The 1,153,433-nt window shown below is 45.8% G+C and overlaps 4 protein-coding genes, 1 long non-coding RNA gene and 3 pseudogenes across 7 annotated transcripts; 5 read left to right on the top strand and 3 right to left on the bottom strand.

Annotated features, from left to right (window-relative positions):
• The first annotated feature begins 77,149 nt into the window (after window positions 1-77,149).
• On the top strand, window positions 77,150-79,002 carry LOC134981935 (putative nuclease HARBI1). The gene is made up of 2 exons (XM_063948676.1): window positions 77,150-78,160; window positions 78,249-79,002. The coding sequence occupies exons 1-2, from the start codon at window positions 77,398-77,400 to the stop codon at window positions 78,653-78,655; spliced, it is 1,170 nt and encodes a 389-aa protein (XP_063804746.1). The 5' UTR covers window positions 77,150-77,397; the 3' UTR covers window positions 78,656-79,002.
• A 724-nt stretch (window positions 79,003-79,726) lies between these two features.
• On the bottom strand, window positions 79,727-91,584 carry LOC134921782 (serine/arginine repetitive matrix protein 1-like). The gene is made up of 7 exons (XM_063920617.1): window positions 91,349-91,584; window positions 83,548-83,726; window positions 82,861-83,380; window positions 82,278-82,784; window positions 82,046-82,174; window positions 80,891-81,970; window positions 79,727-79,795 (listed from the first exon to the last, which is right to left on the bottom strand). The coding sequence occupies exons 2-6, from the start codon at window positions 83,722-83,724 to the stop codon at window positions 81,285-81,287; spliced, it is 2,019 nt and encodes a 672-aa protein (XP_063776687.1). The 5' UTR covers window positions 83,725-83,726; window positions 91,349-91,584; the 3' UTR covers window positions 79,727-79,795; window positions 80,891-81,284.
• Window positions 91,585-168,367: 76,783 nt separating this feature from the next.
• Window positions 168,368-249,230, top strand: CBR4 (carbonyl reductase 4). The gene is made up of 6 exons (XM_063948675.1): window positions 168,368-168,574; window positions 181,304-181,445; window positions 189,275-189,392; window positions 223,141-223,277; window positions 246,585-246,719; window positions 248,468-249,230. Exons 1-6 carry the CDS (start codon window positions 168,572-168,574, stop codon window positions 248,644-248,646), a joined length of 714 nt encoding a protein of 237 aa, XP_063804745.1. The 5' UTR covers window positions 168,368-168,571; the 3' UTR covers window positions 248,647-249,230.
• A 50,504-nt stretch (window positions 249,231-299,734) lies between these two features.
• Window positions 299,735-299,853, top strand: LOC134936564 (5S ribosomal RNA; annotated as a pseudogene).
• Window positions 299,854-330,529: 30,676 nt separating this feature from the next.
• Window positions 330,530-1,089,565, bottom strand: PALLD (palladin, cytoskeletal associated protein). Of its 3 annotated transcripts, XM_063920614.1 has the most exons (21): window positions 1,089,458-1,089,565; window positions 1,086,672-1,087,695; window positions 746,738-746,916; window positions 745,548-745,614; window positions 741,509-741,614; window positions 727,228-727,305; window positions 705,571-705,712; window positions 691,986-692,009; window positions 672,239-672,358; window positions 666,923-667,238; window positions 461,741-462,433; window positions 454,609-454,744; window positions 454,274-454,375; window positions 447,010-447,231; window positions 419,242-419,391; window positions 388,900-388,994; window positions 385,533-385,665; window positions 368,034-368,241; window positions 337,004-337,169; window positions 336,452-336,585; window positions 330,530-333,790 (listed from the first exon to the last, which is right to left on the bottom strand). In XM_063920614.1, exons 2-21 carry the CDS (start codon window positions 1,087,679-1,087,681, stop codon window positions 333,627-333,629), a joined length of 4,245 nt encoding a protein of 1,414 aa, XP_063776684.1. In that variant the 5' UTR covers window positions 1,087,682-1,087,695; window positions 1,089,458-1,089,565; the 3' UTR covers window positions 330,530-333,626. The 3 variants fall into 3 exon arrangements, with proteins under 3 accessions (XP_063776684.1, XP_063776685.1, XP_063776686.1); XM_063920615.1 differs by lacking the exons at window positions 666,923-667,238; window positions 672,239-672,358; window positions 691,986-692,009; ... (5 more) ...; window positions 1,086,672-1,087,695; window positions 1,089,458-1,089,565 and adding an exon at window positions 547,939-548,189; XM_063920616.1 differs by lacking the exons at window positions 666,923-667,238; window positions 672,239-672,358; window positions 691,986-692,009; ... (5 more) ...; window positions 1,086,672-1,087,695; window positions 1,089,458-1,089,565 and adding an exon at window positions 547,973-548,051.
• On the bottom strand, window positions 783,851-783,969 carry LOC134934212 (5S ribosomal RNA; annotated as a pseudogene).
• Window positions 785,749-785,867, top strand: LOC134934206 (5S ribosomal RNA; annotated as a pseudogene).
• Window positions 1,089,566-1,124,268: 34,703 nt separating the features above from the next.
• Window positions 1,124,269-1,148,024, top strand: LOC134981492 (uncharacterized). The gene is made up of 4 exons (XR_010190679.1): window positions 1,124,269-1,124,357; window positions 1,125,541-1,125,661; window positions 1,146,407-1,147,092; window positions 1,147,900-1,148,024. It is a non-coding gene; the product is annotated as an uncharacterized LOC134981492 (long non-coding RNA).
• Window positions 1,148,025-1,153,433: the final 5,409 nt, after the last annotated feature.

The raw sequence follows: 1,153,433 nt of genomic DNA, 5'->3' as shown, positions 1-1,153,433 counted from the left end.
AGGCTGTAGCATCACGATCTCTACAAACAGGTATTTGTTACTTGCAGTACTTCTCATTTAATTCTATTTTTTTTTCTCTCCTTTATATATATCACCGCCTTTGCCCCCCCCCCCTTTTTTTTTTTCCCTCTTCTCTTCCTCCTTTGTTATTATCTATGTAACTTGTGATGAGCGATTCACCCACATATGATAGGGGTTATCATCGCATCTAGGTTGTCTCAATTGCTGTTGATGAGATTACTGACACACACACGTAATGGTGGATATTCTTTAGTTCTACCACAAAAAATTCTTGTCATCAATAGCATCGTCACTCGTGAATCATAGAACTACACAAGTCCTCTAACATCCTAGAATTTTTGAGGTACCCAATACCCGATTAGACGTAATAATGTGATTCAGAGGTGTAACGGGTCACTAGCCTACTTATTGTAATATGTGATTATTTTCTGCTTGTTTCGGAGGCACATTCAATTTCTGGTCTCAGTCTTCTGTTCATAGTATGGATACATTTTTAGACAGGTCTCAAATGTCAACCATGAAAAACAGAAATAAGGGCAAGAACACTCAATCCTTGAGCTCCGCGACGCGTGGCTCGGTTAGCTCTTCCCCATCCATCACACCTCCAGAAAGCCCCCCTATGGGAAGCACCGGGGCTACCCCTAGTTTGCTGAATCCTGCACAAACATCTCAAATTGAACAAAAACTAGACGCCATTCAGGCTTCTATTAACACCATTCTAACACATCTAGAAACAAACACTAAACGCTTAGTTGAGGTGGAACAACGCACCAGTGATAATGAGGATGCCATTTCTGAACTCAAACAATTTGCTGAGACACAGGCCCAACTTAACATCAAGCTAGAATCTAAGCTAGAAGATTTAGAGAATAGAACCAGACGGAGTAATCTGAGGTTTATAGGTATCCCAGAATCTGTAAAGGGTACAGATCTAATGGATCTGCTTAGCACTGACATCATATCCATACTGAATGTTCCCACCTCATCAGGCACAGTTATGATTGAAAGAGCGCATCGTATAGGGCCTGAAAGAGATAACCAAGATGCAAGGCCAAGGCCGGTCATAGCGAAATTTTTGAATTATAGGGATAAGGAGAATGTCCTAATGGCCTACCGCAAAAAACGCACTCTTCTAGTGCGTGGTGCTCAAATCTTGATCTTTCAAGATTTTTCTAACGCGGTTACTCAGAAACGTAGAGAATTTACACCTATATGTAAACAGCTTTTTGAAAACAACATCAAATTCGCGCTTTTGTATCCTGCCAAACTCAGAGTAACCACTAATGGCAGCACACAGATGTTTGATGACCCTACTCAGGCCAGGAGTTGCCTTAAACTGACCCCACATACTTCAGCTAGCCACCCGCCCCCAAATGGGTGATAACTCAGACCATTACAGATTACTAAGGTTAATGATTCCGTATTGTTGAATTGGGATCGGTGTAATTAGAAATGCCTCACCTTGTGATGGTGGGTATTACACCTGATCCAAATGTACTGTTGTTACTATTAATGTTATTTTTGTGGTTCTTCGTTCTTCCTTCTTCTTTCCCTCTTGCTTCACCCCCTCTTTCTAAGCCGCACGCGTCCGGGTCTAGGTTTCGAACTGCTGGGAGCCCTTACATGTGCTCTGCTAGCTGGGACAGAGCAGATGTACTATACTTTCAAGTCAATTTATACACTAAAATCACTAAACGTGGCATAGGATGACACAATCACAGACATCCGGTATGCAGATCCCACAAGTTACCTCTAATTAATTTAGGCTTTTGTCATGGAATGTGGCAGGCTTGAATTCGGCCATCAAAAGACGTAGAGTGTTAACACACTTAAAACGCGCCCATCCAGACATAATGTTCCTACAAGAAACTCACTGGTTGAAAAATTCAAACCCTACCTTAAAGAGTCCCTGGTTAGGGGATTGCATTTCGGCTTCTTACAGTAAGAAAAAAAGAGGAGTTGCTATTTTATTTGCCAAGAATCTCAACTTTGAAGTGACTAAAACTATTGCTGACTCAGAAGGCAGATATCTCATGCTAAATGTACTACTACACGGTGAACAATTTACACTACTTAACATCTATGCACCAAACTCACCTAATTTTACATTCTTTCAAACGATATCTAATTTGTTAATGCACCATGCCACACCTAACTTAATTATTGGAGGTGACATGAATTCACTCCATGATGCTGCCCTAGACCATTCTAAATCTCTAGTGCATTTGTCTCCTCACAACAAAGAAGGCATTTCTCTTTTATGTTCTCAACATTCTTTGTTGGATGTATGGAGACTCCAAAATGGCTCTAGCAGAGAGTATACATATCACTCACGAGTTCACGACACCTTTACGAGATTGGACTATATTCTACTAGATGAATCCTTGTACACACGGATTACCCGCACTTTTATAGATAATATTATAATTTCAGACCATGCCCCGATTCTATGTGATATAGAGAGGAGAAATCCACACCATACATCTAAACTATGGCGCTTCCCAATGTACTTGTCGCAAAATGAAGACTTCCAAAAATATCTCAGAAATAATTGGCAGGCTTATGTCGATGACAACATACAACACTGGGACAACATAGTCTTATTTTGGGAAGCCTCGAAAGCAGTAATGCGAGGGCATATTATATCATATGTTGCTAAACGTAACAAAGACAAAAAAGAACAATTGCACTCTCTTACTGAAAGACTACAACACTCACATCAACAATACTTGCTCACTGAGACAGAGGAAAACAAATCCACATATTTACAAGAGAAGGGCATACTAGAAGCCTTTCTGTTGCAAGAAGCAAAACTTAAAACTGAATATAGGAAAAATCAATACCATCGCTGGGGTGGCAAAGCTGGTCGACTTCTGGCATTTATGGCAAAACAGCAAAAGAAAAAATGTTACATAACTAAATTATTAGACCAGAGTTCTGGAATACCTGTTACTTCTCACCCAGACATACTAAACTTACTAGAGTCATATTATTCTGACATATATAAAACTAGTGAGCCCAATCAAAAGAACATAGATGACCTTTTAGAAACAGTTGGGTTACCTAAATTAACGACAGAACAAAGGGAAGGCCTTAATGACTCAATCACAGAACGGGAAATTCTTGCCGCCATCGATTCCCTAAAATTAAACAAAGCACCAGGTCCGGACGGTTTAAACGCAAATTATTATAAACTGTTAAAAACCGAAATAGTCCCAACACTTTCTACTTTATTCCACCAAATCTTTAATGATAAGGTTTCTTACCCGTCATTCAATGAGGCCATAACAATACTGATACCTAAGCCAGGAAAAGATGTTTCTCTTATAGATTCGTACAGACCTATTGCATTATTAAATCAAGACTACAAGCTCTTGACTAGAATATTGTCTACCAGGCTACAAAATTTAATGCCAACTCTCCTAACCCCACATCAATTAGGCTTCACATCAGGTCGTCATTCGGTCTTGGGGATTCGCTCAGCCATAGCGGTATTAGCATCCTCACCAGCAAACATGGCTTCTTCAACTATAATATTGAGTTTAGACACCGAAAAGGCCTTTGACAAAGTTTTATGGGAATATTTATTCAAAGTATTGGAATGTAGAGGCTTTGGAAATCTCTTTGTGGAGATGATTAAGTATTTTTACTTAGAACCCAGCACTAGATTGTTGATCAATGGCCTCCTCGGCAAACCGTTACAAATGCAGCGGGAGACACGTCAGAAAAGACCAAGGATCAGCCTAAAAATATTACAAAAGACTAGAGAAGAGGGTGGAATAAACTTCCCCAATATTAAATTGTATAATCAGGCGGCCACATGTCGATATATTAAAGACTGGCTCCATGGGAGAGATCAATATGCAAATTGTACACTTGAAAAACAGTTTCTTTCCAACCTAGACTTAACCTGCTTTTTACACCTACCCAAACATGAGATTCCTACCCACATACTAGACAATCCCTTACTCATGTCGACATGGTCAACATGGCACACAATACGTAATAAAGCTAAACTTCACACTCTATATTCTTTACATCTTCCCTTTTTAGGTAACGCAAGCTTCCAGCATGGTTTGGCAACGCAACCATTTAGATCATGGCAGGAACAGGGAATACGCTCAGTCAAACACCTTACAAATTTGGACACAAAAAAAAACTCTTACTTATGCACAAGCAAAATCTCGTTATGACTTTCTACCAGTGTGCAATTTGGCCTTTCTCCAGGCACAACATTACACTAATAAAGTGCTTACATTTCTGAATGCGGAAGACTGGTGTAATTCACTTGATGATGCCTTCCTAAATGTGAGCTATTCCACAAAGGCCATAGCTTACTTTTACAAAATATTAAGGCTGCCTTATCACACTGGTGAATTTCAAACGGGCATTACAAAATGGCTAGCACATTTCCCCAACTTGAAGGAAGAGGACATTTTGAAAACTTTATTATACTCTATTAAAACCATTTCAGCAACATCCTACAAGGACATGTTTTTTTAAATATTCTATAGAGGGTACCTATCTCCCCATCGTTGCAATTTAATTGGCATGAGTACTACATCTGTTTGCCATAAATGTGCATGCCCTCAAGCAACCTTATACCATTGTCTGTGGGAATGTCCCATGATTCAGCGTTTCTGGATGACGATAAGACAATTTGCAGTTGAACACCTGGTGAACTTTCTATTATTGACCCCAGAATGGGCAATTCTTGGATTTCTGCCTAACACTCCAAAAATTTCAGTGGGTTGCAAGAAATTATTGCTGTTTGTCTCTTCGGTAGCCAGAAAATGCATATTACAGCAATGGATCTCTCCCACACCCCCGTCCCTCACCATGTTTAAAGAAAAATTATTTCAAATGTTTAAACTTGAGTGGACTGAAACCACATTACATAAAGACTCCCAACTGGGAAACTTCTTTGCAGTATGGGAAAGTTACATAGACACTTTACCCATCGAAACTAGACAACAAATACACAAATGTTTTCGCATGACTGTCTGGTATGAGACTAGATTATTCATGCATGATCCACCGGTCACTCTGAGTTGAGGGACCACGGAGGACTTGGACGCGTGTGGCTTTATCCCCCCCCCCTTCCCCCTACTCTTCTTCTCTCTCTTTGCCCTCTCTCCCTTCTTTCCTTCTCTCCCTGTTTTTCTTTTTTCCACTTCAATTTAACTAGACCTTAAGTTGCAATTATCTATTGTATGCCATTAAGTCGCAACAAAACCCATCAGGAGAATGTACAAGTTAAACATGTCTTGGGGTTTGTTTTTGTTTTTATTTTTCTTTTGGACCTTTGATGTCAATAATATACCTTTACATCATAAAAATCACTTTGTATATACATATTGTCACATCAATGGTGGAAAATGTATGAAAAGGTGTACAATGGATGATAATATTACCTTTTGTTGTCACGAACTGTACAATTTACAATAAAAACATTTTTGGAAAAAAAAAAGAATAACACAGAAGTTTTACAATTTCTACACTGACCTTAGATTTGTCCTTCATAAAAGAGACAAATACAGGATGTTCTGGACCATCATTTTGTTTCATGTTAAGCCTAACTTTGCTTAATGTTAAGAATAAGGTTAAAAGGTAGATATTGTTCAAATTTAGGACGTGGGCTAATGTGAGGAACATGTATTGGTTAGGATGCTAATTTTAGTATTATTTTACCATTTATTTGATACAGGAAACAAAGGATCACCAATAAAACACAAAATCATCATCATCATCATCATTATCACTTCTTTGAAACCAAGGTCCTTTGAAACCAGGTCACATGGGGGCTAGCAAAAGAGGCTTTCTTAGGGTCCCACCTATCTAGACTCATTAACTAAGAATTATAGGACCCTCTGGTCAAAATGAGTTTAGCGCAAAATTACCCTTTTATATAGCAAGCCTCCTGTGGATTGATGGAAACGTTTGCCATGATACGGTATTATATTAGGTTCTTGGTCAGCAAGCAGCTAGAACAGGAAAAGTGTGCAGTGCAGATGTGGGCAGGCTGCCTTCTGCAGCAGAAAGAGAATTACAGTTGGCAATGCTTACAGCAGAAACATATATGCAAATATGCTAAACATATTTTCAAACTAGGTCTTAAAATGCTATGTTTGAACTTCATATGGTATTTGTAAGGATAACGTGATACATTTTACAAACTGAAAATATCTGTTCCAATTCCTGAATATTAAATTAGTAACAGCCTGTACTGCTTTTATGTCTGGAAATGTTAGATGTACTAATACAATCTTTTCAAATCCAGGGGAAGCATTGCATAGGAAAATAAAAATACAATTACAAAAAACTAAATAAACTATAAAAAAATGGTGGTAATCTGCTAATCCCAATTGCAAAATAGTATCTGCAATCCCGGGGGTAGACTGTCCTATCAGGGTATACGGCATGTCCCCGTGATATCCCCTTCCAAACTGGTAGCACTGTTGACTGCAATTTTAGTAAACGTGCCGAGGGTACGCTGGGGTGAGGAATGCATGTCCTTGGGGCTCTGCACCACTTACTTAAAGTGTGGGACCAGGAAAGAGATCACAAGCCTGTGTGTACTAGTGGTCTGGGGGTGCCGGCGGGTATCACGTCAGACACCAGCGCTGATCTGCTGCAGTGCTCCCAACTAACAGCCTCAGGTTGGGAGACGGACCACCCAGGAGCCCTGCAGTTTTGGGACAGGGGGCCCCTGGCTATTTTTTCCACAATTTTAAATGCCAGCCTTAGTGGTGTATCTTTGTAACTGCTGATCTTATGAGAATTCATGCACAACAGTCTCTATAGTTTAGAGCAGTGGCTCTCAAACTTTGTGTCTAGGCACCAAGGGTTACCTTGGATAGGTGGTCTAGGACTAATTCAAATTATTTATGGTCAATGTAATAGGCTGAACCAGTGCTGGTGGCTGCCAATCATAACCTATGTGGACAAACAGAAGTGAATCTTGTCCCTCACCACATACCTGAACCTAAGGATGACATACTGTATAAACACAATTTACTTAATTTAATATTTCTTTCTAAATTTCTCAATAAGAAACTTTTGGCCTATGTGTGCTATGAAAAATATTCTGATACTCTAGGACAGTGCTACTCAACCACGGTCCTTAAGTACCCCCAACAGTTCATGTTTCCCAGGTCTCCTCAAGGATTGCAAGTGAAAAAATTTGCTCCACCTGTGGGTCTTTTAAAATGTGTCAGTGAGTAATGAATACACCTGTGCACCAGCTAGGTGACCTGGAAAACATGAACTGTTGGGGGTACTTGAGGACCGAGGTTGAGAACCACTGCTCTAGGGCGCCGTGATTCAAAAAGGTTTGGGAACCACTGGTTTAGAGAATAGTGTGCAAAACTAAAAACATCCAATAAGTGGCAATTCTGTGGCAAAAGCACCTTGTTAATTAGAGAGGTCAGATAGAATGGCAATATTAGTGTGAGAGGACAGAGAAGGTGACAGTAACTGAAATAGCGATGTGTTACAGCACTGGTCTGCAAAAGAGCATCTCTGAATGCACAGCATGGGGAACAGGAACATAACTAGCTATGTGCAACTGGTGCAGCTGCATAGAGCCAGATTAAGGGGGGGATCAGGGCCGGTGCTAGGGTGTTTGGCGCCCCCCTGCAAACTATGAATTTACGCCATCCAATACTTTACAAAGGGACAGCGTGCGCCTTTGGTGCACACCAAAAAAGGGGTGTGGTCTTACATGGAAGGGGCATGGCCACACAATGGTACCCCTATTTCAAATTACGCCACAGTAGCACAATCTTACTCACATAACACTGCACATAGTAGTGCTTCTTATACACATAATGCCCCCTGTAGTAATGCTGCTTATACTCATAATGCCCCCTGTAGTAGTGCCGCTTGCACAAAATGCCCCCTGTAGTAGTGCCGCTTACACAAAGAACCTCCTGTAGTAGTGCCGTTTACACAAAATCCCCCCGTAGTAGTGCCGCTTACACAAAATGCCCCCTTAGTAGTGCCACTAACACAAAATGCCCCCTGTAATAGTGCTGCTTACACAAAATGCCTTCTTAGTAGTGGCGCTTACACAAAATGCCTTCTTAGTAGTGCTGCTTACACAAAATGCCTTCTTAGTAGTGCCGCTTACACAAAATGCCCCGTTAGTAGTGCCGCTTACACAAAATGCCTTCTTAGTAGTGCCGCTTACACAAAATGCCCCCTGTATTGTGCCGCTTACACAAAATGCCCCCTTTAATAGTGCTGCTGTCCATCCTCCTGTTCCTGCTTATCATGATCAGCCTGGTCCCGTGTAGCTCTGCCCTTCCGTTCTGTGTAGCTTCACACCCTTTTCGGGTCTTCCTGCACAGTGCACACTGCGCGCTGTCACACAGCCAGGGAAGGGGAGAGGACACTTAAAGCTGCCGGCGCTGCTGCCTGTCACAGTGTGACAGGCGCAGTAACCAGCAGGAGCAGGGGGGACAGGCAGCGCATCAGTGGGGGTGCAGGGCAGGGACAGCGCCTATCCAGCCTTACGCCTACCTGCACTGCATCCCTTTGCTGAGCGGGTAGCGCCGGGCCTGGAGGGAATGCAGGGCCTGGGGGAGGCACCGGGCCTGGGGCGGTATGTAGGGCATACTTTGTCAGGGGGCCCCCTGGCCAGAGCACACTGACATCACTAGCTTTTCCTTTTATGCAACAGCAGAACCAGGCAGCCAGAATGCGAGCAGGACAGTATGCAGTGCAGACACAGGAGTATCAGGTTTCATAAAATACCGACCAGAGTAGAAATAGGAGGGTGGAGAGAGCTGTAAGTGATACAGGGATCCCAGTTTCTCCTCCTCCCTGCCTGGTATATATACACAATCCATACAACCCAACAGTTACATGACTCATTCCAGGAGGGACAAAATGCTCTCTACCTGGATTTCCTTCTTAAGTTATGATTGCAATCACCTGTGTTGAAACACTTTCCCATTAATTAAACAGTTTAACACAGGTGACAGCAGTCATATATGCACAACCTAATATACACTTCCCCCCTCTCCACCAGTTCATCTCTAGAACTTTCTACCTATGGCTCCCTGAACCAAGGGGCGTTGATTTGCGTTGGAGGGAATGTGTAGATATGGAGACCAAAGTACAGTAATAGCATGTCAATGCGAAATGCAACCAAAGATGGCCACCTAACAGATGCAGATGCGTCTGTTTGGAGTGGAATGACCTGGCCATGCCTGATTCGGTAAATACATCTACGGCACACCTAATTATGCAAATATAGTATAACTGCTGCTTCTGTACTCGAATAGCAGGATTACAATGTATGGAATACTCGTTTTTAAAATATAAAGCATGTTTTCTACTTGATTTGGGAAGGGGAAGGCTGATGATACATTCATTAGCGTACACTGAAAACCAGATTCAATTTATATTGACTACTTGTTCTCACACCTCTCAACATTGGGAGATGGAGAAGAGGGACTTGCTGGCACGGCGAAGCTTATAGATAAGGGGGTGTGACTTCATGGGAGTACCGCGATAGCGAGCCACGCCAGCGTATTTCGTCAATGTGGGGGCATGCCCCCTCTCCCTCTGTCTTCCGTGAATAGATGCGGTGAATTGACACACAGCGTCTATTCAACGCTGCTATGCTAGGCAGAGCAGTGACTACAGGAGCCTCCCAACTACCCCACTGCCCCCCACGGGTGGGACAGCAGAACAGTCCCAAAAAAACAGGACTGTCCCTTGAAAATCTAGACAGTTGGGACTCGGGAGGCATGACTTGTTTGATTTGTTTTTAACAGGCTCCATGTGACTTGGGTACTTGGCTTTATGCAGAACTGGTTAGCAGATATTTTAAAATGAAATAGTTTAACCCTGATGGAAACAGATTAAGAATAGTTGATAGCAAAGATCATACAAATCACATCTGCCATATTAAACTGTCAAGCCACTCCCACTTTTATTAACATATATTAATAATACAATCAGAGCCGGATTAAGACCATGGGGGGCCCGGGGTACTTTAGACAGTGGGGCCCCTATTGAAGAGAGGGGTGGACGGGTGGGGGGCACACCTATTAACGGGGCCTAATGCCCACCATGCGCCCTTGGTCCGGGAGGGCCCGACTATAAATGGCCACGGGCTGGGAGGGCCCGACTACATACCCACAGGCCGGGAGGGCCTGACTGTACCTACGGGCCTAGTGCCCGATACCTGTAGGTCTAGGGAGGAAAGGATGGGGGGGTGAGATCAGCCTCACCTGGTCCGGGTCATCTTCCATCAGGAGCACGGCGTCTTCCGTCCTCTTCAGTGGCCACCGGAGCTCTTCTCCCTCCGTCCGGCTCTTCACTGCTCTTCAGCGCGGCCTCCCTCTTCGGCTACCGCCCGGTGTCTTCTGCGCTCTTCCGCGCGGTCGTCTTCTTCGGCTCCCACCCGGCGTCTGACTTCAGATGCCGGGGGCGGGGCCTATGATGCGGCGAGCACCAATTGGCTCGCCGCGCCATCTTCTGATTGGCTCGCGGACGGCGCCGGGTTTAAACTCCCGCCGCCAGAGCTTCAGATTGGCTGCCAAAACGGTGCCAAGTTTGAAGCGCCGCTGCCCGTCGCCGCTTTCAGTCTGGTGCAGGGAAACACCTGGTCCCTGCACCGGACACTCACCGCTTACTGACAGGTCACTGCTGTACTCTGCAGGGGACGCAGATCCCCTGCACCCTGCCGCTCTGATGTGCCCTGGAACACAGGGCACATCTCTACAGCACTACAGATTGGATCGGAAGAGAGATCTGATCTGTGGTGTGGCAGGGTGCCCTTTTGGAAAGGGGGGCCCGGGGGTACGTATCCCCGGGACCCCCCCCCCCCCCCTTAATACAATTACAATTACAATTATAGTACACTACATATTCATATACTCATAATGATGTTTTATTTATTTTCTATAATAACCAACTTGATTTTTTTTCTGGCTGCATAATCAGCTGTAGTCTAATGCATAATCAGCTGTAGTCTAATGAATAATCAGCTGTAGTCTAATGCATAATCAGCTGTAGTCTAATGCATAATCAGCTGTAGTCTAATGCATAATCAGCTGTAGTCTAATGCATAATCAGCTGTAGTCTAATGCATAATCAGCTGTAGTCTAATGTATAATCAGCTGTAGTCTAATACATAATCAGCTGTAGTCTAATGCATAATCAGCTGTAGTCTAATACATAATCAGCTGTAGTCTAATACATAATCAGCTGTAGTCTAATGCATAATCAGCTGTAGTCTAATGCAGATTAATGATATGAAGAAGTTTGGATGCTAGATTTTACAGGTTCATCATGCGGGATGCAGTTATGTGACCAGCGTTCAGGAGGTCACACTACCGGGCACCTACACCCCGCCCCCATCACAATCCCGACATCATGCAGCTCACTCTCATATTCCCCTGAAGAAGTCAGGAACCGGGATGAAACACAGAGTCAATAAAACAAATTGTTGTTGGATCATTCAGGATATTTTACTACTGCAACATTTCATCAGAAAAGGAGGATCTTATTTCTGCACACACAACACAGCTGAATTGTCAGAGTATTCATACAGTGTTATTTGCACATGGTATTAAGCTATCCTTCAACACTGTGTATTACCAGCTGCAGCAGTTTTTCATATGTATAAGACTCCTGCATGCGTGTTTCACATGCAGAAGACTCCTGCTAGTCTTCCCATCAAGGTCATTTAACCTCTTCTGTATTTTTATTTGGCTAAGTTGTGTCTCCAAATTTGAGGTTTGGATGCTTATTGGCATTGAACTTTGAGTTTAAATGTCCTAACGGAACTACTCTAAGGGGGTGATTCAGACCTGATTGCTGGGCTACAAAATTTGTTGTCCTGCATTCGGATAGTCGCCGTCTTCAGGGGGAGTGTAAATTCGCCGTGCAAGTGTGCGATTCCATGTGTACGCAGAGCTGCAAAAATCCACTTTGTGCAGTCTCTGTGCAGCCCAGGACTTACTACTATAGTGCGACGAGACGAGGCTGATGGGGGCCGGAGCTGACATCAGACAACCTCCCTGAAAACGTTTGGGCACGCCTGCGTTTTTCCGGACACTCCCAGTAAACTGTCAGTTACCACCCACAAACGGCTTACTCCGGTCAATCACCTTGCGAACGCCCGTGCAATCAGATTTTTCGCACCATCCCGTCGCTGACCAGTGATGCCCTTTGTTGCTGTCCGACGCGCATGCGCATTGCGGTGCATACGCATGCGCAGTTAGTACCCGATCGCCTGCTGTGCGAAAATGCACAGCAGCGATCAGGTCTGAATCGCCACCTAAGTTTGGAGAGTCTCACTGCTGCTTTAACCCTTACATACATGGAAGTCACTATAGTAGGCAGCTGTTTTTAAGTCATTATCTCCTACAGAAACTCTCTTGTGACATTGCTAGTGCATGGCATCCTCTTCTTTAGACCTCTATCAAACTTGTATGGTATGCCACCTAGTGGCAGCTTTTAATTCCTACAAAACCAATAAAGTCAAAGTAAAATGGCTGAGAAAAGTTCACCAGCACTGAGCACTTCAGGGATTTCTGTAAAATATTATTATCCAAAGATAGCAGAGCAGGTAAAAAGAAATAAATCAATAAATCAAGGAAAGTAATGTTTAGGGCATAATATGGTAGATGTTTTAATCTAATGCTCAAATTATGTTTTTCACAGTTGATGTAAAATCATACAGTATGCACACTCCATTGGACATCATGCAATACAAAGATCCATGCTGCAAGCAAGGCTTATCATGGCATAGCAGCTGTGGTAATAGTGGTAGTAGTGGCGGATGCTTTATTATTAGTATTGTTTTTATTTACTCCAGACATCAAAAGTATGTAGCAACAGAGTTAGGTACAGAGTAGTATAACACGCACATGGTGGGGAGTGGATCTCATGGGTCAGTGTGTAGCCGTGTACCCACACAGATGCAAAAACAGGAGCTGGTACATTCAGGTGATCTTTCACTGTCTTGATGTGACTTATGTAAATGCATGGCTGCTGTATCGAATGTCTGGATTTAATGACAAGAATCAGTTGGATATCAAAGCATCCATTGCTTGAGCATTGATCAATGTTGGCCCTATGGAACAATGTCGTAGACAAAGATCAAGTGAGACACAACCTCCATTGAAACGCAGGGCCATGTCATTGGCACCCCCCTGAAATGTGGTTCAGTGTGGGATATCACTGGCTAAAGCAAAGATGTAAAACATGATAACAAGGGCCACAATGCAGCTTGTACACATAAAACTAAGGGGCCGATTCTGACCTAATCGCTAAGCTGCATTTTCTCACAGCCTGCGATCAGATCTTTACTGCGCATGCGTATGCACTGCAATGCACAGGCGCGATGGACCGCAGCTACGGGGATTGCCGGTCAGCGACGGGATGGTGCAAAATTTCCGACCGCGCAGGCGATCGCAAGGAGATTGATAGGAAGAAGGCGTTTGTGGGTGGCAACTGACCGTTTTCTGGGAGTGCTTGGAAAAAACGCAGCCATGTCCAAGCGTTTGCAGGGAGGGTTCCTGACGTCAATTCCGGTCCCGGACAGGCTGATGTGATCGCAGCGGCTGAATAAGTTCTGGACTGGGCAGAGACTGCACAAAATCAGCTTGTGCAGCTCTGCTACATATGTGATCGCACACTTGCACAGCAAAAATACACTCCCCCTGTAGGCGGTGACTATCTGATCGCAGCAGTGCAAAAATTGCTGCATAGCGATCAGGTCTGAATTACCCCCTTAGTACTGTACATCTGCATGCAGTGTCTTGTGCCCTTGTGTCCAGGGAGCTTCTCCAACTTTTACACCAAGCATTAAAATCAGTCAAATTCAGTTTGTGAAACAGGCATGAAGCAAAGGAATGAATTAAACTCAGAAGTAAATGAAAATATTTGTGTTATTAATACTGAGGACATTGTTGTTTCTGGGTGGATATATCTATACACAGGCATAAAAATGTATTGTTTACAACTTAGGGGATTTTTTGTTTCTGGAGTAAGTAACGTGATTCAAACAAATTGGATACATAACAGACATTATTTTTTTTTCCTTCAGTTTACCTTATTTAAAAAAAAAAACCCTTTCATGGTTAAAATATTGTTCCATGATAATAGGGCAATTTCTTATGTTGCAGATGCATGATGTCCTCTCAAGTGGACACATGTATAACTTCCTTAGTTTTATAGTTTCAAAAATAATAGTTTCTGGTTTTGTTTTGAGTACTTTTTAAACATTTAAAAAAAACTTGCACTGGGTAATCATAATTCATGCATGAAAAAAGAGCCGGATTAAGACCTCAAAGGGTTCCAGGCAAGATACTAGTTTGGGGCCCCTACCTTGATCCGTTTATGTAAAGCATAACTTTTCCAGACAAACTGGAGCTTAAGGTAAAACTTAAAAATCACCCCCCCCCTAACTACAAAACAATAAATAATTACACAGCAAACTAAATAAATAAAAAAGTAACAAAACACATAAGGGTCTATTTAATAAGCAGCAGTTATAGTTATAATTTACTGTGATGCTATCACTGCTATACCTGGTGGACCTCTGCATACACTCACCTCCGATCAGCCCACAATTGTCAGCACACCCATGACATACCTTAGCAAACCTTTCCTTAACGAGTGATATTCTTGTTATCACTAATTATGATTGATAAATGGTGTGCCAACTAATCAGCCCCTAACTGTCATGTGCCTGAAAAAAATGACAGTAAAGAGCTGATTGGCTGGAGCACCATTTATTATTCATAATGAGTGATAACAAGGATATCACTCTTTGTTAAATCTGCTCTTTAAGTTTGCATACAGTGGCTCTCAGCATGTCTGGCAATTGATACCTGTAGTGCCGTGCCATGACTTACCCAGTGTGAGCACCCCCTGAGGGCAGGGACTGTATGCTGCGAAGGCAGTAGTACACAGGATGATATCTCTCTGGGAGAGCCGGTATGGTTTTCTATCTATCTATCTATCTATCTATCTATCTATCTATCTATCTATCTATAGATAGATAGATCTATCTATCTATCTATAGTCCATTCTGAATAGTAGAGTCATCAACAGGTGTATGTATAATGGAAGGGGTCAGTGGAGCATGCTATATATATATATATATATATATATATATATACTCACGCCATAAATATTAGTTCTTGCAATAGTACACAGGAGGATATCTGAATTATGCGCTACCCATGACAGTCCCACAGACAGAGTAGAATGAGCAGAGATTGAAGCTGGTACTGGAAGATCAACTTGAGAGTATGCTTGTGTGATAGCCATTCTAATCCATCTGGCCAGAGTTTGCTTATTAGCTGGCCGACCACGTTTGTAAAGTCCATAGAGGATGAAAACGGAATCTGAACCAGTTCAATTCGGAATTCAATCTACGTAGGTACGGAGAGCTCGAACCACATTCAGAGAAAGTTCTCCTTCTGAGAGATCTGGGGAGACAAAGGCCGGAAACAGAATTTCCTCATTCAGGTGGAAACGGGAGACCTCTTTGGAGAGGTAACTTGGTTGAGTACGGAGGACAGCCCTGTCCGGAAGAAACATCAAAGTCTACGCAGTCAACCATTTCAGATCAACTTTTTCCAGAGGTTCAAATGGAAGTTGATGAAAAGCATCTAGAACCACGGACAAATCCCACAGAGTCACTGGAGGAACGTAGGGAGGCTGTACCCGGAGATCTCCCTGTAGGAAGATGTGAACATCCAGTAATGGAGCAATCCTGCTTGGAAACCATACAGACAAAGCAAAGATGTGCACTTTAAGGGAAGCCAGGCAAAGGCAGAGGCTCAATTCACGCTGTAAGAAGGCAAGTATACTTGAAATCCTGAAGACAGTAGGGTCATAGATCTTGGGAGAATACCACTGGAAATAAGCATGGCACACCCTATAGTATATACAGGCTGAGGTTGGTTTTCTCGCCTTAAGCATGGTTGCACCACTGAGCGAGAAAAACCTTTTAGAAGATTCAAGAGCCACACAAACAAAGACAGTAGTGCTAGGTCCGGGTGTAAACACGGTCCCTGGGACAGCAAGTCCAGGCATAGAGGAAGTTGGAAGGGAACTGCCACTGAGAGACACTGTAGGTCGAACCAATAACTTCTGGGCCACGCTGGGGCCACTACAAAGAGGTTTCCGCCTTCCTGTTTGAATTTCAGGAGAATCCTTGGCAGAAGGGATACTGGAGGGAAGAAATACATTAGACTGAAGGTGGCTAAGAGGCCAACGTCTGTCAGACTCCATGTGTCCACTAGCTGCTGAAAGACTTCTGGATGTAGGGACCATTCGCCCAAGTAAACATCTTAACAACTGAGGAAATCTGCTTACCAGTTGAGGTTCCCAGGTATGATGACAGCTGAGATGGCTGGAAGATGAAGTTCGGCCCACTTGAGAATGCGGGCCACTTCCTGCATCACCATCTGGCAGCGAGTGCCGCCCTGGTGATTGAGATAAGCCACATCCGTGGCATTGTCAGACTGAACCTGAACTGATCTGCCTTGAAGGACACTATGCGCCAGAATTAAGGCTTTGAACATGGTTCGCAGTTCCAGGACATTGATTGGCAAGCTAGACTTCGTCTGGGTCTAACGTCCCTGAAATGAGTGCTGCCCAGTCACTGCCCCCCAACCACGGAGACTGGCATCTGTGGTGAGGAGTAGCCAGCTTGGATTCCAAAAGGGTCATCCACTGTCTAAGTGGGTCATCTGGAGCCACCAAGTGGGAGACAGACAAACTTCTGGAGAGAGAGAGTTATCATTTGGGATCTGATCAAATGTGGCTGTCCATTCCACTTGGACAGGATCAGATGCTGCCGAGGGCAAGAATGAAACTGGGCCTATTCCCCCATGTCAAGAAGGTGGAGACCATTAATCCTAGGACTTGCATGGTTGAGTGAATGGACACCCGGCGAGGTTGAAGAAACTTGCAGACTCGGTCCTGTAACCTTGAAATTTTGTCTGCTGGCAGGAAGAGTCGCTGACTCTGAGAGTCCAATAATGCTCCAACTGTAACATCTGCTGAGATGGCGTAGGGGATGAATTTTTCCAATTGACGAGCCATCCGTAATGTTGAAGAAATTCCATCGTAATTTGAAGATGTCGTTGCAAGACCTCTTGTGAGGTGGCAAGGAGCAGTAGTTTGTCCAGATAAGGAAGACATCTGACTCCCTGATGACGCAGCTGAGCTGCTATGACTGCCATAACCTTGGTAATAATTCTGGGTGCCGTAGCTAGCCCAAAGGCTAGCACCTGAAATTCATAATGTTTGTTGTGGATAGAAGACCGTAGATATTGTTGAGGTGAAGGCGCAATAGGGATATGCAGGTACGCATTCTGTATGTCCAGGGATACCATAAAATCCCCAGGTTCCATAGCTAGGATTATGAAGCGAAGAGTTTCCATGTGTGAAAGTTTGGGGACTTTCACAAATCTGAGAGATTTGCGATCGAGGATGGATTGGTGAGTCCCGTTGGGCTGGGGCACAAGAAACAGGGATGAATAATAGTCCTTGCTGTATTGAGACTAAGGAACCAGCACTATCACACTGATTGCAGGAGTGAGTGTACAAATTTGAGCCTTTTGTGGGTCTGAGGGAAGGCCCATGCAAAAGAACTGTGGAGGGGGATGTCTCTTGAATGAACGTTGTACCCGTTCGAGACCACTTCTTGCACTCAGGCGTCTGAAGTGGTCATTGCCCACCCCATCAGGCAATGGGCTTGTTAGGGTTTGTTGGGGGCTAACAAGCAGCCCAAGGTTGCTTTGCCTTGGGCTTCGCCTTTGTAGTGGATGTTTGCCAGGGAAAAACCTGTCCATTCGCTTTGCCTTGAGGACAAAAGGAATGAAAGGTAAAACTCCTGGCATGTGGAGTAGGAATAGACAGGAGAAAGGCTGTCTTAGCTGCACCTAGTGCAGTGACAAGTTTGTCCAATTCAGCTATGAATAACACCACTTCCGTAAAAGGAAGAAATTCCAATGTGTTCTTGGAATCAAGGTCAGCTTTTCAGGTACAAAGCCAGAGAATACGTCGGGCCAATGCAGAAGTGGAAGATGCCTTAGCTGCCAATATTTCCACATCAGAAAGAGCTTCACTAATGTAAGAAGTCGCAGACTTAATGAGGGCCCAGTATGACAGACAGTCCTCAGAAAGATTGGAAGGTAATTCCGCCTCAATGGCCTGTAATCATGCTTCAAGGGCTTTTGCAGCCCACAAAGCTGCCACTGTAGGTCTATTTATAGCCCCAGTGAGAAAAAAACTGACTTAAGGCAATTTTCAATTTGTCTATCTGTGGGCTCTTTCAGTGAAGAAAGGGGTGTGACAGGCAGAGTGGACGTCTTAACTAGACGTGCGATATGAGAATCCACCAGAGGAGGAGCCTCCCACTTAGTACAATTCTCAGCAGGGATAGAGTAATGGGAGGCTAGTCGTTTAGACATAGGAAACTTTTTACCTGGAGTTTTCCAGGGTTCTGGTCTAATTTCCATGAGATGATCTGAATGTGGATATTCAGATCTAATTATCTTTTGTCGCTTAAAAACATCAGTTTTCTTAGCAACAGGTGCACGTTCCTCCACAGCTGTAGAATTTGCTTAATAGCATCAATCAAAGCTACCACAACCACTGTGCTGCGAGCTTCCTCTTCAATCACACAGGAATCAGTGACTGAAGGAGTTGTACCCTCCCCTTCCTCAGCTGATGAGTCGTTTGAGTCTGACACAGCTGTGGATTGGGAAGAAGGTGTGGACCGAGTTGACTTTAGCCTCAGGTATCATCTTTTGCAATGATAGAGATGTTTGGGCTAGGCTCTGAAACATATTATTAAGAGTATCCAACAAAGATGGATTAGTAATTGGGACAATATTAGGTGGTGCTAATAGAGGAGGTCCCATGGGGGGAGTGAGCCGGTCCACTAAAGTACCCAGTAACTGAGAGAAAGAAGCCCATGGAGGCTCTTGATTTGGTGCTGAAGATGTTGATTGGCTAGGAGGTGCATAACAGTCCACACAAAGCCCATCCTGCATAATATCCTGTGCAGATAATCCTGCAGAGCACAATCTACATGACAGTAAAACTGGTGTGTCTGGCTGTTTGCAATCTTTTGCCTTGTTAGACATAACTGTATATAATAGAGTCGCCCACACACAGTAGTATTATAACAACAACAACAGGGTGGCAGCCAAATTATACTATATGACTATATACAGCAACAGTGCTGAAATATTATAGAAAAACCCCTGACAACACCTGGTCACAGGGAACAGAAAGCAGGGACAGATATAATAAATGTGATGCTTAAAATAGAAATATCAGACGTTTTTACAGGTAGACTAAACCTAGCATTTCCGGAGACCTGGCTTGCTTGCACTGAGATGGCTGCTTGAGTCTCTGAGGGAAGGATCTGACAATGTACCTGCTTTATTAGGATTGGTACAAGGGTGGATATTTTGTATTGCGTTGACCATCAATAGATGGTGCTAGACACGCCCAAAAGGCGGTGCTAGGCACACCCCTCCGACGGTGCACCCCCTCATAAAATGTGCTGCGCACGCCTATGTCTAAAGGGCACATACAAACATACTACATATAGCACAACCAGAAATTATCAATACTGTACAAAAATTACAGAGGGCATCCAAGTAAAGGGTAGCTAATCATAAGAAAATTATTATAAGGTCCATACACTGTAAAATAAGATGCATCCTCCCCTTAACCACACAAAGTATATACCTCATTCAAATACATAAGAAAACACGATTCCTATTAGAATGAAAAGTACAGAAATAAGTTCAGGATAAAGTTCTCAATTAGGCCTCCTGGACATACAGTTTTTAGATGGTGTATCCACCTGGCTTCACATTGTAAAAGAGATGGAGGACCTGTGGATGGTCACCCACTCTTTAAACTGTCTTGTGGTCTTTCCTGCATAGAAAAGACCACAAGGATAGCGTATGAAATAAATTACATAAGAGCTGGTATATGTAGGGACCTGGCGGATAAGAGGGTGAGAGAAAGAATTCACACATTCTAAATAGCTACATGTAGTGCATCCAGTGCAGCGGAAACCAGTAATGTCATTATGTACCAGCCAACCCTTAAGATTGCAATTTCTAGTAAAACTGGGCATCCACGTGGATTCATTAAACACTTTCAAATCCGTGCCACAGAACACTATGGGCCACAATTCTTTGGCTTTCCGGACAATCTCCATACTTGATGAATGATAACGTTGCACAAAGGGAACCTTTTTAGTACCAATGGATGAAGATGGCTTTGAGGATTTAAGTGCATCTTCTCTAGGGAGAGATAGGGCTTTAGCATGATCATACAGATGATTATACCCTCTTGCTCTAAATTGTTTGATCATCCTATTTCTTTAGATGTATGCTCCAAGTTGTCACAAATCCGATGCACTCATAAACATTGGGAGTAGGGCAACCCCTTCTTGATGGAAATGGGGTGCTGACTGGTCTAGTGCAAAATGGTATTATGATCTGTAGGCTTTGCCTGATTCAGGTTTGTAAGCAATGCAAATAAGCACACATGTGGGAAAAAAACATGTTGCACTGCAGGTGGGGCAGATATAACATGTGCAGAGAGATTTCGATTTGGGTGGGTTACATTGTTTCTGTGCTGGGCAAATAGTGGCTGCTTTGTATTTACACTGCAATTTAGATTTCAGTTTGAACACACCCCACCCAAATCTAACTCTCTCTGCACATGTAACTCTCATATGCCCCACCTGCAGTGCACATGGTTACGCCTAGTTGTGTGCTTTTTTACTTTGCTTGCAAACCTGAATCAGGCACCCAATGTAAACCAATATTAGTGAACTCATACGTAAATTAAATAGTTTGATCAAGGGTATTCATACTGAGCATAAAATCAGCAAACTCCTCTTCCTGACCCGCCCAAATGAGTAAGAGATCATCTATGTATCTGATCAAAAAAAGGATATTACAAGCTATGGACAAATCAGAGAGGAATATGATTATTTTTGTTTATGTCAAATATGTTACAATTGGTGAAAACCGGGGGTACACATGACCCCATGGCGCAGCCTTGTTTTTTCATATACCACTTGTCAAAAAGAAAATAATTTCTTGCAGTCAGTTCAAGGAGATGCACGAAGAAAGACAAGTCGTAGCCAGTATACAAAGTACTTGAAGATAGCAGCCTACGGCTGGCCTCCAAGCCGAGGCATGGGGGATATTGTACAGAGGCTCGCTACATCAAGTGTGCACAAAAAGCACATTGACAGAAGGGATGGGAGATGCTGCAATTTAAGGATAAGCATACGTATTAGTGTCCTTGGGTTTGAATTACAGACTGAAAAAAAGAGTCAAGGTATTTTGAGACCTTATAGTAGATAGAATCATGGGCCATGATTATCTGATGGCCTGGGGGAGAGGTAGGGTGTTTGTGTATTTTGGGGAGGTGTATAGGGATGGGGCAACTGGGTTCTCCTGAAATAAATAATGCCCTCTGCATCGATTTAGGGATAATATTGTACTGTATCTTCCAATACACCCCACAATTCTTGATTGAACCCCTCAGTTGGATCGATAGAAAGTTCCCTCTATACACTCTCATCCCCCCAACTGCCTATACACTTCAGCCATTTAATATTCAATATCCTGTATTACAATTTCGCCCTCCTTGTCGGTGTGGCGGATAACGATACTTTGGTCCCGGCTCAGCTTCTTAAAAATATCCATCATGTGTCTGAACTAGTGATGTGCACCGGAAATTTTTCGGGTTTTGGTTTTGGATTCGGTTCCACGGCCATGTTTTGGATTCGGACGCGTTTTGGCAAAGCCTCCCTGAAAATTTTTTGTCGGATTCGGGTGTGTTTTGGATTTGGGTGTTTTTTTTACAAAACCCCCTCAAAAACAGCTTAAATCATAGAATTTGGGGGTCATTTTGATCCCATAGCATTATTAACCTCGATAACCATAATTTCCACTCATTTCCAGTCTATTCTGAACACCTCACACCTCACAATATTATTTTTACTCCTAAAATTTGCACCGGGGTCGCTGGATGGCTAAGCTAAGCGACCCTAGTGGCCGACACAAACACCTGGCCCATCTAGGAGTGGCACTGCAGTGTCAGACAGGATGGCAGATTTAAAAAATAGTCCCCAAACAGCACATGATGCAAAGAAAAAAAGAGGTGCAATGAGGTAGCTGTGTGACTAAGCTAAGCGACCCAAGTGGCCGACACAAACACCTGGCCCATCTAGGAGTGGCACTGCAGTGTCAGACAGGATGGCAGATTTAAAAAATAGTCCCCAAACAGCACATGATGCAAAGAAAAAAAGAGGTGCAATGAGGTAGCTGTGTGACTAAGCTAAGCGACCCAAGTGGCCGACACAAACACCTGGCCCATCTAGGAGTGGCACTGCAGTTTTCTAGCGAGAGGATGAGTGCTTCCATCCTCATGTGAATCTGAACCACTAGCCATGAACATAGGCCAGGGCCTCAGCCGTTCCTTGCCACTCCGTGTCGTAAATGGCAAGTTTACGCTTCTCATCAGACGCTTTTAATTTTGATTTTTGGGTAATTTTACTGAACTTTTGTAGTATACTTGATGACACAGAGGTAGAGCAGTTAACTACTGTACCGTACTGCTATATATATACTGGTGGTCACAGCAACATTCTGCACTGTCCCCTCCTACTATATACTGCGCACAACTAAAATGCAGCACAGGTATGGATGCATAGTATACTTGACGACACAGAGGTAGAGCAGTGGACTACTGTACCGTACTGCTATATATATACTGGTGGTCACAGCAACATTCTGCACTGTCCCCTCCTACTATATACTGCGCACAACTAAAATGCAGCACAGGTATGGATGCATAGTATACTTGACGACACAGAGGATGAGCAGTGGACTACTGTACCGTACTGCTATATATATACTGGTGGTCACAGCAACATTCTGCATTGTCCCCTCCTACTATATACTGCGCACAACTAAAATGCAGCACAGGTATGGATGCATAGTATACTTGACGACACAGAGGTAGAGCAGTGGACTACTGTACCGTACTGCTATATATATACTGGTGGTCACAGCAACATTCTGCACTGTCCTCCTACTATATACTACAATGCAGCACAGATATGGAGCATTTTTCAGGCAGAGAACGTAGATATTTTCAGCACACTGAGCACAGATATTTGCAAGCACACTGAGCACAGATATTTGCAAGCACACTGAGCAGATATTTGCAGCACACTGAACACAGAAACTGAGAGAACGCAGTCACGTCCTCTCGCTATCATCTCCAAAGCATGAGTGAAAATGGTGGCGACGCGCGGCTCCTTATATAGAATACGAATCTCGCGAGAATCCGACAGCGGGATGATGACGTTCGGGCGCGCTCGGGTTAACCGAGCAAGGCGGGAAGATTCGAGTCTGCCTCGGAACCGTGTAAAATGGATGAAGTTCGGGGGGGTTCGGATCCCGAGGAACCGAACCCGCTCATCACTAGTCTGAACATATTAGGATGAGATGGTTCATGGGATCAGCATATGTGGTTTTTGCTTCCTTCACTCTCCCACCTCTCTGATCAACGTGGATGCAATCAGAGAGGAGGTAGAAGATATACATACATTCCACCCTGTGTTCGTAACGCACACCCCTGAAGGAAAATCTACATTTACCACACTACCATTACTGTATGTTACCATGCACCAAAACCACTGGGTTAACTAATCAGTTGGAAACATTTTATAAGCATGTTACTTGCTCAATTAAATGGATTTATGGCTATCTGACAAACCTTATTTCTTGTGCATGATAAGCATATTACTGTTGCAAATATACGGGTTAAGTATGATTTACCAACGGAAACAATACCGACGGTCATAATCCCGACAGCCATTGAGCTAGAGTCCAAATACCGACACGGTCAAAATACTGACATTCATTATGCCGACACGGCCCATACCACTGCATTCCCCCGGTGGGCCCTACATTCCCCATTCTGACACTGTCTAGGGGCATACCAAGCTTAAGCCCAGAGCCAATGACTTCTCTATGCTTCTCTCAGTATGCAACTGCGCTTCACACTGCTTCTCCCCTGACTCCAACCTTGAGATCTGGCAGTGGCAACGTTTCAACTACTGCTAGTGTCTCTGTCATGACTGGAAACTCCAGCTCTCAGTCATCAATGATCTCTCAATGATCAGGGACAGGCAGTGCTTAAATGACCGCACCGCTGCAAGCTGGTTTGAACTGTGCTACCTTCACTCTGCAGAGCTCCTGTCCGCCGCTATTGTAAGAAGTGAGCATGGGCAGGGGTAAAGCAGTTCGTTCGCCGCTGAGAGCGCACCTGGCGAACCGCGGGGCATCTACAGTAGAATCTAACCCCACTCAGTTAATATGCAGCCATGTCAAGGCACTACCTTCTGCTAACTCCTACTCTACTCTAATAAACTTCATTATAGCCTGTAAATACATACACATTATACTTTGTGTGTACAACACTTTATATCAAATAAATAACTTACAATATATGAATATATATTAAATTCTTTGACTCATAAATGAATTTCATATTTTATACATATTTATTTATTTATGTGTGTATTTATTAATAGGCCCTTGATATGTATTATACTGTATTTCTAGAAAGTGTTGAATATGATGGGCCAGCAGTCGGGATGCTGGCGGTCAGAAGACCGAATGTGGCACCCCGATGGTGAGACTTCTGACCGGTGCTAGATACCCTCCCTCCCCTGCAGCCTAAACCTAACCCTCCCGAGAGGTGGGTAAGCTTAACCCCACCTCCCCGCAGCCTACCCTAACCATCCCTTTCCCACAGCCTAACCCCTGCCCCGCAGCCTAAACTTAACCCCCCTCCCCTTACGACGAAACCTAGGAGACCCTGGCATACTTATATTCGGGATGTCGGAGGTCAGGACTTAGGTATAAGCATTCTAAGTGATGTCAGAGTTCCGGCGTTGGCATTTTGCCCGTGCGTCGGGATTACAGCACTGAGTTTTTGGGCGCTGGCATCCTGACCGCATTCCTCTATAAAGGGCTACATAAGTAAAATGGCTGCAGGAGAGCTGTTGAACAAGGCCAGCTGCAGCAGCTCCTCCCATCGACGAGCTCATGAGTCACACCTCACAAATTTGCCTACAGCAGGCGGGACTGCAGCCACCAAGTCCAGTCCAGCTACTATACACAACAAGGAGTCGAGAAAACTGCAGGGACGGACGCGGCTGCCTGTTGTACCTGTTAAGTCAGTCAGCTCAGCATATAATATGAGTTATGGGTGAAGGGTGCTGTGCTGGCTGGGTGAGTGGTGATGGGTGCTGCTGCTGTGATCTGTGCTGTGTTCCTGGGTGAGGGATGCAGACATGCTGTGCTCGGAGGAGAGTGCTGCTGTGGACTGTGCTATGCTGCTGGGTGAGGGGTGCTGTACTGAGAGAGGAGTGCTGGTTGTGGGTTGATGAGCTGGGAGAGGGGTGCTGTAAGGGGAGAACCTTGGGTTCTGTGCTGTGAAGGGAGAATGTGCCCTATAGAATGCCTTCTGTGATGGGGGTATAAGGGACTTTCCCCTAAAACCTGTCCCTTTTTTACAATGTGATATTTTTGGTGTCCGCATATAGGTGGTCATTCCGAGTTGATCGCTCGCTAGCTGTTTTTAGCAGCTGTGCAAAACGCTATGCTGCCTCCCACTGGGAGTGTATTTTAGCTTAGCAGAAGTGCGGACGAAAGGATCGCAGAGCGGCTACAAAGTTTTTTTTTGTGCAGTTTTAGAGTAGCTCAAAACCTACTCAGCGCTTGCGATGACTTCAGACTGTTCAGTTCCTGTTTTGACGTCACAAACACGCCCTGCGTTCGCCCAGCCATGCCTGCGTTTTTCCTGGCACGCCTGCGTTTTTTGAACACTCCCTGAAAACGTTTAGTTGACACCCAGAAACGCCCACTTCATGTCAATCACTCTGCGGCCAGCAGTGCCACTGAAAAGCTTTGCTAGACCTTGTGTGAAACTACATCGTTCGTTGTAATAGTACGACGCACGTGCGCATTGGCTGCATACGCATGCGCAGAAGTGACGTTTTTTTGCCTCATCGCTGCACAGCGAACGAATGCAGCTAGCGATCAACTCGGAATGACCACCATAAACACTGAGCTTGGTGGTGGTATTATCTGCTAGGGGATACCTTCCAATTCTTGCCTAGGGCACCAAATTGGTTTTGCTATCTAGTAACAGCTGTCACTTTCCTGATGGATTACAAAAAAACTAATAGAAAGTATGACTACATTAGATGTGCTAAAGAGCTCAGTGTTGATTCACCTGAACTCCTCTGTACAGTCCAGCACTGTGTGATGCTGTGCCTGCCTATTTCCATCCCCTGTACACATACCCCTATGCACCTGCCTTATCACCTGTACACAGGGCACAGGGTGTTGTAGCATGGCTTGCGGGTGCTGTAGATTTGGGGTGCCAGGATGTAGGAGCATTTGAGTGGGGGCTTACTGCCCACATATTAAGTGTGCTAGGGGCAATAGCTGACCACCTAACCTCTGTCTCTTTCCCACACACCCACGTCTCTCGTTCTCCCACATTGTCCCTCCAGCCAGGCGCCCCGGCATGTATAGTGGCTCTGGCAGGCTCACCTCACCGCATCCGACAATACTTTGGTGGCTGGGGGCAATGGCAGAGGCATGGGAGGAGTGGACAGGCAGAGACGCTGGAGGCGGTCGAGGGAAGGGGATAGGAGAAGATGCGACGGCGGCGGTGGCTGATGCAGGACGGCGTGTGAGCGAGAGAGGATCCTGCTAGCCTGTTTTGTACAGCTGGGTGTCCTAAAAAGGAGGCTGGATTTATACGCTACTCCTACTGAAACAAAAAAAAGATCTTTCAGCTGCCCTGAAATTGGAAATATTAACGCTGGTGATTATTGTGTTTAAATGTTACATTTACATTTATTGTACCAGACACAGAGATATCAGCCACAGATATACAGATACATCTTACACAACCCTCCTACGGTTAATGGTCCCGTTTCCCACTGACAGGACACTGAGCTCCTGAGGGTCCTATTCGCAATCCCCACCACGGCAAGCGTACAGACCCGCAGCACAACTCATCCCCTAATAAAGCCAGAAGTACCTTAGCTGAGCGCTCGTCTAACGTCTCCGCAATTCTTTATTCCGCAGGCCGCCGAGCTTTGGGGAAAAGACTCGGAACACAATTCGGAAGACTCTCTGGGGAAGACAAAGATGTTAGAAAAAGGACACTTTGGCACAAAAGGTAGGACTGAATGTCCATCTAACAATGGGTATGACAACCTGGTGAGGGGTGTAGTAGGGGGTGGGTTGTGGGAATGGAAGAAAGGACACCCTTGGAGTCTTACTGGATCCAGCCGACCTTGATGGGCATGGGAGGGGAGGATCCAAGTTATCTCTTTCCTGCAGACATCACCATGGCTGTACCGCTGGACGCTGTCAGCTTGCTTTTTGCTGGCTGCTTGCCTCACACCAGGCTTTGTCTGGACATCAAGGTGGGCAGTAAACCGCGATTAAACTCCTGTCTCTTTTCCAGGTATACCTTCTCCGTGGTAGCACCTCCGTTCCGCTGTGATGCTCGTCATTGGGAGGTCTTCTGGATTCCCTTGTATTTCAGTAGACACTGAACGCTACGCTTATGACCCCGAAGAAGCCAGGTAGTACAAAATAATGCTGCATGCACCATTCTACATTCATGGGTGTAAGAATGCCCTGCTAACCCCAAGAAGAGGTTCCACCCACACAATGCAGAGGTACCTCAATGCAGAGGTAACTCTTCTTGGTGGTAGGAGTGGCATTACGAATAGATAGATCGATAGATAAGCCGCAACAGTAAACAGATGCTTTTTCTGTTGAAACTGTTGGGCCGTGGCAAACGCTAGTCGATAAGTCAATGCTGACATTAAAATATATTATTACGTAATACTTGTACTGTGCTACTGATAGATATATTGTATGAGTGGAAATTAAATTTCAATTACCTTAGCTGAGTGCACGACTAACGTCTCCGCGCTTCTTTATTCCACATGCTGCCAAGCTTTGGGGAGTGGTGGGGAAGACAAAGATGTTAGAAAAAGGGCACTTTGGAACAAAAGGTAGGGCTGAATGCCCATCTAAAAAGGGGTATGACACCCTGGTTTGGGGGTGGGTTGTGAGAATGGAAGAAAGGGCACCCCTGGAGTCTTACCAGATCTGTCCGACCTCGGCGGGCATGGAAAGGGAGGACCCAAGTTATCTCTTTTCTGCAGACATCACCATGGCTGTACCGCTGGACGCTGTCAGCTTGCTTTTCGCTGGCCGCTCGCTTCACACCGGGCTTCGTCTGGACATCAAGGTGGGCAATAACCGCGATTAAACTCCTGTCTCTTTTCCAGGTACGCCTTCTCCGTGGTAGCACCTCCGTTCCGCTGTGATGCTCGTCCTCGGGAGATCATCTAGATTCCCTCGCCTGTCAGCAGATGCCGAACGCTACGCTTCCGACGCCGAAGAAGCCAGGTAGTATAAAATAACGCCGCACACACCATTCTACATTCATAGGTGTAAGAATGCCCTGCTACCCCCAAGAAGAGGATCCACCCAATGCCCTCTGTACTTCTTTTTGGCGGTAGTAGTGGCATTACAGATAGATAGATAGATCGATAAATAGGCTGCAACACTGAACAGATGCTTTATCTGTTGAGACTGTTGGGCCGCAGCAAACGCTAGTCGATAAGACAGTTCTGATGTTACAATATATTATTACATAGTACTTGTACTGTGCTACGGATAGATATATTGTATAAGTGGAAAATAAAATTTGATTATCTTAGCTAAGCACCTATCTAACATCTCCGCGTTTCTATATTCCGCAGGCCGCTGAGCTTTAGGGAACGGTCCTGGAACACAATTCGGAAGACTCTCTGGGTAAGACAAAGATGTTAGAAAAAGGGCACTTTGGCACAAAAGGTAGGGCTGAATGCCCATCTAAAAAGGGGTACGACACCCTGGCGGGGGATGGTGTAGGGGAGTGGGTTGTAGGAATGGAAGAAAGGGCACCCCTCGAGTCTTGCCGGATCTGGCCGACCTCTGCGGGCACGGGACGCTATCAGCTTGCCTCTCGCTGGCCGCTCGACTCACTCCGGGCTTCATCTGGACATCAAGGGGGGTGGTAAACTACGATTAAACTTTTGTCTCTTTTCCAGGTATGCCTTCTCTGTGGTAGTGTGACACCCACCGAACCACGGTATAACAGGTGCCTGCAACACTAAGTGTTTACTGTTCCTTACAATACAATGCAAACGAGATTAAAATACATACAGACATTAATGATACAATTCAACGGAAGATGTTTAATTTCCCTGGGATGCTTTAGTGAATCTTTCTCCGCTGTAAAGGATTTTAAACGATTATCTCGCTAACTTGCATAACATAAACAATCACTTTCAAAATATGTATACAATTACAATTACAATATTAAAACAATTGGGGCCCCACTGAACCTTTTGTCCTTCTTAGCTAGCTAGCTGAGTGATTTTTAAGTGCACTAACCCTGAAATAGTTTCTCCTGGAAGCAGCTATTGAGTATGTGGTGGATGCCGCAACTGAAGTTTGCCAGCAACAATACTGTCTCGTAATAGTCTGTCAATGTGGGTCTATTTCCTTCTAGGTAATCACTGTTTAATCCCAAAGCTCAGTGTGCTCATTCTGCCTGCTAATGTTAGTTTTAAGGCTCTATTCCTTCAGAGAAACACTGGTGTTAATGTTTATGCAGATTGCTTTTGTTGAACTAGCCTACTTTTACACCAGTAGTTCAGTAGTAGCCATCCATTAACAATGTACGTGTACTTTGGCCCTTATTCCGAGTTGTTCGCTCGCTAGCTGCTTTTAGCAGCCGTGCAAACGCTAAGCCGCCGCCCTCTGGGAGTATATCTTAGCTTAGCAGAAGTGCGAACGAAAAGGATCACACAGCGGCTACAAAATATTTTTGTGCAGCTTCAGAGTAGCTCCAGACCTACTCCTAGCTTGCGATCAGACTATTTAGTTCCTGTTTTGACGTCACAAACACGCCCTGCATTCGGCCAGCCACGCCTACGTTTCCCCAGCCACTCCTGCGTTTTTATCTGACACGCCTGCGTTTTTACACACACTCCCCGAAAACGGTCAGTTACCACCCAGAAACACACACTTTCTGTCAATCACTCTGCGGCCAGCAGTGCGACTGAAAAGCGTTGCTAGAGCTTGTGTAAAACTGCATCGGCTTTTGTGAAAGTACGTCGCGCGTGCGCATTGAGCCGCATACGCATGTGCAGAAGTGCCAATTTTTAGCCTGCTCGCTGCGCTACGAACAGTGGCAGCTAGTGATCAACTCGGAATGAGGGCATTTATGCCTCTGAATGATATAACTAGAAGAGAGTACTTTTAGGGAGCTGTAGTGTCTCTAGTACTGACGGAAGAGTTGCTCCATGCCTGCTTCCCTTTAGTGATGCAGTCACTGACTTCCACTTGTTTCCTAGATAGTAGCCTTTTAAAACTGTATTACATAGTCCTGTTTCCTCTTGCACCAGTGCACTATATATTGTGACTTTCCTTCAGTAGAAGAGGTTGCCTGTCTCTAGGTGTACTGGCTACTTTGCAAGGAGCTAACGTGTCCCTATCTCCAATAATCAATATGCTCCCGTTACTATACGTGTAGTAATCAAGTGACTTAAAGATATGATGAAGCTACTGGGTGTCACGAATCTGCATTCTTCATCGCATCACTACTGTGGAACTACAGGTCCCAGTAGTTCATTTCTGTTCCAGTTCTAGTTTTCAGTCTACTGCTGCCTGGAGTACACAGTGCTTCAGCTAACCCACAGCTGATCTGAGCACCTAATCCAGCGGGGTGTGTTCTCACAGATGCAACATCCAATCATCACAGACCAAGGGGTATAAACTTCAGTTCCTGTCTCAATCTCATCGCCTTGGACAATGTGTCACATTCTGTGAACGGGCGGCTCCTGTTTGCAGTACTCTGTCTGCAGAGATACCCCTGTGTATTGGACCTGTGGAACTACAGGTCCCAGCAGTTCCAGGTTCCAGTCTTCAATTCTTTGTTTCCAGCAATCTCCTATTTCTGGCATCTCCAAGTTGTTTCCCTGTTCCAGTGTTCCTGTGGAACTACAAGTAGCAGCAACCACTCCAGCTCTCCTGCGAGTCACATTCAGAGTGCACGTTCCTGTGTTCCAGTTTGCTACAAACTCCAGCCACAGACTGCTACACCAATCTGCAGTAGAGACTTTCCTCAGGTGTGTTCTCAGCCTCTTCACCTAATTACCAGCATTCCACACTGTGCATTGCCTTTAGCACTTAACATCTTGCTGTGTTAGGACTGTCTCCTGCTAGGGCCTTGCTTGGCTCAAAGACGTATGCTTCTACAGAGACTGTGTGCTTTGATGGCTATTCGTTATATACCAGAGTTTTGTTTGCTGCATCTGATTTCATTATTGCCTTATTTATATCAAGTTTCAAGTTCCTCTTCATTTCTTATTTGTTACCAGTGACTTTTGAAATATTCATTTATCGGATTAAGTTATTATTCATTGTTCCTGTCATCGGTTATCCCTGTGTGATAATAAATATCAAGCGCACATGCGCGGAACTGTTTGTCCGTTTCCCAGTTTCCTCTATCACTCCTACACTGACCCACTAGTGCCCCCTCCGGGGACATACTAAATCAGGAACCCTGACCGTTTGTCCAAGACCCATGGACCCAGATGGTGGTCAGAGTGTGGGGTCAGGGTCACTCCAGAGTTCAGTGTCACGACTCAATGATCAAGAGTCAAGAATCAATAAACCTCCTTCGGTTCCAGCCGATTCCAGCATCCTCGGATCAAATACGGTCCTATCAGTCAGTCTGAGGACTCCTCCGGTTCCAGCTGGTTCAAGCTTTTCTGGACCCAATCCGGTCCCATCCGTCTGTCCAGATCAGCCGATTCCAGTTCCTCCGAACCCGGTGTGGTTCTCTCCAGTGTGTCAAGTAATGAACTCCTGTCTGTCAGTTTTGGAGATGACGTCCTCTCTCCATCCTAAAATGTTTCAAGTTGATTCTACTCAAGTGTCCTACATTGTCTTCTGAGACTTCAATTGACATTCAGCCTTCCAAATTCCAGCGTGGGTGTTCGGTGCCCACCCATAAAAGGGGGGGTACTGTCACGAATCTGCATTCTTCATCGCATCACTACTGTGGAACTACAGGTCCCAGCAGTTCATTTCTGTTCCAGTTCTAGTTTTCAGTCTACTGCTGCCTGGAGTACACAGTGCTTCAGCTAACCCACAGCTGATCTGAGCACCTAATCCAGCGGGGTGTGTTCTCACAGATGCAACATCCAATCATCACAGACCAAGGGGTATAAACTTCAGTTCCTGTCTCAATCTCATCGCCTTGGACAATGCGTCACATTCTGTGAACGGGCGGCTCCTGTTTGCAGTACTCTGTCTGCAGAGATACCCCTGTGTATTGGACCTGTGGAACTACAGGTTCCAGTCTTCAATTCTTTGTTTCCAGCAATCTCCTATTTCTGGCATCTCCAAGTTGTTTCCCTGTTCCAGTGTTCCTGTGGAACTACAAGTAGCAGCAACCACTCCAGCTCTCCTGCGAGTCATATTCAGAGTGCACGTTCCTGTGTTCCAGTTTGCTACAAACTCCAGCCACAGTCTGCTACACCAATCTGCAGTAGAGACTTTCCTCAGGTGTGTTCTCAGCCTCTTCACCTAATTACCAGCATTCCACACTGTGCGTTGCCTTTAGCACTTAACATCTTGCTGTGTTAGGACTGTCTCCTGCTAGGGCCTTGCTTGGCTCAAAGACGTATGCTTCTACAGAGACTGTGTGCTTTGATGGCTATTCGTTATATACCAGAGTTTTGTTTGCTGCATCTGATTTCATTATTGCCTTATTTATATCAAGTTTCAAGTTCCTCTTCATTTCTTATTTGTTACCAGTGACTTTTGAAATATTCATTTATCGGATTAAGTTATTATTCATTGTTCCTGTCATCGGTTATCCCTGTGTGATAATAAATATCAAGCGCTCATGCGCGGAACTGTTTGTCCGTTTCCCAGTTTCCTCTATCACTCCTACACTGACCCACTAGTGCCCCCTCCGGGGACATACTAAATCAGGAACCCTGACACTGGGGTGTCATGAACTAGCTTTTGGGGAAGCTCTGTTCTAATTACCATGGAGATGTCAGTATTGCAGTAATTAGGGATTTACAGCCTGATTAGTGCTCCAGCTGGCTCACCCCTCTTTGGCTGCCACTCCAAGCTGGGGCCACCTTCCGTGCCGCCTCTCCGGCTGCAGACTCTCCACTTGCTGCTCACTGGGGAAAGACTCACAGTTGCCCTCCGTCTCTAGCTCTCCCCCTCTGGTCACCGGGAACAGTAGCCAGGACCGTGTAAATAGTGCAGCACTTCTCACTGCTGGCCTCTCCTCTAAAAAATGGCTGCTCAACGTCCACCAACTGTCACACACCAGCCAGCATGAGCCAGCCTACCTCTGGAGTTTCATGTGACCTCCAACAGTCACAGTAGCATCATGAGCCAGTCTCTCCCTGAAGCAGCATGTGACATCCTGGTAGCCAGTGTGTGGGTGAGAGTTCCCATTCACCATGCGCAAGCTCTGTATCTCTAGTCCACTGTCACCAATGATGCTCTGGCTGCATGTATATAATGGCAGTATTTATAAAGAAACTGTAACTGTTCTCACTAGGAGTGGGGTATCACATTCTAGCCCGCTGAAATATTGCATGTCCTCAGGCAATGTCAAATATAACGTTGCTAACAACAGAATATATCTTATAAAAATAAACATCGTCACAGCAATTACATTCTTTTCTCTTTCTTATACTCCTAAAATGTAGTCATGTACCACATACGGTTTTGTGCATTTTAGCAAACATTCTATAATTGTCTAAATCGGAGGGGTTTGATTCCCCTGGTACTTCTAACAGGCCTTCTTATCCCTGTCCCTGGACTGGTTTCAACAGCCTGGTCACCCATTACCATAGGCCCTATTTCATCCCCTGATAAGGGTGTACACTGAGCTGGAGGAGCCCCTCCAACCCCAGAGGTGGGTGTAACGGTCCCCACCATAAATAGCAGAAGGTCCACCGGGTCACATAAGGGGCAATTGGTAAAACCCTCCCATGCTTCAGCAACAGGGGTCACTTCATTTGGAGCAGTCTCCTGTTCTATCTGGGATACACATTGCTTGAGCTGGTTCCGGTGCACAATTATCGGAGCAGCTCCCGTCTCCCCTTCTTTGGTCATTTCATAGATGACAGTGTCTGGAGTTGGCAGGTGAGTTACTTTGTAGGGCAAAAGTTCCCATTTATTGTCTAGTTTGTTACTGCCCTGATTATTCTTGCTTTTTCCAGACTCGATCCTCAATTTCTAAGGGTTCCGCATAAGCATCTTTACTATAGAAACTCTCTTGCCTCTGGTGCACTCCTTCCATTCTTTGTTCCACTACTTTCCTAGCCTCCTCAATTCTGCGTCGGTGCTCCGTGACCCAGCCAGTTTGTGGAGTTATTGTATCATGTGGAATCAAGTTTAGTTCCAAATCCGCAGGAAGTTTACTTAACCTTCCGAACAAGAGAAAATATGGAGTATATCCGTTGGACCCCTGCTCCATATTATTGTAAAGGTAGGTGAGTACTGGTAATAACCGAGACCAATTCAACCGTTGCGGCAGCGGGATGGCGCAAAGCATTTCTATCAAAGTTTGGTTTGCCCGTTCGCATAAGCCATTGCCCTGGGGGTGATATGGGGTTGTACAGAGCTTTTTACACCCGTATGTTTGGCACAACTCGGCAAACAACAGGGACTCAAAAGCAGGGCCCTGATCGGTTAGTATCCGCTCCGGATATCCATAAGGTTGAACTAAATTTTTCAGGAACACTTCAGCTGTAGTTTTAGTGGTTATATTTCGGACCGGCACGGCTACTACAAATTTGGAATAGTGGTCGACAATCGTCAATGCGTATTGATATCCAGCATGACTATTCCCTAATTTTACATGATCTAAAGCCACAATGTCCAATAGGCACCGGCTTTGGATGGGATGCAGTGGCACTTTTTGTCCCGGTTGGATGTTCCTCTTTACAGTGCACGAGGGACACTCTTGCACCCATTTTTCCACATCAGCTCGCAAGCCAACCCAAAAGAATCTCTTCCTGATAGCCGTTTCCATCTTTTTCACTCCAAAGTGCCCTGATTGGTTGTGATATGCCTGGAGAATTCAATTTTTCCTCTGATGTGGCACTATGATTTGACTGGTGGCGTGGTGAGTACTCTGGTCTATGCTGCTGCGGACCATGATTCCTTGTGTGAAACCAATCCGGTCCCGGTGTCTTAGTAGCTGCACCAGTTCGGGGTCAGCTTCTTGCCATTCGGCTTTACTTAGAAACTCTCCAGCAGAAACAACCTGGTTGAGTCTTCGGAGTGCTGGGCTCTCGTACTGAATCTGTTTCCTGTCTATGCCTCGCTCGACTGGGATATCATCAATACCTTCAGAGATGACGACTTCTGTGTGGTTGATTAGAACAGCGCCTTGCTTATTCGGCCGTGGAACAAATGTAGGATTTTCCACCTCCTTCCACTGGTCTTCCTGCTCTTCTTCCATCCTCCCAGGCAGACGAGATAGAGCATCAGCATTACCGTTAGATCGTCCTCTTCTGAACTTGATTCGATACTGGAAGTTTGCTAGCCGAGACATCCACCTCTGCTCTAATGCCGCCGCGGTCTGTAGTTGGGCTAGCGGATTGTTGTCCGTATATTTAACACAGGGTGTGGCAGCCAAATAATCCTTAAATTTCTCTGTAACAGCCCAAATCAGTGCGAGCAGCTCTAGCTTAAAGGTGCTGTAATTATCATAATTTCTTTCAGTCTTTCACAGGCCCCTACTCGCGTAAGCGATTATCCGTACTTTCCCTTCTTGATCCTGGGCTAGTACAGCTCCTAACCCCTGATTACTTGCATCCGTTTACACTTTAAAGGGGAGCTCATAATTAGGATAAGCCAACAACGGGGCTTCTATCAGCAGCTCTTTCAATTTCTTAAATGCCTCGTCCTGACGTTTTGTCCAGTCGACGGCAACATTTCTCCGTAGTTCATGCTCTGGCCCACTTCGTAACAGTTCATGCAGTGGGGTTGCAATCTTTGCAAAACTGACTATAAATCGCCTGTAATAGCCCACAAATCCAAGGAAATGTCTCACATCCCGGATGGTCACCGGAGTAGGCCTGTCCCTTACTGCTCTCACCTTTTCTGGGTCAGGCTCCACCCCTTTGGAACCAACAATATGGCCCAGATACTGTACACTTGACAAGTATGTGACACTTGGACAGTTTTAGCTTGAATTTACAGTCGGCAAGCCGAGCAAAAACTTCCTCCAGGTGTTGCAGATGTTCTTGATAGTTCTTGGAAAACACAATGATGTCGTCTAAATACAGGAGGAGCATATTAAAATTGTGGTTACCCAGGCAATGCTCCATCACACGTTGAACAATCCAAATGGCATTCTATTGAATTCAAATAACCCCATTGGGGTGGTAAAAGCTGTTTTTTCTCTGTCCGTTGGGGCCACGGGAATTTATCAATATCCGCTAGTTAGATCCTACATGGAGAAATATGCTGCGGATCTCAAAGCAGCCAATGACTCTTCTATCCTGGGCAATGGGTAGGCATCCCTGTGTGTAACTGAATTCAATTTTCGATAGTCTACGCAAAAGCGTAAGCTCCCGTCCTTTTTCTTGACCAGAATAAGTGGTGCAGCCCACGGACTGTGGCTATCCCTCACTACTCCTGATGCTCACATTTCCTCTAGGATCTTCTTTACTGGCTGGTACAATGCTGGTGGGATAGGGCGATGACGTTCCCGTATAGGGCTAGCAGTCCCAGTGGGTATATGATGGTGTATTCCTTTGGCGTGTCCAAAATCGGATGGATTTTTGCTGAATGTCCTCTCATTCCTTTGAACTATTTGGAGGGCCCCTTCTACCTCCTCCTTTGGGGTACTTTCATCCCCAATGTTTATTTAATTCCACCAGGGGGTTTACCAGAGTTCCCCGGGAGGTTCTTCTGCCATTAATACCTGTTGAGCCGCCATACCTTCTGTGCCCACTATATTTTGAAACGTGACCTGGAAGATCTTGGCAATTGGTTAATATCTATATAGCCTAATTGGATTATTGTGAGGGTTCAGGTTTCGAACCAGTACTCTCCCTCGGTTTACTATTGCTAGAGTCCTGGCTACAGCGAAGCAACCCATTTGGCCATCGTCACTCTTTTCAACGATGGCTTCATAGTCTTGCCCACGGGGTCCTATTCTAGTTTTACACCAAACTACGTTTTCGGAATTCGGGGGGTAACGTAATGGTTCGTCGTTCCGCTATCCTAGCTGTTCCTACTTCCCCACTGTGGCCGGTAAAGCATTGTTTACTTCAAAGGTGGCTGATGGTCTGTTGCAACGCTCGACTCTCGGAGCAGGTGCTGGTGTGCAATTCCTGCTTTAACACTGTGATTAGCTCCTCGGGACAACTTTTTAAGATGTTCATTCCAACTATTACAGGTGGCAAACCTCTGTCTTCAAGATTGGTGATGAGGCAACCTTGTTTGGACAATCGGGCTTGGCATATCCTTATCTCAGCTTCCCAGTACACCCGACACTCTATGCCTTGACCATTACTTGCTAGCAAATTCAACCATGCTGGTGGTGGTGAACTCATTTCTTCCTCTGTACAGTGTCGTGCAAATTCCGCCCAGTGGACTGTGGTGACTTGGGATCCTGTATCTAATAGAGCTGGCATGGTGACCCCGTTGATCTCGATCTCAATAGAGGGGCATTGGCACACATATTGAAGCCAAAATTCTCGAGGCGAGGGACCTATTTACGAGAGCTGCCCCCGAGGGGTGGTCCCGGACCCCGGGATGTCTGTGTTTAAAGGCTCGGGTTTTCGGCAATTACGTTCTATATGACCACTCCTCTGACAGCATCTGCATATTGGCCTGCCTTGTTCATCAAATTGATCCGTTGGTCGACGGCAGGAAGTCCGGAGTGTATCCCCTCTATTGCCATAATGAGGCCTTCTTTCCCCCTGCCAACCTTGTCCTTGCGTAGTAGATGTCTCCTTCAAGGCTTTAAGTTCCCGACACAGGTGAGTCATTCCTTGAGTTAAATCAGCAATCTGCCCTTTCATCACATTCTGTGGATCTGCTGCAGCTGTTGACTGACTCCTTTTGTACCGCCGCCTCTGAGGTTACAGCAGTTTGCCATTGAGTAGTAGTATCCCCAAGAATTTTTATTGCTAACTCCTTAAATTCCTGGAAGCTGCAAGCGGTTTCTTGTCATCGTAACATCTTAAGCTGGCCTTTTGTGTGATCACTATAGATTCAATCTATAAACTGGTTTATTAGGGCATCATACGCTTGCATTATCTCCATGGGTTCGCACAGCTTGTAATGCCTCTTGCAATTTGATAGCGAACTCACGTAAACCCTCTTGGGGTTGCTGTTTCCTAGCGTAGAAAAGCGTCTTCAGTTCCGACAAAGTCTTTGCGTCATATATACTGGCTAGTTTCTCCAATATTCCCTGCACAGTTTTCCTCTGGCTGACGGGCCACGACTTCACTTCCCGCCGGGCAAAGCCTATCAACTGCCCAATTACTATCTCTATCTTTTGAGACTCATTCAGTGGATATAATCGGAACATGGCTTCGATCTGGTCTTTAAAGTCCCTAAATTCCTTAGATCTCATGGAATGAACATCCCCCGAATAGGTAGGGAGCCACGGTGTGCCAAAATAGTATGGCATAGTAATAGGTGCAGACGTGGACACTGCATGGCCCTCCCTATCAGGTATTTCCCCTGAACCTGCCTGGGCCTGGTCATCCCCTTGAGACATCTTGTTCTAATCAGTGGGGTATAACCCTAGCTTCTGTTCGAATCCTGTTTGTGACGCCACGTGTGACACCCACCGAACCACGGTATAACAGGTGCCTGCAACACTAAGTCTTCACTGTTCCTTACAATACAATGCAAATGAGATTAAAATACATACAGACATTAATGACACAATTCAGCAGCAGATGTTTTATTTCCCTGGGATGCTTTAGTGAATCTTTTTCCGCTGTAAAGGATTTTAAACTATTATCTCGCTAACTTGCATAACATAAACAATCACTTTCAAAATATGTATGCAATTACAATATTAAAACAATTGGGGCCCCAATGAACCTTTTGTCCTTCTTAGCTACCTGAGTGATTTTTAAGTGCACTAAACCTGAAATACTTTCTCCTGGAAGCAGCTATTGAGTATGTGGTGGATGCCGCAACTGAAGGTTTAAAACATGGAGCTCAATAGGTCCTATCTGGAGTTTATAAGTTCTCTTCTTTGCTAGCAACAATACTGTCTCGTAATAATCTGTCAATGTGGGTCTATTTCCTTCTAGGTAATCACTGTTTAATCCCAAAGCTCAGTGTGCTCATTCTGCCTGCTAATGTCAGTTTTAAGGCTCTATTCCTTCAGAGAAACACTGGTGTTAATGTTCATGTAACACTCCTAACAGATTGCTTTTGTTGAACTAGCTTACTTTTACACCAGTAGTTCAGTAGTAGCCATCCATTAACAATGTACGTGTACTTTATGCCTCTGAATGATGTAACTAGAAGAGAGTACTTTTAGGGAGCTGTAGTGTCTCTAGTACTGATGGAAGAGTTGCTCCATGCCGGCTTCCCTTTAGTGATGCGGTCACTGACTTCCACTTGTTTCCTAGATAGTAAGTAGCCTTTTAAAACTGTATTACATAGTCCTGTTTCCTCTTGCACCAGTGCACTATATATTGTGACTTTCTTTCAGTAAAAGAGGTTGCCTGTCTCTAGGTGTACTGGCTACTTTGCAGGGAGCAAACGTGTCCCTATCTCCAATAATCGATATGCTCCCATTACTATACGTGTAGTAATCAAGTGACTTAAAGGTATGATGAAGCTGCTGGGGTGTCATGAACTAGCTTTTGGGGAAGCTCTGCTCTAATTCCCCTAGAGATGTCAGTATTGCAGTAATTAGGGTTTTACAGCCTGATGAGTGCTGCAGCTGGCTCACCCCTCTTCGGCTGCCACTTCAAGCTGGGGCCACCTTCCAAGCTGCCTCTACGGCTGCAGACTCTCCACTTGCTGCTCACTGGGGAAAGACTCACAGCTGCCCTCCGTCTCTAGCTCTCCCCCTCTGGTCACCGGGAAGAGTAGTCAGGACCGTGTAAAGAGTGCAGCACTTCTCCTCACTGCTAGCAACTCCTCTAAAAAATGGCTGCTCAACGTCCACCAACTGTCACACACCAGCCAGCATGAGCCAGCCTACCTCTGGAGTTTCATGTGACCTCCAACAGTCACAGTAGCATCATGAGCCAGTCTCTCCCTGAAGCAGCATGTGACATCCTGGTAGCCAGCGTATGGGTGAGAGTTCCCATTCACCATGTGCTAGCTCTGTAGCTCTAGTCCACTGTCACCAATCATACTCTGGCTGCATGTATATAATGGCAGTATTGAAAAAGAAACCGTAACTGTTCTCACTAGGAGTGGGGTATCACAGTAGCACCTCCGTTCCGCTGTGATGCTCATCCTTGGGAGGTCTTCTGGATTCCCTCGCCTATCAGCAGATGGCGAACGCTACGTTTCCGACGCCGAAGAAGCCAGGTAGTATAAAATAATGCCGCACACACCAATCTACATTCATAGGTGTAAGAATGCCCTGCTACCCCCAAGAGGAGGTTCCACCTAATGCCCCCTGTACCTCTTCTTGAAGGTAGGGGTGGCATTACAGATAGATAGATAGGCTGCAACACTGAACAGATGCTATATCTGTTGAGACTGTTGGACCGTGGCAAACGCTAGCCGATAAGACAATGTTGACATTACAATATATTACGTAATACTTGTACTGTGCTACTTATAGATATATTGTATAAGTGGAAATTAAATTTCAATTACCTTAGCTGAGCGCCCATCTAACGTCTCCGTGTTTCTTTATTCCGCAGGCCGCCGAGCTTTGGGGGAATGGTCCCGGAACACAATTCGGAAGACTCGTTGGGGAAGACAAAGTTGTTAGATAAAGGGAACTTTGGCACAAAAGGTAGGACTGAATGCCCATCTAAAAAGGGGTAGGATACCCTGATGGGGAGTGGGGTAGGGGGGAGGGTTGTGGGAATGGAAGATTGAGCACCTCTGGAGTCTTACCAGATCTGGCCGACCTCGGCGGGCATGGGAGGGGAGGACCCGAGTGATCTTTTTCCTGCAGACATCACTGTGGCTGCACCACTGGTCGCTGTCAGCTTGCCTTTCTCTGGCCGCTCGCCTCACTCCAGGCTTCATCTGGACATCAAGGGGGCGGTAATGTAAGCCGCAATTAAACTCCTGTCTCATTTCCAGTGGGGAAGACAAAGATGTTAGAAAAAGGTCACTTTGGAACAAAAGGTAGTGCTGAATGCCCATCTAAAAAGGGATATGACACCCTGGTGGGGGGTGGGTTGTGGGAATGGAAGAAAGGGCACCCCAGGAGTCTTACCGGATCTGTCCGACCTCGGCGGGAATGGGATCGGAGGACCCGAGTCGTCTCTTTCCTGCAGACATCACCGTGGCTGCACCGCTGGACGCTGTCAGCTTGCCTCTCACTAGCGGCTCGCCTTACTCCGGGGCTTTATCTGGACATCAAGGGGGGCGGTAAACCGCAATTAAACTCCTGTCTCTTTTCCAGGTTCGCCTTCTCCAAGGTAGCACCTCCGTTCCGCTGTGATGCTCGTCCTCGGGAGGTCTTATGGATTCCATCGCCTGTCAGCAGATGCCGAACGCTACGCTTCCGACGCCGAAAAAGCCAGGTAGTATAAAATAATGCTGCACACACCATTCTACATTCATAGGTGTAAGAATGCCCTGCTACCCCCAAGAAGAGGTTCCACCTAATGCCCTCTGTACCTCTTCTTGAAGGTAGGGGTGGCATTACGGATAGATAGGCTGCAACAATGAACAGATGCTATATCTGTTGAGACTGTTGGACCGTGGCAAACGCTAGCCAATAAGACAATGTTGACGATACAATATATTACGTAATACTTGCACTGTGCTACTGATAGATATATTGTATAAGTGGAAATTAAATTTCAATTACCTTAGCTGAGTGCCCGTCTAACGTCTCCGCGTTTCTTTATTCCGCAGGCCGCCGAGATTTGGGGGAATGGTCCCGGAACACAATTCGGAAGACTCTCTGGGGAAGACAAAGTTGTTAGATAAAGGGTACTTTGGCACAAAAGGTAGGACTGAATGCCCATCTAAAAAGGGGTACGACACCCTGGTGGGGAGTGGGGTTGGGGGGAGGGTTGTGGGAATGGAAGAAAGAGCACCTCTGGAGTCTTACCAGATCTGGCCGAACACGGCAGGCATGGGAGGGGAGGACCCGAGTTGTCTTTTGCCTGCAGACATCACCGTGGCTGCACCACTGGTCGCTGTCAGCTTGCCTCTCTCTGGACGCTAGCCTCAATCCAGGCTTCATCTGGACATCAAGGGGGCGGTAATGTAAACCGCAATTAAACTCCTGTCTCATTTCCAGGTATGCCTTCTCTGTGGTAGCACCTCCGTTCAGCTGTGATGCTCATCTTCGGTAGGTCTTCTGGATTCCCTCGCCTCTCAGCAGATGCCGAACGCTACGCTTCCGACGCCTGAAGAAGCCAGGTAGTATAAAATAACGCTGCACACACCATTCTACATTCATAGGTGTAAGAATACCCTGCTACCCCCAAGAAAAGGTTCCACCCACCCAATGCCCTCTGTACCTCTTCTTGGCGGTAGGGGTGGAATTACAGATAGATAGATAGATCGATAGATAAGCCGCTACACTGAACAGATGCTTTATCTGAGACTGTTGGGCTGCGGCAAAGCCAAGTAGTATAAAATAACGCCGCACACACCATTCCACATTCATAGGTGTAAGAATGCCCTGCTACCCCCAAGATGAGGTTCCACCCACCCAATGCCCTCTGTACCTCTTCTTGGCGGGAGGGGTGGCAAAACGGATAGATAGATAGATAGATAGATAGATAGATAGGCCTCAACACTGAACAGATGCATTATCTGTTGAGACTGTTAGGCTGTGGCAAATGCTAGCCGATAAGACAATGCTGATGTTACAATGTATTATTACGTAATACTTGTACTGTGCTACTGATAGATATATTGTATAAGTGGAAATTAAATTTAAAATACCTTAGCTGAGCGCCCATCTAACGTCTCCGCATTTCTTTATTCCGCAGGCCGCCGAGGTTTGGGAAACGGTCCCGGAACACAATTCGGAAGACTCTCTGGGTAAGACAAAGATGTTAGAAAAAGGGCACTTTGGCACAAAAGGTAGGGCTGAATGCCCATCTAAAAAGGGGTACGACACCCTGGCAGGGATAGGGTAGGGGGGTGGGTTGTGGGAATGGAAGAACGGGCACCCCTGGAGATTTAACGGATCTGGACGACCTCAACGGGCACGGAAAGGGAGGACAAAAATCGTCTCTTTCCTGCAGACATCACCATGGTTGCACGGCAGGACGCTGTCAGCTTGCCTCTCGCTGGCCGCTCGCCTCGCTCTGGGCTTTATGTGGACATCAAGGGGGGCGGTAAACCGCGATTAAACTTCTGTCTCTTTTCCAGGTACGCCTTCTCCATTGTAGCACCTCCGTTCTGCTGTGATGCTCGTCCTCGAGGGGTCTTCTGGAGTCCCTCGCCTGTCAGCAGATGCCGAACGCTACGCTTCTGACGCCGAAGAAGCCAGGTAGTATAAAATAACGCAGCACACACCATTCTACATTCATAGGTGTAAGAATGCCCTGCTACCCCCAAGAAGAGGTTTCACCCACCTAATGCCCTCTGTACCTCTTCTTGGCGGTAAAGGTAGCATTACCTATAGATAGATCGATAGATAGGCCACAACAGTGAACAGATGCTTTTTCTGTTGAGACTATTGGGCCGCGGCAAACGCTACTGATAGATATATTGTATGAGTGGAAATTAAATTTCAATTACCTTAGCTAAGCGCCTGTCTAACGTCTCCGCGTTTCTTTATTCCGCAGACTGCCAAGCTTTGGGGAACGGTGGGGAAGACAAAGATGTTAGAAAAAGGGCACTTTGGAACAAAAGGTAGGGCTGAATGAAAGCCCATCTAAAAAGGGGTACGACACCCTGGTGGGGGGTGGGTTGTGGGAATGGAAGAAAGGGAAACCCTGGAGTCTTACTGGATCTGTCCGACCTTGGCGGGAATGGGAGGGGAGAACCCGAGTCGTCTCTTTCCTGCAGACATCACCGTGGCTGCACCGCTGGACGCTGTCAGCTTGCCTCTCGATAGCTGCTCGCCTCACTCCGGGCTTCATCTGGACATCAAGGGGGCGGTAAACCGTGATTAAACTCCTGTCTCTTTTCCAGGTTCGCTTTCTCCGTGGTAGCACCTCCATTCTGCTGTGATGCTGTCCTCGGGAGGTCTTATGGATGCTTTGGTTCTGACTCCGAAGAAGCCAGGTAGTATAAAATAATGCCGCACACACCATTCTACATTCATAGGTGTAAGAATGCCCTGCTACCCCCATGAAGAGATTCCACCTAATGTCCTCTGTAACTCTTCTTGAAGGTAGGGGTGGCATTACGGATAGATAGATCGATAGATGGATAGATTGATAGATAGGCTGCAACAATGAACAGATGCTATATCTGTTGACTGTTGGACCGCGGAAAACATTAGCCGATAAGACCACGTTGACATTACAATATATTATTACATAATACTTGTACTATGCTACTGGTAGATATATTGTATAAGTTGAAATTAAATTTCAATTACCGTATCTGAGCGCCAGTCTAACGTCTCCGCATTTTTTTATTCCGCAGGCCGCCGAGCTTTGGGGAACGGTCCCGGAACACAATTCGGAATACTCTCTGGGTAAGACAAAGATGTAAGAAAAAGGGCACTTTGGCACAAAAGGTAGGGCTGAATGCCCATCTAAAAAGGTGTACAACACGACACCCTGGTGGGGGATGGGGTAGGGGATGGGTTGTAGGAATGGAAGAAAGGGCACCCCTGGAGTCTTATCGGTTCTGGCAGACCTCTGTGGGCACAGGAGGGGTGGACCCAAGTCGACTCTTTCCTGCAGACATCACCGTAGCTGCACAGCTGGACGCTGTCAGCTTGCCTCTCGCTGGACGCTCGCCTCACTCCGGGCTTCATATGGACATCAAGGGGGGCGGTAAACCACAATTAAACTTTTGTCTCTTTTCCAGGTATACCTTCTCCGTGGTAGCACCTCCGTTCCGCTGTGATGCTCGTCCTTGGGAGGTCTTCTGGATTCCCTCGCATGTCAGCAGATGCCGAACGCTATGCTTCCGACGCCAAACAAGCCAGGTAGTATAAAATAACGCCGCACACACCATTCTACATTCATAGGTGTAAAAATGCCCTGCTACCCCCAAGAAGAGGTTCCACCCACCCAATGCCCTCTGTACCTCTTCTTGGCGGTAGGGGTGGCATTACGGATAGATAGATCGATAGATAGGCCGCAACACTGAACAGATGCATTATCTGTTGAGACTATTGGGTTGAGGCAAACGCTAGCCGATAAGACAATGCTGATGTTACAATACATTATTACGTAATACTTGTACTGTGCTACTGATAGATATATTGTATTAAATTTCAATTACCTTAGCCAAGCGCCCATCTAACGTCTCCGCGTTTCTTTATTCCGCAGGCCGCCGAGCTTTGGGAAACGGTCCCGGAACACAATTCGGAAGACTCTCTGGGGAAGACAAAGATGTTAGAAAAAGGGCACTTTGGCACAAAAGGTAGGACTGAATGTCCATCTAAAAATGGATATAACCTGGTGGGGGATGTAGTAGGGGTGTGTGTGCTGGGAATTGAAGAAAGGGCACCCTTGGAGTCTTACCGACCTTGGCGGGCATGGGAGGGGAATACCCAAGTTATCTCTTTCCTGCAGACATCACAATGGCTGTACCGCTGGACGCTGTCAGTTTACCTTTCGCTGGCCGTTCGCCTCACTCCGGGCTTCGTTGAGACATCAGTAAACCGCGATTAAACTCCTGTCTCTTTTCCAGGTATACCTTCTCACCTCTGTTCCACTGTGATGCTCGTCCTTGGGAGGTCTTCTGGATTCCCTCGCCTGTCAGCAGACGCTGAACGCTACGCTACCGACACCAAAGAAGCCAGGTAGTATAAAATAATGACGCAAACACCATTCTACATTCATGGGTGTAAGAATGCCCTGCTAACCCCAAGAAGAGGTTCCACCCACACAATGCAGAGGTACCTCAATGCAGAGGTAACTCTTCTTGGTGGTAGGAGTGGCATTACGAATAGATAGATCGATAGATAAGCCGCAACACTGAACAGATGCTTTTTCTGTTGAGACTGTTGGGCCGCGGCAAACGCTAGTCGATAAGTTAATGCTGACATTACAATATATTATTATGTAATACTTGTACTGTGCCACTGATAGATATATTGTATGAGTGGAAATTAAAATTCAATTACCTTAGTTGAGCGCCAGTCTAACGTCTCCGCGTTTCTTTATTCCACAGGCCGCCGAGCTTTGGGGTACGGTCCCAGAACACAATTCGGAATACTCTCTGGTAAGACAAAGATGTTAGAAAAAGGGCACTTTGGCACAAAAGGTAGGGCTGAATGCCCATCTAAAAAGGGGTACGAAACCCTGGTGGGGGATGGGGTAGGGGATGGGTTGTAGGAATGGAAGAAAGGGCACCCCTGGAGTCTTACCGGAACTGGACGACCTCTGTGGGCACGCGAGGGGAGGACCTGAGTTGTCTCTTTCCTGCAGACATCACCGTGGCTGCACCGCTGGATGCTGTCAGCTTGCCTCTCGCTGGCCGCTCGCCTCACTCCGGCCTTCATCTGGACATCAAGGGGGGTGGTAAACCACGATTAAACTTTTGTCTCTTTTCCAGGTACGCCTTCTCCGTGGTAGAAACTCCGTTCCGTTGTGATGCTCGTCCGCGGGAGGTCTTCTGGATTCCCTCGCCTGTCAGCAGATGCCGAACGCTACGCTTCCGACCCCGAAGAAGCCAGGTAGTATAAAATAACGCAGCACACACCATTCTACATTCATAGGTGTAAGAATGCCCTGCTACCCCCAAGAAGAGGTTTCACCCACCTAATGCCCTCTGTACCTCTTCTTGGTGGTAGGGGTGGCATTACGGATAGATAGATCGATAGGCTGCAAAACTGAACAGATGCATTATCTGTTGAGACTGTTGAGCTGCGGTAAACGCTAGCCGATAAGACAATGCTGATGTTACAATACATTATTACGTAATACTTGTACTGTGCTACTGATATATTGTATTAAATTTTAATTACCTTAGCTAAGCGCCCGTCTAACGTCTCCGCGTTTCTTTATTCCGCAGGCCGCCGAGCTTTGGGAAACGGTCCCGGAACACAATTCGGAAGACTCTCTGGGGAAGACAAAGATGTTAGAAAAAGGGCACTTTGGCACAAAATGTAGGAGTGAATGTCCATCTAAAAATGGGTTTGACTACCCGGTGGGGGGTGTAGTAGGAGTGTGTGTGCTGGGAATTGAAGAAAGGGCACCCTTGGAGTCTTACCGACCTTGGCGGGCATGGGAGGGGAATACCCAAGTTATCTCTTTCCTGCAGACATCACAATGGCTGTACCGCTGGACGCTCTCAGCTTGCGTTTCGCTGGCCGTTCGCCTTACACCGGGCTTCGTTGAGACATCAGTAAACCGCGATTAAACTCCTGTCTCTTTTCCAGGTACACCTTCTCACCTCCGTTCCGCTGTGATGCTCGTCCTTGGGAGGTCTTCTGGATTCCCTCGCCTGTCAGCAGACGGCGAAGAAACCAGGTAGTATAAAATAATGCTGCACGCACCATTCTACATTCATGGGTGTAAGAATGCCCTGCTACCCCCAAGAAGAGGTTCCACCCACACAATGCAGAGGTAACTCTTCTTGGTGGTAGGAGTGGCATTACGAATAGATAGATCGATAGATAGATCGATAGATAAGCCGCAACAGTGAACAGATGCTTTTTCTGTTGAGACTGTTGGGCCGCGGCAAACGCTAGTCGATAAGTCAATGCTGATGTTACAATATATTATTACTTAATACTTGTACTGTGCTACTGATAGATATATTGTATGAGTTGAAATGAAATTTCAATTACCTTAGCTAAGCGCCTGTCTAACGTCTCCGCGTTTCTTTATTCTGCAGACTGCCAAGCTTTGGGGAACGGTGGGGGAAGACAAAGATGTTAGAAAAAGGGCACTTTGGAACAAAAGGTAGGGCTGAATGAAAGCCCATCTAAAAAGGGGTACGACACCCTGGTGGGGGGTGGGTTGTGGGAATGGAAGAAAGGGCACCCCTGGAGTCTTACTGGATCTGTCCGACCTTGGCGGGAATGGGAGGGGAGAACCCGAGTCGTCTCTTTCCTGCAGACATCACCGTGGCTGCACCGCTGGACGCTGTCAGCTTGCTTCTCGATAGCTGCTCGCCTCACTCCGGGCTTCATCTCGACATCAAGAGGGTGGTAAACCGTGATTAAACTCCTGTCTCTTTTCCAGGTTTGCTTTCTCCGTGGTAGCACCTCCATTCTGCAGTGATGCTCGTCCTCGGGAGGTCTTATGGATTCCCTCACCTGTCGGCAGATGCCGAACGCTTTGATTCTGACGCCGAAGAAGACAGGTAGTATAAAATAATGCCACACACACCATTCTACATTCATAGGTGTAAGAATGCCCTGCTACCCCCAAGAAGAGATTCCACCTAATGCCCTCTGTAGCTCTTCTTGAAGGTAGGGCTGGCATTACGGCTAGATAGATAGATAGATAGATAGATAGATAGATAGATAGATAGATAGGCTGCAACAATGAACAGATGCTATATCTGTTGAGACTGTTGGACTGCGGCAAACGTTAGCCGATAAGACAATGTTGACGTTACAATATATTATTACAGAATACTTGTACTATGCTACTGGTAGATGTATTGTATAAGTGGAAATTAAATTTCAGTAACCTTATCTGAGCGCCAGTCTAATGTCTCTGCGTTTTTTTATTCCGCAGGCCGCCGAGCTTTGGGGAACGGTCCCGGAACACAATACGGAAGACTCTCTGGGTAAGACAAAGATGTAAGAAAAAGGGCACTTTGGCACAAAAGGTAGGGCTGAATGTCCATCTAAAAAGGTGTACGACACGACACCCTGGTGGGGGATGGGGTAGGGGATGGGTTGTAGGAATGGAAGAAAGGGCACCCCTGGAGTCTTACCGGTACTGGCCAACCTCTGCGGGCACGGGAGGGGAGGTCCCAAGTCGTCTCTTTCCTGCAGACATCACCGTGGCTGCACCGCTGGACGCAGTCAGCTTGCCTCTCGCTGGACGCTCGCCTCACTCCGGGCTTCATATGGACATCAAGGGGGGCGGTAAACCACAATTAAACTTTTGTCTCTTTTCCAGGTATACCTTCTCCGTGGTAGCACCTCCGTTCCGCTGTGATGCTCATCCTTAGGAGGTCTTCTGGATTCCCTTACATGTCAGCAGATGCCGAACGCTATGCTTCCGACGCCAAACAAGCCAGGTAGTATAAAATAACGCTGCACACACCATTCTACATTCAAAGGTGTAAAAATGCCCTGCTACCCCCAAGAAGAGGTTCCACCCACCGAATGCCCTCTGTACCTCTTCTTGGCGGTAGGGGTGGCATTACGGATAGATAGATCAAAAGGCCGCAAAACTGAACAGATGCATTATCTGTTGAGACTGTTGGGCTGCGGCAAACGCTAGCCGATAAGGCAATGCTGATGTTACAATACATTATTACGTAATACTTGTACTGTGCTACTGATAGATATATTGTATTAAATTTCAATTACCTTAGCCAAGCGCCCGTCTAACGTCTCCGCGTTTCTTTATTCCGCAGGCCGCCGAGCTTTGGGAAACGGTCCCGGAACACAATTCGGAAGACTCTCTGGGGAAGACAAAGATGTTAGAAAAAGGGCACTTTGGCACAAAATGTAGGACTGAATGTTCATCTAAAAATGGGTTTGACTACCTGGTGGGGGATGTAGTAGGGGTGTGTGTGCTGGGAATTGAAGAAAGGGCACCCTTGGAGTCTTACCAACCTCGGCGGGCATGGGATGGGAATACCCAAGTTATCTCTTTCCTGCAGACATCACAATGGCTGTACCGCTGGACGCTGTCAGCTTGCCTTTCGCTGGCCGTTCACCTCACACCGGGCTTCGTTGAGATCTTGAGACATCAGTAAACCGCAATTAAACTCCTGTCTCTTTTCCAGGTACACCTTCTCACCTCCGTTCCGCTGTGATGCTTGTCCTTGGGAGGTCTTCTGGATTCCCTCGCCTGTCAGCAGACGGCGAAGAAACCAGGTAGTATAAAATAATGTCGCACTCACCATTCTACATTCATGGGTGTAAGAATGCCCTGCTACCCCCAATAAGAGGTTCCACCCACACAATGCAGAGGTACCTCAATGCAGAGGTAACTCTTCTTGGTGGTAGGAGTGGCATTACGAATAGATAGATCGACAGATAAGCCGCAACAGTGAACAGATGCTTTTTCTGTTGAGACTGTTGGGCCGCGGCAAACGCTAGTCGATAAGTCAATGCTGATGTTACAATATATTATTACTTAATACTTGTACTGTGCTACTGATAGATATATTGTATGAGTTGAAATTAAATTTCAATTACCTTAGCTAAGCGCCTGTCTAACGTCTCCGCGTTTCTTTATTCTGCAGACTGCCAAGCTTTATGGAACGGTGGGGAAGACAAAGATGTTAGAAAAAGGGCACTTTGGAACAAAAAGTAGGGCTGAATGAAAGCCCATCTAAAAAGGGGTACGACACCCTGGTGGGGGGTGGGTTGTGGGAATGGAAGAAAGGGCACCCCTGGAGTCTTACTGGATCTGTCCGACCTTGGCGGGAATGGGAGGGGAGAACCCGAGTCGTCTCTTTCCTGCAGACATCACCGTGGCTGCACTGCTGGAGGCTGTCAGCTTGCCTCTCGATAAGCTGCTCGTCTCACTCCGGGCTTCATCTGGACATCAAGGGGGCGGTAAACCGTGATTAAACTCCTGTCTCTTTTCCAGGTTCGCTTTCTCCGTGGTAGCACCTCCATTCTGCTGTGATGCTCGTCCTCGGGAGGTCTTATGGATTCCCTCGCCTGTCAGCAGATGCCGAACGCTTTGCTTCTGATGCCGAAGAAGCCAGGTAGTATAAAATAATGCCGCACACACCATTCTACATTCATAGGTGTAAGAATGCCCTGCTACCCCCAAGAAGAGATTCCACCTAATGCCCTCTGTAGATCTTCTTGAAGGTAGGGGTGGCATTACGGATAGATAGATCGATCGATAGATGGATAGATTGATAGATAGGCTGCAACAATGAACAGATGCTATATCTGTTGAGACTGTTGGACTGCGGCAAACGTTAGCCGATAAGACAATGTTGACGTTACAATATATTATTACATAATACTTGTACTATGCTACTGGTAGATATATTGTATAAGTGGAAATTAAATTTCAGTTACCTTATCTAAGCGCCAGTCTAATGTCTCTGCGTTTTTTTATTCCGCAGGCCGCCGAGCTTTGGGGAACGGTCCCGGAACACAATTCGGAAGACTCTCTGGGTAAGACAAAGATGTAAGAAAAAGGGCACTTTGGCACAAAAGGTAGGGCTGAATGCCCATCTAAAAAGGTGTACGATACGACACCCTGGTGGGGGATGGGGTAGGGGATGGGTTGTAGGAATGGAAGAAAGGGCACCCCTGGAGTCTTACCGGTTCTGGCCGACCTCTGCGGGCACGGGAGGGGAGGACTCGAGTCGTCTCTTTCCTGCAGACATCACCGTGGCTGCACCGCTGGACGCTGTCAGCTTGCCTCTCGCTGGACGCTCGCCTCACTGCGGACTTCATATGGACATCAAGAGGGCGGTAAACCACAATTAAACTTTTGTCTCTTTTCCAGGTATGCTTTCTCCGTGGTAGAAACTCTGTTCCGCTGTGATGCTCGTCCTCGGGAGGTCTTCTGGATTCCCTCGCATGTCAGCAGATGCCGAACGCTATGCTTATGACGCCGAAGAAGCCAGGTAGTATAAAATAACGCCGCACACACCATTCTACATTCATAGGTGTAAATGCTACCCCCAAGAAGAGGTTCCACCCACCCAATGCCCTCTGTACCTCTTCTTGGCGGTAGGGGTGGCATTACGGATAGATAGACAGATCGATAGATAGGCCGCAACACTGAGCAGATGCATTATCTGTTGAGACTGTTGGGCTGCAGCAAACGCTAGCCGATAAGACAATGCCGATGTTACAATACATTATTACGTTATACTTGTACTGTGCTACTGATAGATATATTGTATTAAATTTCAATTACCTTAGCCAAGCGCCCGTCTAACGTCTCCGCGTTTCTTTATTCCGCTGGCCGCCGAGCTTTGGGAAACGGTCCCGGAACACAATTCGGAAGACTCTCTGGGGAAGACAAAGATGTTAGAAAAAGGGCACTTTGGCTAGAGATGAGCGCCTGAAATTTTTCGGGTTTTGTGTTTTGGTTTTGGGTTCGGTTCCGCGGCCGTGTTTTGGGTTCGAACGCGTTTTGGCAAAACCTCACCGAATTTTTTTTGTCGGATTCGGGTGTGTTTTGGATTCGGGTGTTTTTTTCAAAAAACACTAAAAAACAGCTTAAATCATAGAATTTGGGGGTCATTTTGATCCCAAAGTATTATTAACCTCAAAAACCATAATTTACACTCATTTTCAGTCTATTCTGAATACCTCACACCTCACAATATTATTTTTAGTCCTAAAATTTGCACCGAGGTCGCTGTGTGAGTAAGATAAGCGACCCTAGTGGCCGACACAAACACCGGGCCCATCTAGGAGTGGCACTGCAGTGTCACGCAGGATGTCCCTTCCAAAAAACCCTCCCCAAACAGCACATGACGCAAAGAAAAAAAGAGGCGCAATGAGGTAGCTGACTGTGTGAGTAAGATTAGCGACCCTAGTGGCCGACACAAACACTGGGCACATCTAGGAGTGGCACTGCAGTGTCACGCAGGATGTCCCTTCCAAAAAACCCTCCCCAAACAGCACATGACGCAAAGAAAAAAAGAGGCGCAATGAGGTAGCTGACTGTGTGAGTAAGATTAGCGACCCTAGTGGCCGACACAAACACTGGGCACATCTAGGAGTGGCACTGCAGTGTCACGCAGGATGTCCCTTCCAAAAAACCCTCCCCAATCAGCACATGATGCAAAGAAAAAGAAAAGAAAAAAGAGGTGCAAGATGGAATTGTCCTTGGGCCCTCCCACCCACCCTTATGTTGTATAAACAAAACAGGACATGCACACTTTAACCAACCCATCATTTCAGTGACAGGGTCTGCCACACGACTGTGACTGATATGACGGGTTGGTTTGGACCCCCCCCAAAAAAGAAGCAATTAATCTCTCCTTGCACAAACTGGCTCTACAGAGGCAAGATGTCCACCTCATCTTCACCCTCCGATATATCACCGTGTACATCCCCCTCCTCACAGATTATCAATTCGTCCCCACTGGAATCCACCATCTCAGCTCCCTGTGTACTTTGTGGAGGCAATTGCTGCTGGTCAATGTCTCCGCGGAGGAATTGATTATAATTCATTTTAATGAACATCATCTTCTCCACATTTTCTGGATGTAACCTCGTACGCCGATTGCTGACAAGGTGAGCGGCGGCACTAAACACTCTTTCGGAGTACACACTTGTGGGAGGGCAACTTAGGTAGAATAAAGCCAGTTTGTGCAAGGGCCTCCAAATTGCCTCTTTTTCCTGCCAGTATAAGTACGGACTGTGTGACGTGCCTACTTGGATGCGGTCACTCATATAATCCTCCACCATTCTATCAATGTTGAGAGAATCATATGCAGTGACAGTAGACGACATGTCCGTAATCGTTGTCAGGTCCTTCAGTCCGGACCAGATGTCAGCATCAGCAGTCGCTCCAGACTGCCCTGCATCACCGCCAGCGGGTGGGCTCGGAATTCTGAGCCTTTTCCTCGCACCCCCAGTTGCGGGAGAATGTGAAGGAGGAGATGTTGACAGGTCGCGTTCCGCTTGACTTGACAATTTTGTCACCAGCAGGTCTTTCAACCCCAGCAGACTTGTGTCTGCCGGAAAGAGAGATCCAAGGTAGGCTTTAAATCTAGGATCGAGCACGGTGGCCAAAATGTAGTGCTCTGATTTCAACAGATTGACCACCCGTGAATCCTTGTTAAGCGAATTAAGGGCTCCATCCACAAGTCCCACATGCCTAGCGGAATCGCTCCGTGTTAGCTCCTCCTTCAATGTCTCCAGCTTCTTCTGCAAAAGCCTGATGAGGGGAATGACCTGACTCAGGCTGGCAGTGTCTGAACTGACTTCACGTGTGGCAAGTTCAAAGGGCATCAGAACCTTGCACAACGTTGAAATCATTCTCCACTGCGCTTGAGACAGGTGCATTCCACCTACTATATCGTGCTCAATTGTATAGGCTTGAATGGCCTTTTGCTGCTCCTCCAACCTCTGAAGCATATAGAGGGTTGAATTCCACCTCGTTACCACTTCTTGCTTCAGATGATGGCAGGGCAGGTTCAGTAGTTTTTGGTGGTGCTCCAGTCTTCTGTACGTGGTGCCTGTACGCCGAAAGTGTCCCGCAATTCTTCTGGCCACCGACAGCATCTCTTGCACGCCCCTGTCGTTTTTAAAAAAATTCTGCACCACCAAATTCAAGGTATGTGCAAAACATGGGACGTGCTGGAATTTGCCCATATTTAATGCACACACAATATTGCTGGCGTTGTCTGATGCCACAAATCCACAGGAGAGTCCAATTGGGGTAAGCCATTCCGCGATGATCTTCCTCAGTTGCCGTAAGAGGTTTTCAGCTGTGTGCGTATTCTGGAAAGCGGTGATACAAAGCGTAGCCTGCCTAGGAAAGAGTTGGCGTTTGCGAGATGCTGCTACTGGTGCCGCCGCTGCTGTTCTTGCGGCGGGAGTCCATACATCTACCCAGTGGGCTGTCACAGTCATATAGTCCTGACCCTGCCCTGCTCCACTTGTCCACATGTCCGTGGTTAAGTGGACATTGGGTACAACTGCATTTTTTAGGACACTGGTGAGTCTTTTTCTGACGTCCGTGTACATTCTCGGTATCGCCTGCCTAGAGAAGTGGAACCTAGATGGTATTTGGTAACGGGGGCACACTGCCTCAATAAATTGTCTAGTTCCCTGTGAACTAACGGCGGATACCGGACGCACGTCTAACACCAACATAGTTGTCAAGGCCTCAGTTATCCGCTTTGCAGTAGGATGACTGCTGTGATATTTCATCTTCCTCGCAAAGGACTGTTGAACAGTCAATTGCTTACTGGAAGTAGTACAAGTGGGCTTACGACTTCCCCTCTGGGATGACCATCGACTCCCAGTGGCAACAACAGCAGCGCCAGCAGCAGTAGGCGTTACACGCAAGGATGCATCGGAGGAATCCCAGGCAGGAGAGGACTCGTCAGAATTGCCAGTGACATGGCCTGCAGGACTATTGGCATTCCTGGGGAAGGAGGAAATTGACACTGAGGGAGTTGGTGGGGTGGTTTGCGTGAGCTTGGTTACAAGAGGAAGGGATTTACTGGTCAGTGGACTGCTTCCGCTGTCACCCAAAGTTTTTGAACTTGTCACTGACTTATTATGAATGCGCTGCAGGTGACGTATAAGGGAGGATGTTCCGAGGTGGTTAACGTCCTTACCCCTACTTATTACAGCTTGACAAAGGGAACACACGGCTTGACACCTGTTGTCCGCATTTCTGGTGAAATACCTCCACACCGAAGAGCTGATTTTTTTGGTATTTTCACCTGGCATGTCAACGGCCATATTCCTCCCACGGACAACAGGTGTCTCCCCGGGTGCCTGACTTAAACAAACCACCTCACCATCAGAATCCTCCTGGTCAATTTCCTCCCCAGCGCCAGCAACACCCATATCCTTCTCATCCTGGTGTACTTCAACACTGACATCTTCAATCTGACTATCAGGAACTGGACTGCGGGTGCTCCTTCCAGCACTTGCAGGGGGCGTGCAAATGGTGGAAGGTGCATGCTCTTCACGTCCAGTGTTGGGAAGGTCAGGCATCGCAACCGACACAATTGGACTCTCCTTGTGGATTTGGGATTTCGAAGAATGCACAGTTCTTTGCTGTGCTGCTTTTGCCAGCTTGAGTCTTTTCATTTTTCTAGCGAGAGGCTGAGTGCTTCCATCCTCATGTGAAGCTGAACCACTAGCCATGAACATAGGCCAGGGCCTCAGCCGTTCCTTGCCACTCCGTGTGGTAAATGGCATATTGGCAAGTTTACGCTTCTCCTCCGACAATTTTATTTTAGGTTTTGGAGTCCTTTTTTTACTGATATTTGGTGTTTTGGATTTGACATGCTCTGTACTATGACATTGGGCATCGGCCTTGGCAGACGACGTTGCTGGCATTTCATCGTCTCGGCCATGACTAGTGGCAGCAGCTTCAGCACGAGGTGGAAGTGGATCTTGATCTTTCCCTAATTTTGGAACCTCAACATTTTTGTTCTCCATATTTTAATAGGCACAACTAAAAGGCACCTCAGGTAAACAATGGAGATGGATACTAGTATACAATTATGGACTGCCTGCCGACTGCAGACACAGAGGTAGCCACAGCCGTGAACTACCGTACTGTACTGTGTCTGCAGCTAATATAGACTGGTTGATAAAGAGAAGATGTCTATGTAACTATGTATGTATAAAGAAGAATGAAAAAAAACCACGGTTAGGTGGTATACAATTATGGACGGACTGCCTGCCGAGTGCAGACACAGAGGTAGCCACAGCCGTGAACTACCGTACTGTACTGTGTCTGCAGCTAATATAGACTGGTTGATAAAGAGAAGATGTCTATGTAACTATGTATGTATAAAGAAGAATGAAAAAAATCCACGGTTAGGTGGTATTACAATTATGGACGGACTGCCTGCCGAGTGCAGAGACACAGAGGTAGCCACAGCCGTGAACTACCGTACTGTGTCTGCTGCGACTGGATGATAAATTATATAAAAAATATATATATATCACTACTGCAGCCGGACAGGTATATATTATATAATGACGGACCTGCTGGACACTGTCTGTCAGCAGAATGAGTTTTATTTTTATAGAATAAAAAAAAAAAAAACACACAAGTGAAGTCACACGACGAGTGTTTAACTTTTTCAGGCAATCACAATATAAGTATACTACTAACTATACTGGTGGTCAGTGTGGTCAGGTCACTGGTCAGTCACACTGGCAGTGGCACTCCTGCAGCAAAAGTGTGCACTGTTTAATTTTAATATAATATGTACTCCTGGCTCCTGCTATAACCTATAACTGGCACTGCAGTAGTGCTCCCCAGTCTCCCCCACAATTATAAGCTGTGTGAGCTGAGCAGTCAGACAGATATATAATATATATAGATGATGCAGCACACTGGCCTGAGCCTGAGCAGTGCACACAGATATGGTATGTGACTGACTGAGTCACTGTGTGTATCGCTTTTTTCAGGCAGAGAACGGATATATTAAATAAACTGCACTGTGTGTCTGGTGGTCACTCACTATATAATATATTATGTACTCCTGGCTCCTGCTATAACCTATAACTGGCACTGCAGTAGTGCTCCCCAGTCTCCCCCACAATTATAAGCTGTGTGAGCTGAGCAGTCAGACAGATATATATAATATTATATATAGATAATAGATGATGCAGCACACTGGCCTGAGCCTGAGCAGTGCACACAGATATGGTATGTGACTGACTGAGTCACTGTGTGTATCGCTTTTTTCAGGCAGAGAACGGATATATTAAATAAACTGCACTGTGTGTCTGGTGGTCACTCACTATATAATATATTATGTACTCCTGGCTCCTGCTATAACCTATAACTGGCACTGCAGTAGTGCTCCCCAGTCTCCCCCACAATTATAAGCTGTGTGAGCTGAGCAGTCAGACAGATATATATAATATTATATATAGATAATAGATGATGCAGCACACTGGCCTGAGCCTGAGCAGTGCACACAGATATGGTATGTGACTGACTGAGTCACTGTGTGTATCGCTTTTTTCAGGCAGAGAACGGATATATTAAATAAACTGCACTGTGTGTCTGGTGGTCACTCACTATATAATATATTATGTACTCCTGGCTCCTGCTATAACCTATAACTGGCACTGCAGTAGTGCTCCCCAGTCTCCCCCACAATTATAAGCTGTGTGAGCTGAGCAGTCAGACAGATATATATAATATTATATATAGATAATAGATGATGCAGCACACTGGCCTGAGCCTGAGCAGTGCACACAGATATGGTATGTGACTGACTGAGTCACTGTGTGTATCGCTTTTTTCAGGCAGAGAACGGATATATTAAATAAACTGCACTGTGTGTCTGGTGGTCACTCACTATATAATATATTATGTACTCCTGGCTCCTGCTATAACCTATAACTGGCACTGCAGTAGTGCTCCCCAGTCTCCCCCACAATTATAAGCTGTGTGAGCTGAGCAGTCAGACAGATATATATAATATTATATATAGATAATAGATGATGCAGCACACTGGCCTGAGCCTGAGCAGTGCACACAGATATGGTATGTGACTGACTGAGTCACTGTGTGTATCGCTTTTTTCAGGCAGAGAACGGATATATTAAATAAACTGCACTGTGTGTCTGGTGGTCACTCACTATATAATATATTATGTACTCCTGGCTCCTGCTATAACCTATAACTGGCACTGCAGTAGTGCTCCCCAGTCTCCCCCACAATTATAAGCTGTGTGAGCTGAGCAGTCAGACAGATATATATAATATTATATATAGATAATAGATGATGCAGCACACTGGCCTGAGCCTGAGCAGTGCACACAGATATGGTATGTGACTGACTGAGTCATTGTGTGTATCGCTTTTTTCAGGCAGAGAACGGATATATTAAATAAACTGCACTGTGTGTCTGGTGGTCACTCACTATATAATATATTATGTACTCCTGGCTCCTGCTATAACCTATAACTGGCACTGCAGTAGTGCTCCCCAGTCTCCCCCACAATTATAAGCTGTGTGAGCTGAGCAGTCAGACAGATATATATAATATTATATATAGATAATAGATGATGCAGCACACTGGCCTGAGCCTGAGCAGTGCACACAGATATGGTATGTGACTGAGTCACTGTGTGCTGTGTATCGCTTTTTTCAGGCAGAGTACGGATTATAAAGTAAACTGCACTGTCCTCACTAGTAAACTCTCTCCACTCAGTCTCTACACTTCTACAGTAACAGTACTCCTCCTAGTCAGCTCCAGTAAATCTCTCTCAGTCTCTTATAATCTAAATGGAGAGGACGCCAGCCACGTCCTCTCCCTATCAATCTCAATGCACGTGTGAAAATGGCCGCGACGCGCGGCTCCTTATATAGAATCCGAGTCTCGCGATAGAATCCGAGCCTCGCGAGAATCCGACAGCGTCATGATGACGTTCGGGCGCGCTCGGGTTAACCGAGCAAGGCGGGAAGATCCGAGTCGCTCGGACCCGTGAAAAAAAACATGAAGTTCTGGCGGGTTCGGATTCAGAGAAACCGAACCCGCTCATCTCTAACTTTGGCACAAAAGGTAGAACTGAATGTCCATCTAAAAATGGGTTTGACAACCTGGTGGGGGGTGTAGTAGGGGTGTGTGTGCTGGGAATTGAAGAAAGGGCACCCTTGGAGTCTTACTGACCTCGGAGGGCATGGGAGGGGAGGACCTGAGTTATCTCTTTCCTGCAGACATCACAATGGCTGTACCGCTGGACGCTGTCAGCTTGCCTTTCGCTGGCCGTTCGCCTCACACCGGGCATCGTCTAGACATCAAGGTGGGCAGTAACCCGCGATTAAACTCCTGTCTCTTTTCCAGGTACACCTTCTCCGTGGTAGCACCTCCGTTCCGCTGTGATGCTCGTCCTTGGGAGGTCTTCTGGATTCCCTCGCCTATCAGCAGACGCTGAACGCTACGCTTCCGACACCGAAGAAGCCAGGTAGTACAAAATAATGCCGCACACACCATTCTACATTCACAGGTGTAAGAATGCCCTGCTACCCCCAAGAAGAGGTTCACCCACCCAATGCCCTCTGTACCTCTTCTTGGCGGTAGGGGTGGCATTACAGATAGATAGATAGGCCACAACACTGAACAGATGCTTTATCTGTTGAGACTGTTGGGCAGCGGCAAACGCTAGCCGATAAGACAATGCTGATGTAACTATTTTTTTACGTAATACTTGTACTGAGCTATTGATAGATATATTGTATAAGTGGAAATTAAAATTTGATTACCTTAGCTGAGCGGCCGTCTAATGTCTTTTCTTTATTCCGCAGGCCACTGAGCTTTGGGGAACCGTCCCGGAACACAATTCGGAAGACTCTCTGGGTAAGAAAAAGATGTTAGAAAAAGGGCGCTTTGGCACAAAAGGTAGGGCTGAATGCCCATCTAAAAAGGGGTACGAGACCCTTGTGGGGGATGGGGTAGAGGGGTGGGTTGTATGAATGGAAGAAAGGGCACACATGGAGTCTTACCGGATCTGGCCGACCTCGGCGGGGACGGGAGAGGAGGACCCGAGTTGTCTCTTTCCTGCAGACATCACCGTGCCTGCACCGCTGGATGCTGTCAGCTTGCCTCTCGCTGTCCGCTCGCCTCACTCCGGGCTTCATATGGACATCAAGGGGGGCGGTAAAACACAATTAAACTTTTGTCTCTTTTCCAGGTATGTCTTCTCCGTGGTAGCACCTCTGTTCCGCTGTGATGCTTGTCCTCGGGAGGTCTTCTGGATTCCCTAGCCTGTCAGATGCCGACCGCTACGCCTCCGATGCCGAAGAAGCCAGGTAGTATAAAATAATGCCGTACACACGATTCTACATTCATAGGTGTAAGAATGTCCTACTAACCCCAAGAAGAGGTTCCTCCCACCCAATGCCCTCTCTACCCCTTCTTGGCGGTAGGGGAGGCATTATGGATAGATAGATAGATAGATAGATAGATCGATCGATAGGCCACAACACTTAACAGATGCTTTATCTGTTGAGACTGTTGTGCCGCGGCAAACGCTAGCCGATAAGACAATGCTTTACAATATTTTATTACGTAATACTTGTACAATGCTACTGATATATATATATATCGTATAAGTGGAAATTAAAATTCGATTATCTTAGCAGAGTGCCCGTCTACCGTCTCTGCGTTTCTTTATTCCGCAGGCCGCCGAGCTATGGGGAACGTTCCCGGAACACAATTCGGAAGACTCTATGGGTAAGACAAAGATGTTAGAAAAAGGGCACTTTGGCACAAAAGGTAGGGCTGAATGCCCATCTAAAAAGGGGTACGACACCCTGGTGGGAAATTGGGTAAGGGGGTGGGTTGTAGGAATGAAAGAAAGGGCACCCATGGAGTCTTACCGGATCTGGCTGACCTCGGCGGGCACGGGAGGGGAGGACCTGAGTCATCTCTTTCCTGCAGACATCAACGTGCCTGCACCGCTGGATGCTGTCAGCTTGCCTCTCGCTGGACGCTCGCCTCACTCCGGGCTTTATATGGACATCAAGGGGGGCGGTAAACCACAATTAAACTTTTTTCTCTTTTCCGGGTATGCCTTCTCCGTGGTAGCACCTCTGTTCCACTGTGATGCTCGTCCTCGGGGGGTCTTCTGGTTTCCCTCACCTGTCAGATGCCGACCGCTACGCTTCCGACGCCGAAGAAGCCAGGTAGTATAAAATAATGCCGTACACACCATTCTACATTCATAGGTGTAAGAATGTCCTGCTACCCCAAGAAGAGGTTCCTCCCACCCAATGCCCTCTGTACCTCTTCTTGGCGGTAGGGGTGGAATTACGGATAGATAGATAGATAGATAGATACATACATACATACATAGGCCGCAACACTGAACAGATGCTTTATCTGTTGAGACTTTTGGGCCGCGGCAAATGCTAGCCGATAAGACAATGCTGATGTTACAATATTTGATTACGTAATACTTGTACTGTGCTACTGATAGATATACTGTATGAGTGGAAATGAAAATTCGATTACCTTAGCTGAGTGCCCGTCTAACGTGTCCGCGTTTCTTTATTCCGCAGGCTGCCGAGCTTTGGGAAATGGTCCTGGAACACAATTCGGAAGACTCTCTGGGGAAGACAAAGATGTTAGAAAAATGGCACTTTGGCACAAAAGGTAGGACTGAATGTCCACTAAAAGTGGGTTTGACAACCTGGTGGGGGGTGTAGTAGGGGTGTGTGTGCTGGGAATTGAAGAAAGCGCACCCTTGGAGTCTTACCGACCTCGGCGGGCATGGGAGGGGAGGACCCAAGTTATCTCTTACCTGCAGACATCACAATGGCTGTACCGCTGGACGCTGTCAGCTTGCCTTTCGCTGGCCGTTCGCCTCACACCGGGCTTCATCTAGACATCAAGGTGGGCAGTAAACCGCGATTAAACTCCTGTCTCTTTTCCAGGTACACCTTCTCCGTGGTAGCACCTCTGTTCCGCTGTGATACTCGTCCTTAGGAGGTCTTCTGGATTCCCTCGCCTGTCAGCAGACGCTGAACGCTACGCTTCCGACACCGAAGAAGCCATGTAGTATAAAATAATTCTGCACGCACCATTCTACATTCATGGGTGTAAGAATGCCCTGCTACCCCCAAGAAGAGGTTCCACCCACCCATTGCAGCGGTACCTCAATGCAAAGGTAACTCTTCTTGGTGGCAAGGGAGGCATTACGAATAGATAGATCGATAGATAAGCCGCTACAGTGAACAGAAGCTTTTTCTGTTGAGACTGTTGGGCCGCGGCAAACGCTAGTCGATAAGTTAATGCTGATATTACAATATATTATTATGTAATACTTGTACTGTGCTACTGATAGATATATTGTATGAGTGGAAATTAAAATTCAATTACCTTAGTTGAGCGCCCGTCTAACGTCTCCGCGTTTCTTTATTCCGCAGGCTGCCGAGCTTTGGGGTACGGTCCCAGAACACAATACGGAAGACTCTCTGGGTAAGACAAAGATGTTAGAAAAAGGGCACTTTGGCACAAAAGTTAGGGCTGAATGCCCATCTAAGAAGGGGTACGTCACCCTGGTGGGGTATGGGGTATGGGGGTGGGTTGTCGGAATGGAAGAAAGGGCACCCCTGGAGTCTTACCGGCTCTGGCCGACGTCTGTGGGCACAAGAGGGGAGGACCCGAGTCGTCTCTTTCCTGCAGACATCACCGTGGCTGCACCGCTGGACGCTGTCAGCTTGCCTCTCGCTGGCCACTCGCCTCACTCCGGGCTTCATCTGGACATCATGGGGGGCGGTAAACCACAATTAAACTTTTGTCTCTTTTCCAGGTATGCCTTCTCCGTGGTAGCACCTCTGTTCCACTGTGATGCTCGTCCTCGGGAGGTCTTCTGGATTCCCTCGCCTGTCAGATGCCGACCGCTACTCTTCCGACGCCGAAGAAGCCAGGTATTATAAAATAATGCCGTACACACACCATTCTACATTCATAGGTGTAAGAATGTCCTGCTACCCCCAAGAAGAGGTTCCTCCCACCCAATGCCCTCTGTACCTCTTCTTGGCGGTAGGGGTGGCATTATAGATAGATAGATAGATAGATAGATAGATAGATAGGCCGCAACACTGAACAGATGCTTTATCTGTTGGGCCGCGGCAAACGCTAGCCGATAAGACAATGCTGTTACAATATTTTATTACTTAATACTTGTACTGTGCTACTGATAGATATATTGTATGAGTGGAAATGAAAATTCGATTATCTTAGCTGAGCGCCCGTCTACCGTCTCTGCGTTTCTTTATTCCGCAGGCCGCCAAGCTTTTGGGAAACAGTCCTGGAACACAATTCGGAAGACTCTCTGGGGAAGACAAAGATGTTAGAAAAAGGGCACTTTGGCACAAAAGGTAGGGCTGAATGCCCATCTAAAAAGAGGTACGACACCCTGGTGGGGGATGGGATAGGGGGGTGGGTTGTAGGAAAGGAAGAAAGGGCACCCCTGGAGTCTTACCGGCTCTGGCCGATCTCTGTGGGCACAAGAGGGGAAGACCCGAGTCGTCTGTTCCCTGCAGACATCACCATGGCTGTACCGCTGGATGCTGTCAGCTTGCCTCTCGCTGTCCAAATGCCTCTCTCTGGGCTTCATCTGGACATCAAGGGGGGGGCGGTAAACCGCGATTAAACTTCTGTCTCTCTTTTCCAGGTATGCCTTCTCCATGGTAGCGCCTCCGTTCTGCTGTGATGCTTGTCCTTGGGAGGTCTTCTAGATTCGCTCGCATGTCTGCAGATGTCGAATGCTATGCATTCGTCGCCGAAGAAGCCAGGTAGTATAAAATAATGCCGCAGGCACTATTCTACATTCATGGGTGTAAGAATGCCCTGCTACCCCCAAGAAGAGGTTCCACCCACCCAATGCAGAGGTACCTCAATGCAGAGGTACCTCTTCTTGGTGAGAGGGGTGGCATTACGAATAGAGAGATCGATAGGGGCGGAAAACCGCAATTAAACTCCTGTCTCTTTTCCAGGTACGCCTCCTCCGTGGTAGCACTACGGTTCCGCTGTGATGCTCATCCTCGGAAGGTCTTCTTGATTCCCTCGCCTGTCAGCAGATGCCGAATGCTACGCTTCCAACACCGAAGAAGCCAGGTAGTATATAAAAACGCTGCACACACCATTCTACATTCATAGGTGTAAGAATGTCCTGTTACCCCCAAGAAGAGGTTCCACCCACCCAATGCCCTCTGTAGCTCTTCTTGGCGGTCGGGCAGCTTATGGATGTATGTGTATATATATATATATATATATATATATATATATATATATATATATATAATAAAATCCAGAGTGCGCTGGATAAGATGTTCTGCTGACTGTAGTGTGTCTAGTTCAGAACTCTCACTTGCAGGCCTTCTTAGTTTGTCTCGCCCTTAATAGGTCTCCACAATAGCCTGGAGATATACCCTCTCACCAGCATGAATCACCCAAACATTAAGACACTTGATTGGTAAATGGTTTAATTGGCAGTAAAAGCAGGAATGCTTAAGAAAGACAACAAAGTCACATACCTGTAGATATAAAATTTCATCCCATGTATACACACTAAATGCAAAGGTAAAGTTTTTTTTGACAGAGTGACGCCACTCTCACCTAGGAAATAAGTCAACTTCTAGGGTGGGTATCTAAGCATTAGGTGGTAGAAGAATATTGATAAACATAGATCTATACATAGATAGATAGATATCGCACCGCACGCCGAAACAGATTCTTTTTCTGTTTAATTGCTGGGCCCTATGCAATGTTGAGCAAGTAAGAGAAAGCTGACGTTAATGTAGATTGTGTAATATTTGTTCTATGTGCTAGCGATCAGATATAGGGTATGTATAGAAATAAGATTTCAATTACCTTAGTTGAGCAACGATATAACGTCTCCGCATTTATTTTTTTCTTTCGCAGGCTGCTATGCTTTGGGGAATGGTCCTGGTATGCGGTTCTGAGAACAGAACGTTCTAGTTAAGTCCCTGACTGTTTCTATAAAAAAAAAAATATTTTCATACAGTAGTAGTCAAAAGTTTGGACAATTGAACGAGAAAGTGTGTCCAAACTTTTGACTGGTACTGTAAAGTATATCAACTATTATTTCACAATAATCACTGAATCCGAAATTCTCTGGCTCTATTTGTATACAGCTGTACAGTATATGTATTTTGTGACATATCTAACATTAGTGTAGGGTGTGATGTGCACACGGCCCCAGGGTCCGAAAGCCCAACTGCAAACCCTGCACCCATGTGTAATACTTAACTTTCTGAAGTCCAGCAGCGACGCTGCATGAGTCACCAGGAAAATGGTGCAGTGGTAATTTTCCTGGCGATATGCAGCAGACTTTGGCACAGTGCCAGTCTGCTGCCCCCTCTTATCTTAATATACCCCTGTATGTATTTATTTTACAGTGTGCTGTTTTCTCTTTGTTTTGCACCTTTTCATCTCACTTTCCTACATCAGTTCTATTTTTGTTTAAGTCAGGTACCCGGGGAGACACCTGTTGTCCGTGGGACGAATATGGCCATTGACATGCCTGGTCAAAATACAAAAAAAATCAGCTCTTCGGTGTGGAATTATTTCAACACAAATGCGGACAACAGGTGTCAAGCCGTGTGTTGCCTTTGTCAAGCTGTAATAAGTAGGGTAAGGACGTTAACCACCTAGGAACATCCTCCCTTATACGTCACCTGAACCGCATTCATCAGAAGTCAGTGACAAGTTCAAACACTTTGGGTGACAGCGGAAGGAGTCCACTGACAACTAAATCCCTTCCTCTTGTAACCAAGCTCCTGCAAACCACACCACCAACTCCCTCAGTGTCAATTTCCTCCTTACACAGGAAAGCCAATAGTCCTGCAGGCCATGTCACTGTCAAGTCTGACGAGTCCTCTCCTGCCTGGGATTCCTCCGATGCATCCTTGAGTGTAATGCCTACTGCTGCTGGCGCTGCTGTTGTTGCTGCTGGGAGTCGATTGTCATCCCAGAGGGGAAGTCGGAAGTCGGAAGACCACTTGTACTACTTCCAGTAAGCAATTGACTGTCCAACAGTCCTTTGCAAAGAAGATGAAATATCACAGCAGTCATCCTGCTGCAAAGCGGATAACTCAGGCCTTGGCAGCCTGGGCGGTAAGAAACGTGGTTCCGGTATCCACCGTTAATTCAGAGGCAACTAGAGACTTGATTGAGGTACTGTGTCCCCGGTACCAAATACCATCTAGGTTCCATTTCTCTAGGCAGGCGATACCGAAAATGTACACAGACCTCAGAAAAAGATTTACCAGTGTCCTAAAAAATGCAGTTGTACCCAATGTCCACTTAACCACGGACATGTGGACAAGTGGAGCAGGGCAGACTCAGGACTATATGACTGTGACAGCCCACTTGGTAGATGTATTGCCTCCCGCAGCAAAAACAGCAGCGGCGGCACCAGTAGCAGCATCTCGCAAACGCCAACTTGTTCCTAGGCAGGCTACGCTTTGTATCACCGCTTTCCAGAAGAGGCACACAGCTGACAACCTCTTACGGAAACTGAGGAACATCATCGCAGAATGGCTTACCCCAAGTGGGATTTGTGACATCGGACAACGCCACCAATATTGTGCGTGCATTACATCTGGGCAAATTCCAGCACGTCCCATGTTTTGCACATACATTGAATTTGGTGGTGCAGAATTATTTAAAAAACGACAGGGGCGTGCAAGAGATGCTGTCGGTTGCCCGAAAAATTGCGGGCCACTTTCGGCATTCAGCCACCGCGCGCCGAAGACTGGAGCACCACCAAACATTCCTGAACCTGCCCTGCCATCATCTGAAGCAAGAGGTGGTAACGAGGTGGAATTCAACCCTCTATATGCTTCAGAGGATGGAGGAGCAGCAAAAGGCCATTCAAGCCTATACATCTGCCCACGATATAGGCAAAGGAGGGGGAATGCACCTGACTCAAGCGCAGTGGAGAATGATTTCAACGTTGTGCAAGGTTCTGCAACCCTTTGAACTTGCCACACGTGAAGTCAGTTCAGACACTGCCAGCCTGAGTCAGGTCATTCCCCTCATCAGGCTTTTGCAGAAGAAGCTGGAGACATTGAAGGAGGAGCTAAAACAGAGCGATTCCGCTAGGCATGTGGGACTTGTGGATGGAGCCCTTAATTCGCTTAACCAGGATTCACGGGTGGTCAATCTGTTGAAATCAGAGCACTACATTTTGGCCACCGTGCTCAATCCTAGATTTAAAACCTACGTTGTATCTCTCTTTCCGGCAGACACAAGTCTGCAGAGGTTCAAAGACCTGCTGGTGAGAAAATTGTCAAGTCAAGCGGAACGTGACCCGTCAACATCTCCTCCTTCACATTCTCCCGCAACTGGGGGTGCGAGGAAAAGGCTAAGAATTCCGAGCCCACCCGCTGGCGGTGATGCAGGGCAGTCTGGAGCGAGTGCTGACATCTGGTCCGGACTAAAGGACCTGCCAACGATTACTGACATGTCGTCTACTGTCACTGCATATGATTCTCTCACCATTGAAAGAATGGTGGAGGATTATATGAGTGACCGCATCCAAGTAGGCACATCAGACAGTCCGTACGTATACTGGCAGGAAAAAGAGGCAATTTGGAGGCCCTTGCACAAACTGGCTTTATTCTACCTAAGTTGCGCTCCCTCCAGTGTGTACTCCGAAAGAGTGTTTAGTGCAGTTACTTCCAGAAAATGTGGAGAAGATGATGTTCATCAAAATGAATTATAATCAATTCCTCCATGGAGACATTCACCAGCAGCAATTGCCTCCAGAAAGTACACAGGGACCTGAGATGGTGGATTCCAGTGGGGACGAATTAATAATCTGTGAGGAGGGGGATGTACACAGTGAAAGGGGTGAGGAATCGGAGGATGATGATGAGGTGGACATCTTGCCTCTGTAGAGCCAGTTTGTGCAAGGAGAGATTGATTGCTTCTTTTTTTGGTGGGGGCCCAAACCAACCAGTCATTTCAGCCACAGTCGTGTGGCAGACCCTGTCGCTGAAATGATGGGTTCGTTAAAGTGTGCATGTCCTGTTTATACAACATAAGGGTGGGTGGGAGGGCCCAAGGACAATTCCATCATGCACCTCTTTTTTCTTTCATTTTTCTTTGCATCATGTGCTGTTTGGGGGTAATTTTTTTGAAGTGCCATCCTGCCTGACACTGCAGTGCCACTCCTAGATGGGCCAGGTGTTTGTGTCGGCCACTTGGGTCGCTTAGCTTAGTCACACAGCTACCTCATTGCGCCTCTTTTTTTCTTTGCATCATGTGCTGTTTGGGGACTATTTTTTTAATCTGCCATCCTGTCTGACACTGCAGTGCCACTCCTAGATGGGCCAGGTGTTTGTGTCGGCCACTTGTGTCGCTTAGCTTAGTCACACAGCTACCTCATTGCGCCTCTTTTTTTCTTTGCATCATGTGCTGTTTGGGGACTATTTTTTTAATCTGCCATCCTGTCTGACACTGCAGTGCCACTCCTAGATGGGCCAGGTGTTTGTGTCGGCCACTTGTGTCGCTTAGCTTAGTCACACAGCTACCTCATTGCGCCTCTTTTTTTCTTTGCATCATGTGCTGTTTGGGGACTATTTTTTTAATCTGCCATCCTGTCTGACACTGCAGTGCCACTCCTAGATGGGCCAGGTGTTTGTGTCGGCCACTTGTGTCGCTTAGCTTAGTCACACAGCTACCTCATTGCGCCTCTTTTTTTCTTTGCATCATGTGCTGTTTGGGGACTATTTTTTTAATCTGCCATCCTGTCTGACACTGCAGTGCCACTCCTAGATGGGCCAGGTGTTTGTGTCGGCCACTTGTGTCGCTTAGCTTAGTCACACAGCTACCTCATTGCGCATCTTTTTTCTTTGCATCATGTGCTGTTTGGGGACTATTTTTTTGAAGTGCCATCCTGTCTGACACTGCAGTGCCACTCCTAGATGGGCCAGGTGTTTGTGTCGGCCACTTGGGTCGCTTAGCTTAGTCACACAGCTACCTCATTGCACCTCTTTTTTCTTTGCATAATGTGCTGTTTGGGGACTATTTTTTTGAAGTGCCATCCTGTCTGACACTGCAGTGCCACTCCTAGATGGGCCAGGTGTTTGTGTCGGCCACTTGTGTCGCTTAGCTTAGTCACACAGCGACCTTGGTGCGCCTCTTTTTTTCTTTGCATCATGTGCTGTTTGGGGACTATTTTTTTGAAGTGCCATCCTGTCTGACACTGCAGTGCCACTCCTAGATGGGCCAGGTGTTTGTGTCGGCCACTTGGGTCGCTTAGCTTAGTCACACAGCTACCTCATTGCACCTCTTTTTTTCTTTGCATAATGTGCTGTTTGGGGACTATTTTTTTGAAGTGCCATCCTGTCTGACACTGCAGTGCCACTCCTAGATGGGCCAGGTGTTTGTGTCGGCCACTTGTGTCGCTTAGCTTAGTCACACAGCGACCTTGGTGCGCCTCTTTTTTTCTTTGCATCATGTGCTGTTTGGGGACAATTTTTTTGAAGTGCCATCCTGCCTGACACTGCAGTGCCACTACTAGATGGGCCAGGTGTTTGTGTCGGCCACTTGTGTCGCTTAGCTTAGCCATCCAGCGACCTCGGTGCAAATTTTAGCACTAAAAATAATATTGTGAGGTGTTCAGAATAGACTGAAAATGAGTGTAAATTATGGTTATTGAGGTTAATAATACTATGGGATCAAAATGACCCCCAAATTCTATGATTTAAGCTGTTTTTGAGGGTTTTTTGTAAAAAAAAAACGAATCCAAAACACACCCGAATCCGACAAAAAATTTTCAGGGAGGTTTTGCCAAAACACGGCCGCGGAACCGAATCCAAAACCAAAACACAAAACCCGAAAAATGTCCAGTGCACATCACTATAATGGAAACACATGTAAACACGCTTCTCAAAAGCAGGTCTACTTTTTTTTAGGCTTTTTTTACGATTTGTATTTTTTCACGGCCGCAAATGCATTTTCACGGTAGAGATTTCAAATACGAATGCATAGTAAATGACCGAGTTCTATACCTAAACAGCCGCGTTTAACCAATGGTCTATTCATTCGTATTTTTACTACACAGCCGTAAAAAAAATACGAATGCCCTCATCACTGCCGAGACTTGAGTTTAGTAAATTCCTGAGATGACACTTTGAACAAAAAACACCAAATCGGTCAAAATCGGCAGCTTAGTAAATATACCCCATTCTCTTACATTTTTAAATGTTAACACAATCATAGAAGCAATACCAGTTATTCTGCACTACACAGTGGCGTAACTACTGCCCCCGCAGCCCTCGCGGTGGCTTGGGGGCGAGGGGCTGCGGGGGCGCCGCCACTGATTTAGAGCAGATTGACATGCGGACGAGCGTCCGCATGTCAATCTGCTGTCTCCTCTCCCTCCCTGCTGTAAGGAGGGACACGGAGGGCACAGCGTGCCGCGCGCGCCTCTCCCGTGTCCATCCTGCGCCTCCGTCTGGTCTAATAATGGAAGTGCCATTCGTGAGCTCTGATTGGCTCACGAACCGGCACTTCATTTATTAGACCAGACGGAGATGCAGGAGGGACATGAGAGAGGCGCGCGCTGTGCCCTCCTTGTCCCTCCTTCACAGCAGTGGGGGGGGGGACACTGAGGGGGCATATATGGCACTGGGGGGACACTGAGGGGGCATGTATGGCACGGAGGGGGCACTGAGGGGGAATATATGGCACTGGGGGGGCACTGAGGGGGTATATATTGCACTGGGGGGGCACTGGGGGGGCATATATGGCACTGGGGGGGTACTGAGGGGGCATATATGGCACTGCATGTGTACCTGGCACATGGGGGGGGGCTGTATTTGGCACTGGGGGCACGTGAGCACCTGGCACTGTGGGGGAATATCTGGCACTGGGGGCACGTGAGTACCTGGCACCGTGGGGGAATATCTGGCACTGGGGACATATGTGGCACTGGGAGCACAGCCCTAGCAACAAGCACTACCCCCTAGCAATGAGCATGACACCCAGTGCATGAAACCCCTGGCAACGAGCATGACACCCAGTGCATGAAACACCTGGCAACGAGCATGACACCCTGAGCATGAAAACCCCTGGCACCGTGCATGGAACCAAGAGCATGAAACCCCTGGCAACGAGCAGGTAATTTAAAAGTAATTAGAAGCCTTACTGTAGGACTTAATGTGTAATGGGCATTACGGTGTGTGGCATAATGTATCACGGACATTGCGGTGTGTGTCATAATGTGTCACAGGCATTACGGTGTGTGGCATACTATATCACGGGCATTGTGGTATAATGTCTCAGGGGCATTGCAGTGTGGCATAATATATAACGGGCATTGCGGTATGTGTCACAGGCATTACGGTGTGTGGCAAACTATATCACGGGCATTGTGGTATGTGGTATAATGTCTCAGGGGCATTGCAGTGTGGCATAGGGTATAACGGGCATTGCGGTATGTGTCACAGGTATTATGGCGTATGGTATACTATATCACGGGCATTGTAATATGTGGTATAATGTCTCAGGGTCATTGCAGTGTGTGGCATAATGTATCACGGACATTGCGGTATGTGTCATAATGTGTCAGGCATTACGGTGTGTTGTATGCTATATCACGGGCATTGTGGTATGTGGTATAATGTCTCAGGGTCATTGCAGTGTGGCATAATGTATAACAGGCATTGCGGTATGTGTCAGGCATTACTGTGTGTTGTATACTATATCACGGGCATTGTGGTATGTGGTATAATGTCTCAGGGTCATTGCAGTGTGTGGCATAATGTGTCACAGACATTGTATGTGCTATAATGTATCAGGGGCATTGCAGTGTGTAGCATAATGTATAACGGGCATTGCGATTCCTGACGTCATGTGTCACAGGCATTACGGTGTGTGGCATAATGTGTCACAGGCATTACGGTGTGTGGCATAATGTGTCGGGGGCATTATGGTGTATGCATATTGTGTCATGTGCATTATTGTGCGTGGAATAATGTCTAAGGGCCATTGCAGTATGTGGCATAATGTATACTGGGCATTACTATAAAGAGGAAAAATGACAAATAATGTAAGGGGCATGAATCAGGATTATTTTTCTTTCCTGTGGTGGCTAACGTCTGGGCGTGCAGGTTGCAAAACTGGGGTATAAGGAAGTCTTTTCCTGCAATGTCACGCCCCTTTATGCAAAGTCACGGCCATTCCAACGGAGCCACACCCCTTTTGGCGGCACGCACCTTCGGCGCGCGCATGTTTGTTCCTTTCATAGTGCCAATTATGGGGGATGGGGGGGGGGGGGGGGGCGCCGAAGAATTTTTTGGCTTGGGGGAGAAAAACTTCTAGTTACGCCACTGGCCCTACAGCAGGCCCCCAATTCCTCAAAATGTTCTTGCTAAACATTTCCTATGTATGAACGCCCCATTACCACTCCGGAATATGCACAGATTGTTAACCACTTGTCTGGCATGGTCACGTCAGATGCGACCACACCAGCAAGTGCCTTATCTGATCTGGTTGCACAGAATGCGACCAGTCAGATACACAGCGTGTGCAACTGCAGGGAAGAGAAACTTCCGGCAGCTGCAGCTATCTGCACCCTCCCCCAGTGTCTACTATGCTTCTGATCACTGTTGATCGGTCAGCAAGGCAGGTCCCCCCACCTGGTAACTGCGGACAATAGCAGCCACTGGGGAAGTGTAAATTAAAACTCTCCCCCTCCCTTTCCAGCTCCCCCACTGTGTACCTGGTGGCTGTAAAAATTAAGTTTACAAATATCAACAGCAACAAAAAAATATGATATTTTTTAAATAAAATCATTTTGGAAAAGTTACACCCTCTGCCCTTCTCTTCCATGAAGTAACAGCCTGGTGGTAACAGGTTGGATCCCCGGAGGCTTAATGTGTAAATCAGGCATGTCCAAACTGCGGCCCTCCAGCTGTTGAGAAACTACACATCCCAGCATGCCTTGACACAGCTTTAGCATTCTCTGACATCAAAACTGTGTCAGGACATGCTGGGATATGTAGTTTCACAACAGCTGGAGGGCTGCAGTTTGGACATGCCTGGTGTAAACTGACCCTGGCAGGGCCGCCATCTGGGAGTACTGGGGGCACAGCTGTCCCAGGCCTGGTCTCTCTAACAGAGAGGGGAGGGCATGGGCCACTCATGCCGCTGGCTGCCCACTGCCGTCAGTCCTCTTTCATCCACCGCCGTCCGCCCGCAGAACTCTATTGAAAACATCCCTGCCAAAATTGCCACTGCCTCAGCGGAGACAGTTATTAAAGATACTAGAGGAAGCCTCTAGTACAGTGATTTTCAACCTTTTTTTACTCATGGCACACCGAACAATATTTTAAAATTGCCAAGGCACACCATCAGTTCCCCACAGAAAAAAAACAAAAACACACATTGGCCCTCATAGTAAAAAAAAATCCACACATACAGTGGCCTACACAGAAAAAACAATCACATTGCTCCCCACATAAATCATATTGCTCCCTACATAAATCCTATTGCTCCCCACATGAATTATTCACATTGTTCCCCCCATAAATCCTTATTCTCCCCACATAAATCCTAATGTTCCCCACAGGAGAAAAAAAATAGCAAATATTAGCCCCTACCGGTCAGCTGTCCTCCTCCCTGTCCCTCAATAGTGGGGATTGTTCATAGTGGAGTGCTGCGAATACTGAGCAGTGGGCGGTCAGGCAGGTGTGGATGTGGGTGGGCAAGGAAAGCTGTGTATGCAGGCAAGAACTGGAAGATGTGTGTGCAGATGGGTGGGCTGGCTGGGTGGTGAGAAGTGGCGGCCGTGACTTATGATATCACACCGCTGAGTCTTCAAGGCATATGTCACAGCCGGAGCATGACTGTTCCTCTAAGAAGAGCCCGGGCCAACAGTTCACTATGAAGGTGTAGGAAGCTGCTCTGGCTCTGCGGCACACCTTGCAACTGGTCGCGGCACACTAGTGTGCCACGGCACACTGGTTGAAAAAGCCTGCTCTAGTATCTTTAATAACTGTCTCCTCTGAGTTGGCTGACATTTTTTTTTTTTTTTGTGGGTGGTTTCAATAGCTAAAAGCAGGCAGGTGACAGATAAGCGGCAGTGGCGGCCAGAGGGGGAGGGATCCCCTAACAATGAGCAGAACCCCTGTCAATGAATAAAACCCCTGCCAATGAGCAGGTACTGGCAAAATAACTAATAACTGTGTGGGCATAATATGGTGACAGGGGCATTAGTGCAGGGGCATAATATGGTGTTGTGGCATTACAGTGGGGACGTAATATGGTGTTGCTCAGTATGTATATAGGAATTATTATTTTAAAAAATATGTATTTATTTATTTTTATATATACATTTTTATTATTTTTTTCGGGGGTGAGCCCTGTCTATTTTGCCAGTCCCGGGCCCCACAATTTCTGATGGTAGCCCTGGACCCTGGTACGGGATGTAGTCAGGATACCAACGGTCACATAACCTCCCCCTACATCCCGCCCCATCACAATCCCGACGGTCGGCATGCCGACCAACAGGGACTATTTCCATTCGTGGGTTTCCATGACACCCGTAGAGTGGGAATAGAACCCGTGGCGACGGTAGGTTGCCACCGAGCCCGCAGCGTGGCGAACACAGCGAGCCCGCAAGGGGCTTGCCGTACTCACTCCTGCACCGGGATTCCGCTTCCGGGATCCCGGCTTTGGTATGCTGACCGGAAGTCAAGCATACCACTCCCCTGGTACCCTCCCCCTTTGCACAATTATTAATACTACCTATATTACTGATTTTCATTTGCATATACAGTATCTATTTTTTCTAAATAACAATACTGCTTCAGTGGTTGTGACTAACATGACTAGTTGGTTTACTTCTGTATATAAAACACTATCATAAGATTGAGAACATATTCTATGCAGTGGCACTCTGTTATGTAGAAAGTGTGAGGACAGAAGTAAATCTGTGGTGCCTTTATTGCTAAGGGTAGTATAGATTAATGTATATTGGGCTGGATCCAGATGTGGTTGGTGTTGCTATCACTGAGCATTATGGTGATGCATCAGGAGGTGTCTATTACAAGCAGATGCCACCTTCTGCAGTAGTGATCCGACCTGCGTCAGATCTCTCACTCACCATCAGGCGGCTTGCGGCACCCATAGTGCCATGCAAGCTGCTCCTCACAGAGGCCAGGAAATCTTCGTCCTAAAACGTAGATCCCTGGCCTCTTCCCTCCCACTAAACGGCGGCTGCACCCCTCCGTTTTCAATAATGATGCCATCGATGCCCCCTCCTCGCCCCCCAGATGGCAGCAAACTGTCGATCACTGACAGTCTGCTGCCGTCCTGCAACCTTCATCGCAGGACCCATACGCGCATGTGCAGAATGGATCTTGCGCATGTGTAAAGTACTGATAATTGGTACTTTGCGCATTCCGTAGTAGTTGATACAAGATCTGAACAACCCCCAATGATAGGGACATCTTAGCTCTCTAAAGTAACATTAAGATGAGGTTACAAAAGTTGCCTGTGTAAAGAAATGGCTGAAAGAGCTAGTGAGTGTTGTAACTGAAAAGTGGTGTTTTTCAGCAGGTGACTGTCACAGGATTTTGCCGATGGCATGGGGCCTAATTCAGAGTTGATTGCAGCAGCAAATTTATTAGCAGTTGGGCAAAACCATGTGCACTGCGGGGGAAGGGGGGGGGGCACATATAATATGTGCAGAGACAGTTAGATTTGGGTGGGGTGTGTTTAAACTGAAATCGAAACTGCAGTGTAAAAATAAAGCAGCCAGTATTTACCCTGCACGGAAACAATATAACCCACTCAAATCTAACTCTCTCTGCACATGTTATATCTGCCTCCCCTGCAGTGCACATGGTTTTGCCCAACTGCTAACAAATTTGCTGCTGCAATCAACTCTAAGGGGTATATGCAATTGCAGTCGAATTTCAGAAATAGTCGAATTCCGGAACTTTTTCGCCCCAAAAATAAATTCGCCTATGCAGTACAGTACTTTATCGCAAAAAAACGGACATTCAAAATTCGACTTTTGGCAGTTCGACTTTTTTCGCATTCGACTTTTCTGCAATGGTACAGATGCTGCAATTCGCCCAAAGCATATTCAATTCAAGTTTGGAAATTCGCCTGCAGTGCTTTTCGACCGCAAATTCGACTATTTCAGTCCGCCTCAGTTGACTGGCGGGATCTAAAAAAAATTTTTTAGTACATGATTTTTTTTTATATTTGAGGATTGCTAGTAGCATATCTATTTATATTTGAAAGGATTATCTACTTGGTTTGTCTTTTTTTGCTTCACAAGTATTATTTAATTGATTTTTTAAAGGAATATTTTTTTCTTCAATCTCCTGAGGGAAATTTACCCATGATTCCACAGTTTTACCCAGGATACACTTCTGCAAAGCCCCTCCTATCTCCTCACTCCCAGGTTTGAGACTACAGGGAGAAGGAGCCATTTTACAGTCAGCTCTGTGGAATCGTTTTTTTAGGAAAATTCCTGCGTTTTAAAACACATTCCTATTTTTGTACTGACTACAATGATGGAGCCTTTTTCTGACCAGATTGTGATGTTCATGCTGGCTGCAAGCATGATGGAGGAAGAAAGTGCTGATGAACATCAGGATCCAGGTCAGCAAATGTCTGCATTGGGTGAGCCAGTATTGCGGGTTTCATTTCCACGTCCACGCCAGTATCGCACTAGGCGTGAACTGGAGGATCTCAGCGAGTTCGAGGTGATACAAAATTATCGCTTATCGACTCGCGACATATATTCGCTGTACGCTCTGTTGGAGGCCGACTTGGAACCTCGGGCACGGACAAATCGTGCAATCAGCGGTTTTCAGAAACTGCTGGGGACGTTACATTTTTTGGCGTCGGGCACATTCCAGCCTACACTGTCTCAAACATGCGGTTTTTCACAGTCGACACTGTCGCGCTGTATAACCCAGGTCATTAGGGCTTTCCGCAAATTGACGATCCAGTACATCACATTTCCAGAGACGGACAGCGAATGTCGTGAGATCAAATTAGGCTTTTTCAACAAATACAAATTTCCCAATGTGCTGGGCGCGATTGACTGTACCCACGTGCAGATCAGACCGCCACGGAATTCAGAGGAATGTTTTCGGAACCGAAAACAGTTCCATTCCCTGAACGTGCAGGCGGTCTGTGATGTAAACATGAGATTTTTGAACATTTTTGTGGGATTTCCTGGATCATCTCACGACTCCTTCATCCTAAGCCAGTCATCGCTGTTTGACAAGTTTGAAACAGGAAACATGCCTGGTGGCTGGCTGTTAGGTATGTATTTCAATTTTGGTGATTTTTATTATTTTTATTTTTTTTTATTTTTTACAAGTACCTAACATTTTTTTTATATTTTCTATAGGCGATGCGGGTTATCCAAACAAACCGTGGCTCTTGACCCCATTGTCTAATCCTGTCGGTAGAGCAGAAAAACGTTACCAAGAGACACACATTGCATCGAGGCAAATAATTGAACGTGCCTTCGGTGTACTTAAAAGCCGGTTTCGATGTTTAGACACTTCCGGCGGTGCTCTTTTGTACTCACCGGCGAAGGTTTGCGGCATGGTAAATGCATGTTGTATTTTACACAACATATGTGTCGCAAACCGTTTGCCGGTGACTCTTCGTCGCAGTGCTTTCCGACGCGGGAACCGTTCTTCTGCTCTACCGGTGGGTATGGACGAAGGAGAGGATTCCCGGCGGACATTGATCCAAAATTATTTTGCAGTTGCCTGTGAGTATACTGACAACATTTGTATTATCGTGTAAACTGACATTGGAATATTTTTAAAAAAACCTCTTCATTTATGTATTTCAGAGTTTTACATCCTGTTGATGTATATCCCCAGGCAATGTTTGTACAGTTCGTTACCCCCTGTTTTATCCTGTTGGGTTACCGCAAATATTTGATCCTTTTATCCAACTCTACCATGGGCGACCTACTGGTGATGTGGACCTGACCCTCCGCCATGTAGCAGACAACCCCCCCTCAGTTGAGATGTATTGCCCAAAACTCCCTTGTCCAAAATCACCCCGACATGTCCAAAGTGCAGCCCTCCGGCATTTGCAAGACTGCACATCCAAACATTCCCTGAAACAGCAATGCTAGTCAGGGAATGTTTGGATGTGTAGTGATGCAAGTGCAGGAGGGTTGCATTTGGGCCGCTGTAACCCGCTTGTGTTGTGTGGACTGTTGTATGTACCTCTTTTTCCCAGTCCCAGGGTGACCCTATCACCCATATCTGGAAGCTCAAACTGTTCTCTTCCACAGGTCCTGCGATGTATCTTCCCAAGTGGCGTGGATGTGAAGAGACACGACATTTCAACTGATGTTCCATGGGCGACCTACTGGTGATGTGGACCTGACCCTCCGCCATGTAGGAGACAACCCCCCCTCAGGTGAGATGTATTGCCCAAAATCACCCCGACATGTCCAAAGTGCAGCCCTCCGGCATTTGCAAGACTGCACATCCAAACATTCCCTGAAACAGCAATGCTAGGGAATGTTTGGATGTGTAGTGATGCAAGTGCAGGAGGGTTGCATTTGGGCCGCTGTAACCCGCTTGTGTTGTTTGGACTGTTGTATGTACCTCTTTTTTCCAGTCCCAGGGTGACACTATCACCCATATCTGGAAGCTCATACTGTTCTCTTCCACAGGTCTTCCGGTGTATCCTTCCTAAGTGGCGTGGATGTGAAGAGACACAGTTCCCCTGATGTTCCCTGGGCAATCTACTTACGTACAATTCAACTGCATTACAAATTTTAATAAAAACCACAGGAAACTTCTATTTTTAAAAGTTTATTGAAGAAAAATGTTATTTTTTAAATAAAGTTTGAAAGTTAATTAAAACAAAAAAGGAGTTTGTTCTTCTTTACATTCTTTTCTTGTGTATATACTATATAGATATCTGTGGGGAAAAGAAAAAAAGTATATTAAAGTAAAGACACACTAAATTCATGTTCATTTCTTTTCAATGAAAATTTGTGGAACAACACAGCCCAGCATGACCCATTGCTGGACTGTGTGGTTCTACAAAGGCATGCGGTTCAAAGTGAAATAGTGGCGTCAGTGGTCAGCACTTTGAAACGCTAACATTTGTGGAACAACACAGCCCAGCATGACCCATTGCTGGACTGTGTGGTTCTACAAAGGCATGCGGTTCAAAGTGAAATAGTGGTGTCAGTGGTCAGCACTTTGAAACGCTAACATTTGTGGAACAACACAGCCCAGCATGACCCATTGCTGGACTGTGTGGTTCTACAAAGGCATGCGGTTCAAAGTGAAATAGTGGCGTCAGTGGTCAGCACTTTGAAACGCTAACATTTGTGGAACAACACAGCCCAGCATGACCCATTGCTGGACTGTGTGGTTCTACAAAGGCATGCGGTTCAAAGTGAAATAGTGGCGTCAGTGGTCAGCACTTTGAAACGCTAACATTTGTGGAACAACACAGCCCAGCATGACCCATTGCTGGACTGTGTGGTTCTACAAAGGCATGCGGTTCAAAGTGAAATAGTGGCGTCAGTGGTCAGCACTTTGAAACGCTAACATTTGTGGAACAACACAGCCCAGCATGACCCATTGCTGGACTCTGTGGTTCTACAAAGGCATGCGGTTCAAAGTGAAATAGTGGCGTCAGTGGTCAGCACTTTGAAACGCTAACATTTGTGGAACAACACAGCCCAGCATGACCCATTGCTGGACTGTGTGGTTCTACAAAGGCATGCGGTTCAAAGTGAAATAGTGGCGTCAGTGGTCAGCACTTTGAAACGCTAACATTTGTGGAACAACACAGCCCAGCATGACCCATTGCTGGACTGTGTGGTTCTACAAAGGCATGCGGTTCAAAGTGAAATAGTGGCGTCAGTGGTCAGCACTTTGAAACGCTAACATTTGTGGAACAACACAGCCCAGCATGACCCATTGCTGGACTGTGTGGTTCTACAAAGGCATGCGGTTCAAAGTTTCTTGAATAGATACATTGAAACATGGTTCTACTCACCTTGGTACGCACAACACGAACTTATGCCGTCCACTTCATTTTTCCCCACCAATCCTATGAATAAGTCAAAAACACAGACTAGTGAATAGTAAATTCACACAATGAAAGCCTACTGTACACCATTACAAAAAGGATTTTTGGAAGAAAAAAGTGGTATCAGAATAGCTCTTTGGCCCATCATACATGTAGCCACAAGGAGCTTTCATCCCTTACCACACGCGCCCGCATACATGCCCGCGCATGTATGCCTACACAAAGCTCCTTGGTAGTACCCGGTCACGGGTGGGGAAGCCCAACACAGAAAACAATAGTAAGAAAAAAAACAAACTAATGGGAGGGGAAGAAAGGGATACATGAAAAACATATATAAGTAAATAAAACAATACGACCGGGTTTATGGTGGAAGTCTGTCCGGATCCTCTTCTTCCCCCTGATAGGGCGTGGATGTCCTGGGAGGCTGGGTAGTATGTTGACTGGGCCTCTGTGCCCATGCGGCTGAAGATTGTGTGGCCGGTGGTGGAGGCATCTGGGGGGTGGGGTACATCCCTGTATATCCCTGGTACATCTGTGACTGTCTGTACTGGGATGGGACTTGAGGAAGGGTACGAGGCGTCCTTGTGGCTTGCGACGGCGGATATGGTGGATCACCAGCGTGTTGATGAGCTGGTCCTGGGAGCTTATCATAGATCATCTGCAGTGTGGTTGCGATGACCTGTTGGCTGGATGAGGAGTGTCGATGACTCTCCGACATGTTTTTATTGCTTTCTGCCAGACATGAGCTGTTGTCCACGAGCCGGGTCATGGATTCGGCCAGAATGTGAAGTACGTTCATATTCTCCCTATGATCTTGCATTCTGACCTGTAGTATTGTGGCCGTGCTGTCGGAAAGAGTCTTCTGCAGTTCAAGCAGACTGTTTGACATCTTCTCCATTGTCCTCTCAATGTTGTCCAGTCTGCTTCCCACGACATTTGTGTACGTATCCTGGCGGGTCCCAATCTCCGATGCCAGGGTGTGAACCCTCTGAACAGTTGAGGGATTCTGCCCTTCCTGGATGTCTGCCACCACTTGGATTTGGGCAGCTGAAAAGAAAATTAGAAAATATTATACACATTCATCATACATTTTTTTAAAGGCTCACAATTCAATTTACTCACACAGGGATGTAGCAACTGGAGCCTCCTGCACTTCCACCTCGTCATCCTCTGACGACTCCTGTAGGAGGAGATCCGGCCTGAAGTAGGAACCAATCCCCGAAGCTAGTCCGCTGCTGGTCCGTGGCACCACTGTTTGCAAAATATTTTTTTGGGGAAAGTTAATAAACTTTACACAACTGCTGACCCCCCCCCCCCCCCCCCCCTCCCACACACACACAAAATAAATACAAACCTTCTCCATCCTGTGATGCCGCTGCTCCAGGAGCTCCACTTGTCCTCGTTTCGGAAGACTTTTCAAGGGTCTGGCTGGATACGTCTGCACGGCTGTCCTCAAACCCAAGAAAAGTTTTGTCTGTTAACCCTGTAGACTCAAACAGATCGGGTGATGGGTCCACAAGGGTTGTGTCTTGAGGCTCTTCAGTCACAGTCCCAGAGCTCCTGGAGAGACGACGATCTGGTGATGGCCTGCGCGCAGGAGCTGTAGTTTGGCGCCCATCTTGTGGTGTGGTCGCCGACGGTGTCTGGCGCACAGGTAATAGTCTGTGCGCTGACGTCGTCTGGTGCACAGGTGACAAACTGCGCGATGACGAACTGTGGCGCACAGGTGGCGATCTGTGTGCTCGCGATGCTTGCGGCGCAGTTGATGGTCCGCGCGCTGCTGCTGATGCCTGCTGCACAGGTGACGGTCCGTGCGCTGGCGATGTCCTGTGCGCAGGTGATGTCCTCTGGGCAGGCCTGTCTGAAAAAAAAAAAAAGCACATTAGCACATACAAAAATTTTAAAGGGAAGTACAGCTCATGTGAACGTATTCTTACCATCAGACCTCCTTTTGGACGGCTTATCTCCCGCCTTCTTCCGTCTTCTGGGCGGTTCTTCCTCCTCGGGAAAGCCAGCAGGACGGCTAGAGTCCACACCTCCGCGAACTCCTTCGACCATGGCAGGGTTCATGCGCCTTCTAATAACATCCTCCCAGGATAGCCACTTCAGGTTGAGAGCCGGGCCACCTCCCGTAGCTGTCTCATGTCGGCGCTGAATCCCCATCTTCTTCTTGGTCTGTCTGCGGCAATCACTGTACCGCTTCAAGCAATTTCTGGTGCTCCGGTGGTTTCCAGATATTGCAGTGACTTGACTCGCAATGGATTCCCAGATGATTCGCTTTGTCCTAGCTGCTGTTGTCTGTGCCCTTGGTCCATACAAAACGTCGTAGGACCTGTCGACGCAATCCACTAGGGTACAGTTTTCCGCCTCAGTGTATCTGGGTCCACGCGGCTTTTTCGGTCCTGCATCTTCACCAGAGGCTTCCTCCTCCGACTGCTCCTCTGGCTGGCTTCTTGCCTTTAGGGATTAAAAAAAATAATAATAATTTTTAATAAGATCGGTATGTACCTGTGAGTGTCAGTATCCCTGGCATTGCGCACATATTCCAGTAGGTGTGCATGGCATTGCACAAACTACAGTGGGTAAAGTTTGATGCTATTTGTGTCTGCAGGTGTGGTTAGTACCTTTCTACTAGGCTTTTTCTTGGACTTCTCATGGGCCCTTGACGACCGCGGCTGGTCACTACATGCCTGGTCGGTCGTATCCGCCTCCTGGGTTGGCTCCCACTCCTCGTTGCTATGCAGGGATAGATCCGAGGGGGTGGGGGAAGGGGCGGATCGGGTCTGCTTGTCCTTTGACATCTCTGTTATAAAATAAAATAAAAATAAAATAAACATACATACATACATACATACATACATGTAAAGGCAGGGGAAAAGAACAGGCGCCATATGGTGTAGTATTTAAGGATAAATGGAGTAATATATGTGTATAAAATATAAGTACCGGATAGATTCTTGAGATTAGGCCTGTATAACTCAGAAAATTCTTTGTGGCTGTTCCATACCTAGGAAACAAAGATCATCGCCATATGGTGTAGTAACCTCAGATATATCTTGGGGTGCCCCCCCTTTATATTTTAAGCGTACCAAATGAAAAATTCAATATAGCATATAGGATATATATATATCCATGTAGAACAAGTCGGTCCAGTGAAATGTGATGGCTGAATCAATCGTCTGCTACTGCCTTGTATATTATCAATAAAGTATTTAATCGATAAAAAATAATAATACACAAATTCAAAATAAAACAAATCATAAATCTTAGCTGATTGGTATAGGCAGTAGGCAGGTCTGTCTCAACGCGTTTCGCCTCCAGGGCTTCCTCAGGAGAATACATCATATCAGAAAGTGCACATATTTATAGTACTTTCAGTTTCATTTTCGACTGCACTTCCGGTTCGCGTCATTTCCGGAACCGGAAGTGCTCGGTCCGACTTATAATTATGTATATAGCTTGACATATATCATTATATCATTATATTTCATTGGTGGTGCAGTGAGAAAATTAAGGGTAGTCTTGTAGCTGCAGAGCACAACGGACACACAATACATGTGCTCCGTGAGCTCCGTGAAACCGGAAGTGACGCGGCCGCGTCACTTCCGGTTTAAGACTGGAGAGCCAACATGCGTTCCAGCAGATGGTTGGCAGGATGGATGGCGGAAGTGACATACGCGAATGTAGTGAATGTGATTTGGAAGGAAAATAGGGAAGTCCATTATCGTTCAGCAGCTTACTTATAAGTATACCACATAATAAAATACATAAATAGATGAGAGATATAAAAGTGCCATATAAATATATATATATAAACAAACAAAATACGCCAAATATAAAAAAATATATAGGTAAAAATATAGGTAAAGATATATATATATATATATATATATAAAAGTGAACAATTGGTGTATAAAACATACAAATATACCCTGATCCCAGGTACATTTCTTATGGGATGTGGAATGAAAACCATGGTCTAACATGATAAGAAATTAATAATAATAATAAATAATGATGAATACATGAATATATAATGAATAAATAATGAATAAATGAATAAATAAATAAATAAATAATTCAATGGATGATCCAGCAAACTAATTTTGAGAAATATAAAGGATCCTACAGTACAAAAAGGAGCTATTTCTCAACGAGCTCATGCCTCAGATATGAGGCTTCAGTGTATCTCATAGGAAGGGGGCAATCTCGTAGCCTTCATTATGGCCACGAGGTTGGAGGGTATTTAAAGTAAAAATCCAATACATTTCCCTCTGGGATAACTTTTTCAGTAGATCACCTCCTCTAGGTCCTAATGTAACATGTTCGATGGCCCTGAAAGTAAGGTCAAAAATTGGTCAAGAATCCCCCCACAAAACAGGGGTAGAATTCCATATCGTTCCAGGGACTGGTCCAGGGATAATAATCCCAGGAATAGATCAGGTTCCTATCATAAACCCGGATTTCGATCTAAACAAGAAACCGTGCGAACAGAGAATCGCTTCCTGCCCTTAGAAGTGCCTACTACAAGCACCATGAATAATGAGGACAACCACCATTTTTTAGAGCGAAGACAACAGAGACCGTACAGGGACAGGGATCAACAGGGAAGAATAAGGGAAAGTATTCACACAGCTTCACCCTTAAAACGAAGATTACAAGACGAGGAAAACGAGGAGGAAGAAAACGGAAATCCAAGAAAAAAATACAACAAATAATGGACCCTAAAGAAAAAGGCATTTTTAATCTATCCTCCCATGTTTTAACGCAGCCACAGATTGCACTACTCGGCAAGGGTATAACATTTGCACCATCAAAAAAGCCAGACAAATTTCAGACTTTCATTGATTTAAACAAATATGTCCGCAACCTCACTCTCAAGCGACACTTTGCCAGACAAGATACAGCTATCCAGACGAATTATAATACATCAAAATCTGGATTAAAACCTACATCAAAGTTTTATCCATTGGAATCCAAAGGATCCTATATTAATACTTTTTATGACCTGGTTAAAAGGGATTTAATTGAAGGAGACACTCCTCATGTGAAGAAATGTAATCTCAGCAATTCCGAGAAACATGCCATGAAAGAACTACAAGATATAGACAAGATCATCCTCAGACCAGCGGATAAAGGAGGAGGCCTGGTCATACAGAACAAAGATGATTACCTGAAGGAAGCACAAAGACTTCTCAATGACACCGCATCATACAAGAAACAACCAAAAGACCCCACAGAGGGATTTACTGAGGAACTTAGAATAATCCTTGTCGAGGGATTGCGTAAACTATTAATTAGTAAAGATGAATTTCAGTATCTCATGAACCACAACCCCATCATTCCAGTTTTTTATCACCTGCCTAAAATACATAAACAACTGGACTGTCCACCAGGAAGACCGATCATTGCCGGCATTGACTCGTTAACGTCACATCTCTCCGAGTATGTGGATATTTTTTTGAAACCGCATGTACAGAGTTTGCCTTCGTACCTGAAGGACACTACGAGCGTCCTAAACCACTTTGAAGCTTTCCAGTGGAAAGATACTTACCTATGGACCACTATCGACGTACAAGCTCTATATACCAGCATTACCCATGAAAAGGGAATAGAAGCATGCCGAGACAAACTGGAGACCGATCCAAAGATCACCCGGGATCACTGTGAATTTATATGTTCCCTTATCCAATTTATTTTAACCCACAACTATTTTAAATTTCAAGATATGTTCTTTCTACAAGTCTGTGGCACCGCGATGGGGACAGTTTTTGCCCCTAGTTATGCCAATATTTTAATGGGTATGTGGGAACAAAGGTTCATTTACAACAATGCGACATTTGAAGAGAATATCCGTTTTTATAAAAGGTACATAGACGACATTATCATGGTCTGGGATGGCGATCTAGAGAGTTTTAAAAGTTTTATGGAATATATTGGTATTAATGATTTTAACTTGAAATTCACGAGTACAACTAACAAAAGCCATATTGAATTTTTGGACCTGATCTTAAGCCACGACGGAGAGCAAGTAGTCACAAAGAATTTTATAAAAACCGTCGACACTAACAGCTATTTACATTATAATAGCAGTCATGCTATTAAATGGAAAAACAACATTCCATTCTCAACTATGTATAGGTTACGAAGAAACTGCACGACAAACGAAACATTCACAGAACAATCCCTAATCTATGCAGATAGATTCAGAGAAAGGGGTTATCCGGAAAAGATCATCAAAGAGGCAATAGATCGGGGCAACGCACTGGACAGAAAAACCCTTATTCATCCAAAGAAGAAAGAAGCAACTAAGAACTATTCAGTACCATTTATCACACGATTTAGCTGTGAGGAGACCCGAATCAGGAAGTCCTTTTCAAAACACTGGCATGTTCTAAAATTGGATCCTGTGCTGAGAGAGATCCTACCAGAACGCCCACAAGTTCTATTCAGAAAATCCCAGAATCTCAAGGAAATCCTGGCTCCAAGCATGATTAGAAGCAAGGGGACCACAACCACGAGTCTTCCCAGATGTAAGGGCATGTATAAATGCGGACACTGTATTATGTGTAAATTCGTCCACCCGAACAGGCGATCCTTTTTTAACTCTGATCAAACCAAAGAATTTAATATGAAGGATTTTGTTAATTGCAACACGTCTTCAGTCATATACGTGATAGAGTGTGGATGCCATCGTAAATATGTGGGAAAGACTAAAAGACTTCTCAAACTTCGCATCCAAGAACATGTACGTAATATCAAAAACAAAATTGAAAGTCACCCACTCTCCAGACATTTTACTGAAATCCACAACTCCTGCCTGGATACATTTACTTTCAGGGCCATCGAACATGTTACATTAGGACCTAGAGGAGGTGATCTACTGAAAAAGTTATCCCAGAGGGAAATGTATTGGATTTTTACTTTAAATACCCTCCAACCTCGTGGCCATAATGAAGGCTACGAGATTGCCCCCTTCCTATGAGATACACTGAAGCCTCATATCTGAGCCATGAGCTCGTTGAGAAATAGCTCCTTTTTGTACTGTAGGATCCTTTATATTTCTCAAAATTAGTTTGCTGGATCATCCATTGAATTATTTATTTATTTATTTATTCATTTATTCATTATTTATTCATTATATATTCATGTATTCATCATTATTTATTATTATTATTAATTTCTTATCATGTTAGACCATGGTTTTCATTCCACATCCCATAAGAAATGTACCTGGGATCAGGGTATATTTGTATGTTTTATACACCAATTGTTCACTTTTATATATATATATATATCTTTACCTATATTTTTACCTATATATTTTTTTATATTTGGCGTATTTTGTTTGTTTATATATATATATTTATATGGCACTTTTATATCTCTCATCTATTTATGTATTTTATTATGTGGTATACTTATAAGTAAGCTGCTGAACGATAATGGACTTCCCTATTTTCCTTCCAAATCACATTCACTACATTCGCGTATGTCACTTCCGCCATCCATCCTGCCAACCATCTGCTGGAACGCATGTTGGCTCTCCAGTCTTAAACCGGAAGTGACGCGGCCGCGTCACTTCCGGTTTCACGGAGCTCACGGAGCACATGTATTGTGTGTCCGTTGTGCTCTGCAGCTACAAGACTACCCTTAATTTTCTCACTGCACCACCAATGAAATATAATGATATAATGATATATGTCAAGCTATATACATAATTATAAGTCGGACCGAGCACTTCCGGTTCCGGAAATGACGCGAACCGGAAGTGCAGTCGAAAATGAAACTGAAAGTACTATAAATATGTGCACTTTCTGATATGATGTATTCTCCTGAGGAAGCCCTGGAGGCGAAACGCGTTGAGACAGACCTGCCTACTGCCTATACCAATCAGCTAAGATTTATGATTTGTTTTATTTTGAATTTGTGTATTATTATTTTTTATCGATTAAATACTTTATTGATAATATACAAGGCAGTAGCAGACGATTGATTCAGCCATCACATTTCACTGGACCGACTTGTTCTACATGGATATATATATATCCTATATGCTATATTGAATTTTTCATTTGGTACGCTTAAAATATAAAGGGGGGGCACCCCAAGATATATCTGAGGTTACTACACCATATGGCGATGATCTTTGTTTCCTAGGTGGGGAACAGCCACAAAGAATTTTCTGAGTTATAAAGGCCTAATCTCAAGAATCTATCCGGTACTTATATTTTATACACATATATTACTCCATTTATCCTTAAATACTACACCATATGGCGCCTGTTCTTTTCCCCTGCCTTTACAGAATTGCATGACTGAACATACCCAAGTCATTTATTGAAGAAAGGTGCAGCCACCAAAGAAGCTTGGGAGGTGTCTATTAACGGAGTATCCACGACTGACTAAACCAAAAACAGCAGAATTTTCTGACGACCCATTGCTTTAAAGTAACATTTGGACGTGTGACTAAGCGCACCGACCTAAACAAACTCTTTATACATACATACATACATACATGTATAAATGGCTGACCCACACGAAATGGCTGACCCACACAAAATGGCTGACCCACACAAAATGGCCAGAAAGCATCCCAGCACACTCAGGAGGTACACCACAGCTAAATTAGGAGGGAAAACACATGTTTGCCAAACAGCCGACAGCACATGTCGACCAGACTGTCGACCAAACTTGCTCCAAATCACTCCAAAATGGCCAGAAAGCATCCCAGCACACTCAGGAGGTTCACCAATGCTAAATGAGGAGGGAAAACACATGTTTGCCAAACAGCCGACAGCACATGTCGACCAGACTGTCGACCAAACTTGCTCCAAATCACTCCAAAATGGCCAGAAAGCATCCCAGCACACTCAGGAGGTACACCACAGCTAAATGAGGAGGGAAAACACATGTTTGCCAAACAGCCGACAGCACATGTCGACCAAACTTGCTCCAAATCACTCCAAAATGCCCAGAAAGCATCCCAGCACACTCAGGAGGTACACCACAGCTAAATTAGGAGGGAAAACACAAGTTTGCCAAACAGCCGACAGCACATGTCGACCAGACTGTCGACCAAACTTGCTCCAAATCACTCCAAAATGCCCAGAAAGCATCCCAGCACACTCAGGAGGTACACCACAGCTAAATTAGGAGGGAAAACACATGTTTGCCAAACAGCCGACAGCACATGTCGACCAGACTGTCGACCAAACTTGCTCCAAATCACTCCAAAATGGCCAGAAAGCATCCCAGCACACTCAGGAGGTACACCAATGCTAAATGAGGAGGGAAAACACATGTTTGCCAAACAGCCGACAGCACATGTCGACCAGGCTGTCGACCAAACTTGCTCCAAATCACCCCAAAATGGCCAGAAAGCATCCCAGCACACCCAGGAGGTACACCAATGCTAAATGAGGAGGGAAAACACATGTTTGCCAAACAGCCGACAGCACATGTCGACCAGACTGTCAACCAAACTTGCTCCAAATCACTCCAAAATGCCCAGAAAGCATCCCAGCACACTCAGGAGGTACACCACAGCTAAATTAGGAGGGAAAACACATGTTTGCCAAACAGCCGACAGCACATGTCGACCAAACTTGCTCCAAATCACTCCAAAATGGCCAGAAAGCATCCCAACACACTCAGGAGGTACACCAATGCTAAATGAGGAGGGAAAACACATGTTTGCCAAACAGCCGACAGCACATGTCGACCAGACTGTCGACCAAACTTGCTCCAAATCACCCCAAAATGGCCAGAAAGCATCCCAGCACACTCAGGAGGTACACCAATGCTAAATGAGGAGGGAAAACACATGTTTTCCAAACAGTCCACAGCACATGTCGACCAGGCTGTCGACCAAACTTGCTCCAAATCACCCCAAAATGGCCAGAAAGCATCCCAGCACACTCAGGAGGTACACCAATGCTAAATGAGGAGGGAAAACACATGTTTGCCAAACAGTCCACAGCACATGTCGACCAGGCTGTCGACCAAACTTGCTCTAAATCACCCCAAAATGGCCAGAAAGCATCCCAGCACACCCAGGAGGTACACCAATGCTAAATGAGGAGGGAAAACACATGTTTGCCAAACAGTCCACAGCACATGTCGACCAGGCTGTCGACCAAGCTTGCTCCAAATCACCCCAAAATGGCCAAAAAACATCCCAGCACACTCAGGAGGTACACCAATGCTAATAGAAGACCCAAAAAGTAATTTAAAGAATAAAAAAAAAACGTGAAAAACTACCCCAAAACACAAGTCTCCCCCAAAAAATGCAGCAACACAAGCAAGGGGCTATACACATACCTGCACACATGCACACATACACAAACACCCCATGTACACCTCATGGCAACCCCCACTACACAAACACATACATGCAACACCAGACACACATGTGGTACTTACCTACAAATGTTGTAAAAGCTCCTAAAATGGCTCTCCTCCGGGGTAACAGGAATCCTCCTGACTGTCCTGGAATAAAGCCTGCTGGGGTGTCCAAACGATATCCACAGCAAACAACCAAATTGCTAGCTCTGCACCTCCTCACACCTCTCTGCAGGTTCACAAAATGGCTGCAGAGCACGCAGCAAACAAGCCCTAATAAAGGGCTGCTTTCGGCGGGAAGGCGAATTCTGGACGCCCACTACTCGCCGATTGGCCGTTATCCGCCTGAGGGTGGGTCGAATTCGTTTTATATTGCATATGGTGAATTCAGGGTCCCGGCGACAGGGCTGCGGCTGGCGAGTGCGGGCGAATTTTACAGGGGCGGATTAAATGACGCGATTCGCCCGCTATTGCATATACCCTTAAATTACCCCCATGATGCCTTGAGATAATGGAATTTTTGCTCTCATTGGGTCCTAACTCTCCATTAATTTCTTTATGCTGTAACTTTCTTGTACTGTTTCATCAGTATCAAGGGGAGCATTGTTCATTGTTAGGAAAAATAAGATTTTACTCACCGGTAAATCTATTTCTCGTAGTCCGTAGTGGATGCTGGGAACTCCGTAAGGACCATGGGGAATAGACGGGCTCCGCAGGAGACTGGGCACTCTAAAAGAAAGATTAGGTACTATCTGGTGTGCACTGGCTCCTCCCACTATGACCCTCCTCCAGACCTCAGTTAGGATACTGTGCCCGGAAGAGCTGACACAATAAGGAAGGATTTTGAATCCCGGGTAATACTCATACCAGCCACACCAATCACACCGTATAACTCGTGATACTACACCCAGTTAACAGTATGAAATATAACTGAGCCTCTCAACAGATGGCTCAACAATAACCCTTAGTTAGGCAATAACTACATACAAGTATGGCAGACAATCCGCACTTGGGATGGGCGCCCAGCATCCACTACGGACTACGAGAAATAGATTTACCGGTGAGTAAAATCTTATTTTCTCTGACGTCCTAGTGGATGCTGGGAACTCCGTAAGGACCATGGGGATTATACCAAAGCTCCCAAACGGGCGGGAGAGTGCGGATGACTCTGCAGCACCGAATGAGAGAACTCAAGGTCCTCCTCAGCCAGGGTATCAATTTTGTAGAATTTAGCAAACGTGTTTGCCCCTGACCAAGTTGCAGCTCGGCAAAATTGTAAAGCCGAGACCCCTCGGGCAGCCGCCCAAGATGAGCCCACTTTCCCCGTGGAATGGGCTTTTACTGATTTAGGATGCGGCAATCCAGCCGCAGAATGCTCCAGCTGAATTGTGCTACAAATTCAGCGAGCAATATTCTGCTTAGAAGCAGGAGCACCTATTTTGTTGGGTGCCTACAGGATAAAAAGCGAGTCAGTTTTCCTGACTCCAGCCGTCCTGGAAATATACATTTTTAAGGCCCTGACTACGTCCAGTAACTTGGAATCTTCCAAGTCCCTAGTAGCCGCAGGCACTACAATAGGTTGGTTCAAGTGAAAAGCTGATACCACCTTAGGGAGAAACTGGGGACGAGTCCTCAATTCTGCCCTATCCATATGGAAAATCAGATAAGGGCTTTAACATGACAAAGCTGCCAATTCTGACACACGCCTGGCCGAAGCCAAGGCCAATAACATGACCACTTTCCACGTGAGATATTTCAAATCCACAGTTTTAAGTGGCTCAAACCAATGTGATTTTAAGAAACTCAACCCACGTTGAGATCCCAAGGTGCCACAGGAGGCACAAAAGGGGGCTGAATATGTAGCACTCCCTTTACAAATGTCTGAACTCCAGGCAGTGAAGCCAGTTCTTTCTGGAAGAAAATCGACAGAGCCGAAATCTGGACCTTAATGGAACCCAATTTTAGGCCCATAGTCACCCCTGACTGTAGGAAGTGCAGAAAACGACCCAGCTGAAATTCCTCTGTTGGGGCCTTCCTGGCCTCACACCACGCAACATATTTTCGCCAAATACGGTGATAATGGTTTGCGGTTACTTCTTTCCTGGCTTTTATCAGCGTAGGAATGACTTCTTCCGGAATGCCCTATTCCTTTAGGATCCGGAATTCAACCGCCATGCCGTCAAACGCAGCCACGGTAAGTCTTGGAACAGACAGGGCCCCTGCTGTAGCAGATCCTGTCTGAGCGGTAGAGGCCATGGGTCCTCTGATATCATTTCTTGAAGTTCTGGGTACCAAGCTCTTCTTGGCCCATCCGGAACCACGAGTATCGTTCTTACTCCTCGTTTTCTTATTATTCTCAGTACCTTTGGTATGAGAGGCAGAGGAGGGAATACATAAACCGACTGGTACACCCACGGTGTCACTAGAGCGTCCACAGCTATTGCCTGAGGGTCCCTTGACCTGGCGCAATATCTAGTTTTTTGTTTAGGCGGGACGCCATCATGTCCACCTGTGGCCTTTCCCAACTGTTTACCAACAGTTGGAAGACATCTGGATGAAGTCCCCACTCTCCCGGGTGTAGGTCGTGTCTGCTGAGGAAGTCTGCTTCCCAGTTGTCCACTCCCGGAATGAACACTGCTGACAGTGCTAAGACGTGATTTTCCGCCCATCGGAGAATCCTTGTGGCTTCTGCCATCGCCATCCTGCTTCTTGTGCCACCCTGTCGGTTTACATGGGCGACTGCCGTGATGTTGTCTGATTGGATCAGTACCGGCTGGTTTTGAAGCAGAGGCCTTGCCAGACTTAGGGCATTGTAAATGGCCCTCAGTTCCAGAATATTTATGTGTAGGGACGACTCCTGACTTGACCAAAGTCCTTGGAAATTTCTTGCCTGTGTGACTGCCCCCCCAGCCTCGAAGGCTGGCATCCGCGGTTACCAGGACCCAGTCCTGTATGCCGAATCTGCGGCCCTCTTGAAGATGAGCACTCTGCAGCCACCACAGTAGAGATACCCTGGTCCTTGGAGACAGGGTTATCAGCCGATGCATCTGAAGATGCGATCCCGACCACTTGTCCAAGAGGTCCCACTGAAAGGTTCTTGCATGGAACCTGCCGAATGGAATTTTACTTCGTAAGAAGCTACCATTTTTCCCAGAACTCGTGTGCAGTGATGCACCGATACCTGTTTTGGTTTCAGGAGGTCTCTGACTAGAGATGACAGCTCCTTGGCTTTCTCCTGCGGGAGAAACAACTTTTTTCTGTTCTGTGTCCAGAACCATCCCCAGGAACAGTAGGCGTGTGGTAGGAACCAGCTGTGACTTTGGAATGTATAGAATCCATCCGTGCTGTTGTAGCACTTCCCGAGATAGTGCTACTCCGACCAACAACTGCTCCTTGGACCTCGCCTTTATAAGGAGATCGTCCAAGTACGGGATAATTAAAACTCCCTTTTTTCGAAGGAGTATCATCATTTCTGCCATTACCTTGGTAAAGACCCTCGGTGCCGTGGACAGTCCAAACGGCAGTGTTTGGAATTGGTAATGGCAATCCTGTACCACACAAATCTGAGGTACTCCTGGTGAGGATGGTAAATGGGGACATGTAGGTAAGCATCCTTGATGTCCAGGGATACCATGTAATCCCTCTCCTCCAGGCTTGCAATAACCGCCCTGAGCGATTCCATCTTGAACTTGAATTTTTTTATGTATGTGTTCAAGGATTTCAAATTTAAAATGGGTCTCACCGAACCGTCGGTTTCGGTACCACAAACAGTGTGGAATAGTAACCCCTTCCTTGTTGAAGTAGGGGCACCTTGACTATCACCTGCTGGGAATACAGCTTGTGAATTGCCTCTAGCACAGCCTCCCTGCCTGAGGGAGTTGTCGGCAAGGCAGATTTGAGGAAACGGCGGGGGGGAGACGCCTCGAATTCCAGCTTGTACCCCTGAGATACTACTTGAAGGATCCAGGGATCCACCTGTGAGCGAGCCCACTGATCGCTGAAATTTTTGAGGCGGGCCCCCACCGTACCTGGCTACGCCTGTAGAGCCCCCGCGTCATGCGGTGGACTCAGAGGAAGCGGGGGAAGAATTTTGATTCTGGGAACTGGCTGACTGGTGCAGCTTTTTCCCTCTTCCCTCGTCTCTGTGCAGAAAGGAAGCGCCTTTGACCCGCTTGCTTTTCTGAAGCCGAAAGGACTGTACCTGATAATACAGTGCTTTCTTAGGCTGTGAGGAAACCTGAGGTAAAAAAATTTCTTCCCAGCTGTTGCTGTGGATACGAGTTCCCAGAGACCATCCCCAAACAATTCCTCACCCTTATAAGGCTCTATGTGCCTTTTAAAGTCAGCATCACCTGTCCAGTGTCGGGTCTCTAATACCCTCCTGACAGAATGGACATTGCATTAATTCTGGATGCCAGCCGGCAAAATATCCCTCTGTGCATCCCTCATATATAAGACGACGTCTTATGTTCGCAAAATAGTATCCCTGTTTGACAGGGTTACAGACCACGCTGCAGCAGCACTATCTGCAGGTCTCAGTCTAGTACCTGTGTGTGTAAATACAGACTTCAGGATAGCCTCCTGCTTTTTATCAGCAGGTACCTTCAAAGTGGCCGTATCCTAAGACGGCAGTGCCACCTTTTTTGACAAACGTGTGAGCGCCTTATCCACCCTAGGGGATATCTCCCAGCGTAACTTATCCTCTGGCGGGAAAGGGTACGCCATCAGTAACTTTTTAGAAATTACCAGTTTCTTATCGGGGGAACCCACGCTTTTTCACACTTCATTCACTCATTTGATGGGGGAACAAAACACTGCCTGCTTTTTCTCCCCAAACATAAAACCCTTTTTTAGTGGTACTTGGGTTAATGTCAGAAATGTGTAACACATTTTTTATTGCCGGGATCATGTAACGGATGTTCCTAGTGGATTGTGTATATGTCTCAACCTCGTCGACACTGGAGTCAGACTCCGTGTCGACATCTGTGTCTGCCATCTGAGGGAGCGGGCGTTTTTGAGCCCCTGATGTCTTTTTGAGACGTCTGGGCAGGCGCGGGCTGAGAAGCCGGCTGTCTCATAGCTGTTACGTCATCCAGCCTTTTATGTAAGGAGTTGACACTGTCGGTTTATACCTTCCACCTATCCATCCACTCTGGTGTCGGCCCCACAGGGGGCGACATCACATTTATCGGCATCTGCTCTGCCATCACATAAGCCTCCTCATCAAACGTGTCGACACAGCCGTACCGACACACCGCACACACACACAGGGAATGCTCTGACTGAGGACAGGACCCCACACAGTCCTTTGGGGAGACAGAGAGAGAGTATGCCAGCACACACCAGAGCGCTATATAATTTTGGGATTAACACTATATTGAGTGAATTTTTCCCAATAGCTGCTTGTATATACAATATTGCGCCTAAATTTTGTGCCCCCCCTCTCTTTTTAACCCTTTGAGCCTGAAAACTACAGGGGAGAGCCTGGGGAGCTGTCTTCCAGCTGCACTGTGAAGAGAAAATGGCTCCAGTGTGCTGAGGGAGAAGCCCCGCCCCTTTTTCAACTGACTTTCTCCCGCTTTTTCTGGAATACTGGCAGGGGTAATTTTACATCTATATAGCCTCTAGGACTATATATGATGTAGATTTGCCAGCCAAGGTGTCATATATTGCCCTCAGGGCGCCCCCCCCAGTGCCCTGCACCCTCAGTGACCGGAGTGTGAAGTGTGCATGAGGAGCAATGGCGCATAGCTGCAGTGCTGTGTGCTACCTTGGTGAAGACCGAAGTCTTCTGCCGCCGATTTTCCGGACCTCTTCTTGCTTCTGGCTCTGTAAGGGGGACGGCGGCGCGGCTCCGGGAACGAACACCAAGGCCAGTTCCATGCGGTCGATCCCTCTGGAGCTAATGGTGTCCAGTAGCCTAAGAAGCCCAAGCTAGCTGCAAGCAGGTAGGTTCGCTTCTTCTCCCCTTAGTCCCTCGATGCAGTGAGCCTGTTGCCAGCAGGTCTCACTGTAAAATAAAAATCCTAAAATAAACTTTCTTTCTAGGAGCTCAGGAGAGCCCCTAGTGTGCATCCAGCTCGGCCGGGCACAGAAATCTAACTGAGGTCTGGAGGAGGGTCATAGTGGGAGGAGCCAGTGCACACCAGATAGTACCTAATCTTTCTTTTAGAGTGCCCAGTCTCCTGCGGAGCCCGTCTATTCCCCATGGTCCTTACGGAGTTCCCAGCATCCACTAGGACGTCAGAGAAAATAAAGGCCAATACTAAAAGTTCAGATTTCTATTATTATTATTATTATTATTATTATTATTATTATTATTACATTTTATTTATAAGGTGCCACAAGTGTTTTGCAGCGACGTACATATACTACACACATTAGAACAATACAGGGTACACAGAACTTAACATTACAGTAATTGGAAAAGTAAAACAGAGCACAGGTAACAATTAGCACCACAGTTTCAGTACACAATACAGCTGACATGTAAGGAAGCAAAGGAGTAATACAGTATGCGTACTACTAGGGGCGGACAGCCATTGGAAGAGATAAACCGTAATGAGCGAGAGGAGATGCGTGTATAGACAGCCAAAAGACAATATAAAAATGTATTGGCCTTTTTAAAAACTGTTGTAGCTTACAGTATGCAGTACACCCGGGTATTGTGGACACGGGTGTGGTATGGAATGCCGGCGGTTGGGCTCCCGGCGACCAGCATACCAGCGCCGGGAGCCAGACCGCTGGCTTACCGACAGTGTGGCGAGCGCAAATGGGCCCCTTGAGGGAGAATAAGTGTCGGTATGCCGGCTGTCGGGATTCCAGCGCCGGTATACTGTGCGCCGGGATCCCGACAGCCGGCATACTGAAGACCACCCGTGGACACTCCCCATAACCTAGCATAACTAAACAGTATATAATATGCATAAGACTTCAGCAATAGTGTACATTGTTCTAATATGTCCATATTAATTGATATAGTACTTACTCAGGATTACAGTGACTTTCTTTAGGCTTTTACAATACAAAACTAATCAACAGCATCATGAAATGAAATGTTTCCCACCAATTCACTTTCTTTACACTAATGAAGACGACGCCCTGTTCTGACTAATTGTCAATGATTTCACTTTTTTTCTCTGCTGCGAGTTGAAAATTGCATTAAACAAACTAAATATGAAGTTAAAAATAAGAATTTACTTACCGATAATTCTATTTCTCGTAGTCCGTAGTGGATGCTGGGGACTCCGTCAGGACCATGGGGAATAGCGGCTCCGCAGGAGACAGGGCACAAAAATAAAGCTTTAGGATTAGGTGGTGTGTACTGGCTCCTCCCCCCATGACCCTCCTCCAAGCCTCAGTTAGGATACTGTGCCCGGACGAGCGTACACAATAAGGAAGGATATTGAATCCCGGGTAAGACTCATACCAGCCACACCAATCACACCGTATAACTTGTGATCTGAACCCAGTTAACAGTATGACAAACGTAGGAGCCTCTGAACAGACGGCTCACAACAATAACAACCCGAATTTGTTTGTAACAATAACTATGTACAAGTATTGCAGACAATCCGCACTTGGGATGGGCGCCCAGCATCCACTACGGACTACGAGAAATAGAATTATCGGTAAGTAAATTCTTATTTTCTCTAACGTCCTAAGTGGATGCTGGGGACTCCGTCAGGACCATGGGGATTATACCAAAGCTCCCAAACGGGCGGGAGAGTGCGGATGACTCTGCAGCACCGAATGAGAGAACTCAAGGTCCTCCTCAGCCAGGGTATCAAATTTGTAGAATTTTGCAAACGTGTTTGCCCCTGACCAAGTAGCAGCTCGGCAGAGTTGTAATGCCGAGACCCCCCGGGCAGCCGCCCAGGATGAGCCCACTTTCCTTGTGGAATGGGCCTTGACAGATTTAGGTTGTGGCAAGCCTGCCCCAGAATGTGCAAGTTGAATTGTGCTACAAATCCAACGAGCAATCGTCTGCTTAGAAGCAGGAGCACCCATCTTGTTGGGTGCATACAATATAAACAGTGAGTCAGACTTTCTGACTCCCGCCGTTCTTGAAATATATATTTTCAATGCCCGGACCACGTCCAACAACTTGGAATCCTCCAAATCGTTAGTAGCCGCAGGCACCACAATAGGCTGGCTCAGGTGAAACGCTGACACCACCTTAGGCAGAAAATGAGGACGCGTCCGCAGTTCTGCCCTGTCCGTATGGAAAATCAGATATGGGCTCTTATATGATAAAGCCGCCAATTCTGATACTCTCCTGGCTGAAGCCAGGGCCAGTAGCATGGTTACTTTCCATGTAAGATACTTCAACTCCACCGATCTGAGCGGCTCAAACCAATGGGATTTGAGAAAATCCAAGACTACATTAAGATCCCACGGTGCCACTGGGGGCACAACCGGGGGCTGTATATGTAGTACTCCTTTTACAAAAGTCTGGACTTCAGGAACTGAAGCCAATTCTTTCTGGAAGAAAATCGACAGGGCCGAAATTTGAACCTTAATGGACCCCAATTTGAGGCCCATAGACAATCCTGTTTGCAGGAAATGTAGGAATCGACCCAGTTGAAATTCCTCCGTGGGGGCCTTCCTGGCCTCACACCACGCAACATATTTCCTCCAAATGCGGTGATAATGTTGTGCAGTCACCTCCTTCCTGGCTTTTACCAGTGTAGGAATGACCTCTTCCGGAATGCCTTTTTCCCTTAGAATTCGGCGTTCAACCGCCATGCCGTCAAACGCAGCCGCGGTAAGTCTTGGAATAGACACGGTCCCTGCTGAAGCAGGTCCCGTCTTAGAGGTAGAGGCCACGGATCCTCCGTGAGCATCTCTTGAAGTTCCGGGTACCAAGTTCTTCTTGGCCAATCCGGAGCCACTAGTATCGTTCTTACTCCCTTTTGCCGTATAATTCTCAGTACTTTTGGTATGAGAGGCAGAGGAGGGAACACATACACTGACTGGAACACCCACGGTGTTACCAGAGCGTCCACAGCTATTGCCTGAGGGTCTCTTGACCTGGCGCAATACCTGTCCAGTTTTTTGTTGAGGCGGGACGCCATCATATCCACCATTGTTTTTTCCCAACGGTTCCCAATCATGTGGAAGACTTCTGGATGAAGTCCCCACTCTCCCGGGTGTAGATCGTGTCTGCTGAGGAAGTCTGCTTCCCAGTTGTCCACTCCCGGAATGAATACTGCTGACAGTGCTATCACATGATCTTCCGCCCAGCGAAGAATCCTTGCAGCTTCTGCCATTGCTGTCCTGCTTCTTGTGCCGCCCTGTCTGTTTACGTGGGCGACTGCCGTGATGTTGTCCGACTTGATCAACACCGGCTGACCCTGAAGCAGGGGTTTTGCCAGACTTAGAGCATTGTAAATCGCTCTTAGCTCCAGTATATTTATGTGAAGAGACATCTCCAGGCTTGACCATACTCCCTGGAAGTTTCTTCCCTGTGTGACCGCTCCCCAGCCTCTCAGACTGGCATCCGTGGTCACCAGGACCCAGTCCTGTATGCCGAATCTGCGGCCCTCTAACAGATGAGCACTCTGCAACCACCACAGAAGAGACTCCCTTGTCCGTGGCGATAAGGTTATCCGCTGATGCATCTGCAGATGTGATCCGGACCATTTGTCCAGCAGATCCCACTGAAAAGTTCGTGCGTGGAATCTGCCGAATGGAATCGCTTCGTAAGAAGCCACCATCTTTCCCAGGACTCTTGTGCATTGATGCACAGACACTTTCCCTGGTTTTAGGAGGTTCCTGACAAGTTCGGATAACTCCCTGGCTTTCTCCTCCGGAAGAAACACCTTTTTCTGAACCGTGTCCAGAATCATTCCCAGGAACAGCAGACGTGTCGTCGGGGTCAACTGAGATTTTGGAAAATTCAGAATCCACCCGTGTTGTTGCAGCACTAGTCGGGTTAGTGCTACTCCGTCCTCCAGCTGTTCTCTGGACCTTGCCCTTATCAGGAGATCGTCCAAGTAAGGGATAATTAATACGCCTCTTCTTCGCAGAAGAATCATCATTTCGGCCATTACCTTGGTAAAGACCCGAGGTGCCGTGGACAATCCAAACGGCAGCGTCTGAAACTGATAATGACAGTTTTGCACCACGAACCTGAGGTACCCTTGATGTGAAGGGCAAATTGGGACATGCAGGTAAGCATCCTTTATGTCCAGGGACACCATAAAGTCCCCTTCTTCCAGATTCGCTATCACTGCTCTGAGTGACTCCATCTTGAACTTGAATTTTTGTATGTACAGGTTCAAAGATTTCAGATTTAGAATAGGTCTTACCGAGCCGTCCGGCTTCGGTACCACAAATAGCGTGGAGTAATACCCCTTTCCCTGTTGTAGGAGGGGTACCTTGACTATCACCTGCTGAGAAAACAGCTTGTGAATGGCTTCCAATACCGTCGCCCTGTCTGAGGGAGACGTTGGCAAAGCAGACTTTAGGAACCTGCGAGGGGGAGACTTCTCGAATTCCAACCTGTAACCCTGAGATGATACCTGCAGGATCCAGGGGTCCACCTGTGAGCAAGCCCACTGTGCGCTGAAATTCTTGAGTCGACCCCCCACCGCTCCTGATCCGCTTGTAAGGCCCCAGCGTCATGCTGAGGGCTTTGCAGAACCCTGAGAGGGCTTCTGTTCCTGGGCAGGGGCTGCTTGCTGCCCTCTCTTACCCCTTCCTCTGCCCCGAGGCAGATATGACTGTCCTTTTGTCCGCTTGTTCTTATAGGACCGAAAGGACTGCGGCTGAAAAGACGGTGTCTTTTTCTGTTGGGAGGGGGTCTGAGGTAAAAAGATGGATTTTCCGGCAGTTGCCGTGGCCACCAGATCCGATAGACCGACGCCAAATAATTCCTCCCCTTTATACGGCAATACTTCCATATGTCGTTTGGAATCCGCATCACCTGACCACTGTCGCGTCCATAAACTCCTTCTGGCAGATATGGACATCGCATTTACTCTCGATGCCAGAGTGCAAATATCTCTCTGAGCATCTCGCATATAAAGGAAAGCATCCTTTAATTGCTCTATAGTCAATAAAATACTGTCCCTATCCAGGGTATCAATATTTTCAGTCAGGGAATCCAACCAGACGACCCCAGCACTGCACATCCAGGCTGAGGCGATGGCTGGTCGCAGTATAACACCAGTATGTGTGTATATACTTTTTAGGGTAGTTTCCAGTCTCCTATCAGCTGGATCCCTGAGGGCGGCCGTATCAGGAGACGGTAACGCCACTTGTTTTGATAAGCGTGTGAGCGCCTTATCCACCCTAGGGGGTGTTTCCCAGCGCGCCCTAACCTCTGGCGGGAAAGGGTATAATGCTAATAACTTTTTTGAAATTAGCACTTTTCTATCTGGGTTAACCCACGCTTCATCACATACATCATTTAATTCCTCTGATTCAGGAAAAACTACAGGTAGTTTTTTCACCCCCCACATAATACCCCTTTTTGTGGTACTTGCAGTATCAGAGATATGCAAAGCCTCCTTCATTGCCGTGATCATATAACGTGTGGCCCTACTTGAAAATACGTTTGTTTCATCACCGTCGACACTAGATTCAGTGTCTGTGTCTGGGTCTGTGTCGACCGACTGAGGTAAAGGGCGCTTTACAGCCCCTGACGGTGTCTGAGACGCCTGGGCAGGTACTAACTGGTTTGCCGGCCGTCTCATGTCGTCAACTGATTTTTGTAATGTGCTGACATTATCACGTAATTCCATAAACAAAGCCATCCATTCCGGTGTCGACTCCCTGGGGGGTGACATCACCATTATCGGCAATTGCTCTGCCTCCACACCAACATCGTCCTCATACATGTCGACACACACGTACCGACACACAGCAGACACACAGGGAATGCTCTTATCGAAGACAGGACCCCACTAGCCCTTTGGGGAGACAGAGGGAGAGTTTGCCAGCACACACCCAAGCGCTATAATATATATGGGAACAACCTTATATAAGTGTTGTTCCTTATAGCAGCTTAAATATATCAAAATATCGCCAAAAAATGCCCCCCCTCTCTGTTTTACCCTGTTTCTGTAGTGCAGTGCAGGGGAGAGTCCTGGGAGCCTTCCTCACAGCGGAGCTGAGCAGGAAAATGGCGCTGTGTGCTGAGGAGAATAAGCCCCGCCCCCTATTTCGGCGGGCTTTTCTCCCGGAGTTTTAGATATCTGGCATGGGTTAAATACATACATATAGCCTCAATGGCTATATGTGATGTATTCTTTTGCCATAAAGGTATTAAATATTGCTGCCCAGGGCGCCCCCAGCAGCGCCCTGCACCCTCCGTGACCGCTTGGTGTGAAGTGTGTGACAACAATGGCGCACAGCTGCAGTGCTGTGCGCTACCTTCATGAAGACTGAAGAGCCTTCTGCCGCCTGTTTCCGGACCTTCAATCTTCAGCATCTGTAAGGGGGGTCGGCGGCGCGGCTCCGGGACGAACCCCAGGGTGAGACCTGTGTTCCGACTCCCTCTGGAGCTAATGGTGTCCAGTAGCCTAAGAATCCAATCCATCCTGCACGCAAGTGAGTTGAAATTCTCTCCCCTAAGTCCCTCGATGCAGTGAGCCTGTTGCCAGCAGGACTCACTGAAAATAAAAAACCTAAAAACTTTTTCTAAGCAGCTCTTTAGGAGAGCCACCTAGATTGCACCCTGCTCGGACGGGCACAAAAACCTAACTGAGGCTTGGAGGAGGGTCATGGGGGGAGGAGCCAGTACACACCACCTAATCCTAAAGCTTTATTTTTGTGCCCTGTCTCCTGCGGAGCCGCTATTCCCCATGGTCCTGACGGAGTCCCCAGCATCCACTTAGGACGTTAGAGAAATCTAAATTTAAAAAAACCCAGAAAAATATATGTTAAATATAATCTCCGCTATTGCCAAGAGAAAGGACAGCTGGCGGTAAACAGTGCTGCTAATACTATTGCCAGCAACAACTATCGTGGGCACCAGGGCTTGTTAAATATGGAAGTGCCCCGTGTTAGGGTTCTTATGCCTATGATAAATAGACTCCAGTGCTATGTGGTGTTTTGAATGGGATCCATATTCATATAACTAAATGTCATAAAGCCACAGGGGAGATTTATCAATGGTTGGAGAGAGATAAAGTAGAGAGAGGTAACGTACTCACCATTCAGCTTCCAACTGTCATTTCACAGGCTGTGTCTGCAACATGACAGTTAGGAGCTGATTGGCTGGTACCAATCAGCTGGCATTAACCAATCAGCTCCTACCTGCCATGTTACAGGCTGTGTTTGAAAAATGACAGGAACTGATTTGTTGGTACTTTATCTGTCTGCGAGCTCTGATAAATCTCCCCCATAGGACTGCTCCACAATAATATCCGCCATAATGTCAGATTATTGGGAGACCTTCCAAACTCCTGATTGGGTAGGGTTATTTATCAGGTAGCACTGATCTATGAACAGATCCGTTTAAGAAGATTTATAATTATCACATCATTAACTCTTATGAAACCAGCTAATATCTGACTGTTATGTATACATGTTTTTCATAAGAACATACATTCAATTTGATATAAAGTTTGTAACTACTGTATGTAAAATTGTGACTGTATGATTTAATATACAAATATTAATGTACACAAATATGTCTAAGTACTGAAAATTGTATGTTTCTTTTAGATGTCTAAAATGTTGGCAGTCCAATTATCACATTATTCTTATAGACACCGCAGGTCACTGATAGAAATGTACAGTCATTCTTTGGTATCAAGTTACATTTTCATGGTAAATGAGGCTAGATGCAAAATGGTAAGCACTTAATCGCTGCTAATTGAGTGTATTGTAATGTATGGTCATACAATATTGTTTGCCTTCAGTTAAGTATACAAGAACAAATCAATACTTTGTCTGTGGCTCAGATCTGGATTGGGGATTCCAGCTCAACTTCAGTGGGATAGTCTCTTTTTTTCAGGGAAATGTCCCACTGTCCCACTTGCGGGAGGCTGGGAGACACTTGTCAAGCTGCAAAGCAGCGATGAATGGACGTTGCTTCATTTCAGTCAGTGCCAGAACTCAGGAGGCGGCTGGGGGAAGTATTGGCTGCCCCCGGGTCTAGCATGCAGAGGCGTAGCTAGGGTTTCCGGAGCCCAGGGCAAGATGGAAAATGGTGCCCCCCCCCCCCCCCCCCCACAAAAAAAAAAGCACAAAAAGAAGCATGTGCGCGCTGGAAAAAATGGGCATGGCCATGCTCCAGAAGGGGTGTGGCCACTGAAAATGGCCCACAGTGCCAGTTACATTGCCCCACAGTGCCAGATCAATGCCCCACAGTGCCAGATACATACCCCACAGTGCCAAATACATGCCCCACAGTGCCAGATACATTGCCCCACAGTGCCAGATACATTACCCCACAGTGCCAGATACATTGCCCCACAGTGCCAGTTACATTGTCCCACAGTGCCGGATACATTGCCCCACAGTGCCAGATACATTGCCCCACAGTGCCAGATACATTGCCCCACAGTGCCAGTTACATTGTCCCACAGTGCCAGATACATTGCCCCACAGTGCCAGATACATTGCCCCACAGTGCCAGATACATTGCCCCACTCACTGCCAGATACATTGCCCCACTCACTGCCAGATACATGCCCCACAGTGCCAGATACATGCCCCACAGTGCCAGGCCCCACTCAGTGCCAGTTACATGCCCCACTCAGTGCCAGTTACATTGCCCCACAGTGCCAGATACATTGCCCCACAGTGCCGGATACATGCCCCACAGTGCCGGATACATGCCCCACAGTGCCAGATACATTGCCCCACAGTGCCAGATACATTGCCCCACAGTGCCAGATACATTGCCCCACAGTGCCAGTTACATGCCCCACAGTGCCAGTTACATGCCCCACAGTGCCAGATACATTGCCCCACAGTGCCAGTTGCATTGCCCCACAGTGTCAGTTACATGCCCCACAGTGCCAGTTATATGCCCCACAGTGCCAGTTATATGCCCCACAGTGCCAGGCCCCACTCAGTGCCAGTTACATGCCCCACAGTGCCAGTTATATGCCCCACAGTGCCAGTTATATGCCCCACAGTGCCAGGCCCCACTGTGCCAGTTATATGCCCCACAGTGCCAGTTATATGCCCCACAGTGCCAGTTATATGCCCCACAGTGCCAGGCCCCACTGTGCCAGTTATATGCCCCACAGTGCCAGTTATATGCCCCACAGTGCCAGTTATATGCCCCACATTGCCAGGCCCCACTGTGCCAGTTACATGCCCCACAGTGCCAGGCCCCACTGTGCCCCCCCCCCCCGGTCACTCACCGGCACCTGTTGTGTATGTGAGGGGAGGAGAGCGCAGCGCAGCGCCTCTCCTTCCCCTCACCGCTCCCGGTCTCCGGCGGCTGTCTGGCGCCGGTTCGCTAGCCAATCAGAGCTCGCGGACCGGCAGCCAATCAGGAGCCGGTCCGCAAGCTCTGATTGGCTAACGCCGGAGACCGGGCGGACACAGCAGCGCTGCTGGCAGCGCTGCTAGGGCTTCCAGCGGCGGTGAGGGGAGGGAGAGACGGTGCGCTCTCCTCCCCTCACATCTCGGGTTGACTGGGGCGAGTGGGGCATGATGCCCTGGTCGCCGGCGGCGCCCCCCTCTCCTGGGCCTGCCAAGGCGCCCAGGGCACGTGCCCCACTCGCCCTACCCTAGATACGCCTCTGCCAGCATGACAAGCAAAACGGCACACTTTGGGGGGCGCGATCTAATGGGGATGAGGCTACACCCATTACCATAAGACTACTCCTTTTTCCGCTGTACACGCCTTTGGCGTGCACAGGATCCCAGTTCCACATTGTAAGAAGCTGGGCGGTAAGGGAGTCTATAAAACAGCATAATGCACTCCTATGGATAATGGAAACTTCTGGGCTGAAGCTGCGGCCTCCTTTCTCTCTACCTTAAGTAAGTATTGATGATACAGTATTTCTGGGAACAGCCGCTTTGCCTGCAGTCCGCTATTGCAAAGCTGTTCTCATGAGAATAATTGCTTTAGCTAATTGTAAATCATTTATATGTGTTTCAAAGAGGCTCCTACTCACATGACTGCCCACATTCATCAACACTTAGGAACTGAAGATAATAAAATTATTTTTGTGCCACTTGTAGAAATGTGTGACCAACAGGAATTGTGCACTGCAGAGAGTAGAAAAGTGATTTCAAAACCAATACCAGTGTACCATAGACCAGGGGTGGCCAATTGGTCCTACAAGACCAAGGCCCTAACTATGGCCTTCATTCCGAGTTGATCGCTTGCTAGCTACTTTTAGCAGCCGTGCAAACGCATTGTCGCCGCCCACAGCGGAGTGTATTTTTGCTGTACAGAAGTGCGAACGCCTGTGCAGGCGAGCGGCTGCAAACACATTTTGTGCAGAACAAGACCAGCCCGATGATTGCTGCGACGAGTGACACGGTAATAACGTCAGAAACCCGCCCTGCATACGCCCAGCCATGCCTGCGTATTTCCAAACACTCCCAGAAAATGGTCAGTTGACACCCAGAAACTCCCACTTCCTGTCAATCTCCTTGCGTTCGCCCGTGCATTTGGAATCGTCGTTAGAACCAGTGCAAAACCACAAAGCACTTCGTACCCGTACGACGCCCATGCGCATTGCGGTGCATACGCGTGCGCAGAGTAGCCGTTTTTTTAACTGATCGCTACGCACTGAACAACGGCAGCTAGCGATCAACTCAGAATGACCCCCTATATTTGCCTACTTTTGATAAAGAATTTCCCGGAGATTGTGAATGCTGTGTTTAAAGTGGACGCCTACTGCTACATCTGAGAGGCGCATCATAAAAACTACTTACATGCAGGGCAGGCTCCAGGCCTACTAGCACCCTGAGCGAGAAAATTTGAAAGCCCTCCTATGTGTGCCCCGAAGGCATGCACGCTCCTGGAAAAGTAAGTGTGGCCTTGCAACTTTATATTATCAGACCATAAATATATTTTCACACCCCTCTACAAACACAATTAGCACAATTAACATAACGCCCACAGTAGTGTACTTTAAACATAATGTCTCCAGTATAGTGTGCAGTGCCAGATACACACACGCCCCCAGTAGTGCCAAATACACATACACCCCCAGTAGTGCCAGATACACATTATATGCCCCCACAGTGCCAGATACACATTATATGCCCCACAGTGCCAGATACACATTATATGCCCCACAGTGCAAGATACACATTATATGCCCCACAGTGCAAGATACACATTATTTGCCCCTAGCAGTGCTAGATACACATAATAATCCCCCAGTAGTGCAGTGCCAGATACACATTATATGCCTCCCAGCAGTGCCAGATACACATTATATGCCCCCACAGTGCCAGATACACATTATATGCCCCCAGCAGTGCCAGGTACACATGATATGCCCCACAGTGCCAGATACACATTATATGCCCCTAGCAGTGCCAGATACACATATGCCCCCAGTAGTGCAGTGCCAGATACACATTATTTGCACCCACAGTGCCAGATACACATTATTTGCACCCACAGTGCCAGATACACATTATATGTCCCCACAGTGCCAGATACACATTTTATTCCCCCAGCAGTGCCAGATAAACATCATATACCCCCACAGTGCCAGATACACATTATATGCCCCCAACAGTGCCAGATACACATTATATGCCCACACTAGTGCAGTGCCAGATACACATTATATACCCACTGCAGGGCTAGATACACATAATATGCCCCCAGTAGTGCAGTGCCAGATACACATTATATGCCCCCAGCAGTGCCAGATACACATTATATGCCCCCAGCAGTGCCAAATACACATTATACTCCCCCAGCAGTACCAGATACACATTATATGCCCCCCAGCAGTGCCAGACACATTATATGCCCCCAGCAGTGCCAGATACACATAATATGCCCCCAGTAGTGCAGTGCCAGATACACATAATATGCCCCCAGCAGTGCTAGATACACATATGACTCCAGTAGTGCAGTGCCAGATACACATTATATGCCCCAGTAGTGCAGTGCCACATACACATTATATGCCCCCAGCAGTTCCAGATACACATTATACGCCCCCAGCAGTGCCAGATACACATTATATGCCCCCAGCAGTGCCAGATACACATTATACGCCCCCAGTAGTGCCAGATACACTTTATACGCCCCCAGCAGTGCCAGATACACTTTATATGCCCCCAGCAGTGCCAGATACACATGATATGCTCCCACTGTGCCAGATACACATGATACGCCCCCAGCAGTGCCAGATACACATTATACACCCCCAGCAGTGCCAGATACACATTATACACCCCCAGCAGTGCCAGATACACTTTATATGCCCCAGCAGTGCCAGATACACTTTATATGCCCCAGCAGTGCCAGATACACTTTATATGCCCCCAGCCGTGTCAGATACACTATATATGCCCCCAGCGGTGCCAGATACACTTTATATGCCCCCAGCGGTGCCAGATACACTTTATATGCCCCCAGCAGTGCCAGATACACATTGTATGCCCCCAGCAGTGCCAGATACACATGCCCACCACAGTGCCAGATACACGTGCCCACCACAGTGCCAGATACACGTGCCCACCACAGTGCCAGATACACGTGCCCCCAGAGTGCCAGATACACCTGCCCCCAGAGTGCCAGATACACATGCCCCCGTGTGTGTTCGGCCAACTGCAGCAGCGTTCGTCCTGCGGCCTGCTCCTATCAGTGGCTGTGTGTACCGATGAGGGGGAGTGCGAAGCAACTCTGCGCACTGTGCGGCATCGGTGTCTGACGTCAGATGCCGGCACTGCACAGCACACACAAAGTAGTTTGTCCTGCCCACAGCACTCCCCCTCGTCCGCACACACAGCCACTGCAGTGCTGCAGGACTTGTCCTGGCTCCAGGCAGGCTCCAATATGGCGGCGCTAGTGTGTGGCAATCTTTAAGAGTTGCGCCCTGCGCGGCCGCTCTATTGGAACATGCCTGGAGCCAGCCCTGCTTACATATAAATGAGCCCCAAAGCAGTAAGATCTACTTGCTGATGAAAAGACACTGATACTTTCCAGGGTTCGCTTCTGTATTGTGTTTTACAAGTGCTTCCATAAAAGTGCACACGGGAAACCTTATTTAAAAGGCATGTAGCCATAGGGATCATTGTGCTTTATAACCAATGCAGAGAAATAGCACTGATGATCCCATCTGAATGTATATACAGATGGAACCACGCTAATCATGGCTCCGTCTGGGAAAAAACGCTACCGTTTCTGGGAAAAACGCGGGAGTGGCTGGAGAAACGGAGGAGTGGCTGGGCGAACGCTGGGTGTGTTTGTGACGTCAAACCAGGAACGACAAGCTCTGAACTGATCGCAGATGCCGAGTAAGTCTGGAGCTACTCAGAAACTGCACAGAGATGTCTTTTCGCAATATTGCGAAACTTTCGTTCGCAATTTTAAGAAGCTAAGATTCACTCCCAGTAGGCGTAGGCTTAGCGTGTGCAAAGCTGCTAAAAACGGCTTGCGAGCGAACAACTCGGAATGACCCCCTATGTTTATTTTCCCCTGGCAGGTGCTATTCTGTGTATGCTACTCCTCTATGCAGCCTCCAGGTATACACAGTGAAGGCAGTGACGGATTTCCTTGTGGCTGTTTCTCTCTGCAGTCACCGGGAATGTACACTGACAGCAACACTGGAGTTATTGGTGACTGCTCCTCTTTGCAGCTGTCAGGCTGCCCAATCACTGTTGACCACAGTTATCTGGACACACTGGGAGCAGGGCCGGTGCAAGGTTTCTTGGCACCCTAGGCAAAACTTCTGCCTACTGCCCCTTCCCCCTACCCACCCTTCAGGTGAAAGACATGCTGCTGCTCTCCCCCACCCCCAGTCTGTTGCATGGCTGTTCTCTTCTACCCATCTCCCCAGTCTGTGTGGGTGTCTGGTGCCCCTCCCTCCCTTTTAAATGTCTGCTGTTCTATCCCCCCCCCCCAACATCTGTATGCATGCTGCAGCTCATCCCCCTAAGACTGCTCATCACCCATCTCCCACCCTCTCTTTCTTTATCAAATGCAGAGAGTGCACTGTGCAGCCACCTTACTTGCTGGCTGAGTTGGGACTAAGTAGTCAGTGAGAGAGCCTCATGTCAGCCGCATGTCAGCCCTAGCCAGGACTCCAGGATATGTCAGAGTTACTGCCTGTGCCAAGTGGAGGCGGAGCTGGAAGCTGCAATACGAGAGCTTGGCAGTCGCAGCTACTGTAAGATAAGAGTGCTGAGGGGATTGCGGCGGCTGTAAGAGGTAGCACCACGCTACCTTTTTCAGGTAGCTGTAGCCGTCCCCCACACAGGTCCCGGTGCCCCTAGGCAACTGCCTAAAGCTGCCTAGTGGAAGCTCCGGCCCTGTGTATACATAACAGTCAGATATTAGCTGGTTTCATAAGAGTTAATGAAGTGATAATTATAAATCTTCTTAAACGGATCTGTTCATAGATCAGTGCTACCTGATAAATAACCCTACCCAATCATGAGTTTGGAAGGTCTCCCAATAATCTGACATTATGGCGGATATTATTGTGGAGTAGATCCTATGGGGGAGATTTATCAGAGCTCGCAGACAAAGTACCAACAAATCAGCTCCTGTCATTTTTCAAACACAGCCTGTAACATGGCAGGTAGGAGCTGATTGGCTGGTACCAATCAGCTGGCATTAACCAATCAGCTCCTAACTGTAATTTTGCAGACACATCCTGTGAAATGACAGTTGGAAGCTGAATGGTGAGTACGTTACCTCTCTCTACTTTATCTCTCTCCAACCAATGATAAATCTCCCCTGTGGCCAGGGCCGGGAGCTTAGCAGTCATGGCTACTGTAAGATACGCATTCTGGGGGATTGCAGTGGCTGTGAAAGGAAGGACTATGCTACCTTTTTTAGGCAGCTGTAGCAGGCCGCCCCCTCAGGTCCCGGCGCCCCTAAGCAGCTGCCTAAAGCTGCCTAGTGGAAGCTCCGGCCCTGCTCCTCCTATATAATACTGCTGGTCCCTAGTCCCCACAATAAAGCAGTGTGAGCACAGATATATGCAGCACACTGAGCACAGATATGGAGCGTTTTTCAGGCAGACAACTTATAATACTGGTGGTCACTGGTCAGCAAAACTCTGCGCTGTACTCCTCCTATATAATACTGGTGGTCCCCAGTCCCCACAATAAAGCAGTGTGAGCACAGATATATGCAGCACACTGAGCACAGATATGGAGCGTTTTTCAGGCAGAGAACGTATGATACTGGTGGTCACTGGTCAGCAAAACTCTGCACTGTACTCCTCCTATATAATACTGCTGGTCCCCAGTCCCCACAATAAAGCAGTGTGAGCACAGATATATGCAGCACACTGAGCACAGATATGGAGCGTTTTTCAGGCAGACAACTTATAATACTGGTGGTCACTGGTCAGCAAAACTCTGCGCTGTACTCCTCCTATAATACTGCTGGTCCCCAGAATAAAGATATGCAGCCCCCTGAAACAAAGTGAGAGGACGCCAGCCATGTCCTCTCACTATCATTTCCAATGCACGAGTAAAAAATGGAGGCGACGCGCGGCTCCTTATATAGAATCAGAATCTCGCGAGAATCCGACAGCGGGATGATGACGTTCAGGCGCGTTCAGGTAAACTGAGCCATACGGGAGAATCCGAGTATGCCTCGGACCCGTGTAAAATGGGTGAAGTTCGGGGGGGGGTTCGGTTTCTGAGGAACCGAACCCGCTCATCTCTATCTTGAACTGTCAGTGCTGTTTTGCTCAGTTGTTTATATACTCTGTAATGGGTGCTGAGGACCTCTTGTGGCTAGGGTGGCCAATTCCGAGCCATCTTTTCAATCCCGGGAACCGGAATTGGCTGTATTTCAAAGAGTTGCAAAAAAATAAAAAATAAAATAACAGACAGGGGGAGAGATGCTAATAACAGACAGGGAGTGATGCTGTGACCGAAAAAAAAAAAACAGTTGGGGAGGTGGGGGAACGCTGTTACCAGAAAACAGACAGGAGAGGAGGGAACTGTAATAAAAAATGTAAAATCCCATTGCTTCACAGAGCATGCGCATAACAGCCATGCCTTTCTGAGCCCCTTTGCTGTTTTCTGACTAGAGCTCAAGAGCTACAATATGATTTGTAAAGTGGAACACTTCTTTAAGATATAGGGGTATATTCAATTGCAGTTGAAACTGCTGTCTTGTCGGAAAGCCGGCAGTTTTTGACTTTTTTAGGTCGTAAGGGTTTCCGACCTATTCAATTCCTGGCTATTTTTCTCGACAAGTCGGTAATTCGACTTGTTGGAGAGCACATGGATCGGCAGAAGAGCCACCATTCTGCGTGCTTCTGGCGGAAACGGGACCAAATTCGACAGGTTTTGGTCCCATCTCCGACAACCTCAATCCGACTTTTTAAAAAGTCGGATTGAGGTGAGGAGACGGAGCGGGGACGGGGAAAAGAAGCAAAAAATGTTCTGAAAAAGACCCAGGCATAAATGAGTGTATCTGGAGATGTTCTTCAGCTGTGTCTTTGCTGACTTCTCAAACTTGATCATTTTCCTGCTGCAAGTTACTGTTTTGGGCCTGCTGCGGGGGAGAGCAGGGAACCCCATAGCTGCAGCAGCGTAGCAAGAGGATGGGGCGCCGCCACGGGAGAGAAGATGGAGCAGGGACAGCTGAGAGGGTCATCACAGCGGGGGAGAGCAGGGAACCCCGCGGCTGCTGCACTGTAGCAGGAGGATGGGGCGCCCCTCCGCTCACGTCAGCGTCCACCCAGCTCAAGCAAGCGAGGTCCCGCTTGCTGGAGCCGGGGTGGACGCTGCCATGAGGTCTAGCGGTGGTGCCCCATCCTCCTGCTACGCTGCTGCAACCGCGGGGTGAGGGTGCCCGTGTCTGTCCTTTCCGACAATAATGTCAATCCAACTTTAAAAAAAGTCGGATTGGCATTATTGAATAGTTCATTGTCGGATCCTTTCCAACAATGTTAGTCGTAACGGATCCGACTGTAATTGAACATAGCCCCTATTTTACTGGTGTGGGAAACGAGTTCAAATGTCTGTGTTGTAGTGGGGGGGGAGGGGGGGGGTTATGTTTTTTTGGTGGGGCTATCCCTTTTACCCTTTTCCTGCGAGAATACATATTATCTGTGAAAAGCTGCGGACAAATGTATTTTTACCCTGGCAATCATGGAGAAAAAGGCTACTTATCGTGGATTAGTTAAGCGACGACATTGGGGCTAATTGGATAAACCAATACAGATTTGTTGCTAAAATTAAAGCACACAGGCCATTGACTTATTTCTAATCTCAGTACACAATACCGTGCACATAGTCTAGTGTGTAGAGACTATTGCGCTGCCCCATGGGTCTTCTGATGTGCCTGCAGTGTGTGTGTGTGTGTGTGTGTGGGGGGGGGGGGGGGGGGGGTTTAGTGTTATGGATTGTTTGAGGAAGGGGGGGGGGCAAGTCGGTGTCTTGCTTAGGTCTAAATCCACCTCTGCTTGTTCCTTATTCTCATATTGTCCACCTGTCCCCCTGCAACTGCCCCCCCCCTGCACCCTGAAACTAACCCTTGCACCTTGAAACTACCTTTTCTACATCCCTGTACCCTGTATGTGCCCACCAACAATGTGCACCTTCAACCTCTGCACCCTACACCCTGTAACTGGCCACCTCTGCACCCTACACAATGTAACTGCCCACTTCTGCACCCTATACCTTCCCACCCTACACCCTGCAACTGCCGATTTCTGCAGCCCACACCTTCCCACCCTACACCCTCAAACTGCCACCTCTGCAGCCTACATCTTCCCTCCCTACACCTAGTAACTGCCCACCTCTGCACCCTACACCCTGTAACTGCCCACCTCTGCACCCTACAGTTTCCCTCCCGGCACCCTGTAACTGCCCACCTCTGCACCTTACACCTTTTCTCCCTGCACCATGCAACTGCCCACCTCTGTACCCTACAGTTTCCCTCCCGGCACCCTGTAACTGCCCACCTCTGCACCTTACACCTTTTCTCCCTGCACCCTGCAACTGCCCACCTCTGCACCCTACACATTTCTTCCCTGCACACTGTAACGGCCCACCTCTGCACCCTATACCTTCCCTCCTTGCACCCTGTAACTTCTCACCTCTGCACCCTACACCTTCCCTCCTTGCACCCATGCAACTGCCCACCTCTGTACCCTACAGTTTCCCTCCCGGCACCCTGTAACTGCCCACCTCTGCACCTTACACCTTTTCTCCCTGCACCCTGCAACTGCCCACCTCTGCACCCTACACATTCCCTCCCTGCTCCCTGTAACGGCCCACCTCTGCACCCTATACCTTTCCTTCTTGCACCCTGTAACTGCCCACCACTGCACCCTACACCTTTCCTCCCTGCTCCCTGCAACTGCCCACCTCTGCACCTTCCCTCCCTGCACCCTGTAACTGCCTACCTCTGCACCGTACACCTTCCCTCCTTGCACCCCGTAACTTCTCACCTCTTCACCCTACACCTTCCCTCCCTGCATCCTGTAACTGCACACCTCTGCACCCTACACCTTCCCTCCGTGCACCCTGTAACTGTACACCTCTGCACCCTGTAACTGCCCACCTCTGCACCCTACACATTCCCTCCCTGCACCCTGTAACGGCCCACCTCTGCACCCTATACCTTTCCTCCTTGCACCCCGTAACTTCCCACCTCTGCACCCTACACCTTCCCTCCCTGCACCCTGTAACTGCCCACCTCTGCACCCTACACCTTCCCTCCCTGCACCCTGTAACTGCCTACCTCTGAACCCTACACCTTCCCTCCCTGCACCCAGTAACGGCCCAACTCTGCACCCTATACCTTTCCTCCTTGCACCCCGTAACTTCCCACCTCTGCACCCTACACCTTCCCTCCCTGCACCCTGTAACTGCCCACCTCTGCACCCTACACCTTCCCTCCCTGCACCCTGTAACTGCCTACCTCTGCACCCTACACCTTCCCTCCCTGCACCCTATAACGGCCCAACTCTGCACCCTATACCTTTCCTCCTTGCACCCCGTAACTTCTTACCTCTTCACCCTACACCTTCCCTCCCTGCATCCTGTAACTGCCCACCTATGCGCCCTACACCTTCCATCCCTGCACCCTGTAACTGCCCACCTCTGCCCCCTACACATTCTCTCCCTGCACCCTGTAACGGCCCACCTCTGCACCCTATACCTTTCCTTCTTGCACCCTGTAACTTCCCACCTCTGCACCCTACACCTTTCCTCCCTGCACCCTGTAACTGCCCACCACTGCACCCTACACCTTTCCTCCCTGCTCCCTGCAACTGCCCACCTCTGCACCTTACACCTTCCCTCCCTGCACCCTGTAACTGCCCACCTCTGCACCGTACACCTTCCCTCCTTGCACCCCGTAACTTCTCACCTCTTCACCCTACACCTTCCCTCCCTGCATCCTGTAACTGCACACCTCTGCACCCTACACCTTCCCTCCCTGCACCCTGTAACTGCCCATCTCTGCACCCTACACCTTTCCTCCCTGCATCCTGTAACTGCCCACCACTGCACCCTACACCTTTCCTCCCTGCTCCCTGCAACTGCCCACCTCTGCACCTTACACCTTCCCTCCCTGCACCCTGTAACGGCCCACCTCTGCACCGTACACCTTCCCTCCTTGTACCCCGTAACTTCTCACCTCTTCACCCAACACCTTCCCTCCCTGCATCCTGTAACTGCACACCTCTGCACCCTACACCTTCCCTCCCTGCACCCTGCAACTGCCCACCTCTGCACCCTACACATTCCCTCCCTGCACCCTGTAACGGCCCACCTCTGCACCCTATACCTTTCCCCCTTGCACCCCATAACTTCCCACCTCTGCACCCTACACCTTCCCTCCCTGCACCCTGTAACTGCCCACCTCTGCACCCTACACCTTCCCTCCCTGCACCCTGTAACGGCCCACCTCTGCACCCTACACATTCCCGCCCTGCACCCTGTAACGGCCCAACTCTGCACCCTATACCTTTCCTCCTTGCACCCCGTAACTTCTTACCTTTTCACCCTACACCTTCCCTCCCTGCATCCTGTAACTGCCCACCTATGCACCCTACACCTTCCCACCCTGCACCCTGTGACTGCCCACCTCTGCACCCTACACATTCCCTCCCTGCACCCTGTAACGGCCCACCTCTGCACCCTATACCTTTCCTTCTTGCACCCTGTAACTTCCCACCTTTGCACCCTACACCTTTCCTCCATGCACCCTGTAACTGCCCACCACTGCACCCTACACCTTTCCTCCCTGCTCCCTGCAACTGCCCACCTCTGCACTTACACCTTCCCTCCCTGCACCCTGTAACGGCCCACCTCTGCACCGTACACCTTCCCTCCCTGCATCCTGTAACTGCACACCTCTGCACCCTACACCTTCCCTCCGTGCACCCTGTAACTGCACACCTCTGCACCCTACACCTTCCCTCCCTGCACCCTGTAACTGCCCACCTCTGCACCCTACACATTCCCTCCCTGCACCCTGTAACGGCCCACCTCTGCACCCTATACCTTTCCTCCTTGCACCCCGTAACTTCCCACCTCTGCACCCTACACCTTCCCTCCCTGCACCCTGTAACTGCCCACCTCTGCACCCTACACCTTCCCTCCCTGCACCCTGTAACTGCCTACCTCTGCACCCTACACATTCCCTCCCTGCACCCTGTAACGGCCCACCACTGCACCCTATACCTTTCCTCCTTGCACCCCGTAACTTCTTACCTCTTCACCCTACACCTTCCCTCCCTGCATCCTGTAACTGCCCACCTATGCGCCCTACACCTTCCATCCCTGCACCCTGTAACTGCCCACTTCTGCCCCCTACACATTTCCTCCCTGCACCCTGTAACGGCCCACCTCTGCACCCTATACCTTTCCTTCTTGCACCCTGTAACTTCCCACCTCTGCACCCTACACCTTTCCTCCCTGCACCCTGTAACTGCCCACCACTGCACCCTACACCTTTCCTCCCTGCTCCCTGCAACTGCCCACCTCTGCACCTTCCCTCCCTGCACCCTGTAACTGCCTACCTCTGCACCGTACACCTTCCCTCCTTGCACCCCGTAACTTCTCACCTCTTCACCCTACACCTTCCCTCCCTGCATCCTGTAACTGCACACCTCTGCACCCTACACCTTCCCTCCCTGCACCCTGTAACTGCCCATCTCTGCACCCTACACCTTTCCTCCCTGCTCCCTGTAATTGCCCACCACTGCACCCTACACTTTTCCTCCCTGCTCCCTGCAGCTGCCCACCACTGCACCCTACACCTTCCCTCCCTGCACCCTATAACTGCCCACCTCTGCACCCTACACATTCCCTCCCTGCACCCTGTAACTTCCCACCTCTGCACCCTGCACCTTTCCTTCTTGCATGCTGTAACTTCCCACCTCTGTACCCTACACCTTTCCTTCTTGCACCCCATAACTTCCCACCTCTACACCATACACCTTCCATCCCGTAACTGGCAACCTCTGCACCCTACACCTCCCCTCCCTGCACCCTGTAACTGCCCACCTCTGCACCCTACACCTTCCCTCCCTGCACCCTGTAACTGCCTACCTCTGCACCCTACACATTCCCTCCCTGCACCCTGTAACGGCCCACCACTGCACCCTATACCTTTCCTCCTTGCACCCCGTAACTTCTTACCTCTTCACCCTACACCTTCCCTCCCTGCATCCTGTAACTGCCCACCTATGCGCCCTACACCTTCCATCCCTGCACCCTGTAACTGCCCACTTCTGCCCCCTACACATTCCCTCCCTGTACCCTGTAACGGCCCACCTCTGCACCCTATACCTTTCCTTCTTGCACCCTGTAACTTCCCACCTCTGCACCCTACACCTTTCCTCCCTGCACCCTGTAACTGCCCACCACTGCACCCTACACCTTTCCTCCCTGCTCCCTGCAACTGCCCACCTCTGCACCTTCCCTCCCTGCACCCTGTAACTGCCTACCTCCGCACCGTACACCTTCCCTCCTTGCACCCCGTAACTTCTCACCTCTTCACCCTACACCTTCCCTCCCTGCATCCTGTAACTGCACACCTCTGCACCCTACACCTTCCCTCCCTGCACCCTGTAACTGCCCATCTCTGCACCCTACACCTTTCCTCCCTGCTCCCTGTAATTGCCCACCACTGCACCCTACACTTTTCCTCCCTGCTCCCTGCAGCTGCCCACCACTGCACCCTACACCTTCCCTCCCTGCACCCTATAACTGCCCACCTCTGCACCCTACACATTCCCTCCCTGCACCCTGTAACTTCCCACCTCTGCACCCTGCACCTTTCCTTCTTGCATGCTGTAACTTCCCACCTCTGTACCCTACACCTTTCCTTCTTGCACCCCATAACTTCCCACCTCTGCACCATACACCTTCCATCCCGTAACTGGCAACCTCTGCACCCTACACCTCCCCTCCCTGCACCCTGTAACTGCCCACCTCTGCACCCTACACCTTTCCTCCCTGCAACTGCCCAGCTCTGCACCTTACACCTTCCCTCCCTGCACCCTGTACCTGCCTACCTCTGCACCCTATGCCTTCCCTTTCTGCAACCTGTAACTGCCCAGTTCTGCTCCTTACACCTTCCCTCCCTGCACCCTGTAACTGCCCACCTCTGCACCCTACACCTCCCCTCCCTGCACCCTGTAACTGCACACCTCTGCACCCTACACCTTCCCTCCCTGCAAACTGTAACTGCCCACCTCTGCACCCTACACATTCCCTCCCTGCACCCTGTAACGGCCCACTTCTGCACTCTATACCTTTCCTCTTTGCACCCCATAACTTCCCACCTCTGCACCCTACACCTTCCCTCCCTGCACCCTGTAACTGCCCACCTCTGCACTGCACCCTACACCTTCCCTCCCTGCACCCTGTAACTGCCTACTTCTGCACCCTACACATTCCCTCCCTGCACCCTGTAACGGCCCACCTCTGCACCCTATACATTTCGTCCTTGCACCCCGTAACTTCTTACCTCTTCACCCTACACCTTCCCTCCCTGCACCCTGTAACTGCCCACCTCTGCACCCTACACATTCCCTCCCTGCACCCTGTAGCGGCCCACCTCTGCACCCTATACCTTTCCTTCTTGCACCCTGTAACTTCCCACCTCTGCACCCTACACCTTTCCTCCCTGCACCCTGTAACTGCCCACCACTGCACCCTACACCTTTCCTCCCTGCAACTGCCCACCTCTGCACCTTACACCTTCCCTCCCTGCACCCTGTAACTGCCCACCTCTGCACCGTACACCTTCCCTCCTTGCACCCCGTCACTTCTCCCCTCTTCACCCTACACCTTCCCTCCCTGCATCCTGTAACTGCACACCTCTGCACCCTACACCTTCCCTCCCAGCACCCTGTAACTGCCCATCTCTGCACCCTACACCTTTCCTCCCTGCTCCCTGTAATTGCCCACCACTGCACCCTACACCTTTCCTCCCTGCTCCCTGCAGCTGCCCACCACTGCACCCTACACCTTCCCTCCCTGCACCCTATAACTGCCCACCTCTGCACCCTACACATTCCCTCCCTGCACCCTGTAACGGCCCACCTCTGCACCCTACACCTTTCCTCCCTGCACCCTGTAACTTCCCACCTCTGCACCCTGCACCTTTCCTTCTTGCATCCTGTAACTTCCCACCTCTGCACCCTATACCTTTCCTTCTTGCACCCCGTAACTTCCCACCTCTGCACCATACACCTTCCATCCCGTAACTGGCCACCTCTACACCCCCCTTCCCTGCACCCTGTAACTGCCCACCTCTGCACCCTACACCTTTCCTGCCTGCAACTGCCCAGCTCTGCACCTTACACCTTCCCTCCCTGCACCCTGTACCTGCCTACCTCTGCACCCTATGCCTTCCCTTACTGCAACCTGTAACTGCCCAGCTCTGCACCTTACACCTTCCCTCTCTGCACCCTGTAACTGCCCACCTCTGCACCCTACACCTCCCCTCCCTGCACCCTGTAACTGCACACCTCTGCACCCTACACCTTCCCTCCCTGCACCCTGTAACTGCCCACCTCTGCACCCTACACATTCCCTCCCTGCACCCTGTAACGGCCCACCTCTGCACCCTATACCTTTCCTCCTTGCACCCCGTAACTTCCCACCTCTGCACCCTACACCTTCCCTCCCTGCACACTGTAACTGCCCACCTCTGCACTGCACCCTACACCTTCCCTTCCTGCACCCTGTAACTGCCTACCTCTGCTCCCTACACATTCCCTCCCTGCACCCTGTAACGGCCCACCTCTGCACCCTATACCTTTCCTCCTTGCACCCCGTAACTTTTTACCTCTTCACCCTACACCTTTCCTCCCTGCATCCTGTAACTGCCCACCTATGCACCCTACACCTTCCCTCCCTGCACCCTGTAACTGGCCACCTCTGCACCCTACACCTCCCCTCCCTGCACCCTATTACTGCCCACCTCTGCACCCTACACCTTTCCTCTCTGCAACCTGCAACTGCCCAGCTCTGCACCTTACACCTTCCCTCCCTGCACCCTGTAACTCCCCACCTCTGCACCCTTTACCTTTCCTCCTTGCATCCCGTAAATTGCCACCTCTGCACCCTACACCTTCCCTCCCTGCACCCTGTAACTGCCCATCTCTGCACCCTACACCTTCCCTCCCTGCACCCTGTAACTGCCCACCTCTGCACCTTACACCTTCCCTCCCTGCACCCTGTAACGGCCCACCTCTGCACCGTACACCTTCCCTCCTTGCACCCCGTAACTTCTCACCTCTTCACCCTACACCTTCCCTCCCTGCATCCTGTTACTGCACACCTATGCACCCTACACCTTCCCTCCATGCACCCTGAAACTGCACACCTCTGCACCCTACACCTTCCCTCCCTGCATCCTGTAACTGCCCAGCTCTGCACCCTACACATTCCCTCCCTGCACCCTGTAACGGCCCACCTCTGCAACCTATACCTTTTCCACTTGCACCCCGTAACTTCCCACCTCTGCACCCTACACCTTTTCTCCCTGCACCCTGTAACTGCCCACCTCTGCACCCTACACCTTCCCTCCCTGCACCCTGTAACTGCCCACTTCTGCACCCTACACATTCCCTCCCTGCACCCTGTAACGGCCCACCTCTGCACCCTATACCTTTCCTCCTTGCAGCCCGTAACTTCTTACCTCTTCACCCTACACCTTCCCTCCCTGCATCCTGTAACTGCCCATCTATGCACCCTACACCTTCCCTCCCTGCACCCTGTAACTGCCCACCTCTGCACCCTACACATTCCCTCCCTGCACCCTGTAACGGCCCACCTCTGCACCCTATACCTTTCCTCCTTGCAGCCCGTAACTTCTTACCTCTTCACCCTACACCTTCCCTCCCTGCATCCGGTAACTGCCCACCTATGCACCCTACACCTTCCCTCCCCGCACCCTGTAACTGCCCACCTCTGCACCCTACACATTCCCTCCCTGCACCCTGTAACGGCCCACCTCTGCACCCTATACCTTTTCTTCTTGCACCCTGTAACTTCCCACCTCTGCACCCTACACCTTTCCTCCCTGCACCCTGTAACTGCCCACCACTGCACCCTACACCTTTCCTCCCTGCTCCCTGCAACTGCCCACCTCTGCACCTTACACCTTCCCTCCCTGCACCCTGTAACGGCCCACCTCTGCACCGTACACCTTCCCTCCTTGCACCCCGTAACTTCTCACCTCTTCACCCTACACCTTCCCTCCCTGCACCGTGTAACTGCCCACCTCTGCACCCTACACATTCCCTCCCTGCACCCTGTAACAGCCCACCTTTGCACCCTATACCTTTCCTCCTTGCACCCCGTAACTTCCCACCTCTGCACCCTACACATTCCCTCCCTGTAACGGCCCACCACTGCACCCTACACCTTTCCTCCCTGCTCCCTGCAACTGCCCACCTCTGCACCCTACACCTTTCCTCCCTGCACCCTGTAACTTCCCACCTCTGCACCCTATACCTTTCCTTCTTGCACCCCGTAACTTCCCACCTCTTCACCATACACCTTCCATATCGTAACTGGCCACCTCTGCACCCTACACCTCCCCTCCCTGCACCCTGTAACTGCCCACCTCTGCACCCTACACCTTTCCTCCCTGCAACCTGCAACTGCCCAGCTCTGCACCTTACACCTTCCCTCCCTGCACCCTGTATCTGCCCACCTCTGCACCCTACACCTTTCCTCCTTGTATCCCATAAATTGCCATCTCTGCACCCTACACCTTCCCTCCCTGCACCCTGTAACTGCCCACCTCTGCACCCTACACCTTTCCTCTCTGCAACCTGCAACTGCCCAGCTCTGCACCTTACACCTTCCCTCCCTGCACCCTGTAACTGCCCTCCTCTGCACCTTACACCTTCCCTCCCTGCACCCTGTAACTTCCCAGCTCTGCACCCTACACCTTCCATCCTTGCATCCTGTAACTGCCCAGCTCTGCACCCTACACCTTCCCTCCCTGCACCCTGTAACTGCCCAGCTCTGCACCCTACACCTTCCCTCCCTGCATCCTCTTACTGCCCATCTCTGCACCCTACACCTTCCCTCCCTGCACCCTGCAACTGCCCATCTCTGCACACTACACCTTCCCTCCCTGCACCCTGTAACTGCCCACCTCTGCCCCCTGCCCCCTGTAACTGCCCACCTCTGCACCCTGCACCAAGGGCTCTAAGCCGATGTAACATCTGTTCTATGCAAAGTTTACAAAGTGGAGTTTTGCAGGGATTGGGTGAAAGAAGAGGAGATGGAGGAATGACATGGAGGAGGAATGATGATGAAGAGTGTGGAGGAGGGGCTTTACTGTGGCGTAATGTGTATAAGGGGCGCTAGCTGTCTGATGTAATATGAATTACACAAAGCAACAGCAAATATTCTTGGTGTATATGCGCAACAAAACTTGGAGTTCAGCTATAATGTGTACAAATAGAAGTGTATCCCACACATCAATAATGGTACGAAAAAGGAGAGATATTGTACACACAAATACAGTGCTCACCAAATACCATGACACAACATGTGCATTCCAAAAAACATGGTGGTATGAAACAAGTACATTCACCCTATATTGGATGATAGTCCTCAATGTTTGAGAAGGCAGAATAGAAGAATCGGTACTCTGAACGGTCTTTCCTTCGTATATAGAACACAGGCAGGACTGATTGATCCTTACTGACACCTGAAAGATAAGTACCTCTTTTCCCAATATGAATGGAAATAGTGAGAGGTACTAAAAATTGCAGACCATAGTGTAGTATTATTTTAAAACACGCACAGGTTTAATACCACAGATTAAACTTACAGAATACATAAAAGAAAACAGCATGTCATCAAATCACGCAACGGATATATCAACAAAGGGATCCTCAAAGCCACGTAGATGGACAGTGTGGAATACTGTCAGGCTTTCCGGATACCACTGCGCCTATAGAGAACAGTCCCCAGCATTTCCTGATCAATGAAACGCAGGATCGGCTAACCATCGCGGCTATAAAGAGCCAATTACAATACTTCCGGATCTACTTTCAGGTGAACCACAAGTGTCATTTCCGGTTCCGGTTGACGATGACAACGGCGCATGTGCTCGTTCAGGAGCGCGAGGTTTGATGGAGATTGATGCCAGCTGGTAGCCTTAATGAATGAGGTTTTTAAACGGACAATTGGAGCTAGTGAACCACGCTTCTGATGAAGGACTTGGCGTCCGATACGCGTTAAGTGTGGCTCCTGTTTTTAACCTACACTGACTCTTATCCACACGGACTCTGACCATCTGCCTGAGGGTTGATCCTGCTACTGTTTAGGCATCCGGAAAGCCTGACATCTCCATCTACGTGGCTTTGAGGATCCCTTTGGTGATATATCCGTTGTGTGATTTGATGACATGCTGTTTTCTTTTATGTATTCTGTAAATTTAATCTGTGGTATTAAACCTGTGCGTGTTTTAAAATAATACTAGACTATGGTCTGCAATTTTTAGTACCTCTCACTATTTCCATTCATGTTGGGAAAAGAGGTACTTATCTTTCAGGTGTCAGTAAGGATCAATCAGTCCTGCCTGTGTTCTATATACGAAGGAAAGACCGTTTAGAGTACCGATTCTTCTATTCTGCCTTCTCAAACATTGAGGACTATCATCCAATATAGGGTGAATGTATTTATTTCATACCACCATGTTTTTTGGAATGCACATGTTGTGTCATGGTATTTGGTGAGCACTGTATTTGTGTGCACAATATCTCTCCTTTTTCGTACCATTATTGATGTGTGGGATACACTTCTATTTGTATGACGATGACATTGGTTATACTCCTACACAAACAGGCATCTTCGGGACCATGTGATATCCTACATGAATAGTGAATACCGACTGAAGACGCTGTCTGCTCAGGAAGGATACATTTCTTCAGAGGTTCCCCGTTGTGAGAAATGACCGTATATGTAAGGTGCATATGGAATGAAAAGGAATGTCAATAGGTGGTGCTAAACATGCCCGATAGGCGGTGCTAAACACGCCCCTCCGATAGTGCGCCCCCTAATAAAATGTGCCTATGGAGGTATGCCATAGGGATCTCAGGGGCAGATGTATTAACCTGGAGAAGGCATAAGGAAGTGATAAACCAGTGATATGTGCAAGGTGATAAAGGTACCAGCCACTCCGTTCCAATATGTAAATTAACAGTTAGGATCTGATTGGCTGGTGCCTTTATCACCTTGCACATATCACTGGTTTATCACTTCCTTATGCCTTCTCCAGGTTAATACATCTGCCCCATAGTGCCTTATAACCAATGCTGGGAAATGACATTGATGATCCCATTTGAATGTATGTATCTCTGATTTCATTTTCTTTCCCACGAATGTAACAGCTACATCAATGGGAGTTAGGTGCAATCAGGGAGTTTGCTGAACTATTCAGGTAATCAGGAGACTGCTACTATTTCAGGGAGTCTCCTGCAGCAGAATGCCGGAGGGTAGGCAACTATTCACCAGAGTCTCTGATACAAGCACCATAGTGGTATGTCAACTAATTTTCTCTAGCATCCATAAGGGATATTGGAGGAAACTAGTACGATGGAGCATAGACAGGGTCCAAAGGAGCCAGTGCACTTTAAATTTCTTCATTGGGTGTGCTAGCTCCTCCCCTCTATGCCCCCTCCCACAGGCAGTTTAGAAAAAAGTGCCCTCAGGAGAGGATGCACATCTCTGCAGCTCCAGAGAGTTTATACATTTCCTTTTAAACTTTAATTATTTTCGTTATGCTGTCTGGGCAACAGCATACCTGCAGAGGGGGGGGGGGGGGGGGCGGTCACCGGCCTTATGAGGTGCAGAGTCGCTTCCTAGCGGCAGGACCACCGTCCTGAGGCGAAGTGAGGCACTGCGCCTTGGCTGTCACAACCGCAGCACGCCGCACATCCCTAACGCTGCCTGAAGGTGACATCGGTGGTGAGTACAAACTGAGGGCCCCGCTTGGTGGGTCCCCCGGTTCAAAGTGTGACTGACCACGGGTGCGGCATATGGGACACTCCTCCCAGGGGGGTCCCGCTAAGGTCCCCCGCGTAAAACTGGCACAAAAGGCTTGACTAGCATTTGTGTGATGTTTTAATCTAACTAGAAGACTTTGCCAGGATAATCTATATATGTAACTCCGGCGCCACTGAAGGTGGCGGAGCTACGTCAGAGCGGGACCTCAGGCGCCTTCCTCTGCTTACTGCAGCCATATACAGCACACACAGCGTTTCCTGACTCCTCAGCCACGCTGGATATCTGGTACAGGGTGTAGCAATGGGAGAGAGCCGCTTGTGTACACTATCCTGATCCTATTTAGGACTAAAATTGTTAGTTTTTACTGTATGTTAGGGAGCTGACAGCCTCACTGGGGCTGTGCAGCTTAGGGTGTGCTGGTGTCCTTCTCTGTGTCTCTTCTCACATACAGTAGGGCAGGCTTGCATTATAACTGTCTGTGTGTAAGCAGAGGTGTAGCAATGTGTCATGGTGCCTGGAGCAAGGTATGTTTCGGCACCCACCTCCCCTGTACTGAATTGGGGGCGTGGCCACCTCGGCCGGTTCTAGACCTTGTGGCACTCAGAGTGAAAGTTTCCTTTTTGCGCCCCCACACACACACACCCAGGTAAAACATAGTGTGCGGCAAAGGCGCGCGTCAAAAAAAAAAAAAGGAGCATGGCTTCATAGGGAAGGGGCATCGCCACAGTTATGCCACCTGTAGTTATGGACCCAGTAGTTGTGCCCCCTGTAGCTGTGCCCGGAGTAGTTGTGCCCCCAGTAGTTGTGCCATCGGTAGATTTGCCCCCTGTAGTTGTGCCCTCAGTAGAGTTGCTACCTGTAGTTATGCCTCCTGTAGCTGTGCCCCTGTAGCTGAGCCCCCTGTAGATTCGCTCCCTGTAGATTTGCCCCAATTAGTTGTGCCCCCCGTACTTGTGCCCCCAGTAGCTGTGCCCCCTGTAGATTTGCTCTTAGTAGTTGTGCACCCTGTAGATTTGCACCCAGTAGTTGTGCCCCCTGTAGATTTGCCCACAGTAGTAGTGCCCCCTGTATATTTGCCCCCAGTAGTTGTGCCCCCTGTAGATTTGCCCACAGTAGTAGTGCCACCTGTATATTTGCCCCCAGTAGTTGTGCCACCTCTATATTTGCCCCCAGCAGTTGTGCCCCCTCTATATTTGCCCCCAGTAGTATGTGCCCCCCGGGAGCGCCGCTTCACACACAAAGAAAAACAACAACAAAAACAATACTCACCTGTCCCACTCCTGCTGCTCCGTCTCCGCAGTCCTGTCCTGTCTGGCTGTGGCGCGTCTCCACCCGTCGGGCGTCTGACGTCATGACATCAGCCACCCGTGCATCACAAAGCACAGAGCAGGGGAGGGAGCTGACGCTGCTCCAGCTCGCAGCTGTCAGTGACTGACAGCTGCGAGCTCCGTGCGGCCAGACGGAGGTTCCGGTGGAGTTGAGCTGCGGCGCCCTGTACTGTCTTGGGCGCATGGAGCTCGAGCTCCACCGGAACCACCCTCCCTATGCCCCTGTGTGTAAGTGTATGTTATTGTGTTTACTGTGAAACATGGGTAAGCACAAGCTGTGCACTGTATGTCACACTAGATTCTCTCCATTATCTACTGATTCTGTTTCATGTGAACAATGCAGTCAATTTTCACAAATCAGTGAAGGGGCAGGGGGTGAGGGTCCAGAGCCCCACTAGTTAGGGTCTCTTAAGACTATGATGTCTGATATGTCATCCCAGCTCACTGCTAATGTGCAGAAAACTCAGCTACTACAACAAGCTGTTGCTGATTTAGCTGCTAGGGCAGATACACAGCCCCCCTCCCCCCACCCCCTCTCTCGTGCAGGTCCACAGAAGCGTGGGTTACCTGCTCTACTATCTGATACAGATGATGATATACAGGAGGATGGGGATGACCTGTATCCCGTTAGTGGGGATCCAAATTCTGCTCAGGGTATTGAACCCCTCATTTTGGCTATAAGGGATGTGTTTAAGCTTCCTCTAGAGGGCGCTGCATTACAGCAGTCATTGTTCTTTGTACAGAATAAGCCTAATGTCACTTTCCCTGACTTTACAGAGTTATATGACTTATTCAAACAGGCCTGGAAAAATCCAGACAAAAAATTCCAAGTGTCCAAAAAGTTTTTGCGCACTTTCCCATTTGCTCCTTAAGGTAGGAAATTTTAGGAGGAACCCCCTAGGGTAGATGTCTCAGTCTCACGCCTGTCTAAAAAGGTGGTGCTGCCTACTCCGGGCTCCTTTACCATGAAGGATCCTGGAGATTGTAAGATAGAGACTACTCTAAAGTCTATATACACAGTAGTGGGTATATCACAAAGACCGGTCATTGCGGGTTTCTGGATGACCCATGCCATTCATTCCTGGGCCACTCAAATTCAGGGGGGCCTCTCGGGAGATATGCCCTTGGTTACTATGGCAACCCTCCTGAAGCACATTCAGGACACTACCCGTGTCCTCTGTGATTCTCTCAAGGAGATGGGAAACATTAATGCTCGGACTTCTGCCATGGCAGTGTCGGCGCGCAGGACCTTGTGGTTGTGTCAGTGGATTACGGATGCAGAATCCAAACGTACCTGGATTTCCAAAGCTACGGCGGGAAAATCCATGTTTCTTCCCTCTGGGGTCCCGCCGGCGAGACAATCATCCTATTCGGGGCCATCTATCCAGTCCTTTCGGTCTCACAAATTTCGATCGAATGCCAGAGGTGCCTCCAATGCGGCTAGAGGCACCAGAGGTAAGTCTGGAAAACCTGCAAGCACCAGTTCTCAGGAACAGTCCACCGGTTCTTCTTCCACTAAGGCCTCAGCATGACGATGCCCAACCACCCCGAGGGGATCTCAAGGTGGGAGCTCGACTGCGTCACTTCAGCCGTGTCTGGGAGACTTCCTGCTAGGATACCTGGGTCAGAGAGCTCGTTTCTCAGGTCTACAAGCTGGAGTTCGACAGTACTCCCCCCTAACGATTTTTCAAATCAAGCTTACCAGCTTTCGAGGCTATGCAAGTTACATTGCAACAGGCTGCCCGAAAGTTGGTCCAGTCCCACGTCATTGTCGCAGTACCACTACCGCAATGTGGCAAGGGGTTTTACTGAAACCTGCCGGACGTTACGGTCAGACCCATTCTGAATCTGAAATCCTTGAATCTTTATTTGAGGGTGTTCAAGTTCAAAATGGAATCCCTGCGAGCAGTGGGGATGTTGCTGGATACTGTGGCCCAGAAGGTGTTTCTACCAGAGGCCAAGGCGAAAAAACTTCATGAGATAGTCCGCATGGTGCTCGGACCTACTCGAGTGTCTGTACATCTTTGTATAAGATTGTTAGGAAAGATGGTTGCCTCATACGAGACGATCCAGTATGGGAGGTTCCATGCCAGAACGTTTCAGTTGGATCTCCTGAGCAAGTGATCCATGTCACATCTACAGATGCACCGGATAATTCGGCTGTCACCTCAGGCCAGGATTTTCCTCCTGTGGTGGCTACAGTCCTCCAATCTCCTGGAAGGCCGGAGTTTCGGGATTCAGGATTGGGCCCTCCTCACGACGGATGCAAGTCTGAGAGGATGGGGAGCTGTCACCCAAGGGGCGCAGTTCCAGGGCAGGTGGTCAGCCCACAAAAGCCTCCTTCCAATCAACATTCTGGAACTTCGGGCAATCTACAATGCTCTGCTTCAAGCCTCTCCTCTACTCAAGGATCACGCAATCCAGGTAGTCAGACAACACCACGGTGGTGGCTTATATTAATCGACAAGGAGGGATAAAAAGCAGAGCCTGCATGCGAGAGGTGTCAAAGATACTCCTCTGGACGGAAAGAAATGCAAGGGCCATGTCAGCAATCTTCATTCCGGGTGTGGACAACTGGGAGGCGGACTTCCTGAGTTGTCACAATCTCCACCCGGGGGAGTGGGGGCTCCACCATCTGGTGTTCCAGCAGATCAGCGACCGGTGGGGTTGCCCACAAATAGACATGATGGCTTCTCGTCTCAACAAGAAACTTCCCTGGTATTGCTCATGAACCAGGGACCCTCAGGCGAGGGCAGTGGATGCACTGTCGTCGCCTTGGCCGTACCAGCTGGTCTACCTGTTTCCTCCGATCCCATTGTTCCCAAGGGTGCTCAAGCAAATCAGGAATCAAGGTGTTCAGGCAATTCTGATTGCCCCGGATTGGCCTCGGAGAGCGTGGTACGCGGATCTTCTGGACATGTCTGCCGAAGACCCTTGGCCTCTACCACTCAGAAGAGATCTCCTTCAACAAGGACTGTTCATCTACCCGGACTTACGGCGACTTTGTTTGATGGCATGGAGGTTGAGCGGAACATCCTAGCTCACAAGGGCCTTTCCAAGAAGGTTATTGGTACCATGGTTCAGGCCAGGAAACCTGTGACGTCAAAACACTACCATCATATATGGAGGAGATATGTCTCTTGGTGCGAGGAACGCACGTATCCACCTGCAGAGTTTTACTTGGGACGTTTCTTACGTTTTCTGCAGGCTGGTGTGGATAAGGGCTTACATCTGGGTTCCATTAAGGTCCAGATTTCAGCTCACTCAATTTTCTTTCAGAAGAAATTGGCAGTGTTGCCTGAAGTTCAGACCTTCTTGCAAGGTGTACTCCACATACAACCGCCTTTTGTGCCACCTACGGCACCATGGGATTTGGATGTAGTGTTGGAATTTCTACAGTCCTCCTGGTTTGAACCTCTGATGACGGTAGAAGACAAGTACCTCACATGGAAGACGGTGATGTTACTGGCCCTGGCTTCTGCTCGACGTGTCTCGGAATTGGGGACCTGTCTCGGAATTGGGGACCTTATTGTGTAAAAGTCCGTACTTGGTCTTTTATGAGGACAGAACAGAGCTCCGGACTAGACAGCAGTTCCTGCCGAAGGTTGTCTCCGCGTTTCACCTCAATCATCCTACTGTAATTCCGTCCAGTTCTGACGCTTCTGCTCCTCCAGTGGCTTTGGATGCTGCGCGTGCCTTGAGGATCTGTGTCAAGCGCACGGTTCGGGTCAGAAAAACGGATTCCTTGTTTGTGCTCTATGATGCGCAGAAAAAGGGTTGCCCTGCTTCGAAGCAGTCCATTGCTTGTTGGATTAGGCTTACTATCCAACAGGCCTATGTGTCGGCAGCCTTACCTGTTCCTAAGTCTCTGAAGGCCCACTCTACAAGATCAGTGGGCTCTTCCTGGGCGGCTGCCTGTGGAGTCTCGGCCTTGCAACTATGCCGAGCTGCTACCTGGTAGGGGAATAACACCTTTGTGAAGTTCTACAAGTTTGATACCCTGGCCAAAGAGGATACCCAGTTGGGCAGGCGGTGCTGCAGCAGTCTCCGCACGTTCCCGCCCGTTCTGGAAGCTTTGGGACGTCTCCATCATACTAGTTTCCCCCAATGGTGGTCATTCCGAGTTGTTCACTCACTAGCTGCTTTTAGCAGCATTGCAAACACTAGGCCGCCGCCCTCTGGGAGTGTATCTTAGCTTAGCAGAATAGCGAACGAAAGATTAGCAGAACTGCTACTAAATAATTCCCTGCAGTTTCTGAGTAGCTCCAGACCTACTCCTAAATTGCGATCACCTCAGTCCGTTTAGTTCCTGGTTTGACGTCACAAACACGCCCGGCGTTCGGCCAGTCACTCCCCCGTTTCTCCAGCCACTTCTGCGTTTTTCCCTGGCACGCCTGTGTTTTTTAGCACACTCCCGGAAAACGCTTAGTTAGCTCCCAGAAACACCCCTTTCCTGTCAATCACTCACCGATCTGCAGTGCGACTGAAAAGCGCCGCACAAACACCAGCAAATCTACTATGTTTTGTGTAAAATAACTTACCGCATGCGCACTGCTAAAATGCGCATTTTCCACCTAATCGCTGCATTGCGAAAAACGTCAACGAGCGAACAACTCGGAATGACCACCAATATCCCTTATTAATGCTAGAGAAAATAGGAGTTTAATACCTACAGGTAAATCCTTTTCTCATAGTCCATAAGGGATATTGGGCGTCCGCCTCAGTGCGTTGACTTTTCTGCAGGTTCTTGTTCTCTAGTTACCTGTTCAGCTGTTGCTGTTATTGTTGCCATCCATTGCTGGTTGTCCTATGTTAGTGGTGTGCTGGTATATAAATCTCACCACCTTTTGTTATCATGTTCCTTCTCTCATATATGTCCTTTCTCCTTTGTGCACGTTTTTTCTTATAACTGCCTGTGGGAGGGAGCATAGAGGGGAGGAGCCATCACACCCAGTTGAAGAAATTTAAAGTGCACTGGCTCCTTTGGACCCCGTCTATACCCCATCATATTAGTTTTCCCAATATCCCTTATGGACTACGAGAAAAGGATTTACCGTTAGATATTAAAATCCTATTATCCAGCTTTGTGTTGAACATATGTGATTTGACTCTGCTGTATTGTGAACCAGTGACTTTTCTGCTAAATTATCCTGCACTGACTGTTATTACAACTGTATATTGGATACTATTATAGTGACTCTCTGCTCGGATCTACAACTATGAGAACACCAAAGGTTTCTATTCAATAACTTATCTTGGCTTGAGTTACTTAACCACAACACCAGATGGGGTAGTAGAGAGAGATAAAGTGTCAGCCAATCAGCTTCTAACTGCCATGTTACAGGCTGTGTTTGAAAAATGACAGGTAGGAGCTGATTGGTTGGTACTTTATCTCTCTACACTTTCTCTCTCTCCAAGGCTTAGTACATATCCCCCTATGTATGCATAGCTCTATTCTCCAATTTACTAGACATTCTACTATGTAAAACTTTTTAATCATTAAAAACATATAAAAAAATAGTATACATACAAAAATAAAAAATCCCAATACAATTCTGTAAAATAACCAGGAGGGTAATTCTGAGTTGATCGCAGCAGGAAATTTTTTAGCAGTTGGGCAAAACCATGTGCACTGCAGGGGAGGCAGATATAACATGTGCAGAGAGAGTTAGATTTGGGTGTGGTGAGTTCAATCTGCAATCTAAATTGCAGTGTAAAAATAAAGCAGCCAGTATTTACCCTGCACAGAAACAAAATAACCCACCCAAATCTAACTCTCTCTGCACATGTTATATCTGCCCCCCCTGCAGTGCACATGGTTTTGCCCAACTGCTAAAAAATGTCCTGCTGTGATCAACTTGGAATTACCCCCCATATGTACTACATAATTGTAGCAGATGCTACCTTACCTGTACCGGATGAACAACCTGTGAAGGCTCCAATCTCCCAAAGTGAACCGGACGCACACCTGCAGGAGAAAGCGGGAGTGTAAGCTTGACACAGGGCCATCACTGGAGTTAGTGACACTTGGTGCTCTGGAAAGTCTCCCACGCGGACAAAAAACGTCATGGCCTCATGGGAATGGGGAGTGGCTTTGCAAGCCGACCACAATTCTTATCATTCTGAGGGCATGCCCAGTATTTCCAGAGATGCTGGCCTGCACCCAAAGACTTGTCTGTCTGCACTGCTAGCTCGTACACTGACAGGAGCCAAGTACTGCATGTAATGTCACAGTACAGCACCTGGCTCCTATCACTGAGAAGGGGCGGGGTCTGCATTTTGGTGGGGATGACAGCCCGGCCTGCACCCACCTCCGCCCAACTACCTCCCTACAGGTTTGACACGCACTCATCACATGATAGATACTTTATGTTGAGAAACTAGGAGACAGCAGCAGAGCGTTTCCACAGTGCTCTTGAGCCTGGTTTCATTCTGATCTATGGAGGGGGCCTACAGACATACCACTAAATGAGCTTCTTTTCTCTTTGTGTTATTTTGTGTTTAGAAATTACACCCAGCATTAGGCCCAGAAGCCTATTTTAGGAATTGCACCTGTTATTAAGCACAAACCTCCTAACTGAATAGTTAGGTAATAGCGCTGGGCCCAAAACCCTATGTAGGAGCTAAGTGAGATTAGCAAGATTTTTATTCCAGCATCCTGAGCGCTGGACATAAATATGAAGATTGTCACATAATTGTGTATTTCTTATACATACCGTACTACTGAATAATCCCTATTTCTTGTACTGAGTGAATATGGGTGTGGTCTGTTGGCAATTTGGTGGAGTATTGTAAAAAGTGAGCATGTCATTGGTGGGTTGATTGGAACTTGGGTTTGAGACATTATCAAACATGTTCCATTCATACATTTGGAAATGTCAGTGAGGCATTTACACCTCAGTCCTTAATAAAAGAACTTGAAGCAGGGCCCCTCTGCAGCAGCGGTGACGGTCTGGAAATGGGACCATCAAAGTTAACTACATGGGAGAAGTGGAACATGCATTATATATATATAAATATATATATACACTGTGTATATATTAATATCTTATTGATTAGATTCTACTTTGAATAAGCGCTGACATAGACATCAAGGTTAGCTCTCAGAGAAAGTGCAGTGAACACCAGTAATACACCTCATTAAGACAGTAGGCGATCCAACGCCTTACAGTAGGTAGGGCAGCAGTGCATGTATGTAGACCACAAGTATAGGATTCATGTGATTTCCCCCCATACGTGACACATGTGTCATTACAGAAACACAGAACATGTACCAAAGGCAGGATGCAGCACCGGTCTAATAGCATGTTAGAGCTTTGAGCAATATCAGCATGCATATAGAATACATAGTATAATAGACTATGGTGGTCATTCTGAGTTGTTCGCTCACTGCTATTTTTAGCAGAATTGCTAATAGGCTAAAATCTGGCAGTTCTGCGCATGCGTATGCACAGCAGGGCGCACGCGCTAAGAAATTTTACACAAAACTATGCTATTTTACTCACGGGCGAACAAAGCTTTTCAATCGCTCTGCTGATCGTAGTGTGATTGACAGGAAGTGGGTGTTTCTGGGCGGAAACTGGCCGTTTTCAGGGAGTGTGCTAAAAAAGGCAGGGGTGCCAAGTAAAAACGCAGGAGTGGCTGGAGAAACGGAGGAGTGGCTGGCCGGACGCTGGGCGTGTTTGTGACGTCAAACCAGGAACTAAACGGACTGAGGTGATCGCAATTTAGGAGTAGGTCTGGAGATACTCAGAAACTGCAAGGAAATACTTAATAGCAGAATTGCTAATCTTTTGTTAGCAATTCTGCTATGCTAAGATACACTCCCAGATGGCGGCGGCTTTGCATTTGCATTTCTGCTAAAAGTAGCTAGCGAGCGAACAACTCGGAATGAGGGCCAATGGACCCTATTCAGCACGAATCGCAAAAATTGAGAAAATACAATCTGGACGATTATTGAACGATTGCATATGTGCATTGTTCGCATTACACATGCGCACCTGCGTTTTGCGATTATTTCTGCAAACACATAGCGCTTCAATGCAATTGCATTTTGGTTAGGGAGGCTAATCCCGGGCCATTTTTTCAATCCTGGGTATCGGGATTGAAAAATGGTCAATCCCGGGATTCCTGGGATTGGCTTTCTTACCATGTCTGCCAGTCCCCCACGCCCCACCCCGCCTTTCCCCACTCGCCCCACAGATATACTGTAAATAAACTCACAAAACTGCAGGGCCGGGCAAGTGGGTGAGAAACTTTACTACTTCACTCAGACGCGGTGACTGCAGGTGGAGCCGAGAGGAGGTGGCGGGTGATGGCCGCCATACCATCGGGCTCAGCGGCAGGTGACTGCGCAGCGTGACCTCACAGACAGAGGTCATGCTGCGCATGGGGAGGAGGGAGCCGGGGGCAGCGTTGAGCGTCTTGAGGACACTCAAAGCTGCCCGACATTAATGGACCACCTGAACCCCAACCTATTTTTGGCCTGAATCCCAGGATCCCGCCGATCCTGATCCCGGGATTGGCCACCGTAATTTTGATTGACAGAAAGGGGAAGGAAACATGGCATGTTGTGGGTGTGTTTGTAATAACGCAGGCATGGCAAGGTGTTTTTCAGGTGGGTCTATGATGTCAGTAATGAGTCAATGACCACTTTCAGCCTCTTGCATTTGCAGAATTGTGGATGACTTTGCCTGGCGCAGATGGAACAACTCTTCAATGTTACGGTATTTGCAAATGGTTATGCCAACGAGTCCCAAACTTTTTTGAATCACGCCGCCCTAGAGTATTATAGGTTTTTCACGGCACCCCAGGCCAAAAGTTTCTTATTGAGAAATTTAGAAAGAGATATTACATAAACTATATTGTGTTTATATGTCATCCTTAGGTTCAAATGTGTGGTGAGGGACACTGGGGCAGATGTATTAACCTGGAGAAGGCATAAGGAAGTGATAAACCAGTGATATGTGCAAGGTGATAAAGGCCAGGGCCGTCTTTTCGTATGGGCTCAATGGGCTCTTGCCCAAGGGCCCCAGGAGTATAAGGGCCCTAGGCTGATAGCTGAGGGTCCCCTCTTTCCAGGGGTACCAGATTTTTGGAAATCGGCCTTGGGGAACCGGAGATATCTGACTTGAAACCAGTGGTCCCCAACCAAGCCTGTTAATTGCAATTCCCAGCCTGATATCTTGGGTTTTGTCTGACTTAGAGTATTTCTGAGGGTATAAGCCAAAAGCTGCGACTCTCCCCTTTTGGTGGACACTGGCAGCTTGTCTTTACTATGCCCAGAACCAGAGATATCAGCCTTCAAGCAGCTGGTCCCTGCTCCAGCTCCACACGCCTAATATGAAGTTTTAGATATTCGTTGGTGAATTGCTTTGGCCCCTGAACTCTGATCCCCAAGTCCCCAGAACCTTCTGAAAGGTGGGACTCTCTAGTTTCTTTATCCCATTCAAAGCTAAGAAATATATTTTCAGGAACTTGAGATATCTGCAGTCGAGTAAGCTGCCCTCCCACTGAAAAATGATAAATATTAAGCCCAGTCCACTATTCACTCCTCCCCTACGTATTAAACACCCCCTACCACTCTGGAAGTCATGTACCAGGGCCCCTTCATTCAGCCCAATGCCCCCTTCTCCAGTTAAGCCCCATCTGTGCAGTAAAGGAGTAATTAGCAAAAATTACAGTTCCAGGTCCTACATGCTGAGCGGAAGATAGAACACCCTCTACCGCCCGGGGGACATCAAAGCTGCGCTGATAGCACCCTCCACCTCTACCACTGGAGGATGGGTAGGGGGCCCAGTGCATTGCTGTGCCCAGGGGACTACACTGCTGTTAAGATGGCCCTGATAAAGGCACCAGCCAATCAGATCCTAACTGTTAATTTACATATTGGAGCTGATTGGCTGGTGCCTTTATCACCTTGCACATATCACTGGTTTATCACTTCCTTATGCCTTCTCCAGGTTAATACATCTGTCCCAATATTTGCTTGTTTGTCCACATATTTTATGATTGGCAGCCACCAGCACTGTTTTGCTTACATTGACCATAAATAATTTTAATTGGTCCTGAACCACCAAGAAAAGAATTTGTCCCGCACTGTACCTAAAAATAGGTTATATTCAGGGAATTAACGTCTCAGCATACACAGGCAATACAACTCTGCTGTCAGTGTTACATGGCAAGTTCTACACATTCATTGTCTTACTCTTGTTAATAATTTTACTGAAAAGTGGTAACAATTAGAGGAAAAACCTGGACCCAATTTATCAGAAATTGTTAAACATTGCAAGTAAACACTGTGCAACTTTGTATTATTTCTTTTCAGTAAATAAAAATATGAATAAGGATTAGGAGGGAAGATCAGCAACTCATATCCAGTTACTTCTGCTGTCTATCCGTCATGAGTTAGGACAAGATTGTCGACACAGCGGATGGTAGATGAGAGAGCAGCGGTCTGAGTTTTAGCTGATTGGAAGAAAGATAGAAGCCGTACTGCTTTCCCCGTTAGGATGTTCACAGTGTCCTGATATCAAAGTCATTGCAGAACATTATGCCATGATTCAGGAATGAGTGTTGACCGAAAAAATATTAGATCACAGTAATTACTAATTACTATACCTTCAATTGGGTCTATTGATTTGCATAAATTACATAAATAATTATTTTGCCTGGTAGTAAAGAAAATTCAAGGTCCCTAGTACACAGGTCTGCACAACTTATCGACCTCTGTTAAAAGAGCTGCTAAGTCACAGTGAAGTGTTTAAACTATCTTACTCGAAACCAGTTAGTGTGAATCACACCATGATAAAACTAGGTTCCTGCTTGTAATCTTGTTACAGTGTTTATGGTGATAAATTGTATTGAATCTAAGTACCAAGGTTTTAGACAGTTACAAGGAGTTATTGTGAGAACACGTATTGACGATGGAGAATAGACAATAGTTACAGCAGACCTGACCCCTCCGTAACAGCCGTTTTCCCGTCATGAATTAGGGTCTCAGGACCAATACAGCGGACGGTGAGCGAGTGTACAGGGGCAGATCAGGTATCGTCTGTAGGAAAAGAAGTAAAAGTGGCCGTACTGCTGTCTACGTTAGAGCGGTTGCAGCACCTTGGTGTCAGGAGACATTGCAGGGACGCTGCACCGCAATCATGGATGAGAGCTGGCCGAGAAGTTTACCGTGTATGCATATCGGACGAGCGATCCCGGGTGGAGCTGAGGGTATCGATTGAGCCAGTGGTTAGACAGGTCTTTGCGGCGGGATTGCCGTGATGACGCGTTTCACCCGTCGGGCTTGTTCACATCACTGCACCGTCTGACATCTGTTGTGGAGCGTGATGACATCCACTATATTGACTAGTTCCTCCTATCACATTCAAAATAGATTGATTGGCGTTGATTATATCCAATACAAATTGCGGGGGGAGGAGATAAATGTGTATGTTTAATTCTCACGGCTTGTTCAATCAAAAGCTTAATAGTTTACACCTGTAGCAATGGGTCATGATTAACCTCGTAGAAAACATACATAGATGCTCATTAAAATTTACTAAACCTCATTGTTATTAGGATTCAGAATAAAGCAAACCAGTAGGTAACGAAAACGTGAAACATACCCGATATCTATTATTATAACAAAAGTTGTTGATAATGTAAATCGGACTGATAAGGTATGATTAAAAATGATATTCTTATTATTATTTTTAGTTAAAAAATATATATATGCTCTTAGTAAAGAAATATATGTCTCATAACTGAGTACAGGATGAATGAAAAATTACTTAGTCTGACAATATGTTATACTGTATTAAATTTAATTTAAAGTAAGGGTAACATACACCCATGTATATACATGGATACATATAAATGTTCGTGTCCGCATGTGTGCGCGCGCACAAACAGCATACCCGCACATGGATAAACTATATATCCGCACATCAACACATGCACATAGAAATTGTATAGATAAATACTAGTAGAACCTGATTAGATAAAGAAAAATCACATTAGAGACTATATAGAATTTTATCAAAAACCACTAATAAATTGGTGGAAAGGTGTATTCCGTTCCGGATGAGAAAAAGGCATCAGTCTATCAATTAATGTTTACATATAGGGACATGCAGATTCATAAGCCCATGTCCTGTATGGATATATACACCTGATCTATGTATAAGCATAAATGTATGTCAAAATTGATCAATTGGCTTAAAGGCAAGGTTAAGAATAAAGAGAAAGGATATGGATAAAGGGATAGTCAGAGAGAGCAGCATAAGAAGGCAAAAAAAGGGGGGGGGGGTTATTTGGAATAATATGAAAACAGAGCGGGTCAGAGACTCATTAGCGAGCCATGTTATTTAGGGTTACTTTAAATAAACGCACTGTAGTTTATATATTCATTCAGGCCTTCAGGTGTCAAAGCACCCAGTTTGAAGGTCCAAAAACTTTCTCGCTTTAGTAATTCATTGGTCAGGTCCCCACCCCTGATGCCAAGTTGTATCCTCTCCAAACCAAAGGCCTTAAAATTCCTGAGATCTCCTTTGTGTGTACAATGAAAATGTCTGGCCACCGTGGTGAGTTGCCTACCCCTACTTATAGCTAGAGCGGCATTCCTGATGGTACCAACATGTTCAAGGATACGTTGTTTCACCATCCTGGTGGTCATACCCACGTATCGCATACCACATTCACAAGAAATGCAGTAAATCACTCCCGTTGTTCGGCAATTGATGTAAGCCCTAATTATATTATTGTTGCCGTATTTGTCCACCACTTCTTTTGTTCTAGACATATATTGACAGGCCTTGCAGGCACCACAAGGGAAAGATCCAGCTATCGTCGGAGGTTTAGGAGCTGTACGTACAAAGTGGCTCTTTACTAGATGATCCCGTAGATTAGGGGCACGTCGCCAACTCATTGATACATTGTCACCAACGTATTTTGACAAATCTTTGTCCGATAGTAATATATGCCAGTGTTTTTGAATACATTTTTTGATCTGATCCCAACCCTGGCTAAAATTCATAACAAATCTCAATTTGTCATCCTTGTGAGTTGAGATATCCTTACGATTAAAGATGAGTGCTTCTCTGTTGGTCTCATTTATCGATTTTTTAGCCCTTTTTATAGACCTATGACTATACCCTCTTTCTCTAAGTCTATTGGTTAATTCCTCACTTTGTTGTTTAAATACCATGTTTTCAGAGCAATTCCTCCTCAATCTTAAAAACTCTCCCTTAGGTATATTTTCCACAGTGGGTGGAAAATGATGACTAGTTTGATGTAACAATGTATTCGTAGCTGTAGTTTTCCTAAATAGTTTAGTTTCCAACCTGTTTTGTGAGCCCTTGTATATTTTGACATCCAAAAATGAAATTTCTGAGCTGCTAATTTCTGAAGTTAATCTCAAATTGAGGCAATTGGTATTTAATACCTTAATGAATTCCAACAAAAGATCCAAACCCCCATTCCATATCATAAAGATATCATCAATGTAGCGATACCACATTGATATGTGTTGGGTATAGGTTTCATTACCATCGCAAAAGACGTGCTCACGCTCCCACCATCCCAAGAAAAGATTTGCGTAGGTTGGAGCGCATGCCGCCCCCATGGCGGTCCCCCTTACTTGTAGGAAAAATTTGCCATCAAAAGTAAAGAAATTGTTGTTTAGTACGAAGTCCAATAGGTCAACTAGGAATTCTTGGAATGCATCATAGTCACCCATGCTTAGGAAATACTTAATGGCTGATATACCAGCCGCATGGTCAATACTAGTGTACAATGATTCCACGTCGAGACCAACTAATAGTTGATCATTATCCAAAGTGGTCTCATTGATCTTTCTAAGGATATCCCTAGTGTCCTGTATATAGGAGGGTAGTCCAAGAACAAAATCTCTCAAGTGCAGGTCAATAAAACGACTTGGTTTTTCAGATATGCTGTTCACTCCCGATACAATCGGCCTACCTGGGGGGTTATGTGGATTTTTGTGGATCTTAGGAAGCAGATATAATGTCGATATTGTTGGATTTTCCGTCCATAGGTATTCAAATTCATGTTTAGTTATAACCCTGTTGTTAAAGGCCTCCTCTATGATGGTTTTAAATTTGGATTTGATGTACTGTAGGGGATTTAGTAGCATCTGCTTATAACAGTCCTTGTTGTTAAGCTGTTTGTATGCCTCCTCCATATACTGCTCTTTGGGCCAGATCACTACATTACCACCCTTATCCGAGGGTTTGATCACCACGTCATTCCAACTTTTAATACTCCTTAAGGACTCCCTCTCATCCTTACTGAGATTGTTGTTAGATTTTTGCAGAGAACGATTATGATATAGGTGATCAAATTCTTGTGACACAAGATTGGTGAAAACCTTCACCTCCGGGCAGATTGTCTCTGGTGGAAAAAATGTGGACTTTTTCTTACATGATGGTTTGTTTCTTGTCCTGTCCACCTGTTCTGAGCCTTCGGATTCATCATAGAGCTCTTCAAGAGCAACTAGTGCCTCTTCCTCTTGTTGTATGATCTCTTCTTCAACCGGTATAGGAACATCAGTCTTCTTTGCTGCAAAGAATTTTTTAAGTAATAATTTACGTTCAAAGAGCTTAAGATCCTTTTCTAATTGGAATCGATCAAATTTAATGCTAGGTGAGAATGATAAACCCCTACTAAGTACATCTTTTTCAACTTCAGTTAGCAGCCGATCGGATAGATTAACAACCTTCAAAGCATCTTTCACTTCTCCTTCCGGGCACGAATTGGGTATCTGTTTGGAGATGGTGATCCCCATCTTTCTCTTCCTCTTCTTCTTTGACCTCCGCGTCTTCCTTTTGGGTCCTGAAGTCCTCCCTTCGCCCCACGGGTATTGCCTAAAAAAGCCTCAGAATTGACGACACCCTTTCTATTGAAAAATTGTGTATCATATGACTCGTCTCCTGAGGATTCTGCTTCAGATGATGTATAACTATAATTTGCACGATATTTGTGAGTTCATGCGAGCATTTTAGTAGGCATGTTTCCCATCCTATTGAAGCATGATAATTTGATGCTGGATGAGTGTGAGAGGGAAATTGAGGCATTGGGAAAAACCTTGGAACAATGGGAATTGGATGGTCAATTCCAGAAGGTATTTGAACAAAACAAAAGGGACCTTGACAATTACGAAAAGTCAATAATAGAGCGCAAAAAGAACAAGTTTCTTAGGGACAAGAAGGACTTTGCTAATGGTCAAATTTTCAAGTGGTCCAATACACAGAAGAGAGTCTACAATAGGGATACCCGTGCAAATTATAGTTATACATCATCTGAAGCAGAATCCTCAGGAGACGAGTCATATGATACACAATTTTTCAATAGAAAGGGTGTCGTCAATTCTGAGGCTTTTTTAGGCAATACCCGTGGGGCGAAGGGAGGACCTCAGGACCCAAAAGGAAGACGCGGAGGTCAAAGAAGAAGAGGAAGAGAAAGATGGGGATCACCATCTCCAAACAGATACCCAATTCGTGCCCGGAAGGAGAAGTGAAAGATGCTTTGAAGGTTGTTAATCTATCCGATCGGCTGCTAACTGAAGTTGAAAAAGATGTACTTAGTAGGGGTTTATCATTCTCACCTAGCATTAAATTTGATCGATTCCAATTAGAAAAGGATCTTAAGCTCTTTGAACGTAAATTATTACTTAAAAAATTCTTTGCAGCAAAGAAGACTGATGTTCCTATACCGGTTGAAGAAGAGATCATACAACAAGAGGAAGAGGCACTAGTTGCTCTTGAAGAGCTCTATGATGAATCCGAAGGCTCAGAACAGGTGGACAGGACAAGAAACAAACCATCATGTAAGAAAAAGTCCACATTTTTTCCACCAGAGACAATCTGCCCGGAGGTGAAGGTTTTCACCAATCTTGTGTCACAAGAATTTGATCACCTATATCATAATCGTTCTCTGCAAAAATCTAACAACAATCTCAGTAAGGATGAGAGGGAGTCCTTAAGGAGTATTAAAAGTTGGAATGACGTGGTGATCAAACCCTCGGATAAGGGTGGTAATGTAGTGATCTGGCCCAAAGAGCAGTATATGGAGGAGGCATACAAACAGCTTAACAACAAGGACTGTTATAAGCAGATGCTACTAAATCCCCTACAGTACATCAAATCCAAATTTAAAACCATCATAGAGGAGGCCTTTAACAACAGGGTTATAACTAAACATGAATTTGAATACCTATGGACGGAAAATCCAACAATATCGACATTATATCTGCTTCCTAAGATCCACAAAAATCCACATAACCCCCCAGGTAGGCCGATTGTATCGGGAGTGAACAGCATATCTGAAAAACCAAGTCGTTTTATTGACCTGCACTTGAGAGATTTTGTTCTTGGACTACCCTCCTATATACAGGACACTAGGGATATCCTTAGAAAGATCAATGAGACCACTTTGGATAATGATCAACTATTAGTTGGTCTCGACGTGGAATCATTGTACACTAGTATTGACCATGCGGCTGGTATATCAGCCATTAAGTATTTCCTAAGCATGGGTGACTATGATGCATTCCAAGAATTCCTAGTTGACCTATTGGACTTCGTACTAAACAACAATTTCTTTACTTTTGATGGCAAATTTTTCCTACAAGTAAGGGGGACCGCCATGGGGGCGGCATGCGCTCCAACCTACGCAAATCTTTTCTTGGGATGGTGGGAGCGTGAGCACGTCTTTTGCGATGGTAATGAAACCTATACCCAACACATATCAATGTGGTATCGCTACATTGATGATATCTTTATGATATGGAATGGGGATTTGGATCTTTTGTTGGAATTCATTAAGGTATTAAATACCAATTGCCTCAATTTGAGATTAACTTCAGAAATTAGCAGCTCAGAAATTTCATTTTTGGATGTCAAAATATACAAGGGCTCACAAAACAGGTTGGAAACTAAACTATTTAGGAAAACTACAGCTACGAATACATTGTTACATCAAACTAGTCATCATTTTCCACCCACTGTGGAAAATATACCTAAGGGAGAGTTTTTAAGATTGAGGAGGAATTGCTCTGAAAACATGGTATTTAAACAACAAAGTGAGGAATTAACCAATAGACATAGAGAAAGAGGGTATAGTCATAGGTCTATAAAAAGGGCTAAAAAATCGATAAATGAGACCAACAGAGAAGCACTCATCTTTAATCGTAAGGATATCTCAACTCACAAGGATGACAAATTGAGATTTGTTATGAATTTTAGCCAGGGTTGGGATCAGATCAAAAAATGTATTCAAAAACACTGGCATATATTACTATCGGACAAAGATTTGTCAAAATACGTTGGTGACAATGTATCAATGAGTTGGCGACGTGCCCCTAATCTACGGGATCATCTAGTAAAGAGCCACTTTGTACGTACAGCTCCTAAACCTCCGACGATAGCTGGATCTTTCCCTTGTGGTGCCTGCAAGGCCTGTCAATATATGTCTAGAACAAAAGAAGTGGTGGACAAATACGGCAACAATAATATAATTAGGGCTTACATCAATTGCCGAACAACGGGAGTGATTTACTGCATTTCTTGTGAATGTGGTATGCGATACGTGGGTATGACCACCAGGATGGTGAAACAACGTATCCTTGAACATGTTGGTACCATCAGGAATGCCGCTCTAGATATAAGTAGGGGTAGGCAACTCACCACGGTGGCCAGACATTTTCATTGTACACACAAAGGAGATCTCAGGAATTTTAAGGCCTTTGGTTTGGAGAGGATACAACTTGGCATCAGGGGTGGGGACCTGACCAATGAATTACTAAAGCGAGAAAGTTTTTGGACCTTCAAACTGGGTGCTTTGACACCTGAAGGCCTGAATGAATATATAAACTACAGTGCGTTTATTTAAAGTAACCCTAAATAACATGGCTCGCTAATGAGTCTCTGACCCGCTCTGTTTTCATATTATTCCAAATAACCCCCCCCCCCTTTTTTTTGCCTTCTTATGCTGCTCTCTCTGACTATCCCTTTATCCATATCCTTTCTCTTTATTCTTAACCTTGCCTTTAAGCCAATTGATCAATTTTGACATACATTTATGCTTATACATAGATCAGGTGTATATATCCATACAGGACATGGGCTTATGAATCTGCATGTCCCTATATGTAAACATTAATTGATAGACTGATGCCTTTTTCTCATCCGGAACGGAATACACCTTTCCACCAATTTATTAGTGGTTTTTGATAAAATTCTATATAGTCTCTAATGTGATTTTTCTTTATCTAATCAGGTTCTACTAGTATTTATCTATACAATTTCTATGTGCATGTGTTGATGTGCGGATATATAGTTTATCCATGTGCGGGTATGCTGTTTGTGCGCGCGCACACATGCGGACACGAACATTTATATGTATCCATGTATATACATGGGTGTATGTTACCCTTACTTTAAATTAAATTTAATACAGTATAACATATTGTCAGACTAAGTAATTTTTCATTCATCCTGTACTCAGTTATGAGACATATATTTCTTTACTAAGAGCATATATATATTTTTTAACTAAAAATAATAATAAGAATATCATTTTTAATCATACCTTATCAGTCCGATTTACATTATCAACAACTTTTGTTATAATAATAGATATCGGGTATGTTTCACGTTTTCGTTACCTACTGGTTTGCTTTATTCTGAATCCTAATAACAATGAGGTTTAGTAAATTTTAATGAGCATCTATGTATGTTTTCTACGGGGTTAATCATGACCCATTGCTATAGGTGTAAACTATTAAGCTTTTGATTGAACAAGCCGTGAGAATTAAACATACACATTTATCTCCTCCCCCCGCAATTTGTATTGGATATAATCAACGCCAATCAATCTATTTTGAATGTGATAGGAGGAACTAGTCAATATAGTGGATGTCATCACGCTCCACAACAGATGTCAGATGGTGCAGTGATGTGAACAAGCCCGACGGGTGAAACGCGTCATCACGGCAATCCCGCCGCAAAGACCTGTCTAACCACTGGCTCAATCGATACCCTCAGCTCCACCCGGGATCGCTCGTCCGATATGCATACACGGTAAACTTCTCGGCCAGCTCTCATCCATGATTGCGGTGCAGCGTCCCTGCAATGTCTCCTGACACCAAGGTGCTGCAACCGCTCTAACGTAGACAGCAGTACGGCCACTTTCACTTCTTTTCCTACAGACGATACCTGATCTGCCCCTGTACACTCGCTCACCGTCCGCTGTATTGGTCCTGAGACCCTAATTCATGACGGGAAAACGGCTGTTACGGAGGGGTCAGGTCTGCTGTAACTATTGTCTATTCTCCATCGTCAATACGTGTTCTCACAATAACTCCTTGTAACTGTCTAAAACCTTGGTACTTAGATTCAATACAATTTATCACCATAAACACTGTAACAAGATTACAAGCAGGAACCTAGTTTTATCATGGTGTGATTCACACTAACTGGTTTCGAGTAAGATAGTTTAAACACTTCACTGTGACTTAGCAGCTCTTTTAACAGAGGTCGATAAGTTGTGCAGACCTGTGTACTAGGGACCTTGAATTTTCTTTACTACCAGGCAAAATAATTATTTATGCAATTTATGCAAATCAATAGACCCAATTAAAGGTATAGTAATTAGTAATTACTGTGATCTAATATTTTTTCGGTCAACACTCATTCCTGAATCATGGCATAATGTTCTGCAATGTCTTTGATATCAGGACACTGTGAACATCCTAACGGGGAAAGCAGTACGGCTTCTATCTTTCTTCCAATCAGCTAAAACTCAGACTGCTGCTCTCTCATCTACCGTCCGCTGTGTCGACAATCTTGTCCTAACTCATGACGGATAGACAGCAGAAGTAACTGGATATGAGTTGCTGATCTTCCCTCCTAATCCTTATTCATATTTTTATTTACTGAAAAGAAATAATACAAAGTTGCACAGTGTTTACTTGCAATGTTTAACAATTTCTGATAAATTGGGTCCAGGTTTTTCCTCTAATTGTTACCACTTTTCAGTAAAATTATTAACAAGAGTAAGACAATGAATGTGTAGAACTTGCCATGTAACACTGACAGCAGAGTTGTATTGCCTGTGTATGCTGAGACGTTAATTCCCTGAATATAACCTATTTTTAGGTACAGTGCGGGACAAATTCTTTTCTCATTAATCCTGGGTGCAGCCACAATTTGTGATGTTCACAACAAATTATATGGTAGTGGCATGCCTACAGGGGGTATTGATTTATTAATAATAAACAATATTGTTTGGTTAATCAACACATAGGAATAGTTGTGTTGCAGTAATAATATTTAGATCAGTGTGTAGCTCTTTATGTTATGTTTGTTATATTGTCATATTTTAATGGATAAATAAAGGTTATGTTTTATGACGACTAGGACAATAATAACCCTGTCTTGGATTTCTAAGAGTGCCCCCAAAATAGAGTCTTCTTTTCTTTCTATTTCTATTTTGACTTTCTGACTCTGGGGAGCAACACCAACCTCTGCCTGTGACGGATTTCCACAGCAAATATAGGTATCTGGTTCGTAGACCCCTTTTTATATTTTTCAACTCTTCAACTATATTTATAGTAACAAAGGGTTCTTTTCTTGTTGCGGATCTTCTCAACTGTCTGTTTCCTGATCCGCACATATGTAAAGTAGCAGTATATGGGAGATTACCGTGGTTGTAATACTTTAATGTACATAAGATTTTAACTACCAATGTAGTAGTGCAGACAATAGTGTTTGCACCCTAAATAGCTAACATGACACATAAATAAAATGTATATTACTACTAAGGAAAGTGATTGTAGACTGTATCAATATTCAGTCAGAGAAGCAATATTTATACAATCATTATACACGACTGTTGACATGGTCTGAATGTCGACATTGACGTGTTCCAGCACTGATTCTGAACCTGGCCCTAAAATCAGCTGTAGACATTTTTACAATGTCTACAGTCAGACCACACCGATACTCTGATGTCGACGCCATAAACCAGTGGCGTGCGGTGAGGTCAGTGGCTGGTGAGGCATGTCCGCTACCACCGCCGCTATGGTCACTGTACTGCCGCCCATGCCAGCTGCCAATGCCTGCTAAAGTCGCGGCATCGGATTGGGAATTAGCTGTCGGAGCTAATTCCCCGTCCGATGCCGCAGCCAATGCCAGCGAAGTCTGGGAAGCAGCAGCAGCCAGGGCCGGTTAAGGAGAGCAGTGGAGGGTCTGCCTGGAAGTGGGATTACAGGTGCAGGCTGGTTGATAAAGACAATGGTAGTAATTGTCCCCCTCTCCTTATACCCCGGCACACACACAGTAATTACCCCCCTCCTCTTATACCCCAACACACACACACAGTAATCACCCCCCTCCCCTTATATCCCAGCACATATTTAGTAATCACTACCCCTTTATGCCCCAGCACATATCTATTAATCAACCCCCCCCCCCCTTATGCCCCAGCATATATCCAGTAATGACCCCCACCCCTCCCCTTTTTCCCTGGCACATATGGTGTATTTGCTTGCCTGCCTGCCCTGCCCCCCCCCCCCCCCAAGCCCCTCCGCCCCCCCATACCCTGGCACAGTGCGCACATCTCTGTGCTGAGCACTGCTGTGTACGATCCATGTGCTGCCCTGCTATCTGAAACACAGAGCGCAGGGCAGTCTATGGTCTGTAGTATACAGCAGCGCTCAGCATGTACACGGGTGATGGCGGGACATGCGGATCTGTACAGCGGCGCGGACACGGACATGTGGAGGGGCGGAGGATTATGGCGTATGTTGTGCTGCGGCGCCCCTGACGCTGGCCCTTACCTGGAGCAATCCCGGCGGCAGTGAGAGCGGGACCCGGCAATCAATTAGAGGTGAGCAGACAGGTGTTCTGGTGCAGGAGCCTCTCTAAGGGTGGAGGGTGGGCTGGACCCCAGGGAGGAGCTGTGACTCTGGTGCCCAATCATATCTGCCTCAGTGACAGGGGCGTGCTTTGATATGGGCTGCAAGCACGCCCCTGTCACTGAGGCACTCACACAAGTGCCACTTACAGCGCTTTTTAAATGGGCTGCCCATCTCTTAGCCCCACCCCCTGCCCGCCCCCTGCTTCCAGTCCTTTATAATTGTCCGCAAGAGGCACCGCTCTCGGTGCCGCCTACACTAATTTAAACCTGTTTTTACAATGAATACAATAATATAAAGCATTTACTTATGACACAGAATGTGTCATAAGTATCTCTTTGTATTATTGTAATCATTAATGATAGGGGAGGCACTGCCTCCCCTGCCTCCCCTTACTGCACGTCCCTGCCATAAACATATACCCATAATACATGAATGGATCAATAATGGTGTTTTCTGTGTGCATTCTGGTATTCCTGAACCACTGGGACTGTTCCAGACAGGAATAGATAGGTAAGTTCTCCACTGGCTGTCCAGATCCAATAACTGGTGCTTTTTTTTTTTTTTACATTATTCACCTGCGCATCCGCTATCAAGAAGTATGAGAAACCCATATAGCATTCTACAGGCACCTTGAGGCCTTCTGAGCCTTGCTTGTCTGCAGGAACAGGTCTGGATGACCCCCTATTACCCATTCAGCACTCCGGCATAGTCTTTAGATCTGGGGCCTATGTATAGGATGTATGGCATGCCCAGTATAAAGGGAATCCTGCCAACCTAGGCCCCCCAGTGCCATTTTGTGACGCTATTGGCCAACATTAGTGTAGTACCTTATAGTCACCAGACTCCTGTGCCATTTACCTGTGCTCTTTAGGCAGGACCACTGGTCAATGTGCAACCATCTTGATACTCATGGCTCTCCACCGTTGTGATCTAAGCAGAGTCTAAAGGTACAGCTATTCGTACAGGTTGAGTATCCCATATCCAAAATGCTTCGGACCAGAAGTATTTTGGATATCGGATTTCTCTATCGTCCTAGTGGATGCTGGGGTTCCTGAAAGGACCATGGGGAATAGCGGCTCCGCAGGAGACAGGGCACAAAAAGTAAAGCTTTAGGATCAGGTGGTGTGCACTGGCTCCTCCCCCTATGACCCTCCTCCAAGCCAGTTAGATTTTTGTGCCCGGCCGAGAAGGGTGCAATCTAGGTGGCTCTCCTAAAGAGCTGCTTAGGAAAGTTTAGCTTAGGTTTTTTATTTTACAGTGAGTCCTGCTGGCAACAGGATCACTGCAACGAGGGACTTAGGGGAGAAGAAGTGAACTCACCTGCGTGCAGGATGGATTGGCTTCTTGGCTACTGGACATCAGCTCCAGAGGGACGATCACAGGTACAGCCTGGATGGTCACCGGAGCCTTGCCGCCGGCCCCCTTGCAGATGCTGAAGTAAGAAGAGGTCCAGAATCGGCGGCAGAAGACTCCTCAGTCTTCTAAAGGTAGCGCACAGCACTGCAGCTGTGCGCCATTTTCCTCTCAGCACACTTCACACGGCAGTCACTGAGGGTGCAGGGCGCTGGGAGGGGGGCGCCCTGGGAGGCAAATGAATACCTAATTTGGCTAAAAATACCTCACATATAGCCTCCGGAGGCTATATGGAGATATTTAACCCCTGCCAGAATCCGTTAAGAGCGGGAGACGAGGCCGCCGAAAAAGGGGCGGGGCCTATCTCCTCAGCACACAGCGCCATTTTCCCTCACAGAAAGGCTGGAGGGAAGGCTCCCAGGCTCTCCCCTGCACTGCACTACAGAAACAGGGTTAAAACAGAGAGGGGGGGCACTAATTTGGCGATATGCTTATATATATATTAAGATGCTATAAGGGAAAACACTTATATAAGGTTGTCCCTATATAATTATAGCGTTTTGGTGTGTGCTGGCAAACTCTCCCTCTGTCTCTCCAAAGGGCTAGTGGGTCCTGTCCTCTATCAGAGCATTCCCTGTGTGTGTGCTGTGTGTCGGTACGTGTGTGTCGACAGGTAGGAGGACGATGTTGGTGAGGAGGCGGAGCAATTGCCTGTAATGGTGATGTCACTCTCTAGGGAGTCGACACCGGAATGGATGGCTTATTTAGGAAATTACGTGATAATGTCAACACGCTGCAAGGTCGGTTGACGACATGAGACGGCCGACAAACAATTAGTACGGTCCAGACGTCTCAAAAACACCGTCAAGGGTTTTAAAACGCCCGTTTACTTTAGTCGGTCGACACAGACACAGACAGGGACACTGAATCCAGTGTCGACGGTGAATAAACAAACGTATTCCTTATTAGGGCCACACGTTAAAGGCAATGAAGGAGGTGTTACGTATTTCTGATACTACAAGTACCACAAAAGAGGGTATTATGTGGGATGTGAAAAAACTACCATAGTTTTTCCTGAATCAGATAAATTAAATAAAGTGTGTGATGATGCGTGGGTTCCCCCCGATAGAAAATTATGGGCGGTATACCCTTTCCCGCCAGAAGTTAGGGCGCGTTGGGAAACACCCTTTAAGGTGGATAAGGCGCTCACACGCTTATCAAAACAAGTGGCGGTACCGTCTATAGATAGGGCCGTCCTCAAGGACCAGCTGACAAGGCTGGAAAATATAATAAAAAGTATATACACACATACTGGTGTTATACTGCGGCCAGCGATCGCCTCAGCCTGGATGTGCAGAGCTAGGGTGGCTTGGTCGGATTCCCTGACTAAAAATATTGATACCCTTGACAGGGACAGTATTTTATTGACTATAGAGCATTTCTATATATGCGAGATGCACAGAGGGATATTTGCACTCTGGCATCATGAATAAACGCGATGTCCATAACTGCCAGAAGATGTTATGGACACGACAGTGGTCAGGTGATGCAGATTCCAAACGGCACAGTATGGCCGTATACAGGAAGAGGACTTGTTTGGGGTCGGTCCATCGGACCTGGTGGTCACGGCAACTGCTGGAAAATCCACCGTTTTTTACCCTAAGTCACATCTTTGCAGAAAAAGACACCGTCTTTTCAGCCTCAGTCCTCTCGTCCCTATAAGATCATATCTGCCCAGGGATAGAGGAAAGGGAAGAAGACTGCAGCAGGCAGACCATTCCCAGGAACAGAAGCGTTCCACCGCGTCTGACAAGTTCTCAGCATGGCGCTGAGACCGTACAGGACCCCTGGATCCTACAAGTAGTATCCCGGGGGTACAGATGGGAATGTCGAGACGTTTCCCCTTCGCAGGCTCCTGAAGTCTGCTTTACCAAGTCTCCCTCCGACAAGGAGGTAGTATGGGAAAAAAAAAAAAAAATTCACAAGCTGTATTCCCAGCAGGTGATAATTAAATTACCCCTCCTACTACAGAAAAGGGGTATTATTCCACACTATATTGTGGTACTGAAGCCAGAAGGCTAGGTGAGACTTATTCTAAAAATTTTTTTTTGAACACTTACAAAGGTTCAAATTAAGATGAAGTCACTCAGAGCAGTGATAACGAACCAGGAATAAGGGGACTATATAGTGTCCCGGGACATCAGGGATGCTTACCTCTATGTCCCAAAATTTGCCCTTCTCACTAAGGGTACCTCAGGTTCGTGGTGCAGAACTGTCACTATCAGTTTCAGACGCTGCCGTTTGGATTGTCCACGGCACCCTGGGGTCTTTACCAAGGTAATGGCCGAATTGATGATTCTTCTTCGAAGAAAAGGCGTCTTAATTATCCCTTACTTGGACGATCTCCTGATAGGGGCATAGTCCAGGGAACAGTTGGAGGTCGGAGTAGCACTATCTCGGATACTGCTACAATCAGCACGGGTGGATTCTAAATATTCCAAAATCGCAGCTGATCCCGACGACACGTCTGCTGTGCCTAGGGATGATCCTGGACACAGTCCAGAAAAAGGTGTTTCTCCCGGAAGAGAAAGCCAGGGAGTTATCCGAGCAAGTCAGGAACCTCCTAAAAACAGTGCATCATTGCACAAGGGTCCTGGTAAAAATGGTGGCTTCCTACGAAGCAATTCCATTCGGCAGATTTCACGTAAGAACTTTTCAGTGGGATCTGCTGGACAAATGGTCCGGATCGCATCTTCAGATGCATCAGCGGATAACCCAATATCCAAGGGTGTCTCTCCTGTGGTGGTTATAGAGTGCTCATCTTCTAGAGGGCAGCAGATTCGGCATTCAGGATTGGATGCTGGTAACCACGGAGCCCAGCCTGAGAGGCTGGGGAGCAGTCACACAGGGAAAAAATTTCCAGGGAGTGTGATCAAGTATGGAGACTTTTCTCCACATAAATATACTGGAGCTAAGGGTAAATTTATAATGCTCTAAGCTTAGCAAGACCTCTGCTTCAAGGTCAGCCGGTATTGATCCAGTGGGAAAAACATCACGGCAGTCGCCCACGTAAACAGACAGGGCGACACAAGAAGCAGGAGGGCAATGGCAGAAACTGCAAGGACTTTTCGCTGGGCGGAAAATCATGTGATAACACTGTCAGCAGTTTTTCATCCCGGGAGTGGAAACTGGGAAGCAGACTTCCTCAGCACGACCTCCACCCGGGAGAGTGGAAACTTCATTGAGAAGTTTTTTCCACATGATTGTAAACCGTTGGGAAATACCAAAGGTGGACATGATGGCGTCCCGTCTGAACAAAAAACGGGACAGGTATTGCGCCAGGTCAAGAGACCCTCAGGAAATAGATGTGGACGTTCTGGTAACACCGTGGGTGTACCAGTCGGTGTATGTGTTCCCTCCTCTGCTTCTCATACCTAAGGTGCTGAGAATTATAAGACGTAGAGGAGTAAGAACTATACTCATGGCTCCGGATTGGCCAAGAAGGACTTGGTACCCGGAACTTCAAGAGATGCTTACAGAGGTCTTATGGCCTCTGCCGCTAAGAAGGGACTTGCTTCAGCAAGTACCATGTCTGTTCCAAGACTTACCGCAGCTGCGTTTGTCGGCATGGCGATGGAAAGCCGGATCCTAAGGGAAAAAAGGCATTCCGGAAGAGGTCATTCCTACCCTGGTCAAAGCCAGAAAGGAGGTGACCGCACAACATTATCACCACGTGTGGCGAAAATATGTTGCGTGGTGTGAGGCCAGGAAGGCCCACAAAGAAATTTCAACTCGGTCGTTTCCTGCATTTCCTGAAAACAGGAGTGTCTATGGGCCTCAAATTGGGGTCCATTAAGGTTCAAATTCGGCCCTGTAAATTTTCTTCCAGAAAGAATTGGCTTCAGTTCCTGAAGTCCAGAAGTTTGTCAAGGGAGTATTGCATATACAAACCCCTTTTTTGTGCCTCCAGTGGCACTGTGGGATCTCAACGTAGTTCTGGGATTCCTCAAATCACATTGGTTTAAAACCAGTCAAATATGTGGATTTGAAGCATCTCACATAAAAAGTGACCATGCTCTTGGCCCTGGCCTGGACCAGGCGAGTGTCAAATTGGTGGTTTTTTCTCAAAAAAGCCCATATCTGTTTGTCCATTCGGACAGGGCAGAGCTGCGGACTCGTCCCCAGTTCTCTCCCTAAGGTGGTGTCAGTGTTTCACCTGAACCAGCTTATTGTGGTGCCTTGCACCTACTAGGGACTTGGAGGACTCCAAGTTGCTAGGAGTTGTCAGGGCCCTGAAAATATGTTCCAGGACAGCTGGAGTCAGAAAATCTGACTCGCTGTTTATACTGTATGCACCCAACAAGTTGGGTGCGCCTGCTTCTAAGCAGGCGATTGCTCGTTGGATTTGTAACACAATTCAACTTGCACATTCTGAGGCAGGCCTGCCACAGTCTAAATCGGTTAAGGCCCATTCCGCAAGGAAGGTGGGCTCATCTTGGGCGGCTGCCCGAGAGGTCTCGGCATTACAACTCTGCCGAGCAGCTACGTGGTCAGGGGAGAACACGTTTGTAAAATTCTACAAATTTGATATCCTGGCAAAAGAGGACCTGGAGTTCTCTCATTCGGTGCTGCAGAGTCATCCGCACTCTCCCGCCCGTTTGGGAGCTTTGGTATAATCCCCATGGTCCTTTCAGGAACCCCAGCATCCACTAGGACGATAGAGAAAATAAGAATTTACTTACCGATAATTCTATTTCTCGGAGTCCGTAGTGGATGCTGGGCGCCCATCCCAAGTGCGGATTATCTGCAATACTTGTACATAGTTACAAAAATCGGGTTATTATTGTTGTGAGCCATCTTTTCGGAGGCTCCGCTGTTATCATACTGTTAACTGGGTTTAGATCACAAGTTGTACGGTGTGATTGGTGTGGCTGGTATGAGTCTTACCCGGGATTCAAAATTCCTCCCTTATTGTGTACGCTCGTCCGGGCACAGTACCTAACTGGCTTGGAGGAGGGTCATAGGGGGAGGAGCCAGTGCACACCACCTGATCCTAAAGCTTTACTTTTTGTGCCCTGTCTCCTGCGGAGCCGCTATTCCCCATGGTCCTTTCAGGAACCCCAGCATCCACTACGGACTCCGAGAAATAGAATTATCGGTAAGTAAATTCTTATTTTTTCCGTATTTTGGAATAATTGCATACCATAATGAGATATCATGGTGATGGGACCTAAATCTAAGCACAGAATGCATTTATGTTTCATATACACCTTATACACACAGCCTGAAGGTAATTTTAGCCAATATTTTTAATAACTTTGTGCATTAAACAAAGTGTGTATACATTCACACAATTCATTTGTTTCATATACACCTTATACACACAGCCTGAAGATCATTTAATACAATATGTTTAATAACTTTGTGTATTAAACAAAGTTTGTGTACAATGAGCCATCAGAAAACAAAGTTTTCACTTTCTCAGTCCTGCTCCAAAAATTCTGTATTTCGGAATATTCCGTATTTCGGAATATTTGGATATGGGATACTCAACCTGTATTATATACAATGGTCCTTCCAGGCTTATTATTGGCAATCCACTTTATAGTACCTTGGGACGTCCCTATATCTGCATTGCAGGCTGAAATTTGGTTCACTATTCCACTGTATTACGGTCACTGCCTTACTTCACTTTTCTTTTCTTTGCTTTCAGATTCCTGATTATCTTCAGCGTCTATCACATGAGATACCATTAAAATGATTTGCATATTTCTGTTGGTTAGGGCTCCTTTTAAGATGGAAATCAGAATCAGGCTCATACAGTAGCTCTTTCTAAATATCTTTAACTTTCCTTCCGCTCCCACCTTCATTTGCTACTTTCACCTACACCATGAAGCAAAGGCCCTCATTCCGAGTTGATCGCTCGCTAGCTGCTTTCTCTATCGTCCTAGTGGATGCTGGGGTTCCTGAAAGGACCATGGGGAATAGCGGCTCCGCAGGAGACAGGGCACAAAAAGTAAAGCTTTAGGATCAGGTGGTGTGCACTGGCTCCTCCCCCTATGACCCTCCTCCAAGCCTCAGTTAGATTTTTGTGCCCGGCCGAGAAGGGTGCAATCTAGGTGGCTCTCCTAAAGAGCTGCTTAGAAAAGTTTAGCTTAGGTTTTTTATTTTACAGTGAGTCCTGCTGGCAACAGGATCACTGCAACGAGGGACTTAGGGGAGAAGAAGTGAACTCACCTGCGTGCAGGATGGATTGGCTTCTTGGCTACTGGACATTAGCTCCAGAGGGACGATCACAGGTACAGCCTGGATGGTCACCGGAGCCTCGCCGCCGGCCCCCTTGCAGATGCTGAAACGAGAAGAGGTCCAGAATCGGCGGCAGAAGACTCCTCAGTCTTCTTAAGGTAGCGCACAGCACTGCAGCTGTGCGCCATTTTCCTCTCAGCACACTTCACACGGCAGTCACTGAGGGTGCAGGGCGCTGGGAGGGGGGCGCCCTGGGAGGCAAATGAAAACCTTTTTTGGCTAAAAATACCTCACATATAGCCTCCGGGGGCTATATGGAGATATTTAACCCCTGCCAGAATCCGTTAAGAGCGGGAGACGAGGCCGCCGAAAAAGGGGCGGGGCCTATCTCCTCAGCACACAGCGCCATTTTCCCTCACAGAAAGGCTGGAGGGAAGGCTCCCAGGCTCTCCCCTGCACTGCACTACAGAAACAGGGTTAAAACAGAGAGGGGGGGCACTAATTTGGCGTTAGAAATATATAAAAAAGATGCTATAAGGGAAAACACTTATATAAGGTTGTCCCTATATAATTATAGCGTTTTTGGTGTGTGCTGGCAAACTCTCCCTCTGTCTCTCCAAAGGGCTAGTAGGTCCTGTCCTCTATCAGAGCATTCCCTGTGTGTGTGCTGTGTGTCGGTACGTGTGTGTCGACATGTATGAGGACGATGTTGGTGAGGAGGCGGAGCAATTGCCTGTAATGGTGATGTCACTCTCTAGGGAGTCGACACCGGAATGGATGGCTTATTTAGGGAATTACGTGATAATGTCAACACGCGCCAAGGTCGGTTGACGACATGAGACGGCCGACAAACAATTAGTACCGGTCCAGACGTCTCAAAAACACCGTCAGGGGTTTTAAAACGCCCGTTTACTTTAGTCGGTCGACACAGACACAGACAGGGACACTGAATCCAGTGTCGACGGTGAATAAACAAACGTATTCCTTATTAGGGCCACACGTTAAGGGCAATGAAGGAGGTGTTACATATTTCTGATACTACAAGTACCACAAAAGAGGGTATTATGTGGGATGTGAAAAAACTACCGTAGTTTTTCCTGAATCAGATAAATTAAATGAAGTGTGTGATGATGCGTGGGTTCCCCCCGATAGAAAATATGGGCGGTATACCCTTTCCCGCCAGAAGTTAGGGCGCGTTGGGAAACACCCCTTAGGGTGGATAAGGCGCTCACACGCTTATCAGAACAAGGCGGTACCGTCTATAGATAGGGCCGTCCTCAAGGAGCCAGCTGACAGGAGGCTGGAAAAACACATACTGGTGTTATACTGCGACCAGCGATCGCCTCAGCCTGGATGTGCAGAGCTGGGGTGGCTTGGTCGGATTCCCTGACTAAAAATATTGATACCCTTGACAGGGACAGTATTTTATTGACTATAGAGCATTTAAAGGATGTATTTCTATATATGCGAGATGCACAGAGGGATATTTGCACTCTGGCATCAAGAGTAAGTGCGATGTCCATATCTGCCAGAAGATGTTTATGGACACGACAGTGGTCAGGTGATGCAGATTCCAAACGGCACAAAGGTGTATTGCCGTATAAAGGAAGAGGAGTTATTTGGGGTCGGTCCATCGGACCTGGTGGCCACGGCAACTGCTGGAAAATCCACCGTTTTTACCCTAAGTCACATCTCTGCAGAAAAAGACACCGTCTTTTCAGCTTCAGTCCTTTCGTCCCTATAAGAGTCATATCTGCCCAGGGATAGAGGAAAGGGAAGAAGACTGCAGCAGGCAGCCCATTCCCAGGAACAGAAGCGTTCCACCGCTTCTGACAAGCTCTCAGCATGACGCTGAGACCGTACAGGACCCCTGGATCCTACAAGTAGTATCCCAGGGGTACAGTTTGGAATGTCGAGACGTTTCCCCTGCGCAGGCTCCTGAAGTCTGCTTTACCAAGGTCTCCCTCCGACAAGGAGGCAGTATGGGAAAAAATTCACGAGCTGTATTCCCAGCAGGTGATAATTAAATTACCCCTCCTACAACAAGAAAAGGGGTATTATTCCACACTATATTGTGGTACTGAAGCCAGAAGGCTAGGTGAGACTTATTCTAAATCTAAAAAAATTTGAACACTTACAAAGGTTCAAATCAAGATGGAGTCACTCAGAGCAGTGATAACGAACCGGGATCCATGTCCCAAATTTGCCCTTATCACTAAGGGTACCTCAGGTTCGTGGTACAGAACTGTCACTATCAGTTTCAGACGCTGCCGTTTGGATTGTCTACGGCACCCCGGGTCTTTACCAAGGTAATGGCCGAAATGATGGTTCTTCTTCGAAGAAAAGGCGTCTTAATTATCCCTTACTTGGACGATCTCCTGATAAGGGCAAAGTCCAGGGAACAGTTGGAGGTCGGAGTAGCACTATCTCGGATACTGTTACAACAGCAGGGGTGGATTCTAAATATTCCAAAATCGCAGCTGATCCCGACAACAAGTCTCCTGTGCTTAGGGATGATTCTGGACACAGTCCAGAAAAAGGTGTTTCTCCCGGAAGAGAAAGCCAGGGAGTTATCCGAGCTAGTCAGGAACCTCCTAAAATCAGTGCATCATTGCACAAGGGCCATGGTAAAAAAATGGTGACTTCCTTCGAAGCAATTCCAGTCGGCAGATTTCATGCAAGAACTTTTCAGTGGGATCTGCTGGACAAATGGTCCGGATCGCATCTTCAGATGCATCAGCGGATAACCCTATATCCAAGGACAAGGGTGTCTCTCCTGTGGTGGTTACAGAGTGCTCATCTTCTAGAGGGCCGCAGATTCGGCATTCAGTTTTGGATGTTGGTGACCACGGAGGCCAGCCCGAGAGGCTGGGGAGCAGTCACACAAGGAAAAAATTTCCAGGGAGTGTGATCAAGTCTGGAGATTTTTCTCCACATAAATATAGCTAAGGGTAAATTTATAATGCTCTAAGCTTAGCAAGACCTCTGCTTCAAGGTCAGCCGGTATTGATCCAGTGGGATAAAACATCACGGCAGTCGCCCACGTAAATAGACAGGGCGGCACAAGAAGCAGGAGGGCAGTGGCAAAAACTGCAAGGACTTTTCGCTGGGCGGAAAATCATGTGATAGCACTGTCAGCAGTGTTTCATTCCGGGAATGGAAACTGGGAAGCAGACTTCCTCAGTAGGCACGACCTCCACCCGGCAGAGTGGGAACTTCATGGGGAAGTTTTCCACATAATTGTAAACCGTTGGGAATTACCAAAGGTGGACATGATGGCGTCCCGTCTGAACAAAAAACGGGACAGGTATTGCGCCAGGTTAAGAGACCCTCAGGCAATAGCTGTGGACGGTCTGGTAACACCGTGGGTGTACCAGTCGGTGTATGTGTTCCATCCTCTGCTTTTCATACCTAAGGTACTGAGAATTATAAGACGTAGAGGAGTAAGAACTATACTCATGGCTCCGGATTGGCCAAGAAGGACTTGGTACCCGGAACTTCAAGAGATGCTCACAGAGGACTTATGGCCTCTGCCGCTAAGAAGGGACTTGTTTCAGCAAGTACCATGTCTGTTCCAAGACTTACCGCAGCTGCGTTTGACGGCATGGCGGTGGAACGCCGGATCCTAAGGGAAAAGGCATTCAGGAAGAGGTCATTCCTACCCTGGTCAAAGCCAGAAAGGAGGTGACCGCACAACATTATCACCACATGTGGCGAAAATATGTTGCGTGGTGTGAGGCCAGGAAGGCCCCACGAAGAAATTTCAACTCGGTCGATTCCTGCATTTCTTGCAAACAGGAGTGTCTATGGGCCTCAAATTGGGGTCCATTAAGGTTCAAATTTCGGCCCTGTCGATTTTTCTTCCAGAAAGAATTGGCTTCAGTTCCTGAAGTCCAGAAGTTTGTCAAGGGAGTATTGCATATACAACCCCCTTTTGTGCCTCCAGTGGCACTGTGGGATCTCAACGTAGTTCTGGGATTCCTCAAAACACATTGGTTTAAAACCAGTCAAATCTGTGGATTTGAAGCATCTCACATGAAAAGTGAACATGCTCTTGGACCTGGCCTGGACCAGGCGAGTGTCAAATTGGTGGGGTTTTTTTTCTCAAAAAAGCCCATATCTGTTTGTCCTTTCGGACAGGGCAGAGCTGCGGACTCGTCCCCAGTTCTCTCCCTAAGGTGGTGTCAGTGTTTCACCTGAACCAGCTTATTGTGGTGTCTTGCGCCTACTAGGGACTTGGAGGACTCCAAGTTGCTAGATGTGGTCAGGGCCCTGAAAATATAGGTTCCAGGACGGCTGGAGTCAGGAAAACTGACTTGCTGTTATCCTGTATGCACCCAACAAACTGGGTGCTCTTGCTTTTAAGCAGACTTTTGCTAGTTGGATGTGTAATACAATTCAGCTTGCACATTCTGTGGCAGGCCTGCCACAGCCAAAATATGTAAATGCCCATTCCACAAGGAAGGTGGGCTCATCTGGGGCGGCTGCCCGAGGGGTCTCGGCTTTACAACTTTGCCGAGCGGCTATTTAGTCAGGGGCAAACACGTTTGTAAAATCCTACAAATTTGATACCCTGGCTAAGGAGGACCTGGAGTTCTCTCATTCGGTGCTGCAGAGTCATCCGCACTCTCCCGCCCGTTTGGGAGCTTTGGTATAATCCCCATGGTCCTTTCAGGAACCCCAGCATCCACTAGGACGATAGAGAAAATAAGAATTTACTTACCGATAATTCTATTTCTCGGAGTCCGTAGTGGATGCTGGGCGCCCATCCCAAGTGCGGATTATCTGCATTACTTGTACATAGTTACAAAAATCGGGTTATTATTGTTGTGAGCCATCTTTTCAGAGGCTCCGCTGTTATCATACTGTTAACTGGGTTCAGATCACAGGTTGTACAGTGTGATTGGTGTGGCTGGTATGAGTCTTACCCGGGATTCATAAATCCTTCCTTATTGTGTACGCTCGTCCGGGCACAGTACCTAACTGAGGCTTGGAGGAGGGTCATAGGGGGAGGAGCCAGTGCACACCACCTGATCCTAAAGCTTTACTTTTTGTGCCCTGTCTCCTGCGGAGCCGCTATTCCCCATGGTCCTTTCAGGAACCCCAGCATCCACTACGGACTCCGAGAAATAGAATTATCGGTAAGTAAATTCTTATTTTTAGCAGCAGTGCAAACGCTAAGCCGCCGCCCTCTGGGAGTGTATCTTAGCTTAGCAGAAGTGCGAACGAAAGGATCGCAGAACGGCATCTAAATTTTTTCAAGCAGTTTCTGAGTAGCTGCAGACCCAGTGGCGGATCCAGGGGGGGGGCACTCGGGCCCGTGCCCCCCCTGTCATTTGTGGCCTCCACCCCGTTCCGTCCCCCCACCCCACCCCCCGGCGTCGGTGCCGCACAGGGAGATGACGGGCGCCCGCTGAGATTGTGTTACCAGCGGGCGCCCGTCTCCCTGCACAGCGGTAGCCGGAGGCAGGAGCTCAGTTCTGAGCTCCGGCTTCCGGCGCTGTCACTGTGCGCCGTGTGCTATGGGAGACACATCAGTCATGACGTCTCTCTCATAGTGCTGAGGAGAGGACGCCAGGAGGAGGACTGCAGCGGTCTGGAAGCGGGAACGGGGCTCGGTAAGTATTATGTTTTTTTCTTCCTTAATGCAGCGGGGGGCATCTACTGGGGGCAAACTACGGGGGGACATTACTACTGGGGGGGCATCAACAAGGGGCATTACTACTGGGGGGGGGGCATTACTACTGGGGGCATTATAACTGGGGGCATCTACGGGGGGCATCACTACTGGGGGGGTCATCTATTGGGGGCAGCTACTGGGGGCATTATTACTGGGGGGCACCTACAGGGGGCATTACTACTGGGGGGGTCATCTATTGGGGGCACCTAATGGGGGACATTTTTACTGGGGGCCATCTGCTGGGGGCATTATTACTGAGGGGCATCTACTTGGGGCATTACTACTGGGGGGTCATCTATTGGGGGCAGCTACTGGGGGCATTATTACTGGGGGGAATCTACTGGGGGCATTACTACTGGGGGCAAACTACTGGAGGACATTATTACTGGGGGCATCTACTGTGGGCAAACTACTGGGGGACATTATTACTGGGGGGCACCTACTGGGGGAAAACTGCTGCGGGACATTATTACTGGGTGGCATCTACTGGAGGCAAACTACTGGGGGACATTATTACTGGGGGCCAACTACAAAGGTGCTAACTACTGGGGGCATACTACAGGAGGGCATTACTACTGGCGGCTTAACTACAGGGGCATTACTACTTGGGGGCTAAACTACAGGGGGGCCAAACTACTGGGAGCATAACTACAGGGGCCAAACTACTGGGAGCATAACTACAGGGGCCAAACTACTGGGGGATAACTACAGGGGCCAAACTACTGGAGGCTAAACTATAAGGGGGGCATAACTACAGGGGCTAAACTACAATGGGGCAAACTACAGGGGGGCATTACTACTGGTGGCTAAACTAGTGGGGGCATTACCACTGGGAGGCTAAACTAAAGGGGGGGGGGGGGTAAACTACTGGGGTCATAACTGCAGGGGCATTACCACTGGGGGCATAATGACGGGGCATTACTACAGGCAACATTACTACTGGGGGCAATACGGGCATTGCATAAGGGACACCACTACTATGGGGTCTATATAAGGGGCACTACCAGTACAGTGGACATTGCATAATGAGCGCTACAACTGTGGGCATTGTATAAGAAGCGCCACCTCACAAGCACCGAAGCCGCACGCAAATGTACTTGCCCCTTCCATGGTGCCCCCCCTATCATTTTCTTCTGGATCCGCCCGTGTGCAGACCTACTCCTACCTTACGATCACTTCTGACTATTTAGTTCCTGTTTTGACGTCACAAACACGCCCTGCGTTCGGCCAGCCACCCCGTTTCCCCAGGCACTCCTGCGTTTGTATCTGACATGCCTGCGTTTTTCAGCACACTCCCGGAAAATGGTCAGTTACCTCCCAGAAACGCCCCATTCCTGTCAATCACCCAGCGGTCAACAGTGCGACTGAAAAATGTCGCTAGACCTTGTGTGAAACTGCATCAGCTTTTGTGAAAGTACGTCGCACATGCGCAGTGCGAAATATACGCATGCGCAGAAGTGCCAATTTTTAGCCTGATCGCTGCGCTGTGAACAACAGCAGCTAGCGATCAACTTGGAATGAGGGCCTAAGTACTAGAAAAAGGAGCACATTTTCAAAAACAGTGTAATGTTCAAAACAATTCTACGTTTATTCAGTTACATAGTAGTAAGGTTTTTTTTTTTTTTTAAATATGGGTCAATATAGTTTAACCATTTACAATTTTTGTTTTGCAATCTATTAATAGGAATAAAGGACAAAAATACAGAACTATGGGCCTAATTGAGCATGGAACGCTGCTGCGGCAGCATTCGCATGATGAAGCCCTGTGAAGTGTGTGCACGCACAGAAGCCACACTGCGCGTGTGCACACAGTGGGATGTGATGGCCTCTGCCTGGCGTTCACGGGGCGGGAGTGGGTGTCGTAACGGCATTTAAGGGGCGTTGCGGCAAATTTGATGGGGGCGCAGTCAGTTTTTCTAAAGAATGTGTAGTTTTATATAACCAATAAAGTATGTACATTTGTTCGGTAAAAAATAAATAAACAGTATAATAAAAACAATACAGCCCCATTTGATTTTAACTTAATGCTGATGCAATTCTAGTATTCTATATAAAATGCAGAGACTTCTAGTAATATATATGCAATTTACAGAGGGGTCTGTTTATCAAATATTTCTGCTCTTAAAATATACAGAAACTGCTGATTTTGCATGTTTAACCACTTAACTGCAGAGGCCATCAGTGACTGCCATATACTAAAGTGGGCATCAGAGAGCGCCATATAGTACAGAAAAGTGACCGCCATATACTACAGAAGGCATCCGTGACTACCATACAATACAGACAGCATTAGTGACCGCCATATGCTACCTACAACATTAGTATCTGCCATATGTTACAGACGGTATCAGTGACTGCCACATGCTACAGCGTGCATCAGTGACCGCCACATGCTACAGATGGTATCAGTGACCAACATATACTACAGCAGCATCAGTGACCACCATATGCTAAAGCAGGCATGTGACCGCCACATGCTACAGATGGTATCAGTGACCACCATATGCTACAGTTGGCATCAGCGACTGCCATATGTTAAAGAGGGAATCAGTGATGTCACTATAACAGAGGGCATCAGTGACACCTGTATATACTATTCTTCACATGCAGGACAATGGCTCCACCTGCGAAGTGTGTAAAAATGGAGAAGATTCCAAACCTACAGTGGCTAATCTCATCTGAAAATGGTGTTAGCTGCCTTGGCCATTCTGCAGCTTGGTAAATTTAAAAGCTTTGCAACCACTTAGAAACCTATGGAGGCTGGAAGTGCGGTCTTAAATATCTGCTGTGGTCTCTCTTTCAAACAATCGGGGACCTTTAATAATTGCAGATATGCCGCAAATATTCAATGACAATAGGCCCATTTGTGTTTATTCTGGCAGCTTCTTACCAGTGAATCTGCCAGCTGTTGCTTCTCTACATTGGGAATGGGATGGTATCATGCTATCATGTTACAGCCTGGCGCCGCACTCCCATGATAACATGTTGTCTTGTTCTGTGCCACATTAAGCAGTGGTGACATGACCCCTCCTTGGACGCTAAGAGGGTGCGTGATGGCCCTTGCATAAGTGCAGGGTGCGCAGTGCCCACTCGCCCATTATTTAGGAAGTTATAAGTACTTATGGTTCCCCTGTGTCCATGAGTCACATAATCAGTTTAGTACAGCTTTGCTAACCTGATTCCTGCTCACATAGTGAGTGATGCATGTGGGTGCCAGGCTGCCAAACTGTGCCACCTTCCTCGTATCATTGGTGAGTGTAGGCAGACATGGCAGTGGTATCATCACTGGGGACATCCGAACAGGGAGGGGGGCACAAGCATCCTTCACTCCAGCAGGGCCGATGTGCAGAACTATCTGTGTGACATCACCACTCCCTATGAACTTGTCACAGATGTGACATCACATGACACGCAGGGTTACTTGTAACTACTAGACGCTACCACTGCAGCTGTGCTTGGGAAAATACAACTAGCGTAATACCTACACATATAACAAGCTCGCAGGTGTGTGGAGGCGTCCGGGACATACACATAATAATACACTGCCAGTGGTGCACCCAGGGGGGTTTCCGAGCACCCAGAAACCCCCCTCCACTAAAAAAAGAAAATATTTTCTTTTCTTTTTTTTTTTGCTGCATGAGTATTATTAATGGCTATCTTGCATCCTCTGCAGCCTGCTGTCTTCCTGGTGGCAATAAATAATAAATAAATGCAATAAAAGTTTACTTTATTTTAATTATAGTACATATATATCCATGTGCATACATATATACACATGCATATACATACATATAAACACACACACACACACACACACACACACACATATGATATATATACATGTGTATATATACGTGTACTGTATGTGTGTGTATATATATATATATATATGTATGCATGTTTAATATGCTATGTACATATGTATGTGTGTGTATATATATATATATATACGGTGTATATATATGTGTAGATATATATATATATATATATATATTATATATATACACACACAGACACACCAGTTTTACGAACCCAGCATATACTGGGTCACCTCAGTCCCCACCCCCGTGATTGGCTACACCCAGTTCTGAACCCCCCCCCCATGCAAATCTTGTGTTTGCCACTGACTGCTATCATAGCGCTGCTGGCTACCTGGTGTTATTTACACTGGCCCTCATTCCGAGTTGTTCGCTCGCAAGCTGCTTTTAGCAGCATTGCACACGCTAAGCCGCCGCCTACTGGGAGTGAATCTTAGCTTAGCAAAATTGCGAACGAAAGTTTCTCAAAATTGCGAATAGAAATTTCTAAGCAGTTTCTGAGTAGCTCGAGACTTACTCTGCCACTGCGATCAGTTCAGTCAGTTTCGTTCCTGGTTTGACGTCACAAACACACCCAGCGTTCGCCCAGACACTCCCCCGTTTCTCCAGCCACTCCCGCGTTTTTCCCAGAAACGGCAGCGTTTTTTCACACACACCCATAAAACGGCCAGTTTCCGCCCAGAAACACTCCCTGTCAATCACACAACCATCACCAGAACGAAGAAAAAACCTTGTAATGCCGTGAGTAAAATACCAAACTTCTTAGCAAATTTACTTGGCGCAGTCGCAGTGCGAACATTGCGCATGCGCAGTTTGCGGAAAATCGCTGCGATGCGATGAAAAAGAACGAGCGAACAACTCGGAATGAGGGCCACAGTGCACTAATCACCGACTTCTATACTGTGGTGGCCTGTTGCTGAGTGGAGAACATTGCAGCCTGCTGTGTTGTGTTATTGGTATCCTGCTGTGACCGTATAATAATGAGGTAGAAAGAACAGCAGCAAAACGTGTCTACCCCCTCCCCACTGTCTGTACTGTAGTAACCAGGGATGGCCATGGGCCATCGATGATTCAAAATAATCGATGGTCTGGTGCCGATGGCCACTCTCAGTTTCGCCATCGATGGCGAACACACCGATTGCCATCCCTAGTACTAGTAACGCAGCGGCAGCACAAGGCTGTTCCCGAACCCTTAGCAAGTGTGTCCTGTGCGGGCTCCCGTTCTTGTAGTCCGGCAGTCCTGTTCCGCGTTTCCCGTCCTCCTCCTCCTACTGACTGTGGTAGTGTCACCCTCTGCCCTAGGTGTGTGCTGCCTAATACTGTTGCCGCCTGAGCTGCTGCTGCTTCTGTCATGTCATGGTACGTTCAGTCTCTCACTGTCTGTATGTAAACACACAGCCGCTGTCTCACTGGTGGGAGCATCTGCATGCTGAGAAGGTCCCACAACAGCAGCGTAGGTGCAGGTTGCAATATAGCCTACATTATATATCGCCCAACAAATTGCTAAAGCTCACTGTCTACTGCAGATGGTATACAAGACTGCTTACAGTACTACTGTCTGTTTATACCCTGCTGTTATACATATATATTAATTATAGAATGATCGGGATAACTGTTAGTTACCAAAATAAAATAAAAAAAACCTACTTAATGTATGTGACACGCAACCTGGCAGATTATTTTAAACAAATTACAAGTGCGTGTCAAAATTATTTAGTTATACAAGGGATGGACATCGAAAGCAAACCATCATATGATGGCAATGCTTCCGCCATTGAAACATTCGATGCGATGGTTACTAACCCTCGCATCAGAAGTATTAGATGGTGGAAACTATTTATATGACTAGCGCATGCGCAAAAGCCTGCATTTCCGTTGGCAAGGTGGGAATTGGGATCGGGGGCAGGGCCAGACTCTGAGCAACATATTACTTTATCACTGGACATTGTGTGTATAATATACATATATAATATACACACACAATGCCCAATGATGAAGTAACATTGCCCCCACAGTGCCAGATATACAATGCCCCCACAGTGCCAGATATACATTGCACCCACACTTTTGCATTAAACTTGCCTTAGGAGGGAAAATCAAACTTTCTCTTACGTCCTAGAGGATGCTGGGGTCCATATTAGTACCATGGGGTATAGACGGGTCCACCAGGAGCCATTGGCACTTTAAGAGTTCAATAGGGTGGGCTGGCTCCTCCCTCTATGCCCCTCCTACCAGACACAGTTTAGAAAATGTGCCCGGAGGAGCCGGTCACAGTTAGGGGAGCTCTACAGAGCTTTCTTAGAAAAAGTTTATTTTAGAGTTTATTTTTATTACAGGAGGCTGTTGGCAACAGCCTACCTGCAACAAGGGACTGAGGGGGGGAGCAGTGTCCGCCCTGTGGGGTCTGAGCCACTGTCTCCGCTGACTGAACATTGAGCTCCAGAGGGGACAGATTGCGCCCCGCCACAGGGGAACGCTCGCCCCAGCAGCCAGCCACCACCCCCTTGCAGAGCTTAAGTGTGGCGAGTGAGTCACTGTCCCCCCTCACAAGCGGGGGGTCAGTGTGAAGATGGCGGCTTAAGGGTAGGAGCGCAGTATTAACTGCGCTCCCGGACGGCTCAGCAGTCCTTCGGTGGGGCGCCCTGAGCCAGCACCTGACCCTACACTGACCAAATCAACCCTGTCGGGGTCTGTGGATCTCAGCCAGCACAAAATCCTCAGGCCAGTATAATCTCAGAAGAGCGGGAAGACAGCGCCATTAAGGGGGTGGAGCTTCTCCTCAGAGCGGACCCAGCAGTGTTCAGCGCCATTTTCCTGCCTGCAGCTCACTGCCAGTGGATGAACAGGTCCCTCCAGAGCACCTCCAGCTATCTGTACGGTACCAGGGGGTTGTGGAAGGGAGGGGAGGCTGTGTAAAGACTGTGTCACCTATTAAGGGATACGGTCAGCGCTGGTTTAGGGTCTCCCTATACCTATAATAGCGCTGTGTGTGGGTTGGCTCCAATCTCTGTGTCTCTCTGCCATTCTTGGGGGGGAAACTTTGTCTGCCCAGTACCCTGTGTGTATGTGGGGTGATTGGTGTGTATTTGCAAACATGTCTAGAGACTCTGTTTCATATGCTGCAGAGGATTTATCTTCCCAGGAAGATCCCATCCCATGTCATCAGGATTGCCCTGTTGTAGCGCAGATCCCAGCTAGAGAGCCGGAATGGTTAGCCTCTCTTAGGGGGACTATTTCTCAGATTTCAGATAGGGTTGCTAGAACTGAGCATGCAACTCAGGTACTGTAATCCTCTATGGTTGTATGGTCTGATACTGCTTCCTCGGGGTCCCCTGCGGTACATTCTCACAAACGTGCACTTGCCAAGATTATGCAGGATGACACCGATTCTGACACTGCAGGCGGTGATGGAGATGTGTCGAGGGGGACGGCGTCACTTGCTAAGGGGGTGCAGTTGATGATTGAAGCCGTGAGGGAGGTGTTACACATTACTGACACAACTCCTGAGCAGGTTGAGGAGGCCTTTTTCACGGACAGTAAAAAGCCCCCCCTCCTCACCTTCCCAGCATCTAAGGAATTAAACGCTATCTTTGAAAAAGCCTGGGAAAATCCGAAGAAAAAATTCCAGATCCCTAAGAGGGTCTTGGTTGCTTTTTACCTTCCCAGAAGAAGATAGAAAAAAGTGGGAGTCTCCGCTGATTGTCGACGTCTCTGTCTCCAGGCTGTCCAAACAGGTGGTATAGTCCCGGGATCTACCGCGTTGAAGGACCCGGCAGATCGCAAGGTGGATGCTACGCTAAAATCCATTTACACGGCTTCAGGGGCTATACTGCGGCTTACTATAGCCTTTGCTTGGATTTCTAAAGCTATTGCCAGGTGGTTAATCACTCTGCGGGAGGAATCGACTACGATGGATAAAGGTGACGTTGATTTATTTTTACGTAATATTCTGGATTCTGCTTCCGCTGGCTCCCAGAACCAGAAGCCTGCTTCTGATACCCCTAAGTCCTCCGCATGACGGTGGACAGCTAGGCCTGGAGGAAGGTCAGGTGGGGGCAAGACTTCGGCATTTCAGCCACGTCTGGGTGTCGTCTGGCCTGGACCCCTGGGTACTGGATATAGTGTCCAGAGGGTACAGGCTGGAGTTTCAAGATCTCCCACCTCACCGTTTCTTCAGGTCAGGCTTACCAGCTCTGCTGGCAGACAGAACAATTCTTCTGGAAGCTATCCAAAAATTGGTGGTGTCCAGGGTCATTGTTCCAATTCCACCTCATCAGTGGAACAAAGGTTACTATTCGAACCTTTTCGTGGTACCGAAGCCGGATGGTTCGGTACGGCCAATTCTGAACTTAAAATCTTTGAACCCCTACCTCAGGGAGTTCAAATTCAAGATGGAGTATCTGAGAGCTGTCATCTCAGTTCTGATGGACGGGGAGTTCCTGGTGTCCCTGGACATCAAGGATGCGTACCTCCACATTCCCATCTGGTCTCCACATCAGGCATATCTCTGATTTGCACTGTTTGACGATCACTATCAGTTTCAGGCGCTGCCGTTTGGCCTCTCCACAGCACCAAGGATCTACACCAAGGTGATGGCGGAGATGATGGCTCTCCTGCGCAAGCAAGGGGTGAACATAATTCCATATCTGGACGATCTCCTGATCAAGGCGTCGTCCAGGGAGAAGTTGTTTTTGCGATCAATTGCTCTCACGACACATCTGCTCAAGGAACACGGTTGGATCCTGAACCTTCCAAAGTCTCATCTGGAGCTGGACTGGCCAAGGAGGGCTTGGTACGCGGATCTACTAGATCTTCTGCTGGAAGATCCAAGGCATTTACCGCTTCGGGAGGATCTGCTACTGCAGGGGCCATTCGCTTATCAAGACTTACCATGGCTACGTTTGACGGCATGGCGGTTTAACGGCAGATCTTAGCTCGGAAGGGTATCCCAAGTGAGGTCATTCCTACCCTGATACAGGCTAGGAAGGGGGTAACGTCTAAACATTACAATCGCATTTGGAAAAAATATGTTTCTTGGTGTGAGTCCAAGAAGTTTCCTGCGTGGCGTTTCAACTGACATTTTCTCCTTTTCCTGCAAGCAGGGGTGGATATGGGACTGAGATTGGGCTCCATCAAGGTCCAGATCTCTGTTTTGTCCAGCTTCTTCCAAAAACAATTGGCTTTCCTCCCTGAGGTTCAGACCTTTTTGTAAGGGGTTCTGCACATCCAGCCTCCCTTTGTGGCGCCAACGGCACCCTGGGATCTTGATGTGGTATTGCAGTTCCTGCAGTCGGATTGGTTTGAGCCTCTACAGGAGGCTAAAATCAAATTTCTCACGTAGAAGGCAGTCACTTTGTTGGCCTTGGCTTCTGCACGACGCGTGTCGGAATTGGGGGCTTTATCTTGTAAAAGTCCCTATCTGATCTTCCATGAAGACAGGGCGGAACTTAGGACTCGTTCGCAGTTCCTGCCTAAGGTTGTATCGACTTTCCATATCAACCAACCTATTGTGGTGCCAGTGGCTACTGACTCTTCAAACGCTTCAAAGGCCTTGGATGTTGTAAGGGCTTTGAAGATTTATGTGAAAAGGACGGCTCGTCATAGGAAAAGTGACTCTCTGTTTGTCCTCTATGATCCCATGAAAATTGGGTGTCCTGCTTCTAAGCAGTCGATTTCACACTGGATCAGGTTCACTATCCTGCATGCTTATTCCACGGCAGGATTGCTGTGTCCAAGATCTGTAAAGGCCCACTCTACTCGTAAAGTGGGCTCATCCTGGGCGGCTGCCCGGGGTGTCTCGGCTGTACAACTCTGCTGAGCAGCTACTTGGTCTGGGTCGAACACGCTTGCCAAGTTTTACAAGTTCAATACTTTGGCCTCTGATGACCTCAAGTTTGGTCAAGCAGTTTTGCAGGAGCCTCCATGCTCTCCCTCCCGTACTGGGAGCTTTGGTACATCCCCATGGTACTAATATGGACCCCAGCATCCTCTAGGACGTAAGAGAAAATAGGATTTTGGTTACCTACCGGTAAATCCTTTTCTCGTAGTCCATAGAGGATGCTGGGCGTCCACACAGCGCTGCGTTTTCCTACATTGGTTTTATGGTTCAGTACTGCCTGGTTCCTAGGTAAGTTCTGCGTTATTTACTGTTTCAGCTGTTGCTGAGTTGTTCCGGCATGTTAGCCGGTTTTGCCTGTTGTGTGAGCTGGTATGAATCTCGCCATTATCTGTGTAATTCCTTCTCTCGAAGTATGTAGTCTCCCCGGGCACAGTTTCCAGACTGTCTGGTAGGAGGGGCATAGAGGGAGGAGCCAGCCCACACTATTAAACTCTTAAAGTGCCAATGGCTCCTGGTGGACCCATCTATACCCCATGGTACTAATATGGACCCCAGCATCCTATACGGACTACGAGAAAAGGATTTCCCCGTAGGTAACCAAAATCGTATTTTCCACATCTTTGGTAAGTGCTATTTCCTGGGTAGAATCAGTTTGTATAAAATACAATCCAGTTAAATTATTATTTTATGTAAATGTAGTATATTGCAATTACTATCTGGTTTACATTCATCCTGGGTCTAAACCAATAGTAACTGAAAAGCAAAAGTCATTTTATCAACTGTACGTAGTTCATTTGCAGATAATGGGCCATTAGTACATTTCCTTATACACATAAAAATGTTTTATAAACACATAGGGGGGAATTACATAAAAACAAACAAAGTTGACATTACTTAAAAACAAAACAAAGTTTCAGAGCATTGTATGGTGATGAGTAAAACTCTTTAGCTTTAATAAACATATAGGGAAAGCCATCAAGTCTACATATACGGTATGAGAAAAACAGGATCTATACTAAATATTTAGAAAAGGCTGGATTCTTAGAAAATACATTAAATAGTAGGAGTCACATAAAATACATTTTGAAGGTGTCCTTGATGCTCTTTGAAAGAAGAAATATTATGTTTACTTGCCAACTTTATGTTCAGTTATGTGGCATCAAACACATTCTTGTCTCTTTCCGTCCACGCTACTATTGTCAGCACAGTTTAGTAGGGGAGTAAGATGCACACATGGGGAGTTGGATCAGAGGCACACATGGGGCGGTTGGGACATTGGCACAGTTTGGTAAGGGGTCAGAGGCACACATGGGGAGGTGAGTCAGTGGCACAGTTTGGTAAGGGGTCAGAGGCACACATGGGGAGTTGGGTCAGTGGCACAGTTTGATGGGGGCGGGGGTCAGAGGAACACTAGGGGAGAGGGTCAGAAGCACACTAGGGGATAAGTGCAGAGGCACACATGGGAAAGTTCTGTGTAATTCTATTAATGGATAAGCAGGGTGAAGAGCAGAAAAAAGGAGGAGTGTTGGGGGTGGGGACAGCAGTACAGGTGGTCTGTAAAGTGAAGCCACCGAGAGGTGGGCCTGCTGAGCCTAACTTCCATGCCCCATCTAAAAATGGTTCTGTATCTGCTTTCTACTGCACCCTCTGTAGCCTCAGCCCTCTGTAGCCCTGCCCCATGGTGACATAGAGGAAGTCACCAGGGCTCGGTGCAGTATGATTATCAGGATCAGTCAGATCAGCTGCTTTAAGCAGCTGCTGGCAGCACAATGTGCTGGGTGCAGGGGCCCCATAGCAACTGCACTGCACGCTGCACTGACAGGCGGTTCTGCAACGCCGTTCCTAATTATGTCATTTTTCAAACAACCTGCAGTTACAGTGTTCCGCCTGAAAAAATAGCCCTGGTCGTAAGACAGTTTAGACTGTGCGCTGGTGAATCAATCACAAATCACACATATAAAACAAAATAAGTTGGATGTAATTACATTTTTTTCTTCATTTCAAAATAACACAATCAACTTCACTATGTGGGATTCTGGAATGATGCCACATTTACAGTTTTTATGTTACTCAAACTATATTTAACTACCTTTAGTAGGCAGGCATATCCTGACGTATATATATTGCTTACACACAAGTCCATTAGGAAGCAGTATCAGCAATGAGGGCACAAGCACTTTGCCTCATTGATATAACTTATGGGCCCTACACACTTTGCGATCCGCCGCCGAGCTGCCCGACGGCGGATAAGGCCGACGGGCGACACGGCGGCAGGGGGGCAGTGACGGGGGGTGTGAAGTTTCTTCACTCCCCCCATCACCCGGCTCCATAGCAGTGCAGACAAATATGGACGAGATCGTCCATATTGGCCTGCATGCACAGGCGACGGGGCACCAGCGCATCGTTCATCGCTGGTGCCTCCACACTGAAAGTTATGAACGGTATCTCGTCGCCCAGTGTGTAGGACCCATTAGTGTTACTCAATTGATAGGTTCCCTCGCATGAATATTGATTCGGCCTCCACTGTTTTCAGGTAACCGGAACTTTTATCAAGCCTCTCAAGCCAAACATCATAGGTTGTGGGCTTACTGTATTTGTTTCATTATTAATGATGTTTCAATATATAATTTGACTTAGAGCAGTGATTCTCAAACTGTGTGCCTTGGGACACTTGCAGGGGTGCCCTGGGTTGGTGATCCAGGACCAATTGAAATTATTTATGGTCAATGTAATAGGCAAAACCAGTACTGGCGGCTGCCAATCATAACATATGTGGACAAACAGAAGTGAATCTTGTCCCTCACCACATAATTGAACCTAAAGGTGGGTACACACTTAGCGATAAAGTAAACAACGTCGCTCATTTTGACCCTTCCTGTGTGAAGTCATTTACTTTACCACTAAGGGCTATATTTTTATAAGAGTCAGAAACTGCCGTCTTGTCGGAAAGACGTCAGTTTCTGACTGGAATAGGTCGGAAGGGGTTCCGACCTATTCAATAGGGGCACATTTTTTCCGACAAGTCGGGAAACCCGACTTGTCGGAAAGCAGGTGGATCGGCGGAATACCCGCCGATCCACCTGCTGCTGTCAGAAACGGGGCCAAATCCGACAGGTTTTGGCCCCCTTTCCGACAAACTCAATCCGACTTGAAAACAAGTCAGATTGGGTGAGGAGACGGGGAGCGGTGCGGCGGGCTACAGGGATGATAGTACCTGCAGTGCCTCCTCCGCTGCTGCACAGATCACTCCCGCTGCCAGCTCTGGCCGCCGCTGGAAGCTCCCCTGCCGGCCGCCTCACGCAGCTCCCCCGCCGGACGCCTCACGCTGCACCCCTGCCGGCCGCCTCACGCTGCACCCCTGCCGGCCGCCTCACGCTGCTCCCCCGCCAGCCGCCGAACACTGCTCCCCCCGCTGGCCGCCGCACACTGCTCCCCCCACCGCTGCTGTCAGCGCACACTGCAGCCGCTGACAGCAGCAGCAGGACAGGACAGGGGAACGGCCAAATCCGACTGTCGGATTTGGCCGCTCTTTGAATAGGGGTTGACGGGTCCATTCCGACAACTGCATGTCGGAATGGACCCGACTCTTATTGAATATACCCCTAAGTGTGTATGCTGACGAGCGATGCACGACCCCGCGGGTTGTTAACTACCCTCGATGTCGGCCGTGCATGCAGCTCAATTTGGATTCGTCGTCCAAAACTGCATGCTCCGGTTCATCGAGCACATCGCCTAGTGTGTACCCACCCTAAGGATGACATATAAACACAATTTACAAAAAAAATAATAAATTCTAAATTTCACAAAAATAAACATTTGACCTAGGGGTGCCGTGTTTCCAAACATGTTTGGGAACCACTGGCTTAGAGGCTGATTTTGATACTTTACAATTGATGTTTTAGTATGTAAGATTTTTGCTAATTATTAAAGTTACTTATTCAAGGAGGTGTAGATATCTATGAAAAATTGTTCTGTAATATTGAACTTCTCCCATCTGTCTGAGCAATGGGGGTAATTCCAAGTTGATCGCAGCAGGAAATTTTTTAGCAGTTGGGCAAAACCATGGCCCTCATTCCGAGTTGTTTGCTCGGTATTTTTCATCGCATCGCAGTGAAAATCCGCTTAGTACGCATGCGCAATGTTCGCACTGCGACTGCGTCAAGTAACTTTACTATGAAGAAAGTATTTTTACTCACGGCTTTTTCTTCGCTCCGGCGATCGTAATGTGATTGACAGGAAATGGGTGTTACTGGGCGGAAACACGGCGTTTCAGGGGCGTGTGGCTGAAAACGCTACCGTTTCCGGAAAAAACGCAGGAGTGGCCGGAGAAACGGTGGGAGTGCCTGGGCGAACGCTGGGTGTGTTTGTGACGTCAACCAGGAACGACAAGCACTGAAATGATCGCACAGGCAGAGTAAGTCTGGAGCTACTCTGAAACTGCTAAGTAGTTAGTAATCGCATTATTGCGAATACATCGGTCGCAATTTTAAGAAGCTAAGATTCACTCCCAGTAGGCGGCGGCTTAGCGTGTGTAACTCTGCTAAATTCGCCTTGCGACCGATCAACTCGGAATGAGGGCCCATGTGCACTGCAGGGGGGGCAGATATAACATGTGCAGATCGAGAGATAGATTTGGGTGTGGTGAGTTCAATCTGCAATCTAAATTGCAGTGAAAAATAAAGCAGCCAGTATTTACCCTGCACAGAAACAAAATAACCCACCCAAATCTAACTCTCTCTGCAAATGTTATATCTGCCCCCCCTGCAGTGCACATGGTTTTGCCCAACTGCTAAAAAATGTCTTGCTGCGATCAACTTGGAATTACCCTCAATGTTTCTTCTTCCGATAGGAACTTTTTCTCCTGGCGCTGCGGAATTTGTGGCACCTTGCAAACAAACACACACTCAATGTTGCTGATGATAAGGGGTAGTAGCAGTCCAACATAATTTATTTAATATTTGTAATCAAGTGCCTGGGATGTCTCCGATATATAAGTAACTATGAGACATATGGCCTAATTCAGACCTGATCGCTGTTGTGCGAATTTGCAAGGTGGCCGATTATCGTACCACTGTGCATGGGTACGGATCGTAATGCGCACGTGCGAGGCCAAACTGCAAAAGAATTCAGCATCTTTTTTGATCGCTAGTCGAACGCAGGTTAATTGGCAGGAAGCAGACGTTTGTGGGTGGTAACTGCCCTTTTTCTGGGAGTGTCAGAAAAATCGCAGGCGTTCCCAAACATTTTTAGAGAGGATGTGTGACGCCAGCTACGGCCCGATCAGCCTGTTTCTTTGGCACTGTAGGAGTAAGTCCTGGGCTACGCACAGACTGCACAGACTTGCACGGGGCAGATTATCACTCTGTCTGGGCAGTGACTATCCAATTGCAAACCTCTGCAAATTGGCAGAGGAGCGATCAGGTCTGAATTCGGCCCATAGTCACTCATAAAATCACCATTTCAAAGAACACACATTTTTGGTCTGTACGGCAAAATACACAGGACGATTCTCACCAATATTTGTCACTTGAACATATTATCAGTCCTGCTGTTAATGCAAAGAAAGAAATCGGAAGCACAAATGGAGGTACTGTACACAGTATACAACAATAAAGCCTGTAGACATAGCAGAGAGGATTCAGTATGATTTACCGAGACCGTCAGTATAGGGACAGCGGCATCAAGGCCATCAGTATGCTGGCAGCGGGATGAGCGCTAGAAAGGTTATATTCTCTACGGGTGTCATGAACACCCACAGAGAGAGAATAGCCTGTGTAATTGGTATTCCGGCATCAGCATTTCACCGTTTGTCAGGATTCCGGCGTCGGCATTTGCGTCGGCATTTGTGATCGACGGGATCCCGACTGGCAGTATCTTAACTGCTTCCCAGCAGAGAGTACTTACGACCTGATTTATGTTTGTAAGTAAAGCAAAAAAAAGCAAGTAACTTTGTGTCTGGAACATACCATGTTGCCACGCAAGGGGAGCAAATGCATTTATAGTGTTTCTATGCAGGGTCAATTTTGGCTTCTTTTGCATGTAACTGTAGTTAGCTTTATTTTGACACTGCAATTTAGATCTCAGTTTGAACACACACTCCACCCAAATTTAAATCTCTCTGCACATGTTACATTTGCCCCACCTGCAGTGCAGAATGTTTTTTGCCTAGTTGCTTGCTTTTTTGCTTTGCTTATAATCAGTGGCAGCTGCTGTCCCTGGGCACAGACTCCTGTGAGCCAATGGGAGTCAGGCTTATAGAAGATGATATGCAAGCAGAGTGCTGTGTCCCGTGCTTCGGAAGGTGGCAGGTCAATGATGCAAACAGCTGCGGCTGGATAAGGCAGCCAGAACATACAGTCAGGTCCATAAATATTGGGACATCGACACAATTCTCATATTTTGGCCTCAGAGGCGCAATCAGTAAGGATCATCAAATTCGCCGATGACACCACCGTCATCGGCCTCATCAAGGATGGGGACGAATCGGCCTATAGATGGGAAGTAGACCGGCTGGCCCAGTGGTGCATCCACAACAACCTTGAGCTCAACCCCCTCAAAACTGTCGAGATGATAGTGGACTTCAGGAAGAAGTCATCTAGTGCACCTCTGCTAACGATTGCTGACAGTGTGGTATCGCTAGTGGACTCCTTCAAGTTTCTAGGGACCACAATCTCCAGGGACCTTAAATGGGGGTCCAACGCTGACGCCACTGTTGGGAAAGCGCAGCAGAGGTTGTTCTTCCTCAGGCAACTAAGGAAGTTCAACATCCCACAGAAGCTTCTGCTCCTCTTCTACTCCGCGATTGTGGAGTCGGTACTGTGCTCCTCGATACTCGTATGGTACAGCTCCACCAGCGCGAGGGACAGATGCAGGCTCCAAAAGGTGGTCAGAACCGCAGAGAAGATCATCGGGGCCGACCTTCCCTCAGTCCAGGACCTGTACTTGTCCAGAGCTAAAAAGCGGGCAATGAAGATAGTAAAAGACCAGCTACACCCCGGCCACAGCATGTTTAACTTGCTTCCTTCAGGCAGGCGTTACAGGGCTGTCCCCGCCAGATCCACCAGAAGCCTCAAAAGTTTCTTTCCCCAAGCGGTCCGCCTGCTGAACTCCTGAACATTGACTGACTAGACGTACATGTAACTAACTTGTGTCCCTACGGTATACCTATCTGTGTAACTTTGCTTGCCCCCACACACACACACACACACCTGCTTACCTGTTACCTACTTGGCTGTAGTATAGCAAACCAAAGACAAATTCCTAGTATACGCAAGTATACCTGGCCAATAAAGCTGATTCTGATTCTGATACACCACCACAATTAAATGAAACAAACAAGATGTGCTTTAACTGCAGACTTTCCGCTTTAATTTGAGGGTATTTACATCCAAGTCAGGTGAACGGTGTAGGAATTACAACGGTTTCTATATGTGCCTCCCACTTTTTAAGGGACCAAAAGTAATGGGACAATCGACTCTAAAGCTATTTCATGGACAGGAGAGGGCTATTCCCTCGTTATTTCATCATCAATTAAGCAGGTAAAAGGTCTGGAGTAGATTCCAGGTGTGACAATTGCATTTGGAATCTGTTGCTGTCGACTCTCAATATGAGATCCAAAGAGCTGCCACTATTATTTATTTATTAACAGTTTCTTATATAGCGCAGCATATTCCGTTGTGCTTTACAATTAGAACAACAGTAATAGAACAAAACTGGGTAAAAACAGACAGACAGAGGTAGGAAGGCCCTGCTCGCAAGCTTACAATCTATAGTGAAGCAAGCCATCATTAGGCTGAAAAATCAAAACAAACCCATCCGAGAGATCGCAAAACCATTAGGTAATCACCCCGGCAGCCTCCCGGGCGGCAGGATCGCCCAAGATACATCGTATGCTATCCTTTTGCATACAATGTATCTTGGGCGATCCCAGCCACGCCTGCGGGGTCAGACCAGATTGAATGTGCAGCACATTCAATCTGGAGGATCCGATCCGATGCTCACGGGGCCGCACATCGGATTGGATCGGATACACAGGCAAAATGTCCGATTTCACCCAATATATCGGACCGAATGCCGAAAGCATAATCGTTCTAGTGTATGGGGCCCTTTAGTGGTAATAAGGTAACGTGGTTCAAAATGGAGGCCTTGCTTTTTTTTTTTTTTTGTAACCTGCTTAACAGCATACAGTATTGTGATTTTATGCCTTTTTTTCATGTTCTTATTTATATAGTTTGTTCTATTACTTGTAGATGGCCAACGTTTCTGCTGTATTTGGTGGCTCCAGAGGGATAGGCAAAGCTGTTGCAAAGTTATTAGTTCAACGCGATCATAAGGTGGCTGTTATATCAAGAAACTTGGATGTAGCCAAAGCCACAGCTGAAGAGATTGGAGGTTTGTAAGTATAATTCATATTGTAAGTATAATTTATATTGGGGGGGGGGGGGATTCAAATAGTTGCAATAATGCATTTAGTTAACGCACCTATCGCACAATAATTCCACTTATAGCCATTTCTAGTGCATTTCAATTACAAAATTGCGAAATCAGCATTCACGCGATAATTCTTGCTTATGTTACAGGCATTAAGTGGTCTGTTATTGTCCATGAAAAAGTACTGGGGGTTCTCAAAATGTGACATATGGCTGCTATATGCATTATTCTAAAACACTGTTAAAATGATATAAGGCAATTTTTAGTTTGTAAAATAAATGTTCTGCTTAAATTAGGGGTGCATAAAAATGGCTAATACAGTCAGTATGGGAACCAAAAATGTGTGATTTTGAATTTTGGATAAGGGATACTCAACCTGTAGCATATATTTGGGTCATTTTAAACCACTTTAATAAAAAATTGCAAAAAAAACCAAACAACTCTCACCTGCTAGCTTAATAACAAGGGCCCTCATTCCGAGTTGTTCGCTCGTTCTTTTTCATCGCATCGCAGTGAAAATCCGCTTAGTACGCATGCGCAAAGTTCGCACTGCGACTGCGCCAAGTAACTTTACTATGAAGAAAGTATTTTTACTCACGGCTTTTTCTTCGCTCCGGCGATCGTAATGTGATTGACAGGAAATGGGTGTTACTGGGCGGAAACACGGCGTTTCAGGGGCGTGTGGCTGAAAACGCTACCGTTTCCGGAAAAAACGCAGGAGTGGCCGGAGAAACGGTGGGAGTGCCTGGCCGAACGCTGGGTGTGTTTGTGACGTCAACCAGGAACGACAAGCACTGAACTGATCGCACAGGCAGAGTAAGTCTGGAGCTACTCTGAAACTGCTAAGTAGTTAGTAATCGCAATATTGCGAATACATCGGTCGCAATTTTAAGAAGCTAAGATTCACTCCCAGTAGGCGGCGGCTTAGCGTGTGTAACTCTGCTAAATTCGCCTTGCGACCGATCAACTCGGAATGAGGGCCAATGTCCCATTTATAAAGCATATACCCCATATACTTACCTCTCCCATAACCTTGTACGCCAATTTCCTACAGTTTCCTTTTTTTCTCTAGCATCCGTAAGGGATATTGGTATTTTTTCCCTTTTTTTTGTTTTTTCCCCCCGTAAATTTGGCCATATCACATTTCCCATTATAAGTATAATTGAAGTGAATTAAAGGGTTTGGAGCAGTTTTTTATGAAAAAAAACTGCTCCAAATGTCCTTTAATACATTCAGGTGATACTAAAATAATATGAAAAGGGTGTGAGAACACCCCTTTTCACATTATGTTAATAAATGGGCTAGTCTGTTGGTAGACCGCACAGCCCTCACTTCTTTTCAGTGTCATGCTTGCGTCACTTAAAATAAGATTTTACTCACCGGTAAATCTATTTCTCGTAGTCCGTAGTGGATGCTGGGCCTCCGTAAGGACCATGGGGATTAGCGGCTCCGCGGGAGACTGGGCACAACTAAAGAAAGCTTTAGGACTACCTGGTGTGCACTGGCTCCTCCCACTAAGACCCTCCTCCAGACCTCAGTTAGGATACTGTGCCCGGAAGAGCTGACACAAATAGGAAGGATTTTGAATCCCGGGTAAGACTCATACCAGCCACACCAATCACACCGTATAACTCGTGATACTATACCCAGTTAACAGTATGAAATATAACTGAGCCTCTCAACAGATGGCTCAACAATAACCCTTTAGTTAGGCAATAACTATAAACAAGTATTGCAGACAATCCGCACTTGGGATGGGCGCCCAGCATCCACTACGGACTACGAGAAATAGATTTACCGGTGAGTAAAATCTTATTTTCTCTGACGTCCTAAGTGGATGCTGGGACTCCGTAAGGACCATGGGGATTATACCAAAGCTCCCAAACGGGCGGGAGAGTGCGGATGACTCTGCAGCACCGAATGAGCAAACTCCAGGTCCTCCTCAGCCAGGGTATCAAACTTGTAGACTGTTGCAAAAATGTTTGAACCCGACCAAGTAACAGCTCGGCAAAGTTGTAAAGCCGAGACCCCTCGGGCAGCCGCCCAAGAAGAGCCCATTTTCCTCGTGGAATGGGCTTTTACAGATTTAGGGTGTGGCAGTCCAGCCGCAGCATGTGCAAGTTGAATCGTGCTACAGATCCAGCGAGCAATAGTCTGCTTAGAAGCAGGAGCACCCAGCTTGTTGGGTGCATACAGGATAAATAGCGAGTCAGTTTTCCTGACTCCAGCCGTCCTGGAAACATATACTTTTCAGGGCCCTGACTACGTCCAGTAACTTGAAATCCTCCAAGTCCCAAGTAGCCGCAGGCACCACAATAGGTTGGTTCACATGAAAAACTGATACCACCTTAGGAAGGAATTGGGAACGAGTCCTCAATTCCGCCTTATCCATATAAAATACAGATAAGGGCTTTTGTATGACAAAGCCGCCAATTCTGATACACGCCTGGCCGACGCCACGGCCCACAGCATGACCACTTTCCACGTGAGGTATTGTAGCTCCACGGATTTAAGTGGCTCAACCCAATGCGACTTCAGGAAATCCAACACCACGTTGAGATCCCACGGTGCCACTTGAGGCACAAACGGGGGCTGACTATGCAGCACTCCCTTAACAAAAGTCCGAACTTCAGGCAGTGAAGCCAGTTCTATTTTGGAAGAAAATCGATAGAGCCGAAATCTAGACCTTCATGGAACCCAATTTTAGGCCCATAGTCACCTCTGACTGTAGGAAGTGCAGAAATCGACCTAGCTGAAATTTCTCCTTTGGGGCCTTCCTGGCCTCACAGCACGCAACATATTTCCACCATATGCGGTGATAATGGTTTGCGTTCACTTCTTTCCTAGCTTTAAATAGCATAGGGATAACTTCCTCCGGAATGCCCTTTTCCTTCAGGATCCGGCATTCAACCGCCATGCCGTCAAACGCAGCCGCGGTACGTCTTGGAACAGACAGGCCCCCTGCTGCAGCAGGTCCTGTCTGAGCGGCAGAGGCCATGGGTCCTCTGAGATCATTTCTTGGAGTTCTGGTTACCAAGCTCTTCTTGGCCAACCCGGAACAATGAGTATAGTTCTTACTCCTCTCCTTCTTATTATTCTCATTACCCTGGGTAAGAGAGGCAGAGAAGGGAACACATACACCGACTGGTACACCCACGGTGTTACCAGAGCGTCCACAGCTATCGCCTGAGGGTCCCTTGACCTGGCGCAATATCTTTGTAGCTTTTTGTTGAGGCGGGACGCCATCATGTCCACCTGTGGCCTTTCCCAACGGTGTACAATCATTTGGAAAACTTCTGGATGAAGTCCCCACTCTCCCGGGTGGAGGTCGTGTCTTCTGAGAAAGTCTGCTTCTCAGTTGTCCACTCCGGGAATGAACACTGCTGACAGTGCTAACACATGATTTTCCGCCCATCGGAGAATCCTTGTGGCTTCTGCCATCGCCATCCTGCTTCTTGTGCCGCCCTGTCTGTGTACATGAGCGACCGCCGTGATGTTGTCTGACTGGATCAGCACCGGCCGGTGTTGAAGCAGGGGTCTAGCCTGACTTAGGGCATTGTAAATGGCCCTTAGTTCCAGAATATTTATGTGTAGGGAAGTCTCCTGACTTTTCCATAGCCTTGGAAGTTTCTTCCCTGTGTGACTGCCCCCCAGCCTCGAAGGCTGGCGTCCGTGGTCACCAGGACCCAGTCCTGTATGCCGAATCTGCGGCCCCCTAGAAGATGAGCACTCTGCAGCCACCACAACAGCGACACCCTGGCCCTTGGAGACAGGGTTATCCGCCGATGCATCTGAAGATGCGACCCGGACCACTTGTCCAACAGATCCCCCTGGAAAATCCTTGCATGGGACCTGGCGAATGGAATTTCTTCGTAAGAAGCTACCATCCTTCCCAGGGCTCGCGTGCATTGATGCACCGACACCTGTATACGTATTAGGAGGTCTCTGTCTAGAGACGACAACTCCTTGGACTTCTCCTTCGGGAGAAACCCTTTTTATCCTGTTCCGTGTCCAGAACCATACCCAGGAACAGTAGACGCGTCGTAGGAACCAGCTGCGACTTTGGAATATTTAGAATCCAGCCGTGCTGTTGTAGCACTTCCCGAGATAGTGCTACTCCGCCGAACAACTGCTCCCTGGACCTCGCCTTTATAAGGAGATCGTCCAAGTACGGGATAATTATTTCGGCCATTACCTTGGTAAATACCTCGGTGCCGGGGACAGACCAACGGCAACGTCTGGAATTGGTAATGACAATCCTGTACCACAATTTTGAGGTACTCCTGGTGAAGAGGGTAAATAGGGACATGCAGGTAAGCATCCTTGATGTCCAGTGATACCATGAAATTCTCCAGGCTTGCAATAATCGCCCTGAGCAATTCCATTTTGAACTTGAACCTTCGTATATAAGTGTTCAAGGCTTTAAATTTTAGAATGGGTCTCACCGAACCGTCTGGTTTCGGTACCACAACATTTTGGAATAGTAACCCCGGCCTTGTTGAAGGAGGGGTACCTTGATTTCACCTGCTGGAAGTACAGCTTGTGAATTGCCGCCAGTACTACCTTTCTCCGAGGGCAGCAGGCAAGGCTGATGTGAGGTAACGGCGAGGGGGAGTCGCCTCGAACTCCAGCCTGTATCCCTGTGATACTATTTGCAGAACCTAGGGATCCACCTGTGGGCAAGCCCACTGGTCCCTGAAGTTCCCGAGACGCGCCCCTACCGCACCTGTCTCCACCTGTGGAGCCCCAACGTCATGCGGTGGACTCAGAGGAAGCGGGGGAAGATTTTTGATCCTGGGAACTGGCTGCTGGTGCAGCTTTTTCCTTCTTCCCTTGTCTCTGTGCAGAAAGGAAGCGCCTTTGACCCGCTTGCTTTTCTGAAGCCGAAAGGACTGTACCTGAAAATACAGTGCTTTCTTAGGCTGTGAGGAAACCTGAGGTAAAAATTTTTCTTCCCAGCTGTTGCTGTGGATACGAGGTCCCAGAGACCATCCCCAAACAATTCCTCACCCTTATAAGGCAGAATCTCCATGTGCCTTTTATAGGCAGCATCACCTGTCCACTGCCGGGTTTCTAATACCCTCCTGGCAGAATGGACATTGCATTAATTCTGGATGCCAGCCGGCAAATATCCCTCTGTGCATCCTTCATATCTAAGACGACGTCTTTAATATGCTCTATGTTAGCAAACTATTATCCCTGTCTTAGAGTATTAATATTATCTGACTGGGTATCAGACCACGCTGCAGCAGCACTATTTATGCTGAGGCAATTGCAGGTCTCAGTATATAACCTGAGTGTGTATATACAGACTTCAGGATAGCCTCCTGCTTTTTATCAGCAGGCTCCTTCAAGGTGGCCGTATCCTAAGACGGCAGTGCCACCTTTTTTGACAAACGTGTGAGCGCCTTATCCACCCTAAGGGATATCTCCCAACGTGACCTATCCTCTGGCGGGAAAGGGTACGCCATCAGTAACTTTTTAGAAATTACCAGTTTCTTATCGGGGGAACCCACGCTACTTTACACACTTCATTCATTCATCTGATGGGGAAACAAAACACTGGCTGCTTTTTCTCCCCAAAAATAAAACCCCTTTTATGTGGAACTTGGGTTCATGTCAGAATTGCGTAACACATTTTTCATTGCCGAGATCATGTAACGGATGTTCCTAGTGGATTGTGTATATGTCTCAACCTCGTCGACACTGGAGTCAGACTCCGTGTCGACATCTGTGTCTGCCATCTGAGGTAACGGGCATTTTTTTGAGCCCCTGATGGCCTTTGAGACGCCTGGGCAGGCGCGGGCTGAGAAGCCGGCTGTCCCACAGCTGTTTTACGTCATCCAGCCTTCTATGTAAGGAGTTGACATTGTCGGTTAATACCTTCCACCTATCCATCCACTCTGGTGTCGGCCCCACAGGGGGCGACATCCCATTTATCGGCCTCTGCTCCACCTCCACGTAACCTTCCTCATCCCACATGTCGACACAGCCGTACCGACACACAGCACACACACAGGGAATGCTCTGACTGAGGACAGGACCCCACAAAGTCCTTTGGGGAGACAGAGAGAGAGTATGCCAGCACACACCAGAGCGCTATATAATGCAGGGATTAACACTATAACTGAGTGATTTTTCCCCCAATAGCTGCTTGTATAAACAATATTGCGCCTAAATTTAGTGCCCCCCCTCTCTTTTTAACCCTTTGAGCCTGAAAACTACAGGGGAGAGCCTGGGGAGCTGTCTTCCAGCTGCACTGTGAAGAGAAAATGGCGCCAGTGTGCTGAGGGAGATAGCTCCTCCCCTTTTTCGCTGACTTTTCTCCCGCTTTTTTATGGATTCTGGCAGGGGTATTTATCACATATATAGCCTCTGGGGCTATATATTGTGATGATTTTGCCAGGCAAGGTGTTTATATTGCTGCTCAGGGCGCTCCCCCCCCCCCCCCCCCCAGCGCCCTGCACCCATCAGTGACCGGAGTGTGAGGTGTGCATGAGGAGCAATGGCGCACAGCTGCAGTGCTGTGCGCTACCTTGGTGAAGACTGAAGTCTTCTGCCGCCGATTTTCCGGAACACTTCTTGCTTCTGGCTCTGTAAGGGGGCCGGCGGCGCGGCTCCGGGACCGAACATCAATGGCCGGTTCCATGCGGTCGATCCCTCTGGAGCTAATGGTGGCCAGTAGCCTAAGAAGCCCAAGCTACCACCAGTTAGGTAGGTTCGCTTCTTCTCCCCTTAGTCCCTCGCTGCAGTGAGTCTGTTGCCAGCAGATCTCACTGTAAAATAAAAAACCTAAAATATACTTTCTTTCTAGGAGCTCAGGAGAGCCCTTAGTGTGCATCCAGCTCAGCCGGGCACAAGAATCTTAACTGAGGTCTGGAGGAGGGTCTTAGTGGGAGGAGCCAGTGCACACCAGGTAGTCCTAAAGCTTTCTTTAGTTGTGCCCAGTCTCCTGCGGAGCCGCTAATCCCCATGGTCCTTACGGAGTCCCAGCATCCACTTAGGACGTCAGAGAAAAGGGGATGGACTAGCCAGCCATTGAGCTCTGGGTCCCAACTACCATTACAAACACCCTTTTATATTTAGCCCATGGTAAAGTGTGCAGTTATTCTTCTCAGTTCATATGTGAATTATTATGGGCATATGTTGTCTATATTAGGGATCGCCAACGGTGAGTACCATCGATGGCATGGAGCCATTGATGGTTTGCAACCAGCAGTCTGCTGAGCCCCTAATCAGGAACGGGCTCAGCAGACCGCTGTGGGGCAGGGCTAACCTCTAGCTGACAGGGAAGGTAAACATCGGCTCCGAGTCTGTCATTGATGGTGCAGAACCATTGGATCTCTGCCATCGATGGGTAAACCACTGATCATTTTTAACCGATGGTTATCACTAGCTGACATGGGATGAAAATATCTTGTATATTCTCAGTGGCTGTAATGCAGTTCAGACAGACTTACAAATATATATTTTTTTAAATAATTGGTGAGGAGTTACTTCCACAAATCTATATGTAATTTAGTTCCCTGTATAAATCACTGTATTATACACTCCTCTGAACCTTCCAGAATTGAACATTAGCACAGTTTAGTGCAAACCCTGAGGCCATGCAACAAATCACAGACATGCCTTTTACCATGTACTTTGCAAATCATGGGGTTTGTGGCAGTGGAACGATCAGTGATTTGTAATAACTTGGTAGGGTATATAATACTAATCTCGCTATTTAAGGCAAATGTTCAGTTGACAAAATTAAATTCTCATTTTTTACTGAACGCTTTGTCTTCCAGCTCACCTAGCTTTAAGCTGTGACATCGCTAAAGAACAAGATGTTCAACGCACATTTTACGAGATTACGAAAAATCTTGGCAATGTTAACTACCTGGTCAATGCAGCAGGCATAAATAGGTATGAAACGACTGTACTATACATACCATCTCGCCAACTGCGCCAAACTGCTAATCCATCACCGACCGTGCCACTATACTTTGCCGTTTATCTTTGAACCTCTCTGATAATATGCAAAACAAATTGAAGATCCATTACTAGACTGTTTGGTGCTCGCTAAAATCCTATGTGCTTTATTCAGAAAATCATTTTTACTATGGAACCAGTTTGAAAAGTAAATTTTTCTGGAGGAGGTAGGTTCACGGGAAATTTGAGGAAAAATGACTTCACAGAAAGGGTAGTGGCCAAGTGGAATAGCCTCCCATTAGAGGTGGTAGAGGCTAAGACAGTAGAGCAATTTAAACATGCATGGGCTAGACATAGGGATATCCTTAAGGGGGGTACACACGTACAGATGTGTGCTTAAATTATAAGCAATCTGACTACATCACTTAGAAATTAAGCACACATTGCTCCATGTGTATAGCCCATAGCGATAGCGTTGCGTGGCCCCGCGCATCGCTATCGCTGACTATAGATTGGCCTGCATGCGCCGCTGGATAAAGTGGGCATTTTTTTTCCCCTCGCTCAGGTCACATCGCACTGTGTGCTGAACGTCCTGAGATGTGCGCTGAGCGATTTGTGATAGATCGCTCAGCACACATCTCTGGGAGAAATCTCCCCCCTTTACAAAGAAATAAGGATCAAATAAGGTTGGAGATAAAAATATGGTAAAAATAAAAAGGGCAGACTAGATGGGCCAAGTGGTTCTTATCTGCCGTCAATTTCTATGTTTCTACTGAAGGGATGACAGGGGCGGTCGCCCTGGGGCCCCCACACATACTGTCTGTCCCCCTCCTGCCGCTGTAACATCCTATTGCCGGGCGTCCCTGCAGTGCACATTATGATAGCGTTGCGTCCGGCGTCTCTGTGTTAGTACTGGGGATAGAGAAAGTGGGGAAGCAGATGGGGGAGGAGAATATCATCTACTTCATACTTCTTACATCGGCACCTAGCCCTCAGCTTCGGCCACCATGATGATGATTTCAGTATCATGTTCTCTGATGCAGGAATGTTTACATACCATGTACTTGTCTAGCATTGTATTGTACTGTAAGTCACTGTTTTCTTGACCTCTGCTCATTTGTTTATGTACTTTGTTAGGCGCTGCGGAACCTTGTAGTGCCATATAAATAAGGGATAATAATATACAAACCCTGGCAGCCCTGGGAATAAGGGAGCATAGTTTCCATACACTACCTCATCTTAGAGAAAAATAAGAATTTACTCACCGGTAATTCTATTTCTCGTAGTCCGTAGTGGGTGCTGGGTACTCCGTAAGGACCATGGGGAATAGACGGGCTCCGCAGGAGACTGGGCACTCTTAAAAGAAAGATTAGGTACTATATCTGGTGTGCACTGGCTCCTCCCTCTATGCCCCTCCTCCAGACCTCAGTTAGGGAAACTGTGCCCGGAAGAGCTGACATTACTAGGAAAGGATTTGGAATCCAGGGTAAGACTCATACCAGCCACACCAATCACACCGTACAACTCGTGATAACTATACCCAGTTAACAGTATGAACAACAACTGAGCCTCATTCAACAGATGGCTCATAACAATAACCCTTTAGTTAAGCAATAACTATATACATGTATTGCAGAGAGTCCGCACTTGGGACGGGCTCCCAGCATCCACTACGGACTACGAGAAATAGAATAACCGGTGAGTAAATTCTTATTTTCTCTGACGTCCTAGTGGATGCTGGGAACTCCGTAAGGACCATGGGGAATAGCGGGCTCCGAAGGAGGCTGGGCACTCTAGAAAGATTTAGGACTACATGGTGTGCACTGGCTCCTCCCACTATGACCCTCCTCCAAGCCTCAGTTAGATTTCGTGCCCGGCCGAGGTTGGATGCACACTAGGGGCTCTCCTGAGCCCTTAGAAAGAAAGTATAATTTTAGGTTTTTTATTTTCAGTTAGACCTGCTGGCAACAGGCTCACTGCAGCGAGGGACTAAGGGGAGAAGAAGCGAACTCGCCTGCTTGCAGCCGGATTGGGCTTCTTAGGCTACTGGACACCATTAGCTCCAGAGGGATCGACCGCAGGCCCAGTCCTTGGTGTTCGGTCCCGGAGCCGCGCCGCCGTCCCCCTTACAGAGCCAGAAGCAAGAAGAGGTCCGGAAAATCGGCGGCAGAAGACATCAGTCTTCACCAAGGTAGCGCACAGCACTGCAGCTGTGCGCCATTGCTCCTCGTGCACACTTCACACTCCGGTCACTGAGGGTGCAGGGCGCTTTGGGGGGGGGGGGGGGCGCCCTGAGCTGCAATAAAAACACCTTGGCTGGCAAAAATACCACAATATATAGCCCTAGAGGCTATATATGTGGTAAATTCCCCTGCCAGAATCCAGAAAAAAGCGGGAGAATAGGCAGCGGAAAAGGGGCGGAGCTATCTCCCTCAGACACACTGGCGCCATTTCTCCTTCACAGATCCGCTGGAAGGAAGCTCCCTGGCTCTCCCCTGCAGTCTACACTTCAGAACAGGGTAAAAACAGAGAGGGGGGGCACTAAATTTGGGCGCAATACATATATAATATAAAAAGCAGCTATAGGGGACATAACTTAGTTAGTCCCTGCATTATATAGCGCTCTGGTGTGTGCTGGCATACTCTCACTCTGTCCCCCCAAAGGGCTTTTGTGGGTCCTGTCCTCATTCGGAGCATTCCTTGTGTGTGTGCGGTGTGTCGGTACGGCTGTGTCGACATGTTTGATTAGGATAATGATGTGGAGGCGGAGCAGATGCCTTTAGAAGGGATGTCACCCCCTGCGGGGCAGACACCTGAGTGGATGGGCTTATGGAAAGTAATGAGTGCACGTATAGACTCCTTATATAAGAAAATCGACGACATGCCAAATGTGGGACAGCCGACTTCTCAGCTCGTGCCTGCCCAGGCGTCGCATGGGTCGTCAGGGGCTCTAAAACGCCCGCTACCTCAAGCAGACCCAGATGTCGACATGGATACTGACACCAGTGTCGACGACGATGAGTCAAACCTGATGCCCACTAAGGCCATTCACTGTATGATTGAGGCAATGAAAGAGGTGTTAAACATTTCTGATATAACTACTGGTACCACTAAAAAGGGTATTATGTTTGGAGAGAAAAAACTACCCGTAGTTTTTCCCCATCAGATGAATTAAATGAAGTGTGTGAAGAAGCGTGGGCTTTCCCTGATAAAAAATTGGTAATTCCTAAGAAGGTACTAATGGCGTTCCCTTTCCCGCCAGAGGATAGGTCACGTTGGGAAACACCGCCTAGAGTGGTTAAAGCGCTCACACGTTTGTCTAAAAAGGTGGCACTACCGTCTCCGGATACGGCCGCCCTCGAGAAACCTGCTGATAGAAAGCAGGAGGCGATCCTGAAGTCTGTATATACACACACAGGTGACAATGCTAAATTCCTTTGTCGTATAAACAACCCTCTATGAAGTCTAAGAACACTGTACGCTGTTTACTTAAGAAGTACCGTAATGGTACGCTAGTTGCGTAACGATCGCTCAGCCGTAGGCGAGACGCTCAAGCGTCACGTTCGCTCACGGCCCAGTGATCACAGGACACGTTATTGGCTATGACTAGAGTAATGATTCGCTATGGCGTAGCGGACGCTCGAGACCACGAGGAGATCACCAGCGGCGCAGACGCTCACAACGCTATACCTTTATGTCTAAACCTTATACCAATGAAATACACAGAATACCTTCATGTGAATACAGGGTGTAAGTGCAACCTTGTGTAACCTGACTAACTACAAAGCTGCTTGAGCGTCACCGACGCTCAAGTGAATACTTAACACTATAGAAAAATACACAGATACTGGTTTAGGGTCCAAAGCCTATTAACTGTATTATATCTAATATACTTGTAAAAGGGGATAACAGTACAAATGATACACTACAATATAACAGAGACTTCCTAACCAAAATACAATACTATCTAATACAATACAATACTAGTCTAGGGGAGATACGAGAGAGAGAGAGAAGGGAAAGAGAGAGAGAGAGACGGAGAGAGATGAGAGAAATTGGCTCACAGAAAGACAATGATTACGGAGAGAAACTTACGCACAAGGGTAAACGATCGCATGCGCCTGGACATCCAGCACCCGATTTTCAGCAATGAGAACCGTTGAAGAGTGAGAGCTGGATGTGGTCGGCCTGCCTATTTATGCCCCACACACAATGCAATCTCATAGTCCCTACAATCCCATTGTCCATTGGATGAAGGAATTCGACCCTGTATCACAACAAAAGGTCATAGGTTGATTCATACAGGTGGGCTGTGACGATTTCCAACAGCTCAGGTGGGTGGGAAACTAGGTTTCCCGCCGCATACCTGAGTACGAGTAAATAATAGAAATGGACATAAACTTCTTATGTCCATAACTATTCGCACGAGCGATTAATACGCTCCAAACCAACACCGGAATATTGCTAATTAAATACTCTTCCGATGGGTACCAAACACTGCTGTATGATTCCTGTTAGACCCTTCGTACAATACAAAGAGGGATTACTTTAAACAGGGACCTTCTATATTAACCAAACTTTCAGAAACTATCAAAGGGATCATGATCTATAATTTACATTAATTGTGAAAATATGTAACGAATGAGTCGCACGCTACGACTACATAAACTCTACCGTAAATACGCATACCGCGCCTGCGAGTGCACGCTATTGCGGGTATGCGCCTTCACGGGAGAGCGTATGCATGCGCAGCACGGACCAGTGTGCGGTGCAAATATGGCAACGTGCATGGGGATATTTTTCTGACTTTGACAGTCCACCCTTTGGCAGTCAATAATAACTGCCACCTTCTAAAACATTTCAAAAGGAGAAAAATATATGTCAGGGGTTAATTCATTTCCATGGTTGGGTGAGGGAGGAGAGAGGAGTAGGTGTGAAGAGGGTATGACCTAGTGTGATAGCAGAAGCATGTGTGTATGAGTCCATGTTTGGAGGGTCATGTATCATCGTGCCGTACGTGTTGTAAATCAAGCTTCGAGGTATTGCGAAGTATACATTTGAATTCCTTCTTATCCTGTGGTACAGGTCTGTGGATGGGCTGTCAAACTTTACCGAGCTCTTTTCGGATTTTGAACAAAATGGGGAGCACATTTTAGTTGATGGTACATGAATGGGGGAGGTATGTGGTTGCTGATATCTGTGCCTGTATTCCCTATCGTCTATGTGTGTCATTACCTGAGGGTTGTAGAGATGAAGATAAAGAACACTTATGGAAAATGCAATGATATTCTATGTCAGGGAAATGTACATCTGTCGTCGAAGTTGTGTTCGGTATCTGTTGAGAGTCGTCTTCTTTGCGCTGTATTGCTCCTTGGGCATGAGCAAATAGCTTTGTCAGAGCCATCGGATTTACAAAAAATGTTGGGCTAGCGTGAGTTTTAAAAGTACTAGGGAAACTGGGGATCCATGGCAAAGTTCATCAAATGTCCATTTCTCAAGTGGTCAAAACTTCATCTTTGGTGCTTGTCTGTTGTCTGTATAGCGTCTCGTCAACTTCCTCGTCCAAGGGGGTCTTCGTATCTTGGAGAAAAGCAGAAAAAAACAGGTGAAAGAAACGGACCGTATAATCGCATTTTCATCACATTCTGGTTTCTATCATTGGGTCATAAATCAAATCCAGGTTAATTACAGTTTCCTCACTCCTCAAGCTCATCACTTTTGTACTTTGTTTGCACCTCATTAAAGCCTGCCCGCATCTAAATATCAATCCAATCGATATAACGACACCCAAGATACATAGTAGAAACTTTCCAACATCCATTATGACTCCTTGAGCCCAGTCTCCTAAACCGGAGAACCAATTTCGCGGGTTCAACCATGACACCCAACCAGTCAGCTCATTACCTACAGCAGCAAGGGTGAGATTGTGTTTTCGACGAAATTCCCACTTTAATTGCAGAATATCGTCCATCTTTTGGTCTATGACCTCTACCGGATCCTCGGTGCTATTCGTGATATAAGTGCAACACTTTATGCCGTACTGTGTTGCCAATGTAACACAATATCCGCCTGTTACTGCTGTAAGATAATTAAGAACCATCCTATGCTGAACTAGTTCCGTTTTGTAAGCTTGAAGTTCTCTTCCAGTGTATCTAAACGTGTCATCATACATTTCAGTGATATTATCTAACAAATTGGCGAGTGCGGAAATGTATCTATAATTCATCACTCCTCGAGCGGTGCGAGTGAAATCTAACGCTACCAGAACCTGAATCCCGGTGGATTCATGGATAAGATCAGAGGCCGGATGCTCTAACCTTTCTGACAGTTGTCTTTTAACTCGGTGCTCGTAATGAGTGTGAGTATAAGGAGCTTGGGCACCACGGTGTATGTCCTTCATTTTGTCATGTGTAACAGTCATCACTTCAGGCAATACTTTTCCAATATAACACAATCCTTCAGAGTTTGGGGCAAGCCACTTGTACGCCTTTCTCCCGCATATGAAATATGCATCATCGGGGAGAACATAAGGGACAGAGAAGGACATTACCATGTTACAAACTTTCCAGGTGAAATCTCCTGACCCTAATTCTTCCATCTGCTTAATGCACGTATCAGTTTGTACGATATGTGCACAGTATCCTGGTGATACCTCTCCAACTCTAGTAATCCTATTTCCTAAGGTATATCGATACCGGAAAGATTTTCCTCTACTGGCTATGTGGCGTACGAGCTCTGTATCTGTAGGCATTCTATCTGCTCTGTGTGAAAAGGTCATGGTTTGGTTGCTCCATGACACTTCCCAATTTCCCGGCTTACGGGGGTTGGAGATATTAAAACATAAGAGGGACCTATCCACATGGTATTGGTGGAGCTTCAAACTAGGAGGGCTGGAGATGTTAAACCTCCGGTCCACCGGTCTCCCACCACTTAGCTCAAGTACCTCCCCTAACGTTAAAGGAAATGGTACTAGCCCTGATTTGCTATGACCCTGAGGTACTTGAGAGCATACCCAACAATCTGTTTGGTTTAACACGTTACCCACTAAAGAGTGATAGTCACTCAATGGATGCCGGTCTATATGGATATTAAAACTGGATTGGCATTTCTTTATGCATCCATCTTCAACCAGATTATCACAGAGCCTACAGATACAATTTTCTTCAGCTAACAATCCATCACAATTTCTTCTATCGGATCGTTTTCTGATACTCGCCTTTGCTTGTTGGTTTGGTTGATCTTGGAAAACTACGCCTCCATCATCATAATCGGAACCCATTCCAGATCCTCTCTCGACCTCTATGGTACTCTCGCCGGAACAGACTGCTCTGGTCAACATCACGGTTAACATCAAAATCCGGATCACAGTCTCTTGGGGCAAGTCCATCTTTGAGGAGGAAATAGAGAAGAATGAGAAGGGGAAAAAAAAGAAATTTCAAGGAAGAGGGGATGGGAAGTGGAGAAAAACAATAAAAGGGAGAGGGGAGTCGACAACTGCTTTCGGTCTTCAAGGCTCAGGTGCCGCCTCAGTCCTCCTGGAACAGACACTCCAGTGATACAACCTCTACCGTCTGTTCCTTATCACGGGACTTCTCTGGATCAGCAACCTTTTTGCAGTGGGATGAATGGACCCAAGTCTCTCTCTCAGCCACCTTCAATGCTGTGGTGCTAGTCAATAAGACCTGGTATGGTCCTTCCCATCTATCAATAAGACAACCTGAGCGTAGAAAATTTCGTATCATTACATAATCCCCAGGTTCAATGTTATGACAATTACTATCTGGTAAATCAGGAATCACCAACTTCAGATTATCATTTTGATTCCTCAACTGCTTACTCATGTTAATCAAGTACTTTACAGTTACTTCATTGTTACATTTCAAATCATCCTGAGGGTTAATCATGACATGCGGTTGTCGACCAAACAAGATTTCAAAAGGAGACAGATTAAGAGGGGACCTGGGAGTGGTTCTGATGCTATACAAAACAATGGGTAAAGCTTCTGGCCACGTCAATCCTGTCTCTGCCATTACTTTACTCAATTTATTTTTAATAGTGCTGTTCACTCTTTCGACCTTCGCGCTCGCCTGTGGACGGTACGGAGTGTGCAGCTTGCTATCAATTCCCATCAACTTACACATTCCTTGAAAGCCATCACCTGTAAAATGGGTACCCCTATCACTTTCAATGATTCTAGGGATACCATATCTACATACAAATTCCTGCACAATTTTCTTAGCTGTAAACATAGCGGTATTTGTAGCTGCTGGGAAAGCTTCGACCCAATTCGAGAAAACATCTATACAAACAAGTACATATTTCAAATTTCGACATGGGGGTAATTGAATGAAGTCGATTTGTATTACCTGGAAAGGGCCGCCGGCAGGTGGGATATGGGATGGTTCTGTAGGTATTGCCTTTCCAATATTCTTTCTCAGACAGGTAAGGCATGACATTGCTCTTTTACTCGCATGAGCGGAGAATCCTGGGGCGCACCAGTATGCTCTTACCAATTTGCACATCCCCTCCTTGCCTAGATGAGTCAGCCCGTGAGCTGCTTCAGCCAGACATGGAAGGTATGCCCTGGGGGCCACTGGTTTACCATGTCCATCCGTCCAGAGCCCTGAGGACTCCTGGCCATATCCCTTTGCCTTCCAGACTGCTCTTTCCTGTGTGGAACACAAATTCTGCATCTCACACAACTTTTGTGTGTTGATGGTATTAAATACCATCAGTTGTGTGGTGTCTGTCTGTATGGGGGTAGCAGCTGCAAGCTTTGCGGCTTCGTCTGCTCGGCTGTTACCAAGGGATACTGGGTCTTGGCTATATGTATGTGCTTTACATTTGATAACAGCCACTCTGTCGGGTTCCTGTATCGCTGTTAGAAGCCTTTTTATATATGCTGCATGCGCTATCGGTGTACCAGCTGCCGTCATGAAATTTCTGAGGCGCCATAGGGCTCCGAAATCATGTACTACCCCGAAGGCGTATCTAGAGTCGGTGTAGATATTGGCTGACTTACCCTTAGCCAATTCACATGCTCTGGTTAGGGCGACCAGTTCAGCAACCTGGGCTGAGTGAGGTGGACCTAGCGGTTCCGCTTCTATGGTGTCTTGGTCATCTACGACTGCGTATCCAGTACACAAGTCTCCCGAGTCTGACTGTCTATGACAACTACCGTCAGTGTAGAACGTGAGTTCTGCATCTTCCAGTGGATTGTCACTGATGTCAGGCCTTGCGGTGAAATTTTGGGTCAAATATTCCATACAATCATGTGTATCTTCCTTTGCATTAAATCCTCCTTCCCCATCACTCTCACCTTCCACCCTTTGTGCCTGACCAGGCACACCTGGGAGAAAAGTTGCAGGATTTAATGCGCTGCATCTCCTTATGGTGATGTTTACTGGGGCCATTAATGCCAATTCCCATCTTGTAAACCTTGCAGATGAGACGTGTCTGGTTTGGGCAGAATTCAATAAGGCAGATACCGCATGTGGTGTATGGATTGTGAGGTTGTGGCCTAGCACGACATCTTCGCTTTTTGTCACTAGCAATGCTATCGCCGCAACGCTACGCAAGCATGTGGGGAGGGATCGCGCTACCGTGTCTAGCTGGGCGCTGTAGTATGCGACTGGCCTGCTGGCGTCACCGTGTTTTTGGGTTAGTACACCTGCTGCGCACCCAGTACTTTCTGTTCCGTATAGTTCAAAGGGTTTCCCATAGTCTGGCATACCTAGTGCTGGTGCCTGCGTTAGGCACTGTTTGAGTCTCTCAAATGCTGTTTCGGATTCGTCTGTATGCGAAATCCGATCAGGTTTGTTTGAAGAGACCATTTCCTGCAAAGGTAACGCCAATATGGAAAACCCTGGGATCCAATTACGGCAATACCCACACATTCCTAAAAACGTCCTGATCTGTTGCTGGGTTTGTGGCAGTGTCATGTCTCTAATGGCTTGGATTCTATCAGCGGTCAGGTGTCTCAGTCCTTGTGTTAGACAGTGTCCCAAATATTTTACCTTGGTTTGGCATAATTGTAACTTGTCTTTGGAAACCTTGTGTCCGGTGTCTGAAAGATGAAACAGGAGCTGTTTCGTATCCTTCAGAGATGCTTCCAGTGAATCTGAACACAGTAATAAATCGTCCACATACTGTATCAATACTGATCCACTGTCTGGTTGGAAAGACTGTAAACAATCATGCAAAGCCTGAGAAAATATACTTGGACTATCTATGAAACCTTGGGGTAACCGAGTCCACGTGTATTGGACTCCTCTGTATGTGAATGCAAACAAATATTGGCTGTCAGGGTGCAGAGGTACCGAAAAGAAAGCGGAGCAGAGGTCAATAACAGTGAAAAATTTGGCAGTGGGAGGAATTTGCATTAGGATGACAGCTGGATTAGGCACTACGGGGAACTGACTTTCAACTATTTTGTTAATCCCCCTTAGATCCTGCACTAGCCTGTAACCCCTCCCCCCACTCTTTTTAACAGGGAAGATGGGACTATTTGCTGTGCTGGACGTTCTTACTAGAATGCCCTGTTGTAGCAAGCGCTCTATTACGGGAAAAACTCCTAACTCCACCTCTGGCTTCAGAGGATACTGTGGGATTTTTGGAGCTATCCTACCATCTTTTACTTGTACAATTACTGGAGCTACGTTTGCCATTAATCCAGTGTCCTGTCCATCTTTTGTCCAAAGTGACTCTGGTATCTGAGATGTCATCTCTTCTACTTGGGATGGATTCCTATTTGTCATAATGGAATGTGACATTCATTTTGATGGGGAGTCTAACATGTCTCGTACCTCCTGGACGTGATTCTCAGGAATGTCCAAGAATACACCTTCAGGAGTACAATAAATGACGCAACCCATTTTACATAGTAAGTCTCTACCCAGGAGATTAGTTGGTGCCGATGCAGCCAGCAAAAAGGAATGCTTGGTATGCAAAGGCCCTATTGTAATCTCGGCTGGTTTGCTAACAGGGTAGTGCTGGACTACTCCTGTTACTCCCATGGCTGGAATTGTCCTACCAGTGGTTCTCATGCCCACTGTCGAATTTATCACTGACTTGGCCGCCCCTGTGTCTACAAGAAAGTTTAAAGTTTTACCAGCTACATTGATTGCAATCTCTGGTTCACTTCCAAGACTGGCAATCAACTTAACTGGCTGCAGATTACAGGTATGGCCACACCCCTAGTGGGTATGCTGACCTCCCTGTATCCCGCTGGCAGCGACTACTTGTGAGGGGGTTAGCTGGGAACTACCAGAGGCATGCCAATCTCTGTTCGGGGGATATCTTTTTGTTTCCCCTGTATGTGGCTCGAAACTCCGCCTCTGTGGACCCTGCTCCCAATGTCGTGTGTCGTGTCGTTGTCTAGGGGGTTGAAAAGATCTTTGTACACTCTTTGTTCTACATTCTCGTGCATAGTGTCCCGGTCTGTTACAAGAAAAACATGTTATTACACTTGCCTTACCCACAGGATTCGGTGGTACATACGCAGGCTGCCTTGTGGTCAGCGCCTGTATACTTACGGACATCAACTTATCACTTTGCGACTCCCTGTGCCTAGTGATGTTTCTGTCGTGATCAATAGCAGCCTCTCTCAATGTGGACACTGACAGACCTCGCCAACATGGTTGTGTGGTCTGTACCCTAGCTTTTAATGTTTCTTTCAAACCATCCATCAGTACAGATACTGCTACTTCTCGATGGTTTGGGTTGGTCTTAATGTCTTCTATACCAGTGTACTTTGCCATTTCTAATAGTGCCCGGTGAAAATATTCTGTTGCCGTTTCGGACTCCTTTTGCTTAATGGAGAATATCTTGTTCCATTTAACAACGGCTGGGAAATACTCCTTTAGCTGTAAATTTATCCTTTTTGCATTATCCTTGTTGTACACGTCTGTAAGCGGTACATCTTTATCCAATGCGCAGTCAACTAAGAATTGAGTTGCGTCGACATTGGAAGGTAAACAAGCTCTTAGCAGTATCTGCCAATCCTTGTTGTTGGGTTCTACAGTGTTACCTAGATCCCTGATGTATTTTTGGCTAGCAACTAAGTCTTTCCTGGGGTCAGGAAATTCGGACACTATTGTTCTTAATTCCATTCGGGAAAATGGAGTGTACATGGCAATGTTCCTTATGGGAGTGGCTCCAGACACATCTGTTTTTCCATTGGGAACTGCTATTACCCTTACAGGAGCAATTCTAACAGCCTCATTCTGCGTAGATTCTACAACTTGTGGTACAATTGTTTCAGTGTAGTGCATGGTGCCGTACTTACCCGTTGACACGACCTCACCTATCCCTCCGCTAGGGGCTTTCACTAATCTCGTGGGTGTCGCTGTGCCTACTGTGGTCTCTGCTATGGTGGCCGCAAGAGAGAGAGCTGAAATTGTTGCCGAATCTTCTTCTTGATCACACTCCTGAGGAAGGTTCAAAACAGGGTACAACTTGCACGGGTTAATAATAGCATGAGTTACTTGGTTAACATCATTTATATTTACAGGGTTACTAAGTGTTTGTGTTTTACAACCCAGTGCGTTTCTCTCCGCAATCAACTTCTCTCCTGCAATGTATGGTGGAGGAGGGGCTGTGGCTATCAGCTTACTGACTGCCCCAGATCCTGCCGCCAGAGCCAAACCTCTCTGTATCTCACCTTCCTGGTGCCATAACTGTAAATAATCATGATGCTGAATTCGTCTCTTTGTTGATTTTACGAGACATATCCTCCTCCTTAAATTTTGTAACACGTCTGGACTGAAGCTACCTATTCTTGGGAATTTGTCCCTGTCTTGTACAGTCATTCTCTCCCATTCATCACATAAAGATTCTGTGTGACTTCCGTATTTTTCACACATGATGTACCTTGCCGACCCAACGGGTCGGTTCTCTGAATCAACCCGAACCGAGGTTGATCGCCCCCTACCTGAACAACTGGCCCCCATAATTCTGCAGGTGTTGCTTATTCCTCCTTGGATCTTTATCTCAAGGTTTTCAGCGAACCCTTACAAACAAACCAAGATGTCCTGGGCAGGCCGGCGGTGGCGGTTTACCAAGTACCCCACTTACTTCTCGCCCACGTTGGCCAGTACTGCAATAACTGTAACCAGAGCTGCTGTACCCAACCCAGGGCCCCTGTGAACCTTCTGTTTACTGGAACATATGAGGGTTACCCGAAGGACACTTACTCTTTCCAGTAAAGGTGGGGTTGTTAGATAGTTCCTGAGTGACCAGCGAACTTCCCTTTAAAAATAAAAAATTACACAAATCACGTCAGAATGTACAGATAGCGTTTGTGACCACTTTACTCTAATGGTATTAGGTCAGATTACTAACTACTGCACACAATTACGTGCGGTCCAATCGTTCAGTACATAAGCACTACTTGTCATGTACTGAAAGATCAATGGAATCGATGTTTCCGGCCGCGATTCCTTCAGCAAGAGCTTATGGCCTATATGGGTTCTGCACCAACACCCCAGGCGTTGTGCCTCTTGTACCTTTATAGCGGACCTCTTTGTCTATTTTACCTGTTACCTTATGACCTCCTGGTCTGTTACCGTCTGTTAATGACCTCCTGGTCTGTTACCTTATGACCTCCTGGTCTGTTACCGTCTGTTAATGACCTCCTGGTCTGTTACCTTATGACCTCCTGGTCTGTTACCTTATGGTCCGCTATACTCTAATGCTCAAATATTATTTAACCAAGGATGCCTCCCTAGCCACCGTATATGTCACTTACACGTGTGTCCCTTGACGAGTACCCGACTTTCCTTTTGGTTCAACCTCTAAGTTATATAAACTTATGTGATAAAAACACACTCACTCAACACATGTACACTTTGTTTCTATATCTATTTCTGCGCAGAAATTGTCTTCAGTCCAACTGTGTTACCAATTAGGAGCAGGATCTGTTAAACTAAATTTCAGATTTTTCCAAAAATAGATTTGCGTTATTTACCGCGTCGCGTTATTTACCGCTGTGCGTTACTTATCGCCTTTTCGCTAATTATCGCTTTGCGCTAATTCAACTTTTCGTGACTTGAGCTACGTTGCGTAACCAGACGCTACGTTGCGTAATGTACGCTGCGTGCGTCTGCCGTTTGGATTGCGTACGCAAGTCTTTTGTTAGGGACACGTGTACGCAAAACAAAGATCCACCGTAGCACAATTTCTACCTTTATCAATGTAGATGATCCCTGATCATCTACCGCACACCACACTGACTGCCTTATCTCCCAGACAAGCCGTGTGTTGGTCTATACTTTAACTATTACCTCTACTATGAAATAACAGCAAATCTCTTTTAGCACTTTCTATCAACTATAAAACTTGGCAAACAGGAATAGTGATATACGAAATTTGAAAAAGAAATGCAGATAAATGTATGCGTGCGTGTATACGCAAGACAGAAGAGAAATAAAACAGTTTTAAAAGACACAAGCGTTTTGTTCTTACTTCCGGTTCCCGGATTCCTTCAGCACTCTTTATCTAAGCGAAGCAGACGCTTATCCCGTCAGCACTGCGAGACAACCTCCCACCCTTTGCTGGGGGGATAATGTCTGCTGATCTACCTAGTGCAGATATGAGAAGGATAGGACGAGTCCCCAATTGACAATGCTAAATTCCTTTGTCGTATAAACAACCCTCTATGAAGTCTAAGAACACTGTACGCTGTTTACTTAAGAAGTACCGTAATGGTACGCTAGTTGCGTAACGATCGCTCAGCCGTAGGCGAGACGCTCAAGCGTCACGTTCGCTCACGGCCCAGTGATCACAGGACACGTTATTGGCTATGACTAGAGTAATGATTCGCTATGGCGTAGCGGACGCTCGAGACCACGAGGAGATCACCAGCGGCGCAGACGCTCACAACGCTATACCTTTATGTCTAAACCTTATACCAATGAAATACACAGAATACCTTCATGTGAATACAGGGTGTAAGTGCAACCTTGTGTAACCTGACTAACTACAAAGCTGCTTGAGCGTCACCGACGCTCAAGTGAATACTTAACACTATAGAAAAATACACAGATACTGGTTTAGGGTCCAAAGCCTATTAACTGTATTATATCTAATATACTTGTAAAAGGGGATAACAGTACAAATGATACACTACAATATAACAGAGACTTCCTAACCAAAATACAATACTATCTAATACAATACAATACTAGTCTAGGGGAGATACGAGAGAGAGAGAGAAGGGAAAGAGAGAGAGAGAGACGGAGAGAGATGAGAGAAATTGGCTCACAGAAAGACAATGATTACGGAGAGAAACTTACGCACAAGGGTAAACGATCGCATGCGCCTGGACATCCAGCACCCGATTTTCAGCAATGAGAACCGTTGAAGAGTGAGAGCTGGATGTGGTCGGCCTGCCTATTTATGCCCCACACACAATGCAATCTCATAGTCCCTACAATCCCATTGTCCATTGGATGAAGGAATTCGACCCTGTATCACAACAAAAGGTCATAGGTTGATTCATACAGGTGGGCTGTGACGATTTCCAACAGCTCAGGTGGGTGGGAAACTAGGTTTCCCGCCGCATACCTGAGTACGAGTAAATAATAGAAATGGACATAAACTTCTTATGTCCATAACTATTCGCACGAGCGATTAATACGCTCCAAACCAACACCGGAATATTGCTAATTAAATACTCTTCCGATGGGTACCAAACACTGCTGTATGATTCCTGTTAGACCCTTCGTACAATACAAAGAGGGATTACTTTAAACAGGGACCTTCTATATTAACCAAACTTTCAGAAACTATCAAAGGGATCATGATCTATAATTTACATTAATTGTGAAAATATGTAACGAATGAGTCGCACGCTACGACTACATAAACTCTACCGTAAATACGCATACCGCGCCTGCGAGTGCACGCTATTGCGGGTATGCGCCTTCACGGGAGAGCGTACGCATGCGCAGCACGGACCAGTGTGCGGTGCAAATATGGCAACGTGCATGGGGATATTTTTCTGACTTTGACACAGGCATTATACTTAGGCCAGCTATTGCGTCAGCTTGGATGTGCAGTGCTGCCGCTGCGTGGTCAGATAAACTGTCAGAAAATATTGACACATTAGACAGAGACACGATCCTGTTAACCATAGACCATATAAAAGACTCAGTCTTATATATGAGAGATGCACAAAGGGAAATCTGCCGATTGGCATCTAAAGTAAGTGCATTGTCCATTTCTGCTAGGAGAGGTTTATGGACTCGCCAGTGGACAGGAGATGCAGATTCAAAAAAGCACATGGAAGTGTTACCATATAAGGGTGAGGAATTATTTAGGGATGGTCTCTCGGACCTAGTTTCCACAGCAACGTCTGGGAAGTCAGCATTTTTACCCCATGTCCCCTCACAGCCTAAGAAGGCGCCGTTTTATCAGGTTCAGTCCTTTCGGACCCAGAAAAACAGGCGTGGAAAAGGCGGGTCCTTTCTGTCCAGAGGCAGAGGTAGGGGAAAAAGACTGCAACAAACAGCTGGTTCCCAGGAGCAAAAGTCCTCCCCCGCTTCTTCTTCCAAGTCCGCCGCATGACGGTGGGGCTCCACAGGCGGAGCCAGGTACGGTGGGGGGCCGTCTCAAGAATTTCAGCGATCAGTGGGCTCGCTCACAGGTGGATCCCTGGATCCTTCAAATAGTATCTCAGGGGTACAAACTGGAATTCGAGGCGTCTCCACCCCACCGGTTCCTAAAATCTGCCTTGCCGATTGCTCCCTCAGACAGGGAGGCGGTGCTAGCGGCAATTCACAAGCTGTATTCCCAGCAGGTGATAATCAAGGTACCCCTACTTCAACAAGGCCGGGGTTACTATTCCACACTATTTGTGGTACCGAAACCGGACGGTTCGGTGAGACCCATTTCTCTGACGTCCTAGTGGATGCTGGGGACTCCGTAAGGACCATGGGGATTAGCGGCTCCGCAGGAGACTGGGCACAAAAGTAAAAGCTTTAAGACTACCTGGTGTGCACTGGCTCCTCCCCCTATGACCCTCCTCCAAGCCTCAGTTAGATTTTTGTGCCCGAACGAGAAGGGTGCACACTAGGTGGCTCTCCTGAGCTGCTTAGTGAAAAGTTTAAGTTTAGGTTTTTTATTTTCAGTGAGTCCTGCTGGCAACAGGCTCACTGCATCGAGGGACTAAGGGGAGAAGAAGCGAACTCACCTGCGTGCAGAGTGGATTGGGCTTCTTAGGCTACTGGACATTAGCTCCAGAGGGACCGATCACAGGCCCAGCCATGGATAGGTCCCAGAGCCGCGCCGCCGGCCCCCTTACAGAGCCAGAAGACAGAAGAGGTCCGGAAAATCGGCGGCAGAAGACGTCCTGTCTTCAACAAGGTAGCGCACAGCACTGCAGCTGTGCGCCATTGCTCTCAGCACACTTCACACTCCGGTCACTGAGGGTGCAGGGCGCTGGGGGGGGGGCGCCCTGAGACGCAATAAAAACACCTTGGATGGCAAAAAAAATGCATCACATATAGCTCCTGGGCTATATGGATGAATTTAACCCCTGCCAGAATACACAGAAAAACGGGAGATAAGGCCGCCGAGAAGGGGGCGGAGCCTATCTCCTCAGCACACTGGCGCCATTTTCCCTCACAGCTCCGTTGGAGGGAAGCTCCCTGGCTCTCCCCTGCAGTCACTACACTACAGAAAGGGTTAAAAAAGAGAGGGGGGCACTAATTACGCGCAGTATTAAATAATACAGCAGCTATAAGGGGAAAAACACTTATATAAGGTTATCCCTGTATATATATATAGCGCTCTGGTGTGTGCTGGCAAACTCTCCCTCTGTCTCCCCAAAGGGCTAGTGGGGTCCTGTCCTCTATCAGAGCATTCCCTGTGTGTGTGCTGTGTGTCGGTACGTTTGTGTCGACATGTATGAGGAGAAAAATGATGTGGAGACGGAGCAGATTGCCTGTAATAGTGATGTCACCCCCTAGGGGGTCGACACCTGAGTGGATGAACTGTTGGAAGGAATTACGTGACAGTGTCAGCTCTGTATAAAAGACAGTGGTTGACATGAGACAGCCGGCTACTCAGCTTGTGCCTGTCCAGACGTCTCATAGGCCGTCAGGGGCTCTAAAGCGCCCGTTACCTCAGATGGCAGATATAGACGCCGACACGGATACTGACTCCAGTGTCGACGGTGAAGAGACAAATGTGACTTCCAGTAGGGCCACACGTTACATGATTGAGGCAATGAAAAATGTTTTACACATTTCTGATAATACGAGTACCACCAAAAAGGGGTATTATGTTCGGTGAGGAAAAACTACCTGTAGTTTTCCTGAATCTGAGAAATTAAATGAGGTGTGTGATGATGCGTGGGTTTCCCCCGATAACAACTGATAATTTCTAAAATGTTATTGGCATTATATCCTTTCCCGCAGAGGTTAGGGTGCGTTGGGAAACACCCCCTAGGGTGGATAAAGCGCTCACACGCTTGTAAGAACAAGGGCTCTACCCTCTCCTGAGATGGCCGCCCTTAAGGATCCTGCTGATAGAAAGCAGGAGGGTATCCTAAAATGTATTTACACACATACTGGTGTTATACTGCGACCAGCAATCGCCTCAGCCTGGATGTGCAGTGCTGGGTTGGCGTGGTCGGATTCCCTGACTGAAAATATTGATACCCTAGATAGGGACAGTATATTATTGCCTATAGAGCATTTAAAAGATGCATTTCTATATATGCGTGATGCACAGCGGAATATTTGCCGACTGGCATCAAGTCTAAGTGCGTTGTCCTTTTCTGCCAGTAGAGGGTTATGGACACGACAGTGGTCAGGTGATGCGGATTCCAAACGGCATTTGGAAGTATTACCTTATTAAGGGGAGGAGTTATTTGGGGTCGGTCTTTCAGACCTGGTGGCCACGGCAACAGCTGGGAAATCCACGTTTGTACCCCAGGTCGCCTCTCAACATAAGAAGACGCCGTATTATCAGGCGCAGTCCTTTCGTGGGCAAGTGGACAAAAGGTTCCTCATTTCTGCCCTGTGACAGAGGGAGAGGAAAAAGGCTGCAGAAATCAGCCAGTTCCCAGGAACAGAAGCCCTCTCCCGCCTCTGCCAAGCCCTCAGTATGACGCTGGGGCTTTACAAGCAGAATCATGCACGGTGGGGGCCCGTCTCAATGAATTTCAGCGCGCAGTGGGCTCACTCGCAAGTAGACCCCTGGATCCTTCAGGTGATATCTCAGGGGTACAAATTGGAATTCGAGACGTCTCCCCCTCGTCGTTTCCTAAAGTCGGCTTTACCGATGTCTCCCTCTGACAGGGAGGCAGTTTTGGAAGCCATTCACAAGCTGTATTCCCAGCAGGTGATAATCAAGGTACCCCTCCTGCAACAGCGAACGGGGTATTATTCCACACTGTTGTGGTACCGAAGCCGGACGGCTCGGTGAGACCGATTCTAAATCTAAAATCTTGAACACTTACATACGGAGGTTCAAATTCAAGATTGAGTCACTCAGAGCAGTGATTGCGAACCTGGAAGAAGGGGACTACATGATGTCTCGGGACATCAAGGATGCTTACCTTCATGTCCCAATTTACCCTTCTCACCAAGGGTACCTCAGGTTTGTGGTACAGAACTGTCACTATCAGTTTCAGACGCTGCCGTATGGATGGTCCACGGCACCCCGGGTCTTTACCAAGGTAATGGCCGAAATGATGATACTCCTTCGAAGGAAGGGAATTTTAGTTATCCCTTACTTGGACGATTCCCTGATAAGGGTAAGATCCAGGGAACAGTTGGAGGTTGGTGTAGCACTATCTCAGGTAGTGTTGCGGCAGCACGATTGGATTCTCAATATCCCAAAATCGCAGCTGATTCCGACGACTCGTCTTCTGTTCCTAGGGATGATCCTGGACACAGTCCAGAAAAAGGTGTTTCTCCCGGAGGAGAAAGTCAGGGAGTTATCCGAGCTAGTCGGGAACCTCCTATAACCGAGCCAAGTCTCAGTACATCAATGAAAGGGTTCTGGGAAAAATGGTGGCTTCCTACGAAGCAATCCCATTCGGCAGATTCCACGCAAGAACTTTCCAGTGGGACCTGCTGGACAAATGGTCCGGGTCGCATCTTCAGATGCATTAGCGGATAACCCTGTCACCAAGCACAAGGGTGTCTCTCCTGTGGTGGTTGCAGAGTGCTCATCTTCTAGAGGGCCGCAGATTCGACATTCAGGACTGGGTCCTGGTGACCACGGATGCCAGCCTGCGAGGCTGGGGAGCAGTCACACAGGGAAGGGATTTCCAGAGCTTATGGTCAAGCCTGGAGACATCACTTCACATAAATATCCTGAAGCTAAGGGCCATTTACAATGCTCTAAGCCTAGCAAGACCTCTGCTTCAAGGTCACCCGGAGTTGATCCATTCGGACAACATCACGGCAGTCACCCACGTAAACAGACAGGGTGACACAAGAAGCAGGAGGGCAATGGCAGAAGCTGCAAGGATTCTTCGCTGGGCGGAAAATCATGTGATAGCACTGTCAGCAGTATTCATTCCGGGAGTGGACAACTGGGAAGCAGACTTCCTCAGCAGACACGACCTCCACCCGGGAGAGTGGGGACTTCACCCAGAAGTCTTCCACATGTTTATAAAACTCGACAAGCATTGCGCCAGGTCAAGGGACCCTCAGGCAATAGCTGTAGACGCTCTGGTAACACAGTGGGTGTACCAGTCAGTGTATGTGTTCCCTCCTCTGCCTCTCATACCCAAGGTACTGAGAATCATAAGATGGAGAGGAGTAAGCACTATATTCGTGGCTCCGGATTGGCCAAGAAGGACTTGGTAACCGGAACTTCAAGAGATGCTCACGGAGGATCCGTGGCCTCTACCTCTAAGAAGGGACCTGCTCCAGCAAGGACCCTGTCTGTTCCAAGACTTACCGCGGCTGCGTTTGACGGCATGGCGGTTGAACGCCGGATCCTGAAGGAGAAAGGCATTCCGGATGAAGTCATTCCTATCCTGATCAAAGCCAGGAAGGATATAACCGCAAAACATTATCACCGCATTTGGTGAAAATATGTTGCGTGGTGCGAGGCCAGTAAGGCCCCGACGGAGGAATTTTCAACTAGGTCGATTCCTACATTTCCTGCAAACAGGAGTGTCTATGGGCCTGAAATTGGGGTCCATTAAGGTTCAAATTTCGGCCCTGTCAATTTTCTTCCAAAAAGAAAAGGGGTACTGTATATACAGCCTCCTTTTGTGCCTCCAGTGGCACCTTGGGATCTCAATGTAGTTTTTGGGTTCCAAAAGTCACATTGGTTTGAACCACTTAAATATGTGGAGTTAAAATATCTCACATGGAAAGTGGTCATGCTGTTGGCCCTGGCCTGGGCCAGGTGCGTGTCAGAATTGGCGGCTTTATCCGGTAAAAGCCCTCATCTGATTTTCCATTCGTACAGGGCGGAATTGAGGACTCGTCCTCAGTTTCTCCCTAAGGTGGTTTTCAGCGTTTCACCTGAATCAACCTATTGTGGTGCCTGCGGCTACTAGGGACTTGGAGGACTCCAAGTTGCTAGACGTTGTCAGGGCCCTGGAAATATAGGTTTCCAGGACGGCTGGAGTCAGAAAATCTGACTTGTTGTTTATTCTGTATGCACCCAACAAGCTGGGTGCTCCTGCTTCTAAGCAGACTATTGCTCGTTGGATTTGTAGTACAATTCAGCTTGCACATTCTGTGGCAGGCCTGCCACAGCCAAAATCTGTAAAAGCCCATTCCACAAGGAAGGTGGGCTCATCTTGGGCGGCTGCCCGAGGGGTCTCGGCTTTACAACTTTGCCGAGCAGCTACTTGGTCAGGAGCAAATACGTTTGTAAAATTCTACAAATTTGATACCCTGGCTGAGGAGGACCTGGAGTTCTCTCATTTGGTGCTGCAGAGTCATCCGCACTCTCCCGCCCGTTTGGGAGCTTTGGTATAATCCCCATGGTCCTTACGGAGTCCCCAGCATCCACTAGGACGTCAGAGAAAATAAGAATTTACTTACCGATAATTCTATTTCTCGTAGTCCGTAGTGGATGCTGGGCGCCCATCCCAAGTGCGGATTGTCTGCAATACTGGTACATAGTTATTGTTACCAAAAAATCGGGTTATTGCTGTAGTGAGCCATCTTTTCTAGAGGCTCCTCTGTTATCATGCTGTTAACTGGGTTTAGATCACAAGTTATATGGTGTGATTGGTGTGGCTGGTATGAGTCTTACCCGGGATTCAAAATCCTTCCTTATTGTGTACGCTCGTCCGGGCACAGTATCCTAACTGAGGCTTGGAGGAGGGTCATAGGGGGAGGAGCCAGTGCACACCAGGTAGTCTTAAAGCTTTTACTTTTGTGCCCAGTCTCCTGCGGAGCCGCTAATCCCCATGGTCCTTACGGAGTCCCCAGCATCCACTACGGACTACGAGAAATAGAATTATCGGTAAGTAAATTCTTATTTTTAAATTTGAAATCCTTGAACACATACATAAAAAAATTCAAGTTCAAGATGGAATCGCTCAGGGCGGTTATTGCGAGCCTGGACGAGAGGGATTACATGGTATCCCTGGACATCAAGGATGCTTACTTGCATGTCCCCATTTACCATCCTCACCAGGAGTACCTCAGATTTGTGGTACAGGATTGCCATTACCAATTCCAGACGCTGCCGTTTGGACTGTCCACGGCACCGAGGGTATTTACCAAGGTGATGGCGGAAATGATGATACTCCTTCGAAAAAAGGGAGTTTTAATTATCCCGTACTTGGACGATCTCCTAATAAAAGCGAGGTCCAAGGAACAGTTGTTGGTGGGAGTAGCACTATCTCAGGAGGTGCTGCACCAGCACGGCTGGATTCTGAATATCCCAAAGTCACAGCTGGTTCCGACGACACGACTACTGTTCCTGGGTATGATTCTGGATACAGTCCAGAAAAAAGTGTTTCTCCCGGAGGAGAAAGCCAGGGAGTTGTCATCTCTAGTCAGAGACTTTCTGAAACCAAAACAGGTATCAGTGCATCGCTGCACGCGGGTCCTGGGAAAGATGGTGGCTTCTTACGAAGCAATTCCCTTCGGCAGGTTCCATGCCAGAATCTTTCAGTGGGACCTGTTGGACCAGTGGTCCGGATCGCATCTTCAGATGCATCGCTTGATAACCCTGTCTCCAAGAACCAGGGTATCGCTACTGTGGTGGCTGCAGAGTGCCCATCTTCTAGAGGGCCGCAGGTTCGGCATACAGGACTGGGTCCTGATGACCACGGATGCCAGCCTTCGAAGCTGGGGGGCAGTCACACAGGGAAGAAACTTCCAAGGACTATGGTCGAGTCAGGAGACTTCCCTTCACATAAATATTCTGGAACTAAGGGCCATCTACAAAGCCCTAAGTCAAGCAAAATCCCTGCTCCTACACCAGCCGGTGCTGATCCAGTCAGACAACATCACGGCAGTCGCCCATGTAAATCGACAGGGCGGCACAAGAAGCAGGATGGCGATGGCGGAAGCCACAAGAATTCTCAGATGGGCGGAGAATCATGTACTAGCACTGTCAGCAGTGTTCATTCCGGGAGTGGACAACTGGGAAGCAGACTTCCTCAGCAGACACGACCTCCACCCGGGAGAGTGGGGACTTCATCCAGAAGTCTTCCAGATGCTGGTAAACCGTTGGGAAAAACCACAGGTGGACATGATGGCGTCCCGCCTCAACAAAAAGTTAAAAAGATATTGCGCCAGGTCAAGGGACCCTCAGGCGATAGCTGTGGACGCTCTAGTGACACCGTGGGTGTACCAGTCGGTTTATGTGTTCCCTCCTCTGCCTCTCATAACAAAGGTATTGAGAATAATAAGAAAGCGAGGAGAAAACACCATTCTCGTGGTTCCGGATTGGCCAAGACGAGCGTGGTACCCGGAACTTCAAGAGATGCTCTCAGAGGACCCGTGGCCTCTACCGCTCAAACAGGACCTGCTACAACAGGGGCCCTGTCTGTTCCAAGACTTACCGCGGCTGCGTTTGACGGCATGGCGGTTGAACACCGGATCCTAAAGGAAAAGGGTATTCCGGAAGAAGTCATTCCTACGCTTATTAAGGCCAGGAAAGATGTTACGGCAAAGCATTATCACCGCATATGGCGGAAATATGTTGCATGGTGCGAGGCCAAAAAGGCCCCAACAGAGGAATTTCAACTAGGTCGATTTCTGCATTTCCTGCAAGCAGGAGTGAATATGGGCCTAAAACTAGGCTCCATTAAAGTACAGATCTCGGCTCTGTCGATTTTCTTTCAAAAAGAACTAGCTTCAGTACCTGAAGTTCAGACATTTGTGAAAGGAGTGCTGCATATTCAGCCCCTATTTGTGCCTCCTGTGGCACCTTGGGATCTCAACGTGATGTTGAGTTTCTTAAAATCACACTGGTTTGAGCCACTAAAAACCGTGGATCTGAAATATCTCACGTGGAAAGTGGTCATGTTATTGGCCTTGGCTTCAGCCAGGCGAGTGTCAGAATTGGCGGCTTTATCATGTAAAAGCCCTTATCTGATTTTCCATATGGATAGGGCAGAATTGAGGACTCGTCCCCAGTTTCTCCCTAAGGTGGTGTCAGCGTTTCACCTGAACCAGCCTATTGTGGTGCCTGCGGCTACTAAGGATTTGGAGGACTCCAAGTTGCTAGACGTTGTCAGGGCCCTGAAAATATATGTTTCCAGGACGGCTGGAGTCAGAAAATCTGACTCGCTGTTTATCCTGTATGCACCCAACAAGCTGGGTGCTCCTGCTTCTAAGCAGTCTATTGCTCGCTGGATTTGTAGTACAATTCAGCTTGCACATTCTGTGGCAGGCATGCCACAGCCAAAATCTGTAAATGCCCATTCCACAAGGAAGGTGGGCTCATCTTGGGCGGCTGCCTGAGGGGTCTCGGCTTTACAACTTTGCCGAGCAGCTACTTGGTCAGGGGCAAACACGTTTGCAAAATTCTACAAATTTGATACCCTGGCTGAGGAGGACCTGGAGTTCTCTCATTCGGTGCTGCAGAGTCATCCGCACTCTCCCGCCCGTTTGGGAGCTTTGGTATAATCCCCATGGTCCTTACGGAGTTCCCAGCATCCACTAGGACGTCAGAGAAAATAAGAATTTACTCACCGGTAATTCTATTTCTCGTAGTCCGTAGTGGATGCTGGGCGCCCATCCCAAGTGCGGATTGTCTGCAATACTTGTAAATAGTTATTGTTAACTAAAGGGTTATTGTTGAGCATCTGTTGAGGGGCTCAGTTGTTTTCATACTGTCAAACTGGATATAGTATCACGAGTTGTACGGTGTGATTGGTGTGGCTGGTAAGAGTCTTACCCGGGATTCAAAATCCTTCCTTATTATGTCTGCTCGTCCGGGCACGGTGTCCTAACTGAGGCTTGGAGGAGGGTCATAGTGGGAGGAGCCAGTGCACACCAGGTAGTCCTAAATCTTTCTAGAGTGCCCAGCCTCCTTCGGAGCCCGCTATTCCCCATGGTCCTTACGGAGTTCCCAGCATCCACTACGGACTACGAGAAATAGAATTACCGGTGAGTAAATTCTTATTTTCTCTGACGTCCTAGTGGATGCTGGGTACTCCGTAAGGACCATGGGGATTATACCAAAGCTCCCAAACGGGCGGGAGAGTGCGGATGACTCTGCAGCACCGAATGAGCAAACTCAAGGTCCTCCTCAGCCAGAGTATCAAACTTGTAGAATTTTGCAAAAGTGTTTGAACCCGACCAAGTAGCCGCTCGGCAGAGTTGTAAAGCCGAGACCCCTCGGGCAGCCGCCCAAGAAAGGCCCACCTTCCTCGTGGAATGGGCCTTTACTGATTTAGGATGCGGCAGTCCAGCCGCAGAATGTGCAAGCTGAATCGTGCTACAGATCCAGCGAGCAATAGTCTGCTTTGAAGCAGGAGCACCCAGCTTGTTGGGTGCATACAGGATAAACAGCGAATCAGATTTCCTGACTCTAGCCGTCCTGGAAACATAAATTTTCAGGGCCCGGACTACGTCCAGCAACTTGGAATCCTCCAAGTCCCGCGTAGCCGCAGGCACCACAATAGGTTGGTTCAAATGAAACGCTGATACCACCTTTGGGAGAAATTGGGGACGAGTCCTCGATTCTGCCCTGTCCATATGGAAAATCAGATATGGGCTTTTACATGACAAAGCCGCCAATTCTGACACACGCCTAGCTGAAGCTAAGGCCAACAGCATGACCACCTTCCACGTGAGATATTTTAGCTCCACGGTCTTAAGTGGCTCAAACCAATGTGATTTCAGGAAATCCAACACAACGTTGAGATCCCAAGGTGCCACTGGAGGCACAAAAGGGGGCTGAATATGCAGCACTCCCTTAACAAACGTCTGAACTTCAGGCAGTGAAGCCAGTTCTTTTTGAAAGAAAATAGAGAGGGCCGAAATCTGGACTTTTATGGATCCCAATTTTAGGCCCATAGTAACTCCTGACTGTAGGAAGTGCAGAAATCGACCCAGCTGGAATTCCTCTGTTGGAGCCTTCCTGGCCTCACACCAAGCAACATATTTTCGCCATATGCGGTGATAATGTTTTGCTGTCACATCCTTCCTAGCTTTTATCAGCGTAGGAATCACTTCATCTGGAATGCCCTTTTCCGTTAGGATCCGGCGTTCAACCGCCATGCCGTCAAACGCAGCCGCGGTAAGTCTTGGAACAGACAGGGCCCCTGCTATAGCAGGTCCTGTCAGAGCGGCAGAGGCCATGGGTCCTCTGAGATCATTTCTTGTAGTTCTGGGTACCAAGTTCTTCTTGGCCAATCCGGAACGATGAGTATAGTTCTTACACCTCTCTTTCTTATTATCCTTAGTACCTTGGGTATGAGAGGAAGAGGAGGGAACACATAAACCGACTGGTACACCCACGGTGTCACTAGGGCGTCCACAGCTATCGCCTGAGGGTCCCTTGACCTGGCGCAATATCTTTTTAGCTTTTTGTTGAGGCGGGACGCCATCATGTCCACCTGTGGCCGTTCCCAACGATTTACAATCAGCTTGAAGACTTCTGGATGAAGTCCCCACTCTCCCGGGTGGAGGTCGTGCCTGCTGAGGAAGTCTGCTTCCCAGTTGTCCACTCCCGGAATGAACACTGCTGACAGTGCTAGCACGTGATTCTCCGCCCATCGAAGAATCCTTGTGGCTTCTGTCATTGCCATCCTGCTTCTTGTGCCGCCCTGGCGGTTTACATGGGCGACCGCCGTGATGTTGTCTGACTGAATCAGCACTGGTTGGTTTTGAAGCAGGGGTTCTGCTTGACTTAGGGCGTTGTAAATGGCCCTTAGTTCCAGAATATTTATGTGTAGGGAAGTCTCCTGACTTGACCACTGTCCTTGGAAGTTCCTTCCCTGAGTGACTGCCCCCCAACCTCAGAGGCTTGCATCCGTGGTCACCAGGACCCAGTCCTGTATGCCAAATCTGCGTCCCTCGAGAAGATGAGCACTCTGCAGCCACCACAGCAGAGACACCCTGGCCCTCGGGGACAGGGTGATCAGCCGATGCATCTGAAGATGCGATCCGGACCACTTGTCCAACAGATCCCACTGAAAGATCCTTGCATGGAACCTGCCGAAGGGAATTGCTTCATATGAAGCCACCATCTTTCCCAGGACTCGCGTGCAGTGATGCACCGACACCTGTTTTGGTTTCAGGAGGTCCCTGACCAGAGTCACGAGCTCCTGAGCCTTCTCCTCCGGGAGAAACACCTTCTTCTGGCCTGTATCCAGAATCATGCCCAGGAAGGGCAGACGCGTCGTAGGAATCAGCTGCGACTTTGGGATATTCAGAATCCAGCCGTGCTGTTGTAGCACTTCCCGAGATAGTGCTACGCTGACTAACAGCTGCTCCTTGGACCTCGCCTTTATAAGGAGATCGTCCAAGTACGGGATAATTATAACTCCCTTCTTCCGAAGGAGTATCATCATCTCGGCCATTACCTTGGTAAATACCCTCGGTGCCATGGACAGACCAAACGGCAACGTCTGGAATTGGTAATGACAGTCCTGTACCACAAACCTGAGGTACTCCTGGTGAGGTGGGTAAATGGGGACATGCAGGTAAGCATCCTTGATGTCCAGCGACACCCTAAAATCCCCCTCTTCCAGGCTTGCAACAACCGCCCTGAGCGATTCCATCTTGAACTTGAACTTCCGCACATAAGTGTTCAAGGATTTTAAATTTAGAATGGGTCTCACCGAACCGTCTGGTTTCGGTACCACAAACATTGTGGAATAGTAAACCCGTCCCTGTTGAAGGAGGGGAACCTTGATTATCACCTGCTGAAGGTACAGCTTGTGAATAGCCGCCAGTACTACCTCCCTTTCCCCGGGAGCAGCTGGCAAGGCTGATTTGAGGTAACGGCGAGGGGGAGTCGCCTCGAACTCCAGCTTGTATCCCTGAGATACTACTTGTAGCACCCAGGGATCCACCTGTGAGCGAACCCACTGGTCGCTGAAGTGCCGGAGTCGCGCCCCCACCGCACCTGGCTCCACTTGTGGAGCCCCTGCGTCATGCGGTGGACTTAGTGGAAGCAGGGGAGGATTTTTGTTCTGGGAACTGGCTGTCTAGTGCAGCTTTTTTCCTCTACCCCTGCCTCTGGGCAGAAAGGATGCGCCTCTGACCCGCTTGCCTTTCTGAGGCCGAAAGGACTGTACTTGATAATACGGTGCTTTCTTAGGCTGTGAGGGAACCTGAGGTAAAAAAGTCGACGTCCCAGCTGTTGCTGTGGATACGAGGTCCGAGAGACCGTCCCCAAACAATTCCCCACCCTTATAAGGAAAAACCTACATGTGCCTTTTAGAATCAGCATCACCTGTCCACTGCCGAGTCCATAATACTCTCCTGGCAGAAATGGACATTGCATTAATTCTAGATGCCAGCCGGCAAATGTCCCTCTGTGCATCCCTCATATATAAGACAACGTCCTTTATATGCTCTATGGTTAGCAAAATAGTATCCCTGTCGAGAGAATCAATGTTGTCTGACAGGGTATCAGACCATGCTGCTGCAGCACTACACATCCATGCTGAAGCAATTGCAGGTCTCAGTATAGTACCTGAGTGTGTATATACAGACTTCAGGATAGCCTCCTGCTTTCTATCTGCAGGCTCCTTTAGGGCGGCCGTATCCTGAGATGGCAGTGCCACCCTTTTAGATAAGCGTGTGAGCGCCTTGTCCACCCTAGGGGATGTCTCCCAACGTAACCTATCCGTTGGCGGGAAAGGGTACGCCATCAGTAACCTCTTAGAAATCACTAGTTTCTTATCAGGGGAACACCACGCTTCTTCACACAAATCATTTAACTCATCAGATGGGGGAAAAGTCACTGGCTGCTTTTTCTCCCCAAACATAATACCCTTTTTAGTGGTAACCGGGTTAATGTCAGAAATGTGCAACACATTTTTCATTGCTGTAATCATGCATCGGATGGCCCTTGTGGACTGTACATGTGTCTCATCCTCGTCTACACTGGAGTCAGACTCCGTGTCGACATCTGTGTCTGCCATCTGAGGTAGCGGGCGTTTTTGAGCCCCTGATGGCCTCTGAGACGCCTGGGCAGGCGCGGGCTGAGATGCCGGCTGTCCCAAAGCTGTTACGTCATCGAACCTTTTATGTAAGGAGTTGACACTGTCGGTTAATACCTTCCACATATCCGTCCACTCCGGTGTCGGCCCCGCAGGGGGCGACATCACACTTATCGGCTCCTGCTCCGCCTCCACGTAAGCCTCCTCATCAAACATGTCGACACAGCCGTACCGACACACCGCACACACACAGGGAATGCTCTGACTGAGGACAGGACCCCACAAAGTCCTTTGGGGAGACAGAGAGAGAGTATGCCAGCACACACCAGAGCGCTATATAACAGAGGGATTTACACTAACAAAGAGTGAATTTACCCCAATAGCTGCTTATATCACCGTTTGCGCCTAAATTTATGTGCCCCCCCCTCTCTTTTTTACCCTTTTTGTAGTGTATACTGCAGGGGAGAGCCTGGGGAGCGTCCTTCCAGCGGAGCTGTGAAGAGAAAATGGCGCCGGTGTGCTGAGGGAGATAGCCCCGCCCCCTCCGCGGCGGGCTTCTCCCGCTTTTTTTAATAATGTTAATGGCGGGGGATTAGGCACATATACAGTTTATAAACTGTATTATGTGCAGTTTTGCCAAAGGTATACTTATTGCAGCCCAGGACGCCCCCCTCCAGCGCCCTGCACCCACCAGTGACCGGAGTGTGTGGTGTGCTGTGGGAGCAATGGCGCACAGCCGCCGTTTTTCTTCTGGTTCTTCCGTCTTCTGGCTCTGCAAGGGGGACGGCGGCGCGGCTCCGGGAACGGACGATCGAGGTCGGGCCCTGTGTTCGATCCCTCTGGAGCTAATGGTGTCCAGTAGCCTAAGAAGCACAAGCTAGCTGCAAGCAGGTTGGTTTGCTTCTTTCCCCTCAGTCCCTCGTAGCAGTGAGTCTGTTGCCAGCAGATCTCACTGAAAATAAAAAACCTAAGAAATACTTTCTTTTCTAGTAAGCTCAGGAGAGCCCACTAGGTGCATCCAGCTCTGGCCGGGCACAGATTCTAACTGAGGTCTGGAGGAGGGGCATAGAGGGAGGAGCCAGTACACACCAGATATAGTACCTAATCTTTCTTTTAAGAGTGCCCAGTCTCCTGCGGAGCCCGTCTATTCCCCATGGTCCTTACGGAGTACCCAGCATCCACTAGGACGTCAGAGAAATGGGTGTAAGTGATCAAGTAATTCTGGGTAGATGCTGCTCAGCTGCGTTCTTATGTGATATTATGTATAGTGCACTAGTGTATTCCAGTGTGCTGTATGAGGTTGCTGGGAACATACATTACACATATCCCATGAATGACTAGATATGGAAAGTGCATGGTGCCTGTTTGACTTTTATTTAACAAAAACAGCCACTTGATTAAATGAGCCAAGTGGTTCTTATCTGCCGAAAAATTATATTTCTATGTCACTGTCTTTTCAGTTCTTTTTTTCTTCCCCCACAGTTTTTATTATTGTCTTTCAGTAAAATGAGTCTTACATGGAGTTCTCCTTACTTACATTAAGGTCAAGAGCCAAGCTGGTATTAGGCTTTGATGAGCTGTGTGATTTATTTTCCGTTATTAACATATAAAAAAGTAGTTTTTGCATTCTTGTCTTATCTCCCATTTTCCCAGAAGGTGGCGCTGTCTTATCACTATACACTGAGTTGTTTCCTGCTCATAAGTTCCACACATTGATGTGGAAGCTGACGATACCTGTACGACTACTCAACAAGTCTGTACATTTCCTCTGCTGCCAAAAGTACTGATAGGACAGTATAGTGAATAGTGTAAGGAATACATACATACAAATCAGTGCCGTTTCTTGCGGCGGGCGAGCCGTGCAACCGCACGGGGCGCCCGCCGCGGCACTTCCTGAGCACTTTCAAACCCCCCCCCCCCCTCTCCTCCCGAGTGCCCAGCTTGGGGGGTGGAATTTCGCGGAAAGACGCGGTTGGGTCGTGACGTCAAGACGCAATCGCGTCATTCCGCAAAATGTACAGTATGTAAGAGGAACTGCAGCAGTTATCTCCGATACCCGCTGCGATCCCTCCATCCCTGCTGGCAGCTGCAACCCTGAATGGTGGATGCGATGCTGCCATATTTACCTTCACATTCACATTCATATAATGGTGGATGCGATGCTGCCATATTTACCTTTACATTCACATTCTGGAGATTGACCTTCGCAGCTACTGCCACCTGAAGAGGGCTGTAGCCCATTGTAGCCTATGGGCTACACACAGCATATGCAGCTGGAACCCTCCCTGGAAATGGACAGCAGGACAACGCATGCACAGTTGTCCCGCTTCCACACTGAGCACATCGCAGGGACAGGCTCCATCCCTGCGGATGCTCTATAATACATAGTGCTGGTACAATCACATATTGCAATGCTTCCTGGACGCTAATATTATGCTCAGATCACATTGAATATGCGATTTTATGATAAATGAGCCCCTGTAAGAGAAAAAAGTACATGCAAAAGTAGCATACTGCATTTCCGCCCATATGCATATCTGAATGGGCCTGATTCTGCTGCAGGCGCGACTTTGAATTTTACCACAGTCACATCTGTGTCTTGCAGTTACAGGCAAGAAACGCCATGCTAGCTGCCATAGTACTCATTGCGTATCAGTTTCTGAGTGTCTAGTATTCACTTGTGTACAAGATACTGATGGACAATTCACGCAAGCCCCCTGTGCTGCATAATATGTGTATTATTAATAAATAAACCTTTGAATACTATTTTGAATACGTCGGATATTAGGAAGTTATATTTTTCACACACTATAGATAAGAAAATCAATACCGTTTACATTTTCAAACATATCTCGTGCATCATAGGGCCTAATCCAGACCTGATCGCTCCTCTGCGTTTTTGCAGAGGAGCGATCAGATAGCCGCCACCATAGAGAGTGAAAACCCGCCCCGTGCAAATGTGCGAATACATGCGTCCGCCGTGCGAAAACTTTGTCAGACAGCGGACATCTGCATATCCGTTCGCAACTCGCTCACCAATGATTTTTCCAGTCTGGGAGTAGCCCAGGACCTACTCCTACGGTGTGAAAGAAACAGGCTGATCGGGGCCGGAGCTGGCATCACACACCTTCTCTGAAACTGCTTGGACACGCCTGCGTTTTTCCTGACACTCCCAGAAAACGGCCAGTTACCACCCACAGACGTCTGCTTCCTGTCAATCACCTTGCGTACGCCTAGCGATAAAAATTTCCGCACCATTCTGTTGCTGCTTGGGCTTGCGTGTGCGCATTGCGGTGCATGCGCAGTCATTCGATAATCGTCCGTTGTGTGATTTCACACAAAAGCGATCAGGTATGAATTACGCCCTCAGACAGCACGGGACATCTATTATCCAAATGTGATCACTCTGAATAGAAAAATCTGAAACCTTTCAATAGGATGAATGGTCTCAACAAAGCTTTGTTGCAACTTTTTTATTTTTTATATAGAATGCTACAATGTTTCATTAAAACTGCTACCCATTCTGAGTGTTTATAAATTTGTCTGAATCTTTTAATATATTTAATAATGGACATGCAAATGTTGTACCTGGACTCAATTAGTGTTCACAGCAGGGGGAAATTCAGATAAAAAATGCTTTGAGCTGGTATTTAGCTGGAATCCACGGCGAGACATAGATTAATAGGGTGCATAGGACATTTAATGTGGAGTTCTCATTTTATTAGACACCAGTCTGATAGTATATTGCTGTACCTTTACAATTTGGGTAACAGCTACATTTATACTGTAGTTTATTAATCCATTCATGGATGGAGGGGATTGTATACTTAGTTGAACAGAACACAATTTGCATTTTTGCTGTATGCCTGGTAAATCAAGATCTTTGGTCTCGGGTATCCCCTAATTCCAATCTATCTGACAGTTGTGAGTCACGCTTTATGTGCTAGTCTGGTATATTCCCAGGCCTGCCGTCTGCACATTTGCGCCTCAGAGAAGAGCAGTGTCATCGCAGGGTCAGTGGGGCTTTGAATGCAAGGAAAACTGTTACTCTACTTGTACGTGATTTATATTTACCAAAAATGATGCCGGGATTAAATAGAAATGTGCTGGTGAGGAATGTAAGCAGGTGTTTGGCTTGTGGTCAGATAGAATGTGCGTTTTATGTTATTTCTATTTCAGAGACGGGCTGTTACTGAGAACCAAGTCGGAGGACATACTGTCTCAGCTGTCCACCAACCTCATAGGATCAATGCTCACATGTAAACTGGCATTGAGGGGTATGGTCCAGCAGCAAGGCGGTGCCATTGTCAATATAGGTAAATATATATATATAGAATTTTAAACATAGGACGGTTATTCTTCCTGTACTTACAGTATGGAACAGCAGAGTGATCATCAGGACCCTTACACAGTACTTCCCATGTCATATCTTTGTCACACTCGTATGGTTTGCAGTTGTGACTGTCCGATAAATGCGAGTGATAATGATGATGATCTCTTTTTAAATAATGTACATTACACAACAGTAATACTAAATGCTCCTATTGGACAGTGTTTCCATAAGATTTTTCTGATGAAAAAAGTTAAAAACTGGTGCACAAGTAACTACAGTATATGTGAAAGGTACTGTAATACAAAGCAACCAATCAGCTGTTTGCATGAATTTAGCTGCTTGTATTACAGAGTTGATTATTACAATTGATTGGTTGTTATAGATAAGAGCACCCTATTACATAATAACCAGTGCACAAGTTGACATTCATTTCCCACTTTGGGGCTGATTCAATTGTTTTGGCCGTCTAATAATCTCATCTAAATGGGACTTTTTAGATGCCCAAACAATTGTAACAATTCAATTGTACATCACGCATGTCGCGCCCAAACAGACTGAGTTTAGCCATCTATAATGGATAAAACAGTTAAACCCGTCTAAACTCCCTGCTTTGTGCCCAGTTTCAACACATTTTTTATCGCACCTCAGGAGGCTGTGAGAAAAAAATGCGTCCTCTAGGGCCGCTGGGCACCCAAACTGCAGAACAATTGAATTTCTGCAGTTCAGCGCCCTCTAGTGGCAGCCGCTTTAATAACAATGGAACTGCCCTTACAGTATATGTCTTAGGAATTTGTAGTAGGAAATGAAAAGTACAGTATGGTAAACTAGTGTAATATTATTGCAGTTGATCAATGGATAAACCACACTTTCTCTGACGTCCTAGTGGATGCTGGGGACTCCGTCAGGACCATGGGGAATAGCGGCTCCGCAGGAGACAGGGCACAAAATTTAAAAGTTTGACCACTAGGTGGTGTGTACTGGCTCCTCCCCCTATGACCCTCCTCCAAGCCTCAGTTAGGTTTTTGTGCCCGTCCGAGCAGGGTGCAATCTAGGTGGCTCTCATAAAGAGCTGCTTAGAGTAAAAGTTTTGATTGTTTTATTATTTTCAGTGAGTCCTGCTGGCAACAGGCTCACTGCAACGAGGGACCTAGGGGAGAAGAAGTGAACTCACCTGCGTGCAGGATGGATTTGCTTCTTAGGCTACTGGACACTAGCTCCAGAGGGACGATCACAGGTACAGCCTGGATGGGTTACCGGAGCCGCGCCGCCGACCCCCTTGCAGATGCCGAAGTAAGAAGAGGTCCAGAAACCGGCGGCTGAAGGCTTTTCAGTCTTCATGAGGTAGCGCACAGCACTGCAGCTGTGCGCCATTGCGCTCAGGCACACTTCACACCGGCGGTCACTGAGGGTGCAGGGCGCTGGGGGGGGCGCCCTGGGCAGCAATGTTAATACCTTTCTGGCTAAAAAGAATACATCACATATAGTCCATGAGGCTATATGGATGTATTTCACCCCTGCCAGGTCTCAGAAAAACCGGGAGAAGAGCCCGCCGGAATAGGGGGCGGGGCCTATCTCCTCAGCACACAGCGCCATTTTCCTACACAGCTCCGCTGCTAGGAAGGCTCCCAGGCTCTCCCCTGCACTGCACTACAGAAACAGGGTAAAAAACAGAGAGGGGGGACATTTTTTGGCGATATTATATATATTTAAGCAGCTATAAGGAAACAACACTTATATAAGGTTGTTCCTATATAATTATAGCGCTTTGGTGTGTGCTGGCAAACTCTCCCTCTGTCTCCCCAAAGGGCTAGTGGGGTCCTGTCTTCTATCAGAGCATTCCCTGTGTGTCTGCTGTGTGTCGGTACGTGTGTGTCGACATGTATGAGGACGATGTTGGTGTGGAGGCGGAGCAATTGCCGGTAATGGTGATGTCACCCCCTAGGGAGTCGACACCGGAATGGATGGCTTTGTTTATGGAATTACGTGATAATGTCAGCACGCTGCAAAAGTCGGTTGACGACATGAGACGACCAGCAAACCAGTTAGTACCTGTACAGGCGTCTCAAACACTGTCATCGGCTGTAAAACGCCCTTTGCCTCAGTCGGTCGACACAGACCCAGACACGGACACCGAATCTAGTGTCGACGGTGAAGAAACAAACGTATTTTCCAGTAGGGCCACACGTTATATGATCACGGCAATGAAGGAGGCTTTGCATATCTCTGATACTGCAAGTACCACAAAAAGGGGTATTATGTGGGGTCTGAAAAAACTACCTGTAGTTTTTCCTGAATCAGAGGAATTGAATGACGTGTGTGATGAAGCGTGGGTTACCCCTGATAAAAAACTGCTAATTTCAAAGAAGTTATTGGCGTTATACCCTTTCCCGCCAGAGGTTAGGGCGCGCTGGGAAACACCCCCTAGGGTGGACAAGGCGCTCACACGTTTATCCAAACAAGTGGCGTTACCGTCTCCTGATACGGCCGCCCTCAAGGATCCAGCTGATAGGAGGCTGGAAAATACTCTAAAAAGTATATACACACATACTGGTGTTATACTGCGACCAGCAATCGCCTCAGCCTGGATGTGCAGTGCTGGGGTGGCTTGGTCGGATTCCCTGACTGAAAATATTGATACCCTGGATAGGGACAGTATTTTATTGACTATAGAGCAATTAAAGGATGCATTCCTTTATATGCGAGATGCACAGAGGGATATCTGCACTCTGGCATCAAGAGTAAGTGCGATGTCCATATCTGCCAGAAGAAGTCTATGGACACGACAGTGGTCAGGCGATGCGGATTCCAAACGGCATATGGAAGTATTGCCGTATAAAGGGGAGGAATTATTTGGGGTCGGTCTATCGGATTTGGTAGCCACGGCAACAGCCGGGAAGTCCACCTTTTTACCTCAAGTCCCCTCCCAGCAGAAAAAGATGCAGTCTTTTCAGCCGCAGTCCTTTCGTTCCTATAAGAACAAGCGGGCAAAAGGACATTCATATTTGCCCCGAGGCAAAGGAAAGGGTAAGAGACTGCAGCAAGCAGCCCCTTCCCAGGAGCAGAAGTCCTCCCCGGCTTCTGCAAAGGCCTCAGCATGACGCTGGGACCTTACAAGCGGACTCAGGGGCGGTGGGGGGTCGCCTCAAGAATTTCAGCGCACAGTGGGCTCACTCGCAGGTGGACCCCTGGATCCTGCAGGTAGTATCTCAGGGTTACAGGTTGGAATTCGAGAAGTCTCCCCCTCGCCAGTTCCTAAAATCTGCTTTGCCAACGTCTCCCTCAGACAGGGCGACGGTATTGGAAGCCATTCACAAGCTGTATTCTCAGCAGGTGATAATCAAGGTACCCCTTCTACAACAGGGAAAGGGGTATTACTCCACGCTATTTGTGGTACCGAAGCCGGACGGCTCGGTAAGACCTATTCTAAATCTGAAATCTCTGAACCTGTACATACAAAAATTCAAGTTCAAGATGGAGTCACTCAGAGCAGTGATAGCGAATCTGGAAGAAGGGGATTTTATGGTGTCCTTGGACATCAAGGATGCTTACCTTCATGTCCCAATTTGCCCTTCACACCAAGGGTACCTCAGGTTCGTGGTACAAAACTGTCATTATCAGTTTCAGACGCTGCCGTTTGGATTGTCCACGGCACCCAGGGTCTTTACCATTTAATGGCCGAAATGATGATCCTTCTTCGAAGAGAAGGCGTATTAATTATCCCTTACTTGGACGATCTCCTGATAAGGGCAAGATCCAGAGAACAGCTGGAGGTCGGAGTAGCACTAACTCAAGTAGTGCTCCAACAGCACGGGTGGATTCTGAATTTTCCAAAATCCCAACTGATCCCGACGACACGTCTGCTGTTCCTAGGGATGATTCTGGACACTGTTCAGAAAAAGGTATTTCTTCCGGAGGAGAAAGCCAGGGAGTTATCCGAACTCGTCAGGAACCTCCTAAAACCAGGGACAGTGTCTGTGCATCAATGCACAAGAGTCCTGGGAAAAATGGTGGCTTCTTACGAAGCGATTCCATTCGGTAGATTCCATGCACGAATTTTTCAGTGGGATCTGCTAGACAAATGGTCCGGATCGCATCTGCAGATGCATCAGCGGATAAAATTGTCGACAAGGACAAGGGTCTCTCTGCTATGGTGGTTGCAGAGTGCTCATCTGTTAGAGGGCCGCAGATTCGGCATACAGAACTGGGTCCTAGTGACCACGGATGCCAGCCTGAGAGGCTGGGAAGCGGTCACACAAGGAAGAAACTTCCAGGGCGTGTGGTCAAGCCTGGAAACGTCTCTTCACATAAATATACTGGAACTAAGAGCAATCTACAATGCTCTAAGCCTGGCAAAACCTCTGCTTCAGGGTCAGCCGGTGTTGATCCAGTCGGACAACATCACGGCAGTCGCCCACGTAAACAGACAGGGCGGCACAAGAAGCAGGAGGGCAATGGCAGAAGCTGCAAGGATTCTTCGCTGGGCGGAAAATCATGTGATAGCACTGTCAGCAGTGTTCATCCCGGGAGTGGACAACTGGGAAGCAGACTTCCTCAGCAGACACGATCTTCACCCGGGAGAGTGGGGACTTCATCCAGAAGTCTTCCACATGATTGTAGTCCATTGGGAAAGACCAATGGTGGACATGATGGCGTCCCGCCTCAACAAAAAACTGGACAGGTATTGCGCCAGGTCAAGAGACCCTCAGGCAATAGCTGTGGACGCTCTGGTAACACCATGGGTGTACCAGTCAGTGTATGTGTTCCCTCCTCTGCCTCTCATACCCAAGGTACTGAGAATTATACGGCAAAGGGGAGTAAGAACGATACTAGTGGCTCCGGACTGGCCAAGAAGGACTTGGTACCCGGAACTTCAGGAGATGCTCACGGAAGATCCGTGGCCTCTACCTCTAAGAAGGGATCTGCTTCAGCAGGGACCGTGTCTATTCCAAGACTTACCGCGGCTGCGTTTGACGGCATGGCGGTTGAACGCCGGATCCTAAGGGAAAAAGGCATTCCGGAAGAGGTCATCCCTACCCTGGTCAAAGCCAGGAAGGAGGTGACTGCACAACATTATCACCGCATTTGGAGAAAATATGTTGCGTGGTGTGAGGCCAGGAAGGCCCCGACAGAGGAATTTCAACTGGGTCGATTCCTACATTTCCTGCAAACAGGATTATCTATGGGCCTCAAATTAGGGTCCATTAAGGTTCAAATTTCGGCCCTGTCGATTTTCTTCCAGAAAGAATTGGCTTCAGTTCCTGAAGTCCAGACTTTTGTAAAAGGAGTACTACATATACAGCCCCCGGTTGTGCCCCCAGTGGCACCATGGGATCTCAATGTAGTTTTGGATTTTCTCAAATCCCATTGGTTTGAGCCACTCAAATCGGTAGATTTGAAATATCTTACATGGAAAGTAACCATGCTACTGGCCCTGGCTTCAGCCAGGAGAGTGTCGGAATTGGCGGCTTTATCGTATAAAAGCCCATATCTGATTTTCCATTCGGACAGGGCAGAATTGAGGACGCGTCCTCATTTTCTGCCTAAGGTGGTATCAGCGTTTCACCTGAACCAGCCTATTGTGGTTAGAGATGAGCGGATTCGGTTTTACTCGGTTTTACTCGGTTCTCAAAACCGAATCTTATTGGCTCACGGATGTCACGTGTTTTGGATAGCCAATAAGATTCGGTTTTGAGAACCGAGTAAAACCGAGTAAAACCGAATCCGCTCATCTGTAATTGTGGTGCCTGCGGCTACTAGCGATTTGGAGGATTCCAAGTTGCTGGACGTTGTCAGAGCATTGAAAATATATATTTCAAGGACAGCTGGAGTCAGAAAATCTGACTCGCTGTTTATACTGTATGCACCCAACAAGCTGGGTGCTCCTGCTTCTAAGCAGACGATTGCTCGTTGGATTTGTAGCACAATTCAACTGGCACATTCTGTGGCAGGCCTGCCACAGCCTAAATCTGAGGACGATGTTGGTGTGGAGGCGGAGCAATTGCCGGTAATGGTGATGTCACCCCCTAGGGAGTCGACACCGGAATGGATGGCTTTGTTTATGGAATTACGTGATAATGTCAGCGCGCTGCAAAAGTCGGTTGACGACATGAGACGACCAGCAAACCAGTTAGTACCTGTACAGGCGTCTCAAACACTGTCATCGGCTGTAAAACGCCCTTTGCCTCAGTCGGTCGACACAGACCCAGACACGGACACCGAATCTAGTGTCGACGGTGAAGAAACAAACGTATTTTCCAGTAGGGCCACACGTTATATGATCACGGCAATGAAGGAGGCTTTGCATATCTCTGATACTGCAAGTACCACAAAAAGGGGTATTATGTGGGGTCTGAAAAAACTACCTGTAGTTTTTCCTGAATCAGAGGAATTGAATGACGTGTGTGATGAAGCGTGGGTTACCCCTGATAAAAAACTGCTAATTTCAAAGAAGTTATTGGCGTTATACCCTTTCCCGCCAGAGGTTAGGGCGCGCTGGGAAACACCCCCTAGGGTGGACAAGGCGCTCACACGTTTATCCAAACAAGTGGCGTTACCGTCTCCTGATACGGCCGCCCTCAAGGATCCAGCTGATAGGAGGCTGGAAAATACTCTAAAAAGTATATACACACATACTATTTCTCGTAGTCCGTAGTGGATGCTGGGCGCCCATCCCAAGTGCGGATTGTCTGCAATACTTGTACATAGTTATTGTTACAAAAAAATCGGGTTGTTTATTGTTGTGAGCAATCTTTTCAGAGGCTCCTACGTTATCATACTGTTAACTGGGTTCAGATCACAAGTTGTACGGTGTGATTGGTGTGGCTGGTATGAGTCTTACCCGGGATTCAAAATCCTTCCTTATTGTGTACGCTCGTCCGGGCACAGTATCCTAACTGAGGCTTGGAGGAGGGTCATAGGGGGAGGAGCCAGTACACACCACCTAGTAGTCAAACTTTTAAATTTTGTGCCCTGTCTCCTGCGGAGCCGCTATTCCCCATGGTCCTGACGGAGTCCCCAGCATCCACTACGGACTACGAGAAATAGAATTACCGGTGAGTAAATTCTTATTTTTTATAGTGTACACAAAGAATTGTATGCCTATTGGCAAATTAAAACACCTGTAATCATTTTTCATGCCTTATGTTTTCCTAGCTAACATAAAAATATACACAGACGTGGACCAGTTTACACTTGCAGCCAGAAAGGCTGATTGCCGTTAGGCTGGTCTGGTCACATAGGGCTGGCCAATTAATGCAGCATCCAGCTCACTGTTCGCCTGCTCACCTGTCTGTCAGTAGCCTGGCATACAAATAGATGGGGGCGTGCCGCAAGGCCAGAACCCCCTGACTTGTGGCACACCCAACTTAACCGTGGCCACGCCTCCTTTGTCCTGCATGTATGCACAAGGATGTGCCAGTGCTTCTTCACAGCCTCATTCTATCCCTGCTTACAGCTCATTAAAACAATGCTTCATTCCCCCTGAAAAGTGATGGAATTTTAAGCTATTGTCTTGTGTATACCTGCATGCCTTTGGTATGTCATAGAATAAAGCAAAGAAACTGTAAAAAGAGAGAAATGATTTCTTATTTGACTAATATATTCTAAGATGGCCTGGAAGATTTGTTGGTACACCTTAGAAAAGATAATTGGATTATAGTGATTATTAAATTGGAATCACACGTCTTCGATCAGTTATTATGCCTATTAAAATTGAGAAACAGTCACTCTGCTATTTGGTATCATCGTGTGCACCACACTGAACATGGACCAGAGAAATCAAAGGAGAGAGCTGTCTTAGGAGATAAGAAAGAAAATTATAGACACGCATGTTAAAGGTGAAGGCTGTAAGGCCATCTCCAAACAGCTTGATGTTCCTATGACTACAGGAAAGTCGGCCCCAGATTAAACAGGATAGTGAGAATGTTAGAAAAAAAGAGTCAAGGAAGACTTCTAGGCCCAAATGTATTAAGCCTCAAAAAGTGATAAAGTGGAGACTGATAAAGAGTGATAAATGACCAGCCTACCAGCTCCTGTCATTTTTCAAACTAAGGGGTCTATTCATGAAGCAATTAAAAGTGTGGAGAAGTTGCCCATGGCAACCAATCAGCTGCTATGTATTGTTTTTTTTAGAATGCACCTTATAAATGTTACCTTAACACTGATTGGTTGCCATGGGCAACTTCCCCACTGGCTCACTTCTCAACTGTTTTCACTGCTTCATGAATAGACCCCACAGCCTGTTACATGGCAATTAGATGATTGGCTGGTCATTTATCACTATTTATCCGTCACCAGTTTAATACATTTGGGCCCTAAAGAGATACAGGCTGTATGAATGCCAAGGTCAAGGTATGTAAGTTTCTGATTGCACCATCCAATGCTTTTTGTGCAATAGTGGGCTTCACGGAAGAAGATCCAGGAGGTCTTGACTTTTGAAAAAATAAATTGCATAATTGTAGTTGCTGCCTCTAAAGATTGTGCAACAAAATATTAGGTCAAGGGTTCCATCAGTTTGTCCATGCAGTAATGCAAATACTGATTTCTATTAAATATGGAATAAATAATGCTGGATGCCATCTCCTTTTGTCACTTTCAAGACACAAATAATGGGTTCTTCTTTTCTCGTGGAAGGAGACTAACAGGGTTGCAGGTAGTTTGGAGTCATCTTTAATTTTTACCTCGCTTTACGATAAACCGGGCTCTTATCATGCTGTTTATTTGAAAGCCAGGAATAAAGAATAGCACCAGTTAACCCATAAAGAATAGTCATTAGTTGTTATTACATACAGCATTTGCTGTAACAAGGGCCAATCAGGACCATTGCTCAGAGCCCATAACAGCAGAGATGACCCTTGCTTTTTGTTCTCACCATTTAGGGGACCCACGTGCCAATGGCTCCATTTATGTAAAACTATTTTCTCTATCGTCCTAAGTGGATGCTGGGGTTCCTGAAAGGACCATGGGGAATAGCGGCTCCGCAGGAGACAGGGCACAAAAAAGTAAAGCTTTACTAGGTCAGGTGGTGTGCACTGGCTCCTCCCCCTATGACCCTCCTCCAGACTCCAGTTAGATTTTGTGCCCGAACGAGAAGGGTGCAATCTAGGTGGCTCTCCTAAAGAGCTGCTTAGAGAAAGTTTAGTTTAGGTTTTTTTTTTTCCTTTACAGTGAGTCCTGCTGGCAACAGGATCACTGCAACGTGGGACTTAGGGGGAAAGTAGTAAACTCACCTGCATGCAGAGTGGATTTGCTGCTTGGCTACTGGACACCATTAGCTCCAGAGGGATCGAACACAGGCCCAGCCGTGGAGTCCGGTCCCGGAGCCGCGCCGCCGACCCCCTTGCAGATGCTGAAGCGTGAAGAGGTCCGGAAAACGGCGGCTGAAGACTCCTCAGTCTTCATAAGGTAGCGCACAGCACTGCAGCTGTGCGCCATTTTCCTCTCAGCACACTTCACTGGGCAGTCACTGAGGGTGCAGAGCGCTGGGGGGGGGCGCTCTGAGAGGCAAATATAAACCTTATACAAGGCTAAAAATACCTCACATATAGCCCATAGGGGCTATATGGAGATATTTAACCCCTGCCTGACTGGAAAAATAGCGGGAGAAGAACCCGCCGAAAAAGGGGCGGGGCCTATCTCCTCAGCACACGGCGCCATTTTCTGTCACAGCTCCGCTGGTCAGAACGGCTCCCAGGTCTCTCCCCTGCACTGCACTACAGAAACAGGGTAAAACAGAGAGGGGGGGCACATTAATGGCTATATATATATATATTAAAGCAGCTATAAGGGAGCACTTAATATAAGGATATCCCTTGTATATATAGCGCTTTGTGGTGTGTGCTGGCAGACTCTCCCTCTGTCTCCCCAAAAGGGCTAGTGGGTCCTGTCTTCATTAGAGCATTCCCTGTGAGTTTGCGGTGTGTGTCGGTACGTGGTGTCGACATGTATGAGGACGATATTGGTGTGGAGGCGGAGCAATTGCCAAATATGCAGATGTCACCCCCCAGGGGGTCGACACCAGAATGGATGCCTTTATTTGTGGAATTACGTGATGGTTTATCTTCCCTTAAACAGTCAGTTGAGGACATGAGGCGGCCGGACAATCAATTAATGCCTGTCCAGGCGCCTCAAACACCGTCAGGGGCTGTAAAACGCCCTTTGCCTCAGTCGGTCGACACAGACCCAGACACGGGCACTGATTCCAGTGACGACGGTAGAAATTCAAACGTATTTTCCAGTAGGGCCACACGTTATATGATTTTGGCAATGAAGGAGACGTTACATTTAGCTGATACTACAGATACCGTAAAACAGGGTATTATGTATGGTGTGAAAAAACTACAAACAGTTTTTCCTGAATCAGAAGAATTAAATGACGTGTGTGATGAAGCGTGGGTTGCTCCTGATAAAAAGTTGATAATTTCAAAAAAGTTATTGGCATTATACCCTTTCCCGCCAGAGGTTAGGGCGCGCTGGGAAACACCCCCTAAGGTGGACAAGGCGCTCACACGCTTATCCAAACAAGTGGCGTTACCCTCTCCTGAGACGGCCGCACTTAAGGATCCATCAGATAGAAAGATGGAAGTTATTCAAAAGAATATATACACACATGCAGGTGTTATACTACGACCAGCTATAGCAACTGCCTGGATGTGCAGTGCTGGAGTAGTTTGGTCAGAATCCCTGATTGAAAATATTGATACCCTAGATAGGGACAATGTTTTACTGTCGTTAGAACAAATAAAGGATGCATTTATCTATATGCGTGATGCACAGAGGGATATTTGCACACTGGCATCTCGGGTGAGTGCTATGTCCATTTCAGCCAGAAGAGCCTTATGGACACGACAGTGGACAGGCGATGCGGATTCAAAACGTCACATGGAGGTTTTGCCGTATAAAGGGGAGGAGTTATTTGGAGTTGGTCTATCAGACTTGGTGGCCACGGCTACTGCCGGGAAATCCACTTTTTTACCTCAAGTCACTCCCCAACAGAGAAAGGCACCGACCTTTCAACCGCAGCCTTTTCGCTCCTACAAAAATAAGAGAGCAAAGGGCTTGTCGTACCTGCCACGAGGCAGAGGAAGAGGGAAGAGACACCAACAGGCAGCTCCTTCCCAGGAACAGAAGCCCTCCCCGGCTCCTGCAAAAACCTCAGCATGACGCTGGGGCCTCTCAAGCGGACTCGGGGACAGTGGGGGGCCGTCTCAAAAATTACAGCGCGCAGTGGGCTCACTCGCAGGTAGACCCCTGGATCCTGCAGATAATATCTCAGGGGTACAGGTTGGAATTAGAGACGGATCCTCCTCATCGTTTCCTGAAGTCTGCCTTACCAACCGTCTCTTCCGAAAGGGAGAGGGTGTTGGAAGCCATTCACAAGCTGTACGCTCAGCAGGTGATAGTCAAAGTACCCCTATTACAACAAGGAAAGGGGTATTATTCCACTCTATTTGTGGTACCGAAGCCGGATGGCTCGGTAAGGCCTATTCTAAATCTGAAGTCCTTGAACCTCTACATAAAAAAGTTCAAGTTCAAGATGAAGTCACTCAGAGCAGTGATAGCGAACCTGGAAGAAGGGGACTTTATGGTATCCTTGGACATCAAGGATGCGTATCTACACGTTCCGATTTACCCCGCACACCAGGGGTACCTCAGGTTCATTGTTCAAAACTGTCACTATCAGTTTCAGACGCTGCCGTTCGGATTGTCCACGGCGCCTCGGGTCTTTACCAAGGTAATGGCCGAGATGATGATTCTTCTTCGAAGAAAAGGCGTATTAGTTATCCCATACTTGGACGATCTCCTAATAAGGGCAAGGTCCAGAGAACAGCTGGAGACAGCTTTAGCACTATCTCAAGAGGTGCTAAGACAACACGGGTGGATTCTGAATATTCCAAAATCCCATTTAATCCCGACAACTCGTCTGCTGTTCCTAGGAATGATTCTGGACACGGTTCAGAAAAAGGTTTTCCTTCCAGAGGAAAAAGCCAAGGAGTTATCCGATCTGGTCAGGAACCTCCTAAAACCAGGAAAAGTGTCAGTACATCAATGCACAAGAGTCCTGGGAAAAATGGTGGCTTCTTACGAAGCAATTCCATTCGGCAGATTCCATGCAAGAATATTCCAAAGGGATCTGTTGGACAAATGGTCAGGGTCGCATCTGCAGATGCACCTGCGAATAACCCTGTCACCAAAGACAAGGGTGTCACTTCTGTGGTGGTTGCAGAAGGCTCACCTATTAGAAGGCCGCAGATTCGGCATTCAGGATTGGATCCTGGTGACCACGGACGCCAGCCTGAGAGGCTGGGGAGCAGTCACACAAGGAAGAAACTTCCAGGGAGTATGGACGAGTCTGGAAAAGTCTCTTCACATAAACATTCTGGAACTAAGAGCAATCTACAATGCTCTAAGCCAGGCGGAACTTCTCCTGCAAGGAAAGCCGGTGTTGATTCAGTCGGACAACATCACGGCGGTCGCCCATGTAAACAGGCAGGGCGGCACAAGAAGCAGGAGTGCAATGGCAGAAGCTGCCAAGATTCTTCGCTGGGCGGAGAATCACGTGATAGCACTGTCAGCAGTGTTCATCCCGGGCGTGGACAACTGGGAAGCAGACTTCCTCAGCAGACACGATCTTCATCCGGGAGAGTGGGGTCTACATCCAGAAGTCTTCAACATGTTAATAGACCGTTGGGAAAGACCAATTGTAGACATGATGGCGTCTCGCCTCAACAAGAAACTGGACAAATATTGCGCCAGGTCAAGAGATCCACAGGCAATAGCTGTGGACGCACTGGTAACTCCTTGGGTGTACCAGTCAGTGTATGTGTTTCCTCCTCTGCCGCTCATACCAAAGGTATTGAAGATCATACGGCAAAGAAGAGTAAGAACAATACTAGTGGTTCCGGATTGGCCGAGAAGGACTTGGTATCCGGAACTTCAAGAGATGCTCACGGACGAACCGTGGCCTCTACCTCTGAGAAGGGACCTGCTACAGCAGGGTCCCTGTCTTTTTCAAGACTTACCGCGGCTGCGTTTGACGGCATGGCGGTTGAACGCCAGATCCTAAAAGGGAAAGGCATTCCAGAAGAAGTCATTCCTACCTTGATTAAGGCACGGAAGGAAGTCACCGTGAAACATTATCACCGCATTTGGCGAAAATATGTAGCGTGGTGCGAGGATCGGAGGGTTCCGACGGAGGAATTCCAACTGGGTCGTTTCCTACATTTCCTGCAATCAGGATTATCTATGGGTCTCAAATTGGGATCCATTAAGGTTCAAATTTCGGCCCTGTCAATATTCTTCCAAAAAGAATTGGCCTCTGTCCCTGAGGTCCAGACTTTTGTCAAGGGAGTACTGCATATACAGCCTCCTGTGGTGCCTCCGGTGGCACCGTGGGATCTAAATGTAGTTTTAGATTTCCTCAAATCCCATTGGTTTGAACCATTGAAAAAGGTGGATTTGAAATATCTCACATTGAAAGTGACTATGTTACTAGCCCTGGCCTCTGCCAGGAGAGTATCTGAATTGGCGGCTTTATCTTATAAAAGTCCTTATCTAATCTTCCATTCGGATAGGGCAGAACTGCGGACTCGTCCGCATTTTCTCCCTAAAGTGGTATCAGCATTTCATCTGAACCAACCTATTGTGGTGCCTGCGGCCACTAGCGACTTGGAGGACTCCAAGTTGTTGGACGTTGTCAGAGCCTTAAAAATATACATTGCAAGGACGGCTGGAGTCAGAAAATCTGACTCGCTGTTTATATTGTATGCACCCAACAAGTTGGGCGCACCTGCTTCTAAGCAGTCGATTGCTCGTTGGATTTGTAACACAATTCAACTTGCACATTCTGTGGCAGGCCTGCCACAGCCTAAAACTGTAAAAGCCCACTCCACAAGGAAGGTGGGCTCATCTTGGGCGGCTGCCCGAGGGGTCTCGGCATTACAACTCTGCCGAGCAGCTACGTGGTCGGGGGAGAACACGTTTGTAAAATTTTACAAATTTGATACCCTGGCAAAGGAGGACCTGGAGTTCTCTCATTCGGTGCTGCAGAGTCATCCGCACTCTCCCGCCCGTTTGGGAGCTTTGGTATAATCCCCATGGTCCTTTCAGGAACCCCAGCATCCACTTAGGACGATAGAGAAAATAAGAATTTACTTACCGATAATTCTATTTCTCGGAGTCCGTAGTGGATGCTGGGCGCCCATCCCAAGTGCGGATTATCTGCAATACTTGTACATAGTTATTGTTAACTAATTCGGGTTATTGTTAAGGAGCCATCTTTAAGAGGCCCTTTCTGTTGTCATACTGTTAACTGGGTTTAGATCACAAGTTGTACGGTGTGATTGGTGTGGCTGGTATGAGTCTTACCCGGGATTCAAAATGCCTCCCTTATTGTGTATGCTCGTCCGGGCACAGTACCTAACTGGAGTCTGGAGGAGGGTCATAGGGGGAGGAGCCAGTGCACACCACCTGACCTAGTAAAGCTTTACTTTTTTGTGCCCTGTCTCCTGCGGAGCCGCTATTCCCCATGGTCCTTTCAGGAACCCCAGCATCCACTACGGACTCCGAGAAATAGAATTATCGGTAAGTAAATTCTTATTTTTGACGCAGGTGTTATGTGGAAGAGGCTATCGGCCTTCATCATAATAGCTTGTGTGTTTGAATGCATTTATATATTTCTCAGTTGTTTTGGCACTTGACAATGGCGTTTAGCTGGGGCAGGATATACAGCAGTCAGGTATAGCAATTTTTGTTAATGTGTTTAAAGTTCACACTGAGAACTGTATGGCTATCCCACTGCATCTTCCTCTAGACCGATATTTCTCTAACGTCCTCGTGGATGCTGGGGACTCTGTAAGGACCATGGGGAATAGACGGGCTCCGCAGGAGACAGGGCACTTTAAGAAAGAATTTGGATACTGGTGTGCTCTGGCTCCTCCCTCTATGTCCCTCCTCCAGACCTCAGTTTGAATCTGTGCCCGGACGAGCTGGGTGCTACTTAGTGAGCTCTCCTGAGCTTGCTATAAGAAAGTATTTTGTTAGGTTTTTTTATTTTCAGAGAGATCTGCTGGCAACAGACTCTCTGCAGCGTGGGACTGAGGGGAGAGAAGCAGCCCTACTCACTGAAGATAGGTCCTGCTTCTTAGGCTACTGGACACCATTAGCTCCAGGGGGATCGTACACAGGATCTCACCCTTTGTCGTCCGATCCCGGAGCCGCGCCGCCGTCCCCCTCGCAGAGCCGGAAGACAGAAGCCGGTGAAAGAAGCAAGAAGACTTCGAAATCGGCGGCAGAAGACTCCAGTCTTCACTGAGGTAGTGCACAGCACTGCAGCTGTGCGCCATTGCTCCCACATTAAACCCACATACTCCGGTCACTGTAGGGTGCAGGGCGCAGGGGGGGGGGGGGCGCCCTGGGCAGCAATTAGAGACCTCTTTGGCAAAAGTTTGCATAATATACAGTTGGGCACTGTATATATGTATAAGCCCCCGCCAAAATTGTACATGAAAGCGGGACAGAAGCCCGCCGTCAAGGGGGCGGGGCTTCTTCCTCAGCACTCACCAGCGCCATGTTTTTTCTCCACAGCACTGCTGAGAGGAAGCTCCCCAGTCTCTCCCCTGCAGTTACACGGTAGAAGAGGGTAAAAAGAGAGGGGGGGGCACATAATTAGGCGCAAAAATCAATATAAACAGCAGCTACTGGGTTAACATTAAGTTACTGTGTTATTCCTGGGTTAATAGCGCTGGGGTGTGTGCTGGCATACTCTCTCTCTGGGGTAAATTTACTAAGATTCGTAATTTCCGAAAAAAGGTCAAAGTTCAATCACGAATGACATCGACAGTGTAAAACTGCAACTTTTTGATTTGATTACGATGGATTTACTAAGCTGTCGTATTCGGGTTTTTCTTTTCTTCCGATGTCGATGTCATTCGTGGTTTTTTACCTATTTTTACGGCAGTGATTAGCAAAACACTGCCGACTTTTTTTACAATCAATCTCGGCCGGATCTGTGTGATCCGTGCTGGGGTTTATTTTTTTTTTTTTTTTTAATTAAACACTGTAAAATAATAAAAAAAAATGCGTGGGGTCCCCCCTCCTAAGCATAACCAGCCTCGGGCTCTTTGAGCCGATCCTGGTTGCAAAAATATGGGGGAAAAAATGACAGGGGTTCCCCCATATTTAAGCAACCAGCATCGGGCTCTGCGCCTGGTCCTGGTCCCAAAAATACGGGGGACAAAAAGAGTAGGGGTCCCCCGTATTTTTAAAACCAGCACCGGGCTCCACTAGCTGGACAGATAATGCCACAGCCGGGGGTCACTTTTATATAGTGCCCTGCGGCCGTGGCATCAAAAATCCAACTAGTCATCCCTGGCCGGGGTACCCTGGGGGAGTGGGGACCCCTTCAATCAAGGGGTCCCCCCCCCCAGCCACCCAAGGGCCAGGGGTGAAGCCCGAGGCTGTCCCCCCCCATCCAATGGGCTGCGGATGGGGAGGCTGATAGCCTTTGTTGTAAAAGAAAAGATATTGTTTTTAGTAGCAGTACTACAAGGCCCAGCAAGCCTCCCCCGCATGCTGGTACTTGGAGAACCACAAGTACCAGCATGCGACGGAAAAACGGGCCCGCTGGTACCTGTAGTACTACTACTAAAAAAATACCCAAAAAAAGACAAGACACACACACCGTGAAAGTAAAGATTTATTACATACATCCACACAAACATACATACATACTTACCTTATGTTCACACGCAGGTCGGTCCTCTTCTCCAGTAGAATCCAAGGGGTACCTGTTGAAGAAATTATACTCACGAGATCCAGGGGTCCAGGCTCCTCGGGAAATCCAGGGGTAATCCACGTACTTGCATAAAATAAGAAAACGGAAAGCCGAGCCACGAACTGAAAGGGGACCCATGTTTTCACATGGGACTCCTTTCCACGAATGCCAGAAACCCACTCTGACTGATGTCTAAGTGGGTTTCTTCAGCCAATCAGGGAGTGCCACGTTGTAGCACTCTCCTGATCGGCTGTGTGCTCCTGTCCTAACTGACAGGCAGCACACGGCAGTGTTACAATGTAGCGCCTATGCGCTACATTGTAACCAATGATGGGAACTTTCTGCCCTGCGGTTGACCTAAAGTGACGTCACCGCTGAGCTGAAAGTTCCCATCATTGGTTACAATGTAGCGCATAGGCGCTACATTGTAACACTGCCGTGTGCTGCCTGTCAGTGAGGACAGGAGCACACAGCTGATCAGGAGAGTGCTACAACGTGGCGCTCCCTGATTGGCTGAAGAAACCCACTTAGACAGAAGTCAAAGTGGGTTTCTGGCATTCGTGGAAAGGTGACCCATGTGCAAACATGGGTCCCCTTTCAGTTCGTGGTCGGGACACCGTTTTATTTTTTTTTTCAAGTACGTGGATTAACCCTGGATTTGCCGAGGAGCCTGGACCCCTGGATCTCGTGAGTATAATTTCTTCAACAGGTACCCCTTGGATTCTACTGGAGAAGAGGACCGACCTGCGTGGGAACTTAAGGTAAGTATGTATGTATGTGTGTATGTATGTAATAAAATTATACTTTCACGGTGTGTGTGTCTTGTCTTTTTTTGGGTATTTTTTTAGTAGTAGTACTACAGGTACCAGCGGGCCCGTTTTTCCGTCGCATGCTGGTACTTGTGGTTCTCCAAGTACCAGCATGCGGGGGAGGCTTGCTGGGCCTTGTAGTACTGCTACTAAAAACAATATCTTTTCTTTTACAACAAAGGCTATCAGCCTCCCCATCCGCAGCCCATTGGATGGGGGGGGACAGCCTCGGGCTTCACCCCTGGCCCTTGGGTGGCTGGGGGGGGGGACCCCTTGATTGAAGGGGTCCCCACTCCCCCAGGGTACCCCGGCCAGGGGTGACTAGTTGGATTTTTGATGCCACGGCCGCAGGGCACTATATAAAAGTGACCCCCGGCTGTGGCATTATCTGTCCAGCTAGTGGAGCCCGGTGCTGGTTTTAAAAATACGGGGGACCCATACTCTTTTTGTCCCCCGTATTTTTGGGACCAGGACCAGGCGCAGAGCCCGATGCTGGTTGCTTAAATATGGGGGAACCCCTGTCATTTTTTTCCCCATATTTCTGCAACCAGGATCGGCTCAAAGAGCCCGAGGCTGGTTATGCTTAGGAGGGGGGACCCCACGCAATTTTTTTTGAAAAAATAAGCACTTTCCCACCCCTTCCCACTGATATACATGCACGGATCTCATGGATCCGTGCATGCCTATCCAATCACGAATAAAAAAAGCAGGTCTGTTTTTTTTTAGTACTTTTTTACGAGTTGTAATTTTTCACGGCAGTGTTTGTTCTTTTTTTGCTTTGCACTTCTTAGTAAATGACCGAGATTCATACTTAAACAGCCGCGTTTTGACTGATGGTGTATTCATTCGTAATTTTTTACCTGAACTTGCAAAAAATTACGAATGCCCTCATCACTGCCGTGATTATTGCTTAGTAAATTACCGAGATGACACTTTGATGAAAAAACGGCATCTCGGTCAAAATCGGGAGCTTAGTAAATTTACCCCTCTGTCTCTCCAAAGGGCCTTATGGGGGAATTGTCTTCAGATGAGCATTCCCTGAGTGTGTGGTGTGTCGGTACGTGTGTGTCAACATGTCTGAGGTAAAAGGCTCCCCTAAGGAGGAGATAGAGCAAATATGTGTGTGTGAGGGTGTCTCCGTCGACAACGCCGACACCTGTTTGGATATGTGTAATTAAGTGCTAAGGTGAATTTATTGCACAAAAGATTAGAGAACAGACAGGAAATCTACCCATGTCTGTCCCTATGTCGCAGAGACCTTCAGAGTCTCTCAATGCTCACTATCCAAAATAATAGACACTGATATCGACACGGAGGTTGACTCCAGTGTCGACTATGATAATGCAAAGTTACAGCCAAAATGGCAGAAAAGTATTCAATATATAATTATTGTAATAAAAGATGATTTGCATATCACTGATGACTCATCTGTCCCTGACACAAGGGTACACATGTTTAAGGGGAAGAAAGCTGAGGTAAATTTCCCTCCTCTCATGATGAAAAAGAGCGGGAATCTCCAGACAAGAGACTGCAGTTTCCCACAAAGAATTCTCAGGCAGTATCCTTTCCCGACTAGGGCCAGGATAGGATGGGAATCTTCCCCTAGGGTGTCACGTTTGCCCAAAAGGTAGCCCTGACGTAACAGCTATTCTCAGGGATCCTGCAGATAGCGTGCACATTCTGGTACACTACTCAGACCGGCGATTGTGTCGGCATGGGTTTATAGCGCTGTGGCAGCGTGGACAGGTACCTTATCAGCAGAGATTGAGACCCTAGTATGTAGATATATATATATATGTATATATAGAGATATATATATATATTAAAGATGCTGTCTTAAGAGATATATATATATAAAACATGCCCAAAGAGACATGAGTATACTGGGTCCTAGATTCAAAGCTATGTCGATTTCTGCTTGACGTGTCCTGTAGAATATGCAATAGACAGATGATGCAGACTTAAGAGGCATATGGAAGGCTGAGGATTGTGTGGAGAAGGGTTCTCGGACCTGGTCTCCACAGCTATAGCTGGTAATTCTGATATTTTGCCTTATATTCCTGCACAGCCTAGGAAAGCACGACATTATCAAATGCAGCCTTTCGAACAAAGAAACAAGAAAGTCCGAGGTGCGTCTTTTCTTGCCAGAGGCGGGGGCAGAGGAAAGAAGCTGCACAACACAGCTAGTTCCCAGGAACAGAAGTCCTCCCCGGCCTCTACAAAAATCCACCGCATGTCGCTGGGGCTCCACAGGCGGAGCTAGGCCCGGTGGGGGCACGCCTTTGTAAGTTCAGCCACAAGTGGGTTCACTCCCTGTTAGATCCCTGGGCAATAGATATTGTGTCTCAGGGATACAAGCTGGACTTTGAGAAGATGCCCCCTCACCGACGGCCCTGCTGGCTTCCCCCCACGAGAGGAAAACAGTGTTAACTGCAATTCACAAATTGTATCTTCAACAGGTGGTGGTCAAGGTTCCCCTCCTTCAACAAGGAGGGGGTTATTATTCGACCATGTGGTAGTCCCGAAACCGGACGGTTTGGTCAGACCCATATTGAATTTAAAATCCCTGAACATATACCTGAAAAGGTTCAAGTTCAAGATGGAATCGCTAAGAGCGGTCATTGCAAGCCTGAAAGGGGGAGATTTTATGGTGACTCGGGACATAAAGGATGCATACCTTCATGTCCCCATTTATCCACCTCATCAGATGTACCTCAGAATTGCGGTACGGGATTGTCATTACCAATTTCAGACGTTGCCGTTTGGTCTCTCCACGGCCCCGAGAATGTTCACCAAGGTAATGGCGGAAATGATGGTGCTCCTGCGGAAGCAAGGTGTCACAATTATCACGTACTTGGACGATCTCCTCATAAAAGCGAGATCAAGAGAGCAGTGGCGGAACAGCGTATCACTTTCTCTGGAAGTGTAACGGCAACACGGCTGGATTCTATATATTCCAAAGTCGCAGTTGGTTCCTACAGCTCATCTGCCTCTCCTAGGCATGATCCTAGACACAGACCAGAAAAGGGTTTATCTCCCGGTAGAGAGAGCTCAGGAGCTCGTGACACTGGTCAGGAATCTATTAAAACCAAAACAGGTGTCAGTGCATCACTGCACTCGAGTCCTGGGAAGAATGGTGGCATCATACGAGGCCATTCCCTTCGGCAGGTTCCATGCGAGGACCTTCCAATGGGACTTACTGGACAAGTGGTCCGGATCACATCTTCAGATGCATCGGTTAATCACCCTATCCCCCAGGGCCAGGGTGTCTCTCCTGTGGTGGCTGCAGAGTGCTCACCTTCTCGAAGGTCGCAGATTCGGCATTCACGACTGGGTCCTGATGACCACGGATGCAAGCCTCCGAGGGTGGGGGGCAGTCACATAGGGAAGAAATTTCCAAGACTTGCCTTCACATCAACATCCTGGAACTAAGGGCCATATACAACGCCCTACGTCAAGCGGAGTCCCTGCTTCGCGACCAACCGGTTCTGATTCAGTCAGACAATATCACCGCAGTGGCTCATGTAAACCGCCAAGGCGGCACAAGGAGCAGGGTGGCGAGGGTAGAAGCCACCAGAATTCTTAGCTGGGCGGAGAATCATGTAAGAGCAGTATCAGCAGTGTTCATTCCGGGAGTGGACAACTGGGAAGCAGACTCCCTCAGCAGGCACAACCTCCACCCGGGAGAGTGGGGACTTCATCAAGAAGTCTTCACGCAGATTGCAAGGTGGTGGGAACTGCCACAGGTGGACATGATGGCATCCCGCCTCAACAAAAAGCTACAGAGATATTGCGCCAGGTCAAGAGACCCTCAGGCGATAGCTGTAGACGCACTAGTGACACCGTGGGTGTTCCAGTCGGTATTTCCTCCTCTTCCTCTCATACCAAGGGTGCTGAGAATCATAAGAAAAAGAAGAGTGAGAACAATACTCATTGTTCCGGATTGGCCAAGAAGGACTTGGTATCCGGATCTGCAAGAAATGCTCACAGAGGACCCATGGCCTCTGCCTCTAAGACAGGACTTGTTGCAACAGGGGCCCTGTCTGTTCCAAGACTTACCGCGGCTGCGTTTGACGGCATGGCGGTTGAACGCCGGATCCTAGCAGAAAAAGGCATTCCGGATGAGGTTATTCCTACGCTGATAAAGGCTAGGAAGGACGTGACGGTTAAACATTATCACCGTATATGGCAAAAATATGTTGCTTGGTGTGAGGCCTTGAATGCTCCTACGGAGGAATTCCAGCTGGGCCGTTTCCTTCACTTCCTACAGTCGGGAGTGACTTTGGGCCTGAAATTGGGTTCCATTAAGGTCCAGATTTCGGCTCTATCCATTTTCTTTCAAAAAGAACTGGCTTCTCTTCCTGAAGTACAGATGTTTGTAAAGGGAGTGCTGCATATTCAGCCCCCTTTTGTGCCTCCAGTGGCACCTTGGAATCTTAACGTGGTGTTGAGTCTCCTGAAGTCACACTGGTTTGAGCCACTCAAAACCGTGGAGTTAAAATTTCTCACGTGGAAGGTGGTCATGCTATTAGCCTTGGCTTCAGCTAGGCGTGTGTCAGAATTAGCGGCTTTGTCACATAAAAGCCCCTATCTGGTTTTCCATATGGACAGGGCAGAATTGCGGACCCGTCCACAATTTCTGCCAAAAGTGGTGTCATCCTTTCATATGAACCAACCTATTGTGGTGCCTGTGGCTACTCGTGACTTGGAGGATTCCGAGTTACTAGAGGTGGTCAGGGCTTTGAAGGTTTATGTAGCCAGAACGGCTAGGGTCAGGAAAACAGAATCTTTGTTTATCCTGTATGCTTCCAACAAGCTTGGGGCGCCTGCTTCAAAGCAAACTATTGCTCGCTGGATCTGTAACACGATTCAGCAGGCTCGTTCTGCGGCTGGGTTGCCGCTGCCTAAATCAGTTAAGGCCCATTCCACAAGGAAGGTGGGCTCTTCTTGGGCGGCTGCCCGAGGGGTCTCGGCATTACAGCTTTGCCGAGCGGCTACTTGGTCAGGTTCAAACACCTTTGCAAAGTTCTACAAGTTTGATACTCTGGCTGAGGAGGACCTTGTGTTTGCTCATTCGGTGCTGCAGAGTCATCCGCACTCTCCCGCCCGTTTGGGAGCCTTGGTATAATCCCCATGGTCCTTACGGAGTCCCCAGCATCCACTAGGACGTTAGAGAAAATAAGATTTTACTTACCGGTAAATCTATTTCTCGTAGTCCGTAGTGGATGCTGGGCGCCCGTCCCAAGTGCGGACTTCTTCTGCAATACTTGTATATAGTTATTGCTTAAATAAGGGTTATGTTGGTTGCATCAGGGTTGATCTGATGCTCCGTTGTTGTTCATACTGTTAACTGGGTAAGTTTATCACGAGTTATACAGTGTGATTGGTGTGACTGGTATGAGTCTTGCCCTGGATTCCAAAATCCTTTCCTTGTACTGTCAGCTCTTCCGGGCACAGTTTCTCTAACTGAGGTCTGGAGGAGGGACATAGAGGGAGGAGCCAGAGCACACCAGTATCCAAATTCTTTCTTAAAGTGCCCTGTGTCCTGCGGAGCCTGTCTATTCCCCATGGTCCTTACGGAGTCCCCAGCATCCACTACGGACTACGAGAAATAGATTTACCGGTAAGTAAAATCTTATTTTTTTCCTTCAGTCCCTCCACAATCCTCTGCTTAGTTGTTGTTTTGTCTCCCTTTTCTCTGTGTCTGCAGGAAGTATAGTTGGTCACAAAGGGAATGCCGGGCAGAGTATTTATAGTGCCAGTAAGGAAGGCTTAGTTGGATTCTCCAAATCACTCGCTAAAGAAGTTGCAAGGAAGAATATTCGTGTTAATGTGGTCGCTCCTGGTGAGATTTTTTTTGTAAATATTTTTCTTATATTTAAGTTTCTGTGGAAACTGGGCAGTGATCCATTTCTTTCTTCAATCAGATTAATGTTTTATTCACATCTCTATTTTAAATGGAGGTGGGGGGGGGGGGGGGAAGCTTTGATGAGCTAATGTATCTAGGTACAGTACATACTGTACAACTATTTCACTGAACATCACAATTCATTAGAGCGCAAAATGCACACTTTCTGCTCTGCAGTTCTTCACCACACCCTTTTGGTTTTGTTGTGTTATTTTTTTCTCAAAGGAATTTTGTTTATACAGCAAGGTGTCAATCCTATTAGGTAAGAGTTGTTTCATGAAACTCGTAGACATTCGCAGGAATGAACGCTCCCGAGAATTCTCCAATCTAATTAAAAATACCTTGCAGCGGGGGTTTGCAAATTGTCAGCCAAAAGAAGTGTATGAAAAAGTGGGGCGATCTTTCTGGACCCCCAAAAAATTTCAATTTCATACAGAAGGCTGTTAGTGGTCATATAGAAAGTAACAGAGATTTTAAAGTGTTAAATGGCTTATTTTTGTTTTTAAAAAGTAAAAAAATTATAAAAAGCAATATTTTTGTTTACTTTCATACAAAAAAAAACCCGAAAGTGGGGGGGGGGGGGGGAAGTAGTAAAAAAATATTATTTGGGGGTACTTAGAGGTGACTTAAAAAAAATAAAAAAAACCTAAAAAGCAATTTAAAAATAAAGCAAAGGAGTTCATAAAGCAGCTGGGAAAAAAATGATTTTGTAGTAATTTGAGGATATTTTGTTTAAACTACCAAAAATTACATGTAATTATTAGACTAATTAAGCTAACTGGAAACTTCTAATTGCCTAAGTAATCATTAGGGGATGTCTAAGGGGTTCTGCACGGTTTCCCGACATTTTAACCTTAAAATAAGGATTTCCCCTACCATCTCACACCCTCAGTGAGGTGCAAATGGAAAAATGTGAGTTTACTCTGACTGGTACAATACGAGTTCCTAATTGGATTGCAAAGAGAATTTGCACCTAATTGGATTGACCCCTAAATCTATAATCCCTTGAAAGATTACTGTTTTCTTTTTAAGGTGATATATAGTTTCTGCTGTGCAGTACAAGGGGTAGACATATAAAATCATAGTATTATAGAAAATAATTATAAAACACAACATAACCATAGCATAAGTGCATAACCTAAGTATAAAACATTAGATTAACATCATGTGGTAGTTAAGGGATGTGACATGACAGGAAAGCTGAAAGTGAACAGGGTAGAGGACCCTGCCCATGAGAACTTACATTCTTTTAATTGTTACTGAGGTTTTGAAATACAAACAAATAAACAAGACACTATGTCATGATCACAGGTTTCTATAACAGTTGACAAAAACAAAACAAAATAGCCAAGACATTGCACTGCATATATGACTAAAAAAAAGTATGGAGGGGGTAGTAATAGACAGTAGGAGCCATTAGAGGAACTAGGCAAGTGAATGATGGGGCAGCTATCTTGATGCAAGGCTTGTGGGTGGGGGAGGGGTATGTAGAATGTTGAAACTTTACAGGCCACAGGGTACTTTGGCGGAGTCCATCGTCATGGAGAAACAGGCAATATATCCATATGGGTGAAGCCTAAGGTGGAATGTGATGCAGATTGGTCATGTTCCTTTCAGATCTTGCTAGTAGTGACGCCTTGATGGACATCACCCATTGGTTTAGGATTTGTTTTTCTTTTCACTAGGATTCATTCACACAGATATGACTTCAAGTCTGGAAGAGGACTCGCTGAATCAGAATATTCCCCTGGGCAGATTTGGAGAAGCGGATGAAGTTGCTCATGCAGTTGCTTTCTTGCTGAATTCTCCATACATTACTGGACATGTACTGATGGTGGATGGAGGGTTACAGCTCCAGATCTAGACTGCCCACTGCCAGGGGTAGTTTGCATAGAGGAATGAAAAACCATGGACAGCTTAAACTAGATTTTCAGTCATGACGGGAAAACATTTGTTCAACCCATGTATTCATTTAGTTGTTAAGAAATCACCTAGATAATGATCTGCCATCCCATTCTTGACAAAATATTAGTTGTACAATAGCTCAACATTGGCTAAAGGGGGTACACACGGAGCGATAATCTAAGCAATCTGACTAGGTTGCTTAGATTTTCAGCAAGATCGCTCCGTGTATAGCCCTAACAGCGATAGCGATGCGCAGCCCCGCGCATCGCTATCGCTGGTGCTAGATTGGCCAATCTAGCGGGTCGCTCACTTCACCCGCTGGGTGAAATGAGCGCCCCCGTCTCCGCCCATACGCTCAGCACACATCGCGCTGTGCTGAGTGCCGGGAGAGATGTGTGCTGAGCGGTTCGCTCAGCACACATCTCACCCGCATCGGGCCGTGAGTACTGGCCTTAAGACTTTACTGTGTGTGTCTTGTTTCCTAGAGGACTGGTGTAAAAACAACAGGGAGGCAGATGTAGTAAACCTGGAGAAGTGATAAAGCTGTGATAAGTGCAAGGTGATAATGCACCAGCTAATCAGCTCCAATATGTAAATTGACAGGAGCTGACTGGCTGGTGCGTTATCACCTTGCACTTATCACTGCTTTATCAGTTCTCCAAGCTTAATACATCTGCCCCAGGGTTACATACCCTTATGTACACTGGTTTACTGAAAATGCTTTGGAAGAGAATATAAATAAATTCACTGAAAGTAATATGCTCTGTCCAAGCGGAATTCCTATAGTTATTTGCTATGCAGTGAACAACTTTCAGAGTAATGGGATGAAGTCTTCAGCAATTAGTGTGTGGTTCAGACGCTGAGCTAGTGTGTTATGGTGAGACCTCATCGCCACACTGTCACAGCATGAGACAGACGGCATGTTGCTACAATTCTATTGTATTACTTTGGAGTATAGTTGCACATAAACCGTTAGTAATGAATCCCAGAAGGTTATTAGACTGCTGCTGACGGGAATTTTAATCTGACATGGGATTTTGTTTATTATGCTGAAAGTATTAGCGTAGCCTTAATTTGTAATAATTAGTTTTTGTTTGAATCTTTAGAATTATTTATTAGCTTGTCAGATACCCTGCAAACCTCTGTTCTGTGGTATTTTATTTCTTATAGCATAAAGGCATGTGTTCATCATCGTTGTGCAGGCCTGACATTATAAAACCTGGACTGTGTGGATTGGTACAATGTAAGAGTCTCCAGTGACAGGGCACTGGGCTGTTTTGCTGGCACTACACATGTGTGGATTGCAACCCCCCTTCTCCTAAACCAACATAAATTGTCCTAAAGATTATAAAAAAGTTATACCAAACAAGCAACAAACTACTGGACTCATTGCCTTGCTATATATATACAGTATATGTATATATATATATATATATATATATATATATATATATATACATATGTCTGTATGTGTATATATGTATATGTGTGTGTGTGTGTATGTGTGTGTGTGTGTGTGTGTATAAGTGTATATATATATATATATAATATGTGTGTGTGCGTGTGTGTGTGTGTGTGTGTGTGTGTGTGTGTATATATATATATATATATATATATATAATTGTACAGGGTGATTCAAGAGTCGCAGATCACCCTTTTGTTTCAAAAACTGTGCAGGAAATGGGAAAACGGAATACTCCAGTAAGGTATAGGTGAGGTGGGCTATCTTTATGGTATGTGCTGAACATGGGCGCCATCTTGAAATCGTCCATCTTGAATCTAAGTCTGTTTTTCCATTTTCTGCACAGTTTTTTGAAACAAAAGGGTGTACTGCGAATTTGAATCACCCTGTATATATATCCATCCATACTAATAATATAAAAACGTTGTGCCTGTCTGTTTGTTCCAAGATGGTGCAAAAACTACTGAACTGATTTTCATGAAAGCTGTATAATTATGTAGTGGAAACTCCTAGAAATAACCTGCACTTTGCTTCTTCTCGATCCGTCAAGTTAAAGCTGAGCAATAACAAAAACAAAATGTATTGGCATCATCAATTCAAGATATAGCGACTCACGGTTATGCGATTATGTGATCCTTGCAACTAAGAAGTTCACTCTATTAAGAATGATATATTTGAGAGGTTTCCAGGGGAGATGACAGTTTACAGTTCTATAGAAACTGTCATGAATGTAGAAGATGCAGTGCACTATCCTCCTGAATTCCTAAATAATCTGTCAGCGTCAGGATTACCCGCACATTTTATAACCTTGAGGCTGGTGTGTCAATAATACTGATGAGAAACTTAAATCCACCTAAATTGTGCAATGAGACACGACTTAAAGTTATATTTCTTCAAAGAAACATTATAGTGGCCACTATGTTGACAGGATGTGGTACCGTTGAAAATGTATTTATTCCTCGAATCCCAGTAAGTTTCCCTTCCAGTTTAAGAGACTTAATTTCTCTAACGTCCTAGTGGATGCTGGGGACTCCGTAAGGACCATGGGGAATAGACGGGCTCCGCAGGAGACTGGGCACTCTAAAGAAAGATTTAGTACTACCTGGTGTGCACTGGCTCCTTCCTCTATGCCCCTCCTCCAGACCTCAGTTAGAATCTGTTCCCGGCCAGAGCTGGGTGCTTTTAGTGAGCTCTCCTGAGCTTGCTAATAGGTTTTTTTTATTTTCAGAGAGCTTCTGCTGGCAACAGACTCTCTGCTACGTGGGACTGAGGGGAGAGAAGCAAACCTACTAATTGCGGCTAGGTTGCGCTTCTTAGGCTACTGGACACCATTAGCTCCAGAGGGTTCGAACACAGGATCTTAACCTTGGTCGTCCGTTCCCGGAGCCGCGCCGCCGTCCCCCTCGCAGAGCCAGAAGTCAGAAGCCGGCAGAAGCAAGAAGAAGGCCTTGTGGGGTCCTGTCCTCAATTAGAGCATTCCCTGTGTGTGTGCGGTGTGTCGGTACGTTTGTGTCGACATGTTTGACGAGGACGGTTACGTGGAGGCAGAACAAGTGCAAGTGAATGTGGTGTCGCCGCCGACACCTGATTGGATGGATATGTGGAAGGTGTTAAATGATAACGTAAGCTCCTTGCATAAAAGGTTGGATAATCAGTCAGGGTCTCAACCCGTGTCTGATTCTACAGCTCAGAGGCCGTCAGGGTCTCAAAAGCGCCCACTATCCCAGTTGGTTGACACAGATGTCGACACGGATTCTGACTCCAGTGTCGATGACGATGATGCAAAGTTGCAGCCTAAAATAACTAAAGCCATCCGATACATGATTATAGCAATGAAGGATGTATTGCACATATCGGAGGAAAACCCTGTCCCTGACAAGAGGGTTTATATGTTTGGGGAGAAAAAGCAAGAAGTGACTTTTCCCCCTTCACATGAATTAAATGAGTTATGTGAAAAAGCGTGGGATTCCCCTGATAGGAAAGTACTGATTTCCAAAAGATTACTTATGGCGTATCCTTTCCTGCCAACGGATAGGTTACGCTGGGAATCCTCCCCTAGGGTAGACAAAGCGTTGACGCGCTTATCTAAGAAGGTGGCCCTGCCGTCACAGGATACGGCCGCCCTAAAGAATCCTGCGGATAGGAAGCAGGAAGGTATCCTGAAGTCTGTTTATACACATTCTGGTACTCTTCTGAGGCCAGCGATTGCTGCGGCCTGGATGTGTAGTGCTGTAGCAGCATGGACAGATACTCTGTCTGAGGAGTTAGATACCCTGGACAGGGAGACTATTTTACTGACCCTAGGACATATCAAAGACGCTGTCCTATATATGCGGGATGCCCAGAGGGACATTTGCCTGCTTGGCTCTAGAATAAACGCAATGTCGATTTCTGCCAGAAGGGTCTTATGGACTCGGCAATGGACAGGTGATGCCGACTCTAAAAAACACATGGAGGTGTTGCCTTATAAGGGTGAGGAATTGTTTGGGGACTGTCTCTCGGACCTAGTTTCCACGGCTACGGCTGGGAAGTCAAATTTCTTGCCATATATTCCCTCACAGCCAAAGAAAGCACCGTATTACCAAATGCAGTCCTTTCGTTCACAGAAAAGCAAGAAAGTCAGAGGTGCATCCTTTCTTGCCAGAGGCAGGGGTAGAGGAAAAAAGCTGCACCATGCAGCTAGTTCCCAGGAACAAAAGTCCTCCCCGGCTTCCACTAAATCCACCGCATGACGCTGGGGCTCCACAGGCGGAGCCAGGAGCGGTGGGGGCGCGTTTCCGAAATTTCAGCCACCAGTGGGTTCGCTCACGGGTGGATCCTTGGGCTATACAAATTGTGTCTCAGGGATACAAGCTGGAATTCGAGGTGACGCCCCCTCACCGTTACCTAAAATCGGCCTTGCCAGCTTCCCCCAGGGAAAGGGAGGTAGTGTTGGCAGCAATTCACAAGCTATATCTCCAGCAGGTGGTAGTGAAGGTTCCCCTCCTTCAACAGGGAGGGGGTTACTATTCCACCATGTTTGTGGTACCAAAACCGGACGGTTCGGTCAGACCCATTTTGAATTTAAAATCCCTGAATATTTATCTGAAGAAATTCAAGTTCAAGATAGAATCGCTCAGGGCGGTCATTGCAAGCCTGGAGGAAGGGGATTTTATGGTGTCTTTGGACAGCAAGGATGCGTACTTGCATGTCCCCATTTATCCACCTCATCAGGAGTACCTCAGGTTTGTGGTACAGGACTGTCATTACCAATTCCAGACGTTGCCGTTTGGCCTGTCCACGGCACCGAGAATATTTACCAAGGTGATGGCGGAAATGATGGTGCTCCTTCGGAAGCAAGGGGTTACAATTATCCCATACTTGGACGATCTCCTCATAAAGGCGAGGTCCAGGGAGCGGTTGCTGATCAGCGTAGCACTCTCTCAGGAAGTGTTGCAACAGCACGGCTGGATTCTGAATATTCCAAAGTCGCAGTTGATTCCTACGACGCGTCTGCCCTTCCTGGGCATGATTCTGGACACAAACCAGAAAAAGGTGTTTCTCCCGGAGGAGAAGGCTCAGGAGCTCGTGACTCTGGTCAGAGGCCTCCTAAAACCAAAACAGGTATCGGTGCATCACTGCACGCGAGTCCTGGGAAAGATGGTGGCGTCATACGAAGCCATTCCCTTCGGCAGGTTCCATGCGAGGATCTTTCAGTGGGATCTGTTGGACAAGTGGTCCGGATCGCATCTTCAGATGCACCGGCTGATCACCCTGTCCCCCAGGGTGTCTCTTCTGTGGTGGCTGCAAAGTGCTCACCTCCTCGAGGGCCGCAGGTTCGGCATACAGGACTGGGTCCTGGTGGCAACGGATGCAAGCCTCCGAGGGTGGGGGGCAGTCACTCAAGGAAGAAACTTCCAGGGGCTGTGGTCAAGTCAGGAGACTTGTCTGCACATCAATATCCTGGAACTAAGGGCCATATACAACGCCCTGAGTCAAGCGGAGCCTCTGCTTCGAAACCAACCAGTGCTGATTCAGTCAGACAACATCACTGCAGTGGCCCATGTAAACCGCCAGGGCGGCACAAGAAGCAGGGTGGCAATGGCAGAAGCCACCAGGATTCTTCGTTGGGCGGAGAATCACGTACTAGCACTGTCAGCAGTGTTCATTCCGGGAGTGGACAACTGGGAAGCAGACTTCCTCAGCAGGCACCACCTCCACCCGGGAGAGTGGGGACTTCATCAAGAAGTCTTCACGCAGATTGCAAATCGATGGGAACTGCCACTGGTGGACATGATGGCGTCCCGTCTCAACAAAAAGCTAAAAAGGTATTGCGCCAGGTCAAGGGACCCTCAGGCGATAGCTGTGGACGCACTAGTAACACCGTGGGTGTTCCAGTCGGTCTATGTGTTTCCTCCTCTTCCTCTCATATCAAAGGTGCTGAGAATTGTAAGAAAAAGAGGAGTGAGAACAATACTCATTGTTCCGGATTGGCCAAGAAGGACTTGGTACCCGGAATTGCAAGAAATGCTCACAGAGGACCCATGGCCTCTGCCTCTCAGACAGGACCTGTTACAACAAGGGCCCTGTCTGTTCCAAGACTTACCGCGGCTGCGTTTAACGGCATGGCGGTTGAACGCCGGATCCTAGCGGAAAAAGGCATTCCGGATGAAGTTATTCCTACGCTGATAAAGGCTAGGAAGGACGTGACAGCAAAGCATTATCACCGTATATGGCAAAAATATGTTGCTTGGTGTGAGGCCAGGAAGGCCCCTACAGAGGAATTCCAGCTGGGTCGATTCCTGCACTTCCTACAGTCAGGAGTGACTATGGGCCTAAAATTAGGGTCCATAAAGGTCCAGATTTCGGCCCTATCCATTTTCTTCCAAAAAGAACTGGCTTCACTGCCTGAGGTTCAGACGTTTGTTAAGGGAGTGCTGCATATTCAGACCCCTTTTGTGCCACCAGTGGCACCTTGGGATCTTAACGTGGTGTTGAGTTTCCTGAAATCCCACTGGTGTGAGCCACTTAAGACCGTGGGCGGCACCCAGTGATCCTTTACCTGTACTTAGAACAAGAGGGGAACCTTGCCAGGTCCAGTGGTCAGCAGATTGCGTGAAGGGAGGAGGGAGGAATTCCGGAACCTTCCGATTTTACTTTCTTCATTGCTCCATGCTGGGAGCTTGACACGGTACGGTTCCAATTTTATTAGAGAGTGAAGCTGTCACTTTTAATTGGATAACAATATATTTTTATGCACTTTTATTACTGAATAAATTCACTTAAAACTACTACACTATATACGTTATTTTTTCCATTTTATGAACTATATCTCTACATAAGAAAATTGAAGAGGAAAGAACAGCCACAAGGAGGAATATTGTCAGTGAAACAAGTGATCTAATTTGGGACTATTTATTAAGAATAATACGTGACTTTTGAGAAAGTGGTAGCGCCTAAAGGTGTATTTATCATCTGTTGTTGTGTATTATCTTTTCCGGTGATTGGGAGTCACCAGAATATATCTTGGGCTGCTTTGTCTCCACTAAGCGCTATTTTCTGTTCCGCTCACACATTCCGTGGAGCTAAAGTATCTCACGTGGACAGTGGTCATGCTGTTGGCCTTAGCTTCGGCTAGGCGTGTGTCAGAATTGGCGGCTTTGTCATGTAAAAGCCCCTATCTGGTTTTCCATATGGATAGGGCAGAATTGCGGACTCGTCCGCAATTTCTGCCAAAGGTGGAGTCATCCTTTCATTTGAACCAACCTATTGTGGTGCCTGCGGCTACTTGTGACTTGGAGGATTCCAAGTTGCTTGACGTAGTCCGGGCTTTGAAGATTTATGTGACCAGAACGGCTGGAGTCAGGAAGACTGACTCGCTGTTTGTCCTGTATGCATCCAACAAGCTGGGTGCTCCTGCTTCAAAGCAAACTATTTCTCGCTGGATCTGTGGCACGATTCAGCAGGCTCATTCTGCGGCTGGATTGCCGCATCCAAAATCAGTGAAAGCCCATTCCACAAGAATGGTGGGCTCTTCTTTGGTGGCTGCCCGAGGGGTCTCGGCATTACAGCTTTGCCGAGCTGCTACTTGGTCGGGTTCAAACACATTTGCAAAGTTCTACAAGTTTGATACCCTGGCTGAGGAGGACCTTGAGTTTGCCCATTCGGTGCTGCAGAGTCATCCGCACTCTCCCGCCCGTTTGGGAGCTTTGGTATAATCCCCATGGTCCTTACGGAGTCCCCAGCATCCACTAGGACGTTAGAGAAAATAAGATTTTACTCACCGGTAAATCTATTTCTCGTAGTCCGTAGTGGATGCTGGGCGCCCGTCCCAAGTGCGGACTTTCTGCAATTCGTGTATATAGTTATTGCTTACTAAAGGGTTATGTTATGTGGCATCAGTTGAGTGATGATTGTTTGTTGTTCATACTGTTAACTGGGTAAGTTTATCACGAGTTATACGGTGTGATTGGTGTGGCTGGTATGAGTCTTCCCCTGGATTCCAAAATCCTTTCCTTGTAATGTCAGCTCTTCCGGGCACAGTTTCCTTAACTGAGGTCTGGAGACGGGGCATAGAGGGAGGAGCCAGTGCACACCAGGTAGTACTAAATCTTTCTTTAGAGTGCCCAGTCTCCTTCGGAGCCCGTCTATTCCCCATGGTCCTTACGGAGTCCCCAGCATCCACTACGGACTACGAGAAATAGATTTACCGGTGATCTATACAGAAAAGACTGGTATCAAATAAGTGCGCAAAACTAAGGTGCAGCCTCAAATCAAAAACACACACAGTTGGGTCTCCTTCACCCCCACAACCAAAGCAATCATGAAACAAAAAATTGGTGAGAAAGATTTGTGGCGCTCCTCTAAACTATGTGTAATCATATAGATTCAGGTAAATTTTAAAATCAAGGAAACACTTCAACTGTATACATTCCTGGGAATCACTTGTATCTTCAGCATATCATAAGAAGATCCTTCTGTTTTCTTTAGAGTGGTCCTCCTCTTGATAGATTTTCCCCTCAAGGTGACCATGCAACAGAGGAAATGGGAACACAATAGTGCACAAACGTTTTTTTATTTTAACATGACAAGAACAACGGAATAAAATCTGGAATGATCCAATATAAAATCCAATAAAAATCCACACGTACAATAGACACACAATAGTGGGGGAGAATCCTAAATAACCAAAGGTGATGTAATTACCGGATGCTTCTGAGGACTCATAGATCCTCACAATCGCATAAGATGTAAAGAGTAGCTCCAGTTAGCCTCCCGGGTTGACAGCTTCCTGGATCCAGCAAACACCTTCACCCAATGTCGTCAGGATAGTCCCTCACACCGCACCAACGCGTTTCGGGTCTGTTCCGGACCCTTTTTCAAGGTAAGTGTGCCCTTCTCAAAAAGACCGGTCTTTTTATTTACCCATCTACCAATGGGGGAGTTCATTTGTTTCAATGACAGCACCTGAAAGAGTAATGGCCGCCCCCACGTTGTTAGTGACGGTTCCCATAGCAACCAGTCTCCGCGTCCAATCACATGAGACACCGCCAGGTTTCTTCTCCCTATGCGTCGTCTCGCGGGATTTCCTCCTCCTGTTCTTACACACTTCACGATCTTAGTCGCGCGGACACTTCCGCCCTACATCACTCAAAAGGTTCACGTCACTTCCGCCCTTCGTCTTGTTGCTCGTCACTTCCGGGCTCGTCACCTCGTTGCTAGGTGACAATGGCTTATGCTAATCATAGCGGATCATATCCCGTCCGTACACGAACTTCATTCAGCTACTGTAGTTGCTAAGCAACCACGTCCGTAATTCACATAATCAATTCATAATACAGGATGTTTCAAAGTCAGAAATAAGTCCATTTTCACTTGCTGGTATATGTTCATTATTCTTGTAGATGAAATCACTGTTAAAAGATAGATCTTTGCTTATACCAATCATGACACAAAATATATACTTATGGGAAATATATAGAATACCCAAACATTAAAATTTAATTAAAATAAACATGTACAAAACCACATGAAAATATTACAGATCATCTACAAATGAAGACAGAGTAGCATCTGTATATGAACCCCAATAGCTCCTATAAGAACCATTTGAGTTCAAATTCTGAATTTAATCTAGTAGGTATAAGTGTGTTATATTTATGGATAAACTCCATCTCCATCCTAGCTAAAACTTTAGATGTGTCCTTGTGCCTACGGCCACATTCTACTCTCTTTATACCCATAAATCTGACAATTTTTTGGGGGTCACAATTATGGTGTTTTTTGAAATGACTGGACAGTGCATGAGTGTCCAGCCCTCTTCTAATGTTTCTCAAATGTTCCCCCACTCGTACTTTTAATTGCCTCGATGTTCGGCCAATATAGAAGAGGTTACAGGAACATTCAATAGCGTATACCACATTTTTTACATTACATGTAATAAAATCCCGTATTTCATGGGTTGTTCCATTTATATTGAGATTTTCCAACTTTCTTCCACTGTCCGTGGTGATTTCCCTGCAACCAATACAGGAACCACACCTGTGAAATCCCTTAGTGCTCCTAATACCTCCTTTTTTCTTTAAGGGAAGATCACTTCTTACTAGGGTATTCTTCAGATTGGGGGCTTTCTTATATATAAAGGTTGGGTATTCAGGCAATACCTCCTTCAGAATGGGGTCTTTTTTAAGGACTCCCCAGTGCTTTCTGAAAGACTTTTCTAGAATCTTATGCTGTACATTAAAGGCCGTAACAAATGCATATTCAAACTTATTCGTTGTTTCCACATTCCCTTTACTCTCCAAAAGTGTTTTCCTATCTAGATTGATCACCTTATTCTTGGCGGCCTGTAATGGGACCTCTTCATACCCACATCTTTGGAACCTGTTTTCTAACTGGTCCAATTGCTCCCTGCATATTTCTTCTTCAGAACAATTACGTTTTATTCGTTTGAACTGGCTGTTTGGAATAGAATCCAGCCAATTCCTATGATGGCAGCTAGTTCTATCAATGTAGGTCTGGGAGTCAGTGGGTTTGGTAAACGTCTTGGTGCATAAAGTCCCACCCTTTATATAGAGAGTAATATCAAGAAAGTTAATCTCAACATTACTCACATTGAAACTAAATTCAATATTACATGGGTTATCATTCAGGTAAGTGCAAAACCTATCTAGTTCCTCCTTTCCACCTTTCCACACAAAGATGACGTCGTCTATATAGCGTTTCCAGGACACCAGGTTCGCCCCATATGGGTTGGGTCCCCAGATAAAATCGGTTTCCCATTTTCCCATAAAGATGTTAGCGTAACTGGGGGCGAACCTGGTGCCCATCGCTGTCCCGACTTTCTGCAAAAAGAAGTCGCCATCAAACATAAAATAATTATTTTCCAGGATGAAGCGCACACTCTCTATAATGAAGTTTTGTGTGTTTTTGTCTAGGTCACTTCTACTGAGGGAATCTGTCGTAGCTCTTAGACCCATTTGGTGGTCTATAATTGTATAAAGGGACTTGACATCCGCCGTTACCAAATACATATCATTCTCCCATAAAACTGTTGGGAGAAAATTTAGGAGGTCTTTGGTATCTTGTAGGTGCGACTGATTTTTCAGTACCAGAGGTTGCAGATAATAATCAACCATTTCAGATAGATTGGCTGTTACTGAGCCAATCCCTGAAACTATTGGCCTACCCGGTGGATGTTGCGCATCCTTATGAACCTTTGGCAAAAAATAAATAACAGGGACTATAGGATCTTCATTTATAATAAACGCCTGTTCCTTTTTGGTGAGTACATTTAAATCACCATAGGTCTTGACAAGTGTCTCTAATTTCGCCTGGATATTAACTGTTGGATCTGTCCTCAATTTCTTATATGTTTCTTTATCACTCAAATGTTTTTCAGCTTCAGTCACATACCAGCTCCTATCCATAACTACTACACCTCCACCCTTATCCGCAGGTTTGATAATCAGTTCCTGATTATCCTTGAGTGCTTTGAGGGCATTTCTTTCCTTCATTGTCATATTACATTTGACTCCTTGGTTATTAATATTTTTTAGATCATCCTGAACTAGGGTAGAAAAAGTTTCCAAAAAATTCCCTTTCACATATTGTGGAAAAAAGATGGATCGCGGTTTAAAGGGAGTGTTTACTTCTATATTTGTGGCGCCAAAATCTTGTACACATTCCTTTGTCAAGAAAAATTTCTTAAGACATAATTTTCTTATGAATTTGTGTATATCCACAAAAGTTGTAAATTTATTAATGGAGGTAGTGGGGGCATATTTCATCCCTTTCTCCAGGACTTTAACTTCATGTTTAGACAGGATGTGTGAGCTGATATTGAAGATTTTGGTCTTCCCTCCTTCTAGATCTTTATTCATCTGATTTGAACTTTGTTCATTTTGTGTGGAATCATCCAAAATTATTTCCACTTCCCCCTGAGTGGTAATCTTAACTTTTTTCTTCTTTTTCTTATTTTGCTTCCTTTTTTTCTTTTTCCCCCCTCTCTTTCCTCTGGGTTTCCTCTTCTTATGGTTTATCTTAGGTTGTTCCTCCTCCTCCTCTTCTCTAAAAAAGGATCTTCTCTTGGATACCTTTCTAAAGGAGCAAATCTGTTTCTTTGTTCAAGTGGTTTATTTATCCGACGTTCAAACTCTCCCCTATGTTCATGATCCCGAGTTCTATTTTGGAGCAGGTTCCTAGGGGGATCATATTGATTCCACCTTCTTGGTACTCTCGGGTATTCCTCCTGTCTCCTAATTTCCAACGGTCTAAAATAGCCCCGATTTCTATCCTGCTGCGAGTATTTTCTATGCGGTGATGTGTAGTTATCCTCTCTGTGATAATCATTTGATGGGTTAGGTCTCCTACTCTTATATACCTGCCTCCACCCTCTATCCCTTCCTGATTGTTTATCTACTCTGGTTGGGGAATGATGAGTCTGTATCTCAAATGACGTATCTGTATCTTCCTCCTCTAATTTGGCTTTCTCGTGTTTTTCTTTTTTATCCCTAATGTATTTTCTTATTTTCCTATCAACCAAAGCTTTTTCTGTCTTTTTTAGATTGATCTCTATTCTCTGTTCCAATTCCTTAAATTCTCTATTGTCTGCGAACGGAATAATGAGGTCTCTATAGATCTTAATTTCCTCATCCAATTTTTCCAACTCATTTTTCCTTTCTTTTATGATCAAATTCATGAGGGAAATAGAGCAATCATTTATAATCCCCTCCCACTCTTCTTTAAAAGCACTTGACGAATTGTCAAAGGATGCTCTTTTATTGATTTGTAGACCCCTTGGTATGATGTTATTAACCACATATTTTTCAAGGGTTACCATCTCCCACCAGGATTTATTCTCTCTGATGAGGGTATTCTCTAATTTACGCATAATTGATTCAAGACTTTCGTCAAGTAACTCAATATGTTCTCCTTCATCTTTAAACAAATTCTCTAGCATAGAACGTCTGTGATCCCTAAATTTAAACATACTAACTGCTGCACTTGTTCGATTAACCAGAGAATGAAAGAGATTAAAGCAAAACAAGTCTATACAGAAAAGACTGGTATCAAATAAGTGCGCAAAACTAAGGTGCAGCCTCAAATCAAAAACACACACAGTGGGGTCTCCTTCACCCCCACAACCAAAGCAATCATGAAACAAAAAATTGGTGAGAAAGATTTGTGGCGCTCCTCTAAACTATGTGTAATCATATAGATTCAGGTAAATTTTAAAATCAAGGAAACACTTCAACTGTATACATTCCTGGGAATCACTTGTATCTTCAGCATATCATAAGAAGATCCTTCTGTTTTCTTTAGAGTGGTCCTCCTCGTGATAGATTTTCCCCTCAAGGTGACCATGCAACAGAGGAAATGGGAACACAATAGTGCACAAACGTTTTTTTATTTTAACATGACAAGAACAACGGAATAAAATCTGGAATGATCCAATATAAAATCCAATAAAAATCCACACGTACAATAGACACACAATAGTGGGGGAGAATCCTAAATAACCAAAGGTGATGTAATTACCGGATGCTTCTGAGGACTCATAGATCCTCACAATCGCATAAGATGTAAAGAGTAGCTCCAGTTAGCCTCCCGGGTTGACAGCTTCCTGGATCCAGCAAACACCTTCACCCAATGTCGTCAGGATAGTCCCTCACACCGCACCAACGCGTTTCGGGTCTGTTCCGGACCCTTTTTCAAGGTAAGTGTGCCCTTCTCAAGAGAAGATCCTTTTTTAGAGAAGAGGAGGAGGAGGAACAACCTAAGATAAACCATAAGAAGAGGAAACCCAGAGGAAAGAGAGGGGGGAAAAAGAAAAAAAGGAAGCAAAATAAAAAGAAGAAAAAAGTTAAGATTACCACTCAGGGGGAAGTGGAAATAATTTTGGATGATTCCACACAAAATGAACAAAGTTCAAATCAGATGAATAAAGATCTAGAAGGAGGGAAGACCAAAATCTTCAATATCAGCTCACACATCCTGTCTAAACATGAAGTTAAAGTCCTGGAGAAAGGGATGAAATATGCCCCCACTACCTCCATTAATAAATTTACAACTTTTGTGGATATACACAAATTCATAAGAAAATTATGTCTTAAGAAATTTTTCTTGACAAAGGAATGTGTACAAGATTTTGGCGCCACAAATATAGAAGCAAACACTCCCTTTAAACCGCGATCCATCTTTTTTCCACAATATGTGAAAGGGAATTTTTTGGAAACTTTTTCTACCCTAGTTCAGGATGATCTAAAAAATATTAATAACCAAGGAGTCAAATGTAATATGACAATGAAGGAAAGAAATGCCCTCAAAGCACTCAAGGATAATCAGGAACTGATTATCAAACCTGCGGATAAGGGTGGAGGTGTAGTAGTTATGGATAGGAGCTGGTATGTGACTGAAGCTGAAAAACATTTGAGTGATAAAGAAACATATAAGAAATTGAGGACAGATCCAACAGTTAATATCCAGGCGAAATTAGAGACACTTGTCAAGACCTATGGTGATTTAAATGTACTCACCAAAAAGGAACAGGCGTTTATTATAAATGAAGATCCTATAGTCCCTGTTATTTATTTTTTGCCAAAGGTTCATAAGGATGCGCAACATCCACCGGGTAGGCCAATAGTTTCAGGGATTGGCTCAGTAACAGCCAATCTATCTGAAATGGTTGATTATTATCTGCAACCTCTGGTACTGAAAAATCAGTCGCACCTACAAGATACCAAAGACCTCCTAAATTTTCTCCCAACAGTTTTATGGGAGAATGATATGTATTTGGTAACGGCGGATGTCAAGTCCCTTTATACAATTATAGACCACCAAATGGGTCTAAGAGCTACGACAGATTCCCTCAGTAGAAGTGACCTAGACAAAAACACACAAAACTTCATTATAGAGAGTGTGCGCTTCATCCTGGAAAATAATTATTTTATGTTTGATGGTGACTTCTTTTTGCAGAAAGTCGGGACAGCGATGGGCACCAGGTTCGCCCCCAGTTACGCTAACATCTTTATGGGAAAATGGGAAACCGATTTTATCTGGGGACCCAACCCATATGGGGCGAACCTGGTGTCCTGGAAACGCTATATAGACGACGTCATCTTTGTGTGGAAAGGTGGAAAGGAGGAACTAGATAGGTTTTGCACTTACCTGAATGATAACCCATGTAATATTGAATTTAGTTTCAATGTGAGTAATGTTGAGATTAACTTTCTTGATATTACTCTCTATATAAAGGGTGGGACTTTATGCACCAAGACGTTTACCAAACCCACTGACTCCCAGACCTACATTGATAGAACTAGCTGCCATCATAGGAATTGGCTGGATTCTATTCCAAACAGCCAGTCCAAACGAATAAAACGTAATTGTTCTGAAGAAGAAATATGCAGGGAGCAATTGGACCAGTTAGAAAACAGGTTCCAAAGATGTGGGTATGAAGAGGTCCCATTACAGGCCGCCAAGAATAAGGTGATCAATCTAGATAGGAAAACACTTTTGGAGAGTAAAGGGAATGTGGAAACAACGAATAAGTTTGAATATGCATTTGTTACGGCCTTTAATGTACAGCATAAGATTCTAGAAAAGTCTTTCAGAAAACACTGGGGAGTCCTTAAAAAAGACCCCATTCTGAAGGAGGTATTGCCTGAATACCCAACCTTTATATATAAGAAAGCCCCCAATCTGAAGAATACCCTAGTAAGAAGTGATCTTCCCTTAAAGAAAAAAGGAGGTATTAGGAGCACTAAGGGATTTCACAGGTGTGGTTCCTGTATTGGTTGCAGGGAAATCACCACGGACAGTGGAAGAAAGTTGGAAAATCTCAATATAAATGGAACAACCCATGAAATACGGGATTTTATTACATGTAATGTAAAAAATGTGGTATACGCTATTGAATGTTCCTGTAACCTGTTCTATATTGGCCGAACATCGAGGCAATTAAAAGTACGAGTGGGGGAACATTTGAGAAACATTAGAAGAGGGCTGGACACTCATGCACTGTCCAGTCATTTAAAAAAACACCATAATTGTGACCCCAAAAAAATTGTCAGATTTATGGGTATAAAGAGAGTAGAATGTGGCCGTAGGCACAAGGACACATCTAAAGTTTTAGCTAGGATGGAGATGGAGTTTATCCATAAATATAACACACTTATACCTACTGGATTAAATTCAGAATTTGAACTCAAATGGTTCTTATAGGAGCTATTGGGGTTCATATACAGATGCTACTCTGTCTTCATTTGTAGATGATCTGTAATATTTTCATGTGGTTTTGTACATGTTTATTTTAATTAAATTTTAATGTTTGGGTATTCTATATATTTCCCATAAGTATATATTTTGTGTCATGATTGGTATAAGCAAAGATCTATCTTTTAACAGTGATTTCATCTACAAGAATAATGAACATATACCAGCAAGTGAAAATGGACTTATTTCTGACTTTGAAACATCCTGTATTATGAATTGATTATGTGAATTACGGACGTGGTTGCTTAGCAACTACAGTAGCTGAATGAAGTTCGTGTACGGACGGGATATGATCCGCTATGATTAGCATAAGCCATTGTCACCTAGCAACGAGGTGACGAGCCCGGAAGTGACGAGCAACAAGACGAAGGGCGGAAGTGACGTGAACCTTTTGAGTGATGTAGGGCGGAAGTGTCTGCGCGACTAAGATCGTGAAGTGTGTAAGAACAGGAGGAGGAAATCCCGCGAGACGACGCATAGGGAGAAGAAACCTGGCGGTGTCTCATGTGATTGGACGCGGAGACTGGTTGCTATGGGAACCGTCACTAACAACGTGGGGGCGGCCATTACTCTTTCAGGTGCTGTCATTGAAACAAATGAACTCCCCCATTGGTAGATGGGTAAATAAAAAGACCGGTCTTTTTGAGAAGGGCACACTTACCTTGAAAAAGGGTCCGGAACAGACCCAAAACGCGTTGGTGCGGTGTGAGGGACTATCCTGACGACATTGGGTGAAGGTGTTTGCTGGATCCAGGAAGCTGTCAACCCGGGAGGCTAACTGGAGCTACTCTTTACATCTTATGCGATTGTGAGGATCTATGAGTCCTCAGAAGCATCCGGTAATTACATCACCTTTGGTTATTTAGGATTCTCCCCCACTATTGTGTGTCTATTGTACGTGTGGATTTTTATTGGATTTTATATTGGATCATTCCAGATTTTATTCCGTTGTTCTTGTCATGTTAAAATAAAAAAACGTTTGTGCACTATTGTGTTCCCATTTCCTCTGTTGCATGGTCACCTTGAGGGGAAAATCTATCAAGAGGAGGACCACTCTAAAGAAAACAGAAGGATCTTCTTATGATATGCTGAAGATACAAGTGATTCCCAGGAATGTATACAGTTGAAGTGTTTCCTTGATTTTAAAATTTACCTGAATCTATATGATTACACATAGTTTAGAGGAGCGCCACAAATCTTTCTCACCAATTTTTTGTTTCATGATTGCTTTGGTTGTGGGGGTGAAGGAGACCCCACTGTGTGTGTTTTTGATTTGAGGCTGCACCTTAGTTTTGCGCACTTATTTGATACCAGTCTTTTCTGTATAGACTTGTTTTGCTTTAATCTCTTTCATTCTCTGGTTAATCGAACAAGTGCAGCAGTTAGTATGTTTAAATTTAGGGATCACAGACGTTCTATGCTAGAGAATTTGTTTAAAGATGAAGGAGAACATATTGAGTTACTTGACGAAAGTCTTGAATCAATTATGCGTAAATTAGAGAATACCCTCATCAGAGAGAATAAATCCTGGTGGGAGATGGTAACCCTTGAAAAATATGTGGTTAATAACATCATACCAAGGGGTCTACAAATCAATAAAAGAGCATCCTTTGACAATTCGTCAAGTGCTTTTAAAGAAGAGTGGGAGGGGATTATAAATGATTGCTCTATTTCCCTCATGAATTTGATCATAAAAGAAAGGAAAAATGAGTTGGAAAAATTGGATGAGGAAATTAAGATCTATAGAGACCTCATTATTCCGTTCGCAGACAATAGAGAATTTAAGGAATTGGAACAGAGAATAGAGATCAATCTAAAAAAGACAGAAAAAGCTTTGGTTGATAGGAAAATAAGAAAATACATTAGGGATAAAAAAGAAAAACACGAGAAAGCCAAATTAGAGGAGGAAGATACAGATACGTCATTTGAGATACAGACTCATCATTCCCCAACCAGAGTAGATAAACAATCAGGAAGGGATAGAGGGTGGAGGCAGGTATATAAGAGTAGGAGACCTAACCCATCAAATGATTATCACAGAGAGGATAACTACACATCACCGCATAGAAAATATTCGCAGCAGGATAGAAATCGGGGCTATTTTAGACCGTTGGAAATTAGGAGACAGGAGGAATACCCGAGAGTACCAAGAAGGTGGAATCAATATGATCCCCCTAGGAACCTGCTCCAAAATAGAACTCGGGATCATGAACATAGGGGAGAGTTTGAACGTCGGATAAATAAACCACTTGAACAAAGAAACAGATTTGCTCCTTTAGAAAGGTATCCAAGAGAAGATCCTTTTTTAGAGAAGAGGAGGAGGAGGAACAACCTAAGATAAACCATAAGAAGAGGAAACCCAGAGGAAAGAGAGGGGGGAAAAAGAAAAAAAGGAAGCAAAATAAGAAAAAGAAGAAAAAAGTTAAGATTACCACTCAGGGGGAAGTGGAAATAATTTTGGATGATTCCACACAAAATGAACAAAGTTCAAATCAGATGAATAAAGATCTAGAAGGAGGGAAGACCAAAATCTTCAATATCAGCTCACACATCCTGTCTAAACATGAAGTTAAAGTCCTGGAGAAAGGGATGAAATATGCCCCCACTACCTCCATTAATAAATTTACAACTTTTGTGGATATACACAAATTCATAAGAAAATTATGTCTTAAGAAATTTTTCTTGACAAAGGAATGTGTACAAGATTTTGGCGCCACAAATATAGAAGCAAACACTCCCTTTAAACCGCGATCCATCTTTTTTCCACAATATGTGAAAGGGAATTTTTTGGAAACTTTTTCTACCCTAGTTCAGGATGATCTAAAAAATATTAATAACCAAGGAGTCAAATGTAATATGACAATGAAGGAAAGAAATGCCCTCAAAGCACTCAAGGATAATCAGGAACTGATTATCAAACCTGCGGATAAGGGTGGAGGTGTAGTAGTTATGGATAGGAGCTGGTATGTGACTGAAGCTGAAAAACATTTGAGTGATAAAGAAACATATAAGAAATTGAGGACAGATCCAACAGTTAATATCCAGGCGAAATTAGAGACACTTGTCAAGACCTATGGTGATTTAAATGTACTCACCAAAAAGGAACAGGCGTTTATTATAAATGAAGATCCTATAGTCCCTGTTATTTATTTTTTGCCAAAGGTTCATAAGGATGCGCAACATCCACCGGGTAGGCCAATAGTTTCAGGGATTGGCTCAGTAACAGCCAATCTATCTGAAATGGTTGATTATTATCTGCAACCTCTGGTACTGAAAAATCAGTCGCACCTACAAGATACCAAAGACCTCCTAAATTTTCTCCCAACAGTTTTATGGGAGAATGATATGTATTTGGTAACGGCGGATGTCAAGTCCCTTTATACAATTACAGACCACCAAATGGGTCTAAGAGCTACGACAGATTCCCTCAGTAGAAGTGACCTAGACAAAAACACACAAAACTTCATTATAGAGAGTGTGCGCTTCATCCTGGAAAATAATTATTTTATGTTTGATGGCGACTTCTTTTTGCAGAAAGTCGGGACAGCGATGGGCACCAGGTTCGCCCCCAGTTACGCTAACATCTTTATGGGAAAATGGGAAACCGATTTTATCTGGGGACCCAACCCATATGGGGCGAACCTGGTGTCCTGGAAACGCTATATAGACGACGTCATCTTTGTGTGGAAAGGTGGAAAGGAGGAACTAGATAGGTTTTGCACTTACCTGAATGATAACCCATGTAATATTGAATTTAGTTTCAATGTGAGTAATGTTGAGATTAACTTTCTTGATATTACTCTCTATATAAAGGGTGGGACTTTATGCACCAAGACGTTTACCAAACCCACTGACTCCCAGACCTACATTGATAGAACTAGCTGCCATCATAGGAATTGGCTGGATTCTATTCCAAACAGCCAGTTCAAACGAATAAAACGTAATTGTTCTGAAGAAGAAATATGCAGGGAGCAATTGGACCAGTTAGAAAACAGGTTCCAAAGATGTGGGTATGAAGAGGTCCCATTACAGGCCGCCAAGAATAAGGTGATCAATCTAGATAGGAAAACACTTTTGGAGAGTAAAGGGAATGTGGAAACAACGAATAAGTTTGAATATGCATTTGTTACGGCCTTTAATGTACAGCATAAGATTCTAGAAAAGTCTCTCAGAAAACACTGGGGAGTCCTTAAAAAAGACCCCATTCTGAAGGAGGTATTGCCTGAATACCCAACCTTTATATATAAGAAAGCCCCCAATCTGAAGAATACCCTAGTAAGAAGTGATCTTCCCTTAAAGAAAAAAGGAGGTATTAGGAGCACTAAGGGATTTCACAGGTGTGGTTCCTGTATTGGTTGCAGGGAAATCACCACGGACAGTGGAAGAAAGTTGGAAAATCTCAATATAAATGGAACAACCCATGAAATACGGGATTTTATTACATGTAATGTAAAAAATGTGGTATACGCTATTGAATGTTCCTGTAACCTGTTCTATATTGGCCGAACATCGAGGCAATTAAAAGTACGAGTGGGGGAACATTTGAGAAACATTAGAAGAGGGCTGGACACTCATGCACTGTCCAGTCATTTCAAAAAACACCATAATTGTGACCCCAAAAAAATTGTCAGATTTATGGGTATAAAGAGAGTAGAATGTGGCCGTAGGCACAAGGACACATCTAAAGTTTTAGCTAGGATGGAGATGGAGTTTATCCATAAATATAACACACTTATACCTACTGGATTAAATTCAGAATTTGAACTCAAATGGTTCTTATAGGAGCTATTGGGGTTCATATACAGATGCTACTCTGTCTTCATTTGTAGATGATCTGTAATATTTTCATGTGGTTTTGTACATGTTTATTTTAATTCAATTTTAATGTTTGGGTATTCTATATATTTCCCATAAGTATATATTTTGTGTCATGATTGGTATAAGCAAAGATCTATCTTTTAACAGTGATTTCATCTACAAGAATAATGAACATATACCAGCAAGTGAAAATGGACTTATTTCTGACTTTGAAACATCCTGTATTATGAATTGATTATGTGAATTACGGACGTGGTTGCTTAGCAACTACAGTAGCTGAATGAAGTTCGTGTACGGACGGGATATGATCCGCTATGATTAGCATAAGCCATTGTCACCTAGCAACGAGGTGACGAGCCCGGAAGTGACGAGCAACAAGACGAAGGGCGGAAGTGACGTGAACCTTTTGAGTGATGTAGGGCGGAAGTGTCCGCGCGACTAAGATCGTGAAGTGTGTAAGAACAGGAGGAGGAAATCCCGCGAGACGACGCATAGGGAGAAGAAACCTGGCGGTGTCTCATGTGATTGGACGCGGAGACTGGTTGCTATGGGAACCGTCACTAACAACGTGGGGGCGGCCATTACTCTTTCAGGTGCTGTCATTGAAACAAATGAACTCCCCCATTGGTAGATGGGTAAATAAAAAGACCGGTCTTTTTGAGAAGGGCACACTTACCTTGAAAAAGGGTCCGGAACAGACCCGAAACGCGTTGGTGCGGTGTGAGGGACTATCCTGACGACATTGGGTGAAGGTGTTTGCTGGATCCAGGAAGCTGTCAACCCGGGAGGCTAACTGGAGCTACTCTTTACATCTTATGCGATTGTGAGGATCTATGAGTCCTCAGAAGCATCCGGTAATTACATCACCTTTGGTTATTTAGGATTCTCCCCCACTATTGTGTGTCTATTGTACGTGTGGATTTTTATTGGATTTTATATTGGATCATTCCAGATTTTATTCCGTTGTTCTTGTCATGTTAAAATAAAAAAACGTTTGTGCACTATTGTGTTCCCATTTCCTCTGTTGCATGGTCACCTTGAGGGGAAAATCTATCAAGAGGAGGACCACTCTAAAGAAAACAGAAGGATCTTCTTATGATATGCTGAAGATACAAGTGATTCCCAGGAATGTATACAGTTGAAGTGTTTCCTTGATTTTAAAATTTACCTGAATCTATATGATTACACATAGTTTAGAGGAGCGCCACAAATCTTTCTCACCAATTTTTTGTTTCAAGATTTACCGGTGAGTAAAATCTTATTTTCCCAGTAAACGTCTGCATTGCTATGACAATTTACGAGTCGCAAGGTATAGAGCCGAAACAACCAATATTGATTACAGGGAGGCTCTACTACAGTAACGTTGCATTAAATATGAAATACATGCAAAGCTTCAGGCAGAACATAGTATGTAATGTGTGTTGGTTTCTTCCTGGACAGTCAAGAAACAAAACATACCATAAAACAGGGGCATCTGAGGTAGACAAAATAGAAAAACAGATGCATATGTCATATGGATAAACGCCATATTGAAACGACTCAAGCAAGCTAATATCTGTTACATCATTTTATCATTTCAGTCCAGTACTGGTGCCTGTGTGCCAGGAGAAATAAATATACATATACATAGAGGTACTGTTATTGGGTGTGGGTTTTAAAAGGCACGATGCAACTTTTGTGCCTGTCTGATGTGTCTGCCATGTGTACACACTCACTCATAAAACAATTACCAACCAACCTCTCCCCTTCCCCACCCCTGCTGATAAAGTTGTACTAACTGTGGCCGTTTTCCTTTTCTGTCACTACTACTGAAACTCATTAAAGTTATTTAAATATAGATAATTAGATATGTGTATATATAGGTAGATGTACAGTATGTGTGTATATACAGTACTGTGCAAAAGTTTTAGGCAGGTGTGGATAAAATGCTGCATGTTATACCGCTTTTACACCAATATAGCGGGTCGCAGCCGGGAGCACTGACACGGCTGCTACCCGGCTGTGACCCGCATCAGCCCCCTTTTAGACTGGTGTCACCAGCCCGGCATATTGCCGGGTTGGTGACGTTGCTGGTGACACGACGGGGGCAGCGCCTGGAGATCACCTGATCTCCAAGCGCTAGCCCGGCGCGCCCGCACATAGAGTGTGAACGGGAAGCCGGGTTGCGCGATCCGGCTCCCGTTTACACTGAACAGTTTGCCGGGTTGAACACGTGTTCAACCCCGCAAACTACCCGAGTTGTAATACCGGGTCACTCGACCCGGTTTATTCCAACTCTGCCCGTTTACACCGAGCAGCAACACGGATTATGCACGTTCATGTGTAGTAACCCGTGCTATATGCTGACGGAGTAAAAGGGGTATAAGAGTGCTTTCAAAGATAAAAGTGTTAATAGTTATTATTACTATCATCCTTTATTTATATGGCGCCACATGGGGTCCGCAGCGCCCAATTACAGAGTTAACAAATAAATAAAACATGAAGACAGTGACTTACCGTTCAATACAATATAGGACAAGTACAGGGTATATAAACATAGCTGTGTCAGTAAACAGCACTGAAATAAGTATCAGAGTGACAGAAAACATAAGGATTTGGTGCCATCAAAGGGAGTATTGAAAAGATGACAGGTTAAGTAAGAGACGTAAAAGCACAAGAGGGAAGAGAACCCTGCTCATGAGAGCTAGTTTATTTTTAGCAATTAACAAACTGCAAAGTGAATGAACAGAAATCTAAATCAAATCAGTATTTGGTGTGACCACCCTTTGCCTTCAAAACAGCATCAATTCTTCTAGGTACACTTGCACCGTTTTTAACCACTTACAGTAACTGATGATTTTTTTTGTCCCAAAAACCGCACCGAAATTGTCATTTTTTTTATGAATTTGGTGAAGAACATGTATTTAACCTTACCCAAAATTATTTTAGTTAAAAAATATATATATTTTTGAAATATTTCAAAAAAATATCAGATTTTCAAACATCGGAACATTGGTCTGCTTCATCGGAACTTTGGGAACATCGGAAACACTGCGACTGTCATTTTGAAAGCCGCCAGGTACACAGGAGGGCCTTGGGGGGTTAATTTACACTTTGTCAGTGGATGCTATTGTCTGCAGCTGCCGTATGGGGGGGTCCTGCCGTGTTGGCAGCACGACAAACACTGGGGGAGGGTGTGGGAAGGCAGAGGGACCTTCCTGTCCCTCTGAGAGCAGCAGCAGAGAGAAGTTTCTCTTCCTTGCCGCTGCAAACACTGTATTTGACTAGTCGTATCCTGTGCGACCAGATCAGATAAGGCAAAACATCATGCAATACCGTCTGACCCCAAACATACAGCTAATGTCATTAATAACTATATTCAGTGTAAAGAAGAACAAGGAGTCCTGGAAGCAGTGCCGTTTCTTGCAACAGGCGAGCCGTGCAACCGCCGCGGCAGTTTGCTGGTCCCTGTTTCCCCCTCCTCCGTCTTCCCGAGTACTCCTGCTCGGGGGGCGGAGTTTCGCGGAATGACGCGGTTGCATCGTGATGTCACGATGCAATCACGTCGTTCCGCGAAACTTTGCCCCACGAGCTGGAGTACTCAGGAGGAGGAGGGGGAGCCAATCTGGAAGGAGGAGGCAGCCCGACCCGAAGAGCGGGAAGATCCTCTTCATATGTAAGTTGTCCCTTCCTTCCCCCCTCCCTCTCCCTTTCTTCCCCCCCACTTGACACTTGCCTGCCACACTGTATAAAATGGGGACACTTGCCTGCCACACTGTAAATTGGGGACACTTGCCTGCCATACTGTGTAAATTGGTGACACTTGCCTGCGTACTGTGTAAAATGCGGACACTTGCCTGCCGTATTGTGTAAATTGGGGACTCTTGGCTGCGTACTGTGTAAAATGGGGACACTTGCCTGCCACAGTGTGTAAATTGGGGACACCTGCCTGCCGTACTGTGTAAAATGGGGACACTTGCCTGCCGTACTGTGTAAATTGGGGACTCTTGCCTGCCGTACTGTGTAAATTAGGGACTCTTGCCTGCGTAATGTGTAAAATGGGGACACGTGCCTGCCGTAATGTGTAAAATGAGGACTTTTTTTTTCTGCCTGTGGCGGGCGTGATGATGAGATCAGATGAGACCACACCCATTTTAATGAGACCACGCCCATTTTAATGAGGCAACACACCCTTGTCGGAGTGCGCGCGCCTTCGGCGCACGCATGCTTTTGAAAATAAAATATCTATGGGGGGGGCATTTTTTTTAATGTCAATGGGCAGGGGGGGGGGAGGCATTTTGAAATCTCACACTGGGAGTCAAATTGGCTAGAAACAGCCCTGCCTGGAAGTGATGATATGGCCCCCACAGAGCCCTGATCTCAACATCATCTAGTCTGCCTGGGATTTGATAAAGCTAACTATTTATCTTATAACACAAGCTATTTACTAATACCTTCAAGCCGTAATGGCCGCTAAACCACGTGCACGTGCTACGCACTCCGTACGCTATTTGCGTACAAAGACCTCGCACGTGGTACGCAAGTTACGTACACACGCTACGCTGAGTGTACGGAATACAAACAGCGAGCGTACACACAGACAGTACTTTTATAAACTTTAAACAGAATATGCTTATACTGTAAACCTTAGTACTGTAATACTGTAATGATATAACGCTTCTTAACCTTGTTAATATAAAAGCTGCTTGAGCGACTGAGACGCTCAGTATACCCTTAGCAATGTAATGATAAACACACGATACCTTGTAGGTTCCAAAACCTTTATCTAGATGATTTTAGTATGTAAAAAGGGGAAAAACAGTTACAGCTTATACACTACAAAACTAACATTAATACCTAAACAGAATAACTATACATAAATATACAATAGCGGCACAATCGCAAACAATAACATACAAAGAGAAAGAGTATATGGCTAACACAGGCGGAGAACAAAGATGGTCACAGAGAAACTTACACACGTGGGAATGATCGCTAGGGCAGTCCTGGAAACCAGCTCTCAGTTAGTCAATGATGATAACCTTGTGGAGAGAAGTGAGTGAGCTGGCCCAGGCTGGCTGCCTTATATACACAACATACAGTACACTACAAAGGGCCCTACAATCTTCTTGTTCATTGGACACAGGAATGTCTCTCTGCATTATAACAAAAGGTCATAGGTGGATTTGAACAGGTGGGCTGTGACTATTTCAAACTGCTAAGGTGGGAGGTATCCTCAGCATTCCCGCCGCATGGATAATGAACTGCAAATACAGTAAATGTCCATAAACTACTTTTAATCATATCTATACGCTGGAGCGATTAATCTCTTCCTAACCAACACCGGAATATTCCTGATGGAATACTCTTCAGTTAGGTACCAGACACCACTGTTCAACCTGTGTCAGACCCTTCGTATCATGAAAAGAGGAATTCCCAAGTCCCTGAACCATTTACATTAACCATACTTACAGATATTATTAAAGGGAATATTACCTACAAAACACACTATGTGGGTTAAATATACTATAAACGAGTCGCCCGCTACAAGCCCATAAACTCTACCGTAAATACGCATATACCGCGCGTACTCGCCGGAGAGAGCGTACGCAATTTGCGGACATGTGCACGTACAGGAGACTATATGCACGAGCAGCGGGCATGTGCATTGGGGTTAGTACAAGGCAATGTGAAGCATGATATTTTTCGACTTTGACAGTCCACCCTTTGGCAGTCATCAATAACTGCCACTTCCTAAACAATTCAAACAGAAAAATATATGTCATCGTATAAACACCTTTTTATGATTGGGTAAAGGGAGGAGAGGAGAAGGTGGGAAAGATGTGACCTAGTGAGACAGTAAAAGCATGTGTGTATGAAATCCATGTCTGAGGGGTCATGTATCATCGTGCCGTATGTGTTTTAAAGCAAGCTTCGAGGTATTGCGAAGTATACATTTGAATCCTTATCCCGTATTAAGGGTCTGTGGATGGGCTGTCAAACTCTACCGAGCTCTTTTCGGCTTTTGGTTGCAACAAATGGGGTGCACATTAGTTGATGATACATGAAGGGGGAGAGAATGTGGATGCTAATATGTGAGAATCACCTGTCGACTATGTGGGATACTACCTGGAGGTTGTAGGGATGAAGATAAGAAACAATCGTTATAAATGCGGTCATAAACTATGTGAGTTTTAATGTACAGTCGCCGATTGAGGTCTTGTTGATGTCTTGTCTTGATGTACATGTTGTCTGATGTCTCTCGGTGCTTTTGCTGTAAGTGGCGAACAAAAGCTGTTCCAGTGTCCATAAATTTACAGTCTCTAAAGTATTGGGTTTCCCGTAGATAGTTAAAGTCACTAAAAGTATTGGGTGTCTGTGACACAGTTCATCAATGGTCTGTATAAAAGAGGTTGTCAAATTCTTCTTCCAAGCGGATGTCTTTGTACCTTGGAGGAAAACAAAGGAGAAACGGGTGAAAGAAACGGACCGTGGAATCACATTTTCATCACAACATTGTCTCTATCGTTGGGTCATAAATTAAATTAGTTGTTGTTATTACAGTGTCCTCGCTCCTCAGACTCATCACTCTGGTACTACCTTTACACTTCGTTAAAGTCCGACCGCATCTAAATATTAGACCAACCAATATGACGACTCCCAGAATACACAAGAGAAATTTCCCTACATCCATTATAATACCTTGGGCCCATTCTCCTAAACCAGAGAACCAATTTCGTGGGTTCAACCATGACACCCAACCGGTCAGCTCATTACCCACAGCAGCGAGAGTGAGGTTATGCCTCCTTCGAAACTCCCACTTCAATTGCAAAATGTCATCCATCTTTTGGTCTATGACCTCGGCCGGGTCCTCAGTGCTGTTTGTAATATACGTGCAGCACTTTACACCATATTGAGTTGCTAGGGTAACACAATACCCGCCTGTCACTGCTGTGAGATAATTGAGAATCATCCTATGCTGAACCAGCTCTGTTTTGTAGGCTTGTAACTCTCTCCCAGTATACCTGAACGTGTCGTCATACATTTCGGTGATATTGTCTAACAAGTTTGCTAGCGCAGATATATATCTATAATTTATCACTCCTCTGGCGGTACGAGTGATATCTAACGCGAGTAGGAATTGAATCCCGGTGGATTCATGGATCAGATCAGAGGCCGGATGCTCTGTCCTCTCTATCAGGTGCCTTTTAACGACGTACTCTTAATGAGTGTGAGTATAAGGAGCTTGGGCACCGCGGTGAATGTCTTTCATTTTGATATGGGATACAGTCATTACTTCAGGCAGTACTTTTCCAATATAACACAATCCCTCTGAGTTTGGGGCAAGCCACTTATACGCCTTCCTCCCGCATATGAAATATGCATCATCGGGGAGAACATATGGGACGGAGTATGACATAACCATGTTACAAACATTCCATGTGAAATCTCCTAACCCTAATTCTCCCATCTGTCTAGTACACGTATCTGGTTGTACGATATGTGCACAGTATCCTGGTGATACTTCTCCAACTCGCATGGTCCTACTTCCTAGAGTATATCTAAACCGGAAAAAATTTCCACTGTCGGCTATCTGGCGTATAAGCTTTGAATCTATGGGCATTCTATCGGCTCTATGTGAAAATGTCATGGTTTGATTACTCCATGACACTTCCCAATTTCCCGGCTTTCGGGGATTGGAAATGTTAAAGCATAATAAGGACCTATCCACATGATATTGGTGGAGCTTTAAACTAGGAGGACTAGAGATATTAAACCTCATGTCCACCGGCCTCCCACCACTTAACTCAAGTACCTCTCCTACAGTTAAAGGGAATGGTACTAGTCCTGATTTGCTATGACCTTGAGGTACTTGAGAGCATACCCAACAGTCTGTCTGGTTTAACACTTTACCCACTAAGGAGTGATAGTCACCCATTGGATGCCGGTCCATGTTGATATTAAAACTGGACTGACATTTCTTGATGCACCCATCCTCAACTATATTGTCACAATGCCTACAGATGCAGTTCTCTTCAGCTAACAATCCTTCACAATTCCTTCTATTGTCAATGCTACCAGATCGTTTTCTGATACTCGCCTTTACTCGGTGATTGTGTTGCTCTTGGAAATCTACGCCTCCATCCTGGTCATCAGAACCCATTCCAGACCCTTTCTCGACCTCCATGGTACTCTCACCGAAACAGACTGCTCTGGTCAACAACAGGGTCAACAGGAAAATCCGGATCACAGTCTCTTGGGGTAAGTCCATCTTATAGGAGGAAAAGGAGAAGAATGAGAAGGGGGGAGGTAGAAAATGAGGGAGATGGGAAGTGGAGAAAACAACAAAAGGGAAAAAGAAATCTAGCTCGACCACCGCCTCCGATCTTATTATTCTCAGTGCTCAGGTGCCGTCTCAACCTTCCTGAAACAGACACTCTAACGATACAATTTCCTCTACCGTCTGTTCTTTGTCGCGGGACCTCTCTGGATCAGCAACCTTCTTACAATGAGACGAATGGACCCAAGTCTCCCTCTCGGCAACCTTCAGTGCTGTTGTGCTGGTTAATAAGACTTGATATGGTCCTTCCCATCTGTCAATAAGGCAACCTGAGCGTAGGAAATTCCGTATCATTACATAATCCCCAGGTTCAATGTCATGACAATTACTGTCTGACAGATCAGGAATCACCAACTTCAGATTATCATTCTGATTCCTCAATTGCTTACTCATCTTAACCAAATATTTTACGGTTACTTCATTGTTACACTTCAAATCATCCTGGGGGTTAATCATAACATGGGGTTGTCGACCAAACAGAATTTCAAAAGGAGACAGATTAAGAGGGGACCTGGGAGTGGTTCTGATGCTGTATAATACGATTGGTAAAGCTTCGGGCGACAACAATCCTGTTTCGGCCATTACCTTGCTTAATTTGTTTTTAATAGTGCTGTTTACTCTTTCCACTTTCGCACTCGCCTGGGGGCGGTATGGAGTATGCAGCTTACTATTAATTCCCATTAACTTACACATTGCTTGAAAAACTTCACCTGTAAAATGGGTACCCCTATCACTTTCAATGATTCTAGGGATACCATACCTGCACACAAATTCCTGCACAATTTTCTTTGCAGTAAACACAGCGGTATTTGTGGCCGAGGGAAATGCTTCAACCCAATTTGAAAACACGTCAATACAAACCAATACATACTTTAAATTTCTACAAGGTGGCAATTGTATGAAATCGATTTGTATTACCTGGAAAGGGCCATCTGTAGGAGGGATATGGGATGGCTCTGTTGGTATTGCCTTTCCGATATTCTTCCTCAAGCAGGTGAGACATGTCATCGCTCTTTTACCCGCATGGGAAGAAAATCCTGGGGCGCACCAATAAGCTCTTACCAATTTACACATTCCTTCTTTGCCTAGATGAGTCAGCCCATGTGCCGCTTCCGCTAGACTTAGAAGGTATGCTCTGGGTGCCACTGGCTTACCCTGTTCGTCTGTCCAGAGTCCTGAGGACTCCTGGCCATATCCTTTTGACCTCCAAACTGCCTTTTCCTGTGGGGAACACAAATTTTGCATTTCACACAATTTCTGTGTATTGACGGTACTGAATACCATCAGTTGTGTGATGTCTGTCTGTATGGGGGTACCGGCTGCTGATTTAGCAGCTTCGTCTGCTCGGCTGTTACCAAGTGATACCGGGTCTTGGCTATACGTGTGAGCTTTACACTTGATAACAGCCATTCTGTCGGGTTCCTGTATCGCTGTTAGGAGTCTTTTGATGTGGGCTGCATGCGCTACGGGTGTGCCAGCTGCCGTCATGAAATTTCTGAGGCGCCATAGGGCCCCGAAATCATGGACTGCTCCGAAGGCGTACCTAGAATCCGTGTAGATATTGGCTGACTTGCCTTTAGCCAATTCGCATGCTCTTGTTAGGGCAATCAGCTCAGCAACTTGTGCTGAGTGTGGTGGGCCTAGGGGTTCCGCTTCTATGGTACCTTGGTCATCTACGACTGCGTATCCAGTACACAAGTCTCCCGAGTCCGTCTGTCTGTGACAACTACCGTCAGTGTAGAAAGTAAAATCTACATCTTCCAGTGGGTTGTCACTGATGTCAGGCCTTGCCGTGAAATTTTGGGTCAAATATTCCATACAATCATGTGTGTCATCTCCTGTACTAAATCCTCCTTCACCATCACTCTCATCCTCCACCCTTTGTGCCTGTCCAGGCACACCTGGGAGATATGTTTAATGCACTGCATCTCCTTATGGTGATGTTTACCGGGGCCATTAATGCCAATTCCCATCTTGTAAACCGCGCTGATGAGACGTGTCTGGTTTGGGCAGAATTCGGTAAAGCTGACACTGCATGTGGTGTATGAATTGTGAGGTTGTGTCCTAGGACTACATCTTCGCTTTTACTTACTAGCAATGCTATTGCTGCAACACTTCGCAAACATGTGGGGAGGGATCGCGCTACCGTGTCTAGCTGAGCGCTGTAGTAGGCTACCGGCCTGCTGGCATCACCATGCTTCTGGGTTAAGACACCTGCCGCACACCCAGCATTCTCCGTTCCGTACAGCTCAAAGGGTTTCCCATAATCTGGCATACCTAATGCTGGTGCCTGCGTTAGGCACTGTTTAAGTCTTTCAAATGCCATCTCAGACTCGTCTGTGTGCGAAATCCGATCTGGTTTGTTTGATGAGACCATCTCCTGCAAAGGCAAAGCCAGTATGGAAAAACCTGGGATCCAGTTACGGCAGTACCCACACATTCCTAAAAATGTTCTAATCTGTTGCTGGGTTTGTGGCAGAGTCATGTCATGTCATGAATTGCTTGAATTCTATCAGCGGTGAGGTGTCTCAGTCCTTGTGTCAGACAGTGTCCCAAATATTTTACCCTGGTCTGGCATAATTGTAACTTATCTTTGGAAACCTTGTGTCCGGTGTCTGAAAGATGAAACAAGAGTTGTTTCGTATCTCTCAGGGACGATTCGAGCGAATCCGAACACAGCAGTAGGTCATCTACGTACTGTATTAATATTGATCCGCTCTCAGGTTGAAAAGACTGTAAACAATCATGCAAGGCCTGTGAGAAAATACTTGGACTGTCAATGAAACCTTGTGGTAAACGAGTCCAGGTGTACTGAACTCCTCTGTATGTGAATGCGAATAAGTATTGACTGTCAGGGTGCAGAGGTACAGAGAAGAAGGCGGAGCAGAGGTCAATCACAGTGAAAAATTTGGCAGTGGGAGGGATTTGCATAAGGATGACAGCTGGATTTGGCACTACGGGGAATTGACTCTCAACTATTTTGTTGATCCCTCTTAGATCCTGCACTAGTCTGTAACCCCTCCCCCCACTCTTTTTAACAGGGAAGATGGGACTATTGGCAGTGCTGGACGTCCTTGCCAGAATGCCCTGTTGTAGCAAGCGCTCTATTACAGGGTAAACTCCTAACTCCACCTCTGGCTTCAGAGGGTATTGTGGGATTTTTGGAGCTATCCTACCATCTTTTACTTGTACTACTACAGGAGCTACATTTGCCATCAATCCAGTGTCTTGTCCATCCTTGGTCCAAAGTGATTCCGGTATCTGGGAAATCATTTCCTCTACCTTGGACGGACACCTATTTACAACAACAGTGTGTGACATTAATCTTGTTGGGGAATCTAGCATATCCTGTACTTCCTGAGCGCGGCTCTCGGGTATGTCCAAGAACACACCTTCAGGAGTACAATATATGACGCATCCCATTTTGCACAGTAAATCTCTCCCAAGGAGATTAGTCGGAGCCGATGCAGCCAGCAGAAAAGAATGCTTGGTATGCAAAGGCCCTATCGTAATCTCTGCAGGTTTGCTTAAAGGATAGTGTTGTACTACTCCTGTTACTCCCATGGCTGGAATTGTTTTACCAGTGGTTCTCATGCCCACGGTCGACCAATACGCCCACACACTGCCTTAGCGCTGACGTACTCAACCCAGGGCCCCTGCGACCTGAACCTCTATTTACTGGAACATGTGGGTGTGATCCGCAGAGCATTTACCCTTCCCAGTAAATATCAGTTGCTGGAGAATTTCTGAGTGATCAGCAAACCTCCCTTAAAATAAAAAAAAATTACATAAATCACGTTAGAATGTACAAATAGCGTTTATGACCCCACTAGCGTACGCAAATGGTACTGGGTCAAGTTACAAACTAATGCACACACTTACATGCGGTACAGTCGCACTGTGTATAAATAACTATTATTTATACGCCTTACGACCAGCGGAATCGATAATTGCGGCTGCGAATTCCTTTCAGCTTGAGCTTGATGGCCTATATGGGTATTGCACCAACCCTCCCGGAGTTGTGCCTCTTGACTCTATCTATAGTGGACTTCCTAGTCTGCTGTACCTAGACCTCCTGGTCTGTCCTGGTCTGTGACCTCCTGGTCTGTGTCTACAGTAGACCTCCTAATCTGCTATACTCTAATGCTCTTATTACAAGACTAACAAGGGATGCCTCCCAAGCCACCACGTGCTATCACTCGCACGGATGTACCTCTACGAGAACTCGATTTCCTAGGTTCCAACCAAAATGAGAAGCTTATATATATATATGCACACACTCTTTCACCTCATATACTCTTTACTTTCTTTTCTGTACAGAAAATTCCTTTCATGCAGTAACACAGGCTAGTCCCAGAGGAGTTGCAACTAGAGAAGGATTAAGATTTTGGACACTGAGATTAACTTGCGCTATTATCGCATTGCCTCCGTATCGCCTACTAAACCAATACTATCGTGTGATTTGTATTAAGTGGGCGTACCTATACGCTCCGTTGCGTAATATACGCTACGTGTATCGACCTTTGCGTCGCGTACGCTTGTCCCGACCTTTGTTAGGGACACGTGTACACAGGCCAGACACGTCCACAGTAACACAAGTAACACGTTTCTATCAATGCAAATGATATTTAACTGTAATCATTTACCGAGCACCACACAGATCTCCCTTGTATCTTAGGCAAGGCCGTGTGCGTGTTTTTACTAATTACTCCCTTACGTATTAATATTACTTTTAACTACCAATAGCAACAAATCTTTCTCAGCACGTTATCAATGATAAATGGCAAACAGGAAAGTGAGATATGTGAACATACACAAATGAAAAATGCAGGTGTGTGCGTGTATTTCGTACGCAATGTGTATCAAACAGAAATAAACAGTTTTAAAAGACAATAGCGTACTGTACTTACCTTCCGGTTCCGGATTCCACCAACACTCCTACAACTAAGCGAAGCAGACGCTTATCTGATCAGCACTACCGTATCCCCAACCACCAACACGGATACAAAGGGATACTTCCTTCCCACCCTTTGCTGACAGATAAAGTCTGCTTGTGTTCGCTAGTGCGGATATGTGGAGGACGGACGAGCCCTCAATTGATAAAGCTAACTATTTATCTTATAACACAAGCTATTTACTAATACCTTCAAGCCGTAATGGCCGCTAAACCACGTGCATGTGCTACGCACTCCGTACGCTATTTGCGTACAAAGACCTCGCACGTGGTACGCAAGTTACGTACACACGCTACGCTGAGTGTACGGAATACACACAGCGAGCGTACACACAGACAGTACTTTTATAAACTTTAAACAGAATATGCTTATACTGTAAACATTAGTACTGTAATACTGTAATGATATAACGCTTCTTAACCTTGTTAATATAAAAGCTGCTTGAGCGACTGAGACGCTCAGTATACCCTTAGCAATGTAATGATAAACACACGATACCTTGTAGGTTCCAAAACCTTTATCTAGATCAGTGGTTCTCAAACTCGGTCCTCAGGACCCCACACAGTGCATGTTTTGCAGGTAACCCAGCAGGTGCACAGGTGTATTAATTACTCACTGACACGTTTTAAAAGGTCCACAGGTGGATCTAATTATGTCACTTGTGATTCTATGAGGAGACCTGCAAAACATGCACCGTGTGGGGTCCTGAGGACCGAGTTTGAGAACCTGTGATCTAGATGATTTTAGTATGTAAAAAGGGGAAAACAGTTACAGCTTATACACTACAAAACTAACATTAATACCTAAACAGAATAACTATACATAAATATACAATAGCGGCACAATCGCAAACAATAACATACAAAGAGAAAGAGTATATGGCTAACACAGGCGGAGAACAAAGATGGTCACAGAGAAACTTACACACGTGGGAATGATCGCTAGGGCAGTCCTGGAAACCAGCTCTCAGTTAGTCAATGATGATAACCTTGTGGAGAGAAGTGAGTGAGCTGGCCCAGGCTGGCTGCCTTATATACACAACATACAGTACACTACAAAGGGCCCTACAATCTTCTTGTTCATTGGACACAGGAATGTCTCTCTGCATTATAACAAAAGGTCATAGGTGGATTTGAACAGGTGGGCTGTGACTATTTCACACTGCTAAGGTGGGAGGTATCCTCAGGATTCCCGCCGCATGGATAATGAACTGCAAATACAGTAAATGTCCATAAACTACTTTTAATCATATCTATACGCCGGAGCGATTAATCTCTTCCTAACCAACACCGGAATATTCCTGATAGAATACTCTTCAGTTAGGTACCAGACACCACTGTTCAACCTGTGTCAGACCCTTCGTATCATGAAAAGAGGAATTCCCAAGTCCCTGAACCATTTACATTAACCATACTTACAGATATTATTAAAGGGAATATTACCTACAAAACACACTATGTGGGTTAAATATACTATAAACGAGTCGCCCGCTACAAGCCCATAAACTCTACCGTAAATACGCATATACCGCGCGTACTCGCCGGAGCGAGCGTACGCAATTTGCGGACATGTGCACGTACAGCAGACTATATGCACGAGCAGCGGGCATGTGCATTGGGGTTAGTACAAGGCAATGTGAAGCATGATATTTTTCGACTTTGACAGATTACATGAAAAGACAGAGGGATTTGAGCAAGCCTACATCCACAGAAGATATATATATATATATATATATATATATACATACAAACAAATATAGAAAACCACAGCACTCGCCACCCCAGAAGTGGGGTGCAGTGTCTGCACTCACCACTCATAGGGTGGGGTGCATGCAGCCCATGGCCACCTACCCAAATACATACAAATAGAAAATTCAGCACTCACCATAGCAAGCTCACTTGTCCTCACAACATCAATAAATAAATGATGGGGGTTTATATATATATTTTATGCACCTTGACAAAGGGGCGGCTGAGCAGTACTTTTTATCTTGTGTGTATATACCGCTGTGCGTGTATATGTGCTTGTGTGTGTCATGCTGCTGTGCGTATATGTGCTTGCGTGTGTGTCATGCTGCTCTGCATATATGTGCATGTGTGGGTCAGGCCACTGCGTATGTGTGTCAGGCCACTGTGCATATATATGGATGTGTGTGTGTGTCATGTCACTGCATATGTGTGTGTCAGGCTACTATGCATATATGTGTGTGTGTCAGGCTGCTGTGCATATGTGGTTCTCCAAGTACCAGCTTGCGGGGGAGGCTTGCTGGGACTTGTAGTACTGCTACTAAAAACAATATTCACAATTTCTCACAAGGCTATCAGCCCCCCATCCGCCACCCTTGGATGGGGGGGGACAGCCTCGGGCTTCACCCCTGGCCCTTGGGTGGCTGGAGGGGGGGACCCCTTGATTTAAGGGGTTCCCACTCCTCCAGGGTACCCCGGCCAGGGGTGACTAGTTGGTGTTTTAATGGCACGGCCGCAGGGACCGATATCAAAGTGTCCCCCGGCTGTGGCATTATCTCCCCAGCTAGTAGAGCCCGGTGCTGGTTTCAAAAATACGGGGGACCCCTACGCTTTTTGTCCCCCGTATTTTTGGAACCAGGACCAGGCGCAGAGCCCGGTGCTGGTTGATTAAATATGGGGGAACCCCTGTCATTTTTTCCCACGTATTTTTTCAACCAGGACCGGCTCAAAGAGCCCGAGGCTGGTTGTGCTTAGGAGGGGGGACCCCACGCAATTTTTTTCAGAATTTTTTGGACTTTAAACAACTTTATAAGGTACACAATGAAGCCCTGCACGGATTTCACAGATCCGGCCGGGATTCCTTGTGTTTTGTCAGGCAGTGTTTTACTCATCACTCCCGTAAAACACTGCCTGATATTACGAATCACATCGACATCGGAAAAAACGATTGTGCAAAACTCGGCAGCTTAGTGAATGATCGTATCAGGATTCAAAAAGTTGCAGTAAAATGCACCCGATACCATTCGAGTTCAAACACCCTTCAAAACGGCCAAAACACGAATCTTTGTAAATATACCCCTTGGATTCTTATGTGATGTACCTATGTCTCTTTTTCTATTTTTCAGACTCTCTCATTTGAGGTGTATTGTCACTACTAGCACTGCGCTGGCTTACATCAGAGCTAGGGATTTTTCACCCAAACAGCAGAAGTCCTGCTGCACCTTTAGTTAACCCATCCGTCACACCATCTGATAAGCTCACTTATTTATACACTAGCACTTGGTACATATTTGAGAAGCAGCAATCTTGGGGAGTCAGTATGGATGGCTGTAATTTCAATCTTGCTTAACACATTACTTATTCCATGTGTCTTCTGACCATTTATATCGTTTATACATTTTCTTACCTGACAACAATAATGTAACTTCTTCGGTTATTAACCCGATATCGGCCCTCATTCCGAGTTGTTCGCTCGGTAAAAATCTTCGCATCGCAGCGATTTTCCGCTTAATGCGCATGCGCAATGTCCGCACTGCGACTGCGCCAAGTAAATTTGCTATGTAGTTAGGAATTTTACTCACGGCTTTTTCATCGTTCTGTCGATCGTAATGTGATTGACAGGAAATGGGTGTTACTGGGCGGAAACAGGCCGTTTTAAGGGCGTGTGGGAAAAAACGCTACCGTTTCCGGAAAAAACGCAGGAGTGGCCGGAGAAACGGAGGAGTGTCTGGGCGAACGCTGGGTGTGTTTGTGACGTCAAACCAGGAACGACAAGCACTGAACTGATCGCAGATGCCGAGTAAGTCTGGAGCTACTCAGAAACTGCTACGAGGTGTGTAATCGCAATATTGCGAATACATCATTCGCAATTTTAAGATGCTAAGATTCACTCCCAGTAGGCGGCGGCTTAGCATGAGCAAATCTGCTAAAATCCGCTTGCGAGCGAACAACTCGGAATGAGGGCCATCATTTTTGTACTAGTAACAGCTTTCTGTGACACTGTTGCTGCATGCCAATTGTGAAACCTCTCATTACATATCCTTGCAACATTGTTGTCTTATAATTGTTACTGCTAGGCATCAAATGATACACTGTGTTTAGTACAGCATTTTGTTATACACTATTGGAATCAGCCTGCATTTTCAGAGGCCAGTGCCCATAATTAATACTTGAGTCTGATTGTGTTTAATTATATGGGCTTTAACCTCAGGTTGTTTGGTGGTGTTTTAAACTGGGTCATGGTACCCTAATATTACTATATCATTACTCTATATTTCACGGATCTTTAATATGTTACCATCTCTTTTTAGCATTTAGTTTCTATTAAAAGTTATGTCTTAACAGTCGTGTTAATTAAACCTAAAGGCTGATTGCTCCCACAAGAGAGTTTTTCTTTCTTTTTCGGATGTATGTGTGTTATGGTTGCTGTGTGTACAGTATATGTGCATGTCAGACTGCTATGCATATGTGTGTGTGTGTCAGGCCACTGTTGTGTGTATCAGGCTGCTGTGCATATATGTGTATAATATATATATGTGCTGTGTGTACAGTACGTGTGTGTGTGTGTGTGTGTGTGTGTGTGTGTGTGTGTGTGTGTGTGTGTGTGTGTGAAGCCACTATGGTGTGTGTGTTTGTGTGTGTGAAGCCACTATGGTGTGTGTGTTTGTGTGTGTGAAGCCACTGTGCTGTTAGTCCAGCTAGTTTTTGCTGCAGAACTTCACCTACAATAGTGCGAGTGTCTTGACCTGATGTTTGGCCCAGTAGACAGAGCCAAGTTCATGGCTTGAGCACCTGCTCTCAGTGTTGGACTAGGTCAGGCAGAGGGCAAACTTCTCAGTGACAAGTGTCTGCTGCCAGTGGCACAGAAGGAGGGGGAATGGGTACTAATTACCCAGGCTGAGGCAAGCCAGGGGGTCCAGACTGGAGCACACCAGCCTTCTGCACCCCCCAAGTCATGTCATCCCGCTATTTACTGTCATCCTCTTTGGCACCCCTATGTACTGTCATCACCTGTGCCCCCATGCCCTGTCATACCTTTTCAATGTGCGGAAGCTCCCAATGTTTTCACATCACAGATATGATTCTGTTGTCCTGCACACCCATATCTTTTTAGTGCTGCCCTGCATCCTCCAAATCCCGTTACCACTGGCCTGAGTTTTCATAGCTTTGCATTCTGTTTATTTATCACTACACGGCAGCCCCATATCCAGTCTCCGCTGCCCAGTAACCCATAACATTAAAGAAAAAATGATGGGCAGAGGTTGGGTTGTGAGGAAAAAGCAGAAATACTGTACAGAGGGTAACATGAGGGAAATGCAGGTGGGCAGAGGGTAATGAGTGAGGACAAAGCTGGGGGGCCAGAGGTGGCTTGTCAAATTCTTTGATTCAACATTTTACAGCATAAATATATTAACTTTAAAAAAAGCTATGAAATTCCATAGACAAAAAACCTTACGGTTTCACATGTCCCAGTAAGGCTTCTTACACATGATCTGGCATTTCAGAAACCTGTTGTAATTTTTCCACACAAACTACAAAAAGCAATGAAATTCTGATCATTAAGGCTGACGCCTTAATGGACGTGTTCCTTGCGCAATATAGATATGGTATGCCATCACAGCCTGTGGATAAGTGCAGATTCAGCACTCTCACAGAGTGAGATTGCTGTCACTCACACAATGGTGGAGCTGCTAATTCACAGATTTGTGTGCTCATTGGAATACACACATGCAGTCTATGCAACTGAAGGTCTGAGCAGTTATGTGGTGCTCCCATCCCACACAGTGCCCACAACCATCCCATTCGGTCACCACAATCCCACCTTGTTACAACATCCTTCTCACTCCATACATCCATCTCACTTAGTATACACATTTAGCTCCCTCAAACATCTTGGTTAATTGCTAAAACTATAATACCCCATACCATATCTGTATTGCGCAAGGAACACGTCCATTAAGGCGTCAGCCTTAATGATCGGAATTTCATTGCTTTTTGTAGTTTGAGTGGAAAAATTACAACAGGTTTCTGAAATGCCAGATCATGTGTAAGAAGCCTTAATGGGACATGTGAAACCGTAAGGTTTTTTGTCTATGGAATATATATATATATATATATATATATATATATATATATAGTCCAGCATGTCAGGCGGCACTCCGTTTACAGCTAAAATGACCAATAATGCCGGTGCCCTCCAGGAGGAAGCAGGACGGAGCCCCTTCCAAATGTATAGCAACAGTCAGGCGGCACTCACGGCGGAAAAAATGAAACAGACGCCTTGCAGAGCTGTCAACGTTTCAATGTTTAAACAAATACATCCTGATGAAAATGTATTTGTTTATACATTGAAACGTTGACAGCTCTGCAAGGCGTCTGTTTCATTTTTTCCGCCGTGAGTGCCGCCTGACTGTTGCTATATATATATATATATATATATATATATAGTAGAGTCCGAACAATCAAATGCTCCAGACAGGCACGGCACTCCAGGACTAGATGTAAAGATATTTAATGGTCCAACTTTAAAGCACAAGCATGTTACAATGCTGCATTTCGGGCCATGCAAGGCCCTTCATCAGGTAATGCTGGTGCTGGCAACAAAACGAACAAACACACATAAAACATAAAACTCACCTATATAGCTGTTTCAAGAAAAAGATCAGAGAGTTTGATGGATTGCCAGATGATACGTTATTATGCACCATGGACGTCACCTCCCTCTATACGTCTATTCCACATAGAGAGGGGTTAGACGCCATGGATAGATTTATTAGTCATCTTGATGTTGAATTTGGTTTGGAAAAAAAATTATTTCTGAAATTATTAGAATTGGTACTTACCAAAAATTATTTCTTGTTCAATGGTAGATTTTATCTACAGCTGGCGGGCTGTGCCATGGGCAGTAGCGTGGCACCGGCATATGCCAATGTTTTTGTGTTCGACCAAGAACAGAAATTAATTTTTGAAAATGCTATATACAGTGACAATATTATTTGGTTCACCAGGTATATAGACGATTTATTTATGCTATGGAAGGGCACTGCTGCCTCGTTTTGTGAAATGGTGCAAAACATTAACCAGATGCCAGGTCCTATAAAATTCACTTTTGTTTGTAAACCTGATCAAATTGATTATTTGGACGTTACAGTCCATTTGAAAAATGGTACATTGAGTACCACTGTGTTTTATAAAGACACGGATCGAAATTCACTTCTTGATGCTAGTAGTCATCACCCAGTGGCATTAAAGAAGGGATTGCCCTATTCTCAAATGCTCAGGGTGGCTCGCATCACCAGTGATCTTGTACAGTTAGATGAGGCCTTAGATAAGGTTGTCAATAAATTTTGCTGTCGGGGATATAATATTAGAGATTTGAGAGTAGCTAAGTCTCGTGTTTTGAGTAAAGATCGGATGAATATACTTCAGGAATCATCTGAGAAGAAGGATGACCATAATAAGTTTATTTGGTCCACGAGATACTCCACTGCCAGCCCGGTCATACCCCGTGCGAGCAGAGCATTGTGGCCTATAATTAAGACAGATAAATCTTTACCGTGCTTTCAGAATACACAGGTTATGACGAGTTACAAACGGGGTCGCAATTTGCGCGACATATTGGTTAAAACGGATATTACCGACTATACTCCCAAACCAGGCATTTTTGGATCTGTCAAAAAACCAGGGTGTTATAGATGCCCTTCCTGCATCACATGCTCAGCTCTAATTACAGGATCATGGTTTAGTCATCCTGTTACCAAACACAGATTCGACATCAAACATGTCTTGAATTGCACGACCAGATTTATAATTTATGTTATTATCTGTCCTTGCAAATTAATGTATGTGGGTCTGACTACCCGCACGTTACGGGAAAGAATGGCGTTACATCGCTCGAATATTAGCCAGGCATTAGCGGGTAATGTAAATGAACAACCGGTGTCCAGACATTGTTGTGACAAATTTCATGCATTATCTGAACTTCGCTATCAGATTATTGATCACGTACCGGAATTACCTAGAGGAGGGGATAGGGTCTTAGCCCTACATAGATTGGAGGCTAAGTGGATCATTAGGCTAAATACATTGCAACCTCTAGGACTTAATGAGAAGATCAATTGGAATTATTTACAATTTAAGTAGTCCTAGTTTAGTGATCCTAGTAATTAGTTAGGATTGGGTGAGTGTTAGTTGGATCCATGGCTTAATGGTCCGTGAGGTACATACAGTATCCACACCGAGGCCATTTATATTCATGTATGTATCATTTGCATTGGCTTCCCCTGTTCTAATGTTAATGTTTTATGTACTGCTATGTTAGGCGGAGTGTGTCTTAGGATTTATCTATGACAGTACATCTTATCCTGACACATTAACACTTTAACACTATGTTTATTTAATGCATGTCTCTTGGTTCTGTTTTTTCACGTTTGCTGTATGTATTTATGTTTTATAGCCTCCCCCTGTCAGGCAGCACGGCCGGGGACAGCGTCTGCACCTCCGGGCGTCGGGTTGCTGTGGTTACCGCTGCTTCCCGATGATGTCATCATTCAGGCGTCCCGTACTGACCGGAAGTCCCGCGCTGTTCCGTAGCCGAAGACGCCGGCATGGGGACGCTATATAGGTGAGTTTTATGTTTTATGTGTGTTTGTTCGTTTTGTTGCCAGCACCAGCATTACCTGATGAAGGGCCTTGCATGGCCCGAAATGCAGCATTGTAACATGCTTGTGCTTTGAAGTTGGACCATTAAATATCTTTACATCTAGTCATGGAGTGCCGTGCCTGTCTGGAGCATTTGATTGTTCGGACTCTACTATGTATGCAATATTTGACAATGGCACCCAGGTAGTTGGATATTAGCAAGAGTGCCGGTTTATTTGGATACTATATATATATATATATATATATACACAAATGCTGGACCTGCACTCCATGTGATGGTATGCTGCTCCCGGTGTCCTCACAGGTTTAAATAGATTGAAACATTGATAAATTCACTGGATGTGTGTCGTTCTTCAATGGAATATCCTGAGTGCCGCACCTTTGTTTGCTATACCTTCTACCTGTGAGGGCATCGAGAGCAGCTTACATGGAGTGCTGTTCCAGCATTTGTATGTATATGAGGATGGATTATGCTTGATCTTCTGTCTCTCTTGTCATGGCACCCTGAATTAAAGACGTGATACTTTTATCCTGCATCATAGCACCTCATGCTATATTTTAATTGTTTGGAGTTTTTGTGGTGATTATCACAGGTGATTATGAAATTTTTCTGCACTGGCACTTTAAGCAATCATTGACCGTTTTGCATGCTTTGAACAATTTTTACATCAAGTCATCTTCTTTGTTGAAAGATACTGTGGATCGGTTTCCTTAATACGCTCTGAATAACATTGGGTTTATATATATATATATATATATATATATAAAACGGAAGGCAATGAAGCAGTCAGAGGCACTCAGGGTCTTGTTGTAGCAATCAGGTGTATTGAAAAAATCACTACATGAATCCCAACGTTTCGGGACAAACACGTCCCTTTGTCAAGGTGAATAACAAGTTATGGTTATTCACCTTGACAAAGGGACGTGTTTGTCCCGAAACGTTGGGATTCATGTAGTGATTTTTTCAATACACCTGATTGCTACAACAAGACCCTGAGTGCCGCTGACTGCTTCATTGCCTTCCGTTTTACTTATTTGTACCTGAGGGCACCGGGGCACATTGTTCTTCAACAGTGGGAGTGCCGGTCCACGCCAGAACTATATATATATATATATATATATATAGATATATATATAGATATATATAGATAGATAGATATATATATTAAAAAAACTTGTTTTTTTTAAAGATATTATTAGCACCTCCTCTCTGTAGGGGATATAACACCTGCAGCATGGCAGAACAGATTGAGGATGATACATCGCTGATTAACCCTCTGTTGTTTCCTATGAGCGACACATTAAGATACTCAGAATCAGATGCTGAATTAATCTTTCATAATGAACAAATGTTGGATCATGCAGAAACCATATCCACTGACATTATCTACTGTGACTGGCTCAATTTGAAGAAAAAGGAGATAGACTTTCTCTTTCATCCATAAGGGATACTGGGGACCTTAGTACAATGGGTAAAGAAGGGGTCCGCTGACAGGATAACGGTCCTGAGGGTCAGTGTACCGCAGGCATTCAGGCATTGCGCTCTTGCGCACACACCCGCAGCACGCCCAGTACAGAGCCTGAAGGTCGGCAGAGTGGTGAGTGACAACCGGGGACCCCCCTAGGGGGGAACCTGGTCCCCATGTGCGGCATGAATGCAGGGCGGGCATACGGATGCTTCTGGCGGTGATCCCATAACCCCCTGCGTAGACTGTTAGCGATAGTGAAAATAGGTGATTGTACCTTATTTTACACACTTTGGGGACATTTGCCAGTATAAATATCAACATAGCTCCGGCGCCATTGTAAGTGGGCGGAGCTTCCTCAGAGTGGGACCAGCGGCTTCTTGGTGCCATTTCCTGCACACACACAGCTGCTGCAGGACTGCCAGCTCCTCCAAGGGATCCTCCACGGCCAGACACTGGTACAGGGGTGTAGTTAAGAGGGAGAGCCCCCTATTTATTAGGCTCCTCAAGCACTATATACCAAATTGCCTCACTTCTAACTATATAATTGTTCACAGGAAGGTGCTGGTCCCTCCTCTCGGAGTATCTCCACACACAATAGTCTGGGCAGGCTTGCTTGTACTTGTTGTTCTCTGTGTTTGTGTGTGAATGTAAATGTCCTCTGACAGCATGGTGAAAAAAGCTGTGTGCGCTGTTTGTCACACCAGGTTTTCCCCCTCCCCTGCAGATTCTCTCGTGTGAACAATGCATTCAGCCCTCACAAGATAGTGGGGCTTCAGGGGGTGGCTCAGCTCTATAAGATCTATGATGGCTGACGTCAAAAGAACTGACTACTGCTAGACAAGAAAGGCAGCAGTTACAACAGTCTATGGCTGCTCTGGCAAATGATAGGGCAGACAGTAGATGTGTTTCCCCTCTATCAACTCTGTTACCCCAAAAAAGGGGTTACCTGATATTCTCTCAGAATTTGAGGAGGAGGTACCAAAGGTAGAAGAGGGGGAAGAGCTGGAATCTAATACTGAATTAGATGATTCCTCTGCTGCACAAGGAGTAGACTTCCTTATCATTGCTATAAGGGATTGTCTTAAATATTCCTGGGAATGAGACAGATGCGCAGCAATCCTTTTTCTCATCACAGAAATATCTACAGCTCACATTCCTGACTCTAAGGAACTGGATCATCTTTTTAGAGAGCCATGGGCAAATCCTGATAAGAAATTCCAGGTATCAAAGAAATGGATGGTCATCTTCCCTTTTGCTCAAGAGGGGCGCAAGGTCTGGAACCCCCCCCCCCCCTCTCCCCCTTGCTGTCGGTGCATCAGTATCGCGTCTGTCAAAAAAGACAGTACTGCCAGTTCCTGGGGCTACGGCCTTAAAGGAACCGCAGACAGGGAAATAGAAACTACTTTAAAATCTATTTATGTTGCAGCGGGGGCCTCCCAGATGTAACATAAATAGATGCAACAGCCTGTTATTGCAGGTTGTTGAGTGACACATGCCATTCATACTTGGGCCGGTAACATTCAAGAGGTCCTTACTGGGGACAAGTCCATAGCTGATATGGTGATACTAATTCCGCACATACGGGAGTCTGCCCACTTTCTCTGTGATACCATCAAAGGTATTGGAGTAATAAATGCCCGTACTGCTACCATGGCGGTTTCCGCACGCAGAGCGTTGTGGTTACGCCAGTGGGTGGCGGACGTGGAGTCAAAAAACAGTGTGGAAGCCTTACCCTTCACAGGAGATTGGCTGTTGGGGGGTGAATTGGATGGGTGTGGTTCATTAGGTCGACATGCAAAAAGGTCAACATGCGTTTTTTAAACTTTTTTTTGGTGTTGTTTTCTTCGGAAAGTGATGGAGAACCCCAATAAGTGCACCGTGTCCCATCACATGGCTCGCCATGCTTCGGGCAAGGTGCCTCGCTCCGCTGCCGCTGCGCTCGGCACAGGTTGCCATTCCCAACTGTAGTCCACGTGGATCGGTAAGTATGAACAAGGTCAAAAAATGAAATAAATTGTGAAAAACTCATGTCGACCTAATGTCCATGTCGACCTAGTGATCATGTCGACCTAATGCATGTCAACCAAACGTGGTTGACCCAATGTATGTCGACCTAGCTCATGTCGACCTAGTGACTGCCATCCGAATTGGATACCTGGATTTCGAAGGCTACTGCTGGTAAGTCCACGTACCTCCCCTCGGCTGCTCCACTGGCTAGACGTTCCTACACTGGGCCATCTCTGCAGTCCTTTTGGACGCCGCGCTTTAAAGGTAAAGCACGAGTTGCCTCAAATGCGGCACAAGGTTCAAGAGGTATCGTAAACCTGCCACCTCCTCTTCCCAGGTCAGCTGTCTCCTCCAAACCCTCAGCATGACGGTGTCCCTCCACTCCAGGAGGACCTCCGGGTGGGAGCTCATCTGAGATTCTTCAGCTCCATCTGGAACAGCTCCTGCCAGGACGCCTGGGTAAAAGATCCCAAGGCTACAAGCTGGAATTCGAAAGTCTTCCACCTTTCAGGTTTTTCAAGTCAGGTTTACCAGCTTCAGAAACCATGCGTGTCACGTTGCAGAAGGCCATTCAAAAGTTAGCCCAGACCTAGGTCATTGTTCCTGTGCAACCTCAACTATAAGGCGAGGGATACTACTCCAGCCTTTTTGTGGTACCAAAACCGGATGGTTCAGTGAGACCCATTTTGAACCTCAAATCGTTAAACCCATATCTGCAGGTTTTCCGGATCAAAATGCAGTCTCTGAGAGCAGTGATCTCAGGCATGGAGGAGGGGGAGTTCTTGGTCTCCCCGGATATAAAGTTTTAGACGGTTCATGTCATATTTTGCCCACCCCCCGCAGTGCACATGGTTTTGCCTATCTGCTAACAAAGTTGCTGCTACGATAGGTCTGAATTAGGGCCTATATATGTGAAATTGTCTGTCAGCTTGAGGATGATAATGTATACATGAAACTAGATTAGGGGTGGGCAAAATACGGCCCGCGGGCCGGATGCGGCCAGCAAACCGATCCTACGTGCCGATGAGGGGCGGGGCTACACGGGACCTCAGGGGGCGGAGCTACACGGGACAAGAGCCAGACTGCTACAGATCCATCCTTCCTGTCACTGCCAGCCAGATCAGTAAGTTAATGGGAAAAGTGAAAGTGTGTGTGTGTGTGATAGTGTGCATATATTTGTGTGTGTGTGGGCAGTGGCGTCAGACTGTTTTTAGGTTTGGGGGAGAGATCTTTAGCTCTCGCTGTACCAACCCCTCCCGTGTTCTGTCACCATGTCATCCCCATGTTCTGTCACTATGTCACCCCCCCCGTGTTCTGTCACTGTGTCACCCCCCCGTGTTCTGTCACTGTGTCACCCCCCCCGTGTTCTGTCACTGTGTCACCTCCCCGTGTTCTGTCACTGTGTCACACCCCTCGTGTTCTGTCACTGTGTCACCTCCCCGTGTTCTGTCACCCCCCCCCCCGTGTTCTGTCACTGTGTCACCCCCCCGTGTTCTGTCACTGTCACCCCCCGTGTTCTGTCACTGTGTCACCTCCCCGTGTTCTGTCACTGTGTCACCTCCCCGTGTTCTGTCACTGTGTCACACCCCCCGTGTTCTGTCACTGTGTCACCTCCCCGTGTTCTGTCACTGTGTCACACCCCCCGTGTTATGTCACTGTGTCACCTCCCCGTGTTCTGTCACTGTGTCACACCCCCCCGTGTTCTGTCACTGTGACACCTCCCCGTGTTCTGTCACTGTGTCACACCCCCCGTGTTCTGTCACTGTGTCACCTCCCCGTGTTCTGTCACTGTGTCACACCCCCCGTGTTCTGTCACTGTGTAACCTCCCCGTGTTCTGTCGCTGTCAACCCCACCATGTTCTGTCACCATGTCATACCCCCCGTGTTCTGTCACTGTCACCCCCACCGTGTTCTGTCACCCCCCCTCCCCGTTTTCTTTCACTGTGTCACACCCCCCGTGTTCTGTCACCGTGTCACACATCCGTGTTCTGTCACTGTCACCCCCACCGTGTTCTGTCACTGTGTCACCCCCCCCCCCGTGTTCTGTCACTGTCACCCCCCTCCCCGTGTTCTGTCACCGTGTCACCCCCACCATGTTCTGCAACTGTCACCCCCCCTCCCCGTTTTCTTTCACTGTGTCACACCCCCCGTGTTCTGTCACCGTGTCACACATCCGTGTTCTGTCACTGTCACCCTCACCGTGTTTTGTCACTGTGTCACACTCCCCGTGTTCTGTCACTGTCACCCCCCTCCCCGTGTTCTGTCACCGTGTCACCCCCACCATGTTCTGTCACTGTCACCCCCCCTCCCCGTGTTCTTTCACTGTGTCACCCCCCCGTGTTCTGTCACCGTGTCACACATCCGTGTTCTGTCACTGTTACCCCCCCCTCCCCGTGTTCTGTCACTGTCACCCCCACCGTTTTCTGTCACTGTCACACACCCGTGTTCTGTCACTGTCACCCCCCCCCTCCCCGTGTTCTGTCACTGTCACCCCCACCGTTTTCTGTCACCGTGTCACACATCCGTGTTCTGTCACTGTCACCCCCCCTCCCCGTGTTCTGTCACTGTCACCCCCACCGTTTTCTGTCACTGTGTCACACACCCGTGTTCTGTCACTGTCACCCCCCCTCCCCGTGTTCTGTCACCGTGTCACCCCCACCGTGTTCTGTCACCGTGTCACACACCCGTGTTCTGTCACTGTCACCCCCCTCCCCGTGTTCTGTCACCGTGTCACCCCCCCATGTTCTGTCACCGTGTCACCCCCACCGTGTTCTGTCACTGTATCACACCCCCCGTGTTCTGTCACTGTCACCCCCCCTCCCCGTGTTCTGTCACCGTGTCACCCCCACCATGTTCTGTCACCGTGTCACACACCCGTGTTCTGTCACCCCCCCTCCCCGTGTTCTGTCTCCGCGTCACCCCCCCATGTTCTGTCACCGTGTCACCCCTACCGTGTTCTGTCACTGTGTCACCCCCCCCCCCGTGTTCTGTCACCCCCACCGTGTTCTGTCACCGTGTCACCCCCACCGTGTTCTGTCACTGTGTCACCCCCACCGTGTTCTGTCACCGTGTCACACCTTTCCCCAGGGGCCATAAGACACTGGATAGTTTGCTTGATGCACAATAATTATGCTAAATAAAATGTTAATGTGTAAAAAGGCTCTCTACCTGCCGTAATGTGTGTAAAAGGGGCTCTACCTGGTGTAATGTGTGTAAGTGACGCTGTGTGGCGCAATTTGAATAATGGAGACTATTGTGCAGCCTAATATGAATCTGTATTATTTTTTGCCCACACCCCTTCCACATGAAGCCACGTCCCTATATTTTTGGCAAGTGGGGCGAGCTGCTATTTTGTATGTGGCCCTCGGATACTGACAGAAAATGTCAAGTGGCCCCTCAGCTGAAATAATTGCCCACCCCTGAACTAGATAAAGATCCATCTAGTTTATATGCTAAATTTATTTTTCTATCTCACGCACAGATCTACTGTATATCTTTTTTTTACATGTGATGATATTTAACATAGCAGCTGTTATTCTGTGTACTAGCTGGTCATTTATGGATATCTACAATTTTGTGCATTTGTAACAATGATGAATGATAAGCATTTTTATCAACAGGTTTATGCTAATTGGTTAATGATTTTTTAGACCTTTTTGTTAAATCTTTTGGACCCTGTATATCTGGACAGGGGTTCACTACGGCTGGCCGGCGGTCGGGCTCCCGGCGACCAGCATCCCGGCGCCGGGAGCCCGACCGCCGGCTTACCGACAGCTTGGCGAGCGCAAATGAGCCCCTTGCGGGCTCGCTGCGCTCGCCACGCTACGGGCACGGTGGCGCGCTACGCGCGCCACACTATTTTATTCTCCCTCTATGGGGGTCGTGGACCCCCACGAGGGAAAATAATTGTCGGTATGCCGGCTGTCGGGCTCCCGGCGCCGGTATACTGAGCGCCGGGAGCCCGACCGCCGGCAAACAGAAGACCACCCCTGGACAGTATTAGTGCACAAATCAAATTAGGCAAGAATGCCACTTTCTGTTCATTGAATATATGTCTGCTTGTACACACAAGACCTCCACCGAGCACACAGATTTCTAATATGTGCAGGATTTATACAAGGGATACGACGACTAGTATTATCTTTAGCAGATTCATAATAATTACTCTGAACTTTTCAGACCATTGAGTCAGTTCTAGATCCCTGCTTTCTTGAAACTGAGGCATCAGAGAATCCCTGAGTGTCCATTAATAGTATCACAGAAATAATCATACTTTGCACGTTTAATATTGAGGCGAGAACACCAATTTATTGTAAGCAAGTGTTCACCCAGCAGACATATTTATGGATTATTAAGTGTAATATCAAGTGTGTGTCTTTATATTAAAACTGCTGGGTTCAGCTCCTTTTACAGGACCTGAGCATCTCGCATTTCATTCTCAATTATTTCAATGGACTCTCACCAGCGATTCATCATGATATGACTCGGACTCAGGGCTGTTTCTCCTTACCTGTGTCTAACGCTAGCAGAAGATCCATCTCTGATCCATTTTTCCTGTTCTCCCCTCATTCCTGCTCACCCCACCCTTTCACTAGGTGAACTCTCATCAGTGATCCCGGAGTTAGGGGGCTATCTTTCTACTATCATACCACACAGTTAACGCCCGACACCGTCCGATTTTGGAAGCGAAGCAGTGTTGGGCTTGGTCAGTACTTGGATGGGAGACCTCCTGGGAAGACCTAGTTTAGTAGAAATTAGGACCATTGGCATATTCCGTGCCTAACATTGACAGCAGATTCACCATTTGATGCTTGTTTCTACCTTTTTATCTATCTGCTAAGGAATAGGTGCTGTTGAATCTCTCTTCCCAATTTTGGTGTGTGCATTAACAGGATCTACAGTATTTACAGACAGTCTGATACAACCAATTCCTATGCCTACCAAACCTGTATAACCTTACTATGTGATATCTATTCCAACTATACCCGTGAGTTGGTAACAGACCGGATAAGTCTTTATTGAAATATGTGTCTATTTGTTCCTAATGATTCAAAGAAATTGATATAAACTTTTGATATCAGTATTTACATGATAGACCCTAGACTAGGGGTGGGCAAAATACGGCCCGCGGGCCGGATGCGGCCCGCAAACCGATCCTACCCGGCCCACTGCCTCCCACCAGCGAGCAATGACAAGCGGCCTGACCAGCTGAGCTGCTTGTCATTGCTCTGCACTGCAGTACCTCCAAGCTGCCAGCGGCGCCTCTCTCCCCTGCTGCTCCTGCTGCTCCTGCTGCTGCGTTGTAGCAGCCTCCTCCAGAGTCCCCAGTGACAACGGCTGTGTTCAGCCGAGAAGGGGGCGGGGCTACGTGCCGATGAGGGGGCGGGGCTACACGGGACCTCAGGGGGCGGAGCTACACGGGACAAGAGCCAGACTGCTACAGATCCATCCTTCCTGTCACTGCCAGCCAGATCAGTAAGTTAATGGGAAAAGTGAAAGTGTGTGTGTGTGTGATAGTGTGCATATATTTGTGTGTGTGGGCAGTGGCGTCAGACTGTTTTTAGGTTTGGGGGAGAGATCTTTAGCTCTCGCTGTACCAACCCCTCCCGTGTTCTGTCACCATGTCATCCCCATGTTCTGTCACTATGTCACCCCCCCCCCCGTGTTCTGTCACTGTGTCACCCCCCCGTGTTCTGTCACTGTGTCACCCCCCGTGTTCTGTCACTGTGTCACCTCCCCGTGTTCTGTCACTGTGTCACACCCCTCGTGTTCTGTCACTGTGTCACCTCCCCGTGTTCTGTCACCCCCCCCCGTGTTCTGTCACTGTGTCACCCCCCCCGTGTTCTGTCACTGTCACCCCCCGTGTTCTGTCACTGTGTCACCTCCCCGTGTTCTGTCACTGTGTCACCTCCCCGTGTTCTGTCACTGTGTCACACCCCCCGTGTTCTGTCACTGTGTCACCTCCCCGTGTTCTGTCACTGTGTCACACCCCCCGTGTTCTGTCACTGTGTAACCTCCCCGTGTTCTGTCGCTGTCAACCCCACCATGTTCTGTCACCATGTCATACCCCCCGTGTTCTGTCACTGTCACCCCCACCGTGTTCTGTCACCCCCCCTCCCCGTTTTCTTTCACTGTGTCACACCCCCCGTGTTCTGTCACCGTGTCACACATCCGTGTTCTGTCACTGTCAACCCCACCGTGTTGTCACTGTGTCACCCCCCCCCGTGTTCTGTCACTGTCACCCCCCTCCCCGTGTTCTGTCACCGTGTCACCCCCACCATGTTCTGCAACTGTCACCCCCCCTCCCCGTTTTCTTTCACTGTGTCACACCCCCCGTGTTCTGTCACCGTGTCACACATCCGTGTTCTGTCACTGTCACCCTCACCGTGTTTTGTCACTGTGTCACACTCCCCGTGTTCTGTCACTGTCACCCCCCTCCCCGTGTTCTGGTACCGTGTCACCCCCACCATGTTCTGTCACTGTCACCCCCCCTCCCCGTGTTCTTTCACTGTGTCACACCCCCCGTGTTCTGTCACCGTGTCACACATCCGTGTTCTGTCACTGTCACCCCCCTCCCCGTGTTCTGTCACTGTCACCCCCACCGTTTTCTGTCACTGTGTCACACACCCGTGTTCTGTCACTGTCACCCCCCCCTCCCCGTGTTCTGTCACTGTCACCCCCACCGTTTTGTCACCGTGTCACACATCCGTGTTCTGTCACTGTCACCCCCCCCTCCCCGTGTTCTGTCACCGTGTCACCCCCACCGTGTTCTGTCACTGTGTCACACACCCGTGTTCTGTCACTGTCACCCCCCCTCCCCGTGTTCTGTCACCATGTCACCCCCACCGTGTTCTGTCACCGTGTCACACACCCGTGTTCTGTCACCCCCCCTCCCCGTGTTCTGTCACCGCGTCACCCCCCCATGTTCTGTCACCGTGTCAACCCTACCGTGTTCTGTCACTGTGTCACCCCCCCCGTGTTCTGTCACCCCCACCGTGTTCTGTCACTGTGTCACCCCCACCGTGTTCTGTCACCGTGTCACACCTTTCCCCAGGGGCCATAAGACACTGGATAGTTTGCTTGATGCACAATAATTATGCTAAATAAAATGTTAATGTGTAAAAAGGCTCTCTACCTGCCGTAATGTGTGTAAAAGGGGCTCTACCTGGTGTAATGTGTGTAAGTGGCGCTGTGTGGCGCAATTTGAATAATGGAGACTATTGTGCAGCCTAATATGAATCTGTATTATTTTTTGCCCACACCCCTTCCACATGAAGCCACGTCCCTATATTTTTGGCAAGTGGGGCGAGCTGCTATTTTGTATGTGGCCCTCGGATACTGACAGAAAATGTCAAGTGGCCCCTCAGCTGAAATAATTGCCCACCCCTGCCCTAGACCTAAAAAGTTTTAACTTATATGTGGTGTCCCATTTTGGTGTTTGTTTGTCTTATTGGATATACCCTAATAATCTTTTAAATGATACCTAATAAAACTTATTGATTTTAATTTTACATATGACATAACCATTTCTAACCAGTTTCAAGAGTGCGCCCACACAAGAGTCGTCTTTTTCTTTTTGTTCATGCCTATTTTGTTGCATGAAAATCCTATTGTGCCCATCTTATATACACTGCCCAAGATCCACAAAGGTATGTGTCCTCCACCAGGTCGCCCAATCATTTCCGCCTGAGGTTCTTTACTGCAGCCCCTCTCAATCTATTTGGATTCATTTTTGCAACCATTAGTACAACAACATCAAAACTTTCTTTTGGACACCACAGCTTTATTGAACAAACTGGATTCTTTAAACACACTTCCGGATAATGCCTGGTTAATATCTATAGATGTATCCAGCTTATATCGATTATACCACACAATGATGGTTTAGCTGCAGTTAAACAAGTGATGTTATCCAAGGGAAATTTTGATACTGCACATATTGATATTTTGCTACTGATGTTACAGTTTATACTTACAAATTTTTTTTTCTGTTTGATAAAAATTATTTTCTCCAAGTACAAGGCTGCGCTATGGGTGCGTCGGTAGCACCGACATATGCTAACACATACAGCATATGTTTTCTGTAGAAGATGCATTATTTTTTTTAATGATCCGGCTACTTCATCCAATGTATTTTTTTTATACCAGATATACAGATGACATCATAGTCATCTGGACAGGTACTGTACATGTCAGGAATTTACTGATTTAATTAAAGCTCACAATTTTCAGCAGTGCCTGCAAAATTGACCTTTGTCATGAGTCAGGAAACAGTGAACTTCCTGGATGTTAAAATTGGGTGTACAGAATGGTGCTATTACCACTACAGTTTTTTCAAAAGAAACAGATAGGAATACAATCCTACACTATCAAAGTTGCCATCCTGTTAGTTTAAAGAGAGGTCTCCCCTATTCTCAAATGATACGCATTTTGCGCATCAATATTAGCCTTGATACGACCATTGTTCAAATTGATGATTTAATCATTAAATTTATGAATCATTAAATTTATAAACTTTTACAGAGAGCTAAAACATCTGCGTTATATAATCGTAATTCCTTGTTGCATAGTGATAATAAAAAACACAGAAGAAAAAATTTCCGTGGGTAAAAAGGTATAATCATATGTCATCTGAGATTAACCGTATTGCAAAAGACCACTGACATGTGGTCTCTTCTGACCAAGATCTGCAGTTGTCTGACATTTAATGTCTTGTTATTCAAGGTCAAAAACTCTTCGTGATCATTTAGTGAAATCAGATATTTTCAGTAGAAGCGTGCAGGATGTATCAAAAAATTTCCTAGGTAAAAAGAAAATAGGATTTTAATTACCTACCGGCAAATCCTTTTTTCGTAGTCCGTAGAGGATACTGGGAATCCATTTAGTACAATGGGGTATAGAAGGGTCCACTAGGAGCCATGAGCACTTTAAGAATTTGATAGTGTGTGCTGGTTCCTCCCTCTATGCCGCTCCTACCAGACTCAGTCTAGGAAACTGTGCCCGAGGAGACGGACATACTTTGAAAGAAGGATATAAAAGGATAGTGGTGAGATTCCGAACCAGCACACATGACACACGAGGAAAGCCATGCTAACCAAACTTGAAAACAGGAACAGCAACGGCTGAACCAAGCAACAATACTTAACCAAGTAACAGTGCAGGAAGTACGAAGCATTAGGCGGGCGCCCAGTATCCTCTACGGACTAAGAGAAAAGCATTTACCATTAGATAATTAAAATCCTATTTCCTCTTATGTCCTAGGGGATACTGTGAATCCATTTAGTACCATGGGTATGTACCAAAGCTCCCAAACCGGGTGGGAGAGTGCTGAGGTTCCTGCAGAACTGATTGACCAAACTGAAGGTCCTCAGAGGCCAAAGTATCGAACTTGTTGAACTTAGCAAACGTGTTCGAGCCTGACCAAGTAGCTGCTTGGCAGAGCTGTAAAGCCGAGACACCCCAGCAGCTGCCCAGGAAGAACCCACCGACCTAGTAGAGTGGGCCTGTATATATTTTGGAACCGGCAATCCTGCTGTGGAATAAGCATGCTGGATAGTAAACCTGATCCAGCGCGCAATGGACTGCTTTGAAGCAGGACACCCAATCTTATTGGGATCATAAAGAACTGCGAGTCCGATTTTCTGTGACGAGCTGTTCGCTTTACATACACCTTCAAAGCCCTCACAACATCCAAAGACTTTGAAGTAGCAGAGGTGTCGGTAACAACCGGAACCACAATAGGTTGATGTGAAACGCAGACACCACTTTAGGAAGAAATTGCTGACGAGTTCTGAGTTCAGCTCTGTCCTCATGGAAAATTAAATAGGGGCTCTTGTGAGACAACGCCCCCAGCTCCGACACACGTCTTGCTGAAGCCAAGGCCAACAGTGTGACGGTCTTCCACGTAAGATATTTTACGTCTACTTCCTGTAACGGTTCAAACCAGTCTGATTGGAGGAACTGCAGCACCAAATTGAGATCCCACAGTGCCGTGGGAGGCACAAAGGGAGGATGGATGTGCAGAACACCTTTCAAGGATGTCAGGACCTCAGGGAGAGAAGCCAATTGTTTCTGAAAGAAAATGGATAAGGCCGAAATATGGACATTTATGGAGTCCAGACTTAGGCCCACATCCACACCTGACTGCAGAAAAAGCAGTAAAAGACCCTAATGAATTTCCGCCACAGAATATTTTCAGTTCTCACACCAAGAGACATATTTCTTCCAAATACGGTGGTAATGTTTTGACGTTAGCCCTTTCTGGCTTGGATCTGGTTGGAATGGCTGGGCTGCTTCAGGTTGGCACACCCTAACACTTTATTAACACTTATGTTTTTGCCTATCACATTGTATATATTTTTGTATTATTTTAATCACACCTCACTTACATAGCACTTATGTGCTTATTAACCCTTACTAATTTTCACCGGTGTGCTGCCCTTGGGTAGCCAGCCTGTGCCGACATGATGGGGTCCCGTACCCCGGACCCACACCTAGTATTAGGGACCCCCAGTGACAGAGATGCCTTGCCATTTGGCCTGGGGGCTTAACCCTATATCTGCAGATATATACGCAACTAAGATCTCTGAATTATCTGAATATTATGTAGTGTTATTTCTCACTCAGTGTGCATTAGGGATAGCAAAATGTTTTTGGCTTGGATGATAGTCTGGATGACCTTGTCAGGGATCCATTTCCAGGCTAGAATCAGCCGTTCAACTTCCATACCGTCAAACATATTCGTCTTGATAGACGAATGGGCCCTGTTGCAGAAGATCCTCGCAAAGAGTTAGAGGCCAAGGATCTTCGAGTAGCATCTCTAGAAGATCCGCGTACCCTGCCCTTCTTGGCCAGTCTGGAGCAATAATAATTGCTTGAACCTTTTCCCTTTTTATTCTTTTGAGAATTCTTGGGATCAGAGGAAGTGGAGTTAACACGTACACCATCTGATAGACCCATGGACTTGTCAAAGTGTCTACCGCCACTGCCTGTGGGTCTCTCGACCTGGAACAATACCGCTTGAGCTTCTTGTTGAGATGAGAGGCCATCATGTCGATTTGTGGATATCCCTGACGTGTCAAGCACCTGAACACCTCCGGGTGAAGGCTCCACTCCCCCAGGTGCAGGTTGTGTCTACTGAGAAAGTCTGCTTCCCAGTTGTCTACTCCCGGAATGAAGACCACTGACAACACCACAGCGTGTTTTTCTGCCCAGAGGAGAATTCTTGTCACCTCAGACATTGCAGCTCTGCTTTTCGTTCCGCCCCGTCGGTTTATGTACGTTACCGCCGTCACATTGTCTGACTGGACCTGAATGGCCTGATCTTGAAGAAGATATGAGGCCTGCAGAAGGGCGTTGTATATATCCCTGAGTTCCAGAATGTTGATTGGAAGGATGACTTCCTGACTTGACCATCTTCCCTGAAACTGCACCCCCTGGGTGACTGCTCCCCAACCTCTGAGGCTTATGCCTGTGGTTAGTAGAATCCAATTCTGAATCCCGAACCGTCGACCTTCGATTAGGTGAGAAGTCTGAAGCCACCATAAAAGAGAAATCCTGGCTCTTGGCGACAGACGTATCATCTTGTGCATGTGAAGATGCGATCCAGACCATTTGTCCAACAGATTGAGCTGGAACGGTCTTGCGTGAAACCTTCCGCACTGAAGTGCCTCGTAAGAGGCTACCATTTTCCAGAGAAGGCGACTGCATAGATGCACCGATATCTGGTTTGGCTTCAGGACATCCCGAGCCATCGACTGGGGGACAGTGACGGTGGAACAGGTTCGACAGCTGCCAGCAGGAGTCAGGGGTCCAGGAAGTGGTTCCGGGTCGCCGACTGGTCATCCATCTTTTCTCTCACTCCCAGGAATTTCTGGTAATTGATTGAATCCTTACACCACCCGAACTATTCCTATGAATTGAGTGTTCACCTTAGGAGGAGGACGATGGTCTTTTAGAGTTTTTATTGCTGAACCTATATTTTTATCTGGTAATTGCTTTGGATTCATTATTCAGGATTCCATTAGGAGATCTCGTGTGGTTTTTATTTGAGTACATATTAAAAAAAACGTATTATACTATGCGATTTTCCTGTCTCTTTGAAATTTATGGTGCACGGAGGAATATTGGTTGGTGAAAATTGGAGATTAAGTGCCATAAGGAGCGAGAAGTAAGACCGTGGGCTCCGATATCGCCTTGATTTTCCGATTAAAGGAATGTATACACCCTCTTTCATATCATAGTTGGCGCCTATATAGAAATTGCACATTTCTTGACACGTACTTACACCATAGGAGTTGTGGGGATTTTCTCCTATAGCCTTTTCTAGTGGGCAGCCTTCACTTGCGCACGTTAGGACCCACTATTTTTGTTTGTACACATTTGTCCAACAGATCGAGCTGGAACAGTCTTGCGTGAAACCGTCCGCACTGAAGTGCCTCGTAAGAGGCTACCATTTTCCCGAGAAGGCGACTGCATAGATGCACCAATATCTGGTTTGGCTTCAGGACATCCCGAGCCATCGACTGGATTACCAATGCCTTTGCCAATGGAAGGAACACTCTCTGTGACTCTGTGTCCAGTATCATTCCCAGAAATGGAAGCCTCCGCGTTGGCTCTAGGTGAGATTTCGGAAGGTTCAGAATCCACCCGTGATCCCAAAGTGGTAGGGTTGAGAGGGCAATGCTGTCCAACAACCTCTCCCTGGACGGCGCCTTGATCAGAAGATCCGACTCCTGTGAAACTGGTAAGCCTGATTTGAAGAATCTGTGAGGTGGGAGCTCCTGGAACTCCAGTCTGTAGCCCTGGGAAATAAGATTTATGACCCAAGGATCCTGGCACGAACTTGTCCAGATGTGACTGAAGAATCTTAACTGGGCTCCCACCCACCAGTCTTTTGTCAAAGTCAGAAAAATGTTTCTATACACATTGCCATATTTGCACCTCACCCTGGTACGCGCTGCGCATGCGTGCGCTTTCCCGTGAAGGCGCATACCCGCTACTGTGTGCACTCGCTCGCACTCGGTATGCGTATTTACGGTAAGGAGTATGTAGTCGTAGCGTGCGACTCATTCGTTACACATTTTTATAATTAATGTAGTTTATAGATCATGATCCCTTTGATAGTTTCTGAAAGTTTGGTTAATATAGAATGTCCCTGAACGGAGGAATCCCTCTTTGTATTGTACGAAGGGTCTAACAGGAGTCATACAGCAGTGTTTGGTACCCATCGGAAGAGAATTTAATTAACAATATTCCGGTGTTGGTTTGGAGCGTATTAATCGCTCGTGCGGATAGTTATGGACATAAGAAGTTTATGTCCATTTCTATTATTTACTCATACTCAGGTATGCGGCGGGAAACCTAGTTTCCCACCCACCTGAGCTGTTGGAAATCGTTACAGCCCACCTGTATGAATCAACCTATGATCTATTGTTATGATGCAGGGCCGAATTCCTTCGTCCAATGGACAATGGGATTGTAGGGACTATGAGATTGCATTGTGTGTGGGGCATAAATAGGCAGGCCGACCATATCCAACTTCACTCTCATCAACGGTTTTCTTGCTGATAATCGGGAGCTGGATATCGAGGCGCATGCGATCATACCCTTTGTGCGTAAGTTTCTCTCCGTAATCATTGTCTTACTGTGAGCCAATTTCTCTCTCTCTCTCTCCATTCTCTTTTCTCTCACATCTCCCCTAGACTAGTATTGTATTGTATTAGATAGTATCGTATTTTGGTTAGGAAGTATCTGTTATATTGTAGTGTATCATTTGTATTGTTATTCTCTTTTACAAGTATATTAGATATAATACAGTTAATAGGCTTTGGACCCTAAACCAGTATCTGTGTATTTCCTATAGTTTTAAGTGTTCACTTGAGCGTCGGTGACGCTCAGGCAGCTTTGTAATTAGTCAGGTTACACAAGGTTGCACTTACACCCTGTATTCACATTAAGGTATTCTGTGTATTTCATTGATAAAAGGTTTAGACATAAAGGTATAGCGTTGTGAGCGTCTGCGCCGTTGGTGATCTCCTCGTGGTCTCGAGCGTCCGCTACGCCATAGCGAATCATTACTCTAGTCATAGCCAATAACGTGTTGTCCTGTGATCACTGGGCCGTGAGCGAACGTGACGCTTGAGCGTCTCGCCTTCGGCTGAGCGATCGTTACGCAACTAGCGTACCCTTACGGTACTTCTTAAGTAAACAGCGTACAGTGTTCTTAGACTTCATTAAGGGTTGTTTATACGACAAAAGAATTTAGCATTGTCAATTGGGGACTCGTCCTGTCCTTCTCATATCTGCACTAGGTAGATCAGCAGACATTATCCCCCAGCAAAGGGTGGGAGGTTGTCTCGCAGTGCTGACGGGATAAGCGTCTGCTTCGCTTAGATAAAGAGTGCTGAAGGAATCCGGGAACCGGAAGTAAGAACAAAACGCTTGTGTCTTTTAAAACTGTTTATTTCTCTTCTGTCTTGCGTATACACGCACGCATACATATATATCTGCATTTCTTTTTCAATTTCGTATATCACTATTCCTGTTTGCCAATTTTATAGTTGATAGAAAGTGCTAAAAGAGATTTGCTGTTATTTCATAGTAGAGGTAATAGTTAAAGCATAGACCAACACACGGCTTGGCTGGGAGATAAGGCAGTCAGTGTGGTGTGCGGTAGATGATCAGGGATCATCTACATTGATAAAAGTAGAAATTGTGTCACGGTGGATCTTTTGTTTTGCGTACACGTGTCTCTAACAAAGACTAGCGTACGCAATCCAAAGGCAGACGCACGCAGCGTACATTACGCAACGTAGCGTCCGGTTACGCCCACGTAGCTCAAGTTGTGATAAGGCGATAAGTAACGCAAAGGCGATAAGTAACGCACAGCGGTAGATAACGCGACGCGGTAAATAACGCAAATCTATTTTTTGGAAAATTTGAAATTTAGTTTAACAGATCCTGCTCCTAATTGGTAACACAGCTGGGCTAAAGAAAATTTCTGCGCAGAAATAGATATAGAAACGAAAGTGTACATGTGTTGAGTGAGTGTGTTTTTGTATACATAAGTTTATATAACTTAGAGGTTGAACCAAAAAGAAATCGGGTACTCGTAAAGGACATACGTGTAAGTGACATATACGGTGGCTAGGGAGGCATCCTTGGTTAAATAATATTTGAGCATTAGAGTATAGCGGACCACAAGGTAACAAGACCAGGAGGTCACAAGGTGGAATAACAAGACCAGGAGGTCATAAGGAGACAAAGAAGTCCGCTATAAAGGTAAGAAGCACAACCCCGGGGGTTGGTGCTAAAACCCATATAGGCCATTGGAAGCTCTGGCTGAAGGAATTCGCAGCCGCAATTTTCGATTCCATTGATCTCTCAGTACATAACAAGTAGTGCTTATGTACTGAACGATTGTACCGCACGTCATTGTGTGCATTAGTAAACCTGACTAGTATCATTTTGCGTACAAAGGTCATAAAACGCTAGTTGTACATTCTGACGTGATTTGTGTAATTTTTTATTTTTAAAGGGAAGTTCGCTGGTCACTCAGGAACTATCTAACAACCCCACCTTTACTGGAAAGAGTAAGTGTCCTTCGGGTAACCCTCGTATGTTCCAGTAAACAGAAGGTTTTTTGGTAGGGCCCTGTATCGAGTACGCCAGCACCATATCGGTGTGATCAGGTCGTATTGGTCGAGGTGGGCGAGTGAGTGGGGTACTCGGTAAACCGCCACCGCCGGCCTATTTTGAATAATTTGGTTTGCTGTAAGGGTTCGCTGAAGACCGTGATATAAAGATCAAAGGAGTAGTAAGCAACACCTGCAGATTATGGGGGCCAATTGTTCAGGTAGGGGGCGATCAACCTCGGTTCGGGTTGATTCAGAGAACCGACCAGTCGGGTCGGCAAGGTACATCATGTGTGAAAAATACGGAAGTCACACAGAGGTTTTATGTGATGAATGGGAGAGAATGACTGTACAAGACAGGGAGAAATTCCCAAGAATAGGTAGCTTCAGTCCAGAAGTGTTACAAAATTTAAGGAGGAGGATATGTCTCATAAAATCAACAAAGAGACGAATTCAGCATTATGATTATTTACAGTTGTGGCAACAGGAAGGTGAGATACAGAGAGGTTTGGCTCTGGCGGCGGGATCTGGGGCAGTCAGGAAACTGATTGCCACAGCCCCGCCACCACCATACATAGCAGGAGAGAAGTTGATTACGGAGAGAAACGCACTGGGTTGTAAAACACAAACACTTAGTAACCCTGTAAATGTTAATGATGTTAACCAAGTAACTCATGCAAGTATTAACCCGTGCAAGTTGTACCCTGTTTTGAACTTTCCTCAGGAGTGTGATCAAGAAGACGATTCGGCAACAATTTCAGCACTCTCTCTAGCGGCCACCATATCAGAAACCACAGTAGGAACTGCACCACTCACGAGATTAGTGAAGGCCCCTAGCGGAGGGATAGGTGAGGTCGTGTCAACGGGTAAGTACGGCACCATGCATTATACCGAAACAATTTCACCACAAGTTGTAGAATCTACACAGAATGAGGTTGTTAGAGTTAACCCTGTTAGAGTAATAGCAGTTCCCAATGGGAAAACAGATGTATCAGGAGCCACTCCCATAAGGAACATTGCCATGTACACTCCATTTTCCCGAATGGAATTAAGAACAATAGTGTCCGAATTTCCTGACCCCAGGAAAGACTTAGTTGCTAGCCAAAAATACATCAGGGATCTAGGTAACACTGTAGAACCCAACAACAAGGATTGGCAGATACTGCTAAGAGCTTGTTTACCTTCCAATGTCGACTCAGTTCAATTCTTAGCTGATTGTGGACTAGATAAAGATGTACCGCTTACAGACGTGTACAACAAGGATAACGTAAAAAGGATAAATTTACAGCTAAAGGAGTATTTCCCAGCCGTAGTTAAATGGAACAAGATATTCTCCATTAAACAAAAAGAGTCCGAAACGGCAGCAGAATATTTCCACCGGGCACTATTAGAAATGGCAAAGTACACTGGAATAGAAGACATTAGGACCAACCCAAACCATCAAGACGTAGCAGTATCTGTACTGATGGATGGTTTAAAGGAAACATTAAAGACTAGGGTTCAGACCACGCAACCATGTTGGCGAGGTCTGTCGGTGTCCACATTGAGAGAGGCTGCTATTGATCACGACAGAAACATCACTAGACACAGGGAGTCGCAAAGTGATAAGTTGATGTCAGTAAGTATACAGGCGCTGACCACAAGGCAGCCTGCGTATGTACCACCGAATCCTGTGGGTAAGTCAAGTGTAATAACATGTTTTTCTTGTAACAAACAGGGACACTATGCACGAGACTGTAGAACAAAGAGTGTACAAAGATCTTTTCAACCCCCTAGACAACGACACGACACACGACATTGGGAGCAGGGTCCACAGAGGCAGAGTTTTGAGCCACATACAGGAGAAACAAAAAGATATCCCCCGAACAGAGACTGGCATGCCTCTGGTAGTTCCCAGCTAACTCCCCCACAAGTAGTTGCTGCCAACGGGATTCAGGGAGGTCAGCATACCCAATAGGGGTGTGGCCATACCTGTAATCTGCAGCCAGTTAAATTGATTGCCAGTCTTGGAAGTGAACCAGAGATTGCAATCAATATAGCTGGTAAAACTTTAAACTTTCTTGTAGACACAGGGGCGGCCAAGTCAGTGATAAATTCAACAGTGGGCATGAGAACCACTGGTAGGACGATTCCAGCCATGGGAGTAACAGGAGTAGTCCAGCACTACCCTGTTAGCAAACCAGCCGAGATTACAATAGGACCCTTGCATACCAAGCATTCCTTTTTGCTGGCTGCATCGGCACCGACAAATCTCCTGGGTAGAGACCTACTATGTAAAATGGGTTGCGTCATTTATTGTACTCCTGAAGGTGTATTCTTGGACATTCCTGAGAATCACGCTCAGGAAGTACGAGACATGTTAGACTCCCCATCAAAATTAATGTCACACACCATTATGACAAATAGGAATCCATCCCAAATAGAAGAGATGACATCTCAGATACCAGAGTCACTTTGGACAAAAGATGGACAGGACACTGGATTAATGGCAAACGTAGCTCCAGTAGTTGTACAAGTAAAAGATGGTAGGATAGCTCCAAAAATCCCACAGTATCCTCTGAAGCCAGAGGTGGAGTTAGGAGTTTTCCCAGTAATAGAGCGCTTGCTACAACAGGGCATTCTAGTAAGAACGTCCAGCACAGCAAATAGTCCCATCTTCCCTGTTAAAAAGAGTGGGGGGAGGGGTTACAGGCTAGTGCAGGATCTAAGGGGGATTAACAAAATAGTTGAGAGTCAGTTCCCCGTAGTGCCAAATCCAGCTGTCATCCTAATGCAAATTCCTCCCACTGCCAAATTTTTCACTGTTATTGACCTCTGCTCCGCATTCTTTTCGGTACCTCTGCACCCTGACAGCCAATATTTGTTTGCATTCACATACAGAGGAGTCCAATACACGTGGACTCGGTTACCCCAAGGTTTCATAGATAGTCCAAGTATATTTTCTCAGGCTTTGCATGATTGCTTACAGTCTTTCCAACCAGAGAGTGGATCAGTACTGATACAGTATGTAGATGATTTACTACTGTGTTCAGATTCGCTGGAAGCTTCCCTGAAGGATACGAAACAGCTCCTGTTTCATCTTTCAGACACAGGACATAAGGTTTCCAAAGACAAGTTGCAATTATGCCAAACTAGGGTAAAATATTTGGGACACTGTCTAACACAAGGACTGAGACACCTGACCGCTGATAGAATCCAAGCCATTAGAGACATGACACTGCCACAAACCCAGCAACAGATCAGGACGTTTTTAGGAATGTGTGGGTATTGCCGTAATTGGATCCCAGGGTTTTCCATATTGGCGTTACCTTTGCAGGAAATGGTCTCTTCAAACAAACCTGATCGGATTTCGCATACAGACGAATCCGAAACAGCATTTGAGAGACTTAAGCAATGCCTAACGCAGGCACCAGCACTAGGTATGCCAGACTATGGGAAACCCTTTGAACTATACGGAACAGAAAGTGCTGGTTGCGCAGCAGGTGTACTAACCCAAAAACACGGTGATGCCAGCAGGCCAGTTGCATACTACAGCGCTCAGCTAGATACGGTAGCGCGATCCCTCCCCACATGCTTGCGTAGCGTTGCGGCGATAGCATTGCTAGTGACAAAAAGCGAAGATGTCGTGCTAGGCCACAACCTTACAATCCATACACCACATGCGGTATCTGCCTTATTGAATTCTGCCCAAACCAGACACGTCTCATCAGCAAGGTTTACAAGATGGGAATTGGCATTAATGGCCCCAGTAAACATCACCATAAGGAGATGCAGCGCATTAAATCCTGCAACATTTCTCCCAGGTGTGCCTGGTCAGACACAAAGGGTGGAAGGTGAGAGTGATGGGGAAGGAGGATTTAATACAAAGGAAGATACACATGATTGTATGGAATATTTGACACAAAATTTTACCGCAAGGCCTGACATCAGTGACAATCCACTGGAAGATGCAGAACTCACGTTCTACACTGACGGTAGTTGTCATAGACAGTCAGACTCGGGAGACTTGTGTACTGGATACGCAGTCGTAAATGACCAAGACACCATAGAAGCGGAACCGCTAGGCCCACCTCACTCAGCCCAGGTTGCTGAACTGGTCGCCCTAACCAGAGCATGTGAATTGGCTAAGGGTAAGTCAGCCAATATCTACACCGATTCTAGATACGCCTTCGGGGTAGTACATGATTTCGGAGCCCTATGGCGCCTCAGAAATTTCATGACGGCAGCTGGTACACCGATAGCGCATGCAGCTTATATAAAAAGGCTTCTAACAGCGATACAGGAACCAGACAGAGTGGCTGTTATCAAATGTAAAGCACATACATATAGCCAAGACCCAGTATCCCTTGGTAACAGCCGAGCAGACGAAGCCGCAAAGCTTGCAGCTGCTACCCCCATACAGACAGACACCACACAACTGATGGTATTTAATACCATCAACACACAAAAGTTGTGTGAGATGCAGAATTTGTGTTCCACACAGGAAAAGGCAGTCTGGAAGGCAAAGGGATATGGCCAGGAATCCTCAGGGCTCTGGACGGATGGACATGGTAAACCAGTGGCCCCCAGGACATACCTTCCATGTCTGGCTGAAGCAGCTCACGGGTTGACTCATCTAGGCAGGGAGGGAATGTGCAAATTGGTAAGAGCATACTGGTGCGCCCCAGGATTCTCCTCTCATGCGGGTAAAAGAGCAGTGTCATGCCTTACCTGTCTGAGAAAGAATATTGGAAAAGCAATACCTACAGAACCATCCCATATCCCACCTACCGGCGGCCCTTTCCAGGTAATACAAATTGACTTCATCCAATTACCCCCGTGTCGAAATTTGAAATATGTACTTGTTTGTATAGATGTTTTCTCGAATTGGGTCGAAGCATTTCCAGCAGCTACAAATACCGCTATGTTTACAGCTAAGAAAATTGTGCAGGAATTTGTATGTAGATATGGTATCCCTAGAATCATTGAAAGTGATAGGGGTACCCATTTTACCGGTGATGTCTTTCAAGGAATGTGTAAATTAATGGGTATTGATAGCAAGCTGCACACTCCGTACCGTCCACAGGCGAGTGCGAAGGTCGAAAGAGTGAACAGCACTATTAAAAATAAATTGAGTAAAGTAATGGCAGAGACAGGATTGACGTGGCCAGAAGCTTTACCCATTGTTTTGTATAGCATCGGAACCACTCCCAGGTCCCCTCTTAACCTGTTCCCCTTTGAGATTCTGTTTGGTCGACAACCGCATGTCATGATTAACCCTCAGGATGATTTGAAATGTAACAATGAAGTAACTGTAAAATACTTGATTAACATGAGTAAGCAGTTGAGGAATCAAAATGATAATCTGAAGTTGGTGATTCCTGATTTACCAGATAGTAATTGTCATGACATTGAACCTGGGGATTATGTAATGATACGAAATTTTCTACGCTCAGGTTGTCTTATTGATAGATGGGAAGGACCATACCAGGTCTTATTGACTAGCACCACAGCATTGAAGGTTGCTGAGAGAGAGACTTGGGTCCATTCATCCCACTGCAAAAAGGTTGCTGATCCAGAGAAGTCCCGTGATAAGGAACAGACGGTAGAGGTTGTATCACTGGAGTGTCTGTTCCAGGAGGACTGAGGCGGCACCTGAGCCGTGAAGACCGAAAGCAGCTGTCGACTCCCCATTCCCTTTTATTGTTTTCCTCCACTTCCCATCCCTTCCCCCAAAACATTTCTTTTTCCCCCTTCTCATTCTTCTCTATTTCCTCCTCAAAGATGGACTTGCCCCAAGAGACTGTGATCCGGATTTTGATGTTAACCATGATGTTGACCAGAGCAGTCTGTTCCGGCGAGAGTACCATAGAGGTCGAGAGAGGTTCTGGAATGGGTTCCGACTATGATGATGGAGGCGTAGTTTTCCAAGATCAACCAAACCAACAAGCAAAGGCGAGTATCAGAAAACGATCCGATAGAAGAAATTGTGATGGATTGTTAGCTGAAGAAAACTGTATCTGTAGGCTCTGTGACAATTTGATTGAGGATGGGTGCATAAAGAAATGCCAATCCAGTTTTAATATCCATATGGACCGGCATCCATTGAGTGACTATCACTCCTTAGTGGGTAACGTATTAAACCAAACAGATTGTTGGGTATGCTCTCAAGTACCTCAGGGTCATAGCAAATCAGGGCTAGTACCATTTCCTTTAACGTTAGGGGAGGTACTTGAGCTAAGTGGTGGGAGACCGGTGGACCGGAGGTTTAACATCTCCAGCCCTCCTAGTTTGAAGCTCCACCAATACCATGTGGATAGGTCCCTCTTATGTTTTAATATCTCCAATCCCCGTAAGCCGGGAAATTGGGAAGTGTCATGGAGCAACCTTACCATGACCTTTTCACACAGAGCAGATAGAATGCCTACAGATACAGAGCTTGTACGCCACATAGCCAGTAGAGGAAAATCTTTCCGGTATCGATATACCTTAGGAAATAGGATTACTAGAGTTGGAGAAGTATCACCAGGATACTGTGCACATATCGTACAAACTGATACGTGCATTAAGCAGATGGAAGAATTAGGGTCAGGAGAGTTCACCTGGAAGGTGTGTAATATGGTAATGTCCTTCTCCGTCCCATATGTTCTCCCCGATGATGCATATTTCATATGCGGGAGAAAGGCGTACAAGTGGCTTGCCCCAAACTCTGAAGGATTGTGTTATATTGGAAAAGTATTGCCTGAAGTGATGACTGTTACACATGACAAAATGAAGGACATACACCGTGGTGCCCAAGCTCCTTATACTCACACTCATTACGAGCACCGAGTTAAAAGACAACTGTCAGAAAGGTTGGAGCATCCGGCCTCTGACCTGATCCATGAATCCACCGGGATTCAGGTTCTGGTAGCGTTAGATTTCACTCGCACCGCTCGAGGAGTGATGAATTATAGATACATTTCCGCACTCGCCAATTTGTTAGATAATATCACTGAAATGTATGATGACACGTTTAGATACACTGGAAGAGAACTTCAAGCTTATAAAACAGAACTAGTTCAGCATAGGATGGTTCTTAATTATCTTACAGCAGTAACAGGCGGATATTGTGTTACATTGGCAACACAGTACGGTATAAAGTGTTGCACGTATATCACAAATAGCACCGAGGATCCGGTAGAGGTCATAGACCAAAAGATGGACGATATTCTCCAATTAAAGTGGGAATTTCGCCGAAAACACAATCTCACCCTTGCTGCTGTAGGTAATGAGCTGACTAGTTGGGTGTCATGGTTGAACCCGCGAAATTGGTTCTCCGGTTTGGGAGACTGGGCTCAAGGAGTCATAATGGATGTTGGAAAGTTTCTCCTATGTATTTTAGGTGTTGTTATATCTATTGGATTGATATTTAGATGCGGGCAGGCTTTAATGAGGTGCAAACAAAGTACAAGAGTGATGAGTTTGAGGAGTGAGGAAACTGTAATTAACCTGGATTTGATTTATGACCCAATGATAGAAACCATGATGTGATGAAAATGCGATTATAAGGTCCGTTTCTTTCACCTGTTTTTCTGCTTTTCACCAAGGTACAAAGACCCCCTTGGACGAGGAAGTTGACGAGACACTATACAGACAACAGACAAGCACCAAAGATGAAGTTTTGACAACCTATGATATGGACACTTGATGAACTTTGCCATGGATCCCCAGTTTCCCTAGTATTTTTAAACTCACGCTAGCCCAACATTTTTGTAAATCTGATGGCACTGACAAAGCTATTTGCTCATGCCCAAGGAGCAATACAGCGCAAAGAAGACGACTCTCAACAGATACCGAACAAAACTTCAACAACAGATGTACATTTCCCTGACATAGAATACCACCGCATTTACCGTAATTATGTCTTTTCTTCATTTCTACAACCCTCAGGTAATGACACACATAGTATAGGGAATACAGGCACAGATATCAGCAATCACATATTCCCCCATTCATGTATCATCAACTAAAATGTGCTCCCCATTTTGTTCAAAATCCGAAAAAGAGCTCGGTAAAGTTTGACAGCCCATCCACAGACCTGTACCACGGGATAAGAAGGAATTCAAATGTATACTTCGCAATACCTCGAAGCTTGATTTACCACACGTACGGCACGATGATACATGACCCTCCAAACATGGACTCATACACACATGCTTCTGCTTTCTCACTAGGTCATACCCTCTTCACACCTACTCCACTCTTCTTCCTTACCCCACCATGGAAATCAATTAACCCCTGACTTACATTTTTCTCCTTTTGAAATGTTTTAGAAGGTGGCAGTTATTATTGACTGCCAAAGGGTGGACTGTCAAAGTCAGAAAAATGTTTCTATACACATTGCCATATTTGCACCTCACCCTGGTACGCGCTGCGCATGCGTGCGCTTTCCCGTGAAGGCGCATACCCGCTACTGTGTGCACTCGCTCGCACTCGGTATGCGTATTTACGGTAAGGAGTATGTAGTCGTAGCGTGCGACTCATTCGTTACACATTTTTATAATTAATGTAGTTTATAGATCATGATCCCTTTGATAGTTTCTGAAAGTTTGGTTAATATAGAATGTCCCTGAACGGAGGAATCCCTCTTTGTATTGTACGAAGGGTCTAACAGGAGTCATACAGCAGTGTTTGGTACCCATCGGAAGAGAATTTAATTAACAATATTCCGGTGTTGGTTTGGAGCGTATTAATCGCTCGTGCGGATAGTTATGGACATAAGAAGTTTATGTCCATTTCTATTATTTACTCATACTCAGGTATGCGGCGGGAAACCTAGTTTCCCACCCACCTGAGCTGTTGGAAATCGTCACAGCCCACCTGTATGAATCAACCTATGATCTATTGTTATGATGCAGGGCCGAATTCCTTCGTCCAATGGACAATGGGATTGTAGGGACTATGAGATTGCATTGTGTGTGGGGCATAAATAGGCAGGCCGACCATATCCAACTTCACTCTCATCAACGGTTTTCTTGCTGATAATCGGGAGCTGGATATCGAGGCGCATGCGATCATACCCTTTGTGCGTAAGTTTCTCTCCGTAATCATTGTCTTACTGTGAGCCAATTTCTCTCTCTCTCTCTCCATTCTCTTTTCTCTCACATCTCCCCTAGACTAGTATTGTATTGTATTAGATAGTATCGTATTTTGGTTAGGAAGTATCTGTTATATTGTAGTGTATCATTTGTATTGTTATTCTCTTTTACAAGTATATTAGATATAATACAGTTAATAGGCTTTGGACCCTAAACCAGTATCTGTGTATTTCCTATAGTTTTAAGTGTTCACTTGAGCGTCGGTGACGCTCAGGCAGCTTTGTAATTAGTCAGGTTACACAAGGTTGCACTTACACCCTGTATTCACATTAAGGTATTCTGTGTATTTCATTGATAAAAGGTTTAGACATAAAGGTATAGCGTTGTGAGCGTCTGCGCCGTTGGTGATCTCCTCGTGGTCTCGAGCGTCCGCTACGCCATAGCGAATCATTACTCTAGTCATAGCCAATAACGTGTTGTCCTGTGATCACTGGGCCGTGAGCGAACGTGACGCTTGAGCGTCTCGCCTTCGGCTGAGCGATCGTTACGCAACTAGCGTACCCTTATGGTACTTCTTAAGTAAACAGCGTACAGTGTTCTTAGACTTCATTAAGGGTTGTTTATACGATAAAGGAATCCAGCTTTATCACTTTCATGCATCGCGGTCCACCGGCATGCTGAGGGCTTTGAGGAAGCAGAGCTTGAACTCTGTTCCTAAGAACCGGCAGCTGCTGGTTTGCGTGGTTTACCTCTAGCGCCTCTGGTGGCTGTATAAGAACCTCTGGATTTGGCCTTAAACTTGGCTGTCCGATAGGACTGCAAATTGGAAGCTGAGTAGGTCTTTCTGACTGGGGAGCTGAGGAAGGAAGATATGTGGACTTACCCGCAGTAGCTTTGGAGATCCATTTATCCAGTTCATCTCCAAATAATAAGAATTTACTCACCGGTAATTCTATTTCTCGTAGTTCGTAGTGGATGCTGGGTACTCCGTAAGGACCATGGGGTATAGACGGGCTCCGCAGGAGACTGGGCACTCTTAAAAGAAAGATTAGGTACTATACCTGGTGTGCACTGGCTCCTCCCCCTATGCCCCTCCTCCAGACCTCAGTTAGGGAAACTGTGCCCGGAAGAGCTGACATTACTAGGAAAGGATTTGGAATCCAGGGTAAGACTCATACCAGCCACACCAATCACACCGTACAACTCGTGATAACTATACCCAGTTAACAGTATGAACAATAACTGAGCCTCTCTCAACAGATGGCTCATACAATAACCCTTTAGTTAAGCAATAACTATATACATGTATTGCAGAGAGTCTGCACTTGGGACGGGCTCCCAGCATCCACTACGGACTACGAGAAATAGAATTACCGGTGAGTAAATTCTTATTTTCTCTGACGTCCTAGTGGATGCTGGGTACTCCGTAAGGACCATGGGGATTATACCAAAGCTCCCAAACGGGCGGGAGAGTGCGGATGACTCTGCAGCACCGAATGAGCAAACTCATGGTCCTCCTCAGCCAGGGTATCAAACTTGTAGAATTTTGCAAAAGTGTTTGAACCCGACCAAGTAGCAGCTCGGCAAAGTTGTAAAGCCGAGACCCCTCGGGCAGCCGCCCAAGAAGAGCCCACCTTCCTCGTGGAATGGGCTTTTACTAATTTAGGATGCGGCAGTCCAGCCGCAGAATGTGCAAGCTGAATCGTGCTACAGATCCAGCGAGCAATAGTCTGCTTTGAAGCAGGAGCACCCAGCTTGTTGGGTGCATGCAGGATAAATAGCGAGTCAGTTTTTCTGACTCTAGCCGTCCTGGAAACAAAGTTTCAGGGCCCGGACTACGTCCAGCAACTTGGAATCCTCCAAGTCCCTAGTAGCCGCAGGCACCACAATAGGTTGGTTCAAATGAAACGATGATACCACCTTAGGGAGAAATTGGGGACGAGTCCTCCATTCTGCCCTTTCCATATGGAAGATCAGATATGGGCTTTTACATGACAAAGCCGCCAATTCTGACACACGCCTAGTCCAAGCTAGGGCCAAAAGCATGACCACTTTCCACGTGATATATTTTAGCTCCACGGTCTTAAGTGGCTCAAACCAGTGGGATTTTAGGAAACCAACACACGTTAAGATCCCAAGGTGCCACTGGAGGCACAAAAGGGGCTGAATATGCAGCACCCCTGTAACAACGTCCGAACTTCAGGCAGTGAAGCCAGTTCTTTTTGAGAGAAAAAGGGATAGGGCCGAAATCTTGGCCTTTATGGATCCTAATTTTAGGCCCATAGTCACTCCTGACTGTAGGAAGTGCAGGAATCGACCCCCCTGGAATTCCTCTGTAGGGCCTTCCCGGCCACACACCAAGCAACCTATTTTCGCCATATACAGTGAAAAAGTCTTGCTGTCACGTCTTTCCTAGCCTTTATCAGCATAGGAATAACTGCATCCGGAATGCCCTTTTCCGCTAGGATCCGGCGTTCAACCGCCATGCCGTCCAACGCAGCCGCGGTAAGTCTTGGATCAGACAGGGTCCCTGTTGCAACATGTCCTGACTGAGAGGCAGAGGCCATGGGTCCTCTGAGAGCATTTCTTGCAGTTCCGGGTACCGAGTCCTTCTTGGCCAATCCGGAGCAAAGAATATTGTTCACACTCCTCCGTTTATTACAATTCTCAGCCCTTGGGTCTGAGAGGAAGAGGAGGGAATATATAGACCGACTGGAACACCCACGGTGTTACTAGTGCGACCACAGCTATCGCATGAGAGTCCCTTGACCCAGCGTAAAACCTTTTTTATCTTTTTATTGAGGTGGGACGCCATGTAGTCCACCTGAGGCAGTTTCCATCAATTTGCAAAACTGCGTGAAGACTTCCTGATGAAGTCACCACTTTCCCGGGTGGAGGTCGTGTCCACTCCCGGAATGAACACTGCTGACAGTGCGCTTACTTGATTCTCCGCCCAGCGAAGAATTCTGGTGGCTTTTACCCTCGCCACCCTGCTCCTTGTGCCGCCCTGGCGGGTTACATGAGCCCCTGCGGTCTGACTGGATCAGAACAGGTTGGTCGCGAAGCAGGAACTCCGCTTGACTTAGGGCGTTGTATATGGCCCTTAGTTCCAGGATATTGATGTGAAGGCAAGTCTGTTGGCTTGACCACAAACCTTGGAATTTACTTCCCTGTGTAACTGCCCCCCACCCTCGGAGGCTTGCATCCGTGGTCACCAGGACCCAGTCCTGAATGCCGAATCTGCGGCCCTCGAGAAGGTGAGCACTCCGCAGCCACCACAGGAGAGACACCTTGGCCCTGGGGGATAGGATGATTAACCGATGCATCTGAAGATGTGATCCGGACCACTTGTCCAGTAAGTTCCATTGTCCTTGCATGGAACCAGCCGAAGGGGATGGCCTCGTGTGATGCCATCATCCTTCCCAGGACTCGAGTGCAGTGATGCACTGACACCTGTTTTGGTTTTCAATGGATTCCTGACCAGTGTCATGAGCTCCTGAGCTCTCTCTATCGGGAGATAAACCCTCTTCTGGTCTGTGTCTAGGATCATGCCTAGGCGAGGCAGATGAGCTGTAGGAACCAACTGCGACTTCGGAATATATAGAATCCAGTCGTGTTGCCGTTTCACTTCCAGAGAAGGTGATACGCTGTCCAGCAACTGCTGTCTTGATCTCGCTTTTATGAGATCATCCAAGTATGTGATAATAGTGACACCTTGCTTCCGCAGGAGCACCATCATATCCGCCATTACCTTGGTGAAATTGGTAATGACAATCCCGTACCGCAATTCTGAGGTACGCCTGATGAGGTGGATAAATGGGGACACGAAGGTATGCATCCCTTATGTCCCGATTCATTTCAGGCTTGCAATGACCGCTCTTAGCGATTCCATCTTGAACCTGAACCTTTTCAGGTATATGTTCAGGGATTTTAATACAATATGGGTCTAACCAAACCGTCTGGTTTCGGGATTATAACATGGTCGAATAATAACACCCTCTTGTTGAAGGAGGGGACCCTTGACCACCACCTGTTGAAGATACAATTTACGAATTGCAGTTAACACTGGCTCCCTCTCTTGGGGGGAAGCCCGCCGGGTCCTCGGTGAGGGGGCATCTTCTCACAGTCCAGCCTGTATCCCTGCGATACAATTTCTATTGCCCAGGGATCTAACAGGGAGTGAACCCACTTGTGGCTGAACTTACGAAAGCGTGTCCCCACCGGGCCTAGCTCCGCCTGTGGAGCCCCAGCGACATGCAGTGGATTTTTGTAGAGGCCGGGGAGGACTTCTGTTCCTGGGGACTAGCTGTGTTGTACAGCTTCTTTCCTCTGCCCCCGGCTCTGACAAGAAAGGACGCACCTCAGACTTTCTTGTTTCTTTATTCGAAAAGCTGCATTTAATAATGTCGTGCTTTCCTAGGCTGTGCAAGAATATAAGGCAAAATATCAGAATCACCAGCTATAGCTGTGGAGACCAGGCCCGAGAACCTTTCTCCACACAATCCTCAGCCTTCCATATGCCTCTTAAGTCGGCATCATCTGTCCAATGTATATTCTACAGGACACGTCAAGCAGAAATCGACATAGCTTTTGTCTCTAGGACCCAGTATACTCATGTCCCTTTGGGCATGCTTTATAATTATATATTTATCACTTAAGACAGCATCTTAAAATATTTATATGCATACTAGGGTCTCAATCTCTGCTGATAAGGTACCTGTCCACGCTGCCACAGCGCTATAAACCCATGCCGACACAATCGCCGGTCTGGGTAGTATACTAGAATGTGCACACTATCTGCAGGATCCCTGAGAATAGCTAGTGCAAACAGGACACCCAAAGGGAAGATTCTCAACACATCCTGGCCCTAGTGGGGAAAGGATACAGCCTGAGAATTCTCTTGTGGGAAGCTGCCGTCTCTTGTCTGGAGATTCCCGCTCTTTTTCCTCATGAGAGGAGGGAAATTTACCTCAGCATTCTTCCCCTTAACATGTGTACTCTCGTGTCAGGGACAGATGAGTCATCAGTGATATGCAAATCATCTTTTATTTCAATAATCATATATTGAATATCTTTTAGCCCTCTTGGCTGTAACTTTGCATTATCGTAGTCGACAGTGGAGTTAAACTCCGTGTCGATACTTTGTTATTTTGGATAGTGAACATAGAGAGACTCTGAAGGACTCTGTGACATAGGGACAGACCAGGGTAGATTTCCTTTCTGTTCCCTAACCTTTTGTGCAATAATTTTACCTCAGCACTTACACATATCCAAACAGGTGTCGGCGTTGTCGACGGAGACACCCTCCCACACACATATCCGCTCTATCACCTCCTTAGAGGAGCCTTTTACCTCAGACATGTCGACACACGCGTACCGACACACCACACACACAGGGGATGCTCTATTTGAAGACAGTTCCCCCACAAGGCCCTTTGGAGAGACAGAGAGAGAGTATGCCAGCACACACCACAGCGCTATATAATACAGGGATGTACACTATACTGAGTGATTTTTCCCCTATAGCAGCTTATATACACAGTTTTGCGCCTAAATTTATGTGCCCCCCCTCTCTTTTTTACCCTTTGTGTACCAGGATACTGCAGGGGAGAGCCTGGGGAGCTTCCTTCCAGCTGAGCTGTGAAGAGAAAATGGCGCCGGTGTGCTGAGGAAGAAGGCCCGGCCCCCTCAGCGGCGGGCTTCTGTCCTTTTATGTACTTTAATGGCGGGGGTTAATGCACATATACAGTTTATCAGACTGTATTATGTGCTTTTCGCCAAGTAAGGTAATCTAATTGCTGCCCAGGGCGCCCCCCCCCCCCCCCAGCGCCCTGCACCCATCAGTGACCGGAGTGTGTGGTGTGCTAAGGGAGCAATGGCGCACAGCTGCAGTGCTGTGCGCTACCTTAATGGAGACCGGAGTCTTCAGCCGCCGATTTTCAACTTCTCTTCGTTCTTCTGGCTCTGCAAGGGGGGCGGCGGCGCGGCTCCGGGACCGGACGACCGAGGACTGGGCCTGTGTTCGATCCCTCTGGAGCTAATGGTGTCCAGTAGCCTTAGAAGCCCAAGATAGCTGCAAGCAGGTAGGTTCGCTTCTCTCCCCTCAGTCCCACGTAGCAGTGAGTCTGTTGCCAGCAGATCTCACTGAAAATAAACAACCTAACAAATACTTTCTTTTCTAGGAAGCTCAGGAGAGCCCCTAGGGTGCATCCAGCTCTGGCCGGGCACAGATACTAACTGGGGTCTGGAGGAGGGGCATAGGGGGAGGAGCCAGTGCACACCAGATATAGTACCTAATCTTTCTTTTAAGAGTGCCCAGTCTCCTGCGGAGCCCGTCTATACCCCATGGTCCTTACGGAGTACCCAGCATCCACTAGGACGTCAGAGAAAAGGCCTCTCCTGTGCAGGGTAGGCCTTCCACATCTTTCCTGGAGTCCACATCAGCAGTCCACTGGCGTGGCCATAAGCCCCTGCGTGTTGACACTGCCATAGCTGTGGTGCGTGCATTAAGCAAGCCTATTTCTTTTATGGCTTCCACCATAAAGTTCGCAGAGTCCTGTGTATGTTGCAGGAGTAAAATAATCTCCTCCCTAGATAAGGAATCTAACTCCTCAATTAGGTTACCTGACCATTTAGCAATGGCTTTAGTGATCCACGCACATGCTATAGTGGGTCTCTGGGCCACCCCAACAGCTGTGTGCAAAGATTTGAGTGTGGTCTCAATTCTACGGTAAGACACTTTCAAAGAGACTGCACCAGGGACAGGCAATACTATTTTCCGTGACAGCCTGGACACTGATGCATCCACTATCGGTGGATTTTCCCATTTTTTCCTATCCTCAGGAGGAAATGGAAAGGATGAGGGTAACCTCTTAGGGATTTGAAATTTCCTATCAGGATTAACCCACGGTTCTTCAAACAGGGTATTCAGTTCCTTTGACACAGGAAAAGTGACTGAGGATTTATTTTTTTACATTAAAATAATATTCCTCACACTCCTCTGTCACCTTATCAGGAATTTGCAGAACGTTTCTGAAAGCTTCTATAAGAGCTTCTATTCCCTGTGACAGAGCAGCATCCCCCCCTCTGAGTCCACCACCCCCTGCTCCATGTCTGACCCTTCATCATCAGAGTCAGACTGCAGGATATGGGCCAGAATACGTTTTTGCAGACAAATGGTAGGGGTCTGAGATGCTGGTTTGGGGACTAAGGGGGGCAGCGATGCGCTGGCTGCGCCAGCCGTTGTTGCCTAGCGATCGTCCCAGACCATTGGGGGGGCGGGCCGCGGTGGCTGCGTGACATCACACGCAGCCACTGCGGGTCGGGGAGAGACGAGTAGCTCCCGGCCGCTGCACGATGCCTTTGCACTTCTGCAGGGGAAGGGGGGGGGGGGCGGCATTGACATGCGGGGTGGACTAGCCCTGTGCTGGGCGTCCCCCTGCATGTCAGTGTGAATGATCGTAGCTGTGCTAAATTTAGCACAGCTACGATCAACTCGGAATGACCCCCTAAGTCTCTGTTCATAAACTCATCCACAGTCTTAAGTATTGTGTCTCTTTCCCGTTGCTGGACAATGTAGAAGAAATATTGGTAATCATTCCTTTAATGGTTCCAGCCATGCTGGTTCAGCCCCGTTAGCCTGGGGAGGTACACTACACTTAGTACATAGTAGTGAGCCCCCTGGGGAAGAGGAACACTCTGCCGTACATGAAACACATATTTGCCTGACATATTGTAAATGTGACAGCACACACACACACACACACACACACACACACACACACACACACACACACACACACACACACACAGGAAAAGGTTAAAAGCACAATTAACCCACAAAGAGCCCTTCCAGGGAGACAGAGTGGTAGCATGGAGCCAGCACACAGTGCCCCTATCGCTAATGCCAATATTAGCCTTGTCACAGACTGAGTACCCAGATTGAGGACTCAGTACTCTGTGTTCACTGCAGAGGGAAATGGCGCTGGTGAGCTGCTGGATCCGCTCATAGTCAAGCCCTGCCCCCTCCATGGCGTACGGGCTTCCCACTTTTTTTATACTGGCTGAGGTAATTTAGTGCTTAAAATGGAGTCAGTGCTTAAAATGGAGTCAGAGCCATTCTAAGTCTGTGTTGGTAATGTATACAGTGTACTGAGACTCAGATCGCCCCCTCAGAAGCTGTGCGTCTGCACTGTGTACAGAGTCTGGAGACGCAGTCCGCCCCGGTCAGAAGCCGGCGACCCGCTAACCGGGACACCGGCTTAGTACTCACCACTCTTCTGGCTCTGTTAGGGGTGGCGGCATGCTGCGGGAGTGTACGCTCGCCGTGGTGGGGCTTGCAAATAGTTTCCTCAGGAGCTAGTGTCCTGTAAGTGGGACCATTAACCCTTTAAGAGGTTGGGCTGTTCCCCCCTCTAAGTCCCACAAAGCGGGCAGGCTGGTGCCAACCAGTCCTGCCTGAAAATAACAAACAGAAAAATAAATGCAGAAAACTCTTCAGGAGCTTCCATAAGCGTGACCGGCTCCTCCGGGCACATTTTCTAAACTGAGTCTGGTAGGAGGGGCATAGAGAGAGGAGCCAGCGCAAACTATCAAATTCTTAAAGTGCCCATGGCTCCTAGTGGACCCGTCTATACCCCATGGTCTAAATGGATTCCCAGTATCCTCTAGGATGTAAGAGAAATTAGGGTGCTTTAAATGTTCTTGTACGACTTGCAAATTCCTGATTCAGGGTGACACATTTTGTCACCCTCATTCAGGTAAAAAATACTGCATTCAGCATCATCTTACATATGACAGCACCTTTGTGATATATCAAATAATATGCCCCTGCGGATTGTCATATGTTGGCAAGACCAAACGAAAATTTAAGGAAAGAATGGCTGCCCATTGTTCAGCAATAAAAGCAGCTATTGAAAATGGCCATAGCGAACAACCGGTCGCTCGCCACTTTTTGAAGCGCGCCATGATTTACCTAGCTTACTGATCGCATGATCGATCACATATAACCTCTTAAAAGAGTAGGTGATCAGGATGCGCTACTAATCAAACGTAAAAATGAGTGGATACACCGGTTGGATGCAATCCATCTCAGAGGGCTCAATGAGATGTTTACTTTATCATGTTTTTCATTTAATGTAAATCTCTACTTGTTTCTCTTGATGTGTATATTACTATTGCCTTTGTCAATCTGCCTTATCCAGCATCGATTATATATGTATATACTGTATGTATGCATTTTTGGCTCAAACTGTGATCCGTATTTTAATATTCTAGTGTGTCATCATGATCTTGGTTGCTATAGTAATGGAACACACTAGAGGTGGACGTTATCTGTGCGGGACACCCCCTGGGCTCCGGCGCGAACGCCCGTCCTGCATTCGCTTGGTGACGGGTACAAGTATGGGTGAGTTTTGTATTTTTACTTGTTTGATGTATCCTGATGGCAATCTTTAAATAGATTGAAACGTTGATAAATACACCGGACGTATATCGTTTTTCAATTGAATTTCCTGAGTGCCGCACCTTTGTTTGCTACACACACATATATTAAGCTATTTTATATTGTACAGCATAAATCAACTGGTTCAGATCTCTTGAATGTCAATTCACTAATGGACAGAAGACATAAAATAGATAAGGACAATCCATGGGGGAGGTTTGTATAGCATGGGCCCACAACTGAAGGCGCACTTTGTGTTGCCTACTTTTGTTCTAGTGCGTAACAAGTAGCATTTGATTACCTGAAACCCTTGTTAGCACAGCACTGAGATAAAGCACTGACATTTAATTTTAGTGACTATGACGAGTGCTGGTATATAGAGTTGATTTTGCAAATGGGAAAAGCACTCCTGTAATTTGTAGTTTAGTGTCTCTCCGGTTCGGATGATAAGATATCGACTGCATATCATCAAGTGTGTACCCAGCCTTACATTGTCTTACATGTTAACAGTGTGTGTCTCAGTCTTTGGATATTCAGAATGACTGATATACACCATACAAACAAGTGTTCTGTAGCAGTATTTGCATAGAGTCTCACGCAAAACACTTGAATTCCCCCCATAAAGGTGAGGATCAGCTTTAGCCCTTAATTATATAGGATAAGTAAAGCTGGGTACACACACCCTCGGTATGATTGGCTTACAGCTTTCTGATCAGCCAAGCAGTGCGCCCAGCGGACCCCTTGTGAGCGGCGTTAGAAGCAGCGGAGCCGGGAGTGGAGGTGAGACTATCTCATGCGGCTTCTCTATGGGATCAGGTGGGCTGTGCAGCACATAAGATGCAATCTCCTGATCCCGACCTATACAATCGTCGCCTTTATCCGATATCGGGAGAGCAGGCCGACGACTGTGTGTACACCCAGCTTAAGACTTGTAAATTATATGAATTATGTACTATCCAAAGCAGAATAACAAATTAATGTAGGTTAAATCAGTCAGTTGGTGATTTGTTGTCTTGACTTCCATAGATGTGTATCACTAAGCTACGGGCCTCATGCAGGAACTAGTCCTCATATGGCAGTTAGTGTGAAGGGAAGAATGGAAAAAGGCTTTATTGCCTAGCAAGAATAGCTTCTGATGATGAAAACTATAACACCACATTAGGAAACTGTCTGCGCACAGGATAATAATAGTAACAGGAGATGTGGGGGGTAATGTATCAGGGATAGTCTCACTCACATCCCCTTGCACGGAAATCTGTATGAATTATGAAAATAAACCTTCAGTGGAAAAACGTGTTTTGAAGAAACAATCTTTATTTAAATCCTTGCATAGCAATTATCATAAGAACCTTATCCCACAAAAGTACATTTGTTTTTGTTATTTAACAGACTTTGTTAAACTTCAAATTGTCTCAACTCATGACATGACCCATACACACAGATGGAGGCATTTTCTATAAATACAGATACATGGTGGTGGCAGAATAACACAGGTGAAATGAATCATTTTCTAAATAACAAGTCATATTAGAGGTGTATTGGCAGATGATAAAAAAAAGTTTTTAGCAGAAAATTAGGAAGCGATGTAGACAATGTTGAGCTATTCCATAAGTAAAACCCTCCCTAGCGCAGTCTGATGCCGTAGCATGTATGTTGTCAGTACACATACACTGTATATGTTTAATGTGTTCCCATCCCTCTACTGGTGGTTTATGGAATAACAACATCTAGTTTTAAAATGCAATAAAAGGCATGTGTTGGTACAAGAACTGCACACCTTGGAAGACATAGCCATATATATATATCTATGGTGTAATTCAAATAACGCATATACTTCTAACTGCTTAAATACAGCACCAAAACCTGTACTGTGCTGTCACACTACAAAAAAGTTAAGAAAAAATGACTAAAGATTTGTATAAAAAGCCCCTAATGTCCTACAGCATAACATATGGTGAGTTATTATATATGTGTGTAAAAAAATGATACATATGTAATATAACTGAGATAAAACATAAATAATGCTTTGAACAAGGTATACAGTGTTGCTTTTTTTTCCTTGGCGAATTACGTATGTACCATTAATATTTGAATCAACTTGTTTGGCTTTATCTGGTGATTGTATAACATGTATTCTCGAACAAGTAACACCTGCAAACCCACAACCATGGAAGGTCTGCTGTCACTGAAGGCAATAACTCTTATATGTCATCTTATCCTTTTATGAATCTCACTGTACGTCTATGTATTGCATGTCATGAGAAGGGTGGTTTATTATCTTCATTCACTGATAATACCTTCTATTATCAGTGTCTTCAGACTTTTCCTTTCACCGACATTAAGGCATTCATACTACTGTGGAAAGCATGCTGGCACTTACTCTAGCTCGTGGCCTATGTTAACTAAATATGCTGCAATTAGCACACTGGCTTGAGAGCATGTCTTTACCCTGGGGAGATATACGACAAGCAGCAGCTATATATATATATATATATATATATATATATATCTCTCTCTATCAGTGGTATATTGCATAAACTGGCAGTGTTGTATCAATACTGAGAGGTAGCTGACCAACAGTTTTCTATGTGCTGATTGTTTTATCACGTTTAAATAACTGTAAACTTCTACTGAGTGCTGACAGTGTGTCTGTGCTGTCTTCTTACTGCTGTTTAGTAAATGGCTTAGACGACATAGGAATGGCTACAGAGCCACTACAGTGAGAGAGTCTCATAAGAGTTCAGACTCAGCTGGGTACTCTGTGAAGTAGCGTTCCTGTTTTACTGCAAAAAGCAGCATTTCCACCGACTCCTCTGTACAATAAGAGATTACACAGAGTCTGAGCTCTCTCATGAATACATCCAACATTCTGCTACTCATTCTAGTTTATATGACTTACCATAGCTGATTGAGAAGGCTATTGATAAACTGTCTGGGTCAGGTAATTTGCATCACTGGTAAACAATCTGTTCATCACCTCCAGCTCATGTAAACAGATCAGATCATGCTTCACAATAACTTCGACACTGGTGAGCCGCGCTGCGTGGATGTAACCTTGTCTTACCATAAACATTCCATACAGAGACTCAACGTACAGGCGTCTTGTTTTACACAAGTTCATCTATTTATTTAGTACTGCTTTTCATCTTCCCGATATATAATTATTGTCAAACCTCCTGCTGTGGGAAGGATGCTACAGCATCTTGTATGTTAAACATTCACTGAATGATAAAACACTCAAACTCGTCATCTTCACTTTCACTAATCATCTAATAAATTCCAAGCAAATATTTCCCTTTTCTTACACTAAGTTTAAATGGTTTTTTAGATCTTGACTAGACTCTGTAAACATTACGCATGACACTGTCCACAACGCTGACCTTGTGCATGGAAGGCCACTATCTTCTATTCAAGAAAACCCTACAATTCATCAGACTGTATCCTGTAGGGAGCACTAGCTTTCATGTCTCTGTATCTTGTCAGGGTTTGTTTAGAACTGCAACAGGCCACCCGGCAAGAATCCCAAAACTCAATTGATATCCTGACTCCGGTTACTCTACTTTCCTACCTTGTAACAAGCCCCATTATTTACTGGGCTGTGGTGAGGTTTCTTCAATGTCTTCATTTAATGGATATTAAGCTTAATTAAAAGCTGTAGAAAGGCTATCGGGTATTGAGTACATAGCAAGAATCATACATTATATCTGCTATCCCCTGCCATCTAAAAGTCTCCTCATGTACAGTAAATAGTGGAAACAAGTGTAGAGGATATGAGGAGTTTTTTCTGCTGTCTTAGAGAGTACCAAGTCCATAGCCAGCTACATCCTCTGACTGCTTGGCTCGTCTTCTCAGATCCTCTGATACTTTGACTTTTTTTCTGCTGGTGTCCAAGGTTAAGTAACACAATCATAGCCAATACAATGACACACAAAAAAGCAAGCCAGATTATTATTTTTTAAAACTCCTGAAGCGTTCTAGCATCTCACCCCGACAGCCCTTTGCAATGGACAAATGTAAAAACATAATTTGGGTGTTTGAGGCATTCCGACATAAAACATTGCACATTGTTGTCCTACCGAACTTTGAAGGCACTAGTGAGTCGGGAAATCCTGTTTTCTTAGACAAATGTGAGCGCATAAACTAAGAGATCCTTTCATAGAGCAGAAGAGTGAGTGATACTTACGTGCCATAAATACAGAAGATTTATCCCTGCTAGCCTATGTTCTAGATGGCTTACACATATAATGAATATGCAGTTTATTATATGTGTAATATTAGATGTCTCTATCAGGTTAGATGAAGGCGTGTCTGACTTGTTATACCATGTGAAAGAGCTGGCTCCCGGTGACTTCCTCCTATGGCTTCTACATAAAAGTTCCCACATGTCCCATCTACAGGTCGTCGCTCTCTACCAGTGCTGGCTGCAGGTGCACCGGGTTTGCTTCTGGAAGGAAAGCTGCCTTGATGTCCAGCCCTTGGTCAGAAAGTGCTGCATACCGACTAGTGGAAGGCCGTACTTTCCTCGTTTTGGGAGTGTGTGATTGTTGATACTGAGCTGTGAAGAAGCAGTGAAAGTTGGTATTGGACAAGTAGAGGCAGTCGCTGTACAGGAGAACCACAAAGATATTCAACGGCTGACATTTGTAACAAATGACACATATAGTAGGATGAGTATTTTTAGGTTACATATGACCTGTACTGGGAAATAGCTGCGACAATTATTTTGATACATAAAAACTGCAACATATTTGTACAGTAATTGTGGTATATTCAATTGAAGTTGAAAGCTGTCGTCTGTCGAAAATATGGCAGTTTTCGACTTTTTAGGTCGGAAGGGGTTCCGACCTATTCAGTCTAACCCAAAATTATTCGACAAGTCGAGGAATTCAACTTGTCGAAAAGCACGAGGATCGGCGGAATAGCTGCCGATCCGCGTGCTTGTCCCTTTTCGACAATCTCAATTTGACTTTTAGAAAGACGAACTGAGATGCGGGAGCAGAGACGGGGGAGAGCAGCGCCGGAGGATGTATCACAGCCGCCGCTCGCAGCAGCATCCACCCGGCTCCAGCAAGCAAGACCTCGCTTGCTGGAGTCGGGTGGACGCTGCCGTGAGTGGTGGCTGCGATGCGGGAGCAGAGACGGGGGAGAGCCGCAGGCAGACTGGGAAGAGCAGCGCTACAGCAGCGGCAGCATAGCCGAAGGATGTGTCACAGTCACCGCACACAGCAGCGTCCACCCGGCTCCAGCGAGCAAAGTCTCGCTTGCTGGAGCCGGGTGGACACTGCTATGAGCGGCGGCTGTGATACATCCTCCGGCTATGCTGCTGTAGCGCTGCTCTCCCCCGTCTGCCCGCGGCTCTCCCCGTCTCATCTCCCGCAACTCAATTCGACTTTTTTTAAAGTCGAATTGAGATTGCATTGAATAGCCAAGGTCGGATCCATTTCGACAAATGAATGCCGGAATGGATCCGACTTCAATTGAATATACCCCATTGTGTTTTATATCTAATTGTGACTTCTGGAAAACTGGCCAATGTCATCTTATAGACGGATTACAAATACAGATGCCTTCTCATACATCTAGCCTCAATATGCCATGCAGCGCCAGACCCATGTCAAGCTCATGGTGTGTACACAGTGAGATATTTTCACCTTGTGATCCCGATTCGATGACGATGCGCGGTCCCATGCGGTCGGCATCGCAAGACTAGATAGACTGTGCAGGCAAGTAAATTTTGACTATCTCTATAGAAGAGATAGTAAAAATTGACACATAGCCAAAATCGCACATAGGGGGTAATTCCAAGTTGATCGCAGCAGGAAATTTTTTAGCAGTTGCGCAAAACCATGTGCACTGCAGGGGAGGCAGATATAACATGTGCAGAGAGAGAGAGATTTGGGTGTGGTGTGTTCAATCTGCAATCTAAATTGCAGTGTAAAAATAAAGCAGCCAGTATTTACCCTGCACAGAAACAAAATAACCAACCCAAATCTAACTCTCTGCAAATGTTATATCTGCCCCCCCCTGCAGTGCACATGGTTTTGCCCAACTGCTAAAAAATATCCTGCTGCGATCAACTTGGAATTACCCCCATAGTCAGCATCGCAAGCATATAATGAGTGTGCTTGCGATACTGACTATGTGCCGACCTAGCCCCTGTCGCATAGTGAGTATGGGCCACATGGCTGTGCATCTTTTTTTTGCCGAAAAGCATTTTAGTCATAACGCAATGTGACTAGGACATACGAGGAGACTGTGCTGATTAATTTAATATATTACACTTGTATACTGTGTGTTACTGAGTCTGTATATGGAGCACAACGGAAACAAAGCTGCGGCTGCTGCATTGCAGCACTTTGTGTACAGATTCAGAGACTCAGTCGAACACAGATATACAAGTGTCAATAATCAGCAGTCACCTTGTGCGTCCTAGTCGCAAAGGTCGCATTGTGTTGCGACTAAGACGCATTTTCGGTAAAACAGATGCCCAAAGCTAGAAGATTATCACTCGGCCTGGCGTCCTAAGAGGGGCTGTTGGCGTGATTATAGCAATGATGTATGAGGACATATCTGTATACAGCTTTTTCATGATATGTAGAATGAATCAGCATCAGTGAGTGTTTATACAGTAACTGCATAAATTATACCTTTTTTTGTTTGAAAGAAGACTTGGATTCCCCTGGAAATAGCATTAATGTGCTTATTTCTCCACCACACAGCACACAATTTACCCAACATGGATAAACAATTAAAATAAAGTTGTAGGTTGTCAAATGATACTTTGAAATGGGATCTTGCTGAGCTACCATATTACTCACATTATATGCATTTCATTCTAACATAAAAAAAAGTATTATCATTTTCAAGCGCAGATTTTATTATGAAAACCTATGTGTATACTGTTGTGGAAAAGGGTATTAATTCTGAAGCAAGAACTACACTGTAGTTCTTGGTAGTGGTTACAAAATAAAAAATTTGCTCATTTGCTATTACTTCATTTTCTTGTAACATCAATAAAAGACCCTTTTTTGCCCATTTGAGATATTTTCAGGATATTAAAAGTCTTCTGAAAAAACGAGGTATGATTTCTGTGAGTACTGCATAAGTGATTACTGTTTTTTTCCTATAACAATATTGTATTTCCTGAAAAAAGTGCACAGAATATACAGCTACTAATAGGAACTCATTAGCTCAGGAGGTGCAGGTGAAGACTTACTGTGTATATCAAGTCTGGCAGTACACGATACAATGCCAGCCTCATTCTTTGCTGATACAGTGTACCAGCCAGCATCCTCTTTAATGGTACCTTGAATTAGTAGACAGAGGTAACCATAGTTATCTTGATGCATGCTGGGGAAAAAAAGATAATAATTACAACCAAAAACATTGCTGATAATTTCGGCAACAATAAACATTTGCAGGTTTGAAATGAATGGATAGATAGTACAATCATAAAACATACCATTAATTTACACTCCATTGTCTGGTGCATGTAAGACAAACCATAGGGAAAAAAAATGTTCTTTTAATAACTTTGTTTCTTAACAGTTACTATTATGAGTGAGTAGTAGTTACAGCATCAAGGAATACAACAGAACACTTGATGGAGATTGTAGATCTCAGAGTACTCTTATTTGTCTGTAATATATTTTATTACACGCCAAGTACAATTTCCCATTTAAAAGTAACTTGTATTAAAGATATGTCTTTCCATAAGCCTACATGTATTATAAGATTACCAAGAGAGCGTTATAGTGACAATACCAACCTGACTCGTTCTGTGTTGTATGTCAGCGAATCATTTTCTTTCTTCCAGAATATTTGTGGAAGGGGAATCCCGGTGACACGACACTCCAGTCTCACTGGGTATCCTTCAGCCACTCCCGTGTTCTGTAGTTTTTCTATGAACACAGGTGGCTTGTGGGCATCCCTTGCTGTTGGAGACAGAAAACACACCATCATTATAAAAGAAAGACTGACAAGATCCTATCTATAATGCCCAGAAATGTAAGTAAGCATCACAATCCTCTGTACACTAGTGTGCATCAAACGCCTACTGGGCTGGTGAGCTACTGGCACACAGCTGTGTTCTGTCTCCAATATGTTGCTCATTTACTATTGTACTTTCATGAGATAAAATTCAAAAAGAAGTGACTTCTATAAATGTCATCAATAAGGAACATTTGTCGCATCAGACACCATGGGGAGTCATAGGAAAAGCACACGCAGCAGCATATATTGGCAGTAGCCTGTCAGTGGGTTTATGCAATTGCCGCTTCAAACTCATTCCCCTGTGTACATCCATGCGGCCCATGTGCAAGGATAGAGATGGCCACTCATTGCTCCTGTGCCCACTCAGTGCATTCTTAGAGGCCACCCACCAGGCCTATGGCGGGATCCATATCTCCATCTGACCATGGCCTCCTTTGTCTGCGACTGTAAACGTCACTTTCACTGACAGGCCAGCAATGCTCCCGTAACACTGGACCACTTCTGCGTGTTAGAAGCCACCTCCCAGTCTCCGCCCATCACTTTTCTGCCACATTTCTGATACCGCCTGAGCCGACAGCAGCACCTGTGTGTGTGTACTCTGTGTAATGCATGCACTGTAGGGGTTATCAGAAATTATTGCACAGTTGCATATAATCACTCAACTAATGGCATTGCGTGCAGATTGTGTGTGGCACAGAATCAGGCCCCATATCCTGAATGTCTTCAATAACAGTAAAATATACCAATGGTGGGAACTTTGTGGTCAGCGGTGAGGTCACTTTCGGTCAACCGCTGAGCAGAAAGTTCCCACCATTGGTTACAATGGAGCGCATAGGCGCTACATTGTAACACTGCCGTGTGCCGCCTGTCAGACAGTACAGGAGCACACAGCCGATCAGGTGGGTGCCACAACGTGGCGCTCCCTGATTGGCTGAAGAAACCCACTTAGACATCAGTCAGAGGGGGTTTCTGGCATTCGGGGAAAGGGGTCCCATGTGAAACATGGGGCCCCTTTCAGTTCGTGGTCGGGTGTCCCGTTTTTTTATTTTTACAAGTACGTGGATTACAAATCGATTACCCGAGGAGCCCACTACACTGGATTTGATGAGTAGGATTTTTTCAACAGGTACACCTTGGATTCTACATGGAGAAGAGGACCGACCCTCGTGTGAACATAAGGTAAGTATGTGTATATGGTGGTGTGTATGTATGCATTAAAGTTATACTTTCAAGGTGTGTGTGTAATGTCTTTATTGGGGTATTTTTTTAGTAGTAGTACTACAGGTACCAGCGGGCCCGGTTTTCCGCCGCATGCTGGTACTTGTGGTTCTCCAAGTACCAGCTTGCGGGGGAGGCTTGCTGGGACTTGTAGTACTGCTACTAAAAACAATATTCATAACTTTCAACAAAGGCTATCAGCCCCCCATCCGCAGCCCATTGGATGGGGGGGGGGACAGCCTCGGGCTTCACCCCTGGCCCTTGGGTGGCTGGGGGGGACGACCCCTTGACGACCCCGGACAGGGGTGACTAGTTGGATATTTGATGCCACGGCCGCAAGGCACTGTATAAAAGTGACCCCCGGCTGTGGCATTATCTGTCCAGCTAGTGGAGCCCGGTGCTGGTTTCAAAAATACGGGGGACCCCTACGCTTTTTGTCCCCCGTATTTTTGGAACCAGGACCAGGCGCAGAGCCCGGTGCTGGTTGTTTAAATATGGGGGAACCCCTGTCAATTTTTCCCCCATATTTTTGCAACCAGGACCAGGCTGGTTTGGCTTAGGAGGGGGGACCCCACGCAATTTTTTTTTTAAAGTTAAACATTTTTAATTTTTTTTACAAGGTGCACAATGAAGCCCAGCACGGATCTCTCAGATCCGGCCGAGATTCATTGTATTAAAGTCGGCAGTGTTTTACAAGTCACTCACGTAAAACACTGCCTAAAAAACCGAATGACATCGACATCGGAAAAACCGAAAATGCAGAATACGGCAGCTTAGTAAATTAGTCGTAATCAATTCAAAAAGTTGCATATTTACACTTTCGATGTCATTCGTGATTGAACTTTGACCTCAAACGGGAAAATAAGAATTTACTTACCGATAATTCTATTTCTCGTAGTCCGTAGTGGATGCTGGGGACTCCGTAAGGACCATGGGGAATAGCGGCTCCGCAGGAGACAGGGCACAAAAGTAAAAGCTTTAGGATCAGGTGGTGTGCACTGGCTCCTCCCCCTATGACCCTCCTCCAAGCCTCAGTTAGGATACTGTGCCCGGACGAGTGTACACAATAAGGAAGGATTTTGAATCCCGGGTAAGACTCATACCAGCCACACCAATCACACTGTACAACCTGTGATCTGAACCCAGTTAACAGCATGATAACAGCGGAGCCTCTGAAAAGATGGCTCACAACAATAATAACCCGATTTTTGTAACAATAACTATGTACAAGTATTGCAGACAATCCGCACTTGGGATGGGCGCCCAGCATCCACTACGGACTACGAGAAATAGAATTATCGGTAAGTAAATTCTTATTTTCTCTGACGTCCTAAGTGGATGCTGGGGACTCCGTAAGGACCATGGGGATTATACCAAAGCTCCCAAACGGGCGGGAGAGTGCGGATGACTCTGCAGCACCGAATGAGAGAACTCCAGGTCCTCCTCAGCCAGGGTATCAAATTTGTAGAATTTTGCAAACGTGTTTGCCCCTGACCAAGTAGCAGCTCGGCAAAGTTGTAAAGCCGAGACCCCTCGGGCAGCCGCCCAAGATGAGCCCACCTTCCTTGTGGAATGGGCATTTACATATTTTGGCTGTGGCAGGCCTGCCACAGAATGTGCAAGCTGAATTGTACTACACATCCAACTAGCAATCGTCTGCTTAGAAGCAAGAGCACCCAGTTTGTTGGGTGCATACAGGATAACAGCAAGTCAGTTTTCCTGACTCCAGCCGTCCTGGAAACCTATATTTTCAGGGCCCTGACAACATCTAGCAACTTGGAGTCCTCCAAGTCCCTAGTAGCCGCAGGTACCACAATAAGCTGGTTCAGTTGAAACGCTGACACCACCTTAGGGAGAAACTGGGGACGAGTCCGCAGCTCTGCCCTGTCCGAATGGACAATCAGATATGGGCTTTTGTGAGACAAAGCCGCCAATTCTGACACTCGCCTGGCCGAGGCCAGGGCCAACAGCATGGTCACTTTCCATGTGAGATATTTCAAATCCACAGATTTGAGCGGTTTAAACCAATGTGATTTGAGGAATCCCAGAACTACGTTGAGATCCCACAGTGCCACTGGAGGCACAAAAGGGGGTTGTATATGCAGTACTCCCTTGACAAACTTCTGGACTTCAGGAACTGAAGCCAATTCTTTCTGGAAGAAAATCGACAGGGCCGAAATTTGAACCTTAATGGACCCCAATTTGAGGCCCATAGACACTCCTGTTTGTAGGAAATGCAGGAATCGACCGAGTTGAAATTTCTCCGTGGGGGCCTTCTTGGCCTCACACCATGCAACATATTTTCGCCAAATGCGGTGATAATGTTGTGCGGTCACCTCCTTCCTGGCTCTGACCAGGGTAGGGATGACCTCTTCCGGAATGCCTTTTTCCCTTAGGATCCGGCGTTCAACCGCCATGCCGTCAAACGCAGCCGCGGTAAGTCTTGGAACAGACATGATCCTTGCTGAAGCAAGTCCCTTCTTAGTATCTCTTGAAGTTCCGGGTACCACGTCCTTCTTGGCCAATCCGGAGCCACGAGTATAGTTCTTACTCCTCTCTGTCTTATAATTCTCAGTACCTTGGGTATGAGAGGCAGAGGAGGGAACACATACACCGACTGGTACACCCACGGTGTTACCAGAGCGTCCCAGCTATTGCCTGAGGTTCTCTTGACCTGGCGCAATACCTGTCCAGTTTTTTGTTCAGACGGGACGCCATCATGTCCACCTTTGGTCTTTCCCAACGGTTCACAATCATGTGGAAGACTTCCAGATGAAGTCCCCACTCTCCCGGGTGGAGGTCGTGCCTGCTGAGGAAGTCTGCTTCCCAGTTGTCCACTCCCGGAATGAACACCGCTGACAGTGTTATCACATGATTTTTCGCCCCGCGAAGAATCCTTGCTGCCATTTCCCTCCTGCTTCTTGTGCCGCCCTGTCTGTTTACGTGGGCGACTGCCGTGATGTTGTCCGACTGGATCAGCACCGGTTGACTTTGAAGCAGAGGTCTTCCTAGGCTCAGAGCATTGTAATTTGCCCTTAGCTCCAGTATATTTATGTGGAGAGAAGTCTCCAGACTTGACCACACTCCTTGGAAATTTCTTCCCTGTGTGACTGCTCCCCAGCCTCTCAGGCTGGCATCCGTGGTCACCAGGACCCAGTCCTGAATGCCGAATCTGCTGCCCTCTAGTAGATGAGCACTCTGCAGCCACCACAGAAGAGACACCCTTGTCCTTGGAGACAGGATTATCCGCTGATGCATCTGAAGATGCGATCCGGACCATTCGTCCAGCAGATCCCACTGAAAAATTCTTGCGTGAAATCTGCCGAATGGAATCGCTTCGTAAGAAGCCACCATTTTTCCCAGGACTCTTGTGCATTGATGCACTGACACTTGGCCTGGTTTTAGGAGGTTTCTGACTAGCTCGGATAACTCCCTGGCTTTCTCCTCCGGGAGAAACACCTTTTTCTGGACTGTGTCCAGAATCATCCCTAGGAACAGCAGACGTGTCGTCGGAATCAGCTGCGATTTTGGAATATTTAGAATCCACCCGTGCTGTCGTAGAACTACTTGAGATAGTGCTACTCCGACCTCCAACTGTTCTCTGGACCTTGCCCTTATCAGGAGATCGTCCAAGTAAGGGATAATTAAGACGCCTTTTCTTTGAAGAAGAATCATCATTTCGGCCATTACCTTGGTAAAGACCCGGGGTGCCGTGGACAATCCAAACGGCAGCGTCTGAAACTGATAGTGACAGTTCTGTACCACGAACCTGAGGTACCCTTGGTGAGAAGGGCAAATTGGGACATGGAGGTAAGCATCCTTGATGTCCAGGGACACCATATAGTCCCCTTCTTCCTGGTTCGCTATCACTGCTCTGAGTGACTCCATCTTGATTTGAACCTTTGTATGTAAGTGTTCAAAGATTTCAGATTTAGAATAGGTCTCACCGAGCCGTCTGGCTTCAGTACCACAAATAGTGTGGAATAATACCCCTTTCCTTGTTGTAGGAGGGGTACTTTGATTATCACCTGCTGGGAATACAGCTTGTGAATTGTTTCCAATACTGCCTCCCTGTCGGAGGGAGACGTTGGTAAAGCAGACTTCAGGAACCTGCGAGGGGGAGACGTCTCGAATCTCCAATCTGTACCCCTGGGATACTACTTGTAGGATCCAGGGGTCCACTTGCGAGTGAGCCCACTGCGTGCTGAAACTCTTGAGACGACCCCCCACCGCACCTGAGTCCGCTTGTACGGCCCCAGCGTCATGCTGAGGACTTGGCAGAAGCGGTGGAGGGCTTCTGTTCCTGGGAAGGGGCTGCCTGCTGCAGTCTTCTTCCCTTTCCTCTACCCCTGGGCAGATATGACTGGCCTTTGCCCGCTTGCCCTTATGGGGATGAAAGGACTGAGGCTGAAAAGACGGTGTCTTTTTCTGCTGAGATGTGACTTGGGGTAAAAAAGGTGGATTTTCCAGCTGTTGCCGTGGCCACCAGGTCCGATGGACCGACCCCAAAAAACTCCTCCCCTTTATACGGCAATACTTCCATGTGCCGTTTGGAATCTGCATCACCTGACCACTGTCGTGTCCATAAACATCTTCTGGCAGACATGGACATCGCACTTACTCTTGATGCCAGAGTGCAAATATCCCTCTGTGCATCTCGCATATATAGAAATGCATCCTTTAAATGCTCTATTCCAGGCTGAGGCGATCGCTGGTCGCAGTATAACACCAGTATGTGTGTATATACTTTTTAGGATATTTTCCAGCCTCCTATCAGCTGGCTCCTTGAGGGCGGCCGTATCTGGAGACGGTAACGCCACTTGTTTTGATAAGCGTGTGAGCGCCTTATCCACCCTAGGGGGTGTTTCCCAACGCGCCCTAACTTCTGGCGGGAAAGGGTATAACGCCAATAATTTTCTATCGGGGGAAACCCACGCATCATCACACACTTCATTTAATTTATCTGATTCAGGAAAAACTACAGGTAGTTTTTTCACACCCCACATAATACCCTTTTTTGTGGTACTTGTAGTATCAGAAATATGTAACACCTCCTTCATTGCCCTTAACATGTAACGTGTGGCCCTAATGGAAAATACGTTTGTTTCTTCACCGTCGACACTGGAGTCAGTGTCCGTGTCTGTGTCGGCCGACTGAGGTAATGAGCGTTTTAAAGCCCCTGACGGTGTTTGAGACGCCTGGACAGGTACTAATTGGTTTGCCGGCCGTCTCATGTCGTCAACCGACCTTGCAGCGTGTTGACATTATCACGTAATTCCCTAAATAAGCCATCCATTCCGGTGTCGACTCCCTAGAGAGTGACATCACCATTACAGGCAATTGCTCCGCCTCCTCACCAACATCGTCCTCATACATGTCGACACACACGTACCGACACACAGCACACACACAGGGAATGCTCTGATAGAGGACAGGACCCCACTAGCCCTTTGGGGAGACAGAGGGAGAGTTTGCCAGCACACACCAAAACGCTATAATTATACAGGGACAACCTTATATAAGTGTTTTCCCTTATAGCATCTTAATATATAATAATATCGCCACATAAAATGCCCCCCCTCTCTGTTTTAACCCTGTTTCTGTAGTGCAGTGCAGGGGAGAGCCTGGGAGCCTTCCTAGCAGCGGAGCTGTGTAGGAAAATGGCGCTGTGTGCTGAGGAGAATAGGCCCCGCCCCCTTTTCGGCGGGCTTCTTCTCCTGTTTTTCTGACAACCTGGCAGGGGTTAAATACATCCATATAGCCCCAGAGGCTATATGTGATGTATTTTTAGCCAGCATAGGTACTTTCATTGCTGCCCAGGGCGCCCCCCCCAGCGCCCTGCACCCTCAGTGACCGTTGGTGTGAAGTGTGCTGAGAGCAATGGCGCACAGCTGCAGTGCTGTGCGCTACCTCATGAAGACTGAGAAGTCTTCAGCCGCCGGTTTCTGGACCTCTTCTCTCTTCGGCATCTGCAAGGGGGTCGGCGGCGCGGCTCCGGTGACCCATCCAGGCTGTACCTGTGATCGTCCCTCTGGAGCTAGTGTCCAGTAGCCTAAGAAGCCAATCCATCCTGCACGCAGGTGAGTTCACTTCTTCTCCCCTAAGTCCCTCGTTGCAGTGAGCCTGTTGCCAGCAGGACTCACTGAAAATAAAAAACCTAACAAAACTTTTACTCTAAGCAGCTCTTTAGGAGAGCCACCTAGATTGCACCCTTCTCGGCCGGGCACAAAAACCTAACTGAGGCTTGGAGGAGGGTCATAGGGGGAGGAGCCAGTGCACACCACCTGATCCTAAAGCTTTTACTTTTGTGCCCTGTCTCCTGCGGAGCCGCTATTCCCCATGGTCCTTACGGAGTCCCCAGCATCCACTTAGGACGTCAGAGAAAATACGTTTCTTAGTAAATTTACCCCTATGATTCCCTAAAATGTTGCCTTGGAGCATAATGGTTAACTAAAAATAAGATTTTACTTACCGATAAATCTATTTCTCGTAGTCCGTAGTGGATGCTGGGGACTCCGTCAGGACCATGGGGATTAGCGGCTCCGCAGGAGACAGGGCACAAAAATAAAGCTTTAGGATCAGGTGGTGTGCACTGGCTCCTCCCCCTATGACCCTCCTCCAAGCCTCAGTTAGGATACTGTGCCCGGACGAGCGTACACAATAAGGAAGGATTTTGAATCCCGGGTAAGACTCATACCAGCCACACCAATCACACCGTACAACTTGTGATCTGAACCCAGTTAACAGTATGACAACGTAGGAGCCTCTGAACAGACGGCTCACAACAAGAACAACCCGATTTTTTTGTAACAATAACTATGTACAAGTATTGCAGACAATCCGCACTTGGGATGGGCGCCCAGCATCCACTACGGACTACGAGAAATAGATTTATCGGTAAGTAAAATCTTATTTTCTCTAACGTCCTAGTGGATGCTGGGGACTCCGTCAGGACCATGGGGATTATACCAAAGCTCCCAAACGGGCGGGAGAGTGCGGATGACTCTGCAGCACCGAATGAGAGAACTCCAGGTCCTCTTTACCCAGGGTATCAAATTTGTAGAATTTTACAAACGTGTTCTCCCCCGACCACGTAGCTGCTCGGCAGAGTTGTAATGCCGAGACCCCTCGGGCAGCCGCCCAGGATGAGCCCACCTTCCTTGTGGAATGGGCCTTGACAGATTTAGGCTGTGGCAGGCCTGCCACAGAATGTGCAAGTTGAATTGTGCTACAAATCCAACGAGCAATCGTCTGCTTAGAAGCAGGAGCACCCAGCTTGTTGGGTGCATACAGTATAAACAGCTTGTCAGATTTTCTGACTCCAGCCGTCCTTGAAATATATATTTTCAATGCCCTGACAACGTCCAGCAACTTGGAATCCTCCAAATCGCTAGTAGCCGCAGGCACCACAATAGGCTGGTTCAGGTGAAACGCTGACACCACCTTAGGCAGAAAATGAGGACGCGTCCGCAGTTCTGCCCTGTCCGAATGGAAAATCAGATATGGGCTTTTATACGATAAAGCCGCCAATTCTGACACTCTCCTGGCTGAAGCCAGGGCCAGTAGCATGGTTACTTTCCATGTAAGATATTTCAAATCCGCCGATTTGAGTGGCTCAAACCAATGGGATTTGAGAAAATCCAAAACTACATTAAGGTCCCACGGAGCCACTGGGGGCACAACCGGGGGCTGTATATGTAGTACTCCTTTTACAAAAGTCTGGACTTCAGGAACTGAAGCCAATTCTTTCTGGAAGAAAATCGACAGGGCCGAAATTTGAACCTTAATGGACCCCAACTTGAGGCCCATAGACAATCCTGTTTGCAGGAAATGTAGGAATCGACCCAATTGAAATTCCTCCGTGGGGGCCTTCCTGGACTCACACCACGCAACATATTTTCTCCAAATGCGGTGATAATGTTGTGCAGTCACCTCCTTCCTGGCTTTAACCAGTGTAGGAATGACCTCTTCTGGAATGCCTTTTTCCCTTAGAATTCGGCGTTCAACCGCCACGCCATCAAACGCAGCCGCGGTAAGTCTTGGAATAGACACGGTCCCTGCTGAATCAGGTCCCGTCTTTAAGTAGAGGCCACGGATTTTCCGTGAGCATCTCCTGAAGTTCCGGGTACCAAGTTCTTCTTGGCCAATCCGGAGCCACGAGTATCGTTCTTACTCCCCTTTGCCGTATAATTCTCAGTACTTTGGGTATGAGAGGCAGAGGAGGAAACACATACACTGACTGGAACACCCACGGTGTTACCAGAGCGTCCACAGCTATTGCCTGAGGGTCTCTTGACCTGGCGCAATACCTGTCCAGTTTTTTGTTGAGGCGAGACGCCATCATATCCACCTTTGGTTTTTCCCAACGGTTCACAATCATGTGGAAGACTTCTGGATGAAGTCCCCACTCTCCCGGGTGTAGATCGTGTCTGCTGAGGAAGCCTGCTTCCCAGTTGTCCACTCCCGGAATGAACACTGCTGACAGTGCTATCACATGATCTTCCGCCCAGCGAAGAATCCTTGCAGCTTCTGCCATTGCTCTCCTGCTTCTTGTGCCGCCCTGTCTGTTTACGTGGGCGACTGCCGTGATGTTGTCCGACTGGATCAACACCGGCTGACCCTGAAGCAGGGGTTTTGCCAGGCTTAGAGCATTGTAAATCGCTCTTAGCTCCAGTATATTTATGTGAAGAGACATCTCCAGGCTTGACCATACTCCCTGGAAGTTTCTTCCCTGTGTGACCGCTCCCCAGCCTCTCAGACTGGCATCCGTGGTCACCAGGACCCAGTCCTGTATGCCGAATCTGCGGCCTTCTAACAGATGAGCACTCTGCAACCACCACAGAAGAGACACCCTTGTCCGTGGCGATAAGGTTATCCGCTGATGCATCTGCAGATGCGATCCGGACCATTTGTCCAGCAGATCCCACTGAAAAGTTTGTGCGTGGAATCTGCCGAATGGGATTGCTTCGTAAGAAGCCACCATCTTTCCCAGGACTCTTGTGCATTGATGCACAGACACTTTTCCTGGTTTTAGGAGGTTCCTGACAAGTTCGGATAACTCCTTGGCTTTCTCCTCCGGAAGAAACACCTTTTTCTGAACCGTGTCCAGAATCATTCCCAGGAACAGCAGACGTGTTGTCGGGGTCAACTGAGATTTTGGAAAATTCAGAATCCACCCGTGTTGTTGCAGCACTACTTGGGTTAGTGCTACTCCGTCCTCCAGCTGTTCTCTGGACCTTGCCCTTATCAGGAGATCGTCCAAGTAAGGGATAATTAATACGCCTCTTCTTCGCAGAAGAATCATCATTTCGGCCATTACCTTGGTAAAGACCCGAGGTGCCGTGGACAATCCAAACGGCAGCGTCTGAAACTGATAATGACAGTTTTGCACCACGAACCTGAGGTACCCTTGATGTGAAGGGCAAATTGGGACATGCAGGTAAGCATCTTTTATGTCCAGGGACACCATAAAGTCCCCTTCTTCCAGATTCGCTATCACTGCTCTGAGTGATTCCATCTTGAACTTGAATTTTTGTATGTACAGGTTCAAAGATTTCAGATTTAGAATAGGTCTTACCGAGCCGTCCGGCTTCGGTACCACAAATAGCGTGGAGTAATACCCCTTTTCCTGTTGTAGGAGGGGTACCTTGACTATCACCTGCTGAGAAAACAGCTTGTGAATGGCTTCCCATACCGTCGCCCTGTCTGAGGGAGACGTTGGCAAAGCAGACTTTAGGAACCGGCGAGGGGGAGACTTCTCGAATTCCAACCTGTAACCCTGAGATACCACCTGCAGGATCCAGGGGTCCACCTGTGAGCAAGCCCACTGCGCGCTGAAATTCTTGAGTCGACCCCCCACCGTTCCTGAGTCCGCTTGTAAAGCCCCAGCGTCATGCTGAGGGCTTTGCAGAACCCGCGGAGGGCTTCTGTTCCTGGGAAGGAGCTGCTTGCTGCCCTCTCTTACCCTTTCCTCTGCCTCGGGGCAGATATGACTGTCCTTTTGCCCGCTTCTTATAGGACCGAAAGGACTGCGGCTGAAAAGACGGTGTCTTTTTCTGTTGGGAGGGGGTCTGAGGTAAAAAGGTGGATTTCCCGGCAGTTGCCGTGGCCACCAAATCCGATAGACCGACGCCAAATAATTCCTCCCCTTTATACGGCAATACTTCCATATGCCGTTTGGAATCCGCATCACCTGACCACTGTCGTGTCCATAAACTTCTTCTGGCAGATATGGACATCGCACTTACTCTCGATGCCAGAGTGCAAATATCCCTCTGAGCATCTCACATATAAAGAAAAGCATCCTTTAATTGCTCTAAAGTCTGTAAAATACTGTCCCTATCCAGGGTATCAATATTTTCAGTCAGTGAATCCGACCAGACCACCCCAGCACTGCACATCCAGGCTGAGGCGATGGCTGGTCGCAGTATAACACCAGTATGTGTGTATATACTTTTTAGGGTAGTTTCCAGCCTCCTATCAGCTGGATCCTTGAGGGCGGCCGTATCAGGAGACGGTAACGCCACTTGTTTTGATAAGCGTGTGAGCGCCTTATCCACCTTAGGGGGTGTTTCCCAGCGCGCCCTAACCTCTGGCGGGAAAGGGTATAATGCCAATAACTTTTTTGAAATTAGCACTTTTCTATCTGGGTTAACCCACGCTTCATCACATACATCATTCAATTCCTTTGATTCAGGAAAAAATAAGAATTTACTTACCGATAATTCTATTTCTCGGAGTCCGTAGTGGATGCTGGGGTTCCTGAAAGGACCATGGGGAATAGCGGCTCCGCAGGAGACAGGGCACAAAAAGTAAAGCTTTAGGATCAGGTGGTGTGCACTGGCTCCTCCCCCTATGACCCTCCTCCAAGCCTCAGTTAGGTACTGTGCCCGGACGAGCGTACACAATAAGGAAGGATTTATGAATCCCGGGTAAGACTCATACCAGCCACACCAATCACACTGTACAACCTGTGATCTGAACCCAGTTAACAGTATGATAACAGCGGAGCCTCTGAAAAGATGGCTCACAACAATAATAACCCGATTTTTGTAACTATGTACAAGTAATGCAGATAATCCGCACTTGGGATGGGCGCCCAGCATCCACTACGGACTCCGAGAAATAGAATTATCGGTAAGTAAATTCTTATTTTCTCTATCGTCCTAGTGGATGCTGGGGTTCCTGAAAGGACCATGGGGATTATACCAAAGCTCCCAAATGGGCGGGAGAGTGCGGATGACTCTGCAGCACCGAATGAGAGAACTCCAGGTCCTCCTTAGCCAGGGTATCAAATTTGTAGGATTTTACAAACGTGTTTGCCCCTGACTAAATAGCCGCTCGGCAAAGTTGTAAAGCCGAGACCCCTCGGGCAGCCGCCCAAGATGAGCCCACCTTCCTTGTGGAATGGGCATTTACATATTTTGGCTGTGGCAGGCCTGCCACAGAATGTGCAAGCTGAATTGTATTACACATCCAACTAGCAAAAGTCTGCTTAAAAGCAAGAGCACCCAGTTTGTTGGGTGCATACAGGATAACAGCAAGTCAGTTTTCCTGACTCCAGCCGTCCTGGAACCTATATTTTCAGGGCCCTGACCACATCTAGCAACTTGGAGTCCTCCAAGTCCCTAGTAGGCGCAAGACACCACAATAAGCTGGTTCAGGTGAAACACTGACACCACCTTAGGGAGAGAACTGGGGACGAGTCCGCAGCTCTGCCCTGTCCGAATGGACAAACAGATATGGGCTTTTTTGAGAAAAAAAAAACCACCAATTTGACACTCGCCTGGTCCAGGCCGGGTCCAAGAGCATGTTCACTTTTCATGTGAGATGCTTCAAATCCACAGATTTGACTGGTTTTAAACCAATGTGTTTTGAGGAATCCCAGAACTACGTTGAGATCCCACAGTGCCACTGGAGGCACAAAAGGGGGTTGTATATGCAATACTCCCTTGACAAACTTCTGGACTTCAGGAACTGAAGCCAATTCTTTCTGGAAGAAAAATCAACAGGGCCGAAATTTGAACCTTAATGGACCCCAATTTGAGGCCCATAGACACTCCTGTTTGCAAGAAATGCAGGAATCGACCGAGTTGAAATTTCTTCGTGGGGCCTTCCTGGCCTCACACCACGCAACATATTTTCGCCACATGTGGTGATAATGTTGTGCGGTCACCTCCTTTCTGGCTTTGACCAGGGTAGGAATGACCTCTTCCTGAATGCCTTTTCCCTTAGGATCCGGCGTTCCACCGCCATGCCGTCAAACGCAGCTGCGGTAAGTCTTGGAACAGACATGGTGCTTGCTGAAACAAGTCCCTTCTTAGCGGCAGAGGCCATAAGTCCTCTGTGAGCATCTCTTGAAGTTCCGGGTACCAAGTCCTTCTTGGCCAATCCGGAGCCATGAGTATAGTTCTTACTCCTCTACGTCTTATAATTCTCAGTACCTTAGGTATGAAAAGCAGAGGATGGAACACATACACCGACTGGTACACCCACGGTGTTACCAGAACGTCCACAGCTATTGCCTGAGGGTCTCTTAACCTGGCGCAATACCTGTCCCGTTTTTTGTTCAGACGGGACGCCATCATGTCCACCTTTGGTAATTCCCAACGGTTTACAATTATGTGGAAAACTTCCCCATGAAGTTCCCACTCTGCCGGGTGGAGGTCGTGCCTACTGAGGAAGTCTGCTTCCCAGTTTCCATTCCCGGAATGAAACACTGCTGACAGTGCTATCACATGATTTTCCGCCCAGCGAAAAGTCCTTGCAGTTTTTTGCCACTGCCCTCCTGCTTCTTGTGCCGCCCTGTCTATTTACGTGGGCGACTGCCGTGATGTTTTATCCCACTGGATCAATACCGGCTGACCTTGAAGCAGAGGTCTTGCTAAGCTTAGAGCATTATAAATTTACCCTTAGCTATATTTATGTGGAGAAAAATCTCCAGACTTGATCACACTCCCTGGAAATTTTTTCCTTGTGTGACTGCTCCCCAGCCTCTCGGGCTGGCCTCCGTGGTCACCAACATCCAAAACTGAATGCCGAATCTGCGGCCCTCTAGAAGATGAGCACTCTGTAACCACCACAGGAGAGACACCCTTGTCCTTGGATATAGGGTTATCCGCTGATGCATCTGAAGATGCGATCCGGACCATTTGTCCAGCAGATCCCACTGAAAAGTTCTTGCATGAAATCTGCCGACTGGAATTGCTTCGAAGGAAGTCACCATTTTTTTTACCATGGCCCTTGTGCAATGATGCACTGATTTTAGGAGGTTCCTGACTAGCTCGGATAACTCCCTGGCTTTCTCTTCCGGGAGAAACACCTTTTTCTGGACTGTGTCCAGAATCATCCCTAAGCACAGGAGACTTGTTGTCGGGATCAGCTGCGATTTTGGAATATTTAGAATCCACCCCTGCTGTTGTAACAGTATCCGAGATAGTGCTACTCCGACCTCCAACTGTTCCCTGGACTTTGCCCTTATCAGGAGATCGTCCAAGTAAGGGATAATTAAGACGCCTTTTCTTCGAAGAAGAACCATCATTTCGGCCATTACCTTGGTAAAGACCCGGGGTGCCGTAGACAATCCAAACGGCAGCGTCTGAAACTGATAGTGACAGTTCTGTACCACGAACCTGAGGTACCCTTAGTGATAAGGGCAAATTTGAGACATGGAGGTAAGCATCCCTGATGTCTCGGGACACCAGATAGTCCCCTTCTTCCCGGTTCGTTATCACTGCTCTGAGTGACTCCATCTTGATTTGAACCTTTGTAAGTGTTCAAATTTTTTTAGATTTAGAATAGGTCTCACCTAGCCTTCTGGCTTCAGTACCACAATATAGTGTGGAATAATACCCCCTTTTCTTGTTGTAGGAGGGGTAATTTAATTATCACCTGCTGGGAATACAGCTCGTGAATTTTTTCCCATACTGCCTCCTTGTCGGAGGGAGACCTTGGTAAAGCAGACTTCAGGAGCCTGCGCAGGGGAAACGTCTCGACATTCCAAACTGTACCCCTGGGATACTACTTGTAGGATCCAGGGGTCCTGTACGGTCTCAGCGTCATGCTGAGAGCTTGTCTGAAGCGGTGGAACGCTTCTGTTCCTGGGAATGGGCTGCCTGCTGCAGTCTTCTTCCCTTTCCTCTATCCCTGGGCAGATATGACTCTTATAGGGACGAAAGGACTGAAGCTGAAAAGACGGTGTCTTTTTCTGCAGAGATGTGACTTAGGGTAAAAACGGTGGATTTTCCAGCAGTTGCCGTGGCCACCAGGTCCGATGGACCGACCCCAAATAACTCCTCTTCCTTTATACGGCAATACACCTTTGTGCCGTTTGGAATCTGCATCACCTGACCACTGTCGTGTCCATAAACATCTTCTGGCAGATATGGACATCGCACTTACTCTTGATGCCAGAGTGCAAATATCCCTCTGTGCATCTCGCATATATAGAAATACATCCTTTAAATGCTCTATAGTCAATAAAATACTGTCCCTGTCAAGGGTATCAATATTTTTAGTCAGGGAATCCGACCAAGCCACCCCAGCTCTGCACATCCAGGCTGAGGCGATCGCTGGTCGCAGTATAACACCAGTATGTGTGTATATACTGTTTATGATATTTTTCCAGCCTCCTGTCAGCTGGCTCCTTGAGAACGGCCCTATCTATAGACAGTACCGCCACTTGTTCTGATAAGCGTGTGAGCGCCTTATCCACCCTAAGGGGTGTTTCCCAACGCGCCCTAACTTCTGGCGGGAAAGGGTATACCGCCCATATTTTCTATCGGGGGGAACCCACGCATCATCACACACTTCATTTAATTTATCTGATTCAGGAAAAACTACGGTAGTTTTTTCACATCCCACATAATACCCTCTTTTGTGGTACTTGTAGTATCAGAAATATGTAACACCTCCTTCATTGCCCTTAACGTGTGGCCCTAATAAGGAATACGTTTGTTTATTCACCGTCGACACTGGATTCAGTGTCCCTGTCTGTGTCTGTGTCGACCGACTAAAGTAAACGGGCGTTTTAAAACCCCTGACGGTGTTTTTGAGACGTCTGGACCGGTACTAATTGTTTGTCGGCCGTCTCATGTCGTCAACCGACCTTGGCGCGTGTTGACATTATCACGTAATTCCCTAAATAAGCCATCCATTCCGGTGTCGACTCCCTAGAGAGTGACATCACCATTACAGGCAATTGCTCCGCCTCCTCACCAACATCGTCCTCATACATGTCGACACACACGTACCGACACACAGCACGCACCCAGGGAATGCTCTGATAGAGGACAGGAACTACTAGCCCTTTGGAGAGACAGAGGGAGAGTTTGCCAGCACACACCAAAAACGCTATAATTATATAGGGACAACCTTATATAAGTGTTTTCCCTTATAGCATCTTTTTTATATATTTCTAACGCCAAATTAGTGCCCCCCCTCTCTGTTTTAACCCTGTTTCTGTAGTGCAGTGCAGGGGAGAGCCTGGGAGCCTTCCCTCCAGCCTTTCTGTGAGGGAAAATGGCGCTGTGTGCTGAGGAGATAGGCCCCGCCCCTTTTTCGGCGGCCTCGTCTCCCGCTCTTAACGGATTCTGGCAGGGGTTAAATATCTCCATATAGCCCCCGGAGGCTATATGTGAGGTATTTTTAGCCAAAAAAGGTTTTCATTTTGCCTCCCAGGGCGCCCCCCTCCCAGCGCCCTGCACCCTCAGTGACTGCCGTGTGAAGTGTGCTGAGAGGAAAATGGCGCACAGCTGCAGTGCTGTGCGCTACCTTAAGAAGACTGAGGAGTCTTCTGCCGCCGATTCTGGACCTCTTCTCGTTTCAGCATCTGCAAGGGGGCCGGCGGCGAGGCTCCGGTGACCATCCAGGCTGTACCTGTGATCGTCCCTCTGGAGCTAATGTCCAGTAGCCAAGAAGCCAATCCATCCTGCACGCAGGTGAGTTCACTTCTTCTCCCCTAAGTCCCTCGTTGCAGTGATCCTGTTGCCAGCAGGACTCACTGTAAAATAAAAAACCTAAGCTAAACTTTTCTAAGCAGCTCTTTAGGAGAGCCACCTAGATTGCACCCTTCTCGGCCGGGCACAAAAATCTAACTGAGGCTTGGAGGAGGGTCATAGGGGGAGGAGCCAGTGCACACCACCTGATCCTAAAGCTTTACTTTTTGTGCCCTGTCTCCTGCGGAGCCGCTATTCCCCATGGTCCTTTCAGGAACCCCAGCATCCACTAGGACGATAGAGAAACTACAGGTAGTTTTTTCACCCCCCACATAATACCCCTTTTTGTGGTACTTGTAGTATCAGAGATATGCAAAGCCTCCTTCATTGCCGTGATCATATAACGTGTGGCCCTACTGGAAAATACGTTTGTTTCTTCACCGTCGACACTAGATTCAGTGTCCGTGTCTGTGTCGACCGACTGAGGTAAAGGGCGTTTTACAGCCCCTGACGGTGTCTGAGACGCCTGGGCAGGTACTAACTGGTTTTCCGGCCGTCTCATGTCGTCAACTGATTTTTGTAATGTGCTGACATTATCACGTAATTCCATAAACAAAGCCATCCATTCCGGTGTCGACTCCCTGGGGGGTGACATCACCATTACCGGCAATTGCTCTGCCTCCACACCAACATCGTCCTCATACATGTCGACACACACGTACCGACACACAGCAGACACACAGGGAATGCTCTATTGAAGACAGGACCCCACTAGCCCTTTGGGGAGACAGAGGGAGAGTTTGCCAGCACACACCCAAGCGCTATAATATATATGGGAACAACCCTATATAAGTGTTGTATCCTTATAGCAGCTTAAATATAGTAATATCGCCAAAAAAAGTGCCCCCCCTCTCTGTTTTACCCTGTTTCTGTAGTGCAGTGCAGGGGAGAGTCCTGGGAGCCTTCCTCACAGCGGAGCTGAGCAGGAAAATGGCGCTGTGTGCTGAGGAGAATAAGCCCCGCCCCCTATTTCGGCGGGCTCTTCTCCGGAGTTTGTGAGATCTGGCAGGGGTTAAATACATCCATATAGCCTCAAGGGCTATATGTGATGTATTTTTTAGCCATAAAAAGGTATTATACATTGCTGCCCAGGGCGCCCCCCCAGCGCCCTGCACCCTCCGTGACCGCTGTGTGAAGTGTGCTGACAACAATGGCGCACAGCTGCAGTGCTGTGCGCTACCTCAGGAAGACTGAAAAGTCTTCTGCCGCCTGCTTCTGGACCTCTTCCATCTTCGGCATCTGCAAGGGGGGTCGGCGGCGCGGCTCCGGGACCGGACTCCATGGCTGGGCCTCTGTTCGATCCCTCTGGAGCTAATGGTGTCCAGTAGCCTAAGAAGCCAATCCATCCTGCACGCAGGTGAGTTGACTTCTCTCCCCTAAGTCCCTCGATGCAGTGAGCCTGTTGCCAGCAGGACTCACTGAAAATAAAAAACCTAAAAACTTTTTCTAAGCAGCTCTTTAGGAGAGCCACCTAGATTGCACCCTGCTCGGACGGGCACAAAAACCTAACTGAGGCTTGGAGGAGGGTCATAGGGGGAGGAGCCAGTGCACACCACCTGATCCTAAAGCTTTATTTTTGTGCCCTGTCTCCTGCGGAGCCGCTAATCCCCATGGTCCTGACGGAGTCCCCAGCATCCACTAGGACGTTAGAGAAACATAACAAATGACAATGCTAAACCTTGTAAAGAAACATTTGAAACAAGTGGAAACCTTGCCAAGAATTACTACAAACAGATGACAAGGAGAGCAAGTGCAATACTTTCCAGCCTGTGTATAGATTTTACTTAGCCAAAAAAGGTCTTACGGTTCTGCTCTACAGACGCACACAGTGCCTCCTAAGATCCGGCTGCATGTTTCATGTAACCAGAAGTCATAAAGCAAGTGCACTAAAATAGTTGTGAATTTTAAAGTTGATGCCAAAAATGTAACAGGGAGTCCCCAGTCATCTTACATTGGTCTATGAGACACAAAGCAGCTCTTCTCTAGGCCTCAGTCACCATAGTTACAAAGTGAACACACTGATATTAGGGATTGAGTCTATTGGAAATCTGCCTTTCATAGAATGAGCCTGTTTTGTGAATTCGTTCTTGAAATGGACTGGACATAGATAGTGAACCCTTTCCTACTTTGATATATAAAAATGTATTTTAAATGAAAAAACAACACAATGAATACCCCTCAGGCTCCATCCCATCTCTGCCCTGCCCCGTCCAGTCTGTCCAGCCCCACACCATCTCTTCTGTTCTATATCCATTACAATTTCTCATTCTATAGGAGAGTATTTCATTTATTTCCTATAACAATATACACCCATCTGCCATAGTATTAAAATCACCTACTTAATATTGTGTAGGTCCCCTTTGTGCCATCAAAACATCTCTGACCCATTGAGGCATGGACTCCACAAGCCCACTGAAAGTGTTCTGTAGTATCTAGCGCCAAGACATTAGCAGAAGATCCTGTAAATTGTGAGGTGGGGCCTCCATGGCTCGGATTGTTTTTCCAGCACATCCTACAGATGCTCGACCAGACCTGAGGAATTTGGAGGCCAAGTCAACACCTTGAACTCTTTGTCATGTTGTCAAGAGGCCACTGCCATCAGGGAATACCGTGCCCATGAAGGGCTATACTTGGTCTCCAACAATGTTTAGGTAAGTGGAACATGTCATAGTAACATTCACATGAATGCCAGGACCCAAGTTTGGCAGCAGAACATTGCCCAGAGCATCACACTGCCTCCACCAGCCTGCCTTCTACCCATATTGCATCCTGGTGCCATCTCTTCCCCAGGTAAACGACTCATGTGCACCCGGCCAAAAGAAAACGTGATTTATCAGACCAAGCCACCTTCTTCCATGGTCTAGTTCTGACAATCAAGTGCCCATTGTAGATACTTTTGGCAGTGGACAGGGGTTAGTATGGGCACTCTACCATGCCTGCGGCTAGTCAGCCCCATATGTAGCAAGCTGCGTGTTCTGACACCTTCTGTCATACCCGTTAACTTTTTCAGCAATGTGTGCTACAATAGCTTTTCTGTGCCATAGGACCAGGTGGGTTAGCCTTTGCTCCCGACGCACATCAATGAGCCTTGGGTGCCCATTACCCTGCCACTGGTTCACTGGTTGTTGTTCCTTGGACCACTTTTGGTAGGTACTAACCACTGCATACCGTGAACACCACATACGACCTGCTGTTTTGGAGATGCCGTAACCTAATTGTCTAGCCATGGTCAAAGCCAAAATCATCAAGAACTGACTGTTCATTTGCTGCCCAAAATATCCAACCCCGACAGATTGTAACAAGATAGTCAATGTTTTTTTACTTCACCTGTAAGTGGTTTTAATCAAGGATGTACTGTAAATACAGAGGTGCAGAAGTGCCATTTCTATGGGGCCCAGAGCTATGAGGGGCTCACCTTTTCTGTCAAAGTTACCACTGGTTGGTACATAGGGGCTCCTATCTAGGTACCTAGTTATTTTGCCTAGGGGCCTGCAATATATCTAGGTATGTCCCTGGACCAGCTCATTGTATTGTGGTATAAAATAAACTGGAGGGTATTATAATGTTACATAATATGAACTGAGGCATTGTAATGTTGCACAATATGAAGTGGAGGCACTATAGTGTGGCATAACATGAACTTGGTGCAGCACTAAAATGTGACATAATATGAACTGGGGACACTGTATATAATTATGTAATTTGGGGGTACTGTGTTGCATAATGGGCCTAATTCAGACCTGGTCACACACAGGCGTTTTTTTTTGCACTGCTGCAACCAGGTAGTTGCCGCCTACAGGACAGGGGGTAAACGCTGTGCAGAGGTGCGACTGGCTGTGCTGTGAGCTGCACAAACAAAAGTTTGTGCAGTTTCTACACAGCCCAGGACTTACTCAGCCGCTACGATGATCCTGGACGGAGCCGACGTCAGAAACCCTCCCTGGAAACGGCCGGGCACGCCTGCGTTTTCATGGACACTTCCTGAAAATGGTGAGTTGCCGCCCACGAACACCTTCTTCCTGTCACTCTTTTTGCGTTCGCCACTGCGAACGCTTTCTCCGTTCAATCAGTCACGGCCGTCACCGGCAGCCAACGCGCCTGCGCATTGCGGACCATACGCATGCGCTGTTCAGACACGATCACACAGCTGCGAAAAAAAGGCAGCGTGCGATCGGGTCTGAATGACCCCCTATGTATACTGGCAGCCCTACAATGTGACATAAATAAACTATACAGGACACTACTATGGTTCAGAAAATTAACTAGGGCACTATTATGTGGAATAAAATTAACAACTACTGTGGAGCGGTGCTTCTCTAGAACAGGGGTTCCCAACCACAGTCCTCACTGCCCACTAAAGGTGATATTCAATTGTTTGAAAAGATGGTTGGGTGTCTGTTTTTTCCTGTCTATTAGATAGGAAAAAACAGACACTCAACTGACTTTTCAAACATTTAAATACCCCCCTAACAGTCCATGTTTTAGTGATAGCCATGCTTTAAAACAGATGGTTCAATCAAGATAACAGGTACTAATTAAGTCACCTATGCTCAAGTATGGCTATCCTTAAAACCTGGAGAGTTAACATGCCTTGAGGACTGTGGTTGGGAACCCCTGCTCTAGAAGCATTTGGACAGACGCCCCTTTCCAAATGTTGCTATGGGGATCATAAAATTTTGGCTACACCCCTGGCTTTAATGTTATGGATGAAGGGTGTAACTATGATGAAACGTAGATAAGTATATGCACTATTTTGTTTATTTGTATTAAGAAGAGAATGTGATTGGTCTCTCCTGGTATAAAAAGTCACATCTAGACACTCCCTCATCATTTTGAGAAACATGGTAATGGTATCAGGTGGCGGCTCAAGTTTCTACTACAGTTTCACAGATTCTGATTCCCAATCTGTCTCCAAGTGAATCCAGGACTTGAGTGCTGCTACACTTGTTTGCAATTAGTAAACAAAAATCCCCTTTCCTTGGAAACTGAAAGCCAGGAGGCACCTGTGAATGCTGATGGTGGAATGTGTCCTGATGCTCTGTTTATAAGTACAGTTTACATATTGCAATTCGAGTGCAACAAGTACACATACTGTACATTTAATGTTTTCCCTGTCCTATTACACTATGGATGCAATTTTTCTCATTTCTCTGAGGAAAAAATGGAGAGCAATATGGGATGACCTTACCTCAATGCGAAGTTAGTTATTCTTAAAAGCAAAGTGTCACTTGAGTACAATACTTATTTGCCGCAGTACTTTTTTACACACAAAACACAGGCTTTTATCGCAATTTCTACTATTTATGATTGGCAGGACCTGTGCTGAAACACCTTTCTTATCCATTAACCTGTTCAACACAGGTGTCGGCAATCGTAAATTAAGAGAAAAGTCCAGAAGCAGAGCATTCTGTCCCTCCTGGAGAGGGTCATGTTGGGAGGTATGCAATTATAGCTCGTTTTTACCATGTGAAAAATTACCTGTTTTGCACAAAAACAGACCGTATCCACGAAAATCTGTGGACCTGTGTGTTTTCGCAGCAGTGATTGCGGTAAAAATGCATACTTATAGGGGATTTATAGTAGTTTAGCCTGCCACAAAATCCTTGAAAAATGTCGGCATTGGGGCTACTAGGGCTGAGAGAAGCGAGAGAGCCGGAATCGTAAGTGACGAGCGGGAGTGCACGCACAAGCAGGAAGAAACGGGACAGAGCGGCCGCACCAACTGTAAGGTGCAAGTGCCGCTGGCCATACCGCGCAGGGAGCGCTGGAACAGTGCGGGGAGCCCAGGGAGCAGATCTGTGCGCCGGGGGGGCCATGCAGAGAGTCGGGGAGCCGTGAGCAGTGACCCAGCGGGAGCACTGAGCAGGGAGCCGTGCCGGGAGCCTGAGACACTGAGCCAAAGCATCTGAGTGCTGATTGCTGATCGGAAGAAAAGGGAGTAGATAAGTATTAACTTTTCCCACTTTTTTGTATAATCAATTGTCTCCCTTTGTCCATTACTGTATTTTGTTGTACTTGAACTTGTACTTAATATACTTAATTTAACATATATTTATCCTTTATTTATTATCCTTTTGGTCCCTTATAGATTGTCCCTCTCTTTTTAATTTTCTCTTGTCCCTTACTGTATTTTATTGTACTTAATTTATCCTATATTTGTCCTTTGTTTATTTTTGTCCCTTTATATATTGTCCTTATATATAGATAGTCCCTCTCTCTTTAATTTTTGGATGGTAACAGGGAGTTAGCACATATTAAATATGGGTGAGGCCGCATTTGAGGATCTCACTCAGTGCATGTTGTGCATGATGTATGCGCACTTGGCACAACATTCCGAGTGCAGATACATCTGTACGAGATGTGAGCGAACGGCTGCCCTGGAAGCCCAAGTAACTGATCTAGAGTGGACCGTTAAGCGACTGAGGGACATTCGCAATCTCGAGCAAAGTTTAGATAGAACGGTGGAGGAGTTGCAGGGAGGATCACTGACAGACGAGGATGATCAGGTTGACAGCTGGGTCACGGTTAGAAGGAAGAAGAAGAGGGGGAGACAGGACATCTCACACCCCAACAAATTTGCCCGATTGGACGAAGATTCTGAGGATAGCAGTGAGAAAATTATGGAACCGGAGGAGACTGCTCGCTCTAGCAACCAGGACAGCGGTCCCCACGGTACTGTTGGGAAAAAAGATAGTGAGGTACATAATCAGATTGTGGTGGTAGGGGATTCTGTGTTCTTCCGGGTGCTCGGGTACGGCACATCGCAGACCGGGTAGATAGATTGTTGGGAGGGGCTGGTAAAGACCCGACGGTCTTGGTGCATGTTGGCACCAATGACAAAGTTAGTGGTAGGTGGGATGTCCTTAAGAAAGACTATAGGGAATTAAGCAAGAAAATTAAGGCAAGGACATCTAGGGTAATATTCTCCGAAATATTACCAGTGCCACGCGCTAGCCCAGGGAGGCAGAGGGAGATTAGGGAGGTAAATGTGTGGCTTAGAGACTGGTGAAGGAAGGAAGGAGGGGGTTGTGTTCTTGGAACACTGGATTGACTTCTCGGTCAGGTGCTATCTTTTTTGTCGCAATGGATTGCACCTGAATGAGGAGGGGGCTGCGGATGGTTAGAAGGTTGGAGAAGCTTTTAAACTAGGAGCCTGGGAGGAGGGTTTAGCTAGAAGCTACGGGACAAACAGACAGAACAGTAAGGATGTGGGTAGTGAACAATTTGGGGGAAGAGAAGGGGGGAGTGAAAGATCTGCCGGCAAGGGCAAGGGTATCTGCATGGGTACTGACACCGGAATTACTGACACGGGTATTGCCCAAGATATTCCAAATGTATTACCTACTGATGATTATTGCACAACAATACGGTATATAGAAAATTATGTCCATAGCATAAGGGAAGATACTAACATCAGGAGGAGGGGTATAGATAGCAGTGAGGAAGGCTGTATTAAGTATGATGGGGGTGGAAAGGGGGGTATGGGTCATTGGGTCGACTCAACTTAGGTCGACAGTCATTAGGTCGACCCTGGAAGGTTGACATGCATTAGGTCGACATGGTCATTAGGTTGACACATGTACTAGGTCGACAAGTCAAAAGGTCGACATGGGTTTTTTGGCTTTTTTTGGTGTCATTTTCTTTGTAAAGTTATGGGGAACCCCAAATAGTGCACCATGTCCCCTCGCATGGCCCGCCGTTTCAGGCAAGGTGCCTCGCTGCGCTCGGCACAGGTTACCGTTCCCAGTTGTAGTCCACGTGGATCGTCAAGTATGAAAAAGTCCAACATTTTTTAAAAAGTGTGAAAAACTCACGTCGACCTAATGCATGTCGACCTTCAGTGGTCGACCTAACGACCATATGCCGGAAAGGGAGGGGATTAACAGTCGGTAAGAGTAATTCTAGAAAGGCACTTGTAAATATAGATAAGATACCATTAAAACAAATGGGCATGGGAGATGCTAAGCTACGATGTATGCATGCGAACGCAAGAAGCCTATCGGGTAAAATGGGTGAATTGGAATGGCTTGTATCAAAGTCTCAGTATGATATTATAGGTATTACGGAAACATGGTGGGACGACTCTCATGACTGGGTTGCAAATTTGGAGGGGTATTCTCTTTTCAGGAGGGACAGGGCTACCAAAAGGGGAGGGGTATGTCTCTTTGTTAAACCATCTCTAAAACCCCAAAAAATTAAGAACCCTGGCGCCACTATTGAACAGAGAAAAATAGCTGCTTTCCCAGGGGTAATTGGTTTATACACCCCTCATATTCAGCACTGAGGAAGCCGCTGAGGTTTGAAGGCGGGGAAACGCGTCTGTTTCATCTCCCATTCACGGGATATAGTGGAGGTGCACTTACCAGCCGGCCGGCTCAGATTTCACCCCATTGCTAATAGGGGTTAAGAGGAGGAGAAGTGATCTTATACTCCAGATAAGGCTGACGGCAGAACAGCAGCCGGGAGGAACATCATTGGAACTGAGGTGATATATGGACTCCAGATAAGGCTGATGAGGAGAGCTGCAGCCGGGAGGGAGACCATTTAACTGTGGTGTGACAGGTTTGCTGACTGAGTTACAATCACACTGTGATATAATACCTGTCTATGAGAGCTCTGGACTGAGTGAGAAATTATTTTGCATGGCCATGCATGAATGCCTATAATCATTTTACCTGGCAGTTAAGCTAACAAAAAGCTACTAACTGCATTATAAAGAAAACAGGCAACTGCTAACTACAAAGAAAGGAGCTTCGAAGTGCATGCTTTATTTGTTACATCATATATATGGATCAAACAGCAAGTGTGTTGCTAGCTCAGAAGTTATAAAGTATCAATTAAGGACATTTAACAGAGATTTGGTCTGCAGTCTTATTACAGTTTTTCAGGTCACTGTCTCTATAGGTTTTCAGATATATTATAATACATATTTGTTTTAAATGTGATTTTTATTGATACTGGCCGGTATTAACTATAGTTTTAAAGATTTTATTATTTAATAAAATCTACACACAGATTAAATTAGCGCTTTCTTATTGTGTATCTCTAAAACCAAACTTAATAGAGGGTATTTTCGAGGGGGCAGGAGATAACGTGGAGTTGCTATGGGTTGAGATCACAAATGGGGGTACAGAGTCAAAGAAACTAGTCATTGGCACGTGCTACAAGCAACCGGATATTAGCATACACAACGAGGAACAACTCTTACACCAACTTGAAAAAGCAGCGGGAATGGGGGACATCCTAGTGTTAGGGGACTTTAACTATCCTGATATAAATTGGAGTAACGATTCATGTGTAAAAACTAGGTGCAGCAGGTTTTTAAATACATTGAAGGATCAATTATTGACTCAATTAGTTGAGGACCCAACTAGAGGTAAAACTATTCTGGACCTAGTTATTACCAATAATGTGGACATTATATCAAACACTAAAGTTCAGCAGACCTTGGGAAACAGTAATCACTATATGATCACATTCGACATCAGTTTCAAGAAACATAGCTATAAGGGAGCAACCAAAACATTTAACTTTAAAAGAGCTAACTTCAGTATGCTGAGACAGGCACTAAACGACATTGACTGGGAAGTTTTGTTTCAAGGCAAGGACACATTGGAAATGTGGGATGCTTTAAAAGGGTTGCTTGAAAGCAATATTCACAAATTCATTCCCATGAGCAGTAAACGCAGGAGTACTAAATACAAATCAATGTGGCTTAATAAGGAGGTCAAGGAAGCAATGGCTAATAAGAGGCGTGCTTTCAAAACATTTAAATCTAATGGAGGGGAGAAGTCATTCCCGTATTACAAGGAATGTAATAAAAGATGCAAAAAAGTAATAAGGGCAGCTAAAATTGTAAACGAAAAGCAAATCGCTAGAGAGTAAAACCAATCCTAAAAAGTTTTATAAATATATAAACAGTAAAAGGTTAAAGAAGGAGAACGTAGGCCCATTAAAAGATGAATTGGGAGCTTTGATAAACGATGACAAATTAAACGCAGAAATATTTAATTTTTTTTTTTCCTCAGTATTCACCAGGGAGGATGAGCCAGTGACATTAGTGCATAACGACAGTGAAGGTAATGACTCTTGGCTTGATGCTTGTTTAAGTGAGGAAGTAGTCCTGGAGAGACTAAGTAACTTGAAGATTAATAAATCACCAGGCCCAGACGGTTTTCCTCCAAGGGTTATTATGGAGCTTAGGTTATAGCTAGCAAAACCCCTATACTTGATTTTCCATAGTTCAATTAGATCAGGCATGGTACCAAGGGAATGTGGCATAGTTGAGGTAGTGCCTTTATTTAAAAATGGAAATAAAAATAATTCTGGAAACTATAGACCAGTTAGTTTAACTTCTATAGTGGGTAAAATATTGGAAGGCATTTTGAGGGATAGCATAGGGTATCACCTACAGGCTACTAAGTTTATTACTAAAAGTCAGCATGGGTTTGTAAGGGACAGATCATGCCAAACCAACTTAATTAGCTTCTACGAGGAAGTGAGCGAGTATCTTGACCATGGAAAAGCAGTGGACGTGGTGTATTTAGATTTTGCAAAAGCCTTCGATACAGTGCCTCATAGGAGACTGATCAACAAATTAAGGGAACTAGGCCTAGGATATACTATTTGTACATGGATAAGTAATTGGCTGGATAACAGAGTGCAACGAGTAGTGGTCAATGGGATGTTCTCCAGCTGGGCAGCAGTAGTCAGCAGAATACCACAAAGGTCTGTTTTTGGCCCATTGCTGTTCACTAAATTTATCAATGATCTAGGAATAGGCCTGGAAAGCACAGTGTCAATCTTTGCAGATGATATTAAACTGTGTAAGGTAATTAATTCAGAAGGCAATGTGGAGTCTCTACAGAATTACTTAGTTAAACTGGAAACCTGGGCGTCTAAATGGAGAATGAGGTTCAATATAGAAAAATGCAAAGTTATGCATTTTGGGACAAAAAACACACTTGCATCCTACACTCTAGATGGGGAAAATATAGGGGTAACTATGGTGGAAAAAGATTTGGGGGTGCTCATAGAAAATAGGCTTAATAACAGTACACAATGTCAAATTGCAGCAAAGAAGGCAAGTAAAGTGCTTGTATGCATTAAACGGGGCATTGAGACAAGGGACGAGGATGTAATCCTGCCACTGTACAAATCATTGGTACGTCCGAACCTGGAATATTGTGTTAAGTTCTGGGCACCATATTATAAAAAAAGATATCGGGGAACTAGAAAGATTTCAAAGAAGAGCTACTAAATTGATTAAAGGGTTAGAGTCTCTGGAGTACGAGTAAAGGCTTACTAGGTTAAATATGTATATACTAGAAAAGAGGCGACTGAGAGGAGACATTATTAATATCTTCAAATATGTAAAGGGTCATTACAAGGAGCTTAGGCTAGAGGAGAGAAAATTGTGTACACAACGTATGAAAGGGCTCTTCACGGTAAAGGCAATAAAGATTTGGAACTCCCTGCCGGAGAAGGTAATAATGGCAGACTCTGTAAATGTATTTAAAAATGGATTGGACAAATTTCTAACTGGAAAATTTATCCAGGGCTATAGCATTTAACATATTGACATTAAATTATCTGGGAATGATAAGATTCTTAGCTGTCAATTGGTACTAAACCATTACTTCAGCAGGTGCATTATAATATGAACAGATTAACACAGAATACAGGTTGAAACCAATGGGCATTTTGCCTCTTTTCAACCTCACTGACTATGTAACTATGGGGCTGATTTATTAAGCTCGGTGAAGTGATAAAGTGGAAGGTGATAAAGGATAAGCCAGTCAGCTCCTAACTGTCCTTTTTCAAACCCATCCTGTGACATGTCAGTTAAGATCTGATTGGCTGTTGCGTTATCACCTTCCACTTTATCACTTCACTGAGCTTAATAAATCTGCCCCTATGTAACTACTATGTAACCCCGCACGAGACAATTAGCCACAGTAAATTACTGCATCTATCTTGATACCGCTGTAAAGGTTGTTATAATATATATATACTATAGGAGTCTTAAAAATGCACCATATGATAAATGGTGCTCAGCTCCTAACCCTCATGTGCCTTTCATTCACTATCTTATACTGCATACTCCCTTTGATGGCACCTAACCCCTGATTGTCTGTATATACCTTGTACTTGTCCTATATTGTCTCAAACTGTAAATGCTTTTTTTCTTGTTTTGCTCATTTGTTTATATACTCTGTAATGGGCGCTGCGGATCCCTTGTGGCGCCATATAAATAAAATATAGTAATAAAATGACAGTTGGGAGCTGATTGGCTGGAGCACCATTTATCATACACAAATTTTAAAACTCGTTGCATATGATACAACTTGTTGGAAAATCTGCCCCTAACATTGAGAATTGTTTTTATTTTGCTACTAAGTTTTTACAGGTGTGGTGGTGATCACATTGAGCGCTGGTGCCTGTGTTTGCATTTCCCTTTGGGAGAGTTTTTTTTATTGTATACACTGTTTATTTGAAAAGCATTTGGTTCTATTTTTTTGCAATATTCTTTCCTTTAGGCACACGCTGAATAGAGAATTTGATTGGAAATGTTTTTTTTTCAACACTGGGATTTGGACATTGGGCCTAATTCAGACCTGATCGTACAGTAGCTGTGTGCTACGATCAGTTACTCAGACATGCGGGGGGAGACCAGCACAGGGCTAATCCGCCCCGCATGTCAGGCCCTACTCCCCCCCCCCCCCCCACAACGGTGGCGATGCTTTTGTACTTGACGAGTAGCTCCCTACCTGTGCAGCTCCTGCGCACTGGCAGGGAGCTATTCGTCGCTGTCCGAGTCGCAGCGGCTGCGTGTGACGTCACGCAGCCGCTGCGGGCTGCCCCCCGCACGGACCGTGCCCCTAAAGCGGCATCCAAACGCCGCCGCCCCGCCCAGGCGTCAATCAGGCAGATTGGGCAGAGGCGATCGCTGGGCTGAGATGACCATCGGCTGTCTGGCATGCAGTTGAGACCTGATCGGCTACTGTGCGAAAACGCACAGCAGCGATCAGGTCTGCATTAGGCCCATTTACTTTTTCAGGTTGTTGATAACCTTTTCTGTGAAAAAGACTGCACTGTGAGAGCACTGAACCAAAGGTATTTATCACTACACTGAGCAAAGTGCCTGCACAGTTATTACTAAATAGAGCCTAACGGTTCATAGTTTCTTTATTACGCTGTACACTGATCTGTAATCTGCCTCATTATTATTATTTCCATTTATTTCTATGGCGCTACCAAGTGTCCATAGCACTGTACAGGAGACAAAAAACCCACAACGGTAACAAACAATATGCTATAAAAAGGTTCAACAAATAATACACAGGGAATTAAACAGCATGAGACAGTAATTAACAGCAGCACTAAGGCACCCAGTGACCTAGATGGGCTAAAAGGATCGGAGTAGCTGGCTATGAATGAGACTGCACTGGAAAAATAAAGAGTGCAGAGAGAAAACAAGTGGGAACATGACCCTGCTTGTGAGAGCTTACAGCGTTATAAAGGATCTCCACATAACACATTACTACTTGAAACCCTTAATAAAATATCAAGTAGTGCTACAGAATGACTTACCAGCAACTATAAGTTCCAGGCTGAATGAATTCTGGCCAGCACGATTAGAGGCCACACAGGTATATATTCCAGCATCTCTTGCGGTCACTGGCTCAATAACCAGAGAGTGCACTCCATTCTCACGCACTAACATTTTGTGAGAGTTGTCTGGACGGACAGGTCTCCCATTCAGTTGCCAACTCAGGTCAGGCGTTGGTAGTCCACTCACCTACATAGAATGAATGTAATGTCAGTACTGGTGAACAATCTTTGCTATATACTGTAGTTCCAATGCTACATGGACCGAAGAGGATCCCCATATGTGGAAATAGGTGAGCAGCAAAACGAGTTTTATGGTAAGAACTTACCCTTGTTAAAACTCTTTCTGCGAGGTACACTGGGCTCCACAAGGAATGGACAATGGGGGTGTAGATTAGGATCTTGATCCGAGGCACCAACAGGCTCAAAGCTTTGACTGTTCCCAGAATGCATAGCGCAGTCTCCTATATCACCCCGCCTCCCTGCACAGGATCTCAGTTTTTAGTTAACCAGTCCAATGCAGTAGCAGGAAAAGAGACGACAGCGGATAGTAGCCACAACACCGCATTCTCACGACAGGAGACGTGTCAGCGGCTAATGCCATACCAACCCAAAGAAGCTAAGTGCGTCAGGGTGGGCGCCTTGTGGAGCCCAGTGTACCTCGCAGAAAGAGTTTTAACAAGGGTAAGTTCTTATCATAAAACTCGTTTTCTGCTGCGGGGTACACTGGGCTCCACAAGGAATGGACAATGGGGATGTCCTAAAGCAGTTCCTTATGGGAGGGGACGCACTGTAGCAGGCACAAGAACCCGGCGTCAGTATCGAAGCGCCAGTATCGAAGGCATAGCACCTTATGAACGTGTTCACAGAGGACCACGTAGCCGCCTTGCACAATTGTTCAAGGGTCGCACCACGTTGGGCCGCCCAAGAAGGTCCAACAGACCGAGTAGAATGGGCCTTAATGTGATCAGGAGCAGAGAGACCAGCCTTCACATAAGCATGTGCAATCACCATTCTAATCCATCTAGCCAGAGTTTGCTTGTGAGCAGGCCAGCCACGTTTGTGAAACGCAAACACAAAAAAAAGAGAATCAGATTTCCTAATAGGAGCAGTTCTCTTCACAAAGATACGGAGAGCCGGTACCACATCCAAAGACCGCTCTTTGGGAGACAGATCAGGAGAAACAAGTGCCGGAACTACAATCTCCTGATTAAGGTGGAACGAAGAAACCACCTTAGGTAGATAGCCGGGACGAGTCCTAAGAACCGCCCGGTCACAGTGAAATATCAGATATGGGGAACTACAGGACAGGCACCCAAATCCGACACTCTTCTAGCTGAAGCAATAGCCAGTAGAAACACCACCTTAAGGGAAAGCCACTTAAGGTCAGCTGAACCAAGAGGTTCAAATGGAGACTCTTGTAACGCCTCCAAAACCACCGACAAGTCCCATGAGCCACAGGCGGGACATAGGGAGGTTGGATACACAACACGCCCTGAGTAAAGGTATGCACATCAGGTAAGGTCGCAATTTTTCTCTGAAACCACACCAACAAGGCAGATATTTGAACCTTGAGGGAGGACAGACGCAGGCCTAAGTCCAGGCCCTGCTGAAGAAAAGCCAACAACTTGGCTATACTAAACTTGGAAGCGTCATAATCGTTAGATGTGCACCAAACAAAGTAAGAATGCCAGACCCTATAGTAAATCCGAGCCGAAGCCGGTTTCCGGGACCGCAACATAGTTTGAATGACCGCCTCAGAAAACCCTTTAGCCCTTAAGACGGAAGCTTCAAGAGCCACGCCGTCAAAGACAGCCGGGCTAGGTCCTGGTAGACACAGAGGCCCTGAACGAGGAGGTCTGGGCGTTGTGGAAGTAGAATTGGACGCTCTGACGATAGGCCTTGCAGGTCTGAGAACCAGTGCCGTCTGGGCCACGCTGGACTTATGAGAAGCAGAATTCCTTTTTTTTGCTTGAACTTCCGAATTACCCTGGGCAGGAGTGACACCGGAGGGAACACGTCCGGCAGCCGAAACCTCCACGGTACCGCCAGCGCATCCACGAATGCTGCTTGAGGATCCCTTGTCCTTGCTCCGAAGACCGGAACCTTGTGATTGTGTCGAGGCGCCATCAGATCTATGTCTGGAAGGCCCCACCTTTCCACTAGGAGTTGAAACACTTCTGGATAGAGGCCCCACTCGCCGGCATGCACGTCCTGACGACTGAGAAAATCCGCTTCCCAATTCAGGACTCCCGGAATGAATATTGCCGATATGGCCGGTAGATGGCGTTCTGCCCACTGTAGAATCCGTGAGACTTCCTTCATTGCCAGGCGGCTTCGAGTGCCACCCTGATGATTTATGTAAGCCACTGTGGTGGCGTTGTCCGACTGTACTTGAACAGGACGGTTCTGAATTAAATGATAGGCTAGGTACAAGGCATTGAAGACAGCCCGCAACTCCAGAATATTGATCGAGAGGAAGGACTCCTCCTTGGTCCACCGCCCCTGAAGGGAGTGTTGCTCCAGCACCGCGCCCCAAACTCTTAGACTGGCATCTGTCGTCAACAGGACCCAGTCGGATATCCAGAACGGACGGCCCCTGCACAGTTGTTGGTCCCGAGAGCCACCAGAGTAGCGACAGATGGACCTCCGGAGTCAATGAGATCATTTGAGACCTGATCCGGTGAGGCAGGCCGTCCCATTTGGCTAGAATCAGCCTCTGGAGAGGGCGAGAGTGAAATTGAGCGTACTCCGCCATGTCGAATGCTGACACCATGAGGCCCAGCACCTGCATCGCCGAATGTATCGACACTTGCGGACGAGATAGGAAGCAACGAATCCTGTCCTGAAGTTTCAGGACTTTCTCCTGAGACAGGAACAACCAGTGGTTGTGAGTGTCCAATAGTGCTCCCAGATGCACCATGCTCTGAGCAGGGATCAGGGATGACTTCTTCCAGTTGATGAGCCACCCGTGGGCTTGCAGAAACTGGACTGTCACATCTAGATGACACAGGAGAAGTTCTGGGGAATTTGCCAGGATTAACAAGTTGTCCAAATACGGCAGTATCCTGACCCCTTGACAGCGGAGTACCACCGTCATCACCGCCATGACTTTTGTAAAGACTCGCGGAGCCGTTGTTAAACCAAAAGGTAACGCCCGAAACTGGTAATGGCAGTTGCCAATCGCAAATCTCCGGTATTGCTGATGAGACACTGCTATAGGAATATGCAGGTAAGCATACTGTATATCCAGGGAGACCATGAAGTCCCCAGGTTCCAAGGCCAGAACTATGGAGCGAAGGGTTTCCATCCGGAACTTGGAAACCTTCACAAACCTGTTCAATGCCTTGAGGTTGAGAATGGGCCGGGAGGACCCATTCGGTTTCGGGACTAGAAACAGCGGAGAATAGTACCCCCGGCCCCTCTGAGCAAGAGGCACCTGTACTACGACTCCTGTATCCAGGAGGGTCTGCACCATCGAATGTAGAGTATTTGCCTTTGTCTTGTCCAATGGGACATCTGTCTGGCAAAATTGATGAGGGGGTCGGTTTTTGAAGGCTATGGCGTAACTTCGAGTGACGACTTCCCGTACCCAGGCATCTGAAGTGGTCTTCAACCCTTCCTGGGTATACCCTAGAAGACGGCCCCCCACCATGGGATCCCCCAGAGGGAGGCCCGCCCCTTCATGCGGCAGGCTTATCTGTCTTGGAAGCTGGCTGACGGGCCGCCCAGGCTCTTTTAGACTTAGGCTTACCAGGTTTGGAAGTGCGGGCCTGTTTGTTGTACGCCTGACCTTTTGCTTTACCTGAAGGACGAAAGGGGCGAAAGGAAGTACCTTTAGCCTTCGACACAGAAGGAGCAGTACTTGGCAGACAGGCAGTTTTGGCAGTAGCCAAGTCAGCCACAATCTTATTTTTATCCTCCCCAAACAGAATATCTCCCTTAAAAAGGAGTACCTCCAGGGTTTTTCTAGAGTCCAGATCCACAGACCAGGATCTCAGCCACAATATCCGGCGAGCCAGGACTGACGTAGTAGAGGCCTTGGCTGCCAGGATACCGGCATCAGAAGCCGCCTCTTTAATTTAACGAGAAGCTGTGACAATATAAGACAAGCATTGTCTAGCATGGTCAGAGGAGATTTCAGCATCTAACTCCAAGGCCCATGCTTCAATGGCCTCTGCAGCCCAAGTAGCTGCAATAGTGGGCCTTTGTGCAGCACCCGTGAGGGTGTAAATCGCTTTCAGACAACCCTCCACACGTTTATCCGTAGGCTCTTTTAGAGACGTGACGGTGGTGACCGGTAGAGCTGAGGAAACCACCATCCTAGCCACATGTGAGTCCACTGGAGGAGGCGTTTCCCAATTCTTAGACAGCTCCGGCGCGAGGGGATAGCGAGCCAGCATCTTCTTTTGAGGCACAAACTTCGTACCCGGGTTTTCCCAGGGTTCCTGACGTATATCAATTAGGTGGTCAGAGTGAGGTAAAACTTGTTTAATCACCTTCTGACGCTTGAACCTATCTGGTTTCTTAGGAGGAACGGATGGCTCGGGATCATCCGTAATCTGTAAAATTAACTTAATAGCCTCCAAAAGATCAGGAACATCCACATGTGAACCACCCTCCCCATCAGCCGTATCTGAGTAGAACCTGTGGGGTTAGTGTAAGTGCAGTCTTCATCCGACGAGGTGACAGTGACAGCAGTGGATTGTGAGGAGACAAGCGCTCGCTTAGAGGACCCCTTGGACGTAGGCGAGCGACGGTCAGACTTTTTAGTAGTCAGGCACTGGTTCAACTTCTTTATTTGAGCAGATAAATCGTCCGCCCACGGCGGGTTAGCTGCAGGGACCACAAACTGTTGTACCGGCATTGGGGGTCCCATAGGGGGTGTTAGTTTATGAACTAGCGTATGCAGAAGCGTGGAAAAAGCGGCCCACGGCGGGTCATTATTTGCCCCCGTTGCCACCGTCCCACTGGGGGGCAAGGAGCCCCAGAACCAGAGCCCAAAGCTGCTATATTCTCCTCATAGGTATCTGTGGCTTCAGCAACACCGGCAGTGTGTTCAGCCCCAGAACCGTTACCCTCAGAAGCAGACATGATATAACTTGCAGTATCAGGTAACACAGTACAATTTGTCAGCAGCACAATACCTCTAGCCCAAACCCCTGCGCAGTGTAGTCAGCACCAGCAGAGATAAAGGAGAGATATGGTGACTAAATCACAGAGAAAAATACGTAATACAGTATATCTTTGTGAAAATCCTATATTAGATAAAACCTGATGCACAAAGCCCCCTCAGGTTATAGAATATAGGGATAGCAAGTTGAGTGAAAGACACGAAATGGACACCACTCAGCTATCAAATGCACACACAAATAGTCACAGTTTGTACAATGCAGAGGTTATTACTAACAATAATACTGCACTGGACTAGCTTACACAGCTACATAACAATAGATATAACAGTACACAGTAAGAACTGGATGTATATCACAGGGTAATTGTACTAATAAACCCTGACTAAATGCACTCTTTTTTAACTAACACTGACTAAAAAAGATAGGTAGAACACTTAAGTGTCTTGTAAAGTCACAGCACTGACAACCAGGTGGCTTTACATAGGAGGATTTGCCCAAGCATTCCCAGGAACAGTGAGCTGAGGGATAATGGCGCTGTAGACACTGCCAGGGAGTGAGGGAGAGACAGATATGCAGCTCCAGGGCGGGAACATTTGCAGAAAATGTTGCCCTGGGGCTGGGGGAGGGGCTTCAGGTCCAAGCTCTATCCCCCTGCTGGCAAAACCACCGGGTACTGCGGGCTCTAATAAAACGGTTTATAGAGAAAACCTGACCTGTCCCATGCCCTGGTGATCTAGTGGGATCGCCTGTACTGCCACAGTGTCCACCGCCAGCGCACGGCCCGCCTCCCACTGACCGCACCGGATCGCGATAAAGACCGGGTCCCGCAAGCGGGACCCACTTACCACGTCCCGAAGCATGGCCACGCGATCCCGGAGAGCTCCCGTCGTGTGTGCCTGACAAGAAGAAAACCGGAGCCTCCTGCTGCAGTTACCCGGCAACCAGGGCTCGGGAGTGTACAGCGCCGCTGGGGAGAGCCGGAGCTGCAGCCGTGAATGTCCACTGACATGTAACACTGCTGCTGCCCTTGAAGTCTTCACTTTTTTCCTCAGAAAAAAGCTCTTCTTAGGGCTGCCTGAAGCAGCCCCTCTGTTAAGTGCCTGCTACTGCAGCACCAACTACAAAAACTGAGATGCTGTGCAGGGAGGCGGGGTTATATAGGAGGCGGCGCTATGCATTCTGGGAACAGTCAAAGCTTTGAGCCTGTTGGTGCCTCGAATCAAGATCCTACTCTACACCCCCACTGTCCATTCCTTGTGGAGCCCAGTGTACCCCGCAGCAGAAATACCATTACATTTTGGCATGGCAGGGCTTGTCGGAACATGTAATTTGCCAGTACAAAAAAATAAATAAAAAAATTCTATGATGAAACCATATTTTAGGCCACAACTGCCACCTAGGGGAGTTCGTAAAGAGTCCTTACTCTTATCAGCACTGTCTAATTTTTCCTATGGAATACAGTCCCATGCTAACTGGCCTAATAGTGGTTTGGCACTATGACGGTGGGACCCCCATGCTGCAGATTTACCTGGTTGGCAAAGCCTTGTTGCTGGTAGTAGCAATTCTGCGGGAACTCATGCTTTTTGTGGCCCAATTTTGATGTTTTTAAGGGAGGGTGTTATTGTTTTTTTGCTTACAGGTAAATCAAAATCTATGCTGGTCATTATCATCATCATGGATCTTGCACTAGGCGGATGGCAGCTGCAGCAGATATGCCTTCTTAGAACTCTGCATGTGGCGTAAGGTGCGCCTTTACTGTACTCAAGCTATGATCTCACCCTTTCACTCACCCATTCCGCCTCACTAGTAAGAGCAAAGAGGTGAAATTCTGCATGCACATGGAGGCATACTCCTTTCCACTGCGCATGTGCAGTACAAAAAAAAAGCATTTTTAAAGTAACTCTGCATGAGGCCCACAGAATTTAGAACTAGTTGCAGAAACATTTACTTGTTGAGTTTAGTAAAACTCCGGTAAATCAAGTGTGACCAAAAAGAATCCCGTTTTATTGCTGTTCATGCAGCCACTTAATTGCAAGCACCTACAGTATATAAACAACGCAATCCTGTTATATCAGGGTTTCAGTGTGCTACATAAAATTATGAAAAATAGGATTTTAATTACCTACCGGTAAATCCTTTTCTCATAGTCCCTAAGGGATATTGCACTGAAGCAGGCACCCAACATCCCTTATGGACTATGAGAAAAGGATTTACCGGTAGGTAATTAAAATCCTATTTTCTCTAGCATCCATAAGGGATATTGGGGAATCTAGTATGATGGGGACGTCCCAAAGCTTCCAGAACGGGCGGGAACGTGCGGAGACTGCTGCAGCACCACCTTGATAGCCACTTTGGCCAGGGTTTCAAATTTGTAGAACTTCACAAAGGTGTTCTTCCCCGACCAGGTAGCAACTCGGCACAGTTGTAAGGCCGAGACTCCATGGGCCGCCGCCCAGGAAGAGCCCACTGATCTTGTAGAGTGGGCTTTCAGAGACTTAGGAACAGGTAAGGCTGCCGACACATAGGCCTGTTGGATAGTAAGCCTAATCCAACGAGCAATGGACTCCTTCGAAGCAGGACAACCTTTTTTCTGCGCATCATAGAGCACGAACAAGGAATCCGTCTTTCTGATCCGAGCTGTTCGTCTGACAGATTTTCAAGGCACGCACCGCATCCAATGCCACTGGAGGAGCAGAAGCATCAGAACCGTACGGAACCACCATAGGTTGATTCAGGTGAAACGCAGAGACAACCTTCGGCAGGAACTGCAGTCTAGTCCGGAGCTCCGCCCTGTCCTCGTAAAAGACCAAGTACGGACTTTTACATAATAAGGCCCCCAATTCTGAGATACGACAAGCAGAGACCAGGGCCAGTAACATCACCATCTTCCACGTGAGGTACTTGTCTTCTACCGTCATCAGAGGTTCAAAACAGGAGGACTGTAGAAATTCCAACACTACATTTAAATCCCAGGGTGCCGTAGGCGGCACAAAAGGAGGTTGTATGTGGAGTACACCTTGCAAGAAGGTCTGAACTTCTGGCAACACTGCCAATTTCTTCTGGAAGAAAATGGAGAGAGATGAAATCTGGACCTTAACGGAACCCAGACATAAGCCCTTTTCCACACCAGCCTGCAGGAAACTTAATAAACGTCCCAAGTGGAACGCCGCAGGAGGATACGTGCGTTCCTCACACCAAGAGACATATCTTCTCCAGATATGATGATAGTGTTTTGACGTCACAGGTTTTTTGGCCTGAACCATGGTAGCAATAACCTTTTTGGAAAGGCCTTTGTGAGCTAGGACGTTCCGCTCAACCTCCATGCCGTCAAACAAAGTCGCCGTAAATCAGGGTAGATGAATGGTCCTTATTGAGAGAGATCTCTTCTGAAAGTAGAGGCCAAGGGTCTTCGACGAACATGTCCAGAAGATCCGCGTACCACGCCCTCCAAGGCCAATCCGGGGCAATCAGAATTGCCTGGACTCCCCGATGTCTGGTGCGCTTGAGCACCCCTGGGAGCAACGGAATCAGAGGAAACAGGTACACCATCCGGTAAGGCCAAGGCGACGTCAGTGCATTTACTGCCCTCGCCTGAGGGTCCCTGGTTCATGAGCAATACCAATGAAGCTTCTTGTTGAGACAAGAAGCCATCATGTCTATCTGTGGGCAGCCCCACCGGTGGGCGATCTGATGGATCCCGCGGGTGGAGAACGTGACGACTCAGGAAATCCGCTTCCCATTTGTCCACACCCGGAATGAAAATTGCGGACATTGCTCTTGCATTTCTTTCCGCCCAGAGGAGTATTTTTGACAGCCCTCGCATGCAGGCTCTTTTTGTTCCTCCTTGTTGACTGATGTACGCCACTGGTGTGGCGTTGTCCGACTTTACTTGGATCACGTGATCCTTGAGCATAGGAGAGGCCTTAAGCAGAGCATTGTAGATCGGCTGAAGTTCCAGAATGTTGATCGGAAGGAGGGCTTCGTGGGCTCACCACCTGTCCTGGAACTACGCCCCTTGGGTGACAGCTCCCCATCCTTTCAGACTCGCATCCGTTGTGAGGAGGATCCAATCCTGAATCCCGAAACTCCGGCCTTCCAGGAGATTGGAGGATTGCACCCACCGCAGGAGGGAAATCCTGTCTTGGGGCGACAGCCGTACCATCTGGTGCATCTGAAGATGTGATCTGGACCATTTGCTCAGGAGATCCAGCTGAAAAGTCCTGGCGTGGAACCTCCCATATTGCATCGCCTTGTATGAGGCGACCATCTTTCCCAACAATCTTATGCAAAGATGGATGGACATTCGAGTAGGTCGGAGCACAATGTGGACCATCTCCTGAAGTGTTCTCACCTTGTCCTTTGGTAGGAACACCTTCTGGGCCCCAGTATCCAGCAGCATCCCCAGAAACAGGAGCCGCTGAGTCGGCTCCAGGTGGGACTTCTGTAAGTTGAGGATCCACCCATGGCGTGACAGAAGTTGGATAGTGCGGTCGATATGGAGCAACAAAAGCTCCCTGGATCTTCCTTTGATCAGAAGATCGTCCAGGTAAGAGACAATATTGACTCCCTGGACCCGGAGCTGGAACATCATCTCCTCCATCACCTTTGTGAACACCCTCGGAGCTGTGGATAGGCCGAAGGGCAGTTCCTGAAATTGGTAGTGATTGTCCAGCAGGGCAAACCTCAGGTACGCCTGATGAGTTGGCCAAATCGGAATATATAGGTAGTCGTCCTTGATATCCAAGGAAACCATGAATTCCTGTTCTTCCAGGCCAGGATTACATTTTGAACTTGAACACCTTCAGGTAAGGATTCGAGGACTTTAGATTCAAAATGGGCCTTACCGAACCGTCCAGTTTTGGTACTACAAACAGGTTGGAATAATAACCCTTGCCTCGTTGTGGTATTGGTGCTGGAACAATGATATGGGACTGGACCAACTTCAGGATGGCCTGTTTCAACGTAACCAGCATATCTTCCAAAGCTGGTAAGCTTGGTTTGAAAAATCATTGGGGAGGAGCACTGTTGAACTCCAACTTGTAGCCTTGAGAAACGAGATCCCTGATCCAGGTATCCTGGCAGGAAATCTCCCAGACACGGCTGAAGTGATGCAGTCGAGCTCCCACCTCAAGATCCCCTCGGGGTGGGTGGGCACCGTCATGCTGAGGCCTTAGTGGAAGCAGAACTGGTGTTCTGTTCCTGACAGCTGATGTTTGCAGGCTTTCTTGACTTACCTCTGGTGCCTCTAGTCGCATTGGAGGCACCTCTGGCCTTAGATCGAAATCTGTGAGACCGAAAGGACTGTACAGATGGCCCCGGGTAGGAGCGTCTCACTGGCGGGGCCCCAGAGGGGAGAAACGTGGATTTCCCAGCCGTAACTTTGGAAATCCACGTATCCAATTCAACCCCAAAGGGCCATTCCCCTGAAAAGGGGAGGGATTCCACACTGCATTTGGATTCCGCATCCGCTATCCACTGATGCAACCACAAGGACCTGCGCACCGACACTGGCATGGCAGAGGTCCTAGCATTAATGTTCCCTATCTCCTTGAGGGAATCAGCGTGTAGTGTCCTGAATGTGCTTTCGGAGGGTCACCATAGTGACCAGGGGCATAGCATCGGGGAGGCTCTCCTGAATTTCAGTGGCCCATGAATAAATGGCATGGGTCATCCAGCAACCCGCAATGACCGGTCTTTGCGATATACCTGCTGCCATGTAAATAGATTTGAGTGTAGCTTCTATTTTCCTATCCCCAGGATCCTTCATGGTAAAGGAGTCCAGGGCAGGCAGCACCTCCTTTTTGGACAGTCGAGAGACTGATACATCAACCTCCGGGGGTTCCTCACAAAATTTCCTACCTTAAGTAGCAAATGGGAAAGTGCGCAAAAACATTTTTGACACTTGGAATTTTTTGTCTGGATTTTTCCAGGCCAACTTGAATAGGTCATCTAACTCTGCAGAATCAGGAAAAATTACATTAGGCTTGTTTTGTGTAAAGAAAAATGACTGCTGTGACGCAGCGTCCTCTAGAGGGAGCTTCAACACGTCCCAGAATTAGGGGTTCAATACCCTGAGCAGAATCGGTTTCCCCACTTACATGGTCCAAGTCTTCCCCATCCTCCTGTATATCCTCATCTGTGTCAGATAGTAGAGCAGGCAAACCACGCTTTTGTGGTCCTGCATGAGTGGAGGGGGGATGAGTAACATCTGCCCTGCAACAGCCTGTTGTAGTAGCTGAGTTTTCTGAATAGTAGCAGTGAGCTGGCATGACATATCAGACATCACAGTTTTAAGAGACCCTAGCCAGTGGGGCTCTGGATGGACCCTCTCCCTCAGCCCCTTCACTGATTTGTGAAGATTGGCTGCATTGTTCACATGAAACAGAATCAGATGATAATGGAGAGAATCTGGTGTGGCATACACTGCACAGCTTGTGTTTACCCATGTTTCACAGAAAGCACGACATACACATACACACAGACAGTAATATATTGCATGCCTGCCCTACTGTATGTGAGAGGAGACACACAGAGAGGAGACCAGCACACCCCTTGCTGTACAGCCCCAGTGAGGCTGTCAGCTAACTTTATCACAGTAAACACTAATAAATTCTGTCCTGTAGAGGACCCAGATAGTGTACAATAACAGCTCTCCACCTTTGCTAAACCCTGTACCAGATATCCAGCGTGTCTGAGGAGTCAGGAAGTGCTGTGTGTGCTGTTCATGGCTGCAGTAAGCAGAGGAAGGCGCCAAAATGCCTCTGGTCCCGCTCTGAGTTAGCTCCGCCCCCTCCAATGGCGCCGGAGCTACAGTTATTATTTATACTGGCAATGTCTTCTTTCAGCTTAAAAACATCACAACAAGTGCTAGTCTTAAGCGATTGTGAGCCAGTCTACATGGGGATCTTAGCGGGACCCCCCCAGGAGGGTCCCGTACGCTACGCTCGCGTTCAGCCGCACAGTGAACCGGGGGACGCTCCTAGCGGGGACCCCGGTTTGTAGTCACCACACATGTCACCATCAGGCAGTGTTAGGGGTGTGTGGCGTGCTGTGGCTGTGACAGCCAAGGCGCAGTGCCCCGCTGAAGAACTCCTCCTCAGGACGGTGGTCCTGCAGCGGAGACGCGGCTCTGCACCTTGTAAGGCCGGTGACCGCTCCCCCCCTAACTCCCACGGTGCAGGTATACTGGCCCTCATTCTGAGTTGTTCGCTCGCTAGCTGCTTTTAGCAGCATTGCACACGCTAGGCCGCCGCCCTCTGGGAGTGTATCTTAGCTTAGCAAAATTGTGAACGAAAGATTAGCAGATTTGCGAATAGAAATTTCTTAGCAGTTTCTGAGTAGCTCCAGACTTACTCAGCCATTGCGATCACTTCAGTCAGTTTCGTTCCTGGTTTTTTGACGTCACAAACACACCCAGCGTTCGCCCAGACACTCCCCCGTTTCTTCAGACACTCCCGCGTTTTTCCCAGAAACGCCAGCGTTTTTTCGCACACTCCCATAAAACGGCCAGTTTCCGCCCAGAAACACCCACTTCCTGTCAATCATACTCCGATCACCAGAACGATGAAAAATTCTCGTTATGCCGTGAGTAAAATACCTAACTTTTGAGTAAATAATTAAGCGCATGCGCTCTGCGAACCTTGCGCATGCGCAGTAAGCGACTAATCGCAATATAGAGAAAATTGGCAACGAGCGAACAACTCGGAATGACCACCTCTGTTACCCAAACATACCGAAAATAACAAGCATTAAAAAGAAACTGAAGAAAACTCTCTGGAGGTCAGAGATGTGCATCCTCTCCTGAGGGCACTTTTTCTAAGCTGCCTGTGGGAGGGGGCATAGAGGGGAGGAGCCAGCACACCGAATGAAGAAATTTAAAGTGCACCGGCTCCTTTGAACCCCATCTATACCCCATCGTACTAGATTCCCCAATATCCCTTATGGATGCTAGAAAAATTGAGCTTTTTTAACTTTTCATAAATGCAGCACATTCCCGTATTTATCACCTGAAATAGATTTAGAAGCTTAATATGTTTTGTCTGTAATTTGCTAGCACTAATTTATGCTGTTTGTTTTACTTGATTTTATGTCTACCCCATGTACAGAGCAACGTACACTTACTAGCACCTAGTAAATAATATTAATAACAGCTGTGATATGTGTGATCACTCGGGGTTGTGTGATATTAGCATGTATTATCAATGCTACAGTGCTGCTCTCACAGCTCTCCTATGTGTTTTCTTTACAATATTATTGGTGCTATAGTTGTAATGACTTTCACAGTCCAAATCACACATCGCTTCTAGCATTTACTAATGACAACATTTAGCTCAGAAATACTGTAAGAATTTAAGCTGCTTTAAGTGACACCGGCTAATTTGTCTCTCAACACAGTGTAGATCTATTACCTACTGCTATGAATGTCATAGGCTCCGCTCAGGTTTCCTTTCCCATGGGAAGGTCTGAGGTGGCAGGAAGAAATGTGGTACAATCCTCTCTTTGAAGCATTACCTCATTACACATGTGCTACTAAGCTCTGAATTGCATTACCCTGATGTCTAACAGTCTAAATCCCTCCTTCATGGCATCAACTTCTTTGAACCATCTTATGACATTTTTTGCCACCAGAACTGGCTGAGCTTCTAAACAAGCAAATGCACAGAGTCATCTACTGTGCAAAGTGCAGTGTATAAGCACAAACAAAGATTGCTTGGAAGTGAGCTCAGGACAGAGACAGTGTTATGTAGAGGGTGCCAGGGTCGGGTACAATGAACGGTTTACCATTAAATGCAATGGGGTATATTCAATTAGCAGCGATAACGGACTTTTCGCGCGGAAAGTCCAGTTTTTGCGCGAAAAAACTGACTTTTCCCGCGAAACGCAATTACAGCCTATTCAATTTTCCGGGAAAATTTATCGGTGATAATTTTTTCACTAATTTCACTTCACCTACTCTGAAGCAGGTGAAAAGTTGGGAAAAGTCACTATTTTAAGGTAAAAATGTTTGGATATGGTGCAGAACTCATTGGGACACCCCCGTTAATAACTAATTAGGCACGTTGAAGTTTTTAATTATTTTTAATTGGCCAATAATGACATGTCATTTTTGGGGTGAAAAAGTATAAAGTGATGGAAATTGGGGTTCAAGGTATGGGACAGGTATATTCGGTTGCTTTATGAGTGGGACACGTGTTTTTTAGGCTTGCAGATGGGAGTAATCGGTCTGTTTACACTTTTTTTTTTAAAGTATCCTAAAATGACCCAAATATATACTTATACCCATTTTCATGCACCCCAAATTTAATGAGAGTATTTATTTTGCTCAAAATTTTTTGCTAGCTATCATTTTTTTGCATTTTTTAAAAAATGCATATAACAGCCATTTCACACAATTTAAGTCCCCAAAAACTCTCTAATGTGATCTCTAACACACTTCTCTTCTGTTTTCCTATGTTAGTTTAGCATTTTTTGGGGTACAGGCTGATTTCCCCATTTTCACCTGCACTTTTCACGGCAAGAATTTTCACGTGAAACTCGTTTGGAATTAAATAGGTCGAAAAACGGAGCATTTTGGCGGCAATTTTCGCCCGATTGCCGCAAAAAAAAAAATTTCGCCCGAAAAATTGCCGCGAATTTGCGGATAATTGAATACCCTAGAATGTGTGAACTTCCAGACTACAATGGTAGTCATCATCGGTGACTCACTGGGATGGTATTCCTGTGACTGGTGATGGCAGAGCACTTGTGAATGCTAACAGAAATCAGAGGATAGTAGCACAGCAAGGCAGCCAGTAGCTGCAATAGGCTGTCTGCATTGAATGGTAAATGATCAATGTCATGCAGAGTTGGATGGAAATCGGGCGCGTGTAATTGATGCAAAATATACGCCTGGAAACGTTCTGCTCTCTGCCTGTCGGCATCTATAATGACGACATGCAGGAGATCAGAAGCGGTATGCCGGCCCCACTATAACTGTACACATGCTGGTAGAGCAGCATGTTTATAGTTATACTGCTAACATCTAAAATGCATTAAGCTGCATTTTAACTGTGTGGGTATACTGGCAACAGCATTCTGCTGCCAATCTTCTGCAGCAGCTGAACAAGTATATGTATCCCCTGGCAACCGGCACATTTATACTTACATCCAACTCTGCATAGCAATGACACACCCTCACTGAAATGTTACCTACATAGTGAAGCCCCAATGCAGCCTAGTTACAGCTCTTCAAATGGAGATGTGCTTGTCATGTGTATGACCTACATATACTTGCCTCCTGGGAATGTGAACACACGCAAGACTCGCACCGCCAACACACACTGTTCAACTCTGCACCAGGCCCACCATTTCAGGCTGGCTCCAAGCATCAAAGACACATTTACTTAGAGAAGCACACTTTGGAATGGGATCCAGTCATGTGACCGGAGCTCGGGATCCCGGCGGTCACCATGCCGACACTGGGATCCCGCCCACTTACCAGCCCGACAGTCGGCATGCCGACTGTCAGGCACTATTCCCACTTGTGGGTGTCCCACAAGTGGGAATAAAACCAAATGGACATTAATCTCTGGTTCTGCGCTCTGCCACGTGATATGCAGGTAAGCTTATACATTTTTTTTTAATTGATAAGAGTCCCTTTTAATGTTTGTGTTTTGTTGAGTGTAATAAATGTGTAAAAAACGATATTACGCTATCAGAAGCTTTCTCCCCTATTAGGAGCTTTTTTGGTTTTAAGGCCTTCTGTTTGACAGACAGTTCTGAGGACTCCATTTGGTCATATGACATTCTAAAAAAGTGAGTGTTATCTCAGAACCTTACTAGTCAAATTGTGGATTTTTTGCTTCACTTTTTTGCTTGGTAAATAAGTATATTACCACAAGGTGCCACTCTTAACTTTTTTGCACACTAAGCACTCTAGCACTTTTTTTGCATGCAAGCGCAGAGTCACTTTACATTACGAAGTGCACTTTATTGATATACTGTCTCCATCCTCTACTTACGTGAAATATCACATACCGTTTGAACGACGGTGGGAGGAGGAGTGACACTAAGGAAGACTTCATAAAGACACTACTACAAGTTAATGCTCTTCTTCTGTTTGGTACGCGTATTTGACTGTCACTGTTGGATAGTATGAACAGTTATGTTTTGATTTGTAAACACTGAAGGCGGAGCTGATTACCATCAAAGAACATTTTAAACTTGTCTTATTGGAAATTGGACTAACATGAAATCTGGCTGCTGCCACTATATATATTTGGAGTGTTTTATCATACGATTGGCTAACCACGAATAAGTGGCCACTGTTTATTGCACTTTGTTTATTTACTTGTTTATTCATTGAATTCTAAGGTTGTAGCGTTAATTGCACCTCACATACACTATATATATATCTATCTATCTATCATAAATACTGCACACACATCATACTAACACACACATGCAGACACACACACACAACACGCAAATAGCATACTTACACATACCAAGGAGTGAGAAGGGGAGGCGTGGAGGACACTGGCCACCGCAGTCAGATAACAGATGTCATGTGAATGGAGCGTCTGCTGCTGGCATGGGCAGCAGCTCCCTCAGCCATCTGTACAACTGACCCAGGAAAAACCCAGCGGGGGCTCAGGTTCGTTAAACCCCCCCCCCCCCCCCCGCCCCAACACCCTCCAGTATACTTGTGCTGTGGCCGACGGGGTCAGCGCCATCTTTCAGGTGATCTCTTTGGGAAAAAGGTGCTGCACATAGAAAGCAAAGACTTTATCTTTGCTCTCTAGTGGCCGTCATCTTCATAAAATATCACTGGCATGGGATGTGGGACGCGCTTCCAGTTCAAGTAGGGTAGGAAGTGGGTGAAATCCACTCCCCCCTCCCCCGTGGAGCGTGCGGCCCCGCAACGGTTTTACAATATAATATTTTTATAGTAACTGGCATCATCACGCCCCCTTTTTGAGCCACGCCCGCTATTACCAGGGCCTGGCGGCCAGTGCAGTGATAAGACTGTCTCCGTCTCTGGGAAAATAAATTGGTCCCTAAGGGGGAGTTTCTGGGTACTCACAAACTCCCACCCGCATGAGCCACTGAGTAAGTACAACTTATTCCAGGCAATAAGCTGTCATTTAGCAGTCAGTATGCATTTAAATCTATCTTTAGAGAATTCTTTTGTCCACGCAGTTTAGTTTATTTTCCTTGTGTTAGATATGAGAATAGCAAAACTGCCTGCACAGATGAACTCTGTGAGGAGGAGCTTCCCTTTAAGACCATGAATATGACTCAGCGGTAAAACACATGAGGTATTCCTGTAACTGTCCTTAGCCCTGATTCATGGAAAGTTCCTTACCTTGCAGTCCATCCTACAAAGCTTTCCTTCTTGAACAATAAGATCTCCAGGAGCTTGCAAGAAATGAGGGCGGAAAAATCTCTCCTGGATGGGTTCATTTTCATCTCCGCTATCCCTTGACCGAGATCGTGGTCTGAAATAAAAATATGTAACACTATTTCTTTCCACAGAAATGCCGTTTACAATCTGAGTGCTAGACTATGATGCCATCAGCCAAAAATGCTGGGTGGCCAAAAGTCCATGAGTTTACACAAAAATATTCCAGGATATTGTTTCAAAGTCTTGTGGTAAGACGCCATATAAATAATTTGTGATACATACTATGTGCAGGATATACACTTCATGTCTGAATAATGTTTTAATATTTGAAGTAATGGAAAAAAAAATTAACTCAAAAGCTCACAGGGAATTTTAATATCGTCTGTGTCTACCAAGTGTTCCTTTCATCAGTCAATAGCCCATAGTTACGTATTGAAGGTTTACGTATAGCATAAAGTCACAATTTTAACAGTGGCGAGAAGTATTCTATAATTTCTTAACCTGTGTGTTGTAAAAACGTACAGTATGTGACTATGCACGCAATCCTCTCTAACCACCTAATGAGTTATTCTGTACCTCACCAGACCCATTTTCATTTGTTTTTTTTTTCCAAACCTGCATTCACGTAAAATAACCCATTCATGTACCACACTTTGAATTGGCTAATAGAGTTGGGGTATACTACTGTAAAGCTGGGCGACCTCCCCTAGTTAGCAATCAGCGCTAGTTTGCTGATTGCTAATTAGGGGAGATCACCAGTGCATACACACTGAACAATATCGTTCAGTGACGTCAACCCCCGCACTCCTCGATATAACGATATAGTTAAAGTTGAGCTGCATGTTCGGTAGATAATGCCTGCCCGAGAACGACCTGCGGGTGTGCGCATCATTCAGGCATACACGCTAGACGATATGAACAATAGATCTTTTAAAAAAGATTATCTTTCATATCGTCTAGTGTATCGCCAAGGGTGCACGGGGCTTAAGTATATTTTTAATAAGATATGTGATGGAAAAACACAGTATGGCAATATTTTTCTTTAGACTACACAAGTGATGATAAGGTATTTAGGGGGTCATTCCGAGTTGATCGCTCGCTAGCAGTTTTTAGCAGCTGTGCAAACGCTATGCCGCTGCCCGCTGGGAGTGTATTTTAGCTTAGCAGAAGTGCAAACATTTTTATTTCAGTGCACCTGCAAAAAATTTTGGTGTAGTTTCAGAGTAGCTCAAAACCTACTCCGCGCTTGCGATCACTTCAGACTATTCAGTTCCGGATTTGACGTCACACACCCGCCCAGCGTTCGCCCAGCCACGCCTGCGTTTTCCCTGGCACGCCTGCGTTTTTCCGAACACTCCCTGAAAACCGTCAGTTGCCAACCAGAAACGCCCCCTTCATGTCAATCACTCTGCGGCAACCAGTGCGACTGAAATGTATCGCTAGACCCTGTGCAAAACTGCATTGTTCAATGTGCCCGTATGTCGCACATGCGCATTGCGCCGCATGCGCAGAACTGCCGTTTTTAGCCTGATCGCTGCGCTGCGAACAAATGCAGCTAGCGATCAACTCGGAATGACCACCTTAGTCTGATGTTACTGCTCATAGGTGATGAGTTCTTATGTCAATACTTCAGTGCACATTACAAAAACCTGTGTAAGAAAAGAAAAAACATATTGTACATTATTATAGATATTACAGTCACCTCAGATTTGTAAGGGCTGTTTGATTACAAGTCTTCTTGGTTTCAAACTTCTTATATTGTTTCACTTTGCATTTTGTTTTTTATAAAGCAGGAGAGACAGCCAGTTATTCTGACTATAGTCACCAAGCATGGATTCAATGTGAGCTGCATCGTATAGACACTGGAAAAACAACTGTATCCTGTTTGCTGATTCAAGTCTCTTCTGTTTTTCCTTCGGCTGCTTATCACAGAGAAGATTTCCTAGTGACGTCACTGTGTCATATTGCATGATTACCATATATTATGGTAATCGTTCCTTAGAAGTAAGAAGTGTTTAATTCTAAGCTCTCTTTAATGACCCTTTCTAGGTGTCTTTATAGGTCTAAAATGTCTCCATGTAAATGTCAGTTTCAGGATGCCTGTGGTTAAGAGTAGGCTGCGAGAAGGAGGGTTAGGCAGCGGGGGAATGTTAGGGTTAGGCACTAGGAGGAGGGTTAGGGGGAGAAATAGTCACCGGAACGCTGCAGCATCGGAGGTCTGACCCGGAATTTACTCACACGCTGGGACCCATAAAAAGATGCTGGAGCCACTGCTGCCGTCTGGAGAGGGTAACAGACCACTAGACCCCTGAGGACAGTATTTCAACAGTTTATCATGTTGACAAATTATGAGACTAGACATGGTCACTGTCGACATAGAGAGCATGCTCACAGTTCAGCTCTGTTGACGTTTTCATGACAATCTGATGAACTGTCGACAAGTCATAACACACCTGTTGTGAGATAGTGGATCTCCAGAATGGCTGCTTAGAAATGTTCCACTAATAATAGGGTTTAAAAACTGAAACGTTCTCCAGTGGAAGCATGTTATGGCACATACCCCAATTATGTGCATGCCATAAAGTGTGCAGATTCAACTGCACTACCTAATATTCTATGCAATAGTTATTGCTAAATAAATGTAATTTTTACGGTAACTATTGAGCTGATTTAAATTACTATTTTAATTATGTCAGAAATAATTATACTATTTTAATAGAGATGTATGTAAGTATTTGGGTATGTTTATTTATTTATATAGCAGCAATCAATCTGTATCAGTTGAGTGTTCAGATACAGTACACTGGGTTTTCCTATCCCCATCCCAATCCCAATCTCTGGTATATACAGTATGACAGTATCATTCTTGTCCATACTACGGTCAAGAACCTTCCAATTGCCGGATTCATTCAGTACATCACCATCCATCCTATTGTAAGTATTTGGGTATGTTTATTTATTTATATAGCAGCAATCAATCTGTATCAGTTGAGTGTTCAGATACAGTACACTGGGTTTTCCTATCCCCATCCCAATCTCTGGTATATACAGTATGACAGTATCATTCTTGTCCATACTAAGGTCAAGAACCTTCCAATTGCCGGATTCATTCAGTACATCACCATCCATCCTCAGCAGGTGGCCAGACCAGTTTTGTTACTGTGCTGAAACATTTTATCTACAACGCTTTAGTGAAAACCTGACCAATATATAAGATACTCCCAGTATTCACACATTACTTTTGGTTACATTTCAAGTCCTTAGTTATTCTTTCTTGTATTGAGCATCCATAATGATTGATAAAGTAATTAAATAACATTTAACAAACCTCCTAATGTGGGGCTGGGATGTGGGTGTGCGGGTACTTCGTCCTCTCTGGTTCACCGCCTGTACCATCAGCCTTCCAGTACAACTTACTCTGCCCTGTTAAGAATACAACATATTAGGAAATTATTTTCAATACTATAAACTGATAGAAAAACAAATAATGCATTTACTAGATTGGTTTTATCACCAGACATAAACGGCGAGATGTAATGAAGTCCGAGATCGACAGAGGTGCGGGATGATGGCTGAACGCGGACGTTATTTTAAAGGGCCAATCACTTACGAGTCAAAACCATGCCTTGCAAGTGACTGGCTCTTTAAAAAAACTTTCACGTTCGGCCTGCATCCTGCACCTTTGGTGATCTCAGACTTCATTACATACAGCCCAAAGTGTAAAAAAAAAAACCATACAGTAGGATAAGAGGATGGATATAATTCTAGTGTGAATGGTCCAACGTTATACAGTATCATGTAGGGAAGGGGCTTTTGGTAGCAGATGCATTTCCTACAACAGAGGACACATTATTTTCTAAACCTCAGGGAGGGGATATCACTTTATAGATACATCTATTTTTACATTGTCATACCAGTCGAACAACACACAAATACACAGAAATGTAGCAAATTGTGATTATCCATCCTGTAAACTTATAAAACAGTATCATCACATATACAGTGCTACATGTACCAATATAAAGACAAGTAATGACATATCTGCACACATACAATGTTATGTCTACATCTAATGCATGCAGTAGTATTTCCACAGTGTTTAGTCCCGGTATACCAAAGCATCATAAAGATGATGAATAGCGATAGTGGCAGCTACTGTGTTCTTAATATCCAGCGACACACAAACATATGATTGCACAAAACGTCCCATTCAGAAAGACTGTGACTGACGGCAGGCCCCGATTCAGCGTTGCACACAATTCTGCATACAGATCTTGTCATTTTTTAGCAGGTTGTGCATTTGTTGGGGCCTGCGTGCACAACTCAGGGTAACTACGGGTAAAAGAAAATATAGTGTATACACACCATACTGGGCACTCCATGACTGTAAATGGTAAATATATGTTGTGGATATATAATTTTATACAGAATAGATAATAGCAGGTTACTAGTTAGAAATGTGGCTCTACAAACAGAACTGAAAGAACGAGGGGGGGTAAGTGACACTTGTGATATTCTGTATTTATAAATGAACAGCTTAGTTAAAGCTCAAAAAGATTAAAACATGTAACAATTTAATAAACTGAACAATAAAACACAAAAAAGTATGTTTGTTGGGGATGCGTTTACCATGTGACCAACAACGGAATCCCGTCACCACTCACGAGATCGGCGCTGAATCACAGACAGGCGACATCCCGAAGGTAAGTATCGGGGTACAGGTTAGGGCCCGGGGTGTGTGTAGGAGAAGGGGGGGTTTAGGTACATGGGGGGTTAGGGTTAGGCACTAGGGGGGGAGATAGCCCTAGCTGCCACCCACCGAGGGTTAGCCGTAGCTGACAACCCCCCGGACGGGTTACCCCTAGCCACCATCCCCCCAAGGCTAGGGTTAGTGTAGCGGACAGGGGGGCAGGGGGTAGAGATACTTACCCCCTCTGATGTCGGGATCTTCATTGTCGGGATGTCCGCCGGGATATAGTATGTATTCCGTTTGTTGATAACTAAATCTATAACAGTGTATCTCGCATAGATTTTTCTATATCTCCAAATGCTGTTACAAATAAATTCATCCAAACATGTATATCCAGAGCTTACTTCTTACACGATGAGACAGTCTGATCAAAAAAATTGGAGGTACCCCAAACTAAAAGGAAAGTGCTGCAGTAACAAAAAGTAAAAGGATGATCTCACCCATGTTTCTGTTGTTGTCGACCCTTTCAGTATAGGTGAATCCATGTCTCTCCATTGTCAGTGTATCATGGGGCCCATTTATTGTTAAATATTTGCCGATTATTCCCCCCCAAAAAAACACCCGATTACGGGGTCAGCCACAAATAATTAGTGTCACCGCCATGTATGAAGGAGGGACATCTACTGCAATCCGTCCACTCCCGACAACATCAACAACACCCATAGGTTTTTATGGGGGATGCAATGCTGTCAGATTTAGATCACAAACTTAGCCATCAAATAGTTTTTCTGGCACCCTCCCTGACAATGGCCGCCATATGTGCGCAGGAGCCCTGCTACCACTCTGAGCACATCGCAGAAACTGGAGCACCTGTCCCTGTGGATGCTCAATAATCGCAAACGGCAAAGCGATTCTGAGTGCTACTATTGCGGCAAGATCACATTGAGTATTGTTATTATTGATAAATGGGCCCCTGTGAGAGAGTCGTTTCCGGGATTAGAAGTTGTTAGCCACTGATTTCGGTATATAATTACCCCTGTGGGTAATGGGCCTTCAGTGTCTCTCACTCAGATGGTGGCTGTGTGTGTAGCGGCAAATGCAGGTGACACTGTCACAGAGCAAGGTCCTAGAGTAGTGCAGTGTAGATTTGCCTGCACACCTTTGCAGGGAACAGACGTGCCCACACTGTAGAGTAGTAGCAGGCTTCTAATATTTAGAATGTCTCTGTAAATTAAGCCAGTAGCAAGTCTTAAAAATATGCCCTGTGGAGCTGGCAGTTTCCCCAACAGGATGTATATAGGTGTATGATAATGACAGAGATGGGTGTATAAATGTCTTCCCATCTGTGGGCCTAATTCAGAGCTGATCGCAGCAGCAAATTTAACTCTCTCTACACATGTTATATTTGCCCCAACTGCAGTGCACATGGTTTTGCCCATTACCCATCACAAACTTGCTGCTGTGATCAGATCCGAATTAGGCCCTGTATCCTGTGAAACATAAACATACTATATTGTGCTTAGTAAACACACGGAGATGGTCAGTCTCTTGCAATAGCTGTATCTCGCAGGATATTACATTTTCCCCCTAGGATTTATTTTCATTTATTTCACTTTATGCAGATTCAACAGGAGGATGGGTGGAAAGTGTTGCACATTTAAGATTCTGATATCCTTTTGTGTCCCCAGCTATCTGGCAGTCAGATCCTTTGTTGCCGTACAGTTTATGGTATGGCACCACTTTATTGTGGTTGCTTGGTTCTCCAGATGTCATACTGTGTTGTGTAAAGGACTGGAGAGCAGTGTGTAGGCTGGGTGTGGGAGGGTGATGGAATCTGCAGAGGGATGTTCTCATTCTTTGTAGGATGATAAGAATTCACTGGAAGTTTAATTTTTTATTTTAGAGGAGGAGGAAATACAGGGACTGTCCTAATAAAGAGTAAAAGCATCACTTTTTTTATACATATCATATATTCTACATTCAACTATTATTGCTTCCATCAATTTTTTAGCTGTGCAACTATCCCTGTATCTAAGTGAAAACATTGGGCCTAATTCAGACCTGATCGTAGCAGCAACTTTGTTGGCAGATGGGCAAAACCATGGGGGTCATTCCGACCCGATCGCTCGCTGCAGTTTGTCGCAGCGCAGCGATCGTGTCGGAACTGCGCATGTGCCGGCGCCACAGTGCGCTGGCGCATGGCAGCCGTCGTTGCCTATCGATCGCCTATGAGGCAGAGGCGGTCGCTGGGCGGGAGGGAACTGGTCAGCGGCGTTAAGCCGCCGTTTAGGGGGAGCGGTCTGGCCAACGCAGGCGTGGCCGGACCGTTGGGGGGCGGGCCGTGGCGGCTGCGTGACATCACACGTAGCCACTGCGGGCCGGGGAGCGACGAGTAGCTCCCGGCCAGCACGCTAAATCTGCGCTGGTCTGGAGCTACTCTTGAAGTGCAAAGGCATTGCCGTTGTGCAATGCCTTTGCACTTCTGCGGGGAGGGGCCGTCACTGACTAGCCCTGTGCTGGGCATCCCCCCGCATGTCAGTGTGAAGGATCGTAGCTGTGCTAAATTTAGCACAGCTACGATCAACTCGGAATGACACCCAATGTGCGCTGCCAGGGGGGGTGGGGGCAAATATAACATTTGCAGAGCGAGTTAGATTTGAGTGTGTTATATTGTTTCTGTGCAGGGTAAATACTGGCTGCTTTATTTTTACACTGCAATTTAGATTTCAGTTTGAACACACCCCACCCAAATCTAACTGTTTCTGCACATGTTATATCTGCCCCCTCTGCAGTGCACATGGGCCCTCATTCCGAGTTGTTCGCTCGCTAGCTGCATTTAGCAGCATTGCACACGCTAGGCCGCCGCCCTCTGGGAGTGTATCTTAGCATAGCAGAATAGCGAACGAAAAATTAGCAAAACTGCTACTAAATAATTCTTAGCAGTTTCTGAGTAGCTCCGGACCTACTCACAGATTGCGAACAGCTCAGTCCGTTTAGTTCCTGGTTTGACGTCACAAACGCGCCCTGCGTTCGGCCAGCCACTCCGCCGTTTCTCCAGACACTCCCGCGTTTTTCCCTGACACGCCTGCGTTTTTTTGCAAACGCCGGGAAAACGCTGAGTTGCCGCCCAGAAACACCCCTTTCCTGTCAATCATTTAACAAACAGCAGTGCGACTGAAAAGCGCCACACAAACAACAGCAAAACTGCTAAGTTTTGTGTTAAATAACTAAGCGCATGCGCCCTGCTCATGCGCAATTTGCAACAAATCGCAGCATAGCGAAAATCGGCAACGAGCGAACAACTTGGAATGACCCCCATGGTTTTGCCCATCTGCTAACAAAATTGCTGCTACGATCAGGTCTGAATTAGGCCCATTTTGAGAATTATATCAGGCGTGTGCAGCTAAAGCAGCCGTTTCAACATAATTTTCAACATGTATCTTGGGAACAGAGGGGCTGGGATGATCCCTGGAGCTGGGCAAACCAATGACGGTCATCCCAAATTGACCTTTCTTAAATCCCTGAAACAAAAAGTGGAAAGGAGCAAGGAACACTCCCAACAGCCAGGGCCTGTAACCTAGTAACACAACATAGTTCTCATGTTTGGATTATTTTGTGCTGCAATGACAAGAGTTTATTTGCTTAGAATATTATCCGTTTTTTGTTTTTATCTTGGCACATGTCTCTGTACTGTATAAGCAGACCCAGATTGCACTGCAGCTGATCTGTAACAGAATATTCCCATTTGTCTCCTTTGCAATTGTATGTCACATCAGAATCATTTATATATATTTTTTCTTTCTAGCACTTAATGTCTAGGAGCTTAAGTGACTGCGATCCAGAGATTTGGGATTAAAAAGAAAGTATGCTGCAGCCTGCACTGAGGCAGAGAAGGGATGTGAGAGGATGTTCGTACTGGGACATTATTAGGTGGATTTATTCACAGGGGGATTACCATGATGATTCTGACAGACTAAAACCATTTCATAAACCAGTTGGCTAATTAATGAAATGAAAATGGTATTAGCTCATTTAATTCTTCCCTGATAAGCGGGAATTAACACACAAAGTCCCCATTTTTTGTGAGTGCACTGCATTCTCCTGTATTAGCTATGCCAACTCCCAAACACTTGGGGTGAGAGGTGACCTATGACCTCTGGGAACTCTGACAGAGAGCCGACTGAGCTGCTTAATTTAACTAAATTCACTACATTTGTTTACAGACATCAAAGTCAAAATATGAGAATATTTCAACAATGGCCCCATAATATATAACTGCATCATGGATCTTATTAAGAAACTATGAAAGTCAGGTCATCCGTCCACAAGTTCACTAGCAATAATGACATATAAAATGACCACATATACAGAGCCAGCACACTGATTCTATATGAACCGTTCTTACCTTAATGTCACTGAATTATTGTAGAGATCAAAATGTGTTGAGGACAAGGGATATTAATGAGCTGAAAATTGACAATCGCTATTTTTGAACAAATAATTAGAAATGTGTTCGCAATAAACAGAAAATGTGACTGACCATATTTACACTGGAAAATTTTGACAGGCTGATGGTAACACAGCAGAGCAGAGAAGGCGCTTATACTAAAAACACCCTCATTGTTAATGGTACTGATGTAATAACGTATTAGTACATGGTATATTAATCTACAGCAGAGATCTCTGTTAGTATCAAGGGGCCTGTCAAATAGAAGTATCAAAACACACAAAAGTAAACACACAATAGCAAAAAAAAATAAGATTTTACTCACCGGTAAATCTATTTCTCGTAGTCCGTAGTGGATGCTGGGACTCCGTAAGGACCATGGGGAATAGCGGCTCCGCAGGAGACTGGGCACAACTAAAGAAAGCTTTAGGATTACCTGGTGTGCACTGGCTCCTCCCACTATGACCCTCCTCCAGACCTCAGTTAGGATACTGTGCCCGGAAGAGCTGACACAATAAGGAAGAATTTTGAATCCCGGGTAAGACTCATACCAGCCACACCAATCACACCGTATAACTCGTGATACTATACCCAGTTAACAGTATGAAATATAACTGAGCCTCTCAACAGATGGCTCAACAATAACCCTTTAGTTAGGCAATAACTATATACAAGTATTGCAGACAATCCGCACTTGGGATGGGCGCCCAGCATCCACTACGGACTACGAGAAATAGATTTAACGGTGAGTAAAATCTTATTTTCTCTGACGTCCTAAGTGGATGCTGGGACTCCGTAAGGACCATGGGGATTATACCAAAGCTCCCAAACGGGCGGGAGAGTGCGGATGACTCTGCAGCACCGAATGAGCAACTCTAGGTCCTCCTCAGCCAAGGTATCAAACTTGTAGACTCTTGCAAAAGTGTTTGAACCCGACCAAGTAACAGCTCGGCAAATTTGTAAAGCCGAGACCCCTCGGGCAGCCGCCCAAGAAGAGCCCACTTTCCTCGTGGAATGGGCTTGTACAGATTTAGGGTGCGGCAGTCCAGCCGCAGAATGTGCAAGTTGAATCGTGCTACAGATCCAGCGAGCAATAGTCTGCTAAGAAGCAGGAGCACCCAGCTTGTTGGGTGCATACAGGATAAATAGCGAGTCAGTTTTCCTGACTCCAGCCGTCCTGGAAACATATATTTTTCAGGGCCCTGACTACGTCCAGTAACTTGGAATCTTCCAAGTCCCAAGTAGCCGCAGGCACCACAATAGGTTGGTTCACATGAAAAACTGATACCACCTTAGGAAGGAATTGGGAACGAGTCCTCAATTCCGCCCTATCCATATATAAAAATTAGATAAGGGCTTTTGCATGATAAAGCCGCTAATTCTGATACACGCCTGGCCGACGCCAAGGCCAACAGCATGACCACTTTCCACGTGAGGTATTTTAGCTCCACGGATTTAAGTGGTTCAACCCAATGCGACTTCAGGAAATCCAACACCACGTTGAGATCCCACGGTGCCACTGGAGGCACAAACGGGGGTTGACTATGCAGCACTCCCTTAACAAAAGTCTGAACTTCAGGCAGTGAAGTCAGTTCTATTTTGGAAGAAAATCGATAGAGCCGAAATCTGGACCTTAATGGAACCCAATTTTAGGCCCATAGTCACCCCTCACTGTAGAAAGAGCAGAAATCGACCTAGCTGAAATTCCTCCGTTGGGGCCTTCCTGGCCTCACAGCACGCAACATATTTTCGCCATATGCGGTGATAATGGTTTGCGTTCACTTCTTTCCTAGGTTTAATTAGCGTAGGGATAACTTCCTCCAGAATGCCCTTTTCCTTCAGGATCCGGCGTTCAACCGCCATGCCGTCAAACGCAGCCGCGGTAAGTCTTGGAACAGACAGGGCCCCTGCTGCAGCAGGTCCTGTCTGAGCGGCAGAGGCCATGGGTCCTCTGAGATCATTTCTTGGAGTTCTGGGTACCAAGCTCTTCTTGGCCAATCCGGAACAATGAGTATAGTTCTTACTCCTCTCCTTCTTCTTATTCTTATTCTGGGTATGAGAGGCTGAGAAGGGAACACATACACCGACTGGTACACCCACGGTGTTACCAGAGCGTCCACAGCTATCGCCTGAGGGTCCCTTGACCTGGCGCAATATCTTTCTAGCTTTTTGTTGAGGCGGGACGCCATCATGTCCACCTGTGGCCTTTCCCAACGGTGTACAATCATTTGGAAGACTTCTGGATGAAGTCCCCACTCTCCCGGGTGGAGGTCGTGTCTGCTGAGAAAGTCTGCTTCCCAGTTGTCCACTCCGGGAATGAACACTGCTGACAGTGCTAACACATGATTTTCCGCCCATCGGAGAATCCTTGTGGCTTCTGCCATCGCCATCCTGCTTCTTGTGCCGCCCTGTCGGTTTACATGAGCGACCGCCGTGATGTTGTCTGACTGGATCAGCACCGGCCGGTGTTGAAGCAGGGGTCTAGCCTGACTTAGGGCATTGTAAATGGCCCTTAGTTCCAGAATATTTTTGTGTAGGGAAGTCTCCTGACTTGTCCATAGTCCTTGGAAGTTTCTTCCCTGTGTGACTGCCCCCCAGCCTCGAAGGCTGGCATCACCAGGACCCAGTCCTGTATGCCGAATCTGCGGCCCTCTAGAAGATGAGCACTCTGCAGCCACCACAACAGCGACACCCTGGTCCTTGGAGACAGGGTTATCCGCCGATGCATCTGAAGATGCGACCCGGACCACTTGTCCAACAGATCCCACTGGAAGATCCTTGCATGGGACCTGGCGAATGGAATTTCTTCGTAAGAAGCTACCATCTTTCCCAGGGCTTGCGTGCATTGATGCACCGACACCTGTATTTGTATTAGGAGGTCTCTGTCTAGAGACGACAACTCCATGGACTTCTCCTCCGGGAGAAACCCTTTTTATCCTGTTCTGTGTCCAGAACCATACCCAGGAACAGTAGATGCGTCGTAGGAACCAGCTGCGACTTTGGAATATTCAGAATCCAGCCGTGCTGTTGTAGCACTTCCCGAGATAGTGCTACTCCGACGAACAACTGCTCCCTGGACCTCGCCTTTATAAGGAGATCGTCCAAGTACGGGATAATTATTTCCGCCATTACCTTGGTAAATACCCTCGGTGCCGGGGACAGACCAACGGCAACGTCAGGAATTGGTAATGACAATCCTGTACCACAATTTTGAGGTACTCCTGGTGAGGAGGGTAAATAGGGACATGCAGGTAAGCATCCTTGATGTCCAGTGATACCATGAAATTCTCCAGGCTTGCAATAATCGCCCTGAGCGATTCCATTTTGAACTTGAACCTTCGTATATAAGTGTTCAAGGATTTCAATTTTAGAATGGGTCTCACCGAACCGTCTGGTTTCGGTACCACAACATTTTGGAATAGTAACCCCGGCCGTGTTGAAGGAGGGGTACCTTGATTTCACCTGCTGGAAGTACAGCTTGTGAATTGCCGCCAGTACTACCTCCCTTTCTCCGAGGGCAGCAGGCAAGGCTGATGTGAGGTAACGGCGAGGGGGAGTCGCCTCGAACTCCAGCTTGTATCCCTGTGATACTACTTGCAGAACCTAGGGATCCACCTGTGGGCAAGCCCACTAGTCCCTGAAGTTCCCGAGACGCGCCCCCATCGCACCTGTCTCCACCTGTGGAGCCCCAGCGTCATGCGGTGGACTCAGAGGAAGCGGGGGAAGATTTTAGATCCTGGGAACTGGCTGTCTGGTGCAGCTTTTTCCTTCTTCCCTTGTCTCTGTGCAGAAAGGAAGCGCCTTTGACCCGCTTGCTTTTCTGAAGCCGAAAGGACTGTACCTGAAAATACGGTGCTTCCTTAGGCTGTGAGGAAACCTGAGGTAAAAAATTTTCTTCCCAGCTGTTGCTGTGGATACGAGGTCCCAGAGACCATCCCCAAACAATTCCTCACCCTTATAAGGCTGAATCTCCATGTGCCTTTTAAAGGCAGCATCACCTGTCCACTGCCGGGTCTCTAATACCCTCCTGGCAGAATGGACATTGCATTAATTCTGGATGCCAGCCGGCAAATATCCCTCTGTGCATCCCTCATATATAAGATGACATCTTTAATATGCTCTATGTTAGCAAAATAATATCCCTGTCTAGGGTATTAATATTATCTGACAGGGTATCAGACCACGCTGCAGCAGCACTATTTATGCTGAGGCAATTGCAGGTCTCAGTATAGTACCTGAGTGTGTATATACAGACTTCAGGATAGCCTCCTGCTTTTTATCAGCAGGCTCCTTCAAAGTAGCCGTATCCCAAGACGGCAGTGCCACCTTTTTTGACAAACGTGTGAGCGCCTTAACCACCCTAGGGGATATCTCCCAACGTGACCTATCCTCTGGCGGGAAGGGGTACGCCAGCAGTAACATTTTAGAAATTACCAGTTTCTTATCGGGGGAACCCACGCTGTTTACACACTTCATTCACTCATCTGATGGGGGAACAAAACACTGGCTGCTTTTTCTCCCCAAACATAAAACCCCTTTTATGTGGTACTTGGGTTCATGTCAGAAATGTGTAACACATTTTTCATTGCCGAGATCATGCAACGGATGTTCCTAGTGGATTGTGTATATGTCTCAACCTCGTCGACACTGGAGTCAGACTCCGTGTCGACATCTGTGTCTGCGATCTGAGGTAACGGGCGTTTTTTGAGCCCCTGATGGCCTTTGAGACGCCTGGGCAGGCGCGGGCTGAGAAGCCGGCTGTCCCACAGCTGTTACGTCATCCAGCCTTTTATGTAAGGAGTTGACATTGTCGGTTAATACCTTCCACCTATCCATCCACTCTGGTGTCGGCCCCACAGGGGGCGACATCCCATTTATCGGCCTCTGCTCCGCCTCCACGTAACCTTCCTCATCCAACATGTCGACACAGCCGTACCGACACACCACACACACACAGGGAATGCTCTGACTGAGGACAGGACCCCACAAAGTCCTTTGGGGAGACAGAGAGAGAGTATGCCAGCACACACCAGAGCGCTATATAATGCAGGGATTAACACTATAACTGAGTGATTTTTCCCCCAATAGCTGCTTGTATACACATATTGCGCCTAAATTTAGTGCCCCCCTCTCTTTTTAACCCTTTGAGCCTGAAAACTACAGGGGAGAGCCTGGGGAGCTGTCTTCCAGCTGCACTGTGAAGAAAAAATGGCGCCAGTGTGCTGAGGGAGATAGCCCCGCCCCTTTTCCGGCGGACTTCTCCCGCTTTTTCTGGAATTCTGGCAGGGGTATTTTTACACCTATATAGCCTTCCTGACTATATATGGTGTAGATTTGCCAGCCAAGGTGTATTATATTGCCCTCAGGGCGCCCCCCCCCCCCCCAGCGCCCTGCACCCATCAGTGACCGGAGTGTGAGGTGTGCATGAGGAGCAATGGCGCACAGCTGCAGTGCTGTGCGCTACCTTGTTGAAGACAGAAGTCTTCTGCCGCCGATTTTCCGGAACACTTCTTGCTTCTGGCTCTGTAAGGGGGCCGGCGGCGCGGCTCCGGGACCGAACATCGAGGTCGGGTCCTGTGGTCGATCCCTCTGGAGCTAATGGTGTCCAGTAGCCTAAGAAGCCCAAGCTACCACCAGTTAGGTAGGTTCGCTTCTTCTCCCCTTTGTCCCTCGCTGCAGTGAGTCTGTTGCCAGCAGATCTCACTGTAAAATAAAAAATAAGAATTTACTTACCGATAATTCTATTTCTCGTAGTCCGTAGTGGATGCTGGGAACTCCGTAAGGACCATGGGGAATAGCGGCTCCGCAGGAGACTGGGCACAAAAGTAAAGCTTTAGGACTACCTGGTGTGCACTGGCTCCTCCCCCTATGACCCTACTCCAAGCCTCAGTTAGGATACTGTGCCCGGACGAGCGTACACAATAAGGAAGGATTTATGAATCCCGGGTAAGACTCATACCAGCCACACCAATCACACCGTACAACCTGTGATCTGAACCCAGTTAACAGCATGATAACAGAGGAGCCTCTGGATAGATGGCTCACAACAACAATAACCCGATTTAGTTAACAATAACTATGTACAAGTATTGCAGACAATCCGCACTTGGGATGGGCGCCCAGCATCCACTACGGACTACGAGAAATAGAATTATCGGTAAGTAAATTCTTATTTTCGCTGACGTCCTAGTGGATGCTAGGAACTCCGTAAGGACCATGGGGATTATACCAAAGCTCCCAAACGGGCGGGAGAGTGCGGATGACTCTGCAGCACCGAATGAGAGAACTCCAGGTCCTCCTCAGCCAGGGTATCAAATTTGTAGAATTTAGCAAACGTGTTTGCCCCTGACCAAATAGCTGCTCGGCAAAGTTGTAAAGCCGAGACCCCTCGGGCAGCCGCCCAAGATGAGCCCACCTTCCTTGTGGAATGGGCTTTTACAGATTTTGGCTGTGGCAGGCCTGCCACAGAATGTGCAAGCTGAATTGTATTACAATTCCAACGAGCAATAGTCTGCTTAGAAGCAGGAGCACCCAGCTTGTTGGGTGCATACAGGATAAACAGCGAGTCAGATTTTCTGACTCCAGCCGTCCTGGAAACATATATTTTCAGGGCCCTGACTATGTCCAACAACTTGGAGTCCTCCAAGTCACTAGTAGCCGCAGGTACCACAATAGGTTGGTCCAGATGAAACGCTGAAACCACCTTAGGGAGAAAATGAGGACGAGTCCTCAATTCCGCCCTGTCTGAATGGAAGATCAGATAAGGGCTTTTACAGGATAAAGCCGCCAATTCTGACACGCGCCTGGCCTAGGCCAGGGCCAACAGCATGACCACTTTCCATGTGAGATATTTTAACTCCACAGATTCAAGTGGTTCAAACCATTGTGACTTTAGGAACCCCAAAACTACATTGAGATCCCAAGGTGCCACTGGAGGCACAAAAGGAGGCTGTATATGCAGTACCCCTTTTACAAACGTCTGAACTTCAGGAACTGAAGCTAGTTCTTTCTGGAAGAAAATTGACAGGGCCGAAATTTGAACCTTAATGGACCCCAATTTTAGGCCCATAGACACTCCTGTTTGCAGGAAATGCAGGAATCGACCTAGTTGAAATTCCTCCATCGGGGCCTTACTGGCCTCGCACCACGCAACATATTTTCACCTAATGCGGTGATAATGCTTTGCGGTTACATCCTTCCTGGCTTTGATCAGGGTAGGGATGACTTCATCCGGAATGCCTTTTTCCTTCAGGATCCGGCGTTCAACCGCCCTGCCGTCAAACGCAGCCGCGGTAAGTCTTGGAATAGATAGGGTCCTTGATGGAGCAGGTCCCTTCTTAGAGGTAGAGGCCACGGGTCCTCCGTGAGCAACTCTTGAAGTTCCGGGTACCAAGTCCTTCTTGGCCAATCCGGAGCCACGAGTATAGTTCTTACTCCCCTCCGTCTTATAATTCTCAATACTTTTGGTAAGAGAGGAAGTGGAGGGAACCCATACACTGACTGGTACACCCACGGTGTTACCAGAGCGTCCACAGCTATTGCCTGAGGGTCCCTTGACCTGGCGTAATACCTGTCCAATTTTTTGTTTAGGCAGGACGCCATCATGTCCACCTTTGGTTTTTCCCAACGGTTTACAATCATGTGGAAGACTTCTGCTGAGGAAGTCTGTTTCCCAGTTGTCCACTCCCGGAATGAACACTGCTGACAATGCTATCACATGATTTTCCGCCCAGCGAAAAATCCTTGCAGCTTCTCTACATGGGTGACTGCCGTGATGTTGTCCGACTGGATCAGCACCGGCTGACCTTGAAGCAGAGGTCTTGCTTGGCTTAGGGCATTGTAAATGGCCCTTAGCTCCAAGATATTTATGTGAAGTGATGTCTCTAGGCTTGACCACAAGCCCTGGAAATTTTTTCCCTGTGTGACTGCTCCCCAGCCTCGCAGGCTGGCATCCGTGGTTACCAGGACCCAGTCCTGAATGCCGAATCTGCGCCCTCTAGAAGATGAGCACTCTGCAACCACCACAGGAGAGACACCCTTGTCTTTGGTGACAGGGTTATCCGCTGATGCATCTGAAGATGCGATCCGGACCATTTTTTTCAGCAGGTCCCACTGGAAAGTTCTTGCGTGGAATCTGCCGAATGGAATTGCTTCGTAGGAAGCCACCATTTTTCCCAGGACCTTTGTGCACTGCTGCACTGACACTTGGCCTGGTTTTAGGAGGTTTCTGACTAGTTCGGATAACTCCCTGGCTTTCTCCTCCTGGAGAAACACCTTTTTCTGGACTGTGTCCAGGATCATCCTTAGGAATAGAAGACGTGTCGTCGGGATCAGCTGCGATTTTGGAATATTAAGAATCCAACCGTGCTGCCGCAACACTACTTGAGATAGTGCTACCCCGACTACCAACCGTTCCCTGGATCTTGCCCTTATCCGGAGATCGTCCAAGTAAGGGATAATTAAAACTCCCTTCCTTTGAAGGAGTATCATCATTTCGGCCATTACTTTGGTAAAGACCTGGGGTGCCGTGGACAAACCAAACGGCAGCGTCTGAAACTGATAGTGACAGTTCTGTACCACAAACCTGAGGTACCCTTGGTGAGAAGGGTAAATTGAGACATGGAGATAAGCATCCTTGATGTCCAGAGACACCATATAATCCCCTTCTTCCAGGTTTGCCATCACCGCTCTGAGTGATTCCATCTTGAATTTGAACCTTTGTATGTAAGTGTTCAAGGATTTCAGATTTAAATTAGGTCTCACCGAGCCGTCCGGCTTCGGTACCACAAACAGCGTGGAATAATACCCCTTTCCCTGTTGTAGAAGGGGTACCTTGATTATCACCTGCTGGGAGTACAGCTTGTGAATGGCTTCCCATACCGCCTCCCTGTCGGAGGGAGACGTCGGTAAAGCAGACTTTAGGAAAACGGCGAAGGGGAGACGTCTCGAATTTCAATTTGTACCCCTGAGATATCACCTGAAGGATTCAGGGGTCCCCTGTGAGTGAGCCCACTGCACGCTGAAATTTTTGAGACGGGCCCCCACCGTGCCTGAGTCCGCCTGTAAAGCCCCAGCGTCATGCTGAGGACTTGGCAGAAACCGGGAGAAGGCTTCTGTTCCTGGGAACTGGCTGTTTGCTGCAGCCTTTTTCCTCTCCCTCTGCCACGGGGCAGAAATGAGGAGTCTTTTGCCCGCTTGCCCTTATGGGGCCCAAAGGACAGCGCCTGATAATACGGCGTCTTCTTATGTTGAGAGGCTACCTGGGGTAAAAATGTGGATTTTCCAGCCGTTGCCGTGGCCACCAGGTCTGTTAGACCTACCCCAAATAACTCCTCCCTTTTATAAGGCGATACTTCCATATGCCTTTTGGAATCCGCATCACCTGACCACTGTCTTGTCCATAACCCTCTTCTGGCAGAAATGGACAGCGCACTTACTCTTGATGCCAGTCGGCAAATATCCCTCTGTGCATCACGCATATATAGAAATGCATTTTTTAAATGCTCTATAGTCAGTAATATACTGTCCCTATCTAGGGTATCAATATTGTCAGTCAGGGAATCCGACCAAGCCACCCCAGCACTGCACATCCAGGCTGAGGCGATTGCTGGTCGCAGTATCACACCCGTGTGAGTGTATATACATTTTAGGATATTTTACTGCTTTCTGTCAGCAGGTTCCTTAAGGGCGGCCGTATACGGGGACGGTAGTGCCACCTGTTTAGACAAGCCTGTGAGCGCTTTATTCACCCTAGGGGGTGTTACCCAACGTGCCCTATCCTCTGGCGGGAAGGGGTATGATGCTAATAACTTTTTAGGAATTAACAGTTTTTATCGGGGGAAACCCACGCATCATCACACACTTCATTGAATTCCTCAGATGCAGGAAAAACTACAGGCAGTTTTTTCTCACCCAACATAATACCCTTTTTAGTGGTACTGGTATTATCAGAAATGTGTAAAAACATTTTCCATAGCCTCAATCATGTAACGTGTGGCCCTACTGGAAGTCACATTCGTCTCTTAAACGTCGACACTGGAGTCAGTATCCGTGTCGGCGTCTGTATCTGCCATCTGCGGTAACGGGTGTTTTAGAGCCCCTGATGGCTTTTGAGACACCTGGACAGGCACAGGCTGAGTCGCCGGCTGTCTTATGTCATCAATCTTTTGTAAAGAGCTGACTCACATAATTCCTTCCATAAGCTCATCCACTCAGATGTCGACTCCCTAGGGGGTGACATCTCTGTTACAGGCAATTTGCTCCGCCTCCACCTCATTTTTCTCCTCATACATGTCGACACAACGTACCGACACACAGCACACACACAGGGAATGCTCTGATAGAGGACAGGACCCCACTAGCCCTTTGGGGAGACAGAGGGAGAGTATGCCAGCACACACCAGAGCGCTATATATATATATAGGGATAACCTTATATAAGTGTTTTTCCCCTTATAGCTGCTGTATTGTTATACTGCGCCTAATTAGTGCCCCCTCTCTTTTTTAACCCCTTTCTGTAGTGTAGTAACTGCAGGGGAGAGCCAGGGAGCTTCCCTCCAACGGAGCTGTGAGAGAAAATGGCGCCAGTGTGCTGAGGAGATAGGCTCCGCCCCCTTCTCGGCGGCCTTTTCTCCCGTTTTACTGTGGAATCTGGCAGGGGTTAAAATTCATCAATATAGCCCTGGGGGCTATATGTGATGTATTTTCGCCAGCCAAGGTGTTTTTATTGCTGCTCAGGGCGCCCCCCCCTAGCGCCCTGCACCCTCAGTGACCGAAGTGTGAAGTGTGCTGAGGAGCAATGGCGCACAGCTGCAGTGCTGTGCGCTACCTTGGTGAAGACAGGATGTCTTCTGCCGCCGATTTTTCCGGACCTCTTCTTGCTTCTGGCTCTGTAAGGGGGCCGGCGGCGCGGCTCTGGGACCGAGCTCCGAGGCTGGGCCTGTGTTCGGTCCCTCTGGAGCTAATGGTGTCCAGTAGCCTAAGAAGCCCAATCCACTCTGCACGCAGGTGAGTTCGCTTCTTCTCCCCTTAGTCCCTCGATGCAGTGAGCCTGTTGCCAGCAGGTCTCACTGAAAATAAAAAAACTAAAACTAAACTTTCACTAAGAAGCTCAGGAGAGCCCCTAGTGTGCACCCTTCTCGGCCGGGCACAAAAATCTAACTGAGGCTTGGAGGAGGGTCATAGGGGGAGGAGCCAGTGCACACCAGGTAGTCCTAAAGCTTTACTTTTGTGCCCAGTCTCCTGCGGAGCCGCTATTCCCCATGGTCCTTACGGAGTTCCCAGCATCCACTAGGACGTCAGAGAAAACCTAAAATATACTTTCTTTCTAGGAGCTCAGGAGAGCCCCTAGTGTGCATCCAGCTCAGCCGGGCACAAGATTCTAACTGAGGTCTGGAGGAGGGTCATAGTGGGAGGAGCCAGTGCACACCAGGTAGTCCTAAAGCTTTCTTTAGTTGTGCCCAGTCTCCTGCGGAGCCGCTATTCCCCATGGTCCTTACGGAGTCCCAGCATCCACTTAGGACGTCAGAGAAATAATAAAGAACACATGTTGCAGCACATTCATACGTACCGCAACTGTATGAAAACATTTACATAATTAATAAATTGAATGACTAAATACACAAGAATTAGAGAAAATAAGAATTTACTTACCGATAATTCTATTTCTCGGAGTCCGTAGTGGATGCTGGGGTTCCTGAAAGGACCATGGGGAATAGCGGCTCCGCAGGAGACAGGGCACAAAAGTAAAGCTTTTACAGGTCAGGTGGTGTGTACTGGCTCCTCCCCCTATGACCCTCCTCCAGACTCCAGTTAGGTACTGTGCCCGGACGAGCGTACACAATAAGGGAGGATTTTGAATCCCGGGTAAGACTCATACCAGCCACACCAATCACACCGTACAACTTGTGATCTAAACCCAGTTAACAGTATGATAACAGAGGAGCCTCTGAAAGATGGCTTCCTAAACAATAACCCGAATTAGTTAACAATAACTATGTACAAGTATTGCAGATAATCCGCACTTGGGATGGGCGCCCAGCATCCACTACGGACTCCGAGAAATAGAATTATCGGTAAGTAAATTCTTATTTTCTCTATCGTCCTAAGTGGATGCTGGGGTTCCTGAAAGGACCATGGGGATTATACCAAAGCTCCCAAACGGGCGGGAGAGTGCGGATGACTCTGCAGCACCGAATGAGAGAACTCCAGGTCCTCCTTTGCCAGGGTATCAAATTTGTAAAAATTTACAAACGTGTTCTCCCCTGACCACGTAGCTGCTCGGCAGAGTAGTAATGCCGAGACCCCTCGGGCAGCCGCCCAAGATGAGCCCACCTTCCTTGCGGAATGGGCCTTAACAGATTTAGGCTGTGGCAGGCCTGCCACAGAATGTACAAGTTGAATTTTGTTACAAATCCAACGAGCAATCGACTGCTTAGAAGCAGGTGCACCCAACTTGTTGGGTGCATACAGTATAAACAGCGAGTCAGATTTTCTGACTCCAGCCGTCCTTTAAATGTATATTTTTAAGGCTCTGACAACGTCCAACAACTTGGAGTCCTTCAAGTCGTCTGTAGCCGCAGGCACTACAATAGGCTGGTTCAGGTGAAACGCTGATACCACCTTAGGGAGAAAATGCGGACGCGTCCGCAGCTCTGCCCTATGTCGAATGGAAAATTAAAATAAGAATTTACTTACCGATAATTCTATTTCTCGGAGTCCGTAGTGGATGCTGGGGTTCCTGAAAGGACCATGGGGAATAGCGGCTCCGCAGGAGACAGGGCACAAAAAAGTAAAGCTTTACTAGGTCAGGTGGTGTGCACTGGCTCCTCCCCCTATGACCCTCCTCCAGACTCCAGTTAGGTACTGTGCCCGGACGAGCATACACAATAAGGGAGGCATTTTGAATCCCGGGTAAGACTCATACCAGCCACACCAATCACACCGTACAACTTGTGATCTAAACCCAGTTAACAGTATGACAACAGAAAGGGCCTCTTAAAGATGGCTCCTTAACAATAACCCGAATTAGTTAACAATAACTATGTACAAGTATTGCAGATAATCCGCACTTGGGATGGGCGCCCAGCATCCACTACGGACTCCGAGAAATAGAATTATCGGTAAGTAAATTCTTATTTTCTCTATCGTCCTAAGTGGATGCTGGGGTTCCTGAAAGGACCATGGGGATTATACCAAAGCTCCCAAACGGGCGGGAGAGTGCGGATGACTCTGCAGCACCGAATGAGAGAACTCCAGGTCCTCCTTTGCCAGGGTATCAAATTTGTAAAATTTTACAAACGTGTTCTCCCCCGACCACGTAGCTGCTCGGCAGAGTTGTAATGCCGAGACCCCTCGGGCAGCCGCCCAAGATGAGCCCACCTTCCTTGTGGAGTGGGCTTTTACAGTTTTAGGCTGTGGCAGGCCTGCCACAGAATGTGCAAGTTGAATTGTGTTACAAATCCAACGAGCAATCGACTGCTTAGAAGCAGGTGCGCCCAACTTGTTGGGTGCATACAATATAAACAGCGAGTCAGATTTTCTGACTCCAGCCGTCCTTGCAATGTATATTTTTAAGGCTCTGACAACGTCCAACAACTTGGAGTCCTCCAAGTCGCTAGTGGCCGCAGGCACCACAATAGGTTGGTTCAGATGAAATGCTGATACCACTTTAGGGAGAAAATGCGGACGAGTCCGCAGTTCTGCCCTATCCGAATGGAAGATTAGATAAGGACTTTTATAAGATAAAGCCGCCAATTCAGATACTCTCCTGGCAGAGGCCAGGGCTAGTAACATAGTCACTTTCAATGTGAGATATTTCAAATCCACCTTTTTCAATGGTTCAAACCAATGGGATTTGAGGAAATCTAAAACTACATTTAGATCCCACGGTGCCACCGGAGGCACCACAGGAGGCTGTATATGCAGTACTCCCTTGACAAAAGTCTGGACCTCAGGGACAGAGGCCAATTCTTTTTGGAAGAATATTGACAGGGCCGAAATTTGAACCTTAATGGATCCCAATTTGAGACCCATAGATAATCCTGATTGCAGGAAATGTAGGAAACGACCCAGTTGGAATTCCTCCGTCGGAACCCTCCGATCCTCGCACCACGCTACATATTTTCGCCAAATGCGGTGATAATGTTTCACGGTGACTTCCTTCCGTGCCTTAATCAAGGTAGGAATGACTTCTTCTGGAATGCCTTTCCCTTTTAGGATCTGGCGTTCAACCGCCATGCCGTCAAACGCAGCCGCGGTAAGTCTTGAAAAAGACAGGGACCCTGCTGTAGCAGGTCCCTTCTCAGAGGTAGAGGCCACGGTTCGTCCGTGAGCATCTCTTGAAGTTCCGGATACCAAGTCCCTCTCGGCCAATCCGGAACCACTAGTATCGTTCTTACTCTTCTTTGCCGTATGATCTTCAATACCTTTGGTATGAGCGGCAGAGGAGGAAACACATACACTGACTGGTACACCCAAGGAGTTACCAGTGCGTCCACAGCTATTGCCTGTGGATCTCTTGACCTGGCGCAATATTTGTCCAGTTTCTTGTTGAGGCGAGACGCCATCATGTCTACAATTGGTCTTTCCCAACGGTCTATTAACATGTTGAAGACTTCTGGATGTAGACCCCACTCTCCCGGATGAAGATCGTGTCTGCTGAGGAAGTCTGCTTCCCAGTTGTCCACGCCCGGGATGAACACTGCTGACAGTGCTATCACGTGATTCTCCGCCCAGCGAAGAATCTTGGCAGCTTCTGCCATTGCACTCCTGCTTCTTGTGCCGCCCTGCCTGTTTACATGGGCGACCGCCGTGATGTTGTCCGACTGAATCAACACCGGCTTTCCTTGCAGGAGAAGTTCCGCCTGGCTTAGAGCATTGTAGATTGCTCTTAGTTCCAGAATGTTTATGTGAAGAGACTTTTCCAGACTCGTCCATACTCCCTGGAAGTTTCTTCCTTGTGTGACTGCTCCCCAGCCTCTCAGGCTGGCGTCCGTGGTCACCAGGATCCAATCCTGAATGCCGAATCTGCGGCCTTCTAATAGGTGAGCCTTCTGCAACCACCACAGAAGTGACACCCTTGTCTTTGGTGACAGGGTTATTCGCAGGTGCATCTGCAGATGCGACCCTGACCATTTGTCCAACAGATCCCTTTGGAATATTGCATGGAATCTGCCGAATGGAATTGCTTCGTAAGAAGCCACCATTTTTCCCAGGACTCTTGTGCATTGATGTACTGACACTTTTCCTGGTTTTAGGAGGTTCCTGACCAGATCGGATAACTCCTTGGCTTTTTCCTCTGGAAGGAAAACCTTTTTCTGAACCGTGTCCAGAATCATTCCTAGGAACAGCAGACGAGTTGTCGGGATTAAATGGGATTTTGGAATATTCAGAATCCACCCGTGTTGTCTTAGCACCTCTTGAGATAGTGCTAAAGCTGTCTCCAGCTGTTCTCTGGACCTTGCCCTTATTAGGAGATCGTCCAAGTATGGGATAACTAATACGCCTTTTCTTCGAAGAAGAATCATCATCTCGGCCATTACCTTGGTAAAGACCCGAGGCGCCGTGGACAATCCGAACGGCAGCGTCTGAAACTGATAGTGACAGTTTTGAACAATGAACCTGAGGTACCCCTGGTGTGCGGGGTAAATCGGAACGTGTAGATACGCATCCTTGATGTCCAAGGATACCATAAAGTCCCCTTCTTCCAGGTTCGCTATCACTGCTCTGAGTGACTCCATCTTGAACTTGAACTTTTTTATGTAGAGGTTCAAGGACTTCAGATTTAGAATAGGCCTTACCGAGCCATCCGGCTTCGGTACCACAAATAGAGTGGAATAATACCCCTTTCCTTGTTGTAATAGGGGTACTTTGACTATCACCTGCTGAGCGTACAGCTTGTGAATGGCTTCCAACACCCTCTCCCTTTCGGAAGAGACGGTTGGTAAGGCAGACTTCAGGAAACGATGAGGAGGATCCGTCTCTAATTCCAACCTGTACCCCTGAGATATTATCTGCAGGATCCAGGGGTCTACCTGCGAGTGAGCCCACTGCGCGCTGTAATTTTTGAGACGGCCCCCCACTGTCCCCGAGTCCGCTTGAGAGGCCCCAGCGTCATGCTGAGGTTTTTGCAGGAGCCGGGGAGGGCTTCTGTTCCTGGGAAGGAGCTGCCTGTTGGTGTCTCTTCCCTCTTCCTCTGCCTCGTGGCAGGTACGACAAGCCCTTTGCTCTCTTATTTTTGTAGGAGCGAAAAGGCTGCGGTTGAAAGGTCGGTGCCTTTCTCTGTTGGGGAGTGACTTGAGGTAAAAAAGTGGATTTCCCGGCAGTAGCCGTGGCCACCAAGTCTGATAGACCAACTCCAAATAACTCCTCCCCTTTATACGGCAAAACCTCCATGTGACGTTTTGAATCCGCATCGCCTGTCCACTGTCGTGTCCATAAGGCTCTTCTGGCTGAAATGGACATAGCACTCACCCGAGATGCCAGTGTGCAAATATCCCTCTGTGCATCACGCATATAGATAAATGCATCCTTTATTTGTTCTAACGACAGTAAAACATTGTCCCTATCTAGGGTATCAATATTTTCAATCAGGGATTCTGACCAAACTACTCCAGCACTGCACATCCAGGCAGTTGCTATAGCTGGTCGTAGTATAACACCTGCATGTGTGTATATATTCTTTTGAATAACTTCCATCTTTCTATCTGATGGATCCTTAAGTGCGGCCGTCTCAGGAGAGGGTAACGCCACTTGTTTGGATAAGCGTGTGAGCGCCTTGTCCACCTTAGGGGGTGTTTCCCAGCGCGCCCTAACCTCTGGCGGGAAAGGGTATAATGCCAATAACTTTTTTGAAATTATCAACTTTTTATCAGGAGCAACCCACGCTTCATCACACACGTCATTTAATTCTTCTGATTCAGGAAAAACTGTTTGTAGTTTTTTCACACCATACATAATACCCTGTTTTACGGTATCTGTAGTATCAGCTAAATGTAACGTCTCCTTCATTGCCAAAATCATATAACGTGTGGCCCTACTGGAAAATACGTTTGAATTTCTACCGTCGTCACTGGAATCAGTGCCCGTGTCTGGGTCTGTGTCGACCGACTGAGGCAAAGGGCGTTTTACAGCCCCTGACGGTGTTTGAGGCGCCTGGACAGGCATTAATTGATTGTCCGGCCGCCTCATGTCCTCAACTGACTGTTTAAGGGAAGATAAACCATCACGTAATTCCACAAATAAAGGCATCCATTCTGGTGTCGACCCCCTGGGGGGTGACATCTGCATATTTGGCAATTGCTCCGCCTCCACACCAATATCGTCCTCATACATGTCGACACCACGTACCGACACACACCGCAAACTCACAGGGAATGCTCTAATGAAGACAGGACCCACTAGCCCTTTTGGGGAGACAGAGGGAGAGTCTGCCAGCACACACCACAAAGCGCTATATATACAAGGGATATCCTTATATTAAGTGCTCCCTTATAGCTGCTTTAATATATATATATATATAGCCATTAATGTGCCCCCCCTCTCTGTTTTACCCTGTTTCTGTAGTGCAGTGCAGGGGAGAGACCTGGGAGCCGTTCTGACCAGCGGAGCTGTGACAGAAAATGGCGCCGTGTGCTGAGGAGATAGGCCCCGCCCCTTTTTCGGCGGGTTCTTCTCCCGCTATTTTTCCAGTCAGGCAGGGGGTTAAATATCTCCATATAGCCCCTATGGGCTATATGTGAGGTATTTTTAGCCTTGTATAAGGTTTATATTTGCCTCTCAGAGCGCCCCCCCCCAGCGCTCTGCACCCTCAGTGACTGCCCAGTGAAGTGTGCTGAGAGGAAAATGGCGCACAGCTGCAGTGCTGTGCGCTACCTTATGAAGACTGAGGAGTCTTCAGCCGCCGGTTTCCGGACCTCTTCACGCTTCAGCATCTGCAAGGGGGTCGGCGGCGCGGCTCCGGGACCGGACTCCACGGCTGGGCCTGTGTTCGATCCCTCTGGAGCTAATGGTGTCCAGTAGCCAAGCAGCAAATCCACTCTGCATGCAGGTGAGTTTACTACTTTCCCCCTAAGTCCCACGTTGCAGTGATCCTGTTGCCAGCAGGACTCACTGTAAAGAAAAAAAAAAAACCTAAACTAAACTTTCTCTAAGCAGCTCTTTAGGAGAGCCACCTAGATTGCACCCTTCTCGTTCGGGCACAAAATCTAACTGGAGTCTGGAGGAGGGTCATAGGGGGAGGAGCCAGTGCACACCACCTGACCTAGTAAAGCTTTACTTTTTTGTGCCCTGTCTCCTGCGGAGCCGCTATTCCCCATGGTCCTTTCAGGAACCCCAGCATCCACTTAGGACGATAGAGAAATAAGGGCTTTTATAAAACAAAGCCGCCAGTTCAGATACTCTCCCGGCCGAAGCCAGGGCCAGTAACATAGTCACTTTCCATGTGAGATATTTCAAATCCACCTTCTTTAGTGGTTCAAACCAATTTGATTTGAGGAAATCTAAAACTACATTTAGATCCCACGGTGCCACCTTAGGCACCACAGGAGGCTGTATATGCAGTACTCCTTTGATAAAAATCTGGACCTCAGGGACTGAGGCCAATTCTTTTTGGAAGAATATTGATAGGGCCGAAATTTGAACCTTAATAGATCCCAATTTGAGACCCATAGACAATCCTGATTGCAGGAAATGTAGGAAAACGACCCAGTTGAAATTCCTCCATCGGAGCACTCCGCTGCTCGCACCACGCAACATATTTTCGCCAAATACGGCGATAATGCTTCGCGGTGACTTCCTTCCTTGCCTTTATCAAGGTAGGAATGACTTCTTCTGGAATGCCTTTTCCTTTTAGGATCTGGCATTCAAACGCCATGCCGTCAAACGCAGCCGCGGTAAGTCTTGAAAAAGACAAGTACCCTGCTGAAGCAGGTCCCTTCTCAGAAGTAGAGGCCACGGATCGTCCGTGACCATCTCTTGAAGTTCCGGGTACCAAGTCCTTCTTGGCCAATCCGGAGCCACTAGTCTTACTCCACTTTGCCGTATAATCCTCAATACCTTTGGTATGAGAGGCAGAGGAGGAAACACATATACCGACTGGTACACCCAAGGTGTTACCAGCGCGTCCACAGCTATTGCCTGCGGATCTCTTGACCTGGCGCAATACCTGTCCAGTGTTTTGTTGAGGCGAGACGCCATCATGTCCACCATTGGTTTTACCCAACGGTTTAATAGCATGTGGAAAACTTCTGGATGAAGTCTCCACTCTCCCGGGTGAAGGTCGTGTCTGCTGAGGAAGTCTGCTTCCCAGTTGTCCACGCCCGGGATGAATACTGCTGACAGTGCTATCACGTGATTCTCCGCCCAGCGAAGGATCCTGGCAGCTTCTGCCATTGCCCTCCTGCTTCTTGTGCCGCCCTGTCTGTTTACATGGGCGACTGCCGTGATGTTGTCCGACTGGATCAACACCGGTCTTCCTTGAAGCAGAGGTTCCGCCTGGCTTAGAGCATTGTAGATTGCTCTTAGTTCCAGAATGCTTATGTGAAGAGACTTTTTCAGGCTCGACCACACTCCCTGGAAATTTCTTCCCTGTGTGACTGCTCCCCAGCCTCTCTGGCTGGCACCCGTGGTCACCAGGATCCAATCCTGCATGCCGAATCTGCGGCCCTCCAATAGATGAGCCTCCTGCAACCACCACAGAAGGGATACCCTTGTCCTCGGCGACAGGGTTATCCGCAGGTGCATCTGAAGATGCGACCCTGACCATTTGTCCAACAGATCCCTTTGCATGGAATCTGCCGAAAGGGATTGCTTCGTAAGAAGCTACCATTTTTTCCCAGGACTCTTGTGCATTGATGTACAGACACCTTTCCTGGTTTTAGGAGGTTCCTGACCAGGTCAGATAACTCCTTGGCTTTTTCTTCGGGAAGAAAAACCTTTTCTGAACTGTGTCCAGAATCATCCCCAGGAACAGCAGACGAGTTGTCGGCATTAATTGGGATTTTGGAATATTCAGAATCCATCCGTGCTGCTTTAGCACCTCTTGAGATAGTGCTAAACCCATCTCTAGCTGTTCTCTGGACCTTGCCCTTATTAGGAGATCGTCCAAGTATGGGATAATTAATACGCCTTTTCTTCGAAGAAGAAATATTATCTCGGCCATTACCTTTGTAAAGACCCGAGGTGCCGTGGACAAACCAAACGGCAGCGTCTGAAACTGATAGTGACAGTTTTGTACAACGAACCTGAGGTACCCCTGGTGTGAGGGGTAATTGGAACGTGGAGATACGCATCCTTGATGTCCAAGGATACCATAAAGTCCCCTTCTTCCAGGTTCGCTATCACTGCTCTGAGTGACTCCATCTTGAACTTGAACTTCTTTATGTACAGGTTCAAGGACTTCAGATTTAGAATAGGCCTTACCGAGCCATCCGGCTTCGGTACCACAAAAAGAGTGGAATAATACCCCTTCCCTTGTTGTAGAAGAGGTACCTTGACTATCACCTGCTGAGAATACAGCTTGTGAATGGCTTCCAAAACCGTCTCCCTTTCTGAGGGGGACGTTGGTAAAGCAGACTTCAGGAAACGGCGAGGTGGCTCTGTCTCTAATTTCAACCTGTACCCCTGAGATATTATCTGCAGGATCCAGGGATTTACCTGCGAGTGAGCCCACTGCGCGCTGTAATTCTTGAGACGACCGCCTACCGCCCCCGAGTCCGCTTGCGAAGCCCCAGCGTCATGCTGAGGCTTTTGTAGAAGCCGGGGAGGGCTTCTGTTCCTGGGAAGGAGCTGCCTGTTGCTGTCTCTTCCCTCGTCCTCTGCCTCGTGGCAGATATGAATAGCCCTTTGCTCTCTTATTTTTAAAGGAACGAAAAGGCTGCGGTTGAAAGGTCGGTGCCTTTTTCTGTTGGGGAGTGACTTGAGGTAGAAAGGTGGATTTCCCGGCCGTAGCCGTGGCCACCAAATCCGATAGACCGACCCCAAATAACTCCTCTACGCATCGCCTGTCCACTGTCGTGTCCATAAAGCTCTTCTGGCCGAAATGGACATAGCACTTACCCGTGATGCCAGTGTGCAGATATCTCTCTGTGCATCACGCATATAAAGAAATGCATCCTTTATTTGTTCTAACGACAGTAAAATATTGTCCCTGTCCAGGGTATCAATATTTTCGATCAGGGACTCTGACCAAACTACCCCAGCACTGCACATCCAGGCAGTCGCAATAGCTGGTCGTAGTATAACACCTGCATGTGTGTATATACCTTTTTGGATATTTTCCATCCTCCTATCTGATGGATCTTTAAGTGCGGCCGTCTCAGGAGAGGGTAACGCCACTTGTTTTGATAAGCGTGTTAGCGCTTTGTCCACCCTAGGAGGTGTTTCCCAGCGCTCCCTAACCTCTGGCGGGAAAGGGTATAAAGCCAATAACTTCTTTGAAATTAGCAGTTTTTTATCGGGGCACCCCACGCTTCATCACACACGTCATTTAATTCTTCTGATTCGGTAAAAACTACTGGTAGTTTTTTCACACCCCACATAATACCCTGTTTAGTGGTACCTGTAGTATCAGCTAAATGTAACATCTCCTTTATTGCCAAAATCATATAACGTGTGGCCCTTTTGGAAAATACGGTTGATTCGTCACCTTCACTACCGGAATCAGTGCCTGTGTCTGGGTCTGTGTCGACCGACTGAGGCAAGGGGCGTTTTACAGCCCCTGACGGTGTTTGAGGCGCCTGGACAGGCACTAAGTGAGTGTCCGGCCGCCTCATGTCGGCAAACGACTGCTTAAGCGAGTTGACGCTATCCCGTAATTCCACAAATAAAGGCATCCATTCTGGTGTCGACCCCCTAGAAGGTGACATCCTCATATTTGGCAATTGCTCCGCCTCCACACCAATAACGTCCTCATACATGTCGACACACACGTACCGACACACAGCAGACACACAGGGAATGCTCTATACGAAGACAGGACCCACTAGCCCTTTGGGGAGACAGAGGGAGAGTCTGCCAGCACACACCAAAAAGCGCTATATATGACAGGGATAGCCTTATGATTAAGTGCTCCCTTATAGCTGCTTTTATATTAATATATTGCCATTTATTTTGCCCCCCCTCTCTGTTATACCCTGTTTCTGTAGTGCAGTGCAGGGGAGAGACCTGGGAGCCTTCCTGACCAGCGGAGCTGTGACAGAAAATGGCGCCGTGTGCTGAGGAGATAGGCCCCGCCCCTTTTCCGGCGGGCTCGTCTCCCGCTATTTAGTACATTTAGGCAGGGGTAAATATCTCCATATAGCCTCTGGGGCTATATGTGAGGTATTTTTAGCCTTTTTAAAGGTTTACATTTGCCTCCCAGGGCGCCCCCCCCCAGCGCCCTGCACCCTCAGTGACTGCCGTGTGAAGTGTGCTGAGAGGAAAATGGCGCACAGCTGCAGTGCTGTGCGCTACCTTAAGAAGACTGCAGGAGTCTTCAGCCGCCGATTCTGGACCTCTTCTTGCTTCAGCATCTGTGAGGGGGCCGGCGGCGTGGCTCCGGTGACCATCCAGGCTGTACCTGTGATCGTCCCTCTGGAGCTTCATGTCCAGTAGCCAAGAAGCCAATCCATCCTGCACGCAGGTGAGTTCACTTCTTCTCCCCTCTGTCCCTCGTTGCAGTGATCCTGTTGCCAGCAGGAATCACTGTAAAATAAAAAACCTAAGCTAAACTCTCTAAGCAGCTCTTTATGAGAGCCACCTAGAATTGCACCCTTCTCGGCCGGGCACAAAAATCTAACTGGAGTCTGGAGGAGGGTCATAGGGGGAGGAGCCAGTACACACCACCTGACCTGTAAAAGCTTTACTTTTGTGCCCTGTCTCCTGCGGAGCCGCTATTCCCCATGGTCCTTTCAGGAACCCCAGCATCCACTTAGGACGATAGAGAAATATATATATATTGTGTGTGGCAATTACATTTGGGCATAGCCTGTGAAAGAGATATGAAGCAATGGCACAAATGATTGCTATGTTATTGTTATTTTTCTCCTGATAAAAGAAAGGTAAGATCATTAATTATCAAGCAGCGACAATTGAGTTTGAAGGAACCGTCAATACTTTTTTCTGAGAGATGATGGATACCTATTTCATTGATTTTTGTATTTGAACTGTTTTATTGAACTTATTTTGGCAGTGATCTGAGAAACTGTGTGTCAAGATTGAACTAATTATATGTACACATACACCTCAGCTAGTTTTACTAAAAGTGGATGATAAGGAATAGATAGAAATATATTTTTCACCTTTTAACAACTCTTGTTATATTTGGAAGGGACACACAGTTGATACACATGGCGGTGAAATCTTTTTTTGTACCCATCCATTTGAATTTATTGGTACACACGTGACAAAGTTCACGGTTTTATTCAGGTATTCGAGTAATAACAAGTCAGTGGACACTTAGACTTGTTTCATATTTTATTCTTGATCATTAATAAACGTTAATTTTTAATATTTACATCTATACATAAGCGTGTCCCCAAAAAAGAGTCTTACTCTTTTTGGCTTCTCGACTGCCTAGGCAAGAGAAATCAACCACATACAAATCACTAGCTATCGTGTCTGGCGTCGGTTTCTAGGTGGGTTACAGCTGTAGGTAACTATGGATGGGCGAGCAGGGTGGTTGAAAAGGGAGACTGCCACAGAGCCGCCCACAACCTCCTCCTCCAGATGGAAGTGCTCTCCTGGCATGACACCGTGACGTCATATGTCTGGGGACGGCACAGGGCGGTGAATTGCACTGCTAAAGCCCTGCCTTACGACCCATACAAATTTGCCGATAAAATGAGCGAAATCGCTCATTTTCCCCCTTCCTCAGCGACGTCGCTCATTTTATCGGCAAGTGTGTTTGCCACAAGCGACGAACGATGCACGGCCCCGCGGGTCGGTAACGATCGTTGCTGTCGGCAGTACATGGGCGGCGGCTGCGTGACATCACTGAGCGATATGAGCGGTCATAAGGCTTAGTGTGTATGGGAGGCCGCCGTCCGCCCTGCCCGAGAGGTGAAGCACTATGAGCGACGTCGTCAAGTGTGTATGGGCCTTTACTCTGCCTCTTCCTGCCCATATGTGCTCCAACCCATGTCTCTCTCTGTCTCTCTCATATCTAGCCCCAGATTAAGTTGTAATAGTGGGAGAGAATGAACGGGGGCTGATGCGTGGAAGATTAACAGCATCATGTAAAAATGACCTTGCTTTAATTGTCGTTCTGTACTGACTATTTATTATGTATCGTTACATCATTATTTTATCATAACTGAAAACAATGGTTCTTCTATGTGACTATATCCACTTTTCAATTGTTGTTGTGCATGACATTTTACAGTACCAGGAATTTTATCAGGTCTAAAATATGATAGGTGGATAAATGATGTGTGGTCATTGGTGAATGTACAGTATGTAACACGCCCTGGTTATGGAAAATGAGAATGTGGTTAAGTTGGCAACTGTTTAGTATGAGTTCACACGCTTGTCATGAGATAGGTTAGGTAACAATACCTGTGGGTTTGCAGCCATGATGGTATAGTTTCCGTCATCATCCAGGGAGGAGGCTGAGGTATGAAGAGAACAGGTCCCATCAACTTCTCTTTGGATCCTGTAGTGCTCACTTCTTTTAGAGATTTGTTTCCCATCTTTGAACCAGTATATCTGTAGATGCAGGGAAAAGAAACATAAGACTATCACGGTAAGGCAAAGCGGCATCTCAGAGTCAGCAAATGAAAACATACCCAGGCATAACAGCTGAAGCTCTGGGCAGCTGCACATAGACTCTACTGCAGTTTAACATATCAAACAAATGTACAAGTTGATCCAAAAGCTATTTTAAACAGCAAGAAAAATGGATTTAAGCATTGCCAAGAATGCTAATCTATGAAAGGTTACAAGGCATCATGAATTTGCGGGCATCTCATGCATTCCACACACACACACAGTATAAATGGCATGAAATCAGACTCAGGGATCTGTACTCCTTCAAAGAGAAGTTTCAAGAAAGCAGTGCAATGGCTCCATCATGGCTGCATCTTAATAAACCCAGCCTGGACACTACAGCCATGCACATAATGAACTCATTTGTTGTCATGGTCATTAAAGATTAAGGAGACGAGGAGCACACCGCATTTGCCTTCACACCTTGGGGATGATTTAGATCAGGGAACCTACACTCACATATGTCTATTTGCTTACAATGCATTTAACGAAGGCAAATTGTACCAACACAAAATCATAGTAGTCAGGGTGAAACCTCCCCCACTTCATATCAGGCAGCACCCATTGCATTGCCTGTAGATGCTCTATTACAGTTCCTATATCTGCCACTAGGGGCAGTTACATTTGAAATGAGCTGATGTAACTTTGTTTATTTACCCTGTACTTGTCCTATACTGTCATCAACTGTAAGTTGCTGTTTTCCTGTTTGATTATTTATGTACTCTGTAAGTGGGCGCTGCGGAACCCTTGTGGCGCCATATAAATAAAGGATAATAATAATAATAATAATAATAAGTTATAGTTAAACAAAACAATGGTCTCTTATCATGTACAGTATCAATTAAGTTTCTGTTTAAAAGTTAATGCATGGAGCCTAGCACAGTCCTCTGTAGAGGTCTCTTAATTTTTCTATTATTTTATTTTATAAATCCACAGTCAAACTGCAGTAAATATAACCATAAAAGTGTGTAAATTACCATAAAAGTGTGTAAATTAAATTGATTGATAGTATAAAAAACAAATGTAAAGATGGCGCTTCACTACACAGGTGCAGCAACCTGACAGACAGGACGGTCACCTCAGTCCCTTAAATGGCTTTAAAATGTTCTTTGGTTTTGCTGTGGTGCGCTCCCTGGGTTAAGGTAGACACTCTTATTTATCAGTCAGTGTGTAGGGTCATATATGTTCATCAGCACTCGGAGATGGACGGACCAACAAATCACAGTCTCCTCTTCTCCACAAGACACTTCACCAATTCACCAACATAGGGATCAACACATCCTTGCCTGAGCCTCTCCCTATCTCATTTCTCTATTCAGAACACAATTTTGATCTCTGGTGCGTGACTGCCCCGGGAGCGGGGTGGGGGCACTCCGGGCTGCTGAGCTCTGCAGTTGTACGGTGTCTGTATACCGCGGCGATGAGGTATATGGGGCTGCTGGGAAGGATGATAGGGGTATAGGTGTCAGCTCCTCACCCACCGATGTTGGTCAATTGGTGAAGTGTCTTGTGGAGAAGAGGAGACTGTGATTTGTTGGTCCGTCCATCTCCGAGTGCTGATGAACATATATGACCCTACACACTGACTGATAAATAAGAGTGTCTACCTTAACCCAGGGAGAGCACCACAGCAAAACCAAAGAACATTTTAAATTGATTGATAAAACGCAGCTAAAGAATAAAATGCCACACAAAAAGCTATTGTTCCCTGTCCTATTTTTCTTTTCTTTTTTAGAATACAATGATAAGATAAGCCCAGATTTGATATGCTGTAATATAGGTTTCCATCCTGCTGGCTATGTATTACTGCTGCTGCTTTATAAAGACTATGAATCATGTAATTGGACAGAGACTAAAGCACAATAAATCCCACATCTCTGGAACTTAACTGTACCTTTAGGCCTGCGGCTGTGTGAGTACATGTATGAGTACAATGCCCTCTCATTGTGTGTACAGAAGTAGGGAACAAACCAGCTGATGCATTTTGCTAGGTTTGTGCAACTAACCGCAGAAAGACACTATGTAACAGTAAAAACGTGTAGCTAAAATAATATTTTGAATGACTGTGCTATTTAAAAGCACTTTTAGATGTGTTCTGTATTCTTTTTTTTTTTTTAAATCAAGTGTTTTTTTTATTTTTTCCAAGAAAATGAACGAAAAAAGAAAAACAGTGCAATAAACATTACAGTTAAACCATTACAAAGACAAATTTGTGCTATTCATAGAACTCCTCTGTAAAGTAGTGTTGTCGTGTGTATACCGAGCAGCATCCACTTCACAGTCAGAATAATCTTAAACAACTACAGGGGAAAACAGACAAAATAAAATACGTGCTATATTGCGTGAAGGAGAAGAGGAGTGTAGAGATGGCCAACCCGTGACAAGAGCAACACATCACCTCAGACAGTATCTATGACCAATATTTAAGGTGAGAGGTCAATAGAATACTGGGAGTTTCTCCATAAACCCCATATCTTATCAAATTTCAATAGTGAATTTCGCTTAGTATACATAAAGCATTCGTGAGAGAGAGAGTAGCATTTACAAGAGCAATCCATTCAGCAGATGACGGGGGAGCATAAGCCATCCAATTGCGAGCGATGCATACCCGGGCCAATGCGAGGACTATAGTTACATAAAGATAGGAGTGTATTGGAAGGCATTCCATCAAATCAAGGCCAAATATGCAAATGCGCGGAGTCATCAGTGGAACACGGACACCCGTATGACCAATAGATGTCGTGACACTTTCCCAAAAGGCATTCACCCACGGGCACAGCCAAAGCAAATGCCAGAAACCAGCAGCCGTAGCAGAGCACCTCGGACAGTTATCAGAAGTCGAGCCTCCAATCTTAAACAGACGGGAAGGAGTCCAGTAGACTCTGTGTAAAATATATAATTGTATCTGCTGGAATCTAGCACTCGCCGAGACCGCACGCGGGGAAGCCAGGATATGTGTCCAATCCTCCTCATCGATTTCACCCAAATCCTGCGTCCATTGAGCCCATCCAATCCAGAGGAGGAGAGGAGGAAGGAGTACGAGGACGAGACACTCCCGCAAGAAGGCAAAGTGCAAACTATCTTGTGAACAGGGGATTAAGCGAGTTATGGAGCAGAGCCCCGCCACTGTGCCGTCAACGCATGCCGGAGCTGTAAATAACGAAAAAAATAATGTCTAGGGATATCATTAGTAGTAGACAGATACTCAAAGTTATGGAGCACCCCATCCTGATAAAGTTGCCCCAGTGCAGTCACCTCATACAAAGTCCAGACAGAGCTACCCTCCAGCCTAAAAAGCTCGGAAAAAGTTACATTATTCCAACGTGGAGAACAAGGATCCACAGTGGAATCCCCCAGCAGCCTCTCAGTCGCCAGCCATACCCTACGAGCCTGCTGTAATAAAGGGGGAGGGAAGTGTCAAAGTCGAAAAATATTGTAATGCATACACCATGTACTAACCCCATACACATGCCCGCTGCGCGTGCACTTGTTCCGCCGTGCATGCACATATCCGCAATTTGCGTATGATCGCTCCCGCGTTCTTGCGCGTGGTATGGGTATTTACGGCGGGGTTTGTGAGCGCATAGAGGGTTATCAGAACATTACATATTTAACCCAAATAGTGCACATTGTACACATAGCTCCCCTGCACCACATCAGCAAGTATCAACAGTTTAAATGATTCCAGGGCTAAGGGATTCGCCTTTGCATGATAGGAAGGGACAGACTAAGGTTATAAGGTGATGTCTAGTATCCAGCTGTAGGGTATTTTAAGGGTAACATTCCGGTGTTGGTTAGAGAAAGATCGCATGTTCCTGCGTATAGTTATGTGCAAAAGTAGAATATAGATATAAACTGTATTTACTGTATATTATGTATGCGGCGGGAATCCAGAGGAGACCACCCACAAGAGCAGTAGGGAAAGACATCGCCCACCTTTTCAAATCAACCTATGACCTCTCCTGTAATGTAAAGATGCATCTCTGTGTCCAATAGACAAAGGGATTACAGTGACCATTGTATTGTATATGGAAGTAGTGTATAAAAAGCCTGTTGCTGCCTGGCTGGTCAGAAGACTCTGAACGCTATCTACCTGATGAGCGGAGGACTGGTCCAGGTTGCGCAAGCGAACATTCTCACGTATGTACATTGACTGTAGCCATTATTCTGTTGTAGATTTATCTTGTTAGCTTTGTAGTGTATAACTTGTACTGTTATCCCCTTTCAATTAATCCACTGTGGTGTTAGAACCCAGCGGTTAACTACAAATCGGTGTTGTGTCCTCATTTCCCTGCTAGGGTTTAAAGTGTTTAACTGTATAAGGTTTAAGAGTGTATTGATAAGGTGTGTACGCATAGCGGGTACTTTATACCGTCAGCGCTACGTAAGGTTTAAAGTGTAACATAATTACAGTGCTTTGCGGCACATGGTTTAGAGTGTAAGAATAACATTGCATTGCATTACGAATAAGGTTTTAAGTTTATTAAAAGTGTGTGCGCGCGCTGTGCGTACTCTGTACACCCAGCGCGGCGTGTGTACGCCAAGTACGTACAACGTACGGGACTCTGTACGCAAATAACGTACAAAGTGCGTAGCGTGTGTAATAAGTCTAGCGGGCGCAGCGGCTCAATGGTAAAAGTGTGTTTAAAGGTATAGCTTTATGGTTTAAGATAATATCGACATTATCAATTGGGGGCATCGTCCGGTTTTTCCTCATACCCACAGCCTAGCAGGTTACAGCAGACTTTATCTATCAGCAAAGGGCGGACAGGTATCCTACGTAAGCCTTTTCCTGGTCGTAGGATACTCTGGTAAACTCTATCTCAATTGCTGATAAGATAAGCGTCTGCTCTGCATGGTTTGTAGGGATGCTGGTGGGATCCGTAAGGTAAATACGCAAAGCTATTTTTAAAGTCTGTAAATTTCTGTTTGGCGCCAAATGCGCACACAACACACGCATACACCTGTATTTTGAACTTTGCATATCTGCTCGCATTGTTGCCATAAGTATTGATTATTAGATTCATTTTTGACCTGTGCTGAGAAATTTGTTGCTATTTAGTTAAAATATAGACTAGATATTAAGGGAGTAAAACGTAAAAACACAAATACAGTCTGGCCTAGTTAAACAGGTTTATACAGAAAGATACTGTGTTGTGTTAAGTAAACGATTATAGGTAATATCGCTTACATTTATAGAAGTGTGGGATTTGTACTATTGCGGACGTACGGTCTTTGTACACGTGTCTCGGACACAGTACGGGACTGCGTACGCAACGTAAAGACGTACGCACGATCGCGTGTTTACGCAACGTGCGTAAAGGTACGACCGCTAAGTCCAAATTACACAATAGCAGTGTTTAGTTTAGGCGCGAAACGGTAGCCACGCGATAATAGCACAAATTGCTCAGTGTCCAAGATTTAGTTGAAATAAAAACCTTTTTTACTGTATTACCTCTGGTACTAAGGCTGTTTATCTGAATGAAAATTAATTTTCTGTACAGAAAAACTAAAAAGTGTATTTGAGTGAATGAACGTGAGTGTGCAAACAATAAAGGTTTTGTGGACCCAGGGAATTCAGGATCCCATAGGAGACCACACCAGGTGAGTGGACACTTGGTGGCGTGAGACTGGCTTGCTCACGTTAACATAGATTAAAGTACAAAGGAGCAAGGTAGCAGATACCGCAGGCCAGAAGGTCAGCGAAGGTTTAGAGTACCGCAGACCAAAAGGTCAGCGAGGTTTTGTTTAGGTACCGCAGCCCAGGGGGTTAGCGAAGAAACCCATATAGGCCATTTGATTGATACGCTCCGGCTGAGGTTTCGCAGCCTGAAAAACGATTCCATTGGTCGTACGGCGGATAAGTAACAGTTACCTATACGCTGTGCGATTGTACCGCGCGTTCGTGAGTGCAATACTTAGCGCAAGGTGATACCCTTTTTACGAGCTTTGCGTAAAATCGCGGGATCATTAGCGCTGGGTGTAGCATACGCAAGCGTGATTTGTGTAAAAAATTTTTGGTTTTAAGGGAGTTTCGCTGGTCACTCAGGAAATCTCCAACAACCAATATTTACTGGGAAGGGTAAGTCACTCCCATATACTTCCAGTAAATAGAGGTTACACAGGGGCCCTAGGTTGGGTACTAACTTCGCGAACGACAGCATTTGGTAGTATTGGCCAACGAGGGCGTGAGTTAGTGAGAGCACTCGTTGAACTTTCACCGTTGCCTTATATTGAGTATTTTGGTTTTTTGTAGGAATTACCTGAGAAGGCAATACCTGCAAAATATGGGGGCCAGTTGCTCAAGTAAGGGACGTGCAACCAGGGTTCAGGTTGATATTCCGCGGCCCAGGGGGTCAGCGAGGTACATAATGTATGAGAAGTATGGATCACACACAGAGGTTTTATGCAATGAATGGGAACGTATGACTGCGGAAGATAACCATTCCCTAGGGTAGGCAGTTTTGAACCAGAGGTGTTGCAGAATTTAAGGTTTAGGATATGTCTGATAAAATCCCAAAAACAAAGGGTCAGACACACAAACTGTTTACATTTATGGCAGCAAGAGGGCGATATGCAGAGGGAACTAGCTCACGCAGCCGGTTCCAAACCTAGCAGGAAACTGATGGCAACCGCACCACCACCACCGTATATTACAGGGGAGAAAGTGGCTACAGACAATGGCATACTGATATATGATAAGAGTAAAGTTGATAAATGTACTAATGCTAACCCGTGCAAGTTGTATCCCATTCTAAACTTCCCTCAGGACTGCGAGCAAGAAGATGAGCCCAGCACGATATCGGCACTCTCTCTAGCAGCCACCATACAAGACACCCAGGTGGGCACGGACCAACCAATAAGAGTAGTAAAGGCCCCTAGCGGAGGGATAGGTGAGGTCGTGTCCACAGGTAAGTACGGTACCATACATTATGCAGAGACAATTGCACCTCACATTGTAGAAGCAACTCAGAATGATGTAATTGAACTAAATCCTGTCAGGGTGATCGCAGTCCCCAATGGGAGGACTGACGCTCAGGGAGTCACTCCTATCAGGAACATTGCTATGCATTGTCCTTGGTCCCGGACAGAATTGAGGACAATTATGTCTGAATTTCCCGATCCCAGAAAGGATCTAGCCGCATGCCAGAGGTTTATAAAAGAATTAGGTAACGCCACCAAACCCACAAACAAAGATTGGCGAACAGTGCTACGGGCATGTTTACCCTCCAATATTGACCCCGTGAAATTCATTACTGATTGTAAATTGGACGTAGAAGTACCTCTCACTGATGAATACACTCAGGAGAATGTACGACAGATCAATCTGCAATTAGGAGTATATTTCCCTACTGTTGTCAAATGGAATAAAATCTTTTCCATAAGACAAAAAGAAGGTGAAACGGCGTCTGAATATTTCCATCGAGCACTGCAGGAAATGGCTAGATACACTGGGGTCGAGGACATTAAGGAAAATATACATCACAGGGAGGTAGCTGTGTCAGTATTAATGGACGGGTTAAAAGACACACTAAGAACCAGGGTACAAACCTCTCTACCTAACTGGAGAGGTATCTCGGTGGCTGTATTAAGAGAGTCCGCTATCGAGCACGATCGGAACATCGTTAAGCACAGGGAGTCACAGGGGGATAAGCTGATGACAGTAAGTATAAAAGCCCTTACAACGAAGCCGCATCAGCCAAAACCCCAGACCCCTGATGGTAAGTTGCATGTAGTAGTATGTTATAACTGTAAGAAGGAAGGACACTATGCACGTAATTGTAGGTATAAGGACACACATAAGGTATATCGACCCCCTAGACCAGGATATGAACCACATTACGATACACGTAATTGGGACCAGGGATCGCATAGGAGGAGTTATGAGCCGCATGCAGGGGAAACAAGGAGGTACCCACCTAGGAGGGACTGGCAGACCTCTGAAAATTCTCAGCTACCCCCCTCACATATTGTAGCTGCCAGCGCGCTGCGGGAGGGTCACAATATACAATAGGGGTTAGGCCACACCTGTAGTCTGCAGCCAGTGGAGTTGATTGCTAGCCTAGGTAGTGAACCTGAGGTCACAGTTGATGTAGCTGGTAGATCACTACCTTTTCTTGTAGATACAGGGGCGGCCAGGTCAGTGTTAAATTCAACGGTAGGTATGAAAACCACGGGTAAAACAATTTCAGCAATGGGAGTAACAGGAATAGTGCAACACTACCCTTTAAGTAGACCAGCGGAGATTGCGATAGGGCCTTTGCAGACCAAGCATTCCTTTTTGCTAGCTGCATCGGCTCCGACTAATCTACTTGGGAGAGATTTATTGTGTAAAATAAGGTGTGTCATATATTGTACTCCTGAGGGTGTCTTCTTAGATATACCCGAGAATCACGTTCAGGAAGTGCAGGATATGTTAGACACCCCACAAAGGTTAATGTCACACTTTGCTGTTATAGACAAGTGTCCATCCAAGGTAGAGGCAATGATCTCCCAGATACCGGAATCCCTTTGGACCAAAGATGGACAAGACACTGGATTGATGGCAAATGTAGCTCCTGTAGTAGTGCAAGTAAAAGATGGTAGGATAGCTCCAAAAATCCCACAGTATCCTCTGAAGCCAGAGGTGGAATTAGGAGTGTACCCAGTCATAGAGCGCTTGCCACAACAGGGCATCCTAGTTAGGACGTCCAGCACTGCCAATAGTCCCATCTTCCCTGTGAAAAAGAGTGGGGGGAGGGGTTACAGGCTAGTGCAGGATCTAAGGGGGATAAACAAGATAGTTGAGAGCCAATTCCCCGTAGTGCCAAATCCAGCTGTCATTCTCATGCAAATTCCCCCTACTGCAAAATTTTTCACTGTAATTGACCTCTGTTCTGCTTTCTTTTTGGTCCCTCTGCACCCTGACAGCCAATATTTGTTTGCATTCACATACAGGGGAGTACAGTACACCTGGACTCGCCTACCCCAAGGTTTCATTGACAGCCCAAGTATTTTCTCTCAGGCTTTGCATGACTGTTTACAATCCTTTTAACCTGAGAGCGGGTCAGTATTAATACAGTATGTAGATGACTTACTGCTGTGTTCTGATTCACTCGAATCGTCCTTGAAAGACACGAAACAGCTTTTGTTTCACCTTTCTAATACGGGACACAAGGTAAAATATTTGGGACATTGCTTGACACAAGGCCTTAGACACCTCACCGCTGATAGAATACAGGCGATTTGCGACATGACTCTGCCACAAACCCAGCAACAGATCCGCACTTTTCTTGGAATGTGTGGGTACTGCCGCAACTGGATCCCAGGGTTCTCCATATTGGCTTTACCTTTGCAGAAAATGGTCTACTCGAACAAACCAGATCGGATCTCTCACACAGATGAGTCCGAACTGGCATTTGAGAGACTTAAACAGTGCCTATCACAGGCACCTGCATTAGGCATGCCAGATTATGGGAAACCCTTTGAATTGTACGGTACGGAAAGTGCTGGGTGCGCGGCAGGTGTCCTAACCCAGAGACATGGTGATGCCAGCAGGCCGGTAGCTTACTACAGTGCACAGTTGGACACCGTAGCGCGGTCTCTCCCCACATGCTTGCGAAGTGTTGCAGCGATAGCCTTGCTAGTGAGTAAAAGCGAAGACGTAGTGTTAGGACACAACCTGACCGTTCATACACCTCATGCAGTGTCAGCCTTACTGAACTCTGCCCAAACCAGACATGTCTCATCTGCATGGTTTACAAGGTGGGAATTAGCACTAATAGCCCCTGTAAACATCACCATAAAGAGATGCAGCGCACTAAATCCTGCAACTAATACTACATTCAGACCGCAAATGCCGGATCCTACCTGGTAAGACAAACGTGTACTTACCGGGTGGGATCCGGCATTTGCGCTCCGCTGGCTTTCCGACCCGGCAATATACCGGGTCGGTTGCCATAGCAGCGGAGGGAGCAGCAGCAGCAGGGGCGGGGGTGGAGGCGGCGCCGGGAGATGAGCTCATCTCCTGCGCCGCCTCTCCCTATGCTGTGAATGGGAACCGTTTCGCATCGACACGGCTCCCATTCACACCGCACCTGACCCGGTAATCAACCCGGGTAAAACCCTTCTTTTTTACCGGGTTGAATTACCGGGTCAGGCGACCCGCTAAATCGTGAAAGGACCTTTCACATCGCACAGTGACCCAGTTCGACACGGCAATATGCCGTGTCGATACCGGGTTATTTGTGCGATGTGAAAGGGGTTTTATCTACCAGGTGTGCCTGGACAGGCACAAAGGGTGGAGGATGAGAATGATGGTGAAGGAGGATTTAGTACAGACACTGACACACATGATTGTATGGAATATCTGAAACAAACTTTCACTGCAAGACCCGACATTAGTGACAACCCACTGGAAGGCGTAGATTTTACTTTTTACACTGACGGTAGTTGCCACAGACAGACGGACCCGGGAGACCTGTGTACTGGATATGCAGTCGTAGATGACAGAGGTATCATAGAAGCTGAGCCCCTGGGCCCACCGCACTCAGCACAAGTTGCTGAGCTGGTCGCCCTAACCAGAGTGTGTGAATTGGCCAAGGGTAAGTCAGCCAATATATATACAGATTCTAGGTATGCCTTTGGAGTAGTGCATGATTTAGGGGCCCTATGGCGCCTCAGAAATTTCATGACGGCAGCTGGCACACCTGTAGCGCATGCATCCCATATAAAAAGACTTCTAACAGCGATACAAGAACCAGACAGAGTGTCTGTTATCAAGTGCAAAGCCCACACTTACAGTCAAGACCCAGTGTCACTTGGTAAAAGCCGGGCAGACGAAGCTGCTAAATCAGCAGCCAGCACCCCCATACAAACAGATATCACATCACTGATGATATTCAACACCGTCAACACACAAAAATTAAGTGAAATGCAAAATTTGTGTTCTCCACAGGAAAAGGCAGTCTGGAGGTCAAAGGGGTATGGCCAGGAGTCCTCAGGACTCTGGACAGATGGACAGGGTAAGCCAGTAGCCCCCAGAGCATATCTTCCAAGCTTAGCTGAGGCGGCACATGGTCTGACTCATCTGGGTAAAGAGGGTATGTGTAAGCTGGTGAGAGCCTACTGGTGTGCGCCAGGATTCTCTTCTCATGCGGGTAAGAGAGCAATGACATGTCTTATCTGCTTGAGGAAGAATATTGGAAAGTCAATACCAACAGAACCATCCCATATCCCGCCGACAGACGGCCCTTTCCAGGTAATACAGATTGATTTCATACAGTTACCACCCTGCAGAAATGTAAAATATGTGTTAGTCTGTATTGACGTGTTTTCAAATTGGGTAGAAGCGTTCCCTGCTGCCACAAATACTGCTACGTTCACTGCAAAGAAAATTGTGCAGGAATTTGTGTGCAGATATGGTATCCCTAGAATAATTGAAAGCGATAGGGGTACCCATTTTATAGGTGAAGTCTTTCAGGTTATGTGCAAACTGATGGGAATTAATAGCAAGCTGCATACTCCGTACCGCCCACAGGAGAGTGCGAAGGTGGAAAGAGTAAACAGCACTATTAAGAACAAGCTGAGCAAAGTGATGGCTGAAACTGGATTGTTGTGGCCAGAAGCTTTGCCACTTGTATTGTACAGCATCAGAACCACTCCCAGGTCCCCACTTAACCTATCACCCTTTGAGATTCTTTTTGGTCGACAACCCCATGTAATGATTGACCCCCAGGATGATTTGAAATGCAATAACGAAGTGACTGTAAAATATATGGTTAAGATGAGCCAGCAGCTGAGGAATCAAAACAGAAATCTAAAGCTGGTGATTCCTGACCTACCAAACAGTAATTGTCATGACATTGAACCTGGGAATTATGTAATGATTCGAAATTTTCTACGCTCAGGTTGCCTCATTGACAGGTGGGAAGGACCGTACCAAGTCTTACTAACCAGCACGACAGCATTAAAGGTTGCCGAAAGAGAGACTTGGGTCCATTCGTCCCACTGTAAGAAGGTCGCTGACCCAGAGAGAACCCGTGACAAAGAGTAGAGTGTAGAGAACATCGTATCACTGGAGTGTCTGTTCTGGGAAGGCTGAGAGGCAGGACTGTTGTCACGGCACCTGAGCGCGGAGAACAACAAGACCAGAGGCGGTTGTCGCACCAGTTTTCTTTTTATTATTTTCTCCATCTCCCATTACCCACCTTTCCTCCCCCTTCTTTTTCCCTTTTCTCTTCCCTTAACAAGATGGACTTACCCCAAGAGACTGCGTTCCGGGTTTTCCTGTTAACAGTGTTGTTGACCAGAGCAGTCTGTTTCGGTGAGAGTACCAGAGAGGTCGAGAAAGGATCTGGAATGGGTTCTGATGGCAAGGACGGATTTGTAGAATTCCAAGAGCAACACATCAATCGAGCAAAGGCGAGTATCAGAAAATGATCTGGTAGTCAGGAAACTAGGAGGCACTGTGAAGGGTTATTGGCTGAGGAAGATTGCATTTGTAGGAATTGTGAAAACATAGTTGAGGATGGGTGCATCCAGAGATGTCAGTCCAGCCTTAATATCAACATGGACCGTCATCCATTGAGTGATTACCACTCACTAGTGGGTAAGGTTTTAAACCAGACAGAATGCTGGGTGTGCTCACAAGTACCTCAAGGTCAGAGCAAGTCAGGATTAGTACCATACCCGTTAGCAATAGATGAGGTACTCGAATTACGGGGTGGGAGACCGGTGGACAAGAAATTTAATATTTCTAGGCCCCCTAGTTTGAAGCTCCACCAGTACCATATAGATAGATCCTTAGTATGTTTCAACATTTCCAATTCCCGAAAGCCGGGAAATTGGGAGGTGACATGGAATAACCAAACCATGGCATTTTCGCACAGAGCTGATAGGATACCCGTAGACTCTGAACTTATACGCCAAATAGCCAACAGTGGAAGGTATTTTCGGTATAGGTATACTCAAGGAAGTAAGACCATGCGGGTTGGAGAAGTATCACCAGGGTACTGTGCACATATCATACAGCCTGATACGTGTACTGAACAGATGAGAGAGTTAGGGATAGGATTTTTCACTTGGAAAGATTGCAATATGGTAATGTCATATTCTGTCCCATATGTTCTCTCTGATGATGCTTATTTCATATGTGGGAGGAAGGCGTATAAGTGGCTTGCCCCAAACTCAGAGGGATTGTGTTACATTGGAAGAGTGTTGCCAGAGGTCATGACCATAACCCATGATAAGATGAAAGACGTTCACCGCAGTGCTCAAGCTCCTTATACTCGTACTCATTATGAACACATCGTTAAGAGACACCTCATAGATAGGACAGAGCATGTAGCCTCTGATTTGATCCACGAATCCACCGGGATTCAATTCCTTCTCGCATTAGATATCACCCGTGCTGCCAGAGGAATTATAAATTATAGGTATATCCATGCGCTAGCGAACCTGATAGATAATATCACTGAGAGGTATGACGACACCTTCAGGTATACGGGAAGGGAGTTGCAAGCTTACAAAACAGAACTGATCCAGCACAGGATGGTCCTCAATTATATCACAGCCGTGACGGGTGGGTACTGTGTCACTTTGGCAACTCAATATGGTGTGAAGTGCTGCACGTATATTACAAACAGCACTGATGACCCAACCGAGATCATTGATCAAAAGATGGACGATATCTTGCAGTTGAAGTGGGAGTTCCGAAGGAGACACAACCTTACCCTGACTGCTGTAAATAAAGAAATGACCGGCTGGGTCTCATGGTTGAACCCACGCAATTGGTTCTCAGGTTTAGGAGAATGGGCTCAGAATGTTATTATGAGTGTAGGAAAGTTTCTCCTTTGTATCCTGGGAGTCGTCATAATTATTGGCTTGATATTTAGGTGTGTTCGAATTTTAACGCGGCGCAAGCGCAGTACAAAATTGATAAATTTGAGGAGCGGGGGCATTGCTACAGCAGCAGATTTAATTTACGACCCATCCATAGAGACAATGTTGTGATAAGGATTGCAAATGAATTCCACGACCCGTTTCTTTCACCCATTTTTCCTGTGTTTCCCCCTCAGCAAAAATACACCCATCCGGAAGAGACTTCGATCAACACCCAAGAATGATAACGCAAATGTTATGTGAATGTATTTAAAGACATCGCCCACCTTTTCAAATCAACCTATGACCTCTCCTGTAATGTAAAGTTGCATCTCTGTGTCCAATAGACAAAGGGATTACAGTGACCATTGTATTGTATATGGAAGTAGTGTATAAAAAGCCTGTTGCTGCCTGGCTGGTCAGAAGACTCTGAACGCTATCTACCTGATGAGCGGAGGACTGGTCCAGGTTGCGCAAGCGAACATTCTCACGTATGTACATTGACTGTAGCCATTATTCTGTTGTAGATTTATCTTGTTAGCTTTGTAGTGTATAACTTGTACTGTTATCCCCTTTCAATTAATCCACTGTGGTGTTAGAACCCAGCGGTTAGCTACAAATCGGTGTTGTGTCCTCATTTCCCTGCTAGGGTTTAAAGTGTTTAACTGTATAAGGTTTAAGAGTGTATTGATAAGGTGTGTACGCATAGCGGGTACTTTATACCGTCAGCGCTGCGTAAGGTTTAAAGTGTAACATCATTACAGTGCTTTGCGGCACATGGTTTAGAGTGTAAGAATAACATTGCATTGCATTACGAATAAGGTTTAAAGTTTATTAAAAGTGTGTGCGCGCGCTGTGCGTACTCTGTACACCCAGCGCGGCGTGTGTACACCAAGTACGTACAATGTACGGGACTCTGTACGCAAATAACATACAAAGTGCGTAGCGTGTGTAATAAGTCTAGCGGCCACAGCGGCTCAATGGTAAAAGTGTGTTTAAAGGTATAGCTTTATGGTTTAAGATAATATTTACCCCAATTAATACAAATACCCGAATAAACCCCAAACTCCCGGACCAGGTCTAGAAGAGCGGGTAAGGAGGGGAATACATCTTTTAGGAACAATATCATATCATCCGCATATAAACCAATTTTTTCTTCTTGACCCACAACCCTAAGGCCCGCTATATTTGTTGCGTCCCTAACTGCGCAAGCCAAGGGTTCTATAGCAAGAGTAAAAAGCAACGGGGACAAAGGACACCCCTGTCGAGTCCCCCGCTCTATCAGAAAAGACTCAGTAGTAAAACCATTAACCACAACTCTCGCAGCCGGACAAGAATATAAAAGTTTAACCCAGGACAGAGAATTCGGGCCTATTCCAAATCTGGCAAGGGCCTCCCAGAGAAATGCCCATTCTACGGAGTCAAAGGCACGGGCGGCGTCAAGTGAAACTACTATCGTACCGTCCAACTCATCCCCCGCCAACTGCATGTACGTAAATAATCGTCTAAGATTGACAGCGGTAGATCTGCCTGGCATAAAGCCGGTTTGATCACAATGAACTATCTCCAGGACCACAGTACTGAGCCGGAGCGCTAAAATTTTGGCAAGAATCTTTATATCAGTTGACAACAGGGAGATAGGACGGTACGAGTCCAGGAGGAGGGGATCCTTACCCGGCTTCGGGATCAGCACCACCAGCGCCTCCGCCATAGAAGGAGGAAGTTTGCCACCCCGCAACAGTAATTCAAATAACAACACGAGTTTGGGGGCAAAAAAATCCAAGTGGGTTTTGTACAGTTCAATAGGGAGACCATCAACCCCTTGGCCTTATTACTGGGAAAGGACCTAACAGCATTTTCAACCTCTTCCAGCGTAATGGGCATGTCCAAAAACTGTCGGGACTCGAGGGACAGGGAAGGGAAATCTATTTTATCAAAGTAGTCAGATAAAGCTGAGTACGTATATTGTGCTCTGGATGTATAGACGTCTACAAAATAGGTATAAAAGCTAGAAGCTATAGAGGGGGTGTCAGTACAGACAGCACCAGACATACTCAGAATGCTATGCACAGTGGCGGGGGGCATCTCCTGTCTAGCCAAATAGGCCAGAAATTTTCCCGAGCGATCTCCCTGAATATAGAAATCATGGGCACGGAACAGCAAACACCTTTTTGATTTATCAAGGAGTAGATCCGTTAATTGCCTGTGAACAACCAGCCATTCCACTCGATCTGCAGCAAGGCCACTGCGCAAATAAGTCTGTTCGAGCTCAGTACTCCTCCTTTCCAACTCCTCCTCCGATTTCCTGCTAGCTATCTTTAACTGGGCAACTCTGGATATCAGTGAACCTCGCAAGAAGGCTTTATAAGCATCCCACACCAACAAAGTGTTATTACAGATAGGGTTGTTAGCAAAAAACTCCTCCCAAAGCACAATCAATTCAGAGGCAGCACCCATCAGGGTCAACCAAAAGGGGTTAAACTTCCAAAATGACGCCCCTCTAGGTATATCGAAACATAAAGACAACAATATAGGGGAATGATCAGATATCCCACGCGAAGACACGCGGGGAAGTAGGGAACGCGTGACCAATGCCATATCAATACGGGAAAATACTCCATATGAGCTAGAGAAGCAGGAAAAACAACTGACAGAAGGATTACGCAAGCGCCACACATCCACAAGCCCAAACTCAGAGATTAAACAGGCAAAGGGGGTGGGTCCAGAAGCTACGCTGCGAGGAACAGGCCTCCATCTATCTGTAGCCTCACTCAAAACAGCATTAAAGTCGCCTATGCATACAGCTGGGGCAGAGGGAAACTCCTGCATGAAGGCGCACGCCTTCATCAAAATTCCAGAGTTATACGGGGGAGGTATATATATATATATAGCAAGCAGCACAAATGCGGAACCCTGTATCGTGCCAGCCAAAAACACTTAACACCCTAGTGGATCAAGTTGGACCTTAGTACAGGCAAAAGTCAAACGTTTATGAATCAATATGGAAACCCCCCTAGAATTGGAATGGAAAGTGGAGTGAAATGCCCACCCCACCCAGGGTTTCTTAAGTGAAAGAACTCTGCTACCAGTAAGGTGCGTCACCATAAGACAGACTAGACCAGGGTTCTGGGACTTAATATATTTTAGAACTAGGGAACGCTTAACCCTATCATTAAGGCCTCTAACGTTCCATGAAAAAACATTTACCATATCGACGTGTAACACTCAAGTATGACCACAGGAGGCCATCGGTACCCCAGAGCGATATTGGCCATCCCCCACGCAAGCACAGCACGTTCAGAGCAACAGCACAATAAAAACAGTAACACATATAAAAAAAAATCACATAACAATAATAGTAAGAAAAATAACACCCAACCACCCCCTCCCCGCATACCAACCCAAACATAGGTACACCTAATCCCAAACTTTATATCGACTCTAGAAGAGAGTCAAATTAAGTAAGAAAAACTATCTGCAGGGCAACCAAACCCCATAACCTTTAGGACATGAAGTCCCCAGCCTAACGTCAGGAACATGGCAATAGAAAAAATTCAACAACCCTGGTAAAAGACATTCCTTCAAAAACCCAGCACTCAAATAACAGGACATAAATGCTAAAGAAAGAGAAAAGCAATGTATACAAGAAAAATCACACATAAAAGTCTCTCAGGGTGGGACAGCACGAGGCTGAGGTTGTAGATCAATCCAGGCAGATGCATCTCTGGGTGTATCAAAGAAATGAGTGCGATTGCCGGACACCACCCGAAGACGAGCAGGATACAGCATAGAATATTGTAGTTGAAGAGTACGAAGCCGCTGTTTAATCTGCGTGAACTGCGCACGGGACTTCTGGACCTCAGCAGAAAAGTCCTGAAATACAGACACCCTCTGACCGCCATGCTCCAGCGGGCCTTTAATCCTAGCAAGACGTAGGATGGGATCTCTGTCCATGTAATGAAGATTTTTAGCAATGAAGGTCCTAGGCGGTGCGCCCGGAGGAAACGGGATGTGTAGGAACACGGTGGGCCCTTTCAATAGCAAACTGCGGAGTAAACGAATCCTTGCCGAATGTGGATAGCATCCAGGACTCCAGGAATTGTTCTGGTTGAGAACCCTCCGCCTTTTCCGGTAGGCCCACAAAACGAACATTATTCCGTCTGAGACGCCCCTCGATATCCGTCAACTTAAGCTTGCACGCAGACATCTCCGTTTCCAGGGAAGCGAGACGAGCGAGGACAGGTGTACAGGAGTCTTCCAACGAAGAAATGCGGTTCCTTGTCTCCCCAACTCTATCCCGGAGTTTCTGCATATCTTGGCGTATAAGGGAAATGTCAGTGTGAACTTCCGCCACTCTATCCGCGAGCCGCTTCTCAGAATCCGTAATGGCTTGCTACAGTTGAGACATAGTAACCTCAGCAGCCTCCGCCATGCTGGACAAGGGGGAAGAGGAGGGGGCCGGTGACGATGCAGAAGAAACAGGAGTGCGTTCTACGCGAGCAAATTGCGCTAAACGGGCCGCAGCAGAGGAGCGACGGTTACGGACCATCAGGGTTATAGGACAGGGTCCAACAAACAGAAAGTATATTATAAATTTCAGGCCAGGTGGAGACGTAGAAAGGCAGAAGGAAGGCACAGGTATACCAGCACCAGTATAGGAGCATGCATTGTGACAGGTGTGTCAGCGGTGAGTCATGCAGCCCTGGAGCACAGAGGAGAAGGGGGTGGGTGAGTAGTAGATGCAGGAGAGGGACCAACAGCCTGCACAACCCCACAACTCCAGTCACAATTTACAGGAGGGACCTATAATCCCCAGCAGTGCCACAGAAACTTTTCTCCCTCACAAGTAACAGGGGCAAATATAAAGAGAGGGCAAATGACCCCCACACAGCAAAGCCCCACAGCAGTCCAGGCAGAGGGAAATATTCCCCCAGGCAGTGGAGGAGAGTCAGAGCGATCCTCCAGACAAGGCAGGCAGCTAGGCAGCAGGAGGAGTCTGGGCGGGAGCAAGTCCGCTCTCAACACCAGTCCCAAGATGGCCCCCGCCAGCCACTGACACCGTACCTCATGTGTTCTGTATTCTTAGTATATACCAGGAAAGCGATGTACTTCACTGCGACAATAGCTCTTATTACAGTCTTATTGATGTCTTTGTGGTATAAGTGCTTTAGCTCCTTGTATTATGTTTGTATCAAAGGACAAAAAATATATACAGTATATTCTTATTGTACAAAGCATAAAGATAAATGATAGATAATGATTAATATGGCAGTCTATTAAGACATTATTACATTTATTATTATTTATAAGGGGCCACAATTGTTTTGCAGCGCTGTACATACGGCAGACATTAGAACAATACAGAACTTATTACAGAAACATTAGCACAGAGCACAGGTAACAATTAGCACCACAGTTCTCAGTAAACAATACAGCTGACATGTAAGGAAGCAAAAGAGTAATCGGCGTACTACAAGGGCGGGCAGCCATTGGAAGAGATGAATGGTCACGAGCAAGAGGAAATGCAGGTATAGACAGTCACTGAATAGGAGAGAGCTGTTATTGAAGTGCAAGAGAAGAGGGCTGTGAAAACAGGAGGGAAAAGGGCCCTGCTCCAAGGAGCTTACAATCTAGAGGAGGGGGGAGACAGACAGGAGACATAAGGCACAAGCAAGTAGAAGGTGGCCTGTGGCAGGAAGTAAGCGTGGCAGAGATGGCCCAGGCATGAGGCATGAGGTTGGGAGAGTGGCCTAAAGACTAGGTTATGCGGAAGGGTATGCTCTGATGAACAGGTGAGGTGCAAGGTAGGGGAGAGTCTAATAGAGCGAGGGAGCTCGTTCCAGTGAAGGGGGCAGCACGGACACAATCTTGGATTCGTACATGGGATGCACTATGACATACTTATATCTTTATGTTAATATGAAACATTCTGTGTAGACCATGATATTTCAGTGAGATATTATAGATTCTGACTTTACAGCAAATGGACATGGATAGGTAAGTACACGAACAGGTGACCAATTGTGATGTACCATTACAAATCTTCCTTATTAGATTTCCTGACACAAGCCTTGTAATAATTATTAAGCCTTTGTGAAAGATAATTATATAAAGTGTACAATGTTTAGAAATAAGATGATTATATGTACTGTTTATGCTAAATTAGCTGGTTTTATTTTTTTCTTCTTACTAAGTTCTCATGTACTGAGTATGTTACTCACTTATGGCTGAGTCTGGGTTTCTGTGCATAGGTGCAAACGTACTGTTTTTGGATTATTGAGTATGTGGAAGGGAAACCTGTTTCTGACAACTCTCTTGCACCTAGCATGGGGCTTGTGAAGATACAGGTACTAATGATGGCATCTGCAGCTTTCGTAACATCAATGGGCAGCACAGGTTCCCGCTAGCAGACACATAACCAGCACATTAGCCTATGTATTCTTGCATTAGAATAAGGTAGTAAATCTGGCATCCACGGCTGCCCACAACTACAACCACTTTGTGTGCGACTCAGGGTCAGCCCTTAAAGTGGCAGAACTAGCCTTCAGTGTAAGGCTGAATAATAGGGAAATATTATACACTCAGTTGATATTTTCATAGAAGAGCAGCCCAGGTTTAGGTTTCATTATATTCATGTACACCTAGGGCCTAATTCAAGGTTGATCGCAAAGGCAAAATATTCCTCTAAAGGGCAAAACCATGTGCACTGCAGGTGGGGCAGATATAACATCTGCAAATATGGGTGTGGTGTGTTCAAACTGAAATCTAAATTACAGTGTAAAAATAAAGCAGCCAGTATTTACTCTGCACAGAATATAACCCACCCAAATCTAACTCTCTCTGCACATGTTATATCTGCCCCCCTCCCCCCCCACACCCCTACAGTGCACATGGTTTTGTCCGTTAAAGGAAGATTTTGCTTTTGCAATCAACCTTGAATTAGGCCCCTAATCCATATGTATTGCTGTCACCTGTATGTTAAAAGGTAAACTTCTGTTTTCTCCAAACTTAGATCCTGGATTCCGATAGTAAATGTTATTTCTTTCGATACCTAGGAGACTGTAAGTGACAGTTCATTGATAAGACTCAGATATTCTTCATTCACTCTGCTCCTTATTTCAGAGTAATGAGGCAGATAAATTCCTCCCTCTTAAAATTGCCACCTGTAACATGGACAAAATGGCATACTGGGCAGATTTAGACGAGTATAAATATTTCAGTTATTTAGGTTTATTTAGCACAGTAATAACAGATTTGATATATATCTATAACCAAAAGGTGTTATTACTCTGTTTTAGAAAGCTACTGGTCTGATCTTTCAATATAATACAGATACACAATGATACTGTCTAGATGAATTTATTTACAGCTATTTAGTGGAGTCACTGACCCAGAGATAGAAGCTTATGTCACTCATTAGTCACTGTATTAACAAAGGAGCCCAAGTCAAATATTCAAAGAGATTTACTGGAGATGACAGGGGAAACATAAATAGCAAAGTTACCAAATAAAGCAGCCACTATTAGATCTAGAATACTTTGTCCTGTCTCCAAAATCAACTGCAACAAAACGGCCCTCATTCACTAGAAAATAGGGTGTCACTGGGGGATGAAAGTTAATTAATTTCATTATAGACATCACTGGTCATTTAATGCAATGATGCGTTATGTATGGGAATGACCACATGACCACATAGTGCATATTGGGGGTCATTCCGAGTTGTTCGCTCTGTATTTTTTTCTCGCAACGGAGCGATTAGTCGTTAATGCGCATGCGCAATGTCTGCAGTGCGACTGCGCCAAGTAAATTTGCTATGCAGTTAGGTATTTTACTCACGGCATTACGAGGTTTTTTCTTCGTTCTGGTGATCGTAATGTGATTGACAGGAAGTGGGTGTTTCTGGGCGGAAACAAGCCGTTTTATGGGTGTGTGCGAAAAAACGCTACCGTTTCTGGGAAAAACGCGGGAGTGGCTGGAGAAACGGAGGAGTGTCTGGGCGAACGCTGGGTGTGTTTGTGACGTCAAACCAGGAACGACACTGACTAAGTCTGGAGCTACTCAGAAACTGCTAAGAAGTGTCTATTCGCAATTCTGCTAATCTTTCGTTCGCAAATTTGATAAGCATTCATATAATAATTCACTCCCAGTAGGCGGCGGCTTAGCGTGTGCAAAGCTGCTAAAAGCAGCTTGCGAGCGAACAACTCGGAATGACCCCCATTGTTAATACACGTTTGTGGACTATGGGCCTAATTCAGCTTTGTTAGCAAACCACAAAAGTATTCTAATGGGCAAAACCATGTTGCACTGCAGGTGGGGCAGATGTAACACGTGCAAAGAGATTTAGATTTGGGTGGGGTGTGTTCAAACTGAAATCCAAATTGCAGTGTAAAGATAAAAAGCAGCCAGTATTTACCATGCACAGAAACAATATAACCCACCCAAATCTAAATCTCTCTGCACATGTTACAGCTGCCTCACCTGTAGTACAACATGGTTTTTGTCCATTAGTGTGCTTTTTTGGTTTGCTAACAAACCTGAATAGCCCCCTATATGCTATTAAACATGTCTTATCGCAGAGTGAAACAACTAAAGCAGTGCATATTGTAGCTTATCCACAACACAGGGCTCACATGTCAGTGGTGTGTGTAAGAAATAAATCTGATGGCAGATTTTGCTTCCAATTATTTTGAAATATGCAGCCAGTCATGAATACATCTGAAATATGCACAAAGTGGATATAATCATGCTGGTTAGTGATACAGGCTTTTTTGTACTTAAAAATAAACTTGCATTTGACTGTTTCGTCTCACATAAGGCATGTTCAAAACCTGCTTGGATGCTAATAGTTTACTTCTGGAATGCCTAGCATATTGTCTAATAAACATGTTGCTATGATACTGTTGCTGTGTCTGTAATGTGTATTTGAGCTGCAACCCACCAACACTAATAATTTTCTCAAGTATAAGAAATATCCCTTTATGACATTCATTGATCTCAAGTTTCTTAAGCGTTATGTGGAGTAAAGAGAAGAAAGGTCCCATTCAGAGCGAGCAGAAATTCTAGGAACAATAACGGGTGTATTTTTCTTCCACACCACCTACTGAAATGTTGTTTTAAAATAGAACATTAAACATTTGTTAAGGAAAACGGCCAATATAGTTTCCAAATACAACAAGAGTTGAAAATTAGAAAATGAATCCTACAAAAATAGTTACATTTTACTAAATTGTATTTGTTAAACATTAGTAAAATATTTATTAATCATTTGATTATATAGAGCCTGGATAATTATGTTGTTTTGTCTTTTAACTGCAATGCTTTGAATGGATTTCTAGGTATTACTCTCCACAGGTTCTGCCTTGCTGCTGGCAGGCTATGCATAGCATGTTAAAAAATAAGAGTGGGATTAATCAAAGCATATTAAAAAGGAAAATTTGGGGTTTGCCCATAGCAACCAATAAGGGTCTAGCTATTGTTGATCCAGTCCAGCTATGAAAATTTAGGTTGAATGTTAATTGTCTCTATTGGCAACACCAACACTGGCCCTCTTTAGAATAACTGACAAATTTCCCTATAGATTCCAAACCCGGCCCACCCTCCTCACCATACTCGCCTATACTCCCACACTGTCCACCAGACCTACAATTTATAAACAAGATAGATGATTATGATAATAATGATGACAAACAACTCACTTTCGATTGGCCACTTTAGATTCACCCCTAATGCATCTTATTTTAATGTATGTTAATGTTGCTAATACCTTATAATTGACTGCTACCGACACAGCTGAGGCCAATTCGCTCATTTATGCTGGTTATTTAAACACAATTATTTGGCCACTTATTAGTGGACTGAGATAATGTATTGTCCTCTGCTTTGCAGAACTGTAATGTTTGTGTGTGATGAAATTGTAATATCTCTGGTGGCAGGTACTTTTTCATGATCTTTTTGTCCAATATATGCAACTATGCATATATGCAGGCCTGTAATATCTTAATGGATAAACTGAAAGCTTTACAGGAGAAAAACGAAACACGCGTAGTCTAAATGCATGAAGGTTTCAGTGGTAAGTTCTGCCTACAGTAGTAGTAACTTTACGTGACGTAATTTGTGAAGTCTCCTTAAATCTGCAAAAATAAGAACATCTTTCTCTTACTGGAGCAGTTCTCAGACCTGGCACTGAACGAGCATCTTGAAACGCTGCAGTGTACAATGGGGAAAATGTGCACACATGAAAAGCAGAGCGGTTTCACATTTACTGAAGTTTTGAAATTAGCGGTGAAATCCACATCATTTATTTGTAAGGCACCACCAAGCTCCATAACAGCAAAATCAGACTAAAAACAAACAATACAGGATGAGGTTGATGAAGGAGGTGCAGACGTGAGACAGAGGATAGAAAGGGTCCTGAGAGCTTGCAGAGTGCTAATTGTCCTTCCTTTTGCTGCACTTCTCTGCTTCTTACTGATCCAGAGAAGGTTCAGTGATCAGAATACTATCCGGGCTGGTTAGCATCCTATTAGTCGGGGTTGGCATCCTTATTACTTTTTTAAAGGCTTTCAATATCCTGTGATAAATAAAGGAGAACCCATCGCTGAGGCGACACATCCTCTTCAAACACAGCCTTAAAGAAAAACTACAGAAAAAAATGACCTAATTGTAAAACAAAAACTAATTTCCCCTTTTAGCAAAACTCAGTATTCCCACCTTCGGTTGAATTATCATGTTAAAAAGAGTTCTATGACTTTTAAACACATTAGGACTGGTTTACCATACCAGAGTGACCAATTACCAGCCTATAAACACTTCAGTATACAAAGTAATACTGTAGCATCCTTGTGCCGAGCCTAACAAATGTTTGTAAATAATGACCCTTTGCCTGTGTGCAATATGGAAACAAAATATCACTTCTGCTGTAACACAAGGATGAAAACAAATAGCTGAACTGGTAATATTTGAATCTTATGTGGCTACAGGGAACAATGTCACCTGCCTGTGATATAAATGGTCTCTTTTGGCTTTTTCTTACAGTAAACAAGGGATTCACATGTGTTTACGATTTCCTCCTGAATTATTTCCTTGTGCAGTAAGTCATTACACTGGCCTCTCTCCAACCAATGAATTGGTAACGGAACGTCAGGTTCCAGCTAAATCTGTTTTTTCTAAGCCATGGTGTTTGTGTACTAACAAACTCCAATGATTAAGTGTCCTCACACACTGCAGACCTATAGGACACCATACCCTTAGCACAGAGATACAAAATGCAAGCCAGCTACAACAGTTCATGAAATCACTAGAGATAGCCAACTAACACTCAGTGTATGTCAAGGTTTAATCCTGTTTACATCTGCTATACAGACAACACCTCAGTTCTAGGCCAGATATAACAAAATGCACACTTAGGAAATCTATAAAATGAATACCCTATACCTTCTCAACATCTTCTCATTTTTGACACCCTTTAAATAACGAGCAGACATATATGAGACAAAAAGCTTGATAAGATACAGATGTAGCAGATGAGTTATTCCTGCATGCTGATCTGCACTCTGACTGTGGTGGAGGCTATAGAGGGGGAAATACAGTCCTCCGAGATAGAGAGACATGCAAAGTAACAGGACAAGACCACAAGCCAATAAACATCATCTGTAATAAACATAAAATGGTCACAAGCAGGGGCGGATTGGCAATAGCGTCTACAGGGAAGAGTCCCAGTGGGCCGATGTGCTTGTGGGGCCTGTTTTGTTTGTTGACATGTGGGGGTGGTGCTGCCATCACGGTCACACAGTATATGTGCCCTTGTGGGGCCACTTCTACAAATTTTTCCTGTTCTCTTTCAGTTCCCAATCTGGCCTCTGCCTGATTTGGAAAGAAAGTGCAGTGGAATATTCTAGCACTACATGAATGTTAATACACAAATTAATATATAGATGTTACAGCCAATAATTATAAAACCTGTTGGTGTCAGTTGGACTTTCAATCAGCAATGGAAATTTTAAACAAATTTTAATCACAAAAGTGATGGTGTTTGTACAGAGTTGCAGTACTGAGACAGACACATGCACCATGAAGTGTATTAGAAATGTGTTGGCCATTCCTGTGTGGTTACAAGGGGTTGGCTAATAAGATGCACATGTAATGTAGTGTGGGCGTGTTGCAGACAGTGGTTGCATATAGTGGCGTTGACCTGCTCTAGCATAGGGCTGGTGAAAGTTTCAATGGTGCAGCCGACTGTAGCATCTAAAGACGCACAAAGCATGATTGTAGCATCTGTAGACACTGACAGTGGCCATCTCAGTCCTTGCTTATTTGGATGCACAGATGCCACTGCAGCAAATGATGCAAGGAAGCTCAAAACTGCATCCACTATAGAATTAAACCCTATGAGGATAAATACCGTCCCCTCAACAGACCCCGCCCCCATTAGGGCTGCTTTCATACATTTCCCGGGCTGGTTTTCCATCCCAATCCACCCCTGGGCACAAGTATACATTACTTTATACAGATGTGTCCACATATACTACCCTAAAATTGCACCAAAGTGCTCCATTTAACGCACCATTGACTTTGTGACTTAACCGTGACAAAACACTAATCCTAAGTACCTAGTATACTATAAGAGAACTAAAATGCAAAACTGAGGAAAAGTAGCCCAATGAGAAAAAAAATTACCCGGAAGAAGTAGCAAAGTGGAGGAAAAGGTGCACAATCCAGGTTACACAGGCAAGAGACTGGCCCGATATGAGTGAGCCTACCCATGCATCATTAGGCTTTATCTGCAACTGTATACCAATTCCTTGGTGATATAAAAGCTAGTCTTACGTACCAAATACACTATTTGCAAAATTGTGGAAAAAGTGGCATAATAAAGGAAAAAGTTGCAGAAAATGGTATAAAGGTTGAGGAAAATTTAGGGAAAAGTATGCAGCATGGGAATTGCGCCAGGCGCCTTAGCAATATGGTGCAAAAGGGACAAGTGTACAAGGACACATATGTAATAGTACTACATACAATCATAAATAGATTCACCAAACTAAAAGTTTGTTTTTTTCTGTGCAGTTAAGGATTCTTTCTACTAAAGGGCTAATGCTGACTTGGTAGCAATAGTGTGTATTAATGCAGGGGTAAATTGCGTTCACACAAACACATGCAATGATACCTATATGCTGAGTCACTCAGATCTCAAGATCCATGTGACTCAGCATAAACACTTTATTGCATGTGAATGTGTATGCCTGCTGCAAGATGGATACAAGGAGGAAGAAGGGACTGCTTTCAACTGCAGTAGGGAAATTGCACCTGCCCTACATGGCCCCGAATAAGTGTGCATATGTGTTCTGGTCTGAATTAGCTGCATGTGCGTGAACCCACCTTACTGCACTTGGCCTCTACCTGCGAGCCCCTTCCTAGCTCTCTAAACATAGGGAGGCATAAGTGTCAGGCCTATACGGATATGCATTTGCATGTATAAATGATTTCTAGGCATGTGCAATGTAAATTCCCACACTGCATCAGCCTCTATACGTCTCTTAGCATCACCAAAGTAACATTATTATTTATTTCCTCACTAATCAGAGAACTGCAGCTGTATTCTAATACATACAAGGTGGCAAAATATGATTTGTGAAATGCATTTGTTTATTAGAGCCATACACACAGTAATTAAATCTTAGAAAGCAGAAAGGAATTCCTTACCTTTGGCTTTGGATTGCCAGTCACCTTGCATGTAAAAGTGGCTGGAGTTCCCTCAAAGATCTTGTAATGCCTCAGTTTTGCCTCAAACTGAGGAGGGGCGCTGTCCTCCCCAAACTCATCGCTATGTTCCACTTCATCATCTGATTCTTCAACAGGAGATCGTTCAAGGCGATACTCGATTTCACCAATGAGTCTCTGCTCAAAGCTGGACACTTTGTACTCCTACCAGAATAAAAATAAATGTCTGCTTAGCCAGCTTGAACAAATAATATCTACATTCAGATCTGCATTCCTGGAACAGTACTGAAATCAAATAAACAAAAGTGAAAAAGTACACATTCCCAAATCCCCAAACAAAAGATTGACAACGTCATTCAAATTCTATAATAACAAAATGACCATTGCTTCTGAAAAAAAAAGAAAAGAAAATACACCTATTTTTTTCAGGGAAAACATCATATACTGTATAATACTCACTGAAGAGTTTCAAACAGCTTCTGTTCTGCTCAAAAAGCATTACAAAGACACATTTGTTGACCCCTACAGTTGTTCGCTACCACCTCAAGTGTAATTTTAGTTTTCTCCAGGGAAAAGGTTGAAGGAAAATATTAGTCCATAAGAACTGAAGTATGTGTATTTATTGGCCTGTAAACGTTACATAAAGGGAACTATTTTGTAGTGTTATCTGTCACCCCAGGAGATAGAGGCTGTCTGCACACCACATACTTTTCATTGGAATATCTTGATTTTAAAGGATTATATTAAACTCCTGATACCTTTAATATATTTATTTTAAAGCACATTTCTGATGTTTTTCTGTATGTCAGACATTTTTAATAGAATTTTTTGTAAAGGAATGTGCAAACAGACCTATGCTGAGAGTAACATAACAACTATACTGACTGAGATCCCTGCAGCGCCTGATTAATATTTACCATGTGTCCACTAAACAAATACGGTGTCTCCTCAATCGTCACATATACAATAGTGGGCTTCAAAAGAAGGTGAGAGCACTTATAGTGTCAGAAAAGGTTCTTTATTTTCCTACTTATGCACGATACAATACATCAGTAACTAAAGCGAATGCTGGCAGTTATAATGTGTGGGTACCAGCCACAAAGGAAATGTCATTAAGGCTTAACCATTAAACCATTAAAAACATGTTAAAATGTTTCCATTATTTGGCTTCTAATGAACAAATATAGCTCTTTAAGATGTGAGCTATATCAGCACTTGTGTTACATTCAGCGGGTCAGAAAAGGTTCTTTAGTTTCCTACTTATGCACTGGACAATACATCAGTAACTAAAGCGAATGCTGGCAGTTATAATGTGTGGGTGCCAGCCACAAAGGATCTGTCATTAAGGCTTAACCATTAAACCACTAAAAAATTTTCAAAATGTTTCCGTTATTTGGCTTCTTGAACAAATATAGCTCTTTAAGATGTGAGATATAACAGCACTTGTGTTACATTCAGCGGGTGTCCTCCCCATATGTTAGGGCACGCCAGCTAACTGGCCCCTGTTGAGTAAGTTGTATATTGTTCTAGGTCTTCTTCATACCTTGGGGGAAACACTACAGTACGGTATTGGTGTAAAAGGTGACTAGCCAGTAACTCTCTTGAATGGTGAAATGAAACAAATAGCAATTGCTTTGCACATATTGTGCACCAGTTTATCTTGTTTCAATTATATTACTCCACATATATAAATAAAAAACTTGGTTATGTCTTGTCTGCACATGGAACGTCCTCACTCCACCCAATGCCTCCCCTTAAACCTGTACTAATATCTCTCCCTCTGAAACACAAAGCCATCTTGATCTATAAACCTATGTACTTTATCAGGAAAATGTAAAAGCACTTGGGCAAACCAAGGCACTCAGCTATTTTGCTCCTGGCCTGTTTCCACAGACATCTAACAAGATATTACAGTCAAACAGAACATTCTAAATATGAAGATACTGCTTCTTAGAAATAAAGTGTAGGAGAAGAAGTAAATTTGCCACCCATGAAGGGAATGTTAATCCAATTCCTCTCGCATGTGGGTAGAACTATGAAGTCTGCCTATCTGGCAGACACTTGGTTCTGCATATGTCAGCTTGTTCCCACAAAATTACCTATTTCCAAGTCACCTACTGTATACAGTATATTATATTATTTTCTGTGCATATTTTCAAGATACACTTTTGATGAAAATTGTAATTCATTATTTTCCTGGTCTATACTGTAACAGCAGCTTAATAACGGTGATTCGCTTACACAGTTGTTGTATTTACACAGTACTTTACAATTTACACTCTTTTAAGTCAATTAAAGAGCTAACAAAGTACTTTTGTCATGTGTCAAATTGTTTAATTCCTAAATATTCTCAATTTGATTTCAAGTCTCTAATATGAAGAGTAGAATGTTGGTACATATACCACATAGGGTTGATGGAAAATCTCTCTCATTAAAACTGGGGAATTGGCAGAGAAATGACTATATGAAAAGGTATTTTTAAATGTGCACATCAGTCATTCTCACTCACCTCATTACACTATTAAAGGAGTCAAAAATTTCAGGTGATAAACTATTTTGCTTTTAACAGTTCCCCACTTGGGTAATTTGGAAAATTCCAGTACTTTGCATTATTGAAGGGATTCCCTTTTTGATCATTGAACTGTGCTGAGTGAAACCTAGTTTCTTAATCCTTCCCCTTCTTAACCCTTTTGGGCAGCAACAATGGGGAGATGTATGAAAAAAGAGGACAGATGGAGAAGTTGCCCATAGCAACCAATCAGATTCCAGCTATCATTATATAGAATGTACTAGACAAATGATAGCTAGAATCTGATTTGTTGTTATGGGCAAATTTTCCATTTACTCTTTTAAGGTTTCATACATCTCCCACTAATTTGGAGACGTATTTAACTAAGAGTCACATGAAGCATATTTAGTTGTTTATCCAATAAAAGTGTTGGACATTCTAGGGGAGATTCAATCCAGCTCAAGTTGCCTCGTGCAGTATTTTACTGTGGAAACTGGGGAGATACCAATTCAATTAGACAGTACACACAATGAGAACTGCATCTGAAAAAGAACAACTTTACTTGCAACTCACACTTAGCTGAATTTCCACCTTTGAAAATGTACAAACCCATTTCAAATATAGGCACTGCACCTCTACTGATTTAGTCAATACGAGTGGATTTAAGATGATGATACTTAAGGGCATTTAGTGATTGTAAATAAAAGTGTGGTGCCATGCAATTAATACTTTATATAGCATGCGTGACAGACACATGGGGTAAGTGTAACAGGGTCCAAGTTTGCAGAGATCTAGGATTTCGACCGAGATTGCCTGTAATTTTAAAGCGGCAATAATTTAGAAGCTAAAAATAACCTGGTTTACCTTGTAAATGATTGGCACTTTAAAAATACAGGCAATCTTCGACAACATCCTGGACCTCTGCAAAATCGGGCCCTATTACATTTCCCACCTGATGACTTGTTCACATAGGTATTTAGCAATAAGGTTTTCTTTCGGTTTACTATTCTCTTAACATACTGTATGGTAGGTGCTAAAATATACATCATATAATGTGACACAAAACAAAAAGACATAAGGCTGATATGCTACATTTGGGAAAACCACAAGGCATAAGACTGTAGACTGTTTAGTGAGAGTAGAGATCAGTAAAAGTGCAGATATGAACGACAGGGAAATAGTAACCTTCTGCATGTCAAGAGGGATCTGTACAGAAGCATCGAGAGAGGCAATTTCCTGCAAAGGTAGAAGAGAAGGTGAAAGCTGGTAGCAAGAATATAGTTATCACATCACTATGTGGTCTTCGTGCTGCTTTCTAGCACTTTGTAACAAACTGTCATGTCAACTTTGCTTAAAGTTGGCTCATTAGTTACTCACAATGGAGACAGACATTTTTAGCCTGAAACAATATTTAGGTCACTAAGAACTAGTGACATCTTTGAGGCAGAGGTTCCTAGTGAAATGATGGAGCTGTCCCCTGAGGCCCAGCAGAAGACAAAAGACTCTTTTATAGGGCAGTACGCTTTTATTTGCGTAGGTGTGCCCAAAACGGGGTGTTTGCAGAGGAGCAGATATTTCACTGGCCCAAGGGAGAAGTTGAATGGGGTGAGGAAATTCTTTGTCCAGTACAGAGGAAAAAGGACCATTTATGAAGGGTTAGGGAAGGGACACTGATAGCCACTTCTACTTCATGAAAGCACCAGCTCAGAGGTGTTGGAGATAGGATCTTATTCTGTACTATTAATGGGACACATTTTGCACTCTGGAGTATCTAGATAGACTTTCCACAATGACAACAAAAACTTCAAATACACATAAGTGACACATGTAACAGAGGCAGTCCTGATGTCCCCTCACTGTCATGATTAATTTAAGCCACAGGTGAGGCTAAACCCATCATTATTTTAGGACAAATACTGAAAAGTTTATTTAATGAAAGGAGTTCAGTGAGAGGTTGGTCCAGGGTAAGATGGTAAATATTTGCAGTACGCTACTGTAGACTTTTCTTTCTATCCACACACCAAGTGCACTTCAATTTGCAGAGGTGGCTCCCAAGTGTGCAGCTAAAAGTGTGCTGGAGCTTCATGAGGTCTTGTATGTATAGGTGACAGCTCCACGTTGACCCAATATGCTAATGTTAAGGGCGTCATATTTTTTTAGTTGTTGTGGTCCAATACTGAATCCCAATCACTTTAAATGGAAAAGCTTAAATATTAACAAGCAAAGTATTTAACTATCACTGACAAGTACCCTACCAGCCAAGAGTTTAAAACGCCCCCATTTTTCCAGTTTGTAATGAAATTTAAGTAAATCAAATACAGTGAACAACATGAAATAGTACAAAGGTAATCAGTAAACTGCAGGAGGATAATTAAACAATTAAAAACAAGCAAAAACTGATAAATAATGCAAGTTTCAGAGTTATAATAAAAGGCCACTTTTACGGAACAATTAATGGGTTTAGAACTGGCAGCTGTTCTGCTGCAATGACAACAGGGCCATGAAGCACCGCCAGTGATCTACTGCAGGTCTTACGGACCAAAGAAACGCAGTTTTAAACATCTGGTTCAACATTCAGGTATCGTACTCTGTTGAGTAGGAGAAATAATTGTTACTCAATTTGTGGGGCTTATCTAATAAATGGCCGCTTCTATAAGCTTCTGTCATCTTGATCAGTGGGGAGATGTACTCAGCAGTGATAAAAGTGGAGAAGTGAGCCAGTGGAGAAGTTGCCCATGGCAACCAATCAGCACTGACGTAACACTTATATATTGGAAACTATAAAATTATACAGAGCAGCTGATTGTTTGCCATGGGCAACTTCTCCATTGGCTCACCTCTCCACTTTTATCACTACTTAGTACATGTCCCCCTAAACCCTTGTGACACCAACTTAGGAGGAGCCATGAAGCATGAGGGCCTGTTGCTCTTCCCAGCCAGCGACTTGCACAGAGTGACTGGCATCCTGTACCAACACAGTTACCACGGCATTTTGCAGTGCTATGCAATAATGTCTGGTATACACATAGTTGATCAGGGGTTCATCCTACAGCAAGATAATAGCCCAGATCATTTTACATCACTTACTGCCCCATTGGAGCTTACAGTCTAAAGTCAGACACACATATAAACATGGCGAGTATATACAAATTAGACACAGAAGGCACGCTGGTCAGAATCTATAACATGACACTAATTTTGTGAGATAGTAAATACTAACAACTATGCCACTGTGCTGTGAGCATTTATTAGCAAATGATAATGTTACTGTATTGCAAACACAATTATATGAACATTGTGGCAACATATTAAGGGCACATACTGTACTGTTGGCAAACACCCATGGTATGGCTGTGTAAATAGAGATCACTGATCTATACAATGAACGTTGCATACTGAGGTCTCCAAATGCTTTACTCATCCTGTAATACCCATTTTCCATAAAACAAATAACCCAAGTTATTGCTGGGGCAACCCAGGTCAAAGTTTTGTATAAAGGGGTTTCTGAAAAAAAAAAACAGGGTCCAGTTGCCCGGGAATCTGTCCCTGGTAGCTACCAGGATCGAACCTGGGAAAGACTCGGGTAACGGTGTGGTGTAAACGAGTGACCAGGGTCATCCAACTTGGGTCACGCTAAAAGCCTATGGAGAGCATATCACAGATGCTTACACATGATCTCCAAGCGACAGCAGATGGAAGAGCCACAAGTAACCATAGTCCAGCCTGCGCTGTGAATAGGGTTTAATGCTGTTGTGACACAACTTTAAACCATGTTCACTCACCCAGGTCGGACACGGGTTTTTGGTGGAAAAGAGGCATAAGTTTATTAACTAAAAGTATGTAAGAAAGCAGCTGCAAAATGCACTTTCAAGTTTCTTCTATGATCTACTTCCAAAAACATCCAATCTGTGTTCCCCAAATGATTGCAGAGAGCACACATGGCCACCCACCAAGTGAAAGTGCCCTATGGCAGTGAGAAGCAGGCAGACCAGGTCATTGCTGGAGCATTATGAGCACTTCCTGGAGAATAAGCACGCACAATCCAATGCTATAAATTCATGTTATGGATGAAGCATTCAGTTATCGCACAATTGTAATCACTGTTTTGAAGGAAACCACAGGGTGCAGCACTCGCATTTAAGTATCTTATACCATTGCTGAATTTATGTACTGAACAAGGAAAGACCCCTAAGGAAAGTTCACTTATTAAGTAACTGCCTGTTCCTGACATAGAGGTTTCAGTTATTTATGTCTTGATTCCTACAATGTCCTTGCATTGTTTGTTTCTCGGTAAGTTAATTCTTAATTATCCCTATGTGTCCAAGGGCACATTCCATTTAGAATACAGGCAATAGCCAGTTCTCTGCCAAGGAATACATGAGAGTAAATGGGTGTATTTCCTGAAGGTGAAATGTGCTGAAATATAGGTAAGGATAGGGCAGCCAGGCTCTTGCAATTCACTGGCTTTTTAGAAAATGTGCATCTGTCACTTTTAGTCTTGAGATCGCTGTCTGTTGTGGATCTTTGTACTCTGTACTGTGTGCAGCTCTACTTGAAAAGTGTGTACATTCCCCCCTCCCTACCGTCTTTCTTTTTGTACCCCCTCCCTCTCTTGATTTAAATGCAAAATCTTAATAAAAATTAATATATAAAAAAGAAAAAAAGAAAATGCGCATCTGTGACTTAAATGTTTCCCATAATAATCTTTCAAAGAGCATGCAATTGGTCGACTCGTACCTGGGCATTTACATCGTCCTCTGGTTCCTGCAGGTTAAACACTGTTGCTGCACTGTCAGCTCCCAGCAGCCGTCGAGCCATTTTCTCCTCATAAGTCAATTTCTACACAGGGGAGAACACAATGAATGAACCTTTCTGATACTTCTGCTATGCAAACAGTAATGATGAATGGAAAATAGGAGTATCCTAGTTTTGCCAGTACCAACATGTGGGAGAAATGTACTGAGTTTATACTGTCGTGGTTGTGGTTAAATCGGTTAAAATGTGATAATATAGTATGTGTCCTATCTGTCAGTTACAGTCAGCGTATACCAGAATTTGTTCTATTGCAATACCGGTTGTCCATTGTTCAGTAGTTCTTCTTTGAAACGTAGTTTTCTCTCAAGATCTTGTATTACTGCATCTTTTGTTCCCTGTATCTCCTCATCGGATGCTATCCGGGCAGTCCGACCACCCTTCTTTGGGAAGCCCCTGTCAAAAGTAAACAGATATAGAAATTACGTTTGTAACAGGCACAAGGGGGATTTATCCCAATTTTTATTTTAGATGCCATCTACAAAACAACGTTACAGCATTGTGCCACTTATGCCTGACTGACTAGAATAGACTATTAAAGCAAATATAACAAAGTCAAGAAATTGCACAACTTTCTATGTATGGTTGGGGTACCATCATACAGAAAAATCCTGGAGACCTGGTATTATTCACTCGGACCATAAATCCCACCGGATGCTTTCTTTTGATAAAATATAATGTATAGTATTGTAGTTGTATTCCGATCCCAAATGTTATGGCATTGGAATCCAATTCTGTTGTGGAAAAACCAGAACATATGGTAGCTACATAGAAGCAAAATTATGTTTGGTTACTGAATTTATCTAAAATCTACTGATTGCAAATTTAAAGACATGGGCCCTTAATAGTAGGCTGTGATTTGCTCGCCCTGATGTGATTTCTGCATATAGCCACTAGTTTTAATGTAAGACTAACCTGAATTACCTTTAAAACTAAATGCTGATTTAAATCTAGTGGCTAACTTGCTGAAATCAGCTGGTCACAACCTGTTACATGGTGGCCACTAGGTTAAAACAGAAGGCCTAATTCAGGTGCGTTACTACTGTAGGTGTGTATCACGCAACGTACCAATGTTCAGTATACTGCGCACGAGCAGGACCCATACTGCGCATATTCAATATGGCTCCTGCGTCCTGGGACATAGAAAGACTGCAGACGTCAGTAGATTGACAGCCTGCAGCCGTTTGAGGGTGGGGAGGGGGCGGCAATGGTCCCTATGGGAGTGCCGAAGCTGTTTTGGTCTTCCAATGGAGATTTCATGGCTTTCAGCGAAAAATTTGTTGCTTTAGAAACATTGAATCTTATTAAATAAACCCTTCAAAGTATGTTTCCATGGATTATTTTCACGATTTGAACAGTGTGTGAAGAGGATACAATATTAGCTATATCCAACGTCCATCAGGGAAATTAAAGAATATGATTCATGTCACAGCTTGAAATAATTGCCTCCCAGATATCAGACAATGATAAAATGACACATGGGCTGTGCAGATGAAATAGGGAAGGCGCTGGCAAGACACCAAAACATAACAAAAACAAATGATATTCAATATTTACATTAGGTACAAAGGAACTGTACTAGTCATTTGTGAGAACAGCAACATTGCTAGAGATGCTGAGTATCACTATACTACACTGCTCTTGCCACAGGCAGCTGGAGTTACTGTAACCAAAACCAGATTGCACTCAATACACATTTTAAATTCCTTGCTGGTTACATACAGATGAATAATAATGTTTCCAATTTTGTAATAATCTTTTTCCCAAAACCATCCAAAGTCAACATTTTTTTTATGAATTGTTATCATTAAAATTGAAGGTGGCTCTCAATAAACGTGTTATTTAAAATTCAATTAACTTTAATGTTTTTTTATGTTTTGTTCCCATAACTTTAAACGAGTGCTTTGTTTTATAGTAACTAAAAAAATGTATGTTTCATTTTGTGATTTTACAGCGCTCTGCATCCCTTTAGCGGAGTCCAGCCATAAAAAACTGTAGTCATACAGTAAATCATAAAATAAAAGACTGAAAGCTGTGGCTGTTTTACAGCCAGCGGGTCAGATGATTGTCTCTTTGAGGTACAGTAACATTTCTTCTCATTTACTTTTTGTTCAACAAACTCCATTTGGTCATTCGGAATTGATCAGTTTGCATTCCGACATGTGCCGATATGCTGATCATGACATCACCATGTGCAACCCGTCTTTGGTTGATTGCACAATATGGAGCCTCACACGATCTGCTGACTCAAAGATAAACCTATGTACAATTATGCAGCTATTGTGCAACAGATGTGACCATTTCTAATCAAACAACTGAGTTGGCTAGCTATGCACAATTCATAAAAGGACAGTCCACCAAGAAAGGATTTGGGAGAACTGAACATTACAATATGGTACACCGAGCAAGCAATGGCTGCAAAGTGATTAGGAGAAATAGGGATGGATGTAAAAGCACCCGAGTTCGGCTGCCGTGCGGGATGCCAGCCGAACGCTGAAGTTTTTTAAAGGGACAATCATGTACAAGGCATGGTCCATGGCTATTACATCCAGACCATGTACTTATAGAACCCCTTCAGCTACTCTTTTGTGGCATATCTTCTCTACCAAGTATAGACTGATGTAAGTGCCTGCTGCTGATGACCCACTAGTACCAAAACCAAGTCGGGAAAGGTGCTTCCTGCACTACAAGATGCGTAGAATTTTGTATGTTCCTGCTCCATCAAATGACTGAACCCTTGGGGTAGGTGGTGAGCGGGAGGGGCTCTAGGCAGTGGATTCCTCCGGGGATTTCGCCAGTACACCTGTAGGTCTGTCTGTCCCTGAGTAGGCCTCTAGTTTGAATGCATTATTTCAGAAGCAGAAGCTTGTCAGATGGTACTTTTTTTTATGTTTGCTATAACAGTAATTTATGAAGCAGTGGTGCTTCCCTGACATGTCACCAGCCAGACAAGTTGTGATTTAAAAGTTAATACAAGTTGATAACTTTACAGCTACTATTTTTTGCAATTTCACAACCCTTTTCAACATATTCATCATATTTCCTTAGAAGTATTCAAACTGCGCACGTATTACACAGCTGGACATTATCCATCAGCTTTGTCTTAAAAGTTTCTCTTTTTTTATTGAGCATCATTTTTTTTTATCAGCATTTAGACTCTCGTTATCTAAACAGTATCTGCAAATCACCAATATCAGGACACCCTAATGCAGGCAATACTGCACATAAAGGGCCTGAGTAACATGAGGAAGTACATGCAGCAGCGTCTAATGACGGTTTCCAGTCTGCAACTTTATGCAAATGCTGCTTTATGCCTTCCCTTGTGTACATCTGTGTGTCTGAATGTGCACAGAATGAGACACACACTTTTAACGTCCGTGCATGCTGTAATACAATTGGTGAGTCCTCAGACGTCACCATTGGAGACACCATCAAAACATGCACCATATTTATGTCATGTGCAGTGTCTTCGTCTCACTGTGGCCTCCTACAGTTGTGCTCATAAGTTTACATACCCTAGCAGAATTTGTGATTTTCTGGTCATTTGTCAGAGAATATGAATGATAACTCACAAACTTTTCTTTCACTCATGGTTAGTGGTTGGGTGAAGCCATTTATTGTCAAACAACTGTGTTTACTCTTTTTAAATCATAATGACAACAGAAACTACCCAAATGACCCTGATCAAAAGTTTACATACCCCAGTTCTTAATACAGGTTGAGTATCCCATATCCAAATATTCCGAAATACGGAATATTCCGAAATACGGACTTTTTGAGTGAGAGTGAGATAGTAAAACCTTTGTTTTTTGATGGCTCAATGTACACAAACTTTGTTTAATACACAAAGTTATTAAAAATATTGTATTAAATAACCTTCAGGCTCTGTGTATAAGGTGTATATGAAACATAAATGAATTGTGTGAATGTAGACACACTTTGTTTAATGCACAAAGTTATAAAAAATATTGGCTAAAATGACCTTCAGGCTGTGTGTATAAGGTGTATATGAAACATAAATGCATTCTGTGCTTAGATTTAGGTCCCATCACCATGATATCTCATTATGGTATGCAATTATTCCAAAATACGGAGAAATCTGATATCCAAAATACCCCTGGTCCCAAGCATTTTGGATAAGGGATACTCAACCTGTACCGTGTATTGCCCCCTTTAACATCAATGACAGCTTGAAGTCTTTTGTGGTAGTTGTGGATGAGGCTCTTTATTTTCTCAGATGGTAAAGCTGCCCATTCTTCTTGGCAAAAAGCCTTCAGCTGCTGTAAATTCTTGGGCTGTCTTGCATGAACTGCACGCTTGAGATCTCCCCAGAGTGGCTCAATGATATTGAGGTCAGGAGACTGAGATCGCCACTCCAGAACCTTCACTTTATTCTGCTGTAGCCAATGACCGGTCGACTTGGCCTTGTGTTTTGGATCATTGTCATGTTGGAACGTCCAAGTACATCCCATATGCAGCTTCTGGGCTGATGAGTGCAAATTTGCTTCCAGTATTTTCTGATAACATGCTGCATTCATCTTGCTATCAATTTTGACCAAGTTTCCAGTGCCTTTGTAGCTCACATATCCCCAAAACATCAGCGATCCAACTCCGTGTTTCACAGTAGGAATTGTGTACCTTTCATCATAGGCCTTGTTGACTCCTCTCCAAATGTAATGTTTATGGTTGTGGCCAAAAAGTTCAATTTTGGTCTCATCACTCCAAATGACTTTGTTCCAGAAGTTTTGAGGCTTGTCTCTGTGCTGTTTGGAGTATTGTAAGCGGGATGCTTTGTGGCATTTGCGTAGTAATGGCTTTCTTCTGGCGACTCGACCATGCACGCTATTTTTCTTCAAATGTCTCCTTATTGTGCATCTTGAAACAACCACACCACTTTTTTTCAGAGAGTCCTGTATTTCAGCTGAAGTTATTTGTGGATTTTTCTTTGCATCCCGAACAATTTTCCTGGCAGTTGTGGCTGAAATTTTTGTTGGTCTACCTGACCGTGATTTGGTTTCCACAGAATCCCTCATTTTCCACTTCTTAATTAGAGGTTGAACACTGCTGATTCGCATTCTCAATTGCTTGGATATCTTTTTATATCCCTTTCCTGTTTTATACAGTTCAATTACCCTTTCCCGCAGATCCGTTGACAATTCTTTTGCTTTCCCCATGAGTCAGAATCCAGACAAGTCAGTGCAGCACTGGATGAAAGATGCAAGGGTCTTTCAGGAGTCCAGAAACTCACTGACCTTTTATACACACACACTGATTACAAGCAAGCAGATCACAGGTGAGGATGGTTACCTTTAGTAGCCATTCAAACCCGTTTGTGTCAACTTGTGTGCATGTTATCAGGCCAGAATCTCCAGGGTACTTAAACTTTTGATCAGGATCATTTGGGTAGTTTCTGTTGTCATTATGATTTAAAAAGAGTAAACACAGTTGTTTGACAATAAATGGCTTCACCCAACCACTAACCATGAGTGAAAGAAAAGTTTGTGAGTTATCATTCATATTCTCTGACAAATGGCCAGAAATCACAAATTCTGCTAGGGTATGTAAATTTATGAGCACAACTGTATGTCTGCGTATGTGAACGCAACCACTCACATTGACAGGACTACAACACTTCCATAACATGCCAACTGAACAGACTATTTTTGCATGCACTGATAGCCACCTCCCAGTCATTGCCCAGGAACTTCCATCACCTATCCACAACAATTCTGATACTGTATATCCCATATATAAATGCACAACGAGAAGGTGTTCTTGTAGCCCAATCTCACCCTGACAGCCAAAAGTGCCTATTTTGCTGGCCTATTTGCAGTGTGCAGAGGATTTTTTTTTAACTAGATTAACCCCTCCCTTACATGCACCGATGATGGTCAATACATTGATTGAGCAACTTCTATTTTGTGTACCACTGTTTTGTGAGGCATGTATGAGATCAGTAGCTCGAGTGTATGCTGATCCTTATAGTGCCATAGTGGAGGATCCTGGGGTGACTTCAGGTAATTTAGATATACATAAATATATAACCCAAGTGGTGCTATTATCATGTAGCGTAGTGTAGAGACACTTTGCCATGGCTGGTGGCTTACCACATATTTGCAAATGTATGTAACTGGGATCTCTGCATTACTATTATTATGTAGGATGCAAGTCTCTTTTGCTGGTCCATTGCAGTGTTCTGGGGGAATTCATTTTTTTTTGTCTAGAATTTAACACCTCCCTTATACCAAAAAAAATTATTGAGCGACTTCCTTTTGTACCTACTGTATATATGGGAAAACATTGATTCCCTGCTCCTTATAGTCTGCATCTGTCTCTGCCTGTAAAATTACAGTGGAACTGTGCATTTAGGGAAGGGATAAAGCTCTCTAAAGCAGGATATCCTTCTAGCGTATCAGCAAAAGTGCCTTTCTTTCAGGTGATGGAGGCTATAATCCTGGTCCACGTATAAATGTCATTCTGGCTCTGAGAGATCAGAGATCATGAGATCTCAGATCAAAAGGAAGGAGACAGAAACATATAAGTAAAGGGATTTTCTGGATGAAAATGACTGTTGTATCATAGCAGAGTGAGGTTATAAAAATGTCAGGTACAAGCTATTAGCGCAGAAGCCTGCAAGACTATTTTACAGATATGGAACCTTCCCCATCCACCTTCCCTAACTCTTTTTAAAAGGAAATTGCATAATATTTTTAAGATGGAGTGGGTGCAAACAACTTTAGATAAAAAGAAGCGTGCAATCAAAATTTTTTGATACTAGGGAAACTTATGTGGCTACCCTCCTCATAGATCCACAGAGGATTACAGGCTCCTTTAAGAATAAGGAATGGTATGAGACTAGGCTGCTGTTGGAAGATCCTCCTATAATACTCCATGATTAGACTTTTAGGGGTACTACGGCCCCCTGGACTCTGGGCTCCTGCTATTCGTGTTAAGAGGGAACCTCACAATTATTGGTTGGAACATGTGTTGGTTTCACCTGATTTCTGAAGATATGAATGGGATAAATACATGGTGAATGCTCAGATTTACAATCATTTGTAATGCCGTGTACCAATGTAGACATATACTTGCTTTTATATATGTACTGTTCTATGGTGAACCAATGTACTTGATGTGTATAGTGTGATGCTTTAATAAAAAGTTTAGTAAAATAAAAGGTATAAAGCTATATGGGCTATACAATATAAACAACCATCTTTCTAGAATGCAAATATATATGGTGATGTAAACTAATATTTTAGCAAAAAAACAATAATAAAATAAGCTGTTTTTACTATAATTATCTTCCCAACCTACAGAGCTTGTGTGAAATCAGTTAAGTTACTAGTATAATTCACATACAAAGAGGATAATGGTAGAAAATATACTTACGGGGGCATCACGCCTTTTGGAAGCCCCAGCTCATTGAATGAGACCGGTGACATCTGGGATGGTAGCATGGAACTAAGAAAGGCTGCTGGGCTGTGGCTGGAGCTAGAAGCTCTTGTTGCTGGAGAAAGAGATGGGCTGTATGACGGTAGTGGTGCAGATGCTGGGAGTGGAGGAGGAGGGGGAGGAAGAGGAAATGGGTCTTGGCTATAGTAATTTGCAGTTGGACTCATAACAGGAGGTGGAGGAGGAGGTGGGGAGGATGATGTTGGAGACCAAAACTGTTCCCCTTCAGTGGCAAATGGCTGAGAGAAAGGAGGCACTGGAACTCTGCCAAACTGATTTTGAGGTGTTGAAGGAGACATTGGAGATGGAAGGCTGGAGGTAGAGGAACCAGAAGATGGTGTGACATAGCCTGGGGTGGTGTTCACGCTCTGTGCAGCAATAAATTGTTTAGGCCGAGCATAGTTGAAGGAGCTTGCTGGCTGCATTGCAGGAGAATTGTGGGAGTTCAGAACACTCATTTGTGCTGGTGGAGGTATGAGCTGACTGGCCTGCAGCTCCTGGAAGGAAGGTGGAGGAGGAAAGGATGGCGAGGGAGGTGTACTCTGCTGAACGCTGGCTTGTTGCTTCCAGACAGCAGATTCTTTCTCGTGACGTATTTGATTTTGTAGCTGCTGCAATGTCTGTGAATCCCTAGGAAAAAAAAGAACAAAACATTATAAGCAGGGAAATGGTATGCATGGCATCTGAGCAGTGTGAAAGGGCAGCTATAGAAAGAACGCTGCAGAATTATTTTCACATAGACTAGATAAAAAACTAATTGTTGAAATTTATCTCTCTCCTATATAAAAATAGTTATGAAAAACTCTTGTATAGATAAGTCCATAGGCATTAGGGTTTTAGTGAGAGATACTCTGTAGGTTCATATAATAAGTATATCTCCTAAATGAGACTGGTACAACTCCAAAGTGTTAGCTGCATCACAAATATTGCAGCCAAATTGGGAACAACTATGACCCCACTTATGTCCACAAAGAATATTAGCATCTTGTAGATGCTCAAAGATAGCTATTATGTCAGTCTTTGTAATACTGTACATAACTGTTCTATCGGCATGCTTTATCCTATGTGCCAATAAAGTATATGCTTGCAGGTCAGATGTACCATCCATAGCACTCAAATATTTTCCTATAATTATTTGGTTGCTTCCCATCATTAATTCCCATAGACCACAGGAGTTGGATTAACTGCAGTGGGAAGAATACAGTCTATTTTATTACTGTAGTAATAAAACGCATAACATTACATTATTTTTTTAGTATTTTAAGGCAAATCTTTGAAATCTATAAATTCCAAGCATGCTCTACAGATGTCGCATACCAATACTAATTAACATCCAGCATTCAACATGACAACCAGTGGCAAACCAACAAAATAGGGTGACCCAACACAAAAGCTTAATGTGATGCCACACAACAACTTATTAACCAGGATATATTTAATTATGGGAACTTCAGGACATATAATTAACTGCCTTATAATGTTGCAATTATGCATGTGTCTGCATCTAACCCACTAATTTGAGGTTTCGTACACGAGAGGTCGACACGAGCTATAAGTGCTCCCTCAATTGTCTTAACTCTATTTGCCCAACCTCTGACCATAAAATGTGAACAGAGCACAGTAAGCAGCAAAACTCCAGTGCAGCATTAACATGACAATGAAGACATGTATCTACTGACACAGTATATGCATGAATGAGGCTGGAAGTTAAGAAAAAGAAGACAGGACAATCAAGAGATTTGGGTCCAGGTGCAAGCATGCAGAGAGCTACTAAAGCTGCTTTCCACATCTGAATACAAAAAGGACTCACAAAGAGGATGTAAAAACCTGAGCAAATGTGAAAAATGTTTATGATCTGTGTGTAACTAATGCGTCACAAATGTGAGAAAGGAGGTGAAATGGGGCTGAATGTGCACATATTTGCACTGTGCTATGCGGCTGAAAAAGAGTCTAAAGGTGTGTACACATGGTGAGATTCGGGCTAAACCCAGATTCTCACTATGCGATAGGGGCTAGGATCGGTATCACAAGCATAGATGACTGTGCTTGCGATACTGGCATTGTACAATTTTGGCTAAATGTCAATTTTGACTATCTTTTCTAAGAGATAGTCAAAATTGATTTACCTGCACAGTCTATCTAGGCTTGCTAAACCAACCTAGCAGGACCGCACATCGGTATCGCATCAGGATCGCAAGGTGACTTTCACCTTGCGATCTGCACTAACTTTCCTTACGATTTTAATTTGATTACATAGTCAAAATGGTAAGAAAAAAATCTTACCGTGTGTACACACCTTAAGTGGATATAATAACAAACACATATTACATAGTAACATAGTTTCTAAGGTTGAAAAAAAAAGACAATTTGTCCATCGAGTTCAACCTCTTAGTGATCTCCTACACTAATATTTTTAAAACTAATTTAACTGTGGTAAATGTTTAGCCATTATCTCAATTCTTTTTTATTTTTTATTTTAACACTATAGTGCATGATTTAGCCACCATAACCCTGTACAGGTTGAGTATCCCTTATCCAAAATGCTTGGGACCAGAAGTATTTTGGATATTGGATTTTTCCGTATTTTGGAATAATTGCATACCATAATGAGATGTCATGGCGATGGGACCAAAGTCTAAGCACAGAATGCATTTATGTTTCATAAATGAAACATATACACCTTATACACACAGCCTGAAGGTCATTTTAGCCAATATTTTAATAACTTTGTGCATTAAACAAAGTGTGTGTACATTCACACAATTCATTTATGTTTCATATACACCTTATACACACAGCCTGAAGGCTATTTAAGACAATATTTTTAAAAACTTTTTGTATTAAACAAAGTTTGTTTACATTGTGCCATCAGAAAACAAAGATTTCACTTAGTCACTTCCACTCAAAAAATTCCGTATTTCGGAATATTTGGATATGGGATACTCAACCTGTATATCCTTATCCATTAGTTATCTAGCCCATTCTTAAAAGCAACAGCCGAGTCCGCTCTACTACTCTCTCAGGCAGGGAATTCCAAATACGTATTGTCCTTACTGTGAAGAAACCTTTCCGTCTGTGTGCGAAATCTCCTCTCCTCTAACCTAAGAAGGTGTCCACGTGTCCTTTATGATGATCTTACCATAAACAATTCCCCCGCTAGCTCTGTGTATTGACCCCTTATATATTTGTAAATGTTAATCATGTCCCCTCTTAATCTCCTTTTTTCCAGTGTAAACATGCCAAGCCTAGCAAGCCTTTCCTCGTATTCTAGCGACTCCATCCCCGTCATCAATTTGGTCACCCGCCTCTGAACCTTTTCTAGTTCCAGGATATCCTTTATGCATGCTAATACCTTGTTTTCCTTTTTTGCTGCATTCCAACTTTGGGTACTACTGCTCAGTTTGATATCTATGTGAACACCTAAATCTTTTTCCAGTATAGAATCGAAGTGCATTACAAATTACATATTGTTTCAAAGGAGAAAAAAGTGTGTAAAGGTATTTTCTAATTAAATTCCTCTGAATGGTCACAAAGTCTTGCAGTGTGATAATGATAACATGGCTCCAGGCTCGGTGATAACATTACTGAAAGTTGTGCTCCAATAATCAATCAGGACCAGGTTAACTCCCTGGAAACTGTACTTTTCTCAAAATGATAGAAGACATATTGATAAATAATACACAATTAGCTGTGGAAAGATACAATGCAGTCTCTCTATTGCACTACATAAAAAGGCCACAGGGATTTTATCTATAAGGACTACAAATCAGTCTATGGGGCCTATTTATGAAACTTCTCTTCTTCCAGAACAACTCACAATTAGGTAGTGGAGGTATTTACCACAGGAGATATCTCCTGTAGAGGGGAATGTCATTATGGGAGGGTGTTTGCTTGCAAATATCCCCCCCCCCCCCCCCTTCCTGCTGGCACATGCGCATGGTAGACTCTGTCACTGTGCTATTTCTGGGGAAATGACACCAGTACCATTTTTCTGAGGTGCTATTGCTGACAAACAGGAGAATTATACTGAGTGGGTGCCTGGGGTGCAGTGTGGGACCCCCTTGACTCAGGAGCCCAGGTGTGAACACACCTTGTACTCCTTTTAGGGACGTCAGTCACTGCTTCTGTGTTAAACCCTTGTACCTGTAAAATCTGCCCTCTTCCACATAGTCCTGAAAAGCTTTACTCTTCAGAGCTGGTCTCTAACTGAAGCATCATCAGATGGCATTAGTAGCTCTTACCTATGAAAGTGATCATTGAACAAAGACAGATCTCGTCAGACCTGTCAGTGACTTCCAATTTTTGTGCACCTGAGCTGACGCTAAGGACTCACAGGAGACAGAACCAAGTCAGAACCTGGCAGTGTAACCAGTGGCCACTGTGATTAGTGGAGAAAGAATATGCTTTACCATTCACTGGAGCAGCTGCTTATTGGAGAATCCATTTTTTTATACCATATGCCTGGTTCCGTAAATGTCTTCTGTTTTATCAGAATGTATATCCATGGGGTATATTTACTAAAGGTCCCGATTTTGTCCGAGTTTGTTTTTTTCTCTCTAAGGGGGATATTCAATTTGGTCCGAAGAGACATCGGGAGTAAAACCCCCCGATGTTTCTTCGGGTGCTGCGGTCGGGCTATTTAATTTGCTCGGCCGGTAACAAGTCCTCTTACACCCGAAAACACACAGGTTCAGTGAAACCTGTGTGTTTTCGGGTGAAACAGCCCCGTTTTCGGTTGAAAACGGGGCTGTTATCGGGCATTTTGCTTCGCCTGCCGGAGGCAGGTGAAGCAAAACCCCCGATAAGCCGCGGCACGCGCCGGCTTATCGGGGCCAATTAAATAGCCCCCACCGGCCGATACTTATCACCCGGCACCCCGGGCCAAATTGAATATCCCCCTAAGTGTCATCTCGGGAATTTACTAAACAGAAATCTCGGCAGTGTTGGGTCCATTTGTATTGTTTTCCCCAACTAAGTTCACAAATACGAATGAATAGACCATCGGTCAAACACGCCTGTTATTTGATACAACTCGGTAATTTACTAAGAATTCGTATTCACACTAACTGCCGACAATAGGCAAACACCTGGTACCTGTAGTTCTTCAACAAAAAAAATACTCCCCAAAAAACATAACACACACACCGTGAACGGTGTGTGTGTTATGTTTTTTGTGGGGTAGTTTTTGTTGCTGTAGAACTACAGGTACCAGCGTGCCCGTTATTTCCCCGCATGCTGGTACATGTGGTTCTCCAAGTACCAGCTTGAGGGGGAGGCTTGCTGGGACTTGTAGTTCTACCACAAAAAACAATATATTTTTTTACACAAAGGCTATCAGCCCCCCATCCACCGCCCAGGGATGGGGGGGGGGGACAGCTTCGGGCTTCACCTCTGGTCCTTGGGTGCCTGGAGGGGGGTACCCACTCCTCCAGGGGACTCCAGCCAGGGGTGACTAGTTGGGGGGGGAGGGGTAATGCCACGGCCGCAGGGACCTATATAAAAGTGTCCCCCCGGCTGTGGCATTATCTCTCTGGCTAGTGGAGCCCGGTGCTGGTTTAAAAAATATGGGGGGCCCCTACATCTTTTGTCTCCCGTATTTTTTGAACCAGGACCGGACGTAGAGCCCGGTGCGGTTTGTATAAATATGGGGGGACTCTACGCATTTTCCCCCCTGTATTTTTACAACCAGGGCCGGCTCAAAGAGCCCGAGGCTGATTATACATAGGAGGGGGACCCCACACAATTTTTTTCGTTGATTTTTAACTTTTTAAACACTTCTCATAATGTACACAATGAAGCCCTGCACGGATCTCACTGATCCGGCCGGACTTCATTGTGTTATGTCCGGCAGTGTTTTACTAATCACTCCCGTAAAACACTGCCTGACAATACGAATCACATCGACATCGGAAAATACGAAAATAGAAAACTCGGCAGCTTAGTAAATTACAGAAAAATGGATTAAAAAAGTTGCAGTAAAAAAACTCCCATCAAATCGGCCCAAACACGAATTTTAGTAAATATACCCCCTTGTATCCATCTCTTACTGTACTGTATTAGGTAAGTTACACATCTCAAACCCTTACTGCTTTAAAGGTATAATATTAGAAGTAGTGCTCATTCTAGCACCCTGCACCTAATCAGTGAGGAGAACATATTTTAATTTTGAAGTGCAAAATTTTATATGTTATGTATTGCTACAGTTACAGTATCTGGAGCGATATATCACATCTAAAATTTTGCCCTTCGAAATTAAAATATGTTCTCCTCACTGATTAGGTGCAAGGTGCTAGAATGAACACTATTAGAATACCTTATGCAATGGCCCTGCAAAGCAGTTTTAGCTATAATGCTGGCTATACACATCCATGCTGTCTAGAGGTTATGTGCACTAAGGTGTGTTGTAGACCACTGTATGAGCATATTATCACACCTCAGAACAGGGATGACTGAACCATATGGAAAACTTACCCTTAGAGGGCCCTTATTCAGGTTTGTTGGCATACCAAAAAAGCACACTAATGGGCAAAACCATGTTGCACGCAGGTGGGGCAGATGTAACATGCAGAGAAATTTAGATATGGGTGGGGTGTCTTCAAACTGAAATCTAAGTTTCTTTTGTGTAAAAAAAGAAGAAGCAGAGAATGCTTACCATGCACAGAAACAATATAACCCACACAAATCTAAATCTCTCTGCACATGTTACTTCTGCCCTACCCGCAGTGCAACATGGTTTTGCCCATTAATGTGCATTTTTGTTTGCTAACAAACCTGAATAAACCCGTAATACATAAGTGTTGAGTAGCACGGGTGGTGTGATGGCTAGCATTGCTGTCTTGCAGCACTGAGGTCTTGGGTTCAATTCCCACAGTATCCCTAACTGTGTGGAATTTGTATACCTTGCGTGTAGGCAGGGGTGTATCTACCCATTGGCCAGGATGGCACTCGCCAGGGGCGCCAGCCGAGGAGGGGGCGCCGCCCAGCAGTGCAACCCTCAGCCGATGGGTGGAGAAACTTAGTAGTGGCATCGCCTGGGCTGGGGGATTACACAGTAGGCAGGAACAGATGCCAATGTTCGGCACCGCAATGAAGAGGTGAAAATAAACCACAGCACCCAGCAGCCCTTGCTGTCGGGAGCTCCTGGCAGAAATGGTTGCTGGGAGCTGTAGTTTACTTTTACTTTCTTCATGGATTGTGGTGCGGTGCCGAAGTGTGGTGTTCCTGCCTATGGTGTGATCCTCCAGCCCAAAATATTATGGATACAATATGTGCTTCAAGGGGTGAGACTATGTGCTGGGAACGGAGATGACTAAATGCAGGGAGGAGGGAGACTATGTGCTGGGAGTGGAGATGACTATATGCAGGGAGGTGAGAGATTATGTGCTGGGAGGGGGATGGAGACTACTTCTAATTGATGGAAGGGGGATTGGGGCTATGTGCTGGGGGGAGACTACAGCTATGTGCTGGGAGGGGGTTGGAGACTACGGCTATGTGCTGGGAGGGGGAAGGAGACTACAGCTATGTGCTGGGAGGGGGTTGGAGACTACGAACTATGTGCTGGGAGGGGGATGGAGACTACGGCTATGTGCTGGGAGGGGAATGTGGACTACTATGTGATGGGAGGGGGATGGGGCCTGCTTCTATGTGATGGTAGGGTGATGGGGCCTGCTTCTATGTGATGGGACGGGGATGGGGCCTGCTTCTATGTGATGGTAGGGTGATGGGAACTATGGCTATGTGCTGGGATTGGGGGTATGGCTATGTCCTTGGAGGGGGATGGAGACTATAGCTATGTGCTGGGAGGGGAATGGGGACTATGGAAATGTGCTGGGAAGGGGATGGGGACTATGGATATGTGCTGTGAGGGGGATGGAGACTATGGCTATGTGCTGGGAGAGGGATGGAGACTACTATGTGATGGAAGGTGGATGGGGATTTACGGCTATGTGTTGGGAGGGGGATGAAGACTACGGCTATATGCTGGGAGGGGGATGGGGACTACTTCTATGTGATGGGAGGGGAGTGGGCCTGCTTCTATGTGATGGTAGGGGGATGGGGACTATGGCTATGTGCTGGGATTGGGGCTGTGGCAATGTCCTTGGAGGGGAATGGAGACTACGGCTATGTGCTGGAGTACTATTGTGTGGTCATGTCCCTTTCCCACAAGATCATGCCCCTTTTTTGCACATGCTCCTTCCCTATTAAAAAATATGGGGGGGAAGGGGCGCCAGTCCCTTACTTTGCCAGGGGCTCCAGGACCCCTAGATACACCTCTGCGTGTAGGTACTCCTGTTTCCTCCCACACTGCAAAAATATACCGGTAGGTTAATTGGCTTTGTAAAGAGTTGTGGAATATGTGTGCGCTATATAAATAACTGGTAGTAAATAATAATAAGTGTTCATGTTTATGTGAATTCTTGTTAGCAGTGAGGCCGCATCCTGTATGCTACTACTCACACTAAAGTGCATTCACTCACAATAAACATCTTCCCAAAATATATATTTCCTAAAAAAATAATGCAAGATTTTTTACAGCTATAATGATAAAGACTTAGTTATGCAATGGGCCCCCAAGACTTTTTAACCCAGCCTGGTATGTATGATAACTAGCTCATTATATTCCCAATACCATTCTAAGGAAAACCATATTAACTGAAGCAGATAAACATATGTGAATATAGTATTATTAAAAAGCCAACGCAGGACCTGCCACCTGTTAATGATTTACAGAGTTCCAAAGACTCTGGTCATATCTGTTGATACTGGACTCCAGTTAGGCCATTTGTTTTCGAATAAAAACAACCATCACAGTAATATGCTGTCATGTTTACTGTAGTGAATGTGATAATAGCCCTGTGTTCTCAGCTCTCACGTAATGAACGTGTACAAACATCTCTAGGAGGAGATGAGACGCTAGTAAAGTACAGCAATGCCTAAAAAGGCAGTCTCCCTTGTAATTTGCTTTAGTGACAACTCATGGTTTTATCACTAGACGAACAAGCAACTGAACTGAGGCCAGTTTTCCTTTTTTGTTACTTTATCTATTCAAAGGAAATGAAGTTAAGTCTGTTTAAAAGGAATCAGCTGTTCAATTGTGAGATGACAGAAATGATTCTGAAGTACTCTGCAGCTGATGGTGACAATTAGGCAACACGTATGCATTACACTGTATGTCATCCAGATACTGAAATGCTGGATGATACTGGAGAATAAGCAGCATGTTGTCAATGCAGAACATGCAAAAAAACACAGAAGCCAGACATAAATGCAAAAATATTCAGTTACAGGAGTGCATATACACCAGTATGCGGATAACCCCCTTAAACCTGTCTGCAATGTAAAAGGCTGAAACAAGTAACTTGGGGACAGGATCAGAGGTGCATGCAGATCATGGGAGTCATTCCGACCCGATCGCTCGCTGCGGTTCGGAACTGCACATGCGCCGGTGCCGCTGTGCGCCGGCACATGCCAGCCGTCTTTGCCTAGCGATTGCATCTGCGGCAGAGGCGGTCGCTGGGCGGGAGGGGGGTTGACGGCGGCGTTAAGCCGCCGTTTACGGGGCACAGTCCGGCCAACGCAGGCGTGGCCGGACCATTGGGGGGGGGGGGGTCGGGCTGCGGTGGCTGCGTGATGTCACACGCAGCCACTGCGACCCAGGGCAGCAAAGAGGTTCTCCCGGCCAGCCGCAGGAGCTGCGCTGGCCGGGAGTGACTCCTGAGATGCAAAAGCATAGCCGCTGTGCGATGCTTCTGCACTTCTGCAGGGGGGGGGCGGCACTGACATGCAGGGCGGACTAGCCCTGTGCTGGGCGTACCCCTGCATGTCTGGGTGCCTGATCGTAGCTGTGCTAAATTTAGCACAGCTACGATCAACTCGGAATGACCCCCAATGTGTGGTTGCGATTTCTCACAGATTCTCAACAATGAAAATATGCAAATACCAGTTAAAACATTCCTCCTGTGTACTTCCATACGATGGGCTGAGCAAACCCTGCAACACCCACTTTTCTAATCTGAGTATGCTCAAGTGTGCAGGTGGATCCAACCTCTCCACCATCAATGCACCATCACTGGCAACATCGACTCCTTGAGAAGCCCCTGCCTGGTGCAGAGTCTCCTTTCTTAAAATATAGCCACTTTGCCTGCGAACAAGATTGCAGCTGCATGGTAAAACATGCCCATGTCACTACCATAACATGCCTCTGACTTCCCCTTTCTTTAGCAAAGACTTTAGGTCACCACCTCCCAGTCCCCAGCCTGAACCGCCCACGGATCACATAAACCATATCAAATAATAGCGATGTTGTATGCAAATGCATACCTCATCGACCTCTGTTGTTTGAGCATACACAGAAAGGATTACTCCTGGGCTAAGCACGCACAGTAAGGATTTCTCCCGGGCTGCACATACACAGTAAGGACTTCTCCTGGGCTGCGCATGCACAGTAAGGATTTCTCCCGGGCTGCACATACACAGTAAGGATTTCTCCCGGGCTGCACATACACAGTAAGGATTTCTCCTGGGCTGCACATACACAGTAAGGATTTCTCCCGGGCTGCACATACACAGTAAGGACTTCTCCTGGGCTGCGCATGCACAGTAAGGATTTCTCCCGGGCTGCACATACACAGGAAGGATTTCTCCCGGGCTGCACATACACAGTAAGGACTTCTCCTGGGCTGCGCATGCACAGTAAGGATTTCTCCTGGGCTGAGCACGCACAGTAAGGATTTCTCCTGGGCTGTACATACACAGTAAGGATTTCTCCTGGGCTGTACATACACAGTAAGGATTTCTCCTGGACTGCACATACACAGTAAGGATTTCTCCTGGGCTGCACATACACAGTAAGGATTTCTCCTGGGCTGCACATACACAGTAAGGATTTCTCCTGGGCTGCACATACACAGTAAGGATTTCTCCTGGGCTGAGCACGCACAGTAAGGATTTCTCCCGGGCTGCACATACACAGTAAGGATTTCTCCTGGACTGCACATACACAGTAAGGATTTCTCCTGGGCTGCACATACACAGTAAGGATTTCTCCTGGGCTGCACATACACAGTAAGGATTTCTCCTGGGCTGCACATACACAGTAAGGATTTCTCCTGGGATGCGCATGTACAGTAAGGATTCCTCCTGGGCTGAGCATACACAGAAAGGATTACTCCTGGGCTGCACATACACAGTAAGGATTTCTCCTGGGATGCGCATGTACAGTAAGGATTCCTCCTGGGCTGAGCATACACAGAAAGGATTACTCCTGGGCTGCACATACACAGTAAGGATTACTCCTGGGCTGCACATACACAGTAAGGATTTCTCCTGGGCTGAGCACGCACAGTAAGGATTACTCCTGGGCTGCACATACACAGTAAGGATTTCTCCTGGGCTGAGCATGCACAGTAAGGATTTCTCCTGGGCTGCACATACACAGTAAGGATTTCTCCTGGGCTGCACATACACAGTAAGGATTTCTCCTGGGCTGCACATACACAGTAAGGATTTCTCCTGGGATGCGCATGTACAGTAAGGATTCCTCCTGGGCTGAGCATACACAGAAAGGATTCCTCCTGGGCTGAGCATACACAGAAAGGATTCCTCCTGGGCTGAGCACGCACAGTAAGGATTTCTCCTGGGCTGCACATACACAGTAAGGATTTCTCCTGGGCTGCGCATACACAGTAAGGATTTCTCCTGGGCTGCACATACACAGTAAGGATTTCTCCTGGGCTGAGCACGCACAGTAAGGATTTCTCCTGGACTGTACATACACAGTAAGGATTTCTCCTGGGCTGAGCACGCACAGTAAGGATTCCTCTTGGGCTGAGCACGCTCAGTAAGGATTCCTCCTGGGCTGAGCACGCACAGTAAGGATTCCTCCTGGGCTGAGCACGCTCAGTAAGGATTCCTCCTGGTATGCGCATGCACAGTAAGGATTCCTCCTGGGCTGCACATACACAGAAAGGATTCCTCTTGGGCTGAGCACGCTCAGTAAGGATTCCTCCTGGTATGCGCATGCACAGTAAGGATTCCTCCTGGGCTGAGCATACACAGAAAGGATTCCTCTTGGGCTGAGCATGCACAGTAAGGATTCCTCCTGGACTGCACATACACAGTAAGGATTTATCCTGGACTGTACATACACAGTAAGGATTCCTCCTGGGCTGAGCATACACAGTAAGGATTTCTCCTGGACTGTACATACACAGTAAGGATTCCTCCTGGGCTGAGCATACACAGTAAGGATTCCTCCTGGGCTGTGCATGCACAGTAAGGATTTCTCCTGGACTGCACATACACAGTAAGGATTCCTTCTGGACTGCACATACACAGTAAGGATTTCTCCTGGACTGTACATACACAGTAAGGATTCCTCCTGGGCTGAGCATACACAGTAATGATTCCTCCTGGGCTGAGCATACACAGTAAGGATTCCTCCTGGGCTGAGCATACACAGTAAGGATTCCTCCTGGGCTGAGCACGCTCAGTAAGGATTTCTCCTGGGCTGCGCATGCACAGTAAGGATTCCTCCTGGGCTGAGCATACACAGTAAGGATTCCTCCTGGGCTGAGCATACACAGTAAGGATTCCTTCTGGACTGCACATACACAGTAAGGATTTCTCCTGGACTGTACATACACAGTAAGGATTTCTCCTGGGCTGTACATACACAGTAAGGATTCCTCCTGGGCTGAGCACGCTCAGTAAGGACTTCTCCTGGGCTGCACATGTACAGTAAGGATTTCTCCTGGGCTGCGCATACACAGTAAGGATTTCTCCTGGGCTGCACATACACAGTAAGGATTCCTCTTGGGCTGAGCACGCTCAGTAAGGATTCCTCCTGGTATGCGCATGCACAGTAAGGATTCCTCCTGGGCTGAGCATACACAGAAAGGATTCCTCTTGGGCTGAGCATGCACAGAAAGGATTCCTCCTGGACTGCACATACACAGTAAGGATTTCTCCTGGACTGTACCATACACAGTAAGGATTCCTCCTGGGCTGAGCACGCTCAGTAAGGACTTCTCCTGGGCTGCGCATGCACAGTAAGGATTTCTCCTGGGCTACGCATGCACAGTAAGGATTCCTCCTGGGCTGAGCATGCACAGTAAGGATTCCTCCTGGGCTGAGCATACACAGTAAGGATTCCTCCTGGGCTGAGCATACACAGTAAAGATTCCTCCTGGGCTGAGCACGCTCAGTAAGGACTTCTCCTGGGCTGCGCATGCACAGTAAGGATTTCTCCTGGGCTACGCATGCACAGTAAGGATTCCTCCTGGGCTGAGCATACACAGTAAGGATTCCTCCTGGGCTGAGCACGCTCAGTAAGGATTCCTCCTGGGCTGTGCATGCACAGTTTGCTGATTACTGCTCCAAATGTCCGTTCTCTCATCTGCGTCCATCTCTCAATCTAAACGCAGCAGATGTTTGTTTTTACATTTGTTTAAGACTTCTGTGTCAAAGACATGCAATTGATAGTGTTAATGGTAAATGCAAAGGCCACATTACCATATTTGTGCACAATATAATGTAATGAAGTATCATATATGAAAAAGAAAATAGTATCAGTATTATTGATGAATACAAAAGTAATATTTTCCATTTAATTGTGATGAAACTACAAACACCGCCACATCAGTCATTTAATGCTTTACAATCCAATGGGAATCATCTTAACTGCAGCAGTCCAAATGTAAATGGCAAATAACTAGATGACCATATACTGTAATGTAGCTGTAATGTTAGTGAATGAAGTACTATCAAAAGGAGGTGGCAATATAGTGCACCTGCATCCACATAAGATATGCATCTTAAGAAGCACCCTCTCCAGGGGTTCTGCTACAGTTTTCTATGTACACACTTACAGTACTAAACATGTGCTTGCCCGACCCCATCCCTCCCACCAAGTGCAAAGGCCCCCAAGTCAAAAACACATCAAATCTATAAACAGATGCATCTTGGGAAGTATGAGCAGTGCAGATATGCATACAGTCACTTCACAGGAATCAGTGTACATGTACACGCAGCTGTTAATGCAGTGTTCTGTAACTGTAAGATTACAATGGAAATATACTTACGTACACATGTACATCTAATGCAAAATCTAATGCTGGTGAACATGAAGTTGGTTCTCCACTACATTTACTTTGATGCTTTACCCATCGCTGTAGATCACTAACTAGAGCAGACTGATTTTTTCAACACAGTACACCACGTCACAAAGCACATTACAGCAGTCAGAAGTACTTCATACTACAATGTGACATTGGTCTTCACACTTACTACATGCATGAATGGAAGAGTATGGAAAACTATACATGTGCTTAGTCTGTGCCAGACATTTCTAATACAGAAGTGTACAGTCTGACGTCTCAGAGAGGAGCAGAGAAATGGTTTAGGGTCTATGGAGCCACATATAACAGCAGGGTTTATCTCACTGAACAGTTTCTGCCACACAATAATGAGCTGTCTGGGGCAAAACCACACAACAGTAAGGGATCTGCAAGGGCTGCTGGAAATGGCTACATTTAATTCCCATTGCTGGGAATCTTTCCTATTTGGATCAGCATTTTATTTTGATTTAACTTTCCAGATGTGGAGAGGCTTGGGGGTGATTTATCACTCTGAGATCCAGTGTTATTACACCATATTTTCCTTTTATAAAAAAGCTTTTTTTATATATTCAGTAACTAGTCTCAGGGGCTTCGGGCCTGCTGTGGGATAGCATAGTTTTGTGGGGGGTTTTATATTAGGAAAAGGCTTCTGTATGTAGCATACTGTATTTTATGTTAAGGCAACAATAATACTTAGAAAAGAAAAGAAGATTTTTAGATCCGTACAGGATGTATCTAATACCCCTTTTAGACTGCATTCCTGGGTCACTGAATACAGGTTACAAGCCGTTCACACCACAGGCTGGACCATGCCGGGGCACACCTCTTGCGGCACTTGGAGATGACATCCTCTTCAAGTGCCAGGAATTCGGCTCTCCCTATGCATGAACGGGACCCGAGCCGGACAAACCAGGGTAGCTATCGGGTAAGATTCCCAAGTCACTGGACCCGGGTTAACCTTTTCACACCGAGCTGCAACCTAGCAATAACCCAGGTTTGCGGCAGTGTGAAAGGGGTATAAATTATTGCTTAGACAACAATGATACCGTTAATTCTGGTGTTATTTACAGTATTTTTATTAAAATAATTTAAAGGGATTGGATCATGAAATAAATATATATTATTGTATGGGCCATATGATTCCACTTAAATGTACACTTCCACCACCCGGAAATACGGTGCCTGCATTCTCCTCCCCTTTTCAGGAATCCGTATTTTTTAGACTCTGCCTATCATCAATGGTCTTATAAGCATTCCAACATTCAGCAGAGTGACCTACAGTATTTAGGTGGGTCTATGTTATATTTCAGCATGAACTTCTCACAAAGGAACTCTCCTTGCCCTATATCAATCAACTCGACAATCTACCCTACCCCACAAGCTCGCTGCCTAGGTGTCATCCTTGACTCTGATCTGTCCTTTGTTCCCCACATTCAATCTGTCTCAAGATCATGTTACATGCATCTAAAAAAACATATCCAAAATACGACCATACCTACCACAAGACACTGCTAAAACTCTAATCCATGCTCTCATTATCTCCCACATTGATTATTGCAATAGTCTCCTAACTGGTCTTCCCAAAACGAGACTCACACCACTACAATCCATCCTGAATGCAGCTGCGAGGCTAATCTTCCTCGCTAGGCGTTCATCGTCTGCAGATCCACTCTGTCAGTCCCTCCATTGGTTACCTGTAATCTACCGTATTCAATATAAAATACTTTTACTCACACACGAGGCCATTAACCAAACTACATCAATGTACATCACTTTGCTCATCTCAAAAGATCTCCCAACCTGACCTCTTCGCTCTTCACAAGACCTGCATCTCTCATCCACGCTCATTACTCGCTCCCACTCACGATTGCAAGACTTTCATTGGGCTGCACCCACTCTGTGGAATGCCCTACCACGCACAATAAGAATCTCCTCTAGTCTCCAAACCTTCAAGTGTTCCCTGAAAACTCACCTCTTTAGGCAAGCATATCAAATTCCAGAACTGCCCACATAACTTTCATAAACCTTCCTATCAAATTGCATCCACTCTGCACAGTCCACACATATCCTCACATGTCTTCTCATTCTTCACGCTCCCTTCCTCTCGACCCTGGTTCATCATTGCTGTATGACCATATCATACAGCCCACCAAGAACCTTTGCAATCTGGCGGACAACTATGCAATAGATATCACCTATCCTTGTGTATACATGCCTATTTCCCTATAGATTGTAAGCTTGCGAGCAGGGCCTTCCTACCTCTATGACTGTTTGTTATTACCCAGTTTTGTTATATCATTGTTATTTCCAATTGTAAAGCTCAATGGAATTTGCTGCGCTATATAAGAAACTGTTAATAAATAATAAATAAATATCAGAAGTGCATATGCCATTCCCTAGCAAGTTCTTTCCCTCCTTATCTTACTGCAGCAAGAGATGACAAGTCGCTTCTTCCAGACTGTGACCTAAAATTCTAATGCCTGGGGCAAGAAGGAAAACTGACACCCCTTAGCCCTGGACTGTGACTAAATGAACCTAAACTATTCACTTCTCAGCGGCGATCCTTACGTTTTGCTCTATGGACAGTTGACCCTCTTAGCACAGCCCTAATTAAACACATACAGACCAGTCCCAACACATATAATTACTTTTACAAAAGGCTACATACGGAACATTCAGCCCTATACAACACAAACACAACTAAATGTCCAATATATATGCAGCACACAATCCAGCACAATGTATACTGCCCAGGATGACAGCATGGAAAGCCCATTCAGTGATTACTCATCCTCTCCCTCTTTGGTACTGCAGTGCCATTACAGCAATTGAGATCACACAGTACCTCCCAATATGTCGGATCTGTGAATCTGGACAGGGGTCGCACCAACGTTATGATGGTAGCAAGTTCGCAGCCACTGGGGCATGTACTGTATATGTCCCCAAGGGGGCATGACCATCATCATGAAGTTGCCCCATTCTCCTCACGAAACAGCCAGTCCTTGCCCCTGTTACTGTGCATTTCTGCTAGCGGTCTAGCAATAGTCTATCTGTTAGGGAGAGTGTGCATATGTAGACAGCTTAGTAGTACCTCCCTACTTACATGGCATTCTGCTGCCGTAAGTGAAAAAAAGTATGGAGGACACATTTAGTCAGTTTACATAAACTCTCTAGTTATTTTGCATGCAGGGTAAATAGTGGCTGCTTTTTGCATATAGCCCACAAATGCTGGACAGCTTATTTTTACACTGCAATTTAGATTTAAGTTTGGGCACACCCCTATCATATCACGTTACATGTGCCCCACCTGCAATGTAAAATGGTTTGTCGAGGAGCACAGTACTGGCTCTATTTTTTTTTTTTTGCATTAGTCCCGTCTCACATGAATTATTGTCAGTGGTGCATATACGTACATTTAAGGGATGATACTGAATTTTGGTAGAATTTTAGAAAAGTATACATTTTGTAACTTTTTTGTTTCCCGATTTCCTTCTACAACACACAACTAACCACACAACAAAAAAATATTTATTCAACCACCAAAGTATGCTATAAATAGGAAGCATATTAAATTTCAGTAATGAAATAAATCAAGGTATTCTGTGTATACATTATTACAAGCAAAGACTATACCTCTTGACAACGGGAGAGTCTGTTTATTGAGGTGGAAACCAATTCCTCATATTAAAACACTGCTCCAAAGTTTTTGAGCCTATTTTAAGCCTCTTGCCTTTTTGAATCAGAATCCATGTCATAAGAAGAATGCAAAAACAGTGTAATTTTCTCCATGAACAATAAAAAGTGTTTAAGTATTATAAACATTAGTGAATTCAGAATGAATGATGCATGTTGATTTTCCCAATGGCCTAGAGCATAGGTTCTCAAACTCGGTCCTCAGGACCCCACACAGTGCATGTTTTGCAGGTCTCCTCACAGAATCACAAGTGAAATAATTATCTCCACCTGTGGGCCTTTTAAAATGTGTCAGTGATTAATTTATACACCTGTGCACCTGCTGGGTGACCTGCAAAACATGCACCGTGTGGGGTCCCGAGGACCGAGTTTGAGAACCACTGGCCTAGAGTGACAAGCTTTATGCAAACGAAGGCAGTTGCCAGGGGTGCCCATGGTTAGGCATGGTGTCAAAACAAGATATGAGTGACATAATATGACTCATCTTGTAATTTGAACACTCCCACTTCGCACCCACGCGGAGCGCTAGTTGCTGACAATATTGGAAAGCCGCCAGCAGCTTCTTACATGTGAAACTCCTGCATGCTGCTTTTCCATGTCAGTGCTACACTCAGGGCAGGCAGGAACTCTGTCAGGGTGCATCACTGGGAGGGTGGAAGGCTACAACCCCCTGAATGTCCAAGGATCGATGGTGGGGGCAGACATCTACCTAGTCTGTCTGGGCTCACTAGTCAGTGTGGAACCCATATCCCAGTACCCTCTATACTCCCTGATGGGGGCTCTGGCTAGGCTGATGTTACAGCCATCTGCCACTCTCTAATGACACTCCCTCTATCATTGTAAGAAGCAGCAGTTGTGGGGGTGCACCTTCTGAAGATCGAGGCGTCTTAGATGCCCCAAAGATATAGCAGCCCTGCATTGGCCTAATTATTCTTAGCATGTACAAAAAATGCTTGCCATTATCACTGGGAAGTTTACTGTTGCAGAGTAAATCTACAAGGTTTTACGTTAAAAGCAAAAAAAAAAAAAAGTAAGTTCTAATCATTTGTGAATGTCGCTGAATGACACATGTATTATGTTATGTTAACATAACAGAAGAGCAAAAATGCAATAGGCCCTGAGCTAGTTTTCCAATGGACATAAATATTTTTTCTCCTTTACCCCATATCATTAGCTATAGGCACATCACCATTTTCTGGGAATAAATATGTTTCTTCTTATTAAAACATCTGCTTTGAATTTCTACAAACAGCCATATCGGAAAAGTTGGACAAATGTACAAATAGCTAGAAATCATCTGTATAAGAATTTCATTTGCTACAAGCTAAAGCGCATATTTTACTTGAATTGACAATTATGTGGTCAGTGACAGTGTTGAATCCAGCATAAACTTCAATGCTGTAGTATAAGGGCTGTAACACACTGGCCGGTTTCTCCCGGATGGCAAAAAGCCGGACAAACTTTGTCCGGATTTTTGGCATCTGGGAGAAAACGGCAGAGTCTGTCACACAGGACGGCTTTGAGCCGTGTGTGATGCTGTGCGCATGCGCAGCATTAGACACGGCTTGGGGAAAAACCGTTGTGTGTGAAAGCTCCCCTTCACACACAGGATTTACTGGCCGCAGCCGGACCTTCCAGTGTATAGTTACGGCTGCAACCCGGCAGCCGGGCCGGGGCCGTGCAGTGTGAAAGGACCTGTAGCCTCACACTGTTCATTACAATGCCGGCACGGGAAAAAGCCATCCGGCTTTTTCCCGGCCGGCAAATGCCGGCTCGTGTGTTTTAGCCCTAAGTCTATCCGTCTATGAAAATTCTGATTGTAGAACCATGTATGACAACTTACAAGTAGCAGATTAACCATTTGTGTTATGTTTTTTTCTTACCTCAGATCAAGATTAAGCATTAAAGATTTCTCTAGTACTGCTATAATAATAATTTATATAATATAATAATATAATAATAATTTCCCTGACAATAACATGGCTGTAACATGCCATAGGGAGCTCAGATAATGCTGAAGAAAAGTAGAGCTTGACAATTTGACATTTATCCTTCCTAACAACACAAACAAACATAAAACATCATACTCAACTGATTACATCCTACTTGGAACCACCCATAAATCTACATTTGCTGAACATCTGTGCCTTACTATATCACAATGGCTGCAAAATCATGTTATCTGTTCTCTCAGCTACAGTAAAGGAGCTAGCATTGAACTGTAATATTAGCGGTTATCGTCCAAGTACCATTCCGTAAAGGCACTGAGATTATAGGCTAAACTCACATTCTTTGGTAGAATACCTGAGCTTCGATGTTGCACGCCCAACAGAATAGCATTGTGCTTGACGGTGTAATTAAATCAACAGTCTGACAAAAAAATTAGAAAGTGTAAACCATGAAGCAGGATAGTGATTATATTTCTTTCAACAGGCTACTGCAGAGGTAATCATGGAAGAATGCTAGTGAAGTTATAATTATATCACAGGTTAATACATGATGAAACTATGCACTAGGTTACATTAACCCATAGTAGAAAATATTGAGATTTATCTCTATTCTACTGTCATGCTATGTACATAACAGTAACTCATTAATGATGCAATATATATTGGCAATTTAGTGTCAATGGGTGAGTGAAGCGAATCATATAGACCGGAAGTAACTGATATTATTTACAGCACTATGGTTCCTCATGTTATACTAAGCTCTAGGGGCATCACTTATGTAAAGCCAGGTACCCACTATCCAATTATCAGGCCAATCATCTGATAATTGACTGATCGGCCCAATAACTGGATAGTACGTATGCAGGAACGTTGGTTTATAAACAGCTTTAAACGCCCCCGCAACAGTCAGATCAGAAGGACGGGATCTGGTGTGCTCACACGCTATCTCAGTCCTGACCTCCCGCTCCCATGGAAAACATCTGAACAAGGTACATACTGAGCTAGAATAAGTTCGGGGGCACACTCATCTTGGAGCATTTATCGGATTGGCAGAATTTATTGCACAGTGGACCTGATTCAGAGATGGACTGAATGCAATGAGTGATAATTTGTTTCTGCGCATACACAACCCTGCGGCGCATGCATTACCCTGACTGTACATGCAAAGGCCCTATTACATATGGAGTTGCTGGCATCAGAGATGGCAAGGCAATGTAATGGGCGTTCCTGAGTGGTGTTTGGAAAGTGGACTGAAGAGAGCGCGACAGAAGGCCCTCTCATGGGCATGTAATGTGAGAGTTGCAGTCATGTCAATGCAAGTGGCCTGCGCTCTCTTCCAGAGTCCATGGTAAGCTGCAGACAATGGGCATCTGTCAATGCTGGGTGAGATTATGTGCCGATGGTAGACTGCCTAGAACCACCGGACAGGGAGCAGAAAGTGGGCATCTCAGGGCTTGTACATTCCAGAGCAGGTATCTGCATGGGGGAAGGCTGAAACTAGCATTTGCATAATATCACTAGCGCAACTCACCAGACAAACACAAGTGCAGACACAATAGCGTTGACATCTGAATTAGGCCCAGTCGTAACCCAGCATTAGGAGCATACTGTGTAGTATTCGTGTGCTACATGCAAGATCAAGCAATATTTTCCTTGCATGCATCATAATTGCATTTGAACCCATTTTGTATAGGCTGTATTATTATTTTACAGACAATTAGGGTCTGCCATGCGCAGTGCTTGTTCGGCTTATATTGCACAAAAAGCAATAACTTTAATTAAGCAGATCAAAACATGCGTTACTATTTTTGCCATGTGTCATCTTTTAATTATGATGAGAATGACTGGAGCCTGCGCTACCATTAGATTAACTTAGATGACTGCCTAGGACCTCACATGGAGTGCTGGCCGCCGACAGAGGAAGCAGCTGCCTCTCCATGTCTGTGATGGGCTGGGTGTGTGGTGCTTAGCTATAACATACTGTATTTCCCAACAAATGAACGGTGAGCATGGGGGCAGGGGGGAGACTACAACTGCCCAATTCCTACCTCCAACCTGATACAGTAACAAGCTGTGGGCACAGGACACCACTCATGTGGAAAGGGGGAGGTACCCAAAGAGCACCCCCAGAATCGCCTGCTGGTACTGGCGTCAGAGGCGGGTGCACGCATCTACGTACAATTCAGAGTCGCATGCACCTCAGTTCCATCTCACTTGTGGATTAATAGACATTACTGGGTGGCAAAAGTAGGCTATTTGAGTGAGATGTGTTATAGGCATGAGGGTAGAGATACGGTCTATTCAGAGTTGTTAGTAAGTAAGGGTTTAAGATGGATATCTTGCACCACATACAGTTATGTCCTCATACACTGTAGCTTTAGTTGTGACACACAGCTCCTCTCGGCGCGCCATGTCACAGGTGATATCTGTCTCGCTCCAAATGTTCATCTTATTCGCATGAATAAAACAATGGAAGCGGCATAACTACTGTGCTAGATTACACTGATCAATTTTATGTGTGACATTTGTACATCTGAATCTATATACGAAGTGCCAAGATGCAGCGGCCGCTGCTTTTTATGTTACGCTTCATCTGTGGCTTTTTAGGTAATAATTCTAATTCCTGTGAGGTAAAAGTCACAGCCCTGCATCTCTAGCACAGTATATTGTCAGTGATGTTTCGCTGCATCTGTAAAACTTAAAGAAAAAGGTGGTACGTTACACCTCTCGGAGTAGCTCAGTTGAACTGTGTGGCATTACGCTAGGTGTATGAGGATACATCTGTATATGCATACCACTCTGATTTCAGCCAAATATATGAATCCATTTCCATGGCTGCAATGCAGCCAAATTTGGGGCTGACTTGGACACAGCTCTGAATCAGGCTCTGATTTACAGTACCGCACTTTGTTGAAAAAGGTGCACAGTATAAATAACCTGTATTGCAAATTGATTTCATAAAGCAAATCATTGGCTTTTTTAATACTTTACATTCAAGTACTGTATGTTTTTCCTGGGTGTGGATCATAAAGTCGACCACACTTAGGTCGACAGTATCTACATTGACCACTATTGGTCGGCAGTAAGTAGGCTGACATGGTTTCTAGGTCGACATGGTCTCTAGGTCGACATGTAGAAGGTTGACAGGACAAAATGTCGACATGAGTTTTTTTTTTTTATGTGTTGTTTTCTCTGTAGAGTGACCGGGAACCCCTATTATTGCACCGTTTCCCCTCGCATGGCTCGCCATGCTTCGGGCAGGTTACCGTTCCCGATTGTAGTCCACGTGGATCGTAAAGCATGAAAAAGTTCTCGTAGTCCGTAGTGGATGCTGGGGACTCCGTCAGGACCATGGGGATTAGCGGCTCCGCAGGAGACAGGGCACAAAGATAAAGCTTTAGGATCAGGTGGTGTGCACTGGCTCCTCCCCCTATGACCCTCCTCCAAGCCTCAGTTAGGATACTGTGCCCGGACGAGCGTACACAATAAGGAAGGATTTTGAATCCCGGGTAAGACTCATACCAGCCACACCAATCACACCGTACAACTTGTGATCTGAACCCAGTTAACAGTATGACAACGTAGGAGCCTCTAAACAGACGGCTCACAACAAGAACAACCCGATTTTTTTGTAACAATAACTATGTACAAGTATTGCAGACAATCCGCACTTGGGATGGGCGCCCAGCATCCACTACGGACTACGAGAAATAGATTTATTGGTAAGTAAAATCTTATTTTCTCTAACGTCCTAGTGGATGCTGGGGACTCCGTCAGGACCATGGGGATTATACCAAAGCTCCCAAACGGGCGGGAGAGTGCGGATGACTCTGCAGCACCGAATGAGAGAACTCCAGGTCCTCTTTAGCCAGGGTATCAAATTTGTAGAATTTTACAAACGTGTTCTCCCCCGACCACGTAGCTGCTCGGCAGAGTTGTAATGCCGAGACCCCCTCGGGCAGCCGCCCAGGATGAGCCCACCTTCCTTGTGGAATGGGCCTTGACAGATTTAGGCTGTGGCAGGCCTGCCACAGAATGTGCAAGTTGAATTGTGCTACAAATCCAACGAGCAATCGTCTGCTTAGAAGCAGGAGCACCCAGCTTGTTGGGTGCATACAGTATAAACAGCGAGTCAGATTTTCTGACTCCAGCCGTCCTTGAAATATATATTTTCAATGCACTGACAACGTCCAGCAACTTGGAATCCTCCAAATCGCTAGTAGCCGCAGGCACCACAATAGGCTGGTTCAGGTAAAACGCTGACACCACCTTAGGCAGAAAATGAGGACGCGTCCGCAGTTCTGCCCTGTCCGAATGGAAAATCAGATATGGGCTTTTATACGATAAAGCCGCCAATTCTGACACTCTCCTGGCTGAAGCCAGGGCCAGTAGCATGGTTACTTTCCATGTAAGATATTTCAAATCCGCCGATTTGAGTGGCTCAAACCAATGGGATTTGAGAAAATCCAAAACTACATTAAGGTCCCACGGAGCCACTGGGGGCACAACCGGGGGCTGTATATGTAGTACTCCTTTTACAAAAGTCTGGACTTCAGGAACTGAAGCCAATTCTTTCTGGAAGAAAATCGACAGGGCCGAAATTTGAACCTTAATGGACCCCAACTTGAGGCCCATAGACAATCCTGTTTGCAGGAAATGTAGGAATCGACCCAATTGAAATTCCTCCGTGGGGGCCTTCCTGGCCTCACACCACGCAACATATTTTCTCCAAATGCGGTGATAATGTTGTGCAGTCAACTCCTTCCTGGCTTTAACCAGTGTAGGAATGACCTCTTCTGGAATGCCTTTTTCCCTTAGAATTCGGCGTTCAACCGCCACGCCGTCAAACGCAGCCGCGGTAAGTCTTGGAATAGACACGGTCCCTGCTGAATCAGGTCCCGTCTTAGAGGTAGAGGCCACGGATTTTCCGTGAGCATCTCCTGAAGTTCCGGGTACCAAGCTCTTCTTGGCCAATCCGGAGCCACGAGTATCGTTCTTACTCCCCTTTGCCGTATAATTCTCAGTACTTTGGGTATGAGAGGCAGAGGAGGAAACACATACACTGACTGGAACACCCACGGTGTTACCAGAGCGTCCACAGCTATTGCCTGAGGGTCTATTGACCTGGCGCAATACCTGTCCAGTTTTTTGTTGAGGCGAGACGCCATCATATCCACCTTTGGTTTTTCCCAACGGTTCACAATCATGTGGAAGACTTCTGGATGAAGTCCCCACTCTCCCGGGTGTAGATCGTGTCTGCTGAGGAAGTCTGCTTCCCAGTTGTCCACTCCCGGAATGAACACTGCTGACAGTGCTATCACATGATCTTCCGTCCAGCGAAGAATCCTTGCAGCTTCTGCCATTGCTCTCCTGCTTCTTGTGCCGCCCTGTCTGTTTACGTGGGCGACTGCCGTGATGTTGTCCGACTGGATCAACACCGGCTGACCCTGAAGCAGGGGTTTTGCCAGGCTTAGAGCATTGTAAATCGCTCTTAGCTCCAGTATATTTATGTGAAGAGACATCTCCAGGCTTGACCATACTCCCTGGAAGTTTCTTCCCTGTGTGACCGCTCCCCAGCCTCTCAGACTGGCATCCGTGGTCACCAGGACCCAGTCCTGTATGCCGAATCTGCGGCCTTCTAACAGATGAGCACTCTGCAACCACCACAGAAGAGACACCCTTGTCCGTGGCGATAAGGTTATCCGCTGATGCATCTGCAGATGCGATCCGGACCATTTGTCCAGCAGATCCCACTGAAAAGTTTGTGCGTGGAATCTGCCGAATGGGATTGCTTCGTAAGAAGCCACCATCTTTCCCAGGACTCTTGTGCATTGATGCACAGACACTTTTCCTGGTTTTAGGAGGTTCCTGACAAGTTCGGATAACTCCTTGGCTTTCTCCTCCGGAAGAAACACCTTTTTCTGAACCGTGTCCAGAATCATTCCCAGGAACAGCAGACGTGTTGTCGGGGTCAACTGAGATTTTGGAAAATTCAGAATCCACCCGTGTTGTTGCAGCACTACTTGGGTTAGTGCTACTCCGTCCTCCAGCTGTTCTCTGGACCTTGCCCTTATCAGGAGATCGTCCAAGTAAGGGATAATTAATACGCCTCTTCTTCGCAGAAGAATCATCATTTCGGCCATTACCTTGGTAAAGACCCGAGGTGCCGTGGACAATTCAAACGGCAGCGTCTGAAACTGATAATGACAGTTTTGCACCACGAACCTGAGGTACCCTTGATGTGAAGGGCAAATTGGGACATGCAGGTAAGCATCTTTTATGTCCAGGGACACCATAAAGTCCCCTTCTTCCAGATTCGCTATCACTGCTCTGAGTGATTCCATCTTGAACTTGAATTTTTGTATGTACAGGTTCAAAGATTTCAGATTTAGAATAGGTCTTACCGAGCCGTCCGGCTTCGGTACCACAAATAGCGTGGAGTAATACCCCTTTTCCTGTTGTAGGAGGGGTACCTTGACTATCACCTGCTGAGAAAACAGCTTGTGAATGGCTTCCAATACCGTCGCCCTGTCTGAGGGAGACGTTGGCAAAGCAGACTTTAGGAACCGGCGAGGGGGGGACCTCTCGAATTCCAACCTGTAACCCTGAGATACTACCTGCAGGATCCAGGGGTCCACCTGTGAGCAAGCCCACTGCGCGCTGAAATTCTTGAGTCGACCCCCCACCGTTCCTGAGTCCGCTTGTAAAGCCCCAGCGTCATGCTGAGGGCTTTGCAGAACCCGCGGAGGGCTTCTGTTCCTGGGAAGGAGCTGCTTGCTGCCCTCTCTTACCCTTTCCTCTGCCTCGGGGCAGATATGACTGTCCTTTTGCCCGCTTCTTATAGGACCGAAAGGACTGCGGCTGAAAAGACGGTGTCTTTTTCTGTTGGGAGGGGGTCTGAGGTAAAAAGGTGGATTTCCCGGCAGTTGCCGTGGCCACCAAATCCGATAGACCGACGCCAAATAATTCCTCCCCTTTATACGGCAATACTTCCATATGCCGTTTGGAATCCGCATCACCTGACCACTGTCGTGTCCATAAACTTCTTCTGGCAGATATGGACATCGCACTTACTCTCGATGCCAGAGTGCAAATATCCCTCTGAGCATCTCGCATATAAAGAAAAGCATCCTTTAATTGCTCTAAAGTCTGTAAAATACTGTCCCTATCCAGGGTATCAATATTTTCAGTCAGGGAATCCGACCAGACCACCCCAGCACTGCACATCCAGGCTGAGGCGATGGCTGGTCGCAGTATAACACCAGTATGTGTGTATATACTTTTTAGGGTAGTTTCCAGCCTCCTATCAGCTGGATCCTTGAGGGCGGCGTATCAGGAGACGGTAACGCCACTTGTTTTGATAAGCGTGTGAGCGCCTTATCCACCTTAGGGGGTGTTTCCCAGCGCGCCCTAACCTCTGGCGGGAAAGGGTATAATGCCAATAACTTTTTTGAAATTAGCACTTTTCTATCTGGGTTAACCCACGCTTCATCACATACATCATTCAATTCCTCTGATTCAGGAAAAACTACAGGTAGTTTTTTCACCCCCCACATAATACCCCTTTTTGTGGTACTTGTAGTATCAGAGATATGCAAAGCCTCCTTCATTGCCGTGATCATATAACGTGTGGCCCTACTGGAAAATACGTTTGTTTCTTCACCATCGACACTAGATTCAGTGTCCGTGTCTGGGTCTGTGTCGACCGACTGAGGTAAAGGGCGTTTTACAGCCCCTGACGGTGTCTGAGACGCCTGGGCAGGTACTAACTGGTTTTCCGGCCGTCTCATGTCGTCAACTGATTTTTGTAATGTGCTGACATTATCACGTAATTCCATAAACAAAGCCATCCATTCCGGTGTCGACTCCCTGGGGGGTGACATCACCATTACCGGCAATTGCTCTGCCTCCACACCAACATCGTCCTCATACATGTCGACACACACGTACCGACACACAGGGAATGCTCTATTGAAGACAGGACCCCACTAGCCCTTTGGGGAGACAGAGGGAGAGTTTGCCAGCACACACCCAAGCGCTATAATATATATGGGAACAACCCTATATAAGTGTTGTATCCTTATAGCAGCTTAAATATAGTAATATCGCCAAAAAAAAAGTGCCCCCCCTCTCTGTTTTACCCTGTTTCTGTAGTGCAGTGCAGGGGAGAGTCCTGGGAGCCTTCCTCACAGCGGAGCTGAGCAGGAAAATGGCGCTGTGTGCTGAGGAGAATAAGCCCCGCCCCCTATTTCGGCGGGCTCTTCTCCGGAGTTTGTGAGATCTGGCAGGGGTTAAATACATCCATATAGCCTCAAGGGCTATATGTGATGTATTTTTTAGCCATAAAAAGGTATTATACATTGCTGCCCAGGGCGCCCCCCCAGCGCCCTGCACCCTCCGTGACCGCTGTGTGAAGTGTGCTGACAACAATGGCGCACAGCTGCAGTGCTGTGCGCTACCTCAGGAAGACTGAAAAGTCTTCTGCCGCCTGCTTCTGGACCTCTTCCATCTTCGGCATCTGCAAGGGGGGTCGGCGGCGCGGCTCCGGGACCGGACTCCATGGCTGGGCCTGTGTTCGATCCCTCTGGAGCTAATGGTGTCCAGTAGCCTAAGAAGCCAATCCATCCTGCACGCAGGTGAGTTGACTTCTCTCCCCTAAGTCCCTCGATGCAGTGAGCCTGTTGCCAGCAGGACTCACTGAAAATAAAAAACCTAAAAACTTTTTCTAAGCAGCTCTTTAGGAGAGCCACCTAGATTGCACCCTGCTCGGACGGGCACAAAAACCTAACTGAGGCTTGGAGGAGGGTCATAGGGGGAGGAGCCAGTGCACACCACCTGATCCTAAAGCTTTATTTTTGTGCCCTGTCTCCTGCGGAGCCGCTAATCCCCATGGTCCTGACGGAGTCCCCAGCATCCACTAGGACGTTAGAGAAAAGTGAAAAACTCATGCCGACTTTCTGTTATGTTGATCTAGAAACCATGTCGACCTATTTACTTTCGACCAATAGACACTGTCAACCTAAGTGTGGTCGACCTAGACACCGGATACCATTTTTCCTTCCAACTAATTTCTGCTATTTAACATTTTCTAGGAAAGGGAAAATATACTATAAACACTCTTTTTTTTATCGTGTATTCAATTCACATCCAATATATATATAGAGTATATATAGAGAGTATATGCTTAATAAGCTTTCAAGGAAATATGCTTTTAAGTAAATGCCCACTTTTGTGTGCTGTTTAGTAACTTAACTGCAATCAATAGACCAAAACGGTAATTTTTATATGTGCTATAACCAGTCATCTTCTGTAGAAAATCAGTTACACTCTAGGGCAGTGATTCCCAAAGTGGGTGGTATTGACCCCTGGCGGACTCTAGATTGTTGTATGTGGGCTCTAAGAGGCAAAGGAGTTACTGGGGAGCACTGGAGAGAAAGTAGGAGAAGGCAAAAGTTCTGCTCTTTTTTAAAGGAAGGGTGTATCCTATTGCTGTAGTACATGGCCCTGCCTCTGCAGAGCCCTACCTCCCCTCTATGGGACCCTCTTTTCCTCTACTGAGTGGAAACAAGCCTGGAACACAAAGGGGAACAGATATGTCACCTTCACTGATCAGTATAAGTCAGGATAAATCAGTATTCTTATACACTACCTATGTGTGGTGAGGGCGGCTGAAAGAAGGGGAAGGGATGTATAGTGACAACAGTGTGGGGTATGGTGCAGAATATACAGGTTTTGAAAGAACAGATGATATAAATAGCATCTGTGTCCACATAAAAAAAGAGAAATCAGTATAAACGATATATTACATCTGCAAGAGATGCCAGCGAGAGGGTAAATGCACATCTGTCACCATTGCTTTTTGTGTTATAAACTAAATGCACTTTTTAATTCAATTATTAACATTCTTTAGCAATACTGTTTTATAGTGTTCATTAAATAAAAACATTTAATTGAATTTTTTAATAACTTGTTTTGAGTAATGGTTGGGGAGAGCTGGAATAAATGTATGGAAGAAAGGGGGATAATATGCACCGATATGAAACACTGGGGGGCATGTAGGTGTTTTCGGCGACATTAAACTATTAAAATGCAAACTTTATTTATGTTAAAGGTATTATTTTAGAGTTGCTTAAACTTACTCCAACTATTATTAGGTAAAAGCTAATAATTCTGCAAATCTGAACAGACCAACACCTTAATTTTTTAAGTAGAACGATAACAGAGTTTTCAATCCGTTTAAGTGCCTAAACCTACAGTAATGATACTGTATTAATTTCTAATAGATTTCTAAATTGGGTGGAAATTCTACAGTCTTTGAAGAAGGCACTTCTCAAAAATGATACAATAATTATTTCCATTCCATATAAATCTAAAGTTCTCTTCCAATGAACTATCCTTGCTATATATATATATATATATATATATATATATATATATATATATACATATATATACACATACAAGAAAAAACATCCGGCACTCTGATAACGGAAAAAATTGCCTGGGTGCCCTCCAAATGATAATATGGACAAAGTATCCTTCCCAACCTGTGGCTCAGGTATTGTGCGGCGAAGGAAACAGGCGGCACTCCAAGGACTTGTGTAGAAACTTGTTTTTGTATTCAAAGCATAGTGAAAGCATAGTGAAAAAAACAAAACAAAAATACAGGTATCTTACACCCGGAAGTCCTGGTTACAGACGCCGGGAACACCTCGCTTCTCCTCTGCACGCTATTTAACAGGTGAGTGTTTCTGGGTTTAGTTTGGTTCGTTTTTTGCTTTTCTTCACAGCACCAGGGTCACTTACCTGATGAAAAGGCTATCATGCCTTGAAACGTTGTAAGATACCTGTATTTTTGTTTTGTTTTTTTCACTATGCTTTGAATACAAAAACAAGTTTCTACGCAAGTCCTTGGAGTGCCGCCTGTTTCCTTCGCCGCATAATACCTGAGCCACAGGTTGGGAAGGATACTTTGTCTATATATCTCCAAATGCTAAACTGTTATGAGGCATTTTCCACTGGTGTGCAGCTTACGTAAACAGTGTGAGTGCGGAGGATCTGGCAGATGTCCAAGACTGTTACATCACTCTACTTGTTTAAATCTGACAAGTTCCTCTAAACAATCAAGGCTATTTATTACATTTACAATAATGGAAAACGGTAACGATCACTTAAGACTGTGATGCTGTATTAACCATCTTCAACCATACGGATGGTGAAATATAAACCTGGATGTATCCGGTCTATCTGTACAAGAAAGTCAATCAACATCTAGCTCTAACAATGTTAGACACAAATCCCAATCATGGGCAAGCTAATGAAGCACTGGTATGGGAGAACTTATCTAGGAAACCAAAAAGGTGAAAAGATCGTCATCACTCTGGGGTAAATTTCCTAAGCAAGCCGCTGCTTCTCGGCGTGTTTATTAAAGTGACAATACGCACTGTTTTGCTTTGAATAACAATGCAATGAGGAAGGGAATGCCAAATGCAGTGCTGGGAAATAGTGGTCATTTTTAAATTTAGGTAAGGTTTTTTTTTTTAAAACTCTAGGACTCTTTAGCACCAAAATCCATCTATTCCATACCTGATATATAATTACTAGACTGCAGATTTACGTAAATCTATCATTGAGGGTGAGATGTACTAAGCCTTGGAGAGTGATAAAGCGGAGAAAGATAAACTACCAACCAATTAGCTCCTAACTGTCATCTTTCAAACACAGCCTGTAACATGGCAGTTAGAAGCTGAATGGCTGGTACTTTGGCCCTCATTCCGAGTTGTTCGCTCGTTATTTTTCTTCGCATCGGTGCGATTTTCCGCTAACTGCGCATGCGCAATGTTCGCACTGCGGCTGCGTCAAGTAAATTTGCTAAGAAGTTTGGTATTTTACTCACGGCATTACGAGGTTTTTTCTTCGTTCTGGTGATCGGAGTGTGATTGACAGGAAGTGGGTGTTTCTGGGCGGAAACTGGCCGTTTTATGGGTGTGTGTGAAAAAACGCTGCCGTTTCTGGGAAAAACGCGGGAGTGGCTGGAGAAACAGGGGAGTGCCTGGGCGAACGCTGGGTGTGTTTGTGACGTCAAACCAGGAACGAAACTGACTGAACTGATCACAGTGGCAGAGTAAGTCTCGAGCTACTCAGAAACTGCTAAGAAATTTCTATTCGCAATTTTGCGAATCTTTCGTTCGCAATTCTGCTAAGCTAAGATTCACTCCCAGAGGGCGGCGGCTTAGCGTGTGCACTGCTGCGGAAAGCGGCTAGCGAGCGAACAACTCGGAATGAGGGCCTTTATCTCTTTCCACTTTATCACTCTATAAGACTTAGTACATCTCCCCCTGAGTCATTAAGACACCTGGGGCTCCGTGCATTTAATCTGAGGATCCAGTAGATCTTTTTTTGTAATGTGATCACTTATTCATCCAAGATGTGGCCATAGTCATTTTTACATTTCCAAAATTTGTCATTTTTATTATAGTTATTATTATGCATACTGCACTGTCAACAAGATGCAAAGTAACTGATACATGACGTTATCTATGGTCCTTTACATTAAACCTCTCCCAAAATCCTACAATTGTGTATTTGTTGGCGTTCCCTATAATAGCATAAAATCCTGAGCGTGACTTACTTCTGATGCACACTTTGGCTTTCAGACTCACCTAAGCATTTAAAAGTGGAGCATTGATCGGCGGTTCGCTATCACCATTCATCTAATTCTAGATGTCTGAAGAAGGAGAAAGGGACTTAAGTGAATCAGGGTGGAGATGTCTCTGGCAGGGTGGTGACAGAAAGGGAGGTATTAGCTAGACTGACTCCCAGCTGTCACTGCGCGGTGCAGCAGAGAAACAGCCGAACAGGATCAGACAACGCAACATTTTACAATAAACCTCCATGGCTTATTCATTTATTAGTAAAGAAAAGAAAATCTTTCAATTATAGTTCATGGAAAACGTTTCTTCTTGTAATCCCAAAAAAGTACATTGAAAATGTATAAGGATCCATGCAAGCTGCTCACTGAGAGCCTCGTCGTAAAGCGTTGTTTTCCACTAAGCATATCACAAGTGGTGTCCCACAATGTGATTGGCTGAAGACGAGTACCAGGGACTCCCTGCTTTGGTCACACAACAATGGAGAAAGATTAACTCGCTTTACATGCAAATCCCTCCCCCTCCCTTTAAATTGTATCATGGGTCATTGATATGGATTGGAAAAATAAAATACAAGCTGAGATAAATGGGCAGAATGTAGTTAAGCTGTTGACTGTCAGAATATCTACAAGTGAGAAGGGGACAGCGTTATGTCAAACATGGCATGCCGGCATGGTAGTAACGTGATTTAAAGCATTGTACCAATGCTGACTATAGGGGGGTATTTTTTAAAGCTCAGAAAGAGATACAATTGTGAGAAATAAAGTACTAGCCAATCAGCGTCTGCCTTACATTTTATAGGCTCTACTTGAAAAATGACAGGAGCAGATTGGTTGGTATTTTATCTCTCAAAATGTTATCTCTCTCCAAGCTTTGATAAATACCACCTTAGAATGTTGAACATAACGCTTTAACATCTATAACATCTACCCCACCTGTGTCACCCCCGTCTGTCTGCCCCTCCCCTTAGAATGTAAGCTCTCACGAGTAGGGCCCTCTTCCCTCATGTGCTTATCCTTTTCTTACTTTAATAATCCTCAAATGCCCAAATCCCGCAATTTTTAGGCCACCTTGAAACTTATCTCTATGTCGTCTACTGGTGTAGTTATGCCTAGTTACCCTGTACTTGTCCTATATTGTCTTCAATTGTAAGTCACTGTTTTCCTGTTTTGATTATGTGCATATGTACTCTGTAACTGGGTGCTGCGGAACCCTTGTGGCGCCATATAAAGGATAATAATAATAATAATAATAATAATAATAATAACAGACGCAGATGAAAGTATAAGCGCACATTTGTATAAATACAAACAACAGAATGGGTTTTACTTCCAAATGTGATTGCATGCTTTGCACTTGGGTTTAAAAGGCAAGTACAGTGTAGATGCAGCACTTAGAGCAGGGAATAAGGGCCCTTAATACATAAGTGTAGTTTCTTGGCCTGAATTAACATGTTTTTAGGGTTAACATCATGTTCTTAATTTATCTTAGGATACTGCAGGAGGAAAATCATTAAACTAATAGTCTCAACATGTGATGCGATTATGCTCAAAATATTCAGCTTGGTTCTTTGAACAACTGCCAAATTTACAACATTGCTTATTTGCTCAGAAAGTCAATTAAAATTATTTTCTTTTCTTTACAACGAGGTTGTATAAACATTTAATAATGCAAACATACCAATAGTGAAAAGAAGGTAAAAACTCCAGATACACAAGTAAGCAATTAAGGAAGGGAATCCTAGGAATGAACGCTTTCCAAAGAAACAATGTTTGTCAGGTATCTTCTAGTTTTGAGGCTAGTAGCATGCAATAGAGCAGGCCTGTCTCACAACAGCTGGAGAGCCACAGGTTGGCCAGGCCTGCAGTAACTGTAATAAGAGCTCAACTAGGGATGTCACCATACAATTACTACATTTTATATACCTTCAGGAAATAAAGAAAGGAGAGGGGATGCCTGCCTGAGGTCCTGAGCAAATAAATTACACAGTTGTGCCCACAAAATTGTGTGATCTCCCCTTTCCCCACCCTCAGCTCTGAGGTGGCATAGCATGGAGCCATGATTGGCCATGCACTCTCACAGTGCTGTGACCCTGCATAGCTTGGGAAAGTCACTAATACCATACACATGAAATAAGAGCAAAACCAACAGAGGAAAAAGAAAGTTCAAGTAGTATATTTTACACAACTATAGCAAGTAGCTCAATTTGTTTCATGTTATTTCAGCCTGATTTCACTGACTGCAATAGTGGTAAGTTGACAAATGTATAGAACTAGATGTTCTTAATTCCCTCCATACTGGTTTACATGATTTGCTTAATTGGCATTAACTGTCATCAATGCTGCTTCCAATGTGATACAAGAGAGAGTCAGACGGAAGTGATGCAACACCGTCTGCATACATGATAGAAACTATACTTACACAGCTGGATTCAATCTTATGGATCACTGGCTCTGCTTACATCATGCAAAAGCTAACCTTGGAACTTCAGGACTGAAAGGAGGTTCTTCAGAAATGAAAGGTTTGGCAAAATTCCTTTTTCTATATTTAATCTTCATATTCTAACTTTTTTTTAATTATATTTATGTGAAAACTGAAAAACCTATTTTGTGTGCTACAAAAGAAAGAAATATTAACAAATTATAATATCAGTTGAGACACAAGTTTCTAAGCAAGCAGTCATGGATACGTAGTATAATACATTTTACAGAGACAAAATGGGCCACACGCAAACCTTTCACACCTCACATACAATAGTGCTGTCTCCGTTTCTATACCATAGTGTCATTAGAATATGCATCAGTCACTATTAACCGCAATGGAAACAATTTAGCCTCTCATATGCTGACAGCGATTACATTGACACATCCAAAAACAAACCCAGCTATCAATTTGAACTGAAATGAGTTGCTGGGCGGTCTCTCGCCACTGTATCTAGTTATAATCAAAGAACGGAAACCAAATCTGATGTTTTATTTATTTATCTATGTATTTATTTTCTGGATAATTGAGTTCTATATGGTTGAACATGAATATACGTCATAAACCAGACATAAATGAGTAAAAAAGTACACTGTTACAAATCTGGGTAGTAAATGTAGATCCTAATACTTACATTTTATCAAAGTAACAATTTGACTGGACTGACACATCAATGCAATGTCTGATAAAAGAACCCAAGTCTTCCTGGGTCTATGGGTTCTCTTCTGTATAGATCCAAGAGGTTACTGGAGTTTAATATTATTTCATGTCTATGATGATGATTTTCCTCTATACTACTGCTCCTTTGTTCTGTCATGCTTTACTATGACTGAGTCATGTCTGGATGTGCTAATGTATCTCCCCTCCCCCACCTTACCCTTCTTGCCTTCTGTCCCCCCCTCCCCCTACCAATTTAAAACTTTAATAAAAGTTGATATGTAAAAGAAAATGTAACAATGATGAAATTAGAAATTGAACATCTTTTTATTCTACACCAGGAACAAAGTGGTGGAGCATTTTAATGTGAAAAACATCATGGTGATCTCTTATGGGGCCCATATGTCAGGCATCAAATGGAGCAATTTCCTGTTCTGCTGATACTGAGTCAGGTAATCGGCAAAATTCAATATGTTGGACAATCTGGATTTGTAAATTCTGACCCAAAAATGATCAGAATCGGTAAGTCTGGGATTTTTTTAACATGCTGGCTTTTGTCAACCCCCAATCCACGGATTGACCAATGGAATCACTGATCATCGGATCGGCAATGGAGAATCTCGCCTTACATGTATGACTAGGTCCTAAGAAATATTTGGAAATATTTTGTAGTACAGATATGTGTCATTTTTTGGTGCTATTTCAGAAGTGCTTGGAATGAATAATATCCATTTAGAGTCACACGTCTATGCAGTCCAGTCCTCATATGTCACGCTCACTGAATGACAGCAGCAAAACCCGATCTGAGACATATGCAAAGAAAATAGTCACCTTGTTTGCCTTGAACTTTGGACCCATGACCAACTCCTTTAATACTTTGTATCTAATAATATACTGCAGAACAATTCTATTATTGCATTGTTAAGCTTACATACTCACTGCATGGCTTGTTCGTCTGTTACGTTACATGCAGTATCAAATAACCAAGATATTGTAAGATCTGCATACTTTAATCATTATACTTCACTTCCCCATACCTGATTGTCTTGACAACATTGCTATTATGTTCTTTAAAGATCAAGGTAATGATCCATAAGGATATTTTAATAATTAACAGACCTACATGCTTATTACACTAAAACCATTATAGGACTAGAACAATTGTAAAGGTCACTGGTGCTACAGTATAGAAGTGTTGTCTGTCAAGGTGGGGAATGAATGAGCTTTAAAAGACTGATAAGAAACCTGAAATGTGATTTAGGCCTATAAAAGGAAAGGCCATAATAAAGAGCCACCAAATAAAATGATAAAAAAATAAAAGCAGTTAAACTATTCAATTGAAATAATATAAATTCTGCAAACTAATTTCAGGCTTTAGCATTATGGGGGTAATTCCAAGTTGATCGCAGCAGGAATTTTTTTAGCAGTTGGGCAAAACCATGTGCACTGCAGGGGGGGCAGATATAACATTTGCAGAGAGAGTTAGATTTGGGTTGGTTATATTGTTTCTGTGCAGGGTAACTACTGGCTGCTTTATTTTTACACTGCAAATTAGATTGCAGATTGAACACACCACACCCAAATCTATCTCTCTCTGCACATGTTATATCTGCCTCCCCTGCAGTGCACATGGTTTTGCCCAATTGCTAACAGAATTCCTGCTGCGATCAACTTGGAATTACCCCCTATATGTATATCTGGTTTTAAAGTTTCCCTCTGGTCTAATGTACAGGTCCTGTCAAAGTCAGAAAAATGTCTCTATGCACGTTGCCATATTTGCACCGCACACTGGTCCGTGCTGCGCATGCGTACGCTCTCCCGTGAAGGCGCATACCCGCAATAGCGTGCACTCGCAGGCGCGGTATGCGTATTTACGGTAGAGTTTATGTAGTCGTAGCGTGCGACTCATTCGTTACATATTTTCACAATTAATGTAGTTTATAGATCATGGTCCCTTTGATAGTTTCTGAAAGTTTGGTTAATATAGAAGGTTCCTGAGCTAAGGAATCCCTCTTTGTATCGTACGAAGGGTCTAACAGGAATCATACAGCAGTGTTTGGTACCCATCGGAAGAGTATTTAATTAGCAATATTCCGGTGTTGGTTTGGAGCGTATTAATCGCTCGTGCGAATAGTTATGGACATAAGAAGTTTATGTCCATTTCTATTATTTACTCATACTCAGGTATGCGGCGGGAAACCTAGTTTCCCACCCACCTGAGCTGTTGGAAATCGTCACAGCCCACCTGTATGAATCAACCTATGACCTTTTGTTGTGATACAGGGTCGAATTCCTTCATCCAATGGACAATGGGATTGTAGGGACTGTAGGATTGCATTGTGTGTGGGGCATAAATAGGCAGGCCGACCACATCCAGCTCTCACTCTTCAACGGTTCTCATTGCTGAAAATCGGGTGCTGGATGTCCAGGCGCATGCGATCGTTTACCCTTGTGCGTAAGTTTCTCTCCGTTATCATTGTCTTTCTGTGAGCCAATTTCTCTCATCTCTCTCCGTCTCTCTCTCTCTCTTTCCCTTCTCTCTCTCTCTCGTATCTCCCCTAGACTAGTATTGTATTGTATTAGATAGAATTGTTTAGTTCTGTGGTTAGGAAGTCTCTGTTATATTGTAGTGTATCATTTGTACTGTTATCCCCTTTTTACAAGTATACTAGATATAATACAGTTAATAGGCTTTGGAACCTAAATCAGTATCTGTGTATTTTCTATAGTGTTAATTGTTCACTTGAGCGTCGGTGACGCTCAAGCAGCTTTGTAGTTAGTCAGGTTACACAAGGTTGCACTTACACCCTGTATTCACATTAAGGTATTCCGTGTATTTCATTGGTATAAGGTTTAGACATAAAGGTATAGCGTTGTGAGCGTCTGCGCCGCTGGTGATCTCCTCGTGGTCTCGAGCGTCCGCTACGCCATAGCGAATCATTACTCTAGTCATAGCCAATAACGTGTCCTGTGATCACTGGGCCGTGAGCGAACGTGACGCTTGAGCGTCTCGCCTACGGCTGAGCGATCGTTACGCAACTAGCGTACCATTACGGTACTTCTTAAGTAAACAGCGTACAGTGTTCTTAGACTTCATAAAGGGTTGTTTATACGACAAGGGAATTTAGCATTGTCAATTGGGGACTCGTCCTATCCTTCTCATATCTGCACTAGGTAGATCAGCAGACATTATCCATCAGCAAAGGGCGGGATCATATTCCTTGCAGTGCTGATTGGATAAGCGTCTGCTTCGCTTAGATAAAGAGTGCTGAAGGAATCCGGGAACCGGAAGTAAGAACAAAACGCTTGTGTCTTTTAAAACTGTTTTATTTCTCTTCTGTCTTGCGTATACACGCACGCATACATTTATCTGCATTTCTTTTTCAAATTTCGTATATCACTATTCCTGTTTGCCAAGTTTTATAGTTGATTAGAAAGTGAAAAAAAAAAAAGAGATTTGCTGTTATTTCATAGTAGAGGTAATAGTTAAAGTATAGACCAACACACGGCTTGTCTGGGAGATAAGACAGTCAGTGTGGTGTGCGGTAGATGATCAGGGATCACCTACATTGATAAAGGTAGAAATTGTGTTACGGTGGATCTTTGTTTTGCGTACACGTGTCCCTAACAAAAGACTTGCGTACGCAATCCAAACGGCAGACGCACGCAGCGTACATTACGCAACGTAGCGTCTGGTTACGCCCACGTAGCTCAAGTCACGAAAAGTTGAATTAGCGCAAAGCGATAATTAGCGCAAAGGCGATAAGTAACGCACAGCGGTAAATAACGCGACGCGGTAAATAACGCAAATCTATTTTTGGAAAATCTGAAATTTAGTTTAACAGATCCTGCTCCTAATTAGTAACACTGTTGGACTGAAGACAATTTCTGCGCAGAAATAGATATAGAAACAAAAGTGTACATGTGTTGAGTGAGTGTGGTTTTGTATACAAAAGTTTATATAACTTTAAGGTGGAACCAAAAGGAAAGTCGGGTACTCGTCAAGGGACACACGTGTAAGTGACATATACGGTGGCTAGGGAGGCATCCCTGGTTAAATAATATTTGAGCATTAGAGTATAGCGGACCATAAGGTAACAGACCAGGAGGTCATTAACAGAAGGTAACAAGACCAGGAGGTCGTAAGGTACTAAAGAGGTCCGCTATAAAAGTCCAGTGGCACAACGCCTGGGGTGTTGGTGCAGAACCCATATAGGCCATAAGCTCTTGCTGAAGGAATCGCGGCCGGAAACATCGATTCCATTGATCTTTCAGTACATGACAAGTAGTGCTTGTGTACTGAACGATTGGACCGCACGTAATTGTGTGCAGTAGTTAGTAATCTGACCTAATACCATTAGAGTAAAGTGGTCACAAACGCTATCTGTACATTCTGACGTGATTTGTGTAATTTTTTATTTTTGGAAGGGAAGTTCGCTGGTCACTCAGGAACTATCTAACAACCCCACCTTTACTGGAAAGAGTAAGTGTCCTGCGGGTAACCCTCATATGTTCCAGTAAACTGAAGGTTCCATAGGGGCCCTGTATCGAGTACGCCAGCACCATATCGGTGTGATCAGGTCGTATTGGTCGAGGTGGGCGAGTGAGTGGGGTACTCGGTAAACCGCCACCGCCGGCCTACTGTGGAGTAATTTGGTTGTCTGTAAAGGCTTGCTGAAAACCTTGATACAGAAATCCAAGGAGGACTAAGCAACACCTGCAGACTATGGGGGCCAGTTGCTCAGGTAGGGGGCGATCAACCCTGGTTCAGGTTGATTCTGTGAACCGACCAGTTGGGTCGGCACGATATGTAATGTGTGAAAAATATGGAAGTCACACCGAATCTTTATGTGATGAATGGGAGAGAATGACTGTACAAGACAGGGACAAATTCCCAAGAATAGGTAGCTTCAGTCCAGACGTGTTACAAAATTTAAGGAGGAGGATATGTCTCGTAAAATCAACAAAGAGACGAATTCAGCATCATGATTACTTACAGTTATGGCACCAGGAAGGTGAGATACAGAGAGGTTTGGCTCTGGCGGCGGGATCTGGGGCAGTCAGGAAGCTGATAGCCACAGCTCCACCTCCACCATACATTGCAGGAGAGAAGCTGATTACGGAGAGAAACGCATTGGGTTGTAAAACACAAACTCTTAGTAACCCTGTAAATGTTAATGATGTTAACCAAATAACTCATGCAAGTATTAACCCGTGCAAGATGTACCCTGTTTTAAACCTTCCTCAGGAGTGTGATCAAGAAGAAGATTCGGCAACAATTTCAGCGCTCTCTCTAGCGGCCACCATATCAGAAACCACAGTGGGAACTGCACCACCCACGAGATTAGTGAAGGCCCCTAGCGGAGGGATAGGTGAGGTCGTGTCAACGGGTAAGTACGGCACCATGCACTACACTGAAACAATTGTACCACAAGTTGTAGAATCTACGCAGAATGAGGCTGTTAGAATTGCTCCTGTAAAGGTGATAGTAGTTCCCAATGGGAAAACAGATGCATCAGGAGCCACACCCGTCAGGAACATTGCCATGTATTGCCCGTTCACTAGAATGGAATTGAGGACCATAGTGTCTGAATTCCCAGACCCCAGAAAAGATTTAGTGGCAAGCCAAAAATACATCAGGGATCTAGGAAACACTTTAGAGCCCAATAATAAGGATTGGCAGATAGTGCTAAGAGCTTGCTTACCTTCCAATGTCGACTCAGTTAAATTCTTGGCTGATTGTGGACTAGATAAAGATGTACCGCTTACAGATGTGTACGACCAGGATAATGTAAAAAGGATAAATTTACAGCTAAAGGAGTATTTCCCAGCCGTTGTTAAATGGAATAAAATATTTTCCATTAAGCAAAAGGAGTCCGAAACGGCAGCAGAATATTTCCACCGGGCACTATCAGAAATGGCAAAATACACTGGTATAGAAGACATTAAGACCAACCCAAACCATCGAGAAGTAGCAGTATCTGTACTGATGGATGGTTTGAAAGAAACATTAAAAGCTAGGGTACAGACCACACAACCATGTTGGCGAGGTCTGTCAGTGTCCACCTTGAGAGAGGCTGCTGTTGATCACGACAAAAACATCACTAGACACAGGGAGTCGCAAAGTGATAAGTTGATGTCCGTAAGTATACAGGCGCTGACCACAAGGCAGCCTGCGTATGTACCACCGAATCCTGTGGGTAAGGCAAGTGTAATAACATGTTTTTCTTGTAACAGACCGGGACACTTTGCACGAGAATGTAGAACAAAGAATGTACAAAGATCTTTTCAACCCCCTAGACAACAACACAACACACGACATTGGGAGCAGGGTCCACAGAGGCGGAGTTTTGAGCCACATACAGGGGAAACAAAAAGATATCCCCCGAACAGAGACTGGCAGGCCTCTGGTAGTTCCCAGCTAACTCCCCCACAAGTAGTTGCTGCCAATGGGATTCAGGGAGGTCAGCATACCCAATAGGGGTGTGGCCACACCTGTAATCTGCAGCCAGTTAAATTGATTGCCAGTCTTGGAAGCGAACCAGAGATTGCAATCAATGTAGCTGGTAAAACTTTAAACTTTCTTGTAGACACAGGGGCGGCCAAGTCAGTGATAAATTCGACAGTGGGCATGAGAACCACTGGTAGGACAATTCCAGCCATGGGAGTAACAGGAGTAGTCCAGCACTACCCTGTTAGCAAACCAGCCGAGATTACAATAGGGCCTTTGCATACCAAGCATTCCTTTTTGCTGGCTGCATCGGCACCAACTAATCTCCTGGGGAGAGACTTACTATGTAAAATGGGTTGCGTCATTTATTGTACTCCTGAAGGTGTATTCTTGGACATTCCTGAGAATCACGCTCAGGAGGTACGAGACATGTTAGACTCCCCATCAAAATTAATGTCACATTCCATTATGACAAATAGGAACCCATCCCAAGTAGAAGAGATGACATCTCAGATACCAGAGTCACTTTGGACAAAAGATGGACAGGACACTGGATTAATGGCAAACGTAGCTCCAGTAGTTGTACAAGTAAAAGATGGTAGGATAGCTCCAAAAATCCCACAGTATCCTCTGAAGCCAGAGGTGGAGTTAGGAGTTTTCCCAGTAATAGAACGCTTGCTGCAACAGGGCATTCTGGTAAGAACGTCCAGCACAGCCAATAGTCCCATCTTCCCTGTTAAAAAGAGTGGGGGGAGGGGTTACAGGCTAGTGCAGGATCTAAGGGGGATTAACAAAATAGTTGAAAGTCAGTTCCCCGTAGTGCCTAATCCAGCTGTCATCCTAATGCAAATTCCTCCCACTGCCAAATTTTTCACTGTTATTGACCTCTGCTCCGCTTTCTTTTCGGTACCTCTGCACCCTGACAGCCAATATTTGTTTGCATTCACATACAGAGGAGTCCAATACACGTGGACTCGGTTACCCCAAGGTTTCATAGATAGTCCAAGTATATTTTCTCAGGCTTTGCATGATTGTTTACAGTCTTTCCAACCAGACAGTGGATCAGTATTGATACAGTATGTGGACGATTTATTACTGTGTTCAGATTCACTGGAAGCATCTCTGAAGGATACGAAACAGCTCCTGTTTCATCTTTCAGACACAGGTCACAAGGTTTCCAAAGACAAGTTACAATTATGCCAAACTAAGGTAAAATATTTGGGACACTGTCTAACACAAGGACTGAGACACCTGACCGCTGATAGAATCCAAGCCATTAGAGACATGACACCTCCACAAACCCAGCAACAGATCAGGACGTTTTTAGGAATGTGTGGATATTGCCGTAATTGGATCCCAGGGTTTTCCATATTGGCGTTACCTTTGCAGGAAATGGTCTCTTCAAACAAACCTGATCGGATTTCGCATACAGACGAATCCGAAACAGCATTTGAGAGACTCAAACAGTGCCTAACGCAGGCACCAGCACTAGGTATGCCAGACTATGGGAAACCCTTTGAACTATACGGAACAGAAAGTGCTGGGTGCGCAGCAGGTGTACTAACCCAAAAACACGGTGACGCCAGCAGGCCAGTCGCATACTACAGCGCCCAGCTAGACACGGTAGCGCGATCCCTCCCCACATGCTTGCGTAGCGTTGCGGCGATAGCATTGCTAGTGACGAAAAGCGAAGATGTCGTGCTAGGCCACAACCTCACAATCCATACACCGCATGCGGTATCTGCCTTATTGAATTCTGCCCAAACCAGACACGTCTCATCAGCAAGGTTTACAAGATGGGAATTGGCATTAATGGCCCCAGTAAACATCACCATAAGGAGATGCAGCGCATTAAATCCTGCAACATTTCTCCCAGGTGTGCCTGGTCAGACACAAAGGGTGGAAGGTGAGAGTGATGGGGAAGGAGGACTTAATGCAAAGGGAGATACACATGATTGTATGGAATATTTGACCCAAAATTTTACCGCAAGGCCTGACATCAGTGACAATCCACTGGAAGATGCAGAACTAACGTTCTACACGGACGGTAGTTGTCATAGACAGTCAGACTCGGGAGACTTGTGTACTGGATACGCAGTCGTAGATGACCAAGACACCATAGAAGCGGAACCGCTAGGCCCACCTCACTCAGCCCAGGTTGCTGAACTGGTCGCCCTAACCAGAGCATGTGAATTGGCTAAGGGTAAGTCAGCCAATATCTACACCGATTCTAGATACGCCTTCGGGGTAGTACATGATTTCGGAGCCCTATGGCGGCTCAGAAATTTCATGACGGCGACTGGTACACCGATAGCGCATGCAGCTCACATAAAAAGGCTTCTAACAGCGATACAGGAACCCGACAGAGTGGCTGTTATCAAATGTAAAGCACATACATATAGCCAAGACCCAGTATCCCTTGGTAACAGCCGAGCAGACGAAGCCGCAAAGCTTGCAGCTGCTACCCCCATACAGACAGACACCACACAACTGATGGTATTTAATACCATCAACACACAAAAGTTGTGTGAGATGCAGAATTTGTGTTCCACACAGGAAAGAGCAGTCTGGAAGGCAAAGGGATATGGCCAGGAGTCCTCAGGGCTCTGGACGGATGGACGTGGTAAACCAGTGGCCCCCAGGGCATACCTTCCATGTCTGGCTGAAGCAGCTCACGGGCTGACTCATCTAGGCAAGGAGGGGATGTGCAAATTGGTAAGAGCATACTGGTGCGCCCCAGGATTCTCCTCTCATGCGAGTAAAAGAGCAATGTCATGCCTTACCTGTCTGAGAAAGAATATTGGAAAAGCAATACCTACAGAACCATCCCATATCCCACCTGCCGGCGGCCCTTTCCAGGTAATACAAATCGACTTCATTCAATTACCCCCATGTCGAAATTTGAAATATGTACTTGTTTGTATAGATGTTTTCTCGAATTGGGTCGAAGCTTTTCCAGCAGCTACAAATACCGCTATGTTTACCGCTAAGAAAATTGTGCAGGAATTTGTATGTAGATATGGTATCCCTAGAATCATTGAAAGTGATAGGGGTACCCATTTTACAGGTGATGTCTTTCAAGGAATGTGTAAGTTGATGGGAATTGATAGCAAGCTGCACACTCCGTACCGTCCACAGGCGAGCGCGAAGGTCGAAAGAGTGAACAGCACTATTAAAAATAAATTGAGTAAAGTAATGGCAGAGACAGGATTGACGTGGCCAGAAGCTTTACCCATTGTTTTGTATAGCATCAGAACCACTCCCAGGTCCCCTCTTAATCTGTCTCCTTTTGAAATCTTGTTTGGTCGACAACCGCATGTCATGATTAACCCTCAGGATGATTTGAAATGTAACAATGAAGTAACTGTAAAGTACTTGATTAACATGAGTAAGCAGTTGAGGAATCAAAATGATAATCTGAAGTTGATGATTCCTGATTTACCAGATAGTAATTGTCATGACATTGAACCTGGGGATTATGTAATGATACGAAATTTTCTACGCTCAGGTTGTCTTATTGATAGATGGGAAGGACCATACCAGGTCTTATTGACTAGCACCACAGCATTGAAGGTGGCTGAGAGAGAGACTTGGGTCCATTCATCCCACTGCAAAAAGGTTGCTGATCCAGAGAAGTCCCGTGATAAGGAACAGACGGTAGAGGTTGTATCACTGGAGTGTCTGTTCCAGGAGGACTGAGGCGGCACCTGAGCCTTGAAGACCGAAAGCAGTTGTCGACTCCCTTCTCCCTTTTATTGTTTTTCTCCACTTCCCATCCCCTCTTCCTTGAAATTTCTTTTTCCCCCTTCTCATTCTTCTCTATTTCCTCCTCAAAGATGGACTTGCCCCAAAAGACTGTGATCCGGATTTTGATGTTAACCATGATGTTGACCAGAGCAGTCTGTTCCGGCGAGAGTACCATAGAGGTCGAGAGAGGTTCTGGAATGGGTTCCGATTATGATGATGGAGGCGTAGTTTTCCAAGATCAACCAAACCAACAAGCAAAGGCGAGTATCAGAAAACGATCCGATAGAAGAAATTGTGATGGATTGTTAGCTGAAGAAAATTGTATCTGTAGGCTCTGTGATAATCTGGTTGAAGATGGATGCATAAAGAAATGCCAATCTAGTTTTAATATCCATATAGACCGGCATCCATTGAGTGACTATCACTCCTTAGTGGGTAATGTGTTAAACCAAACAGATTGTTGGGTATGCTCTCAAGTACCTCAGGGTCATAGCAAATCAGGGCTAGTACCATTTCCTTTAACGTTAGGGGAGGTACTTGAGCTAAATGGTGGGAGACCGGTGGACCGGAGGTTTAACATCTCCAGCCCTCCTAGTTTGAAGCTCCACCAATACCATGTGGATAGGTCCCTCTTATGTTTCAATATCTCCAATCCCAGAAAACCGGGAAATTGGGAAGTGTCATGGAGCAACCTTACCATGACCTTTTCACACAGAGCAGATAGAATGCCTACAGATACAGAGCTGGTACGCCACATAGCCAGTAGAGGAAAATCTTTCCGGTATCGATATACCTTAGGAAATAGGATTACTAGAGTTGGAGAGGTATCACCAGGATACTGTGCACATATCGTACAAACTGATACGTGCATTAGGCAGATGGAAGAATTAGGGTCAGGAGATTTCACCTGGAAGGTTTGTAACATGGTCATGTCCTTCTCCGTCCCATATGTTCTCCCCGATGACGCATATTTCATATGCGGGAGAAGGGCGTACAAGTGGCTTGCCCCAAACTCTGAAGGATTGTGTTATATTGGAAAAGTATTGCCTGAAGTGATGACTGTTACACATGACAAAATGAAGGACATACACCGTGGTGCCCAAGCTCCTTATACTCACACTCATTACGAGCACCGAGTTAAAAGACAACTGTCAGAAAGGTTAGAGCATCCGGCCTCTGATCTTATCCATGAATCCACCGGGATTCAGGTTCTGGTAGCGTTAGATTTCACTCGCACCGCTCGAGGAGTGATGAATTATAGATACATTTCCGCACTCGCCAATTTGTTAGATAATATCACTGAAATGTATGATGACACGTTTAGATACACTGGAAGAGAACTTCAAGCTTATAAAACAGAACTAGTTCAGCATAGGATGGTTCTTAATTATCTTACAGCAGTAACAGGCGGATATTGTGTTACATTAGCAACACAGTACGGCATAAAGTGTTGCACGTATATCACAAATAGCACCGAGGATCCGGTAGAGGTCATAGACCAAAAGATGGATGATATTCTCCAATTGAAGTGGGAATTTCGTCGAAAACACAATCTCACCCTTGCTGCTGTAGGTAATGAGCTGACTGGTTGGGTGTCATGGTTGAACCCGCGAAATTGGTTCTCCGGTTTGGGGGACTGGGCTCAAGGAGTCATAATGGATGTTGGAAAGTTTCTACTATGTATCTTGGGTGTCGTTATATCGATTGGATTGATATTTAGATGCGGGCAGGCTTTAATGAGGTGCAAACAAAGTACAAAAGTGATGAGCTTGAGGAGTGAGGAAACCGTAATTAACCTGGATTTGATTTATGACCCAATGATAGAAACCAGGATGTGATGAAAATGCGATTATACGGTCCGTTTCTTTCACCTGTTTTTCTGCTTTTCTCCAAGATACAAAGACCCCCTTGGACGAGGAAGCTGACGAGACGAGATGTATACAGACAACGGATTGACCAAAGAAGAAGATTTGACAACTTTAAATATGGACACTTGATGAACTTTGCCACGGATCCCCAGTTTCCCTAGTACTTTTAAACTCACGCTAGCCCAACATTTTTTGTAAATCTGATGGCTCAGACAAAGCTATTTGCTCATGCCCAAGGAGCAATACAGCGCAAAGAAGACGACTCTCAACAGATACCGAACACAACTTCGACGACAGATGTACATTTCCCTGACATAGAATATCATTGCATTTTCCATAAGTGTTCTTTATCTTCATCTCTACAACCCTCAGGTAATGACACACATAGACGATAGGGAATACAGGCACAGATATCAGCAACCACATACCTCCCCCATTCATGTATCATCAACTAAAATGTGCTCCCCATTTTGTTCAAAATCCGAAAAGAGCTCGGTAAAGTTTGACAGCCCATCCACAGACCTGTACCACAGGATAAGAAGGAATTCAAATGTATACTTCGCAATACCTCGAAGCTTGATTTACCACACGTACGGCACGATGATACATGACCCTCCAAACATGGATTCATACACACATGCTTCTGCTATCTCACTAGGTCATACCCTCTTCACACCTTCTCCTCTCTCCTCCCTTACCCAACCATGGAAATCAATTAACCCCTGACTTGCATTTTTCTCCTTAAATGTTTTGTGGCAGTTATTATTGACTGCCAAAGGGTGGACTGTCAAAGTCAGAAAAATGTCTCTATGCACGTTGCCATATTTGCACCGCACACTGGTCCGTGCTGCGCATGCGTACGCTCTCCCGTGAAGGCGCATACCCGCAATAGCGTGCACTCGCAGGCGCGGTATGCGTATTTACGGTAGAGTTTATGTAGTCGTAGCGTGCGACTCATTCGTTACATATTTTCACAATTAATGTAGTTTATAGATCATGGTCCCTTTGATAGTTTCTGAAAGTTTGGTTAATATAGAAGGTTCCTGAGCTAAGGAATCCCTCTTTGTATCGTACGAAGGGTCTAACAGGAATCATACAGCAGTGTTTGGTACCCATCGGAAGAGTATTTAATTAGCAATATTCCGGTGTTGGTTTGGAGCGTATTAATCGCTCGTGCGAATAGTTATGGACATAAGAAGTTTATGTCCATTTCTATTATTTACTCATACTCAGGTATGCGGCGGGAAACCTAGTTTCCCACCCACCTGAGCTGTTGGAAATCGTCACAGCCCACCTGTATGAATCAACCTATGACCTTTTGTTGTGATACAGGGTCGAATTCCTTCATCCAATGGACAATGGGATTGTAGGGACTGTAGGATTGCATTGTGTGTGGGGCATAAATAGGCAGGCCGACCACATCCAGCTCTCACTCTTCAACGGTTCTCATTGCTGAAAATCGGGTGCTGGATGTCCAGGCGCATGCGATCGTTTACCCTTGTGCGTAAGTTTCTCTCCGTTATCATTGTCTTTCTGTGAGCCAATTTCTCTCATCTCTCTCCGTCTCTCTCTCTCTCTTTCCCTTCTCTCTCTCTCTCGTATCTCCCCTAGACTAGTATTGTATTGTATTAGATAGAATTGTTTAGTTCTGTGGTTAGGAAGTCTCTGTTATATTGTAGTGTATCATTTGTACTGTTATCCCCTTTTTACAAGTATACTAGATATAATACAGTTAATAGGCTTTGGAACCTAAATCAGTATCTGTGTATTTTCTATAGTGTTAATTGTTCACTTGAGCGTCGGTGACGCTCAAGCAGCTTTGTAGTTAGTCAGGTTACACAAGGTTGCACTTACACCCTGTATTCACATTAAGGTATTCCGTGTATTTCATTGGTATAAGGTTTAGACATAAAGGTATAGCGTTGTGAGCGTCTGCGCCGCTGGTGATCTCCTCGTGGTCTCGAGCGTCCGCTACGCCATAGCGAATCATTACTCTAGTCATAGCCAATAACGTGTCCTGTGATCACTGGGCCGTGAGCGAACGTGACGCTTGAGCGTCTCGCCTACGGCTGAGCGATCGTTACGCAACTAGCGTACCATTACGGTACTTCTTAAGTAAACAGCGTACAGTGTTCTTAGACTTCATAAAGGGTTGTTTATACGACAAGGGAATTTAGCATTGTCAGTCCTAAGGGTATCATTAGAAACGATCATATCACTCAGTGAGCCAGCCATATACTGAATGACCATGCTATTCATCCCTGATATTCAATGCAATTACAGTCTTTTATTTTCTCTTATTTATTTTCTCCTAAAATATTAATTATTATTCATTCCTGATATAAATTGGTTGATTTGTATGTATGAATGCACTTTCCAGTATTTTATAGCTTTTTAAGTTAATTAAAAGAACAGTAGTATTTGTAGTGTCGACAGCAATTGTGTTCGACAAGTATAAATCCTGGTGTTTGGAGAATAGCAAATGTAGCTCCTCTATGCAAGTAAAGCCAAATGGAGGAATATATCTATCAATAGCCTTTGAGTCACACATCAATACAGGGAAATTAATGAGATCACCAGTTTAGAATCAAACAAATTATAAGATTGAAGGCATTAAGTATGTGCTACTAAAAGATTGGGTCCAATGTATAGATAGTGTCTAGGTAGACAGTCAATAGATTGACCCCACAGTGGTGTCACAACAGGGGGTGTGAGCCGCACCCAGGTGTCACCCGCCAGGTGCTGCACTGTGACATTACGTGCAGCACCCAGATTCTGTCATCATGCAGGAACTGGCACTGCACTCACACTGGTCTCCAGGGGCAGCCTGCATCTCCAGGACCTGAGTGACAAAACAGGGTTTGGCCATGAGGTGCCCCCTACATGTGAGGCCACGCCTCTCACCCGCAAAGTCATTGTCTTTTTTACCGTCACGGACACTAGATACACCGCACCGGGTGTCACAACTATTAGTGACGCCCCTGTGACCCCATGTAGTTGACATACATCGGACAACAGGGTCAAAAGGTCAACAGGTAAAAGGTAGACAGTGCTTAAGGTCGACAGGTACAAAAGGTCGACATGACACAAGTTTTTATTTTTTTTGGAGGGGAGGTTTACAGATTTACCAATTTGTGCTTAATTTACCATCTATGTGGACTACGATTGGGGTAGTAACCTGTGGCGAGCGCAGCAGTAGCGGCGAGCGAAGAGAGTCTCTCGAGGGCACATGTTATGGTAACTGTGGGACATATGATGAAACATACAAAATAGCACACAAAGAATGTCGACATTTTGTACCATGTTGACCTTATCTACTGTCTACCTTTCACCTGTTGACCTTTTGACCCTGTTAACCTATTGCATGTCTACCATATTGGGTTGACCTAATGACTGTCTATCTTCTATACCACACACTAAAAGATCATGGCAAAGGATTCCAGTTGATCCTTTTGACTTGTTAACTAAAGGCATAGGTCATGGTGGCCACTGCTGTAGGCAATGTTGTAGCAATCTTAAATACATGCAGAATAAATGGTGATAAAATGTCAACAAACAACAACAACAAAAACAACAAAAACAACAACAGAAGAAAGGGGCCTGGTAGTAATAGTTTCAGGAGATATGTAGGTAAGCAGGCAGTGTGATCATGCAGTGGGAAAAGCCAGTAGAATACTTTATATACTTTACATTATCACAATATAGGCCACTGTTAATACCTCATACTGAGTCAAGTTGAGGAGGTCCTGTCTCCAAAAAAAGACATTAACAAAATGCAAAAGATTCAGAGAAGGATACAATGTACATGGGCTGGATATCAAATCTTATCAGGGCATGTTACAAGAGCTGAACATGTAGTAAAGGTGTACCACCGGCAAACAGGCCACTGACCACTGAATGAGATATTCCTCAAATGACTACTGAGGAATATCTCATTGAGACTGTTAATCTGCAATTATGGCACTTTATGTCAGTATCCTATCCCCGTTAACACTACTTGCTAATACTGTTAAACACTGGTTGAGAGATATGGTGGAACAATGAATAATTTTCCACTTGTGCCAGGAATGTTAGTGCTATCATACTAACATGATCTATATGTGAACACACTGTAGTAGTACCCTCTAATGATACACATTTGATATTTTACATATTCCAGGGTATGACATATGACCAGTGATAGTAAGGCTTGAATACTCAATAACAATATGGCTTATCCAATTAGGATGAGGAAAGTGAACAGTTATGTTCAGGATCTGCTCCATTTCATATTTCATGAATCACTTAGAAGTGAATTATTTTAGATAAACAGTTTATACAGCATCCATAACTAGACTTTTCTGGGGAGGGGGGTTGGGAAATGACGACAGTCCTAGATAGGACTGACATCAACAGATGGGAATTTAAAGGTTTAGATAGTGTCAGCAGCTCTTCTACAAAATCAGAATGATGTTGCAGGCTACTGAACTCCTAAACTCGCACATATTTTCGGAGAACGCCTCACGCAGGGTGAAAATGATAGCCTCCCTTCACTCAGAGGCACTTCCAACCCCTTTCTAACATCATCTGCCAACTCAGGGCCAAATGAAACCACGCAACTTAAGAACAGGAAGTATTAAGATGCAGTTTTAATGACAGATAATGATGGGTCATTACTTAGATATCTTCTCTGCAAAACGTGTGTTTATTTTTACTATCCTTTTTTCCCTTTTAAGGGATGAACTCTTCTAAGTTACATGTGTTGCAACCAAGGCCAAATACACATGCCAAAAACATGTTTTTGCTTATGAAATGTTCTCTGTCAATTGGAAGTTTCATTCTGTCACAAATATTAAAAACGCTGGTAGCATTTCCATGCAGGGCCATTTCGATTTCCTGAAATATTATGGGCCTAATTCAGACTGAATCCCCTCTGCCTGATTGACAGGCAGAGGCGGTTGCGGGGTGGGAGGGGGCGTGCCAACGTCGTTGGCGGGGGACAGTCCGGACAACGCAGGCGTGTCTGGACCATTGTGGGGGCAGGCCGCAGCAGCAGCTGTGTAACATCACACATAGCTGCTGCGATCCGGGACGTGAACCAAAAAGCACATCAATGGGCAAAATCATGTTGCACTGCGGGGGGGTCGGGGGGGTATATTGATTCTGTGCAGGGTAAACACTGGCTGCTTTATTTTTAACTACAATTTAGATTTCTGATTGACCACACCCCAACCAAATCTAACTCTCTCTGCACATGTTACATCTGCCCCACCTGCAGTGCAACATGGTTTTGCCCTTTAGTGTGTTTTTTTGGTTTGCTAACAAACCTGAATAAGACCCTATCACATTAACCTAACTTGTACAGAAATACTCCATTATTTTATTTATCTCACATTTGCTCACATTAACAGTGGTCTCTAAGAAAATGTTTGATTTTTGTTGTGATGCTTTCATAATACACAAGAGCGGCTTTCACTTATGTAGTGGGAGACAAGACTATTTAAAGGCATCTTAAGGTGCGTCAAAAGGGCATACATACATTGTTGTTTTTCCCACTAGGCATGTGAGGCACATGCCTATGGGTGACATTTGCTGGGGACCGGCACAGCATGCTCACTTACATGAGAGCCCTGCTAGGCTGACGGCCAGGTGATTCTTTTCTTTGTTTTTATCATTATGATTAATTTTTTTATTTGTAACTGGTGAGGTAGGAGGAGAGGCAGTTAATTGTGGTGGTGAAGGGGCGGTAAGGTTGGTGCTTCTTTAGCAGCCCGGAGGACCCAACATGATAGGGGCAGAGATATGATGGGGGGTGACCGATACTCTTGTGCCTAGGGGCGACATGACCCCTATATTCACCCCTGCATATATAAACTTTTTTTCTACATGTGGCTTCTTAACTTTTTAAGCATTTATGTCCGTCTCAACATGAATCCCACAGTACATATACTATTTTCATCCATGGTCTGTTTGCATTGAGCATGGGATGCTGGCGGCTGGGATCCCAGTGGTCAGCATACCGACGCCAGGATCCCGGCCGCTAGAATGCCGGCAGGTGGACAAGCGCAACGAAGCCTCTTGCAGGCTCGCTATGCTCTCCACGCTGTAGGCTCGGTGGTTCGCCACATGTTTTATTCCCACTCTGTTGGTGTCGTGGACACCCATTAGGTGGGAATAGGCCCTTTTAGCCAGGATTCCGGCAGGCAGTATTGTCAGTGGTCTGGATTCCGGTGTCGATATCCTGACCGCCGTGATCCCGACTGCCGGCAATGTAGCTACATCCCGTCTGTTTAGCTGATATGTACATTAACTATGCAGTTCACATATTATTATGTTAGCATCAAACTGCTCCACTAAATGGCAGGGAGGTATACTAACTGCACTAACTAAATAACAGGTAGGAACATATCTGTCTTGTTGGCATTATGGCTATTAAATTCTGACAGGAATAATAGTAACAATAACAATCAAATTTAATCTGAGTAAGATTTACCTAATACCAAATGAGCAAATATAAAGGGTGTGGTGATTAATACATACTCCCACCCTCAAGGTGTAAGATGACATAATTCAAGTCTGATTGCCAATAACGCGCAGAAATTATATTGTTACCTCACCCTTGTTTTTCTGTTCTGTTCCAAAACAGGATGCAAAGAATTGCCTCATTAATATAGCTAACGTATGTTAACTGTACACTTTTTCCCCCACAAAATAAAAAGCTATTGGTTAGAAACACATCAAATGCACCCACACCATACTTATTACAGTGACAAGTCTATGCTAATTTACACGCAGTTACAGAATGTCCTAACTACCTTCAAAAAAGTGATTGGTCTATTTTACTACCTGTATCATGTTTTTATTGTTCAGCCAGTTACTTGTGGGAGCCAAGCACAAACAGAGGAACATATAATTAGCTTGATGTGGAGTTGGATGCATGTTGGACATATGATATGTTCAAACAAGCCACCAATAAAATATCACATTTATGCCCATATGCTGAGGGATAGTCATCACAAGACGCATCCAGCTCTAAGCCTGTATCATATGTCAGGCATACATCCCCTCACATGTACAAACATACAACTGGAGGGGAAGTCACCCTCTCTGTGGGGCTTCGCGGCACACAATGTCTCTTCTGAACCTGTGTAATGTAGCCCAATAGAGCCACAAGTCCAAACGTTTGGTATGGATGCTGTGTTCTTGCCCTGGATCAGGCTGATATAGCTGTAAATAACAAATGCAATAGACCTCATTCTAAACAGAGCGCAGCACAAATAGCAGAAAGTGTCTGATGCCCAACCAGCTGACAGTGAGATGTTTTCATTCGAAAATTAGACACTGGAAACGTTTTTAGATTTTTCTGCAGCTGAGCCGCAGGGAAGTTCAGAGCATTCCAAACAGGGCCATTTCAGGTAACAGCTCAGATATGTACACACATTGTTGTGGCAGGATTAAAGGATCACTATGTTTAAATAAGTGTTCCTTTCACTGTAACATGGCTTAAGTAACAATCTCAGTTATTTAATGCTGCATGATAAAGTATTGCTTTATAGCTACATATGCTCTTAATGAATTCACCTACAGCTTTCCACCTTTTGCAAACAGGGTGACTAGCGTGATGAGGGTGACAGGTTAGTCATGTAACTCTAGACACATGGAACCTGATGCAGAGGGTTGTTGCTACTTTACAGAGCATAGTTTGGGGGGAATGTGCTAGGATGGTGCCCCATGGAGCAATTCAATTGTTGCCTCATTACTTCCCGATATGTTAGGAAGCTGAAATTTAACATTGGTATTCTTCAGGTGGGATATAGGAAAACTACGTAATTAGAATTTTAATAAAGCTCCCCTAAGAGAATGAACAGGGGGTTAACATGATGACGCCATTGCCAATGTGTGGCTTGCGTTTGGTGAACGATAACGCCCAAATGGACAATCGGATCAAAATTTGGATTGCACCTCCAGTGTGTAGAATTTAATAAACTACAAAAATAAGAATTTACTCACCGGTAATTCTATTTCTCGTAGTCCGTAGTGGATGCTGGGGACTCCGTAAGGACCATGGGGAATAGACGGCTCCGCAGGAGACTGGGCACATCTAAAGAAAGATTTAGGACTATCTGGTGTGCACTGGCTCCTCCCCCTATGACCCTCCTCCAAGCCTCAGTTAGGACACTGTGCCCGGAAGAGCTGACACAATAAGGAAGGATTTTGAATCCCGGGTAAGACTCATACCAGCCACACCAATCACACCGTATAACTCGTGATAGGAACCCCGGTTAACAGTATGATAACAATGGAGCCTCTGAACAGATGGCTCGCAATAACAACCCGATTTGTGTAACAATAACTATTTACAAGTATTGCAGACAATCCGCACTTGGGATGGGCGCCCAGCATCCACTACGGACTACGAGAAATAGAATTACCGGTGAGTAAATTCTTATTTTCTCTGACGTCCTAGTGGATGCTGGGGACTCCGTAAGGACCATGGGGATTATACCAAAGCTCCCAAACGGGCGGGAGAGTGCGGATGACTCTGCAACACCGAATGAGAGAACTCCAGGTCCTCCTCAGCCAGGGTATCAAATTTGTAGAATTTTGCAAACGTGTTTGCCCCTGACCAAGTAGCAGCTCGGCAAAGTTGTAAAGCCGAGACCCCTCGGGCAGCCGCCCAAGATGAGCCCACCTTCCTTGTGGAATGGGCTTTTACAGATTTAGGCTGCGGTAGTCCCACCGCAGAATGCGCCAGCTGAATAGTGCTACAAAGCCAGCGCGCGATAGTCTGCTTAGAAGCAGGAGCACCCAGTTTGTTGGGTGCATACAGGATAAACAGCGAGTCAGTTTTCCTGACTCCAGCCGTCCTGGAAAAATAAATTTTCAGGGCCCTGACTACGTCCAGTAACTTGGAATCCTCCAAGTTCCTAGTAGCCGCAGGCACCACAATAGGCTGGTTCAAGTGAAACGCTGATACCACCTTCGGGAGAAACTGAGGACGAGTCCTCAATTCTGCCCTATCCATATGGAAAATCAGATAAGGGCTTTTATAGGACAAAGCCGCCAATTCTGACACACGGCTGGCCGAAGCCAGGGCCAACAGCATGACCACTTTCCACGTGAGATATTTCAAATCCACAGTCTTAAGTGGTTCAAACCAATTTGATTTCAGGAACTCCAAAACCACATTGAGATCCCAAGGTGCCACTGGGGGCACAAAAGGAGGCTGAATATGCAGAACTCCTTTGACAAAAGTCTGAACTTCAGGCAGTGAAGCCAGTTCTTTCTGGAAGAAAATCGACAGGGACGAAATCTGGACCTTAATGGACCCCAATTTGAGGCCCAACGTCACCCCTGTTTGCAGGAAATGCAGGAATCGACCCAGTTGAAATTCCTCCGTTGGGGCCTTCCTGGCCTCACACCAAGCAACATATTTCCGCCAAATGCGGTGATAATGTTTTGCGGTGACATCCTTCCTGGCTTTGATCAGGGTAGGGATGACTTCCTCCGGAATGCCCTTTTCCTTCAGGATCCGGTGTTCAACCGCCATGCCGTCAAACGTAGCCGCGGTAAGTCTTGGAACAGACAGGGCCCCTGCTGCAGCAGGTCTTGTCTGAGCGGCAGAGGCCAAGGGTCCTCTGAAAGCATCTCTTGAAGTTCCGGGTACCAAGCTCTTCTTGGCCAATCCGGAACCAAGAGTATAGTTTTCACTCCTCGCCTTCGTATTATTCTCAGTACCTTGGGAATGAGAGGCAGAGGAGGAAACACATAAACCGACTGGTACACCCACGGTGTTACTAGAGCGTCCACAGCGATCGCCTGAGGGTCCCTTGACCTGGAGCAATATCTTTTTAGCTTTTTGTTGAGGCGGGACGCCATCATGTCCACCTGTGGTCTTTCCCAACGGTTTACCAGCATTTGGAAGACTTCTGGATGAAGTCCCCATTCTCCCGGGTGGAGGTCGTGCCTGCTGAGGAAGTCTGCTTCCCAGTTGTCCACTCCCGGAATGAACACTGCTGTCAGTGCTAACACATGATTTTCCGCCCATCGGAGAATCCTTGTGGCTTCTGCCATTGCCCTCCTGCTTCTTGTGCCGCCCTGTCTGTTTACATGGGCGACCGCCGTGATGTTGTCTGATTGGATCAGTACCGGTTGGTTCTGAAGCAGGGGCCTTGCTTGGCTTAGGGCATTGTAAATGGCCCTTAGCTCCAGAATATTTATGTGAAGCGAAATCTCCTGATTTGACCACAGTCCTTGGAAATTTCTTCCCTGTGTGACTGCACCCCAGCCCCGAAGGCTGGCATCCGTGGTCACCAGGACCCAGTCCTGTATTCCGAATCTGCGGCCCTCTAGTAGATGAGCCCTCTGCAGCCACCACAGCAGCGACACCCTGGTCCTTGCCGACAGGGTTATCCGCTGTTGCATCTGGAGATGGGACCCGGACCATTTGTCCAACAGGTCCCACTGGAAAGTCCTTGCGTGGAACCTTCCGAATGGAATTGCTTCGTACGAAGCTACCATTTTTCCCAGGACTCGTGTGCATTGATGTACCGACACCTGTCCCGGTTTTAGGAGGTCTCTGACCAGAGATGACAACTCCTCGGCTTTTTCCACTGGAAGAAACACTTTTTTCTGGTCTGTGTCCAGAATCATTCCCAGGAACAGAAGACGTGTCGTCGGGACCAGCTGTGACTTTGGAATATTGAGAATCTAGCCGTGCTGTTGTAGCACTTCCCGAGAAAGTGCTACCCCCACTACCAACTGTTCCTTGGACCTCGCCTTTATCAGGAGATCGTCCAAGTACGGGATAATTAAAACTCCCTTCTTGCGAAGGAGTATCATCATTTTGGCCATTACCTTGGTAAAGACCCTCGGTGCCGTGGATAACCCAAACGGCAGCGTCTGGAACTGATAGTGACAGTCCTGTACCACAAATCTGAGGTACTCCTGGTGAGGAGGGTAAATGGGGACATGCAGGTACGCATCCTTGATGTCCAGGGATACCATGTAATCCCCCTCGTCCAGGCTCGCAATAACCGCCCTGAGCGATTCCATCTTGAACTTGAACCTTTTGATATAAGTGTTCAAGGATTTTAAATTTAAGATGGGTCTCACCGAACCGTCCGGTTTCGGTACCACAAACATTGTGGAATAGTAACCCTTTCCATGCTGAAGGAGGGGTACCTTGACAATCACTTGCTGTGAATACAGTTTTTGGATAGCCACCAACACTGCCTCCCTGGCAGAGGGAGTTGCTGGTAAGGCAGATTTTAGAAAACGGCGGGGGGGGGGGGGGGGGGGGGGACACGTCTCGAATTCCAGCCTGTACCCCTGAGATACTACTTGAAGGATCCAGGGATCCACCTGTGAGAGAGCCCACTGTGTGCTGAAATTTCTGAGACGGGCCCCCACCGTACCCGGGTCCGCCTGTGAAGCCCCAGCGTCATGCTGTGGACTTACCGGACGCGGGGGAGGACTTTTGCTCTTGGGAATTGGCTGTATGCTGCAGCTTTTTCCCTCTACCTTTGCCTCTCGGCAGAAAGGATGCGCCTCGAGCCCTCTTGTGTTTATGGGGTCGAAAGGACTGTACTTGATAATACGGTGATTTCTTTTGCTGTGGGGTAGCCTGTGGCAAAAATGTCGATTTCCCAGCCGTAGCTGTGGAAACGAGGTCTGAAAGACCATCCCCAAACAGTTCCACCCCCCTATAAGGCAAAACTTCCATGTGCCTTTTTGAATCGGCATCACCTGACCACTGCAGAGTCCATAACCCCCTTCTGGCGGCAATGGACATTGCGCTTATTTTTTATGCCAGCCGGCAAATATCCCTCTGTGCATCACGCATGTATAAGACAGCGTCTTTTATATGCTCTACTGTCAGCAAAATATTGTCCCTATCCAGGGTATCAATATTATCCGACAGGGAATCTGACATCGCAGCAGCAGCACTGCACATCCATGCTGATGCAATCGCTGGTCGCAATATAATGCCCGTGTGTGTATATATAGCTTTTAGGGTAGCCTCCTGCTTTCTATCAGCAGGATCCTTTAGGGCGGCCGTATCCTGAGACGGTAGTGCCACCTGTTTTGATAAACGTGTAAGCGCTTTATCTACCCTAGGGGATGTTTCCCAACGTGACCTATCCTCTGGCAGGAAAGGGTACGCTGCCAATAACCGTTTAGAAATTATCAATTTCTTATCGGGGGAAGTCCAGGCTTCCTCACACACCTCATTTAATTCCTCAGATGCAGGAAAAACTACTGGTAGTTTTTTCTCGGCGAACATAATACCCTTTTTTGTGGTACCTGGGGTACTATCAGAAATGTGTAATACATTTTTCATTGCCTCAATCATGTAACGGGTGGACCTATTGGAGGGTACACTAGTCTCATCGTCGTTGACACTGGAGTCGGTATCCGTGTCGACATCTGTGTCTGCCATCTGAGGTAGCGGGCGTTTTAAAGCCCCTGATGACATTTGAGACGCTGGAACAGTCACAAGCTGAGTAGCCGGCTGTCCTATGTCGTCAAACCTTTTATGTAAGGAGCTGACACTGTCACGTAATTCCTTCCATAAGTCCATCCACACAGGTGTCGACCCCTCAGGGGGTGACAACACATTTACAGGCATTTGCTCTGCCTCCACATAATTTTCCTCATCATACATGTCGACACAGCGGTACCGACACACAGCACACACACAGGGAATGCTCTGACAGAGGACAGGACCCCACAAAGCCCTTTGGGGAGACAGAGGGAGAGTATGCCAGCACACACCAGAGCGCTATATAACAGAGGGATATCACTATACAGAGTGTTTTCCCCTATAGCTGCTTGTATTATATATATACTGCGCCTAAATTTAGTGCCCCCCCTCTCTTTTTTACCTTTTCTGTTGTGCAGGACTGCAGGGGAGAGCCAGGGAGCGATCCTTCCAGCGGAGCTGTGAGGGAAAATGGCGCCAGTGTGCTGAGGGAGATGGCTCCGCCCCTTTTTCGGCGGGCTTTCTCCCGCTTTTTGTGTTATTCTGGCAGGGGTAATTTACACCTATATAGCCTCTGGGGCTATATATGGTGTCAGTTTTGCCAGCCAAGGTGTTAATATTGCTGCTCAGGGCGCCCCCCCCCAGCGCCCTGCACCCATCAGTGACCGAAGTGTGTGGTGTGCATGAGGAGCAATGGCGCACAGCTGCAGTGCTGTGCGCTACCTTGGAGAAGACAGAAGTCTTCAGCCGCCGATTTTCCGGACCTTCTTGCTTCTGGCTCTGTAAGGGGGACGGCGGCGCGGCTCCGGGAACGGACGACGAGGTCGGGTCCTGTGTGCGATCCCTCTGGAGCTAATGGTGTCCAGTAGCCTAAGAAGCCCAAGCTACCACCACTTAGGTAGGTTCGCTTCTTCTCCCCTTAGTCCCTCGCTGCAGTGAGCCTGTTGCCAGCAGGTCTCACTGTAAAATAAAAAACCTAAATTATACTTTCTTTCTAGGAGCTCAGGAGAGCCCCTAGTGTGCATCCAGCTCGGCCGGGCACAGAAATCTAACTGAGGCTTGGAGGAGGGTCATAGGGGGAGGAGCCAGTGCACACCAGATAGTCCTAAATCTTTCTTTAGATGTGCCCAGTCTCCTGCGGAGCAGTCTATTCCCCATGGTCCTTACGGAGTCCCCAGCATCCACTAGGACGTCAGAGAAAATGGTCCTGTCACTTTTTACTGTATCTGCAACTATCATGCTAGAACAATGGATTAATATTTACTTACATTAAGACGTCTTAAATTCACATCTCTATAGATTTACCACATTTTTAACACTCATTTATATTTGCAACCGTGGAAATCAGAAACTCCTGTGCGTAGAACGGGTAGAACAGCTAGTTTAAAATGCATTTTGAAGGTGTGAGTGCATTCACAATTTCTCCAAATAACACGCTTGATGGTTTGGAATCCTGAACGTTTTTTTAAAGAAGACATTTCTGAAATCCTGCTGTCAGTGTGAGCCTGGAGTCCACTCTTGTGGCTGGAAACCTTAATTTTAGTTGGACATGAAATCATTATACTGTACATACATGTAGGTAGCAAATATGAGGTTAAGCATTAGTAAAGGAACATTCTGTGACATCATAAAAGTGTCTCACCCAGGAATACCCATACCTTCCCTCACAGGGAGATTCAAAAATGTGCAGGGGACATCTTAAATTCAATGTTCATACTATTTCTAAATCATGTAATAGTATAAGCATTGAACTTTTCTGCTACAGCAAATCTCTAGAATATCAGATTTAATTGTAGCTTCTTTTTAGATAGACCAAAAAAAACTTAATAAAATTCTCTTTCCAAAGATAAATTAAGCTTCTTGATGTAATGGCAGATAAAAATAACCCACTATGTGATCTGCCATATATTTGTGAGTATAACTTGCCAAAGACTTCTTTTGACCCCACAATACTTCCATTAATCCTGTTTTGTTCTATATTCAGTATTTGGCACTGTTAGTGTATAGATCATGTTTATGGCATTCTCCTCTCTCAGTATGCCCATGAGGACAGCTGATCTATGGATGACTGATGACTCGGAGTGACATTTTGCAGGTACTATGTCCAGCCTCTAACTGTGTCTCCTAAATCTGCTCGGATCGCCCATAATCTTGTAGACCCCATTTGTTTTTGTAGTTGGCTTCCTTGTTTTTTCTGGACCTTATCCCGTTCTACAGCCACAAAGACTGCAGTCTTAATCCAAGTACAGTAGCTTGGACTTCTGCTGAATGTATTGAGTCACAAGAATTAATCATTCTAAACTGTTGGGACCACTAAATGAAATTAAAGAAGTCCAGGAAAAAATAATATTACCAGTTACAGGAGACACACAACCTAATTTCTGAAAATACCAAGAGGTGACAAGTATAATCCAGTGTGACTGTAAATCACTGGGTATGTAAAGGAGAACTGAAGAAATATTATCTGACGTTAAATTCTTCTGAAGTTACATTTTCTGTGTAATTGTGCTTTTCAGGATATATGTCAAGAGTATTTTATGACATGAGTCTAGTAAAACGGTGACACACAGTTTTATGACTTAGGCAAGAACCATGCAATGATCTGACTAAGCAAACTACGGCTACAGTGCAGACGGCCACAGAGTGGGCAGTGTGTGTCAGTCATTATGCACATGCTTATTAAGTCATCAGCTCTGTGTCTCAGAATGTAATATATTTGATATTGTTGTTCACCAGATACACAGGCAGGGTAGGATTTACTAAACACAAAATGCCACAAATTACATTTCTGTATTTTTATTCCAAAACTGAAAATAAATGGTATATCAGACTGAAAATTAATGGCATATCAGACTAAGGAGGTAATTCAGACCTGATCACTGGGTAGCGATTTCTGCAGCCCTGCAATCAGATAATCAGATAGTCGCCGACTACATGGGGAGTGGGTTTTCGCTGTGCAGGTGTGTGTTCGCATGTGTAGCAGAGCTGCACAAACTGAGTTTGTGCAGTCTCTGCACAGCCCAGGACTTACTCAGCCGCTGCGATCACATCATGCTGATCGGGGCCGGATTTGACGTCAGACACCCTCCCTGAATACGCCTGATCCCGCCTGCGTTTTCCCTGACACTCCCAGAAAACGGTCAATTGCCACCCACAAATGGCTTTTTCCTGTCAATCTCCTTGCGATCACCCGTGCGAATGGATTTTTCGCATCATCTCGTCACAGGGCGCCGATGCCCGTTGCAGCCGTGCGATGCGCCAGTTCAGTGCAGTGCATACGTATGCGCAGTTCGGATCTGATCACCCGCTGTGTGGAAACGCATCGCAGCAATCAGATCTGAATTAGGCCTTGAGGCCAATATCCTATTAGCTGCGGTGAGTTACAGCAGCTAAAGGATTCCGTCAGGGCTATCCTTTTAGCACCGTAAGCCGGCACTTATCGGGGATTCCCCCGCAGGCAGGTGTTGTCTACTAATCGATGCCTTCACAATTAAATTGCGAACGCCTCGTGGGGCAGTGCCGCACACATGCTGGGTGTCCTTGCCCAGTGTTGGGCAGCCTCCAGCGTCTGGGTAGATGGATGCAGATCATGCTGCGGAAGAAAGATCTGCGTCCATCTCTTAATAAACCCCTAAACCCTTCAATTATTTGTATATCATCTGTTGCTCTATTCAGTTGCAAACACCAACAATGATTTCTACAGAATGTAACAATGTGACATCAATTCTCCAAAACTACAGGGGCGGAAAACAAAAACAAAACATTTTAAAACCTAATTCCATATTAGAGCAACAATCCCATGAAATAATAAAGTGCGTACTAAACACAATGTGGGGTTGGGGCTGAGTGGCACGATGCTGTGACCACTTTAGCGTCTTTTGCTGCAGCTGCAATTGCATCTATATGCTGATGTAGTTATGGAAGGGCTGGTGTACAAACAGGCTGTAAGAAGAAACTTTGTATTTACCATTTTTCCCTGGAGTGTTTCTTCAGGATGCTATTAATGATTTATAATTCTGCACTGTGTCATGGACTACACATGACAGAGAGGATCTGAAACTTCCCTCTGAGCTATAGTATACTGTGAAATCTTACCCTCCGCCTCCCCCTTCTGCCTTCACATGATCTGCTCAAATCTGTGGCCTGTGTATGTGACTAGTAGACATATTTTGAAAATTCTGAAAAGGAGAAATTCCAACTCAGGGCCTGGTTTGGAAGTAAAGCAAAAAAAGCAAGTTGCTGTGCATCTGGGCAAAACCATGTTGCTTTGTAATTGGGGCAGATGTAACATGTGCAGAGAGATTTAGATAAGGGCGGGTTGTGTCCAAACTCAAATCTAAATTGCAGTGTTATAATAAAGCTGTCTATACTCATTTAAATTACATTTAATCCTTTACAAAAGCAACCAACCATCTCTTAAAAAAAATAAAAAAACATGCAAGTCTATGTATTTGCTTAATCATTCATACATTAACTAACTTTACGGTTCTTGTTAATAACACGGATGCTGCACTTGACACTAATGACAAGCTGTGCAGGGTCCTGCTGTTTTCTATTGCTTTTCAGTACAGATGTTTTTATTTCTGCAGAAACACAGTGGGGGTGAATCAGACGTGGTCGCAGTTGGAATAGCAGATTTGTTGCCACTGCTACTGCATCTTTATGTCAATGTTGCAGCTGATGGGCGTTCTACTGAGACGCCCACTTGCTGCAGTGCGAATCCGCCAATGGCCCTCATTCCGAGTTGTTCGCTCTGTAATTTTCTTCGCATCGCAGCGATTTTCCGCTAATTGCGCATGCGCAATGTTCGCACTGCGACTGCGCCAAGTAAATTTGCTAAGAAGTTTGGTATTTTACTCACGGCATTACGAGGTTTTTTCTTCGTTCTGTTGATCGGAGTCTGATTGACAGGAAGTGGGTGTTTCTGGGCGGAAACTGGCCGTTTTATGGGAGTGTGTGAAAAAACGCTGCCGTTTCTGGGGAAAACGCGGGAGTGGCTGGAGAAACGGAGGAGTGTCTGGGCGAACGCTGGGTGTGTTTGTGACGTCAAACCAGGAACGACAAGCACTGAACTGATCGCACTGGAAGAGTAAGTCTCGAGCTACTCAGAAACTGCACAGAAAAATCTTTTCGCAATATTGCAAATCTTTTGTTCGCAATTCTGCTAAGCTAAGATTCACTCCCAGTAGGCGGCGGCTTAGCGTGTGCAATGCTGCTAAAAGCAGCTTGCGAGCGAACAACTCGGAATGAGGGCCATTGTGCATACAAAGACACACTAGCAGCAGACCATCGGCCTATGGCAGACGCAGAATGTGCGAGGGACCATGACTGTTGATGTCAGTGAAAATGCGTATTTAGACGCAGTTGATGACACAGACACACCCATGACATGCCCTGATTGTTAGCTGCTCCCCAGTTACCACCCAGAAACACCCTTCGAAATTGCATGTATCTCCATACAATTTTGACCTGCATACCCCGGCAGTAACCATCAGGAAGCATACGCTGTGCATCTCGCACATATGCACAGATGGAAATTATTGGACGCTTGTGTCTGATGTTTTCCCTACGTCTAATTTAGAATCACCCCCAGTTTTTTCTCACTTACTCATGAAACAGATAATGATGAAAAGTAAAGTGTTAGCTTATGCATTCACATTACTGCTGGGTTTGGACCCGGTTGACCTTGCGCACAGGAGCTCACTAGATGGGCCAAGTGGTTCTACTCTGCCATCAAAATCTATGAGTGACCATCATTCCACACATGAGTGAGTGGTAGTATCCAGACTGGGATCCGAAAAGAATTGTGAAGATGTAGCCTAGAGGTTACAATAGGCTAACACCATCTTGGCAAAGTGCTCCAGACTGCATTCCCCATTGTAATAGGAACAGTAGTATCCTGGATTAGTTTGGCTAATTGTATTTGGTAAAATGCTCCTACAGCAGTATCATGCAGCAACTGCTGTTTCCACATGATTTTCCAGTAAATTTACTTTAGGGTCCTGTATCAGTAATAGAAGGGATGTAGTCAATTTACCGACAATCATAATTCAGCCGGTCAAAATACTGACAGCAATTGACCGACGGTCAAAATTCCGACATGGTCAAATACCGGCATTTAAAATAAAGACAAGGTCAAAATGCCAACATGAGTTTTTCATGATTTTTTCATTGAAACTGACTTGTTCATACATACGTGCCCGAAGCATGGCGAGCGCAGCAAGGGGACACGGTACACTTATATGGTGTCCATGTCGACCTATGTCAACATACACACATAAGACAATAAGAAACTCATGTCAGCACTTTGGCATGTCGACATTTAACATGTCGGTATTTTGACCTTGTCAGTATTTTGTCCATGTCGGGATTTTGACAGTCAGTCAATTGCTGTCGGGATTTCGACCGTCGGGATTTTGATTGTATGTATTTCATAACAATCCTGTAATAGAAGGCTCCTAAAAGGAGTACTAGCCTTATTTTCCAAACAGAGGGTTCTCTTTATCGACATGATCTATTTAAAAGACAGGTCAGTGTGCACACATATTGCGTTCTGAAAGTATAAGTCAACTAGGATCAATTGTCCTAGAAAATTCCACTGCCCTAAATAGATCATGGAGATCCCACGTTGCTGCTGCCAGTCAGCTGCAACTCACACCAGCACATTCAGTGACAATTAGATATACGCTTACCCAGGAGTCACCGGCCATTGCACCAGTGAAGGAAAAGCACTGGGATCTGTTCCTCTAAACAACAGAGACCCCATCTGTGAGACCCTGCCTTACCACTACCGAGGAGAGGAGTCGCCTTGAAAAAAATGGTCTGTGATAGACTCCCCTTTATTAATGACCAATTATCTATTAATAACCATCCATTCACATTACACTGTGCTTATAATCAGCTGCCTGAATGCAAAAGATTATTGACATAAAGTTGCAGTGGCTAATGGTGACTTGGTAGCAATATGGATACAAGGAAAATAGTGCCCACAAAAACTGTGCAAAGCCATACGTATGAATAACCCTATACATCTTGAGAAACCATGGGGCATATGTAATAAGGTAAGAGTTTGCCGGTGGTGCGGGATGCTGGACGATCTTGGATGTTTTTTTAAAGTGGCAATCATTGGTTGTTCATGGTTTTGCCTTGTAAATGATTGCCGCTTTAAAAAGAACGTCCGAGATCGACCAGCATCCTGCACCTCCAGCAAACTCATACCCTATTGCATATGGCCACAAATTTGCAACATGTTTTCATCAGCCTTTATTTGCACATGCCAAAACAGCAGGCGCCAAAGATACACTTCTAAACATACATATGCGCATGATTGCTGATCTGCATGAGACACATTTACATGAACACACAAATACTGATAGCGTTGCCACGTGAGAGTTTCCCCCACCCCCTCTCCCTTTTTCCCATTGCACCTCTCTGGCTGTAGCTTGTTGTGTTCATGGTGCATCCTACTCAGCAATCACACATTCGCTTCTGTTTGCTTTATTATACCTTAAACAGTTTATTCCAAAGAAAACCGAAGAAGGCAAAGATGTATCTACCACAGTAGCAGTGGCAGAATGTGCCAGGGGGTACTTTCTCTGCCAATGCCAGCATTTTTTTTTTTTTTTCACCCTGGGAATTGCAAAGTTTTGCCATGGGTACAGCAAATGTCTAGTTTCTCCATGAAAGGAAGTACATTAGTAATCACAAAAAAACTATTTTATGCGCTAGGTATTTTGTACCGCATGAAAATGGAATAAAGTTTCCCTGCTTAGGAAATGTACAAATTTCAAATGGAAACAGAATGACTGCTGACGACCACTGACAAGTGCCTTACTGATAATATATGATGTTTTCTAATATGTTATTATTGTAAGGAGTGGAATATGCTGTAAGTTGCTGACATAACATCATGAGTGCAGTATTCAGTAAGTCTGTGATATATTTGTGCATTGCTGCCTTTAATGTATTAAAGTGCCCCTATCAATTAGTGCAACAATAATGTCAGTATATTCAGCCAGTGAATGAACATTACCAGGAAAGGAACATTTTCAGGCTTAATGCACTAAAAATAAGAATTTACTTACCGATAATTCTATTTCTCATAGTCCGTAGTGGATGCTGGGGACTCCGTCAGGACCATGGGGAATAGCGGGCTCCGCAGGAGACAGGGCACATCTAAAAAAGCTTTTAGGTCACATGGTGCGTACTGGCTCCTCCCCCTATGACCCTCCTCCAAGCCTCAGTTAGGTACTGTGCCCGGACGAGCGTACACAATAAGGAAGGATCTTGAATCCCGGGTAAGACTCATACCAGCCACACCAATCACACCGTACAACTTGTGATCTGAACCCAGTTAACAGTATGATAACACAAACGAAGTAGCCTCTGAACAGATGGCTCACAACAACAGTAATAACCCGATTTTTGTAACAATAACTATGTACAAGCATTGCAGACAATCCGCACTTGGGATGGGCGCCCAGCATCCACTACGGACTATGAGAAATAGAATTATCGGTAAGTAAATTCTTATTTTCTCTAACGTCCTAGTGGATGCTGGGGACTCCGTCAGGACCATGGGGATTATACCAAAGCTCCCAAACGGGCGGGAGAGTGCGGATGACTCTGCAGCACCGAATGAGAGAACTCCAGGTCCTCTTTAGCCAGAGTATCAAATTTGTAAAATTTTACAAACGTGTTCTCCCCTGACCACGTAGCTGCTCGGCAAAGTTGTAATGCCGAGACTCCTCGGGCAGCCGCCCAGGATGAGCCCACTTTCCTTGTGGAATGGGCCTTTACAGATTTAGGCTGTGGCAGGCCTGCCACAGAATGTGCAAGTTGGATTGTACTACATATCCAACGTGCAATCGTCTGTTTAGACGCAGGAGCACCCAACTTGTTGGGTGCATACAATGTAAACAACGAGTCAGATTTTCTGACTCCAGCTGTCCTTGAAATATATATTTTTAATGCTCTGACAACGTCCAGTAACTTGGAGTCCTCCAAGTCGCTAGTAGCCGCAGGCACCACAATAGGCTGGTTCAAGTGAAATGCCGAAACCACCTTAGGGAGAAATTGAGGACGTGTCCTCAATTCTGCCCTGTCCGAATGGAATATCAGATATGGGCTTTTGTATGACAAAGCTGCCAACTCCGAAACTCTCCTGGCTGAAGCCAGGGCCAACAGCATGGTTACCTTCCATGTAAGGTATTTTAAATCTACCGATTTTAAAGGCTCAAACCAATGAGATTTGAGAAAATTTAGAACCACGTTCAAATCCCACGGTGCCACTGGAGGCACTATTGGGGGTTGTATATGTAGTACACCTTTGACAAAAGTTTGTACTTCAGGCACTGACGCCAATTCCTTCTGGAAGAAAATTGATAAGGCCGAAATTTGAACTTTAATGGACCCCAATTTGAGGCCCATAGACAATCCTGCTTGCAGGAAATGTAAGAATCGACCCAATTGAAATTCTTCCGTTGGAGCCTTCTTGGCCTCACACCACGCAACATATTTTCTCCAAATGCGGTGATAATGTTGTGCGGTCACTTCTTTCCTGGCTTTAATTAAAGTAGGAATAACTTCCTCAGGAATGCCCTTCTCTTTTAGAATCCGGCGTTCAACCGCCATGCCGTCAAACGCAGCCGCGGTAAGTCTTGGAACATACAAGGTCCCTGCTGAAGCAGATCCCTTCTTAGAGGTAGAGGCCACGGATCCTCCGTGAGCATCTCTTGAAGTTCCGGATACCAAGTTCTTCTTGGCCAGTCCGGAGCTACCAGTATTGTTCTTACTCCTCTTTTCCGTATAATTCTCAGTACCTTTGGTATGAGAGGCAGAGGAGGGAACACATACACTGACTGGTACACCCACGGTGTTACCAGAGCGTCCACAGCTATTGCCTGAGGGTCTCTTGACCTGGCGCAATACCTGTCCAATTTTTTGCTGAGGCGAGACGCCATCATGTCCACCTTTGGTTTTTCCCAACGGTTCACAATCATGTGGAAAACTTCTGGATGAAGTCCCCACTCTCCCGGGTGAAGGTCGTGTCTGCTGAGGAAATCTGCTTCCCAGTTGTCCACTCCCGGGATGAACACTGCTGACAGTGCTACGACATGATTCTCCGCCCAGCGCAGAATCCTTGCAGCTTCTGCCATTGCACTCCTGCTTCTCGTGCCGCCTTGTCGGTTTACGTGGGCGACTGCCGTGATGTTGTCGGACTGGATCAACACCGGCTGACCCTGAAGCAGCGATTTTGCCAGGCTTAGAGCATTGTAGATCGCTCTTAGCTCCAGTATATTTATGTGAAGAGACGTCTCCAGGTTTGACCACACGCCCTGGAAGTTTCTTCCCTTTGTGACTGCTCCCCAACCTCGTAGGCTGGCATCCGTAGTCACCAGGACCCAGTCCTGTATGCCGAATCTGCGGCCCACTAACAGATGGGCAGTCTGCAACCACCACAGGAGAGACAACCTTGTTCTCGGTGACAGTGTTATCCGCTGATGCATGTGCAGATGCGATCCGGACCATTTGTCCAGCAGATCCCACTGAAATGTTCGTGCATGGAATCTGCCGAATGGAATCGCTTCGTACGAAGCCACCATCTTTCCCAGGACTCTTGTGCATTGATGTACTGACACAGTTCCTGGTTTTAGGAGGTTCTTGACAAGTTCGGATAACTCCCTTGCTTTCTCTTCCGGGAGAAATACCTTTTTCTGAACCGTGTCCAGAATCATGCCCAGGAACAGCAGATGTGTTGTCGGGGTCAATTGAGATTTTGGAAGATTTAGAATCCACCCGTGTTGCTGAAGCACTACTTGTGTTAGCGCTACACCGACTTCCAGCTGTTCTCTGGACTTTGCCCTTATCAGGAGATCGTCCAAGTAAGGGATAATTAATACGCCTTTTCTTCGTAGAAGAACCATCATTTCGGTCATTACCTTGGTAAAGACCCGAGGGGCCGTGGACAACCCAAACGGCAGCGTTTGAAACTGATAATGACAGTCTTGTATCACGAACCTGAGATACCCTTGGTGTGAGGGGTAAATCGGGACATGTAGATAAGCATCTTTTATGTCCAAGGACACCATGAAGTCTCCTTCTTCCAGATTCGCTATCACTGCTCTGAGTGACTCCATCTTGAACTTGAATTTCTTTATGTACAGGTTCAAGGATTTCAGATTTAGAATAGGCCTTACCGAACCGTCCGGTTTCGGTACCACAAATAGTGTGGAATAATACCCCTTTCCCTGTTGTAGGAGGGGTACCTTGACTATCACCTGCTGAGAATACAGCTTGTGAATGGCTTCCAAAACCGACGTCCTTTCTGAGGGAGACGTTGGTAAAGCAGACTTTAGGAACCGGCGAGGGGGAGACCTTTCGAACTCCAGCATGTAACCCTGAGATACTATCTGCAGGACCCACGGGTCCACTTGTGAGTGAACCCATTGATTGCTGAAAATCTTGAGTCGACCCCCCACCGTTCCTGAGTCCGCTTGTAAAGCCCCAGCGTCATGCTGATGGCTTTGTAGAAGCCGGGGCGGGCTTCTGTTCCTGGGCAGGGGCTGCTTGCTGCCCTTTCTTACCCTTTCCTCTGCCTCGCGGCAGATAAGACTGTCCTTTTGGTCGCTTTTTATAGGAGCGAAAGGACTGCGGCTGAAAAGACGGTGTCTTTTTCTGTTGGGAGGGGGTCTGAGGTAAAAAAGTGGATTTGCCGGCAGTTGCCGTGGCCACCAGGTCCGAAAGACCGACCCCAAACAATTCCTCTCCTTTATATGGCAATACTTCCATATGCCTCTTGGAATCCGTATCACCTGACCACTGTCGCGTCCATAAACTTCTTCTGGCAGATATGGACATCGCGCTTACTCTTGATGCTAGAGTACAAACATCCCTCTGAGCATCTCGCATATAAAGGAAAGCATCCTTTAATTGCTCTAGAGTCAATAAAATACTGTCCCTATCCAGGGTATCAATATTTTCAGTCAGAGAATCCAACCACACTACCCCAGCACTGCACATCCAGGCTGAGGCTATTGCCGGTCGCAGTATAACACCAGTATGTGTGTATATACTCTTCAGTGTAGTTTCCAGCCTCCTATCTGCTGGATCCTTGAGGGCGGCCGTATCAGGAGACGGCAACGCCACTTGCTTTGATAAACGTGTGAGCGCCTTATCCACCCTAGGGGGTGTTTCCCAGCGCGCCCTAACCTCTGGTGGGAAAGGGTATAATGCCAATAACTTCTTGGAAATTAGCAGTTTTCTATCGGGGTTAACCCACGCTTCATCACACACGTCATTCAATTCCTCTGATTCTGGAAAAAATACAGGTAGTTTTTTCACCCCCCACATAATACCCCTTTTTGAGGTACCAGCAGTATCAGAGATCTGCAAAGCCTCCTTCATTGCCGTGATCATATAACGTGTGGCCCTATTGGAAAATACGTTTGTTTCTTCACCGTCGACACTAGATTCATCTGTGTCGGTACCCGTGTCGACTGACTGAGGTAAAGGACGTTTTACAGCCCCTGACGGTGTCTGAGACGCCTGAACCGGTACTAACTGGTTTGCCGGGCGTCTTATTTCGTCAACTGACTTTTGTAATGTGCTGACATTATCACGTAATTCCATAACTAAAGCCATCCATTCCGGTGTCGACTCCCTAGGGGGTGACATTACCATCATCGGCAATTGCTCTGCCTCCACACCAACATCGTCCTCATACATGTCGACACACACGTACCGACACACAGCAGCCACACAGGGAATGCTCTAATCGAAGACAGGACCCCCTAGCCCTTTGGGGAGACAGAGGGAGAGTTTGCCAGCACACACCAAAAGCGCTATAAATGTATATAAACAACCCTAGAAGGTGTTGTTTACTATATATGCGCTCTTAATATATAAATATCGCCAATTTATGCCCCCCTTCTCTTTGTTACCCTGTTTCTGTAGTGCAGTGCAGGGGAGAGACCTGGGAGCCTTCCTCACCAGCGGAGCTGAGCAGGAAAATGGCGCTGAGTGCTGAGGAGAATAAGCTCCGCCCCTTTTTCGGCGGGCTTTTCCCCGGTTTTTAAGAAACTGGCCTGGGTTAAAATACATACATATAGCCTTAATGGCTATATGTGATGTATTTATTTTGCCACTAAAGGTAATTATATTGCTGCCCAGGGCGCCCCCAGCAGCGCCCTGCACCCTCCGTGACTGAGTCAGTGAGCCGTGTGACAACAATGGCGCACAGCTGCCGTGCTGTGCGCTACCTTCAAGAAGACTGAGGAGTCTTCTGCCGCCTGCTTTCCGGACCTCCGTTCTGCCGTCTCTTCAGCGTCTGTAAGGGGGATCGGCGGCGCGGCTCCGGGACGAACCCCAGGCTGACCTGTGTTCCGACTCCCTCTGGAGCTAAGTGTCCAGTAGCCTAAGACTCCAATCCATCCTGCACGCAGGTGAGTTGGAAATCTCTCCCCTAAGTCCCTCGATGCAGTGATCCTGTTGCCAGCAGGAATCACTGAGATTGAAACCTAAAAAAAAACTTTTCTAAACAGCTCTTTAGGAGAGCCACCTAGATTGCACCCTCTCGGACGGGCACAAAAACCTAACTGAGGCTTGGAGGAGGGTCATAGGGGGAGGAGCCAGTACGCACCATGTGACCTAAAAGCTTTTTTAGATGTGCCCTGTCTCCTGCGGAGCCCGCTATTCCCCATGGTCCTGACGGAGTCCCCAGCATCCACTAGGACGTTAGAGAAACAAGCATTAAACGTCTCAGCCAATCATAATAAGTGTCTTATTTTATGTTGTGAAGCCTACACGGGGTTTGTGTGCTCACTTGCTGGTGTTGTGCTTTGTCTATGATAGGGCTCTAGGTTATTTGGAAATTGCTCATCAGTGTTTATAAAGACAATAAAAATATTTATTCAGGAGAAATAAGGAGATAAGAGTTGAAAGCAAGTCGGCAGTAATTACACCAGCATTGTGTGCATGAGAAAACATGCATGTTCACGTGTTTACAGAGTGTACACATCTCTGTGGTCAGACCAACCCTATACATATACCTAAAGTAGCTTCATAGTAATTAGTGTTCACTCTAGGTGTCTTTCACAGGGCGCTGCGCCCTGCCCCTTTTTTAGACACCTGAATGCCGCCCTGCCCATTTGTGTGCGCCCTCCCGCCCCGCACTTTGCTGCCCGCCGGACCCCGCCAAGCCACCGGACACATTACTGCAGTAATCCAGTGTGCTTAATCACAGTCACACTGTCTCCCTGCATGAGAGACAGAGACCTCCGCGGCCCGCCCCGTCTGTACCGCCCCATCTGTCCCGCCCACCTCGTCCGTCCCGCCCGCCCACCTCGTCCGTCCTTAGTTGTCAGCCGCCGCATCTCCCCTCCTCTGCGAGAGACAGGAGGGCTGGGTTTGCCTCTCCCGCCGAGGCAAACCCAGCCCTCCCTCCTCTCTGTGTGCATGGCCAGACACCCGCGGGCAGCCCCCATCTCCCACCAGCCAGTGCCACTGGCCAGCGTACCCATCTACCGGAGTGTGACCCTCAGCTGCCAGAGTGTGAGTAAGTAGATACACACAAAGTAATGAACATGTATTTTAATGCATTGCCATATCCTGCCCCCACCCCCTGCATGTGACCCCATTTACCCCCAGCCTTTGTGTGTGGCACACTTTACCCCCCTCACCCTGGTTTGTGCGCCCCCCCCCCCCGTGTGTGTGACACCTTGTGCCCTCCTGCCCCCCCCAACCCCCTGTGTGTGGCCCCACTACCCCTTGTCTTATGTGTGTGCGGAACCATCTACCCCCCCCCCCCTCCTCCTCCAATGTGTCTCAGTGCTTTCTACCTGGTGCAATGTTTCTCGGTGCTCTCTACCTGGTGCAATGTTTCTCGGTGCTCTCTACCTGGTGCAATGTTTCTCGGTGCTCTCTACCTGGTACAATGTTTCTCGGTGCTCTCTACCTGGTGCAATGTTTCTCGGTGCTCTCTACCTGGTGCAATGTTTCTCGGTGCTCTCTACCTGGTGCAATGTTTCTCGGTGCTCTCTACCTGGTGCAATGTTTCTCAGTGCTCTCTACCTGGTGCAATGTTTCTCAGTGCTCTCTACCTGGTGCAATGTTTCTCGGTGCTCTCTACCTGGTGCAATGTTTCTCGGTGCTCTCTACCTGGTGCAATGTTTCTCAGTGCTCTCTACCTGGTGCAATGTTTCTCGGTGCTCTCTACCTGGTGCAATGTTTCTCAGTGCTCTCTACCTGGTGCAATGTTTCTCGGTGCTCTCTACCTGGTGCAGTGTGTCTCAGTGCTCTCTACCTGGTGCAGTGTGTCTCAGTGCTCTCTACCTGGTGCAGTGTGTCTCAGTGCTCTCTACCTGGTGCAGTGTGTCTCAGTGCTCTCTACCTGGCGCAATGTGTATAACGTGCTCTGCCTGGCGCAAAGTGTAGAATGTGCTCTGCCTGGCGCAATATGTATAACGTGCTCTACCTGTCGCAGTGTGTATAGGAGGTTCTACCTGGTGCAGTGTGTATTAGCTGCACTATTGTGTGGTGTAATGTGAATTGCCACTATTATGTGGCCATGCCCCTAACCCCACGAAAAACAACGCCCCTAAATTTTCGCCTTTGGCGCGCACTGCCCATTCTTTATCATGTGGGAATGGGAGGACCAAGCATTATAGTATGTACCTAATTTTGCCCTTCTAATTGAAAAATGTGCCCTCCCGAACGAAAAATGTGCCCTCCCGAATGAAAAATGTGCCCTACCCGTGATCAGCACCCTGCCCTAAAAAATTCCTAGAGTGAACACTAGTAATCATCATCAGTGCGCAGTTCCCCTATCCCTGGTGTGAAAGATCAATACGAGAAGAGGCATTACTGCCGCTGCTGAAGACTATGCACTGCCCGACGCGCCCACTCTGAAAGCTGTGCAAACGCCTGCTTCCCACCCAGTTACACCCCTGTAGCTGGAGGGTATCTGATCTCTAGGTCGACATGACAAAAGGTCGGCATGAGTTTTTTTTTTAAATTTTTAATTTTTAGAACTTTTTCATACTTTACAATCCACGTGGACTACAACTGGGAACGGTAACCTGTGCCGAGTGCAGCGGCAGCAGAGCGAGGCACCTTGCCGGTGCACTAACTGAGGTTCCTGGTCACTCTCCGAAGAAAACAACACCAATTTTTATTTTATTTTTTTAAAACCTCATGTCGACCTTTTTTTCATGTCGACTTAGTACATGTCGACCTAGAGTCCCTGTCGACCTAGAACCCATGTCGACCTACTTACTGTCGACAAATAGTAGTCGATCTAGACACTGTCGACCTAAGTTTTGTCTATCTAACATACCACACCCTAGCTGGAGATGTGGCAGGGTTCTGTGTGGCTCAGCATTGCCTGTAGTTTTCTACAATCAGCTGCAGAGCATATACTCTGCATTAGCTCCATGTGCACCATTCACCACATTGAGGTGATAATTATAAAGGCAGCAATTAGAACAACCCTTCCTACTGCATCTCTTAAGGAGTATTTATTTGAATCACATTTGTAACCAATTTGCCGGCATGCCATTTTTCTGCTCAAATAATGTCCTTCAAACGTGTCAAGTCAGGACAGTCCAAAATTGTCATGCAGGTGGCAGTGAGCACATATTGAATCAGCATGAGGGATAAATCCAACTGATGAAATAATGCTATTAATCAGAGTTCTCAAAAAAGGTAATGGCCACCGGACAGCTATGTACTGCCACATGGAGTTTAGTAGACTGAACAATAATACTGTGGAAAGTCAAAACATCAACAGCATTATGCCGAAGGGAGATTGTAACCGTGGTTGTGATGTTATTTAAAGGGGTTAGTATTGTGAGATCACTGTTTGGGATCCCGGAGGTCACCTTACCAACCCTGGGGTCCCGGTCAGATTGCCGGCAGGGAGGTAAGTGCAACAAAGCCCCTTGCCGGCTCGCTGCGCTCGCCATGCAATAGGCTCGGTGGCTATGTGTGCTCGCCACAGGTACTATTGCCACTCCATGGGTGGGAATAGTTCCCATTAGTCGGCGTGCCGAATGTCGGGCTTTCTCCTGCTCGGGATTCTGGCATCGGTATGGTGACAGAACCGCGTCCCATTTAAAGCACTGTAACCGTGTTGGCATTATAACTGTAAACATGTTAGTAAAGCATCATGTTTAAAGTTATAATATCAGCAAGATTAACATGCTTTAAGTAACATTACAAAGGGATGTAGTTATGTGACCAACGGCGTTGCGCTCACCCTCCCAGCCAGGATCCCGGCGTCGGGATGTTGACCGGTGGGATCCCGACCACCGGTAACGTGGCCCCAACCCTACACAAATGAGTCTGCATTGTTCTGCCAAAATAATGCTGTCAACATTTTGACTGTTGACAGCATTACTGTTGACTTAGTAACGGCTTCCTGGAATTTGACAGCTACAAGTACAAAAACCCTGGATGAAGCTAATGTAAGCATTACAGAAAAAATTAATTGCAATTTTTTTTATGTTCAGGTGCATGTATTGTTTTTATGATACCAAAATCCTGTCTGTACAAATATAAGGCAAGCATAAAACACTACAATAACAGTCATGTGTCATAGGAAGCAGGAAAATAAGATTTTACTCATCGGTAAATCTATTTCTCGTAGTCCGTAGTGGATGCTGGGACTCCGTAAGGACCATGGGGATTAGCGGCTCCGCAGGAGACTGGGCACAACTAAAGAAAGCTTTAGGACTACCTGGTGTGCACTGGCTCCTCCCACTAAGACCCTCCTCCAGACCTCAGTTAGGATACTGTGCCCGGAAGAGCTGACACAATAAGGAAGGATTTTTGAATCCCGGGTAAGACTCATACCAGCCACACCAATCACACCGTATAACTCGTGATACTATACCCAGTTAACAGTATGAAATATAACTGAGCCTCTCAACAGATGGCTCAACAATAACCCTTTAGTTAAGCAATAACTATAAACAAGTATTGCAGACAATCCGCACTTGGGATGGGCGCCCAGCATCCACTACGGACTACGAGAAATAGATTTACCGGTGAGTAAAATCTTATTTTCTCTGACGTCCTAAGTGGATGCTGGGACTCCGTAAGGACCATGGGGATTATACCAAAGCTCCCAAACGGGCGGGAGAGTGCGGATGACTCTGCAGCACCGAATGAGCAACCTCTAGGTCCTCCTCAGCCAGGGTATCAAACTTGTAGACTCTTGCAAAAGTGTTTGAACCCGACCAAGTAACAGCTCGGCAAAAGTTGTAAAGCCGAGACCCCTCGGGCAGCCGCCCAAGAAGAGCCCCTTTCCTCGTGGAATGGGCTTTTACAGATTTAGGGTGCGGCAGTCCAGCAGCAGCATGTGCAAGTTGAATCGTGCTACAGATCCAGCGAGCAATAGTCTGCTTAGAAGCAGGAGCACCCAGCTTGTTGGGTGCATACAGGATAAATAGTGAGTCAGTTTTCCTGACTCCAGCCGTCCTGGAAACATATACTTTCCAGGGCCCTGACTACGTCCAGTAACTTGGAATCCTCCAAGTCCCAAGTAGCCGCAGGCACCACAACAGGTTGGTTCACATGAAAACTGATACCACCTTAGGTAGGAATTGGGAACGAGTCCTCAATTCCGCCTTATCCATATAAAGTACAGATAAGGGCTTTTGTATGACAAAGCCGCCAATTCTGATACACGCCTGGCCGACGCCAAGGCCCACAGCATGACCACTTTCCACGTGAGGTATTGTAGCTCCACGGATTTAAGTGGCTCAACCCAATGCGACTTCAGGAAATCCAACACCACGTTGAGATCCCACGGTGCCACTTGAGGCACAAACGGGGCTGACTATGCAGCACTCCCTTAACAAAAGTCTGAACTTCAGGCAGTGAAGCCAGTTCTATTTTGGAAGAAAATCGATAGAGCCGAAATCTGGACCTTAATGGAACCCAATTTTAGGCCCATAGTCACCTCTGACTGTAGGAAGTGCATAAATAGACCTAGCTGAAATTTCTCCTTTGGGGCCTTCCTGGCCTCACAGCACGCAACATATTTCTGCCATATGCGGTGATAATGGTTTGCGTTCACTTCTGTCCTAGCTTTAAATAGCGTAGGGATAACTTCCTCCGGAATGCCCTTTTTCCTTCAGGATCCGGCGTTCAACCGCCAGGCCGTCAAACGCAGCCGCGGTACGTCTTGGAACAGACAGGCCCCCTGCTGCAGCAGGTCCTGTCTAAGCGGCAGAGGCCATGGGTCCTCTGAGATCATTTCTTGGAGTTCTGGGTACCAAGCTCTTTTTGGCCAACCCGGTACAATGAGTATAGTTCTTACTCCTCTCCTTCTTATTATTCTCATTACCCTGGGTAAGAGAGGCAGAGAAGGGAACACATACACCGACTGGTACACCCACGGTGTTACCAGAGCGTCCACAGCTATCGCCTGAGGGTCCCTTGACCTGGCGCAATATCTTTGTAGCTGTTTGTTGAGGCGGAACGCCATTATGTCCACCTGTGGCCTTTCCCAACGGTGTACAATCATTTGGAAGACTTCTGGATGAAGTCCCCACTCTCCCGGGTGGAGGTCGTGTCTTCTGAGAAAGTCTGCTTCTCAGTTGTCCACTCCGGGAATGAACACTGCTGACAGTGCTAACACATGATTTTCCGCCCATCGGAGAATCCTTGTGGCTTCTGCCATCGCCATCCTGCTTCTTGTGCCGCCCTGTCGGTTTACATGAGCGACCGCCGTGATGTTGTCTGACTGGATCAGCACCGGCCGGTGTTGAAGCAGGGGTCTAGCCTGACTTAGGGCATTGTAAATGGCCCTTAGTTCCAGAATATTTATGTGTAGGGAAGTCTCCTGACTTTTCCATAGCCTTGGAAGTTTCTTCCCTGTGTGACTGCCCCCCAGCCTCGAAGGCTGGCATCCGTGGTCACCAGGACCCAGTCCTGTATGCCGAATCTGCGGCCCCCTAGAAGATGAGCACTCTGCAGCCACCACAACAGCGGCACCCTGGCCCTTGGAGACAGGGTTATCCGCCGATGCATCTGAAGATGCGACCCGGACCACTTGTCCCCAAGATCCCACTGGAAGATCCTTGCATGGGACCTGGCGAATGGAATTTCTTCGTAAGAAGCTACCATCTTTCCCAGGGCTCGCGTGCATTGATGCACCGACACCTATATCTGTATTAGGAGGTCTCTGTCTAGAGACGACAACTCCTTGGACTTCTCCTCCCGGAGAAAACCTTTTTATCCTGTTCTGTGTCCAGAACCATACCCAGGAACAGTAGACGCATCGTAGGAACCAGCTGCGACTTTGGAATATTCAGAAACCAGCCGTGCTGTTGTAGCACTTCCCGAGATAGTGCTTCTCCGACGAACAACTGCTCCCTGGACCTCGCCTTTATAAGGAGATCGTCCAAGTACGGGATAATTATTTCGGCCATTACCTTGGTAAATACCCTCGGTGCCGGGGACAGACCAACGGCAACGTCTGGAATTGGTAATGACAATCCTGTACCACAATTTTGAGGTACTCCTGGTGAAGAGGGTAAATAGGGACATGCAGGTAAGCATCCTTGATGTCCAGTGATACCATGAAATTCTCCAGGCTTGCAATAATCGCCCTGAGCGATTCCATTTTTAACTTGAACCTTCGTATATAAGTGTTCAAGGCTTTCAATTTTAGAATGGGTCTCACCGAACCGTCTGGTTTCGGTACCACAACATTTTGGAATAGTAACCCCCGCCTTGTTGAAGGAGGGGTACCTTGATTTCACCTGCTGGAAGTACAGCTTGTGAATTGCCGCCAGTACTACCTTTCTCCGAGGCAGCAGGCAAGGCTGATGTGAGGTAACGGCGAGGGGGAGTCGCCTCGAACTCCAGCCTGTATCCCTGTGATACTATTTGCAGAACCTAGGGATCCACCTGTGGGCAAGCCCACTGGTCCCTGAAGTTCCCGAGACGCGCCCCTACCGCACCTGTCTCCACCTGTGGAGCCCCAGCGTCATGCGGTGGACTCAGAGGAAGCGGGGGAAGATTTTTGATCCTGGGAACTGGCTGCTGGTGCAGCTTTTTCCTTCTTCCCTTGTCTCTGTGCAGAAAGGAAGCGCCTTTGACCAGCTTGCTTTTCTGAAGCCGAAAGGACTGTACCTGAAAATACGGTGCTTTCTTAGGCTGTGAGGAAACCTGAGGTAAAAAAAAATTCTTCCCAGCTGTTGCTGTGGATACGAGGTCCCAGAGACCATCCCCAAACAATTCCTCACCCTTATAAGGCAGAATCTCCATGTGCCTTTTACAGGCAGCATCACCTGTCCACTGCCGGGTTTCTAATATCCTCCTGGCAGAATGGACATTACATTAATTCTGGATGCCAGCCGGCAAATATCCCTCTGTGCATCCTTTATATATAAGACGACGTCTTTAATATGCTCTACGCTAGCAAAATATTATCCCTGTCTTAGAGTATTAATATTATCTGACAGGGTATCAGACCACGCTGCAGCAGCACTATTTATGCTGAGGCAATTGCAGGTCTCAGTATATAACCTGAGCGTGTATATACAGACTTCAGGATAGCCTCCTGCTTTTTATCAGCAGGCTCCTTCAAGGTGGCCGTATCCTAAAACCGCAGTGCCACCTTTTTTGACAGACGTGTGAGCGCCTTATCCACCCTAAGGGATATCTCCCAACGTGACCTATCCTCTGACGGGAAAGGGTACGACATCAGTAACTTATTAGAAATTACCAGTTTCTTATCGGGGGAACCCACGCTTTTTCACACACTTCATTCACTCATCTGATGGGGGAACAAAACACTGGCTGCTTTTTCTCCCCAAAAATAAAACCCCTTTTATGTGGTACTTGGGTTCATGTCAGAAATGCGTAACACATTTTTCATTGTCGAGATCATGTAACGGATGTTCCTAGTGGATTGTGTATATGTCTCAACCTCGTCGACACTGAAGTCAGACTCCGTGTCGACATCTGTGTCTGCCATCTGAGGTAACGGGCGTTTTTCTGAGCCCCTGATGGCCTTTGAGACGCCTGGGCAGGCGCGGGCTGAGAAGCCGGCTGTCCCACAGCTGTTACGTCATCCAGCCTTTTATGTAAGGAGTTGACATTGTCGGTTAATACCATCCACTTATCCATCCACTCTGGCGTCGGCGCCACAGGGGGCGACATCCCATTTATCGGCCTCTGCTCCGCCTCCACATAACCTTCCTCATCCAACATGTCGACACAGCCGTACCGACACACCGCACACACACAGGGAATGCTCTGACTGAGGACAGGACCCCACAAAGTCCTGTGGTGAGACAGAGAGAGAGTATGCCAGCACACACCAGAGCGCTATATAATGCAGGGATTAACACTATAACTGAGTGATTTTCCCCCCAATAGCTGCTTGTATACATATATTGCGCCTAAATTTAGTGCCCCCCCTCTCTTTTTAACCCTTTGAGCCTGAAAACTACAGGGGAGAGCCTGGGGAGCTTTCTTCCAGCTGCACTGTGAAGAGAAAATGGCGCCAGTGTGCTGAGGGAGATAGCTCCGCCCCTTTTTTGCGGACTTTTCTCCCGCTTTTTTATGGAATCTGGCAGGGATATTTATCACATATATAGCCTCTGGGGCTATATATTGTGATATATTTGCCAGCCAAGGTGTTTTTATTGCTGCTCAGGGCGCCCCCCCCAGCGCCCTGCACCCTCAGTGACCGGAGTGTGAAGTGTGTATGAGGAGCAATGGCGCACAGCTGCAGTGCTGTGCGCTACCTTGGTGAAGACTGATGTCTTCTGCCGCCGATTTTCCGGACTCTTCTTGCTTCTGGCTCTGTAAGGAGGCCGGCGGCGCGGCTCCGGGACCGAACATCAATGGCCGGTTCCATGCGGTCGATCCCTCTGGAGCTAATGGTGTCCAGTAGCCTAAGAAGCCCAAGCTACCACCAGTTAGGTAAGTTCGCTTCTTCTCCCCTTAGTCCCTCGTTGCAGTGAGTCTGTTGCCAGCAGATCTCACTGTAACATAAAAAACCTAAATATACTTTCTTTCTAGGAGCTCAGGAGAGCCCCTAGTGTGCATCCAGCTCAGCCGGGCACAGAAATCTAACTGAGGTCTGGAGGAGGGTCTTAGTGGGAGGAGCCAGTGCACACCAGGTAGTCCTAAAGCTTTCTTTAGTTGTGCCCAGTCTCCTGCGGAGCCGCTAATCCCCATGGTCCTTACGGAGTCCCAGCATCCACTTAGGACGTCAGAGAAATCGGTTTTATTGTGACTTTAGTGATGTCACTAATGCCCGCGACACATCTGCCGAGGTGCCCGATACTGCCGACCCGGCGGCAGGGGGTTGGGATTGGTGATGGGGGGAGTGAAGTTTCTTCACTCCCTGACGTCACACGGTCCCTTAGCCCTGCATGCTAATATGGACAATATTGTCCATATTGACTTGCAGGTATAAACGAACCAGCACCAGCAATGAACGACCTCGGGCCCGCACAACATTGATCGTTGGTGCCTACACGCTGAAGGATATGAACAATTTCTCGTTCATTACTGAACGAGATTGTTCATATCGGCCGCACACATCGGCAAGTGTGTAGTGCCCATAATTCCTAGTGAATTGATAGGTAATTCCGATTGTATTGATAAGTTGTAATCCCATTATTGGTTTAAAAGGCTACCTTTTTTTGTATACCTGTACAAGCCAATTTAACTTGTTTTTCATACAAATTGCGTTTCTTTCAACTGTGCATGCGCACCAAAAATTTAATTTCCCAAAGGGTGTGTACACATGGTGAGATCCCTGCTATGTTCGATTTTGACTATGAGATTTCCCTTGAACTCCCCCAGAGCCCAGATAGCACAGATAGTACAGATTTTGACTATCTGTGCTTGAGATTTTGTCTATGTACGATTTTGACTAAGTGCCAATTTAGACTATACTTTATACTAGATTGTACACTAGATTGACTTGCCTGCACAGTCTATCTTGCCTTACGATACCGACCCCACGGGAGCGCGCATCGGGATCGAATCTGTATCGCAAGCTGCCTAGCACCATGAGATATGCACTAACTTTTCGACTATATAGTCAAAATCTCACAGATTTATCTCACCGTGTGTACACACCCTAGGCAGGCACATATACTATTGTTCTCTTCAGGAGAAAAGCAGGCACAAATACTAGTCCAGAAGTACAGCAGGCACATATAATACTGTTCTCTTCATAAGTAAAGCAGGATCATATAATACTGTTCTCTTCATGAGTACAGCAGGCACATATTCTACTGTTCTCCCTAGGAGTAAAGCATGCCCATATACTACTGTTCTCTCCAGGAGTACAGCAGGCACATATTCTACTGTTCTCCCTAGGAGTAAAGCATGCCCATATACTACTGTTCTCCCCAGGAGTACAGCAGGCACATATTCTACTGTTCTCTCCATGAGTAAAGCATACCCATTATACTACTGTTCTCTCCATGAGTAAAGCATGCCCATATATTACTGTTCTCCCCAGGCGTAAAGCATGCCTATATACTACTTTTCTCCCCAGGAGTAAAGCATGCACATATTCTACTGTTCTTTCCATGAGTAAAGCATGCACATATTCTACTGTTCTCCCTAGGAGTAACGCAGGCACATATACTAGTATTTTCTCCAACAGTAAAGCAGGCGCACATGCTGCTCTTGCTAAGATGGAGTATGTACTACCAGTTCAGCATGTTAAGCAAAATGTGTATTTTTCAGGCCGCATTCGCGTTTGCAAGTTAGAAATAAATGACATCTGGCTCTGTATGCAGTGATTTAAATAATGTAATACTAAGGAGTATGACCATAATAGAATATCAGACAAATCTATAAATATATCTTAAACAGGGAGAACATACCAAAGGAAGGCAACTGGTTTGTGTTAATAAAGCAATATGGAGTAATGTCAGGTGGTCTAAATTACTGTCCCATTATCTCACAAGCTTAATGCAAAAGTCATGCATGAACCATCATTCTTGTCAGGAATAGAGCAATTATGACGCTTGAAACAAATATGATTAAAGCCAATCAAAAATATGTCACCTGTAATCAATAACGCTATCCCCTAAAACACCTAGGCAGTAACTTTTATACCACTTAAAGACAAGCTTAGATGTTAAGCCCCCAGTCCGCTATGCCTTCTCAGCAAACGCTGGTCTCTTTCCAAAGCCAGCCCTTCATCTCTACTTTCCAAGTTTCTGTAAACACATCATTAGAAGGTCAGTCTTTTTCATTTTCCTTCCCAGCGTTCCTTAAAAATACATTCCTTCTGCCAGGAAACTGCAGTATTTTTGTCTGCGAAACTTGATTTTAAAGAAATGTTCATAGCCACAGTGTGAGCATGCACAGCTCTGGGATGTCTTCCCTTCCCTATGCGAGCCAGAGAATTTGCCTTAATACATAATACTTCATGTATAATATTTTAAAAAGCATACGAATGCATAGTAAGCAGTTGTGAGAGAAAACCCAGTCCGGAGCCTCTTACAAGTAGCCTCTCTCATATGTCTCTGTTATTACAATTGGGGGTAATGGAATTGTCAGTCTGTGTCTAGTTATGCTGCCTGGTTCATTTTAGGACTGTGTCACATTACACAGAATGAAACGCAAAAAAAAGCAGAATAAACTACTCCTTAAAGTATATTTCCTATATTATTCTACAACTTCTATCAATTTCTTGGCAAAAAACTCCTGACAGCATACACACTGTAGATAGATAGATAGATAGATAGATAGATAGATAGATAGATAGATAGATAGATAGATAGATAGATAGGATAGTGCTTGCTATTTAAATAAAGAAGTGGTGGCAGGTGCTGAGTGGATGGTATAAGTTACATCTGAGCAGCTCACACATACTGTATACGGTACATATACTGTAGATACACAGAGTACACAAGTGCCACAAGAGGGATGTGTCTGACAGAGTTGTGGAATACTGATCACTTATATTTGTGTAAAAATACTGCTACAAATCCTAAGACAATGTCAGCAATGTATTCCTAGTAGTAACAAGGCGAGGAGAGAGCTCCCTGCAGCCGCAGCATCCTACCTTCCTCCGCACGGGCTGGCGGCAGCAGTGGTACCTGTAGTAGCAGTAGTAGTGACAGTGAGCGGCTTCCCGGATGCCGGGAGTCACAGTGACGTGTGGCCGGGACGCAGCGCTGTGTCAGAGAGAGGCACCGGCGTCATGACTCAGTGATTAGTCCGCATATAATAACCCGGCGCCGGCTTCTCCCGCTGCTGCTGTCCAGCTGCTGCTCTGTCACAATAAGAGTCCTCCCCCTGTGTGCATCATCCCTGCTGCCGCCAGTGACTGTGTATCAGGAAGGGGCGGGAGCTGCGGGCACATTCACATTACCTGCTGCTGCCGCTGCCCTCGCGCTAATGACCGTACTGGCACAGTCCCCAGCAGCTGAGCACAGGGCATTGCAGCGCTCCCTCTGTGCACTGCCTGTGTGTCAGCTTCTTTTAATAAATACTGGAGAGCAGCGGCTGATCCTGCAGCACACAGCCGACCAATATAGCCGGTTGCTGCTGGGACATACTACAGGAGTACACAGCTGTTACCCACGTCACTGCACAGTATATATACAGGGGTGACCAGCAGCCTAGGAGTACCTACAGTTATCCACATCAATAGGACAGATTTGACTTTGTACAGTGTGTGGGTGATAAAATGATTACTTGTTGATGTGTTCATCAGCAGTCGTTGCTCATTAGTGTTTGTGGCATGAATGAATACACAACTGCCCATAAGAGCTTACAATCTATGGGCCTGATCCAGAGATGAAAGCTAATGCAATTGCAAGTGTGATTTTCTCGGCTTTGAACTGCTGATATTCGCGTGTGAAGTCGCCGGCCAGAAATGAAAATAGACACCCATCGGAGCTGTCGCAACTCATTTACAACTGTGTACACATTTGCAGCATACACGCAAGAACAAGAAACATTGGGTAGCCCTAAGGCTGTGTAGACTGGTGGACCCAGTAGTGGCGATGCAGGCGCCATGATTTTGTGCATAAGAGCACGCAGCTGATGACAGATACACACCTTGAAAATGGCCATGACACACCTGCGTCTTTGCTGCCATTACCTCCCCCAAACAAAAACTTCCTGTCAATCACGATGCAAATAAATACTCATTGCGAGCAGGATTGCAGTGACAGCTTGACGCATGCACAATGCTATTGTGGCACATGCGCAGCCTGCCGTAAAAATCGCTCATTTGTCTGGAACATTAGCATTGCATCCATCTCTGAATCAGGCCCTATGTCTCTGATATGCATTGTGCTTTTTATTTAACATAATCATGGTCTATCCATGCCTATCTGGGGCAAACACAAGATTTCCTACATATATGTGCTTCCAATGAAAACACATCAGTTAACATTATGGGGTTGATCCAATTATCTTGTACTCCACGAGTAAATGTTACTGTCTGCTGCACATACAATAGCTACAGACTTGCTCATTTCTGTTTGCAGCCCCAGAGAATCCTGAGTGAGATTGGGCCACAAAGCGTGTGAAATGAGGCACCACTGTAGCTTTTCCACAAACTTGCAATACCAACTGAACTTCACTCGCGGCTCACTGAATTGATCCCTGGGTTAAAGGCAGTGTGGGAGACAGGGCACGTGGAGTTGGCCAACAACAATGGACCTCACTGCTGCAACAAGCTGAGGATGCACAAGACAATGCGTTAAACAGCTGGGGGTATAAGATTGACACGGTCAGGCAAGCAGGAATCCATTGGGCATGACTGGGGATGAGGAGAGGAACCTGGCAAAAAAAGTGATAAAAAAACCCTAATATATACAACCATCAGCTATAACATTAAAAACACCTGCTTAATATTGTGTAGGTCCACCTTGTAAGAAACAGCTCTGACTCGTTTGGGTGGTATGTGCCAAAATAACATCCACATGAAGTCCAGGAACTATGGTTTCCCAGCAGAATATTGCCCAGAACACCACACTGCCTCCGCCGGCTTGCCTTCTTTCCATAGTGCATCCTGGTGCAATCTCTTCCGCAGGTCAATGACGAACATGTGATGTAGAAAGAAAACGTGATTTATCAGACCAGGTCAACTTTTTCCATTGCTCCATGGCCAAGTTCTCATGCTCATGTGTCCATTGTAGGAGCTTTTTGTGATTGACAGTGGGCTGGCATAGGCACTCTGACCAGTCTGCGGCTATACAGCTCCATACGCAGTAAGCTGCGATGCACTTTGTGTTCTGACACTTTTCTATCATAGCCAGCATTAACATTTTTCAGCAATTTGTGATTAAACAGCTCTCTTGTGGGATCAGACCAGACGGGTTAGCCTTCACTCCCGAAGCACATCAATGAGCCCTGGGCGTCCATGACCATGTCACCGGATGTTCTTTCTTAGACCATTTTTCGTAGGTACTGCACACCAGAAAAACATCACAAGAGTGTGATATATGCAAGACTCTTTGTCCAGCATACTACAACGCACTTTGGGGATAATTCAGACCTGATCATTGCTGTGTGTTTTCGTAACAGCAGGCGATCAGATCTGAACTGCGTATGCACCGCAATGCGCCGGCTCGTCCGTCGACTGCACAGGGCATTGGTGCCTAGCGACGGGATGGTGCGTTTGTTCGGGAAGAGGCCGTTTGTGGGTGGCAACCTACCGTTTTACAGGAGTGTCCGGGAAAACGCAGACGGGCTCATCGTTTGGAGGGAGGGTGTCTGAAGTCAGCTCCGGCTCGATCACCAGTACTCCATCGAACTGGAATAGTAAGTCCTGGGCTGAGCAGAGACTGCACAAACTGATGTTTGTGCAGCTCTGCTAGAAAAGCGATCACACACCTACACAACACTTTTCCCCTCCCCTTGTAGGCGGCAACTACCTGATCGCAGTACCCTAGCGATCAGGTCTGAATTACCCCCTTTGTACTCTCAGCAGCATTTTGTTGCTAACCACACTGGCTCTGTGTAATGTACTTGCTAGTGGGCAAATGCAGGGCGAGAGATGACACAATTTTTACTATAAAGGCCCTGGCAATTTCATTAGAGAAGGGAAGAAGCCCTACTCTCATGGGAGTCCGGGAGAGTTACCCAAAATGTAGGTGTTACCCAACCAGGAACATATTGGCCGTAATGGCTGATATTTTGAGGACACAGAAATCAATGAGTTTTTTTGTCAATACAGAGTTGTAAGCAGAGGCGGATTGGCCATAGGGTCCACAGGGAAGAGTCCCGGTGGGCCGACGCACCCGTGGGGCCTGTTTTGTTTGAGGACATGTGGTCCTATTTATAGACATAATGAATAAGATGCCAAACAATTTGCATATATGAAAATGACTTTGCCACTTAGCCTGTGATTGCAGATGATCTAGTGCAGGGGTGGGCAATTATTTCAGCTGAGGGGCCACTTGACATTTCCTGTCAGTATCCGAGGGCCACATACAAAATAGCAGCTCGCCCCACGTGCCAAAAATATAGAGACGTGGCTTCATGTGGAAGGGGTGTGGGCAAAAAATAATACAGATTCATATTAGGCTGCACAATAGTCTCCATTATTCAAATTGCGCCACTTACACACATTACACCAGGTAGAGCCCCTTTTACACACATTACGGCAGGTAGAGAGTCTTTTTACACATTAACATTCTATTTAGGATAATTATTGTGCAGCAAGCAAATTATCCAGTGTCTTATGGCCCATGGGGAAAGGTGTGACACTTGACAGAACACGGTGGGGGTGACACAGTGACAGAACACGGTGGGGGTGACACGGTGACAGAACACGGTGGGGGTGACGCGGTGACAGAACACGGTGGGGGTGACAGAACACGGGGGTGTGACACAGTGACAGAACACGGTGGGGGTGACAGAACATGGGGGGGTGACACGGTGACAGAACACGGGGAGGGGGGGTGACAGTGACAGACCACGGGTGTGTGACACGGTGACAGAACACGGTGGGGGTGACACGGTGACAGAACACGGGGAGGGGGGGTGACAGTGACAGAACACGGGTGTGTGACACAGTGACAGGAAACGGTGGGGGTGACAAAGTGACAGAACACGGGGAGGGGGGGTGACAGTGACAGAACACGGGGGGTGTGACACAGTGACAGAACACAGTGGGGGTGACAGTGACAGAACACCGATGTGTGACACGGTGACAGAACACGGGGGGTGTGACACAGTGAAAGAACACGGGGAGGGGGGGTGACAGAACACGGTGGGAGTGACAGTGACAGAACATGGGGGGGGTGACATGGTGACAGAACATGGTGGGGTTGACAGCGACAGAACACGGGGAGGTGACACAGTGACAGAACACGGGGGGTGTGACACAGTGACAGAACACGGGGAGGTGACACAGTGACAGAACACGGGGGTGTGACACAGTGACAGAACACGGGGAGGTGACACAGTGACAGAACACGGGGGGGTGACACAGTGACAGAACACGGAGGGGTGTGACATAGTGACAGAAACGGGGGGGGTGACACAGTGACAGAACACGGGGGGTGTGACACGGAGGTGACACAGTGACAGAACACGGGGAGGTGACACAGTGACAGAACACGGGGGTGTGACATAGTGACAGAACACGGGGAGTGTGACATAGTGACAGAACACGGGGGGTGACAGAACACGGGCTGGTGACACAGTGACAGAACACGGGGGGGGGGGTGACAGTGACAGAACATGGGGGTGACATGGTGACAGAACACGGGAGGGGTTGGTACAGCGAGAGCTAAAGATCTCTCCCCCAAACCTAAAAACAGTCTGACGCCACTGCCAGCACACACAAATATGTGCCCACTATCACACACACACACACACACACACACACACACACACACACACACACACACACACACACACACACACACACACACACACAATTTCTTTCACTTTTCCCATTAACTTACTGATCTGGCTGGCAGTGGCAGGAAGGATGGATCTGTAGCAGTCTGGCTCTTGTCCCGTGTAGCTCCGCCCCCTGAGGGCCAGTGTAGCCCCGCCCCCTCATTGGCGCGTAGCCCCGCCCCCTTCTTGGCTGAACACAGCTGTTGTCACTGGGGACTCTGGAGGAGGCTGCTACAACGCAGCAGCAGGAGCAGCAGGGGAGAGAGGCGCCGCTGGCAGCTTGGAGGTACTGCAGCTCAGAGAAATGACAAGCAGCTCAGCCGGTCGGGCCGCTTGTCATTGCTCGCTGGTGGGAGGCAGTGGGCCGGGCAGGATCGGTTTGCGGGCCGCATCCGGCCCGCGGGCCGTATTTTGCCCACCCCTAATCTAGTGTATGCTCTTTCTGCCTGCTTGGCTGACATATAAGATTGAGTGAATAGTGATTGGGATATGGTTGGTGTAATAAGCAAGAAAATATATATTTCTAAATGCTGTCTAGGAGCATCACAGCCTGGGTTGACAGTCATTAGGTCGACCACTATTAGTCGACATGCATTAGGTCGACATGGTCTATAGGTCGACATGTACTAAGTCAACACGAAAAAAAAGGTCGACATGAGTTTTTCACATTTTTGTTTTCATTTTTTTAACTATTTCATACTTTACGATCCATGTGGACTACGATTGGGAGTAATAACTTTGCCTGAAGCATAAAGAGCGAAGCGAGCCATGTGAGGGGACACGGTGCACTAATTGGGGTTCCCGGTCACTTTACGAAGAAAACAACGCAAAGAAAAAGAAAAAATCCCCATGTCGACCATGTTCATATCGACCTAATGACTGTGTCGACCTATTTCAGGTGTCAACCTAGTCACTGTCGACCAATAGTGGTTGACCAAGTGAGTGTCATCCTAAGTGTGGTCGACCCTATGATCCACACCCGCATGGTCACTCGCCTACCTCCCTATCTATGCCACTGGATGTGGTTAGAAAGAGTTTACAAGCCTCACCCTATACTTTCAATAGAATGATTTTTGCACCTGTTAGGCACATTTTTATCAGTGTAGTAAAAACATTTAAATGTTTGGTAGGAGACATATTTAAGATACAGCCTCAGTGTCCCCACATTTTTATGAACGGCTAACCTAAGCAATATTTTAAGATAAAGAAAGAGTTGAACTAAAAAGTTTGGGTTGACCCTAAATATCTGTAGCTCAGACTTGTTATTGACTCTTTTTGCTGTGCCCCTTTCCTTCCAGAGGGTATGGGACTCAGGGTCGAGGTCGACAGTGACTAGGTCGACACGGCCATTAGGTCGAAATGAACAAGGGCGACATGGAAAAAGGTTGACATGAGTTTTTAATGTTTTTTGGTGTAGTTTTCTTCGAGCAAGGTGCCTCGCTCCGCTACCGCTGCACTTGGCACAGGTTACCGGTCCCAATTGTAGTCCACGTGGATCGTAAAGTATAAAAAGTTACCAAAATGAAGAGAGAAAAATTTGAAAAACGTCATGTCAACCGTTTTCCACGTCGGCCGTGTTCATGTCGACCTAATGGCAGTGTCGACCTATTTCCTGTGTCGACTCACTCAAACTCTGTCAATAGTTGTCAACCTAATGTGTGTCGACATAGACAGTGTCGACCTAGAGTCCGGATACCCCTTCCAGACTCCTAATCCTGATAAAAAATTCAGTGGCAGTGTTTCTTGGATTGCAAAAGCATAACAATTGAGAACTCCTGGGTAAACTGAAAGACCCCACATGGTTGTAAGCTCTCACGAGTAGGGCCCTCTTCCCTCATGTGCTTATCCTTTTCTTACTTTAATAATCCTCAACTGCCAAAAAATCACGCAGTTTTTTGGCCACCTGGAACTTATCTCTGTCATTTACTGGTGTAGTTATGCTTAGTTACCCTGTACTTGTCCTATATGGTCTTCAACTGTAAGTCACTGTTTTCCTGTTTTGATTATGTGCATATGTACTCTGTAATTGGGCGCTGCGGAACCCTTGTGGCGCCATATAAATAAAGGATAATAATAATAATAATAATGGTAGCATACTTTGAGCTACATAAATTCTTAATATTATTGTTTAGTCACATATCGATTTAATATTACACAGCACTTTCTGTAGAATATTGTAGAATATTGAATCATTTACATTAGTTTCTACCCCAGTCCACACACTACACACACTTGTCTATTTTGTCAGAAGCCAATTACCTACCATTGCATGCACCATTGGTCTGAGGGTGAAACCTTGATCTCTCCCAGAGACCCTGAAATCCACCATTAGGGTGAAGTATTCATAATGAAACAGTTTGTACATATCTTATAAGGTACTGAAACATTATACACCCAGATTATATTCCTGGTACATAAATGGAATAAAAATAGCACAGCATTAGTGCTTGTATGTCAATGAGAAGGAGTCACATCATTTTAGGCAGTAAGTCCCCCTTTCCCATGACACAAAGGTTCATGTGAAACTGTAGTATAGGAGATTACTTGTTCTATATCATTAGAATAGAATTTGTCATCATTTGTGAATAGTAATAGGGTTCTCCTACTCAGAGATAAAACTATGAAAAATCCAGAGTGAAGTTCCCATTATAGCAGGTTAAGAAGTTTAGTGAATTCAGTGTATGTGTGGGTAGATAAAAGTATGCGTGGGACTGCTCTATTAGGACTGCTGTACAGAATAACACCTCGAGGAAAGATATCACATTTAATCTCATTTTAACTTTATGTTTCTATCAAGGCTCAGTTTACAAAAGTTAAGTGCGATCTTGAAGTGTATAATAAACTGAAGCTACCAGTAGGCAAATAAGTAGCTTTTGATCTAATGTACTATAGATTAAATATATTAAGTAAATGTTACAACAGATGTTAACAAATAGAAAAGGTGCTCAACTTTATGAATGAATAATATGGTTAAATCAACTCAACTTGATCCCTTCATGAGTCCACATACTGTACTTCACTGGCGTTATTGTCCAACCTGTATAACATTTTCTTTCTTCAGTGCAGGCTTTGATTTATCATCATTTCTAAGATCATATACATATAGGTTTGCATTTATCAGATCGATCGTATATCCTTTAATAAATTGGAGGTAGGTTGGTGCTGTAAAATCCAAACCAAATCCCCCACTGCAGCAATTTCCAATTTAACCTCATAGAGGTTTTCTTCTTCCCTGACCCCAAAATTTGCAATCAGGTAATTCCACTGATCAGACACGTACATTTGATTATGACTTCTATTAATAACAACAGGCTACATTTATTTTAAAGAAGAAAGGCAATTAACATATTGATACATTCTGTTAATGAATTTGCCATTACCACCCTGGAAAGTATTTGCACAGCTAATCCCCTACAACTGAGGCACTGTAGGAAGAAATATGTCCCTTGTGCTACAGCACATTGTTCATGAAGGTGATCTTTTGTGTTTCCATTATGCATTATACATTCTAGCCTCAGCACAACTGAACTCCGGTAAATATATCACATAAATATAGTATTTATAGTATTATATTGAGAAAGGGAGAGAACATTTGGTTCACTTACTCTATACAGGTTCAAAGCATAATCATGGCAAAGTCAGAGACCAGTATATAATATACTCATTGGAAAACTGTTACTATTGTATTTCCATATTTTGCCATATGAAACCGTTTCACCAAAGAGAGGGGATGCAGTCAATTTACCTTCAATCAAAATACCCACGGTCAAAATACCGACAACCATTGACTGATGGTCAAAATACTGACATTTAAAATGCAGGCAGGTCACAAAATCGACATAAGTTTTTCATGATGTTTTCATTGAAACCGACTTTTTTTATACTTTACCATCCCAGTGGACACGGAGGGGAAATACAATAGTGTGCCGAGTGCAGCATGGCGAGCGCAGCGAGCCATGCGAGGGGACGCGGTACACTTATACAGTGTCCATGTTGTCCTATGTCGACATACACACCAAATGGATTTTTTATTATGTGTCGACTTTTCGACCGGTCGACATTCTAAATGAGTGTGTCGACATTTTGACCATGCCGGTATTTTGACCATCGGTCAATTGTTGTCGGGATTTTGATTGTAGGTAAATCATACTGATCCCAAAGAGAGAAGGGCCTAGTTATCAAGCCAATTTTTCAGACAATTATGCAGAAACAGCACTTTCTGCATCATTTCATATATTCACCCTACAGGTCGGGTCTCCATATCAGGAGATCCCCAAAAAAAAAATGAAAATTCTGGCCCTGTAGTGACCTGACGTCATGACGTCACTCGTGTCAGGGACTAATGACAGCTGGTGGGGGAATGGCTTTGCTGCCCTTCCTGGACCTACTGCTGACCAAACTCAGCACCGCTTGACCAGCTGACCACCCCACTGGAACGATCACTGACACACCTGACCCACCGCCAAACACGGTACACCAGCCACCGACAAGCCACCAACAGGTATTCCAAAATCTGGAATAATCACATATCCGGAATGCTCCTGGTCCCGAGCATTCTGGATATGGGAGACTCAACCTGTAAATACTAATAGCCTCATGCAAGAGACTGCACAGAAATCTGCTGCAAAAATCTCATTAGCACTGCAGATCTCAGTCCCAATTATTATCAATGCGGACTACAGTCTGACTCTTATGTACCAAACTCGGAAAAGCTAAGCTTTACAGAGTTTGATCACAATGGTTTATGCCATCCGCAGATCAACAGGAAAAGATAAGCGCATTTATCAATGTAGCATCCTATATCCACCAAGGATGCACTGCACTCTCCCTGAAAGTTATAACGATTTCCATGTGACTACATTATCTATACACTTCTTATTGATCCAAATAATTATAACAATGGCTTAATCTTGCCAGATATAGAGCAACCTTGCAAGATTATCATTCACTGGCCACACACTCTATAGCATCCTGCTAGTGAGGTCAAAAGACTTCTGCACGTGCAGACCGACAATGGTGATCCTCTGACTACATTTGTGCCATGACCAATAATATGTGTTTTGATTTGGAGAGGACTATTATCTGGATTATTTACAGTCCACACACACTTACCAGCACCGATATAACAGTGTGTTGTCACCCTTGGGCTTACGTTACGGGGATTCCTGTCACCAAAGTGCATGTTAGCTTTATCAGTGAGTAATCAATAAAGAGATAACAAGTCACTTTCAGATTGCTGAGTGTTGTCATTTAAGTGTACTATGGAAATATGCTGGCATACTACCATGCTGTAACACAGTTTAAAATTCCCCAGTGAAGTCATGCTGTGTCCTATTCTCTTCTAGATAACAACACATATCAAAACGACAAAGTACAAGTGGAAAAGTTAGGGATCAACCATTTATATTTAACAATGTTTCCGTTGATCCAAGAAGAGATTGCTTCCTGGTCCGAGATGTACTCAAAGCACATACAGTGGAGGTCTTAAAAGCTTAGATATGGTTTTTAAATATCCTGACATCATTTGTTTCAGCGGGATCAGTCATCCACATTTAGCCATCACTCAGCAATGACTTCACTTGCTGCTGGTCTGTGATATAGTCTCACAATTAGCTTTTTTTAGCAGGTCATAGTCATGCACTGGAAAAGAAAGGCGCGGTTTACTTTACTACCATGATTTAAAAAGGTTGATTGATGAAAGGTTAGATAACCAAAAAAAAATGTCCAGAAACAATGAATATAGGGCTTAATTCAGCATGAGTTGTAGTTTTGCGAGACATTGCAAATCTACACCTCATGTCTCTAGCATGCGGGTGTCCCCCCAGCACAGGGCAAGGCTGCCCCGCATGCCAGATGCCCACCCCTTAAAATACAGCATTGTGCTCGCATCTTAAGGGTTGCCCCCTGCCTACACAGCATAGATGCGAAGACAGTCGCCAGGCAGCCATGTTTCGAGTCGCAGCAGCTCACCCCACAAGTGGTCCGGACATGCCTCTGTTGTCTGGGCCACGCCCCCAAAATGGCACAACGACACCTACAAAACACTATGTCGAAGTCCTGTTTCCACAGTGAGGATGTTGAGTCATCCTTTCAGATTATGCTATCCTATATGTCAGTTTCTCAGAGTTTGTAGGTGTATCATGTTTAGAAAGCAGACACAAATGTTTCCCTACTACTAAACAAATATTAGTAACTCTTAAACAGAAAGACAAAGTACTCTAATCAGATACATTTTCTGTGTGCACAAAGTAAAAATACTGACCCTCCAATATGACCCCTCACTCCTAACAATAAATGCTCCTGAAATATACGCTTAAAGAATAATTAACGGAATATAAAGTAAGACAATATTTGCATCTCTTTCCAAAATGTTACTTTCCTTGGGTCTGGCACAGGCAAACACACGCAAGGGAACCAGCTAAACCTCTTGGCTACCAGACCTAACTAATTCAACTTTTTGTGTTCGTAATAACTTCAGACATACTACTCAAAACTGAATTCCCAGTTTTTAGAGGTAACATCATTTTATTTGCTATTGCAGTGACTTGGGCTGAATGAAATGACATTTCAAAATAATCTTTTCCTCAAGTATCATAGTTTACTTACAACTGCAGATAACTGCAAGAGAACAATGAAAGCAAAGTTCAGGGACAGAGCTGTAGATCATGTACTTATTGTGTTGCTATAGATCTGCCTGCTTTGCCTCCTGATGCACTGGGTATAGCAAAATTGACACTTACCACCTCTTCTTACATGCCCTCCTTATCCCTTAAGGGGGTACTCACGTAGAGATCCATGCTTAAAATCTAAGCAATCTGACTAGATTGCTTCGATTTTAAGCACAGATCACTCGTGTGTACCCCCCACAGCGATAGCGCATCGCTATCGCCAGTGCTAGATTGAGCCTGCATGCAGGCCAATCTAGCACGTCGCTCATGAAATGAGCCCCCCCCCCCCTGTCCTCCTCCGCATCGCTCAGCACACATCGCGCTGTGCTGAGCGGCGGGAGAGATGTGTGCTGAGCGGTTCACTCAGCACACATCTCTCCCGTGTATATCAGCCTTTAGAGCACAAAATGTATCCCAGGTATTTGCGCCCAGTAGCTGGACTTGTCCTAATTCTAAATCAGCCCCACATGTTCTAGCCATGGCTTACTTCACTTTGCACAACTTTTGCACCTCTTATTTGTGTTTATGTTAAACAAGTTTCCTTTATTACTGAATGCCAGATATTCCTCCTTCTTTCAACAGTGCCCGCACCCATTTTTATTTGTTCCTGTACACAGATGTGTGAGATATGTACTCTGGCACAGTAACTGCATGTGTGTGTCAGTGCTGTAACACTCTGTGATAAACGTGTATTTCTGTATGAGCAGGATGACTTGGAATGTTATTGTTAATAGCACTGTTACTTAGGCCTGTGAATGTACCGGACTTTTATAAGCACATGCTTTTACTGATGATTTTTATTAATATTAAAGAGCGTAAAACATGAACCCATAGGCACTTTGCAGGAATAATGTTGGAAATTGTTGCTAACACTCCTTTCCCATACTTGGCCAGACTGCAGAAAATTGGTGAGTTCTCCAGGCTACGTGGAGAGTGACCTACCCACCCAGATCCTGCTCACTCTACTGGAGTGGATCACAACATGTTAGTCTTGCCCCCGCCCAACTGTATGATGCAACGAATCATGGCATTTTACTGCAGGGACTGTGATCATGTAAATATAGGGGGTAATTCAGAGTTGATCGCAGCAGCAAATTTGTTATCAGATGCGAAAAACCATGTGCACTGCAGGTGGGACAGATATAACATGTGTAGAGAGTTAGATTTGGGTGGGGTATGTTCAAACTGAAATCTAAATTGCAGTGTAAAAATAAAGCAGCCAGTATTTACCCTGCATGGAAACAATATAACCAACCCAAATCTAACTTTCTCTGCACATGTTATATCTGCCCCTCCTACAGTGAACATAGTTTTGTCCATCTGATAACAAATTTGCTGCTGCGATCAACTCTGAATTACCCCCATAGTCTCTACACCCCCACCCACCTGCAGGCCTAATAGTAGGGTGAATTATATATATTAATTAGATTTTGAAGGAGACAAAAGAAGGGAACACTTTAAATCAATCTATCTATCTATCTATCTATCTATCTATCTATCTATCTATCCATACAGTGGGGCAAAAAAGTATTTGGACAGCCACTGATTGTGCAAGTTGACCCACTTAAAAAGATGAGAGAGGGCTGTAATTTCCATCACATGTACACTTCAACTGTGAGAGACAGAATCTGAAAAAGAACCTAGGAAATCACATTGTATGATTTTTAAACAATTTATTTGTATATTCTTGTGGAAAATAAGCATTTGGACAATCAAAAAGTTTAACTCAATACTTTGAACTATAACCTCAGTTGGCAATTACAGAGGTCAAACGTTTCCTGTAGTTCTTGACCAGGTTTGCACACACTGTAGCAGGTATTTTGGCCCACTCTTCCATGCAGATCTTCTCTAGATCTGTCATGTTTTGGGACTGTCGCCGGGCAACATGGACTTTCAACTGCCTCCACAGATTTTCTATTGGGTTGAGGTCTGGAGACTGGCTACGCCACTCCAGGACCTTCAAATGCTTCTTACGGAGCCACTGCTTAGTTGCCCGGGCGGTGTGTTTGGGGTCATTGTCATGCTGGCAGACCCAGCCACATTCCATCTTCAATGCTTTTACTGAGGGAAGGAGGTTTTTGCCCAAAATCTCACGATACATGGCCCCATTCATCCTCTCCTTAATACGGATCAGTCGTCCTGTCCGCTTTGCAGAAAAGCAGCCCCAAAGCATGATATTTCCACCCCCATGCTTCACAGTGGGTATGGTGTTCTTGGGATGCCATTCATCATTCTTCTCTCTCCAAACACGGCGAGTGGAGTTTATGCCAAAAAGTTAGATTTTGCTCTCATCTCACCACATTACATTCTCCCAATCCTCCTCTGGATCATCCAAATGGTCACTGGCAAACTTTAGACGGGCCTGGACATGTGCTGGCTTAAGCAGGTGGACCTTTCGGGCGCTGCAGGATTTCAATCCATGACGACAAAATGTGTTACTAATGGTAACCTTTGTGACTGTGGTCCCAGCTCTCTTGAGGTCATTGACCAGGTCCCCCCATGTAGTTCTGGGCTGATTCCTCACCGTTCTCAAGATCAGTGATACCCCCACGAGGTGAGATCTTGCACGGAGCCCCAGGTCATGGGAGATTGTCAGTGATCTTGTATTTCTTCCATTTTTTAATAATTGCGCCAACAGTTGATCTCTTCTCACCAAGCTGCTTGCCTATTGTCGAGTAGCTCATCCCAGCCTTGTGCAGCTCTACAATTTTGTCCCTGGTGTCCTTAGACAGCTCTCTGGTCTTGGCCATGGTGGAGAGGTAACAGTCTGACTGTTTGAGGGTGTGGACAGGTGTCTTTTATACAGATAACCAGTTCAAACAGGTGCCATTAATACAGGTAACGAGTGGAGGATAGAAGAGCTTCTTAAAGAAGTAGTAACAGGTCTGTGAGAGCCAGAAATCTTGCTGCTTGGTAGGTGTCCAAATATTTATTTTCCACAAGAATATACAAATCAATTGTTTAAAAATCATACAATGTGAGTTCCTGGTTTTTCTTTTTCTTTTTCAGATTCTGTCTCTCACAGTTGAAGTGTACCTATGATGAAAATTACAGACCTCTCTCATCTTTTTAAGTGGGTCAACTTGCACAATCGGTGGCTGTCCAAATACTTTTTTGCCCCACTGTATATATATCGTTCCAGATAAGGTTGCACTAACATTACTTAAAAACAAGTCATCCACTGGGGTTGCACACATAATATCCAAGTCTGGAAAGCCACATATAGAATAGAGGGGTTACTAACCAGATCAATATTTGCACTTAAAAAAATCAACAGGATTTTATTTCATACAACGTTTCGATCCAATCAGGATAATCCTCAAGACATACAATATGGCAGCATGCACAACATGTCCTAAAAGTCCATGGTCTCCAACAGCAACCAGGAAATGCCTAACAGGCCGCTTATATACCCTGAGAGATCTAAAAAAATGGCGCCAATCACTGCACACCAATCAACACTTGGGAATCATATAATGAATTGACACCAGTATAATAAACTATGTATGGCTGCACAGATAATACCTACTTCAAATGCAGACCTTACACTAATGAACTCATCTGGCTGCGGCCCCGCTATGCACAGAGGTGAGGCTGAATTCAGCGTGCGTTCCACTGCCGAAAGGCTGGAACGCACCGCACCTCCGGTATCCGGGAGAGACAGCGCAGCATCATTTCCGCCAGGAGCGTTGTGCATTGCCAAGGTAACACCGCCGGCTACCTACTAACGGGTACATACAATATGCAGGGAACAAGAGCCCGGGTTGCTAAATAGCACAATCCCGGCTCCCACCATGTAATCTGTACAAACTACATATAAAAGTACAGCCCAGTATATTATACAAAGGCCGGTCTTGTGTATATTAAGTTAACAAAGATCTCTCATAGTTATAGGGACCCATTAATCAGCAATAGCGAAAAATCTCCAATAAACTACAGAAATACATCATACTACAAAGGCAGGACGCCCATTCTGTACACATCCTACTTCAAATAGGTGTCACTATGTGGACATCCATATTTAAGCATGACGAAGGAAAAAGACACAAATATATTGAATAGAGCACAATCAACCACATATAAAAAAAATATACAAAATACCAGAGTGTGTTGGTCAAAAAACAATAATACTGGTATTAAAAGTCCATGGTCATATATTAATATCCACATGGTCATATGATCTTCCATTAAATTTACCAGCCAAGGTAAGTATTATAGCTAAAGATGATAGGATCCTAAACTATTGCAGAAAAAAACATTAAGAGGATCACATTCATTTAAACCATATGGCACAACCGAGCCCAGGTGAAAAATCCACCGGGCTTCCAATTTCTTCAATATCACGGTCCTATCACCCCCACGTGTAAGCGGTGGTACCCAGCCAATAACGCGGCACTGGAATGATGACACTTGATGTTCATTCGTCATAAAGTGATAAGCAACCAGTTTGTTTGTATCACCAGTAGACAACGCCTGTCGGATCGATAACCTGTGGTGGGCCATTCTTTCTCTGAATACACAGGTGGTCATCCCTACATAGGATAACCCACAAGGGCATGTCAACAGATAGATCACATATTTTATGCAACAATGTAGTTTATATCGAATCCAAATCTGGCTACCATTTTGTGGATGTGGAAAACTCGGTCCCTGTACCATGGAGCGACTTGTGGCACAGCCAGTGCATTTAATGCAATCTGGTTTCTGAGTCATCAACCATGTCATCATTGGTGGTTCTTTGCCATACATAGTAAGTGAACGATCTGAAGACACAATGGGCCAGTGCTTCCTAATGGATTTGGCAACTGCTGAAGAACATGTGTCAAATTGTGTGACAAAAATCATCCGATCACTGTTTTTCTTAACCTGTTTAGCAATATTGATCCGCGCTTTTGTGAGGCAACCCTCTATAGTTTTAATGTTGTATCCTCTGTTGAGGAAACGCTGTTTCATTTCAATCAATTGGCTCTCAGCTTTAATTGGATTAGAATTGTTCCTCATAACTCTCATAAATTGAGAAATTGGAAGACTGTTCTTTAGATGTGGAGGATGATTACTTGTGGCATGCAAGATCGTGTTTCGATCTGTCTCCTTCCGATATAAAGTCGTACTCAATCTAGGACCATCACGTGAGACTGTCACATCCTAGGAAATTGACAGCTTCTCTGCTACAATGTCCGGTAAAGCGTACACTACTCTCCATAGCATAGAGTTCAGACTATAACATTAAAATCCTCCTCAGTACCGTTCCAAAGCAAAAATATATACCGTATATACTCGAGTATAAGTCGACCCGAATATAAGCCGAGGCACCTAATTTTCCCCCAAAAAACTGGGAAAACTTATTGACTCGAGTATAAGCCTAGGGTGGTAAATGCAGCTATAGCTGGACACGGCCCTCATACTGCCAGATATGCCCCCCAGTGCCAGATATACCCCCACAGTGCTAGAGATATGCCCCCATGGTGCCAGATATTTGCCCTCATAGTGCCAGATATGCTCCCACAGTGCCAGATATGCCCTCATAGTGCCAGATATGCCCCCACAGTGCTACATATGCCCCCAGTGCCAGATATGCCCTCATAGTGCCAGATATGCCCCCACAGTGCTAGATATGCCCCCATGGTGCCAGATATTTGCCCTCATAGTGCCAGATATGCCCCCACAGTGCTACATATGCCCCCAGTGCCAGATATGCCCTCATAGTGCCAGATATGCCCCCACAGTGCTAGATATGCCCCCATGGTGCCAGATATTTGCCCTCATAGTGCCAGATATGCCTCCACAGTGCATCATATGCCCCCACAGTGCCAGATACCATATGCCCTCACAGTGCCAGATATGCCCAGCCCCCAACTACCCCCCCCCCCACGACACACCCGCGCTCCCCCCGACACACCCGCGCTCCCCACCCCGCAGCCTGTCTCTACTAACCTTCAATGACGGGGCACGAGTGCAGGCAGCAGCAGGCGGTGCGGGCAGCGGTGGCCGGCCTTGGGACAGAGCGCAGCGGCTGAGGAGGCGGGCGGCGCGGCAGTACTTCGGTGAGCATGGAGAGGGAGAGGGATGGCTGCAGCAGCGTCACTGGTCGATGCACCAATTACAGTGCGCTGCTGCGGCTCCCGAGTCCCCCTCTCTCCTCCTCCTCCTTCTCTCACGGCTGCTTCCTGTGCTCTGCTCCTGCACAGGGCTCCGGGCGCATCACTCGAGTATAAGCCGAGGGGTGCTTTTTCAGCACAAAAAATGTGCTGAAAAACTCGGCTTATACTCGAGTATATACGGTAATCGATAAATCTTTTGTAATAAAGAATATGCTCACCAAATCTAGGTATGATATATGTTGATTCATACTCATGCATAAAGACACATTCATAAATCGGGGCCCACATTGGACCCCATCGCTGTGCCTGCATATTGCATATAATATTTGCCGTTATAGATGAAATGATTATGAATCAAAATTTATTCAAGCAATTGCAGAATAGCCTCAACAGGTGGACCAACCGGTTTATGTCCGGTCATGAGCGATCTCACTGCTGCAATGCCCTGTTCATGGGGGATAATTGTTTAGAGCGAAGATACATCCATTGTTATAAGTAGGATGTCCCTGGTTAAATAGTTCAATGTCAGAATCTTATCCAAAAAATCTCCCGTATCACACGTTTTATATATATATATATATATATATATATATATATATATATAAAATAAGATTTTACTCACCGGTAAATCTATTTCTCGTAGTCCGTAGTGGATGCTGGGAACTCCGTAAGGACCATGGGGAATAGACGGGCTCCGCAGGAGACTGGGCACTCTAAACGAAAGATTAGGTACTATCTGGTGTGCACTGGCTCCTCCCTCTATGCCCCTCCTCCAGACCTCAGTTAGGATACTGTGCCCGGAAGAGCTGACACAATAAGGAAGGATTTTGAATCCCGGGTAAGACTCATACCAGCCACACCAATCACACCGTATAACTCGTGATACTATACCCAGTTAACAGTATGAAATATAACTGAGCCTCTCAACAGATGGCTCAACAATAACCCTTTAGTTAGGCAATAACTATATACAAGTATTGCAGACAATCCGCACTTGGGATGGGCGCCCAGCATCCACTACGGACTACGAGAAATAGATTTACCGGTGAGTAAAATCTTATTTTCTCTGACGTCCTAGTGGATGCTGGGAACTCCGTAAGGACCATGGGGATTATACCAAAGCTCCCAAACGGGCGGGAGAGTGCGGATGACTCTGCAGCACCGAATGAGAGAACTCAAGGTCCTCCTCAGCCAGGGTATCAAATTTGTAGAATTTAGCAAACGTGTTTGCCCCTGACCAAGTAGCAGCTCGGCAAAGTTGTAAAGCCGAGACCCCTCGGGCAGCCGCCCAAGATGAGCCCACTTTCCTCGTGGAATGGGCTGTTACTGATTTAGGATGCGGCAATCCAGCCGCAGAATGCTCCAGTTGAATTGTGCTACAAATTCAGCGAGCAATAGTCTGCTTAGAAGCAGGAGCACCTATTTTGTTGGGTGCCTACAGGATAAAAAACGAGTCAGTTTTCCTGACTCCAGCCGTCCTGGAAATATAAATTTTTAAGGCCCTGACTACGTCCAGTAACTTGGAATCTTCCAAGTCCCTAGTAGCCGCAGGCACTACAATAGGTTGGTTCAAGTGAAAAGCTGATACCACCTTAGGGAGAAACTGGGGACGAGTCCTCAATTCTGCCCTATCCATATGGAAAATCAGATAAGGGCTTTTACATGACAAAGCCGCCAATTCTGACACACGCCAGGCCGAAGCCAAGGCCAATAACATGACCACTTTCCACGTGAGATATTTCAAATCCACAGTTTTAAGTGGCTCAAACCAATGTGATTTTAAGAAACTTAACACCACTTTGAGATTCCAAGGTGCCACAGAAGGCACAAAAAAGGGGCTGAATATGTAGCACTCCCTTTACAAATGTCTGAACTCCAGGCAGTGAAGCCAGTTCTTTCTGGAAGAAAATCGACAGAGCCGAAATCTGGACCTTAATGGAACCCAAATTTAGGCCCATAGTCACTCCTGACTGTAGGAAGTGCAGAAAACGACCCAGCTGAAATTCCTCTGTTGGGGCCTTCCTGGCCTCACACCACGCAACATATTTTCGCCAAATACGGTGATAATGGTTTGCGGTTACTTCTTTCCTGGCTTTTATCAGCGTAGGAATGACTTCCTCCGGAATGCCCTTTTGCTTTAGGATCCGGAATTCAACCGCCATGCCGTCCAACGCAGCCGCGGTAAGTCTTGGAACAGACAGGGCCCCTGCTGTAGCAGATCCTGTCTGAGCGGTAGAGGCCATGGGTCCTCTGATATTATTTCTAGAAGTTCTGGGTACCAAGCTCTTCTTGGCCCATCCGGAACCACGAGTATCGTTCTTACTCCTCGTTTTCTTATTATTCTCAGTACCTTTGGTATGAGAGGCAGAGGAAGGAATACATAAACCGACTGGTACACCCACGGTGTCACTAGAGCGTCCACAGCTATTGCCTGAGGGTCCCTTGACCTGGCGCAATATCTAGTTTTTTTGTTTAGGCGGGACGCCATCATGTCCACCTGTGGCCTTTCCCAACGGTTTACCAACAGTTGGAAGACTTCTGGATGAAGTCCCCACTCTCCCGGGTGTCGGTCGTGTCTGCTGAGGAAGTCTGCTTCCCAGTTGTCCACTCCTGGAATGAACACTGCTGACAGTGCTAAGACGTGATTTTCCGCCCATCGGAGAATCCTTGTGGCTTCTGCCATCGCCATCCTGCTTCTTGTGCCGCCCTGTCGGTTTACATGGGCGACTGCCGTAATGTTGTCTGATTGGATCAGTACCGGCTGGTTTTGAAGCAGAGGCCTTGCCAGACTTAGGGCATTGTAAATGGCCCTCAGTTCCAGAATATTTATGTGTAGGGACGACTCCTGACTTGACCAAAGTCCTTGGAAATTTCTTCCCTGTGTGACTGCCCCCCAGCCTCGAAGGCTGGCATCCGTGGTTACCAGGACCCAGTCCTGTATGCCGAATCTGCGGCCCTCTTGAAGATGAGCACTCTGCAGCCACCACAGTAGAGATACCCTGGTCCTTGGAGACAGGGTTATCAGCCGATGCATCTGAAGATGCGATTCCGACCACTTGTCCAAGAGGTCTCACTGAAAGGTTCTTGCATGGAACCTGCCGAATGTAATTTTACTTCGTAAGAAGCTACCATTTTTCCCAGGACTCGTGTGCAGTGATGCACCGATACCTGTTTTGGTTTCAGGAGGTCTCTGACTAGAGATGACAGCTCCTTGGCTTTCTCCTGCGGGAGAAACACTTTTTTCTGTTCTGTGTCCAGAACCATCCCCAGGAACAGCAGGCGTGTGGTAGGAACCAGCTGTGACTTTGGAATGTATAGAATCCATCCGTGCTGTTGTAGCACTTCCCGAGATAGTGCTACTCCGACCAACAACTGCTCCATGGACCTCGCCTTTATAAGGAGATCGTCCAAGTACGGGATAATTAAAAACTCCCTTTTTTCGAAGGAGTATCATCATTTCTGCCATTACCTTGGTAAAGACCCTCGGTGCCGTGGACAGTCCAAACGGCAGTGTTTGGAATTGGTAATGGCAATCCTGTACCACAAATCTGAGGTACTCCTGGTGAGGATGGTAAATGGGGACATGTAGGTAAGCATCCTTGATGTCCAGGGATACCATGTAATCCCCCTCCTCCAGGCTTGCAATAACCGCCCTGAGCGATTCCATCTTGAACTTTAAATTTTTTTTTTTTTTTATGTATGTGTTCAAGGACTTCAAATTTAAAATGGGTCTCACCGAATCGTCCGGTTTCGGTACCACAAACAGTGTGGAATAGTAACCCCGTCCTTGTTGAAGTAGGGGCACCTTGACTATCACCTGCTGGGAATACAGCTTGTGAATTGCCTCTAGCACAGCCTCCCTGCCTGAGGGAGTTGTCGGCAAGGCAGATTTGAGGAAACGGCGGGGGGGAGACGCCTCGAATTCCAGCCTGTACCCCTGAGATACTACTTGAAGGATCCAGGGATCCACCTGTGAGCGAGCCCACTGATCGCTGAAATTTTTGAGGCGGCCCCCCACCGTACCTGGCTACGCCTGTGGCGCCCCCGCGTCATGCGGTGGACTCAGAGGAAGCGGGGGAAGAATTTTGATTCTGGGAACTGGCTGACTGGTGCAGCTTTTTCCCTCTTCCCTCGTCTCTGTGCAGAAAGGATGCGCCTTTGACCCGCTTGCTTTTCTGAAGCCAAAAGGACTGTACCTGATAATACAGTGCTTTCTTAGGCTGTGAGGAAACCTGAGGTAAAAAAATTTCTTCCCAGCTGTTGCTGTGGATACGAGGTCCCAGAGACCATCCCCAAACAATTCCTCACCCTTATAAGGCTCTATGTGCCTTTTAAAGTCAGCATCACCTGTCCAGTGTCGGGTCTCTAATACCCTCCTGACAGAATGGACATTGCATTAATTCAGGATGCCAGCCGGCAAAATATCCCTCTGTGCATCCCTCATATATAAGACGACGTCTTATGTTCGCAAAATAGTATCCCTGTTTGACAGGGTTACAGACCACGCTGCAGCAGCACTCTCTGCAGGTCTCAGTCTAGTACCTGAGTGTGTAAATACAGACTTCAGGATAGCCTCCTGCTTTTTATCAGCAGGTACCTTCAAAGTGGCCGTATCCTAAGACGGCAGTGCCACCTTTTTTGACAAACGTGTGAGCGCCTTATCCACCCTAGGGGATATCTCCCAGCGTAACTTATCCTCCAGTTTCTTATCGGGGGAACCCACGCTTTTTCACACTTCATTCACTCATTTGATGGGGGAACAAAACACTGCCTGCTTTTTCTCCCCAAACATAAAACCCTTTTTTAGTGGTACTTGGGTTAATGTCAGAAATGTGTAACACATTTTTTATTGCCGGGATCATGTAACGGATGTTCCTAGTGGATTGTGTATATGTCTCAACCTCGTCGACACTGGAGTCAGACTCCGCGTCGACATCTGTGTCTGCCATCTGAGGGAGCGGGCGTTTTTGAGCCCCTGATGGCCTTTGAGACGCCTGGGCAGGCGCGGGCTGAGAAGCCGGCTGTCCCATAGCTGTTACGTCATCCAGCCTTTTATGTAAGGAGTTGACACTGTCGGTTAATACCTTCCACCTATCCATCCACTCTGGTGCCGGCCCACAGGGGGCGACATCCCATTTATCGGCATCTGCTCCGCCTCCACATAAGCCTCCTCATCAAACATGTCGACACAGCCGTACCGACACACCGCACACACACAGGGAATGCTCTGACTGAGGACAGGACCCCACACAGCCCTTTGGGGAGACAGAGAGAGAGTATGCCAGCACACACCAGAGCGCTATATAATGTAGGGATAAACACTATCACTGAGTGAATTTTCCCCAATAGCTGCTTGTATAAACAATATTGCGCCTAAATTTAGTGCCCCCCCTCTCTTTTTAACCCTTTGAGCCTGAAAACTACAGGGGAGAGCCTGGGGAGCTGTCTTCCAGCTACACTGTGAAGAGAAAATGGCGCCAGTGTGCCGAGGGAGATAGCTCCGCCCCTTTTTCGCGGACTTTTCTCCCGCTTTTTTATGGATTCTGGCAGGGGTAATTATCACATATATAGCCTCTGGGGCTATATATTGTGATTATTTTGCCAGCCAAGGTGTTTTTATTGCTGCTCAGGGCGCCCCCCCCCAGCGCCCTGCACCTTCAGTGACCGGAGTGTGAAGTGTGTATGAGGAGCAATGGCGCACAGCTGCAGTGCTGTGCGCTACCTTGGTGAAGACTGCCGTCTTCTGCCGCCGATTTTCCGGACCATCTTCATGCTTCTGGCTCTGTAAGGGGGACGGCGGCGCGGCTCCGGGAACGAACACCAAGGACGGGTCCTGCGGTCGATCCCTCTGGAGCTAATGGTGTCCAGTAGCCTAAGAAGCCCAAGCTAGCTGCAAGCAGGTAGGTTCGCTTCTTCTCCCCTTAGTCCCTCGTTGCAGTGAGCCTGTTGCCAGCAGGTCTCACTGTAAAATAAAAAACCTAACATATACTTTCTTTCTAGGAGCTCAGGAGAGCCCCTAGTGTGCATCCAGCTCGGCCGGGCACAGAAATCTAACTGAGGTCTGGAGGAGGGGCATAGAGGGAGGAGCCAGTGCACACCAGATAGTACCTAATCTTTCTTTTAGAGTGCCCAGTCTCCTGCGGAGCCCGTCTATTCCCCATGGTCCTTACGGGGTTCCCAGCATCCACTAGGACGTCAGAGAAATATATTTATTTGGGCAGCATGGACGATGTAATGGTTAGCATTACTGCTTCACAGCACTAAGGTCATGGGTTAAATTCCCACCATGGCCCTAATTGTGTGGAGTTTGTATATTCTCCCCAAGCTTGCATGGGTTTCCTCCGTGTACTTTGGTTTCCTCCCACAATTCAAAAATATACTGGACAGCCCATACATGTGGCAGCAACTGCATTATGAGATATTATAAGTTAAAATTAGTTTCTGCCTACGCCCAATTCCCCGTTGCAGTCCTCTGGTAAGCCTTTAGAGAGACAGACTTTTATGCATACAGGGCCCTGCAGCTACTGTACAGCCAAAGGATTTGGCCTCAAGGATGCATACATATTAGAGATGTCCTGTGAATGCTCTGAGGGGAAAGTCCACATCTACTGTCACCAGCTATTACTGAAATTACACAAGCTTCATGCATGAAAGTATGGCACTATATTGCACATGGATGAAGATAATGTGCTACGGAAAGTAAATAGAAAAGGGATAAGCTGGGGAAAAGAGGATAATGAGGAACAGGCAATGAGAACAAAAAAGAAGAAAAAAGTAAGAGATAGTGAGAGTTAGGGAAGGGGCGTGATGCAAGCTAAGGTGGGAGTTAGGGAAGAGGAGTGATGCAAGCCAAGGAGGGGGTTAGGGAAGAGGAGTGATGCAAGCCAAGGAGGGGGTTAGGGAAGGGGAGTGATGCAAGCCAAGGTGGGGGTTAGGGAAGGGGAGTGATGCAATCCAAGGAGGGGGTTAGGGAAGGGGCGTGATGCAAGCCAAGGATGGAGTTAGGGAAGGGGCATGATGGAAGCCAAGGAGGGGGTTAGGGAAGGGGCATGACGCAAGCCAAGGAGGGGGTTAGGGAAGGGGCGTGATGCAAGCCAAGGAGGGGGTTAGGGAAAGGGTGTGATGCAAGCTAAGGATGGGGTTGGGGAAGGGGCATGATGCAAGCCAAGGTGAGGGCTATGGAAGAGGTGTGGTGTAAGCCAAGGTGGGGTTTTAGTAAGGGGCACGATGCAAGCCAAGGAGGGGGTTAGGAAAGGAGTGTGATGCAAGCCAAGGAGGGGGTTAGGAAAGGAGTGTGATGCAATCCAAGGAGGGGGTTAGGGAAGGGGCGTGATGCAAGCCAAGGTGGGGGTTATGGAAGAGGTGTGTAGTACGCCAAGAAGTGGGTTATGGAAGGGGTATGATGCAAGCCAAGGAGGGGGTTAGGGAGGGGCATGATGCAAGCTAAGGTGGAAGTTAGGGAAAGGGCGTGATGCACGCTAAGGTGGGAGTTAGGGAAGGGGCATGATGCAAGCTAAGGTGGGAGTTACAAAAGGGGAGTGATGCAAGCCAAGGAGGGGGTTAGAGAAGGGATGTGATGCAAGCCAAGGAGGGGGTTAGAGAAGGGATGTGATGCAAGCTAAGGTGGGAATTAGGGAAAGGTGTGGTGTAAGCCAAGGTTGGGTTTAGGGAAGCGGCATGATGCAAGTCAAGGTGTAAAGGTAACAGTGGTCAGTAGATAAATAAGAATGAATGGACTGGATGGTAGAATTAGAGAAAGATGTATGCGTGTATCCACTATCCAGCCTAGCTTGTCACTAACACTGCCCCCACATCTAGTGACATGTCATTTACTGCTAAATACATTCAGGTTTAAATTACAGGTTGATTGTTAATATTCTTGTTTTCTATTACTAAATGCATTATGTTAGGAGACACTAGCCTCTGTGTACTTCTGCAACATTAAAAACGTGCTGTGTTTCATCCACCGTCAGATTCAGACTGTAGACATATAAAGCAGGTGAGTGACAATCACACCAGTTTGTAGCTTTTGTTGGTACTTTGTGTGATAAAAGACCAGAAAGTAGATGAAACTCCCTAGAGTGTCTTAAGCTTAGGTATAGGAAGTAGAAGGCATATATATTAAATTCATTGCGCATGTGAAGTGATGTAGCCCTGCAGTATGTATTTTTATAACACTCTCCAGCAACATGGTCACCTTAGGCAAGGTCAGCAAATACTGACACCAGGATTCACAAGCCTTTCCGCAGCATGAAGCATTTAAGGCTTAAGCACTGGAAAATGATGTGCCTTACAAGACAAGGCAACTGTATTAAAGGCTTACGTGAAAGAAAAAAAACATGTTCTGTGCAGACACAGAGGATAAAACAAGGGATCATAAGAAGGGAGTTTTTCTTTTGCTGTTTACTCTCATGCCTGAAAAGAAATCCCTGAGTTACACAAGTAGTCCCTTCTGTAGCGTTCCCAAATTCTCCAAAATAGCTTGTATTCTGAAAATCCTGGTCTCAGAATTCCTTATTTGGTCGCTAGAGCTGTGCTTTGTCTGCTTGGAACGCACTGTGAAGGCTGACCCGCCCACTTTCAGCTGCTATCCCACATCTCTCCATAGACACAAACTCACACAAACAGGTCACCCTGACTCTGCTTCATTTGTACTTCCACAGCCAATCACACAAGCAGTTATGCCCATTTAAGGAGCACCTTTCCTTTCATAAATCCAAAGGCCTACAGGGAGTTATGTTCTCTTGGAAAGAATCATTGCCTTAGCAAATGTGAATCACACAGCCTAGCAACTATGTGGAAATTCACATTTCCGTGTGTCTTGCTGGATGCTTATTTCTTTGAGAGTAGTTTGTCGGAACTATAAATTGATTTTCAGACAGTCGCTTAATACAGGCATAAATAAAAGATTTTATTTTTGCACACTCAGTTCAGATGCAATAATCTTGAAAGTGGTTTCCAGTTTAAGATGACGTTAATTGTACATACCCCTCTATAACTTTCAATAAATGCACTTATTTTTCTGGCTACCTTCTGTCCTTCTTTTGTTACTCTGAGATACCAGAAAACATTTCTATGCACATTTCAGGACTACCAGCAGAGCAGCCAACTAGGAATGACGGTTCATTTGCTTTCAGTTTCAGCAGTAAAAGGCAAAAAGGGGCCTCACTGTACATGGGCTTACACCCATGTATTTAAAGTATGCAAAGCAGGGAGGCGCCGGGCTGGAGCGGTGCTCTCCCAGCTCTGCTACCCTGCTACTGCCCGCTGTTACTGCCGGCTGCGCCTGTCAAACTGTATAATAGGCAGCAGCGACGGCAACGTGTACCGCGGATTTTCTGTCTCTAGTCCAAATGTTCCGCTGATATGATCTCCTATATCAATTCCCTCCCTCCTCTCCTCCCCGCTGCACCTGTCAATATATATGACAGACAGACAGGCAGCAAAGGCAGGTTAAAGCTGGGTATACATTACACAAAGTGTGTACCCAGCGACATCGGCAGCATCAGGATCCGGCATAAGCAAATTGCATAACACTTGCCGATGCTGGCATTGTCGATGATGCTGCCGAAGCAGGAACTACTACTGTGGACATTACGGGGTATATGCAATTGCCGGCGAATTCCCGAAAATGTCGAAAAACGGGACATTTTCGCCCCCAAAAAAAATTCGGCAATGCAATTCAGTACTTTTCGTCAAAAAAACTGACTTTCCAAATTCGACTTTTTGAAATTCGACATTTGTCAAATTCAACATTTCTGCAATGGTACAAATGCGGCAATTCGACAAAAGTATATTCAATTGAAGTTTGGAAATTCGACAACAGTGCTTTTAGACAGTAAATTCGTCATTTTCAATCCGCCACACTTTGGTGGCGGAATCTAATAAAAAAATTTAAAAACATGTTTTTTTTGGTGGTTTTTTTATTGGTAATAGCATATCTATTTATATTAGAAGGGATTAGGTACTTGGTTTGTCTATTTTGGAGGCACAAGTATTATTTATATATTTTGTAAAATATATATATATATTTTTTTAAATGGAATGGTAAAAAACAGAAAAATAATTGCGTGGGGGTCCCCCCTCCTAAGCATAACCAGCCTCGGGCTCTTCGAGCCGGTCCTGGTTCTAAAAATCCGGGGGGGGTAGGGGAAATGACAGGGGATCCCCCGTATTTTTAAAACCAGCACCGATTACGTCAGCCGCGGCCTCCGCTGTGTCCGCGTGGTTGGATGTGCATCTGTCAGCCTGGCGCCTCCTGTCTCCGGTGGCCGGCGCCGCCATTACTGTTTTCATTACCACATGGATTACAAACCAAACTTCCCTCCAAGTGTCTGCATGGGCGCAGCCATCTTGGATTCTGTCAGCTGATCATTTCCACCAATCTGTTCTCAGTATTGATAATCTGCATAATTGCCTAGCCAATCCCTTCCTTGCTGCAGGTATAAATACACTGTGCCTGAGCAAGGAAGGCGTCAGTGCTTTGGTTGTCAAACCTAGTTCCTGTTTGTCTCTCTCCTGTGATTGTCTTCCAGGTTCCAGCTCCTGTCTCAAGACTTCCACCATAGAGACCCGCACCAGCATTCCACCTGCGGTGTAGCCTGACTCTCCAATCCATTGTGGATTCATCTGTTTCCAGCTACAACATTACCTGCTTCCAGCTCAGCTTCCAGCAGAGTACAGCTTCCCTTAAAGGGCCGGTGTCCTTTCTACACTTTACCACTCTCCACCGGTATTATTATTTCTCCGATCTCAAGTTCTACATTTCAGTTCATATTTCATCGCTCCCAAGTTCATTTATTATTTAACTGGTTCCAGCCAGTATCCACTCCGTGCTAACAACAGTCTGGTTCCAGCCAGTATCCACAGCAGCTGTTTTATCTTCAGCAACCCAGCTTTTCCTGGAACACCAGCTGGCACAATCCTGGGTTATCTCCATTGCTACAGTCGGGCCTGGTAAGGACTTTCCATCTAGAAGATCATAAGAACTATCTCACACTACCAGTGCCCTGTGGCTCCTGCCATCCTGTAGTACCCAGGAACTGTATTTATTCTTTGCTGACTTTTACGTTTTCTTTTACTGCTGCTGTGTTGCGGAGTTGTCATAATAAACATCATTGACTTTTATCCAAGTTGTCGTGGTCACGCCTTCGGGCAGTTATTATTCATGTTACTTACATGTCCAGGGGTCTGATACAACCTCCCAGGTTCCGGTACATCTCAGCCCCTACAACTGAGGCTGCCTCCCATCAGCTCAGGCCCTCAGTTGTGACAGTAAGCACTGACCTAATGAATCCAGCCGGAGACCAGGATCAAGCGGCCAGGCCGATGCAAGAACTGGCAGCCCGACTAGAACATCAGGAGGCTGCACAGGGCCACATCATCCGCTGTCTCCAGGATCTCTCTACTCGGCTGGATGGGATTCAGACAACTCTCCGTGGATCAGGCGCGTCTGGTGCGTCAACCACAGTGACTCCAGCTATAACCCCACCCACCTTACCCATTTCTGCTCCACGTCTTCATCTTCCAACGCCAGCAAAATTTGACGGATCTCCAAGATTCTGCAGGGGATTTCTCAACCAGTGTGAGATTCAGTTTGAGCTACAACCTGGCAATTTTCCCAGTGACCGTACAAAAATTGCCTACATTATTTCTCTTCTCAGTGGCTCAGCCCTTGATTGGGCATCACCGTTATGGGAGAGGTCCGACACCCTGCTATCTTCCTACACTGCCTTCGTGTCAACATTCAGGCGCATCTTCGACGAGCCAGGCCGGGTAACCTCAGCTTCATCCGAGATTCTTCGTTTACGCCAGGGGTCACGTACTGTAGGACAATATCTGATACAGTTCCAGATCCTGGCATCCGAACTGGCATGGAACGACGAGGCCCTGTATGCTGCATTCTGGCATGGCTTATCTGAGCGTATTAAAGATGAGTTAGCTACCAGAGACTTACCTTCTAAGTTAGATGAGCTAATCTCACTCTGCACGAAAGTTGATTTACGTTTCAGAGAGAGAGCAACTGAGCGTGGAAGATCATCTGCTCCAAAATCTTCTGCTCCTCCTCCTCGTCAACTGTCACCATCTAAAGATGAGCCCATGCAACTTGGCCGTTCCCGTTTAACTCCTGCTGAGCGCCGAAGACGTCTCTCCGAGTTTCTCTGTCTCTATTGTGCAGCTCCGTCTCACACCATTAATGCCTGTCCCAAACGTCCGGGAAACTCCAAATCCTAGCTCGCCAAGGAGAGGGCCGGCTAGGAGTAATGATCTCCTCTCCATCTCCTCAAGATTGTAATCTCCCAGTCTCGCTTCAAGTTGCTCAACGTTATCGGAACGTCATTGCCCTCCTTGATTCCGGAGCAGCTGGGAACTTTATTACCGAAGCCTATGTTAAACGGTGGTCCCTACCCACCGAGAGACTTCCTTCGTCCATTTCTTTAACTGCCGTGGATGGCAGCAAAATTTTTGATGCAGTTATTTCTTTAAGGACTCTACCAGTTCGTCTGAGAGTGGGAGTTCTTCATTCCGAACTTATTTCTTTTTTAGTGATTCCAAGAGCCACACATCCTGTGGTCCTGGGCCTTCCATGGCTCCGTCTTCACAATCCTACAATTGATTGGACGACTACGCAAATCCTGGCATGGGGTTCCTCCTGTGCTGAGACATGTTTGTTTAAAGTATTGCCTGTCTGTTCTTCCTCCCCCAGGTCGTCTGATGTTCCACCTCCTCCATATCAAGATTTCACGGATGTGTTCAGTAAAGCTTCTGCTGATATCCTTCCTCCTCATAGAGAATGGGACTGTCCGATTGATCTCGTTCCAGGGAAGGTTCCACCTCGAGGCCGAACTTATCCGTTGTCTCTGCCTGAGACGCATTCTGTGGAGGAATATATTAAAGAGAACCTAGCAAAGGGGTTCATTCGACCTTCTTCTTCTCCAGCCGGCGCAGGCTTCTTTTTTGTAAAAAAGAAAGATGGTGGTCTGCGGCCGTGCATCGACTACAGAGGTTTGAACGACATTACCATCAAGAACCGTTATCCTTTACCCCTGATTACTGAGCTCTTTGACAGAGTTAGCGGAGCTACCATCTTTACAAAGCTGGACTTGTGAGGTGCATACAATCTCATCCGGATCCGTGAGGGTGACGAGTGGAAGACCGCCTTTAACACCCGTGACGGACATTATGAGTACCTCGTCATGCCCTTCGGATTGAGCAATGCTCCAGCTGTCTTCCAGCATTTTGTCAATGAGATCTTCAGAGACATTCTATACCGTCATGTCGTGGTCTATCTAGACGATATCCTCATTTTTGCCAACGATTTAGAGGAACATCGTTTTTGGGTTAAAGAGGTTCTGTCCCGTCTCCGTGTCAATCATCTCTATTGCAAATTAGAAAAATGCGTCTTTGAAGTCAAGTCCATTCCGTTTCTAGGGTACATTGTGTCCGGTTCCGGACTAGAGATGGATCCTGAGAAACTACAAGCAATCCAAAATTGGCCGGTACCCTTAACCCTCAAAGGGGTCCAGAGGTTCTTAGGGTTCGCCAACTATTACCGAAAGTTTATACGAGACTTTTCCACCATTGTGGCGCCTATTACTGCTTTCACTAAGAAGGGTGCTAACCCGTCCAAGTGGTCTGAAGAAGCCATGCAAGCATTTCATCTTTTAAAACAAAGGTTCATCTCTGCGCCTGTTCTGAAACAGCCTGACATCGACTCTCCTTTCATCTTAGAGGTGGATGCCTCCTCCGTTGGAGTAGGAGCGGTGTTATCTCAGAGGGCTAAAGATGGCCATTTACACCCTTGCAGTTTATTCTCCCGGAAGTTCTCCCCAGCTGAGCGCAACTATGCCATTGGCGACCAGGAGTTGCTAGCCATCAAGCTCGCTCTAGAAGAGTGGAGGTATCTGTTGGAGGGAGCTTCTCATTCAATCACCATACTTACAGACCACAAGAACCTTTTATACCTGAAGGGCGCACAATGTCTCAACCCTCGTCAGGCCAGATGGGCACTTTTCTTTTCCAGGTTCGACTTTAAACTCCAGTTCTGTCCGGGCTCTCAGAATCGCAAGGCCGATGCCCTTTCCCGCTCATGGGAGCAAGAAAATGAGTCAGAGTCTTCAGACAAGCATCCTATTATAAATCCGTTGGCATTCTCCACGGTAGGGATGGACTCTACGCCCCCATCAGGGAAAAGTTTTGTGAAGCCGATGCTAAGGAAGAAGCTCATGCATTGGGCCCATGCTTCCCGTTTTGCCGGACATACAGGTATCCAAAAAACCCTGGAGTTTATCTCTAGGTCCTATTGGTGGCCAACTCTGAAAAAGGACGTCTTGGAGTTTATTGCATCTTGCCCAAAGTGTGCCCAACATAAAGTATCCCGCCAGTCGCCTGCGGGGCAACTGGTTCCACTATCCGTTCCCCGTCGACCATGGACCCACTTGTCGATGGATTTCATTACAGACTTACCCATGTGCAACAAGTTCAATACCATCTGGGTGGTAGTTGACCGGTTCACCAAGATGGCACACTTCATTCCTCTCACCGGTCTTCCGTCAGCTTCCAAGTTGGCTCAAGTATTCATACAAGAGATCTTCCGACTCCACGGTCTTCCTGAAGAAATTATCTCAGATCGAGGAGTTCAATTCACAGCCAAATTCTGGCGAAGTTTATGTCAAGTCCTCCAAGTCAAGCTAAAGTTTTCCACGGCTTACCATCCTCAGACCAATGGTCAAACCGAGAGGGTGAATCAGGACTTGGAGGCCTTCCTCCGCATCTATGTGTCCTCCTCTCAAGATGACTGGGTTCAATTACTTCCCTGGGCCGAGTTCTGTCATAACAACCAGTATCATTCTTCATCTGCTTCAACACCATTCTTCACTAACTTTGGATTCCACCCTAAAGTCCCTGAGTTCCAACCGCTTCCAGCAACTTCTGTTCCCGCAGTGGATATCACCTTGCATCAGTTTGCCAATATCTGGAAGAGCGTACGATCAGCTCTGCTCAAGGCATCGTTCAGGTACAAGAAGTTTGCGGATAAGAAGCGTCGAGCAGTTCCTGCTCTCAAGGTGGGTGATCGGGTATGGTTATCCACGAAGAATTTGAGGTTAAGAGTTCCCAGTATGAAGTTTGCACCTCGCTATATCGGTCCTTTCAAGATTGAACAAGTCATCAATCCTGTTGCTTACAGACTCCAGTTGCCTCCCTTCTTAAAAATACCCAGGACATTCCATGTTTCCCTGTTGAAACCGCTGATCTTGAATCGGTTTCATTCCTCACTTCCTCCAACTACGAAAGTCCAAACTCAACGAGGCGTTGAGTATGAAGTGGCCAAGATCCTGGACTCACGTCACCGTTACGGTCAACTACAATATCTTATTGACTGGAAGGGTTATGGTCCTGAGGAACGTTCATGGACCAATGCTTCTGATGTCCATGCTCCTGCCTTGGTCCGGAGATTCCATTCCAAGTTTCCTCAAAAGCCAAAGAAGTGTCCTGGGGCCACTCCTAAAGGGGGGGGTGCTGTCACGATCCGGGTATCTGGACGCCATTTCTTACCCATCAGATGCCTCCTAAGGCTGGCTCAGCGCTCCAGGACCGGATCCCATCTGTTATCCTGATGTGTACATTCCTGTATCCTCTCCTGTCACTCTGGGACGCTGTCACAGTAAACGCCACATTACACCTGGCATGGCGTCTCCCGCGGCCTCCGCCGCCGTCCCTGAACTTCTGCATGCAGAGTGTCTGAGTGGCGATTACGTCAGCCGCGGCCTCCGCTGTGTCCGCGTGGTTGGATGTGCATCTGTCAGCCTGGCGCCTCCTGTCTCCGGTGGCCGGCGCCGCCATTACTGTTTTCATTACCACATGGATTACAAACCAAACTTCCCTCCAAGTGTCTGCATGGGCGCAGCCATCTTGGATTCTGTCAGCTGATCATTTCCACCAATCTGTTCTCAGTATTGATAATCTGCATAATTGCCTAGCCAATCCCTTCCTTGCTGCAGGTATAAATACACTGTGCCTGAGCAAGGAAGGCGTCAGTGCTTTGGTTGTCAAACCTAGTTCCTGTTTGTCTCTCTCCTGTGATTGTCTTCCAGGTTCCAGCTCCTGTCTCAAGACTTCCACCATAGAGACCCGCACCAGCATTCCACCTGCGGTGTAGCCTGACTCTCCAATCCATTGTGGATTCATCTGTTTCCAGCTACAACATTACCTGCTTCCAGCTCAGCTTCCAGCAGAGTACAGCTTCCCTTAAAGGGCCGGTGTTCTTTCTACACTTTACCACTCTCCACCGGTATTATGATTTCTCCACTCTCAAGTTCTACATTTCAGTTCATATTTCATCGCTCCCAAGTTCATTTATTATTTAACTGGTTCCAGCCAGTATCCACTCCGTGCTAACAACAGTCTGGTTCCAGACAGTATCCACAGCAGCTGTTTTATCTTCAGCAACCCAGCTTTTCCTGGAACACCAGCTGGCACAATCCTGGGTTATCTCCATTGCTACAGTCGGGCCTGGTAAGGACTTTCCATCTAGAAGATCATAAGAACTATCTCACACTACCAGTGCCCTGTGGCTCCTGCCATCCTGTAGTACCCAGGAACTGTATTTATTCTTTGCTGACTTTTACGTTTTCTTTTACTGCTGCTGTGTTGCGGAGTTGTCATAATAAACATCATTGACTTTTATCCAAGTTGTCGTGGTCACGCCTTCGGGCAGTTATTATTCATGTTACTTACATGTCCAGGGGTCTGATACAACCTCCCAGGTTCCGGTACATCTCAGCCCCTACAACTGAGGCTGCCTCCCATCAGCTCAGGCCCTCAGTTGTGACAGCCAGGGTATCAAACTTGTAGAATTTTGCAAATGTGTTTGAACCCGACCAAGTAGCAACTCGGCAAAGTTGTAAAGCCGAGACCCCCTGGGCAGCCGCCCAAGAAGAGCCCACTTTCCTCTTGGAATGGGCTTTTACAGATTTAGGAAGCGGCAGTCCAGCCGCAGAATGTGCAAGTTGAATCGTGCTACAGATCCAGCGAGCAACAGTCTGCTTTGAAGCAGGAGCATTCAGCTTGTTGGGAGCATACAGGATAATAGCGAGTCAGTTTTCCTGACTCTAGCTGTCCTGGAAACATAGATTCTCAGGGCCCTGACTACGTCCAGCAACTTGGAATCCTCCAAGTCCTGAGTAGCCGCAGGCACCACAATAGGTTGGTTCAAATGAAACGCTGATACCACCTTAAGAAGAAATTGGGAACGAGTCCTCAATTCCGTCCTATCCATATGGAAAATCAGATAAGGGCTTTTACATGACAAAGCCACCAATTCTGATACACGCCTAGCCGAAGCCAAGGCCAACAGCATGACCACTTTCCACGTGAGATATTTTAGCTCCACGGTTTTAAGTGGCTCAAACCAATGCAACATTAGGAAATCTAACACCACGTTGAGATCCCAAGGTGCCACTGGAGGCACAAAGGGGGGCTGAATATGCAGCACTCCTTTAACAAATGTCTGAACTTCAGGCAGTGAAGCCAGTTCTTTTTGGAAGAAAATCGACAGAGCCGAAAACTGGACCTTAATGGAACCCAATTTTAGGCCCATAGTCACCCCTGACTGTAGGAAGTGCAGAAATCGACCCAGCTGAAATTCCTCCGTTGTGGCCTTCCTGGCCTCACACCAAGCAACATATTTCCGCCATATGCGGTGATAATGTTTTGCGGTCACATCCTTCTTAGCTTTAATCAGCGTAGGAATGACTTCCTCCGGAATGCCCTTTTCCTTTAGGATCCGGTGTTCAACCGCCATGCCGTCAAACGCAGCCGCGGTAAGTCTTGGAACAGACAGGGCCCCTGCTGCAGCAGGTCCTGTCTGAGCGGCAGAGGCCATGGGTCCTCTGAGATCATTTCTTAAAATTCTGGGTACCAAGCTCTTCTTGGCCAATCCAGAACAATGAGTATAGTTCTTACTCCTCTCCTTCTTATTATCCTCAGTACCTTGGGTATCAGAGGAAGAGGAGGGAACACATAAACCGACTGGTACACCCACGGTGTCACTAGAGCGTCCACAGCTATCGCCTGAGGGTCCCTTGACCTGGCGCAATATCTTTTTAGCTTTTTGTTGAGGCGGGACGCCATCATGTCCACCTGTGGTCGTTCCCAACGGTTTACAATCAGCTGGAAGACTTCTGGATGAAGTCCCCACTCTCCCGGGTGGAGGTCGTGCCTGCTGAGGAAGTCTGCTTCCCAGTTGTCCATTCCCGGAATGAACACTGCTGACAGTGCTATCACGTGATTCTCCGCCCATCGAAGAATCCTTGTGGCTTCTGCCATTGCCATCCTGCTTCTTGTGCCGCCCTGGCGGTTTACATGGGCGACCGCTGTGATGTTGTCTGACTGAATCAGAACCGGTTGTTTTTGAAGCAGGGGTTCTGCTTGACTCAGGGCGTTGTAAATGGCCCTTAGTTCCAGAATATTTATGTGTAGGAAAGTTTCCTGACTCGACCATTGTCCTTGGAAGTTTCTTCCCTGGGTGACTGCCCCCCAACCTCGGAGGCTTGCATCCGTGGCCACCAGGACCCAGTCCTGTATGCCGAATCTGCGGCCTTCGAGCAGATGAGCACTCTGCAGCCAACACAGCAGAGACACCCTGGCCCTCGGGGACAGGATGATTAACCGATGCATCTGGAGATGCGATCCGGACCACTTGTCCAACAGATCCCACTGGAAGATCCTCGCATGGAATCTGCCGAAGGGAATTGCTTCGTAAGAAGCTACCATCTTTCCCAGGACTCGCGTGCAGTGATGCACCGACACCTGCTTTTGGTTTCAGGAGGTACCTAACCAGAGATGATAATTCCTGGGCCTTCTCCTCCGGGAGAAATATCTTCTTCTGTTCTGTGTCCAGAATCATGCCCAAGAACAGCAGACGCGTCGCAGGAATCAGCTGCGACTTTGGGATATTCAGAATCCAGCCGTGCTGATGCAGCACTTCTTGAGATAGTGCTACGCTGACTAGCAACTGCTCTTTGGACCTCGCCTTTATAAGGAGATCGTCCAAGTACGGAATAATAATGACTCCCTTCTTTCGGAGGAGCATCATCATTTCGGCCATTACTTTGGTAAATACCCGCGGTGCCGTGGACAGACCGAACAGCAACGTCTGGAATTGGTAATGACAGTCTTTAGAATGGGTCTCACCGAACCGTCTGGTTTCGGTACCACAAACATTGTGGAATAATAACCCCGTCCCTGTTGAAGGAGGGGTACCCTGATTATCACCTGCTGAAGATACAGCTTGTGAATTGCCGCCAGTACTACCTCCCTTTCTCCGAGGGCAGCAGGCAAGGCTGATTTGAGGTAACGGCGAGGGGGAGTCGCCTCGAACTCCAGCTTGTATACCTGTGATACTACGTGCAGAACAAAGGGATCCACCTGTGAGCGAGCCCACTGGTCGCTGAAGTTCCGGAGACGTGCCCACAACACACCTGGCTCCGCCTGTGGAGCCCCAGCGTCATGCGGTGGACTTAGAGGAAGCGGGGGAAGATTCTTGATCCTGGGAAATGGCTGTCTGGTGCAGCTTTTTCCCTCTTCCCTTGCCTCTGGGCAGAAAGGAAGCGCCTTTGACCCGCTTGCTTTTCTGAGGCCGAAAGGACTGTACCTGATAATACGGTGCTTTCTTAGGCTGTGAGGGAACCTGAGGTAAAAATGTCGATTTCCCAGCTGTTGCTGTGGATACGAGGTCCGAGAGACCATCCCCAAACAATTCCTCACCCTTATAAGGCAGAACCTTCATGTGCCTTTCAGAATCAGCATCACCTGTCTACTGCCGAGTCCATAATACTCTCCTGGCAGAAATGGACATTGCCTTAATTCTGGATGCCAGCCGGCAAATATCCCTCTGTGCATCCCTCATATATAAGACGACGTCTTTAATATGCTCTATGGTTAGCAAAATAGTATCCCTGTCGAGGGTATCAATATTATCCGACAGGGTATCAGACCACGCTGCAGCAGCACTACACATCCATGCTGAGGCAATTGCAGGTCTCAGTATAGTACCTGAGTGTGTATATACAGACTTCAGGATCGCCTCCTGCTTTCTATCAGCAGGCTCTTTCAAGGCGGCCGTATCCTGAGACGGCAGTGCCACCTTTTTTGACAAGTGTGTGAGCGCCTTATCCACCCTAGGGGATATCTCCCAACGTGACCTATCCTCTGGCGGGAAAGGGTATGCCATCAGTAACTTTTTAGAAATTACCAGTTTCTTATCGGGGGAAGCCCACGCTTCTTCACACACTTCATTCACTCATCTGATGGGGGAAAAAACACTGGCTGCTTTTTCTCCCCAACATAATACCCTTTTTAGTGGTACTTGGGTTAATGTCAGAAATGTGTAACACATTTTTCATTGCCGTAATCATGCAACGGATGCCCCTAGTGGATCGTGTATATGTCTCATGCTCGTCGACACTGGAGTCAGACTCCGTGTCGACATCTGTGTCTGCCATCTGAGGTAGCGGGCGTTTTTGAGCCCCTGATGGCCTTTGAGACGCCTGGGCAGGCGCGGGCTGAGAAGCCGGCTGTCCCACGGCGGATACGTCATCCAGCCTTTTATGTAAGGAGTTGACACTGTCGGTTAATACCTTCCACATATCCACCCACTCTGGTGTCGGCCCCACCGGGGGTGACATCACATTTATCGGCACCTGCTCCGCCTCCACATAAGCTTCCTCATCAAACATGTCGACACAGCCGTACCGACACACCGCACACACACAGGGAATGCTCTGACTGAGGACACGACCCCACAAAGTCCTTTGGGGAGACAGAGAGAGAGTATGCCAGCACACACCACAGCGCTATTTAATCAGGGATTTACACTAACAGAAGTGATTTATCCCTATAGCTGCTTTTTATATACAGTCTGCGCCTAAATTTAGTGCCCCCCCTCTCTTTTTAACCCTTTGAGCCTGGAAACTACAGGGGAGAGCCTGGGGAACTGTCTTCCAGCTGCACTGTGAAGAGGAAATGGCGCCAGTGTGCTGAGGGAGATAGCCCCGCCCCTTTTTCGGCGGACTTCTCCCGCTCTTATATTTATATTATGGCAGGGGATTTTTGCACATATATAGCTTATTAGGCTATATTATGTGCCATTTGCCAATGTAAGGTACTCTAAATTGCTGCCCAGGGCGCCCCCCCCCCAGCGCCCTGCACCCATCAGTGACCGGAGTATGTGGTGTGCCTAGGGAGCAATGGCGCACAGCTGCAGTGCTGTGCGCTACCTTAATGAAGACCGAAGTCTTCAGCCGCCGATTTCCAGGACGTTCTTCTTGCTTCTGGCTCTGTAAGGGGGACGGCGGCGCGGCTCCGGGACCAGACGACCGAGGCTGGGCCTGTGTTCGATCCCTCTGGAGCTAATGGTGTCCAGTAGCCTAAGAAGCCCAAGCTAGCTGCAAGCAGGTAGGTTCGCTTCTTCTCCCCTTAGTCCCTCGTAGCAGTGAGTCTGTTGCCAGCAGATCTCACTGAAAATAAAAAACCTAACAAATACTTTCTTTTCTAGGAGCTCAGGAGAGCCCCTAGTGTGCAACCAGCTCGGGCCGGGCACAGATTCTAACTGGGGTCTGGAGGAGGGGCATAGAGGGAGGAGCCAGTGCACACCAGATAGTACCTAATCTTTTTTTTAGAGTGCCCAGTCTCCTGCGGAGCCCGCTATTCCCCATGGTCCTTACGGAGTACCCAGCATCCACTAGGACGTCAGAGAAAGGGGTATTATTGTCACTTCTGTATTATATGAAGTCATGAAAATCAGGACAGATTGGGGGTGTGCTTAAGGATTGCAAACAAAAAATAAGATTTTACTTACCGATAAATCTATTTCTCGTAGTCCGTAGTGGATGCTGGGACTCCGTCAGGACCATGGGGATTAGCGGCTCCGCAGGAGACAGGGCACAAAAATAAAAGCTTTAGGACTAGGTGGTGTGCACTGGCTCCTCCCCCTATGACCCTCCTCCAAGCCTCAGTTAGGATACTGTGCCCGGACGAGCGTACACAATAAGGAAGGATTTTGAATCCCGGGTAAGACTCATACCAGCCACACCAATCACACCGTACAACCTGTGATCTGAACCCAGTTAACAGTATGACAAACGTAGGAGCCTCTGAACAGACGGCTCACAACAATAACAACCCGATTTTTTTATAACAATAACTATGTACAAGTATTGCAGACAATCCGCACTTGGGATGGGCGCCCAGCATCCACTACGGACTACGAGAAATAGATTTATCGGTAAGTAAAATCTTATTTTCTCTGACGTCCTAGTGGATGCTGGGACTCCGTCAGGACCATGGGGATTATACCAAAGCTCCCAAACGGGCGGGAGAGTGCGGATGACTCTGCAGCACTGAATGAGAGAACTCCAGGTCCTCTTTAGCCAGGGTATCAAATTTGTAGAATTTTACAAACGTGTTCTCCCCCGACCACGTAGCTGCTCGGCAGAGTTGTAATGCCGAGACCCCTCGGGCAGCCGCCCAAGATGAGCCCACCTTCCTTGTGGAATGGGCCTTGATAGATTTAGGCTGTGGCAGGCCTGCCACAGAATGTGCAAGTTGAATTGTGCTACAAATCCAACGAGCAATCGTCTGCTTAGAAGCAGGAGCACCCAGCTTGTTGGGTGCATACAGTATAAACAGCGAGTCAGATTTTCTGACTCCAGCCGTCCTTGAAATATATATTTTCAATGCCCTGACAACGTCCAGCAACTTGGAATCCTCCAAATCGCTAGTAGCCGCAGGCACCACAATAGGCTGGTTCAGGTGAAACGCTGAAATTACCTTAGGCAGAAACTGAGGACGCGTCCGCAGTTCTGCCCTGTCCGAATGGAAAATCAGATATGGGCTTTTATACGATAAAGCCGCCAATTCTGACACTCTCCTGGCTGAAGCCAGGGCCAGTAGCATGGTTACTTTCCATGTAAGATATTTCAAATCCACCGATTTGAGTGGCTCAAACCAATGGGATTTGAGAAAATCCAAAACTACATTAAGATCCCACGGAGCCACTGGGGGCACAACCGGGGGCTGTATATGTAGTACTCCTTTTACAAAAGTCTGGACTTCAGGAAATGAAGCCAATTCTTTCTGGAAGAAAATCGACAGGGCCGAAATTTGAACCTTAATGGACCCTAATTTGAGGCCCATAGACAATCCTGTTAGCAGGAAATGTAGGAATCGACCCAGTTGAAATTCCTCCGTCGGGGCCTTCCTGGCCTCACACCACGCAACATATTTTCTCCAAATGCGGTGATAATGTTGTGCAGTCACCTCCTTCCTGGCTTTTACCAGGGTAGGGATGACCTCTTCCGGAATGCCTTTTTCCCTTAGAATTCGGCGTTCAACCGCCATGCCGTCAAACGCAGCCGCGGTAAGTCTTGGAATAGACACGGTCCCTGCTGAAGCAGGTCCCGTCTTAGAGGTAGAGGCCACGGATCTTCCGTGAGCATCTCCTGAAGTTCCGGGTACCAAGTTCTTCTTGGCCAATCCGGAGCCACGAGTATCGTTCTTACTCCCCTTTGCCGTATAATTCTCAGTACTTTTGGTATGAGAGGCAGAGGAGGAAACACATACACTGACTGGAACACCCACGGTGTTACCAGAGCGTCCACAGCTATTGCCTGAGGGTCTCTTGACCTGGCGCAATACCTGTCCAGTTTTTTGTTGAGGCGGGACGCCATCATATCCACCTTTGGTTTTTCCCAACGGTTCACAATCATGTGGAAGACTTCTGGATGAAGTCCCCACTCTCCCGGGTGTAGATCGTGTCTGCTGAGGAAGTCCGCTTCCCAGTTGTCCACTCCCGGAATGAACACTGCTGACAGTGCTATCACATGATCTTCCGCCCAGCGAAGAATCCTTGCAGCTTCTGCCATTGCCCTCCTGCTTCTTGTGCCGCCCTGTCTGTTTACGTGGGCGACTGCCGTGATGTTGTCCGACTGGATCAACACCGGCTGACCCTGAAGCAGGGGTTTTGCCAGGCTTAGAGCATTGTAAATCGCTCTTAGCTCCAGTATATTTATGTGAAGAGACATCTCCAGGCTTGACCACACTCCCTGGAAGTTTCTTCCCTGTGTGACCGCTCCCCAGCCTCTCAGACTGGCATCCGTGGTCACCAGGACCCAGTCCTGTATGCCGAATCTGCGGCCCTCTAACAGATGAGCACTCTGCAACCACCACAGAAGAGACACCCTTGTCCGTGGAGACAAAGTTATCCGCTGATGCATCTGCAGATGCGATCCGGACCATTTGTCCAGCAGATCCCACTGAAAAGTTCGTGCGTGGAATCTGCCGAATGGAATCGATTCGTAAGAAGCCACCATTTTTCCCAGGACTCTTGTGCATTGATGCACAGACACTTTTCCTGGTTTTAGGAGGTTCCTGACAAGTTCGGATAACTCCCTGGCTTTCTCCTCCGGAAGAAACACCTTTTTCTGAACCGTGTCCAGAATCATTCCCAGGAACAGCAGACGTGTCGTCGGGGTCAATTGAGATTTTGGAAAATTCAGAATCCACCCGTGCTGTTGCAGCACTACTTGGGTTAGTGCTACTACGTCCTCCAGCTGTTCTCTGGACCTTGCCCTTATCAGGAGATCGTCCAAGTAAGGGATAATTAATACGCCTTTTCTTCGCAGAAGAAACATCATTTCGGCCATTACCTTGGTAAAGACCCGAGGTGCCGTGGACAATCCAAACGGCAGCGTCTGAAACTGATAATGACAGTTTTGCACCACGAACCTGAGGTATCCTTGATGTGAAGGGCAAATTGGGACATGCAGGTAAGCATCCTTGATGTCCAGGGACACCATAAAGTCCTCTTATTCCAGATTCGCTATCACTGCTCTGAGTGACTCCATCTTGAACTTGAATTTTTGTATGTACAGGTTCAAAGATTTCAGATTTAGAATAGGTCTTACCGAGCCGTCCGGCTTCGGTACCACAAATAGTGTGGAATAATACCCCTTTCCCTGTTGTAGGAGGGGTACCTTGACTATCACCTGCTGAGAATACAGCTTGTGAATGGCTTCCAATACCGTCACCCTGTCTGAGGGAGACCTTGGCAGAGCAGACTGTAGGAACCGGCGAGGGGGAGACTTCTCGAATTCCAACCTGTAACCCTGAGATACTACCTGCAGGATCCAGGGGTCCACCTGTGAGTGAGCCCACTGTGCGCTGAAATTCTTGAGTCGACCCCCCACCGCCCCTGAGTCCGCTTGTAAAGCCCCAACGTCATGCTGAGGGCTTTGCAGAAGCCGGGGAGGGCTTCTGCTCCTGGGAGGGAGCTGCTTGGTGCACTCTCTTACCCTTTCCTTTGCCTCGGGGCAGATATGACTGTCCTTTTGCCCGCTTGTTCTTATAGGAACTAAAGGACTGCGGCTGAAAAGACGGTGTCTTTTTCTGTTGGGAGGGGACCTGAGGTAAAAAGGTGGATTTCCCGGCTGTTGCCGTGGCCACCAATCCGATAGACCGACCCCAAATAATTCCTCCCCTTTATACGGCAATACTTCCATATGCCGTTTGGAATCCGCATCACCTGACCACTGTCGCGTCCATAAACGTCTTCTGGCAGATATGGACATCGCACTTACTCTCGATGCCAGAGTGCAAATATCCCTCTGAGCATCTCGCATATAAAGAAAAGCATCCTTTAATTGCTCTATAGTCAATAAAATACTGTCCCTATCCAGGGTATCAATATTATCAGTCAGGGAATCCGACCAAACCACCCCAGCACTGCACATCCATGCTGAGGCGATGGCTGGTCGCAGTATAACACCAGTATGAGTGTATATACTTTTCAGGGTAGTTTCCAGCCTCCTATCAGCTGGATCCTTGAGGGCGGCCGTTTCAGGAGACGGTAACGCCACTTGTTTTGATAAGCGTGTGAGTGCCTTATCCACCCTAGGGGGTGTTTCCCAGCGCGCCCTAACCTCTGGCGGGAAAGGATATAATGCCAATAACTTCTTTGAAATTAGCAGTTTTCTATCGGGGTTAACCCACGCTTCATCACACACTTCATTCAATTCCTCTGATTCAGAAAAAACTACAGATAGTTTTTTCAGACCCCACATAATACCCCTTTTTGTGGTACTTGCAGTATCAGAGATATGCAAAGCCTCCTTCATTGCCGTGATCATATAACGTGTGGCCCTACTGGAAAATACGTTTGTTTCTTCACCGTCGACACTAGATTCGGTGTCCGTGTCTGGGTCTGTGTCGACCGACTGAGGTAAAGGGCGTTTTACAGCCCCTGACGGTGTCTGAGACGCCTGGACAGGTACTAACTGGTTTGCCGGCCGTCTCATGTCGTCAACTGATTTTTGTAACGTGCTGACATTATCACGTAATTCCATAAACAAAGCCATCCATTCCGGTGTCGACTCCCTAGGGGGTGACATCACCATTACCGGCAATTGCTCCGCCTCCACACCAACATCGTCCTCATACATGTCGACACACACGTACCGACACACAGCAGACACACAGGGAATGCTCTTATCGAAGACAGGACCCCACTAGCCCTTTGGGGAGACAGAGGGAGAGTTTGCCAGCACACACCCAAGCGCTATAAATATATAGGAACAACCCTACAGAAGTGTTGTTTCCTTTATAGCAGCTTAATATATCAATATCGCCAAAAAAGTGCCCCCCCTCTCTGTTTTTTTACCCTGTTTCTGTAGTGCAGTGCAGGGGAGAGTCCTGGGAGCCTTCCTCGCAGCGGAGCTGTGCAGGAAAATGGCGCTGTGTGCTGAGGAGATAGGCCCCGCCCCCTATTTCGGCGGGCTCTTCTCCCGGTGTTTGTGAGACCTGGCAGGGGTTAAATACATCCATATAGCCCCAGGGGCTATATGTGATGTATTTTTAGCCAGAACAAGGTATTATCATTGCTGCCCAGGGCGCCCCCCCCCAGCGCCCTGCACCCTCAGTGACCGCTGGTGTGAAGTGTGCTGACAACAATGGCGCACAGCTGCAGTGCTGTGCGCTACCTCATGAAGACTGAAAAGTCTTCTGCCGCCGGTTTCTGGACCTCTTCACTTTTCGGCATCTGCAAGGGGGTCGGCGGCGCGGCTCCGGGACCGGACTCCATGGCTGGGCCTGTGTTCGATCCCTCTGGAGCTAATGGTGTCCAGTAGCCTAAGAAGCCAATCCATCCTGCACGCAGGTGAGTTCACTTCTTCTCCCCTAAGTCCCTCGTTGCAGTGAGCCTGTTGCCAGCAGGACTCACTGAAAATAAAAAACCTAATAACTTTTTCTAAGCAGCTCTTTAGGAGAGCCACCTAGATTGCACCCTGCTCGGACGGGCACAAAAACCTAACTGAGGCTTGGAGGAGGGTCATAGGGGGAGGAGCCAGTGCACACCACCTAGTCCTAAAGCTTTTATTTTTGTGCCCTGTCTCCTGCGGAGCCGCTAATCCCCATGGTCCTGACGGAGTCCCAGCATCCACTAGGACGTCAGAGAAATATTCAAATTGGCTTTTATAAAGGGGAAAGAAAGCATGTAGGAATCTTTATATTTAATTAGATTTCATATGGAAGATGCCACTTTGACAGTTACTGTATTAATAACAGACAAGAAACTATTCTCTCTTGTCTGTACAACTCTTCACTACTTTTTTATTCTGTGTAAAAATAGTATAATACAGTAACTTAGAATTTATTACAAACACTATCAAGCTGCATCTCTAAGCTATCATTAGCTGTAAGTATACACACTTGTACACCTGATGTACGCCTGGCGCAGTACTTGCCAGGGAGACTCCCTGAAATAGTAGCAATCTCCTTGATTACACCTTGCACCCATTATGAACTGTAGCTGCTATATACTTGGGAAACTAAATAAATCAGAGATATATAAATTCAAATACGATCACCAGAGCCATTTCCCAGCATTGGCTATAAGGCACAAAGGGGCAGATGTAAGAACGTGCACGATGTGCATTTTGCACATAGCGCACGTTATATCCCGCTGTTACCGCTTCCCCTAAATGTAAGAAGCAGCTCACATTGGGGTTTTAACGAATGCACACAGCGCATACAACAATATCACCTGCCGCACTGTGTGCATAGGGGTGTAGTACGGTATGCTGGCGCTCGGGCTCCCGGCGACCAGCATACCGGCGCTGGGAGCCTGACCGCCGGCATACCGACAGCGTGGCAAGCGCAAAGGAGCCCCTTGCGGGCTCGCTGCACTCTCCGCGCTGCGGGCACGGTGGCGCGCGCCACACTATTTTATTCTCCCTCCAGGGGGGTCGTGGACCCCCACGAGGGAGAATAGCTGTGAATATACTGTGCACCGGGATCCCGACATTCGGCATACTGAAGATCACCCGTGCATAGGACGGCGCTGGCTACCTTATGTACAACGGCTGAGGTGGCTCTTCACCTCACGTTAATCCCCCTCTGTCACATCGCCAGGTCATGGCTGGCACTGCAGCATTGTAGCTGCTTCGTTGTGAATTTATTTATTTATGTTTTTGAAATAAAACTTTATTGATTGCCCACGGCGTCTTTATGGCTCCTCAGCGCATGCGCCGGGTCACACGGCACAGCTCGCTGGGCACTGGGGAGAAGGTGCATGCGCGCCGCCACGCTTGCTTCAGATCCCCAGAGTCCTTATACTTGAATTGCGCATGCACAGGAAGATTCTTGAATTGCGCATTTGCAGGAATGGCACATGCGCATGGCCACTGTGGAGGAAAATGGCGGTGCATGCGCAGTATGTCAGCAGAGGACATTGAAGTAGAGCCGAGGAGGAAGCGCACAGATCGCCGGAAGGGTGACGTAACATACTACATTAACGGCTCAGAGGAACATAATACAGATACGGGTGCCCAGTTCACCACAATAATGCAGCGGGACCTGTCAGTTAGCGATTCAAGAGGTTAGTGTAATACATCTGCCCCAATGATCCCTATGACTACATGCATTTTTAAATAAGGTTTCTTGAGGCCACTTATATGGAATCTTGTAAAATACAATATACGACAAGTTCTGAAAAATATCAGTGTCTTTTCATCAACAAGTAGATCTTGCCAACTGCTTTTGGGCTAATTTATATTTGGGGCTTTTTTACATTTGTAAGTATTTTTATGACACTCCTCTCAGATGTAGCAGTACATGCCAGCGCTTATATAGTAGGTGTTACTTTCACAATCTACCTGAAATGCTTTTTCAAGAGTAGACAAGTACAGTATGCTTGAGATCCTTCCAACTCAGTATGTATGTGTCTTCCTTTCTCTGCATATGTTCCAAATGCCTTCAATTTTTATGTAGCCCTATAGTGTAAATTGTCTTTAATGGATCATACATGATTAATAGATTCCCTTCGTTGTGAAATCTCCTGTGAGGTTACTGTATTTCTGTGTAACTTTGCGTCTGGTAGAGGGCAGTGTAACTTCTGTAGTCATCGGACAAAAATCTGTCTTTCATGTGATATTTTAAATGTAATGAGAGGTCAATAATGGTAAAAATGTTGGATCAAGTAGCAGAGAACAAAAGTCTTATGTGACGGTGTTTACATCATCCACATGTTATGCGGGGGTTATAGGCCCATGTCAGTGCAGGTTAAACAGCCTGGCATGATGAATGATTTAAATGTAGAATTACTTTATTTCACATAGGTGGTTTCATTTCCACTAAAATTAAGTATTGCCAAACGAAATTAAGTGATTTATGATTTTGCATATAACAACTTCCTTGACACAATAATGTTCTTTCCCACCTTCCCATTCATTCCCACTTCTTTTTGTTTTCATTTTTGTTTTAAAAGGGAGTGTTTCTGCATGTGCTATCCTCCTACTGGCTGATGTCAAAAGTAAGGATGCCAAGGAGATATTGATTTGACTATCTAAATTGTTATTCATTATTTTTGTCCTTAGCAAAAGAACGGAGGAAAAAGCAAAGGTAAAGTGGTCGTGTACCCACTATTTTGTAAACACTGGTGGCAGCAGTTCTTTGGGTAGTGGGCTTTTGGTGTTATTGACATAAGAGCATGAGCCAGTCATGTGCTCACCTTCAAAATAAGCAATTTCCCCTTACATCCATGGAAAGAAACCAGTTGGAAATAGCCACCACCAGATCCATTTCCACTTTTCCAATATCTCTGTCCTAGTGAATAACAAATCTTTCACAAAAAATGTAGTTACAAACTAATTAGATGGGCCAATTCTTAGTAATATATAAGGCCATACTGGACATGGACAGGATACTACTTGCAGTTACAGTATATAAAACATAAAGTGAGCTGTTAGCCTTCTATCAGTCAGCGGTTAGACAATAATGATCTCACAGTGAGTCACTGAGAGACTTAGGTCAGAATGGGGTTTCTCTTGGTATCCAACTGTTAGTAGCTGCTCTCAGAGGAGCAGATGTATTAACCTGGAGAAGGGATAAAGCAGTGATAAGCGCAAGGTGATAACGCGCCAGCCAGTCATTACGGATTTGAAAAATAACAGTTAGGCGCTGATTGGCTGGTGCGTTATCACCTTGCACTTATCACTGCTTTATCACTTCTCCAGGCTTAATACATCTGCCCCAGAGAGAGAAATGTTGCTGCTATACTAGTAAGAGTCTGAGAGACCTATAGATCATTAAATAATTATCAGTACTAATCATTATGTTTTAAACTTGCGGTGAGTTAAAAAACCTTTAGAGGCATTCATCATGTCTCATTACCTAAACTATCACTTACAAAAAAAAAATGCTCTTTCTGAGGAGTCAGCTTTTTTCGGAAGTGAGAAACTTTTCTCCGCATGCCCCGGTCTAGTTAGTAGACTCTTCACAGTCTGTCTTCAGTTTAGCTGAGAAGATTCTCGGAAGTCTGGAGGAGGAGGAGAAAAGTGTCGGGACCGGATGAAGATTCTTTTCATGCAGTGGGTAAGTAGGGTGGAGCCAGGAGGAGGGAAGGGGGTAGAGATGGCAGCCGCAGGCAGTCAGCACACAGTGAGGAGGGATCTGCTGCACAAAATGGCATCCTGTGACGATTATCAGGGCTGCATACCATCTCAGGATGGCGTACAGTAACAACATTAAGTTCCGGAAAAAAAACTTTTTTGGAACTTGATGAATGGCCCTTACACCTGCTTTTGTGTAAATTAAGTGACGTGGGGTAGATTTACTAAAACTTTAAAAAAAAAATGGTATTGCCTATAGCAACTAATCAGATTCTACATGAACCTTTAAGGAGCTATATTGTATGTGACTATTTACAATTCCTAATATACAAGAGCCAGCCACATTTCTCCTATGTACAGTGAAAAATAAACCATGATCAGAATTATGTCACATGCATAGCAGGACAAATTACATGGCAAATGGTAGAATCATTACCAAACCGCACTGTCATAGGCGTGAGGACTTTTGTTTTGCTTAATATATTTGCAAGCATGAAATTATAATTGCCAACATCTGTGCTGTCCCCTATAATACACAACTGAAATTCCCAGAATAGTAAAGTAGGGGTTATGTTCAGCAAGTCTACATGGTGACAATTTCGACAAGCCATTAACCCCCAATAGCTTCATCCACCCACCCCTGTAGCCACTGATCCCCTTTTAGCATCATGCCCCCTGTAGCTGTAGATTTCCTTTGTAACATTATCATTACTCACCCAAGTGCCCATAGATCTCCCTGTAGCATTATGCCTCTACTGCTGTTGCCAATAATCCGGACCCACCTCTGTGCCCCAAGCTCCAACTGTTTTGTACAGAGGTCACGTACCTCCCAACTGTCCTGATTTTAGCAGCACAGTCCCATTATTCATGCACTGTCCCGTTGTACCACCCGTGGGCCACAGTGTCACACAGTTGGGAGGGCCCCCCCCCCCCCCTCACTTACTACTCTTCAGCGATGAATAGATGCTATGTTCATGCACACAGCGTCTATTCACGGGAGGGAGGGACTGGGGGAATAGCCAGCAGCTCATTTACCAACAGTGATGGGAAATGGGGAAGTGGCTCCCAAGAATGGCATTCCAGTGAGCCCACACTCCCTAGCCTCATACGAAACCTTAATGATGCATGATTTCCAGATCATCTCTCTGGGGCACAGGTTTCTTAATTGACTGACATAATAGATCTACAGGTGCTACTAATTATTCCTAAGGATACACGCACCATTATGGCTGAGTTTCCCAAGGACTGATTTGCCTCAATCTCCAGGTTCCGCAGGACCTTAAGTACACCACTCTATCCCAGATTGCTTCAAATACACCTGCAAATTATTTTGCCACATTATAAGTGCTGTTACATGCCAAATAGCTGCCTCTTGGAAGAACCCTCCATCACCTAGGTCTGCAATAGGGCATGGTACATTTACCAAATGGAATATATAACGAACATCCAGGGGAACTCCTCTGTCTCCAAGGCACACACAGGGGGATTTTTAAGTTTCTAGTCCTCGTCATTTTTATTTACACTTGACTAATGCACATATTCAGTGCTCACCACTGTCAATTATACAGCAGTATTAAGAGGTTAAAGGCAAAGAAACAAGATTTATAAGCTCATGTAACAATAATGTTTCAAATCCCTGTCAGGGTTCTGGAACGTCACATATATATGTGATAACTAACCTTACATTATATAACACCTACTGTATTTCTGTGAGTTTAGCCTCTACTCCCTTTGAATGTCGGGCACTTTCTATTGTGGTTTTATCTTCATCCTATTCATCTTATTAGCAGCAATCAGTCTGTTCTCACACACACATTCTGCACTATGGCTTTCGGTAAGTGAAAGTACGTCATATGAATGTGTAACCATTTAATGATGGATTTCTGCTCTCTTTAGAATGTGGCAAACAATGAAGAAATGTTGCACTAATGAGAAAGATTACTACAGACACTGCCAGCAGTACATGTAACGTGAACATAACTGTCTTTACACAGTCAGTAATTGGCAAAGTGTAGACAATTTTATTACTACTCAGTCAGTTGTTGCTATATACTAAAGATAGACAAGCAGTCCATCAAGCTCTTCTGGAACTACAAGTCACTGCATACCCTATCATTGCTTCCACAACAGCTAAACAGCCACAGGTTTCCTGGGCCTACTTCATACCATTTTAGGGGCTATTTATAAAGCTTTTTCCTTGAAATCATGCACTTTCCACATGGTGTAGGTATCAAGGCTATTTAGGTATATGTCAGAAATGTCTCCTACAAAAGGCTAAATAATGTTGCAGAATGCAGTACCCATTAATGATTACTTAACAAACTTGGCCCCATTACCTAAACCACTGGAGAGCCTCTTATTGTAGCTGCTGTCCCAGGTAGAGCTCCTTGGTAAATAGTTAGGAAATATGATTCCTTATTGCAGCGACATGCGGTGGTAAGGAATAAAAAAATAATGGTGCATATTTTGCAATAATGAAAAATACCTCGTTGGCTAAGTAGTTAGTGCAAGTTGTATAGGAAGGACTGCTAGACATGAGCATCTTATTTTGCTTATAAACTTATTTTACTTATGTCAAGCATGAAAATAAAATACAATTCTCAGTCTTACCTGCAATTTCTTTAGAAGCTATGTGATGAGGTAAAGCGTGATTGGTGAAAACGGAAAGCGCAATGCACTACATACTTCTTCCTTTTTCACAATAAGCAAAAGACACACCCGAGAGCCATTAGACAGTGGCACTGCTATAGGACCAGAACGATTACATGACAAAGCAGAACATACTGTATAGCTTTCAATGTCGCCAGTGGTAATCCACAGAATGTATAAAACTATTGTACCTAGGAGGGGTGTGATACGCTATGCCAGCAGTCGGGATGCCGGCGGTCACATAAACGACCACGGCATCCTGACTTTTAGAATGCCGACAGGGTCATTTACCCATCGCCTGCCCCCTACCCTAACCAGCCTGGGGTGGCGGCTAGGGCTAAGAAAACAGGGGGTGTTCATTACAGCTAATCCCAGGGGTGGCAGATAGGTTTAGGACAATGGGGGGTGGCGGCTACAGCTACCTCCCCATCCCCCCCATGGTGCGTTACCCTAACACCCACCCTGGTCCCTAACCCTCTCCCCAATACTTACCCTTAGGGATGCCATTGGTCAGAGTTCCGGCGCCGGGATTACAAGTGTTGTCAGGATTACGGCACCGGTCACCTGACCACTGGCATCCAGTGCACCGGGATGCTGATTGTATCCCCCTAGGAGAGCAGAAGTCAATTGCTACCAAATCTCCCATCTTTAATACAGAGAGATATAAAACAAACAACATCCTCTTAAATATTTATTGTACCTGTATAATAAAAGGAGATTTTAATGCTAAATGGACATATACAATTAATTGTCACATACAGCATACTTTTCAATACATTACTAACTTTAATTGTGTATAGATACAACACCAATGTCACCTTTCAGCTATTAAATTGGTCTCCATTGTGTCAGTACTGTATACAGCATATAAAGCTAGAATGATCCAGTGCAGTGCTGCTATGAGGTCAGCATTGGAGTAGGTTTCCTTCTATTTGTGTTGACTGCCATGTGCCAGCCACAATAATCCAGCAAAATCCATGTCTGGGTGTCTATCTTTGGCTAACAATGGATAATTAAAAATAAATTATTCACACATTAGGGTCTTCTAGTCAAGAGATTACTCAAAACTGAAAGCAGAGTATCATAATTGTCAATAAAATTATCATTTGAATCAGTTACACAATTTACGTTAACCAGTTAAAGAGTGGTTGACAATATTAACAATTCACCAATTCACCAGCGCGCTAATCTAGGACTTCTTATTATAGAGCTGCCTCTGTGGCCCTGCAACTACAAGGTGAGTGCCCGCATCCAATTACTTTGGAAACTGGGAGCCATCCACAGTGGGGCTGCTGTTGGGTTGGGCACCTTTCTGCCTTTATAACTGACAGGGTCAGTGTGCTGAGTTTACTACTTGGGATATTATTTTTTTGTTGGAATATGTCACCTCTTTGCACCTGCTACTTGTCATTTTGCATTATTATATATGCATCCTTCCTAGTGTATTACTGTTAGTTTGTATATGGTGGCTGTAGAGATTATGGGATTATCGTGGCGTATTGCACACAGATAAAAGTAAGCCTGGGAGGGAGTCTCAGGTAAATTAATTAGTATGTGCTTTCAATTATTGTATTCTGTGAGCAGAAGAGGCAATTACCTGGATGAGGAGATTGTTAAACAAAAGGCATTTGTCTATGTATGCATATTGGGTTCTTGAAGAGGTATAGATGGCACCATAAACCACAGGGGTATTCAAACACCTGTCTGACCAAACAGTGTGACTGAACATTAGCAGGTATCAAAGACAATACCATATTCTACGTTTTAGACTAAAAATCATAGAAACATACTAGAAGTCTGTATGCTGGTCTGGTGCGATTTCAGAGTCCTTTGGATTTATGGTTTGGGAGAAATTAGGTGTCTAACCCATAACACATCTTAGAGCAGTCTTATTAACTATGATTGTGTAGCCTAAATAATAGTGATTAATGTGACCATAGTATATTTCATGTAGCTACTACATAGGGGATATTATTTTTTTGTTGGAATATGTCACCTCTTTGCACCTGCTACTTGTCATTTTGCATTATTATATATGCATCCTTCCAAGTGTATTACTGTTAGTTTGTATATGGTGGCTGTAGAGATTATGGGATTATCGTGGCGTATTGCACACAGATAAAAGTAAACCTGGGAGGGAGTCTCAGGTAAATTAATTAGTATGCGCTTTCAATTATTGTATTCTGTGAGCAGAAGAGGCAATTACCTGGATGAGGAGATTGTTAAACAAAAGGCATTTGTCTATGTATGCATATTGGGTTCTTGAAGAGGTATAGATGGCACCATAAACCACAGGGGTATTCAAACACCTGTCTGGCCAAACAGTGTGACTGAACATTAGCAGGTATCAAAGACAATACCATATTCTACGTTTTAGACTAAAAATCATAGAAACATACTAGAAGTCTGTATGCTGGTCTGGTGCGATTTCAGAGTCCTTTGGATTTATGGTTTGGGAGAAATTAGGTATCTAACCAATTACACATCTTAGAGCAGTCTTATTAACTATGATTGTGTAGCCTAAATAATAGTGATTAATGTGACCATAGTATATTTCATGTAGCTACTACATAGGGGAAGTTATGTACAGTAATGTGTATGTAGGATTAAAAGTTATGTGGGAAGTCTTAGCATTGACCCCAGGTTGTTATTATTATCCCTTTCACACTAAAAACCTGGGTCCGACCTGGTTAAGTGTACATGGTTTAAGCCGTATCAGGGCTGCTTAATACTGTGTTCACACTGCAGGCTGGGCCTGGGTTATTGTTGTGTCATCCATTTGCTGGTGCTTGGAGATAACACAATCTCCAAGCACCGGAATCTGGCTCTCTGCAACTTTTAGCGTGACCCAGATCAGATAACCCGGTTCATGCTGTTACACTGCAGACTTCCCAAGTTTGACCCTAGTCTTGACCCAGGTTGAATTCCCGGGGCACTGAACCTGGGTAGTCCCTTCCACACCAAGCCAGGACCTGGATTGCCTCAGCAAATATTTCAGGTCAATGTCTCCGTCTGAAAGGGGTACTACCATCCAGCCAGTCATCAGGGACTGGGTTATGGTATCACCATAGGGAAGGGGGGGCAGATAAAAGGTAGGGAACATTTTACTTTTTATCAGATTTGGGGGATCAGTTCTAAGTTCAAGCCTGGACCTGCATTTCCTGTTGTGTCCCCCAGCCAAGAATAAGTGTAATTATGTGTTTTTCCTTCTTTTTTTTTGTTGGACTTGCCTGTAATATGTATCCCTTTTTATTTTTTTATAATACAGTAACTAAGCACTGTACAGTATTTTTTTTAAATAAAGTGTTACTTTATTAGTATATTTCCATATATGCTCCAGAACCCACTATTTAAAGAAGCTATTAGAGTGCTAATGTTATGCTGTAACTATTATTGATTACTAGAAGCAGGGGGAGCCGAACTAAACTGAGTGCTAGGTTGTGTCACAGAGACTGCAATATTTTTAGTGTATGAGGAACTGTGGCATCTTTGTATTTTCCACAGGCGGTGGAAGACAAGAAAGGTGTATGGTATAATGGACAGGTGAAAGAATATTAATTGTGTGTATAATATTAGGCTTTGCCCTCAGTACATCAGGACTTGGGGATCTGGGAAATCGGAGTCCTTGCGCTAGTGTATTGCCAGTCTGCGTGATACAGTTATTGGCTTTGACCTAGGGGGTGATTCCGAGTTGATTGCACATAGCAACTTTTTGCTGCTCGTGCGATCAACCTGATGCCGTCTATGGGGGAGTGTATTTTAGCATAGCAGGGCTGCGAATGCTTGTGCAGCCCTGCTATGCTAAAAAAGTTTCAAGTAAAACAAGACCAGGGCTGCAGTTACTCACCCAGGGGGTCATTCCGACCCGTTCGCACACAGCGGTTTCTCTCTGCGGTGCAAACAGGTCTGGAATGTGTATCAGCCGCACTGCGCATGCGCGTCGTTACCCCAGCAACAAGGGTCACCGGGTTACGTCGCGCTATACGAAGATGGCGGTCGCAGAGCCGATCGCAAGAAGACTGACAGAAAGAAGGCGTCCCTGGGCGGATCTGGAGCGTTGGCGGATGTTTTCGGGGAGTGGACAAGAAAACGCAGGCGTGTCCAGGAGAATGGAGGGCGGATGTCTGACGTCAAAGCCGGCTCCAGCATCGCAGAGATCGTCGCACAGGGTAGGTATGTCCAGGGCTAGTCAACTTCTGCTTGAAATTTTTTTAGCTTAGCAGGGCTGCACAAGCGATCGCAGCCCTGCTAAGCTAAAATACACTCCCCTATAGGTGTGGACTAGTTGATCGCAGCAGCAGCAAAAAGTTGCTGCCTTCGATCAACTCGGAATGACCACCCCAGTGCGACGGATCCAGCGATGAAGGTCCCCGGTCCTGACGTCACACATCCGCCCTCCAAATGCCTGGATCCACCTGCATTGGACTCACCACGCCTGGAAAACGGTGAGTATCCGCCCCGGAACGCCTCCCGCATGTCAATCTTCTTGCGATTGCCGCTGCGATCACATTTCTCGCTGACGTTGTCGTTGCCCGGCGACAATCGTCACCAGGCAACGATGCGCGTGCTCTATGCGTCCGCCGCACATGCACATTTCCGACCCGTTTGAATCGCTGCGTGCAAACGGGTCGGAATGACCCCCCTAGTCCATGTCAAATCAGGGATATCTATTAGGGTCCCTGACAGTGGCACTGTACTATATATTTGGACTTTGGCCTGTTTATCGTTAACTGGCGATTCTATTGGGCATTAGGTTCATATGCTTGTGTACATGGTGCTATCGATAACACACCAAGGGTGGGATGTAATGCTGCCTGAATTTGGTAGGCGTGCGGGATGCCGGCTGAACTCAGGCGGTTTTTTTAAAGGAAAAGTCAAAATTCAGCCGGAATCCACACATCCAACGAATTCGGGGCGGCATTACATCCCGCCCAAAGCATGTTCTTATTTATGAACCTTATATGCTGTGTTCCCCATTTCACAGTATGGCACTCCCTGGGGTATATTTACTAAAATTTGTATTTCTGCAGATTTCAGCCGAGATCAATCTCAGCTGACATCGGCAGTGTGAGATTGTAACTTTTTGAAAAAAAACATGGTAATTTACTAAGCTACCATGTTTTTTCAATTTGCACTCATCGATGTCGATGCCATTCGTATTGTCGGGCAGTGTTTTACGGGTGTGATTAGTAAAACACTGCAGGACATAGCACAGTGAAGCCCTGCCGGATCAGTGAGATCCGTCCAGGGCTTCATTGTGTACTGTATTGAAAGTGTGAAAAGTAAAAAAAAAAATTGCATGGGGACCCCCTCGGGCACTTTCAGCCGGCCCTGGTTGTTTAAATACCCGGGAAAAATTGAACAGAGGTTCCCCAGTATTTAGTCAACCAGCACCGGGCTTTTGGGCTGGTCCTGGTTCAAAAAATACGGGGGACAAAAGATGTAGGGGTCCCCCTGTATTTTTTAAACCAGCATCGGGCTCCACTAGCCAGGGAGATTATGTCCCCCGGCTGTGGCATTTTTATGTAGGTCCCTGCAGCCGTGGCATTACTCCCCCAACTAGTCACCCCTGGCCAGGGTTCCCTGAGGGAGTGGGGACCCCTTAAATGAAGGGGTGCCCCCTTTCCAGGCACCCAAGGGTCAGGAGTGAAGCTCAAGACTGTCCCCCCATCCCTGGGCGGTGGACGGGGGACTGATAGCCTAATGTCCCACGGAGCCCATCGGTCCCCTTGTCAACGTAGAATCCACGGGGTACCTGTTAAAAAAATGACCAAAATACTCACCTATTATCCGGTGCAAATCGATCCTCTTTTATCCATGTAGCATACACAGGGTTAAATAAAACACAAACCGAAATCCCGAGCCACGTGACTAAAGGGGTTCCATGTTTACACATGGGACCCCTTTCCACGAATGCCATTCTGACCTATAATGAGAATTTTGTGGTCTGCGACTAACCGCGAGGTTAATTGGGGTCACTATTATGGGTGACCCCAATTAACCTCATGGTTAGCCGCCGACCGCAAAATTCCCATCATAGGCCAGAATGGAGCTGCGCAAAGCTCCCTTCTAGCCAGTGCGCTCCTCCTGATTGACAGGCAAGGAGCACACAGCAAATCAGGAGAGCGCCATGATGTGGCGCTCCATGATTGGCTGCGAGTCATGGGGGGTCCCGGCATTCGGGGAAAGGGGTCCCATGTGTAAAAATGGAACCCCTTTAGTCACGTGGTTTGGGATTTCGGTTTGTTTTTTTATTTAACCCTGTAAATGCTACATGGACAGAAGAGGACCGATCTTCACCGGATAATAGGTGAGTATTTTGGGTATTTTTTTTAACAGGTATCCCGTGGATTCTGCGTTAACAAGGAGACCGATGGGCTCCGTGGGACACTAGGTAAGTATGTGTGAGTGTGTAAAGGTGCATACACACGGAGAGATTTTGGCTATGAGAGATTTTGACTAACTTTTCCCTTGAACTGGCAGTAGGAGATTTTGACTAACTTTACCAGAGATTTTGTCTTTTGTCTAACTATGCAAGAGATTTTGGCTATGGGAGATTTTGACTATCTCATTTAAATAAGGGGATGAGTGTCATATATAGGACGATTTTACAGGGTGGCTGGTATTTAAATAGCTAAAAGTAAAAAAAAAAATTTGCGTGGGGTCCCCCCTCCTATGTAAAACCAGCCTCGGGCTCTTTGAGCCAGTCCTGGTTGTTAAAATACAGAGGAAAAAATGAGTAGGGTTCCCCCATATTTGGACAACCAGCACCGGGCTCTGCGTCCGGTCCTGGTTTAAAAAATACGGGGGACAAAAGACATAGGGGTCCCCCGTATTTTTAAAACCAGCACCGGGCTCCACTAGCCAGGGAGATAATGCCACAGCCGGGGGACACTTTTATATTGGTCCCTGCGGCCGTGCCATTACCCCCCCAACTAGTCACCCCTGGCCGGGGTACACTGGAGGAGTGAGGACCCCTTAAATCAAGGGGTCCCCCCCCCCAGCCACCCAAGGGCCAGGGGTGAAGCCCGAGGCTGTCCCCCCCCATCCAATGGGCTGCGGATGGGGGGGCTGATAGCCTTTCAATAGTAATATTGTTCTTTACAGGTGGCCTACAGGTCCCAGCAAGCCTGCCCCAGCATGCTGGCACTTGGAGAACCACAAGTGCCAGCATGCCCGGACATAAAGGGCCCGCTGGCACCTGTAGTCCACCTGTAAAGAAAATATTGAAAAAAAAACACAACACATTCTTTAAAAAATCCTTTATTAAACTGGGTCTTCACCTGGGGGCGGCGGCCTTTAAGCTCTTTTGCATGGCCGCCGCCTTCCCAGGGCTTCCGGCGTCTTCACCTGGTGGGCGGCGGCTGCTAAGCTCTTTTGCATAGCCGCCGCCCATCCAGGACTTCCACGGCGTCTTCAGGATTCAGGAGCTCTTCTCCGCTCCTCCTCCGCCGTCGGACTGAAAGCCGCTGCCTCGCGCTGACTTATATAAGTCAGCGGGAGGGGGCGGGGCGATGACGCGGCGAGCCGTGATTGGCTCGCGGCGGCCATCTTGAATTTCAAAAATGACGCTGAGGCGCCATTTTTGAAACTGGTACCGCTCCGCTGCCAAACTCTGCAAGATAAAGATAAAGGTAAATTTCCCCCGCCCGCACCGCTGCCGCAACCCGCCGCCGCCCGCACCGCCGCCGCCCACACTACCACCGCAACCCACTGCCGCCCACACCGCAACCCGACGCCGCCCGCACCGCCGCCGCAACCCGCCGTCGCCCACACCGCCGCCGCCGCCCGCACCGCCGCCACAACCCGCCACCGCCCGCACCACCGCCGCCTGCAAAATCGCTATCGCTGGGAAAAATCGCTGGCCTCTTAAAGTATAGCGATTTTGACTAACTTTAGCAGCGACATAGCCAAAATTGACTTGCCTGCACTGACTATTTTTCCCAGCGATAGCGACCTAGCGGGGACGCGCATCGCTATCGCTGCCTGTATACACACGGAGCGATCTGCACTAACTTTCTGAGCGATTTTGACTATATAGTCAAAATCGCTCAGTTATATCGCTCCGTGTGTATGCACCTTAAGTGTGCATGTATGTTAAAGTTATACTTTCACGGTGTGTGTGTATTGTTTTTATTTGGGTATTTCTTTTGTTCTAGAACTACAGGTACCAGTGGGCCCCTTATTTCCCCGCACGCTGGTACTTGTGATTCTCCAAGTACCAGGAAGCGGGGGAGGCTTGCTGGGACTTGTAGTTCCACAACAAAAGACAATCTTTTTTTCACACTTGTAAAGGCTATCAGCCCCCCATCCACCGCCCAGGGATGGGGGGGGGACAGCCTCGGGCTTCACTCCTGGCCCTTGGGTGCCTGCAGGGGGCACCCCTTCATTTAAGGGGTCCCCACTCCCCCAGGTAACCCTGGCCAGGGGTGACTTACATAACCCTGGCCAGGGGTGACCTACATAAATGTGTCCCCCGGCTGTGGCACTGTCTCCCTGGCTAGTGGAGCCTGGTTCTGGTTTCAAAAATACGGGGGACCCCTATATCTTTTGTCCCCCGTATTTTTTTAACCAGGACTAGCCCAAAAGCCCGGTGCTGGTTGACTAAATACTGGGGAACCTCTGTTCAATTTTTCCCTGGTATTTAAACAACCATGGCCGACTCAAATAGCCCGATGCTTGTTATGCTCAGGAGTGGGGGCCCCACTTTTCTTTTTTTTTTTACTCATTCAGACCCTTTTCCAGAGAAAAGCATGCACGGATCTCACTGACCCGTGCATGACTATCTGAACACGCCAGCAAAAAGCAGGTTTATTTGAAAGCTCAATTTTTGTTTGAATTCTATGCTTTCCCGGCAGTGTTTCGCTATTGTCGGCAGTGATTGAGAATACAAATTCTTAGTAAATGACCAAGTTCTATTAAATAACAGCCGTGCTTGACCGATGGTCTATTGATTTGTATTTGTGTGGTCAGCAGTGTATCTCAATACGAATAGCCCCAACACTGCCGAGTTTTGTGTTTACTAAATTACCGAGCTCACACTTAGAAAAAAAAAGCCAACTCGAATGAAATCAGGACCTTAATAAATATACCCCCATGTTGGGTAGGTAATACTAAATATATTCTTTTTTTTTATCTGTACCACATATTTTTTCTTGCCATTTTGTGCTGGCTATCCCTGTATTTATATACCGTGCAGTGCATCCCTTCTTTCTTTGGAATTCATTTTCATATAATTAATTTCATAAAACTACCTCCATGTTTTACATAGATAGAAAATGTTTACACCAAACTTTGTATACATTGTAAGACCTTCCTACTCAGTTTACATTCTCCCCAATCTTTGTGCCTTCTCAAACTTTACCAATCAAGATTTTGTTGTTAAGGTTCTTTCATTGGCTGCTGTGTGGACATGATAACGTTACGTGGGTAAATACATGTGCCAGATTTTAATAATGTAACGTGTTTGAACCTGCCTGGAACAGTCGTAGCATAGACTTTATCACACAGTTGCTAACATTCCTGAATCAGTATATGTTGCCAAACCTAGATCTTCCCTTGACCTTAAGAGGAAAGTCCCTAGGTGTCCATAAGCCTGATTTGTATACCATTGTTTACTGTTCTGCCAGACAGTGTAATTTAGATTTTTATTTGGACAAATATTTAATTTATGTGGTGTTTAAACATGAGATCTGGAAATAAGAACTATTTAAAAGTAGCATGGGATGCAGCTGGGTCAGATTGAGGTTTGTGGGGGCCCCTAACAATAAAAGTTGCTGTTGATATTATTAAAAAGTATAATGTTAAGTCTCCCAGCACACCATATGTGTTAAATACACTGTAGTGCCCCCACTTCACATTATGCCACAGTGCCCCCACGCTGGTGATATAGATATGTGTGTGTTTGTGTGTGAGGGGAGGGGGTGGGGTGGGTAAGGGGGGCTGGTGTGTGGGGAGCCATGGACGAACGCCCTATATGCCCTGTTGTTGATCTGGCTCTGGGATGCAGGACAGCACAGCCTTCAAAGCATATGTGATTAAAGAGACAATATGAGTATAGAGTTCATCTCACTTATCTGACGATTTCTGACCCAACTGATGGAAAAAGTCTGTAATATCTTGACTGATATCTCATATTTCTTTGAGCGAAATCTCCTTGGGAGTCCTGAATTTGCCTCCTGCTATGAGGAGAATATTATATTACTGAGAATTGTCCAATAAATGATGAAATGATGCTGGTTGTTTTATAAATCTGATGCCCTATATAATTATTGCGGTACAGCACAAACCACACTAATGTTAGTTAGGCTGAACTGACAGCCCAAAATCATGTGGAATAGCTGAAACAGGAGAACCAAAGCAAAGCACTTGTGAGAGTTTCTTGTAGATGCACAAGTACAAAGAAAAGTTATACAGATGTGTCCTCATACATCTTTGCTGCAGTCACACCAAACAGCCACGCCATGTCGGGAGTCTTTTTTGCAGATAATGGGCCACATGAAATGCCACCTGAGTTCGACGGCAGTGCCGGGTGAATGCGGACATTTTGTTTTTAAAGAGGCAATCACTTACAAGGCACTTGGCACTTACAGGAGTGGAGTGGGTAGCGAACAGGCTGTGATGTAATAATTGATATCACTACTATATGTTTACACCCCCACTCCACCCTGACTGCTCCTACAGATATGCCTAGTGATGGGTGGCATGCACATTCAAATATTGATACATAGTTGCCTATTTATTTTAATTTAAAAAAACAGCAATGATTTACTGTTCAAAACTGTTATTGCAAGGCTAGTCTCTGGGTATATGCAAATACATGACCTGACTAGCAGATCCCACATGCGCAGTGGAAGTGTGAAGTCATGGGGAGGAGTGTGGTCTATTATGACTTCTGGTTGAAGTCATGAAGCAGACAGCCTGGGGGCATGGATTAAAAAATTCTGTTCCAACAACACTGGCAAAGTGAATACTGTGTTCAGGAATATGTCTATTTCAAAAGGTGACTAAAGGGGGGTACACACGGAGAGATCCGTGTTTAAAATCTAAGAAATCTGACTAGATTGCTTAGATTTTAAGCACGCATCTGCCGTGTGTATGCCCCCCAGCGATAGCGATGCATGGGGCTATCGCCAGTGCTAGATTAAGCCTGAATGCAAGCTCAAACTAGCGGGTTGCTCACTTCACCGTTGTGTCCGTGTGCTGAGCGGGGGGAGATGGGGAAGATGTGTGCTGAGCGATCTTAACACAGACCGCTCAGCACACATCTCTCCCCCCGCTCAGCACAGCCCGATGTGCTGAGCGAGGGGGGGATGGACGGGGGGCCGCTCACTTCACACAGCGGTGATGTGAGCGACCCGCTAGATTGAGCCTGCATGCAGCTCAATCTAGCACCGGTGATAGCCCCACACATTGCTATCGCTGGGGAGCATACACACGGCAGATCCATGCTTAAAATCTAAGCAATCTGGTACCCCCCTTATCTCTTTACAGATGAAAGCAAATGTTTATGCACTGGTATAAAAAAACAGAACAGATAAATTATACGGTATTACCATCTGGCTGGGAGAGTAAAACATCACTAGTTATTATTATTTATTTTATTTACTTGAGAATAATGAAAATAAAAGGGGAATTATTTCTAAGGAGCAGATACCACACTGTACTGAGCTGGTTGGGTGGCCTAACCTCAGCTATTCTAGATTTACCCCGTACAATCCTTAAATCTCTCTTTAAATCTAGTAAACAATTCTTATTTCATGTCAAGCTTCAAAAGTAATAAGTATTTATGCAGGGAATACGGCCTTAAAGGATAAACAGAAAACCACAGACAATGAGAGATGTTTGTTGAATTACCCTAGAAGCTGAGCAGAGAGACTAAAGGAAGCACACATTGTGTGTGGGATACTTCATATTGTAACCCATGAAAGATGATTTCACAGCAGCATTACTCAGGTTTGTTGGGTAACATTCTGGTACTTTGTACAGATGACCCACATATGTTCTCATATACTTCCCAGTAATGCATTTGTACTTTAGTACTCCAGGTGAGAGCTCAGGTCTGCCACAGTGATGGCTTGGGTACATTTCATCAACATTCATAATGTCAACATGAAAATGCTGACATACTTGTAGTGTTGATATGTTTACCAAGTCAGCTCTCATCATGCTGACACTGACTAAACGTGGACATGACTAAAATGTCAACAAATCCGTGTGTCCTGGTGGTGCAGTAGATACACTTACCTGGCAGTGGCTCCGGCAGCGGTGCAGTGTTTAGCTAATACAGTGGCCTCTCCTCCCGCAGTCTAACCCTAATAGGAAACGGTTTTAAATGTTTTCTGACTAGATTTTCAGCCATTCCAGCCCTATGCATAGGCTAGATATTCCACTAAATCTGAATTTATACATTTAATACTAATGTCATTTCATGGAATGGCAAAGCTAAGGCGGTTCTCAAAGACCGCACCACTGAAGCATCGCATACCCCTGAAAAAGAACATTCTATTATTTGCAACCATATTAACATAGACTTTTTTTTTACTAATGTAGACAGGAAACATTCTACAGAGAGGACAAGACCCTTAAACCAGGTACACAGTGGAGGGATATTGACCCAATATGTCATTTCCGGACAAATTGGAATGACATATCAGGCATATCGCTCCATGTGTATGCCCAATATGTGGGAGCCCGTGGTCACTAGCGACGTTGCCCAGTCAGCCCTGCTGCTCGGACAACCATCTGATAACGCTAGCAACCTTGTTCTATGTCTATGAAGGACGGAACGATATGTCAATCCATCCTTCATACATCATTCTAATGTGTAGCCAGGATCCAATATGTCAGGCAGTCGGGCTGACATATTGGCTGGGGACACAACGCTCAGTGTATATCCAGCTTATGAAAGACAGAATCAATCTACAGTGATAGAGAACATTACCAATATGAATACAAAGGAATGCCATACTAAATATTCTGAACACACAATTGAAAATTGTCAGACTGCTGACTCATAGATCAAGTATCACTGTTCTTTTATCATCTCGTGTGGAATCAGAAACAGATCCCTGCATGCTAGTTAGAGTTCAGATCCTCCCAGGGGATGGTTGTAGGTGGTAGTGTGGCTAACCTCTCCTTCCCTCGTAGACACCGGCTTATACACACATTGTACATATTTCTTTGCTTTGTGGTACAAGAATCTCAGTAAATCAGAAAAAAAATAATGTCTTGTTTTAGTCTCTAACATGTTTAAAGTTACCAGTTACAATACTTGTGTTTTTAGGATAGTAATTGAGTATTCATGTAGCACAGGGCAGAATGAAGTGGATTCCAGCATTAAAAGTCACATGGAAATCAAGGATTAAAGACTTGTCAATTGTAATTTCTATCCCTGTGCGATGTCAGGGGAAAGTGCAGGCAGGCTGAGCTGAGATTGTATCTGCTTCCACACTTAAACCATTCGTTGAAAAAAAAATAAGAATTTACTTACCGATAATTCTATTTCTCGGAGTCCGTAGTGGATGCTGGGGTTCCTGAAAGGACCGCAGGAGACAGGGCACAAAAGTAAAGCTTTTACAGGTCAGGTGGTGTGTACTGGCTCCTCCCCCTATGACCCTCCTCCAGACTCCAGTTAGGTACTGTGCCCGGACGAGCGTACACAATAAGGGAGGATTTTGAATCCCGGGTAAGACTCATACCAGCCACACCAATCACACCGTACAACTTGTGATCTAAACCCAGTTAACAGTATGATAACAGAGGAGCCTCTGAAAGATGGCTTCCTAAACAATAACCCGAATTAGTTAACAATAACTATGTACAAGTATTGCAGATAATCCGCACTTGGGATGGGCGCCCAGCATCCACTACGGACTCCGAGAAATAGAATTATCGGTAAGTAAATTCTTATTTTCTCTATCGTCCTAAGTGGATGCTGGGGTTCCTGAAAGGACCATGGGGATTATACCAAAGCTCCCAAACGGGCGGGAGAGTGCGGATGACTCTGCAGCACCGAATGAGAGAACTCCAGGTCCTCCTTTGCCAGGGTATCAAATTTGTAAAAATTTACAAACGTGTTCTCCCCTGACCACGTAGCTGCTCGGCAGAGTTGTAATGCCGAGACCCCTCGGGCAGCCGCCCAAGATGAGCCCACCTTCCTTGCGGAATGGGCCTTAACAGATTTAGGCTGTGGCAGGCCTGCCACAGAATGTACAAGTTGAATTTTGTTACAAATCCAACGAGCAATCGACTGCTTAGAAGCAGGTGCACCCAACTTGTTGGGTGCATACAGTATAAACAGCGAGTCAGATTTTCTGACTCCAGCCGTCCTTTAAATGTATATTTTTAAGGCTCTGACAACGTCCAACAACTTGGAGTCCTTCAAGTCGTCTGTAGCCGCAGGCACTACAATAGGCTGGTTCAGGTGAAACGCTGATACCACCCTAGGGAGAAAATGCGGACGCGTCCGCAGCTCTGCCCTATGTCGAATGGAAAATTAAATAAGGGCTTTTATAAAACAAAGCCGCCAGTTCAGATACTCTCCCGGCCGAAGCCAGGGCCAGTAACATAGTCACTTTCCATGTGAGATATTTCAAATCCACATTCTTTAGTGGTTCAAACCAATTGGATTTGAGGAAATCTAAAACTACATTTAGATCCCACGGTGCCACCTTAGGCACCACAGGAGGCTGTATATGCAGTACTCCTTTGATAAAAATCTGGACCTCAGGGACTGAGGCCAATTCTTTTTGGAAGAATATTGATAGGGCCGAAATTTGAACCTTAATAGATCCCAATTTGAGACCCATAGACAATCCTGATTGCAGGAAATGTAGGAAAACGACCCAGTTGAAATTCCTCCATCGGAGCACTCCGCTGCTCGCACCACGCAACATATTTTCGCCAAATACGGCGATAATGCTTCGCGGTGACTTCCTTCCTTGCCTTTATCAAGGTAGGAATGACTTCTTCTGGAATGCCTTTTCCTTTTAGGATCTGGCATTCAAACGCCATGCCGTCAAACGCAGCCGCGGTAAGTCTTGAAAAAGACAAGTACCCTGCTGAAGCAGGTCCCTTCTCAGAAGTAGAGGCCACGGATCGTCCGTGACCATCTCTTGAAGTTCCGGGTACCAAGTCCTTCTTGGCCAATCCGGAGCCACTAGTCTTACTCCTCTTTGCCGTATAATCCTCAATACCTTTGGTATGAGAGGCAGAGGAGGAAACACATATACCGACTGGTACACCCAAGGTGTTACCAGCACGTCCACAGCTATTGCCTGCGGATCTCTTGACCTGGCGCAATACCTGTCCAGTGTTTTGTTGAGGCGAGACGCCATCATGTCCACCATTGGTTTTACCCAACGGTTTAATAGCATGTGGAAAACTTCTGGATGAAGTCCCCACTCTCCCGGGTGAAGGTCGTGTCTGCTGAGGAAGTCTGCTTCCCAGTTGTCCACGCCCGGGATGAATACTGCTGACAGTGCTATCACGTGATACTCCGCCCAGCGAAGGATCCTGGCAGCTTCTGCCATTGCCCTCCTGCTTCTTGTGCCGCCCTGTCTGTTTACATGGGCGACTGCCGTGATGTTGTCCGACTGGATCAACACCGGTCTTCCTTGAAGCAGAGGTTCCGCCTGGCTTAGAGCATTGTAGATTGCTCTTAGTTCCAGAATGCTTATGTGAAGAGACTTTTTCAGGCTCGACCACACTCCCTGGAAATTTCTTCCCTGTGTGACTGCTCCCCAGCCTCTCAGGCTGGCCTCCGTGGTCACCAGGATCCAATCCTGCATGCCGAATCTGCGGCCCTCCAATAGATGAGCCTCCTGCAACCACCACAGAAGGGATACCCTTGTCCTCGGCGACAGGGTTATCCGCAGGTGCATCTGAAGATGCGACCCTGACCATTTGTCCAACAGATCCCTTTGCATGGAATCTGCCGAAAGGGATTTCTTCGTAAGAAGCTACCATTTTTTCCCAGGACTCTTGTGCATTGATGTACAGACACCTTTCCTGGTTTTAGGAGGTTCCTGACCAGGTCAGATAACTCCTTGGCTTTTTCTTCGGGAAGAAAAACCTTTTTCTGAACTGTGTCCAGAATCATCCCCAGGAACAGCAGACGAGTTGTCGGCATTAATTGGGATTTTGGAATATTCAGAATCCATCCGTGCTGCTTTAGCACCTCTTGAGATAGTGCTAAACCCATCTCTAGCTGTTCTCTGGACCTTGCCCTTATTAGGAGATCGTCCAAGTATGGGATAATTAATACGCCTTTTCTTCGAAGAAGAAATATTATCTCGGCCATTACCTTTGTAAAGACCCGAGGTGCCGTGGACAAACCAAACGGCAGCGTCTGAAACTGATAGTGACAGTTTTGTACAACGAACCTGAGGTACCCCTGGTGTGAGGGGTAATTGGAACGTGGAGATACGCATCCTTGATGTCCAAGGATACCATAAAGTCCCCTTCTTCCAGGTTCGCTATCACTGCTCTGAGTGACTCCATCTTGAACTTGAACTTCTTTATGTACAGGTTCAAGGACTTCAGATTTAGAATAGGCCTTACCGAGCCATCCGGCTTCGGTACCACAAAAAGAGTGGAATAATACCCCTTCCCTTGTTGTAGAAGAGGTACCTTGACTATCACCTGCTGAGAATACAGCTTGTGAATGGCTTCCAAAACCGTCTCCCTTTCTGAGGGGGACGTTGGTAAAGCAGACTTCAGGAAACGGCGAGGTGGCTCTGTCTCTAATTTCAACCTGTACCCCTGAGATATTATCTGCAGGATCCAGGGATTTACCTGCGAGTGAGCCCACTGCGCGCTGTAATTCTTGAGACGACCGCCTACCGCCCCCGAGTCCGCTTGCGAAGCCCCAGCGTCATGCTGAGGCTTTTGTAGAAGCCGGGGAGGGCTTCTGTTCCTGGGAAGGAGCTGCCTGTTGCTGTCTCTTCCCTCGTCCTCTGCCTCGTGGCAGATATGAATAGCCCTTTGCTCTCTTATTTTTAAAGGAACGAAAGGGCTGCGGTTGAAAGGTCGGTGCCTTTTTCAGTTGGGGAGTGACTTGAGGTAGAAAGGTGGATTTCCCGGCCGTAGCCGTGGCCACCAAATCCGATAGACCGACCCCAAATAACTCCTCTACGCATCGCCTGTCCACTGTCGTGTCCATAAAGCTCATCTGGCCGAAATGGACATAGCACTTACCCGTGATGCCAGTGTGCAGATATCTCTCTGTGCATCACGCATATAAAGAAATGCATCCTTTATTTGTTCTAACGACAGTAAAATATTGTCCCTGTCCAGGGTATCAATATTTTCGATCAGGGACTCTGACCAAACTACCCCAGCACTGCACATCCAGGCAGTCGCAATAGCTGGTCGTAGTATAACACCTGCATGTGTGTATATACCTTTTTGGATATTTTCCATCCTCCTATCTGATGGATCTTTAAGTGCGGCCGTCTCAGGAGAGGGTAACGCCACTTGTTTTGATGAGCGTGTTAGCGCTTTGTCCACCCTAGGAGGTGTTTCCCAGCGCTCCCTAACCTCTGGCGGGAAAGGGTATAAAGCCAATAATTTCTTTGAAATTAGCAGTTTTTTATCGGGGCACCCCACGCTTCATCACACACGTCATTTAATTCTTCTGATTCGGTAAAAACTACTGGTAGTTTTTTCACACCCCACATAATACCCTGTTTAGTGGTACCTGTAGTATCAGCTAAATGTAACATCTCCTTTATTGCCAAAATCATATAACGTGTGGCCCTACTGGAAAATACGGTTGATTCGTCACCTTCACCACCGGAATCAGTGCCTGTGTCTGGGTCTGTGTCGACCGACTGAGGCAAGGGGCGTTTTACAGCCCCTGACGGTGTTTGAGGCGCCTGGACAGGCACTAATTGAGTGTCCGGCCGCCTCATGTCGGCAAACGACTGCTTAAGCGAGTTGACGCTATCCCGTAATTCCACAAATAAAGGCATCCATTCTGGTGTCGACCCCCTAGAAGGTGACATCCTCATATTTGGCAATTGCTCCGCCTCCACACCAATAACGTCCTCATACATGTCGACACACACGTACCGACACACAGCAGACACACAGGGAATGCTCTATACGAAGACAGGACCCACTAGCCCTTTGGGGAGACAGAGGGAGAGTCTGCCAGCACACACCAAAAAGCGCTATATATGACAGGGATAGCCTTATGATTAAGTGCTCCCTTATAGCTGCTTTTATATTAATATATATTGCCATTTATTTTGCCCCCCCTCTCTGTTATACCCTGTTTCTGTAGTGCAGTGCAGGGGAGAGACCTGGGAGCCTTCCTGACCAGCGGAGCTGTGACAGAAAATGGCGCCGTGTGCTGAGGAGATAGGCCCCGCCCCTTTTCCGGCGGGCTCGTCTCCCGCTATTTAGTACATTTAGGCAGGGGTAAATATCTCCATATAGCCTCTGGGGCTATATGTGAGGTATTTTTTTTTTTTTATTTTTTTTTAAAGGTTTTCATTTGCCTCCCAGGGCGCCCCCCCCCAGCGCCCTGCACCCTCAGTGACTGCCGTGTGAAGTGTGCTGAGAGGAAATGGCGCACAGCTGCAGTGCTGTGCGCTACCTTAAGAAGACTGCAGGAGTCTTCAGCCGCCGATTCTGGACCTCTTCTTGCTTCAGCATCTGTGAGGGGGCCGGCGGCGTGGCTCCGGTGACCATCCAGGCTGTACCTGTGATCGTCCCTCTGGAGCTTCATGTCCAGTAGCCAAGAAGCCAATCCATCCTGCACGCAGGTGAGTTCACTTCTTCTCCCCTCTGTCCCTCGTTGCAGTGATCCTGTTGCCAGCAGGAATCACTGTAAAATAAAAAACCTAAGCTAAACTCTCTAAGCAGCTCTTTATGAGAGCCACCTAGAATTGCACCCTTCTCGGCCGGGCACAAAAATCTAACTGGAGTCTGGAGGAGGGTCATAGGGGGAGGAGCCAGTACACACCACCTGACCTGTAAAAGCTTTACTTTTGTGCCCTGTCTCCTGCGGAGCCGCTATTCCCCATGGTCCTTTCAGGAACCCCAGCATCCACTTAGGACGATAGAGAAAAAATGTTTCCATATGCTGGGTACTATTACAGTCCTTCCGGAATCTCCATCTGGAAAAGCAGTAGGGTGACCCGGACCATGGTCTTGTTTCCATATGTATCATCAGTCAGCCTTCAGCACTATTGGCTCTGCTGTAAGAACGTGGCATTTAATAGAATGTATTTTCTTGCGGCCATATACCATCTATATCAGTAAATAATAGCAGCAGATGCTACTATGCAATTTGCATAAATGTTCCTAATCTGAGGAAAATTAGTATATTGCTAATATTGTGTTCCCAGCCGGAGAGCTCAGTGTGAGACATGTAAGAAACAAGTTCGGCCGGCATCCCGCATGTTGGACGAACTTGGACTCCATTGCATCCCGCCCTGTGAAATTTGACACTCAGCATTTCTACAATGTGTTTTAGCATTAATTCTGCATCTAGCTTCAACCCTCACCATAAGGTTAGGCCATTATGACAATGTAATCAATGTTAGTGTCGACATTGTGAATGTTGACATGCTGAATGTCAACATAATGAAGGTATAACCGTCCGGATGAAGCCGTTCTAGCTTTCCAGCTCATCTGCTCTAAAGAGAGCACAGCAGGGACTCATTGCTACCCCTCACCTCTGGGTCCTGTTGCGGTCACACCACTATAGTCTTGTCCTTACAGTACCTCCTAAACAGGTTTTTATAAATGTGAGCATCTCCATGGAAAACGTAAACAGCACTGTACCAGAGATTCATCCAAAGAGACACAGTCACAGTCATAAGGACCGGTGTCATGGATAGCATTAATGCCTCACAGTGATGAGGTATTGGGGTTGATTACCAGCATGACCTAACTGTGTGAAATTTGCATCTTCTCCCCACGCAGTTCCGGTTTCCTGACACACTCCAAAAATATACTGGTAGGTTAACTGGCTCCTGACAAAAAATAAACCCTAGTGTTTATGTGTTTGTTCTTGAAGAAGGGACTGGGACTGATGTAAATGGCCAAATATCCTCTGTAAAGCACTGGGCAATATTTGTGCACTATATCAATAACTGACAATAAATAAAGCTATAATAGCTTTAGAAGCTGGACTTGTCTGGGAAAATTAAATCTGCTGAGTTTGTCACCATATTCATGTATTGTATGCAAGGATCCTTTTCGCCAGCTATATTAATGTTTTTATTTTTTAAATAATAATAATAATGTATAACTTTATAACACTTTTTAGTTATTTTGCTTAATTTTGTTCTTCTAAGATTGGATTCAAACTGCCATCTATTTCCACCTATGATATTATACAGGACTTAGGCGGACATGTACTAAGCGGTGATAAAAGTGGAGAAGTGAGCCAGTGGAGAAGTGGCCCATGGCAACCAATCAACATTGACATAACATTTATAATTTGCATACTATAAACATATATAGAACAGCTGATTGGTTGCCATGGGCCACTTCTCCACTGGTTCACTTCTCCCCTTTTATCACTGCTTAGTATATGTCCCCCTAACTTTCTTAGTACATAGGAAAGATCATACAGTTCTTTTACAAAAAAAAAAAAAGTGTCAAAAGGATTCCCCTATAAAGCATAAAGAAAAGAGGAGTATGGTACCTTGACAAAGCCTAACTAATAATATGAGTTAGTGTTCTTCCTAAGCTAATTGTGCTCTGTAAAGGTCTTGGTCCATGACATAGATGCTCATTAATGTGGACAGGAAGTCATAATGGAAAGTTACAGGGTGCCCCGTGGATCCTCGTTGATATTTTCCATTAAAACAAATGGTTTTTCCCTTGGCTCACTTTAAGAGAACAATAATCTCCTGGATTCGAGCCATATAAGAGGGAATATATCTTCCCAAGGGATCATAAACATCAGGCCCATAAATGCACAACATAACAATAGATGGGCAGCAAGCCAGTCACTAGAGAATACAGGGAATGCATTACATATCTTCAGTCTAGAAAGTAAGTTTCTGGATTTTGTAGTGTCAGAGCATATCATTGTACAGACATCAAAAGCTTTCTCTATTGCTGGGTTCTTATTTGTTTTATGGAATAACTAAGCTAGTGGTTAAAGCCCTGTGCTTTGAAGTGGGAAGTTCAGGCTAGTGGTTAATGCAGTATTTTTTTTTTTAAATAAGAAAGTTATACAATTAACCCATTGTGACTGTGGATAACTTCATATGTAAAGGGCCAATAGTAATATGACGGGAGCTGTAAAAAGCATTAATAGATATCCACCTATGGACCTTCCTGCTATGCAGCGGAAATATATGCGGAGAAGAGGCTTTAGGTGGAGGGTATAATTTTGTATTTGTATACTACTGATTTATGCTGGACAAATAAATGGACATGGTGGGTGTAATATAGACATGCTCTGGCTGATCAGAGTGTGTGTATATTTTGTTACAATTCTATGGGGTTCATGAAAGGGGACCAGCACACCAATAATAGCAAAAATCAATGCATTTATTGATCAATAACAAAAGCCATTCTGTCAAAACAAACACATATGTACTTATCTATTGTACTTATCATTACTACAGAAGCAGGAGGGATAGCATTACAAATTTATCAATGGTTTTAACAAGGTCCAGGAGGGAAACATTCTCCACATGAAGAGAAGCAATAGGACACGAGGACATGCACGGAGACTGTAGGGGGGTGGGGAGTTCAGGGGAAATTTGAGGAAAAATTACTTCACAGAAAGGGTAGTGGACAAGTGGAATAGCCTCCCATCAGAGGTGGTAGAGGCTAAGACGGTAGAGCAATTTAAACAAGCATGGGATAGACATAAGGATATCCTTACAAAGAAATAAGGATCAAATAAGGTTTGAGGTAAAAAAATATGGCAAAAAATAAAAAGGGTGGGGCAGACTAGATGGGCCAAGTGGTTCTTATCTGTCGTCACATTCTATGTTTCTATGTCCCAGCCTGGCAGCCGTTTTGGCATGTAAACACCTTTTTCATGGGTCTACCATGCTCTCTGTTTCAGCTTTGATACTCACGTGCTCATTGTATACGCATTCGACGTGGGAAAATGGGTCAGCGTGGGCACTCTGACTGGTCTATGCGCAGCAAGCTGCGATGCACTTTGTGTTCTGACACCTTTCTATCATAGCAAGCATGAACTTTTTCAGCAATTTGTGCTGCCATAGCTCTAGTGTGGGATAGAACCAGATGGGCTAGCCTTCGCTCCTTGTACACATCAATGAGCTATGGGCGCCCATGATCCTGTCCATACGGAGCAAGCTGCGATGTACTTTGTGTTCTGACACCTTTCTATCATAGCAAGCATTAACTTTTTCAGCAATTTGTGCTGCCGTAGCTCTTCTGTGGGAAAGGACCACATTGGCTAGCCTTCACTTCATGTACACATCAATGAGCCCTGGGTGCCCATGACCCTGTCACCGTTTCACAGGTTGCCCTTCTTGGACCACTAATGGTAGGTACTAACCACTGCATACCGGGAACACCCCACAAAACCTTCCGCTGTGGAGATGTTCTGACCCAGTCGTCTAGACATCAAAATTTGGCCCTTGCCAAAGTCACTTAGAACCTTACGCTTGTCCATTTTTCCTGCTACCACCCCACATCAACTTTAAGAACTAAGTGTTCACATGCTGCCTAATATATCCCACCTCTTGACATGCGCCACTGTGACGAGATAATAATTGGTATTCAGTTCACCTACCGATGGAGTTAATATTATGGCTGATAAGTGTACAGTACACTGACGTGATCCCTCTAGAACCGTTGGTCTTAATCTTTTTAATCTTTGTGCCTCTTCAAATCCTATTTGAATTAATGCAATATTTGTACCCCCAACAACTGCAAAACAAGACATCTGTAATTGATGGAACAGCTACTGTATTAGATAAAATGTTTAGGTGCTTCTATGTATAAAATGCAATAAATGTGCTATAAACAAAATAAAAAAAAATATTGCACAAATACAATTAATTGTACATATATAGTATATATCTGGCATATAACAATTTAAGAAAAAAATTAATGAACATACTGTATACTAACATGCAATATCATAGACTGATGTCACAGTCAAGTTTTGACATTACAGGCTCTGTGTCAGATAAGATCTGGACTTCAGTAAACTATTATGCAGGAAACACCAGTGATCATGTCACTATTTTGTTATGAGGGTTGTACTGTGGCACATAGGGATAAATATTCCTAGGATGCTGCTATCCCTATGTGTTCAGTAGGAATCCTCATTGATATAAATGTAATTTGGATGCTGTTGGCCTTATAAGTGTGGACCAAGAGCTGATCATACAGTATGTGGACCAATTACTGAAGATAACAAATTACAAGAGAACAGGTGACCAAGCGCTAAGCTCTGGTCACAGAGCATCAAGGAAGCATGTCTGCAAAATTCAGTGACTAAAATGTATAATTTAGTCTCACTTACAAAGCTGGACCTTCAATTAGACCTTCATTATCTAAGTATTTTACTTGTGAGCATGTCCATTATATTGTTACTACTTTCAGCTGCATCACTTATCAACCCATGATATTTATGATCCATTTCAGTCAGGATTCAGGAGAAGACATAGCACTGAAGCAGCCCTGGTATGTGTGCTTAATGATCTTCTGATGGCAAGAGACAATCTTAACCCTTTTGGATCTCTCTGCAGCATTTGATACTGTGGACCATGAGATTCTGATTGAGTGCCAGAAAGAGTTCTGTGAACTGGATGGCACAGTCCTCAGCTGGTTTAAATAATTTATTACATGCACATCGCAGAGAGTTTCGTCTGGAGTATACTCATCGTCATCAGTGCAACTGCCACGTGGTGTCCCACAAAGTTCTATACTATCCCCCATGCTTTCTGCAGTATACATGCTACCACTGGGTGAAATAATCAGACATCATGGCCTGCTCTACCACTGCTAATCAGATGATAAACAACTGCACTTGTTCTTTGTCGCGGGTACTGAGAACCCAATAACAACCTTAAACCCTGATAAAACAGAGGTCCTTATGAGAGGACCTCAACATCAAAGGACAAGACTGCAGTAAAGCCAACACACTGGACTTATACTTGAGAGTTCAGAATTACAAAACACCGATCACGTACGGAATCTTGGCATTGTCCTAGTTAGTGGCTTCAAACTTAGACATCAGGTATCAGCCACAATCAAATCCCCTTTCTTTCATATGAGGAACATATCCTATGTGGATTGTCTGACAAAGAGGTTTACTGCATATCATCTGCTTTGCATGAATTTAAATTGAATGAATTCATCAACATTAATATTTTCAGGGTAGTATTATCAATTGTTTTAGAAGGTTTGGGTTCGAAATGCTTGTGCTGACAGGGGAAGGTAAGTATACGTACAGGGCCGGCTCTACCATTAGGCAGCTGCCTAGGGGTGCCGGCAACTAGAGGGCACCGCACCACTGGCTTCATCTAGCAAAAAACTGAAGGATGTCTCTTTATGCAGGTTAGTAATGAACTTACAGATGGGGGGATGGAACAAAATAAAAAGCATGCAAATATATGTATGTCTGTAGCATACCTCTCAACTGTCCCGATTTTTCGGGTCTGTCCCGCTGTCCCTCCCGCGGGCCGCAGTGTCCCGCGGTGGGGGGGGGTGGGGGAGTAGTTGGGAGGCACCCTATCACTCGCTGCTCTGCTCAGTTCAGAGCAGAGCGGTGTATAGACGCTGTGCGCAAGCGCACAGCTTCTATTCCAGTGAGGCAGAGGGACTGGGGGCATGGCCAGCACCTCCCAGAGCGCTGCCCACGCCCCCACTGTGACGAAAATTGGGGGCATGGTGCACGAGCGTGTCACCCGTGCGGAGCCATGCCCCCTTTTCAGAAGACCACGCCCTTTTTCAGCTCCGCGCAGCCACGTGAGCAGTCCCTCCTTGAGATAATTGAAAGTTGGGAGGTATGCTGTAGGTATATATGTATGTATATACATACAAAACATGGATGTAGTCCGGCAGACGGAATGTTGGCATTCGGACTACAGATGCCAAAATCCCTACACCTATCAGAATGCTGACGCTGGAATCCTGACAGCCGGAATCCTGAATGTTAGTATGCTAGGGAGGGTTAGGGCTGTGGGGAGGGAGGGTTAGGGTAAGGGGTAAAGTTCATTAATTTCATTCAAAATGACGGTATTATGGTGGTCGGGATGCCGCTGTCATTAATCTGGCGGCGGCATCCTGTACCCATCCCCAATTAAATATCCCCACTAGACCCCATATAGAGTATTTTACAGTTTATAAAGAATTGACAGCACTCCAGGACTTTTAAAGTGAAAGTATATTGTGAACAAAGTCACAAAATTTTGTTACTTGTTTACAATATACTTTATCACTTTAAAAGTCCTTGAGTGATGTCCTTTTATATATATATGTATAATTATGCAATTCATGGGAGGTGGGGGGAGCGGAATTGCAGGTTAGGGGACTGATGCTTTGCCTAGGGTGCAGAGAGACCTTGCACCGGCCCTGTATACGTACCTATCCCCAATGCCCCCCTAACCCTCCCTTCCTGCAGCCTAACCCTAACTCTCCTCCCTGCAATCTAACCATAACCCTCCTGGTCCTGCCTAAACCTAACCTCCCCTCTTTCTGGAGCATAAACCTAGCCCTCTATCATGGCAGCTTTCTATCAAGGCTATAAAAGAAAATATTATATTTCTTATTTTCTATAATCTCATCAATATTAACATTCATTCCTCCTGTCCTGTTCTTTTACTGACTGTAGGGGGCATACTGTATAAATGGTATATGGGTGGGTAAACTTTGTATGCAATATAAAGATAAGGGTATGGCTGCTATTAGATGGGTGGAACAATTAAAAATAAGGATATAGTGAAGCAAATAACTCAGATAACACAATATCCGAAAATCATTGAGGGTTTTAGATCAGGAAATGTGTGAAAAGTAACTCCCCACGTCTGCGTCTTTGTGAATACTATGTTCAATTTGTTCTGTGCTGATTGAGGAAATAAGCGGAGAACTGTTTTGACAACTAGACACAGTACGTGCCAAATAATTACTATACCGCTTATAGAGTGAATATTTGAAAAGGGAAAATAATGACCATATTTGCACAATAACTGCAGGGTCTTTTAAAGGTTAGGCACTTTGCCAGTTCCTAGTTCTATAATACCAACCTGGGCTTTGTTTTTGGCAGATCTCCTTAGAGCATGTTATGTTTTAGGTGCATTTAGCCTAGCAACCCCTGCAGTGTCGGGGGCGTACTGTAACCAGGGATTATTGGGCTGCACAGTAAAATACACCTTCACTCTACCAAAAAGCCTCATCTTCACCCAGGGAAAACTTTGCACAGTACCATCACAGTCTTCAGTAGTGCTGTAATACCGTAATTTATAGGAGATCCTTATCACAAAAAGTGGTACACTCTCCATTTTAGTAATTCACTAGCATAATAGTAGACTATACACAGTAGAATACCCTGAATTTACTCGGTACTAATGGACCAAGTGTACCTGCTGGAGAAGGCTGTGTGACCTCTTGTAGAAAAGCATTTCCTAGTAATAGAAGATATATCTGCTGTGTACCACAGAGTGGCACTGTGCTGGCAGATGTTACCAGGTCCTCAAACAGCCACGCATCAGTCAGCACTCTGTATAATTGTGCAGATCCAACGTAGATTCAGACCTCCTATACTTGGCATGTATATCCGGGAAGAAATGCTGTTAAAGAAGGTGGTGCAGTGATTTTGAAGGGAAGAGGTGCCAATAGCATATGCTGCATGCAGTGTAAGAAAACTTCATTCTTCTCAGAACAGAACCGCAGGGTATAGAAGGAAGCCCAGGAATGATGGAGGTGGGAGAGAGAAACAGGAGTTGAGCAGGGAGAGAGAAAAAGGGGAAGACAGAGAGAACCAGGAGGTAAGAAAGGGAGAATGCAGTGGTGGTGAAGAGGAAGAGATTCAGGACGGGACAGTGGATAAGGAGAAAGAACCAATGATGGTGAGGAGGGGGGGGGGGGGGGGTTGAGAAATTTGATGGAAATCTGAAGATAACTGGACAGTAATACATCTTGGGCAGGGGAAAAAAACAAGGGAATGGGGAGGAGAGCCTGGGTGTGAAAGATATAACTATGGACGGGAAGGTGGAAACAAAGGTAGATTAATACAGTCCTAGAAGGACTAATTTGGAGCAGAGAAGGGAATGCGGGGACATGATAGAAACTTTTAAATATATCAAGGGTTTTAACAAGGTCCAGGAGGGAGACATTCTCCAAAGGAAGAGAAGTAGTATTAGAACACAAGGAGTTGCACTTAAATTGGAAAGAGGGAGGTTCAGGGGAAATTTGAGGAAAAATGACTTCATAGAAAGAGTAGTGGACAAGTGGACTAGCCTCCCATCAGAGTTGGTAATGGCTAATAGAGTAGAGCAATTGAAACATGCTTGGAATTGACATAAGGATATAATTACAAAGAACTAAGGATCTAATAGGGTTTGAGGCAACAATAAGGTTAAAAAAGGGGCAGCCTAGATGGGCCAAGTGGTTCTTATCTGCCATCAAATTCTATTTTTTTTTCAAATTCTGTTATTTAATGTTTTGGGATTTTTTTTTCCCTCTTCTTGCATTTGCCTTCATCAGTGTGACAATATTCAATTATTAATTATTAATCTGACTTTATGCTGGATTCCTGCAGTGAAATTGTTTTAATCACAGTCCCCTAATGCAAGATAGTTCAGCTGGTCACACTATAACTAAGATAGTTTGTGCAGCCAAAAAGAACGTAACCTACAAAAATCTGACAGGTTGAAGAGGTTAATTTGCTTCACTGTCAAAAATATGATCTGTGTGAATAAACTGGCAATACTAGCAGAATAGCAGAGAAACACCCTTGGATATGAAAGGGGAAGGAAGCCATAAAAAATAAACATTTAATCAAGCAAATCATTAAAATAACTGATTACACAGCATAGAAAGGCCACAGAGAGATTGTCCATCAGGAAAATGGTGAGCGGAAAGGCTCAGGGCCTGTCTCTATAGCTGGTCTGCCCAACACTATAAGCAACGAGTTGACTAGGCAACTAAACATTCATCCAATTCATTATTATACTAGGTATATAAAAGGACTGTACTGTAATAAGATACAATTTAAATACCCATAAGTACTAAGATAAGTACTGTACCTGTCAGTATAAAACTATGTGCGTAGTCGTACTCATTTGATTCCCACAACTTGAAATGAAAAATACACATAAAACCTGAAGCTTTTTTTTTTTCCTTTCAAGAAATAACATCAACCCCAACTTTCCTTTGAGGTCCCAAATCAGACAAAATGCCTAGAGACATGTCTTCTAACTTGTCTTGTTAATTGCTCCTGTTCAGGAATTTAGATAAACTGGGAGAGATGAACACGTGACTCTTTTGAGAGTGTTTAAATGTCAGTTTACTGTAAGGCAGTGGAAAGCTAACTATGGATGGAATCTATTCATCTGACTTGAAGCTAAAGGTCAGGGATTTTCATCATGGATGGGGGACGTCATAGGTTATAGACAGCAATGACACAAGTCTGCCTGTAAGGCAGTGTCACACCAAGGTTTTCTTTGGATGTAGAGAAGCAGGAAAGAAGAAGACAAATGATGTTTACATTGTATTTCATGCTCCTTTTTCACACTCTAATGTTTCCTGCATGCAAGGACTAAATGTCAGTGCACCCTTAGCCTAACAAGACCTCCAGACAGTGCAATAAGCGTTATAAAGTGCTCATCTGCAGTTCCATTAAGGGCTTGTTCATACAAGTGGTTAATAAGCGTTTAACAAGAATTCTCAGAAACAATATGTGAGAAAGCGCTCTGAATGCAGCTTGTGTCTCAAGATCATTAGTTCTGTACTTTCAGAAGAACATGGGAAGCCGTCAGGCATCCCCAAATATTGGCAGTCTTGATTGGCCGATATGAACAGCAAATGCATGCATGATCCCCAATTACAGCAAATTCTTAGTGAACACTCTTAAATGCTCAACTGAATAATAAGCACCAAGGGTAGAATTGGAGCAACCACTAAATGAACATAGGCAGTTGCCTTGGGTGCCTGGGTATGGGAGGTGCCTAAAATACTGACTGACTTACCCAACGTCGATCATTAATATCTTATTACCACAGCATCCCTACCAGGGTGCCTGCTGCTGGCATGGAGAGGCGTGTCTAGCAGCTTCTTACCTATTGCTACTACACCTCCATCTTTGTAATGGGCAAGGGATTTTCTGCTCTATCATGATATCATATCCTAGCACCACATTCCCAAGAACTGAAAGTGCCCCCCAGAAGGATAAATGTATTTCAAGTGCACACTGCTATAATGTACAAACAAAGAACAGAGACTGCAAAAATATACATAAGGTGTAAGAAACTGAATGGGTGTATACGCTACATCACTTCAATATTACGTATACCACAGCTCTAGTAGAGATTTCAGACAAAGTTACACAAAGCAGAAACTCTACTGAGAGAAAATTCTACATGGAAAATAAAGTAGGCTGATTTGCATGTCTGCCCTGCCACCTTGAGGCAGCATCTCACAAAGAAAAATCTAACAAAATTACCAGTAATAATAATTTTATCAAAATGCATACAAATACATACCGTAGTGAAAACTGGATAATTTTTTTTTTTTAAGTCAGTCTGAGTTTATTTACTCATAGGGCAATATTCAATTAGTATCGACATTTTCGACAGGGCGGAAAGATGGCACTTTCCGTCAATAATCGACATTTTTCGACACTTCACTATTCAATTGAAATGCCGGTTTTCCGCCTTGTAGAAAATGCTGAAACGTAGAAAAACACATAGATGAGCGGAATCTCAGCTCATCTATGTTTTTTTCGACCCCGCCGCAGTCGAAAACGGGTCCGATTTCGATCATTCATTTACGCCCATAAGAGAGGACAAAAATGAATGGTCGGAATCACAGTGGGAAACTCGTGGAAATTGCACGCACTAGAATAGTGAAGTGTCGGATCCTCAGTGTCGGAGAGAGGAGCCGACACTAATTGAATAATCCCGGTTTCCATCCAACAACTGTGAAGACAATGCACCATAAGTATAGTGGGGTTTTTTTTGTTTTGTTTTTTTATCTAACAGTCCTCAAGGCACCCTACCATTCCAGGTTTTAAGTATAGCTATGCTTGAGCACAGGTTACATAATAAGTACCTCAGTTACTGTACTTTGAACTGTCTGTGCTCAACCATGGATATCCTTAAAACTTGGACTGTTATGCTGGGTACACACTGGCCGATATATCGTGTGCCCGCCTGTGAGTGAGAGACATATAGCCTTGGCCCTGCAGCACAGCCGATGGCCAATATATCTGCAGATATATCAGCGCATCTGGCTGTTTGTACAGGCGGTCATACACTTAGTGCAAAGACCGCAGGTGACTGACATCTCAACTGGGTGGGCACATTTAAATACCTGCCCAGTTGTGACATCAAGCACGACATATCAGGTGGACGATTGGTAGGTGTGTATGCACTTACCAATAGTCAGATAGGTCGGCAGTTTGGCCAATCTGTGTCAGCCAGGTGTGTACGCAGCTTTAGTATACCTTGAGACTGAGGTTAGGAAACCATGCTTTGAGCAGTACAACAGAGGCGAAACAGCTGAAGGCAGTACATCTTATAGACTAACCCCCAGCTGCTACTGGTGGGGAACATTTCCTTTACTTCTCATTTATGGTCCACATCCTAAATGAATCAAAATCTGGGCCATTCTGGGCTTCTTTTGGCTACATCCTGTTCTCACATTGGCCCTGATTAGGAGTTGGATGTAAGCCGTTTGTGTCACATAAAAAACGAGTTTTATGGTAAGAACTTACCTTTGTTAAAACTCTTTCTGCGAGGTACACTGGGCTCCACAAGGAATGGACAATGGGGTGTAGAGTAGGATCTTTATCCGAGGCACCAACAGGCTCAAAGCTTTGAATGTTCCCAGAATGCATAGCGCCGCCTCCTATATCACCCCGCCTCCCTGCACAGGATCTCAGTTTTTAGTTAACCAGCCCAATGCAGTAGCAGGAAAAGAAACGACAACGGTTAGTAGCCACAACACCGCATTCTCACGACAGGAGACGTGTCAGCGGCTCATGCCATATCAACCCAAAGAAGCTAAGTGCGTCAGGGTGGGCGCCTTGTGGAGCCCAGTGTATCTCGCAGAAAGAGTTTTAACAAAGGTAAGTTCTTACCATAAAACTCGTTTTCTGCTGCAGGGTACACTGGGCTCCACAAGGAATGGACAATGGGGATGTCCTAAAGCAGTTCCTTATGGGAGGGGACGCACTGTAGCGGGCACAAGAACCCGGCGTCCAAAGGAAGCATCCTGGGAAGCGGCAGTATCGAAGTCATAGAACCTTATGAACGTGTTCACAGAGGACCACGTAGCCGCCTTGCACAATTGTTCAAGGGTCGCACCACGTTGGGCCGCCCAAGAAGGTCCAACAGACTGAGTAGAATAGGCTTTAATTTGATCAGGAGCAGAGAGACCAGCCTTCACATAAGCATGTGCAATCACCATTCTAATCCATCTGGCCAAAGTTTGCTTGTGAGCAGGCCAGCCACGTTTGTGAAATCCAAACAGTACAAAGAGAGAATCAGATTTCCTAATAGGAGCAGGTCTCTTCACATAGATACGGAGAGCCCGTACCACATCCAAAGACCGCTCTTTGGGAGACAGATCAGGAGAAACAAGTGCCGGAACTACAATCTCCTGATTAAGGTGGAACGAAGAAACCACCTTAGGTAGATAGCCGGGACGAGTCCTAAGAACCGCCTGGTCACGGTGAAATATCAGATATGGGGAACTACAGGACAAGGCACCCAAATCCGACACTCTTCTAGCTGAAGCAATAGCCAGCAGAAACACCACCTTAAGGGAAAGCCACTTAAGGTCAGCTGAACCAAGAGGTTCAAACGGAGACTCTAGTAACGCCTCCAAAACCACCGACAAGTCCCAAGGAGCCACAGGCGGGACATAGGGAGGTTGGATACGCAACACGTAAAGGTATGCACATCAGGTAAGGTCGCAATTTTTCTCTGAAACCACACCGACAAGGCAGATATTTGAACTTTGAGGGAGGCCAGACGCAGGCCTAAGCCCAGGCCCTGCTGAAGAAAAGCCAACAACTTGGCTATACTAAACTTGGAAGCGTCATAATCGTTGGATGCGCACCAAACAAAGTAAGAATGCCACACCCTATAGTAAATCCGAGCCGAAGCCGGTTTCCGGTCCCGCAACATAGTTTGAATGACCACCTCAGAAAACCCTTTAGCCCTTAAGACGGAACCTTCAAGAGCCACGCCGTCAAAGACAGCCGGACTAGGTCCTGGTAGACACAGGGGCCCTGAACCAGAAGGTCTGGGCGTTGTGGAAGTAGAATTGGACGCTCTGACGATAGGCCTTGCAGGTCTGAGAACCAGTGCCATCTGGGCCACGCTGGAGCTATGAGAAGCAGAATTCCTTTTTCTTGCTTCAACTTCCGAATTACCCTGGGCAGGAGTGACACCGGAGGGAACACGTACAGCAGCCGAAACCTTCACGGTACCGCCAGCGCATCCACGAATGCTGCTTGAGGATCCCTTGTCCTTGCTCCGAAGACCGGAACCTTGTGATTGTGTCGAGACGCCATCAGATCTACGTCTGGAAGGCCCCGCCTTTCCACTAGGAGTTGAAACACTTTTGGATGGAGGCCCCACTCGCCGGCATGCATGGCCTGACGACTGAGAAAGTCCGCTTCCCAATTCAGGACTCCCGGAATGAATATTGCCGAAATGGCCGGTAGATGGCGTTCTGCCCACTGTAGAATCCGTGAGACTTCCTTCATTGCTAGGCAGCTTCGAGTGCCGCCTTGATTATTTATGTAAGTTACTGTGGTGGCGTTGTCCGACTGTACTTGAACAGGACGGTTCTGAATTAAATGCTAGGCTAGGTTCAAGGCGTTGAAGACCGCCCGCAACTCCAGAATATTGATCGAAAGGAGGGACTCCTCCTTGGTCCACCACCCCTGAAGGGAGTGTTGATCCAGCACTGCGCCCCAACCTCTTAGACTGGCATCTGTCGTCAACAGGACCCAGTCGGATATCCAGAACGGACGGCCCCTGCACAGTTGTTGGTCCCGGAGCCACCAAAGCAGCGACAGACGGACCTCCGGAGTAAGTGAGATTATTTGAGACCTGATCCGGTGAGGCATGCCGTCCCATTTGGCCAGAATCAGCCTCGGAGAGGGCGAGAGTGAAATTGAGCGTACTCCACCATGTCGAATGCTGACACCATGAGGCCCAGCACCTGCATCACAGAATGTATCGACACTTGCGGACGAGATAGGAAGCAACGAATCCTGTCCTGAAGTTTCAGGACTTTCTCCTGAGACAGGAACAACCGCTGGTTGTGAGTGTCCAATAGTGCTCCCAGATGCACCATGCTCTGAGCAGGGATCAGGGATGACTTCTTCCAGTTGATGAGCCACCCGTGGGCTTGCAGAAACTGGACCGTCACATCTTGATGACGCAGGAGAAGTTCTGGGGAATTTGCCAGGATTAACAAGCCGTCCAAATACGGCAGTATCCTGACCCCTTGACGGCGGAGTACCACCATCATCACCACCATGACTTTTGTAAAGACTCGCGGAGCCGTTGTTAAACCAAAAGGTAACGCCCGAAACTGGTAATGGCAGTTGCCAATCGCAAGTCTCAGGTATTGCTGATGAGACACTGCTATAGGAATATGCAGGTAAGCATCCTGTATATCCAGGGAGACCATGAAGTCCCCAGGTTCCAAGGCCAGAACTATAGAGTGAAGGGTTTCCATCCGGATCTTGGAAACTTTCACAAACTTGTTCTATGCCTTGAGGTTGAGAATGGGCCAGGAGGACCCATTCGGTTTCGGGACTAGAAACAGAGGAGAACAGTACCCCCGGCCCCTCTGAGCAAGAGGCACCTGTACTACGACTCCTGTATCCACGAGGGTCTGTACCACCGAATGCAGAGTTTTTGCCTTTGTCTGTCCAACGGGACATCTGTCTGGCAAAATCGATGAGGGGGTCGGTTTTTGAAAGCTATGGAGTAACCTCGAGTGACGACTTCCCATACCCAGGCATCTGAAGTAGTCTTCAACCATTCCTGGGTATACCCTAAAAGCCGGCCCCCCACCCTGGGATCCCCCAGAGGGAAGCCGGACCCGTCATGCGGCAGGCTTATCTGTCTTGGAAGCTGGCTGACGGGCCGCCCAGGCTCTTTTGAGCTTAGGCTTACCAGGTTTGGAAGTGCAGGCCTGCTTGTTGTACGCCTGACCTTTTGCTTTACCTGAAGGACGAAAGGCGCGAAAGGAAGTACCTTTAGCCTTCGACACAGAAGGAGCAGTACTTGGCAGACAGGCAGTTTTGGCAGTAGCCAAGTCAGCCACAATCTTATTTAAATCCTCCCCAAACAGAATATCTCCCTTAAAAGGGAGTACCTCAAGGGTTTTTCTAGAGTCCAGTTCCACAGACCAGGATCTCAGCCACAATATCCGGCGAGCCAGGACTGACGTAGTAGAGGCCTTGGCTGCCAGGATACCGGCATCAGAAGCCGCCTCTTTAATATAACGAGAAGCTGTGACAATATAAGACAAGCATTGTCTAGCATGGTCAGAGGAGATTTCAGCCTCTAACTCCAAGGCCCATGCTTCAATGGCCTCTGCAGCCCAAGCAGCTGCAATAGTGGGCCTTTGTGCAGGGTGTAAATCACTTTCAGACAACCCTCCATGCGTTTATCCGTAGGCTCTTTCAGAGACGTGACGGTTGTGACCGGTAGAGCTGAGGAAACCACCATCCTAGCCACATGTGAGTCCACTGGAGGAGGCGCGAGGGGATAGCGAGCCAGCATCTTCTTTTGAGGCACAAACTTCGTACCCGGGTTTTCCCCGGGTAACTGACGTATATCAATTAGGTGGTCAGAGTGAGGTAAAACTTGTTTAATCACCTTCTGACGCTTGAACCTATCTGGTTTCTTAGGAGGAACGGATGGCTCGGGATCATCCATAATCTGTAAAATTAACTTAATAGCCTCCAAAAGATCAGGAACATCCACATGTAAACCACCCTCCCCATCAGCCGTATCTGAGTCAGAACCTGTGGGGTCAGTGTAAGTGCCGTCTTCATCCGACGAGGTGTCAGTGACAGCAGTGGATTGTGAGGAGACAAGCGCTCGCTCAGAGGACCCCTTGAACGTAGGCGAGCGACTGTCAGACTTTTTAGTAGTCAGGGACTGGTTCAACTTCTTTATTTGAGCAGATAAATCGTCCGCCCACGGCGGGTTAGCTGCAGGGACCACAAACGGTTGCACCGGCATTGGGGGTCCCATAGGGGGTGTTAGTTTATGAACTAGCGTATGCAGAAGCGTGGAAAACGCGGCCCACGCGGGTCATTATTTGCCCCCGTTGCCACCGTCCCACTGGGGGGCAAGGAGTCCCCAGAACCAGAGCCCAAAGCTGCTATATTCTCCTCATAGGTATTTGCGGCTTCAGCAACACCGGCAGTGTGTTCTGCCCCAGAACTGTTACCCTTATAAGCAGACATGATATTACTTGCAGTATCAGGTAATACAGTACAATTTGTCAGCAGCACAATACCCCTAGCCCAGGCATGTCCAAACTGCGGCCCTCCAGCTGTTGTGTAACTACATATCCCAGCATGCCCTGAAACAGTTTTGCTGTCAGAGAATACTAAAGCTGTGTCAGGGCATGCTGGGATGTGTAGTTTCTCAACAGCTGGAGGGCCGCAGTTTGGACATGCCTGCCCTAGCCCAAACCTCTGCGCAGTGTAGTCAGCACCAGCAGAGATAAAGGAGAGATATGGTGACTAAATCACAGAGAAAAATACGTAATACAGTATATCTTTGTGAAAATCCTATATTAGATAAAACCTGACGCACCAAGCCCCCTCAGGTTATAGAATATAGGGATAGCAGGTTGAGTGAAAGACACGAAATGGACACCACTCAGCTATCAAATGCACACACAAATAGTCACAGTCTGTACAATGCAGAGGTTATTACTAACAATAATACTGCACTGGACTAGCTTACACAGCTATATAACAATAGATATAACAGTACACAGTAAGAACTGGATGTATATCACAGGGTAATTGTACTAGGAAACCCTGACTAAGTGCACTCTTTCTTACTAACACTGACTAAAAAAGACAGGTAGAATACTTAAGTGTTTTGTAAAGTCACAGCACTGACAACCAGGCGGCTTTACATAGGAGGATTTGCCCAAGCATTCCCAGGAACAGTGAGCTGAGGGATAATGGAGCCACAGACACTGCCAGGGAGTGAGGGAGAGACAGATATGCAGCTCCAGGGCAGGAACATTTGCAGAAAATGGCGCCCTGGGGCTGGGGGAGGGGCTTCAGGTCCAAGCTCTATTCCCCTGCTGGCAAAACCACCGGGTACTGCAGGCTCTAATAAACCGGTTTATAGAGAAAACCTGACCTGTCCCATGCCCTGGTGATCTAGTGGGATCGCCTGTACTGCCACAGTGTCCCCCGCCAGCGCGCGCGGCCCGCCTCCCACTGACCGCGCCGGATCGCAATAAAGACCGGGTCCCGCAAGCGGGACCCATTTACCACCTCCCGAAGCGCAGCCACGCGATCCCGGAGAGCCCCCGTCGTGTGTGCCTGACAGCCTCCTGCTGTAGTTACCCGGCAACCAGGGCTTGGGAGTGTACAGCGCCACTGGGGAGAGCTGGAGCTGCAGCCGTGAATGTCCACTGACATGTAACACTGCTGCTGCCCTTGAAGTCTTCACTTTTTTCCTCAGAAAAAAAGCTCTTCTTAGGGCTGCCTGGAGCAGCCCCTCTGTTAAGTGCCTGCTACTGCAGCACCAACTACAAAACTGAGATCCTGTGCAGGGGGGCGGGGTGATATAGGAGGCGGCGCTATGCATTCTGGGAACAGTCAAAGCTTTGAGCCTGTTGGTGTCTCGGATCAAGATCCTACTCTACACCCCATTGTCCATTCCTTGAGGAGCCCAGTGTACCCCGCAGCAGAAATGCAGCTTACATAAAACTACACGCAACTTGCCGCCATATTTGCAGCTTAGAGTTTTTACGGTTACCTCGACTTACGAAAAGACATACAGTACATCATAAATGATCATACTGTAAACTGCAAAAAGGTGGAAAGTGTGAGGTGTAGGTAAATCCTAGTGAGGAAGGTAAGTGTTCCTCTAGGGGGAAATCACAACAGTTAAAGCACAGATAAAATTTAGGGGTAGAGTTATCAAATCTTGGAGAGAGATAAAGTGGAAAAGTTGTTCATAGCGACAATTCGTTTCTGTCTTTTTTCTAGCACAGCCTATAACATGACAGTTACAAGCTGATTGGTTGGCATGGGCATCTTCTCCACTTTATCTTTCTCCAAGATTTGATAAATGTATGAAACAGTACACATAAAGATAAAATAATGCACCAGAGCCTGTATAAATAGGAGCCAGAATGTAGGGATTAGTTGCCCCTTCTACAATCACTATGGCAAGTCCATCCAATAAATCACAAATAAAGCATAATAGTAAGAATAAATGGAACAGAACGTATAAAGTATGCTTATTGTGTCTCTTTGATTTCTCCCTGGGGGGAACTTACCTTCTGCTGTGAAGGATAATCCCTCCTGCACCTCATATGTGCGCTGCACTATACTGTACGTTCATCTATCTTGCATTGGGATGCGGTCAAGATCCCGGCGGACGGAATCCCGGCGGTCGAAATACCGTCACCGGGATCCCGACCGGCACAATCCCGACATATTCTCCCTCTGTGGGTGTCCACGACACCCATAGAGGGAGAATAAATTAGTGTGCCGAGCGTAGCGAGGCACCGTGCCCGCAGTGTGGCAAGCGCAGTGAGCCCGCAAGGGGCTACGTTGCACTCGCCCCCCTGTTGGGATTGTGCCAGTCGGGATCCCAGTGTCGGTATTCTGACCGCCGGGATCCCGTCCGGCGGGATTTCGTACTGATCCCCTTGCATTTCCCTATACCTAGTCTCACCTCCAGGTTTTAAAACAAACCAATTCAAGTTTGTTTGTTTTTTATTTATTTACATTTCTCTAACGTCCTAGTGGATGCTGGGGACTCCGTCAGGACCATGGGGAATAGCGGCTCCGCAGGAGACAGGGCACAAAAGCAAGCTTTTAGGATCACATGGTGTGTACTGGCTCCTCCCCCTATGACCCTCCTCCAAGCCTCAGTTAGGTTTTTGTGCCCGGCAGAGAAGGGTGCAATCTAGGTGGCTCTCTTAAAGAGTTACTTAGAAAAAGTTTTTAGGTTCTTTATTTTCAGTGAGTCCTGCTGGCAACAGGCTCACTGCATCGAGGGACTTAGGGGAGAGATTTTCAACTCACCTGCGTGCAGGATGGATTGGATTCTTAGGCTACTGGACATAGCTCCAGAGGGAGTCGGAACACAGGGCTCGCCCTGGGGTTCGTCCCGGAGCCGCGCCGCCGACCCCCCTTGCAGACGCTGAAGATGAAGAGGTCCGGAACCAGGCGGCAGAAGACTCTCAGTCTTCATCAGGTAGCGCACAGCACTGCAGCTGTGCGCCATTGTTGTCAGCACACTTCACACAGCGGTCACGGAGGGTGCAGGGCGCTGGAGGGGGGCGCCCTGGGCAGCAATGTATAATACCAGTATGGCGAAAAATACATCACATATAGCCCTTGAGGCTATATGGATGTATTTAACCCCTGCCAGATATCTAAAACTCCGGAGAAGAAGCCCGCCGAAAAGGGGGCGGGGCCTATTCTCCTCAGCACACAGCGCCATTTTCCCTCACAGAAAGGCTGGTGGGAAGGCTCCCATGCTCTCCCCTGCACTGCACTACAGAAACAGGGTTAAAACAGAGAGGGGGGGCACTGATTTGGCGATATGTATATATATTAAAATGCTATAAGGGAGGAACACTTATATAAAGGTTGTCCCTGGATAATTATAGCGTTTTGGTGTGTGCTGGCAAACTCTCCCTCTGTCTCCCCAAAGGGCTAGTGGGTCCTGTCCTCTATCAGAGCATTCCCTATGTGTGTGCTGTATGTCGGTACGTGTGTGTCGACATGTATGAGGAAAATATTGGTGAGGAGGCGGAGCAAATTGCCTGTATGGTGATGTCACTCTCTAGGGAGTCGACACCGGAATGGATGGCTTATTTATGGAAATTACGTGACAATGTCAACACGCTGCAAGCCGGTTGACGACATGAGAGGGCCGGCGAACAAATTAGTATCTGTCCAGGCGTCTCAAACACCGTCAGGGGCTGTAAAATGCCCATTTACCTCAGTCGGTCGACAGACACGGACACTGATTTCAGTGTCGACGGTGAAGAAACAAACGTATTTTCTTTTAGGGCCACACGTTAAGGGCAATGAAGGAGGTGTTACATATTTCTGATACTCCAAGTACCACAAAAAAGGGTATTATGTGTGAGGTGAAAAAACTACCTGTAGTTTTTCCTGAATCAGATAAATTAAATGAAGTGTGTGATGATGCGTGGGTTTCCCCCGATAGAAAATTATTGGCGGTATACCCTTTCCCGCCTGAAGTTAAGGCGCGGTGGGAAACACCCCTCAGGGTGGATAAGGCGCTCACACGCTTAGCAGAACAAGTAGCGGTACCATCTACGGATAGGGCCGTACTTAAGGAGCCAGCTGATAGGAGGCTGAAAAATATCCTAAAAAGTATACACACACATGCTGGTGTTATACTGCGACCAGCGATCGCCTCAGCCTGGATGTGCAGAGCTGAGGTGGCTTGGTCGAATTCCCTGACTAAAAATATTGATACCTTTGACAGGGACAGTATTTTATTGACTATAGAGCATTTAAAGGATGCATTTCTATATATGCGAGATGCGCAGAGGGATATTTGCACTCTGGCATCAAGAGTAAATGCGATGTCCATATCTGCAAGAAGATGTTTATGGACACGACAGTGGTCAGGTGATGCAGATTCCAAACGGCACAAAGATGTATTGCCGTATAAAGGGGAGGAGTTATTTGGGGTCGGTCCATGGGACCTGGTGGCCAGGGCAACTGCTGGAAAATCCACCGTTTTTTACCCTAAGTCACATCTCTGCAGAAAAAGACACCGTCTTTTCAGCCTCAGTCCTTTCGTCCCTATAAGAGTCATATCTGCCCAGGGATAGAGGAAAGGGAAGAAGACTGCAGCAGGCAGCCCATTCCCAGGAACAGAAGCCTTCCACCGCTTCTACCAAGTTCTCAGCATGACGCTGGGACCGTACAGGACCCCTGGATCCTACAAGTAGTATCCAAGGGGTACAGATTGGAATGTCGAGAGGTTTCCCCCCTCGCAGTTTCCTGTAGTCTGCTGTACCAATGTCTCCCTCCGACAGGGAGGCAGTATTGAAAACAATTCACAAGCTGTATTCCCAGCAGGTGATAATAAAATTACCCCTCCGACAACAAGGAAAGGGGTATTACTCCACACTATATGGTGGTACTGAAGGCTAGGTGAGACCTATTCTAAATCTGAAAAATTTGAACACTTACAAGGGTTCAAATCCAGATGGAGTCACTCAGAGCAGTGATAGCAAAGAACAAGGGGACTATATGGTGTCCCGGGACATCAGGGATGCTTACCTCCATGTCCTAAAATTTGCCTTTTCTCACCAAGGGTACCTCAGGTTCGTGGTACAGAACTGTCACTATCAGTTTCAAGACGATGCCGTTGGATTGTCCAAGGCACCCCGGGTCCTTACCAAGGTAATGACCGAAAGGAGGATTCGTCTTCAAAGAAAATGGACGACCTCCTGATAAGAACAAGGTCCAGAGAACAGTTGGAGGTCGGAGTAGCACTATCTCAAGTAGTTCTACGACAGCACGGGTGGATTCTAAATATTCCAAAACCGCAGTTGTTCCGACGACACGTCTGCTGGTCCTAGGGATGATTCTGGACACAGTCCAGGAAAAGGTGTTTCTCCCAGAGGAGAAAGCCAGGGAGTTATCCGAGCTAATCGGGATCCTCCTAAAACCAGGAAAAGTGTCAGTGCATCATTGCACAAGAGTCCTGGTAAAAATGGTGGCTTATTACGAAGCACTTCCATTCGGCAGATTTCACGCAAGAACTCTTCAGTGGGATCTGCTGGACAAATGGTCCGGATCGCATCTTCAGATGCATCAGCGGATAACCCTATATCCAAGGACAAGGGTGTCTCTCCTGTGGTGATTACAGAGTGCTCATCTTCTAGAGGGCCGCAGATTCGGCATTCAGGATTGGATGCTCGTGACCACGGAGGCCAGCCTGAGAGGCTGGGGAGCAGTCACACAAGGAGTGTGATCAAGTCTTGAGAATTCTCTCCACATAAATATACTGGAGCTAAGAGCAAATTTATAATGCTCTAAGCTTAGCAAGACCTCTGCTTCAAGGTCAGCCGGTATTGATCCAGTGGGATAACATCACGGCAGTCGCCCACGTAAACAGAAAGGGCGGCACAAGAAGCAGGAGGGCAGTGGCAAAACTGCAAGGATTTTTCGCTAGGCGGAAAATCATGTGATAGCACTGTCAGCAGTGTTCATTCCGGGAGTGGACGACTGGGAAGCAGACTTCCTCAGCAGGCACGACCTCCACCCGGGAGAGTGGGAACTTCATCGGGAAGTTTTCCGCATGATTGTGAACCGTTGGGAAAGACCAAAGGTGGACATGATGGCGTCCCGCCCGAACAAAAAATGGGACAGGTATTGCGCCAGGTCACGAGACCTTCAGGCGATAGCTGTGGACGTCCTGGTAACACCGTGGGTGTAACAGTCGGTGTATGTGTTCCCTCCTCTGCTTCTCATAACCAAGGTATTGAGAATTATAAGACATAGAGGAGTAAGAACTATACTCGTGGCTCCGGATTGGCCAAGAGGGACTTGGTAACCAGAACTTCAAGAGATGCTCACAGAGGACTAATGGCCTCGGGAGCTAAGAAGGGATTTGCTTTCAGCAAGTACCATGTCTGTTCCAAGAGGAACCGTGGCATCGGCCTTTAAGAAAGGACCTGCTCCAGCAGGGACCTTGTCTGTTCCAAGACTTACCGCGACTGCGTTTGACGGCATGGCGGTTTGAACGCCGGATCCTAAGGGAAAAGGCATTCCGGAAGAGGTCATACCTACCCTGGTCAAAGCCAGGAAGGAGGTGACCGCACAACGTTATCACCACATGTGGTAAAAATATGTTGCGTGGGTGAGGCCAGGAAGGCCCCACGAAAAAATTTCAACTAGGTCGATTTCTGCACTTCCTGCAAACAGGAGTGTCTATGAGCCTAAAATTGGTGTCCATTAAGGTTCAAGTTTCGGCCCTATAGATTTTCTTCCAGAAAGAATTGGCTTCAGTTCCTGAAGTCCAGACGTTTGTCAAGGGAGTATTGCATATACAGCCCTTGTGTGCCTCCAGTGGCACCGTGGGATCTCAACGTAGTGTTGGGATTCCTCAAATCATATTGGTTTGAACCACTCAAATCTGTGGATTTGAAATATCTCACATGGAAAGTGACCATGCTGTTGGCCCTGGCCTAGGCCAGGCGATTGTCAAAATGGGCGGCTTTGTCTTACAAAAGCCCATATTTGATTTTCGATTCGGACAGGGCAGAACTGCGGACTCGTCCCCAGTTTCTTCCTAAGGTGGTGTCAGCGTTTCACCTGAAACAACCTATTGTGGTGCCTGCGGCTACTAGGGACTTGGAGGACTCCAAGTTGCTAGACGTTGTCAGGGCCCTGAAAATATATATATATATATAATTCCAGGACGGCTGGAGTCAGAAAGTCTGACTTGCTGTTTATATTGTAGGCACCCAAAAAGCTGGGTGCTCCTGCTTCTAAGCAGACTATTGCTCGATGGATTTGTAGTACAATTCAGCTTGCACATTCTGTGGCAGGCCTGCCACAGCCAAAATCTGTAAATGCCCATTCCACAAGGAAGGTGGGCTCATCTTGGGCGGCTGCCCGAGGGGTCTCGGCTTTACAACTTTGCCGAGCAGCTACTTAGTCAGGGGCAAACACGTTTGCTAAATTCTACAAATTTGATACCCTGGCTGAGGAGGACCTGGAGTTATCTCATTCGGTGCTGCAGAGTCATCCGCACTCTCCCGCCCGTTTGGGAGCTTTGGTATAATCCCCATGGTCCTGACGGAGTCCCCAGCATCCACTATGACGTTAGAGAAAATAAGATTTTACTTACCGATAAATCTATTTCTCATAGTCCGTAATGGATGCTGGGCGCCCATCCCAAGTGCGGATTGTCTGCATTACTTGTACATAGTTATTGTTACAAAAAAACAAATCGGGTTATTATTGTTGTGAGCCATCTTTTTTAGAGGCTACTTCATTGTTATCATACTGTTAACTGGGTTAAAATCACAAGTTGTACGGTGTGATTGGTGTGGCTGGTATGAGTCTTACCCGGGATTCAAGATCCTTCCTTATTGTGTACGCTCGTCCGGGCACAGTACCTAACTGAGGCTTGGAGGAGGGTCATAGGGGGAGGAGCCAGTACACACCATGTGATCCTAAAAGCTTGCTTTTGTGCCCTGTTTCCTGCGGAGCCGCTATTCCCCATGGTCCTGACGGAGTCCCCAGCATCCACTACGGACTATGAGAAATAGATTTATCGGTAAGTAAAATCTTATTATTTCATTCAGTGCCCCCAAAGAGAAAACTTCCTTTCTTCCATATTACACTTTGTATTACTCTAGGGGAGCACCAATACAATATATTCTTTATCCTTAATATACCCCTTTATGTAGTTTGGTGACTACCATTCAATGTATCAAATATTCTCCAGTGCAGGAATCCATCCTTTCTATTGGTCATTTAATATAGGGGGAGATTTATCAAAGCTTGGAGAGAGATACAGTACTAACTAGTCAGCTTGTAGCTACCATGTTGCAAGCCGTGTTTGAAAAATGATAGGAGCTGATTGGTTGGTACTTTATCTCTCTCAACTGTGTCTTTCTCCACGCTTTGATACATCTCACCCATAGTTTGTAAGCTCCACTGGGGCAGGGACTGAGGTGAATATTTTCTGTAAAGCACAGCGTATTAAGGTAGTGCTATATGCAACCTGTTGATAATATATGTACCTGATCATTTTAAGATAAATGGTACAATACTGTTATGTGCTATACTTCACTTCTTTTATACAGATATTGGACATGTACTAACCAATAGATCATTATGAAAATGTGTCTCTCCATTACAGGGGCTTAGCAAATGCTGCTTGATATCCAAACCCATGATAAATCTATATAACTAACATCTTCAAGCTTCGAACCCGCTTGCGGCGAAAAACACATCCAAACAATCCTGGCAGACAATAGCTGTTTCCCTTAGAACTGCAACAGTGCCGCCTGATTCGGGACAACTGGGAAGAATGTGGGCACTGATATGAAATACAACCTCGTTCAAATAGACATTTCATCTTTGTATGTTAAGTTTTGGTATTTAGTCGAATTAAAACTGAGACGTCTTGGAACATTTGGAGTTTAATTTGTCTTTGTTAAAGTGTATTGGCCACTGAAGCATAAGACCAAACTCAAGTGAAATCAAGCAGAGACTGTAGCTAATCAAACCCATGTTGCCGCTATTGGCATGTGTATTACAAAGAGTATTTGCTTAAAGATATTTTTCTGAGGGAAGATTTGATTGATTCTGAAGGATTGATGTTAATTAAACAACAAGGCAAGATGGAAAACACATGCTTGCACATAATGGTAACAGGATCAGAGTGGCATGCAGTTGTTTTTCCCACATTATCCAAAGTTGTATTCTATAAAAATACCCTGATCTACAACAGAATTATGGATACCACCATCACCAAAGCATTGAATCAAGGGCAGTTTATGCCTTTCAATCCGATGTACTATAAAACAGTGACGTGCAGGTAAGGCAGAGCCTCACCTGTCATACTCCAGCGTATACTGCCTCACCTGCCTACCTTGTACGCACATCTCTGATCAAAACTCACCAAATTTCCAGCAGTATATACTGCTGCCCACATGGACCCTCGGATTCATATATGTGTGTGTTAATCGGGCACTGGTACTAGCCAGTGGCTCCCCACCATTTACCTCACTGATAGCATACCTCCCAACATGGCCCCCTCCAGGAGGGACAGAATGCTCTGCTTCTGGACATTTCTCTTAATGTATGATTGCCGGCACCTGTGTGGAACAGGTTAATGGATAAGAAAGGTGTTTCACCACAGGTGATGGCATTCATACATTAAGAGGGTAGTCCAGGAGCAGAGCATTCTGTCCCTCCTGGAGAGGGTCATGTTGGGGGGTATGTGATAGGAAGATCTATGTTTTTATTTCTGCATTAATGTGAGTTACTTCCAGTAGCAAACGCAGGATTTGCATGGGTGGGTTTCCAGAAATGGAGCACGGGGGTGGAGACTGAGGTGACCCAGTATATGCTGGGTCCGTAAAACTAGTGTGTGTGTGTGTGTATACAATAAATAAATAAATATATATATATATATATATATATATATATATATACATATACAGCAATGTAGCTTGGCACTCAGGACTCGAAGAACACAGTATTAGGGTGCCATCCCAAATCCATCAATAGTTACCAGTGTCTTATGAATAAGAACGAGGCGGCACTCCCAGGTAAGTCCAAAAACTTGTGTATTACAGGATCAGCATATTAATCAGGTGCGTCAACGTTGATGCACCTGATTAATATGCTGATCCTGTAATACACAAGTTTTTGGACTTACCTGGGAGTGCCGCCTCGTTCTTATTCGTAAGACATTGATATATATATATATATATATATACATACATATGTACACAAGTATAACACACACACACACACACACACACACACACACATATATTGTATATATATATATATATATATATATCAATGTCTTACGAATAAGAATGAGGTGGCACTCCCAGGTAAGTCCAAAAACTTGTGTATTACAGGATCAGCATATTAATCAGGTGCATCAACGTTGACGCACCTGATTAATATGCTGATCCTGTAATACACAAGTTTTTGGACTTACCTGGGAGTGCCGCCTCGTTCTTATTCGTAAGACATTGATATATATATATATATATATATACATACATATGTACACAAGTATAACACACACACACACACACACACACACACACACACACACACACACACACACACACACACACACATATATATGAGATATATATATATATATGTATAGACCATAATTAAAATAAAGTAAACTTTTACTAAGTACTTACAAATGCCACCAGGAAGACAGCAGGCTGCAGAGGACGCCAGACAGACATTAACAAGATTAATCTCTGGAGTCTTGGATAGTGGAGGGACGGAGGTGGAGATCAGGGGAGCCACAGCTAGAAAACAAATAGCAGCCAGGAAGAATCTGCTGCGCAACCCGTGATTTGCGGGTCTTTAAAGGGGAGGGGCCTAATGCCAGGAGGGCGGGGCTTAAATTGTGGTCCGTGAAAAGCCGCAAAAAACATTATTTTTTTTGTCGGGGGGGGGGGGGGGGGTGTTCTGGGTGCTAAGAAACCCCCCCTGCGTACGCCACTGACTTCAAATTACTTTCCTCAAATAGCTAGAATTACTGCATCCCCTTAAATTAACTGCCCAATATTAACTGTGCACGGATGAGCAAAAATAAATGTTACTATATTACAAAGTATTAGTATAAAACAGTAAACTATGGTTAGGGTGTGTACACACGGTAAGTTCTTTTCTTCCGATTCTGACTATATAGTCAGAATCGGAAGAAAAGATAGTGCAGATCGCAAGGTGACAGTCACCTCGCGATCCCGATCCGATGCGCGGCCCCGCGCGGTCGGCATCGGCCGAAAAAATAGGCTGTGCAGGCAAGTCAATCCTGACTATCTCTATAGAAGAGATAGTCAGGATTGACACTTAGCCCAAATCGCACAGAACCAGGATCGCAAGCACACTCATTATGTGCTTGCGATACTGGCTAAGTGCCGACCCGGCCCCCCATCGCACAGTGAGAATCGGATAAGTCCGAATCTCACCGTGTGTACACGGCCTTAGTCTCAGTTTTGTTTCTGTACTGATTTATAACAGTTCTGATCTGTGTACAAATAATGTGTATTGGCAGTAAGAGCTGCAGAGATGTGGCAGATGTATTTTGTGACAAGTACATTATTTTGTGAAAGCACTCAACTATACCTATGGGAGTATTCAGCAGAATAGTGATTCTGACCAGATAGCCAATAATTTATTACCTATAAAGATCCTGATTTAGAGTAAGGAACAAATCAGAGAAAGGATACAAAAAAGGAACAATTTGCATCTTGGCAAACCCATGCTACACTGAAGGTGGGTCAGATTTTAAATGTGCAGAGAGATTTAGGTAAATGAATGTAAACAAAAATCCACATTAAATGCATCCTCTGGGGCTTACTGCAGGGAGTCACCCATACATTCAGAGCACTTGGAACCTATGGGTTATTGCACATCAGCTGCAGGTTTACCCCTTGGGGAAATTGCAGAATAATAGAATAGCTCCAGACAGTAAACCTGGAGCTTTACCAGCGTATGTTTCGGAATCTCCTTACCTTCTTTTCTTTTCTCTCAATACAAGGCTTTACCAGTGTAGTAACACTGCGGCTACTCAAATCTGCCCCTTAAGGTGGGTACACACTGACAGATATATCTGCCGATCAATTGATCGGCAGATATATCTATGTACGGATTGGGCAGTGTGTTGAGCATGCACACTGCCCGATCCGTCGGGGACTGACGTCATGAACTGGGTGGGCGTGTACACACGCCCGCCCAGTTCAGCTGTCAATCACCGCCGGCTGCCGCCCGTACACACACAGCGACGCGCCAATATATCGGTAGATATATTGTCCGTCGGCTGTGCTGCGGGGCCGACGGAGTTCACAGACATATCGCCGGTACACACTGGCAGACGGACCCGCGATATATCGGCCGTTCAAGAGAACGCCCGATATATCGGCCAGTGTGTACCCACCTTTAGAGTTGGGAAGCTTTGTTCCTAGTTTTGTTCTAAATTACTTTGTAAAAACAAAGTTGCAAAGTATTTGTTTGCTACATACAAATGCAGCCAGTGTTTTTTCCCCACATTTGCACCCCTTGTACTGCAACATAGGGGGTTAATTCAAATATGTTAGCAGAGAGCATTAGATCTGGGTGGGTTATATTGTTTCTGTGCAGGGTAAATACTGGCTGCTTTATTTTTACACTGCAATTTAGATTTCAGTTTGAACACACCCCACCCAAATCTAACTGTCTGTGCACATGTTATATCTGCCACCCCACAGTGCACATGGTTTTACCCATTATCTAACACATTTGCTGCTGCGATCAGATCTGAATTACCCCCATGGTTTGTTCCAGGAACAGATTGCTCCTTTTTTTTACATTAGCCCCTAACTGTCAGGCCCAGGACGATTATTTCCTAATGTTCACTAATTGTCCAACAGAACGGCGAAGTCATTGCAGCGTGACCTACTTTACTCTAATGAACGTCTGAGAAACAATCTCGTCTACCAGAGAGATGCCTTTTCCTATGTAGGCTGGAACAACAAACTTCCAGAACACTGAAACATTTCTGGACTCCCACAACTGATAAATTATTGTCATGCTGTGTAAACAAAGCAAATCATATTTGGTGCTACACAACTTGTGGTGCATGTGGAATGTTTATTGCTGGCCATATAGGCTCAATAGAATCCATTATCTGCACATTTCTTGTCTGAGCCATTAGTGATAGGGTGTTTATGTACAACTGAGTAACATAACCAAGCAGACAGATTGCATCAAGGACATAACACATTTCTAAATGTTTCTAATTTAACAATTAACATGATTAGAATTCTCACAGTACACAACTGTATTTGTGTTATCACAGATCTCTTCTTCTATACAAATCACGTCGCTCTGGGGGGTTTCTTTTAGAAATGCAAATGAAAACTTTTTATGAGCAGCAGATTTTAGTGTGTGCAAAGCTTGTGTTTGATATCCTTGTCTATTACATGAAATGCCAGTCACGGATCTGTGCTGAAATACACTGGCCAATTATAGAGAGTGCTGTACTGTATATTAAACATTCACTTTTTGTAAAAGCAAAACTGCAGGATACATTTTGTTCCTTCAAATCTGACATCAAACTCATGTACGGGTTGGTCATGTGTGACCGGCGGTCACTATACCGACACCGGGATCCTGGCTTTGAGATACCCGGCGAAGGGGAGGGGGGGTGGGAAGATGAGCGCAACGCAGCCCCTTGCGGGCTTGGTGCGCTCGCCACAGGTTCAACTGACACTCTATGGGTGTCGTGGACACCCACTAGTGGGAATAGTCCCTGTTAGATGGCATGCAGACTATCAGGATTGTTAGGGGGTGGGATCACGGTGCCGGTATTGTGACCAGTGGTCTTCTGAACGCCGGTCACACAACTACATCCCTCATGTACGTACATATCATTTCTACTACAGGTTCTCTTCATGACTAAACTGAGAGAGGCTGATCGAGAGGGATGTAGTCAGGATCCCAGCGGTCAGGATTCAGATGGTCAGATACAGACAGCAGAATCTCGAGAGTCAAAATGATGATGGATCCAAACGGTATTAAGCTTAGTTTCAGTGTTAGGGTCAGGCACTAGGGGGAGGGTTAGGGTTAGGCAGCGGGAGGGAACGGTTAGGGTTAGGCTGCCAAAGGGGATGGTTAGGGCTAGGCCGCGGGAGGGGTGGGTTACGGCTTGTCACTAGGGGGAGGCTGCAGGAGGGGTGGAGTAGGGTTAGGGTTAGAATACTCACTAGGATGCATCGTTATTGTGACCGTCGAGATTCTGCTGTCGGGATTCTGATCATACCCAACCCAAATGAGACAGCCACACTATGGGGGTCATTCTGAGTTGTTCGCTAGCAGATTTCGGTCGCAGCGCACTGATCAGGCAAAAAAGGCACTTCTTCGCATGCGCACGCGCGTCGTACTATTACAACGAACAATGTAGTTTCACACAAAGTCTAGCAAAGCTTTTCAGTCGCACTGCTGGCCGCAGAGTGATTGACAGGAAGAGGGCGTTTCTGGGTGTCAACTGACCGTTTTCAGGGAGTGAGCGGAAAAATGCAGGCGTGCCAGATAAAAACGCAGGGGTGGCTGGGGAAACGTAGGCGTGGCTGGGCGAACGCAGGGCGTGTTAGTGACGTCAAAACAGGAACTGAATAATCTGAAGTGATCGCAAGCGCTGAGTAGGTCCGGAGCTACTCTGAAACTGCACAAAATATTTTTGTAGCCGCTCTGCGATCCTTTCGTTTGCACTTCTGATAAGCTAAAATACACTCCCAGAGGGCGGCGGCTTAGCATTTTAACGGCTGCTGAAAGCAGCTAGCGAGCAAAACAACTTGGAATGACCACCTGTGGCTCAGGCATATTGGTGGTCATTACGAGTTGTTCGCTCGCTAGCTGCTTTTAGCAGCCGCGCAAACGCTAAGCTGCCGCCCTCTGGGAGTGTATTTTAGCTTAGCAGAAGTGCAAACGAAAGGATCGCACAGTGGCTACAAAAATTTTTTTTTGCAGTTTCAGTGTAGCTCCAGACCTACTCAGCGCTTGCGAACACTTCAGACTATTCAGTTCCTGTTTTGACGTCACGAACACGCCCTGCGTTCGGCCAGCCACGCCTACGTTTCCCCAGACACGCCTGCATTTTTATCTGGCACGCCTGTGTTTTTCTGCTCACTCCCTGAAAACGGTCAGTTGACACCCAGAAACTCCCATTTCCTGGCATTCACTCTGTGGCCAGCAGTGCGACTGAAAAGCTTTGCTAGACCTTGTGTGAAACTACATCGCTCGTTGTAATAGTACGACGCGTGTGCGCATTGCCCCGCATACGCATGCGCAGAAGTGCAGTTTTTTTGCCTAATCGCTGCGCTGCGACTGAAATCTGCTAGTGAACAACTCGGAATGACCCCCATTAGACGTAATAAAACAATACACAGCAACTTGATATTTGATTTTAGTCTTACATTATGACAATATTGTGATACTCCTTTTATGGATTAAACCATTTTTTACATTGTTGAGTCAATTGTCACTCAGTGGTCTTTTTACCAACTTCTCTCAATTTATTAACAGATTAAGGGGGAGATGTACTAAGCAGTGAAAAGAGTGGAGAAGAGAGTTAGTGGAGAAGTTGCCCATCACTGCTTAGTACATCTCCCTCTAACAACAGAAAAAGTGGAGATTTCTCTGTTGCTATATGGGGATGGATGCTTACTAACCTTTACTAAGAAACAAATAGCTTTGCTTGTGATGGGGTAGAGACTGGAGCTTGGAGCATATCACGCATTTTACTATGACCTGTCGCAAGCAGTGCTAGACTGTCAGTGAGGCAGACACTTGTAAATTACAGCACAACTAAAACATTTATTACTGTGAAATGATGCAATACAGACTGTTAGTTAGGATACATTCTTAATAAATAGACCCCTCAGTAGTTTTTTTAGGTAGACCAATTTGTCAATTAGGAATTAATTTATGTTTACCCTGGTAACTGTATAATATTGTCCACATGTTATCTTTAGGGGGAATTCAATTAGCCGTGATAACACACTAATTTACTGCGATCTGACTTTTTGCGGACATCACCAAAAAATGACAGCAAAAAATGGCTTATCATGGGTTTGCGCACTCCCGCGGTTTGACCTATCCTATTGCAAATTCGGATTCTTGCGATAATTCTTCCTGTCAAAACCAGAGAAAAGTGTAGGAGAAAATAGAGAAACATGCCTGTACACCCCAAAAAAGCCAAACTAAGATAAGGAAACAGGACAGAAGTCTATTACTGGTCATAAGAAAAAGATTTGGGGCACTTAAATTGTGTCAAATGGCTGTTTTGGGATGTAGTTAATATCCCGGCGGTTGGTATCCCGGCAGTCAGAACATCAACACCGGGATCCCAACCATCGAGAATGCCAACAGCTGCGCCAGGACTATTCCCACTCGTGGGTGTCTACGACACCCATAGAGTGGGAATAGAACCTGTGGTGAGCGTAGCGAGCCCACAAGGGCTTTCTAGCGCTGATCCCGCTGCCGGCATTCTGGCAGCCGGGATCCCGGGTCGATATTCTGACGGCATTTCATACCCAACCCGGATGGTACCTGCAAAGTGGGATTGTCCAACCAAAATCATGACGGTTGAGCGGTATGTGAGTCTCCCAGGCATTTTGGGAGAGTAGGCAAGTATGTTATCACTGCTTGTTCAGACAGTTTCTGCAGGAGTGGGAGATCAAGGCAGAACCTTTTTTTAGTCAGTTGTTAAAGTAAGTCACACTGTATTTTAGACATATATCTTCAAAATATTAGTTCTGATAAGTATAAATATGTCACAATTGACTAGCTCCACAGCTAAGACAGAGGAGATCTGTTAAGGATTTGACAAATAACTAGTGATTACTTTAAATGTTGCCTTTTGGTTCCTTCACCAATTTTAAGAATAAGCACATTCTTGTATAAAAACATCAGGATTTGTCTTTGTGATTTGTCCAAGTCTGTGATGATATATCCTGAGAAGCTAAGTTGGGTTGTTTGTTGAGTTTCGTTGGCAGCTGTTTTGGCATGATACTTAGCTCTAGCTATGTGGTTTAAAATAATACTTGGACAGCTCCTACTATGGACTCTTCATGTACAATATGATTTATATCACAGCCTGAGTAATGTCTGTGTTTTAAAGAGCACTCTTCAACCTCATAGAATATTCCACAAGGCAAGTGCTAACACAAAGCATTACTTGCCTGTTTTGTAACCATTTCAAATCAGTGTATTATAAACTCTGTGACTTGTTCTATAGATAGGAACCGAACATCTAGTTTGCCTGGACGGAAAAAATTGAAAATGGCAAGGAATGTAGCATTCAGGACACTTTATGATACTGGAGAGCCAGAATGAAGGAAGATTATATTTACTCAGACCGAAGGCTGACACTTTGTAAACTGAAACTAAATGAATGACAGTGCAATTTATCAATTCACTATCTGCAAGCAAATTAGCAAATAAAGTCTAATATTAAATCACCAAATATTCAAAATTCAAGTGATTTTGTGAAGAGGAAATTTCTGTGTGCCTGCCACAAGCAAGAAGTACTGTTAGGGTCTCCTGCCCTGTGCTGCCACGTCGTCATGGCAACCGGGAGACAAGTGCTAGCGGAGTAACCTGAGCGCAGCTGATACTCCGGTTCGGGTCTTTTGCTGTGCAGTGGTTACAGGCTCAGTGCACGGCAGGGGATCCGGTGCTGGTTTTTGTGCTCACAGTCTGTGAGGTCTGAGTGGGGCGTGGACGGCACCTGCTTTATAAGGCCTCTTCTCAGGTTAAGCAGATACTGCTGAATCTTTGTTGGTTAGTCAGTTCCTGAAAGTTAGCCAGTACTGTGTAGCTTTGTATTTGTTGTTGCTTACTGCAAATAGGCCTGGGGATTTGGTACTACACTCTGCCAATCCAGACCTAGCAGTAAGACTGGAGTCAGTCGTTTAACCTGCTGGGGTTCTTTTGCTACTCTGTGAACTTAGCAGGTTTGCGGCTGTATTCTCAGACTGCCTGCCTAAATCCTGTCTCACTGTGCAAGGTGTTCAGGTATTCAGTTTAGTGGCAGTAAGCTGAACCTGTGCACTGCAAGTGATGATTAGGATTGTGGAGACTCTCCTTGTGTCTATCATTCCATCTCTGACCAAGGAGTTTACTGCCACACCCGTTGGTAACCCTTTAGGGTTTTGCTGTTGCCCTTAGCAACAGCATTTCGGGTTCTCTACGTATTAAAACACAACATCTTGCTTTTTTCATCTGAGCATTCCTAATAATAGGGAGACACCCAGTTTCTTAGCCTCTGGGCTTCTCTGTTCACTTTGTGTTTATTTTGTTACCATATCACCTTCTGTGTACGTAATGTCATATTCCCCAGTCTGTCTGTGAGTTCATTTGTTTTGCATCCCTATCCGTTCAGACACCAGTACATTCCTGCAGGCACTGGTGTGCATAACAGTTCAGACACCAGTACATTCCTGCAGGCACTGGTGTGCATAACAGTTCAGACACCAGTACATTCCTGCAGGCACTGGTGTGCATAACATATTCAGCAGCCTAATACTCCTGTTGAAATTTTGTGGGAATATGGAGCATACCCCTCAAAATACGTTGCAACAGGTGGTCGATCAGGTGCAGGTCCTGACTCGACAATTTAATGATTTGTCCATTAAAATGCACACCTCCCAGGCCGCTGGCGGAACTCCCGCAGCAGCAGCACCTTTAGGGGTTAAGGAGCCGAAAGTAAATCTCCCGGATCGTTTTTCTGGAGATCGCTCGCAGTTCTTTTGTTTCAAGGAGAGCTGCAAGCTGTACTTCAGGCTTAGGCCTCAGTCTTCAGGGTCGGAGATTCAGCGGGTGGGCATAGTGATTTCCTTGCTACAAGGAGACCCACAGGTCTGGGCATATGGGTTGCAGCCTGACTGTCCGTCGCTTAAAAGTGTTGATGCTTTTTTTACGGCACTGGGCATGTTGTATGATGACCCTGACAAGACGGCCTCAGCCGAGGCTCAGATTTCGATCCTTAAGCAAGGGCGAAGGCCAGTTGAGGTTTACTGTACGGAGTTTCGGAGGTTGGCCCATGATACCCAGTGGAATGACCCAGCCCTGAGACACCAGTACCGAAGAGGTCTTTCTAACCAGATAAAAGACCAACTGGTACAATATCCCTTGCCTGATAGTTTGGATCAGCTCATGCAGTTATCCATCCGGGTGGATAGGCGGCTGAGAGAGCGTAGGCTTGAAAGGGAGACCGAGGTTTCCTTCTTTCCCAAGGGAACCTCAGACTCTGAGGAATTTTCCGAGGAGCCTATGCAGATTGGGGCTACCCGCCTCTCCTCGCGTGAGAAGACGCGGAGGAGACAGCAGGGGTTGTGTTTGTACTGTGGGAATAAAGGTCATGTGGTAGTATCATGCCCAGAAAAGCCGGAAAACTTCAGGGCCTGAGGGTGATGGGAAATATCCTGTCAGGCCAGAAGTCAGAATTTTCCAAGAAGACTTTTATCATTCCGGTGACCTTGAAGATCCTCAGTCAAACTGTCAAGACTGAGGCCTTTGTGGACAGTGGGGCCGACGGGGTTTTTATGGACCGCCAATTCGCCCTGAAACACTCTGTTCATTTAGTACCCTTGGCATCGGAAATTGAGATTTGTGGGTTAAACGGGGAACCATTATCCCAAGGTAAAATTACCTCTTGCACTAGCCAGATTTCTTTGTTTATTGGAGCCACACACTCTGAAAAATTGTCCTTTTATGTGACTGTCTGTACTTTTGCCCCATTGGTGTTGGGGTTACCCTGGTTAAGGGCCCACAATCCTCAATTTGACTGGGTCTCTGGGGAGATTCTTAGTTGGGGTACTGATTGTTTCAGGAGTTGCTTGAGCCTTCCAGTCAGGCTCTCGCAGCTAAGTTTGCCAGGATTGCCAGGGTGTTATGCAGATTTTGCGGACGTGTTCTCCAAAAAAGTTGCAGAGGTACTACCTCCCCATCGCCCCTATGACTGTGCCATTGATTTGTTGCCAAATGCTAAGCTTCCCAAGAGCAGGTTGTACTCCCTGTCACGTCCTGAGACTCAGGCTATGGCAGAGTACATTCAGGAGAACTTGGCTAAGGGATTTATCAGACCTTCACAGTCTCCAGTTGGGTCGGGGTTCTTCTTCGTGGGTAAAAAGGATGGTTCGTTGCGACCCTGCATCGACTTCAGGGAATTGAACCGTATCACGATTAAAAACTCATACCCACTGCCTCTCATTTCGGTCTTGTTTGACCAGCTTCGTACTGCCACCATTTTTTCTAAGATTGACCTACGCGGGGCGTACAATCTAATCCGAATAAGAGAGGGGGATGAATGGAAGACTGCCTTTAATACCCACTCAGGGCATTATGAATATTTGGTGATGCCTTTTGGGCTCTGTAATGCCCCGGCAGTCTTCCAGGATTTCATGAACGATGTACTCAGGGAATATTTGGATAGATTCTTAGTTGTATACTTAGATGACATCCTAATCTTCTCCCATTCCCTGGAGGAACATCGGAAGCATGTACGCTTAGTCCTCCAGAAACTCAGAGACCACCGGCTTGGGGCGAAGCTGGAGAAGTGCGAATTTGAAGTTCAGCAAATCGCATTTCTAGGATATATTATCTCCCCAGAAGGTTTCCAAATGGAGGGTTCCAAGGTACAGGCAGTCCTGGATTGGGTGCAGCCCACTAGTTTGAAGGCGCTTCAGCGTTTCCTGGGCTTTGCGAATTTTTATAGACGATTTATCGCTGGATTTTCGTCTATAGTGGCGCCCTTGGTGGCACTCACTAAGAAAGGGGCGGATGTTGCTCACTGGTCTTGTGAGGCTAAAGCGGCTTTTGCCCGTCTCAAAAGGGCATTTGTCTCGGCCAAGGTGCTGCGACACCCAGATCCAGAGCGTCCTTTTGTGGTGGAGGTGGATGCCTCTGAGATGGGTATTGGGGCAGTGCTCTCTCAGATGGGAGTGTCTGATAATCGCCTTCATCCCTGTGCTTACTTTTCCCATAAATTTTCGCCTGCCGAGATGAATTATGACGTGGGTAACCGGGAATTGTTGGCTATTAAGGATGCACTCGAGGAGTGGAGACACTGGCTTGAGGGGGCTAAGTTTGTGGTCTCAATTCTCACCGACCATAAGAATCTGGCATATTTAGAGTCAGCGAAGCGTCTCAATGCCAGGCAGGCACGATGGGCTTTGTTTTTTGCTCGCTTTAATTTTTTGATAACATATCGCCCTGGGTCAAAAAACATCAAGGCTGATGCGCTCTCGCGGAGTTTTGCTCCAATCCAGGAGACCACCGAGGAGCCGTTGCCCATTGTGTCCCCATCATGTATTAAAGTGGGCATTACCCAGGACCTCTTGTCATTAGTCCTTAGAGCACAGGAGCAGGCTCCTCCAGACCTTCCGGTAGGTCTTTTGTTTGTGCCTCCTAGGTTAAGACAGCGAGTGTTCCTGGAATTCCATGCCAAGAAGTCGGCAGGTCACCCGGGTATTGCCAGAACTCGGGAGTTGCTATCTAGGGCAGTGTGGTGGCCCTCAGTGGCTAAGGATGTGGATCAGTGGGTTCGGGCATGTGACATCTGTGCCCGAAATAAGACTCCTAGAGGGGTTCCTGTTGGCCCATTACATCCACTCTCTATCCCATCTAAGCCATGGACCCACATTTCAATGGATTTTGTGGTGGACTTGCCCAAATCCTCGGGGATGACAGCCATCTGGGTTGTCGTTGACAGATTTTCGAAGATGGCGCACTTCGTTCCACTGGTTGGGCTGCCATCGGCCAGACGCCTGTCTGAATTATTTATGCTGCATGTTGTGCGTCTCCACGGGTTGCCACTTGATGTGGTCTCTGACCGCGGATCCCAGTTTGTGGCCAAATTCTGGAGGGCATTTTGTTCCGATCTCCAGATTTCTGTCAGCTTGTCGTCAGGCTACCATCCGCAGTCTAATGGGCAGACTGAAAGGGTGAACCAGTCCTTGGAGCAGTTCCTCAGGTGTTATGTCTCCAAGTGTCAGACTGACTGGGTTGCTCATCTGTCCATGGCGGAGTTTGCCTATAACAACGCGGCTCACTCTGCTACAGGGATCTCTCCCTTCCTTTGTGTGTATGGGCATCATCCTAAGGCCAATTCTTTTGACCCCCTGGACTCCACGCCTGGTGGTTCCTCTGTGGTTTCTGTCCTTAGAGGTATTTGGAGGAAAGTGAAGAAAGCCCTTGTGTCTGTGTCATTAGTGACCAAAAGGGTTTTTGATAAACGGAAAAGACCCTGCAGCTTCAAATTAGGAGACTTCGTCTGGTTGTCTACCAAGAATTTGAAGTTGAGACAGCCATCTCATAAGTTAGGCCCCCGGTTCATCGGCCCTTATAAGATCACCAGGGTAATCAATCCGGTGGCATTTCAGTTAGACCTGCCCCGTTCTTTGGGTATCAATAAAACATTTAATTGTTCCCTTTTAAAACGGGCGATTAGTAATCCTTCTTCCAGTGGAAGACCTTCTCCTCTTCTGATACGTGGCCAGAAGGAGTTTGTTGTTGATAGGATTCTTGACTCCAAGATGGTTCGGGGTCGGCTGTCATTTTTGGTGCACTGGAAGGGGTATGGCCCGGAGGAGCGGTCGTGGGTGCGCAGTTGTGATCTTCATGCCCCCAGACTGATACGCTCTTTCTTCTCGCAGTTCCCCGATAAACCCGGTTGTAGGGGTTCTTTGACCCCTCGTCAGAGGGGGGGTACTGTTAGGGTCTCCTGCCCTGTGCTGCCACGTCGTCATGGCAACCGGGAGACAAGTGCTAGCGGAGTAACCTGAGCGCAGCTGATACTCCGGTTCGGGTCTTTTGCTGTGCAGTGGTTACAGGCTCTGTGCACGGCAGGGGATCCGGTGCTGGTTTTTGTGCTCAGTCTGTGAGGTCTGAGTGGGGCGTGGACAGCACCTGCTTTATAAGGCCTCTTCTCAGGTTAAGCAGATGCTGCTGAATCTTTGTTGGTTAGTCAGTTCCTGAAAGTTAGCCAGTACTGTGTAGCTTTGTATTTGTTGTTGCTTACTGCAAATAGGCCTGGGGATTTGGTACTACACTCTGCCAATCCAGACCTAGCAGTAAGACTGGAGTCAGTCGTTTAACCTGCTGGGGTTCTTTTGCTACTCTGTGAACTTAGCAGGTTTGCGGCTGTATTCTCAGACTGCCTGCCTAAATCCTGTCTCACTGTGCAAGGTGTTCAGGTATTCAGTTTAGTGGCAGTAAGCTGAACCTGTGCACTGCAAGTGATGATTAGGATTGTGGAGACTCTCCTTGTGTCTATCATTCCATCTCTGACCAAGGAGTTTACTGCCACACCCGTTGGTAACCCTTTAGGGTTTTGCTGTTGCCCTTAGCAACAGCATTTCGGGTTCTCTACGTATTAAAACACAACATCTTGCTTTTTTCATCTGAGCATTCCTAATAATAGGGAGACACCCAGTTTCTTAGCCTCTGGGCTTCTCTGTTCACTTTGTGTTTATTTTGTTACCCTATCACCTTCTGTGTACGTAATGTCATATTCCCCAGTCTGTCTGTGAGTTCATTTGTTTTGCATCCCTATCCGTTCAGACACCAGTACATTCCTGCAGGCACTGGTGTGCATAACAGTTCAGACACCAGTACATTCCTGCAGGCACTGGTGTGCATAACAGTTCAGACACCAGTACATTCCTGCAGGCACTGGTGTGCATAACAAGTACCCCTAAAAAAGATGTGCACCCCCTGCCCTTGTATTTAATTTTAACAATCTCAATATGCAAAACAGGATGCAGCCCAGATCCTGGCAGTCGGAATCCCGACCATCACAAGACCGACAGTGAGATCCCAAAGGTCAGAATCCTGACGGTAAGTACAGGGAGTAGGGTTAGGGTTAGGCATTAGGAGGAGAGTTAGGGTTAGGCTATGGGAGTGGAGGATGGTTAGGGTTAGCCTGTGGGAATGGACAGTAAAGGTTAGACCAAGGGAGGAAGAGGCTAGGATTAGGCTGACGGGATTTCGTATACAACCCGTGCAAAACAAATACTTTACCGAAAACCATGTGCTGGCAGCACAAGCAAATGCTAGCATCTTGCCTAACAAACCCATTTCCCTTCAGTGACAAACCAAGCGTAGCTCACAGCACGTGATGTCACCAAAGATGAATTTTTACACCACCTTAGCACTTTTACATACTGTAGATTACCTCTCAAATGTTAAAATGACTATGGGGGTCATTCCGACCCGTTCGCACGCTGCGCCTGCACAGCAGGGCTGCACAAGCGATCGCAGCCTTGCTATGCCAAAAAACACTCCCCCCATAGGCGGCGTCTAGTTGATCGCACGGGCTGCAAAAAGTTGCAGCGTGCGATCAACTCGGAATGACCCCCTATATCTCAAGAAGGTTCAGCTGCAGCTTAAAAAATGAGGATGAAAAAACTATATTTGCATAAAATTTGGAATCTAGTTTCTTCTTGCTGTAAACTATTTCTTTGTTTTGAATTTAGTGCTTTTCTTGTTCTTAGAAGGCAGGGGCGAACAATTGTTGATTTATTTCAGGTTTGGGTGGATGCAGCTGCTCTGAAATCCTACCATTAGTACGGAAAAACATGTTCAGAGAATATACTTGTACATGGACAGGAAAGTGTTTCAATGGCAAATCACATGGGTTATGACACCCTAAAAGGGCAATTCTGGTGTGCTTTGCCCAGTTTGTGTCCTTTCGTTGTACAATTGCCTGGCTCGTAGAATGTATTATTTTTATCGTAAATAAATTGCCGCTTTCTTTTGGAGGGAGTTTTTGGTAAGTTTAATATATATAATTATTGCATTCATTACACCTGACATGGGGTCGCTGTAAACACCATAACATACAGTATATTCTTCTGACGTATCTCATTTTTGATGTATCACTAACTGAACAAGAGCACAGTGAAAATTTGTTCACTGTGCTGTATTTGTACACTTAAGGTGGGTACACACTAGACAATTTTGAAACAATAAAGATTTCCCTTGAAATGTTCCCAGCAGCAGAATGAACGATATAGAGCATACACACTGAACGATACAGTGAACAATATTGTTCAGTGACATCACCCCTCCCATCCCTGAACATGCAATCATGAAAGATATAGCATAAATTTGACTGCATGTTCAGTTCATAAATATAAACGATAACGACCCGCAAGAGGGCACATCGTTATCATTATAGTGCATACACACTTGACGATATGCACTAATATTGTTAAAGTGCATATTTCGCATTAAAATTGTGTAATGTCTACGCACCTTTAGGAAGCTAATGACAGGTGTAGAAAACAACGACGACAGATGTACGAATTCCAGATACAGCCAAATCAATCTGCCCATCTCTAATCAGTGCCGCAGTCATGTGACAAGCTCTTAGTGAATTGATAGGATGAATGTCAATGAATATTGGTGCAGCTTATAAAATTACTACTACATCCATTGTGTGCAGGCAATGGTTACACTTTAAAATAGAAGTTGGCGCCAAAAGTTAAGCATTAAGAATAAATTCATAAACAGAGTGACTACCAAATGAATTGAGTTTGACCAGTCTTACTGCATTAAGTTATTATGTTTTTACTGCCAGTACAAGCCTCTAAATAACTTTACATCAAAAAATGTACGTGATGTGTTTAGCATCCCGGCTGTCAGGATGCCGCCGGTCATGTGACTGATGACGGAATCCCGACACCACTCTGAAGACTGGCGCTGGAAGACCAACATCCTCAATCCCAAATGTAAGTATCGGGGAAACTTTTGGGGTTGGGGACCGGTTGGAGGGGGTTGTGTAGTGTTTGGCACTGGGGGGGGGGGGGGGGGTGTTAGGGTTAGGCACTAGGGGGTATGGGCTAGTCCTAGCCGCCACCCCCTGAAGGTTAGCCTTAACCGCCACTCCCCGGAGAATTAGGGTTAGGGTAGGGGAGGTGTGTGTGTGTGGTTTTTTGTGTGTGTGTGTGTGTGTGTGGGAGGGGGGGGGGGTAATAATACTTACCACCTCCAACGTCGGGATCTTCAATGTCAGGATGCCAGTGTCGGTTATGTGACTGACGGCATCACAGCAATTGGGATATCATACTGAATACAAATGTACAGAATATGTGCAAATAAATGGGGGCAAAACAGGATCGGTCTTAGCTCTTCTAGTGACATGATGAGTAATAGGCCCCATACAACTGCAATGGATTGGGGCAAATCCCCGATCCCCTGATGCCGGGGAATCAGGGAAATCCAACATGTTGAATTTGACAATCCTGACCAAAAAATGATGGTTTCCCTGATTCCCCAACGGATAGCCGATCATTGTTGGCCGCCAATCTGCGGATCAGATCAGGGAATCAGGGAAATGCGGTGCAGATGTATGGGGTCTATAACGCAAGCACTCTTGGTGAGATTTTAACATTATAGGTCCAACCTGGTGTTAAGTGTAACTGAAGCTGAATCCACTGAATGTATCTTCTCATGGGTGTGGTTCATCAAATCGACAGTGTCTAGGTCGACAATGTTTAGGTCGACCACTATAGGTCGACAGTCACTAGGTCGACATGGATGGAAGGTCGACAGGGTTTCTAGGTCGACATGTGCTAGGTCGACAGGTCTAAAGGTCGACATGAGGATTTGTTGTTGTTTTTTTGTGTCGTTTTCTTCGTAGAGTGACCGGGATCCCAAATTAGTGCACCGCGTCCCCTCGCATGGCACGCTTCGCTCGCCATGCTTCGGCCATGGTGCCTTCGCTCCACTACCGCTTCGCTCGGCACACTTTACCGTTCCAATCGTAGTCCACGTGGATCGTTAAGTATGAAAAAATTCAAAAAAAGAAAAAAAAATTGAAAAACTTATGTCGACCTTTAGACCTGTCGACCTAGAACATGTCGAACTAGAAACCCTGTCGACCTTCCATCCATGTCGACCTAGTGACTGTCGACCTATAGTGGTCGACCTAAACATTGTCGACCTAGACACTGTCGATCTTCAGACCGGATCCCCTTCTCATATGCTTGCTGCGCAGTTGTCGTATTCATATTGTGTATAATACACTTTTCCTGCTAGATACTGTAACTATTGTAAATGAAAAGGATATAGTAATCTGTATTGTATTTTGTGTATGAAAATCACTTGTATGTCTCCGAGCACGTTTAATACAATACCACAAAATATTTTTCTGTATGTGGATTTTTTCACTTTAAAGATGACGGATTTATTTTAACTTATTTTAACTTATTTTAAAAGTAAAATTTTAAACATAGATCTAGTGCCCCATAAAAAGAGAGTTTCTCTTTCTCTTCTCTTTTTTCACTTTAGCAATATTTACTCTCAGGGAGCACCTCCACCTTTCATTGTTGACAATTGGAGCCTACAAAGGCGGATATTATTTATGCCTATGTGGAGAATACTATGTCAATTTTTGTTTTCCATGAACAGTGTCAGTAAGTCCTGTGCTCATTGCCTGTTCTCATCCTACCCCTTTCCCCACAATGATTACTTGTATTTCTCTGTAGTTAAAACCTGCTGTTTCTGTTGATATTTCGGGTGTTGTAATCAACTCAATTAGAGTTATTTGTAACTGAAATGCATAAAATGTTTTGTGCTCACAACTGACAGACTGATGTGAAACACATTTGAATAATGGAAAATGATCTCATTCTGATTTGGAACTATTTGGAACTGAGGGGATGTTTTGTCTAAGTCCACAAAACATCTAAACTAGTAATGGGAGAACATAAATATGGACATACCTTTGGAATGCTGCAACAAGTGTGCTCCATTTTATTACACTCATTTATTGTGCAATATGACACTTATGTTATATATTATGCTCATTTGATAAAAAGACAATGAAGACTCCAGTTTTCTGCAGAAAAGCTGGTTTGTTCATAATGTTTTATGTAATGTCTTTTATCTTGCTGTATTGTTAAGGATTTCATTGATTTGCACAGTTTTACAATGCTCCGCAGTGCTGGAAAGTGGGGGTCGTTTACAAAAAGTATTCAACCCCCCAAAGTCAACAGATTTCAGTGTATAACAAATTATACTTTTATAGATTGTTTTTAGACAGTGTATTTAATGTGAACCAGTAGGCTCTTTACCATTTACCTAACACAGTCGCATGGGATGCAACCGGTATCCGGACTATAGATCTGCACTAAAAAGGTCTACAGTCAATAAATACTGTAGGTCTACCACTAATGGGAGACATGCATTAGGTTAACAGGGTCAAAAGGTCGACACGTAAAAGGTAGACAGTTCAACAGGTTGACAGGGTCAAAAGGTCGATATTATCAAAAGGGCAACATGCCAATGGTAGACCCAAGTTTTTTTTGTGGTTTTTTTTTCATGTTTTTCAACTTTCTCATACTTTCCATCCACATGGACTACGAGTGGGAATACTAATGATGTGGTACACTAATGGGGCTTGTTTGTGGCAGAAAAGTTACAAAACACACAAAAAAATGTTTTCAAAATGGTGTCTACCTTTTTTGTGTTGACCATTTACATGTTGACCTTTTGACAATGTTGACCTTTCCTACTGTCTACCTATTCCATGTTGACCTTTTGAGCCTGTCAACCTAAGCATGTCTACCATTAGTGGTAGACCAATTGACTGTAAACCTTTTTAGTTTAGATCTAATAATGCACAGCCAACGCAACAGCAGCCAGCTGGGCTTTTGCTGAGTGGAGAGTGTGGACAGAAGGAATAAGCTGTCTCCTACTGCTAATCTATGCTCCCTAAATGATTACAACGGACTGTTTACAGCATTGTGTCTTATCAACAAATATTTCTCCCACTATATACTGTATGCTTATTTGTCTCATTCCTGCTCTCTACAGTCTCAACTCAGAAATGACATTCATACACTTCACACTGCACCGCTGAAATTTCCATCCTATTGTGAGCGCTGTCACCACTCCCATTCCTTGTGAGGCAGTATCATGGGGTCAATTTTATCTTTGAAGTAAATAAGCAGAGTCACTGGTTTTGAGGGAGGATGGGAGAGTGGTACAAGTGGGCAGACAAACATTTTAAATGTGGCAAAGAGGCTATGGGCGGGATGTACTGTCACTGATCGCGGGTCATCGCTGGTCAACGCAATGATACTAATCGCATATGTACTAACATATGCGATTAGTATCACAGAGCGATGCCAGGGGTGTCCTACGATCAGTTATGTTCCACGGGACAAGGTTTGTGGCGGCTTCCATCACCTCCCAGCCCCGGGACGTGACGTGCAGGGAGTCCCGGTGATCCTCCTTCTCCCCCCTGCAGCTGAAAGAAGACAAGGCTGTGCTGCGGGGGAGAAGGAGGAGGGGGGCCGGGGGTAGAGAGATCGTCGTGAGCGGCGGCGGGATGCGGCGGCGGTAAGTAGCCCATAGGCTTCTATGGGGTATTGCCATCAAAAGATGGCGATACCCCCGGTGGCGTAATCCCAGCGGTGGGGCCTTAGTACATATGAAAATGCGGTAAAACCCCCAAAAACGGGGGTTTTACCGCATGTTCCCTTTAGTACATCCCGCCCATTAGGAGATAGTGAGAGACTGGGTAGATAGTTGTCACCCCTGTCTGTCTATCCCTCCCCTTAGAATGTAAGCTCTCACGAGCAGGGCCCTCTTCCCTCATGTGCTTATCCTTTTCTTACTTTAATAATCCTCAACTGCCCAAATCTCACAGTTTTTGGCCACCTGGAACTTATCTCTGTCATTTACTGGCGTAGTTATGCTTAGTTACCCTGTACTTGTCCTATATTGTCGTCAACTGTAAGTCTCTGTTTCCGTTTTGATTATGTGCTTATGTACTCTGTAATTGGGCGCTGCGGAACCCTTGTGGCGCCATATAAATAAAGGATAATAATAATAATAATAATAATAATAGTTGAGAAGTGAAGTGGGTATGCAGAGTCAGGAGGTGAGTAGTGAAAGCAAAATAGGTGATTGTTTACAAAGGAGAATGACAAGAGAAGGTGAATGGGGAGTGCAGGGTATGATTTAAGGTGACACCATGACAAATGGGGTCGATTTCATCTTTGAAGTATGTAAGCAGAGATATAGGCTGAGATATGGGTTATGGTGGAGCATAGGAGTGAGGTGCAGTTTGGAAGAGAAGTGGGTTCAATGTGGCAAAGATGCAGCAGGAGCTAGAAAACTGGATAGTGGAGTGAAGTAGGTTTGCTTTCCCACTTAAGCTAATACTATAATGATGTCACTGCTGCAATCTATTTGCATATTTCCATTGGATATTCTAAAAGGGAAGGTGACAGATGTGTGTATTGATTTGACCTTGATTCTTTTATAATCGCTTTAGATTTTGTCCTAATTTTCTATTACTTTCAAAAGTGACTTTATTACTTATCAATAGAACTGCCTAATCATGTAGTACAGTATATTGTGTACAAATGGTACCCTGTGATTTTAGCATTTGCTATTACCACTGTGAAGCCACATCTACTGGTGTAAATCAGGCACAAAAACTACTGCTGATTCCAGGAGCAAAGCAAGCACACATGCTAACCTTGCGGAACTGAACAAACCTTGCACATACAGCAAGTTCTGCCGGCCTGTTTGTACGCATTTTGTACTTGTGACGCAAATCCATCCAACTCTACATGAACATCTTAATGTGCAGCAAGCAATTATGTAATTAAAAGAGAATCAGTTAATAATTCAAAACTACTGCAATGGGTCTCACAGGTGACTCTGGCCAGAATAAAAATGTTTTCCGCTGGCAGTCACTAGATGGCACCCAAACAGAGCTATTCCATTGTGGCTCTATTTGGGCGCTGGCATCTGCTTTTCAGCTTGCACCCCCAGGGGGTGGTGAGCTGGAATGGGTGAAAAGTGCCCATTTGAGCGGCCAAACAGCACTTTTTGCGGTCGCGTCCTGCACTTTGGTTGGGTTTAACGGCTTTACACGATAACGGGACTAAATTGAATATCGCCCCTGTTATCTCCCGTCACTTTAGATGTAAGATTGGGCACGAAAATCAATTGAATTTCACCCTTTGACTGGTCTATACCCACAATACAACCCGTAATAAACAATATTTCACAGCTGACACTAACCTGAGAATTAAGCATTGGGGATGTGTCAGCAAATAATACTGCTTTCTGCTGTTCTTCTCTTTTTTGCTAAATAAATCCATTTAGCAACTCTGCATATTCAGCAATGTACAAAATATCTTTCAGTTTACATTTTAGTTAAAGATCCATTCAAGCCTGTTCAGCTTATTGTTTATTCCAATCCAAGTAAACAATGAAGATGGAACGCATCAGCATTTGTGTCAGCAGACTCGAAATACTGCCCATGAATTGTGTACAGTATATTTCCATAATGGACTGTGGCCATCAGAAATTGTGCAATTGTAAATTGTTCCTGTGTTTAGTGTATATATGATTCAAACCAATAAATAAATACATCCCACAATGTGTATTATAGCAAAGCATTCTAATAAATAGCAAAAAAATAACAATCTAAGTAAACAGTAATTGCTGCAACATAACATTATACATGGAATGTGGAATGTTATTATGTTTAACATTTTAAATTCATATGGGGAGAAATGTGACAAATGTAGACCAATTATGCTGACGTGACATCAACAGGCCACAATACACTACTGGGCCCATTAATCACATATTCAATGCAATCTGGGCGATATGCAATTACAGCGGAGGGATGTATCATCGGATACCTTCGGAGCCCGTCCCTGCGCATGCGTGGTCCCACTAACCCCACATGCACAGTGACCCTTCCGGGACTACATTTGCAGTGTGTCGCCCATAGGCTACAGCAGGCTACGGCCATCTTCAGAAATGTGTAAATCTGGCAGCAACGCATCTCCAATAGAAACTATGGGAGTTGAGACTGCTGGCGGGAATGGAGGAATAGCAGCAGGTAACCCGTAAATATACAATTATAAATAGGACCCCTATACTGTAAAGTAAACGTATTAATCATATTCCATGTAAATTCTCATTGTGTCTCCTACTAATTACTGCATATATTTTTACTGGTCTTGTAATGAAATATAATGAGTTTAGGTGTAAAAAGAAAAACGTTCAGCCCCATAACATTGTCCCATATAGGACAACTATTGTCACAAATACATAACCCCAATAAGAGAATGAAACTGCAGCCTGTAGTACTCACAGTTTAGGCTTGGAAGGCACTGGCGGTGGTTCTTTGGTTGGAGAAGACAATGCACTGGGAAATGTGGCGGAATGATACTGGGTGTCCGGATGACTGCTAACACCATTTACACCATTATCAGTGTGTACACCATTGCTCTTCCGCTCCAGAGGATTAAGTTGCAAACTACTGGGCTGAGAACACTCCAAAGGTTTCTTTGATGGTATTTCAAGACCACTACTATTAACTGCTGTTGGAGAAGGAGATGAATGTTTCTGGAAATCATAACCACTAATCTCTCCAGTTGACACATCGCTTCTGGTCCGCTCATTATTTGCTAAAGAAAGAGAGAACAAAGGACCAAAGGTAAAAACATGAATCACCCTGAAACAACATGGATGTATTCCAGAACATATTCCTGTGTGCAATGTAAGACAATAGGCATATTCAATGTATACTGTAACTCTTAAGAAAAACCTATACAATATGTCCATTTAGCTATGCAAAAATAAAATTCTGTAATCCTGATCAGAAATTGCTCCAAGATTATTCAAGAGTTTATAATATGCATCATAGGTTCTGCAAATTGTAGAACAAAGTATTTTACACCTTATTAAATACATAATGTATTTGAATATTTATTGCTTTACCTAGTTACCAGCCTGTCAAAATGATGGAACAACATAGCAGTAATACCGGCGGCTGTGCGCACCTGAATGGAGCAACACTTGACTTGCTCCATTGGATGCCATCTAGTGGCCACTGGTATGCAAAATACTTGAATGTCCCCATAGAGGTGAGGAGCAGCGTTAACCTTTTATTGCATAATATGGTAATATTGTGGACCTTGTAGATTCAACATGCAGCTCTCCAGCTACTGTGAATCTACAAACCCCAGCATGATTGCCATGGTTTTGCTATTAGGGCATGCTAAATCTATGGAATGACATGCTGGGATGTGTAGTTCCATAGCAGCTGGAGGGCCAAGAGTTGAATATCCCTGTTAGCCTTAGGCTAGGCTGTTCTAGGCCACATTTGGACTTACAAGTCTTTTCTGTGGTCACCACCATCTCCGACAATGTCAGTAGACTCTGCTGCATACTTATTTCATACCCTCCAACTGTACCTTTTTAGCCGGTACAGTACGATATGATCTGTACTGGCCAATAGGGCCCTTGTACCGAATTTTTGCGTCTCCCTAGTCCTATAGATTCCTATGGCAGCGCCACCTGGTCACACCCCCTTTATCCGTGGCCACACCCCTTTACAAAATCTGTACTGATTTCTTGATAAATGATGTTGGAGTGTGTGTTATTTTCTGTAATAGGACCAGTACACAGTTGTAACATAAATGCTCCCCTTATTGCATGTGATCACAGTGCCTTAGTCTGGGCCTCCCCAGTACAATCTCAACACCTGTATACCATTGCCAAGACACCAAAGAGAGCGCTAACGATTCAATCTATAATACAAGGTTAATATTCTTTAATAAAAACAATTAAAACTCATAAATAAAAGAAATAAATCATGGAGCAATTGCTTTATAACAGTACTATCAATGGGAGACAGCAATGTGTACTAGTCATTTATATACATTAACAGAAGGGGAAAAGAAACTCTATTTCCAGATGATAAACTGTAAGGAAGATGACAGGACCGGGTGGAAGATGGATTCCACATGGATGGCAAAGAATGTGACATATCAATCACCACACTGATAGTTAAACAAACCCTACATCCATGCTGTCTCCCCCGGTATTTACCCATAAACAACATCAGAAGTCACATATTTTCCTTGCTTTCAATATCCTCTTCATAGTTTGGTGTTCCTGACAGAAATTTTTTATTTAGCTTAATTGTATAAAGAGGATTCCAGAAATCATTTTTATGTAAGGCTGTCACCTAATCAGGGGTGAGGGGGGCTGTGTGAAAGTGTCGGCCACTGAAACATTTATGGCATAAAAGGAAAGAAACGCTAATCTACCAAGATATTCCAACAGCTGTTTTTACTGTTGTCAGAGAAGTGAATCAAAACTTACAGTATTGTAAAAATGATCTGTGTTTTGTACAGCATGTATTTGGAGTATCAAAATGAATGCCCTGATTCTGTTATGTATGGAATTGCACAGTTGTCTCTGTGATTCCATACAAATAAAGTACAAATGCAGTAGGAAGCATCTGTAGGTGATAGATGCCTTCTGTATATATCAGCAAGATCCAAGTGCTATGCAGGAGGACATAGCATCGGATCACCACCGCAACCATCAGCTTACTCATACTGGCTGTAGGATCCAGACAGCCGGATCCAGGAAGTCTAAAGGCCCCTTAGGCCCGGCATGTCTACAAAACTGGGGCGATGACCGGTGCTGGTTGTCGCCCCCCAAATAGTGCAGCATGTCAATCATGCTGCGGCTATGAGGTGGTTGCGAGCGATATCGCAAGACCCAGGTCTAGCACCTGCATATCGGATTTGTACATTTCTGTACAAATCGAAATCAGGCCCTGAATTCCATACGCTAGGGGAGAGTTACTAAATTGCAGTTTTGCAAAACTGTGGGGGTTTCCGGGTTTTATGTTCCATTTGTAAACCGACTAAAGGTAAAACCATACATCAAAACACATTATTTTATAGCAACAATTCTGAAATTTCCAACACAATTTTCACACAAAACAGACTGTAATGTATCAATTTGCAGTTTACAAAACCTCACATCAAACTGACAGAAGACAAAGCAATTCTAGAGATGGGGCCTAATTCAGAGTTGATCGCAGCCGCAAATTTGTTAGCAGTTGGGCAAAACCATGTGCACTGCAGGGGGGGAGGGGAGGGGGGCAGATACAACATGTGCACTGAGAGTTAGATTTGGGTAAGGTGTGTACAAACTGAAATCTAAATTGCAGTGTAAAAATAAAGCAGCCAGTATTTACCCTGCACAGAAACATAATAAATAACCCACCCAAATCTAACTCTCTCTGCAAATGTTGTACCTGCCCCCTCCTGCAGTGCACATGGTTTTGCCCAACTGCTAACAAATTCTCTGCAGGCCGCAGGCTGTTTTTATATTATCTGGTCTATCAGAAAGAAAAAAAGAAGATAAGTATTTGTTAATGAGTCTACACTGGTTTATTAATTATGGGGGTAATAATAATTAATCTATTAAAGAGCCAGTATTAATGTATTATTTCATTGTATTATCCTATTAAAGAGGCAAATTCATGCATTGTTTACTCTGGGAATAATATTAATGTATTACTCCGTTATAAGAACAATATTTATTCATTATTTTATAACGAGGAGTTTACTAAAGGTCGATTTTGATTTCTTTAAATTCGATGAAAAGCAATCAAAACAAAAGTTGTACTGTAATTCCGGGGCCAAAACACAAATGTATTAGTATTTAAATATGAATATAAAAAAATCACCTTTTACAAAATGTGTGTTTCCTACCCTGAAGCCCAACATTGAGATCAATTTTAATCAATTTTCATCAAGTTTAAATCAATCTTTAGTAAATTCCCTCCACACAGTCCCACTCCACTAAAACTGGTGCTTACTAGTACTCCTGGAGGCCATGGGTATCTAACACAACAGGTGGTGCCAAGCTAACTCTCTCTTTTTGCTTAGTGTATCAGCTTTTACGTGTAGTACACTTATGCGTAATTTGCCAAGGATGACTGCCTATTTAAGATGTCATTAAATGGCCCTTAGCTTGCTTATCACATATCATTTTTATGCCTACCTGTATACCTTTGGGTCATAACCAGCGGCGGCTGCACCCACACAGTGCAAAGGGAGTGCTTAGCACATATAAACATGCATGTTATGCTGTTTGTAATATATATGCTGGCTGGTTATCCCAAGCACCGTGTGGCACCCAGGTCTCACATGAGGCTTCACTCTCCTACTAAGCCTGCCCCCAGACTCTGCAAAACTAGCCAATGGGAATCTGGAGGCAGGCTTAGAAAGAGAATGAAGCCTAATGCTGCTGAGTCCCGGGTGCCGCACGGTGGCTGTGATACATACAGCGCTGCCGATCCCCAGGATAACCAGCCAGCACATATATTACATACAGCATAATATGTATGTGTATATGTGCTGAGCAGACCCCCCTGCAGCCAAGGCATAACCCTTAAAATAAATCAACATGTTATTTTGATATTTAAACAACTTTTGCATCTACAGTAAGTGAATTGTTGGCTTTTTACTGCCAATATTTCAGAGTTAGCCCCACTAATTTGCTTGATAGTGGGAAACATGGAACAATGACTTTGATTTCTGCAGCTATAGGAAATCTTACCCAGATTATCAGTAGTTTGTATTTTAATAGGTACTCAGGGGTTGATGTACTGTATCAGTGAAAAGAGTGGAGAAGTGGACCAGCGAAGTTGCCCATAGAAACCAGCCAGCTTCTACCTATCATTTACAGCAGGGGTGTGGAATCTCCAGCCCATTGGCCTTATCTGGCCCGCCAAAGCATTTTGACTGGCCCAGGGCCCAGCCAAGGCAGCCGCCGAGCGTAAAGCTCTCCGCCACGCACGGCATCCTGGGATATGTTGTTTTCTCACACTGTGCACTTTATTCAGTGTACAGTGTGAGAAAACTAAATCTCCTATGGTGCAGAGCGCAGCAGACGGCACCGGGAGATGATATGAGGCAGCTTTGGAGAGAGAGGTCTGCTCTCCTGGCTGCGGGCAGGAGAAATGGCTGTGCTGCGGATCTGGACCAGTGCTGTGCAGGAGTCTGGATGGGACCTGTCCTGCCGTGGTGATGAGTGCCCTGCTGGCATTATACTGGGGCATTTTGTGTGTCTGTCAATACCAGGGGTAGTATGTGTGAGGGGCCACGCCTATTTTCCTAGGAAAGCGTGCAGATTGGGGGGGAGCTTAAAATATGGCCCGAGAATGATGAAAATATCCAAATGGCCTTTGGTAGAAAAAAGGTTCCCCACCGCTGTTTTATAGAATGCAGTTGATAAATGCTACTTCACAGCTGATTGGTTGATATCGGCAACTTCTCCACTGCTCCTCTCTATTCACTACTTGATACATCAACTCCTCAATGCGTGCGAGTGTATATTTGCCTAGTTGTGGGACCCTCATCAGATTGCCTGGTATTCCCTTCACCCCACTGTCCATCACTGCTAGGAAGAGCCATGCCTGCTGGGTGATGTGTTTTGTTCCACTTCATTAGCTATCTGTATTTGACAAACCCTGCTTATTGCTATAACATAACTTGATAAATGAGGCCTTAATGGACGAAGCACTGACATAAATAATGTTGACTGCTATATCAGTATCAATGTCAGGGAACTATAGCAATCATCCTAAAAGACATACCAGCAAGCACCGTGAGCAGTGCGCTACAGGTCATTGATCCATAGTCATTTCTAGCTGTGCAAGTGAACATCCCGGCATCTTCTGTGAAAGTCTCTGCAATTACCAGTGTACAGATCTCCTCTGGAAGAAAACAGATGTTATTACCTTACCATCATTATACTGTATGATTTTATCTGTACAATTTCATAAGTAAACATTTTAGGCAATAATTATACAATATTGAAGTGGGTTGCGGTTAACATGCCGGCTGTCAGGATCCCGGCGTTCAGGATACTGGCGCTGATATCCCGACAGCCGACAATACCGCCAGCTGGAATACTGGTGCAACAGGGCTATTCCCATTTGTGGGTGTCTACTTGTGAGCGGCGCGAGCCCGCAAGGGGATATTTAGCGATCGCACCGCTGCCACCATTCTGGCAGATGGGATGCCGCTGTCAGGATATTGACAGCTGGCATCCTATCCGTCAGCAAATCGTATGTATTACATTAAAGTGGCTGCATCCTCTGCTGCTAGGTTACAGGTCTTCTTTCACAGGCATGCAGTCACTATGGGACCAACCCCAGGAAGTCTTACTTCCTGCACCCATGCTGCTACTCAGAATTACGATAATCTTTGTACACCCATGGGAATTGCAAAGCTGATGAGGGTGTCGCCATACAAATCCAGGCGGCTGCGGCATTTGCATATTTTCGCACAGTCACTGCGTACACCACACAGTAAAGCTGCTTATACACATTATGCTGAAGTGGAGCTTGTCCTCCTCATTCCTATTCCTCTGCATTTCTCCTCCTCATTACCCCCCCGCTCCCCCTAATCGCTGTGCATCATCAACATCATTCCTCCTCATCATCATTCATCCATCCGCATTCCATTGGTTCACAGGGGTGTGGGCTTACAGAAGATGATAGAGTGATGTCTCCCATGCTTCAGCAGCCAGCAGGTCAGTAATACACACAGCGCGGCTGCTGATGCCTGGTGGGGCAGCCAGCACACATATTACATACAACATCACATGTATGTTTATATGTGCTGACCAGCTGCCTTCTGCAATGTGTGGTCGGGTCTGCAGCACAGGGGCAGCAGCCACCACTGGGTGCCATTCAAATCTCAATGTTCATTTAAATGTCCGAAAATACTGTGAAAATCTACAGACAGATGGCAGCACTGACTTGTAATGGTCGCTGCGGGTTTGAAAGATGCGTTGAAACGGCACAGCAGCAGCAACTCGCACTCCTCGCACCTAATTGGATTGACCCATAATATGAAAAAAAATGCTACACGCTAGAGGAATATTATTATGTTATAAATGTATTGATAAATATAGTGCTGTACAAAGATTACATAACCAATCACATCAGCCCTGCCCCATTTCATCTTCACATGGAGACACGAACTAGGGGAATTTGGAGCATCTTGAAATAAACCAATGCAAGTAAACACAGAGGGAGAAAATATAAGCAATACACAGACAGGGCCCTGGTCAGAAATTAACACATGACCCCAGTTCTGTAAGACAGCAATGCTATCCACTACATGTAAATTGATTCACTCATTGGCCCCCATTTGTCAACAAGTTTCCTTGATGGAAACTCGTTTTAGGTGGTAAATGGGACCAATTTCTATTTAACAAGGCTAATAGCGCTATTAGCCTTTCATTTTCCCTATACTGCTGGACACTAAAGTGTATTTAACAATGAGCGCTATGGGGTATATGCAATTAGCGGCGAATCGCGGCAAATTATCGGCCGTTTTTCAACTCGACACAATTCGACAGGCTAATTTCGGCAAGTGGGTGCCGAAATTGACCATATGCAATAAAAAACGGATTCTACAGTCCCGCGGCCGAAAAACGGCCGATTTGACGGATTTTGATCCGGTTTTTTAAAAACGGGAAAAAACGGGAAAAGCCCGAAAAAAAATGGCGTGGGGTCCCCCCTCCAAAGCATAACCAGCCTCGGGCTCTTCGAGCTGGTCCTGGTTCTAAAAATCCGGGGGAAAAATTGACAGGGGATCCCCCGTATTTTTTAAACCAGCACCGGGCTCTGCACCTGGTGCTGGTGCAAAAAATACGGGGGACAAAAAGAGTAGGGGTCCCCCGTATTTTATACACCAGCATCGGGCTCCACTAGCTGGACAGATAATGCCACAGCCGGGGGTCACTTTTATACAGTGCCCTGCGGCCGTGGCATTAAATATCCAACTAGTCACCCCTGGCGGGGGTACCCTGGGGGGGGAACCCCTTCAATCAAGGGCCCCAGCCACCCAAGGGCCAGGGGTGAAGCCCGAGGCTGTCCCCCCCATCCAAGGGCTGCGGATGGGAGGCTGATAGCCTTGAGAAATGTGAAAGAATATTGTTTTTTCCAGTAGTACTACAAGTCCCAGCAAGCCTCCCCCGCAAGCTGGTACTTGGAGAACCACAAGTACCAGCATGCGGGAGAAAAACGGGCCCGCTGGTACCTGTAGTTCTACTGGAAAAAAAATACCCAAATAAAAACAGGAGACACACACTTTGATAGTAAAACTTTATTACACAACTGTCGACACACACATACTTACCTATGTTGACCTGCCGACTGCCACAGTCTCCAACGATCCGGGGTACCTGTGAAAAAAATTAGACTCACCTGATCCAGTGTCCGGGAGATAATCCACGTACTTGGTAAAAAAAGAAAACGCATACCCGACCATGCCGGACTGAAAGGGGTCCCATGTTGACACATGGGACTCCTTTCCCCGAATGTGCCGGGACCCCACGTGACTCCTGTCACTGAGGTCCCTTCAGCCAATCAGGAAGCGCTACTTCCGTGGCGCTCACCTGATTGGCTGTATGCGCGTGTGACCTCACACAGCGCATCGCACAGCTCCCTCCATTACTTTCAATGGTGGGAACTTTGCCGTCAGCGGTGGGGTTACCCGCGGTCAGCCGCTGACCGCGGGTGACCTCACCGCTGACGCAAAGTTCCCACCATTGAGTATAATGGAGAGGCTTTGCGAGGCGCTGTCTGACAGCTCAGACGTCCAGCCAATCAGCAGAGTGCCAGGACGTTGCGCTCGCTGATTGGCTGAAGGTACCTCGGTGACAGCAGTCACGTGGTGTCCCGGCATTCGGGGAAAGGGGTCTGATGTGTAAACATGGGACCCCTTTCAGTCCGTGGTTCGGGTAAATGCGGTTTGTTTTTTTGCCAAGTATGTGGATTTATATATGGACACTGGATTGAGGTGAATATAATTTTATTCACAGGTACCCCGGATCGTCGGATCAGGAGACGTGGCAGTCGGCGTGTCAACATAGGTAAGTATGTGTGTGTCGGCAGGTGTGTAATAAAGTTTTACTCTCAAGGTGTGTGTCTCCTGTTTTTATTTGGGTATTTTTTTTCCAGTAGTACTACAGGTACCAGCGGGCCCGTTTTTCTCCCGCATGCTGGTACTTGTGGTTCTCCAAGTACCAGCTTGCGGGGGAGGCTTGCTGGGACTTGTGGTACTACAGGAAAAAACAATATTCTTTACATTTTCTCAAGGCTATCAGCCTCCCATCCGCAGCCCTTGGATGGGGGGGACAGCCTCGGGCTTCACCCCTGGCCCTTGGGTGGCTGGGGTGGGGGGGGTCCCTTGATTGAAGGGGTCCCCACTCCCCCAGGGTACCCCGGCCAGGGGTGACTAGTTGGATATTTAATGCCACGGCCGCAGGGCGCTGTATAAAAGTGACCCCCGGCTGTGGCATTATCTGTCCAGCTAGTGAAGCCCGATGCTGGTGTATAAAATACGGGGGACCCCTACTCTTTTTGTCCCCCGTATTTTTTGCACCAGCACCAGGCGCAGAGCCCGGTGCTGGTTTTAAAAATACGGGGGATCCCCTGTCATTTCCCCCCCCGGATTTTTAGAACCAGGACTGGCTCGAAGAGCCCGAGGCTGGTTATGCTTTGGAGGGGGGACCCCACGCCATTTTTTACCGGGATTTTACCATTCCATCTAAAAAAAAATATATATATTATTTTTAAAAATATATAAAAAATACTTGTGCCTCCAAAAAAGACAAACCAAGTACCTAATCCCTTCTAATATAAATAGATATGCTATTACCAATAAAAAAAACACCCAAAAAAACATGTTTTAATTTTTTTTTATTAGTTTCACCCACCAAAGTGTGGCGGATTGAAAATGACGAATTTACTGTCTAAAAGCACTGTTGTTGAATTTCCAAACTTCAATTGAATATACTTTGGTCGAATTGCAGCACTTGTATCATTGCAGAAAAGTCGAATTTGACAAGTCGAATTTCAAAAAGTCGAATTTTGAAAGTCCGTTTTTTTGACGGAAAGTACTGAATCGCATTGACGATTTTTTTTTTTGCCGAAAAAGTCCAGTTTTTCGCCAATTTCGGGAATTCGACCGCAATTGCATATACCCCTATATCTGAAATAGCACACGCTTACCTAAAATGGTTTCATATGCTCCGGGCAGCCGTTATGGACACCGCTGCAGCGGTGTCCGTACTGCGCGACGGCTCCCCCCTCCCACAGTAATCCCAGCATGCATCACAGCAGCAGGGTTGCTATAGTGACAGGACTCCACTGCAACCAACCTGGTCAGCGTGAACACCAAAATGGCCGCCGCGTCCAGAAAATCACTATTGCGCATGTGCCGGGAGTATGCATACAATGGTGCATGCGCAGTAGTTAGGGATGCCGGAGAAAAAGAGCAATCGTCAGCACTGTTTGGCCTTGACAAACAGCGCTGACGAGTGTTTTTACGTTACCGCTCGCCAGCGACAGCTTCAATGCTGAATAAGAGTAAAAAAGTGTGGCGAGCGGTAACGTTAATTAGCATTAGAAAAACTTTTCATTGATAAATGGGGGCCATTGTAAGCTTGAAATTAAGATTTCTTTTAATGTTCACTTTCCTTCTTCAATCCCATGTGCTATTTATTATTCTATCTATGAGAATAACAAGTAGAGATAGTTGGTTTAAGTACCATTTTTTTTAGGAAAATTTAGCAAAATAATAATTACTAAAATAATGTGATAAAAAAGAGTTTTCCCATTATTTCAGTATGGAGGGGGCTGCAATAACAGCACTATCTGGAGATGGCGTTGAGCACCATTCCCGACTCTTGCTCTGCTCTGACAGGCAGAGCAGAGCTGGGAGGTGACCCGTCATCAGTTGATCACTGTAAAAAAAATGGTTAAAAACAAACAATTACTTACACCCAGGGGTCCAGTGATCGATGCACTCGCTTCTCCGGCCAGCAGGTCACTGGGCTCGCTCCTGCTCTGTGACCCCGGTCAGCTGTGCTGTACACAGGCATCTCAATGGACAGCGTAGAGCTGCTGACCGGGATCACAGACCAGGAGCATGATGACCAAATGACTGGAGGAGAGAGCTCACTGTTACTGGTCAGGTAAGTTTAGCGACGGGGCAAGTGAGGGTGGGTTAGTGCTAGCAGGCAGTGGCGCATGTGTTTGGTCAATCTTACTACAACAGAATAGCCGGTGCACTTTTTATAATGGTACTCAACTTTACTTTCACTTATTGTGGCATCACAATCATGTGGTCCGTACAAACCATAAAATAGTGTATATGCAGTTCACGTAAAATGACATACAAAAAACCTCTGTTACGATTTACCTATAAAATACACAGCAGCTTTATAGTACATTTCAACTTTAAACAGCTGTATTTTCCATTAATAACTCCCCCTTCCTTATTTAGATTTTGCTGACAAATTTAAATTTTGTCTGGCTCCAAATTTACTTTCCTGGCACACAAATTGAGATTTAAAACAGTCCTATAAATAATTTGACTTACACTATATGCTCATTTCCTTCTTAGTACACTACATACAAATTGATGCTGCCTTACATTTTCCGCTGTTTATTATTCTGTTCGAGACAAATTTGTGCTTTGGGGGAAGGAAAACAGACTATATAACTTCTGTATTGTAGGGGCAATATTGATGGATCTTCATTATATGCTCAGAATTTGATGCTGATATACTTAAAGGCTGCTGCATGGCTGATTAACAAAGAAACTCTGGATTGTGTTTTTATTACATTTTCTAAATAAATTTATACAACGAAATTGAGAAAAAAGTTTTAGCTTTTAGGTGATTAGTGTTTTAGTCTCGCTCTACACTGAGAACTGTTTTAACACAAATGTAGTTAGGCCATGAAATATTTCTCGCTAACTGTGCTGAGTTCCAAGTAATGAAAGTGTTACAGTAGTGTTAAGGTCTTATATGAAGATCCCTTACTGCTGACTCAACAACTCTAGCTCACAAATGAGTAATCCTTGTGAAACATAACTGGATAATTCTGTAAAGCACAGTATTCTCACCCCCCATCAACAGCAGACAAGAATTTATTGGAATACCTCTGAAAAAAAAAACAACACATGACAAAAGGGCCCATTTATCATTGAATATTTGTGGCTTAATCCCCGAAAACTCTTATTTTCAGGGATTAACAACAAATATTTAGCATCCCTGAATGTATCACAGAGGGACCGCAGCAAATATCTTCGATACCTGCTGCTATCCCTCTTTTCCCGCTGGCAGCCGCAGCCCCAGTAGGTTTCTATGGGGGAATTGGGGAAATGAAACGTTAAAAATGTCAGTTTCCCTGACTCGGCCGTCAGGGGATCAGGACATTGCAGCAATTTATTGCAATAATTATCCCACCATTTTCCACAGACAGAAATACTGAAAACATGACCTGTTGGTAAAACTTGAGGGTTGAGGCTGAGAAGCACTGTTATGACTTCTTACCTACAATGGCATATATATAATTTGATACCTCTGGCATGTGGACTGGTTGTTGTTAGGGTGCACACTAACTACCTATAACATTGGAAGATTGGGAGTTGTAATAAACTGCCCTAAGAAAGCAGATTGTGATTGATTCCCTAACCACCGCCAATAGTTAAAAATCGTTCAAATCTGTCTGAATACCTGTTAATGGTAACTGTTTCCTTTATATGATCTTTGAACCAACGACCCCATGAGATGACCACACGCATACAGTATTTATATACATATGTCAACTGCATATCTGAAATCTTCTATCTGCTTGACCGACAGTTACCTCCACTCAGACCACAGATGTTCTTCCAAAGAATACCAGTCACATGATCAAAAAAGGTTGGGACTCATTCTCACTCCTAGGGTTGAGGGTGCTGGGGGAACTAATAGGACTGTTTTAAATAAGCAACAAGGTAGTTTGAGGGTAATGGCAAGAAAATGTAATGCAGGGAAATTCATTATTACCCTGTCAGAAACTCACCTATCATACAGTAACACTATGTGTGACCAAATTAGACAGATCCAGTATTTTGACTGGTTGGACAAATCACAGGATCCCCATTAATTCAAACAGGCAAAAACCTTACCCACTATATGATCACAGCTGTCATCCAACCTAATTTTCTGCTATTTCCAATCAACATTTAGTCGATCCCTAACAATAAATGAACGGGTTCAGTATGATATGCCGGCTCACGGGATGCCGGCTGTCAGGATTCCAACAGCGGCATCCCGCCAGCCATAATCTTGGCAGTGAGCGCAGTGAGTCCCACTGTATGCTCACTGTGCTCAGCATGCTTCGGGACCAGCTTCTATTCTCCCTCAGAGTGTGACTTGGACACACCACCCGAGTGGGAATACCAGGGAGGGCGGTCGGTATTCTGACCACTGGAATTTTACCAGCTGTCGGGATACTGTATATTAACTACATCCCATACGAACAGCCAACTTTACCTGAGTTACATCAGAATGAGGTGATGGAACTTGTATAGGTATGGGTAATTGTAGACATCAGTATATATTATTAGTTATATACAAATTAAACAAAATGACATTAAAATGATATATAAATTATTATTTTTTTTAAACAAGCTTCAGTTGCCATTGGCCCACTGTTATATCCATTTTGCCCCAAAACTAGAGTGACCATATTATCCCTTTTACCTGGGACGCTCATAGATTACACAGGTTCTGTGGCTGGCTGACTTCAAGCCTACATTTCAGCTGGTTTTAATCAGCCACAGAACCTGTGTAATCCATAAGAGTCCCAGGTAAAAGGGATAATATGGTCACTCTACCAAAACCATATTGATTAAAATGTACTGCAACACTATCAGATAAATGAGAAAATACAGATGCCCCATGAGCACTACTAGTGTGCTGCAATAGTTTACACAAACAGGGCCCAGTGGCAAACACAGGATTTCTAGAGAGGGGTTTCCAAATGCAATCCACTATCTCCCACTCTGCGGAACAGGGAATACACTTAATATTTAACACTATAGATGGTCTATAGTATAGGCTGTATCAAACATATTTAATATAAATAAGATAATGTAAGTGGTCAGGAAAAGGTTAAACATACCATAATAAATAAATACACAAACATAATAGAACCAGTGCTGCACTTTCTAACCACACATTCTCCCACCTCATTGTAAGGCTCCTGTCTCTTCTTCCTGCTAGCTACTCTCTGGTCCAGTGCACTGACTGAGGCCTCAGAAGCAGAAAAAGCTTCTACCCCAGGACATGTGCAGCAGTTTAAACTGCATGATGTGGTGGCAGCTCTAGTAATTGTATTATATACCATTGCAATTGTCATAATTTGACCCACTTGCCAAGAGGAGGGGGGTTTCCAAGCAACCAGAAACCCCCCCTGCGTTTGCCTATGGGGCCCAGTGTAAGTCAAAAACAATCTGTCTTCTCAGTCGATGAGTTGTGTGGCCATCACTCATTTAATCTATAAACCAGATGTGAGTGGTCAAAGTAAACAGGCCAAGCAGCAGGACTGGCCCGAGAGAGTGGTCCTCGCATTGACTGACTGGCCTGTCATAATAGGACAGCATCAGACACAAAGAAAAATCTCCATGGAAGTTAAAGCAACAAGAACATTTATAAAAACTACACCCCATCGAAAAAAAGTTTTGTAAATCCATAAATTATTATTGGACTTAGAATGGTGGATAAGCACAATATACATAATTTAAAAAAAACAACAGAGTTCTGTGAAACAAAAAAAAAACAACAAGTGTGCATATGAGTGCAATTATCTGCTTACATTGTAACAGTTGTCTAACAAACTTGGCCAGCAAATTGTTTCATCCCTGGAGCTTTGCATGGTTATAGTCAAATATACATTATTGCCTTTAATTTAAATGCCCAGAAACACTTTTCACTTTTGGTATTACTGTGAAAGGTTTACTGCAGTCACCAGACTGTTACATGAGCTCAGACGAACAAAAGAAACATTCTTATATATGGTTTAGACATTATAATAATTCACCCCCCCCCCCCCCCCTTTTATCTAATAAAACCACTGTTCCTTTTGCATTTCACTAAAAAGACAACATACAGCAGAAATTGGATAGGCCCCCGTTTGTAGACAGCTGAGTAATGGGTAGAAGCAACAGCTGGCCGTTGATTCATTTTTCAATCAGCGTTGAGTCAAAAGACGCACAAAAGAGAACAGACCAGGTAATTTGACAAACTGGGATGTTAGCCTCAAACAACTGGACTGTTTATTAACTCAAAAAACATTCAGTGATACGGACTGATTTCTGTCTAGACAGAAGGAGTGGAGAACACATTAGACAGAGAAGGCAGGAGTGACGAGAAAAGGCTGTGTAACTGGGATCCCCAGGCTGTGTGAGTGTGCAGGGCATGTAGGGACGGTACTCCGGACAGCACAGTAATCTGTGACTTGTTGTCTGCAGGCAAATCCTTCCCTAAGGCAATATTAACACCAGTTTACAAATGAGCTGGATAACTTTGCCATGGTGTTTTATTCTTTATTTATGACACATATAAGTTCTTGATAAGCTATGATTCAAATCATGCATAGAAGATTCATTCTAAACACCCCCTCTATATAAATGTATGTAACATAACTAGGGTTTAATTGAGCATTCATTACTGTTATAGAAGTAATGCCTATGTCTGTAGTCATGTTTGATATCTGGGAAAGCATGTGTTACATTATAGTAAAGTAAGAGAATGCAGAGTGTTCTGACAATATAAAACATCACAGAGAAGGTCAAACGATCTTAAAGAGATGTGTTCTGCAAACACGGTGTCTTTATTTCTGTCAGTCTTTTCATTACAATTACTAACACGACCAAACAGACACTTTTCTAAACTTAAGCATGGGTCAGATTTCTGTAAATTGTGTCACTGACCTAGGTTGGGGGTGTTGTGAACTCGGGGGTTCTCCCGATGGTAAGGGAGAGGAACCACAGTTGGGTCGGAACAGGGATGGCTTGATGTAGGTCTTCCTCATACAGGACTCTGACAGTAAAGCTTGGTGAAAATATTAAAGGACTTTATTGCAGGAAGAGAGCAACACAATGTCACATAACAGAGAAGGAGCGTATGGAGAAATGTCCAGGAAGTACTTGTGAGTGATGGTAAAAGATACTGGTGACTGAAGAACTTGAGTGCAGTGGTTAAAAGACACTAATGATTTGAAGAACTTGAGAGCGGTGATTAAGGCTCTGATGATTTGAAGAACTTGAGAGCGGTGGTTAAAGACACTGATGATTTGAATAACTTGAGAGCGGTGGTTAAAGACACTGATGATTTGAAGAACTTGAGAGTGGTGGTTAAAGACACTGATGATTTGAAGATCTTGAGAGCGGTGGTTAAGACACTGATGATTTGAAGAACTTGAGTGCGGTGGTTGAAGACACTGATGGTTTGAAGAACTTGTGAGCGGTGGTTAAAGACACTGAGGATTTGTATAACTGAGAGTGAGGGTTAAAGGCACTGAGGACTTCTATAACTTGAGAGCGAGGGTTAAAGGCACTGAGGACTTGTATAACTTGAGAGCGAAGTTTAACCTGCAGCCCACGCTGACTCCAAGAAGCACTGGTGACTAGAGCGCAGTGGAACCCAGCAGCGGCTGGGAACACTGGAAGCTGTGCAACAACTGACACCTGGGAGTGCCGGAGACACTGGGGTATGCTGCAAAGAGATCCGCCAAGGACAGAAGCACTGGCATCCACTTCAGGGGAAAAGACGATACTCAGGCGCCGAGGCGCTGCCCGGCGTCTGCCTTTGAATCTCCCGCCTCCGCTGGATTGGCGGAACAGTCTGATGACGTCACCTGCTCCCCGCCCACGTGATGCCGGGTGTCATGGCGGCGCCCCTGCCCCGGGGAACCACCGGGAGCCGAGCCAGCCAGGCGCCGGAGCCCGTGGACCACCAAAGGCGGAGACCGCAACACAGACCAGCAGGCACGCAGGGGTAAGCGCGGTGAACGCCGCCTATGGCGTGTGACAGTACCCCCTCCTCCAGGAGTGGCACCCGGACACTTTCCAGGTTTTGTTGGATGTCTGGAATGGAAAATCCGCACCAGTCGGGGAGCCATCACTTCAGTAGCCTTGACCCAGCTCCTCTACTCGGGGCCAAAACCTTTCCACTCCACCAAATACTGTAGATTCTTGTGAAGATAACGAGAGTCAAGAATAGCTTTGATTTCAAAGTCCGTTCCAGCTTCAGACTCTGCAGAGGTTGGCCTCGGGGACCTTAAATGGAACCGGTTTAAAATAAGAGGGCGAAGGAGAGAGACATGAAAGGAGTTTGGTATCCGGAGGTGGGAAGGCAATCCCAATTTGCAGACAACCGGGTTCAGGACTTGTAACACGGGGTAAGGACCAATAAACTTTGGGGCGAATTTCATAGTGGGCACCCTTAACCGGAGGTTGCGGGTGGAAAGCCATACCCTGTCACCAACCTTGTATTGGGGAGCTGCTCGTCGCTTCCTATCCGCAAAGAACTTATAGCGGCCGGAAACTCTCTTGAGATTAGCATGAACTCGACTCCAAATTTGGCTGAAGTGCCGAAGAGTAGAGGCTGCAGCAGGAACATCCTCCGGCGGACAAATGGGTAATTCAGGAACTTGAGGATGGAACCCATAATTAATGAAAAATGGGGACTCACCAGTCGAAGAGTGGTACAGATGATTATGGGCAAACTCAGCCCATGGCAACAGTTCCACCCAATCATCTTGCGAGGGAGAAAGATAAACACGGAGAAAAGTCTCTAAATCTTGATTGACGCGTTCAGTTTGCCCATTGGTTTGTGGATGGTAAGCGGATGAAAACTTGAGTTTTATTTGTAAGGCCGTACAGAGAGCTCTCCAGAATCTTGCAGTGAATTGTACCCCCCGGTCAGAGACAATTTCCTGAGGTAAGCCGTGCAGGCGGAAATGTTCTCGGATAAATAACAAAGCCAACTTGGGAGCTTATGGTAACCCAGTCAAAGGTACAAAATGTGCCATCTTAGAGAAACGGTCGATAATTACCCAGACAGTATTGTGACCCTTGGAGAGGGGCAATTCGGTGACAAAGTCCATAGAGATATGGGTCCAAGGCCTCTGAGGAATGGGCAGTGGATGCAACAACCCCGCAGGAGGCAAACAAGGAATTTTGTGCTGAGCACACTGAGGACATGAGTTGACATAATCTTGAATATCCTTCTTCATAGTGTCCCACCAGTAAGACCTTCGTAGAAACTCCCACATCTTTTTAACTCCAGGATGACCGGAAAACTTGGAAACATGAGCCCACTGCAACAACCTTGGTCGGAATTTAGCTGGCACAGACATTCTCCCAGGAGGAGGACCCAAAACGGTGGGAGCCGCTGACATAGAAACTGGACTGAGAATCAAAGCCTTCTCAACGGAATTCTGCTCATCCGAAGCTGTTAAGGAACGGGATAAAGCATCAGCCTTGGTGTTAAAAGTCCCAGCCCGGTACTTAATAACAAACGAAAACCGGGTAAAGAAGAGCGCCCATCTAGCTTGACGAGGATTCAAGCACTGGGCCGTCTTGAGGTACAGCAAATTCTTATGATCAGTGAAAATTGTAATTAGGTGTTTAGCACCTTCCAAAAGATATCTCCATTCCTCCAAGGCAGATTTTATTGCCAAAAGCTCTTTGTCTCCAATGGTGTAATTCTGTTCCGCAGGAGAGAATTTGCGAGAATGGAAACCACATGGATGTAACTTCCCATCTGGAGCGTACTGCGAAAGCACGGCACCTATGCCTACCGAGGAAGCATCAGCCTCCAAGAAGAATGGTTTTGAAAAATTTGGTTGTTGAAGTACTGGAGCGGACATAAAGGCTGCCTTTAACTGAGCGAACGCTGCTACAGCTTCGGAGGACCAATGACTTGGGTCAGAACCCTTCTTGGTTAGGGCAGTAATAGGTGCCACGATGGTAGAGAATCCCTTCATGAATTTCCGGTAGTAATTTGCAAAGCCCAGAAATCGTTGTACCGCTTTCAAGGAAAGAGGCTGAGTACAGTCCCTGATGGCAGTGAGTTTCTCTGGATCCATACGAGGCTCCGTGCCCGAAATGATGTAACCAAGAAATGGAATAGAAGGAACCTCAAAAGTACATTTGGAAATCTTGCCATAAAGATGATTCTCTCGCAATCGAAGAAGTACCTCTTTGACCTGTACTCTGTGCTCTGTGAGATTTGTAGAAAATATCAGAATGTCATCCAAATATACCACTACACTTAGGTATAGCATATCCCGAAAGACTTCGTTAATGAATCCCTGGAAGACGGCAAGGGCGTTGCTGAGGCCAAACGGCATTACCAGATACTCGTAATGCCCATCCCTGGTATTGAAGGCCGTCTTCCATTCGTCCCCCTGTCGGATACGTATCAACTTATAAGCTCCCCTTAAATCAAGCTTGGTGAAAACTCGGGCTCCGCAAACTCTATCAAAAAGCTCCGTAATGAGCGGCAAAGGATACTTATTTTTAATGGTGACATCATTTAGACCACGATAGTCAATACATGGTCTCAGCCCTCCGTCCTTCTTCTTCACAAAAAAGAAACCCGCCCCCGCCGGAGAAGTAGAAGGGCGGATGAATCCTTTCTGTACATTAGACTTGATATAGTCCGACATAGCTTGGGTCTCTGGCAATGATAAGGGATAAGTGCGACCCCGAGGTGGCTTTTTCCCCGGAATGAGCTCAATGGGGCAGTCCCAGGGTCTATGCGGTGGTAGCTGATCGGCCGCGTGCTCCGAGAACACGTCAGAAAACTCCCGATAGGCCTCGGAATGAGCCCTTCATCTGACTTGGAAGATACACGGAGCGGATAGACTGGGGTGAGACAATTTGAATGACAAAAAGAACTCCAAGATGTTATTTGTGTCGAACTCCAGTCGACGTGAGGGTTGTGAAGTTTAAGCCAAAGGAAGGCCTAGAACCAGATCCTGGGGCATCTCCCGAATCACTAGGAACTCTAGGTGTTCTTGATGCAGGGCTCCCACTTGCAGTTTCATTGGTACTGTACGACTTAAAATCAGACCGTTAGAAATTTGGGTTCCATTGATAGCAGTCAACGTAATAGGTCGTTCGACCGACCGTAGCTGACAACCCAGATCCTGGGCACAGGAAAGGGAAATAAAATTCCCTGCAGCCCCTGAGTCCAGCAGAGCCTTAACGGGTTTGGCTATTGACTCGGAGAACAGAGACACAGAGAGTAAACAGTCCACTGGCGGAGAAGGTTTAGAAGAAACTCCTAGCTCGACTCCTCCGGAACAAGCTAGGACTGCCCGTTTCCCGGGCGAGACTTGCAAAACTTGAGAAAGTGATCCGCGGCTCCACAGTAGAGGCAGAGTCTACCCTCACGACAACGCTGACGTTCTTCTGGGGACATCCGGGATCGATTAATCTGCATGGGTTCATCATGACTTGGAATAATCATTTGCTTAGACGGAAGAGGTCGGACCCTTGATCGATCTGACCGACTACATTCGCCACCTCGTTCCTGCATGCGAAGATCCACCTTTACACAGAGCGAGATCAACTGTTCTAAAGAATCCGGCAAGTCTCTAGTGACCAACTCGTCCTTTAGACGATCGGAGAGCCCGTTCCAAAAGGCAGCCCGAAGGGCATCATTATTCCAGCGCAGTTCTGAGGCTATGGTCTGAAAGTTAATCACATACTGTCCTACTGAACGAGAGCCTTGTCGGACACGAAGCAAGTCTGCAGAGGCAGTTGTCGTCCTGCCGGGCTCATCAAAGATCCTCCGGAATGACGTAATGAAATTGGTATAACTAGAAACCAATGGATCAGATCGCTCCCATAACGGAGACACCCAATCCAACGCTGAACCCTCGAGCAAAGAAATAATGTATGCCACCTTGGACCGATCAGTAGGGAAGTTATGTGAAAGCAGTTCAAAATGTACCTCGCACTGATTGAGAAAACCACGTCAATTCTTTGGATTCCCATTATAGCGAGAAGGAGTAGGGAGCTGAAGGCGTGACCTGGTTCCAGAGGAGGATGGAATATTACTAGAGACAACCACTGGAGCGGGTACTGGAGCTGGGACCGGTACTACTGAAGCCAGAGAAGTCTGAATTTGATCCAGCCGGCCAGATAATTCCTGGAGATAATGCATCACCTGGCCCTGTGCTGCTTCCTGACTTTGTACTCGAGAAATCAAGTCCTGGATGGTACTTGCCTCTGGGCTCCGATCCCCCGGGTCCATGAGGCCTGAGTATACTGTCACTGACCTAGGTTGGGGGTGTTGTGAACTCGGGGGTTCTCCCGATGGTAAGGGAGAGGAACCACAGTTGGGTCGGAACAGGGATGGCTTGATATAGGTCTTCCTCATACAGGACTCTGACAGTAAAGCTTGGTGAAAATATTAAAGGACTTTATTGCAGGAAGAGAGCAACACAATGTCACATAACAGAGAAGGAGCGTATGGAGAAATGTCCAGGAAGTACTTGTGAGTGATGGTAAAAGATACTGGTGACTGAAGAACTTGAGAGCAGTGGTTAAAAGACACTAATGATTTGAAGAACTTGAGAGCGGTGATTAAGGCTCTGATGATTTGAAGAACTTGAGAGCGGTGGTTAAAGACACTGATGATTTGAAGAACTTGAGAGCGGTGGTTAAAGACACTGATGATTTGAAGTACTTGAGAGCGGTGGTTAAAGACACTGATGATTTGAAAAACTTGAGAGCAGTGGTTAAGACACTGATGATTTGAAGAACTTGAGAGCGGTGGTTAAGACTGATGATTTGAAGAACTTGAGTGCGGTGGTTGAAGACACTGATGGTTTGAAGAACTTGTGAGCGGTGGTTAAAGACACTGAGGATTTGTATAACTGAGAGCGAGGGTTAAAGGCACTGAGGACTTGTATAACTTGAGAGCGAGGGTTAAAGGCACTGAGGACTTGTATAACTTGAGAGCGACGTTTAACCTGCAGCCCACGCTGACTCCAAGAAGCACTGGTGACTAGAGCGCAGTGGAACCCAGCAGCGGCTGGGAACGCTGGAAGCTGTGCAACAACTGACACCTGGGAGTGCCGGAGACACTGGGGTGTGCTGCAGAGAGATCCGCCGAGGACAGAAGCACTGGCATCCACTTCAGGGGAAAAGACGATACTCAGGCGCCGAGGCGCTGCCCGGCATCTGCCTTTGAATCTCCCGCCTCCGCTGGATTGGCGGAACAGTCTGATGACGTTACCTGCTCCCCGCCCACGTGATGCCGGGTGTCATGGCGGCGCCCCTGCCCCGGGGAACCGCCGGGAGCCGAGCCAGCCAGGCGCCGGAGCCCGTGGACCACCGAAGGCGGATACCGCAACAGAGACCAGCAGGCACGCAGGGGTAAGCGCGGTGAACGCCGCCTATGGCGTGTGACAAATTGTTTGTAAAATTGATCGTCATCTGTGAAAATAAACTCTCTTGTTCTTCGTAGTACATCAAAGTCTGTATATACTCCTAAAAGTGATCTTTGGAACTGGGCACAGAGATGCTGTAAGAGCCCCACCAAAGCAGTGTGTAACTTCTCAGATTTCAAAGGGGCAAGTGACATGAGCAGGGTAACTGGGAGATCGGGCATGGAAGGGGTATTGGAAATAAGGAAATACTGTAACTTCTCATTACCTTATGCTAATTGTAAATAATGAATGATAATGTACAGTATGTATTACACCACTAGCCTCAACTTAAATATATCAACCCACAGATATGTCCTCATACAATATTGTTGTAGTTGCACCAAGCATCCCCTCTCGGTGTGCCAGGTCACGTCTGACTCAGCTTGCGCAAAGCATCCTTTTCGTACCAAATGTGCGTCTTATTCGCAATGTGATATGACAAACTCACCACAAGACTGCACCGATTAATCTGATACTTGTATATCTGTGTGAGACTGGGTCTGTATCTGTATACGAAGTGCTACCATACAGAGGCTTTTTCTCGGGATCTGGTCTCTAGGTCGACAGTAACTAGGTCGACAATGTTTAGGTCAACCACTATTGGTCGACAGTAACTAGGTCGACAGGTTTTCAAGGTCGACAGGGTCTCTAGGGTGACATGAGTTTTTCACATTTTTATTCTTTTTTTGAACTTTTTCATACTTAACGATCCACGTGGACTACGATTGGGAATAGTAACCTTGCCCGAAGCATGGCGAGCAAAGCGAGCCATGCGAGGGGACACGGTGCACTAATTGGGGTTCCCGGTCACTGTACGGAGAAAATGACACCAAAAAAAATTTGACCTGTCAACCTAAACCATGTCGACCTAGAGACCCTGTCGACCTAGCATCCCTGTCGACCTAGTTACTGTCGACCCAAACATGGTCGACCTAGACACTGTCGACCTTATGAACCACACCCCTTTTTCTCATGCCAAGTTCAGTTGTGCTTCGTATACAGATATTCAAGTGTCGCATATCAAATTACTAAGACTAAAGGGCCCTACACACATGCCGATTTGTGTTAAAGATATGAACGATCTCGTTCATAAATGAACGAGAACTCGTTCATATCTTTCAGTGTGGAGGCTTCAGCGATGAACGATGCGCGGCCCCGCGCTCGTTCATCGCTGGTCCCCCGTCGGCTGTGCATGCAGGCCAATATTAACGATCTCGTCCATATTTGCCTGCACTTCAATGGAGCCGCGTGACGGGGGGAGTGAAGAAACTTCACTCCCCCCGTCACTGCCCCCCCGCCGCCGGGTCGCCCGTCGGCCGTATCCGCCGTCGGGCAGCTCGGCGGCGGATCGGCCAATGTGTAGGGCCTATAAGACACACAAAAATACACTACACCACTCAGCGCAGCTCACTTGCGCCAGGCATTTTGCACCTCATAGCTTATTAAGGCTATGTGTACAGTCAGATTTATCAGTTGAAATGGAACGGCACCTATAAATCCACTATACTCTTTTATATAGGAAGCTAATGTTTACTATTACAATTCCTTGCTTTTGTATTAGTAAACAGGGAAAATACATCTTTAAACTAGCTCAATTTTAAAGATCTTCGTGTTCCAGTTTACAATATTCTCTATCAGCTTATGATCCCCACTGAGGCAGATGCCATTTGCCAAGTGTGCTTCTGTTTTGTTTTCTTTGTACTTTGTGACCCACTTGGCGTGATTGTACACTGCATGGTCGTTTCACACAGAGGGCATGATTCAGAGGTGCAGGCAAGTCATACACAACTGCGGTTTCTCATGGAAAATATGCAAATGCTAGACTAAGCATTCCCATGATGCACTTATGTGCGACCGACTTCACAAACCCTGCAATGCCCGCTTTGCAAATCAGATCAATGTTGAAGTGAGTTGGCGGATTGATCTCTCCGACATCGACTCCTCGGGCAGCCCTTCCCTGGCACAGAGTCTCCCTTATAACTTTCTCAAGACATGGCCACGACGGCTATAGTGCTGTGAAATAGATCCCAACTGCAAGCTGATACATGCCCATGATACTCCCATAACACACCCATGGCACCTCCTCTTTTTGCAAAGACTTTAGACACCACCCAGTCTCCACCCTGAACCGTCCGTGGATCGCAGAAGCCACCTCACATAAGAGCGATGTTATCCAAATGTGTTTTTGTGTGCGCAGTAAGGGGGATATACGATTAGTCCCGGTAAAACATTGGGTGCGAAAAACGAACGTTTTTCACGATTTTTCCCAATGCTTCACCAATGTTTTTTTTACAGACTATCCTAATAGATTGCCTTAAAAAAATGCCCTTTCTCCCAAAAACACACAGGTTCACTGCAACATCCTCCAAGTACATAGACCCCATATTTACTAAAGTGCAGGTTTATAGAAGTGGATCAGATTCTAGCTATTATCTTCTAGATCACAGGTTCTCAAACTCGGTCCTCAGGACCCCACACAGTGCATGTTTTGCAGGTCTCCTCACAGAATCACAAGTGACATAATTAGCTTCACCTGCGGACCTTTTAAAATGTGTCAGTGAGTAATTAATACACCTGTGCACTTGCTGGGTTACCTGCAAAACATGCACTGTGTGGGGTCCTGAGGACCGAGTTTGAGAACCACTGTTCTAGATTCTAGAAGGTACTAGATCAGAGCTGGCCAAACCAATCCTCGAGATCTACCAACAGTTCACATTTTCCAGATCACCTAGCTGGTGCTCAGGTGTAGTCATTACTAATTAAGATGTGCTGCATTCATTCCTAACTGACAATTCTACAGATCTCCAGGAGGTCTGGAAATCATGAACTGTTGGTAGATCTCGAGGACCAGTTTGGCCAGCCCTGTACTAGATAAATAAGTAGAATCTGACTGGTTGCTACGGGCAACATCTCCACGTCTATAAACCTGCACTTCAGTAAATATAGCCCTAAATGCTTCTTATTACACTTGCAAACCTCCTAGACATAAAATGTAAATACTGACATTTTACAAAAGTTTACTCTTGTAATTCCTTACCAGGTTCAGACGCACATCGTGGTTCTGTTGGGAAGAAAAAGAAAAAGGCAGCTAAATAATGAGTCACTCAAATACATACATATTTTACAATGAACATTAACGTATCATTATTAGGTTCTCTTACTAATCATCGGTGTGCATAATTGCCTCTTGTAATGTAATGCTGATTTGCACAAAATGTATGTAAACACCCTCAATGAGATTAATCGGTTATAATGATGTCTGATAGGGCTGCTTAGTTTACAACTAGACAGACTGGTTCTTGAGTCATCTGGCAGGTTTACAAAGATCTGGAAACTGGACATACACTATACTCTCATAGGCATTTTTCCTGACACAGCTATCTGTATAGGCTGCTCAATCTGCCTGTCTATACCAAGAGGCCGACTCAGAGCTTCATGCAAGTCGGCTGTATTGAAGTATAAGCTGACATTTGACTATATGCTAAGCTGTACACATGTATATGATCGCACCGCCCATCTATATGCCCTTGCTCTTGAAACTAATGGAGGGAGCTGTGCGATGCGCTGTCTGAGCTCAGACGCGCATACAGCCAATAAGGAGAGTGCCACGACGTGGCGCTTCCTGATTGGCTGAAGAGACCTTTCTGTGACAGGAGTCACGGGGGGGTCTTTTTATTTGGAGAAAGGGGTCCCATGTGTAAACATGGGACCCCTTTCAGTCCGCCTGGTCCGGGTGTTCGTTTTTTTTTTTTTGCCAAGTACGTGGATTATAATCTGGACACTGGATCAGGTGAGTATAATTTTATTCACAGGTACCCCGGATTCTTCAGTGACGAGGGGGGCGTGGCAGTCGGTGGGTCAACATAGGTAAGTATGTGTGTGTCGGCAGGTGTGAAATAAAGTTTTACTTTCACGGTGTGTGTCTTCTGTTTTTATTTGGGTATTTTTTTCCAGTAGAACTACAGGTACCAGCGGGCCCGTTTTTCTCCCGCATGCTGGTACTTGTGGTTCTCCAAGTACCAGCTTGCGGGGGAGGCTTGCTGGGACTTGTAGTACTACTGGGAAAAAAAAACAATATTCTTTCATTTTTCTCAAGGCTATCAGCCCCCATCCGCAGCCCTTGGATGGGGGGGACAGCCTCGGGCTTCACCCCTGGCCCTTGGGTGGCTGGGGGGGGGACCCTTTGATTGAAGGGGTCCCCACTCCCCCAGGGTACCCCGGCCAGGGGTGACTAGTTGGATATTTAATGCCACGGCTGCAGGGCGCTGTATAAAAGTGACCCCCGGCTGTGGCATTATCTGTCCAGCTAGTGGAGCCCGATGCTGGTGTAAAAAATACGGGGGACCCCTACTCTTTTTGTCCCCCATATTTTTTGCACCAGCACCAGGCGCAGAGCCCGGTGCTGGTTTTAAAAATACGGGGGATCCCCTGTCAGTTTTTCCCCCGGATTTTTAGAACCAGGACCGGCTCGAAGAGCCCGTGGCTGGTTATGCTTTGGAGGGGGGACCCCACGCAATTTTTTTTTCGGGTTTTTTTCCCGTTTTTTCCCATTTTTAAAAATCGGATCAAAATCCGTCAAATCGGCCGTTTTTCGACAGCGGGACTGTCGAATCCGTTTTTTATTGAATATGTTGAATTTCGGCACCCACTTGCCGGAATTCGATGGTCGAATTGTGTCGAATTAAAAAACGGGCGAAAAATTGCCGCGATTCGCCGGCAACTGCATATACCCCTATATGTTTAGTAAAGCAAAACTAGCTACAGCGCTAATATATTACAGAAACTGGCGAGCAAACTACATTTTTTAGATATTCAGCTAGGGGTTATTAGTGGACTTATTAAAAAATACTCGAATACAATATGAACAACGGTCATTTCTAAAACACACAAAAACAACCTATGCATAAGCAAAAAAGGTCTATGCATTTGTTCCCCCTTTTCATAAGATTCCTAGCGGATATGTCAGATGGATATAGCACATTGCTACTTTTGAGAAAGAACCAAGTTTAAAATGCATCAAGCGGGACTCAAGGACTCTACCACTCCTGTACCAGGGGTACTATTCACCATCCATGGTGACTGGAGAGGTGCATGTCCTGCCTGTGCCAGAATGTTACAGTGACATTGTATTCTAGATGTATTATTTCAGACTGACACATCTGGTAGGAATCTGATGAGAAGGGAAGGGAGAGGTGTGGGGTGGGGGGTGATATGGGGAGGGAGGGAGGGGAGGGGTGCAGTCCATGATGTGATTAAATTCATACTTTGCGATTGATGAATTTTTTATCATGTGAGTGCAGGGTCGGACTGGCCCACAGGTGTACAGGAGAAATCCTGGTGGGCACCACTGTCCGTGCGCCCCTTCTCTAGAAGTCAGGTTGTGCACTCAAATTATACATTGTTACTTGTTATATGGAGACTACACCAACAGTAGCCAATGAAAGTGGGCCACCCTGACACACCCATGTACTCTCCTTTATAAAGGGTCCGTATTATTTGCAGTGTGACTATGTCCTCTCTAATAGTTGACCCTCTTTGGTGTCTGGGCACAGTCCCTCTGGTGGCTTGCCACACCCCTTAAGCTTGGGCCTTTACCATTACATTCCACGGTGGGCCCTTCATGCCCCAGTCCGAAACTGTGTAATTTATGTGCAATAAATAATGTATTAGTTGCACAGTGTTGTATTAGTATACAGATGTGTCCTCTTACATCTTTGCTCCGTGCGCTACAAGTCGCTTTAAACATAACGCGTGAGTGCCGTGTGACTCGGTAGCGCAGAGTATCTTTTTCTGCATTTTTTCAGCAAAAATGTGTCTTAGGCGCAAAGTAATGTAATAGGACGCACAAGCAGCTTCTGCTGATTAAAATGATATGCAGTTTATATTCTGTGACTACAACTGTATTTGCATACAAAATATTATGCTATAGTGTTTTCACAGAATGGCGCAACTTCAAGGGCTGTTTAGCGTGATTGAAGCAAGGATGTAAGAGGACTCATCTGTATATCATCTCTTCACTGCATATGCCGACAAGGAAACTTCATCTGAAATCGCCATCATTGGTTGAGGGAAAAGTGGATTTGTGACATGCACAAAACAGAATGAGTAAGCAGATTTCCTGAGGGATTTGTAGAGTTTGAATGAGATGGCTTGAGGGGTCTATCATCACATTCTCCAATGTGAGCCTGCACATTATCATGTTTTATAATAGTAATGATATAAATGTATATGCTATGTATGTGTCTTTTCTTTTTTATATATGCCATCTGAGATGAACTGATGTAAATATGCTATCAGGAAAAGTGCCAAGGCGGAAACACTAAATTCACATTTGTTAAATTGTAATATTTACACTGGTTTATTAAATGTTGGCTTTGCCAGTGGTATTTAAACCAGCAATAATATTACATGTAAAACCAGACATGTTTTGTATTTAATATTTTTGCAGTTTTTAAAATTCAGACCGCCAACACTGAACACGGGTTATTGGCACATGAACACGAATAACCCGTGTTCATGTGCGGTCTGAAAGGTGCAAGGGTTGAAATACCGGGTCAAGTGACCCAGTATTTCAACCCTGGTCGTGAGCAGGGTTGAACACGTCTTCAACCCAGCTCACTGTGTTGTGTGAACAGGAGCCATGTTGATGAGACCTGTTTCCCGTTCACTCTCTGTGTACGGGCGGCGCTTGGAGATCATGTGATCAATATGCCGGGTTGCAGTCAGTGGCGGCGGGGAGCCTGAGGCGGGTCGCAAGCTGGGAGCTCCCATGTCAGGCTCCCGTGTGCGACCCGCCTCAGGAAGTCTGAAAGGGAAATTATTATACCCCCTAGTCTTATATAGTACAAGCCATATATGTAAATGTATGACTCCAGCTTGGTACTGATTCCCAGTATGCTGTAACAGTTTGGAGGATGTGAATTAAAAGATCGACAGTATATACATAGGCAGTCAACAGATGTTTAGACTGTAAATAGGTCAACAGGGTCAAAAGGATGATAGTTAAATGGTCGACATGGACTTAGGTTGACAGGGTCAAAAAGTTGACATGCAAATGCTCAACACAAAAAAGGTTGATACATGATTTTTTTGTTATTTTAACCATAATCCTAACCCTGAACCGAACCCTCTCCCTGGTGCCTAATCCTAACCGTCCCCTTCTGCAGCCTTTCCCTAACCCTCCGCCAAGTGCCTAACCATAATCACCCCCCTAACTCTAAAAATCAAGCATCAACCTTTCTATGTTGACCATTTGCATGTCGACCTTTTAATCACGCCGACCTTAGTCCATGTCAACCATTTCACTTTCAACCTTTTGAACCTGTCGACCTAATGACTGTCAACCTATTGACTGTCTATCTTCCATCCAGTTACCCAGCGGTATAATAACTGAATACGTACAGATTACTTATCCTGGTTTCTATTTTGTTCCTTCAAAATCCTTGCATACAGTACCTCACAAATGTGCACGCACATAGACTATATACACTTGTCTTATACCATGCTTGTAATAACAAACATCGGCTACTTTCCTGTCTGCTTCTCTGAGACCAGCAATGCAATGTATAACCTCCCAACCCCTCCAGGAGCTGAGAGATTAGCAAGCAGAACAATACGCACTTGATGACTTTAACCACTTCTCTTTCAGTATACAGTACATGTACCGGATAATAATGTGAGAATGGAAGTGATATACTGTATAAACTATTTGGGGAAAACAAATGCTTAGCATTTTTCTGGCACACAAACAGCTATATTTTGCAATTAAGCAGTAGTATGATTGTAACTAGTAATAATAGGAATTTACTTACCGATAATTCTATTTCTCGTAGTCCGTAGTGGATGCTGGGAACTCCGTAAGGACCATGGGGAATAGCGGCTCCGCAGGAGACTGGGCACAAAAGTAAAAGCTTTAGGACTACCTGGTGTGCACTGGCTCCTCCCCCTATGACCCTCCTCCAAGCCTCAGTTAGGATACTGTGCCCGGACGAGCGTACACAATAAGGAAGGATTTTGAATCCCGGGTAAGACTCATACCAGCCACACCAATCACACCGTACAACCTGTGATCTGAACCCAGTTAACAGCATGATAACAGAGGAGCCTCTGAAAAGATGGCTCACAACAATAATAACCCGATTTTTGTAACAATAACTATGTACAAGTATTGCAGACAATCCGCACTTGGGATGGGCGCCCAGCATCCACTACGGACTACGAGAAATAGAATTATCGGTAAGTAAATTCCTATTTTCTCTGACGTCCTAGTGGATGCTGGGAACTCCGTAAGGACCATGGGGATTATACCAAAGCTCCCAAACGGGCGGGAGAGTGCGGATGACTCTGCAGCACCGAATGAGAGAACTCCAGGTCCTCCTCAGCCAGGGTATCAAATTTGTAGAATTTAGCAAACGTGTTTGCCCCTGACCAAGTAGCTGCTCGGCAAAGTTGTAAAGCCGAGACCCCTCGGGCAGCCGCCCAAGATGAGCCCACTTTCCTTGTGGAATGGGCTTTTACAGATTTTGGCTGTGGCAGGCCTGCCACAGAATGTGCAAGCTGAATTGTACTACAAATCCAACGAGCAATAGTCTGCTTAGAAGCAGGAGCACCCAGCTTGTTGGGTGCATACAGGATAAACAGCGAGTCAGATTTTCTGACTCCAGCCGTCCTGGAAACATATATTTTCAGGGCCCTGACTACGTCCAGCAACTTGGAGTCCTCCAAGTCCCTAGTAGCCGCAGGTACCACAATAGGCTGGTTCAAGTGAAACGCTGAAACCACCTTAGGGAGAAATTGAGGACGAGTCCTCAATTCTGCCCTGTCCGTATGAAAAATTAGGTAAGGGCTTTTATAGGATAAAGCCGCCAATTCTGAGACACGCCTGGCTGAAGCCAGGGCTAACAGCATTACCACTTTCCATGTGAGATATTTTAAGTCCACAGTGGTGAGTGGTTCAAACCAATGTGATTTTAGGAACCCCAAAACTACATTGAGATCCCAAGGTGCCACTGGAGGCACAAAAGGAGGCTGTATATGCAGTACCCCCTTGACAAACGTCTGAACTTCAGGAACTGAAGCCAGTTCTTTCTGGAAGAAAATCGACAGGGCCGAAATTTGAACCTTATGCTGCATTCACACCGCAAATGCCGGGTCCTACCCGGTAAGACAAACGTGTACTTACCGGGTGGGATCCGGCATTTGCGCTCCGTTGCAGGCTTCCCGACCCGGCAATATACCGGGTCGGTTGCCATGACAACGGAGGCCGCAGCAGCAGCAGGGGCGGGGGTGGAGGCGGCGTCGGGAGATGAGCTCATCTCCAGCGCCGCCTCTCCCTATCTTGTGAATGGGAACCGTGTCGCATCGACACGGCTCCCATTCACACCGCACCTGACCCGGTAATCAACCCGGGTAAAACCCTTCTTTTTTACCGGGTTGATTTACCGGGTCAGGCGACCCGCTAAATCGCCCAGTGTGCTTTCACATCGCACACCGACCCGGTTCGACACGGCTATATGCCGTGTCGGTACCGGGTTATTTGTGCGATGTGAAAGGGGTATTAATGGACCCTAATTTTAGGCCCATAGACAGTCCTGTTTGCGGGAAATGCAGGAAACGGCCCAGTTGAAATTCCTCTGTAGGGGCCTTCCTGGCCTCACACCACGCAACATATTTACGCCAAATACGGTGATAATGTTGCACGGTTACATCCTTCCTGGCTTTGATCAGGGTAGGGATGACTTCATCCGGAATGCCTTTTTCCTTCAGGATCCGGCGTTCAACCGCCATGCCGTCAAACGCAGCCGCGGTAAGTCTTGGAACAGACAGGGTCCCTGCTGGATCAGGTCCTTTCTTAGAGGTAGAGGCCACGGGTCCTCCGTGAGCATCTCTTGAAGTTCCGGGTACCAAGTCCTTCTTGGCCAATCCGGAGCCACGAGTATAGTCCTTACTCCTCTCCTTCTTATGATTCTCAGTACCTTGGGTATGAGAGGCAGAGGAGGGAACACATACACTGACTGGTACACCCACGGTGTTACCAGAGCGTCCACAGCTATTGCCTGAGGGTCCCTTGACCTGGCGCAATATCTGTCTAGTTTTTTGTTGAGGCGGGACGCCATCATGTCCACCTTTGGTTTTTCCCAACGGTTCACAATCATGTGGAAGACTTCTGGGTGAAGTCCCCACTCCCCCGGGTGGAGGTCGTGTCTGCTGAGGAAGTCTGCTTCCCAGTTGTCCACTCCCGGAATGAACACTGCTGACAGTGCTATCACATGATTTTCCGCCCAGCGAAGAATCCTTGCAACTTCTGCCATTGCCCTCCTGCTTCTTGTGCCGCCCTGTCTGTTTACGTGGGCGACTGCCGTGATGTTGTCCGACTGGATCAACACCGGCTGACCCTGAAGCAGAGGCCTTGCTTGACTTAGGGCATTGTAAATGGCCCTTAGTTCCAGGATATTTATGTGAAATGACGTTTCCATGCTTGACCACAAGCCCTGGAAATTTCTTCCCTGTGTGACTGCTCCCCAGCCTCTCAGGCTGGCATCCGTGGTTACCAGGACCCAGTCCTGAATGCCGAATCTGCGGCCCTCTAGAAGATGAGCACTCTGCAACCACCACAGGAGAGACACCCTTGTCCTTGGAGACAGGGTTATCCGCTGATGCATCTGAAGATGCGATCCGGACCATTTGTCCAGCAGATCCCACTGAAAAGTTCTTGCGTGGAATCTGACGAATGGAATCGCTTCGTAAGAAGCCACCATTTTTCCCAGGACCCTTGTGCATTGATGCACTGACACTTGGCCTGGTTTTAGGAGGTTCCTGACTAGCTCGGATAACTCCCTGGCTTTCTCCTCCGGGAGAAACACCTTTTTCTGGACTGTGTCCAGAATAATCCCTAGGAACAGCAGACGTGTCGTCGGAATCAGCTGCGATTTTGGAATATTTAGAATCCACCCGTGCTGTCGTAGTACTACTTGAGATAGTGCTACTCCGACCTCTAACTGTTCCCTGGACCTTGCCCTTATCAGGAGATCGTCCAAGTAAGGGATAATTAAGACGCCTTTTCTTCGAAGAAGAATCATCATTTCGGCCATTACCTTGGTAAAGACCCGGGGTGCCGTGGACAATCCAAACGTCAGCGTCTGAAACTGATAGTGACAGTTCTGTACCACAAACCTGAGGTACCCTTGGTGAGAAGGGCAAATTGGGACATGGAGGTAAGCATCCTTGATGTCCAGAGACACCATATAGTCCCCTTCTTCCAGGTTCGCTATCACTGCTCTGAGTGACTCCATCTTGAATTTGAACCTTTGTATGTAAGTGTTCAAGGATTTCAGATTTAAAATAGGTCTCACCGAGCCGTCCGGCTTCGGTACCACAAACAGCGTGGAATAATACCCCTTTCCCTGTTGTAGGAGGGGTACCTTGATTATCACCTGCTGAGAATACAGCTTGTGAATGGCTTCCAATACCGCCTCCCTGTCGGAGGGAGACGTTGGTAAAGCAGACTTCAGGAACCGGCGAGGGGGAGACGTCTCGAATTCCAATTTGTACCCCTGAGATACTACCTGCAGGATCCAGGGGTCCACTTGCGAGTGAGCCCACTGCGCGCTGAAATTCTTGAGACGACCCCCCACCGTACCTGAGTCCGCTTGTAAGGCCCCAGCGTCATGCTGAGGACTTGGCAGAAGCGGGGGAGGGCTTCTGTTCCTGGGAAGAGGCTGCCTGCTGCAGTCTTTTTCCCCTTCCTCTGCCCCGGGGCAGATATGAGTGGCCTTTTGCCCGCTTGCCCTTATGGGGACGAAAGGACTGAGCCTGAAAAGACGGTGTCTTTTTCTGCTGAGAGGTGACCTGGGGTAAAAAGGTGGATTTCCCAGCCGTTGCCGTGGCCACCAGGTCCGATAGACCGACCCCAAATAACTCCTCCCCTTTATACGGCAATACTTCCATATGCCGTTTGGAATCCGCATCACCTGACCACTGTCGCGTCCATAACCCTCTTCTGGCAGAAATGGACAGCGCACTTACTCTTGATGCCAGAGTGCAAATATCCCTCTGTGCATCTCGCATATATAGAAATGCATCCTTTAAATGCTCTATAGTCAATAATATACTGTCCCTGTCCAGGGTATCAATATTTTCAGTCAGGGAATCCGACCAAGCCACCCCAGCACTGCACATCCAGGCTGAGGCGATTGCTGGTCGCAGTATAACACCAGTATGTGTGTATATACTTTTTAGGATATTTTCCAGCTTCCTATCAGCTGGCTCCTTGAGGGCGGCCGTATCAGGAAACGGTAACGCCACTTGTTTTGATAAGCGTGTGAGCGCCTTATCTACCCTAGGGGGTGTTTCCCAACGTGCCCTAACCTCTGGCGGGAAAGGGTATAATGCCAATAATTTTTTAGAAATTAGCAGTTTTTTATCGGGGGAAACCCACGCTTCATCACACACCTCATTTAATTCATCTGATTCAGGAAAAACTACGGGTAGTTTTTTCACACCCCACATAATACCCTTTTTTGTGGTACTTGTAGTATCAGAAATGTTCAAAACCTCCTTCATTGCCGTGATCATGTAACGTGTGGCCCTACTGGAAAACACGTTTGTTTCCTCACCGTCGACACTGGAGTCAGTGTCCGTGTCTGGGTCTGTGTCGACCATCTGAGGTAACGGGCGCTTTAGAGCCCCTGACGGTGTTTGAGACGCCTGGACAGGTACTAACTGATTTGCCGGCTGTCTCATGTCGTCAACAGTCTTTTGTAAAGTGCTGACGCTATCACGTAATTCCTTCCATAAGACCATCCAGTCAGGTGTCGACTCCCTAGGGGGTGACATCACTATTACAGGCAATTGCTCCGCCTCCATACCATTTTCCTCCTCATACATGTCGACACAAACGTACCGACACACAGCACACACACAGGGAATGCTCTGATAGAGGACAGGACCCCACTAGCCCTTTGGGGAGACAGAGGGAGAGTTTGCCAGCACACACCAGAGCGCTATATATATACAGGGATAACCTTATATAAGTGTTTTTCCCTTATATAGCTGCTGTATTGATTAATCTGCCAAATTAGTGCCCCCCCTCTCTTGTTTTACCCTGTTTCTGTAGTGCAGGACTGCAGGGGAGAGTCAGGGAGACGTCCTTCCAGCGGAGCTGTGAGGGAAAATGGCGCTTGTGTGCTGAGGAGATAGGCTCCGCCCCCTTCTCGGCGGCCTTTCTCCCGCTTTTTTAAGGAAAACTGGCAGGGGTTAAATGCATCCATATAGCCCAGGAGCTATATGTGATGTCTTTTTCGCCATCTAAGGTGTTTTTATTGCGTCTCAGGGCGCCCCCCCCCAGCGCCCTGCACCCTCAGTGACCGGAGTGTGAAGTGTGCTGAGAGCAATGGCGCACAGCTGCGGTGCTGTGCGCTACCTTATTGAAGACAGGACGTCTTCTGCCGCCGATTTCCCGGACCTCTTCTGTCTTCTGGCTCTGTAAGGGGGCCGGCGGCGCGGCTCTGGGACCCATCCATGGCTGGGCCTGTGATCGTCCCTCTGGAGCTAATGTCCAGTAGCCTAAGAAGCCCAATCCACTCTGCACGCAGGTGAGTTCGCTTCTTCTCCCCTTAGTCCCTCGGTGCAGTGAACCTGTTGCCAGCAGGATTCACTGAAAATAAAAAACCTATACTTAAACTTTTTCACTAAGCAGCTCAGGAGAGCCACCTAGTGTGCACCCTTCTCGTTCGGGCACAAAAATCTAACTGAGGCTTGGAGGAGGGTCATAGGGGGAGGAGCCAGTGCACACCAGGTAGTCCTAAAGCTTTTACTTTTGTGCCCAGTCTCCTGCGGAGCCGCTATTCCCCATGGTCCTTACGGAGTTCCCAGCATCCACTAGGACGTCAGAGAAATGTATTTCCAAAGCAATGCTAATCTTACTTTAGAGTTATAACCCAAGCTGGCTGCGTTCACTGAAGGACAAGACCACACTGTCACTAGATTAGGAAATTAATCTGCACTGTAGGCAGTAAAACTGTGGGCATTAAAAGTACATTAGTGTCAACCTTATTTGCCAGAAATAGCTAATTTCATGATCCTCAAACAGCCAGCAATGTTAACATACTGTAGATCAATCCAATCTTCTGTCACCTTAATTCTTTTCTATGATAGTAACATAGATCCCATGGAGAAAACCTGTTCATTTTACAGCACCAAGTCAATGCTGATGTGATTGCCAGATTGCTAACAGTACATAACTGAACTGTAACCCTATGCATAATGCCTCTAGCAATTCAAACGGGATCTGGCCGAGATCTGGCCGGAATCCGGCGGTCGGGATCCCATACTGTCAAAATGCTGACACCGGAACCTGACATATAACAGAATGCCAGAACCAAAAACCTGACAGGGATTACAATCCTGACACGGATCACAATCCCGGCGCTGGCATCCTGACACCGGGGATCCCGATTGCTACACTGCTGGGATGCCAATGAAATAAGCCGCAGGTCAGGGGGTTTAGGATTCGGCTGCAGGGGGAGGTTAGGGTTAGGCTGTGGCCCTGGGAGGTTAGGGTTAGCCTGGGGGGAGGGGAGTTAGGCATTCCCGTGGAGGGTTAGGTTAGGCTGCGGGGGAGGGAGGGTTATGTTTAGGCTGCGGGGAGGGGGAGTTAGGTACCACCGGAGAGGGTTAGGTTTAGGCTGCAAACAGGGAGGGTTAGGAGTATCGGGAATTTGAACATTGCGTTGCCGCGGTCAGTATTCTGACTGCCGGAATCCCTTCAGCTGGGATATCCATTCCAACCCATCCAAATAACCACGTCTGACAATTATGGCTATTATATCACCATCATGTATGTAACAAAACTGGCCACAGACCTACAGATGTGTCCTCGTAGGAATACAATTCACAGGAAACCACTTCGCGAGACTGCACTGATTAATCTGGTATGTGACACTTGTACATCTGTGTGTGACTAAGTCTGAATCTGTATACGAACTGCTGCCATGCAGCGCTATAGTTTTTTTTACACATCCAGTATCGTTGCTCTTTGTATCCATATTCAGACTTGCACACATATATACAAGTGTCGCATATCAAATTAATCACTGCAGTCTCATAAAGCATTGCAATGATATGTGATTAAGACCCACATTAACATGGAAGAGATGTGGAAGGTATGCTCGGCGCTGCTTAGTGGCATCTCGCACCGCCTGGCACAATAAGGCTGATTATGGTGATGATGGTGCTACACTTGCTCCCATAACATATCACATATTTTTCAACCTATTCCAAGCTAGAGTTTGACACAAGAAAAAAACATCACACAACTGAATTTATTTGTATCTGGTGTCTCAAAACCATTAGTTTTTGGGCCTGATTCTGAGTCAGAAGCAGCAGCAAGAGCGAATGAATCTTGCAATTTTCAGCAGACTGCGCATGCATGGAAACAGCAAACGGGCTCTGTGCATGTTCTGCACAAATGGGTGATTCAGAGGTGGGTGCTATTGCAGTAGCGGCTGCGTTTTTTGTCGCTGACACTTCTGTGTCATTATTTATGTTAATGTCACGGCCAATGGAAGTCCAATTGAGACACCCACTGGCTGCGGTGCAAATCCGCCGATGCGCCAACAAAGGAACACTATGGCCACACCATCAGACATTGCACCTGACTATGGCAGGGGCAGAATTTACGGCTAAACATGGCTGCAGGTGTCATTGCAACTGTGTTTTTAGAAATGGCCATCAAAATTGTATGAATTTACAAGCAATTCCCATCTGCACCTCTGTGTGGTAACTACCAGGACACGTGTGCAGTGTGGCTCGGACATATGTGCATATAGGGAAACCATTGGCCACTTGCATCTGGTTGCTTGCCTGTGTTCACCACAGAATCACCCCCAAAGTGTCCACAGTGGCAAGTAAATCCGTGTTAGTCGGATCTGCTGCGGACTTCACCTTCTGTGAGATGGGTGTTTCTGAGCAGCAACTGGGCAGCCCCCCGCGCATGGAGATCAGTTTTGTGGGACTCGGGATTGTCATGGAAGTTTCATGTAGACTTCTGGGCTAGTTTGAGGTGTGCATATGAAGATGGGACACCTGGTTCACATGGATTTTTTGCTCCCATTACTGGGATGGTGCCGAATCCTGATACTAATAATGACAGCTGTGGCAGGAAACACAGTGGGCGGTGCGATGCATACACATGATGCAGGACGGATACTCACAGACAGACTGATTCTTCATTAGCATAAGGCAGAAAATCTTTCGCACATGTGGTCACTTTGCGTCTGACTCATTGGGGTAAATTTACGAAGATGGGAGTTCTATTTAAGATGGCATGTTGCCGATAGCAACCTATCAGATTCCAGGTATGATCTTTTAGAAGGTGCTAGATAAATGAGAAGTAGAATCTGATAGGTTACTATGGGCAACATCCTATCTTAAACATAACTCCCATCTTAGTAAATTTACCCCATTATGTCTATGTTTAGTGTACAGCTTCATTAAACAAATGAAGAGACTGCTGTATTTTGCCTGAACATGTATCTATATTGTGATTACATCTTTAGACCTAATACTTTTTATTTCAGATTCGTGAAAGGAGTTTGTTTACAGACAAAATGCATTTTCCTTACTTTTCTGAAGAATTCTGAAGTCTGGCGAATCCTGAATTTCCATTCCTTGTCTAAACCATTTGACATTTACTGGCGGAGTCCCCTTTACCCTGCACTCCAGCACCACAACTTGTCCCTCTGTTGCTGTCAAGCTCTGAAGCTCCTGAATACCAATAGAAAAGAGATTACCTCTGTTAGACAACTTGTGGAAAAGAAAACAAGATGCAATGTAAATGCCCTGAACGTTGACGTATATAAAACTGCAAACTCATAGTACATCAGTGTCAGAGATACAGCGATAGTGTGCAGTAATCTTATTGACTCTCTGACAAAAATAATAGATCAAGGGGGAGACGTAGATGTAGCACATCTAGACTTTAAGGCATTTGACACTGTCCCACATCGCAGACTGCTAAATAAACTTGAAAGCATAGGGGTGGATTATAAAACAGTTAAATGGATAAGAACCTGGTTGCAGGATAGGAAACAGACAGTTGTAGGAAATGGAGTGCAATCTATGGATGGAAATGTTACCAGTGGAGTACCCCAGGGATCTGTACTTGGACCAGTTCTCTTTAATATCTTTGTTGGTGACATTGCAAATGGTATTGAAGGGGAAATATGCCTTTTTGCAGATGATGCAAAGATATGCAATAGGGTAGACACACCGGGAGGTGTAAAACAAATGATTGATGACCTAGCTAGGCTTGAGAAATGGTCAAGAACATGGCAACTACAGTTTAATGCTAAAAAGTGCAAAATCATACACTTGGTTCTCAAAAACCCAAAGGCTAAATAAAGTATCAAGAGTACTATAATGGAAACTACTGAGGAGGAAAGGGATAGGAAAGGGATTTAGGAGTCACTATTTCAAGTGACTTTAAGGCAGGAAAGCAATGCAACAAAGCAATGAGAAAGGCAAGTCAGATGCTTGGTTACATAGGGAGAGGAATCGGTAGCAGGAAAAATAAGTAATAATGCCAGTGTATAGGTCATTGGTACGGCCCCACCTGGAATACTGTGTCCAGTTCTGAAGACCATATCTCCAGAAGGACATAAATAGTTCAGGTGGGAAGTATTAGAACTTGAGGACATACACTGAAACTGGAGGGAGCCAGGTTCAGGGGAAATTTAAGGGAAAATTGCTTCACAGAAAGGGTAGTGGATAAGTGGAATAGAAAGCAAAATGTGAGTGGAACAGAGAATAGCGCTTGGTGAAGATGGAGGCAGCCTGGGTGTATTCTGGTGACTCCCAATCACCTAAATGACTAATAGACAGCAAATATTTGTTGAATACACCGTTGGCGCTCCCACCCTAAAAACAAAAGTCACGTGATAGTCTTGGTAAATAGTCCCAAAATGAATCCTATGTTTCACTGGAAAAATTCTTCTTTCTTAATTCTTAATTCTTCTCCCAAAATTAATTCTAGATTTCTCCTTCTCTCCCGGGTCACCAGGAGAGCCGGAGCTGCGCGTTGTGGGCGATCGCGGGCGGGCCGTAATGTGGTGTGGAGCGGCGGGTGCATGCGGAGATTTTCCGCCTCACCGCTTATTGCACTGTGTGCAATGCCCCTCTCGCCCCTACCTAGTTACGGCTGTGCCCAAACAGTTCATGTTTTCCAGGTCTCCTCACAGAATTACAAGTCTTGTGATTCTGTGAGGAGACCTGGAAAACATGAACTGTTTGGGCACAGCCGTAACTAGGTAGGGGCGAGAGGGGCATTGCACACAGCGCAATAAGCGGTGAGGCGGAAAATCTCCGCATGCACCCGCCGCTCCACACCACATTACGGCCCGCCCGCGATCGCCCACAACGCGCAGCTCCGGCTCTCAGCTCCTCTCTATGTGCAGCTGCGGTACTCCGGGCACCGGCGGGGCGTCGTTACAGGTCACGAAGCTGACCACGAAGGCGGCCAGCAGCGCCAGCACCGGCCAGCGGCTCACCGGCAATCTGCTACGCCTGGTAGCCGGGCCCGACAGCCATGACGGAGTGCTGGTGACCCGGGAGAGAAAGAGAAATCTCAAATTAATTTTGGGAGAAGAATTAAGAATTAAGAAAGAAGAATTTTTCCAGTGAAACATAGGATTCATTTTGGGACTATTTACCAAGACTATCACGTGACTTTTGTTTTTAGGGTGGGAGCGCCAACGGTGTATTCAACGGATAAGTGGAATAGCCTCCCATCAGAGGTGGTAGAGGCTAAGACGGTAGAGCAATTTAAACATGCTTGGGATGACTTCCGGTTCCGGCTTTGCATGGAGTGACACGCAGCTCGTGTAGCTCCGGTGCCTGCTGCCACTAACAAACCCATACCGCCCGTTCTGGGCGTCCACTGAGCGGCCTGCCATACCCGCTCACCCCCTGCAGCTCCGGCCACCCTGTATGGACCGTTTTCTGGCCCCCGTGATGCAGGGAAAGAACTCCCGCGCCAGGTCGGAGGTCCGCGGCTCAGCTTCTAAAATGGCCGCTGCGGCCTCCATAGACGCCGGAGCCCGCTCAGCGGCTGCACCCGCTGCTCCTGCAGCCCTTCCCCCCTCCAGCTCTCCTGCCCTGGTGGGCTCCGCGGCTGCGGGGACCCCATCGCCCTTAGATGTACCTGGGCACCCGTTATCCTATGCTGACATTGTCAGGGCGGTAAAAGAAACTGTCCAGCCTTTATTCAAGGAACAAACACAGTTGCATGCTGCTGCATTACAACAGGCTGTCCTGGATATCAAAAGCCAATACAAACAGCTGTCTAAACGTGTTTTACAAGTGGAACATACTGCTGGTGAGAATTTCCAACAAATCGCCGAACTTTCTGATATCTCTGCTAAACTGCAGAAATCTGAAAACCTGGTATGGTCAAAGATCGATGACCTGGAAAATAGGTCGCGTCGCAATAACCTTCGGCTTATCGGGCTTCCAGAGTCGGTTAAGGGACAGGCTCTTTATCATTTCAACCGACATACTCTTCCTGATCTTCTTGGAATACCAGATGTCTGCACGGACCTAGTGGTGGAACGTGCGCATAGAACGGGCCCCACCCGCCCCTCCTCCACTTCACCACGACCGCGTGCTGTGCTGTTCCGGTGTCTCAACTTTCTCCATAAAGAGGCTCTCTGCTCGGCTTTCCGTCGTGTACGGGATCTTGTTTGGGAAGATGCCAAATTGTTACTCTTCCAGGATTTTTCTCCGGAACTCACCAGACTCCGCAAGGCATTCTCACCTGTATGCTCTAAATTGATCCAGGAGGGCCGAAAATTCACACTGCTCTACCCTGCGCGCCTGAGTATCTTTGACGGCACATCCTTTAAGGACTTTCATACCCCGGAGGATGCTGCTGCTTATCTTTCGGAAGCCGCCACCTCTGACCCATCGCTGAAATAGCTGTGCTCTCCTGAATCTGATCTTGAACTCTCCTCTCCCCTTGTTGCTCTGTTGCCGCATATTTTTCTTTCCCTAAACTTGTGGACTATGTGATCCTCTGTTGGTCTATTTGGACTTGTTCACCACATCCACGCTGGTCCTATAGGTGATGTATATGTACCTCTGGAGTAACATAAGTGCATTCTCTGATATGCGTTCCCATGTATACGTTTGTTTTTGTGAAGTTATATGTCCATGCTACCTGTTTTATGTTCAACCTCCACCTGTTTGATATTATCTTGGCCCTCACCTCCATGCCCCCATCTCCCCCTCCCTTCTCCTCCCATCCCACCCCCCCTCCCCTATGCTGCTCGATATAGTGGTATTGGCTAGGAGCAATGTCGGGGGTAATTCCAAGTTGATCGCAGCAGGATTTTTGATAGCAACTGGGCAAAACCATGTGCACTGCAGGGGAGGCAGATATAACATGTGCAGAAAGAGTTAGATTTGGGTGGGTTATATTGTTTCTGTGCAGGGTAAATACTGGCTGCTTTATTTTTACACTGCAAATTAGATTGCAGATTGAACACTCCACACCCAAATCTAACTCTCTCTGCACATGTTATATCTGCCTCCCCTGCAGTGCACATGGTTTTGCCCAGTTGCTATCAAAAATCCTGCTGCGATCAACTTGGAATTACCCCCAATGTCCTCCTCGCTGTATACGGTTACTGCCCCAGTTGACTTACCGTGAAGTCACAATCTCATTGTTATTGTGGGACCCCCCGGTGGGTCTTGTTTCTTTTTCTCGTTTCTATGTCTATATTGCTTTTTTGTCTACCCCTTCCCTCCCTCCCGTGTCTCTCTCTCCTCTCCATTACCTGTGGGATTGTAGGATGTTTTTATTAGAGATGAGCGGGTTCGGTTCCTCGGAATCCGAACCCGCCCGAACTTCAGCTTTTTTTACACGGATCCGAGCGACTCGGATCTTCCCGCCTTGCTCGGTTAACCCGAGCGCGCCCGAACGTCATCATGACGCTGTCGGATTCTCGCGAGGCTCGGATTCTATCGCGAGACTCGGATTCTATATAAGGAGCCGCGCGTCGCCGCCATTTTCACACGTGCATTGAGATTGATAGGGAGAGGACGTGGCTGGCGTCCTCTCCATTTAGATTAGAAGAGAGAGAGTGAGATTGAGACAGAGACACTTGATTTACTGGAGCTTAGGAGTTCTAGAGAGTGCAGAGTTTACTAGTGACTGACCACTGACCAGTGACCACCAGTGCAGTTTTATTTAATATAATCCGTTCTCTGCCTGAAAAAAACGATACACAGTGACTCAGTCACATACCATATCTGTGCTCAGCCCAGTGTGCTGCATCATCTATGTATAATATCTGACTGTGCTCACACAGCTTAATTGTGGGGGAGACTGGGGAGCAGTTATAGGTTATAGCAGGAGCCAGGAGTACATACATATTATTAAAATTAAACAGTGCACACTTTTGCTGCAGGAGTGCCACTGCCAGTGTGACTGACCAGTGACCTGACCACACTGACCACCAGTATAGTATACTATATTGTGATTGCCTGAAAAAGTTAAACACTCGTCGTGTGACTTGTGTGGTGTTTTTTTATTCTATAAAAAACTCATTCTGCTGACAGACAGTGTCCAGCAGGTCCGTCATTATATAATATATACCTGTCCGGCTGCAGTAGTGATATATATATATTTTTTATATCATTATTTATCATCCAGTCGCAGCAGACACAGTACGGTAGTTCACGGCTGTAGCTACCTCTGTGTCGGCACTCGGCAGTCCATCCATAATTGTATACCACCTACCCGTGGTTTTTTTTTTCTTTCTTCTTTATACATACTACATCTCATTATCATCCAGTCTATATTAGCAGCAGACACAGTACAGTACGGTAGTCCACGGCTGTAGCTACCTCTGTGTCGGCACTCGGCAGTCCATCCATAATTGTATACCACCTACCCGTGGTTTTTTTTTTCTTCTTTATACATACTACATCTCATTATCATCCAGTCTATATTAGCAGCAGACACAGTACAGTACGGTAGTCCACGGCTGTAGCTACCTCTGTGTCGGCACTCGGCAGTCCATCCATAATTGTATACCACCTACCCGTGGTTTTTTTTTCTTTCTTCTTTATACATACTACATCTCATTATCAACCAGTCTATATTAGCAGCAGACACAGTACAGTACGGTAGTCCACGGCTGTAGCTACCTCTGTGTCGGCACTCGGCAGTCCGTCCATAATTGTATACCACCTACCCGTGGTTTTTTTTTCTTTCTTCTTTATACATACTACATCTCATTATCATCCAGTCTATATTAGCAGCAGACACAGTACAGTACGGTAGTCCACCGCTGTAGCTACCTCTGTGTCGGCCATCGGCAGTCCATCCATAATTGTATACCACCTACCCGTGGTTTTTTTTTCTTTCTTCTTTATACATACTACATCTCATTATCATCCAGTCTATATTAGCAGCAGACACAGTACAGTACGGTAGTCCACGGCTGTAGCTACCTCTGTGTCGGCACTCGGCAGTCCATCCATAATTGTATACCACCTACCCGTGGTTTTTTTTTCTTTCTTCTTTATACATACATCTCATTATCAACCAGTCTATATTAGCAGCAGACACAGTACAGTACGGTAGTCCACGGCTGTAGCTACCTCTGTGTCGGCACTCGGCAGTCCATCCATAATTGTATACCACCTACCCGTGGTTTTTTTTTCTTTCTTCTTTATACATACTACATCTCATTATCATCCAGTCTATATTAGCAGCAGACACAGTACAGTACGGTAGTCCACGGCTGTAGCTACCTCTGTGTCGGCACTCGGCAGTCCATCCATAATTGTATACCACCTACCCGTGTTTTTTTTTCTTCTTCTTTATACATACTACATCTCATTATCATCCAGTCTATATTAGCAGCAGACACAGTACAGTACGGTAGTCCACGGCTGTAGCTACCTCTGTGTCGGCACTCGGCAGTCCATCCATAATTGTATACCACCTACCCGTGGTTTTTTTTTCTTTCTTCTTTATACATACTACATCTCATTATCAACCAGTCTATATTAGCAGCAGACACAGTACAGTACGGTAGTCCACGGCTGTAGCTACCTCTGTGTCGGCACTCGGCAGTCCGTCCATAATTGTATACCACCTACCCGTGGTTTTTTTTTCTTTCTTCTTTATACATACTACATCTCATTATCAACCAGTCTATATTAGCAGCAGACACAGTACAGTACGGTAGTCCACGGCTGTAGCTACCTCTGTGTCGGCACTCGGCAGTCCGTCCATAATTGTATACCACCTACCCGTGGTTTTTTTTCTTTCTTCTTTATACATACTACATCTCATTATCATCCAGTCTATATTAGCAGCAGACACAGTACAGTACGGTAGTCCACGGCTGTAGCTACCTCTGTGTCGGCACTCGGCAGTCCATCCATAATTGTATACCACCTACCCGTGGTTTTTTTTTCTTTCTTCTTTATACATACTACATCTCATTATCAACCAGTCTATATTAGCAGCAGACACAGTACAGTACGGTAGTCCACGGCTGTAGCTACCTCTGTGTCGGCACTCGGCAGTCCATCCATAATTGTATACTAGTATCCATCCATCTCCATTGTTTACCTGAGGTGCCTTTTAGTTGTGCCTATTAAAATATGGAGAACAAAAATGTTGAGGTTCCAAAATTAGGGAAAGATCAAGATCCACTTCCACCTCGTGCTGAAGCTGCTGCCACTAGTCATGGCCGAGACGATGAAATGCCAGCAACGTCGTCTGCCAAGGCCGATGCCCAATGTCATAGTACAGAGCATGTCAAATCCAAAACACCAAATATCAGTAAAAAAAGGACTCCAAAACCTAAAATAAAATTGTCGGAGGAGAAGCGTAAACTTGCCAATATGCCATTTACCACACGGAGTGGCAAGGAACGGCTGAGGCCCTGGCCTATGTTCATGGCTAGTGGTTCAGCTTCACATGAGGATGGAAGCACTCAGCCTCTCGCTAGAAAACTGAAAAGACTCAAGCTGGCAAAAGCACCGCAAAGAACTGTGCGTTCTTCGAAATCCCAAATCCACAAGGAGAGTCCAATTGTGTCGGTTGCGATGCCTGACCTTCCCAACACTGGACGTGAAGAGCATGCGCCTTCCACCATTTGCACGCCCCCTGCAAGTGCTGGAAGGAGCACCCGCAGTCTAGTTCCTGATAGTCAGATTGAAGATGTCAGTGTTGAAGTACACCAGGATGAGGAGGATATGGGTGTTGCTGGCGCTGGGGAGGAAATTGACAAGGAGGATTCTGATGGTGAGGTGGTTTGTTTAAGTCAGGCACCCGGGGAGACACCTGTTGTCCGTGGGAGGAATATGGCCGTTGACATGCCTGGTGAAAATACCAAAAAAATCAGCTCTTCGGTGTGGAAGTATTTCACCAGAAATGCGGACAACATTTGTCAAGCCGTGTGTTCCCTTTGTCAAGCTGTAATAAGTAGGGGTAAGGACGTTAACCACCTCGGAACATCCTCCCTTATACGTCACCTGCAGCGCATTCATAATAAGTCAGTGACAAGTTCAAAAACTTTGGGCGACAGCGGAAGCAGTCCACTGACCAGTAAATCCCTTCCTCTTGTAACCAAGCTCACGCAAACCACCCCACCAACTCCCTCAGTGTCAATTTCCTCCTTCCCCAGGAATGCCAATAGTCCTGCAGGCCATGTCACTGGCAATTCTGACGAGTCCTCTCCTGCCTGGGATTCCTCCGATGCATCCTTGCGTGTAACGCCTACTGCTGCTGGCGCTGCTGTTGTTGCTGCTGGGAGTCGATGGTCATCCCAGAGGGGAAGTCGTAAGCCCACTTGTACTACTTCCAGTAAGCAATTGACTGTCCAACAGTCCTTTGCGAGGAAGATGAAATATCACAGCAGTCATCCTGCTGCAAAGCGGATAACTGAGGCCTTGACAACTATGTTGGTGTTAGACGTGCGTCCGGTATCCGCCGTTAGTTCACAGGGAACTAGACAATTTATTGAGGCAGTGTGCCCCCGTTACCAAATACCATCTAGGTTCCACTTCTCTAGGCAGGCGATACCGAGAATGTACACGGACGTCAGAAAAAGACTCACCAGTGTCCTAAAAAATGCAGTTGTACCCAATGTCCACTTAACCACGGACATGTGGACAAGTGGAGCAGGGCAGGGTCAGGACTATATGACTGTGACAGCCCACTGGGTAGATGTATGGACTCCCGCCGCAAGAACAGCAGCGGCGGCACCAGTAGCAGCATCTCGCAAACGCCAACTCTTTCCTAGGCAGGCTACGCTTTGTATCACCGCTTTCCAGAATACGCACACAGCTGAAAACCTCTTACGGCAACTGAGGAAGATCATCGCGGAATGGCTTACCCCAATTGGACTCTCCTGTGGATTTGTGGCATCGGACAACGCCAGCAATATTGTGTGTGCATTAAATATGGGCAAATTCCAGCACGTCCCATGTTTTGCACATACCTTGAATTTGGTGGTGCAGAATTTTTTAAAAAACGACAGGGGCGTGCAAGAGATGCTGTCGGTGGCCAGAAGAATTGCGGGACACTTTCGGCGTACAGGCACCACGTACAGAAGACTGGAGCACCACCAAAAACTACTGAACCTGCCCTGCCATCATCTGAAGCAAGAAGTGGTAACGAGGTGGAATTCAACCCTCTATATGCTTCAGAGGTTGGAGGAGCAGCAAAAGGCCATTCAAGCCTATACAATTGAGCACGATATAGGAGGTGGAATGCACCTGTCTCAAGTGCAGTGGAGAATGATTTCAACGTTGTGCAAGGTTCTGATGCCCTTTGAACTTGCCACACGTGAAGTCAGTTCAGACACTGCCAGCCTGAGTCAGGTCATTCCCCTCATCAGGCTTTTGCAGAAGAAGCTGGAGACATTGAAGGAGGAGCTAACACGGAGCGATTCCGCTAGGCATGTGGGACTTGTGGATGGAGCCCTTAATTCGCTTAACAAGGATTCACGGGTGGTCAATCTGTTGAAATCAGAGCACTACATTTTGGCCACCGTGCTCGATCCTAGATTTAAAACCTACCTTGGATCTCTCTTTCCGGCAGACACAAGTCTGCTGGGGTTGAAAGACCTGCTGGTGAGAAAATTGTCAAGTCAAGCGGAACGCGACCTGTCAACATCTCCTCCTTCACATTCTCCCGCAACTGGGGGTGCGAGGAAAAGGCTCAGAATTCCGAGCCCACCCGCTGGCGGTGATGCAGGGCAGTCTGGAGCGACTGCTGATGCTGACATCTGGTCCGGACTGAAGGACCTGACAACGATTACGGACATGTCGTCTACTGTCACTGCATATGATTCTCTCAACATTGAAAGAATGGTGGAGGATTATATGAGTGACCGCATCCAAGTAGGCACGTCACACAGTCCGTACTTATACTGGCAGGAAAAAGAGGCAATTTGGAGGCCCTTGCACAAACTGGCTTTATTCTACCTAAGTTGCCCTCCCACAAGTGTGTACTCCGAAAGAGTGTTTAGTGCCGCCGCTCACCTTGTCAGCAATCGGCGTACAAGGTTACATCCAGAAAATGTGGAGAAGATGATGTTCATTAAAATGAATTATAATCAATTCCTCCGCGGAGACATTGACCAGCAGCAATTGCCTCCACAAAGTACACAGGGAGCTGAGATGGTGGATTCCAGTGGGGACGAATTGATAATCTGTGAGGAGGGGGATGTACACGGTGATATATCGGAGGATGATGATGAGGTGGACATCTTGCCTCTGTAGAGCCAGTTTGTGCAAGGAGAGATTAATTGCTTCTTTTTTGGGGGGGGTCCAAACCAACCCGTCATATCAGTCACAGTCGTGTGGCAGACCCTGTCACTGAAATGATGGGTTGGTTAAAGTGTGCATGTCCTGTTTTGTTTATACAACATAAGGGTGGGTGGGAGTGCCCAAGGACAATTCCATCTTGCACCTCTTTTTTCTTTTCTTTTTCTTTGCGTCATGTGCTGTTTGGGGAGGGTTTTTTGGAAGGGACATCCTGCGTGACACTGCAGTGCCACTCCTAGATGGGCCCGGTGTTTGTGTCGGCCACTAGGGTCGCTTATCTTACTCACACAGTCAGCTACCTCATTGCGCCTCTTTTTTTCTTTGCGTCATGTGCTGTTTGGGGAGGGTTTTTTGGAAGGGACATCCTGTGTGACACTGCAGTGCCACTCCTAGATGGGCCCGGTGTTTGTGTCGGCCACTAGGGTCGCTTATCTTACTCACACAGTCAGCTACCTCATTGCGCCTCTTTTTTTCTTTGCGTCATGTGCTGTTTGGGGAGGGTTTTTTGGAAGGGACATCCTGCGTGACACTGCAGTGCCACTCCTAGATGGGCCCGGCGTTTGTGTCGGCCACTAGGGTCGCTTATCTTACTCACACAGCTACCTCATTGCCCCTCCTTTTTTCTTTGCGTCATGTGCTGTTTGGGGAGGGTTTTTTGGAAGGGACATCCTGCGTGACACTGCAGTGCCACTCCTAGATGGGCCCGGTGTTTGTGTCGGCCACTAGGGTCGCTTATCTTACTCACACAGTCAGCTACCTCATTGCGCCTCTTTTTTTCTTTGCGTCATGTGCTGTTTGGGGAGGGTTTTTTGGAAGGGACATCCTGCGTGACACTGCAGTGCCACTCCTAGATGGGCCCGGCGTTTGTGTCGGCCACTAGGGTCGCTTATCTTACTCACACAGCTACCTCATTGCGCCTCTTTTTTTCTTTGCGTCATGTGCTGTTTGGGGAGGGTTTTTTGGAAGGGACATCCTGCGTGACAGTGCAGTGCCACTCCTAGATGGGCCCGGTGTTTGTGTCGGCCACTAGGGTCGCTTATCTTACTCACACAGCGACCTCGGTGCAAATTTTAGGACTAAAAATAATATTGTGAGGTGTGAGGTATTCAGAATAGACTGAAAATGAGTGGAAATTATGGTTTTTGAGGTTAATAATACTTTGGGATCAAAATGACCCCCAAATTCTATGATTTAAGCTGTTTTTTAGGGTTTTTTGAAAAAAAAACCCGAATCCAAAACACACCCGAATCCGACAAAAAAAATTCGGTGAGGTTTTGCCAAAACGCGGTCGAACCCAAAACACGGCCGCGGAACCTAACCCAAAACCAAAACACAAAACCCGAAAAATTTCCGGCGCTCATCTCTAGTTTTTATTTGTGATTGCCCCCCGTCATATGTCTTATGTCTGCCATTAAAGTGGGTACGTGGAACGTGTGTGGTATTCACTCTCCCATCAAACGGAAGAAAATACTGCTTTATTTAAATAAAATGCATATGGTTCTAATGTTTTTGCAGGAAACGCACCTTCTTTCCCCGGAGGCCCAAAAGCTGGGTGTCCTCGGTTGGCAGGTGCTTTCTGATGCTCCTTACTCCTCTAAGGCGAGGGGTGTACTTATCCTTGACAAACGCAACCTGCATATAGAGGTTCTCACCTCTTTGTGTGATCCTGCTGGTAGATTCCTTATTCTTGAGATTTTACTTCATAACACCAAATATGTTTTATGTACTGTTTATGCCCCAAATTCTTATTCGAAGGTATTTTTCAAGAGTCTTATTACTAAATTGTGCTCATTTATGTCTCTCCCAATGATTGTGGGCGGAGACTTCAATGTTGTGGCCTCCGCTTATATGGACTCGAATTCCTCCGCTCGTGCACGCCCTCCCCCTGCCCTAGGTGTCCCCTTCTTTGCTCAGCAATTACATCTGACTGATGCTTGGAGATTCCTTCACCCTACTGATAGGGAGTACTCGTGTCTCTCGGCTGCCCATGGCACCTTGTCCAGAATTGATTTTTTATTGCTGTCGGATTCTCTGATCCCTCAAAGTAGTGAGGCTCAGATGGAAACGATATCCCTTTCTGATCATGCCTTGGTCTGGGTTTGCTTAACCACTTCGCTAGATCGCGGCTCTTTTAAGTGTTGGCGTTTCCCGACTTCCTTCACCTCCTCATTGCAGTTTCGGAATAGGTTGGAGGCATTTTGGGAGGAGGAGTTCAGACTGGATAATGCAAGCACTTTTGAGACTGATCTTTTACTGTTTTGGCAGACCTCCAAGGCAGTTCTCCGGGGTAGGCTTGTGGAATATGTTTCCTCGAGAAAGAAGCAGTTTCTTTCTGAATTTAAAACATCTCAACGATGCTTAACGGATGCTTACCAACAATTTAAACAGTCTCCCTCTCCTGCCTCAAAGAAAACATACTTAGAATGTAAATCCCAATTTAACACTGTATTAGCACTAATGGAAGATCGTCATACCTTTCACAAAAACCACTGTTTTTACAGATTTGGCAATAAAACAGGCCGTCTCCTTTCTAATCTTCTGCGGGGATCTGTGCCTTCCTCGGTGATCCAGTCGCTTAAACCCGGTGATGGCTCGTTGGCTACTAAGTCTGTAGACATGGCGCAGCTCCTCTCAGAATTTTACATGGACATTTATGCCCATTCCCCTGTTGATGTCCCCACTAAAACTTCTTTCTGGCATTCTGTCTCCCTACCCCAAATCCCGCCTTCGGTTGCTGAGGGCTTCTGCTCCCCAATTACTGCTCGGGAGGTGGAGGCTGCTATCAAACATTTAAAACCCATAAAAGCCCCTGGACCTGATGGGTTCTCTGGCAAATTCTATAAAATGCTCCAGCCTAAACTGCTGGATATTTTGGTTCTGGTGTTTAATGCAATTCTAACCTCTCACTCCCTCCCTTTATACTTTAATGATGCTCTGGTCCGTCTTCTTCCCAAGCCCGGGAGAGATCCCCATCTCCCCGGCTCCTACCATCCCATTTCTCTCCTCAATGTTGACTATAAACTTTTTACAAAAATTATTGCTGACAGATTAAAGGGAGTGCTTCCCTCAATTATTCATCCGCATCAAACCGGTTTCATCTCGGGTAGGCATTCCACTAATAATATCCGTAAAGTTCTTGCAGCAGCTAGCTGGTTGCACTCCAGCGGAGACCCAGACCCCCAATACGTCCTTTCATTGGACGCGGAGAAGGCGTTTGACCTTGTTACTTGGGATCACCTGCATACTACGCTGGAGAGGTTTGGGTTTCCGCTGGACCTGATCAACATGCTTCGAAATTTATATTCCCCCTCCTCTTCCCGTATTATGTGTAATGGCTACTTATCTGCACCCATTCCCCTTCACAGGGGCACCAAGCAGGGCTGCCCCCTCTCCCCACTCTTATTTGCCATCGCCATAGATCCCTTGGCTATTAAGTTGCGTCACCTTCCCGGATACTCTGGAGTCCTGGTCCGTGACCATGAGCTTCGTGTGAGTTTATTTGCGGATGATATGCTCCTCTTTATTTCAAATCCTGAGACCTCTATCCCACCAATCATGCAAGTCATTACTGAGTTTGGTACCTTTGCAGGGTATCGTGTTAATGTTTCCAAGTCTGAACTCTTCCCACTCACTCCGGCTGCTTGTACGCGCACTTCCTCACCTATCCTTACTCAATTCCAGATGAATACTACAAAACTTAAATATTTGGGTATATATTTTCCAGTAAATATCTCAGATTTATATTCGGCCAACTATACAGAGGTTTTTAACAGGGTGTCACAGTTGCTGTCCACCTGGTCCTCTCTACCTGTCTCTCTATTAGGGAGAGTAGCCATCCTGAAGAGCATTGTGTTCCCTAAAATCTCTTATCTCCTCCAGATGATCCCTATCCAGCCCCCTAGCAAAGATTTATTGTTATATGATAAACTGTTTTCTAAATTCCTTTGGAACCATAAGAGATCTCGGATCTCTCTTCCTAAGCTTAAGCTTCCTCGCGCTAAGGGTGGGCTGGCTGTCCCTGACCTCTTGGCATTCTTCCGGGCTGTGAATTTTAGATATATCTCGGATTGGCTATTAGGCACCTCCTCATATGTTAATTATGATGTAGAGCAAGATCTTGTGTATCCCTATGATCTCAAAGCAATGCTACACACCCCAAAACCCCTCCTCCCATCTCTGGCGCATTCTAATATTCTTTTTTGGGATACTTACCGCTCTTGGGGAGCCATAAACAAAGCTCTACACCGAAACCCAGAATATTCCCCATTTATTCCTTTATGCGGAAACCCCTGTTTCACTCCACCTTTCGACAATACCAAATTCCTTGCGTGGAAGTCTAGGGGCATTGCCCTTATTCGTGACGTATTTGACCCGGGTGGACTTGTGCTGTCATTTGCAGAATTAGCCGAGAGACACGGTGTGCCCTCATCTGATTTCTTTATGTTTCTCCAAGTTCGTCATTTTGTACAATCTCTCCCCATCCCTCCTGTGCACGAGCGGAGGATGGACCCTCTGTCCCCCTTATTGGTCACGTTACCGACTCTTTCATACAAAGTCAGCTGGTTGTACCAGGATTTGTTACCTAGCAAGCCTGATGTTCTCTGGCGCCCTATGTTATCTAAATGGTCAAGTGAGTGGTCCTGGGATCCGGAGATGAACTGCTTCCTTTACCCCCTCCCCTCTATCCTGAAAGCCCTGCATTCTGCTCAGCTTCAGGAAATCCACTTTAAATTTTTACATCGGGCTTATATTGCCCCAGGACAGCATAAATATATGGTCTCTACAGACTCTGGACACTGTCTCAAGTGTAAAACACCGAATGCCCTTTTTATGCACAATTTCTGGCACTGTCCAAAGATTAAAAGGTTCTGGAATAAGATACTGTGGTATGTAAGATCTACTTTCCAGATTGTGCTCCCTCTGGACCCAGCAGTGCTCCTTGGCCTTAACACTACAGCCTGGTGTTTACCCCCCTCTCAAGCTCATTATGTTCCGTTTCTGTATGTTTTGCTGACTTTGGGAAAGAAATTAATTTTAAATCATTGGATATATAGAACTTCTCCCTCTCTTGCTAACCTCAAGTCACTTCTTACTACTACGTTATATTTTGAGCGTCAATCTACTCTCCCAGACCTTGACCGTAATGCTCTGCGTTTCTACAAGAAGTGGGGACCGTATATTGACTCTCTGCCATCTCCCCAACAACTCCACGTTCTAAAAATATTTGACTCCCTTAGTTGGGATTCTTATCGCAAATTATGTATTTCTATTGGTGATAATCCCCTTCTGGCCCCTAGATGACACTCGTTCCCTTCCCATTGGCACGGAGCGGGATGGTCCCTTCGCTACTTATGTGTGTGCCGTGCTTCACAGGTTTTAGCATCTGCAACCCCCCCCCCCCTCCTCCTCCCTATTAATTCATATCCATGTCTCTGTTGCTCTGCTCTTTTTCTTTCTCTGTTGCTGTATTATTAATTTAGTTAGTATGTATTAGTGTGCAGATTTTATACTGTATATTGCACTTTGGGTCTGGACTTTTGACAATATGTACTACTGTTGGTGTGAAGCTGCATTGACACGGTTTCCCATGCTGTTTAAATTTACCCACGGCGTCAGTGGTGGTTTTCAATGCTTAATCTTACCCTCTGTTGCCTACCTGTACCAGGCATATATTTCATCTGCACTTTGTATTGTACTGTACTGCATTGTTTTTTTATGTCTTTTGTGGAATAAACCCAATAAATATATTTAAAAAAAAAAAAAAAAAACATGCTTGGGATAGGCATATGAATATCCTTACAAAGAATTAAGGTTCCAAGAGGGTTGAGATTACATAAAGGATACAAAAAGGGGCAAACTAGATGGGCCAAATGGTTCTTATCTGCCGTCAAATTCTATGTTTCTATGTTTCTTACTCAGACATGGAGTCAGTCTCTGATGACATATATATGTGGCAAGTACATTAAATACTGCCCCATGGCACCTAAACTGATACACGTGACTTTGGTCCTCCTCCAGGTGCCTAGGAGATTAAGCAGGAGATGCACTAAGCCTTGGAGTAGAGAAACAAAATACCAACCAATCAGCTCCTAACTGCTATGTTGGAGGCTGTGCTTGAAAAATGACAGGAGCTGATTCGTTGGTAACGTGGGCCTAATTCATGTTTGTACGCACTTGCCTAGGGAAATGCTAATTATCGCAAGTGAGGCGGACGCCCAGAAAAGGTGATAGTTGCCCACCGGAGCCATTGAAAACTTATTTGCAACTGCATACACATACGTACACATACGCAGACAATACGCAACAATGAAGAGCATCGACTGCTAGGGTAGCCCTATAGCTTCACAGACTGGACAAGGCAATAGTGATGCAGGCAATGTGTTTTTGTACGTACATGATTGCAGCTAATGTTAAATACACACCCCGACGATGGCCATGACGCACCTGCATTCTCGCTGCCACTCCCCATTACCTCCCCCACACGGGTCCTTCCTATCAATCACTCTACGATAAAAATCTTAGTGTGAGCACAATCACAATGGCACCTTGTCACATGCTCAGTGCGATCGTGGCACATGCACAGTCTGACGATAATTGCTCCATTACGTGAACATCGACATTGCGTACAAACATGAATTAGGCCCTTTATCACCCTCCAATTTATATCTCTCCAAGGCTTAGTACATCTTCCCCTAAATTCCTAGCGATGTGCTGCCAGGCTTCACCCAGTTGTAAGTCATTTAACAATCACACTCACGCACAACTGCAGCTTTTGTGTGTAAAAGTTACTTTTTATAGATACAATGGGACAGTTATATTTTTTTTACCGGAGATCTAATTGGATACCCTGTAAAAAAAATAGTGGTGAAACATCGGGAAAAATCCTGAAAAACTCCCATTCTTCACTCCCGATGTTTAATCGTAGCTAACTAGATACCCCCCTTAGTGTTCCTTGATAATATTAGGTATCTCAATGATAGTGCTTCCTCTACTGTAACCCAATGAGCAGCGTATTACTCTTATATGGCACACAGTATATTATTTATAAGGACACAGTTGTGAGTATTTATTACGTCTTTCTTCATTATGTTTACATATTGTCTATACTAGTCTATGATAGCTCTCAGCCAGACTAATCTTCTATAGGAAATACAAACAGGTCAGTGTAACATTAGCAATAGTATATAAAGATGCACACAAATGATTCAGACTGCATCACATATATGTCCTTATAGGTGTGGTCCACTCCCAGGGTTTTTAACACAAGTCTTCCCTCCCCTAACTAGCAGTACAACTGGGTCTAGCTTTTCCCTCCATAATTACAGAGATCCAGACCAGGAGGGATAATACTGTCATAAACACCTGGTGTACTAAGGAATTGGCATGAATTTGATGTGACAGCGGTGCTGATTGGCTAGCCCTGGCACCAGTGCAGTCTGTGTTAAGCTGCATTTTGGTAACAGATCCCAGAAGAGGCAAACCGAGTGCAAATACAAAGGTTATTTCTGAACCTCCTATGATGCATTCAGTATGTTATATAACCTGATGTCTATTGCTCACTATTACTGCGCATATAATATCGGATGCAGAGATGAATGTGCGCACGCCTGCGGAGCGTATTTGGCGTGAATTCACACTGCTCTGCAATGGGTACATGCAGATATGGCCAATACAGAGTTGTAAGTATTTCAATTACAGCTACACTTACAACCAAAGAGGCCAAACTGGACTCTAATGGGGATTTCTCCGTGAGGTATGTTCAAGCATATGTGTCCCATGCATGTTGGACCCGTGTACATGAACAAACATATGTTTTTCCCATAAACTCTCCTTTTGAGCAAAATATGCCCAATGTACTCCCAACTCTGCATCAATCCCTCTCCGTTACACCCTTTCCAACAGAATCTGCTTGCAAGGGAGTAGCTACGACCAGAGGTGCAGCTGGTCTGGTGACCACATCTTAGGTGGGGAATCCATCATCCCTGTTAAAGTCCTATGTGCATGTGGGAATTGTGTACCATAGGCAGGACATGTGGCATTTACAAAAATTTGCCCTATGTACAAAAAAAAGGTCTGCTTTCGTTAGGGTAGCTATAATATTCCTAATCAGGGACACCAATAAAACACATGTTCTGGGGCTGACTGACTTTTTTATGTCTTCAGAAGTACCTGTGTAATTCCTGTGGCCCTGATTACAGGGATATTAAGTTATGTCGCTCTTTGCTTTGACAATGATTGGGACTGTACAGTAGGTGGGGCGGTTTGTAGGAACTAGCTGTCACCTGCTATACACGTTACGCAATCTAGAATTACAGATGCAATATTGGTATTGAAATAAAGTAAAAGGGAAGGTGACCGGCAGTATTGAAGCTGCTCCCTTGCTTTGTGATCTCAAATTCTATTTAAGAAAAAAGGTATTTTTTTTTTTGTTTTATGCCAGAACTGCTATGTGACTGGAATTTCACTGGAAACCTGTTTTCTCACCACAGCGAATGCATGGCAACACTCTCACATCTGTGCACACTGATAAAATGTAAATAATACGCAGTGTTAGACAAATTAAAACTTGAAAAAAGATTCACTTTCTCCCGTTACTTCCATAAATTATTTAATATGAAAAGTAAATTAAAACACGCAATTAAATAGTACTCAGGTAATGGGGATTTAATGAGGCGAGTTGGCCAAAGTAACACGGATACTGAAGGCGTTGCTGACACATGCACGTAAAGAATAAAAGACTACTGCAAAATATATTTTAGCACTTATTACTTTTCTCTCTGTGCCAAGCCTTAGGAAAGGTATATTTCCATATGTAAGGCCCGCCTCCTTATTTTAGCTCCCATGGTCTAACCTGAAAAGAAAACATGAAGCAATGTTTTTGTGTGCTCGCTTGTAAAACAAAGCCTTCTGTTAGCATTCTTAGGATTCATGTCCCAACAAATCAAAATAAGTTTTACTGGTTTATTCACATTTAAATACAACAGCGCTTATTAATCGTCACTTTCACAATATTGAGTGACTAAGAATGAAGCAAAGGAGGCTTGGTTTGTTGGGAAAATTACCACGCTTACAAACAAAATAAGTATGTTGCCTACAACAGACTGAAAGGCAACTAGCCGTAAGGACTAACAATGCACTCTCAATCTCCCATCGGGTTTATAACTAGAATGGTAGAGAGTAAGAGAAATGCAGACTTCTGATTCTGCCCAAAAATGTTTTGCTAATGTATTTTTCTTCAGGAAAATGAAGTAATTACACCAATACAGAAGCACAGTGAAGCATATAAGGAAATGGTTCCCAAACTGTGCGCCGCTGCTCCCCGGGGTGCTGCAGCACTCTCACCGAGACATTATCTATTAATGTAGTTTGGATTTTTTTGTGCATGGGTGAGAGAGAGAAGAGGGGTTGGGACGATGAGCAGAACAGGGGGTTGGGCAGATGTGCGATGAGCGAGGGAGTGTGTGGAAGCGGTTCTGTCATTAGAAGCAACAGGCAGTGGATTATGACGCTGCCTGTTGCTGAATTTGGTCCCACGAGACAGTGTGTGTCTGCTGTCACTTCCTGGATGTTCTGAGGAATGATACAGTAGATTGGCGCTAGCGATTGCAACTAAAGGTAAGTAAAGGGGGAGCTGAATAGATAACTTTACTATAGGGAGGAGGGCTACAATAAAAGAGATGGTGGGGGGAAGAGGGAGAGACATAGAGGGAGCAAAGGGAGAGACATGGAGGGGGACATGGAGGAGGCTGCAGAGGGAGAGACATGGAGGGAGTTACAAAGGGAGAGACATGGAGGGGGCTGCAATGAGAGACATGGAGTGGAGCAAAGGGCGAGTCATGGAGGGGGGCAAAGGACGAGACATGAATGATGGCAAAGGGCGAGACATTGATAAGGCAGTAATGAGAGGCATGGACGGGGTTGCAAAGAGAGACATGTAGAGCCCAACTACTTAAAAAAAATGAGTGCTCTGTAATTAATTTGGCTTAGGGATGCCTTGAAATAATTATGGAGACCCTAAATGTGCCTCAAACTGAGAAAGTTTGGGAACCTGTTTGTGCTTTTCATTACACTATGTGCCTAATTCATACTGGATCGCTGCAGAAATCTCAGTCTGAAGCCCTGTGGGGGGTGCACTGCGCGTGCGCACCTCGGGAGGCCCAGGGAGATGGTAAAAGCATCTCAGGGCTTTGTCCGACTCTGCCTGATTGACCGGCAGAGGCGCTCGCGGGGCGGGAGGACGCGTGCCAACGGCATTAGAATGCCATTGGTGGCGCGAGGTCCGAATTACGCAGGCTTGTCTGGACCATTGCGGGGGCGGATGTCACACACAGCCGCTGTGATCCGGGACGCGGCAGGTAGCCGCCTGCCAGCACAAATAGACTGCATATGCAGGGAGCTACGATCAGATCTGAATCACCCCCTATATATCTTTCTTCTTACACTGTTCTGGATTCTTAGTTTAGTTCTTCTCAAACTCAATCCTCAAGACATACTAACAGTCCAGGTTTTAAGAATATTCATGCTTGAGCACAGGTGACTGAATTAGTACTATACATCAGTCACTTTCATTTAACAATCTATGTTCAGACAAGGATATCCTTAAAACCTATGTACTAAGGGCCTAATTCAAGGTTGATCGCAAAAGCAAAATCTTCCTTTAATGGGCAAAACCATGTGCACTGCAGGTGGGGCAGATGTAACATGTGCAGAGAGAGCTAGATTTGGGTGGCGTGTGTTCAAACTGGAATCTAAATTGCAGTGTAAAAATAAAACAGCCAGTATTTACCCTGCACAGAAACAAAATAACCCACCCAAATCTCACACTAGCACGTTATATCTGCCACCCCTGCAGTGCACATGGTTTTGCCCATTAGATGAAGATTTTGCTTTTGCAATTAACCTTGAATTAGGCCCTCAGGCTTGGGATAAAGTGGAGAGAGAGAGATATAGTGCTAACCAATCAGATCCTAACTGTCATTTTTCAAACACAGCCTGTAACACTGCATTAAGGAGCTGATTGGCTGGTACTTTCTCTCTCTCCCCTTTATCACTCTCCAAGGCATAGGCCCCTTAGACTGTTATTGTGTCTTGAGGAACAAGTTTGAGATGCAATGCCTCTGTTTACTAGGATTTTGGAAGGAGCTGCTCTTCCTTAGAATATGCATTGTTAGAAGCCCACTACCTACTACATTCTTTCAATTTAATGAGGACACCTTACATTAGAAAGAGTTTTGAACTTGGATGTAATGGTAAGCTAGTTTTTTTTTACCAATCACTCTAGTGCACAACTGCAACTTTTGTGCTTGCCCATGATTGTGTAAAAGACAGTTCTATAATGTATACAGTTACACCTCATACAGTGTCATAAGCAGATATGCATACAGTACATCTCACACAGTGCCATAAGCAGGCAATCTGAAAACCTATACCTTAGTGAAGGAAGGAGAAGAGAACGTAGAGGAACTGGACCCATCTTGACGATACAGATACGAGGTGGGGCTGTGGACCTGTAAATAAATGAGAATATTTACTGTCTCATGAATATCATACTTGACACTATTTTGAAAATTCCCACATATCATGTGCAGTACTGTTTAGGTGGACCTGGGTGCATTATAATCCACACCATCACTTGCTTATAATATATTTTCTTTGTATGTTAATTACACCATTCAGTAAATAGTAAGTTATACACCATGAGACTATGAACAAATAGTAATTGGACTGTGTAATTGCTCAATGCTGGATAATAGGGACAAAACTTTACAGTATGGGTATCTAGCAAACAGGTGGCGGGGATATGTAAGGTGAGTCATTTATTGTATGCTCTTTAATCCTGACAAAAAGGAATCAGTAAAGCATTGAAATGATGAATTGAATTTACTGGAATTGGCTGAACTTTTCATTATGTTCCAGAGTACCGCCACAATTTGCGATGTATTCACTGGGCAGCGGTGCGTTGTCACTGAGGAGGGCACCCGGCAAGTAATCATAATAGTGATCCTGTGAGTGTCGGACTTTATGTGTATGTACATATATACAGTATATATATATATATATATATATATATACACTAGCTGAAGTACCCACTGCCCGGGTTTAAGTCTTAGTTATTAAGTTATAAATGAGTTGGAAGTAACTTTAACATTTTAAACATAATTAGCAGCTTAGTAGCTCTTCCAACACACCCATGGCTGCCCAGTGTCTTTTTGTTTTTTGTGTGTCGCCAGTAGCCCTAATCTCCAGATTTCCTTTCTGTTCAGTTTTATAATCACATTTCCATTGCGAGATAGGTCTAAAGGTTTTCTTCAGTTATCATTGTTGCCATTCCAAGGTTTTTGGGTACACAATAGTTTTTGTCTTCCCGCCTCCATTCTTGTCAGTTATGTCAAGTCATTGAATTATGGTTATTTCTGTCAGTTATTACAATTCATTAAAGTTTCATCCAGATCCATCCAGTGAAAGGCCCAGAACAGTCTCCCAGTGTCAAAGCTCTGTCTGGCGTACACCAACCGGAGGACTGACCAGCACCTCAACCCAATCTAAATCCATCCAGTGGGAGGCCCAGAACAGGCTCCCCGGGTCAAAGTTCTGCCTTGTGAAAACTAACAGGGAGACCAACCAGGACCCAAACCCCCTTGTTTGTCTTCTGGAATCCAATATTACAACTCTGTGAAGTTTTCTTCCAAAGTGGAATGCCCAGAAAAGGCTTTACGGGTCAAAATTCTGCCTAATGTACACCAACAGGAGGTATAACTGAGACCTTAACCCCCCCTAAAACCTGGCCAAGATCCAACTCATGTTGGTTTCAACCCAATCAGCGCAGGGGTGTCTGAATGCATATCCGGACAGACAGACAAACATAGAAGAAATAGAGATATTGACAGTTGGGTCTACCATAACTACGTATTTCTCCTACAGGGTCCACAGATTATCCACCAATAAACAATGGGATGTCCCAAAGCAATTTTAGTGGATGGGACGCTCCTGGTTAGACAGTAAAATCCTTTGCCAGCATGCAGCATTCTAAGAGGCAAAAGTATCAAAGGCATAATGTCTAATGAATGTGTTAATGGAAGACCATGTGGCTGCCTTACATATCTGTTCAGCTGAGGCACCACATTGTGCTGCCCATGAAGGACCTACCTTATGAGCAGAGTGAGCAGAGACATTAGCCGGAATAGGGAGATCAGCTTGAGAATATACTTCTGAAATCGTCATCCGCAGCCACCTTGCCAGTGTCTGCTTGTCAGCAGGCCATCATCTCTTGTGAAATCCGTAGAGAACAAAGAGAGTGTCTGTCTTTCTGATAGCACTGGTATGATCCACGTAGATCCTTAAAGCATGCAATGATGCATCTCCCGCAGATCGGTCCGGCCCTTGGAAAGCCGGGACTACAATTTCTTCGCTAAGGTGGAATTTAGACACCACCTTAGGAAGATAACCAGGTTTGGTTCTGAGAACCGCTCTATCTGGATGAAATAATCAGAAATAGAGGACGACATAACAATGCCCCTAAATCTGAAACTCTTTTAATTGAAGCAATAGCCAGTAGAAAGGGAACTTTAGCTGTCAACCATTTAAGATCCACTTGCTTCAGAGGTTCAAATGGGGCAAAGTGAAGCGCCTTTAGGACTAAACTTAGATCCCAAGGAGCTGTAGGAGGAACAAAAGGAGGTTGTATGTGAAGCATTCCTTGGAAAAAAGTGAGAAAATCCTGTAGGTTAACAATTTTCTTTTGAAACCATACAGTCAATGCTGACACCTGAACTCTCAAGGAAGCCACCCGTAGACCTTTGTCCACTCCTGCCAGAAGAATGCTAGAACTCAGGAAACTCTGAAAGACCTAGGGTCAAATTTCCTGCCTGTCACTGGACCATTGAATATAGGCCTGCATACTGAGGATGGTTTCCTTGCTCTAAGCATTGTTTGAATTACCTGTTGTAAGAATTTTCTTGCTTACAGGACGGAAGTCTCAAGAGCCATGCCGTCAAAGACAGCCGACCCAGGTGCTTGTAATAGCAAAGACCCTGAGACTGTAGACACCGACAGCCTCTGCAGATCTGTGTACCAATGTCTTCTGGGCCAACCTAGAGCTATTAGTATCAAGGCGCCCTTTCCCTGTTTTACCTTTCGCATCATCCTGGGCAACAGGGCGATCGGTGGAAACACATAGGCCAGACAAAAGTCCCATCTCACTGACAAGGCATCCACAAAGGTCGCTTTGGGATCCTTTGTCCTTGAACCGTATGCGTGAACTTTGTTGTTCTGACGGGAAGCCATGAGCTCTATCTCCGGTAACCCCTACTTGTCTACCAGAGTATGGAAGACCTCGGGGGGTAAAGACCATTCATTTGCATGAATGGCGTGTAGACTGAGAAAATCCGCTTCCCAGTTAAGACTGCCGGAATGAACACTGCGGACATGGCTGGATGATGAAGTTCTGCCCACTGCGGTTTACCTCCTTCATTGCTTTTTGGTTGCAAGTTCCTCCCTGATGATTGAGGTACACTACTGCCGTTGCATTGTCCGAGTGAATTTGAACTGGTTTCCCCTGAAGAATGTCCTTTGCCTGAATGAGTGCCATATATATGGCCCGAAGTTCCAATATATTTATTGGCAGGCAACTGTCTTCCTTGGTCCACTGCCCTTGGAAGCAACTTCTTTCTGACACTGCTCCCCAGCCCTGAAGACTGGCATCCGTTGTCAGAACCTTCCAATCTGAGATCCAAAAGGGTCTCCCTTTGTCCAGATGGGATGTCTGTAGCCACCAGGCTAATTACCTCCTTACTTCCAGAGAGTTTTTATTGTCTGATGTTACCCATTCCATTTGGAAAGGATCAGACATTGTAGAGGCCTCGAGTGGAATTGAGCATACTCCACCATGTCGAACATCGTCACCAAAGATCCCATCACACGCATCGCTGCGTGAATGGATACCCTTTGACTGTGTAGCAGCTGCTGAATCCTCGACTGTATTGTGGATATTTTGTTCAGAGGTAAAACTACTCTCTGAAGACCCGAATCTAATACAGTCCCTAAGAGCGTCAACCGTTGTGACGAAACCAGGGATGACTTTGCCCAATTTATGAGCCAACCGTGTCTCTGCAAACAAGCTATTGTCTGTTGCAGATGACAATTCCTGAGATTGTGCCAGGATTAATAAACCACTGAGGTATGGAAAAATCCTTATCCCCTCTCAATGGATATAAGCTGCCATTACCACCATCATTTTGGTGAATACTCTTGGAGCTGTGGCTAGTCCACATGGTAGGGCCTGAAACTGAAAGTGTTGCTGGAGGATAGTAAACCTGAGGTAGCACTGATGGGACTGTGCTATAGGAACATGCAGGTAAGCATCCTGGATATCCAGGGATACCATAAAATCCTCCGGCTCCATGGCCACAATAATGGAACATAAAGTCTCCATATGAAAACAAGGCACCCAAATGTACTTGTTCAGCACTTTGAGATTGAGTATGGGCCGGAACAACCCATTTGGCTTCTGAACTAGAAACATGTTGGAATAAAAACCTTCTCCTCGTTGCGCAGGATGAACTGGAATTATCACTCCTGATTGATGCAACTTCTGAACTGTCTCTTGCAAGGCCCTGGCTTCATTTCCACTGAAGACGGGCTGGTACAAAAGAAACTTTGTGGAGGGTGTTTCTTGAAGGCAAATGCATAACGGTGAGGTACCGCTTCTTGCACCCAGGCATCTGTGGTGGACTGCTGCCAGATCTGTGCAAAATGAAGAAGTTGGCCTCCGACCCTGGGATCCCCCAGGTGGAGGCCCGAGCCATCAGGCTGATTGCTTATCTTTTGGCTTGGAAGCCGGCCCTCTGGTAGCCCAATGCTTTTTAGTCTTACCACACTTGTCAGATTGAAACTGTTTGCCATAACCCTTTCCTTTTGCTTTTCCCTGGGTCCGAAAGGGCCAAAAAAGAAGGAAACCTAGGTTTGGATTTGTGTGTTAAAGGAAACTTTCTCTTCTTGGAGTCTGCTTCTGGCTCCAAAATAATGTTTAATTATTTACCAAAAAGAATATCTCCAGTAAAAGGCAAAGACTCTAGAACTTTCTTGGACTCTGAGTCAGCCTTCCATGTATGTAGCCAAACAGCTCTGCAGGCTGCTACTGCTGAGGCTGATGCTTGAGAGGCAATAGTACCCATATCCAAGGCTGCTTCTTCCATAAAAATAGCCACCTGTTTAATATTTGAAATATGGGATTTTTGCTCTCTAGATGCCAGTGAAAGATCATCCTCCAATGCACTTCTTTTGCCATCCAGGCTGAAGCCATGGCTGGACTTACAATTGCCCCAGACAAGGAGAAAAAGGTTTTTAAAAAAACATCTATTTTCCTATACGTATCATTTAATGATGTTGAAGGCAGAGGCAATGTAGATTTTCGCACCAATCGAATTTTTAAACAGTCCCCATCTGCAAGAGGATAATGGGAAATCCATTTCTTTGGAAACTTCTTACTGGGTGCTACCCAAGCCTTTTGCATAATCTCCATCAGCTGTTCTGACCCCGAAAATTCAGTCCTGACTGTTTTGGGACGTTTAAACACAGGTGCCTTGAATTTTAACAAAGGCTCTGCTGCCTCCTCTAAGGATAGAATGGCTGTTGTAGCACTAATTAGCTCTGGTATATCCACTGAGCTGGGACCTTCATCCTCATCTCTGTATGCCGACCCGGAATGCGAGGAGTCCTCATCCTCCGAAGAGACCCCATCTGAAACATGTGTAGATTGTGAAGATGTTGTTTCATGTCTGTGTGATTTACTTTCTACAAGCCTTTCAGCATGTTTTTGTTGAAAGGCTGCAGATTCCTGGACTGGATAAGATAACCCCCAGGGGGAATGTTGCATGTAAGGGTTAACAGTGTAACCTATCCCAGGTATAGGAGCTGGCATTATCCACTCAGCTATACTGGATAATGTCTGTGCAAAAGAAGCCCATGGAGGTTCAACTTGAACCTGTGCCTGCCTTGGATTATTCAGGAGGATTTGGTGAAAACTAAAACAATTTGCACATAATCCATTTTGAACCAGATTCTGAGAGGTTAACTCAGCTTTGCAAGACAAACATGAAATCATTGTTGGTTCTGCTGTGGAGAATGTATTCTCCTCACCCTTGCCTCTCTTAGACATGATAAACAAATCACACACATGTACAGTGTTAACTACCCAATTTGTAACTGAAATCACTTTAAAACTTGTTAAAGTGGCATACAATCCGATCCCTCCCTGCATTGTACCAGCATTGAGGATCGGTATACACAGAAACTGACAGGGATAGTAAAGTCAGCAATCACACTAGCAATCAGTCACAAGTTATACATTAGTATAATAAGCAATATGAGCACATATTCAACTACAGATACATTTCAAGTATCTGGGAGAAACATATTACAGGTTGAGTATCCCATATCCAAATATTCCGAAATACGGAATATTCCGAAATACGGACTTTTTTGAGTGAGAGTGAAATAGTGAAACCTTTGTTTATTGATGGCTCAATGTACACAACCTGTGTTTAATACACAAAGTTATTAAAAATATTGTATTAAATGACCTTCAGGCTGTGTGTATAAGGTGTATATGAAACATAAATTAATTGTGTGAATGTAGATACACTTTGTTTAATGCACAAAGTTCTAAAAAATATTGGCTAAAATTACCTTCAGGCTGTGTGTATTAGGTGCATATAAAACATAAATGCATTCTGTGTAGACACACTTTGTTTAATGCACAAAGTTATAAAAAAATAAGAATTTACTTACCGATAATTCTATTTCTCGTAGTCCGTAGTGGATGCTGGGAACTCCGTAAGGACCATGGGGAATAGCGGCTCCGCAGGAGACTGGGCACATCTAAAGAAAGCTTTAGGACTATCTGGTGTGCACTGGCTCCTCCCCCTATGACCCTCCTCCAAGCCTCAGTTAGGATACTGTGCCCGGACGAGCGTACACAATAAGGAAGGATTTTGAATCCCGGGTAAGACTCATACCAGCCACACCAATCACACCGTATAACTTGTGATCTGAACCCAGTTAACAGTATGATAACAGATGAGCCTCTAAAAAAAGATGGCTCACTACAACAATAACCCGATTTAGTTAACAATAACTATATACAAGTATTGCAGACAATCCGCACTTGGGATGGGCGCCCAGCATCCACTACGGACTACGAGAAATAGAATTATCGGTAAGTAAATTCTTATTTTCTCTGACGTCCTAGTGGATGCTGGGAACTCCGTAAGGACCATGGGGATTATACCAAAGCTCCCAAACGGGTGGGAGAGTGCGGATGACTCTGCAGCACCGAATGAGAGAACTCCAGGTCCTCCTCAGCCAGGGTATCAAATTTGTAGAAATTAGCAAACGTGTTTGCCCCTGACCAAGTAGCTGCTCGGCAAAGTTGTAAAGCCGAGACCCCTCGGGCAGCCGCCCAAGATGAGCCCCCTTCCTTGTGGAACGGGCTTTTACAGATTTTGGTTGTGGCAGGCCTGCCACAGAATGTGCAAGCTGAATTGTACTACAAATCCAACGAGCAATAGTCTGCTTAAAAGCAGGAGCACCCAGCTTGTTGGGTGCATGCAGGATAAACAGCGAGTCAGATTTTCTGACCCCAGCCGTCCTGGAAACATATATTTTCAGGGCCCTGACTACGTCCAGCAACTTGGAGTCCTCCAAGTCCCTAGTAGCCGCAGGTACCACAATAGGTTGGTTCACATGAAAACTGCGACCACTTTAGGAAGGAATTGGGAACGAGTCCTCAATTCCGCCTTACCCATATAAAATACAGATAAGAGCTTTGATAAAGCCACCAATTCTGATACACGCCTGGTCGACGCCAAGGCCCACAGCATGAACACTTTTCACGTGAGGTATTATAGCTCCACGGATTGAAGTGGCTCAACTCAATGCGACTTCAGGAAATCCAACACTACGTTGAGATCCCACGGTGCCACTGGAGGCACAAACGGGGGGCTGACTATGCAGCACTCCCTTAACAAAAATCTGAACTTCAGGCAGTGAAGCCAGTTCTATTTTGGAAGAAAATCGATAGAGCCGAAATCAGGACCTTAATGGAACCCAATTTTAGGCCCATAGTCACCTCTGACTTGTAGGAAGTGCAAAAATTGACCTAGCTGAAATTCCTCCTTTGGGGCCGTACTGGCCTCACAGCACGCAACATATTTCCGCCATATGCGGTGATAATGGTTTGCGGTCACTTCTTTCCCAGCTTTAAATAGCGTAGGGATAACTTCCTCCGGAATGCCTTTTTCCTTCAGGATCCGGCGTTCAACCGCCATGCCGTCAAATGCAGCCGCGGTAAGTCTTGAAACAGACAGGGCCCCTGCTGCAGCAGGTCCTGTCTGAGCTGCAGAGGCCATGGGTCCTCTGAGATCATTTCTTGGAGTTCTGGGTACCAAGCTCTTCTTGGCCCCCCGGAACAATGAGTATAGTTCTTATTCCTCTCCTTCTTATTATTCTCATTACCCTGGGTATGAGAGGCAGAGAAGGGAACACATACACCGACTGGTACACCCACGGTGTTACCAGAGCGTCCACAGCTATCGCCTGAGTGCAATATCTTTGTAGCTTTTTGTTGAGGCGGGACACCCTCCTGTCCACCTGTGGCCTTTCCCCACGGTGTACAATCATTTGGAAAACTTCTGGATGAAGTCCCCCCTCTCCCGGGTGGAGGTTATCTGCTTCTCAGTTGTCCACTCCAGGAATGAACACTGCTGACAGTGCTAACACATGATTTTCCGCCCATCGGCGAATCCTTGTGGCTTCTGCCATCGCCATCCTGCTTCTTGTGCCGCCCTGTCGGTTTACATGAGCGACCGCCGTGATGTTGTCTGACTGGATCAGCACCGGCCCGTGTTGAAGCAGGGGTCTAGCCTGACTTAGGGCATTGTAAATGGCCCATAGTTCCAGAACATTTATGTGTAGGGAAGTCTCCTGACTTTTCCATAGGCCTTGGAAGTTTCTTCCCTGTGTGACTGCCCCTGCAGTCACCACCACAGCGACACCCTGGCCCTTGGAGACAGGGTTATCCGCCGATGCATCTGAGGATGCGACCCGGACCACTTGTCCAACAGATCCCTTGCATGGGAATTGACGAATGGAAATTCTTCGTAAGAAGCTACCATCTTTTTCAAGGCTCGCGTGCATTGATGCACCGGTACCTGTATTTGTATTAGGAGGTCTCCGTCTAGAGACGCCAACTCCTTGGACTTCTCCTCCGAGAGAAACCCATTTTAACCTGTTCTGTGTCCAGAACCATATCCAGGAACAGTAGACGCGTCGTAGGAACCAGCTGCGACTTTGGAATATTCAGAATCCAGCCGTGCTGTTGTAGCATTTCCCGAGATAGTGCTACTCCGACGAACAACTGCTCCCTGGACCTCGCCTTTATAAGGAGATCGTCCAAGTACGGGATAAGTACTTCGGCCATTACCTTGGTAAATACCCTCAGTGCCGGGGACAGACCAACGACAACGTCTGGAATTGGTAATTACAATCCTTTAACACAATTTTGAGGTACACCTGGTGAAGAGGGTAAATAGGGACATGCAGGTAAGTATCCTTGATGTCCAGTGATACCCTGAAATTTTCCAGGCTTGCAATAATCGCCCTGAGCGATTCCATTTTGAACTTGAACCTTCGTATATAAGTGTTCAAGGATTTCAATTTTAGAATGGGTCTCACCGAACCGTCTGGTTTCGGTACCACAACATTTTGGAATAGTAACCCCGGCCTTGTTGAAGGAGGGGTACCTTGATTTCACCTGCTGGAAGTACAGCTTGTGAATTTCCGCCAGTACTACCTTTCCGAGGGCAGCAGGCGAGGCTGATGTGAAGGCAACGGCGAGGGGGAGTCGTCTCGAACTCCAGCCTGTATCCCTGTGATACTACTTGCAAAACCTAGGGATCCACCTGTGGGCAAGCCCACTGGTCCCTGCAGTTCCCGAGACGCGCCCCCACCGCACCTGTCTCCACCTGTGGAGCCCCAGCGTCATGCGGTGGACTCAGAGGAAGCGAGGGAAGAGATATGATCCTGGGAACTGGCTGACTGGTGCAGCTTTTTCCTTCTTCCCTTGTCTCTGTGTAGAAAGGAAGCGCCTTTGACCCGCTTGCTTTTCTGAAACCGAAAGGACTGTACCTGAAAATACGGTGCTTTCTTAGGCTTTTGTGAGGAAACCTGAGGTAAAAAATTTTCTTCCCAGCTGTTGCTGTGGATACGAGGTCCCAGAGACCATCCCCAAACAATTCCTCACCCTTATAAGGCAGAATCTCCATGTGCCTTTTAAATGCAGCATCACCTGTCCACTGCCAGGTTACTAATACCCTCCTGGCAGAATGGACATTGCATTAATTCTGGATGCCAGCCGGCAAATATCCCTCTGTGCATCCTTTATATATATGACAACGTCTTAAATAAGCTCAATGTTAGCAAAACATTATCCCTGTCTTAGCTATTATCTGACAGGGTATCAGACCACGCTGCAGCCGCACTATTTATGCTGAGGTAATAGCAGGCTTCAGTGTATAACCTGAGTGTGTAATTACAGACTTCAGGATCGCCTCCTGCTTTTTATCAGCAGGTTCCTTCAAGGTGACCGTATCCTAAGACGGCAGTGCCACCTTTTGACAAACGTGTGAGCGCCTTATTCACCCCAAGGGATATCTCCCAACGTGACCTATCCTCTGGCGGGAAAGGGTACGCCATCAGTAACTTTTTAGAAATCACCAGTTTCTTATCGGGGGAAACCACGCTTCTTTACACACTTCATTCATTCATCTGATGGGGGAACAAAACACTGGCTGCTTTTTCTCCCCAAAAATAAAACCCTTTTATGTGGTACTTGGGTTCATGTCAGAAAATGCGTAACACATTTTTAATTGCCGAAATCATGTAACGGATGTTCCTAGTGGATTGTGTATATGTCTCAACCTCGTCGACACTGGAGTCAGACTCCGTGTCGACATCTGTGTCTGCCATCTGAGGTAACGGGCATTGTTTGAGCCCCTGATGGCCTTTGAGACGCCTGGGCAGGCGCGGACTGAGCAGCCGGCTGTCCCACAGCTGTTACGTCATCCAGCCTTTTATGTAAGGAGTTGACACTGTCGGTTAATATCTTCCACCTATCCATCCACTCTGGTGTCGGCCCCACAGGGGGCGACATCCCATTTATCGGCCTCCGCTCCGCCTCCACGTATCCAACATGTCGACACAGCCGTACCGACACACAGCACACACACAGGGAATGCTCTGATAGAGGACAGGACCCCACTAGCCCTTTGGGGAGACAGAGGGAGAGTATGCCAGCACACACCAGAGCGCTATATATACAGGGATAACCTTATATAAGTGTTTTTCCCCTTATAGCTGCTGTATTGTTATACTGTGCCTAATTAGTGCCCCCCTCTCTTTTTTAACCCCTTTCTGTAGTGTAGTAACTGCAGGGGAGAGCCAGGGAGCTTCCCTCCAACGGAGCTGTGAGAGAAAATGGCGCCAGTGTGCTGAGGAGATAGGCTCCGCCCCCTTCTCGGCGGCCTTTTCTCCCGTTTTTCTGTGGAATCTGGCAGGGGTTAAAATTCATCCATATAGCCCAGGAGCTATATGTGATGTATTTTTAGCCAGCCAAGGTGTTTCTATTGCTGCTCAGGGCGCCCCCCCCTAGCGCCCTGCACCCTCAGTGACCGGAGTGTGAAGTGTGCTGAGAAGCAATGGCGCATAGCTGCAGTGCTGTGCGCTACCTTGTGGAAGACAGGATGTCTTCTGCCGCCGATTTGCCGGACTCTTCTTGCTTCTGGCTCTGTAAGGGGGCCGGCGGCGCGGCTCTGGGACCGAGCTCCAAGGCTGGGCCTGTGAGCGGTCCCTCTGGAGCTAATGGTGTCCAGTAGCCAAGAAGCCCAATCCACTCTGCACGCAGGTGAGTTCGCTTCTTCTCCCCTTAGTCCCTCGATGCAGTGAGCCTGTTGCCAGCAGGTCTCACTGAAAATAAAAAACCTAAACTAAAACTTTCACTAAGAAGCTCAGGAGAGCCCCTAGTGTGCACCCTTCTCGTTCGGGCACAAAAATCTAACTGAGGCTTGGAGGAGGGTCATAGGGGGAGGAGCCAGTGCACACCAGATAGTCCTAAAGCTTTCTTTAGATGTGCCCAGTCTCCTGCGGAGCCGCTATTCCCCATGGTCCTTACGGAGTTCCCAGCATCCACTAGGACGTCAGAGAAATATTGGCTAAAATGACCTCCAGGCTGTGTGTATAAGGTGTATATGAAACATAAATGCATTCTGTGCTTAGACTTAAGTCCCATCGCCATGATATCTCATTATGGTATGCAATTATTCCAAAATACGGCAAAATCCGATATCCAAAATACCTCTGGTCCCAAGCATTTTGGATAAGGGATACTCAACCTGTACTGCATTACCTTATATAGGACTTTAAACGTATTCAGTCGCACAGCGAAAGAAAACAGCAGCATTAGTTTACACACTCATATGCATCAGACACTTATTCAACTACTCATACTTAATGGTAGGTAGAGACTTAGGGGGTCATTCCGAGTTGACTGCACGTAGCAACTTTTTGCTGCTCGTGCGATCAACCTGACGCCACCTATGGGGGAGTGTATTTTAGCATAGCAGGGCTGCGAACGCTTGTGCAGCCCTGCTATGCTAAAAGAGTTTCAAGTAAAACAAGACCAGTGCTGCTGTTACACACCTAGTGCGTCAGATCCAGCGATGAAGGTCCCGGTCTTGACATCAGAAATCCGCCCTCCAAATGCCTGGATCCGCCTGCACTGGACTCACCATGCCTGGAAAATGGTGAGTATCCGCCTGTCTGTCTTCTTGCGATCGCCACTGCGATCATATTTGTCGTTGGTGGCGTTGCCCAGGCAACGACGCGCGTGCGCAATTCGTCCGCCGCGCATGCACATTTCTGACCCATTTGCACCGTAGCAAAGAACCGCTGCGTGCGAACGGGTCAGAATGACCCCCTTAGTGCTGTATCACCTAGCTCAGGAGAGTGGGATACAGGGAGACTTTACCCCGCTTCCAGGATCGAGCAATACTTTAGTGAACGCTAAGTGGATCCAGACGTCAATAGTGTACACAAACGCCCAGTGAATACACAGTGAACACAGACGCCCAAATGAACACCGACGCACCAGTCACACAGCCGCCTATACTGCGACTGGGTCCTTTAGCTACACAGCGTCTCAAACGGAAGCGGGAACTCAGTTCATGGCGGGAAACTAGGAGGAAACTGGTCATGAACCAGGGGGGAGGGGCGACCAGGGGAGTGTCTTACTCCCCACTGCTGACATCAAGCCCAGGGATCGCGACCTCTCACTAATCTTTGGAGCCTATGATCCCTGTGGCCTAGCGCTGGTGCATCCAAGGTGGCAGCCACGTCAGCAGCTGTTCGGTAGTCTCCTTTCCGAAACAGTGCGGCTGTGTCTTGCGTCTCCCACGCTAAACAGAACTGACGCCTTACCTTCTCCCCGTGCTTCGACCACAGCCTGGTAATGTCAGCTGGACTTGCTAGTACAGACGCCCACCTAAACAGCACTGTACACGTGGGTAAGCGTTGTCGTGACCTGACGGAGAGTTGTTGGAGTGACTCTTTCTAAGGTGTGTGTAAGATGCTTTTTAGAAAACTAGCTTAAAAAAACACAAGACTATAAAAATAAATGAAATAACAAGCTTATGGCTGCCATAATCAACAGCCCAAAGATCGTGGTCCGGCTCCTGCTGCACCAAACAAAAAACTGAATTGCCTGAGCCAGGAGGCATGGATATAGGGGACTGGCCCATTGCATTCTGGGAGGCCGAAAGCTTTTGATCGTTGGTGCCAATCCACTGACGCTACCTCATATCCCAATGTTTATCCTGTGGATAATCTGTGGACCCTGCAGGAGAAAGTACATATAATACCACATTATGAAAAAACGTAGGTATCACGATATACAAATGAAAATGTATGTGTGTACATATATTTATAGGTGGTTGTGCGCTGTTGCTCTGCCTGCAGGCCACTACAAGACAGGACCAGTCGTGGAGTTAGACACAGAAAGCATCTCAGGAGAGGCCCAGGCATAGGCGGAGTTAATTAATTTGTCCCAAATACGACTCAGCGTTTTTAACTAAATAGTTGATTTTTTCATGTGCAACTGTAGTGGAGACCAGAGATAGCCAAATATGATACTCCAGCCCAGTAGATTCCAGCCAGGATCAGGCAATGCAGACTTTGGCCACATAAAGACATACACTACAGACTGATGGGTGGATCTGTCCAGCAAGTGTTCATCTATAATTCCAAGCATGCATACATTGGGGTGCGACAGCTTCAATTTAAACAAAATGCTTGAAGGACACCATTCGTGAACACAGGAGTATAAGTGCTAAAGGATTCCAAACTATAATCAGCCAAAAATGTTATGGCATGTCAAGAATACCAATTTGAAATCAGTATTTACAAACAAACTTTAGGCCAATAATGGACCAGTCACCTATACATAGCGGCAGCCATTTTATAAACCCAACAAAATTTTTTAAACATGCTTCACTTGGTTCCCAGTGATACAAGATGGTGATTATTGGCTGGCCAGCCATAATGGCTGTCTGTGTTTAGGTGACAGATCCATTTTAATACTTTACAAAATCAGAAGTGACTTACCGGCTGGACAGGTATGGACATTGTCTGCATTATTGCAGTGGTTATTCCACACTTGGGTGACGATGGTCCAATGGTCAGTGACACTGATGTTGTTTTCTTTTGAGCTCTACAAAACATAAAATAAATATACTTTTGTTCTCAATAAATGTCGGGAAAATGAAATCACACAGGTATCACAGACAAGTGAAATGTAATGTCAATGTCATGTTGCACGATAAAGATATAATCAGCGTAGCAAACTCAGGGGTAATTTAATACGCACACCATAATAAGCCGTTTGACATAAAAAGTCACTCCCAAGCTTAAAAAATATAATCTTATACTTTCATTTATCAGAGGTGAAATTATACATATGTGTCCATTGTTCAATGACAGACAGCTAGAGATAATCTGAGGGGTAAAGGGCTTCAACTACCCTGCAGGTATGTGGTAAATATATTGGGTGCAGCTCTACTACATTAACCTTTTGGGTACGGTCTCACAATTTCTGTTCTAATGTATTCATTATTTATATTTCTTCAGCTTAAAAAAGCTTTTATGTATGATTCTTTTTGCTTTAAAGTGATTCTTTTTTTAAATATGTTTTAGTATTTCCCTAAGGATCCCATGTGGGGAAAAGAACCAAGAACTGCTATTAGCATTGCCCATAATTAATTGAAATAATTTTCAACACACTTTGTCAAGCATGGAAGAAATGTAACATATGTGAGCCTCAATATGCCGTGTGATGTGAGACGCCTGACGCCAGTGAGCTGCCTGCTCCTGTGCGTCTTTTTACCAGAAAATGGACGGTATTCAATTCTTCTCACCCCTTTCCACACCCGTTCTGTATCTGCTGACAGGCATGGTATAATCATTTCAGTTTGTTACCCCTGGGGTAGTGAGGGCGCCCAACCCTTTTACGCAGCTAAATCTGATTACTATGGGCACAATATGCGCGATAACGGGAATCACTTTAGAAAGGAGATTGGGCGTGACATATCATTTGAATACCGCCCAATGTGTCTTATACCCCTTTCACACCGCAGCTATAACCCGGTAAATTGCCGTTTTTTAAGCCTTCCAAAACGGTTCTAGCTGCGGTGTGAAAGGGCCACTTTGAATTTACTGGTTATAGATTACTGGTATTTTAAAATGGTTAAAAAGCAGGGTCCTACACGGTTCAGACCCGTTTCATTGTGCAATGTGAAAGGCTCTGAAACGGTATTTCCAAACCACAGAAGGTGATAGGCTGCCTCCATGCGTGATGTCACCAGGCAGAAGCAGGAAATAAACTGGAGGAAACACATGATAGTGAAGAAGCATTTTTTTTTTATACAGAATACAGTTTAAAATGGCAAATTGGAGTGATGAGGAGGTTAGGGAGCTGCTTAGGATGAGAGGGGATGAAGAAATTGCTAGACAAATCACTGGGACAGTGAAGGATGCAGTAATCTACAAAAACATGATAAAGATGCTTGAAGCTGCTGGGTTCCATCGTACGACTAGCCAAATTATTAATAATTAATTAATAATTATTAATAATGTGTGGGCCAGAAAAGTCCATTTAAAATGACAACCACTGTTTTCTATGGGCGAAACGGGTTCAGTGTGAAAGGTACCAAAACGGTAATGTAACGGTAATATACCAGTTACAACATGCGATGTGAAGGGGGTTTAACTGCTCAGACCTGTTTTAAGAACCGTTTAAAGAACCGTTTCAAAAGCAGGGTTTGCAATGTGAAAGCAGCATTAGTTTGTATATGTAGAACTTGGTGTGGAAAAAAGCTGCGTCCACATACAGATTCACATATATGTGCACAGATTTACAAGTGTCGCTTGCTTTATAAGACCCTATTGCTAATCTGTATTGATCTATACATTTATTCATCTCAATTCACCACCTTTACCTTTTCAACTACTAGCACTGTAAGGACTGTCTAAAAATACAGTAAAATAAGACAATAAATCTGCTTATATGTGAAAGTTGTATCAGTTCCTATAATGTAGACACACTGACTGTACGACACGCAGACTTTATGACTTAATGATGGACTTCTCCTGGACGTGGGTCATTACCTTAGTGTGACTTATTATTACATTACAGTAAACTAATAAAATGTGTGAAATGATTTCATAGTTGTGTATTTTATCACCTCCTCATTGACTGTATACTGTGCATGAGCCTTCCCGATAAAGGATTCTTTATACACATTCTCACACTGAGAAGAGACGTGCATAACTGACAGGCCGGTGATTAATCTTCTGGCAGGAACACGGTCACTCTTACTCGGTAACTGCTATTGAAGTTTCCGAATATGTCAACTCTGATTGCAGACACCTGAATCACTGCTGTTATGCACTCCATATTTACTTGGTTCTAGGATTCTGTATATGGAGACAGACTGCCCTAGGCTGGAAAAAAGCCAGTCACACCTCATGTGAGTCTGAGAAGGATATACTCTGTGCTAGGATTTTAACTGTTTGAAGGCAACAGTGATATAATAGGCAACAGCGATACAGTAGTTATAAATGTAATACTTTGTGTTGTGTTCTTACATATATGGATAACCAAGAACATATTTCTCTTAGCCCTATTTTGATATTACTTCATCATTATGTGCCTTTTTAAGTAATGCTACAAATTAGACAACAAATTATCAACAATATAAAAACTTAAGGGCTTTTATAAGGGTGGTTTTTCTGACAGATGCAGCTACAAAATGGAGTAGTCACTTCCCAAAAAAGCAAGGGAAAAAAATCGGTATATATACAAACTAATAGCAGCGCTTTTGATCTACTTTTAAAATTATTCAATTATAGAGAATACTGTCTGGTTTTAAAAACGTTCATAAATTTAATATGTAAACATGATTATAACAGTGAAGTAAAAACAAGTCACAAAAAATTCATTCAGAGAAACCAACATGTTCTGGCATACAGTCATTTCAAATGAATGAGAAAGTGTGTCCAAACTTTTGACTGGTACTGTATATTGGCAATGCTTGTTTCTATTGATATCGGACTGATTAATCCGGAACGTATATAGACAAAGTCTGTGGTTTAAAAGGCAGTTTGAATGTATAAGGAGTGTAGTATGTTATGCCGCCACTTGGGATCCCGGCACCCAGCATACCGGCGCCGGGATCCCGACCGCCGGCATGCAGGCAGCGGGGTGAGCGCAAGAGAGCCCTTTGTGGGCACGGTGGCGCGCAACGCTATTTATTCTCCCTCCAGGGGTATCGTGGACACCCCAAGAGGGAGAATAGTTGTCGGTATGCCGGCTGTCGGGATTCCGGCATCGGTATGGTGAGCACTGGGATCCCGATAGCCGGCATATCAAATGCCTCCCTTTATGAGTGGTTACCACAATAGCGACAGCTGGAGGGCTAGCTTGAAGCTGTATCCCGAAGGTACCTCATTGGACAGTCATCACTAGGTTTTTGCGGTGCCCCAAGGATTTCAGTCTCAAATAGTAGCAAGGTGGATCGGTTCTTATGGAAATTACCTCGATTTAGTCCAACAATGGTCCAAGCAGTATAGATGTAATGCTTGCCAGTAGGTAATGTTAGGTGTGGGTGAGGTGCTATTAATGATACAAATAAGCTTTTCATATATTTAGATAGACCCTGTAAAACTAGCATTTAGCCGAGATAGAAAAAAGCTCTACTCATTAATAAAACCTTGTTGTTCTACTCACACTTTAATATACACTTTTTCCGTATGTTCTCTTTACAAGACCAGACCTGCTTCTACTAACCATACTGCCAGCCTCTGCCCATGAAAAACCCATGAAGGGCGAAAGGCCTGGAAAATAATTACCTACGGGCGGCATTTTAGATAAAAGATCACATTAACCTTTACAGTGCCCAATAGACGAGTCCTTGGGGATTATAAAGACTATGCTGGTACCAAGTTAGCATTTGCCAAGTAGACCCGCCAAGGAAATGACTCTCTGCCATATGTAAGTTATAAACCATTGCTTGAATTTTAATATCAGTGACTCATATTTCTAAAGAAAATATTATCCTCAAAGATAAGAAGTAAAAACTGTACTCACTGTGGCATCGTTCCTGGTTTTGAGTTGAAAGAAAAGCCTTCACTTTCTGAGTCTGATGAACTGGCACCTGCAATGTAAACAGAAGCCTTTACACACACATTCCGCTTAACTGGCTTGTTCCATAGAATAAATAATACAACTAACATGTGTAACTACCAATTTAAAGGACACACCGAGAAACACACTCAGACATGCACGGTCATAGTTACTTGTTACATGAAGACTATTTGGCTATGTGTTGTTTGTACAGTGATGCAGTTGGAGCCACTAGTCATGTGAAGGAATTGGGCCAATTCATGACTTGGTTTTCTAGTATCGTAGACAGCGAAAGCACCAGGGGACTTTTGCCATAGATGGGGACTAAGCACAGGCTCTAGATGTGTGCAGTTTCCTGAACGCCAAGCAGTGGCCCCAACTGTACTGTCAGTTTGCACATACAATTATCTTGCCATTTTTCAGGCAAACAAATGAGTGAGGTGTCAACCTTATAATGATGATCCAGTTTAATTACACTATTCTATGACTTTCATTTGTCCCAAAACTTTGACAAATATATTTTTAGCAAGCTCAGTGACATTAGAAAAGATACAGTAGGTATTTTACATAGTTACATAATTGCTGAAACAAAAAAACAAAACAAAAGACACAGGTTCATCCAGTTCAACCGATCACTTTTCAGATAATCCCCTTTACTTGGTGTTAATGCTCCTCACAAAAAGGACAACATACAATGCATGCTCTATAGGCAAATGCAAAATAAGAATGATCATTTCATATAAATTGCATTATTTGCATTCATAATTGCATTTACATACGTTCAAAATGTTACTAAGAAAGCACTATGCTTACAAATGTACACATTTATTAAATAAGCCCAACAAGTTCTGCCTCTTAGCATGGTACCAATGCAGTGTCCCTTAGCAACCTCAGATGTTAGCTTCTATTGTCTATGTTGCACTATACTCATTAAAGCAAATGTCTCAATGGTTGCTACTAATTATTGCACATTTGGTCTATTTGCACCTTGTTAATAAATAAGCCTTCTGTTGATACGGACTGAATAAAAATGCCAAATTATATTGTATTTACAGTAGACAGACAATATTTTGTTGGCCAAAAGTATACAGCGATATCGTTTCTAAAATGACCCTATTTTCCTATGCTGAGTTTCAGACCAAATCATAATTTACCTTCAACAAATATTTCCGCGGAAGATGTGTCAGAGCCGAGGCAATTAGATGCCACACAAGAATAGCGCCCTGTGTCGTCCTCAAAGGCCTCAGCGATGACAAGTGCATGAAGACCGTCACTCTCGGAGGTGATGATAATGTCAGGCGAGTTATGCAGCTCTCTCCCTTCACAGAACCACCTGGAGACATACAAGCATCCCAGATATTTAAACTTCACAGGAGGGGGAGGAGAGCCAGGGATGGGTAGCGGCAAACAGAAGTGAGAGACAGAGAGAGCAGACAGATAGGCAGTGAGTCATTAAAGAGATTGTATAAAATGCACAGGCAGGAGAAATATCTAGAACTCTAATAATGCTTTGTACTTCAGTTATAAATAAACTTTATAGACAAGACAACATGTTTTAAAATCTGTCTGAATGAGGAAAGGCAGAGTAGAGCTCCAGGATATGGTATCTTCTGGGAGGATTTACACATTTGTACTGTCTAGACTACACATTAACCCTGGCCTCAGAGATATACAGTACATGCTGTCACTTTTAGTCCCCCAACAGCTGGAGATCGACACTCCTTATGTCGGCTCTAGTATATGTAACAGTTCACTATACACTGTGCTTGGATAAACATGCATTAATACACATGGAAAGAGTCAGCCAATACTATAGGCTATATATATTTTTTTCTATTTAAGAACATGCAGTGCCACAAGATGATGTTTATTTGAAAGACAGGACATCTAATATACTGTATATATATATATATATATATATATATATATACTGTGTTATATAAATGGTGCTGTCATTATTCCAACAAACAATAGAGTGGATAATGTCATACAATCTATATTCTGACAGTATTATCACAGTGTAACCTAGCATGGGTGCTCAAAATAAATTTTTGTGTGGTGTCAGCATAAGTTAATTAAAGCAGCAGGCATCCCACTAACGTGGACAAGGGCTTTACATTACCTTTAACCTAATTAATAAAGTATATCAATAAATTAAATCTTAGGGGGTATCCAATTAACCAAGGTCGATGACTGCGGGTAATTGTATCATCGGGGGCTATCCTATTAGCCCCAATGTGGTGGGCACCCCCCACCCTGATGCTGGCACTTATTGCAAAGCATAATCCGCAATAAGCGGCTGCCAAAGCGGCGATAAGAAATGGGATCGGGGACTTATCCCCGATGCCATGTGTTTTCGCGTGAACGCGGGTCCATTTTCACCTTCCAAAAACAGATCAAATCTAATTGGATACCCCCTGTCAAAGTCAGAAAAATATCTCTATGCACACTACCATATTTGCACCTCACACAGGTCCGTGCTGCGCATGCGTGCGCTCTCCCGTACGTGCGCATACTCACAGTCGCGGGCACCCGCAGGCGCACGGTATGCGTATTTACGGTAGAGTTTATGTGATCGTAGCGTGCGACTCAATCGTTACATATTTTCACTATATAATGTATTTTGTAGATCATGGTCCCTTTGATAGATTCTGAAAGTTTAGTTAACATAGCATGTTCCTGAACAGAGAGATCCCTCTTTGTATTGTACGAAGGGTCTAACAGGGGTCATACAGTGGTGTTTGGTACCCATCGGAAGAGTATTTAAATAGCAATATTCCGGTGTTGGTTTGGAGCGGATTAATCGCTCGTGCGAATAGTTATGGACATAAGAAGTTTATGTCCATTTACTATTATTTGTTCTTATTTAGTCATGCGGCGGGAAACTCAGTGTCCCACCCACCTGAACAGTTGGAAGCAGTCACAGCCCACCTGTATGAATCAACCTATGACCTTTTGTTATAATGCGAAGCCGAATTCCTGTGTCCAATGAACAATGAGATTGTAGGGACCATTGAATTGCATTGTGTGTGGGGCATAAATAGGCAGGCCGACCATATCCAGTTCACTCTCTTCAACGGTTCTCATTGCTGATAATCGGGAGCTGGATATCGAGGCGCATGCGATCGTTTCCCCTTGTGCGTAAGTGTTTCTCCGCAACTATATTGATCTTCTTGTTATTGTGGGCCAATTTCTCTCTCTCTCTCCCTTCTCCTCTTTCTCTCTTATTTTCCTTTAAATAGTAATTGTATTATATTTCCTGTGTAGTTATCTGGTTAGGTAGTCTATGTTATATTGTAGTGTATGATTTGTATTTGTATTAATTCTTTTGCAAGTATATCATTCATAATATATTTAGGCGTTGGACCCTAAGCATGGTATCTGTGTATTTCTTATAGTGTTTAGTATTCTCAGAGCGTCGGTGACGCTCAAACAGCTTTTAAGTTAATAAGGTTACACTAGGTTGCATCTACACCCTAACTCTACACAAAGGTTTTACAGCATATTACATTGTTTATGGTTTAGATAAAGGTTTAACATTGTGAGCGTCAGCGCCGCTGGTGATCTCCTCGTGGTCCCGAGCGTCCGCTACGCTATAGCGAATCATTACGTTAGTCAGCAGCCAATAGCGTGCCTGCCAGTGATCTCTTGGCCGTGAGCGAACGTGACGCTTGAGCGTCTCGACTACGGCTAAGCGATTATTACGCAACGTGCGTACCCTTACGGTACTTCATACGTAGATAGCGTACAGTGTTCTTAGACCTCATAAAGGGTATTATATAAGATAAATATTTAGCTTTATCAATTGCGGGCTCGTCCTGTCCTTCACACATCTGCACTAGGTAATTTCAGCAGACATTATCCAGCAGCAAAGGGCGGGAGATCATATTCCTCGTAGTGCTGTTTGGATAAGCGTCTGCTTCTCTTAGTAAAGGGTGCTGAAGGAATCCGGGAACCGGAGGTAAGAACAACACGCTAGTCCCTTTTAAAACTGTTTATTTTTCTGTCTTGCGTACACACGCACACATATCTGCATTTCTTTTTTTTCATTTGTGTATTTTCGTATATCACTCTCCTGTTTGCCAGTTTTATAGTTGATAAACGTGCTAAGAGAGATTTGCCGCTATTTCATAGTTTAAGAGTAAAAAGGTAATATAGTTAAAGTATAGACAAACACACAGCTGTGCCTGAGAGACAAGGCGAAGTCAGTGTGGTGCGCGGTAGATGATAAAGGATCATCTACATTGATAAACGTATAAATTGTGTTACGGTGGATCTTTGCTTTGCGTACACGTGTCTCTAACAAAGGACTGAGACTTGTGTACGCAACCCAAGGGCCGACGCACGCAGCGTATATTACGCAACGGAGCGTACGGGTACGCCCACGTAACTCAAATCACAAGTGTTACATTTTTTTTCAACGCGATAAATAGCGCAACGCGGTAAATAACGCAAGGCGATAAATCGCGCAAATCTATTTTAACATTCAAAATTTAAATTAATAGATCCTTCTCCTAATTTGTAACACATCTGGTCTAAAGAGAAATTTCTGCGCAGAAATAGAAATAGAAACAAAAGTGTATATGTGGTGAGTGAGTGTTTGTTTTTACAATTTTTTTGAGGTTGAACCACAAGAAAAGTCGAGTTCTCGTGAGGTACATGCGTGTAAGTGACGTACATGGCGGCTAGGGAGGCATCCCTGGTTAAAACATACAATTTGAGCATTAGAGTGTAGCAGACCAGGAGGTCATACTGTAACAGACCAGGAGGTCATAGCAGACCAGCAGGTTCAGGTACAGCAGACAAGGAAGTCCGCTATACAGTCCACAGGCACAACACCAAGAAAGGGTTGGTGCAACACCCATATAGGCCATACAAGCTCTGGCTGAAGGAATTCGCAGCCGCAATTTTCGATTCCACTGGTCGCTCCGTACATAAGATTAGTTGCTTATGTGCTGAACGATTGTACCGCACGTAATTGTGTGCATTAGTAAACCTGACCGGTACTATTTGTGTACGAAGGTCATAAACGCTATTTGTACATTCTAACGTGATTTGTGTAATTTTTTTTTATTTTAAGGGAGGTTCGCTGCTCACTCAGGAACTATCCAACAACCAATAGTTACTGGAAAGAGTAAGTGTTCTTCGGATCACCCTCACAGGTTCCAGTAAATAGAGGTTCAGGTCACAGGGGCCCTAGGTCGAGTACGCCAGCACCATATCGGTGTGATCAGGTCGTATTGGTCGGCGTGGGCGAGTGAGTGGGGTACTCGGTAAACCGCCACCGTCAGCCTATTTTGAACATTTTGGTTTGCGTAAGGGTTGGTTGAATAAAGCAACACCTTCGAACTATGGGGGCCACTTGTTCAGGTAGGGGGCGATCAACCTCGGTTCGGGTTGATTCAGTGAACCGACCAGTCGGGTCGGCAAGATACGTAATGTGTGAGAAATACGGAAGTCACACAGAAGCTTTATGTGATGAATGGGAGAGAATGACGGTACATGACGGGGAGAAATTCCCAAGAGTAGGTAGCTTCAGCACAGAAGTGTTAACGAATTTAAGGAGAAGGATATGTCTCATTAAATCAGCCAAGAGACGAATCAAACATTATGATTATTTACAGTTGTGGCAACAGGAGGGTGACATACAGAGAGGATTGGCTCAGGCGGCGGGATCTGGCTCGATCAGAAAACTGATAGCCACGGCCCCACCGCCACCATATATATCGGGAGAAAAATTGGTTGCGGAGAATGACGCATTAAGGTGTAACAAACAAACACTTAGCAACTGTGTAAATGTTAAAGATAATGTTAACCAATTAACCAATGCAAGTATTAACCCGTGCAAGTTGTACCCTGTTTTGAACTTTCCTCAGGAGTGTGATCAAGAGGACGAATCGGCAACAATTTCAGCGCTCTCTCTAGCAGCCACCATAGCAGAGACCACAGTAGGCACAGCTCAACCCCCGAGATTAGTAACGAAAGCCCCTAGCGGAGGGATAGGTGAGGTCGTATCAACGGGTAAGTACGGCACCATACACTATGCTGAAACTATTTCACCACAGCCTGTAGAATCTACACAGGATGAGGTTGTTAGAGTTAATCCTGTTAAGGTAATAGTAGTTCCAAATGGGAAAACAGACACTTCAGGAGTCACTCCTGTTAGGAACATTGCCATGTACAGCCCATTTTCCCGAATGGAATTAAGGACCATAGTGTCGGAATTCCCTGACCCTAGAAAAGACTTAGTTGCCAGCCAAAAATACATCAGAGACCTAGGTAACACGTTAGAGCCCAACAATAAAGACTGGCAGATATTGCTGAGAGCATGTTTACCCTCCAATGTCGACGCAGCTCAATTTTTAGCTGACTGTGGATTAGATCAGGATGTACCTCTTACAGATGTGTACAACAAAGACAATGTAAAAAGAATAAGCTTACAGTTAAAAGAGTATTTCCCAGCCGTAGTTAAATGGAACAAAATATTCTCCATTAAACAGAAGGAGTCAGAAACAGCTGCAGAGTATTTTCACAGAGCATTATCAGAAATGGCAAAATACACAGGCATAGAGGACATTAAAACAAACATAAACCATCGAGAAGTAGCAGTATCGGTACTGATGGATGGTTTAAAAGAGTCATTGAAGACTAGGGTACAGACCACACAACCATGTTGGCGAGGTCTGTCTGTGGCTACTTTGAGAGAGGCTGCTATTGATCACGATAGGAACATCACCAGACACAGGGAACAACAAGGTGATAAGTTAATGGCAGTAAGTATACAGGCCCTGACCACAAGGCAGCCTTTGTTTATATCACCAAACCCTGTGGGTAAGTCAAATGTGGTTACTTGTTATTCTTGTCATAAACAGGGACACATGGCACGAGATTGTAGAATGAAGAATTCACGAAACTCATACCAACCCCCTAGACAACGACACGACACACGACATTGGGAGCAAGGTCCGCAGAAACGGAGTTATGAGCCACATACAGGGGAAACAAAAAGATACCCCCCGAACAGAGACTGGCAAGCCTCTGGTAGCTCCCAATTAACTCCATCACAAGTAGTTGCTGCCAGCGGGATTCAGGGAGGTCACCATACCCAATAGGGGTGTGGCCATACCTGTAATCTGCAGCCAGTAAAATTGATTGCAAGCCTTGAAAGTGAACCAGAAATTGCAATCAATGTAGCTGGTAAATCATTAAACTTTCTTGTAGACACAGGGGCGGCCAAATCAGTGATAAATTCGACAGTGGGCATGAGAACCACTGGTAAGACAATTCCAGCCATAGGGGTAACGGGAGTAGTCCAGCACTACCCTGTTAGCAAACCAGCCGAGATTACAATAGGGCCTTTACATACCAAGCATTCCTTTTTGCTGGCTGCATCGGCACCGACTAATCTCCTGGGAAGAGACTTACTGTGTAAAATGGGGTGCGTCATTTATTGTACTCCTGAAGGTGTATTCTTGGACATACCTGAGAATCACGCTCAGGAAGTGCGAGACATATTAGACTCCCCGTCAAAATTAATGTCACATACCATTATGACAAATAGGACTCCCTCCCAAGTAGAAGAAATGACATCTCAGATACCAGAGTCACTTTGGACTAAAGATGGACAGGACACTGGATTAATGGCAAACGTAGCTCCGGTAGTTGTACAAGTAAAAGATGGTAGGATAGCTCCAAAAATCCCACAGTACCCTCTGAAGCCAGAGGTGGAGTTAGGAGTGTATCCCGTAATAGAGCGCTTGCTACAACAGGGCATTCTGGTAAGAACGTCCAGCACTGCCAATAGTCCCATCTTCCCTGTTAAAAAGAGTGGGGGGAGGGGTTACCGGCTAGTGCAGGATCTAAGGGGGATTAACAAAATAGTTGAGAGTCAGTTCCCCGTAGTGCCAAATCCAGCTGTCATCCTAATGCAAATCCCTCCCACTGCGAAATTTTTCACTGTTATTGACCTCTGCTCCGCTTTCTTTTGGGTACCTCTGCACCCTGACAGTCAATATTTGTTTGCATTTACATATAGAGGAGTCCAATACACATGGACTCGATTACCACAAGGATTCATAGATAGCCCAAGTATATTTTCTCAGGCTTTGCATGATTGTTTACAGTCTTTCCAACCAGTGAGTGGATCAGTATTAATACAGTACGTGGATGATCTACTACTGTGTTCTGATTCATTGGAAGCATCCCTGAAGGATACGAAACAGCTCCTGTTTCATCTTTCAGACACAGGACACAAGGTTTCCAAAGACAAGTTGCAATTATGCCAAACTAAGGTAAAATATTTGGGACACTGTTTAACACAAGGACTGAGACACCTGACCGCTGATAGAATTCAAGCAATTAGAGACATGACTCTGCCACAAACCCAGCAACAGATCAGAACATTTTTAGGAATGTGTGGGTATTGCCGTAACTGGATCCCAGGGTTTTCCATCCTAGCGTTACCCTTGCAGGAGATGGTCTCCTCAAACAAACCTGATCGGATTTCGCATACAGACGAGTCTGAGACAGCATTTGAGAGACTTAAACAGTGCCTAACGCAGGCACCAGCATTAGGTATGCCTGACTATGGGAAACCCTTTGAACTATACGGAACAGAAAGTGCTGGTTGCGCGGCAGGCGTACTAACCCAAAAGCACGGTGATGCCAGCAGGCCGGTAGCATATTACAGCGCTCAGCTAGATACGGTAGCGCGATCCCTCCCCACATGCTTGCGAAGCGTTGCTGCGATAGCATTGCTAGTAACGAAAAGCGAAGACGTCGTGCTAGGTCACAACCTCACAATTCATACACCACATGCAGTGTCAGCCTTGTTAAATTCTGCCCAAACCAGACATGTCTCATCAGCGCGGTTTACAAGATGGGAATTGGCACTAATGGCCCCCGTAAACATCACCATAAGGAGATGCAGTGCATTAAATCCTGCAACATATCTCCCAGGTGTGCCTGGACAGGCACAAAGGGTGGAGGATGAGAGTGGTGGGGAAGGAGGATTTAATACAAAGGAAGACACTCATGATTGTATGGAATATTTGACCCAAAATTTTACCGCAAGGCCTGACATCAGTGACAACCCACTGGAAGATGTAGAACTTACGTTCTACACGGACGGTAGTTGTCATAGACAGTCAGACTCGGGAGACTTGTGTACTGGATACGCAGTCGTAGATGACCAAGGCACCATAGAAGCGGAACCGCTAGGCCCACCTCACTCAGCCCAGGTTGCTGAACTGGTCGCCCTAACCAGAGCATGTGAATTGGCTAAGGGCAAATCAGCCAATATCTACACCGATTCTAGATACGCATTCGGGGTAGTCCATGATTTCGGAGCCCTATGGCGCCTCAGAAATTTCATGACGGCAGCTGGTACACCGGTAGCGCATGCAGCTCACATAAAAAGGCTTCTAACAGCGATACAGGAACCCGACAGAGTGGCTGTTATCAAATGTAAAGCACACACATATAGCCAAGACCCAGTATCACTTGGTAACAGCCGAGCAGACGAAGCTGCTAAATTAGCAGCTGCTACCCCCAGACAGACAGACACCACACAACTGATGGTATTTAATACCATCAACACACAGAAGTTGTGTGAGATGCAAAATTTGTGTTCCACACAGGAAAAGGCAGTCTGGAAGGCAAAGGGATATGGTCAGGAGTCCTCAGGACTCTGGACGGATGGACACGGTAAACCAGTGGCCCCCAGAGCATACCTTCCATGCTTAGCTGAGGCAGCTCACGGGCTGACTCATCTGGGCAAGGAAGGGATGTGCAAGTTGGTAAGAGCATATTGGTGTGCCCCAGGATTTTCTTCTCATGCGAGTAAAAGGGCAATGTCATGCCTTACCTGTCTGAGAAAGTACATCGGAAAGGCAATACCTACAGAACCATCTCATATCCCACCTGCCGGCGGCCCTTTCCAGGTAATACAGATTGACTTTATTCAATTACCCCCTTGTCGAAATTTGAAATATGTACTTGTTTGTATAGATGTTTTCTCAAATTGGGTCGAAGCATTTCCGGCGGCCACAAATACCGCTATGTTTACTGCTAAGAAAATTGTGCAGGAATTTGTATGTAGATATGGTATCCCTAGAATTATCGAAAGTGATAGGGGTACCCATTTTACAGGTGATGTCTTTCAAGGAATGTGTAAATTGATGGGAATTGATAGCAAGCTGCACACTCCATACCGTCCACAGGCGAGTGCGAAAGTGGAAAGAGTGAACAGCACTATTAAAAATAAACTGAGTAAAGTGATGGCAGAGACAGGATTGACATGGCCAGAAGCTTTACCCATTGTACTGTACAGCATCAGAACCACTCCCAGGTCCCCTCTTAATCTGTCTCCCTTTGAGATCTTGTTTGGTCGACAACCGCATGTTATGATTAACCCTCAGGATGATTTGAAGTGTAACAATGAAGTGACTGTAAAATACTTGATTAACATGAGTAAACAGTTGAGGAATCAAAATGATAATCTGAAGTTAGTGATTCCTGATTTACCAGATAGTAATTGTCATGACATTGAACCTGGGGATTATGTAATGATACGGAATTTTCTACGCTCAGGTTGCCTTATTGACAGATGGGAAGGACCATACCAGGTCTTATTGACTAGCACTACAGCATTGAAGGTTGCTGAGAGAGAGACTTGGGTTCATTCGTCCCACTGTAAAAAGGTTGCTGATCCAGAGAGGTCCCGTGATAAGGAACAGACGGTAGAGGTTGTATCACTGGAGTGTCTGTTCCAGGAGGATTAAGGCGGCACCTGAGCATTGAAAATCACAAGACCAAAAGCAGTTGTCGATCCCCTGTTCCCTTTTATTGTTTTTCTCCAACTTCCCATCCCCTCTCCTTCAAATTATTTTTTCCCCCTTCTCATTCTTCTCCGTTTCCTCCTACAAGATGGACTTGCCCCAAGAGACTGTGATCCGGATTTTCCTGTTGACCATGATGTTGACCAGAGCAGTCTGTTCCGGCGAGAGTACCATGGAGGTCGAGAGAGGTTCTGGAATAGGTTCTGATGACAGAGATGGAGGCGTAGTTTTCCAAGAACAACATAATCAACAAGCAAAGGCGAGTATCAGAAAACGATCCGATAGCATTGACCATAGAAGGAATTGTGAAGGATTGTTAGCTGAAGAAAACTGTATCTGTCGGCTCTGTAACAATGTCATTGAGGATGGGTGCATAAAGAAATGCCAATCCAGTTTTAATATCCATATGGACCGGCATCCATTGAGTGACTATCACTCCTTAGTGGGTAGTGTGTTAAATAAAACAGATTGTTGGGTATGCTCTCAAGTACCTCAAGGTCATAGCAAATCAGGACTAGTACCATTTCCTTTAACGTTAGGGGAGGTACTTGAGTTAAGTGGTGGGAGACCGGTGGACAGGAGGTTTAATATCTCCAGCCCTCCTAGTTTGAAGCTCCACCAATACCATGTGGATAGGTCCCTATTATGTTTTAACATCTCCAATCCCCGAAAGCCGGGAAATTGGGAAGTGTCATGGAGTAATCAAACCATGACCTTTTCGCATAGAGCAGATAGAATGCCTACAGATACAGAGCTTATACGCCACATAGCCAGTAGAGGAAAATCTTTCCGGTATAGGTATACCTTAGGAAATAGGATTACGAGAGTTGGAGAGGTATCACCAGGATACTGTGCACATATCGTACAACCTGATACGTGTACTAAGCAGATGGAAGAATTAGGGTTAGGAGATTTCACATGGAAGGTGTGTAATATGGTTATGTCCTACTCCGTCCCATATGTTCTCCCCGATGATGCATATTTCATATGCGGGAGAAAGGCGTATAAGTGGCTTGCCCCAAACTCTGAAGGATTGTGTTATATTGGAAAGGTACTGCCTGAAGTAATGACTGTATCACATGACAAAATGAAAGACATACACCGTGTTGCCCAAACTCCTTATACTCACACCCATTACGAGCACGTAGTTAAACGACACCTGATAGAAAGAACAGAGCATCCGGCCTCTGACATGATCCATGAATCCACCGGGATTCAGTTTCTAATCGCGTTAGACATCACTCGCACCGCCAGAGGAGTGTTGAATTATAAATACATATCTGCGCTCGCCAATTTGTTAGATAATATCACTGAAATGTATGATGACACGTTTAGGTATACTGGAAGAGAACTTCAGGCTTATAAAACAGAACTGGTACAGCATAGAATGGTTCTTAATTACCTCACAGCAGTGACAGGCGGATATTGTGTCACACTGGCAACACAATACGGCGTGAAATGTTGCACATATATTACGAATAGCACCGAGGACCCGGTCGAGGTCATAGACCAAAAGATGGACGATATTCTCCAACTGAAGTGGGAATTTCGCAGGAGACACAATCTCACTCTTGCTGCTGTAGGTAATGAGCTGACTGGTTGGGTGTCATGGTTGAACCCGCGAAATTGGTTCTCTGGTTTAGGAGACTGGGCTCAAGGAGTCATAATGGATGTTGGGAAGTTTCTCCTATGTATCTTAGGTGTTATCATAACGATTGGTTTGATATTTAGATGCGGTCAGGCTTTAATGAGGTGCAATCGTCGTACTAGGGTAATGAGTTTAAGGAGTGAGGAAACTGTAATTCCAATGGACTTGATTTATGACCCAAATGTAGAAACAATGATGTGATGAAAATGCGATTTCTACGGTCCGTTTCTTTCACCTGTTTTTCCGTTTCCTCCAAGGTAAAAAGACCCACTTGGACGAGGAATTTGATGAGCCGATATACAGACAACAGAGGGATTAAAGAAGAAGTTTTGACAACCTGATACACAGATTTTTGATGAACTATGCCATGGATCCCCAGTTTCCCTAGAAATTTTAAAATTACGCTAGCCCAACACTTTTGTAAATCTATGGACATTGACAGCTTTTGCTCGCACCTTATGGGCAAAAGCACAAAGAAGACTGCATTCAACAGACACCAAACAAGACCTCAATCGACGAATGTACATTTACCTGACATAGAATACCACCGCATTTACCGTAATTATGTCTTTTCTTTATTTCTACAACCCTCAGGTAATGACACACATAGTCGATAGGGAATACAGGCACAGATATCAGCAATCACATATCTCCCCCATTCATGTATCATCAACTAAAATGTGCTCCCCCATTTTGTTACAACCAAAGCCGAAAAGAGCTCGGTAAAGTTTGACAGCCCATCCACAGACCCGTACCACGGGATAAGAAGGAATTCAAATGTATACTTCGCAATACCTCGAAGCTTGATTTAAAACACGTACGGCACGATGATACATGACCCCCAAGCACGGATTCATACACACATGCTTCTGCTATCTCACTAGGTCATACCCTTTTCCTACCTTCTCCTCTCCTCCCCTACCCAACCATGTAAATGTATTAACCCCTGACATATATTTTTCTCTTTTGAAATGTTTTAGAAGGTGGCAGTTATTATTGACTGCCAAAGGGTGGACTGTCAAAGTCAGAAAAATATCTCTATGCACACTACCATATTTGCACCTCACACAGGTCCGTGCTGCGCATGCGTGCGCTCTCCCGTACGTGCGCATACTCACAGTCGCGGGCACCCGCAGGCGCACGGTATGCGTATTTACGGTAGAGTTTATGTGATCGTAGCGTGCGACTCAATCGTTACATATTTTCACTATATAATGTATTTTGTAGATCATGGTCCCTTTGATAGATTCTGAAAGTTTAGTTAACATAGCATGTTCCTGAACAGAGAGATCCCTCTTTGTATTGTACGAAGGGTCTAACAGGGGTCATACAGTGGTGTTTGGTACCCATCGGAAGAGTATTTAAATAGCAATATTCCGGTGTTGGTTTGGAGCGGATTAATCGCTCGTGCGAATAGTTATGGACATAAGAAGTTTATGTCCATTTACTATTATTTGTTCTTATTTAGTCATGCGGCGGGAAACTCAGTGTCCCACCCACCTGAACAGTTGGAAGCAGTCACAGCCCACCTGTATGAATCAACCTATGACCTTTTGTTATAATGCGAAGCCGAATTCCTGTGTCCAATGAACAATGAGATTGTAGGGACCATTGAATTGCATTGTGTGTGGGGCATAAATAGGCAGGCCGACCATATCCAGTTCACTCTCTTCAACGGTTCTCATTGCTGATAATCGGGAGCTGGATATCGAGGCGCATGCGATCGTTTCCCCTTGTGCGTAAGTGTTTCTCCGCAACTATATTGATCTTCTTGTTATTGTGGGCCAATTTCTCTCTCTCTCTCCCTTCTCCTCTTTCTCTCTTATTTTCCTTTAAATAGTAATTGTATTATATTTCCTGTGTAGTTATCTGGTTAGGTAGTCTATGTTATATTGTAGTGTATGATTTGTATTTGTATTAATTCTTTTGCAAGTATATCATTCATAATATATATATTAGGCGTTGGACCCTAAGCATGGTATCTGTGTATTTCTTATAGTGTTTAGTATTCTCAGAGCGTCAGTGACGCTCAAACAGCTTTTGAGTTAATAAGGTTACACTAGGTTGCATCTACACCCTAACTCTACACAAAGGTTTTACAGCATATTACATTGTTTATGGTTTAGATAAAGGTTTAACATTGTGAGCGTCAGCGCCGCTGGTGATCTCCTCGTGGTCCCGAGCGTCCGCTACGCTATAGCGAATCATTACGTTAGTCAGCAGCCAATAGCGTGCCTGCCAGTGATCTCTTGGCCGTGAGCGAACGTGACGCTTGAGCGTCTCGACTACGGCTAAGCGATTATTACGCAACGTGCGTACCCTTACGGTACTTCATACGTAGATAGCGTACAGTGTTCTTAGACCTCATAAAGGGTATTATATAAGATAAATATTTAGCTTTATCACCCCCATAGAAAGATACACATATCTGTAATAAAATGTAAGCAGGTATTTTAAACAAACGCTACACACTGCAACAAACAAGTATAATAAAAAGCAGTAAGGATCTGGAGGATGCAGGTGAAGGCTCGGAAGGCCACCTGTTGCCTATCTCTGAATTAAGATTCCCCATTCAAGTTCCTTACTCTTCCTTAATATCTTCATTATACACATATCTGACATACTCTGGGGGGGGGGGATTCAATTAGCATCGCGCGGGATGTAGTTCCCAGGTTAAGTGCCCAGAGCTATACAATTGACATCGCCCCTGGCACTTAACCCAGGAGGTACACTTTACAGTGACTAACGCCCAGAGTCTGCATCTCCCAGATTAAGTGTAGGGGACTATGCTGGTATCGCATGCGGTAAACCAGAGAAAGGCCCCGAGACACTAGTTAATGAAGATTTCTGACCACACCGGGGAGCAACTGAATAGCCCCAGGCACCTAACACAGGAGCTACATCCCCGTGATGATACGTAAATTGCCGCCTGTGAATTAATTTCTTAATTTTTACTGTCTACACTCTACAATAAGTACAGCTGCTGAACATTAATATCTTTCATCTAAACTTACATTTGTGTTTAAGCAAAGATATTCTAATTTACTTGGTAGCAATAATTTAATCATGAGAACAAAGTAAAATAAAGCAATCCCACACTTAGGCCCTCATTCCGAGTTGTTCGCTCGCAAGCTGCTTTTAGCAGCATTGCACACGCTAAGCCGCCGCCCTCTGGGAGTGTATCTTAGCATAGCAGAATTGCGAACGAAAGATTAGCAGATTTGCGAATAGAAATTTCTTAGCAGTTTCTGAGTAGCTCCAGACTTACTCAGCCATTGCGATCAGTTCAGTCAGTTTCGTTCCTGGTTTGACGTCACAAACACACCCAGCGTTCGCCCAGACACTCCCCCGTTTCTTCAGACACTCCCGCATTTTTCCCAGAAACGCCAGCGTTTTTTCGCACACTCCCAGAAAACGGCCAGTTTCCGCCCAGAAACACCCACTTCCTGTCAATCACACTCCGATCACCAGAACGATGAAAAATCCTTGTTATGCCGTGAATAAAATACCTAACTTTTGAGTAAAATAACTAAGCGCATGCGCTCTGCGAACCTTACACATGCGCAGTAAGCGACTAATCGCAATATAGCGAAACTCGGCAACGAGTGAACAACGCGGAATGAGCGCCTTAGTGCTGTTCACTGATTTTTTAAAACTGGAATGCTAAAAGCACTAAACAAACAAAGAAAAAGTGTAGTCTTCCCAGATGTTCGCTAATACATCCTCCTAATTTTCACTTCTCAAATCTGCCAGCATTCACTTCCACGGCTCTCATGCCATACACTGTCTGTCTGGCAGCTTCATATTAAATTTCTCACGTTTCCAACCATGTTACCAGCTGTCTTCACATCTAACATTAAATCCTACTCCAATAGTGCAATAGTATGTGATGCAGTCACTATGTCAACATTCAAAATATCAACAATCATAATGTTGACACCACAATGTTATCAGCTATAATGTTGATATTGTTGAAATGTCGACATAGAACATGCTGACATTCTGCTCCATGACAACTGCAAGTCACAATCCCCTGACCTCCAGACCAAGAAAATACAGCTGGAACCACCAAGGTTCAACTACCAGTTAAATGAAGCCGCTGCACCGAGGCACATTGTGTTATCAAGAGTCTAATCATCTGTGTCGACATGAGAAATCTCAACCAGCGGAGCATGTCAACATACTATGTCAACAAAAAGAAATGGAAAAGAACAAGTGACAGTCAATGGCACACAATTTCCCATACTGGCTGCTTGTTATTGATTGACAGTGAAGGAATATACTAGGGAATCTTGTCTTTGATCATTATGTGGCAAATGCATGTAAAAAGTGGGTAGCTAATTTTTTATAGGATTTTTTTATAGATTTTTTTTTCCAAAAAACTTGGATCATGAAAGAAGAAATAAATAAGATTGTATTTCTAATTTCACCTTTCCCAGTCACTTAGTGCTTCCTGCATTTGTTAAACCTTTTTGTGTTTGTACAGTACAGGTTGAGTCTCCCATATGAATGCTTGGGATAGAAGTATTCTGGATATTAGATTTGCACGTATTGTAGAATTTTTGCATACCATAATTAGATATTTTGGGGATGGGACCCAAATGTAAACACTAAATGCCTTTATTCTTCACTTACACCTTCTACACACAACCTGAAGGTAATTTTATGCAATATTTTTAATAACTGTGTGCATTAAACTAAGTTTATATACACTGAATCATCAGCTATCGAAGGTTTCCTATCTCAGTCTCAGAGACGCCACCTGTACTTATATTGATATTTTGACTAGAGGGGTGCAGCAGTAATATTTTGCAAAGCAAAAGAAAAAGAAATTTCAAAGGATAAAAAAAATTAGGTATATTATACTTGTCACAGTGAACCTTTTTTTGGGTGCAATCTTTTAATTATTTAGTATCACAATGCATAAAGTACATATCACAGTGTATCTACTAAAGTTATGAACTATACAAAAATGGCAAACGGGAAACACTGGAGGGAAAAAAGTTGGGACAAGAGCGCCTAAAGGGGAGGGGGGGGTGGTACACACGGAGGATCCGTGCTTAAATTCTAAGCAATCTAACTAGATTGCTTAGAAATTAAGCATGGATCTCTCTATGTGTATGCCCCACAGAGATAGCGATGCGTCACTATCGCCGGTACTAGATTGGCATGCAGGCACAATCTAGCACATCGCTCTTTTCACCACTGGGTGAAGTGAGCGGCCCCCTGTGCCCCCCCCCCCCCCCATCCTCGCTCAGCACCCATCGCGCTGTGTGCTAAGTGGGGAGGGAGAGATGTGTGCTGAGCGGTCTGTGCTAGATCACTCAGCACACATATCCCCCATATGTACGGGGCTTAAGTCAGTGGTTCCCAAACTTTTTTTTAATCACGGCGCCCTAGAGTATAAGAATATTTTTAATGGCACCCATAGGCTAGAAGTTTCTTTTTGAAATTAAGTAAATTGTGTTTATATGTCATCCTTAGGTTCTATTGTGTGGTGAGGGACAAGTCTTGCCTCTGTTTGTCCGGGTATTTTATGATGGACAGCCACCAGCACTGGTTTTGCCTATTACTTTGACCATAAATAATTTGAATTGGTCCTGGCCCACTAATCCAAGGCACCCCTGCAAGTGTCCCAAGCACTCCAGTGTACCACGGCACACAGTCTGAGAACTACTGGCCTAAGTGTATCTAGTCAAATGGAAATAGTCATCCAATTCCTTAAATTCTAACCAATAAACCGAGGGGATATAACATTTTTATTTATTTTATGTATTGATCAAGTCAAGCAAATCAGGGAGGTGTTGGTCTGATAACAGACAGCTGGGCACACAACTAACGATTTATCTGTCCAACATGTCTGGTGGGAACAAAAATCTGGTAATGTATGGGAGCACATGACAATCCACTATATGCTCCCAAACATTGAAAAACAGACAATGGTTGTTCAGACAAATTGCCTAAAGCCGTATGATTTAACAAATGTATCCGAAAAATTGTCTTTGCCAGTTTTCCAGCTTTTGGAAGCAAATGGTTCATTGTCATTTGCTCCCATACATTACCAGATTTTTGTTCCTACCAGACAGATTGGACACATAAAACTTCCGGTGTTTCAGTGAGTGAAACATTTTTCAGTCTTTTAATCAGTCAGTGACTACTGTCAGCTGTGTAACAATAAAGGTACGGGCCACACAGCAAAATTGTGATGGGACTTTCTCGGAAAAGCATAACAGCATAACAAACACACACACACACAGCGGGATCCCGTCCACCGGTAACATGATTACATCCCTATATATAATCACTGTATATATTGTGAAAAGGATCACATACACAGGATAAAATACAATCCGCTTCCTTTATTTTTCTCACTCAGAAGAACAACATCAGGTAACTTTTCATCAGTATAGGCTTCACAACATGGCAGTTCATAAATCAGAGGCAAGTTGTTCACAGGTAACCAACATGTTGGTAGAAGATCCCAAACGGCTTCCTAGCATAAACCCCACACCACCAGTCCTATCGTTCGGCCGGCTGGTCCAGCATGGGAAGCAATGTGTCCCTGCACTGAACATATATTTAAAGGCAGATGACAGGTGCTGTTAATTAATTAGCCTAGCTTCTGGCTGACAACTGATTGAGGTAAAACCTGGACTGGATCCTTCAGTCCTGCTGCTACTCTAAAGCTGAGAAATCCTGCTGTTCCACATTAACTTCATGTGGAACTATTTTGTCCCTGCCACAATATACATAGCTAAATTATTAACCATCAAAAATTGCATTATAGCATGCAACTTTTTCTGTGCGCTCTCTCTCATACCTCCCAACATGACCCTCTCCAGGAGGGACAGAATGCTCTGCTCTTGGACACCTTTCTTATCCATTAACCTGTTCAAAACAGGTGCCGGCAATCATAAATTAACAGAAAAGTCCAGAAGCAGAGCATATTGTCCCTCCTGAAGAGGGTCATGCTGCGAGGTATGATCTCTCTCTCTCTCTCTCTCTCTCTCTATATATATATATATATATATATATAGAGAGAGAGAGAGAGAGAGAGAGCAGAAGAAGATTAATGCAATAATATAATTTTGACAGTCACTAATTTTCTCCTATTAGATAGGCTGAACATACTAGCCCTGTAAACTGGGACACTCATGAATTACACAGGTTCTGTGGCTGATTAAAACCAGGTGACATGCAGGCTTGAAGTCAGCCAGCCACAGAACATGTGTAATTCATGAGAGTCCCAGTTTAAAGTGCTAGTATGGTCAGCCTATAAATTAGGCTGACTGAAGGCCATTCTGCCTGGTGGGAATTACACCCTTAGGCATTATGCTGGTCTTTGTATGATAGTGGGTGCTGTGTTAAACTAGTTAGCCAGTAGGGGGTAATTAAGTGGAGGGGTTTGGTCTCAGACTGTATACTAAGGACTGTGCCCTTGACTAAAATCTCTTATCAAGAACTAATCCCTCTTCCTCCCTTCATCATGCTTTTGTTTCCTTGTTCTGAGGTGGTGGGAGTGAACGTCAGATGAGAGATGAATTGTGCTGAAGACTGGTATACTCTCCTACTGAGAATGGCACTCTGCCCGTTGGGTCATCCATTAGGCATGATAAGAGACAGTAAGCGGAAACCATTGTAGGCACTGTTGTGATTCTGGAGGCCGCTGCTGGACGGCAGGGCATCATAGGTGTTATCTGGACTCCTTTTTACCATACTAGTTCTATTATCAATAAAATTATTGACCAAGTTAGCTCCAATTCTTGTGTCCGTGATGTTATTTTAGAGTTTAAGATTTGTTAAGTACTGTCTAGTAGTACATAGCCGTCAGATGCTGTTAAGAGGTTTAACGTTTTTTTGAAACAAAGGGGGTCATTCCGAGTTGTTCGCTCGCAAGTGAATTTTAGCAGATTTGCTCATGCTAAGCCGCCGCCTACTGGGAGTGAATCTTAGCATCTTAAAATTGCGAACGATGTATTCGTAATATTGCGATTACACACCTCGTAGCAGTTTCTGAGTAGCTTCAGACTTACTCGGCATCTGCGATCATTTCACTGCTTGTCGTTCCTGGTTTGACGTCACAAACACACCCAGCGTTCGCCCAGACACTCCCCCGTTTCTCCAGCCACTCCTGCGTTTTTTCCGGAAACGGTAGCGTTTTTTCCCACACGCCCATAAAACGGCCAGTTTCCGCCCAGTAACACCCATTTCCTGTCAATCACATTACGATCGCCAGAACGATGAAAATGCCGTGAGTAAAATTCCTAAGTGCATAGCAAATTTACTTGGCGCAGACGCAGTGCGGACATTGCGCATGCGCATTAAGCGGAAAATCGCTGCGATGCGAATATTTTTACCGAGCGAACAACTCGGAATGACCCCCAAAATTTGTCCATTATTTTTTTTGCAACAAACCCTGTAGGGGACGGGGCTTACTACTCACCTTTACACCGTCCCAAGTGGGTATAGAGAGAGTTGAAAAGAAAGACTCTGTGTTGGGGCACTCTTCATATGATGAAAGTTATTAAAACTTAACTTTTAATTACGTCAAGTAAAAAAGTTTATACACAGAAAGACACTAAAATAAAAAAATAAAAAAGTTTTCACCTCCTCATCCAGTGTAATGATTTGTTAGATTAATTTAAACAATTACGTTCTGAGAATTCGTTAATCAAAATATGTACATTTAGAATGCACCTGAGCTGAAAAATAGTAAAACTGGAGTATCCGTGGATATCCAGAAAGAAAATAGGAACAGAGGCACATTGTATCAAGACTAATACTGAGCTCTACCTTACTAACAATACATACCACAGCAGCACATTGTCAGGCACATTGCCACATCTGTGATAATTATAAACTCATATTGATGTAACTTTCTGCATGTCTTCAACATCACCTAACTGTGCGTTCCAGTTTGCAGCATTACTGCTTACATTCATTATTTGTATTTCCCTCAGAAACCAAAAATTGCATGTTGAATTCTAAGATACTGTGTATTTTCTATAAATAGGTCTTTGATCTAATTTTTATTATTTTTTCCACCTCAATAGGAAAAGGCAACATACCTCTCTCATCCACTGTCCGCTGTAACACATTATATGAAAGCGGACAGTAGAAGGCGAGGCCCTTAACCTATTCTTTCATGTATTACTCTTATTTCGGTGCTCTCTCATCCAAATGCCAGTAAAATACTCTCTGCAATACCAATGTAACAGAGAACCTGTGCATATCCATTGGACAGCAGAAGTACTCTAACTCTGGGTATCTGTCAATAAACACACTCTCTCATTTGTTCAATTGGGTTCTTTACTGCCACATTTCACTGGTCACGCCCAATCTTGCCTGATCTTGTAAGCAAATCAGTGAGAAGCCTGATCAGTACCTAGATGGGAGACCACTAGGTAATAGCCGATGCAGTAAGCATACTCTCCATATGGGTTCACTACGATATGCCGGCGGTCGGGCTCCCGGCGACCAGCATACCGGCGCTGGGAGCCCGACCGCCGGCTTACCGACAGTGTGGCGAGCGCAAATGAGCCCCTTGCGGGCTCGCTGCGCTCGCCACGCTACGGGCACGGTGGCGCGCTACGCGCGCCACACTATTTTATTCTCCGTCCAGGGGGGTCGTGGACCCCCACGAGGGAGAATAAGTGTCGGTATGCCGGCTGTCGGGCTCCCGGCGCCGGTATGCTGGTCGCCGGGAGCCCGACCACCGGCATACTGAAGACCACTCGTCCATATAATACAAAAAGCAGACGTGTTGCAGCAACCTTTGACCTTCACCATCACTTATGACTCAAACCCCTTTTGTTCTGTCTATTTAGTGTAATACTCTATATCATATTATATTTTGTTCTCAGACTCACACGCAGCCAACCAACCCGTACCAGGAGACCCCTAACAGAAGGCACCACACATTGGACAGTATCATAGTCCCTATCCCTTTACTTGTGCCTCTGTTACTAATTTTCTTTCTGGATATCCACAGATACTCCAGTTTTAATATTGTTTAAATTAATCTAACAAATCATTACATTGGATGTGGAGGTGAAAACTTTTTTTATTTTTGTGTCTTTCTGTGTATAAACTCCTTTTTTACTTGACGTAATTAAAATAAGAATTTACTCACCGGTAATTCTGTTTCTCGTAGTCCGTAGTGGATGCTGGGAACTCCGTAAGGACCATGGGGAATAGCGGGCTCCGAAGGAGGCTGGGCACTCTAGAAAGATCTTAGACTACCTGGTGTGCACTGGCTCCTCCCACTATGACCCTCCTCCAAGCCTCAGTTAGGTACTGTGCCCGGACGAGCGTACACAATAAGGAAGGATTTTGAATCCCGGGTAAGACTCATACCAGCCACACCAATCACACCGAACAACTCGTGATATGAAACCCAGTTAACAGTATGAAACGATAGAGCCTCTCAACAGACGGCTCAACAATAACCCGATTTAGTTAACAATAACTATGTACAAGTATTGCAGATAGACCGCACTTGGGATGGGCGCCCAGCATCCACTACGGACTACGAGAAACAGAATTACCGGTGAGTAAATTCTTATTTTCTCTAACGTCCTAGTGGATGCTGGGAACTCCGTAAGGACCATGGGGATTATACCAAAGCTCCCAAACGGGCGGGAGAGTGCGGATGACTCTGCAGCACCGAATGAGAGAACTCCAGGTCCTCCTCAGCCAGGGTATCAAATTTATAGAATTTTGCAAACGTGTTTGCCCCTGACCAAGTAGCTGCTCGGCAAAGTTGTAAAGCCGAGACCCCTCGGGCAGCCGCCCAAGATGAGCCCACCTTCCTTGTGGAATGGGCATTGACAGATTTAGGCTGTGGCAGGCCTGCCACAGTATGTGCAAGCTGAATTGTACTACAAATCCAACGAGCAATAGTCTGCTTAGAAGCAGGAGCACCCAGCTTGTTGGGTGCATATAGGATAAACAGCGAGTCAGATTTTCTGACTCCAGCCGTCCTGGAAACATATATTTGCAGGGCCCTGACAACGTCTAGCAACTTGGAGTCCTCCAAATCCTTAGTAGCCGCAGGCACCACAATAGGCTGGTTCAGGTGAAACGCTGACACCACCTTAGGGAGAAACTGGGGACGAGTCCTCAATTCTGCCCTATCCATATGAAAAATCAGATAAGGGCTTTTACATGATAAAGCCGCCAATTCTGACACTCGCCTGGCTGATGCCAAGGCCAATAACATGACCACTTTCCACGTGAGATATTTCAGATCCACGGTTTTTAGTGGCTCAAACCAATGTGATTTCAAGAAATTCAACATCACGTTGAGATCCCACGGTGCCACAGGAGGCACAAATGGGGGCTGAATATGCAGCACTCCTTTCACAAATGTCTGAACTTCAGGTACTGAAGCTAGTTCCTTTTGAAAGAAAATCGACAGAGCCGAGATCTGTACTTTAATGGAGCCTAGTTTTAGGCCCATATTCACTCCTGCTTGCAGGAAATGTAGAAATCGACCCAGTTGAAATTCCTCTGTTGGGGCCTTTTTGGCCTCGCACCATGCAACATATTTCCGCCATATGCGGTGATAATGTTTTGCCGTAACATCTTTCCTGGCTTTAATAAGCGTAGGAATGACTTCCTCCGGAATGCCCTTTTCCTTCAGGATCCGGCGTTCAACCGCCATGCCGTCAAACGCAGCCGCGGTAAGTCTTGGAACAGGCAGGGGCCCTGCTGTAGCAGGTCCTGTCTGAGCGGCAGGGACCAAGGGTCCTCTGAGATCATCTCTTGAAGTTCCGGGTACCACGCTCTTCTTGGCCAATCCGGAACCACGAGAATTGTGTTTACTCCTCGCTTTCTTATTATTCTCAGTACCTTTGGTATGAGAGGTAGAGGAGGGAACACATATACTGACCGGTACACCCACGGTGTCACTAGGGCGTCCACCGCTATCGCCTGAGGGTCTCTTGACCTGGCGCAATACTTCTCTAGTTTTTTGTTTATGCGGGACGCCATCATGTCCACCTGTGGACGACCCCATTGATTTACAATCATTTTGAAGACTTCTGGATGAAGTCCCCACTCTCCCGGGTGGAGGTCGTGCCTGCTGAGAAAGTCTGCTTCCCAGTTGTCCACTCCCGGGATGAACACTGCTGACAGTGCTAGTACATGATTCTCCGCCCATCGGAGAATTTTTGTGGCTTCTGCCATCGCTGTCCTGCTTCTTGTGCCGCCTTGTCGATTCACATGGGCGACTGCCGTGATGTTGTCTGACTGGATCAGCACCGGCTGGTGTAGAAGCAGGGATTTTGCTTGACTTAGGGCATTGTAAATGGCCCTTAGTTCCAGAATATTTATGTGAAGGGCAGTCTCCTGACTTGACCATAGTCCCTGGAAATTTCTTCCCTTTGTGACTGCCCCCCAGCCCCGTAGGCTGGCATCCGTGGTCACCAGGACCCAGTCCTGTATGCCGAATCTGCGGCCCTCCAGAAGATGAGCACTGTTCAGCCACCACAGAAGAGACACCCTGGTTCGTGGAGACAGGGTTATTAAACGATGCATCTGAAGATGCGATCCGGACCACTTGTCCAACAGGTTCCACTGAAAGATTCTGGCATGGAACCTGCCGAATGGAATTGCTTCGTAAGAAGCTACCATCTTTCCCAGGACCCGCGTGCAGTGATGCACCGATACCTGTTTTGGTTTTAGGAGGTCTCTGACTAGAGAAGACAACTCCCTGGCTTTCTCCTCCGGGAGAAACACTTTTTTCTGGGCCGTGTCCAGAATCATTCCCAGGAACATTAGACGTGTCGTGGGGACCAGCTGTGACTTTGGGATATTCAGAATCCAACCGTGCTGGCTCAGCACTTCCTGAGATAGTGCTACTCCCACTAACAACTGTTCCTTGGATCGTGCCTTTATTAGGAGATCGTCCAAGTATGGGATAATTAAAACTCCCTTTTTTCGAAGGAGTATCATCATTTCCGCCATAACCTTGGTAAATACCCTCGGTGCCGTGGAGAGTCCAAACGGCAGCGTCTGGAATTGGTAATGGCAATCCTGTACCACAAATCTGAGGTACTCCTGGTGAGAATTGTAAATGGGGACATGCAGGTAAGCATCCTTGATGTCCAGGGATACCATGTAATCCCCCTCGTCCAGGCTTGCAATAACCGCCCTGAGCGATTCCATCTTGAACTTGAATTTTTTTATGTATGTGTTCAAGGACTTCAAATTTAGAATGGGTCTCACCGAACCGTCCGGTTTCGGTACCACAAATAGTGTGGAATAGTAACCCCGGCCTTGTTGAAGTAGGGGTACCTTGATTATCACCTGCTGGGAATACAGCTTGTGAATTGCCGCTAGCACTGCCTCCCTGTCTGAGGGAGCAATCGGCAAGGCGGATTTTAGGAAACGGCGGGGTGGAATCGCCTCGAATTCCAGCCTGTATCCCTGAGATACTATTTGAAGGATCCAGGGATCTACCTGTGAGCGAACCCACTGATCGCTGAAATTCCTGAGGCGGGCCCCCACCGTACCTGGCTCCGCTTGTGAAGCCCCACCGTCATGCGGCGGACTTGGAAGAGGAAGCGGGGGAGGACTTTTGTTCCTGGGAACCTGCTGTTTGCTGCAGCCTTTTTCCCCTGCCTCTGCCTCTAGACAGAAAAGACCCTCCTTTTCCCCGCTTATTTTTCTGGGATCGAAAGGACTGAACCTGATAAAATGGCGCCTTCTTAGGCTGTGAGGGGACATGGGGTAAAAATGCTGACTTCCCAGACGTTGCTGTGGAAACTAGGTCGGAGAGACCATCCCCAAATAATTCCTCCCCTTTATAAGGCAAAACTTCCATGTGCCTTTTGGAATCTGCATCTCCAGTCCACTGGCGAGTCCATAAGCATCTCCTAGCAGAGATAGATAGTGCACTTACTTTAGATGCCAGCCGGCAGATTTCCCTCTGTGCATCTCTCATGTATAAGACTGAGTCTTTGATATGGTCAATTGTTAACAGGATCGTGTCTCTGTCTAGTGTGTCAATATTTTCTGACAGGTTATCTGACCATGCAGCGGCAGCACTGCACATCCAAGCTGACGCAATTGCTGGTCTGAGTATAATGCCTGAGTGTGTATATACAGACTTCAGGATCGCCTCCTGCCTTCTATCAGCAGGTTCCTTAAGGGCGGCCGTATCCTGGGACGGTAGTGCCACCTTTTTTGACAAACGTGTGAGCGCTTTATCCACCCTCGGGGGTGTTTCCCAACGTAACCTATCCTCTGGCGGGAAAGGGAACGCCATTAGTAATTTCTTAGGAATCACCAATTTCTTATCAGGGGAAGCCCACGCTTCTTCACACACTTCATTTAATTCATCTGACGGGGGAAAACTACAGGTAGTTTTTTCTCCCCAAACATAATACCCTTTTTTGTGGTACCTGGATGTAAATCAGAAATATTTAACACCTCTTTCATTGCCTCAATCATGCAGCGAATGGCCTTAACGGGCATTAAATTTGACTCATCGTCGTCGACACTGGCGTCAGTATCCGTGTCGACATCTACTTGTGCCACCTGAGATAACGGGCGTTTTAGAGCCCCTGATGACTTTTGAGACCCTTGGACCGGCACGAGCTGAAGACTCGGCTGTCCCACAGTCGGCATGTCGTCAAATTTTTTATGTAAGGAGTCTATACGTGCACTCATTTCTTGCCATAATACCATCCACTCCGGTGTCTGCCCCGCAGGGGGTGACATCTCTGCTAAAGGCATCTGCTCCCCCTCCACATCATTATCCTCCTCAAACATGTCGACACAGCCGTACCGACACACTCCACACACACAGGGAATGCTCAAATAGAGGACAGGACCCACAAAAGCCCTTTGGGGGGACAGAGTAAGAGTATGCCAGCACACACCAGAGCGCTATATATATACAGGGACTAACTGAGTTATGTCCCTAATAGCTGCTTATACTGTATACAGTGCCAATTTAGTGCCCCCCCTCTCTTTTTCCCTCTTACTGTATTGTAGAAATGCAGGGAAGAGCCAGGGAGCTTCCTTCCAGCCGAGCTGTGAGGGAAAAATGGCGCCAGTGTGCTGAGGAGATAGGCTCCGCCCCTTTTTCGCGGCCTATTCTCCCGCTTATTTTGGGATTCTGGCAGGGGTATTTACCTCATATATAGCCCCAGGGGCTATATATTGAGGTATTTTAGCCAGCCAAGGTGTTTTTATTGCTGCCTCAGAGCGCCCCCCCCCAGCGCTCTGCACCCTCAGTGACCGGAGTGTGAAGTGTGTATGAGGAGCAATGGCGCACAGCTGCAGTGCTGTGCGCTACCTTGGTGAAGACAGGATGTCTTCATGCCGCCGATTTTCCGGACCATCTTCCTGCTTCTGGCTCTGTAAGGGGGACGGCGGCGCGGCTCCGGGACCGAACATCAAGGCTGGGCCTGCGGTCGATCCCTCTGGAGCTAATGGTGTCCAGTAGCCTAAGAAGCCCAATCCGGCTGCAAGCAGGCGAGTTCGCTTCTTCTCCCCTTAGTCCCTCGCTGCAGTGAGCCTGTTGCCAGCAGGTCTCACTGAAAAAAAAAAAAAATTCTAAGACTATAACTTTCTAAGAGCTCAGGAGAGCCCCTAGTGTGCATCCAACCTCGGCCGGGCACGAAATCTAACTGAGGCTTGGAGGAGGGTCATAGTGGGAGGAGCCAGTGCACACCAGGTAGTCTAAGATCTTTCTAGAGTGCCCAGCCTCCTTCGGAGCCCGCTATTCCCCATGGTCCTTACGGAGTTCCCAGCATCCACTAGGACGTTAGAGAAAAGTTATGTTTTCATCATATCAAGTGTGCCCCAACACAGAGGGCAAAGGTAATAGAGTGAGAATTTCAGAAAGTGAGAGATTTGATAAGGTTTTTCCATTTTTTAAAAAGTGGCAATCATTTACACAGCAAGATCAACCTGGTTTTGCAGTGTAAATGATTGCCACTTTAAAAAAAACTGCAAAACCTTACCATATCTTTTACTTTTTTAAACTCTCACTCTATTACATTTGGCCCCGAGTCTTTCTTTCCCCCTCTCTCTCTCTATACCAATATGTACTACTGACTCTGGGAGCACCACCAACCAAATATACTACTGATACCCTGTTTAGGGATCTTTTACTTGTCTACATATCGTCGGTCTTTCAAGGGCCACATAAAACAGATCCCTTTTGACAATATCAATAAGTCCAGTGCGGCACCAAATAAACCCTTTCCAAGTGTACCAACTTCCCAAGTTGTCAGATGAATGAGAATAATGTAGCAATCTAGGTGAGCGCAGATGGCACCTGGGTCCCACATGTGATGTTATTATGTGCATTAGAGTTTCAGCCAGCCCGTCTCTGCTCTGTGCTATGAGGCTCTAACATGCAGAGTGATATACTTAACTGACTTATGTGAAGGGTTTGAATGATCCTATTTGGTTTTTACTAGTTGAAGCTAAACAATTTCTATGTAAAATAATGGTGCCTGGAGGTATTATGACAACTGTATGGCACATGTTGTTGATGTCCATATTGAGTGATGTGTTGAAAAGCATTGCAAGACTTGTGTACCAGAAAACAATGGATTAGCTGTAAATTCTAATTAAGCATGGGATTCCCTATATGTCATGTATCATTTGTCCTTGCAGCTCTTTGTACTTGAAAGAATATGGCCTCTTAGGGCTCAAACCGAGTAACTCGTCGCCGCACGCAAGGGGGGCGAGTTGCCCCTGCAATGGCATTTAAATGCCAGTAACGGCCTTATTTCTCACCAGGTTTGTGGATTTCTGTATGCAGTCATATGGGGCTGCAAACAAAGATCTGCAAATCTGGCAATACCAGTGCGGAATATGTTTAATTGTACTGACACCTAAAACTGAAAAAAAAAGAAAAATACAAAAACAGTAATCTTGGTGTTTTATGATTGTGCCTAATAGTTTCAACATGATAAGCCACATTATAAATTCATAACTATATGTACTGTACCTGAAAAAAAATGTAGGGGCCAATCTCACTGTAGTTTATTTCTCTCCCATTTAATTTTTCATGTTTTTATTTATATTCAGTGTTGTCAGCTTGGACTGTCTACAAGGAGGCTCTTGCAGGGCTGTCTCAGGTTGGTGGTCCAGAACCAAATCAAATTATTTATGGTCAAAGTGATAAGCAACACCTGTGCGCAACACCAGTGCATATGGCTGCCAAACATAAAACATATGGACAATCAGAAGCACAACTGTACACTACCACATAACTCAGCCTAAGGATGACAGGTAGGCACAATTTACTTAATTTTATTATATATTTTTCCAAATATATCAATAATAAACTTTTATTATAGGGGTAAAATGAAAAAAAAAAAAAATGCTGATACTCTAGGGTGCCGTGATTCAAGAAAGTTTGGAAATCACTGAGGGTGTATGATGTGCCTAATTATAATTGAGAGGAATGAGAAAATAAGAATTTACTCACCGGTAATTCTATTTCTCGTAGTCCGTAGTGGATGCTGGGACTCCGTAAGGACCATGGGGAATAGCGGCTCCGCAGGAGACTGGGCACAACAAAAAGAAAGCTTTAGACTACTGGTGTGCACTGGCTCCTCCCACTATGACCCTCCTCCAGACTTCAGTTAGGATACTGTGCCCGGAAGAGCTGACACAATAAGGAAGGATTTTGAATCCCGGGTAAGACTCATATCAGCCACACCAATCACACCGTATAACTCGTGATACAATACCCAGTTAACAGCATGAAAACAACTGAGCCTCTCAACAGATGGCTCAACAATAACCCTTTAGTTAAACAATAACTATATACAAGTATTGCAGACAATCCGCACTTGGGATGGGCGCCCAGCATCCACTACGGACTACGAGAAATAGAATTACCGGTGAGTAAATTCTTATTTTCTCTGACGTCCTAAGTGGATGCTGGGACTCCGTAAGGACTATGGGGATTATACCAAAGCTCCCAAACGGGCGGGAGAGTGCGGATGACTCTGCAGCACCGAATGGGCAAACTCTAGGTCCTCCTCAGCCAGGGTGTCAAACTTATATAATTTTGCAAACGTGTTTGACCCCGACCAAGTAGCTGCTCGGCAAAGTTGAAGAGCCGAGACCCCTCGGGCAGCCGCCCAAGAAGAGCCCACCTTCCTCGTGGAATGGGCTTTCACTGATTTAGGATGCGGCAGTCCAGCCGCAGAATGTGCAAGCTGAATCGTACTACAGATCCAGCGAGCAATAGTCTGCTTTGAAGCAGGTGCACCCAACTTGTTGGGCGCATACAGGATAAATAGCGAGTCAGTTTTTCTGACTCCAGCTGTCCTGGAAACATACATTTTCAGGGCCCTGACTACATCCAACGACTTGGAAGCCTCCAAGTCTTTAGTAGCCGCAGGCACCACGATAGGTTGGTTCAGATGAAAAGCTGATACCACCTCAGGGAGAAATTGGGGACGAGTCCTCAATTCTGCCCTATCCATATGGAAAATCAGATAAGGGCTTTTACATGACAAAGCCGCCAATTCTGATACACGCCTGGCCGACGCCAAGGCCAACAACATGACCAATTTCCACGTGAGATATTTCAATTCCACGGTCTTAAGTGGCTCAAACCAATGTGACTTTAGGAAATCCAACACCACGTTGAGATCCCAAGGTGCCACAGGAGGCACAAAAGGGGGCTGAATATGCAGCACTCCCTTAACAAAAGTTTGAACTTCAGGTAGTGAAGCCAGTTCTCTCTGGAAGAAAATCGATAGAGCCGAAATCTGGACCTTAATGGAACCCAATTTTAGGCCCATAGTCACCCCTGACTGTAGAAAGTGCAGGAAACGGCCCAGCTGAAATTCTTCCGTTGGGGCCTTTTTGGCCTCACACCACGCAACATATTTTCGCCATATGCGGTGATAATGGTTTGCGGTTACTTCTTTCCTAGCTTTAATCAGCGTAGGAATGACTTCCTCCGGAATGCCCTTTTCCTTCAGGATCCGGTGTTCAACCGCCATGCCGTCAAACGCAGCCGCGGTAAGTCTTGGAACAGACAGGGCCCCTGCTGCAGCAGGTCCTGTCTGAGCGGCAGAGGCCATGGGTCCTCTGAGATCATTTCTTGAAGTTCCGGGTACCAAGCTCTTCTTGGCCAATCCGGAACAATGAGTATAGTTCTTACTCCTCTTCTCCTTATTATCCTCAGTACTTTTGGTATGAGAGGAAGAGGAGGGAACACATAAACCGACCGGTACACCCACGGTGTCACTAGAGCGTCCACAGCTATCGCCTGCGGGTCTCTTGACCTGGCGCAATACTTTTCTAGCTTTTTGTTTAGGCGGGACGCCATCATGTCCACCTGTGGCCTTTCCCAACGGTTTACAATCAGTTGGAAGACTTCTGGATGAAGTCCCCACTCTCCCGGGTGGAGGTCGTGCCTGCTGAGGAAGTCTGCTTCCCAGTTGTCCACTCCCGGAATGAACACTGCTGACAGTGCTAACACGTGATTTTCCGCCCATCGGAGAATCCTTGTGGCTTCTGCCATCGCCGTCCTGCTTCTCGTGCCGCCCTGTCGGTTTACATGGGCGACCGCCGTGATGTTGTCTGACTGGATCAGTACCGGCTGGTTTTGAAGCAGGGGTTTTGCCTGAGTTAGGGCAGAACCATCCCCAGGAACAGTAGACATGTCGTAGGGACCAGCTGTGACTTTGGAATATTTAGAATCCAGCCGTGCTGTTGTAGCACCTCCCGAGATAGTGCTACCCCGACCAACAACTGCTCCCTGGACCTCGCCTTTATCAGGAGATCGTCCAAGTACGGGATAATTAAAACTCCCTTCTTTCGAAGGAGTATCATCATTTCGGCCATTACCTTGGTAAAGACCCTCGGAGCCGTGGATAGACCGAACGGCAACGTCTGGAATTGGTAATGACAATCCTGTACCACAAATCTGAGGTACTCCTGGTGAGGATGGTAAATGGGGACATGCAGGTAAGCATCCTTGATGTCCAGTGATACCATGTAATCCCCCTCGTCCAGGCTTGCAATAACCGCCCTGAGCGATTCCATCTTGAACTTGAATTTTTTTATATATGTGTTCAAGGATTTCAAATTTAAAATGGGTCTCACAGAACCGTCCGGTTTCGGTACCACAAACATTGTGGAATAGTAACCCCGTCCTTGTTGAAGTAGGGGCACCTTTACTATCACCTGTTGTGAATACAGCTTGTGAATTGCCTGTAACACTGCCTCCCTGCCTGAGGGAGTGGTTGGTAAGGCAGATTTGAGGAAACGGCGGGGGGGAGACGTCTCGAATTCCAGCTTGTACCCCTGAGATACTACTTGAAAGATCCAGGGATCCACCCGTGAGCGAGCCCACTGATTGCTGAGATATTTGAGAGGGGCCCCCACCGTACCTGGCTCCGCCTGTGGAGCCCCAGCGTCATGCTGTGGACTTAGAGGAAGCGGGGGAGGACTTTTGCTCCTGGGAACTGGCTGTATGCTGCAGCTTTTTCCCTCTACCTCTGCCTCTGGGCAGAAAGGACGCGCCCTTAACCCGCTTGCCCCTATTGGGCCGAAAGGACTGTACCTGATAATACGGTGCTTTCTTTGGCTGTGAGGGAACATGGGGTAAAAATGTAGACTTCCCAGCTGTTGCTGTGGAAACGAGGTCCGAGAGACCATCCCCGAACAACTCCTCACCCTTATAAGGCAGAACTTCCATGTGCCTTTTAGAATCTGCATCTCCTGTCCACTGCCGAGTCCATAACCCTCTCCTGGCAGAAATGGACATTGCACTTATTTTAGATGCCAGCCGGCAAATATCCCTCTGTGCATCCCTCATGTATAAAAGTGCGTCTTTAATATGCTCTACGGTTAGCAATATAGTGTCCCTGTCTAGGGTATCAATATTTTCCGACAGGGAATCTGACCACGCAGCTGCAGCACTGCACATCCATGCTGAAGCAATAGCTGGTCTCAGTATAACACCTGTGTGTGTATATATAGACTTCAGGATAGCCTCCTGCTTTCTATCAGCAGATTCCTTCAGGGCGGCCGGAGACGGTAGTGCCACCTTCTTTGACAAGCGTGTGAGCGCTTTATCCACCCTAGGGGATGTTTCCCAACGTGACATATCCTCTGGCGGGAAAGGGTACGCCATTAGTAACCTCTTAGAAATTACCAGTTTCTTATCAGGGGAAGCCCACGCTTCTTCACACACTTCATTTAACTCTTCAGATGGAGGAAAAGCTACTGGTAGTTTTTTCTCTCCAAACATAATACCCTTTTTTGTGGTACCGGGGATAACATCATAAATGTGCAACACATTTTTCATTGCCTCAATCATGTAACGTGTGGCCCTACTGGAAGTTACATTAGTCTCATCGTCGTCGACACTGGAGTCAGTATCCGTGTCGACATCTGTGTCAGCCATCTGAGGTAGCGGGCGTTTTAGAGCCCCTGATGGCTTTTGAGACGCCTGGGCAGGCACAGGCTGAGAAGCCGGCTGTCCCACATTTGGTATGTCGTCAAACCTTTTATGCAAGGAGTCGACACTGTCGCGTAATTCCTTACACAGCACCATCCACTCAGGTGTCGACCCCGCAGGGGGTGACATCACATTTATCGGCATCTGCTCCGCCTCCACATAAGCCTCCTCATCAAACATGTCGACACAGTCGTACCGACACACCGCATACACACAGGGAATGCTCTGACAGAGGACAGGACCCCACAAAGCCCTTTGGGGAGACAGAGAGAGAGTATGCCAGCACACACCAGAGCGCTATATAACACAGGGATCCCACTATAAATGAGTGTTTTTCCCTTATAGCTGCTTATATTATATATACTGTGCCTAAATTTAGTGCCCCCCCTCTCTTTTTTACCCTTATGTAGCTTGACACTGCAGGGGAGAGCCAGGGAGCGTCCTTCCAGCGGAGCGGAGCTGTGAGGGAAAAATGGCGCCAGTGTGCTGAGGGAGATGGCCCCGCCCCTTTTCCGGCGGACTTCTCCCGCTTTTTATGGAATTCTGGCAGGGGTATTTTTACACCTATATAGCCTTCCTGACTATATATGGTGTAGATTTGCCAGCCAAGGTGTCTTATATTGCCCTCAGGGCGCCCCCCCCCCCCCCCCAGCGCCCTGCACCCATCAGTGACCGGAGTGTGAGATGTGCATGAGGAGCAATGGCGCACAGCTGCAGTGCTGTGCGCTACCTTGTTGAAGACAGAAGTCTTCTGCCGCCGATATTCAGGAACACTTCTTGCTTCTGGCTCTGTAAGGGGGCTGGCGGCGCGGCTCCGGGACCGAACAGCGAGGTCGGGTCCTGTGGTCGATCCCTCTGGAGCTAATGGTGTCCAGTAGCCTAAGAAGCCCAAGCTACCACCAGTTAGGTAGGTTCGCTTCTTCTCCCCTTAGTCCCTCGTTGCAGTGAGTCTGTTGCCAGCAGATCTCACTGTAAAATAAAAAAACTAAATATACTTTCTTTCTAGGAGCTCGGGAGAGTCCCTAGTGTGCATCCAGCTCAGCCGGGCACAAGATTCTAACTGAAGTCTGGAGGAGGGTCATAGTGGGAGGAGCCAGTGCACACCAGTAGTCTAAAGCTTTCTTTTAGTTGTGCCCAGTCTCCTGCGGAGCCGCTATTCCCCATGGTCCTTACGGAGTCCCAGCATCCACTTAGGACGTCAGAGAAAATACATTAATCCATGGGAATACATACAGTATGATATGACAGCAGACGGGATGTCGGCCGTCACTATACCGACAGCGGCATCCCGTTGCCAGAATCCTGGCAGCGAGGCAGCAAGTCCCCTCGCGGGCTTGCTGCGCTCACCACGCGTCGACCCACCAACCGAGGGGGAATACCAAGCATGTGTCTGTATTCCAGGTGTTGGTATTTCACCGGCTATCTGGATTCCGGAGTCTTTCTCCTGAATGCCGGGATCCCGACAGCAGTTATATTGACTGCACCCCAATCAACGATTTCATTGTTGAGTACTGACAAAAAGTAAAGGAATTGTTGCAATAAATATTTGCAATGTAGTCTACAGAATGTATTACATGTAGATATTGTAACAAAATGGTCTAACTTAAGTGTTTCTCAAACTCGTTACTCAGGATCCCTAATAGTTCTTTTTTTCTAGATCTCCTAGCTAAAAATCCACAGATGGTCTGGAAAACATGAACGAGTTTGAGAAACACAGGTCTAACTACAGTATGTAATAAAACACAGTTGAACCAGTTTTATTACAAAATTCTATGTATAGTTATAAATGACAGCACAGAAGTACTGTATATAGATTAAAACAAAGGAGGAGGTTTTGTTTGTGGAGAATATTAGTATTTCAGTCGTTTGATAGGTCCAATGTCTAACTGTAGTGTGTAAAGTAGTCCTTTTTCTGATGGTACAGTTTCAGTGATACTTGATAAAGATGGTATGTGGATGGGGGGCAGGGCAAGAATGTGAGGTACAGATGGGTCCACCTTTATCTTGAGTTATTTGCTGCACCTAGGCACACCATGGTTTATTAACTTAAACCCTTCATCTATTGTTCTCAGCTGCAATACAATGCAGAGAACAATACAGCAGGGGATTAAGTCATTACAGCAGGGGATTAAGTCCGACTGCCCAGTCTCAGTTAATCCTATTAAAGGTCAAGATAAACATGGACCCATCTGTATGTAGAGGAAGAGAGGAACATGTAACATGTAACAACACACAGTTGACTCTCACTGGGAAGTCGATCTTTGATGATAATGGATCTGCTGGGGCAATTTCTACAACTCCTGTATACAGGGATACATTGGATCAGTGTCGGCATGGAAGGGATGATAAAGAAGAAGGAGATAATTGTGTAAGGTTAGATACTGGTAGACCTAATGAATTTTGAGATACACTCTTGGTTATTATTTAGTGTGGACACCTAAGGTATTAAATAAATATAATGCACCGTAATTTAAGGTAATTGAAAAAGCAGTACTAGTTCTAGATTTCTGAGGTTTACAAGCTGGGATCAGAGCCTAGCAGTAAGGTTGCTGCACTGACCAAGAAAAACAGTCAATGGAGCCAGTGCTTGTTCCAGAATACTTTGTCAGCTACTGTGTGTCCAGAATGTGTCCCAGGTGAGTCCTGCATAACCACAGTCTATGCAGCAACACATTAATGTTTTATAGTCCAGGAATCAGAAGAATATGAGAGCACCAGCTTTAGCACTGCTAAATCATAACTGCAGTACACTGTCATGCTAATAGTCCGTATATTATACCATGTGTATCACATACTGACACTGAATGCAGAATCTGTTTTTCCATTGAAATGTAACAGGTCTGTAGTTGTAATTACTATATGCAACCGTTTACTGACTGACGTCTACAGAACTCTTTCTTCTCTTCTCCTCACATGGGGGCATATGTACTAAGCCTTGGAGAGACATAAAGTACCAGACATTCAGCTAATAACTGTCATGTATCAGGCTGTGTTTGAAAAATGACAGGAACTGATTGGTTGGTGCTTTATCTCTCTCCACTTCATCTCTTATATCTCTACCCATGGCTTAGTACATCTGGCCTATGGTCCGAGCATGCTGCCTGGCCTGAACTCCACAGGAAATATCCTGTTCCTAATTTGGATGGAAATGTGGGTATAACTATTTTACAACTGCCATCATTTGGTGCATGGACCTTGCATCTGGATCAGATGTTGACCTGTTAGTGTGGTTTTCAGATGGGCAAAATTATAGGCAACAGAGGTCATCTGTTGATTGGATGCCTCAAAATGATCTGGCTGATCTTGAGTAGATAATTCTCGGGCATTACATTTGTTTTAGGGTCATAAATTCAGAGATATCTGGACAATTTTCCTGGGACATTACAGATTATGCTGGCAGCAGCAACAGTATACAAAACATTATTACTGGACAAGCATAAAATATAGGGGGAGAGATATCAAAGAGTAGAACATGTGTACGCCGAACTGCAAAAATCCACTGTGTGCAGTCTCTGCGCAGCCCAGGACTTTACTCCTCCAGTACGATCAGCACAGGCTGATCGGGGCCGGAGCTGATGTCAGACACCCTCCCTAAAAACTCTTGGGCACGTCTGCGTTTTTCTGGACACTTCCAATAAACGTTCGGACAAGAAGAACGACCGTGCACCGGTATGTATAAATTGCAAAAATTATACGAAACCAACAATTGGACAATTATATTACTGGAAAGAAAATTGCAAACTTTCTAATTATGTCCCTATTGGTGGTGCGCCCAGAGCTAGAGAGTACAAGTACTGGCAGAGGGAGAGAAAGAAAGCTCTTGTGTGGGCGCACTCTTAAAAATGAAGAAAATATTGTTCAATTAATTGCTGAAAGTTATTAAAATTTATGTTTATTAATCAAGAGTTAAAAAACAAGTTACCCCTCTACGATCCAAAGGAGAAAATGTAAATATAATAAAGACATGAGAAAATGTAAAAATGTTCTGGTCTGTTAATCACATGAGAAGGATTAGAAAGGCTGCAGACACCTAATAGTCTAACACCCGTTTCTCCTGACCAGTACAGATAATCTGTATTAATGAAACCGACCAAGGAGGTCACTAGCTGTAGAAGGTCAAATAATGTGTCTTAGAGAACCACTGAAATCAGGTTGATTCTAAGCAATTTAATATTCACCTATTATTCCATGTTACTCAGAATTGGAGATATCTATATTGATATAACCTGAACGCAGAAAGAAGAGAAGAAAGTTTTGAAAGAACAAATAGTGGTGATACTGCTGTTGGTGTCCACCCTTCTGAGGAAGGGGAATAGTCCCTACTCTACAACACCAGGTATTCCCAAGGAGTCCCCTCTCAAAGTACTGACCCGGCCCAACGCTGTTTCGCTTCCAAGATCAGACGAGATCGGGCATTAGCAGCGTGGTGTGATAGTAGAGAGGCTATCTACCAATGAGAGTGCACCTATATACAGATGGTAGAGTAAAGATTTAGAAAGATAAGGCCATGTAGATCTGCTTTCCACGTTAGGCGGGGTGAGCAAAATGTCACTTAATGGCAAAGTGCACCCTGGATCGTGAATGAGAGTCTACGGAAAAATAGTAAGTGGTGAAAAGAACAAGGATATTGTCACTTTTTAAATTGGACTGGTGGTTATTAACCCTGGTGGGAAACCACGTCACAGAGTATGCAGCGTCAGATAAGATAGTACATGGAGATATACTTCACATATGTGTACATTTTTGTACAAAGCAACACATCATTACTTTGAAAAAAAACTAAAAAGGTATAGCACACTGTATACAAAAGAAAATGAAATAGTATGAAGAGTGAGTATAGTCTGTAATCTATGGGGTTTATCAGGCTATAATATGCACAGAAAATCCAAAATAATTGGCTTGCGGTGTGAATGGTGTATCAAGCAAAAAGAAGCACTTATTGCCGTGATATTGTTCTGCAGTCTGTAGGATTAATCGTATGCAAGAAAAAATCTCCAACATGCAGCATGCAATGTGGAGTAGTGTGCCAAATAAGCACATATACCAATAATGCTAGCCTGTGATATGTGGGATTGTAGTACTACGATGTGCACAGAAAATTACAACTACTGAATGTGCAATACATGTGCCCAATGAAAAAAAGGGTACTTATAAAAATGAAAAAATTCAAACATAAATTGCAGATGAAAAATGGCAGATAGAAAAGTGATACTCAAGATATCAGGATCTGGAAATAGGTGAAAATGCGGGATCCTCCAAGGACAGGTTCCATGCTGTGAATCCGTGGGAAACGCGTTTCGCCCGTTTGGGCTTGTTCACTTCCGGGATCAGATCCCGGAAGTGAACAAGCCCAAACGGGCGAAACGCGTTTTCCACGGATTCACAGCATGGAACCTGTCCTTGGAGGATCCCGCATTTTCACCTATTTCCAGATCCTGATATCTTGAGTATCACTTTTCTATCTGCCATTTTTCATCTGCAATTTATGTTTGAATTTTTTCATTTTTATAAGTACCCTTTTTTTCATTGGGCACATGTATTGCACATTCAGTAGTTGTAATTTTCTGTGCACATCGTAGTACTACAATCCCACATATCACAGGCTAGCATTATTGGTATATGTGCTTATTTGGCACACTACTCCACATTGCATGCTGCATGTTGGAGATTTTTTCTTGCATACGATTAATCCTACAGACTGCAGAACAATATCACGGCAATAAGTGCTTCTTTTTGCTTGATACACCATTCACACCGCAAGCCAATTATTTTGGATTTTCTGTGCATATTATAGCCTGATAAACCCCATAGATTACAGACTATACTCACTCTTCATACTATTTCATTTTCTTTTGTATACAGTGTGCTATACCTTTTTAGTTTTTTTTCAAAGTAATGATGTGTTGCTTTGTACAAAAATGTACACATATGTGAAGTATATCTCCATGTACTATCTTATCTGACGCTGCATACTCTGTGACGTGGTTTCCCACCAGGGTTAATAACCACCAGTCCAATTTAAAAAGTGACAATATCCTTGTTCTTTTCACCACTTACTATTTTTCCGTAGACTCTCATTCACGATCCAGGGTGCACTTTGCCATTAAGTGACATTTTGCTCACCCCGCCTAACGTGGAAAGCAGATCTACATGGCCTTATCTTTCTAAATCTTTACTCTACCATCTGTATATAGGTGCACTCTCATTGGTAGATAGCCTCTCTACTATCACACCACGCTGCTAATGCCCGATCTCGTCTGATCTTGGAAGCGAAACAGCGTTGGGCCGGGTCAGTACTTTGAGAGGGGACTCCTTGGGAATACCTGGTGTTGTAGAGTAGGGACTATTCCCCTTCCTCAGAAGGGTGGACACCAACAGCAGTATCACCACTATTTGTTCTTTCAAAACTTTCTTCTCTTCTTTCTGCGTTCAGGTTATATCAATATAGATATCTCCAATTCTGAGTAACATGGAATAATAGGTGAATATTAAATTGCTTAGAATCAACCTGATTTCAGTGGTTCTCTAAGACACATTATTTGACCTTCTACAGCTAGTGACCTCCTTGGTCGGTTTCATTAATACAGATTATCTGTACTGGTCAGGAGAAACGGGTGTTAGACTATTAGGTGTCTGCAGCCTTTCTAATCCTTCTCATGTGATTAACAGACCAGAACATTTTTACATTTTCTCATGTCTTTATTATATTTACATTTTCTCCTTTGGATCGTAGAGGGGTAACTTGTTTTTTAACTCTTGATTAATAAACATAAATTTTAATAACTTTCAGCAATTAATTGAACAATATTTTCTTCATTTTTAAGAGTGCGCCCACACAAGAGCTTTCTTTCTCTCCCTCTGCCACTTCCAATAAACGGTCAGCTACCTCCCACAAACGGCCTCCTCCTGTCAAATACCTTACGAACGTCCGTGTGATCGGATATTTCGCACCATCTTGTTGCTGACCGGTGATACCTGTTTTTGTTGTCCAGCGCGCGTGCGCATTGCGGTGCATATGCATGGCGCAGTTAGGACCTGATCGCCCGCTGTGTGAAAACGCACAGCAGCGATCAGGAATGAATCAGGCCTAATGTACACTTCTCCACTCTTCACATTGCTTGATACCTCTCCCCCACAGTCACTAATGGAAATAATTTTGTATTTACTATTAGGCTATTTTACAAAGAAAGTAGAACAAGGTGAGGCAAGAACCCTCCCAGATTTTAAAGGGTAAGCAAACAGGCATGGAAAATGCTATTCAGAATGTTAGTACATAATATACAGTTTATTTTCAATTGCTTTTTAGTATGATATGGTCATTTCTTGACGTATAGCAGCCTCCAGTTCATTAATGATTCTTGGTTAATGTATGTAGACCTCAGCTGTCGGATGGCCCCGCTGGCTGTGTAGAGGCCTTTCATGATGCTAATGATTGTTTTCCGCCCAGTAATGAAAATTCTGCTTGTTACCATAGCTAGACAAATGAAAGAGTGAGGTTCATCAAGAAATTGCAGCGATAACGCCGGAAATGACCTGCCGAGTGATGCAAAACTTCAGCAATCTACTACAAATGTGTATCCTGAATAAAGAGCGTCATCTGAATGCTATCATGTTCAAAACCAATTGAAAATAAAACTGCATTCCATTCACTCTTCAGTTATTTACTATCATTCTGAATAACATCTACCATGCTTTTTTGTTACCCTTTTTATCACCCTGTACTATAAAATACAACAACAGAGGCAGAGGCGGGCATTTCCCCATCACGTTTCCATCAAACCTAAAATACCATACGCTGTATGATTAACACAAATGCATTAACACGGTAATAGTACAATACATACTGAATACGTATGAGCGATGCAGAGTCATGGCTATCTCAGATGCAACTACACTTGTAATGTTCAGTGAGACTGTGTCATCGGAACTGCGGGCTATGCAGCATTGGTTGTGTCTATGTTACCTTCATGCTCAGGACCTGGAAGTGACAAAACGAGAGGGCAGGAGAGAACTTCCGCCCTTACAGCACCTAAATGTTTTCTTCGTTCTCCGTTCGTTTGGGGTAAAAAAAAAAATTCTATGCAGCACTGGACGCTCGCCACGCTTTGGGCTCGGTGTCTCGCTTCGCTCGCCACACTTTACTATTCCAAATAGATTGTGACATGGACCCAGGGGGTTATGGGAAAGGTCCTCTCCACGAAGGTAAACTATGTGTAGCTAGGTCTGTTTTCTAATGCATCTCTAGCACCAAGGAGAGGACTGGTGCAGGTGTGCACTGATAATAATGACTGAGATCCAACCAAGTGTACTGGTATGACCAGTCCGCCCGCAGGGACATGTACATCCCTGCATACGGGCACACAATACGCATTTAGTTACGAGCATGTAATCCAGAAGCTATTACAGCCAGCCTGAATTCAACTCATATCAGCACTCTTGACTTTAAATCCCTATTAATTGTATTTGTGACTATCTGGCTTGAGCTACAGAAGAAATAAAATTACCACAAGTCCCCCTCCCAACCTCCTTTTCCCAGAAGAACATATGAGTGGACCTGTATTTTCTAGGTGTGTCTCTGCAAGACATTATGACAACTACAGTATTAACAACAAACTGTGAACTCAACAGGTCCTCAAGCACCTTTATATTATGGGCCAGCTAACAAGGAAACTGTTGAAGGATTTATACGGTACGCTGTAAATATATCACAGTGACATCCCAGTGTGAGACAGGTAGTGGCCGCTTACTCCTTTTTGTTTCATTACACATAAAGGAACTGAAGGTAGCAGCCACCATGTGTATCATCTGCAAAGCTAATTCAATACAATTTTTCTCATATTTCTTTACTAGAAGAAAACTTGTATTCAATGTAAAAAGAAACTACAGTATGTAGAATCAAGGAATATATTCTCCAGTAATGACATACAAGCCTACGCCTGTCTGTTGTCCTGGATAGGTTTTATGTCTACCATGACTTTTTAAAGTAAGTCGGAATTCAGCTACAGAACATATGGAATGATCCTATCATATCATATATCACATTCTTTTGTGTGACGCCTATAACACTTGTGAGAAACTCATTTGTATGTCAGAAAGTATGCCCCACAACATGTCTGATCGCTGTCAGAGGCAAGTGTGGCAACATGACCTGGATGTTTCTTGTCACATTTAGAGTGCACCTGTTACTTACACAGTAGAGGAGTCTATTTTGTAAACTGAACCAATGTTCCGGGGACTTTATCACTGATATCATTTAGGTATATTGTATGCTTAGGTAAAAGTCAGCAATTTTAATGTCTGAAGCTTTATCTTATTCAATAAGAATATTTGATTTAGCACATAAAATGGCTGACTCCAAAGAAACAGGTGCTCTTTAGTAGTATGTGCAGTATCTTTCTTTATTTATGAGGTATCAATGCCACACATTTTTATATGTTATGTACAGTTATACTTAAACTGCCATTTGAAAACACAACACTGTCTTGTTATCATCTAGCTTCCATATATGGGGTCTGTTCATGAAGCAGTGAAAAGAGTGGAGAAGTGAGCCTGTGGAGAAGTTGCTCATGGCAAATAAATTAGCTGCTCCGTACAATTGTATAGTATGCAAATTATAAATGTTACTTCAATGCTGATTGGTTGCCATGGGTAACTTCTCCACTGGCTCACTTCTCCATACTTTTCACTGCTTCATGAATAGACCCCTATATCTTTTACAGCTTACACTTACCTACTTTTGAAAAAGCATATAAGGGGCTGTGGAAGCAACATTTATGAGCGCGTCACTGAAGGAAAGTATGTACCCATGTCATAAAACTGAATTGTGTATGTATGCCTCCCAACCGTCACAATGGTGGGAGGGAAAGTTGGAATGCCTTCTCTGACTAAATATGGATATTTATGGTAGACTTACCATAATTAACTCTCTTTCATCGAGGTACACTGGGTTCCACAGGGAATACTTTGGGATGTAGAGTTCGCTCTTGATACAGAGGCACCAATAGGCTAAAGCTTTGACTGTTCCCAGGATGCATTGCATGGCCTCCTCTATAACCCCGCCTCCGGACACTGGAGCTCAGTTTTGTTAACCAGTCCAATGCAGTAGCAGGTAAAAGAGAAGGCAGATGTTAGTCACATAGGACCTCATTCTCACGACAGGAGAAGGGACCAGCGGCTAATGCCATACACACCCAAAGAAGCTAAGTGCGTCAGGGTGGGCGCCTTGTGGAACCCAGTGTACCTCACAGAAAGAGATTTAACTATGGCAAGTCTACCATAAATCTCCTTTTCTGCAGCAGGGTACACTGTGTTCCACAGGGAATACATCGGGATGTCCTAAAGCAGTTCTTCATGGGAGGGGACGCACCGTAGCAGGCACAAGAACCCGGCATCCAAAGGAAGCATCCTGGAAGACGGAAGTAGCAAAGGCATAAAACCTAATGAACGTGTTCACTGAGAGCCACGTAATCGCCTTGCACAATTGTTCGGTGGACGCGCCTCAGCAGGCCGCCCAAGAAGGTCCAACAGACCGAGTAGAATGGGCTTTGATAGCAGCAGGAGCTGGGAGTCCAGCCTGTGCATATGCTTGTGCAATCACCATTCTAATCCATTTGGCCAAGGTTTGCTTATTCGCAGGCCAGCCACGTTTGTGAAAACCAAAAAGTACAAAAAGGGAATCTGACCTCCTGATAGAGGCAGTCCTCACCAAGTAAATTCAGAGAGCCCATACCCCATCCAAAGACCGCTCTTTGGAGGACAAACCAGAAGAGATAAAAGCCGGAACCACGATCTCTTGGTTAAGATGGAAAGATGACACCACTGTAGGGAGATAACCAGGACGAGTTCTAAGAACCGCCCAGTCACGGTGAAAAATCAGAAAGGGCGGATGACAGGACAAAGCGCCTAAGTCCGACACCCTCCTATCAGAGGCAATAGCCATCAGAAACACGACCTTAAGTGTAAGACATTTAAGGTCCACAGACTCAAGAGATTCAAATGGAGACTCTTGTAGGGCATTCACGACAACAGACAGATCCCATGGAGCCACAGGAGGGACATAGGGAGGCTGAATCTGTAAAACGCCCTGAGTGAAAGTATGAACGTCAGGAATAGTTGCAATCTCTCTCTGAAACCACACTGACAAGGCAGAAATATGAACCTTGAGGGAGGCCAGACGAAGGCCTAAGTCTAGGCCTTGTTACGGAAAAGCCAAAAGTCTGGAAGTTCTGACTTTGATGCATCATAATTCTTAGCAGCACATCAGGTGAAGTAAGAATTCCAGACCCTGTAATAAATCCAAGCAGAAGCTTTGGCCCTCAGGAGTGAAGCTTCAAGAGCTACACCGTCAAAGCCAGTGTGGCCAGGTCCGGGCCCTGAATGAGGAGGTCTTGTCCTTGAGGAAGTAGAAGAGGACGCTCAATCGATGGGCCTCAGGAGTGAAGCTTCAAGAGCTATGTCGTCAAAGCCAGTGTGGCCAGGTCCAGGGCCCTGAACGAGGAGGTCTTGTCGTTGAGGAAGTAGAAGAGGACGCTCGATCGATAGACCCTGCAGGTCTGAGAACCAATGCCGTCTGGGCCACGCTGGAGCGACTAGAAGTAGTAATAATCCTTCTTGCTTGAACTTCCGTAGTACCCTGGGCAGGAGTGACACTGGAGGGAGCACGTATGGCAGCCGAAAGTTCCATGGAATTGCCAGTGCGTCCACGAATGCTGCTTAAGGATCCCTTGTCCTTGATCCGAAGACCGGAACCTTGTGATGTGTCGAGACGCCATCAGGTCTGCATATGGTAGGCCCCACTTGTCCACTATGAGTTGAAAGACTTCCGGATGAAGACTCCACTCTCCAGCGTGAACGTCCTGACGACTGAGGAAATCTGCTTCCCAGTTGAGGACTCCGGGAATGAATACACTGCCGATATTGCTGGCAGATGGCATTCCGCCCAATGAAGGATTTTTGATACTTCCATCATTGCCATGCGGCTTCGAGTGCCGCTTTGATGATTTATGTATGCCACCGTGTTGGCATTGTCTGATTGTACTTGAACAGTACTGTTCTGTATCAGAGGAAGGGCAAGCGCCAAAGCACTGAACACTGCCCACAATTCTAGAATGTTTATCGGGAGGAGAGATTCCTCCTTGGTCCACCGACCCTGGAGAGAGTGTTGCTCCCACACCGCACCCCAACCCCGCAGACTGACGTCCATAGTCAGCAGGACCCAGTTGTGGATCCAGAAGGGATGGCCCCTGCTCAACTGCTGGTCCTATAGCCACCAGCTCAGTGACAGACGAACCTCTGGAGTCAAGGAGATCATTTGAGACCTGATCCGATGAGGCCGTCACACTTGGAAAGGATTAACCTCTGCAGAGGGCAGGAATTAAATTGAGTGTACTCTACCATGTTGAAAGCTGACACCGTGAGGCCTAGTACCTGCATCGCCAAGTGTGTCGACACTCTTTGGCGAGAAAGGAAGTATCTGATCCTGTCCTGAAGTTTCAGGACTTTCTCTGGAGACAGAAACAGTCTTTGGCTGTGTGTGTCCAGCAGTGCCCCCAGTGCCCCCCGCATGCTCCGAGCAGGGACCAGCGAGGACTTTTTCCAGTTGATGAGCCACCCGTGGGCTTGTAGGAATTGGACCGTCAGTTCCAGATGACTGAGGAGGACCTCTTGGGAGTTCACCAGGATGAGCAAGTCGTCCACATATGGCAGGATCCTGATTCCCTGATGGCAGAGAAGGGGCATCATCATGGCCATTACCTTGGTGAAGATCCGAGGGACCGTGGCCAGTTCAAATGGCAGTGCCTGGAATTGATAATGTAGTTTGCCAATAGCAAACCGCAGATATTGCTGATGCGATATGGCAATAGGTATATGCAGGTAAGCATCCTGTATGTCCAGGGATACCATGTAGTCTTCGGGTTCCATGGCCAGTACAATAGAGCGCAGAGTTTCCATACAGAATTTGGACACTCTCACAAATTTGTTCAATGATTTGAGGTTGAGTATAGGCCGGAAGGACCCATTTGGTTTCGGAACTAGAAACAGGATTGAATAGTATCATACCCCTGCCTCTCTGGGACAGAGGTACCGGCATTACCACTCCTGTGTCCAGGAGGGATCGCACAACCAGATCTAGAGCTTGCGCTTTCAACGGATCCGAAGGAATAACCCTTGTGCAGAACTGGCGAGGGGGACATCTCTTGAAAGAGACAGTGTACCCGTGAGAGATAACTTCCTGCACCCAGGCATCTGAAGTGGTCCTTAACCAGACCTGGGCGAAAAGCGGTCAGAAGCAACTGTATCAGTATGTGACGGATCAGTATATTCCCCATCCTCTTCAGAAGGCTTATCTGAAATATTAGTGGATTGTGAGGAGGAAGCTGCCCACTTAGATGACCCCTTGACCCTAGAGGGACGTGGGGTAGACTTTTGTCTCACAAAAGATTGATTTAATTGTTGTATCTGGGTAGACAGAGTGTCCACCCGGGGCGGATTAACTACAGGGACAATATGTGGCTGCAGTGGCACAGGAGGTCCCAAAGAGGGCATAAGATGCACCACAAGCGTATTCAGCATACTTGAGAATGCTGCCTAAGGTGGCTACTGATTGGCTACAGGGGCTGCGGACAGACTGGGAGATGTATGGCACCCAGTACACAACCCATCAGTTAAAACTTCCCCCTCAGGTAAATCCTTGGTGCAAGCACTGCATGATGCTCCATGTGGCAGAAATTATAGTGAATGTAGCCGTAGAGAGTAACAGTACAATATAGCCAGACAAATACAATACCTACAAATAACCCCCTGATTTATGTGACAGTAAATACAAGACTCAAACAGAGAATTAAAGCGGTATGAGGTGACTGAAATACACAGTAAAACACACTAAACAGTATATACAGTATATAGCACTATATATGAGACCCTGACGCACCTAGCCCCCCAGGGTACAGAATACAGTGATAGCAATAGGTGTGATACACGAGGAGTGAAATCCACACAGCAGCTACAGGCACACTCAGTCACAGTTACAATGCAGAAATTATTTCAGACAAACAATAAAACTGCACTGGACTAGTAAAACAACATATATATATATATATATATAACAATGCAAAGACAGATACTGGATGTATATCTCAGTATACTTGTACTAAATATTCAGGTAGAAGTACACTTGTTCTTAACTAACACTGTCTAAAATTACATGTAGAATACTTAAGTGACTGTAAATGCACAGCGCTGAGTAAACAGGTGGATTTACAGAGGAGACATTGCCCTGCAGTCCCGGAGATCAGCCGCAGCTACTTGTGAAAAGATGGCACCCAAATCTCTGTCAGGGAGTGAGGGAGAGTAAGGAGCAGCTCCAGGGCGGGAACACCAGCAGTAGATGGTGCCCGAAGCTGGGGGAGGGGCTACAGGTCAAGTGCCTTATCCCCTATGCTGGTCCTCACCACAGGGTACTGTGGAGCCTTGTTAAAAGGATTTTTTGTGAAATCCGACCTGTGCTCCCTGCCCTGGTGGATATAGTGGGGTCCCTGCTCTAACAAAGTGTCCACGCCAGCATCGCGGTCCGTCTCATAAGCCTGCGACCGGAACGCGATTTCGGAGGGTCCCACCTGGGGGAACCCTCTTACCTCCTCCCAAATAAGCAGTCACGTGATCTTGGAGAGCGCCAGCGGCGTGTCCCTGGAAACGGGAGCGCCTCCAACGCAAGTAAACGGGAACCCGGCCAGCGGGAGTATGCGGCGCTGCTGGGGAGGTGTTGGAGCCGCAGCACAGTATGTCACTAGAACATAAAAGTGCTGCAGCCCTTGAAGAATCTTCTAACAAAAGCTCTTTTCAGAGCTGCCTAGCGCAACCCCCCTGTTATGTGACCTGCTCTGCAGGCACCAACTAACAAACTGAGCTCCAGTGTCAGGAGGCAGGGTTATAGAGGAGACCATGCAATGCATCCTGGGAACAGTCAAAGCTTTAGCCTGTTGGTGCCACTGGATCAATATCCAACTCTACACCCCAATGTATTTCCTGTGGAACACAGTGTACCCCGCTGCAGAAAAATTTATATCATGCGCATGTGTGCAACATCTATTCACAGAAGAGAGGGAATGGGGGCATGGCCAGCAGCTCACGGAATTCTGGGCATGACCCCACCGTGATGAAAACAGGGTCCTAGCTTGTGCACACAACATTTCCTATGAGGCCACATCCCTAGTAATGAGGGAACACCCCCTAATTTTGGGTGTGTCCTGGGGTGTCGTTAACACAAAAGTTGGTATGTATGTCTAAACCAGAGGTTCCAAAACGCGGTCCTCAAGGAACCCCAACGGTCCTGGTTTTAAATGTATCCATGCTTGGCCACAGGTGACTTAATTAGCACCTTAGTCAATTTGATTTAACTATCTGTGCTGAGCCATGGATATACCTAAAACCTGGACTGTTGGGGTGCCTTGAGGACCGCGTTTGGGAACCTCTAGTCTGAACTGTAATTGAGCCCCAAAGCAGTTTCTTTGGGCACACAGCCACTCTTGTAGCCATCAGTGTACTGAAGATCAAATGCCATTTTCTCATAGTACACATCCTGATTATTTCCTCACTGTTGGGTGGAAAGTTAGGAAATCAATGTTTCATACACACTCCCCTTCAGGGAGATTGCTAGACTCTTCAGGAGTCAGGGAGATCACCACTGTTTCAGGGAGTCTCCTTGACATTCAGGGATGGTTGGCAAGTATGCATTATGTAGGTCACTGATGCTTTCTATGGAAAGACTGTTCACAACTAGAAACTGAAACACCAGCATCCACATGGGAATATATACTATTAACCGATGGACGGGATACTGGCTGTCAATATCCCGACTGCGGCATCCAGTCCGCCAGAATGCCGGCAGCGGGGTCCCCTCAGGTTCTACTCTCACTCTATGGGTGTCGTGGACACCCACAAGTGGCAATAGCCCTGGTGCCTGGGATTGTGGCTGTCGGTATTGTCGGTTATCGGGATTTTGGTGTTGGTATGCTGAATCCCGACAGCTGGCATTTTAACTGCAACCCTCCACATGACAGTATCACATATAGGGGGAGATTAAAATGTTTGAAAAGTCAGTTGGGAGTCTGTGTTTTCCTATCTAATAGACAGGAAAAAACAGACACCCAACCGACTTTTCAAACATTTGAATTCCACCCATGTTTACTTATTACTGATGATTTTAAGATGAAAACTGGCAATACTTGTGCCATTGCTTAGGTAACACTGTCAATGGTGGATCATAGATTACATTAGGCCCAGCATTCCAGCTACTGTGCTCTGTAGCATACCTGCTGTGAAGCCAAACCAGTTAACTCATCCATTCAGCTTTGCTTTGCACATATACAGCAACAAACAGCTTTAGAGGAGTCACTATATGGAAGCTTGTTGGATTCATGCACAGTGATTTCATTAGACAGAAGCCCTACAACCTTATTGAATTAAATAGTGGATCTTTCACTCCACTGATTTCCTACCCTAGCAGGTAGGTCGTATCCCTATTGGTATGGGGTTCATTGTTATATGACTGGAGGGAGATGTACAGGGGGAGATGTATCAAACCTTGGATAGAGATAAGTACCAACCAATCAGCTTCTGTCACTTTTTAAACACAGCCTATAAAATGGCAGAAGCTGACTGGAAATGTAAATGGTAGTTAAGGTACTACACATAGGAAAAGGAATATACTGTATGTATAGTAGGTATTTGTCTTGGTTATATACATCACCTAAATGTTGTGCAACCTATACAGTTTTTCGCCATTCCACACAACATGCTATACCGCTTTCTACCATGTAAGGTAAAATATGTCTCCCTTTATATCCATGAAGTTAGACAGCAATGCATTCCTTTAAAAATATGCATGTGTATTGTATCTGGATAATACAGGTCTACAGTGACTGATTTGAGAACACATCTATAAGATAATAGCAGTGATATGTTACATGCTGTAAGGGAAAGAACAGCAAAAGAGCCAGCTCAAATAACACTTAGGGGAAATGTAATAGGGTGTGAGAATAAGGAAGTTAGAGATTTTGGTAAAATTCTCCTGTTTTTTTTTTAAAGTGGCAATCATTTACAAGGCAAAATCAACCTGGTTTTGCCATGTAAATGATTGCCACTTTAAACAAACCAAGAGAATTTTACCAAAATCTCTCACTTTCTGATTCTCACAGCCTATTACATTTCCCCATTAGAGTGTGCCTTAAGGCCCATACACACTAGAAGATTTTTTTCCAGCAATTTGAGCGATAACTCTGGTTCAAATCGTCTAGTGTGTACACAGCGAACGATGAATGATGCATGCACAAGCGCTCGTTTGAAGCGGGTCAACAGTCTTCCATGCATGCAGCTCAATACCCTCAATCCCAGCAGAGCAGATCGTTCGTCTTTCAGATCATTTGTAAAATCGCTCAGTCTGTACACTCAACATTGTTTGTTGGAGTTCAAGGGAAATCGCTCATCTTCCAAATTGTATATCTTTCACATCTTCCAAGTCTTCTAGTGTGTATGGACCTTTACAGTTAGCTCACTTGAAGACAAAAGCAACCTGTAGGTCATTAATAATAATATTTAAAAAGTATAGCAGGACGTAACTTTTCCTACTGTGTGTTCCACAGAGCCGTAACTAGACTTTTTGGTGCCCTGTATATATATATATGCTGTTCTATCTGTTCTTCTTTCTTTGCGCGGCAGTTTCTGATTTTCATGGTTGTAGATATAAATGAGTGTTACAAATTTTGTAAATCTAAATAGATGTTAATTTGAGACATCTTAATATAAGAAAAATAAGAATTTACTCACCGGTAATTCTATTTCTCGTAGTCCGTAGTGGATGCTGGGACTCCGTAAGGACCATGGGGAATAGCGGCTCCGCAGGAGACTGGGCACAACTATAAAGAAAGCTTTAGGTCTAACTGGTGTGCACTGGCTCCTCCCACTATGACCCTCCTCCAGACTTCAGTTAGGATACTGTGCCCGGAAGAGCTGACACAAGAAGGAAGGATTTTAAATCCCGGGTAAGACTCATACCAGCCACACCAATCACACCGTATAACTCGTGATACAATACCCAGTTAACAGTATGATGATAACAACTGAGCCTCTCAACAGATGGCTCAACAATAACCCTGTAGTTAAGCAACAACTATATACAAGTATTGCAGACAATCCGCACTTGGGATGGGCGCCCAGCATCCACTACGGACTACGAGAAATAGAATTACCGGTGAGTAAATTCTTATTTTCTCTGACGTCCTAAGTGGATGCTGGGACTCCGTAAGGACCATGGGGATTATACCAAAGCTCCCAAACGGGCGGGAGAGTGCGGATGACTCTGCAGCACAGAATGGGCAAACTCTAGGTCCTCCTCAGCCAGGGTGTCAAACTTGTAGAATTTTGCAAATGTGTTTGACCCCGACCAAGTAGCTTCTCGGCAAAGTTGTAGAGCCGAGACCCCTCGGGCAGCCGCCCAAGAAGAGCCCACCTTCCTCGTGGAATGGGCTTTCACTGATTTAGGATGCGGCAATCCAGCCGCAGAATGTGCAAGCTGAATCGTACTACAGATCCAGCGAGCAATAGTCTGCTTTGAAGCAGGTGCACCCAACTTGTTGGGCGCATACAGGATAAATAGCGAGTCAGTCTTTCTGACTCCAGCTGTCCTGGAAACATATATTTTCAGGGCCCTGACTACGTCCAACAACTTGGAAGCCTCCAAGTCTTTTGTAGCCGCAGGCACCACGATAGGTTGGTTCAGATGAAACGCTGATACCACTTTAGGGAGAAACTGGGGACGAGTCCTCAATTCTGCCCTATCCATATGGAAAATCAGATAAGGGCTTTTACATGACAAAGCCGCCAATTCTGATACACGCCTGGCCGAAGCCAAGGCCAACAACATGAACACTTTCCACGTGAGATATTTCAAATCCACGGTCTTAAGTGGCTCAAACCAATGTGACTTTAGGAAATCCAACACCACGTTGAGATCCCAAGGTGCCACTGGAGGCACAAAAGGGGGCTGAATATGTAGCACTCCCTTAACAAAAGTTTGAACTTCAGGTAGTGAAGCCAGTTCTCTCTGGAAGAAAATCGATAGAGCCGAAATCTGGACCTTAATGGAACCCAATTTTAGGCCCATAGTCACCCCTGACTGTAGAAAGTGCAGGAAACGGCCCAGCTGAAATTCTTCCGTTGGGGCCTTCCTGGCCTCACACCACGCAACATATTTTCGCCATATGCGGTGATAATGGTTTGCGGTTACTTCTTTCCTAGCTTTAATCAGCGTAGGAATGACTTCCTCCGGAATGCCCTTTTCCTTCAGGATCCGGTGTTCAACCAGCATGCCGTCAAACGCAGCCGCGGTAAATCTTGGAACAGACAGGGCCCCTGCTGCAGCAGGTCCTGTCTGAGCGGCAGAGGCCATGGGTCCTCTGAGATCATTTCTTAAAGTTCCGGGTACCAAGCTCTTCTTGGCCAATCCGGAACAATGAGTATAGTTCTTACTCCTCTTCTCCTTATTATCCTCAGTACCTTTGGTATGAGAGGAAGAGGAGGGAACACATAAACCGACCGGTACACCCAAGGTGTCACTAGAGCGTCCACAGCTATCGCCTGTGGGTCTCTTGACCTGGCGCAATACTTTTCTAGCTTTTTGTTTAGGCGGGACGCCATCATGTCCACCTGTGGCCTTTCCCAACGGTTTACAATCAGTTGAAAGACTTCTGGATGAAGTCCCCACTCTCCCGGGTGGAGGTCGTGCCTGCTGAGGAAGTCTGCTTCCCAGTTGTCCACTCCCGGAATGAACACTGCTGACAGTGCTAACACGTGATTTTCCGCCCATCGGAGAATCCTTGTGGCTTCTGCCATCGCCGTCCTGCTTCTCGTGCCGCCCTGTCGGTTTACATGGGCGACCGCCGTGATGTTGTCTGACTGGATCAGTACCGGATGGTTTTGAAGCAGGGGTTTTGCCTGACTTAGAACATTGTAAATGGCCCTTAGTTCCAGAATATTTATGTGCAGGGAAGTCTCCTGACTTGACCATAGTCCTTGGAAGTTTCTTCCCTGTGTGACTGCCCCCCAGCCTCGAAGGCTGGCATCCGTGGTCACCAGGACCCAGTCCTGTATGCCGAATCTGCGGCCCTCTTGAAGATGAGCACTCTGCAGCCACCACAGCAGAGACACCCTTGTCCTTGGAGACAGGGTTATCAGACGATGCATCTGAAGATGCGATCCGGACCACTTGTCCAACAGGTCCCACTGAAAGGTTCTTGCATGAAACCTGCCGAATGGAATCGCTTCGTAGGAAGCTACCATTTTTCCCAGGATCCGCGTGCAGTGATGCACCGACACCTGTTTTGGTTTTAGGAGGCCTCTGACTAGAGATGACAGCTCCTTGGCCTTCTCCTCCAGGAGAAACACTTTTCTCTGTTCTTTGTCCAGAACCATCCCCAGGAACAGTAGACGTGTCGTAGGGACCAGCTGTGACTTTGGAATGTTTAGAATCCAGCCGTGCTGTTGTAGCACTTCCCGAGATAGTGCTACCCCGACCAACAACTGCTCTCTGGACCTCGCCTTTATCAGGAGATCGTCCAAGTACGGGATAATTAAAACTCCCTTCTTTCGAAGGAGTATCATCATTTCGGCCATTACCTTGGTAAAGACCCTCGGAGCCGTGGATAGACCGAACGGCAACGTCTGGAATTGGTAATGACAATCCTTTACCACAAATCTGAGGTACTCCTGGTGAGGATGGTAAATGGGGACATGCAGGTAAGCATCCTTGATGTCCAGTGATACCATGTAATCCCCCTCGTCCAGGCTTGCAATAACCGCCCTAAGCGATTCCATCTTGAACTTGAATTTTTTTATATATGTGTTCAAGGATTTCAAATTTAAAATGGGTCTCACCGAACCGTCCGGTTTCGGTACCACAAACATTGTGGAATAGTAACCCCTTCCTTTTTGAAGTAGGGGCACCTTTACTATCACTTGTTGTGAATACAGCTTGTGAATTGCCTGTAACACTGCCTCCCTGCCTGAGGGAGTGGTTGGCAAGGCAGATTTGAGGAAACGGCGGGGGGGAGACGTCTCGAATTCCAGATTGTACCCCTGAGATACTACTTGAAGGATACAGGGATCCACCCGTGAGCGAGCCCACTGATTGCTGAAATATTTGAGATGGGCCCCCACCGTACCTGGCTCCGCCTGTGAAGCCCCAGCGTCATGCTGTGGACTTAGAGGAAATGGGGGAGGACTTTTGCTCCTGGGAACTGGCTGTATGCTGTAGCTTCTTTCCCCTACCTCTGCCTCTGGGCAGAAAGGACACGCCTTTAACCCGCTTGCCCCTATTGGGCCGAAAGGACTGTACCTGATAATACGGTGCTTTCTTTGGTTGTGAGGGAACATGGGGTAAAAATGTAGACTTCCCAGCTGTCGCTGTGGAAACGAGGTCCGAGAGACCATCCCCGAACAACTCCTCACCCTTATAAGGCAGAACTTCCATGTGTCGTTTGGAATCTGCATCTCCTGTCCACTGCCGAGTCCATAACCCTCTCCTGGCAGAAATGGACATTGCACTAATTTTGGATGCCAGCCGGCAAATATCCCTCTGTGCATCCCTCATGTATAAAAGTGCGTCTTTTATATGCTCTACGTTTAGCAATATAGTGTCCCTGTCTAGGGTATCTATATTTTCTGACAGGGAATCTGACCACGCAGCAGCAGCACTGCACATCCAGGCTGAAGCAATAGCCGGTCTCAGTATAACACCTGTGTGTGTATATATAGATTTCAGGATAGCCTCCTGCTTTCTATCAGCAGATTCCTTCAGGGCGGCCGTATCCGGAGACGGTGGTGCCACCTTCTTTGACAAGCGTGTGAGCGCTTTATCCACCCTAGGGGATGTTTCCCAGCGTGACCTATCCTCTGGCGGGAAAGGGTACGCCATTAGTAACCTCTTAGAAATTACCAGCTTTTTATCAGGGGAAGCCCACGCTTCTTCACACACTTCATTTAACTCTTCAGATGGAGGAAAAGCTACTGGTAGTTTTTTCTCTCCAAACATAATACCCTTTTTTGTGGTACCGGGGGTAACATCAGAAATGTGCAACACATTTTTCATTGCCTCAATCATGTAACGTGTGGCCCTATTGGAAGTTACATTAGTCTCATCGTCGTCGACACTGGAGTCAGTATCCGTGTCGACATCTGTGTCTGTCATCTGAGGTAGCGGGCGTTTTAGAGCTGAGAAGCCGGCTGTCCCACATTAGGTATGTCGTCAAACCTTTTATGCAAGGAGTCGACACTGTCGCGTAATTCCTTCCACAGCACCATCCACTCAGGTGTCGACCCCGCAGGGGGTGACATCACGTTTACAGGCATTTGCTCCGCCTCCACATAAGCCTCCTCATCAAACATGTCGACACAGCCGTACCGACACACCGCAAACACACAGGGAATGCTCTATCAGAGGACAGGACCCCACAAAGCCCTTTGGGGAGACAGAGAGAGAGTATGCCAGCACACAACAGAGCGCTATATAACACAGGGATCCCACTATAAATGAGTGTTTTCCCTTATAGCTGCTTTTTTATATATCATATATATATATCTATACTGCGCCTAAATTTAGTGCCCCCCCCTCTCTTTTTTACCCTTCTGTAGTGTTCAGACTGCAGGGGAGAGCCAGGGAGCTTCCTTCCAGCGGAGCTGTGAGGGAAAAATGGCGCCAGTGTGCTGAGGGAGATGGCTCCGCCCCTTTTTCGGCGGACTTTCTCCCGCTTTTTCTGGAATACTGGCAGGGGTAATTTTACATCTATATAGCCTCTAGGACTATATATGATGTAGATTTGCCAGCCAAGGTGTCATATATTGCCCTCAGAGCGCTCCCCCCCAGCGCCCTGCACCCATCAGTGACCGGAGTGTGAGGTGTACATGAGGAGCAATGGCACACAGCTGCAGTGCTGTGCGCTACCTTGGTGAAGACCGAAGTCTTCTGCCGCCGATTTTCCGGACCTCTTCGTTGCTTCTGGCTCTGTAAGGGGGACGGCGGCGCTGCTCCGGGAACGAACACCAAGGTCGGGTCCTGCGGTCGATCCCTCTGGAGCTAATGGTGTCCAGTAGCCTAAGAAGCCCAAACTACCACCTGTTAGGTAGGTTCGCTTCTTCTCCCCTTAGTCCCTCGCTGCAGTGAGTCTGTTGCCAGCAGATCTCACTGTAAAATAAAAAACCTAAATATACTTTCTTTCTAGGAGCTCAGGAGAGCCCCTAGTGTGCATCCAGCTCAGCCGGGCACAAGATTCTAACTGAAGTCTGGAGGAGGGTCATAGTGGGAGGAGCCAGTGCACACCAGTTAGACCTAAAGCTTTCTTTATAGTTGTGCCCAGTCTCCTGCGGAGCCGCTATTCCCCATGGTCCTTACGGAGTCCCAGCATCCACTTAGGACGTCAGAGAAATATTATTCCATGGTTCTTGGTGTTACCCGAGGAGCACGTGTAGCGGATACGGTAAAAAGTGACAGAACCATTTTTGAAGTTTATTAAATTCTACACACTGGAGGTACAATCCAAATTTTGATGCGATTGTCCATTTGGGCGTGATCGTTCATGCAACGCAAGCCACAAATCGGTAATAGTGTTACTATGACAACCCCCTTTTTATCCCCTTAGGGGAGGTTTATTAAAATTCGAATTATGTAGTTTTCCTATTTACCACCTGAATAATACCTATATTAAATTTCAGCTTCCTAACATATCGGAGGAAGAAAGAGAATTAGTGATGATTCAGTGAGTGAGTGAGTGAGTGAGTGAGTGAGTGAGTGAGTGCTTTCTCATTTATATACTGTATATATATATTTATAGACCACTGAAAGAAAATGGATTTTGACACAAATCCTCCTTATACCAGATTCATGCACTTAACTTGAGAGCTCGCTGTTATTCAGTTACAATGCCCCTTAATAAAGTAAACATTTCAATATACTGCCATTCCCAGGATTCAAATCTATGAATTCTAATCAAACACCCTGCGCATTAAGCTATTTGAGCCTACATAAAAACTATGAACACTATAGGAATCTACTGGTACTTTGTAAAAAAATAAATGGAAATGGAAACTCGTCTGAAATTAGGGGCAGATTTAACCATGAGTGATATTCTTGTTATCATTCGTTACTTATCTTAAATGGTGCTCCAACCAATCAGACTATCATGTATTTGAAAAATGACAGCAGCTGATTGGTTAGAGCACCATTTAATTTTAGTAACAAGTGATAACAAGAATATCACTCATTGTTAAATCTTCCCATTTATATGCTACTCTTGTACTGAACTGAAATGACTATTTGTCGGTCCACTAAACATCACTTATGCACTTATGCACCCATGAATGTGGGGACACAGAACGAATGCTGTTTGTAATGTGACAAGCCTATTGTTGCAATTGCAAACATTCACCAATGCGTATTTAGAAGTGCATGGATTTCTGTTCTGTTCTATGATGTAGTGTTCACTCTAGGATTTTTTAAGGGCAGGGTGCTGATCATTGAGGAGGGCACATTTATATTTTGAAGGGCACATTTTTGATGTGACACTTTGCGCACAAAGCATAGTGCATATGTTTATAGTTTATAAACATCTTAGTGATATTTGGTGGACCCCTTTCTTTGAAAGTAAAGCATTCATAATCATAACCAGAAATAACGACACTGAGACTTGAATTTTGGCAGAAAATTGCTAGCTATTTATTTGTCCCTAACCATTAGGAAACCTGTAATAAAGAGATTAATTTAATATGCCGCTCCAGCTGGCATATGGTGGCGGCCCAAAAGAACGGCTCACTTAATCTAAATTAAACTTAAATAACTCAACCCTATAAATTTACTAAAAACTTACCATAAACCGGTAATAGGTGACAACTCAACCCCCACAGTGACTACCCACCGCTCCTGGGTGCCCTGCCGCTGCCTTCCCGGACGGGTGGTCAAGCGGCCATAAGTCGATGGAGGGGAGTGCACCTAAACCACAACCAACTGTAAAACACTACAGTTTTCTCTACAATACGAAACTGCCGTTCTTTTCCGCCAGTAAATAGCTAACGAAAACAGCCAACAACTTAGAGCCAAAACACCACGTGCCACAATTTCCAACTACCAGGGCGGGAGGGTGGGAAACCAGATCACCAAGAGACTTAAAATGGCTTCACCTTCCCTATATATATCAAGCCCTCCCCTTAAAGAAGGCTGTACTTTCCTCACAGCTAGGTCCACCCCTCCCCAGATGTTTAACTCTTTCCTCTCCTATGCAGTCAATACTCTCTTCTGTACATACATTTTCCCCATAGTATATCATATACCAGGGCCGGCTCCAGGCCTACTAGCACCCTGAGCGAGAAAATGTAAAAGTGCCCCCCCCCCCCCCCCCATGCGCGCGCCGAAGGCGCGCGCGCTCCTGGAAAAGTGGGCGTGGCCTCTTGAAAAGTGGGCGTGGTCTCGTCCCCCAGCAGTGCCAGCTACACATGACATGCCCTCCAGCAGTGCCAGCTACACGTGCTAGTGTTCACTTTTTAGGGCAGGTTGCTGATCACAGGGAGGGCACATTTTTAAGTTAGGTGGGCAAAATGATGTACATACTGTAATGCTTGTTGTTCCCATTTCCACACGCTAAAGTATGGACAGTGCGCGCCGAAGGCGCGCAGCAAAAATTTAGGGGAGTTACTTCGTGGGGAAGGTGCGTAGCCACATTATAGTGGCAATTCACATTACACCACACAGTAGTGCAGCTAATACACATTGCACCAGGTAGAACCTCCTATAAGAGCACGTTAGACACATTGCGCCAGGTAGAGCACTGAGACACACTGCCCAGCCACAGACGCCTAGCGGGAACACTACATGATATGCCCCCCAGCAGTGCCAGCTACACATGACATGCCCCCCAGCAGTGCCAGCTACACGTGACATGCCCCCCAGCAGTGCCAGCTACATAAATGGCCACACAGTTCCAGATGGATAAATGCCCCCACAGCGCAGATATGCCCCCACAGTGCCACATACATTAATGCCCTCACAGTGCAAGATATGCCCCCACAGTGCAAGAAATGTCCCCACAGTGCAAGAAATGCCCCCACAGTGCAAGAAATGCCCCCACGGTGCCAGATACATAAATGCCCCCACGGTGCCAGATACATAAATGCCCCCACGGTGCCAGATACATAAATGCCCCCACGGTGCCAGATACATAAATGCCCCCACGGTGCCTGATACATAAATGCCCCCACGGTGCCTGATACATAAATGCCCCCACGGTGCCAGATACATAAATGCCCCCACGGTGCCAGATACATAAATGTCCCCACGGTGCCTGATACATAAATGCCCCCACGGTGCCTGATACATAAATGCCCCCACGGTGCCAGATACATAAATGCCCCCACGGTGCCAGATACATAAATGTCCCCACGGTGCCTGATACATAAATGCCCCCACGGTGCATGATACATAAATGCCCCCACGGTGCATGATACATAAATGCCCCCACGGTGCCTGATACATAAATGCCCCCACGGTGCCTGATACATAAATGCCCCCACGGTGCCTGATACATAAATGCCCCCACAGAGCCAGATAAATGCCCCCACAGTGCCAGATATGCCCCCACAGTGCCAGATATGCCCCCACGGTGCCAGAAATGCCCCCACAGTGCCAGATAAATGCCCCCACAGAGCCAGATAAATGCCCCCACAGAGCCAGATAAATGCCCCCACAGAGCCAGATATGCCCCCACAGTGCCAGATATGCCCCCACAGTGCCAGATATGCCCCCACAGTGCCAGATATGCCCCCACAGTGCCAGATATGCCCCCACAGTGCCAGATATGTCCCCACAGTGCCTGATATGCCCCCACAGTGCCAGAAATGCCCCCACAGTGCCAGATAAATGCCCCCACAGAGCCAGATAAATGCCCCCACAGAGCCAGATAAATGCCCCCACAGAGCCAGATAAATGCCCCTACAGTGCCAGAAATGCCCCCACAGTGCCAGAAATGCCCCCACAGTGCCAGATAAATGCCCCCACAGAGCCAGATAAATGCCCCCACAGAGCCAGATAAATGCCCCCACAGTGCCAGAAATGCCCCCACAGTGCCAGAAATGCCCCCACAGTGCCAGATATGTCCCCACAGTGCCTGATATGCCCCCACAGGGCCAGATATGTCCCCACAGTGCCTGATATGCCCCCACAGTGCCTGATATGCCCCCACAGTGCCAAATATGCCCCCACAGAGCCAGATATGCAATGCCCCCACAGTGCCAGAAATGCCCCCACAGTGCCAGAAATGCCCCCCACAGAGCCAGAAATGCCCCTACAGTGCCAGAAATGCCCCCACATAACCAAAAATGCCCCGTGTGCCAGAAATGCCCCCACAGTGCGGATCTCCCCCCCCCAAAAAAAAAATACCTGCGGCGCTGGGGAGGAGTACTGCTGTCCGCCTGTGTGGGAGCGCTGGCGGGAGGCCGGGCGGGAGGCCGGGCGAGTGAGCCTGAGCCTGAGCCTGAGCCTGGGTCCGGGCTGGCGGGCGGCCACTTGTGCAGGCGGGCTATGCGCGGCGCCGGCGTCTGACGTTAGATACCGGCGCCGCGCAGCGCGCATACACAGCGCGACCGCCAAATGCTGCAGCAGCACACACACAGGGCCGGCTCCAGCATCGAATATGGCGGCGCCAGCGCGTGGCGCCCATTAAGGGTGGCGCCCTGCGCGGCCGCTCTATTCGAACATGCCTAGAGCCGGCCCTGTCATATACCCCTATATACATACATATAGGACACCCATGTAACACCCAACATCTGTACTGAGAAACATACTGTATGTGTTCAGTGTTCTTGAAAGATTGGCTTTAGCTTATACATAAGTAGATAATTATAAATGTCTCCTCCAGTGCTGAAGTGGTTATAATCCGTATGTGTTATAAAACAGAAAAGTTAAGCAGAGGGTTAAAATATAAAGGTAAAAAAAAAAAGTCTGTTCTACTATGGAAATACTGGTATCCGTTCACATGGTCGACCATGTTATGGTCGACAGTCATTAGGTCGTCCACTATTGGTCGACATTGACATGGTCGACATGGACACATGGTCGACACATGAAAATGGTCGACACATGAAAAGGTCGACATGAGTTTTTTTTTCTTTTTTTTCTTTTAGGGAACTTTTCCATACTTTACGATCCACGTGGACTATGATTGGAACGGTAATCTGTGCCGAGCGAAGCGGCAGCGGAGCGAAGGCACCATGCCCGAAGCATGGCGAGCGAAGCGAGCCATGCGAGGGGACGCTGTGCACTAATTGGGATTCCCAGTCACTTTACGCAAAAAACGACACCCAAAAAAGTTAAAAAACTCACGTCGACCTTTTCATGTGTCGACCTTTCATGTGTCGACCATTTTCATGTGTCGACCATGTGTCCATGTCGACCATGTCAATGTCTACCAATAGTGGTCGACCTAATGACTGTCGACCATAACATGGTCGACCATTCATACCTCAACCGGAAAATAAGATTTTACTTACCGATAAATCTATTTCTCGTAGTCCGTAGTGGATGCTGGGGACTCCGTCAGGACCATGGGGATTAGCGGCTCCGCAGGAGACAGGGCACAAAAATAAAGCTTTAGGATCAGGTGGTGTGCACTGGCTCCTCCCCCTATGACCCTCCTCCAAGCCTCAGTTAGGATACTGTGCCCGGACGAGCGTACACAATAAGGAAGGATTTTGAATCCCGGGTAAGACTCATACCAGCTACACCAATCACACCGTACAACTTGTGATCTGAACCCAGTTAACAGTATGACAACGTAGGAGCCTCTGAACAGACGGCTCACAACAAGAACAACCCGATTTTTTTGTAACAATAACTATGTACAAGTATTGCAGACAATCCGCACTTGGGATGGGCGCCCAGCATCCACTACGGACTACGAGAAATAGATTTATCGGTAAGTAAAATCTTATTTTCTCTAACGTCCTAGTGGATGCTGGGGACTCCGTCAGGACCATGGGGATTATACCAAAGCTCCCAAACGGGCGGGAGAGTGCGGATGACTCTGCAGCACCGAATGAGAGAACTCCAGGTCCTCTTTAGCCAGGGTATCAAATTTGTAGAATTTTACAAACGTGTTCTCCCCCGACCACGTAGCTGCTCGGCAGAGTTGTAATGCCGAGATCCCTCGGGCAGCCGCCCAGGATGAGCCCACCTTCCTTGTGGAATGGGCCTTGACAGATTTAGGCTGTGGCAGGCCTGCCACAGAATGTGCAAGTTGAATTGTGCTACAAATCCAACGAGCAATCGTCTGCTTAGAAGCAGGAGCACCCAGCTTGTTGGGTGCATACAGTATAAACAGCGAGTCAGATTTTCTGACTCCAGCCGTCCTTGAAATATATATTTTCAATGCCCTGACAACGTCCAGCAACTTGGAATCCTCCAAATCGCTAGTAGCCGCAGGCACCACAATAGGCTGGTTCAGGTGAAACGCTGACACCACCTTAGGCAGAAAATGAGGACGCGTCCGCAGTTCTGCCCTGTCCGAATGGAAAATCAGATATGGGCTTTTATACGATAAAGCCGCCAATTCTGACACTCTCCTGGCTGAAGCCAGGGCCAGTAGCATGGTTACTTTCCATGTAAGATATTTCAAATCCGCCGATTTGAGTGGCTCAAACCAATGGGATTTGAGAAAATCCAAAACTACATTAAGGTCCCACGGAGCCACTGGGGGCACAACCGGGGGCTGTATATGTAGTACTCCTTTTACAAAAGTCTGGACTTCAGGAACTGAAGCCAATTCTTTCTGGAAGAAAATCGACAGGGCCGAAATTTGAACCTTAATGGACCCCAACTTGAGGCCCATAGACAATCCTGTTTGCAGGAAATGTAGGAATCGACCCAATTGAAATTCCTCCGTGGGGGCCTTCCTGGCCTCACACCACGCAACATATTTTCTCCAAATGCGGTGATAATGTTGTGCAGTCACCTCCTTCCTGGCTTTAACCAGTGTAGGAATGACCTCTTCTGGAATGCCTTTTTCCCTTAGAATTCGGCGTTCAACCGCCACGCCGTCAAACGCAGCCGCGGTAAGTCTTGGAATAGACACGGTCCCTGCTGAATCAGGTCCCGTCTTAGAGGTAGAGGCCACGGATTTTCCGTGAGCATCTCCTGAAGTTCCGGGTACCAAGTTCTTCTTGGCCAATCCGGAGCCACGAGTATCGTTCTTACTCCCCTTTGCCGTATAATTCTCAGTACTTTGGGTATGAGAGGCAGAGGAGGAAACACATACACTGACTGGAACACCCACGGTGTTACCAGAGCGTCCACAGCTATTGCCTGAGGGTCTCTTGACCTGGCGCAATACCTGTCCAGTTTTTTGTTGAGGCGAGACGCCATCATATCCACCTTTGGTTTTTCCCAACGGTTCACAATCATGTGGAAGACTTCTGGATGAAGTCCCCACTCTCCCGGGTGTAGATCGTGTCTGCTGAGGAAGTCTGCTTCCCAGTTGTCCACTCCCGGAATGAACACTGCTGACAGTGCTATCACATGATCTTCCGCCCAGCGAAGAATCCTTGCAGCTTCTGCCATTGCTCTCCTGCTTCTTGTGCCGCCCTGTCTGTTTACGTGGGCGACTGCCGTGATGTTGTCCGACTGGATCAACACCGGCTGACCCTGAAGCAGGGGTTTTGCCAGGCTTAGAGCATTGTAAATCGCTCTTAGCTCCAGTATATTTATGTGAAGAGACATCTCCAGGCTTGACCATACTCCCTGGAAGTTTCTTCCCTGTGTGACCGCTCCCCAGCCTCTCAGACTGGCATCCGTGGTCACCAGGACCCAGTCCTGTATGCCGAATCTGCGGCCTTCTAACAGATGAGCACTCTGCAACCACCACAGAAGAGACACCCTTGTCCGTGGCGATAAGGTTATCCGCTGATGCATCTGCAGATGCGATCCGGACCATTTGTCCAGCAGATCCCACTGAAAAGTTCGTGCGTGGAATCTGCCGAATGGGATTGCTTCGTAAGAAGCCACCATCTTTCCCAGGACTCTTGTGCATTGATGCACAGACACTTTTCCTGGTTTTAGGAGGTTCCTGACAAGTTCGGATAACTCCTTGGCTTTCTCCTCCGGAAGAAACACCTTTTTCTGAACCGTGTCCAGAATCATTCCCAGGAACAGCAGACGTGTTGTCGGGGTCAACTGAGATTTTGGAAAATTCAGAATCCACCCGTGTTGTTGCAGCACTACTTGGGTTAGTGCTACTCCGTCCTCCAGCTGTTCTCTGGACCTTGCCCTTATCAGGAGATCGTCCAAGTAAGGGATAATTAATACGCCTCTTCGCAGAAGAATCATCATTTCGGCCATTACCTTGGTAAAGACCCGAGGTGCCGTGGACAATCCAAACGGCAGCGTCTGAAACTGATAATGACAGTTTTGCACCACGAACCTGAGGTACCCTTGATGTGAAGGGCAAATTGGGACATGCAGGTAAGCATCTTTTATGTCCAGGGACACCATAAAGTCCCCTTCTTCCAGATTCGCTATCACTGCTCTGAGTGATTCCATCTTGAACTTGAATTTTTGTATGTACAGGTTCAAAGATTTCAGATTTAGAATAGGTCTTACCGAGCCGTCCGGCTTCGGTACCACAAATAGCGTGGAGTAATACCCCTTTTCCTGTTGTAGGAGGGGTACCTTGACTATCACCTGCTGAGAAAACAGCTTGTGAATGGCTTCCAATACCGTCGCCCTGTCTGAGGGAGACGTTGGCAAAGCAGACTTTAGGAACCGGCGAGGGGGAGACTTCTCGAATTCCAACCTGTAACCCTGAGATACTACCTGCAGGATCCAGGGGTCCACCTGTGAGCAAGCCCACTGCGCGCTGAAATTCTTGAGTCGACCCCCCACCGTTCCTGAGTCCGCTTGTAAAGCCCCAGCGTCATGCTGAGGGCTTTGCAGAACCCGCGGAGGGCTTCTGTTCCTGGGAAGGAGCTGCTTGCTGCCCTCTCTTACCCTTTCCTCTGCCTCGGGGCAGATATGACTGTCCTTTTGCCCGCTTCTTATAGGACTGAAAGGACTGCGGCTGAAAAGACGGTGTCTTTTTCTGTTGGGAGGGGGTCTGAGGTAAAAAGGTGGATTTCCCGGCAGTTGCCGTGGCCACCAAATCCGATAGACCGACGCCAAATAATTCCTCCCCTTTATACGGCAATACTTCCATATGCCGTTTGGAATCCGCATCACCTGACCACTGTCGTGTCCATAAACTTCTTCTGGCAGATATGGACATCGCACTTACTCTCGATGCCAGAGTGCAAATATCCCTCTGAGCATCTCGCATATAAAGAAAAGCATCCTTTAATTGCTCTAAAGTCTGTAAAATACTGTCCCTATCCAGGGTATCAATATTTTCAGTCAGGGAATCCGACCAGACCACCCCAGCACATCACATCAAAGCTGAGGCGATGGCTGGTCGCAGTATAACACCAGTATGTGTGTATATACTTTTTAGGGTAGTTTCCAGCCTCCTATCAGCTGGATCCTTGAGGGCGGCCGTATCAGGAGACGGTAACGCCACTTGTTTTGATAAGCGTGTGAGCGCCTTATCCACCTTAGGGGGTGTTTCCCAGCGCGCCCTAACCTCTGGCGGGAAAGGGTATAATGCCAATAACTTTTTTGAAATTAGCACTTTTCTATCTGGGTTAACCCACGCTTCATCACATACATCATTCAATTCCTCTGATTCAGGAAAAACTACAGGTAGTTTTTTCACCCCCCACATAATACCCCTTTTTGTGGTACTTGTAGTATCAGAGATATGCAAAGCCTCCTTCATTGCCGTGATCATATAACGTGTGGCCCTACTGGAAAATACGTTTGTTTCTTCACCGTCGACACTAGATTCAGTGTCCGTGTCTGGGTCTGTGTCGACCGACTGAGGTAAAGGGCGTTTTACAGCCCCTGACGGTGTCTGAGACGCCTGGGCAGGTACTAACTGGTTTTCCGGCCGTCTCATGTCGTCAACTGATTTTTGTAATGTGCTGACATTATCACGTAATTCCATAAACAAAGCCATCCATTCCGGTGTCGACTCCCTGGGGGGTGACATCACCATTACCGGCAATTGCTCTGCCTCCACACCAACATCGTCCTCATACATGTCGACACACACGTACCGACACACAGCAGACACACAGGGAATGCTCTATTGAAGACAGGACCCCACTAGCCCTTTGGGGAGACAGAGGGAGAGTTTGCCAGCACACACCCAAGCGCTATAATATATATGGGAACAACCCTATATAAGTGTTGTATCCTTATAGCAGCTTAAATATAGTAATATCGCCAAAAAAAGTGCCCCCCCCCCCCTCTCTGTTTTACCCTGTTTCTGTAGTGCAGTGCAGGGGAGAGTCCTGGGAGCCTTCCTCACAGCGGAGCTGAGCAGGAAAATGGCGCTGTGTGCTGAGGAGAATAAGCCCCGCCCCCTATTTCGGCGGGCTCTTCTCCGGAGTTTGTGAGATCTGGCAGGGGTTAAATACATCCATATAGCCTCAAGGGCTATATGTGATGTATTTTTTAGCCATAAAAAGGTATTATACATTGCTGCCCAGGGCGCCCCCCCAGCGCCCTGCACCCTCCGTGACCGCTGTGTGAAGTGTGCTGACAACAATGGCGCACAGCTGCAGTGCTGTGCGCTACCTCAGGAAGACTGAAAAGTCTTCTGCCGCCTGCTTCTGGACCTCTTCCATCTTCGGCATCTGCAAGGGGGGTCGGCGGCGCGGCTCCGGGACCGGACTCCATGGCTGGGCCTGTGTTCGATCCCTCTGGAGCTAATGGTGTCCAGTAGCCTAAGAAGCCAATCCATCCTGCACGCAGATGAGTTGACTTCTCTCCCCTAAGTCCCTCGATGCAGTGAGCCTGTTGCCAGCAGGACTCACTGAAAATAGAAAACCTAAAAACTTTTTCTAAGCAGCTCTTTAGGAGAGCCACCTAGATTGCACCCTGCTCGGACGGGCACAAAAACCTAACTGAGGCTTGGAGGAGGGTCATAGGGGGAGGAGCCAGTGCACACCACCTGATCCTAAAGCTTTATTTTTGTGCCCTGTCTCCTGCGGAGCCGCTAATCCCCATGGTCCTGACGGAGTCCCCAGCATCCACTAGGACGTTAGAGAAATACTGTAGGCAGTACATGCTCACTGCTTACCCTGTTCTTTCCCTCTTTATCAGAGTGCTGTGTTATGCAGGCAGCCACAGCAGTGATGCCATTTACAGTCCCTCCTCTGACATCCAGTTTGCTAAGGATAGAAATTGTGTTATAATCTCAGAGGTGGGCAGGGTGTAGACAATAACATTGGAACATGCACTCTGACTGTTGCATTCTGTATACAAGGGGATGATTTATGGTCCTGCAGGGTGCACTGAAAAAGGGCAGGGTGCTTTTTCACATTTAAAAAATGGGCAGGGTGCAGCACCCTGCTGAAACAGCCTAGAAGGAACACTATGATGATGTCGGGTTCAGCAGTATAAAACTGCATCATCTGATGGGAGGGGCTATGTGGATTTGGGAGTTCCTTGTGTCTAGGCGCATTCACCCTCCTCATTTGTAAGCCCTGCCTCCTCCAACCAATACTTTATAAATAATAGTTAAAATCCTGGGAATGGAGGAGGACACTAAAATTGACCTACTGTATGTCCTACAACTTTCCATTTGACAGTTAATGGCATCTACATTAGCGTGTGATCACCAGACAATAACTTTTACAATACAGAAATTATTAAGATGTCCAGGGATAGTGGAGGATCCCAGATTTAGTAAACTCAAAAAGCTAACTTCCACATTTGAAAGAGAGGAGTCCCCTCTTTTAAATGATGTGGCCCCTTAGTGGTTAATCGATAATAACATACTAGTAAAGTCACAGTATAGGGAGATGGCCTAACTGTGACTGATCTCCCCCATCTAGGCACCGACAAACTCTGGAACTCACTTGTTTCAAAGAGGGGAGTCTCCTCTTTAAAACACTGTGCTCCCCTGGGTAGTTGTTCTCTGGTGATTACCAGACAATAACACTCAATACTACAGAAAGCATTAAGCAGTCCACAGATGGCAAGCTCAGGGGTGCCCACATTTAAGACTGGATGCACTACACATCAAATCCACAATGTGATACATCTCACCACTTATCGGGTATGTTACTAACGCTGGTATGTACCTAGAATTGCGATTAGAACTGCAAATGACAGCTTTCTCGATAAGAGCTGTCCTTCATGATCACTGAATCCCCAGATTTAGGACCCGGAAGGGAGGGATTTGATTGGATCCCTCTTAGAGGTAAATGGGTAAAGAAGTCCATAGGCTTCTATTGGGTATCGTCATCCTGCATTTTGAATGCGATACATCTGGCGGGCGGGATGCTGCTGTTGGGATCTTGACAGCCGGCATCCCGCCCGCCGGTAAATAATATGTATTCCCTATTAAGATAATTATTGCAAAAGATAGCTCTTCCAATAACAACTGTCCTCTCGATTAGAAGACTTCTGTGTCTATGAAATTGGAGTCCTTCTGCACATGTACAGCTGTTGGTTAGGACGTGTGCGAGCGGCAGGGGACACTATTGGATCCCTCCCTGGGAGTTGTGCATAAAGAAGCCCATAGACGTCTATTAGGCAATGCCATCTAAAGATAGCTTTGCATACCGACTACAAGCTCCTGAACGTTCTGTTTTCTGGAGTTTTATGCGTCCAAAACTCAGAAAACTGCAGCTTTCGAAGTTATGACCACATTATGGGCAGGATGAATCAAGTGCAAAACGCTATGAAAACTCAGAAAAACTACACTCACTCTCCATTATTTTTAATAAGGAAAAAACATTGCTGGCACTTATATTTAACGGAATCTGATCAGTATTCCTGCGGTTGGGATCCTGGCAGTCAAACTACCCATGTCAAAATCCAGACACTACTCGTAATGCCGGCGCTGGGATCCCCACATTAATCAATATCCTGGAACCGGGATCCCAAACGATGCTTTCACGGGCCGCCGGGAAGGTAAACCATGGGGTTAGGGGGTTTAGGGTTAGGCTGTCGGGGAGAGGGGGGTTTAGGGTTAAGCTGCGGGGAGGGAGGATTATGGTTGGGCTGTGGGGGAGGGAGGGTTAGGTTTAGGCTGCGGGGAGGGTTAGGGTTAGGCTGCGGGGGGAGGAGGGTTAGGTTTAGGCTGCTGGAAAGGTGGCTTATGGTAAGGGGGGTTGGAGCTCAGGGTTAGCTTTCTAAATTAGCCTGTGTCTGTATCTTAAACATCGGGATGCCGCTGTCTGTATTTTGACAGCCGGCATCCCGACCACTGGGATCCCAATACCAACGCTCTTTAACACCTTGCCGAGGCAGCTAACTGATACATAGTGGAACCAGAAATAATAATGATTAAACAATAAAATAAAATTTAAAGTGCATGCCATTCTGAATGAAATTCATGCTTTATTTAAATAAATACATCTCATGGTTGTGATAGTGTCTCCATGCTCTGCGTGGGAAAGATATCCCAGGAGAAACCAGGACGGTGAAAATTATCTCAGAGAGTGCCATTGGCATCAAAACAACAGACAGGGAGCTCAAATGCCGTTGAAAACACTTGTTTTCACTGGAAGAAAGTTTTACCACCTTTTAGTACACAGACTTCCAGGTTCCTATGTGAAATGATAATTGAAAAGGTAATTAACATAAAAAACTAGTTTGTACATGGAAAGTGCAGCCATGGACCTCTTTCTCCACTGCCTTGGGATGTTGTATGACCAGGACTGTGGTGCAGACTGTAAAAGGCAGACAGTTATATTGTCACACTGGCTGAGCTGAGAGGCAGTGAGGAATTATCGCCTGGATTGTGTTGAGGGGATTATTTTGTATTATGTTTCTAACACCATGGGGTAAATTTACTAAGATTCGTAATTTCCGAAAAAAGGTCAAAGTTCAATCACGAATGACATCGACAGTGTAAAACTGCAACTTTTTGAATTGATTACGATGGATTTACTAAGCTGTCGTATTCGGGTTTTTCTTTTCTTCCGATGTCGATGTCATTCGTTTTTTTTTACCTATTTTTACGGCAGTGATTAGCAAAACACTGCCGTTTTTTTTTACAATCAATCTCGGCCGGATCTGTGTGATCCGTGCTGGTGTTTATTTTTTTTTTTTTTTTAAATTAAACACTGTAAAATCATTAAAAAAAATGCGTGGGGTCCCCCCTCCTAAGCATAACCAGCCTCGGGCTCTTTGAGCCGATCCTGGTTGCAAAAATATGGGGAAAAAAATGACAGGGGTTCCCCCATATTTAAGCAACCAGCATCGGGCTCTGCGCCTGGTCCTGGTCCCAAAAATACGGGGGACAAAAAGAGTAGGGGTCCCCCGTATTTTTAAAACCAGCACCGGGCTCCACTAGCTGGACAGATAATGCCACAGCCGGGGGTCACTTTTATATAGTGCCCTGCGGCCGTGGCATCAAAAATCCAACTAGTCACCCCTGGCCGGGGTACCCTGGGGGAGTGGGGACCCCTTCAATCAAGGGGTCCCCCCCCCCCAGCCACCCAAGGGCCAGGGGTGAAGCCCGAGGCTGTCCCCCCCCATCCAATGGGCTGCGGATGGGGAGGCTGATAGCCTTTGTTGTAAAAGAAAAGATATTGTTTTTAGTAGCAGTACTACAAGGCCCAGCAAGCCTCCCCCGCATGCTGGTACTTGGAGAACCACAAGTACCAGCATGCGACGGAAAAACGGGCCCGCTGGTACCTGTAGTACTACTACTAAAAAAATACCCAAAAAAAGACAAGACACACACACCGTGAAAGTAAAGATTTATTACATACATCCACACAAACATACATACATACTTACCTTATGTTCACACGCAGGTCGGTCCTCTTCTCCAGTAGAATCCAAGGGGTACCTGTTGAAGAAATTATACTCACGAGATCCAGGGGTCCAGGCTCCTCGGGAAATCCAGGGGTAATCCACGTACTTGCATAAAATAAGAAAACGGAAAGCCGAGCCACGAACTGAAAGGGGCCCCATGTGTTCACATGGGACTCCTTTCCACGAATGCCAGAAAGCCACTCTGACTTCTGTCTAAGTGGGTTTCTTCAGCCAATCAGGGAGTGCCACGTTGTAGCACTCTCCTGATCGGCTGTGTGCTCTTGTCCTCACTGACAGGCAGCACACGGCAGTGTTACAATGTAGCGCCTATGCGCTACATTGTAACCAATGATGGGAACTTTCTGCCCTGCGGTTGACCTAAAGTGACGTCACCGCTGAGCAGAAAGTTCCCATCATTGGTTACAATGTAGCGCATAGGCGCTACATTGTAACACTGCCGTGTGCTGCCTGTCAGTGAAGACAGGAGCACACAGCTGATCAGGAGAGTGCTACAACGTGGCGCTCCCTGATTGGCTGAAGAAACCCACTTAGCCAGAAGGCAAAGTGGGTTTCTTGCATTCGGGGAAAGGTGACCCATGTGCAAACATGGGTCCCCTTTCAGTTCGTGGTCGGGACACCGTTTTTTTATTTTTGGCAAGTACGTGGATTAACCCTGGATTTGCCGAGGAGCCTGGACCCCTGGATCTCGTGAGTATAATTTATTCAACAGGTACCCTTGGATTCTACTGGACAAGAGGACCGACCTGCGTGGGGCCATAGGTAAGTATGTATGTATGTGTGTATGTAAGTAATAAAATTATACTTTCACGGTGTGTGTGTCTTGTCTTTTTTTGGGTATTTTTTTAGTGGTAGTACTACAGGTACCAGCGGGCCCGTTTTTCCGCCGCATGCTGGTACTTGTGGTTCTCCAAGTGTAATAACTAGGTAAGTATTCAGGTAAGTGCTTATGACATCTCTTTTCCCTTAGGACTCTCCGGTTCTTGATTCTTAACTGAGAGGTGAGTACAGGAGCTTCCACATAATTAACTACTTATATAGCTCTAAATACCAGTTTATTTAGCATACATATTGCAATAGTGAACTATGTGAAAGTTGAATAAACACTAACTTGTAAAAGAACAGTTACAGTACCATACATCAATTTTTAAATTGTAACAATGTATTTCACACTAAGGTCATTTACTAAACTGCTTCCAGATTCTCAATGAGCGAATACCTGAATTTAAGCATATACAGTAGGCTATATGTGACCATAAATGCAATCTTACGTAACCCCCTTGAGGATATATGAAACAGTATTACTTTATGCATATACTTTAACTTTACATCGATACGATTCTATTAGTGTCTACGATTACCCCAAGACTGTCCACACAATACAGTTCGGTTGGGTACTACTTTGCCAGTGTCATTTAGAATACCCGTGTGATAAATGAAGAAACTGTTGGGGCTTTTCCAAATAAATCCAGTTTAAGGTATTGCTTATTAACACTTTAGTTCCTTCCTTTTAAGTCATTGTAATATACAATAGGATAATTTCTTATTCCAGACAGACTAGGATAGGATTGACAAATGTAGATAATGGTACGCTGAGGCTGTGGCTATCCAAGATGCTTCCACGGGACAAAGTTAGTCTGTATTGCTAATGCTGACTTTAACTGAGATGGGTAGTCTTAATGTCAGACTCTCTTCTCCCTTTCTCTTGCCTACTGTTGGTACCAAATTAATTATCCAAGAGATTATGGCATAGTACACTGATTTATCAAATCACTGCTGTTATAGCTGAATTATCACAGGCAAATGGTTCCTGACAGAAATGCAGAACGCTGTAGACTGAGAGTATGTCATAGGCTCACTATGAAGTCTGTCTGCCTGTTTTTCCCTGCGCTTTCCCTGCGCTGTTATATGAGATAGGTTTGCTATAGCATTTTATACACTGCAGTGTTAACTGTAGCTGATTTACAGTCAATATAATAAGTGCACTTATTTATACTCTGGTGTTTGAAGGTGACTTGCTGGGGAAAATAGTGTTTTTACACTGCGGTATAGCGTTAACGCTGCTTTCAATATACCTCTCCAGTTGTCTGGGCAGTAACTGACCTCCTGCAGCCTTATATGGCGAGTGGCTCCGCCTCACAATCTGCCTCTCTCAGTTTCTCAGCCTGCAGCTATCAAATTGGAGCAGGCCATTCCTCTGTACTGGTCCTCGGTCGATGGGCTCTACATCTACTTGCCCTCTGGGGCGGATCAGTGACCCCTTACGCCCGACGTCACCAGGACTCCTGAGAGGGTCACAGCTCAAACTCTGCTCTCACTCACTTGTGCTGCCAGCTGTCCCCTCACAGCACAGTCAGTCTCCCACAGCGTTTTCCTCAGGGCCCCTCTGCCCAACTGCCGCTCACTTTTCAACTGTCCCTTGCTGTACCACCTGACACTGGTCATGTGATATACATCTGACCCTCTGAGCAGCTGCAGAGGCTGCTGGGAATTGCTATCAGTCTCCACAATTACATACTGTATATAATTTATGTGCTGTAGCGTGAGGAACAATTTCAGAAAGGATAACTCACATAGTGGGGTATTACACAAGTACCAGCATGCGGGGGAGGCTTGCTGGGACTTGTAGTACTGCTACTAAAAACAATATCTTTTATTTTACAACAAAGGCTATCAGCCCTCCCATCCGCAGCCCATTGGATGGGGGGGGACAGCCTCGGGCTTCACCCCTGGCCCTTGGGTGGCTGGGGGGGGGGACCCCTTGATTGAAGGGGTCCCCACTCCCCCAGGGTACCCCGGCCAGGGGTGACTAGTTGGATTTTTGATGCCACGGCCGCAGGGCGCTGTATAAAAGTGACCCCCGGCTGTGGCATTATCTGTCCAGCTAGTGGAGCCCGGTGCTGGTTTTAAAAATACGGGGGACCCCTACTCTTTTTGTCCCCCGTATTTTTGGGACCAGGACCAGGCGCAGAGCCCGATGCTGGTTGCTTAAATATGGGGGAACCCCTGTCATTTTTTTCCCCATATTTCTGCAACCAGGATCGGCTCAAAGAGCCCGAGGCTGGTTATGCTTAGGAGGGGGGACCCCACGCAATTTTTTTAGCAAAAATAAGCACTTTCACACCCCTTCCCACTGATATACATGCACGGATCTCATGGATCCCTGCATGCATCTCAAATCACGGATAAAAAAAGCAGGTCTGTTTTTTTTTAGGACTTTTTTACGAGTTGTAATTTTTCACGGCAGTGTTTTGTGTTTTTTTGCTTTGCACTTCTTAGTAAATGACCGAGATTCATACTTAAACAGCCGCGTTTTGACCGATGGTGTATTCATTCGTAATTTTTTACCTGAACTAGCAAAAAATTACGAATGCCCTCATCACTGCCGTGATTAGTGTTTAGTAAATGACCGAGATTTACCGAGATGACACTTTGATGAAAAAACGGCATCTCGGTCAAAATCGGGAGCTTAGTAAATATACCCCCATGAGTCTAGTAATTAAAATCAAACCCTGTCATACTGGCAAATGGTTTTCTTTCATTTAGATTTGCTAATTTTCAATAGCAATTCTGCGAGCCAATTACATTCTATTAGATCTAACGGCTCACAAATCACAGCCTGCAAAATTTCTATATAACTTTAGCAAAACTTCACTGGATCTTTCAGATCTGGTTGAATGATGGCTGCATGTGTGAGGATATTGACCACCTACATTGAATCCCACAGGTTATGGTTTATTCCTATGTGACTATTACAGGTCTACATTACCGCGCATTTCATTTTGTCTATAATATAGGTACAGATATAATTATAATCTCTGATATGGTTCTTCCATTGGTTTTCTGCACAAAATTACACTTAAATCTATTTATTGCTATTTATAATACTATAAAGCAGTTTTTTTCTAATGGATGGATTTTTATTTTATGCCATTCTTTTTCTGGCATGAAAATTTTTATTTCCTAAGAAATTTTAATTTTATACCTTGTAAAAATTACGTATGTTACACCCAGGTGAGTAAAAGTAAAAAGTTTTTATACCGCATTTTGAGGTTACATAGAAACTTGACAGCAGATAAGAACCACTTGGCCCATCTAGACTGCACACGTGCATATACACAGTAAAGTTTTTTTTTTTAGTTGGGAGACAATTAACCTACCAGTATATTTTTGGATTATGGAAGGAAACCAACACAAGCACGGGGAGAATATACAAACTCCACACAGTTAGGGCCGTGGTGGGAATCAAACCCGTGTTGTGAGGCAGTAATGCTAACCATTACACCATCCGTGCTGCCCTTAAATGTGTTTAGTATTAGCCAACAAATCAAAAAATAAATATCTAAAATATATTTAATTCTCATTATATTACATATTATACCATTGCATTTATAGGGCAATCATTAGTTTTTCCCTAGCAATCACCAAGATAAAATCATTATGTTGTTACCTCTCTCCCTCCAAATTGTAGAAATGTTGCTGTCAGCAGCGACTTAGTAAGATTAAGGAAACACACTTCAATACTGTTGATCTTGAATCTGTGCCAAATTTCTATTTTGTCTGACAATATAGCCTTATAATATCAGGGAGTGTCTCTCTAATTGTATACCCTGGCTTCCCATGCAGAGGTTGCATAGACGTTCAGGATTAGCATTTATCCGTGTTATCATGGAGGGTGGGAAACAGATCTAATCATGCTCAATTAAACAAAGTCACGACAAGACCAATCCACTTGTACTGTCAGATCTGGTAAAGATTTTTATATTTTTTTTGTAAAATTTAAAAATACAGACTGAATAAGTTATTATGTTGTTATTCAATTCATGTAGTTTAGTTTTGTTATAGTTCTTGCTCAGCGATTTGCAGAGCAAAGTATACATATTACATAATAAGCTGGTAACACTACTTCAAAATAAATAATGGGGGGATGAAGTACTGTAAAGATTAGTCACAATTATCAGTACCTTTGAGTGCAATACAGGGATTTAGTATTTATCAAAGCATGGAGAGAGATAAAGTGGACAGATAAAAAGAACTAACCAATCAGCTTCTAACTCTCATTTTACAGGCTGTGTTTGAAAAATCACAGGAGCTGATTGGTTAGTGTTGTATTTTTCTCCTCTGTACCTCTCTTCAGTCTCGATGCTTTGATAAATACCCCCATAGAGCAGAGCAGGTCCTTTGAGGTTTATTGAGCTATGGCTTAGTACATGACCAAAATGCAAAGCAAACACAGACAACTGATAAGTGTGCTAGGAAATGCTTTCCTAAATACAGTGCAGAAATAGCTCCTAAGGAGGCACCATGCCTTTAACTGCTTCTAAAAAAAATGCATGGGGCAGATGTATCAAGCCTGAAGATGGCATAAGGAAGTGATAAAGCAGTGATAAGTGCAAGGTGATAAACGCACCAGATAATCAGCTCCTAACTGTCAATTTACATATTGGAGCTGACTGGCTGGTGCCTTTGTCACCTTGCACTTATCACTGGTTTATCACTTCCTTATGCCTTCTCCAGGTTAATACATCTCATGTTTGAAAAAAAATGTTGTAACCTTGCAGCAGGTCAGCAATCTTGTTACATAAATACAAAAATACATGATCTCCTTATACAGAAGTATGTGGAGGGAAGGGCTGTGTTAGGGCAGTAAGTTGAGAAAGGAGCAATGTTGGCAGTATGTGGAGGGCATAGGCGTTTTTATAATGGGTGCAATGTGTGAGGCGCACACGGGCCCCTCGGTCCGGGGGGTCACAACACAAACATTGCACCCATATAGTATACTTACCCCCTCCGAAGGCCCCTGCGGAGACCCTGTAGTGCGGGCACAAATCATTTGGAAAATGGCCAGAATCTACTAGCTGCCGAAGAAGAGGGGACCCGCAACGGAGGCTGCACGTGGATCCCATCCTCTCTCAAAACGCCCCTGGTGGAGGGGGCAACAAAGTTCAGGTAGGATGTATTTTATATAACCTGAATTTGCTGCAGAAAAATAAAGGGAAATGTATCTGTACCCGTTTGTCAGCTATGTCCAGTCCAGGGATGGCTCGGTTGTGGCACCATAATTGTGAGAGGGGAGCAGGTTTGCAGTAGATCCAGCACCCTTCCAGGTTACTGCTAGAGCATAGTCTACCACATACAGACTAGGCCAGATGGGGCTGCCAACACGGTAGGAAAGGAGAATCTCAGTATAGTAGTGGAGGCAGTGCCGTAACTAGACATTTTGGTGCCCTGTGCCAGAAAAAGAATTGGTGCCCCCTCTCCCACCATATTCAAAATAAGCACCAAAAGTATAAGGGCGTGGCTTTATGGGGAAGGGGTGTGGCCACATAATAGTACCAATTCACATTACACAGCACAGTATCTTACACACATTACACCACAGTAGAGGTCATTATACATATTACACCACAGTATAGCCCCTGATACACATTATGCCAGGTAGAGCCCACATTATGTGTGTGTGTGTGTTTACCTGACACAGGGGGTCATTCTGACCTGAACGCTCGCTTCAGTTCTTCACAGTGAGGCGATCAGGTCAGAACTGCGCATGCGCCCCAGTGCGCCAGCGCATGGCTGACAGCCGACGGCTGTCTTTGTCTAGCGATCGCCTCTGCCTGATTGACGTTTGGCCGCCATTTTGTGGGCGCAATCCGGCCAACGCAGGCATGGTCGGACCGTGCGGGGGGCGGCCCGCAGCTGCTGCGTGATGTCACATGCAGCCGCTGCGAGCTGGGCAGCAATGAGTAGTTCCCGACCAGCACGCAAAAGTTGCGCTGCCCGGGAGCTACTTCTGAAGTACAAAAGCATTGCCGCTGTGCGATGCTTTTGTACTTCAGCGGCAGGGCAGGGACTGACATGCGGGGCGGGCTAGCCCTGTGCTGGGCGTCCCCCCGCATGTCTGTGTTCCTGATCATAGCGGTGTTAAATTTAGCACAGCTATGATCAAGTCGGAATCACCCCCACAGTACACACTGCAAGAATGGGAAGCCGCTGGAACCATGAAGGACCACATAATGTGCCCGCCAAGCTGCAGTGCTGCCCGCCTGTAACAAGTAGCATCCCGCATCACCAAACTACCGTGGACACACATTGCGGTGTGGAACTGCAGGTGCTGCCGGCAGTTCTGTGACCACAGTGCATCTGTGCTATGTGTGCCAAACACAGATGACTTACACTTAGTTACGTCCCTAAGTGCAGGAGAGATGCTCACTTCTCACTTTTTTTGGAAAGAATAAATATCACAGCTGATGCATCGCGGTTGGCGCCCCACTGGAGCCAGCGTCTGAGTATAAGCTCTACATGCTCCACCCATGCTACACCCCTGACTGGGCACACTACAGTATGCATAACATGAACTGGGGGCACTGTAAGGTATATTGTGAATTGCAACTCTCTGTTTGGCATAAAATTAAGTAGGGCACTACCATGGAGCATAAAATTAACAACTGCTGCGGAGAGAAGTTTCTCTCTTGTTATAGAAACATTGGGGGTCACTTCAAAAATTTGCTATGGGGTCCATAAAGTTCCTGTTACATACTTCAGTGTAAACCCTATATTCAGCAAAAAGGGGTTATTACTGCTTGATAAATAAACCTCTATATGGCAAAATATTGTCAAATTAATCCTGTGACTTCTCATAGTCCATTAGGATCAATGGATCAATGTACTTGTATTCCTGATTATTGCTTAACACCAGTTAATTAGGAAAATGTCTTTTGTTTATGTCCATAATAAAACCGAATCATAATCTTTTCTTTCAATAATGGTTCTTAAATACTTAGCATTACTCATTAGAATTATTGTTTTTGTTATATTTCATTAATGCATATTAAAAAAAGTTGAATGTCCTAAAACTGTTTTGGAGTAACATAAGAAAAAAATGGTACAATAACTGTAAAATGATATAAGTCACTTTATGACCAAACACAAGGCTACAAATCCAGTGCTTTTATAAAGTTCACAGAATTTTAAGGTGACTGCAAATATCCATCACAGATTACACTAGCGGTGCTTGATTTTAGAACTCTCCAATTAGAAGTTATAACATCAGAACTCACTGTTTATGCAGAAATTATTATTAGGAGTTTATACATATAGTAACATTTGTGTTAACATTATATAATTATTTATATAATCAACATGTTCTAATGTCACAATGCCCTGTTTATAAAAATTGTAGCGGTTGTCATGTGACCTGCTGTTCACCAGTGCGTTGTTATCCTGACATTTCTGCTGAGCGTCTCCATGATCAGAGCAACATAATTTTATGCAGCATAAATCAGTGGAGCTCAGAAAATGTTCTGGTACAGCTACATGTATAGGGTCACATGACTGATAGCAACAGCTACACTAGTATGTCGTATCTGCACGGCTTATTAAAAAATTATATATATTATTGAAAGTGCGCACAAATAACCAAGACGGTGATATGTCTATACAGTATATGGCCACATATATAAGGGTAGAATATATATATATGTTCTGTACTATGTATATGGGAATGTGGTGTTGGGAGTGCAATGTATGGCTACCAATGGCAGTAGGCCATGCAATATACTGTATGGTTGGCAATGTACAATATATGGCCTGTGATAGGGATATTAGTGTAATATATGATTGACAATGGGATAATGATGCTCATTAATTAGAGGACGAAGGCTCATTTTCTTAGTCAGTATATCTTTTCTTATCATAGCAGGTATGCCAATTACTCACTTTTATGCTACTAGAATAAGTTATTTTTTCCCCAAAACCCAGAAGTCAGCTCAGTATTTCATCATTGTTGCTTGCTCCTTCTACTGTTCCTGCTTGGTCAGCTGTGACCACCAGGAGTGTGAAATGTGACCAGCTAGGAATTAAGAGACACTGTATCCCTTGCTCCTTTACCAAACTCAATCTTGTTTTACTTGCTACTATCTCCCCTACCCCATTTTCCCTCATTTTCTACCTCACTGTGTTGCTGTACTTGCCATCTCACCTTTATTCTCATTTTCCTCTGCAGTTAAAACCCTTGATATACTTCATATCCCCCTCGCTGTGAGATATACACATTTAGATACTTTAGTCTATCCTTATATGTTTTGCGATTCATGCCATACACCATTTTACTTGCCCCTTATCCCATTTGTCAGCTTTGTTTGCGTACATACACACTTTATTTTCTTTGATTGTATTTTAAAAAAGTTGAAGCAGAGTGGACTAAAACCATATATATATACTGTAGATACAACTAGATCGATAGACAGACAGACAGACAGACACAGACAGACAGACAGACAGACAGACAGATAGATAGATAGATAGATAGATAGATAGATAGATTAATATTCGTTTTATTGTCATTGTAAAAACACCACAAAATTACAATCCAGGTCACACAAATATTTAAAGATTCACCAAGTCTGATTAATACTGACAATTACAGATGGAAAAAAACTATTCTTTAATTGAGATGTCCTAGATTTAATGATGCTAAACCAACTTTTCAATGGAAGGAGGCACTGCCTCACCTGCCATAGACTTTTTACTACAGAGTTTTGCCTATAAAAATGATTAGAATAATAAAAAGAAGATATTTCTAACATACTCTCTGCAGAGCCGGCCCTAACCAATATGATGCCCTAGGCAAGATTTTGGCTGGTGCCCCCTAGCACCACCGCTGGTTCTGCCTCTGACCTTGCACCTCTTTCCCAGCACCATCACCCCTCACCCATAGCAGTCCTTGTACCCCCTATATTTTAAATAGGAACAGTTCGCACATTTGACGCACAGCCCAAAAAGGGGCATCTTCTTGCTGGGAAGGGGCATGGCCACACAATAGTAACCCCAATTCCAATTACGCCACAGAGTGCTGCAACTTTATTCACATTTTATCTTGTGATAGTGTCCATAATTCATATTACATCCCACAGTAGTATCACTTTACCTTATAAACGTTACTCCTCACAGTAGAGCCCCTTATTCACATTACATCACACTGAATTGCTCCTTATTCACATTACACCACACCTTATTGCTCTTTATTCACATTAGACGACACAGTAGTGCCCTTTCTATATGCAACACCACATAGTAGAGCACCTTATACACATAATGTCAACATTAGTAATGCATTTATACACAATTCCACACAGTAATGCCCCTTACACATATGAGACACATTAATGTCCTTGTAAACATAATGCACCTTACACATTATGACAACCTTTATTAATGCCCTTTTACACATAATGTCCCTTACACATATGCCGCACATTATTAATGCCCTTATACACATAATGACACACATAGTGCCCCCTACACATTTGCTGCACATTATTAGTGCCCCTATACACATAATGACACACATACAGTAGTACCCTGTTACACCTATGCCACACATTATTAATGCCCCTATACACATAATGACACACATAGTGGCCCTTTACACATATGTTGCACATTATTAAAGCATTTTTACATGACACACATAATGCTCCTTACACATATTCTGAACACTACAGCACAACCAAACTAACACTGTGACCTCTGCCTCTGCTTGGATACAGATGTGTCCTTACAAATCTTGCATCAATGCTAACATCGGGCACCTTTTTTTTTTTTAATGAAAATGCATCTTATTTGCATTGCTATGTGGCTAGGATGCACAAGCAACTTTTGCTGATTAAACTGATATGCAGCATGCCAATATACTGTGTGAGACTGTATCTGCATATGAAATGCTACATACAGAATATAGGCATGCCGCATATCATTTTAATCAGCAGAAGCTGATGATGCTCCTAGGCATATCAAATGCCCTAGGCAATTGCCTAGTTTGCCTATGCCTATGGCCGGCTCTGACTCTCTGTATTTTTCATATACTTTATACAGTCAGAACTCTGGTGTAAATGTTAGTATGACAGGAAAGGCTCTGCCTCACCTCAACGCACATCATCTGTTCTGTACCAGACTGTAATACAATACATCAATATGCTTTCTATAACACAACGATAAAACCTAAACAAATTTAACTTAAGTCGTATTAGCAGCACGCAGTTTCCTAAGAAAGTATAGCCGCTGTTGGCAGTCCAGATGCTTAATGACACAAATCACAGTAAATCCCATTATTTTGGTGAACCGCCAGCTGCACATTGCCATAAACTGCGTCAGTGTACAGTGAGTTCATCGCAATGACGTGATTTCTGACACCAAGCACCCCCCCACCTGGTCCTTCCTATCCTTCCTATCTCCCAGAGAGGACAACTGGGAAGTCAGCAAGTATATGTTGGGTTCAATTCAAGATCATGGCATGAACTAATGTGAATAACAAATATTTGACAAAAACATTTTTTTTTATACTTGGGTTTAAACAACATATAGGGCGGATTTAATTAGACCCGGTAATTTACCAGGCATAAAAAAGGGTGGTAGCCTCGAGCGTTAATGCCCAGGGCTATTCAATTAGAGCCCTTTTTGTCTCGCCGAATAATTCACCCTGTCATCGAGTGTTAACACTTATAATATGGGATAGATTCCCGGACCCATGTGTTAAGAACATGCTATTTATCAGGAATTTTTTCAGTTCTGCTCAGACCCAAAAAGAAATCCACGTTATGTGGGCTAATTGAATAGCCCCATGAGATCAATTAGTCCACAGTAAATGAGTGTGGCTAATTGAATTCCCCCCATAGTTAGTGTCATTGAAATTGGTATCCGGACTCTGGGTCGACACCACTTAGGTCGACACCCATTGGTCAACAGTTAATAGGTCAAAACTAGAAATAGGTCAACGCGACCATTCAGTCGACATGAACAAGGTCGAAATGCAAAAAGGTCAACATGAGTTTTAAAAAAAAACCTTTTGTTGAACTTTTTCATACTTTACGATCCACGTGGACTACGATTGGGAACGGTAACCTGTGCCGAGCGCAGCGGTAGCAGAGCAAAACACCTTGCCGAAGCATGGCGAGCGAAGCAAGTCATGCGAGGGGACACGATGCACTAATTGGGGTTCCCGGTCACTTTACGACGAAAACTACACCAAAAAAACATGAAAAACTCATGTCGACCTAATGGCCGTGTTAACCTCTTTTTTGTGTCGACCTAGTCACTGTCGACCTAATGGGTGTCGACCTAGACACTGTCGATCCTGAGTCCCATACCCATTGAAATTTACTATATTTTAAAAAAGGAGACTGCTATATTTTAAGGCATGTTAAATTTTCCTCTAGCGGTCATAAAGATAAATCATTCATGAAAATCAATATAATAGATCTTTGGGTAACAGAAAGTAGTAAGCTGGCAGAGCACCAGCCTGACTGTAGCGGCACAGAAGGTAAATTGACCTTTGGTATAGACTATTAAGAAAAGAAATAAGCAACCTGTGACCCCTCAGCTGCTGAGCTATTACCCCTTCCATGGAATGCTGGGAACTGTAATCTACAACAGCTGCAAAACTGCAGGTCTTAACATCTCTGCACAGGGACAACCGCAATAAAATGATGAAACTGAATTATGGTTTTGCAAATAGAGAAATTAGGTACTAACAAATTGATACATCACTGTACAGTATATACCTTTTTAGAAATGACTACATCTCACAGATGACTGCAGAAAATCTCATTCCTATGGCGGGCATGAGAACCATTTAGTGGTTGTGAAATGCTACACACACTCATGGGTGCTGATTCTTAAAATAGTTGCTGCGATGAATATGGGCACAATTAATGCTATCATAGAAGCAATTTACACTCATTAAAAAGTCACATTTGGAACCACATTCAAAATGCAACTATCTGAAGGGGTGGTATTCATGTGACCGCCGGTCAGCTGACCGACAGTCACATGACCTCCTCCACCAGCTCGACGGGTCACTGTCCCGATGGTCGGCATGCCGACCAACAGGGACTATTTCCACTCGTGGGTGTCCACGACAGCCATAGAGTGGGAATAGAACCCGTGGCGACCGCAGGTCGCCACCGAGCCCGCAGTGTGGCGAGCGCAGCTGCACTTGCTGCACTCGCCCCTCCCCGCCGGGATCCCGGCGTCGGTATGCTGCCGGGATCCCGGCGTCGGTAAGCTGACCGGCGGTCAGGAGACCGCCGGTCAGCCATACTACACCCATCTGAAGATGTGTGTCAGTCTGGACCATAGCACACGCGCCTGTTTCCGTCATATGTCACTTCTTACACTTACAACCCACTTAAGTCCGTGTCTTTTAACGGGATGTGGTCAGCACCCTGTTGGTCTGGATGCCGGCGGTAAGTTGACCGACGTAGGAATCCTGACACCAATCGGATTTCCAGGGCCGGAACCCCCGACCACTGACATCCCGAAGGTAAGTAGCTGCCAACCCCCCAACTTTTAGCCCTGTGATTAGCTCTAGCTGCCACCCCCACTATCTTAGGTTAGGGTAGGGGAAAATGAATTACCCCTTTCCCTGTCTGCATTCTAAAAGTCGGGATGCTACGGTTGGTCATGTGACCACAGTCAACCCAACCACCGGCATTTGCTACCACACCATTTATAACAATATTATATACAGATGTGTCCTCATACATCTAGCCTTAATATGCCGTGTGGCGGGAGATGCCTGGTGTGAGTGAGCTGACAGATTCCGTGCAACTCCGTTAGCGTCAGGCGTATTTTTTTGCCGAAAATGCGCCTTATTCACAAAGTGATGTGAATAGGGTACATAAGCAGACTCTGATGATTAAAATGATATGTGGCATGCCTATATTCTTTGTACGACTGCTGCTGTAAGTGCATAGCATTTCGGATGCAGATACAGCCACAGTTACTCACAGAATATTGGCATGCTGCATATTCACATCATTTTTTGAAAGAGACATTTAATGGAAAATGTCGCAAGAAAAGACGCTTGGCACTATCAAGTCGCATGACTAGAAGGGATGTTTCATGTGCACGGAGTCTAGATGTGAGTGGACACATCTGTACAACAAATGCATTCAATATTAGGTATTAATAAACCTGTAAAGTCACTAATGCATCAGAAACAAGCCCCTGGTAGGAAAATACATGTGCCCCTTTTCTGGACATACGCAATCTGATGGTAGTGCTACCTCTGCATCAGCCACACTATCACTAATAATAAAACAGAATGAAAAACAGCTTAGGCAAAATCAAAAGCTTTAGCATATGCCAATCATGAAGGTCATTAAGATGCCTTCAATGTCAATAAAGCGGCATCTATTATTAAATCAAAGAATATACAAGTGCTCCTAGTTCCTCTGTCTGAGGGCCCAAGCTTCCCCACACCTGTTTTCTAAGCCGCCCAAAGGTATCCTAAAAACAACTATAAACTGCAATGTTTGCTTTTCTAATAAACCAGAGCTGTGTTTTGTTACATCTGGCATAAACACTAAATACCTGTGACAGAAGTAAGTCTTAATAAAAAAGACATTTTAAAATATCATAAAAAAATGTGACATTTATATCATACATTTTTTCTTAAACCTGAAAATCAGTAAGCATGGAGCTGGAAAACAGGAACATGGAAATAAGATAACAGAGAATAGAAAGTAAGATCTTTTTACTGTGAAGCACTAAGCTGGTATTTTTGTCTATATTGCATCGACAAAAAAAATGACTACCTCCACAGTGCATAGGTGACAGGTATACATGAACTACATATACTTACCTACCCTTATCTCTGGGGAGATGCACATGGGTACTGTGGAGAGCAGTGCGAACATATCATACCAGTCACATCCCCCATTGCGCAATACCGCAAACCACTGCCTCACTCTGCAGCGAATCCCATCATCGTGTCACTATGTCCCTCCCATTTCACAAGGAAGTGGGCAGGATGGAGGAGGGTGACCTACTTTCATGGGAGTCTGTGGGGTCTCCCCAAAATTCAGGTGTTTCCCAGACACTCTGGGAGACTAGGCAAGCATGGAACTACATCATTGCTCAAAATCAGTTGTTTAACCAGGGCTTTTGTACCCTGCAGCAACATTTAATATGGGTTTTCCCTCAATGCTGTATAGTCTCAGGTACAGCAGTTGTCCCAAGACAACATATTGTAGTGCAGCACTTGCTATAGATGCAGCAACACAGCTCTCATTACTATGGGGTTTATATTATGCTAATTATTGATAATTATGTTTCCAATTTGCATTAGGGTGCCAGAGCAATTCATCATTGCTTTGGTGCAGAGACAGCTCTGAAAATTAGCTGTGTCCACGAATCTGTTCACCGCTACTTTGGTAGTGATGAAACTTAGAATTGTCGAGTCTCACCCCAACAGCGCTATTGTGCACATGCAAAACTTCCAGAAGAAGGAGACGGGGAATGGCGGAGGGATCTGAAAGGAATCCCTTCTTCCCAACCTGGGACACCTTCCCATTGGGAATGAAGAGGGTCTGGGAACAAGCACCATTAATGTTCCTGCAGTCAAGCTCCGAAAATATTATATTTTCGGAGCTTGTTGAATTTAGGTCATGAATTTAGTGTATGGGGACTGCAGGCCAGATTGGGATTGAAAGGTAAGCAGGAGATATCCATGATATCTCCTGCGTTACTTTTGTAATGAATGGCAGTGAAAATGTATTCGAAAGTGAAATGTACGTTTTTACCTGGTTTTGTAGAAATGAAGCGATGATAAATAGACCCCTGTATGAGTGGAAAATTAGTCACTGCAAAAGATCTGCCCCATGCATGTACGTTTTTATTATGTGTTTTATACCCCAATTACACTGAAAGGCAAATTCCCGGATGAAGAAGTTCTATGCGGTGATTTGCAGATAAACTCGGGTCCTTTTTCTGTGTGAAAGGGTCAACCCAGGTTGAAATTCCCGGGACTTCGACCCAGGAATTTACCAGGGTCGGAGACCTGGGAATTTTGGGCCATTTTGACCCTTTCACACAGAAGAAATATCCATGTTGATCTGCAAATTACCAGGTAGAACTGCCTCACCCGGTAACTTGCTTCCCTGTGTGAAAGGGTCTGGCTAAGAGACCCAGCATTGAAATGCCGGGAAGAAGACGGGAATTTTCAGACGTTTCTATCTGAAAATAGGATTTCAAATACCTACCGGTAAATCCTTTTCTCGTAGTCCATAAGGGATATTGGGGACAGAATTAGTACGATGGGGTATAGACGGGTCCAAAGGAGCCAGTGCACTTTAAATTTCTTCAACTGGGTGTGCTGGCTCCTCCGCTCTATGCCTCCTCCTACAGGTCAGTTATAGGTAAAACAGTGCCCGAAGGAGAATGACATACTTGAGAGAAGGAACATAACAACAAAAAGTGTGGTGAGATTTACACACCAGCACACCAACAGCAACAGCTGAACAGGAACACATATCAGAGAACCTGCAGAAAGTCACAGCACAGAGGCGGGTGCCCAATATCCCTTATGGACTACGAGAAAAGGATTTACCGGTAGGTATTCAAAATCCTATTTTCTTTAGCATTCATAAGGGATATTGGGGAGCAAATTAGTACGATGGGGATGTCCCAAAGCTTCCAGAACGGGCGGGAACGGGCGGAGACATCTGCAGCACCGCCTGCCCAAACTGGGTATTCTCTTTGGCCAGGGTATAAAACTTGTAGAACTTCACAAATATGTTCTTCCCCGACCAGGTAGCAGCTCGGCATAGTTGTAGGGCCGAGACTCCACGGGCAGCCGCCCAGGAAGAGCCCACTGATCTGGTAAAGTGGGCCTTCAGAGACTGTGGAACAGGTAAGGCTGCCGACGCATAGGCCTGTTGTATAGTAAACCTAATCCAACCAGCAATGGACTGTTTTGAAGCAGGGCAACCCTTTTTCTGCGCATCGTACAGCACGAACAAGGAATCCATCTTTCTGATCCGAGCTGTCCTCTTGACATAGATTTTCAAGGCTTGCACTGCATCCAATGCCTCTGGAGGAGTAGAAGTGCCAGAACTGGACGGAATCGCAATAGGTTGATTCAAGTGAAACGCAGAGACCTTCGGCAGGAACTTCTGTCTAATCCTGAGCTCCGCTCTGTTCTCGTAAAAGACCAAGTACGGACCTTTGCACGACAAGGCCCCCAATTCTGAGACACGTCTAGCAGAAACCAGGGCCAGTAACATCACCGTTTTCCACGTGAGGTACTTATCTCCTTCCGTCGTCAGAGGTTCAAACCAGGAGGACTGTAGAAAGCGTAACACTACATCCAGATCCCAAGGTGCCGTAGGCGGCACGAATGGAGGTTGTATGTGAAGCACCCCTTGCAAGAAGGTCTAAACTTCTGGCAAGAGAGCCAACTTCTTTTGAAAGAAGATGGAAAGAGCTGAAATCTGGACCTTAATGGATCCCAGATGTAAGCCTTTATCCACTCCAGCCTGCAGGAAACGTAGGAACCTTCCCAAGTAGAATTCTGCAGACGGATATGTGCGCTCCTCGCACCAAGCGACATATCTCCGCCAGATATGATGTTAGTGTTTTGACGTCACAGGTTTTCTGGCTTGCACCATAGTGGCAATGACTTTTTGGAAAGCCCTTTGTGAGCTAAGATGTTCCGCTCAACTTCCATGTCGTCAAACGAAGCCGCCATAAGTCCGGGTAGACGAACGGTCATTGTTGAAGATCCCTTCTTAGAGGTAGAGGCCAAGGGTCCTCTACGGACATGTCCAGAAGAGGCACGTACCACGTTCTTCGGTGCCAATCCGGGGCAATCAAGATTGCTCTCACTCTTTGATGCCTGATCCGCTTGAGCACCCTTGGAATCAGCGGAATCGGAGGAAACAGGTAGACCAGCTGGTAAGGCCAAGGCGATGTCAGTGCATCCACTGCGCTCGCCTGAGGGTCCCTGGTATGTGAGCAAAAGCAGCTAAGCTGTATGTTGAGGCAAGAGGCCATCAAGTCGATCTGTGGGTATCCCCACCTGTCGACGATCTGTTGAAACACCTGCGGGTATAGTCCCCACTCTCCCGAGTGGAGGTCGTTGCGACTCAGCAAGTCCGCTTCCCAGTTGTCCAGTCCCGGAATGAAGATCGCGGACAGTGCTCTTGCATTTCTTTCTGCCCAGAGGAGTATTCTTGACAATTCTTGCATGCAGGCCCTGCTTTTTGTCCGTCCTTGTTGATTGATGTACGCCACTGCCGTGGCGTTGTTGGACTGCACCTGGATCGCCAGATCCCGGAGTAGAGGGGATGCCTGAATCAGAGCATTGTAGATAGCCCGAAGTTCCAGAATGTTGATCGGAAGTAGGGCCTCTTGGGCAGACCACCTGCCCTGGAACTGCACCCCCTGGGTGACAGCTCCCCATCCTCTCAGACTCGCATCCGTCGTGAGGAGGATCCAATCCTGAATCCCAAAGTGTCGACCTTCCAGTAGGTTGGAAGACTGTAGCCACCACAGGAGAGGAATCCTGTCCTGGGGTGACAGCCGAATCATCCGATGCATCTGAAGACGTGAACTGGACCACTTGTTCAGGATGTCCAATTGGAAAGGTCTGGCATGAAACCTGCCCTACTGTATTGCCTCGTACGAGGCCACCATCTTTCCTAACAATTTTATGCAAAGATGAATGGATACACGAGCAGGTCGGAGAACCATGCGAACCATTTCTTGAAGTGATCTCACTTTGTCCTCTGGGAGGAACATTTTCTGTGCTACAGTATCCAGTAGCATCCCCAGAAACAGGAGCCGTTGAGACGGTTCCAGGTGGGAATTCTGCAGATTGAGTATCCACCCGTGGTGAGACAGAAGTTGGATAGTGCGATCTATATTGAGCAGTAGAAGCTCCCTGGAACTCGCATTTATCAGGAGATCGTCCAGGTAGGGAATCACGTTGACCCCCTGGACCCTGAGCTGAAACATCATCTCCGCCATCACCTTAGTAAACACCCTCGGAGCTGCAGACAGGCCGAAGGGTAATGCCTGAAACTGGTAGTGATCGTTCAGTATGGCGAACCGCAGATAAGCCTGATGAGGAGGCCAAATTGGGATATGGAGGTAAGTTTCCTTGATATCCAGGGACACAAGGAATTCCTGTGGCTCCAGGCCTGCGATCACCACTCTCAAAGATTCCATCTTGAATTTGAAAACCTTCAGATTCAGAATGGGACTCACCGACCAGTCTGGTTTTGGTACCACGAACATAATGGAGTAGTAACCTTGTCCTTGTTGTTGTAGGGGTAATGGAACAATGACCTGGGACTGGACCAACTTGTTGATGGCCAGTAGCAGCGTACCTCGCATATTTTCCAAAGCTGGTAAGCCTGATTTGAAAGATCGTTGGGGAGGAGCACCGTCGAACTCCAGCTTGTAACCCTGAGAGATAAGGTCCCTTACCCAAGCATCTTGGCAGGAACCATCCCAGATGTGGCTGTAGTGACGTAACCAAGCTCCCACCTCAAGATCCCCTCGGGGTGAGTGGGCACTGTCATGCTGAAGTCTTTGTGGAAGCCGAACTTGTGCTTTGATCCTGAGATCCGGCAACGGCTGGTTTCTTAGGCTTACCTCTGGTGCCTCTAGCTGCGTTGGAGGCACCCCTGGCCCTAGATCGAAATCTAGAGGACCGAAAGGACTGAGTAGACGGTTTCGGGTAGGTACGTCTAGCAGGCGGAGCTCCTGAATAGAGAAAGATGGATTTCCCAGCAGTAGCTTTGGAGCTCCATTTGTCCAATTCACCTCCAAAGAGCCATTCACATGTGAAGGGAAGAGATTCCACATTACGTTTGGAGTCTGCGTCAGCAATCCACTGACGCAACCATATGGCTCCGCGCGCGGACCACTGATGCAACCATATGGCTCTGCACGTGGACACAGCCATAGCAGAGGTACTAGCATTAATAATGCCAATCTCTTTAAGAGAGTCACAGAGGACTCTTACCATGTCCTGAATGTGTTTTAGAAAAGTTACAGTAGTAACTAAGGTCATATCACCCGAAAGACCTTCCTGAATTTGAGTAGCCTATTAATGAATTGCATGTGTCATCCAGCAACCTGCAATGACCGGTCTTTGAGCTACACCTGCAGCAGTGTAGACAGATTTTAGAGTGGCCTCAATTTTCCTATCTGCCGGGTCCTTTACCGTAAAGGAGCCTGGAGCAGGAAGTACCGCCTTTTTAGAAAGGCGAGAGACTGAGACATCCATTGCTGGAGATTCTTCCCAGAATTTTATGCCTTCAGGGGCAAAGGGGAATGTATGCAGGAACCGTTTGGACACCTGATATTTTTTATCTGGATTTTTCCAGGCTATTTTAAATAAGTAATCCAATTCCTTGGAATCAGGAAATGTGACTGTCAGTTTGTCTTGTGGGAGGAAAAATGACTGCTGAGCATCAGCATCCTCCAGGGGGAGCTTTAAAACATCCCGAATAGCCAATATGAGGGGTTCAATACCCTGGGTAGGGGTGGAATCCCCACTTATCGGGTCCACATCATCCCCATCATCCTGTATATCATCATCAGTATCTGATAGGAGTGCAGGTAGAGCACGTTTTTGTGCACCTGTAGCAGACAGGGGGGAATGTTTAGCAGTTAGACTTGCCACTGCTTGTTGCAGTTCCTGAGTCTTATTGGCATTTGCAGTAAGTTGAGATGACATATCAGACATCATAGTTTTGATAGCCCCTAACCAGGAGGACTCTGGACTCTCCCCCACATTGTTATCAGCATTCTGAGATGACTGACTACACTGCTCACAAGATATTGAGCCAGATGAACTAGGAGAGAATCTAGCATTACAAACACTGCATAACTTCTGTTTTACCATATTGAATAAGAGAAACAGGTACAATACACATACAACACAGCCTGAAATACAACACAAGTCTGTCCTATTGCATGTGAGAGAAGACACAGGAGAGAGGACACCAGCGCACCCAACGCTGCACAGCCCCAGTGAGGCTGTCAGCGTTTTATATGTAAACAACAGCGAGACTGTATTATGAAAAATCCCTCAGAGGGATGTTACTTGTGCACACTATAGCGGCTCTCCCTCTCTACGCCCGGTACCAGTGATCCAGGGACTGTTATGGAGGAGCTGTTGAGGCTGCTGCTGCTATGCAGAGGAAGGCGCCAAAATGCAGCTGAGCCCGCTCTCATGTAGCTCCGCCCCGGCCATGGCGCCGGAGCTACTGTTTTATATTTATACTGGCCATGTCTCCCTATGTTTGTAGCCTCACAAAAATGCTTGGTACAATGCATTTTAGCCATTCTCGCGAGAGACCTGTACACCTCACCCGCGCTTCAGCCGCACAGAAAAAATGGGGGACCCCCCTAGTGGGGTCCCCGGCGTGTACTCACCACTGATGATCACCTTCAGGCAGCGTTAGAGGTGTGCGGCATGCTGCGGCTGCGACAGCCAAGGCGCCATGCCCCGCTGAACAAACAGCCCCTCAGGACGGTGGTCCAGCAGCGGGGAAGCGGCTCTGTACCTCAAGAGGCCGGTGACCATTTCCCCCTAACCCCTACGGTGCAGGTATGCTGTTGCCCAAACAGCATACCGAAAGAAATAAAACTTTAAAAGAAATTGAAGAAAAACTCTGTAGCTTGCAGAGTGTGCATCCTCTCCTGAGGGCACTTTTTTCTAAACTGACTTGTAGGAGGAGGCATAGAGGGGAGGAGCCAGCACACCCAGTTGAATAAATTTAAAGTGCACTGGCTCCACTGAACCCGTCTATACCCCATCGTACTAATTCTGTCCCCACTATCCCTTATGGATGCTAGAGAAAAGGGTATAACCAATAACTGCTGGTGAGATTGCTGAATTCCTTTGCTTTAATCTACTGAACAATTCTGTTGTTATGTTGATATTTTGCTTCACTGATTTACCCTCTAGCCTCAGTTGGTTATCACTGGATGTATTGCTTTCTGATGCTGGCTACACTCTGGTCCATCTTCATGTGTGGTCCAAGTTTCATGAGGAACACAGGTGTTCAAAGTTGGCTAAAGGTTTAAGCTGGATGATATCCTGTCATCGGCTCCACTTTCAGAGCAGGAAGATCTGTTGCAGCATCTCTGGAAATGAGTAAACAGGCTGATAGTGGTCATCTTCTGAAAGCTTTTTTCTGCACTTCTGTTCTCTCCCGGAATATCCAGGAGACTCCTAAGTTTCAGGGTGATCTCCTGGGATCCTGTGAGTGTAGACACCCCTCCCACATAGGGGATCGCTGCTGCAGTGAATCATGACACCATGCCCCCCGCAGTTGCCCCTGTGACTACCCCCTCCAAAATCTAAGGAGGGGAGTCTCACATAGTCCACAATTATACTTTAAATAAACATGCTTGATGACAATTGGTTTAGACTGCATTATTATTAAGAATTGGTTTAGTCTTATAGTGTGTACACACAGTGCGATGCACTGTACAGCCCGACATTGACTATTCGATGTTGTCGGAGTCCGGCCCCACCAATACAATGTGGGGCTGCCTGCACAGTTTATTTTTTCTTGTGATGCCGATCCCATGGGACCGCGCACCGGCATCGGAAGGAATAAATACACACGGTGCAATATGCACTATATTTTCTTCTGTTTTTGACTATATAGTCAAAATCATAAGGAAAAATCGCACCGTGTGTACACACTTTTAAGGCAGACACATTTGTCTTATATTGCAGTGGTATCCGGTCTCTAGGTTGACCACACTTAGGTAGACAATGTCTAGGTCGACCACAATTGGTCGACAGTAACTAGGTCGACAGGGTTTCTAGGTCAACAGGGTCTCTAGGTCGACATGAGTTTTTCACATTTTTTTTTTTTTTTAACTTTTTCATATTTATCAATCCCCGTGGACTACGACTGGGAATAGTAACCTGTGCTGAGCGTAGCGGTAGCGGAGCGAGGCACCTTGCCTGAAGCATGGCGAGCGAAGTGAGCCATACGCGGGGACACGGTGCACTAATTGGGGTTCCCGGTCAGTCACTGTACGGCGTAAACAACACCCCAAAAAATTTAAAAAACTCATGTCAACCTTCTGACCTGTCAATCTAGAACATGCCAGCCTAGAAACCCCGTCGACCTAGAATCCCTGTCACCTAGTTACTGTCGACCCATACTGGTCGACCTGGACACTGTCGACCTAAGTGTGGTTGACATTCCATACCACACCCATTGCAGTAGGTTGGTTCTGCTTACAAGGGTATTGCTTCACATTAGAATTCCTGGCTCTGTAATAACTTTGAGGTGATAAAATTAAATAGTGATTCATCTGCAGCATTATATTTTCTGTTTGAATGTGCTGTAACTGCAATATAACATTTTCATCACTATAGTGTACAGTGTTACCTCTTAAATGCTTGATAGATTTAACAGGAAAGCAACAAAGAATAATGATATAACATAAATCAGAGACATCTCTTGCTCTCTAGGAAAGTACACACCACCTTTTGTCCAACTTCTTTTTTTGTTACTAGCATGAATGCTCAGGCATTCCCCCTTTTATGCCACAATGACATATGAATGAGTCACAAAGCATTCTACGTCAGCCATTGAATGGAGAAAGCCAATGACTCCCATTCGGGTTGTCAGGCCTCTTGAGTTATTTGACACCAGTTATCTGCAATTATAACAGTGCCCTACATGAGCTTTCCCACTCCAAACTAAGAACTGTTGAAACTTTCTGTTTTCTTAAAAAACCTGACCTGACTTTTAATGACCTATTTTCAGCCCCTTGCGTGCTGTGGGAAAGAAAGCAAATAAAACCTAATTTGACAAAGTAATTTTATTATTTTTATCATCTTATTTTTAATCAAATGCCATAAATAAGTTACAAATTGTTATGTTATGTTATTTCAAGAGACACATAGTGGGTTCCATTAACCTACGATAACTTTTGCGAAATAAACTTTTTAACTAATAGTAATTATTTAGATGTCCTCATTGTTTGGCAGGCCTATAATCTAAATACTCAATATATTTCATTATAAATGTGCTATGTGTGATAGCCAAAAGAGTTTTACCAACTTTACTAAAACTTTTTCCCTATGCACACCAAATTTCCTGTACTGCAAATACATCTATACAATATATCGTAAGAGTATCAACTCAAAGTCAGCTAGCACTCAGCCTCAGCTAGATAATGAGGGCATGTCATCAGGCTTGGACTGGCCCACAGGGGTACAGGGGAAACCACCGGTGGGTTCTACTGTCTGGGGCCCCACCTCCTGCTCTAAGGATCAGGTTCCAGACTGGGCACTTGAATTATACATTATACATATGTTACCTTATACTGGACTATGGTGTATTTTCTACAGTGCATTGCTGTAATTAATCTGTTATTAATCTGGTACATTATCATGCATGCAGCAGCTGAATTTACTGTATATATTTATGAAGAGGCCCAGACCTTGCACTCTCTAATGGTTAGTCAGACCAATGAGGTGGCAGACCACACCCTCTCTGCAGACTGACCATACCCCCAAACATAGGCCCCTACCACTGCTTCCCACCGAAGGGCCCTACATGCCTCAGTCTGACACTGCAACGTCATTTTAAATATTATGTGTTCTGCTGTGGTACAGTAGCTCCAACTGTATGAACTTATTTAAAATTTTAGTGACCTTTTAATCCCAAAAATACTGTTTAATATTTATGAGCAATGCATGGTGCACAATGAATAATATTATGGTGTATTGGCTTTCATAAATGTCTAGAGCACACTTCTGGAACGTTTGGGACACTTCGTGTAAGACTTCTTGAATTCCTGGGAGTATTCCCAGTCTCCTGTGTGAGTAAACCACCCTGCCAAGAGCTTGATGACACAACTTGCTTTGCCACGCCCCCAACCCCCTCTGTCCTTCCTACTCGGACCTCCCCTCTGGGAACTCCTAGAGAAGAGATATTAAAAGTAGGCAGGTATGGATTAACAAACGCCAATTAAGGCATAGCACTTCACGCACTGATGGTGGTATGATTGGAGTTTCTATAATGGGTGCAGTGTTTGTGGTAAACATAGGCTCTTGAGCAAATGGGAGGATGTGCCACCCACCCTACACCTAGAACAATGCCTGACTAGACACCATATAGCCTTCATTTTTGGGAGAGTATGTTGCATATACAAAGATAGCAAAAACGTTGTTGGTACCATATTGTCAGGGTGGAAAAGGCCACTGTGTCAACTTTGCACAATTTCTCACTCCTTAAATTACCTCTATGTGGAGGAATAAAATTCTACTTTTTCTCATACTCATATGTATACCCTCTATATGAATTGGTTTTTGTGGCTGCCTTGTGTAGCATTTATGCAGAGACCCCCAAATATACAGTGCATTACTCACAAATAGATTTATTAGCTGTTTTGACAACTCCTGCAATAAAACTGCATTATTCAGTTATAAAATGAGACCCCAAAGACGTGATCTTTACACAACAAGTAGCCATTTTCAAGACATGAAAAACAAACTATTCTCATTCTGGAAAACACTGAGTTCTGTGTTAGCACCACAAACCACACTTCATACAGTTTGTATATATTTTTTATTAGAATTATTAAAACATATACAGGTTGAGTCTCCCTTATCCAAAATGCTTGGGACCAGAGGTACTTTGGATATGGGATTTTTCCGTATTTTGGAATAATTGCATACCATAGTGAGATATCATGGTGATGGGACCTAAATCTAAGCACAGAATGCATTTATGTTACATATACACCTTATACACACAGCCTGAAGGTCATTTTAGCCAATATTTTTTTTATAACTTTGTGCATTAAACAAAGTGTGTCTACATTCACACAATTCACTTATGTTTCATATATACCTTATACACACAGCCTGAAGGTCATTTAATACAATATTTTTAATAACTTTGTGTATTAAACAAAGTTTGTGTACATTGAGACATCAAAAAACAAAGGTTTCACTATCTCACTCTCACGCAAAAAAAGTCTGTATTTCGGAATATTCCGTATTTCGGAATATATGGATATGGGATACTCAACCTGTACATACACCACAAGCAGCTGGGAGTATGTTTTTTATTACATTAACAGATGGACTATTGTATCTGTAGGAGTGTATTTAAAATGTATACATTCTTCAAAACCTCAAGGAAAGCATATTGCATATAAATAGGACTAATGCACTGATATCCTTAACATATGATAACCTTGCACTGTAACACAAAAATCTAATAGGAAAAAGATCACATCAACATGTAGTACACATTTATAGGACCTACTGCATCTGATAAATATTGAGGTGTCCTGATTTCAGTACAAATTTGAGTTGCCTAATCTCCCAGAATGTCTAGCAGACAAAAATTTGGTGAGCTCTCCCGGAATTGCAGACAACCCTCCTGCATTCTATCAACTTCAGCACTGGGACCATGAACCGCTTTATCAGGGACCAGTCTCCCACTGCAAAATGCTGCAGTAACGGGACTAAGTAAAAAGGAGATTCAGTATCTTCCTCTGCAGGATCTACCAGAGGTGCAGCCAATAGTTGGCAACCTTGATCAGAACGTGTGTGTGTGTGTGTGTGTGTGTGTGTGTGTGTGTGTGTGTGTGTGTGTGTGTGTGTGTCCTTTAAAGGACGTGAATTGCCCCCAATACACACAGGTCCACGGACCCCAGGATGACACCCCAGCAAGTTACATTAAGATTACAATAGGAGTGCCAGGCATCTGGAATTGGGTGTGTATGTATGTATATATATATATATATATATATATATATATATATATATTGGGTGCCACTTGATCTACCTCATCCTCACAAGTTAAGATATTTATCTCCTCTCTTATTTTTTTATGTATTTTGTGGTCCTTTTATATATTTTTTCACTCTTTGTATTTTTTTTTCAATTCTAGTTTTTATATACATGTGTGAACTCTTACAGTCATTTTTACCCAGTGATACTTTGTTTTAGTGCTACGGTCTGTAAATGAATTACTGTGCTACTATATATATATATATATATATATATATATATATATATATATAGTGGAAAAAGAAATAATTGCGCGATATTCCAAACCAGTCCAGTATAATTTAGAAAGTCCAATATTTCCAGATCTTGATCACACTATTTTTGTCCTCTGCTGCTTCCTCCAATTAGAACCGTACCACAGGCTCAGTTTAGATACATGCAAAAGAACAAATGAGGAGCGCGGAGTATAAGTAAAACAGTTGTAAGCATTTCATTACAAAGAGTATATGCATACATACATCTCAGTTAGAGACAAGCAGCTCGATGTATCACACCGAAACGCCTCCGGACAGCGTCAGTGGAGCGGCCACTATTCTCAGCTCATCAACCGATCCCTGGCTCGGGACCACACACGATCAAGTCAGCAGTAACGTTGTTACGTCAAGTGTCCAGTTACCACGACCAACGCGTTTCGTCACGGGGACTTCGTCAGGGGGTGTGGCTACCCTCAGTTGAACTTTACTATTTATACACTCCATTCTCCTTTACATATTAAATTAGCAGCTGTTATATTACCGCTAATATTCAATATAGCTAGCCGGCATTGACATCATAACAGTAATGTATGTATATATTCATCATTAAAACAATTCTATTCATCAATAAAAAATGTATATAACATATATGACAATATATACTACACATCTACACATCTTTATTAACCCCCCTGGGTTGCGGCTACGTCAACAATCAGCTGGAATAAATCATCTCATTATATCCATCTAATGGAAACCACGGTTCGCCTGCCTTTGGAATATAAAATCCTCTTATCTGCTTGCTACCATCCATATTCGCTATAGCACAGTTGTTTGTTGACAATTAGCCGCTTCCCGCAGCACATTTAAAATCAAATACAATACCACAACAATTACCTTTCATAAACAATAAATATATATTGTTTAAAAAGAGAGAAAGGAAAAGAATATATATAATAACACGGTCATCACTATATAAACCATAAATAAAACATCACTCAGCATATTTAAAAATAAAACGTCACCCAGCATATTTACTATCAAGTCAAACTAAACAATTAACCCTATAGTCGGGCTCCTATTCTGACATCTGTATCTTGTCCAACATCACTAACCAGATCTAATACGCTTCTTAGTGAAACACAGGGTCACGAGGACCAACTACTGTGTCTCACCAAGCGACCAAATCGGACGGACTCAGTGCAAGAAAGGAACGATGTTGTATGTTTCATTTAACCCGTCTGGACTTAAAGTCTTTAGTTTATGTATCCAGTAAGTCTCTCTCTTGCTTAGTTTTTTTAAAATATCTCCCCCTCTTACATCTGGAGTGACGTGTTCAATTGCTTTCCAACTAAATTCACTCAGGGACCCACCGTTACACATTACAAAGTGTCTAGGGACAGAATGATTGGTTAGCTTATTCTTAATACTTCTCATATGTTCAAGCACCCTTAATTTTAATTGTCTTTTTGTTTTGCCCACATATCTGGCTCCGCATTGGCATTCTAAAAGATATATTACAAACGTGGTTTGACAGTTTATTAACCCTTTTATATTCCAGTAATGTGTTCTATTTTTGTTCCAAATTTTCTTTCTATCTTTACTAATAAATTGGCATATCTTACAATGGTTACACGGGTAACACCCATGTACATCTTTTAGCCATTGTTTATCCTTGATCTCAGGTAAATTACTCTGTGCCAACATAGATTTTAGAGTTCTTGCTCTCTTATAAACTACCTGAGGTTTTTTAGGGAGTATATCCCTTAATACTGGGTCTAGTTCTGAAAACGTCCCAGTGTTTGTTCAAGATAGCTCTTATTTCTCTATTCTTGACATTAAAACCTGTCACAAAGGGTGTAAACAGCCCACGTGAATCCTTCTTTTCTTTATATACCAATAATTCGTTCCTCTCTAGTTTATCTGCCCTCTCCTTACAGTCATCAATTAGTTTTTCGGGGTATTCTTTCTCAATTAATCGTTTTTTATATAATTCAATTTGTTTTTCATATACATCTACCTCCGAACAATTCCTTTTTATACGCAAAAACTGGGAGTAGGGAATATTCGTTACCCAGTTTTCGTTACCCAGTATATATGCGTTCCACGGCTCTATTGTAGTGAACAGTGAGTATTCCCGGATACGGAAGTGATGCGCACTTCCGGAAGTAGACTCCGGCGACTGTGGTACGCACGCCGGACAAGGTGGAACGCACGCCAGGGATTGCACAGCGCCACATGGGGGGGCATTTAAGAGGCTCCTGGTGAACAGGTATATTACTTCCGCTGCAATAACTCTGCTTTGTTGCTATGTTTGATGGCTTGTTAAGATGAGTAGCTTGACAAAGTCCATTTAGTGACCGAAACATTGCAAACAAATCTGTCTGTATGCAAACCCTGTGAAGCCTTGCATCTATTGGTACTGTGAGTATGTCATAAAAACGTCTTAAGCAAATCTAAAAAGTGACTTGGAGAGTGCCTATTTCTTGGATATTGTCTGTATACTGGAATCACCCTGACAGGAGATCAACCTGTGTAGTGCACCCCACTGCTGAATTTCTGATGATATATATATATAAATCTCCAAAATCGGTATACCACGGCACTCACAGGGTTTGTAATAAGCAAAATCGTTGGTTTATTAAAGTGACGTTTCGGAGCTGATAGCTCCTTCTTCCAGACCACACCAAATAAATAAATGTTATTATTTGGTGTGGTCTGGAAGAAGGAGCTATCAGCTCCGAAACGTCACTTTAATAAACCAACGATTTTGCTTATTACAAACCCTGTGAGTGCCGTGGTATACGGATTTTGGAGATTTATACAAACAAGGATTCTGGCACCGGGGGACGCTGCATTGTTGTGGAGTGCCGACTGAATTGGAGGACTATATATATATATATATATATATATATATATCAATGTATACATCCGGCACTCGGTATGAAAAAAGCATATGCCTGGGTGCCTTCCTTAGATTAATTCAGGTAGCATGCCTTTCCCACCTGTGGCTCAGGTATATCTGGAAAGGACAGAGGCGGCACTCCAAGGACTTTGAAAAATAATTTATGTGCAAAGCATAGCAAATCAAAAAGTGTACAAACAATCAAAAAGACATGGAGGTCTTACAACGTTTCAAGGCAGCAAGCCTTTTCTTCAGGTAAGTTGACCCATGTAGAGTGTGTAGTGAAAAGCAGCGCTGCTTTTCACTACACACTCTACATGGGTCAACTTACCTGAAGAAAAGGCTTGCTGCCTTGAAACGTTGTAAGACCTCCATGTCTTTTTGATTGTTTGTACACTTTTTGATTTGCTATGCTTTGCACATAAATTATTTTTCAAAGTCCTTGGAGTGCCGCCTCTGTCCTTTCCAGATATACCTGAGCCACAGGTGGGAAAGGCATGCTACCTATATATATATATATATATATATATACACACACAAACTTTTTTTATTTTTTATTTTTATTTTTTTTTAAATACTGTACTTGTGCAATACTAAACAAATATAGGGGTCTATGTACTAAGCCTTGGAGAGAGATAAGTCTTGGAGATAGCCTGTTACATGAGAGTTACAAGTTAATTGGTTGGTACTTTATCTCTGTCTACTTTATCTTTCTCCAAGGTTTAGTACATAGAGCCCCTATGCTTGAAAAATGACTGTTAGGAGCAGTGCTGAAAGTAGGGTGGTACGGAGTACCATTAAGAAATATGGTGGTGGTACTCAGTACCACCAGCCCACCACTGGGGCATAAGTTATAAGGGGCATTTTGTGTGTGGGACATGAAATGGTGTCAGTGGCATAACTGTGTGCGGCATTATATGTAATAGGCATTACGGTGTGTGGTATAATATGTAAGAAGGCATTATGTTGTGTGGCATAATGTACAATGGGCATTACGGTGTGGCAAAATGTGTAATGGGTGTTACGGTGTGTGGCATAATGTGTAATGGGCATTACGGTGTTTGGCATAATGTGTAAGGGGCATTACGGTTTGTGGCATAATGTGGCCATGCCCCTACGTCATGTAGCCACTCCCCTAGTTTTGTCTGACCACGTTCCCTCATGACACGTGACCACGCCTATTTTTTCTATCAGTACCACTAAGAAAAAAATTCTACTTGCACCACTGGTTAGGAGCTGGTTGGTTGGTACTTTATCTCTCTCCACTTTATTTCTCTCCAAAGCCTAGTAAACAATTGACCCCATCATTATCCACACATTCTGCAAACTAATTATATTACTTGTTTTTAAAATAGACAATTTACTTGCTTTGTCACTGTATAATCAAACATTCTAGACTGTTTACAAATATAGTATACAATACCTAATTTATTATGTACACCTGCCCTTCTCATCTAGCGGACTGCTCAGTCAGTGACAGTGTTATATGACCCATGTGTGTATGGATCGCACTTGTGTGTATACAGTTCGGATATAGAATGAGCAAGACAGAAGATTTACGGGCAAGAAACTTGGCACTTTGTCAAACCATGTTGCAATACAAGGGGTGCAAATAGATTTATTTATTTGTATGCCGGGTAAATACTACAGTTCTGATGCAGGGGTGTAACTTCAACTCAGTCACCTGGAGGCAAGTTAAGTTTGTTGCCACCCCCACACTTCCTTTCTTAAAAAAAAGGGAAGACATATGATGTATTGTATGTGTCTTAAAAATATATAAACACACACAACTTACAGAATTATATAGAAGCGCTCACAGCCAGTGTACAGGGACTGGAGCCCTCAGTGAATTGGCAGTGCTGCAGCTACGCTGTGATGCAGCCGTCTGCAACATGCGGAATCTGCGGTCAACGGTGGGTCCCATCTCACGATCCAGCAGCAGCGGCGGGTGCACCGCTTCTTGCTCTCTGGATTGTGCCCATACCCCCCCAAAACCCTGCCACACCAAATGCGTGTTTCAAAGAAATATGGGGGCTGCCACAAGTCCACGCCCCCTGACTCGTGGCATGCCCCCGTGAGCTGTGTTCATGCCCCCTTTCACGTACACATGTCCACGAATGACAGGGTTGAAAAGCGCCCCCATTCCGTCCCTGCCCTTCAGGGCTTGGAGCCCAGAAGCACGTGTCTCCATTGCCTCTGGGAGTTACGCACCTGTTCTGAGGGGACAATATTGATTGAATTTGAAAAGCTATATTTTTCCTCTTATTTAGCAAACATCTCTTGCCAGGACAAAGGCAGAGGGGGCCAGCGGATGGGATAGAAAAGATCCCTTTCCATAAAAAATGCAGAAGAGTAGCCCATGGGCTTAAAACATCTGAAGATGGTGCTGTTTTTGCAATTGAAAAAGAACCACAGCATATATCTCTGATATCTGTTGTTGTCCCCCATAGATACATCCTGGGGATGTTCTAAATTTGTGTCTATCATTCTAGAACAGGTGTTTTCTGGGGATATCCAGCAAATTTATTTTGATAAATACGCCCTTCATGTTGCATGCTAAAGGTGTAGTTGGTTGCTATGGGCAACTTCTCCACTCTTTTCACTGCTTAATATGAACTCTTTGATCCATTACAGAAAAAAAGTGTGTCCTGCAGTCTCAAAAACATACCAAAAGAACCACTTCTGGGCAATAAATCTATGTGGACCTGTGATTAAATACAACAAAATAGTCTAAAGGTGCATACACACGTGAGATTTTGGCTATCTTCGATTTTGACTATGCGATTTCGACTATGCGATATTAACTATGTATGTGCGATTTTGGCTATGGCCGATTTTGACTATACTTTAGTACTACATAGTCAACATTGACTTGCCTGCACAGTCTATCTAACCTTGCGATACCGACCCTGCGGGACGGCACATCGGTATCGCAAGCTGTGTACACACGGTGTGATATGTGCTAACTCTCCTTGCGATTTTGTCTATATAGTCAAAATCGAAGGGTAACATCGCACCGTGTGTACACAGCTTTAAGGCCATTGTATTTTGACATTGTGCTCTGTTACACTGTGTTCGTCAAAGTACTGTCATGTGATATCATATACACCAAGTAATACTGCCAACTGTACACAAAGGGCCTGAAAATCCCTCCTCCCAACAGGTAAATGAAGATAAATTGCATTGTGCACTGGAATGTGAATAACGCCAGTTACTTTTACATAGGACTTTTGTATGGCTCTCTGTTCCAGGTCTAATGGATATCCCACACACTTACACTGAGGCTGCGGAGTTTGGCAGCATTGTTCATGCAGAAGCTGCAGCTGCCACTTGGAGAGATGTGTGTGCAGTGAAACCTGACATGCCTGCCACATCAGAGAGAAAGCAGCTCTGTAGAAAGCACCACTCTTATTCTGCACTGGGATTCTGATCCTGGCCATTAACACTCTATAATTAGGCACAACAAGAGCATAAGGGTGAACAGCATGAGCAGAAGGAAAGAGAATACAAAAATAAGACATATCTACCGCGTCAAATCAATTCATACTTTTAGCACGTCTCTTAGTTCCTGAATGTTAATCCCCAAACTATTTTAGTTAACAAACAAAACATGCTTTGTAATGGTTTAAATAGAGGCAAGAGGAGCATACACTGTTTTCTTCACTATACAAAAGTGGGAAGGGTCAGCCAACATTCCACAAGCACAGAGCATAAGGTAGAATAAGGTAGACGCTGCACTATGCTGCTCAGCTATACTTGCTTCTATACCAAACTAACTAGTTCACCTAAGAGGCATTCAATTGTGCCAGTAGGACTTGAGTTTTTGCCTGGTATTCTTTAGAAGGTGAATTGTTAAGTGCCATAAAATACAGTACATCTTCTAAAGAATTGTAAGCTGCCAAAACGTGCGCTATGTCTTACTGCATATAGGCTAGGGCAATGAATGGTCCTGGCAGGACCCTGATAAAGCCAAATTTCCTTTCATTACTAGTATTGTTACATATTTATAAACTGCTAAGAGATCAGACATAACTGCATGTCTAATTTATACTAGTAACAGATATAGGGGTCTAATTAGCAAAGTAGACATATTTATTTTCATTTCTTTTGTAAAATACCACCAACAGCCCATGAGAAATATATTCTTGACATCTTTTGCATCTTTGAAAGATGTCTGCATCCATTACACAAACACCGGTAGCCGTCGGCTGATCGGAGACCCGGCTGGGGAGCACGAGACGACCTGGGAAGCAGGAAGCCGGCTGGGGGGAGCAGCAATGCCGGATTACCAAACAGGCAGAGTAGGCAACGGATCAAAATAATATTGATTTGATCTTGAAAGAAAATGACAATTAAGTCTTAAATTGTTTCAAAAGGATAGAAAAAAATGAATCAACTCAAAGAAACGAAAACTTTACATTAAAGACTCTATAGAGAAAATACTGTATTACTGTAATGTACCCATTAACAACCTAAAGCATATAAAACGTAGACATCAGATTCACATTACAGCTTCCAGATCATAGACTGTTGGCTGGTAACATTAAAAACATATTAAGAAATAATTTGCGAGGGGGGACCCCGAGATTTGACTGCCTAGGGGCCCCCACAGGGTTTAATCCGGCACTTGGGAGAAGGGAGCTGACCGGGAAGGCATGGAGCAGAGAAGAGAACACCTCTACCCTGCTATTCTCTACATCTGCAGACAAAAAGAAACATCCAGAGATGGCGTTATGTTTGTGGAAAAACACCGTATTTATAAATACTGTTCCTGTACAGTCATAATGAATCCAATAGGGACTGCTGTGGGATCATGAGACAAAAAGGCAGAGAAAGGCACTTTTCAGTTTTGGAAATATAGAAAAAAAGTATTTATAGAGCTACAATGCTGAAGAAAAGCTGTTTTTTAGTTTATTATGTAGACCCCTTAGTCCAGTCCAGACCTGCTCTGACATATTGTATATACACCTGTTTAGCAGCATACTGACATGTTACACTGTCTGCTGTGATTAGACAAGACAAGGATTACACTGTAAATTCTCCAGGCAGGTGTAAGCGTTCACTGGATTTACAGCTGATAATGTTAGACATGTCCTGATCTCAAGAAAAGTACTAAAATTAAGACTTTGTTGTCAAGTTATTTGTGTGTCCAGTCCCCCATAATGTGAGCTTCCCTTATAACAATGGTTCATTTTATTCACACTATATTGGGCCCTGTACTTCTACATTAGGAGGTCAATCTACTGAGTGGCAAAAAAGCCTAGAAACAGTGGAAAACGTCTGGTTTTGCCTGAGAAAGGCTCTTTCACGACTCTGTTACTTAGCAAAAGGTTAATAGATTTCTGAAACATTAACCTAGTTACCGACACATACTTTATTTCCCGCCAAACTTAGAACCAGGGCATCCGGCGTCCAAGTTTGGTGTGAAAGTGTCCACCTGGGTGTGTTACCCTGGAATCTGACCCTGGTAGCTACCAGGGTTGAACCCAGCACCTACTCAGGGAGCCTGCGATGTGAATGGTGCGAAGCAGGTCACGGAAAAAGCATACAAAGATGTTATCCCCAAGCACCGGCAAACTAAAGACCCAGCAATAACCCGAGTGTGAACTGCGGTGTGAATGGGGTTTTCCAGCCGCTGTGTCACAGCTTGAAATTCTGTTCAAAACCCAGGTCAGTCCCGGCATCTTGGTGGAAAAGAGATAACACAGTACTCTCCTTAAACCTCTATGAGAACACCTAAATGAATTTATCAAGCAATGAAAAGCATTGCTCAGGTTTGGCGTTATAACCTGGATCATTCCCAGTGACACACTGCTATGGGAATAGCTTCAATCAGGAAGTAAACAATCAGTGTCGCTCTGCCGACAAGATGAAATAAATCATCGCACGAAGAGGGGTTTTCAACGGTGCTCAGATACCAACAAATAAAGGCAATTTGCAGCAATACATAATGATAGTTACTACCGCCCACTAACCACCAAATGAGAAATAGGACCCTAAATATTGTTTTTACTAGTTATATTGCTCGTTGCAAACTATTTATCTAAATATACAGTATGTGATTTTATAGGATACGGTCATTAGGTCGACCCAATTTAGGTCGACACTTATTAGGTCGACCACTGAAGGTCGACATTGCCCTTAGGTCAACATGCATTAGGTCGACATGGTCGTTAGGTCGACAGGTCAACATGAGGTTTTTACCTTTTTTTTCCATTTTTTATTTTTTCATACTTAACGATCCACGTGGACTACAATTGGGAACGGTAATCTGTGCCGAGCAAAGCGAGGGGACACAGTGCACTAATTTGGGTTCCCCGTCACTTTACGGAGAAAACGACATCAAAAACAGTCAAAAAACTCATGTCAACCTTTTGACCTGTACATGTTGACCCGACGTCCATGTCGACCTAATGCATGTCGACATAATGGCAATGTCGACCTAATGAGTGTCGACCCAATGACCCATACCCGATTTTACAGTAAAGTATCTGTTATTAGTTGCATCCTCATCACAGACAGCATCATTTTACAATAATATTCTAGGAACACTGCTGGATTCATGCCAGTCAGGTGCTGCACAGCCCAGGCCGCTACAATGTAACTTGTGATCTAATGCTGATCATTATAATGTATTGTTTGGGAGTTTATTCTTCTACAAATGCTATACATATGAATAGGGATATATTGTGAGTAGTGCATCAGATTAACAGAAGCAGGATGTTACTGTGCATATGCCGACTGTCACTAAACGCAATTAGACTTTTGCAATGACACAAACTTCCATGTAGAAATCTTTTGACACCAGTAGTGTCCCTGGAAATGTGTTAGTGTTCCCTATGGTTATTAGCCTAATGGGCATAGAATGAGCCTCCTCTCCTGTAGTACAATGTCCTGATCCCCTGGCAGACACACTGGGTGCTGGGTAGCATGATATTACATGCCAAGGTTAATGATTGACAGTCACGTCCCCTGTCTGGCTGCTACTCCCGTGTGACAGCACCAACGTCACATACACACACACACACACAACAAACTATAGAACAGCCCATTCACTCTTCTTATAGTAAGATGACATAAAGAACTACAGTAACTGGGGAGCCGAGGAAGGATCACAAGTTACTTTGCACTTTAGTTCCATTCAATAGTAAAAATAAAAACGCTAACAACTAATAACAGCTGTGAAGCAAGTTTCTGTGTGGGCGATGTACGCACTGTATTGTTACCAGCATGCACAGTGCCGTATAAGTGGCCGCTTGCACAGTATACAGTATATATATGTATATAGATGCCGCTTACCAGAGATGGAGGAAGACGCACAGTCACCAGAGGCTGCCTTCGGACTATTTCCAGCGCTCAGCTTGGCTGCCCCCCAGTAGACCAGTCTGATGTGTCCAGTAAGAGGAGAGCTCCCAGTAACGCGCACATTCCAGGCGGCACACACTGGTCACATGCACGGAGCCCGGCTCCTCCTGACCGCACACGGCACACAAAGCCTGCTGCTGCTGCTGCTCCTGGGACTGGGAGCTATCACCTCCCTCACTGTGTGCAATGCATGTGTCCGTGTGAGACTGAGGGAGCCTCGTGTGGGTGCAATAACAGGAGCTGGTAAAGCAGGGGGTGTATTTTGAGGAGGAATGCTAACTTCCAAAAATAACACTCACTAACACATTCACTTCTGTGATCTTCCCTCCGCTCCTCCTCCCTCTTATCGTCAAGGTGAAGTTATCATTGTCTGGGGATTTGAATGATTTCCCGCTGAGAAGATTGGGGGAATGAATGCCCTACGAGGATGGAGAGGTGGCTGCAGAGGTCTGAGGGCTGCAACTCTTCTAGACATACATGCTGAAAGGAATAGTTATGTGTTAAACAGAGATTACAGCCTACTCAATATATACAGTGTGTGTGTGTGTGTGTGTGTGTGTGTGTGTGTGTGTGTGTGTGTGTGTGTGTGTGTGTGTGTGTGTGTGTGTAGATAGATAGATAGATAGATAGATAGATAGATATCAGTGCCATAACTAGACATTTTAGCGCTGTGTGCAAGAAACGGTATTGGCACTTCTCACATCTTGACAAAGGGGTTAGACCCCCCGAAACGTTGATGGTTTATGCTGTGTCTTTTTAATATACATCGCTTCGTCACAAGACCCTGAGTGCTGGAGTTTTTCTTCGTTCTATTATCAGTTACTCACTGAAAGCACCGTGGCGCAGGAACTGTTTGAAGAGTGCTGGACTGTACGTTTTCTATATATATGTGTATATAATTATATATAGATATATATATATATATATATCAGTGCCGTAACTAGACATTTTAGCGCTGTGTGCAAGAAACTGCATTGGAACCCCCCCTACCCCTTATGTAAGATAGGGGCAGTGCACACCGTAGGCGCGCATAAAAAATATAGGGGTATGGCTTCATGGGGAAGGGGTGTGGCCATAAAATAATACCAATTCATATTACGGTGCACAGTAGTCTCCATTATTCAAATTACGCTGCACAGTAGCACCACTACACCAGGTAGAGCCCCTTTTACACATTACGGCAGGTAGAGTCCCCTTTTTACACATTACGGCGGACAGCATCACCTTTTTACACATTACGGCAGACAGTGTCCCCTTTTTACACATTACGGCAGACAGCGCCCCTTTTTACACATTACGGCAGACAGCGTCCACCTATTTACACATTACGGCGGACAGCATCACCTTTTTACACATTACGGCAGACAGTGTCCCCTTTTTACACATTACGGCAGACAGCGCCCCTTTTTACACATTACGGCAGACAGCGCCCCTTTTTACACATTACGGCAGACAGCGTCCCCTTTTTACACATTACGTCAGACAATGTCCCCTTTTTACACATTACGGCAGACAGCGTCCACCTTTTACACATTATGGCAGACAGTCAGGCTCCTCGGTGCAGGCAGTCAGGCAGATCCCGGGCAGGGGAGGAGGTGGAGGGTGGGGGACTTGGGAGCTGCAGCAGCGCACTGTAATTGGTGGCTGCGCCGCTGTCCCTCTCCTTTCACATAGGCTGGCCGCCGCTGCTGTGAATGCTGGGATTCGCTCCCCTCATCCCTGTACCTCCAACTCCAATACCCTTCAACTGTACCTGCCAAAAAGGTACAGTTGGAGGGTATGCCACTGCATCTGCGGCAAGTCTCTGCGATGTAGATAGGGTGAGAGAATATGCACCCACATATACATATATCGTTGCTGCCCCGCCTATTTGTGAAACAAATGACATAGGGTAGGGTGGAAAAGGAATAGCATCACATTGCAAATATCAAGAGGTTGTCCAGCTTGCCCTGGGTAGTAAATTGTATAGTTACGGCCCTGACACTTCACATATCCTCCTGGTGCCACTGCTATCCGAGGAGAAGGAGCCTTCTGAGGAAGGTCTCCCGTTTACTCCTGCCTAGTCTTTTACAGCCATGGATTAGTTGGTATCTGGTCTTTAGGTTGACAGCACTTAAGTCGACATGCATTAGGTTAACATGGTCTATATGTCAACATTGTCACTAGGTCGACATGGACAAAGGGGGAAATTCAGATCTGATGCTGCTGTGCGTTTTCTCACAGGTCCTAACTGCGCATGTGTATGCACTGCAATGCGCACGTGTGTCGGACAACAACAACGGGCATTGCCGGTCAGCGATGGGATGGTGTAAAAAATCCAATCGCACAGGCGTTCGCAAGGTGATTGACAGGAAGAGGCCATTTGTGGGTGGTAACTGAGCGTTTACAGGGAGTGTCTGGAAAAACGCAGGCGTGCCCAAGCATTTTTAGGGAGGGTGTGGGACGTCAGCTCCGGCCCCGAACAGCCTCTTCTCATCGCACTGGAGGAGTAAGTCCTGGGCTGCGCACAGACTGCACACACTGGATTTTCGCAGCTCGGCATACACATGCGATCACACACTTGCATGGCGAATTTACACTCCCCCTGGAGGTGGCGACTATCTGATCGCAAGACAGCAAACTTAGCATCCCAGCAATCAGATCTGAATTACCCCCAATGTTGACATGGAAAAAAGTCAACATGAGTTTTTCACATTTTTTTCATTGTTTGAACTTTTTCATACTTTACGATCCACTTGGACTACGATTGGGAATAGTAACCTGTGCCGAGCGCAGTGGCAGCAGAGCAAGGCACCATGCCCGAAGCATGCGAGGGGATACGGTGCACTAATTGGGGTTCCTGGTCACTTTACGAAGAAACAACACCCAATTTCTTTTTAAATACCCTCATGTCAACATTTTTCCATGTCGCCCTTGTCCATGTCGACCTAATGACCGCGTCGACATATTCAGGTGTCGACCTACAGTAGTCACTGTCAACCCTATGATCCACACCTGGATTAGTTACACAGGACTGTGTGCTTCTCCCCATCACCCTCTGCCATATGTGGAGCCTCGGAGTATCGCTGCTGACATCAGACACCGGTAAGTTTACCTGCACTCTCTACTGACCTCTCAGTGGCTGTCAGCTTCTGCATAGGATGTCACAGGGCCACAGGGAAAGAAGGTGTTTTAAAATATGTACTCAGCTTGGGGTTACAACCCTCAATTCCTTCTTCAGAGTAATTACTCTCCAATATCAGAATTTTATATTTTTACCGTCTAGCTGTGACAATGCTCTGTTTGCCTATAGAAAAATGGTATCTGATTGCCATTTGGCATAAATGGGGTGGTGCCTGTATTGTTAGGTGGTCATGTGGTACACTACCTTGCGGGATGGAGGAGGAGGCCCCAAATCATACCAGGGTCCACCACTTACAGGTTCTGTCACTGTTGTCAACATAATAACTGTCAATGTTGTGATGTCTACATTATGAATGTTGACATTTTTACTACGTCTTGTAGCTAAAGAGGCAAACCATCACTGTACTTTCTAAATATAATGCTAGTATGCTGATTATCTTCTTATTAATCAATCAAAATAAGGAGACAAGGCAGATTGCTAAAAATGAAGACTTGCAGATGGAAATAATGGCACTTCTAAGACGCCATTACACCCCCCACCTTTCCCCCTGTTGTTTTACATGGAGAAACTTGCTGAAACCTGATAATTGAAAGTCAAAACATCAATGATTGAAATAAACTGTTTAATCTGGAAATTCTCACAATTGTTTCACATAACAACTAACATGTGGATATAAAACCTTTTATAATGGAAGCTACTGTACAGTATCTTGTGCAATTGTTACAGAAGGTGAGCAGGAAGCATTTAGCCTTTTTCACAACATTTGTTTTAAATGTTTTAATTGTCTTAATCTTACTCACTGAAGTTTTTTGTGTAATTATATTTTGTAGTCACATTGCCAGCTCGACAAAAGAAAGTCACATCATGTCTATACGTATTAAGCAGTTGTCATGTTTTGGCCAGGAAATCGTGTTTTTAGGTAAAATAAACCTTGGCTCTCACCGGGCTGAATTACCTACCACAGTAATAAAAAGAATAGTCAGGAGATACAGTATATTATAAAGGATTCCCGTTCTAAGGAGACCTTCACCACTTCCACATTTTCCCTGCATTTACCTTGAGCTCAATTTGAATAAATCACATCACATTGACAGGCATACACAGTGAATATTAGGATACCCTCAAATCTAAGCTATCAGCCGGTATCCTCGATCAACCCCCTGATATTTTCACCTTTTTAAATCTTAAATTTCTTGTACCTCACTTGTTAAAAAGGTCAAACAAGAATTACATATAAGAACAACAGTCATTAGACACGACTTTCGAATTTTGGTTTTTATTCAAGAAACAATAAAGGTTAAGTTTTACTTTATTCTCACATTTCTAATCATACACATATTTATGTTAACAAATGAGTGATCCAAAACAAGGTTTTTTTTGTCTTTCTCTTTCCTTTTTCAATTACATCTCACATGATGTCTGCTACACAGGGTGGGACATCCGCGGGCGTTCCTGCATCATGCAGTGCTGTCATCACGGATTCACCTGTGGGGGAAGTGTTAGCTGCTGGTTAAGGCGCTGGGGGTCATACACCTCCCAGTCCGTCTGTGGCATCTGTGGTCAATCAAGACCCACCTCGGGCAGCTTTTTCAAATATGCTGACTATGTAATGCGTCTCACGCCCCCCTGTTGGGCCTCCTGTGCCATTACAGCCACATATTGTCCCTGTAGTTAATCCGCCATGGGCGGATACTTTGTCTACCCAGTTACACCAATTAAATCAGACTTTGGTTAGACAAAAGTCCACCCCATGTCCCTCTGGGGCCAAGGGGTCTTCTAAGCGGGCCATATCTTCCTCACAATCTACTAATATTTCGGATAATTCTTCCGATGAAGATGGGGAATATACTCATCTGTCAGACACTGATACAGTTGCTTCTGATGAGGAATCTGCAACCCAGGTTGATGTTCCTGACCTTGTGGAGGCTATCAAGCTTATTCTCCAAATTGGTGATGACATTGAGCCTCCTGTTACATCTAAGAAACCTGATAAGTTTAAACATCAGAAGGTTGCTTAAGTAGTTTTACCACATTCTAACCTCTTAATTGACATACGCCAGGAATCCTGGTAATCTCCAGGAAAGAAGTTTTCCCTGTCTAAAAAGATGCTAGCTCGTTATCCTATCCCTGCGGAGTTGAGCAACATGTGGGAAACTCCACCGCCGGTGGACTCTCATGTCGCCCGTCTTGTGGTGTCCTCTACTCTGTCACACTGTCACCTCACTGAAGGAACCGACAGATAAGCGTGTGGAGGGATGCCTGAAGTCAATTTACACTCTTACCGGTGCTCTACATAGACCCACTATTGCTGCCTCTTGGGCGGCAAAAGGAATTGTAGCATGGGTTCAGGCAATTGAGGAGAAGCTACCTCAGGATTTTTCTGACACTGCCAGACAATATCTGTCATATATTACCACAGCCTCTCACTATATACAGGATGCGGCCTCTGATGCAGGGGTCATGGCAGCCAAGGCTTCTACTACGTCTATCCTGGCCCACCGGATTCTGTGTTTGAGGTCCTGGAAAATGGACCTGGACTCTAAAAAGACCTTGGAGGTGCTCCCTTTCAAGGGAGACATCCTGTTTGGGGAAGATCTGAATAAGATTGTGAGTGACTTGGCGATGGCCAAGACTGCGTTTCTCCCAAGTACTAATCCTTTTGCTCAGAAAGCTAAGAGTACCACTTTTCGTTCTTTTCGACCTCCAAGTAAAGCAAAAGGTCAGGCGTACCTGAGACAGGCTCATACTTCCAAAACCACTAAGTCCAAATCTAAACAATCCTGGGCCGCCCGTCAGCCTGCTCCCAAACAAGACAAGCCTCCTGCATTATGGGGTGGGCCTCCCCCTGGGGGACCCCAGGGTGGGAGGCCGACTTCTGCAGTTCGCCCAGGCCTGGTTAAAGACCACTTCAGACGCCTGGGTACGGGAAGTTGTCTCTCAAGGGTACACAATATTTTTCAAGAGACGTCCCCCTCGCCAGTTCTGTTCAACGGTTATTCCCTCGGATCCGTTGAAAGTGCAAGCTCTACACCTGGTTGTACAATCCCTCCTGGAAACAGGAGTGGTAGTGCCGGTACCTCTGTCCCAGAGAGGCAGGGGATACTATTCAATCTTGTTTCTAGTTCCGAAACCGAATGGGTCTTTCCAGCCTATCCTCAACCTCAAATCATTGAACAAGTTTGTGAGAGTGTCCAAATTCCATATGGAAATTCTGCGCTCTATTGTGCTGGCCATGGAACCCGAGGACTATATAGTATCCCTGGACATACAGGATGCTTACCTGCACATACCTATTGCCATTTCGCATCAGCAATATCTGCGGTTTGCTATTGTCAACCTTCATTTTCAATTCCAGGCTCTGCCATTTGGACTGGCTACGGCGCCTCGGATTTTCACCAAAGTAATGGCTGTGATGACGGCTTTTCTCCGTCATCAGGGAATCAGAATCCTGCCATATCTGGATGACTTGCTGTTTCTGGCGAACTCCCAAGAGGTCCTCCTCAGTCAACTGGAGATGTCTGTCAACTTCCTTCAAGCCCACGGGTGGCTCATCAATTGGAAGAAGTCCTCACTGGCCCCTGCTCGGTGCATGGTGCACCTGGGGGCGCTGCTGGACAGATACAGCCAAAGACAGTTTCTGTCTCCAGAGAAGGTCCTGAAACTTCAGGACAAGATCAGTTGCTTCCTCTCTCTTGCCAGAGAGTGTCGATACAATCGGCAATGCAAGTACTAGGCCTCATGGTGTCGGCTTTCGACATGGTAGAGCACTCTCAATTTCATTCCCGCCCTCTGCAGAGGTTAATCCTTTCCAAATGGGATGGCCTGTCTCATCAGAACAGATTCTCCTTGACTCCGGAGGTTCGTCTGTCACTGAGCTGGTGACTACAGAACCAGCAGTTGAGCAGGGGCCGTCCCTTCTCCAACTGGGTCCTCTTGACAACGGATGCCAGTCTGCGAGGTTGGGGCGCGGTGTGGGAGAAACACTCTCTCCTGGGTCGGTGGACTAAGGAGGAATCTCTGCGGGCAGTGATCAATGCATTGACACTGGCCCTGCCTCTAGGAACAGAATAGGCCTGTTTAAATACAATCAGACAATGGCACCATGGTGGCGTACATAACTCATCAAGGCGGCAAGCGTAGTCGCATGGCAATGATGGATGTGTTAAAAATCCTCCAATGGGCGGAACGCCATCTGCCAGCCATGTCGGCAGTGTTTATTCCGGGAGTCCTCAACTGGGAAGCGGACTTCCTCAGTCGTCAGGGCGTGCACGCCGGAGAGTGGAGTCTTCATTCCGAAGTCTTTCAACTCCTAATGGACAAGTGGAGCCTACCAGATGTAGACCTGATGGCATCTCGACACAATCACAAGGTTCCGGTCTTCGGAGCAAGGACAAGGGATTCTCAAGCAGCGTTCGTGGACGCGCTGGCAATTCCATGGAACTTTCAGCTGCTATATGTGTTCCCTCCAGTGTCACTCCTGCCCAGGTTAATACGGAAGTTCAAGCAAGAAGGAGGAATACTACTTCTAGTCGCTCCAATGTGGCCCAGACAGCATTGGTTCTCAGACCTGCAGGGTTTTTCGATCGAGCGTTCTCTTCTACTTCCTCAACACCCAGACCTTCTCGTTCAGGGCCATTGTGTCTACCCGGACCTGGCCAGACTGGCTTTGACGGCGTGGCTCTTGAAGCATCACTCCTGAGAGCAAAAGGATTCTCTGAGGCGGTTATTCAAACTATGTTGATAGCCCGTAAACCAGCATTGGCTCGGATTTATTACAGAGTCTGGAATTCTTACTTCACATGGTGTGCTGCTAAGAATTATGATGCATATATGTTCAAAACTTCCAGACTTTTGGCTTTTCTACAACAAGGCCTAGACTTGGGCCTTCGTCTGGCCTCCCTCAAAGTTCATATCTCTGCCGTGTCGGTGTGGTTTCAGAGAAAATTTGCGTCTCTTCCTGACGTTCACACTTTCACTCAGGGTGTTCTACGGATTCAGCCTCCTGTGGCTCCATGGGATCTGTCTGTCATCTTAAATTCCCTACAAGAGTCTCCATTTGAACCTCTTGAGTCTGTGGACCTTAAATGCCTTACGCTTAAGGTCATGTTTCTGTTGGCTATTGCCTCTGCTAGGAGGGTGTCGGACTTAGGTGCTTTGTCCTGTCATCCATCCTTTCTGATTTTTCACCGTGACTGGGCAGTTCTTCGAACTCGCCCAGGTTATTTGCCTAAGGTGGTATCATCCTTTCACCTTAACCTGGAGATTGTGGTTCCGGCCTTCATCTCTTCTGGTTTGTCCTCCAAAGAAAGATCATTGGATGTGGTACGGGCTCTCCGTATTTATGTGGAAAGGACTGGTTCTATTCTAGTCAGATTCCCTTTTTGTACTTTTTGGTTTTAACAAACGTGGCTGGCCTGCGAATAAGCAAACCTTGGCCAGATGGATTAGAATGGTAATTGCACAAGCCTATGCGCAGGCTGGGCTCCCAGCTCCTACTGCTATCAAAGCCCATTCTACTCGGTCTGTTGGACCTTCCTGGGCAGTCTGCCGTGGCGCGTCCGCAGAACAATTGTGCAAGGTGGCTACGTGGTCCTCAGTGAACACGTTTATCAGGTTCTATGCCTTTGATACTTCCGCCTCCCAAGATGCTTCCTTTGGACGCCGGGTTCTTGTGCCCGCTACAGTGCATCCCCTCCCATGAGGAACTGCTTTAGGACATCCCCGATGTTATTCCCTGTGAATTACCTGTGTACCCCGCTGCAGAAAAGGAGATTTATGGTAGACTTACCATTGTTAAATCTCTCTCTGCAAGGTACACTGGATTCCACAGGGCGCCAACCCTGACAGACTTAGCTTCTTTGGGTTTGTATGGCATTAGCTGCTAGTATCTTCTCTTGTCGTGAGAATGTGGTTCTATGTGAGTAACATCTACCGTCTCTCTTACCTGCTACTGCATTGGACTGGTTAACAAAACTGAGCTCCAGTGCCTGGAGGCGGGGCTATAGAGGAGGCTGTGCAGTGCATCCTAGGAACAGTCAAAGCTTTACCCTGTTGGTGCCTCTGGATCAAGATCCAACTCTACACCTCGATGTTATTCCCTGTGGAATCCAGTGTACCTCGCAGAAAGAGATTTAACAATGGTAAGTCTACCATAAATCTCCTTATCTTTATTTTAATTACTATTTTTACTACTACTGGGAAGTCAAAGTTCTTTTTTCACTTATTTAGAGTCAGTCAGTTTGAGACCATTAGGAGTCACCTGCGACTCAAATCATCCTCTTCATTAAACAAAAAAGTGCATCTGTAGTCAAAAGCAGCCACAAAGTCTTTAGCTGGCCATAGATCAGGTCGATATCGTGTACATTGTGCATGTTTTATGCACGATTACGATGTGATGCGCAGCCCCACGTGTCACACGTCGTATCAAATGATCATATATACAGTCCATATTGTCCGTTGTAATTGTATGCACATCGCACCTAGTGGGTAATTCAGAGTTGATCGCAGCAGCAAATTTGTTAGCAGTTGGGCAAAACCATGTGCACTGCAGGGGGGGCAGATATAACATGTGCAGAGAGAGTTAGAGTTGGGTGGGTTATTTTGTTTCTGTGCAGGGTAAATAATGGCTGCTTTATTTTTACACTGCAATTTAGATTTCAGTTTGAACACACACCACTGAAATCTAACTCTCTGCGCACATGTTTTATCTGTTCCCCCTGCAGTGTACATGGTTTTGCCCAACTGCTAACAAATTTGCTGCTGCGATCAGCTCTGAATTACCCCCCATGTTTGATGTACATGCGATGCATTGTACATTATAAGTGACATTTCCCTGGATTTTATTTTTTTATTTTTTTGTGAGGCACACCATCAATCGTTTAACAACCCGTCAGAGCCCCAAATTGTGTGTCCAAAGCTGCTGGGGAACTTGAAGGGAAATTGTGCCTAGAATTGGATGGGATGCTGGTTGTCCTGGTGTATGGCCAGCATTTAATACTTAAATAATGGGGCCTGCAGATGTATAAATAATACACCTCTATTAAAGTCCATGAGTAGCCATAGTCATGCACCTGAATGCCCTGATGAAGTACAATTTGAGGTGTGAAAAAGTGGCTCTTCTACAAACATCCAAACAAAAAATGAAAGCTACAAGGCACAAAGTGACACAAATTCTTATGATAAAAGCAATGATTTTATGATTATGATTTTATAACACCAATGTTGTATTTATGTTGGGATGGTGGATCTAATATAAATGACACATTAATGTAGCCGATTCAAATGTGTGCCCCACCATCTTGCCGTTTCTCCGATAGACACCAATTACCCATGGCACACACACCTTAAAATTTGTCTAAAGTCCGTAGTTTAGGTGCCCAAACCTGGACTTTTAGACGCCCAAACAGCAACTTTAGATGGGGTTAGCCACTTTGCGTGGCTAAACCCGGAGCTGCCACCTGCGTAAGATGCTAATAGGCGTCTGATCAGAGCTACAATTGAGTAGCTCCAATAGATGCCCATTAGCATAGATGCCCAGCTGCCCCATTGATGTAAAACGAGTTTTAGTTTAGAAATATATACTCACACTTTGCTGCTATGACTTTCCCTTGCTGTAATTATTTTGCTCAAAGTTCTTAACTTTCAGCGCTCCGTGTTTTTCACATGACAGGCAGTTCTGGAATGTATCCCTCTGATATATGTTTTCTTACTGTTGAATTTTGGAATTTAGTAATATATTTTACATTTTTTCCACATTTCTCTCTACCCTTCTCATCTAATAGATACAGGTAGTAATATCCATCATGCTGTTCTGATAAAGCTCATCCTCTACTCCATATATCACTCTAATAACCATTCCATAAAGCGGCCATGAGTTTACCCATGTTCTCCAGAAGCTAGGTGAGGTTTTAAAAACCAAAGGATTAAAATGAGCTTGAATAGTTTTGTGAATTGATTACACTTTTCCTCAGTATTTGCTACTCTGCCATTCTTACTGCTAGATTTTCTGCTACACATAATCATGTCATCTTTGCCAATGCTTTGACTAGTTTATTAATATTGATCGTACATCTTATATGGGGGTTGTCATTCACCAGAACCCAGAAATATAGGAACCTTAACAAGTGTAGACAATAGTAGCTGGGATACTTGGATACAGAATGTGAATGACTATAGTATAAATGTAGTGTGCTGTAGCTCACCCAGTCCATCAATGGTGAGGCAAGGCAGTAATTTGGCCCTGGCCTACCCTCTGCAGCCTACCCCCACGGCATGCTCCCACTCATCACAAGTTTCCCACTTTTAGTCTCCGACCATCTCAGCGCCTCCTCAAATCCCCCCCCCCCCCCCCCCCTTACCGTTAGATGTCACTAGGTCCAGCATGGTTTTTATTATATTTTGATATTCTAATTGTTTGCTTTTCACTCAACAAGCAGGGGATTGTGTCAACTTCACAACCACATTCTTTTGTATTGTTGCTGGCCATAAAAATCCACAAGATTATTTCCTGAAAAAGGGAAATATAGTACGGAAAATGTTCTTATTTATTAACCATACCTAGTTAGTCATTTATAGCTATTGAAGAATTACAGAATACTATGAATGGCTTTTAAATCACCCAACATGGCTGCCTCATCTGGTACATTTGTGGATGGGATGAAAAATACATGGACTTGGTGGTTTTGCTGGGACCCTACTCTGAGCGTTAAGATGTTACAATCTTCCCATCTTGTGACATCTCTTCTAGGCGTAAACTATTCCACTCAGGGGAATCCTATGCCGTGCGCCCAAGACGGCTGCCTCATCTTGTACTTTGTAAGGGTACAATCCTTGGAAGTTGTTACCCAAAATGCCTACACCAATCCCGGATTTTGCTTACTGTGTGCTTAAGGTTTTCGTTTTATGTATGCGTGGCTTGTCAATTGCTGTATTACTTAAAGCTGTATTATGTGCATTGTTTTTGATGTCTGTAAAGTGCCTTGAGTCCTGTCGGAGAAGGAGCGCTATATAAATAAAATTATTATTATTATTATAAATGCCATTTTAAGGCATCAAGTTGTTTGTGAAGGGAAAAGGAAAACTTATGGCAGGGTAGGATACATTTTTGTTTACAAGAAGGATTTGCAGACCGTTTTTATATCATCCGTACTACTTTTAAGTGTTTGTGTGCATTAACAGCTTTTTTCTAGTTCTGAGCATAAATATCACTTCTAATAAGCATCTTACTATATTGCTGAGAGAAGATAATGGGGTAGAATTATTTACTAAAGGGTGGGTTTTTAGATGCAGAGATGTTGCCCATAGCAACCAACCAGATTCTACCTATTATCTTCTAGGAGGTGCTAGATAAATGTTAAGTAGAATCTGATTGGTTGCTATGGGCAACATCTACACTTCTATAAACCCGCCCTTTTAGTAAGTATACCGCAATAACTAACACTGTAATCCATTGAATCCCTGACTCCCTTGTGGTGAGCACAGAGTTCTCGGTATCAGGAAAGGAACATTTGTGGCAGATAATCTTCTTCTACACTTCTTCTGTAAATTGACACATGGGTTAATGGCTTATTTGTCCCAGACTGCACCAGTTTAACTGGCCAGTAATGAGAAGTTACTGAGGTAATAGTTTGCAATACCAAACTTCAGAAGAGAAGCATCAATATGTCTGCAGAGTGCACTGAATTTTGGCCATTTGTATAAGATGCTAGTCACTGTTATAAGGAATGGCTTTGGTAGGAGTGGGGGTGGATGGTATGGATGGAACATTAGAGAAGTCTCAAGCTCATATTTTGAATAAAGACCATGGGGTTCTTGTCTACTTATTGTTAGAACTGTGTATCCTAAATGAGATCCTGTATGGTTGAGAAGAAACACATTTTGAACAGGCACTCATAGATGTGATCTTGAAAGAGCACAGGTATTAACTAAGCACAAAAATGACAAATCTCCATGGGATAGGAGAGGAATGCAATACACTGAAATGTGATCTATACGTCTCTATTGGGACGTTTCATTCTCCTGTTCTATATTCTAATTTCCTGCAACGGGGCAAAGATCGGTTAGGCCAGCTCCAAAGTCAGAAAATATTTTTTAAATTAATTCTTGGCTAGCACTGTAACATGTCAACTGCCTACCTTTTATGAAGAAAAAAAATCACACACACACTTTGAAAGTACATACTGTACACTAAACCAAGGCCATTAATATTCTTGAAGGCTGCTGTAAATCTCAGCGTTATGTAGTGAACTCTTCTGATAACCTTTTATTTCTCAAAATTAGCTTTAAATTCCATGGCTTTAGAATAAAGTACAATCTGTTCATATATAAGATGAACCACGTAGCATCATAGTAATTTTAAAATTGTTTCTACATTGTGAATACAGAGTGAAGAACAGAGAAACCTGAATTAAATTATGAGAAACATTATTTGAAAGTATTATTTGTCATTGATATTTTTGTCATTGCATGACTATTACACTATTATTCCTGGAGCAGGTAACTATAGATGCTGAACACTTTCCCAGTCTCACTGTTGTTAGAAGCTCATTACCATGAATTGTCCATGTAATGACTGATAGCTAACCTTGCTGCCAGATGTTTAATGTCACAAAGTTTAAGTAGTATATTTCTTGCATTCCACTTTGTGGGGGGTGGAGAATCATGCAGTAAATGCAGGGATACGACATTCTTCAAACTGTGCAATACTTAACATTTTAATTGGTCAATTCAATTAGGCACAACTATGTCTCGTTCATGAGTTTGAACGGTTATACAGTATGCTGCTCTAACGGTACTACAGCATTCGTGTATATTTGTTTCAGCTCCATAGAGGTGTTTCTACACCGTGACAGCGGCAACGGTCCCCTGGCTGCTAATTGAATTGACCCACTAAGACAGGAACCCTTACAGGAACACACACTAGCCTCCACATACCATGGGACCATCCATGTTGTTTATTAGTAAAAGTATTTATGTATACAATTGTTGGTATTTAAATGTTCTACAGTTATAAAATATTTATAATAGACTGTAACCATATTTTCACTAATATTTAAATAAAAAAATTAAATGGGATAGACTGAATGTGGCTTCAATAATGAAATGACAAAAGAGCTCTCAAATTAAGTGCATAAATTATGGTATAAGGAGATTGGTGTCCAAATCCATTTTTTTGGGAGTGTTCTGTAAATGTATATATATATATATATATATATATATATATGTATTTCTTCCATTTTTTATTTTTTCCATTTTTTAATAATTGCGCCAACAGCAATGCACCAAAATGTCTAGTTACAGCTCTGAAAATCACCAAAGACTGAGTGATTTCCTTCAATTGACTTTGTGGATGCTGCCAAGAAAACAATTATACATACAACCTTGGCCCTCATTCCGAGTTGTTCGCTCGCTGGTTGCTTTTAGCAGCCATGCAAACGATAAGCCGCCACCCTCTGGGAGTGTATCTTAGCTTAGCAGAAGTGCAAACCTAAGGATCGCAGCGCTGCTACAAAAAAAGATTGTGTAGTTTCAGAGTAGCTCCAGACCTACTCCTAGCTTGCGATCACTTCAGACTATTTAGTTCCTGTTTTGACGTCAGAAACACGCCCTGAGTTCGGCCAGCCACGCCCGTGTTTCCCCAGGCACGCCTGCGTTTTTACACACACTCCCCGCAAACGGTCAGTTACCTCCCAGAAACACCCACTTCCTGTCAATCACTCTGCGGCTAGCAGTGCGACTGAAAAGCGTTGCTAGACCTTGTGTGAAACTGCATCGGCTTTTGTGAAAGTACGTCGCGCGTGTGCATTGAGCCGCATGCGCAGAAGTGCCGATTTTTAGCCTGATCGCTGCGCTGCGAACAACGGCAGCTAGCGATCAACTCGGAATGACCCCCCTAGTGTCAGAGAAAACACACATTGCATACAAAGGGGGAGATTCAAATGTTTGAAAAGTCAGTTGGGAGTCTGTTTTTTCCTATCTAATAGACAGGAAAAATCAGACAGCCAACCGACTTTTCAAACATTTGAATTCCACCCAGTGAGTGTTCTGGCGCATACATACTTGATCCTATAATTTCAGTCTACATGTATATTCCAAAAAAAGAAACAGAGAACAATAGTGTGCTTTGTATGATGGCAGAGATGGGTATAGTGGACTCCATGTATAACACTCACCTGTGGTGTCAATTTCATTTTGGACAATTTGAATACTTATGTCCACTGATAGAGCTTGAATATACAGTCACAAGAGAGCTCAATGGACTATTGCAAAGTAGGTGGACACATTTGTTTCAGTGGTGGTACAAGAAAGAGAAATGTGAGGACTTTAGTGTACATTGGGGCTAATTCAGACCTGATCGCTGCTGTGCGTTTTCATACAGCAGGCGATCAGGTCTGAACTGCGCATGCGCCGCAGTGCGCATGTGCATGCCAGAGATACGATCGGCATCTCAGCCCAGCGATCACCTATGCCTGATTGACAGGGGAGGGGTCGGGCCTCATGTTTATACGCAATAGCCGATGTTCACACACGCCAGTGATTATCTGCAGACTGCGCATGCAAAGCAATCACACTGGGCATGTGTCAAGGTGCCATTGTGATCGCGCTTGCACTGACATTGTTATTGCAGAGTAATTGACATGGTAGGACCATTTGGAGAAGGTAACAGAGTGGCAGCAAAAATCAGGCGTGTCATGGACATTTTTGTGGCATGTATCTGACATCAACTGCAAACATGTACGTATAGAAACGTGGCGCCAGCAATGCTACTGTGGCGGCCAGTCTGTGTAGCCATAGAGCAACCCTTGCAGTTGATGCTCCTGGTTATTGCGTATAGGCTGTGTATGTGCATGCAGTTGCGAATGAGGTTGCGATGGCTTCGGTGAGCGTCTATCTTCTTTTCTGGGTGGCTGCTTCACTTGCAATTGCATACAAACATGAATTAGTACATAAGAACTACTGATAGAGAACTTTCGCTCTGTATTACTGAACACCACTTGTTATTATAGAGTGTTTTTCTAAATCATTTACTTGCAGCGACTGATGAAGTGGAGTAAATGAGGTACCAAGGACAGCGATAATGTGACACCTACTGTACATTATAGAACAGCAGTTTTCTGCAAATAGTGTGAGATACTTCATGTCAAAGCATCCTGTAAATGACATGGTTGGTGTCATCTGGAATAGGTTTCAGTGCAAATAAACTGTTGGGTAGCGAGGGACAATAGAGAAAGGGAGTGAGGGGTAGGAGAGAAGAAGACTGCGGGGCATTGAGGGACAGCAGAGAAATAGACTGAGAGACAGAAGATAAAGAGGTTGAGTGCAGGCAGGACAGTGAGGGTCAGGCACAGGGAAAGGGAGACAGAAGGGAATAGACAGAAAAAAAGGAAACAGCTATTATTAGGTAATAAGACAATAGCTTACAATTGCAACAATCTGAGGTGGTTGCAGCTATGAAATTAGAGCACAGGAATTGGCAGTATGGAGATTCTAGAGGACTAAGTGCAAAATAACCTCTCTTTGCTTAAATGGCTTCTCCTATTACATTGTTTCCAGATATACATCCAGTGAGGTAACAGCCAATTCTTCACATGTGACACTGGAAACAATGTGTTGGCATGTACATTATCGTGTATATATAGAAGTAATGTCATATTATCAAGATTAAAGATGTGCCCTATATAATTCCACATGGTGTGTGTGTGTGTGTGTGTGTGTGTGTGTGTGTGTGTGTGTGTGTGTGTGTGTGTGTGTGTGTGTGTGTGTGTAACAATAATAAAGATGACTTAAATGTACCTCCGTGTCCCAACAGTAAATGCATACTAGTGTTTATGTCATTTAAGCATACCTCCTAACATGACCCATTCCAGGTGGGACACAATGCTCTGTCCCTGGGCATCCCTCTTACTGGGTCTCTGTTATGATTGCCATTACCTGTGGTGAAACACCTTTATTATCAATTACAGTAACTAGCTCAACAATGGTGATGGCAATCATAACTTAGGAGGGTTTTGGTATGTGTGACCAGCGTTCAGATGCCCGGCGGAGGGGGGGGGGGGGATGGGGTCGGGCACAGCGAAGCCCCTTGCGGGCTCCCTGCGCTTGCCACGCTGTGAGCTCATTGGTGAGCTGCGCTTGCCACAGGTTCTATTCCCACTCTATGAGGATTATGGACACCCACGAGTGGGAATAGTCCCTGTTAGTCGGCATGCCGACTGTTGGGATTGTAAAGGGGTGGGATCCAGTTGGTATTGTGATCGGCAGTCTCCTGACCGCTGGTCAGGTAACCATCTCCCGTTAGGAGAGAAGTAGGCGTTTACTGTAAGTCAGTTGCCTATGAGTATGTGTGTATTTGTGTGTATTATAGGTCAAGAAAAATGACAGTATGGGGAAAGATTACTGAATAGCTTTTCCACTTAAAATATAGTTATATAAAATCCCTTTCCTGCCCTAAATTCCTAACACAGTACTGTTAATGACAGAGGCTGCATAAGGGAAGAGTTGGCACTCTCTAATTAGCGGGCACACATCATTTACAACCACTATATCAGATCTCAACTACTGTGAGCACAGCCAAGAAAACATGAATGGTGATCGACAGAGGTCCCGACTCCCGGCTCTATGTGTGCGCTGGGACCCGGCAAAATACAGCAAATGTAACATGATAGTAACAATAATATTATAGCAGAGACCCAGGAAGGGTGGTATATACCAGAAATGTATTTACTGTGGAAACCTCTTTATATCCAGCTAGTTAACAGACAGTTCAAGCTATAGTCATATCTCATTTTGCACAGATGGCTTTTTTGATCACCAGGAACATGAGATGTGTAATGAAACTTGAACAATATTTTAAGACATTTTAAGGAATACTTCAAAGAAAATATATTTTTCCTTGAAAACATCGCCCCCCCATGCTGGTGACAGACTGCATTTTTGAAATTTGTAAAGTGAAAAGAGTGAAATATGTTACTGATGCTGATAAGTGAAATCACTGTCAGCTTTAATGAAAATCGGGTTTATGACTAATGTTTGGTTGTCCTAAAAATGAACTGTATCCTGACTTACATGGCAAAAGCAATATTAAAAGTTACATGACAGATATAACATGGCAGGGAAGCAGATACAAATACACCGTCGAGTCACATTATTATGACCACCAGCTAATAGCCAGAGTAACCGCCATGTGCAGCACAGACAGCAACTAGACAGAAAGAAAATAATAAGTATATAGAAATATATACAGGGACGCTAATTAATGATATATTAAAAAGGCATTTAATAGTACAATGATTGCACATAACATTAGTACATAACAATAATAAGAAGCATAGAATACTTTAAAAATAAATAACCAAATATAAATATAATCCCAATTGAATGAGCCCTCCCTCTCCCCACACCGGGGTTGATTACTACACCTGCAGCGCTACGATACATCCACACTGCTGCTCCCGTTTTCAGGACATACCAACGGAGTGGTGAGTGACCGGAGGTGGTAGCACAGTGCAAGAGCTCCCATCTAGCCTTTTACTGAACTCTGCCAATTGCGGACTGTGACTGTCTCTTTAGCGGAGGGCTCATTCAATTGGGATTGTATTTATATTTGGTTATTATTTATTTTTAAAGTATTCTATGCTTCTTATTATTGTTATGTACTAATGTTATGTGCAATCATTGTACTATTAAATGCCTTTTTAATATATCATTAATTAGTGCTCCCTATATATTTTTCTATATACTTATTATTTTCTTTTTGTTATATTTGAATAGTTGCAGACTATTTATTGGGAGCAGCTCTATATAAACTAGTGATGAGCGGATTCGGTTTTACTCGGTTTTACTCGGTTCTCAAAACCGAATCTTATTGGCTCACTGATGTCACGTGTTTTGGATAGCCAATAAGATTCGGTTTTGAGAACCGAGTAAAACCGAGTAAAACCGAATCCGCTCATCACTAATATAAACTACTATTCCTTATCCAGAGTATTTAATTGTTTTTAATGGTTAATAGTTGCGCCTGATTATTTCTTTATATTTGACTATATAGAGCACTATTTTTAGCAACTAGACAGGCTGAACTGTCATTTTAGACACACGTCTGGTAGCCCCCAGGTTCATTTTGAGGTTGACCTGCTCCACTGTGGCCTGTTGGCCCCCACTCACCTTTGTAGCTGACGTTCACCTCTCACATCAATGGCACGTAGTGCTCCGCAGTTTCCATGTTGATTATTCACAGTGGAGCCATTTTTCCAGTCACGATCCTCTTCACCACAGCAGCACGCAAACAGTTCACAAATTGAGCTGTTTCAGAAATACTGCCACCTTTGTCCCGAAAGACGAAAATCATCCCTTTTTGCAACTCGGATAAATCGCCCCTTTTAGCCATGACAGCAACGAGTGATATGTGTGCAGACGGCCTTCTGCACACTTTATATACCCACCAAGCCAGCACACGACACGTTATGTACTTCATGGGCTACACGCTGCCGACCACAAATGTAGGAGGTGGTCATAATAATGTGACTCAACCGTGTACATGATCAACTTCACAATACCTTTTAGTGCACCTGTTTAGTATAGCCTCTCTAACAGCAAATATTGTGTTGCTTTATTTGTGCTGGTTGCAGGAGCATTTGAGGGAATCCTGTCTGGGATTTTTTAAGATTAGGGTGCTATGCATTTCTTAGTGCACTACCTCTGGATTGGCATAAACTGAAATATCTGCATGGGTTATGATATATACAGAAGCACATGCTGCATGTTTGTTAGGTCATCCTGTGTTGTTGAAGAATTAGCTAGTACGTAAGTTCTTAAACTTGGTCCTCAGGAGCCCAAACCGTTCATGTTTTCCAGGTCTCCTCACAAAATCACAAGTGAAAGAGTTAGTTCCACCTATAGATCAATTAACATGTGTCAGTGAGTAATGAATACACATGCACACCTTTTAAGTGAACTGGAAAACGTAAACTGTTTGGGGTTCGGAGGACCGAGTTTGAGAACCACTGGGCTAGTACCATAGAGGGTTTGGCAATTACTATACTGACTGCCTGCAATTGATGGCCAAGTCAAAGTGCAAGGCTATGGGCACACAAAATTCCCTATGCACAGCTCACCATTTGGTGTGCGTGAACCAACATAAGTAGGCAGATATAACGGGTGTTATATGGTATGCCGGCGACCAGCATACCGGCGCCGGGAGCCCGACCGCCGGCATACCGACAGCATGGCGAGCGCAAATGAGCCCCTTGCGGGCTCACTGCGCTCGCCACACTATTTATTCTCCCTCCAGGAGGGTCGTGGACCCCACAAGGGAGAATATGTGTCAGGGTGTCGGGATTCCGGCGCCGGTATACTGTGCGCCGGGATCCCGACATTCGGCAAAAAGAAGACCACCCGATATAACATTTGCAGAGAGTTAGATTTCGGTGGGTTATATTGTTTCTGTGCAGTGTAAATACTGGCTGCTTTATTTTTAATCTGCAATTTAGATTTCAGTTTTAGCACACCCCACCCAAATCAAACTCTATCTGCACATATTATATCTGTTCCCCCTGCAGTGCACATGGTTTTTCCCATCTGCTAACAAATTTGCTGCTACGATCAGGTCTGAATTAGGCCCTGTGTCTTTTGTTAACTTTGCTGCGCTTAACTCAGAAGTCACGTTCTGTAACATTGCTGTGGTGACCTACTTATCATCTACAGTATTTGACTCCAGAAAATGTTAGTTGCTGAGAAACAGACCTCATTTTGTCTATGTTATTACTCATACTACTGCATTCACTCAAATTTGTGTTATGCAATACACGTCTTAAATTTATTCTCCTCATGAGATCTCCATTTTGGTACTCTGCCTGTAATGCTGTCCACATTTCTTTAGCCGACATATTCCCATGTATAATAGAGTAGATATTTAGAGAGGGCCATAGACACTCAAACCAATAGTGCCTGTGCCCTCTCTACATCATCTGGGCCTGAATCTGTATCTGGTTCTACAGTGACCTTCCACTACCTTTTACCTACCAATATCCTGACAGAGGCACCCAGAATGATGGCAGCAGGGCGAGCGAAAAGAGTCCCCTTGCGGGCTCAGTGGCTCGTTGCGCTTGCCACAGAATCTATTCCTACTCTATGGGTGTCGTGGACACCCACGAGTGGTAATAGCCCTGTTGCATCGGGATTCCGGCTGGCGGTAAATTAAACGCATCCCGCAGAGTTATATAGGCACAGACCAACGGATGACTCAAACTTCAAAAAGCTTAGTTACTTAAACAGTGTGTTGTTTTATTAAAAGATAGCAGGTACAGCCATGCTTACTGTTATATGTACACTGGTAGCTTGAGCAGAGCAGGGTTTCATATAGCTCACCAGCCGGTGAGTGTATACTGCAAGTGGGTAGTGGTGCAGGATGCTGGAACAGCTTTATATGCAGGTAGTCGCAGGTCTCCCTCACACAGTCTCACACAGTAAAAGACAAGATGACCCCTGCACATGCACAGTAAAGAGTTTGGTGGCCATCTTGGGATAGCGCATGAAGCTTCCCTGTAAAACAGGAAGATTGGAATCTGCGCAGTAGTCAACTCCTCTTTCAATAAGTCTGAATTTCTTCTACTCTCCCTATCTTAAAATGTTCCCTGAAGACCACCTTGTCTCTTTTCCATTGTTCAATACCTCCCTTTAGAATGTAAACTCTCAGGTAGAGCCCTCTGTCCTCTTGTTCATTATCTGTACTATACTTACCAAGTGTTCCTTTTATTTTATCTCCTTCTCCCATTGAGTAACTCAGACACTGCTCACCCATATGATGGATACTAGATCACTGATAGCTGTTCTGCCTTCCCCTGCAAGTCACTACTGCCTGTTGAGACCCACTTCAGAGACTTGCCCTACCCTTCCGATGTACTTGTCTTTCCTTCTCTGTGGTATTAATGCACTATTTGTAATTATGTTTTGTAATGTAAACTGTTTTTTGGGCTTTTTTTGGGCTATGTACTCCTTAAGGTGCATACACACTTGCCGAGAAAATGAACGATGTTGCTCATTTTCACCCTTCCTAAGCGATGTTGTTCACTTTCTCAGTAAGTATGTATGCCACCGCCACCGAGCGATGCACAGCCCCGTGGGTTGTTCACGACCCTCACTGTCGGCCATGCATGCAGCTCAATTTGGACTGTCGTCCAAGAGCTACATGCACGGGCCGGCCACTGCATGACATCACTGAGCGATATGGTCGTCATATCGCTCAGTGCGTATACCCTGCCGCTGACCGGACCGGGAGGGGAAACACTAGGCCACGCCTAATGTGTACCCACCATTAGTTTTTTTTATGTTAATGCTATTTTTATGTTAATGCTTTTTGTTACAGCTGTGTACTCCCTGTTGCACCTGACAAATAAGACATAGTAATAAAAATTAAATTACCAGCGCCCTTTGTACATTTTAACTCACATGGATGTGAAGAGACTGAGCAAGCCTCATGGAACCATAACCTCCCACATTACATATACATGTGGAATAGGACTGCTGAACTTTTATATTTTATTTTACATATGTGCAGTCATTCTACCACAGGAAGATACATGCAGAAAATCTACACCTGGCTTCACATAATACACCTCAACAGTTTTTAAAATGCTGATATAAGCAGCTCCTTATCAGGAGTTTAAGTATTAAATAACAATTTATATTTGACAAAAGAACTTTGACTTTGTTATGGATCAATCCCCTTCCTTAACTTACCAACTGATATTAAATGCATGTGCAATGAGGCTTAACAAAATCCTACTCACTCCGTAGCTATGGAGGAAAACATCATAAATTATGGAAAGTGAGTCATTACAGGTAGAAGACATCAAGACATCCCATTAGGGAACCTGTGTGGAATTGCTAACAGCCAATTCTTGCCGAAGCGTCAAGATATAGAATCATTTTCAGATTTTAAGACTTTTGTAAGAATAAAGATAAGATTTATACATAAGCCCATCAGGGAAAGTGGGTTCCATGATCCTGACAGTAGGCAGGCATAATATTTTCTTGTTGTCCAGTACTATACAACCGACTGGCAGTGGCCTGGAACTTAGCCATTGATTAGCCACATTTTGTAATATATATATATTTATATTTTTTTAATTTATTTATGACAAAGAAAAAAATGCTTCATTTTAGCACTATTTGAATCTTACTGCTCCTGCTATGGGCATTGTGAGATGCTGATATTAATCAGAGGATGATGGTAGCACTTATACCTCTTCTGTCCTTATTAAATAGGCCTCCCCATGGTTTGCATGGGAAGGTATCACTACCAATTGCTACCACTGGCGATATTCGATGATAGCCACTGCTGCTGCTATCCAGGGCCGGTTCTGGCGCTCTATGCGCCCTGGGCGGCAATAGGGCGTGGCTTTGTACAGGGGGCGTAGTCATATACGCCCCCTGTACAGACTGAAATGATGTGCGGTGCGCGATGACGTAATCGCGCACCGCACAGTACAGGACCTCTCCACGAAGGGAAACTAGACGCGTACGCGTCTAGTTTCCCTTCACAGCGGCAGCGGGGGGGGGGCAGCGGCCAGCGGCAGCAGGGGGGCAGTGGGCAGCACACAGCAGCAGCGGATCTTGCCCTGGTGCGGCGCATCCGGAAGGCGCCCTGCGCCCTCCGGAAGGCACCATGCGCGCTCCGGAAGGTGGCGCCCGGGCAAAAGTCCTGCTTGCCTGTGGCAAGATCCACTACTGCTGCCAGTGGCGGATCCAGGGGGGGGGCACTCGGGCCCGTGCCCCCCCTGTCATTTGTGGCCTTCTGTTCCCCCCCCCCCCCCCGGCGCCGGCACCGCACAGGGAGATGACGGGCGCCCGCTGAGATTGTGTTACCAGCGGGCGCCCGTCTCCCTGCACAGCGGCAGCCGGAGCTCAGTATAAGAAGCGCCACCTCACATGCACTGAAGCCGCATGCAAATGTACTTGCCCCTTCCATGGTGCCCCCCCTATCATTTTCTTCTGGATCCGCCCCTGACTGCTGCTATCCTTCAGTAAATAATATCAAATCCTATATCTGTCAAAAAGATCCTGTGCACGGAGAAACTGCTTTTCGGACCTTAATAAATAGGCTAATTTCTTGCAAACTTCATATAAATAATATTGCTTGATCATGTGTTGCTGAAAACACATACAAGACAGTAGTTAATTAAAAAAAAACAGAGATACCAAACTTCAAAGCAGTGGTCCCTATCCGAGCCTGTTAATTGCTATTCCCAGACAGATATCTCAGGTACTGTCTAACAGAGCTTTTCTGAGGGTATACTCCAAAATCTGGGACTCTCCCCCTTTCGGTGGACACTGGCAGCTTGTCTCTACTATGCCCAGAACCAGAGATATCAGCCTTTGAGCAGCTGGTCCCTGCTCCAGCTCCACACGCCTGGTATGCAGTTTTATATTTTCGTTGGTGGATTGTTCTGGATACTGAACTCTGATCCCCAAGCTGGTGGCTATCCTTGTAATGAACATTCACATGATTTAGGGAGACAATATTCTCTTTTATTTAATGTTAATACTGCAGGTGCAGCACAATTTGGAGACAAATTACACATGTCATGCACACAAGGTGCCCCATTTCTTAGCATGTGCTGTGGATCAGACGACTATACTCTTGATTTTTTTACACAGTAATGCAGTATGTTTTTGTTGGAAGCAGCCCTGCAGGTTTCCTTTAAACACAAGAGACTTCTCTTCTCCCCCGCGCTGTCAGGTATTGGTAATCATTCATTCGGGAAAGGCTAGAATTCAGACTCCACTCCATTGGCTACTGATTGTAAATAACTGCCTTACCATTTAATCTGTGCTGGCAGGGCTGGATTTACCATTAAGTAAAATAACCATGGACTATAGTGCAAAACTGCAAATGGTACAGTTGAACCAGGTTTCACAAAACGGAGCTCCCACAATAAATGAAAAAATAAGATTTTAAACCTACCGGTAAATCTTTTTCTCGTAGTCCGTAGAGGATGCTGGGACTCCGTAAGGACCATGGGGATAGACGGGCTCCGCAGGAGACATGGGCACTTTAAAAAAGACTTTAGGCTCTGGGTGTGCACTGGCTCCTCCCTCTATGCCCCTCCTCCAGACCTCAGTTAGAGAAACTGTGCCCAGAGGAGACGGACAGTACAAGGAAATGATTTTAGGTAATCCAAGGGCAAGATTCATACCAGCCACACCAATCACACCGTATAACTTGTGATATACTATCTAGTTAACAGTATGAAAAACCAACATAGCCTCGGTCCACCACCGATGAAACTATAACATAACCCTTATGTACGCAATAACTATACAAGCCTTGCAGAAGTAGTCCGCACTTGGGACGGGCGCCCAGCATCCTCTACGGACTACGAGAAAAAGATTTACCGGTAGGTTTAAAATCTTATTTTCTCTAACGTCCTAGAGGATGCTGGGACTCCGTAAGGACCATGGGGATTATACCAAAGTTCCCAAACGGGCAGGAGAGTGCGGATGACTCTGCAGCACCGATTGAGCAAACAGGAGGTTCTCCTCAGCCAGGGTATCAAACTTATAGAACTTTGCAAAGGTGTTTGACCCCGACCAAGTAGCAGCTCGGCACAGCTGTAGTTCCGAGACCCCTCGGGCAGCCGCCCAAGAAGAGCCCACCTTCCTAGTGGAATGGGCCTTAACCGATTTTGGTAACGGCAATCCTGCCATAGAATGCGCCTGCTGAATCGTGTTACAGATCCAGCGAGCAATAGTCTGCTTTGAAGCAGGGCCGCCAACCTTGTTGGCTGCATACAGGACAAACAGTGCCTCTGTTTTTCTGATCCTAGCCGTTCTGGCCACGTAAATCTTCAAAGCCCTGACCACATCAAGGGACTCGGAATCCTCCAAGTCACGTGTAGCCACAGGCACGACAATAGGCTGGTTCATATGAAAGGATGAGACCACTTTAGGTAGGAATTGAGTCCGCAATTCTGCCCTATCCATATGAAAAACCAGATAGGGGCTTTTATGTGATAAAGCCGCTAATTCCGAAACTCGCCTAGCCGAAGCTAAGGCTAACAACATGACCACCTTCCAAGTGAGATATTTTAACTCCACCGTTTTAAGTGGTTCAAACCAATGTGACTTAAGGAAACTTAACACCACGTTAAGGTCCCAAGGCGCCACCGGAGGTACAAAAGGAGGCTGAATATGCAGTACTCCCTTCACAAACGTCTGTACTTCAGGAAGAGAGGCCAATTCCTTCTGAAAGAAAATGGATAGGGCCGAAATCTGAACCTTAATGGAGCCTAATTTTAGGCCCAAATTCACTCCAGTTTGTAGGAAGTGAAGGAGACGGCCCAGCTGGAATTCTTCCGTAGGAGCATTCCTGGCCTCACACCAAGAAATATATTTTCGCCATATTCGGTGATAATGTTTTGATGTCACGTCCTTCCTAGCCTTTATTAGTGTAGGAATTACCTCATCCGGAATACCTTTTTTTCGCTAGGATCCGGCGTTCAACCGCCATGCCGTCAAACGCAGCCGCGGTAAGTCCTGGAACAGACAGGGCCCCTGTTGCAGCAGGTCCTGTCTTAGAGGAAGAGGCCACGGATCTTCTGTGGGCAACTCTTGCAGCTCCGGATACCAGGTCCTTCGTGTTCTCACTCCTCTTTGTCTGATTATTCTCAACACCTTGGGTATGAGAGGAAGAGGAGGAAATACATAGACCGACCGGTACACCCACGGTGTCACCAGGGCGTCCACAGCTACCGCCTGAGGATCTCTTGACCTGGCGCAATACCTTTTTAGCTTTTTGTTGAGACGGGACGCCATCATGTCTATTTGGGGCAGTCCCCACCGACTTGCGATCTGCTCGAAGACTTCCTGATGAAGCCCCCACTCTCCCGGATGCAGATCGTGTCTGCTGAGGAAGTCTGCTTCCCAATTGTCCACTCCCGGAATGAACACTGCTGACAGTGCGCTGACATGATTCTCCGCCCAGCGAAGAATCCTGGTGGCTTCCGCCATTGCCACCCTGCTCCTTGTGCCGCCTTGACGGTTTACATGAGCTACTGCGGTGACATTGTCTGACTGAATCAGAACTGGTTTGTCGCAAAGTAATGCCTCCGCTTGACGTAGGGCGTTGTATATGGCCCTCAACTCCAGGACGTTGATGTGGAGACAAGTCTCTAGACTTGACCAAAGACCTTGGAAATTTCTTCCCTGTGTGACTGCTCCCCAACCTCGGAGGCTTGCGTCCGTGGTCATCAGGATCCAGTCCTGAATGCCGAACCTGCGGCCCTCTAGGAGGTGAGCACTCTGCAGCCACCACAGGAGAGATACCCTGGCTCTGGGGGACAGGGTGATCCGCCGATGCATACTTGTCCAGCAGGTCCCATTGGAAGGTTCTCGCATGGAACCTGCCGAAGGGAATGGCTTCGTATGATGCCACCATTTTCCCCAGGACTCGAGTGCAGTGATGCACTGACACCTGTTTTGGCTTCAATAGGTTCCTGACCAGAGTCATGAGTTCCTGAGCTTTTTCCGTCGGAAGAAAAACCCTTTTCTGGTCTGTGTCCAGAATCAAGCCCAAGAAGGTCAGACGCGTCGTAGGAACCAGCTGCGACTTCGGGATATTGAGAATCCAGCCGTGTTGCTTTAACACCTTCAATGAAAGTGACACGCTGTCCAGTAACTTCTCCCGAGATCTCGCTTTTATGAGGAGATCGTCCAAGTATGGGATAATTGTGACACCTCGCTTGCGCAGGAGCACCATCATTTCCACCAGTACCCTGGTGAAAATCCTCGGGGCCATGGAAAGCCCAAACAGCAACGTCTGAAATTGGTAATGACAATCCTGTATAGCAAATCTCAGGAACGCCTGATGAGGTGGAAATATTGGAACATGAAGGTACGCATCCTTTATGTCTAGGGAAACCATAAAATCCCCCCTTCCAGGCAGGCGATGACTGCTCTGAGCGACTCCATCTTGAACTTGAACTTTTTCAAGTATAGGTTCAGGGATTTTAAATTCAAAATGGGTCTGACCGAACCGTCCGGTTTCGGGACTACAAACAGGGTTGAGTAATATCCCCTCCCCTGTTGCAGTAGGGGAACCTTGACCACCACCTGTTGAAGATACAATTTTTGAATTGCATTTAACACTAACTCCCTCTCTGAGGGAGAAGCTGGCCGAGCCGATTTGAAAAACTGGCGAGGGGGGACCTCTTCGAATTCCAGCTTGTATCCCTGAGAAACAATTTCTATTGCCCAGGGATCCACCTGTGAGAGAACCCAGATGTGGCTGAAAAGTTGAAGACGTGCCCCCACTGGAGCGGACTCCCTTAGGGGAGCCCCAGCTTCATGCGGTGGATTTTGCAGAGGCCGGGGAGGACTTCTGTTCCTGGGAACTAGCTGGGTGCAGCTTTTTTCCTCTGCCCTTACCTCTGGCAAGAAAGGACGATCCACGTACTTTTTTGCTTTTATTCGAACGAAAGGACTGCATTTGATAATGAGGCGCTTTCTTAGGCTGTGAGGGAACATAAGGCAAGAAATTCGATTTACCTGCCGTAGCTGTGGAGACGAGGTCCGAGAGGCCTTCTCCAAATAACTCCTCACCTTTGTAAGGCAAAAACTCCATATGCCTCTTCGAGTCGGCATCCCCCGTCCACTGTCGTGTCCATAAGACTCGCCTAGCGGAAACAGACATAGCGTTTATTCTGGAACTTAGTAAACAAACATCTCTTTGAGCATCCCTCATATATAATACAGCATCTTTTATATGCCCTAGGGTCATTAAAATGGTATCCTTATCTAGGGTCTCAATCTCCGCTGATAAGGAATCAGTCCATGCAGCCACAGCACTACAAACCCAGGCCGACGCCATTGCCGGTCTAAGTATTGTACCACAATGTGTGTAAATGGACTTCATGGTAACCTCCTGCTTGCGATCAGCAGCATCCTTGAGGCTAGCCATATCTTGGGATGGCAGTGCTATCTTTTTTGATAAGCGTGTCAATGCCTTGTCCACCTTAGGAGAGGATTCCCATCGTATCCTATTCTTTTGCGGGAAAGGATACGCCATAAGAATCCTTTTGCGAACCTGCAGTCTCTTGTCTGGGGTTCCCCAAGCCTTTTCGCATAATTCGTTCAGCTCATACGAGGATGGAAAGGTGACCTCAGGCTTTTTCTCTTTATACATGTGTACCCTCATGTCAGGGACAGGGGGTTCCTCTGTGATATGCAAAACCTCTTTTATTGCAATAATCATATATCGAATACCCTTAGCCACTTTTGGCTGTAATTTTGCATCATCGTAGTCGACACTGGAGTCTGAATCCGTGTCGGTATCTGTGTAAATTATTAGGGATAGTGTGCGCTTCTGAGACCCCGAAGGTCTCGTCGACATTGGGACAGGCATGGTTTGACTTCCTGACTGTTCCCTAGCCTCAACTTTGTCTAATCTTTTGTGCAATAAATTTACATTAGCACTTAAGACATTACACATATCCATCCAGTCAGGTGTCGGCGCTGCCGACGGAGACCTTGCATTCATACACTCCCCCTCCTCCTTAGGTGAGCCTTCAACCTCATACATGTCAACACACGCGTACCGACACACCTTCTTTTCTGAAGACAGGTTCCCCACCAGGCCCTTTGGAGAGACAGAGAGAGAGTATGCCAGCACACACCCCAGCGCTATATGACCCAGGAAAAAACACAGAATGTTTTACCCAGTAGCGCTGTTATAACTTTATACACGCCAATTATGTGCCCCCCCCCCTCTTGAAACATCCACTGTCACCGTCAGTAAGCAAGGGAGAGTCCGGGGAGCTTCCTCTCAGCGCTGTGCTGTGGAGAAAATGGCGCTGGTGAGTGCTGAGGAAGAAGACCTGCCCCCTCGGCGGCGGGCTTCTGTCCCGCTCAAAATCTATCAAAACATGGCGGGGCTCTTTATATACATGTACAGTGCCCAGCTGTACATGTATATATATGCTTTTGCCATAGGAGAGGTTTATACTGCTGCCCAGGGCGCCCCCCCTGCGCCCTGCACCCTTACAGTGACCGGAGTGTGTGAGGTGAACGGGAGCAATGGCGCACAGCTTCACTCTGAAGTCTTCTTTCTTCTCATACTCACCCGGCTTCTATCTTCTGGCTCTGTGAGGAGGACGGCGGCGGCGCGGCTCTGGGACGGACGGCGAGGATGAAACCTGCGTACCAATCCCTATGGAGCTAATGGTGTCCAGTAGCCTAAGAAACAGGACCTTGAAACTCAGAGAAGTAGGTCTGTTTCTCTCTCCTCAGTCCCTCGATGCAGGGAGTCTGTTGCCAGCAGTGCTCCCTGAAAATAAAAAACCTAACCAAAATAATTTCTTACAGGAAACTCAGGCGAGCTCCCTGCAGTGCACCCATCTCCTCTGGGCACAGTATCAAACTGAGGTCTGGAGGAGGGGCATAGAGGGAGGAGCCAGTGCACACCCAGAGCCTAAAGTCTTTCTTAAAGTGCCCATGGCTCCTGCGGAGCCCGTCTATCCCCATGGTCCTTATGGAGTCCCAGCATCCTCTAGGACGTTAGAGAAAAATCCATACATATATACACGGTTGAGTCCCATTATTATGACCACCAGCGGATAGCCAGAGTAACTGCCGTGTGCAGCACAGACAGCATCTAGATGGGCTGAACTGTCATTTTAGACACATGTCTGGTAGCCCCCAGGTTCATTTTGATGGTGAGCTGCTCCACTGTAGCTTTACTGTTAGTCGGCCCTCACGTACCTTCATAGCCGACATTCTTCTCTCACATCAATGGCACGTGGTGTTCCGCAGTTTCCACATCGGTTATTTACAATGGTGCATTTGTCCAGTCATGATACACCTTCACCACAGCGGCACGCGAACAGTTCACAAACTGCGCTGTTACAGAAATACTGCCACCCTTGGCCCGAAATCCGATAATCATCCCTTTTTGCAACTCTGATAAATCGCCTCTTTTACTCTTGACAGCAATGAGTGATATGTGTGCAGGCGGCCTATTTCACACCATATATACCCACCAAGCCAGTGCACGACACGTGACGTACTTCATGGGCTATGCGCTGCCGATGTCAAATATAAGAGATGGTCATAATAATGTGACTCAACCGTGTATACACACTAATAATAATAATAATAGTAAAACATAGCAATATGTAAAATATAGTAAAATGTGATATACATTTATATTGGGCATACATCAAAATTAGAATACTAATTACTTGTGCTCCTGATCTGTTTGATGTATGATTCCTGTTTTTTACTTCTGCATATCCTCTGACTTTAGTATCTTTTTAACACGTAAGAAAAGAGGAGGTCTGACCACACCTCCCAGAGATGGCCATGCACCTCCCAGTATCGGGGCCCAGCAGAGCTGTCAACAACCCCCTCCTGCAGCCTAACTCTAACTGCACCACCCCCACACACACCCGCAGCCTAACCGCCCCCCCTCCCCCATAACCTAACCTAATGGCTAACCCTAACCCCCAGTATTGACTGTTGGAATTCTGACCATCTGGATGCTGCTGTTGATATTCTGATTGTTGGGATCTTGAATGCCAGGATCCTGACCACATCCTGTTTTACTATATACATTATTTCACAATGCAATTCCACTACACTATCTTGTACAGATTTTATTAAAGAAAAACAGTGAGATTTAGGGAAGAACTTGTCACTTTTATTTTCTAGTTATGAAACAAAATAAAAAATAAAAAAAACTCCTAGTACTAGCAAAACATGTACTTTTTTATACTTTTGACCGAGCTTGAAGGAGCATTGCTAGTTTAGATTTGGAGAAACATATTGGTGTGCCTTACAATTTGCTGATGTATAGCTTAGGAACTGCTGCTCTATTGTATTTTGAACAGCAGACAAACCAGTGAAATTACTTTCACTGTTGACATAAAAAGGAATTACAGCCATGATATATAAAACCACAGGGATTATGCTTTAAAAACCCATCAATCAGATAAAAAGTCCCTGGTATTTTTATTCTTAACAACTTTTACTGGTCACCTGTTCTTTTAGATCAATAAAGATATCTAGATGAAGGTTGCAGATGATTCATCAGTTGCCTAATTAAGCAACTGAATAGACCAATGTAGATTTTATTATGTCATGTTTGGTATTACTCCATATTTTAAGTTCTCATTTGCTATTTACTAGAGGAAGTTGAAATTCATCTGACTTTTTGAATGGGTCGAATTTCAGAGAATTTCCATTGATGAGTTAATTCACTAATGAGTGAACCAATAAAACACACTGGAGACTCGGTCACTCGGGCTAGTCACAATGGATGAAAGTAGCCAATCTGCAAGAACAAACAGATGTCACATGTCTATAGCATATGGAAGGAGCTAACAGCCCACACTCATCCTGAACTAACACCCATGGATTGTGTCTGCAGTGGAAAAGCAAGGAAGAATTTGGTGCTGCTTAAGACCTGGGTGCTGTATGTGGGGTAGGGCCAGCAGGGGTACTGAAAGAGGAGGGCAAGTAGGTCAGATACCAGTTGATTACCCATTTTTGCCCTGGGGGATGTGTCAGCTATCACCCGTGTGTGGCCTAGCAGCAAAGACTGAAAGCAGCTGCATCAGATCATCAGGAATCCTGGAGAGAGAAAATGCACTGGGGACACCATTCCCACACTCACCCAACTCTGTGTAGGAGAAATATCATTTTTTTTTACATTACATAGATAAAGAATTGTGGCTACCTGGCCACTTTTTTACATTTGGGAGACTTATATCAGCACTTTATCTTCCTCCACTTAGAGTAGAGTTCATCAGAATCTTCTTCTCACTACCTGGTATGGGTTGAGGATTTTGGAAGGAAATCCGCCAATAGTGATATGACTTCCTTGGTCTTACATGAAACACATATCCCAGGAGATGGGTGTCATACTTAATTTTTTCTTCTATGTAACCGTAATATTCCTCATACAGATTGTGTTATGTCATTACTGAGCAAGTGAAAACTTGAAGTTTATGAATTTGTAAGTTAACTAATGCTATTATTTTTACTTGCTAATTGTTTAGTGTTACTGTAACTTTGGTTGTACACTGTCATTAGGTATTTTGTATTTCTTGTCATGTCTTGCTTCAATAAAAAAATTGAGTTGTGTTTAACAGAAGCTTTTACTTGAATCACCCTTGGCAGAAAACAGTCTTAGAAATTAGATTTCTGTTTCACTGGTTAAAAAATAAAACCCCAGAAAGGCCTTCTGCATAACACTGTTTTCTTGGCTTCCTATGGAGAAGCCACACATGGCACCTCACTGTGCAGTACTAGTAACCTGGAAATGCTGGAAAGATTCAAGCTTTGTGACTGGTTTATAAGCTGTCACTCATACTTAGTATTAACTGTAACACCAGATGGGGTGGTCTGATGGCATGTGGAAGGAATCTGGTGGCATGCAGAGGGGTCTAATGGCATGTGTGGGGGGTCTGATGATGTGATTACGTTTTTTCCATAGACTTTTCAATTCAAATATTGTTTTTCAAAGCCAATTTAAATCACTTTACAATTGGGAAATTGGGAATACTCACCGTAATGAAGCAAGCTAATATTACATTAGAAAATAGGAGTGCGAGGTTAAGTGCCATTTAGTGCATGTGTGTGCAGCCAGAATGTAATGGGAAACAGTTCTTTAAAGTGTCACATGTAAGTTTTGCAGGAACTGTGTTGTGGGCTGGTAGTCAGGTAGACAAATGCCCAGAACATCTAATGAAGACATAAAATATGCACAGATAGTGAGCTTCACTGTTGAGGGGTTAGGGGGAAATAAAGATCAGGTACAGATGCCGGACTGAGCCTGAGTCAGACGGATCTCTCTGCATGGGGGCAAATGGAAGGTTTCAATAAAGAATTTCAGCATATGTATGTCTGTCCTAGTCTGACTTTGATGGAACTTGGCCAGATCTGTCTTACTATGAAAATGGCCATTTTGTGATGGCAACACAATGGTAACAATGCGATGTCCCGATATTGTGCTCCTAATCCTGTCCACTTCACTAGAAAGTAGGTGGGATGCGGGATATCAACCCACTCTTCCAGTGGTCTGGGGACTATCCAAAATTCATAAGTCTCCCGAGTGCTCCAGGAGAGTAGGTAAGTATGGCTCTATCGATTTGGTATGTCATAGTGTGCAAACCTACTTTAACCGTATATATCTTTATTACACAGCTCTGCCTCGTGTTTTTTTTTTACTGCACAATAAGATTGATGCGTAATGCTGTAGGTCATACTTTTTAAATAACAAAAATGCTTGAGCTTATTAATGCACTATGTTTATTAGGTTTAATATTTATTTGCCATACTGTAGAGTGGACTCAGTTTTGAATTTGTGATACTTTTCTTTTTTTTATATATTTGACAGGTCTCTACTTGTTTATATGTAGGTGTTAAAAAAAATCAAAACAGATGAAATTTGCATTTCACTAAAAAAATATTCTTAAAGCTGCATCGCCACCTCCTAAAATAGTTTCCTAACTGCTTTCAGTCCCTGATTGGAAAACCAGGGAATGTTATATACTGTATCTCTCATACAGTAGCAACAGCTGAATGGGGGAAAGGTGTGTGAGCAGAGGAAATCAATTAGGTGTGGGAGGCAGCCTGAGCTGGGGGACCAATAGCAATCTATAATCAAGAGATAGCGGTTTGTGATTGTTCCTCCTACCGATACCATTTAAAAATTTATGGCGGAATATACTAAAGCTGAAAATGCAGCCAAAACTCAGAAAATCCTGTTTTCTGAGGTTTGGCTACAATCCATCATGCACCAAGCAATATTTTCCAGAGCATGGACCTGGTGGGTAACACCATCTTTATGTGGCATTGCCCAATAGAAGCGTATGGTCTTTTTTCACATTTCCCCTTAAGAGGATCGTTCCCAGTTCTCCCCCTCCCCTTCTGCATGTGCAGAAGGACCCCTGGGTCCTAAATCCGGAAGTCCTTCTATCGCAAAGGACCGCTATTATCGGGAGAGCTGCCTTTTGCAATTTTAATCACATTTTTAAGTACATACCAGAATTATTAACAGCGGTATGTAACAAATAAGTGGCGGGATATATCGCATTCCGGATGCTATGCTTAGTACATCCTGCCCTTGGAGTTTTATTGATCAATATAGCACTGCGTCTCTGTTGCTGCAGGTCAATAGAGGATGCTAGAGTAAATCCCCTTTCACATCGCCAAAATAACCCGGGTTACTGCTGGGTCGACCCAGGTCGAGGTGCAGTGTGAAAGCACCAAAGTGAAATAATCCGGGGTTGAGTAATCCACCATTTCAACCAGATATTAAAGCAGGGTTAAACACGGGTCAGACCCGGGTCGATGTGCAGTGTGATAGGGTCTGGCCCATGTTATTTAACCTGGGATTCAAAAAGAGCCGCTGATTGGATGTCCCTGTGCAGTGTCAAACTGGGGCGTGAAGGGCCCACCGGGGAAATGCAGTGGCAGGCGTTCGTGTTTAGGGGTATGGCCATCCGCCACAGAGGCTTGGCTAACCATCAGAGAGTGCATGGTCTAGGTCCCTTGATAAATATATATAGTAAATATTGCTAGTGCATGCATGATGATGTACCAGATTAATAACAGCAATGTATTGTAGAAAATACACCGTAGTCCTTTGCGGTATAAGATAGCATATTAATAATGTATAATTCAAGTGCACAGTCTGGAATCTGATCCCTAGAGAAGGAGGTGGGGCCTCAAGGCAGTGGGGCCCATCGGGGGTTTCCCCACTGTACCCCTGTGGGCCAGTCCAGCCCTGTTTCTGTGTCTCCTTTTATTTCCTTTTGACACCTCATCTTTGTGAGCCAGAAAAGGTCAATTTTAAATGACGTCCATAGTGTTTACAGATTCAGTATGAAAACCCGGCATGCGGGATGCTAACGGCCAGTATCCTGATGCTGGCATCCTGAACGCAGCAATCCCTACATGGGTGAGTTAAGTATCCTAACCTCCATCCCCTACCCCCTCACTCTTACCCTCCCTGTTCGCAGCCTGACCCTAAACTTCCCTATTGTCGCCTAACCCCCCCCCCCGGTGGTGCCTTAACCTAACTCCCCCCCCCCCTTCCCTCAGCCTAAACCTAACCCTCCCCCTTTAGTGCCTAATCCTAACACCCTTCCCCCCTTCTCTGCTTCCTAACCCTAACCTCCCACAGCCTAACCCTAACCCCCCCCCTCCCTGGAGTGTGCCGAAACCTAACCTTCCCTCCTGCAGCTTAAGTCTAACCTGGCCGTTAGTACTTACCTTCGGGGTCCTGGCTGTCAGCATTTTGTCGTCAGGATCCTGATCCTTTCAGGATGCTGTCATCGGTGTTCTGACGGCTGGGTGACTCGGATTGAGTGTGATAGGAATCAATCCGGGAATAACCCAGGTCAAATGTGCAGTTTTAAAGGGTCTGACCTCGGTTCAAAATCCTGGGTCAGACCCTGGTTTGCGATGTGAAAGCAGTATAAGACTACACTGGAAGCGGTATAAGACTACACTAATTCATTTGAAGTTTACATTACAATACTTTTTTTTATTATAGAGATGGTATCAAACAAAATGTGTATTCCATATTATAGTAATGAGTTACAACCCAGAGTTTCAGAGAGCCTCTGAGAAAAAGGTTAAATGAGGTTTATTACATAATATAGCAGTGTCTAAGTTCATAGTGTGGTTACTGCTTATTAAAGCATTGTATATAATTTTTAAAGCTATTAATAAAATGACTGACCCACATAGGGTGATATGTAATTATCTTTCACAATGCTGAGTTTATGGTTCAGCCCTAGACCATATGCTGAAGAAGGAACGTTATCAGATTGAGTTATGTGAGACATCTGAGCAGACAGGGCTCCCTGCTCAGCCTCCTGCTTTGTGACTTTCCACATTCCACTACATGTTTATGTGCATGCCACAATTGGAACATTTTTTATTGTTTAGGCCATGACCTTTTCTATGACTATTAGCTGTCTGATAGCTGAGGAGTGACCCCCTTAACCCAATATGTAGACATTTTCTATAACCATCATCACTTTAATAACATCCTTGGGGGGAAAATAAAACATAATTCATGAATAATATGATAGATTAGTTAAAAAATGTAAAGTCAGCAACAAAAAGTGCAATATAGTAATCAAATATAGACCTTTATTAAAATGATAAGTAGTAAATTGAATTAATGGCTTGTTAACATATAGAGGTGCATTTGATACCCTGAACCTCCAATACTTTGTTAGGAGCAGACTTTACTACTGTGCTGCTGCTGAGATTAATGAAAGCTCTGCTTCACCTCATCACAGGCTGTTACATTTTGCCTCCTGCTCATTCTTAAATCCCTACTTTACTGGCAGGAAATATAAACAGTTTTCCTCCAATGACTGTTATGCATTTTTCAGTCATAGAGAATGTGTGGTCACACAGATGATTCAAAGAGCACATACAGGGGCATAATTACTAATTATCAATTTCTAGACCCGATAATTATAATTTGTAATTGTCGCTATTTGTAGCAATAAAGAATTACAGAGTGATGAGCAGTGCCAGATTAAGGTCCACATGGGCCTGGAGCTGAACTTTATGAAGGGCCTATTGTGTGCCACCAAAAGGGCTGTGACCAGCACCATGGAGGGGGGGGGGGGGGGGGTGACTAATGATGCTGATGTGGAGGGTATAACCAGTGCTTTGGGTAATGATCTGTAAAGGAGGTATGTCTAGCACCATGATGGGCTTAGTACTGCCAATCTTCGACCATCTCAATGTCCCTCCCCTCTTCGCATATCTATCTATCTATCTATCTATCTATCTATCTATCTATCTATCTATCTATCTATCTGCCCCCACCCCCACAAACACATTTTGGTTGCATGATAGTAGTCACCTTTGGTAATACGCACATGTCGCACCACCTTTGTGCAGGCACAGGTGTAAGTATTGCTGCCTGTGCTACACTACCTTTCCCACCACCCATTTGAATATCTGTCACCCATCAATCAATGCTGTATACAGAACCTCTTACCTACTACTACTCATAGATGCCATTGCACATATGCTGAAATATCCCTCATTCACCAGCCTCCCTAACCCCATATTTAACCATCTGTAATTCCTCTCACCACCACCCCCTGCCATCATGCCCTGACCACACAACAGACACACTAACCCCTCACTCACCATCATGCCCCGACCACACAGTAGACACCAAATACCCCTCACTCACCATCATGCCCTGACCACACAGCAGAGATAACCCCTCACTCACCATCATGCCCTGACCACACAGCGGACACCAAGTACCCCTCACCATCATGCCCTGACCACACAACAGACACAACCCCTCACTCGCCATCATGCCCTGACCACACAGCAGACACACAAATACCCCTCACTCCCCATCATGCCCTGACCACACAACAAACACACAAATTCCCCTCACTCGCCATTCCCTGACCACACAACAGACACACAAATATCCCTCACTCGCCATCATGCCCTGACCACACAGCAGACACACAAATACCCCTCACTTGCCATCATGCCCTGACCACACTGCAGGCACACATATACCCCTCACTCGCCTTAATGCCCTAACCACACAACAGACACACAAATACCCTTTCCAAGATCTGACAAATAAATAAAACCCCCAAAGGAAATTATATAACATTTTAACTTCTTAAATTCATTTGCCCTACATTTCAGTGTACTCAATGTCATTCATTCCTCCTCCCTCCGGATGTATTACGCTGAAGCGTCTTAGTTTGAAATGTTGCTGTTATTCAACACAGGCGCCAGGGATACAGTGGTAGCCCATTTTAAAAAAGCAGAAATAAAGGCACAAATACTGTATATAAATACGCACAGGTAAATAGAATATATATTATGATTCTAAAAATAATTTTAGTATAAAGGCTACTTACAGTATGTAAATATACTGTGTTAACCTCAAAACATCTCATAGAGAAGGTAAATGGGGTCAATTAATAATAACTGACTATACTGAGTATAGCTCCATTTACCTTTTTGGTGCTTTTATGTTTGGATAGATAATGTAGCTTTAATCTAATAATTAATATTGCAATCATAATATACATTCTATTTAGATTATTTTGTCCATCTTTCATTTTTTTCCTTTAAGTTATCCTCCTTCCTTTCACATATGATTGTACCCCTTTATGTCTGAATGTTCTGCATTGTCCTCCCCCTTCCTCCCATACAGTACCTCTGTGTGGTGCACTAGGCTTCCCCCTTCATATGTATGTTCTGTACTGTGCTCCTGGCCTCATCTGTATGTTCTGTATTGTGCTCACAATCTCATCTGTATGCCCTGTTTTGTGATACCCCCTCATCTGTATGTTCTGTATTGTACTCCTGACCTCATCTATATGCTCTGGATTGTACTCCTGACCTCATCTGTATGCTCTGTATTGTACTCCTGACCTCATCTGTATGCTCTGTATTGTACTCCTGACCTCATCTGTATGCTCTGTATTGTACTCCTGACCTCATCTGTATGCTCTGTATTGTACTCCTGACCTCATCTATATGCTCTGTATTGTACTCCTGACCTCATCTGTATGCTCTGTATTGTACTCCTGACCTCATCTGTATGCTCTGTATTGTACTCCTGACCTCATCTGTATGCTCTGTATTGTACTCCTGACCTCATCTGTATGCTCTGTATTGTACTCCTGACCTCATCTGTATGCTCTGTATTGTACTCCTGACCTCATCTGTATGTTCTGTATTGTACTCCTGACCTCATCTGTATGTTCTGTATTGTACTCCTGACCTCATCTGTATGCTCTGTATTGTGTTACCCCTCATCTGTATGTTCTGTGTTGTACTCCTGACCTCATCTGTATGTTCTGTATTGTACTCCTGACCTCAACTGTATGTTCTGTATTGTACTCCTGACCTCATCTGTATGCTCTGTATTGTACTCCTGACCTCATCTGTATGCTCTGTATTGTACTCCTGACCTCATCTGTATGCTCTGTATTGTACTCCTGACCTCATCTGTATGCTCTGTGTTGTACTCCTGACCTCATCTGTATGTTCTGTGTTGTACTCCTGACCTCATCTGTATGCTCTGTATTGTACTCCTGACCTCATCTGTATGCTCTGTATTGTACTCCTGACCTCATCTGTATGTTCTGTATTGTACTCCTGACCTCATCTGTATGCTCTGTATTGTACTCCTGACCTCATCTGTATGCTCTGTATTGTACTCCTGACCTCATCTATATGCTCTGTATTGTACTCCTGACCTCATCTGTATGCTCTGTATTGTACTCCTGACCTCATCTGTATGTTCTGTGTTGTACTCCTGACCTCATCTGTATGCGCTGTATTGTACTCCTGACCTCATCTGTATGCTCTGTATTGTACTCCTGACCTCATCCGTATGCCCTGTTTTGTGATACCCCTCATCTGTATGCTCTGTATTGTACTCCTGACCTCATCTGTATGTTCTGTGCTGTACTCCTGACCTCATCTGTATGCTCTGTATTGTACTCCTGACCTCATCTGTATGTTCTGTGTTGTACTCCTGACCTCATCTGTATGTTCTGTATTGTACTCCTGACCTCATCTGTATGTTCTGTGTTGTACTCCTGACCTCATCTGTATGTTCTGTATTGTACTCCTGACCTCATCTATATGCTCTGTGTTGTACTCCTGACCTCATCTGTATGCTCTGTATTGTACTCCTGACCTCATCTGTATGTTCTGTATTGTACTCCTGACCTCATCTGTATGTTCTGTATTGTACTCCTGACCTCATCTGTATGTTCTGTATTGTACTCCTGACCTCATCTGTATGCTCTGTATTGTACTCCTGACCTCATCCGTATGCCCTGTCTTGTGATACCCCCTCATCTGTATGTTCTGTACTGTGATACCCCCTCATCTGTATGCTCTGTATTGTACTCCTGACCTCATCTATATGCTCTGTATTGTACTCCTGACCTCATCTGTATGTTCTGTATTGTGTTACCCCTCATCTGTATGTTCTGTGTTGTGATCCCCCCTCATCTGTATGTTCTGTATTGCACACCTCCCAACTTCTATTAACTCTTAGGCAGGACCCCTCTTCACGGAGAAGCCGCAGGCGCACAAAAAGGGGGAGTGGCCTGTTGGAAAGGGGACATGGCTTCATGGGAATGCTGCTGCCGTGAGCCACGCCCCCATTTTCAGTCACAATGGGAGCATGGCCAGCGCTCTGTGAGCTGCTGGCATGCCCCCTGTCCCTCTGTCTCCTGTGAATAGATGCTGTGTGCATGCGCACAGCGCCTATTCACCGCTGCTCTACTAAGCAGGGCAGCGAGGGCAGGAGCCTCCCAACTGCCCCCCTCACCACGGGATACTGCGGCCTGTGAGTGGGACAGCAGGACAGTCCCAAAAAATTGGGACAGTTGGGAGGTATGGTACTGTGCTCTTGACCTCATCGGTATGTTCTGCATTGTGTCATCCCCCCATCTGTATGTTCCGCATTGTGTTCCCAATAAAAAGGGGGGGAAATTGTGCAACATATTGATGGTATATATCTGAATATTGAACAATTTGATAAAAACTGTCTTCTCTTTATACAAATAAAACAATATTCATTATTCTGAAAACCTACACAAAACTCACACAGACATACTGTATATATAAACAAATAAATATCCAAGCCCTTTTTAGCTGTTAGCTTATTTATATAGGGTGTAAACAGTTTCACCCCCCCCTAGTAAAAATTTCTTATAGTACCAATTAATACAAAAAATAGGAATTTAATACATATCGGTAATTCCTTTTCTTCTAGTCCATAGTTTTCTTCTAGTTCATAGTGGATACTGGGGTCTTGTACTTTAGTACCATGGTGTATAGATCGGGTCCACTAGAGCCTGGCAAGTGTGTGCATGTGTGTGCTGGTTCCTCCCCTCTATGCCCCTCCTACCAGACTCAGTCTAGGAAAACTGTGCCCGAGGAGACAGACATAATATGAGAGAAGAAACAATACAACAGCAGTGAGGATACAAGCCAACACACAACCATAAATGAAAGGAGGGTGCTAACCAGAACAGAGGATAGGAACACCAACCTAACCCGGATAGCACAGCTATTCCAACAACATAATGGGACTGCAACATCGGTCCAACCAAACACTTACAGAGGTAAGCAGGAATGAAGCACTGAGGCGGATGCCCAGTATCCACTACGGACTAAGAGAAAAGGAATTACTGGTAGGTATTAAACTCCTATTTTCTCTTACGTCCTAGTGGGGTCTTGTACTTTAGTACCATGGGGAAGTCCCAAAGCTCCCAAACGGGTGGGAGAGTGCTGAGACCCCTATAATGCCGCCTGACCAAACTGAAGGTCATCCTTGGCCAAGGTATTGAACCTACAGAATTGAAGAAATGTGTTTGAACCAGACCAAGTTGCAGCTCGGCACAACTGTAGGGCCGATACACCCCGGGCAGCCACCCAGGAAGACCTCACTGACCTCCTCGAGTGGGCCTGAATAGACGTCGGCAAGGGCAGAGCTGCCAAAGTATAGACCTGTTGAATGGTCAACTGGAGCCAACGAGCAATAGATTGCTTAGAAGCTGGCCGACCAATCTTGGTGGCATCATAAAGGACACACAGCAAGTCAGATTTCCGATGATGGGCCGTCCTTTTGACATAAATCTTCAGAGCCCTGACCACATCCAAGGACTCAGGACCAACGGAAGCATCAGGCAACACTGGAACCACCATAGGTTGATTCACATGAAAAGCTGACACCACTTTAGGTAAAAACTGAGGGCGGGTCCTAAGTTCCACCCTGTCTGCATGAAATATCAAATAAGGACTCTTACAGGATAAGGCCCCTAATTCAGAGACATGTCTGGCAGACACCAATGCGAATATCATCACCGTCTTCCAGGTTAGAAATTTTAACTCCACCCTATGTAAGGTTCAAACCAGTCGAGAAAGGACAAAACCACATTGATGTCTAACGGAGCCGTGGGAGGTATAAAGGGTGGTTGCATATGAAGAACCCCCTTTAAGAAAGTCTGTACTTCTGGTAACATGGCAAGCTGTTTCTGGAAGAAAATAGAGAGCGCCGAAATCTGGACTTTGATTTAGCCTAAATGTAGGCCCATGTCCACTTCCGCTTGTAGGTAAAGTAGAAAGCGACCAATTCTAAATTCCATGGGAGACACCTTTCTACTTTCACACCTGGGAACATACTTTTTCCAGATACGATGATAATGTGTTGACGTAACCATCTTCCTGGCCTGGACCATGGTGGAAATAACCCCGGAGGGAAGACCCTTTCTTGCTAGAATTTCCCTCTCAACTTCCAAGCCGTCAAATGTAGCTGCTGTAAGTCTGGATAGACGAACGGACCTTGTTGCAGCAGATCGTCGTAGAGCGGCAGAGGCCAGGGATCCTCCAGAGACATGGTCAGGAGGTCCAAATACCACTGCCGTCGAGGCCAATCCGGGGCAATTAGAACTGCCTGAATACTTTCCCTTCTTAGCCTTTAGCACCCTTTGGATTAGCGGTAGAGGAGGGAACAGGTACACAAACTGGTACATCCACGGTGTTGTCAGTGCGTAAACTGCTACAGCCTGCGGATCCCTCATCCTGGAACTGTAACGGCATAGCTTCTTGTTGAGTCGAGTAGCCATCAGATCGATCTGCGGACAGCCCTACCGGTGAACTAACTGTTGAAACACCTGGGGATGTAGGCCCCATTTCCCCAGATGGAGGTCATGCCTGCTGAGGAAGTCCGCTTCCCAGTTGTCCACTCTTGGAATGAATATGGCGGACATGGCCCTTGCGTTGGCCTCCGCCCAGAGAAGGATTTTTGAGACCTCTCGCATCGCTGCTCTGCTTCTTGTTCCCCCTTGTCAGTTTATGTACGCCACCGCTGTGACATTGTCTGACTGAACCTGGATCGCCTGATCCTTCAGGAAATGAGAAGCCTGCAGAAGAGCACTGTAAATTGCCCTGAGCTCCAGGATGTTTAAAGCCGATTCCTGTCTCGACCATATCCCCTAGACTATATCCCCTTGGGTCACAGCCCCCCAACCTCGGAGGCTGGCATCCGTCGTCAGTAGAATCCACGAGTGGATATTGAATCTCCTGCCTCCTACCATGTGAGGAACTTGTAGCCACCATAATAGAGAGATCCGGGCTCTCGGAGATAATGTCACTACCTACCTGATGCATGTGAAGATGAGACCCCGACCATTTGTCCAGCAGATCCAGCTGAAAAGGTTCAGCATGAAATCTGCCGTATTGGATTGCCTTGTAAGCAGTCACCATCTTGCCCAGTAATCGGATACAAAGATTAATGGATACCTTGCAAGGACTGAGCACCGAGCGAACCATAGTTTGGATATTCAAGGCCTTTTCCATCAGGAGAAACACCTTTTGAGACACTGTATCCAGTATCATTCCCAGGAACTGAAGGTGCTGGGTCGGTTCCAGGTGAGATTTCTGAAAATTTAGGATCCACCCATGATCTGTAAGTAGGCGAGTCGTCAGATCGATGCTGTGCAGCAGACGCTCCCTGGACACAGCCTTTATTAGGAGATCGTCCAAGTATGGGACTATGGGGGTCATTCCGAGTTGATCGCTCGCTGCCGATTTACGCAGCGCAGCGATCAGGTGAAAAAACTGCATTTCTGCGCATGCCTATGCCTCGCAATGCGCACGCGCGACTTATGGGTATAAAGCTCTTTGTGGTTGTGCTCAGGTTCTAGCGAAGTTTTCCTTCTCACTGGTCGGCCGCAAGAAGATTGACAGGAAGGGGGCGTTACTGGGTGTCAACTGACCGTTTTCAGGTAGTGTTTGTAAAAATGCAGGCATGTCTGAAAAAACGCAGGCATGGCTGGGCGTTCGCTGGGCGGGTGTATGACGTCAAATCCGGACATGAATAGGCTGAAGTGATCGCAAGCGCTGAGTAGGTTCAGAGCTACTCCTAAACTGCACAAACTGTTTTTGCAGAGCTCTGCTGCACATGCGTTCGCACTTCTGCTAAGCTAAAATACACTCCCCAGTGGGTAGCGGCATAGCATTTGCACGGCTGCTAAAACTAGCTAGCGAGCGATCAACTCGGAATGACCCCCAATGTTCACTACCATCATGCACAATTGCAGCATCATCTCTGCCATAAGTTTGGTGAAGACCCTCGGAGCTGTGGATAATCCGAAGGGTAAAACCTGAAACTGGAAATGGTCTTCCAATATGGTGAACCTGAGGTAAGCCTGATGTGGTGGCCATATGGGAATGTGTAAGTAAGTATCCTTGATGTCCAGAGACACCAGGAACTACCCCTCCTCCAGATCGGACACCACCGACCACAGGGATTCCATCTGGAATTTGAACACCCGCAGATACGGGTTTAGAGACTTCAGGTTCAAGATGGGGTGCACCGAAACATCTGGTTTGGGAATGACAAAAAGACTAAGTAAAAACCCTTGTTGTGTAATGGAGGGGGCACTGGAGCCACCACCCCCGTTTGCAAAAGTTTTTGAATAGCCTCTTGCAAAGTAACTTTTGCTACAGGTAAAGCTGGCAAGCCTGACCTGAAAAACCTGTGAGGAGGGAGCATTTGAAATTCCAGCCGGTATCCTTGGGAAATGAGGTCTGTCAAAGTCAGAAAAATATCTCTATACACACTGCCATATTTGCACCTCATATACGTCCGCGCTGCGCATGCGTACGCTCTCCCGTGCGTGCGCATACTCACAGTCGCGGGCACCCGCAGGCGCACGGTATGCGTATTTACGGTAGAGTTTATGTGATCGTAGCGTGCGACTCAATCGTTACATATTTTAACTATATAATGTATTTTGTAGATCATGGTCCCTTTGATAGATTCTGAAAGTTTAGTTAATATAGCATGTTCCTGGACAGGGGGATCCCTCTTTGTATTGTACGAAGGGTCTAACAGGAGTCATACAGTGGTGTTTAGTACCCATCGGAAGAGTATTTAATTAGCAATATTCCGGTGTTGGTTTGGAGCGGATTAATCGCTCGTGCGAATAGTTATGGACATAAGAAGTTTATGTCCATTTACTATTATTTGCTCTTACTTAGCCATGCGGCGGGAAACCCAGTATCCCACCCACCTGAGCTGTTGGAAATCGTCACAGCCCACCTGTATGAATCAACCTATGACCTTTTGTTATAATGCGAAGCCGAATTCCTGTGTCCAATGAACAATGAGATTGTAGGGACCATTGAATTGTATTGTGTGTGGGGCATAAATAGACAAGCCGATCACATCCAGCTCACTCTTCAACGGTTATCATTGCTGAAAATCGGGAGCTGGATGTCCAGAGGCGCATGCGATCGTTTCCCCTTGTGCGTAAGTGTTTCTCCGCAACCATATTGTTCTTACTGTTATTGTGGGCCATTTCTATTTCTCTCTCTTCTCCTCTTTCTCTCTTATTTTCCCTTGAAACATAATTGTATTGTATTGTATTTCCTGTGTAGTTATCTGGTTAGGTAGTCTATGTTATATTGTAGTGTATGACTTGTATTGTGTTAATTCTTTTGCAAGTATATCATTCATAATATATATATATATTAGGCGTTGGACCCTAAGCCCAGGTATCTGTGTATTTCTTGTAGTGTTAAGTATTCACAGAGCGTCGGTGACGCTCAAACAGCTTTTAAGTTAATAAGGTTACACTAGGTTGCATCTACACCCTATCTCTACACTAAGGCTTTACAGCATATTACATTGTTTATGGTTTAGATATAAAGGTTTAACATTGTGAGCGTCAGCGCCGCTGGTGATCTCCTCGTGGTCCCGAGCGTCCGCTACGCTATAGCGAATCATTACGATAGACGGCAGCCAATAGCGTGCCTGCCTGTGATCTCTTGGCCGTGAGCGAACGTGACGCTTGAGCGTCTCGACTACGGCTAAGCGATTGCTACGCAACGAGCGTACCCTTACGGTACTCCATACGTGAATAACGTACAGTGTTCTTAGACCTTTTAAAGGGTTTTATATAAGCTAAATATTTAGCTTTATCAATTGGCGGCTCGCCCGTCCTTCACATATCTGCACTAGGTAATTTCAGCAGACATTATCCAGCAGCAAAGGGCGGGAGGTCATATTCCTCGTAGTGCTGTTTGGATAAGCGTCTGCTTCACTTAGTAAAGGGTGCTGAAGGAATCCGGGACTGGAGGTAAGAACAAAACGATAGTGTCTTTTTAAAACTGTTTACTTCTGTCTTGCGTACACACGCACGCATATCTGCATTTCTTTTCATTCGTGTATTTTCATATATCACTCTCCTGTTTGCCATTGTATAATTGATAAACGTACTAAGAGAGATTTGCCGCTATTTCATAGTTAAAAAGTAAAGGTAATACAGTTAAGATATAGAAATACACACAGCTCTACCTAAAGGTAAAAGGAGAGATTGGTGTGGTGTGCGGTAGATGATCGAGGATCATCTACATTGATAAACGTGTTAGTTGTGTTACGGTGGACAAAGACTGGTGTACACGTGTCTCTAACAAAGGGAGAGACTCGCGTACGCAAAGGGCCGACGCACGCAGCGTAAATTACGCAACGGAGCGTCTGGGTACGCCCACGTAACTCAAGTCACACGATAGTGTTGATTTTTAAATAGCGCAACAAGCGATAAATAGCGCAACAAGCGATAAATAGCGCAACAGGCGATAAGTAGCGCAAATCTATTTTAAATTCGAAATTTAAATTAATAGATCCTTCTCCTAATTTGTAACACATCTGGTCTAAAGAGAAATTTCTGCGCAGAAATAGAAATAGAAACAAAAGTGTATATGTGGTGAGTGAGTGTGTTTTTACAATTTTGAGGATTGAACCAAAAGAAATCATCGAGTTCTCGTGAAGGTACATACGTGTAAGTGACATGCACGGTGGCTAGGGAGGCATCCTTGGTTAAACAAAAAAATTTGAGCATTAGAGTATAGCAGACCAGGAGGTCATACTGTAGCAGACCAGGAGGTCATAGCAGACCAGGAGGTCTAGGTACAGCAGACAAGGAAGTCCGCTATAGAGTCCACAGGCACAACACCAAAAAAAAGGGTTGGTGCAACACCCATATAGGCCATACAAGCTCTTGCTGAAGGAATTCGCAGCCGCAATTTTCGATTCCGCTGGTCGCTCCGTACATAAGATTAGTTGCTTATGTGCTGAACGATTGTACCGCACGTAATTGTGTGCATTAGTAAACCTGACCGGTACTATTTGTGTACGAAGGTCATAAACGCTATTTGTACATTCTAACGTGATTTGTGTAATTTTTTATTTTTTCAAAAAGGGAAGTTCGCTAGTCACTCAGGAACTATCTGACAACCACACCTTTACTGGAAAGGGTTAATGCTCTGCGGATCACACTCACATGTTCCAGTAAACAAAGGTTAATAGGGGCCCTGGGTCGAGTACGCCAGCACTATATCAGTGTGATCAGGTCGTATTGGTCGGCGTGGGCGAGTGAGTGAGGTGCTCGGTAAACTTCACCGCCAACCTATCGTGAATATCTTGGTTTTTTGTAAGGTTCCGTAACACCTGCAAATTATGGGGGCCAGTTGTTCAGGAAGGGGGCGATCAACCTCGGTTCGGGTTGATTCTATAAACCGACCAGTCGGGTCGGCAAGGTACGTAATGTGTGAAAAGTACGGAAGTCACACAGAAGCTTTATGTGATGAATGGGAGAGAATGACAGTACATGACGGGGAGAAATTCCCAAGAGTAGGTAGCTTCAGCACAGAAGTGTTAACGAATTTAAGGAGAAGGATATGTCTCATTAAATCAGCAAAGAGACGAATCAAGCATTATGATTATTTGCAGTTGTGGCAACAGGAGGGTGACATACAGAGAGGATTGGCTCAGGCGGCGGGATCTGGCTCGATCAGGAAACTGATAGCCACGGCCCCACCGCCACCATACATATCAGGAGAGAAATTGGTTGCTGAGAATGACGCATTAAGGTGTAACAAACAAACACTTAGCAACTGTGTAAATGTTAAAGATAATGTTAACCAATTAACCAATGCAAGTATTAACCCGTGCAAGTTGTACCCTGTTTTGAACTTTCCCCAGGAGTGTGATCAAGAGGACGAATCGGCAACAATATCAGCGCTCTCTCTAGCAACCACCATATCAGAAACAACAGTAGGCACGGCCCAACCCATAAGATTAGTAACAAAGCCCCCTAGCGGAGGGACAGGTGAGGTCGTATCAACGGGTAAGTACGGCACCATACACTATGCTGAAACTATTTCACCACAAACTGCAGAATCTACACAGAATGATGTTGTTAGAATTAATCCTGTTAAGGTAATAGTAGTGCCAAATGGGAAAACGGACACTTCAGGAGTCACTCCTGTTAGGAATATCGCCATGTATAGCCCGTTTACCCGAATGGAATTAAGGACCATAGTGTCTGAATTCCCTGACCCTAGAAAAGATTTAGTTGCTAGCCAAAAATACATCAGAGACCTAGGAAACACTTTAGAGCCCAATAATAAAGATTGGCAAGTACTGCTAAGAGCTTGTTTACCCTCCAATGTCGACGCAACTCAATTTTTAGCTGACTGTGGATTAGATCAGGATGTACCTCTTACAGATGTGTACAACAAAGATAATGTAAAAAGAATAAGCTTACAGTTAAAGGAGTATTTCCCAGCGGTAGTTAAATGGAACAAGATATTCTCCATTAAACAAAAGGAGTCAGAAACAGCTGCAGAGTATTTTCACAGAGCATTATCAGAGATGGCAAAATACACAGGCATAGAGGACATTAAAACAAACATAAACCATCGAGAAGTAGCAGTATCGGTACTGATGGATGGTTTAAAAGAGTCATTAAAGACTAGGGTACAGACCACACAACCATGTTGGCGAGGTCTGTCTGTGGCTACTTTGAGAGAGGCTGCTATTGATCACGACCGGAATATCACCAGACACAGGGAGTCACAAGGTGATAAGTTAATGTCAGTAAGTATACAGGCCCTGACCACAAAACAGCCTGTGTTAATATCACCAAACCCTGTGGGTAAGTCAAACGTGGTAACATGTTATTTTTGTCACAAACAAGGACACTTTGCACGAGACTGTAGATCGAGAAATGTACAAAAATCTTATCAACCCCCTAGACAACGACACGACACACGACATTGGGATCAGGGTCCACAGAGACGGAGTTATGAGCCACATACAGGGGAAACAAAAAGATACCCCCCGAACAGAGACTGGCACGCCTCTGGTAGTTCCCAGCTAACTCCCTCACAAGTAGTTGCTGCCAGCGGGATTCAGGGAGGTCACCATACCCAATAGGGGTGTGGCCATACCTGTAATCTGCAGCCAGTAAAATTGATTGCAAGCCTTGGAAGTGAACCCGAAGTTGCAATTAATGTAGCTGGTAAATCATTAAACTTTCTTGTAGATACGGGGGCGGCCAAATCAGTGATAAATTCGACAGTGGGCATGAGAACCACTGGTAGGAGAATTCCAGCCATGGGAGTAACAGGAGTAGTCCAGCATTACCCTGTTAGCAAGCCAGCCGAGATTACAATAGGGCCTTTACATACCAAGCATTCCTTTTTGCTGGCTGCATCGGCACCGACCAATCTCCTGGGAAGAGACTTACTGTGTAAAATGGGGTGCGTCATTTATTGTACTCCTGAAGGTGTATTCTTGGACATACCTGAGAATCACGCTCAGGAAGTGCGAGACATGTTAGACTCCCCATCAAAATTAATGTCACATACCATTATGACAAATAGGACTCCCTCCCAAGTAGAAGAAATGACATCTCAGATACCAGAGTCACTTTGGACTAAAGATGGACAGGACACTGGATTAATGGCAAACGTAGCTCCGGTAGTTGTACAAGTAAAAGATGGTAGGATAGCTCCAAAAATCCCACAGTACCCTCTGAAGCCAGAGGTGGAGTTAGGAGTTTACCCAGTAATAGAGCGCTTGCTACAACAGGGCATTCTGGTAAGAACGTCCAGCACTGCCAATAGTCCCATCTTCCCTGTGAAAAAGAGTGGGGGGAGGGGTTACCGGCTAGTGCAGGATCTAAGGGGGATTAACAAAATAGTTGAGAGTCAGTTCCCCGTAGTGCCAAATCCAGCTGTCATCCTAATGCAAATCCCTCCCACTGCGAAATTTTTCACTGTTATTGACCTCTGCTCCGCTTTTTTTTCGGTACCTCTGCACCCTGACAGCCAATATTTGTTCGCATTTACATACAGAGGAGTCCAATACACATGGACTCGATTACCACAAGGATTCATAGATAGTCCAAGTATATTTTCCCAGGCTTTGCATGATTGTTTACAGTCTTTCCAACCAGTGAGTGGATCAGTATTAATACAGTACGTGGATGATCTACTACTGTGTTCTGATTCATTGGAAGCATCCCTGAAGGATACGAAACAGCTCCTGTTTCATCTTTCAGACACAGGACACAAGGTTTCCAAAGACAAGTTGCAATTATGCCAAACTAAGGTAAAATATTTGGGACACTGTCTAACACAAGGACTGAGACACCTGACCGCTGATAGAATTCAAGCAATTAGAGACATGACTCTGCCACAAACCCAGCAACAGATCAGAACGTTTTTAGGAATGTGTGGGTATTGCCGTAATTGGATCCCAGGGTTTTCCATTCTAGCGTTACCCTTGCAGGAGATGGTCTCCTCAAACAAACCTGATCGGATTTCGCATACAGACGAGTCTGAGACGGCATTTGAGAGACTTAAACAGTGCCTAACGCAGGCACCAGCATTAGGTATGCCAGACTATGGGAAACCCTTTGAGCTATACGGAACAGAAAGTGCTGGTTGCGCGGCAGGCGTACTAACCCAAAAGCACGGTGATGCCAGCAGGCCAGTAGCATATTACAGCACTCAGCTAGACACGGTAGCGCGATCCCTCCCCACATGCTTGCGAAGCGTTGCTGCGATAGCATTGCTAGTAACGAAAAGCGAAGATGTAGTGCTAGGTCACAACCTCACAATTCATACACCACATGCAGTGTCAGCCTTGTTAAATTCTGCCCAAACCAGGCACGTCTCATCAGCGCGGTTTACAAGATGGGAATTGGCACTAATGGCCCCCGTAAACATCACCATAAAGAGATGCAGTGCATTAAATCCTGCAACGTATCTCCCAGGTGTGCCTGGACAGGCACAAAGGGTGGAGGATGAGAGTGGTGGGGAAGGAGGATTTAACACAAAGGAGGACACACATGATTGTATGGAATATTTGACCCAAAATTTTACCGCAAGGCCTGACATCAGTGACAACCCACTGGAAGATGTAGAACTTACGTTCTACACGGACGGTAGTTGTCATAGACAGTCAGACTCGGGAGACTTGTGTACTGGATACGCAGTCGTAGATGACCAAGGCACCATAGAAGCGGAACCGCTAGGCCCACCTCACTCAGCCCAGGTTGCTGAACTGGTCGCCCTAACCAGAGCATGTGAATTGGCTAAGGGCAAATCAGCCAATATCTACACCGACTCTAGATACGCATTCGGGGTAGTCCATGATTTCGGAGCCCTATGGCGCCTCAGAAATTTCATGACGGCAGCTGGTACACCGATAGCGCATGCAGCTCACATAAAAAGGCTTCTAACAGCGATACAGGAACCCGACAGAGTGGCTGTTATCAAATGTAAAGCACACACATATAGCCAAGACCCAGTATCACTTGGTAACAGCCGAGCAGACGAAGCTGCTAAGTTAGCAGCTGGTACCCCCAGACAGACAGACACCACACAACTGATGGTATTTAATACCATCAACACACAGAAGTTGTGTGAGATGCAAAATTTGTGTTCCACACAGGAAAAGGCAGTCTGGAAGGCAAAAGGATATGGCCAGGAGTCCTCAGGACTCTGGACGGATGGACACGGTAAACCAGTGGCCCCCAGAGCATACCTTCCATGTTTAGCTGAGGCAGCTCACGGGCTGACTCATCTGGGCAAGGAAGGGATGTGCAAGTTGGTAAGAGCATATTGGTGTGCCCCAGGATTTTCATCTCATGCGAGTAAAAGAGCAATGTCATGCCTTACCTGTTTGAGAAAGAACATCGGAAAGGCAATACCTACAGAACCATCTCATATCCCACCTGCCGGCGGCCCTTTCCAGGTAATACAGATTGACTTTATACAATTACCCCCTTGTCGAAATTTGAAATATGTACTTGTTTGTATAGATGTTTTCTCAAATTGGGTTGAAGCATTTCCGGCGGCCACAAATACCGCTATGTTTACTGCTAAGAAAATTGTGCAGGAATTTGTATGTAGATACGGTATCCCTAGAATAATTGAAAGCGATAGGGGTACCCATTTTACAGGTGATGTCTTTCAAGGAATGTGTAAGTTGATGGGAATTGATAGCAAGCTGCACACTCCATACCGTCCACAGGCGAGTGCGAAAGTGGAAAGAGTGAACAGCACTATTAAAAATAAACTGAGTAAAGTGATGGCAGAGACAGGATTGACATGGCCAGAAGCTTTACCCATTGTACTGTACAGCATCAGAACCACTCCCAGGTCCCCTCTTAATCTGTCTCCCTTTGAAATCTTGTTTGGTCGACAACCGCATGTTATGATTAACCCTCAGGATGATTTGAAGTGTAACAATGAAGTGACTGTAAAATACTTGATTAACATGAGTAAACAGTTAAGGAATCAAAATGATAATCTGAAGTTGGTGATTCCTGATTTACCAGATAGTAATTGTCATGACATTGAACCTGGGGATTATGTAATGATACGGAATTTTCTACGCTCAGGTTGCCTTATTGACAGATGGGAAGGACCATGCCAGGTCTTATTGACTAGCACTACAGCATTGAAGGTTGCTGAGAGAGAGACTTGGGTTCATTCGTCCCACTGTAAGAAGGTTGCTGATCCAGAGAGGTCTCGTGATAAGGAACAGACGGTAGAGGTTGTATCACTGGAGTGTCTGTTCCAGGAGGATTGAGGCGGCACCTGAGCATTGAAAATCACAAGACCAAAAGCAGTTGTCGATCCCCTGTTCCCTTTTATTGTTTTTCTCCAACTTCCCATCCCCTCTCCCTCAAATTATTTTTTCCCCCTTCTCATTCTTCTCCGTTTCCTCCTACAAGATGGACTTGCCCCAAGAGACTGTGATCCGGATTTTCCTGTTGACCATGATGTTGACCAGAGCAGTCTGTTCCGGCGAGAGTACCATGGAGGTCGAGAGAGGTTCTGGAATGAGTTCTGATGATAAAGATGGAGGCGTAGTTTTCCAAGAACAACTTAACCAACAAGTAAAGGCGAGTATCAGAAAACGATCCGATAGCATTGACAATAGAAGGAATTGTGAAGGATTGTTAGCTGAAGAAAACTGTATCTGTAGGCTCTGTGACAACGTAGTTGAGGATGGGTGCATCAAGAAATGCCAATCCAGTTTTAATATCCACATGGACCGGCATCCATTAAGTGACTATCACTCCTTAGTGGGTAGTGTGTTAAATAAAACAGATTGTTGGGTATGCTCTCAAGTACCTCGAGGTCATAGCAAATCAGGGCTAGTACCATTTCCTTTAACGTTAGGGGAGGTACTTGAGTTAAGTGGTAGGAGAACGGTGGACAGGAGGTTTAATATCTCCAGCCCTCCTAGTTTGAAGCTCCACCAATACCATGTGGATAGGTCCCTATTATGTTTTAACATCTCCAATCCCCGAAAGCCAGGAAATTGGGAAGTGTCATGGAGTAACCAAACCATGACCTTTTCGCATAGAGCAGATAGAATGCCTACAGATACAGAGCTTATACGCCACATAGCCAGTAGAGGAAAATCTTTCCGATATAGGTATACCTTAGGAAATAGGATTACGAGAGTTGGAGAGGTATCACCAGGATACTGTGCACATATCGTACAACCTGATACGTGTACTAAGCAGATGGAAGAATTAGGGTTAGGAGATTTCACATGGAAGGTGTGTAATATGGTTATGTCCTACTCCGTCCCATATGTTCTCCCCGATGATGCATATTTCATATGCGGGAGAAAGGCGTATAAGTGGCTTGCCCCAAACTCTGAAGGATTGTGTTATATTGGAAAAGTACTGCCTGAAGTAATGACTGTATCACATGACAAAATGAAAGACATACACCGTGTTGCCCAAACTCCTTATATTCACACCCATTACGAGCACGTAGTTAAACGGCACCTGATAGAACGAACAGAGCATCCGGCCTCTGACATGATCCATGAATCCACCGGGATTCAGTTTCTAATCGCGTTAGACATCACTCGCACCGCCAGAGGAGTGTTGAATTATAAATACATATCTGCGCTTGCAAATTTGTTAGATAATATCACTGAAATGTATGATGACACGTTTAGGTATACTGGAAGAGAACTTCAAGCTTATAAAACAGAACTGGTACAGCATAGAATGTTTCTTAATTACCTCACAGCAGTGACAGGCGGATATTGTGTCACACTGGCAACACAATACGGCGTGAAATGTTGCACATATATTACGAATAGCACCGAGGACCCGGTCGAGGTCATAGACCAAAAGATGGACGATATTCTCCAACTGAAGTGGGAATTTCGCAGGAGACACAATCTCACTCTTGCTGCTGTAGGTAATGAGCTGACTGGTTGGGTGTCATGGTTGAACCCGCGAAATTGGTTCTCTGGTTTAGGAGAGTGGGCTCAAGGAGTCATAATGGATGTTGGGAAGTTTCTCCTATGTATCTTAGGTGTTGTCATATCAATTGGTTTGATATTTAGATGCGGTCAGGCTTTAATGAAGTGCAATCGTCGTACCAGGGTGATGAGTTTAAGGAGTGAGGAAACTGTAATTCCAATGGATTTGATTTATGACCCAAATGTAGAAACAATGATGTGATGAAAATGCGATTTCTACGGTCCGTTTCTTTCACCTGTTTTTCCGTTTCCTCCAAGGTAAAAAGACCCACTTGGACGAGGAATTTGATGAGCCGATATACAGACAACAGATGGATTAAAGAAGAAGCTTTGACAACCTGATACACAGATTTTTGATGAACTTTGCCATAGATCCCCAGTTTCCCTAGAAATTTTAAAATTACGCTAGCCCAACACTTTTGTAAATCTATGGACATTGACAAAGCTTTTGCTCGCACCTTATGGGCAAAAGCACAAAGAAGACTGCATTCAACAGACACCGAACAAGACGTCAACCGACAAATGTTCATTTACCTGACATAGAATACCACTGCATTTACCGTAATTATGTCTTTTCTTCATCTCTACAACCTTCAGGTAATTACACACATAGTATAGGGAATACAGGCACAGATATCAGCAATCACATATTACCCCATTCATGTATCATCAACTAAAATGTGCTCCCCCATTTTGTTACAACCAAAAGCCGAAAAGAGCTCGGTAAAGTTTGACAGCCCATCCACAGACCCGTACCACGGGATAAGAAGGAATTCAAATGTATACTTCGCAATGCCTCGAAGCTTGATGTACAACACGTACGGCACGATGATACATGACCCCCCAAACATGGATTCATACACACATGCTTCTACTATCTCACTAGGTCATACCCTCTTCACACCTTCTCCTCTCTCCTCCCTTACCCAACCATGGAAATGTATTAACCCCTGACATATATTTTTCTCTTTTTGAAATGTTTTAGAAGGTGGCAGTTATTATTGACTGCCAAAGGGTGGACTGTCAAAGTCAGAAAAATATCTCTATACACACTGCCATATTTGCACCTCATATACGTCCGCGCTGCGCATGCGTACGCTCTCCCGTGCGTGCGCATACTCACAGTCGCGGGCACCCGCAGGCGCACGGTATGCGTATTTACGGTAGAGTTTATGTGATCGTAGCGTGCGACTCAATCGTTACATATTTTAACTATATAATGTATTTTGTAGATCATGGTCCCTTTGATAGATTCTGAAAGTTTAGTTAATATAGCATGTTCCTGGACAGGGGGATCCCTCTTTGTATTGTACGAAGGGTCTAACAGGAGTCATACAGTGGTGTTTAGTACCCATCGGAAGAGTATTTAATTAGCAATATTCCGGTGTTGGTTTGGAGCGGATTAATCGCTCGTGCGAATAGTTATGGACATAAGAAGTTTATGTCCATTTACTATTATTTGCTCTTACTTAGCCATGCGGCGGGAAACCCAGTATCCCACCCACCTGAGCTGTTGGAAATCGTCACAGCCCACCTGTATGAATCAACCTATGACCTTTTGTTATAATGCGAAGCCGAATTCCTGTGTCCAATGAACAATGAGATTGTAGGGACCATTGAATTGTATTGTGTGTGGGGCATAAATAGACAAGCCGATCACATCCAGCTCACTCTTCAACGGTTATCATTGCTGAAAATCGGGAGCTGGATGTCCAGAGGCGCATGCGATCGTTTCCCCTTGTGCGTAAGTGTTTCTCCGCAACCATATTGTTCTTACTGTTATTGTGGGCCATTTCTATTTCTCTCTCTTCTCCTCTTTCTCTCTTATTTTCCCTTGAAACATAATTGTATTGTATTGTATTTCCTGTGTAGTTATCTGGTTAGGTAGTCTATGTTATATTGTAGTGTATGACTTGTATTGTGTTAATTCTTTTGCAAGTATATCATTCATAATATATATATATATTAGGCGTTGGACCCTAAGCCCAGGTATCTGTGTATTTCTTGTAGTGTTAAGTATTCACAGAGCGTCGGTGACGCTCAAACAGCTTTTAAGTTAATAAGGTTACACTAGGTTGCATCTACACCCTATCTCTACACTAAGGCTTTACAGCATATTACATTGTTTATGGTTTAGATATAAAGGTTTAACATTGTGAGCGTCAGCGCCGCTGGTGATCTCCTCGTGGTCCCGAGCGTCCGCTACGCTATAGCGAATCATTACGATAGACGGCAGCCAATAGCGTGCCTGCCTGTGATCTCTTGGCCGTGAGCGAACGTGACGCTTGAGCGTCTCGACTACGGCTAAGCGATTGCTACGCAACGAGCGTACCCTTACGGTACTCCATACGTGAATAACGTACAGTGTTCTTAGACCTCTTAAAGGGTTTTATATAAGCTAAATATTTAGCTTTATCAGGTCCCTCACCCAAGGATCCCAGCAGGACTCTGCCCACATGTGGGCGAAGTGTTGAAAGGCGAGCACCAGCCTGAAAGTTGCCTTGTCGCTGGGGCCAACCATCGCGCGGAAGGCTTTGTGGCAGGAGATCCAGTGGTCTGGTCCAGGGAGACAGCAGGTGCAGGTTTACCACGAAATCTTCTGTAAGTGGTGGAGACCCCTCGGCCCCTGCCTCTGAACCTTGCCACACGAAAGGACTGCAAGGAGGGTCCTGTGTAAGGACGTCTAGCAGGCGGCGAAGCCGACAGCAGATAAGTAGACTTTCCCGCCGTTGCTCTGTAAAGAGAATATTTTCTACACCCTTCTTGGAATCAGCGTCTGCTGACCACTGATGCAACCACAGAGCTCTGTGTGCTGAAACAGCCATAGCAGTAGTGTGGCCATTAATCTCACACAACTCCTTCATAGCCTTGCTCATAAAATATGCAGCATCCTGTATATGTTGCAGCAGAGTAACTACCTAATTTCAGGGCAACGTGTCCAAACCGTCGATAATGTTATCAGACCACTTGACAATTACCCTGGAAATCCACCCACAAACAATTGTGGTACATTGAGCAGTGCCTGCCGCCATATATACTGCCTTGAGCGTGGTGTCAATCTTAACGTTCAGCTGGCTTTTTTAGGAATATAGCCCCTGGCATAGGCAGTACCAATTTCTTAGACAGTCTGGACAAAGACGTTTCGACTGATGAGGGGGTTTTCCCATACCTTCCTGTCCTCATCGGGAAAGGGAAAAGTAGTTAAAAACCTCTGAGGAAATTTAATTTTTTTTATCAGGGTTTATCCATGCCTCCCTGGCCAGGGAGTTCAACTCTTTAGACACAGGAAAAGTCACTGAGGCCTTTGGTTTAACATTAAAATACAACTTCTCATCTGGTTCTGGCTCCTGATCCGGTATGTGAAGGGCCTCTCTCACAGCGAAGATGAGGGCCTCCACCCCTGGGGACAGAGAGCTGTCCTCATCCATATCATCATCATTATCTACATAAGGCTGATCAGAATCAGATTGGAGCACCTGTGGCAGTGATCGTATTTGTGAAACCACTAGATGGGGCTGAGAAGTCTTCTTTGTATCTGCTGCCTTGGCCACATTATCAATAGAATGCTTCAACACCTGTCTCTCCCTTTTAGCTGCAGCTAATTCTAAATTAACATGCTGGTAAAGCTGTCCAGCCAGGCAGGTGCTTGTGAACTGTGTCCTTTTGAGTGACCCCGCTGAAGACAAGGATGAATTACAGGCAGTACACATAACCATGTTTACAGACATCCTTCACCCTGTAAAACAGCGCAGCCCACTCACCAAACACCTCCACACAGACCCTAGAAAGCCCCTGGAGGGACACTTGAGGAGCGGACACCAGCACCCAGAAACACAGTAACTAAGTGTATGACCTGATAGGAGTGCAGCGGCACTATCGCCAGTCTGTTCCCCCTGTCTAGCACCCCCTGGTACCAGTACAGATTCCTGTAGCAGCAGGAAAATGGCACTTTCCCACCTCAGGTCCCGCTTTGGGAAGCCCCGCCCCCTGTAATGGCACACGGTCCATGTTAATAGATTATACTGGCTATGTAAAAAATAGATATATACAGTACTCCCAAAGCTTTCTGTGACAGTGAGCACTGAGGGGTGTCTGCCCGTTGCCAGTTCGTCCGCGGCGGGCACCGCAGCTCACTGCCCGTGACCGCCGACAATACTGCACCGGGGACCCACTAACCGGACCCCGGTGTAACACTCACTGCACCTATATCTTCGGTATCTGCTGGAGTGGGCACACATACTAACGATGTGTGATCAGTAACTCAGGAGCTCAGTGTCCTGTCACCTGGGATTACGAACCATTAACCTTCAGGAGGTTGGTTTAGTCCCCCCTCTAAGTCCCACAAAGCAGGTAGTCTGTCTGCCAAGCAGAGCTACCTGAAAATAATAAACTAAATTAAATTTGAAGAAAAAAACCTCTGGAGCTCCAGAGAAGTGCACGCGACTTCTCTGGCACATTTTTCTAAACTGAGTCTGGTAGGAGGGGCATAGAGGGGAGGAGCCAGCACACACATGCACACACTAAAAGTTTTAAAGTGCCAAGCTCCAGTGGACCCGATCTATACCCAATGGTACTAAAGTACAACACCCCAGTATCCACTAGGACGTAAGAGAAAATCCACTTATATATATTGCAGATGAATAATATAGAATAAGTTACCAGACCACGTTTAGTTCATTAGTAGGAGACTCTTAAATGGAAATCATCTCTTAAGCTAGCAAGTTCATGTTTTCGCCAGCCGCATCGGCACCCGACACGCTGGTGGATTGTTGCCCGTCAAGCAAATCGGTTAATGCAGTGCCGTAACTAGACATTTTAGCGCTGTGTGCAACAAACAGCAGCGGCGCCCCTCCCCCATCCACCATGTACAAAACAGGACCAATGCACACCATAGGTGCGCTTCAAAAATATAGGGGCATGGATTCATGGGGAAGGGGCGTGGCCATAGAGCTCCCTTTTACACATTACGGCAGGCAGAGCTCCCTTTTACACAGTACGACAGGTAGAGTCCCCCTTTTACACTGTATGGCAGGTAGAGACCCTTTTACACAGTACAGGAGGTAGAGTCCCCCTTTTACACAATATGGCAGGTAGAGTCCCCTTTTACACAGTACGGCAGGTAGATTGCCATTTTCCACAGTACGGCAGGCAGAGTCCCATTTTACACAGTACGGCAGGTAGATTGCCATTTTACACAGTACGGCAGGCAGAGTCCCCCTTTTACACAGTACGGCAGGTAGAGTCTCCCTTTTTACACATTACAGCAGCAGAGTCCCCTTTTTGCACATTAGGCAGGCACAGTCCCCCTTTTTACACATTAGGCCACAGAGTCCGGGTGTTGCGCATGCGCCCGAGGCCCCGCCGCAAAAATTACAGTTGGTTCGCGATTTGTGATCCAACCTGAATTAGCCCCTAAAATGTGGTCTGGTAACTTATAGTATATTATTCATCTGCAATATATATATAAGTGGATTTTTTGTATGAACTGTTATAATATATTTTTCCTACAACAGGTGAAACCATTATCACCCTTTATGAATAAACTAATTTAGCTAAAAAGTGCTTTGCTGTTTGTGTTTTTTTATTATGTCTATGTGAATTTTATGTAGATTTTATGTGTGTTTAGGATAATAAATATTGTTTTATTTGTATAAAGAGAAGCCTCCTATCAATTTTATCAATAAGCAGATATACACAAACAATATTTTGCAGTGTGTCCCCCTCTGTGTCCAGTATTATGTCGTTCCCCCTCTGTCCATTATTATACCCCCCGTGTCCATTTATTATGTCATTGTTCCCCTCTGTCCATTATTATCCCCCCCCCCCCTCCGTGTCCATTATTATGTCATTTTCCCCTCTGTCCATTATTATGTCCCACCCTCCCCTCCATGTCCATTACTATGTAATTGTTCCCCTCAGGTTCCATCATTGTGAGCTATCCCCTTTCTGTGTCCATTAATGTGTCATCCCTCTGTCCATTATTATGCCCCCTTGTATCCATTATTAATCTCCCTCTGTGTCCATTATTATATTCTCCCACACCACTGTGTCCATTATGGTGTTCCTCCTCTCCCCCTTTGTGTTAGGCGCGGCGGTCTTCGGCCGTGCCCTGACTGAGCAGCGGTCACGGCCGCCGTGCCTCTCTCCTTCCCTGTCCCCCGCACGGCGCCTAGCAACGCCAGGACGCCGTGCGCACGATAGCCGCCGGGCCCCTGGCAACGCAGGACGCCGTGCGTGCAGGGCCGCCAGGTGCATGGCAACGGGGACGCCATAGGTGGACTGCGTTCCCCGTTGCTAAGAATAGTTAATTAGGTTGCTCGTGCAGCAGGGCAGCTGCATGGCAGCTAGTGATTAGGGTCTGGGGGCTGGTCCTGCTGGCCCTCCTGTTATTGGCCAGCAGGGCCTTTTTGTGTGAGCCGGCACGCTGCAGCCCCGCCGGTGATAGCTTCTTGTATGCTGTTCCTGCCTTGCAGAACTCTGTTCCTGTCAGCCGTGTTTGGTGGATCTTGCTCCCTGCACTTTAGTACTTTGGAGGTCCGAAGCCGGTCCTGGGAATCCTTCTAGTCCTTGCGAACCTGTTTGTCATCTGGGGTTCTCGCCCGGTTTCGTGAGTAGCGGCTGCTGCCGCGTGTTGCGGCATATGCCGCTTAGTGTTTACTTTACTGTGAATTGGTGCATTTGCGGAGGTTTCCGCTTTCACTGTCCTCCCCGGAACTCGGCGGTGCCGTGTAGGGGAGTGGACAGTGGTTTCTTTGTAGTTCTTTTCCTTTGGCGGCGTGCCGCACATACGTTTAGTTTTTAGGTAGTTTATAGCCCCTAGCGTGGTTGTTTCAGTTAGAGGTCCCCTTGTTATTACCCTGTCTCAGTTCACGCCTTGTCTCTCTTTAAGACCTGAGGGGGCATCGGAGTTGGGCAGACCTAATCCGCCCTTCAAACGCGGCTGCCATGGGCCCAAGAAACCATAGTCGTTCAGGCGTGAATTGATAACACGGGTAAGACAACGGAGGTAGGGTGCTAGGGGCTATTTCCTTCCAATCTCCCAATCCCAGCATTCCGTCTTGGTGCTCAGGACTCACTACATAAGATCTCTCCTGTCCTGAGCATCAGGATTGTAACACTTTGTAGATTTAGTGTTTTGGTCTCCACCTTTAAGTTTACTTACCTTTTCTCCTCTCTGTTCCTCGGACTCGGCTCCTCCTCCAGGCGCTGACAGGAAAGTCATGTGCTGCCAGCGTACAGCAACAGGCAGCATCCGGCAGTCAGGAGAATCCACTGGCGGCTCACTTCCTCATCCCACCCCATTGTCATCGTCCGCACCCGCGCAGAGCCCTACTTGGTGGCGCCTATGTGACATCATGCGGTGCAACGTCACATGGTGCAAAGAAGGGGGAGGCACACTATGCAGCGCAGGGAGGGCTTGTGAAGCCTTCCACTGCGCCGCCCTTTGAACGGGGTGTGGAGGTTGTTGTTTGCGGTGGGGTTTGAATGGGCAGAGCAGAGCCTCGGACAGCCGTTGGTGGTGACAGGAAAATGTTTTTTCCTGTCTTCAGCGGATTCTCCTTGGTGATGTGGGCCTGCAGCTCCACCCGCCCCATTGTTAATCCGGCCCTGGTGATGAGATGTACTAAGGCACACATGCTGGGACATGGGCTCTGAGAGAAGCAAAGTGAGTGCATTAGGGATTTAGGTTTCTAAGAGGGCTTTTGCGTAGATACATTGGGGGGTATACTTATTATTTATCGGTACCTGCAAATAATAATTGTTAAATAGGCCCCAAAAGCCTGTTCATATATCTGTATGTAGTGTACTCACAGCTTAATCAGATAGATACAATTTCTTTTAAAATTGTGTAATTTCTATTGTAGATTTAAAGAATTACACCCCAGCATTAAACAGGCATATGAATTGCAAGGCAAACATAAGGAATAATATAGGAGGACATAAACAGTGTGTCACAACTGAGGGCCTGAGCTGACGGGAGGCAGCCTCAGTTGTAGGGGCTGAGATGTAACGGAACCTGGGAGGTTGTATCAGACCCCTAGACATGTAAGTAACATGTAGAATAACTGCCCGAAGGCGTGACCACGACAACCAGGATAAAAGTCAATGATGTTTATTATGACAAACTCCGTAACACAGCAGCAGTAAAAGGAAACATAAAAGTCAACAGAGGATAAATACAATTCCTGGGTACTACAGGGTGGCAAGGGCCACAGGCACTGGTAGTGTGAGACAGTTCTTATAATCTTCTAGTTGGAAAGTCCTTACCAGGCCTGACTGTAGCAATGGAGAGAACCCAGGATCGTACCAGCTGATGTTCCAGGAAAGGCTGGGCTGCTGAAGGTAAAACGGCTGCTGTGGATACTGGCTGGAACCAGACTGTTGTTGGTACGGAGTGGATACTGGCTGGAACCAGTTAAATAATAAACGAACTTGAGAGCGATGAAATAATAATGAAGTTTGGAGTTTGAGAGCGGTGGAATAATAATACCGGTGGAGAGTGGTAAACTGCAGAAAAGGACACCGGCCCTTTAAGAGGAAGCTGTACACTGCTGGAAGCTAGGCTGGAAGCAGGTGATTGTTTGAGAGCGGTGAAATAATAATACCGGTGGAGAGTGGTAAACTGCAGAAAGGACACCGGCCCTTTAAGAGAAGCTGTACACTGCTGGAAGCTGGGCTGGAAGCAGGTGATTGTTGTAGCTGGAAACAGGTGAGTCCAGAATGGATCGGAGAGTCAGGCTACACCGCAGATGGAATGCTGGTGCGGGTCTCTATAGCAGAAGTCTGGAGACAGGAGCTGGAACCTGGAAGACAACCACAGGAGAGAGACAAACTGGAACTAGGTTAGACAACCAAAGCACTGACGCCTTCCTTGCTCAGGCACAGCATATTTATACCTGCAGCAAGGAAGGGGTTGGCTAGGCAATTATGCAGATTAACAATACAGACAGCAGATTGGTGGAAATGATCAGATGACAAAATCCAAGATGGCTGCGCCCATGCAGACACTTGGAGGGAAGTTTGGTTTGTAATCCATGTGAGAATTGAAACAGCAATGGCGGCGCCGGCCACAGGAGACGCCAGACTGATGATTGCACATCTAAACCACGCGGGCACAGCGGAGGCCGCGGCTGACGTAATCGCCACTCTGACACTCTGCATGCAGGAACTCAGGGACAGCGGTGGAGGCCGCGGGGAACGCCATTCCAGATGTTACATGGCGCCGCGGTGACCGCGTCTCAGAGTGACAGGAGAGGAGGCAGGAATGTGGACATCAGTGTAACGGATGGGATCCGGTCCTGGAACGCTGAGCCAGCCTCAGGAGGCATCTGAAGGGTAAGTAATGGCGTCCAGATACCCGGATCGTGACAGCACCCCCCCCTTTAGGAGTGGCCCCAGGACACTTCTTAGGCTTTAAAGGAAACTTTGCGTGGAAATTTCGGACCAAGGCAGGAGCATGGACGTCTGAGGCATTGGTCCAAGAGCGTTCTTCAGGACCATAGCCCTTCCAGTCAATGAGGTATTGTAACTGACCGTAACGGAAACGTGAGTCCAAAATCTTGGCCACCTCGTACTCGACTCCCCGTTGAGTCTGAACTTTGGGAGCTGGAGGAAGTGCGGAATGAAACCGATTCAGGATCAGCGGTTTCAACAAAGAAACATGAAATGTCCTGGGTATTTTCAAGAAGGATGGTAACTGTAACCTGTAGGCAACAGGATTGATGACTTGTTCAATCTTGAAGGGTCCGATGTAGCGAGGTGCAAATTTCATGCTGGGAACTCTCAACCTCAAATTCTTCGTGGACAGCCACACACGATCACCCACCTTGAGAGCAGGAACCGCTCTACGCTTCCTATCGGCAAACTTCTTATACCTGAATGAGGCTTTAAGCAGGGCTGCGCGGACGTTCCTCCAGTTATTTGAAAACTGACGCAAGGTGACATCCACTGCTGGAACAGAAGTTGCGGGAAGCGGTTGGAATTCTGGGACTTTAGGGTGGAATCCATAATTAATGAAGAATGGTGTAGAAGAAGATGAGGAATGGTATTGATTGTTGTGGCTGAACTCGGCCCAAGGAAGGAGTTGAACCCAGTCATCTTGAGAGGAAGACACATATATACGGAGGAAGGCCTCCAAGTCCTGATTCACCCTCTCGGTTTGACCATTGGTCTGAGGATGGTAAGCCGTAGAAAACTTTAACTTGACTTGGAGGGCTTGACACAAACTTCGCCAAAATTTGGCTACAAATTGTACTCCACGATCCGAGATGATCTCTTCAGGAAGACCGTGAAGTCGGAAGATCTCTTGTATAAACACTTGAGCCAACTTGGAAGCTGACGGAAGACCGGTGAGAGGGATGAAATGTGCCATCTTGGTGAACCGGTCAACTACCACCCAGATGGTATTAAACTTGTTGCAGATAGGTAGATCGGAAACAAAGTCCATTGACAAATGGGTCCAAGGTCGACGGGGAACAGATAATGGAACCAGTTGCCCCACAGGCGACTGGCGGGAGACTTTGTGTTGGGCACACTTTGGGCAGGAGGCAATAAATTCCATAACGTCCTTCTTCAGAGTTGGCCACCAGTAGGACCTAGAAATAAATTCAAGGGTTTTCTGAATGCCTGTATGTCCAGAAAAACGGGAAGCATGGGCCCAATGCATGAGCTTCTTCCTTAGAACTGGCTTAACAAAACTTTTCCCTGGTGGAGGCGTAGAGTCCATCCCTACCGTGGAGAATGCCAACGGATTAATAATAGGATGCTTGTCTGCAGACTCGGACTCATTTTCTTGCTCCCATGAGCGGGAAAGGGCATCGGCCTTACGATTCTGAGAACCCGGACAGAACTGGAGTTTAAAGTCAAACCTAGAGAAGAAAAGTGCCCATCTGGCCTGACGAGGATTCAGACATTGTGCGCCTTTGAGATATAAAAGATTTTTGTGGTCGGTAAGTATGGTGATTGAGTGGGAAGCTCCCTCCAACAGGTATCTCCACTCCTCCAGAGCGAGCTTGATGGCTAGCAACTCCTGATCGCCAATGGCATAGTTGCGCTCAGCTGGGGAGAACTTCCGGGAGAAGAAACTGCAAGGATGTAGATGTCCATCTTTGGCCCTCTGGGATAACACTGCTCCTACTCCAACGGAGGAGGCATCTACCTCTAAGATAAAAGGAGAGTCGGTGTCGGGCTGTTTCAGAACTGGTGCAGAGATGAACCGTTGCTTCAGAAGGTGAAAGGCCTGTGTAGCTTCCTCGGACCACTTGGATGGATTAGCACCTTTCTTGGTTAATGCAGTGATAGGCGCCACAATGGTGGAAAAGTCTCGTATAAATTTTCTATAATAATTGGCGAACCCTAAGAACCTCTGGACCCCTTTGAGGCTTAAGGGTATAGGCCAATTCTGGATTGCTTGGAGTTTCTCAGGATCCATCTCTAGTCCGGAACCGGACACAATGTAACCTAGAAACGGAATGGTTTTAACTTCAAACACACACTTCTCCAATTTACAATAGAGGTGATTGACACGGAGACGGGAAAGAACCTCTTTTACCCAGAAACGATGATCTTCGAGATTATTAGCAAAGATGAGGATGTCGTCTAGATAAACCACGACATGACGGTACAAGATGTCCCTGAAAATCTCATTCACGAAGTGCTGGAAGACTGCTGGAGCGTTGCTCAATCCGAAGGGCATGACGAGGTACTCATAATGTCCGTCACGGGTGTTAAAGGCGGTCTTCCACTCGTCACCCTCACGGATTCGGATGAGATTGTAGGCACCCCTCAAGTCCAGCTTTGTGAAAATAGTTGCACCACTAACTCTATCAAAGAGCTCGGTAATCAGGGGTAAAGGGTATCGGTTCTTGACGGTAATGTCGTTCAGACCTCTGTAGTCGATGCACGGACGCAGACCACCGTCTTTCTTCTTAACGAAGAAGAAGCCTGCGCCGGCTGGAGAAGAAGATGGTCGGATGAAACCCTTCGCCAGGTTCTCTTTGATGTACTCTTCCATGGAGTGTGTCTCAGGCAGAGACAACGGATAAGTTCGGCCTCGCGGTGGAACCTTCCCTGGAATGAGGTCGATTGGGCAGTCCCATTCTCTATGAGGAGGAAGGATATCAGCAGAGGCTTTACTGAACACGTCCGTGAAGTCTTGATATGGAGGAGGCGGAACATCAGATGACCTGGGGAAGGAAGAACAAACAGGAAGAACTTTGGCTAAACAAGTCTCAGCACAGGAGGGACCCCATGCCAGTATTTGCGTAGTCGTCCAGTCAATTGATGGGTTGTGGAGACGGAGCCATGGAAGGCCTAAAACCACTGGATGTGTGGCTCTTGGAATCACTAAAAAAGAAATATACTCAGAATGAAGAACTCCCACTCTCAGACGAACTGGAAGAGTCCTTAAGGAAATGACTGCGTCAAAAATCTTGCTGCCATCCACGGCAGTCAAAGAGATGGACGAGGACAGTCTCTCGGTGGGTAGGGACCACCGTTTAACATAAGCTTCGGTTATGAAATTCCCAGCTGCTCCGGAATCAAGGAGGGCAATGACGTTCCTGTAACGTTGAGCAATTTGGAGCGACACTGGGAGGTTACAGTCATGAGGAGATGGAGAGGAGATCATTACTCCTAGCCGGCCCTCTCCTTGGCGAGCTAGGATCTGGAGTTTCCCGGACGTTTGGGACAGGCATTGATAGTGTGCGACGGAGCTGCACAGTAGAGACAGAGAGACTCAGAGAGACGTCTTCGGCGCTCAGCGGGAGATAGACGGGAACGACTAATTTGCCTAGGCTCATCCTTGGATGGAGATGGTTGACGAGGAGGAGGAGCAGAAGATTTAGGAGTAGATGATCTTCCTCGCTCGGTTGCTCTCTCTCTGAAACGTAGATCAACCTTCGTGCAAAGAGAAATTAGCTCATCCAACTTAGAGGGCAAGTCTCTGGTAGCTAACTCATCCTTGATGCGTTCTGATAAGCCATGCCAGAATGCAGCATACAGGGCCTCGTCGTTCCATGCCAGTTCGGATGCCAGGATTTTAAACTGTATAAGATACTGTCCCACAGTACGTGTTCCCTGGCGTAAACGGAGAATCTCAGATGAAGCAGATGTTATCCGGCCTGGCTCGTCGAAGATGCGCCTGAATGTAGCTACAAAGTCAGTATAGGAGGATAGCAGGGGATCAGACTTCTCCCATAAAGGTGATGCCCAGTCAAGGGCTGAGCCACTGAGAAGGGAGATGATATAGGCAATTTTGGTACGGTCACTGAAGAAATTGCCAGGTAGAAGCTCAAAGTGGATTTCACATTGATTGAGAAATCCCCTGCAGAACCTTGGAGATCCATCAAATTTTGCTGGCGTTGGAAGATGAAGATGTGGACTGGAAATGGGTAAGGTGGGTGGGGTTACAGCTGGTGTCACTGTAGTGGACGCACCGGACGTGCCAGGTCCACGGAGGGTCGTTTGAATCCCATCCAGCCGTGTAGAGAGATCCTGGAGACAGCGGATGATGTGGCCGTGTGCAGCCTCCTGATGTTCAAGTCGGGCTGCCAGTTCTTGCATCGGCCTGGCTGCTTGATCCTGGTCTCCGGCTGGATTCATTAGGTCAGTGCTTACTGTCACAACTGAGGGCCTGAGCTGACGGGAGGCAGCCTCAGTTGTAGGGGCTGAGATGTAACGGAACCTGGGAGGTTGTATCAGACCCCTAGACATGTAAGTAACATGTAGAATAACTGCCCGAAGGCGTGACCACGACAACCAGGATAAAAGTCAATGATGTTTATTATGACAAACTCCGTAACACAGCAGCAGTAAAAGGAAACATAAAAGTCAACAGAGGATAAATACAATTCCTGGGTACTACAGGGTGGCAAGGGCCACAGGCACTGGTAGTGTGAGACAGTTCTTATAATCTTCTAGTTGGAAAGTCCTTACCAGGCCTGACTGTAGCAATGGAGAGAACCCAGGATCGTACCAGCTGATGTTCCAGGAAAGGCTGGGCTGCTGAAGGTAAAACGGCTGCTGTGGATACTGGCTGGAACCAGACTGTTGTTGGTATGGAGTGGATACTGGCTGGAACCAGTTAAATAATAAACGAACTTGAGAGCGATGAAATAATAATGAAGTTTGGAGTTTGAGAGCGGTGGAATAATAATACCGGTGGAGAGTGGTAAACTGCAGAAAAGGACACCGGCCCTTTAAGAGGAAGCTGTACACTGCTGGAAGCTAGGCTGGAAGCAGGTGATTGTTTGAGAGCGGTGAAATAATAATACCGGTGGAGAGTGGTAAACTGCAGAAAGGACACCGGCCCTTTAAGAGAAGCTGTACACTGCTGGAAGCTGGGCTGGAAGCAGGTGATTGTTGTAGCTGGAAACAGGTGAGTCCAGAATGGATCGGAGAGTCAGGCTACACCGCAGATGGAATGCTGGTGCGGGTCTCTATAGCAGAAGTCTGGAGACAGGAGCTGGAACCTGGAAGACAACCACAGGAGAGAGACAAACTGGAACTAGGTTAGACAACCAAAGCACTGACGCCTTCCTTGCTCAGGCACAGCATATTTATACCTGCAGCAAGGAAGGGGTTGGCTAAGCAATTATGCAGATTAACAATACAGACAGCAGATTGGTGGAAATGATCAGATGACAAAATCCAAGATGGCTGCGCCCATGCAGACACTTGGAGGGAAGTTTGGTTTGTAATCCATGTGAGACTTGAAACAGCAATGGCGGCGCCGGCCACAGGAGACAGGAGACGCCAGACTGATGATTGCACATCTAAACCACGCGGGCACAGCGGAGGCCGCGGCTGACGTAATCGCCACTCTGACACTCTGCATGCAGGAACTCAGGGACAGCGGTGGAGGCCGCGGGGAACGCCATTCCAGATGTTACATGGCGCCGCGGTGACCGCGTCTCAGAGTGACAGGAGAGGAGGCAGGAATGTGGACATCAGTGTAACGGATGGGATCCGGTCCTGGAACGCTGAGCCAGCCTCAGGAGGCATCTGAAGGGTAAGTAATGGCGTCCAGATACCCGGATCGTGACACAGTGTATAAATAACAAAATAAAGATCAGCCATCAAGCCATTGGACATGAGAAATGGAAAAATAGCAGGATATATTAAAAACAATGACATACAGAATACCCAGCACGGATAACTTAATCGCTACCCAAAGGTGCATTCGGGTGTACCGAGAGAACCAGATTTATAATGGGGCATAGGTGATAAACCATAAACGAACATATTTAAAAACTCACATCCTTCAGAATATCAAAACAAAAAGCCCCACATTCTCCCCAACCCCATATACCCTAACCTACAAACCAAACAAATACACAAAATAAAATAGACACCCAAATCAAACCTCCCAAGAACCCCCCCCCCCCCCTGTATAACCTAACCCCAACCTAGGCATACCTGGACCCCCATAAGAACCCCATCCCTAACTACGCTACACCTAAATGCCTAACATGCCTCCACCTTCTCCCCCCCCCCCCCCCCCAGCCCCATAATACAGTACAAGTATACCATATAATTGACAGGGGCAGCTAAAATAAATGGCAATAAACTAAGTGGAGCAGGTTGCACCCACAGAATAGTAGAGTAGGATGCAAATATTGAGGTAGCTGAGCTTAAAGACAGAATATAAATATAAATGGCTTTGGAACTAAAACAAGCGACCACAGACTAAATATGGCAAGCTTCTCCAACAAAATAGTAAAAAGTGCACACGTTACATAGTTACATAGTTACATAGTTGTCGAGGTTGAAAAAAGACAAATGTCCATCGAGTTCAACCTGTATTATAAACTTTATATTAATTCAGTGCTGTATCCTTGGATATTTCTTTCAGCTAGGAATTTATCTAATCCATTTTTAAACTTATTGATTGAATCCACCATTACTACCTTCTCTAGCAGAGAATTCTAAATCCTTACTGCTCTTAATGTGAAGAACCCTTTTCTCCATTGTGTATGAAAAATTTTTTCTTCAAACTTTAGGGGTGTCCTATGTTGCATTTTTTTTTTTTAATAAACCAATCGTTTGATAAATCCTTGTATTTTCCCTTTATGTATTTATAAATATTAATAATGTCCACTCTCAATCGCCTCTTTTCCAGTGTAAACAAATCTAACCTTTTGAGTCTTTCCTCATAATTCAGTGCCTCTATCCCCTTAACCAGTTTGGTGACTCGCCTCTGAACCCTTTCGAGTACCAAGATATCTTTTTTTTTTATAGTGAGGTGCCCAGAACTGTACACAATTTTCCAGGTGTGGTCGCAACCACAAATTTATACATTGGCAGGATTACACTCTCATCCCTTGTCTCCATTCCCCGATTTATGCATGCCAACGCCTTATTGGCTTAAGTTGCTGCATTTTGACATTGCGTACTGCTACTAAGATTATTATCGATGAGCACCCCCAAATCTTTTTCAACTACCACTATCCCTACATTTTCCCCATTTAGTTTATATGCTGCCCATTGTTTTTAATCCCAAAGTGCATAACTTTACATTTGTCTATAATGATCCTCATTCTCCATTTATCCGCCCAGCCTTCAAGTCTAGATAAGTCATTCTGCAGAGACTCAACATCTTTGTCTGAATTAGTTACCCTACATATTTTATTATCGTCTGCGAATATTGCCACTGTGCTTTCTAGGCCCACTCCTAGGTCATTAATGAATATGTTAAACAGCAATGGCCCGAGTACTGAACCCTGCTGTATTCCACTGAGCACGGAGGTCCATTCAGAGAATATCCCATTAATCCCCACTCGCTGTTCCCTGTTGTAGAGCCAATTACTCACCCAAGTATAAACAGCGTTTCCTACCCTAAGCTCTCTTTGTTTGAAAATTAGTCTCTTATGTGGGACCTTGTCAAAGGCCTTAGCGAAGTCCAAATAAATACACATCTACTGCTTTACCCTGATCAATATTATCGCTCACTTTCTCGTAGAAGCTTATTAAGTTAGTCTGACATGGCCTGTCCTTCACAAAACCATGCTGATTCTTAGTAATAACCTTGGAGGTATCCAAGTGCTCTAGTATGCTATACCTTAATATACCTTCCAATATTTTCCCCACTATAGATGTCAAACTTACCGGTCTATAGTTGCCGGGATGAGTTTTAATACCCTTTTTAAATATTGTGACTACCTCTGCTTTACGCCAGTCCTTCGGTATCATCCCTGATGCAATTGACTTGCTGAAGATCAAATACAGGGGTCTAGATAGCTCTGCGTTACGTTCCATAAGAACCCTTGGGTGTATTCCATCTGGACCCGGAGATTGCCGTATCTTAATTTTACTTAGTTTCTCCCGGACTACTTCCCCGTTTAACCAATTACTTAGCAACTGGTCATCATTATAGTTTATGTTGTGCTCTACTCTCGTCAACCTGTCCTCTCTAGTGAATACTGATGAAAAGAATTTATTAAATAAATCTGCTTTTCCCTATCATTAAAGACATCCGAGTCGCCCTTTAATGGCCCAATATTCACCTTTTTTAACATTTTAGCATTTATATACTTAAACTTTTTGGGGTTGGTTTTACTCTCCCTTGCGATTTGTTTTTCTGTTTTTTATTTTAGCTGCTCTGATTTCTTTTTTACATTTCTTGTAGAACTGGAATGATTCCACCTTCCCATCAGACTTAAATGCTTTGAAATCATGCCTCTTTTTATCCATTTGTTCCTTTAGCTTCTAATTAAGCCACATTGGTTTGAGTTTACTACTCCTGTTTTTGCTGACCTTGGGAATAAACAGATGAGTGTACTTATTGAGCGCAGTTGTAAAAACAGTAGGTCTGTAAAATTGCTATAAAACCTAAACAGCTTATTCAGTAAGGATTGCAGTTTCTGCTAAAAAGCAGTTGCTGCGATCAAATAGTTGACTCCCCGAAATAGAGAAGAAAAGAGAAAAAAGCTCTCTTTGCAGAAATTGCGAATGCATCGCAATATGCGGGCTGATCGCAAAACCATACACAAGTACCGGAACATCGAAGATTTTTCCTATCTGCGACAGGCAAGGTCATCCACAATTCTTGACACAAGAGGCTGAAAGTGGTCATCGGTGACATCAGAGGCCCTCACTAAAAACACCTGGGCACGCCTGTGTTTTTTCTGACACACTCAGAAAACGTTCTTAGATACTAGGAGCCGGAAAACAGACACAGGCCCTCATTCTGACCTGATCGCACGCAGCAACTTTTTGCTGCCCGTGCGATCAGGTGGACGCCGCCTATGGGGGAGTGGATTTTTGCATAGCAAGGCTGCGATCACTTGGGCAGCCGTGCTATGCAAAAAAGTTTTGTGCAGGATAGGAGTAGGGTCAGACTTGCCTACCTGTTGCGATCACTTCAGCGTGTCAGGTCCCGGAATTTACGTCAGACATCCGCCCTCCAAACGCCTTGACACACCTGCGTTGGACTCACCACTCCCCGAAAATGGTCAGTTGATGCCCGAATCCGCCTTCCTGCTGTCAATATTCTTGCGGTCGCTGCTGCGACCACTTTCTTCGTAGGAAGCATCGCTGCCACAGCGCATGCACAGTTCCGACCCGATCGCACAGCTGCGAAAAAGTGCAGCGTGCGATCGGGTCGGAATGACCCCATAATACTGATGATGTAACACTAAATATAGGGCCATACACCAATTAAAACAGGAGTCTCTGGGAAAGCAAGTATTGCACGCAAAAATGTAGCTATAATAAGCACGAGAATAGCAGAAGAACAAAATTGTAACTACAGGATAAGCACACGATATACTGTAAATGAGAGGGACAACTAATTAAATGGCCATAAACTAAATAGAGCAGGTTTTACTTATAGAATAGTAAAGTATCAAGATAACTGAGTGCAAAGAACAGACATAATATAAATAGAAGTGACTGTGGCATTAAAATAAATGACCACAAACTAAATATGGCAAGCTGCTCCTGTAAAATAGTGAAAAATGCACATACTGTAGGATTAGATACACTGAGCCAGAAAAAGACTGATATCTATGTACAGTAACCGACAATAACACTAAATAAATGGCCTTAAACATTAGAGCAGAAATCTTCTGTAAAATAATTGGTTGTATTTAAATAATTATCTAGAATGAGCACAAGAATAGCAGTATAACATAACTGAAGCTTTGAAACGATGTACAAATAATATGAAATTACGCAGTAGCTAACGAAAATCAGTACGTATGCATAACAGCACAGTAGGGATCTCAGCAGCCAGTGAAATGGTTCCCATTGCCAAGGTGAGCAACCACAGTCCGGAGGATGATTTCACCCTGGAACAAAGTAATTCAGCCAAATGACAGTGTCTAGAGAGTTGGCAGAAGGATAAACTGGGCCATCAGCCATCACACACAGCTTTGTCAAAATAAACCTATAGTAACAAGTAGCAGCTGAAGAAAACCGGATTAGGGACAAAAACCTCCATCCACGGGTTACACCAAGCCACTGTTCCAAATAAATATTAGAGCGGAAAGCCATTCCCTCTCGTGGACTGCCAGCAAACTGGAGGATGTTACGTCGTCATTCTCCCTCTTCATCGGATAAATGACTCTGTGTGACTGCAGATTGAATCTTCACGGGGGTCCATGGAATCACCACTAAAGAAACAGAAGCTGCCAGAGGATCCACATGTGCCATCACCAGCCTTAGTTCACGGTGAATATGCATAAGGTCATCCCTCAGCTCCTCCAGTCTGAGGGATGACCTGGGGGTCGCTATGGGGGTGGTGCTGGGGTACTTTTACCTTCTAGTTACTCCTATCAACTTATACCACCAGAACCATCCCTTACATTCTCTACATTTGAGGTCCATACTATATGCCTCTTTCAACCAGTCCATCTTAGAGTAGCTGTCATTTACAGCCCCCCTGGCATTGCCTCCAAATTCATCGACAATTTTGCTTCCTGGCTTCCTCACTTCCTTTCTTCTGACATTCCCTCCATTATCCTAGGCAATTTTAACATCCCTATTGATATCCCCACACAATCCCCTGCCTCTAAACTCCTTAACCTCACCTCTTCACTTGGTCTCTCGCAGTAGACCTCCTCACTCTCCCATGTGAATGGGAGCTCACTGGATCTGGTCTTCACTCACCGCTGTGATATTTCTGACTTTTCCAACTCCCCATTTCCCCTCTCTGACCACCACCTGCTCTCCTTTAACCTATCTCTCTCTGCTTCCCCATCTCTACCTCCTGAGGCTACCATCACTAAGTGTAACATTGAGGCTATTGACACCACATTCCTTTCCTCCCTATATGACTCACTTCTCTCTCCCATTCTCTCTCTCTTGTGCCCTGAACAAGCTACTTCCATATACAATGCATCCCTTACTTCTGCTCTTGACTCTGTTGCTCCACCAACCACTATTCACCCTCGCAAATTAACGCCTCAACCTTGGCACACCAAATGCACCAGATATCTGCAAAAATGCTCACGTACTGCTGAGCGACACTGGAGGAAATCACGCTCTATGGCAGACTTCCTCCATTTCAAACTTATGCTCTCATCCTTCAGTGCTGCCCTTTCTCTTGCTAAACAGTCATGCTTCAAGAACCTCATCTGCTCCCAGCCTTCCAACCCCCGGCGCCTCTTTGCCACTCTCAACTCACTCCTCTGCCCACCTCCACCTCGTCTCCCTTCCTCACTCTCTGTTCTTAACTTTGCCACTTACTTCACATCCAAAATTGACTCCATATGTCAGGACATCACATCACACCAGACTATCAGCAACCAGCGTCCTCCCATCCCTTACAACCCCTCCCCATCCCTCTCACCAACTCTGACATCTTTCTCCCATGCATTTGGTGAGGAAGTCATGGCCCTCATTCATTCCTGTCCCCTCACCACCTCCCCACTTGACCCTTTCCCCTCCCGCCTCCTCCGCTACCTCTCTCCTTCTGCCTGTTCTCATCTTTCCCACCTTCTCAATCTCTCCCTCTCATCAGGCACTGTCCCCTCAAACACTCTCTCCAACTACCGACCCATCTCTCTCCCCTCTTTTGCCTCCAAACTCCTTGAGCGTATTGTCTACAACCGCCTTACTTCCTTTCTTTCCTCACACTCACTGCTCGACCCATTCCAGTCTGGCTTCCATCCTCTCCACTCCACTGAAACTGCCCTTACAAAAGTATGCAATGACCTCCATGTTGCTAAATCTAAGGGACACTACTCTCTACTTATTCTTCTTGATGTCTCTGCTGTTTTTGACACTGTGGACCACCCTCTCCTATTGCAAATCTTTCACTCCATTGGTCTATGTGATACTGCCCTCTCTTGGCTGTCTTCCTACCTCTCTGACTGTTCATTCTCTGTCTCTTCTCATGACTCCACCTGCCCCTCACTTCCACTAACTGTAGGTGTACCCCAAGGTTCTGTCCTTGGCCCTCTTCTTTTCTCTCTCGATACATCCTCACTAGGTAAGCTCATTAGTTCTTTTGGTTTCCAGTATCATCTCTATGCTGATGACACTCAAATCTATCTTTCCTCTCCAGACCTCTCACCTGCTCCCCTCACTTGCATCTCCAATTGTCTCTATGCTATCTCTGTTTGGATGTCCCAGCGCTTCTTAAACTTAACATGTCTAAGACCGAGCTGATCATCTTCCCTCCCTCCCACATAACCTCACCTCCTACAATCTAATTATCTTTTGATGGCACTACTATCTCCGCTAGCCCCCAAGTGCGCTGTCATGGAGTAATCCTTGACTCCTCCCTCTCCTTCAAACCACACATTCAGCACCTCTCGCAAACCTGACGTTTTCATCTAAAAAATATTTCCAGGATTAGACCCTTTCTGACCCAGGATGCTGCTAAGACTCTTATCCACTCACTGGTCATCTTCAGATTGGACTACTGTAATCTCCTCCTGACTGGCATTCCTGACAAACACCTCTCTCCACTCCAATCTATCCTCAATGCTGCTGCCAGGCTCATTTTCCTCACCAAACACACTATGTCCACCTCTCCTCTCTTACAAGACCTTCACTAGCTCCCCTTCCCTTTCAGAATCCATTTCAAGCTTCTCACACTCACTTACAAAGCCCTCACCCACTCCTCTTCCATCCACTTCGCTCTGCTAATGCACGCAGACTCTCCTGCCTACTGATTACTTCCTCCCACTCCTACCTCCAAGATTTTTCACGTGCTGCTCAATTTCTCTGGAATTCCTTACCTCTCCCCCTCAGACTCTCTGCCGCTCTACAAAACTTCAAACGGGCTCTCAATACCCACTTCTTCACCAAACCCAGCTAAAACTCATCCTAACCCTCTATCCCACTCTCTGTCTACCCCATCTGTGTCACCCCTGTCTGTCTACCTCTCCCTTTAGAATGTAAGCTCTCACGAGTAGGACCCTCTTCCCTCATGTGCGTATACTTTTTCTTACTTTAATAATCTTCAACTGCACCAAATCCAGCAGTCTCCTGCCACCTGATACTTATTACAGTGTCATCTGCTGATGTAGCTATGTTTCTTCACCCTGTACTTGTCCTATATTGTCGTCAACTGTAAGTTGCTGTTTTCCTGTTTTGACGATTTGTTTATGTACTCTGTAATTGGGCGCTGCAGAACCCTTGTGACGCCATATAAATAAAGGATAATAATAATTAGTAATTTGTTGCTCAAAAGAACCCACTGAAGTAAGCACCTACTGTAGTGTAATAGTAAGTGGTGCATAAAGTCTTACTAAAGGGCCCTGAGAGCTGCTGCACCGAATCAGGATAAAAGGACATAGAAGCAAAGTCATCCAGCTCACAAGCTACAGAGTTGTGGTAGAATTCACGCATCATGACAAAGCTGGAGACGGGCCAAAGAAATCCACAGGATACCGTCACCAAAACCTCTGCAGAGCACACTGGCCCCAGCCGCTTTCAGAACCGTCTGCCCGACCACTGAAGAGACGGGTGTGGTATGTTAGGTAGATTAGACTTAGGTCGACAGTGTCTATGTTGACCACTGTTGGTCGACAGTAAGTAGGTCGACATGGTCTCTAGGTCAACAGGGATTCTAGGTCGACATGTACTAGGTCGACATGAACCCCAATTAGTGTACCGTGTCCCCTCGCATGGCAAGCGAAGGCAGGTTACCATTCCCAATTGTAGTCCACGTGGATCGTAAAGTATGAAAAAGTTAAAAAATGAAAGAAAAAGTTAAAAACTCATGTCGACCTTTTGTCCTGTCACCTAGAACATGTTGACCCGGAGTTCCTGTCGACCTATTTACTGTCGACCAATAGTGGTCGACCTAGACAGTGTTGACCTACTTACTGTTGACCTAAAGACCGGATCCCTGAAGAGACGCAGTCACCAGATATAGCAGAAGGCAGGAGTGAAGACAGAGCTGCAGCAGGAGCAACAGTCACACTGACAGCAGAGTCTGCCTCAGGATCCAGTCACAGACTTCACCAGCCAGTAAGTTAGGACTCCTGGCACAGAGGATCCCCAAATTCACCCTGGAGGAGCAGAGGGGGGTACTGAACTCTTGCAGAAATTTTCATCCACAGACCACCAGGGAAACAGGAAATGGAGCAGGATATTAACAGGAGTACTGGCAGGAAGCTGCCCACACCATGCTGTGTCAAGCCACGCACCCAGATAGGTACCATTTTAGCAACAAAAAATGCCCCCCTAAATATCTATAAAAATAGATAAATAGGGGGGGGCGTGGCTTGGCTGCTGAAGGAGACAGCAGCACATCAGGAGAGCTCCGGGGATTTTGGGCTTATAAACCCTCAATTAATCAGTCCCTGCCTGCCCTTTTCCTATTAAAGGGCTTCACCAGCTGTCCTGACCCCTCTGGTGTGCCCTGTAGACGCCGCGGAATCGGGGAGCAACTCGTGGAGCTCCCGCGGGTTGCGGCCTGTAGACGGCCAGCAGACCGGGGCCTCGATTAATCGCCTGGACCGGCGCGCACTTCCAGGGCCGCGGAAACACAGCGCACATCTCTTACCTGCCCTCTGGAGCACCATTCACTACAAGGCCTGCTAAAGGATCGCCCCCTGCTGTCGCCGGCTGTCGCGGGCACCCGGGATTGCTGAGGCCGCCGGAGGCTGACGGGACCGCGGGTGGCTCGGCGGCCATCTTGGACGGAGCTCTCGGCCAGCGCCGGGGACCAGAGGCGCGCTGCAGAGGCCAGGGGGCTGCTACTTACCACATGAGACCTGCTTCTTCAACAGGAGGTGAGTGATCTGCTGTCGCAGTACAGTAGTGCCCCTTCACTGTAGATGCTTGTGGGTCGTGCCTTGACTCACCATTGCTGCTGCTGCCCTCCTCCAAGACTCCCGCCTGCAAACATATAAAGGGCCTCCTTCACCCTTCCCTGTGCCCTCGGTCCCTTTGTGGCTGCACCCCGATCTCTTAACATACGCTCCTAAGCCGGCGACAGTGTGCCGCGGAATCAGGGGAAAGCTTGGTCCGACACTGCGGGTTGCGGCCCTCTCACCTGCACCCCCTCGCCATCTGAACACCTCAAATGCAGCTGAAGCCGCAGGGAGCGAGACATCTGAACTGCTGGAGGACATAACCAACCTTCCTCTATATACCCTCATACTGCTGACCCCGGCGCCCACCGATGCCTGGCTGATGTATATTATGCTATAATGTGACCAAACCGCGCAGAGGGGATACCGTGTTGCAATACCTATTGGGATATGACCTAATATTCTCTTCCACGAGGCACTGTTCTGGATTCTGTTCTCTCTACTCAGACAAATGACAAGGCGGCGCCGCTCTGGCAACTCATCAAAAGCTAAACCCGTAACGTCACGAGCTGTGGCCTTCCGTACTTTATTTGGCACTCCCGTAGCCGACCCCATTCCCTCTACGCCCCTCTCTGAACCCTTGACATCGAATATCATGGAGGATAATGAGGCTCCGGCTTCTTCCCCAAAAAAACGCCAATCTGGATCTGCCAGTAAAGACTCCGCCGACATGGCGGCAGTTCTTATACAACTGCGCTCTCTTCCAACACGCCAAGACATACAGCAAGATTTATCCAATATGGAGAAACGGATTCACGACTCTCTACAAGCAAGTCTCTCCACCATCCAATCTGATCTCCCACAAGTAGCGAATAGAGTGGTTGACTTGGAAGACCACAGGGATGAAACGGACTCTAAGCTCGCTGACCCACGTGACCTTGTATCTCGATACTCCCGTACCACCACAGAAATGAGACGTAGACTAGATGATATAGATAACAGAGGTAGGCGGAATAACCTGAGGGTCAAAGGTCTACCGTAAGATGTTCCCCCTCAGGGCCTGGTTGCGGCGTTATCTACAATATTCAACGACCTTCTTGGTGCCGACCCCAGCTCTCAAATAATGTTTGACAGAGCGCATCGAGCACTCCGATCAAAAGGAGCGCCCACAGAAAGGCCTAGAGATGTCATCTGCCGTCTGCATTATTTCCAGGTGAAAGAGACTATCCTACAGAAATCCAGACAGGCCTCGAACATCGATTTTAACGGTCATCCCATACAGATCTTCCAGGACCTCTCATGGGCAACCCTACAACAGAGGCGTCTTCTCCACCCCCTCACGGAAGCTTTTTGGAAGAAGGATATTAGGTTCCGCTGGGGATATCCTTTAAGTGTCCAAGTGACCCGCGAAGGGACACGCTATGTTCTTGAGGACTATGAAGATGTCCCATCGTTTTGCTCTGCACTGGGACTACCGTTCATATCATTGCCAAATTGGACGGATCCCTTGCAACTTCCCACTACATCACTCCCCCGCAAGGAGCCTTGGAAAAAAGTGAGCAACTCCAGACGTCGTAATCGAGCCGGCAAGACCGAGGAGACCTCTGGCACCTCGTGACTGTACTCGTCACTCTAAACTGTGATATCCTTTTTTCCTCAAAATTTATTATTATAAATTCATGTTTATTCTCCTACTGTTCGTTTAATGTATGGGCTTAAATTGTTTTGGGAATACTTACTGCTCTCTTGATGGTGGAAATTAATTTTATACTCTGCCTGGGAGGTTCCCTGTGAGTAGTATGGAGCTGGGAGATGCTCATCTCCCTCCTGACCATGACATATCCCTATAAACTACCCATTTAATCAATTACTATAAATGTGTTGCACTCGTTATCACCCTTTGGACCCCCTTCTCTGTTGTATATTTTTTAGACCATGGGACGCTTAGTTATTACCCATGGCTTTCAATGCAGAGAGTGCTATACCATGTTGTTTTTTATGACTTTGTTATTTTTATTTTTTTTCTCTATGTGTAGCTATCTGTGTTCCCCTTTCTTTCCTCTTGTGTCTCCCCAGCCACCCCTTCCCTCCCGTACTACTGCCAACTTCAGGTTCCTATTGGTGCTACAATATGTTGGAGCTATGTCTATGGTAAATCGATCAGTCAGTCAGTTCTTACATTCTCCCATTATGGCTAGCTTAAAAATTGTTTCCTACAATGTGAAAGGTTTAAATATCCCTGAAAAGAGGTCAGGCCTGCTACACACCTTACATACTGATGGGGCAGAGGTTGTTTTCTTACAGGAAATGCATTTCAAGAGGGGGGCTTCCCCGGGTCTTCGCTCTCGCCACTTTCTAAATGGTTACTTTAACGATTACTCTGGAGCGAAGGCTAAGGGTGTCGCCATTCTTTTTGCCAAGCATCTGAGACTGTTGGATGTCTCAGAAATGTTGATATGTGATGGGAGAGGGATTCTGGTTAGGGCTACCATAGCCCATCAGACATTCACTTTTGTCAATCTTTACCTTCCTAACCAGGGCCAAACCCGGTTTCTTAAGGAATCATTGGAGTTGGTTGAGCAAAACCTGGTAGGTACCTTGGTAGTGGGAGGGGATCTTAATTGGGTCCTTGAACCCCGCTTGGATTCCTCTTCTGGGTCTCCAAGGAATACTCTTAGAGAATCCAGGCGATTTAGAGCTGTTTTACATGATTTTCAACTGGTTGACGCTTGGCGTCTTCTACACCCTTCAGATAGGGATTTTACCTTTTACTCACCCCCACATAACTCATACTCCCGAATAGATTACCTCTGCGTGAGCCATGCCCATCTGGATCTATTGGTTGATGCAACCATCGGCCAAATTGCACTATCAGACCATGCCCCAATCACTCTCACACTTTCTCTCCGTCATCCACCCCCCAAACACTGGCGTTGGCGGTTCAATGAACAACTTCTTCGGGACCCTGTTTGCCGAGCCCAGATTGAGAAGGCAATAGAAGATTACATCTCTTTGAATGCGACTGGTGATGTCTCCCCGGTAATATTATGGGAGGCACATAAATGTGTGATAAGGGGTCAGTGCATACAACTGGGCACGCACCTGAAAAAACAGAGGGTTGAGTGTAGAAACGCCCTGCTTGAGAAAATAAAAAAATTAGAATTGACACATAAGTCCACGTTAGCGTCAGACACCTTTGCCGAACTCCAAACAGCGAGGCAAGCTCTTAATACTTTGCTCAGCGATGGTACCCGCAGGGCATTTCGTAAATGTCGACATAAATATCATAGATGGGGAAATAAACTCGGTAAACTTCTGGCACGTGCTCTTAGAGCTCAGAGATCTTTAACGTATATATCTAAACTCACAGGTACTGACGGGGTGTCTCGGGCCTCTGATACAGAGATAGCTGAGATTTTTCATACTTATTCCTCGGCCTTGTACAATCTGACCTCTACGCGGACATCGTCTGCACGCAAGGATCACAAACACAACATACAGAAATTTTTAGATGAAATTACTTTTCCGACTCTCCCAACAGACGTTGCTCAGACCCTAGATGATCCTTTTACTGAGGAGGAACTGATGGCCGCCCTAAAGTCATCCCCCAATGGTAAAAGCCCAGGGCCGGATGGTTTTCCAGTCACATATTATAAGGCCTTCCAAGATAAACTCGGCCCCATCCTCCTGCAGGCCTGCAATGCCATATCTTCAGTGGTCCCTCTGTCGGGCCAGTCCCTGAGTGCCCATATTACTGTCATTCCAAAAGACTCTAGAGATCCGACACTCCCTTCCAGCTATAAGCCGATATCGCTGCTGAATGTAGATGTCAAATTATTTGCAAAACTCATGGCTAATCGCCTTAGGCCATTACTACCAGATATACTACACCCTGATCAGGTCGGTTTTGTTATGGGCAGAGAGGCAAGGGATAATACTATCAGAGTCATTGACCTGATAGCGCACGCACAGACAACCGATACCCCTCTCATGCTCCTCTCCACAGACGCAGAAAAGGCCTTTGATCGGGTGGACTGGGATTTTATGGAGGCAGTGCTCAGGCGCCTGGGTCTGGGAGATGTTTTCCTGCAGAGGATTCTCTCATTATATAGAGCTCCATCTGCTTGGGTCAGGGTGAACGGCGTTCTTTCTGAACCAATATCAATTTCCAACGGCACACGCCAGGGCTGCCCACTGTCACCTCTAATCTTTGTTCTCTGCATGGAGGCTCTAGCCCGAGCGATCAGATGCAACCCTAACATTGCGGGCCTGCAGGTGGGCAAAGTTGACCATCATCTGGCCCTCTTCGCAGACGACTTATTGGCGGTCATGACGAATCCTTTGATTTCTCTACCCAACCTTATGAAAGAATTCACGCGGTTCGGAAACATGTCAAATTTTAAAATTAATTACTCCAAATCTATGGCAATGAATATTACGCTCCCACCTACAACGGCATCATTCTTGTCAGAATCATTTCAATTCACATGGCAAAAATCCCATATTACATATTTAGGAGTTCAAATCCCATCGGCACTCAACACTATAGTTAATATTAACCATACCGCTCTACTTCGCAAACTGAGACAAGAGATGACGCATTGGCTCACGCAGAGGTTCTCATGGCTAGGCCGTATAAATATAGTGAAGATGAACATTCTCCCCAGGCTGCTAAATCTTTTTCAAACCATCCCTTTGAAACTTCCCCCTCAATTCTTAGCTGAAGCACACAAGGCGATAAGCCACTTGATTTGGGGCGGACGGAAACCTAGGTTCAAGCATAGCCACTTGTCTAGACTGAAATCTCAAGGCGGACAACAACTGCCTATGATTTCTGCATACTATCATGCCACACTACTGCATAGGATTGTAGATTGGTCCCGCCCCAGTCCATACAGGAAACAGTGGGTTGACCTGGAGTCTTCTTCCGCCAATCTCAATTTGCAAGCAGTGCCCTGGTCTCCTAAAATTAGCCGCTCATTACATCCCACTGTGGGGCCCACTTTGGCTTTATGGCGGACGCTTCGCTACAAGATGGGAATCTCGTCTAACCGAACATCCCTTATGCCTATTTTCGATAACCCGATGTTCCCCCCGGGAAGGTCCAATACGATTGCTACCAGATGGGAGAGGGCAGGTGTGACCAGGGTAATTCACTTGCTTGCACATGGCAAACTTAAAACATTCTCTGAGATACAGACAGCGGGCGATATACCGGCAAAGATTATTGGTTCTACCTCCAGGTGCACCACTTTGTTACCTCGCAGAGAGGAGAGATAGACCTTTATAAGGCTCTCACTCCCTTTGAATCCATGTGCAATCAGGAGATAGCCCCCTCACATGTAGTGTCGGGAATTTAAAAGATTCTTCTGCAGGGCTCCTTCCCTACTGTCCCTTCTTTCTGTGATGCCTGGGATAAAGACTTAATGCATCGGGGAATAAAGATCCACTGGGACACACATTACAAGGTTATGGCACAATGCTCCACTAGCCTGGACGTTGTGGAGACAATACATATTACTGACGAGATGGTACAGATGCCCGTCTCTTCTACATAAATTTTACCCCTCAGTTTCTCCTCTGTGCTGGCGATGTTGTAGGGATACTGGTACGCTGATCCACATTTGGTGGGATTGCCCGTCAATTACCCCATTTTGGAGTACAATTACCGATCTATCAATAAAGATTTTGGGAGGCCCAGTGCCATCGGGCCCGGATTTTTGGCTTTTATCACACTCAGATATCGCCCTGTCTCGCTACAAGAAGTCCCTCCTTAAGCACTTAAATAATGCGGCAAGGGCTGTACTCCCGGTACACTGGCGATCCACTAACCCGCCGACAATATGGGAATGGTTCCAACGCATTGATTTTTATATGCATATGGAAGATGTTTACTCTGCCGCCTTAGATAAATACTCAGACTATATTGCTACTTGGCTTCACTGGATAGAATTTAAGACCACTAAGACCTATGCTGATTATGCACCCTGAACACACACTGAAGATGAAAGTTGTTGAGGCCTCTCCTTTGGCTTCTAAATGATCTACATTTGTGGCTTTTTCCACTCCCCCCCCCCCCCCCCTTCTCTCCTTTTTTCCCCTTGTCCTCCTTTTTTTTTTTTGATTGTTTCTAAATGTATGCTACCTCGCATTTTGTATACGTACTAAGTTGATAAGTAATATTGTTACGAAGCTGCTCTTTATCTCAAATATTGTGACCTCTGTTGAACGTTGCACAGTCTGAGATAACATATATATATCTGTTACTCTTTCTTCTTCGTTGCCATTTTTTGTAACTACAGTTAACATGCTATGTAACTACTGTCTACGTTATGGTTTTTTTTTTTTGGTATGTATGCTGAAATACATGGAAAATGTCTTAATATGCAAAATGAAAATAAAGAATTTAAAAAAAATAAAAAATAGATAAATAAAAATAATAATAAAACAAAGAAACAAGCCAAACAAACCAACCATGCAAACATATAGGGGGAGATATAGCAAACCAAAGAAGACAAGTGGAGATGCTGCCCATAGCAATAAATCAGATTCTACCTATCATTTTATAGAATGTACTAGATAGATGATGGGCAACTTCTCCATTTGCCCAGTTTGATACATCTCTCCTTTATTCCTTGAAGTTTTATCTGCTCTTTTGGTGCTTCTTTCTGAGTTGGATCTCTCAGCAAGGACGCAAATGGTGATTGTTTTTATACAATGCATGTGCAGATGCACATTTATGCATTTATGCATATGTCTGAGCCAAACAGAACTCGGCTAGATCTGTTTTTCCGTGAAATTGGGTGTTTTCAGGGCAGCAACTGGGTAACAACAATGGGGGTCATTCCGAGTTGATTGCTAGCTGCCGTTGTTCGCAGCGCAGCGATCAGGCTAAAAATCAGCATTTCTGCACATGCGTATGCACCGCAATGCACATGCGCGACATATGGGTACAAAGGCATTTGTTGTTTTGCACAGGTTCTAGCAAAGTTTTCAGTCGCACTGACGGCCGCAAGAAGATTGACAGGAAGGAGGCGTTTCTGGGTATCAACTCACCATTTTCAGGGAGTGTTTGCAAAAACGCAGGCGTGTCTGAAAAAACGTAGGCGTGGCTGGGCGTTCGCTGGGCGGGTGTATGACGTCAAATCCGGACACGAATAGGCTGAAGTGATCGCAAGTGCTGAGTAGGTTCAGAGCTACTCAGAAACTGCACAAAGTGTTTTTGCAGAGCTCGGCTGCACATGCGTTCGCACTTCTGCTAAGCTAAAATACACTCCCCAGTGGGCGGCGGCATAGCATTTGCACGGCTGCTAAAACTAGCTAGCGAGCGTTCAACTCGGAATGACCCCCAATGTGAGAGCAATGAACTGTTTTGGGGGAGTGTCATGGGAGGGTTATGGGAGTATCATGCACACCCCTCACATCACACTCCACTATTAATTGCATTTCTATCTTTCTATCTTCCATCTATCAAAATATAGAAAGAAGCAGAGCTTTCTATCCATCTAGGCCATTTCTCTGCTCTCAGTGACCTCACACCATCATAAAGATTCCTCAATGTAAAAGTCCAGACTCCCCTAATCTGTCATACATCCTCAATACACTAAAATATGTTCAAGATTAAAATATCATTATATACTAGTTTGTAATAACAAAATAGAATTAGAGCAATATGTTTTTGTAATATAAGGAAATAATAGTCAAGAGTAGTGAATTACCTGTCCTTCTGTTCATAACACCTACTAAACACGCAGGACACATGCATTTTACATCAAGAAGAACCATTTATAGTCAGAAGTTATTTCAGATTGAGATGTTTTCTACAGAGGGAGCGCAGTGGCAATAGGAAACCTGAGCACAGAAAGAATGTATAGCAAAAAGTGATGGGTGAGAGACGAAAAATACAACTGTAACAAATAGTCAATTTTCCCTTTGGGGAAAGCAGAATTTTACAGCAATCAGTGCATGGTATTAGAAGTAGTTGTGTTATTGTGTCAGTTCAGTCGCTATACAAATAGCTATATAGTCACTATAAAACTTGCGCTATACAGTAGCTATATAACTTGATAGCTTAATGGCAGTAATGATTATACTACAAAAACCATGGCTTTAAATGACGTTACATGATCGTATATCCTCAAATCACACCATTAAATTGAATTGCACTGTAACCATTGCTTTCTTCACTAAACACTTTTCCTAGGAATTGGGGGGAATTCAATTATAGGAAAAGTAATCCGTCCGATAGAATCAGTGAGGAAGCAGCCACACTTTTCGGCAGCCCAGTCTCGCACAAACTTTTCTCTACCCCATAGGCTAGCAAGCATTTTGGTGCATATTGGGATTCAACCGGGTGGGCGAAGGGTGCAAGATGCAGTGCTGTTGCCAGCGTTTAAACACACAGAATAGAATTCCCCCCACACTGTGTCTTAATCATAAACAAATATAAATTATTTCATTCATGTTTTTTCTCAACTCTTCAAAGCAAGGACGTAGGTAGTGTGGACAATTCCGGACCGTGATCAGCAAGATCCTGGGATTTTGGCATAAAATCAGAGGGATTTGAATTTTGGGATTGGAACTTTCAATCTCGGGATCAGTGCTAGGCAGTGCCCCAAGCCCCAGCTGTGCGTGGTGTGATGTCAGAGGTCATGCTGCGCAGCCTCTCTCCAGCCTGTAGTGTCTCACAGGCTCACACACAGCATCGGCAGCCATGGAGAGAGGAGCAAAGCGCACAAGAGGAGGAGAAGGAGTCTGAGTTCTGACTGGTAATGGGTGGGGGGGAGGTGTGAAAGAGATATATATAAGGTGTGAGGGGGAGAGAGAGAGAGAGAGAGAGAGATAAGGACTGAAGGACAAGGGGGGTAAGGACTGAGGGACAGAGGTGGGGAGAGACGTAAGGACTGAGGGATGGGAGGAGGAGGGAGAAGGGAGTCGTGCTTCTGCCTGCCAGTGCCACCCCCAACTCCATCCAGGGATCCCGGGAATTCCAGTATTGAACATTTTTCAATCCCGAATCCCAGGATTAAAAAAACTGCCTGGGATTGGCCTCCCTAGTGGTGGGGATCATTAATTAAACCATAAGGACACCCCTACACTCCTCTCATTGCTATTATGTGAGTAAACACTAAAATGATTCAGTAGAACAGCTTTCATTTATATGTACATAGATTGTACATTCTTTTCATGAGAATACCTACACTACAGTATATTCCTATTATACAATGTGACATAATAGTATGTAAAATATACTTAATAATAATAATAATAATAATAATAATAATAATTAGCTGAAAGGTTTGTTGGGCAGAACATTTTACCCCTTTTCAAACCCTTAGATTAGTGCCACACATAGCGGCCAAGCAGGTCCTGCTGAACGGGACCCGCTTGGCAGGAAGGAGGTTCTGCCATTATTCCGGCATATGGGATGCTAATGTCAATGTATAGTGACAGCTGGCATCCTGTCTGCCGGGATTTCGTATGTACTGTATCCCTATCTGAGTGTGGCTTTAACAAATGGGACCAACACTACACTATTTGGGTACTTATGAGTCAGACTGTACTCCGCATTGAGAATAATTGGGACTGCAGGCTGCCGTTCTAATTAGTCTTCTCACAGAAATCTCCTGCATTGGGCTATCAGTGCATAGCTGGGATACATCAAATTATGCAGAAACTGCAGTTTATGAAACATGGGCGCAATAAATACATCCCTTATTCTTAGTCTGTGTTATATTTGTACATCTTGCAGCCTAGTAAATGGATACATGCAGAGCAAACAAATGCTGGAATAGGTTACCTACATTCCAACACATCCGGCACTTAGCAGGCATTGAGGAGTAATGACATAGGCTGAGGCGCTGTACACAGGACCTCACTGTTGCACCGTTCTGCTATGTCTTTGTTGAATGACATAAGAAGCCAGATTTTGAAAAGTGAACAATGAAGCCTTTTAAAAAGAACATATTGTTACTTTGTCTTACATAGAAACATAGAATTTGTCGGCAGATAAGAACCACTTGGCCCATCTAGTCTGCCCCTTATTTTTTTTATATTATTTTTTATCACTAACCTTATTTGATCCTTATTTCTTTGTAAGGATATCCTTATGTCTATCCCATGCATGTTTAAATTGCTCTACTGTCTTAGCCTCTACCACCTCTGATGGGAGGCTATTCCACTTGTCCACTACCCTTTCTGTGAAATAATTTTTCCGCAAATTTCCCCTGAACCTCCCCCCCTCCAGTCTGAGTGCATGTCCTCGTGTCCTATTGCTTCTCTTCATTTGGAGAATGTTTTCCCCCTGGACTTTGTTAAAACCCTTCATATATTTGAAAGTTTCTATCATGTCCCCCCTTTCCCTTCTCTGCTCCAAACTATACATATTGAGATTTCTTAGTCTTTCTGGGTATGTTTTGTGATGTAGGCCATGCACCATTTTAGTTGCCCTCCTTTGTACAGTTTCTAATGTATTAATATCCTTTAGAAGATATGGCCTCCAGAACTGAATACAGTATTCTAGATGAGGCCGTACCAATGACCTATACAGTGGCATTATTACTTCTTTCTTTCTGCTGCTGATTCCCCTCCCAATGCAGCCAAGCATCTGACTAGCCTTCCTCATTGCCTTGTTACATTGCTTACCTGCTTTTAAGTCATCTGAAATAGTGACTCCTAGATCCCTTTCCTCCTCGTCTTTATTCATCTATATCATGGTTCCTTTAAAGACTCCTAAAGGTGTTAGATTTCATGATCTTTTCATGGGAAAACATGGTGCCCACAGAATGAGACAGCTGTACTTGTATAAGGGAATCCTTATTTCATTGTTACCCGACTTCAGACCTCAAGGCAGAGTAACAGTCAAGGTTTTAGTGATATCTATGCTTGAGCACATATGGTTAAATAAATAAAAAAATGGAAGTACTAATTAATCCACCTGTGTTCATGTATGGTTTGTTAGTGTGCCTTATTTGAATCCGCATTTTTCCCCAGGATCTCCTGATTAATCAGTCATCCTATTAAACAGTATGGAGTAGATTAATCGCCTGAAGATCATGATAGGAGGTGGAACAAGGGCAGCTCTATCAATAGGCAGCTTTAGGAAAGGATCTGGCACCACTAGGTCACAATTGTACTTAATGCAGGTGGTCGCTGTGAAGCTTATAAGTCCCTGAGGAGTTGGGTAGTGGGTACTGGTGGTGGTGAGCAGTAATCCAAAGTTTTGCCTAGGGTGCCTGGAAGCCTTGCACTGCAGCATTGCACAACTGAGCAATTGAAATTGCTTGTGTAACAAAACACATGGAAATACTGAGTAAGAAAACAAGCCATCCCAATTGGTATTCAGGGCTGCCAAGAGAAATCCTGGGCCCCGGTACAGTAACTTCCTGGGCCCCCCCTGCAGGGAGTGTGGCCACACCCTGTTAGTTGCATGGCTGCACCACTTTGGGGGCATGTCTAGCACACGAGAAGTACCCACTCACAGGAGTATGACTTACCTCCCAGCAGTTGGGACAAAAGTGTTCACTATTAGGATGGTGGGTCAGTCACAAAAAGCTGCTTTGGCTGCAGATAGGGTTACCACTTCATCCCTTTAATCCTGGAGACCTGTGATTTACACAGGTTTTGTGGCTGATTAAAACCAGGTGGAATGCAGGCTTGCATTTAATCAGCCACAGAACCTGTATTATTCATAGGTCTCCAGGAGTAAAGGGATGAGGTGGCAACCCTAGTTGCAGAGCGCATTCCTTGGAACACCATCATTTTGTGAAAGTGGATCCTCCATTGTAATTTTGGGATAAAAGATGCGCTATAGCGTGTAAGTGCAATCACTGTATACACACACACATAGATATAAACACACATACACACACATATAGTATATGCAGAAATGCCACAGAACTTTCAGGACATACCATGATTACAGTTGAATAAACTGAAATGGTGACTTGCACATTAGTGGTCATCACCAGAATATATTATTATATTAGTAAAGTCCAGAGAGTGCCACAGTATTTCTGATTATACTACCTGTCATCCCACTAAAGTAATTGTGCAGTACACACACACACACGCACGCACGCACGCACGCACGCACGCACACGTATATACTGTATATAGATGGATATTACACACACATATACAGGGCAGTAGAGAGTCTGGTTGGGAACAGGTACTTTTCAGGGTGTGTGGCCTATTCAAAGGAGGCGTGGTCATGCACCCTTAGAAAAAGAAATACTGAACAAATTGTATTTTAAGCACCACCATGGCCGTACTGCAGCCCAGCAGTCAGCAGCGTGTGCTGGGCTTAGGAGAAGAGCTGCAGCTGCTGCTGCCAGTTAATGAGGAGGAGGCCCGGGGCCCTTACTGGACCACTCACTGGGCCTCTCCATCAGACCTGGGCCGGGTAATTTGTACGCTCTCCCCCACTCTCTCGGCACCACTGTTGGTATTATGTGACTATTATATTATTTACCTTAACCCTTAGACCAGAGTTCCCCAAACTCTGCCATTACAGTCCAGGTTTTTAAGATATCCATGCTTTAGTCCAGGTGATTAATTCAAATTGACTGAGGTACTAATTAAGTCACCTGTTCTCAAGCATGGATATCCTTAAAACCTGGACTGTAATGGCAGAATTTGGGAAAGTCTGCCTTAGATCCACACAGATATTCAACTGAGGGGGATTGTTTCTCATCCTTTGGACCATCTGCACCATTGTTTGATGTGTACTGTATTTATCATATGATATTATCTATTTTTTTCCTAAAGTTTCTATCAGTTTTTGTTATTTTACTTTATTCAGATTTACATTATGCCTCGTCCAATCATTTTCACTTTACAACTCGTTATTAAATTATGATTTAAAACACCTATTTAATTATATGTACCTAGCAGCACTTTATAGAGATACTATTTAAACAGTCACATCAGTCCCTGCCTCAGATCAGATTAACATCTATGGTACTGTATATTCCCCTTCACTATCTGATTGCATTCTTTGGCCCTCTGCTGCTGGATTGTGGAGACACTTTCCCCCAATTCTGGGGAACATCAATTTGTTTCTAAATGTATGTTCCAAACATCTGCTAAGAGAATCTTCTCCATTTCGACACACCTTATGTCTCACTTGTTCTCTTATGCGTTTTATTGTAAAATCTTTTTGACAGGTACTTCTATATTGCTTGTTTTATTGTTTGTGGTTAGTTTCTATTGTGAGTACTGTACAGTGGTGTGGTTTATGCCTTACAAATGATTAAAATAATAAATATAACAGGTACAGTTACATTAAAAACAAGAGAGCTTTCATATTATTATCACATCATCCTGCAGCACCCACTTAGCTGTGCACCACTACCCCCTACACCACCAACCTGGCTGTCCTCTCCCGGTGGAGGCAGCCTAGAGGTCAGTAATTATGGACTAGATCAGGTATTCCCAACCACGGTCCTCAAGGCACACTAACAGTGCAGGTTTTAGTGCTATCCAGGCTGCAGCACAGATGGTTAAATCAAAATCACTGAGGTGCTAATTAAGTCACCTGTGCTCAAGCCTGGATATCACTAAAACCTGCACTGTTGGTGTGCCTTGAGGACCGTGGTTGGGAATGCCTGGATTAGATACAGTAAGTATGGAGGAGGGATATACGGGATGTACAGTATCAAGTATTTTAATTAAGTTCAGGAAAGACATATTTTTAATGAGTATTTCTAGAATGAACTAACACATCTTGAAATGCTGGGAAGAGACCTGAAATATAACATAACAGTGATATACTGTACTGTACATTCATGTAATTATCTCCCAGGAGATATGATGGGGAATCATACTGTTATAAATTCAAGAATGAACGGGATAAACATATGGCTATTGTTAAGACTAACATGGAAAATAACGTAAAACCACACATACAAGATAGAGCAAAGTAGATGGAACTGTCATTACTGTTTGCCATCAGATTCTATGCGCTTATCTTAGTTGCATAGCTTTGTATTCATTAAGTCACATTTCATCATGGCTGGATAGAAAGAGAAATATCATAACTACTGTGTTTTGCATTAATGGTGCTACAATTCATATCACATAGTGTCAGTAGGGTTACTGGCACACTGCCTGGACTTACATGCCACCTGCTCTGAAATATATTTGAATAGCTGCATGTAAGCAGTATGCTATGCAACATGCTGTAATAACCCATTACTCGTCACTGTATGCCATTACTTATTTCATCTCTTGAGCCCAAAGATTTTACCTAGCAGGGCTGGGCGAGCTGGTCCTGGCCACAGAACTTTTACTCTCCACTCTCACATGACTGTATGATGTCCACTGATTCATTACATTTTCCGCAGGATACCCTGACATGCAGCTAGCAAGTGCACTTTAGCATTTAAATAGGTATAACTAACTTCTAGGCCAGGCATGTCAAACTCAAAATCCCAACTGGGCCGAATAATCAAGGTCTAAGGGCCTAATTCAGACCTGATCGCTGCTATGTGTTTTTGCACAGCAGCCAATCAGGTCTGAACTGCGCATGTGCCAGCACCGCAGTGCGCCGGTGCATGCCAGACAACCGACGGCCGCCTCAGCCCTGCGATTGCCAGGCAGTCGCTGGACAGGAGGGGGCAGGCCAGCGGCGTTTGGCCGCCATTTTACGGGCATGGTCCGGGCAGCGCAGGCGTGCTCAGACCGGGCAGGGGCAGGCCGCGGCAGCTGCGTGACACCACACGCAGCTGCTGCGACCCGGACAGCGATGAGTAGCTCCCTACCAGCGTGCAGGATCTGCGCTGGTAGGGAGCTACTCTTCAAGTACAAAAGCATCGCTGCTGTGCGATGCTTTTGTACTTGTGCGGCGGGATAGGGCCTGGCATGCGGGGTGGACTTGCCCTGTGCTGGGCATCCCCCCACATCGTAGATGTGCTAAATTTAGCACATCTACGATCAAGTCTGAATTAGGTCCTAAGGGGGACATTTAGTAAGCAGTGATAAGAACGGAGAAGTGAGCCAGTGGAGAAATTGCCCCATCAACCAATCAGCAGCTCTGTATAATTTTATAGTATGCAAATTATAGATGTTACTTCAGTGCTGATTGGTTTCCATGGCCAACTTCTCCACTGGCTCACTTCTCCGCTCTTATCACTGCTTAGTAAATGTCCGCCTAAGTCTTGTGTGGGCCACAAGATAAAAATAAAGTCTTATATGCAATTTTGAAAGGTTTATTAGAAAAACCAACAATAAAGTATAATCAAATAGATGTCAAGTATCAAGAAAAAAACAACTTTAATAGTGTGAGCTTGGAGATGTGTTATTCCCCCTCATATATCACTGTGCAGTCCCCTCCCTCCTATATAATAATACCACATATCAGTGTGAGCTGGGAGCTGTGTTATTCCCCCTCATATTTCACTGTACGGTCCCCTCCCCCCATATAAAAAAAATACCACATATCAGTGTGAGCCGGGAGCTGTGTTATTCCCCCTCATATATCAATGTACGGACCCCTCTCCTGTATAATACATATCAGTGTGAGTTAGCAAAATGTGTCACTTCTAGCCCCTCTGTCCCTCCAGTCCAGCCTCATGCTACCTTGTATCCCCTCTTGCTCTTTGTGCCTCGTGTGCCAGCCCTCTCCAATTTAGCTTCTTCGTTGAGAGACGTTTTTCTGTCCAGATTCCAGAAGAATCCTCCTGTTTGGTACACAGGGCACACACACATACAGGGCGTGACAGCTTCAGTGCAAATGGCGCTAAGCAGACAGGATGCGACGGGGGCAGAGCTCTGCAAAGGTCGGGCATGTGCAGCAGCTCCCCCGTGGACATTTCCCCATCTTTATCACTATCTTCTTGAGCATGTGCAGAACGGTGAATGCTACCCAATCGGAGCTAAGCTCCAATCACATCAGACAATCAGTTCTTCCAGACATTTACAGAGCTAGACTAATGAGTTCTTATTTTACTAGCCACAGGGTGATGTGTCAGTCCACTATTACAGGTTGATGCAGTCACTATTGACAAGGTGTGATCACAATTCATGCGCCTAATGAGCAGCCCGTAACCAAGTGGTATTAAGCATCACCAACACTTAAAATTGAACAAAAAAGATAGTAACTACCACACAGATCACCGGCGCTCAAATTCATGATTAATAGTCTACCCAAATGGTAGACGTATAGCGCCTTGTAGGGGAGCAGGCCAACAGTTGACCCGCTTCCCCACAAGGCGCTATACGTCTACCATTTGTGTAGACTATTAGTATGGGTACGAGTCTATTTTTAATCCTTTCCAGTATATTTGTTATACATAACAGTTTTACACTATGTTTGTGCTATATGTAATTTTTTAAGTGACTCCTGACTACTGCTACTGTATATCGATTTGGGTACTTCTAAACAAATTATTCGTGAATTTGGAGCGCCTGTGACCTGTGTGGTAATTACTATCTTTTTTGATGAGGTCACTAGATTACATCATTTTCTGTGGATTTAATTTGATCAAGATTATTTATTTGTGGGCTATATACTGTATGATGATGATGATGATAATAATAATTATAATCATAATATGCCAATTTCACAACAGTTCAGCTGCAGGTTTTGCATTTGCCTACAAAATGTATGAAGCCTTCAAAATAATTGTTTGGTAATACTGTATCATATGTACTACTGTCATGTGAGATTTGTGATTCAGTGATCTATTAGCTGCAGACTAATATTCTCTGTGTACATTGTGCTGTTCTGAGTGGCTACAAATTGATCTACCAAGTGAATGTACTACTAATCTAATTGACTGTAAATTGGTCTAACCCAGTTTCACAAACTCCGCCATTACAGTCCGGGTTTCAAGGATATCCATGCTTGAGCACATGTGACTTAATTAGTACTTCAATCAGTTTTGATTTAACCATGTGGACTGGATAGCTCTAAACCCTGGACTGTAATGGTGAGTCTTGGGACACTCTGGTCTACACTATGAAAATTGCACTGTGCTGAGTGTCTACAAGTTGATATACCCAGCGTATATTAAGGTCGTCTGTAACCATTCACATACTTTGTTTAGTCATGTGCACAGTCAAGAGCTCTGATCTGCTGCATGTTGGTGAATGCCTATAAATATTATAATATTATTTCTAATATCCTAACATTAACACTTATACCGCAACCCTCATCCTTAATCCTAAACTAATACCCTAATACCCAAACCAAAACCATAGCCCTAATAACCTAACCATAAAAGGGCAGACTTGATGGGCCAAATGGTTCAAATCAATGATATTGATTGGATCTAGGTTGGTTCAGACGCTAATGTTTTTACAGATAGTTACAACAGGGTTAAACTAATTCTGATGCTCCATAGTTACATAGTAGCCAATATGAAAGATTGTTTGAAATTATATAGATTTTGTGTAAAACAAATTCTACAATACATAGATACTGTAGTAACACAGGGGTTAATTCAGACCTGATTGCTGCTTTGCGTTTTTGCACGTGGACGATCAGCTCTGAACTGCGCATGCGTATGCATCGCAATGCGCCGGTGCATTGGACAACTGCACCGGGCATTGATGCCTAGCGACGGGATGGGGTAAAAATTTCGAACGCATGGGCGTTCGCAAGGTGATTGACAGGAAGAGGCCATTTGTGGGTGGAAACTGACTGTTTTACAGGAGTGTCCAGAAAAACGCAAGCGGGATCAGCTGATTTCAGGGAGGGATGTCAGCTCCGGCCCCGATCAGCTTGAAACAATCGCAGCGGCTGAGTAAGTCCTGGGCTGAGCAGAGACTGCACAAACTGATGTATATCCTTATCCATTAGGAATTTATCTAGCCCATTCTTTAAAGTAATGACGAGTTCGCCATTACTACTCTCTTCGGCAGGGAATTTCAAATACGTATTGTCCTTACAGTGAAGAAATCTTTACGTCTCTGTGTGTGACATCTCCTCTCCTCTAACCTAAGCGGATGTCCACGTGTCCTCTGTGTTGATCTTCCAAAAACAAATCCCCTATAAGCTCTGTGTATTGTCCCCTTATATATTTGTAAATATTAATCATGTCCCCTCTTAATCACCTCTTTTCCAGTGAAAACATGCTTAGAATAGCCAACCTTTCCTCATATTCTAGCGTCTCCATCACTTTAATCAAAACAATATGGTCTCGGCCACTTATTTAAAGGGGTATTTAAATTCAGTACAAAACATGCCTGCTTTTGGATTAAATATAACCGCCCCTTTAAATCCAACAGCTGAAACCTCTGATGGTGCGGCAGCTTTGAAAAGCGCTACATAATACATTTAGCCCATATTATGTATGACATGTGTCACAGCTAGCCGCTTACTGCTACGGCTAGCTGTGAGTATCCAGCGGGCTGTCAGCGGTTGTGGGTGTCTTCCCGATGGCGTATCTGATGCCACCCGTGGGACACGGGCGCCGTCATTAACCCAGCGCCTGGCCATTCAGTGTGGCGCTCACTTAGGCAGAGAGTCATGTGACCTCCCCCTCCAATAAGAGCAGGGCAGGAGATACAAAGGGAAGCCTCTGTGACTGAATATTGTCGCTTCCCAGCTGCATGTACAGGCTCATGCTAGGACTCAGTTTACGCTGTGTGGACTTTTGTTCAAGCCTCTTTGTACCATCCTCAACCAGACTGGCTCCCAGTGCTTTTCCAGTATCACCAGTAACTTAGTCCGGCCATAGTAACATTTCCAGTATCTCCGGTAACCAGCGTGGCTCCTTGTTGCATCACCAGTATAACCGGTACCCAGCCCGGTTCGTTGTTTCACAACCCAAAGTACCCCGGTAACCAGCCCGGTACAGGTACACTGGTAACCAGCCCGGCTCCTTGTTGCATCACCAGTATAACCGGTACCCAGTTCGGTTCATTGTTGCGCAAACCCAAAGTGCCTTGGTAACCAACCCGGTACAGGCACACCGGTAGCCAGCCCGGCTCCTTGTTGCATCACCAGTATAACCGGTACCCAGCCCGGTCTATTGTTGTGCAACCCAAAGTGCCCCCGTAACCAGCCCGGTACAGGCACATCGGTAACCAGCCTGGTTCCCTGTTGCATTACCAGTATAACCGGTATCCAGCCCAGTACATTATTGCGTACCCATAGTGCTCCGGTAACCATTCTGGCTCGGCACGCCAGTAACCAGCCCTGTTTCCAGTTCTACCTCTGACAGCCTAATCTTCATCAGTCCAAATTCAGAAGCCAGTTAGCTACCTCTAAATACCTGCATGAAGAGGACCTACATTCGACCTTCCTTGCTCAGGTTCAGCTCCGGTTTCTCTTCCCAATCACCAAAAGTATCCCCGAGTACTCAAACCGGGATACGGTCATTAGGTCAACACCACTTAGGTCGACAGCCATTAGGTCGACCACTATAAGTCGACATGCATTAGGTCGACAGGGTCACTAGATCAACATGGTCATTTGGTCAACATGTACTAGGTCGACAGTTCAAAAGGTCGACATGAGTTTTTCTAATTTTTTTTTAAATATTTTGGACTTTTTCATACCTTACGATCCACGTGGACTATGATTGGGAACGGTAACCTGCCCGAAGCCGCTCGCCATGTGAGGGGACACGGACTAATTGGGGTTCCTGGTCACTTTACAAAGAAAACTACACCAAAAAAGTTAAAAAACTCATGTCGACCCTTTTACCTGTCGACCTTGTACATGTCGACCCAATGACCATGTCGACCTAGTGACCCTGTCGACCTAATGCATGTTGACCAATAATGGTCGACCTAATGACTGTCGACCTAAGTTGTGTCGACCCAATCACCCATACCCCTCAAACCCATAGTCTTGTGACAACATGAATGAATATTAGTGTGCGTCTTGTGCCACACTCTGTCAGCTGCAAAAATGTGTAAAATGTCTAGGTAAAGGGATCTAAGGACAATATTATCTATATAACATGGCTTTTTCCTCAATGGAAAACAATTGTAACACACACATTGTACATCTGATTTATAATGCCCTAACCTTACAGTTTTCATACAACCAGTGTGACAACAATCCCCGTTGAATACAAATAAGCCCAAAAGCTCATTTTTCCTGCAGTCAGTCGGATAGCTCTGATATACTCAACAACCTAAACTGGGATTCAGTGTAGATTTTATAACAAACTTGTGTGTAATAAACATTCATTTACTATTGTATAGTAGAGACAAAGAGAATCAGGAAGGCTGTGGTCTGGAAGAATGACGTAAGGACACTTTGGGGAATAAGTTCTCTGTCACTTCGTTTTGCTATTTCAAACAGTAACTGACCAATTAGAGAAATATTAGCTACCTAGCAAAAAGTTCACTGAAATATACATGGCTTCTGCTATTTCCAAGTAACTGTAAGCAGTCTGTATGACTCATGCGTTTGCTACATTCCCTTGCTGGGATTTGTGGTTTTACCTTGTGGCTGTTGAACAATGCAGGCTTTACAGAGAACTATTTCTGACACGCAAACACTAACCAAACTGAAGTTCAGATAATTGCAAACCAGAATCGTACATTTCCAGAAAGAAGTTGGTCTGTCTCGACTGCACTTAAACCAGTTTGTAATATTTTTTTTTTTTTTTTTTAGAAATGACATAACTTCAAACATCAAGGGGAAAATCTACTAAAAGTCAGTTTTGGCTGGCTTTTATTTTTGGTCAATTTTTAATTGGTTTTGCAAAGCAAAAACAAACAAAAATCCAAAACCAACCACTTTAGAACATCGAACCAACATCTATTTTTTTTTTTAGATATATTTATTATATATTTTAAGTATAGGAGTCACAGATTTACTAAAGATCAGTTTGAAAACAGATAAAAAACTGTCACAGAAGTGATAAAACGATAGACCTGCCTGTGGTAGTCGTGTTTGGGAGAACCTTCTTAGAAGACTTCTTAAGTGGTAAAAAATTGTTAAAAATGAAAAAAAAGCAAACTTAATCCTTCCCTTTCTATTCATTACTCCTCCTACTTTGTCCTGGCTCCACCCAAACACTTTAACAAAATTATGGTATTGGGGTGAGGGGAGTAGAGGAAAAATGCTTTATTTAATTATAAATTATGTTGTTTCATTAATAGTTATATTAAATAACATTATTATCTATTTCTTTTTAACATTTTTTTTCAACTACCGTAGGATGTCCAGGCTTACAGCGCAGTGCACCTGTGTGACTCCGCAATGCTGGGTCATGCATGTGCAGAAGAAACCTAGACTGCTATAAGCGCCAATAAGAAAATCTCTTCTACAGGTTGATTCAAAAGTCACAGTACACCCTTTTGTTTCAAAAACTGTGCAGGAAATGGGAAAACTGAATACTCCAGTAAGGTATGGGTGGGGTGAGTTATCTTTTAGGGTATACACCGAACATGGGCGCCATCTTGAAATCGGCCATCTTGAATCTAAGTCAGTTTTATTCAAATGGAAAGGTGGTCGTGTAACATGTCAAACAACATCAAAATTTGCTGAAAAGTCTACTGCTGCAAACAAATTTGAAATAGCAGTTATGGTTCAAAAGTTCCAACACTTTTTTTTGTTGCAGATAACTGAAGATGCTTTGACAAAAGAGGAGAGAATTGAGGTCATTTTGATATCTGGAGAACAAAGTTTCCATGTCATACAGTCAGGTCCATAAATATTGGGACATCGACACAATTCTCATATTTTGGGCTCTATACACCACCACAATGGATTTGAAATGAAACAAACAAGATGTGCTTTAACTGCAGACTTTACAATTTAATTTGAAAGCAACCAAAGAGTTTTTTAAGGCAAATAAGTGGAATGTTATGCAATTGACAAGTCAATCACCTGAACTGAATCCGATTGAGGCCTTGCAGAGCATCACCAGGGATGAAACCCATCGTCTGGCGATGTCTATGTGTTCCAGACTTCAGGCTGTAATTGACTGCAAAGGATTTGCAACAAAGTATTAAAAAGTGAAAGTTTGATTTAGGATTGTTTAGTTTGTCCCATTACTTTTGGTCCCTTGAAAAGTGGGAGGCACATATAGAAACTGTTGCAATTCCTACACCGTTCACCTGATTTGGATGTAACTACCTTCAAATTAAAGCGGAAAGTCTGCAGTTAAAGCACATCTTGTTTCCTTTCAAATCCATTATGGTGGTGTATAGAGCCCAAAATATGAGAATTGTGTCGATGTCCCAATATTTATGGACCTGACTGTAGCTGCAGAATTTAACAATCAGCACCCAGAAAGACCTCCAATTTCACATAACACTGTCAGGTGCCTAATTTCCAAATTCCGAGAAACTGGGACTGTGGCTGACAAGTACGGAGTGGTCGTCTAAAAAGTGCTACTGACGAGACAACCTCAGCAATGGTTTTGGCATTCTTCGTGAAGCGCCCACAATGCAGCAAACAACATTTGTCAGCAGAATTACCTCAATTCTCTCCTCTTTTGTCAAAGCCATCTTCAGTTAACTGCAACAAAAAAAGTGTTGTAACTTTTAAACCTATTTCAAAAATGTTTGCAGCAATAAACTTGTCAGCAAATTCTGATGTTGTTACCTGACCCCCTTTCCATTTGAAAAAAACTGACTTAGATTCAAGATGGCCAATTCAAGATGGCGCCCATGTTCGGTACATACTCTAAAAGGTAGTCCACCTCATCCATACCTTACTGGAGTGGGGTGGGCGTGGGGGCAGCAATGCTCCATTTCCAAGGCAGAGAAGGAGCGTTGAGGGGGCAGAGGCGGCCAAACAGGGTCAGTGTCGGTGAAATGGGGGGTGTGGCGTGGGCGTAATTTCTGCTTCATCGAGGGGGGGGGGGGGGGGTGACGGTTAACATGCTGGGCGGCCTTGCCCCGCGATGGGCTGCCCCCAGCATGTGAACAAAAGGATTGCACATTCTGCTAATTAGCAGAATTTGCAATCCTTACTGAATTAGGCCCTATATGCTGAGAGGTAGAGCTGTGCATCTGTATCAGCTCTCACATGCATTATTAATAACTACTGTAGGAAAATGTTTCTGAAAGGAGAAAAAAAAGTAAAAAAAAGTTTTAAAGAAACAATTTAAATATGTATGTAAACACAAACAAACCTTTTTTGAATACCTATGACTGAGTAACTGAGTGATTAGTATTGTGGAACTATAACACTCTGCCTCAAAAAGTACATTGTGAATAGTAAATGAAGTGTCATTAACAACACCTTTATTGCTGTCTGCGGTACGTACCGCAGCTCCCGAGTGCAGGAGTCAGGACTGCTGTGACCCCGCCCCCTCGGTCATGTTCTCAGACTATGTTACTCGGCTGTCTCTAGCTTAGTACGGGAGCTGCCAGGTGTCGTGCTTCCTTGAATTTTCAGACACAGACAGCAATTCTGTACTGTGCGGTACCGCACAGCAGCAGCTGCGCAAAGATATCTATTTTCAGCAGGGTCACGTTGCTTGCCTCCCATTATCTGCCTGAGCTGTTCCTGCTGCTGCTACTGTAGAAACGTCTCTGTCTTCCCAGGGGCAGGCATGTTTAGTCTCCCAGCGGTGTAGTCTGCAAAGATAACAAGTGTGTGTGTGTGCGCTATGGGGGGGGGGGGGGGGGGGGGGGGAGTTCGCCCCGTCGCTCCCCCACCCCTCCCCTCCTGAATCTGGCCCTGGACCACTGTGCTTGTTCTGGTTCTTGGAAATTGGGATTAAAAATGGCATCAATTACACCTATTTTCATAGGCAAATGAGGTGGGGGGGAGGTGTTTCTGGTTGCCCGAAAACACCTCATATTGGCCAGCGGCTGAAATTATAACTACAATAGCATAAAATATGATTACTAAAGCTGCCGCCACAACATGCAGTTTAAGGGACAGAGCAATGCCCAGTGGTAGCCTCTTTTTCTACCAAGTTTGCTGTGTGTGTGGATCTGAGTGCTCAATCAGTGCTCTGGACTAGAGAGTAGCTGCCAGAAAGAAGAGACAGGCACCTTACTATGAAGTGGGAGAATGTGTGCATAGAAAGTGTAGTTCTGTCTCTTACTGGTTCTATTATGTTTGAGTATTTATTTATTATGGGATGTTTAACCTTTTACTGACCACTTGTTATTTATATTAGTAAAGTACGTTAGATACAGTCTATACTATAGACAATCTATAGTGTCCATTATTAATACTGTATTCCATGTATGATCTAGTGTTTAAAAAGACTAAAGTGTACCTATATGTTCCAGGTTCAATACTAGTTTCTTCTACTGCTCCCTCAGACTCCCACACTTGCTCCAAGAGTGGGAGATTGTGGATTGCATTTGGAACTCACCTCTACAGATCCTGTGTTTGCCACTGGTTACTCCAGCAACCAGCGCAGGACTTAACCAGCCAAGGGGTAATGTCATCACATTAAAAAAGACAGGACACACACACACCAAATCCATCTGCAGTCGGTCGCGGCTGTTGGAGATGCTATATCCGCAGGAGTGGTCTGACCTTTGGGCTAGCCGTATCACACTGATAGAGGACATATAAGGCAAAGAAGCTGGCATCAGTAGGTCACAGGCTGAGCACCCAGGATTGGATGGTCTCATGACCCAGTGGCTGCGATCTGGAGAGATGCTACACAGGAAGCGAGGAGTCGCTCAGCAGGGGTACGGCTTATAGGGTCAACCCTAATTAGGTCGACAGACATTCGGTCAGCCACTATTGGTCGATATTGCAAATGTCGACATGATAAAAAGGTCAACATGTGAAAGGTTGACATGGTCAAAAGGTCAACAGGGACAAAAGGTCCACACTAGAAAAGGTCAACATGACAAATGGTCACAGCACCGTCACAGCACATGAAACCTAATAAGTGTACTGCAGCCCCTCGCATGGCTCGCTTCACTCGCCATGCTACGGGCAAGGTGCCTCGCTCCGCTACCGCTGCACTCAGAACAGGTTACTATTCCCAATCATAGTCCATGTGGATGAAAAATGTTAAAAAATATTACACACATGTATGTTTAGCATGTGTGTAATAAAAGTTGCCTTTTTTACTCTAGCTATTGTATCCTTGCTGTGTGATCCCAAGCTGCTTTTCTCAAGGTATTAACTCGCAACCTGCGAGAATAATGGATACATAAACCCGGTATCCCCACACTCAACACCCACAGAGCTAGCACCTACGATCCCACCCAGTATATAGGATGCGTATGAATAAGGTAAAATGGAATCTGTTCAATTTGCCGGCTGTCAGGATCCCGGAGGTCAGGATACTGACGCCGGAATCCCGCCAGCTGGCAATGCCGCCAGCTGGATTCCCGACACCCATAGAGTGGGAATAGATCCTGTGGCGAACACAGCGAGCTCGCAAGGGGACTCTTTGCGCTCGCCCCGCTGCCGGCATTCTGGCGGGTGGGATGCCACTGTCAGGATATGGACAGCCGGTAAATGGTATGTATTCAAAACATGCAAAACATGGCAGCTATTAGAAGGAAAATGCAGATGAAAAATATTGCACCATTCTTGCAGGAAAAAGTCTAAATGATGTGTTTTTAGATTAAATAGTTTCTTAGTAATTTACAAAGGTTTCCCATAGTTTGTGTCCAGCACCACAAGGCTGCCATTCTATCTGGTGCCTTAGGCAGCAAAGTGATTATGTTGAACTTTACCTAAAAGGCACATTTTATTTTAGATGCCAGAAACCTGCATTCAATTGAAAACATCTGTTAATGACAGCTGGAGACGCAAGAGTGTGGGATTACATATCTAACCTGCAATTATCTAACATGGAAATGATGGGGAACTGCATAAATCTCCTGCACTTGTGAAAAGGGAAAAACTTGTTTGATCGCATTCATTTCTTCTATCTTAGGGCCTAATTCAGACCTGATCGCAGCAGCAAAATTGTTCTCTAATGGGCAAAACCATGTGCACTGCAGCTGGGGCGATATAACATGTGCAGAGAGAGTTAGATTTGGGTGTGGTGTATTCAAACTGAAATCTAAATTGCAGTGTAAAAATAAAGCAGCCAGTATTTACCCTGCACAGAAACAAAATAACCCACCCAAATCTAACTCTCTCTGCACGTTATATGTGCACCCCCCCCCTCCCCCTGCAGTGCACATGGTTTTGCCCATTAGAGAACAATTTTGCTGCTGCGATCAGGTCTGAATTAAGCCCTTAGTGAGACCATAGTAGTAACACTGGAGAATGCAAACAATGCTGTGATTATTTCATAATAAAACTCGGGATGGACGCTATCACCAAACACTCAGCCACAACACAGATGGGAACTTGGAGGAGCACAGTAATTTTCCGGCCGTCGTGTCCCTGTCTCTGTCTTTTGGCGCTGTAACGTCTGTGACTTTTTGAGAATGCAGCTACAAAGCCTTCCTGGTTGTCCAGCCATCTGTTTGGATGTACAAGGACTGAGACACCCACTTTAATGTCTTTAGACGCCACCATCGTCGCACATTCTAATTTTGCATCAGCCCCATGCTAGGTGCTTATTCATCATCTGAGTATGGCCTCCATTGTGTGTGATGAAACGCCTTTGTATGCAACCACTTTCAGAGTCACTCCCATAACACCCCTATAAGACACAGCATTTCTGTGCACAGACATATTGTGTTGGCAATATAACGGCGCATTGTGCTGTGTGTACGGGCGGTTTATCCAACCGCCTGTACACTTACTGCAGAAGCTGCCATTGACTCACATCATAACTGGGCGGGCATATGTAAATGCCCGTCCAGTTGTGACGCCAGTCACGACACAGCGGACCGACGATTGGTAAGTGTATATGCAATTGCCAGGACTGTGGATCAGCTGGAAGGCCGATCTATCGTCATAGTGCATACCCAGCATTAGATAAATGGTGCTGCAGCCAATCAGCTCCTTTCATTTTAGATCCTGAGTTTTAAATAGCTAAAACTCTTTTGATAAATGGGCCCCTTTATTTGTAAACTCTTCCACCAGTAGGTGCAGTAATATATTGTATGTTTCCTTTATAGGAGAGTGGCCAAACTTTGTAAACAAATTTGACGACTTTCAAAAGAAAGTTAGTCAGATGTAACTTTTAGAACACATTCCCATGTTACGCTAAATTTCCAAGCAAAGGTAATATAACAGCATCTAGAGAAGTAGAAAATATGTTCCTATCTGTAATATACGGACAGTGAGCTCACCCCAAATAGATGGAAAATAAATGAGCTGCCAACCCTATCATCTTATTTGTATCCCGCTGGCACTGATGTTGAATATTTTAGAATATGCCGGCTCTAGAAAAATGTACTTTGTGAATAGCACAGAAAAGAACATTATAAGGATGTAGTGAGTTCGTTTTGCAAGTCATTGGCAGTTGCTCTATATTGTACTTTCACAAAGCCCAAAAGATTCACTGCTGTGTTTCTGGAGCCAGATTGTTATGAAAAAAGAACAAGCTTACTGTTAATCATCTAATGAAATGAGATCAACTGTATTATTTATATTGAAAACATAATATTCACATACTTTCCAGACTTGTAGACAGAGATTTCTCCTTTAGATATGCTGGTAGTCTATACAAAGATTAACAAGTAATACAGAGAAAATGAGCAAGTACATGAAAATAAAAAATGTGAAAAGCATCTTAAACTTTGGTAAAGAAGTTGAAGAACAATAAAATACAAAATTTAAACATTCTACAGTCCCGTTAGGAGGCTGAAGGAATCATGGGCTCTGTAGTGCATCAGAAAAAAACCTTGCATTTTCGCACTTGTATGCATGTAAATGGCTGGATTGCATACAGTTTTATTTTTACATCACTGAGTTGGGTTGAAAACATTTTGGGCAAGAAACAAAGATCATTGCTTGTACAGTATGGGAGGAATTCAATTAGTTAAAAAGGGTAGAAGCCTAGGGCTTTAACACTATTCAGTTACAGACTCTTTTTCTTGCTCAGTAAGTTAACTGTTTCTGGGCATTAACACATAGAATCAGGGATACGTTCCCAGCAGTGTCGGAGTGGGGCATAAAGGGCCCACCGGGGGAATGCAGTAGTAGGGGCCCATGCTTAGGGGTGTGGCCAGCCTTCAGAGTGGGTGTGACCAGACAACACAGAGGCTTGGCTAACCATTTGAACTTGCATGGTTTAGGCCCCTTGATAAATATAGTTCATGCATGCCAATGTACCAGATTAATAACAGCAATACACTGTAGGAAATACACTATGTAGTCATGTGCAGTATATTGTAACATATGTATTATGTATAATTCAAGAGCACAATCTGGAATCTGATCCCCAGAGGAGGAGGAGGTGGGCCCTCAAGCAATGGGGCCGACCGGGTGTTTTCCCTGTTCCCCTGTGGGCCAGTCCAACCCTAGTTCCCAGACCTATGTGTTACCGGGGTCATGGCACCCAAAACAGGCAATCTATCTTTCTGGTCTGCAGGTTACCTTTGTGGCTAACTGAATAATACCAGGGGATCAAAGAGCCTGCAGTAAATTACTGCTGCTAATTGAATTCCCTCCTATTATGTCTTACGCTTTAACAACCCCAGTGCCGACAGCTCAAAGGCGTATTCTAGTGGTAGAGGTATCTAGGTAACTACATGGAACTGCAGAGACTGATCTCAGCACTGACAGTTTAAGATTGTCATAATGAATAAGATTCATGTTATAGTACCCCATGCCAAGGTTGAATTTAGATGTCAGAATGCCCCTAGGCCATGATCGGACTGGCCCACAGGTGTCCAGAGGAAACCCCCGATGGGTCCCACTGCTTGAGGGCCCACCTCCTTCTCTAGGCATCAGGTTCCAATATGTGCACTAATTAAGCAGTACTGCTGTATAATAAGTCCCTTACAGTGTCGATGTTTTGTCCTGCATCAGACCAGTGGTAGTGTCCTGTGCATCAGTCAGTCCAGTGACCAGTCACAGTGGTGTCCTCTGCTGCCATATGTCCAGTGCTGCTGTATAGGGTGCTGTGTTGTGCTGCATCAGTTCAGTGGTGGTGTATTGTGCTGCATCAGACCAGTCACAGTGGTGGTGTCCTCTCCTGCCATATGTCCAGTGCTGCTGTCTAAATCCAGTCCATTGCAGTGGTGCTGTGTTGTCCTGCATCAGTTCAGTGGTGGTGTCCCTGTGCTGCATCAGTCCAGTTACAGTGGTGGTGTCCTCTGCTGCCATATGTCCAGTACTGCTGTATAAGTCCAGTCCAGTGGTGCTGTGTTGTGCTGCATCAGTCCAGTGGTGGTGTATTGTGCTACATCAGTCCAGTCACAGTGGTGGTGTCCTCTGCTGCCATATGTCCAGTGCTGCTGTATAAGTCCAGTCCATTGCAGTGGTGCTGTGTTGTCCTGCATCAGTTCAGTGGTGGTGTCCCTGTGCTGCCGTATATGTCCAGTGGTACTGCCGTATATGTCCAGTGATCCTGCCGTATAATTCCAGTAATCCTGCTGTATAATTCCAGTAATCCTGCCGTATAATTACAGCGATCCTGCCGGATAATTCCAGTAATCCTGCCGTATAATTACAGTAATCCTGCCGCATAATTCCAGTAATCCTGCCGTATAATTACAGTATTCCTGCTGTATAATTACAGTGGTACTGGTGTATATTTCCAGTAATCCTGCCGTATAATTACAGTAATCCTGCCATATTATTCCAGTGATCCTGCCGCATAATTCCAGTGATCCTGCCGTATAATTCCAGTAATCCTGACGTATAATTACAGTGGTACTGGCGTCTAATTCCAGTAATCCTGCCGTATAATTCCAGTGATCCTGCCGTATAATTCCAGTAATCCTGCCATATAATTTCAGTAATCCTGCCGTATAATTACAGTGATCCTGCAGTATATTCCAGTAATCCTGCCGTATAATTCCAGTAATCCTGTCGTATAATTACAGTGGTACTGGCGTATAATTCCAGTAATCCTGCTGTATAATTCCAGTAATCCTGCCGTATAATTCCAGTGATCCTGCCGTATAATCCCAGTAATCCTGCCGTATAATCCCAGTGATCCTGCCGTATAATTCCAGTAATCCTGCCATATAATTTCAGTAATCCTGCCGTATAATTACAGTGATCCTGCCGTATAATTACAGTGATCCTGCCGTATAATTACAGTGATCGTGCAGTATATTCCAGTAATCCTGCCGTATAATTCCAGTAATCCTGTCGTATAATTACAGTGGTACTGGCGTATAATTCCAGTAATCCTGCTGTATAATTCCAGTAATCCTGCCGTATAATTCCAGTGATCCTGCCGTATAATCCCAGTAATCCTGCCGTATAATTCCAGTGATCCTGCCGTATAATTCCAGTAATCCTGCCGTATAATTACAGTGATCCTGCAGTATAATTCCAGTAATCCTGCCGTATAATTCCAGTAATCCTGTCATATAATTCCAGTGATCCCGCTGTATAATTCCAGTAATCCTGTCGTATAATTACAGTGGTACTGGCGTATAATTCCAGTAATCCTGCTGTATAATTTCAGTAATCCTGCCGTATAATTACAGTGATCCTGCCATATAATCCCAGTAATCCTGCCGTATAATTCCAGTGATCCTGTAGTATAATTTAAGTAATCCTGCTGTATAATTCCAGTGATCCTGCCGTATAATTCCATATAAATCCATATAATTCTGTATAAATCCAGTCCAGTGGTGCTGCCATTTAAATTCAGTGGTGCTGTCCTGTGCTGTTTATTATTTACTCCAAATAAAAGGGTTATATACATTACTTATATTATTATTCAAATAATTTTTACAGGGTTTGCCCTGTGTGGTGTAGGGGTACGCTTGCCTGTGCTGCATATTATTATAATAGCTTCAAATAAAAGGGCGTGTGTGTTTGGTTTAGGGGTACACTATCCTGTGCCCAGAGCCGGCCCTAGGCATAGGCAAACTAGGCAAATGCCTAGGGCATTTGGCATGCCAAGGGGCATAAGCAGCTTCTGCTGTTTAAAATGATATGCAGCATGCCTATATTCTGTCGGTGACTGCGGCTGTATCTGCATATGAAATGCTACAGTACATTACAGTGTATTCCTGGAAATCACTGTAACGTAGCATTTCATATGCAGATACTGCCACAGTTGCACACAGAATATAGGCATGCTGCAAATTATTTTAATCAGCAGATGCTACTTGTGAATCCTAGCCACATAGTAATGCAAATAAGACACATTTTTCATCAAAAAATGCACCTGACGTTAGCAGGCCTGCCAGCTGACTCCTGATGCATGGCGTATTGAAGCAAGATGTATGAGGACACATCTGTATCCAATCAGACACAGAGGTCACAGTGTTAGCGGCAGTATTAGTGCTGTGTACAGGTGGGTTGGTTGTGCAATAGTGTTAAGCATATGTGTAAGGGGCATTATGGGAAAAGGGCATCAATATTGTGCTGCATATTTGTAATGGACATTATGTGTATAAGAGCATTAATTAAGATGGGCATAATGTGTAAGGCACATTATGTTTATAAGAACATTAATAATGTGTGTCATATGTGTTAGGGGCATTACTGTGTGGTATTACTGTATGTGTATAAATGCATTACTAATGTGTGGCATTATGTGTATAAGGTGCTCTACTGTGTGGTGTAACATATAGAAAAGGGCACTACTGTGTGGTCTAATATGAATAAACAGCAATATGGTGTGGTGTATTGTGAATAAGGAGCAATTCATTGTAATGTAATGTGAATAAGGTGCATTACTGTGAGGAGTAACATATATAAGGTAAATTAGTACTACTGTGTGATGTAATGTGAATAAGGGGCTCTACTGTGAAGAGTAATGTATATAAGGTAAATTTGCACCACTGTGTGGTGTAATTTTGAATTGGGGGTACTATTGTGTGGCCATGCCCCTTTCCAGCAAGAACATGCCCCTTTTTAGGCTGTGTGCAGAATATGCAAACTATTCCTATTTAAAATATAGGGGGTAGGAACACCAAACTGAGGACTGCTATGGGTCAGCAGTGACAGTGCTGGGAAAGGGGTGCAAGGTCAGAGGTGGAACTAGCGGCGGTGATAGGGGGTACCAGCCAAAATCTTGCCTAGGGCATCATATTTGTTAGGGCCAGCTCTGCCTGTACCACAAATATTGTGCGTGTATTACATCTGGGCAAATTCCAGCATGTCCCATGTTGTTTGTGCCGCACACTTGTGTCACTTATTTTAGTCATACAGCTACCTCATTGCACCTCTTTTTCTTCTTTGCATGATGTGCTGTTTGGGGCCTAGTTTTTTTAAGTGCCATCCTGTCTGCAACTGCAGTGCCACTCCTAGCTGGGCCAGGTGTTTGTGCCGCACACTTGTGTCGCTTAGCTTAGTCATCCAGTTACCTCATTGTACCTCTTTTACTTCTTTGCATAATGTGCTGTTTGGGGCCTATTTTTTAAATCTGTCATCCTGTCTGCCACTGCAGTGCCACTCCTAGATGGGCCAGGTGTTTGTTGCCGCACACTTGTGTCGCTTAGCTTAGTCATACAGCTAACTCGGTGCAACTTTTAGGCCTAAAAACAATATTGTAAGGTGTGACGTGTTCAGAAATGAGTGGAAATGAATGTTATTGAGGTTAATAATACCGTAGGAGCAAAATTATCCACAAATTCTGTGATTTTAGCTGTTTTTATGTTTTTTTCAAAAATCATCCAGATCCAAAACCAAAACCCGAAAGGGAGGTTTTGGCAAAATTAAGCCAAAACCAAAACACAAGCGTGGAATTAGAACCAAAACCAAAACACAAAAAGTGACCGCCGCACATCTCTAGTTTTTACTCTATTTATCAAGGGGCCTAGACCATAAACTCTTTAATGGTTAGCCAAGCATCTGTGGCGACTGGCCACAGGTGTGGTTCATAGGGTCAACCACACTTAGGTCGACAGTGTCTAGGTCAGGGGTGGCCAACCAGTCAGAGACAAAGAGCCAAGAAATCTTGTTAGGTACATCAAAGAGCCGACTTCGAGCCGAAGGCGCACTTGCAAAATGGGGTGTGACCTTGTGCCTGCTAAGCCACTCCGGGTATAAAATACATTGAAAAAGCCAGATCCAACATAAAATACAATGAAAAAGCCACTTCTACATCGGTGATGTCAGAATTTCTGCGCTGGTGTTGTGGCTGTGGGCAGGGATTCCGGAGCTGGGATTTCAATTGCTGGCATCCTGGCTTCTGGTATGCTAACTACATTCCGCATGTGGATTGTCGAAGTCAAAAATATTACATACACACAACATGCAAACTCCAAACAGAGAGGTCTCTGTTCGTGCGCATACACGCAGCATGCACAGGATATATGGTAGCATACGCATCCACACAGACAAGCCACAAAGATATATTCAACACATATTTCATACAACACATAAATTACACATAGACAAAACATGTCAAGCACCAGACATTATAATGTATTTATATAATAGAGTGTAACATCAGATATATATGTATTATTGGAACGAAACAAGTTAAATATATCATGCTTAGTGTCTAAATGATCAGGAGAATGTGCGGAATAATTTGATAGCTATGGGTAGATTGTAGCACATTGCAATGATTAGTTATGACCAAATGTATGAATACAAAGGACTTTCTGAGACTGGAAACTGGATTCACAGTCATGGCCCTGGGGGCAGACACATGTGTTTGCAACATAGGACAAAATCCCTCACACTGACCTATGAGCCATCAAGTTCTTGAGAGGTCTGGCCTCTGGACCAATGGAAGAAGATGAAACTCACCATTGTATGCACCCATTATTTTACTGTATAAAAAGAGGGACCCAGGAGCAGGCAGCTCTCTGATACATTCTCATTCACTCTCTCTCTCACACACACACACACACACACACACACACACACACACACACTTATCAGAAGTCTCCTACCTGATGACTGGCTGCCTGATTCCAGTGAAACTAAGCGTATATATTTTGGCTGTAACTGATTCTTATGTAACTGCAATTGTTTCTTTTATAACTGTAAATCTGTAACCATATTTATACATATTATACTTAATGATATACTGTACATGTTATTTTGTATGCATAACCTTTTTAATATCAAATATATATATCTCTGAGCGTTGGACCTCACTATACAATGTGTGCGATTGCTTGCTTTCTCTTAAGGGATATAGTGCTGTGACGGTCAGCGCACTTTTATCGTATATGGTAATAAGATGCGCCTTGCATCCGCAATATATATTAACGCTGGCATTTAAATGTTTATTAGAAATAATTAGAAATTCACAGTTGGGGGTTCGTCCGGGATATTACGTACTTAATGATGCGCTGTACAGACACGCTGTGGTCTACCAGCTAAGGATGGACACATCTAGATGCTGCTGAACTGCATACATTTTTTGCATTATCAGTAAGGTGCTGATATGAATCAAGGGACTATAGATTTCTTTGTTGCCTGTGAGTGTGACAAAAACGCACAATATTAGAAATGCTACAGCGTACTTTTTATTGTTGCTAAACAAGGTTCAATAAGCCATATTGTGTTTGATTCAGATTGGATTGTTTATCTGTTAAGTAAATTTAAAGAGCATTTAAAAGTTGGTGCATAGTATGGATATAGCTGTGTTAGCATGCTGCGTCCTATTCGCATACTGCTAACATAGGCCTGAAGTAACAGAGCTTTGTTCGCACTGAAAAAGATGCAGCGTGTGGAAGCATTGTTACCATGCAGTGGGAATTGTAAATTAGGGCTACTTCCGGTGCTTGTATAAATTGTGATTTATTTGTGACAAAGGATAGAGCTAGTGTTTGTGTATTCTGGCCGCATGGCGTGGACACCATTTTGTCCAAGGCCATGGCTTGGGAGGGGGATGAGCAGTCGACATTTTGGGTCTAGTGTAAGGTACAGTCTGCATTGGTCTTAAAAGCCACATAACATAAGGTAACTCCCTATCCACCTAGCTAACAGCTGACTTCCAGCTGTTCCTGATAGTTTGTTAAACAATCTGTAACTTTTGTCACAAGTGAACAATATATATATATATATACACAAGTCCATCATCATTTAAAAGCTACCAATGAATTTAACTAACCCATGCCATAGTCAATTATAAATAGTGTTTCAATTGGACCTATTGAGAGTAATAGTAAGATACATACGTAGCTTGATGTAAAAAAAATTGCACACAGAGAGTTTTTCCAGGATTTGTTAACCCTCTGTTTGCTACAAGATAAGCAATTGAAATGTTAATGAACCTGTTCAACCACTCTGGAACAGCAAGCATGTGAACATCTGTTGAGATGCAAATTAGAGGCTCTCTGGAAACTACATTCATTCAGTATGTGTGTATAAATACATGTGCTGTGTGGGGGTTTCATGAGAGTCAAATAATGTGTGTATATATATATATATATATATATATATATATATATAAATATATGTCATATTACTATTATTATATGGATATATGTATATTTATATCAGTGTATGCTCTGCAAGATAGCTATCCAATCTGAATCATAGCATTTAAATTATAGTCAATAGCCATAATGAATTGAAATGTAATACCTCTGGGGGGATGTTATCCTCGTCGAGGAGACACTGAGTAAGCAGAGGCTTGGTGGCGTGAAGGCTAGCAACCTCACGTATTGGTATTGAGGCACGTAGTGTATGTGTTTTAAAAGTAAAACGTGCGGAGGAGCATGATTTTGGTGTTACGCTCGCTCCGGCTGTGGAGCACAGATTACAGCATTTGTTCTTTCAATTGAACCTTGCACTTCAGAATTTAAGCTCAAACCAGGAGCGTGCCCCAATCACTGATTGACTTTTAAACCGAATTTATACCTGTTGGGAAAGAAAGTATCTCAGCATCTTAGAATAAACAGCCCTAAGTATATTACCTGCTTTTTCATTATTGATTTTAATTTCACTTTATAACCGTATCATTCACCACTACAAATAGGGTTTGAGCGCTGGTTCCCTGTGGATTTATCCACATCTGTATACTTACCATATAGATAACAAGTATCTATAAGCTGTGTGATTGGACCGCATGCGTGTGTATGTGATACGCGGCACAACGTGATACCATTTGCATCATTTCGCGCTATTGAGTCATCATACGCACTGTGTTAGCATACGCAGACGTGATTTGCGTAAAGAGAAGGAATTTTCTCTGACTCTCTCAGGAAATAATCCTAGGTGGACATTCTTTGGATAGTGTGATCGATAAGTTGTTTCTCACCCAAGAAAATTCCAGTGGATAGAAACCAAAAAAGAGCAGGCCTATAACCTCCACTGAAAAAGACGGGGTATTGATTTATTGCTGTTAATACGTCATACTTCCAGTGCTGAGGGGTCTGGTAGGGATCCTCACTGGGTACACGGCAGTCACTACAGGAGTGGACCGTGGTACTTTCCAGCGGAGAAGGAGTTGGTGAAAGAATTCGGAGAACTTTCATTGTTTGCTTGCATTGTCCATTTGGTGTTTGTGTTTAAAAAGTCCACAATGGGAGCCAAATGCACAAGCGAGAAACGTTCGCCAGCCAGGGTTCAGGCTGAAGGACAGGGGCCGAAAGGGTCCGCTGGTTATATTATGTGTAGGAAATATGGCCAATACAGAGAGGCTTTTTGTGATGAATGGGTACGAATGACTGTTGATGAAAGGGCATCATTTCCAGTGATTGGTGGTTTTGATCCTAAGGTATTGCAGGTAGTATGTTTAACCAAAGTCATATAAGACAAAAACGAAAACATAATAACTGTTTGAACTCGTAGCGACAATGGGGAGAAGTAAGTAAAAAGAGGAAGCAAGTACACCGCCATATGTAGATGTGGAAGCAGTTACAGCCAGTATACAAACTATAGAAAATAATTTTTAAAAAAATATGAAAATTATGAATGTAACCTATATATGTACTAATGAATGTCAAAGTTTTATTTAGGAGGAGAAGGTGACCCGACTGGTTTCAAACATTTCTCATGTACTCAAAGGAGTAATATCCAACCTGTAAAAGAGGAGCTATAGCCTGCAGAGGAAGTGGCTGAGACCGGTGGAACTAGTAAGTGTGGAGCCATTCAAGTACATATTTAGTATGAAAGATCACTGATAAATACTAATTCGGCAAATGGGAGTAACGAGAGAAGTGCAACATTACCCTTTGACAAAACCTGCTGAAGTTACGATTGGGCCTCTATGATACTAAACCATTTTCTTTTCTCCTAGCAGCAGTGGCACCTGACTAACTTAATCGACAGAGATTTTGTTGTGTAAATTGAAATGTGAAATACATATATTGTACTCCCACTCAGGAAGTACAAGGTATGTTAGATACTCCTCAAAGACTAATGTTGCATTCCACTGTTCTAGATTCATGTCCATCACAGGTAGAGGAAATTATCTCACAGATACCGGGTTCCCTATGAACTTAGGATGGACAGGACACTGGATTGATGGCTGAGGTAGTCCCAGTAGTGACACAGCAAGCACGAGATTTAAGGGGGGTAGACCAAGTAGTTAATCAATTCCCTGTAGTGCCCAATCCAGTTGTCATTTTAATAAAATCCTCTCCACCTCTACAAACTTTACTGTCACCAACCTCTATTCTGTTTTCTTCAGTTTTTTTGCGTTCACAAAGGGGGTACAATACATGGATCCGATTCTCCAAAGGTTTCAAGTGACAGCCTGAGTATTTTCTCCCAAGCCCTACATGACTGTTTACAGTCCTTTCAGCCTGATACAATATGTTGATGACTTGTTGTTATGCGCTGATTCATTCGAGTCAAAACAGTTTCTGTTTCATCTCTTCCAGACAGGACACAAGGTCTCAAGGAACAAACTGCAGTTGTGTAGGACAAGGGTCAAATACTTAGGACGTAGTACTGGTACATGATTTGACAGTTCATACACCACATGTCGTATTGGTCCTTCAAAGTTCTGCCCGAACCCGGTATGTCTCATCAGCACGATGGCACCAGTATATTACTGCATGTGCCTTGTAATGCACAAAGGGTGGAGGATGAGAATACTGGTGAAGGGAAATCTTGTATAGACACTGATATGCATGGCCGTGTAGAATATCTGAATCAGACCTTTACTACAAGACCAGACATAAGTGACAGCCCGTTAGTGAACACAGACCTGATCATTTTTTTTCTCCTCTAGAGATGTTTTTACTCTACATTGCAAACACACAATTAAATTGAGATGCAAGTTTGTGTTCCTTACAGGAAAAGGAGGTCTGGAAGGCGAAGGGGTATGGTCAGGAGTCCTCAGGACTCTGGAGAGATGGACAAGGTAAGCCAGTGGCCCCCAGGACGTATCTCCCAGGCCTAGCTGAGGCGGCACATGTTCTGACTCACCTAGGGTAAGAAGGTATGTGCAAATATGTGCAAATTGGTAAGAGCTTACTGGCGTGCACTGGGGTTCTCTTCTCAGGCAAGCAGGAAAGCAATGACCTGTCTTACTTGCATGAGGAAGAACATTTGGTAAGGCAGCACTGACAGAGCCATCCCATACTCCTCCTGCAGACAGACCTTTTTCATGTAATACAAATTGACTTCGTACAGTTAACACCCTCTAGGAATTTGAAATATGTATTGGTGTGCACTGATGTTTTTTTTTTTCAAAACTGTGTAGAGGCATTTTCTGCCGCCACAAATACTGCTGTGTTTACTGCAAAGAAAATTGTGCAGAAATTTGTGTGTAGATATGGTATCCTTAGGAGTAGGAGCAAAGTGATGGCTGAAACTGGACTATTGTGGTCTTAGACACTGCCACTAGTGTTGTGTAGCATCAAAACCATTCCCAGATCCCCACTTAATGAATCACCCTTTTTTTTTTTGGAAGACAACCTCGATCCGCACCATGATCAGAAATACACCAATGAGGTGACAGTACAGTACCTTATCGAGATGAGCCAGCATTTGAGAACTTAACAAAAGAGCTTGAAATTATTGATTCCTGATATGTCAACTACTAATTGTCTTGATTGTGAACCAAGAGACTGTGTGATTGTTCTTACGCTTTCTTAGACAGGTGGGAAGGACCGTACCAAGTTTTGTTGACAGCATGATTCCAGTGAAAATAGCCGAGAGAGAGACTTGGGTCCACGATTCCATCGCAGAAAAGTCGGTAGTCTGGAAGGAACTCGTAAAGGGAGTGAAATCGCAGAAATATCACTCGAGAATCTGTTCCGTGAAGACTGAGAGGCGGCACTGTTGAACACTACCTGAGCGTACTAAAGGATTACAAAATGACCAGTTGTAGTAATGGATTTGCTATAAGCAAGATTTGTTTTGTTCTATATTTCTTTTTTCCCATTTTTTTCAGGACATTCTATTTTTGTGAGGTTTCATGAGGAGTCGAGTGTGAGACTGGAACTGGTTCTGGAGAAAGGAGTGATGTCTTTATAGGATCCCAGGATCAGCCTATCACTTTGTTTAAAGCCAGAGGAAATCAAAGGTCTAGTAGTTACGGAGTTCGGAGGTAACGTGATAGGCTATTGTCTGAGGAATACTGTATTTTGTAGTTATTGTGACCCTATAATTGAAGATGAGTGCATCCAGAGATGTCAGTCTAGCAATAAGGCAGCATTTGACAGACATCCATTGAGGGATTACCACTCACTAGTGGGTAAGGTCTTAAACCAAACGGAATGTTGGATGTGCTCACAGGTACCTCTAAGACAAAATAATGCAGGATTAGTGCCATATCTTCAGAGTTAGCTGAGGTACTTGAATTACATGGAGGGGGGGGGGGGGGGGACTAGTGGACAACGAATATAATATAACTAGACCCCCTAGTCTTAAGATCCACCATTACCATAGATAAAGCCCTGGTATGTTTAAATCTCACCAATTTCAGGAAATCAGGAGGTAATCAGGAACAATCAGACAATGGCCTATTCACACATAGCAGATAAAGAGCTCATTAATATATGTGGAAGAAAGGTTTATGAGTGGCTCTCCCCGAACTCCGAAGGTTTATGTTATCTAGGAAGGACAATACCTGAAATAATAACCCTTGTTCAATGATGAACCAGACCTAGCATACAATCCAGGAATGGAAACAATGTTCAGGGAGTGATAGGAATATATACCATGAAAACTTTATATGTCTCTTTCACGACTTGTTTGTGTTTTCTCCCTCTACCCAGCAAAACCTCTATCGAATTAGAAATCAGTGTACAAAGACGTAGGTACATGTATGTGTGCAACGTTTGTTCAAATCAGACATCATAGGCCAAAGCACTGTCCCAGCATACTCTATAGGTTGAATGTCGTCCCACATCCAACCAGTGGTCCCGTGACCGCCAAGCGCATATAGAGGATGTCTCGTCCTCGCCCCTGTCTTCCCCAACTATAGTCAATGTCTGATTTGCGAAATAAATACATACGTGTGTCTAGGTCACCAATTATTGTTTGAAATTTTTTTTGTAATTATGTTTAGTGTGACAGTTATGACAGTTATTGTCTACTGTCAAAGGGTGGACTGTCGAAGTCAAAAATATTACATACACACAACATACAAACTCCAGAGAGGTCTCTGTGCGCATACATGCAGCGTGCACAGGATATACGGTAGCATACACATTCACACAGACAAGCCACAAAGATATATTCAACACATATTTCATACAACACATAAATTACACATAGACAAAACATGTCAAGCACCAGACATTATAATGTATTTATATAATAGAGTGTAACATCAGATATATATGTATTATTGGAACGGAACAAGTTAAATATATCATGCTTAGTGTCAAAATGATCAGGAGAATGTGTGGAGTAATTTGATGGGTAGATTGTAGCACATTGCAACGATTAGTTATGACCAAATGTATGAATACAAAGAACTTTCTGAGACTGAAAACTGGACTCACAGTCATGGCCCTGGGGGCAGACACATGTGTTTGCAACATAGGACAAAATCCCTCACACTGACCTATGAGCCGACGAGTTCTTGAGAGGTCTGGACAAGATTAATTATTTTACTGTATAAAAAGAGGGACTCAGCAGGCAGCTCTCTGATACATTCTCATTCACTCTCTCTCTCTCACACACACACACACACACACACACACACACACACACACACACACACACACACACACACACACACACCCTTATCAGAAGTCTCCTACCTGATGACCGGCTGCCTGATTCCAGTGAAACTAATCGTATGTATTTTGGCTGCAACTGATATAGTGCTGTGACGTTCAGCGCACTTTTATCGTATATGGTAATAAGATGCACCTTGCGTCCACAATATATATTAACGCTGGCATTTAAATGTTTATTAGAAATAATTAGAAATTCACAGGATGTACTATCCATTTACACTCAAGATGGCTTATGGTACAGTAGAGTGGAAATATTTTGCATTTATTGGTAAACCAAAACATGCATCCAAGTGCTGCCCCCCAATTAGTGCCGCCCCTAGGCACGTACCTCATGTGCCTAATGGTAAGTTCACCAAAGCCCCATGCTGTAGATTTCACCTAGTATGTTATGTTAAATTTCCTGGTTACAGCATGCGCTTTATTAATAGGTTGGACACACTGTGGTATAAGGGCTGGCATATATCATTGCACAGAAGGGTCAGAGGTGTCACTTTGGGTTAGTAGAGCCTGTGTCTCATGTGAGTTTTTGCGCCCCTCTTGTGCAATCGGACCAATTTAGGGTCCTGTTACCATGATTTGGGGGTTGGTCACACAGCATAATTTTCCTAAGTCGGTCTAGGCAGCCTAGACTAACTATTTGCTTAAACATGGCCGTTTTACCTTGTGCACTACTAAGTAAATATATTTTTAGTGTTTACCTGTGATTTATTAAACACCCTGCTTTTAAGCCATTATGACATAAATGTCAAAAAAGACCATGCTGGATCCCATAGGGTTCATGTTTATTCAATTGCCTACATTTTTTTAGCATAAAATATATACTGTATACTTTAATAACATGTTTGTGTTTTAACATTTTTGTTGTAAGGAATTACTTTGCATTTTCTGCACAACAAAGTTAAATCCCAATTTTCTATACACAATGTGGAATAAATGAAGACATATATTTTTATTGGGGTTAATGCTAAATTGGCAACTCCAGCCTTCCCAACATGCACTAGACAGGTCATAAATGTGTAAGTGCTTAGTTCGACAATGTTTTATGAATACTTGGAACATTAGATGGAAAGCCACAGAGCAGCTAATTATAGCCTATATTTAGTCTATAGCATAGTTATGCTTTTTTATTGGCCGTAGAGTTACATTCTATAATGGCTACAGTTTTATAAACAGTCAGTCTCCAAGAGGAACACATGTTATATTTACATGTAAATTATTATTATATTTTTCCAAAGGATTTTATAGCAGTTGGAACATAATTAGAACAGAGATACATTTGAGCCTGCAAGCAATCTAATAGTACAGTACGACACTAGTGATAAGAATGGACACAATGGCAGCTGTGTTCTAAAGGACATTCAGATTTTTTCTCATTTACGTTTTACTGACTGGGGTTAACAAGTGGTTTCGTATAACTGCTCCTATGGAGGAAATTAGGCAAAAAAAATAAATTGTAATTCTAAAGACTCCAAATTTCATTCCCCGGATACCAGCAAACAACCTCGTTAGACCTTGTCTCCAGGGCCAAACATCATAACCCTCTAAAACATTGATGATAGTTTATGAGCCTGCGTTTATGACATGCTCATCATAATAAACATATTTCAATCTAAATCAAAATAATCACAAACAAATGTTAAGACGTGGAAATTGCTATGTCTGTTTCTGGAGTCTTTTTTACTGCTTGAAGTGGAAAGCATGTGTGGGGTGATGTGACTTACTTTCCTGAAGATTGTTAATAAATCTTTCTTAGGTTTATTACTGTAATTGAGAGATGTACTGCCAGGAAGTGATGACCACGTGCCTATAGTAGATCACTGGTGTCCTGTTTTATTGACTCCTTGAGTGTGGCACTTAGGACCATGCCGCACTCAAGGAGAATGTGTGGCCGATAGCTATCTTAGTTATCATAGTTCTGGGTAAGAAGGTAACCCTATTATATGATTCAACATTTTCAACAATATTGTAAATGTTTGTATAACTAGAACTTACATAGGACATATTCCTATGTTATATGTCACATTTTATATGTCACATGAGCCATATTTGCATTTCTCTAGGCAACAGGACATCAAATACTTCTTAGCTACAGTATGTTATATTTCACATTTATTATGGGTAAATGTACTAAGCCACAAGTCTTATAACCTGTTAGGATTGCAACAATTTTTGGGGGGTTTGCAACCTGCCGACTTACTAAGCTGAATCCTAATGTAAAAATAAGAATTTACTTACCGATAATTCTATTTCTCGGAGTCCGTAGTGGATGCTGGGGTTCCTGAAAGGACCATGGGGGGATAGCGGCTCCGCAGGAGACAGGGCACAAAAAGTAAATCTTTACGATCAGGTGGTGTGTACTGGCTCCTCCCCCTATGACCCTCCTCCAAGCCTCAGTTAGGATACTGTGCCCGGACGAGCGTACACAATAAGGAAGGATTTTGAATCCCGGGTAAGACTCATACCAGCCACACCAATCACACTGTACAACCTGTGATCTGAACCCAGTTAACAGCATGATAACAGCGGAGCCTTTGAAAAGATGGCTCACAACAATAATAACCCGATTTTTGTAACTATGTACAAGTAATGCAGATAATCCGCACTTGGGATGGGCGCCCAGCATCCACTACGGACTCCGAGAAATAGAATTATCGGTAAGTAAATTCTTATTTTCTCTAACGTCCTAGTGGATGCTGGGGACTCCGTCAGGACCATGGGGAATAGCGGCTCCGCAGGAGACAGGGCACAAAAGCAAGCTTTTTAGGCTCACATGGTGTGTACTGGCTCCTCCCCCTATGACCCTCCTCCAAGCCTCAGTTAGGTTTTTGTGCCCGGCCGAGAAGGGTGCAATCTAGGTGGCTCTCTTAAAGAGTTACTTAGAAAAAGTTTTTAGGTTCTTTATTTTCAGTGAGTCCTGCTGGCAACAGGCTCACTGCATCGAGGGACTTAGGGGAGAGATTTTCAACTCACCTGCGTGCAGGATGGATTGGATTCTTAGGCTACTGGACATAGCTCCAGAGGGAGTCGGAACACAGGGCTCGCCCTGGGGTTCGTCCCGGAGCCGCGCCGCCGACCCCCCTTGCAGACGCTGAAGATGAAGAGGTCCGGAACCAGGCGGCAGAAGACTCTCAGTCTTCATCAGGTAGCGCACAGCACTGCAGCTGTGCGCCATTGTTGTCAGCACACTTCACACAGCGGTCACGGAGGGTGCAGGGCGCTGGGGGGGGGCGCCCTGGGCAGCAATGTATAATACCTGTATGGCGAAAAATACATCACATATAGCCCTTGAGGCTATATGGATGTATTTAACCCCTGCCAGATATCTAAAACTCCGGAGAAGAAGCCCGCCGAAAAGGGGGCGGGGCCTATTCTCCTCAGCACACAGCGCCATTTTCCCTCACAGAAAGGCTGGTGGGAAGGCTCCCATGCTCTCCCCTGCACTGCACTACAGAAACAGGGTTAAAACAGAGAGGGGGGGCACTGATTTGGCGATATGTATATATATTAAAATGCTATAAGGGAGGAACACTTATATAAAGGTTGTCCCTGGATAATTATAGCGTTTTGGTGTGTGCTGGCAAACTCTCCCTCTGTCTCCCCAAAGGGCTAGTGGGTCCTGTCCTCTATCAGAGCATTCCCTATGTGTGTGCTGTATGTCGGTACGTGTGTGTCGACATGTATGAGGAAAATATTGGTGAGGAGGCGGAGCAAATTGCCTGTAATGGTGATGTCACTCTCTAGGGAGTCGACACCGGAATGGATGGCTTATTTATGGAAATTACGTGACAATGTCAACACGCTGCAAGCCGGTTGACGACATGAGAGGGCCGGCGAACAAATTAGTATCTGTCCAGGCGTCTCAAACACCGTCAGGGGCTGTAAAATGCCCATTTACCTCAGTCGGTCGACACAGACCCAGACACGGACACTGATTTCAGTGTCGACGGTGAAGAAACAAACGTATTTTCTTTTAGGGCCACACGTTAAGGGCAATGAAGGAGGTGTTACATATTTCTGATACTCCAAGTACCACAAAAAAGGGTATTATGTGTGAGGTGAAAAAACTACCTGTAGTTTTTCCTGAATCAGATAAATTAAATGAAGTGTGTGATGATGCGTGGGTTTCCCCCGATAGAAAATTATTGGCGGTATACCTTTTCCCGCCAGAAGTTAAGGCGCGGTGGGAAACACCCCTCAGGGTGGATAAGGCGCTCACACGCTTATCAGAACAAGTGGCGGTACCATCTACGGATAGGGCCGTACTTAAGGAGCCAGCTGATAGGAGGCTGAAAAATATCCTAAAAAGTATACACACACATGCTGGTGTTATACTGCGACCAGCGATCGCCTCAGCCTGGATGTGCAGAGCTGAGGTGGCTTGGTCGGATTCCCTGACTAAAAATATTGATACCTTTGACAGGGACAGTATTTTATTGACTATAGAGCATTTAAAGGATGCATTTCTATATATGCGAGATGCGCAGAGGGATATTTGCACTCTGGCATCAAGAGTAAATGCGATGTCCATATCTGCAAGAAGATGTTTATGGACACGACAGTGGTCAGGTGATGCAGATTCCAAACGGCACAAAGATGTATTGCCGTATAAAGGGGAGGAGTTATTTGGGGTCGGTCCATGGGACCTGGTGGCCAGGGCAACTGCTGGAAAATCCACCGTTTTTTACCCTAAGTCACATCTCTGCAGAAAAAGACAGCGTCTTTTCAGCCTCAGTCCTTTCGTCCCTATAAGAGTCATATCTGCCCAGGGATAGAGGAAAGGGAAGAAGACTGCAGCAGGCAGCCCATTCCCAGGAACAGAAGCCCTCCACCGCTTCTACCAAGTTCTCAGCATGACGCTGGGATCGTACAGGACCCCTGGATCCTACAAGTAGTATCCAAGGGGTACAGATTGGAATGTCGAGAGGTTTCCCCCCTCGCAGGTTCCTGTAGTCTGCTGTACCAATGTCTCCCTCCGACTGGGAGGCAGTATTGAAAACAATTCACAAGCTGTATTCCCAGCAGGTGATAATAAAATTACCCCTCCGACAACAAGGAAAGGGGTATTACTCCACACTATATGGTGGTACTGAAGGCTAGGTGAGACCTATTCTAAATCTGAAAAATTTGAACACTTACAAGGGTTCAAATCCAGATGGAGTCACTCAGAGCAGTGATAGCAAAGAACAAGGGGACTATATGGTGTCCCGGGACATCAGGGATGCTTACCTCCATGTCCCAAAATTTGCCTTTTCTCACCAAGGGTACCTCAGGTTCGTGGTACAGAACTGTCACTATCAGTTTCAAGACGATGCCGTTGGATTGTCCAAGGCACCCCGGGTCCTTACCAAGGTAATGACCGAAAGGAGGAGTCGTCTTCAAAGAAAATGGACAACCTCCTGATAAGAACAAGGTCCAGAGAACAGTTGGAGGTCGGAGTAGCACTATCTCAAGTAGTTCTACGACAGCACGGGTGGATTCTAAATATTCCAAAACCGCAGTTGTTCCGACGACACGTCTGCTGGTCCTAGGGATGATTCTGGACACAGTCCAGGAAAAGGTGTTTCTCCCAGAGGAGAAAGCCAGGGAGTTATCCGAGCTAATCGGGATCCTCCTAAAACCAGGAAAAGTGTCAGTGCATCATTGCACAAGAGTCCTGGTAAAAATGGTGGCTTATTACGAAGCGCTTCCATTCGGCAGATTTCACGCAAGAACTCTTCAGTGGGATCTGCTGGACAAATGGTCCGGATCGCATCTTCAGATGCATCAGCGGATAACCCTATATCCAAGGACAAGGGTGTCTCTCCTGTGGTGATTACAGAGTGCTCATCTTCTAGAGGGCCGCAGATTCGGCATTCAGGATTGGATGCTCGTGACCACGGAGGCCAGCCTGAGAGGCTGGGGAGCAGTCACACAAGGAGTGTGATCAAGTCTGGAGAATTCTCTCCACATAAATATACTGGAGCTAAGAGCAAATTTATAATGCTCTAAGCTTAGCAAGACCTCTGCTTCAAGGTCAGCCGGTATTGATCCAGTGGGATAACATCACGGCAGTCGCCCACGTAAACAGAAAGGGCGGCACAAGAAGCAGGAGGGCAGTGGCAAAACTGCAAGGATTTTTCGCTAGGCGGAAAATCATGTGATAGCACTGTCAGCAGTGTTCATTCCGGGAGTGGACGACTGGGAAGCAGACTTCCTCAGCAGGCACGACCTCCACCCGGGAGAGTGGGAACTTCATCGGGAAGTTTTCCGCATGATTGTGAACCGTTGGGAAAGACCAAAGGTGGACATGATGGCGTCCCGCCCGAACAAAAAATGGGACAGGTATTGCGCCAGGTCACGAGACCTTCAGGCGATAGCTGTGGACGTCCTGGTAACACCGTGGGTGTAACAGTCGGTGTATGTGTTCCCTCCTCTGCTTCTCATAACCAAGGTATTGAGAATTATAAGACATAGAGGAGTAAGAACTATACTCGTGGCTCCGGATTGGCCAAGAGGGACTTGGTAACCAGAACTTCAAGAGATGCTCACAGAGGACTAATGGCCTCGGGAGCTAAGAAGGGATTTGCTTTCAGCAAGTACCATGTCTGTTCCAAGAGGAACCGTGGCATCGGCCTTTAAGAAAGGACCTGCTCCAGCAGGGACCTTGTCTGTTCCAAGACTTGCCGCGACTGCGTTTGACGGCATGGCGGTTTGAACGCCGGATCCTAAGGAAAAAGGCATTCCGGAAGAGGTCATACCTACCCTGGTCAAAGCCAGGAAGGAAGTGACCGCACAACGTTATCACCACATGTGGTAAAAATATGTTGCGTGGGTGAGGCCAGGAAGGCCCCACGAAAAAAAAAAAAAAAAAAAAATTCAACTAGGTCGATTTCTGCACTTCCTGCAAACAGGAGTGTCTATGAGCCTCAAATTGGGGTCCATTAAGGTTCAAGTTTCGGCCCTATAGATTTTCTTCCAGAAAGAATTGGCTTCAGTTCCTGAAGTCCAGACGTTTGTCAAGGGAGTATTGCATATACAGCCCTTGTGTGCCTCCAGTGGCACCGTGGGATCTCAACGTAGTGTTGGGATTCCTCAAATCATATTGGTTTGAACCACTCAAATCTGTGGATTTGAAATATCTCACATGGAAAGTGACCATGCTGTTGGCCCTGGCCTCGGCCAGGCGATTGTCAAAATTGGCGGCTTTGTCTTACAAAAGCCCATATTTGATTTTCCATTCGGACAGGGCAGAACTGCGGACTCGTCCCCAGTTTCTTCCTAAGGTGGTGTCAGCGTTTCACCTGAAACAACCTATTGTGGTGCCTGCGGCTACTAGGGACTTGGAAGACTCCAAGTTGCTAGACGTTGTCAGGGCCCTGAAAATATATATATATATATATATATATATATATATATATATAATTCCAGGACGGCTGGAGTCAGAAAGTCTGACTTGCTGTTTATATTGTAGGCACCCAAAAAGCTGGGTGCTCCTGCTTCTAAGCAGACTATTGCTCGTTGGATTTGTAGTACAATTCAGCTTGCACATTCTGTGGCAGGCCTGCCACAGCCAAAATCTGTAAATGCCCATTCCACAAGGAAGGTGGGCTCATCTTGGGCGGCTGCCCGAGGGGTCTCGGCTTTACAACTTTGCCGAGCAGCTACTTGGTCAGGGGCAAACACGTTTGCTAAATTCTACAAATTTGATACCCTGGCTGAGGAGGACCTGGAGTTCTCTCATTCGGTGCTGCAGAGTCATCCGCATTCTCCCGCCCGTTTGGGATCTTTGGTATAATCCCCATGGTCCTGACGGAGTCCCCAGCATCCACTAGGACGTTAGAGAAAATAAGATTTTACTTACCGATAAATCTATTTCTCATAGTCCGTAGTGGATGCTGGGCGCCCATCCCAAGTGCGGATTGTCTGCATTACTTGTACATAGTTATTGTTACAAAAAAATCGGGTTATTATTGTTGTGAGCCATCTTTTTTAGAGGCTACTTCATTGTTATCATACTGTTAACTGGGTTCAAATCACAAGTTGTACGGTGTGATTGGTGTGGCTGGTATGAGTCTTACCCGGGATTCAAGATCCTTCCTTATTGTGTACGCTCGTCCGGGCACAGTACCTAACTGAGGCTTGGAGGAGGGTCATAGGGGGAGGAGCCAGTACACACCATGTGAGCCTAAAAAGCTTGCTTTTGTGCCCTGTCTCCTGCGGAGCCGCTATTCCCCATGGTCCTGACGGAGTCCCCAGCATCCACTACGGACTATGAGAAATAGATTTATCGGTAAGTAAAATCTTATTTTCTCTATCGTCCTAGTGGATGCTGGGGTTCCTGAAAGGACCATGGGGATTATACCAAAGCTCCCAAACGGGCGGGAGAGTGCGGATGACTCTGCAGCACCGAATGAGAGAACTCCAGGTCCTCCTTAGCCAGGGTATCAAATTTGTAGGATTTTACAAACGTGTTTGCCCCTGACTAAATAGCCGCTCGGCAAAGTTGTAAAGCCGAGACCCCTCGGGCAGCCGCCCAAGATGAGCCCACCTTCCTTGTGGAATGGGCATTTACATATTTTGGCTGTGGCAGGCCTGCCACAGAATGTGCAAGCTGAATTGTATTACACATCCAACTAGCAATAGTCTGCTTAGAAGCAAGAGCACCCAGTTTGTTGGGTGCATACAGGATAACAGCAAGTCAGTTTTCCTGACTCCAGCCGTCCTGGAACCTATATTTTCAGGGCCCTGACAACATCCAGCAACTTGGAGTCCTCCAAGTCCCCAGTAGGCGCAAGGCACCACAATAAGCTGGTTCAGGTGAAACACTGACACCACCTTAGGGAGAGAACTGGGGACGAGTCCGCAGCTCTGCCCTGTCCAAATGGACAAACAGATATGGCTTTTTTGAGAAAAAAACCACCAATTTGACACTCGCCTGGTCCAGGCCAGGGCCAAGAGCATGGTCACTTTTCATGTGAGATGCTTCAAATCCACAGATTTGACTGGTTTTAAACCAATTTGATTTGAGGAATCCCAGAACTACGTTGAGATCCCACAGTGCCACTGGAGGCACCAAAGGGGGTTGTATATGCAATACTCCCTTGACAAACTTCTGGACTTCAGGAACTGAAGCCAATTCTTTCTGGAAGAAAATCGACAGGGCCGAAATTTGAACCTTAATGGACCCCAATTTGAGGCCCATAGACACTCCTGTTTGCAGGAAATGCAGGAATCGACCGAGTTGAAATTTCTTCGTGGGGCCTTTCTGGCCTCACACCACGCAACATATTTTTGCCACATGTGGTGATAATGTTGTGCGGTCACCTCCTTTCTGGCTTTGACCAGGGTAGGAATGACCTCTTCCGGAATGCCTTTTTCCCTTAGGATCCGGCGTTCCACCGCCATGCCGTCAAACGCAGCTGCGGTAAGTCTTGGAACAGACATGGTACTTGCTGAAACAAGTCCCTTCTTAGCGGCAGAGGCCATAAATCCTCTGTGAGCATCTCTTGAAGTTCCGGGTACCAAGTCCTTCTTGGCCAATCCGGAGCCATGAGTATAGTTCTTACTCCTCTACGTCTTATAATTCTCAGTACCTTAGGTATGAGAAGCAGAGGATGGAACACATACACCGACTGGTACACCCACGGTGTTACCAGAACGTCCACAGCTATTGCCTGAGGGTCTCTTTAACCTGGCGCAATACCTGTCCCGTTTTTTGTTCAGACGGGACGCCATCATGTCCACCTTTGGTATTTCCCAACGGTTTACAATCATGTGGAAAACTTCCCGATGAAGTTTCCACTCTGCCGGGTGGAGGTCGTGCCTGCTGAGGAAGTCTGCTTCCCAGTTTCCATTCCCGGAATGAAACACTGCTGACAGTGCTATCACATGATTTTCCGCCCAGCGAAAAGTCCTTGCAGTTTTTGCCATTGCCCTCCTGCTTCTTGTGCCGCCCTGTCTATTTACGTGGGCGACTGCCGTGATGTTTTCCCCACTGGATCAATACCGGCTGACCTTGAAGCAGAGGTCTTGCTAAGCTTAGAGCATTATAAATTTACCCTTAGCTCCAGTATATTTATGTGGAGAAAAATCTCCAGACTTGCTCACACTCCCTGGAAATTTTTTCCTTGTGTGACTGCTCCCCAGCCTCTCGGGCTGGCCTCCGTGGTCACCAGCATCCAATCCTGAATGCCGAATCTGCGGCCCTCTAGAAGATGAGCACTCTGTAACCACCACAGGAGAGACACCCTTGTCCTTGGATATAGGGTTATCCGCTGATGCATCTGAAGATGCGATCCGGACCATTTGTCCAGCAGATCCCACTGAAAAGTTCTTGCGTGAATTCTGCCGAATGGAATTGCTTCGTAGGAAGCCACCATTTTTACCAGGACCCTTGTGCAATGATGCACTGACACTTTTCCTGGTTTTAGGAGGTTCTTGACTAGCTCGGATAACTCCCTGGCTTTCTCTTCCGGGAGAAACACCTTTTTCTGGACTGTGTCCAGAATCATCCCTAGGCACAGCAGATGTGTCGTCAGGATCAGCTGCGATTTTGGAATATTTAGAATCCACCCGTGCTGTTGTAGCAGTATCCGAGATAGTGCTACTCCGACCTCCAACTGTTCCCTGGACTTTGCCCTTATCAGGAGATCGTCCAAGTAGAGGGTAATTAAGACGCCTTTTCTTCGAAGAAGAGTCATCATTTCGGCCATTACCTTGGTAAAGACCCGGGGTGCCGTGGACAATCCAAACGGCAGCGTCTGAAACTGATAGTGACAGTTCTGTACCACGAACCTGAGGTACCCTTAGTGAGAAGGGCAAATTTTGGACATGGAGGTAAGCATCCCTGATGTCTCGGGACACTATATAGTCCCCTTCTTCCTGGTTCGTTATCACTGCTCTGAGTGACTCCATCTTGATTTGAACCTTTGTAAGTGTTCAAATTTTTTTAGATTTAGAATAGGTCTCACCTAGCCTTCTGGCTTCAGTACCACAATATAATGTGGAATAATACCCCTTTTCTTGTTGTAGGAGGGGTAATTTGATTATCACCTGCTGGGAATACAGCTTGTGAATTGTTTCCCATACTGCCTCCTTGTCGGAGGGAGACCTTGGTAAACCAGACTTCAGGAGCCTGCGAAGGGGAAACGTCTCGACATTCCAATCTGTACCCCTGGGATACTACATGTAGGATCCAGGGGTCCTGTACGGTCCCAGCGTCATGCTGAGAGCTTGGCAGAAGCGGTGGAACGCTTCTGTTCCTGGGAATGGGCTGCCTGCTGCAGTCTTCTTCCCTTTCCTCTATCCCTGGGCAGATATGACTCTTATAGGGACGAAAGGACTGAGGCTGAAAAGACGGTGTCTTTTTCTGCAGAGATGTGACTTAGGGTAAAAACGGTGGATTTTCCAGCAGTTGCCGTGGCCACCAGGTCCAGATGGACCGACCCCAAATAACTCCTCTTCCTTTATACGGCAATACACCTTTGTGCCGTTTGGAATCTGCATCACCTGACCACTGTCGTGTCCATAAACATCTTCTGGCAGATATGGACATCGCACTTACTCTTGATGCCAGAGTGCAAATATCCCTCTGTGCATCTCGCATATATAGAAAATGCATCCTTTAAATGCTCTATAGTCAATAAAATACTGTCCCTGTCAAGGGTATCAATATTTTTAGTCAGGGAATCCGACCAAGCCACCCCAGCTCTGCACATCCAGGCTGAGGCGATCGCTGGTCGCAGTATAACACCAGTATGTGTGTATATACTTTTTATGATATTTTCCAGCCTCCTGTCAGCTGGCTCCTTGAGGACGGCCCTATCTATAGACGGTACCGCCACTTGTTTTGATAAGCGTGTGAGCGCCTTATCCACCCTAAGGGGTGTTTCCCAACGCGCCCTAACTTCTGGCGGGAAAGGGTATACCGCCCATAATTTTCTATCGGGGGGAACCCACGCATCATCACACACTTCATTTAATTTATCTGATTCAGGAAAAACTACGGTAGTTTTTTCACATCCCACATAATACCCTCTTTTGTGGTACTTGTAGTATCAGAAATATGTAACACCTCCTTCATTGCCCTTAACGTGTGGCCCTAATAAGGAATACGTTTGTTTATTCACCGTCGACACTGGATTCAGTGTCCGTGTCTGTGTCTGTGTCGACCGACTAAAGTAAACGGGCGTTTTAAAACCCCTGACGGTGTTTCTGAGACGTCTGGACCGGTACTAATTGTTTGTCGGCCGTCTCATGTCGTCAACCGACCTTGCAGCGTGTTGACATTATCACGTAATTCCCTAAATAAGCCATCCATTTCGGTGTCGACTCCCTAGAGAGTGACATCACCATTACAGGCAATTGCTCCGCCTCCTCACCAACATCGTCCTCATACATGTCGACACACACGTACCGACACACAGCACACACACAGGGAATGCTCTGATAGAGGACAGGACCCACTAGCCCTTTGGAGAGACAGAGGGAGAGTTTGCCAGCACACACCAAAAACGCTATAATTATATAGGGACAACCTTATATAAGTGTTTTCCCTTATAGCATCTTTTATATATTTCTAACGCCAAATTAGTGCCCCCCCTCTCTGTTTTAACCCTGTTTCTGTAGTGCAGTGCAGGGGAGAGCCTGGGAGCCTTCCCTCCAGCCTTTCTGTGAGGGAAAATGGCGCTGTGTGCTGAGGAGATAGGCCCCGCCCCTTTTTCGGCGGGCTCGTCTCCCGCTCTTTAATGGATTCTGGCAGGGGTTAAATATCTCCATATAGCCCCCGGAGGCTATATGTGAGGTATTTTTAGCCAAAAAAGGTTTTCATTTGCCTCCCAGGGCGCCCCCCTCCCAGCGCCCTGCACCCTCAGTGACTGCCGTGTGAAGTGTGCTGAGAGGAAATGGCGCACAGCTGCAGTGCTGTGCGCTACCTTAAGAAGACTGAGGAGTCTTCTGCCGCCGATTCTGGACCTCTTCTCGTTTCAGCATCTGCAAGGGGGCCGGCGGCGAGGCTCCGGTGACCATCCAGGCTGTACCTGTGATCGTCCCTCTGGAGCTAATGTCCAGTAGCCAAAGAAGCCAATCCATCCTGCACGCAGGTGAGTTCACTTCTTCTCCCCTAAGTCCCTCGTTGCAGTGATCCTGTTGCCAGCAGGACTCACTGTAAAATAAAAAACCTAAGCTAAACTTTTCTAAGCAGCTCTTTAGGAGAGCCACCTAGATTGCACCCTTCTCGGCCGGGCACAAAAATCTAACTGAGGCTTGGAGGAGGGTCATAGGGGGAGGAGCCAGTGCACACCACCTGATCCTAAAGCTTTACTTTTTGTGCCCTGTCTCCTGCGGAGCCGCTATTCCCCCATGGTCCTTTCAGGAACCCCAGCATCCACTAGGACGATAGAGAAAATACTGTCCCTGTCAAGGGTATCAATATTTTTAGTCAGGGAATCCGACCAAGCCACCCCAGCTCTGCACATCCAGGCTGAGGCGATCGCTGGTCGCAGTATAACACCAGTATGTGTGTATATACTTTTTATGATATTTTCCAGCCTCCTGTCAGCTGGCTCCTTGAGGACGGCCCTATCTATAGACGGTACCGCCACTTGTTTTGATAAGCGTGTGAGCGCCTTATCCACCCTAAGGGGTGTTTCCCAACGCGCCCTAACTTCTGGCGGGAAAGGGTATACCGCCAATAATTTTCTATCGGGGGGATCCCACGCATCATCACACACTTCATTTAATTTATCTGATTCAGGAAAAACTACGGTAGTTTTTTCACATCCCACATAATACCCTCTTTTGTGGTACTTGTAGTATCAGAAATATGTAACACCTCCTTCATTGCCCTTAACGTGTGGCCCTAATAAGGAATACGTTTGTTTATTCACCGTCGACACTGGATTCAGTGTCCGTGTCTGTGTCGACCGACTAAAGTAAACGGGCGTTTTAAAAAAACCCTGACGGTGTTTTTGAGACGTCTGGACCGGTACTAATTGTTTGTCGGCCGTCTCATGTCGTCAACCGACCTTGCAGCGTGTTGACATTATCACGTAATTCCCTAAATAAGCCATCCATTCCGGTGTCGACTCCCTAGAGAGTGACATCACCATTACAGGCAATTGCTCCGCCTCCTCACCAACATCGTCCTCATACATGTCGACACACACGTACCGACACACAGCACACACACAGGGAATGCTCTGATAGAGGACAGGACCCACTAGCCCTTTGGAGAGACAGAGGGAGAGTTTGCCAGCACACACCAAAAACGCTATAATTATATAGGGACAACCTTATATAAGTGTTTTCCCTTATAGCATCTTTTTTATATATTTCTAACGCCAAATTAGTGCCCCCCCCTCTCTGTTTTAACCCTGTTTCTGTAGTGCAGTGCAGGGGAGAGCCTGGGAGCCTTCCCTCCAGCCTTTCTGTGAGGGAAAATGGCGCTGTGTGCTGAGGAGATAGGCCCCGCCCCTTTTTCGGCGGGCTCGTCTCCCGCTCTTTAACGGATTCTGGCAGGGGTTAAATATCTCCATATAGCCCCCGGAGGCTATATGTGAGGTATTTTTTGCCAAAAATAGGTTTACATTTGCCTCCCAGGGCGCCCCCCTCCCAGCGCCCTGCACCCTCAGTGACTGCCGTGTGAAGTGTGCTGAGAGGAAATGGCGCACAGCTGCAGTGCTGTGCGCTACCTTAAGAAGACTGAGGAGTCTTCTGCCGCCGATTCTGGACCTTCTTCTCGTTTCAGCATCTGCAAGGGGGCCGGCGGCGAGGCTCCGGTGACCATCCAGGCTGTACCTGTGTTCGTCCCTCTGGAGCTAATGTCCAGTAGCCAAAGAAGCCAATCCATCCTGCACGCAGGTGAGTTCACTTCTTCTCCCCTAAGTCCCTCGTTGCAGTGATCCTGTTGCCAGCAGGACTCACTGTAAAATAAAAAACCTAAGCTAAACTTTTCTAAGCAGCTCTTTAGGAGAGCCACCTAGATTGCACCCTTCTCGGCCGGGCACAAAAATCTAACTGAGGCTTGGAGGAGGGTCATAGGGGGGGGAGCCAGTACACACCACCTGATCGTAAAGCTTTACTTTTTGTGCCCTGTCTCCTGCGGAGCCGCTATCCCCCCATGGTCCTTTCAGGAACCCCAGCATCCACTAGGACGATAGAGAAACAACACTTTAGGGCTCTAAAGTGCAACAACACTTTAGAGCCTAATGTAAAACAACACTTGTGTAAAGCAGAAACCCCCCATTAGAGATCATTTTTTCTTCTGAGATGGAGACAGCTCTCTCTCTCTCTCTCTCTCTCTAACGGCGCTCCAAAGCAGTTCTAAAAACGGAAACATGGTGGTGTTGCCCATAGCAAAGAAACAAATTCCAGCTATCTTTTCTCTATTGCATTATGCACTGTTACAGAATCTGGTTGCTATGGGCCACACCCCACACATGTTTTTGAAGCTTTAGTAAATCTACCCCTAATTGTTTACACATTATACTGATTTGGAGTGCTGTTAGAGAGAGAGAGAGAGAGAGAGAGATGTATTTGCAAAGTCACATTTTCGATCTGATAGATTCTTTATCAAGCCATCCAAAACATTGTTGTGCAAATGTAAACCAAAGTGTTTATGGATCACATTTATTATTAATCAGGTTTTATATCTGATATTTAGAATTTCTTATCGCTCCTATTTGCGGCAATTATTCTGTACTGCAAGGATATATTTTTAAAAATCACATCCAGGGACAAGGCCGCACATAGAAACCCGTCCCTGCCATGTGTAAAGTAAAGTGATCACATCAGCAATCACTTTACACAGCGCATGAGTGGTCATCAGACAGCGATTGGATAAGGATATAGTAGGGACTGCCAGTAATGAGTTAGCCGTTGATGATCAATGGCTTTTAAGCAATGGGGGGACTCATCAAGTCTGTGCATGCACAAAGAATCTGTGACTGCAACTGCATGCTCAGTAATTACAAGCTACGGATTTTGCTATTGGAACTCCCATACTGATGTAAACTCTTTATCATAGGGAGGAATCCATCAGTAGTTGTGAACCAAAGCCCAGTTTGATGGCTGTTCTTGGAATATAGAGGCAGATGTATTAACCTGGAGAAGGCATAAGGAAGTGATAAACCAGTGAAAAGTGCAAGGTGATAAATGCACCAGCTTGTCAGCTCCTGTCAATTTATTATTATTATTTATTACCAGTTATTTATATAGCACACACATATTCCGCAGCACTTTACAGAGAATATTTGACCATTCACATCAGTCCCTGCCCCAGTGGAGTTTACAATCTATATTCCCTACCACATGTACACACAGACACATTCACACTAGGGTTAATTTTGTTGGGAGCCAATTAACCTACCAGTATATTTTTGGATTGTGGGAGGAAACAAGAGTACCCAGAGGAAACCCACGCAAGTACGGGGAGAATATACAAACTCAGTTTGAGCCATGGTGGGAATCGAACCCATGACCTCAGTGCTGTGAGGCAGTAATGCTAACCATTACACCATCCGCAGTGGCGGATCCAGGGGAGAGGCACTCGGGCCCGTGCCCCCCTGTCATTTGTGGCCCCATCCGTCCCCCCCCCCCCGCTTGTGTCACTGAGACACGCTGCCGCTCAGTCCGGCGGCAGCGTGTCTCAGCTGTCAGGAGGAGAGCGCGGCTATCTGGCGGCGTGTTGCGGACTTCAAACCAGCCGCTGGTTCGTGAGCCAATCAGAGCTCGCGGACCGGCAGCCAATCAGGAGCCGCCGGTCCGCGAGCTCTGATTGGCTCACGAACTGGCGGCTAGTTTGAAGTCCTACATGCCGCCAGACATAGCCTCGCTCTCCTCCTGACACCCTCAGAGCCAGCCGGGAAGAGAAGCAGCAGCAGCGGTAAGCAGCTGCAGAACTGCTGTGGGGGCATTTGTATACCTGCTGTGGGGGCATTTGTATACCTGGCACTGTGAGGGCAATTGTATACCTGGCACTGTGGGGGCAATTGTTTACCTGGCACTGTGAGGGCAATTGTTTACCTGGCACTGTGGGGGCATTTGTATACCTGACACTGTGGGGGCATTTTTGGATCTGGCACTGTAGGGGCATTTTTGGATCTGGCACTGTAGGGGCATTTTTGGATCTGGCACTGTGGGGGCATTTGTGGATCTGGCACTGTGGGGGCATTTGTGGATCTGGCACTGTGGGGGCAATTGTGGATCTGGCACTGTGGGGGCAATTGTGGATTTGGCACTGCACTATTGGGGGCATATGTCTGTGTATCACGTCGCATTTTAATTGGCCACACTCACTATATGACTGCGGGCATTACTACAGGCAACATTACTACTGGGGGCAATACGGGCATTGCATAAGGGGCACCACTACTATGGGGTCTATATAAGGGGCACTACCAGTACAGTGGACATTGCATAATGAGCGCTACAACTGTGGGCATTGTATAAGAAGCGCCACCTCACATGCACCGAAGCCGCACGCAAATGTACTTCCCCTTCCATGGTGCCCCCCCCCCCCTATCATTTTCTTCTGGATCCGCCCCTGACCATCCGTACTGCATATTGGAGCTGATTGGCTGGTGTGTTTATCACCTTGTACTTATCACTGGTTTATCACTTCCTTATAGCTTCTCCAGGTTAATACATCTGCCCCATAGATTGTAAGCTCCACAGAATCAGGATTTATGTGATTATTAAATGGCTGTGTAATAGGTAGGTGCTATATTAATAACTGTTGATAATAGATGTTAAAAAATATATCTGAATCTCTATATAGTTCAGATTATAAAAAACCCAAATTCCCCCTGAAGAAACTTATTTGGTCTGATCACAGACTGGCATAACTGGGTAAGCTGCATACCTATTCCTAACATATAAATTACATTGTAAACACATTTTTCCGCATAATTCAAAACACATCATATTTAGCAGCACACTTAGCTTAAATATGTGGATGGATCTTTTCTAAATCCTTCTTGAGCCAAAATATCATTTGTTTGTTTCATAGGATAGATTATGTTCCACTGGTGGGAATGTGTCCAAGAAAGGTTTTGACAGTTCCTTCTTCTGCTCGTCCATTAAATAAATCAGAACTATAGTTTTCTTCTTTGTGTATCATTGAATTCCTTATGTGGACAAGCTAGATACTACGAAGTCTGGGAAAACAACTTTACCAGATGGATAAAATATATAAAAAGTAAATTGGGCTCACACTATTTTTTTATCTGATTTATTTGTTGTGTTTTTATTGCCTTTGGGTTTTGTCACGATGGAGAAAAATGGTTATTGTAGACTCACCAACAATTGTATTGGTAATGGACATATTGAAATGATTAGTCCAGTTTTCTGGGCTTTTTTTGTAGTGAAAGTGTGCTGCAGCTCACCGTGTTATATTTGTATTTCACACTCCCTAGTCCCTTCCTATCGGATTATCTTTTAGATATACTATATACAGTAGTTGAGTGTATCTAATAGTGAGCATGATTCAGAGATGGGAACAAATCACATAAAAAAGAGTAAACAAGGAGCAATGGGCCTAATTCAGACGTGGTTGCTGCAGCAGCAGTCTACGCAGGCTGAAGCCCGGTAAAGTGTGCGCACGCGCAGAAGCCACACTGCACGTGTGCACACAGTGAGATGCGAAGGCATCTCACATGTGCGATCGCCTCTGCCTGATTGACAGGCAGATGCGGTCGCTGGCATATCGGCAGTGTTGGGACGGTGTTAGGGGGTGCGGTCTGGACAACGCAGGCGTGATCGTACTGCTTGAAGGGCAGGCCGCGGCAGCTGTGCAATATCACACGCAGGCGCTGCAACCCTAAACATGGCGGGCAGGTGGAGAGCTACTCGGCAGGTGCAAACGTATCGCGGGAGGGGGTGTGGCGGTACTGGCTAATTCAGACCTCATCGCAGCAGCAAGTTTGTTAGTTAATGGGCAAAACCATGTGCACTGCCAGGGGGGGGGGGGGATCAGATATAACATTTGCAGAGAGGTTCAGTGTTGTGTGGGTTATATTGTTTCTGTGCAGGGTAAATAATGGCTGCTTTATTTTTACACTGCAATTTAGATTTCAGTTTGAACTCACCCCATCCAAATTTAACTCTCTCCCACACATGTTTAAAATAGGGACAATACACACCGAAGGCACTCAGCAAACATATATGTGCGTGGTTTCATGGGGAAGGAGCGTGGCCACAGAATAGTACCAATTCACATTACACTGCACAGTAGTGTCCGTTAAGTCACATTTATATTCATGAAGCAGATAAAAGAGTGGAGATGTGAGCCAGTGGAGAATTTGCCCATGGCAACCAATCAGCTTTTAAGTAACATTTTTCAAGTGCAACTTCTCCACTGGCTCACTTCTCCACTCTTTTCACTGCTTCATGAATATACCTCATTACACCACACAGTAGTGTCTCCCCCCCCCCCAGCAACAGTTCACTTACATGACTCTGGGGAGGGGAGGCAAGCAGACTGAGAACCTACTCTCCCTAACCAGCGTTGCTTCCTACCATGTCTGCAGCACTGGCAGACCAGAAGAGGAGTTTAGTAAACAGGGTATCCACTCTGCCTGACTTGTGCTGCCTGCTACAATGGCTGTAGCGCTGGCAGACCAGAAAGGGAAAGGGGGGGGGGGGGGGGGGATCACACAGAGTATCCACTTTGCCTGCCCAGTGCTGCCTGCTACAACAGCTGCAGCGCTGGGAGACCAGAAGTAGGACAACGACGAGCGAGTGGGGTATCCACTCTGTCTGTCCAGTACTGCCTGCTACAATGGTTGCAGCGCTAGTCTACCAGAAGGGGGGGTCGAAAGAACCGGGAATACACTCTCCCTGCCCAACGCTGCTGGCTGTGATGTCTGCAGAGCTACCAGAGCATGTTTAAGGAGACGAGTACAGCAGACAGCGCATACAAAGGTTGCCAAACGCGGTGGATGCAGACGGTACGCCCACAGCACAAATGCGCTGCATGCAAAGCACCATCTGCACCACCCAAGTCACAGGAGATAACATAAAATATGAATTTATTTATAACATATGAATTTATTAGTAAATAGATCTAGCATATGCTGGGTTACCCCAGAGTCTGCCCCAATCTGTTGCTCTGCCCTGTTTGCAGGGCCGGTTCTGGGGCTCTGTGCGCCCTGGGCGGCATTAGGGGGCGTGGCTTTGTAGAGGGGGCGTGGTCATTTACGCCCCCTGTACAGACTGAAATGATGTGCGGTGCGCGATGACGTCATCGCGCACCGCACAGTAAAGGACCTCTCCACGAAGGGAAACTAGACGCGTACGCGTCTAGTTTCCCTTCACAGCGGCAGCGAGGGGCAGCGGGCAGCACAGCAGCAGCGGATCTTGCCCTGGTGCGGCGCCCTCCGGAAGGCGGCGCCCCGGGCAAAAGTCCTGCTTGCCCGTGGCAAGATCCGCTACTGCTTGTTTGGTAACATTCCGCCCTCTGCCCCATCCCATGGAACACTTCATCCTACCCCCCTCTGAAATGCTCCACCCCCACCTCAGCCCACCCTACTCCATTAAAGGATGAATGTCCATGAAGGATTTTTCGCCCAGGTAATATGCTTCAGAATTCATAGATGAAATGATACTTTAAAAGGTATTCCTCCAGGAAGTGAGTTTTACATTTGTATGGCAGCAGGTTGTGTGTCTCGTCTGCTAAATGATTGCCGCCCTTGCATAAATTTATGCTAAACATTTAGTCCATCTGGGAAGTCTAATCCATCATTTCATAGCAGCTTTTGGCAAGAATATTTAGTGACTTTGCGCAATGTATTACTTTTAGATTTAGACGGGATGCCGCGGTCGCTATTCTGACAGCTGGCATCTCATCTGCCGGTATATCATACTGGATCCGTGTCGGTAACCAACATCAGTGGGTGTGAATTCCACAGTTTGAAAAGCTCAAACCTATTACTTGTAATACAAGGTATTTTTAAATGTATAGCAAATAGCCAGGCTCACACCAGCATTATCTGTACCTGTGTGAGGCAAAAGGTTCCTGTGTGAGGTTACTTCTCGAAAATAAACTGCTCAGATTACCTTGACTCGGAGTATAGATGTTGAGATGACCTTGACTAATAATGTAGACTGTTGAGATGACCTTGACTCGGAATATGAATATTCCTGGAATATTGCAGATATGACATTTAAATGTGTATTATATACATGTGCATAGGTCCTGGATACAACCAAGTGATCATCCAGAGTATGTTTAGTTACACTATGAAACTCTTTGTATTACGGTGCCAGATATGGTCATGATGACTCCAGCACTGTTTATATAAGCTGTGATAGTGTACATTCCTCTCACTGAATCTTAAAGAAAAATGACTACAAAGTAATAATTTTGCTATATACCATTTACCATATATAATGATATAGAAAAAGAGACACATTTACATGTTGTGCTGCTTTATAGCCCAGTTATTTAAGATTTTTCTACAGCATACTGTAAGCGTGCAGATGTATCCTCAAACGTCATTGCTGCAGTGGTGCTAAACAGCTCCCCTCGGCATGCCAGGTCCTGTGAGACTCTGCAAGTGTTGGGCATCATTTTTTGTGTCTTTTTTTGCCGAAAAATGCATGTTTGTCGCAACACGATGTCATACCTCGCAACTTTGAAGAAATAGGATGCAGGACTCCTGCTGCATGGCAAAGGGGCCGGGAATGGGGCGTGGCCTTGGTAAAAGGGGCGTGGCTAAGTGGCAGTCTTTGTGGGGGCATTGCCAGTGCTCTGTGAGCTGCTAGCATGCCCCCAGTCCCTCTTGTCTCCGTGAATATACTCTGTGTGCATGCACACAGCATCTATTCACCACTGCTCTGCTACTGCCCCCCCCACCACGGCCCACATGTGGGAGAGCGTGACAGTCCCAAGGGACAATTGGGAGGTATGCAATGTGACTAGGCCGAACTAGAAAACTGTGCTTATTGATTTAATATGTGACACTTGTATATCTGTGTGCGACTGAGTCTCTGAATCTGTATATGATGTGTTACGATGCAGCGGCCACAGCTTTTTTCCATGCCAAGTTTAGTTGTGCTCTGTATACAGACTCAGTCGCACACAGATATAAGGGTTGCATATCACATTAATCAGCACATCCTCCTGGTGGTCCTAGTTGCGCCACATTGTAGCAAAGACACATTTTCGGCTAGCAGAGTTGTACGGAATCTGTCAGCTCACTCACGCGAGGCATCTCACACTGCATAGCGTATTGAGGCTAGATGTACGAGGGCGCATCTTTATCTCCCAAAACTTTCACTGGAGTCAGGAGAGCTGCTTTGCCACATACCATGGTTCATTTTTATATATAATGCCTGGTACAATGTGAGAGTGACAGTGTTCAGTGCTTAATCAGTAGCTCAGTAACTTGATTGGTATATAGAGTCAATCCAGCACATTTACCGGAAAAAGTGCTGCAACCTCCTACCATGCTGCAACTGCTGCATGGTAGGAGGCAAGAGTAACCAATCAGACACTTAAAGGGAAATTTACTAAACTCCCGATTTGATTTGAGTGTGCATTTTCATATGAAAATACAACTCGGTAATCTACTAACCAGCAATCACAGCAGAGGTCTAACAGTTTGCATTGAGATACACAGTCTTCCACACAAATACAAATCAATAGACCATCGGCCAAACACGGCTGGATTTTCACATACACCTTATAGAACACGGATTCGTATTCTCAATCACTGCTGACAATTGCCGGAAACTGATGGAAAAGGATGGAATTTGTACAACAAACTTTTAAATAGACCTGCTTCTGGCTGGCGTGTTTGGAGAATCATGCATGGATCAGTGAGATCCATGCATGCTTCTCTGTGTAAAAGTGTAGTAAAATTGAGTGGGGTTCCCCCTCCTGAATGTATCCGGGCTCTTTGAGCCAGTCCTGGTTGTTAAAATACCAGAAAAAAAAATGCGTAGGGTTTCCCAGTATTTTAATAACCAGCACTGGGCTCTTGGGCTAGTCCTGGTTCCAAAAATATGGGGGAAAACGGACGTAGGGGTTCAATCTCGACTGAAATTAATTGTTGGTTGTCTGGACTATACTAGCACTCAACATATTTCCTCATTTGATTTCAAGAAAACATAGCAAAATTATAATTTAGAAGGTAAGATCTACTTCTTCATTACTACCTGGCATAACTAGCCAAGTAAGTTATGTCTGCACTCCACAGGACAATGTTTGAAGACCTTCCTTGAATCTTTTCAGGGTTTTTAATAGTAGATTTCAACATGCTAACATAAAATATATCTATTACAAAATTATAAATGAATAAATAAATAAATAAATACATATATCCAACTACAGGTTGTGCATGCACAGTGAACACTTCTTATGTCTCCTGAAGTCCTGGTGTAAATTTGTATGCTGCAGATGATGATGCTCACCAGGGCTGCCATCAGAAATGATGGGGTCCAGGACTGACCCTCACAAGGCAAGGCCACCCCCCCGCCACTCACCCAAAACAAAACACACTGCCACTCAGCAGCTCCTGATTGGCTGCCGGTCCGTGAGCTCCGATTGGCTCACGGCCATCTCTCTGTAGTAAGATTAGATTATGACTGCAGACCTCTCCCCCCGTGGCTGTCTGCCGATACGCAGGCAGGCAACTGACCTAGCTAGCTGATCCATCCTGACTGCTTCCACCCGGGTCCCATCTCAGTCTGGGCCCGGGACTGGAGTACCCACAGTCCCCCCTTGATGGCGGGCCTGATGCTCACCACTGGCAAATAAATAAAAAATCTATATGGCAACTCTTAATTAAGTTACCAGCATCAGTAAGAAGACAGTGGGCTTTGGAACCCCTGGAAAAGTGCCAGTCAGCAGAAGTTTGTGCAAGGCTGGTCCTACTAACACATGGAGACCTCCCCATAATATAAATCAGCCCTGTTTAGACATTAGAGTAGCATTGGAGTTTATCCTGGCATTCTTATGTGGTGGTTACCAAAAGGTTTAACCATTAAGTATATTTTCAAAATTAGGAGTCCTAGCAGACCCTATAACCATTTACGTCTTCAGCATGCCTGACAGTTGATAATCTGTGCATACAATTTCCAAGACCATTTTACTACTGTGTACGTAGACATGTGCAAGGCGGCTACAGGTCATGATGGGATTGGTATGTTATCCCGCCGCACGGGATGCTGAAGGTCAGTATACCGACATCGGCATCCCGAGGGGCGTGATCGGAATGAAGCACCTTGCGGGCTCGGTGGTGAGTTACGCTCGCCACATGTTCTATTCTCCCCCTATGGGTGTCGTGGACACCCATAGAGGAGGAATCACCTACCTCGCCGGTAGACCGGTGGCGGTATAGTGGCCCAGTCAGGATCCTGGCATCAGTATTGTGACAGCCGGGATCCCAACGCGCGGTATGCTTACCATATACCGTCATGACAATGGTAATACATGTTTATAATACAATTGTGTAAAATAAGCAATATTAAATGAATGTATATGGCATAAACAACATTTACAACATTTAGCGTAGATAACTGTATCGAAGATAAATGTTACAGTGCAAGAGTCATAAGGAGTGTGTCTGCTAGGGGGCACAAGGCAAAGGGGTGCCCAGTAACAGACACCATTCTTTGATTTGTGTGGGTGCTTGCCCTTCCACCTCTTCATAACGGAATGAGCTAAAATGTCCTGGGGGTGATGAGAGCCCATACAGGGCACAGAAGGCTCCTATTATTGCCTTAATAGTGCTTGTGTAGGGAACTACAAAGCAGAAAGAGTTGGAAACTATGTCAATGCTACTCATTTTTGGTGACACAGATTTTTCTATAATGCCTTTGAAAAATAAGAATCATTTAATCCACAGGAGATTCCTTTACAAGGTTTTCAGTACATTTGTAGAAAATGTCATATTCTATAGCCTAAAGAATGTTATTATGGAGAGAACTTTTGAACACGCCCATCTACAGTTCTGCAGTTTATGAGCTGAAATGGTTTGTAAAGTTATACAGTGCAGGCCCATCAGACAGTGCAGAGGAAAATAGGTCATTTTATGGGAATGATGGGTAGTGCTTTTTACAAAGCCTGTGAAATAGAGTATAAGCAGTTTAGGCTATCTACTATGACTTAAAATACACTCAGTCTATTGTTAACCTATATAGTCTCACTGGAGCAGTAACCTTGGAGTAGTATGATCACAGATGGAAAATAAAATGAGTCCACTGTGGACATTTAATTTCTAGTGTGATTGAGAACATGACACATTGAAACATATTGTCGGCACATAGGGTTTCAATGTAGCAGTGACTTTCATCAATGCTAGTCAATGGGGTATATGCAATTCACGGCGAATCGCGGCAAATTATCGCCGTTTTTAAATTCGACTCAATTCGACAGGTGAATTCCGGAAGGTGGCTTCCGGAATTCACCATATTCAATGAAAAACGGATTCGCCAGAGTCGCGGGCGAAAATCGGCCGATTTGGCGGATTTTGCCGCGATTTAAAAAAACGGTAAAAAACGGGAAAAACCCGAAAAAAAAAATGGCGTGGGGTCCCCCCTCCAAAGCATAACCAGCCTCGGGCTCATCGAGCTGGTCCTGGTTCTAAAAATCCGGGGAAAAATTGGCCAGGGATCCCCCGTATTTTTAAAACCAGCACCGGGCTCTGCGCCTGGTGCTGGTGCCAAAAATACGGGGGACAAAAAGAGTAGGGGTCCCCCGTATTTTTAACACCAGCATCGGGCTCCACTAGCTGGACAGATAATGCCACAGCCGGGGGTCACTTTTATGCCGTGCCCTGCGGCCGTGGCATTAAATATCCAACTAGTCACCCCTGGCCGGGGTACCCTGGGGGAGTGGGGACCCCTTCAATCAAGGGGTCCCCCCCCCCAGCCACCCAAGGGCCAGGGGTGAAGCCCGAGGCTGTCCCCCCCCATCCAATGGGCTGCGGATGGGGGGGCTGATAGCCTTTTGTGATAATAAAAAGATATTGTTTTTTCCAGTAGTACTACAAGTCCCAGCAAGCCTCCCCCGCAAGCTGGTACTTGGAGAACCACAAGTACCAGCATGCGGGAGAAAAACGGGCCCGCTGGTACCTGTAGTACTACTGGGAAAAAAATACCCCCAAAAAAACAGGACACACACACCGTGACAGTAAAACTTTATTACACACTACCGACACACACATACTTACCTATGTTGACACGCCGACTGCCACGGTCTCCGACGATCCGAGGGTACCTGTGAAAAAATGATACTCACCTTCCAGCGTCCAGAGATAAATCCACGTCCAGAGAGATAAATCCACGTACTTGTAAAAAAAATAAGAATTTACTTACCGATAATTCTATTTCTCGGAGTCCGTAGTGGATGCTGGGGTTCCTGAAAGGACCATGGGGAATAGCGGCTCCGCAGGAGACAGGGCACAAAAAGTAAAGCTTTAGGATCAGGTGGTGTGCACTGGCTCCTCCCCCTATGACCCTCCTCCAAGCCTCAGTTAGGATACTGTGCCCGGACGAGCGTACACAATAAGGAAGGATTTTGAATCCCGGGTAAGACTCATACCAGCCACACCAATCACACTGTACAACCTGTGATCTGAACCCAGTTAACAGTATGATAACAGCGGAGCCTCTGAAAGGATGGCTCACAACAATAATAACCCGATTTTTGTAACTATGTACAAGTATTGCAGATAATCCGCACTAGGGATGGGCGCCCAGCATCCACTACGGACTCCGAGAAATAGAATTATCGGTAAGTAAATTCTTATTTTCTCTATCGTCCTAGTGGATGCTGGGGTTCCTGAAAGGACCATGGGGATAATACCAAAGCTCCCAAACGGGCGGGAGAGTGCGGATGACTCTGCAGCACCGAATGAGAGAACTCCAGGTCCTCCTTAGCCAGGGTATCAAATTTGTAGGATTTTACCAACGTGTTTGCCCCTGACTAAATAGCCGCTCGGCAAAGTTGTAAAGCCGAGACCCCTCGGGCAGCCGCCCAAGATAAGCCCACCTTCCTTGTGGAATGGGCATTTACATATTTTGGCTGTGGCAGGCCTGCCACAGAATGTGCAAGCTGAATTGTATTACACATCCAACTAGCAATAGTCTGCTTTAGAAGCAAGAGCACCCAGTTTGTTGGGTGCATACAGGATAACAGCAAGTCAGTTTTCCTGACTCCAGCCGTCCTGGAACCTATATTTACAGGGCCCTGACAACATCTAGCAACCTGGAGTCCTCCAAGTCCCTAGTAGGCGCAAGGCACCAAAATAAGCTGGTTCAGGTGAAACACTGACACCACCTTAGGGAGAGAACTGGGGACGAGTCCGCAGCTCTGCCCTGTCCAAATGGACAACCAGATATGGGCTTTTTTGAGAAAAAAACCACCAATTTGACACTCGCCTGGTCCAGGCCAGGGCCAAGAGCATGGTCACTTTTCATGTGAGATACTTCAAATCCACAGATTTGACTGGTTTTAAACCAATGTGATTTGAGGAATCCCAGAACTACGTTGAGATCCCACAGTGCCACTGGAGGCACAAAAAGGGGGTTGTATATGCAATACTTCCTTGACAAACTTCTGGACTTCAGGAACTGAAGCCACTTCTTTCTGGAAGAAAATCGACAGGGCCGAAATTTGAACCTTAATGGACCCCAATTTGAGGCCCATAGACACTCCTGTTTGCAGGAAATGCAGGAATCGACCGAGTTGAAATTTCTTCGTGGGGCCTTTCTGGCCTCACACCACGCAACATATTTTTGCCACATGTGGTGATAATGTTGTGCGGTCACCTCCTTTCTGGCTTTGACCAGGGTAGGAATTACCTCTTCCGGAATGCCTTTTTCCCTTAGGATCCGGCGTTCCACCGCCATGCCGTCAAACGCAGCTGCGGTAAGTCTTGGAACAGACATGGTACTTGCTGAAACAAGTCCCTTCTTAGCGGCAGAGGCCATAAGTCCTCTGTGAGCATCTCTTGAAGTTCCGGGTACCAAGTCCTTCTTGGCCAATCCGGAGCCATGAGTATAGTTCTTACTCCTCTACGTCTTATAAGTCTCAGTACCTTAGGTATGAGAAGCAGAGGATGGAACACATACACCGACTGGTACATCCATGGTGTTACCAGAACGTCCACAGCTATTGCCTGAGGGTCTCTTAACCTGGCGCAATACCTGTCCCGTTTTTTGTTCAGACGGGACGCCATCATGTCCACCTTTGGTATTTCCCAACGGTTTACAATCATGTGGAAAACTTCCCGATGAAGTTTCCATTCTGCCGGGTGGAGGTCGTGCCTGCTGAGGAAGTCTGCTTCCCAGTTTCCATTCCCGGAATGAAACACTGCTGACAGTGCTATCACATGATTTTCCGCCCAGCGAAAAGTCCTTGCAGTTTTTGCCATTGCCCTCCTGCTTCTTGTGCCGCCCTGTCTATTTACGTGGGCGACTGCCGTGATGTTTTTCCCACTGGATCAATACCGGCTGACCTTGAAGCAGAGGTCTTGCTAAGCTTAGAGTATTATAAATTTACCCTTAGCTCCAGTATATTTATGTGGAGAAAAGTCTCCAGACTTGATCACACTCCCTGGAAATTTTTTCCTTGTGTGACTGCTCCCCAGCCTCTCGGGCTGGCCTCCGTGGTCACCAGCATCCAATCCTGAATGCCGAATCTGCGGCCCTCTAGAAGATGAGCACTCTGTAACCACCACAGGAGAGACACCCTTGTCCTTGGATATAGGGTTATCCGCTGATGCATCTGAAGATGCGATCCGGACCATTTGTCCAGCAGATCCCACTGAAAAATTCTTGCGTGAAATCTGCCGATTGGAATTGCTTCGTAGGAAGTCACCATCTTTACCAGGACCCTTGTGCAATGATGCACTGATTTTAGGAGGTTCCTGACTAGCTCGGATAACTCCCTGGCTTTCTCTTCCGGGAGAAACACCTTTTTCTGGACTGTGTCCAGAATCATCCCTAGGCACAGCAGACTTGTCGTCGGGATCAGCTGCGATTTTGGAATATTTAGAATCCACCCGTGCTGTTGTAGCAGTATCCGAGATAGTGCTACTCCGACCTCCAACTGTTCCCTGGACTTTGCCCTTATCAGGAGATCGTCCAAGTAAGGGATAATTAAGACGCCTTTTCTTCAAAGAAGAATCATCATTTCGGCCATTACCTTGGTAAAGACCCGGGGTGCCGTGGACAATCCAAACGGCAGCGTCTGAAACTGATAGTGACAGTTCTGTACCACGAACCTGAGGTACCCTTAGTGAGAAGGGCAAATTTTGGACATGGAGGTAAGCATCCCTGATGTCTCGGGACACTATATAGTCCCCTTCTTCCTGGTTCGTTATCACTGCTCTGAGTGACTCCATCTTGATTTGAACCTTTGTAAGTGTTCAAATTTTTTTAGATTTAGAATAGGTTTCACCTAGCCTTCTGGCTTCAGTACCACAATATAATGTGGAATAATACCCCTTTTCTTGTTGTAGGAGGGGTAATTTGATTATCACCTGCTGGGAATACAGCTTGTGAATTGTTTCCCATACTGCCTCCTTGTCGGAGGGAGACCTTGGTAAACCAGACTTCAGGAGCCTGCGAAGGGGAAACGTCTCGACATTCCAATCTGTACCCCTGGGATACTACATGTAGGATCCAGGGGTCCTGTACGGTCCCAGCGTCATGCTGAGAGCTTGGCAGAAGCGGTGGAACGCTTCTGTTCCTGGGAATGGGCTGCCTGCTGCAGTCTTCTTCCCTTTCCTCTATCCCTGGGCAGATATGACTCTTATAGGGACGAAAGGACTGAGGCTGAAAAGACGGTGTCTTTTTCTGCAGAGATGTGACTTACGGTAAAAACGGTGGATTTTCCAGCAGTTGCCGTGGCCACCAGGTCCGATGGACCGACCCCAAATAACTCCTCTTCCTTTATACGGCAATACACCTTTGTGCCGTTTGGAATCTGCATCACCTGACCACTGTCGTGTCCATAAACATCTTCTGGCAGATATGGACATCGCACTTACTCTTGATGCCAGAGTGCAAATATCCCTCTGTGCATCTCGCATATATAGAAAATGCATCCTTTAAATGCTCTATAGTCAATAAAATACTGTCCCTGTCAAGGGTATCAATATTTTTAGTCAGGGAATCCGACCAAGCCACCCCAGCTCTGCACATCCAGGCTGAGGCGATCGCTGGTCGCAGTATAACACCAGTATGTGTGTATATACTTCTTATGATATTTTCCAGCCTCCTGTCAGCTGGCTCCTTGAGGACGGCCCTATCTATAGACGGTACCGCCACTTGTTTTGATAAGCGTGTGAGCGCCTTATCCACCCTAAGGGGTGTTTCCCAACGCGCCCTAACTTCTGGCGGGAAAGGGTATACCGCCCATAATTTTCTATCGGGGGGAACCCACGCATCATCACACACTTCATTTAATTTATCTGATTCAGGAAAAACTACGGTAGTTTTTTCACATCCCACATAATACCCTCTTTTGCGGTACTTGTAGTATCAGAAATATGTAACACCTCCTTCATTGCCCTTAACGTGTGGCCCTAATAAGGAATACGTTTGTTTATTCACCGTCGACACTGGATTCAGTGTCCGTGTCTGTGTCGACCGACTAAAGTAAACGGGCGTTTTAAAACCCCTGACGGTGTTTCTGAGACGTCTGGACCGGTACTAATTGTTTGTCGGCCGTCTCATGTCGTCAACCGACCTTGCAGCGTGTTGACATTATCACGTAATTCCCTAAATAAGCCATCCATTCCGGTGTCGACTCCCTAGAGAGTGACATCACCATTACAGGCAATTGCTCCGCCTCCTCACCAACATCGTCCTCATACATGTCGACACACACGTACCGACACACAGCACACACACAGGGAATGCTCTGATAGAGGACAGGACCCACTAGCCCTTTGGAGAGACAGAGGGAGAGTTTGCCAGCACACACCAAAAACGCTATAATTATATAGGGACAACCTTATATAAGTGTTTTCCCTTATAGCATCTTTTATATATTTCTAACGCCAAATTAGTGCCCCCCCTCTCTGTTTTAACCCTGTTTCTGTAGTGCAGTGCAGGGGAGAGCCTGGGAGCCTTCCCTCCAGTCTTTCTGTGAGGGAAAATGGCGCTGTGTGCTGAGGAGATAGGCCCCGCCCCTTTTTCGGCGGGCTCGTCTCCCGCTCTTTAATGGATTCTGGCAGGGGTTAAATATCTCCATATAGCCCCCGGAGGCTATATGTGAGGTATTTTTAGCCAAAAAAGGTTTTCATTTGCCTCCCAGGGCGCCCCCCTCCCAGCGCCCTGCACCCTCAGTGACTGCCGTGTGAAGTGTGCTGAGAGGAAATGGCGCACAGCTGCAGTGCTGTGCGCTACCTTAAGAAGACTGAGGAGTCTTCTGCCGCCGATTCTGGACCTCTTCTCGTTTCAGCATCTGCAAGGGGGCCGGCGGCGAGGCTCCGGTGACCATCCAGGCTGTACCTGTGATCGTCCCTCTGGAGCTAATGTCCAGTAGCCAAAGAAGCCAATCCATCCTGCACGCAGGTGAGTTCACTTCTTCTCCCCTAAGTCCCTCGTTGCAGTGATCCTGTTGCCAGCAGGACTCACTGTAAAATAAAAAACCTAAGCTAAACTTTTCTAAGCAGCTCTTTAGGAGAGCCACCTAGATTGCACCCTTCTCGGCCGGGCACAAAAATCTAACTGAGGCTTGGAGGAGGGTCATAGGGGGAGGAGCCAGTGCACACCACCTGATCCTAAAGCTTTACTTTTTGTGCCCTGTCTCCTGCGGAGCCGCTATTCCCCATGGTCCTTTCAGGAACCCCAGCATCCACTAGGACGATAGAGAAAAAAGAACACGCAAATACCCGCTCCATACCGGACTAGAAAGGGGTCCAATGCTTTCACATCAGACCCCTTTCTACCGAATGCCGGGACATCACGTGACTCCTGTCACTGAAGTCCCTTCAGCCAATCAGGAAGCGCTACTTCCGTGGCGCTCACCTGATTGGCTGTGCGCTGTCTGTACTGTGACAGCACATCGCAAAGCCGCTCCATTACTTTCAATGGTGGGAACTTAGCGGCTAGCGGTGGGGTCACCCGCCGGTCAGCCGCTGACCGGCGGGTGACCTTACCGCTAGCCGCTAAGTTCCCACCATTGAAAGTAATGGAGCGGCTTTGCGATGTGCTGTCACAGTACAGACAGCGCACAGCCAATCAGGTGAGCGCAACGAAGTTGCGCTTCCTGATTGGCTTAGAGACCTTTCTGTGACAGCTGTCACTGACAGGTCTCATTCGTGGAAAGGTGTCCCATGTGTCAGCATGGGACCCCTTTCAGTCCGGCATGGAGCGGGTGTTCGGTTTGTTTTTTTGCCAAGTACGTGGATTTATCTCTGGACCATGGCTGGGGTGAGTATATTGATCTTTTCTTTTCAGGTATCCGTGGATTCTACATGGAGAAGAGGACCGATGTCGGCGTGTGAACATAGGTAAGTATGTGTGTGTCGACGTATGAAATAAAGTTTTACTGTCGACGGTGTGTGTGTCCTGTTTTTATTTGGGTATTTTTTTCCCAGTAGTACTACAGGTACCAGCGGGCCCGATTTTCTCCCGCATGCTGGTACTTGTGGTTCTCCAAGTACCAGCTTGCGGGGGAGGCTTGCTGGGACTTGTAGTACTACTGGAAAAAACAATATCTTTTTATTATCACAAAAGGCTATCAGCTCCCCCATCCGCAGCCCATTGGATGGGGGGGGACAGCCTCGGGCTTCACCCCTGGCCCTTGGGTGGCTGGGGGGGGGGACCCCTTGATTGAAGGGGTCCCCACTCCCCCAGGGTACCCCGGCCAGGGGTGACTAGTTGGATATTTAATGCCACGGCCGCAGGGCACGGCATAAAAGTGACCCCCGGCTGTGGCATTATCTGTCCAGCTAGTGGAGCCCGATGCTGGTGTTAAAAATACGGGGGACCCCTACTCTTTTTGTCCCCCGTATTTTTGGCACCAGCACCAGGCGCAGAGCCCGGTGCTGGTTTTAAAAATACGGGGGATCCCCTGTCAATTTTCCCCCCGCATTTTTAGAACCAGGACCAGCTCGAAGAGCCCGAGGCTGGTTATGCTTTGGAGGGGGGACCCCACGCCATTTTTTTTTATGATTTCACCGTTCCAGCATTAAAAAAAAAATAAAAAAAAATAAAATAAATATATTTTAAAAAATATATAAATAATATTTGTGCCTCCGAAAAAAAAAAAAAAAGTACCTAATCCCTTCTAATATAAATAGATCTGCTATTCCCCCCAAAAAAAACAAAAAAAAAAAAACATGTTTAAAATTTTTTTATTTGTTTTCACCCTCCAAAGTGTGGCGGATTGAAAATGACGAATTGCTGTCTAAAAGCACTGCTGTCGAATTTCCAAACTTGAATTGAATATGCTTTGGTCGAATTGCAGCACTTGTATCATTGCAGAAAAGTCGAATTTGCAAAAAGTCGAATTTCAAAAAGTCGAATTTTGAAAGTCCGTTTTTTGGTCGGAAAGCACTGAATTGCATAGGCGATTTTTTTTTTTGGTCGAAAATGACCCGAAATTCGACAATTTCGGGAATTCGACCGCAATTGCATATACCCCAATGTCAGGATTTCTAATGTTATTAGGTTTATATTTCCTATTTAATGTACTTTTTTTATGAGGCTGTGCACCCCCTCTATACGCTTGTTCAAATACCTGTCATCATTATCAGTGAGCACTTGCAAAAGCCCTATAGCTGATCTCTCTGTTTGCATAACTCTGCATAGGCCATAATTCAGACTAAACACCTTCCACATGTCTTCAATACATTTATCCTATATGAGAAAAACATGCTGTTACCATCCAGTTATGCTTCCCTAGTCCCCTGACCCTGTCTGTAAAAAATAAATAAAAGAGGGCTGATCCGTGACCTCTTGTCTTGCTGGCAGATCAGCTGTTGGGTGCATTCAGCTGGGATGCATTGAAAGTGCCGGCCAGCACTTTACTGCATCTCAGCTGACTGCATACATCAGCTGATCCACGCCTGTCACAGAGAGGAGGTCACAGTTCAACAGTCCCTGAATGCAGGTAATTTTACTTTCTTACCTACACCTATGTGATCAGCCTATGGTCTATTTACACACACAGGCTGATCACCCACATCAGGGAACTGGAGGGAATCCTACATAATGCCATCTTCTTTTGGCGTTATTATTGCAGGGCTCACTCCGGTATTTTTTAACAATTAATTTTTTTACAAATTAGGGGAGATCACATTTCCCATTACAATTATGGGAAATGCAATCAGATTACTAAAAAAAATGCATTATTTGTGAATTATTCAATTGCCCATTAAAATAATGTGAGAAGGGTGTGAAAGCACGCATTTTCATGTGGTGTCCCATTCCCTTCCTCCCCCTTCCTCTTTGAAGATCACAGCCAACCAGTGGCAGATTTTATCCCTATAGGGAAACGCAAGGGGGGCAGGGTTCTGGTTGCCTGGAAACTCCCCATACCTCTTGGCACGTGGCTCAAATTATTATACAATTACTAGAGCTGCCGCCATATTATGCAGTTAAAGGGGCAGAGCAGAGGCTGCACATGCCCAGTGGCGGCTCTTGCCACGGGCAAGCAGGACTTTTGCCCGGGGCGCCTCTGTCCTGGGGGGCGCCGCCGCCGTGACAAGGGCCGCTACTAACTGGGATGGTGGCAGCGGTGGTTAGGAAAAGGTTCTCTCCGCGAAGGGAAACTAGATGTGCAGTGAGGTAGCGTCTAGTTTCCCTTCGCAGAGAGGACCTTTCTGTGCGGCGCTATGGGAGAGACGTCATGACGTCTCTCCCATAGATCAGAGGAGTGACGCCGGCGGCGGAGATGGAGTGCAGCAGTGGTCGGGAAGCAGGAACGGGGCTGGTAAGTATTTTCTAATTTTATACTAGGGGCACAGCTACTGGGGCCACAACTACTGGGGGCACAGCTGCAGAGGGCACAACAGCTGCAGGGGGCACAGCTACAGGGTGCACAACTCTACAGGGGAGAAGAGAATGCCCCTATTTTTTGATGCCTTAGGCGCGCATTAACCCTATTTTACCACCGGGGATGGTGGTGGGGGGGGGGGGGCGAAAGGAGAAAGGGCCACAGGGTCTAGAACCGGCCCTGCACATGCCCAGTGGTAGCAACTTCTTCTATCAAGCTTGATGTGTGTGTGGAGCCTGGCCCTCAGTCACTGCACTGGACCAGAGAGTAGCTACCAGGAAGAAGAGGCTAACGCCTTACAATGACGTGGAAGAATGAGTGCTTAGAAAGTGCAGTGCTGGATCTATTATGTTTGTGCATTTATTATAGTGTATATATATATATATATATATAAAACCTTTTCCTGACCACTTATTTATATTATTTAAATATGTTTGATACAGCCTATACCCTAGACCATCTATAGTGTTGAATATTAATACTGTATTCCACAGTATCCAGTGTATAAAAAGACTAATGTGTACAAAATGTCTCGTTAACAAGTTTTTCTGCTGCTCCCCCAGACTCCCACACTTGTTCCAATGTTCTGCAGAGTGGGTGATTGTGGAATGCATTTGGAATCCCCCTTTAGAAATCCTGCATTTGCCATTGACCCCCATATAAAATCCGCCACCCCGCTCTGTATCAGTGAGCCAGATACAGTCCGTGACTGTACTGGATTCACTATGACTGGCAGTGACTTTCTTTTGGAAATCCAACTTGTCAGTCACAGACACTACAGGTAGTCCCATTGGGAGGTGTTTCTTCCCTCTAGGACTGCTAGACAGGCTGCGAAAAAGCAGAGAGATGGATTTCTCTAGAAAGCCACTCCCTGCCTTTTGGGCTTCTATGTGCTGCAGCCAAAGAGTGGATCCCTTTTTTATAAAATGAGTTTCCCTGATTTTATCGATGCAAGGTTGGGGGAAGATCTTCCTACGTCCATGGACTCCATGATTTTTCTATAGTGCTGGAGGTTAAACATACTGATCACCAGGAGGTATATTTACTAAAATTCAAATTTCGGAAGCACTTTATGAATTTTCAAAATCAATTGAAATTGATTCCTTTTGAAGTTTCTAAACTTTTTGAAAAATCCATTAGTTACTAATAATCGATTTTGCATTTGATTTTCAAAATTAATTTTGATGTGGATTCATATTTGGAAGGAATTTAGAATTGAATTCATGAAATCTCTTCCTAAATCAAACCTCAAATCTCCAGCAAAATTTAATATAAAATCAAATAGAACTTCCTCATTGCCAAATGTATCACATGCACACTAATTAAAAGGGAAGCTCTCTCTTTACACTGTTTTATGCATGAAAACTTAACTGATGATTTAAATTTTGTGTTTTTTTAATAAAAAAAATACAGATGATATAGTTGGGAATAAGCTTACTCTTAATCTGCCTTCCTGGCTGCCTTCAACTTTATGTGTTCACATAGTATGTTTTTGGTCAAAAAACCTCTGCCTGCTACCTGTTTATTGCATAATTTGGGGGGAGTGTTTTTTTTTGCGTGATTATGCAATAGACGGCAGCAGAGCACAATGTCGAACATTTTTGCAAAATTATATAATAATATGTCTTTTGGGAAAAAATTAATAATAAAAAAAAAAGATGCATTCTGTCATGTATATACAGTATGTGCCTCTTTATACTTATGCTCAGCAGAAGTTTGTGGATTTGACAATGCAGTCAGAAGCCAAGAGCAACAGCCATAGCTGAAATAACCTTTTTTTTTTGTGGAAGGGGAACAAATTAGAACAATATAGTAACATTTACTATTAGTTGTTTTATTAGCACATACTGGTAGTTTACACATCAACCATCCCTCTGGCAAATTGTCCAACAAGTTTTTTTTGCAGACAGGGATAAATTGCTGAGGATGTAGACATCATGGACTGAATCTGGATAGCCAGTTACTTTACTCATGTTTTTAAATTTCTATATATTTACCAGCCTAATTGCCCAGTATTGTGCTCTATTGCACAATAATGGAATACGTCTGATGTCTATAATTATAAATATGTGCACTATTCAACTCATTAAGCTGCTGATGGTGCTCTGATTGATCATCCAGGGTTATCTCAGTCAGGTGGTGATTTGCATTGTGTAGGTAGGTGCACAACATACCATAACCTTGGGCATCTATTATTGCTACTTCCACACTACCCTACATGCTTTTAAGGACTTAAAAAGTCAACACTATCAATTTCCTATCATTAGAATGGGTTTAGAAGCCAAAATCGAAAGTCCAAGATAATTCATAACATTTGGGAATTTGAGGTTCGATTTATACTTCGATTTCAAATCGAACTTTAGTAAATTAGGGGCTTTCATGTTATCTATGGAAAAACATCAGTGTTTTTTAGAAATTTAATTTTTCTATTGTGATGTGAATTGATTCCGCCTTTAGAATCGCTTTGACATTCAATTTGGAACAGTAAATCTGTTCAACCCAAATTGAAAGGAAATTGAATTGAAACAGAAAGCCAAATCCCTTGAATCCCCAAAATCGAACTTTAGTAAATTTTGCCCCAGGCAGTAATCTCTATGGATACACAAAGGGGTCAATTCAATTAGCCTTGAGGGAGGCAAGTTGCAGTTGCAATGATGTAGAAACACCAGCACTGGTAGCTGATCTCTCACCACTCGTGGCCTGATCTCGCCCCGGACTTACAATTTATTTCTGTATGCAACTCTATAGGGCTGCAAACAAAAAATTCAGTGGCGAGCTGCCTCTTTGCTTATTGAATTGACCCCATAGTTTAAAAGAGTGGACTACCCTCTTTCAACAAGGGTCAATATCTCTGTATGTGCCAGTATTGGGGATATAGAGGGACTTAAAATCTCTCTCCCTTTCTCTGGTGTAACGTTTTTTTCTTTTTCTTACTTTGAGCTGACATCACTGCTCCAGGACCAGCCCTACCTATGCTCTGATTAGTACTGGTAGGGGAAAAAAAATAATTTTAACTTGGGCACTTCGCTGAGGATGACAAATGGGAATCATCATCTGCAGTTTTAAGATATATGCAGACTCTAAGGACATATTCATCATTATGCCCCATAGATTCAAGCTCAAAGCTATAAGACCATTTTCTTAATGTTGCAAAAGATGGACAGGCTCCAGGCTCAGACAGGCTGCTATATCAGTAACAGGAGCTTATACTAGTAAACAGTTTAGACCTCAGAGTATCTGGATCTAGTGCACATTTATGTCATGTTTGCTTTCTGTCACCTACTCTACTATATTCTAAACTATCATAACATAAATAATTCAACACATTTTTTATATAATTTTTGTCAATGTACTAGAACATGTGTAACACAGCACATTATATAATTCCATAAAATGTTTTAAAATGTTTTAATCTATTAAAACATTCAGGGTGGGATGTACTTAAAGGAAAATGTGACTAAAAATCCAAAAACTAACATTTTAGGAATTTGGTCGCATTTCCTATTCTCTTTAGATGGCACTACCTAGAAGAAGCTTCTTTTTGCATTCCTAACTGACCCCTCCAATCCCTCCCAGTATCCCCTGCGCTGTGCATGTGGAGGACTCTCAAGTCATAAATCCAGAAGTCCTTGTATTGTAAAGGACAGCTTTTATTATGAGTGCTGTCCATTGTGATTTTGTTAATGATGCCAGTATGTACTTAAGTGGCACGATGTACCGCATCCCTCCCTCAATCCAAAAAGTATCTCATCATTAATAGTCATTGCTTGCTGTGACAACTGTTCATATAGTCTATATTTATGATCCGTACATATACAGTTGCTTGACTCCCACAAGTGTCCTTTGCAAATTAAGAATATTCTCAATCTGCTATGTATTCCCCTACTACCTGATAGGTTGTAGTTGATTGAAATCTTCCTTCCATGTTCCTAAATGTATGCATGTCAGGTGGAACACATATAGAAAGCAAACCACTTCCTGCTTTGTTAGTAAGGGTGCCCAAGTGAACCCAGCAGTCCCATTGTGTTTCGCCTGGACACGGAAGCTTTTAAGTTTGTGCAAAGACTTAAAAATCTGTACACGGTCATCAGGAGTGGTTCTAGGCACGGGCAAGCCGGGCGGGTTCCCGGGGCGGCCGCAGTCACCCTGCAGGCGCCCACCACATCCCACAGGCGCTGTGGGTTATGTGGGCGCCCGCTGCAGCCGGCGCCATTGTCAGATGCTAGAGGTCATAATTGAATTCTAGTGTCTTGCGGCGCTATGGGAAAGACGTCATGACATCTCTCCCATAGAAAGGAGCGGGCGGCCAGAGATGGAGCAGAAGCGGCAGCAGTGGTCAGGAAGCAGGAGCGGGGATGGTGAGTATTGTTTTTCTTTTATGTGTGTTTGTAAGCGGCACTACTAGGGGACACATCTAAAGGGGGCACAACTACTGGGGCAAAACTACAGGGGGCAAATCTACTGGGGGCACAGCTACAGGTGGCACAACTACTGGGGGCATAACTGTGGCCATGCCCCTATTTTTTTACGCATGCCTTCGGCGCGCACTAACCCTGCTTTACCTGTCGCAGGGGCGGGGGGTCGCCCCCAGGTCTTTAGACCACTACTTGGCAGCATGCGGGATGACAGGTCCAATGGGCCCTGTGGTTGCCTTTGTCACCTAACAGGTAATCTGGCCCTGGCACTGCTGGACAGGGTGCAGAGCAGAGGGAGCACTGGGATCCCTCTTCTCAACCCAGACCTCCTTCCCTTAAGAAAGAGCAGAGCTCCAAGGACCAATGCCTTCTGAGATGGTGTTGGTTCCCACAGTCAATCTCTGAAAACTTTCAGTTTCTGAAGATTGAAGGTCTACATACTAGTGTATTGGGACAGTAAACAGCATTGAGACTGCAAGGTATGGAGGGTATCTGTGATCTCTCCTGCATTACTTATGTAACAAACAACCCTGATACCTCTACAAAAGTAGGGGAAATTAATCTTTCCACCAACTTTAAGGAATGATGAATGGGCCCCTAAGATTTATCAGTTTGTTTAATAATCTCTTTATAAATTGCATACAGTTCTCCTCTTTCACTTGTTGGTAACATCTGCTTGTCGTAACATGATTTTTCTTTACATGTTCAATTGGTTTGTGAATAAAATAATAAGCGACCTTTAACCTTGAGAGAACAGGGTGTTGGTGACGTCCTAATGCCTTTGTGCCTGTTTGCTCTGTGCTGACACGCTCTGTCACTTCCCGAGAGCCTGCATGAATATTGCGCTTATACATGCAGCTCCTTGGCACTGTATGAGAGAAAGTTCTCTTTTGTCTAGCTGTACTTTACCACTTTCTATTATCAAGGCCACATTCCTTATTATTGTGTAGAACAAGTTGCTATGTATAGTTATGTCTCACCCTTTATGTAACAGTTGTCATATTATGATATGACCTAAATAGTAACAGCTAACATGATAAACAGTAACAGCTAACATGCTATTGTGTGAGGTAAAAGGACCATGTAATTTCCTGTACTGTATACATGTATTTATTTATTTTGTCTATGCTGTTATATTTAATGTATGCAGTAACATGGTTATGACATGTGTGGTGGTAGACCATTTTATTTGCCTTGACCCAAATGATCTCACATTATTGGAGGCCTGGACATCCTCTGGTTCTTCTAATGATGTGGGACTACAAGCCCCAGCATACTTGGCATATTTTGCTGATAGCTAGCAGGATATGCAGGGACTACTGTACATAATAAAGAGAGTCACAAGTTTTTCAGGCATGTATTAAAGGCTAAGACTTATCACATATGTCACACAGATGCCTGGAGCTTAAACTGTACTTACCTACTTTTTCTTTCTGTGACCCTGGATATCTGGGGAGGTCCAGGCGGGAGAGACGACCCTGAATCACAGTGAATTGTGTCATCATGACCCGGATCTGCCCATATCACTGGTGAATACAGGAGAGATATCTACTGCTCCTAGGAAAACAACTCAGTTCTAGGCAGTGGTGCAAGTAGAAAAAATGTCTCACAGGTACTGTTTGCGCGTGCTGAAAAATGGGTGTGGCCAAATGCCACATGGGGCGTGGCCAATGAAAATGGGGACGTGATACACACATGGGGGGCAAGATACCCTTATGACACCAATAGTGCCAGATACACATATGCCCCCAAAGTGCCAGATTTGCCCCCACCGTGCAAGATATGCTCCTACAGTGCCAGATGCACAAATGCCCCATGGTGCTAGATACACAAATGCCCCCAGTAGTGCCATATATGCCCCCACAGTGCCAGATACACATTGCTCCAGGGGTATATTTACTAATATTCGTGTTTGTGCTGACTTTTAGGGAGTTTGATCTCAAATTTTATCGGTTGTATTTTACTGCCACTTTTTGAATCCATCTACGGTAATTTACTAAGCTGCCGAGTTTTCTATTTTAGTTTTTTCTGATGTCGTTGTGATTCGTATTGTCGGGCAGTGTTTTACAGGAGTGATTAGTAAAACACTGCCGGACAGAACACAATGAAAGTGTTAAAAATTAAAGAAAAAAATTGCGTGGGGTCCCCCCTCCTAAACATAACCAGCCTCGGGCTCTTTGAGCCGGTCCTGGTTGTAAAAATAAAGGGGAAAAATAGCGTAGGGTCCCCCCATATTTAAACAACCAGCACCGGGCTCTGCGTCCAGTCCTGGTTCAAAAAATACGGAGGACAAAAGATGTAGGAGTCCTCCGTATTTTTTAAACCAGCACCGGGCTCCACTAGCCAGAGAGATAATGCCACAGCCGGAGTACACTTTTATACTGGTCCCTGCGGCCGTGTCATTACCCCTCCAACTAGTCACCCCTGGCCGGGGTACCCTGGAGGTCACAGGGACGTGCAGTGAGCTATATAGCTCAGGAAGCACTGTCTAGCTCCAGAACCAGATTTACATGCAATCTATGAGCCAAAGTGTACATCTGGGCATTATACACAGGTGCAGCAGTATAAACTCCTGGAAATTTGTTGAGTTTTGATCAGAGATGTGCGAAAAAGTTAGCCAGGTGAAGCACTGCCTCACCTGCCATAGACTTTTTACTCCACAGTTTGGCTATAAAAATGATTAGAATAATGTAAAGAAGATATTTCAAACATATTCTTTGCATTTTTCATATACTTTATACAGTCAAAACTCTAGTACAAACGTTAGTATTACAGGAAAGGCTCTGCCTCACCTGCCTCACCCCACCGCACGTCACTGCTGGAGGAGTGGGGACCCCTTAAATCAAGGGGTTCCCCCCTCCAGCCACCCAAGGACCAGGGGTAAAGCCCGAGGCTATCCCCTCATCCGTTGGCGGTGGATGGGAGGCTGATAGCCTTTGTGTAAAAAATAGAATATTTTTTTTTGTAGGAGAACTACAAGTCCCAGCAAGCCTCCCCGCAAGCTAATACTTAGAGAACCACAAGTACCAGCATGCGGGGAAATAAGGGGCCCGCTGGTACCTGTAGTTCTACTACAAAAAAATACCCCCCAAAAAACAGTACACAGACACTGTGACAGTACAATTTTAATTACACACACTTACACACTCACATTCTTACCTACATCCAACGCTACGATTCACGTCCACTTGTCCAATAGAATCCATGGATTACCTGTAAAAATACAATCCAGTGTAGATCTGTCCTCTTCTTTCTCGTTGTAATCCACGTACTTGTTTAAAATAAAAAAACGAAAACCCGATCCTCACAACTAAAGGTGTTCCATGTTTACACATGGAACCCCTTTTCTTGAATGGCGGGACTACCCGTGACTTCTGTCAGTGAAGGTCCCGCCAGCCAATCAGGGAGCGCCACGTCATGGCGCTCTCCTGATTGGCTGTGCGCTCCTGCACTGTCAATCAGGAGGAGCGCACTGGTTACAATGTAGCTTAGTGCAGCTCCATTGTAACCAATGATGGGAACTTTGTGGTCTGCAGTTAACCGCAAAGTTAATTGGGGTCACTCTTGTGGGTGACCCCAATTAACTTTGCGGTTAACCGCAGACCGCACGCAATTTTATTCTTTAATTTCTCTAACGTCCTAGTGGATGCTGGGGACTCCGTCAGGACCATGGGGAATAGCGGCTCCGCAGGAGACAGGGCACAAAAAGTAAGCTTTTAGGATCACATGGTGTGTACTGGCTCCTCCCCCCATGACCCTCCTCCAAGCCTCAGTTAGGTTTTTGTGCCCGTCCGAGCAGGGTGCAATCTAGGTGGCTCTCATAAAGAGCTGCTTAGAAAAAGTTTTTTAGGTTTCTTATTTTCAGTGAGTCCTGCTGGCAACAGGCTCACTGCTACGAGGGACTTAGGGGAGAGAAGTGAACTCACCTGCGTGCAGGATGGATTTGCTTCTTAGGCTACTGGACACCATTAGCTCCAGAGGGATCGAACACAGGCCCAGCCATGGAGTCCGGTCCCGGAGCCGTGCCGCCGACCCCCCTTGCAGATGCCGAAGTTGAAGAGGTCCAGAGGTCCGGAAACAGGCGGCAGAAGACTTTCAGTCTTCATAAGGTAGCGCACAGCACTGCAGCTGTGCGCCATTGTTGTCGGCACACTTCACACCAGCGGTCACTGAGGGTGCAGGGCCACAGGCGTGCGCAGAGACTGACTGGCGGGTGCCGCTCCGGACTTCCCCCCCCTCCACGGCATTATAGTGTTCTCTCACCTCCCCTGTCCTGGATATAAACTGCTCACCTGGGCGGCCCAGGTGAGCGGACCAGGTGAGCAGTCTATATCCAGGACAGGGGAGGTGAGAGATCACTATAATGCCGTGGAGGGGGGGGGAGTCCGGAGCGGCACCCTCCAGTCAGTCTCTGCGCACGCCTGTGTGCAGGGCGCTGGGGGGGGCGCCCTGGGCAGCAATGTATAATACCTTTTTCTATGGCTAAAATACATCACATATAGCCCTTGAGGCTATATGGATGTATTTAACCCCTGCCATATATCGCAAACTCCGGGAGAAGAGCCCGCCGTTTTAGGGGGCGGGGCCTATTCTCCTCAGCACACAGCGCCATTTTCCTGCTCAGCTCCGCTGTGAGGAAGGCTCCCAGGACTCTCCCCTGCACTGCACTACAGAAACAGGGTAAAACAGAGAAGGGGGGCATATTTTGGCGATATTTTTATATATTAAGCGCATATAACAGAAACAACACCTTTTAGGGTTGTTTATATACATTTTTATAGCGCTTTGGTGTGTGCTGGCAAACTCTCCCTCTGTCTCCCCAAAGGGCTAGTGGGGTCCTGTCTTCGATAAGAGCATTCCCTGTGTGTCTGCTGTGTGTCGGTACGTGTGTGTCGACATGTATGAGGACGATGTTGGTGTGGAGGCGGAGCAATTGCCGGTAATGGTGATGTCACCCCCTAGGGAGTCGACACCGGAATGGATGGCTTTAATTATGGAATTACGTGATAATGTTAGCACGCTGCAAAAGTCAGTTGACGACATGAGACGGCCGGAAAACCAGTTAGTACCTGTCCAGGCGTCTCAGGCACCGTCAGGGGCTGTAAAACGTCCCTTACCTCAGTCAGTCGACACAGGTACCGACACAGATGAATCTAGTGTCGACGGTGAAGAAAGAAACGTATTTTCCAATAGGGCCACACGTTATATGATCACGGCAATGAAGGAGGCTTTGCATATCTCTGATACTGCAGGTACCTCAAAGGGGGGTATTATGTGGGGTGTGAAAAAACTACCTGTAGCTTTTCCAGAATCAGAGGAATTGAATGACGTGTGTGATGAAGCGTGGGTTAACCCCGATAGAAAACTGCTAATTTCAAAGAAGTTATTGGCATTATACCCTTTCCCACCAGAGGTTAGGGCGCGCTGGGAAACACCCCCTAGGGTGGATAAGGCGCTCACACGCTTATCAAAACAAGTGGCGTTACCGTCTCCTGATACGGCCGCCCTCAAGGATCCAGCTGATAGGAGGCTGGAAACTACCCTGAAGAGTATATACACACATACTGGTGTTATACTGCGACCAGCAATAGTCTCAGCCTGGATGTGCAGTGCTGGGGTGGTGTGGTCGGATTCCCTGACTGAAAATATTGATACCCTGGATAGGGACAGTATTTTATTGACTATAGAGCAATTAAAGGATGCTTTTCTTTATATGCGAGATGCTCAGAGGGATATTTGCACTCTGGCATCGAGAGTAAGTGCGATGTCCATATCTGCCAGAAGAAGTTTATGGACGCGACAGTGGTCAGGTGATGCGGATTCCAAACGGCATATGGAAGTATTGCCGTATAAAGGAGAGGAATTATTTGGGGTCGGTCTATCGGATCTGGTGGCCACGGCAACAGCCGGAAAATCCACTTTTTTACCTCAGGTCACCTCCCAACAGAAAAAGACACCGTCTTTTCAGCCGCAGTCCTTTCGTTCCTATAAGAACAAGCGGGCAAAAGGACAGTCATATTTGCCCAGAGGCAAAGGAAGGGGTAAGAGGGTGCAGCAAGCAACTACTTCCCACGAACAGAAGCCCTCCCCGGCTTCTACAAAGCCCTCAGCATGACGCTGGGGCTGTGCAAGCGGACTCAGGGGCGGTGGGGGGTCGACTAAAGATTTTCAGCACACAGTGGGCGCGCTCACAGGTGGACCCTTGGATCCTGCAGGTAGTATCTCAGGGTTACAAGTTGGAATTCGAAAAGTCTCCCCCTCGCCGGTTCCTAAAGTCTGCTTTACCAACGTCTCCCTCAGAAAGGGCGACGGTATTGGAAGCCATTCACAAGCTGTATTCTCAGCAGGTGATAGTCAAGGTACCCCTCCTACAACAGGGAAAGGGGTATTATTCCACACTATTTGTGGTACCGAAGCCGGACGGTTCGGTAAGACCTATTCTAAATCTGAAATCCTTGAACCTGTACATACAGAAATTCAAGTTCAAGATGGAGTCACTCAGAGCAGTGATAGCGAATCTGGAAGAAGGGGACTTCATGGTGTCCCTGGACATAAAAGATGCTTATCTGCATGTCCCAATTTACCCTTCACACCAAGGGTATCTCAGGTTCGTGATACAAAACTGTCATTATAAGTTTCAAACGCTGCCGTTTGGTTTGTCCACGGCACCTCGGGTCTTTACCAAGGTAATGGACGAAATGATGGTTCTTCTACGAAGAAAAGGCGTATTAATTATCCCTTACTTGGACGATCTCCTGATAAGGGCAAGGTCCAGAGAACAGCTGGAAGTCGGAGTAGCACTAACCCAAGTAGTGCTTCAACAACACGGGTGGATTCTGAATCTTCCAAAATCTCAATTGACCCCGACGACACGTCTGCTGTTCCTGGGAATGATTCTGGACACTGTTCAGAAAAAGGTGTTTCTCCCGGAGGAGAAAGCAAGGGAGTTATCCGAACTTGTCAGGAACCTCCTAAAACCAGGAAATGTGTCAGTACATCAATGCACAAGAGTCCTGGGAAAGATGGTGGCTTCTTACGAAGCAATTCCATTCGGCAGATTCCACGCACGAATATTTCAGTGGGATCTGCTGGACAAATGGTCCGGATCGCATCTGCACATGCATCAGCGGATAACACTGTCACCAAGAACAAGGGTGTCTCTTCTGTGGTGGTTGCAGAGTGCCCATCTGTTAGAGGGCCGCAGATTCGGCATACAGGACTGGGTCCTGGTGACTACAGATGCCAGCCTACGAGGCTGGGGAGCAGTCACACAGGGAAGAAACTTCCAGGGCGTGTGGTCAAACCTGGAGACGTCTCTTCACATAAATATACTGGAGCTAAGAGCGATTTACAATGCTCTAAGCCTGGCAAAACCGCTGCTTCAGGGTCAGCCGGTGTTGATCCAGTCGGACAACATCACGGCAGTCGCCCACGTAAACAGACAGGGCGGCACGAGAAGCAGAAGAGCAATAACAGAAGCTGCAAGGATTCTTCGCTGGGCGGAAAATCATGTCATAATACTGTCAGCAGTGTTCATTCCGGGAGTGGACAACTGGGAAGCAGACTTCATCAGCAGACACGACCTCCACCCGGGAGAGTGGGGACTTCATCCAGAAGTCTTCCACATGATTGTGAACCGTTGGGAAAAACCAAAGGTGGACATGATGGCGTCCCGCCTCAACAAGAAACTGGACAGATATTGCGCCAGGTCAAGAGACCCTCAGGCAATAGCTGTGGACGCTCTGGTAACACCGTGGGTGTACCAGTCCGTGTATGTGTTTCCTCCTCTGCCTCTCATACCAAAGGTACTGAGAATTATACGGCTACGGGGAGTAAGAACAATACTCGTGGCTCCGGATTGGCTGAGAAGGACTTGGTACCCGGAACTTCAAGAGATGCTCACGGAAGAGCCGTGGCCTCTACCGTTAAGAAGGGATCTGCTTCAGCAGGGACCTTGTATGTTCCAAGACTTACCGCGACTGCGTTTGACGGCATGGCGGTTGAACGCCGGATTCTAAAAGAAAAGGGCATTCCAGAGGAAGTTATTCCTACCTTGATTAAAGCCAGGAAGGAAGTGACCGCACAACATTATCACCGCATTTGGAGAAAATATGTTGCGTGGTGTGAGGCCAAGAAGGCCCCAACGGAGGAATTTCAATTGGGTCGATTCCTACATTTCCTGCAGGCAGGATTGTCTATGGGCCTCAAATTGGGGTCTATTAAGGTTCAAATTTCGGCCTTATCGATTTTCTTCCAAAAAGAATTGGCTTCAGTGCCTGAAGTACAAACCTTTGTCAAAGGTGTACTACATATACAGCCCCCGATTGTGCCTCCAGTGGCACCATGGGATCTCAACGTAGTTTTGGATTTTCTCAAATCCCATTGGTTTGAGCCGCTCAAATCGGTAGATTTGAAGTATCTTACATGGAAAGTAACCATGCTACTGGCCCTGGCTTCAGCCAGGAGAGTATCAGAGTTGGCGGCTTTATCGTACAAAAGCCCATATCTGATTTTCCATTCGGACAGGGCAGAACTGCGGACGCGTCCTCAGTTTCTGCCTAAGGTGGTTTCGGCTTTTCACTTGAACCAGCCTATTGTGGTGCCTGCGGCTACTAGCGACTTGGAGGACTCCAAGTTGCTGGACGTTGTCAGAGCATTGAAAATATATATTTCAAGGACGGCTGGAGTCAGAAAATCTGACTCGCTGTTTATCCTGTATGCACCCAACAAGATGGGTGCTCCTGCGTCTAAGCAGACGATTGCTCGTTGGATCTGTAGCACAATCCAACTTGCACATTCTGTGGCAGGCCTGCCACAGCCTAAATCTGTAAATGCCCACTCCACAAGGAAGGTGGGCTCATCTTGGGCGGCTGCCCGAGGGGTCTCGGCATTACAACTTTGCCGAGCAGCTACGTGGTCAGGGGAGAACACGTTTGTAAAATTTTACAAATTTGATACTCTGGCTAAGGAGGACCTGGAGTTCTCTCATTCGGTGCTGCAGAGTCATCCGCACTCTCCCGCCCGTTTGGGAGCTTTGGTATAATCCCCATGGTCCTGACGGAGTCCCCAGCATCCACTAGGACGTTAGAGAAAATAAGAATTTACTTACCGATAATTCTATTTCTCATAGTCCGTAGTGGATGCTGGGCGCCCATCCCAAGTGCGGATTGTCTGCAATACTTGTACATAGTTATTGTTACAAAAATCGGGTTATTATTGTTGTGAGCCATCTTTTCAGAGGCTTCTTCGTTGTTATCATACTGTTAACTGGGTTCAAATCACAAGTTGCACGGTGTGATTGGTGTGGCTGGTATGAGTCTTACCCGGGATTCAAGATCCTTCCTTATTGTGTACGCTCGTCCGGGCACAGTACCTAACTGAGGCTTGGAGGAGGGTCATGGGGGGAGGAGCCAGTACACACCATGTGATCCTAAAAGCTTACTTTTTGTGCCCTGTCTCCTGCGGAGCCGCTATTCCCCATGGTCCTGACGGAGTCCCCAGCATCCACTACGGACTATGAGAAATAGAATTATCGGTAAGTAAATTCTTATTTTTTAACACTTTCACACCCCTACCCACAGATAAGCATGCACGGATCTCACTGATCCGTGTATGCCTATCAGAATACAGATAAAAAAAAGCAGGTCTATTTTAAAACTGCTTTTTTTTACGAATTCTATGATTTACTGGCAGTGTTTGGCAATTGTCGGCAGTGATTGTGAATACGAATTCTTGGTAAATTACCGAGTTGTATAAAATAACAGGCGTGTTTGACCGATGGTGTATTCATTCGTATTTGTGTACTCTGCCGTTAATACAAATATGAATGCCCTCATCACTGCCGAGATTTGGGTTTAGTAAATTCCCGAAATGACGCTTTAAAAAAACAACAAACTTGGTCAAAATCGGGACCTTAGTAAATATACCACCCAGCGTGTCAGATACACATTGCCCCAGACTGTCAAATACACATTGACCCAGAGTGTCAGATACACATATACCCCCACAGTGCCAGATATGCCCCCACTGCACCAGATACACATATGTCCCCACAGTGCCAGATACACATTCCCCCACAGTGCCAGATACACATATGCCCCCAGAGTGCCTGATATGCCCCTTCAGTGCCAGATATCCCCCTTCAGTGCCAGATATGCCCCCACAGTGCCAGATACACATATGCCCCCACAGTGCCAGATATGCCCCCACAGTGCCAGATACACATGTCTCCACAGTGCCAGATTCACATGCCCCCACAGTGCCATATACACATGCCCCCAGAGTGCCAGATATGACCCAGCAGTGCAACTCACCGTTAGTGCCAGCACCAGGCAGCAGCAACATCTTCTGCTGCTGGCCTGCTGCTGGGGAGAGGAGAGCACAGCATGTGCTCCTCCTGTCCCTCTCCTGCCCTCAGTCCGGTCTCCTGAACTGGCGTCGGTCCGCAAGCAAATCAGGGCTCGCGGTTCGGCAGCAGCGGCTCCTGATTGGCTGCCGGTCCGCGAGCTCTGATTTGCTCACAAACCGGCTCAGTGCACGCTGCCACCACCGCCGCCGGACTCAGTGGACTCGCAGGCAGGAGAGGCACATGCTGCGCTCTCCTCTCTCCATCACCCAGTGTCTGCAAGGTGGCGGCCCGGCGGTACGGCGTACCTGCTGGGATTTTCTTACAGGTACGCCGTACCGCCCCATACCGCCATACTTGCAGCACTGGTTCTAGGTGCCTTCTCACGAGACATGTACACCAGAGGTGCAGCATCAGCTCTATCTCCTCTGCCAGTGGCGCTCGCACACATTGTGACTGGTTCAGAGGTGGACGGAGAAGCGCACGTAGCTGCGTCTATTAGCGGACTTATATGACGATACAAGATCCTTCCCCTGGTGTACTTCCCTGCATCTGAATGTCCAAGGACACACTGTTAGCACCTGCTCACGCTGTAATACTGATTGGTCGTACTATGGAAACTTGCACTAGACCCATGGCAGTTTTTCCATCCAAATACGGCCTCATATGTGAGCAGCTGAGCAGCTGTGTATGAAACCACTTTCACAGAACCCTCAACAGTCCATAACATGCCCATAATATGGACCATCTCCGTGCGTGCACTGAGACACCTCCCTGTCACTGCCCGGGAACACACATTACATTATCACTACACTTCTCCTTCACTCCACCATGGCCAGCATCACCAGTCTGTTCAACTCTGAATCAGGCCCATTGTCTCCTCAGCCTGTGCTACCTATGACATGACTAGTCAGGCCATGCCCCCATCAGCTGCCACCTGCATCTGTTCTCTGAGCTTCTCCCGCAGAGGAAATGAATAAAGAAAGTACATATATGACCATCCAAACCGGTCTGTTAGCAGGAAGAGGAATAGGAAATAATTATTGCAATTATGTGAGAATTCCAACACCCAAACATTACCCTTAATTAATTCCTTCTACAGTCACAGTGGGTTATTCAAACATGATCATTGCTGTGCGAATGCGCAAGCCATCCGATTATCAATCAACTTTTCATGCATATGGTTCGTAGTACGCATGCGCGAGGCAAAACAGCGAAAAAATCTAGCCGTACGCAAGTTGATTGGCAGGAAGCTGGAGTTTGGGGGTGGTAACTGGCCGTTTTCTGGGAGTGTCAGGAAAAACACAGGAGTGGGCAAGAATTTTCAAGGAGGGTGTGTGACATCAGCTCCGGCCCCGATCAGCCTGATTCTATCGCACTGCAGGAGTAGGGCCTGGGCTACGCACAGACTGGAAAAATCATTTGATGGTGAGTGAGTTGTCAATGATTGGCAGCTGACCGGTGATCACCGAGATTTTTGCAGGCCTTACGCAGACATGCATGGGGCGGGTTTTCACTCTGTCTGTCCGGTGGCTATCTGATCGCAGACCTCTGCAAATTTGCAGAGGAGGGATCAGGTTATTATAACCCCCACAGAGATGAACATTGCTACACAAGGTACATAGTGCAGGAATTACTCAGGACTCAGGGGAGTCTCTGTGTGCGTGTGTGTGTATGTAGGTTTGTATGTATGTATGTGTGTATGTATGTGTGTGTGTGTGTGTGTGTGTATATATATATATATATATATATATATCAAATACAAAAGAAATGAAATGTCCTTAATCTGCGCACTTCTCTCAGCAGCACCACAGGAGGAACCTCTGTTAGCAGGAACCAATAACTTGATAGCAATATGTGATGTTTTTCCTTGGTGCGCTATATCCAGTTACGAAATGTACAGACTGTAAAGGAGAAATTACCAAGGTAATAGGTTCGGCGCTTGTTAAGGTAAGATGCTTCTCGTTAAAGCTGCTGTAAGAAAGGGGTAGTTAGCCCCTTGAGAGAAACAAGAAAAAGCAATATATACAGCGCTTAAAAAACTGGATATGGAAAAAACAATTGGGTTTTATTAAATAAAATTTGTTGCAACAATTAATTTAAAAATCAATTCATAGATGTACATCGAATATAAAAAGAAAAAAAGTGTTTATAAAAAGTTTGGGCAAGCACAGCAATTAGTCTGGTATATTACCATACAAGAAGTTGAGCAATCAGTTGGTGTGTGTACTCCAAGGAACTTATGCCACAGTCCTGGGGGCAATTTGCAATGCCGGCAGATAAGGGTCCACAGATTTCTTAAGGACAGACCTTTGCTTTGTTCCGAGCAGCAACCCAGTCCTATTTGAAGCTTGGTCTCCTATGTTTTTAGTGGATATCTGTCAAATCTCCGCTTTGGCTTGTATACGGACTTCTAGGCTTGTTCCAAGTATAGAAAGATGGAGTCTGTAGTGTCCAACTTCTCTTAACCAACGCGTTTCACTGTATCAACAGCTTTATCAAGGTATGAATGTCTGCTGTAAAGGTGCCCTTTTTAAAGGCTGTGCTAATTGCCCATTGTTAGCAGCTGACGATAATTTTAACATCATCAAAATACTTAAAAACAAAACCATATCCAGTTTAAAATATTGGTAAGTACAGAAGACAAATGTATATATATGTAGAAAGTGCTTTTAGTGCATATTTATTACAATATATAATGGGAATGCATGAAAGAAATAAGCATTTCCTGTTTGTGGGTCCGATCACATGACCACCAGGGTCATTTCCTGTAATTGGAACGCATATGTAGCCAATCATTGGTGGCGTGTGGTGAATTTCCTGACCATGTGACTGACTGTATGTAAATACAGCCAGCCCTATGGTTCGCCTGCGTCCCCATGCGTGTGTCCAGCTTTGTCAGGTGGCCCGATCACGTGCGCCCGATCACGTGATCCAGCCCCGTGACTGGCGCGCGTCGCCGGAGGTATGTCATTCCCTTAGTCTGATGCTAAGGGCGGTCACGTGATCGGACCTTCCACAACGCGTCTTTGCCCTTAGTTCACTCCATACGTCTAAGTCCCTTTAGAGTACAATTTTACCAGTATCTTTCATTATACTTAGGTTTTTCTTACTGCTGGTTCTATATAGATAATAGATTATCCGGCAATATATATCTTTTAAGACATTACAGTTTCTATATAGGTGTATTTTTTGCCAGTATGTGTCTGGATCACATGACTATATTTAGCCAATAAACATTCTGACATTTAGATAATATAAGCATTCTAATATTTAAACAATAAAGATTTTTCAATACATGCAATAAATCCTGAATCTTCTCATTATTTCTAACAATCAGAAATTAATTTAAAACAATGTGTCTTTGTATGTATATAGGTGAGGAGCTTAATAAAGATGTTTTAGTTCGATCTTTTTTTTGTTTATATTTATTTATATATTTGTTTTGCTCACTACTGCCATCTTGAGTTTAGATTCCATAATTACAAGTTTAGCAGGGAAAATGGATGTGTATATACATATATACCTCTAACAGTTGGAACATACTATCGAATGTCTATCACCCCACCAATGTTGCGCTTTGGGCCATTATCTTAGATTGCTGTAATACCACATTTAATTCTAATGCCTCGTTGAGGCCACTTGGATATAAAGAATTTAATTGAAATGTCCAGAAGATCTCTTGCCGACATAATCTTGTGAATCTGTCGCCCCCCCGGTTGGTTGGTGCTATGTGTTCTAATCCAACAAGTTTTAGGGAACTGGGGTCTTTTTTTGTGATGATACAAGAAATGTCTTGATACACTATGTTTTGTTAACCCATTAGTAATATTTCTGCGATGTTCCATAAATCTGGATTTTAGAGCTCTAGTTGTTCTACCCACATATTTTAAGTTGTATCCACATTCCAATAAATATACCACCCATGTTGTGTTACAATTGATAAAACTAGAGATATTTATGTATTTTTCTTTTGATATTGTATTCACCATTTTGGTTTTATTACGTGCATGTGAACACGTCGTACACCTGTTGGCTCCACATTTGTAGAATCCATTGGGTTTTGTGGTTAGCCAGCCTTTTTCAGATTTTTCATCTGTATCAGCAGGTAAACTTTTTAGTTGACTGGGAGCTAGTATGGTTTTCAAAGACTTATTTTTTCTAAAAATAAATTCCGGTTGTGTAGGGAGAATACTACCCAAAATGGGATCATTTTGGAGCATATGATAATTTTGTTTTATTAGATTTTTGATGTTATTGGATTTGCTATTAAACCCGACTGGGTTTTTTCTTTTGGACGGAGAAGAATATCTCTTTCTATCTTCTCTACTTCAGAGATAGCTTTATTCAGAATATGCTGAGGATAATCACTATCTGTAAAAGATTCCATTAATTTCATAGCCTGCGTTATGAAATGATTGTGTCGAGGAACAATTCCTTTTGACTCTTAGTAATTGTCCTTTGGGAATATTATTTTTCCAAGATGGATAATGAGCACTCCTGTAATTTAAATATGAATTATGACCTACATCTTTTACATAGTTGAAAGTGTATATATGATTATCAATTACTTCTAGAGTGATATCCAAGAAATTGATCTTTGAAGTGCTGAAGTTGGAAGTGAAATGTACAGAACCAGTATTGGCAGACTTTGTCTCATATATATATATATATATATATATATATATATATATATAGCACCTATCACTTTCATGTAACATTAGTGATATAAAGGTTTTTCAAATATCGATGATTGAGACTTGGTGAATCTGCTGCCCATTTTTAAAACTGCAATGTTATGAAAGGCAAAACTTGATGTGTTTCGCAGTTTTTTCCCCTTTAAAAAATGTCTGACAAAATTGCATAAAATTATTATTATTATTATTATTATTATTATTATTATTTTTAAATCCCGCACCTCACTATGTTTACAGTACTTCTTCCAATTGTAACATTTTTTTAAGAATAAATCAGTGTGGAAGTTCCCAGTTATGGTAATGGGGTAGATGTGATCAACAATACTGGTATAATATGTACAATACTAATGTTCCACATCTATTATTAAATGATATTCATTCATAGGCTACATGCGCCACCTGGAGGTAGATGGATGTTTTACTGCAGCTTCATTTTCACAGCTGAATAATATCTTTTGAAGGGAAACAGTTCAGGGTTTTTCCTCTTTCAATGTGAATTTCACAGTTTTATGTATCATACATGTTTGTTTTTTCTTTTTATGTTTAGCACTTGCATGTACCTGTCGAAGGGACCCTGCGGGGCCCGAAATGCAGCATTGTAGTAATTGCTAGTGCTCGGTGATGTATACACATTGCATATATGTGTTGACATAAAGATATTTTTTCACTAAGTCCCGGAGTGCCGTGCCTGTTCTGAAGGGAAACTGTTCCGAACAATTGCATGTGTATGTATATATATATATATATATATATATACAGTTGTGCTCATAAGTTTACATACCCTAGCAGACTTCAAGCTGTCATTGATGTTAAAGGGGGCAATACACGGTATTAAGAACTGGGGTATGTAAACTTTTGATCAGGGTCATTTGGGTAGTTTCTGTTGTCATTATGATTTAAAAAGAGTAAACACAGTTGTTTGACAATAAATGGCTTCACCCAACCACTAACCATGAGTGAAAGAAAAGTTTGTGAGTTATCATTCATATTCTCTGACAAATGGCCAGAAAATCACAAATTCTGCTAGGGTATGTAAACTTATGAGCACAACTGTATATATATATATATATATATATATATATATATATGTGTGTACTGGAAAGATATCAGCGCCACGGATGCAGTATCTTATATATTAACACTAGGATGGGAACCCTGCAAGTAGTGTGTAAAAAACTGCTTAATGTGTTGGCACTCCCTTTAGTATATCAGGGTGTCAGCTCGTTACCTCAAATAGATATAGGTATTGGTACCGTTACCTATGAAAGTGGTTATGTGGACAAAAGATGAGGTGGTAGAGAGCGACCAAAGGTGCCGAATAATGCTAAAAGCAGAATAATGATATAAAAAATGTGTACAAATTTATTGCAATGGAACGCACTATACAAAACTGGTTGTAAAAACACACAAGCTCATATAAAAAGATATATATATATATGACCCATATAGAAAAAACAAAATTAAAAAAATTATTAAAATTAAAAAAAGAAAAGAAAAGAGCATAGTAACATAAAACCATATATATTACTTAAAAAACTTTGAAGTATCACTTTAGCACAGAGGGTAAAAAATACTTAAAAAGTTTAAAAAGCACAAAAGAATAATAAGGCGTTCATAAGGATGTAAAAGAGGAATCGAATAGCTTAACTTTGTGGTGAGGTTAGACCAAAGAGTAGCACCCAACGCGTTTCGTCCTATCTGGACTTCATCATCTTTTACATCCTTATGAACGCCTTGTTATTCTTTTGTGCTTTTTAAACTTTTTAAGTATTTTTTACCCTCTGTGCTAAAGTGATACTTCAAAGTTTTTTAAGTAATATATATGGTTTTATGTTACTATGCTCTTTTCTTTTCTTTTTTTAATTTTAATAATTTTTTTAATTTTGTTTTTTCTATATGGGTCATATATATATCTTTTTATATGAGCTTGTGTGTTTTTACAACCAGTTTTGTATAGTGCGTTCCATTGCAATAAATTTGTACACATTTTTTTATATCATTATTCTGCTTTTAGCATTATTCGGCACCTTTGGTCGCTCTCTACCACCTCATCTTTTGTCCACATATATATATAAATATATATATATATATATATACTGTATCTGTATATACCAATTACCACAGCTCGTCAAAATGACGGAACAACATAAGTGTCATTTTAGAGCTGGCAGCTGTGCGCTCCCCAACAGAGACACACTTGAATTGCTCTGTCAAGCACCATCCAGTAGCCGCCAGCGAACAAAACACTTGAATTTCCCCCATAGCGGTTTGGAACAACTTCCCTGCCGAGTTCCTTCAAAAACTGTGTGCAAGTGTAGCTCTGTGAGCTGCTGGCACGCCCCAGGTATCTCCGTCTCCTGTGAATTCTGACTCCTGTGAATAGACGCTGTGCACATGCGCACAGCATCTATTTACCGCTGCTTTGCTGTGCAGAGCAATGATTGACCGGGGTTCTCCCAACTGCCCCCCCCCCCCCCCCCCCTTCACCAGTGCGGGACACTGCGACCCGCAGGCAGTACCAGATTAATGTCTTCAGGGGCCTGGAGCTGAAATGCAGAGCCGACCCTAACCAATATGATGCCCTAGGCAAGATTTTGTCTGGTGCCCCCTAGCACCGCCGCTAGTTCTGCAGGACATGCCTGGCATGAGTCAGCTGGCAGCTCTGCTAACGTTGGGGCACCTTTTGTTTATGAAAATGCATCTTATTTGCATTACTATGTGGCTAGGATGCACAAACAGCTTCTGCTGATTAAAATAATATGCAGCATGCCTATATACTGTGTGCGACTGCGGCTGTATTTGCATACGAAATGCTACATTACAGTGATTTCCAGGAATACACTGCAATGTAGCATTTCGTAAGCAGATACAGTTACATACAGAATATAGGCATGCTGCATATCATTTTAATCAGCAGAAGCTGCTGGTGCCCCTAAGCATACCAAATGCCCTAGGCATTTGCCTAGTTTGCATATGCCTAGGGCCGGCTCTGCTGAAATGTATGAAGGGCCTAATGGCACATTGTGTGCCAGTTGCTGCGGTGGAATGACTAATGTGTTGTGTAACCAGTACTCTATAGAGAGCATAGCTGGTGGATACCTTCAACCACTTTATAGTATAGCTACAGTATAACAAGAAAAAGTTTTATTTTTATTTTGTGAAAGAGTAAGAACTGTATTGTCTGCCTTTCCTTGAGTGCTAGAATAGTTTACGTTAATAACAAAAAAGTAAAATCCAAAATTGTTCATAATTATTGCCATATTTATGTAAGCATTCATTTCACATTTCTAGCCACTGCAGTAATTAATAAATGAACTGCCTTTTTTAACTTTTGACTTTATAGAAAAATAAAGAGCTGTAATGGCAATACTGGACCAGAGCGGTTAGGGTTAACTTACTGCATTGTAGATGTGCATGAGCGAGCCGGTTTGGGCTCTCAGTTTCAAAAAATATTTAAGAAGATAAAAAATCTTGTAAAAATTCTTTACATATAAAAATATATATAAAAAACAAACAAACAAATGCAAATGTAAACTGTCATTGCCATCCTGAGATAGCACTAACAGAACAGGTAATGTGGTAGTTCAAGTACCACCACAGTACTAGTTAAATAGGCTTCCCATAAAAAGACTGTAGGAAATGGTAACTTTGATTTTTATAGAAAAAGTCATTGACTAGGATTTTTGTGTATATTATAATAATAATAATAATAATAATAATAATAATTATTATTATTATTATTATTAATATTCCTACTACTACTGCTAATGGAGATAACAAAACAAAATAATTGTATTAGATATAAACCAGACATCGCAGCATTGCAGTGACCACCATTTAATAGAGAGCATCTCTGTAAGTGCCATATAATCGAGAGAGTATCAGTGACGACCATATAATGCAGAGAGCGTAAGCGACCACCATATAATAAAGAGAGCATCATAGTGAGTGCTTTATAATACAGAAAGCATCAGTGACCACCATATAATACAATATAATAATTCATACACAATAAAACACAAAAATTAAAATACATAGAATTTTTGTGTTTTATTGTGTATGAATCCCTATTGTCTTTTTATTATATAAAAGTATGTGTTAATAGGTAGCAAACACTTATAAACTTAAATACAGAGACATCAAGGGCAGAGAGCATCAGTGACCACCAAATTATACAGAGAGCATAGGATTCAGAGAACTCAAATGATCACCACAAAATACACAGGACATCACAGCCACACACTATGTATGGCCCCTGGAGGGGTTTGGTATGAGATCCCATCAGCCGGAATCCCGGCGGCGAGGCAGAGTCTCCTCGCAGGCTAGCTGCATTCGCCGCGATTTGAGCCCGGTGGCGAGCTTTGCACACTATTATATTCCCCCTCGGATGGTGAAGTGAACCCACCACCCGAGTGGGAATACAGAGCTGCGGTCGGGATTCCGAACGCTGGCATTTACACGCCTGACGGGATTCCGGCATCTGGATCCTGAACGCCTGGATCCCGACAGGCAGTATATTGACCACATCCCCCTGGAATAGTATAAAACAGACAGCAAGCTGCAGGCAAATTTATATATAAAGGGAGATACCAAGGAGCACTGTTACCTCTAACACATAGAGACCTATCATGATAACATAATTTATGAACCACCAAAAAATTTGCACAAGCAACACATAGCTTTTTCACAGATGTGCATATTAAAGGAGCACATTCCATAAGTGTGGCCAGGGACGGTGCTAGGGTGTTCGGTGCACCCCCCACCTACATTTGTGCCCTCACTTCCATACGTAATAAAGAGAAAGCACGCCGCAAAAAGAGGGGTGTTGTCTCACAAGGAAGGGGCATGGTCACACAATAGTATCCCCTAATTCAAATTATGCCGCACAATCTTATTCACATTACACCAAACGTAGTGCCCCTGATTCATATTGCACCAAATAATACTGTATGTTATTCACATTATGACACACAGTAGTACCCCTAATTCACATCACGGCAGGTGAAACAAAATCCCAGAAAACAGCTCAGTTTTTGACCGAAAACGGGCTGTTTCTGACAAAAACACACAGGTTTCACTGAACCTGTGTTTTTTCAGGTGAAAAAGTACTTTTTTTTCAGGTTTTCAAATTGAATATCCCGGAAAAAAAAAATCAAAGAAACATCGGGAGTTTTCACGCTCTTTGACGGTAATTGAATATCCCTCATAAAGTCCACAGTAGTAGTGCCACACCTAATGCCCACAGAAGTAGGGCCCCTTACACGGGTGGTCTTCAGGTTGCCGACTGTCAGGATCCCGGCGCCGGAATCCCGACAGCTTTTCTACCTCGTGGGGGTCCATGACCCCCCCTGGAGGGAGAATAAATAGCGTGAGGTGCGTAGCACGCCACCATGCCCTCAAGGGGCTCATTTGCGCTGGCCATGCTGTCGGTATGCCGGCGGTCGGGCTTCCGGCACCAGTATGCTGGTCGCCGGGAGCCCGGCCGCCGGCATACTATACCACACCCCCTTACACATATGTACACAGTAGTGGAGAGAGGAGGAGTGTGTGGCACTTGCACGGGAACCTAGCTTGAAGCTGCCAGCACCGCTGCTGGTCATAGAGCGCAACAGGTGCAGCAGGGAGAAGGGAGCCGGAGGGACCTGACACTAAGAGCCATGCTTGTCGCTGTCTGTCATATAGTGTGACAAGCCCAACAGCAGGGTAGCAGAGTGGTGAGAGCGCCTCCTCAGCTCGGCTTTGATGCCAGGATCCAAGCTACTCAGGATTTAGATGCCGGGCTTAGGGCGTCCTTTGGGATTCCAGCGTTGGTATTTTGAATGCCGGGTTCCCATCTGGCGGCATTTTAACTACATCCGCCAGTTACACATAATGCTTCATATAGTGCCAGTTACACATAATGTCCCAATTGCACCCCCATCCCCTGTGGAGCATGACCCAGAGACTTACATTAGCAGGATGCTCCTTCGTGGACATGCTGCTTCAGGGGTCAGGGCTCCAGCTTGAAGGGCTCTGGCGGTCAGGGCTGCGGCTGTCTGTCAGGGCTCCGCGGCTCCCTGCTGGCTGCTTCACACCGACCTTGGCCATGACTCAGTCTATGGTTGCTGGAGGGGGGTGCAGACAGCGGGGAAATGTCACTGTGGGTGGATGGAGGTGAAATGACAGGGACGCAGTTCAGCGCCGTTCTGGCCCAAGTTAACCACTGACAACGGGCCACAAAAGGACCCCAGCCCGTGGGCCACAACAGGATGCGGTAGAGGACGTGAGTTTAACACCTCTGCTCTAAAGCCTAGACCAGTGACAGACAGCAGCTGCAGAACATTGCACAGCACTGGGTGGTGGCATATTTAAATGTCTGCAATAACAAGACTGGCAGCAGCTGAATGGACAGGACTGCAAATGAAAGGACATAGCATGTTGCTGACTGACCAGGAGGCGGAGCTTATCACAGTCTAGGGCGGAGCTTCAGGCGACCCCAGGTGTAGGGGTGACTCGGTGCATAATGAGTGGAGCAGCGGACAGAGCTTATAGTGGTCTGGGGACAGAAGGTTCAGGTGGCAAGTGAGCATGGCTTCAGGCCAGGGGCGGATTGGGAAATAAAAGTGGCCCTGGAAAAATTTATAGAAGTGGCCCCATGTGGGCGGCACCAAATCAACTGTAGGCGGAACCAATACCAAAGTAGGTGGGATATCTACTTCAAAATGTAATGTAGGTGGAGTAACACCAGAACAAGGCAGAGCATGCCATATTAGCTGGACCTAACACATTAAAAAGTTTAGAAAATATTGTGTTGTAGCAGAAGAACTAAAGTAAAAACTGGGGTGACATGTAGGGGGATATGTACTAAGCAGTGATATGAGCGGAGAAGTGAGCCAGTGGAGAAGTTGTCCTTATATTGGATATCTTCCTGCTTCGGAGATTTACCTGGACCGCATCTGATAGATACGCCAAATGTATCCCACACTGACACATTTTTACACATAACCTTTATCCCCCAACACCCCCCAAGCAATATTTGTAAACTAACACATATATAAACAGTCCACATACACACACATTTAATAAAGAACAGGACATTAACCCCCCCCCCTCCACCCACCCACACACACACAGTTGTATGCTCACTTGCACATGTATTTTTCCACACACACCCACATACACACTTAGGTGGTCATACCGAGTTGATCGCTAGCTGCATTTGTTCGCAGCACAGCGATCAGGCTAAAAAACGGCACTGCTGCACATGCGTATGCAGCGCAATGCACACGCGTGACGTACTATTACAACGAACGATGTAGTTTCACACAGGGTCTAGCGAAGCTTTTCAGTCGCACTGCTGGCCGCAGAGTGATTGACATGAAGTGGGCGTTTCTGTGTGTCAACTGACCGTTTTCAGGGAGTGTTCGGAAAAATGCAGGCGTGCCAGGAAAAACGCAGGCGTGGCTGGGCGAACGCAGGGCGTGTTTGTGACATCAGGAACTGAATGGTCTGAAGTGATCGCAAGCTGAGTAGGTTTTGAGCTACTCTGAAACTGCACAAAAAAACTTTGTAGCCGCTCTGCGATCCTTTCGTTCGCACTTCTGCTAAGCTAAAATACACTCCCAGTGGGCGGCGGCATAGCATTTGTACGGCTGCTAAAACTAGCTAGCGAGCGAACAACTCGGAATGACCACCATAGTACACACACGTACCCAAATTTATGCCACACGGTTACATTTTTACACATAAGTTGTAGCTTTTAGTCCCCAAATACCCCAAGCATTTTTTTAAACCTGGTGGGTGTAGAAGGCAGGTAGCAGGATGGATGCTGGCCGGTAAGAGAGTCAGAAGGGAGGAGGTTGGGAGACAGTATAGGAGCTCAGATCATTGCTGGCTTGTCCCAGGAGAGGGGCCACAACAATACCGGACTGCAGCAGCCAGTGGCGTGCGGTGAGGTCGGTGGCTGGGGAGGCACAGGCAGCCACCCCCCTTTCCCCATAGAGTGGGGTAAAAAAAAAAAAAAAGTGTAGCCCCCCACATTCGTGAAACCAGCACCGGGCAGAACCAGCCAGGGGGGGTAATGCCATAGCAGCGGAGACACTCGGTATGGGGTCCCCCTGCCATAACATTAATCTGCCCCCCCAAACCAGTCAGCCCAGGGCTGGAATTCCTCGGAAGTGGGGACCCCAAAAAATGAAAATGGGGTCCCTCTCCCGAGCAACAACCAGCACTGGGCTGATAGCCCAGTGCTATGCCCCGCACCCCTGGTGGCGGTGGGTGCGGGGTTCATTGTTAATATTGTTCTTTACAGGTGGCCAACAGGTCCCAGCAAGCCTGCCCCAGCATGCTGGCACATGGAGAACCACAAGTGCCAGCATGCCCGGACATAAATGGCCTACTGGCACCTGTTCTCCACCTGTAAAGAAAATATTAAAATAAAAACACCAGTCTCTTTAAAAAAAAAGTTTATTTGACAGCGTCTTCACCTGGGGGCGGCGGCCTTTAAGCTCTTTTGCATGGCCGCCGCCTCCCCAGGGCTTCCGGCGTCTTCACCTGGGGGGGCGCCACCTCCCCAGGGCTTCCATCGTCTTCCTCCGGCGTCTTCACCTGGGAGGCGGCGGCCATTAAGCTCTTTTGCATGGCCGCCGCCTTCCCCAGGGCTTTCAGCATCTTCACCTGGTGGGCGGCGGCTGCTAAGCTCTTTTGCATAGCCGCCGCCCATCCAGGACTTCCGACGTCTTCTGCCATCAGGAGCTCTTCTCCGCTCCTCCTCCGCCGTCGGACTGACAGCCGCTCCCTCGCGCTGACTTATATGTCAGCCGGAGGGGGCGGGGCGATGACGCGGCGAGCCGTGATTGGCTCGCGGCGGCCATCTTGAATTTCAAAAATGACGCTATGGCGCCATTTTTGAAATTGGTACCGCTCCGCTGCCCAAACTCTGCACCGCCGCCCGCGCCCGGCCGCCTGCACCTCCGTCACCCGCACCTCCGCCGCCTATCGCCGCCAGCACCTCCGCCGCCTATCGCCGCCAGCACCTCCGCCGACACCCGCACCTCCGCCGACACCCGCACCTCCGCCGCGCCCACAACAGTGATTGACAGCGGATCCAGTGACGGATCCGCTGGCCAATCACTGTGGCCTGACTGACATGGGACGTGCTTCCATAGGTTGAAAGCACGTCCCTGTGTGAAAGCGGCACCACTAATGGTGCCGCTTTCCCATGTTATTTTAATGGGCTTTTAATGCCCATTGCTAGGCACCGCCCGTGCCCGCCCCCCGCTCTCCATACCTTTCCCTATCTGACAGGGAGGCACCACGATCGGTGCCTCCCAACCCCATTTTACACACTAGTAATGATTAGGATAATATAAAGCAGATACTCATGACACAGAATATGTGTCATAAGTATCTTCTTTATAATATTTTAATCATTAATGACAGGGGAGGCACTGCCTCCCCTGCCTCCCCTGACTGCACGTCCCTGGCAGCAGCTGCATAGGTAAGCCTGGCTGCGTTGTGACCCTGACCAAACTGCTCCAGCCCTGAAACACTGCATTTGAGGACACACTGAGTGGAAGTCAGACATCAGAGCAGCCAGAAGCCCACACTGCAATGCCTCCAAGCCACAAGCACAGCGCGGCTGCAGCCTTTCTTTTCATAATAGCAGCCAGGGGTGTATCTAGGGGACCGAGTGCACTTGGAAAAGTAACGACCTGCCAGCATCTGCACCATGAAGACTATTGTTGCTGCCTACTCCAGGATGCTGTGGAGTTTGCCCTGGCTGTGGGGGCAGAGAGGGGTTGGCAGATGGTGGGGTATAAGCACGGTGGCAGATAGTGGAGGTGACAGGGGATAGGAGGGTGGCAGATAATGGGGTATGGCTGAAGGTGGCAGATCATGGCATTAGCAGGCAAGGGATAGCAGCGAGTGGGTTGACTATCAAGGGGTGGCAGGTAGTGGAGGTGGCAGGATAGAAGGAGCGTGGAAGATAAGGGGCTGGCTGGGGATGCCAGAGAGGGGGTGGCAGATCCCCCCCTCTCATCCCATCCAAGTCCACCCCCAACTCCACATTAGGGATTCTTTGCATGCTCCCATAATATATATATATATATATATATATATATGACAAGAATTACTCTCCCACTGCGCTATTTCAAATAAAACACTAAAATTAATTAATTATATGGCTGCCTGTATCCTCTAAGTTCCCTGTTAGGAGGAACTAAATGTGTGAAAATATGAAACGAAATAGAGGAGATGGCGCCAAGGGAGTTATATCAACGCCCTACCTAAAAACGGACCCTTACAGTACTCTCCGGATAAATTACGTCAGATAACAAATACTAACATAAAAATTTATTAAAACAACATATAAACCCGACACAAATGTTCATAAGTATACAGAGTTGATACATTTACATTTGTCGCACAATTTGAACAATCAGTTTGTAGTGATGAGGAAAAAGCGTAGATATATCACTACGATTTCCTCCTTCTCCTTATTGTAGATTCGGAGGTAACATCAGATAATAGATAGATAAATAACCCAACGCGTTTCGTCTTGTTCCAAGACTTCATCAGGGGTAAAATCTCTTCATTTCAGAACATATTGTCAGCACATAAAAGGTCATTCAAAGATGTATGAACAACGTTTCAATATTTCAATGGGACTTGATTGATACAGCGAATCTACAATAAGGAGAAGGAGGAAATCGTAGTGATATATCTACGCTTTTTCCTCATCACTACAAACTGATTGTTCAAATTGTGCGACAAATGTAAATGTATCAACTCTGTATACTTATGAACATTTGTGTCGGGTTTATATGTTGTTTTAATAAATTTTTATGTTAGTATTTGTTATCTGACGTAATTTATCCGGAGAGTACTGTAAGGGTCCGTTTTTAGGTAGGGCGTTGATATAACTCCCTTGGCGCCATCTCCTCTATTTCGTTTCATATATATATATATATATATATATATATATTATGTATAGATATTGATATATTATTAAAAAAGGGATTGCTGGCCACATCCTAGACTTAGGATGTGGTGAGGGGCAGTGATTATTTAGATGCAATCGGGGCACTGTGCTGGAGAGGATCTGGTGAGGGGGACCTGCTCAGGGCCAGGGAAATGGATACCTAGCAACAGTGCCGTAACTAGACATTGTAGCGATGTGTGCAAGAACCGGCATGTAAGATAGGGGCAATGCTCGATGTAGGCGCGCAAAAAATATATAGGGGCATGGCTTCATGGGGAAGGGGCGTGGCCACAAAATAATACCAATTCATATTACGGTGCACCGTAGTCTCCATTATTCAAATTATGCCGCACAGAAGCACCACTACACCAGGTAGAGCCCCTTTTACACATTACGGCAGACAGCGTCCCCTTTTTTATACATTACGGCAGACAGCGTCCCCCTTTTTACACATTACGGCAGACAGCGTCCCCCTTTTCACACATTACGGCAGACAGCGTCCCCTTTTTTACACATTACGGCAGACAGCGTCCCCTTTTTTACACATTACGGCAGACAGCGTCCCTTTTTTACACATTACGGCAAACAGCGTCCCCTTTTGTACACATTACGGCAGACAGCGTCCCCCTTTTTACACATTATGGCAGACAGTGTCCCCCTTTTTTACACATTACGGCAGACAGCGTCCCCCTTTTTTACACATTACGGCAGACAGCGTCCCTTTTTTACACATTACGGCAGACAGCGTCCCCCTTTTTTACACATTACGACAGACAGTCCCCCTATTAACACATTACGGCAGACAGCGTCCCCTTTTTTACACATTACGGCAGACAGCGTCCCCTTTTTTACACATTACGGCAGACAGCGTCCCTTTTTTACACATTACGGCAAACAGCGTCCCCTTTTGTACACATTACGGCAGACAGCGTCCCCTTTTTTACACATTACGGCAGACAGCGTCCCCCTTTTTTACACATCACGGCAGACAGTCCCCCTTTTTACACATTATGGCAGACAGCGTCCCCTTTTTTACACATTACGGCAGACAGCATCCCCTTTTTTACTCATTACGGCAGACAGCGTCCCCTTTTTTTACACATTACGGCAGACAGCGGCCCCTTTTTACACATTACGGCAGACAGAGTCCCATTTTTTACACATTACGGCAGACAGCGTCCCCTTTTTACACATTACGGCAGACAGAGTCCCATTTTTTACACATTACGGCAGACAGAATAGATCCAGGGCAGGGGAGAAGGAGGAGGAGGGGGAATCGGGAGCCACAGCAGCGCAATGTAATTGGTGACGGCGCCGCTGCAGCTGTCTCCTTCCACATAGGCTGGCCGCCGCTGTGATGAGGGAAGCGCATCCCAGCATTCACAGCGGTGGCAGCCAGCCTATGTGGCAGGAGAGGGACAGCTGCAGCGGCACCGCCAGTAATTACATTGCGCTGCTGCGGCTCCCGTGTTCCTCTGCTTCCTCCTCCTTCTCCCCATGGCTGCATCCCTGCGCCCTGCTACTCCTCTCCTCTTTGTTGGCCCGTTCAGCACACAGCGGCAGGCAGCACGTAATGAGTCAGTTTGACTCATTGCATGCCACTGGCTTTGGGCCCCTTGATAGCGGTGGGCCCCAGTGCAAGGCACCGCTTGCACTGGTCGTAGTTCCGCCACTGCCACTAGTATAACTGATATGGTCACTAGTGAACATGATTCCCCCCAGTCCCCCACATTTGGGTACTCACCATTGGCCCCGCACTTCCCTGGGTGACCCAGGCAGTAATCTGCACTGTGGCATTAGCGGGTGTCGCTGTAACGTGTTCCCTGTTTGCCTGCTGCCTTCCTGGATAGCTTCTGGGATGTCCACTCACTCTGGGCACAGACAGAGACACTGACCACCTGGGACCTGAATAGCCCATAAGGAGCAGGCACAGCAGGAACCTCCAGAGCTGCATTCTGGGACATTCAGCAGAGTCAGGAAGTAATGGTGGGATAATATAGGGATGGTGGGACTTGGGAGATAATAAGGGCTATGGAAAGCTCAGAGCTGTTCCGCGCCATGTACTTTCGGGGGCGTGGCCTAATCACGGGAGGCGTGGCCACGCCCCCTTTAAAAATTAGGGAAAACTTTTTGTTTAAAAAGAGAAGGGAGATGAGGGTGCTCCATGGGCTTATCAGTGTGATTGATTCCCCCCTGCACAGGTAGAGAAGACAGCAGCCTCCCTGCCTGCCCACACAGCAGCTTAGTACTCGTGCTGCCCCTGTCTGTAGCCTGGGACTCTAGAGCTGCACAGTGACTATATTAGCAGCCACACTACAAGTAGCTCTGATTGGTGTGCGGGGCCGCCTATCATCTGTGGCCCCGCCCTCCTTGGTGCGTCACCCAATCACAGCTTTTGTACATGACAGACAGTCAAGGGGGGCGGGCCAACAGATGACAGGCAGCCCACACACTAATCGGCACCCCGGGGAACTCCCCGGTCAGTGTAATGGCCAATCCGGCCCTGCTTCAGGCAGTCTGAGGGTACACAGCTGCAGATCAACCAGGGGGCGGAGCTTATCGCGATCCAGGGGCGGAGCTTAATACAGCTCTAATGCAGAGTTAGGCAATATGAGCCAAATAAAAAGATAACTACATACCCAGAATTTTTATCAAAATCTCAAGTGCGAAATGCACCCTGGAAGAGAGTATATTACGCTTAGTTTGCAGAACTGACCATACGCACAAGAGTGTTTCCAGCTTGCCCAGGGAAGCATGTGCACCTCTTTTAGGGCGGGATGTACTAAGCGGAAAATGCGGTAAACTCCCTGTTTACCGCATTTTCCTGATGTACTAACCCCCGGCCGGCAGGACAGCGCCGCGGCGGGGTACGCCAGTACGTCCATAGAAGCCTATGGGCTTCTCTCCTCGGCGCTGTGTTAGGGATCCGATCGGATCCCTCCCAGCATGCCCTGCGGCCGTCCCCGTCACCCCGCGCATGCGCAGACTGACTCCTGGGGCCGAATCCCGGAAGTCAGGCTGCCGCTGCGCATCGCGGAGGACAGCTCTTATCGGAAGAGCTGTCCTCCGCAATACTGATCGCATATGTTAGTACATATGCGATCAGCATCGTGGCGCAGGGCGGCGATGGGCGGCGATGTACATTAGTACATCCCGCCCTTACTCTTTGAGACTATAAGAATTGAGGGACCCAGTACAATGAAACAGACAGGTGCCCCCACCGTCCTTTTTTCCATACCCTTTTTCACCCCTTTCACTTTTACAACATCTCATCCCTTTCCCAATGCAATTCCAGCATAGAGAGCATCCCAGTGGTTGCCATACAATACTCAGGGCATACCCATACAATACAGGACATGCTGCCATACGATGCACAGAGTATTTATAGTGTAAGGAAAAAGGGGTCCATTCTTGCACCATATGAGATAGTTGTATAATTGTATGAAAGGCATATATTACATAGAAAGAAGTAATTACACACTGTTCCAGTCTCACAAATATGTGGGTCAGATGATGATCCCTAAAGTTATGTACTGAATGCAGAAAAAGGGAGAGAGTACTTTTGTGGAACTCTAGTCTGTTGAAAATGTAACGTTCAATTATTAATTTCAAAAAAGAGAACCACTACTCGCTAGGAAATTAGGAAATAGTGAATAAATAACATGGTATAAAATAAAAAGAAGGGCAAAATATATTGCAAAGAACGTAGAAGTGTAATAAACCTATGAAGTGCTATGATAAAGCCGCCGCAGCCTTTATACATGCCAAGTTCATTTGTGCTTCATCTGTTACTTTGTAAATATTTAAAACTAATTAATGTGCGGGTAATGTCGCAGGCTGGCAACTCTGGTACAGATGAATGAGTGGTATTTTGCTGCGTTTGCAGTGCGCATAAGATGCAATGACAAAAAAAAGTCACTACACTAGGCCACTTTGCGCAGCTCACTCACTCCGCGTGTCTTGCGCAACATGGTGTTTTGAGTCTTGGTGTATGAGGACTCTTCTGTACTATAGATAAGGTACAGCTAAATAATAATCCTCTAGTACAATTTAAAAAATGCATTAAATAAATAAAGAGTTAAAGAGAAAATAAATAGCCTGGTTACCCTTGCCCTACGTCATGGACAGTGTACGGCAAATGAGAGATGACAGTTTGCCTAATACCTGTCCAAAAGGAAGATAAGTAATATTGCTGCCTGCTTTCAGCTTATGCAAATGTCAAATCAATCGTGTTGGGCATGGTATGCCGGCTGGTATCCCAGCCGCCAGAATGCCAGCAGAAGGGCGAGCGCAACAAAGCCCCTACGGGCTCTATGGCTCTCTGTGCTTGTCACAGGTTCTATTCCCGTTCTAACATATCTCCCAACTGTCCCGATTTTGGCGGGCCAGTCCCGTTTTTCATGGTCTGTCCCACTGTCCCACCCGCGGGTCGCAGTGTCCCGTTGGTGGGGGAGCAGTTGAGAGATCCCCCCTGTCACTCGCTGCTCTGAGGAGAGCAGCGGTGCATAGATGCTGTCTACTCCTGGCACAGCGCTGTAGATGCACCCATAATGACGGAAACAGGGCGTGGCTTGCGATCGTGGCACTTGCCGCGAGGCCAGTCCCCCTTTTCGGTAGGCCATTCCCCCTACATTTGGCTGCGCGCCTTAGCCGCGTGCTAGCATCCCTCCTTCAATAACAGCAAAGTTGGGAGGTATGCTCTGTGGGTGTCGTGGACACCCACGAGTGGGAATAGTCCCGGTAAGCCAGGATTCCGGCATTCAGCATTGTCAGTGGTCGAGATCCTGACCGCCAGGATCCCGACTGCCAGCAATGTAACCGCATCCCAAATCAATCATGTGGACACAGGGCTTAATCAAAAGCTGAGTGACAGAATGCCAGTGAGAACACAATAGAAAGGAAGTAGAATATGCAGGATATAAGTTTGCTGTATTAGTCCATGGAGGAAACTGGACAGCTCCGAATACACATCGGTTACCTCAGTATGCTGATGTGTATTTAGCCTTCTGGGTTTGTTCACGTGGGATGAACTCAGTCAGTCAGTCGCCTCAGTCTGTACCTTACATCCAGGTGTAAAACCACCCTCCATGAGATCTGGTACTCCGCGAAGTTCTCCTTTTTATTGTGTGGTATTATTTATGTTTCTTACACTTCAACATTGCACTATACAGGTATGTTGAATTTTCATTTATGTTGCATGGTATTTATGGTATTTGTTCACTATTTTTCCTAGTGGGTATTGCATACTTCCCAACCTTTCAGTGTTTCAAATTGGATTCCTTGCTCGGCGAAGCTGTGCAGCGACCCGATAAGAGGGCGTGGCCTTGGACTTTCACTGTGTGGGCGTGGCCTCACGACGCATACCCATTTTTCTTTATTTTAGGAGCGTGCCCAGTGCTCCCCGTGCAGCTGGGTAGCCCCCAGCTCACCTTCCATTACTGATTACAGCTGCGGCCTCCCCCCCCCATCTGATTGTGTAGTACAGACCAGCCTATCAAATTGCAGAATATCATGAAAGAGGGCCCTCAGCAGAGTACATGTCATGAACTGTCCTGTTCTGACATACAAGCAGCAGGCAATGAATCTTGTGCACCCGCTGCTCCAGCAACATGCTTGCATAGCTATGTCCGCTTCCTTAGCCAGTGCACTCATTTTTAAATCGATACTGTCAACATTGGAACTTTAGCATTTTGGGGGTCATTCCGAGTTGTTCGCTCGTTGCCAATTTTTGCTATACTGCGATTAGTCGCTTACTGCACGTGCGCAAGGTACGCAGAGCGCATGCGCTTAGTTATTTTACACAAAAGTTTGGTATCTTACGGCATAACGAAGCTTTTTCATCGCTGTGCTGATCGTAATGTGATTGACAGGAAGTGGGTGTTTATGGGCGGAAACTGGCCGTTTTATGGGAGTGTGCGGAAAAACGCAGGCTTCTACATGAAAACGCAGGAGTGGCTGGAGAAACGGGAGAGTGGCCGGGCGAACGCTGGGTGTGTTTGTGACGTCAAACCAGGAACGAAAAGGACTGAGCTGGTCGCAATGGCAGAGTAAGTCTGGAGCTACTCAGAAACTGCGGGGTAATCGTTACGAGAAAATTAGCGAAGCTTTCGTTAGCAATTCTGCTATGCTAAGATACACTCCCAGAGGGCGGCGGCTTAGCGTGTGCAATGCTGCTAAAAGCAGCTAGCGAGCGAACAACTCGGAATCACCCCCTTTATGCAATAATTCTGTGATTTGGATTTTAGGACTTGAAATATATTATTATTATTATTATTATTATTATTATTATTTTATCCCTTATTTGTATGGCGCCACCAGGGATCTGCAGCACCCAATTACAGAGAACATAAACAAATAACCAAAACAGGAAAACAGTGACTTACAGTTAAAGACAATATAGGACAAGTACAGGGTAACTAAACATAGCTGCATCAGCAGATGACACTGACATAAGTATCAGGGTGGCAGAAAACCGCGGGATTTGGTGCTGTTGAAGATGGTTTAAGTTAGAGAAGGGAACGGAAAGCACATGAGGGAAGAGGGCCCTGCTCATGAGAGCTTACATTCTAAAGAATAACGATTACTATTTAGCACACAGTAAACAGATGGATATCTTTATGTTTCTGGCTCATTGAGCTGTAATGAATAAACATGTTCTTTGGTAAAGTTCTCAACAAGAAAGTCACAACCTAAGTGATATCTGTATCATACACAGGGACAATACTTCCAGAGGCGAAGAAGATGCCTGCCTCTGGGCTCCAAGCCCTGCATGTACAGCAGCACCTGTGTTGTTCACAGTGGGATCCAAGCCTAACCGCTTCCAGGAACCCTGCTAACACCAGCAACATGGGACAGGATGGCTCCCGTCTGGTACCTCTCAGCTTGCACTGCAGCAAGCGATGCTGCTGGACCGTGAGATGGGACCCACCATTGAACGCTGATTCTACATGCTGCAGACGACTGATTCTCCTGAACCACTCCTGAACCTAGCTGGAGCCTGCCAATTCACTGCGAGCTCCGGTCCCTGTAAATCGACTGAGAGTGTTCGCTATATAATTCTGTAAGGTGTGTGTGTGGGTGTGTTGGTGTGTGTGCGCATGCATATGTGTGTGCATATATACACACATTTACCCACACACCATATTTGTTTTCCCTAAGGGGGGGGGCACCAAGCTCTAACTTGCGTCCGGGCGAATAGGATGAACTTACGCCCCTGATCATACATAAGAATACTGAACCCCATTGGAGATAAACAGCTTTTTACATTTGTCTGGAACTAATTGGGAAAGTCATTTATCTCCAGCTAGTTGAAGTTTGGATCACCCCTACCTGGCGCTTGCCAGAACATTCTACAGGTGCTGACATCGTATCCAGTTGTTCAGATATCATATCTAATTTAAGATCACTACAGATCACTATCATTTCTATTTTTATTGATTAACATGTTCACTAATACTGAGTAAAGCTGTATGTATATGTATCTAGCTGGTTTATAACTGTTTAAAAATACAATAATTATGTTTTGTACACCATTAAAAAATGTATTTTACTGTAGATTGTAGACCAGACAGACACAGCACATTCAACTGACGAAAGTGTAGAGTTTTTATCGATTTTGACTATGGCTGTAAAGCAGCAAGTTTTTTTAAAATGTAACACCAACTTGGACATCCATTTTATCTTGTGCCCATAGGATGTGCTAAATGCTATCAAACAGCAGTGGCTGGCATATGCTATGCTCTGGTTTTCCAATTGAAAGAAAATGATTGCCCCTATTAAATTAATGATTATGCTCTAAAAATGTTGCATTAAGGCATAAATGTACACAAAAAGAAGATGATTAATATATAATAATTATAAGTATGCTGTAAAAATACAAAATGGATTAAAGTTAAATGAAAATACACATAACCAATATCACAAACATGGATGAAAAGTACACAGGAACCTATTTGGCGTACCATATACAAAATAAAAAAAGTAACTGATCAATAAATTTATTATAGTTATATAATATAGTGTATATATTACAAAATATTATAATAATATACATACCCAACAAGATCTAAGAAACTAAATGACTCCATATGTATAAATATATACATTAACTCTTTTCTAAATAGAAGTATCATGTATTACATACAGTATAAGTTATTTTAGCTCCCACCATCACTGTATATTAAACATACATTGAATGTAGACTGACTAAAGGCAATTTTATCAAACCAATTTTAAAAATTACAAGAAATTCTAAATCTATGAAGAGGAAAGAAAAAGCACAAAAAGCCATACACAGAGCCAGAAATAACAGTATACAGAAAATCAAATCTTACACAGTTACTGAAAGAGGAGGGGATCTTGATATACAATATCGTTAAGTGACATGTCATCCGGGGGTGGATTGTGAACATAGTGGGAGATGCATGAAGCAGTGAAAAGCGTGGAGAAGTGAGCCAGTGGAGAAGTTGCCCATGGCTACCAATCAGCTGTTACAGTACCTATAACTTTCTGGAATGCACTTGATAAATGTTACCTCAAAGCTGATTGGTTGCCATGGGCTCACTTCTCCACTGCTTCATACATCAATATAAAAGAGAAAAATAAATCACATTGTCTCTGCCTTACTGTACCTACAATTCAGAAAGCATTTCAGTGACTGCCATACAATACAGATAATATCCCAGTGACTGTTTAACAAACAAACCATTCTAGTGAAGGGCATACAATACAAAGAGCAACCTAATGACTGCTAAACAAAACAGAGTGCATTCCAATGACTGTAAAACAATACAGAGCAATGCCATACTATAAAGAGAGCACGTTAGAGGTTGCCATACTATGTAGAGAGCATGATAGTGACTGTCATACAATAGGAAACCTCCCATTGGAGCCATATGATACAGCATAGAGAGAGTGTCCTAGTTACTGCCATATAATGCAGAGAACATTTGATAAACTACCATAGAGTACATAAAGCTGCCTATTAACCTCAATACAATACAGAGAGTCTTGGTGACCACCATACAATACAGAGAGCATCTTGGTAACTGTTAAACAATAGAGAGAATATCACAGTGACTGTCACATATTACAGAGAGCATCATATTGATCATCCTACATTACAGAAAGCATGCAATAGGCAGCACATTCCATTTACTACCATACAATGTAGAGAGTATCTTAGTGATTACAATATAATACATGCTGTATACTATCCTCGCGACCACCATAAACTACAGAGCGCATCATAGTGATCACCATATAAAACAAGGAGTATCTTAGTGACCATAATGCAATACAGAGAGCATCCTAATCACTGTTATACAAAGGAGAGAGAACATCTTAGTTATGCCATAATAGGGCATTCTTATGACCGCCACACCAGATTGCTACATAATAATTAATGAAAGCCTTTATAAAAATCAAAACATTGTAACAATCCCATTAAACATACAGAATTAACCCCATTTTAATCATTAACTCCTTCATCGCTATTATAAACACCACATCATTAATTATATTTATATTAATTAACATCTTAAATACCTCCCTAAGTCTCAGCAAAATACTCTTGATTTAACTACACTGATATCATAATTGCTTAACTGCTCATAGTAACATGCAATCATATTTAACCCACTTATGCTTAAAATTAAATTCCTTAAACCATATCCCTCTCTACACTTTAACTTACCTGTTCTTTCAGTCTTGATCCCACATACCACAACCACAGTGGAGGAAGTGGGTCCCACAGCAGCATGGGACAGTGAAGGGCCAGCAGAGAGGAAGCAGGGGCTATACTTTGTAGCATCAGGCTGCATTGCCCTTCAAGGGGAGGGACAAAGCACTTACAAGCAGCCACTGACCACTCTCTCGCCTGCTCCCACCTACCTGTTCACCTGTCCCCCTACTCTGTGCTGATTAGTGTATAATGATACTGTATTTCAAGAAAACAAAACCTGGCCCATAGATTCCCCTTTACCTGTGTACTCCTCCCAAGAGTGTTAAGGTCATTGATCATGAAAGGTTCACTTTGCAATCATCATAGAGTTTTCCATAAAAGGAGAATAATACCCTCATCTCTCCAGGGTTCCTTGGAAACATGGAAGCTCCTGTCCCACAGTTTATACAGTAGTTTGCAGTATTTATCCTTTTCATCACTATGTGGGTTATTCAGAGATGGACGCAGATCTTTTGCTGGGGGCCGCCCAGCACAGGGCACATCAATTAGAGGCTGACCCCTGCCAGAGCAGCCTGGTTGTTCTGGCAGGCGACCCGCCGCCATTTTTTATATCGGAGTGGCTGCGTGTGATGTCACGCAGCTGCCCCGAAAACACTTGCCACATGACCCCGTTTCGATCACCATACCCCCACAACGCTAAAACGCTGCCCCTCCGAACGTCCACCGCTGTCAATTCACCTTGCAGCCGCATTCCAGAAAGGATGCATCCGCAAGGTGTAGGGTCGCGCACTGCCGACCTGCCAAATGCAGCCACTGCGTATAGGCCCTCATTCCGAGTTGTTCGCTTGTTAGTGGTTTTCGCAACGGAGCGATTTGTCGCAAACTGCGCCTGCGCAATGTTCGCAGAGCGCATGCGCTTAGTTATTTCACGCAAAAGTTAGGTATTTTACTCATGTCATAACGAGGAATTTTCATCGTTCTGGTGATCGGAGTGTGATTGACAGGATGTGGGTGTTTCTGGGCGGAAACTGGCCGTTTTATGGGTGTGTGCTGAAAAACGCTGCCGTTTCTGGGAAAAACGCGGGAGTGGCTGGAGAAACGGGGGAGTGTCTGGGCGAACGCTGGGTGTGTTTGTGACGTCAAACCAGGAACGAAACTGACTGAACTGATCGCAGTGGCAGAGTAAGTCTCGAGCTACTCAGAAACTGCAAAGAAATTTCTATTCTCAATTATGCGAATCTTTCGTTCGCAATTCTGCTAAGCTAAGATTCACTCCCAGTAGGCGGCGGCTTAGCGTGTGCAAAGCTGCTAACAGCAGCTAGCGAGCGAACAACTCGGAATGAGGGCCATAGACAGGCAGCTGCGTTCGGCTCTGAATATCCCACTAAGCCTCAATTCACTCAGGTTCCCAGGAAAAAAGAATATTCAGGACTGAAAACCTTCATTTGTCAGGATCAGTACGAAATCCCGCTGGATGGGATCCCGGCGGTCGGAATGCCGACACCGGAATCCCGACCAGCACAATCCCGACAGGGGGGCGAGTGCAACGCAGCCCCTTGCGGGCTCGCTGCGCTCGCAACGCTGCGGGCACAGTGCCTCACTACGCTCCTCACAATAATTTATTCTCCCTCTATGGGTGTCGTGGACACCCACGGAGGGAGAATATGTCAGGATTGTGCCGGTCGGGATTCCGGAGTCGGTATTCCGACCGCCGGGATTCCGGCTGGCGGGATCTTGACCACATCCCCATTTGTCAACTTGTTTCCTTTAGGCATTACTTATTGTGATGGCAAGGTTGCGACTGGTTCATATTCTGATAGGGGGACCCATGCTATAGTGGGACTTGGTGTTTTTTCCAGCTTCTGCAGAGGACCACAGTCTGGTAAGTATAAATGGGCTCTCTACCATCATCCTGACACGATACAGCTGTTGCTTCCTCTCCTGGTGTGGGATCATAGTAGATTGCGTCAAGTAACTAACAATGATACTAATAATTTAATGGATTAATTTCTGCCACAATTTGGAAACAATTACAATTTTCCATGACAAAAAAGGAACATACAAAAGAGTATCATCAGTCTGGTACTCCCAGTTACCATAACTGCATATCATTTTAAAGAGATACTTCATACACTGATGTTAGGAAATACTGTATGTCTTTCGGGGTACCAGAATAAAATTTGCATACTGTATCTCACCCAACTTGTCAGTATGGTAATACCAAGCAATAAAAATAAATACACATTACTTGGCCACATGCTAAAACATCAGTATAAAATTAAACAGGTCACAGTCCTGCCTATGTACATAGGTGGTAATTCAGATCTGGCTGCAATAGCGGGCCGCTGCGCAGTTTGCCGGTGGCAGCAAACTGCGCATGCACAGCGGCTGCACAGCCTTACACATTGCGGTCACATCCGCAATGAATGCGACCGCAATGTGATTGACAGGAAAGGCCGTTGCGGGGGTTTCTGCATAGCAGGGGTGACTCTGTGATAACAGGGGCGGACAGGGGCCATTTTCAGGGTGGCTGCGTGACGTCACATGCAGCCACTCTGGAAAAACAAATCGACGCTGATCACCACGCTGCCAGGGGTCAACCTTAGATTCCATGCATTCACATGCCTTGCACTGTACTGGGCGGCCCCCAGCATGTGCAGAGATGAACGCAGATCTGGCTGCGTACAGTGGCTCTCATTCCGAGTTGGTCGCTCACTAGCTGCTCTTAGCAGCAGTGCAAACGCTAGGCCGCCGCCCTCTGGGAGCGTATCTTAGCTTAGCAGAACTGCGAACGAAAGGATCGCAGCATTGCTACAAAAAAAGATTGTGCAGTTTCAGAGTAGCTCGAGACTTACTCCTAGATAGCGATCACTTCAGTCTGTTTAGTTCCTGTTTTGACGTCACAAACACGCCCTGCGTTCGGCCAGCCACTCCCCCGTTTCCCCAGCCACTCCTGCGTTTTTATCTGGCACGCCTGCGTTTTTACACACACTCCCCGAAAACGGTCAGTTACCTCCCAGAAACACCCACTTCCTGTCAATCACTGAACGATCAGCAGTGCAACTGAAAAGCGTCGCTAGAGCTTGTGTAAAACTACATTGGCTTTTGTGAAAGTATGACACGCGTGCGCAGTGCACCGCATGCGCAGAACTGCCGATTTTTAGCCTGATCGCTGCGCTGCGAACAACGGCAGCTAGCGATCAACTCGGAATGACCCCCAGCATGCGTTCATCTCTGAATAACCCCCATAGTGTTATAAGGCTAAAAGGAGCGGCACATGGATTGGACACCCCCAGTGAGTATGGCATGCCGGCGGCCGGGCTCCCGGCGACCAGCATACTGGCGCCGGGAGCCTGACCGCCGGCATACCGACAGCGTGGCGAGCGCAAATGAGCTACGCGCGCCACACTATTTTATTCTCCCTCCAGGCGGGTCGTGGACCTCCACGAGAGAGAAAAAGTGTCGGTATGTCGGCTGTCGGGATCCCGACAGTCGGCATACTAAAGACCACCCGAGTGATGGGTACATCAGTGGTTACACTCTTGGACTGGTTGTAACACAACTACTGAATGTACATTCTAAATAGTAATATTGATATGTTTGTATCCACAGCGGAATTTTTTTGTAATTGAAGATTTTTCAAATTCTTAAAGAAATTCTTTTTATTAAGAAATGGGACAGAATATACTATGGATTTGTCAGATATCATTTCTGAAGGTGCTTGAGGGTCACAGTCGGGGACTCCGGTTCTTAAGCTGTGAACTGAAATCTATTTACAAAAGCAGCAGCTGTTGCATGTGTGTTACTGGTGGGCTTAATGTCTCCAGTTTATACATACTTTTATGGATAGAAATCTATGCTGATAATTTGCAGACATACAGCCTAGAGACCACCATTACTGGCCAGTCAGTAAAATGTGGATTGCATTTAAATCAATACATAATCCCGTTACATGAAGGATAATGAACTTGTGTATAGTCATATCCCTAAAAGACTTTTGTGATGTCCCTGTGGCAGCTGCTGACTTGCATGCTTTCTGTGAATAAACCTTGAGACAGCATATATTCTTGGCTTACGGTGGTGAAACTTGGCAGCTTTCAGGCATTATCTAGTCATGTAACAGGTGGCTGCAAAGTGCACTCAGAGAGTCATTCTTTTTTGGGGAAGGGGATAAATGTTAACGTTGATTACAAGACGATTTTATCAGAGTTTTGCATCATTATAGATCCATCTTTTTATAGATATAAATAATTAAATATACCCTTATATTCTATCTATCTATCTATCTATCTATCTATCTATCTATCTATCTATCTATCTATCTATCTATCTATCTATCTATCTGTTCCCCTTCTTACTGTACCTCCATTCTTGGGGTGTGTTCAGATAGAGTGACCATATTATCCCTTTTACCTGGGACGCTCATGGATTACACAGGTTCTGTGGCTGATTAAAACCAGCTGAAATGTAGGCTTGAAGTCAGCCAGCCACAGAACCTGTGTAATCCATAAGCGTCCCAGGTAAAAGGGATAATATGGTCACTCTAGATCTAAATTGCAGTGTAAAAATAAAGCAGCCAGTATTTAACCTGCACAGAAACAATATAACCCACCCAAATCATAAGGTGTGTACACACGGTGAGATCCTTGCTATGTCCGTTTTTGACTATGCGATTTCCCTTGAACTCCCCCAGAGCACAGATTGTACAGATTTTGACTATCTGTAATTTCGATTTTGTCTATGTACAATTTTGACTAAGCGCCAATTTTGACTATACTTTGTACTCGATAGTCAAGATTGACTTGCCTGCACAACCTTGCTAGCCTTGTGATACCGACCCCACGGGAGCGCGCATTGAGATCGAATCGGTATCGCCTAGCACCTTGAGATGTGCACTAACTTTCCTTAGGATTTTGACTATATAGTCAAAATCTTACAGATTTATCTCACCGTGTGTACACACCTTAACGCTTTCTGCATATGTTGTATCTGCCCCATCTGCAGTGCACATGGTATTGCCCAATAGAGGAAAATTTTGCTTTTGCAATCAATCTTGAATTACTGTAGGCCCTAAATTTACTGAGAATCGTGTTTTGGCCGAGATTGCCCGAGTTTAAACTAGAGATGAGCGCCTGAAATTTTTCGGGTTTTGTGTTTTGGTTTTGGGTTCGGTTCCGCGGCTGTGTTTTGGGTTCGAACGCGTTTTGGCAAAACCTCACCGAATTATTTTTGTCGGATTCGGGTGTGTTTTGGATTCGGGTGTTTTTTTCCAAAAACACTAAAAAACAGCTTAAATCATAGAATTTGGGGGTCATTTTGATCCCAAAGTATTATTAACCTCAAAAACCATAATTTACACTCATTTTCAGTCTATTCTGAATACCTCACACCTCACAATATTATTTTTAGTCCTAAAATTTGCACCGAGGTCGCTGTGTGAGTAAGATAAGCGACCCTAGTGGCCGACACAAACACCGGGCCCATCTAGGAGTGGCACTGCAGTGTCACGCAGGATGTCCCTTCCAAAAAACCCTCCCCAAACAGCACATGACGCAAAGAAAAAAAGAGGCGCAATGAGGTAGCTGTGTGAGTAAGATTAGCGACCCTAGTGGCCGACACAAACACCGGGCCCATCTAGGAGTGGCACTGCAGTGTCACGCAGGATGGCCCTTCCAAAAAACCCTCCCCAAACAGCACATGACGCAAAGAAAAAAAGAGGCGCAATGAGGTAGCTGTGTGAGTAAGATTAGCGACCCTAGTGGCCGACACAAACACCGGGCCCATCTAGGAGTGGCACTGCAGTGTCACGCAGGATGGCCCTTCCAAAAAACCCTCCCCAAACAGCACATGACGCAAAGAAAAAAAGAGGCGCAATGAGGTAGCTGACTGTGTGAGTAAGATTAGCGACCCTAGTGGCCGACACAAACACCGGGCCCATCTAGGAGTGGCACTGCAGTGTCACGCAGGATGTCCCTTCCAAAAAACCCTCCCCAAACAGCACATGACGCAAAGAAAAAAAGAGGCGCAATGAGGTAGCTGTGTGAGTAAGATTAGCGACCCTAGTGGCCGACACAAACACCGGGCACATCTAGGAGTGGCACTGCAGTGTCACGCAGGATGTCCCTTCCAAAAAACCCTCCCCAAACAGCACATGACGCAAAGAAAAAAAGAGGCGCAATGAGGTAGCTGTGTGAGTAAGATTAGCGACCCTAGTGGCCGACACAAACACCGGGCCCATCTAGGAGTGGCACTGCAGTGTCACGCAGGATGTCCCTTCCAAAAAAACCCTCCCCAATCAGCACATGATGCAAAGAAAAAGAAAAGAAAAAAGAGGTGCAAGATGGAATTATCCTTGGGCCCTCCCACCCACCCTTATGTTGTATAAACAAAACAGGACATGCACACTTTAACCAACCCATCATTTCAGTGACAGGGTCTGCCACACGACTGTGACTGATATGACGGGTTGGTTTGGACCCCCCCCAAAAAAGAAGCAATTAATCTCTCCTTGCACAAACTGGCTCTACAGAGGCAAGATGTCCACCTCATCTTCACCCTCCGATATATCACCGTGTACATCCCCCTCCTCACAGATTATCAATTCGTCCCCACTGGAATCCACCATCTCAGCTCCCTGTGTACTTTGTGGAGGCAATTGCTGCTGGTCAATGTCTCCGCGGAGGAATTGATTATAATTCATTTTAATGAACATCATCTTCTCCACATTTTCTGGATGTAACCTCGTACGCCGATTGCTGACAAGGTGAGCGGCGGCACTAAACACTCTTTCGGAGTACACACTTGTGGGAGGGCAACTTAGGTAGAATAAAGCCAGTTTGTGCAAGGGCCTCCAAATTGCCTCTTTTTCCTGCCAGTATAAGTACGGACTGTGTGACGTGCCTACTTGGATGCGGTCACTCATATAATCCTCCACCATTCTATCAATGTTGAGAGAATCATATGCAGTGACAGTAGACGACATGTCCGTAATCGTTGTCAGGTCCTTCAGTCCGGACCAGATGTCAGCATCAGCAGTCGCTCCAGACTGCCCTGCATCACCGCCAGCGGGTGGGCTCGGAATTCTGAGCCTTTTCCTCGCACCCCCAGTTGCGGGAGAATGTGAAGGAGGAGATGTTGACAGGTCGCGTTCCGCTTGACTTGACAATTTTGTCACCAGCAGGTCTTTCAACCCCAGCAGACCTGTGTCTGCCGGAAAGAGAGATCCAAGGTAGGCTTTAAATCTAGGATCGAGCACGGTGGCCAAAATGTAGTGCTCTGATTTCAACAGATTGACCACCCGTGAATCCTTGTTAAGCGAATTAAGGGCTGCATCCACAAGTCCCACATGCCTAGCGGAATCGCTCCGTGTTAGCTCCTCCTTCAATGCCTCCAGCTTCTTCTGCAAAAGCCTGATGAGGGGAATGACCTGACTCAGGCTGGCAGTGTCTGAACTGACTTCACGTGTGGCAAGTTCAAAGGGCATCAGAACCTTGCACAACGTTGAAATCATTCTCCACTGCACTTGAGACAGGTGCATTTCACCTACTATATCGTGCTCAATTGTATAGGCTTGAATGGCCTTTTGCTGCTCCTCCAACCTCTGAAGCATATAGAGGGTTGAATTCCACCTCGTTACCACTTCTTGCTTCAGATGATGGCAGGGCAGGTTCAGTAGTTTTTGGTGGTGCTCCAGTTTTCTGTACGTGGTGCCTGTACGCCGAAAGTGTCCCGCAATTCTTCTGGCCACCGACAGCATCTCTTGCACGCCCCTGTCGTTTTTTTAAAAATTCTGCACCACCAAATTCAAGGTATGTGCAAAACATGGGACGTGCTGGAATTGGCCCAGATTTAATGCACACACAATATTGCTGGCGTTGTCCGATGCCACAAATCCACAGGAGAGTCCAATTGGGGTAAGCCATTCCGCGATGATCTTCCTCAGTTGCCGTAAGAGGTTTTCAGCTGTGTGCGTATTCTGGAAAGCGGTGATACAAAGCGTAGCCTGCCTAGGAAAGAGTTGGCGTTTGCGAGATGCTGCTACTGGTGCCGCCGCTGCTGTTCTTGCGGCGGGAGTCCATACATCTACCCAGTGGGCTGTCACAGTCATATAGTCCTGACCCTGCCCTGCTCCACTTGTCCACATGTCCGTGGTTAAGTGGACATTGGGTACAGCTGCATTTTTTAGGACACTGGTGACTCTTTTTCTGAGGTCTGTGTACATTTTCGGTATCGCCTGCCTAGAGAAATGGAACCTAGATGGTATTTGGTACCGGGGACACAGTACCTCCAACAAGTCTCTAGTTGGCTCTGCAGTAATGATGGATACCGGAACCACGCTTCTCACCACCCAGGATGCCAAGGCCTCAGTTATCCGCTTTGCAGTAGGATGACTGCTGTGATATTTCATCTTCCTCGCAAAGGACTGTTGAACAGTCAATTGCTTACTGGAAGTAGTACAAGTGGGCTTACGACTTCCCCTCTGGGATGACCATCGACTCCCAGCGGCAACAACAGCAGCGCCAGCAGCAGTAGGCGTTACACGCAAGGATGCATCGGAGGAATCCCAGGCAGGAGAGGACTCGTCAGAATTGCCAGTGACATGGCCTGCAGGACTATTGGCATTCCTGGGGAAGGAGGAAATTGACACTGAGGGAGTTGGTGGGGTGGTTTGCGTGAGCTTGGTTACAAGAGGAAGGGATTTACTGGTCAGTGGACTGCTTCCGCTGTCACCCAAAGTTTTTGAACTTGTCACTGACTTATTATGAATGCGCTGCAGGTGACGTATAAGGGAGGATGTTCCGAGGTGGTTAACGTCCTTACCCCTACTTATTACAGCTTGACAAAGGGAACACACGGCTTGACACCTGTTGTCTGCATTTCTGGTGAAATACCTCCACACCGAACTGACCGAAGAGCTGATTTTTTTGGTATTTTCACCTGGCATGTCAACGGCCATATTCCTCCCACGGACAACAGGTGTCTCCCCGGGTGCCTGACTTAAACAAACCACCTCACCATCAGAATCCTCCTGGTCAATTTCCTCCCCAGCGCCAGCAACACCCATATCCTCCTCATCCTGGTGTACTTCAACACTGACATCTTCAATCTGACTATCAGGAACTGGACTGCGGGTGCTCCTTCCAGCACTTGCAGGGGGCGTGCAAATGGTGGAAGGCGCATGCTCTTCACGTCCAGTGTTGGGAAGGTCAGGCATCGCAACCGACACAATTGGACTCTCCTTGTGGATTTGGGATTTCGAAGAATGCACAGTTCTTTGCTGTGCTGCTTTTGCCAGCTTGAGTCTTTTCATTTTTCTAGCGAGAGGCTGAGTGCTTCCATCCTCATGTGAAGCTGAACCACTAGCCATGAACATAGGCCAGGGCCTCAGCCGTTCCTTGCCACTCCGTGTGGTAAATGGCATATTGGCAAGTTTACGCTTCTCCTCCGACAATTTTATTTTAGGTTTTGGAGTCCTTTTTTTACTGATATTTGGTGTTTTGGATTTGACATGCTCTGTACTATGACATTGGGCATCGGCCTTGGCAGACGACGTTGCTGGCATTTCATCGTCTCGGCCATGACTAGTGGCAGCAGCTTCAGCACGAGGTGGAAGTGGATCTTGATCTTTCCCTAATTTTGGAACCTCAACATTTTTGTTCTCCATATTTTAATAGGCACAACTAAAAGGCACCTCAGGTAAACAATGGAGATGGATGGATTGGATACTAGTATACAATTATGGACGGGCTGCCGAGTGCCGACACAGAGGTAGCCACAGCCGTGAACTACTGCACTGTACTGTGTCTGCTGCTAATATATAGACTGGTTGATAAAGAGATAGTATACTCGTAACTAGTATGTATGTATAAAGAAAGAAAAAAAAACCACGGTTAGGTCACTGGTATATACAATTATGGACGGGCTGCCGAGTGCCGACACAGAGGTAGCCACAGCCGTGAACTACCGCACTGTACTGTGTCTGCTGCTAATATATAGACTGGTTGATAAAGAGATAGTATACTCGTAACTAGTATGTATGTATAAAGAAAGAAAAAAAAACCACGGTTAGGTCACTGGTATATACAATTATGGACGGGCTGCCGAGTGCCGACACAGAGGTAGCCACAGCCGTGAACTACCGCACTGTACTGTGTCTGCTGCTAATATATAGACTGGTTGATAAAGAGATAGTATACTCGTAACTAGTATGTATGTATAAAGAAAGAAAAAAAAACCACGGTTAGGTCACTGGTATATACAATTATGGACGGGCTGCCGAGTGCCGACACAGAGGTAGCCACAGCCGTGAACTACCGCACTGTACTGTGTCTGCTGCTAATATATAGACTGGTTGATAAAGAGATAGTATACTCGTAACTAGTATGTATGTATAAAGAAAGAAAAAAAAACCACGGTTAGGTCACTGGTATATACAATTATGGACGGGCTGCCGAGTGCCGACACAGAGGTAGCCACAGCCGTGAACTACCGCACTGTACTGTGTCTGCTGCTAATATATAGACTGGTTGATAAAGAGATAGTATACTCGTAACTAGTATGTATGTATAAAGAAAGAAAAAAAAACCACGGTTAGGTCACTGGTATATACAATTATGGACGGGCTGCCGAGTGCCGACACAGAGGTAGCCACAGCCGTGAACTACCGCACTGTACTGTGTCTGCTGCTAATATATAGACTGGTTGATAAAGAGATAGTATACTCGTAACTAGTATGTATGTATAAAGAAAGAAAAAAAAAACACGGTTAGGTCACTGGTATATACAATTATGGACGGGCTGCCGAGTGCCGACACAGAGGTAGCCACAGCCGTGAACTACCGCACTGTACTGTGTCTGCTGCTAATATATAGACTGGTTGATAAAGAGATAGTATACTCGTAACTAGTATGTATGTATAAAGAAAGAAAAAAAAACCACGGTTAGGTGGTATATACAATTATGGACGGGCTGCCGAGTGCCGACACAGAGGTAGCCACAGCCGTGAACTACCGCACTGTACTGTGTCTGCTGCTAATATATAGACTGGTTGATAAAGAGATAGTATACTCGTAACTAGTATGTATGTATAAAGAAAGAAAAAAAAACCACGGTTAGGTCACTGGTATATACAATTATGGACGGGCTGCCGAGTGCCGACACAGAGGTAGCCACAGCCGTGAACTACCGCACTGTACTGTGTCTGCTGCTAATATATAGACTGGTTGATAAAGAGATAGTATACTCGTAACTAGTATGTATGTATAAAGAAAGAAAAAAAAACCACGGTTAGGTGGTATATACAATTATGGACGGGCTGCCGAGTGCCGACACAGAGGTAGCCACAGCCGTGAACTACCGCACTGTACTGTGTCTGCTGCTAATATATAGACTGGTTGATAAAGAGATAGTATACTCGTAACTAGTATGTATGTATAAAGAAAGAAAAAAAAACCACGGTTAGGTCACTGGTATATACAATTATGGACGGGCTGCCGAGTGCCGACACAGAGGTAGCCACAGCCGTGAACTACCGCACTGTACTGTGTCTGCTGCTAATATATAGACTGGTTGATAAAGAGATAGTATACTCGTAACTAGTATGTATGTATAAAGAAAGAAAAAAAAACCACGGTTAGGTCACTGGTATATACAATTATGGACGGGCTGCCGAGTGCCGACACAGAGGTAGCCACAGCCGTGAACTACCGCACTGTACTGTGTCTGCTGCTAATATAGACTGGTTGATAAAGAGATAGTATACTACTAATATTATATACTGGTGGTCAGGTCACTGGTCACTAGTCACACTGGCAGTGGCACTCCTGCAGCAAAAGTGTGCACTGTTTAATTTTAATATAATATTATGTACTCCTGGCTCCTGCTATAACCTATAACTGGCACTGCAGTAGTGCTCCCCAGTCTCCCCCACAATTATAAGCTGTGTGAGCTGAGCAGTCAGACAGATATATAATATATATAGATGATGCAGCACACTGGCCTGAGCCTGAGCAGTGCACACAGATATGGTATGTATGTGACTGAGTCACTGTGTGCTGTGTATCGCTTTTTTCAGGCAGAGAACGGATTATAAATAAAAGTGGTGGTCACTGGTCACTATCAGCAAAACTCTGCACTGTACACTACTGAGTACTCCTAATGCTCCCCAAAATTAGTAAATCAAGTGTCTAAACGGAGAGGACGCCAGCCACGTCCTCTCCCTATCAATCTCAATGCACGTGTGAAAATGGCGGCGACGCGCGGCTCCTTATATAGAATCCGAGTCTCGCGATAGAATCCGAGCCTCGCGAGAATCCGACAGCGTCATGATGACGTTCGGGCGCGCTCGGGTTAACCGAGCAAGGCGGGAAGATCCGAGTCGCTCGGACTCGTGAAAAAAAACATGAAGTTCTGGCGGGTTCGGATTCAGAGAAACCGAACCCGCTCATCTCGGACACGGGTCAATGTTTCATAGTCAAGCACAGAAATTTACTATGAATCATACCTCCTAACATGACCCTCTCCAGGAAGGACAGAATGCTCTGCTCCTGGACTTCCCTCTTATTTATGATTGCCATCACCTGTGCTGAACCACCTTTCTTATCTATTAACCTGTTAAACACAGTTGCCGGCAATCACAAATTAAGAGAAAAGTCCAGAAGCAGAGCATTGTGTCCCTCCTGGAGAGGGTCATGTTGGGAGGTATGATGAATCGTGTTTTGCGGAATCATTTTTTCAATAGCGTATGGATTTGTGTTTGTCAGCCATCAGCCATGTTTGCTGTGTCTGCCTGTACTCCCAAACATGATCAGTGAGATCCATGCAGGCTTCTGTGTGTGTGCGTACAGTGTTAAAAAAAGTATAAAAAATAGAAATAAAATCATCGTTGGGTCCCCCCCAAAAGCATAGGGGCAGTGCGCGTGTCAAAAATATAGGGGCGTGGCTTCACGGGTAAGGGGTGTGGCCACAAAATAATACCAATTCATATAACTGTGCACAGTATTCTCCATTATTCAAATTACGCCGCACAGTAGCGCCACTACACCAAGTAGAACCCCTTTTACACATTACAGCAGGTAGAGTCCCCTTTTTACACATTACGGCAGACAGCGTCCCCTTTTAACACATTACGGCAGACAGAGTCCACCTTTTACACATTACGGCAGACAGAGTCCACCTTTTTACACATTACAGAAGACAGTCCCCCTTTATACACATTACGGCAGACAGTGTCCCCCTTTTCACACATTACTGCAGACAGTCCCCCTTATTACACATTACGGCAGACAGCGTCCCCCTTTTTACACATTACGGCAGACAGCGTCCGCCTTTTTACACATTACGACAGACAGCGTCCCCCTTTTTACACATTATGGCAGACAGTCCCCCTTTTTACACATAATGGCAGACAGTCCCCCTTTTTACACATTACGACAGACAGAGTCCCAGTTTTTACACATTACGGCAGACAGTCCCCCTTTTTACACATTACGGGAGACAGTCCCCCTTATTACACATTACGGCAGACAGCGTCCCCCTTTTTACACATTACGGCAGACAGCGTCCGCCTTTTTACACATTACGACAGACAGCTTCCCCCTTTTTACACATTACGGCAGACAGAGTCCCATTTTTTACACATTATGGCAGACAGTCCACCTTTTTACACATAATGGCAGACAGTCCCCCTTTTTACACATTGCGACAGACAGAGTCCCAGTTTTTACACATTACGGCAGACAGTCCCCCTTTTTACACATTACGGCAGACAGTCCCCGTTTTTATACATTACGGCAGACAGGCTCCTCGGTGCAGGCAGTCAGGCAGATCCTGGGCAGGGGAGAAGGAGGAGGAGAGAGGGGGACTCGGGAGCTGCAGCAGTGCGCTGTAATTCGTGGCGGCCCCCGCTGCAGCTGTCCCTCTCCTTCCACATAGGCTGGCCGCTGCTGCTGTGAATGCTGGGATGCACTTCCCTCATCCCAGCATTGACAGAGGCGGCGACCAGCCTATGTGGAAGGAGAGGGACAGCTGCAGTGGCGCCGCCACCAATTACAGTGCATTGCTGCGGCTCCCGAGTCTCCCTCTCTTCTCCTCCTTCTCCACTGTCCCTGGAGCTGCTGCTCCTCTCCTTGCTCAGGTGGCTTGTAATGAATCAGTTTGACTCATTACAATGCCGCTGACTAAAGTCCCCTTGGAACGGGGATGCGGCCAGTTGCGCCCTCAGGGCAACTGCGCTGTGTGCCAGGCACACCTGGCACACACGTAGTTACGGCCCTGATCACTGCTTTATTGCTGCTTTAACACTTCTCCAGGCTTAATACATCTGCCCCATTGTCTTTTACAGGAGGATTGCAGGTCCCAGCAAGCCTCCCCTGCATGTCAGTACTTGGCTTGCTGGGACCTGTAGTCATCCTGTAAGAATCAAAATTATTTAAATCTGACTTTTACAACAAAGCTATCAACCTCACACTCACAGGCAAGGGGTGTGGAGGATAGCTCCGGGTTTTAGCCCAGGTCTTGAGTAGACTAAAGAGGAGGGACCCCTTTATTGGGGCTTCCCCACTTCCCCAGAGACTCACGGTCTGCGCTGACTAGTTAGGAGGGATGAATGCTTTGGTTGGGGTGACCACTGAACTGTGTTCCCTGGCTGTGGCATTAGTCCCCTGCTAGTGGTGCTAGTGGAGCTCGGAGCTGGATATATAATATGGGGGTCCCCTAAGCACTTTTTATCCCCATATTTTTAGAACCAGCTCTGGCTCCAAGAACCCAGTGCTGGTTATACTTGGGGGGGGGGGGGGGGGGGGGGGGGGCACATTTTTTTTCTGCTTCTTTAACTCTTTCACTACTGTTACACAGAGAAACACTGCACAGATCACACTGATCTGTGCAGTTATCTCAAAACACGCTGCTCAGGAAGACATCTATTTCTAAAGTGTATTGTGGCACTAGTTTGTCTAATTCTAGGGTGTGTTTGCAAACACGAATTTTGGTAAATTTCAGCGTTCTGTTGTTTCCCATGGAAGGTAATCCTGAGTTTGGACGATGGTGTATTCAGGGTTGGACTGACCCAAAGGAGTACAGGGGAAACCCGCGTTAGGCCCCACTACTTGAGGGCTACCCTCTCTTCTAGGGATCAGGTACCAGAATGTACAATTGAATTATACATTATACATAATTTAAAATAAGAATTTACTTACCGATAATTCTATTTCTCATAGTCCGTAGTGGATGCTGGGGACTCCGAAAGGACCATGGGGAATAGCGGCTCCGCAGGAGACTGGGCACAAAAGTAAAAGCTTTAGGACTACCTGGTGTGCACTGGCTCCTCCCCCTATGACCCTCCTCCAAGCCTCAGTTAGGATACTGTGCCCGGACGAGCGTACACAATAAGGAAGGATTTTGAATCCCGGGTAAGACTCATACCAGCCACACCAATCACACCGTACAACTTGTGATTTGAACCCAGTTAACAGCATGATAACAGAGGAGCCTCTGAAAAGATGGCTCACAACAATAATAACCCGATTTTTGTAACAATAACTATGTACAAGTATTGCAGACAATCCGCACTTGGGATGGGCGCCCAGCATCCACTACGGACTATGAGAAATAGAATTATTGGTAAGTAAATTCTTATTTTCTCTAACGTCCTAGTGGATGCTGGGGACTCCGAAAGGACCATGGGGATTATACCAAAGCTCCCAAACGGGCGGGAGAGTGCGGATGACTCTGCAGCACCGAATGAGAGAACTCCAGGTCCTCCTCAGCCAGGGTATCAAATTTGTAGAATTTTGCAAACGTATTTGCCCCTGACCAAGTAGCTGCTCGGCAAAGTTGTAAAGCCGAGACCCCTCGGGCAGCCGCCCAAGATGAGCCCACTTTCCGTGTGGAATGGGCTTTTACAGATTTTGGCTGTGGCAGGCCTGCCACAGAATGTGCAAGCTGAATTGTACTACAAATCCAACGAGCAATCATCTGCTTAGAAGCAGGGGCACCCAGCTTGTTGGGTGCATACAGGATAAACAGCGAGTCAGATTTTCTGACTCCAGCCGTCCTGGAAACATATATTTTCAGGGCCCTGACTACGTCCAGCAACTTGGAATCCTCCAAGTCCCTAGTAGCCGCAGGCACCACAATAGGCTGGTTTAAGTGAAATGCTGAAACCACCTTAGGGAGAAATTGAGGACGAGTCCTCAATTCTGCCCTGTCCGTATGAAAAATTAGGTAAGGGCTTTTATAGGATAAAGCCGCCAATTCTGATACACGCCTGGCTGAAGCCAGGGCTAACAGCATTACCACTTTCCATGTGAGATATTTTAAGTCCACAGTGGTGAGTGGTTCAAACCAATGTGATTTTAGGAATCCCAAAACTACATTGAGATCCCAAGGTGCCACTGGAGGCACAAAAGGAGGCTGTATATGCAGTACCCCCTTGACAAACGTCTGAACTTCAGGAACTGAAGCTAGTTCTTTTTGGAAGAATATTGACAGGGCCGAAATTTGAACCTTAATGGACCCTAATTTGAGGCCCATAGACAGTCCTGTTTGCAGGAAATGCAGGAATCGACCCAGTTGAAATTCCTCTGTAGGGGCCTTCCTGGCCTCACACCACGCAACATATTTACGCCAAATACGGTGATAATGTTGCACAGTTACATCCTTCCTGGCTTTGATCAGGGTAGGGATAACTTCATCCGGAATGCCTTTTTCCTTCAGGATCCGGCGTTCAACCGCCATGCCATCAAACGCAGCCGCGGTAAGTCTTGGAACAGACATGGTCCCTGCTGGAGCAGGTCCTTTCTTAGAGGTAGAGGCCACGGGTCTTCCGTGAGCATCTCTTGAATTTCCGGGTACCAAGTCCTTCTTGGCCAATCCGGAGCCACGAGTATAGTCTTTACACCTCTCCTTCTTATGATTCTCAGTACCTTGGGTATGAGAGGCAGAGGAGGGAACACATATACTGACTGGTACACCCACGGTGTTACCAGAGCGTCCACAGCTATTGCCTGAGGGTCCCTTGACCTGGCGCAATATCTGTCCAGTTTTTTGTTGAGGCGGGACGCCATCATGTCCACCTTTGGTTTTTCCCAACGGTTCACAATCATGTGGAAGACTTCTGGGTGAAGTCCCCACTCCCCCGGGTGAAGATCGTGTCTGCTGAGGAAGTCTGCTTCCCAGTTTTCCACTCCCGGAATGAACACTGCTGACAGTGCTATCACATGATTTTCCGCCCAGCGAAGAATCCTTGCAACTTCCGTCATTGCCCTCCTGCTTCTTGTGCCGCCCTGTCTGTTTACGTGGTCGACTGCCGTGATGTTGTCCGACTGGATCAACACCGGCTGACCCTGAAGCAGAGGCCTTGCCTGACTTAGGGCATTGTAAATGGCCCTTAGTTCCAGGATATTTATGTGAAGTGACGTTTCCATGCTTGACCACAAGCCCTGGAAATTTTTTCCCTTTGTGACTGCTCCCCAGCCTCTCAGGCTGGCATCCGTGGTCACCAGGACCCAATCCTGAATGCCGAATCTGCGGCCCTCTAGGAGATGAGCACTCTGTAACCACCACAGGAGAGACACCCTTGTCCTTGGAGACAGGGTTATCCGCTGATGCATTTGAAGATGCGATCCGGACCATTTGTCCAGCAGATCCCACTGAAAAGTTCTTGCGTGGAATCTGCCGAATGGAATCGCTTCGTAAGAAGCCACCATCTTTCCCAGGACCCTTGTGCATTGATGCACTGACACTTGGCCTGGTCTTAGGAGGTTCCCGACTAGGTCGGATAACTCCCTGGCTTTCTCCTCCGGGAGAAACACCTTTTTCTGTACTGTGTCCAGAATCATCCCTAGGAACAGCAGACGTGTCGTCGGAATCAGCTGCGATTTTGGAATATTTAGAATCCATCCGTGCTGTCGTAGTACTACTTGAGATAGTGCTACTCCGACCTCTAACTGTTCTCTGGACCTTGCCCTTATCAGGAGATCGTCCAAGTAAGGGATAATTAAGACGCCTTTTCTTCGAAGAAGAATCATCATTTCGGCCATTACCTTGGTAAAGACCCGGGGTGCCGTGGACAATCCAAACGGCAGCGTCTGAAACTGATAGTGACAGTTCTGTACCACAAACCTGAGGTACCCTTGGTGAGAAGGGCAAATTGCGACATGGAGGTAAGCATCCTTGATGTCCAGAGACACCATATAGTCCCCTTCTTCCAGGTTCGCTATCACTGCTCTGAGTGACTCCATCTTGAACTTGAACCTTTTTATGTAAGTGTGAAAGGATTTCAGATTTAAAATGGGTCTCACCGAGCCGTCCGGCTTCGGTACCACAAACAGCGTGGAATAATACCCCTTTCCCTGTTGTAGGAGGGGTACCTTGATTATCACCTGCTGGGAATACAGCTTGTGAATGGCTTCCAATACCGCCTCCCTGTCGGGGGGAGACGTTGGTAAAGTAGACTTCAGGAACCGGCGAGGGGGAGACGTCTCGAATTCCAATTTGTACCCCTGAGATACTACCTGCAGGATCCAGGGGTCCACTTGCGAGTGAGCCCACTGCGCGCTGAAATTCTTGAGACGGGCCCCCACCGTGCCTGAGTCCGCTTGTAAGGCCCCAGCGTCATGCTGAGGACTTGGCAGAAGCGGGGGAGGGCTTCTGTTCGTGGGAAGAGGCTGTCTGCTGCAGTCTTTTTCCCCTTCCTCTGCCCCGGGGCAGATATGAGTGGCCTTTTGCCCGCTTGCCCTTATGGGGACGAAAGGACTGAGCCTGAAAAGACGGTATCTTTTTCTGCTGAGAGGTGACCTGGGGTAAAAAGGTGGATTTCCCAGCCGTTGCCGTGGCCACCAGGTCCGATAGACCGACCCCAAATAACTCCTCCCCTTTATACGGCAATACTTCCATATGCCGTTTGGAATCCGCATCACCTGACCACTGTCGCGTCCATAACCCTCTTCTGGCAGAAATGGACATCGCACTTACTCTTGATGCCAGAGTGCAAATATCCCTCTGTGCATCTCGCATATATAGAAATGCATCCTTTAAATGCTCTATAGTCAATAATATATTGTCCCTGTCCAGGGTATCAATATTTTCAGTCAGGGAATCCGACCAAGCCACCCCAGCACTGCACATCCAGGCTGAGTCGAATGCTGGTCGCAGTATAATACCAGTATGTGTGTATATACTTTTTAGGATATTTTCCAGCTTCCTATCAGCTGGTTCCTTGAGGGCGGCCGTATCAGGAGACGGTAACGCCACTTGTTTTGATAAGCGTGTGAGCGCCTTATCTACCCTAGGGGGTGTTTCCCAACGTGCCCTAACCTCTGGCGGGAAAGGGTATAATGCCAATAATTTTTTAGAAATTAGCAGTTTTTTATCGGGGGAAACCCACGCTTCATCACACACCTCATTTAATTCATCTGATTCAGGAAAAACTACGGGTAGTTTTTTCACACCCCACATAATACCCTTTTTTGTGGTACTTGTAGTATCAGAAATGTTCAAAACCTCCTTCATTGCCGTGATCATGTAACGTGTGGCCCTACTGGAAAATACGTTTGTTTCCTCACCGTCGATACTGGAGTCAGTGTCCGTGTCAGTGTCTGTGTCGACCTGAGGTAACGGGCGTTTTAGAGCCCCTGACGGTGTTTGAGACACCTGTACAGGTATTAACTGATTTGCCGGCTGTCTCATGTCGTCAACAGTCTTTTGTAAAGTGCTGACACTATCACGTAATTCTTTCCATAAGACCATCCAGTCAGGTGTCGACTCCCTAGGGGGTGACATCACTAACACAGGCAATTGCTCCGCCTCCACACCATTTTCCTCCTCATACATGTCGACACAACGTACCGACACACAGCACACACACAGGGAATGCTCTGACAGAGGACAGGACCCCACTAGCCCTTTGGGGAGACAGAGGGAGAGTTTGCCAGCACACACCAGAGCGCTATATATATATATAGGGATAACATTATATAAGTGTTTTTCCCTGATATAGCTGCAGTATATATTTATCTGCAAAATTAGTGCCCCCCCTCTCTTGTTTTACCCTGTTTCTGTAGTTCAGGACTGCAGGGGAGAGTCAGGGAGCCTTCCTCCAACGGAGCTGTGAGGAAAAAATGGCGCCAGTGTGCTGAGGAGATAGGCTCCGCCCCCTTCTCGGCGGCCTTTCTCCCGCTTTTTTATGGAAAAATTGGCAGGGGTTAAATGCATCCATATAGCCCAGGAGCTATATGTGATGTATTTTTTGCCAAAAAAGGTGTTTTTATTAGAGCTCGGAATCCGAACCCGCCCGAACTTCATGTTTTTTTACACGGGTCCGAGCGAATCGGATCTTCCCGCCTTGCTCGGTTAACCCGAGCGCGCCCGAACGTCATCATCACGCTGTCGGATTCTCGCGAGGCTCGGATTCTATCGCGAGACTCGGATTCTATATAAGGAGCCGCACGTCGCCGCCATTTTTCACACGTGCATTGAGATTCATAGGGAGAGGACGTGTCTGGCGTCCTCTCCGTTTATAGAGATTCGAGAAGAGAGTGAGACAGAGAGAGACACAGTAGTAATTTGGGGAGCATTAGGAGGAGTACTACTACTACTAGTACTTGCTGAAGTGATAGAGAGAGATAGTGTGACTGTATTATCTGACTTGTGGGGGAGACACTGACAGTGGGGAGCAGTTAGAGTCTGAGAGCAGGACTCAGGACTCAGGAGTACATATAACGTACAGTGCACACTTTTGCTGCCAGAGTGCCAGCCACACTGCCATTGTTTGTGACCACACTGACCACCAGTATAATATATATTGTGATTGTCTGCTTAGGACTCAGGAGTACTACTTGCAAGTTGCTGATAGTGTGACCAGTGACCTGACCACCAGTTTAATAAATCACCACCAGTTTATGAGTTTAATATATATTATATATATATATATAATTGTATATAATATATATATAATATTGTATACCACCTAGCACCTACCCGTGTTTTTTTTTTTTTTCTTTCTTCTTTATACATACTACTATAGTAGCTTACTGTAGCAGTCTGCGGTGCTGCTGAGCTGACAGTGTCCAGCAGGTCCGTCATCAGTCATTACATAATAAATATATAATATATACCTGTCCGGCTGCAGTACTAGTGATATTATATATACATATATATTGATTTCATCTCATTATCATCCAGTCTATATTAGCAGCAGACACAGTACGTTAGTCCACGGCTGTAGCTACCTCTGTGTCGGCACTCGGCAGTCCATCCATAATTGTATACCACCTACCCGTGGTTGTTGTTTTTTTCTTTCTTCTTTATACATACTACTATAGTAGCTTACTGTAGCAGTCTGCGGTGCTGCTGAGCTGACAGTGTCCAGCAGGTCCGTCATCAGTCATTACATAATAAATATATAATATATACCTGTCCGGCTGCAGTACTAGTGATATTATATATACATATATATTGATTTCATCTCATTATCATCCAGTTTATATTATCAGCAGACACAGTACGTTAGTCCACGGCTGTAGCTACCTCTGTGTCGGCACTCGGCAGTCCATCCATAATTGTATACCACCTACCCGTGGTTGTTTTTTTTTTCTTTCTTCTTTATACATACTACTATAGTAGCTTACTGTAGCAGTCTGCGGTGCTGCTGAGCTGACAGTGTCCAGCAGGTCCGTCATCAGTCATTACATAATAAATATATAATATATACCTGTCCGGCTGCAGTACTAGTGATATTATATATACATATATATTGATTTCATCTCATTATCATCCAGTCTATATTAGCAGCAGACACAGTACGTTAGTCCACGGCTGTAGCTACCTCTGTGTCGGCACTCGGCAATCCATCCATAATTGTATGCCACCTACCCGTGGTTGTTGTTTTTTTCTTTCTTCTTTATACATACTACTATAGTAGCTTACTGTAGCAGTCTGCGGTGCTGCTGAGCTGACAGTGTCCAGCAGGTCCGTCATCAGTCATTACATAATAAATATATAATATATACCTGTCCGGCTGCAGTACTAGTGATATTATATATACATATATATTGATTTCATCTCATTATCATCCAGTCTATATTAGCAGCAGACACAGTACGTTAGTCCACGGCTGTAGCTACCTCTGTGTCGGCACTCGGCAGTCCATCCATAATTGTATACCACCTACCCGTGGTTGTTGTTTTTTTCTTTCTTCTTTATACATACTACTATAGTAGCTTACTGTAGTAGTCTGCGGTGCTGCTGAGCTGACAGTGTCCAGCAGGTCCGTCATCAGTCATTACATAATAAATATATAATATATACCTGTCCGGCTGCAGTACTAGTGATATTATATATACATATATATTGATTTCATCTCATTATCATCCAGTCTATATTATCAGCAGACACAGTACGTTAGTCCACGGCTGTAGCTACCTCTGTGTCGGCACTCGGCAGTCCATCCATAATTGTATACCACCTACCCGTGGTTGTTGTTTTTTTCTTTCTTCTTTATACATACTACTATAGTAGCTTACTGTAGCAGTCTGCGGTGCTGCTGAGCTGACAGTGTCCAGCAGGTCCGTCATCAGTCATTACATAATAAATATATAATATATACCTGTCCGGCTTCAGTACTAGTGATATTATATATACATATATATTGATTTCATCTCATTATCATCCAGTCTATATTAGCAGCAGACACAGTACGTTAGTCCACGGCTGTAGCTACCTCTGTGTCGGCACTCGGCAGTCCATCCATAATTGTATACCACCTACCCGTGGTTGTTGTTTTTTTCTTTCTTCTTTATACATACTACTATAGTAGCTTACTGTAGCAGTCTGCGGTGCTGCTGAGCTGACAGTGTCCAGCAGGTCCGTCATCAGTCATTACATAATAAATATATAATATATACCTGTCCGGCTGCAGTACTAGTGATATTATATATACATATATATTGATTTCATCTCATTATCATCCAGTCTATATTATCAGCAGACACAGTACGTTAGACCACGGCTGTAGCTACCTCTGTGTCGGCACTCGGCAGTCCATCCATAATTGTATACCACCTACCCGTGGTTGTTGTTTTTTTCTTTCTTCTTTATACATACTACTATAGTAGCTTACTGTAGCAGTCTGCGGTGCTGCTGAGCTGACAGTGTCCAGCAGGTCCGTCATCAGTCATTACATAATAAATATATAATATATACCTGTCCGGCTGCAGTACTAGTGATATTATATATACATATATATTGATTTCATCTCATTATCATCCAGTCTATATTATCAGCAGACACAGTACGGTAGTCCACGGCTGTAGCTACCTCTGTGTCGGCACTCGGCAGTCCATCCATAAGTATACTAGTATCCATCCATCTCCATTGTTTACCTGAGGTGCCTTTTAGTTGTCCCTATTAAAATATGGAGAACAAAAATGTTGAGGTTCCAAAATTAGGGAAAGATCAAGATCCACTTCCACCTCGTGCTGAAGCTGCTGCCACTAGTCATGGCCGAGACGATGAAATGCCAGCAACGTCGTCTGCCAAGGCCGATGCCCAATGTCATAGTACAGAGCATGTAAAATCCAAAACACCAAATATCAGTAAAAAAAGGACTCCAAAACCTAAAATAAAATTGTCGGAGGAGAAGCGTAAACTTGCCAATATGCCATTTACCACACGGAGTGGCAAGGAACGGCTGAGGCCCTGGCCTATGTTCATGGCTAGTGGTTCAGCTTCACATGAGGATGGAAGCACTCAGCCTCTCGCTAGAAAAATAATAAGACTCAAGCTGGCAAAAGCACCGCAAAGAACTGTGTGTTCTTCGAAATCCCAAATCCACAAGGAGAGTCCAATTGTGTCGGTTGCGATGCCTGACCTTCCCAACACTGGACGTGAAGAGCATGCGCCTTCCACCATTTGCACGCCAACTGCAAGTGCTGGAAGGAGCACCCGCAGTCCAGTTCCTGATAGTCAGATTGAAGATGTCAGTGTTGAAGTACACCAGGATAAGGAGGATATGGGTGTTGCTGGCGCTGGGGAGGAAATTGACCAGGAGGATTCTGATGGTGAGGTGGTTTGTTTAAGTCAGGCACCCGGGGAGACACCTGTTGTCCGTGGGAGGAATATGGCCATTGACATGCCTGGTGAAAATACCAAAAAAATCAGCTCTTCGGTGTGGAAGTATTTCAACAGAAATGCGGACAACAGGTGTCAAGCCGTGTGTTGCCTTTGTCAAGCTGTAATAAGTAGGGGTAAGGACGTTAACCACCTCGGAACATCCTCCCTTATACGTCACCTGCAGCGCATTCATAATAAGTCAGTGACAAGTTCAAAAACTTTGGGTGACAGCGGAAGCAGTCCACTGACCAGTAAATCCCTTCCTCTTGTAACCAAGCTCACGCAAACCACCCCACCAACTCCCTCAGTGTCAATTTCCTCCTTACCCAGGAATGCCAATAGTCCTGCAGGCCATGTCACTGGCAATTCTGACGAGTCCTCTCCTGCCTGGGATTCCTCCGATGCATCCTTGAGTGTAATGCCTACTGCTGCTGGCGCTGCTGTTGTTGCTGCTGGGAGTCGATCGTCATCCCAGAGGGGAAGTCGTAAGCCCACTTGTACTACTTCCAGTAAGCAATTGACTGTCCAACAGTCCTTTGCGAGGAAGATGAAATATCACAGCAGTCATCCTGCTGCAAAGCGGATAACTGAGGCCTTGACAACTATGTTGGTGTTAGACGTGCGTCCGGTATCCGCCGTTAGTTCACAGGGAACTAGACAATTTATTGAGGCAGTGTGCCCCCGTTACCAAATACCATCTAGGTTCCACTTCTCTAGGCAGGCGATACCGAGAATGTACACGGACGTCAGAAAAAGACTCACCAGTGTCCTAAAAAATGCAGTTGTACCCAATGTCCACTTAACCACGGACATGTGGACAAGTGGAGCAGGGCAGGGTCAGGACTATATGACTGTGACAGCCCACTGGGTAGATGTATGGACTCCCGCCGCAAGAACAGCAGCGGCGGCACCAGTAGCAGCATCTCGCAAACGCCAACTCTTTCCTAGGCAGGCTACGCTTTGTATCACCGCTTTCCAGAATACGCACACAGCTGAAAACCTCTTACGGCAACTGAGGAAGATCATCGCGGAATGGCTTACCCCAATTGGACTCTCCTGTGGATTTGTGGCATCGGACAACGCCAGCAATATTGTGTGTGCATTAAATATGGGCAAATTCCAGCACGTCCCATGTTTTGCACATACCTTGAATTTGGTGGTGCAGAATTTTTTAAAAAACGACAGGGGTGTGCAAGAGATGCTGTCGGTGGCCAGAAGAATTGCGGGACACTTTCGGCGTACAGGCACCACGTACAGATGACTGGAGCACCACCAAAAACAACTGAACCTGCCCTGCCATCATCTGAAGCAAGAAGTGGTAACGAGGTGGAATTCAACCCTCTATATGCTTCAGAGGTTGGAGGAGCAGCAAAAGGCCATTCAAGCCTATACAATTCAGCACGATATAGGAGGTGGAATGCACCTGTCTCAAGCGCAGTGGAGAATGATTTCAACGTTGTGCAAGGTTCTGATGCCCTTTGAACTTGCCACACGTGAAGTCAGTTCAGACACTGCCAGCCTGAGTCAGGTCATTCCCCTCATCAGGCTTTTGCAGAAGAAGCTGGAGACATTGAAGGAGGAGCTAACACAGAGCGATTCCGCTAGGCATGTGGGACTTGTGGATGGAGCCCTTAATTTGCTTAACCAGGATTCACGGGTGGTCAATCTGTTGAAATCAGAGCACTACATTTTGGCCACCATGCTCGATCCTAGATTTAAAGCCTACCTTGGATCTCTCTTTCCGGCAGACACAAGTCTGCTGGGGTTCAAAGACCTGCTGGTGAGAAAATTGTCAAGTCAAGCGGAACGCGACCTGTCAACATCTCCTCCTTCACATTCTCCCGTAACTGGGGGTGCGAGGAAAAGGCTCAGAATTCCGAGCCCACCCGCTGGCGGTGATGCAGGGCAGTCTGGAGCGACTGCTGATGCTGACATCTGGTCCGGACTGAAGGACCTGACAACGATTACGGACATGTCGTCTACTGTCACTGCATATGATTCTCTCACCATTGAAAGAATGGTGGAGGATTATATGAGTGACCGCATCCAAGTAGGCACGTCACACAGTCCGTACTTATACTGGCAGGAAAAAGAGGCAATTTGGAGGCCCTTGCACAAACTGGCTTTATTCTACCTAAGTTGCCCTCCCACAAGTGTGTACTCCGAAAGAGTGTTTAGTGCCGCCGCTCACCTTGTCAGCAATCGGCGTACGAGGTTACATCCAGAAAATGTGGAGAAGATGATGTTCATTAAAATGAATTATAATCAATTCCTCCGTGGAGACATTGACCAGCAGCAATTGCCTCCACAAAGTACACAGGGAGCTGAGATGGTGGATTCCAGTGGGGACGAATTGATAATCTGTGAGGAGGGGGATGTACACGGTGATATATCGGAGGATGATGATGAGGTGGACATCTTGCCTCTGTAGAGCCAGTTTGTGCAAGGAGAGATTAATTGCTTCTTTTTAGGTGGGGGTCCAAACCAACCCGTCATTTCAGTCACAGTCGTGTGGCAGACCCTGTCACTGAAATGATGGGTTGGTTAAAGTGTGCATGTCCTGTTTATACAACATAAGGGTGGGTGGGAGGGCCCAAGGACAATTCCATCTTGCACCTCTTTTTTCTTTCATTTTTATTTGCGTCATGTGCTGTTTGGGGAGTGTTTTTTGGAAGGGCCATCCTGCGTGACACTGCAGTGCCACTCCTAGATGGGCCTGGTGTTTGTGTCGGCCACTAGGGTCGCTAAGCTTAGTCACACAGCTACCTCATTGCGCCTCTTTTTTTCTTTGCGTCATGTGCTGTTTGGGGAGGGTTTTTTGGAAGGGACATCCTGCATGACACTGCAGTGCCACTCCTAGATGGGCCAGGTGTTTGTGTCGGCCACTAGGGTCGCTTATCTTACTCACACAGCTACCTCATTGCGCCTCTTTTTTTCTTTGCGTCATGTGCTGTTTGGGGAGGGTTTTTTGGAAGGGACATCCTGCGTGACACTGCAGTGCCACTCCTAGATGGGCCCGGTGTTTGTGTCGGCCACTAGGGTCGCTTATCTTACTCACACAGCTACCTCATTGCGCCTCTTTTTTTCTTTGCATCATGTGCTGTTTGGGGAGGGTTTTTTGGAAGGGACATCCTGCGTGACACTGCAGTGCCACTCCTAGATGGGCCCGGTGTTTGTGTCGGCCACTAGGGTCGCTTATCTTACTCACACAGCTACCTCATTGCGCCTCTTTTTTTCTTTGCGTCATGTGCTGTTTGGGGAGGGTTTTTTGGAAGAGACATCCTGCGTGAGACACTGCAGTGCCACTCCTAGATGGGCCCGGTGTTTGTGTCGGCCACTAGGGTCGCTTATCTTACTCACACAGCTACCTCATTGCGCCTCTTTTTTTCTTTGCGTCATGTGCTGTTTGGGGAGGGTTTTTTGGAAGGGACATCCTGCGTGACACTGCAGTGCCACTCCTAGATGGGCCAGGTGTTTGTGTCGGCCACTAGGGTCGCTTAGCTTACTCACACAGCTACCTCATTGCGCCTCTTTTTTTCTTCTTTGCGTCATGTGCTGTTTGGGGAGTGTTTTTTGGAAGGGACATCCTGCGTGACACTGCAGTGCCACTCCTAGATGGGCCAGGTGTTTGTGTCGGCCACTAGGGTCGCTTAGCTTACTCACACAGCTACCTCATTGCGCCTCTTTTTTTTTTCTTTGCGTCATGTGCTGTTTGGGGAGTGTTTTTTGGAAGGGACATCCTGCGTGACACTGCAGTGCCACTCCTAGATGGGCCAGGTGTTTGTGTCGGCCACTAGGGTCGCTTAGCTTAGTCATCCAGCGACCTCGGTGCAAATTTTAGGACTAAAAATAATATTGTGAGGTGTGAGGTATTCAGAATAGACTGAAAATGAGTGGAAATTATGGTTTTTGAGGTTAATAATACTTTGGGATCAAAATGACCCCCAAATTCTATGATTTAAGCTGTTTTTTAGTGTTTTTTGAAAAAAACACCCGAATCCAAAACACACCCGAATCCGACAAAAAAAATTCGGTAAGGTTTTGCCAAAACGCGGTCGAACCCAAAACACGGCCGCGGAACCGAACCCAAAACCAAAACACAAAACCCGAAAAATTTCAAGTGCACATCTCTAGTTTTTATTGCGTCTCAGGGCGCCCCCCCCCAGCGCCCTGCACCCTCAGTGACCGGAGTGTGAAGTGTGCTGAGAGCAATGGCGCACAGCTGCGGTGCTGTGCGTTACCTTATTGAAGACTGGACGTCTTCTGCCGCCGATTTTCCGGACCTCTTCAGTCTTCTGGCTCTGTAAGGGGGCCGGCGGCGCGGCTCTGGGACCCATCCATGGCTGGGCCTGTGATCGTCCCTCTGGAGCTAATGTCCAGTAGCCTAAGAAGCCCAATCCACTCTGCACGCAGGTGAGTTCGCTTCTTCTCCCCTTAGTCCCTCGGTGCAGTGAGCCTGTTGCCAGCAGGTCTCACTGAAAATAAAAAACCTACTTTAAACTTTTACTCTAAGCAGCTCAGGAGAGCCCCTTAGTATGCACCCCTCTCGTTCGGGCACAAAAATCTAACTGAGGCTTGGAGGAGGGTCATAGGGGGAGGAGCCAGTGCACACCAGGTAGTCCTAAAGCTTTTACTTTTGTGCCCAGTCTCCTGCGGAGCCGCTATTCCCCATGGTCCTTTCGGAGTCCCCAGCATCCACTAGGACGTTAGAGAAATTATATTGCACAGGACTATGGTGTATTTTCTATAGTACATTGCGTTTATTAATCTCGTACATTACCATGCACTAGCAAGTATTCACTATATATATTTATGAAGGGGCTCAGACCATGCACTCTGTCATAGTTACCCAAGCCTCTGTAGAGCAGGGCTGGATTTACCACTAGATAACCTAGGCCGGGCCCTCTGAAATGCATCCCTGATCAGTGATCTGTAGCTGTAGACAAGAAAACATTTTTTCCTGTACTACAGCTTGCCTGCCATTGGCTACCTCAAGCTTTGCCCACTGAAAGGCTGGAGGTCATCCCCTATTCCCACATAGAGGTGCGGGTGTAGTGGATGCCCATAGTGTGACTGCATCTCCTCCGCACCACGTGATGTCACCTATTTAATGCCATCCATAGGCATATAATCATGCTGAACACCAGCTCCCCAGTCGGCCAGATGACTGATGCTCTGTTGTGTCTGCTGACTGCTGATCAGTGTGTCATCATGATCAGTATGTCATCATGTCCGGTAGATTGCTGATCCCTAAACCCCAGGCAGTGGTTCTGTATCAGGTATGCAAGCACTGACAGAATTATAATTTTTGAGTTTTGATTCCCCCAGCAATGACCTGCCTCTTCTCTGGTTGGTCCTGCCCCCTCTCTGCTGTCCTCCACCTCCTCTTCCCTTCTGTCACAGCTCCATCCCAAACCCCCTTCACCTTCGCTCCCAAACATAAATCGATGGCTAGTGCTCCTCCCCAAGACTGTTCCGTCTCACACATTGAGGTGACATGACAGTCTTACACAATCATTATGTAGTATATATTATATATAAAAAGAAATAAATATATACATTATGTGTGTGTGTGTATGTATGTATGTATATATATATATATATATATATATACACATCCAAAAGTCCAGCTCTCCACATTAGTGAAATTTGCTGAGCTGGGTGCCTGCACAAGGGAGATAACATAAACAGCGGGTGGTGCGGCACTCCAAGCAAAGGAGGAATCAGAGACAGTATACGGTCATATGAAGGACAATGTTTCAATGCCGTTTAATCTGGCATTTTCATTTGATGTGACCTGATGAAAATGCCAGATTAAACGGCATTGAAACGCTGTCCTTCATATGACCGTGTACTGTCTCTGATTCCTCCGTTGCTTGGCGTGCCGCACCACTGGCTGTTTATTATATATATATATATATATATATATATATATATATGTAGGTAGCGCCTCTGTTTTTCAAAATAAGCGAGTCCTGTAGGATGCACTGCAGCCAATAATATCTGGCTGTGTCAGTCCCCATCGAATCACTTACAATTCACCGCACCTTGACTCAGCCATCTCCTCCAAGTTTTAGCCCTGCTGACACCTCCCTGCTGCCTCCACCCCCCATCAGTCATGGTTACAGGGGAGGATCAGGGGGTCCCAGGACTACAGAGTGCAGGGAATGATTGTTGGGTCCCCGAGCTAATGGCTATAGGTTAGGATTATGAGGTCCCTGAAAAGCAGCCATCACAATCAGGGCCACACACAACTTGCACCAAGCATTGGACACTAGATGCTGATGCGATAAACAGGAATAGGTGCTTGTGTGGTAAGTGGTGCCCAGAAGTATCAGAGACCGGTACCAGCCATGAAGAGAAGGATCATGGACACATAAAACAGCTGATAACAGCCAGTACAAGGAAGTGGGGCAGCTGCAGCCAAAAGCACCCAGATAACAAGTAGCCTCCTAGTCTGGTAAGTATGCAGGTGCCATATATAAGCGGTATTACTATGATGCATAATGTTATAAGGGGCATTACTGTATGTGGCATAATACAATAAGGAGTATTACGGAGCAGATCATATTGTGTAAGGGGCATTACGGTGTGGTGTATTGTGAAAAAGGTATTGCAGTGTGTGGAAAATTGTATTAAGGGCATTACGGTGTCTGGCATAATGTGGAAACGGCATTACAGTGTGTGAAATAATGTGTAAGGGCATTAAGGTTTGTGTCATATTATGTAAGGGGCATTACGGTGTAAAGAATAATGTGTAAGTGCATTACAGTGTGTGGCATAATGAGTAAGGGCATTACTGTATGTGGCATAATGTGTAAGGGGGATTATGGTATGTGGCATATTGTGTAAGGAGCATTACAATGTGAGGTATAATGTATAAAGGGCATTACAGTATGTGACGTATTGTGTAACAGGCATTACGGTGTGGCATATTGTGTAAGGGCATTACAGTGTATGGAATTTTGTGTAAGGTGCATTGTGGTGTGTTGCATAATGTATAAGGGGAATTATGGTGTGTGGCATAATGTGTAAAGGGCATATGTGTTAGGGGTATTACGATATGTTGCATAATGTGTAAGGTCATTACAGTGTGTGGCGTAATGAGTAATGGCTTTACGGTGTGAGGCATAATGTGTAAAGGACATTACAGTGGGTGACATATTGTGTAAGGGGCATTACGGTGTGAGGGATAATGTGTAAGGGGCATTACGGTGTGTGGCATAATGTGTAAGGGCATAACAGTGTGTGGCATATTGTGTAAGGGGCATTACAGTTGTGGCATAACGTGTAAGGGGCATTATGGTGTGGCATAATGTGTAATAGGCATTACGTGTGTGGCATATTGTGTAAAGGACATTACGGCTTATGGCATACTGTGTAAGGTGCATTGCGGTGTGTGGCATAATGTGTAAGGGCATTATGGTGTGTGGCATAATGAGTAAGGGCATCACTGTGTGTGGCATAATGTGTAAGGGGCATTATGGTATGTGGCATATTGTGTAAGGGGCATTACAATATGAGGCATAATGAGTAAGGGCATTACTGTGTGTGGCATAATGTGTAAGGGGCATTATGGTGTGTGGCATATTGTGTAAGGGGCATTACGATGTGAGGCAAAATGTGTAAGGGGCATTATGGTGTGTGGATTTATGTGTAAGGGGCATTACAGTTTGGCTTAATGTGTAAGGGGCATTATGGTGTGTGGATTAATGTGTAAGGGGCATTACGATGTGTGGCATAATGTGTAAGGGGCAATACTATAAGGAGGAAAAATTTCAACATAAGGGCATGAATCAGGAATGAAAATATAGTGCTATGGATTGTTTGAGGGAGGAGCTCCAAACCGATATCTTGCCTCAGGCCCCATGAAGTCTAAATTCTGCTCTGCTGTGGAGGCTGGACATTCCCTCTTTGGAGGCTGGCCACACACCTAAGTATGGGCCCCTATCACTGCATTTCCCTGGTGGGCCCTTCGTGCCTCAGTCCGACACTGGGTGTATTTAATCGTATTTGTGATGTCACACGTGTTTTGAAGTTTGAATTGTTGCAACACTCTGTGTTTGCCTTTAGTAAATTTATGCGCTTGAACACATGGTCAAATACTCCCGAGAATGCAATCTCAACTAAATATGATTCTTAGTACATCAAGCCCTCGGTATCTTATTCAGAGTAAGGAGTAAGAACAAAGAAACAATTTGCTCATGAAACAAACCATACTGCAATGAAAGGGGTGCATATATGTTTGCATGCAGGGAAAATACTGATTACTTTTGCAGGGGACCCCAAGTATTATGTAGAAAACAAATACCATGCAACTGTGTTTTTACACTAAGATTTAGAATTGAGGGCCCCATTTAGCAACAAGACATATCACCCTTAGCACTAGTTAAAGGCGTAATGTTCTCTTTTCAGTAAGTTTACAGCCGTTTATCACTGTACCGCTTTTGCAATGGGGACCCAGTAATAGCCTTCCTGGCTTCAAGAAAGCCTTCCAGGCATTGCCAAGTCCCTAACGGGTAAAAGAGTCATGCACATGTGCTGACTGACCATCACGCATGTGCATGACACAATAGCCCATTGCAGGCAGTGGTAGGGAAGAGTGTGGAGGAAGCCGCCGACAGGAGAACCTTGCTGAACCTCGTTGGAGAGGTAAGGAATGTTAAATGCTAATTGCATATTCCAATGGTTCCCAAACTTCCTTGAATCATGTCACCTTACAGTGTCAGAATTTGCTTTACAACACACTTAGGATAAAAGTTTTTTATTGATAAATTTGGAGAAAAAAAAAGTGCTTTTGATTGTCCACATGTTTTATGATTGGCAGCCACTAGCATTGGTTTGGCCTATCACTCTGACCATAAATAATTGGATTTGCTCCTGGACTCACAACCCGAGGCACCCCTGGGTGGTTAGGCACACCATTTGGGAACCACCAGTATATTCATTAGTATCCCTGCGATACTAAATTAAATATGCTGCTGGTAAGAAGTATGTTATTAAATGGGGCCCTAAGCTAGCACAGTCCTTCCCAACTACCTGCATACATTTCTCTGCACATTTTAACATAGTTTTACAGGTTGAGTATCCCATATCCAAATTTTCCGAAATCCAGAATATTCCGAAATCCTGAATTTTTTGAGTGAGAGTGAAATAGTGAATGTTTTCTGATAGCTCAATGTACACAAACTTTGTTTAATACACAAAGTTATTAAAAATATTGTATTAAATGACCTTCAGGCTGTGTGTATAAGGTGTATATGAAACATAAATGATTTGTGTGAATGTACACACACTTTGTTTAATGCACAAAGTTATTTAAAATATTGGCTAAAATAAGATTATATTATCTATGTTTCTATGTTTTAAATTGCCTTCGGGCTGTGTGTATAAGGTGTATAAGTAACATAAATGCATTCTGTGCTTAGACTTAGGTCCCATCGCCATGACATCTCATTATGGTATGCAATTATTCCAAAATACGGAAAAATCCGATATCCAAAATACTTCTGGTCCCAAACATTTTGGATAAGGGATACTCAACCTGTACCAAGGTGCATATTGCTCCTGTATTTGCTCTTACACCTAACTCTGAATAAGGCTGAATAAGTGTGCATTCAGGTAACACTTGAAAGCAAAATTAATATTTCAATTAATTATAAAATAAATCACACCATGCTAACGAAAATAGTCTTTCAAACTACAAAAGTACTGCCATCTCCTATCATTAAATTCCCCTACTGAAGCCAGAGTAAAAATGATTATAATTAAATATTGAAAAAAAGCATAAAATGGTTATGGAAAGAGTAAATAATGCAATAAGTTATTCAATAAGGCCATAAACAACTATTCCAAATGACACTATTTAAGGATATATAAGTATATATATTCGTCATGTACATAATTGCCTATAATGTTCTAAGTACAGTCCAATAATTGCTTAAAACTATGCACTGTGATTTTCTTGAAAAGCAGAAGAGAAATGCCTGGCTCAGAGACGTCCATATTGCAGTCAGTTATATTTACAAGCAACAAGAGGATTACCACTGGGCAAGTGTGAAGGTTCTAGGTTACCAGTACAGTACATTATCTGCACGCGATGAGTCAGAATACAGATAAAGTAGCAAGCTGTGAAACTCTTACATTAATTATTTTGATTTAAACATAACTCAGATTACACCTTAATGGAAACAAGTTTGTGACCTTGTCACTGCAAGACCATCACATTCCGCTGCGGCAGTTATGCAACGTATCCATTCACCCCACTTAACTGATATTGCTATTGTCTAATCTCACACAGGTTCATAGCCATTCCAGCAGTTGCCCACTTGAATTTTACGTGCTGTTTTTAATTTCAAATAAGTAAATCTACATGATTATAAAGGCTACTACATTAGAAAACATTTATTGATATCTTAGTTTAAAACCAGCAAACATTTTTTAAGTTACAAAATTAATGAATAAAGATGCTCTTTTTACAATGCTGTGAAAGTAAATTGACTCATTAGACAGTCGTAGGCTCCACTATGTTCCTGATGACATTCCTGATAGGCCACTATAATGTTCTGCAGAGTCCATGTCATCATACAGTATCTTTATAACAGTCATACATAAAACTATGCTGTTTATAAGCGCATTGAGGAAAAGAGAACACTGATATGAAAGGATGTTTTAGGTAAAGGGGGTACTCACGGAGAGATCCATGCTTAAAATCTAAAGGGCCATATACACGGGAGAGATGTGTGCTGAGCGAACCGCTCAGCACACATCTCTCCAGCCGCTCAGCACAGCGCGATATGTGCTGAGCGATGCGGGGGAGGACGGGGGGCCGCTCATTTCACCCAGCGGGTGAAATGAGCGACGTGCTAGATTGAGCCTGCATGCAGGACAATCTAGCACCGGTGATAGCGATACACGGGGCCGCGCATCGCTATCACTGTGGGGGGTACACACGAGTGCTCTGTGCTTAAAATCTAAGCAATCTAGTCAGATTGCTTAGATTTTAAGCATCAATCTCTCCATGAGTACCCCCCTTAAGCAATCTTACTAGATTGCTTAGCTTTTAAGCACAAATCACTCGTGTGTACCCCCCACAGCGATAGCGATGCGTGGCCCCGTGCATCGCTATCACCGGTGCTAGATTGTCCTGCATGCAGGCCCAATCTAGCACGTCGCTCATTTCACCCGCTGGGGAAATGAGCGCCCCCCCGCCCTCCCCCCGCACGCTCAGCACACATCTCTCCCGTGTATATGGCCCTTAACTGTTTATTACTAATTACTGTTACTGTAGACGTCATTAGGTATATCTTGATTTCCTGTAGATGTTTAAGTCATTTTGGAATTTGTGTGTTTTGTGTCTGCTCTTTATGAAGCTAGGCGGTGGCCATGGTGTTTACAATGTCTTTAACAACATCACAGAATCAGAGACATAAGGATTGAGAAATAGTGACGGAGTGTTTCTTCTGTTGGGGACATGAAACATATCTCCTGTGCCTGCCACTTGACTTAAGTCACAATCTAAAACGGTATTTATTAGTTTTCCCTGTTTTGCTATTTAGGACTGAGTTAGCTCATCCCTTTACCTATTATTGGTACAGCTCACTATATTGAGTGAAGTAAAGCAGGGAAGTCTACAAGCCATTGCATTGAGGTAGAAGCAATTGAAAATTTAATTAAATGCAGTAAAACACATTTCTTTCTTACAAGTCACAAATAAGTCATATATATTAAAGTAGGCACTTTATATAAAATATTATATAACCCTTATTCTCTGTAGAGATTCAATTAACATTTTTACTCTTGTCAAGAATGTGCCATTATGCTGCATATCCTGACAGTTTTGTCTACTGCGACAATTGCTACAGGTGTTAAAGGTTAGTATATTTAGGCACTTACCTAACTTCTGGCAAGGGGTTTCCTGTCACTCTGCATTCCAAACTCACTCTACTCCCCTCAGCCACTTCTTGACTTTTAAGCTTCTGTACAAATCGAGCAACTGAAGGAGGAGTATAAGATTTATTGTCCTGAGTGTGAGTTTTCTCTGCATCAAACTGCTTGATCTGCTTCTCTATTTTCTCCAGTGTTTCACCTGTATCTTTTACAAGTGTCATTTCCACTGTTTTTACTTCTTGCTGTGGTTCTATTTCACTTTCCATGATTGTGGGGTTAATTATAATCACATTGTCCTTTTTTGGAGAGAGATAGCCACTATCTGGTGAGGAAGAGTCTCCATTTGGTCGCCTGTCTCTTGCTTTACTAGTCTCTCGGAATATCGCAGAGAGTTCTTCGATAAAAGTAGCTGCCTTCTGACACATGTCACTTTGAGCATTATTTTCCCTGTTAAATGCTTTTGACCTGACTTTTGGAATTGGAGCAGTGGTTAAGCCGCTTTTACCCTGATGTTTGGAAGCTTTTTGGGCTTGCAGAGTCCGAATTATACTTGGACTAGTGGTTAGAAGTGGTGATATCATTCCTCGAACGTTTGAAGCCACTGGATTACTAGAAGCATTGGATCTTCCTGATTTATTAAGTACATTATCCCTTTTCCTGAAGTTTTCTGATGCAGAATTACTTATTTTTAATTCCTTAAAGGACCTGTCAGGTAGGCTAGCATGAAATGTCATCAAAACATGTCCTTGGGTTGTATTCTCAGACTGAGGTCCTGAAAAGGCTTCACGTGCAATGTCTAGGCTCTTGTTCATTTCCTCCTGGCTAAGGAAAGCAGAGAGTTCTGGGACATCCATGGCTTCCCCGTGTAAGTCTGATAAAGAATCATAGAAGGAGTCATGGGAAGAAGCTTCAGACATGTGTTCAGATAGACAGTCTTGTGTTTTACTCTCACTTGGGTAGACATCTTTCATTAAAAGAGAAACGGGCAGACCTGGATCCATGGCACTTTTTGCCATCCCGAAAAGTTGTTCTAGTACAAGAAATAAACATAAGTGTCAGAATATGTTTCAAACTGTAACAATTATTTAACATGCATCTCTAAAAAGTACACATAGGGCTTGATTCAGAGGTGGGTGCTGTGGCATCCTCTCTATTGTTTGTTGCTGGAGTCACATATGCGTTAATATACAAATGCCAGATTCAGCCCCCCATCCCCCTGGTGTACAAGCCCTGAGATGCCCACTTTCAACACCCATGCATGCTGCAACACCGCTGGTTGTTCTTGACATGCCACCATTGGCCCACCAGCATGGTGCACCATCGACACTGGCACCTTTCACCTTACACATTGCGGCCGCATCCTGCCACAGTGTGATTGACAGTGGTGGCTTTCGAAGGGGCGTTGTCGTGGCGTTGGGGGGTGTACACAACAGGGGCATGATGGGAGCATTTTCAGGGTGGCTGCGTCACGTCACATGCAGCCGCTCCAAAAAAAAAGATGGCCAGCGATGCCTGACAGTGCAGCCAGTCTGTTCTGCCATGGGTCAAACTTCATTGTGGATGCATCGGAGGGTGGCCTTACATGCTGGGCGGCCTTGCCCTGTGCTGAGCAGTGCCCAGCATGTGTGGAGATGAACGCAGATCTAGCTGCGTATGCAACCATCTGCGTTAATTTCAGTGTTCATTTCCCTATGTGCCTGGGAAAGTAGACAGCTTGCACGGACATGCTCTTGATCCTCCCATATCATTCCCATGAGACAGATTTTGTTTGCGTTAACTTCAGGCCACCTCCAAGTGATCACCCAGGAATGCCCATGGTTTTGGCGCTCCATTTCTGATACCTCCGGTCCAATAGGTAGCAGCACCTTTGTGCGTACACTAACGGTAACGCATGCGCCGTAGGAGTTTTTGGAATATTTTGCACATGCAAAGCAGCAAATAATTGCTCAACTATGTCAACATCGGATTTGCGTGTGGTTTGTGTGTGGTTTGCGTGGACTTCTGAATCTTGTCTAGTGTTTTCACAATACAAAAGTTCTTAACTGCAATATAATCAATTTAATATTATGAGCTGGATGTATTGGCGTCCAAGATTGCAGACCGAACTCTGAGTTTTTTTAAAGCGGCAATCAAGACATGGTTTTGCCTTGTGTGTGACTGCCCCTTTAAAAACATGTCAGAGATTGCCGGAGGTGCGGGATGCCATACATCCCACCCAATAAATCACATTTTTTCAAATGTATTTCTGTTTGCGTTAAAAAAAGGAAAACAAATTTGTCTTATTTATTACTGAAAATATAAATTGCAGCAAACACTAAAGGATTATTCCATAGATATTACTGACGTTTTATGTTTACTTATGAAACGTGCCATAATATCCTAGAGAGAAGATTATGACACAATGCTATATACACACTCTTTGGTTTGCTGATTTTTATTAGTCAAAACAAATCATAATATACAAGGGATAACAGGTATTTTAAGTAATATATTTGTACATGAGCATTTCATTATTTGAAACTAAAAGAAAAATAGAATTGTATCTGGCAACAGATGCTTATTCGTTAGCAACAAACTAACTGGTGTAAAACATTGCTTACTCTCTTCAATGTGCTACAAAATGACAGTTATATTTATTGTTGTACATACATCTCATCTCAATACATACTGTATACAATATACTGTAATAAGACTATAAATTTCAATTACAAGTGGAATATATAGTCTTATTATATTGTAAATTGTAATCACATAATAATACATTGATTTGGATATTAAAAAGAAGCACTTACCTAAGAGATGACTAAATGCGCTCAATTATAAGAAAGAGATGTGCAGCTATACATTAAGTATTGCTTTGTCCCCACAGCACTCAAGAGGTGAATGTGGAATGGAACTTGCATCTGTTCCCACAGGACCATGTCATTCTTCCTCCAGTCAACTATATTTGGTAACTGATCTCATGTTTCAGTGAACTGCTATCTGGGATTCCAAGAGAAAGGCTGTTGGGCCTTGCTGAAATAACCTCACCAACACTTGCTTCTCAGATATCGGAGGGACTGTATGTTTCATTTTGTTATCTACAGAAGAGTTTCAGCATTACTACTCACATTACTTAATAATAGGCTTTCAGAAAAAAATATATAAATGTCAACCAAATGTCAATTCAATTCATAGAATCTTATGGAGTACATGTTTAGGACAGTTCAGTGTACAGGTCATAAGTAGTAATTATTACTTTTTACTTGTTGGTTTATCTGTGCCTGCAGTCAAATCATTGTTGATGGTAATCCAGAAGGAGACAATTATTTTGTGTCCTAAAGTAAAGGGGGGTACTCACGGAGCGATCGCTGCTTAAAATCTAAGCAATCTGACTATCGCTGGTGCTAGATTGGCCTGCATGCAGGCCAGTCTAGCAAGTCGCTCATTTCACCCGCTGGGTGAAATGAGCGCCCCCCCGTCTCCCCCCGCACGCTCAGCACACATTGCACTGTGCTGAGCGGCGGGAGAGATGTGTGCTGAGCGGTTCGCTCAGCAAACATCTCTCCCACATCTGCCTGTGAGTGCTGGCCTTAATGCTGTTTTTTTTCCTGGTGGCAAAACCATGTTGCAAATAATCCAATATATTGCAAAATCTGATTACAAGTGGCCTAAAAGATTATTGTAATACTGTATGACCTTCAAAGAACCAATTCAATAAGTAAAGGAAAAGTATAAAAAATTGAGTGAATTAGAGACAGAACATGACAGATCATACAGTATATACCATATACATGGCCTGATTTAGGTTAGTGCATAAACCCAATAGTATATGTATATATGTATGTATATGTACTAACTCGATAGTGGGGGATCTGCACATGCGCTGGATCCATTCTGCACATGTGCAGTACAGGTCCTGCATCATCGCATGTGGTGCCTCCTAAGTCACAGCTTGATTGACAGGCTGAGGTTATTTGGGGGCAGGGAGAGGGCGGCAACGGGGACTGTTCTACAAAACGGGGGCATGTCGCTACTGCACCAGAGGAAAGCTTTAAGTAACATTTGCATATTATTGCTACTGCAACTCTGACAAAAGATAGAAGAGCAGATGCAGCAGTTTTCACCTCTGAATCAGGCCCCTGGTGTGGGGCCATGATCGGGTTAGGACTCTCTTAACGCAGGGGAAATAGCAGACAAGTCTTATACAGATGTGAGTCTTTATAGTACAACCAAGAAAGCAACGTGCCACTAAATTTTGCAAACATCTTCTGAGGAGAGTAAGATGTCTACCTTTGACACAACATTATCTAGTAGGAAGCAATCTTTACATGTACAGTAGGAGTATTGAAAGACTTCCAGAATATAGGATTACCAATCCATTGGCATTGCTAAGGTGGTGTAAGAAAGGATTTTTTGTAGATGGAAGCTGGCATCAGTGAATGTGCCAACAGCCAGATGGCTGGATCCTTATTGAGGGAACCATCGTATGAAACAGAGATGTGTCTCTACCAATGCATCAATATTTTATATTGTGCCTCACTCACTGTAACACAAACTGAGCTACAGTGGATTTTGAGAAAGATTTGACATCCATCAGAGTCTCACAGGGATAGTCCTAGATCCCTCTTTGGTATATAGAGAGGAAATGAATGCGAAAGGATATCTAGTAAAAGTTTATAAAGCAAGGAGATTGTATGTGAGAGTGCCGGCGTATAAACATAGTTTCTCAAAGAGAGTAAGTTCCCTTCTAGCAAGGCTCAGTCTGTGAGATGATAGCAGAAAATGCCAGAGGTGAAGGTACTTCCATAGCTCAGTGCGAGGATGCCCCTGTAGTAGTTTGGTGCTGAGAATTGACATAACCCGGATGGAGTCATCAGCTGGCCAACCCAAAAGATCCCCGCTCTAGACCGAGACCCAAAATGGGAAGGGTCATATTCTGGTTTTCCTTAGAAGGAGAAAGTGGGCCAACCTTGGCATAGTTATACAAGAGGTGCCATCTGAGCCTCCAGCATGAAAGTGAGGTGGCAGTTGTCAGATGATAGGGTAAATGCTTGGGAATGAGGAGCCCTCTATGGCAACCCATGGTTTATCATCTCAATTTGTGGCCCACCATTTGACATCTGGCAGTTGGAGAGAGAATATTCCGTCTAACTCTAAGGGTCTTTCAGGTACCCAATACACTTCTAAATCAGAAGTTGTATGGAATGGAAATAGGAATTTGGTATACATTTGTGTTGGTAGAGCTTGTAGGACATATAACAATTAGGGAAATAAATCCTGCTTTACCACTTGGTTTTGTCTAGCAAGGAAAGCTGTTTCAGATACCAGTTATTAAAGACTGTGTCAGGCCACGGAGACTTGTGCTCCAGTTCTTACTCGCACACTGGTCCTCCTGTCTCCTGGACCCCATTGCTGTCAACAGTGCACACCTATTCACCATACAGGTTCCAGCAATATTTCCTGCCTTCTCTTTCTGCTGGGCGCCACCATGTTGCTGATGATCAGCTGACTACTATGCCACCAACCTCAGGCGCTGATCCTGGCAGCTGATTCTTATCACCAGTCACAGTGTATCAAGTGGGATAAAAGAACTTGCAGAGCTACAGCAAGAATAACGTTGCTAAATTCACTGCGTCCCCAAGAGAAATACTCCTGAATCTGTTCCTACTAGTTCTGTGGTCTGCACCTTGCAATACTACAGGTCCTAGCCTACATGAGTCTCCTGTATATATCGCTGGAAATCAAGCAGTTAATCCTGCACTCCTGTATCAGAGTATTACTAGCTGTCTGACCCCTGTTCCTGCTCTGCTGGTCCCAGTTCAGTCCAAGTGCAAAATCAATTCTACCCTGACTCCCATTCCTGTTCTGCTGGTTCCAGTCTGGTCCCAGTGCAAAGTAATTTCCTGCATGATTCCAGTTCCTGTTATGCCTGTTCCAGTCCTGTACAAGTGCAAAGCCAATTGCAGCCTGACTCTGGTTCCAGTTCCTTAGGTTTTAGGGGGTAATTCAGAGTTCATTGCAGCAGCAAATTTGTTAGCAGTTGGGCAAAACCATGTGCACTGCAGGGGGGGGGAGGGGGGGGGGGGCAGATATAACATGTGCAGAGAGAGTTAGATTTGGGTGGGGTGTGTTGAAACTGAAATATAAATTACAGTGTAAAAATACAGCAGACAGTATTTACCCTGCACAGAAACAAAATAACCCACCCAAATCTAACTCTCTCTGCACATGTTATGACTGCCCCCCCTGCAGTGCATATGGGGGTCATTCCGAGTTGATCGCTCGCTAGCAGTTTTTAGCAGCCATGCAAACGCTATGCCACCGCCCACTGGGAGTGTATTTTAGCTTAGCAGAAGTGCAAACGAAGGGATCGCAGAGTGGCTACAAAAATTTTTTGTGCAGTTTCAGACTAGCTTCAAAACTATTCAGCGTTTGCGATCACTGCACACCATTCAGTTCCTGATTTGACATCACAAACACGCCCTGCGTTCGCCCAGGGCCGGATTAACAATGGGGCGGATGGAGCTGCAGCTCCAGGCCCCCTCTTCAAAATAGGCCCACAGGATCCCCTGCAGATGGAAACAGGAAAAAAATGTTTTCCTGTTCAGTAGCCGTCTGATGTCCCGCCCCCTTGAGATAAGGCACAAGCGCCGGCCAGCGTGCAAGACAGCAGCAGCCAGCAGCGGACTTGCCTGCCTGGAAGTCGGGTGACTTTCTCTGCCGAGGCCGGCTCCTGCTGCTTGCTGAATGTTAGGATTTTTCCTCTCAAAGGGGCGTGGTCACGGACCCGTGATTAGGCCACGCCCCCGAATGTGCCTGGTCTGTCTTTATGCACCCCTGCTTTCTTCTTCTGTGTTCCGCTTGCTCAGTAACGGGGTGGGTGGGAAGCGAGCAGTGTGTGTGTGTGCATACGTAGTATGGTGCCTGGAGGGGGTAGGCTGGCTTTGTGTGTATGGGGAGGGGGGAACAGGCTGTGTGTGTGTAGGGACGGGGGGGGGGGGGCAAGCTGTGTATGTGTGTGTGTAGGGACTGGGGAGGGGGACAGGCTGTGTATGTGTAGGGACTGGGGGGGGGGTGAACAGAGTGTGTGTAGGGACTGGGGGGAACAGACTGTGTGTGTGTGTGTGTGTGTGTGTGTGTGTGTGTGTGTGTGTGTGTGTGTAGGGACTGGGGGAACAGGCTGTGTGTGTGTGTGTGTGTAGGGACTCGGGGAACAGGCTGTGTGTGTGTGTGTGTGTGTGTAGGGACTGGGGGGGAGGAACAGGCAGTGTATGTGTGTGTGTAGGGACTGGGGGGGACTGTGTGTGTATAGGGACTGGGGGAACAGGCTGTGTGTGTGTGTGTAGGGACTGGGGGGGGAGGAACAGGCAGTGTATGTGTGTGTGTAGGGACTGGGGGGGACTGTGTGTGTATAGGGACTGGGGGGAACAGGCTGTGTATGTGTGTGTAGGGACGACAGGCTGTGTATGTGTGTGTGTAGGGATGGGGGGGGAAACAGGCTGTGTGTGTGTGTGTAGGGACTGGGGGGGCAGGCTGTGTGTGTGTGTGTGTGTGTGTGTGTGTAGGGACTGGGGGGGAACAGGCTGTGTGTGTGTGTGTGTGTGTGTGTGTGTGTGTAGGGACTGGGGGGGAGGCAGGCTGTGTGTGTGTGTGTGTGTGTGTGTGTAGGGACTGGGGGGGGGGGACAGGCTGTGTGTGTGTGTGTGTGTGTGTGTGTGTGTAGGGCATAGGTGCCGATTCCGTGGATGCTCGGGCCCGGTAGCACCCACGGAAAATGATGAGCATCCAGTGCCGGCGCTCAGGGCAGCAGGCCCAGGGCACCGTACCGCACGGACAGCACAGCGGCAGCAGCACACTACAGCCCTGGGAGCTGCCTGTATTCCCGGATGTGGCTCCCAATCCCCACTGCCCTGGAGCAAAGGTGACAGAGAATAGGCACGGACCAGTTAACATACTAGGTGCGGATTGGCCAAGGCTCCTCACTGGGAAGATTTTGGCATTTGGCCCCGTCCCCCTGTTTGATCACTCTCGTTAGATGGACATTTACTACCTGCCGTCGGCTCTGCACCTCCTGCTATGGGATGGGAAACTGGAGGAAAATCCTGTAAATCTTCTGGGGGTATGTCTCAGCCGTTTACTAGGTACTGTGTAAGCAGTTGTGGGTTGCCATGTTGACTATGTTTATACAAATATGGGGTTTTGTTATTAATGTGTACAGTCTTTTGTTGCAAGGCATATGTGAGACCCATAGTTGTTCTTGTTTAATTTTTCATTTCAATTTACCCTCCCTCTAAGCGTCCCTCCCTCTTAGCGTCCCTGCCCTCACCCTCCCTCCAACTCCCCCTCAGCGTCCCTGCCCTCACCCTTCCTATAACTCTCCCTCAGCGTCCCTGCCCTCACCTTCCCTGTAAGTCCCCCTTCAGAGCCCCTGCCCTCAGCCTCCCTCTAACTCCCCCTCAGCGTCCCTGCCCTCACCCTCCCTCCAACTCCCCCTCAGCGTCCCTGCACTCACCCTCCCTCCAACTCATCCTCAGCGTCCCTGCCCTCACCCTCCTTGTAACTCTCTCTCAGCGTTCCTGCCTTCACCCTCCCTGTAAGTCCCCATTCAGAGCCCCTGCCCTCAGCCTCCCTCTAACTCCCCCTCATCGTCACTGCCCTCACACTCAGCCAAAGAGGGGGGGGGGGGGGGTTGATTTTGCCGGGTGTTGGATGCCACGCTTCAAGGTGCTGGCGCCGCTGTTTGTTTGTCATAGTGTGATAGGCGCAGCGGCAGCCGACAGAAACAGAGCAAGGAGAGCGCCTCTCCCATCCGGCGCCTCCCTGCTTTTGCAGACCCTGCTGAGCGGCTTGCACCAGGCCTGACAGCGTGTATATATAGATAGATATAGATAGATATAGAGTGAGAGAGAGAAGAAAGAATGGAAGTGTACTACCACCAGAAAAATGTATAACCTGCATCACATGCTGTAGTAAAGGCTAGGGCATGGGTTTTCAACCTGCGGCCCTCCGGGTGCTGTGAAACTACACATCCCAGCATGCCCTGCCACAGTTTTGCTATTAAGGCATGCTAAAACTGAGGCAGGGCATGCTGGGATGTATAGTTCCACAGCAGCTGGAGGGCCGCAGGTTGAAGACCCATGGGCTAGGGTGTGGATCATCGGGTCGACCACACTTAGGTTGACCACTATTAGTAGACAGCGACTAGGTCGACACCCGAAATAGGTAGACGCGGTCATTAGGTCGACATGGAAAAAGGTCGACATGAGTTTTAATTAAAAAATTGCTATCGTTTTCTTCGTAAAGTGACCGGGAAGCCCAGTTAGTGCACCGTGTCCCCTCGCATGGCTGACAAGGTGCCTCGCTCAGCTACCGCACGGGTTACTATTCCCAGTCGTAGTCCACGTGGATCGTAACATATGAAAAAGTTTAAAAAAAAAAAAAAAAAACCCTCATGTCGACCTTTATCCATGTCGACCTAGTGACCATGTCGACCGAATGCACGTCGACCTAATTACTGTCAACCTAAGTGTGGCTGACGTACAGACCGGATACCGAAGGCTATGAATTATATATTCACCTAAAGTGTCAATGCTTTGATGCCGTTCTGGAACAATTTCAAGACCACCAACAATCACACAAGCCGCTCACAAAGCAGAAAGTACCGGCATTTACTTGTCGGCTTGAGATCGGCTGCACTAATTATCGGCAGTCTTGAAAATGGTCCGGAAGGGGACTGAAACATTGATGCCGACATTGTGAACATGTCAATATTCTGCAGAAGCTGACATAGTCCATGCTGACATTTCAAAAATGTTGACATCCTAACTTCTGACATTGGAATTGTTGACATGCTGACTGCATCCCATAAATACAATACCACACTTTAGTGCACAAATCATTATACACAACACAGCTGCAGTGATGCGTCGCAACCAAAATGTTGCCTTTAAAATTAAAACGTGTCATACTCTGTAATCAGCAAATGTGATTCCGCGCCTCTGCTTACCTGCTACAGCACGCAGACACTAGGGGCATTTACTAAAGGTTCTAACAATGAAAAGTGGTGATGTTGCCCATAGCAACCAATCAGATTCTGACTATCATTTATCTGGGATGCATTAGAGAAACGATAGACAGAATTTGAATGGTTACTATGGGCAACATCACCAATTTTCATTTTTAGAACCTTTAGTAAATGAACCACTAGGACCCAGGATGGCTTTGACTCAGGCAAAGAACAATGGTGGTCATTCCGAGTTGTTTGCTAGCTGTTTTCGGTCGCAGCGCAGCGTTTAGTCAAAAAAGCGGCACTTCTGCTCATGTGTAAGTGCCGCAATGCGCATGTGCGACGTACTTTCACAACAGCCGATGTAGTTTCACACAAGGTCTAGCGACGCTTTTCAGTCGCACTGCTGACCGCAGAGTGATTGACAGGAAGTGGGTGTTTCTGGGTGGTAACTGGGTGGTAACTGACTGTTTTCGGGGAGTGTGTGGAAAAACGCAGGCGTGTCAGATACAAACGTAGGCGTGCCTGGGGTAACGCAGGCGTGGCTGGGCATACGCAGGGCGTGTTCGTGACGTCAAAACAGGAACTAAATAGTCTGAAGTGATCGCAAGCGCTGAGTAGGTCTGGAGCTGCTCAGAAACTGCACAATCTTTTTTTGTTGCCGCTCTGCGATCCTTTCGTTTGCACTTCTGCTAAGCTAATATACACTCCCAGAGGGCGGCGGCTTAGCATTTGCACGGCTGCTAAAAACTGCTAGCGAGCTAACAACTCGGAATGAGGGCCAATGTGTGGCGGGCCCTGCATGAGTCACAAACCCACTGTTGCTGGTCACAACCCCTGCGGCGGTACACAATAGGCCCTTCATAAATTTCAGCTCCAGGCCCATGTGGTCCTTAATCTGGCACTGCGTTCGCCCAGCCACGCCTGTGTTTTTCCTGGCACGCCTGCGTTTTTCTGAACACTCCCTGAAAACGGTCAGTTGACACCCAAAAATGCCCTATTCCTGTCAATCACTCTGCGGCTGCCTGTGCGACTGAAAAGCATCGCTAGACCCTGTGTAAAACTACATCGTTCGTTGTAATAGTACGTCGCGCGTGCACATTGCGCCGCATACGCATGCACAGAAGTGCCGTTTTTTTGCCTCATCGCTGCACATCGAATGAATGCAGCTAGCGAACAACTCGGAATGACCACCATGGTTTTTCCAAACTGCTAACAAATTTGCTGCTACGATCTGAATTACCCCCTTAGCTTGATTCAAGCATACAGCTCAGACATCCACTCTTGTGTATTCCTCAGTTGCTATTACCTCTGTGATCCTTATACAATTAGCTCTGTCTCCTGATTTGTATCCAGTGGTGTTCTACCTCATGAGCAAGAGCTACATTCGTCCACCAAGGTTCCTGCATCATACACCCACTACTGAATCATCGCCAATGTGTCACGAACCGGTCTCTCACCTTTGCGGGTTCTGGGGTTCATCCGTTGCCAGTGCGGTTGCTCGCGGTGCTGTGCGCCCGTGTGGGGACGCGGCGTGATCAGTGGCACAGGTAATGCAGAGTCTGGGAACTGGGAGTGCGGGGACCAAATGGCCTAAGGCACTGCGGTGTGTCTGCTGTATAGGAGGTGGCCATGTTGGAGACCAAATAGGTAATACAGAGCACTTGTGAAAACACCTGTGGGCAGGTGTAAGCCAATCCCGTGCTTGTGCTGCCTTTAAGTAGGCTGGGATTATGTTACTCTGGGCCAGTGCTTTGTTGTATCAACGCTGTGCTCTAGCTCTGAGCTCTCTCCGTGCATTCCTGTGTGATTCCCGTGGTCCAGATATCGCCTCCGTTCCCAGAGGCCCGTCTGCAGCCTTCACTGCTAAAGATCCACCGGCTTCCCGCTGTGCTGTCAGTTAATCACGCACCTACTGGTAACAATTGGATTCCCAGAGTCTTGCATGAGGAAACCCTGTCTGCCTGCTTTCAACCATACAGAGTTTGGAGGATTCCACTAACTTCAGCTGTTCGTTTGTTCTGCTCTGCATTTAACCCGTTCGTCACTTATATCATCTGCTACAGTCTCACAGTGATCTCCGGAACTCGCAAGTAACCCAATTTAGTACTTTTACTTTCTATGTTGCCATTACAAGGATAATTCTTCACAGTCTCTCAGTTACCTCTCAAAACTTCATTGCAAATCCTCACAGTTATTTCTTCATGTCTGCATTACCCAGTTAAACACATTCTACAGTTCAGCATCAAAGCTTGTTTTTATATTTGGACAATTTAACATTTATTCTCCAGCCTGTTTTAAACGCAATTCCATGAACATTTCTTTTATTTCTTCTTTAAGATATATCCTGCATATTATTTCTATTATTCATGCAATACGTCAGTATACTATGGTGATTAATAACTTGCCATTTACCACTTTACTGAATTGTTATTTTCAATAAATATATGAAACGGAACTTTCTTCGTCCTCCCTGCTTTCTTCATACCCCAGCACCTACACCTGTGGTTGGTCCCGGGTTAACGGATTCACAAAAACACCCGGACCTGACAGTAAGCACTGGCCACATGGATCCGTCAAGTGACCAATTCGCAGGAGGCGGTGCTACGTCAGATATCCTTTCCCGTCTGGAAAACCAGGAGTCTATACAGACACAAATAGTGCAGTTTATGCAAACTATGGCAGACCGTTTAGAGACTCTTCATACGGCTATTAAAACGTCTCAAGTCCAGATTCCAACTCCGGTTGTGCCAGTTACCACTACAGCTTCTCCTGTGACGCTGCCTACGTCCCGCTTGCAGTTACCCTCTCCGAGTAAGTTTGACGGAACTCCAAAACTTTGCAGAGGATTCCTGAATCAATGCGAGATCCAGTTCGAACTGTTGTCCGCCAGTTTCCCATCAGCTCGTTCTAAGGTTGTATATATTATTGTCCTCCTCTCCGGTCAGGCTCTGGAGTGGGCATCACCATTATGGGAAAGAGGTGATCCTATCATCTCTAATTACAAGGAGTTCGTATCATCCTTCCGGAGAATCTTTGACGAACCAGGCAGGACCACCTCAGCATCTTTGGAGATTCTCCGTCTACGTCAAAGTTTACGTCCTGTCAGTCAATATATTATTCAGTTTCGCACGTTGTCTTCAGAGTTAAACTGGAATGAGGAGGCCCTGATCGCCGCGTTTTGGAATGGACTTTCAGAGAGAATCAAGGATGATTTAACTATCTGGGATGTGCCAACTAAACTGGATGAATTGATTTCTCTCTGTAACAAACTTGACCTACGCTACAGGGAGCGAAGTTTAGAGAAATCCAGGGCAGAGCGATCCAGTCCACGTTATCATCCTAGGCCTCGACAAGATTCTTCATCACAGTCTCCGGTAACGACAGAAGAACCTATGCAGATTGGGCGCTCTCGCCTCACAGAGGAGGAACGACTTCGTCGTCGACAGGGTAACCTCTGCATGTACTGTGGGTCCTCCGAACATTTAGTTAAATTCTGCAAACTCCGACCGGGAAACTCTCGCTCCTAGCTTATTCAAGAGAGGTTAAGCTAGGAGTTAAGGTGCATACACACGGAGCGATATAACTGAGCGATTTTGACTATATAGTCAAAATCGCTCAGAAAGTTAGTGCAGATCGCTCCGTGTGTACACAGCCAGCGATAGCGATGCGCGTCCCCGCTAGGTCGCTATCGCTGGGAAAAATAGTCAGTGCAGGCAAGTCAATTTTGGCTATGTCGCTGCAAAAGTTAGGCAAAATCGCTAACACTTTAAGAGGCCAGCGATTTTTCCCAGCGATAGCGATGTGCAGGCGGCGGTGGTGCGGGCGGCGGCGGGTTGTGGCGGCGGGTTGTGGCGGCGGTGCGGGCGGCGGCGGGTTGCGGTGGCGGTGTGGGCGACGGCGGGTTGCGGCGGCGGTGGGTTGCGGTGGCGGTGTGGGCGGCGGCGGGTTGCGGCAGCGGTGCGGGCGGGGGAAATTTACCTTTCTATTGCAGAGTTTGGCAGCGGAGCGGTACCAGTTTCAAAAATGGCGCCTCAGCGTCATTTTTGAAATTCAAGATGGCCGCCGCGAGCCAATCACGGCTCGCCGCGTCATCGCCCCGCCCCCTCCCGCTGACTTATATAAGTCAGCGCGAGGCAGCGGCTGTCAGTCCGACGGCGGAGGAGGAGCGGAGAAGAGCTCCTGAAGACGCCGTGGAAGTCCTGGATGGGCGGCGGCTATGCAAAAGAGCTTAGCAGCCGCCGCCCACCAGGTGAAGATGCTGGAAGTCCTGGGAAGGCGGCGGCCATGCAAAAGAGCTTAAAGGCCGCCGCCTCCCAGGTGAAGACGTCGTGGAAGTCCTGGATGGGCGGCGGCTATGCAAAAGAGCTTAGCAGCCGCCGCCCACCAGGTGAAGACGCCGGAGCAAGACCCCAGAAGCCCTGGGGAGGTGGCGCCCCCCCAGGTGAAGACGCCGGAAGCCCTGGGAAGGCGGCGGCCATGCAAAAGAGCTTAAAGGCCACCGCCCCCAGGTGAAGACCCAGTTTAATAAAGGATTTTTAAAAGAATGTGTTGTGTGTTTTTTTTAATATTTTCTTTACAAGTGGACTACAGGTGCCAGCGGGCCCTTTATGTCCGGGCATGCTGGCACTTGTGGTTCTCCAAGTGCCAACATGCTGGGGCAGGCTTGCTGGGACCTGTAGGCCTCCTGTAAAGAACAATATTACTATTGAAAGGCTATCAGCCTCCCATCCACCGGGCCACGGATGGGGGGGACAGCCTCGGGCTTCACCCCTGGCCCTTGGGTGGCTGGAGGGGGGGACTCCTTGATTTAAGGGGTCCTCACTCCTCCAGTGTACCCCGGCCAGGGGTGACTAGTTGGGGGGGTAATGGCACGGCCGCAGGGACCAATATAAAAGTGTCCCCCGGCTGTGGCATTATCTCCCTGGCTAGTGGAGCCCGGTGCTGGTTTGGAAAATACGGGGGACCCCTATGTCTTTTGTCCCCCGTATTTTTTAAACCAGGACCGGACGCAGAGCCCGGTGCTGGTTGTCTAAATATGGGGGAACCCTACTCATTTTTCCTCTGTATTTTAACAACCAGGACTGGCTCAAAGAGCCCGAGGCTGGTTTTACATAGGAGGGGGGGACCCCACGCAATTTTTTTTTTTAACTTTCAGCTATTTAAATACCAGCCACCCTGTAAAATCGTCCTATATATGACACTCATCCCCTTATTTAAATGAGATAGTCAAAATCTCCCATAGCCAAAATCTCCCATAGCCAAAATCTCTTGCATAGTTAGACAAAATCTCTGGTAAAGTTAGTCAAAATCTCCTACTGCCAGTTCAAGGGAAAAGTTAGTCAAAATCTCTCATAGCCAAAATCTCTCCGTGTGTATGCACCTTTACTTTAGAATCACGTTCTGGGAAAGAGCCGACCTTGTCTATTCAATTAGAAGTTCCAAGTTCTACAGTGAAAGTTTCAGCTCTCCTAGATTCCGGGGCAGCCGAGAACTTCATCTCCTCAGCCTTTGTCTTACGGTCTAAAGTTCAAACCATGCCTCTGGAAGCAGCAGTTGCTGTTACAGCAGTGGATGGAAGTCGAATTCCAGATGGTATAATTACTCATCGAACCGTATGTCTCAAGATGAAAGTTGGTGTGCTCCATTCCGAATACGTCTCCTTCTACGTGATTCCCAAAGCCTCTCAAGATGTGATACTTGGTTTACCTTGGCTGCAGAAACATAATCCTCAACTTAATTGGCAAACCATGGAAGTCCTTTCGTGGGGTAAATCTTGTACCAAGGACTGTTTAGCCTCAATTGTACCTCTCCGGTCAATTAGCCTTCCCGACCTACCTCCGGTGTATCAATCCTTTGCGGATGTTTTCAGTAAACAAGCAGCAGACTCTCTACCTCCTCATCGCGAATGGGACTGCCCAATCGTCCTGGTTCCGGGTAAAACCCCTCCTAGGGGACGAATTTATCCGCTATCCATCCCAGAGACGCAAGCTATGTCTGATTATATACAGGAAAATCTAACCAAAGGATTTATCAGACCATCTTCTTCACCTGCAGGAGCCGGATTCTTTTTCGTTAAGAAGAAGGACGGTGGGTTACGACCATGCATAGATTACGGTGGACTCAATGAGATCACTGTGAAAAACAAGTACCCATTACCCTTAATTCCAGAATTATTTGATCGGGTAAAGGGAGCTACTGTGTTTACAAAATTGGATCTCCGAGGGGCCTACAATTTAATCCGCATCCGGGCAGGGGACGAGTGGAAGACTGCTTTTAATACCCGGGATGGGCATTACGAATACCTTGTAATGCCTTTTGGTCTTTGTAATGCACCTGCAGTTTTTCAAAGCTATGTGAATGAACTTTTTCGTGATCTTCTCTACAAGTGTCTAGTAGTGTACCTGGATGATATCCTAATATTCTCTAAGGATCTAAAGTCTCACCGTCACCAAGTTAAAGAGGTACTGACACGTCTGAGGGAAAATCAACTTTATTGTAAGTTAGAGAAGTGCACCTTTGAAGTATCTTCCATACCGTTCCTTGGTTACATCATTTCTGGATCAGAGCTATGTATGGATCCCGGTAAGGTACAAGCTATCCGAGATTGGTCCACTCCTACAACTCTCAAGGGGATTCAGCGATTTCTTGGCTTTGCTAATTTCTATAGGAGATTCATTAAGAATTATTTTTCGTTAGCTGCTCCCATCACAGCCCTAACTCGCAAGGGAGCAAATCCTACGAACTGGTCTTCTGAAGCAATCAAAGCCTTCTCTGATTTAAAGCAAGCTTTTGGGTCAGCACCCATTCTTCGACAGCCTGATTTGAATCGTCCCTTTCTACTAGAGGTGGATGCATCTACAGAAGCAGTAGGAGCTGTGTTGTCACAAGTTTTTGAAGATAAAAAGGTCCATCCCTGCGGATATTTCTCCCGTAAGTTCCTCCCGGCAGAACGTAATTATGCAATCGGTGAGCAAGAATTACTTGCCATCAAGTTGGCATTTGAGGAGTGGAGATACCTTCTAGAAGGAGCACAACATCGCATTACAGTTTATACTGATCATAAGAATCTTCTATATCTGCAGTCAGCTCAGTGCTTGAATCCACGACAAGCTAGATGGGCGCTTTTCTTCACACGATTCAATTTCAAGCTCACCTATCGACCAGGGTCTCAGAAGAAAAAGGCAGATGCCCTTTCTCGGTCCTTTGCTTCTTCTGAATCAAATGATGCTACCACGAATCAAGCCATTGTGAATCCTACGTCCTTTTTAATGACTCGAACCTCTCCAGTTCCTCCGCCTGGCAAAACCTTTGTCGCCACAAATCTTCGTAAACGGCTGCTTACCTGGGCTCACTCCTCTTCCTTCATGGGTCATCCTGGGGTTCTAAAGACTCTCAAATTTATTCAACAGTCTTATTGGTGGCCACGTCTCAAAGCCGATGTCCAAGAGTTTATAGCAGCATGTCCTAAATGTGCCCAACATAAGAGTCCAAGAAGTTCTCCACCAGGTTTATTACATCCATTATCCATACCCAAACAACCATGGACTCATATCTCAATGGATTTCGTGACCGATCTACCTCCATCAAAAGGGCGAAATACCATTTGGGTGATAGTGGATCGATTTTCGAAAATGGCACATTTCATTCCATTAACTGGGTTACCATCAGCCCCTTTATTAGCCAGATTGTTCATCTCTGAAATCTTCAAGTTGCATGGCCTTCCTCGAGAGATCATCTCTGATCGGGGAACACAGTTTGTGGCCAAGTTTTGGAGGTCGCTTTGTTCATCTTTAAATGTCAAGTTGAATTTTTCTTCTGCATATCATCCTCAGACAGATGGACAAACTGAGAGAGTCAACCAAGACCTTGAAACATTTCTCCGGCTATATATATCGTCCTCACAGGATGACTGGGTTGACTACCTTCCATTGGCAGAATTTGCTCATAATAATCTCTTCCATTCATCTTCAGAATCTACGCCCTTTTATATTAACTTCGGCTTTCATCCTCGTGTGCCAGAGTTCCATCCATTGCCAGCCCTAGAGGTTCCAGCAGCAGATCAAGAACTTCAACGTCTATCTAGAATCTGGAGTTGTGTGCGTAAGTCGTTGGTCAAAACTTCCGCTCGTTATAAATCTTTAGCAGATAGAAAACGTAAAGCTGTACCGAATTACAAGGTGGGGGACCAAGTTTGGATTTCTACGCGCAATCTCAGGTTCAAAGTTCCTTCTAAGAAATTTGCTCCCAAGTTTATTGGTCCATTTCCCATTGTAAAGGTACTCAATCCTGTGTCATACAAAGTCAAGTTGCCACCATCTTTGAGAATTCCTAACGCCTTTCATACATCTTTATTGAAGCCTTTGATTCTCAATAAGTTTCGTACTACCCAGTCCAAATCTCCTAAAGTTGACTCTGTGCAAGATGAGGAATTTGAAGTTAAAGAGATTGTAGACTCACGTTCTCGATATGGACGTTTACAGTTTTTGGTCGACTGGAAGGGTTACGGTCCGGAGGAGAGATCCTGGGTTTTCTCTGAAGATGTTCATGCTCCAAGACTGGTACAGAAATACTTATCCAAAAATCCTGATAAGGTTCAAAGGTGTTCGGAGACCACCCGTAGAAGAGGGGGTACTGTCACGAACCGGTCTCTCACCTTTGCGGGTTCTGGGGTTCATCCGTTGCCAGTGCGGCTGCTCGCGGTGCTGTGCGCCCGTGTGGGGACGCGGCGTGATCAGTGGCACAGGTAATGCAGAGTCTGGGAACTGGGAGTGCGGGGGCCAAATGGCCTAAGGCACTGCGGTGTGTCTGCTGTATAGGAGGTGGCCATGTTGGAGACCAAATAGGTAATACAGAGCACTTGTGAAAACACCTGTGGGCAGGTGTAAGCCAATCCCGTGCTTGTGCTGCCTTTAAGTAGGCTGGGATTATGTTACTCTGGGCCAGTGCTTTGTTGTATCAACGCTGTGCTCTAGCTCTGAGCTCTCTCCGTGCATTCCTGTGTGATTCCCGTGGTCCAGATATCGCCTCCGTTCCCAGAGGCCCGTCTGCAGCCTTCACTGCTAAAGATCCACCGGCTTCCCGCTGTGCTGTCAGTTAATCACGCACCTACTGGTAACAATTGGATTCCCAGAGTCTTGCATGAGGAAACCCTGTCTGCCTGCTTTCAACCATACAGAGTTTGGAGGATTCCACTAACTTCAGCTGTTCGTTTGTTCTGCTCTGCATTTAACCCGTTCATCACTTATATCATCTGCTACATGTCACAACTGAGGGCCTGAGCTGACGGGAGGCAGCCTCAGTTGTAGGGGCTGAGATGTACCGGAACCTGGGAGGTTGTATCAGACCCCTGGACATGTAAGTAACATGAATAATAACTGCCCGAAGGCGTGACCACGACAACTTGGATAAAAGTCAATGATGTTTATTATGACAACTCCGCAACACAGCAGCAGTAAAAGAAAACGTAAAAGTCAGCAAAGAATAAATACAGTTCCTGGGTACTACAGGATGGCAGGAGCCACAGGGCACTGGTAGTGTGAGATAGTTCTTATGATCTTCTAGATGGAAAGTCCTTACCAGGCCCGACTGTAGCAATGGAGATAACCCAGGATTGTGCCAGCTGGTGTTCCAGGAAAAGCTGGGTTGCTGAAGATAAAACAGCTGCTGTGGATACTGGCTGGAACCAGACTGTTGTTAGCACGGAGTGGATACTGGCTGGAACCAGTTAAATAATAAATGAACTTGGGAGCGATGAAATATGAACTGAAATGTAGAACTTGAGAGCGGAGAAATAATAATACCGGTGGAGAGTGGTAAAGTGTAGAAAGGACACCGGCCCTTTAAGGGAAGCTGTACTCTGCTGGAAGCTGAGCTGGAAGCAGGTAATGTTGTAGCTGGAAACATATGAATCCACAATGGATTGGAGAGTCAGGCTACACCGCAGGTGGAATGCTGGTGCGGGTCTCTATGGTGGAAGTCTTGAGACAGGAGCTGGAACCTGGAAGACAATCACAGGAGAGAGACAAACAGGAACTAGGTTTGACAACCAAAGCACTGACGCCTTCCTTGCTCAGGCACAGTGTATTTATACCTGCAGCAAGGAAGGGATTGGCTAGGCAATTATGCAGATTAACAATACTGACAACAGATTGGAGGAAATGATCAGCTGACAGAATCCAAGATGGCTGCGCCCATGCAGACACTTGGAGGGAAGTTTGGTTTGTAATCCATGTGGTAATGAAAACAGTAATGGCGGCGCCGGCCACTGGAGACAGGAGACGCCAGGCTGACAAGTGCACATCCAACCACGCGGACACAGCGGAGGCCGCGGCTGACGTAATCGCCACTCTGACACTCTGCATGCAGAAGCTCAGGGACGGCGGCGGAGGCCGCGGGAGACGCCATGCCAGATGTAATAAGGCGTTACTGTGACAGCGTCTCAGAGAGACAGGAGAGGATGCAGGAATGTGAACATTAGGATAACAGATGGGATCCGGTCCTGGAGCGCTGAGCCAGCCTTAGGAGGCATCTGATGGGTAAGAAATGGCGTCCAGATACCCGGATCGTGACAGCACCCCCCCCTTTAGGAGTGGCCCCAGGACACTTCTTTGGCTTTTGAGGAAACTTGGAATGGAATCTCCGGACCAAGGCAGGAGCATGGACATCAGAAGCATTGGTCCATGAACGTTCCTCAGGGCCGTAACCCTTCCAGTCAATAAGATACTGTAGTTGACCGTAACGGTGACGTGAGTCCAGGATCTTGGCCATTTCATACTCAACGCCTCGTTGAGTTTGGACTTTCGGAGTTGGAGGAAGTGAGGAATGAAACCGATTCAAGATCAGCGGTTTCAACAGGGAAACATGGAATGTCCTGGGTATTTTTAAGAAGGGAGGCAACTGGAGTCTGTAAGCAACAGGATTGATGACTTGTTCAATCTTGAAAGGACCGATATAGCGAGGTGCAAACTTCATACTGGGAACTCTTAACCTCAAATTCTTCGTGGATAACCATACCCGATCACCCACCTTGAGAGCAGGAACTGCTCGACGCTTCTTATCCGCAAACTTCTTGTACCTGAACGATGCCTTGAGCAGAGCTGATCGTACGCTCTTCCAGATATTGGCAAACTGATGCAAGGTGATATCCACTGCGGGAACAGAAGTTGCTGGAAGCGGTTGGAACTCAGGAACTTTAGGGTGGAATCCAAAGTTAGTGAAGAATGGTGTTGAAGCAGATGAAGAATGATACTGGTTGTTATGACAGAACTCGGCCCAGGGAAGTAATTGAACCCAGTCATCTTGAGAGGAGGACACATAGATGCGGAGGAAGGCCTCCAAGTCCTGATTCACCCTCTCGGTTTGACCATTGGTCTGAGGATGGTAAGCCGTGGAAAACTTTAGCTTGACTTGGAGGACTTGACATAAACTTCGCCAGAATTTGGCTGTGAATTGAACTCCTCGATCTGAGATAATTTCTTCAGGAAGACCGTGGAGTCGGAAGATCTCTTGTATGAATACTTGAGCCAACTTGGAAGCTGACGGAAGACCGGTGAGAGGAATGAAGTGTGCCATCTTGGTGAACCGGTCAACTACCACCCAGATGGTATTGAACTTGTTGCACATGGGTAAGTCTGTAATGAAATCCATCGACAAGTGGGTCCATGGTCGACGGGGAACGGATAGTGGAACCAGTTGCCCCGCAGGCGACTGGCGGGATACTTTATGTTGGGCGCACTTTGGGCAAGATGCAATAAACTCCAAGACGTCCTTTTTCAGAGTTGGCCACCAATAGGACCTAGAGATAAACTCCAGGGTTTTTTGGATACCTGTATGTCCGGCAAAACGGGAAGCATGGGCCCAATGCATGAGCTTCTTCCTTAGCATCGGCTTCACAAAACTTTTCCCTGATGGGGGCGTAGAGTCCATCCCTACCGTGGAGAATGCCAACGGATTTATAATAGGATGCTTGTCTGAAGACTCTGACTCATTTTCTTGCTCCCATGAGCGGGAAAGGGCATCGGCCTTGCGATTCTGAGAGCCCGGACAGAACTGGAGTTTAAAGTCGAACCTGGAAAAGAAAAGTGCCCATCTGGCCTGACGAGGGTTGAGACATTGTGCGCCCTTCAGGTATAAAAGGTTCTTGTGGTCTGTAAGTATGGTGATTGAATGAGAAGCTCCCTCCAACAGATACCTCCACTCTTCTAGAGCGAGCTTGATGGCTAGCAACTCCTGGTCGCCAATGGCATAGTTGCGCTCAGCTGGGGAGAACTTCCGGGAGAAGAAACTGCAAGGGTGTAAATGGCCATCTTTAGCCCTCTGAGATAACACCGCTCCTACTCCAACGGAGGAGGCATCCACCTCTAAGATGAAAGGAGAGTCGATGTCAGGCTGTTTCAGAACAGGCGCAGAGATGAACCTTTGTTTTAAAAGATGAAATGCTTGCATGTCTTCTTCAGACCACTTGGACGGGTTAGCACCCTTCTTAGTGAAAGCAGTAATAGGCGCCACAATGGTGGAAAAGTCTCGTATAAACTTTCGGTAATAGTTGGCGAACCCTAAGAACCTCTGGACCCCTTTGAGGGTTAAGGGTACCGGCCAATTTTGGATTGCTTGTAGTTTCTCAGGATCCATCTCTAGTCCAGAACCGGACACAATGTACCCTAGAAACGGAATGGACTTGACTTCAAAGACGCATTTTTCTAATTTGCAATAGAGATGATTGACACGGAGACGGGACAGAACCTCTTTAACCCAAAAACGATGTTCCTCTAAATCGTTGGCAAAAATGAGGATATCGTCTAGATAGACCACGACATGACGGTATAGAATGTCTCTGAAGATCTCATTGACAAAATGCTGGAAGACAGCTGGAGCATTGCTCAATCCGAAGGGCATGACGAGGTACTCATAATGTCCGTCACGGGTGTTAAAGGCGGTCTTCCACTCGTCACCCTCACGGATCCGGATGAGATTGTATGCACCTCGCAAGTCCAGCTTTGTAAAGATGGTAGCTCCGCTAACTCTGTCAAAGAGCTCAGTAATCAGGGGTAAAGGATAACGGTTCTTGATGGTAATGTCGTTCAAACCTCTGTAGTCGATGCACGGCCGCAGACCACCATCTTTCTTTTTTACAAAAAAGAAGCCTGCGCCGGCTGGAGAAGAAGAAGGTCGAATGAACCCCTTTGCTAGGTTCTCTTTAATATATTCCTCCATAGAATGCGTCTCAGGCAGAGACAACGGATAAGTTCGGCCTCGAGGTGGAACCTTCCCTGGAACGAGATCAATCGGACAGTCCCATTCTCTATGAGGAGGAAGGATATCAGCAGAAGCTTTACTGAACACATCCGTGAAATCTTGATATGGAGGAGGTGGAACATCAGACGACCTGGGGGAGGAAGAACAGACAGGCAATACTTTAAACAAACATGTCTCAGCACAGGAGGAACCCCATGCCAGGATTTGCGTAGTCGTCCAATCAATTGTAGGATTGTGAAGACGGAGCCATGGAAGGCCCAGGACCACAGGATGTGTGGCTCTTGGAATCACTAAAAAAGAAATAAGTTCGGAATGAAGAACTCCCACTCTCAGACGAACTGGTAGAGTCCTTAAAGAAATGACTGCATCAAAAATTTTGCTGCCATCCACGGCAGTTAAAGAAATGGACGAAGGAAGTCTCTCGGTGGGTAGGGACCACCGTTTAACATAGGCTTCGGTAATAAAGTTCCCAGCTGCTCCGGAATCGAGGAGGGCAATGACGTTCCGATAACGTTGAGCAACTTGAAGCGAGACTGGGAGATTACAATCTTGAGGAGATGGAGAGGAGATCATTACTCCTAGCCGGCCCTCTCCTTGGCGAGCTAGGATTTGGAGTTTCCCGGACGTTTGGGACAGGCATTAATGGTGTGAGACGGAGCTGCACAATAGAGACAGAGAAACTCGGAGAGACGTCTTCGGCGCTCAGCAGGAGTTAAACGGGAACGGCCAAGTTGCATGGGCTCATCTTTAGATGGTGACAGTTGACGAGGAGGAGGAGCAGAAGATTTTGGAGCAGATGATCTTCCACGCTCAGTTGCTCTCTCTCTGAAACGTAAATCAACTTTCGTGCAGAGTGAGATTAGCTCATCTAACTTAGAAGGTAAGTCTCTGGTAGCTAACTCATCTTTAATACGCTCAGATAAGCCATGCCAGAATGCAGCATACAGGGCCTCGTCGTTCCATGCCAGTTCGGATGCCAGGATCTGGAACTGTATCAGATATTGTCCTACAGTACGTGACCCCTGGCGTAAACGGAGAATCTCGGATGAAGCTGAGGTTACCCGGCCTGGCTCGTCGAAGATGCGCCTGAATGTTGACACGAAGGCAGTGTAGGAAGATAGCAGGGTGTCGGACCTCTCCCATTACGGTGATGCCCAATCAAGGGCTGAGCCACTGAGAAGAGAAATAATGTAGGCAATTTTTGTACGGTCACTGGGAAAATTGCCAGGTTGTAGCTCAAACTGAATCTCACACTGGTTGAGAAATCCCCTGCAGAATCTTGGAGATCCGTCAAATTTTGCTGGCGTTGGAAGATGAAGACGTGGAGCAGAAATGGGTAAGGTGGGTGGGGTTATAGCTGGAGTCACTGTGGTTGACGCACCAGACGCGCCTGATCCACGGAGAGTTGTCTGAATCCCATCCAGCCGAGTAGAGAGATCCTGGAGACAGCGGATGATGTGGCCCTGTGCAGCCTCCTGATGTTCTAGTCGGGCTGCCAGTTCTTGCATCGGCCTGGCCGCTTGATCCTGGTCTCCGGCTGGATTCATTAGGTCAGTGCTTACTGTCACAACTGAGGGCCTGAGCTGACGGGAGGCAGCCTCAGTTGTAGGGGCTGAGATGTACCGGAACCTGGGAGGTTGTATCAGACCCCTGGACATGTAAGTAACATGAATAATAACTGCCCGAAGGCGTGACCACGACAACTTGGATAAAAGTCAATGATGTTTATTATGACAACTCCGCAACACAGCAGCAGTAAAAGAAAACGTAAAAGTCAGCAAAGAATAAATACAGTTCCTGGGTACTACAGGATGGCAGGAGCCACAGGGCACTGGTAGTGTGAGATAGTTCTTATGATCTTCTAGATGGAAAGTCCTTACCAGGCCCGACTGTAGCAATGGAGATAACCCAGGATTGTGCCAGCTGGTGTTCCAGGAAAAGCTGGGTTGCTGAAGATAAAACAGCTGCTGTGGATACTGGCTGGAACCAGACTGTTGTTAGCACGGAGTGGATACTGGCTGGAACCAGTTAAATAATAAATGAACTTGGGAGCGATGAAATATGAACTGAAATGTAGAACTTGAGAGCGGAGAAATAATAATACCGGTGGAGAGTGGTAAAGTGTAGAAAGGACACCGGCCCTTTAAGGGAAGCTGTACTCTGCTGGAAGCTGAGCTGGAAGCAGGTAATGTTGTAGCTGGAAACATATGAATCCACAATGGATTGGAGAGTCAGGCTACACCGCAGGTGGAATGCTGGTGCGGGTCTCTATGGTGGAAGTCTTGAGACAGGAGCTGGAACCTGGAAGACAATCACAGGAGAGAGACAAACAGGAACTAGGTTTGACAACCAAAGCACTGACGCCTTCCTTGCTCAGGCACAGTGTATTTATACCTGCAGCAAGGAAGGGATTGGCTAGGCAATTATGCAGATTAACAATACTGACAACAGATTGGAGGAAATGATCAGCTGACAGAATCCAAGATGGCTGCGCCCATGCAGACACTTGGAGGGAAGTTTGGTTTGTAATCCATGTGGTAATGAAAACAGTAATGGCGGCGCCGGCCACTGGAGACAGGAGACGCCAGGCTGACAAGTGCACATCCAACCACGCGGACACAGCGGAGGCCGCGGCTGACGTAATCGCCACTCTGACACTCTGCATGCAGAAGCTCAGGGACGGCGGCGGAGGCCGCGGGAGACGCCATGCCAGATGTAATAAGGCGTTACTGTGACAACGTCTCAGAGAGACAGGAGAGGATGCAGGAATGTGAACATTAGGATAACAGATGGGATCCGGTCCTGGAGCGCTGAGCCAGCCTTAGGAGGCATCTGATGGGTAAGAAATGGCGTCCAGATACCCGGATCGTGACACTACAGTCTCACAGTGATCTCCGGAACTCGCAAGTAACCCAATTTAGTACTTTTACTTTCTATGTTGCCATTACAAGGATAATTCTTCACAGTCTCTCAGTTACCTCTCAAAACTTCATTGCAAATCCTCACAGTTATTTCTTCATGTCTGCATTACCCAGTTAAACACATTCTACAGTTCAGCATCAAAGCTTGTTTATATTTGGACAATTTAACATTTATTCTCCAGCCTGTTTTAAACGCAATTCCATGAACATTTCTTTTATTTTTTCTTTAAGATATATCCTGCATATTATTTCTATTATTCATGCAATACAACAGTATACTATGGTGATTAATAACTTGCCATTTACCACTTTACTGAATTGTTATTTTCAATAAATATATGAAACGGAACTTTCTTCGTCCTCCCTGCTTTCTTCATACCCCAGCACCTACACCTGTGGTTGGTCCCGGGTTAACGGATTCACAAAAACACCCGGACCTGACACAATGTCATCCTCAGGTTCACAAGAATTCTCTGACGTGACTGTCTGCATGGAGCATGGAAAGCAGGGGCTCAAAGTTCACATGGAAAAGATGGGACAGTGCCTTAGGGGGCCTACACACGGTGCAATATTTCTTCCGATATGGACTATGTAGTATAGAATATAGTGCATATTGCACCGTGTGGAAACTCCTTGCGATGCCGATGCGTGGTCCCGCGGGATCAGCATTGCAAGAAAAAATATACTGTGCAGGCAGCCCAACATTGACTATATCGGTGGTGCCGGGCTCCGGCTACATCATATGGTCAATGTCGGGCATTTCCTGGATCGCGCCGTGTGTACCAGGCATTAGTTATCATGATGCCTAGATATTTTATGTAAATTGGGTACCAGGAAAATGGAAAAGCTTGCTTAGTTTGGAGATGGCATGGGAGTGAAATGTTAAGTACAATTAATTTTTATAGGTGCCATTGCACCGTACTCTGGCTAAGGGGGAATCATATAATGCCAATATCCTGTGGATGTCAAAAAAGTTCAACCTACAGTACATGAAAGTCCAGTTAATCAAGAAAAATTTTTTGGGGTATCAGTAGACAGGAGAATAGAGGGGATGAGTTCTGTGACACTGGGTATTAGGTCTAGAACATTAGTTGATCCTTGTGAACCAGAATTGTGAGGAGAAGCTGAATTCTATTGACAATCATCTTGGCATAAAATTTTAGGTCAACATTGATGAGTAACATTGGCCTGTAACTCGTACACAGGACTAAAAAGTGTGTGAAAGCATGGATGTAAGGGGATCTGGTCTCTAGGTCGACAAGACTTAGGTTGACAGTGTCTAGGTCAACCACTATCGGTCAACAGTAAGTAGGTCGACATGGTTTCTAGGTTGACAGGGTCTCTAGGTCAACATGTACTAGGTCGACATGACAAAAGGTCGACATGAGTTTTTCACTTTTTTCATTTTTTGAACTTTTTCATACTTTATGATCCACGTGGACTACAATTGGGAATGGAAACTTGTGCCAAGCGCAGCAGTAGCAGAGCGAGGCACCTTTCCCAATGCATGGCAAGCAAAGCGAGCCATGCGAGGGGACACTTTGCACTAATTGGGGTTCCCCGTCACTCTACGAAGAAAACGACACCAATTTTTTTTAGAAAACTCATGTCGACCTTTTGTCATGTTGACCTAGTACATGTCAACCTAGAGTCCCTGTCGACCTAGAAACCATGTCGACCTACTTACTGTCGACCAAAAGTGGTTGACCTAGACACTGTCGACCAAAGTCTATTCTATCTAACATACCACACCTGGATGTAAGTCTATCCTTGAAAGTTTTGAAATACGTGATAGTAAAGACATACAGGACTGGACTTCTGCAGGACACAGATTGGAGTTCTCCTGTTCTGCTTCTTGTAGTATGAAAGGGCTAACATGGGCAGCCCTACTGTATACAGACGGAGCCTCGTTCATCTAGGCTTCTCTGCTGCGCCTAAGTACATCAAGGCTTATTAGCATAAGCCTTTCATCTATTGTTCTCAGCTGCAATGCAATACAGAGAGAACAATACAGCTGGGGATTAAGTACGACTGCCCTGGCTCAGTTAATCCTATTAAAGGGATAGATGAGGAGGGCTCCATCTGTACTAGGGAGAGACTGTATTTTAGCGAAACCAATAGAGTGTAAATACCCATTAATCTCACGTGGACTATAGTGTACAGTTTAGTATAATAGCATCTAAACATTGAAGCTACATGTGTCAAAGTGTGGCAAGCCTACACCATCCTTAATGGAATGGATGAAAGATGTGGATCTCGTTACTCTGAGGGCCCTGGCCAACAACCTATCAGGATTTTTACCCCATTCATTTGTAGAAATGGTTTCAGTACAGTTGGACAAATATGGTCTGCTAGCAGCTTGTTCAATGAAATCTTGCTTCCACCAACTGTAAGTAGTTAGCTTTATGATCTAGTAAGTAGCTAGGAAAGAATTATGATCTAGTAGTAAGGTAAGATTTATGATCTGTTTCTAGGGGCTAAATGTAATAGCCTGCAAATTGCAGAAGATGCGGGCCTTTCTGCGAGTCTGCCTGACATTTCTTTCTGTACATTTTTTTATATATATGGTAATATCCTACTTGAATGCATTTTCCCCGAATTAAGTATTTCCCAGAGGGAAAGTTTTGAAGGGATCAGTACGAAATCCCGCCGGATGGGATCCCGGCGGTCGGAATACCGACACCGGGATCCCGACTGGCACAATCCCGACAGGGGGGTGAGCGCAACGCAGCCCCTTGTGGGCTCGCTGCACTCGCCACACTGCGGGCGTGGTGCCTCGCCACGCTCGGCACACTAATTACCGTATATACTCGAGTATAAGCCGACTTTTTCAGCACCTTTTTTTTGTGCTGAAAAAGCCACCTCGGCTTATACTCGAGTCAGTGCAGTGTGACAGGCAGAGCAGTGTGAAGGAGGGACACGGAGCGCACAGCGCGCGCCTCTCCTGCGTCCCTCCTGCATCTCCGGCGGCAGCGGCGGGTCTATTAAAGGAAGTACCCGTTCGTGACCTCTGATCACGAACCGGCACTTCCTTTAATAGACCCGCCGCGGCCGCTGGAGATGCAGGAGGGACACAGGAGAGGCGCGCGCTGTGCGCTCCGTGCGCTCCGTGTCCCTCCTTCAGAAGACAGCGCGGGATCGACGGAGGGATATGCCCCTCATGCTGCCAGAAATGCCCCTCATGCAGCCACATATGCCCCTCATGCCGCCACATATGCCCCTCATGCTGCCACATATGCCCTCATGCTGCCACATATGACCCCTCCGCAAGTGCCAAATATGCTCCCCCAGTGCCTGTTACTTACCCCTCCGTCGATCCCGCGCTATGTGGCGGCATGAGGGGCATATGTGGCTGCATGAGGGGCATTTCTGGCAGCATGAGGGGCATATCTGGCAGTATGAGGGGCATATCTGGCAGCATGAGGGGCATATCTGGCAGCATGAGGGGCATATCTGGCAGCATGAGGGCATATCTGGCACATCTGGCACTGTGGGGCATATGTGGCAGCATGAGGGGCATATCTGGCAGCATGAGGGCATATCTGGCACATCTGGCACTGTGGGGCATATGTGGCAGCATGAGGGGCATATCTGGCAGCATGAGGGCATATCTGGCAGCATGAGGGCATATCTGGCACATCTGGCACGGTTGGGCATATTTGGCAGCATGAGGGCATATCTGGCACATCAGGCACTGTGGGGCATATCTGGCACTGTGGGGGCATATCTGGCAGTATGAGGGCATATCTGGCAATGTGGGGGCATATCTGGCAGTATGAGGGCATATCTGGCACTGAGGGCTGTGTACGGCTAGAGCTGCATTTCCCACCCTAGGCTTATACTCGAGTCAATAAGTTTTCCCAGGTTTTTGTGGTAGAATTAGGTGCCTCGGCTTACTGTATATTCGGGTCGACTTATACTCGAGTATATACGGTAATTCTCTCTCTATGGGTGTCGTGGACACCCACAGAGGGAGAATATGTCGGGATTGTGGCGGTCGGGATCCCGGTGTCAGTATTTCGACTGCCGGGATTCCGTCCGGCGGGATCTTGACCGCATCCCGTTTTGAAATGTCTGGAGTATCATTATGGTCTAGAAGACAAGACTCTATCTCTGCCTTACAGTGTACATCTTGCAGTAGTGATTTATTGATTGACGGCACCTAACCCCAGGTTTTCTATACCTGACCTATTTTGTCCTGTACTGTAAGTGCTGTTTTCTTGTTTGCTCATTTTATTATGTACTGTGTAATGGGCGCTGCGGGTCCCTTGTGGCGTCATATAAATAAAGGATAATAATAATAATTGAGATGCCAAATACATTGGGTAAATGGAGCCTGTGGCATGGAGAGGGTTGTAAGAACTGGGGAGTGGTCCAAAAAACGTTATTAGGCCTGTTTTGGAACCTCGGAGAAGGTGGAGATGTCTATGGCTAAGAAATGTTTATCTAAAAGTAGGCTTTGTGTGGGTGAGAACAGGGGTGCAAGTGGGCGGGTACGGGTGGGTACAGTGTACCCTTAAGAATTTAGCCGTTGGTACGCCGTACCCACGGCGACGGGCCGACGCTCGCTTCCTCCGCTGCTGCTGCTCACCGCCGCTGCATGAGGGGAGGCGCAGCCTACGCCTCTCCTGCCCTTCAGTGTCTTCAATTCAGCGCCGGCCCATGAGCCAATCAGAGCTCGCGGACCGGCAGTCAAGGCTCCTGATTGGCTGCCAGACCGCGAGGTTTGATTAGCTCACGGTTCGGCGCTGAATTGAAGGTAGAGACCTGCACCGCCGCCGGAGACTGAGGGCAGGAGAGGGGCAGGAGAGGAGCAGGCTGCGCTCTCCTCCCCTCACACACAATACAGCACAGCAGCAGCGGTGAGCAGCAGGGGAAGGGGGGGCATGTGTACCTGGCACTGGGGGCATATCTGGCACTGCGGGAACATGTGTATCTGGCACTGGGGGCATATCTGGCACTGCGGGGAGATGTGTATCTGGCACTGGGGGCATATCTGGCACTGCAGGGACATGTATATCTGGCACTGAGGACATTTCTGTATCTGGCACTGGGGGGCATATCTGGCACTGGGGGCATAGCTGGCACTGGGGCACCTCTGTATCTGGCACTGGGGGCATATCTGGCACTGGGAGCATATTTGCCACTGGGGGGACATGTGTATCTGGCACTGAGGACATTTCTGTATCTGGCACTGGGGGGCAATGTCCATCTGACGCAGTGGGGGCATTTGTGTATCTGGCACTGGGGGCATATCTGGCACTGTGGGGCATTTCTGTATCTGGCACTGGGGGACATATCTGGCACGGGATCCGGTCTGAAGATCGACAGTGTCTAGGTCGACAATGTTTAGGTCGACCACTATAGGTCGACAGTCACTAGGTCGACATGGATGGAAGGTCGACAGGGTTTCTAGGTCGACATGTGCTAGGTCGACAGGTCTAAAGGTCGACATGAGTTTTTCACATTTTTTTCTTTTTTTGAATTTTTTCATACTTAACGATCCACGTGGACTACGATTGGAACGGTAAAGTGTGCCGAGCGAAGCGGTAGCGGAGCGAAGGCACCATGCGAGGGGACGCGGTGCACTAATTTGGGATCCCGGTCACTCTACGAAGAAAACGACACCAAAAAAAAAAATATCCTCATGTCGACCTTTAGACCTGTCGACCTAGCACATGTCAACCTAGAAACCCTGTCGACCTTCCATCCATGTCGACCTAGTGACTGTCGACCTATAGTGGTCGACCTAAACATTGTCGACCTAGACACTGTCGATTTGATGAACCACACCCATCTGGCACTGGGGGACATGTGTATCTGGCACTGGGGACATTTCAGTATCTGGCACTGGGGTCATATCTGTTACTGGAGGCATCTCTGTATCTGGCACTGGGGGCATATCTGGCACTGGGAGCATATCTGCCACTGGGGAGACATGTGTATCTGGCACTGGGGACATTTCTGTATCTGGCACTGGGGGGCAATGTATATCTGACACAGTGGAGGCATTTGTGTATCTGGCACTGTGGGGGCATTTGTGTATCTGGCACTGTGGGGCAATGTGTATCTGGGACTGTGAGGCAATGTATATCTGGCACTCTGGGGGCATTTGTGTATCTGGCACTGTGGTGCAATGTGTACAGAATCTGGCACTGTGGGGCAATGTGTATCTAGCACTGTGGGGCAATGTGTATCTAGCACTGTGGGGCAATGTGTATCTGGCACTCTGGGGCCATTTGTGTATCTGGCACTGTGGGGCAATGTATATCTGGCACTGTGGGGCAATGTATATCTGGCACTGTGGGGCAATGTATATCTGGCACTGTGGGGCAACATGTATCTGGCACTATTGGGGTCATATGTGTATCTGCCCCTCCCCCCATATGTGTATCACGCCCCCATTTCCATTGGTCACGCCCCATGTGGCATTTGACCACACCCATTTTTGGCGCGCACACACAGTACCTATAACACATTTTTTTCTACTTGCACCACTGGGTGAGAATAAATTCTAATCCCGACCCATGGGGTTCATTATCATTCAGGAGTTTGTTAGCTAGTGAATGTGTTTTACCTGAGTTTGCTAGTGACCCATGGAGAGTTAGTGGAAATATCAACAGCAGGGTCTTCTAACACAGTTTAGTTCACCACCAGTGGCAAATTTTTACCTAGTTTCTGTGACTGCACTGACTTCACTATGGCTGGCAGTGACTTCCTATTGAAAGTCCTACCTGCCAGTCAGCCGCAGGACAGGCAGTCCCATTAGAAGGTGTTTCCTCCCTCTTGGACTTAGCAGAGCGCTGGCTTTCTGTAGGAAGCTACTCCCTGCCCAATCAGCAGCCCCAGGTGGCTTCTATGGGCTGCAGCTGATGCAATCCATAGAAAATGAAATAGGTTTTGCATATACACAGTCAAGCTGTTGCTCGCGTGCATGTCCCGGCCCTGGCGCCTGCCAGATCTATTGTGCAGCTGCCAGGACCAAACTGTCTCCTAGTCGCCTCCTCCTTATTTCCATGTATGAGTAGCTGTAGCCCCCCTACTCAAAACAGATAGGTAGGTCAGCACCCAGAACAACAAAAGAAGCTCTGCGTTATCTAAAACATCTTAGGAGCCTATATATTAAGGAATGTGTACTGGTGGATGAAAAGTTTGCTCGTTATCAGGAGGAGTCTATTCTTGACCAGTCTATGGAAAGTCACATCAGTAACAAGAATGGAGCCATCTAGAGAACAGAATTGCAACACTCTTAGAATTCCCCTCCATAGTATTACTGAAGAAAGCTGTGGGAAATTATGGTCTTGAAGTAAGGGGGACCTGGGGATCATGCATAAAATGTTCTCCTGTATAATGGAACCATCTACAGTCCACTGAACTTCAGAATACTTATAAGGTATGTGCCTCAGGCATTAATGAAGGCTATGGTAATAGTTGCTCTCTTTGTTGTACAGTGATAAGTAAGATGCTCTATATGCTCAGTCCTTATACAATGTGGCTTCAGTTGAGCCAAAAAGCCCCTTTGGTACACCAAGTCCCATACATCTCGGCCACATTGAGTGTCTTTCTCACTTAAAGTGCATCTTATTTGCATTAAAAAAACCATATTGCTAGATTACACTGCAAAATTTGATGTGGACATTTGTACATCTGTGTGTGACTGAGTTTGTACATCTATGAAACCAATTCCCGTGCAGATAAAGTCACAGCCTAGTCAGGGCCGAAACTAGGATTTCTGTCACCCGGGACAAGGTAGTCATTTGACACACCCCCCCCCCCCCCCCCCCCCCCCCCCGCATAAAAAAAAATAAAATATTTTACAATAAATAAATGAAAATAATAAAATAAAAAATAAATAAATAAATAAATGAATAAAAATATTATATATATATATATCTCTTTCAGAACTTTTTAACCTGAAAAACTGCCTTTTCTAACATAAATTTCATATCCAGGAAAAAGTGTCCCCATTTCACACATTGCGGCAGGAAAAAGTGTCCCCATTTTACACATTGCGGCAGGAAAAAGTGTCCCATTTTACACATTGCGGCAGGCACGTGTCCCCATTTTACACAGTAAGCTGGCAAGTGTCCCCATTTTACACAGTACGCTGGCAAGTGTCCCCATTTTACACATTGCGGCAGGCACAGGTCCCCATTTTACACAGTACGCAGGCACAGGTCCCCATTTTACACAGTACGCTGGCAAGTGTCCCCATTTTACACAGTACGCTGGCACAGGTCCCCATTTTACACAGTACGCTGGCACAGGTCCCCATTTTACACAGTACGCTGGCACAGGTCCCCATTTTACACAGTACGCTGGCACAGGTCCCCATTTTACACAGTACGCAGGCACAGGTCCCCATTTTACACAGTACGCAGGCACAGGTCCCCATTTTACACAGTACGCAGGCACAGGTCCCCATTTTACACAGTACGCTGGCACAGGTCCCCATTTTACACAGTACGCTGGCACAGGTCCCCATTTTACACAGTACGCTGGCACAGGTCCCCATTTTACACAGTACGCTGGCACAGGTCCCCATTTTACACAGTACGCTGGCACAGGTCCCCATTTTACACAGTACGCTGGCACAGGTCCCCATTTTACACAGTACGCTGGCACAGGTCCCCATTTTACACATTACGCTGGCACAGGTCCCCATTTTACACAGTACGCAGGCACAGGTCCCCATTTTACACAGTACGCTGGCACAGGTCCCCATTTTACACAGTACGCTGGCACAGGTCCCCATTTTACACAGTACGCTGGCACAGGTCCCCATTTTACACAGTATGCTGGCACAGGTCCCCCATTTTACACAGTACGCTGGCACAGGTCCCCATTTTACACAGTACGCAGGCACAGGTCCCCATTTTAAACATTACGGCAGGTGGTGGGGAGAGGGAGGGAGAGAGAGAGAGAGAGGAAGGGAGAGGGGCTGACTTACATTTGAAGCGGTTCTCGCCGCTCTTCAGCCGACTCTCCCTCCTCGTCTGCGCGGCTCCGGGCTCCCCCTTCAGTTCTCCCTCCTCCGGCGGGGTTTCGTTGAATGACGCGTTTGCGCCGTGACGTCACGACGCAATCGCGTCATTCCGCGAAACCCCGCTCCCGAGCTGGGCACTCGGGAGAAGGGGGTTTAAAAGTGCCGCGGCGGTGTTTGGGGGTCTCGGCGCCCCCTCCAATCCGGCGCCCAGGTCACCTGCCCCCCTAGCCCCCCCCTAGTTTCGGCCCTGGCCTAGTGTCTGTAGTACTGTGTCTGCAATGTAACTATAAAAATATGGTACTCTACTACTCTGTAAGTGTCTTAGGGCCTAATTCAGACCTGATCGCTAGGCTGCGTTTTCTCACAGCCTGCGATCAGATCTGAACTGCGCATGCGTATGCACCACAATGCGCAGGCGTATTGGACCGCAGCAATGGGGATAGCCGGGCAGCGACGAAATGGTGCAAAAAAAAGCAATCGCGTGGGCGATTGCAAGGATATTGACAGGAAGAAGGCGTTTGTGAGTGGCAACTGACCATTTTCTGGGAGTGCTTGGAAAAACGCAGGCGTGTTCAAGCATATGCAGGGAAGGTTCCTGACGTCAGTTCCAGTCCTGGACAGCCTGATGTGATCGCAGCGGCTGAGTAAGTCCTGGGCTGCGCAGAGACTGCACAAAATCTGTTTGTCCATCTCTGCTACACATGCGATGGCACACTTGCACAGCTAAAATACACTCCCCCCATAGGCGGCGACTATCCGATTGCAGGGCTGCAAAAATCGTTGCCCAGCGATTAGGTCTGAATTACCCCCTTAATCATGCTGTATGCCTAATGCCATGTGGTGTAAAGACGCTAGGTGAATGAAGACACATCTGTATTTTAAAACAGTCACAATGCTTTGTGTATTTTATATTGCTCTCTTTAATGTTCTCTTTATTGTATAGTAATATGTATATTAAGCTCTGTAATGCACTTTCTATTATGTATCTGTCTTTGGAATTTTCTCTGTATTGTAGATTGGAATGCTCTATGCATTGTATACCTCCCAACATTCCAGCAGGACAGTCCCGCTATTCGGACACTGTTCCGCTGTCCCACTTGTGGTCAACAGTGTCCCATAGATGGGGGAGCATTTGGGAGATCATCTGATTATACGCTGCTCTGCTGTGCAAAACAGCCGGTGATCTCTGAATAGATGCCGCGTGCACGTGCACGTAATCTATTCAGTGTTGGGAGGTGAGCTGGAGGCTGTCCAGCTGCTCGGGGAGCGCTGGGCATGCCCCCAAAATGCCTGAAAATGGGTCCGTGCCACAAGGCCACGCCCACTCGGTCGAGGTCTCTCCCTCCCATCTGAAGCCACAGCCACGCGAGCGTCAGGAATCTATATTTTGAAAAAATGGAAGGTATGGTATTGTATGATAATCCCCACAGTGGAATCCTGATGCTCAGAATGCTGACCGACCCAGGTAAGTAGTATAACTCTAACGTTAACCCACCCCTCTCACAGCCTAACCCTAACCGTCTTCTCCCTCAGCCTAACCCTAACTGCCCTAGCCCCCCCCCCCCCCCCAGCCTAACTCTAATCCCCCTCTGCCTATCCCTAACCTTAAAACTAACCCTTATATTCACCTTGGGCATCTGTCGGCATTGTGAGCATTAGGATTCCGGTGTCGGCATTCTGACCATTGGGGTCCCGACTGCCAGGATCCAGACTGCATCTTGTATTGTAAATAGTTCCTAAAATATCTGCTGTCTGCCAATGGTTGTTGCATTTGCCTCACCTACCCCCAATGTAGCTACAGAGAATATTTTTTTAACCCTGCCAACATTTGGTCTCTTCCCACCTACAGTTGATTCGGCCCTACCTATGAACATTTTTTCCAGTGTCACTTTAAGTTCCCAATTCACGCTTTTCCCTTGACAAAGCCATGGCTATTAGCTGTAGTGAGCTGAGACTGTCGTTAACTACAAGAGGCATACCTTCCAACATTGGTGGTTTGTGTAGCGGGACCCTGTGCGCGCCAAACGTGAACATGCGACCACAAAGAAAGTGAAGCCTCAGGAAAAGGGGGGGGGGGGGGAGCCTCAAAGCACTATGAGGGTGTGCCCAGCATGCTGCCCCCAGGTTCTCCTGGCCAGGGCCGGCGCTATCACTAGGCAGCTTTAGGCAGCTGCCTATGAGCGCCGGCCACTGGAGGGCGGCAGAACACACTGAGAAAATGCTGTCTACAAATCTGTCGCCCCCCACCTCCGTGATAGCGCCTCACATATTCACTTGAGGGCTCAGGCATGTTGCCTGCACCCTTACCACCCCCCGGGCCAGGGCACTTTTATTTTCCCTTTGCAGCCACATGCTGCAGTGTGCTCATACAGAAGCCGACGCTCTGCTGAGTTTGCTTCCTGCATGGACAGGAACAGGAAGTCACGTGGTGCACATGTGACTGTGGTGAGAGAGGAGAGGAGAGGAGCCTTCAGACGTGAGGAGCAGCAGCCCAGCAGGTCTATCAGAAAGCCATACCATACGGGGGAGCACAGACTCAGGTACATTCTGCTGCTAATGAGGGAAACTGGTAATTTTAGTGTGTGCAGGGGAGGGGGGGTATATTAGTGTGTGCAGGGGAGGGGGGGTATATTAATGTGTACAGAGGAGGGGGGGTGGTATATTAGTGTGTGCAGGGGGGGTATATTAGTGTGTGCTGGGGAGGGGGGTGGTATATTAGTGTGTGCAAGGGGGGTATATTAATGTGTGCAGGGGAGGGGGGTGGTATATTAGTGTGTGCACGGGGGGTATATTAGTGTGTGCAGGGGGGGGTATATTAGTGTGTGCTGGGGAGGGGGGTATATTAATGTGTGCAGGGGGGGTTGTATATTAGTGTGTGCAGGGTGGGGGGGGGGGTGGTATATTAATGTGTGCAGGGTAGGGGGGTGGTATATTAATGTGTGCAGGTGAGGGGGGGGTATATTAATGTGTTCAGGGGAGGGGGGGGTGGTATATTAGTGTGTGCAGGGGGGTATATTAGTGTGTGCAGGGGAGGGGGGTGGTATATTAATGCGTGCAGGGGAGGGGGGGGGTGGTATATTAATGTGTGCAGGGGAGGGGGTATATTAATGTGTAGGGGGAAAGGGGGTATATTAGTGTGTGCAGGGGGGTATATTAGTGTGTGTAGGGGAGGGGGGTGGTATATTAGTGTGTGCAGCGGAGGGGGGTATATTAGTGTGTGCAGCGGAGGGGGGTATATTAATGTGTGCAGCGGAGGGGGGGTGGTATATTAGTGTGTGCAGGGGGGTATATTAATGTGTGCAGGGGAGGTGGGGTGGTATATTAGTGTGTGCAGGGGGGTATATTAATGTGTGCAGGGGAGGTGGGGTGGTATATTAGTGTGTGCAGGGGGGTATATTAATGTGTGCAGGGGAGGTGGGGTGGTATATTAGTGTGTGCAGGGGGGCAGGGCCGGCGCTATCACTAGGCAGCTTTAGGCAGCTGCCTATGAGCGCCGGCCACTGGAGGGCGGCAGAACACACTGAGAAAATGCTGTCTCTACAAATCTGTCGCCCCCCACCTCCGTGATAGCGCCTCACATATTCACTTGAGGGCTCAGGCATGTTGCCTGCACCCTTACCACCCCCCGGGCGAGGGCACTTTTATTTTCCCTTTGCAGCCACATGCTGCAGTGTGCTCATACAGAAGCCGACGCTCTGCTGAGTTTGCTTCCTGCATGGACAGGAACAGGAAGTCACGTGGTGCACATGTGACTGTGAGAGAGGAGAGGAGCCTTCAGACGTGAGGAGCAGCAGCCCAGCAGGTCTATCAGAAAGCCATACCATACGGGGGAGCACAGACTCAGGTACATTCTGCTGCTAATGAGGGAAACTGGTAATTTTAGTGTGTGCAGGGGAGGGGGGGTATATTAGTGTGTGCAGGGGAGGGGGGGTATATTAATGTGTACAGGGGAGGGGGGTGGTATATTAGTGTGTGCAGGGGGGGTATATTAGTGTGTGCTGGGGAGGGCGGTGGTATATTAGTGTGTGCAGGGGGGGTATATTAATGTGTGCAGGGGAGGGGGGTGGTATATTAGTGTGTGCAGGGGGGGTATATTAGTGTGTGCTGGGGAGGGGGGTATATTAATGTGTGCAGGGGGGGTTGTATATTAGTGTGTGCAGGGTGGGGGGGGGTGGTATATTAATGTGTGCAGGTGAGGGGGGGGGTGGTATATTAATGTGTTCAGGGGAAGGGGGGTGGTATATTAGTGTGTGCAGGGGGGTATATTAGTGTGTGCAGGGGAGGGGGGTGGTATATTAATGTGTGCAGGGGAGGTGGGGTGGTATATTAGTGTGTGCAGGGGAGGGGTGGTGGTATATTAATGTGTGCAGGGGAGGGGGGTATATTAATGTGTAGGGGAAAGGGGGTATATTAGTGTGTGCAGGGGGGTATATTAGTGTGTGCAGGGGAGGGGGGGTGGTATATTAGTGTGTGCAGCGGAGGGGGGTATATTAGTGTGTGCAGCGGAGGGGGGTATATTAATGTGTGCAGCGGAGGGGGGGTGGTATATTAGTGTGTGCAGCGGAGGGGGGTATATTAATGTGTGCAGGGGAGGGGGGTATATTAGTGTGTGCAGGGGGGGTATATTAATGTGTGCAGGGGAGGGGGGTATATTAGTGTGTGCAGGGGGGGTATATTAATGTGTGCAGGGGAGGGGGGGTATATTAGTGTGTGCAGGGGAGGGGGGTATATTAATGTGTGCAGGGGAGGTGGGGTGGTATATTAGTGTGTGCAGGGGGGTATATTAATGTGTGCAGGGGAGGTGGGGTGGTATATTAGTGTGTGCAGGGGGGTATATTAATGTGTGCAGGGGAGGTGGGGTGGTATATTAGTGTGTGCAGGGGGGTATATTAATGTGTGCAGGGGAGGGGTGGTGGTATATTAATGTGTGCAGGGGAGGGGGGTGGTATGGTGGTATATTAATGTATGCAGGGGAGGGGGTGGTGGTATATTAATGTGTGCAGGGGAGGGGGGGACGGTATATTAAAAATTTGTATGGGGGAGTGGCATATTAATGTGTTTTTGTTTTTTAATGAATGCAGTTTCCCACTGCCTATCACCCACTGCCTCTCCCCGCCCGTCACCTCTCTCCTGAGACCCTCTCCCTATCACTCACTGACTCTTATACCGCTTTTAGACCAACAGCGCGGGGTCGCAGCCGGGAGCCTGACACGGGTGTTACCCGGCTGCGCCCTGCGTCAGCTCCCTTTCCCACTGCACTCGCCAACCCGGCATATTGCCAGTGACGCGGCGGGGGTGGCACTTGGAGATCACATGATCTCCAAGCGCCGCCCGCACATTCACTGTACACTGCAAAGTTTGCCGAGTTGAACACGTGTTCAACCCTGCAAACCACCCGAGTTGGAATACCGGGTCACTCGACCCGGATTATTCCAACTCGAACCTTTTACACCAGCCAGCAACACGGGTTATGCACCTTCATGTGCAATAATCCGTGTTATATGCTGGCGGTGTAAAAGGGGTATTAACCCTCACTCCGTCACCTCTCTTCTATTACACTCTTCCTGTTGTTCACCATTTCCCCATCACCTCTCTCGCTTGTTACCCAGTGACTCTCACCCTCTCAATGTCACCCTCTGTTTTCACCCTCTGCTTGTCACCTTCCTCCACTCACTGGTCACTGCCTCTCCCTAGCTTCACTCTCTACCCTTCTCTCCCTGCTGTTACCCTTTTCCCGTCCGCTCTCTCTCCTGCCACCCTCTCCCTGTCACCTACTGACTTTTCTGTCACCCACCGTCTCTAACACTCACCCGATCACCCTCTCTCTCTTTTCACATTTCTGTGGGGTCTATTCATGAAGCAGTGAAAAGTGTGAAGAAGTTGCCCATGGCAACCAATCAGCTTATATAATTGTATAGAATACACTTTATAAATGTTACCTCAACACTGGTTGGTTGCCATAGGCAACTTCTCCACTGTTTACACTGCATCATGAATAGACCCCTATGAAACATAGTAAAGAGACATGTCAAGCAGACATACAGCTGTGTCCCTCCTCAGCTTAAAGGCTAATTGTGGCAAATGCAACTTGTTTTCTGCAATAAGCGTGCCTGCGGGTGTCCATGAATGCGCTATCATTAGGATCGCATGGTGGCCCTCATTCCGAGTTCGCTCGCTAGCTGCTTTTAGCAGCTCTGCACACGCTAAGCCGCCGCCCTCTGGGAGTGTATCTTCGCTTAGCAGAATTGCGAACGAAAGATTAGCAGATTTGCGAATAGAAATTTCTTAGCAGTTTCTGAGTAGCTCGAGACTTACTCCTACACTGCGATCAGTTCAGTCTTTTTCGTTCCTGGTTTGACGTCACAAACACACCCAGCGTTCGCCCAGACACTCCCCCGTTTCTTCAGACACTCCCGCGTTTTTCCCAGAAATGCCAGCATTTTTCCGCACACTCCCATAAAACGGCCAGTTTCCGCCCAGAAACACCCACTTCCTGTCAATCACACTCCGATCACCAGAACGATGAAAAATCTTCGTTAGGCCGTGAGTAAAATAGCAAACTTTTGTGCTAAAAATTTGCGAAAAAATCTAACGAGTGAACAACTCGGAATCACCCCCGGTGTGTACACTCCTGCGAATGGGACGCAGCTTGCCGTGGCTAGTCATCAGCGCAATGTGGCTGCTTGCTGGTAGGATGAGAGTGGCCACATCTGTATTTGTAGGAGGGCGCAAAATGTATAGTTTGCAGGAGGGCGCTGATCACCTTAGCACCGGCCCTGCCTGCAACCCCCGCATGATGCCCGCACCCTGCAAATTGTGGACTCGGGCACGATGCCCGCACCCCTTCTCCCCCGCAATTGTGGACTCTGTAATGATGCCCGCACACCGACTACTATATACATGATGTATATTATATCTATATCCCACGGAAACCCTTCCACACAAATCCTGCGTTTGCCCCTGGATGCCCACACAACCCCCCCCCCACCACGAATTGCGGACACTTGGGGATGAAGCCCACACCCCTCCACGAATTGCAGGCTCAGGCATGATGCCTGCATCCCCCCATGATTGTGGAGACGGGCATGATACCCGCACAACATACACCCCCCCCCCCCCCCCTGCACGAATTGCGGACTCGGCCATGATGCCTGCACCCCCCCACGTTTGCGGACCCGGGCGTGATTCTCTCCCCCCCCCCCCCTGCGAATTGCGTTCTCGGGCATGATGTCCGATCGCCACTAATCCTCCGCCCCCTGATTGCAGACTCCAGCTTGTTGCCCGCAACACCCTCACGATTGCAGAGTCGGGGGCATGTAGCACACACCACCAAATCCGCCCCCCACATCCCAGCGCGACTGGAGATTCTGGGATGTTTTAGTCTCCCCCCTCCCCTGGATGGAAGACTCAGGTACCCCTTCCTTTGCGATTGCAGACTCCCACATGTTGCCCGCAAACACCCCCCTCCCCACACTGCGTAGAATCAGGCATGTTGCTCACAACCCTCCCTTCTATTGCAGACTCGGTGATGTTTCCTTTTCCTTCCCGCGCGATTGCAAACTCCCGCTTGTTGCCCGCACCCCCCCTCCCAACATACTGCGATTGTAGAATTGGGCATGTTGCCCGCAAAACACAAATCCCCCCCCCCCCATTGCAGACTCTGTTATGTTCCTCTCCCCCCTCGCGATTGCAAATTCCCGCCTGTTGCCTGCAGCCCCCGCCCAAGCGATTGCAGAATCGGGCATAGTGTCCGCATCTCGCCCATTCGCAGACTCTGGCATGTTGTCCACATCCTCCTCCCCCCCACACACCTTGCGATTTCAGTCTCAGGCGTGTTTTTGACTACCACCCCTTCAGCGATTGCAGACTCCCGCATGTTGCCCGCTAGCCCCCACCCCCACAATTGCAGACTCCTGCATGTACGGCATCCACCACGTACCACTATGTAAGCATGCAGAGGGGGGGGGGGAGCAGGCTAAAGTTTTGCCTAGGGTGTCAAGAAACCTTGCACCGGCCCTGCTCCTGGCACTGTGAATAGATGCACAGCATCTATTCTTCCACTGCTTACCCGCTGCTCTGCTATGCAGAGCAACATAGTGTGCTCTTCCCAATCTCCCTCACCACCACCACCACCACCACCACCACCACCACGGATGGGTCAGTGGGGCAGTCCTAGAAAAATGGGATTGGAGGTATGCAGGAGGAGAGGGGCACATGTGAAGTGCAGGAAGCAAAGAAACCCATGATAGTGACAGCAGGTGTACAGAAAGACGAAAAACAGTGGCAGAACAGTCTCACAGTAAGATGAGAGTATAAAATGTGAGATGTGCTTGAGTGAGTAGGGAGGAGAATACCCCCACAGTACAGTATTTACTAAGCATCAGTTTTGACTGTATTTTGAAAACCCTCATCAATGCCCATTGGTTTAAAAAACTCATCTCACTAACCCACTGAAAAGCTGCCACATTTTGAAAGCACTGCACAGATCCCTAGGTTAACATTTTTTACATTTGCAAAAAAAGAAAAGAAAAAGCTAGCCCTCGGCCTTTAACACTAGAATGGTAGTGGAAATTCTGGAAAGTTGCAGATCCCAGCAAGGCTCATTCCTTTCCATTTCTGATGGGTTGTTGCTTTGCTTTTAATTGTGATAAGGGGCGAACTGTCTTTAGTAAACAATCCTTTGATGATGTGCTGGATTTGATTAAGCGCTATGGGCAAGGGGCTTCGGGCCTGATTCACTACCATTTGCAATTGTGAGATTGCACGCAGTGAGCAATTATCGGCAGACTGTGCATGCGCTGTGAACGCATTGCGATCGGCTTGTGTATGCAGCCTAATTGTAAAGACACATTTTGATTGACAGGAAGCGACTGTTTGCGGGTGCTAACCTGGCGTTTGTGGGGAGTGGTTGGGAAAACCCAGTCATGTCATGGCCGTTTTCGGGGCATGTATGTGACGTTATCTGTGAACGCTGCATTGAAAAACATGGCGCCCGGTGTGACTGCATTTTTATTGATTTGAGTATGCTGGGGTCCACTGCAACTTTTAATGGTGCTAATTTTTTGCATATGTATTGTGATTGTGCTAATGCATATGGCAGATTTGCAAAGGCATCAGTGGGCGTCTTTTACCCTTTCAGGGCGACTCTTCACATGCCATTTTTGGCAGTAGCAGGTTAGTAAAAATTAGAGATGAGCAGGTTCGGATGTAACGCCAGAATTAATGCCAGTTCGGTTTTATCCGGATTTTTTCTATTGGCTATCCAAAACACGTGACATCCGTGAGCCAATAAGATGCCGTTTTGAGAAGCGAGTAAGTCCAAGTAAAACCGAACCCGCTCATCTCTAGTAAAAATTGCTAGTTCATCCTTTAATATCGATCCATCGTAAATTAGGCCCTTTGATAGCAAAGGTTGATTTTGTATCGGATTTTTGCCTGTTGCTCTTGCACCCCAAATCCTTCCTCTTAATGGGCTATACATTTGAAACTTCTTATTTCTTAGACTGTTGCTTGTCCATAGGATGCATGCTTTCCTGTGCATTCTTTGAAAGGTTCAGTGCCTTTGTGCAATGGTGCATTCAGACTGGCACAGATCATGGGGTATATTCAATTGAAGTCTGATTTATTCCGACATTAATTGTTGGAATGGATCCGACCTGGGTTATTCAATGCGATTTAAATTCGACTTTAAAAAAAGTCGAATTGAGATACTTTAGCTGAGACGGAGGAGAGCCGCGGGCAGACGGGGGAGAGAAGCGCTACAGCAGCGGCTACAGCAGCGTAGCCGGAGGATGTGTCGCAGCCACCGCTCACAGCTGGAGCCACGTGGACGCTGCTGTGAGCGGCGGCTGTGACATCCTCCAGCTACGCTGCCCGCTGCTGTAGTGCTGCTTGCCTGCGGCTCTCCCCTGTCTCCCCTGCCCCTGTCTCCTCCTCGTCTCTCCCCCGTCTCTGCTCCCGCATCACAGCCGCCGCTCATGGCAGCATCCACCAAGCTCCAGCAAGCAAGGTCTCGCTTGCTGGAGCCGGGTGAACGCTGCTGTGTGCGGGGGCTGTGACACATCCTCCGGCACTGCTCTCCCCCGTCTGCCCGCGGCTCTCCCCATCTCTGCACCCGCAGCTTTCCCCATCTCTGAACCCCTTCCGACCTAAAAAAGTTTAAAACTGCCATCTTTTCGACAGACGGCAACTTTCGACTTCAATTGAATATACCCCATTGCAGGAATCACCCATTATTTGGATGATTTCATGGTTGTGAGGCCAGCAGAGGCAGGCATTTGTGAGGATGTGCTTTTTTTCAGTAAAAGCATTGTTCTGAATCCTAGGTGTGCCCAGTGCCTATGGCGTGACTAAGGGCCTGGCTTCCTGCTTGGCATTGAAATAGATACCTTGGCAGGTTGATGTCATTTGCCAGCTGGTTGAGGGATCAATTAGGTTACTGGGCCTATTTCAGATGCACTCCTAACTGACATGTCACAGGCTGTGTTTGAAAAATGTTAGGAACTGGTTGGTTTGGACTTTATCTCCGTCCAAGCCTTAATAAATAGACCCCTTAGTGAGTGACAAGAAGATAGTATTTAGAGGTAGTAATGGGGAGTGGCTGGTAAATGCAGGCGTGTCATGGCCATTCAGATAGCGCCACTGGACGGGCATGAATTACCAGTTGCAATCTTACTTACTATTAGCGAGCCCTCTGCATTCCAGGATAGCAGCTCAGCCTGTTCGTCTACAGAGGGACTCATACTCTGTGACATGACACGATTTGTGACGATGGTACCGAATGTCGGATGGAAATGATGCAACAGCAGTGGGTGTCCCTATGCTCAGCCTAGCTTCTACCCATATTAGTATATAGTCACAATCGCAAGAACAACACCACTAAGGGCCTAATTCAGACCTGATCGTAGCAGCAGATTTGTTAGCAGATGCATACCTCCCAACTTTGAAGAGGGAGGAAGAGGGACCCCTGCGCGGCGAAGCTGCGCGCGTACCAAAAAGGGGGCGTGACTTGCAGTGGAAGGGGCATGGCATCTGCCGAGTGGGCGTGTCCGAGCGCCACGGACCCATTTTCTGCATTTTGGGGGCATGCCCAGCACTCCCCGAGCAGCCCCCTGCTCCCCTCCCAGCATTGAATAGTTGCCGTGCGCACGGCATCTATTCAGTGATCACTGGCTGCTTTGCAGAGCAAAGCAGTGGGTCATCAAAGCCTGCCCCCCCACCCGCGGGACACTGCGACCCGCGGGAGGGACAGCGGGATAGTGTCCGAATAGCAGGACTGTCCTGCTGAAATCGGGACAGTTGGGAGGTATGCAGATGGACAAAACCATGTGCACTGCAGGGGTAAGGGGGTGGGGCAGATATAACATGTGCAGAGAAAGTTAGATTTGGGTGGGGTGTGTTCAAACTGAAATCTAATTTGCAGTGTAAAAACAAAGCAGCCAGTATTTATCGTGTACAGAAACAATATAACCCACCCAAATCTAACTCTCTCTGCACATGTTATATCTGTTCTCCCCCTGCAGTGCACATGGTTTTGCCCATCTGCTAACAAATTTGCTACGATCAGGTCTGAATTAGGCCCTAAATAAGGTCCATTGGGGGTAATTCCAACCTGATCGCACGCTGCCATTTTTTGCATACGTATACACCGCAATGCGCAGGCGTGACGTATGGGTACAAAGCGGATCGTTGCTGTGCGATGGATTTAACGAAGAATCCATTCGCACAGCCGATCGGAAGGAGATTGACAGGAAGAGGGCGTTTCTGAGTGTCAACTGACTGTTTTCTGGGAGTATTTAGAAAAACGCAGGCGCGTCCAAGCGTTTGCAGGGCGGGTGTCTGACGTCAATTTCGGGACCGGACAGGCTGAAGCGATCGCAAGGGCTAAGTAAGTTCTAAGCTACTCAGAAACAAATACCCTCCAATTGTACCTTTTTGGCAGGTACAGTGCCTTTTTTTTCATGGTCTGTACTAATTTTTGGCTCTCGAAACCTCCATTGAAAGTATAGGAATAGTGACCACGCCCCCTTTACATATGGCCACGCCCCTCTTCAAATTTGTACCGATATTTATGTGTAAAATGTTGGAGGGTATGGAAACTGCACAAACTATTTTGTACCGCTCAGCTGCACATGCGATCACACCCTTGCACAGCAAATATACACTCCCCAGTGGGCGGCGACTATGCGTTTGCATGGCTGCAAAAAGTAGCTAGCGAGCGATCAACTCGGAATGACCCCCATTGTGTAGAAGCTAGCAAGTTTGTTACATTTTCATGTAGGTTAAATCTAGAGATGTGCGGCGGGCACTTTTCGTGTTTTGTGTTTTGGTTTTGGTTCTGGTTCCATCCTCGTGTTTTGGATCTGGATTAGTTTTGCCAAAACTACCCTTTCGAATTTTGGTTTTGGACCTGGATGATTTTTGAAAAAAACATAAAAACAGCTAAAATGACAGAATTTGGGGGTAATTTTGATCCTACGGTATTATTAACCGCAATAACATTCATTTCCACTCATTTTCAGTCTATTCTGAACACCTCACACCTCACAATATTGTTTTTAGGCCTAAAAGTTGCACCGAGGTAGCTGTATGACTAAGCTAAGCGACACAAGTGTGCGGAACAAACACTTGGCCCATCTAGGAGTGCCACTGCAGTTGCAGACAGGATGGCAGATTTAATAACTAGGCCCCAAACAGCACATCATGCAAAGAAAAAAAAAAGAGGTGCAATGAGTTAGCTGTATGACTAAGCTAAGTGACACGTGTGCGGCACAAACACCTGGCCCATCTAGGAGTGGCACTGCAGTTGCAGACAGGATGTCACTTAAAAAAACTAGTCCCCAAACAGCACATCATGCAAAGAAGTAAAAGAGGTGCTATGAGTTAGCTGTATGGCTAAGCTAAGCGACACAAGTGTGCGGCACAAACACCTGGCTCATCTAGGAGTGGCACTGCAGTGGCAGACAGGATGGCACTTAAAAAAACTAGTCCCCAAACAGCACATCATGCAAAGAAGAAAAAGAGGTGCAATGAGGTAGCTGTATGACTAAGATAACTGACACAAGTGTGTGGCACAAACAACGTGGGACGTGCTGGAATTTGCCCAGATGTCATATACGCACAGTATTGGTGGCACAGGAGAGCATACCCCTGAACCAAACACACACACGGCAAAGCCTGTAAAATTAATTTGGATAATAATAACCTTTTTATTTGGAGCTATAATAATAATATGCAGCACAGGCGAGCGTACCCCTACACCACACAGGGCAAACCCTGTAAAAATTATTTGGATAATAATATAAGTAATGTATATAACCTTTTATTTGGAGTAAATAATATACAGCACAGGACACCACCACTGGACTTATGGCAGCACAAGACACCACCCCTGGACTCATGCAGCACAAGACAGCACCACTGGACTGGACTTATATGGAAGTACCCCTGGACTTATATGGCAGAACCCCTGGAGTTGTACGGCAGTGTCAGACAGGATGGCACTTTAAAAAACTAGTCCCCAAACAACACAAGGTGCAAAGTAGAAAAAGAGGTGCAAGATAGACTTGTCCTCTGGCCCTCCCACCCACTCTTATGTTGTATAAACAGGACATGCACACTTTAACAAACCAATCATTCCAGCAACAGGGTCTGCCACACGACTGTGGCTGAAATTATTTGTTTGTTTGGGCCCCCACCAAAAAAGAAGCAATCAATCTCTCCTTGCACAAAGTACAGTAGCTCTACAGAGGCAAGATGTCGACCTCATCCTCTGATTCCTCACCTCTTTCAGTGTGTACATCCTCCTCCTCACAGAGTATTAATTCGTCCCCACTGGAATCCACCATCACAGGTCCCTGTGTACTTTCTGGAGGCAATTGCTGGTAAAGGTCTTCCCGGAGGAATGTATAATTCATTTTGATGATCATCATCTTCTCCACATTTTATGGAAGTAACCTCCTACACCGATTGCTGACAAGGTTACCGGCTGCACTAAACACTCTTTCGAAGTACATACTGGAAGGGGGTCAACTTAGGTAAAATAAAGCCAGTTTGTGCAAGGGCATCCAAATTGCCTCTTTTTCCTGCCAGTATACGTACGGACGGTTTGACATGCCTACTTGGATGCTGTCCCTCATAATCCTCCACCATTCTTTCAATGGTGACAGAATCATATGCAGTGACAGTAGACGACATGTCAGTAATCGTTGGCAGGTCCTTCAGTCCGGACCAGATGTCAGCACTCGCTCCTGACTGCCCTGCATCACCTCCAGCGAGTGGGCTAGGAAATCTTATCCTTTTCCTCGCAGCCCCAGTTGCGGGTGAAAATGAAGGAGGAGCTGTTGACGGGTCATGTTCCGCTTGAGTTGACAATTTTCTCACCAGCAGGTCTTTGAACCTCTGCAGACTTGTGTCTGCCAGAAATAGAGATACAACGTAGGCTTTAAACCTAGGATCGAGCACGGTGGCCAAAATGTAGTGCTCTGATTTCAACAGATTGACCACCCTTGAATCCTGGCAAAGCGGATGAAGGGCTCCATCCACAAGTCCCACATGCTTTGCAGAATCGCTCCGTCTTAGCTCCTCCTTCAATTTCTCCAGCTGCTTCTGCAAAAGCCTGATGAGGGGAATGACCTGACTCAAGCTGGTAGTGTCTGAACTGAGTTCACGTGTGGCAAGTTCAAAGGGTTGGAGAACCTTGCACAAGACGGAAAACATTCTCCACTGCGCTTGAGTCAGGTGCATTCCCCCTCTTTTGCCTATATCGTAGGTGGATGTATAGGCTTGAATGGCCTTTTGCTGCTCCTCCATCCTCTGAAGCATATAGAGTGTTGAATTCCACCTTGTTACCATCTCTTGCTTCAGGTGATGGCAAGGCAGGTTCAGGAGTGTTTGATGGTGCTCCAGTTTTTGGCACGCAGTGGCTGAATGCCGAAACTGCCCCCCAATTTTTCGGGCCACCGACAGCATCTCCTGCACGCCCCTTTCATTTGTTAAAAAATTCTGCACCACCAAATTAATTGTATGTGCAAAACATGGGACGTGCTGGAATTTGCCCAGATGTAATGCACGCACAATATTGGTGGCGTTGTCCGATATCACAAATCCCTAGGAGAGTCTAATTGGAGTAAGCCATTGTGTGATGATGTCCCTCAGTTTCTGTAAGAGGTTGTCAGCGGTGTGCCTCTTACGGAAAGCGGTGAAACAGCGTAGCCTGCCTAGGAATGAGTTGGCATTTGCAAGATGCCGCTACTGGTGCCGCTGCTGTTGTTGCTGTGGGAGCTTGGGTACAAGAGGAAGAAGGGATTTAGGTGTCAGTGGACTGCTTAGGCTCTTACCCAAAGTTTCACAAATTGACACTGACTTCTTATGAATTCGCTGCAGGTGACGTATAAGGGAGGATGTTCCTAGGTGGTTGACGTCCTTACCCCAACTTAATACAGATTGACAGAGGCAACACACGGCTTGATACCTGTTGTCCGGATTTGTGGAGAAATTCCACACCAAAGAGGTGGCTTTTTTGGTATTTTGCCCAGGCATCACAATGGGCTTATTCATCCCATGGACAACAGGCGTCCCCCCCGGTGCCTGATTTAAACAAACCACATCACCATCAGAATCCTCATCGTCAACTTCCTCCTCAGCACCAGCAACACCCAAATCCTCATCCTGGTGTACTTCAACAGTGACATCCTCAATTTGAATATCAGAAACTGGACTGTGGGTGCTACTTTCGGCACTTGCAGAGGGCATGTAAATGGTAGAAGTAGCCACCTCTTCCCATCCAGTGTTGGGAAGGTCAGGCATCGCAACCGCAGACACACTTGGACTCTCCTTGGGGATTTGTGATACCATCTTAGAACGCACAGTTCTTTGCTGTGCTTTTTCCACCTTAACTCTTATAATTTTTCTAGCGGGAGGATGAGGGCTTTCATCGTCATGTGAAGCTGAACCACTAGTAATGAACATAGGCCAGGGCCTTAGCCGTTCCTTGCCACTTCGTGTCATAAATGGCGTATTGGCAAGTTTAAGTTTCTCCTCAGACCATTTCAATTTCTTTTTTTGGGTCTTTTTACTGAACTTTGGCTTTTTGGATTTTACATGCCCTCTACTATCACATTGGCCATCAGCATTGGCAGACGACGTTGATGGGATTTCATCGTCTACAGATGGAGCCATCTTTATCTTGGCCTTTAATAGGATTAACTGATCCAGGGCAGTCGGACTTAATCCCCTGATGTATTGTTTTCTCTTTATTGTATTGCAGCTGAGAACAATAGATGAAGGGCTTATGCTAATAAACCATGGTGTGCCTAGGTGTAGCAGAGAAGCCAAAATGAGTTTGGCTCCATCTGTATGTCATGACTAGTGGCAGCAGCTTGAGCACTAGGAGGAAATAGTTCTTGATCTTTCCCTATTTTATCCTCCAAATTTTTGTTCTCCACTATTTTTCTGGAGTTATATAACAATATGCGGTACAGGACAGCATACCTCTACACCACACAGGGCAAATGCTGTGAAAATTATTTGGATTAAATATTAATAGTCCATTTATTTGGAGTAAATAATATAAAGCACAGGACAGCACCACTGAACTTATATGGCAGCACCACTGGACTGGACTTATACGGCAGTACCACTGGACATATACGGCAGTATCACTGGACTGGACTTATACGCCAGTACCACTGGAATTATATGGCAGGATCACTGGAATTATACGGCAGGATCACTGGATTTATACGGCAGGATCACTGAAATTATACGTCAGGATCACTGGAAATATAGGGCAGGATCACTGGACTTATACGCCAGTACCACTGAAATTATACGGCAGGATCACTGAACTTATACGGCAGTACCACTGGAATTATACGGCAGGATCACTGGAATTATACGGCAGTACCACTGGATTTGTATGGCAGTACCACTGGACATATATACGGCAGCATCACTGGACTGGATTTATACGCCAATACCACTGGAATTATACGGCAGGATCACTGAACTTATATAGAAGGATCACTGGACTTATACGGAAGGATCACTTGAATTATACGGCAGGATCACTGGATTTATACGCCAGTACCACTAGAATTATACGCCAGGATCACTGGAATTATACGGCACGATCACTGGACTTATACGGCAGGATCACTGAAATTATACGTCAGGATCACTGGAATTATAGGGCAGGATCATTGGACTTATACGCCAGTATAAGCGGCAGTATCACTTGTCTGGACTTATACGCAAGTACCTCTGGAATTATATGGCAGGATCACTGGAATTATATGGCAGGATCACTGGATTTATACGGCAGTACCTCTGGACATATATGGCAGTATCAATGGACATATATGGCAGTATCACTGGACATATATACGACAGTACCACTGGACATATACAGCAGCACAGGGACACCACCACTGGACTGATGCAGGACAACACAGCACCACTGCAAAGAAAAGTTGTTCATCATAGCGGTCTATTTAGATGATTTACTTTTGGTAGGTCAAGAAGATCACATCACTGACGTCAAGCACCATCTTAAACAAAGATTCAAGTTGAAAGATCTAGGCCCTGCAAATCATCTATTAGGTATAAAAATTGTACAAAATCTGCAAAAAGGAACTGTCACAATTGACCAACAAACATACATTGAGGCAATAATTTCCAAATATGGAATGACAGATGCAAAACCAGTAAGTACTCCCATTGATAAAAGGACAAAGATAGTCAAGGCCATGTCACCAAGTATCAAGGGGGAGATAGAGGAAATGCAAGAAATCCCTTATCAAAATGCTATTGGCAGTTTGATCTATGCAAGCATCGGGACACGACCTGACATCAAACATGCAGTGAGTCAGGCAAGCCAGTTCACAAATAATCCTGTGAGACAACACTGGATTACAGTAAAGAGAATACTAAGGTACCTCAAAGGTACAAGTTCACTAAAGCTGAGAGTTACAAGATCAACAGATACCAACTTAAAAGTATTCTGTGACGCCGACTGGGGATCAGATGAGGATGACAGACGTTTGCACTGGTAAGTGCAGCCGTAAGCTGGGCAAGTAGGAAACAACCCACAGTTGCTCTTTCTACAATAGAGGCAGAGTACATGGTGCTCCCAGAAACTTCAAAAGAAGCACTTTGGATAAAAGAGACTTTGTTAATTAGGTCTTCTTTACCACAGTGAGATCATCAACATAAAGTGTGATAACAAGGGAGCAATTGATCTTTCTTGTAGCATAAAGCATCATGGACGATCTAAGCACATTGCTATAAGACATCACTTCATCCGTGAATTGGTGGAAAACAAGTCCATAAATCTGGAATATGTTGCAAGTGAAGAAAATGATGCCAACATGTTGACAAAAGGACTGTCATCATACTTGTTACATGCATTCCTGATGGAATGTGGACTAGAATAAGGTTAATGTTGATTTATTCTTACCGTTTTGCATCACATTATGTTTTCGGTTACAGGAGGGACTACATTTTTTCAAAGAGATCAATAAAATGTTCTTTACATTTGTGACCGGAGACAGTGCATATCTCCTACACAGCAGTCTATGGGCGCATCCCCTAATGTTAATTCCCTAGTGTCAGGAGTCATTCGGAGGCAGAGCTATGTGATGTAATCCCTGCTCGTCCTCCAGAGTGAGTGAGTCCCGGTGTGTGCAAGCGTGCAGAGCTGAGACCGGGAGTGGATCTCAGCAACAGAGACTCACAGCGTTCCATTGCATGTATCGCGGCTCCGGAGCTAACGCTGAGCCAGGCGCCACATCTTCTCTACTGCAGGAGTCAGACTGCACGGCTGTGTAATCCTCCATCCCTCACCACTGGAGACAACTCCTGATATGTACCGCTACCACTGCTGTTACCTTATATGAGATAAGGCCCCTAATTGCCTATATCAGTATCACATCTGAGTCACCTGTGTTCCTGTGTTCACTGAATAAACCTGCATTACTGTTTAAGTCATTAAGGGGGTCATTCCGGGGTTGATCGCTAGCTGAATTTGTTAGCAGCAATCAGGCTAAAAAAATGGCAGTTATGCGCATGCATATGCGGTGCAATGCGCACGCGTGACATACGGGCACAACGAACGATGTAGCTTTGCACAGGGTCTAGCGATGCATTTCAGTCGCACTGCTTGCCGCGGAGTGATTGACATGAGTGGGCGTTTCTGGGTGGCAACTGACCGTTTTCAGGGAGAGGGCAGAAAAATGCAGGCGTGCCAGGAAAAATGCAGGCATGGCTGGGCAAATGCTGGGCGGGTTTGTGGCGTCAAATCCGGAACTGAATAGTCTGAAGTGATCGCAAGCGCTGGGTAGGTTTTGAGCTACTCTGAAACTACACAAATTTTTTTTGCAGGAGCTCTGCGATACAACCGTTCGCCCTTCTGCTAAGCTAAAATCCACTCCCAGTGGGCGGCGGCATAGCATTTGCACGGCTGCCAAAACTAGCTAGCGAGCGATCAACTCGGAATGACCCCCAAAGTCCGTGGACTTACGTCACTGCACCAGGGAATCCAATACACTCTGCCAACAGAAATAAGGAAGGGCTGGCAGCATTTACTTGGGTCAAAGATTACGGCAGTTAACAATGGGGAGCAATACCTCAGTGCATAAGCTTGAGGTTATTATAATAAAGGGATTTTCTGGGCATCTAGTGGACATTACATATTTCTCTAGATTGTACAGCAGGGTTGATACAGCATTATTTTGGATTCCTAAAACAGTGAAAGATTGGGTTCAGGGGAACGCTTTAAGGAAGATAAGAATCGGCTTATTGATGTTGGTTTGTTACAGTCCCTTGTCGACATATTGGTGACCATAGCTACTGATACTTATAAGGTGGGCCTATCTCAGGTAGCTTTTTCTATGATATTCTATTCAGCACTTATGCCCTTATTTATCAATAAGTGATACATTTCACTGTGAGTGATAAATTGCTCTAGCCAATCCGCTCCTAACTGTCATCTTTCAAACCCAGCCTGTGGCATGGAAGTTAGGAGCTGATTGGCTGGTGAAATTTATCACTCATAGTGAAATTTAACACTCATTGATAAATAAGGGCAACAGTTTGTGAAATAGTTCATTATCCATGACATTATTAGATTCTGGCTTTCAGGCTCAGGGTCTCATTCAGAGTTGATCGCAGCAGCAAATCTGTTAGCAGTTGGGCAAAACCATGTGCACTGCAGGGGGGGAGGGGCAGATATAACATGTACAGAGAGAGTTAGATTTGGGTGGGGTGTGTTCAAACTAGAGATGAGCGGGTTCGGTTCTCAGAGAACCGAACCCTACCGGACTTTGCCTTCCGAGTTCGGTTCCGAGCCAGGCTCGGGTTTCCCCACCTGACTCGGAAACCCCATCGCGGCAAAACGTCATCATCCCGCTGTCGGATTCTCGCGGGATTTGGATTCCATATAAGGAGCCGTGCGTCGTGGCCTTTTTCACTCCAGTCTCGGAGAGTGTATTGAGAGGACGTGTCCTCAGTGTTCAGTGTCTGTGTGGGGGAGGGAAAGTGGGGTGGAGAGTCTTGTGTTGTGCTGCTCAGTGCAGTTCAGTGTAGTCAGTGTATTGTGCTGCATCAGTCCAGCCAGTCACAGTGTTGGTGTCCTCTGCTGTCATATATTCAGTGTAGTTGTATAAAGTGGTGCTGTGTTGTGCTGTGCTGTCCAGTCCAGTGTAGTCTGTATTGTGCTGCATCAGTCCAGCCAGTCACAGTGTTGGTGTCCTCTGTTGCTATATATCCAGTGTAGCTGTATAAAGTGGTGTTGTGCTGCATCAGACCAGTGGTAGTGTCCTGTCCATCAGTCATTCCAGTGATGATATACGCTGCTGCTATATGTCCACTGCTATAGTATTATAATAATAATAATAACAACAACAACAACCACAAGTCCCTTACAGTGTTGTTGTGTTGTGCTGCATCAGACCAGTGGTAGTGTCCTGTCCATCAGTCATTCCAGTGACAATATACGCTGCTGCTATATGTCCACTGCTACAGTATTATAATAATTATAACAACAACCACAAGTCCCTTACAGTGTTGCTGTGTTGTGCTGCATCAGACCAGTCGTAGTATCCTGTCTATCAGTCATTCCAGTGACGAGGCAGTCACAGTGGTATACGCTGCTGCTATATGTCAACTGCTACAGTATTATAATAATTATAACAACAACCACAAGTCCCTTACAGTGTTGTTGTATTGTGCTGCATCAGACCAGTGGTAGTGTCCTATCCATCAGTCATTCCAGTGATGAGGCAGTCACAGTGGTATACGCTGCTGCTTACGACAGTGCCCGAAGGGTGTGATGAATCACCTAGTATTATTATAATAGCTCCAAATAAAAGGGTTATTATCCAAATTAATTTTACAGGTTTTGCCGTGTGTGTGTGTGATTTAGGGGTATGCTATCCTGTGCCACCAATATTGTGTGTGTATTACATCTGGGCAAATTCCAGCACGTCCCATGTTGTTTGTGCCACACATTTGTGTCGCTTAGCTTAGTCATACAGCTACCTCATTGCACCTCTTTTTCTTCTTTGCATGATGTGCTGTTTGGGGCCTAATTTTTTTAAGTGCCATCTTGTCGGCAACTGCAGTGCCACTCCTAGATGGGCCAGGTGTTTGTGCCGCACACTTGTGTCACTTAGCTTAGTCATACAGCTACCTCATTGCACGTCTTTTACTTCTTTGCATGATGTGCTGTTTGAGGCCTAGTTTTTTTAAGTGCCATCCTGTCTGCAACTGCAGTGCCGCTCCTAGATGGACCAGGTGTTTGTGCCGCACACTTGTGTCGCTTAGCTTGGTCATCCAGCTACTTCATTGCACCTCTTTTTCTTCTTTGCATCATGTGCTGTTTGGGAACTAGTTTTTGAATAGTACCATCTTGTCTGCAACTGCAGTGCCACTCCTGGATGGGCCAGGCTTTTGTGCCGCACACTTGTGTCGCTTAGCTTAGTCATACAGCCACCTTGGTGCAACTTTTAGGCCTAAAAACAATATTGTGAGGTGTTCAGAATAGACTGGAAATGAGTCGAAATGAATGTTATTGAGGTTAGTAATACCGTAGGAGCAAAAGTACCTCCAAATTCTGTGATTTTAGCTGTTTTAATGTTTTTTTTTTCTAAGATCATCCAGATCCAAAACCAAAACCAAAACACGAAAGCGTGGTTTTGTCAAAACCAAGCCAAAACCAAAACACGAAAGAGGAATTAGAACCAAAACACAAAACACGAAAAGTGCCAGCCGCACATCTCTAGTTCAAACTGAAATCTAAATTGCAGTGTAACTATAAAGCAGCCAGCACTTAGTCTGCACAGAAACAAAATAACCCACCCAAATCTAACTCTCTCTGCAAATGTTATATCTGCCACACCTGCAGTGCACATGGGCCCTCATTCCGAGTTGAACGCAGCAGTTCATCGCATCGCAAAACGGCGAAAATCCGCCAACTGCGCATGCGCAACAGCTGGACTGCGCGTGCGCAAAGGGAGTGATACGACGCTTGAGCAAAATTCCGAACTGAAAATCTGCTCGTACTACACCACCGAAAACAGGGAGTGACGGAGGCGTGACAGAGGCACGGCTTCGCTATCTAACGAAATGGGCGTGAAAGTGGGCGGCTAGTGTGGGAGTATGCAACCAGCAGTAGGCGTGTTTTGAGCAGAAATGCGTATACGATGGTAAATGTACACAACAAATGTTCGCTATCCTGTCGCAGCCGAGGAGTAAGTCTGCAGTTACTCTGCACTTGCGAAGTACTGTTACTAGTGTGTCTGCCCTAATTAGCAATTATTATGCCAATGAATTCACCTGTTGTCCAATTACTCAGCAAACACTGCTCAGCCAAAATACTAGAAACAGCAATTGTCTGGACACATAACATTTTTATTGTTAGCACCTACACATCTGACATGCTCCCAAATAATCTTGTTTTTATTTTTATTTGCAAAATAAACATTGATGTTAAATGCATATTGTAATTATTTATTTAATAGTAGCAAATGCAATCAAGTGTGAATAAACCAACTTATAAACTACATCAGCTAAATCTTATCGACATAGACATATTCCTTTGTACATACCAAATAACATGAACCACATAATGCAGGCTACACTTAATGTTACTTAATAAAATTAATTTAAAATTTGTTGGGAATATGTGTCCATATCTAATATTATGTAATGTTGCCCCTAGTAACCCCAGGTCCTATTTTTAAATTTTTAATTATATGCCCTGTTAAGTGTTGTGCAAGGCATACCTGTTTAAATTTATAATATGCAATGTTTGTCTAAATATTCTGATTGTTCCCTTGTTCCACAAATGTCTCTATGCCATGCATCTGTTTACATTACAAATGACACAACATATGATCCTAAATGTCGAAAACTTTGTGACTTTGTGCAGCTGATTGTTATTGACAAATGTGGTGAGTACACAGATTGTAACAATTAATTTTATATAAGCGTGTGTGTATGTGAGTGAGTGCGATTGTGAGTGTGTGTTTGTGTATGTGTATGTGTGTGAGTGTGATTGTGAGTGAGTGATTTTGAGTGAGTGTTTGCGTGTGTGTATGTGAGTGTGTGTGAGTGTAATTGTGAGTGTATGTATTGTTTTTCTTGTTCTTCCGCGGCTGTGAATTTCCGCTATTGCGAACTGTACCCACTGTCCTTCACAGCAATGCACACATCAATAAAGTTTATTAGATGACACCAGAAATTTACAACCAATCACATGCCACCACACACTATAAATATAAGCCCATATATGGAAAACACCATTGGCACCATGCGCGCAGCTGCATTTACCCACCGTGAGCGGCGCGTGTTGGTCGCAGTAATGGACCGCCGCATAGGCCGCGCAGGGCCCTTTATCCCCAATAGGATAAAGCGCAAGGCCTACGCAGAGGTCCGCCACATACTCCGCACCCGCACCCAGTCCACACGCTCAATTATTCAGCTGGAAAGGCGCTGGAGCGACCTCCACTGTCGCACACCGGACCTGTTGGTGGAACTCCGCCAATAAATCCGCACTAGACGTAGGCGCATTAAGTTTCATATTACATTAAATAACACTGAGATTATTAGCAGAAACTTTTAATGCAAAACTTGCATATTTTCACTAAGTTATATAGTGTGAAAATTAGCACACTGACAATGAACTATTGTAGAACAAACATGACACAGTGTGTGTGGTTAGGGCAAGCAGTACTGACTGTGTAGCAAAGTGCTTCTGAAAAAGTGAATGTTGTTGTACTGAGTTGCTACACAGGCTGTCAACTGAACCCAATAACTTGCTCTGTGGGCTAAATTTACTAAGGTGGGAGCTTTTTAGAACTGGTGATGTTGCCTATAGCAACCAATCAGATTCAATCTATTATCTTCTAGATGCAGCTTAATAAATGTTATGTAGAATCTGATTGGTTGCTGTGGGCAACATCACCAGTTTAAAAAAAAACTTAGTAATTTTACCCCTGTTTCTTTAACATGGGACAGAACAGTGTAATAGAAAAATGCTGTTGTTATAATTTTTAAAGCCACAACCTAAATATTACATATGTCATTCTAGGGCGAGCGCAACGGCAAGCTGCTGCTGGAAGCCCAGACCAATCCCCTTCTCAGCCCCCCTCCCCTTCTGTCGCCCAATCCCCCTCTCCTTCCCATTCCCCTTCTCTGTCCCCCTCCCCTTCTGTTGCCCAAACCCCCTCTCCTTCCCAATCCCCTTCTCAGCCCCCCTCCCCTTCTGTTGCCCAATCCCCCTCTCCTTCCCAATCCCCTACTTTCCCCCCTCCCCTTCTGTCGCCCAAACCCCCTCTCCTTCCCAATCCCCTTCTCAGCCCCCCTCCCCTTCTGTCGCCCAATCCCCCTCTCCTTCCCAATCACCTTCTCTGCCCCCCTCCCCCTCTCTTCACCAATACACCTTTCTGTCCCCCTCCCCCTCTGTAGGCCAAACCACCACTCCGCCCACCTCCCCCTCTCTTTCCCATTCCCCCTCTCTGGCCCCCTCCCCCTCTGTGGCCCAAACACCCTCTCCGCCCCCCTCCCCCTCTCAATCAGACCCACCCTCTGTAAACAGCTCCCCATTCCATCCTCCTTCCCCAATCCATCCTCCTTCCCCAATCCCTCCTCCTTCCCCAATCCATCCTCCTTCCTCAATCCAGCCTCCTTCCCCCATCCAGCCTCCTTCCCCACCCAGTGAATGGGCAGCAGAAGCCCCTGCGGATCTTCAGGGTAGTGCGCATGTGGCAAATGAGAGTAAGTTTTTACACATTTAAAATGTATTTGTTACCTACTTAAACTTCAAATTCCAATACATGCAGTGTTGTACTGTGGCCAATCTTGGCCCAAGGAAAAATGTTTGTGTTCTTCATCATGGTATGAATGTTGCATTTACATTTGTGTGAGTATCATTAGATGTACAGTGTCTATGTCTGCAATGTTTAGGGTGTCCACTCTAGGTCGACACTCATTAGGTCGACAGGGTTGCCAGGACAACAGGGTTTATATGTGCTAGGTTGTCAGTGAAACAGTTAGACCTGAGTGGAGTTTAGTATGCTGTTGGTCTTTTACACTTGTGCCTGGGTATTCCTAATATTTGCACATTCAACTCGCATGCTTCACTTTGTTAGCCAGGCTAAGGACACAATGATTTGTGTTGTGAAAGTTACACTCAAGTCTGCTTCACTCCAGATGTGAATGAATCCCAGCATGGGGTTACATTTACTGAGATGGGAGTTTTATTCAAGATGGGATGTTGCCCGTAGCAACCAATCAGATTCTTCTAGAAGATATGTGGAATCTGATTGGTTGCTATGGGCAACGTCCCATCTGAAATAGAACTCCCATCTTAGTAAATGTACATCATGGTGTGGTACACTTTTAAAATTTTTAATTTAACAATAACAAACATTGCTGAGCATGCTTGTGTGTTGGTATGCTACTGTTTTTACATTCAAACATCCATGATGTAGTCCCTTTGCCATTAAAGTGTGCTTTGTGGCTTGCTTGTGTAATAGGTAAGGTGAGTAAGTTTTTTATTTTTATTTTTGCTCTTCATTTCAGATGGTGCAGTTGGAGATCCCACAAGCCTGCCTGGCATCCTTGCCAGCCTAAAGGCAAATTTGCAGGCCATGCTGGCCGATGTTGACCGGCTGCAACAATTTTTTTAAAAGAAAACTATTTTTTATTTGTTCCAAAAAAAAACAAAAAACAAATTATGTTCAAAAATAAAAAAAATTGTTTACAGTTAAGCGGTTGTTGTGTTTTTTAATGCAATAAAAGAACAGCATATTGCCTAGCAGAAATTGGTTACCTTACAAAAAACACACATCAAACTTACAATTATTAATCTTATTATTTACAAACAAACAAACAAATTATGTCAGTTAGGAGCTTATTGTTTAGAAAAACATGTAAACACATATATTCACACACTACACCTCCACACAAAAATATGCTATTTAACATTAGCCCAGGCACAGTTTACACATCTATTTCACTTATTTATAAACAAACATGGTAATGGCCAATTATGCCTACAAAGTGTTCTGTAGGTATTCTTTGAAGACTTAATTGGTCATGACCACAATCATTCATTACACTAATTGGATTCGTAATTGAGGAAGGCTTGTTGAGTTTGAATTGAAAGGTGTAATATAACTTGAAAAAAACCCCATTGCTGGCCCTCATTCCGAGTTGTTCGCTCGCTAGCCGCTTTTCGCAGCAGTACACACGCTAAGCCGCCGCCCTCTGGGAGTGTATCTTAGCCTAGCAGAATTGCAAACGAAGTATTCGCAATATTGCGAAAAGATTTTTCTGTGCAGTTTCTGAGTAGCTCGAGACTTACTCTTCCAGTGCGATCAATTCAGTGCTTGTCGTTCCTGGTTTGACGTCACAAACACAACCAGCGTTCGACCAGACACTCCCCCGTTTCTTCAGCCACTCCCGCGTTTTTCCCAGAAACGGCAGCGTTTTTTCACACACTCCCATAAAACGGCCAGTTTCCGCCTAGAAACACCCACTTCCTGTCAATCACACTCCGAACACCAGAACGAAGAAAAAACCTCGTAATGCCATGAGTAAAATACCAAACTTCTTAGCAAATTTACTTGGCGCAGTCGCAGTGCGAACATTGCGCATGTGCAATTAGCGGAAAATCGCTGCGATGCGAAGAAAATTAGCGAGCGAACAACTCGGAATGAGGGCCACTGTGCGTTTTTCAGCAAAAGCATGTGCAATGTTAAGAAGAATGTGTACATCTACGAGAAGTTTGTATTTTTACGATGAGGTTTGTGGTAATGCGATGGGTTCGCATTAGTGCGATGTCATTTGGCATACGCCTACTTTGTGTAATACTGCGTACGAAATAGCAAAAACACGTTGGGGCGGATATTTGCTATTGTGCAACGTGTTCGCAATATTGCGTATATGTTGTGCGAACGAAAACAATAGCGATCAACTCGGAATCACCCCCATGGTTTTGCCCAACTGCTAACAAATTTGCTGCTGCGATCAACTCTGAATTACCCGCTCAGACGATTGTGATCATGCCACAATCTCTTTTATGTGAGATTCATCATTCAAAAACAGACCAGCTTTTGCCATTGGCTGCTGCATGTGCGTTGGATTACTCTTAGTGCCTAATCTCAGTAAGAAGTGTGTTCTGTTTTGCTGTCAGTTAAATTTTCCAGTGTGCACTCTTTTCACTGTTCACATAGGCTGACACATGCAGACACTTGTCCTCTTACCAAGTTCCAGCTTCCTTGACATTAGAGTTGGATCCGTCCTTTTATGATAAACATTCATTTATAATAAGAACTGCAACCTGAGCTGCTAATTAAGGTAATTCTGTTAGTGGTATTTAGTCGCTAGGTCCATGGAAATCATTGGCAAATAAGTATTAAATTCAAACGTTACAGTCAAGCCAGAGCTGGATTAAGACTTCGGGGGGCCTACTTAAGGCAGGGGGGCCCACAGGTCTAAAATGAAAAACATAATATTACTAACAGTGGGGAATTCAGTGACAGTTTTTTTACAACTTTATATGCACACACACTGTATATATATATATATATATATGTATATACACACACACACACACACACACACACACACACACACACACACACACACACACACACTCCTAGGAAATAAACTGTGGCACTCAGGAGACATTTCTTTTGAAGATAGCATTTCAGAGCTTTGACAAGGGAAGAATGTTGTAGAAATAAAGTGCAGACCCCATGTCCTGGGGGTACTCCAAAGGTGTATTATGAGAACTTGGAGATACTTGGGGTCAGGGACAGAATGTCCAGGCCAGGCTGATACAGTGAGGTGCATGGGGTACAAGTGAGAGCAAGTACATGGGGTACAAGTGACAGCAAGTTCCAGGTTTGTGGTGCCACAAGTCCTAGGATCATATGAAAAGGGAGGCAGCACCAGCACTGAGACTGAGGTTTCCCCTGTCACCCCCCCCCTCCCAGGGTCAGGTAAGTACTTACAATGACACAGGTCTCTCAGTGGGCACTCCGCATCTGTTTTCCCAGTCCCAGCGGCAGAGGCGGGAAGAGAAAGTCCGCAGTCAGGTGGGAGGGAGGACAGTCTGACGCTATGCCAGAAGAGTCACAGGTGGGGATAGCCCCAGTCTGAGGCTGCTTGCAGGTGGAGCGGAGGACGCAGGAGCTGGCAGAACGAAGGGTTCCGTAGGGAGCGGGTGCCTGTTTCCCGCTGTGTCAGATGCTGCTTCCGGGGTCCGCGGGCAGAGGGGGCGTGGCCAATGCAATCGACCTAGCCAATCATGTCGGGCATCATCAGGGCTGTGTGGATGATGCCCGCTGAGCCTGAGAGCGAGCTGAACGTACCATTGGACAGCTGAGCTGTCTCTCGGCAGCCCAGCAGAGCTCTGTGACGCCAGCAGCTGTGGGGAGCTCAGCGCTGCGGATCGGATCTGTAACAGAGATCCGATTTGTGGCTGGCGGTGGGGGGCCCTTTCAAATTGGGGGGCCCGGGGTACTTACCACCGGAGCCCCCCCTTAATCCGGCTCAGAGTCAAGCATTAGGTGAGCATTCTGTTTGAGGCTGACCTTGACTCGTCACCATTGTGGGGGTGCACTGCAAATGGATTTGGCAGCATTAATTTTTATACAGTGCATCCGGAAAGTATTCACAGCGCTTCACTTTTTTCTAGTGATGTGCACCGGACATTTTTCGGGTTTTGTGTTTTGGTTTTGGATTCGGTTCCGCGGCCGTGTTTTGGATTCGGACGCGTTTTGGCAAAACCTCACCGAAATTTTTTCGTCGGATTCGGGTGTGTTTTGGATTCGGGTGTTTTTTTTACAAAAAACCCTAAAAAACAGCTTAAATCATAGAATTTGGGGGTCATTTTGATCCCATAGTTTTATTAACCTCAATAAACATAATTTCCACTCATTTCCAGTCTATTCTGAACACCTCACACCTCACAATATTATTTTTAGTCCTAAAATTTGCACCGAGGTCGCTGGATGGCTAAGCTAAGCGACACAAGTGGCTGACACAAACACCTGGCCCATCTAGGAGTGGCACTGCAGTGTCAGGCAGGATGGCACTTCAAAAAAATAGTCCCCAAACAGCACATGATGCAAAGAAAAAAAGAGGCGCACCAAGGTCGCTGTGTGACTAAGCTAAGCGACACAAGTGGCCGACACAAACACCTGGCCCATCTAGGAGTGGCACTGCAGTGTCAGGCAGGATGGCACTTCAAAAAAATTGTCCCCAAACAGCACATGATGCAAAGAAAAATGAAAGAAAAAAGAGGTGCAAGATGGAATTGTCCTTGGGCCCTCCCACCCACCCTTATGTTGTATAAACAGGACATGCACACTTTAACGAACCCATCATTTCAGCGACAGGGTCTGCCACACGACTGTGACTGAAATGACTGGTTGGTTTGGGCCCACACCAAAAAAAGAAGCAATCAATCTCTCCTTGCACAAACTGGCTCTACAGAGGCAAGATGTCCACCTCATCATCATCATTCTTTCAATGGTGAGAGAATCATATGAAGTGACAGTAGACGACATGTCAGTAATCGTTGGCAGGTCCTTCAGTCCGGACCAGACTGCCCTGCATCACCTCCAGTGGGTGGGCTCGGAATTCTTAGCCTTTTCCTCGCACCCCCAGTTGCGGGAGAATGTGAAGGAGGAGTTGTTGACGGGTCACGTTCCGCTTGACTTGACAATTTTCTCACCAGCAGGTCTTTGAACCTCTGCAGACTTGTGTCTGCCGGAAAGAGAGATACAACGTAGGTTTTAAATCTAGGATCGAGCACGGTGGCCAAAATGTAGTGCTCTGATTTCAACAGATTGACCACCCGTGAATCCTGGTTAAGCGAATTAAGGGCTCCATCCACAAGTCCCACATGCCTAGCGGAATCGCTCTGTTTTAGCTCCTCCTTCAATGTCTCCAGCTTCTTCTGCAAAAGCCTGATGAGGGGAATGACCTGACTCAGGCTGGCAGTGTCTGAACTGACTTCACGTGTGGCAAGTTCAAAGGGTTGCAGAACCTTGAACAACGTTGAAATCATTCTCCACTGCGCTTGAGTCAGGTGCATTCCCCCTCCTTTGCCTATATCGTGGGCAGATGTATAGGCTTGAATGGCCTTTTGCTGCTCCTCCATCCTCTGAAGCATATAGAGGGTTGAATTCCACCTCGTTACCACCTCTTGCTTCAGATGATGGCAGGGCAGGTTCAGGAATGTTTGGTGGTGCTCCAGTCTTCTGTACGCGGTGGCTGAATGCCGAAAGTGGCCCGCAATTCTTCGGGCCACCGACAGCATCTCTTGCACGCCCCTGTCGTTTTTTAAATAATTCTGCACCCACCAAATTCAATGTATGTGCAAAACATGGGACGTGCTGGAATTTGCCCAGATGTAATGCATGCACAATATTGCTGGCGTTGTCCGATGTCACAAATCCCCAGGAGAGTCCAATTGGGGTAAGCCATTCTGCGATGATGTTCCTCAGTTTCCGTAAGAGGTTGTCAGCTATGTGCCTCTTCTGGAAAGCGGTGATACAAAGCGTAGCCTGCCTAGGAACGAGTTGGCGTTTGCGAGATGCTGCTACTGGTGCCGCCGCTGCTGTTCTTGCTGCGGGAGATAATACATCTACCCAGTGGGCTGTCACAGTCATATAGTCCTGAGTCTGCCCTGCTCCACTTGTCCACATGTCCGTGGTTAAGTGGACATTGGGTACAACTGCATTTTTTAGGACACTGGTGAGTCTTTTTCTGAGGTCTGTGTACATTTTCGGTATCGCCTGCCTAGAGAAATGGAACCTAGATGGTATTTGGTACCGGGGACACAGTACCTCAATCAAGTCTCTAGTTGGCTCTGAATTAACGGTGGATACCGGAACCACGTTTCTCACCACCCAGGCTGCCAAGGCCTGAGTTATCTGCTTTGCAGCAGGATGACTGCTGTGATATTTCATCTTCCTCGCAAAGGACTGTTGGACAGTCAATTGCTTACTGGAAGTAGTACAAGTGGTCTTCCGACTTCCCCTCTGGGATGACGATCGACTCCCAGCAGCTACAACAGCAGCGCCAGCAGCAGTAGGCGT

This window comes from Pseudophryne corroboree, chromosome 1 (assembly GCF_028390025.1).
Source record: "Pseudophryne corroboree isolate aPseCor3 chromosome 1, aPseCor3.hap2, whole genome shotgun sequence".
Classification (NCBI taxonomy): domain Eukaryota; kingdom Metazoa; phylum Chordata; class Amphibia; order Anura; family Myobatrachidae; genus Pseudophryne; species Pseudophryne corroboree.
The sequence above is the reverse complement of the archived record's forward strand: the minus strand, read 5'-3'. Positions and strand labels throughout refer to the sequence as shown.

Coding starts and splice junctions, on each gene's coding strand:
- LOC134981935 (XM_063948676.1), top strand. CDS start 77,398: ATGATGGAGCCTTTTTCTGACCAGATTGTGATGTTCATGCTGGCTGCA. Junction 78,161..78,248: donor GCCTGGTGGCTGGCTGTTAG/GTATGTATTTCA, acceptor TATTTTCTATAG/GCGATGCGGGTTATCCAAAC.
- LOC134921782 (XM_063920617.1), bottom strand. CDS start 83,724: ATGTCAAAGGACAAGCAGACCCGATCCGCCCCTTCCCCCACCCCCTCG. Junction 83,381..83,547: donor AGAAAAAGCCTAGTAGAAAG/GTACTAACCACA, acceptor TAATCCCTAAAG/GCAAGAAGCCAGCCAGAGGA. Junction 82,175..82,277: donor GGCATCACAGGATGGAGAAG/GTTTGTATTTAT, acceptor TTTTGCAAACAG/TGGTGCCACGGACCAGCAGC.
- CBR4 (XM_063948675.1), top strand. Junction 181,446..189,274: donor CACAGCTGAAGAGATTGGAG/GTTTGTAAGTAT, acceptor TTTGTCTTCCAG/CTCACCTAGCTTTAAGCTGT. Junction 189,393..223,140: donor AATGCAGCAGGCATAAATAG/GTATGAAACGAC, acceptor TTTCTATTTCAG/AGACGGGCTGTTACTGAGAA.
- PALLD (XM_063920614.1), bottom strand. CDS start 1,087,681: ATGGCAAAAAGTGCCATGGATCCAGGTCTGCCCGTTTCTCTTTTAATG. Junction 667,239..672,238: donor ACTGCTCACGGTGCTTGCTG/GTATGTCTTTTA, acceptor CTCTTTCTTTAG/CAAATAATGAGCGGACCAGA. Junction 454,376..454,608: donor TACTGAACAATGGACAACCG/GTATTGCAATAG, acceptor TCCCCTGTGTAG/AAATTGACTTATGAGGAGAA.